General features: G+C 37.7%; 3 protein-coding genes, 1 long non-coding RNA gene and 1 other non-coding gene across 21 annotated transcripts; 2 read left to right on the top strand and 3 right to left on the bottom strand.

The window, feature by feature from the left end:
• The first annotated feature begins 107,295 nt into the window (after nucleotides 1–107,295).
• OSR2 (odd-skipped related transciption factor 2) lies at nucleotides 107,296–114,829 on the top strand. 2 transcript variants are annotated; one of them, XM_049853847.1, is made up of 4 exons: nucleotides 107,296–107,713; nucleotides 111,702–112,470; nucleotides 113,442–113,541; nucleotides 114,380–114,829. In XM_049853847.1, the coding sequence occupies exons 2-4, from the start codon at nucleotides 111,815–111,817 to the stop codon at nucleotides 114,452–114,454; spliced, it is 831 nt and encodes a 276-aa protein (XP_049709804.1). In that variant the 5' UTR covers nucleotides 107,296–107,713; nucleotides 111,702–111,814; the 3' UTR covers nucleotides 114,455–114,829. The 2 variants fall into 2 exon arrangements, with proteins under 2 accessions (XP_049709804.1, XP_049709803.1); XM_049853846.1 differs by having other exon boundaries at nucleotides 114,298–114,829.
• Nucleotides 114,830–166,502: 51,673 nt separating this feature from the next.
• LOC126059070 (uncharacterized) lies at nucleotides 166,503–198,654 on the bottom strand. Its single transcript, XR_007513355.1, has 7 exons — nucleotides 198,588–198,654; nucleotides 196,507–196,648; nucleotides 185,190–185,307; nucleotides 180,866–180,969; nucleotides 180,641–180,757; nucleotides 177,834–177,926; nucleotides 166,503–177,444 (listed from the first exon to the last, which is right to left on the bottom strand). It is a non-coding gene; the product is annotated as an uncharacterized LOC126059070 (long non-coding RNA).
• A 157-nt stretch (nucleotides 198,655–198,811) lies between these two features.
• Nucleotides 198,812–1,113,993, top strand: VPS13B (vacuolar protein sorting 13 homolog B). 16 transcript variants are annotated; one of them, XM_049854593.1, is made up of 62 exons: nucleotides 198,812–198,901; nucleotides 199,377–199,555; nucleotides 224,844–224,987; nucleotides 263,899–264,019; nucleotides 274,809–274,976; nucleotides 276,853–277,034; nucleotides 280,039–280,213; nucleotides 290,402–290,670; nucleotides 295,690–295,785; nucleotides 296,261–296,383; nucleotides 296,875–297,012; nucleotides 297,960–298,047; nucleotides 300,180–300,371; nucleotides 312,360–312,529; nucleotides 322,029–322,223; nucleotides 335,124–335,248; nucleotides 389,642–389,823; nucleotides 479,755–479,889; nucleotides 480,677–480,850; nucleotides 609,101–609,210; nucleotides 615,269–615,413; nucleotides 663,154–663,281; nucleotides 678,142–678,376; nucleotides 702,985–703,205; nucleotides 710,328–710,531; nucleotides 728,331–728,502; nucleotides 729,081–729,195; nucleotides 731,621–731,762; nucleotides 735,463–735,871; nucleotides 745,468–745,579; nucleotides 796,212–796,415; nucleotides 817,142–817,268; nucleotides 820,291–820,434; nucleotides 878,035–878,725; nucleotides 895,010–895,147; nucleotides 916,752–917,159; nucleotides 941,798–942,000; nucleotides 945,623–945,830; nucleotides 946,108–946,292; nucleotides 995,252–995,448; nucleotides 1,012,899–1,013,080; nucleotides 1,014,338–1,014,687; nucleotides 1,020,281–1,020,442; nucleotides 1,050,828–1,050,983; nucleotides 1,060,505–1,060,768; nucleotides 1,061,365–1,061,448; nucleotides 1,061,624–1,061,799; nucleotides 1,062,766–1,062,936; nucleotides 1,063,280–1,063,481; nucleotides 1,064,670–1,064,858; nucleotides 1,068,734–1,068,880; nucleotides 1,070,852–1,071,135; nucleotides 1,073,647–1,073,774; nucleotides 1,073,993–1,074,192; nucleotides 1,088,591–1,088,709; nucleotides 1,091,721–1,092,526; nucleotides 1,096,155–1,096,331; nucleotides 1,098,310–1,098,480; nucleotides 1,105,318–1,105,494; nucleotides 1,107,757–1,107,859; nucleotides 1,108,500–1,108,749; nucleotides 1,112,556–1,113,988. In XM_049854593.1, the coding sequence occupies exons 2-62, from the start codon at nucleotides 199,409–199,411 to the stop codon at nucleotides 1,112,802–1,112,804; spliced, it is 12,069 nt and encodes a 4,022-aa protein (XP_049710550.1). In that variant the 5' UTR covers nucleotides 198,812–198,901; nucleotides 199,377–199,408; the 3' UTR covers nucleotides 1,112,805–1,113,988. The 16 variants fall into 16 exon arrangements, with proteins under 16 accessions (XP_049710550.1, XP_049710547.1, XP_049710551.1 ...); XM_049854590.1 differs by having other exon boundaries at nucleotides 615,266–615,413; XM_049854594.1 differs by lacking the exon at nucleotides 731,621–731,762 and adding an exon at nucleotides 730,998–731,064 and having other exon boundaries at nucleotides 615,266–615,413; nucleotides 1,112,556–1,113,987.
• Nucleotides 509,735–509,841, bottom strand: LOC126059104 (U6 spliceosomal RNA). The gene has a single exon (XR_007513366.1). It is a non-coding gene; the product is annotated as a U6 spliceosomal RNA (small nuclear RNA).
• An 836-nt stretch (nucleotides 1,113,994–1,114,829) lies between the features above and the next one.
• On the bottom strand, nucleotides 1,114,830–1,125,031 carry LOC126059069 (cytochrome c oxidase subunit 6C). The gene is made up of 4 exons (XM_049854606.1): nucleotides 1,124,981–1,125,031; nucleotides 1,123,927–1,124,054; nucleotides 1,116,301–1,116,429; nucleotides 1,114,830–1,114,943 (listed from the first exon to the last, which is right to left on the bottom strand). The coding sequence occupies exons 2-3, from the start codon at nucleotides 1,124,038–1,124,040 to the stop codon at nucleotides 1,116,316–1,116,318; spliced, it is 228 nt and encodes a 75-aa protein (XP_049710563.1). The 5' UTR covers nucleotides 1,124,041–1,124,054; nucleotides 1,124,981–1,125,031; the 3' UTR covers nucleotides 1,114,830–1,114,943; nucleotides 1,116,301–1,116,315.
• Between the last annotated feature and the right edge of the window lie 14,415 nt (nucleotides 1,125,032–1,139,446).

The following is a 1,139,446-nucleotide window of genomic DNA, read 5'->3' as shown; positions in this document are numbered from 1 at the left end:
ACACACATGGGGTTGCCATGAGTCAAAGTCAACTCGGTGGCAACTGGTTTGGTTTTTTTAGTTATACTAGAAACATTAACACAATTTACCACACTGTAACAAGAGTCATACTCCTTATATTGATTTTAAGCAGCAACTTTTTTCCCTCCCTTATGCTATATTCATGATTAAGGTGTGTAGCAGCGATTCTGGAGGTAATGAGTTGTGTGGGGGGGAGGGTGCCTGTCAGAAAATCTATAGTGCTTTTCTAATATGTATGACATCCCTACCCTAACCTCTACCACCATTCTGGTACGTCTCTGGGGGTAGGGGTTGTTGTTGTCATTGTTAGGTGCCATCTAGTCGGTTCCAACTCATAGCAACCCTATGCACAACAGAACGAAACGTTGCTATGCTTGAGCTCATTGTTGCAGCAACTGTGTCAATCTACCTCGTCGAGGGTCTTCCTCTTTTCTGCTGACCCTGTACTCTGCCAAGCATGATGTCCTTCTCCAGGGACTGATCCCTCCTGACAACATGTCCAAAGTATGAAAGGCGCAGTCTCGCCATCCTTGCCTTTAAGGAGCATCCTGGCCACACTTCTTCCAAGACAGATCTGTTCGTTCTTTTGGCAGTCCATGGTATATTCAATATTCTTTGCCAACACCACAATTCAAAGGTGTCAATTCTTCTTTTGTCTTCCTTATTCATTGTCCAGCTTTCCCATGCATATGATGCAATTGAAAATACCATGGCTTGGGTCAGGCACACCTTAGTCTTCAAGGTGGCATCTTTGCTTTTCAACACTTTATAGAGGTCCTTGGCAGCAGATTTACCCAATGCAATGCGTCTTTGGATTTCTTGGCTGCTGCTTCCATGGCTGTTGATTGTGGATCCAAGTAAAATGAAATCCTTGACAACTTCAATCTTCTCTCCGTTTATCATGATATTGCTCATTGGTCCAGTTGTGAGGATATTTGTTTTCCTTATGTTGAGGTGAAATCCAAACTGAAGGCTGTGGTCTTTGATCTTCATTAGTAAGTGCTTCAAGTCCTCTTCACTTTCAGCCAGCAAGGTTGTGTCATCTGCATAATGCAGGTTGTTAATGAGTCTTCCTCCAATCCTGATGCCCCGTTCTTCTTCGTATAGTCCAGTTCTTGTATTATTTGCTCAGCATACAGATTGAATAGGTATGGTGAAAGAATACAACCCTGACACACACCTTTCCTGACTTTAAACCAATCAGTATCCCCTTGTTCTGTCCGAACAACTGCCTCTTGATCTATGTAAAGGTTCCTCATGAGCACGATTAAATATTCTGGAATTCCCATTCTTCGCAGTGTTATCCACAGTTTGTTACGATCTACACAGTCGAATGCCTTTGCATAGTCAATAAAACACAGGTAAACATCCTTCTGGTATTCTCTGCTTTTAGCCAGGATCCATCTGACATCAGCAATGATATCCCTGGTTTCACATCCTCTTCTGAAACCGGCCTGAATTTCTGGCAGTTCCCTGTGGATATACTGCTGCAGCCGTTTTTGAATGATCTTCAGCAAAATTTGCTTGTGTGCAATATTAATGATAGTGCTCTATAATTTCCACATTCGGTTGGATCACCTTTCTTGGGAATAGGCATAAATATGGATGTCTTCCAGTCAGTTGGCCAGGAAGCTGTCTTCCATATTTCTTGGCATAAACAAGTGAGCACCTCCAGCGCTACATTTGTTTGTTGAAACATCTCAGTTGATATTCCATCAATTCCTGGAGCCTTCTTTTTCACCAATGCCTTCAGAGCAGCTTGGACTTCTTCCTTCAGTACCTGAGCATATGCCACCTCTTGAAACGGTTGAACATTGACTAATTCCTTTTGGTATAATGACTTTGTGTATTCCTTCCATCTTCTTTTGATGCTTTCTGTGTCGTTTAATATTTTCCCCCATGGAATCCTTCACTATTGCAACTCAGGGCTTGAATTTTTTCTTCAATTCTTTCAGCTTGAGAAATGCCAAGCATGTTCTTCCCTTTTGGTTTTCCATCTCCAGCTCTTCACACATGTCATTATAATACTTTACTTTGTCTTCTCGAGACGCCCTTTAAAATCTTCTGTTCAGTTCTTTTACCTCATCAATTCTTCCTTTTGCTTTAGCTGCTCAACGTTCGAGAGCAAGTTTCAGAGTCTCCTCTGACATCCATCTTGGTTTTTTGTTTCTTTCCTGCCTTTTCAGTGACCTCTTGCTTTCTTCATGGATGATGTTGAAAAGACAGGGGGTAGCGGTGGGTATGCACATGTTGCAAAGGCTCCACAAGTGATTTTGCTGCTGTGCACCCTCAACCCTTTTGAGAAACCCTAGGATATGGTTTTGGAGGATGGTCTCATCAGACTTTGCCAGTACCATTCCTGACATTTTAAATATAATGGATTCTCCAATTTGTCATGCTTTACTGAGTACATAAAGGAAAACAACAGGCGATAGTATCCGCCCCAGAAGTTTGGACAGGCCTGTCCTTTTACCAAAAGAAGAGAAAAATTTTTTTTCACTATAAGAGTTGCAGGGATTTGAAAATGTAAATAAACACACTATTGGTGGAATTTTTGTGGGACTATATTTTGTTTGGAAATAGTGCCTTTGAAGATGTTATCAGTTAACATGAGGTCATGCTGGACTAGAGAGGGCCCAAATCCAATATTGCTGTATGCCATCAGTTAATTTAAATTCAAAGCAACCCCACGTGGCAAAGTAGAACTGCCCCGTAGGGTTGTAATCTTTGTAGGAGCAGATCACCAGGTCTTGCGCCCATGGAGCTGCCGGGGTGGGTTCGAAATGCCAACCTTTCAGTTAGCAGCTGAGTGCTTAACTGTTGTACCACCAGGTCTCCTTAGCATTTGTATAGTACTTTACATTTTACCTGGCAGTTTGTTTATATGTCAGCTGAACGGAAAGATTCAACACACGTAGGTTCGATACACATTTATTTATCTAGACCCTGGGCTCTGTACCAGAGGTACAAATGTTGTTGGGTACTGTCAAGTCGGTTCCGACTTACAGCGACCCTTAGGACAGAGGAGAACTGCCCCCATAGGATTTCCAAGGAGCGGCTAGTGGATTTGAACTGCTGACTTTTTGGTAAGCAGCTGAGCTCTTAACCACTATGCCACTAGGGCTCCAGAGGTACAAATAACTCTAAGAAATGTTGCTGTTGCAGTGTTTGCACATTAGTGGAGGTAATGCTGTTGTTGTTAAGTGCAGTAAAATCGATTTCAATTCATAGTGGCCCTTCTCCATGGGGTTCTCTAGGCTGTAATCTTAACGGAAGCAAGTTGCCAATCTCCCTTGGAACCACTGGGTGGGTTCAAACCACCAACCTTTCGGTTAGCAGCCGAGCACTAACCATTATGCAACCAAGGCTTCTTATTGTGGGGATATATTTTGAAAGCACACTACCAAGAAGAGTGAAACATAATTTTAAATTGAATTTGTCAGTATGGATGCACTTATAAGAATTGTTGGATTCAAAGTGTTAGCTCAAACATTTAGGTATCTAACAATTTGGTGGATTGGATAAGGCAAATCAGGCTCCAACACTGGTCCTTGTTAAAAAAGTTGATTCCAAAAATCTCTTGGCATACACACAAGAAGGAAGTCAAAGACTCCATGAGATAGGAATGCTGGAATAGATCCATTGTGTGTGTCCTGGTTGCACACCCATAAATGTGTCCACAAGAAGGACTGGAATGACTAGCCCTCCCCCAAGGCCTTGGACTTGCACTGCTGAGGGAAATTCCAGTACCTTAAAAAAAAAAAAAATGCTTCACCTTAGGACCGTAGTCTTGTGGGACAACTCAGTCAATTGCCATAATATAGTTCATACAGTTTACATTCTACATCCTAGTTTGGTGAGTAGTATTGGGGCCTTAAAAGCTTGTGAGAGGCCATCTAGGATGCAACTATAGATCTCTTTTCATCTGGAACAAAAGAGAAAGAAGGAAACCAAAGACTCAGAGGAGAAATCAGTTTGCACACAAACCACAGCCATACACAAACCACATATTGGCTCATAAAATAAAGAGTATTACCAATGAGTACTGGTCATATTTTACTTGGAACCACAATAAACACCCATGGAAGCAGCAGTCATGAAATCAAAAGACATATTGCATTGGGCAAATCAGCTGCAAAAGACCTCTTTAAAGTCTTTTGTCACCTTGAAGTCTAAGATGCCCCTGACCCAAGCCATGGTGTTTTCAATTACCTCATATGCATGTGAAAGCTGGGTGATGAATAAGGAAGACCAAAGATGAATTGATGCTTTCAAATTATGGTGTGGGCGAAGAATATTGAATATACCATGGACTGCCAGAAGAAAAAACAAATCTGTCTTGGGAGAAGTAAACCAGAATGCTCTTTAAAAGCAAGGATGGGGAGACTTCGTCTCACATACTTCGGACATGCTATCTGGAGGGATCAGGCCCTGGAGAAGGACATCATGCTTGGTAAAGTAGAGGGTCAGTGAAAAAGAGGAAGACCTTCAACCAGATGGACTGACACAGTGGCTGCAACAATGGGCTCAAACATAGCAATGATTGTGAGGATGGCACAGTACCAGGCAGAGTTTCATTCCATTGTGCATAGGGTCGCTATAAGTCAGAACCGATTCAATGGCACCTAACAACAAGAACAACAACCAGTGAGAACTGTGCACCTTTAAAAAATCATCTATATGAGATCAAAGGAGCCCTGGTGGCACGGTGGTTAAGAGCTCGGCTGCTAACCAAAAGGTCAGCAGTTCAAACCTACCAGCTACTCCTTGGAAACCTTATGAGGCACTTCCACTCTGTCCTATAGGGTTGCTGTGAGTCGGAATCAACTTGACAGCAATGGATTTGGATTTTTTTTTTCTTTTATGAGACCAAATGGGCAATAATTAGTCTAAAGCAAAGATGAAAAGGTAGGAGGACAGGGAAACCAGGGTACTGGAAGTGAAACATCCCAAATGGAATTAATGAGAATTTTGACACATTATAAAAAATGTAACCAGTGTCTCTGAAGATTTTGCGTAGTAATTGTTAAAAAGGGAACCTAATTTGCTGTGTAAACTTTCACCAAAAACACAATAAAATAATATGTTTAGAAAAATCTTACTGATTACAACAACAAAATGCTTCACTATTTTCTGAACATTGGAAACGCTGATAGGAAATGCTGCAGTTGAAATGTGTTCTATAGTCTCAGTTGGGAAACCCTGGTGGCGTAGTGGTTAAGAGCTACAGCTGCTAACCAAAAGGTCGGTAGTTCGAATCCTCAAGGTGCTCCCTAGAAACTCTATGGGGCAGTTCTACTCTGTCCTATAGGGTTGCTCTAAGTCGGAATAGAGTCGAAGATGGCAACTGGTTTAGTTTTTGGGGGGTTAGTCTCAACTGAATAGGAGGATCTCAGGATAGCAGAGTTGAAACAGATTTCCTCCACAATCAGAGGCAATGGGTGCAATTATTACAATAGGCAGAAAGACCCACTGAGTAATCAGAATGGTCTCACCCTCACAGATCTCTGTCTGTGCTCATTTGAATTTAGAGTTCTCACTAAAACCTTACTTGAATTGTGTAACGAGAATACCTTAGGTGTGTTGAATAAAGGTCTCACCTGAGCCAATGACCCAAGGAGTCATGACCCCTCACCCAATTTTCAGAGCTAAGTCAGTTTATAGATCCACAGCATCTTGCTTGATGGAGAGACTAGGTGCCCTGTAATAACAGCAAAAGTGCATTCTTTGTTACTCCTAGATATCCCTAAAAGCCATTTAACTATATCCTCAGATGAGAAAAACAATTACCAAAAGGCTTCTGGGAAACTTTCGATGCTTGCTCTGAGCTACTGGTAATTTCTGGCACAGAGAAAGCCACTGAAATATACCTATCAGAGTGAAGACTTCCCTGGGTAAGGTAAAATAAATGAAGTTTGACCCAGACAAACTTTAAAGTCAGTCATTCTGTGGATTTTTTCCCAGTTTCTGTGTTGGATAGAATAGTCTTAACAAGTGGCAGAAATCTCCAGATGTGTTCCCTGTCTATGGAGTACAGATTATTATTGTAGAAAGAACCAAATAGAAGACACTGGAGTTCTCTTTCCTAACTACAATAGTAAATCAAAGGCTATACTCTATCCTCGGGGGAATTTCAGATATTAATGCCATTGTTTGTGGCCTACCCAAAACAGCTGTTTTTACTTGCTAAACAAAATTCCTTTTTTACTTTAAAGTTAAAAGACAACCATGTGCTTCAAGGAGACTGGACTCCTCCCCAGTACCCGAGGGTGACTCTTAATTAGCCTAAGTTCAAGTCTAAATAATTCCACTCTTCTTGCATTGATTGATTTAGGAATTGGAATATGATGCTACTCTGGCTAGTGAGATGTGAGGGAAAGTAAGCTAGGGGGCTGAAAGTATCCTGACACAGCCTTGAAGAACAACAGGACATTATTGCCAGCATGATCAGATGGTGATTCTAATCACAGCTGCTGTTCTAGAAATGTATTGGGGCAAAATACTATAGCCCCAGGCACTGGTAATGCAGCTATGGAGCTAGGAAGTGTTCTTTATTACATTCTAATAATTACAGTACACCAGAAGCACTTTGATCTCACCTGGCAAAACCAACAACAGTTGGAACAGAGTATCCCAGTGGCAAAAACTTGATAAGTTTGCCTATAAATTCCTTCTGGCCACAATCCATGACTGCCCTGACAGGGAGCACAGCAGAGGACCCCTGAGGGAGCAGGAGATCAGTGGGATACAGACCCCAAATTCTCATAAAAAGACCAAACTTAATGGTCTGACTGAGACTAGAGGAATCCCAGCGGCCACGGTCCCCAGACCTTCTGTTGGCACAGGACAGGAACCACCCCGAAGACAACTCATCAGACATGAAAGGGACTGGTCAGCGGGTGGGAGAGAGACGCTGATGAAGAGTGAGCTAATTATATCAGGTGGACACTTGAGATTTTGTTGGCAGCTCTTGTCTGGAGGGGGGATGGGAGGATAGAGAGAGAGGGAAGCAGGCAAAATTGTCAAGAAAGGAGAGACTGAAAGGGCTGACTCAGGAGGGGGAGAGCAAGTGGGAGTAGGGAGTGAGATGTATGTAAACTTATATGTGATAGACTGATTGGATTTGTAAACGTTCACTTGACGCTTAATAAAAGTTATTAAAAAAAAAAAATTCCTTCTGGAACCCTGGATTTACCCTGGTTCCTTTCCTTTCTGAGGCTTGATTCTATGGGTGTCCAGTAGGCCTTTGACATATATATATATATATATATACACACACACATAATGTATTTATATACGTATGTATATATATATTTTTTGCTTAGAGCTCTTTTCAGTTGTTTTCAAAGTACCCCAGAAAATGTATCTATTTCTTTCACAATTGTTTCTGTTTTGAATTCAGTTTTGTAATGTTTTTCTTTTTCTTAAAATAATATTTCGTTGAGCTTTTGGTGAGAGTTTACACAGCAAGTAAGGTTGACATTTGACAATTTCTGCACAAATTGTTCAGTGACATTATCTTATTTTTATGCAAACAACACACACCTTCTGCACTTGTTTGCCAACTTCTCCATCCTCACATGAGGTATTTTCATATTTTTAAAAATTGGCATAGAGGTGCTTACAAAAATACCTCACGGAGGGAAGGGCGCAGTTGGCAAACAAATGTAGAAGGCAGCCATCATCTGCATAGATATACGTTAGTTACATTTATTACAATGTGTCAACATTCTTTTGTGTTGTTTGTTTCATTTCCAGTACTCTTGTTTCCCTGCCCCCTTATCTTCCCATCTTTGTTTTTAGTTAATTGTCAACCTTTTGGTCTCATACAGATGGTCTTTAAGTAGGGCACAGATCTTATGGACAATATCCTCTATGTTGTGTGCCACTCTGCTATTTTACTAAAAGGTGATCTCAGGGGATAGGCTCAGTTCTAGGTTTAAAGAATGTCTCAGAGTGATAGTCTCAGAGAGTCCTGTATACTCTACTGGTCCAGTCTGTCTGTCTTTTTTTTTTTTTTTTTTTAAGAATATGAGTTCTCATTCCCAAAGGCAACTCTCCAGACAGGGATTGGACTGGACAATGGGACAGAAAATGATACTGGTGAAAAATGAGGTTCTTGGATCAAGTAGACACATGAGACTATGTTGGTATCTCCTGTCTGGAGGGGAGATGAGAGGGTAGAGGGGATTAGAAGCTGGCAGAATGGACACGAACAGGGAGAATGGAGGGAAGGAGTGTGCTGTCTCATTAGGGGGAGAGCAATTAGGAGTATATAGCAAGGTGTATATAAATTTTTGTATGAGAGACTGACTTGATTTGGAAACTTTCACTTAAAGCACAATAAAAATTAAAGAAAAAAGAATATAAGTTCTGCTCCACATTTTTCTCTCATTCTCTATAGGACCATCTACTGTGACCCTGGTCAGAACGATCAGCGGCAGTAGCTGGGCATCATCTAATTGGTCCGGCTCAGGGTCGATGAGGGGTTGGCTCCTATGGACCTGTTTCTTCTCCAAGCTTTTGGTTATTGTCTCAATGTTTTATTCCTGCCAAGCAGAGACCTATAGTTCTATCTTAGGTGGCCGCTCATAAGATTTTAAGACCCCAGATGCTATTCACTTCACTAGCATGCAGTGCATGATTTTTGTGAACTGTTATGACAATTGACTGAATTGTCCCGTGAGACTATGGTCCTAAGCTTTCAAACTCAGAAAACCAGCCTGGAACGTATTCGGTTATGTCTGAGGAGGATCCATATTTGTATCTTCAATGAATATATATGTCTGCACCCACCTATTTCTATTTATACGTGCATATAAATATTTCTTTCTGTTCTGACATAAAGACCCTATAAACATTTTTTGCTGTTCTCACATCTGTACCTACCGCATACCAATATACCTATACCCATTCATATGTCCTCGAATATTTCTTTTTCCTTTGGTAGTACTATACTCACTACATCCACATTCAGTGTTGTTTTCCCATCACCAAAAATAGCAACACTCTATGGTCTAAAGCATACTTTCCCCTAACCCCTCCTCTCCCCGGTAACCACTAATGAATATTTGTTTCGCTATTCTTATCTTTTTATAAAAGAGGAATCATGTAATGTTTGTACTCATTGACTTATTTCATTTGGCATTATACCCTCCAGATCCATCCGTGTTATGTTTCACGGATTCATCATTGTTCTTTATGGTTGCACAGTATTCCGTTGTATATATGTACCACAATTTGCTTACCCGTTTATCCATCTATGGGTGCTTCAGTTATTTCCATTTATCAGCTATTGTAAATAAAGCAGCAATGAACATAGGTGTGCATATATCTGTTCATGTCATTATTTTTAGGTCACTAGGGTATATACCTAGTAGTGGGATTGCTAGATCATAGGGTAGTTCTATTTTCAGTTTTTTGAGAAAGTGACATACTGTTTTCCATGGTGGTTGTACCACATTACAGTCCCACCAGCAATGGATAAACGTTCCAGTCTTCCCACATCCTCACCAACATTTGTTTTTATCTTTTTTTTTTTTTTTTTATCAGTGCCATTTTAGCCAGGGTAATACAGTATCTCACTGTAGTTTTGATTTGCATCTCTCTAATGGTTAATGATCATGAACATCTTTTCATATGTTTGTTGGCTGTTCAGATGTCCTCTGTGGTGAAGGTTCTGTTCATGTCCTTTACCCATTTCGTGATTGGGTAGTTTGTCTTTTTGTTGTTGTGTTGTTGCAGTTTGTAATGTTTTTCTGAATTTTGTTTTTACTTGTTTTTTTGCATGCCAACAGATCTTTTCTACAACAATTATCTGATTCTTTAATTCTTTAGTTTTTACAAATCTCTCAATGTAATAGAGCCCATATTTATATTTTTGAGGAAGGGCATAGACTAATTCAGAGACCTTGCATCTATGAGGATGCCATTTTTTTACATGACACAAAAATGGCAACATTGTCATCCTCATCTTTCTATGGATATCTTTTTGTTTGTTTTAAGGTATTTGGTACTATACAGAAGTCTGAGACCAGTCTGATATTTTTCCTCTGAATGCAACCATTTTTCTGTGTTCATATACTTGGAAGTTTTCTCGTATATTTAGTTATTATCTCTGCTTCATTTGTTGTTTTTACCTTTGGAATTCTATAAAGTCTGGACTTTTCCAGTTAGTATCGACAGAAAATCAACTTAAATTAGTTATATGGGTCAGAGTTCAATTGCAGACAACAGAATTCACTCCAGCCAGTTTTAGCAGAAAGGTATTCACAACAGAGTATTAATTTGCTTATGGAATTACTGGGAGACTTGGAGTAGCTGGCTGGACTTTCAGAAACACCTCCTGGAACTTCATCAAAACCTACCTCAGCAAAGTGGCTGCTGCTGCTGCTGCCTCCGCACTGATGCTGACTTAAACCATGCTATCTCTGCCACAGTCAAGAAAGCTGCCACATCAGGAAGTTGCTGGTCACACAGAACTAGGGCCTGCCTAGACATCAAAGCTTCTGTCATTGCTGCTACAAAAGTACCAAAATGCCTCTGCTACCGTATTACTAGTCTTGTTGTATGCCTTCAAGTCAATTCCGACTCACAGTGACCCTGTATGACAGAGTAGAACCACCCCACAGAGTTTCCGAGGCTATAATCTTTACAGGAGTAGATCGCCAGGTCTTTTCTCCCACAGAGCCATTGGATGGGTTCAAACTGCCGACCTCTCAGTTAACAGCCGAGCTCTTAATCATTGTCCCACCAGGATTCCTTTGTTGTCAGTATAGCCGCTCCCTAATGTCCCTAACTATCTTCTAAGTCTCATTCAGATGCATCTATTTGGTGGACACTACATCACATGCAGAAATCCTCAATGCAAGGGCATTTAGGTCACCTAGACTTTAGCTTTCCAGCCTCTGCTATACACAAATCATGTTAGTATGGAACTGGAGTGAGGATGTCTAGGTAAGAAAATTTGAAATACTTTCCACACTAATTAAAAGAATAAAGGCAATTTATTGACTCATGTTCCTGGAAAGTCCAAAATGTAGAACTGTCCCTAAACACAACTAGAACCATAAGTTCAAATCATGTCACCAGAATTCTATCTCCATTTTTCAGCTCTGCTTACATTCAACAAACATTTACTGAGCACCTACTATGGGTCAGAAACTGTTCTAAGGGCTGGGGATGCCATGGTGAACAAAAACACACATAAATCTTTGGCTTCTCGGTGCTTGGCCTCTGACTTAGCAGGATTTGCAAAGGCATGAAGATGTAAAAGAACATGTCGTGAGAGCAGAATAGTGATTAGCTCAGTGTGACCAATGCAAGCAGTGCTAGATGAGGATGACAAGAACCAAACTGGTGAGGCGGGTAGGGGTAAGGTCATATATAACGTTGAAACTGTGTGCCTGGGGCTTCGATTTTATTCTGGAGGCACTGGAAGGGTTTAAACAGGAGAGAGCCATGATCAGAGATGCATTTTAGAAAAGCAACTCTAGTGGTAGTGTGGAGAGGGCCCTTCAGAATGCAAGATTACTCAAGAGATTACTGCAGCCACAAAGGTGAGAGATGCCGAGGGTCTCAATTATGAGAGTGGCAGGTTGTGACCCTTATGTGGCCAGCTCCTTGTAATTAATGCAGAAGCTCAGCTGTCACCTCCTAAGACAGATTTCCTCCGCTCTCCTGGGAAGTGACTTCATATGGCTAATTCTTCCTCAACTTTAAGGTAGTGGCTTAGACATCACATTCCTCAAAGAAGCCTTCACTGGTCACCTTACCTAAGGAAAACTTACACGCCCAAGTATAATTTATATCGCACACACTCAAATATAATTCTATCGTACATATTCAAATGTAATTTCTTTTATTATTTTTTTAATATTTATTGTGCTTTAAGTGAAAGTTTACAAATCAAGTCAGTCTTTCATACAAACCCCCACACTCTTTTTCTCTACCCTCTATTGCTGTGTCCATTCAGCCAGCCTTTGTCGCCCTCTGCCTTCTCATCTCCCCTCCAGACATGAGCTGCCCACATAGTCTCATGTGTCTACTTGATCCAAGAAGCTAACTTCTCACCAGTATCATTTTCTATCTGAAGAGTTGGCTTTGGGAATGGTTCCTGTCTTGGGCTAACAGAAGTTCTGTGGACCATGACCTCCAGGGTCCTTCTAGTCTTAGTCAGATCATTAAGGCTGGTCTTTTTATGAGAATTTGAGGTCTGCATCCCACTGCTCTCCTGCTCCCTCAGGGGTTCTCTGTTGTGTTCCCTGTCAGGCCAGTCATCAGTTGTAGCCGGGCACCATCTAGTTCTTCTGGTCTCAGGCTGATGTAGTCTCTGGTTTTCTGTCTCTCGGGCTCATAATTACCTTGTATCTTTGGTGTCAAACGTAATTTCTATGAGGGCAAGGATCTCATCTGTATTATTGACTTCTATAACCCAGAGTGGCACGTAACAGAAACTTAAGAACATGTGTTTAATGAATGAACATTGAATTCTCTTTCTTATCCTCAGGCAATGTGAAGAAGATTCAGGCCCAGGCTAATGAGGAGAAAGGACTTTGTGGAGAGGTCATAGTTGGAAGGACAGAAATCACAGATTCAGAGGAATCTTCAGGCATGGTCTTACTCTGGGCCCCTTATCTTGCCTTCCACATTACTACAGCTTTACTGACCTGAAGCATGTTCATTAATTAGTTAGTTCTTTAATCAACAAACAATTGGCTCCAAACAATTTGAAGACCTGTTTTTTTCAAGGGGCGTCTTTCCCAACCACATGGAAGAATACATGTGCATAATGAAGCATCATGGGGAGGGGGGACAAAGAGGAGGAGGAGGGAGAAGAAATGGAGGAAGAGGAGGTGGAAAAGGAAAAGGAGGAAGAGGGAGACGGAGGACCCAAAAGATGGAAAGAGCAAGAAAGATGGATAACATACTGCTATACCTCATCCCTTAAGCTTTGCAATTATGTGAGACAATGAGTTACCTTTGGAGCTAAGCTAATTTATGTTGGGCTTTCAACTGAAAGTCCTGACCCAAGTTAATAACAAATCTAATTATCAATCTATCCACATCCATTAATATTTTCTTTAAGTAAATACTTCACGAATTTACTTGTGTGATTTTTTTTCTTGCTCTTTTTCTAGTTTCCTAGGCATTCTCATTTTCCTTCCTTTCCTTCAGATTTTAAAAAAGCCAGAGGGTGAAAAAAAATTTGTAGGGGTGATTCTCACAGCTTATTTTTGTTGTGTTTCTCTCATATCTCCTTACATGTTTATGTTAGATACTACTGTGGGTCTCATGTTATCCACAGAATCTTAAAAGAGTTGATTAGCATAGCTGTGGCTTTCTGCCTTCAAAATAAACCCCATCTTACTTGGAATTTGTATTCCTCAAGGGATCGTCTTTTTCCAGATACACATAATACTAAATATTTTAATCACATATGTGATCAAAAACATTTTCCATTTTACTTCTTTTCTTTATTTAATGGATGCATATTACCCATTCCTTTTTTGAAATGGGATTAATTTGGAATATAAAGGCTCTGCATTTATATTCTAAAATATGAGAAAATAATTTCTTGTTTCTGGGACATATAAAATGTCAGTGTAATTGTACATTGTTTGATATAGTCATACATAGCTTGAGAATGAATTTAAAATCATATATACTAATATTAAATTAATTCTTCCCTTTGAGATGTCTCTGTCACAGTTAAGGGGTTGGGTTTTAGGCTATGTCTTGAGCAGATTATGTAGAGTTTTTTAGGATTCTCCCATAATTTTAAGAACTGCCCAATTCTCCTCTCCCTCGTTTCACAATGCAGGGGGGTTTGTATTTGATGACTTCTCCAAACAATAAAAAGCTTTGAACAGCTAGTGCAGATTCCTGAAGCTTCATGGATCTGTTTATTTTGTAATTAATGAAGGTTAAAGGAGCATTCTCAAAAACTGTTACTTGGGAGCTTAGAATTTCTATTTATGACTCTGCAGACAAGTATATCTTTCAAAGGAGGATTTATTTGCCTTATTAACAAATTAAGAGTACTAAGCTTCCATCCAGGAGAGCAGAATAAAGGAAAAAGTTTAAATACTTTGTTTGCTCAGATTGTTTAGAGAAGTATGCTAGTGGATAATAGAATGATTTAAACTTCTTTAAGAGTTACTAGCCTTTAAAGTTCTTAAAAAAGGAATAATGCATTAGAGTCCATTTAAAACTTGTAAGAATGACATCAGTGGCCATAATGTAGAGGCTAAATAAGCATTTCAAGTTAAAATTAATTACTAGACCAGCTACTGGCTATAAGCGATGATACTGAATACAGAGTCAAGTTAGAGATAAAAAGAAAAGAAAAAATAAAGCCTAAGGAAGGAGCTGTAACAGTATCTGGATGAGAGGATGTTAACAGAATTAATTAGGAGGCAAAACTAGAGAGCGAAGAAAAGGAAAAAGAAAGGATGTGTGAATTATTTAAATGAGTGCTAGAAAATATGCTGATTTTGATCAGATAATTTTTCCTAATTTCTCCTACGTGTTTACCGGTGACTAGATGTGACACAGGCAATAATTTTTTATCATATAATAAAATAATTAAAAAAATAATAAAGTAGATGGTGATTTCTTTAAAGAATGATCTCTTGTACCTCCTTCCTATGTTAGCTGCGAAAGGCTGAAAATTGAGATTCTAGACTTAATCATTATTTCCAAGACTAAAGGAATAATGGAAGGGGATCAAGCCTTTAAAAGGGATATTTGCACATTAGTGGAAATGAACATGAAGAAGTATAAAAGAATATTTATCAATTGGAAGAAAGACAACTCAGTTTCTGTAAGAAGAAATCATGCTTGCCTAACCTGTAAGAGTTCTCTCAGAAGGAAAATAAATTTGTGGAGAAAGGAAAAATGATGAATGTACTTTTTTCTGTTAATATTTAATAATTTTCAACACCAGTAGCTATTTCTTACTGAGTTATCCTAGGATTTAGGTCGAGAGGTTTATTATGGTTAAAGAATTGGCATTAAGGTTCAGGGCAGGGACATTAACAAATTGAGAAGTATACATTGTGGCACATATCCCTAGGAATCAGCCCTAGGCCAATCTTGTTTAATGGATTATTATGTTTTGGAAAAGAAGAGTGCACGGTAAAATCTCTAAATTTGAAAATGATACCAAATTTTTATAGGGAGTGATATACCACAATGACAGGGATAAACTATGGAAAGTAAAAATGGCAGATGAATTTTGGCCTACGTTAGCAAGCACATTACTGGGAAAATCATCTAAGCTGTAGTTATAGGTAAGTTTGATTACTAGGTCACAATCAAGCACAGGGATCTACACGTCACTGGGGCTGTTCTTTAAAGGTATGTTGATGTGCTGTTGAGGTGTAAAAGATCAGCACAAGTTATTGGAAACAAACATGAGCAACACTGCTGTCCTAACTCCTCTTAGCACACTTCATTCTGAGACGCAGGCAGCGTGAGTAGAAGGAGCCAGCCAGGCAAGGCGTGCTTTTCAATCCAGTGCCAGGATATCATACAGCATGAATATGCTTTTCCACAAAGACAGATTGCTGTGCTGGCTGCACAATTGCTAAGAACCCAAATGGCATTTCCTGGATTCTGTTAGGCATCAGAAATGGAAGGCGTGACTCAGACACTTATTGAGAACCTACAAAGTGAAAGCCAGTCTGTTGGGTGCTATGGAGGATAAGCAGATATATAGGACAGGGTCCCTGACTATTTAAACTCCAGGTTTAACCAGAGGAAAAAGAAAACAGCAATACAGGGGGAGGTAGCAATTATATGCTATAATTATGAATTATACTGCATGAATGGATATAGGACTGTGGGTATTCAGAGGAAGAGGAAACCAAATTCCATCATTCATTTATTCATTCATTCAGTTGACATTTATTGAGTACTGCCCTCAAACATGTATTCCACCAGAATTTATTTGTGCTCACAATGTGCCACCACTGTTCTAGATACTGGAGATACAGCAGTGAACAAGATTAGGTCCCTGTTCTCACAGAGTTGAGACAGATTTTTTTTAATGACCAAAATAGGCATAATGACAGAGATAAATAAGTCCCATGGAGAAAACAAAACAAATGGGTGTGATAGAGTAGCTGGAGGTTGGTGGCTTCTTTACATGTGATGTCAGAAAGAGTGTCTCAGAGAGGTGGTATCTGACCTGAGACCTGTTGATGAGGAGGAGCCCGACATGTGAAGAGGTAGAGGAAGAGCTTTTTAGGCAGAGGGAACAGCAAGTGCAAAGGCCCTGAGGCGGAAAGGAGCTTGATGTGCTTGAGGAACAGAAAAAAACTACCTACAGTTCAATGAGCCTAGAGAGAGATCAAGCAGACAAGGGTGGAGGGAGATGCGGTTCTTCCCTTTGAGGATCCGTCACAGCCCAATGGGAGAAAGAGAAGACATGAGCAATTACACGATAAAGTGAGGAGTGTTATAACATGTATGTGCACAGATATATGAGACGTTCATTTTCTTTTAAATGTGAAACAGAAGTTAAAGATGATAGGTTATGAATTATATTTTCATGAAAATCTAGGAGCAGAAAGCTGAGGTGGAGGGACTATGGGCAACTACAAACACACGAGGAAATTCAGATACCAGGCTAAGATCAAGCTATACAGTGGGGACAGGAGCAACAGCAAGAGGGCAAAGGAGGTACTGTCCTATGCTGGGGAAGGACTTGGAAGCCTGGCCTTCTTACACAGTAAGATTTGAGTGACTCCTAAAAAGTCAATCAAGTATACCGCCTTTTCTACCCTAAACCCCTCAAGATTTGTATTCTTTTGATTGTGATTTTGTCCAAGTAAATATGAAGAACCCTGAGAAGAGAAACACTTTACACTCAATTACCTCACCTTCTATTATTAGTGCTTCATTTCTTTGAATTTTTAATCTTCAACCGGTCTGTGTTAAAGAGAGAATGGCAGCCCCTTGGTTTGATTTTGTATCGATGAGTCTAGCTCTTCTGTCTTTATAATAAGACAGGAAGTAATAATGAGGCACTTGCAGCTTTTGAATCAGAGGAGAGTAGAGAGATGGTTTCATGCAGACAACACAGAGGGTCATATGAACCCGAATTCAGAGTCCATAGACTGGCTTCCCTGTGGGTCCTGGAGAAAATTGCTTAATGTTCTAGAGTCGCAGTTTCTCTGTAAGAATGCCAACCCAAGAGATTTACTGTGGAAATTAAATTGGATAGTTTCCTTGAAATTACCTGCAGGACTCAGTGAACGTTTATTGCCCTTTTTTCCCCTACTCAACCCTATGGCTAAGTTCAGGAGCATGGTTGGGTGCTCCCACTCAATCCCGTGGTCAGGTTCAGGAGCATGGCTGGGTATCTGGGGAACCCAGTCTGGGTGGGGCACAGAGAGTTTATCTACTTGAGGAGAAAAGGGAAACAAGATGAGATCAGTAGAAGAAACTAGTACTTCTTACTAGGCAATGAACAGAGGAAAGATACGTGAAAAATGAAATTTAGCTTCATCCTGGAAAAGGCTCTGAATAGAAGAACTATGGAAACCCTGGAGTAATGCATTTTCTCCCTTCTTAATGCAAGAAGCTAACGTAGACATTGGTTTCAAGGCTGTTAAAATATACCAGAGCAGAAGCATGAACTACACCGAATCTGTCAATTATAAAGGAAATCTGAGATGGGGATGGGGAGGTGAGAAAGAAAGGATATCTTAGAGTAATAAAAGGTAAAATGGAGAGGGGAACATGTAGTAAGGTTAAAATAATTTATTGTCAGGATTTTGATGATAAAATCCAAACATATGAACTACCAACCCCACTGGCCAGAATTTAAATCAAGTTAACCTCAAATCAACCCACCGCACATCCAAACAGGGAAAACGTTTTTTACACTACCTGGCCTGGGATTCTAGCAAACAGTCGTTAGCTATTTAAATTCATACACCTTTTTACTATCACATTTGTCTAGGCTCACATCAATTGTTTCTTGTCAGGAATATGGATTTTTCAGTGGATTTCCATTTGGGTATGGCTCAAAGCCAGATGGGGCAGGGATTTTTGGAGGCATTGGAACCTTCAAATGTCACCAGCCACAGGCAATGCAATTATCAGCTTGTGTGATTTTAGTTAATACAATCATTTAAAGAACTGAGAAGGCAGAAATGAGGACACAGGTATCAGAGGGACCACGAAATCCATTGAAATGGCATCTACTGAAGGAGTCAGGTGACCTATGTGAGGCTCTTGGTTCTATTAATAAACTAAATATAGGACTTAATTGGATGAAGTGACAGATGCCTAATATTTTTCATTCTTATGTACACAGAACAGGTTGAAACCAGCCTAACAGAGATTTAGGGACTCACCCTGTGGATAGGCCAATTTAGTCTGAGGTGAGGAAGCACTCCCAAACATACCAGACTCCCTGGAAATATGTTAAGTGGTATTGATGATGGCTATGCTGCCAAGTTTGTCAGATGCATTTAAAAGTGAGCAGAGCCCAGGCCTGCTGCCCTCCTGGTTGGGGACACTGTTGATTTCAGGAGAGTTTGGCTCCTTTTCAGTAGTACATGCAGGAGGCCACCAGCCAAGGATCCCACCCAACACAGAGGACACCGAGATAATATGAAGGATGCCAAACTTGTAGCTCTTATCTTTCCTTCTGAAAATAGTAAGAACGGTGTCATCATTGATACTAGCAGCATTTGCCTTCTTTTTTTATTCTCTTTCTTTAATCTCCTTTTAGAAGGGGCAGTTGAACATTGAAGTAAAGAGCAAACTCTCAGCTAGATTCCCTAGGATGAACACTGGTTTACCACTTGTTAAATGGGTAATGTTGGGCCAATCACCTAACCTCCCTGTGCCTCGGTCTTCCCATCTGTAAAATGTAAATAAGCATAGTACCTACCTCAAAGATTTGTTTTAAAAATTATAAGTGTATGGGAACTCTTTAGAGCAGACCTAGCATGTGGTAAATAATCAATAAAGTTAGATATTATTATATTTCTTGCAAGTGATTAGAACAATAATATGTTTACTATAAAACAACTAATACACAAAACTTAAAAAATAAAAGCAAGGCATCACCATCCATATTCCCACTATCCACAGGCAATGGAAACATCTTGGGAAGAAAATATAAGGAAGTAGTAGAGACAACTGTTTGCCTGTGTTATTGTTGTTAGGTATCATCAAGTTTGTTTCTGGTCATAAGTGACCCAACGTGACAGAGCAGAACTGCCCCCATCAAGTTTTCTAGGGTGTAATCTTTATGGAAGCAGGTCACCAGGTCTTTCTCTCACAGAGCTGCTGAGTTTGAGTCTGAGCTGTCAACCTTTCAGTTAGCAGTTAAATGCTTAATTGTTGCACAACCAGATATTATCCCCTTCTTCCTTCTTAACCACACCCTGATTGTGTTATGGGTGGCAAACTATATTTCCCAGCCTTCGTTGGGAATAAGATTATCGTGCAACTAATTTATGGCCAATTAGATAAAAAAGAAAGTTGTTGGGTGGGGCATCTAGGAAAGCTCTTTACAAAGACAGCTGACATGCACCATTTTGTTGTTGATCCTTCCTCCTTCCTGCTTTCTAAAACACAGTAGTGGTATCTGAAGTTGCAGCATCCATCTTATAAAGCTAAGGACAAAAGGCAACCCTACGGATGATGAAATGAGAAACTAGAAAAAAGACTGGGTACCTGAGAACATTATGAATCACCCATACCACTACGAGCTGCCATCTTCTGGAACTCTCATTCAGAGACAGAAAAATAAATCCTTCTTGTTGAAGCCACCAGCTATTTAGAATTTCCGTTTCACATAACTAAACTCAATTTCTGGGTATTTTTATTGCCTCTAACTTGTATTGAATCCTCTGTTTCCTGACTCTCATGATTCCCTCTTTCTTAGTTGATTCTCTTGTATTGATTGAGCATATTGCAGGTGCTTCATGAGAAGAGTGCGTAAGAGAATAAAGTTGCTGAAATTACGTGTTTTAGATAAGATGCTGATTCAGCTGCTACATAAAAGGTCAAAATAACAGTGGTTTAAAGAAGATAGAAGTTTGTATCTCTCACATAATACTCTGAACACTAACAGTCCAAGCTAATATGGTAGACTCTGGCATATTCTGTCTTATTGCTACTTTCATCCTTAACAAATGGCTTTTTGTGGCTTAAGCTGGCTGCTTTGGCTCTTGCCATTACACCTACATTCCAGTCAGGAAGAAGAGAAGAAGAGGAAGCAAAAAAGTAAGCTCCTTTATCTTTAGGGCACAACCAGGAAGTTGCATACATTACTTCAGCTTTCATCTTATTTGCCAGAACCTAGTCACGTGATCACATCTAGTTACACGGAAGGATGAGAAATAATAGTCTTTCACAAGATAACCAAGAGGCCACAAAGCATCTATTACTATAGAAGAGAAGACTGACTATGGGGAGGACAATCTTTGTCACAATATACATGTCTGAAAATATACATATTCTATACACACAATTGAATGATTGTTTGGTATTAAAATCTGGATCGAAAATAATTTTCTACGAGAATTTTGAAAACATTGCTCCATTATCTCTAGCGTGCAATGCCATTCTGACTCCCCTTACAATAACTACTAATGGTAATAAAGTTGTATAAGAAAAGATGTAAAGTTCTTGGAAAATATTAAGCAGTATCTGTTAAAGCTGAATAAATGCATGCCTTAAAGACCCAGCAATCCCTGTCTTAGGTATATTCCAACAGAAATGCATAAATATATTCAGGTAAAAGACATATTCATAACAACACTATTCATAATATTCCTAAAGTAATAATGACCTAAAAGCCCATTAACAGTTGTTGTTATTAGGTGACGTTGAGTTGATTTCGGTTCATAGTGACCCCATATGACAGAGTAGAACTACCCCATAGGGTTTTCTTGGCTGTAATCTTTACAGAAGCAGATTGCCAGGCCTTTCTTCTGCAGAGCTGCTGAGTGGTTTAAACCACCAACCTTATGAATAGCAGCCTAGCACTTAACCATTTGCACCACCCATTAACAGCACAATGAATAAATAAATCATGCAATGGAATACAATTCAGCAATGAGAACGGACAAACTGGAACTAACTCAACAACATGGATCAATCTCACAAATGTAATGTTGAGCAAAAGAGCCAGACACCGAGTATACATTGTATGATTCCACTTATAAAAAGAACAAAAACAAGCAAAATCTGTGTTATTAGAAATCAGGTTAGTGGTTACGCTTGGAGGGGTTGTAACTAGGGACAGCGGAGAATGAGGGTTGCTGGTAATGTTCTGCTTCTTAATTTGAGTGATGGTTGTATGAGTGTGTTCACTTTATGGAAATTCATTGAACTATATACTTAGGATATGTGTACATTTCCATATTTGTATAATTCAATATTTTTTTTCAAAAATACAAGAAGTTCTAATGATAAAATTTCAAGCATCAGTCATTAGGTGAAGAATGATTGGTGCAATCAAAAAATGAGCAAAGACCATGGACAGTCACTTCACTAAGGAGGACATTTGGGCAGCTAATAAACACATAAAAAGATGCTCGTAATCGTTAACCATTACAGAGATGTAAATCAAAACTACAATGAGATTCTATCTCACTCCTACAAAAATGGCAATGATCAAAAAAAAAGAAAACAATAAATACTGGTGAGGTTGTGGGGAGATTGGAACTCTTATTTACTGCTGGTAGGATTGTAAAATGGTACAACCACTGTGGAAAATAGCATGGCACTTCCTCAAAAAGCTAGAAATAAAAATACCTTTTTTTTTATGATCCAGCAATCCCACTCCTAGATATATACCCTAGAGATGTAGGAGCAATGACACAAATAGACATATGCACACCTATGTTTATTGTAGCATTATTCACAATAGCAAAAAAATGGAAACAATCTATGTGCCAATCAACGAAGAACGGGTAAGCAAATTGTGGTACATACATACAATGGAATACTATGCCACTTTAAAGAATAATAATGAGTCTGCAAAACATCTTATAACATGGATAAATCTGGAGGACATTATGTTAAGTAAAATAAGTATATCACAAAAGGACAAATATTGCATGATCTCGCTTTTATAAAAAGTCAAGAATAGGTATACACACAGAGAGCAAAGTTCCTTGATGGTTACCAGGGATGGGAGGAAGATGGGGGGATCACTTTCTAGAAAGTAGACACTTGTTATTTTTGTTAATGGTAAAGGCAATATCCAATATGCATGAAGTCTGCTCAACTTGCCCAAGGTAAGTGAAGACACTAAGAAGTATGCAAGAATAAGGGACAATTTCAGTAAATGTTGTAACACAATTTTGCAACAACAATAATAACAACCAAAAAAATATGTGTGTGGTTGCATAAATTTAAGTATACAGGAAGGCACAAGTGAATATATGGGTATACATGTATAGTTGTATCTGTAGGCATATGTATATACATGTGTGCTGCATATATATTCATATATGTAATAAGCTAGATCCCTGGTGGTGCAGTGGTTTAGAGCTTGGCTGCTAACCAAAAGGTTGGCAGTTTGAATCCACCAGTCACTCCTTGGAAACCCCTTGGGGCAGTCCTACTCTGTCCTATAGGGTCACTATGAGTCAGAATCGACTTGAGAGTGAAGGGTTTGGAAGCCCTGGTGGCGTAGTGGTTAACACCTATGGCTAGCTAACCAAAAGGTCGGCAGTTCAAATCCATCAGAGGCTCTTTGGAAATCCTATGGGGCAGTTCTACTCTGTCCTTAGGGTTGCTATGAGTCAGAATTGACTCAATGGCAATGGGTTTGGTTTATAAGTAAGCATATAGGGGGCACAGTTAGAGATAATTCCTATACAAAACCAAACACCTCACAGGATTGGTTTAAAGGCTTAGGACCTTAGTCTCTTGGGACAACTTGGCCAACTGGCACAACGTAGTTCATAAAGACAATGTTCTACATCCTAGTTTGGTGAGTAGCTCAGTGGTCTTAAAAGCTTGCAAGCGGCCATCTATCGGTCTGTGTTTGTCTGGAATAAAACAGAATGAAGGAAACCAAAGACTCAAAGAGGAAACTAGTTCACAAGACTAATAGCTCACATGAACCATGGCCTCATCTAGCCTGAGACCAGATGAACTAGATTGTGCCTGGCTACCAGTACTGACCATTCTGACCAGGGACACAGTAGAAGATGCTGGATAAGAAGGGAAAAAAATGTAGAACAAAACTCAAATTCCTAAAACTGGCACAAATTGTATAAAAATTGTTAAAGGGGAACCTAATTTGCTTTGTAAACTTTTACCTAAAACACAATAAAATATATTTTTTCAATAACGATTGGAGCGACATCAATTAAAGAAATATTTAGTTTACCGCCTCACTTAGGAATGTACACAGCAGAACTGAATCTCATTTGGCAGTGCCAAGGAAAAGCTTTGCTAAGCAAATTTGCTTCAGAGGGTAACCAGAAATTCTAGATGGCAGTAGATGTTTTTCCCAAAGCAAGCAACCTCTGTGTAAGATCAAATTGCCATATAAATTCAGTAGAGAGTAACCAAACCCTATGCAGGGTACCTAGAACTTACAAGAAGGAACTTTACATATGCTATCTTATAGGTGAGGAAATGGGACTCCAACACATATTAAACTCGTTGGAAATAAATGTGTATTATTGATGCCAACCTCTTAGCTTAAACATACCTATATTATTCTGGACTCTCTTGGATGCAAGTGACAACTGCCCAATTCAAACTAACATAAGGGGCAGAGGGAGTTTTGGTTCTCATACCTGGGAAGTTTAGGAGTGTAGCTGCTTCCCAGCATGGCTGGATCCAAGGACTCAGATTCTTTCAGAGTTCTGTCTCAACCCTTCTCGGATAGGCCTGCTTGACTTGGCAAACAAGATGTTTCCCAGCACCCAAATCTTTATATCCTACCAACTTGGAAATCTAGCAGAAAGAGACTGTCTTTCCTAATAGTCCCAGCAGAAAAATCTGGAGAGGGCTCTGACTAGCTCACATTGGATCATGTGTTTATCCTGAATCAATTGCTGTGCCCCGGGAAACGGACAATTACGTTCTCACCTGTTGTGGGGTGATAAAGGCAACGTGCCCACAAACTACCTGAAATGAATTTCTGACAGGAAAGAGAGGGTCTATGGAGTCTCTGTGTGGTGCAAATGGTTAATGCGCTTGGCTGCGAACTGAAAGTTTGGAGATTCAAGTCCTACCAAAGGCTCCTTGGGAGAAGGGTCTGGTGACCCATTTCCAAAAAGCCAGCCATTGAAAACCCTATGGAGCACATTTCGACTCTGACACACATGAGCTCATCATGAGTTGGAATCAACTCACTAGCAACTGGTTTATTACCCAGTGAATGTTAAATATAACTATTCCCATCAAGGAAACCCAGGTGGCATATTGGTTAAGGGCTATGGCTGCTAACCAAAAGGTTGGCAGTTTGAATCCACCAGGTGCTCCTTGGAAACACTATGGGGCAATTCTACTGTATCCTATAGGGTCACTATGAGTCGGAATCGATTCGACAGCAACTAGGTTCGTTTGTACTCCCATGCAATATACTAATACTTTCCACGTGGGTAGCATTTCATAGCAAAGAGCTTTTAGGTAAATGTTTTCATTTAATTCACCATGAAAAAAAATTATTTTCATATCACAGATCAGCAATCAGATCCCTGAGGTCAATACTTGCTCAAGGTTGTACAGCTATAAGTAGACCAAATTTGAAACCAAGTCAGTCTTGCACCAGAACTCTGTTCTTTCCACCATACCTCTCAGCCTCCCAACATAAGTAATATGAAGTCGCCTTTTTATGCCACATTAGTTTGTTGTTATTTTTGAAACACAGTCCATTACCCAGGGATATTCCCCAATAGTGATAAACAGCAATGATGTTAGAAGAGCAGCAGGCCGGTGTCATTGGCCATAGAGTATCACTCTAGCCACCGAAGTCCATCTTCATATTAACTTGCAATACAATGTGGATTATTGGAATTCCGAAAACTGTTCATTCTTCAAAGTCAGTACTGGCCTTACATCATCAACAACAAACATTCTCTGAAAGCACGTTGTGTCTGGGCTGTGGGCAGCTACCTACATGGTGTAAGTGGATCTCTTCTAGAATCAGGCTTACTTCTTGACTGCTTAGTCTAGTGGGTTACCAGGGGTTTCTCCATATAAAACTGACATCAGGATAGGCCACTGACCCTAAGACTAACAAACTTTGGAAAAGATGCTCTCCCACAGCAGTAAGGCATAGAATTGCTAAGTTTTAAGGAGGAAGAGGTAGTCAGAGACATTCCAGGGTAGTAAGATGTTCCAGTAAGAAGTACATGAGGAGAGTAGGAATCCTGAAAACAATTTATTGAAAGTGTACTATCTGTCAGACACTTAACTTACATTTACCATTGTTGGTCAGGTTCCCCAGGAAACAGACTCAGGGATGGAGATTTGACTGAAGGTTTACTGGAAAGTGTTCTTGGCAGCAACATCTGAGAGGGATGAGGAGAAGGATCAGGCAAAGAGAGAAGCAGAACAACAATGAATGCGGCAGATGCCTCAGGGATCCTACCGGAAGCCTTTGGAGCTGGAATGGTCCTTCAGCATTTTCCTAAATTGAGGTAAGGAGGCAGGCCCTTGTGCCCACCTCCCATTTGATCAGTCATTGGATGCCAGCTGCCCATGGGAACGGGGCATACTTTTGAGTGACTGACTCCCTTCTGATGAAGATAATTTCTGGAAGAGGCTCGGTTGTGAATTGTCAAAAAGCAATACTCCTGGGGCGGGGAGGACAGGGGCAGTGCTCGATCCTGAAAGGGTGATCTGGGCAGTATTTTATTTAATCTGCACAAAAACCCTATGAAGTACTTATTATAATCACCATTTTAAAATGAGGAAACTGAGACTCAGGTTATCCAATCAGGTTTTGAATCCAGCTCAGACTGACTAAACAAAAACCTGTATGTCTTCTACTACTACATCTCTCTGCCTAAGAAATGAAGCCAAAGGAAAAAGAGGGAGGGCATGGTGGAATGCTGGAGACAACCTCAGCTGTCAGAAACGGATTAGGAGATGCAGTATAACACAACGGTTAAGATCACAGTTTCTGGAACTACACTGATTGCCTTTGAATCTCAGCTTCAGTACTTACCAACTGTTACAGATTGAATTGTGTCCCCAAGAAGGTATACTGAGGTCCTAACCCCTGGCACCTGTGAATGTGACCTGTTTGGAAATAGGATCTTTGAAGATGCTGTCAGTTAACATAAGGTCATGCCGGGGTAGGGTGGATCCGAATTCAATATGAGTGGGGTCCTTATAAAAGAGAAGAGACACAGACACGTACATCAGGAGGATGGTCACGTAAAGACAGAGGCTGAGACTGAAGTTATGAAACTACAAGCCAAGGATCACCAGGACCACCAGAAACCACCAGCAGCTAGAAGAGGCAAGGAGTGTCTTCCCTTAGAGCCTTCAGAGGGAGCATGGCCCTGTTGACACCTTGATTTAGACAACAAACTTCTGTTGTTGCAACCAACCTAGTTTGTGGTACTTTGTTATGGTGGCCCTACGAAACTAATAAACCAAGTATTTAACCTCTCTGTGCCTCAGTTTCCTCATTTTTAAAAATGAATACAGTAATAGTGGAGCCCTGGTGGCACAATGGTCAACAGTTCCGTTGCTGGCCAAAAGGTCAGCAGTTCAAATCCACCAGTTGCTCCTTGGAAACCCTATGGGGCAGTTCCACTCTGTCTTATAGGGCCGCTATGAGTCAGAATCAACTCAACAGCAACACATTAGGTTTTTTGTTTTTTAATAGTAATAGTATATACCTCATAGGATTATTATAGCATTTTGAAAAAGTAAATATAGTACATGCCAAGGACCTAGCACTGTGCCTGACCTATAACAAGTACCTAATAAATGTTAACGGGAGTCCCTGGGTGGTACAAACAGTTAATGTGCTCGACTGCTAACCAGAAAATTGGATATTCAAGTCCACCCAGAGGTGCCTTAGAAGGTAATCTATTTCTGGAAAAATTAGTCATCAGTAAACCTATGGACAGGGCTGGATTAAAGCATGTGAGGGCCCTAAATATTGATAATCTGTGGTGCACCCTCCTCTGCTTACTCATGCATTCAAACGGGATATATGAGTTATATATATACATATATGTGTGTGTGTGTCTTAGCTATCCATGATGTAACATCTTTTAAATGTGACTATAGTATTAGTCTAAAATCCTGGTGGTGCGGTGGTGAAGAGCTCAGCTGCTAACCAAAACATCGGCGATTCAAATCCACCAGCTGTTGCTTGGAAATCAATCCTATGTGGCAGTTCTACTCTGTCCCATAGGGTTGCTATAAGTTAGAATCGACTTGACAGCAATGGGTGTAATATCAGTCATTAAATGCAAAAGTGGTGTATGCCGTTTTAGCAGAATGAGATGAACTGGGTTAGGGTTGCTATGAGTCAAAAGAGTCAAAATTGACTAGATGGCAACAGCTGTGGCTTGGTTTTTATTATTATTATATAAGCAACATTATGACAAAAGGAGAAAACACTGAAGTTGTCAAGGATTTCATTTTACTTGTATCCACAGATCAATGCCCATGGAAGCAGCAGTCAAGAAATCAAGAATGTATTGCACCAGGTAAATCCGCTGCAAAAGACCTCTTTGAAGTGTTAAAAAGATGTCACTTTGAGGACCTAGGTGCACCGGACCCAAGCTGTGATATTCTCAATCGCCTCATATGCATGCGAAAGCTGGACAATGAATAAGGAAGACCAAAGAAGAATTGATGCCTTTGAATTAAGGTGTTAACGAAGAATATTGAATATACCATGCACTGCCAAAAGAACAAACAAACCTGTCTTGGAAGAAGTACAGCCGGAATACTCCTTTGAACTGAGGATGGCAAGACTTTATCTCATGTACTTTGGACATGTTAGCAGGAGGGACCAGTCCTTGGCAGAGGCATAGCAAGGGTAACCAGCACCCAGGGGCAATCTCTAAGTTTGTGCCCCCTCCCCTGCTACCTTTCCTGCTTGCCTCATTGACCCTCCATGAGATAGACTGACACAGTGACTGCAACAATGGGCTCAAGCACAGCAATGATTGTGAGGACGGCATAGGGCCGGGCAGTGTTTCGTTCTGTCTCACACAGGGTCGTATGAACTGGAAACACTGGATGGCACCTGAAAACAACACTAAAAATCACATTTTCTACAAAAAGAACATTCCCCATATTCTACAACAAAGAAAACGATTCAGTGAACTTAGTTATTTCAACAATCAGTGTAAAATTCTGTTGATCTCCCACAAGGAAAAAACTGACTTTCATCAGTTTTGCTTCAAACAGCACATACTTCAATTTTGATGCTTGTTTTGTAATAAGTGCTATAATTATAAATGAACAAATGAAAAGATGCCATAAAAGAAAATTCAATGGTCATAAAACAAATATTACAAAAATTACTATGTTTTATTTTCAGGTAGATCTTTCATCTCTAGCATAATTAAAAACATTTCTTTCTATGTTCTTACAAATTCTTCATTGATTTCATCCCAATTAAGCTGTGTTAATGGAAGGAACTTCTGATTCATTACTTTTTTTAAAAGGAAGTTAATTTGGGAATTGCCTTTAGGAATTCACAAATTATTTTCTTTTTTTCTGCAATATTTCATTTTTACACTCCACTTAGTTGTTGCAGTTTCCTTTTACCTGAATATAAAATTATGTCACTTTTTAAATTTGGTTCTACCATAGCAAATAAATTTGAATAATTGGAACTAAATAAAATTTATAAATAAAAGTTACATTCAAATTGGGACATTAACACAAAAATTTATATTTTAAAACTAGTAATTAAAAAAGTCTTAATTTGAGAAAGTCAAAATAAAGAGTACTTACAAGGTGGTCAGAAATAATTTCATTCATTTGTCGTATAGTGTATGATCTCCACAAGTGTTTTTTGTCTTGAAATAATACTTAAAAACTTGCACACTCACTTTCTGTCCTTTGCTGCTGTATCTTCACAGTTCATTGGACTGCCGCTGATACCCAACAGGGGTAACAGTGATCACAAAGAGCATGATACAAATACAAGGGCGTGCTCAATCTGAAGACAAGTTTTGGTTTACTTTGTGTAGGACAGGACCAGGTATGTCATGAGTCAAGTGATTATAGTGATGCTGGTGCATTCTTACCTGGACATCAATGAGAGAGAACTGAATGTGAGATTATATCTGATTGGTCCAAAATGAAAAGGAAAATACGATTGTTATTGTATACAAAATTTATAAAATGTACTTTTTACTTCTGTGTGGAATGTTCAACTCCCTTATTTGGAGACATATACGTAAGAGATGTAACAATAGCACTACTCCTCAATGAGTAAGTTTGTTTTGTGAGTTATAACACTATCAATGTCTGAAAAGAAAGTCAGCCTGAAGGGAAATGGAAAATAAAATACATTTATATAATTTTTACTACTTAAATATTCATTTACTTCCTCAAGGAATTGTTCAATTTCCTTACACAGGGATACGTAAATATTCTGATAAAATATAAACGTAATATTCTGATAAATGCCCTTTGTTGCTTTCCTGGAAGATGAATTTAGAAACACACTCATTGCAAGATAGAAAGATATTTTGCACAATAAATATTGAATTTTGTATCCTCTGAATGTGCCTAATACCTCATTTATTAGCATATATAGAGTAATATCAAGCACTGTGTCCAATTCAACAGACAATAAAAAATGAAACTCGCTTGATACATAAATTAAAACTTTTCATGTTGGGTAAATATTTATATTCCAGTGGTTTTTGGATGTTTGCCTTGTTAGTATTATATTATATTATTACCTGTGTCAGTATTATATTAAATGTATGCTAGATTGCGACTGTATGTATGCCAAACATATTTTAAAGTAAAAGTTATAGATATTATTGTTTATAAAACTTAGGCCATAACTGTGTATGTAAATGCTGTACAGTTAAAAAGCAACTTGATTGAATTCATTGCAATGGTCTGTTTATTTGAGTTCCTCTGCTTTTTCATGACATCTAGGACTGGAGTTCCCATTGGTTGTTTACCAGGATGTGTGCAAGAGCATACCCTTGTGTTTGTATCATGGCAAAGAGCATTGCTGGCCCTCCTGGCTGGAGCTGCTGGATCAGTGAGTGTCTAAGATGGTTCTCTCAAAATGGATCAGAGACCTGTTATCTATTAATATAATCAGTTCTTGCCCAGTAGCTACTAATGTTGGATCCATTTGCATATCGGGTGAATGTAGCAAGAGTTAGGCTCAACAGCCCACCCCACCTCTTGTTTATTAGAAAGAAATTGTATACTCCCAAGAGACCCGCTGAGATAAGGAGTTTCAATAACATGGGAGGTGACCATAGGAGACAGATATCAACAAAGGTGTTGAAGTGGTTGGGGCCTCATAGGTTAAACAACCTTGTGTGTGGGTACCCTACATGAACCTTATTTCCAGCCAGCTCATATTCATGCGTGGGAGCTGGTATCAGTTTAATTTTGTGCTCTGCCAGTTCCCTTCCACTGCGATGCTCATTTCTCCTCGTATCCTGCCTGCTTTGCATCTATGGGTCTTTGCTTTGGACAACTGATGCCTATTATGTTGATGCCCTAAGTATGTGCTTACCTTGCTTACTGAGTAATCTGTCCTTTCCTGTGGAGCACAGTTCTACTCCAACACACACAGGGCTGCCATAAGTCTAAATCAACTTAAGGACAGTTGGTTTTTTTTTAAATGTTGACTACTGTTATAACATTCCCATCTATGGTAACTCTTTTAACAGTGCAGGGAATGCTCTCTTAAGGGCTCTTCTGAGCCTTGCATATCATTTCCAAAGAATGGTGCCTCTCCCTGGGCACCATACAGAGTCTCATCTCCCATGAAGGCTCTAGATGTGCCATGAGCCTGGATGTTTTAAGAATCCAACCCTTAGATCATCACGGTAACTCCAGAAATTTAAAAGGGAACCAAGTGCCAACCACACCTAAGGTTTCAATGCATAGCGCTGGAGGCAGAATAAATAAAAGAGAACTGTTAGAATAACTCTTTATTGTCTGCCAACCAAAACACCTTTTATTGAACTCGGCTTTTTAGAAATTTTGGACAGTATATAAGTAGAGGGTAGTCCAAGTCTCAAAGAAGCTTCAGTTAAATTTTGTAATACAAATCCCACAGCCTGGGAAGAGAGATCATTAACGTTATTGCTGCAATTCCATCACCACTTCCTCTGGATAGCAAAGCACAGGGAGCTAAACCCTCAGTGCATGTTTCTTAGATGTTAGGCCAATATTCTATTATCACATACTTCCCTAGAGCCACCTAGAGACTCAAAGTGAGTTCTGCCTTTGGCTCAGTTCTGCCTGCTATGTAGCCAAGCAGGGGGAAAAAAGGGCCCACAAGGTTCAATCAACCACTCTTTTTTAAGAAGAATGCCAAGTATAGTGGGTTGAATGGTGGTCCGCAATAAGATATATTCACCTGGAGCCTGTGAGTGTGACTTTATTTGGAAAAAGGTCTTTGCACACGTAATTAAGTTAAGAACTACATGATGAAGTCGTTTTGGATTACCTAGTTAGACCCTAAATGCAATGACAAGTGCCCTTATTAGAGAAAGGCAGAGGGAGATTTGAAAGACACAGAGAAGAAGGCCGTGTGAAGACCATGGCAGAGATTGGAGTGATACAGCCACAAGCCAAGGAATGTCTAGAGCCACCAGAAGTTAGAAGAGGCAAGGAAAGATTCTCCCCTAGAACCTTCCAAGAGAAAACAGCCCACCAATACCTTGATTTCAGACTTCTCCAGAACTTTAAGAGAACATAATATCTGTGTTTTAAGCCACGAAGTTTGTGGTAATTTGTTATGGCAGCCATAACAAGATACACCAAGATTGATACACCAAGATTGGCAGACCAATCTACAGTCCTGCTCTATTGTTTCCTATATAACCCCAAAATATATCTGTACTGTCCATCAAGATGTTTATGATTCCTTGATATATTTAATAAATAAAAATACCAGTTTTAAACTATAGGATTCAATTTTTGTTTTAAAGCAATACATGACAACTATCCATTGCCCAATGAGCATTTGTTCTGCATGTTTTTCAGACAAAAGGCTTAGAATGCTTTATGCCCTTACATACACTGATGGATAGGTCCAGACCCTGTTCTCTTATCCAGACTTGAGGAAGCCCCTCCTAGAATTGGGTTGGTCCCTCTCCACAGTCTGGAAACATTCAGCTCTTTCCCTCTCAGTGGATCCAAACCAGAAGTCAAAAAACTGAAACGCTACGTAGGGGCCAGGTAAGTATATTCTTCAGTGCAATGGGCCCCATAGAAGATATTCAGGTCTACTGTGTGCTGTGGCAAACTAGAGAGAGCATCCTTGTCTCAAGTTGGAACTCCAACTCAGCTCCAACTGCTTGTTGCCATGTACGGGTCAGGCTTAATGTCACAAAATCTGATTTTTAAAAAAAAATACCAGGAATTCAGATTTTTACATGAAATCTGTTGATTTTTAAAGTGTGTACATCAATTTCAAATTGACTTAAGACATTTTTCCAGCCAAACAAAACACAGACGCTCAGACCTCTAGGTTGCCACCCCCTGTAGCAACATTAGACTTTTATGAATAAACGCCATTTCATTCTCCACAGTGCGCAAAAGAAATCTACCCTTTCCTTGGAAGAGATATGGAAAAGTTTCTCTCATTCTTTGGTGATGAGCTTACAGCCTTGAACATGAGATACAGTTAATTTTGTAATCAAATTATTCTGCCATGTGAAATTTTTCATAAACTGCCCTGCTAAGTAAGCACTATGTCAGGCACACAGAAAATGTTCAGTGATTGGTAGTTATTATCATTGATTTGGTGAGTATGAATTTTCTCCTCCTCCTTTGGATAATCTAAGAAAAGGAATGGGGTAGGATAAAGTGATACTTTAAAAAAAAAAAAAAGGTGGATGAAAGGAACCCTGGTAGTGTAATAGTTAAGCGCTCAACTGCTAATTGAAAGGTTGGTGGTTCAAGACCACCCAGCAGCTCTGCAGGAGAAAGACCTAGCGATCTGCTTCTGTAAAAATTATAGCCTAGAAAACCCTATGGAGCAGTTCTACTCTGTCACATGGGGTAGTGTAAGGTTGAATCCACTTGATGGCACTCAACAATGACAAGAACAACCAAAAGAAACCAACAAAATATGTTTTTTAAAAATGGTGGGTAAACCTCTACTCCTCAGGCTATCACAGTGGCAGCTGAAACATCATTTTAAGCCTTCAGGGACTGCACAAAGGCAGATGGCCCTGTTCCCTCCATTCCTTCAGTGCCCACAGGGCCACAAGAAACTTCTATTGTGACACCAAAGACAGCAGCTCTTAGTGTTCAGTCTGGTCCCCTATATTACCACTCCCCACCCCCATCAAAAGTCCAGTCTCTCCTGGGGCACAAAGTGGAAGCAGCTGGTCCACTTAACCCCCTTCATGTCTTGGGGCCTCTCCGCCTCTTGGACAACCTAATTCCATCACCTCTAGGAGCCTAGGGTTTGGAAGGTTGAGCAAGGTAGAAGGTTTTTAATTCCCCAAAGGGAATGAAAGCTAGGCCACCACCCAGGCTCACCTGGCTGCTTGGAGGAATGGGTCAAGGACCAAGAAGAAGAAATTCTTCTTGTTTTTTCATCTCTTATTGCAGGAAGCATAATAAATTATTGTCTCAGTGGATCAAACTGCCACATTATCATATTAGGGAGAAATGGCCTGTAAAAGGCAGACTTTGGGGCCTGCACAGGAGTCAGAAATCCCTGACCTCTGGCTGTCATTAGCAAAGCTAACTGACCAGTTGTACCCAGGAATGTCAACAATAGGCTAAAAGCCTAGGCAAGAGAGACAGAGAGCCCTTCACATTGGGAAGAACTATGGGAACACTCTCACCACCATGGGGCTCCTCAAAGTTTTGGTCTCCTGGGTATGAAGGGAAGTCTCTTGGGGCCAAATTATCGGGTCTCCAGACCTAGGACAAGGAATTGTTCCTAGTGAACTCAGTCAAGTTTGTTGTATGACTGTCTCAGAAGCTAAGTGAATGTGAGAAAACCTTAACATTTCTCTACTTCAGCTTCTCTAAAAAGTGACTAACAATATAGCCCTGTCTATCACAGAGAATCGTTGGAAGATCAAAAGAGAGAAACACATGTATTTTTAAATGTGGGCAATATGCTTGCAAATTTGCATTTTGAAAAGTTAGAAATGCCCTTGAGTAAACCGCCAACTCTTCACAGAAAAGATAAAAGAAACTTTTATTCTGCCCAGAACAAAAAGATCCTTGCTATCCCATTAAGCCTCTGACATAGCCTTGTAGTGTTATCTGAGAATTTGTTACACATTTCATAAACTTTGTGAGTTAGGATGGCTCTGATTAGATGATCTCTGAGTTCTCCCAGCTCCAAAATTCAGTAACTTGTGCATGTATTTCAAAAGGTTTTTGAAACAACATACATTACCATATATTAAAGCTAGAGGTTCAAAGTAAACAATCCTTTTAAAGTTTAAGAATACTAGAAGTAAACGGTCTATATAATAACCATGCTGCCCATAGTTAAATACAGGCAGTTCCCTGACAAAACAGTTCCATTCCTAAATCTGTTTTTAAGTCAAATTTGTAGGAAAGTCGAAACAGGTAGGTATGGTTTGTAATGTCAGTCAAATGTTTGTCTTAGTATATAATGTATTTTTTATGCATAAAAAAATTAAAGAAACAGTTCCAGATACACTAAAACATCTTTAACGCAATAATACAGTAATAATAATGTTTTGATGTGCATAGCAAAGTAGCGCCCATTTGTTATTATAAACCTTTGTATGTACTTTCTCCACAGTTGAAGACCTATCTATGGGGAAACGTTACCCAAAATACTCATAAGATTCTGTTCTGTAAAATCTTTGAGACCAATTACTTTACTGTAGACTCTAAACTAAAAAATCTATGTTGTAGCACTGGGCCATGTTTCTACTGGATTTTGAACTCTCCTCAGCAGAGGCAGGGAGGGTTGGAGGCAGGGGTAGGATGGTGCTGGGGAGAGAGAGATCATTCCCCATCACCCCCTCCCCAGACCTGCCAACCCCAGGCACCATGCCCTATGAGACCCTCTGCCTAAGGGTGCACGGGGAAAAGTGCTAAGAGCAAAGTGGGGGCCTAAGGGGTAGGAAGAGGACGTTTGGGGAAACCCAAGCCGAAGTTCTCCGCGGACACCCCTCAAAACCATATGGACATACAGAGATCAGGAATCTAAGACTGCCCCCCCACTTCCTACCACCAAAAGGCCAAGAATCGCTGCAATGGTGAAATCCCACATGTGTAAGCTGGGGGAAATAGAAGCCCCCGGGCCGCACAGCACAGGAGGCCCAGCGGAATGGGGCGGGGCAGAGCTGGATAAGCGGCCTCCTCCTGGAGGCCTGGCTGCACGCCCAGCTAAGCACACTGCCCGGTTTTACTCAGAGAACTCTGAGCATAAGTCTCTAGATGTCAAAATTGTTCTTCTCATTTGCTTCATCTTATTATGTAATAATATCTCATTAAACTCACTTAATCATAAGAAGCAATTTTTAATAGAAATGTGTCTCTCTTAATGACGAATGGAACTTTCAATTAGTTCATTATCCATTGATTAATATGGTTTATGAAGGAGCCTAGTGGCACAGTGGTTAAGTGCTCAGCTGCTAATAGAAAGGTTGGCAGTTGGAACCCACTAGCCACTCCATGGGAGAAAGATGCGGCAGTCTGCTGCCATAAAGATTTACAGCCTTGGAAACCCTATAGGGTAACTCTACTGTGCCCTATAGGGTCTTTATGAGTCAGAATCAGCTCAATGACAGTGGGTTTGGTTTATCGCTAGAATAAGATGGAGTTCTGTGTCACTTCTATTTCTATTTTTATAAATATCAACCCTGAAGAAGCCTTGTTGCATTAAAGAGTAGAGGGGAACAGAAGGAATCTTGTTATTGGAACGTCAATCAAGCTTTGAATTCTAAGTTATATTTCAAAAATCACATAATGATTTGTCATCAAATTATATTCAATGACCTATCAGCTGACAACCAGGTTTGATCCTCTTTCAGACTGGTGAAAGCATAGAACCGGAAACCTCTAACTTACAAAAGCGTTTGTTACGCAGGCACTAGAGTCGCTCATTTTCCTATTTCTGGGAAGTCCACCAAGAAGGTTTTACCAAGGATCATGAAATAACCGTTAATTATACTTGTTACTCTTTCACTTAGAAAGATTGTGTTTAATCCTTTAGACTTAACCAGGTTTAAGAAAATCATGTCGATCTTAATTTCATTACACTTTTGCCAATTCTGTTTTTTTTTCAATAAAATATTTTTAATAAAAACATACTTTAAGTATATTTTTGTCAAAACTTTGAGCTTCAGATACAGTGTGTTCAATCTATGGAAAACCTGTTGCCGTTGTGTTGATTCTGACTCACAGTAAGCCCACAGGGTTTGCAAGGCTGTAATCCCTACAGGTGCCACATCTTTCTTCCGTGGAACAGCTGGCGGGTTCAAACCCCCGACCTTTTGGTTAGCAGAGAGTGCTTAACCACTGTGCCACAAGGGCTCCTTAATTTATGGAAACTGTCTGCCAAATTGAGCCCTTGTGGCACAGTGGTTAAGAGCTCAGCTGCTAGCTGAAAGGCTGGCAGTTTGAATTCACCAGCCACTCCTTGGAAACTTTATGGGGCAGTTCTGCCCTGTGCTGTAGGGTTGGTATGAGATGGAACTGACTCCACGGCGACGGGTGGCAGTAGTAGTACTATCTGCCAGATACTCTAAAAGCCAGTTCTCAGACAAACTGATCACCCTTTTTTACTTTTAGAAAAAACTGACTTTATTATTTCATATTTCAAAGAATATTATAAAACCCACTGAGAAATATCTTCAGGAAAGCACCATATAAAGATTACTTAAAAAGATTAAACTGATATAATTGGAATTTAATTAATTTATCCATTATAAAATGTTATAAAAACAAGATAAATTAATTTGCCATTTCTCATTAATTGATTTGTAAAAATGTGATATAATATGATACCAAAACCCCAAACCCACTGCCAAGTGGCCGATTCCGACTCATAGGCACCCCACGGGGCTTCCAAGGCTGTAAATCTTTATGGAAGAAGACTGCCACATCTTGCACCTGCAGAACCGGTGGTGGTTTTGAACCACTGACCTTTCAGTTAGCAGTCAAACACTTTAACCACTGCACCACCAGGACTCCTTATGTTACTAAAACTACAGGTTATTTATGAAGTGAGTAGCATCATAAAAGGCAAAGTATTCCTCTGGTAAATGCATTTGTAATAAATTCTGGTGTTAGTTTTTTAGAAAAAAATTAAAAATTGAGAATCAAACTTTAATTTTGTTTAAAAAAATGATCAACAACAACAAAACAAAATAAAAAAACTTTAAACTACATAGTGGTGTATACCCTATGACAAAAAGAACTGCAAGACTATCTTAAAGGATTTTCAATATGTGATATCAAAAAGAACCTGATCAAAATTTTCCCATAAGCTAATGAAATAAAAATGTATGGACTGCTAAAAACTAATGAATTCAGCAGCTATCATATGATTTCTTGTTAACTGGAAGAAGATAGTAAACATTTGATAAGATCAAGTAAGATGATAATGGGCCATAATTGGAGTATTTCATGATATTATTGGATGAATTTTAACTACATACATACAGCAAACCCAAAATCAATCGAAAGTTTTACCCATGAGTTCATCTAATGAGCTCACACTGAAAAATTAGGTACTCTTGAAAATCACTTAAAAGAGTCAGCATCACTCACCTGTACCGCTTTGGCTGTTCATAGTAGCTTTCCTTTCTAGGCTTTTCTTCCCAGTCTCTCTTAGTCCAGAAGCTTCACTGAACCCAGGGCTTTGAAGTGGTTTGTTCCTGTTCGAACCCCTGCTGAGAATTTGCATTTCCACCCCAGATATGCTGAATCAGAACCTACATTTTATCAAGATCCCCAGATGATTTTTATGTATAATAAGTTTTGAGAACTACAGCACTACTAGTGGTTCTCAGTATTGGTCTGTAACCAGCAGTATCAGCATCACCTGAGAACTTGTTAGAAATGCAAATTCTCAGCAGGGGTTCCAACCGGAATGAACTGGTTTGAAGCCCTGACTGAAAGCTTTTCAGCACCATTAGCAATATGCACTGGTGGACGGGCAATGGCTACACGTGAGGTGCATTGGCCAGGAATCAAACAGGGGTGTCCTGCATGGAAGTGGGGAATTCTACCACTGAACCACCAGTGCCACCATAAACAGGTCGTCAGGCAGGTCTTTTTTAGACAAGAGGTTGACTATCTGAAATTGAGGCTCTCAACTACCCAGGCATCCTTACATGGAACTCCAGTTGGAAAATCACTGACATAGATGAAAAATTTTTAATACAAATTTAGCTCCCTCTACTACCAACAATTCTGATTCCATAGGTGGGGTGGAGGGGGAGGAACGGGACCCAGAATCCATAGTTTGTAAAAGTGCCTCCAGGTGATTCTGATGGTTAACCACCCACTTTGTAAATTACTAAGCAATTCACGTTCATTGTGGCTTCACAGGATCAGTCTTCACCATCCTCACGTTACCTGTGGACTAGGCTTGTCCTTGCATTTGAAAGCTGGACAATGAATAAGGAAGACTGAAGAAGAACTGATGCCTTTGAATCCTGGTGTTGCCGAAGAATATATCACGGATTACCAGAAGAACGAACAAATCTGTCTTATAAAAAGTGCAGGCAGGATGCTCCTTAGAAACAATGATGATGAAACCTCATCTGATGTAACTTTGGACATGTCATTAGGAAGGACCAGTCCCTGGAGAAGGACACCATGCTTGGTAAAGTGGAGGGTCATCGAAAAAGAGGAAGACCCTCAGCGAGATGGATTGTCACAGTGGCTGCAACAATGAGCTCAAGCTTAACAATGATTGTGAGGATGGAGCAACACCGGGCAGCGTTTTGTTCTGTTGTACACAGGGTCGCTATGAGTCGGAGCTGACCTGACGGCACCTAACAACAATGACAACAGGCTTGTCCTTCAGAACGAAATCCTCTATATTACCAAGGTCCTTTGGTTCCAAGTAATAACTGAATTTAAGGTAAATAAAAAAGGGAATTTATTTTAAAGACACTGGAGCATTTAAAGTAACCTGATACCAGGAATGCTGCTTGGTCTCAGAAGGGACTAGAATCGGGCGTTTCTCTACCTGTCTTGCTTCTGCTTCACCCTTGCTGGTCTGTTCTGTTCCTCTCTCTCTGAAGACAGGGAGTTTCTTAGCTGGTCAGGTGGAAGATAGCAGTACCACAGCCCACAAATACTCCACATGAGAGTCTCGCTCAGAGGGATCTCTTGATCCTTTTTCCAAATTCCTAAAAAAGGACAGAATGGCCCATTTGGGGTCAGAAATTCATTCCTTAGTCTAACCAACTGAAGCCAACGGGGCAAGGGTGACATATAAATAAGGTTGCGAGGAATGAACTCTGCATATTGGGATGAGTGGGTGAAGGAAACAGTTTTAGGGGGTCATTTTTGGCGCAGCAGGCATCCCCAAGGTGTTTATGACATTCTCTAAGCTCAGGGAAGCCAGTAGAGACCACAGTAAAGGGAATCTTCCAATGTATCACTTATTAACTACTCTAAGGAATAAGAGCCCTGGTGGCACAGTGGTTAAGGCGCTCAGCTGCTAACTGGAAGTTTGGCAGTTAGAACCTACCAGCAGCTCAAAGGGAGAAAGGTGTAGCAGTCTGCTTCTGTAAAGATTTACAGCCTTGAAAACCCTATGGTGCAGTTCTACTCTGTCCTGTAGAGTCTCAAGGAGTTGGAATTGAATCTGCATCAATGGGTTTGGGTTTGAGACAAGGAACAAGGTCACTGAAATTATTACTAACAAGACTACTTATTACTGTAAAGTAGGTCTTTTTTATTTTATAACATTCTTCCCCCCCCCTTTTCTGTATGTCATTTATTTCTTGAAGAAACTGGGTCATATGTGACCCTTTAATTTTCTTATTTCTCTCCAATTTCTCTTTGTCTCTTTTATCCTACTCTCTGGAAGATTTCCTTAATTTATCTTCCAATCTTTCAATTGATTTTTTTTTTTTTGGCTAAAGAATTTTAAATTCCTTGCTCTTTCAATATTCCTTTATTATACCAACCTGTTCTTCATAGATACATTATCTTCTCTTATCTCTCCAAAGGTATTATTTGCCTTTTCGTTTAATTATTTTTTCTGTTCTTCTGCGTTATCTCCATTTTCTTTTTTCTGTTCATTTTAGAGTTTGTCTTTCTTCTTAGAAGCTTTCCTCAAATGGCTGGTGGCCCTTGGCTACCCATCCTCTGTATTTAGGAATGAGACTCTAAAAAGCTTATTATGCATGGGCAGGACTTGTTGACCTATGAGCTCACTGTGTAGTGAGTGGGTAGGGACCTAGCCTTTTTTGTTGAGGGACCCTCAATTACCTTTTTTTTTTTATAGGACTTTTCTCTGGAGTTGCTGAATTTCCCCAGCGAGGAATTCTTCAATCTTCTTCCTAGGATATGTAAATTTGGCTGCCAGCATTTTGAGAGCTCTCTCCCTGTTTAATATACAGTCTTGTCTTTAGATTCATGTTTTCTTGTGGCATCTCACCCTACCTCAGTTGTACCTGGTGTCCCTGAGACTAATGCCTCTGTGGTTTGGCCTCTCCATCAAGTAAACCTCCTATCTTCTGCTGAGGCTGGGGGGAAGAAGCTATCATCTGACTTTAGGGCTAGAAGAGGCCACCCGGAGGTCTAGTTGTTTTTCTACAGATTTCAGCTAATTCCCAGTTTTTTTCAGGCCTTTCTGGAACATTGCCTTTAGAGGTGCTGGCATCTTTGACCCTTGAAGTCTTCAGAAGTTCAGTAGAATGAATCAGCTGGCTTCTTATTGGCTTTCCTTTCTGTAGCCACTTAGATTTCAGTTTTCTTTGCTAATAGTTGACTTTTTGCCCATCTACTTTCCAGTTTCCAAAATTTATAGGCATCTCTTGATTTCTGTGGTCTTTTATCCTGGTGTGTGTGTGTGTGTGTGTGCGCGCGTGTGTGTGCGTGTGCGTGTGATTGTAGGCTCGTACTTTTTTTATTCCTTTAATATCCATTTAGTGAGATTTAAGTAGGGAGTAAAGGTAAACATGTATCTGGAATCTGTTATATTTTACTAGAAATCCCCTGTATTGCTTTTTTAAACTTTTTATTTTGAAGTGATTATAGATTCACAGGAAGTTATAAAAATAGCACAGAGCAATTTTGTGTATGCTTCATCCAGCTTTCTCCAATCATAAGATCTTCTATAATTATAACACAGTATCAAACCCAGGAAATTGGCATTAGTACAAGCCATAGATCTTGTTCAGATTTAACTAGTTTTATATGCAGTTGTGTGTGTGTGTGTGTGTGTGTGTGTGTGTGTGTAGTTCTATGCAATTTTATCGCATGTAATTGTTTGTTATATTCATATAAGAGTCCTGGTAACACAGTGGTTAACAGTTTGGCTGCTAATCAAAAGGTAGGCAGTTTGAACCCACAAACTGCTCCTTGGAAGTCCTGTGGGCCAGTTCTACTCTTTCCTATAGTGTCACTACGAGTCGGAATCAACTCGATACCGATGGGTTGTATTCATGTAACCACCATCACAATCAAGACACAGAACTGTCCCATTACCACAAAGATCTCTTGTGCTACCCCTTTATAGTCACACCCATCTCCCTTTCCTCCCCCAAACCCTGGGAATCACTAATCTATTGTCTGCCTCTATAATTTTGTCATTTTTCAGAAAGTAATCTTTTGATATTGACTTTTTTCACTCAACATAATTCCTTTGAGATACATTCAAGTTATGAGTATCCATAATTTGTTCCTTTTTATTTCTAAGTTATATTCCATAATATGGATGTATAACAGTTTATCTAGTCATTCATCGAACTGAAGGGCATTTGAGTTGTTTCCAATTTTTGACTATTACAAATAAATGCAATGCTTTTCTAATTTAAAAAAAATCCCTAAAATATGTAAAATATACAGAAGCAGCACTATTGTTGAAGATAACACCATTTCACCCTTTAAAAAAAAAGGGAGACAAAAGTTTGGCTTAAGCATTACCAGTCACTGCTGAGATTGCAGCCCTGGTGGTGCAGTGGTTAAGCACTCAGCTGCTAAGCAAAACATCAGTCGAACCCACCAGCTGCTCCATGGGAGAAAGATGTGGCAGTCTGCTTCTGTAAAGATTACAGCCTTGGAAACCCTATGGGGCAGTTCTACCCTGTCCTGTAGGGTCATTGTGAGTCGAAATCGACTCAATGGCAACAGGTTTGGTTTTTTTTTTTTTGGTGAGATTCTGGGTCTAAGGACTCCTATACCCTTGCTGTCCTTGAGTAGATTTCGACTCATAGCAGCCCGATAGGACAAAGTGGAACTGTCCCGTAGGGTTTTCAAGGCTATAAATCTTTGAACTGCTGACCTTTGGGTTAGCAACCAAGTGTTTAACCCCTGTGACACTAGGGCTCCTAAAGCCTCTTTATTCACCACTAGACATGAACTATGCCCTCCTACAATCAGTGCACCTCTCTCTTGGGGTAAGGAGGCAAGCCTGGTCTTGATTCAGTTAATTACCCATTGATTTTACACACTTGGCAAGACTAGGCTCTAGTATGTGTCATAGGAAATTGTTAAAGTGCCTAAGGCCATTCTCTGTAATGATGTGGCCAGTTACGAATGAGTTATAGGTTATTTGTCCAACACATTCCTCATTGTTAATAGGGTAGTTCAGTTGTTTGAGATTTATTTAATCACACAAGGCACTTTAGCAGCTGGTGTTACAGCACTGAAGACCTGGTGGTGCAGTGGTTAAATTGTTCTGCTGCTAACTGAAAGGTCCATGGTGCAAACCCACCAGCCGTTCCACAGGAGAAAGATATGGTAGTCTGCTTCCGTAAAGATTCACAGCCTCGGAAACTCTATGTGGGCAGTTCTACTTTATACTTTATGGTTCTTATGAGTCAGAATCTACTTGCCAGCAATGGGTTTTTGGTTTATTGAAGTATTCTTCGAGTTTTTTGGTAAAAATAATTCTTTCAACAGTGGTTCCCAGCATCACAAAACTTTTTGAAAGGGTTCATTCATTTGTTTAATCAACAAATATTCATTAAGCACATAACATGTGCCGGATACTGTTTAGGTGCTGGGAATATAATAACAACCAAAGAAATGTCAATAGTTACTGCCTTCATGGAGCTTATATTCTAATGGGGGAGACAAATTAGTCAAAGAATCACACAGATAAATATGAAGTTACAACTGGAAGAAGTTCTACACAGGCGAGGTACACAGTGCTATGAGACTGTATAATGGGAGATTTGATCTAGTCATAGAAGAGGAAGGGGGAGGTAAGGGAAGCTTGCCCTGAGAATGTGAAAGCTGAGCTGAGATGCGAAGGATGAATAGGAATTTTATCAGTCAGGGTTCAGACAAGAAAACAGAACCCATTACAGGCCATTCCCAAGACAAGATTTAATTTAGGAGACCAGTTACAAGAATGTGAAGAGCAAATGGGATGGTGCAGTGACTCAGAGATTAGCAACAGCAGGAAACTACAGTCACCCTAGGAAGACAACGGCGAGACATAACGCAAAGCCCAGGACCCAGGCTAGTGGTGAGAGCTGGCAACAGAGAGGAAGGGGCTGTCTGCAGATGCTGGAACCTTTGAGGTAAAGCAGGCACTGCCAGAGATGGTTTGCAAGTTGTGGGGGGCAATCCAGGTTTCTTCCTTCCTCCTGTCTTCTAATTCTCTACCAGTGCTTTCCATTGGCCAAACATAGCTACAAGCTAGTTGCAAAGGGGCCCTGGAAAATGAAGTTTGTTTGAGTCAACTCCTACTCTACAGAGCAGAGCAGAAGAGAGATGGGAAATGATCTGCGGAAATGACTGGTACAAAGCCAGTGGGAGAAGAGACAGAGGGGGCAGGCTGGGAAGAGTATTCAAGACAAAGGGGTGACACGTGCAGAGGAACATGACAGAAGTCAGAGAACAAGAGAGAGTGGTACAACATGAATCTGAAAGCAGGTAGCACCAGACCATGCATGCATAGCCGTTGTTAGCTGCCGTTGAGTTGTCCCCCAACTCATGGCAACCCTATGTTCTAGGGGATCGGACTGTTATGATCCACAGCGTTTTCACTGGCTGATTTTTTGGAAGTAGATCACCAGGCCTTTCTTCCTAGTCTGTCTTAGTCTGGAAGCTCTGCTGAAACTTGTTCGCATCATAGCAATATGCAGGCCTCTACTGAGAGACAGGTGGTGGCTGCACATGAGGTGCATGGGCTGCGAATCCAATCCAGGTCTCCTGCATGGAAGGTGTGAATTCTAACAGTGAACCACCACCTCCTCACACAGGTGCAGTTAAAAAAAAAATACCTATTGCCGTTAAGTAGATTCCGAGTCATAGTGACCCTATAAGACAGAGTAGAACTGCCTCATAGAGTTTCCAAGGAGCAGCTGGTGGATTCGAACTGCCAACTTTTGGTTAGCAGCTGAGCTCTTAACCACTGCACCACCAGGGCTCCAGTAGGCCATGTTAAATTTTGAGCTTTAACCTAAGAACAATGAGATGCAAATAAGGTGTTCTAAGCAGGGAACCACTTGAAATACAACTATACCTGGAATACAAAAATAGCTATTAGCTGTTCTGCAGAGCGGAGACTATACACCATCAACAGAAAAATGCTATAAACCCGAAGGCCCTGACTGGTAGAACAGTGAACCTGCCAATCGCGATGGTGGGAAACCAAACCAAGCTGTCAGATAGACCAGGAATAGGGATCACAGAACATAATTCTCCAGAAATAACTGAAGGCCTCTGGCATAATGATTGTAGCACTTTTGAACACCTACTATGTGAGATGGCAGAGAGAAAAAAATAACTATTTTTTTAATGTCCCCATATGCCAAGTGATACTAGGACACACACGGGCATACACACACACATGCACACACACATTCTCTCTCTTATCTAATTTTTACAATCATCCTATGGGGTAGCATTTTCACCTCCCAAGTTACAGATACGCAGTCTGAGGCTCCAGTCTGTCCTAGATCACCCAGCTTGGAAGTGATGGAGACAGGACAAGAACTCAAGTCTTCCTGATTTCAAAGCCTAACTTATGTGCTGTGAATGGTAAACTAGACTCACCTTAGATTTCTGGTTTATTTGACAATACATTAATATCACTCATTGATGAGCCACCCTTGATGCCAAAATTCAAGTTAATACCATCCAGGCCAAGGTATTAAATATAACTTCCTACACTGAAGGAAGGTCTCAAACATATCAACCTTTATGAACATTATGAAGACGGTGCAGGGTCAGTCAACGTTTAGTTCTGTTATACATAAGGTCACCATGAGCAGGAGCTGACTTGATGACGACTAACAACAATGACACCGAAGCAATGCTTCCACTGTACAGTTTCCCTAGGCCAGGCATGGTGGTCAATAACAAACAAAAGCAAGACACCTACATGGTTGCCACTTATTAAAAATGGGACAACCACAAAATTGATTGGAATATAACAGCCTAAGGACCCACTGACTCAATTCTGGTAGAAGCTTGGCAGTGGGCTTTTCCAAAACTGTAGTAGCAGAGCTGACTCCAGGGGCAGTCAGCAGGGGTGACTCTATTCTGTACAAGGACACTAAGAATAACACCACATTATGCAGGACAAATCACCACAAAGTCAAGTGCTAAAGAGACTATCAGGCTCAAGAGGCCCCTGCTGGCCTTCCTGTCTTGAAAGCAGGTACCTAGCAAGGTAACTAGAGGCCAGACAGCTGGAGACCAGGGTGAGGCAGGGGAGGTGAAGCCTTTAACAGGGCAGAAGAATTAAGTATCCCCATGTTTTTTTTTATGCTGGAGGAAGATCAGAGTAATGGCTGAGCCTGGGCTAGAGGCAAATTTGATGGCTGAGCTAGTGAGTAAAAGCAAGCAGAGAGCAGGAGGTGCTGAGGAAGGGGGGTTCTCCAGTGCCTCAAGTTTGAGGCTTGCTTTTATGGGCTAGCAAGTGCCTGTTAAGGAGCCCTGGTGGTGCAATGCTTAAGTGCTAGGCTGTTAACCAAAAGGTCAATGATTCAAACCCACCAGCCGAGCCATGGAAGAAAGATGTGGCAGTCTGCTTGTGTAAAGATTTACAGCCTTGGAAACCCTATGAGGGAGTTCTACTCTGTTCTATAGGGTTGCTATGAGTTGGAATTCAGTCGACGGCATCAAGTTTTTAAGTGCCTATTACGTCGGTGGACTAATCTGATTTATAGGGCAAGGGGCGAGGTGGACATGCCTAGTCTAAACCAGTGGTTTTCAAACTTTTTCAGTCAGTGGAAGATTTTCTCCAAAAGAAATCTTAAGTGGGACTGTGAACAAGCAAAGTGGAGTTATGCTGGCTGCAGCCAGAGGTGGGGGTCCTAGGTCCTGCCAGGTTGGGCTTACCTCCCTCCTAGGCTTCTAGATGGTCCCACATCCAGATGTTGAAGCACAAAGGAATTCCCAAATGCAGTAATAATTTTCTCGATTGAGAAGTTAGATGTGAACCCCAATTTTTAAGTACACAAATTAATTAGCATGTCTCATTGGATGGAATCCAATTGGGAAACTTTGAATTAGCGCACAGTAATCGTTTTCAGTCCGCTCTCTATGCAGACGCCACGGCCCCGGTAATTTAGCTGGTTAAACCTTTTCCTCAGGCCAGACAGCTAAACTTGAGCCAGGTGGGCTTAAACACATGAACCAATTCAGAGTTTACTGTCCAAAGATGAAAGAGAAACGTCTACCAGCATCTTCTGCTTGTCCACACGAGGTTCCCAATTGCAGAATGCAGCCGTCACACAGAGGGGCGGCCAGCCCAAGGGACCTGAAAGCAGAGCAACACAGCTGCCCTCTCGCACAAATTGCACCAAAACAAGCCAAAGCCAACGCGACTGTTTTTCCCAGTTTCATAAAGGAATTGCCTGGGAACCATTCCTCTTCAGAACTAATTATAAAGTCAGTTTTGAATTACAGAACAAGATAGTATGAAAACCAGTGTTCAACAAGCAGAACAAACAAACATGCAAAGATAAAATGCAGTGAGTGGGCTTTTACCCCAGGGCTTCTGCCAGCAACAGCAGAAATGGCTCTCTTTCAGCCAAGAATGGGGTGCCCTGGAAAACCTCATACTTCTCCAGGGAGACAGTTCCCAGGACTCCCCCTCCCCATTATAAAGCACGCCTGTAATAAATAGGTAAACTACATTTCCCAGAATTCCCTTTCCTTAGGCCTAGGACTCTATTTTAAACCACCCCAAAATCTCCCCCTGAAAGTAGAAATGTTTAAATGTGACAGCCTTTTTTGACATACGGAGTTGACTCAGCTCATTTTAAAACTCATCTTATCACCAGTACCCTTCGGTATTTTTTAAAGATAAAAACTCCAGTACAGCAAACCATAGTAGAACAAGCATCCACTGCTTTTTATTCTCAACATGCGTGTTACTCCTCATTTAGATCCAAAGCCAAAAATCAGTTGTCTTCAAGTCAATTCCAACTCATCGCAACCCCACGTGTGTCAGAGTAGAACCGCTCTCTGTAGGGTTTTCAATGGCTGATATTTTTTAAAGTAGATCACCAAGCCTTTCTTCCAAGGCACCTCTATATGGACTCAACCACCAACCTTTCAGGTAACAGCTCAGTGCTTAATCATTTGTACCACCCAGGGACCCATGTCAAAGTTTAACATTCATCAGAATCACCTGGAGGACTTGTTAATTAAAACAGATTGCTGGACCCCACCCCCAGAATCTCTGATTCAGTTGGTCTGGGGTGGGGCCCAAGTACATGCACTTCTAACAAGTTCCTCGGTAGTTTCAATGCCGCTGGTACCAAGGTCACACTTTGAGAACCACTGATTTGGTTCACATGGCCTATTTCAAATCTGTGGGAAAACAGCCACACAGTTCCTGATTACTACTTACTCTAATTTCTACAAGCTCTGACCTAGCAACATCCATAGCAACATAAGCCCTAGCCTTCCCTAGCAGTGTTGAGAAGGATGAAAGGCAAAGCAACTAGTTCAGGGAGATCCAGAAACTGACATTGTCTGGTTCCAACACTCATTTTCCCAGTGAGGAAGTTTAGGTTTACAGAGATCCAACATGCTCAAAGTCTCACAGCGAGTCTGTGGTTGTGCTGGGACGAAGGACCCAGATGTTGTGGCTCCCATTCCAGTGCTTTTGCCACCACTGGAGTAAGACAGGACAGACAAGTAGGCCTGGCAAGGAACAGGGGAACCAACATGATTCTGATTCACACCGATATCTCCATTAGCTCTAACACTGTTTTTTCTGCATTGGCAAAGGTTTCATTCTTCTGCTCAAATTCCCAGCCCAGGATTTCCTCCCCTGCCTTCTTCGTTTTAGCACCTTTGTGACCTAATACAGGAGTCTTTGGGAGGTGCAAAGAGTTAAGTGCTTGACTACTAACCAAAAGGTTGGCAGTTCAAATCCACCCAGATTTGCCTAGAAAGAAAGGCCTGGTGATCTACTTCTCAAAGGTAAGGAAAAAAAAAAACACAAAAAACTAGTTGCCATCAAGTCAATTCCAAGTCATACAACCCCATGTTTTGGCATAGGGTTTTCAGTGGCTGTGACCTTTTTGAAAGTAGGTCACTAGTAGCTAAGTGCTTAATCGTTTGCACTACTCAGGCACTCAAAGACAGCCATCGAAAACCCCGTGGGGTACAGTTCCACTCTAACATAAGGGGATCACCGTGAGTCGCAATCAACTCAATGGCTACTGGATTTTTTTTTTTTTTTTAGGTTTTCGTAGCCTAAGACAGGCAGTCAAAATTGAACAGCCAAATAGCTGCAGCAGCCTTTAATTACAATATTTGGGGAATGAATTAATGAATGGTAGGGCCATCTTGGGACATTTCTATCTACTTTGTCTACATAACAGCAAGCAACAATGGAATCTTAGGAGATACCAATCAGATTGTATGCACCAATCTGCTACTCTATCAAATAAAGAAATTGCCTTTAAGAAAAACTGGTTAGGTGCACCAATCATCCCACCAGCCACGAGGGGTCACATAAATAGAAATGATCGCCAAGCAAAAAAAACTAAACCCTTTGCCGTTGAGTTGATTCAGTCTCACAGCAAGTCTGTAGGACAGAGTGAAGCTGCTCCACAGGGTTTCCAAGGCTGTAATCTTTACGGAAGCAGGCTGCCACATCTTTCTCCTACAGAGTGGCTCTTGGCTTCGAACCACTGACCTTGAGGTTAGCAGATGAGTGCTTAACCACTGTGCCACCAGGCCTTGAAATGTTCACTAGGCCTTTCTAATTCACAAACCTACTCTATTCTTCTGCACAGGGCTTGGTACAACACATAATTCAGCAACTAGAGTCCCTTGAAGAAGAAAAGAAAACATGTATAAAACTAGTCCTTTTCTAACTTGAGATGTGAAATTCTTTAGGAGTTCAGATGATCTCTATGTGAGTAGGCCAGGGTTCACACAATCCATTATCTGAAACACAGATATGCAGATAATCCTTTATTTCAGTAAACATACATCTTCTAAAGCACCACTCAGCTGGGCATTGTGTTCGTCCTTGAAATGAAGAATGATCACGTTTATTGTCTTAGCCTTGAGCATGGTTATCAATGCCAGTAACTGAGAGGCCATGGTGTCCAACTTGCAAATGCCTTGTTTTCAGTTCACATGGACTGCTGAAAGCACGTGGGTTCATACGCTGTTGCGCAAGAGAAAAATCCCACTTCCTAATAGTTCTTAAAGGTGCCAGCTAAGAGTTTCTGCAAGTCAGCCTGCCAGGGCTGGGGCAGCAACCACAGCCACGCGCTGAGCCTTTTGCAGCTCAGCGCCACATGGTGCAGCTGTTGTCTTGGCCAGAGAAAGTGCTGGCAGCCCTGGGAAAAACAGAGACTTAATTCACTTACAGGAAATTTCTTGAAAGAGTCTTTTAAAAAGCATTTAAGGCAGACCAGGTGCACTTATTTTCTTTTTAAATCTCATTGCTTTGTCAAGTATTCTCAGTAATGGCTTTAATGCTCTTTTTTGTACATGGGGTAAATGCATACGCAATAAAACATTTGCCATTTCAACATTCTTTACATGTATAATTCGGTGACATTAATTTTGTTTATCCTATTGTTCAACCATCGCCATTACTCATTTTCTAATAGTTTTTGTGTACAACCCTGACCCGTCCGTTGTTGTATTTTAAATGATAATAAGAACCTATAAAACATTTAATGACAATTAAAGATTTCTAGGTAGATTCCTTTAGATGTTAATATACATTATAGCGCTATACATAAAGCTATAATATATAAAAAAAAATATAGTGCTATAAAAAATATAGTGCTATAAAAATACATTATAGTATATACAATATAGACATAGTATAGGTATATGGAAACCCTGGTGGTGAAGTTGTTAAAAGTTTGGCTGCTAACCAAAAGGTCGGCAGTTCAGATCCACCAGGTGCTCCTTGGAAACCCAATGGGTCAGTTCTACTCTCTCCTATAGGGTCGCTATGAGTTGGAATTGACTCCATGGCAATGGGTTTGGTTTTTGGTTTTACAGGTATATAGTGTTGTTACTGTGTGCCGTCGAGTTGATTCCGACTCATAGCGACCCTATATGACAGACTTGAACTCTTCCATGGGAATTTTTACAGGAGCAGATCACCATATCTATTCTTCCTCCGGAGCTGATGGTAGGTTCGAACCACCAACCTTTCAATTAGCAGCCAAGCACTTAACCGTTACAGCACCAGGGATATATGTGTGTGTGTGTGTGTGTGTGTATAAAAAAAATACATACATACATATATGTATATACATGTAATTCTACTCTGTGTTGTAGGGTCGCTATGAGTTGGAACCAACTCAGCAGCACACGACAACAGATTACGTATAGCATCGTAGCACTCTGGATATACATAGCATGGGCTGCTATTTGGGTTGCTTGTCAAGGTTTTGTAAGCCATGCATACTTTTTTTTTTTAAATATAGCCATTTGTGTGTGTGTATGTGTAATATACATTGCTCAGATGTAAACAATAGTAAAAGTAAGCTGATTCAATTCAGTATGTCATGCTGTTAAAGATTTCCAGATGTCAAGTTCTTCCACTTCGAACAGGAGGTGGAGAGAATGGAATCCAGAGGGAAGAGAGATCATAAAGGTGAAACTTCATAATATGAGAAGCTTGAGGTTAGACTCAAGTCATCATTTGGGTGAAAACTGCCAATAACCCAAATAATTCTAGGAAATATTCTCCACGGTCCTTTTCTATACTTTGGAAGCACTCAGACCACAAACACTCCCAGTCTTAGCACAACAAAAGACCTCCCCTTGCCAATAAGTAAAAATGAGTGCCAGAGTCATCCTTCAAGGTAAATATTTGGGATAGGCAGCTGTTTGCATAATGTGATTTTAAGTGTGACAAGCACTCACCCCACCCAAAAAATGTCTATGCTACAGACCCGTGTCACGGATGCCTGCAATTTTGCCATTAGGGAGTATTTCCATCTCAGTCAGAAACTTAGGACTCATCCTTGATTCTTGTCTCTCCTTCTCTGACCCCATTCAATCAATCACAAATTCCTCCTACGTGGCTCTTGACTCTGTCCCTTTATCTTTATTCCCTCTGACAGTACTACAGTTTAGGTCACTCTCGACTCCTGCCTGGACGACTGCAGTTGTCTTTTCTCTGTGGCTCCAGTCTGTTCCCTATGCTGCAACTAATGTCATCTTTCTACGATGCAAATCTGATCATGACAATCCCCTGCTTAAAACCATTATTGGCTCCTCATGGCCCTCAAGATGAAGTCCAGATTCTGTAATAGGCCTCACAAGGCTCTCATTGTTGACTGCTTCAAGCCCATCTTTTGCCACTGCCTCCCATACTCACCTCTCTTTGGTCCTCACCTTTCTTTGGTCCCTCTTTCTTGCCTCCAGGCCTTTGCACATGTTGTCCCCTTGGCTTGGTACCCACTTCTCTTTCTTTTCTTTATTTATTGTGCTTTAAGTGAAAGTTTACAAATCAAGTCAGTCTCTCTTACAAAAACTTATACACACTTCGCTATATACTCCTAGCTGCTCTCCCCCTAATGAAACAGCACATTCCTCCTCTCTACCCTGTATTCCCCGTTGCCATTCAACCAGCTCCTGTCCCCCTCTGCCTTCTCATCTCGCCTCCAGTCAGGACCTGTCCCACATAGTCTCATGTGTCTACTTGAGCCAAGAAGCTCACTTCTCACCAGTATCATTTTCTGTCTTATAGTCCAGTCCAATCCCTATCTGGAGAGTTGGCTTTGGGAATGGTTCCAGTCTTGGACTAACAAAGGGTCCAAGGACCGTGACCTCTGGGGTTCCTCTAGTCTCAGTCAGACAATTAAGTCTGGTCTTTTTACAAGAATTTGAGGTCTGTATCCCACTGTTCTCCTGCTCCATCAGGGATTCTCTGTTATATTCCCTGTCAGGGCAGGGGTCAGTGGTAGTTGGGCACCATCTAGTTCTTCTGGTCTCAGGCTGATGTAATCTCTGGTTTATGCAGCCTTTTCTGTCTCTTGGGCTCATCTTTACCTTATGTCTCTGGTGTTCTTCATTCTCCTTTGCTCCAGGTGGGTTGAGACCAACTGATGTATCTTAGATGGCTGCTTGCTAGCGTTTAAGACCCCAGACGCCACTCACCAAAGTGGGATGCAGAATGTTTTCTTAATACATTTTGTTATGTCAATTGACCTAGATGTCCCCTGAAACCATGGTCCCAAACCCCCAACCCTGCTACTCAAGCCTTCAGAGTGTTCAGTTGTATTCAGGAAACTTCTTTCTTCTGAGAACCTACCCCTCTTTCTGCCCTTCTCCCCAAAGATTAAATAAGCTGGAATTTATCTCCATTTTTAGCATTTTCATACTCTGTAAGCTTTCCTTATTTAACTGTCTAATATTTTCCCAACTTGACTATGTATTTCATGAAAGCCAGAATTGTCACTTACTACTGAATTTCTGGGGCCTAGTACAGTGTTTGTCACATAATAGTCACTTGATAAATATTTGATGAATGAATGAACAAATTTCTGTAATGGTCTTACCTTCTACTAACATACTGATGGGTTAGTAATTCATACTTTAGTGTGACATCCTTTACTACGGCCTTCTGAGAATATGTTTTGAGGGGGTTAATGAAATAAATGCAGAATTGGCCTTGGAGAACCACGGCATAGCATAAAGGCAATGTTTAGCCAAGAAAGCCACTGGGAAGGAAAGAAAGAACAAGTACTACTGGGAGAAGTTAGAAAGGTCCTGGGTAGGTAAACAGAAAATAGCAACCAAAACTTGAGTTTCAACCCGGATTGCGTCCCTGAGGCCACCACCAATGAAAGGTCAGCTCCACAGGCATGGTTTGAGCATTGAGGGGCCTGCACTTAGCCTAGTGGCCTCACCCAGGGCCAGTGCCATATCTGTGCCCTATTCCCAGGCTGTGGGGAAGCTGCAGGGGCAAGACAGAGCAAACTGGACAGATGGACTGCTTCATCCTGGCCAATGTGACTGAACTTGTCTAGACACAGATGGCTATGACGAACTTTCAGCTTATTACAGCGTTTTTGAGAAGTATTATCATTTCACTAGCCCATACTTCACATGTTTTCCTCCCCAAGTGTACTCTTATCTGTGATCAGTATGAAGAATAATATATAAAATTAGTTTGTTTGCTTGTTTCTTTTACCAGCCTCACTCATTCACTCAGTGGTGTTTCTGGGGAAGGCCAGATATCTTCTTCCTCCCACTGCATGATTAGGGACATACTCCCCGGCTCAGTCAAAGGCTCCTGGTTTTTTGTTTTTTTTTTTTTGCCTCTAGATTCTTTCCTCGGTGAACTGGTTCTCTATTATGACTCTCATTTTTATATTTCGGCACCATATTAATTCAGTGTAAAGTAAAACATTCACCCTGAGTCCACAAGCAGATTCCAGGCCCACATTTTTCATTGTCCTTTGGACATCTTGCCAAGGGCTCCAACTCAACACGCCCAAACTAACTCTCATAATCTTGCCCCCTGAAATTGCCCTACAGCTGCAACTTCCTTGTTTTTGCCTGTGGTATCACATTCTCCCAGGTACACATCAGAATACTTCACTCTTCACACTAGAACACACACTGCCACCTCCTTAATGGGGCCCACTTTGACTACCCCATTTAAAATTATAACTCCATGGTCATAGCATTCCTTATTCGCCCCTCCTGCTGTTTATTCCATAGCACTTAACCACCCTCTAACATACTGTATAATTTACTTATCTATTTATTATTTATCAGTCTCTTCCTCAGCCCGCACTGAAATGGAAAGGCCACTGAAGACAGATTTGTCTGCTTGTGGTCACTGATCTTGTCCCAGTGCATAGAATTGAGTCTGACATACAGTAGATGCTCAAAAAATATTAGCTGAATTAATTAATCTACTCCCCAATAATGAAGAATATAATTTCAAATTCCTCACTCCTCTAACTAGAACTTTAAGCTCCAAGAAGTGGAGGACTTTGTCAGTTTTGCTCACTGTTGTGTCCCTAGCATCTAGAATAGTGCTGGATATGTTAAGTGCCCCATAAAAACCTGTTGACTAAACGAATGGGTAAGAACTCCTTGAGTGCCTTTTAAATAATTAATTTTATTTTATTGTTGTTGTTACTGAGAATACACACAGCAGAACACACACCAGTTCAACAATTTCTACATGTACAATTCAGTAACACTGATTCTATTCTTCAAGTTATGCAACCATCCTCCGCCTCCTTTTCCTAATTATTCCTCTCCCGTTAACTAACTGCCCCTAAGTTTCCCATCTACTCTCAAGTTGCTATTGTCAGTTTGATTCTATATTGATAGTTCTCATTGAGTGCCTTTTAAAAGTACCCAGTGCAGGGTCAGTGGAAAAGAGAAAGATCCCCAACGACGTGGATTGACACAGTGGCTGCAACAATGAGCTCAAGCATAACGATGATTGTAAGGATGGCGCAGGACCAGGCAGTGTTTTGTTCTGTGGTGCATAGGGTCGCTATGAGTCAGAATTGACTCAGTGGCACCTAACAACAACAACAACAACAACAACAGTACTATGCTAGGTTCTTGGGGATTCTAAAATAATTTATACAGCTAACTATATTACAGTGGGATGAAGTGAAGTAATAGAGGTAGAAACAAAATACCATGGGAGCTCAGGAGTGAAAATCCTGGAGTTAATTCTTTGGGACAAGGAGTGCTGTTCATGGCAGAGTTGATAGAGCTGAGCCTTGAAGAAGTAGCTGTTCATCTGTTCTACGTGCCAGGCAAGGGACTTAGAGGATAGTTAAGTGTTGTCGTTGTTATTTGCCCGTGAGTCTATGATATGGTAAGTGCTTTGCAAATATTCCTCACATATGGAACATCTGGGGGAATCTTGTTAAAATGCAGATTATAATTCAGTAGGTCTGTGGTGAGCCCTAAGATTTTGCATTTCTAACAAGATCCCAGGTGATGCTGAGGCTGCTGGTCTTCAAACCACACATGGAGTAACGAGTGAACTCAACTTGGCACCCATTCTCCCTTATTCCATTTTAGAACTCCAATTTTGTTCAGGTATCTAACCTGCCCTCTGCAGCCCCAGGGTAGTCTGGGTTGATCTCTGAGCCAATCAGCACAAGGCATTCCTCTGGCTGAATACTGAGCTGAGAATGGGAGTGGGAACTAAAGATTTATAGTCTGTATTTAGGGGAGATATTTCTTTTTCCCTTCTGCTGTTCTTAAACAAGGAAGCATTTTCTCAACAGGCAGCCATTCTACAGCCATGAGGAAAATTAGTCTTAAGAAGAAGTCAGTGCCAAGCATGCTAAGTGGAGAGAGGGAGAGAAACTGGGTCCTTGATGTCATCACTGTTCTGCTGATTATGGTGAGCCTGGAACCTACCGTCCCTCTGATCTTTCAAGTGTGTGAAATAATAAATATAATTACTACTTAAGCCAATTTGAGGTCAAGCCTTCACTTACTTGCAGCAGAAATCATCGTAATGGTTACTAGGCACTGAATTTTCTAGGCACTGGGACAATATTAGTAGACAATTACTTTCTTTTGGGGCAACAAATATTTATTGAACATCTGCTATGTTCCAGGCACCATCCTAAGTAAACAAGAGAGACATAATCCCTGGTCTCAGAAAGTTTACAGCCTAGAAGGTAACTAATTTGATATAGTCCAAATTAACGAGATGAACAAAAATCCGATTTTATTTGTTTGTTTCATGGGGAATCCTTCTCCCTCTCTGGCTCTGCATCTGAAGTGATTATTAATCATCTCTCGCCCTGATACAACTGACCTAATCCTAAAGCAGAGCTTTGTTTCCTCACACTTGAAAATTACAACAGTATCCTAGTACCATTTTCAGATCCAGTCTACAAACTCATACCCAATCAAACATCAAGTTCAAGTGACAAAAGCCTCCAGAGACCCTCCATTGCTTATAACAGTGATTTCCAAGCTTGTTTTTTAAAGCAAGAAACTGTTTCTTCAAAGGCAAAACATTTTCTTTGACAAAACCCCAATGTATAAAATAGACAAGCCAGTGTTGTCTGGCAGATGTAAGGAAGGGGAGGAGCAGCCAGAGTCTCACCTGTCCCCCTACACCCTTTTCCAGGACTTGTGGAGTTCTCAGTTAGTGCCTTCATTTCACAGTTTCACAAACACTGGCCTTGATATAGGGTAAAATCAAACACTTCCACTTATCATTCAGAACCCTCTATTATCTGCCCCTACCCTGCTCATCCGATTTTAATGTGCCCCAACTCTTGATCCAACCAAATCATTCTTCTACTGTCCTTCAAATATACACGTACATTCTTTCGTCTTTGCTCAGGCTATTTCTTGCATCTGGAATGTTGTTTGTCCACCTCTGTGTCTATGCAAACCTGACCCACCTTCTCGCAAGACCTGACATAACTACAGTATACATCCTCCCAGTACCCACAGCAGGCACTACCATCTGTCACAACCAATCTGGCATTCTTTCCTCTAAGCCTGGTAGCTCCACAATCCTTTTCCATCCATCACTTCAGTCAGCCACTACGAATCCAGTGATTTGGTACTCAAAATGAAAAGCTTTTTTCATCCCCTGTACATACACGAGGAGCCCTCGTGATGAAGTGATTAAAGCAATTGACTGCTAACCAAAAGGTCAGTGGTTCAAAACCAACAGTGGCTCTGCAGGAGACAGATGTGGCAGTCTGCTTCCATAGGGATTTACAGCCTTGGAGACCCTATGGGGTCACCATGAGTTGGAATCAAATCAACGACACTGGGTTTTTGGTTTAGGTAGATAATACAACTCTCATTCCAGCACTCTATAGACTCGTATTATCACTTAACTGTAAAATAGTTTAATGTGTGTGATTCCACTCTCTTTCCTCTCAACTCTCAGCTCAGTTCTAGCCACTTGTTGTGTGCCATCGAGTTGGTTTCCACTCATAGCAACCTTATGTGACAGAATAAAACCGCCCCATAGGTTTTCTAGTCTTAATCTTCGTGGGAGTAGATTGAGAGGTCTTTCTCCCTCAGAGTCACTGGGTGGGTTCAAACTGCCAATTATACCACCTGGCTCCTTTTTAGCCACTTACCTGTAAACCAAGCTCGTTGCCGTCAATTCCAGCTCACAGCCATCCTATAGGATGAAGTAGAACTGCCCCATAGGGTTTCTAAGAAGCAGCTGGTGGATTCAAACTACTGACCATTTGGTTAGCAGCCATAACTCTTAACCACTGCACCACCAGGACAGGTACTAAATAAACATACACTGGAAGAATGAATATTAAGATAAATATTAATGCATTTTTTAAAACATGCTGACATAATCATGCCAGCGTATCGAAACATGAAGCAGCACTATAATTTGAAGAATATACATTAGGAATCAAGAAACCCAAGTTCCTCTCCCAGGAACACTACAAATTAGCTATGTGGCTACTTTATCTTCTGGGTCTTAATTTTCCTCATCTATAAGAAGAGGCTTGATTAAATTATTTCTGAGCATCCACATCAGAGATGCTCGTCAAGTTTGCTGGGAGAAGAAGCACTTACATGGCCAGATTGCCTGTGGGAGAGACACTCATGGGGGGATGTAGGACTCTCTTCATGTCTGCACTATACTCTGGGTCCCTGGACCTCCAAGCCATGGCCATATGCCGGGCCCCACGGAGAACTGGAACAACAGCTCCTGACATAGCCCAAGCATGACTGACTACCCTTCTTTGTGTGATCTCAGCATCAGTTTGTCCCCATCCAAGATTGCATGTCCCATTCAGGCAGTTTCACAGCAAGCTCTGTGAAAGGCAGTTAACTTTCTGCATATCCAGCTTGCACATGATTGTCTTTGGCTTGGTCACCAATCTTGATCTAATCAACTGTGGCCAAGGGATCCACGTTGGTTTCACTCAGGGAATATTCTAACAAGTTTGTGTAGGAAAGAACGGGTTTGAGCCCTTGTTCTTAGAACAGGTACAGCACAAACCTAATACTTCATAAACTCTCCTCTCTCCCTTTCCAACACGCTTTATGTTACTTAACCAAACACTGCCAACCATCACAAAAGTCATTAAGAGATATGTGTTATGAATGAAATGTACATTATTCACTTAGCAGTAACTTAATCTTACTGACAGTAGAAGAACATACAGGAAGCAAACCTAAAAAAAAAAAAAAAGGCAGACTACACAAATGCATAAAACCAACTCCTTTAAAGACTTTCTGGGATGCAAAGATCTTAAGCATACTACAGTATTCATTCAGTATACAAAAAAAAAATTTTTTTTTTTTTAAAGAAGAAACAGAGGATGAAAGCGTTTCATAACTTTCTGACATGTAGCTAATTCAAACATGGCCTGCTTGGTATGTACTCAGCCACAGCCAGTGACAAAACCTCCAGCCTGAGACCCTCCCACACTTCCTGGCCAGGGTTTTGCCCCAACACACGCACACACATACACACACCAGTGCTTTCCAGAGGGGGCTGGGACGTGCTTACCCATGCATCATTTCTTATGCAGAGATGAGCTGCCGGCCTATGAGCCCAAGGTCCTTAGCAATGGACACTTTTTTGTAAATAGAAAAAAATAAACAAAACATGTGCTTTCTTTCTCAACCATCAGTTAAAAAGCAGAGATGAAAATGTTAGGTTCATAAACCATTAGGCTTGGAAGATAGTTCTGCAGGAGCATCGAGCAGCCCTCATGGGGAAGGAGCCTAGATTTTGCTCTCATACAGTTGTAGGATTGAATTTCTATTTTGCCTCTTCCTAGTTTGCAAAGCCTTTAACAAGTTGCTTAATAGTATAACAGTAGTTACTGTTCATCAAGCGCTTTGCTCTATGCCAAGGGCATGAGTGGCATAATCACAATTACTCCAAACAAGAACCCTGGAAGGTAGAAATTACAAAGGCTCTGAGATGATCACTTTCCTACAGTCAACCAGCTTATAAGAGGGAAGCCAACTTATAAATCCAGGTCTGACTGAGGCTCCCCACTGCCTTTCCTATTCATCTTCTCTGAGCTTTAGTTTCCATTTCTGCAGAATGGCTATTCCTTCCTCAGAGAATTGTTGTTGATGTTAGTTGCCATCAAGTCAGCTCTGACTCATCACAACTCCATGCACAACAGAATAAAACATTGTCTGGACCTGCATCATCCTTACAATCATTGGTATGCTCAAGTTCATTGTTGCGGCCACTGTGTATTTTGACTGCCTTCCAACCTAGGGGACTCATCTTCCAGCACTGTATCAGACAATACCCTGTTGTGATCCACATCATTTTCATTGGCTTATTTTTGGAAGCAGATCACCAGGCCTTTGTTCCTCACCTGTCTTAGTTTGGAAGCTCTGCTGAAACCTGTCCACCATGGATAATCCTGCTGATATTTGAAATGCTAGTGGCATAGCTTTCAGCATCAAAGCAAAATGCAAGCCACCATAATATGATAAACAGACAGATGGGTAGTAGAGAGAATTGTAACCCATTGCCGTCGAGTCAATTCCTAGGGATATCTAAATTTTGTTGTTTGTAATGTGCCTGGAACATTAGTAGTTGCACAAAAAATGTTGCCTAGTAACATAAGTTAACACAAGAAAAACTGGAGTCTAGAGGGTTCAATCACAAGGAGACCTGCTGGTCAAAACCTGGTTCCCTTGATTTCCAGTCTGATATGTCCTTTGTTTTTGTTTTTGCCATTTTTCTCATGTTAAATTTAACAACATTACCAAGAGTGCAGGATGTACAGGGAGACTATAAAATCCTCTATAATCTTATCAAACACATATAATTTTTCTATATTCCCTTCTGCTGTTTTCCCATATTTTTTTACATTGTTATAGTTCTATATTCTGCTTTTTTCACTTAACATTATCATAAATATTTTTCTGTTGCTACATGATATTGATAATTATCATCTTTAATAGCACCTTGATAAGGCACTACAAATAGATATAACGTGCTGGAATACTTACCTCTCGGCCACTCAGTTACATTGTGGTGAAAAACATGGACTCCATGTGAGAGAAACCTAGAATAGAACCCTTGGCTCCACCATTTTATCATCATGCAGTTTTAGGAAAGTCTCTTAACACTCCAAGCCTCTGTTTATTTATTTGTTAAATGGGAATGATGATTCTTATATCATAGGATTATTGTAAGGATTAAATGAGATTATTATACATAAAGCCCCTGTGATTTTTTCATTAACTGTAAGCTTTTATCATTAACTACGGCTTTTAGTAATTGTAAGGAGCTCTGTTGGTGCAGTGGTTCAGCACTCGGCTGCTAACCAAAAGGCCAGCAGTTCAAACCCACCAGTTGCTCCACAGGAGAAAGATGTGGGAGTTTGCTTCCAGAAAGATTACAGCCTTGAAAACCCTATGGGGTAGTTCTACCCTGTCCTATAGGGTCCTTAGGAGTTGGAATCGACTCCACAGCAATGGGTTTTATTTTTAAATATAATCTTCCCCTTCTTCCCCATCCAAACAGCATTACTTCACATTTTCAGTTAATCAATGGCTTTACCGAAATATGTTTAGAGATTACATTGGTTTAACAAAGGGAGAGGGGAGAGAAAAGCGAAAGGAGAGAGCTTGGCAGCTGGGAGGGCCTGCCAGCCTCTGGCTGCTCATCGTGCTGCCTCAGCCCATCTGCAACTCTTGCAACTGCCCAAGCAGCAGGGGTTCCCAGGCTGAAATTCCATTCCCAGGTAGCTCACAGGGCAGATCCGGTCACTGCTGGGATGCGTGGGCTGTGCCCACCTGTTTCCTTACTGCAGCCTCATTCCATGCCGGTTCCCTAGGGATGACCAATGACCGAAGCCATGGTCTGGGTTGGAGGCAGCTGGGGAGGGCAGAGCGGCTTTATGTGTTCTGTGAGAGCGTCTCAGTTGTCTCAAATACTCAAAGTAGGGCTGATCCCTACATAGAAATGTGAAACTGCTGTGAGTCAAATAAATCATTAATAGGCAAGCTGGGAAAGAATGGGCAGTAAAGAGGACAAAGGGTCACCTCTAGCCATTCTCAAAAGGGTTGACTTCTCACACATGCTCCATTTCCTTGCTTCTTTTTTGCAAGTCCCAGTCAGCTGAAGTGCTTCTTCCTGGGGCTGTGCCAGGAAGACTCCAGAAACATTCCACATAGCTGAGCAGTCCCTGGTTTCTGAAACACTCTATTCTTTTAACTTCCATGATACCACCTTCTCCTGGGCTTTCTCTTGCGTCTCTGAATATTCTGCCTCACCTGTTTTTGTCTGTTCCTTCTTTTCTACTTGACCTCTAATATTGGTGTTACTTAGGGCACGGCTCTAAGCCCCATCCTATTTTTGAGCTTTCCCTCTACCTAGGTGACCTCATTCATCTTCATAATTTGAAATATCATCTACATCCTAATGACTTCAACATTTATATCTCTAGCTGAGACCTCTCTTCTGAGCCCCAGACTTATATATCTAATATCCTGGATGTACAACTCTCTGCTTGGATGGCTCAGAAATCTTGTGTAATTTATGTCCAAAACTTAACTGTTGATCTTAACACCTCAAACACACTCCCCCAAACTGTCCCTTTATACAGTGTCCCTGTCTCAGTAAATCTTAGTAACTCCCATCTGCTCAGTAGTTCATGCATTCCTGAGACCTGGAAGTCATCCTTGACTGCTCCCTCTTCCCTCACCACCTCCATCTAATTTACTGCAAATTCCTCTCAATTCCTGCTCCACAATATCTCTTGCATCATCCCACTGTCAACATTCTGGCCCAAGCCTTCTCTTCCACTATCTAGCTGGCTAATCTCCCTGAGCCCTCCACATGGCAACCAGAGAGATTTTTTAAAAACGTAATAAATGGGACCATGTCACTATCCTACACAAAACACTTTGGTGGCTTCCCATGGAACTTGATAATAGCCAATGTATTGAACACTGTGCAAAAAATCCTACATTATCTCAACTAGTCCTCACAACTTTGCAATTATGATCTTATTTTACAGATTAGGAAACCGAAGCTTGGAGTGATTAAATAATTTGTCTAAAATGATAGAACTAGAAAGAAATAGAGCTAGGATGTTAGTCTGTCTCCTAAACTGAGACTCTTAAATCACTGCTATCCTGCCTTTCCTTTAACATGAAATGCAAACTCCCTACCACAGCCTTAAAGGCCATGTGACTTGGTCTCTGCTCACCTCCCCAGCATCATCTCCTTTATCATCTTTGTTGCTCATTGTGTTTCAGTCATACTGATGTTTTCAGCTCTTCTAATACTCTTCAGTTCTTTCCTGCTTCAGCACCTTTGCACATATGGTTCCCTCTGTTTGCCTGTAACACTTTCCCTATGTGGGCCTAACTCCTCCTTATCCTTCAGGATGCGGCTTAAATGCCACTTTCTCACCAAGGGAACTTTTCCTAACTCCCTATCTAAATTATGTTATGCTTTCTCATTGCATCTTATACTTTTCCTTCATAAAGCTTTCCAGAATTCATCAGACGTGTGTGTGTGTACATAAAAACCCAAAACCAAACCTGTTGCCATCAAGTCGATTCTGACTCATAGCGACCCTATAGGACAGAGTAGAACTGTCCCATAGAGTTTCCAAGGAGCGGCTAGAGGATTTGAACTGCAGACCTTTTGGTTAGCAGCTGTAGCACTTAACCACTGCTCCACCAGGGTTTCCATGTGTTTATACTAAATAATTATATGTATACATATAATTACATATGTCTGTGTGTATGTATATATATAATCACATATATACATATAATTGGAAACCCTGGTGGCACAGTGGTTAAGTGCTATGGCTGCTAACCAAAGGGTCGGCAGTTCAAATCCATCAGGCGCTCCTTGGAAACTCTGTGGGGCAGTTCTACTCTGTTCTATAGGGTCGCTATTAGTCAGACTCGACTCAACGGCACTGGGTTTGGTTTTTTGGTTATAAATATAATTATTTAATGTTTCTCTCTCTCCTAAACATAAACTCCACAAGAGCAGAGAACATGAGAACTTTTTCATCATTGTATACCCAGAGCTTAGATAGTAGATGTTCAATTAATACTAGTTAAATAAACTCATTTATCATTATGACATAAATAATTTATGCTACACCAATTATAAATAAAGGAAATTATTTTTAAAAAACACTACATTCCCTAATAGACAAATAGGTAAATGATGCCAATTGACAAAACTGGAAATAAAACAAACAGGGGTGATGTTCTGCTTTAAGTACTCAAATAAGTTTAAACAGAAACGAGGTAGAATTTTTCGCCTATTCTAATAGCCAAAAAGAAAAAAATAAATAAAACTTCTTAATGCTAATGATGAAATTGTCCTTCTAATGTTTTGATGGCAAAACTATTAATTACTTAAAAAAAAAAATTCTTACCAAGAACAGTGTGACAAGTATCAAGAATCTTAAAATATTTATATCCTTTTATCCTATAATCTACTTCAGGTGCTCTATTGTAAGAAAATAATCTGAAAAGAAAATTTGTTTTTCTGTAAAAATACTTCATCTAAGCCTTATCCATAATAATGAAAAACAAGGTGTTACCAAATATCCAAAAATAAACCTTAGTATATCTACTGTATCATGGAGCCATTAAAATTATGATGGTCACAACTTCATAAAAGAATGGGAAACAGCTAGGCTACAACACTGAATAAAAATGCTTAGTTGTTTTTATTATATACGCCTGAATATAAGACAACTTTGGATATTAGGCAATCCTCATTTTCTCGGTGAGATTTTTTAAATGATTGGATTAATTTGGGGGGGGTGCTAAACCTGTAAACTTTTAGTAATGAAGAGGACATATTTAAATTTCTTATAACTTTATTTAGTTTAAAATATATATACAAAATATACTGATTTTTAAATATTGCTTTCTTCTCATATTCCACAAAAATTTTTTATTCAAATTTTTCACCTCTGAAGCATCTTTGACATCAGTGTCTTTATCACCTCCAGAGAGGTGTTGCTGACCAATTTTCCAGGTCCCATCATCTTCATTTCTGTGTTAATTGTTTGCAACATAGTCCTTTTTTTCTTTTTTAAAACGTTTTATTAGGGGAAATTACAAACAAACATATAGAAGCCTCAACAATTATCAGCTCATGGCCAACATTGTTTTATTTCTAACCCCGATACCCTCCCTCCTGGGTTATTTTAAACCAATTCGCCAGACATCATATTATTTCACCCATAAATATTTTAATATATATCTCTAAAATAAAGGTCCTTTGGAAACCCTGGTGGCATAGTGATTAAGAGTTGTGGCTGCTAACCAAAAGGCTGGCAGTTCAAATCTACCAGGCGCTCCTTGGAAACTCTATGGGGAAGTTCTAATCAGTCTATACCACTTAAAAAAATAACAATATTCCCTTCATATTATCAAATGTTTAGTAAGAGTTCAAATTTCCCCAATTGTCTCATAAAGTTGTTTAATTCAGGATCCAGACTAGGTTGATACATGGGTTATAGTATGAATGGAATACTATGCAACAATAAAGAACAATGATGAATCTTCCAAACATCTCACAACGTGGATGAATCTGGAGGGCATTATGGTCAATGAAATAAGCCAATCACAAAAGGACAAATACTGAATGAGACTACTATTATAAAAACTCCTGAAAAGGTTTACACACAGAAAGAAACAATCTTTGATGGTTACAAGGGAGGGGAGAGGTGGGAGGGAAAAACACTAACTAGACATAGATAAGCTGTAACTTTAGTGAAGGGTAAGACAGTATACAATACTGGGGAAGTTAGCATAACTTGACCAAGGCAAAGTCTTAGAAGCTTCACAGACATATCCAGACTCCCTGAGGGACCAAATTACTGGGCTGAGGGCTGCGGGGACCATGGTCTTGGGGGACATCTAGCTCAATTGGTATAACATAACTTACAAAGAAAATGTTATACATCCTACTTTGGTGAGTAGCATCTGAGGTCTTAAAAGCTTGTGAGCAGCCATCTAATATACTCCATTGGTCCCATGCCATCTGGAGCAAGGTAGAATGAAGAAAACGAAAGACACAAGGCAACAGTTCAAAGGACAAATGGATCACAGCTACCACAGCCTCCACCAGACTGAGTCCAGCACAACTAGATGGCCAAGCTACAACCACTGACTGCTCAGACAGGGATAACAATAAAGCGTCTCCAACAGAACTGGAGAAAAATGCAGAACAAAATTCAAACTCATAAAAAAATACCAGACTTACTGGTCTGACAGAGACTGGAGAAACTCTGAAAGTATGGTCCCTGTACACCCTTTTAACTCAGTACTGAAGTCACTCCTGAGGTTCACCCTTCAGGCAAAGAGTAGACAGGCCCATAAAACAAACAGTAATACATGTAGCCCAACCATGTACACAATAGGCACAACAGCCCAGGGGCAAGGATGAGAAGGCAGGAGGGGACAGGAAAGCCAAACGAATAGAAATGGGAACCCAAGGTTGAGAAGGGGAGAGTGTTACATGTCACAAGGTTTGCAACCAATGTTACAAATCAATATGTGTATTAATTTTTTAAAGAGAAACTAATTTGCTCTATAAACCTTCATCGGCTCAATAAAAAAAAAGATAGCCAAAAAAGAGCAGAAGTGACAATAATAATCTCTGATAAAATAGACTGTAAGTCAAAATCTCTCATAAGAGAAAAAGAAGGACATTATACAATGAGTAAAGCATCAATCTACCTAGAAGACATAACCATAATAAATATTTACACACTCAATGACAGAGCTCCAAAATACATAAAGCAAATATTAACAAAATTGAAAAGAGCAATAGTTGTACAATAATAGTGGGAGACTTTAACATACCACTTCCAATGATGGACGGAATAACTAGAAAAAAACTCAACAAAGATACAAAAAGAAAAAAAAAAACCCACAATCAACCACGTCGACCTCATAGACATATACAGAGCACTCCACTCAATGGCACCAAAGTATACATTCTTTACCAACACACATGGATAATTTTCCAGAATAGACCACATTTTAGGACACAAAGCAAGCCTCAATAAAATCCAAAACATCAAAATAATACAAAGCATCTTCTCTGATCAAAATACTATAAAAGTAGAAATTGATAACAAGAAGAGCAAGGAAAGGAATAAAATACATGGAAACTGAATAACATCTTCCTTTAAAACCACTGGGCAAAAGAAGAAATCAAAGATGAAATAAAAAAAAGAAAAAAATTCCTAGAATCAAAAGAGAATGAAAACACAACATACCAAAACTTTAGAATACAGCAAAAGCAGTGCACAAAGATCAATTTATAGCAATAAATACACATTACAAAAAAAGAAGAAAGTGCCAAAAGCAAAACCTTAACCCTACAACTCGAACAAAAAAGAGCAGCAAATGAAGCACAGTCACCAGAATAAAGGAAATAATACAGATTAGAGCAGAAATAAATGACACAGAGAGCAGAAAAACAAAAAGAGTTAAGATCAGAAGTTGGTCCTTTGAAAAAAATCAATAAAATCGACAAGCCACTGGCCAAACTGGCAAAAGGAAAGCAGGAAAACAAACAAATAACCCAAATAAGAAATAAGATGGTGACATTACAACAGAAGCAACTGAAATAAAAAGGATCATAACAAAATACTATGAAAACTTATACTCCAAAAAATTTTAAAACATAGAAGAAATGGACAACTTTCTGGAAACACACTATCTACCTAGACTAACACAAACTGAGGTAGAAAAACTGAACACACCCATAACAAAAGAAGAGATTGAAGAGGTAATAAAAAAAAAACTCCCAACAACAACAACAACAAAAAACCTTGGCCCAGACAGCTTCACTGAAGAATTCTACCAAATGTTCAGAGAACAACTCGCACCAATACTACTCAAATTATTTCAGAGCACAGAAAAGGAAGGAATACTCCTGAATTCATTCTATGAAGCCAGCATAACCCTGATACCAAAGCTGAAAAAAGACACCACACACACACACAAATTACAGACCAATATCCCTCGTGAATACAGACGCAAAAATTCTCAACAAAATTCTAGCAAAGAGAATTCAACAGCGTATCAAAAAAATAATACATCACGACAAAGTGAGATTCATACCAGGTATGCAATGATGGTTCAACATTAGAAAATTAATCAACATAAATCCACCACATAAATAAAACAAAAGAATCACATGATCATCTCAATCAACACAGAAAAGGCATTTGATAAAGTCCAACACTCATTCTTGATAAAAACTCTCAGCAAAAGAAGACTAGAAGGGAAATTCCTCAACATAATAAAGAGCATGTATACAGTTCTATTCTATTGGTCTATGTGTTTGTCATTGTACCAGTACCAGGCTGTTTTGACTGAAAGCATTCCCCTTGAGAACAGGAACGAGACAAGGATGCCCTTTATCACCACTCTTATTCAATTTTGTACTGAAAGTCCTAGGTAGAGCAATAAGGCCAGAAAGAGAGATAAACGGTATCCAAATTGGGAAGGAAGAAGTAAAATCATGCTTATTTGCCGATGGCATGCTCCTATATGTAGAAAAGCCAGAGACTCAATAAGAAAATTACTAGAACTAATAGAAGTATTTAGCAAAGTATGGCAGGGTATAAGATCAACACACAAGAATCAGTTGGGTCCCTCTACACTAACAAGGAGGACTCCGAAAAAGGAAATCAAGAAAACAATACCATTTTCAATAGCCCCTAAAAGGATAAAATACCTAGGAATAAACCTAACCAGGGAAATAAAAGACTTAGAGAAGCAAAACAATAAAACACTGAAAGAAACTAAAGAGCTCTACATAAATGGAAAAACATTCCATGTTCATGGATTGGGAGATTGAACACTGTGAAAATGTCAATACCACCAAAAGCAGTCTATAGATATAATGCAACCCTGATCCAATTCCCAAAAACATTCTTTAATGAAGAGGAAAAACTAATCTCCAACTTTATATGGAAAGGAAGGAGGCCCTGAATAAAGAAATATTGAAGAAGAAAAAGAACAAAGTAGTCCTCATACTTCCCGATCTCAAAACTTACAATAAAAAACACAAAACTCATTGCCATTGAGTCGATTCTGACTCATAGCAATCACATAGGACAGAGTTGAACTGCCCTGTAGGGTTTCTGAGGAGCGACTGTTGGACTCAAACTGCCAATCTTTTGGCTAGCAGCTGCAGCTCTTAACCATTGTGCCCTTAACCAGGGCTCTAAAACTTACTATACGGCCATGGTAATCTAAACAGCCTGGTACTAGTTCAATGACAGACACATAAACCAATGGAATAGAATTGAGAACCCAGAAGTAAATCCATCCATCTACTGGCAGCTGATATTGGGCAAATGGTCCAAGTCCATTCAATGGGGAAGAAACAGTCTCTTTAAGAAATGGTGCTGGCAAAACTGGGTAACCATATGCAGAAGAATGAATCAGGATCTATACCTCACATCATGTACAAAAACTAACTCAAAATGGATCAAAGACCTAAATGTTAAAGCTAAAACTATAAAGTTCCTGGAAGAGAAGATAGGGTCAAAACTGGGGGACCTAATTTTTGGCATAAATAGTCTATCAAACAAAACTAAAAATGTATGAATGGCAGAAGATTAATTAGATAACTAGAATCTTCTAAAAAGTAAATATTTATGCTCATCAAAAGACTTTACCAAGAGGATAAAAAGAGAGCCTACAGACTGGGAAAAAGTCTTTGACAACAACATATCTGATAAGGGTCTAATCTCTAAAACTCAACAACAAAACAACGAAAAGACAAACAGTCCAATCAGAAAATGGGCAAAGGACATGAATAGACACTTCACCAAAGATGGCTTTCAGGTAGCCAATAAATACATGACAGATGCTCAAAATCATTAGACATTAGAGATATGCAAAACAAAACTTCAAAGAGATATCACCTCGTTCCTGCAAAAAAATGGCAATGATAAAAAAAAAGCCAGATGTCTGGGGTCTTAAATACTAGCAAGCAGCCATCTAAGATACATCAGTTGGTCTCAACCCACCTGGAGCAAAGGAGAATGAAGAACACCAAAGACATATGGTAAAGATGAGCCCAAGAGACAGAAAAGATCACATAAACCAGACATTCCATCAGCCTGAGGCCAGAAGAACTAGATGGTACCTGCCTACCACCAATCACTGCCCTGACAGGGAACACAACAGAGAACCCCTGATGGAGCAGGAGAACAGTGGGATGGAGATCTCAAATTCTTATCAAAAGACCAGGCTTGATGATCTGACTGAGACTAGAGGGACCCTGGAGGTCATGGTCCCCAGACCCTTTGTTAGCCCAAGATTGGAGCCATTCCCAAAGCCAACTCTCCAGACAGAGATTGGTCTGGACTATAAGATAGATAATGATGCTGGTGAGGAGTGAGCTTCCTGGCTTAAGTAGACACATGAGACTATGTGGGCAACTCCTGTCTGGAGGTGAGACAAGAAGGAAGAAGGGGACAGGAGGTAGTTGAATGGACACAGGAATACAGGGTAGAGAGGAGGAATGTGCTGTCTCATTGGGGGAGAGCAGCTGGGAGTACATAGCAAGGTGTGTATAACTTTTTGTATGAGAGGCTGACTTGATTTGTAAACTTTCACTTAAAGCACAATAAATTTAAAAAAAAAAAAAAAAGTCAGAAAACCACCACAAATGCTGGCAAGGCTGTGGGGGAATTAGAATTGCAAAATGTTACAACCACTATGAAAAACAGTATGATGCTTCTTCAAAAAGCTGGAAATAGAAATATCTTATGATCCAGCAATCCCACTCCTAAGTAATATATTCTAGAGATATAAGGGCAGTGACATGAATAGGCATATGCGTACCTATGTTCATTGCAGCATTAGTCACAATAGCAAAAATGTGGAAACAACCTAAGTGCCCATCAACAGAAGAATGGATAAACAAATCGAGGTACATACATACAATGGAATATTACGCAACTATGAAGAATAATGTAGAGTCTGCAAAATATTTTATAGCATGGATGAATCTGAAAGACATTATCCTGAGTAAAATAAATCAATCACAAAAAGGCAAATATTGTATGGTCCCACTTAGAAATGGTTTTGACTATTTTTCAAACTAAACTGATAAAAATTTTGTTGTCATGTAAATGCCAAAAATTGATCATTGAACAGAGGAATCTCATATTTTGAAAAATGAACGAGGGTTCCATTTTAAATCTGCAAGAATATATTCATTTGATTTATGCTTCTTTCATATTTACAAATTAAGTGTCTTTGTGAATTAAATCTAAAATTAGAAAAACATTGTCATATTGAATAGAATTCTCCCCTCTTCCTTAAACACCACTTAGCCAGAAAGAGAGAAATAAAATCTTGTCTAAAAGAAAGTAGATGAACTGTTGTTTGTTTTTAAAAAGTTAATCCAGTCTATAAAGCTGGTAATGACAGCCCATCCCCTTAGCTGGAGTTGCAAAATATTCAAAGAATCACTGGAGTGTCATAACCAGAAATGTTGATTCAACACCCACACTTGCTGTGTAAGACTCCTGGCCTTCACCCACACTCCTTGGGAGGAGGTATCCACATGCATCTGAGCACTGCCAAGGAGATGCCGGGTAAAGAGATTTTCACATAGGTATTTCAGGGTTCGGGCCTCTTGCACCACATTTGCCAACTCAGGCATTAAACTAAAACCTTTTCCACACCAGCACGTGACCAAAACTGGGGAAAAGAATCTTCCACATTGGGTACAACCAAACATCTTGCTGTGGAGCAAACAGAAGTCCTGCTGTGGAAACAGAATTCTCCATGACAATTGCCACTGGCAGCCAAGGGCTGAAGCACCTGAGCTCTCCATGGCCTTATAAAGAGACCTTGAGTGGCTTTGAGCCTTTTTGAACCTCTATTTCTTTATCTCAAAAACACAGAAACACAGGCAGAAAAAAAAAGGCCAGGCTTACTGGACAGACAGAGACTAGAGGAACCCCCAAGACTATCGCCTTGAAAAAAAAAAAAAAAATCGCCTTGAAATATCCTTTAAACTTTGAACTGAAACTACTCCCGGGAGTTCACCTTTCAGCTATATAATAGATTGGTTCATAAAATAAACAATATTCCTCCTGAGACTATGGCTCCAGATACCCTTCTAACTCAGAACTGAAGCCACTCCTGAAGTTCACCTTTCAGCCAAATATTAGACAGGCCTATAAAACAAACAATAACACCCATGAGGAACGTGCTCCTTAGATCAATCAAGTATATGAGACCAAATGGGCAACGCCTGCCCAAAAGCAAAGATGAGAAGGCAAGAAAGGGCAGGAAAACCAGACGAATGGACATGGGAAACCAGGTTGGAAAGGAAAAGGGGTAGAGTCCTGACACATTTCGGGGATTGCAATCAATGTCATGAAACAATTTGTGCATAAATTTTGAATAAGACTAATTTGCTCTGTAAAGTTTGACTTAAAGCACAATAAAATGTTAGAATATATATATATATCTTCCATGAGTACTGTGCTCCTTTAAAAAAAAAAAAAATCATCTATATGAGACCAAAAGGTCAACATCTACCCTAAAGAAAAGATGAGAAGGTCAGGCAGGGTAGGGAAGCTGGATTAATGGGAGCAGAACAATCAGAATGGAAATAATGAGAAAGTTGGCACAACGTGGAAAATGTCAACAATGTCACTGAACAATATGTATAGCAACTGTTAAATGGGAACCTAATTTGCTGGTAAACTTTCACAAAAAAAATTTTAAATATTTTAAAAAACAGGCAGAAACTGCCTTGATACTCTATGATTCTTCAGTTTCTTGCTGTCCAAATATTCTCATGTTAATCCAATAAATTAAATTGAAAATCATTTGATGACTACTCAGTTAATGCCAAATTAAAAAAAAAAGGCAAGGCAGACGTGCACACACGCACGCAAACTCACACACACACTCACACAGTAAGGGGCTTGAATTATTTCAATTGTTTGTTCACACAGGCCCAAAATTGCTCAACTTTGTACCACAGGTTGCTGCTATTAACATGCTAATTGTACCAGGTTGTTTTTACACCTTTCAAACTGTCCTCATCTCTCTTTCAGCGGAATAGATTTCTAAACATGGTTCCTCAGAACAGGATGGTTGTGCCAGCACCATAAGCTTGGGGGCATGTAAGAGCTCACCGTACTGATACGCTGAATATGTGCCTGAAAAATGGATATGACATGAAGATAATAAATACTGGCTGATTGAAGGAAAAATTCCTGAAAATTTGAAGGTGATTAAATCTTTCATTAAGCTGAATCATCTTTTATGTGTTATAGGATATTCCCCTATTTGTTGTTGTTGTTAGGTGCCATCAAGCTGGTTCCAACTCAGAGACCCTATGTACAACAGAATGAAACACTGTTTAGGACCATGTTTTTAAAAAGAACACTGGACTTAGGTCCAATTTTCTTTTTGCCATTTACTGTACAAGGCCCTTAAACCCCCTCTCTAAGGTTTAGTTTCTCCTCTGAAAAACGTAGATAAAACACCTACCTCAAAGGGAGGTGGTGAGGATTTAAATAAGAGACCGTATGTGAAAGTGCCTGACATAGAACCTGTTGTTTTTGTCGGGTGTAGCCAAGTCAATTTTGACTCATAGCGACCCCAAGTGATGGAGTAAATCTGCCCCATAGGGTTTTCTTGGCTTTTCCAGGTTTTTCACCCGCAGAGCAGCTGGGGTTTCAACCACCAACCTTTTGGTTAGCAGTGTTTAACCGTTGTGCCATCGATACACTCAAAAGCTATTTGGATATTAAAGTAACAGTTTTATCATTTGAAGACTCTTTCTGAAATGCAAATAATAATCACTGATTCTGCGTGATTTCAAAAATTAGATCTTATAAAAAAATTTCCTCAGGTGGGACATATTCATCACCCTGTCACACAGGACCCACCACTCTGAGAGATAGCACCACCTCATACACACCTAGTTCTTCCCCAAGAGCAGCTTCCCTCCCCCATGCCTACACGATATCTCATACTTTCTTTTCTACTATGTATAAAGAAATCAGTGATTAAAGGGTTGTTTTCTCCATCCTCTAGGATAGCTTTCCCAGAAACCACTAAAGGTAAAAGAAACTTCTTCCTGTTTCAAAGACCTACAAAGAAGCAGCAGATCCAACACCCGCTGGAGGTTCTGCAAGGAGGCTTTATTCACTGTTTCAAATGCACTTTTCTTTTTCCTGTCTGGCATAAGCCTGCACAAGCTCCCAGAAGGCAAACTTTCTCAAAATAAAGGTAGCATTAAACCCCCTGCTTCCAGCTTAGTGCCTGACATTCAGTGAAAGACACACAAAAAAATTAAGATGGTGACAGGAAAATAGGGAATAAGCACTGTGCCTAGAGCCTGGAGTGGGATCAGAGACTCGGTTTTTCTTTCTGTTGCATGAGCACAGTTGCTCTCTCTGTCTCCCCTAGTTATTGAAAGGACCACATCACTGCGAGTGGCAGCAAATCATTATCTAAATGGGACGCATGTTATTAACCATCATGCATTTGACAGATAACAACTGAGATCACTCTTCCAGGCTCTGGGGATAGAACATTAAATAAACAGACCAAGGTTTCTGCCCCTCATGCAGCTTTATAAGTTTTTGTAAAATAATTTCAGTTTTGGGATTAGTACTATGTGGGGAATAAACAGAGCAATATAATTAAAAATAAAACATGGCGGAGATGGGAATGGTTCTGCTTTAGGCAGGCCTTTAAGGAGGGGGATTTCGGAGCTGAGGGATGAGAAGGAGCTGCCAGGAGCAGATCTGAGCTGAGCAGAGGACAGGTCACATGGTGGCCACAAGTTTAATATCTCAGTAAATAGGAAGACAACCAATGTGGTTTTAACACTGTGAGCAAGCAGGGGAGGGACGAAGGATGAGGTCAGAAAAATAGATGGAAGCTAGGTCATCTAAATCATGGCAAGGATTATTTCACAAGCCTGCCAAAATCCGCACATTTCTAAGAACCTGTTTAATTGTCTCAACACAGAATAGACCCTGAATAAATATTTAGATTAAGTGATTTCCTACAAACATAATGCCTTGGATAATCTGTGACTTAACAACCAACCATTTAAACGGCCAGGACGAATCCCTGGGTAGTGCAAACAGTTAAGCTCTCAAAGGTTGGTGGCTCAAATTTACCCAGAGGTACCTCGGAAGAAAGGCGTGGTGATCTACTTCCAGAAGGTCACAGCCATTGAAAACACTGTGGAGCACAGTTCTACTCTGACACACACGGAGATGCCATGAGTCGAAATCAACTCAACAGCAACTGGTTTGGTTTGGGTCTAACTGGCCAGAACTAAGCAACTTGTAGATGTTCCAGCAGAGCCTTTTTTTAAGAGGACAGCAATGCAGATTGCATTTCAGGGAGCAGAATCCAGAGACAGGTTCCTCACATCTCTTGGCAGAAATTTCTCCTCTTACCCAGTTATAGACTCCTTCATCTCCAGCCTCCTGCCAAATACCAAGATCTGGGCTAAGGCTAGTGCCATGTTTCTGGGTTCAAGGACTTAGAGCCATCTCTGAACAAAGCATCCTAAGCGAAAGAAAGACTACCAGCTCAGGACCCCCTCCTCTGCTCCGTACTAGCTTTGCAACGTGGAGCAAGTTAATTAACTAATAATAGTAAAAGCAAATGTTTATGTAGTGCTTTCTATGTGCCAGATACTGTTCTAAGGACTTTACATATATTAAGTAATTTAATCTTCAGTTTCACCATATGTGAAAAGGGATAATAACTGCCTACTTCACAGGCTATGTTCTCAGGCATAAATCGATACACAATAAATATTTATATCCTCCTTCTTTCATCCCCCCCATCTCCTCTGAAGACTAAACTGGTTGCTGTCAAAAGCACTAGAAGAGATTAAGTATATAAAGCACCTTGGTGGCACAATTGTTAAGAGCTTGGCTGCAGTTTGAACCCACAGTGGCTGCATAAGAGCAAAGACCTGGCAATCTGCTCCCAAGATTACATCCTAGAAAACCCTTTGGGGCAATTCTATTTTGTCATGTAGGGTTGCTATGAGTCAGAATTGACTTGATGGCATACAACAACAACATAATGACAACAATGTTAAAAAGTCTTTCCCAGTGAAGCCAAGTCCAGTCTAGCTGGAAGGTCAAAGCCCTGCTGAGAGACTTAACAGAAGTCAGACACTTCTGGGTACATGCTACTGCTAACTTATCTTAGAGACTGATTAAGTGCTTGACACATAATAGGTGTTAAACAAATATTCCTTCTGTCTCTGCTGAGGCATAGTTTTACTATCAGACCAGGAACTATGTTAAAAGGTACCTGTACTACCTCAAAGAAGTCCCTGGGTGGTACAAACATTTAACACATTGAGCTGCTAACCAAAAGTTAGAGGTTCAAATCTTTGTTTCTTCCAGAGACAAACTGGAAGAAAGGCCTGGCAATCTACTTCCAAAAAATCATCCATTAGAAGCCCTGTAAAAAAAAGCACAGTTATATTTTGCTGCACTTGGGCTTACCATGAGTCAGAATCAACTTGGCAACTGGCGACTGGTCCTACCTCAGACAGGACTGCCTAATATCAACTGTAGAAAAAAATCTAAATCATTGCTTTGGGTGGGATTCTCCAGTGTTCAAAACCATGCCTCAGCAGAGAGGCTGGCAATCAGAAGGTGAGCAGGGAAACTGGTGACTCCATTAGCTATGTCAGGATTGGCCTCAGAGTAAGAAGGGAGTGGCAGTGTCATAGTGGAGCAGAAGAAAGGGTCAGGGGAGCCTGGCTCAGGCAGATGGGCCAAAAGCGGTAAGAATAAACCTTGGTAATGAGGGAAGGAAGTACAGCGTATTCATAAGCCAAGGTTTCTCAAGCAAGATCTGCCTGTGTATCATTGCGCAAATCCTCTGTTCTTTCCCGGGCTGGCACCATAGACAATAGGCCCTGGAGGATGAGTTGAGGAATTCCGGAGTGTCTCCCCAGCCCCAGGCTGGCCACAAAACCTTACCTTGGAAGAGGAATTCTTTGGGTCTAAGGCCTAGATCTCCACATGCCTCTGTGAAATGCCAAAATTTGACTTGAGAGGGATAACACGTCCATTCGTTAGCACCTACTAGTAGATGAGAGTGTGTTGTCCCAGCAGATAAGCCGGCTGTTAGGAAACTCAGCAGATAAATCTTAGGAAATTGAGAGTGGAGTTCACAGACGGGACACAGACCAGAAAAATCTTTGTCAGTTCTAAAACAGGCCCCCACCCCAAAAAATTTTTTTAGTTAAAAAAAAATTCAAAACAACAGTTGCCTACTACTCGGGGAGGAGGGGCTTACTAGGAAGGCACATGAGGGAACTTTCTGTGGACACGAAAATTCTATATTGTGATAGGGGTGTATCCCTTTGTCAACTAAGACCTGTGCATTTCATCATATGTACATTTTACCTTTAAATACTGTAAGAAAAATAATAATGGCGTTTGAGGGAATGGGTGGAGGTATAGATGATATAGGAATGGAAGAATGTTTTGGGTACATGGGGGTTCATTATATGATTTGATTTACTTTTTATATGTTTAGAATTTTCTGTAATAAGCTAAGAAAAGTCTTTGTCAGGAGTAGAGGAAGATAGAGCCAGGGGCCAAGAAGGGGCTATGTGATGAAGACTGGAACGGTCAAGGAGCAGAGTCAAAAAAAGCAACTCCTTTTCTTTCAAGGGGGAAGAGATTAAAAATGCCCAGGGAAGGGGAAGTCCTTTGTCTCCTGCACATTTTTTGTTAAATTTAATCCTACGTGCTATCTATCTTTTTCTTTTATGTCTTAGATCTTTTCCCATTGAATTTTCTAACTGTATGAAAGAAAGCTCATACTTTAATCTATTTGCACAGGCCACCATCTTAATAGTTACAAGCATTCTAACAGGAGGGGAAGTAAAAGGAAAACCTGTATAAATGTGTCCCAGGCCAACCCTACTTATACCCAGTAGGAGACTTCAGAGGAGAGGAACCCACAGGTCCAAACAAAATTGCTTAAGAAACCTCCACATGAAGATTTTTATATTCCCAGAAATGGTTCTCATCAAACAAAAAATTAGAGTGGGGGTAGGTTGGTGAATGCCTTCATGTGTGGATAGATTTCTCTACCAGGGGATGGGGTTGACAGAGCAAGGCCTACAAACTCATGGAAATTAGCAGTAATGAGACATAAACAGCCAAACCTCAAAATAACATCTCTGGCCTTTAGCATCAACACAGTTCTCCTGTCAGCCTGCACCTGGCCCGTCCGGCTGGGTCCGGGAGCCAGTGGGGTTTTAGGCCCCTTTTAACAGCTGCCAAGAGTACATTACTCATGGCCGGGATGCTGGACTTTTATGTTGCCACAAGTGGCCCAGCCGTTGTTTGGGCCTGGCTGAGTCCATTGACGGTTTCCCCAGAGCTGGGGCTTTGCTCTGATTTTTCCAGCAGCTCCAGTTTGTCCAAACATTACCAGTGTGCACTGAGCAAGCTCCCCCAGGCTCCTGTGCTGGTTTACAGCCATGTTCACTGCTGGCCACATCCTTGGGCCCCTGGAGAGGTGTGGCAAGAGGCTGCAGTTAGAACAACAGAGGATACAACGTCACCACAAGAAGCTGTTTGATCTGCCTTGTCTGTGCGTGGGTTTCTAATATACTGTAAATAGCTGGGAGGTGCCCAGTGAATGCGAAAAGGGTATACCTGTGAAACTGTGCAAAAAAGCCTTATTGTAATACTTGCGTTTGAAATGCACCCTTGAAATGGGTTGGTATTTTGAGACGATGAGTGGGTGTATGAAGTTACAAGGGTCCCAACTATATCAAGTTAATCGTGTCCTTTCTGAGTTTCTAAGCCGCATCATGATTGGTAAAGTAAACCCCCCCCCCAAAAAAAAAACCTGTTGCCATCAAGTCGATTCCAACTCATAGCAACCCTATTGGACAGAGTAGAACTGTCCCATAGAGTTTCCAAGAACACCTGGTGGATCTGAACTGCTGACCTTTCTGTTCAGCAGCCAAACTCTTAACCACTATGCCACCAGGGTTTCCTGGTAAAGTAGAGGTTCAGTAAAAATAAGGGAAACTCTCAATGAGATGGATTGTCACAAAAGCCAAAATAATGTCATCACCAATGAAGATGATGCAGGACCAGGCAACGTTTTGTTCTGTTATACATAAAGTCGCCATGAGTTGGAGCCAACTCAATAGCAACTAACGACAGCAACAAGGAGCTGCAGAACAGCAGGGCGTGGTGCGAGTGGAACTGGGGTTAAATACTGATGAGGTCATTAGTATCTGATGATGAACTCATCATATTTTACTGTATTTTTGTGTTGTTGTTGTTTATTGTCTACTTTCAATGATGGACTTTAAGTTTGTCAAGGGCAGGAGTTGTTTCTGTCTTATTCACTGCTGTGTCTTCAGGGTCTGAACCAGAGAAAGCCCTCAAATGAATCTTTATTGAATGATGTAATATGCTGGATCTTTAATCTTCAAGTTGCTACAGCCTCTGAGAGCCTGGAGGCATTTTATACTGCACTAGTTCACTTCTGGCAGACATTGTTAGCTGGGTGTCCTGAAGCCATTCCCAATCCCTTTCTCCCTTCCTCCCTCCCACTACAGAGGGTGAAAAGTCTCCATGTGACACAGTTCTGGCCAATAATGCATAAGAAGGAGTTTGCTGGGGTACTTCTGGGGATGACATTTTGCCTCCCAATAAAAGGCCAAACAAAAGAAGAGGATTTGCTGGTGTTGCCCTTCTCTCTTTTTTGTTGTGAACATGGACTGTAAAGCCAGGTGCTGTGTGCCATCTTGCAACCAACAGTGACAAGCATGAGGAAGAAAATCCAACAGTTAAGGATTGTAGACCAGAAACATAAAAAGAGCCAGGGTCCTTGATGCTTCATTGAATCACTGAACGAAGTGACTGAACCACTTACCTCTAGTGTTCTAGTTACGTGAGATAACATAGACATCTGTAATGTTTAAATGAAGGAGCCCTGGTGGTGCAACAGTTAAGGGCTCAGTTGCTAACCAAAAGCTTGGCTGTTCAAACCCACCAAACAGTTTCACTGGTGAAATAACCTGGTGATCTGCTCCCATAAAGATTATAGCCTAGGAAACCTTATGGGACATTTCTACTGTGTCATATAGGATTCATTGTGAGTGGGAATCAGCTTGATGGCACACAATGGCAACATTTGAAACACTATTAGTTGCATTCTATTATCTATTACCTGCATTCAAATACTTCATAACTAATATACTTTTCTATCTCCCACACTAAAGAGATAAGAGACCGTGTTTTATTTGTTATTCCAAAGCACACAGCTCAAAGCCTGGTACATAGTAAGAGCTCAATCATTATTGAATGAATGAGTGATTGAACAAACAAATCAGGAAATGAATAAAAAGAGATTCAGAAGTTTATTGAGACAACAAACATTGACTGAGCTTCTACTATGCTTAAGGCACTGTTGTTTGCTGAAGGGCTGTTTTTACAATTTATTATTTTGTTAAATATTGTTGTTGTCATTGTTGTTAGGTACCGTCCAGTCAGTTCTGACTCTTAGTGACCCTATGTACAACAGAACGAAACACTATCTGGTCCTGAGCCATCTTTACACTCGTTGTTATGCTTGAGCTCATTGTTGCAGCCACTGTGTCAAACCACCTCATTCAGAGTCTTCCTCTTTTCTGTTGACCCTGTACTCTGCCAAGCATGATGTCCTTCTCCAGGGACTGATCCCTCCTGACAACAGGTCCAAAGTATGTAAGACGCAGTCTCGCCATCCTTGCTTCTAAGGACCATCCTGGTTGTACTTCTTCCAAGACAGATTTGTTCTTTCTTTTGGCAGTCCATGATATATTTAATATTCTTCACCAACACCACAATTCAAAGGCATCAATTCTTCTTTGGTCTTCCTTATTCATTGTCCAGCTTTCACGTGCATATGATGCAATTGAAAATACCATGGCTTGGGTCAGGTGCATCTTAGTCTTCAAGGTGACATCTTTGTTCTTCAATACTTTAAAGAGGTCCTTTGCAGCAGATTTACCCAATGCAATGCATCTTTTGACTTCTTGACTGCTGCTTCCATGGCTGTTGATTGTGGATCCAAGTAAAATGAAACCCTTGACAACTTCAGTCTGTTCTCCATTTATCATGATGTTGCTCATTGGTCCAGTTGTGAGGATTTTTGTTTTCTTTATGTGGAGGTGCAATCCATACTGAAGGCTGTGATCTTTAATTTTCATTAGTAAGTGCTTCAAGTCTTCTTCACTTTCAGCATGCAAGGTTGTGTCATCTACATAACGCAGGTTGTTAATGAATCTTCCTCCAATCCTGTTGCCCCGTTCTTCTTCATATAGTCCAGCTTCTCGGATTATTTGCTCAGCATACAGATTCAGTAGGTATGGTGAAAGAATACACCCTGACGCACACCTTTCCTGACATTAAACCAATCAGTATCCCCTTGTTCTGTCCGAACAACTGCCTCTTGATCTTTGTAAAGGTTCCTCATGAGCACAATTAAGTGTTCTGGAATTCCCATTCTTCACAATGTTATCCATAGTTTGTTATGATCCACACAGTCAAATGCCTTTGCATAGTCAATAAAACACAGGTAAACATCCTTCTGGTATTCTCTGCTTTTAGCTAGGATCCATCTGACATCAGCAATGATATCCCTGGTTTCACATCCTCTTCTGAAACCGGCCTGAATTTCTGGCAGTTCCCTGTGGATATACTGCTACAGCCATTTTTGAATGATCTTCAGCAAAATTTTGCTTGCGTGTGATATTAATGATATTGTTCTATAATTTCCACATTCGGTTGGATCACCTTTCTTGGGAATAGGCATAACTATGGATCTCTTGCAGTCAGTTGGCCAGGAAGCTGTCTTCCATATTTCTCGGCATAGGGGAGTGAGGACTTCCAGCACTACATCTGTTTGTTGAAACACCTCAATTGATATTCCATCAATTCCTGGAGCCTTGTTTTTTGCCAATGCCTTCAGAGCAGCTTGGACTTCTTCCTTCAGTACCATCGGTTCCTGATCATATGCCACATCCTGAAATGGTTGAACATTGACTAATTCTTTTCGGTATAATGACTCTGTGTATTTCTTCCACCTTCTTTTGATGCTTCCTGGGTCATTTACTATTTTCCCCATAGAATCCTTCACTATAGCACCTCGAGGCTTGAATTTTTTCTTCAATTCTTTCAGCTTGAGAAATGCCAAGTGTGTTCTTCCCTTTTGGTTTTCCATCTCCAGCTCTTTGCACATGTCATTATAATATTTCACTTTGTCTTCTCTAGGCGCCCTTTGAAATCTTCTGTTCAGTTCTTTTACTTCATCAATTCTTCCTTTTGCTTTAGCTGCTCGATGTTTGAGAGTAAGTTTCAGAGCCTTCTCTGACATCCATCTTGGTCTTTTCTTTCTTTCCTGTCTTTTCAATGACCCCTTTCTTTCTTCATGGATGATGTCCTTGATGTCATTCCACAACTCGTCTGGTTTTTGGTCACTAGTGTTCAGTGTGTCAAATCTATTCTTCAGATGGTCTCTAAATTCAGGTGGGATATACTCAAGGTCATATTTTGGCTCTCGTGGACTTGCTCTGATTTTCTTCAGTTTCAGCTTGAACTTGCATATGAGCAATTGATGGTCTGTTCCACAGTTGGCCCCTGGCCTTGTCCTGACTGATGATATTGAGCTTTTCCATCGTCTCTTTCCACAGATGTAGTCAATTTGGTTTCTGTGTGTTCCATCTGGTGAGATCCATGTGTATAAAAAAAAAAAAAATTTTTTTTTTTTTTTTTGTGTGTATAACTGTCACCATTTATGTTGGTGAAAGAAGATATTTGCGCTGAAGAAGTTGCTGGTCTTGCAAAATTCTATCATTTGATCTCCAGCATTGTTACTATGACCAAGGCCATATTTTCCAACTACCAATCCTTCTTCTTTGTTTCCAACTTTTGCATTCCAATTGCCAGTAATTATCAATGCATCTTGATTGCATGTTTGATCAGTTTCAGACCGCAGCAGCTGATGAAAATCTTCCATTTCTTCATCTTTGGCACTAGTGGTTGGTGCATAAATTTGAATAATAGTCGTATTAACTGGTCTTCCTTGTAGGCATATGGATATTATCCTATCACTGACTGCATTGTTGAATATTGTAGAGCTATATAAAGGTGATCCAACAGAATGTGGAGATTATCAAACAATACCATTAATATCACATGAAGTAAAATTTTGCTGAAGATAATTAAAGAACAGTTGCAGCAGAACATCAACAGGAAACTGGCAGAAATTCAAGCCGAATACACAAGAGGGCGTGGAACGGGGGATATCATTGCTAATGTTAGATGGATCTTGGCTGACAGCAGAGAACACCAGAAAGATGTTTACCTGTGTTTTAATGACTACACAAAGGCATTGACTGTGTGGATCCTAGCAAATTATGAGTAACACTGAGAAGAATGGGAATTCCAGAACACTTAATTGTCCTTGTGAGGAACCCGTACGTAGACAAAGAGGCAGTTGTTCGAACAGAACGAGGGGATACTTCGTGGTTTAGAATCAGGAAAGATGTGCATAAGGGTTGTATCCTTCTACCATACTTATTCAATCTGTATGCTGAACAAATAATCCAAGAAGCTGGACCATATGGAGAAGACTGTGGCATCAGGAATGAAGGAAGGCTCATTAACAACCTGCGTTATGCAGATGACACAACCATGCTTGCTGAAAGTGAAGAGGACTTGAAGCACTTAATGATGAAGATCAAAGACTACAGGTTTCAGTATGAATTACCCCTCAACATAAACAGAGCAAAAATCCTCACAACTGGACCAAAAAGCAACATCACGTTAACTGGAGAAAATATTGGCATTGTCAAGGATTTCATTTTATTTCGATCCACAATCATTGCCCATGGAAGCAGCAGTCAAGAAATCATAGGACACATTGCATTGGGAAAACCTGCTGCAAAAGACCTCTTTAAAGTGCTGAAAAGCAAAGCTGTCACCTAGAGGATTAAGATGAACCTGACCCAAGCCATGGTATTTTCAATAGCCTTATACGAATGTGAGAGCTGAATAATGAATAAGGAAGACCAAAGAAGAATTGACCCCTTTGAATTAAGGTGTCGGTGAAGAATACTGAGTATACTGTGGACCGCCGGCAGAACGAACAAATCCGTCTTGGAAAAAATACAGCCAGAATGCTCCTTATAAGTGAGGGTGGCGAAACTTAATCTCATGTACTTTGGACATGTTATCCGGAGGGACCAGTCCCTGGAGAAGGACATCATGCTTGGTAAGGAGAGGGTCCAGCAAAAAAGAGGAAGACCCTCAATGGGGTGGATCGGCACAGTGGCTGCAACAATGGGCTCGAGCACAGCAACAGTTGTGAGGATGGTGCAGGACCAGGCAATGCTTTGTGCTGTTGTACGTAGGGTCGCTACAAGTTGGAACCAACCTGAAGGCAACTAGCAACAATAACATAGTATCTATTAGGTATTGGTTACAAACCATTGTAATATTTGTTTCTTGCTCTTTGATTTATATAAATGATGGTTTATCAAAGCACTTGCTGCTAACTGCATGCTGCTTGCTTATTAATGCACACATACTCATTTGTTCCTGAAACTTGAAGAAAAGTCATGGTTCTATGTTTCTCTATCATATTGTTAGTGGAACCCTCTCTGTGAAATATGGAAACCATTTTTCTTCTTTGAAATTAGCTAAAATTGGTTCCACTGAGGATCGTCAAATTCTAGCTGTTTGCTGACATTGTTTCATTTAGAGCACTAGGATATGCACTATCTGTGGGTTTTCAAAATATTTGATGTTTGGAATTTTTTAATTAAAAAAAAATGTGGAGCCTTGATCAAATGGAAAGGTTTTGAATATACCTAATGCAAATTGTAATGAAGCAAAATTTAAACTAGCTTACAGTCAGTGACCCATGATAGAAGAAGGTCTGAAATAACAAAAAGAACAGCAATAATGCAAATATTATGTTAAAAAGTCTAGGGATTGAGTATGGGAATTACAATAGAATTTCTCTTTTCCTTCCATGCCGTCCTTCCTCAAGGCCCAAGTAAAGCAAGTATAATAAATTTTCTATCAACAGGTGGCAATACTTGTATTGTTTGCTTTTAAAAGTGGGCCTTGATTGCGTTTAACAGCAAATACACTGATAGCTAATGAGGATGAATATGATTTTTTTAACAGCAACCGGATCCAGAAATAATACGGTACCAAATCCATAAATAATATGCTTGTGCAAACATAAGGTATGAAATGTGACAGAAGAAATCAGTAAAAAACCAACCAACAACTACAACAAAACTAGCACTACTTGCAAAAATGTTCCAAAAAACCTCAGGAGCACTTCCTCAAACGCAGATGGATTCTCTCTGGGCTGAGACAACCTTGTGGCCCACCGTACAAGGATGAATGGTCATGTAGCCTGAGGTCTAAAAATAAGATGGAATACTCTATTGTCATTAAAAATTTCAAGTCCAGGGACCTGGCCAACTCAAGGAAATGTCTACATGGAATAAAGTTAAGTCAAAAAAGCAGAACATGAAACTATGTGTATGCACAGATTACAACTTTGCAAAAGCATGTGTGTATATGTTGACAAAGATAGGAGAGAATTTGGAGGCATGTCAATGGTTTTATGTTGAGCCAGACAGTTCTTTTTATTTTCTTTCCTTTGGAAGTTGTTTAGATTCATGATAAAAGAAAAACCCTAGCACTAAAACCATCACTGCTACCCTGAAAGAGTTGTTAGGCCTTCTACAGGGGCTCATGGAGGAGGGCCCATGAGAAGCCCAGGGAGCCCTTGTTAAGAAAGCAGAGAAGCATGAAGACAGACATCCCGTTGTTGCCCCTGAACATTTTGTGAAGAGTGCTTTCTCTCTTGCCAGGCTTCCTACCTCCCGTTTCTTTAGCCTGAAGTTTGGACAGCAGGCAGAACCCTTGTCTGTTTAGTAAGTTTGTGAACAAAGGCTGATTGCTTCCCTTGTCAATAAACAAACATTATCTGCTTCTGTTCCTCTGCTAAATTGAGTTTCTGCTTATCCAAACTGGTTATATAAAGACTTTATGTACACGGGGAAAAGAAATGGTAAGGTTGTATAAGCAGGCAGCCCTGTGTAGAGTTGTGAAGTCGGCACAGTTTATTTCTTGGAGGTCCTTGCTTCTACTTTATGTATACTTTCCCCTCATTCAAAGGCCCAGATGGCTCATGTAGCCACTGTTTTCATCTTTCATCAATCTACTAAAGGCCCAATGAATTTCTTCTCAGGATTATTTAAACTAAAAAAAAAAAAAAAAAACATGAGCAAGGTCATAGACAAGAAGTTCAGTTTAAAGACTGAATTTGAGGCATGGAGGTGGGGTTTATACTTGGGGGAAAAAAAAATGAGAACCTTAAATCATACCACATAGGCAACAGTCCTTATAAAAGCCAGAACTAAGGAACACAGAGTTTGACTTGCTGGCTCAAGGTGAAACAACTAAAAAGAGGGAAAAACAGGCTTAGAAGTCAGGTCTGAGGACAGCAGTCAGTGCAACAACAGGAACGAGGATGAACTCAGCTTTATCTCCCCATAGAAAAGCACAGGTCCCCCAAAGGGTGGGCCATAAAATGCCCCAGGATTGTTGCGGGTGTGTGGTGCAGTATGATACCACTCAGCAGAAGGAGGGCAAAGTCAGGGGAAGGACAAGGAAGAAGGTCAGGAGGGAAACGACTCACATCAGACAATCATAGCTAGATCCTCTCTGGAAGGCTGTCCTGCAATGAGAATGGTGTTGCCAAAATCCAGGTTTTCTCCAGGGTAGCCACAGGGAAGTCAGATTGGCTGGATAGAGTGAGTGCCACTTGCTCTCCAATGTTATCATCAGAGTCTGGCTGCCAGAACCATAGCTCTCCTGACAATCCCTAAAACAAATTTTTGGTCTTCCCTTTGACTCAATAATCCTAATTTTTCTAGAAGGCTTAGTGAGAGTGGTCATTTACATTTCAAAAACTTCAAAATAAGACATCCAGACTTGTAGTACCACAAGGCAGGAAAGGACACTTATTGAAAAATCTTGAGAGAGAGGTATGAACATTCTGCAAAAGTTGTTTAGCTCTCTTAAGGTCTTGGGGCAGGTTGGCTGCAGAACCGGAGAAAAAACTGTTTTCTGTACTATATGCCTCACTCACTCGTTTATCTGAGGAACCCAGGCTTGGAGGAAACAGTGGTACAAAATCCTTAGCATTTTATCATGCAGGAGGCAGCCCCACAGCCTTCAATGTTGAAAATCTAAACTCATTCAAATGCCTCTAATTTTAAAGTTTTTCTTTTTCTTTCCGTACCTCTTAACAGATGAAATTTGTATTGTTGTTGGCCCAAGCACCGCTGTATGATTGCCCTTGCTGCTTGCTGAGAATGCAGTCTCCAAAGCACTCCGTTTAATCTTTGAATCAGCTCAAGAAGATGGAATTACCATCCCTGGAAAACTACGGTCTCGTTTCAAAAACTCGCTACAGCTGCAACAATAAGATGGAAATGTGACTGGTTTGGACTCTAAACTTTGGAGGAGGCAAGGATTAAAGGTATGGGATTAAGAGAGCTTCGCTTGCCCCAGTGAGTAGAATGCTCACATAAATCACAGGCTAACCTTGGCTCCACTCAGCTCATATTAAAATATGTAGCATCTCAGCCTGCCCTAATCAGGTTTTGTCATCTTGAGCACCAGGATGGAAGATGCAGATGCCAAAGAGGGGCCAGAAGGAGAACAGAGGATGAGGAGGAAATGAAGAATTTTGGTGACAGTGACTACTATTTTGATAGGAACCAGAACATCTGCAATATTTCAAGAGCCATATATAAGGGCAAGAGCTGTTGGACATGTGCCTTCCAACTTCAAAATGTGCCTGACCATTGGAACGCTGATAAGCGTTGGGGGGAGAGCAGTTGGAACTCCATGAGCTGCTTGTGTTTCCTTTCTTGATATTTATTCCTAGATCACATTTGCAGCTGCTTTTATCTGCTCTTTAGAAGTTCTTGTATTTGGGGAATCATTAGTTGTAAAATAAATACCTACTCGCTGACATGGAAATGTAATTTATTAGCCAGCTACAACACTGGTTGTCTGTTAATGTATATCTGGTGGCTGTGGAACTTTCCACTCTACTCAAGATGCCATTTATGGCGACTCAAGTTTATCGCACCCTGTCATGCCCCCATATTAGTGCCCTGGGCTAAGACTTTAAAAATAATACTTTCTTCAAGAGAAAATAAAAAGATTCTGTTACCCAGATTATGTTATGTTATGTTATAAAAGATTATATTATCCATATTGATGGAGAGATGAAGAGAGGTTTTTAAACAAAAAACGGGGAGGGCCCTGAAAGAATGTCCAGTGGAGAAGAGACAGCATGTAAATACAGTTGCTAAAACAAGGCCATTGAAAAATAAGAGGTAGCCTGATCTTGTTAGAATGCGTCAATACATGTTGAGATCTTTGGCAACATGGAGGAAGTTAGGGCAAGGCAGAGGTGAAACCATCAGGAAACTGATCCCAAGGCATCTAAGGCATAATGTCATAGGATGCAGTAAGTGCAGGTATGGTTCAGAACCTGTTGGTCCAAACCAGTGGATGAGGCATGGTGTTGAAAGGCTCCAGACAGTGAGCAGTAGTGTGGATGTTGGTCACAACTGCAGGGGTCATGGGACCAGAATCCAGACCAGGCTGTGTCAGGGTCACCGCCAAGCACTATGAGGTTCACCGTGTGCCACCTATATACAAAGCCGGAAGTTCTAAGCTGAGTGACTAAACAGTTATCAAGCTGGAATAAAGACCTCTAAACGGACACAGTTCCAAGAGGGTGAGTGTGATGTTGCTTCCACTTCAAAGTTACATTAGGCCCAGAGCTCAGCCTCTCACTATCGCATGCTGGCAATCCAACTTCATTCCAAATCACACTGGAGAGCAGAGCTGAGGTTGCCTGTCTCCTTCCTGTTATGGTCAGGATTAGACCAGGGGTTGGCCCGTAGTGTACATATGTTATTTGTCTGCCCAATAGCCTTTCTTTGACTTCTCTATGATTTAATGTGGTTAGGGTATTGCCCTGCCAATGCTCAGAGGTGGGAATGTGCCTCAGATCTGGCCAATCAGATTACTCCACTCCCCTCTCACAGTGATTTATCCAGTGGTAAGCATATCACACAAGCTCAGCCAATCCATCTACTGAAGGTCTTCTTCAACTACTACTATTAGCATTTATTATTTACCATGTGCCAGGGACTGCTTTAAAGTCTTCAAATGTATTGACTCATTTAGTTCTCATTACAATTCTATAAGGCAATGCTATTACTATCTCCACTATACAGATGAAGGACAAAGACAGATTGAGTAACTTCTCCAAGGTCACACAATTAGTAGGTGATGAAAACAGATCAAATAACTAGGCAGTCTTGTCCCAAAGCCTACGATATTAACTTTTACACCTTTAGGAAAGATACACTTGTTTCCTCCAGGATTGTAAACTCTAAGGATAATGTAAGCTGGAGCTACCAGTGGCCATCTTTCTGAGCCACAAGATTGGAGTTGTCTGCACTGGGGGAGAATAAGGCCATACTTTGTAAAAGGGAGAGAATAGATAAAGACAGAAATCTTCATAATATTGAGTTCCTGGATCTAGGTGTGCCTGAAGCCATTCAACCCATGAACTTCTCAGTTACATGGACCAGTAAATTTCCTTTATTGCTTAAGCTAGCTAGAGTCGGGTCTTTGTGACTTGGAAACAAAAGAATCCTAATATAGGCTTATCTGTAATGTACTTCAGTATGCATGGGGTCAGGGGGGGTACTGGGGAAGGTAAGAGCAGAAGAAGTAAGTCAGAGTGTGTTCAAAGACAGTTTGGCATCCTATGACATGTGTACAACTGTTGGGACAGTCCACAACTCCAGTTATCCTCACATGACTAGAGTGCCCTGTCTCTGTGATGGTCTGTGAACATACTGACTGTCCCTCCACAGACACCGAGCCACTGGAGAGAAGCCTAAAGTTAAGGCAATACAGGGCTGTCACCTCGCCAGGAGAAAATCTTTGATTTGCCTCATCTGCCTCATCAATGCCTGGGTTTATAAAAACTGCAAATAACCTCCAGAATGCTGGTTGAACACAAAAAGGCCATACCTGTGAAACTCTGAAAAGCAAGATAATTGCAATGTCTGTGCTTGGAATATACCTATATTTAAAAGGTGGGTGATTAATTAATTACTTGGTTGGTCTTGACCTTGAAGTTAATACAAGTGAAGTCCTTAGGACAGTATCTGATGCATAGTAAGTGCTCATTAACCAAACACCATTCTTTTCTTCTTTTCTTGATTTTCCAGTGATTCTGTAATACTGGTGTCTTAGGCTGGGTTCTCTAGAGAAGCAAAACCAGTAAAGCGTGTAAATATATATAGAGAGAGAATTATATCAAAGAAATGGCTCACTTGATTGTAGAGGCTGGAAAGTCCCAAGTCTGTGGATTAGGATAGAGGCCTTTCTGGATTCATTTAGCCACAGGGGCTGGCAAACCCAAGATCGACAGGTAGGAGAGCAGGGCTCCACTCACAGTGTGTGAAGATTCACGAATCCCAAGATCGGCAGTTCCAAGAACTGGAGGTCAGACAAACAGAAGGCAGCTGCAGGATCCAAAGCAAGCAAAAAGCCAGATAATCTGCTTATATTCGTATGCAGGCCACTCCCTCAAGGGAACTCCCTTTCAACTGATTGGCTACTCACAGCAGATCCCATCATGGAAGCGATCACATATAAACACTGAGAATCATGGTCCAGCCAAGTTTACACACAATCTTAACCATCACAATTGGTATTGCTTTCCAAATTAAAAAATAAATTATAATCAATCACTGACTATTCCAAGAGGAAACACAAACTCTTTACTTGGAAATTAAAGCAACAGCAGTTGCCACCCAGTCAACTCTGACTCATGGTGACCCCATGTGTGTCAGAGTAGAACTGTGCTCCACAGAGTTTTCAATGGCCTTTTTTTTTTTTTCCTCAGAAGAGATCATCAGGCCTTTCTTCCCAGGAACCTCTGTGTGGACTTGAGTTTCTAGCCTTTTGGTTAGCAGTCCAGTGTGTTAACTATTTCCACCACCCAGGGACTCTTACTTGGAAATAGCTCCCCATAAAACCTGGCTTTATGGACCAGAGTGCGATTTCTTAATCTAATAACGGATCCTATGGTAGAAGGAGTATAGAGGGATTTAACAACTGGATGAAGTACTAGAAGAAGAATCTCCAATCAATATTCCCACACATGGGCAAGTGTTAGAGCTGGAAAAGATTGTGAATTCAAATTTCAAAATTGGAGTAACTGAGACCAAGTGAATGCCCAAGGTCACACCTCTGATGAGTAACAACTTTGCAATTAAAAGGTTAGGTTGGTATAACTAAATTGAGCCAGCCTGTCAGTCTACATTGACAAACAGTGAGAGTGATTAAATCCCTATTTTTTGGTGTGTGTTATAATCTGATTTTTTAAATCTGAATTAGCTGTTAATTATCACAATTTTCTTCATCACCAAATGAACTAGCTTGAAAAGCAGAAAGCACTTGGGCAGCAAGAACCTGTAGGACGTTGTAGCTGGGAGGAATTTAAGAAATTAAATCAGGATGGGGAAGAATGGATTAAACAGATTTCTTTACTGTAGAACTTATCAGAACCTTGGTTGTGCTAAAGTGCATTTTGATTTTCCAATAGGGAATATAGCACGCAAACTCTCTCAAACTTATTTGACCATAGAGCTTTTTTTCCCTCTGCATTACTAAAATCTGAAGGTGTCCTGAATACTGTCTAGGAAACCAGGGAGCAGATCTCTAGGGTCTCTACCTGGGTTCACATCTTACTCTACAAATCCTAATTATGTTCCTGGTAGCCGAGGCCCAGAGTGACAGATCCTTGTTTTTCTGCTCAGCGCACCTCAACTCTCCTCACTGCTGGGGTTCCTACAGGGATCTTCCAGTTCCCATTCTCTCTCATGCCTTCTGTGTGGGAGGGAGAAGCCAGGAACTGCAGCTGCCGCCCCAGGCCCCCACACCCCGCTCCCAGAGCTGCAGCTTTCAATCCCCGCCGCCCCGCGTGTAATTAGAATGTATGTGTTCAGTTATTTACTTTCCCCGCTCCCTGCAGAGTGTGCTTCTGAATAACACAGCTCACAAGTCTGCCCAGCTTTTCTGCTGTAAGGTCTGAATTAAAAAGATTACAACCCTCTATCATGCCAGTTTTCAAAGAAACCACTACTTATATAGCTTTAAAAAAAAAAAAGGAATGGAAACAATGATTCTCTGTCCTCTCAGAAATGCAAGCAAAATTGTAGAATTAAGACGTTTAAATGGGTTTTGTTGTTTCTGACGGCCCCAAATTGCCTCATTTAGAAAGGTAAAAAATAAAATGCCTGTTTCTCAAATTTCCAGGATCCAAGCCTGGCAGCTGGTTCACTGTTGTCTTCTAGAGCTTGAAGCAAGAAAAATTACAAGCAAAGTGGTGTCAATTTGCTCTATTTATCTTGGGAATTAACTTTAAAGCTTAATTGTCAGAGACAGTGACCTCTATACTCACGAGAATCCCTGGGGAGTTACAAAAGGAGACTACTCAAGTGGAATGTGAATGTCATGCTGGGGTGAATCAGCAGTGCCTGAAGGAAAACGCTTCGTGAAGAAGGATGAAGCTGACCCCGCAAGCTTCTGTACTTCATTTCTCAACGCTCAGATCAGGTTCCTAATCCACTGCTTCTGTCTGACCCACGGTTCTGCTGTTGCGCCGGTCCCAGAATTGCCTGTGGATGTGCCTTGCCATAGAGAGACAAGAAATTCTTGAAATACGCTGAGCTAGTGTCTAATGAATGGCCCCATTCAGCTTCTGAAGGCCCCTAAAGACATGGTGCAGTGGCCAGGGGATGGGTCGGAGAAGTTCTACTCAAGGTCAGAGAAGTTCTGCTTACTTAGGAAGGCCCCTGGACAGGGTTCTGTCTGGAAATTTACCCTCAATCTGATAGAATTTGTAACAAATGTTTGGCTGAAACCATATACTATCGAATTAATAGAACAATTGTAGGATACAGAGCAATAAGTCAGAAAACAAAAATGCAAGTGTATACCTCATAAAGTCTACTTTATGGAAGTAGTACAATGCTGAAAAAGTACACTTTGTATTCAGTGGAGTAACTACCCCCACCCCACCCTGCCATAGCCTGATCCATCTTGCACATATTTAACTTAAAAAAAAAAAGGAGGAAAAGAAAATATTTGAGCAAATAATATCCAGACCTATGCTGTGGTCAGTGGTAAACCCAGATACTCAGCAGATAACATCACTCTTGTAAAGAGGTAACAGTAACCTTGGAATATACCCTAGAGAAATAAGAGCCTTCACACGAACAGATACATGCACACCCATGTTTACGTTTACAATAGCAAAAAGCTGGAAGCAACCAAGGTGTCCATCAACAGATGAATGGTTAAATAAATTGTGGTATATTCACACAATGGAATACTACACATCAATAAAGAACAGTGACGAATCTGTGAAACATTTCATAACATGGAGGAAACTGGAAGGCATTATGCTGAGCGAAATTAGTCAGAGGCAAAAGGACAAATATCGTATAAGACCACTATTATAAGATCTTGAGAAATAGTATAAACTGAGAAGAACACATACTTTTGTGGTTAAGAGGAGGGGAGGGAGGGAGGGTGGGAGAGGGTTTTTTACTGATTAGTTAGTAGATAAGAACTACTTAAGGTGAAGGGAAGAACAATACTCAATACATGGAAGGTCAGCTCAACTGGACTGGACCAAAAGCAAAGAAGTTTCCAGGATAAACTGAATGCTTCAAAGGTCAGCAGAGCAAGGGCAGGGGTTTGGGGACCATGGTTTGCGGGGACTTCTAAGTCAATTGGCAAAATAATTCTATTATGAAAACATTCTGCATCCCACTTTGAAATGTGGCGTCTGGGGTCTTAAATGCTAACAAGCGGCCATCTAAGATGCATCAATTGGTCTCAACCCACCGGGATCAAAGGAGAATGAAGAACACCAAGGTCACACGACAACTAAGAGCCCAAGAGACAGAAAGGGCCACATGAACCAGAGACCTACATCATCCTGAGACCAGAGGAACTACTTGGTGCCCAGCCACAACCGATGACTGCCCTGACAGGGAGCACAACAGAGAACCCCTGAGGGAGCAGGAGATCAGTGGGATGCAGATCCCAAATTCTCACAAAAAGACCATACTTAATGGTCTGACTGAGACTAAAGGAATCCCGGCGGTCATGGTCCCCAAAGCTTCTGTTGGCCCAGGACAGGAACCATCCCCAAAGACAACTCATCAGACATGAAAGGGACTGGACAGTGGGTAGGAGAGAGATGCTGATGAAGAGTGAGCTATTTGTATCAGGTGGACATTTGAGATTGTGTTGGCATCTCCTGTCTGGAGGGGGGTGGGAGGGTAGAGAGGGTTGGAAGCTGGCAAAACTGTCACGAAAGGAGAGACTGGAAGGGCTGACTCATTAGGGGGAGAGCAAGTGGGAGTATGGAGTAAGGTGTATATAAACTTATATATGACAGACTGACTTGATTTGTAAACGTTCACTTGAAGCTCAATAAAAAAAAAAAAAAAGAGGTAACAGTGAGCAGCCAGGAAAGGCATTGACATTTTGGGAACAGACTTTTATAAGTACAAAAAACTTTGTTGACCGGTCCTGCCCTAAATCATTGCCTGGTAAGAGAGGAGCCCAGTCAGAACAAAAACCATAACCCTGAGCTAGATTACTCTCTGGTATACACAATACTCTCCTTTCCTGGAACCTGTTAGCCCAAGAACTGGGAACCACAGTTAAGTATCTTCGTTTCACTTAAAAAACAAAGTAGAGCTGATTAGCTGATTTAGCCTTGACTAAGGAATGGTCCTTCTGTCTTTGCTAATGCTCTTCCCTTTGCCCAAAGCACAGCTTCAAGAGAGACTTTAATGGGATGATGAGGTACTTGGAGGCTCATACTTGGCAAACCAGATTAGCCAAATCAACTCTGATGATCAGTGACAGATATTGCAGCTAGATCGACCGGATCTCTGTTTGTAATAGGCCTCCAGAATAACCTACTGCCGTCGAGTCGATTCCAACTCATAGTGACCGTATAGGACAGAGTAGAACTGCCCCACAGAGTTTCCAAGGCGCGCCTGGCAGATTCGAACTGCCGACCTTTTGGTTAGCAGCCATAGCACTTAACCACTACGCCACCAGGGTTCCCGGCCTCCAGAATAGTTAGCTTTTATTGGTAATAATGATTATTAGGAAGCAGAAGAAGAGGAAATTTGGGAATCATGCAGTTTATCTTCTTAAGTTGGGAGCAAGTGAGAAGCCAATGAAAGAAAAAATGAGAAAATACAATCAGTAGAAAAACAGCTTCTGTGATTAGGCACCTGAGAAAAACTAGGTTGCAGAAGGTAGTGCTGGTTTCCAAGATTTGCCTATTCTGAGTTATTCCAAAACCCTGTGGAGCAACATTTTGAATCAACAGTTCTCAAACAGCCAATTTAAGGACCCATGAAGACTAGTCAGCTGGGGAGGTCTTTAAACATTCAGATTCCCAGATTTACCCACCAAGAAAGTCTAGTAAATGACCAAGGAAACTTTATCCTCGCCCCACCCCCTGCCAGGGTTTTGGAACTGGACTTTGAAAACACTTGGATAGGAACAAGCAAGCCTTGGGGAGGCACTGAGTCAGAACTGACTCTAAGGCAACTAACAAGAACATACTAGAGCAAAATGATTAAATAGGTCTTTAAGGGAACAATTTGGCAGCAGAGGCACAGTGGCCTGGAACAGTTCTTCCCAAATTTAATCTACATGCAGATGACTTATAGATCTTGTTACAATAAAGATTCTCATTCAAAATGTCTGACAGGCCTGAGAGTCTGCATTTCTAATCAACCCACTGGTGAGGACAATGCTGCTGGCCTTCCAGCCACACTTTGGAAAGCAAAGCCCTGGAAGACAGCTGAGGCTGGAGTTCAAGAGCTTAAAGGCCCGTGGTGTGGTACGGTGGGCTGCTGGGGTCAAATCAACCTATTTGCCTGGTGCGAAATTCCAGCTTGAATCCAGAGGAGGCTGTGAAGCATAATAGAAAGAGCCCTCACCTGAAATCAGGAGTCTCAGCTCTGTGCTAACTACCTATGGAAAACCAACTAACTTGAGAAAATTGCTTTTCTCCTGAGCCTCTGTGGCCACATCGGAAAAATGAGAGAATTGAATTATTGTCTCTAAAACACTTTCTCATTCCATGATTCTAAACCCTCAAACTCCCAGTCTCAGACCAACTTAGGTGGCCTTTTCTAACTCTGCAGGTTATTAGTCACTGTATTTTAAAGAATCAGCATGAGTATTTTACATCCTTTTGGTATGTTTTGGTAAAACATACATGTCCTTCCTATGCATTGACTGTATACATTACTATTTAGACATGTAATTACACCCTAAAACGGGGAAATACATTTGTATGTGGGGGGTTGATAAAAGAAAATGTTATTGTATACAGACTGAAAAACATTATACTTTATTTTTTAAATATTGTAAGGGCTGGTGTAAACAAGTCATAGCTTACAGATGTATGTAAAGGCTGCACAAATGTGCACATTTACTACTCAGAGAGAAAAAAACTTGGTTTTAAAAATTGTTTGGACTGTGTGTTCTCTTCCTTTTTAGCAGGGTGGGGAGCCAGAGGAATTGAATTACAGGGTAGAATATAAAATACCTCCTTTGAGGAAATAAATGTGTAATAGGAACTATCTAGCCGGTTCTCTCAGGCATGGGAATCCCCCAGGGCTTGTGTAAATATGTGTATGTCCTCACTGTCACTCCAGAAGTTTCTGCAGTGAAAGATTCCTTCTCCCTGCACGCTGGCATCAACACCCTGCATGTAACCTCCTTGTTCAGACTTGCCTCAAGACAAGTAACATCCTGAAGGGTGACCCCAGGTGAGAATGGGAAGCCACAGGCCCTTCCCAGCTCCACTCCCTCTACACCTAGAAGGTCATATGCTAAGTATTCCCCTAGACTTGGAGAAAACAATCCAATCAGTAAGTATTAACACAGGTTAAGGCTTAGAGGCAAAGTTAACCCACCAGGCACAGAAGTCAGACCAGGACAACTTGAAATGGTAACTAAGTCTCTCCACACTTACCTTTGGAGATTGTCCTTGGGCTCTAGCTGAGGCAGGGCCTTCCCTGCCATGTGGGGGGTCTGCTTGCAGTTTTGACTCTGCCCGTTAGGGTAACCTGAGCTACACATTTTTCTGCAGCCTCTGACTGCGGTTTCTGGCTTCTGCAGTTGCCCCCCCCCCCGCCCCCATGCTTTACATGGTGGGTGACAGTGCCAGGAAAAATCCAGTTCTTCAATACAGAGACTTTTCCACTAGTATGTACTACCTCATTTCTCATAACATCTTCCAAGGAAAGAATGAAATTCTCCTGCAGAAGATCCCTCACTCAGCCCACCTGACACACCAGGATGCATCCCAGAAAGGGAATACTGCTACTTGGTATGAGGAGTATTCCCCACAATTCACGAGATTTAGGATCCTTACACCTTTTCTCTCCCAGCCTGACACACCTCCTTTATGCACACCTCCCCACTCTAAGCAGGAAGTCACACACCAGCAGCGACAACTGAGATTGAACAAGTTAGTGCCAAGTGGTAGCAATATCCTCAGAGGTTCCAAGAAAGAAGCCTAATCCTGTCAGAGCAAATAATGCTTGTTGTTGTTGTTAGGGGCTGTGGAGTCAATTTTTTAACTCTTAGGTACCCCATGTGACAGAGTAGAACTGCCCCATAGTGTTTTCCATGTTTCAATCTTTACAGGAACAGATCTCCAAGTCTTTCTCCCTCGGAGCTGCTGGGTAGATTTGAACCTCCAACCTTTTGGTTAGCAGCCGAGTGTTCAACTGTTGTGCCAGCAAAGCTCCTTATATAATTCTTAAAACGCATTAAAAAGCAGCAAAGAGGACACAGAAAACCATTCAGAACCAATGACCATGATCATGGTGCCAGCACATATGAGATAGCATACCTCAGGCCTAGATATCCTGTGGTGGAGACTAATGGTCATCCCCCAATATCCATTCTCCTCTTCTACATTTGTGGAGCCCTGGTGGCACAGTGGTTAAGAGCTTGGCTGCTAACCAAAAGGTGGGCTGTTTGAATCTACCAGTTGCTCCTTGGAAACTCTGTGGGGCAGTTCTACTCTGTCTTTTAGGGTTGCTATGAGTCGGAATCGCCTCCATAGTAATGGATCATTGGTCTTCTACATTTCCCAGTCTCCCTAGCAGCTAGGCACGGTTATGTGTTTAGGTTCCAGCTTCTATGGAGTCTTAAAAAGAAGGGGCTTGCTCTTCATGTCTACCTCCTTCTGGAAGGCTGGAATGCTGCTATCTTGGACCATAAAGTGAAATACATGTCTTGAAGTTAGTGGAGCAACAAGATATAAGGAGTTCAAGGATCTGATAATCAGAGTCATCCACCAAATTGATACCGACTTTTTTTACCTATGTATATGTGAGAGAGAGATCAACTTCTCTTTTGTTTAAGCCCATGGTATTTTGGATTTTCCAATACTTAATTGGATTCTAGCTAATCCAATTCCCTTCCGTTTAAGGCCTCCTGTATCAATGGAATCCCAGAATTAATTGCATCATTACTTCATGAGAGAGTGACATCCAAATAAAGACTTTAAATCTAAAAAATCTGTTCATCATACAGCCACTCCATGTATTCTCTAATTATAATAAAATAAAACAACAGAGTACAATGCATTACACTGCACAATACAGTATTCCCCCTTTTCACTGAACAATGAAAATTGGAGACAATTTCTCTGATGAAAGTCTTACTGTCAAGGCAGATGACTGACTTTTTCTCTAAAAACGCTTATTGCAGTAACTTAATTTGTATATTCTTGATAACTAGATACTAGGCACTGGATCAAATTTCTTCCCCTCAGTTCCTCTCCAAGTTCTTGCAGGAATGGGAAGAATAATTAATGTGTTGATAAGATTAGTTCATGTAATGGGTCAGAAAAAATCAAAACTACTATACATCCATTTCATTTAACTCTCAACAGGTCTTTAATTTGCAGATTTAGAAAATGAGGCTCCAGCAAGTAATATAACTTGCCCAAGATAACAGAGCTATTAACTGGGGTCCTTAGATCCACATTTTCTGATTCAACTTGTTTCATAATTGCCCATTTACTTTCTGTTTCCACACTAGATCGTAGCTCCTTATTCATTCTTGTACTCCTGACACCTACCGTAGGCCCTACCATCCTAAACGCCTCAATAACTATGTGCTGAATGAGTGACCAGTTCAAAAATCCCACTCTGCCATTGCCCCCTTGCTTTGCCAGGGCTCTACAAGCCAATGCTCTTGACACATTACAGGTCACTTCCAGGCAATGTGGTCTGTCAAGAGAATGTGGTCAAGGATGAGACAGAGGGGAGCAGAACAGGTGAACACACCCATATGACACACTCGTGTTCTCCTCCATGCTCTCCTGGGCCTGGGTGGGCCCAACACATAGGGCATTTGGATGTGTGCCTCATGGCCTGGAAGACAACTTGCGCTTTTTGTACTTTTCCAGGAAAAAGGAAAGGGCAACCATGACCTAACACATATTAAAAATGCTGCTGCCTAGTGTCCTGACATCATAGCATCCACCCAGTCTGATTCCTGGAGGCAGGCCCACTTGCCAGGCATGGAAAGGGAAGGGTGCAGGAAGACAGGACACGGGAAGAAAGGTTAGGAAGCTGTAAAATTGAGTATGTGGCTGAGACATGCAGTGTGACCAGGCTTGGGGAAACACGGTATGGAGCAGGAGTGGTATGGGCTTCTTAGTCTTTCATATGGGTATGACTCTAGATCCATTGGAGTTGTCTATGTGTTCGGCTCAGAGGAAAAGATAATAGAGCTCATCACTTCTTATAAGACCTGAATTCTCTGAAGCTAGGGTCTGAGCACAGTCTGGCTCCAAGCTCTTCCAAGGAACAAAGAGAATGGAGCCAGTCTAGCTATCTGCCACTTCCTTTATCCCACCCTCCAGCAAAGGTGGTAGAGGAAAAAGGAGCTTTTTCCTCTCTTTGGCTTCTTAAAGAGTCAGGAGGTGAAACCAGGCTTGAGCAAGTTACAGTCACTAATCATGAGGAACCTACAGCTAAATTATCACCTGGCATGATGGAAATAACATTATTGTGAAATGTTGTCATAATATTAAGGTCTTCCACTTGAAAAGCCAAAAGTTAAGCCTTTGCTGGCATTCACTTTCCAATAAATGAGCTGGCTTAAACACTGACTTTCTCTCCTCGACTTGTAAAAATGACCTAAAAATCTAAGAGAAAGTTCAATAAATGTATTAAGGATTGCTATTAAGTACAAATGCTTTAAGAACTTAACAAACATGAGGGAAATTAACCTTAAAGCTCCACCTTCTTTCCCCTCTTACCTCCCCTACCAGGCCCCCAAGTCAGAATGAAAGTCCAAGGTCTCCAAAGATAACACCTGGTACCTAGCAGACACTCAAAAATATTTGTTGACAAGGGACTGTTTGGGTGGGTGATTTGGCACCTCTTAGTCATTTTTTGGGAGTTTGCTGAGTTGGATTAGATTCAAAAATAGTGTATTAAACCTCTGGGGAATATTCACAGGCAAATAGCTACAGGGATATACATTTTCCTTTGTTCAAACTTGTATCTGCGCTTAAATATTGGCCTTGCCATTTCCTAAGTAAGTGTTGGCTGCTCTGAACGCTACTATGTCAAACCATCTGCACTGGGAAGGAAAATCCTGTTGGGAAATACGATCACTAGTTGTAAAGGGGTTATCATGTTCCTGACCACTATACATTCTACATTTTGAAAATCCTCATAAGAAAAGATAATTTTTAAAATAGTAACTCCTTGTCAGAGCAGAGCTGAGCACTTTTACACAAGGTAGGACTATGGTCAAAATAAACACTTATTTTTATTTGTGTGTGTGTTTCAGTGGCTTCCCTGTATTGACTCACTAAAATGAAACCTTATTTTCTAAATCCGGAAATAGACAAGAGGCTCTAGTTAGTTCCGATATTTGAAGGACTCGCTACTGTCTGCAAGGCAAAGCGCCTTCTACTCGCTCTCACTGCCACAACCAGAAATCTCGGAGGGAAGCAGATGATCCAGTGGGGGCGGCTCTTGGGCTGGCTGAACACAGAAGTTCAAGTCAAGCTCTTAGAAAGTGCAAAGTGAAAGCTTCAGGGAGGTTGATCTGGCATAAAAAGATTTGAAAGTGCGAGAGCTTCATTCAAATTTTTAGTTGGGGGGGGTCTGGAATAAAAAGATTATTCTTGTGTTCCCAAAGGTAAGGGAATATGACCCAATCTTAAAGTGATACTTCAGCGGGGACGAGGTCAAGACGTCCCCTCCTCGGTACACCTGGCTGCCAGGAACTGGGTAGTTCGGGGCAACAGGACGCAGAATCCCAGCGGCCGGCACCGAGCCAGGGAAACGTGTGCGTCAGTTTCAGTTGTCCTCAGAGCGTCCTGCGCAGCCTCAGGAAAACCCAAGGACACAGGAGCTCTGCACCAACGCAAGTAGCCGCGCCGAGCCCTGGTCCGCACACTATTCCCCAGTCCACGCACTCTGATCCGATGGAGGGAGGACAGATTGGGTGAGGACAATATGTATCAAGGAGTGTGTGAAAGCGTGTGCAGCAGTCAGACACTCAGAATCCCTAGGATGAGATGAGAAGTAGGAAGAGAAGAACATCAACTTGGACAAGGAGGAGAGGGAAGCGTTTATAGACCCTGTAAAAAAAAAAAAAAAGTGCTATGCTCCTGCTGGATTCGTAACAGGTGTAGTTCGTGAAATCAAATCAAATCTAGTGTTAAAAAAAAAAAAAAATTTTTTTTTTTTTTTTTTTTTTAGATAATAATAATAACAAAAAACTACCATGAAAGGGGGAGGCACTCTTATTGCTTTCTCTCTCTCTCTCTCTCCCCTCACCACACATCCCGATCCAATTCCTTGTAGGGAAGGGTCGCACCTAGTTCTCCTGGGTACCGTCAGCAAGCTTCCCAGGATGTGGAAGGTGCCCCCGGAAAAATGAATGGAAAAATGAATGAGTGAGCGAATGAACGAATGAGCGAATGAATGAAGGAATACGGTGTCATAGGCCAGATGTTTATGAGTGTTTTCCCTGGAGAGTAAGAAGAAGGGGAGGAGAGAGCGAGCCTTGAAAGGTAACTACACGAATGAACACGCGCGTGCCCGCCGTTGTCCCCAAACGCCAATTTGATGTAGATCGGTGGTTTTCGAGCGGGCGTCCGAATCGCGTGGAGGGCTTGTTCAAGCACAGATTGCAGAGCCCCACTCCCAGAGTTCCTGATTCGGGAGGTCGGGCCCGAGAACTTAGGCTTCCAACAAGTTCCAGACCTTGCCGCTGCTGCCGCTGCTGCCCCACACTTTGGGAACCGCTACCTAAATGGTACCTCGGGACGACGCCAGCAACCCGTGGAAACAGCCTCTGCAGCAGGGGTTGGAAACGCCAAGGCATTCGAGACCGCGGTATTTTAAAACAGACGGTGGCGACGGGAGAGCCCCAGCCAGCTCAATGCCCCATAGGAATGGATCTCATTGGAAACTAAGATTTTTTTTTAATTCCCTTAATGTTTAAGTGTTGGCAAGTTGGTTTAAAAATTTAAAAAGTGAAAGCCTAATAAAAACATAGGTGTTCAGACTCTGCCGTATCCTTTCCGGAGGATGATCTTTTTGGAGTGTGCGCGGGTCAGTCCCACGTTGGGCTAGGGGGAGGTGGAGAGAGGGACGCCATCCGCAGGGCCCTCCCTCCTGGGAGGCGCCTTGATCTTGCCCTCTGCCGTCGATGTCTTCTGTAAACCACTAGAAAAGCACCATGAATTCAAAGCTGTCCTTTGACCCGGGAGCCTAGGAGGTGATCTGGCCCTCTCTGGAGAAGCAAACTGCAAGAGGTCCACTTACCTGGGAGCACTGGACAGGGAAAGTGTGCCCCGTCCCCGCGCGCCCTGGGAGCCGCGCCAGTGCCTGCACCATGAGAGGATGGTGCCAGTGTCACGACCGCGCCCAGTACGTGCCCGATCCAGCCTGCTGCCTGCTTGTGTCCCCAGCGACGTCTGGTGCGAATGTACCGGGATGCTCTCGTCCTCCAGGGCCGTGATGGCAGCATGTGACTCAACAAGGGCTGATGGGTCGCCGGGGCGGCCTCGAGTCTGCTCTGGGCCTCGCTGCTACCGCGGCGCAGAGTCTCACCTGGGAATTCCAAAACCGGACTGGATCCGGACTTACTTAAGGGTCTACCCAGGCTCGTTCTCCCCCAGCTATGGCCAGGTAACTCTCCCCCAACCCCCGACCCAGCCTTCGGCCTCCCTAGGCAGCCACCCCTTGCCGGGGACTCGGCGCCCTGCAATGCTGGGGGCTGATAGGGCGCTTGCCGCGGCCTCCCGCAGAGGACCCCACTGGAGAATGCCCAGGGCCCAACATGTCCCCTCGTCCCCTCTGTGCTCCAATGGAAGAGCCGACGGGGCAAGGCCTGGCCCCACTCGGGGACTGGGGAGCGGATGGGCCGGAGAGCCTGGAGCGCTGGAGGCAGGGGGTGGTGCTCCTGTCTCCCATCCACAAGAAGTCTCCTGCGCGACTCGCAACGCCTCGCGATGGGCCTCTTCCAGCTCTCTGGCTTCAGGAGAGTACAGCCCTTCCGGGGACCCATTCCCAACTGGGAGTCAAACGGTGGGGTGGGGTACTCCTTTCGCTTCTCCCGCCAGGGACAATGTCCCGAGTCTTGGAATCTGTTAGGAATCTGAGGCGACCGGGACCAGACCGCACTCTCTCTGAGCTGGGTTCAGAACTGGCGTTTTCCCCTTGCCCAGGGGAAGTCAAGGCCTCCCAGAACGGCTTCGTGGGCCCGCAGGTCTATCTTAGAAACCTGCCAGAAGGGGAGTCGCTGGGGCGAGCCCCAACGTGGGACCACCACAAAGTCCCCAGTGGTGGGGGTGGAGCGGCTCATTGGCCGAGGCAACAGGCCCAGGCCCTCTATCCAGCACCCTGCCGCGCACACGACCCTTCTACTGCAGCAAAGGGACCTTGGTTGAGGTGAGGGGAACTGCGCGACTGGCGGGATTGTGGTAGCCTTGCGTTTTGCACTTGCACCCGAGAGCGAGCGGCCGGAGTGGCAGCCCCCAGAGCCCGCGGCGCGCAGTGAGAAACCCTCGCCTCCAGGGGGCGCTGCAGCTCTTCCCGCCGGCTGCTGAGAGCCTGCAGGCGGCGGGGCTTTCCCACCCCATCCCTGCTTAGAGCGCGGACTCGGAGTTGCTTTTTAATTAAAAAGATTAAATTCTCAGTCTTTTGGCCCCTGCCTCCGCACCCTGAGCTCTGAGTTGACTGCTTGCGATGCTCCTCTGGGTTCCCGCGAGCCTCCTCACTAAGTCAGCTCTGGGACTGGAACAAAGATGAGCTCCCAACTCCTCCGGGCTCCTGCGAAAGGCGGCAAACAGTGCGGGAAGTTCAAATGCAAAAGGTCCCCGCCCCGCAGAGGCAGGCTGGGGAGAGAGTAGGCCAGTCCTCAGAGGTGGTGGCAGCTGGGAGAAGATGGGGTTTCCTTAATTTGTTTTTTAAAGGGTAAGAGTTTTTAGAATGTCCGCTGCGCGCTGTCAGAGTGGGAGAGGCTCGGAGTTGGCTCCGGCGAGTTGGTGTCTGACACCTGCTCGCTGCTTAACTGGCAGAGCGGCCTGGGTGGCCTGGGTGGGCGGGGAGGGGGGCTGCGCTGCGTGCCCTCTCCTCCTCCACCTCCTCCGCGTTTCCCCTCTCCGGCCTTCCTCCCTTCCTCCAGGGGCTTAAACTTGCTGCGGTTCGAATTCGGTCTGCAACTGCTCGCGCGCTTCTCGTCTATGTGTTAGCCATTTCTCTGGAAGCGTCCTCGGTGTCAAAAGCCCAGAGCCGTGAGGACAGCAGATGATCCGGTAGGCGAAAATGTCAGCGTAAACCTGCAACGCAGCTCCCAGAGGGCGTAAGCGGAGTGGGACTGCTGCGCGGAGACACAGACCCAGACGCAGCTGGACCGCTCCTAACTCGGGACTTGCCTCTTCGCACACTGGTGCTTCACCGCCCACCCGTGGGCCCGAGACCTATCCTCCGTGTCTAGCGCTGTCATCGGGAAGTCTCTCCCGTGACACTGCTCTTGGGTGGGCCCCCACAATGCGTGCGCGATAGCTGCGAGTCGGGACTAGGGGCTCGCCCCCGCTGAGCGGGAGAAACTCAAGGCGGGCCCGGGTGGGCTTAGAGGTGGTCCGGGGGTCCACAGTGCGCAGTGCCGAGCCGCGCCGCGCTCAGCCTCGAGCTAGCTCCCGACCCGGGGCGCGCACCTGCCCACAGCTGTGGCAGGGCCTGGAGGCTGAGGCACTGCCGGGTTACGCTGATTCCCCCAAAGCCAGGAGCTCACCGACTCTTCCCTACCTTTCCAGAGACCGCAGCGATCAGGCCGGCGTGGCCCAGACTCCATTTTGGAATTTAGGAGGCTAGGGTGGGCGAAGTAAACAAGTTGATGGAAAAACTCGGGCTCAGAAGGTTTGCGGAGAGAGAGAGCAGCTCATGGGTGGTGGGAAATTCTGCCTACCCCGGGGGAAAAGCAGGCGGTTCTGCACCCAACGTACACACACACACAGGGCGGGAAAGGTGTGAAGCCCGCCGCTGGGGAGTTGCCTCCACTTTCGTGAAAAGGAAATATGAAGCACAGGAATACTTTTCAGGTCACCTCGTGAGTGTGTGTCCTGGGTGTCTGAAAAAGGAGAAAGTTCCCTCCAAATCTCCCAAATTGAGAAAAGCTGCGGAAAGAATGAGGCGGCGGGAGAGAAGGCACTGCAGATATCACAACAGCTGGGGCTCAGTACTGAGGGATAAAATGAAAGCACCCTTATGGAACCCACTAGGGAAAACGTTTGTTTAAACTCAAGCGTTCTACTACTTTCACGCTGTTCGTCAAGTCTGCATGGAAGCAATACTACAGAATATTAAACACTCCAGTCCCTAAACTCACTTTGAATCTTTTAGAACTTATATTTGAAAGAAAGAAAATCTCTTATCCTTGAATTACGTTTTACTAAAGGAACGAAAAATTCTATTCGCCTCGGCATAAATAAAACAGAAGGTGTTTTATCTTAATAAAATATTTCAGAGCTTCTGCTCGGTTCCCCAATCAGTGGTTAACCTTTTGACAGCTTTCATCCTGCTTATATTTGTGCACTTTCCCGCACGATTGAAATTATTTTGGTTGCCCTTCTGGGACAGCTCGTTCAAAACATCTTTTGGTGGTACACTTTTAAATTGTACAGCTTTTTGGCTGGAGATTCTATGCTCTTCAAAGCGCGGGCTTGCTGTGGGCTAAGGTAAAGTCCCGCTGGAGACTCTTCTAGGACGAAGAGCGTTTTGCTCAATGTTGTTCACACAGATCTCCTCTGAAAAGAGACTGCTTAAAATGAGTGCGTGTCATTCCCTTCCTGTCATTCGGTCACCCGCCTTCCAGAGTGGCAGAAGTGGATTCTGCAATTACACTCACACAAGACCAAGACTCTAGATGAATCTGAAAATGTATAATTGCACCTTAAATTCGATTAAATTTCCCGGCGACTGAACAATGAACTATTTTTGCTGAAAATTAAGATAGAATCGTATTTTCCCAAATTTTTAGAATGATTACTCGTCACCCATTCCAGATGGATTCCTTTTTGCTTGTCAATGGGTTGCAGATGCCCACCCTTTTAACCAAGTTGGTTAACTGCTTATGAAGTGTACACTGGCTGATTAAAGCTAAAATATTGGAAGAAACTTCTCCTGGGACATTCCACGTATGTCTTGGCGGTAATTACCAAATTAGTTAATTGTCACCTCTATAAATAAACTTCATTTTGAAGCCAGATTATACATGTACTACAAAATTATGTAGAAAACTATATTAAAATTGGGGAAAGTGTAATATATGCTGGAGAAAATAACTTAGAACTGATTGACTTTACGAAGAATATGGTTGTGTAAAAGGTGTTAAGATTGGGAATTAAGCCGGCTAGCGTGCCAAGTAAAACTACGAAATGCCCTTTGGGTTTCTCTGCTGAGTCTTTGTGAGGGACAGGACTGTTTGTTGACTTTCTAACAGTGTAATGAAAAGTGGCACCAAGAAGGATGGGGGTGGGCGTTGTGATTGTGTGCGAGTTTTAAGCTGAGTTGCCTTCGTTCTGTGTAACAGGGAAACCTCGGGCAAACCTGTGCCTTTAAGACTCAGTTGCTATCCAAACACAAGTAAACAGAGTGGACCATTAGCGGACGCCAGGCGCGGAGGCGGAGCCAGGGAGCAGTGGGCCCCGCGCGGCTGCAGGACGCCCGCCCGGAGGGGAGGCGGGGCTGCTACTAAAGCCCACTACCCGCGGCCCTGGGCAGCCTGGGGAGGGACGCGGGCGGGGACAGAGCTCGGCGCGCTCGCTGCTAGACGGTGATGGCCCTGCAAGGCTGTGGGCTCCGACCTCACCCGGAGTCTGCGGCGAACGGCTCGCTGAGGCGCGGGGCTCCGGGAGAGCGCTGAAAGCCGCCTCGCAGCACTCCGGATCTTTACACTTCCGCGTCCACGACCTCGGACTAGGGTGAGGAGCCGCGCTCCCTTTTGCTCTTCGCAGTTCTCCAGATCATGTCCGCGCTCCCGGGACTTCGTGCGGAAAAAGAAGTTTGCACGGTGTGGACCCAATGACCCTGCCTAGCTGCGCGCCTCGCTGCCTGGACTGGCTCTGAGGGGCGCTACCCAGGCGGATTTTTCTGCGAGAGGTGAGTGTCCTCGCTGGGAAGGGGCTGCAGCCGCCCTAAGCAAGGAAAGGTTCGGGGTTACAGGGGACGCTCAGATCCTCGGTCTGGCGTGCCACAAGTTCAGATATCGTGCAAAAAAATCATGTGGATGTAATCCCGGGACATTGTGTTTCTCACTTCCTCGGACCCGCAGCACGCGACTCCCAGTTGTCCCTCTCTCTCACTACTATATACTGTTTTTTAGTTTTGTTGTGGGATGTTTTATCTAAGCTTCTAACTCGCAAGTCTACTTATAAAAGCTCACCGAGGTACGCAGAAATAGACCTTCTCAACCCTGCGCTGCTTCTGCCCCTGCCCTACAAAGCCGGGGTCAACCTGTCCCGGGGCAGCCGCAGCAGCGCAGGGCGGGCTGCCCGGGACACGGTGCCTGCCCAGCCTGCGACGCCAAAGGCGCATTTGAAATAGGAAATAATAGTTCAGTCCTAGGTGAAATACCTACCTAGGAGAATTTCCAACCCTGCGCTGGCCGCTTGATTTTTCTGCTCCTTTCCAGCCCCGGCGGAAGGGGCCAAAGCCAAACTCCCCGAGAGTTTAAACGCTTGGATTCGTGAGAAATAACAACAGATAAAGGAGTGGCGGTTGTAGGAAGAAGGAGGGAGAAAAAGGTGTTTGTGGAGGGAGAGCTGAATCTGTTTGCGTACCTGTTAGCAGAGAACAAAAGAGGGCTGGCGTTTCCCAGAGCTAAAGGGCACAGACAGCTACTTTCTCTGCTATACGAACTCCAGTACCGAGCAGGAACAAGAAAATTACTCATGCAGGGGGAGCGAGGGAGCAGAGGGAAGCAACCCAGATTATGAGGAAGGCATCTTAATTTAATTAACTCCTTGAGAAGGCAGAGGCACTGCGAAGGGGCAGGAACTTCGCAGCCGTTTTTTCTCTTTTCACCTGATCCAGTCTGGCCGTTTTCATTAAAAAAAAAAAAAAAAAAAAAAAAACTCCTTAGCTCCACTTAGACTATAGCTCTCTGATTTATGCAAAATCGGGTTGTGACTTGGGCAAAAATTCAGCGAGCCTATCAATCCATTGGTCATTTTTCTCGGATAACAACGCACAGGTTTTAGCAGCTGACTCCAACTCTGTATTATTTTTAGGTAATTCAGTGTAATAATACTATTACCAAAGAGCGAGACTGCTTATCAAATTACCACGTATGTTTTTTTTTCTCCTATGTTTTGAAAGCTTCACAGAACTGAAATTAGTATGTACACATCTCACTTGTTGACAGTCAGTGAACTAAATTTGAAAAAGACTTCTGTACATGGCTGGAAATCCTGTAAAGGAGACTGATGAAAGAAAACTAGTGTCAGCTCTGCCGAAATGTTTGTCTTTTCATTGGTTTACGTTTCTTTACTTGCAAAATTAAAAAGTAACCAATGGTTGGAAACGAGAAGGTAGAAAAATGACAGCAGACGATAATGGCTGCTATTGCCTGAAACTGCAGTGTGGGAACTGCATGGCTCTGTTCTAGACAAAACGAAAGTACTTCAGATCTCTGCAATGCCTTAAAATATCTTTGACATATATTTCCAGCAACTCAGCGGGAGAGTGGAAGTCTAAACTATTTATTTATGGCAAAAGTGTTTGGTAGATATTTGGGGTTGTTCTATTTGTAAAAGGGTTTCAGAAGGCACCAATGGTTTGCTCTTCTTCTCTGAAGAAACTGCTCTGCAAATTAAAACAAACACAAACTATGAAATATCACTTTTGTGCCGGCATGAAGCCGAATTATAATACCGTCATTAATTTCTAAATTATAGACCATTAGGAGAAAAGGGAGACGTTCACTTCATGCATTTGGAATGGAAATCCCAGGTAGTAGTATTCCCTAAGTCGGCAATGACCCCCCACACAGAACATGTGGGAGCTGTACTTTGCCTCCTGTGTTTATTTCTAAGTAATCTAGTCCAGGAATACACCCAAAGAATAATTTCGGTTTCCTCTCTATAGGGGAGAGACTGCTTTTCAGCACTAGGGAGGAAATAATTTTTAAATCTGTGGAAAATCCTCATTGTGCAAAGAGAAGAAAACGAAGTAATTTATTATTTTTAATCAAAGGGGAAATAATCAGAAAGATTACTAGGTATGTTAGTTGAATTCCTTCTTCCTACCTCTCTAGGAGAGGGTTTGAGTGTTGCCGCTGAACAAAAATGAATCCTGATTAGTGGTGGGAAAGTTTATTACTAATGGAGGTTTACCGTTTTGGTTCAGTGGTTTGACTGAGACCCTCTGACTGTCACACACCTCACATTAACTCTGGGCCTGAACTGCCAGACCACATACTGCCAGGCAGAAGCCTTCATTAATAAACCCGTCTCCAAGCAGAAGAGGGAGGGAAGGTGTGGGCTGCACCAAGGCAGCCAGATTCTGCCTTGACAGAGCGTGGTGTCGTCAGCGCAGCCCCTAAATCTGCCCTCAGTTAGAGCCACAGGCAACACTTCACAACTTACTAGAGAAGAAAATCCAGGCACAGAAAGGTGTGGTTGAGAAGGGAAGGCTGGACAGACGCTCCCACGGTCCTGCTGGGTTCCAAAGCTAAACTAGGCTGCTGGTAGAGCAGAACCGCCTGCCAGCCTCTCTGTGGGGAGAGCTCTTAGTGGTGGGTCCCGCACCTGGGGGGTCGTCCTCAGAGGGAAGGCGTGGGCCCACGGAGCTAGCAGAACCCGCTGCCGAAAAGGGGTCGGCAGTGGCAGAGTGTGGACCCATGCTGAATGCAGGTGAGGGTGTCCTTGAGGTGCCCCCGGGAATCAGGGTCTGCAATCAGACCTGTGTTGCCACTGGGGCGCCCGGAGCGGAGAGTGTGCGCCCTGGTTAGGCCTAGGCCGCAGACTCTGGGCAGGGCTTCCTGGTGGCACACACCTCCAGGCCTGAAAAACAAGGTTTCACCAGGCAGGCAGGGCCGCACTGAACCCCTTCCGTCGTGGCTCTCCTGCAGCTTCTTCGCTTTCCCTCCCCAAGGAGGCTTTTCTTCTTTCCAGCCTCCCTGGTGCAGGGGCCGCTCCTCGTGCCAGGCCCGGCAGCCGCTGGGGCCTCCCAGGAGCTTGGCGCTCAGACTGGGAGAGGGGGTTCCGGCCTTGGGGACTTCTCCTGCCCCCCGGGAACCTGAACCATCTGGAAGGGATCTTGGTGGGGGGTGGAATAGGGGCAATTCCTGGGAAGGGAAGGGGGTGATTCCAGGCCGAACCCAGCCCCGAGGTGTCGCTTTTCTTTCCTGCGGCCCGTCATCGCTGATAAATGGCTCTGCGTCGGAGGAAGGAAAGAGAAAACCTCTGGGGTCAGCACGGGGCGAGGCGGCCCACTCCGAAGGCCCTCTGCCCAGGAGGACAAGGCTCTTGCTGCTGTGCGTCGGCTCCCTGGCGTAAGCGCGGGAAACCAGGCGGCGGGACGGGGCGGGGCAGCCTGCGGGGGCGCATCGCAAGGAGCCAGCAGCACAGTGTCGTGTCGGCCCTCGAGCCCAGGGTCAGACCCACAGCCCGTAGTTCCCAGGGGAGCTCAGCGGTGCCGCGGCAACAGCAGCTCGGTCCCTGGGGCGTTGGCGTCGTGGGCCGTCGCGGTTGACCGGGTCTCCGGACAGGGTGGGGATGGCTGGCTGGGCTGGGTACTGCCGCACCGGAGCCCTGCTGCCCGGCTGCCTTTCTCCTCCCGCCCCGGTCTTCCACTCCGAACGTGCCCGGAATCCGACCTTCCTGTGGGCTCCCAGAAGGGCCGCCCGGACGCCCGGCTCGCCAGGGGGCCACTTCCTGCCCCGCCCAACGGCCCGGCTATGGGACGAGCTCCGGGCGGACTTGCTGGGCAGCACTGTGCGGTGCCCTCTTGGCTTCAAAATTTGGGGGGCCTTGGATACTGTGGGGAGCGGGACTTAAAAGCAGGTTGCGGTAACCCGCGACGGTGCCGAAGGGCAGACCGAACGGGCATGGATAATATTCACGATCTCTTCCTCTGCTATTTCTAGGACTTTCTGTGTGTGCTGTTGTCTCTCTGGGTTTTCGCCGGAGCCCCACGCCCTCCTGCTTCAGAGTCCTGGAAGAAAGAGGCAGCTCCCTCCGCCTCCCAGCACCCCGGAAGATGGGGAGCAAGGCCCTGCCAGCGCCCATTCCGCTCCACCCATCCCTGCAGCTCACCAATTACTCCTTCCTGCAGGCTGTGAACACTTTCCCTGCCGCTGTGGACCACCTGCAGGGCCTGTACGGGCTCAGCGCGGTGCAGACCATGCACATGAACCACTGGACCCTGGGGTACCCCAACGTGCACGAGATTGCCCGCTCCACTATCACCGAGATGGCGGCGGCACAGGGCCTCATGGATGCGCGCTTCCCCTTCCCGGCTCTGCCTTTCACCACTCACCTCTTCCACCCCAAGCAGGGGGCCATTGCCCACGTCCTCCCAGCACTACACAAGGACCGGCCCCGTTTTGACTTTGCCAACTTGGCTGTGGCCGCCACGCAGGAGGACCCCCCCAAGATGGGGGACCTGACCAAGCTGAGCCCAGGTTTGGGCAGTCCTATCTCCGGCCTCAGTAAATTGACTCCGGACAGAAAACCCTCCCGAGGGAGGTTGCCCTCCAAAACGAAAAAAGAGTTTATCTGCAAGTTTTGCGGCAGACACTTTACCAAATCCTACAATTTGCTCATCCATGAAAGGACCCACACGGATGAGAGGCCTTACACGTGTGACATCTGCCACAAGGCCTTCCGGAGGCAAGATCACTTGCGGGATCACAGGTGAGGTGGCAAAGGGGGTTGCAGGGGAGAGAAGGCGAATTTGTCTAGAACAACATTCCAGGTGTCATTAAAATCACCTTTGAACTAGGCCCTCCCAGCCTGCTTCACCTATCCTCCAACATCTACCTTTTTCCCCCCAGCCTGAGTCTGCTGTGTTCTTGTTTGGGATGAGGCCGGCCTTTCCCCATCCTGGGGTAGGAAAAATCGTGGATGGGCCTTGGTCCTGGGTTCGGTCTCCTAGTTTCCTCCCGTTGTCCTGACTGCTGTGGGACCATTTCTGGAGACCTGCTGGGCCACCTCCACTGGGTTCCCTCCTTCCCCTCCTACTCCTTGCCCAGGTGTGCCCCAGAACCTACCACGGAGACCTTTCTTTTAAGCTTTGCCTGGGGGAGAGGAGGGTCTTGAGGTCACTGAATTTAGAAACAACTCCCACCTCCCCTTCCTGACCTTAAACTCTGCATTAATAAGCAGTAACAAGAAGAAATACTGTAACATAAATGTTTTCATCAGGTTAAAATTTCCCAAGAGAGGATGGGGATCTTCCCTGGAATCTACCTGCTGTTCCCCTAGTTTAGGCTTCCACATCCAGCCTTGAAGGCTGTTTAAGAGATGAGCTAAAATTGGTCCCCCTAAACATGGCCTTGCCTTACATCCTGATTTGGCCAGTTTAAATCCCAGAGAAAACCATGGAGGCCAAGAAGGGCTCCTTCGGAAGAATTTCAAGCTCCAGAATAGGCCAGAGAGGGCGATCAAGTGTAGATAAAGCCGTTGGGTCGCCAGTGAATGTTTTGAAGAGTCTGTTAGTTGAGGTTAACCATAAACAGAATTACACAGGAAAAAAAAAAAAAAAAAAAAGAACATAAACAATGGAAATCCAGTTTCTCTTTGAGTAATTGTCAAAAGAAAAACCCTCGCTGTAGTGGTAAAGTTGGGGAAAAGTCATTTCAATGAATCCTTATATTAATTTGCAGGTATATCCATTCCAAAGAAAAACCCTTCAAATGTCAGGAATGTGGGAAAGGATTTTGTCAGTCTAGAACTCTAGCAGTTCACAAAACTTTACATATGCAGGTAAGTTTGTTTTCTTGCTTAAAAACAGTGATTGGCTCTCTTTGATCATAATTGCTTTACAAAAGGTGTTCAATGGCAGTGTCTTTCTCTTAAAAGGTTCTATTTAGATTAGCTCTCTAGGTGGAGAAAAGCAGAACTCTTGTTTTTTAAAATATATTGATCTTATCTAACATAAAACATTTTTCTTAAAGAACAAGTCACACTCTTTATTCTAAATCCTAATTTTGAAATGATTATTTTTTTATCCCATCCACCCTGCATTTAAAGCTTTCGTGTTTGGGAGGAAATAAAGGTAATTTTGATAATGGAGGCATGGTGAAATCTCATATACAGCGTTTCCCAGGGGCCTCATAATTTGTAGTTTTCAGAACACTGAGAAATAGTTTAATTTTCCAGCAAAGAGGAGCCTTATTACCCTAGAGAATGTCTTTGCTTAAGAGAGGAACAGAGTTTTTCTTCCCCCTTTTCCTGCCTATGACATGGTGATGAAATGTAAAGAACTGGAAATCACAAAGCCTACCTCGGTGGCCTGGTATCTGCCCCCGAAGCTATCAGTGAAATCAGGCCTCTGTGTGTGCCTGCGCGTGTGTTTTCGTGGTTGAAGGATTAGGAGCACAGATTTGTTCCTGCAGGTCCCCTCTTTTGTTGTTGTGTGCATGTTTTGTTAACGCTTGTGATACCGATAAGACAAACTATTGAGAAGGGTGCAGTGGTGGTGTGAAGGATTAATCCTTTGCTTGCTTCACATCTGAACAGGAATCTCCACACAAATGTCCCACATGTGGAAGAACCTTTAATCAGAGAAGTAATCTGAAAACTCACCTTCTCACCCATACAGACATCAAGCCCTACAGCTGCGAGCAGTGCGGCAAAGTGTTCAGGCGAAACTGTGATCTGCGGCGGCACAGCCTGACTCACACCCCGCGGCAGGACTTCTAGAGAAGCCCAGGATCTGTCCCGTGCCGCTGCCGCTCCCCTCCCCAGACACCTCTCCACGCCTCCCACCCGGAGGTCCCACCCCAGCCCCCTACTGACCCCAGCTCTTCCCTTGCTGCAGCCGCACCTGCAGCTCCAAGGAGTTAACTCTTCTTCGCGAGGACTGAGAACTGTAGAAAGCCCCACACGTAAATCCCTTCACAAAGAGCATACGCTAGTTTCTTGTAGATATTCACAGCTCATTTTAGAGCTCTGTACATAATGTCTTTGTTTTGTTGTGTTTTTTTTTGTTTGTTTGTTTTTGTATCTTGTTGGATGCACCTAGATATGGAAAATGGAAGCCAAATTTATCTTTAAAGACTGTATTTCAAAATAAAACTTTTTTTTGTTTGTTTCAACCTTCCTGCAGAAATGTCTTGCTATTTAACTTCTGTTTTTCCTTTTTATTCTGGAAGAATGGGCTGCCATGAAAATTCAATACTGAAGGATATTCTTTATCCCCAGGTTTTTATAATAGGGCTTCTCAGAACTCTTTTACTGAAACATCAGCCTTTCTGTTTTTGTACTATGTCGTGTCAGAATTAGACAATTGTGCTGTCTTTTTGTTTTCAAAGATACTAATATTGATACCTCTGGGGTTTTAGCCCTTTTTTGTTTATTCCAATTCCTTGTGTATTATTCCTTTAGATCAAAACAATATATTAACGATTATTAATAATATGTAAATCCAATGGCTGCCCCACTTGAAAACGTAAGGTGGGAAGAAGCATGAGGAAAAGGAAGAAAAAGAAGCTTCTTGCCACTTCGTTTTTAAAAGTCCTTGACCTGTTGTCAAAGTTTATGATGGGCAACTTCTCTCACCATTAGACTTTGAACACTATGATTTATTACTATAGACAGACTTTATCCTGCCTTCAGGGGAGAAGTCTAAAATCCTACAGAAGAGTATAGGAAGATAGAACCTTCAGGAATATGGGGGAGAACAGGAGATTACTATGTTTGCACAAAATATTTCTTTCCAAGAGTTGACAACCTTTCTTCTTCCAGTTGCCATCAAGTAAAGAAGTCAATTCCCACTCATAGTGACCCTATTGGACAGAGTAGAACTGCCCAGTGTTGTTTCCAAGGAACACCTGGTGGATTCAAACTGCTGACCTTTTAGTTAGCAGCCCTAGCTCTTAACCACGATGCCACCAGGGTTTCTGCCTTTGTTCTAGAAGGTTAGAATTTCTCTGCAAAGCAAATTGAGTTAGGTCACTAGGGAGGTTTCCATCACTGAATGACCTTTTGTCCCTGGCAAAATGCTAGAAGCACAGGTAACTCCATGTACAGAGCTCATGGCAAGTATGTAATCACCTTCTGAGGCATTTCAACCTTTTCCATATGATTACTGGGGAATATGACACTAGTAATAATGACAACCCTGAAACACAATAGGAATAGGGTGGAAGGTTTTGAATGGAGATAAGCAGTAGTGCTATATGGAGAATGGAAGGGAAATTCCTTTAAAGAGGGAGCCCCAGTGGAATCTTGTGGCCCAGTGGTCTAGTAGGTTTTCACAAGATGCTTAATAGTCAATAATGGGGTAAATATAGGCATTCTCAGATTTATTATTATTTGTATATTTGTGTGAGGAGGGCATGTTTCACCTTCGGGTAACATGTCTTGTGTCTGTACCTTAGAATCCTCCAGAACGGTAGGGATTTGAGGACTAGATTCAAAATTTCTCTACAGTGTTTTGTACAATACATCTTACTGGGGGATCTCAAAAAATGTTCTGGACTCACAGCTCACCCTGTTCTCAGGGGAGCTGACTGGACGTCATTTCTGCTTCTCACTGTAGGTCTCTCTGCAACAAAACGTCCACTCACTAGCCTGTGTGTCTAAAGCTTACACAAATGCATTCCCCAGCATGAGACAGGCCCAAAGTTTTCACCGGCGAGAAGGAGCAGGAATGGAAGGGGGGTGCATGTGTGTGTGGTATTTAGAGGAATGAAACTGTTGTTTGTTTTCTTTTGTTTGTACAGAATTAACTCAGTGACCTCTCTATCCCTATTCTCTCAAAATTCTACCCTCCTTGGCACAGAAGAGCTGAATACGTTAGGGCAGGGTTACACATTGACTGTCCCTAGAGCTCCCCTAATCCTGCAGGCCTTTTTCCATGTAGTCAGTCTCACTGCCCCACCCACTCCAACTGACTACAAGCGTCACAGTTCCGTTGCCAAAGAATGACCCTTGCCCACTATCAAACTGCAGGCATATCCTCGGAGTCCCTGTCAGAGAGGTATATAGATAGGTATAACCAGAATGCTGTCCATTTACCTTTACTTTAGTTGAAAAAATGGGACTCAGAAGTGAAACAGGAAGAACTGAGGAGAAAGTGGAGAAAGCAACTCCCCCTCCCATGTACACGTACCATTTCAAAAGTTAAGGTTAATTTGTTTGTAATTTCTTAATTTATTCATTAATTTAATAAGTGTTTACTATGTGATTTCCAGGCCCCAAGCTCGTGCTAGGTTCTACCAATTTCCATGATCAGTTTCTGCCTTTCTATACCAAGTGGTACTTTTTTGAAAGTTTGACCATTTAAACAAAACCCAGCCATCGACCATGTAGATAACTTTAAAATCTATGACAGGGCTTAATTTAACAACTCCCCTCAACCTAGACTCTTAAATCCAGCCTCTGTCTAGGCTCAGTAGTAGCCTCTGTTAGAGTTGACTCCTTACACACCCTCTGCATGATCCTCATGTGAACTTTTCAACAGTAGGTTCCCCTCCAAATTCTGGGCTTTGTTTCTGGATCTTCTTGAAAATGTCCAAGTATGCAGGAAGTAAATCCTGTGTGAGACAAACGCATGAGACATTATAAGGAAAGTGATATCTTGTATTCTAGGAAATTGATCTGCTGTTTTTTTGGTTCAGAGAAGAGTCATTATTTGAGTTTTACATTAGCCTGTGTTTTCCTTACACCCTCTGCCATAGTCAACTCATGAATCAATACTCCTGGCCAGAGACCAGGCATGGGAAGTATCACGAGTCATAACCACAGTGCTGAAGAACTTCATGAACAACAGTTGAGTATTACTCCTGAACTGTTAACTTAATCTCATTTTGTAAGATGTGTGTGGAATTTAAAAACTAATTTCTAAAAATGAATTACCTTGTAAGCCAATTGTTAATGTAAATTTATGAATGCATGTTAGGTGTACTTATTGATGCTAATCTTGAAATGTAGGCCATTGTAGTGCTTTATAATTGTAGTAATTAAAATTGCTTTTCCCTGAGGAGACCCTTTCCAAAATTTGACTGTAGAACAACTAAATATTTAAAAAGTCAGATCATAAATAGGCCCAGCTACCACTGGTGATGAAATCATGGGCAGATACTGTTTCTTCCACCATTCATTTTTCAGATGTTAACATAGACAAAGGGAACGCTCACTTAAATACTGTTCAGTCAGGTGTCCTTGCCCTAACTTTGATCCCAGAATGGCAGCCCACCTCCGGAAGGTACTTGTGAACCCTTAGTCCTTAAACATTGTCACATTGATAGATTAGATGCATTTGGATTAAACACTGTATAGAATCTATAGCTGCCTTTCTCATGACCAAAGTAATTTAAATATTATTGTAATATGGAAAGGGAAAAGATGATGAAACAATATAACACAGTGTAAACAAGAATGGGTTTTGTATTTTGAAGGATTATTTGTGTTCACCTTTATTAGTGCTATACTGAGACTGTATTTCCCAATTTTTCCTTCTGAAATGTAACTTGCTACTGATAATCAACTCTGCTTATTGCAATCAGCAATGAAGGGAGTGGAGAATCAGAATGATTCAGCATTGATGACCCAAGATATTTCAAGTTCATTCTTGTTTCTTCTCTTTATTGCTTGTTGGGGCTTCCCCAACTCCAAAAAAAAATTACCTTATTATCTAAGCTATGTTGTTTTTTCCTTGAAACGCTCCAAAGGCGAGCTCTGATAGCAAAAAACTGTAAGTAACCTAAATAGCCAACAAGAGGAAAATAGTTATGATGCTATATTAGGTTGCTTTCTACTACAAGAAGCAGAAAACTAAAAGGGCCTTAAACACAAGAATTTTCAGGGGGTATTTAATTAATTGCAGTGACAAGGTCATCTAAAGCCCAATTCTTCTCAGTTTTCTGTTCTTTCATCTTTAGTGTATAGACTGGCTTCCCTCACGAGCCCAAGATGGCTGGAGCAGCTCCAATAACCAGCTCCAGGCATTACCTCCTCACATAACTTCCACAGGCAGAAAAAGGAATTATCTTTTCTTTGTATTTCCTTTTTAAGAACTAAGAAATTGCTCCATAAATCCAACCTATAGGCTTACCCTCCTATCTCACTGACTAGAATTGAGTCACTTGCCCCTTTTTACCCCAATCATTGACAACCCATTGCCCTCGATTGAATTCTGACTCATAGTAACCCTATAGGACAGAACTGCCCCAGAGGGTCTCCAAGGCTGTAATCTTTACAGAAGCAGACTGCTACATCTTTCTCCCTCGGAGCAGCTGATGGGTTTGAACTGTGGACCATAACCGAGTGCTTAACCACTGTGCCACCAGGGCTCCTTATCATTGACAAGGGAAGAAATAAAAATCACCTTCTAGGCATGGAGATGGAGCCTTGAATGCCTGAATGAACATGAATTCTGTTAGCAAGGAAGAAAGGAGAACTGCTTTTTGTGAATATTTTGCACGTTCAAAGTGAAGTCCCATTAATAATCTGGGAAGATGTTTATGTTATTTTAAAAAAAAAAACAAAACAGGATATTAAATGGCATGTGCAGTGTTATCCTAATTACATAAAATAACCAAAATGTAGAAATGACTAAGCAGAAACAAAGACTAGCAGAAAATATACCAAAATGTTAATAGCTTTTTATGAATGACAAATACATACATATTCTTATTTTTCAATTGTTCTACAATGAACTCATGTTACTTTTATAAAGGAAAAGGTAACATTGTTATTTTTTAAATCCAAGAGCCTTCATTTGTTGAATATTTTTGATTTTTTATCTTACCTCATTGCCTCTGACCCATCAGTCTTGTCTCTTATTATACCACCTTCACATCTACTCTCATGCTTTTTCTAAACCATGCTTCTAATTTAGTTGTATCCTTACTTTCTAGTTTCCCTTCTGTTCTTCACTTGATGTCCACTAAAATCTCCTTTTTCCTATACTTTCTCTAGGTTTCTGTGTTTTCTCCCTTTTAAGGGTTTGAATAATTCTAACCTAGTGTTTCTCAAGGTGTGAGCATTAGAATTACCCGGAGTACTTATTTCTGGGTCCTAATCCAGTGGGTAAATTGGAATTTCTGGTGATAAAGACTGAGGAATCTGTATTTTAAACAAACACTCCAGGTAGTTCTTATGTATATTAAAGACTGAGAGCTTCTGCATTAGCCTTTCACACCATCATTCCCTTTATCTTATCCATTAGCCATTTACTATGTGCCTACTATAATAAACATAAAACAAAATTCAACCCACTGTCTTTACTTATTTACTCACTGTCCTTGAAGTTGTCAAATTTTTTTCTCCTTTGGTTTTTACTGCTCTTCCATTGTCTCTCCTGTCAACTTTATTCTATTGTTGCTGACCTGAATTTCCATTTTCCTTTTGGCATTAACAGACATCTTCATGTTCGATATTTTATGTCTTTGTCCTCTTAATCCATTCACTAATTTAAAGAGGCAGGAGAAAAGGAATGTGATAATTGATTAAGAGGAGAAAATCACAGAGGAAAAAAAATAATTTTCTTTTCAATTTATTTCTTTTCAAATGACTTGTTACTTCAGCTTCTGTATAAAGAACATTAATTTGCTATGAATAATGTTTTATGTATTGAGGTGTGGGTTTTTTTTTTTTTTAGTACACGACAACATATGTTTTTAATGCAAGAGAATAAAGTTTAGTGACAAAATAGTATATACAGTATTTATAAGTTTTCTTATCCCAACTTTGTTAAAACAAACAAACACCCAGTTTAGGGGCCTACAGTGTAGTGGTTAAGGTAAGTGAAGGCCAGACAGAGAAACCAGACCAACACCTGGTATAAGCCCTAAGTGATTTTACCAGGGTGTTACTACTGTTCAAGTAGAGTTTCAGTGGTTGTTGTTTTTGGCCCTTGTTTATAATGAATCCTCTCGGCTCTATAGACAAGCAGTAATAGAGAAGTGATTTCAGACTCCAGGATTTTTCCACCTTTTGGCTATTATGAATAATGCTGCTATGAACATTCACATACAAGTTTTTGTGTGTACATATGTTTTCATTTCTCTTGGGTATATACCCAAGAGTATAATTGCTGGATCATATGGTAATTCTATGTGTAACTTTTTGAGGAACTGTCAAACTATTGTCCACAGCAGGCTGTACCATTTTACATTTCTACCAGCAATGTATGAGGCTTCAGATTTCCTCCCATCCTCCGAAATACTTGCTATTATCTGCCTTTTTCATTCTAGCCCTCCTAGTGGATGCGAAGTGGTTTTGATTTGCATTTCCCTGATGAATAATGATGTCGAGCATCTTTTCAATGTGCTTATAGGCAAATTGTAGATTTTCCTTGGAGAGGTGTATGTTGGTTTTAAGAGTGGAGCTAAACTAAATTGTTTTTTAGATTACTTATACTATCATCACACTAAAATCTCAGAGCCAGAGGCCATGTTGTGATGGAAAGAGCCGTGGACATGAAGTTAGAAGATGGGTTTAATATTTTTAGGCCCTGGAATTTTTATGGACAAGACATTTAACCCCTCTGAGACTCAGTTTCTTTTCTGTAAAATGAGAATTTGTACTACACAATTTATAAGCTCCTCTCTAGCTTTTAAGATTTTTGATTCTCATTGAGGTAGGCATTAGTGCATTTCTAGAAAAGTATTGTTGACTTCACAAAAGCTAAAATATATCCCCAAAATCACATCTCATTAAAAAAAATTTATTAACTCAGTAAAAATAAATGTGGGTTTACAAATTTATGACTACTTGGAACTGTTACATCCTCTGTTGTCCTAGACTGCTGAAATTTTAAAGATCCTATAGGATACAGGGTCGCTATGAGTCAATTGACTTGGGTTTGATTTTGGTATACGGTTTGAGTTTTTTTTCAATGAGCACGATTATTTTTGTCATCTAAAAAGTAATAAATACATTTACTTTTCAGTGTAAAAACATTGCTTTCAATCCACAGTATCTTATAAAACCAAAACCAAATGCTATAGGGTGGAGTAGAGCTGCCCCATAGAGTTTCCAAGGAGTGCCTGGTGGATTCAAACTGACTACCTTCCGGTTAGCAGCTGTAGCACTTAACTGCTACACCACCAGGGTTTCCTCAAACAGTATAAACAAAAAACAGTATAGAAGTGTAAAAATAAAAGCTTCTTATTTCTCTCCCTTCCCCCAACCACTAATGAACCCTCTAAATCCCACTCCCCAGAGGTAACACAGTTAACGTTTTTTGGTATATCTTTCTAGATATTTTGCTATGGATATGTTAATGTAAGTGTATACTTCAACACATGCAAATAGGATCAAATTATAATACTGTTTTGTTTCGTTTGGCTTAGCTGATTTTCTTTATTAAAAAAATTTTCTTTGATTCTGAATTATTAAAACTTTTTCTAGCTATAGAGTATAATATTATTTTGCAATTTGCTTTTTTTTTTTTCACTGAACGAGAAACCTATTTATATTGGGTCTATTTTTCCATATCAGTATAAATATATCTGCTTCTGATGTAATGGGTAAATGACCTAAGGACTTTTCAATCTGAGTTATTCTTATTCATTAGAATTTAATCCGCAGAAATAGGAAAATCATTGTATTATTGAAATTATCTACAAGATGCCACCCTTAACTGACAACCTTTAGTCTTCTAACTAAAGTCTTCATGAAGGGAGCTGAGAGAGTGCCTGAAGGGTTTTAAGGATTCTTCAAGGTGTGTCACGTTAAGGTTCACCTCAATGCACACTGACAGACCTCTCTGGCAAGAACTGAAAGATACAGTTCTCAAATCCCCTGGTGACCCATTATCCATGGATCATTGATAAGATAGAATGTAATAGCTCCTGTCTTTTCACCAAGGTAAACTTTGCAGTGAAACTGTACTGTTCATGGTCTACATCTTTTATCTAAACTAGAAAATTAGTTGAGGAAAAAGAAGCAACATAAAATAGATAATACAAATGCTTTAATCTTCTTTGTTACATATTAATATTTATTGAATATGGATATATCTTTCGAAATGCAGTAGCTGTTTTCTTGCAGAGACTAAGACAGAGGAGGTTTCCCCATAACCTACCTTTCCAGATGGATCACCTGAAATGCATGGATAAATGAATTGCACAAGATGCAGCATTTGGAACATCAAGCTAAATTAATAGATGTTTTGCCCATTTAAGGACAGCGTTAAAGCAGTAGTTCAGTTGGTATTTTGAGGTCAGAAGTCAACATTTCCCATTATTTTTGCTGTGATCTTAAAAGCCAGTGGTTCCCTGATCTGGAGCACTGGCGGTTAGAGCTCAGCTGCTAACCAAAAGGCCAGCAGTTTCAATGCACCAGCTGCTCCTTGGAAACCCTATGGGGCAGTTCTACTCTGTCATATAGGGTTACTATGAGTGGGAATCCACTCAACGGCAACAGGTTTGGCTTTTTCCCTGTTCTGATATCACTTGTGAACTGGATCATAAAGAGTCATAAGCTCTCAGAGGGACTTATTCACATGCCTTTGCAATATTTACCATGTGGCACTGTGTTTTTGCAACATCATATGTTGACAGTGCTATAGTGTAAATATCATAATGTGATGACAGGACATTGCCATGTTTTTATGTGGTTCTAATCTAGATCCATCTGAAAGCTCCATATTATATGTTAATCTTTTGACTTCTAAAAGGACTGCCCCATTTCTACCTGTTTAGAGATTTTAAGAAGTTAGAAAGGTGGTGTTCTACTTAGCTTAAGAGTTCCTGCCTAGGCCCAAAAAAAAAAAAAGGAATAACTTGATCAACTATCTCAGTAAGAACATAGGCAAGTCAATCAGATATTGTGGCCTAGACTAGCTGAGTTGAAGTACAAATCCTTTCAACTCTGCAACTCTACTAGAGAAACTCAAGGACATCTCCAAAAAGAGACATGGGCAGGAATATACTCTGAAATATTGTTTGTAATAGAAAAACTGGAAAGAACTCAGATGTCCACTAAATAAATGGTGAATATTCATATAATGAAATCCCACATAGAAGTTAAAATGGCTAAATTAGCACTACATGTATCAAAAAAAAAAAAAAAACAAACCCAGTGCTATTGAGTCAATTCCGACTCATAGCGACCCTATAGGACAAAGTAGAATTGCTCCATAGAGTTTCCAAGGAGCGCCTAGTGGATCCAAACTGCCGACCTTTTGGTTAGCAGCCGTAGCAGTTAACCACTATGCCACCAGGGTTTCCCTACATGTATCAGTATGGATTAATCTCAAGCACACAATGTGTGGAAAAAAGCATGTTGCAGAATGGTAAGTACATACCACTCATGTAAAGTTTGAAGACATAACATGTAGTTTATGTAACTAAATATAGTAAAAGTATAAAATGTACTTGGAAATAATAACCATCCAATTCAGGGTAACAGTTACCTTCGGAGAGGAAGAGGAAAGAAATTAAGGACTTGTATATGGTGAGGAGGCAATTCAATTGTATTTATGATATTTTAGTTCTTTAAAAAGATCTGAAGCAGATAAAGAAACCTAGGATTTGACAAAACTGAATGATGCGTATCCGAGTATGTATTGTATTAATCTCTATACTTTTCTGTATGCTTAGAAAATTTCATAATGAACATTTTTTTTCCCAAAAAATAATCATATATTAAAGCTGAAAGGGGTTTTAGGAAACATCTAATAGTGAAGAGTTATTGAGCAGCTACTCTATAGTGCTGGGGATACACTGGTCAACGCCGGAGAGATAAGGTCTCTACACCCTTGGAGGTTGCATTCTACTGGAAGGAGACCAAATAAAAAAAAACAACAAACATGCAAATATAGAAAATAGATATTAATAAGGACTACACAGAAGATTTCATTTTGTTTGCTGATAAGGAGATTAAGGTGCAGAAAAGTTAAGTGATTTTCCCAAGGTGCAAGCCAGCTCTAAAACTCTGATCTCTGCCTCCCTACATACTTTTATTTTCTCCTCATCAACCTCCTAACTTGAGGCTATTCTAGTTTTTGATGGTGTTAGACACAAACACATTGACAATGTCTTACTTGTTTTCTAGCCATGTCTAAGATATAAGGTACATATGGACCAATACATGCACTGAATAAGGTACAATTTATGAAATGCTAAAAATTGGTTAAATAGCTTTAAAAAAAAGGTATTGCAATATTTTGAACATGACATTAAATTTACACAACCTTCTTATTAGGTAGGTGAGCATTATCTTCATTTCATGGGTGAAGAAAGAGTAAATGGAGGAGTAGCAGCCTGTGAAGTAAACAGCCTAAGGCTCTGTAGGAAGTAAGAATGACAGGTTCTGGATCAGAATTCAGAACTCTGACTAATCTAAGGCAAAATCTTGAGTCTTTTCTTTCTGATCTTTCCTTTCAGGTTAATATGCCCCCACTTCTACACATTCCTGTAAAGCCAACAACACTGTTTTTTGAAAATTAAAAAAAAAAAGAAAGGGCTCTGCACATTAATATTTTGTCAGACAAACTGAATATGTTTTCACCTTCAATGTTGTAAATTCATTGGTAAAAATGTTTAGTGTAAGCTTTTGTGCCCAAGTATGCAAACCCTGGAAACCCCGGTGGTGTAGTGGTTAAGTGCTATGGCTGCTAACCAAAGCGTTGGCAGTTTGAATCCGCCAGGTGCTCCTTGGAAACTATGGGGCAGTTCTACTCTGTCCTACAGGGTCGCTATGAGTTGGAATCCACTCGATGGCATTGGGTTTTTTTTTTTTTTTTTAATGCAAACCCTTCTCTCCAGATGGCCTCAAAGATGTTCAGGGAAATAATTTTCCCAAACAGTAACTATCCTATTTAGAACTTTGGAGACAGAGTTCAGGTGAGCTTTAATCCACTATTGGCAAGTAGAGGGAGTAGAAGAACAGAAAGATTACGGCAATCTAATCTACTTGGATTTATGATGTTATGACATCCATTCTGCTTATAAAATTCTAGCATTCATAAAGTTTCTGTTAAAGTTATTGTCTTCGTTTCTATTACAGTGATTGTCTTAACACTAAGATAGCTGAAGGTGATTGTTTTAGCTTCTTCCTGTATTCATTAAAAAAAAAAAAGTCACATATAGAAATGCAGTGCTAACGGGAAAAATTACTCTGCACAGAATCTAAATACCCAGTGTCAGAAGGTAGTATGCCTTAACACTTTTGCTACCCTGGAGTCCATCAGCCAGCCTCACCCGCATGCACCACATACTTCCACACAAAGCTTATTACAGGTTTATGCTGTAAGCGCTCAATATTGACTGGTACAGAAACGCTCCGGAATTACTTGGTATCTTCATTTTCGAATGAATTCTTTCTTCCCTTGGCTGGTGTGTGAAACCAGGCTTCTAAGGGCTTCTTCAGTGTCCTTATTAAGAACATCTGTAAAGAGCACCAGAATGAAGTGTTGAATTTCACCCATTTGGATTTCATTAAAGTGTCTATAGTTGTCAAGCATTTATAAAGTCAAGACACTAAAAGTTTGGGGTTTGACCCAAAGGAAATTGGTCCTCATTTTAAGGCTAAACAGGAGGGATAACCGAGCCAATTTTTTTTAGGGACTAGGAGGCTTTTTTTTTTTTTTTTTAATCATTCCTTTCACATACATGCCCCGAAAGAATGAAAGCTTAAACAATCATATTTTGTAATGGTAAGTTTTCCACCTTGCCAAAACAAAGTGTGAGTTTATTGCAAAAGTTCTTTAACCCAGAGTTCATAGACCTCTAGTGGGTCCATAGGTGGACTTCAGAGAGTCCATAAACTCTATGAAATTGTAAGCAAAATTTCATATGCATATACACATGCTTTTTTTTCCCCTGAGCAGAGAAAGCTGTAGCTTTCATCAGATTTTCAGAGACACCTGTGATTCAAAAAAGGATAAGAAATGTTGGTTTTATTTTCTTGCTACTTATATATCTTAACAAAATTTTCAAAGTTTCTGAATGAGCAGAGTTTTAAATTTCCTTTTATTAAGAAAGGGTATAAAATTTTAAAGTGCTAGTAAGGTATGAAATTCATTTTTAAATTTTAACAAATGACCAGAAGTTGGCAATTTTTGAAATCTCGAGAATGACTAAATTTTCCTGTGTACACACTCTGATCTAATCAGGTTTAATACAAATAACTTGACTGGCTGTTTAAAATAAGTAACATAAAAACAATAATTTAGTTGAAAAGTGAAAGTATGTTGTAATGGTGGTACAAAGTGGTAAAAATCAAAGCAGTTTCAAATTTTTCCATTACATTTAGTACTAATAAGTTTTCTGTTTATTTAGTTAATTCATTACACTTTACTTATAGTACAGTGGCATGTATTAATTTATATTGTGACTCAAACCCACTTTGAGCAATAAATGAAATAAATTCTGATATAAAAAAACCACTAGATATTTTTAAGTTTTGTAACACTTAAAATGAATACCAAATAATCTGATCATCGTTACACTAATTCTAGCTACATTTATATTTGGAACATGTAGTAAATTTTAAGAGGTCTTATTTTGGATTCAATTACAAGAAGTTATTTCTTCTCTGCATCTGATTAAAAAAAATTATTGTTTCCACTGTATCCTATAATTACATTCACATTTAAAAATATATTTATTTAGTATATGTTGAACTAACAACATTTTTTCAGTGTGGTTTTCCTAGTGAATTTTGCGCTTTAGCCTGAAATCAAAACATAGAATACAGAAACACAGCATGAATCCTTGATTAATAGGCTATCTGCCACTTGTCATTGTTTTATATTACAAGCATATATACAGGTTATCCTTTCCCTTGAGTTAAACATCAGACACCAGTCTACTTTGTTTTATCTTTGTTTTTATTCAACAAAACTTCTTTGGCCACCTTCTTGAATTACCTAGCCTCTCAGACGGTTCTTTCCCTTATTATATGTGAACCTGGCCAGTCTCCCAATTAACTTGGCTAGTCTCCTAATCTTTCCCATCCTCTCTCCAAAGCTCTGATCACCCCTCTTTATATTCACCAAAGCAAACACAGTTTCCAGGTTTCACGCCGTTCCACCCTCCATGACATACGTACTGTGCATCAACCTTTTTTTTTTTTTTTCAGATACCTATATTGTCTCCTCAAACTTTGTGTTTCACTCTAGCTTGCCTCAAAATATCTTCTTTTCAATCTGCTCTTTAAAACATACTTAAATCTAAATATTAGGGAAACACGCATCCCTTGTTTTGAAGAGTTGCTTATTTGTTTTAAAATTAAGGCTTTCTCAGTTCCTTGGCATCAGATTTTTCTTTTACTGTTTAAATAAGGTTAAGAATCAAGCAAAGATTATGGTATGTGAATTATATGTCAGTAAAGCTGTTAAATAACAAACCGAAAACAATGAAACAGAGAAAAAAGAATCAAGGAGTTTTAGTGAAAGTGTTTTGAAAAATATAAACCACAATATGAATCCTAGGTATTTATCATCATCATAATTACTATTACATGAATTATTTAGCTTTACCAATTATCTGAAGCCTTCCTATAAACTAATAATTTAATCTGCCCTGCTAATTTACTGTCCTGGAACTATGTATCCAAATACAAATTATATGAAAGCTTCTAGAACAACAACTGGCATATAATAGGTGTTCGAAAACTATGTTAAAAAAAAATAAAACAAACTTTCAACAACAACAAAATAAGTAAAATTAAAAAACATAAAACAAGCTAAAGTACAATTGATAGAGGTAAGTGTAAGGTTTTAAGACTAAAAGAATTTAACCTGTGCCTAAAATAGCCAGGAGTTAAAGTTTAAAAATATATTCTTATTTTTTTAACTTCAGAAGTAATGTATGAGACCAAAGTCACATAACAGTATTTGTACTAATTGTTGAATGAAAAGCTAGTTTGTTCTGTAAACCTTCATCTAAAGTATAAAAAAATAAAATAAAATAAAAACTTGAAACTAGGGGAAAAAAGAAATAATAGATGCTGTTACACAGGTTAACAGTAGAAAACATCAGATTAAAAATGGGCCTTTTGAAGAGAAGTACTATTAAATACCTTTGAAAATTGGCTTGTGGAGTAAAATGATGTTTTCCAATCAGCTTTCTTATTATTGGGATCTCATAGTGCTAGTGATCAAATGTAGCTTATTCCAACACAGTTCCTCCTTTAGGAAGCAGCATAATCTTTTAATTTATTGCTCAGGAGGAGTGTTTTTTTCTACATTTCAACCTCACCATCCTCTCAGGTTCTCAGAACTAGTGGAAAAAGCAACATTTCTTATCAAAGAAGGTCAAGTCCAGAGCTGATGGGACACTGGTTTGCTACTCAGGACAGCTAGCATCTTTTCAAAGTTGTGATCTTTATTGTGCTTCAAGAAATTGTCTTTGGGTTGGAAGGAACTTGAGAAATGTCTTCATCTACCTACCCCTCATACAGTACTATAGGAGGAGCCCTCAATATTTTTTGAAGCAGTAGGTTCCATTGTTAAATAACTCTAAATGTTAGAAAAGTCTTACGTTCAATAAAAAATCCACCTCATTTTACGTTCCAATGATTGGTCCCAGTAAACTGTAGCTATAAACTGGGGGTGGGGAGTGGAGGAGGTGGGGGTTCCTCTTAAATAAACAGAAGAGAAGATGTTTGAGTTGAACGTTGTGAAATTTTTAGAATAGTTAAGGAATGGTATCATCATACCATAAGGTCCTCAAAAAAAATTTTTTTTTTTTTTTTTTTGCTTATTCTTTATTTAGATTCTAGTCTGGCAAGTTTTTATCTTTCCCACCCAAATATGCTAGGGAATTTAGCAAATTTTCAGTCTCCTTGGGATATCTGCCAGCAGTTACCAATGAATGTGGGCAACTTTGTGGGAGGAAGGAGAAGGAAATAGAAGCTTGAATCTTTCATAGTTTTATTTCCTCCTCTAGTGGTGTAGTAGGGAGGAGGATCACATGGTTAGAGCTGAAGTTTTACTAGTATGAATCCCTTAACTCCCTGGCCCAGATTAACTGAATGATTCCAGTGTTGAGCACACAAGGTTGTCAAAAGCACTTGTATCACAGTGATTTGCCTAATAACTAATCTGATTGCAACCTCTTCTACCTTTAATGAGGAGGTTCCATTGTCCTCTTGCAGGTTCTAACGTGCTATGTTGCCATCTTGATTAAAAAGGCCTGAATTGGAAGATAGTATCTCAGGCTGCCAAAGGCCATAATTTCTTCATTAAAAAAAAAAAAAAAAAAAAGAATGATTATAGATCATTCAGTAGCACTGTTAGAGTCTACACCTGGCTAGCCCTGGTTTAGCACATCCTCATCTATTTATTCATCCAAATAATAACTACCAAAAAAGAAGAAAAAAAATGAGACAACCTGGTACCAAGCCTGAGATAATGTATATATATCACCTTTGATCACATACTCTGAGGTTTGGGAAAATGAGTTATTATAAGCCGGGTGTCATCCTTAGCTCTTCCCTGGAAACACTTTTCTTAAATGTTGCTTTTGATCATATTTTTAAGATGTAATTAAGGAGTCCTTTTCCCAAGTCATGGTTTCTCTCTTGTGCTAAAACCTTATGGAAACAATCCAGTGGAATTATATAGCTATGATAGCACTCACAGGAGCTCTTGGGAATGATTAAGGTTGCCTGGACCAAAGAATATGGAATATATGTTTGCCTCGTGGGTGTGCCAATAAGGAGCTGTCCTTTTTTTTTTTTCTACGACCTGGGGTCCTATGAGGGACCACAGGGCATATCCACAACCAGGAAATCCCTCTGATTAACCTTATCTATTTTTTCCAATACTTCTCATTCACTTGATAGTCATTCAACAAATATTTGAGTACTTTCATGTGTCAGGCACTGCATTAATCTAGCATGAGAGACAAAGAAAAATAAAAAAACATGAAAAAAGAAATAAACATGCTATGATCCAGGTATGTGCAGGCATCTGTGAAAGTATGCAGGTTTCTCCGTGAGGAAAGAAGGAGGTAAGAAAGAACCACCGGAAGGAGGTGAACGTGATTTCAGTGGTGAGACAGCATTCAGCTATTATCTCCAGTGAAAGCATGCTATCCTGGTAATGATCAGCTGGTAATGGTAAATTGCAATTTTCCTTATAGCATAATCCATGACACAAAAGTCTCTTTAGACACTCAAACAAAAAGTTTTTTTCCCCCCACTGTATCTTAAACTTCACAGTGCACATTAGCAATTAATGTCTCTGAGAAATCTTGTAGTAAAAAAACCTGATTAACAAAGCGTAACTCAACATTTTCCCTTCTTTTCTAACTATAACCCTCCTTGTTTTTGTTGGGAGAGAACTACTACCATCTTGACAGATGCCATTAAAATTCTTAACCTAAAAAGGATAATTTCCCATGAAAAACAGATGCTATGCATCAATGAAATAAATCCTGGCAATACATTTCAGCTTTTCCTATGTTTCACAGGTAACTATTCCCATAGAGAAATGGTTAATGGAATTGGCTTTTATAATGGACAAAATAGGCCACAATTTGGAGTCTCTTGCCTACTGAAGCTCTGTGCCTAACCCTCAAAAAATTGGCATAGGATCCTCATCTTAGAGGTGGACGGACTGAAGCCCTAGGGTGGCATATGCTCTACATTCCTTGAAACAAGTGTGAAGAAAAAAATAAAAGAACTATCATTATGAATTGTACTAATGCAATGATCAAACATTTCTATACTTTCATATAACTAATCATATTAAAAATTAAAAATACATGAGTGAACAAGAACCAAGAATTTATTCATTTCTATATCTACTTAGACTGTTTAATTTTGAAAAAAATAAATATTGTGGTTCTTTCTTGATTACACTGACAAATTCTTTCTCTTACCTTCAGTCTGGTAAGTCCCTTGTGCTACAATGTTTTGTTGTTGTACATGGATTACAGTTTAGTATGTTTCTGGCTTTACCCAAATCCACTTTTCAGAGTGACTTTTGAGTAGAAGAGTTCATATGAGAAATCTCATCTTTTCTATGAACAATGAAAACCGTCTAACCATTATATAAATATTAGGTTTATTTTGTTGTGTTCTAATAGAGACATACTGTTGAGACCATCATGTAAGGCCATACCCCTAGAGCTAATGATCCTCACTGAAGAAAGTGGGCATTCCCTGTATCAATCATCTGGAAGGGGCAGGTCCTCAGACAGGTAAAAGGATCTTGGAAGATGGATCTTGGACTTGAGCAGAAACTCCTGGCTTCCTCTGGGACAACTCTTGCTGCACTTTAAGGATGTAGACTGTCTTAGTTGTCTAGTACCGCTATAACAGAAATACCACAAGTGGATGGCTTTAACAAACAAATTTATTCTCTCACAGTTTAGGAGCCTAGAAGTCCAAATTCAGGGCACCAGCTCTAAGAGAATGCTTTCTCTCTCTTTTGGCCCTGGGGGAAGGTGCTTGTCTCCTTTCAACATTTGTGGGATCAGTGTTCCTTGGAGATCTCCAGGTGTCTTGGCGTCAATCTTCCCCTCAGTCTAGAAGGTTCTCAACGCAGGGACCGCAGGTCCAAAGGATGTGCTCTGCTCCAGGCTCTCCTTTTTTGGTGGTAGTGAGGTCCCTCTCTCTGTGCTCCCATCTCTCTCTTTTTATCTCTTATAAGATAAAAGGTGGGACTCAAGCAAGGGTGTAACTTGAGTAGGGGTGTGACTTAAGTAAGTCTATGACTCAAGACACGTCCAGCACTGATCCTGCCTCATTAACATAAAAAGGTTAGGATTTATATCAGATCACAAAATGGAAGACAATAACATAATACTGGGAATAATGGCCTAGCGAAGCTGATGCATATTTTGGGGGGACACAATTCAATCCATGACATACACTATGTGAGGATATCCCTGGTGGTATTAAAAAATGGCTCCTCCCATGGGCTAGGCAGGAAGGCAGTGCCCCTGTGGGGGACCTTAAACTGAAGTGATAAACTTTCAGATTATCTATCTTTATATTGCTCTCTGTGGTCATTCCCACAAGGCTATGTCCAATTTTCAGTAAAGGCTTATCAAAATACCTAAGCCCGGCTCAGATCTCAGTTGTGCACTAAAGACCTTAGGCAAGAATTTGGAGTATATGTTTGGGCCAAAGAACAAAAAATAACCACTCAAGTTAACATACCAACATTTAGTTATGGTTATTAATAAGAAAAATAACTATCAGTTACTGACTGCCTATTCTGTGCCAGGCACTTTATGTGTGCTATCTCATCTTCTTGTTGGGTTCTGTCGAGTTGATTTTTGACTCACAGCCACGCCATGTGACAGAGTAGAATTGCCCCATAGGGTTTTCTAGGCGGTAATCTTTATGGGAGCAGTTTGTCAGGTCTTTCTGCCATGGAATAGCTGAATGGGTTTGAACCGCCAACATTACCCTCTGAGGTATGTTCTGTAAGTCTTATTTTGCAGGTGACAAAATGGAAACTCAGAAAGATGAAGTATTTACCCAAGTCACATAACTATTGGGAGGTAGGATTTGAACCTATATCTCATCTGATTCCAGAGCCTGAGCATACTCTAGTCAAGTTACTTACATTCTCAGAGTTTAAGTTTTGTCTTTTTTTTTTTTCCAACTTGAGAGCATTTATTTATTTATTTTCCTTTTTTTTTTTTATTGTACTTTAGATGAAGGTTTACAGAACAAACTAGCATCTCATTAAAGAATTAGTACACATATTGTTTTGTGACATTGGTTGCCAACCCCATGACATGTCAGCACCCTCCCCTTCTCTTCCGTGGGTTCCCTATTACCAGCTTTCCTGTCCCCTCCTGCCTTCTAGTCCTCGCCCCTGGGCTGCTGTGCCCATTTAGCCTGTTTTGTTTTATGGCCCTGTCTAATCTTTGGCTGAAGGATGAAGCTCAAGAGTGATTTAATTACTGAGCTATACGGGTATTGGGGGGCCTTACACTCAGGGTTTCTCCAGTCTCTGTCAGACCAGCAATTCTGGACTTTTGTGTGTATGTATGTGAGTTAAATTTTTGTTCTACATTTTTCTCCAGCTCTGTTCAGGACCCTCTATTGTGATCCCTGTCAGAGCAGTCGGTGGTGGTAGCTGGGCACCATCTAGTTGTGCTGGACTCAGTTTCATGGAGACTGTGGTTGTGGTCCATTAGTCCTTTGGGCTAATCTTTCCCTTGTGTCTTTGGTTTTCTTCATTCTCCCTTGCACCAGGTGGGATGAGACCAGTGGAGTATCTTAGATGTTCGACAGAGCTTAAGTTTTTCTATTGAAAACATCTACTTTCCAGGGTTGCTGTGAGGAGTCAATGAAATAGTATATATAAAGACCCTGGGTCATCTCTATCTTCAAAATGGTGCTTATTTTTTCCTTCTGCCTTTTTGGCCTTCTCTTCTTAATATTCTTGAAGGGTTTCTCTTCCTCTGATGGCCCATTAAATAAATATTGGTATTCCTTAAATATGTTCCGTATCTGTGTATTCTCCTTGTGCAACTTCATCCAAACCCAGGACTTTTGCTACTGTTTTTATGCTGGGGACTTCTAAATCTAAATCTTTAGTCTAGGTCACTGCTGAATTCTAGATTCAGCTATCCATCCATCTGACATCTCCACTTAAGTGTCTCACAGACACGCAAACCTCAACATGCTCCAAACTGAACTTATCATCTTTCTGTTCCAATCCTGGTTTCTCTTGCAATAAGTAGCACCATTAACTCTCCAGATACCCAAGCCAGAAACCTGGGAATCTTTCTTTGCTCCTCATTCATGCTCTTCCTCCACAGCTTCTCTTAAGTTTCCTGTCTCATTATCTCTTGTATCATTTCCTCCCTCTCTTCCTCCCCTCACCTCAATTTCATTTCTACAGTCACTACTATCACTGCCTAAATTCAGACTCTTATTTCTTCTAGTGGGCATTATTGCAATAGTCTCCCAACTGGTTTCCCTACAATCTACCCAACCCTCCTACCTTTCCTGTCAAACATTACTGTCAAAATGATCTTTCTAAAGAGCAAAGCATAGCATGAATTTCTCACTTAAAGTCTTTCAAAAGCTTCCCATAACTGTCAAGATAAAGTTCAAAGTCAGCACATAAGGACCTTCAAGAAGTAGCCCCTTTCTGCTTCTTTAGCTCTATTTTCCACCACCCTTTTAAATTTCATTTGTGCCATTTGTTTCTGCTTTGAAGGATTACTTGTCCTTTAAACAGAAAGGCAGGGCTTTGAGTCAAGGTGGCAAGTTGCTAGAGAGTCCTTAAACCTCATTTCCCTCTTCCCCCAGTCCACTCTTCTCTAGTTTACTTAGGCCGGGTTCTATCACCCACCCTAGGAACATTAAGACAAAACAGCTTTTAAATACACCTTGTGGAACAAGCAACTAAGACCCCAAGTATCCCATTTGGCAGCCCAGTGAGTACACACCCGATGTCCTCTGCATACTTGGGCTTCAGGGCTCCACCATAAACCTGACCAAGAAGCTGAGCTCTAAAGGGCCTTGTTTCATCGTATTTTCTCTTTGGAAATTGGGTAGTTTTTTATTACCTTGGCTGGTCTCTTCACTTTCTCTGTTTCCATTTTTCAGACTTCTCTCAATGTTTTCTCCTTAATTTTAAGCCTTTTCCCTCCTCTCCTCTGTGTAATAGAGACAAAAAGTGTTAAAAAGAAGAAAAGCAAAACCAACTAATTCAAAAATTAATCCAAATTTTTAAAAAACAGTCTCTGATTTGGGAAGGACCTTGGGAAGCATATAGCTAACCCAACGACTTTATTTAGTAGAGGATGACATGAAGGGAAAGAGGCCAAGTAGCCACTTGTCCAGGGCCATTTAACCAGCTGAGAACAGAGCTATTTTTAGGCCATAAGTCCCCCAAGTTCCAGCCTCTGCAATCTCTTTTTCCTTGGAGACTTGAGCCCACAGTTAATACGTTACTGCCTACGCAAGCCCAGGTAATCAGTAAGTCTCTATTATGTATAAGATATTACATGTAGTTTTCAAACAACATATAAGATAAGCACATTCATAGAGCAGAAAGAGGCCACATGGTCGACGCTCAAGGCTCGGACATGGCACTCTACGTTTACGTTTTGCCCTGGGAGATTAAGAAAGGTTGTCAAAGGAGGACAGGCTCGCCGACGCCTGAGACTGAACAGAGCTACTGTTCCTCTGGAGCTAGTCTCCAACTGACTGCTGGAGGGAAAGCCAGTGCCGTGTCTGCTGGGGCAGAAGATAGCCTGAGTAACCTGGAAGTACGAGCTTCTCTAGCTCTCTAGCGCCTGGTTCAGGACAACTCCCAAGAACTGGTTAAAAGGGATAGCCTGAGGAGCGCTGGGCTGGCCTTGCCTTCCGGCAGCAGCTCTTAGTTTCGGGGCCACTGATTCCGGACTAGGGCCGGTTTCTGGCGCTTGTGTGGTGGGCCCCAGCGTCTGACCGCTTCGCGCAGCTGCGGTCCCCGAGACTCATAGGCTGAGCCTGCAATCTGTGCGCCTTGTTCGTGAGTGGGGGCGTTTTGCAAGCCTAGACCCTCTGCCTCCACGTTCTTATGGCCTGACTCGCCGCAGCTAGTGAGCGACAGTCCCGGGCCTGTCTTTGACTCTCTATGGCCTAGAACAGTGTCTGGGCCAGAGATTGTGCTAAGGGATGCAGTTATCATCAATGTCTAATCTCTCCTGTTTCACCCATGGTGAGTGAGGACCTTCGGCTTGAACAAATCAAAAACCAAACCCGTTGCCGTTGGGTCGATTCCAACTCATAGCGATCCTGTGACCAACAGATTGGGGAAACGCTTCCTGGAAATCCATTTCCTTTCCCTTTCAGAGTTATTCGGTGTTTACGAAGTGCACTTTGTGTACCAGAAACTTATGCGCTGTGGGTGAAAAAGATGAAATTAAGCCTCATTTCTGGGACAGTTTATTTCCATATAAACTGCGAAACAAGTTAGAAGGTGGTGGACGCTCAGCGTAAGTTCTAAGTACGGAATGCTTGGTGGTTTAGGGGAGGGAGGGGAGTAGGCGAGACGGCGGGAGAGGGGAGAGAAGAAAGGATAGGAGGGAAAGGAGAAGGAGTTGGAGGAGATGGGAGGGGAAGGAGGAGGCAGGAACGGTGAAGGGGAAAGGGGAGGGAAAGAGAAGAACCCCCCCCCCAAAAAAGACAGAGGGCGAAAAGGAAAACTGGGAGGATAGGGAGGTGAGAGAGGAGACTGGTGGGGCCGGGGGTAGGGGCAGGCAGAGACAGAAAAGGGGAGGAAGAGGCCTAGTATGAGTCCAAGAGGCATTGCCCTATTGCCGGCTTCCATTAGAAAAAGTCCTCTGGATAGTTGCTGGGGCTTCCAACTCCTGGCGACCCCATGTGTGCAGACTAGAACTGCTCCATAGTGATTTCAAGGCTGTGACCTTGCAGATCACCAGGCCGGTCTTCCAAGGCACCTCTGGGTGAGTTTGAACCGCCAACCTTTCAGGCCAGCGTTTAACCATTTGCGTCACCCATGGACCCTTTAGACGAAGTCCAAGCGGCTTCTGAATGAGCTCCTGGGAAGCCTCCCAGCCTCGCCAAGCGCCTTCCCTCACCCTGACCGCCCCACTTCCCGCTCCCCGGCCCTCGCGGAGTCTGGAGGCCCGACGGACTTCCCGCCAGAACTACACAGAGTCAGCCTCGAGACAACATTCCTACAGATGCGGATAGCCCCGGGGGGAGCTGCGCGTGACCCTAGAGAATGACCACTCGCGCCCGTGCCTCTGTCGCTCTGGATGCCCTGGACTGGAGCGACGCTGTGCGACCCGCGGCCTGAGCTGCCAACTCCACCAGGAAAGGAAGCTCCGGCGACGACGGGATGCTGGGGGTCCTGCAGTAGAGAAGGCAGAGACAGCAGCAAACGCCGGCCCCTGATCTTGAAGAGACGCTCGAACCCGCGTACCTTCTGAGCGAGCGAGAGGGCCCTGGAATTCGTTTCTCAGTCAGGTAACATGTTTATTCAACTCCTTCTGTTTGTGTACACGTTGATAAGCACGTTGGGGGCTCAAAAGGGAACGCGACCGGCAGTGCCCCCAAGAGGTTGTAGTAGAGATAAGACTGGGACAGGCCTATGGACTGTGGCAGGGAGGGCTCGCGCCCCACGAGGGAGGCAGGCTGTGGCGCGTGGGGGCCTGGGAGCAGCGCCCCTCAGTCAGCCCTGCAGGCTCGGGACGCGTGGGCGCAGGAGGGAAGACGAGGCGCGCGCGGCCCAGGCAGGGTAGCTGAGCTGGGGCAGAGCGCGGGGCCGGCCGCGGGCGCCGAGCACGAGTGGACGGGTTGCGAGCGCCCTCCGTAGGCGTTTGGCCTGCACTCGGTAGGAGTGACTCTGGGCGATGGGTCTGGCGTTGGTGGGCGCAGTTGCAGCCACGCTGAGGCAATTGCGTCTTGGATTCGCCCCCAAGACAAAGCGGAGGCCTGCCGGGATAACTGGGGAGCACACGGAAGTTTAGGACTCCTGCTCCTCTCCAGGTTGGAGTTGGGCCACCTGGCCGGTCGTCGAGCACGAGGGCGCCCTGCTGCGCAGCGGGAGGAGGGCGGCGTCTGGGCCGGTGGCCGAGTCCCCGGCATCGCCCTTCGCCCGCTCTCTGGCCTGGACCCGGCCTGGTCTCGGCGGCGAGGGACGGCTTCCGCGACCGGCAGGAGGCGCTGTGAGGATAAATTAAAAAAGGAAAAAAAAAGTTTTTTAATTTTCATTTTTTTTAAGGGTGGCGTTTTGGCATCCTGTGAGCTGAGTCCCACTACACTTTCAGTTGAGTAAGCGCGGTCGTCAGCCCCCAAAGCGATTCAGAGTCTTCAGGTCCTTGTGTGTGTGTGTGTGCGTGTGTGTGTATGTGTTATCAGAAGTATGAAATGCTAGTGAAAAAGCTTGAAAAGTAGAAATCTTAATGTAATGGGCTTATCTGGCTTTTCAAAAGGAAGGTATAAGGCAGAAATTCTAGTTCTCGGCTATCTATGAAGGGCTTGCCATCATTGTCTTTTGTTAAAGATCCTAAGACTATTAACACTATTTTATAAGACTAACTTATTCGTAGGGTTTCGTTAAACGTCTTTTTTTTAATTATGGAAATAAAGATAAATACAAGACTACTTCTGCTTTTTGCTTTCTTGGAGAAGACTACATTTCATTAACAAGGCTAAGTGATTGCAAAATATAACTGAAATACCAATATAATTATAATACTAATGTGTTTATCATGACCTTATCGAACTATAAAAGTCCTGTAGTTCATGAATCCGTCGTGATCTATGAATGATTAATGAATTCACTGGATGGGAGCTGTTACGCAAAAATGAAATGTATTGTTTATTTTTATACTTAAGTGTAGGACCAAATTATACCAGTGAGTGATCTTCTGAAAAAAATCTCATCAGAAATCAAGGGAAATTTCTGAGTCCACTAGAGCCTATGTAGACTTTTGAGTTCTGTGTACGTGGCTGGGCTGTGCAGGGATTCAGCGGAGCTGCCTTAATCTGTATGTGATTTCAGCCTCAGAAAGTGGGAGTTCTGGTAGAAGTTGACATTCCAGGACTTTGGTTTTCAAAATGATTTACGCCATTTCGGAACATTATTCAGCAGTGATTATAAAGACAAACTTACTAAAAAGCAGGCCTATGAAGAGACATTTTGTAATCTGTTAACATTTAGTCATATATGGAAGAACTGATTTCCAAACAAAGCTTCTATCTCAAGAGACTTTCATGTATTTTATGGTAGTGTGAGTTGGAAGCGATGCTATTTTAAATGGAACAGATAACTATTTTATGACTTCAGGGTAGTACACTTAAAATCTGCATGAAGTGGAAGGATAAATGAATAGTTTATGGTTTAAATAGATACTGATGGTTACCCGGCTAGTCAGTCCTTCACATTTTTGCTCAAATACAATGCTTCAACATGATATTCAAGTTTCTGATAGTGGGATTCTACTTTTTCTTTGAACAGATTAAACCCAAAGAAGGTATAAACTAAATCCTGGTTACATAGAATAGTTCTTTTTATTTGATAAAGATTAGGTTAGGCAGTTTATTTAGATTGCCTGTCTTATTAAAGTCTTATTAGGTAAAATTAATGAGTAGTTAAATATGTAATAATCACATTGCCTTATTTAAGTGCAGCGTTTTGTAATTTATAAAGTTTCTTACCATACATTGATCTTATTTAATTCTCACAATAAACCTTCTGAAGTAGATACCTTTGTTTTACAGTTGGAGAAACAGAGGCTCACAGTGGCTTGTGTCTTACTCAAGTTCACATAGCTAGTTTGTGGTAGAGCTAGGACTTAAACCTCAAGTACAGGTAGAAATGACTACTTTTATATATTTACCTTTTAAATATGTAAAAGGTATACAACTTTTACCACTTTAACATGTGTGTTTGAACTTCCTAGTCAAGATTTCTTACAAATTATCCAGTCTAGATTATTGGATGATCTATCTTGCTTTATCAACATGGTTAGTTTCCAAAGACCAGGTAGTTATGTGAAAATCAGCATTATGTGTAAATGGAGGATGACCACATCAGATCACAAAATGGAAGATGACTACATCGTTATATAACTGCCAAATTACATCATTACATAACTGCCAAACTACTGAGAATCATGGCCTAGCCAAGTTGACACACAACCTTAACCATCCTGGCCAGTGTTATTCTCACCTTGCACCTTGGCATTCATTACTGCCACATGTACGTCATTAATGCACAAAATAGTCGGATAGTAGATTTTTTACTATTGTCAAAAATGCAAAATATTGTATAATGAGATGGTCAATAAGGGAGAAGTTGTAATTGGAATTTAGCAAAAAATCAGATTCAAACAGTTGAGTAATCAACACTTAAATACCCTCTACATTAAACAAACCAAACCCATTGTTGTTGTTGTTAGGTGCTGTCAAGTTGGTTCTGACTCATAGCGACCCTACGCACAACAGAATGAAACACTGCCCAGTCCTGCGCCATCCTTACGATCGTTGATATGCTTGAGCTCATTGTTGCAGCCACTGTGTCAATCCACCTTGTTGAGGGTCTTCCTCTTTTCTGCTGACCCTGTACTCTGCCAAGCATGATGTCCTCCTCCAGGGACTGATCCCTCCTAACAACATGTCCAAAGTATGTAAGACGCAGCCTCGCCATCCTTGCTTCTAAGGAGCATTCCAGTTGTACTTCTTCCAAGACAGATTTGTTCTTTTGACAGTCCATGGTATATTCAATGTTCTTCACCAACACCACAATTCAAAGGCATCAATCCTTCTTTGGTCTTCCTTATTCATTGTCCAGCTTTCACATGCATATGATGCAATTGAAAATACCATGGCTTGGGTCAGGTGCACCTTGGTCTTCAAGGTGACATCTTTGCTCTTCGACACTTTAAAGAGGTCCTTTGCAGCAGATTTACCCGATGCAATGTGTCTTTTGATTTCTTGACTGCTGCTTCCATGGCTGTTGATTGTGGATCCAAGTAAAATGAAATCCTTGACAACTTCAGTCTGTTCTCTATTTATCATGATGTTGCTCACTGGTCCAGTTGTGAGGATTTTTGTTTTCTTTATGTTAAGGTGCAATCCATACTGAAGGCTGTGGTCTTTGATCTTCATCAGTAAGTGCTTCCAGTCGTCTTCACTTTCAGCCAGCAAGGTTGTGTCATCTGCATAACGCAGGTTGTTGATGAGTCTTCCTCCAATCCTGATGCCCCGTTCTTTTTCATATAGTCCAACTTCTCGTATTATTTGCTCAGCATACAGATTGAATAGGTGTGGTGAAAGAATACAACCCTGACACACACATTTCCTGACTTTAAACCAATCAGTATCCCCTTGTTCTGTCCGGACAACTGCCTCTTGATCTATGTAAAGGTTCCTCATGAGCACAATTAAGTGTTCTGGAATTCCCATTCTTCACAATATTATCCATAATTTGTTATGACCCACACAGTCGAATGCCTTTGCATAGTCAATAAAACACAGGTAAACATCCTTCTGGTATTCTCTGCTTTCAGCCAGGATCCATCTGACATCAGCAATGATATCCCTGGTTCCACGTCCTCTTCTGAAACCGGCCTGAATTTCTGGCAGTTCCCTGTGGATATACTGCTACAGCCGTTTTTGAATGATCTTCAGCAAAATTTTGCTTGCGTGTGATATTAATGATATTGTTCTATAATTTCCACATTCGGTTGGATCACCTTTCTTGGGAATAGGCATAAATATGGATGTCTTCCAGTCAGTTGGCCAGGAAGATGTCTTCCATATTTCTTGGCTTAGATGAGTGAGCACCTCCAGCGCTGCATCTGTTTGTTGAAACATCCTAATTGATATTCCATCAATTCCTGGAGCCTTGTTTTTCACCAATGCCTTCAGAGCAGCTTGGACTTCCTTCAGTACCATCGGTTCCTGATCATATGCCACCTCTTGAAATGGTTGAACATCGACTAATTGTCTTTGGTATAATGACTCTGTGTATTCCCTCCATCTTCTTTCAATGTTTCCTGCATCGTTCAATATTTTCCCTATAGAATCCTTCACTATTGCAACTCGAGGCTTGAATTTTTTTCTTCAGTTCTTTCAGGTTGAGAAATGCCGAGCATGTTCTTCCCTTTTGGTTTTCCATCTCCAGCTCTTTGCACATGTCATTATAATACTTTACTTTGTCTTCTCGAGACGCCCTTTGAAAGCTTCCGTTCAGTTCTTTTACTTCATCAATTCCTCATAATTCTGTATTACCCCTCCTGTTATTTTCATGTTTTATTGGTTTTATATAAGTTAGAGTGCTGTTTTTGTTTACTATTTGGAATACATATCATACTGGACTGTAAACCCCATGAATGCAGGGAATATATTATCCATCATAGTGTTTGGAATTGAATGAGTGTAATAAATACTTGATAAATGAATGATGCTCAGACCCTTGACCTCATCTCTTTGGAAATTCTACTCGTCTTTCAAAGCCTGCTTCAAATGCTACCTCCTTCTGTGATCTCTCCCACCTCTGAATTCTCATGGCACTTTTAGTGTGTTTCATTTAAAGCATTCATCATATTCCAGTTGAATAACAATTATTTGTATATATGCTTTATCTAGCCTTCTAGTCTGTAAGCTTCTTGTGGACAGACACACCTTGCCTAGCACAATGCTTTGCACATACTGTATATTAAATTAGCATACTACAACATAAAATTAATGTTAACTAAGTGAATAAAACTAAAACTGTCTACACGTACTATCCAATGTTATCCAATATAACTTGCTTATAAAATTTATAGTTTTATTGCAAAACTTACAAGTGAGTATAAATTTGTCTTAGAAAAATAATTTGCACCCTCAATAGTGGCTATTATTGATTTTATTAGGGATATTCTACAATTTTTTACTTCATGATATAAAAGCAGTATTCAGCATTATATTTACTGCAACTTTTAACAGAAAACATACGATGAAGAGCAGAAAGGTATGTTATAACAAGACCATTGCATGTACCTTTCAAAGATGGAGGACTGATTAATATTTGGTGGTACTACATTCGTGTTTTTTAACTCTAGAAAGACCCAAAACCAACCAAACCCATTGCCGTCAAGTTGATTCCGACTCATAGCAACCTTATAGGACAGAGTAGAACTGCCCCATAGAGTTTCCAAGGAGCACCTGGTGCATTCCAACTGCCGACCTTTTTTGTTTAGCAGATGTACCTCTTAACCACTATGCCACCAGAGCTTCCTCTAGAAAGAAAATAGCCATTTAGTGACAAGATCAAAAAAATTAAATCATAAGCAACTATTTTATTTAACTCATAGAAAGCAATTTGAGTCAAAAAGAGTTTCTCAGCTTCTTCATTTATTCTGCTTTCAAAATTGGATATGATTTGGTCCCAACAGGGGGATGTGATTTGGCCTCAGTGGGAAGTTCTTGTTTTTCACACCAGTCATTTCACATATACATTACTACCAGAAGTGTACCAGGGATTAAAAAAACAAAACAAAACAAACCCCCTGCCGTCAAGTCAATTCCAACTCACAGTGACCCTATAGGACAGAGTAGAATTGCCCAGGGATACATACATTTTATTGACTGAAATATATTTCACACCTTTGCTAGAATGAGGACTACATCAGGCTCTTTGGAATAATATTCAGTTGTAAGTTTGTGAGGCGTTTGATTTTTATATTTAATTCATCTAATTCTATCATCCAACGAGAGTAACCAGCAACTAGTGATATCCATTTTCAAATTGCATTGAAGACTTGGAATCCATGAACTAAATGAGTAGTTTTTGTTTGTTTGTTTGTTTGTTTTTTACAATTATGGGGTTTATTGGGAGAAGTAACGGGTTACAATTTAGGTTCAGGAACTCTCGGGATACGGTTCTTCAATCAGGACAACCTCTTCTTAGCCCTACTCGCAGGCACATCTCTCTCTGGCCCCTCATTCTGTGCTCTGCTAGGGAAGTGTCGCAAAGCTCTTTTCGCTCTGCGGGGTAAGTGCCCAGAGGCACTCCACTCTGCCAGGAAGCCTCCTGCTAAAAGGCTCTCAGCTCTCTGGCTCCATGAATCAGCCTACCCACTCTAACCACCTGGCTCTGTGGACCAGGAAGCCCACCACGCTGTCTCCTGTTGGTCTCCTGGTTCAGCTGCCTCTGCTGCTACCGTTTCTCTGCATCTCTCGCTGTCTTCAGTATTACAACTGTCTCTGTCTCCTGGGTCTAGGAGGTCTCAGCGCCGGGACCCCGGGACCAGTGGATGCGCTTCACTCCTACCTCTTCTTTCTTGGTGGTCGTAAACCCAAAAAACCCACTGCCGTCCAGTCGATTCCGACTCATGGCGACCCAATAGGACAGAGTAGAACTGCCCCATAGAGTTTCCAAGGAGCACCTGGAGGATTCGAACTGCCGACCTTTTGGTTAGCAGCGGTAGCACTTAACCACTGCGCCACCATGAGTAGATTTTGAGCTAGAGGCTGCAGAAGCAAAGTTGTGATATCGTTTCAAATTGGCAGGTGTTGAGGAAGTACATGGTGTTTCTAGACTAAGATTTAATACATAAAATTACAAAATGTGAGTCCTTAAGCAGCAGTGTGATGGGTTTACAGCTTTAAAAAGAAAAAAAGGCTACACAGCTCAAAGTTTAAAGTCACCATCCTAAAATATCTTTTTTTTTGTTGTTAATTTAACTAAATGAAAGCTTTTCAAAGTTTATTTCCTCTAACTTTAAAATGCAATATATTTTAAGCCAGGTAACTTGATTAGGAAACAGCTAAAGATGACTTAGACTGGTGAGTGAAACGCCAGTATAAAACACAGACAGCTTACTTTTCTTTCCCCTTCACTTCCCCTGGACCAGCTGTTTATGTTTAACCTTCATTTACTACTTCAAGAGTCATATTTACACTTTTTCAGCGACACTTTATCCGTGTGTTCCTTGGCCTTATACATTATATAAGGCTTTTTTAGGGCAACTTCGTAATCTTCTCATTACGAAAGTGTCACACTCACCCCAAATAACCCTATAGAAAATGTCAGATGATATAACCACCACAATAACCCCTTAGAAGATGTCATCTGATATCACTTATAGGCTTCCTTTCATTTTTACTAGTACTAGTTTTTTTCCAGGTTGTTCTTCCCATTTAGACAGCTGTTTCCTTTTCTTTATTCAAGAACTAGAAAAAAAATTCTTCTAAAAATGCTTCATAATTTACTTGATATAGGATAATGAATTCATCTTCCTTAAGAGTGTAATAAAGCAAAGATAATTTTGGTTTTGGTTTATCAGGGCTTTGAACCAGTTCCAACTAGTTCAGCCATTCCTGATGAAGAGAAACTGAACAGGAAAAAATTTGGGTAATCCGGAACCATAACCAGAATGGGAAAAATTTCAGGTCAGAGGCCTGGAAAGGGGGACTTGGAAGAGGCGTAGTGAGCCCTTTCAGGAACCCGATGTATGAGATTGGATTTTTTGCCAGGACTGAAGAGAGCAACACATTCAAAGCGGCGCCATGTTTGAATGAAGCACCACTGTTTCCAACTCTGTGTAAGATCTGAAGGGGAAGAGATTTGGTTGCTATGCAATGTGTATGCTGCCCTCGTTTTCTAGAAGGGAGATTAAGTTTCTAGCAGGGCTTTCGACCCCAAATTTTTCCCATTCTTGTTATGGTTCCAGTTCACTCAAATTTAAAAAATTCACGTCTGTTCCAGCGTCACGTCCTCAGCCATGACTAAATCAAGATGAACCAGTTCCAAGTCCTGGTCATGATCAACGGTCTTATCTGAAACAAGTGATCATTACTTGTTCATAAACTCATACTGGAATGCTACTGCTTGGAACTTTGTAGAAGGATATGATAAGAAAGAACGGGAAGACTTTTTTATTTTACTATGTTTTAGGTGAAAGTTTACAGCACAAATTAGTTTCTTATTCAAAAATTTATATACAAATTGTTTTGTGACATTGGTTGCAATCCCCGCAGTGTGCTGGCACTCTCCACCTTTCCACCCTGGGTTCTGTGTCCAGTCATCCAGTTTTCCCATCCCTTCCTGACTTCTTGGCTTTGCTTTTGGGCAGGTGTTCCCCATTTGGTCTCGTATACTTGATAGATCTAAGAAGCACGTTCCTCACATATGTTATTGTTTGTTTTATAGACCTGTCTGATCTTTGGCTGAAAGGTGGACTTCAGGTGTGGCTTTAGTTCTGAGTTAGCAGGGTTTCTGGGGGCTGTAGTCTCAGAGGCTCCTCCAATCTCTGTCAGACCAGTAGTAAGTCTGGTCTTTGTGAATTTGAATTTTGTTCTACATTTTTCTCTCGCTCTGTACAGAACCCTCTATTGTGATCCCCGTCAGAATGGTCAGTAGTGTTAGGTAGGCACCATCTGGTTCTTCTAGGCTTAGGCTGGTGGAGGCTGTGGTTTATGTCGTCCTTTAGTCCTTTGGACTTGTATTTTCTTTGGGTCTTTGGTTTTCTTCATTCTCCTTTGCTCTGGATGGGATGGGACCAATAGATATATCTTAGATGGCTGCTCACAGGCTTTTAAGACCCCAGATGCTACTCACCAAAGTAGGATGTAGAACATTTTCTTTATGAACTATGTTATGCCAGTTGACCTAGTTGAGAATGACTTTATTTCTTGTCTGATACTTTGCTTATTCTTAACTTTGCTATATATTCCAAAGATTGAAATAATTGACAAGTAAGGCCTAGGCAGTTTTTTACGGACAAATCCATCTGATTATTTTACTTCCTTGACTGTTTGAAATAGTTAAACATATTTATTGGGGGGAATGTCAGGTCAGTGAAATTTCAGATTGCTTTGTTGAGGTTTGGTTGGGTTACTGGTAGTTGGTTACTGGTAGAACTGCTGGCCTCTTGGTTACTGGTAGTTGGTGGTTAATCCAATGAAGTTGGGATTACTATTGTTGCTTTTAAAACCTATTATAATGTAGTGATTATATAATTGAGCTTTAGGCATTCAATATCAACAGGTTCAAGGTTTTCTTACGTAAAGTGGGCATAATCATACTTATTACCTTTGAGGAATATTTAAAATTTTGACTTAGGAGATGCCGGATAAATTCTACCATAACAGTGTATTTAATATATTACTATCAATCATTCACCAACCAATTTTTAGGTCACCTGTGTCTTAAAGTTGCTTAGTGATGTACAAATAATGTATGGTCTCAGTGAATGGATCTCATTCGTCTCAGATTTGTTCTTGGTTCAAGAAGATAACTAACTTTTACCAGAATCTACCACTCCTTTCAAAGTAAGCCCAATTGATTTAAAAAAAAAAAAAAATTGAACCGAAACTTCATTTTGTCAAAGATAATTTTCTCTTTGCACAGAATTAGTTTGTCTCATCTAGTGCAGCTCTGAGTAGTGGAGTGGTGCTTATTTTCCAGTCTTGTACTCCTTTATTTTTAAGTCTGCAGTCATCCCTATGAATGTCCATTTCTGAACTCACTATGAATGAAACTTTGTCTGTAAAACCATATATCTAGAGCACAAGTCGTAGGGATTTTCAACACACCCTTTTATGACTAAAACAATTCATTTACCAAATTACACACTACTTCCTCTCCAGATTATAAATCATTGTGCCGAGTTTGACAGTTGAGAGATATTGACAGCTTCTGCCTGTTAAAGTAAATCAGTTCTCACACTTTAACTCACTGCTCCCAATTCTAACATCCTTGTTGCCTGAATCACTAGTTGTGACACTTAATCACAGACTTGCATTTTAACATTTGTTTTATGCTTTGTCTTCCTTAAGATTGCAATGCCCCTGAGGGCAGGTTTGTAAGAATTTTTTAATGCCTCACAGCTCTTGAATATAGTTTTGGCACATGGAATCTGCTCAGTGAAGAATTCTTCAAATAAACATCAACTGTTTCTGTTAAGTGCTGTGCCAGGCAGGCTTCTAGAGATACAATGAAATAAAATACATGGTCCCTGCCCTGTGGTATATGCAGTCTAGCTGGGGAGAGAAGGCAATCATACTAAGATGCACATAATTTATTAGACCCACAATCCTTTATGTGTAGTTCTGAAGTCCAAAAATCTTTCTAAAAAAAGGAATATTAAAAAAAATATTTGGCAGTAAAATCTCACCTGAGATTAACTCATTTGGCAGAAAAACTTGACCGAACAGGTGTGAAGCTATTTATAGTCTCTACTTACTCCACTTAAGTAGAATATTCATATATTTCACTTTAGAAATATTAATGCTTTTGATTATGGTAGTGTTATGTCTTACATGGTATACGTGCTATATTACCTTGTTTAAATAAAAAAAATTCTGAATTCCAAATTACTTTTGACCTTGAGTTTTGGGAATTGTTGATCTGTATAATATACAAAAAGTTAAATGATAAAATATTTAAATAACAACTAACATAATAATAGTAGAAATAAATCTGTACTTAGAAAACTGCCTAAAGAGTCATGATGCCTCTGTTGGGTGTCCTTCCAGGTGGGCAGGTGCTTAGTCTTGGATCCCAGGGTCCAGAGGCAGATGAGGTTAAGAATATTTTCCTGACATGTCCAGGCATAAGAAGAGCCAGAGGGTCTGTGCAAACTAAGTCCTATAGAGAGCACTAGGCAAACTTAGTTCAGTCATCAAACCATAAGAGGTGACTTGAAAAAAGAGTCAGGGAGACATTAGGTTAGAAGGGAAAATAAGTGTAAGGTGGGAGTCCTGGAAAGTTATCATAAACAAGGATGATACATCTGCAACCCTGGGGTGCATAAGCGGATGACTTTGACTTATGGAGTTGGAATGGACTAGTACAGAAAATTATTGCTTGGATCTTAGATCTAGAAGGGGCCTTAAAGATCCTTTACCCCTGCCTCCTTTATGTATTTTGAAGATTAGCAATCTGAAGTCCAATGATTATTTTTTCTACATGTAGTTAGTAGTTGAGCTACATGTAAACCCAGGTTTCATGTTATCTATCTAGCAGTCTTTCTACTACATAGAGAGAACATATTTTAGTCTGGAGTGGTCAGAATTAACTTTTCAGAGAATATACAATTTGAACTGAATAGGTGAGTTTGCAAAAACTAAATTCTCTGTAACTCCTTGCACGTGTTTTTGTGCATCTCTTCCCTTCTTAAATTACCTTGATGCCACACACTGACTTAATTTTTTAAATTGCCAGACTGACCAAAACAGTGTTTTGCACATAGAATAGAATTTTATAAAATAGTTGAAGTAGGGGCAGACCCAATATTAGTGTGTGCTATAGTGCAAAGTGCACCACTGGGAATCAGAAGTTCTGGGTTTCCATTCTAGCCCTCCACAGATTATCTGGACAACCTTGTGCAAATCACTGAGCCTCTCTGAGATCCAGTTTCCTCACCTATAAAAAGAGTAGAGTCAAATTGCCTTTAAATTTTTCTATTCTATGGTTTAATTCTGTGTCTGTATTTGCTAGGACAAAATAATTGCTATTAGCACTTACCAGTCTTAATTGTTTAAGGATTACAAAGACACAAATCATATGGATTTAGATTTTCCAGGGAATATCAGACTATATCAGATATTTTGATAAAGTAAAAATACAAAATAAATACCAACAATACATTCAAGAGTAATCATTTAACAATCACTGTGCGTATGTAAATCATTGAAAAAAGTTGTGTTCTCTGCCTTCAAATAGTTTAGGATTTAGTAAGAGTTTACTTCAAATAGTTAAAAAAGTAAGTAAGCAAACATAACCACCTCTGTAGAGCTCAGATATGTTTAGCTGGAATGAATCAGCTTCTAAAATTGTGTGGTATGACTGGCTATTCAACCTTTTGTTGCTACTGTTAAATTACTTAGCATTTCATAATGTAAATATTTTGATACCATGCACTCCTTGATTAATATGAAAGTGACTTACCATTTTTGAAGAAAACCTGTAACCCTTACAAACCAGCTCAGAGTAAAATGTTCCTAATTGGATATCACCAAGGATGATTTAACTCTATCCCTAATCCTCTTCTTCTGAGTCCCAAGCAAGTTAAAAGAGTATCATATCATTTCACTTTATGTTGTATTAACTAATAGTAAAAATATTTGGTTGGAACTGCTTAGCATTATGGTTGGTGAACATTTTAATAAAAGAGATCTGAATAAAGATAACATCTTTCAAAAGAAAGACATTGCTGGTGCTTGACTACCTGTTCTGTAAGACATTTATTTAGTCTCATCAGTTAATTTAGGTTAAAACATTTGAAGTTATCAGCTTGTTAGGCTCTTTGTAGAATGAACCACTTTCTGAAAAATTTCTTGTACTTTCCTAAACCAGAGTTTTCAAATTTTTGACTAAGGCACACAGTGTGAAATTTTACTTTGTGACCTAGCATGTGCGTGCACACGCGCACACACACATGCGCAAACACACACACAGAGGTAACTGAAACAATATTTCATGAAACAATACTTACTTTGTAATACACAATGAATTTGTTTTATTCTAGTCTGTATTATTCTTATAAAATCATTGGTCAGAAACCTACTGAATTGATTCATAACTCCCTAAAAGGTCATAACCTGCAGTTTGAAAAACTTGAGCTAAGCTCCTTTTTGAGGATAGTTACTATGTTCTATTGACCTTTTATTCCCCGGTGCCTAGGGCTGTGCTCAGCGCACAGGTGGTATTTTAATAATGTTTGTTGAATGAATGAATGCTTTAATTGTTCTTGATCTAGTTTCAGAAATGTTACTGCATCAGTGAGGTTTGTCTATAGATGCTGCATGAAACTGTTAAAAGAGATTGGAAGAAAATTACTAGTAATTAGAAGATACAGGTGAAACATACATGAGAAGAGGCAAAAGTTACCAGAGAGTTAAAAACAACACACACAGTAACAATGTGTTGATTTTGTATAAGAAGTTACAGAATCAAGTGCTGACTTGTATGTTTTACTACTATTTTAAACTTTGTATTCACTCTTCTAATAATTATATCTTGGAACTATCATCTAATGACCACATAGTGACTCTTGCCTAACTACTTTTATATGTATATAGGAATGTGTGTGTGTATGTGTATGAAGCTTAACTTTGGTTATGTGTTATATTTTCTAAAAAAAACTACATCTTGTAAATATGATTAGTTTATAATATGCCATTCTTTATTACCATTCTTCAAACAATTCTCTGAGCCAAATACTTTGTGTTTGTGTATGTCACATCGTTTTTCCTTTGCATCTTTTTATAGTAAGAGATTTTTTTCCCATAGTAACATTTGTTTCATTTTAATCCTAACTCCTGGTAACTAAAAAATTAAACTTTTTGATTCACACTTATTAATAGTTTTTTCCCCTCTCTGGAATTTTGACAAAGAAATATTTTGGCTCCTTACAAATTCAACTCAAAGAAAATTCTGTTATAGCAAATATTGCTACAGCAGAAATTTCTGGAAAGATTGTCAAGTATTCTTCAGCTGTTGACCTTTTGCTTGTAGTAATAATTTGTATAATGGGGTTTCTGTTTAGCAAGAGAATTTGGTTAGGTCAATAAACTTTTCTGGGATTTGATTCCTCTAAATAAATAAAAGATATATAATTTACCACCATCAGAATTGAGCAGGATTAAATGATGTCAGTGGATCAGGCAATTTTTACAACTATTATTTTGCACTTAATGATGTACTGTCTTATAATCTAGAGGTTGTATTTTTTTTTTTTCTCTGCCAGGTACTAAGGTTTGATCCTTCCTTCTTTCCTCCCTCCCTCCCTCCCTGCCTTTCTTCCTTCCTTCTGAGATAAATTCATTTGGCAGTAAAAGTTTCCTTCCTTTCTTCCTAATCCCCTTTTCTTCCTATTTCTTTTTGTATCATGTACATATATCTGTGCTTCATACAATACAGAAACTCATTGAATGCTTGCTGATTGACCTTAAGCTATTTACTGAACAGTTTATTATTCTAAGGATCATTAGGAGCCCTGATGGTGCAATGGTTAAGAAGTTGGCTGCCAACCAAAAGGCTGGCAGTTTGAATTCACCAGCTGCTCCTTAGAAACCCTGTGGGGCAGTTCTACTGTGTTCTACGGGGTTGCTATGAGTTAGAATTGACTTGACAGCGATGGGTTTTAAGGGTCCTTAAGGCTCTCAGATCTTGATGTTATCTAGTGGATAAAGAAAAAAAAAAATCCCTGGAGAAGGACATCATGCTTGGTGAGGTGGAGGGTCACTGAAAGAGGAAGAGCCTCAATGAGATGGATTACACAGTGGGTGCAACAATGGGCTCAAGCATAACAATGATTGTGAAGATGCCACGGGACCGGGCAGTGTTTCGTACATAGGGTCACTATGAGTTGGAACCAACTTGACGGCACCTAACAACAACAACAGTGGATAATGAACTGAGGTTAGGAGTTAGAAGACTAAATCCTTAAATTTGGTTTGTTACTGACTCAGTGATTTTAACCTTTATGTCTTTCCATTTTCTTATCTTTAATTTTTTGTCTTTTACACATGTTAGACTTAAAGACAAGCAAACTAAAACTTAAAGGATGGAAAAAAATAAATCAAGTAAACAACAACCAAAAAAGAGCAGGAGTAGCAATATAAATTTCTGACAAAATAGACTTTAAAGTAAAATCCATGACAAAGGATAAGGAAGGACACTCTATAATGATTAAAGGGTCAGTATACCAGGAGGGTATAACCTTAATAAATATTTACACACCCAATGACAGGGCTCCAAAATACATAAAACAAACTCTAATAGCATTGAAAAGAGAGATGGAGAGCTACACAACAATAGTAGGAGACTTCAACACACCACTTTCAATGAAGGGCAAAACATTCAGAAGGAAGCTCAATGAAGTCATAGAAGATCTAAATACCACAATCAGCCAACTTGACCTCATAGACATATACAGAACACTCCACTCAACAGAAACCAAGTATACTTTCTTTTCCAATGTACACGGAACATTCTCCAGAATAGATCACATATTAGCCCATAAAGCAAGCCTTAACAGAATCCAAAACATCAAAATATTACAAAGTATCTTTTCTCATCATAAAGCCATAAAAGTAGAAATCAATAACAGAAAAATCAGGGAAAAAAAATCAAACATATGGAAACTGAACAACACCTTGCTCAAAAACTACTGGGTTATAGAAGAAATTAAGGACAGAATAAAGAAATTCATAGAATCAAATGAGAATGAAAACACTTCCTACCAGAACCTTTGGGACACAGCAAAAGCAGTGCTCAGAGGTCAGTTTATAACAACAAATGCACACATCCAAAAAGAAGAAAGGGCCAAAGTTTTTGTCTTTTGTCTATTTCAGCATAATGTTAAGATAATACAAGATAATTATAAGAATGTGCCTTAAAAATTTAAAAGGACTCTACATGTGTACATGGTTGGAGAGGGCTATCTTGCATGGTTGTGGTGATTAAATGAGATGATGTGTGTAAAATGATCAGCATGGTGCTTGGCACTGAGTGAGCACTCAAATAATGGTTGCTGCTATTAATATTATTTAACTTGCATATGTATTGTAAATTTCAGTGATTTTATAGTTCACATTTTTTAATTTAATAGAGTCTAATAATATTGTTTGTAAATCTATTTTTCATGCTTCTCATTTCCTGTGGTTTTTTAGCTGTAAAAAACCAGTTTCTGTCAAGTCAGTTCTGACTCATGGTGACTCTGTGTGTCAGAGTAGAACTGTGCCCCATAGGGTTTTCATTGGCTGATTTTTTGAAAGTAGATCACCAGACCTTTCTTTGAGACACCTCTGGGTGGACTTGAAACTCCAGCTTTTTGGTTAGCAACTGAGCGTGCCAACCACTTGCACCAACCAGGGTTAGAAGCTGAGTGTGTTAGCCGCTTGTATCACCCAGGGACACTTTTTTTTTATATAATTTTTATTGTGCTTTAAGTGAAAGTTTACAAATCAAGTCAGTCTCTCACACAAAAACCCATATACATCTTGCTACACACTCCCAATTACTCTCCCCCTAATGAGACAGCCTGCTCTCTCCCTCCACTCTCTCTTTTCATGTCCTTTTCGCCAGCTTCTAACCCCCTCTACCCTCTTATCTACCCTCCAGGCAGGAGATGCCAACATAGTCTCAGGTGTCCATCTGATCCAAGCTCACTCCTCACCAGCATCTCTCTCCAACCCACTGTCCAGTCCAATCCATGTCTGAAGACTTGGCTTTGGGAATGGTTCCTGTCCTGGGGCAACAGAAGGTCTGGGGACCATGACCACCGGGGTCCTTCCAGTCTCAGTCAGACCATTAAGTCTGGTCTTATGAGAACTTGGGGTCTGCATCCCACTGGTCTCCTGCAGGGACACTCTCTTAATTGTAGGATCCCCCAAATCTGCTCTGTTGTTTATTTCGCATATCTATTTGTCATTTGGAAAGTTTTTGCATATACAGCAGTTAGAATTTATAGTTGGGTAATTGAAAAAAAAAAATTTCAAAGCAATTATTTATTTGAGAGTTACGGTATTAAACGTTCTGAATTATAACAATTTGGATTAATCAATATTTAATAATGGAATAATAGGTCATGCGGTCACTTGAGTAATAGTCATTACTTTGAATTACACAATTTTGATAACTGTATTTTATTCTATGTCAGATAAGTAAAATTTATACCGTATTACTTTCTGTAAGCAACAGATACTTTACCCACAAGGTAAAAGTAGCCAGTTGAAGATAAAAAATACAAAAATAATTTAAGTTTAAACAGTTTAAATCCCGTATAGTTAATTGTACTTTACTTACTTATAATATTACTCTGCATGTGGAAACTCTGGTGGCGTAGTGGTTAAATGCTATGGCTGCTAACCAAAGGGTTGAAAGTTCATATCCGCCAGGCGCTCCTTGGAAACTTTATGGGGCAGTTCTACTCTGTCCTATAGGGTCGCTATGAGTCGGAATCGACTTGATGGCACTGGGTTTGGTTTTCTTTTTTTTTTTTTGGTATAATATTACTATGGTTTTGTTCATATTTTTTCTCAAACTATTGTTTATTAGTAGTTTTCCCTACCAAAAAAACAAAATTCTATTATAGCGACTGGAAACTTCTTTCCTTTAAACATTAAAGATAATTCATGCTTTTGCAATTCAATATTATATAAATGGAAATTATTATTCAAATAATTTAATTCTTTCTAAAGAGGAGTAATGTTCATCTGTGTGTACGTGTTTGTGTTGTTTAATTTAAGATCCTTTTTATTTTCCTTTCAGGAACATTCTCCAAAATGTTAGAAGAGGGATAGAAAAACATTCACAACTTTTGTTTCACTTGGTGAACAGTCAGGAACTGTTTGTGCACAATAATCCAACATTAGCTTAAGTTTTTTGGCTGTGTTTTCACATGAGCAAGAAAACGTTTTGCTTCCAATTCCTGCACATTATTTTTTTATTGGTTGGTTGGATTTCCTATTCAGCACTACTTTACTTTCATACTTTTGGTCATTAATCTGTTCATTTTGGAAGGATAAGCAATTAAAACAGTTTTGAAAAGGTTTTTTTTGTGACATTTTTTGGAGCGTCTACAAAAGCAATAAAAATGCTTGTCCAAACCCTCAAGATACAGCTGGTGTCATGAATGTTTTGAAGGCAGGAAACCATATGATCCTATTTTAGGAAATTCTATTTATTTTTAAGTCAAATAATTTTTTTCCCTCTTCTTTAAAGTACCTGACCAGCAGGAGAATTTTTACGGCATCTGTTTACAGAGAAAGTCTTTTAGTAGGTTGGGGTTTAAATACCACAGACATTGGAGACCTAGAGATCTAGAGCTCAATTTGCAGTTAGCTTATATTTCCCCCTACCTATTTGCTGACTTTTTTTTTTTTTTTGGAAATGTGTTAATTTCTCATCTGTTTTTCCCTTTCCTTCTGTATAATTACATCATCTTCTTGACCAGGAGAATTGCTGTCTGCTCTCAACTCTGTATCATCAATGAAGATCTTTGACTGTGTGTTGGGTTTCCTTGGTGCAGTTTAGTACTTGACTTTTGATTTCTTCAAATTCACTGTCAGAATTTTACTGACTATACTATCAGTCCTTTATTTATTTCTTGTGTAATAATTTCTTTCTTCCTAATAAAAACTAACCCAATAAACAAATTAAAACAAAACAAAAATGCTTCCTTGACTTTCTTCATATTTAGTCCCCTCCCCTTTTTTTTCATTCCTAAATTATTACTATATCCAAAAATTACTTGGAGAGTCTGATAGTTTCTTTCTCTAGAAATTTTGCTTATCAGTTCTGTTCTTCAAAAGCCTTCGGTATAAATGTGATAAAGATCCAAAAGGGAATGAAGACTGTAGCATTTATCCAGTAAATCAAAACTTCTTTGGCACCAACCTAGGTAGTATTTTAAGAAAAAAAAAAAAGCTACTTCACTTTGGGATAACAGTTATCTGATTGGCATGCTCTTAGATTTTCCACCGCTGGACAGTCTTCTCCTTTTTTTGGTGATATATAAACCTGATTACACACTGCTTTTCTCTACAAAATTTTTATTATTTCACAAGTAAAAAGAAGTCATATATCACATATTGCCTATGTATATATATATATTTTTTTTATATGAATCAACCCAACAACAACCCAGTGCCATCGAGTCGATTCTGACTCATAGCGACCCTATAGGACAGAGTAGAACTGCCCCATAGAGTTTCCAAGGAGTGCCTGGCAGATTCAAACTGCCGACCCTTTGGTTAACAGCCTAGCACTTAACCACTACACCACCAGGATTTCCATGTATATGAATAAGAATTTAGTTATCCCTTTTATGCAGAAGTCTTGCATTGTAAATGACTGTTGGCCTCCTTGATGGGGGAGAAAGGAATTCCAGGTGCATCATTGAAGAGGCAATGGGTATTCTGGAATAGGCAGCCCAGGAAGGGTGTCTGGCATACGGCTAAGAGAAGGATTTTCTTAGTTAATTGGTAACTATGGGTTATCGTAGTTTTGTTGTTACTTCTGTGCTCTTTGAATTCTTCCAAAGAGTTTGTTTTGCTAAGAGATGAAAACAGCAATGGGCTTTCTTCCATTTTTATTTGGGGTCTCCTTCTACTTCTCTATCGTTTCTTCTCAGTATTTTAACTGGATCCATTTCCTTGCAATTTTCCTTAGAGGTTGGAAATCCCAGGGTTCTGTCTTTCATTCCCTTTTCACCCTGCGTGCTCTCAACCTCCCCACTCTCATTTCTGTTCTTGCCACATAGATCTCTTACAGTTTTAGGCATCACCTTTAGTAATCTCTGGTCTCAACATTTCCTCTGAGCTCCAGACTTATATACCAAGTCACCTATTGGACATATCCATTTAGATGGCACAAAAGGACTTCATATTTAGCAAAGCCAAAACCAAACTAATTTAGCTCACCCAAAGCTATTTTTTCTGTTATATTTATCATCTCCTTGGCACCTAGCCAAGGAGGCAACAATTTTGGAATTACCTGTCTTGACCCCACTAGGCCATGCTATTTTTTTTTTTTTTAATAATTTTTATTGTGCTTTAAGTGAAAGTTTACAAATTAAGTCAGTCTTTCACACAAAAACTTACATATGCCTTGCTACATCTCCCAATTACTCTCCCCCTAATGATACAGTCTGCTCCCTCCCTCCACTCTCTCTTTTTGTATCCATTTCACCAGCTTCTAACCCCCTCTATCCTCTCATCTCCCCTCCAGGCAGGAGATACCAACATAGTCTCAAGTGTCCACCTGATCCGAGAAGCTCACTCCTCACCAGCATCCCTCTCCAACCCAGTCCAATCCTAGGTCATGCTATTTTTATCCCTAACATTTCTCAAATCTGTCCCATGTCAGTATTAATATAGTTTCTAGAGTCTAACAAAGTTATCCATCCAAAGCACAAACATGAACATATCACTTCTTCCAATCATCTATAGAAAAAAGTAATCTTATCACTGAATACAATGATATAGCTTCCTGCTACCTCCCTGACATTGATTTTGGGAACATGGCACTACATATAATTTCCAGAAATTAGTATGCTGTTTTCATGCCTCTGCCCTGTGGCTCATGTGTTTCCGTATGTAAAATTTCTTTTTCCCTCATCCTTTCCTTGCCTGGCTAATTCCAGTTCATCTTTCAAGAATCTGGTTGGATATGATTACTTCCAGAAAATCTTACTGGCTGGCCACATGACCTTGTCTCCTTTGATTCACAATTGCAGGCTTTGCTTAATTCTATCGTCGCATTTAATCTGTTTATCTATCACTATCATTCACTAGAGAATGAGCTCTTTGAGTACAGGAGCGAAATCATAGTTGACTTTGTGACAGAAAGTATTGTGAAAAAATATCTGTTGGAATGAACTTTCCTCAACACGACGTAAAAAAAGTTATATGTGCTGTGAAGGGTGCTGAGAAAAGGGGAAACTATGCCAAATGCAAAAGCACATTATATAATCACATCAGATTACTATGAAAAATTGTACTCTAACAAATTTGAAAACCTAGAAGAAATGGATGAATTCCAAGAAACACACTACCTACCTAAACTAACACAAACAGAGGTAGGACAACTAAATACACTCATAACAAAAGAAGAGATTGAAAAGGTAATCAAAAAACTCCCAACAACAACAACAAAAAAACCCTGTCCTGGATGGCTTCACTGCAGAGTTCTACCAAACTTTCAGAGAAGAGTTAACACTACTACTACTAAAGGTATTTCAGAGCATAGAAAAGGATGGAATACTACCAAACTTATTCTATAAAGCCACCATATCCCTGATACCAAAACCAGGTAAAGACACCACAAAAAAAGAAAATTACAGACCTATATCCCTCATGAACTTAAATGGAAAAATCCTTAACAAAATTCTAGCCAATAGAATTCAACAACGTATCAAAAAAATAATTCACCAGGTATGCAGGGGTGGTTCAAGGTTAGAAAAACAATTAATGTAATCCATCATATAAATAAAACAAAAGACAAGAACCACATGATCTTATCAATTGATGCAGAAAATGCATTTGACAAAGTCCAACACCCATTCATGATAAAAAAACTCTCAGCAAAATAGGAATACGAGAAAAATTTCTCAACATAATAAAAGACATTTATACAAAGCCAACAGCCAACATCATCCTAAATGGAGAGAGTCTGAGAGCATTCCCCTTGAGACTGGGAACCAGACAAGGATGCCCTTTATCACCGCTCTTATTCAACGTTGTGCTGGAAGTCCTAGCCAGAGTAATGAGGCTAGATAAAGAAAAAAAGGGCATCCAGATCGGCAAGGAAGAAGTAAAAGTATCTCTCTTTGCAGATGACATGATCTTATACACAGAAAACCCTAAAGAATCCTCAAGAAGACTAATGAAACTAATAGAAGAATTCAGCAGAGTATCAGGATACAAGATAAACATACAAAAATCAGTTGGATTCTTCTACACCAACAAAAAGAACACCGAAGAGGAAATCACCAAATCAATACCATTTACGGTAGCTACCAAGAAGATAAAATACTTAGGAATAAATCTTACCAGAGATGTAAAAGACCTACACAGAGAAAACTACAAGACACCACTGCAAGAAACCAAAAGAGACCTACGTAAGTGGAAAAACATACCTTGCTCATGGATAGGAAGACTTAACATTGTAAAAATGTCTATTGTACCAAAAGTGATCTATAGATACAATGCAATTCTAACCCAAATTCCAATGACATTTTTTAATGAGATGGAGAAACGAATCACCAACTTCATATGGAAGGGAAAGAGGCCCTGGATAAGTAAAGCATTACTGAAAAAGAAGAACAAAGTGGGAGGCGTCATTCTACTTGATTTTAGAACCTATTATGCCACCACGGTAGTCAAAACAGCCTGGTACTGGTACAACAACAGATACATAGACCAATGGAGCAGAATTGAGAATCCAGACATAAATCCATCCACATATGAGCAGCTGATATTTGATGAAGGCCCAAAGTCTGTTAAATGGGGAAAAGATAGTCTGTTTAACAAATGGTGCTGGCATAACTGGATATCCATCTGTAAAAAAATGAAATAAGACCCATACCTCACACCATGCACAAAAACGAGTTCAAAGTGGATCAAAGACCTAAATATAAAATCTAAAACAATAAAGATCATGGAAGAAAAAATAGGGACAATGCTAGGAGCCCTAATACATGGCATAAACAGTATACAAAACATTACTAACTATGCAGAAGAGAAATGAGATAACTAGGAGCTACTAAAAATCAAACACCTATGCTCATCCAAAGACTTCACCAAAACAGTAAAAAGATTACCTACAGACTGGGAAAAAGTTTTTAGTTATGACATTTCCAATCGCTGTCTGATCTCTAAAATCTACATGATACTGCAAAAACTCGAGCACAAAAAGACAAATAACCAAATTAAAAAATGGGCAAAGGATATGAACAGGCACTTCACTAAAGAAGACATTCAGGTAGCTAACAGATACATGAGGAAATGCTCAAGATTTTTAGCCATTAGAGAAATGCAAATCAAAACTACAATGAGATTCCATCTCACTCCAGTAAGGCTGGCATTAATCCAAAAACACCTAATAATAAATGTTGGAGAGGTTTGGCGAGACTGGAACACTTACACACTGCTGGTAGGAATGTAAAATGGTACAACCACTGTGGAAATTGATTTGGCATTTCCTTAAAAAACTAGAAATAGAACTACCATACGATCCAGCAATCCCACTCCTTGGAATATATCCTAGAGAAATGAGAGCCTTTACACGAACAGATATATGCACACCCATGTTCATTGCAGCACTGTTTACAATAGGAAAAAGGTGGAAGCAACCAAGGTACCCATCAGCAGATGAATGGATAAATAAAATATGGTATATTCACACAATGGAATACTACGCATAGATCAAGAACAATGATGAATCCGTGAAACATTTCATAACATGGAGGAATCTGGAAGGCATTATGCTGACTGAAATTACTCACTTGCAAAAGGACAAATATTGTATGAGACCATTATTATAAGAACTCAAGAAATAGTTTAAACAGAGAAGAAAATATTCTCTGATGGTTACAAGAGTGGGGAAGGAGGGAGGGGGTTTTCACTAATTAGATAGTATATAAGAACTATTGTAGGTGAAAGGAAAGACAACACTCAATACAGGAGAGGTCAGCACAACTGGACTAAACCAAAAGCAAAGAAGTTTCCGGAATAATCTGAACACTTTGAAGGTCAGCATAGCAGGGGCAGGGGCTTGGGGAATATGGTTTCAGGGGACATCTAAGTCAATTGGCATAATAAAATCTATTAAGAAAACATTCTGCATCCCACTTTGGAGAGTGGCGTCTGGGGTCTTAAATGCTAGCAAGTGGCCATCTAAGATGCATCAATTGGCCTCAACCCACCTGGAGCAAAGGAGAATGAAGAACACCAAAGACACAAGGGAATTATGAGCCCAGGAGACAGAAAGGGCCACATAAATCAGAGAACTGCATTAGCCTGAGATCAAAAGAAGTAGTTGGTGCCCGGCTACAACCGATGACTGCCCTGACAGGGAACACAATAGAGAACCCCTGAGGGAGCAGGAGAGCAGTGGGTTGCAGACCCTGAATCCTCATAAAAAGACCAGAATTAATGGTCTGATAGAGACTAGAAGGACCCCAGAGGTTATGGTCCCCAGACCTTCTGTTAGCCCAAGACAGGAACCATTCCCAAAGCCAACTCTCCAGACAGGGATTGGACTGGACTATGGGATAGACAGCGATACTGGTGAAGAGTGAGCTTCTTGGATCAAGTAGACACATGAAATACGTTGGCATCTCCTGTCTGGAGGGGAGATGAGAGGGAAGAGGGGGTCAAAAGATGGCCGAACGAACACGAAAAGACAGAGTGGAGGGAAGGAGTGTGCTGCCTCATTAGGGAAGAGCAACTAGGAGTCTGTAGCATGGTATATATAAATTTTTGTATGAGAGATTGACTTGATTTGTAAACTTTCACTTAAAGCACAATAAAAAATTTTTTAAAAAGCACAGTATAGGTTTCTGATAGCTTTAATGATGGAAGGAAACTGATCCTGTAGCTTTAAACTTTTAATGTTTTCCTATTCTGACTCCTTTCATGATGAGGGAATGAGCCTCAGCATTACACCCTGAAAATTGTACATCAAGAGAATTTTTTGTTTGTTTTGTGGATTGGCTGACTTGGACATTTTTTGGCATGACTAAGAAACTCAGATCATTTTGGAAAGGATAAGTTCTATGCAGCAGGTGTATTTCCTATTGCATGCTAACAGAAAGAAAAAAAATACAGCTAACTGATTCCAGCTCCAGAACAACCTCAGACTGTAGTCATCGTGCAAAAACCTTTGGCAGGAAATACGCTGGAATGCTCTGACCTGTCCACGTACTTGGAAAGGATGGCAAAAGGAAAAAAAGTTATTTCCACCAAGCCGGTTTTCTACAGTTCATGAGGTTTAACCTTTCAGAGAATTTTTAAAAGACAACAGAATTTTAAGCAAATTTAAGAAAGCATATTAATGTTAATCTCTATTCCCACTCATTTTCATAGAACTTGATTCATTCTCCATATATTTCTGAGAGAAGAATTTCCCTAAAATTCATGTGAACTAAGCATTTTAAAACAATGTAAGGCTCATATGCATGTTGACTATGCACTTGTCACTTTATGCGTAAGAAGAAAGGTGAAAGTAGGAAATGTTTTATGGTTAATGTGGGCTTAAAACAGTTTTCCATTGTATTTTTGCTAAATTGTTCAAGAAACACTATTTTTTCAACTACTTCATTAGGAACATATAAAATCATTTTATCACTGTTTTATAAAAAAGAACTAATCATTATTATAGATACAGTTAAGATTTATTTATTTGACTAACACAGTGGTTATTATATGATGCTATTATTTAATTCATCTAGAGCAGTTTTATCTAATAAAACTTTCTGCAATTATACAAATGTTCTACGTACCTAGATACTAGCTACATGTGGCTGTTGAACATTTGAAATGTGTCTAGTGTGACAGTGAAGTTTTTTTTTTTTTTAATAAAGGACTTAATTGGGTATAAAACCCAATCACTGCCGTATAAGGAAAGTATTATCCATAAGTAGATGATCCATAATCTATATTGTTGATTATATGTCTTCCCGTTAGGGAGGTATAAATTTTTCTATCAAAATATATTTATGACTTTTAAAAACTCAGTGTATGGAATATTTTGAAGAGAACTGGGCATTTTCAAAAGATACATAGATCATTGCTGTCAGAGTCCCTGGGTGGTTCTGGGCTGCTGACCAAAAGATTGGCAGTGAGTCCACCCGGAAGCACCTCAGAAGAAAGGCCTTAGGGATCTATTGCCAAAATATCAGTCGCTGAACACCCTATGGAATACAGTTGTACTCAAACACACATGGGGTCCCCACTAGTTGGAATCGACTCCATGGGAACTGGTTTGGTTTTTGGTTTTATTGTATCTCTCAAGGAATCTATAATTGAGGGTACAGAAAAGATGATGAATGATGCCAGGTCTGTATTAAGGATTTGATTACAGACTAACTGGCCCCTTTTGTAAGATTCTTTCATTATCTTTGCTGAGAATCTCTAAGACCCAGCTAACTTTTCTGGAAAACCTAGTACTTTTTCATATTAATAACCATCTAGGAATTTCACCATATGAGGATGTAATCAAACAATTTTGTTAAATTTAAGTCTGTGGATTGAGGTTAAAGGTGGAATTATCAATGGGGCGAGATTAAAGGGTAACGGTAAAGAAAGGGATGAGGTAAATATAACTAATTGGATTTAGGAGCTCTGAAACAATCTATAATATGTGCACACATTTTTAACGAGTCTCTATTGTGATCCCCAGTTATTTCAGAGTTCTGAGAAGATGGATATTGGGAAGTGACAGGAAAGCAAGGAAAAATTGCTTGGAAGATATTGTTAAACAGGAGGAAATGAAATTAATGGATAGCCTGAATAATCCAGAATAAATTAGAAGTGTGGAGTAACCCCATTTAGTGCTTCTGTTGGCCTGGAATTAAAATCACCTTTAATAGTCACCCATTCTCTGTTTCTACTGGCCTTTATCATCTTATTTTATAGAAGATTATTATAAATTAAATTTTATATGTTTGCTGTATAACATTTTTATGTTTCTTGATTGGTAACTAAATACGTTTTGCTATGTGAGAAGCCACTATCGCCCTTGTCTGTAGCATCCTCCAAAAGGATAAAGAAGAGTCAAATAAGGAATCCGTTACAGTGAATTTTCCACCACCCGTTGAAGTAATTGTTCCACCAATCTGAAAACAATTTAGCCATTAAAAACAGTAGGGATACATTATTTAAGAGTTAGTACAAACTGATTCAAGTCTTTGCTCTTAATTAAAATAAAACCCATTTAAGATTTGATTAACTTTCTCTTTCAGTCATTGTAAATTTTCAGTGATGTGCTCACACCTCTGGGCAGGCAGGTTCGATTTAGATTTTCAAGTGGAAAACTCAAAATGTTTCAAGACATTCTTGGCACAGTTAGAAGCATGAAGCTCCAAAAATTTTATGAGGAAAAGACAACCTGCTTTCTCAAAGTTTCTAGTCTAGCTTGGGAAATTCAAGAAAGGAGATTCTTAACTCCTAGTATTATTTTCCCTAGTGGCTCAAGGGTTAAGCGTTTGGCTGCTAATCAAAAGGCTGGAGGTTCAAATACACCCAGTGGCTCCATGGGAGAAAGACCTGGCAATCTGCTTCCATAAAGATTACAGCCAAGAAAATCCTATGGTGCAGTTCTACTCTGTCACATGGGGTCACTACGAGTCTAAAATCGACTTAGTGGCACCCAGCAACAACAACATGTGGAAGAGAAACCAAAGATCAGAGGTTAAGTGACAGAAAGCAGAGTGGTAAAAGGGTGTTGCTACTTGCTTCTTTACTTGACTGAAGATAAAGTGTATGTGTGTGTACACAAGCACAGGTATAAAGGGTAGGCCTTTAGGGGTTCAAGAAGGTCAGTCATAAATGAGTATTGGCACTGATATTCTTTGTGCTTCCAATTTAAAAAATGGTTTTCAAACTGCCTGATCTTTTGGTTAGCAGCCGTAGCTTTTAACCATTGTGCTATCAGGGCTCCTTGATGAACACGAAATACTTCAAATCATAATCCCTTTCTTTTTACTCATCAGCATTTTATGTATCTTCTCTTCAAACTGAAACAAGGATTTCCTTAAGCAGTAATACTGTGTTAGGGATTGAATTGTGTCCCCCAAAATTATGTGTCATAAATCCTATCCTCTGCCTGCGGTTATAATCCCATTTGTGAATGGATTGTATTTATGTTAATGAGGCAGGATTAGGTTATGTCAATGAGGATGGCAATGAGTTTGTTCGTTTATTTTTAGCACTAGATGAATAAGACATACTGAGACAAAAAAATGTTCTGCAAATATTTGGAATCAACATTTATTTAGGTAAGGCATCTTTTTGTTTGTCATATATGAATCCACTTTTCATCTCTGACAAGCAAATTTTCATTCCTTTCTAGCCAAATACACCCAGTTCTTAATTATCAACATGGTTAGGTTCCAAAGACCAGGTCATTATGCAAAAATCAGTGTTGGGCGAAAATGGAGGATGACTACATCATTACATAACTGCCAAACAACTGAGAATTATGGCCCAGCCAAGTTAACCCATAACCTTAACCATCGCAGACAGCATTACTCTTGCCTCGCACTTTGGTGTTCATTACCGCCAAACATACATTGTTAATGTGCGGAAGAGTCAGAGAGTAGATTTTTTTTTTTTACTATAGTCATTAATGCAAAATGTTAAATAGTTGATAAGTGAGAAGTAGGTGTCCTTATGTATGTCTTTGATTTTTTTGATTTCTCTCATCATTAAGGAAACCCCGGTGGCGTGGTGGTTAAGTTCTACGGCTGCTAACAAAAGGGTCAGCGGTTTGAATCTGCAAGGTGCTCCTTGGAAACTCTATGGGGCAGTTCTATTCTGTCCTATAGGGTCACTATGAGTCAGAATCGACTTGACAGCACTGGGTTTGGTTTTTTTGGTCTCATCATTAATGTTATATTGGAACTTTGTACCAAAATAACAATTTGTTAAGTGAAATTCGCTTTTAAGTATTTTTTTTCCATATATTCAATTATTTATTTCCATTTCCCTTTTTCCCCCTTTCTTCTCTTCTCATCTTTTATTCTATTTCCTTTGAATTAAAGGAAACAGACATTACTGTGTGCCAACTATTTGCCAAGGTCTTTGCTCTAGACATCTTATGGATGAGTGTCTTAGCTATCTAGTGCTGCTACAACAGAAATACCACAAGTGGATGGCTTTAACAAAGAGAAATTTTATTGTTCACAGTAAAGTAGGCTAAAAATCTAAATTCAGGGTGTCAGCTCCAGGGGAAGGCTTTCTCTCTCTGTCAGCCTTCTCATCAATTTTCCCCCGGACTAGGAGCTTCTTTGCACAGCAACGCTGGGTCCAAAGGACACGCTCTGCTTTCCTGGTGGTATGAGGTCCCCAACTCTCTGCTTGCTTCCCTTTCCTTTTTATCTCTTGAGAGATAAAACGTGGTGCAGGCCACACCCCAGGGAAACTCCCTTTACATTGGACCAAGGAGGGGTGACTTGAGCAAAGGTGGTGTTACAATCCACCCTAATCTTCTCAACATAAAATTACAATCACAAAATAGAGGACTCATACAATACTGGGAATCATGGCCCAGCCAAATTGATGCACGTTTTTGGGGGGTACATAATTCAATCCATGACAATGAGAAAACGGGGGTTTAGAGAAGTTAAGTAACTTGCCTAAAGTTGCACACATAATTAATGGATGAGTTATATTTTATTTATTTTTTTATTGTACTTTAGGTGAAGACTTACAGAGCAAATTAGTTTCTCATTTAACAGTGTGTATATTGTTTACTGATACTGGTTGACAACCCCGTGACAAATCAACACTCTCCCCTCTCAACCTTGGGTCCCCATTATCAGCTTTCCTGTCTTCTCCTGCCTTCTTATCCTTGCCCTGGGCTCGTATGATCATTTAGTCTCATTTTGTTTTATGGTTCTGTCTAATCTTTGGCTGAAGTGTGAGCCTCAGGAGTGACTTCAGTACTGATTTAAAAGGGTGTCTGGGGGGCCATCCTCTTGGGATTTCTCCAGTCTCTGTCAGACCAGTAAGTCTGGTCTTTTTTTGTGAGTTAAAATTTGTTCTATATTTTTCTCCAGCTCTATCCAGTACGCTCTATTATGATACCTGTCAGAGTAGTCAGTGGTGGTAACCTGGCACCATCTAGTCGTGCTGGACTCAGTCTGGTGGAGGCTGTAGTACTTATGGACCCTTAGTCCTTTGGACTAATTTTTCCCTTGAGTCTTTAGTTTTATTCATTCTCCCTTGCTTCAGGTGGGGTGGGACCAGTGGAGTATTTTAGATGGCTGCTCACAAGCTTTTAAGACCCTAGACACTACTCAGCAAAGTAGGTTGTAGAACATTTTCTTTATAAACTTTGTTATGCCAGTTGACTTAGATGACCCCTGCAACCATGGTCTCCAGCCCTCTGCCCAATAATTCAGTCCCTCAGGGAGTTTGGATGTGTCTATGAAGCTTCTATGACCTTACCTTGGTCAAGTTGTGCTGACTTTGTGAGTATTGTGTACTGTCTTACCCTTCACCAAAGTTACCACTTATCTATCCTCTAGTTAGTGTTTTTCCCTCCCCAGGCCACAATTTCCCTCCCTTGTAACCATCAAAGATTGTTTCTTTCTGTGTGTAAGTCTTTTTCTTGAGTTTTTATAATAGTGGTCTCATACAGTATTTGTCCTTTTTTGATACTTATTTCACTGAGCATAATGTCCTCCAGATTCATCCATGTTGTGAAATGTTTTGTATTCATCATTGTTGTTTATTGTTGCATAGTATTCCATTATGTGTATGTACCATAGTTTGTTTATCCATTCATCTGTTGATGGGCATCTTAGGTTATTTCCATCCTTTTGTTGCTGTGAATAATTCTGCAATGAACATGGGTGTGCCTACGTCTATTCTGTGTGACGGCTCTTATTTCTCTAGGATATATTCCTAGGAGTGGGATTGCTGGATCTTACAATATTTCTATTTCTAGCTTTTTAAGGCTGCACCATATCATTTTCCAAAATGGCTGTACCATTATGTATTTCCACCAGCAGTACATAAGAGTTCCAGTTTCCCTACAACCTCTCCAAAACTTGTTTTCTTTTTCTTTGACTCGTGCCGGTAAAGTTGGTATGAGATGGTATGTCATCGTAATTTTGATTTGCATTTCTCTAACGGCTAATTTGGAAACCCTAGTGGTGTAGTGGTTAATTGCTACAGCTGCTATCCAAAAGGTCGACAGTTCAAATCCACCCAGCGCTCCTTGGAACCTCTATGGGGCAGTCCTACTCTGTCCAGTAGGGTCACTATGAGTTGGAACTGACTCGATGGCAACAGGTTTTAATGGCTAGTGATTGTGAGCATTTCTTCATGTGTCTGTTAGCTGCCTGAATATCTTCTTTGGTGAAGTGTCTGTTCATAATATTTGCCCATTTTTTAATTGGATTATTTGTCTTTTTGTTGTAGAGGTGTTGGATTTTCCTATGATTTTAGAGATTAGACTTTTGTAGCATATGTTATAGCCGAAATATTTCTTCTAAGTCTATAGGTTCTCTTTTTACTCTTTTGGCGAAGTCTTTCGATGAGCATAAATATTTAGTTTTTAGAAGATCCCATTTATCTAGCTTATCTTCTGGTGTTTGTATATTGTTAATTATGGTTTGTATCTGTTTATTCCTTATATTAGGTCCCTAGTATTGACCCTATTTTTTCTTGCATAATGTTTATAGTTTTAGGTTTTATATTTAGGTCTTCGATCCATTTTGAATTAGTTTTTATGTATGGTGTGAGGTATGGGTCCTGTTTCATTTTTTTGCAGATGGACATCCAGTTTTGCCAGCACCATTTGTTAAGAAGACTGTCTTTTCCCTCATTTAATGGACTTTGGTCCTTTGCCAAAGATCAGGTGGTCATAGGTAGATGGATTTACATCTGGGTTCTTGATTCCGTTCCATTGGACAGTATGTCTGTCATTGTACCAGTACCAGGCTGTTTTGACTACCATAGCTGTATAGTAGGTTCTCAGTTCAGGTAGTGGGAAGCCTCCTACTTTGTTCTTCTTTTTCAATAATGCTTTACTTATCCGGGGCCTCTTTATCCTTTCCATATAAAGTTAATGACTAATTTTTCCATCTTGTTAAAGAATGCTCTTGGTATTTGGATCGGAATTGCATGTATTTGTAGATTGCTTTGGGTAGAATTGACATTTTCATAATGTTGAGTCTACCTATTCATGCGCATGGTTTGTTTTTCCATTTATGTAGGTCTCTTGGTTTCTTGTAGTAGCATTTTGAAGTTTTCTTTATATAAGTCTTTTACACCCTTGGTTAGATTTATTCCTAAGTATTTATTTTTTTGTTGTTGTTATTAAAAAAAGGTGTGGTCAAATAGGTTCCTACTCATAGTGACCTTATGTACAAAAGAATGAAACACTGCCCAGTCCTGTGCCATCCTCATGATGTTTATTATTGCTTAAGCCCATGGTTGCAGGCACTGTGTCAATTCATCTCATTGAGCATCTTATTTTTCTCTGACCCTCTATTTTACCAAGCATGATGTCTTCTTCAGAGGCTGATCCTTCCTGATAATATGTCCAAAGTATGTGAGATGTAGTCTTGCCATCCTTGCTTCTAAGTAGCATTCTGGCTGTACTTCTTCCAAGACAGATTTGTTCATTCTTTTGGCAGCCCATGGTATATTCAATACTCTTTGCCAACACAACTCAAAGGCATCAATCCTTCTTCGGTCTTCCTTATTCATTGTCCAGCTTTTGCGTGCATATGAGGCGATTGAGAACACCATGGCTTGGGTCAGGCATACCTTAGGCTTCAAGGAGACATCTTTGCTTTTCAACACTTTAAAGAGGTCTTTTGCAGCAGATTTGCCCAATGTAATGTGTTGTTTGATTTCTTTACTGGTGCTTCCATGGGTGTTGATTGTGGATCCAAGTAAAATGAAATCCTTGACAACTTCAATCTTTTTTCCATTTATCATGATGTTGCTTATTGGTCCAGTTGTGAGGATTTTTATTTGCTTTATGTTGAAATGTAATCCATACTGAAGGCTGTGGTCTTTGATCTTCATCATAAGTGCTTCAAGTCCTCTTTACTTTCAGCAAGCAAGGTTGTGTCATCTGCATAACACAGGTTGTTAGTGAGTCTTCTTCCAATCCTGATGCCCTGTTTTTCTTCATATAGTCCAGCTTCTCGGATTATTTGCTCAGCATGGAGATTCAATAAGTATGGTGAAAGGTTGGGGTATTACAAATGGTATTGCTCTCCTGATTTCCTTTTCGTAGTTCTCTTTATTGGTGAATAGGGATCCAACTGAGTTTTGTATGTGTATCTTGAATCCTACTACTCTCCTGAATCTATTAGTTCCACGAGTTTTCTTGTGGAGTCTTTAGGGTTCTCTATGTATTGTATCATATCATCTGTGAATAGGGATAGTTTTACTTCTTTGTTACCAAGTTGGATGCTCTTTATTTGTTTTTCTTGCCCCATTGCTATAGCTAAGACTTCCAGCACAGTTTTAAATAGGAGCAATGAGAAAGGGCATAAAGAATGTTGTTGGTATTTGGATCGGGGTTGCATTGCATTAGATTGCTTTGGGTAGAATTAACATTTTCACAATGTTAAGTCTTCCTATCCATGAGCATGGTATGTTTTTCCATTTATATAGGTCTCTTTGGTTTCTCGCTGTAGTGTTTTGCAGTTTTCTTTGTAGAAGTCTTTTACATCTCTGGTCAGATTTATTCCTAAGTATTTTATTTTTTAGGGGTTATTATAAATTGTATTGTTTTCTCGATTTCCTTTTTGAAGTTCTCTTTGTTGGTGTATAGGAAGCCAACTAATTTTATGTTGATCGTGTATCCTGTTACTCTGCTGAATCTTTTAGTTCTAGTAGTTTTCTTGTGAAATCTTTGGGGCTCTTTCTGAATAGTATCATATCATCTGCAAGTAGGGATAGTTTTACTTCTTCCTTTCTGATTTCAATGCCCTTTATTTCTTTTTCTTGCCTCATTGCTCTAGCTAGGACTTCCAGCACAATGTTAAAAAGGAGTGGTGATAAAAGGCATCCTTGTCTTGTTCCTGTTCTCAAGGGGAATGTTTTCAGTGCCTCTCTATTGAGAATGATGTTAGCTGTTGGTTTTGTATGGATCCCATTTATTATGTTGAGGAGTTTCTCTTCTGTTCCTATTGTGCTGAGAATTTTTATCAGGAATGGGTGTTGGAGTTTATCAAATGCTTTTTCCAAGTCAATTGAGATGATCATGTGATTCTTTCCTTTTGTTTTATTTATGTGATGGGTTACACTGACCCCCTAATATTGAACCATCTGTGCTTACCTAGTATGAATCTCACTTGGTCGTGGTGCGTTCTTTTTTTGATATGATGCTGAACTCTATTGGCTAGGATTTTAAGAGTTTTTGCATCTGTATTCATGAGATGTTGGTCTGTAAGTTTCTTTCTTTTTTTTTTGTTTTTGTGATGCCTTTGCTTGGCTTTGGTATCAGGGTTATGCTGGCTTCATAGAATGAATTCAGGAGTATTGCTTCCTTTTCTGTGTTCTGAAATAGTTTGAGGGATACTGGTGTGAGCTGTTCTCCGAATGATAGAATTCCCCAGTGAAGCCATCCAGGCCAGGGCTTTTTTTGTTGTTTGAGAGTTTTTTTTTTTTTTTTTTTAACCTCTTCAATCTTTTCTTTTGCTGTTGGTCTGTGTAGATTTTCTATCTCAGTTTGTGTTAATTCAGGTAGGTGGCATGTTTCTAGAAATTTGTCCATTTCCTTCTAGCTTCTCAAATTTGTTGGAGTACAGTTTTTTGTAGTATTCTGTTATGATACTTTTTATTTCAGTTGGGTCTCCTATAATGCCCCCCATCACTTTTCTTATTTGGGTTATTTGGTTCCTCGCCTGTTTTCTTTTGTCAGTTTGGCCAGTGGTTTATCTATTTTGTTGATCTTTTCAAAGAACGAACTTTTCATCTTGTTGATTCTTTCTATTGTTTTTCTGTTCTCTATTTCATTTTTTTCTGCTCTAATCTTTATTATTTCCTTTTGTCTGGTGGCTGTGGACTTCTTTTGCTGTTCTCTTTCTATTTGTTTGAGTTGTAGGGTTGACATTTTAATTTTGGCCTGTTTTTCTTTTTTGATGTGTGCATTTATTTCTATACTGACCTCTGAGCACTGCCTTTGCTACGTCCCAAAGGTTTTGATATGATGTATTTTCATTCTCATTGGATTCTAGGAATTTAAAAAAAAATTTCATGTTTGATCTCTTCTTCTATTACCCAGATGTTTTTAAACAAGGTGTTTTCATTTTCCATGTATTTTATTTTTTATCCTTGTTCTTCCTGTTATTGATTTCTACTTTTATGGTGTTGTGATCAGAGAGCGCTTTGTTTTATTTTGATGTTTTGGATTTTGTTGAATGTTGCTTTGTGGTCTTAAATGTGGTCTAATCTGGAAAATGTACTATATGCGTTGGCAAAGAATGTACATCTTGCACCTCTTCGATGGAGTGTTTTATATGTCTGTGAGGTCCAGTTGTTGGATTTTGGCCTTTAGATTTTCTGTATCTCTGTTGAGTTTCTTTCTAGATGTTCTGTCCTTTACTGAAAGTGGTGTGTTAAAGTCTCTTACTATTATTGTGGAACTGTCTATTTCTCTTTTCAGTGGTGTCAGAGTTTGTTTTTTGTATTTTTTGGGCCCCATCATTGGGTACATAGGTATTTATATAGCTTATGTCTTCTTGGTAGATTTTTCCCTTAATCATCATGTAATGTCTTTCCTTGTTTTTTATCGTCGATTTTGCCTTAAAGTCTATCTTATCTGAGATTATTATTGCCACCTTTATGGTTAATGTTTGCTTGATATTTTTTTCCTTCGATTTTTAATAAACTTATGTCTTTGTGTCTAAGATGTGTCTCTTGTAGACAGCATATTGATGGGTCGTGTTTTTTTAATCCATTCTGCCACCCTCTGTCTCTTTATGGGCACATTTAAACCATTTACATTTAGTGTGATTATTGATAGGTATAAGATTATTGCTGTTATATTGTTGTGCTTTTTTTTTGTAGTGCCGATGTTTTTTTCCTTCTCTCTTATAGTTTTAGGTTTTATATTTAGTGGACTTTATGTTTGTGGACTTCTTTTCTTTTCTTTCATTATTGTAGATTTTGTGTTTACTGACTCTCCAGGTTTTTCTTCTTTTTTATTCTGATGAGAAGGTTTGTTACCTTTCTTTGTGGTTACCTTGAAATTTACCCTGTCTTCCTAAGTTTGGACCACTCTTTAATTACTTCATATTGCATTGACTTCCTCTCCATTTGAAAGTTCTGTACCTACCCTGTTTATTCATCCTTTTATTGTTTTGATGTTGTCATCATTTACAGGTTAACATTTCTTTTTTTTGTCTGATGTCTTTTAAAAAATAAAGCTTTGTTTTATTACTGAGAGTTCTTTATCTAGATGGGTATCTGACTAATGCTGTCCTGTGTCTGTCAACAATCTTCTCTGTGTTTTCCATTTTCTCCTCCCATTCTGGAACTCCAATCACATGCAAATTCTTGCTCTTGATTGTGTTTCACATAATTCTTAGGTTTCCTCCATTCTTTTCTCTGATTTTTCCTCAAACTGGCATCCATGGATTTGTCTTCAGTCTCACTGATTCTCTCTTCCCATTGCTTCAAAATTGCTCCTAAAACTTTCTATTGAAATGATACAGCCTTTCTGGAAAATGATATGGCAATTCCTTAGAAAGCTAGAAATAGAAATACCATATGATCCAGCAATCCCACTCCTAGGAATATATCCTAGAGAAATAAGAGTTGTCACATGAACAGATACATGTACATCCATGTTAATTGCAGCATTGTTCACAGTAGCAAAAAGATGGAAACAACCTAGATGCCCATCAACAGATGAATGGATAAACTCTGGTACATACACACAATGAAGTATTATGCAATGCTAAAGAACAAGGATGAATCTGTGAAGCATCACATACATAATGGAGGGCATTATGCTGAGTAAATAAGTCTACCACAAAAGGACAAATATTGTATGAGAACACTACTGTAAAAACTCACGAAACGTTTTACACACAAAAAGAAACAATCTTTGATGGTTACCAGGGAGGGGAGGGGTGGCGATGGAAAAAACAATAGACAAGAGATAAGCAGTAACTTTGGTGAAGGGTAAGACAGTACACAATACTGGGGAAGCCAGCACAGCCTGTACAAGGCAGGGCCATGGTAGCTCCATAGACACATCCAAACTCTCTGAGGGACCAAATTGCTGGACTGAGGGCTGTGGGGACCATGGTCTCAGGGAACATCTAGCTCAATTGGCAGAACAGAGTTTATAAAGAAAATGTTCTACAATCTACTTTGATGAGTAGCGGCTGGGGTCTTCAAAGCCTGTAAGCAGCCATCTAGGATATTCCACTGGTCTCACCTCTATGGCAGCAAGGAAGAATGAAGAAAACTGATGACACAAGGGAAAGATTAGTCCAAAGGACTAATGGACCACATCTACCATGGCCTCCGCCAGACTGAGTCCAGTACAACTAGATGGTGCCTAGCTACCACCACTGACTGCTCTGACAATAGAGGGTCCTGGACAGAGCTGGAAATAAAATGTAGAACAAAATTCTAACCCAAAAAGAAAGACCACACTTGCTGGCCTGACAGAGACTGAAGAAACCCTAACAGTATGGCCCCCGGACACCCTTTCAGCTCAGTAATGAGGCCACTCCTGAGGTTCACTCTTCAGTCAAAGATTGAACAGGCCCGTGGAACAAAACAAGACTAAAGGGGCGCACCAGCCCTGGGGTGGGGACTGGAAGGTAGGAGGGAACAGTAAAGGTGGTAATAGGAACCCAGGGTTGAGAAGGGAGAGTGTTGACATGCTGTGGGGTTGTTAACCAATGTCATACACAATGTGTGTACTATTTGATGAGAAACTAGTTTGTTCTGTAAACCTTCACCTAAAGTTCATATATTAAAAAAAAAAAAAACTTTCTATTGAGTTGTCCATTTCTGAAATTTTGTTGTTCATCTTTTGGATTTCTACTTGCTGTTTTGTGTGATTTCTAATTGTTCATTTATTTTGACATTTTTCTTGTAGTAATTTTCCTGAATTCTTCTATTGCTTTGTCTGTATTTTCCTTGATTATGTTTTTCTTTTGATTTGTCAGTGTTTTCCTTGTCTCTTGGAGACTCCTAAATATTAGTCTTTTTTGTTCCATAGCATGTAGTTCCACTGGCTTTTCTTCTACTGGAAGATCATCTGATTCTTTGTTTTGGTCATTTGCTAGACCCATCTTGTCCTGCCTTTTTATATGTTTTGATATTGTCTGCTTTCTCTGAGACAGAAAAATTGCCATCGAGTCGATTCCGACTCATAGTGACCCTACAGGACAGAGTAGAACTGCCCCATAGGGTTTCCAAGGGGGCAACAGGTGCATTCGAATTGCTGACCTTTTGGTTAGCAGATGACCTCTTAACCCCTTTGCCACCTGGGCTCCGTTTCTGAGACATTAAGGTATTTTCTTTCTTTAGTGCTTTTATTTTCATCTTTTTTTTGGTCCTACTTTTTTGTTTTGTTTTGATATGTCAGGGCAGGGGAGCTTAGCGTATTTTGCTGCTTGCCTGTCTGTGGGTATAATAGTTCTCACCATCTTGGTCAGGGCAGCAAAAAGCAAGCAAGCCTGGTTCACTGTGCACTGGTTCGGTGATGTGGTTGAGGGCAGTCTGGGCGTTGTGCTATCTGTCTCCTGATGTTTGTCCAGCTATGTGGGAGCTTTCCCAGCCCCTTGCCAGATAGGCAGGGGTGTTGGATGGGGAGTGGTGTCGGCTTGCTTCCCACCGTTCAGCAGGTGGTCAAATGGTGGTGGTGGGGGGCAGTGTGGACTTGGTGTGGTGGCTAGCCTGGACACTAGAGTGCTCTAGCATCAGCGATATGTCAGGGGCCAGTGGGAAGGTGGGATGGCATATGAGGCTAGGTGGGGATGGGGGGGGAGAAGAAGGAAAAGACAAGGGAGAAAGATAAACAAAATTTAAAAAGTAGCTGGTGAGTGGGGGCTGGGCAGACCTGGGGTCAGTGAGAAATGGAGGGAGGTGGCATAGGAGGCTTGGTCTGAGGAGAAGGAAAAGGAAAAGTGAGGAAAGGAAAAGAAATTGACAGCACAGTGGAGGCCGGGGAATGGGAGCAGAGCAGACCGAATGGCCAGCTGGAAGGCTGGGGATGTGATGTGTGGAGCTAGGTGGAATGAGGGAAGGAAAAGAAGGAAGAGGAACAAACACAGGCAAAAAAAAAAAAGTCACTGAGGTAGCCGGACAGAAGGGGTAGGGCGGACCGGGGTGTAGTGGTGAACACGAGTCTCCCTTGCCAAGTGGCACAGTGTGGCCTGTCAGGAAGGGGTAGAGGCAGTGCACGGGGCTAGGTGGGAGAGAGAAGGGAAAGGACGAAAGGGAAAGAGAAAAAAAAAATGGTGCTGAGGGGAGCCAGCTGGTGGGGGATGGGGTGGACCTGGGGAGGCACTGAGCAACCTGGCCCATTGGGAAGTGGCAGAAGCAGCCTACAGGGCAGAAGGGTGAGGAGTGGGAAATTGTACACCTCTGGTTACTGGGTGCTCTGTCTTGCCATCTTTGCTTCTAAGAAGCATTCTATCCGTACTTCTTCCAAGACAGGTTTGTTCATTCTTCTGGCAGTCCATGGTATATTCCACATTCTTCACCAGCACCTTAATTCTAAGATGTCAGTTCTTCTTTGGTCTTCCTTATCCATTGTCTAGCTTTTACATGCATATGAGGCAATTGAAAACACCATGGCTTGGGTTAGGTGAACCTTAGTCCTCAAAGTGACATCTTTGCTTTTCAACACTTTAAAGAGGTCTTTTGCAGCAGATTTGCCCAATGCAATGTGTCTTTTGATTTCCTGACCACTGCTCCCATGGGCTTTGGTTGTGGAGCCAAGTAAAATGAAATCCTTGACAACTTCAATCTTTTTTCCATTTATCATGATGTTGCTTATTGGTCCAGTTGTGGAATTTTTCTTTTCTTTATGTTGAGGTAAAATCCACATTGAAGGCTGTAGTCTTTGATCTTCATCAGTAAGTGCTTCGTCTTCATTTTCTACAAGCAAGGGGGATATGTAACGGGCTATTACATAGTTAAGTAAGATAGTGGATACTTAATGATATAGAAAATGTCCACCATATTATCTTGAAAATTAATTTATTATTAATTTCTCTTTCATATAAAAGAGAATTAAAAACAATAAATATATATAATTTAAAGAAAAAATATAATGAACACCCATGTATCTACCACCTCGCTTATTAAAAAGGACATTACCACCCCTGTGTGACACTGTATGATGTTAAGTGAAACAAATAAAGCATCTTAGATAAAATACTATGTGTAAAAAAGATGATAATATGTGCAGTATAACTTAAATATAGTGTATGTATATGTATAGTAAAGACTGCAATAATATACACTAAAATATTAGCAGTTGTTACCTTAGGATGATGGCACTGTAGGTGAATTTAACTTCTTATTTGTAATTTTTTGTATTTCTTTCATTTTCGATGAACATTTATCAGTTTTATGATCTGAAAAAACATAAAAAATGTTTTACATCTATCTAAGGGAAGAGGGTAGGTTGAAAATTCAAGAAAATTCTTTTCTTTCAAGCTGGGAAGATTATAATCAGAAACTGGAAAGCAAAAGGATTTTTTATAGTTCATCATCAAAATTTGGTCTTTAATTATCATTCTTAATCAATTACTTTTAACAATATTGATCCCTTTTTGGCACAAGCTGTGAACTAGGTGAATGGTTAAAAAGAACCATAAGTGTGTAAGTGTGCTCGGTATTCAATGCCCATGGAAGCAGCAGTCAAGAAATCAAATAACACATGCATTGGGCAAATCTGCTGCAAAAAACCTCTTTAAAGTGTTAAAAAGCAAAGATGTCACTTTGAGGACTAAGGTGTGCCTGACCCAAGCCAGGTGTTTTCAGTTGCTTTATATGATATGAAAGCTGGACAATGAATAAGGACAACCGAAGAACTGACACCTTTGAATTATGTATGGGGTTGGTGAAGAATATGGAATATACCATGGACTGCCAGAAGAAAAGCCGTCAGAATGCTCCTTAGAAACAAGATGGTGAGACAACATCTTACATACTTTGGACATGTTATCAGGAGGGGCCAGTCCCTGGAGAAAGACATTGTTTTGGTCATCTAGTGTTGCTATAATAGAAATACCACAAGTGGATGGCTTTATCAAAGGGAAATTAATTTTCACACGGTCTAGTAAGCAACAAGTCCAAATTCAGGGTGTAAGCTCCAGGGGAAGGCTTTCTCTCTCTGTTGGCTCTGGAGGAAGGTCTTTGTCATCGATCTTCTCCTGGTTGAGGAGCTTCTCAGCGCAGGGACCCCAGGTCCAAAGGATGCACTCTGCTTCTGGTGCTGCTTTCTTGGTGGTATGAGGTCCCCCTGTCTCTCTGCTCATTTCTCTCTTTTATATCTCAAAGAAGATTGGCTTAAGTTGTAGATTAACCTTGTAGATTGAGCCTACATAACTGCTGCTAATCCCATCTCATTAACATCATAAAAAAAATTCTCATTAACATCACAGAGATAGGATTTACAGCATATAGGAAAATCATGTCAGATGACCAAAAGGTGGACAATCATACAATACTAGGAATCATGACCTAGCCAAGTTGACAGATACTTTTGAGGGATACAATTCAATCCATGACAGACATCGTGCTTGGTAAAGTAGAGGGCCAGTGAAAAAGAGGAAGACCCCCAATGAGATGGATAGACACAGTGGCTGCAACAATGTGCTCAAGCATAACAGTGATTATGAAGATGGCACAGGACTGGGAATGTTTTGTTCTGTTGTACACAGGGTCACTATGTATTGGAACCAACTTGACGGCATCTAACAACACCTACAGGTATTCAAGGTAGCATAGAAGGAGATTTTCTTTAGTTGCATTGGTCAAGGAGCTTATGAAAGAAGAAGGCTTTGCTTTGAATTTTGAAGAATACAGAAGATTTAGATCAGTATTCTCAATCTTCATGCCCTTAGGATCCCTTTATAGCACTTTTCAAAATGATTGAGGGTCCCAAAGAACCGTTGTTTATGTGGGCTATATCTATCTGCACTTATCATATTAGCAATTTAAAGGGAAATAAAATCAAAATATTAATTATTTAAAAACAAATTACATTGAACAAAAATAATATACATTTATAAAAATAACTTTTCCAAAACAAACAAAAAAATTTAGTAAGGAAAATGGCATGTTTTACATTTTAAAATATGGCTTAATATAAGGCAGGCAGATTCTGGTATCTACTTCTGTTGTATCACATGTCATGTACCCTCTGGAATACTCCACTGTATACTTGTGAGAGAATGAGAGTGAAAAGACAAACAGCATCTTAGTATTATTATGAATATAGTGTTGACATTATAGACCCCCTGAAAGCTGCTTTGAGAACTACTGAATAAGATAGACTGAGGACAAAATAGAGGGACGACATAATCTCAGGGGTGGGTAAGTATAAGTTATATCAGAGAGAATAAATGGACTAATCTGGTATTTGTGAAAGATTCATATGGGGGGAGGTGGGAAAGATACAGCTAGAAATGTAGGTTATGACATAATATTATGTCAATTAAAAATATTAGCTTCCTTATATATGACCATTCTCACTGACCTCCACTTTTGACTTCAGAAAGCTATGAAGGCAGGAGTGATAGAAATGTCATACTAATCCCAGATGATAACATGTGGCCAGCAGTAATCTTATTGTTTTATTGATTGGTTTATTCAGTCAATTTATTTAGTGTCTGCTACATTCCAGCATCAAACTTAAAACTGGTGATAAAACGATGAGTAAGACACAATCTCTACCTTAAAAGAAATCTTAATTGGGTGAGAGATTCAGATATGAAATATATACGTAACACAGTCAGTAAACTGGAAGAACACAGAGAAGAGGGCAGCTAAGTTGATTGGGAGGTACGGTGCACAGTTCGTGGGGTGGACCGGAAGTCTTCAGAGGTTGAAGTCCCAAATACTGAGGAAGCCAGCACAAAGAAAGAAAAAAAAATGTTGAAGTCCCAAACATCAACAAGCAGTGATATCTGACCATGGTGAGAAATGCTAGAAGTATAGGAGCGACAAGTACAATACTAGATTTAGTAGAGTAAAGCTGGGGAGATGGTCAGATAGTGCTATAGAATACTTTCCTGAATATATGTTCTCTTTTGAAAAGTACATGTGTACAAAGTTTCTTTACCTTAAAGTCCTACAGTATCTTTCCACTGCTGGTCCTGGGCATCACCATCAATTAATGTCTTTATTCTCTTCTCTTGGATCACTTTTTTCAGCCCTTTTGTTCTCTGTGACTCAGTAACTAGAGTGAAGGGGAGAAAGAGGTAGTTACAATACCTTTAAACCAAGTACTGAAAACACTTTTATCAGAAGAAGTAATTATGATTACATAAGTAAATAAATAAAGAACCTGTCTTCTAGCACCACCTGCAGGGGATGAAGAAGGCTGCAAATAGGATTCAATACTTCGTTCTCTGCTGGAATATTTTCAATCCAACATTCCTTTTTGCACATCTATAAGTAAAGGGCCTAACTTTAGTAGCTGTGGGGAATACAAAAACAAATAAGAAACCATCCACTCATATCCTAAGGAAACACTGTTAGAACTTGGGGATTTTTGTATTGATTATAGTAACTAGGAAGGAACCAATTAAATCTAAACGAATTAGGTTTCTTTTGCGAAGATTGAGTGAAGAATTAACTAATCCTTTGCCTTATTACATTCTCCACTGATGGAAACTAAGAACAATGGTGACATCTGTTTTTGAGGCTTCAATCTGTGAAGTTAGTAACATGATGAGAAAGGCCTGTGTTGCACAGCATTTTATGTGGGCCAGTGAAGGTTGCTTTTTTCCTAATTTAATGCTATCCCCAGACAACTGTCTCATGAGTGGCTCTCTGCTCATCATAAGAGGGATCATATGGGAGAAGATACATGACTTAGTATAAATTCATAAGCACCTATTTGAAATAACCTTAAAGTGTGTAGTAATAAGAAGCTTTTCATTTCCTTAGCAAATCATGTCCTAGAAACTAAGAATGAGGTTTCTGAAAGTTTTTAGTCTTCTATAGTCTTGCAAACAAGTACAAAAAATTTTTCTCGTTTTCAAGCACTAAAAAAAGAAGCAGAATGTACCAGGTATACAAGAAGCAAAATAGATGAAATGAGCATTCATTACAACACCCTCAGGGCAAAGAAAGATTTCTGTTGGGTGAGTGATAAAGAATCTGAATACAGCTGATCTGCAGGATGGCTTTCGATGTTTTTCTTTGTCTAGGTATGGTCTTTCTATACATACGGGCAGGATTTTTAGGGGTGTCAGTCAGTCAGCAGTCACCTTTATCACCTATCCTACAACCCTAGGCAAATGCTTACCTGAATTTGGTGTAGTCATATTCTGGTGTTTTCAATCTTTTTCACTAGGTATTTGAACTGCCTAACGCAGATTAGGAAACCCTGGTGGTGTAGTAGTTAAGAGCTATAGCTGCTAACCAAAAGGTTGGCGGTTCGAATCTACCAGGTGCTCCTTGGATACCATATGGGGCAGTTCTGCTCTGTCCTGTAGGGTCACTATGAGTCTGAATTGACTCGATGGCAACGGGTTTGGTTTTTTTAATGCAGATTAAGCCCTAAACCAACAGTCCCGATTATACCTCTTTCCAAAATAATACCATGTTACAGAAACAATGATTTGGACCAGTAAGTAGAATAACATATTGCCAGAGATAAAGGGATCTTAGAGATTATGTGTCCTATATTTCTCAAAGAATTTCTTGCTTAGTACAAATGCAGACTCTTAGGCTCTACCACAAACCTATCAATCTGAATTTCTAATGGTGGAATTCAAGATTCTGCATTTTTAATAAGCTCCTTAAATTGATATGTGTATTAAGGTTTGGGAATCACTTATCTAGTCAAATTGCTTCATATGAAAGATGAGAAAATAATATCAGAGAAATTAAGTGATTTAACAAAGTGACACAGCCAATCAATGGCAGAAACTGGACTCAGATTAAAATTTTCTGACTCCCAGGTTAGAATTTTTTCAACCCGGGACAAACTCAAGTTGTTTGTACTCGTAAATTTCACAGTAGACTTCAATAAAAAGGGAATTATTTGATTCTTTGCTCCTTGACATCCTCCAAAGATTTAATACCAATAATTTACCATTAATGGGCTCCCAGGACTTGCTAAGTAAGCTGTTGCCTTGAAATTTAGGAAATATCAACTATAGAAGCTTGTGGACAATGGTATTTTGTGATCTTGTTACCATCCTACTCTTCTTCACAATAAGATGTGCAAGATCATTTATCAACAAGAACATATACTCATTTTGCTCAAATCACAAGAGATAACAATAAAAAGTAAATGGAAAATCCTGCTACTAGTGTTAAACAAGAATATCCCACCCTCTACAGCAACATCCAAAAAAAAAAAAACCCAGTGCCGTCGAGTCGATTCCGACTCATAGTGACCCTATAGCAACATACCATATGGTATTTCCCTACCTTGTTCAGTATTTAACCTAACAATTTATTGCTCGGCGTCTTGGCAGCAAGCTGTGCAAGCTGAAGTGGAATCTGATTGAGGTGAGTTAATTAATGTGGTGGCAGCTTGGAATGTTGTCCAGCTGCCAGTGAGAATTATGTTTGTTTGCCTTTGGCCCAAGTGTGAAATGGCTGGCTGTTGATTTCAGAAGTGTGAGTGTACATTTTTATATCTTACACGAATGAATACATTTTTTGTATCCTACACATTTGGGGAAATGCTAAAATTTACTGGGTAATGTTATTTACCACTTGTGTGGCAGAAAGAGAAAGGTGGAATTTTGCCCCAGAGATTGACTTTGCATTTGTAGAAAAAGCAAAAGCAGGTGGCTTATAAATCTCTGAGCAGGTAAATAGGCCGTCTGAAATTAGCTCATCTGGGCTAATGTTTTAAAGAATAATTTTTAAAAGGAGGTTAGCAAGATTGTTGAACCAGAAATGAATAACTCTTGTAATAATGAAAGAATTCTGAAAGTAGAAAACTTAGTTTTAACTTTTATTGAAATGAATGGCTTTTGGGTTTACTATTGACTTAGCGTTTAGCATTTTTATTTTCTTTCCCCTAAACTCAGCCCTCTATTGAATACGTCATTTTACCATGCAGTCTTCATTCCTATCAAAAACTGATAATAGTGATCCCTGTGATGTGTTTTTGATGTTAAAGGTACTATATAGTTTTGACCTGTTGTTACTGATATGGTCAGGGGTTTCGCCAGCTCAGGCAGTCAATAACTGACACTAAATCAACAAAGTTCAAAGAAGATTTGAAGGTGTCAGGCATTATTGTTCTACTATTTTTTCTAGGTAAAATACTAGTAAGATAAAATTTCTTGACAAAAGTTTACTTTAGTAGATTAAGAAACTGGATACTTAAAAACATAATGTATACACAAATTTCTTTCTTTTATTCCACCATTTTGAAGACATTTAAAATACACTAAAAATAAAGGAAATGCCAGGCAGGAGATATAAAGCAATTATATGAAGAAAAGTTTGCAAATCTAACAAAACAAGGATTATCAGAATCTCCTTTTTGATGGTAAAAATACTTTCTTAAATTTTGATGTTGCCACTTTAAAATAAAAGTGTTTACACTTTGGAGGATACTAATTTAAACTAAATTAACTTAAATAAAAAAAATTAGTAAAAATAGTACTTTAAATTTAGACGTGTATAGAAAAAAATCATAACGTAGTTCCTATCACCTTAAAGCTTTTAATCTAAGAAAATATGGATAGCATTTTAACTTTCATTCATATAGGTGAGAGATACTTTGAGGTTTGGAATTAATCTTATTGGAAGTTAGAGAAAGGTAACAAAATTTTTTTGGTCACATGCTAAATAATAGAATATGATGACAAGTTACCACTTTTTCCAAGGGTATTTGATATAGTATTATTTATAATGTATTTTCTATGCTAAATAATTCTAAAGATAGAAGTTATTATAATTGGATATAAAGCTTACATTATTTCCTAGTTGCTTAATTATTTTTCTTTGTATTATAGATGGCATTTTCAAATATGAGACATTTTGTCCCTTTCACATAAAAAGGAAAAAATAAACCTGCTAAAAATGATTATATGCTTAAGATTATAGGGTTATCTATCATAACCTTGACCTTTCAGGCAAAAGTAAGCCCAGAGTCTTGTTTTAGGTTTTATTACTGTCAGAAGTGAATAAGAAATCAAACATTTTAATCTAATGTACACCCTATGGGCATTTCATAAGGTCAGACTTATCACAGATGTTAGCCTGAGAATGAACTCCTATAAATTTTTTAAAATTTAATTTGGGTTAGATAGTATTAGACAAAGTGTTGTCCCCTTAAACATTTCTAATGTTTTTGGTATATTTATAAGTATGTAATGGCCATGGAAGTTACCCTTACACAAAATTACCCTAAATTTGACTATTGCTCTTACACAAACTTTACATTTACAGGGTTAATGTGCTAAATACTTTTAAAAAAGGCTTTAAAAATTATCAGGACCAGGTGGAGCCAAGATGGTGGAATAGACAGACTCTTCTGGTGAGCCCTTTTACAACAAAGACCTGAAAAAACAAGTGAAACGAGTATGTTTATGAAAAGCTAGGAGCCCTGAACATCAAAGGCAAGCCTAGAAAATGAACTGAGGGGCAGGAGGAGGAAGAGATAGTTCAGAAGTGGAGAGGAGTTACTGGACCTGAATCGCGGGGAGCCCTCAGGCACCATTCTCAGGAGCGGCAGCAGTGGGCTGGTATTAGTGTTCGGCTTCAGTTTTCTCAGGGAGAAGCAGCCAGCCACACAGCCTACTCACACCTCTGGAACCAGAGAAGAACAGCGCTCTTGGCAAAAGCTAAGTACTTGCGTATATTTTACCGCGTACCCCCCCAAGCTGGCTTCAGCACCTGATTTCCCTGAGCCTGAGATAGGCCCTGTTGAGCACCTAGAGCCATCCTCTTGGCCTTGGAGGAATAAATTTGCACTTGGGGGAAAAGATAATTTGCCAGCTCCACTAACCAGTGGAGCTCAGGACAGAAGCGGCTCCTGTCCAGGCATAAATGGTCCGTGGACTTTGAGTACCTTTCCCCTTTGCACGGACCTGTGTGGGCCTATTTCAGGAGAATAGGCCCTTGTTGGCAGACTCCAACCATTTCAGCTGTGCGGCAGAGAGGTGGGTGTTTGATGTTTGACATTGCTTTGCCTATTAAACAGGGTCCTCATCTACCCACATCAGGGACCTAAGGACTGGTGGCTCCACTCAGGTCACCCAGCCACCCCCGAGAGGGGTTCAAGGATAATTGGTACCTCACAGTTGTTACAACCAAAAACATTGGGTGCCCATGGTCTGTCTGCAGAACCCACCCACCGGTATGCTCTAGGGAACAGGGACACGCTTTCCTCAGAGACACGTGGGGGATGATTCTCAGCCCCCTGCCTTGTTCAGAGTGTGACCCCCTGCTGCAACCAGATACTAGTATCTATACCAATCACCTCTGCCCCTCTAAGACTGTAGGACAGAGCCTGTACCACACACTTGATGATCAGCTACCTGGAGACCTGAGCTGAATTCATACAAGAAAAGTGAATGGAATCCTAGACTGATATACCTGATAACAGCTCTAGCCATCTGACGACAGGACATCAGAGCTCCCAAGGCGAAAATAATCAAGCTAGCTCACTCAACCAACCCATTTGGGCATATCAGAACAAAACAAAGCAAGAAGCTATGACACAATAAGCAAACATAAAATAAGCTAATACGATAACTTACAGATGGCTCAGAGACAACAGTCAATATCAAGTCATATAAAGAAACAGACCATGGTTGCCTCAACAAACATTCAAAACAAAGAATCAAGGGATAGCCTAAGATGAAAATGCCTTCCTGGAATTACCAGAGGCAGAATACAAAAGATTAATATACATTTTTTTCAAGATATCAGGAAGGAAATGAGGCAATATGCAGAACAACCCAAGGAACACACAGATATAGCAATTGAAGAAATTAAAAAGATTATTCAGGAACATAATGAAAAATTTAATAAGCTGGAAAAATCCATGGAGAGACAGCAATCAGAAATTCAGAAGATTAACAATAAAATTACAGAAGTAGACAATTGAATAGAAAGTCAGAGGAGCAGAATTGAGCAAGTGGAAGGCAAAATTCTGAACTTGAAGATAAAGCACTTGGCACTAATATATTTGAAGAAAACTCAGATAAAAATTATCAGGACCATTTAATGAACACTAATATTAACCGAAACCCTATGGAACAGTTCTACTCTGTCCTATAGGGTTGCTATGAGTTTGAACCAAAGGGTCCTCCAATAATTCTAATGTTAAGAGATAAAAATAACACTGCATTATAGGTTTTTGAAATAATATGGAAAAATTTTGCACCTTCTATATACAAAAATGACATTTTTATTCATAGTCTTTAGACCTTCAAGAGACTTCAGGTCTCATAGTCCAGTCTGTGAAATTTAATGTGAACAAAGTAATGTCCAGAGATTTAAGGTGACTTGCTGATCCCACTTTGGTGTCTGGGGTCTTAAAAGCTTGTGAGTGGCCACCTAAGATGCATCAATTCGTTCCAAACTACCTGGAACAAAGGAGAATGAAGAACATCAAAGACACATGGAAAACATTAGCCCAAGAGACAAAAGGGCCACATAAACAAGAGACTCCAGCAGCCTGAGACCAGAAGAACCAGATGGTGCCCAACTACCACCAATGACTGCCCTGACAGGGAACACAACAGAGTCCCTGACGGAGCAGGAGAAAGTGGAGTGCAGAACTCAAATTCATGTAAAAAGACTGGACTTAATGGTCTGACTGAGACTAGAGGAACCCTAGAAGACATGGCCCCTGGACTCTCTGTTAACCCAGAACTAAAATCATTCCGACAGCCAACTCTTCAGACAAAGATCAGACTGGAGTATAAACATAAAATAATTCTTGTGAAGAGTGTGCTTCTTAGTTCAAGTAGATACACAAGACTAAATGGGTAGCTCCTGTCTGGAGGTGGAATGAGAAGGCAGAAAGGGATAGGCACTGGTTGAATGAATGGACACAGGAAACCCAGGGTGGAAATGGGAATTGTGCTGTCACATTATACAGACTGCGACTAGGGTCACATAACAGTATGTATATAAATTTTTGTATGAGATTGATTTGAGCTGTAAACTTTGGCCTAAAGCACAATAAAAAAAAAAGTGACTTGCTGAAATCATGAAGAAAATCATGGTGTTATGGATTGAATTATGTCCTCCCAAAATATGTGTTGTAAAGCCCAATCTCTATGGTTGTGGCTATGATCTCCTTTGGGAATGTGTTTTCTTTATTATGTTAATAAGGCAGGATTAATGTACAGTGTATTTTGTGTCAGTTTCTTTTGAGATGTAAGAGATTAAACAAGTGAGCGGAAGAGAGATGGGGTGAGATTCCAACTCAGCATGACCCCACGTGTGTCAGAGTAGAACAGTGCTCCGTCAGGCTTCTTCAATGGCTGATTCTTCAAAAGTAGTACATTACCAGGACTTTCTTCGGAGGCACTGTCATGGATTGAATTATGTCTCCCCCTAAAATATGTGTGTCAGTTTGGCTGGGCCATGATTCCTGGTATTGTGTGATTTTCCTATTTGTTATAAATCCTGCCTCTATGATGTTAATGAGGGGGGTATCCAATCTACAAGACTGGATCCTGTCTTCAGGCAATCTCTTTTGAGGTATAAAATAGAGAAGCTAGCAGAACAACGGGGGACCTCATATCACCAAGAAAGCAGTGAAGGGAGCAAAGCATGTCCTTTGGAGCCAGGGTTGCTGCAAGGAGGGCTCCTAGTCTGGGGGAAGACTGACGAGAAGGCTGACAGAGGGAGAAAGCCTACCCCTGGAGCTGATGTCCTGATTTTGGACTTTTAGCCTACTTTACTGTGAGGAAATAAATTTCCCTTGGTTAAAGCCAGTCACTTGTATTTCTGTTATAGCAGCACTAGATGACTAAGATAGGCACCTCTGGGTAGATTCAAACCTCTAACCTTTTGGTTAGCAGCCAAGTGTGTTAACCATTTGTGCCACTCAGAGACTCCATTATTAACATTAATATCGGTATGGTACATTTGTTACAATAAACTAATATTGATACATTATTAATAACTAAAGTCCATAATTTATTCAGATTTCCTTTTTATCTAATGTCCTATGTCTGTTCCAGGATCCCATCCAGGATACCACATAAAATTTTGTGCTCCTCTTGGCTGTGATAGTTTCCTAGACTTTCCTTGTTTTTGATGGTCTTGACAGTTTTAAGGAGTATTGATCAGGTATTTTGTAGGAAGTCCCTCAATTCAGATTTGTCTCATGATTAGACTGGTTATGGGTTTCTGAGAGGAAGACCATAGAGGTAAAAAGCCTTTTCATTACATCTTATCAAGGGTACCAAACCCACTGCCGTTGAGTCGATTCTGACTCATAGCGACCCTATAGGACAGAACAGAACTGCCCCATAGAGTTTCCAAGAAGCACCTGGTGGATTTGAACTGCCGACCCTTTGGTTAGAAGCTAACCACTATGCCACCAGGGTTTCCTTATCAAGGGTACATGCCATCAATATGATTTATCACTGTTGATGTTGACCTTGATCACCTGTCTGACGTAGTGTTTGTCAGAGTTCTTCCCTGTAAAGGTGTTTATCTCCTCCTTTCCATGCTGTATTCTTAAGAAAGCCACTATGCCCAGCCCACACTTAGCTCCTATTCCTTGAGGGCAGAGTATATGTATAAATTATTTGGAATTCTTCTGCAAAGATTTGTCTCTTGTCCCTTATTTAATTGTGTTTTTACTCAAGCATTCAATTACATATAATTAAATATATTCATGTATATTTTATACTTTCAGTTATAATCCAATACTACTTTCAAAAAGTTTTTTGGCTCAAATTGTACCAGCTTTGGCTATTTGGAGCTCTTTCAGTTGGTTCCTGTGTCTCTTTGACATACCTACATCATTGTGTGTGTGTGTGTTTTAGCATTTCCTCACTTTCTAGCACTACAAGATGTTTGAAGCTCATCTTGTATATTTCTTTCCTCTATATTTTATTTTATCCTAGAAGCAACCATTTCTCTGAGGAGCTCTGGGTCTATTTACTGGAGAATGGTATTAAAAACCAAGATCTGCGTACTAGGTGTGATCATTGCTACTGGCATGTCATTGCTTCTTACCCATTGCCATCGAGTTGATTCCAACTCATAGTGACCCTATAGGCTAGAGTAAAATTGCCCCACAGGGTTTCCAAGGCTGTCAGTCTTTACGGAAGCAGACTGCCACATCTTTTTCTTGTGGAGTGGCTGGTGGGTTCAAACTACAGACCTTTCAGTTAGCAGCCAAATGCTTAACCACTGTACCACCAGGGCTCCTTGTCATTGCTGCTAGGTCCTCTTAACTGACAAACCAAGGAAATAAATGTGTGTATACTAATCCATGCACATATACATATCTATAAATATTTCTGTATATAACCATCTGTATCTATACTAAGCTAAACAGGTCTTTTCTTTCTTTCCTGTCTTTTTAATGACCTCTTGCTTTCTTCATGTGTGATGTCCTTGATGTCATCCCACAACTTGTCTGGTCTTAGGTCATTAGTTTTCAACCCGTCAAATCTATTCTTGAGGTTGTCTTCAAATTCAGGTGGGATGTACTCAAGGTTGTACTTTGGCTCTTGTGGACTTGTTTTAATTTTCTTCAGCTTCAACTTGAACTTAAAGATGAGCAATTGATGGTCTGTTCTGCAGTTGGCCCCTGGTCTTGTTCTGACTGATGATACTGAGCTTTTTCATCTTCTCTTTCCACAAATGTATTGATTTGATTCCTGTGTATTCCATCTGGTGAGGTCCATGTGTATAGTCGCTGTTTATATTGTTAAAAAAAGGTATTTGCAATGAAGAAGTCATTGGTCTTGCAAAATTCTATCATGTGATATCTGGCGTTATTTCTATTACCAAGGCCATATTTCCCAACTACCTAGCCTTCTTCTTTGCTTCCAATCACCAGTAATTATCATTGGATGTCCTGATTGTATGTTTGATCAATTTCAGACTGCGTAAGTTGGTAAAAATCTTCAATTTCCTCATCTTTGGCCTTAGTGGTTGGCACATAAATTTGAGACAGTAGTCATATTAACCAGTCTTCCTACTAGGCGTGTGGGTATTATCACTGACATAATTAGCCTGGCAAAATAGTAGAACAAAAAGATCTTTATATCTTATAAATATGATTGTAACTTTGTTCCTTTTAAATTTAGTGTAAATGATTAGCATAATCAAATGCCTGTAAATATATAAATGCCCGAAAAAGTAGGAGTTATGATTCTCAGAAAGTGTGATGTAAAGTTGAGAACTATTGTTCTAGTTGATAATTTTTAATCAAGTATTTCACATATATAAAGAAACACAAAGAACAGTAATACCTAATACCTATGTACTTAAAAAAAAAAATGTACTTACCAGCTATCAAATATTAATATTTTGCCTTATTTTAAAATAAAATACTAAAGATACTGTTGAAGTCCCTTTATTCACTCCCCCGTTTTATTTTTCCATCTCTTCCTCCTCAGAGATATTACTATCCTTAATTTGTTTTTTGTTCTCATGAAGGTTTTTTAATACTATTTCTACATAGATAAAGGAGTCCTCCTTTATCTATGTAGAGCCCTGGTGGTGCAATATTTGCATATTCAGCTGCTAATCAAAAGGTCCTTAGTTCAAATCCACCAGCAGCCCCAAGGGAGAAAAGACCTGGCCAATCTGCTCCCGTAAAGATTACAGCCAAGGAAACCCTATGGAGTAGTCCTACTCTGTCATATAGGGTCACTATGAGTCAGAAACAACTTGACAACAGAGAACAACAACAATAGATATGTAGCTATCGCAATATCTAGCATTGTTCAGAGTGCTATATATGTATATACACACATGATATACTATACTTATTCTGCTACTTTTTTCCTCAATATTACACTTTTTCAGATTTATTAATGCTAATAGGTAACTTTGTTCAGTTTTTTCAAACTGTGGATTGCAAACTATCAGTATTAGAAGCTGACAAAATCAATTCAGCAGGTCATAAACTGCTTGGAAACCCTGGTGGCATAGTGGTTAAGTGCTACGGCTGCTAACCAAAAGGTCGGAGGTTCGAATCCACCAGGCGCTCCTTGGAAACCCTATGGGGCAGTTCTGCTCTGTCCTATAGGGTCACAATGAGTCGAAATCGACTTGATGGCAATGTGTTTTTTTTTGTTTGTTTGTTTAAACTGCTTTGGAAAAAAAAATAATAGAAAATAGGATACATCCCATGTACTCACTCAGTTTAAGTATTGTTTTGTGAAAGTTCTGCTTAATTGAGTTATGGTATAAAATGTTTCTTACTGTAGGTAAAACATTTGAAAGTCATAGCTCTAGGTTATTCATTTTCACTACTGTGAAATACTCAATTATATATACTATAGCTTGACTCTTTTCCTGTTAACATTTCAGTTGTTCCACTGTTTTGCTCTTAGAAACAAAGCCTTCTTGTGCACATATGCAAGAGTTTCTTTACACTTACAAGTGGAATTGCTAGGTAATAGTGTATGTGCACCTTCAACTCTGCGAGATACTGCTAAATTCCTCGTCACTGTGGTTATACCAGTTTATATTCTCATTAACAGAGCAGTAGTTCCTATTGTTACACATCACTGACATTAGACATTAAAAATGTTGTCAATCTGATGGGAGTGACATAGCAGGTCATTACTGTTTTAAGCTGCACTTCCCTGAGTTTAATGAAGTTGAGCGTGTTTTCTTGTGATTACAAGGCTTTTTAGCTTCCTCATCTGTGAATGTCCCATTTTTCTACTGAATTATCTTTAACTTATAATTTATAGCTCTTCATAAAATCTTGGCTTCAGTTCTTTGTTAAACAATATACATCATAAACATCTTTATCCTGCCTGTGGTTCTATTTTAGCTTTAGTATGTTGTTGATGAACAAGCTTCTTTAAGGTATAAATCTTCTCAAGCTTTTCCTGTATAGTTTTTTGCTGTTTTTTTTGTCTGATCTTAAGAGATTTTACCTCTCTGAGGGTAATGATTTTTTCTATATTTCTTTTAGGAATTTTTGAAAATTTTTTTTCACATTTAGTTTTTAATTCATCAGGAACTTACTTTTGTGATTGTGAGCGGAGGCTGATGTACCATGAAACTAATGAAGCTTAAGCATCAGGTATCCTTACTTGCACAAGCCTCTTCTAAGGCCCTGGGCCCAGTAATTTGTTCATATGGGTTATAAGCTTTTACAAGATTTACAAAAGTGAAATATTTTGGTATTCCTTTTCTTAAAGAGAGATCCACAGATTGTTTCAGGCAACGAATTATGTAAGTTACATAAAATTTGTACTATATCCACAGGTGTGAAGTACAGATCTAATTTTTTGCCCAGATGGATACTAATTTTTCCTGTACTGGTTACTGAAATACTCAAATCCTTTCCCATTGATTTGTAATGCTGCTTCTGTCGTATATCGAGATTTCATATATATGAGTGCTCTATGCAGTCCTGTTGTCTATCCCTCCAATTTATTTTGATCTAGGTTGGTAGGAATGTTTCTTTCTTCAGATAGGTTCTTAAACTAGGCTATTCCACTGCTAGCAGCATCTATGTATTTTAGTGAGAATTACAAACAGGAAGTTTACTAATTTTGTTTGAAACTGTTCGGTTAGTAGAAAAGCACATTAAAATGTTTTGTAGTTGGGTAGAAGTTGGGATTCTACCTAGTTCTAGTGTTTGACACTCTGGAGAATCAGGAGAGATAAGAGATAATCTACTTCTTTAATAGATGGTAACATTAAAACTGATAACTTATGTCTTGACTGATTTTCTCACATAGTTCTAAATGCTTTTTTTAATGTCACACAACTTTATACACATTTCACTTAGTCATATTATATTTTAATTATTCATTTATATTTGATTCCAACAAGACAGAGCTCCTTCCATGTAGGCATACCTCAGTGCCTGGCATGGTATAGGCCACTTCATGTGCATTCAAACAGTGTCTTTAATGAGTGAATTCAAAATACCAAACTAACATATTTGAAGAACTTGAACCATTATTTCTGGTTTACTACAAATTGGCTATCCTCTGCCCAACTTCCATAGTGAGATAATGCCTATGCAGCTTGCACAGATACTCGTTTACAGTTGATGCTTAGGTTACATTAAAATTCTTTGTGTTTTAACTTTTTAGAAAGCTAGTCAGGAGTGCTTTCTAGAGCTAGTGTATATGACTTTAAATCCAGAAGACATTCGTTTTTGTTCTTATAATTCTATTGCAATAATTAATGTTCCTTTTTTCTTTTGTATCCATTTTTTCTTCTCAAAAGGGAAATGAATACTTGAAGTCAGAAGACTGGGACTGACTGGCTGTGACTGTTAGTTCACACTTAACCTTTCCCTATCTGAGCTTCCTCATCTTGCCATATGTTATACCCACCTTCTAGTTTGTTGAAAAATAAAAAAATGAAATAATATGTGGAAAAACGCTGTATAAATGTAAATTACTATTATAAGCCATTTGAAACTAAGTAATGGTAGAAGGCTTAAGAGTTGTTACTTAAATTTTGTTATAAATACAGTAAGGTATAACATGCAAATGAGCATACAATGGGTAACTCAGCAATGTCTAGGTATATTTTAAAATTTAATTAAAAATGATTATTATCATGAGTAAATCAAGTTACAATTTTAATGTTCCTGAACCAACAAAGAGCCCTGGTGGCGCAGTGGTTAAGAGCTTGGCTGCTAACCAAAAGGTTGGCAGTTCGAACTAATAGATTATGTTCAGCTCATGCTTACCATTCGCATCTACTTCTGACACACCACCTGTTGAAAACCCCATGGAGTACAGTTCTACGGTGACACACAAGGGGTGGGAGGCCTAAGTTGGAATCACCTTGACAGCAATCAATGCTATCACCTAAGAATTGGTTAAAATAATGCTTCCTGCTGTAACAGATTAAGCCGCTGAGATTTTGGGGTTTAACAGTAGTTTATTTCTCCATTATGTAAAATCCTAATAGACGTTACTAATGAGAGTGCACTCCTTTGGGCTGTGATTCAGACTCAGTCTCCTATTTTTTGTCCTCCTCGGTGGACCTTGGAGACATCTGTGGATCCTAATGGGTTTGCTAATGGGTGAAGACTTATATGAGCCAAGCCAGGAAATGGCCTAAATGGCCTAAATCACATTTAGGTGGTCAGAAGCCAACCACTTGACAACACCTGATAGTAAGAGAGCCTGGATAATAATCTAGGCCATGCACAGGAACAAAAGGAAAATGATTTGCTTTTCACTGAACAATTGTTATTCCGCTGAATAACTGTTAAAGTCAATCTCTGCCACAACCTATTAAATACCAGATAATAAGCAAGGTGCTAGGAATATACTCCCCATACTTGAAGATCTCATATATACACTACACATAATAGAAAAATAATCAGAAAAATAAGGATGAAAGAAAAGAGATGAAGGAAAGAAAAATGAATCACTTTTCATTTCAGCTTTTTGGATTTTCGAGACTTTCAAGTTTAAGCTGCTGTTGGTTTATTGATAAGATTTTTCCCTCATCCCCCAAAAGGAGTCTTTCTCTACCCTTTTCAGTCTTTCAAATACCACTCAAGCCTTTCAAAGCTTCACCTGACTCTGGAGAACTATTGCCTGTATAACCAATCTGCTTCACTTTTTATTTATGGGGAAAAAAAATCTTACAATAAAAAGACATATATAGTCATAGGAGGTCTGTAAATGTGACATTTAAAAAATCATTAGTAGTGAAACATATACAGTGAAAAAAAATTTATCTCGACTGCTTACAGAATAGGGCACAACGGTGCACAGGTTGAAAACCAATAATTTTTTTCTTCTAATTTTTTTTTATTGTACTTTAGATGAAAGGTTTACAGAGCAAGCCAGTTTCTCATTTAACAATACACATATTGTTTTGTGATGTTGGTTGCCAACCCCACAACATGTCAACACTCTCACCTTCTTGCCTTTGGATTCTCCATTACCAGCTTTCCTGTTCCCTCCTGCCTTCTCGTCCTTGCCCCTGGGCTGGTGTGCCCATTTAGTCTCGTTTTGTGTGCCTGTCTAATCTTTGGCTGAAGGGTGAACCTCAGGAGTGACTTCAGTGCTGAGTTAAAAGGATGTCTGGGGGCTACACTCTTGGGGTTTCTCCAGTTTCTGTCAGACCAGTAACTCTGGTCTTTTTTTGTGAGTTAGAGTTTTGTTCTACGTTTTTCTCCAGCTCTGTTTGGGACCCTGTATTTTGATCCCTGCCAGCGCAGTCGGTGGTGGTAGCCGGGCACTACCTAATTGTGCTGGACTCAGTCTGGTAGAGGCTGGGGTCATTGTGGTCCATTAGTCCTTTGGACTAATCTTTCCCTTGTATCCTTGGTTTTCTTTATTCTCCCCTGCTCCAGACAGGGTGGTACCAGTGGCATATTTTAGACGGCTGCTCACAAGCTTTTAAGATTTGGGTGAAATTGAGTTGATTATTTCCAATAAAAAACAAATCTAACCTCTTGGCATTCTTGCTATGCCTCTTTTCTATTGCAGTTACTGAACCTCTTTCAAGAAATAAATTTTAAATTCCTGGAAAGAGTTTTAGGAATTTTCACATTTACTTGTTATGATGCATTTTCAACGAAATGCAATGACGACATGGGTGTGCAGTTTAAGAACTTTATAAAGTCTATTTTCAAAATGCAGTGATAGGGGAACTAAAATGATATTGTCTGACCCCAGTGACCCAGACCTGATGAATTTTAGCTCTAGAAAGACCAAATTCAGGGGTATCCTTAACTGAAACTCATATGAATTCCCAAGAGGAGGTGATGAGGATGCCCCAGGAATTGGGAAGGAGGACGTGGAGATTAATGTGAAGGCAATGTTTGATCCTGAGCATCGTAGCAAACCTGACCCAGCAACTCCTTGTCTCATATTCCTGTGTCTCACTGCTGGTGAACTCCACGACCCACTGGTAGCAGCTGGCGTCAAAGTAAGGTCAGCAATCAAGATTGTGCAAGGAGGTGTTCTTTAGTCAGCATCTTCAATACTTCACCCTAAATCCATCATTGGTAAAGAACCTAATTTTACACAGAGGCTGCATCCATCTACAAAACTAGATCAACTCCAACCATGAGCTGGTGCACCAGGGCTTTGATTTGGGTTGTTCTGGTTCAAACCCCTGCTGAGAAGTTCCATTTCTCACAAGTTCCCAGGCCTTGCTAATGCTGCTGCTTAGGAGCCAATTCTGAGCACCACTAATAGAGCAGTGGGTCTCAACATTTATTATAAATAAGAATCACCTGGGGATCTTGTTAAAATGTAGATTCTGAATCTTACTTGGGTTGGAAATGCAAATTCTCAGCAGCAGTTCAAACGGAACTAACTGGTTTAAAGCCCTTTGGAGAACTCTTGTGGACTTCTAAACATGGAACTTACGTAGCCCAGGAAAAAGCTGGAAACCCTGGTGGCATAGTGGTTAAGCGCTACAGCTGCTAACCAAGAGGTCAGCAGTTCAAATCCGCCAGGTGCTCCTTGGAAACTCTATGGGGCAGTTCTACTCTGTCCTATAGCGTGCGTATGAGTCGAAAAAGCTGATGGTCCAGGTTAAGGTGGTCTCAAGTTACTCCTAAATGACAACATATGACAAAAAAGCCTACTTAAACCAGTTCTTTAATGGTACAATTGCTATCACATGTTACTAAAGAGATCTCAGCATTCTTTGAAGCTGAGAAGCACACAACAAATGTACTGGAGAAGTTATCTCCAATATGCAGGTACTGATCCCTACGAAGAAGTACTAAGGTTAGCTCCCAAGGAATTTCCTGATTTGTCAACTGCTGCAAACTACTGGAACAGGAAGAACACACCATCTTAAGGCGGCTTCCAAGCATCAGAATGCACCCCAGGTTCCACGATCACAATCCCCATGCTTGTTTGTGATCAACCAGAAGAATCCTATGTGGAGGGGATAACCTCTCCTCTACGAGTAAGGAAGATGCTGCTACCATCTTGAGCACTGGCATTAAAAAAAAAAAAAAAACGCACTGGTAAGTGTTTTCTTCAGAGGTTAAAATCAGAGAAGCTGGTCAAAAATTAGGAAGTGTACCCTATCCTATTCTTGTAAGCCTGCTGTATATTTTCCGATTTAGGCGTTTCAGTTCCTTGACCGCAAGTTACTGGATGGAAAAGTAATACACATCCACTAAAACCCAAACCAAACCATTGTGAGTGGAGGCAATTCCAACTCATAGTGACCCTATAGGACAGAACAGAACAGAACTGCCCCCGTAGCGTTTCCAAGGCTGTAAATCTTTACTGAAGCAGACTGCCACGTCTTTCTCCCCAGGAGACCAGCTGGTAAAACCAACACTGATCCTAAAACTCTGAATTCATTCCTTATCAGCCACTTCTTTTCGTTTTGTTTTTAGGCTTCTCATTTCCTTCGTTCTTCTGATATTCTCAGGGCCTTTTTGAAGTCCCAAACCAATCCGCAACCCAACGCTTCTCCACAATCTTCTCTAGACCATTCCTCCTCTGCTCTGCATATGCAAACATGGATTTTTTAAAATTTTATTGCGAAAATAACAGACCGCGTGGATTGGTCTACTCGTTTGGTCAAAACGCATTCTCCAAAATTGTACCTCTTAATCCTTACAAGGTCTTTTCCACAGCCACCCTGCCTCCAGCAAATAACCCCCAGATCTAACTTTAAATCCGCTCGAAGCTGCTCCAGGTGCCTCCCTACCTCGCTCCTCCTACCTGAGGCCTTATTGCCACTGCCCTCCCTACTGATCCCAAGCTCCTCCCAGGCTTTCCATTTCCTAAGAGGAAAAAGCGCCTCTCATCTCCCAGGGCTTCAAACAGTAGGACCCCCTTTCTACCTCTTCATCTGACCCGCAGCCCTCCGTGCTTCCCCACCCTGGCCCGACCTCCTCCTCAGAAACCGCCGCGGGTGCCTTAGTCTCACTAAAAAAAACCCAGTGCACTACTCACAGTAATGCTCCCTCGGAGATCCACTTCCGGATCTCCGGTGCCTCCGCTCTACTAGTCCGCCCCTACTCCCCGGGGCACTTGTTAGGGCTTTGTCCTCACCACTAGCGGGGTCGAAGTGGGGACGCAGGCTAGTGAAGCTGAAAAGTGTCTCTTCCGAGAGGATGCATGGAGTTGCTTTTCTAGCCTGACAAATCTGGTCCGGCTGCGGAATCGGGCGGGAGCGGTGGAGGGACAGTTTGTTTTGCGCACCGTTTGGGACACACCCGGAAGTGGTGCTCTAGAGGAGCTACGCCGCCGTCGCGAGCCGATGCCAGGTACCGGGAGGTGGAGGGGATGCCACGGTACTCTTTGGCGTGAGTGTCAGCCGAGGGTGGAGTGTGGCGGCTGGGCAGGAGCGGGTCGGGTTCTAGCTGTGGTTCTGCGGTGGTAGATCCGGCTGAGTTCCGGGAGGCGAGGGCCTCACGGGGCTGTTGGGCTAGTGACGGCGTGCAGCGCCTAAAGGGGGTTCCGCCTCACCTTATTCTCCCACTCCTGGGAACCACTCTCCTCAGGTTACTATCTCCTCCTCCCCACCTCGCCTGGCGGAGTTGAGGGGAGTTCTGCCAGTGAGGAAGACCCGGCTGGACGAGTGAGTCTACTTGAGGTTTCTCTGCTTCTGGGAGGAGGCGAGAGGCTGCACTGGTCGGGAGTGCTGCTTTTCGGTCTCTCCAATCCTTTCTGAAAATTACTTTTTCCTTCGCTGCATTCCGACTCAATTACTTCTGACGTTTCTGTCTTTACTCCTTTCAGCTTTTGACTTTGATCCCTCTGCACCTTAAAAGATGCTGGAGTCATATGTGACTCCGATTTTAATGAGCTACGTGAATCGCTACATCAAGAACTTAAAGCCCTCGGATTTGCAGCTTTCACTATGGGGTGGAGACGTTGTTCTCAGCAAGCTCGAATTAAAATTGGATGTGCTGGAACAGGTAAACTGTATAACTTCATTGACTGGAAACATTTTCAACTTGTTTAGAAGTAATCAGTTGTTTTCTTCTCCGACTTTATGCTTTAAAAAATTTACTTTTTCTGCTAACATATTTTAGAGTACCCTGAAACTGGAGACCTTACTTGACAGAATATGTTTTAGTTATGGTTTGTTCCTAGCGATGGTTTGTTAGGATTCCTAAAAGTTTTGATTGAAGGGAAAACAATTTCAGTTTTCTTGTCGGAATTATTCAGCCTCTTTGCTCAAGTCTCAGGCATCACCAGCTATGCTAATTTACATCTCCAAGATTCTGTCTGAAGAATCTTGGGAAATATTACATTCTCATTCTCCTTTTGGGGGAATGGAAGGGTCCCGAAGGCAGCAAGGCCTGCCTGTCTCAGTAGGAAGGAACTTCCTCTTGGAATCTGCATAGTAATGGGTAGGCGCAGCTGGAGAATAGCAGCAAAATTTTTCCTTAATCACATCTTTTTAGTTTCTTTTCTTTTTTTAACTTGAGGATGGTCTCATGCAAATGAACTGTCAACTTCGAAGTTCACATGTTCACTAATTTATTCAGTACATTTATTACACTAACATATGCTGGGGAACTCTGTTCATCTTGAGGATAGAAAAATTACCTGTGGAAACTCAGAAGAACCAGAGACCAACTGCTTTATAGTAGATGAGGGAAGAGTTCATCTGATGCTGATAGTTGCTAATTTTTATTTATGTTCCATTGCCTTTTCTGTTTTTGAATAATCTGGAGTTAGCATTAAGAAGTAATCCTTTCGGTTCTCTTCCCTTTCCTACCCGAGATTAATTCAGTGTCTTATTATTTTTATTTTGTTTATTGAGGCAGAAATCCTAAGTATACAGCTCAGTTTTTACATATGTGTACACATCTGTAACTACTATCCAGATAAAAAAAATAGACTATATACGGAAAAGGCTTCCCTGTGCTCTGTAGTAATCAGTACCCTCCACCTCCAAAAGGTATTACAATAATCTGACTTCTTTCAACATAGATAAGGAGCCCTGGTGGTGAAATTGTTAAGGTCATGGGTGCTAAACGAAAGGTCAGCAGTTCAAACCCACCAGTGGCTATTGGGAGAAAAGACCTGGTGATCTGCTTCCGTAAAGATTACAGCCCAGGAAACCCTATGGAGCAGGTCTGCCCTATCATGTAGGCTTGCTGTGGGTTGGAATTGACTCGATGGGACACAACAACATCAACACAGATAAGTTTTACCTGTTTTTTAAACCTCAAAGAATTAGAATCATACTCATTGTCTTCTTTCACTCAGAATGACATCTATGATTAACTCATGTTGTTACAAGAGCAGTAGTTTTTTTTATTGCTTTGTAGTATTCCATTATATAAAGATAATACAGTTTACTTATCTACTGTTGATAGACAATTGGGTTGTTTTTAATTTTTAGCTATTATGAGAAAGCTGCTGTGAACATTCTTTTACATGTCTTTTGGTGGACGTATTTATTGATTTCCGTTAGGAATATACCTAGGAGAGTGTCTTGGTCATCTAGTGCTGCTATAACTGAAATACCACAAGTGGATGGCTTTAACAAAGGGAAGTTTATTCTATCACGGTCCAGTAGGCTAGAAGTCCGGATTCAGGGCGCCGGCTCCAGGGGAAGGCTTTCTCTTTCTGTTGGCACTGGAGGAAGGTGCTTGTCATCCGTCTTCCCTTGATCTGGGAGCATCTCAGCTCGGGAACCTCAGGTCCAAAGGACATGCTCTGCTCCCAGGACTACTTTCTTGGCAGTATGAGCTCCTAGTGTTTCTCTGCTTGCTCCTCTCTTTTTTATCTCAAAAGAGATTGGCTGAAGATACTATCTAGTAGATTTCATCAGTATAACTGCCACTAATCCATCTCATTAGGAAACCTGGTGGCATAGTGGTTAAGAGCTACAGCTGCTAACCAAAAGGTCAGCAGTTTGGATCCACTAGGCGCTCCTTAGAAACTCTGTGGGGTAGTTGTACTCTATCCTATAGGGTCGCTATGAGTCGGAGTAGACTTGATGGCAATGGGTTTGGTTTGGGTTTTAATCTATCTCATTGTAGTGATAGGATTTGCAACACATAAGGAAATCACATCAGATGACAGAATGGTAGACAGTCCTACAATACTGGGAATCATGGTCCAGCCAAATTGATACACATGTTTTTGGGGGGACATAATTCAATCCATGACAGTGGAATTACTGGCTCATAGAGTAGACATATTTAACTTTAATTGTTGTCGTTGAGTTGATTTCGACTCATGGTGACTTCTTGCGTGCAGAGTAGAACTGCACCATAGGATTTTCAAGGTTATGCCCTTTCAAAGCAGATTGCCAGGCCTGCCTTCTGGGGTATCTTTGGGTGGGTTTGAGCTGCCAACCTTCCAATTAGTGGTTGAGCACTTAATCATTTGCACCACACAGGGACTCCTTAGCTTGAATTACCCCATTGTCATTGAGTCAATTCCAACTCACAGAGACCCTATAGGACTAGAGTAGAACTGCGCCATGGGGTTTCCAAGGAGCAGCTGGTGGATTCGAACTGCTGCTCTTTTGGTTAGGTGACGAGCTCTTAACCACTCTGCCACCTTAGCTTTAATAACCAAACCCAGTGCCGTCGAGTCGACTCTGACTCATAGCAACCCTATAGGACAGAGTAGAGCTGCCCCAAAGAGTTTCCAAGGAGCACCTGGTGGATTCGAACTGACAACCCTTTGGTTAGTAGCTGTAGCTCTTAACCACTACGCCACCAGGGTTTCCTTAGCTTTAATAGATCCTGCCAAATAGTTTTCCAAAGTGGTTGTTTCATCATAGTTTTACCAACAGTATGAGAGTCCCAGTGACTTCACATTTTTGCTACCACTTGTTATGTTTCTTTTAACTTTAGCCTTTCTCGTGGGTATGAAGTGATGTCACATTGTAATTTTAGTTTGCGTTTGCCCTGTGACTAAGGATGTTGAACACTTTTTCATATGCTTACTGGCTATTTGGATGTCTTCTTTTGTGAAGTATCTAAGTCTTTTTCCCTTTTTTAAAAAAATTGGATTTTCTGCCTTTTTCTTATTGATGTGTAGGAGTTCTTTATATATTTTGAAAGAAGTGCGTTGCCATATATGTGTTCTGCACGGGTTTTTTCCCATTCTGTGCCTTGTCTTTTTACTCTCTTAAAGGTGTCTTTTGATGAATAAGAGTCGATAATTTTATGGGAGTCCAATGTATTAATCTTTTCCTTTGTGGTTAATGCTTTTTGTCTTGTTTAAGAAGTCATTGTGTGCCCCAAGGAGATGAAGATATTCGTCTGTGGTTTCTCCTAGAAGTTTTACTGTATTCTGTGATTCACCTTGAATTAATTTTTATGCATGTGTGAACTAGTGGTCAAGATGCATTTTTTTCTATGAATATTCAGTTGATCCATAACATTGCTTGAACCATTCCTTCCCTACTGAGCTACATTAATCCTTTGTTGTAAATCAAGTGGTCATATGTGTGTGGATTCTTTTCTGAACTCTTTATTCTGTTCACTGGTCTATTTGTGTATTCTTTTGTCAGTCCTTTTTTCTGTAGTTTTTGTTGTAAGTCTTGATATTTCATAGTGTAAGTCATACAACTTTGTTCTTTTTTCCCCTTAAGATTGTCATAACTGTTCTGTGCTGTATTATGTTTTTGGATTAGCTAATTGTAGAATTAATTTCCAATAAGAAAGAAACCTGTTGGGATTTTACTAGGGTTACATCGACGAATTGACATGTTAACATATATTGAATTGGTGTAATACCGAGTTTTTCAATCCACATACAGAGTATTGCTTTTCTTATTTTTAGGCCTTTAATGCCTTTTCAGCAATGTTTTGAAATTTTCAAAGAGGTTTTACACATCTTTCATAAAATTTATTTATTTTTTGATAATATATATACCATCATTTGTCTAAAAATTTTATTCTATAATACATTTGTTGTCAGTATATAGGAATATAATTGATGTCAGTATACCAAAAACCAAAGCCATTGCCGTCAAGTCGATTCTGAGTCATAGTGACCCTATAGGACATGGTAGAACTGTCCTGTAGGGTTTCCAAAAAGCAAGTGGCTGGTGGATTCGAACTGCTGACCTTTTGGTTAGCAGCCTGAGCTCTTAACCACTTTGCCACCAGGGCTCCTCATGTTAGTATATTGACTGTCTATTTAGTGGGCTTTCTAACTTGTATAATACTTTATGGTAGGTTCTTTTGGATTGTCTGTGCACACTATCATGTCATCTGCAAGTAATGACAGTTTTATATCTTTCTAATGCTTGTAGCTTTAATTTCTTTTCATTATTGCACTGGCTAGGACCTCTTATACAATGTTGAGTAGAGGTCAGGAGAGTAGACATTCTTTTTTGCTCCCAATTTCAATGGAAGATATTCAGTGTTTTACCATTAAGCACGTTGTTAACTGTAGATATGCTTTAGGAAAAGCCTAAAATATTTACTGTCTGGCCCTTTATCCAAAATGTTTGCCCCTTCTTGCTCTAAATTACCATATTTAATGGCATAAAGGTGGATTCTTTTGTTATTTACTTTAGCATTTGCTTTTAAATGTCTATAGGATCTGTAGTGATGTCTCCATTCATGATCATTTGTATTTTCTTCATCAGTGTTGCTAGAATTTTATCAGTGTTATTAATCTTTTCAAAGCTAATTTTTTACTTAAAATTTTTTTCTATTATACTTCTGCTTTCTGTGTCATTTATTTTTGCTCTTACGTTTATAATTTCTGTCCTTCCACTTTCTTTGGGTTTGGTTTGCTATTCTTAGCTTTCTGAGGTGGAAGCTTAGGTCATTGATTTTTTTAAGTCTTTTCTACTCATTTACATGCATTGAACGCTATAAATTAAGCTGTGTCACACAGCATCTTATAGGTGTCTTTTCATTATCTTTTAGTTTAAAATATTTTATAATTTCCATTGTGATTTCTTTATTGATCCATGGGTTATTTAGAAGTGTGTTCCTTAATTGCATAACATTTGGAGATTTACTAATTATCCTTCTGTTATTCATTTCAAATTTAATTCCACTGTGGTCAGCGATTTATGATTTTAATACTGTAAAATTTATGACTCAGTATATGGTGTGTTTTTGTAAATGTGAACTTGATAAAAATGTGCATTCTGTAGTTGTTTTTACAGTGGTATATGTGCTTCATTTACTTCAAATTGGTTAATAGAATTCTTCCTATCTTTTAAATCCATATGGATTTTCATTGCTTGTTTTATCAACTATTAGAAATGTTTTAAGATCACCAGCTATGATGGAGAATTTGTCTGTTTCTCCTTTTTAGTTTTAAGTTTCACTTTATGTATCTTTTTATAGTTTACAGAGCAAACTAGCTCATTAGCAGACTAGCTTCTCAGGGTTTCTCCAGTCTCTGTCAGACCAGTAAACCTGGTCTTTTTTTTTTTTTTTTTTTGTGAGTTAGAATTTTGTTCCACATTTTTCTCCAGCCCTGTCTGGGACCCTCTATTGCGATCCCTGTCAGAGCAGTTAGTGGTGGAAACTGGGCACCATCTAGTTGTGCTGTACTCGGTCTGGTGGAGGCTGTGGTACTTGTAGTACCTTTGGACTAGTCTTTCCCTTGCGTCTTTGGTTTTCTTCATTCTTCCTTGCTCCAGACAGGACAAGACCAGTGGAGTATCTTAGATGGCCGCTAACAAGCTTTTAAGGCCCCAGACGCTACTTACCAAAATAGAATGTAGAGCATTTTCTTTATAGACTGTTATGCCAGTTGAACTAGATGTTCCCCGACACCGTGGTCCCTTCAGGGAGTTTGGATGCGTCTATGGAGTTTTCCTGACCTTGCCTTGGATAAGTTATGCTGACTTCCCCAGTTCACTTTATATATCTTCAAGTTATGTTACCAAGTTTGAAGCAGGCAGTCATGAAAGGGTTTTTAAGGGTTATTAACCATCCCATAATAGTTGTTTTTGAGGAAAGTCTACTCTTGCTACATTTTTGTTACAACTTTGACAGCACTTCACCATGATTAGTCAAATTCCCAGGTTTCTTCTCTTCTCCTGGCAGAAGGCCAAGGTGCAGGCGCACTGACTCTGAATCTACCTGCTGTATAACCTTCCTGGGGTGGCGATAGGAGCCATTGCCATTTTTTAGGGCTATGCGCAATATTTTTAGAGACATGTGTAAAAACTCATTCACTAAAATTATGCCGACTGTGCACGCGTCACAAGACTGAAGATCCTCCCTTTACTGTTCACGCATATGTGTGCCACTCCCTATAAAAAGAGCAAATCTGCCCTGGTTCAGGGAGCTAACAGCCTTAGGTCCTGAGACCATGCCTGTCTCCCGGTTTGTAAACTAAATAAACCTTTCTGTTCTTCCAACCATGTGTCTGGCTGACTTCAGTTCGTTAGTCTACTTGACAAGAACATAATATTTGATGACTTCAAGTACATACAAATTTAGCATTGTTAACAAGTTAGTGTCACTGAATTATGCATGTGGAAATAGTTGAATTGATGAATGTTGTGTATGTTTTCACCACATTAAAAATTTAGCAAACAAAAATTTAGTATTGTTATATTAGTAATTCTTTTTGCCTTAGTCATTTCAATTGTACATTTTAAAAGTTATTCTTTCAGTTACTTACCCTAAAGATTAGAAAATGCTTATTTGACTTACTAAAATCTACCCCAAAGTACTACTTTTACCATTTCCTAAAAAAATACAAAACTCTTATAGCAGTTTAGCTGCGTATACACTTTTCTTGCTTTTTTAAAGTATTGTGGTCCTTCTTTCTCCTGTTTTGAGTTTAGTTTTTTCTTCTTTTCCTACTTGTTTTAGGTGAGAATTTAGCTTATTAAAGCATTTCATCTCTATTATTATATAAATTTCCCTCTAAATACTGTTTTAGCTGCATCCCATAAATTTTGGTATGTTGTATTTTTTCATTCAGTTCAAATGTTTTCTGATTTCCCTGTGATTTCTTTTACACGTTGGTTACTTAGGAGTGTGTTGTTTCTTTCCACATGTTTGCATTTCCCCCAGATTTTCCTGTTACAGATTTCTAATTTTATTCACTTGTGGTTGGAGAACATACTTGATTGAGGGTTAAAGTCATTGAGGTTTGTTTATGGTCTCACATATGGTCTATCCTGTAGAATGTTTTTTTTGCATTTGGAAGACTATAATTCTGTTTCTGTTGAGTGGAGTGTTCTATAGATGTCTGCTACATCTCATTAATTTATAGTTTTGTTCAAGTCTTTTATTTCCTTGTTGGTTTTCTTTCTAGTAATTTTATCCACAATTGAAAGTGGCTATTGAAGTCTCCAATATTATTGCTGAATTGTCTATTTCTCCCTTCATATCTATCAGTTTTTAGTTTATGTATTTTGGTCCTCTTTTTTTTTTTTAATTATTAGGCACATATGTGTTTTTAATTGTTATATCTTCCTGATGGCCTTCCCCTTTCATCATTATAAAATGTCATTTTTTGGCTCTTTTAAAAATACTTTTTCTCAAAGTCTGTTTTGTCTGATATTAGTATAACCACTCCAGTTTTCCTGTGGTAGCTGTTTGCATGGTATATCTTTTTCAATCCTTTTATTTTCATTCTGTTTGTGTCTTTGAATCTAATGTGTGAACGTATAGCTGGATCATATTATCGGTTTGACAACCTCTGTGTTTTGATTGGATTATTTAGTCTGTTCCCATTTAATGTTATTTGAAATGTGAATATTTTCTAATGTAGCACTTGAATGATGTTTTTTACTTTCTGTTTTTAGTGGTTACTGTAGAGTTTACCATATATATCTTATCAGAATCTGCTTCAGATTTATACTACCTTATTTCCAGTAATATAGAGATATATTATTCTTATTTAGTTCTACCTCCTTTCCCCCTTTTTGTGGTATTATTGTTAAACATATTGCACCTATTAATATTATAAACCCAACAATACATTATTATAGTTATTACTTTGCCGTTTGTTGTCATTTTCTTAGCCCATTATAGCTTTGCTGTAACTCACTTTCTCTGTGCCATTATTTTCAAATATATCACACATTTATTTCTATATGTTATAGGCCCAACAATACTTTCTGTATATATTATTTTATACAGTTGCTTTTCAAATCAGTTAAGAGAAAAAGGAGAAAACTGTATGGATTTATAGTGCCTTTTATAATTACATAATTACTGGTGTTCTTTGCATGGATTTGTGTTACCATCTGGGGTCAGTTGCGTTCAGTCTTAGGAACGTCCTTTAGTATTTATTGTAAGTTGGGCCTGTTAACAACAATTTTCTCTGTTTTTATTTCTCTGTGAAAGTCTCTTATTTTGATTTCATTTTACTTTTTTAAATTGTGGTGGAAATATGTATAACAAACATTTGTCATTTCAGCATTTTTTTTACCGTTCGTTATCGCTGGTAAAATTTGGCCTCTATACATCTTCCAATTCAGATATTTCACTGTAAGTGGTATAATACAATATTTGTTCTTTTGTGACTGACTTAATTCATTTAGCATAATGTTTTCAAGGTTCATCCAAGTCGTAGCATGTATTAAGACATCATTTCTCTTTACAGGTGAGTAATGTTCCATTGCACCACTTGTCTGTCAGTTTGTTGTACTGTGGTGGCTTGTGTGTTGCCACGGTGCTGCAAGCTGTGCCACTGGTAATTCAAATACCAGCAGGGTCGTCTCTGGTGGACAGGTTTCAGTGGAGCTTCCAGACAAAGACAGACTAGGAAGAAGGACTTGGCAGTCTACTTCTAAAAAAACTGACAAGTGAAAACTTAACGAACAGCAGTGGAACATTGTCTGATACACTGCGGGAACATGAGCCCCTCAAATCGGGTGCCCAGTCCAAAGAAAGGGGATCCAACAGAATGCAGAAATTATCAAACAATATCATTAATACCACATGCCAGTAAAATTTTACCAAAGATAACTGAAAAATGGTTGCAGTAGTACATGGACAGGGAACTGCCAGAAATTCAAGCCGGATTCAGAAGAGGATGTGGAATGAGAGATAGCATTGCTGATGTCAGATGAATCTTGGCTGAAAGCGGAAAATACCGGAAGGATATTTTCTTGTGTTTATTGACTATGCAAAGGCATTCAACTATGTGGATCATAACAAATTATGGATAACATTGTGAAGAATGAGAACTCCAGAACACTTAATTGTGCTATGAGGAACATGTTCCTAGACCAAGGGACAGTCGTTCATATAGAGCAAGGGGATGCTGCAGGGTTTAAAATCAGGAAAGGTGTGCATTAGGGTTGTATCATTTCAGCACACTTATTCAATCCGTAAGCTGAGCACATAATTAGAAAAGCTGGACTGTATGAGGAAGAATGGGGCATCAGGATTGGAGGAAGACTCATTAACAACCTGCAATATGCAGATGACACAATATGCTTGTGGAAAGTGAAGAGAACTTGAAGTACTTACTGATGAAGATCAAAGACCAGAGCCTTCATTATGAATTACACCTTGTCATGTATTGAATTGTGTCCCCCAAAAATACGTATATCAATTCAACTAGGCCATGATTCCCAGTATTGTGTGATTGTCCATCATTTTGACCTCTGGTTTATGATCTTGCTATGTGTTACAATTCTACCTCTATGACGTTAATGAGGTGGGATATGTGACAGTTATGTTAATGAGACAGGACTCAATCTATGAGATTGGTATCGTGGATTGAATTATGTTCCCCCAAAAATGTGTGTATCAGTTTAACTGGGCCATGATTCCCAGTGTTGTGTGATTGTCTTCTATTTTGTGATTGTAATTTTATGTTAAAGAGGATTGGGGTGAGATTGTAACATCCTTAGTAAAGTCACATCCCTGATCCAATGTGTGGCCTGCACCACCTTTTATCTTACAAGAGATAAAAGGAAAGGGAGGCCAGCAGAGAGTTGGGGACCTCATATCACCAAGAAAGCAGTGCTGGGAACAGAGTGAGTCCTTTGGACCCGGGGTCCCTGCATGGAGAAGCTCCTAGTGCGGGGAAGATTGATTAGAAGGCCGTCAGAGAGAGAAAGCCTTCCCCTGGAGCTGATGCCCTGAATTTAGACTTTTAGCTTACTTCACTGTAAAGAAATAAATTTCTCTTTGTTAAAGCCACCCACTTGTGGTATTTCTGTTATAGCAGCATGGGATGACTAAGACAATTGGATTGTGCACTGAGCCAATATCTTTTTTTTTTTTAATAATTTTTATTGTGCTTTAAGTGAAGGTTTACAAATCAAGTCAGTCGCTCACATAAAAACTTATATACACCTTGCTACATATTCCCACTTATTCTCCCCTCCATGAGACAGCCCGCTTCTCGCTTCCACTTTCTCTTTTCGTGTCCATTTTGCCAACTTCTAAGCCCCTCTACCCTCCCATCTCCCCTCCAGGCAGGAGGTGCCAACATAGTCTCAAGTGTCCACCTGATCCAAGTAGTTCACGCCCCACCAGCATCCTTCTCCAAACCATTGTCCAGTCCAATCCATGTCTGACGAGTTGGCTTCGGGAATGGTTCCTGTCCTGGGCCAACAGAAGGTCTGGGGGCCATGACCACCGGCGTCCTTCTAGTCTCAGTCAGACCATTAAGTCTGGTCTTTTTATGAGAATTTCGGGTCTGCATCCCACTGTTCTCCTGTTCCCTCAGGGGTTCTCTGTTGTGTTCCCTTTCAGGGCAGTCATCGGTTGTAGCCGGGTACCGTCCAGTTCTTCTGGTCTCAGGATGATGTAGTCTCTGGTTCATACAGCCCTTTCTGTCTCTTTGGCTCGTTATTACCTTGTGTCCTTGGTGTTCTTCATTCTCCTTTGATCCAGGTGGGTTGAGACTCATTGATGCATCTTAGATGGCTGCGTGCTAGCGTTTAAGACCGCAGACACTACTCTTCAAAGTGGGATGCAGAACGTTTTCTTAATAGATTTTATTATGCCCCTTGACTTAGATGTCCCCTGAAACCATGGTCCCCAAACCCCTGCCCCTGCTATGCTGGCCTTCAAAGAATTCAGTTTATTCAGAAAACTTTGCTTTTGGTTTAGTCCAGTTGTGCTGACCTCCACTGTGTTGAGTGTTGTCCTCCTTCCTTTCACCTAAAGCAGTTCTTATCTACTATCTATTTAGTAAATACCCCTCTCCCGCTCTCCCTCCCTCCCTCCCCCATCTCGTAACCACAAGAGAGTGTGTTCTCAGTTTAAACTATTTCTCTCTCTTTTTTTTTTTTTTTTATAATAGTGGTCTTATACAATATTTGTTCTTTTGCAGCTGACTAATTTCACTAAGCATAATATCTTCCAGGTTTCTCCATGTTATGAAATGTTCCATAGATTCGTCACTGTTCTTTATTGATGCATAGTATTCTATTTTTTTTGGTATTCCATTGTGTGAATATACCATTATTTATCCATTCATCTGTTGATGGGCACCTTGGTTGGTTCCATCTTTTTGCTCTTGTAAACAGTGCTGCAGTAAACATGGATGTGTATATATCTGTTTGTGTAAAGGCTGAGCCAATATCTTTTCAGATATAAAAGAGAGAAACCAGCAGAGAGACAGGGGGACCTCATACCAAGAAAGCATCGCTGGGAGCATAGCACGTCCTTTGGTCTTGGAGTTCCTGTGTGGAGGAGCTTTTAGTCCAGGGGAAGATTGATGACAAGGACCGTCCTCCAGAGCTGACAGAGAGAAAGCCTTTTCCTAGAGCTGACGCCCTGAATTTGGACTTCTAGCCTATTAGACTATGAGAAAATAAATTTCTCTTTGTTGAAGGCATCCACTTGTGGTATTTCTGTTACAGCAGCACTAGATGACTAGTGCACACCTGAACATTAAGAAAACAAATTCTCACAGCTGGACCAATAAGCAACAGGACCACACCTTCCACCTAGCCACTCATGGGCAGCCATGAACCCCCTACCTTGTGTAGCACATAACCCCGTAGTGTAGCCAGATACCTATGGCTGCTGCAGTCACACTTATGTAGCCCTGCCTGTCTAGGACTGTATGTGAGAGACTGCACCACACACTTGGTGACTGACAACCTGGACTCCTGAGCTGAATCCACACAAGAAAATTAAATGGACTCCTGGGCTGATACACCTAGTAGCAGCTCTAGCCACCTTGTGGCAGAACGTGAGAGCTTCAAAGACACCAATAACCAATGTAGCTCACACGCTGAGCCTATCTGGCCAAAACAAAACAAAATGCTAGGAAACAGTAAGCAAACATAACAGTATATAAATATAACTTACTGATTGCTCGGAGACAACAGTCAGTATCAAATCACATAAAGAGGCAGATCATTATGGCTCCAGCAAGTGAACAAAACAAAGAACTAGGAAACCTCCCAGAGGAAGAGGCCTTAGAATTTGGAATTACTGGAGATAGAATTCAAAAAGACTAATATACAGAGAGCCCTTTGAGAGATCAGGAAGGAGATGAGGCAAAACACAGAACAAGCCAAGGAACACACAGACAAAGCAATAGAGGAACTTAAGAAGGTTATATAAGAGCAGAATGACAAATTTAACAGGCTGCAAGAAACAGAAATCCAAAAGATAAACAGTAAAATTTCAGGATTAGGCAACTCAATAGAAAGTCATAGGAGCAGAATTGAGGTAATGGAAGTTGGAATTAGTATGATTGAAGATAAAGCACTTGGCACCAATTTACTTAAGGAAAAATTAGGTAAAGAATTAAAAAAAATGAAGAAACTCTAAGAATTATTTTGGACTCTGTTAAGAAGAATAATCTATGAGTGATTGGAGTACCAAAATGGGGGGTGAGAATAATGAAAATACAAAGAATTGTTGAAGATTTGCTGGTGGAAAACTTCCTTGATATCGTGAAATATGAGAAGGTATCGATCCAGGAAGCTCATTGAACCTCACACAGGGTAGATACTAAAGAGAAGTCACCAAAACATATTATAATCAAACTTGTGAAAACCAAAGATGAAGAGAAAATTAAGAGCAGCTAGGGATAAACGAAAACTCACCTTCAAAGGAAAGTCAATAAGACTAAGCTTTGACCACTCAGGGGAAATCATGTGGGCAAGAAGGCAGTGGGATGACATATCTGAAGTCTTGAAGGAAAAAAAATTGCAGCTGAGAATTGTATATCCAGCAAAACTGTCTCAAATATGAAGGTGAAATTAGGACATTTCCAGAAAAACAGAAGTTAAGGGAATTTTTAAAAAGGAAACCAAAATTATAGGAAATACTGAAGGGAGTCCTACGACTAGAGAACCAGTGATATCAGATAACAACCCAAGACTAGAAGACAGGGCTGAATAACCAGATATCAACCCACACAGGGGGTGTCTTAGTCTTCTAGTGCTGCCATAACAGAAATACCGCAAACGGATAGTTTTAACAAAGAGAAATTTATTTCCTCACAGTAAAGAAGGCTAGAAGTCCAAACTCAAGATGTCAGCTCCAGGGGAAGGCTTTCTCTGTCAGCTCTAGTAGAAGGTCCTTTTCCTCCTCAGTCTTCCCATGGCCGAGGAGCTTCTCATGCACAGGGACCCCAGGTCTAAATGACACGCTCTGCTCCTGATGCTGCTTTCTTGGTGGTATGAGGTCCCTGACTTTCTGCTTGCTTGCCTTTTATCTCTTGAGAGATAAAAGGTGGTGCAGGCCATACCCCAGGGAAACTCCCTTTACCGTGGATTGGGGAGGTGACCTGAGTAAGGGTGGTGTTAGAATCCCACCCTAATCCTCTCAACATAAAATTACAGTTACAAAATGGAGGACAACCACACAATACAGGGAATCATGGCCCAGCGAAATAGATAAATTTTCTGAGGGACATAATTGTTCATGACAGGAAGGCACAAAAATGAGTAAATAAAACATTTAAAAAATTACAGAATTATGTTTCAAAAGTGGGAATTGAGAATTAAAAGGAAATCATTTGTGGTTCTGTTAAACAAGATCTGCTGTTATTAAAAAATAATGTGTGAGTATATTGTCATTTAGGTCTCACAACAGCCTTGTGATGAGGAAACGGTATGGTTTATAGTCAGATTAATATAATTGGACCTCCAACATGGACCCTGTGGTTAAATATCCCATGTTCTAATATACAATGCTGTCTCTTGTATTAATGTTTAATTAGTAGCTCATTGAGCATTTTAATGATACTAAGGCCTTGAGTTTGATTCAGGCATCCTTTAACTTTGTCCTGAGAAAATCTGATTGTACCCGTGGACTACCACACTTGATAGCCATTTTACAAATATATCACTGTCGCACAAGTCAGGGGGTGTTAGAGGTGAAATGTAATTTGCTCATTGTCCAAATATATGCATAACCAGTGGAAATATATCCAGTGCTCATAATGGACATATTCAGGCAGTGTAGTAGTGGTTATTAATGTTAAACTGTTTTACAATTTATATTTTTTGTTGTTGAGAATATACACTGATTTAACTTTCTCTATTTGTAGAATTCAGTGACATTAATTACATTCTTTTAGTTGTGCAACTGTTCTCATCCTCCTTTTCTTTCTTGTTTCTCCATTACCCCTTTGTTTCCTATATAATCTTTCAGGTCGCTGTTGTTAATTTGATCCCATATAGATATGCCTTAAAAGAGCTCAGTGCTTAAAGCAGACATTCTTTACTAGTTAAGCTAAACTAGTGTTTGGTTTTAAGAAGACTTCTGGGGATGCTTTTGGTTTAAGTTCTAAGTTTAAAGATTATCTCAGGGCAGTAGTTTCAGGGGTTCATCCACCCTCCGTGGCTCCAGAAACCTGGAATTCCATTTGGTTTTGAAATTCTGCTCAGCATTTACCATTTTGACCAGAATTTTTCTATAGAGGCTTTGAACAAGATGTTAAGTAATGGTAGCCAGCAGGCACTATCCAATTCTTCTCTTCTCATGGCAAAGGGGACAGTTGTTCATGGAGGCTATTAGCCACATATTACATTTCTTCCTCGTGTTCTAATAGTGGTTATTCTTGCAACTACTAAATATTTAGTTTTGAATCCTGGCTTTTCTAGTTGAGTCTCCTGGAGAAATTACTTGACCTTTTCCATGCCTCAGATTTTATATCAGTAAAGTTGGGATGTGGATCATAATAAATTATAGACAACACTGTGAATGATGGGAATGCCAGAATACTTAATTGTGCTCATGTGGAACATGTACATAGACCAGGAGGCAGTCGTTTGAATGGAACAAGGTGATACCACGTAGTATAGAATCAGGAAAGATGTGTGTCAGGGTTGTACCCTTTTACCGTACTTAATTTGTATGCTGCACATATAATCTGAGAAGGTGGACTATATGAAGAAAAACGGGGCATCAAAATTCGTGCAAGACTCATTAACAACCTGCTATATGCAGGTGACACATCCTTGCTAGCTGAAAGCGAAGAGGACTTGAAACACTTACTGATGAAGATAAAAGACTACAACCTTCAGTATGGGCTGCACCTTAACATAAAGAAAACAGAAGTCCGCACAATTGAACCAATAAGCGACTTCATGATAAATGGAGAAAATATTGAAGTTGTTAAGGATTTTATTTTATTTGGATCCATAATCAACACCCACAGAGGCATCAGTCGAGAAATTAAACAATGTAATGGATTGGGCACATTTGCTGCAAAAGACCTCTTTAAAGTGTTGAAAAGCAAAGATATTATTGAGGACCAAGGTGCGCCTGCCCCAGCCATGATATTTTCAATTGCCTTACGTGCATGTGAAAGCTAGGCACTGAATAAGGAAGATGGAAGAACAATTGGTGTTTTTGAATTATGGTGTTGGTGAAGAATATTGAATATACCATGGACTACAGTAAGAATGAACAGGTCTTCCTCGGAAGAAGTCATGCTGAGTGCTTCTTGTAAGTGAGGTTGGTGAGACTTTGTCTCACATACTTTGGACATGGTATCAGGAAAGAGCAGTCCCTGGAGAAGGACATCATGCTTGGTAAGGTAAAGGGTCAACGAAAAAGAGGAGGACCCTCAAGGAGATGGACTGACTCAGTGACTGCAACAGTGGGCTCAAACATGGCAATGATGTTAGGATGACGCAGTACTGGGAAGTGTTTTGTTTTGTTGTACATAGGGTCGCTTGGAGTTGGAACTGACTCAGCAGCACCTAACAACAACGACAAAGTTGGGATAATAGTAGCATTTAACTTTTGGGGTTGCTTGAGGATTAATTGCAGAAACAATTAAATAAGTGCTTAGAACAATGCCTCATATATAGTGAGCGCTCAGTAAATATTGTCTTTGTTACAAACATTGATCAGTATAAGCTTGCGTCACCTGATGAATGCTTAGAGGAGTTACTGCATCTTTAAAATTAATGTAATAATGATAAATATTTAAATATTATGACATTCTAGTAGAGTCGAATAGTAGAAATAGAGTTTTAGTATTTTGACCTTAAAAAAAAAATGATTAAAGACATAAATTAGGTGCACGCATTGGTAATAACAATAATAGCATCTTTGTAATGATTTCTTTATGAGCAATTCAGTGTTCTAAGAACTTTATATGAATTAATTCTTTTAATCTTCAATGATAGTGTAACTAACCAAATTTTAAAGGTAAAGAAACTGAGGCACAGGTACTTGAAACAGCATGCCCTGTATCATTCATCTAGTAAGTTCTAGAGCTAGGTTGGACTTGAATCCGTGTTTGGTGGCACCAGAGTTACTGGTATTCACCCTTTTTAAATTTAGTGGTATTGCTATTAATTTGATAAACTGAGTCAGACAATAGTTAATTCCTCCATGTTATGAAATGTTTCACAGATTCATCATTGTTCTTTATTGATGCGTAGTATTCCATTGTGTGAATATACTATAATTTATTTATCCATTCACCTGTTGATGGGCACCTTGGTTGACTCCGTCGTTTCGCTATTGTAAACAGTGCTGCAGTGAACATGGGTGTGCACATATCTGTTTGTGTAAAGGCTCTTTTTTTTTTTTTAAATTTTTATTGTGTTTTAAGTGAAAGTTTACGAATAAGTCAATCTCTCATACAAAAATTTACATACATCTTGCTGTGTACTCCTAGTTGCTTTCCCCCTAATGAGACAGAACACTCCCTCCCTCTACTTTCTTTTTTTGTGTCCGTTCTGCCAGCTTCTGTTTCCCTCTACCCCCTCATCTCCCCTCTAGCCAGGAGCTACCTAGATAATCTCATGTGTCTACTTGATCCAAGAAGCTCACTTCTCACCAGTATCATTTTCTGTCCCGTTGTCCAGTCCAGTCCCTGTTTGAAGAGTTGGCTTTGGGGATGGTTACTGTCTTGGGCTAACAGAAGGTGTGGGGATCATGACCTCCGGAGTCCCAGTCTCAGTCAGACCATTAAGCCTGGTCTTTTCATGAGAATTTGAGGTCTGCATCCCACTGCTCTCCTGTTCCCTCAGGGGTTCTCTGTTGTGTTCTCTGTTATGGCAGTCATTGGTTGTACGAGGCACCATCTAGTTCTGGTCTCATTTAGTTCTTCTGATGTAGCCTCTGGTTTATGTCCCCCTTTCTGTCTGTTGGGCTCATAATCTCTTGCCTTTTTGGTGTTTTCATCCACCTTTGCTCCACGTGGGTTGAATCCAATTGATGCATCCTAGATGGCGGCTTGCTTGTGTTTAAGACCCCAGACGCCACTCTTCAAAGTGGGATGCAGAATGTTTTCTTAATAGATTTTATTATGCCAGTTGGCTTAGATGTCCCCACTATGCTGGCCTTTGAACCGTTGGTTTTTTCAGGAAACTGCTTTTGGTTTAGTCCCATTGTGCCGACCTCTCCTGTATTGTGTGTTACCTTTGCCTTCACCTGAAATAGTTCTTATCTACTATCTAATGAATGAAAATGCATCTCCCTCCTTCCCTCTCTCCCGCCCTCCCCACTCTCATAACCATCAAAGAATATTTTCTTCTCTGTTTAAACGGTTTTTCAGGTCCTTATAATAGTGGTGTCATATAATATTTGTCCTTTTGCAATTGAGGAAACCCTGGTGGCATAGTGGGTTAAGTGCTACGGCTGCTAACCAAAGGGTCGGCAGTTTGAATCCACCAGGCCCTCCTTGGAAACTCTATGGGGCAGTTCTACTCTGTCCTATAGGGTCACTATGAGTTGGAATCGATTCGATGGCATTGGGTTTAGTTTTTTGGGTTTTTTTTTTGCAATTGACTAATTTCACTCAGCATAATGCCTTCCAGATTCCTCCGTGTTATGAAATATTTCACAGATGCATCTTTGTTCTCGATCGATGCGTAGTATTCCATTGTGTGAATATACCATAATTTATTTATCCATTCACCCGCTGATGGGCACCTAGGTTGCTTCCATCTTTTTGCTGTTGTAAACAGTGCTCCACTGAACATGGGTGTGCATATATCTGTTCATGTAAAGGCTCTAGGATATATTCCAAGGAGTGAGATCGCATGGTAGTTCTATTTCTAGCTTTTTAAGGAAGCTCTGATTTGATTTCCACAATTGTTGTACCATTTTACATTCCCCCCCCAGCAATGTATAAGTGTTCCAGGCTCTCCACAGCCACTCCAACATTTATTATTTTGTGTTTTTTGGATTAATGCCAGCCTTGCTGGAGTGAGATGGGATCTCATTGTAGTTTTGATTTGCATTTCTCTAATGGTTAATGATCATGAGCATTTCCTCATGTATCTGTTAGGAGACTGAATATCTTCTTTAGTGAAGTGTCTGCTCATATCCTTTACCCATTTTTTAATTGGGTTATTTGTCTTTTGGTGGTTTAGTTTTTGCACTATTATGTAGATTTTAGAGATCAGATGCTTGTCGGAAATGTCATAGCTAAAGACTTTTTTTAGTCTGTAGGTAATCTTTTTACTCTTTTGGTGAAGTCTTTGGATGAGCATAGGTGTTTGATTTTTAGGAGCTCCCAGTTATCTCATTTCTCTTCTGCATTTTTAGTAATATTTTGTGTACTGATTATGCCATGTATTAGGGCTCCTAATGTCCATATTTTTTCTTCCATTATCTTTATTGTTTTAGATTTAATATTTAGGTCTTTGATCCGTTTTGAGTTCGTTTTTGTGCATGGTGTGAGGTATATAGGTCTTGTTTCATTTTTTTGCAGATGGATGTGTAGTTGCGCCAGCTCCATTTGTTAAACAGACTGTCTTTTCCCCATTTAACAGACTTTGAGCCTTTGTCAAATATCAACTGCTCATATGTGGCTGGATTCATGTCTGGATTCTCAATTCTGTTCCATTGGTCCATGTATCTGTTATTGTACCAGTACCAGGCTGTTTTGACTAATGTGGCAGTATAATAGGTTCTAAAATCAGGCAGAGTGAGGCCTCCCACTTTGTTCTTCTTTTTCGGTAATGCTTTACTTGTCCGGGGCCTCTTTCCCTTCCATATGAAGTTGGTGCTGTGTTTCTCCATCTCATTAAAAAATGTTATTGGAATTTGGATTAGAATTGCATTGTATCTATAGATCGCTTTTGGTAAAATAGACATTTTTACTATGTTAAGTCTTCCTATCCATGAGCAAGGTATGTTTTTCCACTTATGTAGATCTCTTTTGGTTTCTTGCAGTAATGTCTTGTAGTTTTCTTTGTATAGGTCTTTTACATCTTTGGTAAGGTTTATTCCTAAGTATTTTATCTTCTTGGGGGCTACTGTGAATGGTATTGATTTGGTCATTTCCTCTTTGATGTTCTTTTTGTTGGTGTAGAGGAATCCAACTGATTTTTGTATGTTTATCTTGTATCCTGATACTCTGCTGAACTCTTCTATTAGTTTCAGTAGTTTTCTTGAGGATTTCTTAGGGTTTTCTGTGTATAAGATCATGTCATCTGCAAATAGAGATAATTTTACTTCTTCCTTGCCAATCTGGATGCCCTTTATTTCTTTATCTAGCCTAATTGCACTGGCTAGGACCTCCAGCACAATGTTGAATAAGAGTGGTGATAAGGGGCATTGTTGTCTGGTTCCGGATCTCAAGGGGAATGCTTTCAGACTCTCTCCATTTAGGATGATGTTGGCTATTGGCTTTGTATAAAAGCCCTTTATTACGTTGAGGAATTTTTCTTCTATTTTGCTGAGAGTGTTTATCATGAATGAGTGTTGGACTTTGTCAGATACCTTTTCTGCATGAATTGATAAAATCATGCGTTTCTTGTCTTTTATTTATGGTGGATTACATTGTTTTTCTAATGTTGAACCATCCCTGCATACCTGGTATGAATCCCACTTGGTCATGGTGAATTATGTTTTTGATATGTTCTTGAGTTCTCTTGGCTAGAGTTTTGTTGAGGATTTTTGCATCTACATTCATGAGGGATATAGGTCTATGATTTTCTTTTTTTGTGGTGTCTCTACCTGGTTTTGGTATCAGGGGCATGCTGCCTTCATAGAATGAGTTTGGGAGTATTCTGTCCTTCTCTGTGCTCTGAAATACCTTAAGTAATAGTGGTGTTAACTCTTCTCTGAAAGCTTGGTAGAACTCTGTAGTGAAGCCATCAGGGCCAGGGCTTTTTTTTTGTTGGGAGTTTTTTGATTACCTTTTCAATCTCTTCTTTCGTTATGGGTTTGTTTAGTTGTTCTACCTCTGTTTGCGTTACTTTAGGGTAGGTAGTGTGTTTCCAGAAATTCATCCATTTTTTTCTAGATTTTCAAATTTGTTCGAGTACAATTTTTCGTAGTAATCTGAGATGATTCTTTTAATTTCTTTTAGGTCTGTTTTGAAATCGTGCATGTCATTTCTTATTTCGCTTATTTGCTTCCTTTCCTGTTTTTCTTTTGTCAGTTTGGCCAGTGGTTTATTGAATTTGTTAAGTTTTTCAAAGAACCAGCTTTTGGTGTTGTTAATTCTTTCAGTTGTTTTTCTGTTTTCTATTTCATTTAATTCTGCTCTAATTTTTATTATTTGCCTTCTTCTGGTTCCCGAGGGTTTGTTTTGTTGCACTTTATTTGTTCAAGTTGTAGGGATAATTCTTGGATTTTGTCCCTTTCCTATTTTTTATGTGTGCATTTATTGATATAAATTGTCCTCTGAGCACTGCTTTTGCTGTGTCCCAGAGGTTCTTATAGGAAGTGTTTTCATTCTCATTGGATTCTATGAATTTGTTTATCCCATCCTTGATGTCTTCTATAACCCAGTCATTTTTGAGCAGGGTATTGTTCAGTTTCCATGCGTTTGATTTCTTTTCTCTGCTTTTTCTGTTATTGATTTCTGCTTGTATGGCCTCATGATCAGAGAAGATGGTCTTTAATATTTCGATGTTTTGGATTCTGCTAAGGCTTGTTTTATGACCTAATATGTGGTCTACTCTAGAGAATGTTCCATGTGTACTAGAAAAGAAAGCATACTTGGGTGCTGTTGGGTGAAGTGTTGTGTATATGTCTATGAGGTCAGGTTGGTTCATTGTGGCATTTAGATCTTCCATGTCTTTATTGAGCTTCTTTCTGGATGTTCTGTCCTTCACCGAAAGTGGTGTGTTGAAATCTCCTACTGTTATTGTGGAGTTGTCTATCTCACTTTTCAATGCTGTTAGAGTTTGTTTTTATATCTTCCAGTGCTGTAATTGGGTGTGTAAATATTTAATATGGTTATATCCTCCTAGTATATTGTCCTTTTAATCATTGTATAGTGTCCTTCCGTATCCTTTGTAGTGGATTTTACTTTAAAGTCTATTTTGTCAGAAATTAATATTGCCACTCCTGCCTGTTTGTGGTGGTTGTTTGCTTGATATATTTTTTCCATCCTTTGCGTTTTACTTTGTGTCTCTAAGTCTAAGGTTTGTCTCTTGTAGGCAGCATGTAGACGGATCATGTTCTTTAATCCATTGTGACACTCTCTGTCTCTTTATTGGTACATTTAGTCCAATTACATTCAGCGTAATTATGGATAGGTGTGAGTTTAGTGCTGCCATTGTGAAATTTTTTTTTGTGTATTGTTGACAGTTTCTGTTTTCCACTTAATTTTTTTGTGCTGAGTAGTTTATTGTCTTTTCCTCATATTCATTGTTGTTGATTTTGTTTCTGCTGAGTCTGTTTTTTTCTTGTATTTTATTTTGATGAGTAGGATAGTTAGTCTCCTTTGTGGTTACCTTAGTATTTACCCCTATTTTTCTAAATTTAAACCTAACTTTTATTTCTTTATATTGCGTTGTCTTCCTCTCCGTATGAAAGATCTATGCCTGCATTTCTTAGTCCCTTTTTATTGTTTTAATGTTGTCTTCTTTTACATAATAACATCACTGTTTCCCTGTTTTGAGTGTTGTATTATCTTGATTTATTTTTGGAATTTCCCTGTCTGCCTTGATATCTGATTGCTGTGTCCGGTGTTCTAGTCTTGGGTTGATACCTGATATTATTGATCTTCTAACCAAAGAGCTCCATTATTATTTCTTATAGTTTTGGTTTGGTTTTTACGAATTCCCTAAACTTCTGTTTATCTGGAAATGTCCTAATTTCACCATCATATCTGAGAGACGGTTTTGCTGGACATATGATTCGTGGCTGGAAATTTTTTTCCTTTAAGTTTTTATGTAAGTCATCTCACTGCCTTCTTGCCTGCATGGTTTCTGCTGAGTAGTCCAAGCTTATTCTTATTGACTCTCCTTTGTAGGTGACTTTTTGTTTATCCCTAGCTGCTTGTAAAATTCTGTCTATATCTTTGGTTATGGCAAGTTTAATTTATAGTATGTCTTGGTAACTTTCTTTTAACATCTACCTTATTTGGAGTTCAATGAGCATGTTGGATAGATATCTTCTCATCTTTAATGATATTAGGGGATGTTTTCTGCCAGCAAATCTTCAACGATCCTCTTTGTAGTTTCTGTTATCCCTCCCTGTTCTGATACTCCAATCACTAGTAGGTTATTTCTCTTGATAGAGTCCCACATGATTCTTAAGGTTTCTTCAGTTTTAAAATTATTTTGTCTGATTTTTCTTCAAATATATTGGTGCCTAGTGGTTTATCTTCAATCTCACCAATTCTGCCTTCCACTGACTTTCTATTGAGTTGTCTACTTCTGTAGTTTTATTGTTAATCTTCTGAATTCCTGATTGCTGTCTCTCTATGGATTCTTGTAGCTTATTAAATTTTTCATTATGTTCTTGAATAACCTTTTTAATGTCTTCAACTGCTTTATCTATGTGTTCCTTGGCTTGTTCTGCATATTGCCTGATCTCTTTCCTGTTCCCGTTGCTGATGTCTTAAAGAGTAGTGTATATTAATCTTTTGTATACTGTGTCCGATAATTCCAGGAAGATACCTTCCTCTAGAAGATCCCTTGATTCTTTGTTTTGAGAGCTTCTGGAAATGATCATGGTCTGCTTCTTTATGTGATTTGATACTGACTCTTTTCTCTGAGCCATCTTCAAGTTATTAGTTTACTTTATGTCTGCTTACTATATCCCAGCTTCTTGTTTTGTTTTGATATGCCCAAGTAGGTTGCTTGAGTGAACTAGCTTGATTATTTTTGCCTTTGAAGCTGTAACGTCCTGTCATCAGATAGCTAGAGCTGTTAACAGGTATATCAGCCTAGGAGTCCATCCACTTTTCTTGTATGGATTCAGCTCAGGTGTCCAGGTAGCTGGTCATCAAGCGCATGGTACATGCTCTGTCCTGCATTCTTAGAGGGGCAGGCGTGACTGATGTAGGTACCTGTATCAGGTTGCAGCATAGGGTCACACTCTGAACAAGGCAGGGGTCTGACAACTGTCCCCCGAGTGTCTGTGAGGAAAGCGTGTCTCTGTTCCCTAGAGCGCACAGGTGGGTGGGTTTTACAGATGGACAATAGGCGCACCCAGTGCTTCTGGTTGTAAGGACTGGGAGTGCCAGTTATCCTTGGACCCCTATTGCGAGTGGCTGGGTATCCTGCGTGGAGCCAGCAGTTAGTCGGCCCCTGGTGTGTGTAGGTGAGGACCATGTTTAATAGGCAAAGCGGTGTCAAACATGAAACATCTACCGCACAGATGAAACAGTTGCAGTCTGCCAACAGGGGCCTATTCTTCTTAGATAGGCACACACAGATCCATGCGGGGGGACAGGTATTCAAAGTTCATGCACCATTTATGCCTGGACAGGAGCTGCTTCTGTTCTCTGCTCCCCAGGTTAGTGGAGCTGACAGCTTATCTTTTCCCTCGATTGTGTATTTATTCCTTCTCCAAGGCTGGGAGAATGGCTCAGGACGCTTAGCTGGACCTATCTGCGGCCCAGGGAAATCAGCGGTCACTGAAGCTGGCTTGGGACCTGTGGGCACAGTATAATGTACACGAGTACTTAGCTTTTGCCGAGAGTGCCGTTCTTCTCTGGTTCCGGAGGTTTGAGTAGGTTGTGCAGGTGGCTGTTTCTCCCTGAGGAATCTGCGGCCAAACGCTATCACCAGCCTGCTGCAGCTGCTCCTGGGAATGATGCCTGAGGGTTCTCAGCAATTTAGTTCCGGGAGTTCCTCTGTGTTTCTGAGTCATCTCCCTGTCCCCCTCCCATTCAGTCCGTTTTCTAACTTTACCTGTGATGTTCAGGGCTCCTAGCTTGTCATAAATATTATTGTTTTACCTGTCTTCTCGGGTATTTATTTTAAGAGGGGTCACTGGACGCATCTGACTGCTCTGCCATCTTGGCCACGCCCTCTTCGTCTAAAGGATCTTATTTCTCTGGGATATAGTTCAAGGAATGGGATCGCTGGATCACATGGTAGTTCTATTTGCAGCTTAAAAAAACTTATTTTGAAATGAAACAAATTAGTAGAAAGTAATTTCGTTGACAGTTATATTTTCATTTCTAATGTTTTTTTTTTTTTTTTGAGATTTGTCAATATTTTGTCGGGTCATTCTCCTGTTTCCAATTTAACCTCCCTTTTCTAGCCTGCCTTACAATCCTATTTCAGTTATTTAAAAACACATTTTGAGCATTTATTTTAGGCAGGTATTCGGTAAAGTGTACCAGTGCAGTCATCTTAAGTACTCCTGCTGTCTACTTCTCTGTGCCTATGGCTACGACTGCTACTGCCATGTAATGAGCCTGTGTAGTGTATCAGTCAATATATATTATTTCTGTTCAGCAGAATAGGAAACTGATGTCTACAGAGGGTAAATAGCTTATTAAATGTAACTCTTAAAATACGATTTTGTAGTTTATTATTAAGTATAGCTTAACAAGTTATTTGATGTTTTATTTTATATAAAGAATAATTCTCATTATTTTTAGTTGAAAATTTTGTTTCTTAAGAAACGAATTAGGATTTTAGAATTAAAACACATTTAAATACTTATTAACTCTTATTTTGATATTTTGTCTTTTAAGGAACTGAAATTACCATTCACTTTTTTAAGTGGACATATTCACGAATTGCGGATTCATGTACCATGGACAAAACTGGGTTCAGAACCAGTGGTAATTACTATCAATACAATGGAATGCATTTTGAAACTTAAAGATGGGATGCAGGTAAGGAATTACTGAACTAACTTCTTTATGTTAATCATTTTTAATAGTTTTTAGTATTTGCTATTTCTTTAACTTTTGAGATGTGAACTTTTACATAAACAAATCTTAGCTTATATCCTTTTTATTTTTTACATGCCTATTAAAGTAACAACCATTTGCAAAAGGGTGTTCTTAAATTTGGTTGAAACATCTAACAGATGTTTCTGTACTATGTTTTTTAATCTGACCCTATTAAGGTACCCTGTTAAGTGGCCCTCTTAGGGAACATGCAGATTGCTTTTTTAGCTGTATTTACTCCAGCAGTGGGGCCTAATTGTGTCCTGTTTTTAGGTGAAATTTTTAAAATTCTTGCATAGTTTCCGTATGAATTTTTATTTAAATGACATTTCTAAATCAGAAAAAAATTTCTCAGGTTTTATTTCAGTAAGGTAAAAATATATTGAATTTAACCTTTACGATAAATTTCATTGCTGTGTTTGAAGTTTTGGCATCAGAACCTGATTTTTCTCTGGCTTTTTAAAATTTCTTTTGTGATCTGTGTTAACATTTCTTTAGTGTTTTTTTAAAAGGTATAATACTGGTTTTAAGTGGTTGTATAAAAAGTTTTCTAATCTAGGGAATAAGTAAGTCTGGGCAGCAGAATACCGTGATAAATGTCTTCATTTTTATCTTGCAAAGAAGTGGCATCTCTGTCATTCATTTTGATTACTTTTTCATTAGCACACATTTAACTTTCAGTTTTAAGGAAGGCTGTCTAGAACCTAAATGAATTGATGAGTATTATTAAAATGATTATTTTCATAAGAACCCTAAGGCAGTTGTAGTGTATTCTAAATCTTACTTAAATCTCTGTAAAATTAGTTAGGATTTTTTATGAGCTATTACAGTCGTGTTCTATTTTAAGTAGATACTTTGAGTGTCATATTCAAACTGGTAGGCTCTGATCTTTTTTGCCTTTTATGAAATCTTTGATTCCAAAGCTGAATTATAGAATTTAACTTTACTATTGTAGTTCCTGGAAGTAAATAGACAAATGCTATGTTCCCATGAAAATTTATTTTGTGAACTTTAAATCTTTGGGCAATTCATTGAGAAATTTGTAGGTAATTATATATTGCAACAAAGTTTTATTTTCAGCTATAGTTGGCAATACTGAAATAGTTCTTAATCATCATCTGTTCTTGGACTTTATTTTTCTTTAAAGTCTGGACTTGGTTATACCACCCATGTAGTGCTTCATATTAAAAGGAAAAAAAAAAAAAATCCAGACACTAAGTATTTTTTCAATGGGAAGGTAGAAGTTTCAAGGCCAGATGTCCCATAAGAAACACATTTTAAAAGAGGCAAATTACAACTAATTATAGAGGCTGCAGAAAAAGATTTGTAACACATGACTTAGTGCAATCTAGAACTAATATCTGATATTGGACCATACAGATGGCTACTGCAGAAATGGTTAGATTTCCTGCTTGCGTGGTATTTGAGACTTGAATTTGTGGTGTTTTTTTTTTTTTACAGCAGAAGGTCAAATGTCATGAATGTAAACCACTCTCAAAACAAGTATTTTTTACAGATGTTTAAAATTTGGGGGTAGAAAGGATTTTTTGAAAATTGCTATTGACATTTAGACAAATTATTTAGCAGTGTACACCCCTGGAGAGTAATACTTGGATTTATACTAGTGATTGGAATGATTTTTTGAGTAAAATCATTATAGATGAAACACATTTTTAAATAATTTACCTTCCTATTTTAAGGTATGATTAGTATAGTAGGTAATTAAGGTGAACATTGTTCATGTACTAGTAAAGCTGAAAAAGCCCATATTTAATTTCAAGTTATTACATTGTAGAATTACAATGAAGAAAAGACTTCTTCCTGACTAAAATTGGGAGGGATAGTAGGTTAAGTGAAGAGGACTTTTAGGTTCATAGGTACCAAAAGACATGTGTCTGTAAAAAATAATACTATTAATATATAAAAATTTAAAAACAGAAGTGATTTAAAAGTCAGAAACCTGAGGTTTAATTTAGATCAGTACAAATATACAATATTGTTAAATACTTCTGTAAGGAGGCACATCTAGTTGGTAAAATTCAATTTAATTTTACCAACATTTGTTGGTTGTATACTCTGCAGTGCACTGAAGAGCATTACTAAGATACTTATATAATCTCCTCAGAAGACACTTAGAATAAGATATTTATAATGATTTTGACTCTAGTAATGATGGTTATGATATAGTGCAATAAGTCTTAATAATAGAGATATTTATAGAATACCAACTCATTACCGTTGAGTCGATTCCAACTCATACTGATCCTATAGGACAGAGTAGAACTGTCCCATAGGCCTTCCAAGGGTGTAATCTTTACAGGAGCAGATCATCGAATCTTTATGCCATGGAATAGCTAGTGGGTTCAAACTACCAATCTTTTGGGTAGTAGCCAAGTGCTTAACCACTGTACCTGCTGTACTACCAGGGCTCTTCTGTTTATAGAATAACACATATTAGTCATAAAAAATTAAAAAAAAAAAAAACTTTTGAACTTAAACTTTAAAATATCAGTAAAAACTCAAAGAATTAAGCTTTTTGAAAACTATAAAACATGGCTGAAAGAAATTGAAGAAGACCTAAATAAATGGAAAGATATCCTGTGTTATGGACTTTCCATGAACTTAATATTAAGTAGTCGATAAATACTACCTAAAGTGATCTTCAGGTTCAACACAATCCGTATCAGAATTCCAGCAGTGTTTTTTGCAGAAACGGAAAAGCTGACTTTCAAATTCAAACAGAATTGCAAGGGGCCCTGAATAGCCAAAACAATCTTGATAAAGAACAGAGTAGGAGGACTTTAACTTTTCGATTTCAAAATGTGCTATAAAGCTATAGTAATGAAAGTCAGTCTGGTACAGATATAAGAATAGACATATAGACCAACGGAATGGGATTGAGAGTCCAGAAATAAACCCATACATCTATGGACAATTGATTTTCAGTAAGGGCGCCACGTCTATTTAATGGAGAAAGAATAATCGCTTCAACAAATGGTGCTGGGACAACTGGATCTCCACATGGAAAAGAATGAAGTTGGACCCATACCTCACACCATATATGAAAATTAGGTCAAAATGGATCAGTGATCTAAATATAACAACGAAAAAATTAAAGCCATGAAACCCTTAGAAAGATAGGGGGTAAAGCTTTATGACCTTGTTTTTGACAATGGATTCTTAGATACGACACCAAAAGCACAAGCAGTGATAGAAAAAGTAGATGAATTGGGTTTCATCAAAATTAAAAACTTGGTTGTGCATCAAAGACCTTTATTAAAAAAGTGAACAAATAATCTACACAATGGGAGAAAGTATTTGGGAACCATATATCTGAAAAAGGTTTAATATCCAGAATATATAAAGAATTCATACTGTCCTGTAGGATCCAAGGAGTGGCTAGTGGTTTCAAACTGCCGACCGTTTGGTTAGTAGCCGAACTCTTAACTGCTGCACCACCAGGGCTCGTTAGTCATTAAAAAAACAAAAAACTAAACCAGTTGCCATCAAGTTGATTCTGAGTCGTAGCAACCCTATAGGACAGAGTAGAACTGCCCCATAGAGTTTCCAAGGAGCGCCTGGTAGATTTAAACTGCCAGCCTTTTGGTTAGCAGCCGTAGCTCTTAACCACTATGTCACCAGGGTATCCATCGACAGTCATTAGGGAAATGCGAATTAAATCCACATTGAGATACCACTTCACACCCACTAGGATGACTATAATCAGAGAAATGAAAAATGACTATTGTTAGTGAGGGTGTGGAAAAATTGTAGCCCTGTGCATTGTTGGTGGGAATGTAAAATGGTGCAGCTGTTATAGAAAATAGCTGGACATTTTCTTAAAAAGTTACCATAGAATTACCATATTACGTAGCAATTCCACCCCTAAGTATATACCTAAGAAACTTGAAGGACCCAGAAACAGATACGTGTCCACCAGTGTTCATCGCAGCATTATTCACAATAGTCAAAAGGTGGAAACAACCCAAATGTCTATCAACAGATAAGTGGATAAACAAAATATGGTATAGACATACAATGGAATGTTATTTAATAATAAAAAGAAATGAAGCTCTGGTACTTGCTATGTATGACATGGATCCACCTTGAAAACATGCTAAGTGAATAAGTCAGACACAAAAGAACAAACATTGTAATGTCCCCCTTACATAAAATATCAAAGGTCCCTGGGGCACAAATGATTTGTGCTCATTTGTTAACCTGAGGGAAACCCTGGTGGCATAGTGGTTGAATGCTGCGGCTGCTAACCAAAAGATCAGCAGTTTGAATCCACCAGGTGCTCTAGCAGAACCAGGGTGGTTCTGCTCTGTCCTATAGGGTCGCTATGAGACGGAATCGACTTGATGGCAGTGGGTTTAGTTTTGGTTATTAACCTAAAGGTTTGCAGTTCAAACCTACCCAGTGACACTGTGGGAAAAAGGTCTGACGATCTGCTTCTGTAAAGATTACAGCCAAGGCAACTCTGTAGAGTTGTTCTTTGTAACAGATAGGGACACCGTGAGTCAGAATGGATTTGACAGCAACAGAAAAATATGGAATATCTTGAATAGGCAAGTGCATAGAGACCAAAGTTATTAGTGGTTACCAAAATTGGGGAGGAAACCCTGGTGGCATAGTGGTTAAGTACTATAGCTGCTAACCAAAAGGTTGGCAGTTCAGATCCACCAGGCACTTCTTGGAAACTCAGTGGGGCAGTTCAATTCTGTTCTGTAGGGTCGCTGTGAGTTGGAATTGACTTGAGAGCAATGGGTTTGTTTTTTTTTCGGTTAGGATTGGGAAGAGCGAGGAATGGGGACTTACTGCTTAAAGTATACTGAGTCTCTGGGGTGATAAAGAATACTTGGAAACAGTGGTGATGATTGCACAGTATTGTGGATGTAGTTAATGTATTTAAAATGGTGAAAATGGCAAATTTGATGTTATGTCTATTTTATCACAGTGAAAAAAAGGTATTAAGTTTTTTGTTTATGTATGTGCTTTTTAAAAACCTATTTGTTGTCAGTTGCCGTCAAGTTCGATTCATGGCAACGCTGTTTACAACAGAATGAAACGTTGCTTGATCCTTTCCCATCTTCATGATTGCTGACATGCTGGAACCCATCATTGTGGCCTTCCAACCTAGGGGCCTCCTCCTCCAGCACTATATTGGGTGGTATTCACGTTGCAATTCATAAGGTTTTCATAGAGTAATTTTGAAGTAGATTACCAGGCCTTTCCTCCTGTCTGGCTTTGTCTGGAAGCTCCACTGAAACCTGTTCACCGTGGGTGACTCTGCTGGTGTTTGAAATACTGGTGACATAGCTTCCAGTATCATAGCAACATGCAAGCCACTACAGTATGACAAACTGACAGATGGGTGGTGGAAAGCCTATTTAGTGGTTAGAATTAGAGGGCAATCTTGCCTGTCCTCTTTCCTTTGCATCTTTAGGTGCTATGGAAATGCCTTATTAGCTTAAACAGTCTCAAAACAAATAGAGAAGCATCATATTTTGTCTTTGAAGCTAGAGTACTACCTTGCTGGAAGAAATGTTGGTAGGGCTATTTAAATATTTTAATGTTTTTTTGTTGTTTAAACACTTGAGAAACTTTTTTTTAAAATTGTGCATTAGGTAAAAATTTACAGAGCAAATTAGATTCTCATTTAATACTTTGTATAAAAAGTATTTCATGGCTTTAGGTTCATTTCCCACAGTTTTGTCAGCAAACTCCTCATTTCTGGCCTGGGTTCCCGTTTCCTTTTGTAATGATTTTCTACCCCTTCCTACCTTCTCATCGTTGCTTTTGAGCAGTTATTGCCCATTCGATCTCGTATAATTGATTACGCTAAGGAGCACGCCCCTCTTGATTGTTAATGTTTATTTTATGGGCCTGTAGGGCCCTGGTTGCACAGTGATTAAGTGATTGGCTGCTAACCAAAAAGTTGGCAGTTTGAATCCACCAGCTGCTCCATGGAACTCCATGGGACAGTTCTACTTTGTCCTGTAGGGTTGATGTGGGTTGAAATCGACTCGACAGCAGTGGGTTTATTTATGTATTTATTTTTTATTGTTTGGCTGCAAGATGGTCTCTGGGAATGGCTTCAGTTCCAGGTTAGAAGGATGTCTTGAGGCCATAGTCTTGGGAGTTCCTCCAGTCTCTGTCAGACCAGTAAGTCTGGTGTTTTTTGTGTATTTGATTTTTTGTTCTACATTTTTCTCCATCTGTGTCTAGAATCCTCTGTTGTCATCCCAATCAGTGTGGTTGGTAGTGGTAGCCAGATACCATCCAGTTCTTCTGGTCTCAGAGTCATGTAGGCTGTGGTTCATGTGGTCCATTAGTCCTCCGGACTAGTTGCTCCCTTGAGTCTTTGGTTTTCTTCACTCTCCTTTGCTCCAGATGGGAAGAAACCAGTAATTGTATCTTAGAAGGAGCACCTTCAGTCGTGTATGTAGAAATATCCACCACCAAACTGTATCTGCTGGTGGGTGTGCTCCCTTACACCCTGCCACACCTCTGGGCATACGTATCTACCTGTGTATCCATTTGTAAATTAGTGTTTAATACTATTGTTTCAGGATTGTCTTTGTTCTAGTAAAAAAAAAAAAAATTGCCCTTTATTCTCGCGTTCCTCTCAGTGTCCTCTCTTGCCTTGGTCATGTTATGCTGACTTCTAATATTGACACGTGTCTTCTATCTGTTTGGTTATTTTCCTTTTCTACCCCTCCTATCCCCGGTAACCATCAGGGAATGTATTGTTTTTTTTTTCCTTCTGTGCGTAAACCTTTTGTTGTTACTTTTAATAGTGGTTTCATATAATATTTGTCCTTTTGTGATTGACTTATTTCACTGAGCATATGTCCTCCAAATTCATCCATGCTGTGAGATGTTTCATGGATTCGTCATTCCCCTTTGTCATTGTACAGCATTCCATTGTGTGTTGAAACTTCTTAATTGAGGCTGGATTAATCTGACTGGTTCAGACAGGATTCAGAATTGCTTAGCTAGGCTGCGGAATTTATTATTATTGGTTCTGTTACACTGCTGTAGATTAATGATGGTGGTGATCTTAATAGCAGCTAGCATAATCAAGGTTCTTTCTATACTACTTATGTCAAAAATGAGAAACAGTTCCCTATAAATTATGGCTAGGGTCTTTAGTAGGGAATCCCGATATGTTGTGAAGGGGATGAGTATTCTGTCACTTGTTCCTGTGTGAGAGATCAAAAAAGCTACTGAATTGTTTACACAATTAAGTGGAACAATTTCATATTGCAGTAATCTGGTTGGAAGAATGTTTTAGGTGGAATATGTGGCTGAGAAATTTGATTCATATCATGGAATGAGTCAAGAAGATTTTGGTTTCTTAAGTCAAAGTAAAGGAGCCCTAGTGGCATAGTGCTTAAGTGCTTGGCTTCTAACCTAAAGGTCGGTGGTTTGAACCCTTGAGCTGCATCACGGGAGAAAGATGTGGCAGTCTGCTTTTATAAAGATTATAGCTTTGGAAACCGTATGGGGCAGTTATACTTTCTCCTGTAGGGTGCTTTGAGTCAGAACGGACTATGGCAATGGGTTTGGTTTGGTTTTTTTAAGTTAATTTTCCAGCCATTTGCCATATCCGCTGTCTGTAAACTTCAGGTTTTGTGTTTGAGTTCTTAATTGTTCCAGTCTCATAACTGCAATGATGGGATAGCTTGGCAAGTAGGCCATCTGACCTTTTGTGGAAAGAAAGTGAATGAAAGAGTTTAGCAAAGGAGGAACCAGAAGTCACTGATTGTGTTTAGGAATCTGCCCTGGTTTTGGGCCAGGCAGAAGAGTAGTAACATGTGGTAGTGAGGAGGAATGGTAGTGGGTATAAAGGTCCATTTAAATCTTCAGCTAAGAGCAGAATAAAGCAGGTTACCATTTCTGTCTGGTGCAATATTATCTGTTTTGGTGAAGAATTTTTAAATAGGTGAGTTTGATACTGAATTTACTTGTACAGTATGAATGTGTACCAAACTCTTCTAATTAATGAAGTATTCGGTTTACTCAGGTGCAGCAAACATTGAGGTGGTTGAGAACCCTCTTCTATTTTTACAGGGTATTTTGAATGAATCTGCCAAGGTATATTTAACTTAAAAAAAAATCTGGGATTATCTTCTAAATTTGTAAAAAAAAAATATGAGATTATTTTCTGTTTGTTTTAAGATATATTTTAATGGGAGAAATAGATACTTTTGAGTTTCACCTTGGGTGAAAACTTACTTATCTATGTATTATTACCCCTTTCTTCCGTTTAATTTAACTTCTTTCAAAATCATCTCTATGAATTTAATTTTATTTCTTTACTGGTATAAATCTTTCTAGTTATTTCTATGATCCTTTAGTAATGCAGAATCTTCTGTCAAGTCTTTTCAAAGCTCGAGGTGCTTTTATCTCATATACTTACAGGTTCTTCTGGAATTTAAATGAAAGAAGTGAAAATATTTGCACATCTGGTATTTTAATTCAAAATTAATTTTCTGTCTCCCATAAGTACTTTCTTTTCTAAAAAGTTTTTTAAAGTTAGGAACCAGTAAACCGGTTTATTTTAAATCAGATTTTGGCTCATTAATATTTATGTTTTCAGATATGCTCTACAATATATTAATTTGTCTGATTTCCTGTCACATCTGGTTACAATATCTCCTAAGTCATTTTAGCACCAAATGAATTTCCTCCAAAATTTTTCTCAGATGTTCAGCAGTTATTCAGTGTTTGATGAAAACGCTTCCCCTAAACTGCCATCTGTAGCCTCACTAGTAATAATTCCACCTCTTAAGTTTGGAAAAGTCATTTTCAATATGTTTGTTTTACCTTTCTGTACCATATTTGTATTTGCATAGGTTGGAAATACGATTTCATTTAATTGTTTTTTGTTTTTATAATTTTTATTGTGCTTTAAGTGAAAGTTTACAAATTAAGTCAGTCTCTCACATAAAAACTTATATACACCTTGCTACATACTCCCAATTACTCTCCCCCTAATGAGACAGCCTGCTCTCTCCCTCTATTCTCTCTTTTCATGTCCATTTCGTCAGCTTCTAACCCCCTCTACCCTCTTATCTACCCTCCAGGCAGGAGATGCCAACATAGTCTCAGGTGTCCATCTGATCCAAGAAGCTCACTCCTCACCAGCATCCCTCTCCAACCCATTGTCCAGTCCAATCCATGTCTGAAGAGTTGGCTTCGGGAATGGTTCCTGTCCTGGGCCAACAGAAGGTCTGGGGACCATGACCACCGGGGTCCTTCCAGTCTCAGTCAGACCATGAAGTCTGGTCTTTTTATGAGAATTTGGGGTCTGCATCCCACTGTTCTCCTGTCCCCTCAGGGGTTCTCTGTTGTGTTCCCTGTCAGGGCAGTCATTGGTTGTAGCCGGGCACTAGTTCTTCTGGTCTCAGGATGATATAGCCTCTGGTTCATGTGGCCCTTTCTGTCTCGTGGGCTCGTAATTAACCTTGTGTCCTTGGTGTTCTTCGTTCTCCTTTGATCCAGGTGGGTTGACACCAATTGATGCATCTTAGATGGCTGCTTCCTAGTGTTTAAGACCCCAGACGCCACTCTTCAAGGTGGGATGCAGAATGTTTTCTTAATAGATTTTATTATGCCAATTGACTTAGATGTCCCCTGAAACCATGGTCCCCAAACCCCTGCCCCTGCTACACTGGCCTTCAAAGCATTCAGTTTATTCAGGAAACTTCTTTGCTTTTGGTTTAATCCAGTTGTGCTAACCTCCCCTATATTGTGTGTTGTCTTTCCCTTCACCTAAAGTAGTTCTTGTCTACTATCTAATTAGTGAATGCCGCCTCCCACCCTCCCTCCCTCCCCTCTCTCATAACCACAAAAGAATGTTTTCTTCTCAGTTTAAACTATTTTTCAAGTTTTTATAATAGTGGTCTTATACAATATTTGTCCTTTTGCAACTGACTAATTTCATTCAGCATAATGCCGTCCAGGTTCCTCCACGTTATGAAATGTTTCATAAATTCCTCACTGTTTTTTATCGATGGGTAGCGTTCCATTGTGTGAATATACCATAATTTATTTATCCATTCATTTGTTGATGGGCACCTTGGTTGCTTCCATATTTTTGCTATTTTAAACAGTGCTGCTATAAACTTGGGTGTGCATCTATCTGTTCGTGTAAAGGCTCTTATTTCTCTAGGATACATTCCGAGAAGTGGGATCGATGGATCCTGTGGTAGTTCTATTTCTAGTTTTTTAAGGAAGCGCCAAATGGATTTCGAAAGTGGTTGTACCATTTTACATTCCCACCAGAAGTGTATAAGTGTTCCAGTGTCTCCACAGCCTCTCCAACATTTATTATTTTGTGTTTTTTGGATTAATGGCTGCCTTGTTGGAGTGAGATGAAATCTCATTGTAGTTTTGATCTGCATTTCTCTAACGGCTAATGATCGTGAACATTTCCTCACGTATCTGCTAGCTCCCTGAATGTCTTCTTTAGTGAAGTGTCTGTTCATATCTTTTGCCCATTTTTTAATAGGGTTATTTGTCTTTCTGTAGTTGAGTTTTGCAGTATCCTGTAGATTTTAAAGATCAGGCGCTGATCGGAGGTGTCATAGCTAAAAACCTTTTCCCAGCCTGTAGGTAATCTTTTTACTCTTTTGGTGAAGTCTTTGGATGAGCATACGTGTTTGATTTTTAGGAGCTCCCATTTATCTAGTTTTTCTTCTGCATTCTTGATAATGTTTTGTATACTGTTTATGCCATGTATTAGGGCACCTAACGTTGTCCCTATTTTCTCTTCCATGATCTTTATCGTTTTAGATTTTATATTTAGGTCATTGATCCATTTTGAGCTCGTTTTTGTGCATGGATTGAGGTATGGGTCTTATTTCATTTTTTTTGCAGATGGATATCCAGTTATGCCAGCACCATTTCTTAAAAAGACTGTCTTTTCCCCATTTAACTGTTTTGGAGCCTTTGTCAAATATCAATTGCTCATATGTGGATGTTTTTATGTCTGGATTCTCAATTCTCATCCATTGGTCTATGTATCTGTTGTACCAGTACCAGGCTGTTCTGACTACTGTGGCGGTATAATAGGTTCTAAAATCAGGTAAAGTGAGGCCTCCCACTTTGTTCTTTTTCAGTAATGCCTTATTTATCTGGGGCCTCTTTCCCTTCCATATGAAGTTGGTGATTTGTTTCTCCATCTCATTAAAGAATGTCGCTGGGATTTCGATTGGAATTGCATTAAATGTATAGATCACTTTTGGTACAATAAACATTTTTACAATGCTAAGTCTTCCTATCCATGAGCAAGGTATGTTTTTCCACTTATGTAAGTCTCTTTTGGTTTCTTGCAGAAGTGTACTGTAGTATTCTTTGTATAAGTCTTTTATAGCTCTTGGGGGCTACTGTAAATGGCATTGATTTGGTGATTTCCTCTTCATTGTTCTTTTTCTTGGTGTAGAGGAATCCAACTGATTTTTACGTGTTTATCTTGTATCCCGATACTCTGCTGAACTCTTCTATTAGTTTCAGTAGTTTTCTGGAGGATTCCTTAGGGTTTCCTGTGTATAAGATCATGTAACCTGCAAATAGAGATACTTTTACTTCTTCCTTGCCAATTTGGATGCCCTTTTTTTCTTTATCTAGCCTAATTGCTCTGGCTAGGACCTCCAGCACAATGTTGAATAAGAGTGGTGATAAAGGGCATGCTTGTCTGGTTCCGATCTCAAGGGGAATGCTTTCAGGCTCTCTCCATTTAGGGTGATATGGCTGTTGGCTGTGTATAAAAAAATGCCCTTTATTATGTTGAGGAATTTTCCTCCTATTCCTATTTTGCTTAGAGTTTTTGTCATGAATGGGTGTTGAAATTTGTCCAAATGCCTTTTCTGCATCAGTTGATACGATCATGTGGTTCTTGTCTTTTGTTTTATTTATGTGATAGATTACATTAATTGTTTTTCTAATGTTGAACCATCCATGCATACCTGGTATGAACCCCACTTGGTCATGGTGAATTATTTTTTTGATAAGTTGTTGAATTCTTTTGGCTAGAATTTTGTTGAGGATTTTTGCATCTACATTCATGAGGGATATAGGTCTATAATTTTCTTGTGGTGTCTTTACCTGGTTTTGGTATCAGGGATATGGTGGCTTTATAGAATGAGTTTGGTAGTATTCCGTCCTTTTCTGTGCTCTGAAGTACCTTTAGTAGTAGTAGTGTTAACTCTTCTCTGAAAGTTTGGTAGAGCTCTGCAGTGAAGCCGTCTGGACCAGGAGATTTTTTTGTTGGGAGGTTTTTGATTACCTTTTCAATCTCTTCTTTTGTTATGAGTTTATTTCGTTGTTCTACCTCTGTTTGTGTTAGTTCAGGTAGGTAGTGTGCTTCTAGGAATTCATCCATTTCTTCTAGGTTTTCAAATTTGAGTATAGTTTTTTGTAGTAATCTGATATGATTCTTTTAATTTCAGTTGGGTGTGTTGTAACATCGCCCCTCTCATTTCTTATTCGGGTTATTTGCTTCCTCTCCTGTTTTTCTTTTGTCAGCTTGGCCAGTGGTTTATCAATTTTGTTGAGTTTTTCAAAAAACCAGCTTTTGGTCTTGTTAATGCTTTCAGTTGTTTTTCTGTTTTCTATTTCATTTAGTTTGGCTCTAGTTTTTATTATTTGCTTTCTTTTGGTGCCTGTGGGTTTCTTTTGTTGCTCTCTTTCTATTCGTTCAAGTTGTAGGGATAATTCTTTGATTTTGGCCCTTTATTCTTCTTGTATGTGTGCATTTATTGATATAAATTGGCCTCTGAACAATTTTGCTGTGTCCCAAAGGTTCTGATAAGAAGTGTTTTCATTCTCATTGGATTCTCTGAATTTCTTTATTCCATCCTTAATGTCTTCTATAATCCAGTCTTTTCTGAGCAGGGTATTGTTCAGTTTCCACATGTTTGATTTGTTTTCCCTGCTTTTCCTGTTATTGACTTCCACTTTTATGGCCTAATGGTCAGAGAAGATGCTTTGTAATATTTCAATGTCTTGTATTCTGCTAAGGCTTGCTTTATGACCTAATATGTGGTCTATTCTAGAGAATGTTCCATGTGCACTAGAAAAGAAAGTATAGTTGGTTGCTGTTGGGTGGAGTGTTCTGTATCTGTCTACGAGGTCAAGTTGGTTGATTGTGGCATTTAGATCTTCCGTGTCTTTATTGAGCTTCTTTCTGGATGTCCTGTCCTTCAGTGAAAGTGGTGTGTTGAAGTCTCCTACTATTATTGTGGAGCTGTCTGTCTCACTTTTCAATGCTGATAGTTTGTTTTATGTATCTTGCAGCCTTGTCATTGGTGTGTAAGTATTTAATATGGTTATATCTTCTTGGTGTGTTGTCCCTTTAATCATTATATAGTGTTCTTACTTATCCTTTCTGATGGATTTATCTTTAAAGTCTATTTTGTCAGAAATTAATATTGCTACTCCTGCTCTTTTTTGATTGTTGTTTTCTTGATATATTTTTTTCCATCCTTTGAGTTTTTTTTTTTTTTTTTTTTGAGTTTTAGTTTGTGTCTTTAAGGTGTGTCTCTTGTAGACAGCATATAGACGGATCTTGTTTTCTAATCCATTCTGCTCCTGTCTGTCTCTTTATTGTTGCATGTAGTCAGTTTACATTCAGGGTAATTATGGATAGGTATGAATTTAGTGCTATCATTTTGATGTCTTTTTTTGTGTGTTGCTGACAGCTTCTTTTTTCCGCTCAATTTTATGTGCCGAGTAGATTAGTTTTATATATTGTCCTTTCCTCAAATTTTTAGTTGGTGATTTTGTTTTTGCCGAGTGTCTATTTTATTTTGATGAGTAGGATAGTTTGTCTCCTTTGTGGTTACCTTATTATTTACCCCTGTTTTTCTAAATTTAAACCTAACTTATTTTTTTGTATTGCCGTATCTTCCTCTCCATACAGAAGGTGTATGATTGTATTTCTTAGTCCCTCTTTATTATTCTAATGTTGTCTTCTTTTATATAATAACATCGCTGTACCCTGTTTTGAGGTTTTTTTTATAATCTTGCTTTGTTTTTTTGGATTGACCTGTCTGGGTTGACTTCTGTTTGCTCAGCCCAGTTTTCTAGTCTTCAGTTGATACGTGATATTATTGATTTTGTAACGAAAGAACTCCTTTTAGTATTTCTTGTAGTTTTGGTTTGGTTTTTACAAATTCCCTACACTTGTGTTTATCTGGAAATGTCTTAATTTCATCTTCATATTTAAGAGAGAGTTTTGGGGGATACATGATTCTTGGCAGGCAGTTTTTTTCCTTCAGCTTTTTTAAATGTGTCATCCCATTGCCTTCTTGCCTGCATGGTTTCTGCTGAGTCATCCTAGCTTATTCTTATTGGCTCTCTTTTGTAGGTGACTTTTCTTTTATCCCTCGCTGCTCTTATAATTCTCTCTCTATCTTTGGTTTTGGCAAGTTTGATTATAATATGTCTTGGTGACTTTCTTTTAAGATGTAGCTTATGTGGAGTTTGATGAGCATCTTGAATAGATATCTTCTCATCTTTCACGATATCAGGGAAGTTTTCTGCCAACAAATCTTCAACAATTTTCTCTGCATTTTCTGTTATCCCTCCCTGTTCTGGTACTGCAATCACTCGTAGGTTATTTCTCTTGATAGAATCCCCCATGATTCTTAAGGTTTCTTCATTTTTTAAAATTCTTTTATCTGAATTTTCTTGAAATATATTAGTGCCAAGTGATTTGTCTTCGAGTTCAGAAATTCTAGCTTCTACTTGCTCAGTTCTGGTCCTCTGACTTTCTATTGAGTTGCCTACTTCTGTAATTTTATTGTTAATCTTCTGAATTTCTGATTGCTGCCTATGAGGATTTTTCTAGGTTATTGAACTTTTCGTTATGTTCCTGAATAATCTTTCTAGTTTCTTCAGTTGCTTTATCTGTGTGTTCCTTGGCTTGTTCTGCATATCGCCCCATTTCCTTCCTGACGTCTTGAAGGGTTCTGTATAATTAAACTTTTGTATTCTGCATCTGGTAATTCCAGGAATGCACTTTCATCTAGAAGGTCCCTGGATTCTTTGTTTTGAGAGCCTGTTGAGGTGAGGTGATCGTGGTCTGTTTCTTTATGTGACTTGATATTGAGTGTTGTCTCCGAGCCATCAATAAGTTATTGTATTAGTTTATGCTTCCTTACTGTGTCGTAGCTTCTTGCTTTGTTTTGTTTTGGTATACCCCTATGGGTTGCTTGAATGAGCTAGCTTGATTATTTTCGCCTTTGGAGCTCTGATTTCCTGTACCCAGCTGGCTAGAACTGTTACCAGGCTTATCAGTCTAGGAGTCCATTCAGTTTTCTTGTGTGAATTCAGCTCAGGTTTCCAGGTAGCTGATCATCAAGAGTGTGGAACAGGTCTGTCCTACAGTCTTAGAGGGGCAGGGGTGATTGGCGTATATATCGGTATCTGATTACAGCAGGGGGTCACGCTCTGAACAAGGCAGGGGGCTGAGAACCGACACCCGAGTGTCTCTGAGGAAAGCGTGTCCCTGTTCCCTAGATGGTGCAGGTGGGTGGATTCTGCAGATGGACCATGGGGACCAAAAGTTTTTGGTTGTAAGGACAGGGAGGTACCAGTTATCTCGGGACCCCTGTCGCGAGTGGCTGGGTGACCTGAGTTGAGCTACCATTCCTTAGGTTCCTGATGTGGGTAGGTGAGGACCTCGTTTAACAGGGAAAGCAATGTCAAACATGAAAACACCCAGCTCTCCACCGCACAGCTGAAATGGTTGGAGTCTGCCAATAAGGGCTTATTCTCCCGAAATAGGCCCAGACAGGTCCATGCAGAAGGGAAAGGTGCTCAAAGTCCAGGTCGGTTTATGCCTGGACAGGAGCTGCTTCTGTCCTGAGCTCCCCCGGTCAGTGGAGCTAGCAAATTATCTTTTCCCCCGAATGCAAATTTTTTCCTTTCCCAAAGCGGGGAGGATGGCTCTAGGTGCTTAACAGTGCCTATCTCAGTCCCAGGGAATTCAGCCACTGAAGCCTCCTCGGGGGGAGGAGGGGCGTGGTAAAATTTATGCAGGTACTTAGCTTTTGCCAAGAGCGCCCTTGTACTCAGGTTCCGGAGATGTGAGTAGGCTGTGTGGCTGGCTGCTGCTTCCTGCTGCTTCCTGCAAAAACCATGGCCCAATGCTAGTATGAGCCCATCTCTGCCGCCGGTGTGGGAATAGTGCCTGAGGTCTCCCCGCGATTCAGGTCTGGTAACTCCTTTCCGTTGTTGAACAGCCTCTTCCTCCCCCTGCACCTCAGTTCGTTTTCTAAACTTGCCTTTGTAGCTCAGGGCTGCCAGTTTGTCACCAGTATACTTGTCTCACTTGTTTTTTCGGGTCTCCGTTGTAAAGAGGTCACGCCGGAAGCATCTGTCTGTTCCGCCATCTTGGCTCCGCCTCTGATTTCATTCAATTCTTGCAGATAAAATGCTGACGACATCCAGGATTTGTTTGATTTCAGGTTATTACTATGATAAAATTTTTGGTCCCGACAGTTTATGGATTTAGGTCACGTGTTCGATAAGTGATATTTTATTAGTCTTGACTGTGACATTTTTCATAGTGTTCTTTGAACTCATTTCATAATCATATTTTATAGGTTATGTTTGTTTTTCTAAATAGTCTGTCAGATCAAATTATACTAAAAAATTTGAAGCAGCTGTTTTAATTTGAAAGTCTGGTTGTGGCAGATGGCTTCAGAATTCTTTTTTCACTGAAGATTAGGCCAGTAAAGGTTTTTTTATTTTATGCTAGCATACACCTATTCCATCTACCAAAACTTTGCTGGGATTTAGGAAATTTGTATAATTTTAGAGCACACTTTTTGTTTTTCTTACTTTGTTTACATTTACTTACCTTCGTTTGAGGGCCGTTTGTTCTGTAGACCACTAATGTGGTCTGTTTTCTGTCTTGGTTTTGATAGATTTACTTGCAGGAATTGACATGTGATCATAGCACTTTTAAGCATTGATTATTATGGATTTAGTGTAGAGGTTTTGGAAAAGATAAAGAATAATCAGCCTCTGTTAAGTGATTTTTTATCTTTACATCAAAGCTGGTAGTTAAAACTAGGAGATCAGGAGGGCTGCAACAGAAAATATCACCTCTCTTTAGCTTAACCGAAATCTCTGCCTCCCATTCCTGTCATTGATCAGGTTTTTGTTATTGCTTGCTTGAATATTATAATAAATGGGTTTCTTATTGGATTGCCCCTAGACTATTACTCTTTCACACTTACAAATATTACTGCTTTTTTTATTTTAAAAATTTTATTGTATGTTATATGGAAGTATACAGAGTAAATTAGTTTCCTGTTCGATAGTTTGTACATACGGTGTTCCATTACATTGGTTTCGTTCTCCACAATGTGTCGGCACTCTCCCCATTTCTGTCCTAGGTTCCCTGTTTCCCTTTGTTGTGTTTTTCTACCCCTTCCTGCTTTCTCATCTTTGCTTTTGGACACATATTGCTCTTTTGATCTCATACAATTGATTGTTATAAGGAGCGTATTTCTCTTGGGTGTTATTGTTTATTTTGTGGGCCTGTCTATGGTTTAGCTGAAAAGTGGTCTCTGGGAATGGCTATTCCTGCTTTTTTAAAAAAAAATTTTTATTGTGCTTTAAATGAAAGTTTACAAATCAAGTCAGTCTCTCATACAAAAATTTATATACACCTTGCTGTATATTCCTAATTGCTCTCCCCGTACTCTGTCTTTTCGTGTCCATTTGGCCAGCTTCTGACCTCCTCTGCCCTCTCATCTCCCCTCCAGACAGCAGATGCCAACATAGTCTACTATGTTGTCTACTGGATCCAAGAAGGTCATCTTTCACCAGTATCATTATCTATCCCATTGTCGAGTCCAATCCCTGTATGGAGAGCTGGCTTTGGGAATGGTTCTTGCCTTGGGCTAACAGAAGGTCTGGGGACCATGACCACTGGGGTCCATCTAGTCTCAGTCAGAGCATTAAGTCTGGTCTTTGTATGAGAAATTGGGGTCTGCAACCCACTGCTCTGCTGCTCCCTCAGGGGTTCTCTATTGTGTTCCCTGTCAGGGCAGTCATTGGTTGTAGAAAGGCACCAACTAGTTCTTCTGGTCTCAGGCTGATATAGTCTCTGGTTTAAGTGGCCCTTTGTGTCTCTTTGGCTCGTAATTCCCTTGTGTCTTTGGTGTTTGTCCTTCTTTGGTCCAGATGGGTTGAGACCAATTGGCGCATCTTAGTTGGCCAGCTGCTAGAGTTTAAGACTCCAGACGCCACTTTCCAAAGTGGGATGCAGAATGTTTTCTTAGTAGATTTTATTATGGCAATTTACTTACAAGTCCCCTGAAACCATGGTCCCCAAGCCCCTGCCCCTGCTACACTGGCCTTTGAAGTGTTCAGTTTATTCAGGAAACTTCTTTGCTTTTGGCTTAGTCCAGTTGTGCTGACCTCTCCTGTATTGTGTGTTGTCTTTCTCTTCACCTAAAGTAGTTCTTATCTACTATCTAATTAGTGAAAACCTGTCTCCTTCCCTCCCTCCCCTCCGCCCCCCGTAACCGTCAGAATATTTTCTTCTCTGTTTAAACTATTTCTCCAGGTCTTATGTTAGTGGTCTTATACAATATTTGTCCTTTTGCAACTATTTTCACTCAGCATAATGCCTCCCAGATTCCTCCATGTTATTAAATGATTCACAGATTCATCACTGTTCTTTATCAATGCATAGTATTCCATTGTGTGACTATGCTATAATTTATCCATTTATTTGTAGATGGGCACCTTGATTGCTTCCATCTTTTTGCTACTGTAAACCATGCTGCAGTGAACATGGGTGTGCATATATCTGTTTGTGTAAAGACTCTTATTTCTCTAGGATATATTCCGAGGAGTGGGGTTGCTGGATCCTGTGGTAGTTCTATTTCTAGTTTTTGAAGGAAGCGCCGAATCGATTTCCAAAGTGGTTGTACCATTTTACATCCCCGCCGGCAGTGTATAAGTATTCCAGTCTCTCTACAACCTCTCCAACATTTATTATTATGTGTTGTTTGGATTAATGCCAGCCTTACTGGAGTGAGATGGAATCTAATTGTAGTTTTGATTCACATCTCTCTAATGGCTAATGATCATGAACATTTCCTCATGCATACGTTAGCAGCCTGAAAGTCTTCTTTAGTCAAGTTCCCGTTCACATTTTTTTACCCATTTTTTAATTGGGTTATTTGTCTTTTTGTAGTTGAGTTTTTGCAGTATCTTGTAGATTTTAGAGATTAGACGTTGATTGGGAATGTTATAGCTAAAGACTTTTTCCCAGTCTGTAGGTAATCTTTTTACTCTTTGGGCAAAGCCTTTGGATGTGCATAGGTGTTTGATTTTTATGTTTATGCCATGTATTAGGGCTCCTAATGTTGTCCCTATTTTTCCTTCCGTGATCTTTATAGTTTTTAGATTTTATTTTTACGTCTTTGATCCATTTTGAGTTAGTTTTTGTGCATGGTGTGAGGTATGGATATTCAGGGTTTTTTAAAAATAATTTTTATTGTGCTTAAAGTGAAAGTTTACAAATCAAGTCAGTCGGTCACATAAAAACTTATATACACCTTGCTGCATACTCCCGATTACTCTCCCCCTGATGAGACAGCCCGCTCTCTCCCTCTACTCTCTCTTTTCATGACTGTTTTGCCAGCGTCTAACCCCCTCTACCCTCTTATCTACCCTCCAGGCAGGAGATGCCAACATAGTCTCAAGTGTCCACCTGATCCAAGAAGCTCGCTCCTCACCAGCATCCCCCTCCAACCCATTGTCCAGTCCAATCCATGTCTGAAGAGTTGGCTTTGGGAATGGTTCTTGCTTTGGGCTAACAGAAGGTCTGGGGACCATGACCACCGGGGTCCTTCCAGTCTCAGTCAGACCATGAAGTCTGGTCTTTTTATGAGAATTTGGGGTCTGCATCCCACTGTTCTCCTGTCGCCTCAGGGGTTCTTTGTTGTGTTCCCTGTCAGGGCAGTCATTGGTTGTAGTCGGGTACCATCTAGTTCTTCTGGTCTCAGGATGATGTAGTCTCTGGTTCATGTGGCTCTGTCTGTCTCTTGGAGTCATAATCACCTGTGTCCTTGGTGTTCTTCATTCTCTTCTTGATCCAGGTGGGTTGAGACTAATTGATGCATCTTAGATGGCTGCATTTTAGCGTTTAAGATCCGAGATACCACTCTTCAAGTGGGATGCAGAATGTTTTCTTAATAGATTTTATTATGCCACTTGATTTAGATGTCTCCTGAAATAAAGGTCCCCAAACCCCTGTCCCTGCTACACTGGCCTTTGAAGCATTTAGTTTATTCAGGAAACTTCTTATTTTTTAGTGGTTGCTCTAGGATTGACAATATAAATGTTTAACATAGCCCCATCTACTTTCAGATAATGTTACTTTATGTAGAATGTAAGTATGTATTATCCCTTACATTGTTACGCTTACAATACCGTGTTACTCTTTACCTCCTGCCATCATTTCTGCTAATGTTGACATAATTTTTACTTGTATGTACATTATAAACCCGCAATACATTATAGTTTTTCCTACTACTACTGTTAACCATTATTTCTTTGAATGCTCTGTTGATTAAAAAAATTCATTGTTGTGTAATGTAACAAAGAATTTGCCATTTTACCCATTTTAAGTGTACAGTTTGGTGATACTATAGGTATTTTATTGTGCAGCCCACATCCATATTCATTTCCAAAAGGTTTTCATCACCCCAAACAGGAACTCAGTACATGATAAAAAATAACTCCCTTTTCTTCCAGCCCCTGGTAACCACTAATAATTTTTGTCTGTATGCATTTGCTTATTGTAGATATTTCATATAAGTGGGATCATACAGTATTTGTCCTTTTGTGTCTGACTTACAGTTTTTCGTGTTCATTCATTTTGTAGCATACGTCAGAACCTCACTTCTCTTTATGGCTGGATAATATTCCAGTGTATGGCTACCACTTTTGTTAATCCATCCGTCAGTTAATTTTTTAAAGAAATTAAAATAGAAGGAAAAAAATTCTGTTATTCTTACCTGAATAGGTATTTCTTCAACTCATCATTTCTTTATGAAGATCTGCTGACATTTTACTTCAGTTTGAAGAACTTCCTTTGAATGTTTCTTGTAGTTCACTTCTTGCTACAGATTCTCTCAGCTTTATTTCTTATGAAAAAGGTCTTTATTTTGCCTTAATTTTTGGAATGTATTTTCACTGAGTATAGTATTATACCTTGACAGGTTTTTTTTCTCCCTCACTTTTAAGGTGCTTTCTGTAATAACAACATATAAGTAATTTAAGAGTAATTTAACAATTTTTCTAAATTTATGATTTTTTTTCCATTTAACTACCTTTTTTATTGTTGGTTTCTAAGTTATTCTAAGTTAGTTTCATTGTTATCATAAACTCATACTTTATAAAATTGATTCTTTGAAATTCGTTTACAAATTTTATTTGTGTTTGCAGTTATGCTGTTGTGGAGTCCTGGTGGTGTAGCGGCTAAGAGCTACCGCTGCTAACCAAAAGGTCAGCAGTTCGAATCCACCAGCTGCTCCTTAGAAACCCTAGGGGCAGTTCTACTCTGTCCTGTAGGGTCGCGATGAGTTGGAATCGACTCAGCAGCAAAGGGTTTGATTTTTTTGATCTGGACATTTTATATAAATGGATTCTTATAGTATATGGCATTTTATCCCTGACTTCCTTCATTTGCCATAATCTTTGAGGTTTATCTGTGTTTTAGCATGATCAGTACTTCATTCATTTTAGTGGCTCAATAATATTTTATTGTATGAGTGTTTTGGTTTTGTAATGAATGTACCACATTTTGTTTATTCATTCATTTGTTGTGAGCCATTTAGGTTGCTTTCAATATTTTGAATAATTCTGTAATGAACATTCATGTACAGGTCTTTGTGTAGACATATTTTCATTTCTCACGGGTACATATCTAGAAGTGTAATTTTTAATCATATGGTAACTATGTTTTCCAACATGGATGTACTTTTTTACATTCTAACCAGCAATGTTAAGAGGGTTCCAGTTTCTCCAACACTTGTTATCTTTTAATTATTGTCATTCTAGTGGTTGTGAAGTGGTATCTCATTGCTGTTTTGATTTACATTTCTCTAATGATTAATGAACATATTTCCTGGTGCTTATTGGCCATTTGTATATCTTCTATGAAAATTTTTGCCCATTTTTTAATTGGGTTGTCCCTTTATTATTGAGTTGTAAGAATAATTTATATATTCTTGACGCTAGGTCCTTACCAGATGTATGAACTGCAAATATTTTCTCCCTTTCTGTGATTTGTCTTTTTACATTGTTAATAGTATCCTTTGGAGCACAAGGGTTTTAAATTTATGATGTCCACTTTATCTCTTTTTTCTTTTGTTTCTTGTACTTTTGGTGTTATAGCTAAGAAACCATTACCTAATTCATGGTCACAAAGGTTTACACTTGTATTTTCTCCTAAGAGTTTTATCTCTTACTTTAATTTTTGTTTATGATGTATGGTAGGGGTCCAGCTTCATTTCTTGAACGCAGATTTGTGGTTTTCTCAGCTTCATTTATTGAAAAGACTATTCTTTCCCCATTGAGTTACCTTGGCACCTGCCTTAGGCCGGGTTCTTTACAGAAGCAAAACCGGTAATGCATATAAATATATATAGAGAAATTTATATTAAGGAAACAGCTCACGCGATTGTAGGGATTTCCACGTCCCAAGTCCTTGGATCAGGATAGAGTCCTTTCCCAATTCACGGAGCCACAACAGCTGGTGAACCCAAAATGAGCAGGTTGGAGAGCAGGGATCCCGCTCACAGGTTGTGATGATTGTGGAATTCACACGGTTGGCAGGCAACACCACAGGGTTTCTCCTGAGTCACTTAGCTGCGGGGGGTGGTGAACTCAAGATAGGCAGGTAAGCTGCCAGCCCAGGTCCCAAGAACCAGAGGTCAGACAAGAGACAGCTGCTAGATCCACAACAGGCCAACAGCCTTTGCAACGCAAGCAGGAAGGAAGCAGGCAGCAGAAGGTGGAGAGATGAAGGCTGAGGGGGTGGTGAGCCGCCACAGGCCCCACCCCCGCTGGTACCACTCAGCAGATTCTATAGTGTGGGTGATAACATATCACATTTCAACAGAAAGTGATCACAATGTTATACAACTGCCAAAGCACTGAGAATCATGACCCAGCTAAGTTGACACACAATCTTAACCATCACAGCACCCTTGTCAAAAATCAATTGACCATAAATGTATACACTTATTTCTGTACTCTCAATTCTATTCCTTCGATCCATATGTCTGTTTATGCCAGCACTATACAGTCCTAATAACTGTTTCTTTATATTCGGAAGTTTATGTGGTCCAACTTTGTTTTGGCTGTTCTGGGTACTTTTTATTTCCATACGAATTTTAAGATCAGCTTGGCAATTTATTCTTTAACACACTCTAATCTGGCTTCTTCCCCCACTACTCTAATAGAATTACATTTTCAAAGCTCTGTAGTGAACTGTTAAAATTGCTGCTGTTGCTAGGTGCTGTCGAGTTGATTTTGACTTAGCATCTCCTTGTGACTGCCCCATACAGTTTTCCAGGCTGTATGTAGTCTTTACAGGAGTGGATTGTCAGGTCTTTATCCCGCAGCTGCTGAGTGGGTTGGAACCACCAACCACTCCATTACCAATGGGGCACTTAACCATTGAATGACCAGGGCTACTATTAGTATTGCTAGTAAGTCTTAATTTTTGTTTTTCTATGTTGAGATGATTATAAGTACAATAATACTCAGATTTGCTCTTTCTTTTGAAGAATTGAATTGGTCCACGTTGTCAAAAGAGAGTAATTTTAAGGAGTGCGTCTTGTTTAGTGTTGGTCATTTTGTGCATCTGCATATATATACAGAGGTGCTGAAGGTGTTTGCCATTACCTTAGTTGCTGAGCTCACGTCTCGTAACAGTGCACTGTTTAGTGCTCCTGGCTTGCCTTACTGTTTCCCTCAATTTGTCTAATCCAAACATTACTCTACATTAGATCCCATTCTCAATATTCACAATCTTTTAGTAAAATCATTATTTGCCTCTGAATCACATTTGTTTTATAGGGAAAATAGGAAATACCACTGTTGACTATATGTACATAAAATTATTCTAACATATGTGACATAAATGCCAGTGTCACACAAAAAGGGTAAACTGGTCTTATTCAGGGTCTCTTATCTCTAATGGAGCCCTGGTGTTGCAGTGGTTAAGAGCTATGGTTGCTAACCAAAAGGTCTGCTGTTTGAATCTAGCAGCTGCTCCTTGGAAACCCTATGGGGCAGTTCAAGTCTGTCCTATGGGTTTGCTATGAGTCAGCATTGACTTGATGGCAATGGGCTTGGGTTTTTTTTTTTTTTTTGGTTTCTCTCATAGTTTAACGGAGGGTTCTTATATGCATTTAAGAAAAGCCAGTTAGAGATTAGATATGCCTTTAAGAAACAAATGATCCATTATTTTTATGTTAAAATGATAGAGTTAAAGTGTTAAAGTGCATGGGCTCTGAAAACTAAGTTTATTATATGCATATATGTTTTTTACTAAAAAATTTTCATTGATAAAAATAATTACTCTTTTATAACAGTTGTATGTATTAATATCTTAACCATAGCTTAAAGTATCCATGAGTATAGATAGACATGGCAGGATTTCAAACTACAAAATAATCAAATATTTCTTATTGAAATTAAGCAAGAACACTTGCTTTTGTCTTTCTTTTTAGCAGCACAGTCATACACTATAGCTCTTCTTTGGGAACCAAAGTCTCTGTCACTGTGAAAGTGAAATGAATCAACCTGAATAATTAAGAATTTATAAATTTTGTACTTGTTAATGTTGTTATAGTATGTGATTTAACTTTTTATTAACCTTATTTCAGATCTTTCATTAAAATCTCAATTAGCTTCAGTACTACTATTGAGAAATTCTTCTGTACTTTTCTGAAAATTTATCTAAAATGCATTCTTTACACCTTATACAGTGAATACTCCCCAAGTTTTTTTTTTATATGATTAGAGGATGTTTCCAGTCCCCCCCCTTATATCATTTTCCCAAGTTACTTTTAAATCTTATTTGCTTTATCATATTGGCCATATTTTAACATTTACTTTTTCATATGTTCAGAATATGCTGTTTGTTTAATATTAATGTTAATTTAATATTGTGTATCAGTTACATGTATTTTTTCTTCTCGGAAATGTTTATTCTTTTCTTTTCCCTTGAGCGTTTAGAATTCTCTTCAGCCTCTTTTCTTACTGACACTTGCTTTCTTTTCTCTTATTAAACTTTTATTCTTTCCTTAGAACTTAGTAAAAGAATGCCAGAAAAGAAATGTCTTCTTGGCAGTACTTTTGCTAAGCATAAATTTTATATTTTTTTAACTGTATAGCTTTTTTTGGTAGATTCCCTCACATTTAGATGAATTTGTGATCTGAATTTTATGCCTTATATAATGACATCACTTGGTTACAAATCAAGTTCAGATTTAGTAAGTGTTTAACCTTCCATTTTTATGAAGACAGATGTTTTAAAGCAGGGATCATCAAACTATGCCTGTGGGTCTGTTGCCTGTTTTTGTAAATAAAGTTTTATTGCAAAGCAGCCACTCCCATTTGTTTACATACAGCCTATTGCTGCTTTTATGCTTACCGGCAGAATTGAGTAGTTGTGATACCCAAAAACGCAGTGCCATTGAGTCGATTCCGACTCATAGCGACCCTACAGGACAGGGCAGGAAGCCTAAAATATTTATTTTCTGACCTTTTACAGAAAAAGTACATGATCATTTCTAAAAAAAATTTAATTACATTAAAATAAAAAGCATAAAATAGTAAAAAAAGTCATACTGCTTTTTCCAGATTCATTATTGTGATAGAATTTGCATAATTTTTATGATAGGGCTTTGGATGTTGGTGATTACCAAAACTTTTGAAAGCCTGGAGACATTTACATTGAATAGCTGACTTGACATTTGCAGTGTGGACAGTGTAGTTATTGTGTATATTTATCTTTATGTAGAAGCAGACTACTTAGAAGGCAAAGTTTTCTTTAATGTTAAATTATGGGAATATTGATTAAGTAATATTGAAATATCCAAGCTCTTAAATAAAAGCAAGCTCATGTTATTACCAACTCAACAGCACCTAACAACAATGGTTTACTTTAAAAAATGATTAATACATTTGAAATACTATTCTTATTTTTCCATGAATTTCTTCTCTGTCCTTTGGATTATCTTAAAATATGTGATTTATTATATCCTGTTACTAGGTTATTAAGATTGTAAAATACTAAGAAATTTTCTGTCCAACCAGTTAAATTAGAAGATTTTTGGTATGGCTATGTGAATTTTTTTCTGTGAAAATATTAATTCTTTATTTCCATTATAGTACATAGTTGGGTAATATGTCCTGAGTTTTCTAGAATAGTACTAATTTTATTCTTTTTGAAGTTAATAATCACATGAGACTAAATGTTAGACCGCTCATGATGTTTTTCAAATGGTTGCCGCAAAATAATTCCTATGGTACTGTAGTAAATAAATAGTAAAAGTTAATTCTCTTTTGTTTTCAATTTTTCTGGTGCTCCATTTTAGAGATATATATTATCTATATGTTTCCTCTCCACTGGCTGTCTACTTTATCTTCATTTCTCTAATCACCTTCATTTCTTTTTTCCTTTTGCAAGTTACATTGTTCAAACCCGTTAGCCTGTTTGTGACTATTATTTCTGTAGTATCAATTCAGTTTCTTACAACTTTTAATTATGTATGTATTAAAGTATTTTTATAATGAAATATTTTGTACCTACAGAAAATTTTCGTAAATAATATGAATGCCTCTGTGCGTCTCATATAGGTTTAATAATTCGTAATGTTTTGCCATATTTAGGCTTTGTTTTCCCCTGAGAAATAAAAGTTTATTAGTGTATTTGATGTGTGAAGATCTCCGTGTCTCTCTCATTAATTTCTTCACCAGAGGTAATTGCTGTTCTGAAATTGATGTGTATCATGAGTGGAATGTTTCACCCAATACTAGGTTTCAAGTAAAGAGCCTGGAAATGGTGCCCGGCCTTACATGGACCATTTTGAGTCTGCTTTATTCCTCACCTCCTCTGCCAGCTTTTGTTACTTTGAGCCTAGCATGTCTCTTTAGTCTGACTTACTGCTTTGAGCCTGGCTAAAATTTTGTTTTCTTTTTTTTTAACTTTATTGCTAGCATTTTTTTTTTCCTTTATAATGTTTACATTTATCTAGTCTGTCATATTATCAGAAGCATAAATCATTTTCTTTCTTTTTATCTGAAGTCTAATAGTTAAATATTACTTCTATTTGGATGATTCCCAGATACTTACCCAACTCTGAGCTCTGTATTGATCTCTACTAGTATATATTTGAAAGTGCCCTCATGGCACAGTGGTTAAGTGTTCAACTGGTAACTGAAAGGTCTGCAGTTTGAATCCACCAATTGCTTTGTGGGATTAAAGACCTGGTGGTCTGCTCCTGTAAAGATATCAGGCCTGGGAAGCCCTATAGGGCAGTTCTACTCTGTCATATAGGGTTGCAATGAGTTGGAATTGATTTGACAGCACACAATAATACTGCATGTTCAGCTCCCTTGTGGACATATATGTTGGTGTGATGTTTCTTCGGTAGAAACACCACATACCTAAAGTTGAATTCATTGTTTTTCCTTTAAATATTAGGTCTTTCTTTTAAAGCATTCATTTGGTTGTATTGTGGGTAGTTTAGAGAGCACTATCATCGTATATGATTCATGGTCAAGCATCTCGTTTTCTACCCTGAAATGTACAATGCTAGAATGTTGCTCGTTAGCATCATCTTAAGAATTAGAGGAGATTATAAAAGTAAGAGAATGTTCCACTTTCTCAGGATACTGAGAAGTCATTGACTGAATTAAGGTCTAGTAGGGCAGGATTTTTTTTTTTTTTTTGATCATACTGTGGTGGCTTGCGTGTTGCTCTGTTGCTGAAAGCTATGGCACTGGTGTTTTAAATACCAGAAGAGTCACCCATGATGGACAGGTTTCAGAGGAGCTTCCAGACTAAGACAGACTAGGAAGAAGGACTTGGCTGTCTAATGCTGAAGGAACTGGCCAGTGAAAACCTTATGAATAGCCTCAGAACTTTGTCTGATATAGTGCCAGAAGATGAGCCTCTCAGGTTGGAAGGCACTCAAAATACAAGTGGGGAAGAGCTGCCTCCTCAAAGTAGAGTTGACCTTAATGACGTGGATGGAGTCAAGCTTTCAGGACCTTCATTTGCTGATGTGACATGACTCAAAATGAGAAGAAATAGCTGCAAATATCCATTAATAATCAGAAAGTGGAATGTACAAAGTATGAATCTAGGAAAATTGGAAGTCATCAAAAAGATAATACCCATATGCCTACAAAGAAGACCGGTAAATACGATTATTATTCAAATTCATGCACCAACTACTGGCGCCAAAGATGAAGAAATTGAAGATTTTTACCAACTTCTGCAGTCTGAGATTGGTCAAGCATGCAATCAGGATGCACTGATAATTACTGGTGATTGAAATGTGAAAGTTGGAAACAAAGAAAAAGGATTGGTAGTTGGAAAATTTGGCCTTGTTGCTAGAAACGACGCTGGAGATCGCATGATAGAATTTTGCAAGACCAACGACTTCTTCACTGCAAATACGTTTTTTTCAACAACATAAACGGCGACTGCAGAGTACACATGGACCTCACCAGATGGAATACACAGGAATCAAATCAACTACACCTGTGGCTAGAAACAATAGAGAAGCTAAATATCATCAAAGAACAAGGCTAGGGACTGACTTCAGAACAGACCACCACTTGCTCATATGCAAGTTCATGTAGAAGCTGAAGAAAATTAGAGCAAGTCTACGAGAGCCGAATTACGACCTTGAGTTTATCCCACCTGAATTTAGAGACCTCTCAGGAATAGATTGGGCATATTGAATGCTAATGACTGAAAACCAGATGAGCAGTGGAATGACATCAAGGACATAATACATGAAGAAAGCAAAAGGTCGTTAAAAAGAAAGGAAAGAAAGAAAAGACCAAAATGGATGTCAAAAGAGACTGTGAAACTTGCTCTTGAATGTAGAGTAGCTAAAGTGAACAGAAGAAATGAGGAAGTAAAAGAGCTGACCAGAAGATTTCAAAGGGCGGCTCAAGAAGACAACTAAAGTATTATAATGAAATGTACAAAGACCTACAGATAGAAAAACAAAAGAGAGGAACACGCTTGGTATTTCTCAATCCAAAAGAACTAAAAAATATCAGGCTTTGAGTTGCAATATTGAAGGATTCTATGGTGAAAATATTGAGTGATGCAGGAAGTATCAAAAGAAGATAGAATACAGAGTCACAATATGAAAAACGGGTCAACGTTCAACCATTTCAGAAGGTAGCATGTGATGACAAACCAGTGGTTCTGTAGGAGAAGTCCAAGCTGCACTGAAGTCATTGGCCAAAAACAAGGTTTCAGGAATTGACAGAATACCAGTTGACATATTTCAACAAGAGGATGCAGCACTGGAGGTGCTCACTCATCTATGCCAAGAAATTTGGAAGACAGCTGCCTGGCCAGTCAACTGGAAACCATATTTATGCCTATTCCAAAAAAAGGTGATCCAACCAAAGGTGGAAATTATCAAATAATATCATTACTATAACACACAAGTAAAATTTTGCTGAAGACAATTCAATAAGCAGTTGCAGCAGTACATCAGCAGGGAACTGCCAGAAATTTAAGCTGGATTCAGAAGAGGATGTGGAATGAGGGCTATCATTGCTGATGTCAGATGGATCTTGGCTGAAAGCAAAGAATGCCGGAAAGATGTTTACCTCTGTTTTATTGCCTGTACAAAGGCATTCAGCTGTGTGGATCATAACCAATTATGGATACCACTGTGAAGAATGGGAATTCCAGAACACTTAATTTTTCTCATGTGGTACCTGCACACAGACCAAGAGACGGTCATTGGAACAGAACAAGGGGATACCACATAGTTTAACATTAGGAAAGGTATATGTTAGGGTTGTATTCTTTCAACATACTTATTCAATCTGTGTTGAGCAAATAATCTGAGAAGCTGGACTATATGAAGAAGAATAGGGCATCACAATTGACGGAAGACTCATTAACAACCTGCAGTATGCAGATAACACAACCTTCCTTGCTGAAGGAGAAAAGGACTTGAAGCACTTACTGATGAAGGTCAAAGACTGCAGCCTTCAGTATGGGTTGCACCCCAACATAAAGAAAAGAAAAATTCTCACAACTGGACCAATAAGCAACATCATGTTAATGGAGAAAAGATTGAAGTTGTCAAGGATTTCATTTTACTTGGATCCACAATCAACAACCATGGAAGCAGCAGTCAAGAAATCAAAAGACACATTGCATTGAGCAAATCTGTTGCAAAAGACCTCTTTAAAGTGTTGCAATGCAAAGATGTCACTTTGAGGACTAAGGTGTTTCTGCTCTAAGCCATGGTATTTTCCATTTCCTCATATGCAAGCAAAAGCTGGGCAATGAATGACTGAGGAAGAACTGACAACTTTGAGTTACGGTGTTTGCGAGCAATGTTGAATATACCATGGACTGCCAGAAGAACGAACAAGTCTGTCTTGGAAGAAGTAGAGCCTGAATGGTCTTTAGAAACAAGGAAGGTAAGACTTTGTCTCATTTACTTTGGACATGTTGTCAGGAAAGACCAGTCCCTGGAGAAGGATACCATGCTTGGTAAAGTATAAGGTTAGTGTGGAAAAGGAAGACCCTCAAAGAGATAGATTGACATAGTGGGTGCAACAATGGGCTCAGGCATAACAATGATTGTGAGTATGGCACAGGACAGGGCAGTGTTCTGTTGTACATAGGGTCTCTGTGAGTGGCAACTGATTCAGTGGCACCTAAAAACAACAGAATAAGATTTTTTTTGTGTGTGTGTGGGGAATAGGGAAAAAGGTAGTCAGATGCAGATTTTATGCATTTTAGTTTTAAGACATGTTAAATTTGAGGTGGTCACATTTTTTTTTTTTAGTTCTCATTGCTACTTTCCTCATCATTTAATTTCTGAACTTTTATAACAATTTTTTAATTGCAAGTATCGCTGCTTTTGCAGTTTCCTTTCTTTTTGTCCCACACATAACCAATGAGGTACTTTGTTACTTTCCCACTTATAAGTTTCATTGGCTCTCCAGTATATAGAATAAAGCTTAGGTTTTTTGGATTGACTTTCAAGGCCCTCTGCCTTTTTCCCTAGCTTCCTTTTACAGTCTGATGTTTCACTGCCATCCCTTTTGCCTAAAATAGATTAACCATTGCCATAGGGTCAATTCTGACTCTTACCGACTCTATAGGACAGAGTACAGGGCTCCCTAAATTGTATTACTTCTACGCGTTTCAATAAGAAATATGCTTTCATTTTTCCCACCTTTCTTTGTTCAACCTTCTGTTTTTTCTTCAGGGCACAAGTCTTTTGAAACCTTGTATTCTTTGTGAGAGGAGCCCAGGTAGTGCAGTGGTTAAGTGCTAGGCTGGTAACTGAAAGGTTGACAGTTCGAACCCACCAGTTGCTGCATGAGACAAAGATGTGGCAGATTCCTTCCGTAAAGATTTACAACCTTAGAAACCCCATGAGGCAGTTGTATTTGTCCTATAGAGTTTCTGTGAGTCAGAATTGACTGGACAGCAATGGGGAGTCTTTGTGATGTTTTCCTGACTACTCAAGCTCACTGTGATTTCTCCCTTCCCAGAATATGTGGTACTTAGTACTGTATTGTTCAGTTGGTCTTTTCTCATAAGGTCACAGTAGTGGTTGGGATTGTGCCATTTAGTAGTGAGATGTTTTTGAACCACTTACTTAATCTCTTGATGCATTAGTTTCTTCATCTATATAACGGGGATAGTCTTTGACAGGATTGTGTGGGATTGTTAAATATAATGTCATTAGCAGTATGTGACACACTGAAGTGTTACAAATATAAACTTATATATTTTTTTCTCTTCCTCTTGTTTCCTCTCTCCCTTTTATTTTCCCTCCTTTCCTGTTTACTTCTTTTCCTCCTTTCTCTCCTCCCTTTTTCTCTGGCTCCCTTTCCCCTTCTCTCTCTTAAAGTTTAGTGGCTGACAGGAGGGCGTTTACATTCAGAAAGATCCAGATATTCATTTTAGCTCTGTTGCTTTCTAGCTTTTTGACCTTGGGGCTTCTTAAGCCTTAGTTTCCTCATCCTTAAAATACTTGATATCTGGCATACATATGTGCTTAATAAAGATAACGGATATTTCTTTGTGATATATACTTTCTGATCAAGTCATAAATTGCTCTTAATCTGTTTATGTATATGTGTGTATATATATATATATATATATATATATATATATATATATATATATTTCTTCAAATAGATAAATAAAGTACCTGGCTAAGGGTACATCTATTATACTAATTATTTTTTTGCAAGTACCCAATGCCTTTCCTTCTGCAGTTAGTCCTTGCCGCCTGTTGCCGTGAAGTTGATTTCAACTCACCGTGAGCCTACAGGACAGTGTAGAGCTGCCCCATAGGATTTCCAAGGCTGTAATCTTTACGGAAGCAGACTGCCACATCTTTTCCTGCAGGGTAGATGGTAGGTTCAAATTGCCGACCTTTTGGTTAGCAGCTAAGCTCTTAACCACTGTGCCTCCAGGGCTTCTCAGTTTTTGCTAAGGGCCTATATACGTACAAGAAAACAAAGTACAGTCTTATTAATCTGTTCAAGCACCCAGTTTCTCCCAGTAAATTCTGGTAAAAATGTTGCAGGTAAAGATTTCCCAGTTCAAAACTAAGTTCTGCCTAGGTCCTTGCCATCTCCTGACCGAGAACGACCAGGAGAGGCTCAGAAGTTTCACAAGAACAAAGGTTTATTTTTATTTGTGACAGAGAGAAAAGGCAGAGGCTCGTGAGGGAGAGGTGGAGAAGTGCTTTCTGCCTATACTAGCCTCCAGTCTCTCTCTGAACAAAGGACCTCCCAGGGTTTATAAGGTTTTAGGGCTGGGGGGAGGGGAATGCATTATCTTTATTCATGAAGTGGGTAGAGATTTCCAAGAGAAGGGGAGGGATTATGGAAATCAGATGCCTGCGCAGCTGGAACTCAGGATGGACATGCTTGCCCCCGGCCCCCGCAAGGCCTGTTGGAAGGAAGATGTAGTCCTTCATGGGGGCTGCTGAGGGTCCAACAGGACTCTGGGATGCTGTGCAAGCTCCGCACCGGCGGGGAACCTGAAAAACAACCCTGAGGAAGTTGCCGTTTACTTGCTGCTGACTAAATGTAAGAAAAGGTTATTTACTCAGAAGAGAATGCATTTTAACAATCCATAGGTGGGAAGGGGCAGTGAATCTTGTTTGAGGCTTCAATTAGGAGTATCGAGCCTGAATCTATCTACCTCAGCCAGTCCCATGCCTTGTCTGTCTCAAAAACAGATGGTAGAATGTGGCCTAGGGAAGGGTGCTTCTGTATGTGCTTTTGTGCCTTTCTCCTTGAATTTCTTCCTATTTGAGCTTCCATATCTAAGAGTTTTTTTTTTTTTTTTTTTATCTCAGAGTGGGTCTAATCATTTCAATCTAGTGGTTAAAAAGGGGGGTAGTCTGATATTAGAAGGAATGGGATGTTATAGGCAGCCATAAACAACAAATTTTCCCTAACATAATGTTAACTGACATGGTATGATTGAACTTATGCTCACACAGTATATCGGACTCGTGACGTAACAATGATTGTGAGGATGGTGCAGGACAGGCAGTGTTTCGTTTTGATGTACATGGGTTGCTGTGAGTTGGAACCGACTTCGTGGTACCTGACAACAACATGCTGAAGCAGCGTCTTGGGTCAGGTGGTTTTTTTGTGTGAAAAGGAGGCAGAGGAGAGATGGCTAATTCTTGGGCCATCTGGGGAACACATTCCTGGTCCTATTACTGAGTAGCATGGATCTCAGAGAGAGAAGAGAGACTGAGTACGTAGAAGTATTCACAGTTAGTACAGTTATCTCTTTCATTATTAGAATGTGGACGAATGAATGTTCAGCTTTGGCTAATCAGGTTAGCTATTCCTCCTTTTTGGGAGAATCAAGTAAAACAACACAAGGGAGGGCCTTCTCCCTTCCCGTCTTCCCCAGTCTACCATAACTGCCTATCCCCACCCTTGATGGGAGAGAAGGTGGAAGCAGCCACCTCTGTGGGCTAAAGCTGATGTAGAAGAGATTGGAGCATAAACAGTACTTCCTTGAATGTGCTGTTTTTTTTTTTTTTAAAATGACTAAAAGTAAGTTTAATTAGTATTGCTTTCAGGGTAGAGGTGAGCCATTATTGCTATGAAAGCTAATGAATGTGTTTTTTGTCTTTTTTTGGCTCTCTGTTGTGTTCTCCAAGTGTATTTCTGAGTTGGTGATTTTATTTGGCTAAGTGTCTGTGAAGTGTTGTATTCTCAGGGATTCTTCACTGGGTCTGATGATTCCAATTGTACTAGCTACTGGAGAGGAGAAAGGTAAACGTCTGTAAGAGCCTTGTTTTAGCAGTTCATTTTTAAGCTTCTCTCACTCTGTTTCAGGAACTTTTTGATGATCAGAGCTGCCAGGGGAGCCTTAGTCCTTTTCTGCTTGCCAAGTGCAGTGCCTTTATAAACCTAAAGTTTTAAGAGCACATCACTTCTTAGTTGTACCTCTTATTTTCTTCTTCTTCATGTTTATCTTGCATCTCAACCTCTTTCTCTATTTTTTAGAAAAGCACTTGGACTGATTCAGTCACTTGTTTTAAGGGCTCCAAGGAGCCCTGGTGGCACGGTAGTTAAGCACTTGGCTCCTAACTGAGAGATTAGTGGTTCGAACCCCTCAGCTGCTGTGCGGGAGAAAGATGTGGCAATCTGCTCCTGTAAAGATTACAGCCTTGGAAGTCCCATGAGGCAGTTCTACTCTGTCCTATAGGGTCTCTATAAGTTGCAATCGATTCCGTGGAAATGAGTTTTATGAGGGCTCCACCACCCATCTGTCAGTTTGTCACATTCTGGTGGTTGGTGTGTCGTTACGCTGGTTGATATTGGTGTTTCAAATACCAGCAGGGTCACCTGTGGTGGACAGCTCAGAGGAGCTTCCAGATTAAGAAAGGAGACCTGATGGCATAACAATTAAGTGTTCGGCAGCTAACTGAAAGGTTGGTGGTTTGAACCCACCCAGTGACTCCATGGGAAAAAGATGTGGCAGCCGACTTCCGTAAAGATTACATTCTTGGAAACGTTATGGGGCAGTTCTCCTCTCACATGGGGTTGCTATGAGTCAGGATTGACTCCACAGCACCCAACAACAACAACAAGGAAGGCCTGGCGATCTACTGTGGAAAATGAGGCAATGAAAAAACCCTATGGATTACAACATAGTATTGCTTGACATAGTTCTGGAAGATGAGCCTCCTACACTGGAAGGCATTCAAAATACACAGTGGCTGCGCAACAATGGGGTGGAGCATATCAACAATCTTGAGGGCGGCACAGGGCCAGGCAACATTTCATGTGTTGCCAGGAGTTGAAGCTGAGTCTCCAGCAACTAACAACAACAGTGAAGTCTAAGGTGAAAAGTATGCAACATGAACCTATGGTCTGACAGTATGAAAGTCTGTGGAAAAGGTTTTAATTTTTTTTTTTTAATTTACATACAGTGTATACCACATTTTCCCTCTGTTAGGAACTTTTGTAAGATGACATTCTTGCTTGTTTCATAGGAGCAAAGGGCAGTATTTTCAGAAATAGCTATGTGGTCCCCAAGAGAAAACATTCTTTTGCCATGAAATATATTCACCAGACATTTTGGAAAAATTGTAACCTAAATAAGAAAAATATAACTGTAATGTGTTTGGGATTAAAAATTATCTCAAAATATTTTAGCATGTACTTTTGAGAACAGAGTTTCTTTTATTAGTAATTGCAGGCTTTCAGTGAAGTAAAAATGCTTATTGATCCAGAAGATGGTTAACAGAAGATGATGAACTCAAAACTAATGATGGAAATAATTCTAGTTTTGGTAGTAAATACTGTAATTATTCTTGTTTTATTTTTATTTAGTTGGGGAGGATTTGAATGGAAGCCCAGTTGTAATTGATACAATTAAAATGTAATTGAAAGAAATTAAGTTCAAATTATCAAATTATTATTTTCTGATTATATATGTAACCATAATTTCCTAACCTTAATTAAGATGTGCCTACACATTTGCTGTAATGTTTGTTTCATAGGACATACGTCTATGAATAACATGATTAATGATCATTTTTTAAGCATACTAAAAATGCATGTTTATTATAAATTTTGTTTAAGCAAATAAAGTTATTCAGTTTGTTTTCCTTTTGAATAATAAAAACGTGTAGTTTGCAGGGAAGCTTTACTCCTTGTGTTTTCTTTAATTCTATTTGAAAAGTCATCTTTAGTCTATACCTTTTATCCTAACAGTTGCTGATAACTTTTTTAAAAATAAGGTAAAAATAACTTGTTCTTTCTTCTGATTTAAAATGTTTGTCATCTGGTATATGCCAGATTTATTGGACTAGTAGTAGTTTTAGTGCATTTTGGCTGGAATGTTTATTATGACATCACTGTAATCTATATACAGTATGTGATTTCAGATGGTTTCAGCGTTAAATATTTTCATAATTATGCTAGTTTTGGCAGTTCACTTGGAATTTTTTCCCATCTCTTTAATGAACATGTTTTACTTCTGGGCTTTTGAGACAACCACATGCTTCAAAAATTAATAGTGTGCTTTTAATGTTAACGTTAGACAGAAGTGTATGACTACAGTCATTTTTAAGGATATAAGTTGAACTAAAAGTAATTATAGTAAGGTTTTATTCATAGTAGTCTTTTAGTATTTTAAAGACTACAACATACCCCCAAAATAACCAGATTGAATAATGAATTTGTTCTGCGGAATGAAACACTGTAAAGTTTGTATTGCACTAACTTAAAATGGATATCAGTTTATGTGAAAATTTCTTTCATTGTTTCTGATAGCAAACCTCTTTTTGTTTGTATTAAAGTTTTAAACAAATTTTTGTGCTGATATATCACTAGCTTCTTAAGCCATGCTATCTTGTAAAAGATTCACCTTTTATTGTTATATGATTCTTTTTGTGTCGTATTAAGTAGCAATTTTTGTTTTCTAAGGAGGTCTTATCATCGCAAGTATTTGCTTTGTGGCTTAGTAGTTAAGCACTACAGCTGCTCAACAAAAGGCTGGCAGTTCGAATCCATCATCTGCTTCTTGGAAACCCTGTGGGGCAGGGCAGTTCTACTCTGCCCTGTCAGAATTGACTCAACAGGATCAAGTTTTTTTTTTTTTTTTTAAGTACCCTATTTGATAAATTTAGTGATTATGATTTTTGTACTTGCTCTTGAAAATTTCTCTTCAAATGTATGAGAGAAAAATTATATCTATCACCATTCTTGTATTATAAAATAGTTTCATTATTGTTTAATGAATTTGATCGTCCACAGTGTTACCCACCCACCATAAGTTACCCTTCAAGTTGGTATTTTTAATCTCTTACTCCTAATATTCATCTTTCCTTCAATCCAAAATGTACTCTTTTATCCTTAAAACAAGGAATAAAAAGATACCAGATGCTTTTAACTCATATTACCACCCCATCTCTTTCCTCCTGCTCATGGTCATCGTTTTTGAAAGAGCAATCTATGCTTGTTAGTTTAATTTTAACTTCTCATTCATTCTTTGAGTTATCCCTTTGGCTTTTGGTATTGTTCTTCCATCTTAACATATACCGTGACCTTATTCAACTAATTCCTTGTTTGTACTCTGGTATTGCTCTAGCTTGTAGTCCCCCCTACCCCCCATTTAACCTCTATTCTTAACCTAAAAAATTCCTATACTCAGTTTTAAGGGCCTAACCTCTCAGGTTCTTCTTGTCGGAATTACAGACAACCAATAAGTACTGCTGTTGTAGCACTAGTTGTTTAAGTGTTTGATATATTCTGAAATCCTTGAGGATAGGTATTGTATCTGTCTTATTAATCCAGCAAGTAGCACTTAAGAAGCATTAAATAAATATTTTCATTATGTAAATAAATCAAGGAAGGAAAAGAGTAATCTTTTGCATTTTATAAATAAGGAAATAAATCTAAAAATGTGTAGGATTTGTGTTTCTATGCTATATGTGTCATAACCTATTAAAAAATTTTTTTTACTGATTAATAATTCAGTAAACATTATCAAATAGGATGTAAAAAACTCTGTGGATGATTAAGATTAATCATTGTAGCCAATTCAGAAGACAGCTTGGAATCTTAATTTAACTCAAAATAGTGAGAATCTTAACATATAAGCAACAAAGAGGGGAAAATTAAGACCGTTTCTGTTTATTTTGTGCTCTGATAGAGATGGAAAGTGTTTAAAAGCTTTCATTAAATAGTCTTTTCTCTTGAAAGAGCATAAATAAAGTTGTTTTTTCACATCGTCGGGTAATTTTTTTGATACCAGCTAACGAAAGGAAGAATTTGTGATTTTAAACTACTAGTTATTTTTTTAAATGCTGTTTGAGAATGCAAATCATGAAAATTGTTTGGTTATCTAGATTTTTAGAGCTAAAAGTATAAGAGTGTATCTAATTGACTTAGTAACCATAAACTGCATATATTCAACCATAAAACTGCATATATTCAACAAAAGTTTTCCTAGTTCTTGAATGGTGATCGATGCTTTTTTTTTTTTTTTTCTTGAAAACAAAACTAGGATGACCATGAAAGCTGTGGCTCTAATTCTACCAACCGTAGTACTACTGAGAACACAAAATCATCAATAAAAGCCCGAAGAATTCAGCAAACTGCTCCCACAGATCCTGATTTACCACCAGGTAACTTCTAATAGGACTGGTAAAACCAAAGTTTCGATTGTTAGTGATCGTTGTTGCAGCCCTTTACAGAATATACACTCCAGCCTTTTTTAGTGTCATCAAAGTTTTGGGCTATATGTGCATGTGCATTTGTTGCATGACTTCAGGATAGAATACGTCCAGAGCCCTGACAAATAACATTGATCAAGATTTTGATCTTCTGCAGCATGTTGTTTTCTTGAGTTTTTTTCTTAAAGCCTCTTCATGCAAAGATTGGTTTCTGATTTCCCACTCATAGTCTCTTTGTTCCTTTTGCCTAGTGATAAACAGAAAAGACAGTGGATTGTTTTGATTTCGGAAGCTATAAATTCACTAATGAAATCATAAATTTTTTTTATAGGGAGAGACTTGATACATCATATATCTCATTTCTTGAAATTTTCCTTTACCTGGAACAGTGGCTTGAAAATAACAGTTCCTTGATAAAATATAGGGTCACTATGAATCAGAATCAACTTGATGGCAGTGGGTTTTTTAATAAATATTTAATGAAAGAAAAACATGATCATTACTATATCAGCTCTGTGGCCAAATTCATTGCTACCCTTTTATAGTTAGGAGTTGTCAGTCTCTTCTCTTTTAGTTTTATCAGTCACTCTCTTTGGTCAGGTGTAGTTGACACTGGAATACACTTGTTTTCTGGATTATGATGTAATATTTGTACTAGGGAGGGGTCAGAAGAGTTTGAGTCTGACTGATTTGAAGCATACACGGACTACAATAGACTAGGAAGAAAGGCCTGTTGATCTACTTCTGAAAATTAGGCAGTGAAGGTCTTATGCATCACAACAGAACATTGACTGACTTGTTTGCTTTGGACATACCATCAGGAGGGATCATTTGCTAGAGGAGAAAATCATGTTTGGTGAAGTAGAGAGCCAACAGGGGTGTGGGAGCTTTTCGGGGAAATGGATTGGCACAGTAGCTGCATGATGGACTCATACATGATGATGATTGTGAGGATGATGCAGGACTGGGAAGCGTTTCATTCCGTTGTACATAAGGTCGCCATGAGTCGGAGTTGACTCAATGGCAACCACCACAACAGAAGTGTTAGTCCTTCATGTTCCAGCCCAAAGATAGTGTTTCACTAAGAACCCAGGCTCCTTTTGTTTTGAAGCTCTGCTGTCGCCTAGGCCAAACTTTGGGTTCTGTTGTTTTCAGCCTGTTTCAAGAGGAGAGAGACTGTAGAACACCTAAACCCAAACCAAACCAGTTGCCATTGAGTCAGTTCTGACCCATTGTGACCCCATGTGTGTCAGAGTAGAGCTCTGCTCCATAGGGTTTTCAGTGGTTGATTTTTCAGAAGTAGATTGCTGGGTCTTTTTTTTTGAGGCTTGAGGCGCCTCTGGGTAGACTTTAATGTCCACCCTTTAGGTCAGCAGCTGAACTCATTGACCATTTGCACTACCCAGGGACTCTGTGAAAGATTCATCCAGGCTTAATAACCCCAGGCTGGAAATGATATGTAGCCCTTTTGTTCAAATTCCATTGAGGGAAACTATTTGCTTGAATGCTATATATTGCTAGGAGGTTTCATCTTCCTGACAATCCTACATACTGGGCAGGGGAGCACAAATTATTGATGACTAGCCAGGCATCTCTGCCACACAAGTGTTCTTTCTCATTAGCATACTGATCTATTTTTAAGTAGGTTATGCTTCAAACTATTATTTTGTGTTTAATGTTAAAAATATCTGCAGTTTATATTTTATTACAGAAAAAGTGATAATTGAAGAGCTTTCATTTTGTTTTAATTAGATTGACTTAAAATGTTGTATTTGAGGCAGGCTGTTTAATTCTCTAAATCTTTATAGCTCTATTTTTTTTTTTTTTTCTGTAAGTCAGAATATGCTAAACCAACTCATTGAAGGCTGTCTTTGCCTTCAAAAACTTAACTCTTTAGTATAGGAGATTTTGTTAACCACCAACCACAATACAAAGCGAAACAAAAGTGGAGCTTTAAGGAAGCGCTAATAATATTTTATGGGCAGTAAAAGGAACCTGCACTGAAGGCATTGGAGACAAATAAGACTTCAGGAATCGACGGAATATCAGTTGAGATGTTTCAGCAAACTGATGCAACACTGGAAGTACTTAATCATCTGTGTCAAGAAATTTGAAAGACAGCTGCCTAGTCAGCCGACTGGAAGAGATCCATATTTGTGCTCATTCCAAAGAGGGGTGATCCAACAGAATGTGGAAGTTATTGAACAATATCATTCATATCATATGTAAGGAAATTTTGCTGAAGATCATTCAAAAGTGGTTGCAGCAGTACACCGACAGGGAACTACCAGAAATTCAAGCCGGATCCAGAAGAGGACGTGGAATGAGGGATATCATTGCTGATGTCAGATGATCTTGGCCGAAAGCAGAGAATACCATGTTTACCTGTGTTTTATTGACTATACAAACGCATCTGACTGTGTGGATCATAACAAATTACGGATAACATTGTGAAGAATGGGAATTCCTGAACACTTAATTGTGCTCATGCGGAAAATGTACATAGACCAAGAGGCAGTCGTTCCAGCAGAACAAGGGGATACCGATTGGTTTAAAGTCAGGAAGGATGTGAGTCAGGGTTGTATCGTTTCAGCATACTTATTCAATCTGTATGCTGGACAAATAATCAGAGAAGCTGGACTATATGAAGAAGACCTTGGCATCAGGATTGAAGACTAATTAACAACCTGTAATATGCAGATGACACAACCTTGCTTGCTGAAAGTGAAGAGGACTTGAAGCACTTACTAATGAATATCAAAGAATACGGCCTTCAGTAATGATTGCACCTCAACATAAAGAAAAATCCTTACAACTGGACCAATAAGCAACATCATGATTAATGGAGAAAATATTGAAGTTGTCAGGGATTTCATTTTACTTGGATTCACACTCAACGACATATTACACTGGCAAATCTGCTGCAAAAGATCTGTTTGAAGTGTTAAAAAGCAAAGATGTTGCTTTGAGGACTAAGGTGCGCCTGACCCAAGCCATGATATTTTCAGTCACCTCATATGCTTATGAAAGCTGAACAGTGAATAAGGAAGGCTGAAGAATGGATGCCTTTGAATTACGATGTTGTGGGACAGTATTGACTATACCATGGACTGCTGGAAGAATGAACAAATCTATGTTTATACAAATCTGCCGTGGCTTTCTTGGTACGGTCAGAATGCTCCTTAGAAGTGAGGATAGTGAGACTTTGTCTTAGGTACTTTGAACATGTTATCAGGAGGGACCAGTCCCTGGAGAAGGGCAGCGTGCTTGGTAAAGTACAGGGTCAGCAAAAAAAAAGGAAGAACCTCAATGAGATGGATTGACATAATGGCTGCAACGGTAGGCCCAAACATAGCAATGATTGTGAGGATGTTGCAGAACTGGGCAGTGTTTTGTTCTGTTGTACTGTAGGGTCTCTGTGTGTCAGAACTGATTTGTTGGCACCCAGAAACAACAAAACAAAGCAGTGACTATACTCAGGTGTGTGTGACTTCCAAAGCATACACGTAAAACAAAGGGGGAAGAAAGATTGAAAATGAAAGGATGGGTAATGACATACCAGACAAACACTAGCCAAAAATAAATCTGTATTTGTAATATGAAAATCAGGTAAAATAAAATTTAAGGCAAAAAGTGTTAATGGAGATAATTAATAGAGATACTAAGTTATAATAAACGGTACAGTTCTCCAAAAAAATATGTTATGACTTTGTATGTAGCTAACAATATAGCCTTGAAATGTGATAGGTCAAGCAGGAAAAATTCAACCCCCCTAAAACTTGAAGTTTTGGATATAAAAAATAACAAGTTTTTTTAGTAGATACACTTAGAACTCTGCACCCAGCAGATACCAAAACCAAAAACCAAACCCAGTGCTGTCGAATTGATTCCAACTCGTAGTGCCCCAGCAGGTAAGACAGTGTAAATATTGTTTTGATGCCCGCTTTGAATATTTTCAGACATTTACCCAGACTAGGTCAGAAAAGAAGTCTTGAAAAATTTTAAAGAATCATTATCATATTGACCATTCTCTCTCACCACAATAAAATTAAATTAGAATGTAATTGTTGACATAATTTAATTTATATCAACCATTGTATGATTTGTTTTATCCTTACAAGTCCTGTTTTACATTGCTCTGTTTCCGCTTTCATGCATGCTATTTACTTATCAGGTTCCTGAAATAGCTGTTCATACATTCTCTCTGGGTTTTGTGGCTACGTTTATGTTTAAAGACAGGTTAGCATCTGCTTACACTGTCTTACCCAGAATAGGAACCTGTTAACATTTTGCAGTACAGCGTCTTAGAGACTCTTTTCTTTCTGCACACGCGTGCACACACACACACACACACACACACATTTTCTTTATAATCTGCGTTTTTTAAAAATTTAATGTTTCTTTAGGAACATGTTTCTAGGCCATTAATATTTCTTTTACGATATTATTTTAATCACTGTATATATTCTATTGTATACCTATTCTATAGTTATTTAACTGATTCCTTTTTGTTTGATATTTGGGTTATTTGTCATTTTCAGTTTTATAATATGCTTTAAAAAATCTACTGGTAGGTAAATCTTTGCGTATACCTATGATTTTATTTCCTTAGGATAAATTCTTACCAATTTATAGAGTCAAAGTATATGAGTAATTTTAAGGTTTTTGGCATGTGTGGACAATTACTCTGTGAAAAGTTTGTACCAGTAGTTTCATACAAGCACATTTTTGGTCCAATGCTGATTTTTATTATTAAAAAACATTTCCTTGAAACTTTTATAGATGACAAATGCTAACTCATTTATTTTATTGCTAACATGGGATTATAATTTTCTACTATTTTATTTTCTTTTCATCACTTTGTTATATAGTAAAGCTAATTTTTATGTTTTGTTCGCTGATCAGTAGTCAGTAGTTTTCAGTTGTTTCCTCTGGATTTTTTTTTTTTTAATAATTTTTATTGAGCTTTAAGTGAACGTTTACAAATCAAGTCAGTCTGTCACATATAAGCTTATATACACCTTACTCTATACTCCCACTTACTCTCCACCTAATGAGTCAGCCCGCTCCCTCCTTCCAGTCTCTCCTTTCATGACAATTTTGCCAGTTTCTAACCCTCTCTACCCTCCTATCTCCCCTCCAGACAGGAGATGCCAACACAGTCTCAAGTGTCCACCGTATACAAGTAGCTCACTCTTCGTCAGCATCTCTCTCTCCAACCCATTGTCCAGTCCCTTCCATGTCTGATTCCTCTGGATTTTTTAATGTAAATAATACTGTCATCTTTGTGTGATGATAAATTTAGTATTCTTTCCAATATTTATACTTATTTCTCTTTTTCCACTTATTTAGTTATCTAGAACTTTTGCAACTATCTTAAATAACAATGGCGATAGCAGAAATCTCAACGGACAGCTATTTTCCATAGCTCTGACAGAAACTGTCATATTTACCATCTAGTTGTCAGATATGATGGGTGCTTTTTAATTCATGTTTTATTGGACCTTTGTACTGCATTGACAATAAAAATCCATTATTTCCTTAGCCTTTTAAAATAAGTTTTTATTCTGAAACAATTTGAACCTTCCAGAAGAGGCAAGAACATTACAAAGAACTTATTTTTCCTTTTACCGTTTGAACCTAAATTGTTTATATGATGGTACATAGCCTACGGATTAGTTTTACACCAAAGAACTAGACTGTGATATTTTTGGGTAATATCTGTATATCCCTTACTCTACCTGGCCAAGGTATTCTGGGGAGCCTGTTTACAGAGGTAGTCTTTCTGTTTAAATTAAGTATCTTTCCTTAAATAAAATATCTACGTATAACCCTAGTGGTCCAGTGGTTAAGTGCTCAGCTGCTGTTATGGATTGAGTTGTGTCCCCCAAAAATATTTGTCTCAATTTGGCTAGGCCATCATTCCCAGTATTGTGTAATCGTCCATCATTTTGTGAATTTCCTATGTATTGTAAATCCTATCTCTATGATGTTGGTGAGATGGGATTAGTGGCAGTTATGTTGATAAGGCAGGACTCAATGTACAAGATCGAATTGTGTCCTGAGGAAATCTTTGAGATATAAAAGAGGAAGCAAGCAGAGAGACAGTGGGCCCTCATACCACCAAGAAAGCAGCACCAGGAGGAGAGTGTGTCCTTTGGACCCGGGGTTCCTGCGCAGAGAAGCTCCTAGACCAGGAAAGACTGATGACAAGCACCTTCCTCCAGAGCTGATAGAGAAAGCTGTGCCCTGAATTTGGACTTCTGGCCTACTAACTATGAGAGAGTAAACTTCCGTTTGTTAAAGCCATCACTTGTGGTATTTCTGTTATAGCAGCACTAGATGACTAAATTGACTCGACGGCACTGGGAAAGATGACTAAGATAGGTGCTAACCAAAAGGTTGGCAGTTTGCCATCAGCTGCCCCTTGGAAATCCTATGGGGCAATTATACTTTGTCCTGTGGGGTTGCTATGAGTCAGAATCGACTAGATGGCAATGTGTTTGGTTTTTTTTTTTTTTTAAACCAAGTCATCAACCATGGATTTCCTGATTTTGAGCAATGTGGATTATTGGTGACCACATCAGGATGAATTGGATGTAGACACTGTCGCTTTGTAACCAAGATTATTTGACGTAAACCATTTAATTTAAGAAGATCAGAGAAAGAGATATAATTATTACCCACTGGAATTTCATACTTTAACAGGGAAGATAAGTAGATATACACATAGAAATGACTGTAGTAATATAAGCCCAAGAATAGTGGTAGAGACAAGTCTCCTTAACTGTTAATAGGTAGGGTAGGGGACATAGGAGAAGAGGACATAGTGGAGATGACATTTATACTGGACTTGAACATGAAGGGAGAATGGACCAAGGAAGAACATGAGTGTCTTACTTAGGTAGTGCTGCTGTAACACAAGTACAGGCAGTCCCCAGGTTACGAACAAGATCCGTTCCCAAGTATGTCTTTCAGAATTCGTAGGTAAGTCGAAACAGGTGCATACTATTCTTATTTAGCCTTAAGCTTTAGTGCAAGGAAGAGCCTTGGTGGTGAGGTGGTTAAGAACCCCCTGCAAGGAAAAGGTCAGTAGTTTGAATCTACCAGCTGCTCCTTGGAAACCCTTTAGGGCAGTTCTACTCTGTCCTGTATGGTTGGTATGAATTGGAATCGACTGGATGGCAATGGGTTTAGGTTTTTGGCTAGTGCAAGAAAATGCTAGTAGCCTTTTCAGTGATTTGAAAGCTGAAGCTACATGTGCAGCAAGTAAAGGTGAATGTCATGAAGAATTTATTGCTAGTAGGGGTTGGTTTAGTCTTCTCAAAGTGATGGCAAAGTTACGTAACATTTAGGGGTGAGTAGGAGTTGTCCCTGAGTTGGATGTTTGTAACCCTGGGATTGCTTGTACTACAGGTAGGTGACTGTAATGAACAGAAATTTATTTTCTCACAGTCTGGAGGATAAAAGTCCAAATCAGGGCCTATGCTGTGTAAATTCCCTTCTTGTCAGCAGCCCCAGGTATTCTTTGGTTCTTGGCAATCCTCACATGGCTTCTGTCTTCCCCAGTTTGTGTATACATCTGTGTCTGATCTGTGCTTTTTATAATTCAGATGTGATTAGGTTTAGAACATACCCTACACTGCTAATGGCCTCCTTAACATAACAAAAACCCTATTTCCAAACAGGATTACATTCACAGGTATAGGGGTTAGGATTCCAATACATATTTTTTTTGAGACATAATTCATTGTATGTCAAGGAGTAAAGTCAATGAAAAATTCATTGTTGTTTCATTTGGCCCCATTGGACTAGATGTATGTGTTTACAGGAATGGGGTTTGTATGGTGTGGGGTGGGGAGGGTGTGAATAATGATAGGAATTTCTGAAAAGGTAGACAAGTAATAGGATATTGTCTTAAAGCCATCTAATATAATATATGCTCTCATACTTAAGGTGACCTTGCATTTTCAGACGCTCGCAGAGTAGATCTGGATTGCTACTAAGTCATTTGAACAGATAAATTCCTGGAGATTCTCTAAATATGGAGCAATGAGACTATTAGATCTGATGTTTTATACTATTTTGTAGTTTACTTAGAACCAAGTTATTGTGAAGGATTATAGAGATGATGCACTATTTATTCCATTGGCAAGTTCCGTGTTACTTTGGTGGTATATTTTTAATAAGGAAAAATAGTCTTCTATAGAAGTGGTTCTTTTTAGATATTTGATTCTTTTATTTTGGTGAATTGGCTTATTCATCTCAGTTTGTATGTCAATTTTATGGTGAGAAACTGCGGGAAATATTAACAAATAGATGAAAAATGCATTGGTAGTATTCTGTCAGTTAAAATACATTTATACTACTGTGTTTTTATTACTTTGCATTATACATTTTCTCCAGTGCTATCTTGGAGGGTTTATTCTGTGTTTTGAAAATAATACAAGCTCATGAACTCTTAAGCAGTTTTTACGAATTCTGTGTAGATGACATAATTTTCAGAAATAGGAAAACCCATATTGGTCATCCTGACTTGACTTCTTAAAGACAAGATATTTAACTACTCTATGTTGAATAGCAATAGCATGGAAATGTACATTCTAAGATTGAAAATTTTGATTCTTAAAATTTCTTCTGGAAGCCTTATTTTTAGAATTACTTTAGCATCTATTTTCATAGAAGAGTATCTTGCTTTAAATTTATTAACACTTTGTTAATTTTATAGCACACGATAATTGACACTTTAAAAACTTCTAGTAATTTCCATATACTTAGAAAAACTTGAACCTATGTAGTATGCCATTTCTTATTTACATCCATTGGGAATAGATAACAGAATTGGATTTTGAAAACATGTTAATCGTTGAATAGATTTTAAGAAGCCTTCCCCCAGCAGTCCTCATTTTAGATGTTAACTATGTGAGCTGCTGAAGGAAGTTGATTCTGTTTTGTCCAGTGAAGTTCTGGCTTAAGGAATATAAGCGTATAATTAGTTTTTAAGCAGGTTTTTGTAGGAGAAAATGCATTTGAATGAAGCGAAAAGGTTTTATTTTTTTTTCACGCCTTTTCTTATGCTGTTTATGTTTAATTGGTTTTATTGATATTTTCAATTAAATTTCTCAGTAATGTATCCGATATACACATTTATTATGTAAGAGACTACTGAGATGAAAGAGTATTTCACAGTAGCAGGAAATTAAAAGAAATTTTTTGGAGATTCTAGGTAAGGCATAGAGAGAAATTACTTGTTTTGAGTCATTTTTAAAAAAAACAGTTATTTCTGTTTCTCTTTTTTATTCCCATGTTCTCATTTAGCTTTCATCTAATAGTTTTTCCTTGTATACTTTTCATTTTTCTGTCTTGTTCATTGTGTTCTTTTTTCTCTTTCTGTAGCTCTTCCTGTCTACATTTTCTTAACCATGTTTCAATATTGTATATTAGTAAGTGTTAATAATTGAATCCATTAGGATAGTTCCATTTCTCCTATCTTTCCTCCCCCAGGCCTAACTTTAAAAATTTTTTTATGGCTTTTAAAGTAGGAAGAGATGAGGACAGCTGGTTCAAAAAGAAGCTTAAAGAACTAAATTACAGTTCCTCTAATCTTCTCCTAATATATTGTATAATCACCATATAGTAATCTTTTTTCTTTTGGGAAAATAGTATAAAATAGGCAGAAACCAGACAAAGTACTTGTAGTATAGGAATATCATTGTATGAGATCTAGTTTTATGTTATTAAGAAGGTGTGGTCTCCTAGAGTAGCAGAGGAAGAAGGAGAGTCAGGAATAAAAAAATAGTAGGAGGAAATGTATGGCTAATTGCCTCTGTGAACAGGTGTCCCCTTTGCCATGCGACCAGAAAAACTGGTTGGTGCCCGGCTACCATTACTGAATATTTTGATCAAAGACTTTATAGAAGAATCCTGATCAAAAGTGGGAAAATTTAGAACAGAATTTCAAATTCTCATGAAATTCAGACTTTCTGGAGACATGTATCCTGGACAGACCCCTGAAACTATTGCCCAGAGATAATCTTTAAACCTTAAAACAGAAATATCCCCAGAAGTCTTCTTAAAACCAGGCAATAGTTTAGCTTAACTAGTAAAGAATGTCTGCCTTGAGAATTGTGCTTTTTTAAGAACTGTCTGTATGGGATCAAACTGACAACAGCAACTCCAAGGATTAGATAGGAAACCTAAGGAGCAGTGAGTTTATGTTAATGAGGGAAGAACAACTTGGAAAATGAGAATGGTTGAACAACCTGAAGAATGTAATCAGTGTCATTAATTGTACATGTAGCGATTGTTGAATTGGTGTATGACAAACAACAACAAAAATAATATAAAAGTATGGTCTATATGGTTTCTCTTAGTCAGTGAACACTTCACTAAATAGACTGTCTTGCTAATGATCCCCCCTCCCCCCTGCCTCCGCTGGATCTGCTACTTACTACCTGTGTCACTTTGATAAGCCTCTTAATATTACCTATCTTGGAGTCCTGGGCGCGCAGTGGTTAAGAGCTGTGGCTTCTAACCAAAAGATCGGTAGTTCAAATCCACCAGCTGCTCCTTGGAAACCTATGGGACAGTTTTACTGTGTCCTATAGGGTCGCTGTGAGTTGGAATTGACTCGTCAGCAATGATTTTTTTTTTCATGTGCATTAAGTTCAATAAAGTTTTAAGAAATAATTTACTGAATACACTTGTGGCTAATTAAATCCTTTTCCTCCCTATTTTGTAGGTTATGTGCAGAGCCTGATTAGACGAGTTGTAAATAATGTAAACATTGTTATAAATAATCTCATACTAAAATATGTTGAAGATGATATCGTTCTCTCAGTCAACATCACTTCTGCAGAATGCTATACAGTAGATGAATTATGGGATCGTGCATTCATGGATATTTCTGGTGAGTAAATATCAACCACAGTGTATGTTTTCCTGTAATTCAGTTTTCTTGAGTCTTAACCTTTTTTTTAGGCCAACTGTCTCTGATAAATCTAATGTAAGCTTTACACCTTCAGCCTGGAGAAATGTACATATACAAAATTTAGCGTACAATTTCAGGAAGTTAATAGACCCCCCCTGAGGTTAAGGATTTTATAATTTTTTTTAAAAGATAGTTGCTCTTATGTTTAGCGTTTAAGAATAACATTTTCAAAACTTACAATTTCCTCTCACTGGAATGGTAATTTTCTGGAATACCCATGAAATATGACAGCTTTACATTCTTACAATGGATAACAACGTGCACTCTGGAATAAGGTTACTAGAGCTTGAATGATGGTTCTGCTTTCTACAAACAGTGTAATACTAGATAAATTACTTATCTTTCCTGTGCCTCACTTCTCACATCTTTAAAAGATGACCACGTAAATATTTTACAAGAGATAATGCATGCGAAAGACTTAGTCTTGTGTTTGGTAATAGCAGATACTTAGTAAATGCAAGTTATTATTGTTATCATAATGAGAGAGAAGGAGGTTTTTCAAGGATTTCTTAAAGTTGCTTTCATTTAAATACAGTATCAGTAACTGAATCATATTATTTATATAATGTATAGAATTGATTTTTGCTTTTTTAAAAACTTAAATGCAAAAAAGAAACAAAAATTAAAAAGTTGAATTAAGTTAGAGATTGCCAGGATGTACTCAGAGCTAGTGGTATTATTAGTATGGATTGAAGCACATCTTATTTTTTTGGAGATTCCATGGATATAGCTATGGATAGCTGCTAACTTAAAACCACTAGCGAAGTAGATTTGGGCCTGATGTTTACCTAGGAATTGGTAATCAATTAGAAATAAAATTTTTCGTTTGCTAAAGATCTCATTTTCTAGTTTGATACTTTACCAGCGATTTTTAGACTGGTACTGTTAAATTTCTTTGTTCTTAGAGCCATGCTGTTCAGTAGAACTTTCTGTTATGATGAAAGTGTTTATATTTTCATCATCTAATATGGTAGCCACTAGCCACATGTGACTCTTGATCACTTTAAATGTGGTTGGTACAACTGAGTAAATGAAATTGTAATTTTATACAGTTTTAATAATTAATTTAAATATACATTTAAATAATCACATCTGGCTGGTGGCTTCTGTATCAGACAGCATAGGTTTAGAGGGTAGCGCTGAGTTTTTTTAGAGTAAAATAAATAATAGATGAATAACTATTACTCGTGAGAGCCGTGGTGGCGCAATGGTTAAGTATCTGGCTGCTAACCGAAAGGTTGATGGTTCACCCAGCAGCTCCGCAGGATAGCCTGATGATCTGCACCAGCAAAGGTTATAGGCTAGAGAACCCTATGGAGCAGTTCTGCTTTGTCACACAGGGTTGCTCTAAGTCAAAATCGACTCGATGGCATGGAACAACTGTTGTTTGAAAAGTTACTTTTAATGTGGATTCTCAAGAATTATATTTTATTTTAGAATTCATATTTAATAGCTCATTGCGGTCGAGAACCGTAGGTAAGTTTTCCATCATTTTTGACATAAATTTATACTTCAGTGTTGTACAAATCAGGGACAAGCTACTTCATCTCATTTCGACTCTATTTGATTCCTCATATATAAAATGGAGATAATTGTGCCTATTTAATGAGGTTTTGGGAAGATTTAAATGAGATAATAAACAAGAAGCTCTTTGTATAGTATCTGGCGTCAGGTATTAAATGCTGATTATTTGCTTCTACATTTGTTTTTACTACTATTTGTAGTAATAAATAATCATTGCCTTTTTTTCTAATTTTCCTTTTTACTTAAAAAGTTTTTTTTTCTTTTTTTTCAGCAACTGATCTGGTGCTAAGAAAGGTTATTAATTTTTCTGACTGTACAGTTTGTCTTGATAAGCGAAATGCCAGTGGTAAAATTGAATTTTACCAAGATCCTTTGTTGTATAAATGTTCCTTTAGAACTCGTCTGCATTTTACTTATGATAACCTAAATTACAAGATGCCGTCGGTTATTAAAGTAAGTGTCTCTTTTTCTAGTAGTTGAGTTGCATGTCTCTGTTTTGTTTTTTGGCTCTTATGCAAGCAAATTTATTAAAAAACAAAATATTTTAAGTATATATGCTATTCTTATAAAATTTATATTTATAGGTTTTTGTATTATGTGTTGTAGCAGAGATATTTTGGTGACAACTTTTTTCTGTCCCTGTAGTTTCTTTTTTAGTTTGTTCAGATGTCATTAGTAAGAAATACTAATCTTTAAGTAGATAAAGGAGGTCATGTAAAAAAGTGTAATTGTATCCACAGTGAATCAGAACTATCAATAATCTATATTTCAGTTCTTATAATTTGTTCAACATGATCTGAAAACCGTAGTTATTTTCCCTTCTCTTTCTTAGGTAACTTTGTAAGGCTTGATAATGCTAACCCAACAGTATATTTTTTCAGGAAATTTTAGCCTTTTATCTGTGGTTTCAAAATGTACTTAAAAACTTATATAGAGTATGGGAATTTTCCAGGTAATCTCTTTCGATACATTTGAAAATTTGCTGTTCTCCAAGGTGTTAGTATATATTTCAATGTGTATAGTTAGTCTCTAAACATAAATTCTTGTCTTCTTTTACTATTTAATAGTTTTCCAGAGTTCTATTTATATATTTACATGCCCGTCTTTCCACTTACCTATTTTTTTTTTTATCTTGGGAAAGAAATTTACACTGTGGCTTCTGAATTTGCTGACCAAGTTTTAATGTGGAATAAATTTTTATTGTTGAATTACAAGCCTCTGACTACTAAAGACTTACAATGGAAAGGCTGACCATAAGTCTGAACAAGAGTTTTGACTAATGTGCCTTTCTGGGTATGGCTGTTTTAAAAAGTGATGGTAACTATGTATAGTGCACATTGTTTTGTTTAAATTCTGTTATTTTTCTTCTGTTTTTGAATTAGCTTCTTTGACAGTGATGAGCATAGGAAATTGTTCAGCCCAGTAGTGTTGATGTCCTTGTTTTAGAGTTATGGGCTTATTTTTTTTTTTAATCTCGTCTTGTATTTCTGGTAAAGCTGGGGAATGTGAAGGTAAATTCAGGAAATATTTTGAAAGCAAGTGATGGATACATGGAAACTTTACTATATAAAATAATTTTATTGATCATTAGTATAAATCTAACAGATGGGACTAAATTAGAGGAAAGTAAAAATAAATGAATTTAAGGAAGAACTTAGTGTTGGCACACAAGTAAATTTGTGTTCTCAAAATTGATTAGCTGTGCCTTTTCATTGCAAACAGTGCTTATATATCTAAATCGTACACATAGGCTTGTTGACATGTAGGTTTTGACTGTGGTAACCACCAGATAGGAGATCACAATGTTCAACTGCAGTTGGTTTATTTAGTATTTTATTAATACTGTCGTGATGTAGGAAACCCTGGTGGCGTAGTGGTTAAGAGCTATGGCTGCTAACCAAAAGATCAGCAGTTTGAATCCCCCAGAGGCTCATTGGAAATCCTATGGGGCAGTTCTGTTCTGTCCTGTAGGGCCTGTCCTATGAGTTGGAATCGACTCGATGGCATTAAGTTTGGTTTTGTTTTTGGTTTATTGAGTTGTAAGATTTGCTGTTTTAGGTTAGACAGCAGTCCTATCCTTACCATACTCTTGCTATCCTTACATATTAGTATATTGAAAAAATTGCCTACTCGTTGGACAAAAAATAATATATTTTAATTCATATTTATTTTATTATTGAAGTTAGATTTTTAAAAATGTGTTTGGTCATTGTTCTTTGAAATATCTGTTCATGTTCTTTGTCCATGTTTCTATTGGGGATTAATCTTACTGATTTTGAAGAGTTTTTGTTATTGATTCTACTAAGACTGCCTTACCTCTAGTGCTGTTGGTAGAGTAACAGTGTTGAAAAGGATGTGGCAGATAAATCTCCAACAAGAGCTTGGCAGGCTTGCACTATACACACCTTCCCTGCCCTGTCCCCTCTGTATTTTTTTTACCTCTTCACGGTCTATTCAGTGTATGGTTTTTAGATCAGTTTTAAGACATCTGTATTCATGTTTGAAATATAATATTTAATGACTTGGTAATTCTGCCCTATATACAACTTTCTCCCCACCAGCAATACAATTTTTGTGATTTCTGTCAGAAAATACGATGACTACCATTATTTCTGTTTCATGTTTCATAGACACTCAAATACCAGTTAGTCAAAATAAACCTTCCAAGAAGCTTGTCTTTATGGCTTAATTGGTTTTATCCCCTGTTTATATAACAGCAGGAAGCCATTACACTGTAGCTGTGTTTATATTCCAATGCTGTCTTTTTTCTTAAGGAGAACTTTGGTTACTGCTATATATCTGATTTGTTAGTAGTTAACCTTCTTTCTTATAATTGATTGATGTTATAAATTTTTCATGTTTAAATCTCTTGATTTATCTGAAAAACTCTCTTGAGCATATATTTGAGATGGTTTTCCATATTCCATAATAAAAATTTTATAATTTTCCTACTTCCATAGTCATAATGTTAGTATTTTCCCCACTTAACATATGTTTTTAGGATATGTATGTATTCTTTTTGGTTAATAAAGCTGGAAAGAGCAATTAAAAATTTTACTAGAATGATGTCATGAAACTTATTATTCTTGGTTTTGACAGATCTGTTTTTGTTATACTCATAACTTTATAGAATAGGTATTTTGTTTTTATAACTTATTTTCCTTCTGCAGTAATTTATCTGGAAATCTAGTGTGATTATTTCTTTTATTACCAATTCTATTTGCATCCACATCATATGGGGTTAATACAGTTTCTTTGTAAAGTTTATTTATCATCATAGCAAAATTCTTTAATTTCTAAGATTTTAGATAAAATATTTTGGCCTAAGTATTAGAATTGTTTGAGATATTAGTATTTCTTTTATGATATATCATTTTATAACTTAAAAATTTTCTGTTTATGTTACAAGGTACTCTCTTTAAACATGTTTTTGTGGATGTTTTTGTTTTTCAAATAGATTCACACCTTAGTTGAGAGTTTGAAACTTTCCATCACAGATCAACAACTGCCAATGTTTATCCGTATAATGCAACTTGGGATTGCTCTTTACTATGGAGAAATAGGCAATTTTAAAGATGGAGAAACAGAGGAACCTACCTGTCACAATAAAGAAATGTTAGGAAACATTACAGGTAACTATAATGGAAAGTTTAATTTACAACTTTTGTTCTCACAAGGTATTTTACCAGTGGAAACTTTAAAACATTCGATTGAGCTTTGCAGTACACTAATGTGATGGGATGATTGTGTTTTTGTTGTTTGATACGACTTTGATTTTTATTTTCTCCATGCTAGATATTCTGATTTTTTCCTTATGTGCTAAAAATAACTTTAATACTTCTAATAGATATGTTTTCAGAATGTCCATTTTATAAAAATTAAGGTTGTGCAAACTAAAGGTTTCCTTTGACTTATTGGTGACTAGGTTTAGTAGTGGTAGTATTGGTAATTTTTCTGTAAAGAGTTATTTAACTGACTAATTAAATAGGTTATTTTAGTTCTATTAATTAATGACTAATATGCTTCATTGATGGATACCTAGTGGGCTAACTCAGTTATTCAATTCATTATACTTTTACTAAGACATTACACTTGGTAATGTGGGAAAATACAGAAATAAACATATTCCCTTCTACCAAAATCTTAAGTTACAATAGGATAGACAGACACAAGAACAGTTAAAGTATGATGTGTGGTAGAATAGTAGAATGTCTGATAAATAGAAGTAGGAATGACCTGAAGTAGAAATGTGAAAGAAATTATGGATTTTGACTTGGCATCAGGCGTGAGACCCAGGAAATTTTTAAGAAGATGATTTCCGTAGAACTTAATATTAGTTTATAAAGTTATAAATTAATATATAATAATTTATAAATTATGTATATTAATTACATAGAACCTTAGGAGAAGGACATTGAAAACTTAGGGGCAAATACCCCACTTAAAAAATGGGCAAAGAATTTGAATAGACATTTCACTGTAGAAGATATACAAATGGCCAAAAATAACATGAAAAGATGCTCAAGATTATTAATAATTAAAAAAAAATTAGGGAAGTGAAAATCAAAACCACAGTGAGATGCCAGTTCACACCCACTAGGATAAAGGTTGGTGTTGACTTGACAGAGTAGAACTGCCCCATAGGGTTCCCAAGGAGCAGCTGGTGGATTCGAACTGCCAACCTTTTGGTTAGTAACCGAGCTCTTAATCACTGCGCCACCAGGGCTCCCCCACTAGGTTAGCTATTATCAAAAAGACACATAATAAGTGTAGGTGAGGATGTGGAGAAATTGGAACCTCATACACTGATGATGGGAATGTAAAATGGGATAGGCGATTTAGAGCCATTTAGCAATTCCTCACTCCTAGGTATATACCCAAGAGAATTGATAACATATGTCCACGTAAAAATTTGTACATGAATGTTCATGTCAGTGTTATTCATAATAACCAAAAAGTGGAAACAACACACATGTCCATCAGCTGATGAATGGGTAAACAAAATGTGAACTATCTATAAAGTGGAATATTATTATTTAGCCATAGAAAGGAATGAAGTACTGATACATGCTGTAACATGTATAAACAGTGAAAGCATTATCCTCAGTGAAAGAAGCCAGTCACAAAGGACCACATGTTGCATGATTCCATTTATATGAAATGTTAAGAATAGGCAAATGTATAGAGGCAGAAAGTAGATTAGTGGTTACCAGGGGCTGGGTGAGGAGGGAGTAACTACTAATTCATATGGGTTTTCTTTCTAGGGTGATGAAATGTTCTAAAATTAGTAGTGGTTATGGCTGTACAATTTTGTGAATACACTTTAAACCATTAAATTGTATACTTCAAAAGGGTGAATCTTACGATACTCGAATTATATCTCAATAAAAAAATTCTGATCACCTTACAAAAACTAGGGAACAACATTAACAAGTGTATAAAGGTATAAAATGTATCTTTATAAAATGAAAAGGAAGTGAATTCCTTTTTGATGGTGAGCTCCTGAGAACGAAACCTAGCACATAAAATGTTTTCAATTAATTTTTTTCCAGCATCCTATTATAAAAAATTGGAAATATATAGAAAAGTTAAAAGTTTTATACAGTGACACAACTGTATTCTACAGTTAATATTTTATTACATTCATTTTATCACATGTCTGTCTACCTAACATCCGTCTCTCCATTCATGACTACAACCAATTTATTTGCTACCTTTCAAGAGTAAGTTACTGACAGTACACTTCAGCACTAGACTTCAGCTGTATATCATTAACTAGAGTATATATTTGTTAGTGGTTCTTATTTTATTTTTTTGAAGGTAAAGTTTACCAAGTGAAATATGCAGGTCTTAAGTATACTAATTGACGAATTTTTTTTTTTTTAATTTTTATTGTGCTTTAAGTGAAAGTTTACAAATCGAGTCAGTCTCTCATACAGAAATTTATATACATCTGGCTATATACTCCTAATTGCTCTCCCCCTAATGAGACAGGACACTCTTTCCCTCCACTCTCTATTTTCATGTCCATTCAGCGAGCTTCTGACCACCTCTGTCCTCTCATCTCCCTTCCACACAGGAGATGCCAACATAGTCTCATGTGTCCACTTGATCCAAGAAGCCTACTCTTCAGGGCTGTCTTTTTAGTCCAGTCCAATCCCTGTCTGAAGAGTTGACTTTGGGAATGGTTCCTGTCTTGGGCTAATAGATGGTCTGGGGACCATGACCTCCAAGGTCCTTCTAGTCTCAGTCAGACCATTAAGTCTGGTCTTCTTACGAGAATTTGGGGTCTGCATCCCCCCGTCTAATCGACAAGTTTTGAGAAATGCATATATCTGTGTGACTCAAAAATCATAGACCATTAAGACATCAAGACCTTAATTATTAACATCTTCCCCCAGATTTCCCACTTACCCCCTTCTAGTCACTCTACCTCTCATACCCACTCCCCTCAGGAAATACTGTTCTGAATTTTTTTTAAACCATGGATTAGTTTTGCTGATTCTAGAATTTCATATAAATGGAATTATATGTACTCTCTTGTGAAACTCTTGTTAAGCATAATAATTTTGGGATTCATCTATGTTCTTGCATATATCAGTAGTTCTTTCCTTTTTATTGCTTAGTGGTTGTACATTATATTAACTTGCTGTAGTCTATTTAGCCATCCCCTGTTGATGGACACTTGAACTCTTTCCAGGTTTTGGCTGTTATAAATAAAGCTCTGACGGGCCTTCTTGTACACGACTTTTGTAAACTTGTGATATTCTTTCTCTTGAGTAAATACCTAAGAGTAAATTAAAAAAAAAAAAATGATGAAACCTTTTTATCAGAGTGGTTGTAACCATTTTACATTCCTATCAACAACATTTGAGAGTTCCAGGTGCCCCACATCCTTGACAACATTTGGTTGGGCAGTGTTTTTTACCCTTTGCCATTCTGATAAGTATGTTGTGGTGTCATCATTGTGTTGTGGTATCATCGTGTCCCTGGTGAGTAATTATTTTGAACTTTTTCATGTGGTTATTGTGATGTATGTGTTATATATTTGCCCATTTTAAAACTCCTGCCCCCCCACCCCCATTATTAAGTTGTAGAAGTTCTTCTTACATTCTGAATTTAAGTCCTTTGGTTTGTTTTAGGAATATTTCCTGCCAGCCTGTGACTTGTCTATTGAATTTTTAATAAGTGTCTCCTGGGCAGAAGTTTTAAATTTTGATGAAATGTAATTTCTGAATTTTTCTTTTATGGCGCTTGCCTTTTGTGATCTGTCTAAGAAAGTGACTTAATTTTTTTAGAATGTTAAGAGATGGAGAAAGCAACTCTACTGTTTGCTTCCAAAGGAGTCTGAGTTTTCTCATTTGTCCGAATCAGGGATTTTTAACCGATTATTGTATGTGCCAAGGACTCCTTTGACATTCTGGTAAATTTATGAATCCTTTCTCAGAAGTTTTCATAGCAATCTTATATGATGTACCTTGGTGTCATTTTCTTCATGGTTCTTTACTGGCGGTTTCTTGAGCTTTTTAGATCTGTGGATTTATAGTTTTTGGCTATATTTGGAAAACTTTTGGGCATTATTTATTTCTTCAATTTTTTAATTTTTTAATAAAATTCTCCTTTCCTCCTTTTAGGACTCTAATTGTGTCTGTATCAGGCTGCTTGAAGCTGTTCAGCAGACTTACTAATACTCTGTTCATTTTTCTTCTTTCATTTCTGTGTGTGTTTTATTTTGGATATTTTCTGTTGCTGTCTTCAAGGTGACTAATCTTTTGCTGTGTCTAATGTACTGTTAATCTCATCTGGTTTATATTTCATCTCAGACATTATATTTTTCATCTCTAAAACTTCATTTTGAGCCTTTAAAAAATGTCTTCTGTGTCTTTCTTTAACCTTTTTCATGCTTTCTTGAACAGACGTATTTTATTTATGTAGCTGTTTTATTGTCCTTATTTACCAATTCTATGATCGCTGTCATTTCTGGATCTGTTTCTACTGACTGACTTTTTTTTCTTATTGTGAGTCATAGTTTTTTGTTTCTTTGTTTGCCTGATAATTTTTAAGTAGAAGCCAGACATTGTGAACTATACTTTTTTGGGTGCTGGATATTTTTGTATGCAAGCAGTTAAGTTATTGGAACAGTCTGATCCTTTTGAGGCTTGCTTTAAAGCTTTGTTACATGGGATCAGAACAGCCATTAACCTGGATCTAATTTTGTTCTGACTTACAGCGACCCTATAGGACAGGGTAGAAGTGCCCCATAGAATTTCCAAGGAGCGGCTGGTGGGTTTGAACCCCTAACCTTTTGGTTAGCAGTTGCAGCTCTTAGCCACTGCGCCACTCGATGGCAACGGGTTTTTTTTTTTTTTAAATGGGAATTTTGTTCTGTCCTTCTGAGTGTTCTGCCTGATACCCAGTGAATTACAAGGATTTTTCTTTCTCACTGGTGGGGACATAAACTATTCTCCATTCTATGTGAGCTCTGGGAATTGTTCCGTTTGCTCCTGTGATGGTTAAGATTGTGTGTCAACTTGGCTAGACCATGATTCTCAGTGTTTTGGAAGTCGTATAATGTTGTGATCACTTCCCTGTTGAAATTTGATATGTGCTCACCCTCAAGATAGAGTCTGCTGTGAGTAGCCAGTCAGTTGGAAGGGAGTTTCCTTGGGCTGTGGCCAGTTGTTTGGCTGGATGGTCAGGGAACTGGAAGGAACATGATTGGAAAATTGGAGACACAGAGGTATGCGGAAGAGGTATAGGGATAGACCTCTCTGACTGGGCCAAAGAAGTGAAGATATTTGTGTCTCATGTGAATGCTCACCAAAGGGTGACCTCAGCAGAGGAGGATTTTAGCAATCAAGTGAATAGGATTATGTGTTCTTTGGAAGCTGCCATCGTCTTTCCCCAGCATCTCCTGTCCTTGCTCAGTAGGCTCAAGAACAAAGTGGCCATGGTGCCTGGAATGGAGGTTATGCACGAGCACAGTAACATGAACTTCCATTCACCAAGGCTGACTTGGCTACAGCCACTGCTGAATGCCCAGTCTGCCAGTAGCAGAGACCAACACGGAGTCCCCAGTATGGCATGATCCCTGGAGGAGATCAGCTAGCAACCTGGTGGCAAGTTGATTACGTTAGACCACTTCCATCATGGAAGAGGCAGCATTTTTCTCTTACTGGACTAGACAGTTACTCTGGATATGGATTTGCCGTCCCTGCATGCAACGCTTCTGCCAAAACTATCATCTGTGAACTTATAGAATGCCTTATCCACTGTCATGGTATCTCACACAGCATCGCCTCGGATCAAGGGACTTATTTCAAGAAAATGAAGGCAGTGGGCCCATGCTCATGGAATTCACTGGTCTTACCATGTTCCCCATCATCCTGAAGCAGCTGGCTTGATGGGATAATGGAATGACCTCCTAAAGACACAATTATGTTGCCAGCTAGGTGGCCGTACCTTGCAGGGTTGGGGCAGTGTTCTCCATGAGACTGTATGTGCTCTAAACCTACGTCTAATATATGGTGCTGTTTCATTAATAGCCAGGATTCATGGGCCCAGGAATCAAGGGGTATTAATGGGAATGGCACCACTCAAAAGATTTTTGTATCCTGTCCCCGTGACCTTATGCTCTGCAGGTCTAGAGGTCTAGTTCCAAAGGGAGGAATGCTCCCACTTGGAGACATGTCACTGATTCCATTGAACTATAAGTTAAGAATGGTACCTGGCCACTTTGGGGTCCTTATGCTTCTGAGCCTCAGAGGAAGGAGTTACCCTACTGGCATGTGTGATTGATCCTGCTTACCAAGAGGAAATCAGGTTGATATTACATAGTGGAGGTAAAGAAGAGTATTTCTGGAATGCAGGAGGTCCCTTAGGGAGCCCCTTAATACTGCCATGCTCTGTGATTAAAGTCAGTGGAAAACTATAGCAACCCCATTCTGACATGACTGCTAATGGCCTAGGCCCTTCAGGAATGAAGGTTTGGATCACCTCACCAGGTAAAAAACCACAACCAGCTGAGATGCTTGCTGAGGGCAAAGGGAATATGAAATGGGTGGTGGAAGAAGGTAGCTCTAAATACCAGTTATGTCCATGTGACCAGTTACAGAGACTAAGACTAGTTATTATGAGTATTTTTGCTTTGTATGTGTGCATCAAATATTTTTGTTTTCTTCAGTTATAAAAGATGTAAACAGGGCTAGTGCATTTTTGGTTGTATGTGTTTGTTGTATCACATTAGGTACAGTTGTGACTTTATAATTGTCTTTATTCAGAGATTATATATGGTTTAAGGAGATGCGTACAGGTGCCAAATTGACATGGGGTAGACTGTGATGGTTAAGATTGTGTGTCAGCTTGGCTAGGCCGTGATTCTCAGTGTTTTGGCAGTCATATAATGTTGTGATTACTTCCCTGTTGAGATCTGATATGTGACCCCCCTCATGGTGGGATCTGTTGTGAGTAGCCAGTCAATTGAAAGGGAGTTTCTTTGGGTATGTGGCCTGCATCGGATAAAAGCGGACATTCTGGAAAGGCTTGTAGGCTTTTGCCCATTCTGGATGCTTATCTGACCTTCGATTCCTGGGGCTTGAGCTAGCAGTTTACCTGCGGTCTTGACTGCTGATCTTGGGATTTGTTGATCTTTGCAGCCTATGAGCAAGAGCCCTGCTCTCCAACCTGCTGATTTGGGCTCGTGGCTACGTGAGTCAGCAGAAGCCTCTATCCTGACCCATGGACTTGGAATGTTCTAGCCTCTACAGCTGTGTGAGCCATTTCCTTGATATAAACCTCTCCCTCTCTCTATATATTTATGCGCTTTACTGGTTTTGCATCTCTAGAGAATCCAGTCTAAGACAGTGCTTTTCTGGCGATTCTTCTCATGGTAGTTTTCTCATGTGCAAGCTCTGATCATTACTCAGCTGAATCCTTGAGGGGGGACCCTTGCAGATCTCAGGAGCACTCTCTCTGATCAGCTTTTTTTGTTTGATACTCTGACATTCAAACTCTAGCCACCACAGATTTTTCCAGACTAATTACTCTGTCTCATCATCTATTTCTTAGCTGTGGCTTAGAGACTCATATCAGGCAGTAATTTGGGCAGTCTCTCTTTTATTTTCCATCTCTCAGGGATCACTGTCTTTCATTCCCTGATTTCCAGTGTCTAAATATCATTATTTCATGTATTTTATCTTTTTTGTTATTTTTTTCAGGTGGTAGGGTAAATCTGCTCTCTATCATTCTATGTTGGCCAGATGCAGAATTCTTAAATGTTTTTAGTGCATAAAGTAAAATATATAGGATTACACAAGGAACTAATTATGTTGAAATACAATAATCAAATATTTAAGAAATTTTAATATAGTAATATATGTGCATTTATATTAACACAGTAGATAATGAGATGTAGCAGTAGCTCTAATAGCTATTGTAATTACAAAGTGGTAAGGAGTATAAGTGATATTTTGAGATAGCTCCATAACTTTTACTTGATATAATACCTGTCATTTCTATAGGCATTATTGTCATAGGTACTGCTAATATAACTCAATTTGCTACCTACATTTAAAATTAAGTGAATGCTAGATTTTAGTTAAATAATATACATGTTCATATTGAGATATTCCATAATTCTGTCAAAGGCCTCAGGTTAAGGTGTGCTGTGCCAAGGAAGACAGTATCTTAGGAAATTCTGACCAGACATCAGGGAGATGGTTTTTTCTTTTCTGGGCTCTAATTGATTCTTTTTACAAGGCAGCGAGCAAAGATTTAAAACTTCGAAAGCATCTTTCACCAAACCAAAAAAAAAAAAAAAATTAAACCCGTTGCCATCGAGTCATTTCTGACTCATAGTGACCCTATAAGACAGAGTAGAACTGCCCCGTATCATTTCCAGGGAGCAGCTCGTAGATTTTAATTGCTGACCTTTTGGTTAGCAGCCATAGCTCTTAACCACTGGACCACCAGGGCTCCTCTTTCATCAAAGTCATCGTCATCTTTTTTTTTTTTTTATTTAAGGCCATAGTAAGTAAAAAATACAGTTACTGGTTTCTCAGACCTTTTTTGGTCTTTTGCTTCAAAAGCTCAAGCAGTAGATATCCCTTCTGTTTTAATAGGAAAGACAAAGAAGTCCGGAGTCCATTTCTGTGGACCCAACCTGGTCCCTGCTTCCTTGGGTTGAGGTGACTTGACTTCTTATTTTATAACCAAGATGATAGACAGTGATGATATCCAATTTGACATCTTGTTGTTGTCATTAAGTGCCATCGAGTCGGCTCTGACTCATACTGACCCTATGCACATTAGAACGAAACACTACCCAGTCCTGTACCATCCTCACAATTGTTGCTATGTTTGACATTTTATTAGGGACAGCTAGTAAATAACCTTCATTATTTATCTACTAGAAACTTACATAATTTTATGGTTAAACCATATATAAACCATGTATAAATATGCAAAACGTTTTCTGGATTTATAACATTTACAATTTATTTTGAAGGTCTGTTAGTATTTTATTTTAGGTACTGTGATTACCATAATTTTACACAAATGATGTGCACCTTTTGCGTTTGTTTGCCAACCATGCCCACCCATCTAGAGGTATTTTCATAAGCCCTGCTATGCCAATATTTGTTACATGTTGCTGTAAAAAAACTAGTGCTTTTATGAAAATGTCTCTGGGGGGGAGGGCACAACTTGCAAAAAATGTACAAGGTGCTTGTTATTTGCGTAAAAATACAGTAGTGTTTATCAAGCCTTTCCCTTTCCAGATGAAAGAAGAATCGGCATATGGCAAATGACCTTTTGCCACAACCTTTGAGTGTAGGGTTTTCCAAGGGTCTCTTTGCGTAAGAATAAAAAAGTTACAATGTTTTTCTAGCTAGAAAACTTTGTAAGTGTACCTGAATGAGGGTGATATTTACAGGAATGTGTGTGTTTACAGATCAGGCAGTAGAGAGTAGATATAATTGAGTCTGCTGGACCGTGTTATTTCCTGAATTTAATAAAAATAATGTGTTTTTCTCCTCTGATGTGCCTGTTTGCTCTGTATTGTTAGAATAATGTTAAGAGACTTTGATGGAATTTGTTTTTGCAAAGGTACAGTTTTATCATGCACTAAATTAAAAGAATGATTGGAGTCTGAAGCCTTAGTCTGCCAATTTGTAACCAAATAAAATTGCTTTGCTGTAATTTTATCTGTAGAATAGGAAAGCTTTCCTATACATTTATCTTACCCACTAATAAGAAAGAGTCACCAACATTGTTCTCTTTCTTAGCTACATATGCAAGTCATTTCATTATAACATTTATTTTAGTTTTTTTTTTATCCTTTGGGATAATTTCTTGTTTTGGGGAATGCATTTGCCCAGGAGCACTTGTCATTTGCCTTTTCAGTTGAGTACATCAGGAAATAGAGAACTTTCAGTTATTGAGCACATTAGGTTTATTTTGGGGAGGTAAGTTAAAAAAAAATTTTTTTTTTAAATAATGAGTGAAATGTTGAAGAATGAATTTATTCTTTGTACTTACCAAATACATTTAAAGTGATGTGCATTTGATAAACTACTCTCCACATATAATATTAACTTCAACCTTCGAAAGGACATTGACACAGTACAACATATAGAAACTTGAGAGTGATAATGCTAATTGTTGGTTTCAAATAATAATAGCCAGTGTATGATTTAGTCATATCTTGTATCTAGAAAGAAGGATGTGGGAAGAACATTTTTACAGGATGTTGTATTCCTGTTTTTTCTCTCAGTTAAATTCTCTAGTTTGATTTATTTAAAATGGCTTTATTTTATTGATAGGTGCTGAAGGTGAAACAAGAATAGATATGCAGTATCCTGCTCAGTACAAAACTCAGGAGTTGTATTCACAGCAAGATGATGAGCAGCCCCAGGGATGGGTATCATGGGCTTGGTCGTTTGTGCCTGCAATTGTGAGTTATGATGATGGCGAGGAAGACTACCTTGGAAGTGATCCTACATCAGCCATGCATCAGCAAAAAGCACAGACTTTGAAGGATCCTATTGTTTCTATAGGATTTTATTGCACAAAGGCCACTGTAACTTTCAAAGTAGGTTTCCTTTCTCTTGCTATTCATACACCTGTTGGCTTCAATGCTTAAATTTGGATTGCTAGTAAAGATTAGTCAATTAAAGTTTGTTTTGTGCTCAGTATGATGTAAAAGAGTCTAATAATCCCTTCTTGGAATTATGTGGCTTCCATTTAAAATCTTTGAATTTTGAATCCTTTCTGTCTTCTTAAGGAGCCCTGGTGGCACAGTGGCTAAAAGTGTTCTGCTGCTAACTGAAAGATCAGTGGTTCAAACCCATCAGCCGCTCTGTAGGAGAACAATGTGACAGTCTGCTTCCGTAAAGATTTACAGCCTTGGAAGCCCTTTGGGGCAGTGCTACTCTGTCCTGTAGGGTCACTGTGAGTTGGAATCAACTTGATGGCACTGGGTTTTTAGTTTTTCTGTCTTCTTAAAGACTTCTCTAGTGTTCTTTTCTGTCAGCTGTATGGACAGTTTTTCCCTCACTCCTGGATCATTCAGTTGGCATACAGCATACTTTCATATTCCTATTAAAATAGAAAAGCTCATCAAAAATCTCCCTTGAATTTATGTACTCCTTCAACTACTATTTCATCTCTATGCTCTCTTTTGTAACAAAATTTCTCTAAAGAGTTGTCTGTGTACATTTTTTTTTCTCTTTCCTCAACTTTTATTCACTCTTCAAAACAGTCCGATTTCTTATCAAAGTCCTCTTCTAGCTCTGTTTTTCAGCACTACTAACATACTTTGACCATTTCCTCTGTTAAAGAAAAGTATGTAAAATTTATTACATACTCAAAAGAGAATATATAATGTATATGCACAGGGTCTTCAACTTTAATATGTGTCAGTAATGTGCGTATTTAACTACCATTCCAGGTAACACTGATGCAGGTGTCATCAAACTACACTCTGGGCAGCATTTAAAAAAATATATTTTTTGAAAACATTTAAAGAAACCAAAATAGATATCACCAGGTTGGGCATTATTTCTGTTTTTTAAAATTTCTTTAATGTCTGGCTTAATAGAAGGCTACTGTACAGTATTCCGATATTTCCTTCTGCATTCAATCTGTTATAAAGTGTTTTGGTTGAAGTATATTAAGAAAGTCTGACTTCACAGATATTTATTTGGAAAATGAAAGTGTTTTTTAATTGGCTTTTTGGAAAATTATGGATTCTTTTTTTTGATACGACACTGAAACTCAATAAATGGTAATTTCTTAAAGGTTGGTGGTATCGCCAGTGCTTGGAAATTGCCTGGTACATAGTGGGCATTCAGTAAATATTTTGTTGAATAAATGCATCTATCCGTCCATCTTTCTATCATCTATCCTTTCACCCATCTCCTCATTGGCTTTCCATCTTCTAAGAATTTATAGACTCCTCTTTCAGTTTTTGTTTCCTCTCCAAATGTTACTTGTCCACATGGAGGTGGATTTCTGAAGGAGATAAATTATGTATTCAACCTGTGAAGTAGTATTACAGGTATCATTTCAGGCCACATGCTAGATTTTGGAGATACAGCCATGGAGAAAAAAAAAAAAAAAAGACTTTCCTGCTTCCATGGTGTTTTTTAATTTAGCTTGTATTGTTAACTGCCTGACATGAATTTTTTAAATTTGTAGAAATAGGTATGCAATTTTTAACTGTACCAGGTGATAGGTTAAAATATATTTTAAAGTAAATATTCTTTAAAAGCTTTTTTAGACAGACTCATTTAGTATTGTTTTCTAAGCTGACAAAACTTGAAAAATATAAAGCATAACTTTCAATATAAGTTTATGATTGCTTTAAAAGTCTTTCTCTTTTGGTTATAAAGATAGGCACAGTAATGATAATTCATATATTAGCTGCTATTTTAACACCATCATTTATTATTTCTGAATTCTACTGAAACAAATTATGTTTGTAGTTGATACTTACTGATTTAGCTTTGGCTAAATGAAAGGAATATGGATGAATCTGCAAATTATAAATGGGCAAAATAATATAATCTTTAAAAATTGGATAAAAAGCCAACTGTTGCCAACTGTTGTTAGATAAATTGTGTCATGGATTGAATTATGTCCCTCCAAAATATGTGTCAACTTGGTTAGGCCATGATTCCCAGTATTGTGTGATTGTCCTCCATTTTGTGATTGTAATTTTATGTTACAGAGGATTAGGGTGGGATTGTAACTCCCTTGCCCAGGTCACATCCCTGATCCAATGTAAAGGGAATTTCTGTGGGGTGTAGCCTGCACTGCCTTTTATCTCTCAAGAGAGAAAAAGGAAAGGGAAGTGAGCAGAGAGTTGGGGACCTCATACCACCAAGAAAGAATGACTGGGAGCAAAGTGCATCCTTTGGACGCCAGGTTCCTGCACCTGAGATGCTTCCCGACCAGGGAAAGGTTGATGAAGGAACTTCCTCCAGAGCAGACAAAGAGACAAAGCCTTCCCCTGAAGCTGATGCCCTGAATTTGGACTTGTAGCCTACTAGACTGTGAGAGATTAAGTTTCTCTTTGGTAAAGCTGTCCACTTGTGGTATTGCTATTATAGCAGCACTAGATGACTAAGACATATTGCTAGTTTTTGATGATCAGAATGAAGTACTTACTTTTAACCTAAGTTTGTGAGCACAGTTAAGGATTGCTTGTTGTTGTTGTTAGATGCCGTTGTATTGGCTCCGACTCTTAGCGACCCTATGCACAGCAGAACGAAACACTGCCCAGTCCTGCGCCATCGTTACAGTTGTTGTTATGCTCGAGCTCCTTTTTGCAGCCACTGTGTCAGTTCACCTTATTGAGGGTCTTCCTCTTTTCTGCTGACCCTGTACTTTGCCAAGCATCATGTCCTTCTCCTGGAGAAGGACATCAGGGATTGCTTAGTATTGTTTTTTCCTAGTGATTTTTACTTGCTTATTTTAAAATTTGAATTTATTCTGATACATTTTTATTAACTTCCTTGATAAGAAAAATTGTACTAAACCCAGTTTGTGAGAAAATTCATCTATGTATAAAACTTTTATAGAGTTTCTTGGCAGTATTTGTCCCTAGTTTATATATCTTTATAAAAATTTGAAATATTTGTATTTGTCTAAGGTTTCTCTAAGGGAAATATGTTGGTATTTAGGAGGAAAACATTAGAATTCATTGTTCAGTTTGCTTTTGAAGAATGTATGGAATTAATTTGTGGCTCATATTTTGGTCAGAAAATAAGATCATGTTTCTACATTAGCATTCTGAACCGTTGATATCAGTCCAACAAAAATCATGCCAAATTAAATGTAGCATTTTAATAATAGTGTCGAAAATTGTTCTTGTAATGTTTCAGTCCTTTTAATCAATTAATTGCTTTTTCTCTACAATAACTGTAGACAGCTGAAGGGTGATCAAGTTTAAAAAATTCAATTTTGCTTAAGCATTTTAGATTAATTGTTCTTTAAAACAATTATTTTTATAACATTGTATATATTAGCACTAAAAATGTCCAAGAAATAGTTTTATATTAAATGAAAATTATATCAAAAACTCTTTACTCTCAAATATTAGAATAATTGGTTGATTCTCAATATAAAGAGGCTATTGTGCTTAAAATTGTAACTTTTCAGTTCAATAATTTTTATTTGGCCTAAGTTAAACATATATATATATTTTTAAATGTGATCTTTGACTTTAAGTTTGAAGAATATATCCATTTCACAAGAGTAAGGGTCAAATCATTGACAAACATAGGCAGAGTACTTCTTTTTTTTTAAACAAACTTTTTATTTTGGAATAATTTTAGATTTATAGAAAAATTTTAAAGTTAATACAGAGAGTTCATGTATACTCCTTGAGTTTTCCCTACTGTTAACATCTTATGCTACTACTGTACATTTGTCAGAACCAAGGAGCCAACGTTGATTGGGTCATTACTGTTAATAAAACTCCAGACTTAACTGAATTTCATAATGTTACTTTTCTAGGATCCAATCCCCATTGCATTTAGCAAAGTACCTTTTAATAGTAATTTAAATTATCTAGTTTTTAATACATACAAATAATATATTGTAAGCTTCATGGGAGCAGAAGTATTTTTTTCCATCAGCATCTAGATTAGTACTTGTTAGCTAGCTGGCACTCAAGTGCTTTTTGCATGACTGAATGAATCTGTGTGAGTTATGAGGCATGCATTTAAAATGAACACCAGTGATCTTACCTTCCTCATAAGAACTGCTGTTGTGTGGCATTTAGTTGATTCTGACTCATAGTGACCCTACAGGACAGAGTGGAACTGCCCCCATAGGGTTTTCTAGGCTGTAATTTTTGTGGGAGCAGATCGCCAGGTATTTTTTTGTGGGTTCAAACCGCCGACCTTTGGGTTATTAACCAAGCTCTTAACCACCAGGGCTACTTTGATAAGAACTCAAAACCAAACCAAACTCAACTGCAGTCGAGTCTGTTATGACTCGTAGTGACTCCATAGGGTTCCCAAGGCTGTAAATCTCTATGGAAGCAGACTGCCACATCTTTCTCCCGTGGAGCCAAGTTTTCGGTTAGCAGTTGTTTGCTTTAACCGGTATGCCACTAGGGCTCCTTTTCATAGGAACTAGAAGATAACAACTACTGAATCCATTTGTGTTTCTTCTCAAAGTATTTTATCTTTTGGTTTGAAATAGGAAGATTTTTGGAAATGATTAAACATGGTTGAATATATCAGTGAAAAAGATGAATCGGGGTTATAATTATATAAATTTTGGGCAGAATATAAGAACTATTAATACACTGGGACTGTTACAGCTACAGAGTTTTCACCTTTTCGAGCAATATTAAGGAAAAGGAGCTAAATAAAAATAAGGTGGTATTTTAATTCTCTGTGAGCTTAGACTGACGTGTTCAACCTTATTACTATGGATAATCTGTTATAGTGATTTTTTTGGCACGTTTTCCTGCTTAATAATTAAATTTCTTCGATCTTAAAATAGGCCTTATTTTCATCAACTCATCATAATGATGACATTTTATTGCCATTTAATACTGATTTTGACTTAATGTGCTTATTATATTGTTTCCTAGCTCACTGAAATGCAAGCTGAGAGTAGTTATTACAGCCCTCAGAAAGTAAAATCTAAAGAAGTATTGTGTTGGGAACAAGAAGGAACTACAGTTGAGGTAATCTTTTAACACTGAACACGCATATATATCTTTCGAATGGTCCTTACAAATTAGTATTTCATAAATACAGTTTTCTAATCATAAGTTACATATTTTAAAGTATTTATATTTACAGTTTTATATTTCTATCTTAGTAGTCAGTAATACTGGTTGAAATAATTATTAGTTTAATGAAGATTTTACTGCAATATGCAACATTTATTATTTCATTTTCTTCATTAAATGTGTGCACTCATGTGTATGTGTATGTGTGTATTAACGTTCATGAAATGATAATCTTTGAGGATACAAAAGTTTGAAGGCACAAAGACAAGATGTATTTGCTTCAATAAAGTTTATGATTTATGGACAGTAAATTTGCAAAGGCCAGCTCTCAAAGATGTTTGGCTAATTTAGAAATTCTACAGGGAACCCTGTAACATTTAATTAAATTCGAGTTCTTAGTTCTAATATGCCAGCTTTCCACTTACAGGCCCTTATGATGGGAGAGCCTTTCTTTGATTGCCAGATTGGTTTTGTAGGTTGCCGAGCCCAGTGCCTTAAAGCAATTATGGGTGTTAAAGATTTTGAAGATAATGTGAACAGAAGTGAAACAGTAAGTCAAAATCTTTTTTTAATCTTTCTTTTTTGGATGAGGTGAATGAGCAGAAGTGAAACAAAAGTTTTTTATGGATAGGATACACATATATTAAAGTATTTATTGAAGCGGTTAACCATATAAAATACGTTAGAGTACATATATCTTTGGCTTAAGAATGGAGCTTTACTGTTTTTTCCTATAATAAATTATAAAGCTCAGGGGAATATAGAAAGTTGGTAGTTTTTAACACCTGAACAGTTAGTTTCAAATACTTGACAATTCATAAATGTTTCTCTTTTCTTGTTTATAACAGCCAGCTTGAGTTCCTTTTTAGTTTGTAAAAATATTCTTTGCCAAAATCGGCAATGAAAACAGAGACAGTATTCCTTGTCTTTTTACAGGACCTTAAGTTGTAGTGATTTCTTTTGACTACTGAATGTGTGTGAAAAAAAAGCCAAGGCCTAATGAGTTTTCCACCTGTTTAAAAATTTTGCATTTGTTTTCAGGAAGCCTGTTTCTTCATTTGTGGTGAAAATTTGAGTGCAAAAGGTTTGACATACCTTACAAATTCATTGTTTGATTACCGAAGCCCAGAAAATAATGGTACTCGTGCAGAATTTATCTTAGATACTGCTCATCATAAGGTCAGAGAACATACACTTGAGCCAAATTCTGGGCTGTGTTTGGGTGGACATAGTGCGTGAATATTTGTAATTGGCATCTTTCCTCTCAGATAATATCTTCTGAATGCTAATTTTTTATGGAAGCATTTAGAATGTTTTTGTCCAGTGTCTATGTTTAGAAAAACTTGAGGAGTGCACAGAGGGCCTCTACTTAATCTTTAGTGTGTAACCACAGTTTGTGTATCCGTGCCCTGCTGTGAAAATAGTCATGGAGGAAACATGCAGAACTATCTCTGTTAATATTGGTTAATTTCTGGGGTCTGGGATTGATGGAAAGAGATGGAGAATTTCATTTTTTATTATGTATACTTTTTAGTATTATTTGATTTTCTCATGTGAAATAATTGTGTACTTTTTCATGGAATAAAGTAAAATATTCCAAAAAAGTTACCTGAAGATTAAATGTAATAGAATAATTGCTTTTCACTGGTTATTATTAAGATTTCATTTCAGAATTGAAAGTAAAGAATGTAATGTTGACCTGCCTAATTAACATGTTTGAATATTTTAGTAGATCATGAGTGTTTGAACTGTCTTATTTAAGTGTAGTGAAATATTTAAGGATTAACTCTATTTGAAAGTACACATTGTTAGGCAGTTTTGTGATGGTAATAAAGGTCAAGAGTGTACTATCTACTCCATTATAGGTATTCATTAACCAGACATTATTGATAAAGTGGTGAAAATGTCTAGTAGAATTATAAACGTCCTTTTGTGTGATCTATAGTAGAGGTAGCATTACCTTTCTTAGAAGTAAATTCTTTGGATAACCTCTGTTCTTTTGGTAATTCTTTGAGTTGATACACAGTCTATTTAAGGATGTATGTCTGATTCCTGACCTGTGGAATTTAAATGCAAAATTCTCTTCTTAGACAATGTTTGCTCTGTTTGCTTTGCTTTATTGGCAGGAGACATACACTGAAATAACCGGAATGCAAAGGTTTGGTGCTTTTTACATGGATTACCTGTATACAATGGAAAACACTAGTGGTAAAGGTACTGGCTTCTTTCCTTTATGTTTACCTTTTCTTGAACAACAGAAACAAAAGCTTCTTTAGATTCAATTGGTCCTTGACTGTGGTTGTACCCTGTCACATCAGATTTACCTTCTGGTACTTTTAGGAATGGTTTAATTTTAATGGCATGTAGAATTTCCTTAGATTTTTGGCATTTTTTTAATCCTTTCTTTGTGTAGATTGAAAAGACATTTTGTGTAACCAACTACAATTAGTTCTCATACTTAACCAAAAATTAAAATTTCGGTACATCAAACTTCGTATTACATTAAATTGTCAGAATCAATGTTTCCTTTTTCTGTATGAAGTACATTTTGGAGGTTATATAGATCTTTTTATTAAAAATGAGAGTTTGTTTTAAATAAAAGAGTAGAAATAAATTCTTCCACAGACTGTGACACATAGTTTTTTCTTATTATGTGCTTTATTATTTTCATATTTTATTATGTTAGCAAGCAAATGATGTCATTAAAAATTGAACCACTTGATGTTTAATGTACACATCAATATACAATATTGTACTTATTTCAGTCTTTTTGCATATTGAAAAGTTAGTGAAAATCAGTTTACGATCCTTTGGTTAACTGTTCATATTTTAAAAAGTGATTTATATATGCCACGTGATGAGTTGGGTAGTGTGAATGAAAAAAAGGCCAAATTATTTCTTAAGAAATCAATAGGCAGTGTTTAGGTGTTTAAATATATGATTATAATATACCATGTTAAGCATAGTAGTATAAGTAGTATAAATAGTCTAGATAATAAAGTGACTGCTTTTGTCTGTGGAGTTGACTTCATGGAGGAGTTGATCTTGAAGGATTAGTAGGTTTTGCTAAATGAACACAGAAAGCAAGAGCAGTAATTTTCTGCCTCCTTTTTTTGTATTGGACTTCTAAATGTTGATGTTCTCATTGATTAATCCCTGGATTCACTTCTTTCTCTGAATTGTCTCCTGAGGTAGTCTCATTCTTTCTTATGAATTTAAATACCATCTGTATGTTGAAGGTCCCTGGGTGAGGTATTTGGCTTGCATTTGACCACTAACCTAAAGGATGGTCCTTCAAACTCAGTGGCATGGTCTGCTTCTGTACAGATTATAGCCAGGAAAACCCTGTGGAGCAGTTCTACTCTGCAACACATGGGGCTGCCATAAATTGGACTGGACTCAATAACAACGGGTTTGGTTTTGTTTGGTTATATGTTGTTGATATCCATATTTGTATTTTTAGCCTTCTTTAAGGTTCGGAATTAATTATCCAGTGCATACTTAACATTCTACTTGTGTCTCATACATATGTCAAAGCTTACTATGTCTAAAATTGAATTATTTATGTCCTTATGACCACTTACTACCTACACCTAAGATAAATTAGTAGTAAAATGCAATGTTCTCCAGAGTCCCCCATTCCATGTAAAATTGTTGGATATAAGCGAATTAGGTATTACAGAATAATTTTCCAAGAAAGACCAATTTGCTTTTATAGTACTTCTTATAACATTAAATACATAATAGGAATAATTTCTTTTCCAATAAAATCTTAAGCATAGAGAAAAAAAAATCATGCATGCATCTAGCTGTAAAAACTGTGTGGATATGTTGTCTGACCTCCTCTAACTTCACAAGGGGAAAGGAGAACCAAGATCAACAGCTCAAGGCTGATTCCTTTGAGGTAGAGGTCAGAGATATCTCCTCTCTTCCCGTCTTTACCAGCCCTGATGCCAAGCATCCCTCCCACAGCACTCTCTACTGGGTTCAGTAATTCATTGCAATGGCCATGTAGGACTCACAGACCATACTCATGATTGCGGTGTATATTAGGAGAGTAACAGTTAGAGTTCAGGCTCAGGAACACTCAGGATACAGTTCTTCCCTCAGAACAGCCTCTTCCCAGCTGTGCCCACAGACAGTGCATCTCCCTGGCCCTAGCCAGCCACTCAGCCTTCTGTGTCAGCGGGGAAGGCCACTGTGCTGTCCCCTGCTCTAGCTAATTGAGAATTGGTTTCAAGGCATTAAACTACAAGCTAAAAAGATGAGAGAAGAATAATATTAAAATACATACTTGGTATATCTGATGCATATAAAATATTAATATGAAGTCTGAATTCCCTTAGGTTCTGCAAATCAGCAAGACTTTTCTTCAGGGAAAAGTGAAGATTTGGGAACAGTTCAGGAGAAGTCAACCAAAAACCTTGTTATAGGTCCTCTGGATCTTCGCTTGGATAGCAGTGCCGTGCATAGAATTTTGAAAATGATCGTTTGTGCCTTGGAACATGAATATGAACCATATAGCAGGCTAAATCCAGGTTTGTTTTTGGCTTCATTTTGAATCTATTGCTGGTTGATTTGAATGATTATATAATCTAATTTGTGTGATTTTATTAACTTTTTAGTATATTTTGTCTATCTGCGAGGACTTTTATGTACTCAGTTGTTAATTTAAAGAATAAACTTGCATGCTGAGGTTATGGGAGAGGTTAAAAGTTAAAAATTCTTTGCTTAAGTACTTTGCCAGTATTTTGTCAAACCTTTCTCCTTTTTTTTTCGGGCATACACTTGAAGATTTTTTCAACTTAATGGATCCTAAGAAGTCAGACATGAAGATGGGCTCTAAACACACAAATTTAACGTTCCAGAAAATTAAGATAGTACCAGTAAAAAAATTTGCTGTACAACTTTAACTTTTTCTATGTGTTGTGAAGAGATGTTTATCACAGTTTGATTAAAAAAAAAAAAAAAAAAAAATTTAATGCAGTAAAACCAAAAAACCAAACCTGTTGGCTGTGGAGTCAATTCCAACTCATAGCAGCGCTGTAGGACAGAGTAGAACTGCCCCATACAGTTCCCAAGGAGTGGCTGGTGGATTGAAACTGCCGCCCTTTTGGTTAGAAGCTGTAGCTCTTAAGCACTATGTCACCAGGGTTTCCTATGCAATAAAAGCAACTCTTAAATATAGTAGAACATAGCATGTTGAAGGTCGTGTAGGATAGTGGTTAAAAACTCAGTCATTGGGGTCAGGCTATGCTTTGAATTCTAATTCTTGTTGACCGTAGGAAATTTCATTAATATCTCTGATCTTCCATTTTCCTATCTCTATAATGAGTTTTATTATTTTAACAGTGGTGGCTAATTGTCTTCCCTGCACTTACTCTCTTCTTACTTTATAGTAATGGAAATTCCTATAGTAGTAGAAATTAACACTATACATCACAAGTGTAGTCATATGACTAGGTTCTGGCTACTGGAATGGGAGCAGCACTTTGTGTGAATTTTTGGCCCATGATTTTAAAAGGAAAAGAGCAGCCTTACTTTTTCTCTTCTCCACTTCCTTCTGGCCAGGATGCAGATGTAATGACAGGAGCTGGAGTCTGAGGTGAAAGATGCGTAACTGGGGATGCCAGAGCGAAAAGGGCGAAAGAACTTAGATCCTCAGTACTGTGGTAGCACCACGTCAGCCCTGGGTCCATTTGGCTCAAATTGTTCTATGAAAGAACCTCCTGTTTGTTTTGAAGCTTTTATTATTTTGACTTTTGTCACAGCTACTTAACTGTTATCCTTAATGATACACTAATAGGACTTACTTCCAAATGAGTGCACATAAAAGCACTTAATGCAGTTGTAGTGCATAGTAAGTGCACGGCATGTTCATGCATTCGTTTATTGCAATTTACTTGAATGTGTGCTCCATGGCTGGTGCCATTCTGAGTGCAAGGATAGTATTGCAAACAAGACATACAAAGCTTCTGCCCTCATGGAGCTTACGTATATCCTAGTGGGGTAGATGAACAGTAAACTTGTTAAATAATTTCTTTTATAAGGATCATCACAAAGCTGGTTCCTATGAGGCAGAGGTTAAAGATTCCCCAAATGTCTAACTTTTCCAAGCTTCTGTACCACTCCATCATCTCTAACATCAACTACTCCCTTTCGCCTCAGTACTCTCCCTCTGTCTTTGGGTTCCCTGATTTCTTGTAATGTCTCACGGGAACTCACAGACCATATGGAGGAAATGGCTCACGAGGTTTTGGAGGCTGGCAAGCCCCAAATTTGTGGGTCATGTGTAGACTTCTCCCTGGCCCTCAGTCTCTGCTGAGAGGTACTCAGCTTTCTTGCCCTGCGGGCCAGGAATCCCACTGCTCTGTCTTCTGCAGGTCTGCTGCAGTTGCAGCTGCAGGTCTCTCCTTTGGTGGTGTTGGGCTCTCCTCCTTGCTCTGGAATTGGCTTTCTTTAAGGCAAAACTGACCAATCCCCTTGGTAGGGCATAGTTTACCCTATCATGTAATCACCTGGGTGGAAGTTACAAGATCATGGCTATATAATTAACCTACAGCAGGCCACCCCCTGGCTTTTTTAGCCATGGTTTTTTCATATTTAGAGGATAACTTCCCCCTCCCATTTTACGAGTTCAAAACAGTCATTAACATTTAGTCCTTCAATCGGGCAAAGAGTTCAAAGGGCGAGTTTACTCAGGTACCAGCCATTTAGGTCTCCTGCAGCTTTGCATCTAATCTGGTCAGGTTCTACAAAAGTCATCTTCACCCTTTCTGGAGTCTGACAAAATTTAACTGAGAGAAGATTATTCCCTTGCTCTGAGTCTATCTTGAAGTATCAGCATAATATTAGGTTTCCGCTGTTGCATAACCCATTTATTACTTCCTTTGCTTTCAGCTATTATTTCTCCTTCCTTCCATATGTCATTTATTTTACCCAAACTTTTACACCTTGGGAAAGAACATCCTGTTTCAGCTGTTGTGCTAGTCCAGATTGCTGGTGGCAAGACCAGTCTGGCAAGTGTTTCCCTCTCAGTCTACTCCCATTCATGTTGGGTAGGGTTACATAGGTACAACACTAGTGGGCTATATTGCCCACTAGGCAGTATGACAGTATTCACTGTCAACCACAGTTTTGACAGAAATGGGGAAGGGGTATGATCCATCCCATCAGTCCGTTGGGAATTATGGCATACATGTTCAAGGGTGTCTTAGTCTCTTGCTTAAGGATCACCCCAGCTTCTGGCACCTGCAGCTGCATCCCTGGTTCTGGAACTGCACCATCTGACAGGGAAAAAAAAAAAAAACAATTTTAGGTGGTGTGGAGAAGAACTGTGCAGTGGCACCAGCATCCTCCCCTACCCCCTCTTCCACAGATCCCCCAGACAAGTTAGGAATCTGTCAAGTGGTGATCCTCTCTTTGTCCCCTCATGTTGATTGTGAGCACACATTCATGAAGGTGTGTGAACCAGCTCTTCATGCCTATATCTCATCCCCATTTTAGATAACAAATATTTCAATTGTCCATTCCAATTCTCTATCCAACCATTACTCTGAGGGTGGTATGCACCATGGTATGTCCGTTTAATGTGATGCATCCTGGCCCATTGCTGCACCCGGTTGGCTGTAAGGCGTGTTACTTGGTCTGATGAAATATAACTCGGTGGTCCAAATTGGTCATGTGGGCCACCACTATATTCAGATCAGCTCTAGCCTTGTTCTTCAGTGCTTGATATTAACATAATATCGTCAATGTAATGTATCATGTACTTGAGATCTGGATCACGTTCAAATCTCCTCTAACCAAACTATGACAGTAAGCTGGTAAATTCAGGTAACCCTGTGGCAATGTAGTGAAGGTAAGCTGAGATCCTTCCCATGTGAAAGCAAAATGTGGCTGGCTCTTTTCTGAGATTGGTATGGAGAAAAAGGCATTTGCAAAATCAGTCACTGAGTACCAGTCTTCTTTAGCCTGTTGTATTTTCTCCACTGTTGATACCATGTCTTGAACAGCTGAAGCCACAGGTGGCACTACTTTATTTAGGCCTGGATAGTCTACTGTTAGCTTCCATGAGCCATCTGCCTTTTTCATGGGCCATACAGGGCTGTTATACAGAGAATTTGTTGGCACCAGTACTCCAGCCTTTAGCATGTCTTTTAATCAAGGTAGTAACCTCCTTTTGTCCACCAGGTATCCTCTATGTTTCAAATTTACAGTCTGAGTGGGCTCTGGCAATTTTAATGGTTTCCATTTAGCATGTCCAATCAATATTGACCTAAGGGCAGACATACATGCCTTCAGTTTTACAATATCAGGTAGAGGGAGTGTTCCTCAACTAGGCATAATATCCATACCAATAATAATTTCAGGTAAGGAAGATACGACTACTTCATACAGGATCTGTTTAAATCTTCCAGTTCTCATCCAAACCTTTGCCTTAGTCCCATGAACCATTGCATCTCCATATCCCCTCAGTTTAACCTTAGGCCCCTTCAAGATTTTATTGACAAGCTTTGGAATTATAGTACATTGACCTTCTGTGTCCAGGAGCCCCAGAAAGGTCTCTTCACCACCCCTGGGCTGTTTCACCCACACATATGCATATAGCCTTGGGTCCTCTGCTGAGGGGCTGGACCAGAATACCTTGGCCCCCTCATCAATCTTGATCAACCAGCTTACCCTCTGCTTCAAATAGTTCCAGGTGGAAATTCCCATCATTAAGTATTTTCTGGCTGGGGTGAATAGGATAGACTTGTTTAGGCCTCTTTAATATTGGGGGACGAGCAGGAATTTCCATTGGTCTACCCATCCTCCTTAGTGCTACCTTAGAACCTTTGTGTCACCTCCACTGATGTCTGCTATGTTCATCCAATTTCTTAGTAACCATCTTTTTTTTTTTTATCTAAAAGTCTCTTTCCTGTTGGATAAGTTCTTTCCCCATTACCTTTTCCCGTTCTCCTGTAAATCACCGTTATGTTTCTTGCATCTGTAAGACACGTGCAGAGAAGCTGTGCCAACAGATCTGAGAAGGCTTCTTGGATTGTGGCTTTGTTTCTCAGTAGCAAGGTAACATGGAGTGCCCAGGTAGAAGGGGCTCCCTGATCACCATATTTACCATGACCTGTATAAGGGGCGTGCTCATTGGATGAATATCATGATCAACATAAAGCCATTCCAGCATGGCTTGCATAAGCAGCACATCAGCTCCTTCCTCTGGAGTGTTCCATTGGGTATTTAGAGGGGAGGCAGGTAGTTTTCTTTCTCAGGGAAAACAAATCTCGCTGCAAATTTTGTCCAGTCTATTAGGCTGGCCATCTCCTCTGGGCTAACCTGTTGTGTAAATGAATCTTGTATCATCATTTATGACTGTTCCATAGTGAGGTGTGGGTCTTGCATCACCCCAAACGTACTCTTCCATTCTGCAGCATTCAAAACTAAAGACACTGCCTCTAAAATTAGTCAGTCTCACAATCCATTTTAGTAATGGTTTCTCTGAAGCTGACATTACCGATCTATGAATTGAAGCAACTCCTTTACACTATACTGCCTGATTTCTGTAGTTTGTTGGTTTTGCCCATTTCCCTCCAGGACTGCTTTCTTGGTGGCCAATAGTTGTAGAGGAACTGCCTGTTCAGACTCTGACTGGACCGGATGTGGGCTTGGTTCAATGCTAAAATCAGCCCCTACATCCCCCCCCCTCAGCTATTAGGGATAACAGAAACAAAGGAATTGTACGTCTGGCTCTTTCCTTATCACTGTATTTCCATATGCATTCAATTAGCCAGTTCCTTTGGAGTTAGATCCACCCTTCCTAAATCCTATAAATAGCTTTTGCCTTGGGTAACTGCAGCATAACAGCTGCCTCAATCTACGGGTGTTTTTTTTATCCCATCTAGAAACCAAAGGCTTCTCATTCTCCCATTTATCCCCTTTTTTCTAAAACCACATATTCCAGTGAATCTGGGCTGTTGCAGCAAAACCCACCATTCTGACATCAGCTAAACAAATAATTGTATAAGGATCAGCACAAAGTTGGTTCCTATGAGATGGAGGTTAAAGGTGTCCCAAATGGTTAACTTTTCGAAGCTGCCGTACCACTCCGTCATCCCTAAAATCAGCTACTCCCTCTCGCCTCAATACTTTCCCTCTGTCTTTGGGTTCCCTCATTTCTTGCACCATGTCACAGACCATATAAAGGAAATGGCTTATGAGGTTTTGGAGGCTGGCAAGTCCCAAATTCGTGGGTCAAGCGTAGACTTCCCTGGCCCTTGGTCTCTGCTCAAAGGCACGTAGCTTTCTTGCCCTGTGGGCCAGGAAGCTCACTGTGCCGTCTCCTGTGGAACTCTTCTGCAGTGGTTGTGAGCTCTCCTTGCTCTGAAATTGGCTCTCTTTTAAGGCAAAACTGACCGGTCCCCTTGGTGGGGCACAGTTACCCTATCACATAATCACCTGGATGGGAGTTATAAGACCATGGCTACAAAGGCCACACATAAAAGTAATTAATCTATCACACTTGTAAGTGAATATGTGATAAAATTTCAGGCATTGATAAGTGCTATGAGAAAAAATACAAGAGTGCTAGAGAGAGGAGAGCTGTTTTAGTTTTGGAGATTAGGAAATTCATGTTTGAAGAGTTTTTAAATGAGCCGACCCTTGAATGATATAAGGGACTGAGCCATGCAACTATCTGTGAAAAGAGGGTTTTAAGTAGGCAAGTGCAAAAACTTTGAGGTAGGAATGACCTTGGAAAGTTCTAGGGACGAAAGCAAGGCTAATACAAAACTAAAACCAAACCCACTGCCTTCGAATCGGTTGCGACCTGTAGCAACCCTGCAGAACGGAGTAGAACTGCCCCATAGGGTTTCCAGGGAGCAGCTGGTGGATTCGAACTGCTAACCTTTTTGGTTAGCAGCCAAACTCTTAACCACTGTGCCACTATGGCTCCAAGGCTAGTATAGCAGTAGTATAATAAATATTGATAAATCAGACAGACAGGCATAAATTATACCTTGTCAGGCCTTAAGGATCAAGGAATTTGGATTTTATTCTAAATGCGATGGGAAATCATTAAAAGGTTTTGAGTAGGGAAATTTTATTAGTATTAAAAATCAAAGTAGGTTATTCATTAAAAAATTAAGAGTTCTCCAGTTTTATTTATACTCATCTGTGTATTTATGTGTGTGTATTAAGTTCTGTATAGTTTTATTACCTATGTAGGTTCATGTGTCCACTGACATAGTCAAGAAGCGGAACAGTTTCAACATTGCGATGATCCATCCCTTTTTGCCTTTTTATAAACACACTTACCAGCATCCTACCCTCCTCATCCCTAACGCTGGGAAACCACTTATTTGTCTTCCATATCTAAAATTTTGTTATTTCAAAAATGTTAAATGGAATCAAAGTATGTGACTTTTTGTGCAAGGTGTTGCATGTATCAATAGTTTTTTTTTTAGTTACTGTTTTTGCAAGTAGTGTTCCATGTTGTGGTTGTACCACAGTTTATTTAACCCATTCATTTGTTGAAGGACCCATTAACCTGTTGGCATCAAGTCGATTCTTACTCATAGTGACCCTATAGGATAGAGTAGAACCGCCCCGTAGGGTTTCCAAGGAGCGGCTGGTGGATTCCAAGTGCCAGCCTCTTGATTAGCAGCTGAGCTCTTAACCACTGTGCCACCAGAGTTCCTGTTGAAGGACTTCTGTGTTGGTATCCAGTTGCTTTGCATCCTCCTAGCATTTGGTGTTATCACTTTAATTTTAGGCATTCTGATAGATGTGCAGTTTTTATTAGCTATCTGCGATCTCGTTGTAATTTTAAGTAGCATTTCCCTTATGGCTTATGATATTGTACATCTTTTCATGTTCTTATTTGTCGTCTGTATATCCTCTTTGGTGAAATGTCTGTTCGTGTCTTTTGCTCTTTTTCCAATTGGATTGTTTCTTTTTTGTTAAAGTTTTATCATTTTTTTGTTTTATATCTAAGTCTGTGAATCCATTTAATTAATTTTATGTAAGGCATGAGGTTTTTTTTTTTGCCTGTGGATTTCCTATTGCTCCAGCAGCATTTATTGAAAAGGCTATTCTTTATTGAATTAGTTTCGTACTGTTGTCACAAATCAGTTGAGCATATTTGTATGGGTCAGTTTCTGATTCCTCTGTTCTATATTCCATTAATAGATCTACGATCTATCCCTCCACCAATATGATACTGACTTGATTACTTTAGCAGCATGTTTTTAAGTGTTGTCAAGTCAGTTTCAACTCATAGCGACCCCATGTGTTGGAGTCGAACTGCCCCATAGGGTTTTTTGGGCTATAATCTTTATGGGAGCAGATTGCCAGAGCTGCTGGGTAGGTTTAAACTGCCAGCTTTTTGGTCAGCAGCTGAGTGCGTAACTGTTGCACCACTAGGGCTCCTTTTTAGCAATATAGTAAACTTCAACAAAAGTTATTAATTTGATTGTGGGGAATATTAACTGAGGTTAGAAAGGGCCTCATAATAACTTTCATTAGTAGATATCTCTAATGCGGGATTAGTTTGTCTATTTTACTATAAACCTATTAACAGTAACTTAATTTATTTGTTTTTTCTTTTATGAAAATCCAAACTGGTCACTAGGGTGGATTAGGGTGACCCTGTTTCATCAGGGTGTTTTAGACTCACATTCCTTTTATTATTCTGCCAATTCCTGGGATATATTCTGCCTTGTCTATATGGTCAGTGTTGGCTCACCATTACCATGTCAAATTTTAATCATCAGGAAAGGGGAATATGAGAAAATGGTAGGTATGCAGTTTCATTTTAAAGACATGCCTGTGTCATCCATTGACCAAAATGTAGTGACATGTCCCCACACCTGGATGCAAAAGAGCATGGAAAATGTAGTCTCCAGAAGAAGTCCATATATTTAACTTAAATTCAGAGGGCTTTATTGCTAAGAGAAAGAAGGGGAGAATGATTACTCCAGGGCAGTTACCAATCTCTGCCACAGTGAATTTATACTGTATATTTTAGGATAGGGTAAAGAATAGTATGAAATACATTAATCTTTACTTGAAGCACTTCATCATCTCAAAAATGTGATGTACAGGCAGTCTTGGGTTACGAACAAGATTCGTTCTTAACTGTGCCTTTAAGTCTGTAAGTCGAATTTGTAGTTAAGTTGGAACAGGTGCATATACGGTTCTTATTTAGCCTTACTTTAGTGCAAGAAAAGGCACAACACTTTTTCAGTGATTTAGAAGCTGCACGTGCAGCAAGTGAAGGTGATCTTGATTAAGAATTTTTTTGCATGTAGGGGTTGGTTCAGTTCTTTCAAAGTGAGGGCAAATTTACGTTAACATTAAAGGGCAAGTACAAGTTGTCCCTAAGTCTGACTTCTATAACCCTGTGACTGCTTGTATATATAAAGAAACTGCTGGCTGACTGTAATATGAAGGCAGTACTCACTTTGCATGGTAGCTTGCGACCATAAAAATGACTGAAAGCTGAAACCAAGCAAAACGATTTAAACAATCAATGGGAAGAAGTCCAATTGTTCCACAACCTTTAGAAATTTTTGTCAGTACATTAAAAATTTTCTTACTGCCAGTTATAAATGTATAGAGAAATGAAGAAATCATAAAAGGAATGGTAACAAATAAAGTGTTTTATTTCTTTGTAAACACTTATTAAGAGTAGTTTGAATGGTGTTTGCCTCTTCTCATCATAAAACTTATAATGCAAAGTGAGCATCTTTCCTATGCCTTGGCAAATTGTCGTACTCCTTTCTTGTTCGATCAGCTTTCAACACGTCATCCCTTGTACTTTCAGTGATACGAAAAATATTGAGAAGTCATTTAATGTGAAGTTTTTTACTGGTGTTTCTTCCTCTGGGATATGTCATCTTTTTTTAATTAAAATCACTTTCTTCGTTTATGTTGATAAGTTGACCTTCACTGAGTTCCTCTAGCTACATATCTAAGAGTCTTTCCAATGGTGCAGCATCAGTATTTTCAGTCAGCTACCTTTATGTTCGATTCAGATTTCACATCCAGCATTATTACTTTTCGTTTCTTTACTGCACTTTTATCTGTTTCGATTATCCATTTTTGTAAAAATGTCACATGGGCGTATCACTGGGAGGCAGGGAGGCAACACAATTACATGTTTTGCTCTCTATGCATGAACTAAATATCAGATGCACAGTAACCAATTTCTGATAGACTTTGAAAGAAGCGACATGATTGGTCACTGATCATAATGCTCATATATTTTTTACCTAGTATTTGTGGATTGAAGGACTGGCAGCGAACTTTGTGCTTCATGCAACTGCTCACAATTAATATACCAAATTAAATGATACTTGAAACATGTTCATGCACTGGCATATTTTAACTAAACCGCTGTAACTGAAATTCACACATGTCGGAACCATGCAAAGTGGGTTCCGATATGTATGCCTTACATAAATATATACATGCATATGGATGTATATGTATTAAATCCTAAGTAGTTAGCAGTTCTGCTGCACGCCTCTTTTAGCTTTTTTTTTTTTTAAATTACCAGTAGGAAAATACATAAAACCTAAGACTGTAGTTCTGTGAATTCCACAAACTTAACCACATCCATCTGACCAACTGATTAAGAAATAGAGCTATACCAGATTTCAGAAGTCTCCTTTATTCCTCCTTCTTTTTACTACCCTGACTGACCCCAGAGGTAACCACTATTCCTCCTTGTAACATCATAGATTTGATTTAATTTTGTTTATTTTGTAGTCTATTTAGATAGAATCACAGTATGTCCTCTTTTATGTCTGGCTTTAGCTCACGTTATTTTTATGAGATTCAATTATATTCTGCCTGTAGTTGTACATCATTTACTCTCATTGTTTTATAGTATCACATTGTGTGAATATACTATTATTTATCCATTCTACTGCTAATGAGTATTTAGTTTCTTAGGGCTACAGTAACAAAGTACCAGAAGCTGAGTGGTGTAAAGCGACACACATATATTCTCTCACAGTTCTGGAGGCTAGAAGTCTGAAATCCAGGTGTCCTCTGAAAGCTCTCAGGAAGACCCCTTCCTTGTCTCCTTTTAGCAATGCTGGCAATCCTTAGCATTCCGTGGGTCGTAGCTGCATCACTCCCGTCTCTGTCTCCTTCTTCACGTGGCTGTCTTCTCTGTGTGTGTTTCTGAATTTCCTTCTCCTTATAAGGACACCAGTTATTGAATTTAGGACCTGTTATGACCTCGTCTTAATTACAACTGCAAAGACCAATAAGGTCAATAAGGTCATGTTCAAAAATACCAGGGATTAGGACTTCCACATACCTTTTTGGGGCTGCTATTCAACTCACAAACAGTGGTTTTCTAGTACTTGGCTGTTAGGAGAGTGATGGTGGAGATAATCTAGTACATGTCTTTTGTTAAACATACGTATATGTTTCTGTTAGTATCTAAGAGTGGAATTGCTAGGTCAAAGGAATATATACGTTCAACTTTACTAAATATCTTGAAGCAGGGTTTCTAATTTGTTGTACCATTTGCACTCTTAACAGCAGTATAGGAGAGTTTTAGTTGCTCTACATCTGGGGTTGGCAAACTATGGCCTGTGGGCCAGATTGGACCCACTGCCTATTTTTGTATGGCTCATGAGCTGAGAATGGTTTTTACAGTTTTAAAAATGGTTTGAAAAAAAATTTTATTTTGTGACAAATGAAAATTATATGAAATTTAATTTTTAGTTTCCATAAATATAGTTTTATTAGAACATAACCATGCTCATTTGTTTATGTATTATCTGTGGCTGCTTTTTGTGCTAAAATAGCAGAGGTAAGTGATTGTGACAGAGACTGTCACAATTTTAGGCCCACAAAGCCTAAAATATTTTCTACATTGCTCTTTAGAGAAGAAGTTTGTGGACCCCTACTCTACATGCTTGGGAATACTCAGTGTTTTTGGTCTGTCCAAGTCTTTTTTGCCCATTTTCCTTTTGACTTGTCTGTTTCTTACTGAGTTTTATTATTTTTTTAATACATTATGGATACATTTCCTTTGTGAAGATAACTATCTATTTGTCTGTCTATCTATTGCAAATATTTTTCCCACTTTGTGGTTTTCCTTCTCAGAAATATCAATGGTGTTTTGATGAACAGAAACTGTTACTCTTTTTAAGAATGAAATTAGGGATTTCATAAAGATATTTTAAAATAAAAGCTATTAAGTTTTGTGTAGCAAAGTCTTATTATACATACACATTCTAACAGCAACAACAAAAAAACCAAACCCATTGCTGTCCAGTCGATGCTGACTCATAACGACCCTATATGGCAGAGTAGAACTGCCCCATAGAGTTTCTACGGAGCAGCTGGTCTAGAGTAGTGTAATTTTTATTTACTAAAAGTAAAAAATTATTTTACATCTGCTTCATTGTTGAAAATAAAAATGGAATTTGATCCTAAATTGTGGGAACCAGTTCATTTTCCAGTTATTTAAGAAAATTAATTATTTAAAAGATTACTTTTCATTTTAGATAATAAGGATGAAAATGAAGCTGTACTGAATCCTGAAGAAGTGGCTTCTCTGGAGCAATATATTCCTACTCGACTTACAAGTGTTACTCTCCTCAAATGTACCTGCACAATTTTCATGGCTGAATTCAACTTGCTGGGCCATTTGCTACCTGTCATTATGGGAGAAAAGGTATCTTCTGAGATTAACCACTTATTTTTTTTCTATTATGCATTATTTGTTGTTCATGTAATACTGTCAGACACTCATGATTAAGTAAAAGAATATTTGCTTACATAGTTACCCATGATGAAATATAATAAATTTCACTGTGATTGCTAATTATTAGAAAGTAATTTTATATCTATAAAAATTTTTCTTTAAATAAAATAAACTTAAGCTGAGGGTGTATAAAAAAATGTTGCAGAGCATGGGCCCAGAAGTCAGAATATATACTATGACACCTTAGACAATTACATTATGTCTATAAGCCTTGTTTTCCAGAAATAACAAACCCAGATAGATTCAGACTAAACTTAAGTAGACAACAAAAACAAGATCAGTAACGGTGTCAGGTTCCCATGTCCCTTCATCCACAGGATGACACAAAACGAAAGGGGCCAGGTGACTTGTAACACACATGGTGGGACACCCTGTTGGTGAGGATCCAATCCACACTGCAGCTGAGTAGTTTTATAGCTTGGAGCTGCACTATAAAGAGGGTGAGGTGGAAAACTGCATCTTACCTGAATAAGGGATGCTGATGAGAAACTGTCTCATGGCAGCCTCCCTCAAGATAGGTGAGTGAAAAATGGTCTGTTAGCAGCTCCTCTCAAAATCACTTAGCTTTTCGTGTTCTGAGAGTATGACAGGATATTCTACCAGAGGTTAGGTGTACTGTGGATGAGGCTTGCTCGTGTCGTCCACATGGGTATATGTAAGATTATCAGAGTGCTGGCATGGAGCAGTTCCCTTACAGTATCTAACTCCTTGGATTGTTTTGAAGATTCAGTGATATAATACAGGTAAACCATTGTGCACATATTAGTGATTACTCTGTTAGTGTTAATAAGGACTCATTAGATCCGTAATGTTTAAAGTCCATATACAATATATTGCTTTCTGAGTGTACTTTATACATATAAGATCTTATCATTGTTTTAAATTTATTTTTCTGTCATATTTCTTTTGATGTCCATGTAATGATGATGAATGTAGAAGTATAAAGTGTCCTAACTTTAAATAAGAAGAACTTAGAGAAATCTGGTAGGGAATTGACCATGATGCAGTAGTTTCATTTTGTATATTTGCTCTCAAATGGCCACTCTTAATTAATTACTGTGTTGCTGGGTGAAGAGATCATTTGGTAAAAATATCAGTGGAGAAGGTTAAAGCGTCCATATGCCAGTACTTTCTATCATTTTCATTTTTGCTGTCATCTAATTCTTTACTTTTTACTCTTTTACCATTGATTCCCTTCTTTATAACATGAAGCTAATTACATACTTATTTTGAGGATTTTGGATATAATGTATGTAAGAACCTAGAGCTATACCTGGCACAAAGTAATTGCTTTGCCTCTGGTTCCTATCATGTTGGAGTAGTATGTATTGGACCAGGCCTTCTGCAGATAACAATTCTAACAGTTGGATAAAATATACAGAGTCACTGTGTGAAGGCACTGGAGAATAACCAGTGTAGGCAGGGGCTCTGGTCCGTGAAGGAAGAGAGGTAGTGCAGGCCCTAAATCAGTTAAATGGGGGAAAAGGCAGTCTTTTTAACAGATGGTGCTAGCATAACTGGATATCCATCTGCAAAAAAATGAAACAGGACCCGTACCTCCCATCATGCACAAAAGCAAACTCAAAATGGATCAAAGACCTAAATATACAATCTAAAACGATAAAGATCATGAAAGAAAAAATAGGGACAATGTTAGGAGCCCTAATACATGGCATAAACAAAACATTACTAACAATGCAGAAGAAAAACTAGATAACTGGGAGCTCTTAAAAATCAAACACCTATGCTCATCCAAAGACTTCACCAAAAGAGTAAATAGATGACCTACAGACTGGGAAAAAGTTTTTAGCTATGACATTTCTGACCAGCACCTAATCTCTAAAATCTACATGATACTACAAAAACTCAACTACAAAAAGACAAATAACCCAATTAAAAAATGGGCAAAAGATATGAACAGACACTTCACTAAAGAAAATATTCAGGTAGCTAACAGATACATGAGGAAATGCTCACGATCATTAGCCATTAGAGAAATGCAAATCAAAACTACAGTGAGATTCCATCTCACTCCAACAAGGCTGGCATTAATCCAAAAAACGCAAAATAATAAATGTTGGAGAGGCTGTAGAGAGACTGTAACACTCCTACACTGCTGGTGGGAACGTAAAATGGTACAACCACTTTGGAAATCGGTTTAGTGCTTCCTTAAAAAACTAGAAATAGAACTACCATGCGATCCAGCAATCCCACTCCTTGGAATATATCCTAGAGAAATAAGAGTCTTTACATGAACAGATATATACACACCCATGTTCAGTGCAGCACTGTTTACAATAGCAAAAAGGTGGAAGCAACCAAGGTGCCCATCAGTGGATGAATGGATAAATAAATTATGGTATATTCACACAATGGAATACTACACATCCATAAAGAACAGTGAGGAATCCATGAAACATTTCATAACATGGAGGAATCTGGAAGGCATCATGCTGAGTGAAATTAGTTGGAAAAGGACAAATATTGTATAAGACCATTATTATAAGAACTGGAGATGTAGTTTAAACAGAGAAGAAAATATTCTTTGATGGTTACAAGAGGGGGGAGGGAGGGGAGGAGGGAAGGGGGTATTCACTAATTAGATAATAGATAAGAACTACTTTAGGTGACGGGAAAGACATCACACAATACAGATGAGGTCAGCACAACTGGATTAAAACGAAAAGCAAAGCAGTTTCCTGAATAAACTGAATTCTTTGAAGGCCAGCATAGCAGGGGCAGGGTTTGGGGACCATGGTTTCAGGGAACGTCTAAGTCAATTGGCATAATAAAATCTATTAAAACATTCTGCATCCCACTTTGAAGAGTGGCGTCTGGGGTCTTAAATGCTAGCAAGCTGCCATCTAAGATGCATCAATTGGTTTCAACCCACCTGGACCAAAGGAGAATGAAGAACACCAAGGACACAAGGTAATTACTAGCCCAAGAGACAGAAAGGGCCACATAAGCCAGAGACTGCATCATCCTGAGACCTGAAGAACTAGATGGTGCCCAGCTACAATGGATGATTGCCCTGACAGGGAACACAACACAGAACCCCTGAGGGAGCAGGAGAGCAGTGGGATGCAGATCCCACATTCTCGTAGAAAGACCAGACTTAATGGTCTGACTGAGACGAGGGGGACCCCAGAGGTCATGGCCTCCAGACCTTATGTTAGCCTAGGACAGTGACCATACCCAAAGCCAACTCTTCAGACAGGGTTTGGACTCGACAATGGGATAGAAAAAGATGCTGGTGAAGAATGAACTTGGATCAAGTAGACCCTTGAGACTATGTTGGCATCTCCTATCAGGAGGGGAGATGAGAGGGTAGAGGGGGTTAGAAGCTGGTGGAATGGACATGAAAAGAGAGAGTGGAGGGAAGAAATGGGATATCTCATTAGGCGGAGAGCAATTAGGACTGTTTAGGAAGGTGTATACAAATTTTTGTATGAGAGACTGACTTGATTTGTAAGCTTTAACTTAAAGCACAATAAAAAAAAAAAAAAAAAAAAGTAGTGCATGAAGGAAGCTCTACATTTACTGCTGTGCTTTAAGCTTCCTGAGGTGATGAGAAAGAGATCTTAAGCAGAAAGCGACATTCTTAAACTGGGCTGAGGAGTGAGAGGTTAAAGTTCTTTGTGGCAGAACTGTTGGAAATTGAGGAAGAAAATGCCAGAAAGGAGGCCTTGCTAAGAAGGGAGCCCCCAAAATCTGCATAAAATTCCCTTCAAACTGTTGGCTAACCCCTAAGCTGCTCATATGCGATATAAGCCTCCTAGAAACCCAAGAGAAAACAGGTTAAAGAACACAGTAGAAATTTCACCATTTGCATGGTGTTGGGTGTCAACATTTAGAGTTCATGGTCTGTCAACTTAGTACCTGGTTTGAACCTTATAAGGGCCACACCCTCGGAGTAAGGACAAAATTAAAAAATTAGTCCAAAGAAACCCTAAATCCGTAGGACCAACTTTATCTGCTTGTATTCTGTCTGCTCACCAAAAGAAAAGAATAGTTAACCCACTTTGAAAGAAGATAACATAACTCAGTGCCTCTATAATTTTTATCTGCAATATTGGCTGTCTAATAAAAAAATAAGAGATAGGTAAATCACAGAGAAGAACTTTAAAAGGAACACTTAGTCAATGAATAGGAATTTGTAGATATTTATGCCTTTGTGGAACCTTAAGTTCAGTCCCATGACAAGTCTCTAGAGAGATGAGCTTTCCTGGGATGGAGGTGTGGAGGAGGAAGGAGCATGAGTGGTTGTAAACAAATGAGAAACTATAGAACTAAATAGAAATTAGAGAAAGAAAATGGCTTTTTTTTTGGTTTTGTTTCACAAAATATTTTATTTGTACAGTAACTGTCTCATTCAACTGAAGAATAAAACTGTTGATTTGTAACTGAGTAGTGGTACATTAAAGGAATCTTTGATAAACAGGAATCACTGGTATTAAAAAATGATAAGGTATACTAACAATAGAACCGATTGACTTGAACCTAGAGGGGAAAAAATAGAAATAGAGGTGATTCAGGTATTGGAGTTACTAGACATGGGCTTTAAAATAACTATGACTAATAAGTTCAAGAAAAAAGACAAAAAAGATGGAAGATTTCAGAAAAGACCTGGAATCCATAAAAAAGAATCAGGTGAAATTCTGGAACTAAAAACAGTATGGACACAAAATTATAAGTGAAAGGGTACAAGAAGATAATACTATTTAAATACTAATCAAAGGTAATACCGCTATTTTAATACCAGAAAAAGTATAGTTTAAGGCAAGCAGTATAATTAGAAAAAAATAGGGCCATTTCATGATGATAATAGTGTCAACTCCAAGAATGAGCAAAATAGATAATTCTCACAGGTGTTATATTGAGTGAAAGAAGCCAGACCTAAGACTTTGTATTATATGATTCCATTTCTAATGAAGTTCAAGAATAGACAAAACTAATTTACGGTGATTGGAGTGAGAATATTGGCTACCTCTGGTATGGGGATTGGATATTACCTGGAAAGGGACATAGGATAGCCATCTAGGGTGCTGAAAATGTTTAATGTCTTGATCTGATTGGTGATTACAAATGTAAAAATTCATTGAGCTCTACGCTTAAGATTTGTGTGCTTTTCTGTATCTTATACTCAAGTGGCTTTAAAAAGCAAGGTGATTAGGATGGGACAAAAAACCATTTGCTCTCAAGTCGATTCCAACTCATAGTGACCCTATAGCAACTCTATAGGACAGAATAGAACTGCCCCATGGGGTTTCAAAGAGCAGGTGGTGGATTCGGACTGCCAACCTTCTGGTTAGGAGTGAAACTCTTAACCACTGTGCCACCAGGCTTCAGTATGGGGCAGGTAGGGTGGAAATGGTGAGGGTGCTGACGCATTGCTGGGATTGTAACCAATGTCACAGAACAATTTGTGTTTGAATTGCTGAATGGGAGTCTAAATTATTGTGTAACCTTTCCCCTAAAACTCAATAAAATATTTTAAAAAAGCAGTTAACCTACCTGGAGCAAAGGCAAAGGAAGAACACCAAGGTCACACGACAACTAAGAACCCAAGAGACAGAAAGGGCCACATGAACCAGAGACCTACATTACCCTGAGACCAGAAGAACTAGTTGGTGCCCGGCCACAATCGATGACTGCCCTGTCAGGGAGCACAACAGACAACTCCTGAGGGAGCAGGAGACCAATGGGATACAGACCCCAAATTCTCATAAAAAGATCATACTTAATGGTATGACTGCGACCAGAGGAGTCCCGGAGGCAATGCTCCCCAGACCCTCTGATGGCACAGGACAAGGAACCATCCCCGAAGACAACTCATCAGGCATGAAAAGGACTGGTCAGCGGTGGGGAGAGAGAGGTTGATGAAGAGTGAGCTAATTAAATCAGGTGGACACTGGAGAGTGTGTTGGCAACTCTTGACTGGAGGGGGGATGGGAAGATAGAGAGAGAGGGAAGACGGCAAAACTGGCACGAAATGAGAGACTGAAAGGGCTGACTCAATAGGGGGAGAGCAAGTGGGAGAAGGGAGTAAGATGTATGTAAACCTACATGTGACAGACTGATTGGAATGGTAAATGTTCACTTGAAGCTTAATAAAAATTAATTAAAAAAACAAACAAAACCACCAAACTCATTGCCTCGGAGTTAATTCCTATTCATGGTGACCCCATGGGGCAGAGAAGAACTGCTCTGTGGAGTCTCCAAGGCTGTGATCTTTACGGAAGCAGACTGTTACATCTTTCTCCTGTGGAGCAGTTGATGAGTTCAGACCGCCAACCTTTCAGTTAGCAGCCAAGCTGGCGTTTAACCACTGTACCACCAGGTTTTCTTATATATGGTACATAAACAAACAAACCCATTGCCATCAAGTCAATTCTGACCCTGTAGGACAGAGTAGAACCATTCCATAGAGTTTCCAAGGAGCACCTGGTGGATTTGAACTGCCAACCTTTGGTTAGCAGTCGTAGCTCTTAACCGCTATGCCACCAAGGTTTCCATATGGTGCATAAAAGAAACCAAACCAAATCCGTAGCCATCGACCAGGGTTTCCTGTAGCTAATTCAGGTACATTTCTCTCTGAAAGAGGTATAGATTCGACTAACTCCTGTTCAAAGCAAATATTTATTCATTTACTCATTCATTCAACTAACAGTTATTGAGGACAGAGATCATGGAATGCAAAGGGAGTAGGAAAATGAACAAAACTTTCACTACTGAGAGCTCACACTCTTAGTATCTTATTATCACTGTGTTTCAGGAGGTTCAGAAATTCAGTGTGGCTGATGCATTATGCATCTATTTTGCCTTTCTTTTTAAAATCATAACTTAAAAAAAGTGTTCACACTCTGATACATAGGCAGCAATTCTAATAAAATAGAGAGGAACATAAATATTTATACATTCGGATGCTCACTAAAATGTTATTTATAATAATGAAAATTTGAAAATGGCCTAACCGACCAACAAGAGGAGAATGAATAAATAAATTACTGGATATAAAGAAGCTAGCATCTTCCACAAAAGGAGCCCTCATGACGCAATGGTTAAGCACTTGCTGCTGACTGAAAGGTTGGTGGTTTGAATCCACCCAGTGTCTCCGCTGGAGAAGGATCTGGAGGTCTGCTCCCGTAAAGATCACAGCCTAGAAAGCCTTATGGGGTAAAGATAATGTTCTACATCCTAGTTTGGTGAATAGCGTCTGGGGTCCCAAAAGCTTGTGAGCGGCCATCTAAGATACATTTGGTCTCTACTCGTCTGGAACAAAAGAGAATGAAAGAAATAAAAAACTCACAGAAGAAACTAGTCCACAGGACTAATGGCGTATGTAAACCACAGCCTCATCTAGCCTGAGACCAGAAGAACTAGATGGTGCCAGACTACCAATGCCGACCCTTTTCACCAGGAACACAACAGAAGGCCCGCAAAAGAAAGGGAGAAAAATGTGAACAAAACTCAAATTCCTAAAAAAGGCCAGGATTACTGGACTGACAGAGACTAGAGGAATCCCTGAGACTAACTCAGGCCCTAAAATATTCTTTGAACTTGGAACTGAGGCTACTGCCAGTGGTCACCCTTCATCCAAACAATAGATTAGCTTAGAAAATAACAATATCATCTGTGAATACTGTGCTCCCTTAAATAATCAACTATAGGAGACCAAACAGTCAACATTTACCCTAAAACAAAGATGACAAGCTAAAGAAGGGCAGGGAAAGGAAGCTAGATTAATGGAAACAGTACAAAAAGAATGGAAATAATGACAATGTTGACATATTATGAAAAAAGTAACCAATGTCATGGGACAAATTGTATAAAAAATGTTAAACGGGAACTCAATTTGCTATGTAAACTTTCACCTAAAAAATAAAATATTAAAAAAAAAAAGCAGTTAATAAATGGTGGCTTTAAAATTATTATTATCAATAATGAATTAAAGAAAAAGGATTGTATGTTCAGTTTAGCAAATTTTAGGTTCAGTGTTTCTCTCAATAATGGCACTGTTAGCTTTTCGGACTGGAGAAGTATTATGTAGCACTTTCTGTCTTTGGAGAAGGACATCAAGCATAGTGAAGTAGAACCTGTTGCTGTTGAATCAATTCCGACTCATAGCTACCCTATAGGACAGAGTAGAACTGTACCATAGGATTTCCAAAGGAGCGGCTGGTGAATTCGAACTGCAGACTTTCCTGAGACTTACCTGCATTTATTTGGAACTTAGAAAGGTTCTGTGACACTGATAATACCAAAATCCATCTGTAAAAAACAGCTTGCAGGAGGTGTCTGACCTCCTTCCAGGCCCACAAGGGGGAAGGAGAAGCATGATCAGCCCAAAGCTGATTCCTGTGAGGTGGAGGTCAGACGTGCCCTCTCTCTCTGTCATAGCCACCAGCTCTGACACAAACTGTCCCTCCCACAGCACCCTCTACTGTGTTTGATAATTTATTGCAGTGACTACACAGAACTCACAGACCATATTCACAATTGTGGGGTTCATTAAGGAAGTAACAGTTACAGTTCAGGCCCAGGAACACTCAGAACACAGTTCTTCCATAAGGGTAGCTTCTTCCCAGGTGTGTTTGCAGGCACACCTGTCCCTGGCCCTCAGTCTCTGCCCAAAGCACTCAGCTTTCTATCTCTGGGGGCCGGGAAGTCCACTGTGTTGTCTCCTGTGGCTGGCTGTCTCCTCCCTTGGTGGTGGTGGACTCCTCCTCTCTGCTCTGGAATTGGTTCTCTTTTAAAGCAGAACTGACCAATTCCCATGGTAGGCCACAATTACCCTGTCACATAATCACCTGGGTGTGAGTTACAATACCATGGCTACAAAGGCCACACACAAAAGTAATTGATCTCACTGTACCATCTTGAGATTCTTAGGAAATCTTTAGTATGTGAATTATTAGTAGATACGATATGGATCAGAAATGTTTCTCTGTTACAAACTTTGTTGTGTCTTTGACACTGTCTGGAGTAGCTCACTTAGTCCCTTAGTTAATTATCTAAATGTAAATAAAGGGAAAGAAAACAAAAGGTGCTGGCTCTGAGGTATCTGGGAAGTCTTTTGGAATAATTGAGTTTAAGAAACCACCTTTAAGATACTGAGGCACTTAGTGATATGATTCTCGTTGATAGAAAAACAAAAAAAGGTTTAGCTAAAAGGCCAAAGATACTTTTGCAATAAATATATGTTCTTTGAAATCTGAGACATACTCAAACATATATAAAAGATATTTATATTTGGTTATGGTAGGAGTGTTCTTTAAAAAGGCATTATTTCTAGACTGATTTGATATTACTGCAAATTGTGCAAGTGTGAAACTTGCACAGAGGGCGTTGTTCATTAATCACTGGTCTACTTCTGAAATATAAAGTGAACACTGTTATTTTTCAGAACTTGAGTAACTTCATGAATACTACAAACTTCCAGCCTCTTCGGCCTTTGCCATCCATTCAGATATTGGTGGATAAAATTAATCTGGAATATTCAGTGCCAATGTATGCAGAACAGCTGGTACATGTGGTCAGCAGCCTTACTCAGCCTTCTGATAATCTGCTTCATTATTGCTATGCACACTGCTACCTTAAGGTAAGAAAAGTGATTTTTTTAAAAGTATCTGATTGGTTTTAGTAGCTTTAAATAAGTTTCCTTTTTCTTAAGGTTATAATTTCACAGAAATAATACCCCATAGCCACTAAGGCCAAAGATGAAGAAATCAAAGATTTTTATCAGCTTCTGCCATCTGAAATTGATCGAACATGCAATCAGGATACATTGAAAATTACTGGGGATTGGAATGTGAAAGTTGGAGACAAAGAAGAATTGGTAGTTGGAAAATATGGCCGTGGTGATAGATACAATGCTGGAGATGGAATGATAGAATTTTGCAAGACCAATGACTTCTTCATCGCAAATAACTTTTTTCACCAATATAAACGGCGACTGTACACATGGACTTCACCAGATGGAACACACAGAAATCAAATCAGCTGCATCTGTGGAAAGAGACGATGGAAAAGCTCAGTATCATCAGTCAGAACAAGGCCAGGGCCCGACTGTGGAACAGGCCATCAATTACTAAATGCAATCTCAAGCTGAAACTGAAGAAAATCAGAGCAAGTCCACGAGAGCCAAAATACGACCTTGATTATATCCCACTTGAATGTAGAGATCATCTCAAGAATAGATCTGACACGTTGAACACTTAGTCACCTAGTGCTGCTGTAACAGAAATATGACAAGTAGATGGCTTTAACAAAGAGAAGTTTATTTTCTCACAGTAAAATAGGCTAAAAGTCCAAATTCAGGGCGTCAGCTCCAGGGGAAGGCTTTCTCTCTCTGTCGGCCCTCTCATCAATCTTTCCCCAGACTAAGAGCTTTTCTGTGCAGGAACCCTGAGTCCAAAGGACGCAGTCTTCTTCTAGCACTGCTTTCTTGGTGGTATGAGATCCCCAACTCTCTGCTTGCTTCCCTTTCCTATTTATCTATTGAGAGATAAAAGGTGGTGCAGGCAACATCCCAGGGAAACTCCCTTTACATTATTAGATCAGGGCTGTGACCTGGATAAGGGTGGAGTTACAATCCCAACCTAATCTTTTTAACATAAAATTATAATCACAAAATGAAGAACAACCATAGAATACTGGGAATCATGGCCTAACCAAGTTGAAACACGTTGGGGGGACATAATTCAATCCATGACAAACAGTAACGACTGAAGACCAGAGGAGTTGTGGAATGACATCAAGGAGACCATACATGGAGAAAGCTAGAGGTCATTGAAAAGACAGGGAAGAAAGAAAAGACTAAGATGGATGTCAGAAGAGACTCTGAAACTTGCTCTCGAACGTCAAGCAGCTAAAGCAAAAGGAAGAAATGATAAAGTAAAAACTGAACAGAAGATTTCAAAGGGTGGCTCAAGAAGACTAAGTATTATAATGACATGTACAAAGAGCTGGAGGTAGAAAAACAAAAGGGAAGAACACGCTCGGTGTTTCTCAAGCTGAAAGAACTGAAGAAAAAAAATTCAAGCGTCGAGTTGCAACAGTGAAGGATTCTATGGGGAAAATACTAAATGATGCAGGAAGCATCAAAAGATGATGGAAGGAATGCATGGAGTCATTGTACCTAAAAGAATCAGTTGACGTTCAACCATTTGAAGAGGCAGCGTATGATCAGGCTCCGATGATACCGAAGGAAGAAGTCCAAGCTGCACTGAAGGCATTGGCGAAAAACAAGACTCCAGGAATTGACCGAGTATCAATTGAGATGTTTCAACAAACGGATGCAGCACTGGAAGCGCTCACTCCTCTATGCTGAGAGATATGGAAGACAGCTCCCTGGTCAACCAATTGGAAGAGATCCATATTTATTCCTATTCCTAAGAAAGGTGATCCAACTGAATGCGGAAATTATGGAACAATATCGTTAATATCACACGCAAGCAAAATTTTGTTGAAGATCATTCAAAAGCAGCTGCAGCAGTGTATTGACAGGGAACTGCCAGAAATTCAGGCTGGATTTTGAAGACGATGCGGAACCAGGGATATCTTTGCTGATGTTAGATGGATCCTGGCTGAAAGCAGAGAGTACCAGAAGGATGTTTACCTGTGTTATTGACTGTGCAAAGGCATTCGACTGTGTGGATCGTAACAAATTATGGATAACATTGTGAAGAATGGGAATTCCAGAACACTTAATCATGCTCATGAGGAACCTGTACATAGATCCAGAGACAGTTGTTTGGACAGAAAAAGGGGATAGTGAACGGTTTAATGTCAGGAAAGATGTGCGTCAGGGTTGTATCCCTTGTATCCTTTCACCTTTCTGTATGCTGAGCAAAGAATTCAAGAAGCTGGACTATCTGAAGAACAAGCATCAGGATTGGAGGAAGACTCATTAACAACCTACGTTATGCAGATGACATAACCTTGCCTCCTGAAAGTGAGGAGAACTTCAAGCACTTACAGATGGAGATCAAAGACCACAGCCTTCAGAGAACAAAAGCTTTACAACTGTACTAATAAGCAACATCATGATAAACGGAGAAAAGATTGAAGTTGTCAAGGATTTCATTTTACTTGGATCCACAGTCAACACCCATGGAAGCAGCAGTTAAGGAATCAAAAGACGCATTGCATCGGGCAGATGTGCTGCAAAAGACCTCTTTAAAGTGTTGAAAAGCAAAGATTCACCTTGAAGACTAAGATGATCCTGACCCAAGCCATGGTATTTTCAGTTGCATCATATGCATTTAAAAGCTGGGCAATGAATAAGGGAGACCGAAGAAGGATTGACGCCTTTGAATTGTGTTGCCGAAGAATTATTGAATATACCATGGACTGCCAAAAGAATGAAAAAACCTGTCTTGGAAAAAGTACAACCAGAATGATCCTTAGAAGCAAGGATGATGAGGCTGCATCCTGCATACTTTGGACGTGTTGTCAGGCGGGATCAGTCCCTGAAGAAGGACGTCATGCTTGGTAAAGTACAGCGTCAGTGGAAGAGGGGGAAGACCCTCAACGAGGTGAATTGTCACAGTGGCTGCAACAATGGGTTCAAGCATAACAATGTTTTTGAGCATGGTACGGGACCGGGCGCTGTTTCATTCTGTTGTGCATAGAGTTGCTGTGAGTTGGAACTGACTTGACGGCACCTAACAACAACACAGTGCCCCATAAGATGAGATTTAAATAAAATTTTAAGTAGCTTTTTCATTATTCAGTATCATGAAAGTAAAATAAAAATATACTGATTTTAAAACATATTTCTTAAGTTATTTGTGGTTAGTAGCTTTATGCTTGCAAATTAATGGTAATTATAATTTTTTTTAAAATAATTTTTGAAGTAGTTTATGTAGAATTTCTAGAGATGATATTTATAAGTAGTGTGAAAGAGTTTTAATACGGACACTTTAAAAGACATGACTTTTTTGAACAGGACATTTATGTGAGATATAATGTTTTATGAAAGGGTTTAACACATTTGTATTTTTTTAGTCACTTTTATTAAATTCATGTTAATTTCTTTTCACAAAGGGAGAAATCTTACTACATTAAACCAAGTTATGTAAAGTGAATTATTGGATGGTTGGCCAAGTTCGACCTTTTTTTTTTTTTTAAATAATAGCTAATGCATCTCAGTACAGGTAATTTTCTTTAAGGTATTCTAGTTATAGAGGGCTCAATCATTTAGTAAATATTAAGTTCTTTCCATAATGCAGATACTGAGCATTTAAATGAATAAGGCGTGTCCCATTGTCAAGGTAAATGGTCACCATCTATACTTACATAAAAGTTATTGACATATTTGTTCACCTCCTCTGTTTGTTCATAGGTTAAAAGCTCACTTAAATTTCTAGCATAATGGTTACTGTTTAGTCCATATAAAATTATTTTTTTGGGAAAAGGACTTTTGCTGCCTAGTTATCTTTTGCATTTTGGTCAGTCTTGACCACAGCTACAGTTGTTAAGTTGAATATCCCAGAAGGTAAGGTGTTTATAGTTGTCATAAGATAATATATGTAGAAAAACCTTTCATTGATGTTATGAATATTGGGTATTTTTTTAAAACAAAACCTAGAGTTTGGAATCTCTTACTGCCTTTAATGCTTATGCAGTGGCCTGCTGCCTTTGAATACTTTTCAATTTGGTAGACAGTTTATATTACTATTTGGAGCTGGCTCAAAGTACGTATTTGCTAGAAAGGTTATGTTAGTTGGGATGATTTCAGTAACATTTGAGGAAGTTTTCAGAGTTTAATTTTCAGTATTGTAGTGTTAGAGTATTACAGGAGAGAATTTCAATATCTGTTTCATGTGTGTTCGGCATTTTAGAGGCTAAATTTTTTAAAACTAAGTACTCAAGCAAATCCTTTAGTTTTAATTTTGTATACTTAAGTTTGACCATTTTGACTATGATTAAATTGTATATAGTTTTCACTTCATGTAATAACAATTTTCAATTGAGAAAGTTAGCATGGATTTATGAAGAAAACATACAGTTGAAACTTATGCCATATCAAGTCCTCTTTATTTATCTGGCAGACCCATTCCTTGAATATGTATGGCATTGAGTAGGTAAGACGTTGCAAAGCATCTGAAATTTGAAGCATATGTAGAAAATAAGTTATTGAAAAACACCATATAAACTGTAGAAATACTATAAACTGTAGGATGGTATATAAATTTAAGATCTTGCTATTCATAAGGATCAGCTATGGTGGGTGCTTTGGAGAGATCAAGAAGGTTATAGTAGAATAAAAACCCTTTGAATTCTTTGGGTTTGATAATTTTTGATCTCAAATAGGCAGTATTCAATGGGGATTTTGGGGGAAAGGGTGATTTCATATGTGGCTGGTGGGTGTATAAATTGGTATTGTCATTTTGGAGAGTACTTTGCAATTTTCAGTATATTTTACCCTAGAGCACAGGTCAACAAGCTTTTTCTCTGAAGGGTCAGATCGTAAGTATTTTAGGCTTTGGGGGCCAAGAGGCAAAATCGAGGATATTATATAGGTATTTATATTATAAGAGAGAACAAATTTCCACCAAGTTTGATTTGATGAAATTTAACAATTTTTTGTGATAGAGTCCTAATGTGAATAATGGATTTTTTCCGCTTGGGATGACATTTAACCGAATTGGGGTTCTAAGCTAATGTTTCCTGTCTTAAAAGGGACTATGAATGTTCATATATAAAAATTATTTTCAGCTCATAATTTTATGAGCTAAGAATAATTTTTTCTTTACTCTTAGCAGTACAAAAACAGGCAGTGAGTGGGATTTAGTCTGTGAGCTGTAGTTTGCTGACCCCTGTCCTAGAGAAATTTTACATATGTATGCAAGGAGATACATATAACTAGAGGCCTTTAAGTGCCCCCGTGGATATCTTTCAATAACATAATGGTTCGTGGGTTACCAGAAAGCATAATGATACGTACAGTATGATACAATTTTTGTAAATTAAAATAATGCTATAGATGGTTCATGGATATAAAAGAGCTTTTTAAGTATAACAAATGGTATAAGAACTGCACTAATGGCAATGGATTTAGTGGTTGGGGTGTGTTTGGGGGCTAGTGGGGCTAATGAGAGGTTTATAGTTAAAGCTGATATCAGCTATTTTGTAGGATTCCCTAGGTGGAACAAATGGTTAAGCACTTGGCTCAAAGGTTGACGGTTTGAACCAGAGGTGCCTCAAAAGAAAGGCCTAGCAATCTACTTCCGAAAGAACACAGCCACTGAAACCCCTGTGAAACAGTTTTACTTTCATACACATGATGTTGTCATGAGTTGGAACGAACTCCAAAGCAACTGGTTTGGTTTGTTGTTTTTTTATATCTCTTTTAGACATATTGTAAGAATTTTTTAAAAACAACTTTATGGAGATAAAATCTGATGGTTTTTAGTATTTTTGTATATTCAGCAGAACTGTACAACTGTCACCATCAATCCAGGACATTTTTATCACCCCAGAAAGAAACCCTCTACACATGAGCAATCACTGCCCATTTACTGCTGTTAACCTAGGCCCTGGCAACCACTAATCCACTTTTGTCTCTTTGGCTTTTCCTATTCTGGCCATTTCATATAAATGGAATCATACAATCTATGGTCTTTTGTGACTGGCTTGTTTCACTTAGCGTAATGTCTTCAAGGTTCATCCATATTGTAGCATACATCATTACTTAATTCCTTTTTTTTTTTTTAATGCGTAAGGTGAAAAGTTTACAGAGCAAATTAGATTCCCATTCGATAGACTGTACATAAAGTGTTTTATTGCCTTGGTTTCATTTCCCACAGTGTGTCAGCACTCTCCTCATTTCCACCTTGGTTTCCTCATTTTCTTTCGTCCTGTATTTCTACCCCTTTCCTGCCTTCTTGTCTTTGCTTTTGGGCAAATATTGCCCTTTTGATCTCGTATAATTGATTATTCTAAGGCGTACTTTCCTCTTGGGTGTTTATTTTATGGGCTTGTCTGTTTGGCTGGAAGGTGGCCTCTGGTAATGGCTTCCTTTCCATGTCAGTAGAGTGTCTTAGGGCCATTAATTCCTTTTAATGACTGAATAATAATATTCCTTTGTATGAGTATACTACATTTTGTTTATCCATTCATAACAAAATGTTGATGGACATTTGGATTGTTTCTGTTTCTTTGTAGCTGTAAACATTAGTGTACAAATTTTCACATGGTCATAGGTTTTTGTTTCTCTTAGGTTTATACCTAGGAGTGGAATTGCTGGGTCATGGTAACTCAGTGTTTCACATTGTAAGAAATTGCTAAAACTCTTTGAAAGGGATTGTACTATTTTACAATCCAACCAGCAGTGAATGTTGCGGTTTTTTCCATATCCTCACCAACACTTCTTGTTGTTTTTTTGATTTTAGCCATTTAAGTAGGTGTAAAGTGGTATCTCCTTGTGGTTTCCATTTCTATTTCCCAAATGACTCATGACGTTGAGCATTTTTTTTAACGTGCTCATTAGCCATTTGTCTGCACTAGAGAAATGTCTATTCACATCTTTTGCTCATTAAAAAAATTTTTTCATTACGCTTTAGGTGAAAGTTTACAGTGCTAATTTGTTTCTCATTCAAAAAATTACACAAAAATTGTTTTGTGACATTGGTTGCAACCCCCACAATGTGTCAACATTCTCCGCCTTTCCACCCTGGGTTCCCTGTGTCCATTCATCCAGTTTTCCTGTCCCTTCTTGCCTTCTAACTTGCTTTTGGACAGATATTGTCCATTTGGTCTTATATATTTGATTGAACTAAGAAGCATGTTCCTCGGATATGTTATTGTTCGTTTTTTAGGCCTGTCTAATCTAGGGTCGCTATGAGTCGGAATTGACTCGACTGCAGTGGGTTTGGTTTTTTGGTTAATTTTTGGTTGAGAGGTGGACTTCATGAGTGGCTTCAGTTCTGAGTTAGCAGAGTGTCTGGGGGCTACACAGTCTCAGGGGTTTCTCTAGTCTCTGTCAGACCCATAAGTCTGGTCTTTTTTGTGAGTTTGAAATTTGTTCTACATTTTTCTCCCTCTCTGTCTGGGACACTCTATTGTGATTTCTGTCAGAGCAGTTGGTGGTAGTAGCCAGGCACCTCTAGTTCTTCTGGGCTCAGGCTGGTAGAGGCTCTGGTTCGTGGGGTCTGTTCATACTTTGGACTAGTATTTTCCTTGTGTCTTTGGTTTTCTTCATTCTCCTTTGCTCCGAACATGCTGGGACCAATAGATGTATTTTTGATGGCTGGTTGAAAGCTTTTAAGATCCCAAATGCTGCTCACCAAAGTAGGATGTGTAGAACATTTTCTTCATAAATTATGTTACACCAGTTGACCTAGATGTCCCCGTAGACGATGGTCCCCAGTCTTTTGTCCATTTTTTATGGGATATTTGTCATTTTACTGTTGAGTTATGAGTTTTTTATTTCCAAGGATTTTATTTATTTAAAAAACTGGTGACAGTATTACTCTATTTTTTATGCAACGAACACACACTTCTGTGTTTGTTTGCTGGCCGAGCCCTCCCCCAACAAGGCACCCTCCCCCGACAAGTCACCCTCACAAGCTCTGCCATGCTGATCCTCCTCTACATGTTGCAGTTAAAAAAAAAAAAAATATATATATATATATATATATATATTAGCATAGCATGCTTTTGAAAATACCTCATGGCAGGGAGGATATGGCCGGCAAACAAGTGCAGAAGGTGCTGGTTATTTGCATAAAAATATGGTACAGTGTTCATATTTTAAAAATTTGGGTGATGAAAAATCATTATTATTATTTTTTTATGGTTTTCCTTGTTTAAATTGTTGGAGGAAAAATCATGAGGAAATACTCCCTCCATAAGAGAAGAGCAAGAGTATCAGTATTAGTCCGTGGTTTCTTTTTGTTTTAGTGGATACGTGAATGGAATCTAGATTTAAAGGATTTAGAAGTGAATAAGTGATAAAAAATAAGAGACTCTAGGCTATTCTTTCAAGATGCTTGCTAATGAAAGGAGAAAAATACAATTTTACTGATGGTTGAGGGATGGTGAGAAAGATAGCTTTTTTTTTTTTACCCCTTTTAAAAATATTTGGAGAATTGACCATACCTTTTTAGGAGAGGGTATCATGGATTGAATTATGTCCCCCAAAAATGTGTGTTATCAATTTGGCTGAGCCATGATTTCTGGTATTGTGTGATTTTTCTGTATGTTGTAAATCCTGCCTCTGTGATGTTAATGAGGGGGAATGGGCTGCAGTTGTGTTAGTGAGGCAGTACTCAGTCTACAAGATTGGATTGTGTCTTGAGGCAATCTCTTGAGACATAAAGAAGTGAGAGAGGGACGGGGTCCTCATACTACCAAGAAAGCAATGCCTGGAGCAGAGTTCATTCTTTGGACCCAGGGTCCGTGCTCAGAGGAACTCCTAATCTGAGGGAAGACTGGTAAGGCGGCCTATGGAGAGAGAAAGCCTTCCCCGAGAGCTGACACCCTGAATTTGGACTTTTAGCCTACTTTACTGTGAAGAAATAAATTTCTCTTTGTGAAAGCCACGCATTTGTGGTATTTCTGTTATAGCAGCACTAGATGACTAAGACAGAGGGGCAGAGATGAAGGAGGAAATGAAAGAAAAAGTCAGGGTGAAATTGTGACCTAATAGTTGAGCGAAATGAAATGAAGCATAATATTGCTGTTGCAGCATGTGATTTTTGAAGAAGTCGCTTACCTCTTAGGACTTTATTTTTCCCATATGTAAAATGAGAGTATTGAGTTAAATAATCTCTGAGCAATTTTAGCTCTACAGTTCTGTGATTATTTCTAATAGAATAGTTCTGGGTCCATTCTGTTCCCCTGAAGACATTTTCTTTCTAACATGTTTATTATTCTGCAGAATTGTAGTTATGAACACTTTTTCTTTAGTTTTTATGTACTTCAATATGTTATTATGTATAGGTTAACTTTTGGCATGAAAGCAGTGCTTGCTTGTTTGTTTCCTTAATGAAGAGGGGATGTGTTTTTAGAATGCTGACAATATACCGAATGTCGGATAATGGCCACAGCAATTGTCATTTACAGTTGGTGTGTGGTTTTTATACTTTTGTCTTTTTAAAACAGAAAATTCTAATTTATCCTAATTTTTGTTTTTAATAATTTTTTTTGTTTCTAAATCTGCTAAAGTGTCTTCTGCTTGAGTTGTTAATTCAAGAACATTTGTTGTAAAGTTGTAAAATATTGGTGAGGTGTTTATTTTTGTTGTTTTCTAACTGAATAATTTTTATAAGGTAGCATTATGTGTTTGTAAAAATGATGTGTCAGCAGTGTTGTCCTACCTCCTTGTCTGACTTCATAACGGGGAGAAGAGAGAATCACCATCAACGTCGGCACAAAGCTAATCCCCGTGAGGCGGAGGTTAGACGTACCTCCTGTCTCTAACTTTTTTACCAGTTGACACCAACCATCCCTCCCACTCTGTTTCTCTCCTGGGTTTGAGAAATTCATTGCAGTGGCCACACAGAACTCACAGACAATACTCGTAATTATGAAGTTTATTAGGGAAGTAACAGATTACAGTTCAGAACTCTTCGATCAGCTGTGCCCTTCTTCTGAGCTGTGTCCGCAGGCAGGCCTCTCTCTGTCCTTTGACCTCTCAGCCTCACCTCTGCCCTGCTCCTCTAAGTGTTACAAAGCCCTTAGCTCCACCAGTAAGTGCCTGAAGGCACCCTACTCTGCCAGTATGTGTCAGCCTGAAGGTGCTCAGCTCTCTCTCCCCCTGTTGGTCAGGGAGACTAGCTCTGCCAAGTGCCAGGAGGCATACCCCGCTCTACCAGGAAACCTGGTGCCGGTTTCCTGTTTCCTGGTTTTGCTGCTGCCGTTTCTGTGCTGCCGCTTCTTACTGTTCCATGCCATCTTCGAAGTTACAGCTCTCTCTGTCTCCTGGGTCTAGGAGGTTCTCAGCCTAGGTACCATGGGTACAAAGGACGTGCTCTACTCCTGGCGCTTCTTCTTGGTGGTAGTGAGGTTCCCCCTGTCTGCCTTTGGGATGGCTCATTTTAAGCCTGGTAGGATGGCCATACACCTTATTTGCATGATCCTACCCTGGTGGCATAGCGGTTAAGGGCTACGGCTACTGACCCAAAGGTTGGCAGTTAAGATCTACCAGGCACTCTTTGGAAACCCTGTGGGGCAGTGTTCCTCTGTCCTGTAGGGTTGCTGTGAGTCAGAATCGACTCGATGGCATCAGGTTTGTTTGTTTGTTTTTTTACCCCCACAAGGGTACCCTGCATCTTATTTGCATTAAGTTGACATTTTCTTCACCTAAAATTTCTATGAGAAATTACACTTACTGTTTCATTAATTCTTATAGATTCAGACCACCAGTTAGCAGTGCTTAAAACTTTTGTTCCATTTTTGAATATGTGAACTATCTTTGGAAGAAATCTCAATTCAGACTGTGTTGGCTCTCCTTTTCCTAGATGTAATATATGTAATTTTAGTCAAGGGCTGTTAAAGTATTTGGTTATGTAGATATTGTAAATGTGCTATCATTGGTGTAAGTTAAAGGAGAGAGTTGATAATAGCATACTATGATCCTTTAGGGGCAGAGGTTAAAGTGCTCGGTTGTTAACTGAAGGTCGGCAGTTCGAACTCAACAGCTGCTCCTTGGGAGAAAGATGTGCCAGTCTGCTTCTGTAAAGATTTATAGCCTTGGAAACCCTACAGGGTCACTTTGAGTCAGGATTGACTCAGTGGCAGTGGGTTTTTTTTTTTTTTTTTGTTTATTTATGACCCTTTAAATGTAATAAAGTTTGGCAAAATGTAGGGGATAATTTCTTTGTCAAATAGACCCCATTCCCATGTCAATATAGTGGAAACTTTTTTTTTAAATTACAGAATAAGCAATTTCTTCAAAGACCTTTGTTAAGTTCCACAGACAACCAGTAGGGGATCTCCTCTACAGCCAATTTCAATACTGTGTACAATTAATGATACTGTTGGGGTATTTTATAAAATATTAGTAAGTGGCTTTGTGAGAGTTTTTAGTTTTAACTCTAGAAATATTTAACTCTAGTTTTAGTTTTAACTCTAGAAATATTTGAAGATTGAGTATTGTTTTGATAATCATGCTTTGTTTTAAGTGATATTAAATTTCAAAATTAGTTAAATACTGAGCCTTTCAGAGGAAACATGAAATGCTGAAATTGTAACAGTACCAGCACAGTTATTTGCATATAGTGCGGATCAGAACGAGTCTTCAAAAAAAAAAGAATCTGAATAATTTTTTAAGATTGATCATTTAAATACTAGGAACATACTTTTTTTTTTCTTTCCGTTGTACCTCTTGGCCACTTGGTTAATAGCTGGACTTACCGGAATTAATACATGCATCATTTTTCATTCTCCTTGATATTAATTAGATAGGTAGTTTCTTTGAAAATGATGCTTACTCTGAAAATGTAATTAATGATGTGTTATTTCCAAAATATTATTTTGTTCCCAAAACTGATTTTAGAAGAAAGGATTCGACATTGTCAGTTTAATGAATGAGAGAGGGATAATAACTTTTTGAAAACAGGTAGCTTAATACTTTCTAGGAAATTGATCAATAAATAAAGTTTATTATTTTTTATTATTAAAATTTTTCATCATTAAATAAAAGTGTTTTGTTTTGAAAATTAGTTATGAAGAAATTTAAAACATGTCTCAGGGTAAAACTTCACAGTTAATATTAAATAATCCACAGAGATATGGTACTCAATACTTTATTAACCCAAGAATAAAAAATAGTAACTAAAGATAAAAGTGTTACGGTTCAACTGCTTTTGCATGTTATTGGAAAACGATAAGTCATTGTTTTGTATTCCTGTGTGTCAGTTTCTGGCATGAGATGTGTATCTTCTCTCTTATTTGAAATACTGGAGAAAAGTACCAGATTTAGTTCTCTGCAATGTTTTGTGTAAAATGTGATGTTATATTGTTTCTTCCTATTAAGGGAATTATGGTGTTTCTGAATTCAAGAGAATGCTTATACATTTTTTTAGTGTGATCTGCTTATTTTAAGTGTAAACATACGAAGACTAATTTATGCCATGTACCAAATTTGCTTGGGTAAAAACCTCAACACCACAGTAATTTTCACAAAAGAAAGGGAAAAGAAGCAGCATTTTTGGATATATTTGGATATTCTCTTTGCGTATGCATAATACAAGTTGAAAGCAAAAGGCATTTTTAAGATTGTTTTAGTAGTTAATGCTTTTGTAGTCATAAAATTATGAGCAGTGATCTTTCAGGAATGTGAAACAAATATTGTGTATTTAAATCTCTTAATTCTGATTTAGGTAATGTCAAGTTGAATAACAAAATGTTGAACGTTTGGAAAGTGGAAAGACATTGGAACATATTTAATGTGCAGCTGTTCTACAGCAAATTGAAACTGACGTATTTCATCCCGTGCTTATTAAAATGTTGTCTCTGTGAACATTTGGGTCTTTTCTTTTTGTTTCAGATATTTGGTTTCCAGGCAGGAGTGACCTCTTTGGATTGTAGGGGATCTTACAGTTTACCTGTACCAATTATTCCCTCTGTCAGCACTGCTGTTTATGGTAAACTTCTGAAACTTCCCATGTGCTGGTAAGTATTATATGTTAAAGTGTGGTTTATGTTAATTTTAATTTATTATCTTAGGAGGGAAAAATTTCAAATGTATCTTTCTTATGCCAGCCTGTTTTATACAAAATGTTTGAGAAAAATACCTCAAGTTCTGTTGTCTTTATTTGAAATACCAAAAATCTGCTTTTATCTCTGAAATGGGTTAGTTCGTAGCATCTTTTGTGGTCATAATAACTTTTGTTTGGGTAATAACTATAAATCTGTATTGGAGCTAAAGTAAAATGCTGTTCTAGACTGAAATAGACACTGCAGGACAAGTCCCCCCCCGCCCCCCCTTTTTTGGGAAAAGATAAAAAGTTGGCAAGTTAATATCAAGGCCAGAGTATTTATTAAGTAACAGTTTCATATGTATTCCTAGCCACTGAGAAAAGTATACCAATGACATATTGTTAGAATATTTGATGCTGAGTAGTAGCTGCATTTTGGAAGAAATTGATTTTAACTGTTGTCATTTTAATTGAGTATTGAGTTGCTTTTATTTGGAGGTTTTATTTTCTGAAATTCAACTAGATTTATGGAAAGAAAGAAGTAATTGTTTAAATGTTTGAAATAAGTTTTAAATATATGAAGTTATTTTCTAGTGAAATATTTCTTCAATTTTTAATTTGGTTTATTTGGATTATATCTTTCCTTTCTTGTCCTAATTAGTAAGCTTATTTCTTCAGGGTATGCTTTCTAGTTATTTATGAAAAGTAATATAATAGAAAAATAGATATTACTTTATCTAAAGAGATTTTTAAATCTAAAAATGCTTCCTTTGATAAAAATATGTTCCTTTCATATATATCTTTTAAAATGAAATTAATAATGCAGATGCTCACATTTTCAAGAAAACTTGCCTATTGACACAGAAAATTAAAAGAAACATTTCAGTTAATCTTAGAACCAGTTCCTCTGTAAAATAAAACCATTATCAAAGGATTATTCTTAATTCCTCTTAATAAATTTCATTTTGTCCAATCTCATCCACATTTCTCATGTCATTTATGTTGTGTAGAGATGGATTTCACTTTTTCAGTTTTTATTTGCATATATGTAAGGTGTAACATTTGAGCTAATTTTGGTGTTCTGATCTATCAAGAAATACCTTGGGACATGTATTTATTTACAGGCACATTTGATATGTGTATATCATCTTTAATAGATATTTTGTGAAAACTATTTCCTCAGTTACATGCTGATTTATTTATCATTTACTAGACCAAGACAAAAATTTCATTACAAACACTTGGTATAATTTACTATAGAAAATGTTTAACAGCATCTTAAAAAGCCAAAATATCCAAAATGAATAGTAGCCATTACATGAAAGAATTGAATGGGTAGATAAGTAATACTATACATTCGTTAAGGCTTATTTTAAGAACACGTAGGGGTTACTATAAATATTGTCAAATGTAACTTTAAGTATAGACATGTAATACTGAAAGCATCAGATCAGAGAGCTCATTCTTTTGGATGTGTTTTGCTTTTTTGTAGATAAAACCACTTTTTCATTATTTCAGTGATGTTTGCTGTGCTTCACCGAAGTATATCTCTTTGAAATATTTTTTTAAAGCCGGTTTTCTTGATAAATAGAAAGTAAATTATCTTACTTTAATATATTTATTCTTAGCAACTCTAAATTGAAAGTAATAAAAACCTCAATAAATTGAGATGTGGCTTAGTTAAAGTGTAGTTTGAAGTGGATAAAATACATTATGTAGTGCTTGAATTAAATAAAAATCAATATGAGCGCTAAGAGTTTTGTTTAACTCATGCAGGGAGTGAGAATTATTTTAGTAAGGCACCTGATTATGTCATGGCTTGTCAAATTTGTTTCTACTGGTGGTCTCCCCCTTACTCAAATTATACCAGCACTTTCATTTGGGTTTTTAAAATTCACATTCCAGAGTTTCTTAAGTACATGCTACTACATGCACTAGCGTGCATACACACACACCTTTTTTTTTTTTTTTTTAATAGTGAGAGGAGTGTATTTACTATAGGCTGTGATTTTTCAAACAAAGACACTTTATGGCTCGTTTCAAAAATAAGTAGTATGTTTTGAGTTAGCAGTGGAAATCTAAACTTTATATAAACCAGCAAAATAGTTTGTACTTTGTATTTTAAGATATTTTCAAATTGAACTGTTAATTATGCATGAAGTTTCAAACTAATTTTACTTTCAATCAGATTTGTTAATAAATTTTTAAAAATGCTATTTAATTAACAATGAAATAGGGTTATTTTCTCTCATTTAAGTGTTTCTATTAATATATACTTGCCTCAGTAAAAAAGCTGTTCCTAAACTTAGGTTTCTTAGAATTTAGTTAAAAAAAATGTTTCGGTTATTTTCTTTCTTTCTGTACTATATAATTCCGCAACATATAAACTTGTCAAAAATTTTTTTCCCCATTATTTTACATGAGGTTAACATTTAGTCCTTTCTAGGTAGTCCCTCAGAAAAGGGTAGAATGTGTAGAGTAGGGTAGGAAGGACACAGTGACCAATAATATTTAATGACAAAAATCTTTTATTTATTTTATTGTACTTTAGATGAAGGTTTACAGAACAAACTAGCTTCTCATTAAACAGCACACATATTGTTTTATGATATTGGTTAACAGCCCCACAACATGTCAACACTCTCCCTTCTCGGCCTTCCGTTCCCTATTAACCAGCTTTCCTGTCCCTTCCTGCCTTCTAGTGCTTACCCCTGGGCTAGTGTGCCCCTTTTGTCTTGTCTTTTTTTTTATGGGCCTGTCTAATCTTTGCTTAAAGGGTGAACCTCAGGAGTGACTTCATTACTGAGCTAAAAGGGTGTCTGGAGGCCATATTCTTGGGGTTTCTCTAAGTCTCTCTCAGGCCAGTAAGTCTGGTCTTTTTTTGTGAGTGAGAATTTTGTTCTACACTTTCCTCCAGCTCTGTCTGGAACCCTCTATTGTGGTCCCTGTCAGAGCAGTAATGACAAAAATCTTGAGAAATTAAATGTGAATTTACCTCTGTTTTTTTCCAATGTATGGTTATTTGAAGACCAGTAAATCTTGGGGGATAGTTAAAGGATAACCTTGTTATCACCTTGTTGTTTTCGAAACAACACAGAAACAATAATAAACATTTTACCTGTAGTTTTAAAAACTTTTATTGAAATATTATATACTTATCAGGCCTTTGAACCGGTTCATTCCAGTTTGAACCCCTGTTGAGAATTTGCGTTTCTACTCCAGAAATACCGATCAGAATCTACAATTTTTACAAGATCCCAGGTGATTCTTAGGCCTAACAAATACTGAGAACTGCTGCTTTACTGGTGGTTTTTAGAGTTGGTCCCTAACCAGAAGCATTAGCATTGCCTGGGAACTTTCTCAGCAGGCGTATGAACCAGAACAAACTGGTTTGAAGCCCTGATACTTACAGAAAAGTGCATATGTGTTATGAGTATGTATCAAGGTTTTTTGTAACTGAACACTCCTTTGTAACCAGCTCAAAGATCAAGAAACAGAACGTTATCAGCATCCCAGAAGTCTCTCTCATTCTCTCTTTTTGTTACAACTATCTCCCCACCCCCAAGGTTAATTACTTCCCTGACTTCTAATAGATTAGTTTTGTCCCTTTTGGGGCTTCATATAAATGGAGTCATACAATATATATTTCTTTTTGACTGACTTCTATCACTCAAAATAATGTTTGTTAAGATTCATACCTTACTGTGGAATACTGTAGTTTTAGATTATTCATGTTTGCTCCTGTATACTATTACATTACATGGGTATTGATGGTTTACTTGCTTTTGATCTGTAATTTTAATTTAAAAATAAGTTCCTGAAATTAGTGTCAATTTTTTTTTTTTTTTATTCTTCCACATTTTTTCCTTTTCCTTAAGAAGATCCCGTTGTATTAGGGGAGACTAGATGGTATATTGTGTAGATGGTATCTAATCAACTACCTGTGGTACAGATGGCTAGCGTGCTCAACTGCTAACCAAAAAGTTGGGAGGTTTGAGTCTACCCAGAGGCACCTTGGAAGAAAGGCCTGGCAGTCTGCTTCTGAAAAATCAGCCATTGAAAACCCTATGGAGCACTGTTCTACTCTGACACACATAGTATTGCCATGAGTTGGAATTGACTCTATAACAACGAGTTTAGTTTTTGTTTTTTTTTGGTTGGTTTACCTGTGGCTTGCTAGGTGCAGTGCTAAGTGTTGGGGTTGGGGAAAGAGTGTAGTAGAATGTAAAGAGAGAGTTTCTGGTCATTAAAACTTACTGTCTAGTAGAGAAGGTACATATGAAACAATTGTCTTAAAATTACAAAATTAAGGTTCAAGCAGTATGTCCTGTGAGTTAAATAAAGAATACAGAAATTCTTGGGGTGTCAGGGATAGTTTCAGAGAAGAGGTAGCATTAGAACTGGGCTTTAATGGTTGAATCAGATTTTCATGCATTGAAAGGTTGGTTGATGTGTGGGATGCTTTCTGGGGCACAACATAGTCTAAATGAATAGTCTGTTGGAACTGTCACAGGATACACTTGGGGAGGGGGTAGGAGGAGGAATTTGGGAATTGACTCTGGGCCTAGACTTGTACACAGCAAATAAGGATGCTTATGCTTTTTAATATGAACAGTTAAAATAGTTAAGTCAGTTAATCAAGTATTTATTGCTTCATTTCTTCTTGAATCAGGTATGCTAAGTTCTCCAACCATATTAGAAACACAAATTCACTTTGTTTTATAATTTAGGATTTAAAAATGTGATCTTAATTGTAAAGAGATATATACAGCATACTTTGGAAGTTCAGAATATAGAGAAATTATTTTGGCTTAAAAAGTCATGGAGTACGTGGAGGAGGTAACTTTTAAGTAGGTTATTAAAGACTGGGTAGGATCTGAAAGAGAATACTATATATATATATATATATATATATATATATGTATTTATACTACGCTAATGAAATCAGTTGCTGGGAGTTGATTCTGACTCTTGGCAACCCCACGTGTGTCGCAGTAGAACCATGCTCTGCAGTGTTTTCCACAGCTGATTTTTTGGAAGTAGGTTGCCGGGCCTTTCTTTTGAAGCATCTCTAGGTGAACTTGAACCTCCAACCTTTTGGTTAGCAGCCAAGTGCACTAACCGTTTGTACCACCCAGGGAGTCCTTATACCATTCTAGGTAACTAGTTTAAGTAAAACGTTTCCATAATAACCCTATGAGGTAGGGTGATGTTTCCTCTTATAAAACTAAAGGTCACTGAGGCTCATTATCTTGTCCAAAGTCAGACAGTGGTTGGACAAGGATTTATATGGAACATCATCTGATTTCAAAGTCCTTGATCCCTTTCTTACCTAAAGAAGTGAGGGTGTACTTTACCTTTTGTTAATCACCTTTGAAATCCCAGTGTACTTTTTGCCTTATTGTAAAACTGGTGGATTGAGAGGCTAGTTATGATAGTACAGCTAATAAATCTGAGCTCTGCTAGTACAAGTTAGTAGTATATAGACATTACTGTAATTCTCATCTCACAGAATAGTAGATATGAGGTTTGCTTGGGAATCTTAAGCATTAGTTTAGTTTCTGAGTCCTTATGATACATATTTGATTTATACATGTAAATCTGTCAATCCATGGGTGGCACAAATGTTTAGCTGAATTCAGTTTGTAATACAAACCTATCCAGAAGCACCTTGGAAGAAAGGCCTTGACGATGTGCTTCTGAAAGTCCATGGCTGTGAAGCCCCTATGGGGGGCAGCTCTACTCTGAAACACATGAGATCGCAGTGAGTCAGAATTAACTCTGCAGCAGCTGGTGGTAGTAGTAGTATCCACTGCTTAAACATTTTATTCAAAGGTAGTTAGCTACTTTCTGAGGCAACAAGATTCATTGTTAGGTAGCTCTAAAATTTTATTTTATTGAATTAAAATATGTTTCCATGTGAAGTCCGTACTTGTATTGCTGCCTGAGTATAAGTTTTCTCTCTTCTATAATTGTTTATATATTTCACGAGCCAGTCTCACTCTCATCAGAATGTGGGGAAACACATTTTTTTTTTTTTAAATTGAGGTATCACTCTAATCATTCATTCCTTGTCACAATGCTTGTAACCTTGAGTTTTGACCAGTTATGGAACAGTTCATTTGTAAGAGGAAGATGCTTCTGTGGAATCTGTCTTTGAGTTCAGTGTTAATTAGGAGATAAGGAATGAGTGCTCGTAGGCTCTTGGTATTGATGTGGTGTCTTACTGAAAGGTGACGCAGATACTGGTCTTTTTGCCTCTTTGAAACTGAAAATGACGCAGCCATTTTTCTGCTTCAGCTAAGAATGACACGAGGGTAAATGCTTTCAGTTTTAATGGAAGCTGGGCCCTTCAAGCATACCAAAATGCCAGTAATACTTATTAGGAAACAGAGAATAAGTAACCACACAGGGCTTAAAATGTGTTTGCTCTGCTGCCCTGTCCTTAAATTACCAGTTTGAGAATCCAGAGTTAGGTGTTTCTGATGGTCCTGGAGATAGATGTTTGTATCCCTTTGTTTCCAAAGCTGTGTTTATTTTCATCTGCTTGCTTTTTTGATTAACATTCTCTTTAACAGTATTTCTTACAAGTGGAAAGACTTAACGGGGATGTTAATTCTCTTATTTCCACTTAAGCGGCAGCTTTGGTTCTTCTGTCATCTGGGATGTATTTTGAACTGAAAATAAACATTGGCATCACATGTTACAATTTTCTCATTTCAGAGATGAGAAAACTGAGTCCCAGAAAGGTCAGTGTACTTGCCTAAAAGCCCACAATTAATATTAGTGGTTTATTTTCCTCATCCTTATTTTCAGCCATACAATTTTGCTTTTAATGTTGTCTGTCAATCTTAGTGTAACTCCAAGGCCGAAGCTAATTTTGCCTCTTTTATGTCTTTTGCTTTTTGCTTGAAATACTTACCCATTAGATTGACGTAGTTGTACCTAAAAATTACCCAAGTAAAAAATGATCAAGCAAACATTTGGGATAGTTCTACTTACTTTGGGGAGGAGAAAGAGTTGAATTTGTTAGAATTCCTTGGGTCACATTTGCAGTTTTATCTTCATAGTAGTTTTTGCTGTTACAGTTTTCTGGGATTGTTGACTTATAACAAATTTTTTTCTGCAGAAAGATTTTATGTTTCTGTGAAAAGAGAGATGTTTTTGTACTTAATTTTCTTGTCATTTTAAAAATGCTTTAAAGATGTTTATCTGTTAAACCGTTCAAAAGTTAGACATAGTACTTGACTTCCTTAGATTATAGACATTTGAGTACTACAAAATCAAATCAAAATTAAAGCACTTGAACAACTGTTAATTCAAATGACTATTCATTTGTTCACTTGCTTTTATTCAAGATAGGACATAGAAGGTTTCAGGAAAAATAGGAAGATTAGAATCTTGTACCTTTTCTTTAGATGAATTTGTAAACTCACAGTTTCATGCATCTGTGCTGTGTGTGTGTATGTGTATGTTTAAAGTTATGTTTAGACACCATATACATATTGGCTTCAGGGCCTTTTTGTTATTAACAATGGTGCTTGTTATAGTTATTGGAAAATAGGAGTTTTTAAAAGCATAATAATAAAAAAATCTAAAATTAGTTTTGTTAGCAGTATTCATTTAAAAAATACTCTCATAGGCCTAGTGCTCATTGCTATTCAGTTTCGAAATATAAGAGAATACTGGAGTACAGCTCTTTGAGGTATTGTTAAATTTTGAATCAGTTTAGCCAAGGCACTTATTGTGATGATAAATTTATTTCTGTGATGGTGGATGTTAATGTTCGTTTTACCAGTTTGATGAAATAGAATATATTTTAGTAGAATAAAGATGATATGAACACAGTCCAGTGTATAGCCACATAGCTAAACATTTCAGGATAGTCCAGGATTCATGCTAGTCTCTGAAAAACCCAGCTTAGTCAGATCCTCTTGAAACTGACATACATCGCTCGGGCAGGTTTCTGCTTCAAAGGCAGACAAATCAAAGTATGACTCAATTTCATCAAAATGTATGAATGTCTTTTGAAATTGTAATCTTATTTCTATCAAATGTTCTGTGGTTCCTAAAAAATCTGTAGGTCTTTTAAAGAAGCTTGGGCCAGTTAAGCAGTGAGAAAGGTCAGCAATCTTCATTTGTAACTGGTCTAGTTCATAATCCATTTCATAGCTGAACTTGAATTTCTTTCAGGAATGCTCTTTTTTTCCCTCTACTTAAAGTTTTATATCGGACATATAAGAATATGCAATATTGTGAGCCACTAAATCGTGTTAAGTCCAAATTTTACTGCCTTAAAAGAAAAATAAATGCATGCTTCACTTCATGTCATTAGCCTACACATGAGAGATGCTTAAGGGCATAATTATAGCAAAAATATCACGTTCTAGTCATTTTCTCCATTACGTCACACAGTAAACTTGATTTGGAAAGCTCATAGTTTAAACTATTCTAATAAGATGGACATACCAGCTTTCTCTGTGCATTTGGCTAAATTATTGAATTAATTTTTTCTGGACTTATTTTGCAATAACTCTCTTTGTAGCAGTTGAGTTCACTCGAAACCAAACTTCTTATACTGTAGTAGATAGTTAAGTCTTACTAGTACTATCTACTAAGGTATGATATTTTCTGGGGAACTGTAATCTCAGAATGGAGTCTCTGGTTGATGCAAATGATTAAGCACTGGGGTATTAACTGAAAGATTGGTGACTTGAACTCACCCAGAGGTGCCTTAGAAGAAAGACCTGGTGATCTGCTTCTGAAAGGTCACAGCCATAAAAACCCTTTGGAAATGCAGTTCTACTCTGAAACACACAGGGTTGACATGAGTAGGAATTGACCTGATGGTGACTGGTTTGGTTTTTAGACCTCAGATCAGACATACAATAGTGTATCACATACCAGATGGCTCTGCATTAGGGCCTTAATGATATATTAAGATCAGGGCATGATATAATTAAATCTTACAGTTTATGAAATCTGTGTTGTGTGACTTGGGGCACACTTGCCATTTCTTTTTAACAGAGCCTTTCCATTATTAATCAGGTATTTGTGTGTGTGTGTGTGTGTGTGTGTGTGTATTTCTTAGAACATTTCTTGGTCTTGCTCAGACTTTGTGTTTTTGTCTTCTGCTAACTCTTTAATACTTAAATCTTCTTTTGTCTCCTTGTTGAAATGATAAAAGCAGGGAAGGACGACCAGGATAGATAGTGAATAGATATTTTCTCAGGCTTTTTGAACAGTGGTCCCAAATCATTTTCATTTTTTTTTTTGTAAACTCCACTGAGGTTTTCCACTATGATTGTTGCAACCTTCTCACACTTGAGATTGTTTTTTGTTCATCATTCAGATCTATTCCACAGATATTTTGTGAGTGTTCATTATGTACCAAATACTCTCTTGGGCCGTGGGTGGGTATACATCAGTAAATAACATAGGCAAGGTACCTGCCCTCCTGGGGATTACAGAAGTCATACTCTCTTAGTTAAGGGAAATTTAATGAGAGAAAAGTAACCTCAAAATAGTGTATATTGTCTTCTTAAATCTACTCATATAAATGTTCTCTTTTGCTATTCTAAACCTTAAAAAACCTTAGAAGATGTTTAAATAGTTTTCAGTAGTATGATATTTTTAATAATTTAATTTTCAAATTTAACTTTTCTTAATTCATGTTTGAGCTGAAAACCATTCTAACTAGGAGTGGAGTAAACAGTGATAGGGACAGAAGTATAGTTTCCTGCAGATACATGAAAATCCATTGAATAAATAAATCAGATATACCATTCATTATCTTAGTGTGGATTTTCTAGAGGAGCAAAACCAGTGAGGCATATATATACAGAGAGAAATTTGCTTCAAGGAAGTTGCTCATGCAATTCTGAGGAAATGGTTCACGCAGTTGTGAGGCGTGGCAAGTTCCAAATCTGTGGGCCAGGCAATAGGCTGAAGACCTCTGCTGTATTACATGGCTGCAGGGGCTGATGAACCCAAAATCTGCAGGTCAGGCGGCAGGCTGGAGGCCTCTGCTGGCTCACTGGGTTGCCAAGGTTGGCGAATTCAAAATCTGCAGGCCAGGCGGCAGGCCAGAGACTTCTGCAGGCTTACTTTCCAAGACCCAGGTGAGGAGAAGAGTGCGGGGTCAAGAAACAGAATGAGCTTTGCCATATGTCCATGTATATACTGGGGGCAGGCCATACCCCCAAGAAAACTCCCCTTTTAACTGACTGGCTGCTCACATCAGATCACAAAATGTAAGGTGATTACATAGTGTCTGCCTAACCACTGAGAATCATAGCCTAGCCAAGTCAATATCTAACATTAACCATCACAATCATTGTTTTATCTTCTAGGCTTTTGAAAACACTCACTTTGTTGAATGATTTTATAGGGTACACTTGATAATTCCGTACTTAATGGAAGCTTTTCTAAAAGTTTGATTTCTCAGCAGTTATTTTAACATGATACAATCTCCAGAATTGATAGAGGTTAACTTATTTAAAATCCTTAAAAATCATTATAAATATACATATTTAAAATTTGCATCCTTACCTTACACTGTTAATACCAATTTTTCTGTATTGTAATGTTTAGTGTAAAGGAACTTCATAATCTGTAAAGTGTAAAATCTAGTGTAAATAAACTTTAGAAATCTATAGTCTGTAAAGTTTACTGTAAACTTCAGAAAACTGTGAAGTCAGCAATCTATAAATACTTTTTTTATATACATATATGTGAAGATGTATTCACTTTGATTATAAACGATTGAGATTAACTTTCAGAATGTATCATTACTTTGTAATCACATCTCATGCTGAGAGTAACTTTTTATATTCATTGAAATGTATTTTTAATTTGCATATATTTTCAGAACTCATAAGCAGAATTTTTCAGATTATGTAAGTGGCTGTGTCAGAATAAACATGAAAAATTTGGGGGGAGAATTTTAATAATTCAGAATTAATATTAATTATAATATCAATTGAGATGTTTCAACAAACAGATGCAGTGCTGGAGGTGGTCACTCATCTATGCCAAGAAATGTGGAAGACAGCTGACTGGAAGAGATCCATATTATGCCTATTCTCAAGAAAGATGATCAACCGAATGTGGAAATTATAGAACAATATCATTAATACCACACACAAGCAAAATTTTGCTGAAGATCGTTCAAAAATGGCTGCAACAGTATATCAACTGGGAACTGCCAGAAATTCAGGCCGGTTTCAGAAGAGGACGTGGGACCAGGGATATCATTGCCAATGTCAGATGGATCCTGGCTGAAAGCAGAGAATATCAGAAGGATGTTTACCTGTGTTTTATTGACTATGCAAAGGCATTTGACTGTGTGGATCGTAACACATTATGGATAACATTGTGAAGAATGGGAATTCCAGAACACTTAATAGAGCTCATGAGGAACCTTTACATAGGTCAAGAGGCAGTTGTTCAGACAGAACAAGGGGATACTGATTGGTTTAAAGTCCGGAAAGGTGTGCGTCAGGGTTGTATTCTTTCACCATACCTATTTAGTCTGTATGCTGAGCAAATAATCCGAGAAGCTGGACTATATGAAGAAGAACGGGGCATCAGGATTGGAGGAAGACTCATTAACAACCTGTGTTATGCAGATGACACAACCTTGCTTGCTAAAAGTGAAAAGGACTTGAAGCACTTAGTAATGAAAATCAAAGACCACAGCCTTCAGTATGGATTGCACCTTCACATAAAGAAAACAAAAATCCTCACAACTGGACCAATGAGTAACATCATGATAAATGGAGAAAAGATTGAAGTTATCAAGGATTTCATTTTACTTGGATCCACAATCAACAGCCATGGAAGCAGCAGTCAAGAAATCCAAAGATGCTTTTCATTGGGTAAATCTGCTGCAACGGACCTCTTATGGTGTTGAAGAGCAAAGATTTCACCTTGAAGACTAAGGTGCGCTTGACCCAAGCTATGGTATTTTCAATCACATCATATGCACGTGAAAGCTGGACAATGAATAAGGAAGAACGAAGAAGAATTGATGGCTTTGAATTGTGGTGTTGGCGAAGAATATTGAACATACCATGGACTGCCAAAAGAACGAAGAAATCTGTCTTGGAAGAAGTACAACTGGAATGCTCCTTAGAAGCAAGGATGGTGAGACTGCGTCTTACATACTTTGGACCTGTGGTCAGGCGGGATCAGTCCCTGGAGAAGGACATCATGCTTGGCAGAGTACAGGGTCAGCGGAAAAGAGGAAGACTCTCAACGAGGTGGATTGACACAGTGGCTGCAACAACGAACTCAAGCATAACAATGATTATGAGGATAGAACAGGACTGGACAGTATTTTGTTCTCTGGTGCATAGGGTCGCTATGCTTTGGAACCGACTTGACGGCACCTAACAACAACAATTATAATAGCATACATCTGCCAGGAACAGTGCTGAGTCTTACATGCGTTATCTGATTTAATTTTCATGGCAGCCTTACGAGAGGGATATTATTATCAGTATAGCCATTTTATACATAACTGTCTTACCTTGTTAGTGCTTATAACCCATTGCCACTGAGTCTATTCCGACTCATAGTGACCCTATAGGACAGAGTAGAACTGCTCCCTAGGGTTTCTAAGGCTGTAAATCTTTATGGAAGCAGACTGCCACATCTTTCTCCCCCATGGAGCTACTGGTGAGTTTGAACCGCCAACCTTTCTTTTAGCAACTAGTGCTTTAGATACTGCATCAGCAGAACTCCTGTTAGTGTGCATACACGAAGTAAATATTTAAGCTGAAATTCAGTTCTAGGTCTCTGTGTCCAAAGAAGATCTGAGAATAGCAGTTCTCTCTACCAGTGATGAGAGAGTGTACTGTAAGTTGGCGATGATAACTTTGCATTCTTATACACCCTTTCCTGGAATAATTTTGATTACTTGTATTTTTTTTTAAAAACAACTTTATTGAGGCATATATATTTTTTTTTAATAACTTTTATTAAGCTTCAAGTGAACGTTTACAAATCCAATCAGTCTGTCACATATAAGTTTACATACATCTCACTCCCTACTCCCACTTGCTCTCCCGCTCTTGAGTCAGCCCTTTCAGTCTCTCCTTTCTTGACAATTTTGCCTGCTTCCCTCTCTCTCTATCCTCCCATCCCCCCTCCAGACAAGAGTTGCCAACACAATCTCAAGTGTCCACCTGATATAATTAGCTCACTCTTCATCAGCGTCTCTCTCCCACCCAGTGAGCAGTCCCTTTCATTTCTGAAGAGCTGTCTTCGGGGATGGTTCCTGTCCTGTGTCAACAGAAGGTCTGGGGAGCATGGCCGCTGGGATTCCTCCAGTCTCAGTCAGACCATTAAGTTTGGTCTTTTTATGAGAATTTGGGGTCTGTATCCCACTGATCTCCTGCTCCCTCAGGGGTCCTCTGCTGTGCTCCCTGTCAGGGCAGTCATCGATTGTGGCTGGGCACCAACTAGTTCTTCTGGTCTCAGGATGATGTAGGTCTCTGGTTCATGTGGCCCTTTCCGTCTCTTGGGCTCTTAGTTGTCGTGTGGCCTTGGTGTTCTTCATTTTCCTTTGCTCCAGGTGGGTTGAGACCAATTGCTGCATCTTAGATGGCCGCTTGTTAGCATTTAAGACCCCAGACGCCACATTTCAAAGTGGGATGCAGAATGATTTCATAATAGAATTATTTTGCAAATTGACTTAGAAGTCCCCGCAAACCATGTTCCCCAGACCCCCGCACTTGCTCCGCTGACCTTTGAAGCATTCATTTTATCCCGGAAACTTCTTTGCTTTTGGTCCAGTCCAATTGAACTGACCTTCCATGTATTGAGTGTTGTCTTTCCCTTCACCTAAAGCAGTTCTTATCTACTGATTAATCAATAAAAAACCCTCTCCCACCCTCCTTCCCTCCCCCCCTCGTAACCACAAAAGTATGTGTTCTTCTCAGGTTTACTGTTTCTCAAGATCTTATAATAGTGGTCTTATACAATATTTGTCCTTTTGCCTCTGACTCATTTCGCTCAGCATAATGCCTTCCAGGTTCCTCCATGTTATGAAATGTTTCAGAGATTCGTCACTGTTCTTTATCGATGCGTAGTATTCCATTGTGTGAATATACCACAATTTATTTAACCATTCATCTGTTGATGGACACCTTGGTTGCTTCCAACTTTTTGCTATTGTAAACAGAGCTGCAATAAACATGGGTGTGCATGTATCTGTTTGTATGAAGGCTCTTGTATCTCTAGGGTATATTCCTAGGAGTGGGATTTCTGGGTTGTATGGTAGTTCTATCTCTAACTGTTTAAGATAACGCCAGATGGATTTCCAAAGTGGTTGTACCATTTTACATTCCCACCAGCAGTGTATGAGAGTTCCAATCTCTCCGCAGCCTCTCCAACATTTATTATTTTGTGTTTTTTGGATTAATGCCAGCCTTGCTGGTGTGAGATGGAATCTCCTCGTAGTTTTAATTTGCATTTCTCTAATGGCTAATGATCGAGAGCATTTTCTCATGTATCTGTTGGCTGCCTGAATATCTTCTTTAGTGAAATGTGTGTTCATATCCTTTGCCCACTTCTTGATTGGGTTGTTTGTCTTTTTGTGGTTGAGTTTTGACAGAATCATGTAGACTTTAGAGATCAGGCGCTGGTCGGAGATGTCACAGCTGAAAATTCTTTTCCAGTCTGTAGGTGGTCTTTTTACTCTTTTGGAGAAGTCTTTAGATGAGCATAGGTGTTTGATTTTTAGGAGCTCCCAGTTATCGGGTTTCTCTTCATCATTTTTGGTAATGTTTTGTATTCTGTTTATACCTTGTATTAGGGCTCCTAGGGTTGTCCCAGTTTTTTCTTCCATGATCTTTATCGTTTTAGTCTTTATGTTTAGGTCTTTGATCCACTTGGAGTTAGTTTTTGTGCATGGTGTGAGGAATGGGTCCTGTTTCATTTTTTTGCAAATGGATATCCAGTTATGCCAGCACCATTTGTTAAAAAGGCTATCTTTTCCCCAGTTAATTGACACTGGTCCTTTGTCAAATATCAGCTGCTCATACGTGGATGGATCTATGTCTGGGTTCTCAATTCTGTTCCATTGGTCTATGTGTCTGTTGTTGTACCAATACCAGGCTGTTTTGACTACTGTGGCTGTATAATAGGTTCTGAAGTCAGGTAAGGTGAGGCCTCCCACTTTCTTCTTCTTTTTCAGTAGTGCTTTGCTTATCCGGGGCTTCTTTCCCTTCCATATGAAATTGGTGATTTCTTTCTCTATCCCCTTAAAATATGACATTGGAATTTGGATCGGAAGTGCATTAAATGTATAGATGGCTTTTGGTAGAATAGACATTTTTACTATGTTAAGTCTTCCTATCCATGAGCAGGGTATGTTTTTCCCCTTAAGTATGTCCTTTTGAATTTCTTGTAGTAGAGCTTTGTAGTTTTCTTTGTATAGGTCTTTTACATCCTTGGTAAGATTTATTCCTAAGTATCTTATCTTCTTGGGGGCTACTGTGAATGGTATTGATTTGGTTATTTCCTCTTCGGTGTTCTCTTTGTTGATGTAGGGGAATCCAAGTGATTTTTGTATGTTTATTTTATAACCTGAGACTCTGCCAAACTCTTCTATTAGTTTCAGTAGTTTTCTGGAGGATTCCTTAGGGTTTTCTGTGTATATAATCATGTCATCTGCAAATAGTGATAACTTTACTTCTTCCTTGCCAATCCGGATACCTTTTATTTCTTTGTCTAGCCTAATTGCCCTGGCTAAGACTTCCAACACGATGTTGAATAAGAGCGGTGATAAAGGGCATCCTTGTCTGGTTCCCGTTCTCAAGGGAAATGCTTTCAGGTTCTCTCCATTTAGAGTGATATTGGCTGTTGGCTTTGCATAGATGCCCTTTATTATGTTGAGGAATTTTCCTTCAATTCCTATTTTGGTAAGAGTTTTTATCATGAATGGGTGTTGGACTTTGTCAAATGCCTTTTCTGCATCAATTGATAAGATCATGTGGTTTTTGTCTTTTGTTTTATTTATGTGATGGATTACATTAATGGTTTTTCTGATATTAAACCAGCCTTGCATACCTGGTATAAATCCCACTTGATCAGGGTGAATTATTTTTTTGATGTGTTGTTGGATTCTATCGGCTAGAATTTTGTTGAGGATTTTTGCATCAATGTTCATGAGGGATATAGGTCTATAATTTTCTTTTTTTGTAATGTCTTTACCTGGTTTTGGTATCAGGGAGATGGTGGCTTCATAGAATGAGTTGGGTAGTATTCCGTCATTTTCTATGCTTTGGAATACCTTTAGTAGTAGTGGTGTTAACTCTTCTCTGAAAGTTTGGTAGAACTCTGCAGTGAAGCCGTCCGGGCCAGGGCTTTTTTTTGTTGGGAGTTTTTTGATTACCGTTTCAATCTCTTTTTTTGTTATGGGTCTATTTAGTTGTTCTACTTCTGAATGTGTTAGTTTAGGTAGGTAGTGTTTTTCCAGGAATTCATCCATTTCTTCTAGGTTTTCAAATTTGTTAGAGTACAATATTTCATAATAATCTGAAATGATTCTTTTAATTTCATTTGGTCCTTCTCATTTCTTATTCGGGTTATTTGTTTCCTTTCCTGTATTTCTTTAGTCAGTCTGGCCAATGGTTTATCAATTTTGTTAATTTTTTCAAAGAACCAGCTTTTGGCTTTGTTAATTCTTTCAATTGTTTTTCTGTTCTCTAATTCATTTAGTTCAGCTCCAATTTTTATTATTTGTTTTCTTCTGGTGCCTGATGGATTCTTTTGTTGCTCAGTTTCTATTTGTTCAAGTTGTAGGGACAGTTCTCTGCTTTTGGCTCTTTCTTCTTTTTGTATGTGTGCATTTATCGATATAAATTGGCCTCTGAGCACTGCTTTTGCTGTGTCCCAGAGGTTTTGATAGGAAGTATTTTCATTCTCGTTGCTTTCTATGAATTTCCTTATTCCCTCCTTGATGTCTTCTATAACCCAGTCTTTTTTCAGGAGGGTGTTGTTCATTTTCCAAGTATTTGATTTCTTTTCCCTAGTTTTTCTGTTATTGATCTCTAGTTTTATTGCCTTGTGGTCTGAGAAGATGCTTTGTAATATTTCGATGTTTTGGACTCTGCAAAGGTTTGTTTTATGACCTAATATGTGGTCTATTCTAGAGAATGTCCCATGTGCGCTAGAAAAAAAAGTATATTTTGCAGCAGTTGGGTGGAGAGTTCTGTATAAGTCAATGAGGTCAAGTTGGTTGATTGTTGTAATTAGATCTTCCGTGTCTCTGTTGAGCTTCTTACTGGATGTCCTGTCCTTCTCCGAAAGTGGTGTGTTGAAGTCTCCTACTATAATTGTGAAGGTATCTATCTCGCTTTTCAATTCTGTTAAAATTTGATTTATGTATCTTGCAGCCCTGTCATTGGGTGCATAAATATTTAATATGGTTATGTCTTCCTGATCAATTGTCCCTTTTATCATTATATAGTGTCCTTCTTTATCCTTTGTGGTGGATTTAAGTCTAAAGTCCATTTTGTCAGAAATTAATATTGCTACTCCTCCTCTTTTTTGCTTATTGTTTGCTTGATATACTTTTTTCCATCCTTTGAGTTTTAGTTTGTTTGTGTCTCTAAGTCTAAGGTGTGTCTCTTGTAGGCAGCATATAGATGGATCGTGTTTCTTTATCCAGTCTGTGACTCTTTGTCTCTTTATTGGTGCATATAGTCCATTTACATTCAGGGTAATTATAGATAAATAAGTTTTTAGTGCAGTCATTTTGATGCCTTTTTATGTGTGTTGTTGACAATTTCATTTTTCCACATACTTTTTTGGGCTGAGGCGTTTTTCTTAGTAACTTGTGAGATCCTCATTTTCATAGTGCTTGACTTTATGTTAGTTGAGTCGTTACGTTGTTCTTGGTTTTTATCTTGAGTTATAGAGTTGTTATACCTTTTTGTGGTTACCTTATTATTTACCCCTATTTTTCTAAGTAAAAACCTAACTTGTATTGTTCTATATCGCCTTGTATCACTCTCCATATGGCAGTTCAATGCCTCCTGTATTTAGTCCCTCTTTTTGATTATTGTGATGTTTTACCTATTGACTTCCATGATTCCCTGTTATGTGTATTTTTTTTTTTAATTAATCTTAATTTGTTTGTTTTTGTGATTTCCCTATTTGAGTTGATATCAGGACGTTCTGTTTTGTGACCTTGTGTTGTGCTGATATCTGATATTATTGGTTCTCTGACCAAACAATATCCTTTAGTATTTCTTGTAGCTTTGGTTTGGTTTTTGCAAATTCTCTAAACTTGTGTTTGTCTGTAAATATCTTAATTTCGCCTTCATATTTCAGAGAGAGTTTTGCTGGATATATGATCCTTGGCTGGCAGTTTTTCTCCTTCAGTGTTCTGTATATGTCGTCCCATTCCCTTCTTGCCTGCATGGTTTCTGCTGAGTAGTCAGAACATATTCTTTCTGATTCTCCCTTGAAGGAAACCTTTCTTTTCTCCCTGGCTGCTTTTAAAATTTTCTGTTTATCTTTGGTTTTGGTGAGTTTGATGATAATATGTCTTGGTGTTTTTCTTTTTGGATCAATCTTAAGTGGGGTTCGATGAGCATCTTGGATAGATATCCTTTCGTCTTTCATGATGTCAGGGAAGTTTTGTGTCAGGAGTTCTTCAACTATTTTCTCTGTGTTTTCTGTCCCCCTTCCCTGTTCTGGGACTCCAATCACCCGCAGGTTATCCTTCTTGATAGAGTCCCACATAATTCTTAGGGTTTCTTCATTTTTTTTAATTCTTTTCTCTGATTTTTTTTCAGCTATGTTGGTGTTGATTCCCTGGTGCTCCAGATGTCCCAGTCTGCATTCTAATTGCTCGAGTCTGCTCCTCTGACTTCCTATTTCGTTGTCTAATTCTGTTATTTTATTGTTAATCTTTTGGATTTCTACATGTTGTCTCTTTATGGATTCTTGCAACTTATTCATTTTTCCGCTATGTTCTTGAATAATCTTTTTGAGTTCTTCAACAGTTTTATCAGTGTGTTCCTTGGCTTTTTCTGCAGTTATCATAATTTCATTTGTGATATCATTAAGCATTCTGTAAATTAGTTTTTTATATTCTGTATCTGATAATTCCAAGATTGTATCTTCATTTGGGAAAGATTTTGATTCTTTTGTTTGGGGGGTTGTAGAAGCTGTCATGGTCTGCTTCTTTAAGTGGTTTGATATGGATTGTTGTCTCCGAGCCATCACTGGGAAACTAGTTTTTCCAGAAAATCCGCTAAGAAAAAAAATGCAGTCAGATCCCTATCAGAGTTCTCCCTCTGGCTCAGGCTATTCAGATGTTAATGAAGCCGCCTGGGGAGGGTGGGGGAGGGAACAGAGAGATAGGAGAGTAGCACCTCAGAATATAGCCAGAGTTGCTTGTCTTGCTTGGAGTGACTATTATATCCGAGATTCCCGCAGGCGCGTCGCGTATGTGTGCTGGCTGTGTGGAGATTGCCCCCGGGGGGTCTGGCCCGCTGGAGTCACGGTCAGATCCTCCGCTTCCAGCCCCACGCCCAGCGTCAAGGCTCCCCTAGTGGGACGGCGCACTCTCGACTCCAAAATCAGTCACTGCCTCCCGGGGACTTCTCGTCCCTCCAGCTGCGTGGCCGTGCCGCCCCCGAGAACCAGTTGGGCCTCCTCCCAGGGTTAGTTCAGATGGGTGGAGCAGCTCCCCGTGCTTGTGCCGTGACCGAGTGTCCCGGCTCGGACGCTGTTCTCCCCGCTCCAATACCAGTCGCTGCCTCCCGGGGACTTCTCCTACCGGCTGAGTCCCACACCGCCCGCGCGACCCGGCTGGTCCCCTTCCCAGGGTTAGTTCAGGGGGGTGGAGCAACTGTCCGTGTTTATGTCGTACCTGCGTCCAGTCCAAATCCCTGCGGGACGGTTCCCTGGCTCGGACGCTGCTCTTTCTGCTCCAAGACCAGTCACTGCCTCCCGGGGACTTCTCCTACCGGCTGCGTCCCACACCTCCCACGCGACCCAAGTGGGCCCCCTCCCGGGGTTAGTTCAGGGGGGTGGGGCAGCTCTCTGTGCTTGTGCCGTACCTGACTGGTACGCTGGCTCCAGGCTCTGGCAACAATCGCTGCTTCCCCGTATTAGTTCGTTCTCCGTATCTGAATGTGTGTTTGTTGTTCAGGGTTCGTAGATTGTTATGTATGTGATCGATTCACTTGTTTTTCCGTGTCTTTGTTGTAAGAGGGATCCGAGGTAGCATCTGCCTAGTCCGCCATCTTGGCTCCGCCGACCGGCATATTTTTTTATAGCATAAAATTCACCCACTTCAAGTATACAATTCAGTGATTTCTGGTAACTTTACCAAGTGGTGCAACTGTCATCATAAATCAGCGTTAGAACATTTTCATTCCCTCAGTAATATCCCTCATGTCCACTTACAGTTAAGCCCCAGCCCCAGCCCCAGCCCCAGGCCCAGGTAACCACTAATCTACTTTCTGTCTCTTTAAATTTGCCTTTGTTGGCATATAAATGGAATTATACAATATTTGGTCTCCTGTGTCTGGCTTCTTTCAGTTAGCATTATGTTTTTGAGATCCATCCATGACGTAGCATATGTTAGTAAAACTTGTTTTTTGTTCTAAATCTCTGTGTGGCTTTCTTTACCCGAATAAAATGTATTCAGGTTTACAAATAACTATCCTTGCTCTCATCCAGAGATGTTTTAATTCTAGAGTTGGATGAGAGGTTTCCAAACCTTGTCATAGTTACTGCTGCAACTGTGACTTGGGAAGGATTTCTGAGAACGCCCTTTTATGTATTTGTCCTCGTCTTCATCCTCCAATGGACATTATTTTTATCATAATATTTGAAAACTTAGAGGGGTGGGAATGATGTTTGGGTTATTTTTGCACTGTGATTATTGGCATTGAACAACTCTTTAAATATAGAATTTAACATATCAGAACTGCCTGTCTTTTTCATGAAGATGAGGGTTGGCACTGGCTTAGGGCTTTTTAAAAAATTTTTTTCAAAGTTAAATCTTTGGTAAGTTAATTAACTTTGAAAATGCCTATTGTTGTAATTCTAGCACTTCATCATTTTTAGTTTACCTAGTTATATTTTCATATTTGCATTTATGTTTCAGTACCTAGCATATAGTTAATTTTCAGTAAATGCTAATCATTATGGATTGAACTGGAATTTAATTGTATAAACTTTTTAGATGAGCGAATTTTAAATTTGAAGTTGTTTGAATAAAAGAACAAGTAAAATTACTGTTGCAAGGAAGAAAAGGTAGCTAATCTATCTAAATGGAATTTTCTTTTTTGTTGTTCATCTAAGCATTCTTTTAGATTCTAGCATTGGAAGAGAAACATGAATTAAATGTACTATTTCTGAATATCATCTGTCTGTATTCATTATAGTAAATGTGGATACTCAGGTACATGAGTTCTGTTGTAGTTTCTATTTCTAAATGTTAGTTTTTCTAGTCTCAATGTTCTTTTAAATTTTATTTTTGTATGGGGAGTAATAGTATTTGAAAGTGAATAATTTGTTACTTCTGAAGGTATCCTTATTTGAAGAATAAAATCCTGTTTTAAGGACAAAAATCTCATAAAATCTTTGAGTAATGAAAAAAAGTTATAAAAGTACTGGGAACCTGGCTACACCTTAAAATACCTGTATAAGTATAGCAAGCATTTACTTGTTGTGTAGAATCTGATTGGTAAAATCCAGTATAATGGCTTATGGCTTATATGAATTATGCCCACGTTTTCAGTAATGCTTTTTTTATCTTAGAGTATAATTTATTTTATCTTTTTTATTGTGATTTATGTGACCATTTATGGAACAAATTAGTTTCTCATTAAACAATACACAAACTGTTTTGTGATATTGGTAGCCAACCCTGTGATGTGTCAACACTCTCCCCTTGTCCACTCCGGGTTCCCTGTTTCCATTCATGTAGTTTTCCTGTCCCTTCTTGCCTTCTCATCTTTATTTTTGGGCTCGTGTGCCCATTTAGTCTCATATACATGATTGCACTATGAAGTACATTCCTCACGTGTGTTATTGTTGTCCTATAGACCTGTCTAATCTTTGGCTAGAGTGTGAACCTCGGGAGTGACTTTAGTTTTGAGTTAAAAGGGTGTCTGGGGGCCATATTCTTGGGGTTTCTCCAGTCTTTGTCACACCAGCAAGTCTGGTCATTTTTTTGTGAATTTGAATTTTGTTCTACGTTTTTCTCCAGCTCTGACCGGACCCTCTGTTGTGATCCTTGTCAGAATAGTTGGTGGTGGTACCTGGGCACCATCTAGTTCTTCTGAGCTTGGTCTGGTGGAGATTGTGGTAGTTGTGATTCATTAGTCCTTTGGACTCATTTTTTTGTTTGTGTCTTTGGTTTTCTTCATTCTCCTATGCTCCGTCTGGGATGGGACCAGTAGATATAACTTAGATGGCTGCTTGCAGGCTTTTGAAATCCCCGAAGCTACTCACCATAGTCTGATGTAGAACATTTTCTTTGTCAACTGCTATGCCAATTGAGCTAGATGTCCCCCAAGACCATGATCCCCAGCCCTCAGCCCAGTAACTCGGTCCCTCAGGGACTTTGGATGTACCTGTGAAGCTTTTATGACTTCACCTTGGTCAAGTTGTGCTGACCTCTCCAGTGTTGTGTACTGTCTTCCCTTCACCAGAGTTAACCACTTACCTGCCATCTAGTTAGTGTTTTTTTTCTCTCCCCTCTAGTTTCCTCCCTTCTAACTATGAAAGATTCTTTCTGTGTGTAAATGTTCTCATGAGATTTTGTAATAGTGGTCTCATACAATATTTGTCCTTTCGCGGTTCATTTATTTCACTCAGCATAATGCCCTACAGATTCATCCGTGTTGTGAGGTGTTCTGCAGATTAATCATTGTTCTTTATCATTGCATAGTATTTCATTGTGTGTACATATCGTAGTTTGTTTATCCATTCATCTGTTGATGAACACTTAGATTGTTTCCATCTTTTTGCTATTGTGAATAATGCTGCGGTAAACATGGGTGTGCATATGTCTTTTTGTGTGATGACGCTTATTCCTCTAGGATGTATTCCTAGGAGTGGGATTGCTTGATTACATGATATTTCTATTTCTGACTTTTTAAGGAAACAGCATATTGTTTTCCAAACTGATTGTACCATTTTGCATTCCCACCAGCAGTGCATAAGAGTTCCAATCTCCTTGCAATCTCGCTAACGTTTGTTATTTCCTGTTTTTTTTTTATTAGTGCCGGTAATGTCAGGGTAAGATGGTATTTCATCATGGTTTTGATTTGTATTTCTCTAATGGCTAGTGATTAGGAGCTTTTCCTCATGTGTCTGTTAGCCACTTGAACGTCTTCTGTGGTGAAGTGTCTGTTCATATCCTTTGCCCATTTTTTAATTGGATTATTTGTCTCTTTGTTGTATAGGTGTTGAATTTCCCTGTAGATTTTAGAGATTAGAGGTTCTCTTTTTACTCTTTTGGTGAAGTTTTTGGATGAGAGTGTTTTTTTCCCCCCAGAAGATCCCAGTTATCTCGCTTATCTTCTGGTATTTGTGTATTGTTAGTTATGGTTTGTATCCTACTTATGCCATATATTAGGGCCCTTAGTGTTGATTGTATTTTTTCTTCCATGAACTGCATGGTTTTTGGTTTTATATTTAGGACTTTGATCCATTTTGAGTTAGTTTTTGTGTATGGTGTGAGGTATGGGCCCTGCTTTATTTTTTTTACAAATGAACATCCAGTTTTGCCAGCACTATTTGTTAAAAAAAATTGTCTTTTCTCCATTTAATGGACTTTGAGCCTTTGCTAAAGATCAGGTGGCTGTAGGTAGATGGATTTACGTTTAGGTTCTTGATTCTGCCCCATTGGTTAATGTGTCTGTCGTTGTACCTTTAAAAATGAGTTTAATTTAAATACAGTAATGTTTAACAGTTTAAAGTACTTAAGTTAATGAGTTTTGACAAGTATATGTAATCATGTAATGAACACTAAAATCAAGGTACATTTCTGTGACCCTAAAATGTATTATTAATGCTTTTAGATTTTACTAGTACAGTAATTATGTAGAACACTAATATTTTATTATTTGAAAAATTCACCTTTCAAGACTGGCAAATTTTTATGTACATTATTAGTGTTACCAATTTTTGGTTTTCATTGTATTTTTGTTCTGATTTGATACTGTGTTTAAATGACCAGTTGAAAAATACACATTCTTACCATCTTTTTTAGGATTGTGTGTATAAATGAAAAGATATGAAAAGCATAACTGGCTATGAGTCAGAATTGACTTGACGACCATGGATTTTTTTTTTCAATATAAATAGCATCTGTCTATATATCAGTTAAAAGTTACCCTTTAATTGTTTTAGGGAAAGCACAGATAGCATGTGAAACATGTTAAGAAGCAAGAGGGTGTTGATCCAATGAGAACAAAGTTTTCTTTTGGGGAGATTTGATATTTTGGACATGCAATTTTATGATCCATTGAGTGTGAAGTTGTATAGACACATATGATTCGTTTCCAATTCATTTAAAGTTTTAAAGTTAATAAAATAGTGTGTTCAGTGGATCTCAAATGAGCATTTACAATTCATTTTTAGATTATTGTTTTTAATTTTGTTTTTTGGATATTGGAAATTATTGATACAAGACCTATATTGCAGCTGCTAATAAAAAACTCAACAGTTCAAATCCACCAGCAGCTCCTTAGAAACCCCATGGGGCAGGTCTACTTTCTTCTGTAGGGTTGCTATGAGTTGTCATCTACTCGACGGCAGTGGGTTTTCTTCTTTTTTTCTTTTTTTAAATATCTCTTTCTGTCAGAAGAATGTCTTGGCCTTTTCTCAACATTTGGTTTGTCTCTGTACAACTAAACAAAAATCAAACCCATTGTCATTGAGTCGATTCTGACTCATAATGACCCTATAGGTCAGAATAGAACTGCCCCATAGGGTTTCCAAGGCTGTTAATCTTTATGGAAGGAGATATTCACATCTTTCTCTCGCAGAACAGCTGGTGAATTTGAACCGCGTGACCTTGTTTAGCAGCTGAGCACTTTAATCCCTGTGGGAGTATATTATCCGATGACAACATTCTCGTGACCAAAAACTCAAACCAATGCCGTTGCTGTCGCGTTGATGCCGACTTATAGCAACTCTACAGGACAGAGTAGAACTGTCCCGTAGAGTTTTCAAGGAGTGGTTGGTGGATTAAAACTGCCAAGATTTTAGTTAACAGCCGAGGTCTTAACTACTGTGCCAGCAGTGCTCCATTCTGGTGACCAAACTGAAACCAAACCTGTTGTTGTCCAGTTGATTCCGACTCATAGTGACCCTATAGGACAGAGTGGAACTGCCTCATAGGGTTTCCAAGGAGCATCTGGTGGATTTGGACTGCCAGCCGTTTGGTTAGCGGCCATAGCTCTTAAGCACCGTGCCACCAGGGTTTCCATTTTAGTGTCAGTATCTTACAAATATGTCTGTGTTTCATTAGTTTTTGGGGGATTGAAACCTAACAGTATGTGCAAAAGAATTCTAAGTTGTTAGCTTATTTATTAAAAGGTAAATGTCTACGATAGTAATTTCAAAATTTAGCCAAAGTTTTTTCTTATTACTGTTTCTGAGTATCTTTCACCATAAAGGAAACAAAAATCCGCACAACTGGACCAATAAGCAGCACCATGCTAAACAGAGAAAATATTGAAGTTTTCAAAAATATTTCATTTTGCTTGGATCCACATTCAATACCCGTGGAAATTGCAGTCAAGCAATTAAATGACAGATTGCATTGGGCATATCTGCTTGAAAAGATCTCTTTAATGTGTTACAAAGCAAAGTTGTCCCTTTGAGGACTAAGGTGCCCCTGACCCAAGCCATTGTATTTTCAATTTTCTCATATGCATGTCAAAGCTGGACAAGGAATAAGGAAGATGGAAGGAGAATTAATGCCTTTGAATTATGTGGCTGGCGAAGAATATTGAATATACCGTGGACTGCCAGAAGAACAGAACAAGTCTGCCTGTAAGAAGTGCAGCCAGAATGTTCCTAGGAAGTAACGATCGTGAGACTTTGTCTTAACTACTTTGGACATATCAGGAAGGTCTAGGCCCTGGAGAAAGGACATCATGCTTGGCAAGGTAGAGGGTCACAGAAAAAGAAGAAAACTCTCAAGATGAATGGACACAGTGGCTGTAAAAATGGGCTGAAACATAGCAATGATTGTGAGAATGGCACAGGACTGGGCAGTGTTTCGTTTTGTTGTACATAGAGTGGCTGTGAGTCAGAACCGATTCACTGGCACTTAACGCCAGTAAGTATCTTTCATAAATGTGCTTTGGTGATTTAATCTTTTTTTTAATGTATCAGCTCGAAACTTAGCAACAAATAATCACCGGCAGTCTTCATATTTAGAAGCTCAAATAGTGAGTATTTGGTGACACAACAAAATTTCTAAGAATAGCATCATAATACCCATATCTATTTTTTATAGCATTTTGTACCTGTGTTCCATTATGTGCAGGGATATATTTGAGCCTCACAAGCAGTCTTTGGAATATTATCAGGTCAGGTATTATCATCTCTATTTTAGATGTGGAAATGAAAGATTAGAAAAGGTGATGTGATGAACCTAGAGAGATGAAGTCAGTTGTTCTAGACCTCTTTTAATTAGTTGGTGACTGAGCTCTTAATAGTATATTGGTAACTATTAGCAAGATTTTTTTCTTGAAAAAAAAAAAAATTGTATGCTTCATTATGATTTATAAATAATTAAAATATTACCAGAATTCTAGAGAAATCTGCCAGTACATAGCCTTGAAGTTTCAAGCGTCTATTGAGTCATTTATTTGTATGAAAAATACTTTTTTTTTGGTGCTGTTGTATTGTAGTCCTTGGAATGCCAGTACAGAAAAGATGCAGTGTTTGCTTTTTTTCTCTTTATGTTCTAAGAATTTAGAGAGCTAAACACTGACTAACTCATGTATCTGCCTCCAGATTAGTATATTTGGTTTGCTTTTGGAAGATAGTTCTAATTGTGTCATTCTTGTTCCTAAAATACTTTCCTTCTCATAGCTTTTAGGATAAAGCTTAAAATCTTTAAATGCTCTGTGATAAACTCCATTGTCTGGCTAATGTTTGGTTTTCCACACTCATCTGAAACATCATGGTTCCTGTCATGTCCCCACCTTTTTGCCTTTTAAAAATTGTTCTCCTTTAGCCAATTCTTTCAGCATGTTTTTTCACTACTCTCTTTTTTAATTTTTTATTTATTGTGCTTTAAGTGAAAGTTTACAAATCAAGTCAGTCTGTCATACAAAAACTTATACACACCTTGCTATGTACTTCTAGCTGCTCTCCCCCTAATGAGACAGTACACTCCTCCTCTCCACCCTATATTCCCCATGTCCATTCAAGCAGCTCCATGCCCCTCTACCTTCTCATCTTGCTTCCAGACAGGAGTTGCCCGTATAGCCTCATGTGTCTACCTGAGCCAAGAAGCTCATTCCTCACCAGTATCATTTTCTGTCTTACAGTCCTGTCCAGTCCCTGTCTGAAGAGTTGGCTTCGGGAATGGTTTCAGTCTTGGGCTAACAGAGGGTCTGGGGACCGTGACCTCTGGGGTCCCTCTAGTCTCAGTCAAACGATTAAGTGGTCTTTTTTATAAGAATTTGAGGTCTGCATCCCACCATTCTCCTGCTCCATCAGGGATTCTCTGTTGTGTTCCCTGTCAGGGCAGTCATCTGTAGTAGCCAGGTACCATCTAGTTCTTCTGGTCTCAGGCTGATGGAGTTTCTGGTTTATATGGCCCTTTTTGTCTCTTGGGCTCATATGTACCTTGTGTCTTTGGTAGTCTTCATTCTTCTTTGGTCCAGGTGGGTTGAGACCAATTGATGCATCTTAGATGGCTGCTTGCTAGCGTTTAAGACCCCAGATACCACTCACCATAGTGGGATGTAGAACATTTTAATACATTTTGTTATGCCAGTTGACCTAGATGTCCCCTGAAACCATGGTTCCCAGACCCCCATCCCTGCTACTCTGGTCTTTGAAGCATTTGGTTGTATTCAGGAAACTTCTTTGCTTTTGGTTTAGTCCAGTTGTCTTTCCCTTCACCTGAAACAGTTCTTGTCAACTATCTAATTAGTTTTTCACTACTCTTTAGCCTAAATAACCTTTACTCATCTCTTAGATATTAGCCCAATTGATACTTTTTATGACTAGGTCACATCCCCCTGATGTATACTTTAATGGGATAATGTGCCTGTTTTTCACTGTACTTTTCACAGTAGTGATTTTACACTAGTTTTTTTGATTTTTTTGACAGCCTTTTCCACTCATACTTTAAGTTCCTTAAGGGCCATCTCTATAGGAAATGTTTATCCTCAAAGCCTTGCATATATGACTGGTACTAGTAAATATTCATTGACATGGAACTGACTAAGCAGACTATTTCTTAACTGATTTTAGTGTTTTTCAGTTGCCTGATTGATGAGTCTTAGATTGTTTGGTTTCTTGAACAATCTTACTTACTTAGACTATACAGGTAAAATGTGTTCTTAGCCAGAGAAAAAATCAGTGACTTTAATTACTTACTGAAACTGAATAAAAACTTTAATGATTTTCATAATCAGAATTCCCAAGGTGATATTTGAAAGTTATTAATTACATATATAAAGTGTATTGCTTTGTTTATATTAATTACATATGTAAAGTATTTAATGCTTTGTTTGTATTAAAAAATAAAAGCAATAACATAAGAACATGTGGTTGAAAAACTTCTACATGCTTAGGTTAAATATGACATTGACTAAGATAATTTAAGGGATTCTTAATAGTCTTATGCTTTCTAAATACCTTCTATATTGAATCTTGGTATTGTTCTGAAAGACTAGTTGAGGAACATAAATGTTTTTTGGAGAAAGAGAATAACATTTAAGTACTTAAATCATGTAATGAAAATATATTTTAAATAAATAATCCAGAACAGAGAAATTTTGGTCTTCCTTCTTAAAAGTCTTATCTCAGTTATTTTTCAAGTTCTTTTCCAAACATACATAGTTCTAACGTAGTTGACATCTAGTTGATATCTAATGTGATAGGAAATGACTAGCTATGGAGTGTATCTTGGCCTGAGATGGTTAAGGGAGGCCTCTCAAGTGGAGGTGACTTTTGACTGGGACCTGAATGATGAGACTAGGGCAGCCATCGAAAGAGCTAGAAAATTGTGTTCAAGGCTTTGGGAATAGCAGGTGCAAAGTCTTAAGATGGAAATGAATATGGTTTGTTTGAAAAAGAAATAGAAGTCAAGTGTGGCTGTAGTGGAGTGAAGGAAAAAGGATACAAGATTAAATTGAGGAGGTGGACTGTTCACAAATAAGAGGAATATAAGTGGCTATATGTTGAAAATGTTTCAGCTTTGTTAGTAGTTAGTGAAATAACAATTTAAGTAAAGTAGTTACATGCAAAATACTCAGAATGGGAAGGGTTTAGGCACCAACGATGATACAACCTTTCTGGCACGGTAGTTTGAGTATATCTATCAAAATCTTTATAGTGCATGATTTTACCAGCATATTGATTTCTGGGAATTTTTCCTTAGTCGTAATTAAGGGAATGAACAGTAATTTAGCCATAAAGATGTTTGTTACATTTTATAATAAAAATGGAAAAATATAAATACTCAACATTGATGAACTGATTGAGTAAATTATATTACTAATAACAGTGAATAATATATAATCATTAAAATTATGTTATAGAGATATGTTTATGGTATGGAAAAATTTTCATTTGGTATTTTTTAGTAAAAGAAAGATTATAAAAGAGAATATGCAAAATCATCCCATTAATGTTAACAAAAATATCCAGGCATAGGTAAAAAGACTAGCTGCTGAAATGTCTGTGATGGTTAAATATGGGTGATGAAAACCACATGATTTATGAGCAGCTTGGAGTTCAGAACTGTGTTTATTGTTTTGTGTGCAGTTGACTTGATTCCAACTCATAGTGACCCTGTAGGACAGAGTAGAATTGCTCTATAGGGTTTCCAAGGCTGTAATATTTACTGGAGCGAATCACCAGGTCTTCTTCTGTGGAACAGCTGGTGGGTTCCAATTGCTGACCTTTTGGTTAGGAGCCAGCACTTTACCATTGCACCTAAATTCCTTCAATTCAAATCCTTTGTCCTGAACTTAGTAGTTTTGTGACCTAGGGGAAGTTAGTTTATCTCTCTCTGCCTTAGTTTTCTTATTTGTAAAATGGTATGATTCATGCCTCATACCTTTTTTGCAGTGGCATGTGTTAGAACTCATGAGGATTAAATGAGTTGATACATATTAGGTGCTTTGATCAGTGTCTGACACATAATAAGGTCTTTATAAATGTTAGCTGTTATTGTCACTGCATACTTGTATTTTTTTTTAACATACATTACTAAAAAATGAATAGGTCACATGCTTTTTTTTCAAAGTGCATAAAATTTTATTTGACAGGTCCAAAAAAGATAATTTACTTTTCGTCACATGTATGGATGTAGTAGAAGATACTATGAGGAAAAAAAAAGTTTGTAAATTTATTACTTGATAGTATCTCCTGCATCCATACACGTGATGAAAACTAAACATCTTTTAGCTTTTGGAAGATAGTTAGGAAAAATAGGAGCCCTGATTGTGCAGTGGTTAAGAGCGTGGCTGCTAACCAAATGGTCGGCATTGCGAATCCACCAGCTGCTTCTGGGAAACCGTATGGGACAGTTTACTCTGTCTTGTAGGGTCACTCTGAGTCGATACCAACTCGATGATAGTGGGTTTGGCTTTTGGTTTTGGTTAGGAAAATAAGTATGCTAAGCCACAGACTTTGTGAAAATATTTGCCAAACCTATACCTAACAAAATTCTTGTATCCAGAAAATATAAAGAAATCCTACAGCTTAGTAGTAAAAAAAAAACTCAATTCAAAAATGGTCAAAAGATTCGAACAGACACTTCACGAAGGAAAATGCAATAAATAGGTGAAAAAGTACTCAAATATAATCATAAGTCAAATGCAGATTAAAGACCACATTGAGATTCTGCCACACATCCTTCTTCACCCTAAGAATGGGAGACGTTAAAAAGAATGAGAAGTGTCTGGAGCAACCAGGACCCTTCATCAGCTGCTGATGGACTCTTCATAAACTGCTGATGGGAGTGTGCAATAGTATAACCATTTTAGTAATCCCTTTGACAGCTTCTTATAAATTTAAATAAACATACAGCTGTTCTTTGTCTTGCGGTTCTCTTCCTAGGTATATATGTAAGAGAAATGGAAACACATTTTTTTTCTTTTATCCAGAATAATCCAAAATTGGGAATAACCCAGGAGATTAGGTTAACAAATTGTAGTATATTCATACAATGAAATACAACTCACCAACAAGAACGAATGCAATGCTGATGTGCACAGTTGTGTATCCCGAACTTACTGTGTGATTCTATTTATATGAATTTCTAAAATAGGCAAAATGAGTGTATGTTGAAAAAAATCTGAAGGATGATTGCCTCTGAGGAAGGAGGGCAATGGATTGACTGGGAAGAGGCAGAAGGGGACTTTATGGGAAGATGAAGTTTCTGTGTCTTGATGAATATGGGTTACACAGTTACTAAGATTTGTCAAAACTCATTAAACTTTACGTTTTACTGCTTTTAAGGAGCCTTATGTTTATATAGGAAACCCTGGTGGCAGAGTGGTTAAGAGCTACGGCTGCTAATCAAGAAGGTTGGCAGTTCGAATCTACCAGATACTCCTTGGAAACCCTATGGGGCAGTTCTGCTCTGTCCTATAGGGTTGCTAGGAGTTGGAATTGACTCTATGGCACATAACAACAATAACATTTATACATTTTACCTAAAAAACAGAAAGAACTTTGAACAAAATTGAAATTTAGTGTCCTTTTTTTCAGTGATATGAATTAACAATTTTTAGAACACTTTTCTGTGTATTCTAAGTTTGAGCAAATAAGTAGAAATACTTAGGATAGTGGGACCCAGGTTTCTCATCCTTGGAAAAGGAGTTACAAATATGTTAAAGAGGAAAACTGTAATGTACCTTGGCATTGTTGTTGTTAGGTGCTGTTGAGTTGGTTTGGACTCAGAGCGACCACATGTATAACAGAATGAAACACTGCCCGGTCTTGCATCATGCTCACAATCGTTGTATGTTTGAGCCCACTGTTGCAGCCACTGTGTCAGTCATCTTGTTGAAGGTCTTCTTTGTTCTGCTGACCCTATGCTTTACCTAGCATGATATCCTTCTCCAGGGATTGACCCCTCCTGACAACATGTCCAAAGTATGTAAGGAGGGGGATTGCTGGATCCTGTGGTAGTTTTGTTTCTAGCATTTTAAGGAAGCGTGAAATCAATTTCCAAAGTGGTTGTACCATTTGACATTCCCACCAGCAGTCTATAAGTGTTCCAGCCTCTCCACCATTTATTATTTTGTGTTTTTTGGATCAATGCTAGCCCTGTTGGGATGAGATGGTATCTTATTGTAGTTTTGATTTGCATTTCTCTAATGGCTAATGATGGTGAGCATTTCCTAATGTATCTGTTAGTTGCCTGAATGTCGTCTTTGGTGAAGTGACTGTTCATATCCTTTGCCCATTTTTTAATTGGGTTATTTGTCTTTTTGTCGTTGAGGTTTTGCAGTGTCTTGCAGATTTTAGAGATTAGACGCTGATGGGATTTGTCATAGCCAAAAATTTCTCCCGATCTGTAGGTTTTCTTTTTATTGTTTTGGTGAAGTCTTTGAATGAGTGTGTTTGATTTTTAGGAGCTTCCGGTTATCTAGTTTCTCTTGTGGTGTTTGTGTGTTGTTAGTAATGTTTTGTATACTATTTATGCCGTGTATTAGAGCTCCTAGCATTGTCTCTACTTTCTCTTCCATGATCTTTATCACTTTAGGTTTTATATTTAGGTCTTTGATCCATTTTGAGTTAGTTTTTGTGCATGGTGTGAGGTATGAATTTTGTTTGTTTTCTTGTAGGTGGATATCCACTTATGCCAGTACCATTTGTTAAAGAGACTGTCTTTTCCCCAGTTAACAGACTTTGGGGTTTTGTCAAATATTAACTGCTCATAGGTGGATGAATTTATGTCTAAATTCTCAATTGCGTTTCATTGATGTATGTATCTGTTGTTGTACCAGTACCAGGCTGATTTGACTACCATGGCAGTATTATATGTTCTAGAATCAGGTAGGGTGAGGCCTCCCACTTGGTTCTTCTTCTTTCTTTATCCGAGGCCTCTTCCCTTTCCATATGAAGTTGATGATTTGTTTCTCCATCTCATTAAAAATGCCATTGGAATTTTAATCGCGGTTGCATTGTATCTGTAGGTCAGTTGCTTTGGATAGAACAGACATTTTCACAATGTTGAGTCTTCCTATCCATGAGCAAGGTATGTTTTCCCACTTATGTAGGTCTGTTTTGGTTGGGTTGTTATCTCATGATATAGCATATAGCATATAGACTTCATAGTTTTTGGCTTTATATTTAGGTCTTTGATCCATTTTGAATTTTTTTTTATATGGTGTGAGGTATGGATCCTGTTTCATTTTTTTACACATGGACATCCAGTTTTGTCATTACCAGTTGTTAAAAAGACTGTCTTTTCCCCCATTTCATGGATTTTGGGCCCTTGTAGAAGATGAGGTGACCATAAGTGGATGGATTTACATCCGGGTTCTCAGTTCTGTTCCATGGGTCAATGTATTTGTTGTTGTACCAGTACCAGGCTTTTTTGAGGACTGTAGCTGTATAGTAGGTTCTGAGGTCAGATGGTGTTGAGTCCTCCTACCATCTTTTTCTTCAGTAGTGCTTTACTTATCTGGGGCTTCTTCCCTTTACATATAAAGTTAATGATAAGCTTTACCGTGTCTTTAAAGAATGTTGCTGGTATTTGGATCGGGATGGCATTGTGTTTGTAAATCACATTGGGTAGAATTGTCATTTTCACAGTGTTGAATCTACCTATCCCCAAGCATGGTATCGTTTTCCATTTATGTAGATCTCTTTTGGTTTCTTGCAGTAGTGTTTTGTAGTTTTCTTTGTATACGGTTTTTACATCCGTGGTTAGATTTATTCCGAAGTATTTTATGTTTTTAGGGGCTGTTGTAAATGGAATTGTTTAACTGATGTCCTTTTCATCATTCTCTTTATTGGTGTATAGGAATCCAGCTGGTTTTTGTATGTTTATCTTGTATCCCACTTCTCTACTGAATCTTTCTATTAGTTCCAGTAGTTTTCTTGTGGAGTCTTTTGTATGTATAGTACCATGTCATCCGCAAATGGGGACAGTTTAACTTCTTCATTATCAATGTGGTTGCCCTTTATTTCTTTTTCTTGCCTTATTGCTCTAACTAGGACTTACAAAACTTACAGCACAGAGTTAAATAGGAGTGCTGATAAAGGCCATCCTTGTCTTCTTCCTGTTCTCAAGGGGCATGTTTTCAGCTTTTCTATTTTAAGAATGATGTTGGCCATTGGTTTTGCATAGATGCCCTTTGTTGTGTTGAAAAATTTCCCTTCTATACCTACTTTATTGTGCATGCCTGGTCTTTTGTGATTGTTATTTGCTTGTTACATTTTTTCCATCCTTTGAATTTTAGTTTGTGTCTTTAAGTCCAAGGCGCGTCTCTTGTAGGCACCAAGTGGGCAGATCGTGTTTTTTTAATCCATTCTGGCACTGTCTGTGTTTTATTGGTGCATTTAGTCTGTCTACATTCAGAGTAATCATTGATAGGTATGAGCTTAGTGCTGCCACTTTGATATCTTTTCTGGTGTGTTATTGGTAGTTTCATTGTTCCACTTAATTTTCTGTACTGAATCATTTTTCTTTATGCATTTTCTTTTGATCTTTTTTCATTGTAGTTGATTTTGTATTTGCTGAGTCTTTATGTTTTTCTTGTATTTTATTTTGATGTGTAGGATTGTTAGTTTCCTTTGGGGCTACCTTAATATTTATTCCTATTTTTCTAAGTTTAAACCAGTCTTTTATTTATTTATATTTTGACTTCTTTTCATATGAAATATCTACGAAAAAAAAAAGAGTACATATTTTTGTTCTTTTTTTGTTTAATGTTGTCATCTTTTATATAATGACGCCTCTGTTCTCCTATTTTCAGTATTTTAGCTTTGATTTATTTTTGTGATTTCCCTATATGGGTTAATATTTGCTTGCTCTGTTCTGTGTCCTAGTCTTGGGCTGTTATCTGATGTTATTGATTTTCTAACCGGAGGACTCCGTTAAGTATTTCTTGTAATTTTGGTTTTTGCAAGTTGCCTAAACCTCTGTTTATCTGGGAATGTTGTAATTTCACCGTCATATTTGAGAGACAGTTTTGCTGGATATATAATTCTTCGCTGGGAGTTTTTTCCTTCAAGGCTTTATATATGTCATCCCATTGCCTTCTTGCCTGCACGGTTTCTGCTGAGTAGTCCGAGTTTAGTCTTATTGACTCTCTTTTGTAGATGACTTTTCATTTATCCCTAGGTGCTTTTAAAATTCTCTACCTTTGAATTTGGCTAGTTTGATTATGTTTTAGTGACTTTCTTTTGGGATCTACCTTGTATGGGGTTCGATGAACATCTTGGTTAGATAACTTCTCATATTCCATGTTATCAGGGAAGCTTTCTGCCAACAAATCTTCAACAATTGTCTTTGGATTTTCTTTTTCCCCCCACTGTTCTGGTACTCCAGTCAGTCGTAGGTTATTTCTCTTGATAGAGTCCCACATAATTCTTAGGGTTTCTTCACTTTTTTAAAATCCTTTTGTCTGATTTTTCCTCAAATACTTTGGTTTCAAGTGCTTTATCTTCCATTTTACTAATTCTGACTTCCATTTCCTCAATTCTGCTTCTATGACTTTCTACTGAGTTGTCTGATTTTGAGATTTTATTGTTAATCTTCTGAGTTTCTGATTGCTATCTCTCAGTGGATTCTTGCAGCCTGTTAATTTGTCATTATTTTTCTCCTCTGCCTTTTGCTTGATCTCCTTCCTGATCTCTTGATGAGTTCTGTATATTAATCTTTTGTATTCTACCTCTGGTGGCATAGTGGTTAAGTGGTATGGCTGCGAACCAAAGGGTCGGCAGTTCAAAACCACCAGACACTCCTTGGAAACTCTATGAGGCAGTTCTACTCTGTTCTATAGGGTCGCTATGAGTCGGAATCAACTTGATGACACTGGTTTTTTTTTTTTTTTTTGGTATTCTACCTCTGGTAGTTTCAGGAAGTCCTCTTCATCTGGAAGAATTCATGAATCTTTGTTTTGAGAGCTTGCTGAAGCCGTCATGGTCTGCTTCTTCATGTGATTTGATACTGACTGTTTTCCCCGAGCCATCAATAAGTTATTGTATTTATTTTGTGTTTGCTTACTTTGTCTTAGCTTCTTGTTTAGTTTTGATATGCCCAAGTAGTCTGCTCCTGTGAGCTAGTTTGATTATTGGTGCCTTTGCAGCTCTGAAATTTTGTCACCAGGTGGTTAGAGCTGTTATCAGGTATGTGAGCCCAGGAGTCCATTTAATTTTCTTGTATGGATTCAGCTCAGGTGCCCAGGTAGTAGGTCATCAAATGTGTGGTGCAAGCTCTCACCTACAGTCCTAGATGGGCAGGGGTTATTGGTGTAGGTACAGGTGTCTGGGTGCAGTAGGCAGTCACGTGCTGAGCAAGGCAGGGCACTGACAGCCTCCCCTGAGTGTTTTGTGAGGAAAGCGTGTCCCTGTTCCCTACAGCACCTAGGTGAGTGGGTTTTGCAGCTGGACCATTGGCACCCAGTGTTGTTGGCTGTATGGACTGAGAGGCACCACTTATTCTTGGACCCCTGACATGGGTGGCTATGTGGTCTGGGTGGATGTACCAGTCCTCAGGCCCCTGATGTGGGAAGGTGAGGACCCTGCTTAATAGGTAGAGCAGGGTCAAATGTCATAAACCTGCCTTTCCACCCTATAGCTGATACAGTTGGTGTTAGACTTTAGGTATATACCCCGTGTACTGTGCTAATGAGGGCCTACACTGTTGAAATGTGCCCACACAAGTCTATGCAAGGTGAAAGGCGTTGAAAGTCTGTGGATCCTTAATGCCTTTGCCGAGGCAAAGGAACTGTTTCTGCCCTGAGTTCCTAGCTTAGGGGAGCAGGCAGGTTGATTTTTCCTGTTTGTTAATTTGTACCTTCTCCAAGGCTGGGATAATGCCTCTGAGCATGTGATGGGTCCTACTTGTGGCCCAGGGGATGTGGCAGTCTCTGAATCTGGCTCCAATCCAGTGCAGTGTGGAAAGGGGGCAGGTAAATTGGAGAGAGATTTTTCCTAAAGGGGTGTTTTTTGATCCATGTGGTAGGTTAGATGCATGTACTTATCTTTTGCCTATTGAGCAGTGCTTTTCACTGATTCTGGAGGTGTGAGTGGAGTCTCTGCCACTCAGTCTGTCCTGATGTGGAACGCCACTGCTTGTGTCACCACCCTCACGCCAGCAGATCCGGCCTGTGGGGTGCCGGTTCTCGCCGGATCAGGTCTGACAACTTCTTGCTGCTTCTGAACCATCTCTCCCTTCCCCTCCTGCTTAGTCTGATTCCTCAGCTTTGTCTTTGATGTTCGGGGCTTCTAGGTTATCATATGTAATAGATTGACTAGTTTTTTTTGGGTCTTTGTTGTAAGAGGGACCACAGGAAGTATTTGACTATTCCACCATCTTGGCCCCACCTCGGATTTTTGTTTTCTTTATGTTGAGGTATAATCCATACTGACAACTGTGGTCTTTGATCTTCATTAGTGTTTCAAGTTCTCTTTACTTTCTGCAGTCTAGGTTGTGTAATCCGCATAACACAGGTTGTTAATGAATCTTCCGCCAATCCTGATGCCACGTTCTTCTTCATGTAATCCATACTCTCATTGGAGGTATCAAAATGAACTCATTGTTTTAAATGTGCATGTTTATATCACATCCACATGTTTATTTCTTCCTATTTTACCCATTTTTCTCTTACTTAGGTTCTCTACTTTGTTGAGTTATACTTTCGTTGTTGATGGGAATATTGAAGTTTATATAGGTCAGTGATTTTTTTTTTTTTAAAGAATCCTTTCTTTACATGAAATTTTACTCTGGAGTAAAATATGTAAAAGAGTTCAAAAGATAACTGCTCAGGTCAAACTAAATATGTGTCCCAGTTTCTTGCATATGGTTTCTGTATACCAAATGTTTGCATGAACAAATGAGTATTTCTTGGATTGTTAAATGTTAAGGTCTCAAGCAGCACAGAGTTTCCTTTTAACTGTACTACTGTGTACCATTTAATAGTCTCTAATTTTTTTTTAATGTTTAGTATTTGCATAATAAATATGGAGTAAATAGTGTAGTCTTCCTTTTGGGTAGTAGTTTTTAGACTGTTAAAAATGTTAGCAACTAGTATAATCCTCACATATTTTTAAGTATTCCTTTTATTAGAAAAGGAATTTTACTCACGTATTTTTTTATAATCTGTGTCCCATAAAATATACCTGTTTTAAGTGTACAACTCAATGATTTTTAGTGAATTTTCCAAGTTGTATATCCATCATCATAATCCCATCACCCCAGTAAAATCCCTTGGGCCATTTACAGTTAATCCTCATTCCCTCCCCCAGCGTCGGGTAGCCACTAATTTACTTTCTGTTTCTTCTATATAGACCTTTTCTAGATATTTTTTTATAAACGAAATCTATAATATATGATTTTCTGTGTCCGCATTCTTTCACTAGCATGTTATTAATGTTCATCCATGTTGTACATTTTTCAGTATTTCATTGCTTTTTATCGCTAAATAGTATCCTGTTGCATGGATAGCGCACATTTTGTTTATCCACTCACCCAGTTGGTGGAGATTTGGGTTGTTTCAACTTTTGTGGCAGTTAAAATTAATGTTGCTATGAACATGCATGTGGTAGTCTTTGAGTGGACTTATGTTTTCATTTCTTTTGGGTAGATATGTGGACTGGAATTGTTGGGTCATGTGGTTTAGAGTTTTGTTGAAATTTTTAGGAAACTGCCAGTCTGTTTTTTAAATCGGCTGTACCATTTTACATTCGTTTCATCAGTGCATGAGGGTCCCTGTTTTTTCACATCCTTCCCAACCTTTGTTTCTGTTTATTGTTTGATTATATCCATTCCGGTGAACGTGAATGCCACATTGTGGTTTTATATTCATTTTGTATGCACAGTTCATTGTTAAGATTTTGGACTTTATTATAAAAATCAAGACATTAGTTAGATTTTTATTTTAATGATAGAAAACTTTTACTTTTCATTTTCTCTTTCTCCATATTATTACATTACATTTAAATTCATGAAATAATGATAGTGGTTTTGTCACAAAACTGAGGAATGGTAAAATATTTTTACATCTCTCATAACATAACAGGATATAATTTGTATTTTATTGCCATTTGAAAATGTTAAAATTATTGTAATTTAAAAATGTATGATAATATCTAGTGCTGGTGAGGATACATTGCTGATAAATGTGAAAATTAATTCAACTTTTATGCAAAGCTTTTGGCAGTATTTGTAAAAAATCTTAATGTACGTATTCAGACCTGATAATTCCACATCTAAGAGTGGATACTACAAGAATATTTACCTATGTTCTCCAAGATACATATATAAGGATGTTCATTGTGGGTTGTTTGACAGTGAAAAACTTCAAACAAACCAAATACCCATCAGTATAGGAATGTTTAAGAAATACACTATGCATTTAGATGGTATAATATCATTCATGCATTAAAAAGACCAATGAGGCATATGTACAGATTTTGAAAGATCTTGATCTCTAAGATATGCTGTTTAGTTACAAAAGAAGGTTGTAGATACACGAATATGGTAACACAAAAAAATAATAAAAATAAAAAAAAACAAACCCACTGCCTTTGAGTTAATTCTGACTCATAGTGACCCTATTCCCACTAAGTTTATAAATATATATGAATGTGTGAAATGAATAGACAGATCTGTAGGTGTGTATGCTAAACTAAAAAATACTGGCTATTTAGGAGGAGTAGAGTGAGATTGGAGGAACTTTTACTTTCATTTTACCTTCCATTAATAAAAAACTTCGCTTTACATGGAGTATTGTTGTATTGTGTAACTTAAATAGTCATTGTATACAGAATTAAATACCAGTTTCTTAGCTTTTTAAACTGCATTCACTTCTTAGTGAGTTTTTATAGTCATTTCATTTTGGAAACAGTGAACTAATCTTATTTCACTGTACAGGATATGAGTAATTACAAAAATACATTTTTTGGAACCAATTTGTATGTTTAAGCTTTGCATTTGGTGACTCTGTACAAATCTTTAGAACCAGCTGTTGATGAGGATATCCTTTCAATTGCTGTGACGTGTGTTGATTTGAAAAGAATGGATGGCTGTTCCTCAAGTGTACGTATGGCAAAATTTTTATGGTATACCTATGAACTTGAATGAATTGTTTGCGTTAATTTGTCGGCATCAAGTAGTAAGAGCTGCATCCATGTTATTTATTTAAAAATTCAAAGAAAGAATTTTCTTTATAAAAATGCCAGGTTGGTCCAGAAATTTCATCAGCTCTGTCTTATAATTTGTCAGCAAGTGGTATAAGCAGAGTCTTTTAAAGTATTTGTTAATTAGGGCATATTTATTTTCAGTCTTTGCTACTACAGATTCAAGACCTACTTGTTTCTGTGGCTTTAAATTTATCCTGGAGTTTGTCCAAGTTGAGTTTTAATGAGTTGTTTATCCCTCTAGTTACATTAGGATTTATTTTTCCCTAGAGAATAATGTTTGATTTGATAGTTTTTAAGCCTATTCTGTAAAATGAACATATGTTCGGATAAGGACTTCTTGCTATGAGAAATTAGGTATTTGTTAAATTATATTCACCAATCTAAAGTGTTAAAATGTAGGTTTAGTGATATTTGAAAAAAATTAGATAAGTCAAGAAGTTGTTAGACATTGTTAACATGAATTGAGCTTTTTTATTCTAAACAAAGTTTCATAAGTATTTAATGGTATGAATCACAAGGAAAATTATACTTTTACTGTGCATTTTCATTGACATTTTAATGAGCCTCCCTGAAATAGTTTAAATGAAGTTGTAAAAGGTATTGATCTGTTTAAAAATTTCTGAGACAATTACGGTACAATGTTATGGTTTCATGAATTGGGTAATAGTTACTTAGGTATTTGTTATTTTTGTAATACTTGTTAACCTGTCAGAAATATTTCAGACTTAACATAAGCAAAAGAGGAAAATAAATAAATAAATAAATAAACCTCTTCAAGGATATTGTTACATTAACAGGTACATTGTGTAAGCTAAAAAAAAAAAAAAAAGCTACCATCTATTAATCATTTTTAAATGATTTATTTTGGTCCCAAAGCTACCAAAGTAATTAGCAGAAGTAAAATAGAATGTACTTTCATTTGTGGTTGGCTACAGTTGAAAAAAAAAGTTTCACAAAAACATGTTTTACATGTATGATACAATTAACTTGTTTATTATTGTGTTTTATCTTATTTCCTTTGATTTTTAAATTAAAATAAATCTGTGAGAGAAATTTGCTCCCTACCCTTAGGCATTATTAAAATGTAGAATAAATTAATTAATCATTTTTCCATTTGCATCTTTAAATTTTTATTGGTCTTCGTTATTTATTTGGGAACTATTTTATGTGAGGTATGATGGCTTGAAAGTTATGGTAGCTAAATTCTTTATGAAATAGTAAGGACTCACTTGTAAAAGGAATCTTTTCTAGCATTTTGTCGTATAAATAATTTTTGTTATAAAAACATGTCTCTTGCTACTCTATAAAGATACAGACAACAAAAACGAAACCAGTTGCTGTCGAGTGGATTCCCATGTGTTGCAGAGGAGAACTGTGCTCCATAGAATTTTCAAAGCCGTGACCTTTCGGAAGCAGATCTCCAGGCCTTTCTTTTTCTTTTTTTAAAAAATTTTTATTGTGCTTTAAGTGAAAGTGTACAAAGCAAGTCAGTCTCTCACACAAAAACTTATGTACACCTTGCTACATACTCCAAATTGTTCTCCCCCTAATGAGACAGCCTGCTCCCTTCCGCCACTCTCTCTTTTCATGTCCATTTGGCCGGCTTCTAACTCCCTCTACCCTCTCATCTCGCCTCAAGTGTCCACCTGATCCAAGAAGCTTACTCTTCACCAGCATCCCTCTCCAACCCATTGTCCAGTCCAATCCATGTCTGAAGAGTTGGCTCTGGGAATGGTTCCTGTCCTGGGCCAACAGAAGGTCTGGCGGCCAAGACCACTGGGGTCCTTCCAGTGTCAGTCAGACCATTAAGTCTGGTCTTTTTGTGAGAATTTGGGATCTGCATCCCACTGCTCTCCTGCCCCCTCAGGGTTTCTCTGTTGTGTTCCCTGTCAGGGCAGTCATTGGTTATAGCCGGGCACCATCTAGTTCTTCTGGTCTCAGGCTGATGTAGTCTCTGGTTTATGTGGCCCTTTCTATCTCTTGGGCTCATAATTACCTTGCGTCCTTGGTGTTCTTCATTGTCCTTTGATCCAGCTGGGTTGACCAATTGATGCATCTTAGATGGCCGCTTTCTAGCGTTTAAGACCCCAGATGCCACTCAGGCCTTTCTTTTGAGGCGCCTCTGGGTGGATTCAAACTGCCAACGTTTTACGTAGCAGTTGAGTGCTTAACCATTTTTGCCATCCAGCTACTCCATAAAAAACCAGACTCCTTACTGTTGAGTTAATAATGACTCATAGCGACCCTATAGGACAGAGTAGAACTGCCCCATAGAGTTTCCAAAGAGCAGCTGGTGGATTTGAACTGCCAACCTTTTGGTTAGGAGCCAAGCTCTTAACCACTGCACCACCAGGGCTGGAGCAACTCCATAGGACCACTTAAATGACAGAGACTATCTGGTAGGAGGTATTCCAAGTATCTGTTTTCTTAACTTAGTATCCTACTAATAAAATGATTTTTTGGGGGAGAGGGGAGGAGTCAGGAATTTGAACAGAAATTTTGATAACATTTGGTAATGTTCTTTGATGCACAAAAACTTTTAATTTTGTTGAGGTTCAGTTTATTTTTTCTTCTCTTTTTTTGTTAGTGCTTTTCGTGCCATATTTAAGAAATTGTTGCTAATTAAGATCATAAAGATTTACACCTGTGTTTCCTTCTATGAGTTTTATAGTTTTACCTCTTTGACTCATTTTGAGCTAATTTTTGTATGTTGTGTGCTAGGGGTGCAAATTCATTCCTTTTAATGTAGATATCCACTTATCCCAGCATCATTTGTTAAAAACGCTAGTCATTCCCCATTGAATGGTCTTATCACCTTGTCAAAAATTAATTGACTCTGTGAAAGTATTACCCATTTTCTCCATAATAAATTTAAAAAGATAAACGAAAGCAGAGGGGGGAAATGAAATAAAGATCTTTATATAGGGATAGGAAACGTTGGTGGCATAGTGGTTAAGAGGTATGGCTGCTACTAAAAGGTTGGCAGTTGAAATCCACCAGGCACTTCTGAGAAACTATATGGGGCAGTTCTACTCTGTTCTATAGGGTCACTAGGAGTCAGAATCGACTCGATGACAATGGGTTAGTTTATTTATTGAATACAGAGATAGGCATATAGAAAAATGTGGATGTGTGTGTACACATATATTAAAAAAAAAAGTTGCATTAAGCTGGTAGAATACCATATGAAAAAGAAATCAATTGATCATAGATGTATGGGCTTATTTCCAGACTCTCAGTTTTAGTCCATTGATCTGTATGGCTGTTCTTATACCAATATGATTTGGTTTGATTTGCTTTGATTACTGTTATCTTTGTAGTGAGTTTTGAATTTGGAAAGTTTAGGTCCTCCAACTTTGTTCTTTTTTTTCAAGATTGTTTTTGCTATTTTGAGTCCCTTGAAATTCCATATGAATTTTAGAATTAGCTTGTTCATTTCTAGTATTTTAGGCAATTTTGATAAGAGTGCATTGAGTCTGTAGATAAATTTGAGTAGTATTGTCATCTTAAAAATATTTGTCTTCCAGTTTATGAACACAGGGTGTCTTCCATTTATTAAGGTTTTCTTTAATTTCTTTGAACAACATTTTGTAGTTTTTCATGGACAAATTTTATACTTCTTGTAATAAATTTATTGCTAAGTATTTTTTTCTAATATTGTGAGTGGAATTGTTTCCTTAATTTCATTTTCAGAGTGTTCATTGCAAGTGCATAGAAATAAAACTGATTTTTGTATATTGATCTTGTGTCTTGCAACTATGCTCTGTTTGTTTATTAACTCCATTTTGTGTGTGTGTGTGTGGATTCTTAGGGCTTTTTATATATAAGATCATGTCATCTGTACATAGAAATAGTTTTACCTCTTCCGGTCTGATCTGGGTGTCTTTTATTTACTTTTCCTGTTTAATTTCCTGGCTAGACCCTCTACTATAATGTTGAATAGAAATGGCAAGAGTGGACATCCTTTTCTTGATCCTGGGGAGAAAATTTTCAGTCTTTTACTATTAAAAATGATGGTAGCTGTGGATTTTTCTTAAGTATTTCATCTATGTTAGGGAAGTTCCCTTCTATTCCATGTTTGCTGAGTGTTTCTATCATGAAAAGATGTTGGGTTTTATCAAGTCCTTTTTCTGTGTCAATTAAGGTGATCATTTGAGGTTTTTTTGTTTCTTCTGTTCTGTTAATGTGGTGTATTACGTTGATTGCTTTTCTCATGTTGAACCACCCCTGTATACCTGGGATAAATCTCGGTCATGGTATATAATTTTTTTTTTATTATGGTGAAAATATACACAACAAAATATAAACAAGCTCAACAGTTTCTACATGTATAATTTAGTGACATTGATTACATTCTTCAAATTGTGTAAACATTCTTGCTATTCTTTTCCAAGTTACTCTACTGCTATTAGCATAAACTTATGTTACTGCCCCCTAAGCAAAAATGGCCCCTTTTCCCCTCCTTCCCACTACTGGTAACTACTGATAATTTTTGGTTTTGGGTATATATTTTCTTATTTCATGTAAGTGGGTTCATACGGTATTTGTTGTTTTGCAACTGACTTATTTAGCTCAGCATAATGATTTCAAGGTTCATCCAAGTTGTGGCATGCATTAGGACTTCCTTTCTCTTTATGGCTGGGTAATATTCCATTGTATTTTTACCACATTTTATTTATCCATTCATCTGTTGATGAACGTTTTGGTTGTTTCCACTTTTTGGGTGTTGTGCAAAATTGCTGCAGTGAACATTGGTGTACAGGTTTAGGTTTGCATTCCTGCCTTCACTTCTTTTGGGTATATACCTAGGATTGGGGTGGCTGGGTCGTATGGTAGTACCATGTTCAACTTTTTGAGGGACCACCAAACTAGTGAGACATTATTCTCCTTGTTTCCTTTGGGTAGGGTTTCCTTTAGCTCTTTGAACTTATTTAGAATAGCTTATTTAAAGCCTTTATTAAGTCCAATATTTGGGCTTTTTTTTTTTTTTTTTTTTCTAGGGCAGTTTCTGTTTTTTTTTTTCATGTGTGTGGGCCGTACCTTCTGTTTCTTTTCATGGCTTAGAAGTTTTTATTGAAAACTAGCCAGTTTGAATATTATAATGTGGCAACCCTGGAAATCACCTTCTCCCCCCGAGTCCAGTATTTATTATTCCTGCTTGTTGTAGGAGTTGTTGTTTTTTTGTTTAGTGACTTTTCTGAATTTTGTAAAGTCTGTGTTCTTTGTTGTGTGTGGTCACTGAAGTCTCTGTTCCACTAGCTTAGTGGTCAGCTAGTGTTTGAACAGAGATTTCCTTAAAAGCCAGGAACGGAAAAAACAAACAAAAAAAACTCCCATTCTTTTCAGATGGGCCCTGTGTGTGTGTTGGGAATGTCTTCATTTTACAACCAGTTTACAATTCTTCCTTATTCTTCTCTTTCTGCCTAGGGCCTCCTCAGGTCTTTGTCCTGCATATATACAGCCCTGCCTGTGCATGTGTCCTTCTAGATTTTCATGAATATCTTGGAGCTTTTCAAGTCCTTATTCCACAGAACATCTTATTTTCCAGGCTTTCTTTCAGAGTTTTTGGTTAAGTCTACTGTTTGCCTCAGCTCTTTCCCATTGCCCCTAGCAGCAGGAACTAATACCTTTGCCTATAAATATTTTCAACAAATGTCTCTGGGTAGCTGCCTCAGCACTGGCTGAGCTTTGAGTTAGATAAAGCAAGCCCTTTGAGTTGGTCCTCCGTGGAGCCACCAGACAGGTCAGACAAACAAGTACAATGACCGTGTTGGTGAACAAGGTCTGTTCACCTCCCTCTGGTATTGGTTGCTGTACTGGAAGTATGGGCCATTTTCTTAAGGGCACCACTGAGCTGGGGGAGCGGGGACTAGGATTGGGAGAAGTTTAAACGCTGCAAAGCTCATTATTCTTACCAAGTTTGAGCTGTTTTTGTTTTTATTTGATTAAGCATTCCTCTGTTGTTACAGTCTTTTCGCTTGGTTCCAGAGTTCTGAAAAAGCTAATTGCTTATAGTTTTTGCCAGCCTTTTCATTGATTTTATGGAGGAATGAACTTGTGGAGTTCCTTACTGTGATTTTTGCTGATGTTTTTCTTCTTTAGGGAGATTTTAAGTGAAATTTGTTTCACAGAGGAGATAAGTAATTGATAATCCACAATCAGAGGAATCAGGCAGTTGGATACACTGATGTCTTGATTTTGCTTTTTTTTTTTTAAGTTAATAGGCTTTATTTTTTAGAGCAGTTTTAGATTTGTAGAAATATTAAATAGAAAGTATGAAGAGTTCCCAAATACTTTTTCTCTCTTTGCCCCTAGTTTCCTCTATTATTAACATCTTGCATTGGTATGATGCATTTGTTATAAATAATTAACTTATAAATACATTATAATTTATTGAAGTTTATAGCTTACATTAGGGCTCACTCATTGCGTTATATATTTTTATGGATTTTGACAAATATTATATATCCACTGTTACAGTATTATACAGAATAGTTTTATTGCCTTAAAATTCCAAGAGCTCCACTTGTTTATCCATCCCACCCTGTTCACCCCCTCCCCTGTCAAGCCCCTGGACAATCAGTGATCTTTTTACTTCCCTATAATTTTTCATTTTTCAGAATGTCATATAGGTGGAACCAGGCAGTATGCAGCCTTGTTAAATTGACTTCTTTCACTTAGCCATATAGATTTCAGGTTCTTCCATGTCTTTTCATGGCTTGATAGCTCATTTAATATTGTCGCTGAAGAGTATTTCATTGTATGGACATACCACGGTTTGTTTATCCATTCACTTACTGAATGACATTATGATTGCTTCTAGTTTTGGGCAGTTATGAATACAGCTGCTGTAAACATTTGCGTGCAGTTTCTATGTGGACAGATGTTTTCAACTCATTTATGTAAATTCCCAGGAGTGTGATTGGTGGATCATATGTTCAGCTTTATAAAAAACTTACACATTGTCATCTAACATGACTGGGCCATTTTGCACTTGTACCAGCAATGAATGAGAATTCTTGTTACTCTACATCCTTGTCAGCATTTGGTGTTGTCAGTGTTTTGGATTTTAGCCATTCTAAAAGGTGTGTAGTGGTACCTAATTATTATGTTAATTTGCAGTTCCCATGGTATTGAGCATCTTTTCATATGTTTATTTGCCATTTGTATATCTTTGGTGAAATGTTTGTGTAGGTATCTTGCCCATTTTAAGAGTTGAATTTTTTTTTATACTGTAGTTAAATTTTAAGAGTTCTTTGTATGTTTTGGATACCAGTCCTTTATCAGACGTATATTTTAGAAATATTTTCTCCCAGTTTATGGCTCGTCTTTTCATTGTCTTAACAGTGTCTTTGGCAGATAAGAAGTTTTTAATTTTAATGAAGTCTGACTTACAAATTTTTCTTTCATGGATTGTGCTTTTGGTGTTGTGTCTGAAAACTCATTGCTGAACCCGAGATCACCTTGATTTTCTTTTATGCTGTCTTTTAGAAGTTTTATAGTTTTGCGATTTACATTTAGGTCTATGATCCATTTTGAATTAATTTTTATGAAAGATGTAAGGTCAGTGTCTAAATCCATTTTTTCTTTCACATGTGAATGTCCAGTTGTTCTTATAATCCTAAAAATGGGTCCCCAGGGTTTTTAACGCTCAAGCTAGTCGTTATGGAGCCTTAGGCAATTTGTCAATTACAATTTTTTATCATTTTTGGCTCCTGTATTGGGCTTTTGCTCTTGGGCTTCTGCTCCTGGTGAGCTGTGTGATTCTCACTATATGCATCTTTCTCTAGTTTTCAGAAGACATCAGTTCTTTCATTGATTTAGGAAGAGTTGTTGATTTTCAGTCTCTCCAGCTCTTTTCTTGTTATGAGGACAGCTGTGATGTCTTAAGGCAGTTTCCATGTCAGACCAGAAACTGGAAGTCTCTTAACTGTATTTTAAGTTATGATTTCCCTATTTACTTTCCAGATATTTATTAAAAAAAACCTGTTGCTGTCGATTCCGACTCATAGTGACCTTTATATTATCGAAGCCCTGGTGGCGCAGTGGTTAAGAGCTAGGCTACTAACCAAAGGCTGGCAGTTTGAATCCACCAGCTGCTCCTTGGAAGCCCTATGCGGCAGTTCTACTCTGGCATATAGGATTGCAACCAAACCAGAAAACCAAACCCAGTGCCGTCGAGTCAATTCCGACTCGTAGCGACCCTATAGGACAGAGTAGAACTGCCCCATGGAGTTTCCGAGGAGCGCCTGGCGGATTTGAACTGCCGACACTTTGATTAGTAGCTGTAGTACTTATCTACTACGCCACCAGGGTTTCCAGGGTTGCAATAGGGTTATATTATTAGTATCTAGTTTCACTTCATTGTCCTCAATGAATATACTTTGCATGATTTTAGCCCTTTTAATTTTATTAAGATATGTTTTATATCTTAGAATATAATGTACCTTGATGAATATGTATTCTGCTGTTGTTGCGAGGGGTGTTCTAGAAATGCCAATTAGGCCAAGTTAGTTGATAGTTGTTATAGATTGAATTGTGTTGCCTCAAAATATGTATTGACATACTGGCCCCTGTACCTGTAGATGTGATCATGTTTGGAAATAAGGCTTTTCTTGTGTTATGTTAATGTGGTCATACAGAGTTGGGTGGATCCTAATCACAAATACTCCTCACTAATGGACTGTCTTATTATCCAACATTTTGCATTTATGAAAATAGTAAAAAAAAATCTACTCCCTGAGTATTTTGTGCATTAACAGAGCAGTGGGCATGGCTGTAACGGCTGGGGAGTGTCCCTTCTCTCGAGGAGTGTCTCCGGAGGACCTCTGGGAAGCTGGACCGCACTACCCCGCACTCTCTGCTCCCTTCTGCCAGCAGGAGTACTGTGTCCAGCTGTTGTGCTGGGCCGGTTTCCTCTGTCAGCAAGCCAGAAGGTGCCTGCTCTGGGTTTTCAGCTCCTGTGCAGACTTGGGCCCTGCAGCTCAAAATTGCTGTGAAGTGGGAAGGGAGGAAAGAAAGAGGCAGCAGAAGAAGGTGTTTGGAAGAAATGCGTGCAAGTTCAATGACGTCCGAAAGTAAGCCGAATCGGGCGTGAAGCCTCTGCCTTGTGGGGCCGGGTTGGAGACCAGGCTCGCAGGAAGCCCCGAGCTTCAATGACTTTCCTGGCTTGGAGGGCAGAGCAGACTCTGGGATTGTTTTTAAGGGTGGGAGTGGAGCTCTGGAGGAGGCTCCATGAAGGAAGCTCTGACCCAGCACAAAAAGAAAGTGAAGTGGTTAAGCCTGGGCTCTCCATTCACACAGTCTTGCTTTATCCAGCTTTGTCCCCTCCAAGCCTCTTTCTCTGCTGAGGAATCCATAACTGGACTTGTCACAGTCTGTGATCATGTTTTCTAAAAAAAAAAAAGAAAAAACCAGAAAAACGGATGCTCCGAAAATTAAAAAAAAAAAAAATCCCTCAGTTTTCACATAATGCCGATTTTTGCATAACAACCTGATTTTTGGAACCTAACCATGCCAATAAGTGACGAGTGCGTGTATTTCTGAGTTAAAAAAAAGGTCAGACTAGACACAGACACACACACAGGGTTACAACAGACACAAGGATGCCAAGGATTGAAGAAAGTCACCAGAGGGAGGTCCATAGAAGACTCTGATTTGGACTTTCAGCCCCAACAGCATGAGAAAATAAATCCCTCTTCTTTAAAGCCACCCTGTTTTAGTGTTTAGGTAACTAAAACAGTAGTTGTTCAAGTCTTTTTTTAAATCCTCAGTGATTTTCTGTGTACTTTTTCTATCAGTTACGAGCGAGAAGTGTTGAAATCAGCAGTTTTCTGGATTTGTGTCTTTAAAGTTCTATCAGTTTTTGATTCATATATTTTGAAGGTCTGTGGTGCATAGCAACCTAATTAACCCTTTTATCTCTCTTTATGGGATAATGTCCCTGTTCATCCCCAGTAATTTATCTTTTTCTGAAATTGAAGCTACCAGTTGCTATTGAGTTGATTCTCATAGTGACCCCATGTGTGCCAGAGTAGAGCTGTCCTCCATAGGATTTTCTGTTCTTAATTTTTCGGAAGTAGATGGCCAGGCCTTTCTCCTGAGGTGCCTGTGGGTGGACTTGAATCTCCAGCCTTTGGGTTAACAACCTAGTGCTTTAACCGTTTGTAGCACCCGGAGATTCTTCTCCAGTGTCTACTTTGTCTGATATTAATGTGCAGCTCTTTTTCGATTTAGCGTTCACATGGTGTGTCTTTTCTCCCCATTTCTTTACATTTTTTCTTTTGACATTTTACAACCTCTTTTTATTTTTTGTAAACCTTTTGTTTAATAGCCTCCATCCTCATTTAAATTTATTCACAGACTATTTTTAAATGTTTACTATTCATGGAAATTTTGCTAGGTTTTATAGGATTTGTTTGTTTTTTACCTCCTGGAAGTCACCAGTAAATCATGACAAACAAGTAAATATAACTCAAGAAAAAATTATGTTCTCAGTATGCATCATAGATAGGAAATTATACGGGAATTTGGAAAAAGAAGGAAAAATCTCTTTCAGCTGGGTAAACTGGCAAGCGAGTTGATCTGAGCTGTAAAGCCTGGGTAACTTTTTTTTTCTCCGAAGAACCATTTTTCATATTTTATTAATTTGTTCTATTTTAAAAAATTGTAAAAAATGTATATATCCCATCCATTTACTTTTCATGTATCTTCTTTGTAGGTAATGTGGGTTTCTTGTTGATAGCATATAGTTGGATCTTGGTTTTTTAATGCAGTCTGATAATCTCTGCTGCTTGGCTGCTGACCAAAAGATCAGCAGTTTGAATCTACCAGCCGCCTCTTGGAAACCCTATGGGGCAGTTAGCTGTGTCATATAGGGTCAGTATGAATCGAAATCGACTCAATGACAGTGGGTTTGGTTTGGTTTTGGTTTTTAGACGTTTGACATTTAATGTAATTACTGATATTTTTGGGCTTAAGTCTGCCATCTTGCTATTTTTTGTGGTTGTTCCATCTGTTCTTTGTTTTCCTATCTTCTTTTGGATTGAGTATTTCTTACAGTTTCTGTTCCATTTCCACTATTGGTTTATTAGCGCTACCCTTTTTTTTTTTTTTTTTCAATGGTTTTAGTTACTGTTCTAGGGCTAAAAGTTTATATTTTTTACTTAGCATAGCTTTTGGGGTGGTGGGGTACCTTCAAATAATATTATACCACTTCACACTTAGCATAAAACCTTAAAACAGTGCACTAGTGTTTTCTCTCTCCTATACTTTGTTCTATTATTGTCATACATTTTACTTTTACATGTGTTACGAACCTCAGAGTACATTATTTTTGCTTTAAACAGTTATTTTTAAACTCTCTTTAGGAGATCATTAAGAAAAACTGTTTCTCTTTTTCTTTTCCTATTTTTGAAAATCTACCCATATATTTGCCATTGCCAGTATTCTTTGTATTTCTTTATTTAAAAACACATTTCTATCTGGTATTATGTTCCTTTAGCATGAACGGTTTTCTTTAACGTTTTTTGCAGTGCAGGTATACTGGTGAGGAATTTTCCAGCTTTTAGTATGTCTGAAAATCTTTCTATTTCACCTTCGTTTTTTTAAAGATGTTTTCTCTGAACTTTAGGAGCCCCCCCACCCGCCCAGCATAGTTTTTATGTTGTCTTCTGACATGTATGGTTTCTGATGAGAAGTCTTCTTCATTTTCATCTTTGTTCTTCTGTGCATGATATATTTTTCTATCCTCTGGATGCTTTTAAGATTCTTCTCTTTAACATTGGGTATTCAGCAATTAGATTATGATGTGCCTTGGTGTGGTTTTATGTCTCTTCAGCCTGGCATTCATTAAACTGCTTAGGTCTTTGGGTTATAGTTTTCTTCTAACTTAGAAAACTTTTGACCATTATTTCCATAATTTTTTTTCCTGACCCCCTCCCCCTGTTTCACTTCTCTCTGGAACTTCAGTTACATGTATTTGAGATTACTTGATTTTGTTCTACAGCTCATTGAGACTTTGTCCAGTTATTTCAGTCTTTTTTCACTCCCTGTTCCTTGATCTCCTGGAACCTTCATAGGAGACTTCTGCACCTCAGAATTGTCAGTCAAGGGGACAAAAGGGAAAAAGCATTTATCCCTATACTTCTGGGCTGTGCATGGATGAGTGCAGAGAATTGAATTTTTATGCTGTAACACAATTAGCATGGCATGCTTACAGAAATAACTCATGAGCGGGGAGGGAGCGATTGGCAAACATAGAAGGTGTGTGTTATTTGTGTAAAGATATGGTAGTCCCCTCTGGTGTCTCAGATTGCTGAGTAGCTTTAGGCAATGCTGGTAAAAGTCTACCTGGAATTTTTCTCCAAAGCAGTAAGAGGTGGGGCTGAGAGATTTTTAAGGTGATATAGAAGAGATATCCAGTACTGTATGTATATGGAGAAAGTACAGAAAATGATAAAGGGTAGTAGCCTGTTTATTTGAGGAAAGAGGGAGTGACTGAAGCTACTGTAGTAGTGTCTAAATAAGTGTCTTGTTTCTTAGTGCTGCTATACCAGAAATACCACAAATAGGTGGCTTTAAAGAACAGAAATTAATTTTTTCACAGTTAACGTAGGCTGAAAGTCCAAATCAGGGTATCACTGTGTTGATTCTTTCCTTGTCAGTAGCCTTGTTGTTCTTTGGCTCCTTTGTGATCCTGAGATGGCATCTGTCTTCCTCCATGTGTGCCCACTAGTCTCAGTGTAGATTCTGCCCTTTTTACAACTGAGAAGTGATTAGGTTTAGGATCCACCATACACTGGTATGACCTTGACTGATCACTTGATTACATACATCACGCTAGATCACATTATGGAAGGTGATTACACAGGTATAGGGGTTAAGATTCCAACACATATATTTGGGAAGGCACAATTCCATGCATAACACAAGGTGTTTTTTTCTTTCGTTCTCTTATCTCTTGTTTCCGTTTCTTCCACTTTATCTTGCATTTAAAAAAATTAACCATCAATAGCTACTTGTGCCTACAGGCATTATTTAAATGCTTCCTTACTTTGAAGTTTTATTATTTGAATAATTTAATTTTGTTAGGCACCTCACTCAAAGACAGACTAAGGCATTGTATTTTAGGATAGAGATATATTTGAGGATAGAAATATATTCCAGGATAAAAAATTTAAAAATAATTTTTCCATGTCTTTGTCAAGTAGGGACCATGAGTATAGTTTGAATAGCTCATAAATACTTGTGAGAGAAAATCTAGTGTAGGGAGCTCTGGATCAGATTGTCTGGATTAAAATCCCAGTTTCTCTACTCATTAGTTGTATAATATTCAGTAATTTAATTAATCTCTTTGTGTCTTGGCTTCCTCATAGAAAAATGATGATAATGATAGTACCTCTCTCATTGGATTATTATGACAGGATTCAGTGAGTTAATAGAAGATATTTAGAGCAAAGCAAATCAGCTAATAAACCATCTACAAGTATTAGTATTACTTTTTTGTTAGTTTTGTTACTTAAATGAAAAATTATAGTTGGCGGAGCAGAATATATGCCCAAGAATGTGTGTATGGACATATTCTAGTTTGTGTTTTTATATTTCATCATTATTGTAAGAATTTCTGAATTGTGGAAATTATTTAGAGTTAACTGAATTGCGTATTTGACTTAATACTGTTTTAAAATATACTGAAAGTACACCTTTTTCTTCCCTTGCAACTTAATTCATTTAGTATATCTTTGTAAGTGCTGTCTTTTATGTTGTTATTCTTTTTTTTTTTTAAATGCAGGACCAAACGATCTCAGGTTCCTATAACTGAAGGTATATTTGAACTTCCAAATCTCACAATTCAAGCTACAAGAGCACAGACCCTTCTGCTGCAAGCAATATATCAAAGTTGGTCTCATATTGGAAATGTCAGCTCTTCAGCAGTGAATGAAGCTTTGATGAATGAAGTCTTCCAAAGTATAGGTAAGAAAGAGCACAGTCTTCTTGACAAGTATATGGAAACTTCTTATTAGAGGTGACTAATGTTTTATCATTCAACTCCATATGTCTAGCATGCTCAACTTAAATTGTAGTGATTTTCTGTGAAGGTGGGTATTTATAGCTCATGTTTAAAATCCAGGATATGAGTTAAGCCATCCAGTTTTGTTCCCTGGCACCAATTCCTGGATATATTTTATAGTTGCAAAATATTATTTTTCACCAACTCCTTGTACAATTGGCACTCAGGCCTTGCATGAATAATTTTTGAGGGGAGGAATATATGTTTGAAATGATAACTACATCGAGTATAAATACATTATGTTTGATTTTCCTGGTAAAGTGAAATACAGTTTTTGCTCATAATACTTTAAGAGCTGGTGAGCACATTTTCCTATTTGTGTGAAAAATATTAATCTTATATACCAAATGATTTAGTTCACTACCAAAAAAAAAAAAAAAAAAAAAGAAAATCTCTTGCTGTCAGTATAAGATATGAGAGATTATCCTCATCCTGTCACTCAGTTTATAGGTAAACAAAAACTTACTAAAGCTTTGCCCCTTTTTAGTTGTTTCAGTTCAAAATGATCATGTTACTTTTGTAAGTAACACACAAAAATAGTTTTATTAAGTTAGTGTAACCATGCTTAAAGTAATAACATTTAAAAAATTTTTACTTTGTTAAGATAAAACATTGTTTTATTGTTTTTATATGATGCTTTTGAAAGGTTTAATTTTAGACCTTGTTATGGGAGAATTATGTTATAAAATCTAAAAAAAAATGCATTATAATTAGAATCTTCTGATTTGATACATAAAATTTTATAATTGTTTTGCAGCCAGGCTTTAGGATTTTATAAAGAATGAGAAGACAAATGTTCTACTAGCCTAGAGGTTCTTGAGGCTTATGGAGTGGCTTTGAATTCTCTGAACCTCCTGAAATAGTATATAAACATTACTGTGTGTATACACACGTGTGTACACAACGTATATATACACATACATATATATTTTTATTCTTCCTGTTGACTTTATTGTTTTTATTAAATGTATTGATCCCTCAGAAAGTCTTTTGACTTAAATCTTTTTCTTCTTATATTAACATAGCTACAACTAGCTTTCCTTTGGTTGGGATTTGCCTGTACCTCCTCCCCATTCTTTTACTGAAAACCTGTATGTGTTTTTATGCTTTATGTGTATTTCTTGCAATAGTGTATAGGTGGATATTTTTAATCAAGTCATATAATTTGCCTTTTAGTAGTAAATTTTAGTGTGGGTTTTTTTTTTTTTTTTAAATCTTGTTTCTATTACACTATTTTATTTCCTTTTGTACTGTTAGTGCTATGGTTTTTTTTTTTTTAATATTTGCTATTCTTATTTGATTCTTCTCTTTCTGCTTATTTGGAATTTACCTATTCCTATTTTTTTCATGGTATTACTAATTTAAAAAATACCTGATGCCACTTTCGAAAATAGTTTGACAGCTGTTTAAAGAGTTAAACATAGTTACTGTATGACCCAGCATTTCCAGTCTTAGGTATATATCTGTGAGAATTGAAAACCTATGTTCTTACAGAATCTTATAAATGAATGGTCATTATCAGCATGATTCATATAGCCAAAAAGTGGAAATAACACAGTTGTCCATTAGTTGATCAACAGATTAACAAAATGTGGTGTATCCAGATAATGCAATATTACTTATTTGTAAAATGGAGTGAAATACTGATACATACTGTGATATGGATAAACTTTGGAAACATGCTAAGCCAAAGAATCTAGACCTCAAAGGCCATATATTGTATGATTCAATTTATATAAAATGCCTAGAATAGGCAAATCCCTAGAGACAGACAACAGATACAGTAGATGCCAGGGGCCAAGGCAGGGTTGAGAGGTGGGAGTGAGTTCTAACGGGTACATTAGCCTTCAAAAAGATATGAAAATGTTCTGGAGTTAGATATTGGTGATAGTTACAATCCTTAATTGTTTCTATTTTGTGAATCAGTTTGTGTATGAGGCTTTAAGAAAATATGTGAATATAGAATTATATGTTCTTTAACACTAGAGTGATGAATCCTTCATCCCTAGTTATAGTGAAAATTTAAGAAGTTCTATGTGAATGCTGCTTAGGATTTGATTTTATGCACTGAATTTTATTAATCTGCATGCTACGTATAAATATTAGTGTAGTCAGTAGTTTACCATTTTTGTCAGACATTAATAATATTCTTGTTTTTCAACTATTGGAATTTAGGAGAGATGCGTGAAGTGAAACGTAAAGATATTGATTCTTAGTCACTTTATTTCATTGAATGTCAGTTAATTTTCTCATTTGTAAAATGGTAGTAATGATATCTTCGTATCTACTCATAGAGCTCTTGTGAGTGTCAAATATGGTATTGTTTCTGGAGTTCTTGGTGTTCTTGTCCTGGACGTAGATCCTTGTTGGAATCATCCATATGAAAATACAAGCAATGGAGGTGGTTCTAGGATATAAGGTTCCTGAGACAGAAATAATCTCCATTTGAATTGGAATCTAGGTGATGCAGTGTTTTTGCTGAGTAGATGCAGGACAAAAATTCAAAGGGCAAGTCAAGAAAGCAAAGACAGAGAGTAGTGAAGTTGATGTGAGCAGAACAAACCCAAGGCACCGATCAGGTCTGGTTGTTTAGACTTAGTAAAGAAAGTATGGAGTGGTGCACCTTTGACATAGTTGTATACAAGAGTTCACACCAGGCTCTAGAAACTTGTTATGAACCACCAAAACCAAAATCCAAACCCAGTGCGGTCGAGTGGATTCCGACTCATAGCGACCCTATAGGACAGAGTAGAACTGCCCCATAGAGTTTCCGATGAGCGCCTGGCGGATTTGAACTGCTGACCCTTTGGTTAGCAGCCGTAGCAGTTAACCATTATGCCACCAGGGTTTCCTTATGAACCACAGTGAAGGATTATTCTAGTGATTACAAAGGGGAAGACAGCAATAGATATGCAAGTAGATATGACAGTGCAGTGGGATAATAGAAGATGAAATCCTAGTTTTTTAAATCTACTCCTCACATGCTTTACAGCTTTTTGCTAAGTATTTTTCCTCTAGTGAGCTGCATACTGTAGGGAACTGGATACCATAAAACTTAAATAGTCTGAGTTGGCTCACCTTTTTTAGGTTGCTGTTTCTCACACATTAATTTCATTGGCTTCTTACCAGTAATATTGATGTTGGCAGGTTGTATATCCTGTTTTACATACGGGAAAATTTATGCTCAGAACAATTTAGTGTTTTTCTTAAATATCATCCCGCAGCTATCCACTGATTAAACTGATTCTCAAAGCCAGCCTTTTGGACCTTTGGAGTACTATTATTTCTGCTATACCAAACTACCTATCTGGTAAATGAGATCAATAATAGATTAATATAATTAAAATTTGATATTCTTCTAGAAATTATTAAAATAAGAATATCTAATATTAGAAATTTAAAATAAAGGAGCTATAAGGAATAAAGCAGAGATGTTAAGGTATGAACTAAGTGTTTATTATTAATTAGGATTATTGAAAAATACAAATACGTACATACACACATATATTAAGATCCCCATCCCATAAGTAATTCTATATATTTGGTGTTGATTCCAAACAGTGGAAATTCTAACCCTTGGCATTTTGCCAGAAGACAAAATACAGCGTCACATGTGGCTTTGGTTTGCTTTGGAAGACAAGGACTTGCTACCACCCCTTTCTTACTCAGATTGGTCATTATTTTGTTGACAATCCAGTTCTATTAATTGGTATTTTGGGGGAAAATACTTACAGATTTTAAAATCTGTGCGAAAGGTGATCAAATGGACTTTTGAATCCTTCATTTAAGTGTTGTCTTGATCTTAAAATAAAAATCTACTTTCCAGAAAGTAACTGTAAAACTATTTTATGCAAGATTTCATGTGGGATACCTTAATGGTTGAATAATAAATTTTACCTCATAAAAATGAAATTCAATAATACAGTAGCTTTCTCAGCTCAGTAGCATCTGGTCTATTCTCTTGAGAGCCAATATTTTCCAACTCATTAGGATCATGTCGTTCTGTATGTCGTCAACATTGACTTAGCCAAGCTACCTTTACTTACATAACTGCCAAACTATTAAATAGGTCTCTTGTGGAGTGAAGTCAAATATTCCTCTTACTTTACTTTTGCCCTAGAAGAAGGGAAGAAAATGTACATACTGTAACATTTAAACATCTGGTCTAAAACCACATCAGTATAACTCTGAGCAAAGTTACGGATTCTGTATTCTTCCCAGGTGTGCATATAAAAAGAGTTTCGGAGTTGTTGAATAGTTCTTTAGCCACTTAGGAAAAACATTGAGGTGTAGTGATGTGCTTTTTCTATTCTTTTGTTTTCAAACTAGTTTTTCTTCCTACATCCGAAAAACACTTCTAATGTGTTGTAAAATATACATTATTGTGCTGTTGTTAATTTTTTTGGCAGATAGAGGCATTGGCTTTAAATTTATCCTTGTCTAAAAATAAAACTCAGTAGATTTGTATTTGCTTTAAGAACTATTAACAAGGCTTCTTGATATTTAAATCAGAGGGGGAAAAAAGACTTTCGAATCTTGTTTTAAGTGCTCCTATATGAATTTTGCATAATTATGAATATAGTTTGAACTTAAAAATTCTGTTTCACTTGGATTCCTAAGTACAGAGCTCATTTACAGAATATACATGATTAAAAAATGAATAATTTATATATGGTTCAGCAACTTATTTGCAGTGTTAACGAGGCATGTTTGTCATAATTAATTTTCTTTCGGTATTCTTGTATACCCTGGTGGCGTAGTGGTTAAGTGCTATAGCTGCTAACCAAAATGTTGGCTTTTCGAATCCACCAGGCGCCCCTTGGAAACTCTATGGGGCAGTTCTGCTCTGTCCTATAGGGTCGCTATGAGTTGGAATCCAAGCAATGGGTTGGGTTTTGGGTTTTTGATTTCTGTAGTCTCAGATATTTGATAATGTTTGTAAATTTTCTTTCTAATGAGACATCTTGACATAGGAATGGCTGTTTTAGGTATCATTTGAAAAAGAGAACATATCAGTGGCTGGTTAAATTGAAAAATAATTCTAAGTAAGAGAAAATACCTTGAATGTAGGAAATCTAAATGTGCAAAGTAGTTGGACAAGAATAAAAAACTAAATTATAATTAACATACTTCATTGGATTTTTGGAAAGTCCCCAAAACCCAGTGCCATCGAGTCGATTCCGACTCATAGCGACCCTATAGGACAGAGTAGAACTGCCCCATAGAGTTTCCAAAGAGTACCTGGAGGATTCGAATTGCAAAAGTAAGCAGCATATATTTCGAGTATGATTTGTCAGTCTTACAAAAAACCTTTTACAAACAATGTCATAAAAAGTGCATTCAATAAGTTAATAGTGATGATAATGTGATTGAAAGAGGAATGAGTTAGGTTTGTGTAGAAGGTTTTTTTTTTGCCTTGAACCAGACTGTACCTATACATTCATTATTCACTCACAACCTAAATTATACTTCTTCCAATTGTATTCACTTTTTAAACACTTGAAATAGTATGCACTATGTTGGAATCGACTCGATGGCATTGGGTTTGGTTTTTTGGTATATAGTCTTTTAAGTTCTAGGGGCAGGTAACTAACAAGAAAAGGAGATGATTTTGACCAGGGAGGTACAGTTTTCTATGTCAGCTATTAAAAGTTTATTTATGACTTTAAAGATGGACAAGGGTTAATTAATTACATATGGAGTGAAGAAGTAGAATGTTGTTTACACCTCCTCTGGCATTAAAAGGCAAGAAAAGAAAAATGAGATACCTAGTTGCATAGAATAGCGTAATTTAAGAGTTACGATGAATATGTGAAAATATAGTGGTACAGAAATTTCTATGAAGGTAGAATGAATTTAATTAATTTAGAAGATTTGGGAACAAAACCAGTACACTTTCATAAATAGGTTTTTTTCCCTCATACCCGGGATATCTAATTGTGTAAGTTTAGTTAAAAATGAAGTATCAGAAACGCATATCTATGTTGGCAGAATGTTTTTAGCAAGTAAAAAAATGGTTTTGTCAGTTAAGTCACCTTGATCTGAGTATAAATTGCTACATGTTGAAAAACAGCTCTTTTAGAGTACGGTGTTAATTTTTAAACTGGTTTAATAATACCTGCCATATTTATTTCTTTATGTATGCTAGTACCTGTGTTAGAATGAAATTCTGAATCAAACATTAAAGTACTGAATATTAAAATATTTGATTACAGTCAAAAGAAAACCGGGGTCATCTCTTATTAATTTAAATTTCATTAGTCCCAGTTTTCCCGATTCTGTTAGATCTTCTTATACTTTTTAAAAATAAAATGTATTTCTCATTATGGTAAGCATCTTTATAGTGCATGTGAGATCAAATACTATTTTTATTTTACGGAATTTTGGTTGCTCTTTACCATAGAGAGAATACTTATTTTAATCATGTATTCAGGGAACATATAGATTAAATCGTTGGCATAAATACAACTATGATAAAAGTCTTTTTAGTAGGTTGAGTTCTGGTTAGCTGAAAATGGAAATTATTATTAATTTAAAATAATACTTTAATTTTCAGTAAAACCAAATAGCAATAGTGAAGTAATTCTAAATGTTCTCTGTGGTGAATGTTTTTATTGAGATAGGAAATTTGAACAACGTGCTATAGGCTGAAAAGCTATTAAAAGAAATTTACACAAAGCTATGTGGTAGTAAAAAATAACAAAACCAGAATTGGGGGCTGTAGATTCATTCACATTCAGTACCCCAACATTAGACATAAAATTTGAAACTGTGTTTGAAAGTTTAATGTCTGGAGTCGAACAATAAAATAACCTAAGGGTTTAAAAAATTAAAAGTTGATGTTTAAGTAACTTTCCTGTAGGCATCGCATTTTTGGGGCTAGGAAATTAAGAGGATATGTGAGAACTATCTCAGGTCACCAGTAACTAAGGGGCAGGAGGTGGTACTTGGTTGTGGGGACCTACCAGCCAGACATCTCCAGTTCCCACAACCCCCCTGACTTTGTTGTCTTGATTGGAAGGTGGCGCAGCCCCTAAACTTGAACTCTCCCCACAGATTCTGAGAGGAGGAGTGGACAAAAGGCATATCTCTCTTACCTTGCCGCCAGAGCACCAGGCAAGAGGGATTTCTGCCAGTCACTCTACTTACCTCTAAATATAAGCTTGAAGCTGTCTAACTTTTACTTTTTTTAAACTCAGACACACCTCTGCCTGGATTCTTGCCCACTGCTTGTAGAAATTCCACTAGTCTTCCCTGTGGTAGGAATGAGAACAGCAACATAAATGGAGGAAAGGGAGAAGACTAGGTTTGGCTGAAGAGATCTGCCTGGAGTTTCTGCCTTGAATGACAGTACCCTTTTATGTAAGCAAACTCCAGGTCCTTGGAAGATCAGGGTTCCCAAGGGTCCTTCGTGCTTGCTTACACAAGCTGCATTTCTAAATAGGGAGTTAGGTGTACCTGTGGCTTGGCAGGTGGAAAGCGGGAGAAACTTTTGTCCCGTTTAGAGCCTATTATAGCATCTTTATATATCTTTACTACTCTTCAGACCTTGGGACTCCTGTCCCAGCAGTAGACGTTGGCAGCCACTGCCACAGAGGGAATTAGATGATCATCATTAGCAGATGCATAAAGCACTAGCTTTGACAGGTAAAAGGTTTTAGAGATATCCTTGTATAATGTGCAAAAGAGCAGATTGCACGAAAGCTATGGGTCTTCTCTGTGTATATGCCATATTATAAACCCATTGTCATCGAGTCGATTCTGACTCATAGCGACCCCACATGACAGAGTAGAACTGTCCCATAGGGTTTCCAAGGAGCAGCTGGTGGATTTGAACTTTCAACTTTTTGGTTAGCAGCCAAGCTCTCAACCACTGTACCACCAGGGTTATTAATGAGCCCTGGTGGTCTGGTGGTTCAGTGCTTGGCTTTTGACTGAAAAGTTGGCAGTTCGAGCCCACCAGCCACTCTGCTGGAGAAAGATGTGACAGTCTGTTTTGTAAAGATTAAGCCGTGGAAACTTCCTGCGGTAGCTGTACTCTGTCCTGTAGGATTGTTATGAGTCATAATCGACTTGACAGCACACATTAACAACAATAATAGTGGTTACTGATTTACGTCTGGGCTCTCAATTCTGTTCCATTGGTCTATGTGTCTGTTGTTCTACCATTACCAGGCTATTTTGACTACTGTGCCTGTATAATAGATTCTAAAATCAAATGGTGTGAGGTCTCCTGCTTTGTTGTTCTTCTTCAGTAATGCTTTACTTACCCGGGGCCTCTTCCCTCCATATAAAGTTGGTGATTTGTTTCTCCATCTCTTTAAAGAATGCTGTTGGAATTTGGATCAGAATTGCAACGTATCCGTAGATAGCTTTGGGTAGAATTGACATTTTCACAGTGTTGACTGTTCCTATCCGTGAACGTGGCATATTTTTCCACTTATGTAGGTCTCTCTTGGTTTCTTGCAGTAGTGTTTCCTAGTTTTCTATAAATAGGTCTTTTACATCCTGGTTAGATTCATTCCTAATTATTTTCTTGAGGGCTATTGTAAATGGTGTTAATTTGGCAGTTTCCTTTTTGAAATTCTCTTTGTTGGTGTAGAGGAATCCTACTGGTTTTTTGCATGCTAATCTTGTATCTTGCTACTTTGCTGAAATCTTCTATTAGTTCCAGTAGCTTTCTTGAGGATTCTTTGGGGGATTTCTGTGTCTAAGATCATATCATCAACGAATAGGAATACTTCTACCTTCCCTTCAAATTTGGATGCCCTTTCTTTTTCTTGCCTTATTGCTCTAGGTAGGACCTCCAGCACAATGTCAAATAAGAGTGGTGATAAAGGGCATCCTTGTCTGGTTTCTGTTCTCAAGGGGAACGCCTTCAATCTCCATTTAGAATGATGTTGGCTCTTGGCTTTGTATAAATGCCCTTTATTATGTTAAGGAATTTCCCCTCTATTCCTAATTTGCTGAGAGTTTTTTTTTTTTAAATCAGGAATGGGTGTTGGACTTTATCAGATGCCTTTTCTATGTCAATTGACAAGATCATGTGGTTCTTGTAATACCTGGTATGAATCTAACTTGGTCATGATGTATTATTTTTTTTGAAAAGTTGTTGAATTCTACTGGCTAAATTTTGTTGAAGATTTTTGCATCTATGTTCATGAGGGATATTGGTCTGCAATTTTCTTTTTTTGTGGTGTCTTTACCTGGTTTTGGTATCAGGGTTATGCTGGCTTCATAGAATGAATTTTGAAGTATCCTTTCCATTTCTATGTTCTGAAGTAGTTTGAGTAGTCCTGGTGTAAACTCTTTGTGAGTGTGTGGTAGAATTCTCTAGTGAAGCTGTCAGGGTCAGGGATTTTTTTTTGTCAGAAGTTTTTAAATTACCTTTTCTGTCTTTTCTTTTGTTATTGATCTGTTTAGTTTTTCTACCTCTGTTTGTGTTAGTTTTGGTAGGTGGTGTGTTTCTAGAAATTTGTCCATTTTCTCTAGGTTTGCAAATCTGTTGGAGTACAATTTTTCATGGTATTCTGTTATGATCCTTTTTATTTCAGTTAGGCCTGTTGTGATATCACCCATCTCATTTCTTATTTGGGATATTTGCTTCCTGTCCTGTTTTCTTTTGTCAGTTTGGCCACTGGTTTGTTGATTTTGTTGCTGTTTTCAAAGAACCAGTGTTTGGTCTTGTTGACTGTCTTGATTTGTTTTTCTATTTCACTTATTTCTACTCTAATCTTTATTATTTTCTTTCTTTTGGTACCTAAGGCTTCTTTTGCTGTTCTGTTTCTATTTGTTTGAGTTGTAGGGTTAATGTTTTGGTTTTGGCCCTTTCTTGTTTTTGAATGTGTGCGTTTATTGTTATAAATTGTCCCAAAGGTTTTGGTATGATTTTTTTCATTCTCATTTGATTCTGTATATTTGATTTTTTTTTCCATTCTGTTTCTACTATCGATTTCTACTTTTATGAGTTATTATCACAGAAGATGCTTTGTATTATTTTGATGTTTTGGATTTTGCTGAGGGTTGCTTTGGGGCCTAAAATGTGGTCTATTCTGGAGAATGTTCCATGTGCGTTAGAAAAGAATGTATACTTTGTTGGTGTTGGGTAGAGTATTCTGTATATGTCTATGAGGTTGAGTTGGTTGCTTGGGGTATTTAGATCTGTATCTTTATTGAGTCTGTATTGAAAGTGGCTTGGCAAAGTCTCCTCCTGTTATTGTGGAACTGTCTTATTTCTCTTTTCAGTGCTGTTAGTTTTTTTGTATTTTGAAGCCCACTCATTGGATGCATATATATTTATTATGGTTATGTCTTCCTGGTGTACTGACCCTTTAATCATTATGTAGCATCCTTTCTTACCCTTTACGGGTGGATTTTACTTTAAAGACTATTTTATTGGTAATTAATATTGTCACTCATGCTCTTTTTTGGTTATTGCTTGCTTGATGCATATTTTTTTCATCCTTTGAGGTTCGATTTATGTCTTTGTGTCTAAGGTGTGTCTCTTGTAGACAGCATATAGATAGATAGTGTTTTTTATCCATTCTGCCACTCTCTGTCTTTTTACGGATGCATTTTTAGGCCATTTACATTCAGTGTAATTATTGATAGGATGAGTTTACTGCTGTCATTCTGATTTTTTTCTTGTGTGTGTGTGTGGTGTTGGCAGTTTTTTTGCTTCACTTATATTCTGTACTGAGTTCTTTTTGTTTATGTATTTTCATTTCTTTCATTATTGTTGATTTTGATTTTGCTGCATCTTTTATTTTTTCAAATGTATTATTTTTTTATAATTTTTATTGTGCTTTAAGTGAAAGTTTACAAATCAAGTCAGTCTGTTACACAAAAACTTATGTACACCTTGCTACATACTCCCAATTACTTGCCCGCTAATGATACAGCTCGCTCCCTCCCTCCACTCTCTTCTTTTCGTGTCCATTTCGCCGGCTTCTAACCCCTTCTACCCTGTCACCTCCCCTCCAGGTAGGAGATAATAACATAGTCTTGAGTGTCCACCTAATCCAAAAAGCTCACTCCTTACCAGCATCCCTCTCCAACCCATTGTCCAGTCCAATCCATGTCTGAAGAGTTGGCTTCAGGAATGGTTCCTGTCCTGGACCAACAGAAGGTCTGGGGGCCGTGACCACCGGGGTCCTTCCAGTCTCAGTCAGACCATTAAGTCTGGTCTTTGTATGAGAATTTGGGATCTGCATCCCACCGCTCTCCTGCCCCCTCAGGGGTTCTCTGTTGTGTTTCCTGTCAGGGCAGTCATCAGTTGTAGCTGGGCACCATCTGGTTCTTCTGGTCTCAGGATGATGTAGTCCCTGGTACATGTGGCCCTTTCTGTCTCTTGGGGTCATAATTACCATGTATCCTTGGTGTTCTTCATTCTCCTTTGATTCAGGTGGGTTGAGACTCATTGATGTATCTTAGATGGCTGTTTGCTAGTGTTTAATACCCCAGACGCCACTCTTCAATGTGGGATGCAGAATGTTTTCTTAATAGATTTTATTATGCCAGTTGACTTAGATGTCCCCTGAAACTATGGTCCCCAAACCCCTACCCCTGCTATGCTGGCCTTTGAAGCGTTCAGTTTATTCAGGAAACTTCCTTGCTTTTGGTTTACTCTCATTATGCTGACCTCCCCTGTATTGTGTGCTGTCTTACCCTTCACCTAAAGTAGTTCTTATCTACTATCTAATTAGTGAATACCCCTCTCCCACCCTCCCTTCCTCCCCCCTCTTGTAACCACAAAGAGTGTTTTCTTCTCAGTTTTAACTGTTTCTCAAGTTCTTATAATAGTGGTCTTATACAACATTTGTCCTTTTGCAACTGACTAATTTCACTCAGCATAATGCCTCCCAGGTTCCTCCATGTTATGAAATATTTCACAGATTTTTTGCTGTTCTTTATCGACGTGTAGTATTCCATTGTTTGAATATGCCATAATTTATTTATCCATTCATCCGTTGATGGGCACCTTGGTTGCTTCCATCTGTTTGCTATTGTTAACAGTGCTGCAGTAAACATGGGTGTGCATATATCTGTTCGTGTGAAGACTCTTATTTCTCTAGGATATATTCTGAGGAGTAGGATATTGGGTCATATGGTAGTTCTATTTGTAGCTTTTTAAGGAAATGCCAAATCGATTTCCAAAGTGGTTGTACCATTTTACATTCCCACCAGCAGTGTATAAGTGTTCCAGTCTCTCCACAGCCTCTCCAACATGTATTATTTTGGATTAATGCCAGCCTTGTTGGAGTGAGATGTAATCTCATTGTAATTTTGATCTGCATTTCTCTGATGGCTAATGATTGTGGGCATTTCATCACATATCTGTTAGTTACCTGAATGTTTTCTTTAGTGAAGTATCTATTCATATCTTTTGCCCATTTTTTAATTGGGTTATTTGTCTTTTTGTGGTTGAGTTTTTGCAGTATCATGTAGATTTTAGAGATCAGGTGCTGATCGGAAATGTCATAGCTAAAAACTTTTCCCAGTCTGTAGGTAGTCTTTTTACTCTTTTGGTGAAGGCTTTTTGGATGAGCACAGGTGTTTTGATTTTTAGGAGCTCCCAGTTATCTAGTTTTTCTTCCGCATTCCTAATAATGTTTTGTATACTGTTTATGCCACGCATTAGGGCTCCTAACGTTGTCTCTGTTTTTTCTTCCGTGATGTTTATCTTTTTAGACTTTATATTTAGGTTTTTGACCCATTTTGAGCTCGTTTTTGTGCATGGAGTGAGGTATGGGTCTTGTTTCATTTTTTTGCAGGTGGATATCCAGTTACGCCTGCACCATTTCTTAAAAAGACTGTCTTTTCCCCATTTAACTGTTTTGGGGCTTTTGTCAAGTATCAACTGCTCATATGTGGATGGATTTATGTCTGGATTCTCTGTTCTTTTCTGTTGGTCTATGTATCTGTTGTTGTATCAGTACCAAGCTATTTTGACTATTGTGGCAGTATAATAGGTTCTAAAATCAGGTAAAGTAAGGCCTCCCACTTTGTTTTTCTTTTCCAGTAATGCCTTATTTATCCGGGGCCACTTTCGCTTCCGTATGAATGTGGTGAGTTGTTTCTCCATCTCATTAAAGAATGTCATTGGGGTTTGGATCAGAATTGAATTAAATGTGTAGATCACTTTTGGTAGAATAGACATTTTTATAATGTTACATCTTCTATCCATGAGCAAGGCATATTTTTCCACTTATGTAAGTCCCTTTTGGTTTCTTGCAGAAAGTGTACTGTAGTTTTTTTTTGTATAAGTCTTTTACATCTCTGATAAGATTTATTCCTGAGTATTTTATCTTCTTGGGGGCTACTGTAAATGGCATTGATTTAGTGATTTCCTCTTTGATGCTCTTTTTGTTGGTGTAGAGGAATCCAACTGATTGTTTATGTTTATCTTGGAACCCGATACTTTGCTGTACTCTTCTATTAGTTTCGGTAGTTTTTTGAAGGATTCCTTAGGGTTTTCTGTGTATAAGATCATGTCATCTGCAGATAGAGATACTTTTACTTCTTCCTTACCAATCTGGATGCCCTTTATTTCTTTATCTAGCCTAATTGCTCTGGCTAGGACCTCCAACACAATGTTGAATAAGAGTGGTGATAAAGGGCATCCTTGTCTGGTTCCGGATCTCAAAGGGAGTGGTTTCAGACTCTCTCTATTTAGGGTGATATGGCTGTTGCCTTTGTATAAATGCCCTTTATTATGTTGAGGAATTTTCTTTCTATTCCTATTTTGCTTAGAGTTTTTTATCATGAATGGGTATTGAACTTCGTCAAATGCCTTTTCTGCATCAATTGATAAAATCATGTGATTCTTTTGTTTTTTTCAGGTGGTGGATTGCATTAATTGCTTTTCTAATGTTGAACGATCCTTGCATACCTGGTATGAATCCCACTTGGTCATGGTGAATTATTTTTTTGATACGTTGTTGAGTTCTATTGCCTAGAATTTTGTTGAGGATTTTTGCATCTATATTCATGAGGGATATAGGTCTCTAATTTTCTTTTTTTGTGGTGTCTTTACCTGGTTTTGGTATCAGGTATATGATGGCTTCATAGAATGAGTTTGGGAGTATTCCATCCTTTTCTATACTCTGAAATACCTTTAGTAGTAGTGGTGTTAACTCTTCTCTGAAAGTTTGGTAGAACTCTGCAGTGAAGCTGTCTGGATCAGGGCTTTTTTTTGTTGGGAGTTTTTTGATTGCCTTTTCAATCTCTTCTTTTGTAATGGGTGTATTTAGTTGTTCTACCTCTGTTTGTGGTATTTTAGGTAGTGGGTTCTGGGTAGTGTGTTTCTAGGAATTCATTCATTTCTTCTAGGTTTTCAAATTTGTTAGAGTACAATTTTTCATGGTAATCTGATATGATTCTTTTTGTTTCAGTTGGGTCTGTTGTATCATCACCCATCTCATTTCTTATTTGGGCTCTTTGCTTCCTCACTTGTTTTTCTTTTGTCAGTTTCTTCCCTTTTATTTTGATGGCCAAGTTTCTTAGCATCCTTTTGGTTTTCTTGAAATTTACCTTTATTTTTCTAAGTTTAAACCAGTCTTTTATTTCTTGGTATTTCCTGAGTTCCTCTCCATGTGGAAGTTCTACGCTTTGACTACACCGTTTATTCTCTCTTTTTTGTTTTGATGTTGTTATTTACATAGTGACGTTTCTAGTTCCGTGTCTTTAGTCCTTTGGCTTTGATTTGGTTTTGTGATTTCCCTGTGTGGATTGATACCTGGTTGATCTGCCCTTGTTCTAATCTTGGATTGTTGTCTGATGTTGTTCGGTTCTCTAAGTAGAGGACTGCCTTTAATATTTCTCGTAATTTTGGTCTGGTTTTCACAAATTCTCTTAATTTTTGTTTATCTGGAAATGAACTAATTTCGCTTTTATATTTGTGAGACAGTTTTCTGGATATATAATTCTTGGCTGGCAATTTTTTTCCTTCAAGGCTTTACATATGTCATGCCTGTGCCTTCTTGTCTGTATGGTTTCTGCTGAGTAATAGCTTAATTGGTTTTCCATGTAGTTGACTTTTTGTTTATCTCTATCCATTCTCAGGATTCTTTCTTCGGTTTTGGCAAATTTGATTATGATGTGTTTGGTGACTTTCTTTTGTGGACTGTCCTGTACGGGATTAGTTGAACTTCTTGGATAGATATCTTCTTATCTTTCATGATGTTAGCTAAGTTTACTACTAGCAAATCTTCAACAATCCTGTCTATGTTTTCCCCTACACCTACCAGCATCCTGTACTCTAAGCACTCACAGATTTTTCCTCTTGATAGCATCCCATGTAATTCTTAGGTTTTCTTCATTCTTTTTTCTGATTTTTCCTCAAATAAATTGGTGTCAAGGGATTTATTTACATTCTCACTTATTCTGACTTCCATTTTGTCAATTTTGTTTATATTACCTTCTTTTTCTGTTGTCTAACTATGAAATTTTATTGTTAATCTTTTGGATATCTGGATACTGTCTCTGTATGGTTTCTAACAATGTGTTTATTCTGGAGAAGAAAACTTTAGAAAATTTCATGTTAGGTTAATATTTGTAAGTTGGGAGACAGCTCATTAGCAAAATAACTAGTAATTTTTTCTCTGTCTAACTTGCTGCTTCTGTATATTCTTTTTCAGAAGAAGAAGTAAAGAGTCAGTCTTTAGTAATTCTTCATTTCTCTAAGAGACTTCTTGATACTGTACACCTACGTCACTCTTTTTTATGGGTGGAGAAACTTAATCTCCCTGTATGTTCAGCCCAGTCTCAGGGCCTGGGACCAATCTTACCTGAAATCTGGTGATAATTTAAGGAATGTACATTCAATATTCAGGTGATTCAGGAGCACCCACTGAACTTTGCAATTAATCCTGCTTTGACTATGTACCTTAGTTCTACTAGTTGAACTTGTACTTGAATTGACGAAAATTCCATGCTAAACTGCCATTTCAGTTGCCTGATGCCTAGTTTTTCAGCTGCCCCACATTCCCTGTTCAGTATGTTAGGGCATCAAAGACAAGTCATGAATTGCCCTTTCTAGACAGCCATAAGGTCAAGAGTCTTACCCTTAATTTCAGCCTTGTGGATGTGGTATTCCGCACTAACTGGTAATTGACCTATTTCAAGGTAATAACCTCTTGACTACCCATTTTATTTTTTATGGTTAATATTGACTATATTCCGTATGCCTCTTGGGAAGCCTAACGTAGTGTTTCTTTTTGGAAAGTATCAGACCTGACCACTTGTCTAAACTTTTTTCTTCTATCTCATTCTTTACACTGTGGATTGGTAAATCTGGTTTGCTGCTTATTTTTGTAAATAAAGTTTTGTTAGAACACAGTTATGCTCATTCCTTTACATATTGTCTGTTGTTGCATTTATGCTGCATTGTCAGGATTGAGTGGTTGCAAGAGAGACCACATGCATTTACTCTCTGACCATTTACTGGAAAAAATTTTCCAACCCTGATAGAGTTTATGTTCTTTTATTTAACATTTTCTTTAAAGATAAACTACCTTTTTGTAGAGATTTTATGAAATATTAGCATATTTATTCATATAATTTCTGTGTAATTTTAAAAAATTCACTTAAGCTAATATTAGGCAGAAAGGTATTTAAGCTACTCTTCATTGCTAACTTTTTTTCATTTTTCACTATCATTTTGTTAAAGAAAAGCAATTCATCCAAAATATATAGGATTAAGTGATTATAACGGAATATGCATATATAGATACTTCGGTACCTGTGTTTAATCATGTACCCAGAGTAAATGAGTCACCAAGAATTGTCAAATTTATCTTCTAAATATTTTTACAACATATCCACTTCTCTTCACCTTTACTTTTATCTAAGGGCCATCATTTATTGTCTGCTTCATATCCATTCTCTACCGTGTATCAGAGTGAACTTTGACAAATTCAGATTTGATCATAGCAATCCCTGTTCACTGACTTCTTATTAATTGTAGGATAAAGTCAAATCTGGTTCTATCTTTTATTAATCTGTCACTTCTCAAAAGAGCTGTACTTTTTGTCTTAGGGCTTTTTACAAGTTATTCCATCTTTCTGCAATGCTCTTCTCTTTCTAGCTCAGTTATTTATATTGACTTATCCTTCAGAGCCAAGCTCAAATGTCAGTTCTTCAGAGAAGCCTTCTCTAAGTAGCAATAGGTTCCATGAGGACAGGCAGCATGTCTCATTCAGTATTACACTACTGTATTTCCAGCAACTAGTATTTACTTTGGAGAATGTCTAAAGGTAGTGAAGTTTTTATATATCTGCATTTTTTTTTTTTGGTGAGCATTCAGAATATAAATAGTTTACAGTTACTCCTAATTCTTACAGCTGTTTTTGCCCCTGTGACACCGTCTGTGGTATGCCCCTCTGATACCATCTATGTTATAGTGGATGAGAGCTAGGATATCTGTTCCTGTTTAAGTGATGAATAATGTCGGTTACTTAAAAGACAGGGAATTGTAAATTATTAGAGATAATTGTTAGGAAGAAAATAATTTACATTACCTGTGAAGAATTTTTTTTTTTTTTTTTGTGAAGAACTGTTGAAATAGCTATATGGGTTCTTGTATCTGACAACCCCAAGACTACCCCACATTTGGTGATTTGCATGGATTCAGCATACAGCTGTATTCATGTCTAGGATTTATTACAGTGAAATAGTAAGGATAAATAGCCAGAACATAAGAAAAAGAAAAAACAAAACAAACAAAAAAACAGGTGGAGTTTGGAGAAATCCATGTACAGGCTTCCTTATGCTTTTTGCCTCATGTGAGGCCGTACACTTGAATGCGCTCCTGTCACCAGCAACAAAAAATGCAGTAACATACGTGCAGTGTTTCTGCCCAGGGAAGCCCAATAGTGTTTCAGTGCCTAGCACATGCCAAAATTCAGTGCCTAGCGCTCCGAGAAGGAAAGGAAGTGTTCAGCATAAGCCATATTTTTTATATAAAAGTTTAAGCATGGTAAGCCACCTTTATCAATTAAGGAATGGAGGCAAGCTGAGTTTTCAAATGCCATCAAAGGTCCAACTTTCCAATCAGGCCTTTCTAAGGATAGGAGCCTTAGGCCTGCTGTGTTAAATCCGTCTGCACAGTTCTTAAAATAGTGTTTAAATTACTTGATACTTCCACGCCATGGAATTTTCAATCACCTCATATGTATGTGAAAACTGGACAATAAATAAGGAAGACTGAAGAAGAATTGATGCCGTTGAATTATGGTGTTAGCGAAGGACATTGAATATAGCATAGACTGCCAGAAGAAAGAATAAGACTGTCTTGGAAGAAGTACAGCCAGAATGTTCCTTAGAAGCAAGGATGGTGGGACTTCGTCTACATGTACTTTGGACATGTTATCAGGAGGGACTTGGAGAAGAGCATCATGCTTGGTAGAGTAGAGGGTGAGCAAAACAGAGGAACCCCCTGAATGAGATGAATTGACACAGTGGCTGCAACAATGGGCTCAAATATGGCAACGATTGTGGGAATGGTCCAAGACTGGGTGGTGTTTCCTTCTGTTTTACGTGGTGTTGCTATGAGTCAGAACTGACTCAGCAATACCTGACAATAACATGTACTTTTTATTCTAGTTAGGAAGTGAGTATTTTTTAAGCTGGGTACATTTCCACCCTGAACGAAATTAGAGTTTTCTTAGTAGCTATGAGAGGGGAATGGATATTAGCCAGCTACCAATCCCTATTGTCTTAATATGTTTTTCAAGCCTCCCTTAGGGAGAGTTTGAATGCCTGATGGGACAAATCATGTTCTGCACTTACTTATTCTTGTTCACTATGCTTAAGCCACATTGATGATCTTTCTATTCTTCAAATACGCCAAACTCTCTCACTTTACGGCTTTTGTCATATTGTTCTCTTTGCTTGGAATATTCTTCCCTATTTTGCTTGGCTTAACCCAACTTATCTTCCATTTCTCAATTTAGACTTCATCTCTCTGTACCTCACTTCCGTCTCCCACAAGCCTTTTAGGTTAGCTGCTCCCATGCTCCCAACTGTATTAAAATTGTTGATTTGTCTCTCTCTTCCTCAGAGTAGCATATTCTACTAGCACAATGCTTGAGTAAGCGAATGAATAACAAATTTGGGTTGGGGAGGAAAGGAGAGATTCATAGGAGGAGAAATAAGAGAGACATACACATTTGTTTGACACTTTAGGGAGTTATGTATTTAATAGCTCAGAATTGTATAGTCCAGTACTGTAATCCCTAGCTACAGGTGGCTATTGAGTACTTAACATGTAACTAGTCTGAATTGAGAGAGCTGTAAATGTAAAATATTTATTAGTTTCAAAGCGTTTGTGTTCAAAAGGTAAGATATCTTAATTTTTTTACATTAAGTGTTGAAATTATAATATTTGCATGTCTTTGGTTAAATTAACGTGTTTTTAAAACTTCACCTATCTTTTTTAATGTGGTTGCTGTAAAATTTTAAATTGCATATATGGATTGCATTATAATTCTCTTGGACAGTGCTTACTCAGAGAGTGAGGCAATGATATTTTATTGTATTGTGAGGTCCTAAGAGTTTAAGAAGTTTTGGCTGTTATCAAGAAAAAATAACTGACTAAAAAGTAGCACAATAACTTTACTTTTAAATCTTACTAGAGCCAATTTTGCAGGAAAATTGACACAAAATTTACCGTTTACTCCTTTTTGAAGTAAATGATGAAAACAATTACAAGGACCACTTGGCGGGCTTATTAAAATGTGGTAGTATATGTATTTTTTTTATGTATACTCTTCTGTAATAATAATATTTTTTTATAATAATAGTATTTGCTAACACATAAGTGATTATTGTGTGCCTGGCACTGTTTTAAGTGCCTTATTCAGTAAAACCTACAAAAACTGAACCTATGTCAAGCATAAACATATCAGAGAAGGAAAACTCAAACGTTTTCTACTAAAATGAGCGATAGAAATGTGCAAGACTGCACCCTGTCAAAGGCGGAAAACTGGCGAGACCTGGAAAAACAAGATGTCCCCTTCAAGTTCTGGTTCTCACAAGTTTCACTGTATGTATCAACCCACTTAATCCTTAGATTGTGTCTGTGCCATTGTTATTCCCTTTTTCTGGGTGAGGAAAGTGGGGCACAGAGACATTAAGGTATATAGTCAAGGACATAACATGTTTGAATCTTAATTTCCGTATCTGGTAACAGTAGTATCTCAGAGGGTGATTTGGAAGATTAAATGAGATAACATACCTTTAGATCTCTAGTCATATGACCTTTCACGTATTACTTGTATACTAGGCATTGACATTCAGTAGGTATTTTTGAATTGAAACAAATTAAAAATGGATACTTTTTAGTTTATATTTTTCAGCTATAGTGTATGTGTTTTTGTGTCCTTTATTCTTGGTAGTATAGGTTTGAATCTCAGAATACGTAAGAGCTCTGCAAATATGAAGCTTGTGAACCTCACTAACGAAGCCTCTTTAAAAAAGGCATCTGAGTTGGTGCTTTTTCTATGCAAATCTTTCCAGAATAGAAATAGAGCAGTTGATATTAGGGGGGAGAAAAAGTACAGTGGTCGGCGGGAACTCTGCTAGTTTTAGAAGCAGTTGAGTTGGATTTTATTATTATTGTAACGGTTAATAGAGTAATTAGAAATTCTTAAAAAGCCAACCTAGAAATACTCAGTATAATCAAATATGTTGACTGTTGTTAGGTGCCGTCAGGTCTGTTCTGACTCATGGCTAAACTATGTTTGATTAATGAGCAATTAAAGAACGTCTTATGCCTTGAATCATATTCATTTAGCCATACATGTTGTTGTTGTGTGCCATTGAGTCAATTCCTACTCATAGCGACACTATAGGACAGAGTAGAACTGCCCCATAGGGTTTTCTAGGCTATAATCTTTACAGGAGTAGATCACCAGGTCATTCGTCCCTCTGAGCTGCTGGTGGGTTTGAACTGCTGACCTTACGGTTAGCAGCTGAGTGCTTAACCATTGTCCCAGCAGGGCTCCTTAGCTATACATGACTTTATTTAAAAAACTATTTCTTCTATTCAGTATAAGTTCATCAGCCTTGAAGGATCACATTCATAGAAATTTATTACTGGGAGTTCTAGATGGTCTTTATTATATGACTGTTTTGTTTGAAACACAGGCCCGTAGTATGAATCCTAATGAATACATTTAAAATAAGTTATAACACATATGTTTTAAATTTTCATTCTTTTAAGGAGCTGAAATAACATACGCAGTATATAAATAATTTGTTAGTTTCTCCTCTTAGATTATTTTATGTTTAGCACCAAATTTCCTTTTCCCCCTAACATATTTGATATGGGAAATAATTTTGATTATTTTTACAGTGGTTTCAAAACATTACGCCACTTATAGGAGAAGAGAATTGGCTGCTATCTTTAAGAAATTGTTTTTAGGCAGCTACATTCTAACCTTTAGTCATGTGGTAAAATAATTTTGTAAAATTCCTGCTTGTAACTGCCCAGTTTAACTTTTTTGTGAATTTACCCAGGTGAGTTGAAGACTGATTAAATTTATTTAGGGAAGCATACAGTGTGATGACGTCTTTATTCTGCATTTGTTTTTGCTCTTTTCCAGAATGGAACTCAATAGGCAATGTGTGATTTAAGAATTGGAATGCTGAATTAAGTAATTTTAACACAAATGACTAAGTTTGTGGAACACTCTGATATGTCCAAACCTATTGTTGTTGTTAGGTGCCATCGAGTTGATTTTGATTTATAGTGACCCCATGTGACAGAGTAGAACTGCCCCATAGAGTTTTCTTGGCTGTAATATTTATGGGAGCAGATCACCAGGCCTTTTCCCTGTGGAGCCACGGGGTGGGTTCGAACTGCCAAATTTTCAGTTAGCAGTTGAATGCTTAACCGTTATGCCACCAGGGGTCCTTCTAAACCAATTAGAATATATATATATATATAATATTATATGTATATATATATTTTTTGTCTTGAAATTATACATTTGTGTGTGTGCGTGCTCATATGTCTGTGTGTATGTCGTGAGAGAGGACAGTTGACATATACTTAGTTGTTCCTTTCCCCCTTTAAATAAAAGAAATCCAAAATAAATTTTGTTGTAAAATGTATACTTTCTAAATTCAAAAAATGTTTTGACATGTGTGTTGGGTCTGGAGTTAGATTTTGTTACCCTTTACAAGTCCGTTATTATTTCATGAATGCTGGCAGAAGACACAAGACTTCCTGAGTCACAGACGAAGGATTTAATTCCTCATGGCCCAGCAAGCAGCGTGAGCATGTTTTCCTTGGTTCCCTTGCCCTTAAGTACCACGGGTCTAATGTAATATGGCCCAGATGAATGCTATGCATACCGTGTTTATATCGCAGCTGAACACTGAGCTTGGGGAACCCACCACATTTATGTAGCAAGCAGTGAGTAAACTTGCTCTTTGTCCAGGGGGAGACATTACCTCACCTTTCAAGGTTGTTCACTTCAAACAAAACCCACAGAAGTGGTCTGAGTAAAGAATGGTTGTTAGGGCTTTGCATTCTTGGCACACCCAGCAAGAACGTACAGGGACACTTGGGGCCTAAGATTAATTGCCTCTGCCAACAACCTGCCCCTTAGCCTTACGTGTTCTTGGTTGGTCTTGAATTTTCACATGAGTATACCACTCCACTGGCCACTCTTATTAATCTGACTGACAGAGGCTGGGACCAAATCCATTCAGTTTGTTTCACACAGCATTAATTAACACTATTAACCAACAGAACTATTAGCAGCGGGATGAGGCCAACCTACAGTTTAGTCCTTAGCTGTGCCTTCCAGGGTTTTGTACTCAGTCAGCTGAGCAAATACCCAAATCATCTGGGTATAACTTTGAATCCAGAGATAGCACAGACTTCACCTTGGTGAGCAAGGAGGAAGTCCAGGGCAGTTCTGTCAGTTCAGATAGTCCTGAAAGCCGAAAATATATAGCAATTTAATTTTGAGGGCCACAGCAAAGTGGCCAGAGTTAACTAATCAGACTGGAACAGGGGTACAGGAGCTAAAGATTTGTTATAGTCAGTTTGCTGGGAGTGGGCTGGACAGGAATGGGATAGCAGTGCCTCATGCATTATGGGGATTTTTTTTGACCGTGATACAAACTGATCTAATTTTGGTAGTCACAAGCCTGGTATGCAGTGATTACCTCTGCATTAGAAACAGAGTCCTTTTCTTTATGGCCCATCTCTGATGGTGGATGTGTTGCCATGTCTGATATGATGATGAATCCAAGCAGCAATATGGTAATCTGGGTGCCCCAGGCTTCCTCAGCAGCTTGATTCCAGTTGGTTTCATCAGTGAATGGACCTTTGTCCTGGGTGTCAATATGAGTAACCCAAATGATTTGATCGGCTATAAGTGTTTTCTATAGTTCATGGCCTTTAGTTTTTAATATGACAGGCTATAGTTTTCCAAATGGCAGACCAACTGCTAGGTCATGGACAATAGCTGAAATATAACAAGGTTCATCAAGGGGAATTGTCTTAGTTGTCTGTGCTTCTATAACAGAAATCCATGAGTGGATGGCTTTAACAAACAGAAATTTATTCTCTTACAGCTTAGGAGGCTAGAAGTCCGAATTCAGGGTGCCAGTTCTAGGGGAAGGCTTTCTCTCTCTGTCAGTTCTTTGCGAAGGTCCTCGTCAATATTCCCCACTCTAGGAACTTCTCAGTGCAGGGACCCGGGGTCCAAAGGACACACTCCACTGCTAGTGCTTCTCTCTTGGTGGTATGAGGGCCCCATCTTTCTGCACTCTTCCCTCTCCTTTTACCTCTTATAAGATAAAAGGTGATGCAAGCCACAGCCCAGGAAAACACTTTTACATTGGATCAGGGATGTGACCTGAGTAAGGCTGTTGTATCCTACCCAAATCCTCTTTAACATAACCTAATCTTGCCTCATTAGCCACAGGCAGAGATTAGGATTTACAACACATAGGAAAATTTGTATCGGATCACAAAATGGAGTATAACCACACAATACTGGGAATCATGACCTAGCCAAGTTGATGCATGTTTTGAGGGGACACAATTCAGTCCATGATAGGAGTATTTTCTAGATATATGAGAATAGGTTTAAATTCTGCCCTGTGAGCTGAGTGACTGCATGCATGTTTGGTTTTGCATAGCTGGACCTGAGGTTGAACAGCAGCAGTAGTACAGTGGATGCCATTGAGTTTCAGCTTAGTAGAACTATCTGTGAGTCAGATTCAGACACTTTGAGGAGCCTTTTTGTACAGAGAATTAAGGTTTAAAGAAACAAGAAGACAGTTCTGGAGTCATTTGAGACTCTAGTTCCACTTGTTTCTAAGGCCTTGTCTTTCCCTTACTATCACTGAGTTTTCACTCCTTTGTATTCTCTAAGCCAATGAATCCCAGCTTTTTGCTTAAGCTAGGTTAAACGGGGTTTTTGTCACTGACCAGTGTATGAATCCTAACAAATATATATCACTGTCTTATAATTACTGATGGTTTGGTATTTTCATGACAGATAAGGTAATTGGTAGTCCACCTAGATCTATTTCTGTTCATTTATACTGATGTAATGGAAGAAGGAATGAAAAATATATACATGTTGAATTTGGTTTTTTTCCCCAATTGTCCAGAGTTGTTGTTATTCATATGAAATGATTCTGTAAGACTAGGAAGAAGTATAAATGTTAAAATGTACTTTGGACTAAAAGCAGTAAAATTAGAAAATAATGATTTGACTGGAATGAACAAAAGTTATTATGGGTTGTACTGGATATCTAAGTGTCTTAGTCATCTAGTGCTGCTGTAACAGAAACACCACAAGTGGTTGGCTTTAACAAAGAGAAATTTATTTTCTCACAGTCTAGTAGGCTAGAAGTCCAAATTCAGAGCGTTAGCTCCAGGGGAGGGCTTTTTCTCTCTGTCATCTCTGGAGGAAGGTCCTTGTCATCAGTCTTCCCCTGGACTAGGAGCTTCTCTGCAGGAACCCTGGGTCCAGAGGATGTGCTCTGCTCCCAACACTGCTTTCTTGCTGGTACAAGGTCCCCACGTTTCTCTGCTTGCTTGTCTCTTTTGTATCTCCAAAGAGATTGGCTTAAGACAGTATCTCATCTTGTAGATCTCATCAGTATAACTGCCACTAATCTATCTGATTGTATCATAGTGATAGTATTTACAACACATAGGGAAATCACATCAGATGACAAAATGGCAAACAGTCATACGGCACTGGGAATCATGACCTAGCTAAGTTGACAGATATTTTTGGGGGTCACAATTCAATCCGTGACACTAGTGACTCTGAATTTGTACCTTGAACATGAGTCAGTACATTGATGAAAAAGCTAACACGATTCTGGAATGCATCAAGAGTTCTTCTGAGCGCATCAGAAGAACTGAGAAATTGTTCTTAATATTCTTTACTGATCAGAATTTTGAATAGTACCGGTGATCACACATTAGTAAAGATTTAAAAATACTGACTAGGTTTCAGATAACCTATTTGAAGAGGAACAAAAATGAAATTTTAAAAATAAGTTACTTAAAGCCACAGGGAGATTTTAGTGCCTTTATTCTCTAAATAACATGTCTTTAAAGCTTATTTTGCCACACAGAACCCAAAATTTATTCTAATAATTCTTTTGGCTAATACTTTCCAATCTATAGATGCTGTCATATTCATCAATTTAAAAAATTTCTATTTTGGACTTGTGTTTGTAACTAATTTAGCAGCCAGCTGAGGAAATGAGTACCTTAGTTTTAAATACACACTTTCTTTTTCTTCAAGTTTGAGAGTCAGAAACGGAATCTAAATTTGAGTACATAGGAAGTGTTATGCCTTGTGTTGGCATAAAAAATTTGTTGAGATCCAGTGTCGCTCACTTCATTTACTGATCTTTCCTCAGAATGGCGTTTATTTTATTTCAAATATTTAGACTCATTCCTCAAATGATGAAAATTTGTCATCAGTGGGACAATTCAGAAGCGTGAGCTGTAAGTTGTAAATGTAGTTGCAAATGAGGTGTACCAAAACTGCTTTGTTCAATAGTAGCATTGATGTAGTTAGCTTATCACATCACTACTTTGAAGGACAACACGTCTGTTTTTTTCTTTCTTTCTTTTATTATTGTGCTTTAAGTGAAAGTTTAAATTCAAGTCAGTTTCTCACACAAAAAGTTATACACACATTGTTAAGTGACCCTAGTTGCTCTCCCTATAATGTGACAGCATACCCTTCCTCTCCACACTGTATTTCCCGTGTCCATTCAGCCAGGTCCTGTTCCCCTCTGCCTTCTCATCTCAACTCTGGACAGGAGCTGCCCACTTAGTCTCATGTGTCTACTTGAGCTAAGAAGTACACTCCTTACCAGTATCATTTTATGTCTTATAGTCCAGTCTAATCTTTGCCTGAAGAGTTGGCTTCAGGAATGGTTTTAGTTTTGGCCAAACAGAGGGTCTGGGGGCCGTGACCTCTGGGGTCCCTCCAGTCTCAGACCATTAAGTCTGTTTTTTGTTTTTTTTTTTACTAGAATTTGGATTTTGCATCCCACTTTTCTCCTGCTCTGCCAGGGACTCTCTGTTGTGTTCCCTGTCAGGGTGGTCGTTGGTGGTAGCCAGGCACCATCTAGTTGTTCCGGTCTCAGGCTGATGGAGTCTCTGGTTTATGTGGCCCTTTCTGTTTCTTGGGCTCATATTTTCCTTGCTTCTTTGGTGTTCTTCATTCTCCATTGCTCCAGGTGGGTTGGGACCAGTTGATGCATCTTAGATGGCCTCTTGCTAGCTTTTAAGACTTTGTACACCACTCACCAAGTAGGATACAGAACATTTTCTTAATAAACTTTGTTAAGCTAATTGACCTAGATATCCATTGAAACCATGGTCCCCAGACCCCTGCCCCTGCTACTCTGTCCCTTAAAGTGTTCGGTTGTATTCAGGAAACTTCTTAGCTTTTGGTTTAGTCCAGTTGTGCTGAGTTCCGCTGTATTGTGAGGACAACACACCTTTACCTGCTAATTCATTGTAGCATGTAGCATGTCAGGATTTATGGTTTAAATTCTAGTCTTATACCCCCACCTGCCCCATTGCCATTTACAAGTTGTGGGATCTTAGGAATTTTGCTTAGATTCTTGAAATTTCAGCATCCTCAATTGTAAAATATGGGTAATAATACATTTTTCATGGTTTTGTTGTGATAAATTGCATTCATCACAGTGCCTGGCTTGATAATTGATGACTATTGTTATTAATTAGAAACGCTGGTGGCGTAGTGGATAAGTGCTACAGCTGCTTACCAAAAGGTCAGCAGTTCGAATCTATCAGGCATTCCTTGGAAACTACGAGGCAGTTCTCCTCTGTCCTGTAGGGTCGCTATGAGTTGGAATTGACTCAGTGGCGATGGATTTGGGTTTTTTGGTTACTAATTTACAGCAATAATAAAACATCTCTTAGGTTATTTCAGGATTTTATGAAAGGTGACTGGGTTTTCTTGTTTTATAAAGGAAAGAAATGAGTTTAAACTAAGAGGAATTTAGTTATGAAAAGAGGAACCAGTAGATTTTTAAATCCCTGAAACTAGAATGGATGACAGTTATTTCTTAATTTTTTTCCTTAAAACCCTTTCTCCATCAAAAATACTTTTCTTGTAATACCTAAAAATATACTTATCATAGTTATTTAAATGTCCTCATTTCCTTTTAATGTACTTTGGATATTTTGTTTCCATGTGTCTTTATTTTTTTCCCCTCAAGGTAAATAGTTTATCTTGTCTGTTACAAAAGATGGCCCTTGTATAATTATTAACTGATTATTGGTGCATTTATCACTGTTGGCATTAGACATGTATGTGAAACCTTTTTTTTTTTTTTTTAATATTTCATTGTGATTCAGGAAAAAATGGATATATTTTTTCAAATGTTACATCATGATTTCAGATGTTATTCCTTGAGGTAATAGTGGAGTAAAAGTTTGCTCATGAATTAAAAAATAAAAAATATTGTGTAAATTTAAAGAAAGATACTAGCAATATTATTAGCTACTTACTTATTGAGTGCTTACTGTGTTCCAGGCACTTTTCTAAGTGCTTTATATCTATTAAGTAATTTAATCATCTTGACAGTTTTGTGAGGAGATACTGTTATCGCAATTGTACAGACGTGAACCCGTGAAACTGAAGCCGTTGGTTGTAGGGGTAGTATAATGACAGAGCTGGGAAATCAATCCGTGTGCTCTGATGATAGGGTCTGAACTCCTAGTCACTAGGCAATACTACTGCTTATTTGCTTTATTAAGTAGATAATAGTACAGATGGTTTATGTGTAGGGTTGCAATAATAAAGTTGTTACACATATACGTGAAGTTTGTGAAAATTGCTCTAGATAGTGAATTATTTTTTATCTACAATGAACATAATTTCCGTATGCACATATATGGACATTAAATAAGTATTCATTCAAAATATCTATCATGAGTGTTCTGTGTATTGAGTCGAACGTTATCATTTTATCATGCCTTTAATATCTAATAGAGATAATGATTTGTTAAAAGAACATCACAGAGTGATGAGGCATAATAACAGTTTTTTCACCATATCTACACCTATTTGTATGAAAAGGAAATATTTATAGTTCATAACTAGAGAAAGTTGGTTTTTTAGGTCACTCACAACTGTTCCAAACTGTTTGATATTTTAGTTTCAGGATTTAACTTCCTAACAAAAGTCATGTGACATCAGCAGCGAGGTGCTATGAGAGCTCTCCCAGGAATACTGGTAATAGAAAGGAAGACTTTGGGCCTGTGAGTTTGTGTGGTTTTCATTTGATATATGAGCTGTGACATAACTATTGCATGAGTGAGATGTGCTTGTAAGTGCTGTACTATGCAGATGGGTCTTTTTCTGAAACAAAGCCAGAAATAAAATCTTGAATGTATTCATTTAGTGGGGAAAGAATACTTCATAGAAACATATGGAAACATTTCTGAGTTTTTTTCATTAAATGAACCTTTTACTTTCTAAGCATTTTTATGATTGTTCAAGTTATTATGTCATTTGCCTCATATTTTCCAAGTTTAGTGAGAAACAGGAAGTCTTATAGTACAAGGATGTTTTGAAACAACCATATCTCTTTTAGGAATGTACGTTTTAGAATTAGATTAGATGATTATTAAAAAAAAAAGAGTTGAATCGGTGATATACATTTCACTAAGTGCATAATCATAAGCCTTTCCCTTATCTGATTATTGTAACATTTTGATGGGATTTGGTGAGGAAATGTATAGATTGGTTATTCTTTTTTTTGTCTTACTCATTTTTAAATTGTAAAAACATAGGACATTAAAGGAAATCATAAAAGGAAAAAATACCACGAGTATAACATGACTGTTTTTAATTTTCCATGTTCCCTTCTAGTCCATGGCCTTCTATATAAATATTTACATGGTTTTATTTATTATGTATATACAATTTTATGTTATGCTTTCCTTTTTAAAACAGTATGAAAATTTTTCCTTTATGGTGGTCACATATTTTTGTCTCTCCCATTGTGAAAAGCTACAAGGAAAATTATCTTAGATTCCAAGTCCCCCCCCCAGCTTTTATTTTCTCTTACTCCTTCATGAAAAAATAACTTAGAATGATCTACATATAACCTCTCCACTTACCTTTGATGCAGAATGCTGTGTATATTTTGCAGTATTCTCTTCCTTGACTACTTATTTGACACATAGAACTCTCTTCTTGATTTGTGGGCTCTTCTCCTTTGTATTGTATCCTTGTCTTTGAGAGAACACTATGAGTAGTCTTTTCCTTGTATGTGCCTTCAGCTACTTCCCATATACTGACAATTATATATTTAATTATCTAGCCCAGAACTTCTTCCTGGAACTGATATATACCCTGGATGTACCAAGGTATCTGAAACTCACAGTATTCAAAGTGAAACATGATTGTTCTTATCTAATCTTAGCTAATGGTATCACCGTTCACCCATTCTCTTATGCAAAACACCTAGGAAACCAAAACCAAACCTGTTGCCATTGAGTCTATTCCGACTCGTAGTGACACTATAGGGCAGAGTAGAACTGCCCCATAGAGTTTCCAAGGATCGCCTGGTGGATTCGAACTGCCGACCTGTTGATTAGTAGCCATACCTCTTAACTGCTATACCACCAGAGTTTCCAAAACACCTGGGAGTTACCTTTAATTTACTCCTATCTCTTATCTTTCTCTAGTGGGTCATCATGGTCTGTCAGTTCTTCCTCCTAAATATTTCCGGACTCTGGCCTCTACTTTGTATTGCCATTTGCCCTTATTTCCAATGAGGTCTGTTGCAGTATCTTCCCAAGTGATATCCCAATCTTCTCTGACTTTTCCATTTCATTCTCTCCACTGCAGCCTCAGTGATCTTTCTAAAATGAATTCTGATTATGTCCTTCAGTGGCTTCCAATTCAAGATAAAATTGCAACTTCCTTGCATGTCAGGATTGGGTCATTTCATGATCTTCTCTGAGCCTCATTGCTGGAGACTTACTTCCTCAAACCCCTTCCTTTAGCTATTTTGAACTACTGTACTACTTGTAGTGTGCCCAAACACACTATAATCTCTCATACTTCCTTCTGTTGCACGTAGTATCACATCTGCCTAAACACCTTTCTTAGCCTCATACCCATTTCTTCTTGCCTGCTTAACTTCTTTTCCTTTAAGACTTAGCTGAAGCTTCTTATCTTTTACTCTGAGTTAGATATACTTCTTTTATGTTCCCAGAGTATGCTGTCTAACATGATGCCAGAGATGTTGTTGTTGTTGTTAGGTGCCGTAGAGTCTATCCCGACTCATAGCGGCCCTCTGCACAACAGAACGAAACACTGACTGGTCCTGCATCATTCTCAGAATTGTTGCTATGCTTGTGTCCATTGTTGGAACCACTGTGTCAGTCTATCTCTTTGAGGGTCTTCCTCTTTTTAAAAAAGTTTTTGTATTGAATTATTAAATATTCCTTGAGTTAATTTTCCCAGGAATTAATTAATACTTGGAATTTAGGTGGTTTATTCTGGGTATAGGTGTTTATTCGATATTAGATAAAGCATCTTCCTGTATGTTAATATTTTTAAAAGTTATTGCCTGTGAAATTTCTCAACAGTAGAATTATTCAGTCTAAAGATAGGGAAGGGACACTTTCTGTGACTCTTGGGCATCATCCTGTGGGTGGTTCTTAATATCAGCCTTAACGATATATGTTTATAGGTAGTGATTCTCAGAAATCAGGACCCTTGAGACTGGTAACATTTTCCCACCTTAAAGATAGTTTTTACTCTTAACAAAAACACTTGATCTTGGTATTCATTCTTTTTTTTTTTTTCATTTAATAAACATATATAGGAAACTATTGCATACCAGTCTTTGTGGCAGGCTCTGGAAACACAAATATAATAAGGCTCTTTCCCTCCCTGATTCTTTTCTTGGTCAGTTTCAAAATAGACTTCTCAAGAACTTTGAACGGGAATATACATGGTTCAAGTATTTTAGCAAATATTGTGCTAATTGGAAATGCCTATTAAATATAAAGACAAATCAATGTTTTATCTGTTGCTGTAAGTTAAACAAATTTGTTTATATTGGAGAGGGGCTTAGTTACTTGACAAATTGCCTTTGCCACACTAGTGTGACATTTTTGCTTGTGTTCCTTAGATTAGAGGAAGGTTGTTCCAATTAGGATCAGATTTTAATAACGAGTAGTAAAAATAAGGTTTTTTAAAAAAACATATCAATAGACTACTGAATGAAGTTTAATTGTTTTATTTTTAACAAGGTGAATTATCAGTATTTATAATATTGTTTGTGTTTATTTCTTTACTTAAACCACTGCTATGGTATGTTTAATATTTTAGTATTAAAATTTAAGCAGATGATTATAGCATGTCTTTGTACATGATATCCACACAAGAACTCTTTGTACTATTGGCGGTGTTGGGACACAGTTCCTTGCTACAGTAAGTAAATATATTACCTCAACGCTTAATCAGCCTACCATTGCCACTGATGACCCAATGCTTAAGTTGTAACACTATGCTGCTGACCCAGACTCTGGGGACTTATTTTATTTTATTTTTTGATACATTGCTGTAGGCAGTTTTAAGGGTGTGGAACCAAGCCATTTTCTCCCTTGGACTCATTTCCACTTTTATTTCCTATGGGAGGCTTAGCCTTCCTTTAAAATACTTAAATTTTTAAATTGCTCACCTAGTCTCTGATTACTGGGTGGAGGAGTAATGCTGCTTGCCCCATTTTAATCCAGTGAATTAAAAAACAAAACAGTAGGGTTTAACCATTGGTGTTAAACAATTCTTAAAATTAGAATTTTGTAATTCATAAAATGTATTTCTGATAGATACTTCATTCTTTTTGTGTCTGTGTTTCATGGATTAGCTTTATTTTATACTTATAGACTAGGGGATGTTTTGGCCTTATTTTGTCCTGGGAGAATGTAATTGAGAACTGACAGGTTATATGAAGTTGAAAAGAAATTTAATGGGTTGTAAAAACCAGTGCTTCATTTTTCCTTGTTAACTAGTATGTTATTTGTGAGGACGTGTTCGTGAAAGTTCAAAATGAATAGGTCTGTAAATGGCTAGTAGCTTTCAATTTTAACGTTAATAACTCGTTCTTGAAAACAAAACAAAGTTTGTTCACTGGAAAGAGCAAAGTTCTTTTCTTTTTTAGAACATCTGAACAATTAGGATTTGAATATATTGGCCAGACTTATTCAACCTCACAGATAAACTATACATAAACTGTCTGTAAGAGTCATATTCTTTTAAAGTTTGTTTTTTTTATTTTCGTTAATTTCATTTCTTAAGCAAGAAATTTATAGAACATCTTACTTGCATCAGATGTGTTATAAGGTGCTGGGGTTATTAATATGAATCAGACACAAATTGAAGAAGTTCCATTCTCAGTAGGGGAACAGATATATAAGCACATAATTATAATAACCCACCAAAAAACCGAATCCATTGCTGTCGAGTCGATTCTGACTTATAGCGAACCTACAGAACAGAGTAGAATTGCCCGATAGAGTTTCCAAGGAGCGCCTGGTGGATTCGAACTGCCGACTGTTTGGTTAGCAGCCGTAGCACTTAACCACTACGCCATCAGGGTTGTAGGGTGATAAATACTGCTGGGGGTAATGGTGGTTCAGTGAGAGAATTTTTGCTTTCCATTTGGGGGACCTGGTTTGATTCCCAGCCACTGCACTTCAAGCTCAGCTACTACCTGTTTGTCAGTGGAGGTTTGCATGTTGTTATGATATTAACAGATTTCAGCCTCCATACTAAGGTGGACTAGCAAAAAAAGGCCTGAAGATGTACTTTCAAAAATCAGCCAGTGAAAACGCCGTGAATCACAAAGGTCTGATCTGCAGCCAATCATGTGGAGGGCACAGGACCGGACAGCGTTTCAATTCTGTTGTGTATGGGGTCACCATGACTAGGGTGACTAGGGGGTCAACTCCACGGTAGTTAATAACAAGTGCTGCTAGATTTCGAAGAGGGAATTCCAAGCAAAGAGCAGTTGATTGTATTTGAAGTCTTCACAGAGGAGGTGACAATTGAACTTAGACTTAAATGTAAAGTGAGAATCAGCTAAGTGGCGTGTCGTCATTAGGGCTTATGCGTGTGTGAGAATGTTAATGGGGGATGAGAGTGGTTCTAGGTCTTTCATCAGATGCTTGATATAAAATGAATGCTCTGTGCATTTATAAAATGCCCACTCTTATTTGAAGGCATGAAGAGTAATTTTTGAAATGGAAACAATGCTGATTGGGTTTTCTGGGAAAGTAGATGCTGAGATGAAGTTAAAAGTACATTTTATTGAGAGTGACACTCGTGAAAGAAAAAGAGTGAAAGCAGAATTGGACAGGAGAAGTCATCAGATTGCGAAGCAGACCTGACAAGTAAGTCTCTGACAACCCAACAGGGAGCTCTGGAACAAAGCCTATTGGAGGAGGCCTGTACTGGGTGCAAATGACCAGGACCTTGTACCATCATTACTCGGGCTTAGGCTGTGTGTTTCCTGAGAGCAATATGACCTTGACCTGAAAGCTGAGGCAAATGCCAAAGAGGCTAATAGCAGTAAACTGTCAGCTAACCACACTCCTCACAGCTGGGCAGTGAGTCCTTTCTTGAAGGACTTTCTACATCCTTTCTAAGGGTAACATCTTCATCTCTACCACAGAATCCAGCATGGAGGTAGGCCTTGGCATGATACTAATTCATTAATTCAGTCATTAAATATTCTTGGACGTCTACTATGCACTAGGGATAGTACTGGGCATGGGTGATGTGAACAGACGTGTCCCTGTTCTCATGTAGGGCAAAGGTAAAGGAATATTTTAAGGAAAAAGAACAGCAGGTATAAAGGCCCTGTTACGGCAAGAGCTTGGCATAAAAGAGAGGCAGAAAGAAGGCTCCTTTGGCCGGAAGTTACTGAAAAGAAGAAAAAGGAAAAAAAAAAAAAGAGAGAGTTGAGGTTAGAGAGTTTGGCAGAAGCCAGTTCCTAGAGCCTTGCGAGCCACGCGGCTTTGGATTTTATTTTAATTGCAATGGGAGGTCATTGGAAAGTTTACTCCTGCTTACCAGGTTCCACATTTAATAGTCATAATGCACATATCTCTTCACTTCTGGCATACTATGTAGCCTAAGTCACCTGGAGAATTTTTTTTTATATTACTGGCAATGGTATTGCATCTGCAGAAAAAATATATACACAACACACTTAAATTCCATTATTACAGTATTTAACCAGTCTTCCATATTCCTAAAGTAATTCATTTAATCACCCCTTTTGCTTTTAAGTAGCTATTTATTACTCAATTACAAGAGCTATATTAATTTTAATTTTTATATGCCTACATAGAATTTACATGTTTGTTTTTTTGAACATTCTTAGGGCTGAAAAAAGCAAGTAAACTTCAGTACAGGAATTTTATTTAGGCATTTTAAACTCTTCATGAGAATGTGTTGAGGGTCTTTAAAGTTTAACTAGTCCCTCATTGGATTCATACAGCTCTCTGGTGCAGTACAGGGTTCAATTTAAAGATCCCAGGTTTCCTGCGTATAGCAGCGACCTGCACAATGCGGGCTTCCAGAGCTGCTCTTATTTTCTTTGAGGTCAGAAGTTTGTCCTCCTCCCACAGGATTTTTTAAGGAGCCCTGGTGGTGCAGTGGTTAAGCGTTTGACTGGGAAAGCTCGGCGGTTCGAACCCCCCAACTGCTCCGTGGGATAAAGATGTGGGAGTCTGCTCCTGTAAAGATTACAGCCTTAGAAACCCTATGGGGCAGTTCTGCTCTGTCCTGTAGGGTCACTATGAGTCAGAATTGATTTGACAGCAGTGGTTTAGTTTTAGTTTTAGTTTTTTTGGTGTTCCTACCCCAATATTGACGTGCATAATTGAAGATGATTTTAGTTATCTGCGACTCTTATGTAAGTCTAGTAGTGGTTATTGAAAATTAGGTTCCAGTTCTGACAAGTGCTTTCTCCATGCCCATTTGAACTTTGTCTAAGCATATGACTTAGGCAATTCTCTTTACCTATTTAAGACGGTTTTCTTCTCTATAAAATGGGGAACACCAGTAGTACTTGCTTTATAAGCCTGTAGTGATAAGTGAAATAATACAGAATGTCTGGCATACCATGAGTGCACTGTAAGTGGAAATTGTTGCTGTTCTTACTGTTACTTTTAATATGATTATCACCTTATTAGGGACATATGAAAGTACAGATTCAGTCTGAATACTCATCTGAAACCTCCCCTTCAGCTTCTGTTCTGCCTGTAGCCTTTGGGAGGTTGAATAGCAGAATGGCCACTTCAGTGCCATGTCTGACATCCTTGAATTTGTGGGTGAAAATGCTTACCATCATATCTAAAAGCCTAGTAACATCAATTTTGTAAGTGAGACATATTATTTGAATTTATTGTTAATGTTTAAATTTTCACTTCCAAGTATAGGCAAGCCTTCTGTATGTGACTTAGAATGAACATCTTCTCATAGGTTTTGTATATTAAAATTTTGTCAGTGACTTAAAGTAAAAATATGTATTTATTATCACAGTAGTAAAATACTATAATCAATGTCTGTAAAAGCTTTTAATTTCATGTACAAAAGTAATTATTAATTATTTAAAAAACTCAATGATTAGGTAGATTGACAGTTACCATAAATGTTGATGGAGTATATTATTTAGATAAGTTTATGAAGACCTTTATGATTTTTATAAGTCAAAAATGTTCATAAACATTTAATAATGAGACAGGTTATTAGAGGTTGCATTATATCTTCATTCCTTATAAAATTGATAGAGTTGTTTAATATAGCAGCATAACTAAAACTTAAAAGCCTTGGTAATTTTTTATTTAGTTCCATTTTAGTAATAATCCCTTAAGATAAGGTCTTATTTGGGAATTCTTCACATCTTATAAGGTTGAATTAAAGGGAGAAATCTGAATTTTTGAGGAGGATAACTGAAAATGATGATCAATAACACCCAAGAAAATCATCCTTGATTCAAATATAATAATGAAAAAATATGTTATGAAGAGAGAAAAATTAGATATTTAAAACACATTCCATTTTCCCAAACTTAAAATAACAGACATTATAAGAATAAATTATAACCCTTCCTTATGAAGATTTGAACTTAATTATTATCATAAAAAAAAAAGGGAAAATTTAGTAACTTGTTGGAAACATCAACGTTAGCAATGCTAAACCAAAAAACAAAAACCCATTTTTGTTAAGTTGATTCTGATTCCTGGCGACCTCATGTGTTATAGAGTAGAACTTCTCCGTGGTGTTTTCCTGGCTGTAATCTTTACGGAAGCAGTTGCCAGGTGTTTTTTCTGTGGCACCACTGTGTGGATTCAAACCGCCAACCTTTAGGTTAGCAGCTGATCACAAACCACTTGTGCCACACAGGGTCCTTCATCAAAAAATCTTGCTCCCCCATCTTCTACTTTTGCAGTTGACCATCTTTAATATAGAGCCATGGTGGCATAGTGGTTAAGAGCTCGACTGCTAACCAAAAGGTCAGCAGTTTGAATCTACCAGCTGCTCCTTGGAAACCCTCTGGGGCAGTTGTACTCTGTCCTCCTGTAAGGTCATTATGACCTGGAATCGACTATGGCAAGGGGTGTATGTGTGTGTATCTTTAGAATTGTAAATGTGTACACTAGCAACTACAGAAATAATCTAGCGGCTGAGAAATTGTTTCTGTATTATGTCAAATTCATAGTTGATTCTAAGATATTTAATACAAATTTATACTGATAATTACTTTTTTATTAGATTCTATATTCTATAATTAATATTCCTCAATTTCTCCAAAGTATACAGAATATTAAGTTTAGAAGAATAGATTTTTAAAAGCAGAATCCTGCATTTTCAGCTTAAAAATTTTCAGAGGGTAGTTTCCATTTTAGTTAGTAATTCAGTAGGCTACATATTGTATATAGAATTTGAAGGATTTTTTTAGAAGTTTCAGCATGCTGAATCAGAACCATTGCTAAACATTTTTCTTTCAACTAAGTAAAGCATTACATTAAATCCATATTTCTAAAAAGAAACTGAAGCACCGTCCCACATAATTTATATACAAAGAATGCTACCATGTAAAGTGTTTTTATGCATTGTTTCGTTTTCCCCTTAGGTCTACGCATAAAAGTTACTGTCAGTTTTTTCATAAGACACAGTCATTAAAACCACTGACTGTGAAACAGGATAAAACAAAATTTCGGTCTTTTTGTTTGAAATGAAGTAGAAAACAATGGTAACCAGTTAAGTTACTGATTTCATTATTGATAGATGAAACAGAATGGTGTTTACTATAGGTGTGAGGTGGGGGAGTGTATAGAGATCTTGAAATTTAAAAGCCGTTATGTAGAATCCAAATAAGTAACACAGGACACATTTCAACAGTACTAGAACTTTTTTAGAACTAGTTTAATTTAATCCACTGTGGTCTAGTATGTTGTGCATCCCATTCATTGTAAACCACAGTGGCGTTTACTGGCTGATGCTTCAAAGCACTACTGTTTTTCATCCACTTTTATTGGCCAAATATGTCATGGAAGCATTAACTAAGGTCTGGAAAATAGTTCTGATGGATTTTGCATTACTGATAAATCTAATATACAGTTCATTTGTTGATATCAACTCAGTAGAGTTTCTAAAAATCTCTTCTTAATGTCTTTTTAGTATGAAATCATATTGGTTGTATGAAGTAGCTTTTTAAAGACATTTGCTGTAGTAGAAAGAGTTAAATTAGAAAGATTTTTTCTAAGTACAGACTGCATTGATTATCGTGTTCTGTTACATTCACTTTATGAAATAGCTTGTACCTTTAAAAGAAGGTAAGTGGAGAATGGAGAGAAATGGATGACATTTCTTAAGTAAAGTGCGCAATATCCTGGAGCCCTTACTGTTTCATGATGTTGTGTCAGCTATCTCAGACATGGAGCAGTTTCAAAAACTCCAATTCTGTAACCGCATTTTAACTTTGGTTAAATACCTGATTGTAATCCTCCCCCCTCATCCCCAAGTATTTATTGTTTGCTTTTCAGACTTCAAAAATCACAATGAAAATAGAGGATTATAGCACTAACTTTCTATGAACATTATTTTTTCAGTGTGCTGCCAGTGGAAGGGTAACAATTGAAGTCTTCCTTGAAAATAGCAGAGGGAAGTGATCAGGAAAATGTAAAGTAGAGGCAAGGAAAATATTTTAGTAAAAAAGAAAGTAGGTTGTGAAAATGTATTGTCAGTGGGAAATGAGAAGTAAATAAATGCTTAATAAAAGTCATGACTACATGAATTGAAATTCTGTTCTACATTTTTCTCCTGCTTTGTCTGGGATTCTTTCTCTGTTGTGTTCCTGTCAGGTCAGTCATTGGTGGTACCTGGGCACCATCTAGTTCTTCTGGTCTCAGGCTGGTGGAATCTCTGGTTCATTTGGTCCCTTAGTCCTTTGGGCTAGTATTTTCCTTATGTCTTTGATTTTCTTCATTCTCCTTTTCTCCAAGTGGAATGGGACCAATAGATGTATCTTAGATGGCCACTCGCAAGCTTTTAAGACCGCAGATGCTACTCACCAAAGTGGATATAGAAATTTTCTTTATAAACTATGTTATGCCAGTTGACCTAAATGGCCTCTGAAACTATGGGCCCCAGGCCCCAGCCCCAGTGACTCTGTCCCTCAATGTGTTTGGCTGTATCTAGGAAGCTTTTTTTGCTTTTGCTTTGGTCCCATCGTGCTGACTTCTCCTGTATTGTGTATTGTCTTTCCCTTCACTGAACTTGACTCTTGTCTACTGTCTCAATCATCTAGTGCTGCTGTAACAGAAATACCACAATGAATGGCTTTAACAAAGAGAAATTGTTTTCTCACAGCCTAGTAGGCTAGAAGTCCAAATTCAGGGCATCACCTCCAGGAGAAGGTGTTTTCTCTCTGTCGGCTCTGGAGGAGGGTACTTGTCATCAGTCTTGTCCTGGACTAGGAACTTCTACATACAGGAACCCCAGGTCCAAAGGATGCGCTCTGCTGCTGGCATCGCTTTCTTGGTGGTATGAGGTTCCCCAACTCTCTGCTGTTTTCCCTTTTATCTTTTGTAAGATGAAAGGTGTTACGGGCCACACCCCAGGGAAACTCCCTTTACATTGGATACGGGGTGTGACCTGATCAGGGGTGTAATCCTCTTTAACCACAGGCAGAGATTAAAATTTATAACACATAGGAAAATCACAAAACGGAGGAGAACCACACAATACTGGGAATCATGGCCTAACCAAGTTGACACATATTTTGGGGGGACACGATTCAATCCATGACATCTACTATCTAGTTCGTGATTTCCCCTCTCCCTCCCTCCCCAGCCTGTAACCATCAAAGAATGCTTTTTTCTGTGTTTAAACTTTTTCTTGCATTCTTGTAATAGTGGTCTCCTGCTGTATTTGTCCTTTTGAGACTGACTTTTTTTTTACTTATGAATGGCTGAACTCATTACAAAACTCTTAATGGCCCCTCATTTCTGTGGCTTCATCTCTTACCACCCTTTTTCCTCCCCCTATAGCTTCCAGTTCCACTGAGCTTCTTTAATAGTTTCTGTAGATAGTCCTACTCTCTCTTCAGGTCATGTTTTTGTACTTCCTGGAATACTTCAGTTCCCCCACTACACTCATTTTTTTCTGATTTACTCCTTTTTGTATCCTTTAATTTAAAGCCTATGTCTGCTGGAATGGTTTTTCTAGACCAGGCTAGGGGTCCCTTGCTATATAATTTCAAAGCACCCTATATTTCTCTTATAACATTTACCACATTTCGCTTTAATTCCTTATTTAATTGTCTAGTTTTTGTAACTCAGCATAAGACAGTTCTGAGGTTACTAGGCACAAAATAAATGTGTTTTGATGTCAGTAGGTCCTTATTCTATTATTTACTAGGTGTTTTAAGTTTAAGAAACATTTACTAAGTGCTTATGATATGTTAGACAGGAGCACATATAAAAATATTTTTATTATATGTTAGACAGGAGCACATATAAAAATATAAAGACAAAAATGACTAGCCCATGAGAAGCTTAAAGTTGTGCATTGTTACAGAGGGAGATGCAGGGTCCCATGGAGCTAAGAGGAGGCAAACCTAACCTACTCTTAAGGGCAGGAAGCATCTAGGTATTATATCTTAACTTAGGCAATGTATCTTAATTTACTTGGTCCTGAATGATAGAAACAAATCAGATGAAGACAGAGCTTTATAGGCAATTTTATGAGTCGGACTCCATGGCAAGGAGTTTGTTTTTTAAACCTTTCAAACTCTCTGAACTTTAGGATAAATCTTTCTTTTTTTTTATTGTAGATTTCTATTGACTTTAATCACAGGGCATGGTAGTACTAAGAGATGCCCTAAGGGATTGCCTGCGTTCCAGACATACTCTTCTTCCATTATGTAATGTCAATCTGAATTCCTCTTGGTTGTCTGGATCAGTCACACCAGCCAGTATGGTAACTCCCTTCTTTGCCTGTTGATCCAGAGGCATAAGGAGCCCAAAGTGGCCAGGTGGCATTCTTAACTTCCAGTTCAATGGAATCAGTGATGTGTCTCGAGGTGGAAACGTTCCTTCCTTTGGAACTAAGACCTCTAGACCTGGCACTGTAATTGTGTCTTTAGAAGGCCATTCCATCGTTCCGTCAAGCCAGCAGCTTCAGGATGATGTGGAACATGGCTGTTGTTATTAGGTGCCATCTAGTCAGTTCCGACTCCTAGAGACACTGTGCACAACAGAACGAAACACTGCCGGGTCGTGCGTCATCCTCACAATCATTGTTATGCATGAGCCCATTGTTGCAGCCACTGTGTCAATCCATCTCATTGGAGGTCTTCCTCTTTTCCGCTGACCCTGTACTTCACCAAGCATGATGTCCTACTCCAGGGACTGATCCCTCCTGATGACATGTCCAAAGTATGTAAGACACAGTCTCGCCATCCTTGCTTCTAAGGAGCATTCTGGTTGTACTTCTTCCAAGACAGATTTGTCCATTCTTTTGGCAGTCCATGTTATATTCAGTATTCTTCGCCCACATCACAATTCGAAGGTGTCAGTTTTTCTTTGGCCTTCCTTATTTGTTCTCCAGCTTTCACATGGCATATGATGTGATTGAAAATAACATGGCTTGGGTCAGGCGCACCTTAGTCTTCAAAGTGACATCTTTGCTTTTCAACACTTTAAAGAGGTCCTTTGCAGCAGATTTGTCCAATGCAATGTGCCTTTTGGTTTCTTTTTTTTTTTTTTTTAGTTTTTATTGAGCTTCAAGTGAACGTTTACAAATCAAGTCAGTCTGTCACATATAAGTTTATATACACCTTACTCCATACTCTCACTTGCTCTCCCCCTAATGAGTCAGCCCTTCCAGTCTCTCCTTTCATGACAATTTTGCCCGCTTCCAACCCTCTCTACCCTCCCATCCCCCCTCCAGACAGGAGATGCCAACACAGTCTCAAGTGTCCACCTGATACAAATACCTCACTCTTCATCAGCATCTCTCTCCTACCCACTGTCCAGTCCCTTCCATGTCTGATGAGTTGTCTTCGGGAATGGTTTGTGTCCTGGACCAACAGAAGGTTTGGGGACCATGACCGCCGGGATTCCTCTAGTCTCAGTCAGACCATTAAGTATGGTCTTTTTGTGAGAATTTAGGGTCTGTATCCCACTGATCTCCTGCTCCCTCAGGGGTTCTCTGTTGTGCTCCCTGTCAGGGCAGTCATCGGTTGTGGCCGGGCACCAACTAGTTCTTCTGGTCTCAGGATGATGTAAGTCTCTGGTTCATGTGGCCCTTTCTGTCTCTTGGGCTCTTAGTTATCGTGTGACCTTGGTGTTCTTCATTCTCTTTTGATCCAGGTGGGTTGAGACCAATTGATGCATCTTAGATGGCTGCTTGTTAGCATTTAAGACCCCAGACGCCACATTTCAAAGTGGGATGCAGAATGTTTTCATAATAGAATTATTTTGCCAATTGACTTAGAAGTCCCCTTAAACCATGGTCCCCAAACCCCCGCCCTTGCTCTGCTGACCTTTGAAGCATTCATTTTATCCCGGAAATTTCTTTGCTTTTGGTCCAGTCCAATTGAGCTGACCTTCCATGTATTGAGTATTGTCCTTCCCTTCACCTAAAGTAGTTCTTATCTACTAACTAATCAGTAAAAAACCCTCTCCCACCCTCCCTCCCTCCGCTCCTCGTAACCACAAAAGTATGTGTTCTTCTCAGTTTATACTATTTCTCAAGATCTTATAATAGTGGTCTTATACAATATTTGTCCTTTTGCCTCTGACTAATTTCACTCAGCATAATGCCTTCCAGTTTCCTCCATGTTATGAAATGTTTCACCGATTCGTCACTGTTCTTTATCGATGTGTCGTATTCTGTTGTGTGAATATACCACAGTTTATTTAACCATTCATCCGTTGATGGACACCTTGGTTGCTTCCAGCTTTTTGGTATTGTAAACAGAGCTGCAATAAACATGGCTGTGTATATATCTGTTTGTATGAAGGCTCTTATTTCTCTAGGGTATATTCTGAGGAGTGGGATTTCTGGGTTGTATGGTAGTTCTATTTCTGACTGTTTAAGGTAGTGCCAGATAGATTTCCAAAGTGGTTGTACCATTTTACATTCCCACCAGCAGTGTATAAGAGTTCCAGTCTCTCCGCAGCCTCTCCAACATTTATTATTTTGTGTTTTTTGGATTAATGCCTTGTTGGAGTGAGATGGAATCTCATCGTGGTTTTAATTTGCATTTCTCTAATGGCTAATGATCGAGAGCATTTTCTCATGTATCTGTTAGCTGCCTGAATATCTTCTTTAGTGAAGTGTGTGTTCATATCCTTTGCCCACTTCTTAATTGAGTTGTTTGTCTTTTTGTGGTTGAGTTTTGACAGAATCATATAGATTTTAGAGATCAGGCGCTGGTCGGAGATGTCATAGCTGAAAATTCTTTCCTAATCTGTAGGTGGTCTTTTTAGTCTTTTGCTGAAGTCTTTAGATGAGCATAGGTGTTTGATTTTTAGGAGCTCCCAGTTATCTGGTTTCTCTTCGTCATTTTTGGTAATGTTTTGTATTCTGTTTATGCCTTGTATTAGGGCTCCTAAGGTTGTCCCTATTTTTTCTTCCATGATCTTTATCGTTTTAGTCTTTATGTTTAGGTCTTTGATCCACTTGGAGCTAGTTTTTGTGCATGGTATGAGGTATGGGTCCTGTTTCATTTTTTTGCAAATGGATATCCAGTTATGCCAGCACCATTTGTTAAAAAGACTATCTTTTCCCCAATTAACTGACACTGGTCCTTTGTCAAATATCAGCTGCTCATATGTGGATAGATTTATATTGGGATTCTCAGTTCTGTTCCATTGGTCTATGTGCCTGTTGTTGTACCAGTACCAGGCTGTTTTGACTACTGTGGCTGTATAATAGGTTCTGAAATCAGGTAGAGTGAGGCCTCCCATTTTCTTCTTCTTTTTCAGTAATGCTTTACTTATCCGAGGCTTCTTTCCCTTCCATATGAAGTTGGTGATTTGTTTCTCCATCACATTAAAAAATGACATTGGAATTTGGATCGGAAGTGCATTGTATGTATAGATGGCTTTTGGTAGAATAGACATTTTTACTATGTTAAGTCTTCCTATCCATGAGCAAGGTATGTTTTTCCAGTTAAGTACGTCCTTTTTAGTTTCTTGTAGTAGTACTTTGTGTAGGTCTTTTACATCTTTGGTAAGATTTATTCCTAAGTATTTTATCTTCTTGGGGGCTACTGTGAATGGTATAGATTTGGTTATTTCCTCTTTGATGTCCTTTTTGTTGATGTAGAGGAATCCAAGTGATTTTTGTATGTTTATTTTATAACCTGAGACTCTGCCAAACTCTTCTATTAGTTTCAGTAGTTTTCTGGAGGATTCCTTAGGGTTTTCTGTGTATAAGATCATGTCATCTCTAAATAGAGATAATTTTACTTCCTCCTTGCCAATCTGGATGCCCTTTCTTTGTCTAGCCTAATACCTCTGGCTAGGACCTCTAGCACAATGTTGAATAAGAGCGGTGATAAAGGGCATCCTTATCTGGTTCCTGTTCTTAAGGGAAATGCTTTCAGGCTCTCTCCATTTAGAGTGATGTTGGCTGTTGGCTTTGTATAGATGCCCTTTATTATGTTGAGGAATTTTCCTTCAATTCCTATTTTGGTGAGAGTTTTTATCATAAATGGGTGTTGGACTTTCTCAAATACCTTTTCTGCATCAATTGATAAAATTATGTGGTTTTTGTCTTTTGTTTTATTTATATGGTGGATTACATTAATGGTTTTTCTAATATTAAACCAACCTTGCATACTTGGTATGAATCCCACTTGGTCATGGTGGATTATTTTTTTGATATGTTGTTGAATTCTATTGGCTAGAATTTTGTTGAGGATTTTTGCATCTATGTTCATGAGGGATATAGGTCTGTAATTTTCTTTTTTTGTGGTGTCTTTACCTGGTTTTGGTATCAGGGAAATGGCTTCATAGAATGAGTTAGGTAGTATTCCGTCATTTTCTATGCTTTGAAATACCTTTAGTAGTAGTGGTGTTAACTCTTCTCTGAAAGTTTGGTAGAACTCTGCAATAAAGCCATCCGGTCCAGGGCTTTTTTTTTGTTGGGAGTTTTTTGATTACTGTTTCAATCTCTTTTTTTGTTATGGGTCTATTTAGTTGTTCTACTTCTGATTGTTTTAGTTTAGGTAGGTAGTGTTTTTCCAGGAATTCATCCATTTCTTCTAGGTTTGCAAATTTGTTAGAGTACAATTTTTCGTAATAATCTGATATGATTCTTTTAATTTCAGTTGGGTCTGTTGTGATGTGGCCCATCTCGTTTCTTATTTGGGTTATTTGTTCCCTTTCCTGTATTTCTTTAGTCAGTCTGGCCAATGGTTTATCAATTTTGTTAATTTTTTCAAAGAAGCTGCTTTTGGCTTTGTTAATTCTTTCAATTGTTTTTCTGTTCTCTAATTCATTTAGTTCAGCTCTAATTTTTATTATTTGTTTTCTTCAGGTGCCTGATGGATTCTTTTATTGCTCACTTTCTATTTGTTTAAGTTGTAGGGACAGTTCTCTGATATTGGCTCTTTCTTCTTTTTGTATGTGTGCATTTATCGATATAAATTGGCCTCTGAGCACTGCTTTTGCTGTGTCCCAGAGGTTTTGATAGGAAGTATTTTCATTCTGGTTGCATTCTATGAATTTCCTTATTCCCTCCTTAATGTCTTCTATAACCCAGTCTTTTTTCAGCAGGGTATTGTTCAGGTTCCAAGTATTTGATTTCTTTTCCCTAATTTTTCTGTTATTGAGTTCCACTTTTACGGCCTTGTGGTCTGAGAAGATGCTTTGTAATATTTCGATGTTTTGGATTCTGCAAAGGTTTGTTTTATGACCTAATATGTGGTCATTGGGTACATAAATATTTAATATGGTTATGTCTTCCTGGTCAATTGTTCCTTTTATCATTATGTAGTGTCCTTCTTTATCCTTTGTGGTGGATTTAACTTTAAAGTCTATTTTGTTAGAAATTAGTATTGCTACTCCTGCTCTTTTTTGCTTATTGTTTGCTTGATATATTTTTTTCCATCCTTTGAGTTTTAGTTTGTTTGTGTCCCTAAGTCTAAGGTGTGTCTCTTGTAGGCAGCATATAGACGGATCGTGTTTCTTTATCCAGTCTGAGGGTCTTTGTCTCTTTATTGGTGCGTTTAGTCCATTTACATTCAGCGTAATTATAGAGAAGTATGTGTTTAGTGTTGTCATTTTGATGCCTTTTTTATGTGTGTTGTTGACAATTTCATTTTTCCACTTACTTTTTTGTGCTGAGACGTTTTTCTTTGTAAATTGTGTGTTCCTCATTTTCATAGTATTTGACTTTATGTTTGCTGAGTCGTTACGTTTTTCTTGGTTTTTATTTTGAGTTATGGAGTTGTTATACCTCTTTGTGGTTACCTTAATATTTACCCCTATTTTTCTAAGTAAAAACCTAACTTGTTTTGTCCTATATCGCCTTGTATCCGTCTCCATATGACAGTTCTATTTAGTCCCTCTTTTGATTATTGTGATCTTTTACATATTGACTTCATTGATTCCCTGTTTTGAGCGTTTTTTTTTTTTTAATTAATCTTAATTTGTTTTTGTGATTTCCCTATTTGAGTTGATATCAGGGTGTTCTGTTCTGTGACCTGTGTTGTGCTGGTATCTGATATTATTGGTTTTCTGACCAAACAATTTCCTTTAGTATTTCTTGTAGCTTTGGTTTGGTTTTTGCAAATTCTCTAAGCTTGTGTTTATCTGTAAATATCTTAATTTCGCCTTCATATTTCAGAGAGAGTTTTGATGGATGTATGATCCTTGGCTGGCAGTTTTTCTCCTTCAGTGCTCTGTATATGTCATCCCATTGCCTTCTTGCCTGCATGGTTTCTGCTGAGTAGTCTGAACTTATTCTTATTGATTCTCCTTTGTAGGATACCTTTCTTTTATCCCTGGCTGCTTTTAAAATTTTATCTTTGGTTTTGGCAAGTTTGATGATAATATGTCTTGGTGTTTTTCTTTTTGGATCAATCTTAAATGGGGTTCGATGAGCATCTTGGATAGATATCCTTTTGTCTTTCATGATGTCAGGGAAGTTTTCTGCCAGCAGATCTTCAACTATTCTCTCTGTGTTTTCTGTCCTCCCTCCCTGTTCTGGGACTCCAATCACACGCAATCCTTCTTGATAGAGTCCCACATGATTCTTAGGGTTTCTTCATTTTTTTAAATTCTTTTTTCTGATTTTTTCTCAGCTATATTGGTGTTAATTCCCTGGTCCTCCATATTTCCCACTCTGCATTCTAATCGCTCGAGTCTGCTCCTCTGACTTCCTGTTGCGTTGTCTAATTCTGTAATTTTATTGTTAATCTTTTGGATTTCTGCTTGCTATCTCTCTATGGATTCTTGCAACTTATTAATTTTTCCACTATGTTCTTGAATAATCTTTTTCAGTTCTTCAACAGCTTTATCAGTGTGTTCCTGGTTTTTTTCTGTAGCTTGCCTTATTTCATTTCTGAGGTCATCCCTGATGTCTTGAAGCATTCTGTAAATTAGTTTTTTATATTCTGTATCTGGTAATTCCAGGATTGTATCTTCATTTGGGAAAGATTTTGATTCTTTACTTTGGGGGGTTATAGAAGCAGTCATGGTCTGCTTCTTTATGTGGTTTGATATCGAGTGCTGTCTCCGAGCCATCACTAAGATATTGTAGTGTTTATTCTATATTTGCTCACTGAATCTTATTTTATTTTCTTTCAATATACGTAGATGGGCTACTAGATTTTGCTGTCTTGATTGTTGTAGCCCTTGACTCACATATGACCTTTTACCAGCTGGTTTGGGTTGTTACCAGAGATATATGCCTGAGTCCATTCATTACTCTTGAGTAAAATCTGATTTTGGGTCATCAAGTGTGTGATGGACACTGTCACCTATCCACCTTGAGAAGTAGTGGTGATAGTTGTGTTCACCACATTCTAGCAGCAGCTGGGGTTCACACTCCAGGGGGGCAGGATGGTGACAGGCGTCCCCCAAGTGCCAATGAGGTAGGTGTGTCTCTATTCCTAAAGCACCTTGGTGGGTGGGCTTTGCAGCTGTACCTTAGGCGCTCCGTGCAAGTACCTCTACAGATTGGTAGGTGTCACCCTGCTTAGACCTCTAAGGCAGGAGGCTAGGTAGTCTGAAGTGAGCTTCAGCCCTCAGTTCCCTGTTGTGGGTCAGTGAGGGCTCTGTTGAATATGCAGAGATATCAGACCTGGGAAACTTGTCTTTCCAGTAAATCTGCTAAAACAAATGTAGTCAGATCCCTATCAGAAATGCCTTTGCATTATAATAGCCACCTTGTTCCCTGTAGGGATGAAAGGCCGAGACTGTGGATCACATATGCTTGGCTGGAGCTGGTTCTGTGTTTTTAGTCCAATTAGGGAAGGATTTTTGGTCCCTGGGTTTTTTGTGGTTGCTTCTCTGAGGCCAGATGAATGGGTTAGGAAAAGACCAAAAAAAAAAAAAAAAAAAAAAAGGAAAAGAAAAACCTCAGAGTAATTCTCCCTCTGGCTCAGGAAATTCCAATGTTAATGAAGCCGCCTGTGAAGGGGAGGGGAGGGTTCAGAAAAACAGGGAGATTAGCACCCCAGAATATAGACAACGTTACTTATCTTGCTTGGGATGACTGTTTTATCTGAGATTCTCGAGGGGCGCATTGCCTGTGTGTGCTGGCTGGGTAGAGATTGCCCCCAAGGGTCAGGCCCTCGTCCTGTGCTTGCGCTGTCTCAGAAGCCACGGTTAGTTCCTCAGCTTCCAGTCCAAAGCCCAGCTCCAAGGTTCCCCGGCTGGGATGCTGCGCCCCCAGCTCCAAAACCAGTTGCTGCCTCCTGGTGACTTCTCCTGTCAGCCGCATTGCTGCACTGCCTGTGTGCACTGGCTGGGCTTCCCCCGAGGTCAATTCAGGGGGCTGGGTCTGCGCCCCATATTGGCACCATATCAGGATGTCGTGCTCAGCCCCCCTGCGCCCAGTCCAAAGCCCCGTGCGAAGGTTCCCCGGCTGGGCCGCTGCACTCTCGGCTCCAAAACCTTTCGCTGCCTCCCAGCGACTTCTCCTCCTGCCAGCCGCGTTGCTGCGCTGCACGTGCGGACCGGCTGGGCCCCCTCCCAAGGTCAGTTCAGGGAAGTAGTGCTGCGGCCCGCGTTTGCACCCTCACAGGATGCTGTGCTCAGCTCCCCTGCACCCAGTCCAAAGCCTGGCGCCAAGGTTTCCTGACTGTGACTCTGGCTCCAGGCCCTGAAGACAGTCGCTGCTTCCGCGTAGTTGTTCGTTTTCGGTCTCTGTCACTCAGGTCGACTCTTTAAGTCTGTGTTTGTTGGTCAGGGTTCGTAGATTGTCATGTATGTGATCGATTCACTTGTTTTTCTGAGTCTTTGTTGCAAGAGGGATCCGAGGTAGCGTCTACCTAGTCAGCCATCTTGGCCCCCTCTCAGAAATCTTTCTTATGAATTCCAGATCCATGTGAAGTGGTTGGGTTCTAAAACCAGTAAGGGGAAAAAACTCTGTTTACAAACAAGTAACATCTGAAAGTGAAGGTAGGGCAGGGTTTATGAGAGTGTTTGAAATTCTTTATTCATCCACGTATTTATTCATTCATGTTTCATTAAACAAACATTTAATAGGTGCCTATTGTATATTTTTTTTTTTATTGTATGCCAGGCACTCTTCTTGATGCAAGCAATGTTATATAAGACAGATAAGGTTTCTACTCTTATGGAGCTTGGATTCAAGAGCAGCACCATTCATTGCAACGTTCTGTGATGATGGAAATGTTTTCTATCAGCGTTGTCCAACAGGGCATCCCCTAGCCACATGTGTTTATTGAGCACTTGTAAGTACAGGTAGTACAAGTAAAGAACCTAACTTTTGAGTTTATTTAAATCTCATTAATTTAAATATAAGTTTAAATAGCCACAAGTGGTTACTGGCTACTAACTTGAGTGCAATTCTAGAATAAGCAATAAATTAAGGAAAAGAAATTTTCAGGCAATGATAAGTGCAGTCCACAGTATTAACATTTGGGAATTGCGATAGAAAGTGACTAAGTCCTTTTTGGACTCGGTTATCAGAGATGGCCTCTCCCATTTGACATTTTAGCAGAGATTTAAATAATGAGAAGGAGCTAACTATGTGCAAATCAATAGAAAGAACGTTCTAGGATGGAATGGCTGACCATAGGTAGGAACATCCTGATATGTTTGGAATTATGGAAAGCAAGCCAGAATGGCAAGAATGTAGGTAGTATGCTTGAGGGAAAGAGAGAGGTATGAGAGGAGATTGGTGAGGTTGATAGAACTTTATATCCAAAGTGTGTGCTCATAGAATGAAATGGCAGGCTTAATTGTCTACACTATTTGTTATTTTTTTGTTTTTTCTTGTTCTTTTTTCCTCTTTCAAGTTGGGTGGATCTAGTTGAATTCAGGCAGGTCAAATATGAATATATTGCAACTCCACTGTATCCAACTGCCTGCTTTGCACTTGAATTTGGATATTTCTGAATCCTATCTATTTTAGCTGTAGGTTGCATTCTGTAATTCTTCATGGTATTAGTTAGCATATTTAAATTACCTCTGCAATGTGGGCAGGAAACTTGTCTGTCTTATTCCATCTCCAGTTGTTGGTATAATTCTTGGAAAATTGTAGGCGGCCCCTATACATTGAATAGATGAATAATGATTAAGCTAAAGAAGTGGAGCATGAGAATGTATGACCCATTCTGAGAGCTCCTAGCATGATGAAATAGAGTTTAAAGAAATTCAGTGAACTTAAGGATGCCGAGATTTAAAGCTGGAGAGGAAAGCAGAATTTCAAAGAACCTTTTTTTTCTTACTTTGCTAGGGCCAGAGTGCATTCTGGAGAGAGTTGAAGGTGAACAGTGGTATGTTGAGATTTGAATTTTAGATTATAGTACCCTAATAAATACGTGGAAAATAGATGTGCTAAACTTAAGACCATTTTTGGTATTGGCCATTTTGAATTGGACAATCATATAGTCTGCTATGCTGGGGATGACAGCTTGCAGAGGAATGGTGTTGCATTCATCGTCAAAAAGAACGTTTCAAGATCTATCCTGAGGTACAACGCTGTCAGTGATAGGATAATATCCATACGCCTACAAGGAAGACCAGTTAACACGACCATTATTCAAATCTACGCACCAAGCACTAGGGCCAAAGATGAAGAAATTGAAGATTTTTATCAGTGCTGCAGTCTGAAATTGATCGAACATGCAGTCAAGATGCATTGATAATTCCTGGTGATTGGAATGTGAAAGTTGGAAACAAAGAAGAAAGACCAGTAGTTGGAAAATATGGCCTTGGTGATAGAAACAATACCAGAGATCGGATGACAGAATTTTGCAAGATCAACGACTTCTTCATTGCAAATACCTTCTTTCACCAACATAAATGGCAACTGTACACATGGACCTCGCCAGGTGGAACACACAGGAATCAAACTGACTACATCTGTGGAAAGAGACAATGGAAAAGCTCAATATCATCAGTCCAGAACAAGGTCAGGGGCTGACTGTGGAACAGACCATCAATTGCTCCTATGCAAGTTCAAGCTGAAACCGAAGAAAATCAGAGCAAGTCCACGAGAGCCGAAATATGACCTTGAGTACATCCCACCTGAATTTAAAGACTATCTGAAGAATAGATTTGATGCATTGAACACTAGTGACTGAAGACCAGATAAGCTGTGAAATGACATCAAGGACATCATCCATGAAGAAAGCAAGAGGTCACTGAAAAGACAGGAAAGAAAGAAAAGACCAAGGTGGATGTCAGAGAAGACTCTCAAACTTGTTCTTGAACGTCCAGCAGCTAAAGCAAAGGGAAGAATTGATGAAGCAAAAGAACTGAACAGAAAATTTCAGAGGGCACCTCGAGAAGACAAAGTAAAGTATTATAATGACATATGTAAAGAGCTGGAGATGGAAAACCAAAACGGAAGAACACCCTCGGTGTTTCTCAAGCTTAAAGAACAGAGGAAAAAATTCAAGCCTCGAGTTGCAATAGTGAAGGATTGTATGGGGAAAATATTAAACGATGCAGGAAGCCTCAAAAGAAGATGGAAAGAATACACAGAGTCATTATACCAAAAAGGATTAGTTGATGTTCAACCATTTCAAGAGGTGGCATATGATCAGGAACTGATGGTACTGAAGGAAGAAGTCCAAGCTGCTCTGAAGGAAATGGCGAAAAACAAGGCTTCAGGAATTGATGGAATATCAATTGAGATGTTTCAACAAACAGATGCAGCGCTGGAGGTGCTCACTCGTCTATGCCAAGAAACATGGAAGACAGCTTCCTGGCCAACTGACTGGAAGAGATCCATATTTATGCCTATTCTCATGAAAGGTGATCCAACCGTATATGGAAATTATAGAACAATATCATTAATATGACATACAACCAAAATTTTGCTGAAGATCATTCAAAAACGGCTGCAGCAGTGTATCGAGAGGGAACTGCCAGAAATTCAGGCCGGTTTCAGAAGAGGACGTGGAACCAGGGATATCATTGCTGATGTCAGATGGATCCTGGCTGAAAGCAGAGAATACCAGAAGGATGTTTACCTGTGTTTTATTGACTATGCAAAGGGATTTGACTGTGTGGATCATAACAAATTGTGAATAACATTGCGAGGATTGGGAACGTAAAGGTTCCTCATGAGTACAATTAAGAATTCCAGAACACTTAATTGTACTCACGAGGAACCTTTACGTAGATCAAGAGGCAGTTGTTCGGCCAGAACAAGGGGATACTGATGGGCTTAAAGTCAGGAAAGGTGTGCGTCAGGGTTGTATTCTTTCACCATACCTATTGAATCTGTGTGCTTTACAAATAATCCGAGAAGCTGGACTATATGAAGAGGAATGGGGCATCAGGATTGGAGGAAGACTCATTAACAACCTGTGTTATGCAGATGACACAACCTTGCTGGCTGAAAGTGAAGAGGACTTGAAGCACTTACTAATGAAGATCAAAGACCACAGCCTTCAGTATGGATTGCACCTCAACATAAAGAAAACAAAAATCTTTCAAACTGGACCAGTGAGCAACATCATGATAAATGGAGAAAAGAATGAAGTTGTCAAGGATTTCAGTTTGCTTGTTTCCACAATCAACAGCCGTGGAAGCAGCAGTCAAGAAATCAAAAGATGGGTTGCATTGGGCAAATCTGCTGCAACGGACCTCTTTAAAGTGTTCAAGATCAAAGATGTCACCTTGAAGACTAAGGTGTGCCTGACCCAAGCCATGGTATTTTCAATCACATGAAATGCATGTGAAAGCTGGACAATGAATAAAAAAGATGGAAGAAGAGTTTATGTCTTTGAATTGTGGTGTTGGTGAAGAATATTGAATATACTATGGACTGCTAAAAGAATGAACCAATCTGTCCTGGAAGAAGTACAACCAGAATGCTCCTTAGAAGCAAGGATGGCGAGACTGCGTCTTACATACTTTGGACATGTCATCAGGAGGGATCAGTCCCTGGAGAAGGACATCATGCTTGGCAGAGTACAGGGTCAGCGGAAAAGAGGAAGACCCTCAATGAGGTAGATTGACACAGTGACTCCAACAATGAGCTCAAGCATAACAACGATTGTAAGGATGGCTTAGGACCGGGCAATGCTTCGTTCTGTTGTGCACTGGGTCACAATGAATTGGTACCGACTCGACGCCCCCTAACAACAACAACAAACTTAAGACCGAAAACCTGTTGCAAGGGTTTGTCTTTATTGTTTCTCTGTGTTACCTTTTATTCCAGTCCGGTGGAGATAGGGGAGAAGAAGTCATAGCCATGGGCCAGGGTTAGGTAAAAAGCTGATGACTGAGCTGAATTTTTAAGGATGAGTGAATCTGGACCCGATAGTGTATAGACATAGATTTAATTTTGGCAGAATATTTACCCCCTGAGTATTCTGGTACTGTTTTTGTGAAATACAAAAGTTGAAGGAGGTTCCAAAAAAATCCGATGCTGTTGAGTTGATTCTGATAGCGACCCTGTAGGACAGAGTGGAACTTCCCCATATGGTTTCCAAGGAGTGCCTGGTGGATTTGAACTGCCAAGCTTTTGGTTAGCAGCTGTAGCTCTTAACCGCTATGCCACCCGGGTTTCTTGAAGGATATTAGAGCAGTATAAAATCCGTACTGGAAAAAAGAAAAGTTTCATATGAACATCTAAGAAAAAAAGGCCTGAAATATGCAGATGTTTTACGTTGATAATGACAGTTATCGGCCAGTTTATCTTATTTCAATGCCTAGTAAAATGAAAAGAATTAAAATTTTAAGCACTAATGGATTGACTATTGAAGAGTAAGTCATGTTCTGTACAAAACACTTAATATGCAAGATTGTGCCCTTTTTTTTCTGTGTTGGTTTATTTAATCTCATCAATTTAGTAACAGTGGTTTATACTTACTTGTTATATGGTAAAACTTGTTTCTAGAATCTTACAAAATATTCTTCCTGCCCCTTTTCCCCCAAAAAATAAAACTTAGGGGGTAAAGTATTTCTCTGGTTTACTAAATAATTCGAGACTACATCTAAAACTTTAATCTGCATAATATTCACCTGGGGTTACTACTAAAATGTGGCTTCTCAGTCCCATCCTATTTTGTAGGTGAGGCCCTTGGTGTCTGTACTTTAAACATTCCACTGATAATAGCGACTCACCCTTAGTCTTCTGACTCTTCAGTCACAGGACTGTCACATATTGTATGTACAACAAATCTATTGTATAACATAGTTTGATGACATATAACTAATGTCTCCTAAATAGAGTGAGTGTGTATATTAGATTCTGCATACTATCAAATATGTTCCTATGCCCAAACCACAGGGTTGGGGGCCAGATAGCTCTTGTATATTTCTAAAAGTCAGATCCAATCCCAAAGAAGTGAGGAGGATTTATTAGCAGAGAATAAATCTGAAGTTCTTTTGAACAGTTGCATCTATTGTCATGAATTTTGAGTGCGCTTAAGCATATTGAATAGGATATTACTTATTCGAATGCATAATGTTTCATATTTGGATTAATCACTCAAATACACATTCTCTTTGGCCTGCAACCCCGCATTTTTTAACCATTTTGATTTTAACCAGAATGAAAAAAATGTGAAGGTTTATATGCAGTTATCTTTTGCACCATGATCTGTAATTGCAAAAAGGATGAAATGTCCTAAATGTTCATCAATAGAGGAATGTCTGAATAAATAGTGGTACTTTTATATTTGTTATTTGCAATTGAAGAAAAAGAAGCAAAGATGTTAGATGGTGTGTTGATAATAGCCTTACCCTGTGTCCTAGAACCAGAAATAATATAAAAGTTATCCATATCAGAAAATTCCTTTCTCCTTTTGCAGTCAGTTTCCAGCATCCACAATTCATCCGTGTTGTTGTGTGTATCAGTAGTTAATTTTGTTTAGTGCTGAGTGTTATTGTAGGAGCATACCACATTATCTATGCTATGCAGTTAGTGCTATGGTGTCTAATATTCTTTGGCTATGAAAATAATTAGGATAGGCTTATAGGAGTTCCTGGGTGGTACAAATAGTCAAGCACTTTACTACTGACTGAAAAGTTGATGATTCAGTCTCATCCAGATGTGCCTCGGAAGAAAGTCCTGGTGATCTGCTTGCCAAAAGTCACAGCCTTGAAAATCCTGTGGAGCACAGTTCTAAGCTGCAATATATGGGGTCACCATGAACTGGAATCGACTCAGTGGCAACTGGTTTGAGTTACAGGTTCTAAGTAAGTTGCAGGCCAATATGTACAGTACCGTGTCACCGTCTTTTTTTTTTTTTTTAAAAAGGAAGGGTGTGTGTGGTCATATATGTAGATGCATGTGTACATGTATGTATATATATATAGATAAATAATTTTGTGTGGAAACAGTTGAGAAGGATATATATAAAACACTGGTTGCCACCTCTTGGGGAAACATTAGGGCACAGGTGTGATGGAGAATGCAGTTCGTGAGGGTTACTTCTTGATAAAGGTAACAGCAACAACAACAAAGTAGTTATGGAAGAGTTTTGTATTTTTATGTTTTTTTGTGTTCTTCAAATGGAGGGGGGAGCAGATTCTTCCACCAAATAAATAGTTCAAAAATTCTTTTTTTTCCCTTGCTCTTTATTTTGTTCTATTATCGCTAGAAGATTCTTTAAAATCATATGGGGGAAATGTATCCTTTAATTCCATTTTTAGAATTATAAGAATTGCTTAAGCGCCCATAAACCAGGTTATTATGCACACCATAGCTTTTCCTGTCTTTGTGTATGTGTGTGTGTGTGTGTGTGTGCACGCGCGTCTAAATAGATAGCTCTTCTGTCTATGATAATTAACGCTATTCCCCCTGCCTCCCAACTCTTTTCCTTTAAGAGGTCTTTTAAAAGTCCTGGTAATTATTTACTAAGTGTAGTACTATTAACCAACTGAAATATGATTCATTTAGGTAGATGACAAACTTTCCAATATTTGTTAAGGAGCCCTGGTGGTGCAGTGGTTAAAGCATAGAGAATGCTTTAAACTGATCCTTTTTGGTGACTGAGGCAAACCTCCAGTGGTTGCATATGGGTATGTAAAAATAGTTTTAACTAATTTAACTTCTGAGGAGTCAGTGAAATCAACCTGAAAAAAATTAAATGTTTATCATACTTTGCTATCCATTAATCATCACAGCTTATAATCAAATCCATATGCAAATTAATATAATTAGTAAATAACAAAATAATTATATAAATAGAATATTAAATCATTAACAGATTAATTGCTGGGGAAAAGTAGAACAAATTTTTTTTAAAAGGTATTGTTAGTATACTAAGGAGCCCTGGCAGCACAGTCATTAAAGTGTTCGACTGCTAACTGAAAGGTCGTCGGTTTGAAACCACCAGCAGCTCCACGGGAAAAAGATGTGACAGTCTGCTTTGGTAAAGATTTATTGGCCTTGGAAACCCTGTGGTATCGCTACGAGTCTTAATTGACTTCACGGCAGTGGGTTTGGTTTTGTTTTTGGTTTATCACCATACTGAGGTAGCTAATCGTGTGTATTTATACCCTTGAATAGGCCTCTACCCTTGAATCTGAGATGGCTTTGCGACTTGTTTTTGACCAGTAGAATGTGATGAAAGTGATGCTGTGTTACTTGTGAAGCCTTGCCCTCTGCCCGGGTCCCTTGGAATATGTTCTTTGGAAGATGCTAGCCACCACGTAGGAAGTTCATCCTACTTCTTGCTGACATGTTGTGAGGAAGCCCAAGTTAGCCACAGAAAGAGCTAAAGAGGCTAGTGTAAGAAAGGAGGGAGAGAGAGGGAGAGAGAAAGATATGCCCATCTGGCCCCCAGCTGTTCCAGCTCTCTAGCTGAGGTATCACACTAGTAACAAGACCACCTTAGATTTCCATTCCAGTTGAGAATTCAGATGATTCCAGCCCCAGCCACCCTCTGACTACAACTGCATGAAAGAGACACAAGCAAGAGCCACCAAGATGAGTACAGAAAATCCACAGAAGTATGAGTCAAAAATAGATTGTTTTAAGCCATGAAGTTTTGAAGTAGTTTCATAACAATAAATAACTGGAACAGATACCATTAACTAAAATTTGTCTTAAATATATTCTTTTGTGAAAATTAAGGATTAAGATATTTTGCTCAGCTCGCTGTTGGAGAGTTTGTAGATCACGGTATTTTGGGCCAGGAAATACTGATGTAAATGCCTGAGACAGAATCGCAGATAAGAAGTGATTCTGAGGTTCAGAACCAAATCTCAGCCAGATCTAACATGGGTTACAAAAAAAAAAAAAAAAAACCCCAACCAAACCCACTGCCGTCAAGTCAATTCTGACTCATAGCGACCCTACAGGACAGGGTAGAGCTGCCCCACAGGATCCTTGAATTATACTTAAGGGACTCATCCAGTAATATGTGGATCCAAGTTGAATTCCAGATATTTGCTATTTCTAGTTACATAAAACAATAGAGAAGACATGAGAGAATTTATAGGAATTTAAATAGGTATAAGCCTTTCACGCATTTCCCCTCATTTACCTTCTTTTTTCCTAGTTGAGATGATATTTTGGTGACTCAGTAAAAGTAGCACTTAATAATATTAGGCTTCATGTAGAAGGGTGGGATTTGTAACAATCTAAAATAATTTTTAAGTATCTTTATATGTTCCATATATGAGAAAACATGAACTCCCTGATGTCAGAGACTGTTGTTTCTTGATTACTAACTCTTTGACCTCAAGTTCACTGAAGATTACTATATTAGGCTAATGCATTCAAGCTCATTTTCTAAGCTATCTTTCATGTTTTGTCAACTGCCAGGTGGACTCTGAGCATTTTGGGGGAAATGTGGTTAAAGTAATGATAATTATCAACTGCCTGAAGTTCTTACCTGGTATTTTAAGGAATATTAATAAGGTCACATTTAATTTAGTTGAGAGCTTTCACATCATTGCAAAATGGTCATGTTCTACATGTTTCATGTATTTCCCTAGCAATTTGTAGATTAATATATTTTATATCATGTTTGAGAACTGAGTATTTAATAATATTGTTTACAGTCTCATTTAGCATGTAACTTTAGATAGCGAAATGTTATACATAATTTGGAGCACAGTTAGCTTTTGTCAATAAGATCATCTTAAATGCTTAAATAGAACAGTAGAGTTATAAATAAAATAAAATGGAATATAGAAGTGGTAAAATGTTTTATACTAATTATGAATCATATATATTATAGCCAAGGCATATAATTGCAGTAATTGCCAAAAAGCAAAAGAAAATTAAAAACCTGTTTACATTTTGCACTAAGTAACCTAGTTTATGTATAAACTACCTTATTGTTTATATTTAAAAGTATGAAACAAATTCCATTTCTTTCCAGCCATTCTAACAACAACTTAATAAGTGGGCATTGCTTTAAAAATGACACAATCCACCAGTTATTTGGTAAGACTAGTATAATCATAAATTTCCCATCCATGCTTTTTCCAAAAATACTAACCCATATTGTTCTCCCTGGACCTGTTGCAGGGATGACTAATCCAACTGCTGAGGTCTCCCTTTATGTGTTTGATGGAACACTTGGCTTGCTGGACTACAGCTGTGTGTTTATGTGCAGTGCACACCTGCAGGGGCCTGACAAATAGCTGTAGTATGCAGAGGATACAAAATTACCCTGGCAGTGCTGCAAATAAGGAAGTTTCTGTTTTGAAGTCCATATGTGTGTGTGCTTGAGATGCCAGCTGGTGTATTTATGTTGCATGCACAGATGTAAAGCTGCCAACTGATTTTATACCAAATGAAGTCTAATCTTTTTATACGTACTTTGTGTCAAAGTTATGAAGTGGTACATGAGAATGTTCTCACGACTTAGGTCTTTAAAAATAAAAGGTACTATTAAAAATATGAACTCATGATATGATTAGGTAAGAGCATAGCAACATAGATGGTATTTCTGAACTATTATCCTTATGTGTAAGAGTTTTATTATTGCTATATCATTGTTAGATAAATAAATAAAGGTTTGATTTATTATAATCATTAATGATATATATTCTCTCTTGTGACTAGAATCAGGTCTGTGCTGAATCCAATTTATGAAATGGGAAAGCCAAATTTATATAGCTACTTACCTTGAAAACTTTTTTTTTTTTAAGTATAATTAATTTTAACAAGTTGAAAATCATGGTGTGTTTTGGGCATTTTTATCAATGTATCTAGCTTTGTTCTAAAAGAAATACCAGCATTTACAGGGATAATTTTCCCCAAATCTATGGAAATCTAAAAACCAAGATAAACATAGTAGAAAAACTCTTCATTTAAAAAAAAAAAAAAGCCTTTGAAATAACCAGAAAATTTTGTGTTCATTTATTTTCTCCCCTTTAAACAAATGAGAACAATAAGTTTTATATAGTGTGTTTGCCCTAAACAAGAATAATGATTTGATGATTTAAAAAATTAATCTTAAAATTAATATTTGAAAATTAGACTCTTCATATCTGTTCCTTAAAAATACTTAGATTTATAGCTGGAACTCTTCTTTCTGATTAGTGCCTGATATAATGATTTTGCTTAAGAACTACCGTAGGTTACTAGCTAATGATCATTTTTTCAATATATAGTTACTGTTTCTAGTATTACTGGGCATGTTTCAGTTGAACAATTTTCAGCAAGTATTGACTTCTAGTATAGTTGAAATATGTACGTAAATTAAGAATTTTTAGACGTTGCATAATGGGAACTGGTTATCTGAATGGTTACGTTTGTGCTTTATCTCTGATTTGTTTATGGTCTGTATCTCATTCTCCTTTATCTACACTGGTTTACAAATATTTACAAATGTACAGGAGGACTTCATGTGCTCATCCAAAATCATACTAATTTTCTTACTAGAAATATTTAATGATGCTGCAAAAGTCTGTCAATCTGTAAGCCTTTATCCACTTTTGCATTTGAAATACTCCTAATGTATGTTTTACACATGTACATCTAAGTATATTAATTGATTTCTTCTGGTACAGGTATGAGTTATAATTTTGTTTTTTGTACTTGTAGAACTGTCTTATCATAATTCCTTATTTGATTACATTTGTGACGTTTTGTATGCCTTATTAATTCTCCATTTTTGATTATATCAGACTTCGGTGGCAGTGGGTTAGGTATTTTTATATCAAAATATTATTTTTTATTTAAAAAACATCATAGTAGGCATGGTTTCTTTTTCTGAAATAGTAGTAGGCATGGTGTATTATTTCATTGTGAAAGGATGTGTATTTGCTATTATTTATGGCATAATTTTACTTGAATTTTTACGCTCATCTGATTTTAACAGATGCATAGGAAAGGTGTGAACTTTGTGTTGTCCCTTAGTTTTAAAAATTTGAATTATGACTGAGTCAGCCTTCTCAATTCATGAAGACAGCACATGATTTGGAATACGTTTTATATAGTAATAAGACAGAAAGGTGAATAGGAACCACATAAGCATCTCTTAAAGGTGGACCTGAGGGATAGAGTGGGTCTAGCAAAATGTACAATTAATCTCACACAAGTAGTACATCAAGAGCCTAGAAGATTCCAAAAAGGCTGAGCAGAAAGTCAGTAGGACATGGTTGAATGAGCTCTTGATCAGGAGACAGACAAACCCTAGCCCTCTTACTCATAGTTGTGTGACATTAGGCTAGTTTCCTGGAACTTCAGTTTTTCCATCAAAAAAAGGGGATAGTAATTCTGGTTTAAGAACGTTGATAAAAGTATTAAATAACATAATTAAGATCTTCCTAGGGTCTGGGTATGGTGCATGCAGTAGGTATTCAATAAGTGTTGACTATTTTCCATAGCCGTAATAGTAGTAGCATTATGAAATAAGTTCTTTATGTAGGAAACAAGAGACACACATAGAGCTAAGAAATGGATGGATACAGGAAAGTTTAGTTGTTGACCTACTCTGTTTCTCAAAGAATATTTTAAAGAAAGAACCAAACCTCAAATTTTTACAGCTAAAAGACAACCTTTTATTACTCATTTGAGGGATTATGTTCTTTACATTGTTTGGTTATTTAGTGCCAGGGCCAACTGCCTTTAGTAGGGTATCACTTCAAACACCGCTGCCGCCACTGCAGGTTGCAAACACATGATTGAAGGCTTCAAGTTCTCAGCTCATGCCCAGATGTCTTTCAATAACTATAGCCAGTAATTTCTTCAAATTGCTCACTTTATCAGCAGCACATGTCATCAATCCTGAAGTGGTTGCTCAAGTCAAACTGCAGAATCTTTAGCTTACAGACACAGCTGCAAACAGGTGAACAGGCAGAAAGTAATTTGTGCAGCTTGGTGGCTGTCAGACGAAAGACAGACAATCTGTGTTTAAAACAGATTGCAGGCCCTGCATGGGCCAGACAAAAGGGATTTCTCCAACTGCAAATAATTCCAAGGTTAACATATTTTCCTTTCTGCCATTAGGTGATTTGTTAAAATTGGGAACAATGAACATTACAAATCTACACAGAAACTGGAGACAAGATGAAAGAGAAAATCGGATCACTAAATAGGTTTACATTTGTCTTTCCAACGAAGTACAACTGGCATTCATATAGGCTGTTTTCTCACAAATGAAGCCACGTTATAAAATAATTCTTTGAAATTTACAAGATTATAAATGTTTCAAGTTGCATTAAGAAGCACTGATATTAAAAAAAAGAACAATGAAACCCGAGTAGTACAATTTTCATAATAAATACTTCTGTTTCAAGGATTGTTTATTTGTGTTGAAATTTGCTCTTTTCAAGTATTATTGTGTTTCCCTTCAAATGTTATTTATATATATGTATTTAAAAGTAGCATATACCAGACACTTCACACTTTTCAGCACATAAGGACCCACGATGATTACAGAACAGAAGTTCTTAAGGAGAAAAAAAAATTCCAAGGCCTCTGCATTTAAACAAGTTATCCTCTTATTTTCCTTGCAGTTATTAGAACATGACTCTGACAGTTATCTGAATCTATTTGTAAGACAGTCACATTTTAGAAAGATTGTTCTAAAATAACATTAGAAGAAAAGTATCCATTATTGTGTCCATATATCTAAAAATTTATAAACTATGTTGGAAGAGTCTGATCAGTGTTAATCCATATATTTACTTGTTTACTAAACTAAACAAGAAGGGCCATATTACATTAACTTTATGAGTACCTCATAGAAGACATAATTATATATATAATATAAATATGTGTTGTGTGTTTGTGTGTAGCACCTGAGAAGTGAAAAGATTGGTCCTTCTTTGCCAAAACTTAACATATGTGATAAAGAGAACAACTGTAAGTGAATGTGACTGATTTATTCTCTCTTGTTCTCTGGCTGTCTTGTACTCTCTCTCTCGTTTCACTATCAATTTAAATGTTTTTAATAGGTAACAAATCCCTGTAACATAGTCTTTGAGAACATAGTGTTCAGTGTCAAACTGCATTCAAGTCCCAATTCTGTCATGTTGTGTGAACTTGGAAAGTTATATAACCTCTCAAAGCCTCAATTTTTCAGTAATAATAGTGGTACAGGTAATCCTGACTTATGACATATTCGAGCTAAGACTAACTGCACTGACAACTTTTTTTTTTGGTTATTGTTAATAATAAGTACTGTATACAGTGTTTCTGCTCGTAATTGGCTGATGTTATCATTCTCAGCTGTTCACTCGCAGATGTTCAAAGATTGAATTTATAGAGATATTGATAATAAAATGCAATAATAATGAAAACTAAAAAGAAAGAAGAGGTATTTGACTTACGTCAGAACCCATTTACAACAGAGTCATTGGAACAGAACCCCATCAAAAGTCGGGGACTACCTGTACTTATATAACTTGTATTGTTTTTGTGATATCTCAGGAAAGATAATTGTTGACAGCACCTTGCACTTAAAGTTTTGGTAAACTTTAGCTATTTTCTGCTAGAGTTTAAACACCTTGAGGAGAACAATGTGTTTGTCTTGTTCGTAGCTGCTTCCTAAGCATTCGTCACAGTGCTTTGAACATTATAAGTGCTCAGGAACTAATCTGACTGAATTGATAATTGGTTTTTTAGATTTCAGAGAGACCATTAGGCTGATTTTCCATAGTTATATCCATTTTTCCTCTTACAAGACCTTGCACTTAGAAATTAGAGCAATTCTGATTTGTTGAATATAGACAAAATGAAGGCATGTGAATATTTTATTTTGGATTACCTATCACTAAGAAATTATTCTTGATTATAATGGATGAAAAAGACCGAAGAAGAATTGATGGGTTTGAATTATGGTATTAGTGAAGAATATTGAATATACCATGGACTGCCAGAAGAATGAACAAACCTGTCTTGAAGTACAGCTAGACTGCTCCTTAGAAGCAAGGACAGTGAGACTTTTTCTCACTTTCTTTGATGTGTTACCAGGAGGAACCAGTCCCTGGAGAAGGACATCATGTTTGGTAAAGAAGAGGGTCAGCAAAAAAAAAGGAAGACCCCCCCCCAACGAGATAGATTGACACAGTGCTGCAACAGTGGGCTCAAACATAGCAACAATTGTGAGAATGGCGCAGGACTGCATAGCATTTCCTTTTGTTGTACATGGGTTCGTTATGAGTCAGAACTGACTTGATGGCACCTAAGAACAACAACATAGCTATCTCACAAATATGTATGTATGTATATATATATATATATTTAATACCGATGATTCTGTGAGTATAAGCCTCTTGGTCTCCAAACAGGCCAACCATGGTTTTCCCACCATCCTTAGGTCAAAAATAGATGGGTGCAAGAATACAAGTCTGAGCTTTAAGGCTTTCATGTTTCTCTTATCACAACTTCTTTGCTTCTAAAACAGTGATTAGAGCTTTTAAAATATACTGCTGTGCAAACCCCACACCAGACTTACTTTGGAATCTCTGAGAGCAGGGCCTGGATGTTGATCTTTTAAAAAATCTCTTTTTGTCATTCTAATACAGAGTTAGAACAGCTGTTACAGAATAGAGATTGGGGAATGGCCCACAGGCCAAATACAGCCCACTACCAGTTTTTGTAAATGAAGTTTTATTGGAATTTTGCTGTTACTGTTAGTTGCCATTGAGTTGATTCCAATTCATGGCGACCCGTTGTGTGTAGAGTAGAACTTGTGTGTAGGATTTTTCAAGGCTGTGACCTTTTGGAAGCAGATTGCCAGGCCTTACTTGTAAGGTGTTTCTGGGTAGATTTGAACCACCAACCTTTCAGTTAATAGTTCAGTGCTTAACCATTTGTATACCCAGGGACTCTTTATTAGAATACAGCCATGCTTTTTCATTTTCTTATTGTATGTGCCTGCTTGTGCTACCAAGGCAGTGTGGAATAAGTATGATAAGAGACCATATGGCTTGCAAAGCTTAACATATTTACTATCTGGTCTTTTATAGAAAAAGTTTGTTGACTCCTACATTAGACTATGATTTCTGGTTATCATAGCTCTGCCACTTTACTAGATTTCATGTTTATTAGTACTTGAGGCAATCTATTAGTGAATGGGCTAGATTGTTGGTATCATTTTATTTCTTGCCTAATGGATTGTGAGCTGTTTGAGGGCAGGCACTATATTTTGTAGCTGTTTGAATTTTTTAACACATAATATTTCGTATAGTTGTGGCTAAGTAAGGTATTGGCCTTAGGCTATGGCATGAGGGTACCAGCAAGGGGCAGTGTGGAGCTTTTGCCTTGCACAAGTTCAGTTCTTAAAACATTATTCATCTGTAATATTATAATAGGTTAATACAGATATAATATTACTAAGCCGTCATTTTATAATCAATTAAAAGTTTTTTTATTTCCGTAATCCCTTTCAGTCTTGATTACTTTTTATCAGTTGTACTTGGTTCTTAGGCCACAGATTAGCATACCATATGTTCATCATCATTACTGTTTTAAAAATTTGCCTTCGTTTCTCTTTTCAGGGAGTTTTTGGCAATGATTGGGGTATTTATATCTTGGAAATAGCTCTGGGGACTGGCACATACGAAGTTGGTTTAATCTTTACTGGCCCTATTTCCAGGCCTTTAATGCGTCAAAATTAGCTTAGCTTTTGTTGGTAGTGTGGTCACAATAGTTTATTTAATTATAGGTTGCTCAATAGAGAAAACAGATATGAGGGCATCCCTTACAGGCTTCTGTTTTATTCCCCTGGCATGGTGCGTTCAACTAGTTTTTAGTTATCAACTGGAGAAATTTTGTTCAATGGTTGTATCTCAGCATTTATTTTCCAAATACAGTTAGCATGCGTACATATGTTATATATTTATTAAGAAAGTAAGATCACTATCTTAAAAAGATTTTTTTTTTATTTGACTTGTTGAGTAAAGTGGATATATTATTTAGGGCAGAGAAAAAAATCAAGCACTCAGGCAGGTTGCTGACTGCAGTCCAAATGGCTGATCAGAGAGTCTTTATATGCACTGGTAATGTGTTGTGCAATATAAGCTGAAATATATTCCACAAGGGAGGAAAACGGAATCGGTTACATACGCTGTTCCTAAGTACAATGAATATAAAACTCCATTACTCAGGTTAGGCAGGTGCTTTTTATATGAGGCTTTAAAGAAATATAAAACTTCTGGTGAAATGATTGGTTTGTACGAACAGTACTTGGCTTCCAGTGCTTTGACCAGATAAGGAGGCTAAAAGTATTCTTGCAAATATTTCCTTAATGATTCAGGGCTTGAAGGTTAATATTCTTTTGGTGTAACAAATTGTCACTATAAATACTGTACAGTGTGAAATTTGTGTGATTCAGTTATGAAAAATGATTTTCAGGGACATTTAAAAAAATTTTCTAGGTTTTCTTTGAGAATGATAAGGAAATGCCCCTGTACGAAATTTCTTTTTAAGATGCATAGATGTATTTTAAAAGTTTTGGAAGAACTTTTTATAGTTTTTAGCTTTTGTTCTCCAAGAACAATAGAGTATTTTATAGGCAGTAAAATTAGATAAACTTTTGGAACATACAGTAACTCTTTTCAGGACAACATGACAATTGGTTGATAAACACTGTGAAGCATTAAAAGTTATACTAGTCCATAAAAATTTCCGGTGGCTCCATCTATATATACCAGCACATATATTTCTCGTCCCTGCTATTTTCAATTCTTAGAACCAACCAAAACCCAAATCAAAACCCTTTGCTGTCAAGTTGATTCCGACTCATAGCAACCCTATAGGACAGAGTAGAACTGCCCCATAGGGTTTCCAAGAAGTGGCTGGCTGCTAACCAAACTGCCGTCGTTTTGGTTAGCAGCCAGGCTCCTAACCACTGTACCATCAGGGCTCCTAAGTATCTGTTTATTGTTTAAACACTGAATATTCTTCCACAAATAAATTTTCATAAACATAAACTAAGAGGGAAATGAAAAGAATATTAAATACTGTTTTACAAATTTGTTTTAGGTTTTAGATGTGTAAACCAGTGGCCTTTCTTTTTAATCTGCTCAAGTATTCTTTGTATTTATCTGAGTAAGTTGATTTCTTGTTTTAGAATTTAAAATAGCCTCCTGAGGGTAAACAGCTCATAATTGTATTCCTCTGTTAATTACCAGGTTAATTGTCTAATAATACCCTTCATTTTGTGGATATAGCTAGTAGGTATTCATAATATCTGTGAGATTGTTATGAAAAAATCCATTCAGTATATTAGTATATAGTATCTGCTCATTTCTAGTCAATCCATTGATGTTTCACGGAGAAGGTATGATTTCAGAAGCAATTCTAATGATGAAAACGAGACCAGTTTTTCATTATTAAGATAAATGGACTAGATTGAAAATGGAGGTTATGAGAAAGAATATCTAAAAAATCTGAGTTCAAATCCTGCTCTGCTATTCACTATCATTTTTGATTGTAAAATGAGAAGTTAACGGCTCTTTTGTCCTGCAGCTGACTGAAGCCTGACAGAAAGTGCTTTAAAGTTTATTCTCACAAATCGACAAATCTACAGTTGGTAGATGTTCAGTGCCTCATAGACGTGAGGAATGAATGCAGTTGTTTTGAATTGTCTTCTCAGCTTTTTAGGATGGCTTAAGGAGTCGTAAATCTCATGTTTTCACATGATAAAAGTCTAAAACAGTAAAAGAACTTCCCCATGGGTATCTTTTTATTGTGAGGACCTTCTTTTTCAAAAGGCCTTACCAAATGTCTCAAATTCACTGATTAGAACTGGTTCATCTGTCCTGCTTTAACTATGAAGGAACTGGGAAAGCAAGCATCTGTCATTTTTAACCTCTCTTATAGGATATGGAATCCCAGGCTGGTAGAAATGGTTAGTCCACTCAGCTGCTAATTGAAAGGCTGGAGGTTCCAGTCTACTGAGTGCCTTGGAAGAAAGCCCTGGTGATCTAATTCTGAGAAATCAGCCACTGAAAACCCTGCGGAGCATAGCTCCACTCTGACACACATGGGGTTCCATGAATCAGAATCAACTTGAGGGCAACTGGATCTCCTCTGATAGCAAAGAAAAGAGGTGGGAAGAAATAGCTAATGCTTAGACAACAAAGAAAATTTACCCATGCTTACCTTACAGTGGAGCCCTGGTGGTTTAGTGGTTAAGAGCTTGGCTGCTAACCAAAAGGTCGACAGTTCCAATCCATGAGCCACTCCCTGGAAGCCCTATGAGGCAGTTCTACCCTGTCCTATAAGGGTCGCTATGAGTTGGAATCGACGCAAAGGCAATGGATTTTTTTTGGTTTTACCTTACACTGTTTTTTTTTTTTTCCCTTGCCGGGGTGTGGGGTGGGGTGGGGGGAGTTGAAGGAATTGCCAACATTTCAGCTAGTAGTTAAGTGCTTAACCATTTGCACCACCCAGGGAATCCATCCTCATTCCCTTAAGTAAACAATACTCTGACTTATATCACCATAAATTAGCTTACCTTGTTCTGGAACTACATTAAAAACAAAAACCAAAGCCTGTTGGTATCAAGTTGATTCCAACTCATTGTGACACCATAGGACAGACTAGAACTGCCCCGTAGGGTTTCCAAGGCTGTAATCTTTATAGAAGCAGACTGCCACATCTTTCTCCCGCAGAGCAGCTGGTAGGTTCAAACTGCTGACCTTTCTGTTAACAGCCAAGTGCTTTATCACCAGGGCTCCTTGTGCCGTTGAGTTGATTCTGACTCATCGTGACCTTATAGGACAGACAGAACTGCAACATAGTGTTTCCGAGGAGTGGCTAGTGAATTTGAAACTGCCAACTGGAATCGACTCGACGGCACTGGACTGGATCAACTCTTGGCTAGCAGCTGAGTTCTTCACCATTGCACCACCAGGGGTCCAGTGACCATATAAAAAATCCATTGCCACTGAGTTGATTACAACTCATAGAGACCCTGTAGGACAGAGTAGAACTGCCTCATGGGGTTTCCAGAGAGCAGCTGGTGGATTCGAACTGCTGACCTTTTGGTTAGCAGCTGAGCTCTTAACCATTGTACTACCAGGCCTCCTAAGTAGATTAAAAAAAAAAAAGTAGATAGTGACCCTATAAAAACCACAAAACGAAACCCAGTGCTGTCAAGTCAATTCTGACTCACAGCGATCCTATAGGGCAGAGTAGAACTGCCCCATAGAGTTTCCAGGGAGTGCCTGGCGGATTTGAACTGCTGACCCTTTGGTTAGCAGCTGTAGCACTTAACCACTACGCCACCAGGGTTTCCAGCGACCCTAAAAAAAAAATAACCCTCATTCCTTTAGGTAACCACTATTTTGACATCTGTCTCCATTGATCAGTACCCTGCTCCATATATAGCAAATAACATGATAGGTAATATTTCGCGTTTGATGTTTTTTGTTGCTTATCATCTTACCTGTGAGATCCATCCATGTAGTTGTGTATTATAATTGTTTCTTCTTTTTTTATTGTTATGTAGTACAGGCAGTCCCTGGGTTTTTAATGACCAGCCTGTGGACAACTCCCCTTGCACTTTTATGTTATATAAATTTGCCCTCGCTTTGAAACAACTGAAGGAACCCCTCCTTGCAACAAGTTCTTTATCACAGTCACCTTCACTTGCTACAGGTGCAGGCTTTGAAAAGGCTAGAGCATTTTCTTGAGCTAACCCAAACCAAACCAAACCCACTGCTGTCAAGTCAATTCCGACTCATAGCGATCGTATAGGACAGAGTAGAACTGCCCCCATGGTTTCCAAGACTGTAGACCTTTATAGAAGCAGACTGCCACATCCTTCTCCTCCGGAGCAGCTGATGGGTTTGAACTGCCAACCTTTTGGTTAACAGCCAAGCAATTAACCACCATGCCACCAGGGCTTCTTTTTGCGCTAAAGTAAGGCTAAATAAGAACTGTGTGTACCTTTTCCGACTTACCTCCAAATTCGATTTACAGACACAGTTCGGAACAGATTTTGCCCTAACCCAGGGAGTGCCTGTGTTCCGTTGTGTGATTATACCACCATTTAGCCAGTCTACTTTTGGTGAGCATTTGGTTTGTTCCCAGTTTTGGGTATTATGAATAAAGCTTCAATGAACATTCTCATTTGTGTCTTTTGGTGGACACATGTGCTTATTTCTCTTCAGTGTATAATTAGAAGTGGGTATGGTAAGTGATTTGAAGGGTTATTTGTCCAGCTTCAGTAGATATTGCTGGTTTTCTGAAGTGGGTATACTAATTTATAGTCCCATGAGCAATGAATGAGAATTTTCGTTGTTCTATATCCTCACCAAGACTTCATATTGTTATTTTTTTTTTAATAGTGGCTTTATTGAGTTTTGGAGCCCTTGTGGTACAGTGGTTAAGAACTCAGCTGCTAACCAAAAGGCTGACAGTTCAAATCCTCTAGCCACTTCTTAGAAACCCTGTGGGATAGTTCTACTGAATCGACTTGATGGGAATGTTTTTTTTTGTTGTTGTTGTTATTGAGATTTAATTTACATACCATAAAATTCACCCTTTAAAAAAAATGTACAATTCATGTGTTTTTAGTATATTCACAAAGTTGTGCAACCATCACCACTATCTAATTTTAGAATATTTTCATTACCGGCAAAAGAAAGTCCATACCATTAGCAATCACTCCCCATTCGTCCCTCCACCAGGTCCCTGGCAACTACTAATCTACACTGTATGTCCAAGAATGTGCCTATTATGAATATTTCATATAAATGGAATCATACTGTATGTGGTCTTTTGTGACTAACTGCTGCCTTTAAGTTACCATAATGTTTTAAAAGATCTTCCAGTGTTATAGCATGTAAAAGTACTTCAGTCTTTTTTATTGCTGAACAATATTCCATTGTATAGCTATATCACATGTTGTTTATCCATTCATAAGCTGGTAAACATTTGTGTTGCTTCTACTTTTTGACTATTAAAAATAATGTTGCTGTTAACAACATCATTATTGGGTAAGTTATATGTCATATTTTCAGTTCTCTTAATTATAATCCTAGGAGTAGAATTGCTTGGCTACACGTGCTCCTTGGAAACTCTATGGGGGCAGTTCTACTATGTCCTATAGCGTCGCTATGAGTTGGAATCGACTCCACGGCACTGGGCTTTTGGGATGCTAACTCCAACTTTTTGAAGAACTGCCAAATTGTTTTCAAAGCAGCTGCATTATTTTTTACAATCCCACCACCAATGGATGAGGGTTCCAATATCTCTGCATCCTTGCCAACACTTGTCATTGTTTGTCTTTTTCATTTCAGTCATCCTAGTGGTGTGAAATGATACCACATTTTGCTTTTGATTGGCATCTCTGTAGCTTTGCATTACTTTAGGATACCTGGGTGGTGCAAACAGTTAAGCACTCAACGGCTAGCTGGAAGGTTGGCAATTAGAACATACCCAGAGGCACCTTGGGAGAAAGGTGAAAAAACTGAACAACAGAGATTTTAAAATCCAAGATTGCACAGTTTATACTAGAATAAAGGTTTGACGATGAGTGTCTTTTATTAAACTCTTTTATTCCCCAAGCTTGAATTGTTTAATAGTAACTATAATGAGGAGGATATGATAGCTAACGTTGATTGGTCACTTACTTGCCAAGTGCTATGTTAACCACTGCCATTTAATCATTTCACTCAGTGCTCATGGATTTTCTTTAAGGTAACTGCTGAGTCATACCTATTTTACAGGTGAGAAAACTGAAACAGCTTAAGTTAAGTACATTTGGAATTTATAATGTGTTTAATATCTTTGCATACCTTGTATTGTTTGACCTCAAAGAGTACTTGTTGCTTCCTCACATCTATCATGGAAACTCATTTATAAGCTTTGTTTTCTTAATATAATATAGCATGACTTCTATTGCTGGCAACATGGTATACTAATAAATTTGAAAACCTTTTCTCTATGAATATCCCTGCTGGGGAATGTATAGGACATAAATTTTTTTGAGTTGCTGAGCCTTCAAGAAAGAAGGAAAAAATCCGGAAACGAAAGCAGAGAGGAAATCCAGAGTGGGAAACAAGCACTGATGCTTGGCTGTCCTAATGGGTTATGGGAACCTTAGTAGAACTAGTGAGCTTGGCTTTTATTTACTAAAATGGTGTTGGGACAAGAATGGGAAGAATTGGAAGTAATGTTCCCTTTTCATAAACTCATAACTTTAAAGGACTAGTGAAAAGGTAGACTATTTAAAAAACTGGCCCATTCCTGATTTAACAGAGAAGGTTCTTTTGTGTTGGCCTTGATATGAGAGTCAGTGTGCTGTACCTGAGAATTTGTAACTAGACTTCTGTCCTCAGTTTTTTATTTCTTACATGAGCTAGGAACTGCTAAACCAATAAATTAACTTAAAAAGTGAATGGGTAGAGGGGTAGGGAGAGGAAAGTGATTCTACCTGGGCTGGCTACATCATTGGGCACCTAGTAATAATCACAAATACTTGCCATGGCTTATACCATCAACCCTGGTCATGTATTTGAAAAAAGAAAGCATCGTCAAATGTAAACTCATAATTCAAAATTACAAAAACTTGAGGAAATAATTCATCAATAGCAAATGTTAGGAGAAATCCTCAATGGAAGGATTAGACTCCAGAATTTAGAATATCACGATCATACAGGGTAAATGATGGAGCTGAAAATATGAGAGAGCCATAAGATATTATCAATTAAGACTAGAGAATTTTTTAAAAATAATTTTTATTATGCTTTAAGTGAAAGTTTACAAATCAAGTCAGTCTCTCACATATAGACTTATATATACCTTACTAAAAAAAAAAAATACCTTACTACATACTCCCAATTACTCTCCCCCTAATGAGACAGCCTGCTCCCTCCTTCCGGTCTCTCTTTTCATGACCATTTTGCCGGCTTCTAACCCACTCTACCCTCCCATCTCCTTTCCGGACAGGAGATGCCAACATAGTCTCAAGTGTCCACCTGATGCAAGTAGCTCACTCCTCATCAACATCTCTCTCCAACCCATTGTCCAGTCCAATCCATGTCTGACAAGTTGGCTTCAGGAATGGTTCCTGTCCTGGGCCTACAGAAGGTTTTGGGACCATGACCACTGGAGTCCTTCTAGTCTCAGTTAGACCATTAAGTCTGGTCTTTTTATGAGAATTTGGGGTCTGCATCCCACTGCTCTCCTGCTCCCTCAGGGGTTCTCTGTTGTGTTCCCTGTCAGGGCAGTCATCGGCTGTGGCTGGACACCATCTGGTTCTTCTGGTCTCAGGATGATGTAGTCTCTAGTTCACGTAGCCCTTTCTGTCTCTTGGGGTCGTGATTACCTTGTGTCCTTGATGTTCTTCATTCTCCTTTGATCCAGGTGGGTTGAGACTCATTGATGCATCTTAGATGGCTGCTTGCTAGCGTTTAAGACCCCGGCCGCCACTCTTCAAAGTGGGGTGCAGAATGTTTTCTTAATAGATTTTATTTTGCCAATTGACTTAGATGTCCCCTGAAACCATGGTCCCCAAACCTCTACCCCTGCTTCAACGACCTTCGAAGCATTCAGTTTATTCAGGAAACTTCTTTGCTTTTGGTTTAGTCCAGTTGTGCTGACCTCCCCTGTATTGAGTGTTGTCCTTCCCTTCACCTAAAGTAGTTCTTATGTACTATCAAACTAGTGAATACCCCTCTTCCACCCTCCCTCCCTCCCGCCTCTCATAACCACAAAAGAATGTGTTCTTCTCAGTTTAAACTATTTCTCAAGATTTTATAATAGTGGTCTTGTACAATATTTGTCCTTTTGCAACTGACTAATTTCACTCAGCGTAATGCCTCCCAGGTTCCCCCATGTTATGAAATGTCACAGATTCTTCACTGTTCTTTATTGATGGATAGTATTCCATTGTGTGAATATACCATAATTTATTTATCCATTCATCCGTTGATGGGTACCTGGGTTGCTTCCATCTTTTTGCTATTGTAAAAAGTCTTGCAGTGAATATGGGTGTGCATATATCTGTTCGTGTAAAGACTCTTATTTCTCTAGGATATATTCCAAGAAGTGGGATAGGTGGATTCTATGGTAGTTCTATTTCTAGCTTTTTAAGGAAGCGCCAAATCTATTTCCAAAGTGGTTGTACCATTTTACATTCCCACCAGCAGTGTATAAGTATTCCAATCTCTCCACAGCCTCTCCAGCATTTATTATTTTGTGTTTTTTGGATTAATGCCAGCCTTGTTGGAGTTATGGAATCTCTTTACAGTTTTGATTTGCATTTCTCTAATGGCTAATGATCTTGAGCATTTCCTCATGTATCTGTTAGCTACCTGAATGTCTTCTTCAGTCAAGTGCCTGTTCATATCCTTTGCCCAATTTTTAATTGGGTTGTTTGTCTTTTTGTGGTTGAGTTTTAGCAGAATCATGTAGATTTTAGAGATCAGGCACTGGTTGGAGATGTCGTAGTTGAAAAATTTTTCCCAACCTGTAGTTAATCTTTTTACTCTTTTAGTGAAGTCTTTAGATGAGCATAGGTGTTTGATTTTTAAGAGTTCCCAGTTACCTGGTTTCTCTTCGCCATTTTTAGTAATGTTCTGTTTTCTGTTTATGCCTTGTATTAGGGCTCCTGACGTTGTCCCTATTTTTTCTTCCATGATCTTTATCATTTTAGACCTATGGTTAGGTCTTTGATCCATTTTGAGTTAGTTTTTGTGCATGGTGTGAAGTATGGGTCCTGTTTCATTTTTTGACAGATGGATATCCATTTATGCCAGCACCATTTGTTAAAAAGGCTACCTTTTTCCCCAATTAATTAACACTGGGCCTTTGTCAAATATCAGCTGCTCATATGTAGATGGATTTATATTGGGATTCTCAATTCTGTTCCATTGGTCTATGTATCTGTTGTTGTACCAGTACCAGGCTGTTTTGACTACTGTGGCTGTATAATAGGTTCTAAAATCAGGTAGAATGAGGCCTCCCACTTTGTTCTTCTTTTTCAGTAATGCTTTACGTATCCGGGCTTCTTTCCCTTGCATATGAAGTTGGTGGTTTGTTTCTCCATCACATTAAAAAATGTTGTTGGAATTTGGATTGGAAGTGCATTGTATGTATAGATGGCTTTTGGTAGAATGGACATTTTTACAATGTTATGCCTTCCTATCCATGAGCAAGGTAGGTTTTTCCACTTATGTAGGTCCCTTTTGATTTCTTGCAGTAGTGTCTTGTAGTTTTCTTTGTACAGGTCTTTTACATTTTTGGTAAGATTTATTCCTAAGTATTTTATCTTCTTGGGGGCTACTGTAAATGGTATTGACTTGGTGATTTCCTCTTCGATGTTCTTTTTGTTGATGTAGAGGAATCCAACAGATTTTTCTATGTTTATCTTGTAACCTGAGACTCTGACAAACTCTTCTATTAGTTTCAGTAGTTTTCTTGAGGATTCTTGAGGGTTTTCTGTGTATAAGATCATGTCGTCTGCAAATAGAGATAATTTTACTTCTTCCTCACCAATCTGGATGCCCTTTTTTTCTTTATCTAGCCTAATTGCTCTGGCTAGGACCACCAGCACAATGTTGAATAAGAGCGGTGATAAAGGGCATCTTTGTCTGATTCCCGTTGTGAAGGGAAATGCTTTCGGACTCTGTCCATTTGGGATGATGCTGGCTGTTGGCTTTGTTTAAATGCCCTTTATTATGTTGAGGAGTTTTCCTTCTATTCCTATTTTGCTGAGAGTTTTTATCATGAACGGGTGTTGGACTTTGTCAAATGCCTTTACTGCATCAATTGATAAGATCGTGTGGTTTTTGTCTTTTATTTATATGGTGGAGTGCATTAATTGTTTTTCTAATATTGAACTAACCTTGCATTTCTGGTATAAATCCCACTTGGTCATGGTGGATTATTTTTTTGGTATGTTGTTGAATTCTATTGGCTAGAATTTTGTTGAGGTTTTTTGCATCTATGTTCATGAGGGATATAAGTCTATAATTTTCTTTTTTTGTGGTGTCTTTACCTGGTTTTGGTATTAGGGATATGCTGGCTTCACAGAATGAGTTAGGTAGTATCCCATCCTTTTCTATGCTTTGAAATACCTTTAGTAGTAGTGGTGTTAACTCTTCTCTGAAAGTTTGATAGAGCTTTCCAGTGAAGCTGTCTGGGCCAGGGCTTTTTTTGGTTGGGAGTTTTTTGATTACCTTGTCAATCTTTTTTTTGTTATGGGTCTATTTAGTTGTTCTACTTCTGTTTGTGTTAGTTTAGATAGGTTGTGTTTTTCTAGGAATTCATCCATTTCTTCTTGGTTTTCAAATTTGAGTACAATTTTTCATAGTAATCTGATATGATTCTTTTAATTTCAGTTGGGTTTGTTGTGATATGGCCCATCTCATTTTTTATTCAGGTATTTTTTTCCTGTATTTCTTTAGTCAGTCTGGCCAATGGTTTATCATTTTTGTTAATTTTTTCAAAGAACTGCTTTTGGCTTTGTTAATTCTTTCAGTTTGTTTTTCTGTTTTCTATTGCATTTAATTCTGCTCTAATTTTTATTATTTGTTTTCTTCTGGCACCTGATGGATTCTTTTGTTGCTCTCTTTCTATTTGTTCAAGTTGTAGGGACAGTTCTCTGATTTTGGCTCTTTCTTCTTTTTGTATGTATGCATATTGAAATAAATTGACCTCTGAGCACTGCTTTTGCTATGTCCCAGAGGTTTTGATAGGAAGTGTTTTCAGTCTTGTTGCATTCTATGAATTCTTTATTCCCTCCTTGATGTCTTCTATAACCCAGTCTTTTTTTGAGGAGGGTATTGATCAGTTTCCAAGTATTTGATTTCTTTTCTGTGATTTTTCTGTTACTGATTTCTACTTTTATTGGCTTATGGACTGAGAAGATGCTTTGTAGTATTTCGATGTTTTGGATTCTGAAAAGGTTTGTTTTATGATTTAATAAGTGATCTATTCTAGGGAATGTTCCATGTGTAGTAGAAAAAAAAAGTATACTTTGCAGCTGTTGAGTGGATTGTTCTGTTTAAGTCTTTGAGGTCAAGTTGGTTGATTGTAACAATTAGATCTTCCGTGTCTATATTGAGCTGCTTACTGGATGTCCTGTCTTTCACCGAAAGTGGTGTGTTGAAGTCTTCTCCTATAATTGTTGAGTTTTCTATCTCACTTTTCAATTCTGTTAATGTTTGTTTAATGTATCTTACGTCCCTGTCTTTGGGTGCATAAATGTTTAATATGGCTATATCTTTCTGGTAAATTGCCCCTTTAATCATTATGTAGTGTCCTTCTTTATCCTTTGTGGCGGATTTAACTTTAAAGTCTATTTGTGAGAAATTAATACTGCCACTCCTGCTCTTTTTTGATTGTTGTTTGTTTGATATATATTTTTTCATCCTTTGAGTTTTAGTTTATTTGTGTCTCTAAATCTAAGGTATATCTCTTGTAGGCAGCATGTAGATGGATTATGTTTTTTTTTTTTATCTAGTCTGCAACTCAAGACTAGAGAATTTTTAAAAGAAAATATAATCTTAGGAGGTCAGAAGTTATTGAATGAGTTAAACAGTAGATCAGACACAGCCAAAGATACTATTTATGAAATTGAATATAGTTATAAAGAAATATAGTAGAATATAGCGCTGAAAATAGAGATGGTAAAGGTAAAATGCAGATCAGTTTATCTTGGCACTGGAATGAGAAGATTTTATATATATATATCTAAGAAGGTTCTCAGAAGGATAAACTATGAGAAAAGGGAATATTTAGACTTTCTCTCCCCCAGAAAACTGATGAAAAGACGTGAATCTTCAGATTTCAGAATCATCAACCAGAAGCTGGAAAAATAAACCTAAACCTATTAAGTAGACACATTGTGGTAAAGCCTTGGTGTACTAAAAACCAAGAGAAGTATAAACTTTTGTGTACGAAAAATAAGTATAAACTTAAAAAGCAACCAAGGGAGAAGAAGTAATGACATGAGCTGCCTACATTAATGTTATTTTTTGAGTTTCCCATAGTTGGTAATGAAGATATCTAGGAAAAAGAATTATTCGTATTTGAACATCTGTTATACTCACGGCGTTGTGCTGAGTTATCTGGGGTACCCTTCTGTTAGCTTACAGAGTTTAGTGATCCTCCCCAGTCCAAATGAGTTACTGAATCCTTTTGTCAGATGATGTCCAGAAGTTGTAAATTCTTTAGCATTCTAACTGTGCTCTGCTCTTTTTTTGGATCAGTTTAGATTCAGTTTCGTAGTCTCTGACTGTGAGAAATGTCCAAATTCACACATCTGAATTCATAACATAGTGGAGCAATCAAAATTAGTTAGTAAGTAAGCTTGAAGAGGAGTAGGTTAATATTTATTAATAAGTCAACTAGTTTTCCATGAATGTAGGTGACAAAGATGTGTGGAAGAAAAACTGTGATTCATAGCATTTTAGAATTAGAAGCAATTTTTTGTTTTGTTCATCTTCATTATGTACTAAGAATTATGTCCTAGTCCATGAGACAGAATATATTGCTTTAAATTGAGGCATCTTTTTTTTTTTTTAAATCATTCTTTCACTATGAAGCTAAGTCTTTACTTGTCTAATTTTTATTTGCTGTTAATGTTAAAAAACAGTTAAGAATCGAAGAAGTACATCTATAGATACATATTGGTCAGTAAATGCTTGTTGATTCTCTTTTGCTGGTAATTACAGGGATATGGATAGAGATTGCTGAGATATAACTGGGGATAGAACAATGAACGATAACCTTTTGCTGTATAAGTCTGTGTTTTTTTCCTTGTGAATAATTAAAGTTTACTTTGTACCTCATTATCATTTTGAGTTACACTTTCCTTTTTCTTTAATTTCATGCTATTTTACAGATCATATATCAATGATTACATTTTTTGTTCTGCTGAAAATATTGTGATTTTACCGAGATATTTTGGCTTACCTCAACCCTAAAGTGTTACTTTACTGCTTTTCCAGGTTAAAAACAACCAAATCATTATCATCAACAATAACAAAAGAATCTCCACTTATTTAAGTGTGCTGTCTCCTCTTTGCTTGTTTTATCAGAGTGAGCCAATTGCCATATTTGGCATGTAATGAATCTTAGAACTGACTGGCTTTCTTGGTACAGCTATTTTATATGTTCTTGCTGAGCTGGCCACTCTTGTTTAGTTTTCTACTTATCTTTATGTAATAAACATTCTCTGTCTTTTCATTTTCTTCCTTTATTCTGTCTCTGAATGGGCAATGATTACTTTTTATTATTTTTTGGAGTTGTTAGTTGCCATTGAATCACTTCTGACTCCTCGTGACCTTTTGTAAAACAGAAAGAATCACAGCCTGGTCCTATGCCAGCCTTACAATCATTGCTACATTTGTTGCAGCCATTGTGTCAGCTCATCTCATTGAGGGTGTTCCTCTCTTTCGCTCAACCTCTATTTCATCAAGCATGATGTCCTTCTCCAGGGACTGGTCGCTCCTGATAAAATGTACAAAGTACATGAGATGAACTCTAGCCGTCCTCACTTTGAAGGATCATTCTGGCTGTACATCCTCCAAGACAGATTTATTTGTTCTTCTGACAGTCCACCGTATATTCAGTATTGCTCGCCACCATCATAATTCAAAGGCATCAATTCTTTTTAAGTCTTCTTTACTCATTTTCAAGCTATTGCATGCATATGAAGTGGTTGAAAACACCATGCCTGGGGTCAGGCACACGGTAGCCCTCAAAGTGACATCTTTGTTTTTTAACACTTTAAAGAGGTCTTTTGCGGCAGATTTGTTCAGTGCAATGTGTTGTTTGATTTCTTGACTGCTGCTTCCATGGATGTTGATTGTGGAGCCAAGTAAAACGAAATCGTTGATGACTTCAGCCTTTTCTCTGTTTATCATGGTGTTGCTTATTGGTCCAGTTGTGAGCATTTTTGTTTCCTTTATGTTGAGGTGTAATCCATACTGAAGGCTGTAGTCTTTGATCTTTATCTGTAAGTACTTTAAGGTCTCTTCACTTTCAGCAAGCAAGGTTGTGTCATCTGCATAACACAGGTTGTTAATGAGTCTTCCTCCAATCCTGATGCATTGTTCTTCTTTGTGTACTCCGGCTTCCCGAATTGTTTGTTCAGCATACAGATTGAGTAAGTGTGGTGAAAGGATAGAACCCTGATACGCACCTTTCCTGACTTTAAAACACGCAGTATCCCCTTGTTCTGTTCAAATGACTGCCTCTTGATCTATGTACAGGTTCTTCATGAACACAATTAAGTGTTCTGGAATATATGTTCTTTGCAATGTTATCCATAATTTGTGGTGATCCATACAGTCGAATGTCTTTGCATAGTCAGTGAAACACAAGTAAACATCTTTCTGGTATTCTCTGCCTTCAGCCAAGATCCATCTGACATCAGCAATAATATCCTTCATTCGAGGTCCTCTTTTGAATTTGGCTTGAATTTCTGGCAGTTCTGTGTCAATGTACTTCTTCAACTGTTTTTGAATTACATTCAGCATAATTTTACTTGCATATATTAATGATATTGTAGGATAATTTCTACCTTCTGTTGGATTATGTTTCTCTGGAGTGTGTATGTATATGGATCTCTTCCAGTTGGTTGGCCATGTAGCTGTCTTCCAAATTTCTTGGCATACACGAGTGAACGCTCCCAGCATTGCATCCAGTTGTTGAAACATCTCCATTGGTATTCTGTCAATTCCAGGAACCTTGTGTTTTGCCAGTGCCATCACTGTAGCTTGGATTTTTTCCTTCAGTACCATCAGTTCTTGATCATATGCTACCTCCTGAAATGTTGGTTATCGACGAATTCTTTTTGGTATGGTGACTCTGTGTATTCCTTCCATCTTATTTTGATGCTTTCTACATCATTGAATTTTTTGCCCTTAGAATCCTTCAGTATTGCATCTCCAGGCTTGAATTTTTTCTTCAGTTCTTTCAGCTTGAGAAATGCTGAGCATTTTCTTCTCTTTTGATTTTCTAACTCCAATTGTTTGCACAGTTCATTATAATACTTTACTTTGTCTTCTCAAGTTGCCCTTTAATATCTTCTGTTCTGCTCTTGTCACTTCATCATCTCTTCCATTCACTTTAGCTACTTGTATGTTCAAGAGCAAGTTTCAGAGTCTCTTCTGAAATCCTTTTTTTTTTTTTTTTTCCTTTCCTGTCTTTTATAATGACCTTTGGTTTGTTCATGTATGATGTCCTTGATGTCATCCCACAACTGGTCTGGTCTTCCGTCATTAGTGTTCAATGCATCAAGTCTATTCTTGCTATGGTCTCTAAATTCAGGTGTGATATACTCAAGGTTGTAATTTGGCTTTTGTGGACCTGTGTTAATATTCTTCAGCTTCATCTTGAACTTGTACTTGAGCTATTGATGGTCTGTTCCACCGCTGGTCCCTGGCCTTGTTCTGACTGATGGTATTGAGCTCCTGCATTGTCTCTTTCCACAAATGTGGTTGATTTGATCCCTGTATATTCCATCCAGTGAGGTCTACGTGTGTAGTTGCAGTTTATTTTGTTGAAAAAAGGTATTTCCAATGAATAAGTCTTTGGTTTTGCAGAATTCTATCATATGATCTTTTGGGTTGTTTCTGTCACCAAGGCCATATTTTCCAACTACCGGTCCTTTTTTGTCTCCAACTCTTGCATTCTAATCACCAGTAATTATCAAGTGCATCTTGATGGTAAGCTTGATGATTTTCAGACTACAGAAGTTGGTAAAAATCTTAAAGTTTTTCATCTTTGGCCTTAGTGGTTAGTGTGTAATTTGAGTAATAGCCATTTTACCTGGTCTTCCTTGTAAGCTTATAGGTATTATCACTGACAGTGTTGTATTTCGGATTAGATGTTGAAATGTACTTTCTGAAAATGAATGCGACACCGTTCTTTTCAACTTGTCTTTCCTGGCATAGTAGATCATATGGTTGTCTCATTCAAAATGGCCAGTACGAGTCCATTTCTGCTCACTAATGCCTAGGGTATCGATGGTCAAACGTTGCATTTCCTTTTTGACAACTTCCGATTTTCCTAGATTTATACTTCATATACTTTTATACCCCATGTTCTGATTATTAATGGATGTTTGTAGCTGTTTCTTCTCATTTTGACTTGTGCCACATCTGAAAATGAAATTTCCTGAAACTTTTATCCATCTACATTATCAAGGTCAACTCTACTTTGAGGAGGCAGCTATTCCCCAGTAGTATTTTGATTGCCTTCCAACCTGAAGGCCTTATCTTCTGGTACTATCCATAAGGTTTTCACTGGCCAATTTTTTTCTGAAGTAGATTGCTATGTCCTTCTTCCCAGTCTGTCTTAGTCTAGATGCTCTGCTATAACCTGTCTACCATGGGTGACCCTGCTGGTATTTGAAATACTGGTGGCATAGCTTCCAGCATTATAGCACATGCAAGCCACCATAGTATGACAGACTGACAGTTGAGTGGTAGAGTTTTTAGTATACTGTCATCAATTTGGAAAGTCTTATTATTTTATGTTATATAATGTTCTTTTATAACTCTGCTAAGATAGTTATTTCTTTATCATATATTTTAATAGCATTTCCTCTTCTCTTTTTCTCCAGCTGCTACTATTTGTATGCTATCCTGTAATTTCATTATTTGTTTATCTGGCATGGATTCTGGCTCTTTGAGTGTCTTGGATGACCTTTTGTTTTATTCTATTGAATTGAGCTTTTGTAAGGCTTGTAGCAGAAAGGGCAGTCCATGTTCCTTGCTCTTTAAGGTCAATCATTTTTAGATCATTCTTCAATATCTTTAGTTTAGAAGTCCAAAACAGGACTAAAATCAAGGTGCTGGCATGACTGTGTGTCTTTCTGGAGGCTCTAGGAGAGAGTCTGTTCCTTGCCTTTTCAACTTCTAGAGACTGCCCACAGATCTTGGTTCATGGCCCTCTTCCTCCATCTTTAATGCCAGTAACATTGCATCTCTCTGACCCTTTTTCTCTACTCATATTTCCCTTTGGTTCTCTTCTTCTGCTTCCTATTTGTACTCATAAGGAATCTGTGATTACATGGGCCCAGTCTAATAATCCAGAATTATCTCTTTATTTTAATGTCAGCTGATTAGCAATCTTAATTCTGTCTACAACCTTAATTCCCTTTTGTCATGTAACCTAACATATTTGTTCTGGGAATCAATATGTAGACATCTTTGTGTGTATGTGTGTGGAGGGGACATTTTTATGTTTCCCTTGTATGATTTAGTAGCCCTCATCTTCTCTATTTTTCCTTTTTATTAAATCTTCTAATTTTTGCTTAAATCTATATTCAGTATTAACATATTATGACCGTGTGTGTGAATTATAATATGCTAGTTATATATTTTTTATAAAACTTTTATTCATAGGATTAATAATTTGCTTGTTTTTTTCTGTTAGTGTTCTGTGTACTTACTGTTAGCGTAAGCCTTCTTTCAGTATGTTCAAATTCATGAGATAATTGGTCTTAATTTTTAGAGTTACTCTTTTAATGCCTTCCTTCTATTTTAATTTCTGCTTGGTCTCTAGGTCTACTATAGAAAAAGAAAAAGAAGTTTTTATAGACATGTCCTAAAATGTCCTTTTACTGTGGTTTTGGGTATTCACTTTTCTGCCATTTTGGATCCCCTGTTTCTTGGATTGCATGCCTTAGACTTTCTTAATATATTACCTCTTTTTGTTGTAGCACAATATTCCAGTAAATGGTTTTGAGATCTGGCATGTCTGAATGATTCTTTATTCTTCCTTTGTTTCTGATAGACATTTTGTCTATGCATAGATTTTTAGGTTGAGAATCATTTTTCTATAGAATTTTAAAAGCATTGCTTTATTTTCTACCAGTGTTGCTGTTGAGAAACTTAAGCCATTCTAGTTGTTTAGCTTTAGTATGAAATCTGCGTTTGTTTTTGTTTGCTTGTTTGTTTTTATCTCAGAAGCTGTTAGGAATTTCTCTTCAGCCCTGATGTTCAGGTAGTGAGCTTTTTTATGTCTGTATTTTTTACAGTTGTGTTGGATACATGATAGATCCTTTAATTTGGAACTCTAGTTCTTTAGTTTTAGGAAATCTTCTTGAATTATTTCTTCGATTATTTTCTCCATTTTGTTTTAACAGCTCTCTCTGAAGCTTTTAGTTGTCAGGTATTTGATTGTCTATGCTGTTCTTTTCATTTTATTGCTATTTTCACTTTGGATCTTTGGATTTTTCGCCTCTATTTATGGGAGATTTCCTCAAGTTTATTTCTCAACCTTTCAGTAATTTAAGAGACTTGAGATCATGTTAATTTATAAGAGCTCTTTTTTGTTCTTTTAAAAATTTAAATAACCTTCTTGTCTTGTTATAACATGTTCTGTTTTCTGTGAGTTATAATAATTATTGTTATTTTAAGTTTTCTTCTGGTCCTGGCATTGTCTGTTTACCCCAGGTTTCTTTTTCTGTGTGTTTGTTGATCTCTGCCTTTCTTGTTAGTTACTATCTAGTATCTGGTGACCTTTCATATTATCATATTTCATATTATCATATCATATAAAGTGCTAGCTAGCTAACTGGAACCTCTGTGTAACTTTGGAGCTTGTTGAACAGCTGGTGTCATTGTAAGGGAATTGGACATTGGTTTTTTTGTTGGAAGATACCCAGTTATCAGTATCTTTTGGTCCTTTTTCTTAGGCTGGCCAGTTTCCACAGATGTAAATCTTTCCATCGCCTTGGATGTTAAAAGCCTGGTACTCTGAGTTCTCAGAGAGTAGGAGAAGGGGAAATCTCATCATTTACTATGTATACGGTGTATAGATTTCTAGGATAACCCCTCATTTTTAGCATGTACCATTTTCTTTGGTTGTATCTCGTGTTCATTAGTCCAGGGTCCTGTTTCATCCTCTCCAGAGTAAAACCTTCAGTCTTCTGCTAGGAAGAGTAAGGGTAGTTGCTTGACTACATGGATTAAGGGAAAGGATCTATGGTGATGCTATAGATTTTCAGTTATTCCTTATCTTTTCAGCCTTATCCACATCCCTGCCTTCTGAACTATGCCTAATTTCTCTTATTCTGTGTTTTTCCTGGGCTTTGTATTGCAGATCAACTTGCTTATTAGTTTTAATTACTCATAGATGCTTCTTTCTGATCTGCTGAGTTACTGAGTTTTTTATTGAACATCCGTCTTTGAAAAATTTGTTGAGAGTTGTTGCCTATTCAAAAGCTGTCCACTGAACTGTTTTTTCTTTTCATTTCTTACTTGGTGTAAGCTTCTAAAAAATTTTGCTACAGTCTTGTATTGGGGTTAGGAAGGGAGTATAGGTAAATACATGGCTTGATTTCTTTAACTTTTGCTTCCACGGAACTATGCAGGTCTTTCTCATTAGTTCATCTTTTGGTTTCTGGATGATAATAACAGGGATGATCATAATTACTGAACACTAGAATGTTGACACTGAGGGAAAAGTCTTAGTGAAGCTGGAAGAATTATGGCAGACAAGAAAGTTGGTGGAAAAGGAGTCAGGGTTAGTGGTGCACCACAGGACTAAGAATGTGTTAGGAGTTATTTTTTCAGGAAAGTAATGGAAGGAGACAAAAGGGTTGTAATTTATATTAAATTGCATTATAAAAATTTAGCAATTATTTTTACTTTATTCCATTGATAGTGAGTAAAATGTAAAATTATATTTCAGGTACAGTGCCTTAGGGATTCCCTCTTTTCCTCTGGTGGGCTATCCTAACAACATTTGAGTACATTTTTATGAGAGTGCTTTGTAAAACATTATTTCAAATGCAATATATTTTTGCTATCTTTGTAATTTTTCTGTGGACTCATGTCTGCTTTCTCTAAAAAACCAAACAAAAACCTGTTGCTGTTGAGTCGATTCTGACTCATAGTGACCCTGTAGGACAGAGTAGAACTGCCCTATAGGGTTTCCAAGGAGCACTTGGTGGGTTCGAACTGCCAACCTTTTGGTTAGCAGCATAGCTCTTAACCACTACGCCACTAAGATTTTCCTGCTTTCTCTAAACCAAGAACCCACTGTCGTTGAGTCGATTCCGACTGATAGCAACCCTATACAACCTACCAAAATGTTGCCATTTTCCCTAAATTAAATTCTGTAGAAAGTTCAGCTAATTTCGCAGAGTTAAATACCCTGAACACCAACTACAGTTGTTTTGGGCTCCATATATAACAATAATATTGATTTACCTTTTTTTTTTTTTAAGCCACCTAATCATTGGGTAAGTAAAAGTAAAGCCATGTTTATCTGGCTTCACTGCTTTTGCTCTTCTTTATGTTGCACCGTGTCGGCTCTCTATCAGAAGATTTCCTTCTACAATTTCAGGGGGTAGCATTCATGTAGAAAACAATGTGAATGGTTTCCAGAGTTGTATAATGCCAAGACCCTGCTCCTTCTCTTGACCATCCTAGTGCTTATGTTTGTGGCATTTCACGATTAGAGTTTGATGGTGGAGTGAAAAGAACCCAAGCTTGTTTTGTACTAGCAACTCTTCTTTATTGTCCATCAGGAGATGAATGTAATTAATTTTCTTTTTTTTTTAGTTGATCATAAAAATGTGGAACTAAGTTTTTGATCGTATTAGCATAAACCAAAATGCTTATACAGGTATATACACCATTTAATATTATATCTGAGATTCTTCGTAGAAGAGGTTATAAGCAACTTCTTCTGATGAGTCAGATGTAATATACGTGAGATATTAACGAAGATCTGTCATTTATGATTCAAAATAGAATTCTGAAGTTTGTAAACTGTAAAAGAAGCAGTATTATAAAATCATTTAAAAACCATGCCATCTTAGCTGATTCAGATGCATTTTCCTTTTGCATCTGTCAGGAACCAATTAGTTTCTTTTGGTCTGAATATCATCAGTAATCCTTGAGAGCATCTTTTGGTAGCTCGTGTCTTCTGACCAATATCTGGGTTCTCTACATTTTTGAAAAATTGGCGTAGAATAAGAATCTTACTGATGGCTTGAGGTCTAAGAGAGGTTTTTATTCATTTTTATCCCTCCTTTAGTCTAACACAGTTATTTGGTAAATTATTCATTGATTATAACTCCCTGCATTCACCATTGTTAGTTGTTGTTGTTAAGTTCCACTGAGTCGGCTCCGACTCATAGCGACCGTATGTACAACAGAATAAAACACTGCCTGGTCCTGCACCATCTTCACTGTTGTTAGGCTTGAGCCCATTGTTGCAGCCACTGTGTCAGTCTATCTGGTTGAGTGTCTTCCTCTTTTTAGCTGACCGTCTACTTTACCGAGCATGGTGTCCTTCTCCAGGGACTGATCCCTCCTGATAACATGTCCAGAGTATGTGAAATGTAGTCTTGCCACCCTCACTTTAAGAAGCATTCTGGCTGTACATCTTCCAAGACAGATTTGTTTGTTCTTTTGACAGTTCATGGTATATTCAATATTCTTTGCCAACACTGCAATTCAAAGGCGTTAATTCTTCTTTCGTCTTCCTTATTCATTGTCCAGCTTTTGCATGCATATGAGATGATTGAAAACACCATGGCTTGGTTCAGGTGCACCTTAGTCCGCAAAGTGACACATTTCCTTTTAACACTTTAAGAGATCTTTTGCAGCAGATTTGCCCAATGCAATGCGTCATTTGATTTCTTGACTACTGCTTCCATGGGTGTTGATTGTGAATCCAAGTAAAATGAAATCCTTGACAACTTCAGTATTTTCTCCGCTTATCTGCCAACCACAGTAGATTTAAATATTTAGGTTTGCTCATCTTCCCTTAAAAAGTGGAGGGAAAATATGATCGAGGTTTCACCACTTTCTGACTCGAGCTTTGGACAAAATACTTGATTTCTTCAAGCTTTGGTTTTTCCGTATGTAAAATGGAAATAGCAATAGCTACCTCAGGGTTTTGTGTGTGTGTGTATGTGTGTGTGTGATGAATAAATTAAGTCATAAACTAGGCATAGTGCATGGCCCTTTAGTAAGTGTTCAGTGAATGTTTGCTGCTATGATTACCAACTACCATGGTTATATATGTATTGTTGACATCTTTTAACTTTCTGAGGTTATGTTTCTTAAGTTTTTTGGATGATGAACTTTGAGAATCTGATAAAAGTGCCTTAAGAAATGCATAAAGATACAACATTTCAGATTCAGTTTCATAGATTTCATAGACTCCTTGAAGTCTACCACAGACCCTAGGTTTATAATTCCTGCTCTGAGGATAATGGATTGGCACTTCAAATGGTAAAGATACAGGTGGTGATTATTGGACAGTAGCAACCAATTGACACACATTTATACAATGACCAAATAGAAATTAGCAAATTAATAGGTCCTTTTTTTTTTTTTTTTAGAAGTAATGGTTAGTATGTGAGGTGTTTCTCAAGATGATATCCTGTAACCATTTGCAAGTCACCTAGTGTGTTAGTTTAAATGCAGATTTCTGGGCCACACTGCAGGAAGACTCAGTTATATCTCTTAGAATGTTATGGAGTTTCTTGAGCACGCTGAAGTTCAAGTTCTACTTCTAAAGTGAAAAGGTAAAATAAAATGCAAAACCAAAGATCAAAGAATGTTGTTTAGTATATCTATCATAGAAAGCTTATGGTTTTTAAAATTATCCATACATAATTCTGCCAAAGGAGACTCAGAAAAGGAGGATAGTATATATAGTATATATCTGACCAAAATATAAAATGGAAAAAAGAAGGGAAATTATGTTGGTGAATGTTCATGAATATAGGCAAAATGAGTGGTAAGGTCTTTGATGGCATGAGATTGTGTTAAACACTAGCCTTTTCACTTATTCACTGTATTATTTTGGTGAAAAATTACTTTTCTCTTCTAATTCACTGTGTTGTTCTGTGTAAAATGAAGATAATAGAAATATCTATATATATAGGTTTGTCATGAAGATTGACTGAGATAATGTGTATGACACGTGGTAAGCCCTCAGTAAATGTCAGTTGATTAGTTGAGTTTGTTGTTGGTCATCATAGTCAATATTGTCTGTATAATATACTAAATATCTGTCTGTTTAATTCTGACCTACTCCTCAGGGCCAAGATGAGGTTCTCCCTTTTGAATTAAGTTTTTCCCAATAATTAATTTCATTGTAATCATTACCTTCCATGTTTTTATATGCTTTCTCACATAGTGGAGACCTTAATATCCACTTTTTTGGTTGATAGTGAATTAATTTGCTATCTTTTATCCACATATGATTTGTCACTTTAGTTCATAAGAAGTTTTCTTTTAACTTGGAGCTATTTTGAACTATCTTGTTTCTCTCTCCTCACCCCACCTCGCCAAAGTATTCTGGGGAGTCAGTCTGTTTACAGAGGTAGCCTTTCTGTTTAAATTGAATGTTCCTCTTAAATAAAACTTAATGTGTAAGTTAACTTTATTTCAGAAATAAAAATCTTACTCTAAATTTTAGAGTCAAATATGGCTTTTTAAATTGTCTCCTGATTTTTAAAGAAATATTTGTGCATTTCCTTTTTATTTCTTGAGCTCGGCTAATCAAGAGGTACCTGCATAAGTATAGTAGCTATGAGAGTTCAGCCCATTTATTTTAAAATTGCATCCTTTCACCTCCTAAACAGCAAACTATGAAACCTAACACAAATACCGTAAGAACATCTGAGGTAGATAATTAAAGTATAATTAAGTTTAAATGTCTTGGTGAAGGAGTATAAAAATTATTTAAATTCAATCGGCTAGTACATTTGCAGTTTTCTTTTATTAGGTGTGAAATCTAAGAATCCCCTGCCAACTCTTGAGGGCTCAATCCAGAATGTTGAATTGAAGTACTGCAGCACATCATTGGTCAAATGTGCCTCTGGGACCGTGGGATCAATAAAAATTTGTGCCAAAGCCCCAGGTATGTGCAGCTGGACCATGTAAAACTTTATTGCCTGTATAGGAGAATTGGCCTTGCGTTTTACAAGGAGCGTTACTGAAACAAGAATTTACTCATTGTTCCTATGAATCAGAGGCTTTAAATTTTTTATTTTTACTTAAAAAATTTTTTTAAAAATTGTGCCAGGATGATACTACTTGACTTTAGTAAATTAATTTTTATTTAAGGAGAAAAAGTCTGTGTAGTTTTAAGAATGGTTATAAGGGAAAAAATTAAAGGAAAGCTAATTCTTGTACTTTTGGGAATAATGGGAAGTATGGATATATATATATTTTTTTTATATATGACACTTAAAATTAACTTGAAATATTGTGAGTATAATAGAATTAAATAGAAAATCCAGTTGTTTTTTTAATTAAGATAATTCACTTCACCTTCCTATGGATATTTTATTCCATAATATTTTCCTTAAACTATTTGTAATTATTTTCAGTACAAAATTAAATGTCTTAAGTTTATGGAGGTATAGATTCCACTAAATTTTTAGAAGGCAGTATGTTGTTTTCTTTTATAAATTTTTTCTGAACATGTTCTACATTTATTTAGCAAAATGTTTAAAAAATTTAACAGTTAAAAATGCTTTTAATTTTATAAGTCAGATCCCTTAGAGTATATAGGTGTAATTACAAATTATAATTGAAATGTTACATTATGTCGTTAGTATATTTTAAAATCAAACATTCTTAAGATAGTCTAAAATTTTCTTTCATGAGATTTGTCTTTTTCTTAAATAAATATTTTTATTCAGGCGATAATGGAAAAGAGAAGTTGATTCCCTTGCTTCAGGGTCCCTCAGACACTAAAGATCTTCATAGCAGCAAGTGGCTCAATGAAAGTAGAAAGCCAGAATCTCTCTTAGCTCCAGATTTGATAGCCTTCACAGTACAAGTTCCACAACATATGGACTACTGCCACAATTCAGGTAAGTATAGACCTATTATTATTCCCTTATTTTACATTTTCTTTTCCAGAAAGGCTTTTAAAATTGGACTTTTTTCTTTCTTTCTTCCTTTCTTTTTTTAAACAATTTATATTCATTATGACACTCTTTGTAGTTGTATTTTTTGAAAATTAAAATGAAACATTTTTATACCTTTTTAAATAATCAGCTTTGTGTTTATAAGCCATAATGATTTTTTATGAAAGATAATTCAGCTGTATACATAGCATTTAATCTCAAATTCGTATCTACTACATTCAACTGAGTTTTGAAATACAGGATATAATGTGTAGAAAAAAGAGAAATAAAAAATATTGGAAAGTGAATTTTTTTCTTGCGATGATAGTGTTTTGATTATAAGCCACAGTTTGATGTATTAAAATTAAGTGTTTGGGCCTTCTGCAGTTTTGCAGAAAGGAGAAGATTTTGAGAGTGGAATCAAGAAAAAAATTCAGAGGCTAAGATCTCGTTTCTTAGAGTTAAGTTTTTCTGATAGCACTTTGCCCATGGTCTATTTCATTTTATTCAGTACCATAATAGCAAGTTGTATAACTCCTCATATTGAGATACCAGAAGGATTATTAAAGGATAGAAAGAAACAGTACAGTAGGTAGAAACCAGGACCAGCCATGAGTTCAGATTAGCCTGTATGTCTAAGGCTGTCAGTTAGTGAGCCGAGGAATAAGGTAGTGATTTAGGGATTTCTTAAAAGGGTGAGGGGTCTGATTTTTTCCTTTAGAAGTAATTGGTCAGTGAGGAAGAAGCTTTAAATAGCTTCCTAAAAGTAAAGCTCAGTTAACATTATTCAACAGGTAGTGTAGCTTGTAGAAAATAAGCTCAACTTAGATTAATCACTTGTGTAAATTCGAAGTAGAAACTATGAAAAGTTTTGTAATTGACTAGACAGAGACTATATAGAATTTAATATTAGCTTGAACATTGTAGTGCACAAGTGGAAATATTCAGGGATACAATAACAGTTACAGTATGAATTTTGTTACAGTAGCATTCGTAGCTGAAGGACATGCACATTAGAAAATAGAAATTGGTATTAGAAAGGAGGTGTTTGAAGACCCCTGTCAGCATGCTTCTGGGGACAACACTTCTAAAAAAGAAGATACCAGCCTGATGAGAAAGGATATAAAACCCAAAGGAAAGAATGATGTGAGGATAAGGCCAAGACCCAAGTTAAGACTGTGTCTGTGGATAAAAGATTTTATCAATCTTTTAAGGCAGGGGTCAGCTAACTTTCTTATGAAGGACCAGATAGTTAATATTTTAGGCTTTGTGGGCCATATGAGCTGTCACAACTATTCAGTTCTGCTGCTGAAGCATGAAAATAAGCGTAGACAATATGTAAATGAACAGATGGGATTACGTTCCTATAAAACTTTATTTACAAACACTGGTAGCAGACCAGATTCAGTCTGAATGATGTCTGTCCCTATGTTAGGGATAAGAGATTGGTGGTTGAATAAAAACCATGCCTTTGTTAATACCTATTTAATCATGTTGCTTAAATATGCTGTTTAGTAAACTCCTTTATATAATTGTCTAAATAGTAATTTTGGGGTTCTTCAATTAGGTTTAATTTCCAAGTTTTCATATCATGAAGATGCCATTAAAATGACCAGAGCCTACAGTTAATGATTTTGATACCTCTGAAGGGACTAATCTTATTTGAATCTGCTGTGTATTCTGGAGTTGGATAGAGACTCATTTTGGGGTTTGTTGTAAGCTCAGCTGCTAACAAAAGGTTCGGCAGTTTGACTCCATCATTCGCTCCTTGGAAATGCTATGGGGCAGTTCTGTTCCGCCCTATAGGGTCTCTCTGAGTCGGAATCAACTTGATGGCAACAGGTTTCATCTGGTTGGTATATACACAATTAGAATAAATTAGTCAAAATTATGTAAATAATTGATGCTTTGCTCAGCAATATTCACAGTAACTGCTGTAATTTAAATGTATTTCTAGGGTCTAGAAGAATATTATCTTTGACAACCTCTGATTTTTATGGGGTAAAGTTTTACTTTTTTTTTTTTTTTTCTCCTTCTTAAGGAAGTTCACCAAATCTTCGACACTGGTGATATGTTTAGTGATCTGTTTAAGTAAGAACACATTACATGTTACGATTAAAATATACCCAAAGGAATATTTTCAAAGCACCAAATACATGATCACATTTAAATTTTACATACAAAGCCATAAACTACATCCATATACTTTATTTAGAGCATTTTTAAATTTAAATTTTCCATCTACTTTGTAACTGCCACCCACATTCACAGCTTAAGTATTTATGATACGGTTTAGAGAGCTCATAAGTATTAATTTTCAAAGCCAGCTTTCAGATAATTCTGATTAATTTTATGTGCCTATAGCAAGATTTATATAGGGGTTTGTGAGTGTCCATGTAGGTGTGTGTGTGTGTGTGTTTTTGGAAATATAGACAAAACACACACACAAAAAACTTAAATGAAGAAATAAATAATTTCTTATTAGTCCTTCAAGATTTTCTGAAATACTCCCCTCTCAGCATGTACATTCTTGGCTACCCTATCTAAAATTTCTTCCTCTCTTTCTGTCTTACATCCCACATACATACACACTTACATGTACTTTTTTTTCCCCTACTATTCTTTATTTTTCTTAGCACTTGTAATAGTCTGCGATACTATGTATACATTACTGATTTATATTGTTGGATTTTTTTCTCCCTGCTATTAGAATTTTATGCTTCATTTCGGCAGAAATTTTCGTCTTTTTTTCCTTCCATTGCTGTATCCCCACTGCCTAGAGCAATGCGAACAATGCCCAGTACAAAGTAGGGTATCAGCAAATATTTGATAAATGAATTAGTGAGTAAATGACCATACACTTACTTTTCTTTGGTGTTTGAGATTGGGGCACCTAACAGAAGTGAGCAGAAACAGGAGCCTTTTCCTGATGTTAAAAAAAAGAAAAAAAGGACCATGTTAGAAGGGTGGTTAAATCCTTCTATATGAACGGTTATGTGGGAGCAAAAGTAATCCCTGCTGGCTTTGTTTTTCATAAACAGAAAGATGTCCAGGTGAGATTGTTTATAAACTTTTCCCATGGGTTTATAAAATTTGAATAAGTGGTATCTGAATGCAGGGTCGTAAGTGATCCATGGTGGTGCAGTAGTTAAAAGCTCAGCTTTGTCCAAAAGGTAGGCAGTTTGAACCACGCAGGGCAGTTCTGCTCTGTCCTGTGTGGTTATTATGAGTCGGAATTGACTTGCGGGAATGAGAAATAACCAGTGAAGTGAACTTAAGGAGACAAGTTGTATAATTTTAAAGGAATTTGGAGATCATGGCATGGTATGTGGAAGGCAGCTGCCGTTGAGCATATGTCCTCAAATCGAAGAGGAGAAAATTAAAACTAAGTATCAGCAAATGTTGTGCATGCTATAAAGAAGTCAACCAAAAAGTGAGTTTTGAGAGGAACTTAGGAAGAAGAGACAGCCTTTAGACTGTGACTTCAGAATGTAAGGGAATGGACAGCTTTATTAATGGGTATTAGGAATTAATATGACTGAAAAAAATATTGATTATATTAGTAAAATTCATTGTAAAGTAGTAGTTTAAAATTTTAAGAATATTTTCTTGTGCATTATTTTATTTGTCTACAAAACAAGACTGTTTTAGGCAGAGCCGATATTATTTGTATTTCGTAGAGGAGGGAATAGGAGCTTAGAAGTTAAGTGAGTTGTCTGTGTTCATGTGTTTAGCAGGTCAGAGTCTGATCTAAACTGGGACTTCTGACTGTACCATTTTCCCACTGTTTTAGGATATTATAATTTTGTCTTTTAACCTAAATGGCTAGAATTCATATTGCTAAACGTTACATCCCCCAGCCTTAAAAGGCCTTAGTTCTGAGTAGCTCCCTTCTTACTGCATACTAAACGTTGTCTAAAGAACCACACTTTCATGATCTCAGAGCATTACTTTGTCTTTGAAGTCTCAGCATCTCCCTTTGTCTTTTTCCCACTTCCCCCCTTGATTGCATTCTGCGCTTGACTGACTGATTACAATGGAAGGAGCACAGGGCTGTTGCAGGAATCTAGTGTGCTACTCCACATTCTGTTTTCATTGTTACTTTTCTGGAGAGCCATTCAATGACGCTTCCATTTCATATATTTGTACAGATACTGGAGGGTCAAATAGAGAAACCAAATACATCTCTAGCCTCTATCAGAGCTAGAAGTTCTCCAGTGACTGTTATTGATATATGTAAATTATTTTAAAACGTGTTCTGAACATTTTTCTTCCCTTACCTTTTAAATACAGGTTTTGGCTATTCATGTGCTGTATTTTGCCTGTGATTTATAGCAGTTTCTGCTTGCTACAAAGTTCTGTGTCTTTGTTAACCATGGTATTAATGTATAAATAAATTTTGAGATGTCTGCTATTTAGGAATATAAAACGATTACAAAGAACTATAAACTTAGAATCAAAGGAACTTAGAGGCCATCTGTGTCAGTTTTTAAGCCAGTGTTAGGAGTCCCCTTTATATCATGTTCCCTTCTCTCTGTGTGCTTCAGACCTACTGGCCAAATCACCCATTTTCTCAAGAGTGATTGTGCTTTTGCGAATACTGTTTTTTCTTTCTTGGGTTTTTACAACTATCCTTGTTCTTTCATCTTTTGCCTATTTAATTCCAATTTATTCTTAAGATTTTAGCTCATATAAAACCTCTTCAAGGAAGATTTTCCTGACATTGCCACCCCTTCCATCATTTGATCAAGTTCCTCTCTTGCATTCTCTTATAGTACAATGTACTTTTCTTTAATAGCATTTATGACAGTATATATTTATGAATTGAATGCTGTTTGTCTTCACCGCTGGACATTGAGTTCCATAAGGGTAGAGTTAGCCACTGATTGCTTATCATTCATGCCCAGTACCTAATATTGCTTGATATATAGAAATTGGTTGAGAAATTATTTGTTGAATCAATAAGTGAGTGTTTATGACAGATGGCCAAGGATATGAATGTATTAGACAAATAACTAATAATTCCTTATTAGATATTAGCATCCTTCCCCTTTCTCTCCCTATGTTTCTTCCTCTTCTTACCTCCCTTCTGCATGATATCTACCATTGGAGAGAATATCTTCCCTTTTGTTAGACAGCTCTGATTACTATTAGAGCCACTGTTGGTTGGACTGTGACTTCCATATCTTGGTCTGGTTTTATTCTTGTAAGTGACATGAAACAATTTATCAGTCCTACGTGTACCTGACAAAACCTATTATTTACGTATACCTGACAAAACCTATTATTATCTTTCTTAGCCTTTTTTTCTCTCTCTTTAGTATTTGGCACTTACAGTTATGACCATACCCGTTCTATTGAAGCCTTTGTCTCTTGGCTTCGAGGTGTTAAAAGATAACACTCCATAGGTCTTTTGCATTTTTGTATATTTTGTGGATGGGGGCACTGATTGCACTTTGTTTTTGAACTGTCTTTTCAAGGATATTTATATAGTGAACAATCTTGGAAGATAGATAATGTGCCCATTGTCAAAGCTTTGGTTCCTTAAACTCAGGGTTCATCTTCTGTCACACAAGCCACTGTGTGTTCAGGCATCCATCTGGACACATCTGCATCTTCATCTCTGTGGGACTTGGGGACAAGGGGAACTAATACATGTTCGTACACTGCCTGCTATACTGTGAGTAATAAAATCCTTTGTCTCTGACTCAGGAGTTTTGTGTCTTTTGCCAGCATTCCTGAAACTGTGGTAGGGTGGGTGAGATCTATGTCCTTCAAAATTCTTGACACCAGGATAAGTAGTATCTTGGTTCTCCGTGCTTAATTATATTTGTTCTCTTCCTCAAACATTTTTCTTTAACTTGTGCCTTAAATATAACAAGAAAAATAAACCCATTGCTATTGAGTTGATTCCAACTCACAGTGACTGTATAGAACAGAGTAAAACAGCCCCATAGGGTTTCCAAGGCTGTAGTCTTTACTGAGGTAGACTGCCACATCTTTTTCCTGCAGAGTGGCTGGTGGGCTCAAACCGCTGACCTTTTAGTTAGCAGCCAAGTACTTTAACCATTGAGCCACCACGGTTCCTTGCCTTAAATATAGGTAGTATTTAAGATTATGTTCTTGATTCTCTGCTTTCTATTTAAACGGTCAAATCAACACTGCTGTTTTGAATGATCAACGATGTATTTATATTCCTGTCTTCTTTTGAGATTTAAACTCCAAATAAGCTATCTGCTTACCATTTCCCTATAGATATTTTAATGATGCCTAACATTTCTAATGGAAACCCTGGTGATGTAGTGGTTATGAGCTATGGCTGCTAACCAAAAGGTCAATATTTCAAATTCACTAGGCACTCCTTGGAAATCCTATGGGGCAATTTTGCTCTGTCCTATAGGGTCACTATGAGTTGGAATCGACTTGATGGCAGTGAGTTTTTTTTTTTTTTAACATTTCTAAGGAGACCTGGTGGTGTATTGCTGAAGAGCTGTGGCTGCTAAGCAAAAGGCTGGTGGTTTGAATCCACCAGCTGCTCCTTGGAAACCCTATGGGACAGTTCCTACTCTGCCCTACAAGGTCACCATGAGTTGGAATCCATGGCAACGTGTTTGGTTTTAATGTTTTTAAAACTAAACTCTGTCAGTTTTCATAATCCCCATTTTATACTCCATTATTCACTATTTCAATTAATGACACTGTTTATTTCCCTCCTAATGTTCTAAATTGCCGCACCAGCTTTCTTCTTCTTTTTCCTCTACATGTGGTAGATGTTCCACGAACTTTTTTTTGCTAAACTGAATAGCCCGGCTTAACATCATAAATTTATTTAAGCCCTTTCCCATATGATTTGTCTTCAGATTCATTGCCATACTGATTACTTCCATTTCCTGTTTGAAAATGTCCCTCTTCAAATGGAACTCCAAAATTTAACACAGTCCTCCACACAACACAAAGTACAGTGGGAGTATAGACATTCCAGATTTGTATAGTGGACTTCTATTTAGTTGCTATTTGTCTTGAGCTTTTGTGCTACTAGAAATCATAGATTATTTTTCATAGACTACTCTTAAGACAGTTTTCCATATTTTTATGTCTACATTAGTTGTTTTTGTATTTATTTTTAATTGTGAAAATATACACAACCAGACACACTAATTCAACAAATTCTGCATATACTATTCGGTGACATAATTACATTCTTCATATGATACAACCATTCTTGCTATCCTTTTCCAAATTATTGCACCACCATTAACATAAACCCAGTACCCCCTAAACAAAAACTCCCTTTTTCCCTTTCCCTGGTAACCACTAATAATCACTAATAATTTTGGTTTCTTTTCATTTGGTTATTTCATAAAAGTGACATCATAGAATATTTGTCCTTTTACGACTAATTTATTTAGGTCAGCATAACATTTTCAAGGATCATCTACGTTGTGGCATGTGTCAGGACTTCATTTCTTTTTATTGCTAAGTAATATTCCGTTTTATGTATATACCACATTTTGTTTATCCATTCATCTGTTGATGGACATTTTGGTTATTTCCACATTTTAGCTGCTGTACAAAGTACTGCAGTGAACATTGGTGTACAGGTTTACGTTAATTTTGGAATCTACATGGAGAACTTTACTCTTATTCCTATGATATTTCATCCAGTTGATTTTGGTCCACCAGTAATAAAAAGGATAACTTTAGAAGTATCTGGTTTGGACACAGTTTTTGCACAGGTCAGATACACATGATATTTTTACTTTTAACAAGTAAAACTCAAAATAACATTTTCTTACTAAGATTAAAAAAATAGAATTATGTGTTTATGATACTATTTTAAAATAATGTAAAACAAGTGATTCTCTTAATATATTGTTCAAATATAATATCAACTTCAGCCAATCTTCTCATATCCCTATTTACTCAGTTTCAGAAATAAGTATAGTTTTAATTTTATTAGATTTTCATAAATTAAAATCATTTTATATTTTAAGCATTAAATATTAACTGCTTTTGATCATTGCTGTTAGAAAGGAAAGTCACAATTACAATTCTAGTCTCTTGAAATTAACAGTTAAATTGAGTGAGGGGGATAGTTTTCTTTCTTGATTAAAATGTACCAGGAAACACATACACCGTTTTCATTATTCAGAGTTGGTTGGTTAGAATATGATGAATTGTTAAGGAGTTAAAAAAAAAAATGTAGACTATTTTACACTGCACATTTTAGTTTGTAGAGAATGTCTTTTGTGTTTCAAAAAATTCTTCTCATAATGTAGAATTAAGTGAATTGCCTTGATGTTACGATTTTAGGATTTTTGACAGGACACATGACTAAGAATGCTTATATATTGTAGCAATTAAAGACAGTTCACATTTGTGGTTTGGGTATAAATGTGTAAAAATTATACCCATCTATCTTATTACATTTCCTCTCTCCTCCCTGAGGACTTTACTATGTACTTTATCTGTAATTGTTGCCAGTTTTCTATCATGTTCCCACTGGGCTTCTGGTGCAAAAAAATCTTATCCTGTTGATGACAGAGCTTGCCTGAGTGATTTCATGCTCCTAACATTTTTGTTCACGGGAATTAGGGGCAAAATGTAACTACAGCTGAACAGAGAGTCTATTTTTGTAATTTCAGAGTTTAGCCTCTGTTATTGGAACTAAATGAAGAGATGCAGGTGTTCTGCAGTCCAAGCCCTTTGGGAGTTTTGATGGTAGATGCTTGAAAAGAAAATGCATGTGTTTCCAGAGTCAAACAGCAGCTGTGAGACAAGGATTTATGTTTTTCTCAGAACTTTGGGATTTCAAAATGTTACATTTAATCACAAGCACAGAAAGGGGAGCAAATGTTAAAGATGTTACGCATAAAAGTAGGTTTACTGATCTCTTTACCATACGAACTAGTTGTGGGAATATAGGAATAAAGTGATTTTTAATCGTAATATAAACAATTTCTGAAGGATTATAATAGTTGCCAGGACATAGCCTATTTAGAACGTTGCACTTACAGCACAGAGAATTTTCATCCTACTAATTATTTAAAAAAGCTTCTCATTTATATATGCACATCCTACTAATTATTTAAAAAAGCTTCTCATTTATATATGCACACACACACAGACATATAGTGAAATGTTAGGTAAAACATTTGTGAAGCACATTTTGATTATAGCTTTTTGTTTTTGAAAAGATAAATGATACCTTATTGTAAAAGCACAATATTTTCAAATACAATAAATATAAATTTCTATCTACAATAATAATCAAATGATACATATTTTTAAAATATATTTAAATATATATATTTAAAGCAGATATACATTTAAACCTTTTTTTTCAAATAATGAAATATCTTTGTTTTGTGGTTGGTTTTCAAATTCATTTTTATTGTCAGGAATAACTTTCAGCATTTCTTTGCCATTTTCATGCTTGTTTTGCTCTTTTATTTTTTAGAATAAAACCCAGTTGCAATAAATATTTGCTGGATGAATGAATGAATGATGATTATTCTAAAAAATAGAATAAAAATAATGATTATTCTGTTTTTTAGAATAATCATTATTTATTCATTCATTCATCCAGCAAATATTCATTGCAAGTTTTCTATGTAGAAATATAATGATGTATCAAAGATTGTATTGTAAAGAAACTTCTAGTATATTGTGGAAATAGGCACATTAACAACCAAGGCAGAATGAATGACTGATTAAAATGGTTTGTCTTTGGTTCAGCTTCATCCACTGGAAGCTGTCTTACTTTGAGCAAGTCAACCTTTCTGAGAATAGGTTTCTCATCTGTAACATAAAGATATTCTTACCTGCTTGCTGGAATTACTATGCAGATTAAATTAAATACTGTATCACAAATACATTTCAAACTATAGAACACAATCCAAGTTTTAAACATCACTTACTCTGCCAGAATAGTACCCTTTATTAATCATTTAATCAGTCAAAACTTAAGGTTTTTCTCTTGAGTTCTTTCCTTTCCTTTCCTTCTTTGTTCTCTGCAGTCTAACTGATCCCTATTCACTTTAAATTTTTCCTCAAGTCAGCTCTATAAACCTGTGGGTATGCAGTTTTGAAGCTAGGGGCAAATCTTGTACTAGTCCCAGAATCTAATCTCCTTCTAGACTGAACCACTTCATAGAAGCCATGATGCTAGGAGTCAGCAACAGGAAATTAGTTTGCTTGCTCCTTTGAAAGGTCCCAGTTTCTGGAAGGAAGCCAGAGGGAAAATCCCTTGAGCCTTGTGGGCGACCAGTTATTTTCCGCATTTATAGCACAATGTCAAAATTTTTGCATATTTTACTTCCTGAGTAGTAAAATCAAACTATTCATGAAGGAAACAAGAAGCTTCATTAATAACTACTAAATTAGTATACAGGTTGTAATGGACTGCAAGTGAACTTCACCATAAAATATGTAATGTTTTGTAATTTATTAAAAGTATAATTTTATATGGATCTAAAGGCTTCCATTATTACTTCAGTTTATTTTATATTTTAGAAAATGATACAGATCTTTCAAGTGAGTTTTATTTATTTATAATTTTATTGTGCTTTAAGGGAAAGTTTCCAAATCAAGTCAGTCTCTCATAGAAAAATTTATATACATCTTGCTATATACTCCTCATTGCTCTCCCCCTAATGAGACAGCACACTCCTTCCCTCCACTCTCTATTTTCGTGTCCATTCCACCAGCTTCTCACCCCCTCTGCCCTCTCATCTCCTCCCCCCAACACAGGAGGTGCCAACATAGTTTCATGTGTCCACTTGATCCAAGAAGCTCATTCTTCACCAGTATCATTTTCTATCCCATTGTCCAGTCCAATCCCTGTCTGGAGTTGGCTTTGGGAATGGTTCCTGTCCTGCGCTAACAGAAGGACTGGGGACCATGACCACGGGGATGCATCCAGTCTCAGTCAAACCATTAAGTCTGGTCTTTGTATGAGAATTTGGGGTCTGAATCCCACTGCTCTCCTGCTCCCTGAGGGGTTATCTGTTGTGTTCCCTTTCAGGGCAGTCATTGGTGGTAGCTGGGCACCATCTAGTTCTTCTGGTCTCAGGCTGATATAGTCTCTGGTTTATGTAGCCCTTTCTATCTCTTGGGCTCATAATTCCCTTGTGTCTTTGGTGTTCTTCATTCTCTTTTGTGCCAGGCGAGTTGAGACCAACTGATGCATCTTAGATGGCCACTTGATAGCCTTTAAGGCCCCCGAAGCCACTCTCCAAAGTGGGATGCAGAATGTGTTCGTAATAGATGTTATTATGCCAGTTGATTTCGATGTCCCTCGAAACCATATTCCCCAAACCCCTGCCCATGATACGCTGGCCTTCAAAGCGTTCAGTTTATTCAGGAAATTTCTTTGCTTCTGGTTTAGTCCAGTTGTGCAGACGTCTCCTGTACTGTGAGTTGTCTTTCCTGTCACCTAAAATAGTTCTTATCTACTATCTAATTAGTGAAAACCTCTCTCCCTCCCTTCCTTCCTCCATCCCTCCTCCCACCTCTTGTAAATGTCAAAGAAAATTATCTTCTCTGTTTAAACTGTTTTTCAAGTTCTTTATAATAGTCTTATACAATATTTATCCTTTTGCAACTGATTAATTTCACTCAGCATAATGCCTTCCAGATTCCTCCATGTTATGAAATGTTTCACAGATTGATCACTATTCTTGATCGATGCGTAGTATTCCATTGTGTGAATATACCATAACTTATTTATCCACTCATCCGTTGATGGGCACCTTGGTTGCTTCCATGTTTTTGCTATTGTAAACAGTGCTGCAGTGAACATGGGTGTGTATATATCTGTTCATGTAAAGGCTCTTATTTCTCCAGGATATATTCTAAGGAGTGGGATTGCTGGATCATATGGTAGTTCTATTTCTAGCTTTTTAAGGAAGTGCCAAATCGATTTCTAAGCTAGTTGTACCATTTTACGTTCCCACCAGCGGTGTAGAAGTGTTCTAGTCTCGCCAAAACCTCTCCAACATTTATTATTTTGTGTTTTTTGGATTAATGCCAGCCTTGTTGGAGTGAGATGGAATCTCATTGTAGTTTTGATTTACGTTTCTCTACTGGCTAATGATCGTGAGCATTTTCTCATGTATCTGTTAGCTACCTGAATGTCTTCTTTAGTGAAGTGTCTGTCCATATCTTTTGCCTATTAATTGGGTTATTTGTCTTTTTGTAGTTGAGTTTTTTTTTTTTAATAACTTTTATTAAGCTTCAAGTAAACGTTTACAAATCCAATCAGTCTGTCACATACAAGTTTACATATATCTCACTCCCTGCTCCCACTTGCTCTCCCCCTCTTGAGTCAGCCCTTTCAGTCTCTCCTTTCTTGACAATTTTGCCGGCTTCCCTCTCTCTCTATCCTCCCATCCCCCCTCCAGACAAGAGTTGCCAACACAATCTCAAGTGTCCACCTGATATAATTAGCTCACTCTTCATCAGCGTCTCTCTCCCACCCAGTGACCAGTCCCTTTCATTTCTGAAGAGTTGTCTTCGGGGATGGTTCCTGTCCTGTGTCAACTGAAGGTCTGGGGAGCATGGCCGCCGGGATTCCTCCAGTCTCAGTCAGACCATTAAGTTTGGTCTTTTTATGAGAATTTGGGGACTGCATCCCACTGATCTCCTGTTCCCTCAGGGGTCCTCTGCTGTGCTCCCTGTCAGGGCAGTTATCGATTGTGGCCGGGCACCAAGTAGTTCTTCTGGTCTCAGGATGATGTAAGTCTCTGGTTCATGTGGCCCTTTCTGTCTCTTGGGCTCTTAGTTATCGTGTGGCCTTGGTGTTCTTCCTTTTCCTTTGCTCCAGGTGGCTTGAGACCAATTGCTGCATCTTAGATGGCTGCTTGTTAGCATTTAAGACCCCAGACACCACATTTCAAAGTGGGATGCAGAATGATTTCATAATAGAATTATTTTGCCAATTGACTTAGAAGTCCCCGCAAACCATGTTCCCCAGACCCCCGCACTTGCTCCGCTGACCTTTGAAGCATTCATTTTATCCCGGAAACTTCTTTGCTTTTGGTCCAGTCCAATTGAGCTGACCTTCCATGTATTGAGTGTTGTCTTTCCCTTCACCTAAAGCAGTTCTTATCTACTGATTAATCAATAAAAAACCCTCTCCCACCCTCCTTCCCTCCCCCCCTCGTAACCACAAAAGTATGTGTTCTTCTCAGGTTTACTATTTCTCAAGATCTTATAATAGTGGTCTTATACAATATTTGTCCTTTTGCCTCTGACTCATTTCGCTCAGCATAATGCCTTCCAGGTTCCTCCATGTTATGGAATGTTTCAGAGATTCGTCACTGTTCTTTATCGATGCGTAGTATTCCATTGTGTGAATATACCACAATTTATTTACCCATTCATCCGTTGATGGACACCTTGGTTGCTTCCAACTTTTTGCTATTGTAAACAGAGCTGCAATAAACATGGGTATGCATGTATCTGTTTGTATGAAGGCTCTTGTATCTCTAGGGTATATTCCTAGGAGTAGGATTTCTGGGTTGTATGGTAGTTCTATTTCTAACTGTTCAAGATAACGCCAGATAGATTTCCAAAGTGGTTGTACCATTTTACATTCCCACCAGCAGTGTATGAGAGTTCCAATCTCTCCGCAGCCTCTCCAACATTTATTATTTTGTGTTTTTTGGGTTAATGCCAGCCTTGCTGGTGTGAGATGGAATCTCATCTTAGTTTTAATTTGCATTTCTCTAATGGCTAATGATCGAGAGCATTTTCTCATGTATCTGTTGGCTGCCTGAATATCTTCTTTAGTGAAATGTGTGTTCATATCCTTTGCCCACTTCTTGATTGGGTTGTTTGTCTTTTTGTGGTTGAGTTTTGACAGAATCATGTAGACTTTAGAGATCAGGCGCTGGTCGGAGATGTCATAGCTGAAAATTCTTTCCCAGTCTGTAGGTGGTCTTTTTACTCTTTTGGAGAAGTCTTTAGATGAGCATAGGTGTTTGGTTTTTTAGGAGCTCCCAGTTATCAGGTTTCTCTTCATCATTTTTGGTAATGTTTTGTATTCTGTTTATACCTTGTATTAGGGCTCCTAGGGTTGTCCCAGTTTTTTCTTCCATGATCTTTATCGTTTTAGTCTTTATGTTTAGGTCTTTGATCCACTTGGAGTTAGTTTTTGTGCATGGTGTGAGGTATGGGTCCTGTTTCATTTTTTTGCAAATGGATATCCAGTTATGCCAGCACCATTTGTTAAAAAGGCTATCTTTTCCCCAGTTAATTGACACTGGTCCTTTGTCAAATATCAGCTGCTCATACGTGGATGGATCTATGTCTGGGTTCTCAATTCTGTTCCATTGGTCTATGTGTCTGTTGTTGTACCAATACCAGGCTGTTTTGACTACTGTGGCTGTATAATAGGTTCTGAAGTCAGGTAAGGTGAGGCCTCCCACTTTCTTCTTCTTTTTCAGTAGTGCTTTGCTTATCCGGGGCTTCTTTCCCTTCCATATGAAATTGGTGATTTCTTTCTCTATCCCCTTAAAATATGACATTGGAATTTGGATCGGAAGTGTGTTAAATGTATAGATGGCTTTTGGTAGAATAGACATTTTTACTATGTTAAGTCTTCCTATCCATGAGCAAGGTATGTTTTTCCACTTAAGTATGTCCTTTTGAATTTCTTGTAGTAGAGCTTTGTAGTTTTCTTTGTATAGGTCTTTTACATCCTTGGTAAGATTTATTCCTAAGTATCTTATCTTCTTGGGGGCTACTGTGAATGGTATTGATTTGGTTATTTCCTCTTTGGTGTTCTCTTTGTTGACGTAGGGGAATCCAAGTGATTTTTGTATGTTTATTTTATAACCTGAGACTCTGCCAAACTCTTGTATTAGTTTCAGTAGTTTTCTGGAGGATTCCTTAGGGTTTTCTGTGTATATAATCATGTCATCTGCAAATAGTGATAACTTTACTTCTTCCTTGCCAATCCGGATACCTTTTATTTCTTTGTCTAGCCTAATTGCCCTGGCTAAGACTTCCAACACGATGTTGAATAAGAGCGGTGATAAAGGGCATCCTTGTCTGGTTCCCGTTCTCAAGGGAAATGCTTTCAGGTTCTCTCCATTTAGAGTGATATTGGCTGTTGGCTTTGCATAGATGCCCTTTATTATGTTGAGGAATTTTCCTTCAATTCCTATTTTGGTAAGAGTTTTTATCATGAATGGGTGTTGGACTTTGTCAAATGCCTTTTCTGCATCAATTGATAAGATCATGTGGTTTTTGTCTTTTGTTTTATTTATGTGATGGATTACATTAATGGTTTTTCTGATATTAAACCAGCCTTGCATACCTGGTATAAATCCCACTTGATCAGGGTGAATTATTTTTTTGATGTGTTGTTGGATTCTATCGGCTAGAATTTTGTTGAGGATTTTTGCATCAATGTTCATGAGGGATATAGGTCTATAATTTTCTTTTTTTGTAATGTCTTTACCTGGTTTTGGTATCAGGGAGATGGTGGCTTCATAGAATGAGTTGGGTAGTATTCCGTCATTTTCTATGCTTTGGAATACCTTTAGTAGTAGTGGTGTTAACTCTTCTCTGAAAGTTTGGTAGAACTCTGCAGTGAAGCCGTCCGGGCCAGGGCTTTTTTTTGTTGGGAGTTTTTTGATTACCGTTTCAATCTCTTTTTTTGTTATGGGTCTATTTAGTTGTTCTACTTCTGAATGTGTTAGTTTAGGTAGGTAGTGTTTTTCCAGGAATTCATCCATTTCTTCTAGGTTTTCAAATTTGTTAGAGTACAATATTTCATAATAATCTGAAATGATTCTTTTAATTTCATTTGGTCCTTCTCATTTCTTATTCGGGTTATTTGTTTCCTTTCCTGTATTTCTTTAGTCAGTCTGGCCAATGGTTTATCAATTTTGTTAATTTTTTCAAAGAACCAGCTTTTGGCTTTGTTAATTCTTTCAATTGTTTTTCTGTTCTCTAATTCATTTAGTTCAGCTCTAATTTTTATTATTTGTTTTCTTCTGGTGCCTGATGGATTCTTTTGTTGCTCAGTTTCTATTTGTTCAAGTTGTAGGGACAGTTCTCTGCTTTTGGCTCTTTCTTCTTTTTGTATGTGTGCATTTATCGATATAAATTGGCCTCTGAGCACTGCTTTTGCTGTGTCCCAGAGGTTTTGATAGGAAGTATTTTCATTCTCGTTGCTTTCTATGAATTTCCTTATTCCCTCCTTGATGTCTTCTATAACCCAGTCTTTTTTCAGGAGGGTGTTGTTCATTTTCCAAGTATTTGATTTCTTTTCCCTAGTTTTTCTGCTATTGATCTCTAGTTTTATTGCCTTGTGGTCTGAGAAGATGCTTTGTAATATTTCGATGTTTTGGACTCTGCAAAGGTTTGTTTTATGACCTAATATGTGGTCTATTCTAGAGAATGTCCCATGTGTGCTAGAAAAAAAAGTATATTTTGCAGCAGTTGGGTGGAGAGTTCTGTATAAGTCAATGAGGTCAAGTTGGTTGATTGTTGTAATTAGATCTTCCGTGTCTCTGTTGAGCTTCTTACTGGATGTCCTGTCCTTCTCCGAAAGTGGTGTGTTGAAGTCTCCTACTATAATTGTGGAGGTATCTATCTCGCTTTTCAATTCTGTTAAAATTTGATTTATGTATCTTGCAGCCCTGTCATTGGGTGCATAAATATTTAATATGGTTATGTCTTCCTGATCAATTGTCCCTTTTATCATTATATAGTGTCCTTCTTTATCCTTTGTGGTGGATTTAAGTCTAAAGTCTATTTTGTCAGAAATTAATATTGCTACTCCTCCTCTTTTTTGCTTATTGTTTGCTTGATATACTTTTTTCCATCCTTTGAGTTTTAGTTTGTTTGTGTCTCTAAGTCTAAGGTGTGTCTCTTGTAGGCAGCATATAGATGGATCGTGTTTCTTTATCCAGTCTGTGACTCTCTGTCTCTTTATTGGTGCATTTAGTCCATTTACATTCAGGGTAATTATAGATAAATAAGTTTTTAGTGCTGTCATTTTGATGCCTTTTTATGTGTGTTGTTGACAATTTCATTTTTCCACATACTTTTTTGTGCTGAGACGTTTTTCTTAGAAAATTGTGAGATCCTCATTTTCATAGTGCTTGACTTTATGTTAGTTGAGTCGTTACGTTTTTCTTGGTTTTTATCTTGAGTTATAGAGTTGTTATACCTTTTTGTGGTTACCTTATTATTTATCCCTATTTTTCTAATTAAAAACCTAACTTGTATTGTTCTATATCGCCTTGTATCACTCTCCATATGGCAGTTCAATGCCTCCTGTATTTAGTCCCTCTTTTTGATTATTGTGATCTTTTACCTATTGACTTCCATGATTCCCTGTTACGTGTATTTTTTTTTTTTAATTAATCTTAATTTGTTTGTTTTTGTGATTTCCCTATTTGAGTTGATATCAGGACGTTCTGTTTTGTGACCTTGTGTTGTGCTGATATCTGATATTATTGGTTCTCTGACCAAACAATATCCTTTAGTATTTCTTGTAGCTTTGGTTTGGTTTTTGCAAATTCTCTAAACTTGTGTTTGTCTGTAAATATCTTAATTTCGCCTTCATATTTCAGAGAGAGTTTTGCTGGATATATGATCCTTGGCTGGCAGTTTTTCTCCTTCAGTGTTCTGTATATGTCGTCCCATTCCGTTCTTGCCTGCATGGTTTCTGCTGAGTAGTGAGAACATATTCTTATTGATTCTCCCTTAAAGGAAACCTTTCTTTTCTCCCTGGCTGCTTTTAAAATTTTCTGTTTATCTTTGGTTTTGGTGAGTTTGATGATAATATGTCTTGGTGTTTTTCTTTTTGGATCAATCTTAAATGGGGTTCGATGAGCATCTTGGATAGATATTCTTTCGTCTTTCATGATGTCAGGGAAGTTTTGTGTCAGGAGTTCTTCAACTATTTTCTCTGTGTTTTCTGTCCCCCCTCCCTGTTCTGGGACTCCAATCACCCGCAGGTTATCCTTCTTGATAGAGTCCCACATAATTCTTAGGGTTTCTTCATTTTTTTTAATTCTCTTCTCTGATTTTTTTTCAGCTATGTTGGTGTCGATTCCCTGGTCCTCCAGATGTCCCAGTCTGCATTCTAATTGCTCGAGTCTGCTCCTCTGACTTCCTATTGCGTTGTCTAATTCTGTAATTTTATTGTTAATCTTTTGGATTTTTACATGTTGTCTCTCTATGGATTCTTGCAACTTATTAATTTTTCCAGTATGTTCTTGAATAATCTTTTTGAGTTCTTCAACAGTTTTATCAGTGTGTTCCTTGGCTTTTTCTACAGTTATCCTAATTTCATTTGTGATATCATTAAGCATTCTGTAAATTAGTTTTTTATATTCTGTATCTGATAATTCCAGGATTGTATCTTCATTTGGGAAAGATTTTGATTCTTTGGTTTGGGGGGTTGTAGAAGCTGTCATGGTCTGCTTCTTTAAGTGGTTTGATATGGATTGTTGTCTCCGAGCCATCACTGGGAAACTAGTTTTTCCAGAAAATCCACTAAAAAAAAAAATGCAGTCAGATCCCTATCAGAGTTCTCCCTCTGGCTCAGGCTATTCAGATGTTAATGAAGCCACCTGCGTCCAGTCCAAATCCCTGCGGGACAGTTCCCCGGCTCGAACGCTGCTCTTTCTGCTCCAGGACTAGTCACTGCCTCCCGGGGACTTCTACTGGCTGCGTCCCACGCCGCCCGTGGAACCGCGTGGTCCCCCTCCCAGGGTTAGTTCAGGGGGGTGGAGCACCTCTCTGTGCTTGTGCCGTACCTGACTGGTACGCTGGCTCCAGGCTCTGGAAACAATCGCTGCTTCCCCGTATTAGTTCGTTCTCCGTCTCTAAATCTGTGTTTGTTGTTCAGGGTTCGTAGATTGTTATGTATGTGATCGATTCACTTGTTTTTCCGTGTCTTTGTTGTAAGAGGGATCCGAGGTAGCGTCTGCCTAGTCCGCCATCTTGGCTCCGCCCCCTGTAGTTGAGTTTTTGCAGTATCATACAGGTTTTAGAGATCAGGCGCTAATCAGATATGTCATAGCCTACAAACGTTTTCCCAGTCTGTAGGTAATCTTTTTACTTTTTTGGTGAAGTCTTTGGTTGATCATAGGTGTTTGATTTTTAGGAGGTCCCAGTTATCTAGTTTCTCTTCTGCATTTTTAGTAATGTTTTGTATACTGTTTATGCCATGTATTAGTGCTCCTAACGTTGTCCCTGTATTTTCTTCTGTGATCTTTATCATTTTAGACTTTATATTTAGGTCTTTGATTCATTTTGAGTTAGTTTTTGTACATGGCGTGAGGTATGGGTTTTGTTTCATTTTTTTTGCAGATGGATATCCAGGTATGCCAGCACCATTTTTTAAAAAGACTGTGTTTTCCCCATTTGACAGACTTTGGGTCTTTGTCAAATATCAGCTGCTTATATGTGGACAGATTTTTGTCTGGATTCTCAATTCTGTTCCATTGGTCTATGTATTTGTTGTTTTACTAGTACCAGGCTGTTTTGACAACTGTGGCGGTATAATAGTTTCTAAAATCAGTTAGAGTGAGGCCTCCCACTTTGTTCTTCTTTTTCAGTAATGCTTTACTTATTCAGGGCCTCTTTCCCTTCCATATGAAGTTGGTGATTTCTTTCTCCTTCTCATTTAAAAATGTTGTTGGAATTTGGATCGGAATTTCATCGTATCTATAGACTGCTGTTGGTCGAATAGACAATTTTACAATGTTAATTCTTCCTATGCATGAACAAGGTATGTTTTTCCACTTACATAGGTCTTTTGGTTTTTTGGAGTAGTGTTTTGTAGTTTTCTTTGTATGAGTCTTTTACATTTTTACATCTCTGGTAAGATTTATTCCTAAGTATTTTCTCTTCTTGGGACCTACTGTAAATGGTATTGATTTGGTGATTTCATTTCGATGTTCTTTTTGTTGGTGTAGAGGAATCCAACTGACTTTTGTATGTTTATCTTTTGTCGTGATACTCTGCCGAACTCTTCTATTAGTTTCAGTAGTTTTCTTGAGGATTCCTTAGGGTTTTCTGTGTATAAGATCATGTCATCTGCAAATAGAGATACTTTTACTTCTTCCTTGCCAATCTGGATGCCCTTTATTTCTTTATCTAGCCTAATTGCTTTGTCTAGGACCTCCAGTACAATGTTGAATAAGAGTGGTGATAAAGGGCATCCTTGTCTGTTTCCTGATCTCAAGGGGAATGTTTTCATTCTCTCTCCATTTAGGATGATGTTGGCTATTGGCTTTGTATAAATGCCCTTTATTATGTTGAGGGATTTTCTTTCTGTGCCTGTTTTGTTGAGAGTTTTTATCATGAATGGGTGTTGAACTTTCAAATGCCTTTCTGCATCAATTGATAATATTGTGTGGTTCTTGTCTTTTGTTTAATTTATATGATGGGTTATATATTGTTTTTCTAATGTTGAACCATCCGTGCATAGCTGGTGTGAATCCCACTTGGTCATGGTGAATTATTTTTTTGATATGTTATTGAATTCTATTGGCTAGAATTTTGTTGAGGATTTTTGCATCTATGTTCATGAGGGATATAAGTCTGTAATTTTCTTTTTTTGTGGTATCTTTACCTGGTTTTGGTATCAGGGATATGCTGGCTTCGTAGAATGAGTTTGGGAGTATTCCGTCCTTTTCTGTTCTCTGAAATACCTTTAGTGGCAGTGGTGTTAACTCTTGTCTTAAAGTTTGGTAGAACTCTGCAGTGAAGCTGTCCAGGCCAGGGTGTTTTTTGTTGAGATTTCTTTGTTTACCTTTTCAGTCTCTTCTTTTGTTATTGGTGTATTTAGTTGTTCTACCTCTGTGTTAGTTTAGGTAGATAGTGTGTGTTTTTAAGAATTCATCCATTTCTTCTAGGTTTTCAAATTTGAGGACAATTTTTCATAGTAATCTGATATGATTCTTTTAGTTTCAGTTGGGTCTGTTGTGATATGGCCCATCTCATTTCTTATTCGGGTTATTTGTTTCCTTTCCTGTATTTCTTTAGTCAAGTCTGGCCAGTGGTTTATCAGTTTTTTTCAAAGAACCAGCTTTTGGTGTCGTTAATTCTTTCAGTTTGTTTTTCTGTTTTCTGTTTGATTTAATTCTGCTCCAGTTCTATTATTTGCTTTCTTGTGGTGTTTGAGGGTTTCTTCTGTTACTTTCTTTCTATTTGTTCAAGTTCTAGGGATAATTTTTTGGTTTTGGCCCTTTCTTCTTTTTGGATGTGTGCATTTATTGACATAAATTGACCTCTGAGCTCTGCTTTCGCTGTGTCCCCAAGGTTCTGATAGGAAGTGCGTTTATTCTCATTGGATTCTGTGAATTTCTTTATTCCATCCTTATTGTCTTCTGTAACCCAGTCTCTTTTGAGCAGGATATTGTTCAGTTTCCAAGTGTTTGATTTCTTTTCACTGCTTTTTCTGTTAAACTGATTTTTACTTTTATGGCTTTATGGTCAGAGAAGATGCTTTTTAATATTTCAGTGTTTTGAATTCTGCCAAGGCTTTCTTTATGATCTAATATGTGGTGTATTCTAGAGAATGTTCCATGTGCACTAGAAAAGAAAGTATGCTTGACTGCTGTTGGGTGGAATGTTCTGTATATATCTATGAGGTCCAGTTGGTTTATTGTGGCATTTAGATCTTCCGTGTCTTTTTTGAGCTTCTTTCTGGATGTCTTGTCTTTCACCGAAAGTGGTGTGTTGAAGTCTCCTATTTGTGTGAGGTATCTCACTTTCCATTGCTATTGGAGTTTGTTTTATGTACCTTGTAGCCGTGTTATTTGGTGCATAAATATTTAATATGGTTATATCCTCATGGTATATTGTCCCTTTATCATTATATAGTGTCCTTCCTTATCCTTTGTGATGAATTTAACTTCACAGTCTATTTTGTCAGAAATTAATATTGCCACTTCTGTTCTTTTTTGATTGTTGTTTGCTGGATATATTTTTATTTTGCTGTTAACCAAAGGGTCAGCTGTTCAAATCCGCCAGGTGGTTCTTGGAAACTCTGTGGGGCAGTTCTACTCTGTCCTATAGGGTCACTGAGTCTGAATCGATTCGACAGCACTGAGTTTGGGTATTTTGATTTGGGATATATTTTTTCCATCCTCTGAGTTTTAGTTTATTTGTGTCTCTAAGTCTTAGGTGTGTCTTTTGTAGGCAGTATATCCCAGTGCTGTTGAGTCGATTCTGACTCATAGCGACCCAAAGACGGATTAGAACTGCCCCATAGTGCTACGGCTGCCAAACGAAGGGCAGTGTATAGAGAGATAATTTTTTTCATCCATTCTTCCACTCTCTTTATCTTTTTTGGTGCATTTAGTCCATTTACATTCAGCGTAATTATGGATAAGTATGAATTCAGTGCCATTATTTTGATGTCTTTTTTTGTTTGTTGTAGACAGTTTCTTTTTCCCACTTAATTTTTTGTGCTGAGTAGTTTATATATTGTCTTTCCCTCTTATTCATTGCTGTGGATTCTGTTTCTCCTGAGTTTTTTTTTTTTCTTGTATTTTATTTTGATTTGTAGGATAGTTTGTCTCCTTTGTGGTTACCTTAATATTTACCCGTATTTTTCTAAATTAAAACCTACCTTTTATTTCTTTGTATCGCCTTGACTCCCTCTCCATATGAGAGTTCTGTGACTACATTTCTTAGTCCCTGTTTGTTGTTTTAATGTTGTCTCCTTTTACATAATAACATCGCTCCCTGTTTTGAGTGTTTTTTTAATGGTGATTTGTTTTTGTGATTTCCCTGTCTGGGTTGACGTCTGATTGCTCTGTCCGGGGTTCTAGTCTTGGGTTGATACCTGATATTATTGACTTTCTAACCAAAGAACTCCCGTTAGTATTACTTGAAGTTTTGGTTTGTGTTCTATGAATTCCATAAACTTCTGTTTATCTGGAAATGCACTGATTTCACCTTTGTATTTGAGTTTTGCTGGATATATGATTCTTGGCTGGTAATTTTTTTCCTCCAATTCTTTATATATAAGTCTTCCCATTGCCTTCTTGCCTGCATGGTTTCTGCCAGTTAGTCCCACCGTATTCTTATTGACTCTCCTGTGTAGGTGACTTTTCGTTTATTTCTAGGTGCTCTTGAAATTCTCTCTTTATCTTTGGTTTTGGCAAGTTTGATTTTAATATGTGTTGGTGACTTTCTTTTAACATCTACCTTACGTGGAATTCGATGAACATCTTGGATATATATCTTCTCATCTTTCATGATATCAGGGAAGTTTTCTGCCAACAAATCTTCAGCAGTTATGTCTGTATTTTCTGTTATCCCTCCCTGTTCTGGTATTCCAACCACTCATAGGTTATTTCTTTTGATAGACTCCCACAAGATTCTTAAGGTTTTTTCAGTTTTTAAAGTTCTTGTACCTGATTTTCCTTCAAATATTTTGGTATGGAGTGCTTTATCTTCAGGTTCACTTATTCTGCCTTCCACTTGCTCCGTTCTGCTCCTCTAACTTTCTTTTGAGTTGTCTAATTCTGTAATTTTATTGTTTATCTCCTGAATTTCTGATTTCTGTCTGTCTATGGATTCTTCCTGCTAATTAAATTTTTCATTATGTTTCTGAATAACCTTTTTAATGTCTCCAACTGCTTTATCTGTGTTTTCCTTGGCTTGTTCTGTGTATTGCCTGATTTCCTTCCCCTTGCCTTGAAGGCTTCTGTATATTAATCTTTTGTATTCTGCATCCAGTAATTCCAGGAAGGCACTTTCATCTAGAAGATCCCTTGATTTATTTTGAGAGCTTGTTGTAGGGATTATGTTGTGTTCCTTTATGTGATTTGATATTGACTGTTGTCTCCGAGTCATTTATAAGTTATTGTATTAGTTCATTTTATGTTTGCTTACTGTATCCTAGCTTCTTGCTTTGTTTTGTTTTGATATTCCCTGATGGGTTGCTTGAATGAACTAGGTTGATTATTTTCACCTTTGAACCTCTGATGTCCTGTCACCAGATGGCTACCGCTGTTACCAGGTATATCAGTCTAGGAATCCTTCCACTGTTCTTGTATGGATTCAGCTGAGGTGCCCAGGTAGCTGCTCATCAAGTGTGTGGTACAGGCTCTGTTCTGTAGTCTTAGAGGGGCAGGTGTGATTGGTATAGGTACTGGTATGTGGTTGCTTCAGGATGGTTATGCTCTGAACAAGGCGGGGGCTGAGAATTGCCCCCCCCCCGAGTGTCTCTGAGGAAAAAGTGACCTTGCTCCCTAGAGAGTACAGGTTAGGTGCGTTCTGCAGAAGGACTATGGATACGCATTATCCTTTGACCACTGTCGCGGTTGGCTGGTTGACCTGAGTGGATCCACCAGTCCTTAGACCCCTGATATGGGTAGGTGAGGACCCTGTTTAATAGGCAAAGCACTGTCAAACATCAAACACGCACCTCTCCACCCCACAGCTGAAACAGTTGTAATCTGCTAACATGGACACAGGTCTGTGCACGAAGGAAAGGTACTCAAAGTCCACGGACCGTTTATGCCTGGACAGAGGTCGCTTCTGTCCTGAGCTTCCCAGGTTAATTTATCTCGCAAATTATCTTTTCCCCAAGCTGCATATTTGTTCCTTCTGCAAGGCTGGGAGGATGGCTCTAGGCAATCAACAGAGCCTATCTCAGGCCTAGGGATATCAACAGCAGCTGAAGTTGCTGAAGCCGGCTTGAAAGGAGGTGGTGTGGTAAAATATACGCCAGTACTTAGCTTTTACTGAGAGTGCCATTCTTCTCTAGTTCTGGAGGTGTGAGCAGGCTGCTTCTCCCACGGGAACTGTGGCTGAACACTAGTATCAGCCTGCAGCAGCTCGTCCCAGGAATGGTGCCATAGGCATCTCGGCGATTCAGGTCCGGTAACTCCTCTCTGCTTCTGAACCGTCTCTTCCTTCCCCTGATGCGCAGTTCATTTTCTAACTTTGCCTTTGATGTTCTGGGCTCCTAGCTTGTCATAAATGTAATCATTTCACTTGTTTTTTTGGGTGTTTGTTGTAAGAGGGCTTGCCGGAAGTGCCTGTCTATTCCACCTTCTCGGCCCTACGTCTCGTGCGTTTTGTTTTTGCAGCTTGAATTTTGCATTTAAAATCCAGTAAGAGTAATCTCTGTCCTGTCCAGATTTTGAAGTTGACTGTATAGTAGTTTTCAGATTGGCCAAAAGAGAAGACCAGGAGCCTTAGTGAATCAGTGGTAGATGATTCATAAATTACTGAGGGGTGATATTCATAGCCATCTTCGCTGTCCGTTCTTTCCTCCAGTTGTTTCATTTCATCCCTTCTAGAAGATGCAACTTCACTTGGAGCAACTTGATTTCACAGAGTTTTTGCATCCTTTTTAGTAAGTATAGTATACACACCAGTCATCATTATAGCATTGCTTTATTTTGAAAATTGATAATGAGAGTTAATTGTCTGATAATGTGTGAGAGTTTAAGCACTTTTCTTTGGAGTCATGTTTTTGTTTTTTTTATTTATTTTCATTTCCCTCTTTTGCCCTTACTCCTCCTCCTCTCTGCTTCCTTCCCAATTATCACTCTATTTAAAGTACCACCAGAGCACTTTTAACCTTACCACACTCCAAACAGTTATAACTGTTTATGGGATTCTTACCTCAGGAGGCTGGAAGTTCCTATAGGCAGGGACCATGAATAGTATATGGTAAATATTGAATGATCCAAAGGAGATGATATTTTGCCATTTGTGTGTAGCATTATTGGCCATAGGCACACATCATTTTATGTCTAAATTGCTTTGTATGAAAAAAATGTAGGCTGACTTCAGCCTATAAAAAACAATTTTCAAAAAAAGAAAAGATGATACAGTCCTGATTCTCATATGGATATAAAATCAACAAGTGTTAAAGATTTTATTTAACCAACTCATTACTAATCAGAGAACCAAGAACAGGCAGGTCAAAGGAGAATTTAAAAAGCAGATTCATTTATAGATTAGGAATAGTGAAATAAATTTGGAAATAAACACAAAACCAGCTTCTTTCACAGTATGGGAGGGAGGTCAATTGAATGTGTACCAAACAAACTCTATTTGCATGCTTATAGTCAAGAATTATTTAGCATTTCTATCCTTCGTGTACAATTTAGAGATTTGTAAAATAGCTCCAAAGCAATGAAAGATGTAGAACCCCCATAGTATCATACTGAGATAACCTGGAAGAGTGTGCTCTAAACATGTAGAGCTCTTCATTGAAGCACAGATTTTTCCTTGCAAGCCTTTCTAAATTCCAGATGGCTAGGCTATTTTTAGCTGTGGGTGGTTTAAATATAGAGGCAGGTCAGAAGTAATTTTGTGAAGCTAAGATTCAGTGCACAGAAGAAAAATTGAAGGGAACATTACCACCAGCAGAGGGCAGTGATGAAGTAACAGTTTCCTTATGGCCAAAGGAGGAAGTATTGATTATTGAATAATTCTGGGCATAGTCTGTAAATTGTAACCTCAGTGTGACTTTTTAAATTTTGCCATACTAAGTTCTCTTCAGCCTGTGTGTTTGTCAGTTTCTGCAAGTTACCAGAATAAGGCATTTTTTGTTTTGTTTTTGTTAAATAAGTAAATAACATGTTCTAACTTGGTTTTTTCTAAGTAAATAATGTATAACTTGTTAAAACACTTTCTTGTGGAAAAGTATTCATACAGCAAATATGTCATAAGCTTTAGGCATTGAGGACATATGTATGTCTGAGATTTTTATTTTGGTGGTTAATTTATTCTGTTGTATTTTTATGAGAATTAAGTACTTTATATAGCATTTCCTAAACTATAAGAAGGTTTTCTTCAAATGTAAAAATTACATTTTATCTAATTTACTCCACTTAAAAGGTGGAATCTGAAATACTGTGCAAATATTTCAAGAATATAGAAGAGAAAGTTGTGTAAAATTTAATTACAGATAAAACAAAAACACAAATACACTGTGGGAAAATGACCAAAGGACACAAAAGCAAGAAATACAAATAATCAAGAAACACATGAAAAATTCAAACTCACAGGTAGTCTAAGAATGCATATTAAAATGATCAGGAACCATTTTTTACTTGTGAAATTGATAAAGACATAATAAATGAAAAAACTGAAAGCGGACAAGTATATAGTAATGTGAGCATTTTCATAAAAGTCTGGTAGGAGTATGAATTGGCACAAACTTGCCAGAAATCAATTTAGCAAGAAAAGATTAAGGACTTTTAGAGTGCTTATGCTTCATAATCTCACTTCTGAGACTATATACAAAGGGAGTAATCTAAACTATTGAAAAGACTGGTATTTAAAGTATAAAAAAAAAAAAAGAAAGAAACCCAAACCTGATGATGTTGCATTGATTCCAACTCATAGTGACCCTATAGGACAGAGTAGAACTGCCCCATAGAGTTTGCAAGGAGCGGCTGGTGGATTTGAAGTGCCACCATTTTGATTAGTAGCCGAGCTCTTAACCACTGTGCCACTGGGGTTCCATTTGAAGTATAATTAGCTTATATGCTTATGTTCTCTTCATATGCATATGAATATGTGAGTGCATATATGTTCATGTAGTCATAGAAAAATTATTTTTTGACAGTAATTATCAATGCCTAATGGATTATGAGTCATCTCCCTTTCATATTTGCACTCTTCTATGATATAAAATAGTATTTGTAACGATTGCATAAGATTCAAATATCAGAAAAAAATTTTTTTTTAATGATATTTGAATCTTGTGCAATCATTACAAATACTATTTTTAAATACTTCTTGCCCAAAATACTTTTTGCCAGAATGGTATTTTTGCTCACAGTATACATTTGTGCACAGTAATTCTTACATAATACTTAATGTTTAAGTAAAGTTCCACTTTGAAAGAACATATGTGTCTTGATAACCACAGAATCCATGGCTCCGTTCTTAAGTATGCTTTAGAGGGATCTTAAGGTATATCTGAATAAGATATCATGTTTTAAGATACCACAATTTGCATTTCTCCTTAAATGGTTTTAGTCTAGTGACTTAAATGTTTAAAATGCCTTTCCCCCCCTATAATTTGTTTCCTAGTTATGATTTAAATTTACTTTCTAAATGTAATAGTTGGATTTTTTTTTTCCCCCGTGAAGTTCCCACTGTATATAATTAGGTCAGAGGAACAGGGATTTAAAGCCAGGATCATGCCCTCCTCTGAAGCCTTTGCCCTTGATTCTATATTTGTTCACCAGCAGCTTTTGTATCATTGTGTGTGTTCTTGCTTAATTCTTTAGTAGTTAGCCACTCAGATGTTATTCCTATGCTGTCTGACTAGAAGCTCTGAATGTCTGCAATACCAGCTTGTCTCCACCTTGAGCCCATGTACGGATGTTTCCACACAGAAGGTAGATGCTAAATCCTTTCTGAAAGAATTTCTGGATGAATAAAACATTTTGAAACACTTTTCAATGAACACATCAAGCATGTTTAATTAAAGAGAGCTACAAAAAAAAAAAAAAACAAAAAAACCCAAAGCAAGCAGAAACAAATGTGAGCGTTCCATGCTTTAACTAACCCAACTCTTTATGGTCCCCCACCTCAGAACATTTGCACATGCTGCTTGCTTTGCTAGAAACACTTTCTCCTGCCACTCTTTTTGCCTTTTTACCTCCTATTGATCCTTCAAATATCAGTTTGGACATCACTTCATCAGCAAAGCCTCTTCTAATCTCTACTCTCGAATATTCCTTTTAGTGCTTACTGTAGCTTACAGTTATACATTTTGTGGTTCTTCAGTTCAATTTTCGTGAAAAAACAGAAAAAAAAAATCCAACTATTACATGGTTAGCAGCTGTAGTGCTTAACCACTATGCCACCAGGGTTTCCTAAAAAAATATGGAACGCTTCATGAATTTGCGTGTCATCCTTGTGCAGGGGCCATGCTAATCTTCTCTGTATCATTCCAATTTTAGTATATGTGCTGTCGAAGCGAGCACTAGAGTCTACTAAAAAAAAAAAAATTACTAGGGGAGAAAAAAAAAATTTTTTTTTTTTTTTGAATCATTAGTCCTCTATTTGGGATAGTGCAAAAAAGAAAAGCTTCAATGAATTATGATCTAAATGTTCACTTGAAAGATAGCTCTTTACATTTTACCAGAGAAGACACTGAAATGGCCAACCAAACATGTGAAAAGGTGCTCAGCATCATTAGCCATCAGAGATGCAAATCAAAACCACAATGAGATACTGTTACACTCCCACTAGGATGGCTAATATTTAAAAAACAAAAACAAAATAGAAAATAACAAAGATTGGTGAGGATGTGGGGACATTGGAACCCTTATCTATTGCTGGTGGGAATACAAAATGGTATAGCTCCTTTGGAGAACAGTGTGGTGATTCCTCAAAAAACTGAAAATAGAACTGACATATGACTCAGCAATTCCATTCCTAGATATATACCCAAAAGACTTGAAAGCAGAGACTCACAAAGAGACTTCTTCACCAATGTTCATTGCAGTATTATTCGCAATAGCCCAAAGGTGGAAACAACCCAAATGCCCATCAGCAGATTAATAGATAAACAATATGTGGTACATACAGACAATGAATACTACTCAGCCAGTGGGAGAAATGAAGTCTTGATACATGCTATAGTGTAGATGGAGCTTGAAGACGTTATTTTGAGTGAAATAAGCCAATCACAAAAGGACAAATATTGTATGACCTCACTTACATAAAAGGACAAGAAAAGGCCAATGTATAGAGACCAGAGTTTGTTAGTGGTTACCAGGGACAGGAGAAAGGGGGAAAAAAGGGGTTAATAGTGATGGAATATCATATTAAGGATAGGTTTGCACAGCCAGTTATCATAATTGCTGTCATTAAGGTGTATATATATAAAAAGTTATATTGGCAAGAGTTGAATTATAGATGTATTTACAACAACAACAAAAATAGAAGAGTAGCTGCTGAGGCTGCTTATATACAGCCAAGTACCTCATGGGATTTATTTCCTTGGCTTGGGGGTTTTAGGGTCCTGGTTCCATGGGACATTCCAATTAATTGGCCTAATTACGTGTTTAGTGCTTTTGTTCTATCTCCTAGTTTGTTGCATAGTTCCTGGGGTCTTAAAAGCTTTAAATCAGCCATCCAAGGCACAACAATTGGTCTCCATTCACCTGGACCAACAGAGGAAGGAGAATTAGGAATAGAAGGAAAAGATGAAATATGTGGTTAATGGCCTCTGTGAACCCGTGCCTCCTTTGCCATGACGGCAAAAGAACCGGATGGTTCCTGTTTACCATCACTGAACATTTTGATCAAAGATTCCATAGAAGAATCCTCATCATAAGGGGGAAAATGGAGAACAAAATTTCTAATTCTCATGACTCTAGAATTTATGGAGCCATGGTTGGTGGATGAAACCCTGAAACTGTTATCCGAAGATAATCTTTAAATCTTAAACCAAAAATATCCCCTTATGTCTTCTTAAACCGAACAATAGTTTAGCATAACTAGTTAAAAAAAAAAAAGTCTGTCTTGCGCATTATGCTCTTTTAAGAATTACCTATATGGGATCAAATTGACTACAGCAACTCCAAAGATGTCTTAGGAACCTTAGGGGATAGTGAGTTTATATAAATGGAGGAAATACAACTGAAAAAGAAGGATGAGAATGGTCACACAAATCAAAGAATGTAATCAGTGTCACTAAGTTGTACATGTAGAAGCTGTTGAACTGATGTATGTTTTGCTGTGTATAGTAACACCAACAGAATAAATAAAATTTAGGGAAAAAAGATAGCTCTGAATATTTTAGTACATTTTTATATACAAATATATTGTCATAGTTAAAATCCAAGGCCAATTCTTGAAATTTTGCTAAACCCACAATGAAGTTGACACAGTCTAAACTTTAATGAAACTAATAGAAGTTAATACACTATAAATGATAGCTTTAAATGAAGTGTTTAAAAAAAAAACTCAAATAATGTACAAAATTGTGAAACTTCAGATAAAAGTAGGTTTAGTTAAGAGAAAGGGAAGGTAAAAAGATACTCTTTTAGCGAGCTTGAAGGGTATTGGCGTTTCCAGGACATTAGATTGATGAAAATTCTTCTTTTTCTTTATATTCTCATTTCCAAACAGATGGATTTTCTTTTTCTTTCTTTCATTCAACCATTATTTATGATTATCAGCTATGATGAAGTTTACTTTTGAATTCAAGTAGAGAAATAAAATATTTTCTTGGTGTAATTGGAAAAGAGTTGTAGAGTAACAGGAAGAAAAAAAGTCAAGGATTTAAAGGATTCAGTTCTATTTTAGAGCATGAGATTTTTTGAAATAAAATTAATGAGTTGTAGTTGATGAAAGGGAGGCAGAGATCAGTGAATAACCTTTAGGGTAAGAAAGGATGTGATAGCCCAAAACCCTCTCACAGGGTGATGGGCAGCCACTGAGTAGAGAGGAGAGAGGGAAGGAGGACTAAGCAATATTCAATTAGTAGTTATTATGCAAGAGTTTTTTAATCAGTTGGATGTTGTTATGTTTAAAATCCTGTGTGGAAGAATACATACATTTTGAGAAGGTTTTCAAGATCATTTTTAGTCCAGAAGGAAAGAATAAAGCAAACATTTTACAAATGGTCTATTGAATTCTAAGAGTTAAGCAGCTAGTGAGTAGAAGAGCTAATGGGTGGAAGACTTTATAGTCTGGTGTTCTTTTTATTATGTAAATTAACTTAAACGGGCATTTTTAGGTGGCCAGGCAGTTATCTTCATTCATTCAACTCATAATTTACTTGGTACTAGAACCAGGAAACCCTGGTAGCATAGTGGTTAAATGCTATGGCTGATAACTAAAAGGTCGGCAGTTTGAATCCACCAGGTGCTCCTTGGAAACTGTGTGGGGCAGTTCTACTCTGTCGCTATAAGTCAGAATTGACTGGATGACAGTGGGTTTAGAACCTGGGGATATAATGATGAACAAGACCCCTTTACCTCTTCTTAGGGAGGCGATAGTTCATTAATAAATTTGTACAGGTAATCAGACAATTAAAAGGCAGCTAAAATGCTGCTGTTAAAACAAAGTAGTATGAGTTCATATTGAAGGAAACCCTTAAATAGTTTGGGATTTGGGTAAGGATTCCTGGAAAAAGTCTCATCCAAAATGAGACATTAATTATGAGCTGGAGGAGAAACAGTGAGTCTGGTTTGGGGAAACTGCAAGTAATTTTTTTGTAACTGCAATTAGAATGTGGTGGGAGCACAAGGTAAGCCTGGTGAGATGAGCGAGCCCTCTCAGATTATATTGTTGGTGTCAGGTTCCACTGAGTCGATTCCAACTCGTAGCAACCTACATACAACAGAATGAAACGCTGCCCACTCCTGCACCATTCTCACAGTCATTGCTATGTTTGAGACCATTGTTGGTGCCACTGTGTCAGTCCATCTCATTGAGGGTATTTCTCTTTTTTGCTGACCCTCTGCTAAGCCTGATGTCCCTCTCTGGGGACTGGTTCCTCCTGATAACATGTCTAAAATATGTAAGATGAAGTCTGTAAGGAGCATTCTGGTTGTATGTCCTCTAAGACAGATTTGTTTGTTCTTCTGGCAATCCATGGTATATGCAGCAGATTTGCCCACTGGGATGCGTCCTTTGATTTCTTGATTGCTGCTTCCATGGGCGTTGATTGTGGATCCAAGTACAGTGAAATCCTTGACAGTTTCAGTCTTTTCTCAGTTTATCATGATGTTGCATTTTGGTCCAGTTGTGAGGATTTTTGTTGTCTTTATATTAAGGTGTAATCCATAGTGAAGACTGTAGTCTTTGATCTTCAATAGGAAGTGCTTCAAGTCTTCTTTGCTTTCAACAAGCTCAGATTATGAAAGAACTTAAAAGCAGTACTTTGAACCCAGTTCATTCAGGTTCGAACCCCTGCTGAGAATTTCCATTTCTAACAAGTTCCCTGCTGAGAATTTCCATTTCTGACATATTCCCAGGAAGTTATACCTAAGAATCACCTGGGGATCTTGTTAAAATGTACATCCTAATTTAGTATATCTGGCGGTGGAAATGCAAATTGTCAGTCAGGAACTTCTTAGGAATGCAAATTCAGCAGAGGTGTGGACAAGACCAAACTGATTGGAAGCCCTGCTTAAAAGTCATTTTGAAAAGTTTGGACTGAGTGCCAGACTATACTTTAGAAACTAGTTTAGGCAGCCTTGTGGCTGAAGATAAAAATCCTGGAGATAGGGAGATCAGTTAGGGGAATGTTTCAATGAAAGACATGGTAATGTCAGTGGAGACAACTACACAGATGTGTTGGAATCAGCAGGAGTTGATGATTAACTTAATAATGGCTAAAGGGAAAGGATATGATTGGCAAGCACCCAGTGTTCTGGTTTGAAGAGTTGGCTAGATAGTAGAGAGCTTTCACTGCAATAAGGATCAAAGGAAGGAGAACTAAGTTTTATTTAGGGTGATAGAGGCAATTGGTGTGATAATATTAATTTTTAAAAAATTCTTATGTGGCAGTTATTATTCTAAGATTTTATGTAGAACCTAGACAATTTGACTGTAGAACTCATACTCCTAACCATTACGCCAGAGGGCACAGACTTTGGAGAAAATCAAACCCCGAATCATTGTGTTTTTGGTTCATTGAATTCCATTTAGTTTTACTTACTGACTGCCAGCTGCACGCAAGACACTGCTAGAAGCTGGTGTAAAAAGGTATTCAATACAGAGCTTGGTCAGGTAGCAGAGGCACACACACAGCTAATTCTAAAAGCGATCTTGACTTTAACAAATGTTGTAATTCATTGGTTGGAAAGTGCTGCTATCTGAAAATAGGGTGGGTGGAGGAGTGATTAATTAGAATGAAATTTGGGAGAGGTTTGAAAGATACTGGGAGAGGTTTCTCAAAGGATTGATATTTAACCCTTGAATGATAAAGATTGCACATGGGTTGAAAATTCTTACTATATTCTTTTGCAGATACTCTCAATTATATTCTCATAAAATTGTAAAGTGTAAACCTCTTGTTAAAAAGTGTTTATGGTAAGGTAGTTTTCCTCTAACATATTTGAGTGTATTCAGGTAACTGTAATTAGAAAGTCATATTTTAAAAGTTATATAATTTAAAATGTGATCGTAAAATATAAAATGTTTGGAATATTTGTTACTGCTGCTTTTGTTTTCTAAGACAAATTTTTAAAAATAAATATTGAGATCATTAGATTATATTTAGTATGTGGTTTAGCTTGGAGTTAATTATTAAGTAGAACTTGATTTTTAGCCTTAGAAAAACAAATGCAGAAGTTAATAAAACTTCTTTATTGGATTCACTGTTAACAAAGCATGGCATAAGTCAGCTTGTGAAAGGGATGACTTAACACAACTGTTGATGCATTTGGAGTGAAACATCTTTATCAAGTTAATAGAAGAAGCAGTCATGCCCTACTTGAATTACTCATTTATAATAGCTGAGCAGCAGCCTGCATGTGGACTTTGAAATCCTGGGAAATAAGATGCTTGCATACATCCAAATGTCTAAATCCTTTACTTTTCAACAGCTGGAAAATGTTGAGCTCCAGTGTTATCTACTAGGTTTTTGGCCTTTAGGGATATGTGATCAATTTGATTACTGACCAGCTTTATCCATTAGTTACAATGAGTATAGCCTCTGTACTAACCCTCTGAAGTTTGTAGCTTAAAAGTTCATGTTAATATAGTGTATATTTAAAATTTATAAAAATTAAGCACGTGAACCTGATGTTTTTATTTTGCTGAAGTTTACCACATACATGTAACAGATTACTAAAAACTCAAATAATTTTAGATATAAAAATAACATAAACATTTAAAAAGCATTTTGATATGAAAATTGATTTGTTTAAATACAGTCTGAAAAATGTGTTTGTCTTTAAGGGTCACAAAATATGCTACATATATTGCTGTTCTGGTATGAATTTTTGGGTATGAATTTTATATATTAGATCCACTTGTGTGTAAAGTCCCTGTAATTTTACTAAAATACAGGCTATGGTTTATTTGAATCACAGCTACTTATAAACAAAGCAACTAATTATAGTTGCTTGTTTCTTGTTTGTCTTCTTTTCAGTATTTTTTTTTTTTTGATGTCCAGTGCAAAGACAATTTTTTAGGAAATACTGTGGAGCGATATAGCATAGCTTAAAAAAAAGATCAATGTTATATGAAGGAAGAAATGTGTTTGTAACTTTGAGGCTGTTACTCTTGAATTTTACTCTGAAACCCAGTCTTTGAGTAAATCACTTGGATCTCTCTGATTTTTTTCTTAATCCTTTAAATGGTTTCAACGACAGGCACCGAGTGCTTTTGTATTGTCTATTGCATAAAAACATCCTTTCAAAGAGGGTGTCATCACTCACATTGTAAATGAAGTGAATCTGTTTATTATTATTGCTTATTATAATACTTTCCTGGCATGACAGTAAAATGACTATTCTAACAAAATTGGTATATTGTAACAATATTGAACAGATGAAAATAAAATTGAGGAGGGCACCATGTGAGCTGGTGTATAGGCAACATTGTTGATATTGACAGGCTTCTTTTATTTATTTCTAAAAATATTTTGTGTTTTTGGTGAAAGTAAGTCCAGTTTTTTGTTTTGAGTTGATATGTTTAAAATATTTGTCAGTTTTGAACTTCTGGCCAAAATGGTACTATAGACAGAAGCAACACGCCATCCTTCCACAGCAAAGACACGAAAGACTTAAGTAAAACAGAGACAAACATCATTCCTGGAACCTGAAGTGCCAAATGAAGAGATAGAGAACTCAGCCAAGCACCGAATGGAATAAGAAACTCACAGAGGACAGAGAGCGAAGAGAGATATGTGCAGAGGGCCCCATCAGCTAATGCAGCATGGATCCACCATCTTGGACCCCAGTCGGGGATTGGCAGAGAGGGAGCATGGGAGAGCAGCTTTGCTGAACTCCCAGCAGGAGACATAGCACCCGGTAACCAACGATAACACACTTTCACACCCCCCTTCTCTCCCCACTGTCCTACATCTGAGCTTCCTGGCTGGCTGTGGTGGCATGGCCGACCGGGAAGTACAGCATCTGTGCTGCTTGGATTCGCCCTACCCATGTTGGAGATCAGCAAACAGGGAGTACGGGAAAGCAGCTTCATGAAGTTCTCAGGAGACAGAGCACCCGGTAATGAGCGATGTAGGCTTTCCTTGACCACCCCCCTCCTCTTCTCCCCCCTCCTCTGCTTCCTGCCAGCTGCAGTCTTGGCCAGGAGGCATCTGCTTTGCCCTCAGGCTGCTTGGATTCACTCTGCCCACACTGGCTAGGCTCTTGAGCTGGTGAACTTGTTCTAATTTTCTTCAACTTGATCTTTCATATGAGCAATTTATTGTCTTTTCCACGGTTGGCCCCTGGCTTTCTTCTGACTGATGATATTGAGTTATTCCATATTCTCTTTCCACAAATGTAGTCCATTTGATTTCTGTGTATTCCATCTGTTGAGGTCTACCTGTATAGTCACTGTTCATGTTGTTGAAAAAAGGTACTTGCATTGAAGAGGTTGTTGGTCTTGCAAAATTCTGTGATTTGATCCCTGGCATCATTTCTATCACCAGGGCCAAATTTCCCATCTTGCAGTTCTTCTTTATTGTTTCTAACTTTTGCATTCCAGTCCCTAGTAATTATCAGTGTATTTTGCTTGAATGTTGATCCATTTCAGGCTGCAGAAGTTAGTAAAAATCTTCAGTTTCTTCAAGTTGGCCTTAGTGGTTGGTGTGTAAATTTGAATAATAGCCATATGAACTGGTCTTCCTTGTTGTTGTTGTTGTTAGGTGCCGTTGAGTTGATTCTGACTCATACTGACCCTATGCACAACAGAACGAAACACTGCCTGGTCCCGAGCCATCCTTACAGTCGTTGTTGTGCTTGAGCTCATTGTTGCAGCCACTGTGTGAATCCACCTCGTTGAGGGTCTTCCTCTTTTCCACTGACCCAGTACTCTGCCAAGCATGATGTCTTTCTCTAGGGACTGATCCCTCCTAACACCATGTCCAAAGTATGTAAGACGCAGTCTCACCATTTTGGCTTCTAATGAGCATTCTGGTTGTACTTCTTCTAAGACAGATTGGTTCGTTCTTTGGCAGTCCATGGTATATTCTATATTCTTCACCAACACCACAATTCAAAGGCGTCAATTCTTCTTCGGTCTTCCTTATTCATTGTCCAGCTTTCACATGCATATGATGCAATTGAAAATACCATGGCTTGGGTCAGGCACACCTTAGTCTTCTAGGTGACATCTTTGCTCTTGAACACTTCAAAGAGGTCCTTTGCAGCAGATTTACCCAATGTGATGCATCTTTTGATTTCTTGACTGCTGCTTCCATGGCTGTTGATTGTGGATCCAAGTAAAATGAAATCCTTGACAACTTCAATCTCTTCTCTGTTTATCATGATGTTGCTCATTGGTCCAGTTGTGAGGATTTTTTGTTTTCTTTCTGTTGAGGTGCAATCCATACTAAAGGCTGTGGTCTTTGATCTTCATTAGTAAGTGCTTCAAGTCCTCTTCACTTTCAGCAAGCAAGGTTGTGTCATCTGCATAACGCAGGTTGTTAATGAGTCTTCCTCCGATCTTGATGCCCTGTTCCTCTTCATATGGTCCAGCTTCTCAGATTATTTGTTCAGCATACAGATTCAGTCGGTATGTTGAAAAGATACAACCCCAATGCACACCTTGCCTGACTTTAAGCCAATCAGTATCCCCTTGTTCTGGCTGAACAACTGCCTCTTAATCTACGTAAAGGTTCCTCATGAGTACAATTAAGTGTTCTGGAATTCCCAATCCTCGCAATGTTATCTACAATTTGTTATGATCCACACAGTCAAATCCCTTTGCATAGTCGATAAAACACAGGTAAACATCCTTCTGGTATTCTCTGCTTTTAGCCAGGATCCATCTAACATCAACAGTGATATCCTTGGTTCTACGTCCTCTTCTGAAACCAGCCTGAATTTATGGCAGTTCCCTGTCAACATACTGCTGCAGCCATTTTTGAATGATCTTCAGCAAAATTTTGGTTGTGTGTGATATTAATGATATTGTTCCATAATTTCCACATTCAGTTGTGTCCCCTTTCTTGGGATTAGGTATAAATAAGGATCTCTTCCAGTCAGATGGCCAGGAAGCTGTCTTCCATATTTCTTGGCATAGACGAATGAGCACCTCCAGTGCTGCATCTGTTTGTTGAAACATCTCAATTGATATTCCATCAATTCCTGGAGCCTTGTTTTTCACCAGTGCCTTCAGAGCAGCTTGGACTTCTTCCTTCAGCAACATCGGTTCCTGATCATATGCTACCTCTTAAAATAGTTGCATATCGACTAATTCTTTTTGGTATGACTCTGTGTATTACTTCCATCTTCTTTTGTTGCTTCCTGTATCGTTTAATATTTTCCCCATGGAATCCTTTACTATTGCAGCTCGAGGCTTGAATTTTTCTTTAGTTTTTTCAGCTTGAGAAACACCAAGCATGTTCTTCCCTTTTGGTTTTCCATCTCCAGCTCTTTCCAGTTGTCATTACAATACTTTGTCTTCTTTAGATGCCCTTTGAAATCTTCTGTTCAGTTCTTTTACTTCATCAGTTTTTCCTTTTGCTTTAGCCGTTCGACGTTTGAGAGTAAGTTTCAGAGTCTCCTTTGATACCCATCTTGGTCTTTTCTTTCTTTTCTGTCTTTTCAATGAACTCTTGCTTTCTTCATGGATAGTCTGAAAGCTCAGCTGAAACCTATCCTCCATGGGTGACCCTGCTGGTATCTGAATACCAGTGGCATAGCTTCCAGCATCACAGCAACATGCAAGCCCACACAGTATGACAAACTGGCAGACACGCGTCTGCCTGTTTTCCTTGTAGGCATATGGATATTACCCTATCACTGACTGTATTGTACTTGAGAATAGATTTTGAAATGTTCTTTTTGACGATGAATTCAGTAGCATTCTCTTCAAGTTGCCATTCTAGCATAGTAGACCATATGATTGTCTGATTCAAAATGGCAATACCAGTCCATTCCTACCCACTAATGACTAGATATCGATGTTTATGCATTCCATATTCTTTTTTGACGTCTACCAATTTTCCTAGATTCATATTTTGTACATTGCATGTTCCAATTATTGATGGATGTTTTTAGCCGTTTCTTCTCTTTTTGATTGGTTCCCCATCAGCAAACGAAGGTCCTAAAAGCTTAACTCCATCCACATAATTACATTTGGTTCTGAGGAGGCAATTCTTCCCCAGTCTTCTTTTGAGTGCCTTCCAACCTGAGAAGGTCATCCTCTGGCACTATATCAGCCAGTGTTCTGCCGCTACCCATTATGTTTTTATTGATCAATTTTTTCAGAAATAGACTGCCAAGTCCTTTTTCTTAGTCTCTCTTAGTCTGGAAGCTCAGCTGAACCCTGTCTGCCGTGAATGATGCTGCTGGTATTTGAAATACCATTAGGAGAGCTTCTAGTACCATAGATACATGCAAGCCACCACAGTACAACAAAGTGATAGCTAGGTGGCCTATAGATATTTGCGTAGTGGTGATTCAGTGATGGAATTCTCACCTTCCATGTGGGAGACCTGGTTTCCATTTTGGGCCAGTATACCTCATATGCAGCCTTCACCTATCTGTTTGTGGAGGCTTTTGTGTTGTTATGTTGATAAACAGGGTTCAGAGGAGCTTGCAGACTAAGTCACTAAGTTGGACTAGGGAGAAAGGCCTGACGAGGTACTTCTGAATCTCAACCAATGAAAATTTTGTAGATTCTTGTTTGTGGATCACAACAATCATGGAGGTGGTACAGGATTGGGCAGCTTTTGATTCTTTTGTACGTGAGGTTGCCATGAGTCTGCAGTGGTAGCTAACAACAACATATGTATGTATATATATGTACATAAATATTTATGTACACCTATGTATATGTACATATATATGTACGTGCATCTCCTTCATCCTTGTTTCTAGTGTTAATACAATAAACCATTTTTTCCAGGTTATAAAATAATGCAAAAGAACTTTTGCTGGGTGTAAATATGAGAAGAACTTTTCATCATAGTTAAATCTTCATTTAGTCTTAAAAAGAAACAAAACTTTTTCGTCTCAAAGTGTGAATGCATATTTAGGCAGGGACAGTGAGAAACAGTTTCAGTACAAATTTTTGTTTGTATGGGAGAGGGAGGGATGCTGGTAAAGCTGTTTCTTCTAATCATGGGAATATATTTCTACAGAAATACAGAAATTTTTAGACTTTAGATCCTAAGGTTTTAAATCAAAATCAGATTATAAATATCAGAAATTCTGACTTGAGACTTAATTTTTATTTTTCTATTGTTTTTTATCATGTTGAAGAAAATCGGAAAGATTTTGGTTTAGCGACCATTTATTTAATTAACTCTTTCTGATTTGTGTGTAGGAACTCTGCACTGCTATTTGCTAGCTATTGGAACTTTGCTGTTTTTGCTATGAACTTTGTAATAGCATTGACCCTTTTAGTAGTGTTTGTAACTTTAAAAAAACTTAGGAAACTTGTCAACTATTTTCGTTAAACCAACTCTTTTTTTTGGAAAAAATGTTGCATGGCTTGACTAGGCTTCTAAGAGTTTATAATAGACATCATTACTTATTACCTTCATATTCAGTAATAGATTATGTGCTCAATCATGCTTTTTTTTTTTTTAAATGACAGTGTCCTTTTAGTCTCATGATAATACAAGCATTAAAACAGAGCTGAAAAATATTAAGAAGTTATTAACAATCATGTGAAATACTATGACCTAGAGGTTTTTTTTTTTTAGAGGTTAGCTGGGAAGTGGAAATGGTTTAGTGCTCGACTACTGGCTGAGACGTCTGTGGATTGAACCCACCCAGAGGCACTTTGGAAGACAAGCCTGGTGATTTATTTCTGAAAGGCTTTAGCCTTGATAGCCCTATGTCACAGTTCTGCTCTGCACACGTGGGGTTGCCATGACTGGCATCGAATTGATAGCAAGTAACAATAACAAAAGGATAGCTTCTGGTAATATTTTGCAAACATCTTTTTAGTTTTTTTTGTACAGATAGATAAATATACAGTTCTACATGATTGAATTCATACAGTATATCCTTTTCTGTACCTGTTTTTCCACTTAACAGTGTTTAAAAGTCCATGCCAACAAATACAGCTTTTTATCCTCATTTTAAATGACTTTTGTAGCATTGTGTTATATGAATAAATGAAATTCATATAATTAAGGTCTTATTGGTTGATATTTAGGATTTTTCTAATTTTGTACAAACATTGAAAACACTGATGGGAACAATTTTGTTACATTCATCTTTGTGAACTTGCCTAATAGAATAAATTATTAAAGGCATGTTTTTGTGCATTATTTTGCACTTGATAACCATAACCAAAAGTTTAATTTTCAAGTACATAATCAGAGCTAAATAAGTTTAACTACCAATTTTACAGTGCAGATGATTTACTCTTCAGATAATTAAAATAAATGTTTCTTGTCTACCTCATAATTAGTACATTTTTGTCAGATAGTAAGATTGTCTTTAAAATCAAGAAAGTGTGTGTCAGAGTTGTATCCTTTCACTATACTTATTCAATATGTATGCTGAGGAAATAATAGTTGAAGCTGGACTATACAAAAAAGAGCACGGCATCAGGATTGGTGGACGACTCATTAACAACCTTCGATATGCAGATGATAAAACCTTGCTTGCTGAAAGTGAAGAGGACGTGAAGCACTCACTGATGAAGATCAAAGACCACAGCCTTCAGTATGGATTACACCTCAACATAAAGAAAACAAAAATCCTCACAACTGGACCAAAAAGCAACATCATGATAAAGGGAGAAAAGTTTGAAGTTGTCAAGGATCTCATCTTACTTGGATCCACAATCGACACCCTTGGAATAAACAGTCAAGAAATGCAACAATGCATTGCATTGGGCAAATCTGGTACAAAAGATCTCCTTAAAGTGTTTAAAAGTAAAGATGCCACTTGAAGACTAAGGTGGGCCTTACCCAGGCCATGGTGTTTTCAATCTTCTCATATGCATGTGGAAGCTGGACAATGAATGGGGAAGACTGAAGAAGAATTGACGTCTTTGAATTATAGTGTTGGCAAAGAATATTGAATATACCATGGACTGCCAAAAGAATACCTGTCTTGGAAGAGGTACAGCCAGAATGCTCCTTAGAAACAAGGATGGCAATACTGTGTCTCACATACGCTGGACATGTTACCAGGAGGGACTAGTCCCTGGAGAAGGACATTATGCTTGGTAAAGCAGAGGGTCAGCGAAAAAAAGGAAGACCTTCAATGAGATGGATTGACACAGTGGCAGCAGCGGTGGGCTGAAGCATAGCAACGATTGTGAAGGTGGCACAGGACCAGGCAGTGTTTCTTTCTCTTGTACGTAAGTGCTATGAGTTGGAACTGATTGGACTACACCTAACAAGAACAACAAGGTCCTCTTTATTTGGGAATTTCTAAGATGTTGTGTAAATAGTTCAGTCATTGCAGGTTTAGTCATATGTAAGTCTTTTTTTGTTTTTGTATATTGTAATGTTTTTATTCCAATTTCAAAATTATCTCCAAAATCAGTTTTTCAGTTTGATTTGCCCAGTATCATGTAGGAGAAAGAGGTTGGACTTTGGAGTCATTTGCAAATACCCAATCACTTTAACTGTCTTTGTGACTCTGGAAAAGTTACTTAAGTCTCCTTGACTCTCATTTTTCTCATCTGTAAAATTTATAAAAAAATCTCCTCCCTTATAGAATTTATTTTGGGGATTAAAGGTAGTGAATGTAAGGAGCTATCATAGTGTCAGGGCGTGACAGTTGCTCATGAAATGAGACCTCTGCCCTGCAGAGACAGTTGGTTGTGATGGTCAAGGAGGCAGCATTTGAAGTTCCATGGCAATGTTACCACACAACTTGAAGTCTCTCTTCATCTGGGAAAAAAGGAAAATATTTATTAAAGGTTTTGTAAGGCTTAGGCTAAATCATGATACGAAATACTTAGTGTAGTTTTGGATAAATATTCTTTTATCACTAGTAGTATTGTTTTCATCAGAAGAATAATTCCACATTTAAATATGAATTTATGTTTCAGTTGTTCATTGTTGTGCTAAACTTTTAGATATTTTTATCTAACTTACATTTAAAAAATAAATGTAAAATATAATTAACATGGGCTAAGTAGTTTGCCTTGCTGAGTTTTGGTCTATGGATATGTAACTACTCCCTGCTCTTCTAAAAGGAGCAAATACCAGAAGGAAAAGTGATATTCCTAATATTAGATGTGTATATGCTTCTTTTTTTTTTATATGCTTCTAGAAGCCCTGGTAGCGCAGCAGTTAAGAGCTCCACTGCTACCAAAAGGTCAGCTGTTTGAATACAGCAGCCGCTCCTTGGAACCTCTATTCTGCAATTCGACACTGTGTTACAGGGTTCTTATGAGTCAGAATTGACTTGATGACAGCAGGTCTTTTTTTTTTTTTTTTTTTTTTAATATGTTTCTAAATCTTTGATTCTACTTCTTTCTAATCCTATCTTTTGATATACTTCCTATAGCTGTTTTCACTGTAAGCAAACCAGTGTCTCTGTGTATGTGTGTGTGTGTATAAAACTGGAGGTGAGCACAACTTTGCAGGGCTCTCTCCAACATAGTACCGGTTCATATGTCATTTTCTGGGAAGCCATCTCTTATGTCCAGTTCTTAAATACTGCCTGAGTTGGTATATTGCTTATTATACCTATGTGAATAGCGTATGTGATGTTAATTTGCTGTATGACAAATTGTAGGTTACTTATTCTAAATAACTTAAAGTCAAGGCTTGAAATATAATTTGTCAGTTTTTTTAAAAATATATTTTTCACTAGTTTTTATTATAAACACCGTACTATTGCTATGCAACTGCCGTATTAGAACATTGGTACGCTGTGTTTTTTTCTATATCTTAAAAAAAAAAAAAAAATCTTAAGCAAGTAATATTTGGAATCTGCTTACAGCGTTTTTAACTCACTGAGTGGTAGTTTTTTCAAAGTTGTTGCTGTATTCTAAATCAGTCTTTGAACAACCTTAATACATGTTTGTTTAAGAGTACAATTTGCCAGGTCTTTCTTGCTTTGGCTTACTGCTGTGGTCTTCCATCTTAGGTGTTAGTTTTGAAAGATATTTACTGAGAGAAATGATGGGCCTCCTTGCATTCTCTTATCAGTTCTTCTTTTCCTTTGCTTATCTATTCAGATAGAGTCAAGAAGTTTATTTGCACTATTGGTACATAGCTGGGCTCAAACATCAACTATATTATTGAGTGTTTGTCACTTATGTGCTATGTTCCTCAAGTATTCTTCTTTGAAAAACGGAAATATTAATACTAGCCTTGATCTCTTAGTTTTATTGAAAGAATTAGATGCATTAATACAGTTGTCATTTCTTTGTAAACTAAGTTCTGTGTGCAGAAGAAAATCATTAGCTTTTATTGGGTACTCATTGTTCTCAGGCAGTATTTTAACTGTACTGTCTTATTTCATCCTCATAATAACTCTATGGAATAGGAACTTAAAAAAAATTGAAAGTGGAAATTGTAAATAATCTATTAAAGGTGTTTACTATGTAAGGTGAGGCATCATTATTTTGCAAAATTAATTCTGGTGCAGACTTCTCTGTGACTCATAAAGTGCTTTAACTTTATAACTAGCAACATTTTCTTTATGGTGATACCACCAGTAAAGGAATTGAGATGGCATTAAAAATGTAGAATGCTTCAAATATTTTAAAGGCTGATGGATTCTAGAATCAGTGAATCCAAAAGTGAAATTCCAGTTGTAATAAGATTTTGAAGCAGCTGCAGAAACCCTGTGTACAGTTCCTCATATAGTACAGCTTCAGAGCGCACATTTCTTTTGTGTGGCCAGTTAGCACTGGGTGTGACACAGTGACTGAAAGAAACTTATCCCATCATGCTTTACTAAGGCTGTCTACTATTACATTTATACATATAACTATTGTCTTTATCTATAATTCTCCATAATTTCTGAATAAATTTTGTTGCTCGAATAATCCTAATTTGATTAATATCGTTTATGGTAGGTGTATAATGTAGTGGTTAAAATCATGGGATTTAAATTCAGACCGATTCTTAGATATATTACATATTATCTGTGATCATGGGCAAGTATCTGTACTGTTTACTAAGTCTGTTTTCTCATTGGTTGTTGTTGTGTTGTTGGGTGCTGCCAAGTCAATCCTGACTTGTAGCATCTCAATGTGACAGAGCAGAACTGCATCATAGGGTTTTCTTGACTGTAATCTTTATGGTAGCAGATTGCCAGGTCTTTCTGCCTTGGAACTGCTGGGTGGGTTCAAACCACCAACCTTTTGGTTAGAAGCACAGCAAATAATCATTTTGCCACCAAAGCTCCTTTTCTCATTGGTAAAATGGGAATAATAATATATCTGTCTATTTGTTAAAGCCATCCACTTGTATTTCTTTTATAGCAGCAAGAGATAACTAAGACAGGTACATTTGACATTTTCTTTTTGATTTATGTTATTTTTTAAGTATAATAACAGTGGAATCACAATTATACCCAGTAATTGATGGAAGTTAAAAGGTAAATTGGAAAAAAAATAATCTCATAAGGTTGTCATGAAGATTAAGTGAATTCGTATGAGTAAAGCATTTAGAAGAAGATTTGGCACACACAAATGCAAGTAGCCCTCATTACAGCAGGAGCCCTGGTGGTACAGCACTTAAGTTCTTTGCTTGCTAATCGAAAGATCTGTTGTTCGAACCCACCAGCTGTTGTGTGGGAGAAAAGAACTGGTGATCTGTTCCCATAAAGACTACAGCCAAGGAAGCCTTATGGGGCAATTCTACTCTGTCATATAAGGTTGCTATGAGTCGAAGTTGACTGAGCCGCACACAACATCATTGTAATGGCAAGAGTTCATGACTGGAACCCCAAAAATGGAAGGGAAGTAGTCTTTAGTTTTTGGTTTCTCAGAAATCAATTTTCTGTCAGATTACATCCAGGGATAAGGAAAAAAGGAAATTTTTAATGAAATTCTTGTTTTCTGTCGGCACATATGATTGCTTAAAAAAATATTGTGTTTTCATGAAATGAAAAATAGAACATGATGGCTAAAAGGAATTCATACTAAGAGCTCAACCTTGGATATTTCCAATTCAGGTCTGTAATGATTAAATGCTAAATTGCTGCTATCTGTTAAGATTCCTAGTCCCAACATTTTCCTTGAGCTGCAGATAAATTTTTGAATATCTTTGGGCATCTTTTCTGGGATAATTCTCAGGCACATTAGGACCCAGTTCATCCAAGTTAATTTTCAACATTCTGCTCCCAGCCTGCATCTTGATCTGCATTCTCTAAAACGGTGAAGAATGGTATCATCAACTCATTCAGTCCAGTCCTATACCTGGGAATTGTCCTAAGCTTTCCCTTTCCTTCATTTCCCGTCTTTCCTATCTGAGCAGTAACCAAATCCTAAGACTTTTTTTTTTTAATGCCAATATTTGTTTATTTACACTTTCCTACTAAAAAAAAAAAAAAAAAAAAAAATTTTTTTTTTTATTTACACTGCCTGAGTCTTTAGAAATCCAAACTTACCAATAGCAGATCATTCACTTTTGATAAACACAAATATGGGGAGGATTTCATTTCTTGAACCAAATAACTTTTGTGCTCTCTATCCTAATAAGTTTTTCCTTGTTGGTTTTTTTTTAATTTTTATTGTGCTTATAGTAAAAGTTTATAAATCAAGTCAGTCTCTCATACAAAAATTTATATACACCTTGCTATATACTCCCAGTTGCTCTCCCCCTAATGAGACAGCACACTCCTTCCCTCCACTCTCTATTTCCGTGTCCATTTGGCCAGCTTCTGACCCCCTCTGCCCTCTCATCTCCCCTCCAGACAGGAGCTTCCAACATAGTCTTATGTGCCTACTCGATCCAAGAAGCTCACTCTTCACCAGTGTCATATTATATCGCATAGTCCAGTTCAATCCCTGTCTGAAGAGTTGGCTTTGGGAATGATTCCTGTATTGGCTTAACAGAAGGTCTGGGGACCATGACCCCCAGGATCCTTCTAGTCTCAGTCAGACCATTTAGTCTGGCCTTTTTACGAGAATTTGAGGCCTGCCTCCCACTGCTCTCCTGCTCCCTCAGGGGTTCTCTGTTGTGTTCCCTGTCAGGGCAGTCATTGGTTGTAGCCGAGCATCATCTGGTTCTTCTGGTCTCAGGCTGTTGTAGTCTCCGGTTTAAGTAGCCCTTTCTGTCTCTTGGGCTCATAAATACCTTGTGTCTTTGGTGTTCTTCATTCTCCTTTGCTCCAGGTGGGTTGAGACCAATTGATGCATCTTAGATGGCCGCTTGCTAGTGTTTAAGACCCCAGACGCCACTCTCCAAAGTGGGGTGCAGAATGTTTTCTTAATAGATTTTACTATGCCATTTGACCTAGATGTCCCCTGAAACCGTGGTCCCAGACCCCCGCCCCTGCTACGCTGGCCTTTGAAGTGTTCAGTTTGTTCAGGAAACTTCTTTGCCTTTGGTTTAGTCCAGTTATGCTCACCTCTCCTGTATTGTGCATTGTCTTCCCCTTTGCCTAAAATAGTTCTTACCTACTGTCTAATTAGTGAAAAACCCTCTCCCTTCCTCCCTCCCTCCCCCCTCTTATAACCATCAAAGACTATTTTATTCTCTGTTTAAATATTTTTTGAGTTCTATAATAATGGTGGGAAACAATATTTGTTCTTTTGTAACTGACTAATTTCACTCAGCATAATGCCTTCCAGATTCCTCCATGTTATGAAATGTTTCACAGATTCATCATTGTTCTTGATGGGTGTGTGGTATTCCATTGGGTGAATATACCATAATTTACCCATTCATCCGTTGATGGGCATCTTGGCAGCTTACATCTTTTTGCTGTTGTAAACTGTGCTGTAGTGAACATGGGTGTGCATATGTCTGTTCATATAAAGGCTCTTATTTCTCTAGGATATATTCCAAGGAGTGGGAGTGCTGGATCATATGGTAGTTCTATTTCCAGCCTTTTAAGAAAGTGCCAAATCGATTTCCAAAGTGGTTGTACCATTTTACATTCCCAAGAGCAATGTATAAGTGTTCCAGTCTCTCCACAACCTCTCCAGCATTTATTGTTTTCTTTTTTTTTTGATTAATGCCAGCCTTAAAAAAAAAAAAAAAAAAAATTTTTTTTTTTTTCATTGTAGTGAGATGGAATCTCATTGTAGTTTTCATTTGCATTTCTCTACTGGGTAATGATCGTTAGCATTTCCTCAAGTAATCTGTTAGCTACCTGAATGTCTTCTTTCGTGAAGTACCTGTTCATATCCTTTGCCCATTTTTTTAATTGGGTTATTTGTGGTTGAGTTTTTGCAATATCATGTACATTTTAGAGATCAGACGCTGATTGGAAATGTCATAGCTAAAAGCCTCTTCGCAATCTGTAGGTAATCTTTTTACTCTTTTGGTGAAGTCTTTGGATGACCATATGTGTTTGATTTTTAGGAGCTCCCAGTTATCTAGTTTCTCTTCTGCATTATTAGTAATGTTTTATGTACTGTTTATGCCATGTATTAGAGCTCCTAGTGTTGTCCCCATTTTTTCTACTGTGACCTTTGTTGTTTTAGGTTTTATATTTAGCTCTTTGATCCATTTTGAGTTAGTTTTTGTGGATGGTGTGAGGTATGGTACCTGTTTCATTTTTTTGCAGATGGATATCCAGCTATACCAGCACTGTTTGTTAAACAGATGGCCTTTTCCCCATTTAACAGACTTTGGGCCTTTGTCAAATATCAGCTGCTTATATGTGGATGGATTTATGTCTGGATTCTCAATTCTGTTCCATTGGTGTATGTATCTATTGTTGTACCAGTACCAGGCTGTTTTGACTACTGTGGCGGTATAATAGGTTCTAAAACCAGGTAGAGTGAGGCCTCCCACCTTGTTCTTTTTTTTTCAGTAATGCTTTATCTTTACTTATCTGGGGCCTCTTTCCCTTCCATGTGAAGTTGGTGATTTGTTCTCCATCTCATTAAAAAATGTCGTTGAAATTTGGATGGGAATTGCATTGTATCTATCTATCGCTTTTGGTAGAATAGGTATTTTTACAATGTTAAGTCCTCCTATCCATGAGCAAGGTATGTTTTTCCACTTATGTACGTCTCTTTTGTTTTCTTGCAGTAGTGTCTTGTAGTTTTCTTTGTATAGATTTTTTTCGTTTCTGGTAAGATTTATTCCTTAGTATTTTATCTCCTTTGGGGCTGCTGTAAATGATACTGATTTGGTGATTTCCTCTTCAATGTTCTTTTTGTTAGTGTAGAGGAGTCCAACTGATTTTAGTATGTTATCTTGTATCCTGATACTCTGCTGAACTTATTTAGTTTCAGTAGTTTTCTTGAGGATTCTTTAGGGTTTTCTGTGTATAAGATCATGTCATCTGTAAATAGAGATACTTTTACTTCTTACTACCAATCTGTATGCCGTTTATTTCTTCATCTAGCCTAGTTAAACTGGCTAAGACCTCCAGAGCAATGTCGAATAAGAGCGGAGATAAAGGGCATTCTTGTCTGATTGCCTATCTCAAGTGGAGTGCTTTCAGACTCTCTTCATTTAGTATGATGTTGGCTGTTTTAATGCCCTTTATTATGTTGAGGAATTTTCCTTCTGTTCCTATTTTGCTGAGAGTGTTTTATCATGAATGGGTGTTGAAATTTGTCAGATGCCTTTTCTGCATCAATTGATATCATGTGGTTCTTGTCTTTTGTTTTATTTATATGATGGATTACATTAATTTTATATCTAATGTTGGACCATCTCTGTGTACCCGGTATGAATCCCACTTGCTCATGGTGAATTATTTTTTGATGCGTTGTTGAATTCTCTTGGCTAGATTTTGTTGAGGATTTTTGCACCTACGTTCATGAGGGATGTAGGTCTGTAATTTTCTTTTTTTTGTGGTGTCTTTACTGGTTTTGGTATCAGGGATATGCTGGCTTCATAGAATGAGTTTGGGAGTATTCTGTTTTTCTGTACGCTCTGAAATACCTTTAGTAGTAGTGGTGTTAACTCTTCTCTGAAAGTTTGGTAGAACTCTGCAGTGAAGCTGTCCAGGCCAGGGATTTTTTTTGTTGGGAGTTTTTTGATTACCTTTTCAGTCTCTTCTTTTGTTATGGGTGTATTTAGTTGTTCTACCTCTGTTTGTGTTAGTTTAGGTAGGTGGTGTGTTTCTAGATATTTATCCATTTCTTCTAGGTTTTGAAATTTGTTAGAGTACAATTTTTCATAAAAATCTGATATGATTCTTTTAATTTCAGTTGGGTCTGTTGTAATGTCGCCCATGTTATTTCTCATTGGAGTTATTTGCTTCCTCCCCTCTTTTTCTTTTGTCCGTTTGCCCAATGGTTTATCAATTTTGTTAATTTTTCATAGAATCAGCTTTTGGTCTTGTTAACTCTTCCAGTTGCTTTTTTGTTCTCTATTTCATTTAATTTTGCTCTAGTTTTTATTTAATTTCTTTTGGTGCTTGAGGGTTTCTTTTGTTATTCTCTTTCTATTTGTTCAAGTTGTAGGGGGAAGTCTTTAATTTTGGACTCTTCTTCTTTTTGTATATGTGCATTTATTGATAGAAATTGACCTCTGAGTGCTGCTTTCACTGTGTCCTAAAAGTTCTGGTAGGAAATGTTTTCATTCTCATTGGATTCTATGAATTTCTTTATTCTATCCTTAGTATCTTCTATAACCAGTTATTTTTGAACTGGGTGTTGTTCAGTTTCCATGTGTTTAATTTCTTCTCCCTGTTTTTTCTATTATTGATATCTACTTTTATGACCTTATGGTCAGAGAAGATGCTTTGTAACATTTCGATTCTGCTAAGGCTTACTTTATGACCTAATATGTGGTCTGTTCTAGAGAGTGTTCTGTGTGCACTAGAAAAGAAAGTATACTTGGTTGCTGTTGGGTGGAGTGTTTTGTATATCTCTTTGAAGTCAAGTTGGTTGGTTGTGGCATTTAGATCTTCCTCGTTTTTATTGAGCTTCTTTCTGGGTGTTCTGCCCTTCACCGGAAGTGGTGTGTTGAAGTCTCCTACTGTAATTGTGGGGCTGCCTATCTCACTTTTCAGTGCTGTTAGAGTTTGTTTTATATGTCTTGCACCTCTGTCATTGAGTGCATAAACATTTAATATGGTTATATCCTCCTGGTATATTACCCCTTTAATCATTATATAGTGTCCTTTTTTAATCCTTTGTGGTGGATTGAACTTCACAGGCTATTTTGTCAGAAACTAATATTGCATTCCTGCTCTTTTTTTATTGTTGTTTGCTTGATATATGTTTTTCCATTCTTTGAGTGTTAGTTTGTATCTCTAAGTCTAAGGTGTGTCTCTTGCAGGCAGCATATAGACAGATAATGTTTTTTTATCCATTCAGCACTGCTCTGTCTCTTTATTGGTGCATTTAGTACATTTATATTCAGCGTAATTATGGATAGGTATGAGTTTAGTGCTGTTATTTTCATGTCTTTTTTTGTGTGTGTTGTTGATAATTTCATTTTCCTACTTAATTTTTTGTGTTGAGTAATTTATCATTTTATATCGTCTGTTCCTCTCACTCGTTGTTGATTTTGTTCTGAATCTCTATCTTTTTCTTGTATTTTATTTTGATGAATAAGATTGTTACAAGCCTTCTTTGTGGCTACCTTGATATTTACCCCTGTTTTTCTAAGTTTAAACCTAACTTTTATTTCTTTATATCGCCTTGTCTTTCTCTCCGTATGAAAGACCTATGACTGCATTTCTTAGGTCCTCTTTATTGTTTTAATGTTGTCTTCTTTTAAAAAATAACATCGCTGTTTTCCCTGTTTTGGGCGTTTTTTTTATCTTGATTTATTTTTGTGATTTCCCTATCTGGATTGACATACGATTCCTCTTTCCAGTGTTCTCGTTTTGGGTTGATATCTGATATTATTGATTTTCTAACCAGAGAACTCTCTTTAGTATTCTTGTAGTTTGGGTTTGGTTTTTATGAATTCTGTAAACTTTTGTTTATCTGGAATTGTCCGAATTTCACCTTCATATTTGAGAGATAGTTTTGTTGGATATATGATTCCTGGCTGGCAATTTTTTCCTTAAATGCTTTATATAAGTCATCCCATTGCATTCTTGCCTGCGTAGTTTCTTCCGAGTAGCCTGAGCTTATTCTTATTTACTCTCTTTTATAGGTGACTTTTCGTTTATCCCTAGCTGCTCTTATAATTCTCTATCTTTGGTTTTTGGAAGTTTGATTATAATATGTCTTGGTGACTTTCTTTTAAGATCTATCTCATGTGGAGTTAGATGGGCATCTTGGATAGATATCTTCTCACGTTTCACAATATCAGGGAAATTTTCTGCCAACAAATCTTCAACAGTTCTCTCTGTATTTTCTGTCATCCTTCCCTGTTCTGGTACTGCAGTCACTTGTAGGATATTTGCCTTGATAGATTCCCACATGATTCTTAAGGTTTCTTCATTTTTTAAAATTCTTTTATCTGGTTTTTCTTCAAATACATTGGTGGCAATTGCTTTATCTTCAGCCTCACCAATTCTGCCCTCTCCTTGCTCAATTCTGCTCCTCTGACTTTCCATGGAGTTTTCTAATTCTGTAATTTTATTGTTAATCTTCTGAATTTCTGATTGCTGTCTCTCTGTGGATTCTTGCAGCTTATTAAATTTTCCATTATGTTCTTGAATAGTCTTTTTAATTCCTTCAATGGCTTTATCTGTGTGTTTCTTGGCTTGTTGTACGTATTGCCTGATCTTCTTCCTGATGTCTTGAAGAGTTCTGTATATTAATCTGTTGTATTTTGTATTGGGTAATTCCATGAAGGTACCTTCATCCAGAAGGTCTCTTAAGTCTTTGTTTTGAGAGCTTGCTGAAACGGTTATGGTTTGCTTCTTTATGTGCTTTCATATTGACCGTTTTCTTAAAAAAAAAGCATCTATAAATTATTGTGTTAGCTTATTTTGTTTTCTTAGTGTGTCCTAGATTCCTGCCTTTTTTTTTTTTTTTTTTGTGATGTGGCCGAATAGCTTGCCTGAGTGAGCTAGCTTGATTATTTTTGCCTTTGAAGCTCTAACGTCCTATCTCCAGGTGGCTAGAATTATTACCATGTATAGGAACCTAGGAAACCCTGATGGTGTAGTAGTTAAGTGCCACAGTTGCTAACCAAAGGGTTGGCAGTTCGAATCCGCCAGCTGTTCCTTGGTACTCTATGGGGCAATTCTGCTCTGTCCTGTAGGGTCGCTGTGAGTCAGAATCAACTCGACAGCACTGGATTTGGGGTTTTTTTTTTGGTATAGGAGCCTAGGGGTCCATTCGCTTTTCTTGTATGGATTCAGCTCAGGTGTCCAGATAGTTGGCCAGCAAGTGTGTGGTACAGGCTCTGTCCTACACTGTTAGAGGGGCAGGGGTGATTGGTGTAGGTACCCTCCCATATTTGGTTGCAGTAGAGGGTCATGCTCTGAACAAGGCAGGGTCTGACAACCATCTCCTGAGTGTCTTTGAAGAAAGCATGTCTCTGTTCCCTAGAGTACACAGGTATATGGGATCTGCAGATGGTCCATGGGCACCCAATACTGCTGGTTGTAAGGACTGGGAGGAACCAGTTATCCTTGGATCCCTGTCTCCGGTGGCTGTGTGACCTGAGTGGAGCCACCAGTCCTCAGGCTCCTGATGTCGGTGGGTGAGGACCCTATTTAATAGGCACAGCCGTGTTAAACATCAAACACCCATCCTTCCCCCGCACAGTCAAAACAGTTACAGTCCGCGAACAAGGGCTTCTGAAGGAAGCCCACAGAGGCCCATGCAGGGGAGAAGATTCTCAAAGCCCATGCACCGTTTATCCCGGACAGGAGCCTCTTCTGTCCTTAGCTCCCATGTTAGTGGAGGTAGCAGATTATCTTTCCCCCCAATTGTAAATTTATTCCTTCTCCAAAGCTGGAACAATGGTTCAGGGTGCTCAAGTGGGCCTCTCTCAGGCCTAGGGAAATCAACAGCCACTGTAGCTGGCTTGGGGCCGGGAGCACAGTCAAATATGTGCAAGTACTTAGCTTTTGCTGAGAGTGCCGTTCTTCTTTGGTTTTGGAGATGTGAGCAGGCTGTGTAGCTCTGTTTCTCCCTGAGGAAACTGTGGCTGAATGCTCCCAGCACTCTGACGCAGTCACTTCCGGGAATGGCGCCTGAGGGCTCCTGGAGAATCAGGTCTGGCAACTCCTCTCCACTTCTGAACCATCTCTCCTTCCCCTTACTGCTCAGTCTTTTTTCTTACTTTGCCTTTGATGTTCAGGACTCCTAGCTTGTCAAAAACATAATCATTTCACTTGTTTTTTTTTTTTGTCTTTGTTGTAAGAGGGATCACCGGAAGCATCTGATTATGCCGCCATCTTGGCTCCGCCTTCTAAATCCTAAGATTTTTACATAAAACTTTTCTGTAAGACAAATCTGATCCTGTTACTCTCTTCAGAAAATAGTGGTAGTCTCCTGCTTACGATGGAGTTCTATTCCAGTGACTCTGTCATAAGTCTGTTTTGATGTAAGCCGAATACTTCGTTAAAAAAAAAAATCATTATTATTGTCTTTTATTATCAGTGTCTTTATAAGTCCAATCTTTATTTGTCTTTGGGGTTGGAAGCATTACATCTGAGAATGATAACCTCAGCAAATCATGCATTGTGACAGTGTACCTGGTACCTATTACTAATGATAAGATGTACAGTAGAAAAAAAAGAAAAAAAAATTGTTGTAAGTACGATTCATCATAACTCAAATATGTCATAAGTTGGGTATTACCTGTATTCTTTAATGACTTCTTATTTCTTTCTAGATAAAGTACAGACTTTAAATAGAATATGCAACTCTATCCTCAGATCTTGACGTGTTTTCATGTGTACGCTATCCTCCCACCATGCTGAAGTATTTGCAGTTCCATTAACATGCCATTCTCTCTTCTGAATTTTATTTGTATATAAAATTTTCAGTATTGTATACGGAAAGCTCTTTGCTTTCCTCTTTCCCTTTTTCTCTCCACTCTGGTCAACTCAAGCATTACCTCGACTTGAAAATTTATTTGTGGATTCTTTACAGAAGATGAGTTGCATCCTGCTCGTATTGACTTCTCTTCTGCATTCTGTAACCTCCGATGAATAACTTTGCTCAAGCACTTAACAAAAACTGGAAGGGTAATTTTTTTATAAGTGTCTGTCACTAAATTATGAATACCTCAAATACAGGGATAATTTCTTACTCATCTTTGAATGGCTAATATTTAGTTTTAGGTTTGGTGTTCAGTAAAAGTTTGTTGAATTAATAAATGTTTTGAATGAGAACAAAGTCATATGGTAAACATGCCATTAATTGGAGATATCATGTTGTTAAGGTGTGATAGAGTTAATTCCAACTTAAAAGCAACCCCATGCACAACAGAATGAAACATTTCCTGGTCCTGTGCCATCCTCACAGTGGTTGCTGTGTTTGAGCTATTGTTGCAGCTACTGTGTCAGTCCATCTTATTGAGGGCCTTCCTTTTTTTCCTTGACTCTCCACTTTACCAAGCATTATGTCCTTCTCCAAGGACTAGTCCCTCCTGATAACATGTCCAGAGTAAGTGAGACAAAGTCTCGCTGTCCGCGCTTCTGAGGAGCATTCTGATGACTATACTTCTTCCGAGACAGATTTGTTTATTTTTCTTGCAGTCCATGGTATATTCAGTATTCTTCACCAACACCATAGTTCAAATGCATCAATTCTTCGGTCTTTCTTATTCATTGTCTAGCTTTCACTTTGGAGATTATGCTAATTAATTCTCAAGAGACAAAAATAAAGACCTTTGACCATTTGACATTAGTCACTCTTCTAGTCTCATCTCTTATTTCTTTACCACTTTGGAATTGACTATTTGATCTTGTCTACTTTCTTATTAGTACTACTTACTCTACCAAAAAGTACGTGTCTCCTTTACCCTAGTTACGTCATTACTCCTTATCTCTCTCTTTTTATAAGTATCTTTTTGTGGTAAAAATATATATAAGAAAGTGTTTGCCAATTCAACATTTTTTATATGTACAATTCAGTGACATTGGTTGCATTCATCATGTTCCATCACTCTCTTTTCACTATTAATTTTTATTATGTTAACCCCATTTATCATTTTTGTTTTGTCAGATGACTAGAAATATAAGTTTTCCCCCATATTCATTGTCATAAATATGAAGTGAATTCATTGACCTGATTTAAGGGCATCTGGCAAATTGGTTAGAACTAGCTAGTAGAGTGAATAAAGGTCTTAAATACAGGGATATGTCATTTATAGGATTTCTTGCCAGAGACTGATGTGGACAGGATAAATACATAAGTAAGCAAGTTTTCCCTCAGAGTAGGTAAGAGGTCCAGGATCTGAGTAATCAAAAGGTCAGGAGTATGTGGACATGAGGTAAAAGAGATGTCTAAAGTATCAGAAGGGACAATGTGGGAGAGGTTATATGGTCCTCATTAATGTTTAGGGGTATCTGACTTTTACATGAGAAGAGAATGCTATTGGGAGATGGCTCGCCTTGGGTAGCAGTGAGTTCCCATTAGAGGTTGATAGAACATGTAAATAGTGGCACATCTTGGCTCCGGTAGTGGGATACTAAATACCTTTATTGTACTGACACTAACAGGTTCAGGCACATTTGTTTTTGCCTGTGAGTAACCTGGTTCAATCTAGGTCTTGACCAAAATAAAGAGACTGAGGTTCAGATTTATTTAGTGAATAAATTGCAGTAGTTTTCTGTGCCGTTGGCGGAACAAATTAAACTTTCACTGGTTGAGTGCATATACGTACATGGTGTAGTGTGGGAGGGTTATCACCCAGTTTGTCTTATTGGTTTATTGGCAGCAGAAAACTCTTAAAATGAGTTTTCCCATGGAAGAGAGGTCTTTCTTGAAATCCCAGAACTTTAGTAAAAAAATTTATGAAGTGGGATGACAGTGAATTACTGAAGAGTCATCAAAGCAAGTATGTTATTAATTGACAATTTATTGACTTCATCCCTGGAGCAGTTTAAAGAAAGGGAGGCAGGGTTAGATTTCAAGCTATACTTTGAGTGCTGTGTGAGGTCTGTTTGAGGTATTTTGGTAAGGCTGTAATTAATTAACTCAATTAAACAAGTATTAGTACATGAGTAAAAGTAAACTCTCCTGTAGATCTATCAAAGAGGTAGTAATGGGTTCAGTACTGATAAAATTGTGAATCTGCATCTGGTTAACATTAAAGTGCACACAAAAATTCACCTGTCGTCTTTAATCTTTTGATAAACAGTGGCAATAATTCAGGGTTCTATATATGTACCCTCTAGCTTTATCTGTCTAAATGTATTTGTATATGTATGACTGTATATGTTTGTGTACATTTAGCTGATTTTAGACTTAATGCTGTTGAGCTTTAAATTTCATTTTTTAATTGTACTCCAAAATCTTTTTAGTTTGGCTCTTTTAAAAATTGTTAGAAATTACTCTCCTTAGGCTTTTGCATTTTGTATGGTTACATATTATACCAACATTGTAAAGCAAAGAAAGTTTTTGAAACTTTCCATCTAATATTAAATACTCCTTAAGAAAGAGGAGCCTCCAGTTTATAAACAATACAGTGAAATTTCATTGCTAGAACTTTGGTTTTTTCCTTTGAATGCCCCTGAATATTAGAGATACTGAGTTCCATTTTGGTCCCTTTTCTAAGCATAACTTCATTTGGTTATTTTTGTTAATTTGGGAAATACTGTGATGTTTTATTGATTATTAATTTTGTAGTTTTCCAAATTTTAACATCTTTGAAATTAGGAGGCCTTATAGGTTGCTGAGTCGGAATCGACTTGATGGCAGTGCATTATGGGATATATAATCAATGCCATCTTACTGTTGCTAAAGGCTTGAGTTGAGGTTGAGTTCTGCCAGAGAGGGTATGTGTTTGTTTCTGTTGGTCGTCTGGGGACACTACAACTTGAGACCACTTTAAGTTACATTTTTTGCTTTAGAATTTTTTGGACTTCATTGGTAGTGTGGATTTAGGCTGGAAATCCGCATGAATATCAGCTTCTGCTTCAAATTCCTGAAGGTTTGTTTTTCTCTTTCTACCCACTGTAAAGCTGAAATGATACCTTTTTTACTTGGTGGCTTAATTTCTCATTTCCCCTTACACTGGCAGGCACAGCTCTTTGGTGTGCGGGGTTTATGCAGAACTCTTCTATTAGACTCCTCTTTTGGATATTTTTTCCTTTTTAGTGATACATAACATAATACCGAATTTTATAATTAATATTATCTTGTTAGGTGCCGACGAGTTGGTTCCGACTCATAGGGACCCTGTGCGCAACAGAATGAAACACTGCCCAGTCCTGAGCCATCCTTACAATCATTGTTGTGCTTGAACTCATTGTTGAAACCACTGTGTCAGTCCACCTCATTGCGGGTCTTCCTCTTTTCTGCTGACCCTGTACTCTGCCAAGCATGATGTCCTCCTCCAGGGACTGATCCCTCCTAACAACATGTCCAAAGTATATAAGACGCAGTCTCGACATCCTTACCTCTAAGGAGCATTCTGGTTGTACTTCTTCTAAGACAGATTTGTTCGTTCTTTTGGCAGTCCATGGTATATTCAATATCTTCGCCAATACCACAGTTCAAAGGCGTCAGTTCTTCTTTGGTCTTCCTTATTCGTTGTCCAGCTTTCACATGCGTATGATGCAATTGGAAATACCATGGCTTGGGTCAGGTGCACCTTAGTATTCAAGGTGACATCTTTGCTCTTGAACACTTTAAAGAAGTCCTTTGCAGCAGATTTACCCAATGTGATGCGTCTTTTGATTTCTTGACTGCTGCTTCCATGGCTGTTGATTGTGGATCCAAGTAAAATGAAATCCTTGACAACTTCAGTCTTTTCTCCATTTATCATGATGTTGCTCATTGGTCCAGTTTTGAGGATTTTTGTTTTCTTTATGTTGAGATGCAATCCATACTGAAGGCTGTGATCTTTGACCTTCATTAGTAAGTGCTTCAAGTCCTCTTCACATTCAGCAAGGAAGATTGTGTCATCTGCATAATGCAGGTTGTTAATGAGTCTTCCTCCAATCCTGATGCCCCGTTCTTCTTCATATAGTCCAGTTCTCATATTGTTTGCTCAGCATACAGATTAAATAGGCATGGTGAAAGAATACAACCCTGACGCACACCTTTCCTGACTTTCAAGCAATCAGCATCCCCTTGTTCTGTCCAAACAACTGCCTCTTGATCTATATAAAGGTTCCTCATAAGCACAATTAAATGTTCTGGAATTCCCATTCTTTGCAACGTTATCCATAATTTGTTATTCTCCACACAGTCGAATGCCTTTGCGTAGTCAATAAAACACAGGTAAACATCCTTCTGGTATCCTCTGCTTTCAGCCAGAATCCATCTGACATCAGCAGTGATATCCTTGGTTCCTCGTCATCTTCTGAAACTGGCCTGAATTTCTGGCAGTTTGCTGTCGATGTACTGCTGCAGTTGTTTTTCAATGACCTTCAGCAGAATTTTGGTTGTGTGTGATATTAATGATACTGTTCTGTAATTTCCACGTTCAGTTGGATCACCTTTCTTGGGAATAGGCATAAATATGGATCTTTTCCAGCCAGCTGGCCAGGAAGCTGCCTTCCATATTTCTTGGCATAGATGAGTGAACACCTCCAGTGCTGCCTCTGTTTGTTGAAACATCCCAATTGATATTCCATCAATTCCTGGAGCCTTGTTTTTCGCCAATGCCTTCAGAGCAGCTTGGACTTCTTCCTTCAGTTCCATCGGTTCCTGATCATATACCACCTCTTGAAATGGTTGAACATCGACTAATTCTTTTTGGTATAATGACTCTGTGTATTCCTTCCATCTTCTTTTGATGCTTCCTGTGTCTTTTACTGTTTTCCTCATAGAATCGTTCACTATTGCAACTCGAGGCTTGAATTTTTTCTTCAGTTCTTTCAGCTTGAGAAACACCAAGCATGTTCTTCCCTTTTGGTTTTCCATCTCCAGCTTAGTATTGTAATGATAATACTTTACTTTTGTCTTCTCGAGACACCCTTTGAAATCTTCTGTTCAGTTCTTTTATTTCATTATTTCTTCCTTTTGCTTTAGCTGCTTGACGTTCAAGAGCAAGTTGCAGAGTCTCCTCTGACATCCACCTTGGTCTTTTCTTTCTTTCCTGTTTTTTTCAATGACTTCTTGCTTTCTTCATGGATGATGTCCTTGATGTCATTCCACAACTCGTCTGGTCTTCGATCACTAGTGTTCAATGCGTCAAACCTATTCTGCAGATGGTCTCTAAATTCAGGTGGGATATACTCAAGGTCATATTTTGGCTCTTGTGGACTTGCTCTGATTTTCTTTAGTTTCAGCTTGAACTTGCATATGAGTAATTGATGGTCTGTTCCACAGTCAGCCCCTGGCGTTGTTCTGACTGATGATAATGAGGTTTTCCATCGTCTCTTTCCACAGATGTAGTCAATTTGATTTCTGTGTGTTCCATCTGGCAAGGTCCATGTGTATAGTCGCCATTTACGTTGGTGAGAGAAGGTATTTGCAATGAAGAAGGTGTTGGTTTTGGAAAATTCTGTCATTCGATTGCCGGCATTGTTTCGGTCACCAAGGCCATACTTTCCAATTACTGATCCTTCTTCTTTGTTTCTGACTTTCGCATTCCAATTGCCAATAATTATCAATGCATCTTGATTGCATGTTCAGTCAATTTCAGACTGCAGCAGCTGATAAAAATCTTCTGTTTTTCATATTTGACCCTTTTGGTTGGTGCGTAAATTTGAATAATAGTTGTATTAACTCGTCTTCCTTGTAGACATATGGATATTATCCTATAATTGACAGCGTTGTACTTCAGGATAGATATTGAAACATTCTTTTTGACGATGAATGCAACACCATTCCTCTTTGTCATTCCCAGCATTGTAGACTATATAATTGTGTGATTCAAAATGGCCAATAGCCGTCCATTTCAGCTCACTAATGCCTAGGATATTGATGTTTTTGCTTTCCATTTCATGTTTGATGATTTTCAGTTTTCCTAGATTCATACTTCATACATTCTAGGTTCTGATTATTAATGGATGTTTGCAGCTGTTTCTTCTCATTTTGAGTCACGCTACATCAGCAGGTGAAGGTCCCGAAAGCTTTACTCCATCCGTGTCATTAAGGTCGACTCTACTTTGAGGAGGCAGCTCTTCTGTAGTCAACTTTTGAGTGCCTTCCAACCTGGGGCCTCATCTTCCAGCACTATATCAGACAACGTTCTGCTGCTATTCCTAAGCTTTTCACTGGCTAATGCTTTTCAGAAGTAGACTGCCGGGTCCTTCTTCCTAGTCTGTCTTAGTCTGGAATCTCAGCTGAAACCTCTTCTCCGTGGGTGACCCTGCTGGTATCTGAATACTGGTGGCATAGCTTCCAACATCACAGCAACACGCAAGCCCCACAGTGTGACAAACTGACAGACACGTGGGGGAATGTCAGCAAGTCAGTGGTAGAGGGCACCACCTCCCAGTCCGCCAACTCCCCCAGCGGCACAGTGGTGTGAGCTGTGGACTGCGGGCGGGGTCCCCACCCCATGCCCCCAGCCTCTTCACCGTAACCTCCCTGCTGACCTCACCGATGAACGTATTAACAAGACTAACCGTGACGGATGGACTGCTTTGGTCCCCGCCCTGCAGAAATTCAGGGGGCAGAGGGGGTCCCCCAGTCTGGCCCAGATATTGGGGTAAAAAATATCATCTTAGCTGGATGAAATGTGATATATAGCGCAATGATACAACAAAAAAGGGACTGCCTGAGAGCTATATGAAATTGTACGTAGCCTTGGGGCCAGTTCATAGGTGGCACAGAGTGAGCTTTGTTGGCTCATCTTTGTGACTAAAAGTAGTAATGAATTTATTTGCTATGTTGCTTACCACACTCATAAGCAAGACTTTTTTTTCACCACTTTCTCTGATCTTGCAATCCAGTATAGTGCCCTGTCTTGGACAATCACTTACTGAGCAGACCTTGACTTGAACTTTAGAAAAAGGTCAAGAAAAGTCGAACCATTCAGTTACATAGCCAGTGGCACCTCAGTCTTCTTTTTGAGGTGAGATATTCTGGAGACCTTGACTACTATTAATACAAGCTGAAAAACCAAACCCACTGTTGTTGAGATGATTCTAACTCCCTATTATTAATAAGGATCTGTAATGAGGTAAAATATTACTAGACCTATTGTTTTAAAAAAACTTTTATCAGGAACCTAGCTGCACGCACCAAGGTACTGCGAAATTCACAAGCCAATAGGGGATACCTGTTTTCTATAGGCATAAATATTTTCCAAACAATGAATATTTTGGGTTAGGGAAATTAGGGGACCCTTGGAAAATATTAAGGTGGTGCGGTGGTTAAGCCACTCGTCTGCTAAGCAAGATGGTTGACTCTTCGAACCCAACAGCTGTGCTCTGTGAGTGAACGATACAGCAGTTGGCTTCCATAGAGATTTAAAGTCTTGGAAACCCTATGAGGCAGTTCTGCTTTGTCCTACAGGTCACTATGAGTCATAATCAACTGGATCGCAATGGGTTTGGTGGTGTTTTATGGAAAACATTATTTCACGATCAACATTTTAAACCTTGACTTTAGTTTTCAAACTCAGATATTAAGCTGAGACCATGGTATACTGCTGTAATTTATGATCTCTGCCTATAGGGTCGCTATGGGTCGGAACCGATTCGACGGCAGTGGGTGGACAAATTAAGCATTATTTTTGTGAATTTTCATTTCTAGTAGGGGTGACATTTGGGTCTACACACTCATTCAAAAGATTATTTTGAGTAGAAAACATTTATAAAATGACTGATGTGTTCGATTATTCATTTCATGAACATACTGATATTTAATAACAATTCTGTGCAATCAATTGTTTATTCTTTAAACAACCATTTATTGAACACTTAACTGGGTCATATGGTAAATAAACAGTGGTAAATAAATTCTAACATAAAATATAGCCTCTATATTGCTGTTTCTAGTTTAGCTATTTCTGTCCTGCACAGTAACTCTCATATGAGGAGAAAGAAGAAAATTAAACAAATTTAAATTGTATATATTTAATACATATTTATGGAAAACTATATATAGTTATTATATAAATACATTATAGCATAAAGAAATGTCCTGCCATTGAGAGTAACTTACATGAAAGTCTGTATGAATATGGTTGAATCTTATAATTGGGAAGGTTCAGTTGTGTTATTTTAAGCCCAAGAATATAGTCTAGTATCAAAGTTTTCACCATGACATAGTGTAGTGGTTCTTAACCCAATCATATCCAGTGCCTTTCCTGTAACATGTATTTTCTAATGTCTGTTTACTGTTCTGAAGTGAAGTTCATGGTTAATGTGCCCTTCTAAGCTTATAATTTATGACTAAATCAATATAATTCCATAACCAAATTGAGGGAGAAATTAAAGGAAGTGAATTCATGATAAAATATATGTGTTTCAATATTTAAAATTTTGAGCATAACTAGACTAGAAGACATAATGAGGTGCTCGGGTACCACATCTAGCCTGCTACACATGTCATACTGGCAGTGCATATACTCAAATGTAGTAGCCATGAGTGATGTAATTTTCTGAAATGGTGAATACCTTTTGGTCAAATTGTAAGTGAAGTGGAATATTATTTTTTCCTATATATCTGATAGTTAAATTTCTGGGATTTTCAATGTTTATTAAAAGTGGGCAAAAACCACTGTGTATTTAGATATAGAAGGAGTTAGGTTCTAGGTTCAGGTAATTATATACAGATTTTTTACTCACACGAATGCTTAGCAGAATATTTGAAAATTTTGCAAGATGAAGGACCATTCTTTGCTGTGTAGGGACTTTTTTGAGCATTGAACAACTTTTTAACATACTTGGCTGGTGCCTATTAAATGTCAGTAGTGTCTCCTAATCATTGTGACAACCGGAAACACTAATTTCCCAAAATACCTCTAGAGGGTGGTACAGCCCTCATATATAATCCACTGGCTGTAGAACAAAGAACACAAGCCACAAGCTAGAGTCTCAGTTTTGGATTTGGTTCTTCATTTCACTTACTGAATTTGTGATGTGGGCTAGTTAGTTTTCTTTATGGAAAACTGAGATAATATCTCACAGAGTTGTTATGTAGGTAAAATAATATAGCAAATTTTAGGTACTTGAGATGTGTTTCATGTGGGATAGGACTGTAACTCTTTTATTCACGACCTTATTTTCCACCACCAGTGGACACTTAATAAATGCTCACTCTTGTTATTATTTAACTCCTATGATGTTATACTATGTTCCAATATTAAAATTTTGTTAGGGAGTGGTTGCCTGTAATAGGCACTAGGGTTGTCCTTTGTGTCTTCCTCTGTATGTAGGAACTTGTGACTCTCAGCTGAGAAAGCCAGCTCTTTGGGATGGTGGCTTTTATTTTCCAAAAAAAAAAAAAAAGAGAGAGTATTAAGTTATAGGTGTGATGGCTTGCTTCCCATTTGAAATGGACCTGTGGGTTAAGGGTCTACCTTGATAAGAATATCAGTGTCCCCAGATCCTAGCATTTTTCTTACTTACTGGTGTTGTTTTGTTAAGGTCCAGTGATAGTAGGACTATGATATCAGACCCAGGTTCTTTACTCGACTTAAAAATTATGATCTTTTTTACACAGATTTTTAAAACATAACGTCAGTAATTTCTTCCTCTGTTTCAGTTTTCTTTTTCCTCCTTCTGTGATTTTGCCAAAGTAATGTTTATATATTGTATTTGCTCAGTAAATATTTGGTATCTTTGTCCTGTTACGTGAGTTGTTTAACTTTCCTCTCAGTCGATTCAGACCTTTTACTAACAGACTAAGATGGAACAGTTAACTTGTGTCAATTTTAATGAGATGAATTATTTTGAAAATATTGGAAAGGAGCCCTAGTCTTCCTTTTAAATTCACCTCTTATTTATTTAACAGAGAAAGCATTTAATTATTAAATGCTGGTCTACACCTTATATATTGGTCAACCTTGGAAGTGTTACTGAGTTTTTCTTTACGTAAATGATTATTAAAATTTTAACTCACATAACTATATGATGACTGTTATGAACAGTAGTTTTTAAACTAGTCACTTTGCTTTGATATTTGCAGTATGGAAAAGCTAAATTTTTTTAAACTGCTTTGTCTTTCCTTTATTCATTGAGGTCACCCTTGAGTTAGGCATTGCTGCTTTTGCAAATCTGCTTGTCTTTGACCTTCAGTTACTTAGAGTTTAAGTTTGATCTTGAGCCAGTGAGTGCTGAAATTCTTAAAACTAAACAAAAGTTTAACATTCATCTTTTTTTTAACCAGTTTTCTCCTTTAAATATTAAGTCACTGCCACAAGATAATTAACTATTTTCAGTTACAGACTATATTAACAAAATCTAATTCTGGAGAATACTATAAAATTATTGAAAACTTGTATCTATTTATAGTTCAGATTTGTTCAGATGATTTTAGATCATCTTAGAAGCTGAAAGATTCTTTTACAGTATTTTGTGAGTATGGTCTAAATAATTTAGATTAATGTGTTAGATAAACGTGTGTTTCTTTTTGTAAATTAAAAAAATTATTCATTCTCTGATAATTATTAATTACCTTTTTATCAGAGAAACTTTTTATTCATTTTCAGTGCTGAAAAGGTGAATTTTAAATTTGGATTTGTATATTATTTTTAATTTCACTTTATGAGCAAATGACATTATTTTGCTTTATAAACTGAGGGACTCTTTATTTAACTCCTACCACACAAGAAATGTGATATATAGTATAGAGAGGATTAACATTTAGCTGTAATACGTGGTCAGTTGTGTTCAATCCCATTTCTACCTCTTTGCAACTAACTCCAAAGGTTCCCGGACTCCTTAGACAACTTTTATATATGCAGGAAACATGGGACTTTTGTATTCTTTGCGTTGCTGATCATGGTGTAAAAATTTCTGGAAAGGGCCCCTTTTCCCTTTTGAGTCACAGTGATTGTAGGAAGGCAGACAGGCTACTCTCAAGTGTTAGAGAACAGAATAAAACTGGGCACCTCTTTGCCCATGTCCGTAGAGCTTGTACCCTTTTAGTTGTATCATTCCGATGAGGGCTCCAATTTTTGGTTTCCTTGTTTTTGTCTTTATTTATATAACCTTGTATTCTTAGAGCTGTTGTTACTGACTGGTCTTTACAAACACTATATACCAAAGTATCTTTTTTCCTGGGACACTTGAGAGTTTCTACATCACTAAAACATAGGTGCTCTATTAAAATGCATTCAGTTAGCAAGATCAAACTGAATCACTAAATTTAGAGTTTTAGTAGACCACTAATGTTCACTTAATTAAGGGTAGCAGTTTTTTCCTCCCCAAGTAGAGGTTCTGACTGTTGTAAGTATACTTTTTTGGGGGGAGGTGGTTTGCAGACCCAAGTACCGTAGCTCTAGATGTATAAATGTAATTTTGCGTATGAAAAACTCCAAATATTTACTTAAGAGAATGGAAAATAAAGACAAATTTTTAATTTGAGAGTTGGTTATGGTCTCTGCTCATATTAGTCTAATATGAACAGTGATTATAGTTTTTTAATTGAATTTTTAGTATTTTCTTTGACTTGTTTTGCTTTTGAGATTGAGAGCATGAATGCTCATTTAATTGTTGTGTTGAGAATCATGAATGAAATTCACAAAGATTTGTGTATTTTTTATTGGAGGCAGGAAGTATAAACATGCAAAGGCTTAGATATTGAAAGAACGTTGTTTTGGTTCCTTATTCTGTTTCATTATGTGCATTTTCAAAGAATTTGTAGAAATTGGTATGGGTTCAAGGAAAAGGAAGAATATTAATTATTAGGATGGAAAAGAGGATACAAGAGGAAAACAGCAATGATTCTTAATCATTTTTGTCTTTTAATTCCTTGAGGGTTCTCTCAAATGGTTGCTATCCCCTGTACCCTATACCAAGTCACAAAGGTCATTAGAATGACCTATAGCAATAATCTTTATCAGAATAGTGTAAAATAGAATCAGAGTATGAATTACTTTCCTTTGGGAAGCCGGTATTAGAAGTATGAATTGGACATGCTTTTATGTTAGGTCCCTAGACTATGCACATTATTTGGTTCGAGGCCCTCATCTTCCCTATCCATTTCATTGGTAAAGACAGCCTCAGGCCTGGAGAATTGGTCAAACTCTTCAGTCCTCCTGAAAGCCATAATGCCTGTTACATAATAGTCGTTCAGTAAATATCCAATAAATTAATTAATGAGGGAGCTCTCTCAGGCAGTTAACTCCAGCCCAGAGTAGAATGTAGGTTTTAGATTTTATTGGGATTAATTTCTGTCCATTTTGGCAGTCCAGAGTGAAGCTTCTTCAAAAGAGGCACTGTCTATATAACATGGTCAACAAGAGAATGTAAAGATGTATTCAAGCATGTGTTATTCTAATTAAAGATACTTGCTTAGAACATAGTTACCCAACAAAGTTTAACAGCTGTCACAAGAGCCAAATAATAGCAATATCAGTAATCGTCGGCTTAGAGGGTGGGGGTGGGCAGACTTGCCAGTTCATATTCTATCTGTTCCTGAGAGTGAGAGAAAAGGAGTACAGGTGGGTGTGTTTAATAGGTGCATGCCCAATTCTGTGTATATCACAAACTGCTCCTTTCATCTTCTTTTTCCTTTTAATACTCATTTGAGCTTTCTTACCTCCATGACTGCAGGTAACAGGGACAAGAGATTTCTTGCTTAATGATCTTCTTGGAGAGTAGAGTTTGAACAGTACTATAACTCTTACTAAAGTTGGTAATTTTCTGTCTCTACAAAGGATAGAGGGAAAAAAACTAACAGTTACTGAACATTCGCTATTATCAGGTGCTATGTCTGGTGCTTTTCTCTTACATCTTTTAAAACTCAGAATAGCCCAATGAAGAAGCTATTATTTGCTCCATTTTTACATTGAAAAAACTGGCTTAGGTAAATTATTAAACATCTCAAAGACACAGCTATTCAGCAGAATTAGGAATTGAATGAGTATGTTCTGTCTTCAAAGCTCTCTGCTCTGTCTTACTGTCTCAAATCAATTATCTGTATTATTGGAAATGGTAGTAATAGGGAGTTAAGTATAAATATATAAGTGTAAGCACAATAAAAACTGAGATAAGCTACCAGGTACACCTGAAATTCATACTTCTGTACCTCCCACCCCCAAAATTGTAGTTCCAAATAATCAGCTTGTGTTTTGATTCATCTTGATTCTACTCTGACACAAATTTTGCATTTATTTGCTTTGCAACCTGCTTTATAGAGTTAGTGATTTATTGAATATCTTGGAAACAAGTCCTCGACAGGCAGTATTTTAAAGGTGAAATTGCTGCGTGCGGATTTTGTTAACCTGACATTTTGGTGGTTTTGCCTCATAAAACTGGCAAAGGATTCCCAGCATGGAATGTTAATGGGGCGAAGTAATGAATGCAGGCTGGAATACAAGCAACCAGACGTGAACAATCCTATAGTTCATCCTCCATGATTCTTTGGGGAGGTCTTACTAGACAGTGTCTTTACTAAAAGATAAAAGCAGTAGGAAATGTTTTTAACTCAACAGTTGACCATACTCTTTCTCAAACTTGGGCTTAATTAAAGTTAAGCGAGTGCAGTCTCTCATGATAATTTTGACTTTCTCAAACTGTTGAAGTAAAACAGTATCGAATACCTGTTTTCTCTACCTAAGTATTAGCCTTTTTATCTTTTTCAGCTTTCAAGTAGTGCCTACTGTACTTGTATGTCTCAATATGTCAAACAGATTAATAGCTTAATTTTAGTATCGTACAGATTTTATACCACAGGAACAAAGGCATATATGATGTTCTTTTTCCATTTAATTTTAACACTGTCCTCTGCAGAGCCCAAAGGTTTCTTAGAGTTGGTGTGGGCATGGGGTTCTGGACCCTCACTTCTACGTTCCACAAAATCAGCTCCGCTTTCTTCTCAGATTTATGTTGGACCACTCTGTGTAAGATTGTGTTTGTAAAAAGGATTCTGCTTCTAAGATGATCTGAAAGCACCACGTTTAGATATGATTTAATTTAATGGATGTTAGTTTTAAAATGTATTTTTGAAGTTTTTGTGATCATGTATTTCAAGTGATAGACCACAAGGTTATAAGTTACCTTGAATTTTATGTTCTGAAGAAGATAAATGATTGTTCATAGATTAAGGGGAATTTTGAGACATGTTACTATAATGCAGTCAGTTTTGTAGGACTATCTCTAGTAGCAGAGATTATGAATGGCCTTAAAAATTATTGTTTTAATACTTTACTTTTTTTTTTCTCTTCTCATAGCGACCCTATAGAACAAAGTAGAACTGCCTCAAAGGGTTTCTAAGGCTATAATCTTTTTTTTTTTTTTTTTTTGCTTTTTAGTTTTACTGTGTTTTAGGTGAAAGCTTACAGCACAAATTAGTTTTTCATTCCAAAAAATTTCTACACAAATTGTTTTGTGACATTGGTTGTAATCCCTACAATGCATCAGCACTGTCCACGTTTCCCTTTCTACCCTCGGTTTTCTGTGTCCATTTGTCCAGTTTCCTGTTGCTTCCTGCCTTTTCGTTTTTGCTTTTGAGCGGGTGTTGCCCTTTTGGTCTCCTTTCCCTTGTTAAGCTAAGAAGCACATTCCTCGAATGTGTTAATTGTTTGTTTTATAGGCCTAATCTTTGGCTAAAAGGTGGATGTTGGGAGTGGCCTCAGTTGGTCTCAGGCGTTTCTCCAGTCTCTGTCAAACCAGTAAGTCTGGTCTTTTTTTTGTGAATTTGAATTTCCTATATTTTTGTTGCTCTTTTTGGAACCCTCTGTTGTGATCCGTGTCTGATATTTTTCTTTTGATTAAAAGCTTTCCTTTCTCCCTCTACTGGATAAACTATTGAAGTATCTATTAGATAAAACCATTTTCATTTAGGTCCTGAACATGTAAGCTAGTACTGTTATCGTCCGATAACTAATGACATATTTTAATCCACGCTCTTCGTTTGCTACTTATCCATTTAGTCAGTAGGGCTTAATTTTCCTTCAAGATTATTTCTTAAATTTATCCCTTGATTTTTATTCCCACTTCCCCTATTTTAGATAAGATTCGCAGCGTTAATCACAGAATTGTTTAGGTAGTTTGAATGCTGTCTTGCTAATTTTTCCTTCTTTTACTTATTATGTATAAATTGCCAAATTGATTTTATCACCTGAAACCCTTCGTGACTTCCTGTTGTCAATCAGATGAAATCTAAATATTTCAACCTTTGCAACTGCTCATATCTAGTGAAACAAACCAGTTTAATTTTATTTTTCATTTTTCACAATATCCCAGGCTAAAAGATATTGACACTTTAGCCCACCTGTTAAAGGTGTTGCAAGGTTGAGTTACTTAACCTCAAGCAGTTTGGGCTTTGTCCCTGGTCTCTCTGAATAGCCTGTGGATTAGTTGAGCTACATTGGCCATACCTGAGGGTTTGTATTAATGAGTGGCACCTGGCCTGCGAGCCCACCAGGTAATCAATAATGAGTGTGTGGGCTGGCTGATAAAAGCCAGGAACGCTGAGGCTTGAGGAAGCTTTCTGAGGAAGAGAATCCTTGAAGACTAGCTTCCTGGGGAAGGGATGTGCCTGCCACTTCCCGGACCTTTCCAGGCCTCGCCCGAGGGCCTCCTCATGTTGCTCCTTTGTTACACCTGAGTTGTCTTCTTTGCCCTAATAAACCGTATAACCATAAATAGAGACTGTGAGTTCTCTGTGACATTCCAGTGAATTGAACTTAGCTGAGAAATAGAGTGCTGTGGGGAAGGGAGCTAGTGTCAGAAACAATGGAGAAACCAGAAAGCAGAAATATGATTGACCACTACCTCCTAAAACCCAGCTTTGTGCTGACTCTTATTCAAGAAATTGTTCGTTCAGGCATTTTGTAAAATTTATTACCGAGCAACTTTAGGATAGTAATTCTTATCTGTGTATGTATATGGCTCAAGCTAAAATCATCTCAATCACAGTAAGTCCATTATCGCAGGGGAGAGTTAGCATTTATTTCTGTTAACAACATTTTCGTCCATGATCAGGAAGACCTAGTCGAGGTGTTTTAGTTAGTGTCTCTTTGAGAAGAGACAAGATCATGTTTGGTATGAACAGTTAGACATATCAACGTTCAGGTATCAGCCAATTTCCTGCTTAGATCTTATATAAATAGCAATCAACTTATGCAATGCCTTTTATTTTATCCCTGTGTATTTACTTTAAGGGTTCCTGGTGGTGCAGTGGTTAAGGCCTCACCTGCTAACTAAAAGGCTGGTGGTTCACACCCACCATCTCCTCTGTGGGAGAAAGATATGGCAGTGTGCTTCGGTAGAGATTACAGCCTTGGAAACCTTCTAGGGCAGTTCTAGTCTGTCCTGTAGGGTTGTTATGAGTTGAAATCTATTCTGTGGCAAGGAGTTATGGGTATTTACTTTCCAAAAATTTAAATCATGCATTCCCTTTAAAGTCCATACCATCTCAATGCAAATAATATTTTTTTGTTGGGTTTTTGCCTCCATTAAATTATTCGTTCATCATAGAATATGAATTTTTGGGATCATTCCTCAGTGCCCCCATAGTTGTACATTAAATATTAGTTTACTTGTTTATCTTTGCCACTTAGTTTATAAAAAGCAAAAATGTATCTTGGTCATCATATTTCCTTCTCAGCCTCCCTGTACTGAGTTCTATCCTATGCATCTAAAATAGTAATTATGTATCATTCTTGAGAGAATTGAGAAAAGAGCCCCTCAATTTTCTATGCTCTGTGGTTCAGATGAGAAAGTCTGGTTGAAAAGGCTGCACAGTCCCTGACACATACACCAGATAACCAGTTGCATTGAGTTGATTCTGACTCATGACTCCGTGTATATCATGGTGGAACTGTCTTCCATAGGGTTTTCAATGGCTGAGTTTCTGGAAGTGGGTCTCCAGGCCTTTGTTCCAAGTACCTCTGGGTGGACTAGTACCTCCAGACTTTTGGTTAGCAGACTAATATGTTAACCATTTGCACAATCATAGACTTCATACAGCAGGTACTCAGGGTATGTTTAGTAAATAAGCTTGCATTATCCACATTTTTCTGGTAAAGTACAGGGTCACTGGAAAAGAGGACCCTCAATGAGATGGATTGACACAGTGGCTGCAACAATGGGCTCAGGCAGAACAACGATTGTAAGGATGATGCAGGACCAGGTAGTATTTTCGTTCTGTGGTACATAGGGTGGGTATCAGTCACAACTGACTCGACGGCACCTAACAACAACAACCAATATTTTATGTTTGAGATGTATATCGTGTTTTCTAAATAACTTTTAAGCTTTTCGAGAAGTAAGACGTGGCCTTCTTTTGGTGTGTAAATTTTGCTGCATACCAAATTGTTGTTATTAGGTGCTGTTGTATTGGTTCCGACTCATAGTGACCCTATGTACAGCAGGATGAAACACTGCTGGGTCCTGCACCATCCTCACAATTGTTACTGTCCTTGAGCCCACGAAATTAGTTTATGAAAAACAGATCAGTCTGGGAAAGTAATATTGCTCAAAATGGAAATTGACAGCTTGACTAAGATGATGCTTTTAAGAGTTGAAAAGGAACTTGAGAAATAAAATTTTTTCTAATATGGAATAAATTCTGATTTTGGACATATACAAAGTATAATGAAATAAAAATTGTATACACACAATGCCTAAGACTTTACTCTCTTATAAGGCCAGAATCCTCTGATTACAAAGAGAAGAACAAATAGAATAAAACTAAGTTGCTTGTAGCCATGGGTTAAAATGATAAGATGGTTAAAAAGACTCAATGGATGCACATTAGGAATTCATCTATTTCAGAATGGTTGATTTGGCAGAAATTTTGAAGACTGATTTCATCATTAAAAAGATTTAAAACTACATGCCACGGTAATTAAAAAGTATTTCCATGGGCTTTCCCTCCTTTTATTTATAATTACACTGCATGTGCTTTTTAAAAAATAGTTTGTTACAAATATGTCATTTATGCACACTTAATTTATACCATATTTCATCAATCCTAAGATACATTTTTCCCCTAAATTGTAACATTTCTGAAATTAGACGGTATCTAAATGGCCTCTTACTATTGCTATTTCCTCAGTCGAAGTCTAGTTCTAATGGAGGGAATTTGTGTTTGCTCCTCTCAGTCATCTCAGACATCTCCAACCTGAGGCCACTTTGAATTCAGTTAGGTATTTGTTAGATGATTTTTGAACTTCACAGATAATGTGAATTTAGATTGCCATTCTGCTTGAGAACTAGGTTGTGGTTTAAATTCTCAGAGGAGATTTTATTCCCGTCCTTCACCCAGTGCAAGAGTCAATTCATGAGTTTTCTTGCTATTTCTCTCAACCTAGAGTTTTTTTTTTTTTAATTTTTTATTGTGCTTTAAGTGAAAGTTTACAATTCAGGTCAGTTTCTCATACAAAAACTTAAACGCATTGTTATGTGACCCTAGTTGCTCTCCCTGCAGTGTGACAGCACACTCCTTCTCTCCACCCTATATTCCTTGGGTCCATTCAACCAGCTCCTGTCCCCCTCTGCCTTCTCATCTTACGTCCAGACAGGAGCTGCACACATAGTCTCATGTGTCTGCTTGAGCTAAGAAACACACTCCTCACCAGTGATATTTTATGTCTTATAGTCCAGTCTCATCTTTGTCTGAAGAGTTGGCTTTGAGAATGGTTTTAGTTTTAGGCAAACAGGGAGTCCAGGGGCCGTGACCTCTATGGTTCCTCCAGTCTCAGTCATACCATTAAGCCTGGTCTTTTTACGTGAATTTGAGGTCTGCATCCTACTTTTCTCCTGCTCCATCAGAGATTCTCTGTTGTGTTCCCTGTCAGGGCAGTCATTGGTGGTAGCTAGGCACCATCTAGTTGTTCTGGTCTCAGGCTGATGGAGTCTCTGGTTTATGTAGCCCTTTCTTTATCTTGGGCTCATATTTTCCTTGTGCCTTTGGTTTTCTTCATTCTCCTTTGCTCCATGTAGGTTGAGACCAATTGATGCATCTTGGATGGCCGCTTGCTTGCTTTTAAGATTCCAGACACAACTCACTAAAGTGGGATTCAGAACGTTTTCTTAATACACTTTGTTATGCCATTTGACCTAGTTGCCTTCTGAAACCATGGTCCCAGTACTCCTGCCCCTGCTGCTCTGCCCCTTGAAGTGTTTGGTTGTATTCAGGAAACTTCTTAGTTTTTGGTTTAGTTCAGTTGTGTTGACTTCCCCTGTATTGTGTGTTGTCCTTCCCATCACCTAAAATAATACCTTACTGTCTAATTAGTGAATACCTCTCTCCCTCCTCACCCTCTTAACCATCAAAGAATGTTTTCTTCTGTGTTTAAACCTTTTCTTGAGTTCTTATAATAGTGGTCTCATAGAGTATTTGTCCTTTTACGCCTGACTAATTTCACTCAGCATAATGCCTTCCAGATTCATCCGTGTTATGAGATGTTTCATGAATTCGCCATAGAGGGGTAGGGGTGGGATTAGGGGTAGAGGGGAGTATGAGTACATGTAAGTTTAGAGTTGTGTTAAAGCCTCATACCTATAAGCATTGTGGAGGAGAAAAAACGAGAATGGACCCTGGGGATTGTTAGACCTCATTTGTATTAATTTTTAACAAAGTATCGTATAATTTTGCTGGTTCTTTTCTGGTCATTTCATTTTTAAGGTGAGGGAAGTAGAATATAAACATAACTTCTCAAATTTGTCCACTTATATCCCCTCAGTAGAGGAAGAACGTTAACTCATACATCTGAGAATTCTAGGCCAAAATAACTGGTCACAAAAGCAAAATTTCTTTGGCATCTCTTAGGTTCAAATTTTATGTAAATTTGGCATTCTACCCCACAATGTATTCTTAGCTTTAACATAGCCTCCACCTAATAATTCATTACATTGCTCTTCTGTTAAGACCTGTCTTATTTATCTAGTGCTGCTATAACAGAAACACCACAAGTAGATGGCTTTAACAAAGAGAAATTTGTTATCTCACAGTCTAGGACACTAGAAGTCTGAATTCAGGGTTCAGCTTTAGGGGAAGGCTTTTTCTTTCTGTCGGCTCTGGGGGAAGATCCTCGTTATCAGTCTTCCAGGTCGAGGAGCTTCTCAGCAAAGGGACCCTGGATCCAAAGGATGCACTATTCTCTTGCTCTTGTTTCTTGGTGGTACGAGGTCCTCCTGTCTTTCTGCTGGCTTCTCTTATATCTTAAAAGAGATTGGCTTAAGACATACCTAATCTTGTAGATTGAGTGCTGCCTCATTAACGTAACTGCCTCTAAACCCACTTCATTAACATCATCTAGGTAGAATTTACAACACATAGGAAAATCACATCGAATGACAAAACGGTGGACAGTCACACAATACTGAGAATCATGGAATACTAAGTTGACAGATATTTTTGAGGGACACAATTCAATATATGACAAGACCTGCCATGCTTATTATTTTGAGTACAGGTAGTCACCTGGTTACGAATAAGTTCCATTCCTAAGTCTGCCTTTAAGTCAAATTTGTGCATAAATCCAAACAGATATGGTTTGTATCTAACATCAGTCAAGTGTTTGTCTTAGTATACAGTATATAGTATATCTTTCTATGCATAAAAAACATTAAAGAAAGATTTCCAGATACGGTATTATTATGTTAAAGATGTTTTAGTGTAATAATAATGTTTTGATGTGGATCACAAAGTAATGCCTGTTTGTTATTACAAACCGTTGTATGTATCTTGAATTTTTGGTGTAATATGCTTTACAGGGGTTGGTTTGAGTAGCTGCGGATTGTACACAAGTCAGATGTTTGTAACCCAGGGACTGCCTGTGCTTTTAGGCTTACCATTGTAATGTATATGCCTAGGAATGTAATTACATTTGAGAAATCCAGTTCATGATAATTTCTATGGTTCCATCCACTTTGGCTGTTCTTTGATTATAGGACTTTTCTGCTTCTTAGGTCATTATCCTACCACTTTTTTTACATGAAATATTTTGAGTGAAATTTTAATTGTCTTGGTGTTTTTTTGAGAGGTCTAAACTCTTGACTTTTAGTTTTGGGCATATTCTGAACAAATCATTCATTTCAACAAATATTACTTAAAGCGCCTACTGTGTATTAGAATTGGTGCTGTTAGCAAGGATATTTTAACTAAAATAAAAACTACTGTTATGAACAATTATATTTTTAGTTTCATTTGGAAGAACTAATATTGAGAATAATAATATTAAAAAGATCAGTATTATCTATGTGATCAAAAAGTTTTACGTTAATTTTTAAAAAATTAGTATTATCCTCATTATTGCCACTCACAGAAAATATAAGATCCTAATCAGGGGCCACAGATGGGGGGCTGTGTGTATGTGTAATAAACTTCTAGTTGCAGGATGGAACTTGAGAACAGAAAGGACAATTTTGGAATTTATCAACTAGCAGGTAAACAGGCAAAGAACAGGATTTGGCTTTTTGAACCATCACTTAAGATATTTGTTTCTTACCCCTTGTCTTAGTCCATGGTTTATTCTTCCTGTCACGTTTTCCCCGTTGTTTCGCCCCCACCCTAAGTCTGCATTAGCAGCATCTCCTAAGTTCCTCTTTCCCCTCGTTCCTCCATGTTTTTCCAAGTACTTATCACCTGTGTTTTAACTTTTAAAGGTTTCCTGCCTTCTTAGTTGTGAGAAAATGGAGTGTTGGGTTGAAAATTGAAGGAGTTGGAAGGAAATCATAGTGGTATTTCTGTTATAGCAGCACTAGATGGCTACCCAAAGACACTACATATACTGTGTTAATTATTTCTTTCCCTTAAAAGTTATTCTGTGTAGTTGTAATGATGAGAACAAAATATTGATGCAGTCATTGTCTGCAAACAGCAACTGAAACATTAACACCTTGTTTTTCAGTGGCTTGTAGAGCTTCCCCAAGTTCCCATGGTAACTTTTTTTTAAAGTATGTAAAAGCTATTAGTCAAAATTTTCTTTCTTTTTTTTCCCTCACCTTCAAGCAATTTAAGACCACTTAAGTCTTAATTTGGAAGCCTTGATACACAGTGGTTAAGCACTTGGCTTCTAACAGAAAAGTTGGTGGTTTGAACCCACCAGCAGCTCTGCGGGAAAAGAGGTGACAGTCTGCTTCCATAAAGATTACAGTCTTGGAAACCCAATGGGTCAGTTCTTCTCTGTCCTGTAGGGTCACTATGAGTTGGAATAAACTTGATGGCAGTGAGACGGTTTTTAGTCTTAATTCGATAAAGAATCAGAGAATTCGGTAGAGTTCAGTCTCCTCTTAAAAAAAAAAAATCATAATATGACTAGTGAGCGTTGTGTTTTCACTGCTCAACTTTCTTTGTCATTTATTTTAAAACTCTCTTCCCCTCGAGTCTTTAATCCTGGGTAATTTTATTGCTCACTTGTTGAACATCTTTCAATTTTTTAATACTCTTTTCAGAATAAGGATAGGTGATTCCTCTAAATTCTTATTTATCTGCTTGTAGCAAGAATAAGACCTATAGAAAAAAACAAAAATTAAACTCAAGTGAAAACTGCTGACAGTTTACTTAGCTGGTTTGTTGTGATAGACTGGTTCTATAAAGTGGAAAACCTTACTGCAGGAATCAACTTTTTTCGTTTTAAGCACTACTTATCATTGTATTAGAAGCTAGTTATTTAGTACTGTAGCTGCCACAAAGAGAGCTAAATGACAATACATCTGTCAGACTAGGTAGCAATCCTATTTATAACCTCATTCTAGAATCTTGTAGTTTACAGCCATAGAGCAGCTAAAATCCTTTTTATGAGGAACTTCTCTGTTTTAATAAATGTATATTCTCATTTGCATAAATACTACACTTAGTTATATTTTATAGGTTTTAAAATTCTGAAATGTTAAAAAAAAAAAAGGTGGTACTCTACTATTAAGGAGCCCTGGTGGTGGAGTACTTAAGAGCTTGGCTGCCAACCAAAAGGTTGGAAGTTCTAATCCATCAGCCGCTCCTTAGAAACCCTATGGGGCAGTTCTACTCTGTCCTATAGGGTCACTGTGAGTTGGAATTGACTCAACGGTAATGGGATATGGGTTTCTATTAAATTAAGAAGTTAATTAAAATATAATCTGTAAGACACAGTTGACTACATCATTAACGTGGAAAACACCTGGGTTGTATTTGCACATTTTTTGTACAGATTTAACACAATACAGTTCTTATTAATTTTTGTCTTTAAGTGATTCTCGTTTGATGTAGTTTAATTTTGTAAAGTTTAGGCCTACAAATTAAATCTGAAAGCTGGTACAGAAATGATGGAATTTCATTTAATTTATTGCATGTGTACATGAGACAGTTGTGTGGCGTTAAACAACATTTTAAAGGAGATTGAGAGAAAAATAATCAATATTTTGTGCTCAGCATTATAACTACACAGGATAACTTTTAAGGGAAAGAAATAATTAACACAGTATATGTAGTGTCTTAGCCATCTAGTGCTGCTATAACAGAAATACCATAAGTGGATAGCTTTAACAAAGAGAAATTTATTTCCTCGAAGTCTAGTAAATCCAAATTCAGGGCATTGGCTTCAGGAGAAGACTTTCTCTCTGTCAGCTCTGGAGGAAGTTCCTTCTCATCAGTCTTGCCCTGGACTAGGAGCTTCTCCATGCAAGATCCCCAGGTCCTAAGGACGCGCTCTGCTTCTGGTGCTTCTTTCTTGGTGGTAGGAGGTCCCCTACTCTCTGCTTGTTTCCCATTCATCTCTTGTAAGATAAAAGGTGGTGCAGGCAACACCCCAGGAAAATTCCCTTTACATTGATTGGATCAGGGATGTGACCTGAGCAAGGGTGTTACATCCCACCCTAACGCTCTTTAACTGGAGGCAGAGATAATGATTTATAACATATAGGAAAACCATAAAATGGAGGATAACCGCACAATACTGGGAATCATGGCCTAACCAAGTTGACACATATTTTGGGGAGACACAATTCAATCCATGACATATAGTTTAAATTCTGTTTTGTTTAAAGGATATTTCATGAATTTTTTAAAATTACTTTTTCAGGGCAACAAAGTTACTATTCTAAATTCTATGATGGTGAGATTTTTCTTAGAAATTGGTTGGGAATAAGAACTGATACTTTTACTTGTGCCCTATAATAATGTGATAAAAAGACAAAATTAGTATATCCTGGTACTTTTTTTCTAATGCTTTACTATAAAGTCTTAGTTTCTGTATTTCTTAGTGTATTTTTGGCTCCTTGGGAGGACTAAAGAAAAACTATTACCAATTAACTATTTGATTACAGAGTCATTTTTCAGAAGTTTAGGCATCTTCCTAGCAGCATTTTGGCAACTCCAGCAGCATATATTAGAATAGAGTTTTGTTTCTTATTTATTGTGGAAAATTATAAATTTAATGGCATTTCTTACACATACTAATATTGATACATCAAATAGAAGAAATTTGGTCTGTCTTATGTTTGGTCATGTGAAGCTTTATCAGTTAAACTCAGGATGAAGTCTCATTAGGTCGTTTAAATAACAGCCTGTTTTTTCTTTTTTTTTTTTTTAAGGTATTCTTTTAGTTATCTGCCTTGTGGCTGTCAGAGGAAATGCTTAAATTTTAAACCTGAGATGATTGGATTAAAAATTGTTTTAACACTTAAGTATTTTCCAGGAAATAAAAAAGAATTAATATGGTTTATAGTCACTGTATCAGTCTTTTCATAAAACGGTCATTTTTTTTACAAGTAAGGGAGCAGTTTATTATTTCTTTTTTTTATGTCAATTCAAGTGTTTCAGGCCAAATCAAATGTTCTTTAATGTATTCTGGGAAGTTCGTTCAGTAAATTCTTTGAGTGTCCCACGGGCTTTAGTGAGGGAGAGATGTTTACAAGTACAAACTCAGTGTTATATTTACACTATGTCCATACTCATTGCTTTATGTGCATTGAGATAGATTATACTTAAAAGTATTCTTAATGCACAGTACAAGAATCAAGGAAAAAACGGTTTAGATTAGGACATTTTATCCGTTTCTTTCTAGATGACTCCTAATAAAGATTCTTGTCTAAATTGCCAATATGGATTATAAATTTTTTAATATCAGGCTTCCAATAATTTCACTTTTTTGTCCATTTATTTGTCTTCAAATTGTATTGGTATTGCATTAATCTCACGTTGATGGGGAAAGGAAAAAATGGACTCATTGGCCAGTATAATAGTATTGCTTAATTTCTTTTAAAAATTATGTGAGAACCTGATATTTAAAAACTTAATATAGTCTTGTATACATAAATTATTTTCTTCTGAGAGGGACCAGGGAGATGTAAAATTAGTGCTCAGGTAACCTGTTTCTTAATAAAGATGGCCAAGGAAAGTTGATACCGTAAGTCTGGTGATTTTTAAAAAGTTGCTTTCTTTTAATTAAAAATCTTATTTTGATATAATTATAGATTCACATGCAGTTGTAAGAAATAATGTAGAGAGATTTCATATACCCTTTACCTATGTTTTCAAACCTTTACATGTTATAGAATTATATTGTTTTTTTCAGCTCAGACATTCCATCCCTTTCCAATAATTGATGGGGGGGAGGGTGCTACCACAATAGTGTCTTTATCTTTGAAGACATGTATTATCCCACTCTATCTGTGGTAGATCAGTGGTTATTCCTTTTTCTTTTTATTATGAACTGTATCAAACATGCAAATAGAGAACAATATAATGAATATCCCAGCTTAAAGGAAAATACTTAAACAAATGTATTTTGAACCTCCATTTTTCTCATCCCATCACATTATTCTTCCTCTCTGTCAACGTTGGACATTATTCTGAAGTTAGCAACTCCTATTCCATATATGCGTTTATGCTTTCCCTATATTTGTATGTATTATTTAAAAATATTTGTTTTGTAGTGTTTTGCATGTTTTTTATTTGCTGTTTGTATTCTTCTGAAAATTGTATTTTATGTTAGATAATAATTTGTGTGACTTACCCGTTTTCATTCCTATAATTTTTAATAATTTAACTGCCATTTAGTAATCTATTTTATGAATATACCACAATTTACATATGTATTTCATTGTTGATGAATTTTTCTACTATTTTGCTAAAATGATTATGCATTGTAAAATCTCGTGATTTCTTATTTATGTGTCTTAGAGTTTCTCTCAGTTATGTAATTGGGTGTGAAATTGCTGAGTCTCATAGGGCAGGTGTGCCTTCACCTTCGTTAAAAAACAAAACACCTTTATTAGGTGTTGCCTAATTGATCCTAAATAGCAGTACCAAGTTACATTTCCACTAGCAGAACAGGAGATCTCTTAATGCTTCACACTGCATCCTCAACCCATACATAACAAAGTTTTAGAAATCTAACAATGCTAATAACAATTCATTGTGGTCATTGATTTTTGCCTTTCCCTAATTACTAGTGAATTTAAGCATCTTTTGTCTTTTTCCTCCCGTAAAAAATGGCATGGTAGAAGGGGAGAAGGGATGTCTGATCTCCTCTGATTTCATGAGGGAGTAGAATCATCAGCATCAGCAGCTCAAGGTTGATTCCTATGCAGCAGAGGTCACACATACCTCCACCCTCCAACCTTTTTTTTTTTTTTTTAAAGCTGTTCTGACACTAGCTGTCCTTCTCAGCACTCTCTGCTTCTCTGCTGGGTTCAATAATCCGTTGTGGCCACACACAACTCACGGGCAAAACTCAATGATATGGGATTTATTAGGGAAGTAACAGGTACTAATTCAGGATCAGAAATGGCTCAGGACATAGTTTTTTGGTGAAGACACCTTCTTCTCAGTTGTACCCGTGGGCAGGCCTCTTTATGGCCCTAGGTCTCTTGTCCTTGCTTATGCCCTGCTCAGGCAAGTGTTACAAAGCTCTTTAGCTCCAATGATAAGTGAATAGAGGCATCCCGCTCCTACAGTGAGCCTTGGCCCAAAGGTACTGAACTCTCTAGCTCCTTGGGTTGGCAAGCCTAGCTCTGCCAGCAAATGCCCGGAGGTACCTCACTCTGCCAGCAAGCCCCCTGCCTGAAGGTGGTCACCTTTCTCATTCCTCTGTGGGCTGGGAAGCTTACCGTGCCATCTCCTGCTGGTTTCCTGGTTCTGCTATCTCTGCTGCTGCTCTTTCTCTTCCACTGCTTCTCGCTGTCTCTTGCTGCCTCCAGTGTTACAGCTCTGTCTCCTGGATCTAGGAGGTCTCAGCACAGGGAGCCCTGGGTCCAAAGGATGTGCTCCACTCCTGTTTCTTCTTCTTGGTTGTGAGTCCCCCTGCTGTGGAATTGGCTCTCTTTTAAGTCTAGCGGGATGGCAAAATTGACCAATCCCTTTGTTAGGGTTCCATACAACTTATTTGCATATTCCCACCCCCACAAGAGTGCCATGCACCTTACTTGCATTATTAGCAAGCTGTGTAGTTCTGCTGGTGTGCCAGAAGTACCTCATTTGCACGGTCTTACCCAGTCATTTGGTGGGAGTTAAAAGACCATGCCAAGAAAGGCCATATAAAAGCAATTCATCCCACTGCACGGGTTATTCAGGGTTTCCTTTTCAATGGATTTATGTTTGTCTTTTTTTTTCCCTGGTGAATTTTACCTCATAGATTTGTATCTTTTTTTTGTATTGTGGATAAAATTATTTATATTTTGTATTCTGCTTCTTTGCTATTATGTGTATAGAAGATACTTTTTTCTCAGTGTGGCTTGTGTGTTACTTTTTTATACAACAGCTTTTGATGCACTGAAATTTTCACTTTTAATGTAGTCAGATTTATTTACCTTTTTCTTTATGATTTGAAATTTTTGTGTCTTTTTCAAGATAGCCTTCCCTACTTTAAAGTCTTAAATATTTTGCTACTTTTTATTTAAAATATTTTCAAGTTTTCCTGTTTATATTTAGGAATTGAAGTGCTTTGGTGTTTGGTAAGGATCTATGTGGATAAGCAGTACTCCCAACAACATTTCTTGAATAGTTTGTCTTTTCCCATTGATCTAGTGCTACCATGGCCATATATCAGATATCTATGTATCTGCTTCTGTCTCTGAAATCTTTATTTTGTTCTTTTTCTATTAGTTTATTTGTATACCAGTGTCTCAGTTTCTGGAGAATTATAATACCTCCTGAGATTTGGTAGGGCAAATTCCTCCATCTTTTTTTCTTTGTTAGTGTAAATTCCTCCACCTTAACCTTCTTTCTCAAAGTCAGGGATTGGGAGACTCTTTCTGTAAAGGGTCAGATAGTAAATATTTTAGGCTTTGAAAATAAAGCCTTTGCTGCAACTATTGAATTCTGCTATTGTAGTGTAAAAGCAGCCATAGACAATATGTAAAGGAATGAGTCTGGCTATGTTCCAATAAAACTTTATTTATGGATTCTGAAATTTTAATATTATGTCATTATCATATGTCACAAATATTCTTCGTTTGATTTTTTTTCCAACCATTTAATATTGTAAATACTGCTCCTGTCTCATGGGCACATAAAAAATAGGCAGTGGGCCTTTGTTTACTGACCTCTGTTCAAAATTGCCTTTGGTGTTTTTTGGCCTATTTTCTAATATATTTTAAAAGAAAGCTTTCAAGTTCTGTGAAAATCTGCATCAGGATTTTCACTGAAGCCTTGCTAAGTTTGTCAGCATTTTGTGTGTGTGTGTGTGTGTGTGTGTGTGTATTTTATCATACTTTATGCATAAAATTTTAATACTGTGTATTTCTCCCCTGTCACTTGGGGCCATTATAAGTTGGAATAGAATCATTGGCACCTGACAAGAGCCTTCCCGACTTGTGTCTGAGTTCACTTGCCGGGAGTTTCAGTATTCGAAGTGATGATGATCAGCATCTTACATTTTTTATTTGAAAAATAAATTCTGGAGTTTCCTCATGAAATGTTATATTTCATATTAACTAGATACAACAAGTATACATCTGGCAGATACCTTAATTAGGTTAAAGGATTTCCATTATATTAAAAAAAAAGCTAGTTTCCTTTTCATTGATTCTGACTTTTGGTTGACCCCGTATGTATTAGAGCACGACTGTGCGCCATAGTTTTCAGTGGCTGATTTTTCACAGCTAGACTGCCAGACCTTCTGAGGTACCTCTGGATAGACCTGAACCTCCAACCTTTTGTTTAGCAGTAGAGAAAGTTAACCATTTGTACCACCACCTAGTTGGTGAAAGAGTTTTTCTTGTAATTGGACTTTTTTTTTTTTTTTTTGGTAAGGCCTCTTGATCTGTTAAAATGATAATATAGTTAGCTTTTTCTTTAATCTTAATTGATGAATTACATTATAGATTTTCTATTAAACCATTCTTGAAACCCATCTTAGTCATGATTTGTTTTATATTACTTAGTGAAAATAGTGTATGTCAAAATTTGTGACAGGCAGCTAAAGGAGTGCTTAAAAGAAAATTTGTAACCCTAAGTATTTAAGTATTATAAGAGTACACATGTTTGCATTGCTGGGTTCCATTTTCTATTTTGCTTAAGATTTCCCACCCTCTGTTTTCCTTAGTTATCCATTGCAGCTATAACAGAAATACTACAAGTGGATGGCTTTAACAAACAGAAATTAATTTTCTTGGAGTCCAGGAGACTAGAAGTCTGAATTCGGGGCACCAGCTCCAGGGGTAGGCTTCCTTTCTCAGTTGGCTGTAGGTGAAGGCCTTGGCATCAATTTTCCCCTTGATCTAGGAGCTTCTCAGCACAGGAACTCCAGGTCCAAAGGACGGGCTCCACTCCCACTTCTTTTTTGCTGGTAGGAGGTCCCTCTCTATGCCTGCCTGTTTAATCTCCTTTATGTCTTAAAGAGGGATGACTCAAGATACAACCTAATCCTGTAGATTGTATCCTGCCTCATTAACATAACTGTCTTTAATTCTACGTCATTAAAATCATGGAGGTTAGTGTTTATAACACATAGGATAATTACATGAGATCACACAGTGGAGGATAATTACATAATACTGAGAATCATGGCCTAGCCAAGTTAACACAGTTTTGGGGGACACAGTTCAATCCATAACATTCTACCCTTTGGCCCCCAAAATTCATGTCCTTGCCACATGCAGAACACATTCACTGCGTCATATCATCCTAAAAGTCTTAAATCACCTTCAAATCCAAATTCTGTCCTGGGGCAGATTTCCTCTTTGTCTGTGAAATCTACCATACAAGTTATCTGCTTCCAAAGTACAATGGTGGAATAGGCATAAGGTAGATACTTCCATTACAGATAGGAGAAATTGGAGGGAAAGAAGGAGTGATGGGTACTAAGCAAGTCCAAAACCCAGCAGATCATTTTACATTTACTCCCAAGGCTTGAAACAATCTTCTGTTTTCTGAGACCACCTAGGCAGTGGCCATGGTATCCAGACTGTGTGTTGGCTGTGGTCTCTGTACTCCAGGTAGAGTCCCCTTGGCCCTGGGCTTCAGCTCTGCCTTTCAGGCCCTCTGGGACAAAATTTCTGCTTCCTCAAATTTGGGCTACCCGGTTCTCCTACTCCATCTGAGTTACGACCTCAGCCCTAGTAAGCTGCATTCTTCTGTACCTTGGGCATGGCAGTTGCACACCCTCAGCTTTGAGCAGCGGCATGTCCTCAGCTTTGAGCAGCGGCTCTGGCCCCATTGCCCTGGCACTCATGAACAGCAGCCCCACACCCTGGAAATAAGTGGTGAAGATCTGACACTTTGAAACCTAGGAAGCCATGGCCCCACCCTTTGAGACCCAGCTGGCTGTGGTTCCATCCTTTGAGACCCCAGAGGTCATGGCCCTACCCTTTGAGACTGAGGCAGCTCTGCATCCAGTGCTCCTTGTCTCTTTAGCTTCTGCTACCTAGTTCCTTGGCCTCTTTGTCCCTAAGCCCTCTTGAGCCGATCTGGCCTTTAAAGGCCCTGCTTGAATGAGTGTTCCAAAGCTCTTTAACTGTACCATTAAATCCCAGAGGCACCCAACCCTGCCAGCAAGCTTTGTCCCAAAGGCACTCAGCTCTCTTGCTCCATGGGTGGGTGAGCCTAGCTAGCTGTGCCAACAAGTGTGCAGAGACACCCCACTGTGGCATGAAGTCTCTTGCCTGAAGGTACTCAGCTCTCTTGCTCCATGCGTTGGCTCCTGTGCCGTCTTGTGCTTGTCTCCTGGTTCTGCGGCTGCTGTTTCTCTGCTGCTGCTTCTTGCCGTCTGTGCCATCTCTGGTGTTATAGCTTTCCTCACTTCCCTTCTGAGCCCTCACCAGAATTATCTTTGATGTCCATAATTCCACCAACAGCCTCTTCAAGGCAATCTAGGCTTTCACTGTTAGGTACTTTAAAACTCTTTCAGCCTCTACCCATTCAGTTTTAAAACTGCTTCCACATTTTAGGTGTGTGAGAGGAGCACCCCACTCTCCTGGTACCAAATTTCTGTCTTAGTTATCTAGGGCTATTACAACAGAAATACCCCAAGTGGATGATTTTAACAAACAAATTTATTCTCTCACAGTCTAGTAGGTTAGAATTTTGCATTCAGGGCACCAGCTCCAGGGGAAGGCTTTCTCTTTGTCTTTTTCAGCTCTGGGAGGAGTCTTGGCATCAATTTTCCTCTTGGTCTGGGAGTTTCTCAGCAGATGGACCGTGAGTCCAAATGATGGGTTGTACTCCCGGATCTCCTTTTTTGCTGGTAAGAGGTCCCTCTCTCTGCTTGCCTGTTTAATTTCTTTTATATCTCAACAGGGATTGACTCAAGATACAACCTAATCCTTTAGATTGTATTCTGTTTCATTAATGTAACTCTCTAATCCTGCCTCATTAACGTCATAAAACCAAAAACCAAACCAAACCCAGTGCCGTGGAGTTGATTCCGACTCATAGTGACCCTATAGGACAGAGTAGAACTGCCCCGTAGAGTTTCCAAGGAGCACCTGGTGGGTTCAAACTGCCGACCCTTTGGTTAGCAACCGTAGCACTTAACTAGTACGCCACCAGGGTTTCCAGCATCATAAAGGTTAGGATTTATAATACATAGGATAATTACATGAGATCACACCAAAAAAGAAAAGAAAAACAAACCCATTGCAGTCAAGTTGATTCTGACTCATAGTGACCCTATAGGACAGAGTAGAACTGCCCCGTAGGGTTTCCAAGGAGCACCTGGTGGATTCAAACTGCAGACCTTTCGGTTAGTAGCTGTAGCTGTTAACTGCTGTGCTACCAGGGTTGCCATGAGATCACACAGTAGAGGATTATTACATGATACTGATAGTCATGGGCTAGCCAAGTTGACTGCATAATTTTGGGGGACACAATTCAATCCACAACACTTAGTGAGCTTGTGCTGTGGTTTTTCATTATTATACTATCCGTGATTTGGTATCAAAGTTTCTCCAGCCTATAAAATGAATAGAAAAAGTGTTTTTCTTATGGTCTTCTGAAAGAGTTTGTTAAAGTTTGAAGTGATCTCTTCTTTGAGTGTTTTGTAGAATTCTCTTTTGATTTGGTCCCTTCCCTCTTTCTTTCCCTTCATTCCTTCCTTCCCTTTTTTCTCATAACTTTCATTTCTTCCTTTCTTTTTCCTCATTTTTTTGCTTCTTAAAAAAATTTAAATTACTGTTTTAAATCCTGTAATAGCTTTAGGGTTCTTAGATATCCTGTTTCTTCCTTAGTTTTCTGAAGTCATATTTTTTCCAGGAAGTGTCTAGTAAATTTTGCCTTATTTGTCATATTATTTCTAAATTGTATGATAGTTTATCTGGGTATTAAATTCTAGCTAGATAGGTATTTTCTATTTTCATTTGAAAAGTGCTGTCAATCTAATTGCCATTCCTTTTTTGGCAATACTTTTATTTTCTCTTCTTGATTTTATATGTTTTGTTTATAGTTAATTTATATAGTTTAACCTCAGTTCATATGGCATGGTTTTCATTTTGTCTCTCATCATTCTGGAAAATTCTCAGCTTTTCCTCAAATGTTGCTCCTCCTCCTTCTCTCTCTTGGTCTGTTTCTCTTTCATATTTGTAATCTGTTACTATCTTTGTTGTATCTGAATGATTTCTTTTGTGTCTTTTCGGATTTACCAGTTCTTTCTTGTATAATCTATTTTACCTATCTACTGTATTTAGGTAAAATAGATTATACAGGTTTTTTGGGTTTACTGTATTTATAATTTCAGTGATTTTTTAAAAAAAAATTAATGACAACCTCTTTCAGATCTCTAGTCTTTTTTTAATTGTGTTTTGGGTCTCTTAAATTTTCCATTCCATCTTTTATGTTAATTTTACATTATTTTACTATAATCCATATTTAATATTGTTTTTATTTAATGTTTTTGGGGTCTGTTCTGCTGTGGCTTTTCTTTTGATGCGAGATCATTTTGGCTCTCATATTTTTGTAATTTTGAATTGTTAGCTTGTGCTTTACAATGCATTATCTAAAGGAGTATTGTGTGACCCCTGTTGAGCATATCTTTTTCAAAAGTTCTGTTTTTGTTTTTATTAAGTGCCAGCTGTTACCAATCTAGTTCCTTTATATTTTACTGTTTTTGTGCTTTTTCTGATTATGTGGATAATGTAAATTTGATCTTTTAGTCCACTAGGCTTTTAAAAATTATGTCAGATTTTATTTTGCAGCCTACGTTTTAGTAACATATGTTGAGGGCATTTTACAGTGCCCTTATTTTACAAGAATTCTCTTGTAATTCTGTTTTGTTTTTTTTTTTAAACTATGCAATTAGAGATCCTAAATGATGTAACAGTTAATGAGAAGATTCAACTTTTATTCAGATAATGAAATACAAAACTGCAAATTTAGTTGAGGTTACCTTTATAGTTTTCCCTTATTCCCTTTTTCCACACCAAGAGTCTATCACTATCTTGAACCTCGCCTTTATCATTCCTATGCATATATTTGTACTTTTCCCATGTGTGAATATATGTTTTGCTGAACAGTACATATAGTGGTCTTTTGAATGATTTTAGTGTTATATAAGTGGTATTTAGGCAGATTATAAAACTGGCTATAATTTTCTCTCCTCTCTGAATTCATTCCCTTGCATTGTAGATCCTCCCATGTGAGGAAGTAGGGTCTATTTCTCCATCCTTTTCATTTGACTTAGACATGGTACTTGCTGTGGCCAGATGTATATTAGCAAACATCACATAAAGCAAGGTTTGAAAAGCACTTAGACTTTGGTGCTTGCTCTTCCTGCTGCTTTTGGAACCCTGAGACTGTCATGTGAAAAGTCTGAGCTGGAGTATGAGAAGCCATGTTGAGAAAGCTAAGGTGCCCCAGCCTGTCCTCAGCAAGCCTCTAGCTGACCAGCCAACTGATTGCAGATGTAAAAGTGAGCTTCAGCTGAGGTCAGTAAGGCTACTAGGCGGACCTCCTGGCTAGGGACCTACAGAATAATGAGCTAAAATAAATGATTGTTATAGTAAGCCAATTAATAAGTTTTGGAGTGGTTTGTTACATAGCAAAAGTTGGATATTGCAGGTATCATGAGATATTCTTTTTCCAGCTCCATTTTCTTATTTAACTTTTGATAAATAGCTCAAAGCTACATAAGTGTAATTTATTTTCACTGCTTATATAATTCCATTAATGAATACCACACAGTATTTTCAGTTTTCTCCTAGTAGTCATTTGGATTGTTTTTACTTTTTTCATTATTAAAAATAATGCTGAAATGAACATTTTTGACATATCTCTTTATACACTTGTGTAAGAGTTTCAATAACCCCTTAACTTTTAGGCCTGATTTTTAAGAAATTTGATTTATGTGTTAGGAAATATTGTTCAGGACACGATGTAACTTGCTCCTTTTATTTCAGCAAGTATGGACTGATGGGACTAGTACTCTCTCCTGTGCCAGATGATTTTATTCTTTTATCTACTGGCCTGACTGGGATAAAACTCAAACCATAATACTTCCATGGTGTTTGCTGTAAGATTTCTGTTATTTGGTACTTAGATCAATTTTATCACTTTATGTTTTTAAGTTTCTAACAAAATAAACTCTATTCCTAGCTCATGTTTAGCACATCACATTTCTGATTATAGATGAAATCGAGATTGCTAAATAAAGCGGCCTTAAAAATAAAGATGACATGCAAAAGTTACTTGTTTTACCCAGCAATGCTAAACATCATGGACATAAATTAGATGATGCTGTTTCCCTGGTGGAACATTTAAAACAACTTTCACTTCTAAAAGTCAAATAAGGTTATTTTGATCATAGAAGTAGACTTGGCATTAACATTTTGAAATTTGCTTTAAACAGCGTAAGAATGGTCATATTATCTTGTCTTCATGGAATACTTAAAGTACGATCATTATTTGTCATTGGAAGGAGCATCCTAAGAAATGCCTTCATTTTTCACGTATTTGTGGAATGTTTTGTTAAGTACAAAATTTTATTTTTCCCATAATTTAAATGATGAAATGTTAATGTATAATTATAATTTAATTTTTCAAAATGTGCATGAAATTGAATTATTTTCATAGCATGAAAGCCTTCTGCCAAGTGCCCATCTTTGAATGTTATTTTGAGAAACTTGTAACTTTCAGAAGGTTGCCAGTTTTCATACTTGAACTAAATTATTTTTTTGTCTCATGGAAGGAAGAGTATTTATTTTTAAGGGATGTGAGACATTTTTCCATATTTGAAAATAGCGTTTTTTTTTTTTTTCTTTAACTAAGACTAGTAGTTACTAATTAGAGGTATAACTCAGTATCTCTTGTGAATATACCTAATATAAAATCTAGAATCCATAATGGAAAAAGGTATGTTCTAGAGTGATATGTATTATATGATTAGTAGTGCCAGATAAAATATAGAATGCCCAGGTAAATTTGAATTTAAAATAAACAACAGATAGTGGATAGTATTTGGAATGTAGTTACAATTAAAAATAAAACCTGGAATTCAAATTTACCTGGGTATCCTGTATTTTTGTTTGCTAAATCTGGAAATCCTAAATATGATTCAGTTTTTACAAAACTGTAGTTGTAAATACTTTTGTATAATTCTAGATAAAAATGTGTGAGAATATATATCAGAATATTATTAGCAGTTATTTCTGCTGATAGAGGGGGAGTAGAAAAGATACTAATTCCTTCTTATTACTCCATATACTGTCTTAATTTATTACAGCATGTATATTATTTCTTTTACACTTTAGTCATTTGTTTAATACATTTTGTTGAAGTGGTAAAGATACAGTGGATAGCAAACAGAACAAAAGTATCCACCTAGTACTTACCTTCCTAACCCAAAAACCAAATCCACAGCTGTAAAGTCAATTCCGACTCATAGCATCCCTGGAGGCCAGAGTAGAACTTCCACACAGGGTTCCCAAGTCGTAATCTTTACGAGAGCAGACTGCCACAAATCTTTCTCTTGTGAAGCAGCTGGTGGGTTTGAACTGTGGACCTTCTGGATAACAGCCGAACACTTAACCACTGTGTGACCAGGGCTCCTCTTAACCTCTTAATCCAGTGCCGTCAAGTGGATTCCGACTCATAGTGACCCTGTAGGACAGAGTAGAACTGCCCCATAGAGTTTCCAAGGAGCACCTGGCGGATTCCAACTGCCGACCCTTTGGTTAGGAGCTGTAGCCCTTAACCACTATGCCACCAGGGTTTCCCTTACCCTCTTAGAGCTTATGAATTGGAGGCACAAGTGATCACAGATATAAAATTGCAACTGCAGTAAGTATCACGGAAGAAAGATTTATAATTTTATGAGATTATACAATAGGAACATTTTGCTTTGCTAGATCAGGGAAAGCTTTCTTGAAGTAAAGTTTGAATCTAGGTGAGAAGGAGTTACCGTAGTGTAGGATTTAACTGGGTGAAGAGACTGTGGAACAGCTTTTCAGAAAAAAATGATGAATGAAAAGTAATGTAAATAGGAAGATCTTAAAGAGGGGAAGAGAGTACCACGAAGAGTAGTCCAAGATGAAGCTGGAGAGACAGATAGGTGCCACACCATGTTGAGACTTGTGTTCTGTATAAAGAGATATGTTTTCTATATAAAGAGACGTGTTTTCTAAAAGCTGTGGAAGCGGAGGTGACAGTGATGGTGTTAATAGGGCCAGTTGTGTCTTGAAAAGATCACTTTAGCTGTCATGTGGAAAACTGTTTTATTGGGTAGGTGTAGGAATAAGAATAGATGCTGGTAGGCTAGTAGAGAGGTTATTGTAGTTTCAATGAGATACAAACAGGAGTTTGATGTTAGTAGTGATGGAAAAATCTAAACAAATCTGTTGCTGTCAATTCGATTCTGACTCATAGCGACCGTATAGGACAGAGCAGAACTGCCCCAGAATGTTTCCAAGGAGCGGCTGGTGGATTCAAACTATGACCTTTTGGTTAGCAGCCATAGCACTTAACCAGTATACCACCAGGGCTCCCAAAACAAAACCTGATGCCATCGAATTGATTCCAACTCATAGCTACCCTAGAGGACAGAGTAGAACTGCCCCATAGGGTTTCTAAGGAGTGGCTATTGGATTCGAACTGCCAATCTTTTGGTTAGCAGCTGAGCTCTTAACCACTATGCTACCAGGGCTCCTAGAGATGGATACATGTAGACCAACTTGAAGATTGTTGGGTGAAATTCTAAGAATTTAGTTATTATTTCAACATATGGATTATTAAGGATAACGTCTGGGTTTCCGACTGCATAGTGGATACAATTGAAAATAACAAAACTATTAAAATTTAAAATAGTTATCTAGAAAGACATGTTAGCTACTGAAGTGAAATCATTTGGAGAACTTTTTCAAAATAAAATTATATATGGTGGTAGAAGGTGGGAGTGTTAGGAGATTATAATAGGCATTTTTTAAGAATTAATTACCTTGAAATTAATTATAGGTGTTTAGTACTGTTCATGTTCAAATAGATACAATTTTAATTTAGTTTTTTTAAATTATGAAAGTATTTCCATTTCCTTATAAAAAATGAACTATGATAATATAAATAAAAAATAAAACACAGAAGTTTCATTCTCAACTTTTCCCAGAGATGCCTTCCATACCTTTAATAGTTCATTCTGTTGGAAAGGTTCTTGAATGGAAGCTGTTATTCTAAGATAAGGGCATTAGCCAAGTAATCAATACCTAAATGTATTCATGCCCTTGTTTATTCTACTGGATACTCTATTTCTAACCTTTTATCATGTTTCTCTGTCTCCATTTAATCAACCCCTTTTTAGTTATCTATCTTTTCCATTATCATCTTCCAGATTACTTTGTGTTCATTCCTTTTTTCTTTCCAAACAATAGGCTTGTGTGTGTGTGTGTGTGTGTGTTTCAGTGCCTCAGTATTGAGAACATTCTCACCTCACCCTTCTTTCGAAAATCTTTTTAGTTTTGAAAATACTCTCAGAACTTTGTAGACCCATATCAAACATTATCTCTTTGAGAACATGGGCACCCCATGAGAGACTCTGCAGTTTTATTTGTCAAATTTTTATCAGTTCACATAGCATTTTATTTATACCTGTATTGTATAATATTCTTTACTTTAATCACTTAAGTATTCCCGTTAAATGTGAGTTTTCGAGAAAACAAGCATATAATATTTGTTCAGTAAAACTGTTATAAAAGTCCTGTTATCATAGAGGTGTTTTGCTACTTTATGTGAATAATTACTAGTGAATAAGTCATCAAATATCTAAAAATCGAGAAAGGAAAAGAGACATTACATATCTTATTATGTATCGGTATAGTAGTATAAGGACTGTAAATGCTCTTGGGAGTATGGAAGAGGATCAGTTCCGACTGGGGGATCAGTCCATCTTCATAGAAGAGATCGACTCATCTTAACTCCCTTTAATATAATGTTATAATCTATCATGGTTGTGTTAGATTGGATCAATTATTTTTTTTCAGCCCTCTTCCTATGGAATCTTACCATTTCCCAACATTTGTAGAGGAGATAACTACTAAAATGATTCCACCCTCCATAGTTAAAATTTCTTATTTCTAAGTTAGACCAATAGGTCATAGCCAGTCCTTCTGTTAAGCAAGTTAATTTTCAATAATTCAGATTTATAGACCCTGGCCAGTTACACCCATGCTATCATTATTCTTATTACTAGTAGCAGGCAGGCATTATACAAATGAAATGACCTCACCCAGTGTCCGTCACCTTATTCCAAGCCACAGTTTGTTTCTATGGCCCTCTTATTTAGCACAGGAATCTTTTGGTTCATAAAAAGCTCCATAGCATTTATTCCAAGTTATAGGAGTGACAAGTAATAACATGAGGTATAAAAAAGATGAAGGTAAAACAAACAAACAAACAAAATATATATATATATATATATATATATATATATATATATATATATATATATATATATATATATATATATCACCTAGTAAACTTGAGCTTTGGCTAACAAGTAAAGGAGAATAAATTCTTACTTGATTAAAAAACATTTTTCTTTTATTAAAAAAAACCCCAAAAGACGAATTTTAAAGTTTTTGTGCAATAATAGCATAATTAGATTAAATATTTGTTCTTCCAAATTCCAAGTACTCATAAGTTTACTTAAAATGAAGACAAACAAAAAACTTCTTAGTAGTCACACGTGTCAGTACTGGGGAATAACTGATAAAAAATAGCACTGTTCTAGTGACTATTGAAGGAAAATTGAATGACAGAAGCTTAGAGAGTAAAACATTTAGTTATGTAAAATTAGAGGAAACAACCTCAGTACTCTATTTCTTTGCATTTGGCAGCATGTTAAATGTATTTTGTAATGAACCTTAAAAAAGTTAATTTCAGAAAAGTAAAGATTGTTCTGTCGTAAATTGAAATGTTAATTTTCCAAGTAAATCCTGGATTCCATATACTTCATGAAGTTTCGTTACTGATTTGTAGCAGTAAAAACAATTAATAGAAACTAAGAACTTTGAAAAGTACACTGTGGTATTGTATATCTATGATTTTACGTGATTGTTTTTCCACTGTAAAAAGCTTTATTCTCTTGTACATAGGTGTGTCATTTATATTGATTAAATGATTGCATTGATTTCCAGAATTACCAGATGCATGATTAATGGAAAACCTTCTATATTACCCTTGTTTCTTTGAGAGAATGAGACTTGACTCAAGTCATTCCAACTTAGTTTTATTTCCTAATTTCACAGCATATCATAACTATGAAGAATTTTTGTTTAGGGAAATAAAAGAAACACAGCTTGCTTTCTGAGACTTGGATAGTATTGAAACATTTGAAGTTGAGAAATGAATTATGATTTTTACTCTTAATAATTGAAAAATGAAAACTTTTAGAGAAAATCATTATTACGGGTTTGCTACTACCTTTTTTTCCTTTTGTATTTCAAAGTTTGCACTTTCTGAACAATGGAGAAGAAATGCCTCAGGACACAAAGAAATGAAAACTAAACTAAAATTAGATTTTTCATCAGATTCCTACAAGAGTGGTTTTAATTTTCCATTAATGCTCTTAGTGTGTTCACATGCTAGGAATTTGAATATCTTCAAATATTTGTCTTTAAATTGCATTAAAAAATTGCCTATATTTAAAATTGTGGATTTAAAAAATGTAGTTGTCTTTTAATGCTCTAGGTTATCTTTATATTTTTTTATTTAGAACAAATTATATTATTCAGAAATCTGTTTTGTTTATTTGTGGAGATGTCATTTTAGTTGCCTCTGTCCAGAATTAAAAGTTCTTAAAGTGTCAAAGTTTAACGCAGGTAAGGTCAGTAGTCTCTAACCGTGATTATTAAGGTTGAGAGTAGTGTTTTAGTCTAGGCAGAGAAAAAGGAAAAAATGGTCACATGAGAAGCAGAATTGAAGAGTGAGCTGAGGAAGAGTGCTACCTACAATTCCTCTAGAATTGAGCCTCTGAAAGGGAGTGAGGAGTTTTATAAGAACTTCCCTTCCATTGCTGCTCATTGGTTTGAGAGTTTAATTTCTGGTGGCACAGTGGTTACGAGCTACAGCAAGCAACAGCTGCTAACCAAAAGGTCAGCACTTTGAATCCACCAGCCATTCCTTGGAAACCACATGGGGCAGTTCTAGTCTGTCTTAAAAGGTGTCTCTGAGATGGCAACGGGTTTGGTTTTGGTATATTGACGTGGGGAAAATTTAAGAACTATTGGACTGCTTTAGGTCTAGCCAATATCTCAGCTTCGACACTTGCCCTGCTGTATTTTTTACTTAACGCTCAGCATGGTATATTTTTTCCTTTAATATAAATTCATTTATATTATTCCCCTGACCAAAACCCCCTTTTTTTACATCGAGAACAGAAAATTGCAACTACTTTTTTTTTAACTTATAAATCCCTTGCCTACCTCTTTGATGTAACCTTTGACTCTACTCCTTTCTCACTATGTTCACTGCCTTTGTACGAAATATGTTCCTGTTTAGGGTGGTAGTTTTAGCTGTACTTTCTCTTAGAATAGTTGTCCAGTTGCTTTGCACTTGTCTGCCTCTTTGTCAGCTTAATGTCAGTTTCAGAAACAGGTCTTCATGACCATCCAAGATTAAGGAGTAACCTAGTCATTCTCTTTGCTGTTGTTGTTAGGTCCCATCGAGTTGGTTCCAACTCACAGCAACCCTACTGACAATAGAAAGAAACACTGCCTAGCCCTGCACCATTTTCACAGTCGTTGTTATACTTGAGCCTATTGTTTGAGCCACTGTGTTAGTCCATCTCATTTGAGGGTCTTCCTCTTTTTTGCTGATGGTCTACTTTACCAAGCATGATGATGCCCTCCAGGGACTGTTCCCTCCTGATAACATGTCCAAATTATATAAGACAAAGTCTCGCCGTTCTTGTTTCTAAGGAGCATTCTGGCTGTGCTTCTTCCAAGACAGATTTGTTCATTCTTTGCTATTACTCTTATTATAATTCTTTGACTTATATGTACTCCTCTCTAATTTTTTTTTTGTGTGTCTGTGTGTGTGTGTTTGCTTGTTTGTTTAATTCTCTATTAACTTCTATATTCTCAGTGCCTAGAATAACCCATTGCCATCCAGTCGATTCTGACTCATAGCGATCCTGTAGGACAGAGTAGAACTGCCCCTTGGGGTATCCAGCCAGTGGCTGGTGGATTCAAACTGCCAACCTTTTGGTTAGCAGCCAGGCTCTTAACCACTGTGCCACCAGGGCTACTAGTGCCTAGAGTAAAAATCAAAAGGTCAAACCCATCGCCTTCCAGTCGATTTTGACTCATAGTGACCCTATAGGACAGAGCAGAGCTGCCCCATAGGGTTCCCAAGGAGCAACTGGTGGATTTGAACTGCTGACCTTTTGGTTAGCAGGCTGAGCTCTTAACCACTGTGTCACCAGGGCTCCTAGCCTAGAATAATAATAAAAAAAAAGAATAGTGCTTAATAAATATTTGTTGAATGAATAAACGAATGAACCGTTGCCCTAGGGTGAAGGGTACTATGCATATAATATCAGTGTATCTGTTCTAGGCAATAATGTCCATAATTTTCAGAAATTTTGCTTGTTCACTACCATTTATATTATAGTGGTAATAGAGACTTAATAGTAACAGTCGAAAAGAATTTTCAAGTTGAAGTCCTGGAAAACTGAGTTTGAATCTCAGTGGTTCCAGGTGTATAATATAATTTAGGCTTTGTCATCATTCCTCTGTGACCCTTCTGTAAAGTAACATCTCATAGGATTGTTCTGAGATTTAAATGAAATAATTTATTTAGGAGTTTTTCTTAGAACACTGTATAAATTACTTGTAATATTATTGATTTAATACAATAAATTTTAGTTAATTAAATAAAAAGATCTTAACAGTTGTTCTTTAGAAGCACAAATTACTTTAGAACTTTGTTTTGTACATGCATGCATTTTTTTTTCTGTAAGCTTTTAAGTTCTTCCTTAGCCCCCTAAAAGAAACCAAATACTACAAGTGTTCTTACCTACTTGTTTATTGATAATTTTAAAAGGTGAGTTTTAGTTTTATAATTTTGCTATGTCTCCTGTCTGGAGATGTAAGTTAAATACTTTATAGAATCTCTGGTTTTGCTGCTGGAAATTTTATGAATTCCAAACTGGTAGACTTAATTTCTTCAACCTTTTCTCCATTAGTTCTTTGATTCCTGTATTACTTCCTTTCCTCTGCACAATGGCCCATTTCCTTTTTATTAAGTGATTCTGTGTATAATTTGAAATCTAATTTTCTTTTTGCTTTCTGGAATATTTATTGTAGAAAATATAATGCATTTCTTAGAAACATGGATATATGTATTCATCTCCAGGCTTTGGGGACTATGGACAAGTAAAGCCCAATGCTGTTCTAGTTCAACTTTTTTTCTGTGTTCAGTCAAATTGATTAATTCTTTAACACAATTTGCATTTTGTTGTGTCCACACTTTGACTCATATAATAATAAACTTCGCAGAATGCCATTCCTTGCCTCCTTCTCAACTATTCAAACCTGTATTTCCATAAAGATTCTATTCATATCTACCTACCTTTTCTCTAGTGACTTTATCTACCTATTGTATCTGAAGCTTGCTTATTTTGAAATCTTATATCAGCTATTTGTAATTAGTCATATTTTATCCTTTCAAATAATCTTATTTTGTTTTCTTTAACCACTGGTAATTAATCATAGTTTTTCTAATACCTTATTTGGTGGTCTTTAACTGTCATTATATTTTTCAAGTTAATACACTGTTATGCTCCCATCTACATTTTAAGGCCATTGAGGTCTCTTTCCAAAAGTGTCTTTCACAATATTTGTATTTATTTTATGTGCTTAATAAAAGTGTTTTGTTTTAATCCAAGTTAAACAACCATTTATTTTACTCCAAAAGGAAATAGTTGTGTATTTTATGAGTGGCGATGTTGTGAGAAGATTGAGTGTGGATTCTGTAGCCACGTCATTTTGACTTAAATTCCATCTTCATCACTTAATAGTTGTAGAATCTCTCTGTGCCTCAGTTTCTTCACCTGTAATGGAGAAATTTAGATCTTTTAGGGTTATCGTGTGAATTACATGAGGAAATAGATGTAAACTGTTTAGCACATTGCCTGGCACATAATTGTCACTCAGTAAATACTAGCTATCTTTATCAATATAATAAAATTGGTAAATAAAAATCAGTCTTCTATGGCATACTGAAAAGAGGCTTTGAAGTCACATAGACACTGCTGTTCTTGTGACCTTGGGCACCTTCCTATACTTCTCTAAAATCCATTTTACGTTGATAAAATGAGAATTATTTTGAGGATCAAATGTAATTATTATATACACGTCATTTTATGTTTATGCTCAGTGCATGTATATCCCTCTAGGAACTCTGTCTTTTTCTTTATTCTGAATTGCTCTTGTTTTCTGGTGCCAGATCTCTCTCTGCCTTCCTGTCTTCTTTTCTTCCTTCTTTCCTTCCCTTTGTCCATCCCTCCATATGTCTGTCTGATGGACTGAAAGCAACATGAAGATAAGTTCAGCATTTGGTTTCCTACCTTTAGAACCTGAATTGTGGGGAAACCCTAACCTGCTTTCTAAGAGTACATTACATTCAGAAGGTGTGTAAATATTTACAAGTGAGTAAAAGTATTAATTTGGGAAATGATTTTGGCAGTATCAGTATGGGTTTTGTAATACAGGATTATTTTCTCATCGCTTATACTGGGTGTCTGATAGAACAAGAAATCTTGACTTGTATGTAAGGTTTATTCATTGAGTGCAAATTGGTAATTTCATCTGACAGCAGTATAAAGACAGTTGCTCATACAGTTGCCTCCTTTACATGTCAAATATTGTAACCGTATGAGAGGAATGTTGATGCAAACCAAATGTTAATGCTAGGAAGGGTTATAAATTTAATCTGTTTTTCTCTAACACTCAGAGGTTTCCAAAATTGTTAATACTTTTCTTTTTCTCTTAGCTTAAAAAATGTTAGAGTTAGTATCCACCCCATGGGTTGGAGAGTCTCACTTTAGGCTACATTTGAAGACTAGCAGCAGTCGTCTATCTGGCCAGTTGTGAGAGGGTATTAGCACCACCTGGTGGTGTCGGTTTTCCTGTGCCATTTCCTCACAGTGCCCTTGCCTTCTGCTTGTCAGTCGGTGTTACTACAGATAGATGGTGATGGAAGGGGAGGTATGTGTGACCTCAATTTGACAATTATATTTCTGAAATATGTACATATTTTGTTTACTACTGAACACTTACTATCTCTAAAAGGTTTTTTATTTGAAGTCTTGTCAAATAGGGTAGTAATTGATTTAATTCTTCAAATTCTTAGGAATATGTACCAAAATAGCTTTGAAAGTATAGGAATGATAGCTGAAACTACTCTAGTAGATATTACTTTGTTTTTCTCTAGATTATATAAGAGTACTATAAACTAAGTCCTTTAATATCTTGAAATTATTTTAGAAATTAGTACTTAATTCTATTTGGTGAATTTAGTCTTGATTGCTATTATAGCATATAATATAGAAACTGGTTTTAAAAATGTAGTGCTTTGCCAGTAACCTTAAAGTTTTAATATTTCTTGAAAAAATTATTTTCACAAAATAACATTGATTTTAAAGCAACATTTTTATGAAGTCAGAATATTAATTTCCTTCTAACATTTTACATTTTGAATATTTGGTTTCTTTTTTTTAAAATTTTTGTGCTTTAAGTGAAAGTTTACAAATCAGGTCAGTCTCTCATACAAAAATTTATATACACCTTGCTATATACTCCTAGTTGCTCGCCCCTAATGAGACAGCACGCTCCTTCTCTCCACCCTCTATTTTCATGTCCATTCAACCAGCTTCTGACCCCCTCTGCCTTCTCTTCTCCCCTCTAGACAGGAGCTGCCCACATAGTCTCATGTGTCTACTTGATCCAAGAAGCTCAATCCTCATCAGTATCATTTTCTATCCTATAGTCCAGTCCAATCCCTGTCTGAAGAGTTGGCTTTGGGAATGGTTCCTGTCTTGGGCTAACAGAAGGTCTGGAGACCTTCTAGTCTCAGCCAGACCATTAAGTCTGGTCTTTTTACGAGAATTTGAGGTTTGCATCCCACTGCTCTCCTGCCCCATCAGAGGTTCTCTCTTGTGTTCCCTGTCAGGGCAGTCATCAGTTGTAGCTGGTCACCACCTAGTTCTTCTGGTCTCAGGCTGATGTAGTCTCTGATTTATGTGGCCCTTTCTGTCTCGTGGGCTCATAATTCCCTTGTGTCTTTGGTGTTCTTTCTCCTTTTCTCCAGGTGGGTTGAGATAATTGATGCTTCTTAGATGGCCTCTTGCTAGCATTTAAGACCCTAGACGCCACTCTCCCAAAGTGGGATGTAAAATGTTTTCTTAATAGATTTTGTTATGCTGGTTGACCTAGACGTCCCCTGAAACCATGGTCCCCAAACCCCCGCCCCTGCTATGCTGGCCTTCGAATTGTTCAGTTTATTCAGGAAACGTCTTTGCTTTTGGTTTAGTCCAGTTGTGCTGACCTCTCCTGTACTGTGTGTACATTTGGTTTAGTCCAGTTGTGCTGACCTCTTCTGTACTGTGTATACATTTGGTTTAGTCCAATTGTGCTGACCTCTTCTGTACTGTGTGTACATTTGGTTTAGTCCAGTTGTGCTGACCTCTCCTGTACTGTGTGTACATTTCGTTTCTTAATACTGTTCTACATTAGAGTATTTAAAATTTTTTTCCAGTATGGCTTGAAAGCAAAGTTATATTCAGGATTGTGGGTTCATTGTAATTAAATTAAAGTGAAACTGGATGAATATGAAAGGTTCCTACAAGTAACGGTAGGTATCAAAATCAAAGACATTTTATATTTTAGACAGTAAAGGAAAATACTAGAGATACTGAGTCTTCCATGTAATAATAAAAACTATAATAATTTTCTAAAGAAATTCAAACTCCCAATGTTCCCTACTATATTATCTAGCCTAGGAGTTTCTGTTAATATCTTTTAGCAATAAAATTAAAGAACAATTTAAGCATATACTTGAGTAGAATTAGTTCAGTTCAATACCTGGATTAACCATATAGCAGTTACATAGTAACCAGTGTCCTTTTTTAATGGAAAAGTATGCGCCCTCTTGATTATGAATCAGTATGCCACCAAAATTATGCATTAGTATTGTTTTATTATGAAGGGAAATAATTTTTTCTTTGAAAAGCATTGTTGTAAATCTGAGGATATTATAACTAAAAACATGCTGACTTCTTAATTTATGTAATTTTGTATTTTCTAATTATACTTTTTCATGGTGTTTTTTTTTTTTTTTTTATACCTACTCAAGCATGAGCTACTGGTTACAGGAAAAGGTGATATAGGTAATCCATTATTATGTAAGTTGGGAAATTGTCAGAAATATGGTACCCGTAACAGCAGCAACGGAATTTATAGTGGGAACCAATTTTGATATGTGAGCTTAGTTCTTAACCACTGTCCTAATTACCTAGTACTTCTATAACAGGAATACATAGGTGGGTGGCTTTAACAAACAGAAATTTATTTTTTCACGGTTTAGGAAGCTAGGTATCCAAATCTAGGGCACAGACTCTAGGAAGACTTTCTCTTGTCAGCTCTGGTGGAAAATCCTTGTCTCTTTTCAGCTTTTGTTCCCTTGCCCCTTGATGATCATCATGTGGTATGGCATCTGTCTTCCCCCATCTCTGTTTTTGCTTCTGTGTTTAACCTCTTCTTTTATGTCTCAAAAGTGATTGGTTTAAGACACACCCTATATTGATATGACCTCATTAACATAACAAAGAAAAACTGAGTTCCCAAGTGGGATTATACCCACATGTATAAACCTGTTGACTGTGAGTTGATTCTGACTCATAGCAACCCTGTAAGACAGAGTAGAACTGCCCCATAGGGTTTCAAGGAGTAGCTAGTGGATTCAAACTGCTGACCTTTGGTTAGCAGCCAGTGTCTTAACTGCTGTGCCACCAGGGCTCCATCCACAGGTATAAGGGTTAATATTCCAACACATATTTACAGGGGACACAAGTTAATCAATAACAGCTACTTTCAAAAGGTTTTCTTGGGCAGATTATTGCTTCTTCTTAGGGTTATTGCTTTTGATTTCTTTGAATAGAGCGTTAGTGCATCACCCTTTAAAACCTTTCCTTTTTAGAGGTGAGGTCCTTACTCCTAATTCTTCTATTCTCTGTTCTTTTATTCCAGGCAATAGTCTTTTAAGTTTACAGGCTTTGGGGGCAATGATACTGGGATTGACTTAACTGTTTTTGCTACTTAATACCTGGCACTGGGTTTGGGACCTATAGTAGGAGCCCTGGTGGTGCAGTGATTAAAGAGTTCGGCTGCTAACTGAAAGGTTGGCGATTCAAAATCACCAGCAGCCCTGGGGGAGAAAGATGTGGCAGTCTCCTTCCATAAAGATTTACAGCCTTAGAAACCCTATGAGACAGTTCTGTTCTGTCCTGTAGGGTCGCTATGAGTCAGAATCGACTCAACAGAAATGTTTTTTTTGGAGCTTTAGTAAACTTGAACAAGTTAACACCTCTTACAGACTCTCAGTTTCCTCGTCTGTAAAAATGAAGATGGTAATACCTGGCATATAGTAATAAAAAACCAAGCCAAACCAAACCCATTGCTGTGGATTCCAACTCATAGTAATAAAAAAAAGTAACAAGCACTTAGTAAATAATAGCTATTACCTAGTGTTATCACCAGTAGCGTCCTTTAGAGTGATCATACCAAACAAAGTCTTACTGGAAGGTCTGCTAGATACTGAATTTCGTTATTAAGGAATTGATAGGTGTTCAGTGCTTGTTGAGTATGCAGGCTAGGGAGCCATACATTTCAAACATTGTTTTATATCAGAGGCTGGCAAAATTTTTATAAAATACCAGATAGTAAATATTGTAGGCTCTGTGGAACCACATGGTCTCAGATGCAACTACTCAAATCTGCTGTTGTAGCAGGAAGGCAGCCATAGACAATATGGAAATGAACGAGGATTTTTGTGTTCCAGTATACATACGTATGTGTATGTGTTTAAGTTTAACAGGAACCCCAAGTTAATAGATCATAATTACTGAAACGAGAGCAAGACCTTGTGTTTGCCTGCCCTCTCTCTCATGTATACACATGTCATGCACATATATGGCATGCACACACATACATCTCTTGGAAGATTGTTCTGTAGGACTGATTACCTTAAGCAGATAACATACGTGTGTGTGTATGTGATTGTAAAGGCACCCTATAATACCAGCATTTCTGGCATAATGCCATATTTGCATTCCTGAAAAACTTTGCATTCAACAAATAAAATTAACAGGGCTTATGAGTGAAAATGGTTATAATCAGTTACCACTTAAAACATACGGAACTTTATAACCAGAGTACTACAAAAACAATAACTTTAGTAAACATACCAACACAGTTAAATCTCCTCTTGAGTTTATAGTCATTGTCCTTTTCAGAATAGCATTAAATCTTGGGGATCATGATCAGGTTGAGTTGTAGATCCTGAGGACATTCACTTCTAATTTGAGAGCAGTTTCATAATAATTAAAAATATGATATAGTTTATACTTTTTTGATCAATCCTTTTTTTTTTTTTATAGGATAAATGTCATAACACATTCTGCACTCTCACCTTCTTCAGATATAGTAACGTGAAAAGTGTAGTGATTCTTGAAACCCCTGAATCAGTCACTACTTGCATGAAAGGAAAATACTTTCATGGGACTTTCAGCTTTTTCCTTAAGATCATAATATGTTGCAAAGGATTTCTCTTTAATTGTAAGAAAACTGATAGATTCAAAATTGCATCTGAATGAACATAACACAAACTTTAGTTATATATACTGACGTCATTCTCTTCACCAATTGCAAATGAGCTAATTTGCTTTAAGGAAAGAAATTATAGAATAACAGACTTTAAATTTAGCCTTTTAGGTAAAAGTAGATAAATATTGTTTTATACTTTATTCTAACCTCACAATAGGCAAAGGGCAGTCTGTGATTTCTAATCTTCATTATAACTAACAGTCATGGCCTACTGCACAGCATTAAAAGATCTGGTGCCCACTCATAGCGAGGTTGTGCTCTTTAAGGAAGTAGACTTTCTTCCATGAAGTGGCTGGTATGTTCGAACCACTGACCTTTCGCTTAGCAGCTGAGCACTTAACTAGTTTGCCACCAGGGCTCCTTGCATAACATTACCAAAACCAAAAAACCCAATGCCGTCGAGTTGATTCTGACTCATAGCAACGCTATAGGACAGAGTAGAACTGCCCCACGGGGTTTCCAAGGAGCAAGCACCTAGTGGATTTGAACTGCTGACCTTCTGGTTAGCAGCCGAACTCTTTACTACGCCACCAGGGATTCCTGCATAGCATTAGAGGATGTAAAAAAATTTAAACAGAAATAAAGTTAAAAAAAAAAAAAAAGACATTAGTTAAAATGACTACCAGTAATTTGTAAGAGAATATGGAAGAAATAATAAGACAAACTTTAAGTCGTGGAGAGAATAGGATATTTACATGAATTACGTATTTTATAAAAAGCCATTGGTAGATATTAGAAGAGAAGAAAGTTTCTGAGAGGTAATACAGAACAAAGGTTCTAAGTGCAGGGATTTGTAGTCAAACTTGGTTTTGAATTCAGCCATCTGAACTTATTAGTTTTTATGATCTTGGACATATTTCATTTTTCTAGAACTCAATATTAACATAGCATTTTAATGTATAACCCACTTGTTTGGGTTGTTGTTAAAATTAATTAGATAAAAGCTTGAGAAGTGTTTATTTTTTATGTATTGAGAGCTACTTTAATCAGTAAGTGCTATTTTCATTTTGCAACCTGGAGGAAGCATAAGAACTGCAGCTAAATTACTCTTTTCTTTTAAGTGTGCGTATTTAAATATAACAGAATAACAACAGATAATATAAGGTGAGATCATTATTTGCCAGGCAAGAATCTTTGAGATCAGAAGAATAACACAGCCATATTGACTGGTCTCATAATTTCATGACAGCTGTCATAAAAGTGGATTCTTAGTGCTTTCTAGTAATCATCCTTTTATTTCTCTAGCCAATTTATTCTCTACTCTTCCTACACTCTTGCTACTACTAAGTATGGTCAGTAGAGCAGAATTTAGCATCATCTGGGAGTTTGTGAGAAATGCACAATCTTAGGGCATACACCAGACCTATAGAATCACAGTCTGAATTGATTCTTGTGCATATAAAGTTTGAGAAGCACTGTCCTGGACCACTACTTCTCACTTTATCCTCGCTACAAGCCCTCCTCCATCCCTAAATCTCAGCTCCTTCAAACTTATTTCATGGGCGGTGTCTTTACCTCATACTTCTCTGAAGAGAGTAAAGCTGTAAGAAGGAACTGTTTCTACTCACACAACCACATTTACTTACCTTTCAGTGTCTATACCAATAGTCTGCCTTTTAACTGTTAGTATGGATGAAATATATGATATCCTACTCCAGTAAGTCTCTACTCAGTTCTATTGCATTTTCCATTTTTTCCTCTTTGCTGAATCATTCCTTCCAGCCTGCAAACATGCTGTTATTTCTGCCATCTTAAAAATGAAACAAAACTTTCCTTGGATCCCACTTTACCCTCATTGACTACCACTGTATTGCTTTGCCTTCTTTGCGGTAAAACTCTTCAGAAGAATTGTCTGTTTCTACTGTCTGAAATTCTTCTGTTTCTGAACTCACCCGAGTCCTTTGCTCCCATCAATCCATAGAAACTGCCCTTGTGCTGGTTACCAGTGACCTAATGTTGTTGCAATCAATTGGCAGTTCTTGTTCCTCATCTTATTTAACTTATCAGCGATATTTGACAAAGTTGATCACTCTTCCTTGAAACACATTCATCCGTTTGCTTCTTGTACCTCATATTCTCTTAGTTTTCCTTCTTCTCTGGATGCTCCTCATTCTCACTGGCTGGTTTCTGTTAATTTCCGAGGCCTCTAAATTTTTTTTTTTTTTAAATGTTAGCGTATCAAAAGCTTGGTATTCCTTACCTTTCTTCTAATCCCCATTCATCCCTTTGGTGATCTCATCCAGTTTCATGATTCTAAGTATGCTCACTGTTCTTGTGTTTATATATCTAGGCCAGACCTCTTTCCTTGATCTGACTTGCCATCTTGACACTTTGACTAATTGACATCTCAAATTTATCATGTCCGTAATGAGCTTCTGTTTTTTTCCTCCTCAAACATGCCTCTCCTTCAGTCTTCTCTATCTCGGTAAAACTCCATTCTTCCAGTGACCTAAGCCATAAATCTTGAAGTCATCCTTGGCTTCTTTTTCTCACACTCCCTATCCAGTATTTTGGAAAAACTTGTCTCTTGCCTCAAGATATAATCAGAATCTGAACACATTGCACCACTTCCTATCTTGGTCTATGCTAGCATCACCTGAATTACTGTAATTACAATATTCCCTGCTTCCATCCTTGTGGAAACCTTGGTGGTGTAGTGGTTAAGTGCTACCAATGCTAACCAAAAGGTAGGCAGTTCAGATCCACCGGGCACTCCTTGAAAACTCTATGGGGCAGTTCTTTTCTGCCGTATAGGATCACTGAGTCAGAATCAACTCAACATCAGTGGGGTGATGGGTTCCATCCTTGCGCCTTCTGCTGTTCATTCTCAGTACTGCAGGTAGAGTGATGTCTTCTTGGATTGAACAGTTGTTGGATTGAACAGTTGTTAATATTTTGCCATGTATTTCATCTATTTTTGTTCAGGTACTTTAAAGAAAATTATTTACATCATGACACTTGACTCCTGAATACTTCAATATGCATGTATTACCAAGAATATAGCATCTCCTAATGCATTTTTTTTTTTTTTTTAATGCATAGATCCCTTGCATTATACACAGTTAAAATCCTCTTATCTCACTTAACACAACAGCAATTCCTTAATATCACTTCTTGCCCACCCGATATTCAAATTTCTCCAGTTGTTCCTAAAGTGTCATTTACAGCCAGTTTGTTCAAATCAGTATCCAGTCAAGGATCACTCACTGCATTTGGCTGTTAAGTCTCCTAAGTCTCTCACACTCTTGACTTCCATTAATTTATTGAAGAGACAAGTTAATATAACATCATAGAACTTCTGGACTTTCACTTTCTGGATTTGAATGATTTTTAGCCTTAAGATGTAATTTAACTTGTTCTCCTATTCCTTGTATTTCCTATAAACTGGAAGTTAGATTTAAATGCTCAATTAGATTTAAGTTAAACTTTCTTGATAAAAATACTTGAGAGGTAATGCTGTGTACTTAATATGCATCGCATCAGAAGGCATATATGTTTGGCTGTTGATGATGCTAAGATTGATTATTCATATAAGGTGTTGACAACAGCTCCCTCCATTATAGTGCTACCTTTTATTTTCATTGTTTTGCCTTGAAATCTCCAAGTAATCCATGGGTATGCTACTTGGACATGATGTGAATATGCAGTTCAGCATCAGTCTGTCACAAATGATACTAGCATCCATTGATCATCGTTGCCTAACTCATTTTATTAGGCTTGCCTTTCAATACATTTTTGTCATAAAAAATTAATAATTTCTGAAGAAAAATAAAAAGATTGCTAAAGGTACCAGAGCAGCCAAATTCACATTTTCTCTTTGTGTCTTATTTTGGATAGTTTACATTGATATATCTACAAGTTCAATAATATTTTCCTCTGCAGTGTCTAATCTATGATTAATTACTTTTTGTCTCACACATTATAGTTTTATCTTTGGAAGTATGATGTGTTTTTTTTGAGTGTGTCTTTCAAGTCTATACTTAACTCTTTGAATATATGGAATATAGTTGTAATAAATGGTTTAATATCCTTTTCTGGTAATTCTAACATTTGTTTTGTGCCTGTTTCAGTTGATTCCCCCCCTTATCATTATGGGTTGTTTTTTTCTTCTTCTTTGCATGCTTGATCATTTTTTACTCAGTTCCAGACATTGTGAATATTATCTTCTTGCTTGCTGGCTATTCTGTATTCCTAAAAACATCTTACAACTTTTTTTTTCTTCTTCTGAGATTCAATTAAGTTTGTGGAAACACTTTGTTTCTTTGGGTCTTGCTTTTAAGATTTGTAGTGAGACCAGATCAGTGTTTCATCTAGGGTTAATTATTTCCTACTATGGAGTTAGACCCTTCTGGGTACTCTACCCAATACCCTATGAATTAAGATTTTTTTTCCAGTATGGCTGGAGTGAACTGATATTATTCCCTACTCTGTGTTTCTTTTCCTAATCTTGGGCTGTTTTCTCACATGCATACCTTTATCCGTTGAACCTGTTCTTCTGCCTGTTGAATACTTGAGGGAGACCCTGTGAAGATATACAGAGTTCTTTCTCCCTGCAGCTATCTCCTCTTTGGTTTTCTTTCTTGAGAACTCTAGCCACCTTGATCTCCTTGTACTCTTCCTCTATTCGTGGAGTCTCCTGGGCTTCACTTGGGTTCCCTCTTTCTGCACCATATCTGGAGGTTCTCTGAAGGCAATAAACCCAAAAAAGCAAACCCGTTGCCATTGAGTTGATTCCAACTCATAGCAACTCTATAGGACGGAGTAGAACTGCCCCATATGGTTTCCAAGGAGTACCTGGTGGTTTCGAACTGCCTACCTTTTTTTGGTTAGCATCCGTAGCTCTTAACCACTATGCCACCAGGGTTTCCCCGAAGGCAGTAAGCTTGGACAATAGTAGGGCTCGCCTCATTTGTTTGTCATGTCTCAGGGTACGTTTGCCTGATTCCCGGTGTCTTACATTGCTTTGTTTCCTCCAATTTTTTGGTTCTTTCACATGGGAAGGTAAATCCTAGTCCCTATTACTGTCTTGGCCAGATATGGAGTCCTTTCATCTTTCAAATGGAAAAAATGAGGACTGGAATATGCTAAATTCAGATTAACCCTGCTGAGATACCTGTGAAGAATTCATCTCGTCTTTCCATGTACCATAATACCATCACCATCTTGGCAGTTAAACATTTGTGCTTAGGCATTCTCCTGGCTGGGCTTGGCAGACTCTGCAGGGGATAGGGAGAGAGAATGAATTGGTTTACTTTGTCAGGGGGTTGTGGGCATTGATGATTATTCACCTGGGATGGAGAGCTTTCTAAATTAAATGAAATTTGAATCTCTTTTATTACAACTGCTGGCAAGAACTGAAAAGTTCTCAATAATGAAAATCACATGTTTTAAAAGAAATGGACCAAGGAGTGCTTACTTCTTTTCAGTGATGTTGCATTTTCTCTTTATTTGTAATGGAAATATCACTTTCCAGGAATTACAAGAGACATTAAGAGAGAGAGCACTTTTTTTTTTTTAATTAAAGAGTTTTCAGAAAAACCGTTCATCACAGGGTCTTAGCAACTAGCTTTGTTCAGAAACACAACATTTATGTAAGAGAATGCCCTTATTCTTAGTAAATACATATTGACAAATTTACAGATAAGATTGTCAGATGGCTCAGTAGAACATTATACAGGCAGTCCCCGGATTAGTAGTGAGTATTGTATTCCGTTAGCTTTAATATAAAACCAAAAACCAAACCCAACCCACTGCCGTTGACAAATTCTGACTCATAGCGACCCTATGTGGTTTCCAAGGCTGTAAATCTCTACCGAAGTAGACTGCCACATCTTTATCCTATGGAGCCACTGGTGGTTTTGAACCGCCAATCTTTTTGTTAACAGTCAGTTGTTTTAATTGCATTCTGTTAGCTTTAACATAGCCTTCCACCAATTCTTAATTGTTCTCTATTAAGACCTACCATGCTTATTTTGTTATTTTGAGTACAGGCAGTCACTGGATTATGAATGAGTTCCGTTCCTAAATCTGTCTTTAAGTCCAATTTGTACATAAGTTAGGCACAGCTCATGTCTAGCATCAGTTAGTGAAATGTTTGTCTTAGTGTATAGTATATAGTGTACCTTTGTATGCATAAAAACATTAAAACACTAACACATTTTAACATAATAATACAATAATAAAAATGTTTCGATGCACGTTGCAAAGTAGTGCTCATTTGTTATTATGAACCATCACATGTACCTCAAATTTTTGATATCACAGGCTTTATGGGGGTTGGTTTCGTAACTATGGGTTGTACATACCTGGGTTTTTATGCTGCTGTTGTGTGTGCCAGTAAGTTGATTCCTACTCATAGCAACCCTATGTGACAGAGTAGAACTGTGCCATCGGTTTCCTAGACTAAAATCTTACGGCAGCAGATTACCAGGTCTTTCCTTCTGTGAAGCCACTGGTAGGTTCGAACTACCAGCCTTTCTGTTAGCAGCTGAGTGCTTAACCATTGTGCCACTATCCCAGATTCCTCATTTCCCAAATTCTTCTTTCCCTTCAAACTCATTTCTTACTTTAGTTCATTCCGTAGGTAATTATCACTATTCTCTAGCCATTCTTTCCTATATCTTGTGTTTTTTTTAGTTACCAAATCTTATTTCTACTTCTCAAATAAAATATTTCCTGAAATTTAACCTCTGCTCCATTCAGCCTAAGTTTATATTGTCTTAGGTTACGACTTTGTGGCTTTTGTTCTGAATGCTTGAAATTTTGAGAGTAGTATACTAGTTTTTTTTTTTTTTTTTTTTTGACCTCCACCCTCTCGACTCATAGTCAGTGCTGCATCAGTTTTGATTTTACTGAAATGCACATCTGAGATGTTGTTTTCCTCCAGCTGAAAAATCTTCACTGGTATCTGACACTCTCAGAATGAAATAATTCCTTAGAAAGGCCATTAATGATCTAGCTGTAAGCTGAACATATCTTCAGCTACAACCTTTCAAAACTGCTTGTAATTGTTCGTTTATTATTTCCCCTCTTTCCCACCGCCCCCATCACCACCTCTACAAGATTGCTTAACAGCTTAAGAGTTTTTGAATTCTCGAGTTTTTGACTTCTCAAGTTTTTTGCTTTTCTCAGCTTTGCACCTTGAAAAACCTTGAGTACCTAGGAAATACTAGGTTCATAAATGGTAAGAAAGAATTATGGTGATTAATTTATATGCGTGATTTAAAAATGAAAATAGATGTATATTTAAATGAGATAACTCAAGATTAATGATCACTGAAAGTTGTATAGGTTTATCATTATTTTCTGTGATAGAATTATGCTTTTAAAAACATTAAAATGTTAATAGAGTTGGTTTTTCTAATGCCATTTTTGCAGTTACTGATCTTGTTTTTATTAATCACAATTATTTATTATACAAATCATAATTTCAAAATTAATAGTTTTCTGTTTTATAGACCCACAGATAAGTCGATAGAATTTAGATAGTAGAAGTAGTGCAGTTTGCGTAATCCAATAGATATTTAAATTTACATAATTCTTAATTATTATATATATGAAAAGAGAAAAGTCCTAGAGTCCCTTAATCTATTAATACTTAAATGTTGCATAACCCTAAGCAAATTACTTGACTTCTGAAAGCTTTGTTGTTTTTTTCTCCCAGCTGTGAGATGGAGCAAATAAACTCTATGTTAACGAGTTTTTGTAGGAATTAAATGAAATAATATATGTAAAACACCAGATATCATACTTTGTGTAAAAGAGGTATCAAAAAATGATACCTACTATAAAAATCTTTAATCCTTTTTGAACATAATGTGATTTCAAACTTTTGAGAGATGATTGTGTAGTTTATAAAATGGTGTTTAAAATCAGAAAACGTTAGCTTGTCTTAGAATTTTCTGCATTTGGAGATTTTCATGAGGTTAAATTTATAGTTCTTTGGATAATTTTAAACCATATTACCTTTAATCAGGAATTAATTTTTGGCTACATAGCAAAAGTTCTATTTATTTTGAACAGTAGCATCCAGTTTTATATGTTTCTCACTTACGTTAGAAAACCCAACAAAACAACTTTTTACTTTATCATCTGAGTTATGCAATGGAATTCAAGTAGCATCAGCTTCACTTCTTTATACAGTCCTATAAAGAACATGTATCCACTTTGTATTCTCTAGTTTTACCTGATATACCTATTTAAGAATTAAGGCTCTTACAAATCCTTGTTAACGGTTTTCTTCATAATTTCAGTTGGTAATATTCACCCTAAGTTAAAACAGTACAAGTTTACTACAAAAAATGATACATAGGGTATATCATTGTCAAATCCAATTGATTATATAAGTTTTTTTTTTTAACAAAGGCATTATCCTTAACATGAAAATTCTGGAGGAAATTAGTTCTCTAATACAAAGAAAACAAAATTAAATTTGCAAGTAATATGTACAGTTATTGATAATATTGGAAGTTATTATGGAACTATATCAAACTTAATTTCTAACTTTTGTGATATTTTATTAAAATTAGCAATTTATGTTAATGAGATTATATTTTATTACTAATTTCAGAGTAGAAAATCATAATACTGATAAGAGAAGATAATAATTACATCTTTTTTGCCACACATACAGAATATTTTAGTCTTTAGGACATGATGTTGGTGAATTTATTAAGTTTATCTTTAAAAAATTTATGATATTGGAATCATTAAAACTCTGCTTGTTTTGGTAACTCAGAAACATATGGTATTTTGGCTTCTTTTGAAATATTGTTCAAAAAGAATTTGCTCTCCAGCTCATACATTATATGTAAAGTTTTATTAGTTCTTTTAATAGGACTGCCTGCATAATCTTAACTGCTATGTAGTGCCATTGATATGACAGTGTAATATGCTACAGATGGTCAAGTTCTGACACCCTCTTTAGATGTTTATTTTTTGAGCATAAAAGATGGTTCATTGCTTGGTATCAATTTTTTTTATTATTTTAAAAAGATCAGTTACCTTGAAGCTGTTTTTAAATTTGTAAAGTCATTAGGATTTTAATGTCATTTATGGAAAATATTATAATTTTACTTGTCTTTTTGTTTTATAAATGCATATATGCATGTGTGTATATACACACACATATTACCACTAGATTGTTCACTTTGTAATGAATTTCTTATATATCAGCTTGTATATTGGCAATATATATATTTATTGCAGACTAAAAAACTATGTGAAGTTTTTGTGTTTTCAGTACAAAAGGCGGCCTAAGAGTTATAGATGTGTATTGTTGATAGAACATTTCTAAGGAAAGGGTGATGTGACTTCAGTTATTAAGATTTCCAAGCCTCTTTTTTGGAAGGTAGGTTTGGGTGGTAGATACCATGCTATAAACACTTAGCTTTTAGGAAAGAAAGAAAATTTTATCTATGCAGCCGAGTATGCACTGGACTATACCACAGCCAGTCATCTCTTACTATGGAATATCCATACAGGGTATCAAAAATGGGAATTTTTTAAATGTAAATTTACTATTTAGGTTTGTTTATTAATGCTCTTACTTCAAGGTAAAAAGTCAATTTTATGTAGCATTTAGTCAGCTTATTTTGATAATATATCCAATAATAGCATGAAGCATTTAAGGCAGATGTGCTGTCTTAAAGGACATTTTTCATTTAGCAAATAACTTTGGGTTTCTAAGATGACAGTTTTATAACATATACACTGTAAGCTCTGTTAACTGACATGCCCATATAAATGACTTTTCAGATCATAGAACACCCTCCCTTCTTTCTATACAACATACTTAACATGCCCATTGCATGTTACACTTGCGTGGCAATCAAGGTAGCATATACCTCAGTTCTCCTCCTACAAATAATTGTGTTTATTCCCCAAATTGTTTATACTTTTACATTTACAACTGTAATTAAATATTATGTTAGCTGATGAAATGTAATTTGTAAAACATAGTTGAATGGGAATCTACTTGTGCTGTAGTGTTAAAAGGCAGTATGGCAATTCTCCGGAATAGAAGGTAAGTATAAAACTGGATAAACTTATTGAAAGTAACCATTTTAAGCACTGGAAAATCACCAAATGCAGGAAAGAACTGAAGAAGTGTTTATTTGTGAAAAACAGTTACTGCATCTGGTAACAACAGTGAGGTTGTGACCTTCTTGTCTGGAAGGACTCCCATGCCCTTACCTCTGGCAGCAAAAACCTAGTGAGCTTTACCTGCTAAAGTTTGTACAGTTGTTTCAGGATGCTTGGCAGAGCAAGTAGAAATTTAACAGGGAGATTTTGGAAATGAGGTAATTGCAGAAGGACTGAGATAATAAACTCCCCACACATTCTTGGCTGCCTGATAAACTCTGCAAGCACTTATGAGATCCCAGAGAGTTTAGCAAAATTTGAAATCCTGAAAGACTTGCAAAATTGCCGCATATTTGAGTGAACTTATCAACTCACACACAGCTTGGTGAAAACAGACCAGAGGTGTTTGAACAGTCTTAAAGTATCTCAGCTCAAATCAGTGACTGACAGGTAAGCCACAGAAGAGACCTCTTGGGAACCAGGCTAAAAATAAGTGAACAAAACAAAAAAACTCATTGTTAACCACTGTGCCACCAGGGCTCAAAACAAACCAATAAAAATAGTAATAGCAACAACAGCCAAAATGGAGTGGAGATATCAGGTAACGTACACTATGGAGAAGAAGATTTTGAAGTTTTAGTAGGGACAAGTTAATTTCCCGTCAATTTTTTTAAAAAAAAGTAATACTCTTCAGAAGAACAAAACTTAATCAATGTTCCTGCAACCTATTTAAAATGCTTAGTTTTCAAACGAAGATTTTTAGACATGCAAAGAAATAAGAAGGTGTGACCCAGACTCATGGAAAACGTAGTCAAGAGAAACTGACTTCGATTGGGCCCAACTATTGGATTTAGGAGACAAAGACCTCAAAGCAGCTACTATAACAATGTTTCAAAAATATAAAAATCTATTCAAATATTTGAAGGAAAATACAGTTTTAATGAATGAATATATACACGTTATAAAGAAATAGCTATTCTTTTTAAAAATGGAAAGCGTGGATAAGTATAAGTAGAATAACTACAAAATTGGTTAGGTAACCTCAACAGAATATTTTAGGTGAGTGATGAAAGAACCAGTGAACTTAAATATAGGTCATTAGAATTATTCATTCCGAGAACATAAAGTGGTTTAGCAAAATACACAAAGTTTAGAATTTTGTAGGGCAATATCAAAACATGCTAGTATATGTGTAATTTGGATCCCAGAAAAGGGAAGAAAGGGCATAAAAAAATCTGAAAAAAATAAATAAGGGTGAGAAAGTTCTCAAATTGGATGAAAAACATTTACTCAGTCAAAAGATTTAGCAAACTTCAAGCCTTATAAGTATACGCAGATAAAACTACTGCTAGAGACTAACTGTTGAAAGCCAAAGTGTACTCAATTATCTTGAAAGTACCAAGAAGAAAATGACCCATAACATAGAGGGGAACAATGGTACTAGTAACAGCTGACTTCAAAAATAGTTTTGATGAGAAGATACTGCAATGACATTGCAAGTGCTATGGAAAATTAAAACAAAAAACAAAACAAAACAAATCTATATCCAGTGAAACTATCCTTCAAAAGTAAACATGAATTTAAGATATTTCCAGGTAGATAAAAATTAAGAGAATATGTTGCCAGGAGACACATGCTACAAGAAATGCTGCAGGAAGTTATTCCCGCTGTTTTTGACACATGCAGAAAACCAGTTTTCTAAAAACATTTTTATTTTGTTTTGGACATGGTGATCTTAGGGTTCTTGTAGTACAAAAGTAGCTTTAGTTTCTTAGGTGGGGGGAGGAACTTGACTGGAGAAGGATGACTGATGGGTTTCAGGGAACAGTCATGGACTTAGGTGTGCTAGAAATCTGTGGTTTGTACCATTAGAGATTAGGTGAAATAATGTCAAGTGTCATAAAATACATGCTTATTTAATTTTCAAAATAAGATTTATTATTATTCTAAAATTGTAGTCTGAGGGATTTTGTACTTAAAATCGCTCTTTCGGTTAGTCTATTGAATATTATTATGACTTTTAAAGTTTCCAACATCTACTGTTATATAAGAAATTGATAAACTATAATCACTACATAGTATGGATGACTCTGAAGATTCTCATTTTACATCATTTTGAGAATTGCTATCATCCCACGTGTATCTGTTACTTTGTCATACTATGGGAGCTTGTGTGTTGCTGTGATGCTGGAAGCTGTACCATTGGTATTCGGATACTAGCAGGGTCACCCATGGCAGACAGGTTTCAGCTGAGCTTCCAGACTAAGACAGACTAGGAAGAATGACCCAGTGCTCTACTTTTAAAAAGAACTGGCCAGTGAAAACCTTATGAATAGCAGCGGAACATCATCTAATAAAGTGCTGGAAGATGAATCCCTCAGGTTGGAAATATGACTGGCAAAGAGCTGCCTCCTCAAACTAGAGTAGACCTTAATGACATAGATGGAGTAAAGCTTTTGGGACCTGCATTTGCTGATGTGGCATGACTCAAAATGAGAAGAAACAGCTGTAAACATCCATTAATAGTTGGAATACGGAACATGCAAAGTATGACTCTAAGAAAACTAGAAACTGTCAAAAATGAAATGGATCACATAAAGATCAATATCCTAGGTATTATTGAGCTGAAATGGACTAGTATTGGCCATTTTGAATTGGACAACCATATGGTCTACTAGTTGGAAATGAAAACTTGAAGAGGAATGTCATTACATTCATCATCAAAAAGAACATTTCAAAATCGATCCTGAACTGCAACTCTGTCAGTGGTAGAATAATATCTATACACCTACAAGAAAGACCAATTAATATGACTATTAAATTTATGCACCTACCACTAAGGCCAAAGATGAAGAATTTGAAGATTTTTACCAACTTCTATAGTCTGAAATTGACCAAACATGCAATCAGGATGCATTGATAATTACTAGTGATCAGAATATGAAAGTTGAAAACAAAGGATTGATAGCTGGAAAACATGGCCTTGGCGATAGAAAAGATGCCAGAGATCACGTGATAGAATTTTGCAAGACCTATCTTCAATGCAGATACCTTTTTTTTGCCAATATAAACAGTGACTATACATGCGGTCCTCGCCAGATGGAAGGCACAGAGATGAAATCGACTAAATCTGTGGAAAGAGATGATGGAAAAGCTCAATATCATCAGTCAGAACAAGGCCAGCAGCCGACTGCAAACAGACCATCAATTGCTCATATACAAGTTTAGGGTGAAACTGAAGAAAATTAGAACAAGTCCACAAGAGCCAAAGTATGGCCTTGAGTATGCCCCATCTGAATTTAGAGATCGTCTCAGGAATAGGTTTGATGCTTTGAATGCTTTGAACACTAACGACCGAAGACCAGACAAGTGGTTGAATGACATCAAACATGAAAAAAGCAAGAGGTCATTGAAAAGACAAGGAAAGAAAGAAAAGGCCAAAATGGATGTCAGAAGAGACTCTGAAACTTGCTCTTTAATGTCGAGTAGCTAAAGCAAAAGGAAGAAATGATGAAAAAGGTGAACAGAAGATTTTGAAGGGCGGCTTGAGAAGACAAAGTAACGTATTACAATGATGTGTGCAAAACTTGGAGGTAGAAAACCAAAAGGGAAGAATAGGCTCAGCATTTCTCAAGCTGAAAGAACAAAAGAAAAAATTCAAGCCTCGAGTTGCAATGTTGAAGGATTCTGCGGGGAAAATATTAAATGACACAGGAAGCTTCAAAAGAAAATGGAAAGAACACACAGAGTCACTATACCAAAAAGAACTGGTCGACGTTCAGCCATTTCAGGAGGTAGCATATGATCAGAAGCTGATGGTACTGAAGGAAGAAGTCCAAGCTGCACTGAGGACGCTGGCGAAAAACAAGGCTCCAGGAATTGACGGAATACCAACTGAGATGCTGGAAGTGCTCACTAGTCTATGCCAAGAAATTTGGAAGACAGCTAGCTGGCCAACTGACTGGAAGAGATCTATATTTATGCCTATTCCCAAAAAGATTATCCAACTGAATGTGGAAATCAGTGAACAATATCATTAATATCACAGGCATGTAAAATTTTGCTGAATATCATTCAGAAGTAGTAGTAGCAGCAATGTATCATCAGGGAACTGCCAGAAATTCAAGGCAGATTCGGAAGAGAATTTGGAAGAAGGTATATCATTGCTGATGTCAGGTGGATCCTGGCTGAAAGCAGAGAATACCAGAAGGATGTTTACCTGTTTTGACTACGCAAAGGCGTTGGACTGTGTGGATCATGACAAATTATGGATAACATTGCAAAGAATGGGAATTCCAGAACACTTAATTGTGCTCATGAGGAACCTGTACATAGTTCAAGAGGCAGTCATTCAAACAGAATAAGGGGATACTGTGTGGTTTAAAGTCAGGAAAGGTATGTATCAGGGTTGTATCCTTTAACCGTACATGCTCAATCTGTATGCTGAGCAAATGTGAAAAGCTGGACTATATGAAAAAGAATGGGGCATCAGGATTGGAGGAAGACTCATTAACAACCTGTTTTATACAGATGACACAACCCTGCTTGATTAAAGTGAAGGACACCTGAAGTGCTTACTGATGAAGATCAAAGAACACAGCCTTCAGTATAGATTACACCTCAGCATAAAACAAAAATCCTCACATGTGAACCAATAAGCAACATCATGTGAAGTGGAGAAATGATTGAAGTTGTTAAGGATTTCGTTTTACTTGGATCTATAATCAACACCCGTGGAAGCAGCAGTCAAGAAATCAAACAACACGTTGCAATGAGTAAATCTGCTGCAAAAGACCTCTTTAAAGTTTTCAAAAGCAAAGATGTCACCTTGAAGACTTAGGTGCACCTGACCCAAGCCGTGGTGTTTTCATTACCTTCATATGCATGTGAAAGCTGGACGATAAATAAGGAAGAATGAAGAATGGAAGACTTTGAATTGTGGTGTTGGCAAAGAATATTGAGTGTACCACGGACTGCCAAAAGAGTGAACAAATGTGTCTTGGTACAACCAGAATGCTCCTTGGAAGCAAGGATGGCAAGACTTTGTCTTACACACTTTGGACATGTCAGGAGGGATCAGTAACTGGAGAAGGACATCATGTTTGGCAAAGTACACAGTCAGCGGAAAAGAGGAAGGCCCTTAAAGAGGTAGATTGACACAGTGGCTGCAACAGTGAGCTCAAGCATAACAACGATTGTAAGGATGGCTCAGGACTGGGCAGTGTTTCGTTCTGTTGTGAATAGGGTTGCTATGAGCTGGAACCAACTGGACGGCACGTAACAACAACAACAACAATTAATACACATGTTGGGATTTGGGGCCTGTTTATAAAGGTGATACAGAAATAGTTAAAATACAATTTTCATAATTTAGGACGTTAAAAAAAAAAACAAACCCGTTGCCGTCAAGTCTATTCCGACTCATAGTGACCCTGTGGGACAGAGTAGAACTGCTCCGATAAAGTATCATTTAATAGCTAAATGGTGATCCATTAGATACATTGTCAAATTCGACAAATTCGACTATAGACATTGTAGTTGGCTTTTTGTCGTTATTATAAATAATACTACGAATGAATATCTTTGTGCGTATGCCTTTGAAAGCATCTACAAGTGTTTTTATAGAATTCCTGGAACTAAAATTCCTAGGTCTTTGAGTATATACTTTTAAAATTTCAATAGGCAATTTTAAAATGGCCTCCAAAAATACTGTACCAGTTTACATTCTTTTTAGCCCAGCATAAATGTACTTTATCTTCCACAGTTATCAGTGATAGAATTTTATTCATTTAAGCTTTTTAAAATGTGTTGTTGAACAATTATCTTACAGTTTTACCTTGAATTTCTTTTGCTATTAGTGATGTTGAGCATTAGTGAAGGCCGTTTATATTCTTTGATTTCAAATTTGTGTCCTTTGCCCATTTTTTCTATTTGGTGGTATTTTTTTTCCTCAGTAATTTTTTTGGACCTCTTCATATGTCCTGAATATTATCTTTTTCTAATATTTTTATGGTTTCTTTCACCTTTAATTTTGTTTAAAATATCTTTTATCATTCAAAAATTCTAAACTTTCTGTCATCCAAGCTGTCTTAATTATCTTATGGTTTTAGCGTTTTGTGTCAAAAAGCTAGAGAACCAAACTTTGAAATGCCACAAAGTATTAATTACTGACTCTTAAGATTTGAAATTACCATTAACTCTCCCTGGTGGGTTCTTTTCCAGTATCACAATCAGATACATGAGTCAAACAGAAAGAGAAAAAATACTAACATAATATCACATAAAGCTGATTGAGGAATCACTATTTTGATCTGGGGCAAAAAAGAAAAAAAGAAGAAGAAGAAGAAAATAACACAATTTTGAAGAATTCCTAATGAAATCTATTTCTCTGATTTCTATGTGTCTGAACTTGAATGGAGAAAAGCACACCACCAGGCTGACTTGTCTCACTTTGAATCCATGACTGAGGAACACAGAGAGATCCTTAATGTTTCCAGGCAATGGAGTGTGATACTGTTTCACATACCGCGCTTTCATAAAGCATCCTGCACTGCTTCTATGGTCTTTATTCTTAAACCGATGCTATTTTCTCATTCATTGAGAAAAAGGAAACAATCGGTCGCCAGAATGAGCTCTGTAATACATAGTATCATAGTTGGCCAGAGAATGGAAAGATCAGTGGTGGTAGGAAGTCTTAATGGTGGAGGCTAAGAGTTTATGCTGTGTTTTTTAATTCTAGTATTTTCATATGGATCTTTTTTCTATAGTTTCCATCTCTCTGCTACAATTTTCCTTCAGTTCATGCATGTCATCTGCCTTTTCCACTACATTTTTAGCATATTCATCAGAGTCCCTTTAAAGTTCCTGTTTGATAATCCCAGTATCTGGGCCGCCTCTGAGACTGGTGCTCTTGACTCATTTCTGCTTTATCAATGGATCACTTTTTTCCTGCTTTTTTTTTTTGTGTGTGTTTCATAATTATTAATTGAACGTCAAACATTGTATGTGAAAGGAGTAGCTGGTGGATTCAAACCGCTGACCTTTTGGTTAGGAGCTGAGTGCTTAACCACTGCACCACCAGGGCTCCTGGTAATTGTTAATTAAGTAACAGTTAAATAATGATTAATTGTTAATTGACATGAACTGCTGTACACACATACCTAAAAGTCTTATGATTCATTTATATAAAGTTTGACAATTATTTGGATAAAGTTGCCAGTGGTTGGCAGCTGATCTCTGTTCTGTCATTTATCAGCCTCTGATTACTCTATCATACCAATTGTTCTTCACCTTTCTTACCCACTACTTGGTTTATTCTTTTTGAGGTATCAGTTCTTCTCTTTTGCCACTATTTTAATGATATTTGAAGAAAGATATTGAGATCTATCATTTATTTCCTCTTTTTGTTGTTTCATAGTTTTCATTTTAAGGCGTGTGGGTTCCTTGGGTCTTCCTTATAATATTTGAAAATTTCAGTCCCAGTTTTTTTGTTGACTTAATAATTATGATGTTTAGTTAAAATTATTAGAAGTTGATCTTAAAAGTAATTACTATAACTCCTTAATAGAAAAATGCATTTTAGCCACTTAAATTTAGATGTTGAGTAATATATCTGTTTTTGTTTCATCCTTGGTTTCAAGATAAAATGCAGACATGTATGCATATATGTGTATAGTTAGGCATGTGATTCATGCACATGCATGGATAGGTGTATCTGTAGGTATATGCATATACACGTGTTTGCGTGTGCTGCTTATATATCCATATATGTAATACAGCGCATAGAGGGCACAGAGACTTCCTAGACATACCCAAATAACTTGCAGGATTGGTTTACTGGGTTAACAGTCTTTAGGACCGTAGTCTCATGGGATAACTTAGTCGATTAGCATAACGTAGTTCATAAAGTTAATGTTCTACACTCTAGTTTGGTAAGGAGTGTCTGGGGTCTTAAAAGCTTGTGAGGGGCATCTAAGAAACACTTATTCGTCTCTACTTCTCTGGAGCAAAAGGAAATGAAAGAAACCAAAGACTCAGCAAAAGCTGGCCTAAGACCAGAAGAACTAGATGGTGCCAGGCTATGACTACCCACCATTCTGACCAGAGATATGATAGAAGGTCCTGAATAGAATGGGATAATAATGTAGAACAAAACTCAAATTCATAAAAAATGTCAGACCTACTGAACTGAGACTAGAGGAGCGCCTGAGACTATAGCCCTAAGACACCTTTTTAATTTGTCCCTTAAGTTTCTCCTGGAGGTCATCCTCCAGCCACATAATAGATTGGCTTATAAAATAAACAGTTATCACCTGTGAGTAATGCAGCCCTTAAACAATCAACGATATGAGAACCGGTGACATTTATGTGAAGGCTAGGAAGGGCAGGGAGGCTAGATCAATGGAAACAGAACAAACGGGCAGGGAGGCTAGATCAATGGAAACAGAACAAACGGAATGGAAATAATGAGAATACTGCTGAAACATTGTGAAAATTTGTAACCAGTATCACAGAACAATATGTATAAAAATTGTTAAATGGGATTCTAATTAGCTGTGTAAACTTTCAGGTAAAACACAATAAAATATTAAAAAAAAAAAAAAAAAAGGATAGTTTTTCCCTTATATAACTTGATATTTTACCGGACAATCTCTTTGACTGTCGTGTATGTTCTATAATTTACAGGAAACATATATGTTTAATTTTAAAGCAGTGCAAATTTAGTCTCTAACCTTTATTTTGGCTCTCATACTTCAGCTTAGGGTGTAACTGAAAATGACCAGTGGTGCCCTGGGTTAGCTAATTGTTGAAGTCTGAATGGAATGTGGATAAGTGAGCCATTTTGGCAGTGAACAGAGAAGTAAAGCACACTTTTGTCTTTAGTTGTCTCCCGGGCTAAGATTAAACAGAATAATATGTTGCCAAATTTTAGTGATTTATAGGGGATCTGCTCTGAGTCAAGTCAGTATCAAACTAATTGCATCCACACTTACATGTCAGAGTTTGTGCATTACTTTTAAAGAGTGTCTTGTAAATTGAGTTGCTGATCTCTTGGTTAGCAGCTGTAGCACTTAACCACTACGCCACCAGGGTTTCCGTACGTTGAGTACCGCATGAAAATATCCCTCTAAATTTAGGATAATATTATCTCTAAATTATAATTTAGATTATAATTTAACAAAATTCATGTTAAATTAATGGGTTATTCTTTTATCACCTGTTTAACCTTCGTAATGTTCAAATCTAGCTGTAAGTCATGAAGACATTTTTTTGTACAATGTAATCATATAGTTTATATAGCATGTTGAAGTTTTTTTAAAACTCGTTATTAATTATAATAAAAAAAGGCTTTGAAGATTAGTTTTCATGCCGAAGATATTGTTTTCCTTTTCCTCTCTCTAAAATTTCAGTTACTCAGGTGTGCTAATTACGTGTTGAGAAAGTTCTTGAAAATTCATTCAACATATTTAGTTTTTGGCACATCTGAAGACCTTGTAATGTAGAAGATGTGTGTAAATTTCTTATTTTACTTTTTTTCCAGCTTGCATACTTTTTGTTTATACATTACTTTGTTTATGTAGGAAGGAGCCCTGGTGGTACAGTGGGTGAAGCATTTGGCTGCTAACAGAAAGTTTGGCAGTTCAAACCCACCAGCTGCTCATGGGAGAAAGTTGTGGCAGTTGGCTTCTGTAAAGATTACAGCCTTGGAAACCCTGTAGGGTAGTTCTCTGTCCTATACGGTTGGTATGAGTGGACATTGATTCGATGACAGTGAGTTTGTTTATTTACGATCCCTGGTGGCACAGTGGTTAAAGTGCTCAGCCTTTTGAACCCACCAGCCACTCCATTGGAGAAATATGTGGCAGTATGCTTCCATAAGATTTAAAGCCTTGGAAATGTTAAGAGGCAGTTCTTCGCTGCCCTGCAGAGTCGCTATTGAGTCGGAATGGACTGGACAAGGGTTTGGTTGTTTGTGTAGTTTATTTATTTATGATATTTTTCATCACAATTAAAAAAGATTTGTATGTGGCCTGTACTTGATGTGCTTAATAGTAGCAAGACAAAACTTATACTGATTTATTTTAAATAGCGGGTTTAATTATTTTTCCCTCTCATCTTTTGAATATAGTAGTTGTTACATACAGAAGAATGTATTATATAGTGATTACCAGTGATTATGTGCTAAGAAGTTGGTTGTTAATATATTTGCCATTGTCTTTTTTATAGTTGATCTGTCTTTTCATTTTGGTTTCTTCTCTGTTTTCCTTTCTTTCAGTGTTTTACAGCTTTTTTGTTTACTGTAGGTTTATTTATCATTATTAAGCTTGGGATTCATGGAGATTCTTGGATTTGAGGTTTGCTGTCTTTTAACAGGAAACCCTGGTGGCATAGTGCTTACGTGCTACAGCTGCTAACCAAGAGGTCAGCAGTTAAATCCGCCAGGCACTCCTTGGAAATTCTACGGGTCAGTTCTACTCTGTCCTATAGGGTTGCTTGGAGTCAGAATTGACTCAGTGGCACTGGGTTTTTATCTTTTAACAGTTCTATGAAAGTCTTGGAAACCCTGGTGGCATAGTGGTTAAGTGCTGTGGCTACTGACCAAGAGATTGGCAGCTCAGATCCACCAGGTGCTCCTTGGAAACTCTTATGGGACAGTTCTACTCTGTCCTATAGGGTCCCTATGAGTCAGAATTTACTCGATGGCAACGGGTTTTTTGTTTTTTGGTATAAAAGTCTTAACATTTATCTCTTAATATTGCTTTTTCACCATTCTTAGCATCTCCCTCTGAATTCCAATCAGAAGTGTGTTAGGTCTTCTTACTCAGTTAACTTCATTTGAGTGTTTTTCACTTCCTGTTTCTATGTGTGCTACATTCTAAATTATTTCGTTGTGTTTCTTCTGTGTCACCAATCCTTTCTTCAGCTGCATCTAATATGCTATTTTAACCTGTCCAATGAGTTTTTTATTTCAGCAATTACATTTATCATTTTATAATTTCCATTTTCTTTAAAATATGTTTAATCTTTCTTGATTCTCATTGTTCATCTTTATGATTCCATAGTTTGCTTTTTAAAATTTATATACAGCTGTTTTATATTCTGTATCCTAATATTTATAGTGCTTAAATGACTAAAAATTTGTTGTTGGTTGTTTTTTCTGACTCTGACTCACAATGGCTTGCTTTCTGTGTTGCTTAATGACTTTTGTTTGTGGAAAACATTAATGGATCTTAATGTGAATGTTACATGACAGTGAATTGGGAACTATTAATTTGGTGCTTAGGTACATATATTTTGGTGATTAGGCACATATATTTAAATAACATGGCTCTTGTTCTTTCTTCATTGTTCATTTTAGGATAGCATTTATTGACATTTTACTAAGGAAAATCATAATTGGCTCTTTTTATCCTCCCCAGGTGCCCATCACATATTCTTTTTGTATATCCATCCTCCCTATATGCTGATTTCTTAAGTTTGATTAACTGATTGATTCATAATTTATGTTGTCTTGACTATAAATAAGCATTATTCGTAACACAGTCATGTGGTGTGCTACGATTGGTTATCCTTTCCTTTTATAACACTTGTTTTTCTGTATTCAGTAATTGTTTTGTTGTTTAGCTTTCCATGTACCTATAACTAAGTCATTATTGCCATCCTGGGGATTCGTATCACTTCTCTCCTGTGCTGAATCCTTTGCTTACTGAATTTAATGTTTTCTTTTTTAGTGTAATCCTTTGTTTCCTTTGGTATAATCCTTTGGCAAAAAGGCTATGTGAGAACATTTTTTTGAGATTTTTAATATGTGAAAATGACTTTATTCTCTCTACATTTGATTAATAGTTTGTCTGGGTATGTAATTCAATGTAGGTTGGTAAAAATTTTCAGTCAGAATTTTGAAGGCATTGTGCCATTTTTCTGTCAGCTTTTAGTGTTACTCATAAAAGTCCAAAGTTACTCTAATTATGATTGTTCCTTCTGGTGAACTTCTTTTCCCCTTACCTCTAGAAGCTTGTTCGTCCTCAGAGTTCTGAAATTTCAAAATTATGTGACTTCTTTGTAGCCTGTTTTCCATCTCTGTACTGGATACCTTGTGGGTACTATTAATCTAGAAACACATGTTCTTCAATTATGGAAAGTTGTCTTGAATACATCCAGCATCACTTATTGATAGTTATGTTCCAAAGACCAGGTTACTATGTGAAAATCAATGTTATGCTGAAATGGAGGATGACTATATCAGATCACAAAATGGAGGATGACTACATCGTTACATAACTGCCAAATCATTATATAACTGCCAGACCACTAAGAATCATGGCCCTGCCAGGTTGGCATATAATACTAACCATCACAGCCAGCATTACTCTCACCTCACATCTCGGTGTTCATTACTGCCATACATATATCATTAATGTGCAAAATAGTTGGATAGAAGACTTTTTATTATTGTCGTAAATGCAGAATGTCAGATAATGAGATACTCGATAAGTAAGGAATGGGTGTAGTTCATTATTGATTTTCTTTTTTCTGCTTTCTTTATTCTCCCCTTTAAAATTGCTATTAGATAGTTGACTTCCTGGACTGGTTTTCAAATGTTATCTTGTAATTTTCTTCCTTACTATCTTTCTTTTCTAAGTACATTTTTGCGAAAATTTCTCTACTGTTTTCCAACCCTTTTAAATTTTTCAGATCTATTTTATTATGAATTTGTAAGAGGTTTTTTGTTTGTTTCCTAAAATTTTTTTTTTTTTTAGAGCATTTTATTACCGTTTCATGGATTCTTGTTTTTTGAGGTTATTAATCTGTCTGGTTTTCCCTCCAGTTTGATTTTTTTTTTTTTTTCATTTGTTTTGGCCCTTTTCTTTCACACTAGAAAATCTATGTGATAACTTTATTTTTTACTTTTAGAGAAACTTTCCAAATTGTTTCCCAAACTGGTTGTACCATTTTACATTTCCACCAGCAATATGAGGGTTCAAATTTTTTCACATTCTCAGTAACAATTGTTATTTTCTCTTTTTTATTATCGCTCTTCTAGTGGATGTGAAGTAGTATCAAGTTTGTTTTTAACAAGGAATTATAACAATTTTAAAACCTTCTTTTTTAGGTGCTGTACTTCTTTGTAATGTGCAAGGACTAGCAGTTAGTATTGACCCAATCTTATATACATGGCTCATCTATCAGCCCCAGAAACGAACCAGTAGACATACGCAGCAGGTGAGAGATTTTTATGTTTATTCACTTAGTGGAATCAGTTATTACCTCAGTTAGTTATTATAATTATATATATTTTCCATTGATTATTTTCTACATGTGCCAGAATTTCTCTGTCTCCTATACAACCTTCCCCCCGGCCAGGGGGAAGGAAAAAAAAAATCGCTCAAGCAATTCTACTCCTTAATTTCTGTACAAGAGATTACAAGCCAACATAGTTTCATTAACTGTTGAAGGGACTTTTCATAAAATTACTTGTGAAGCAGATAGTTTAGAAAGACTAGTGTAGGTAGTCCTAATTTACTGGCCTACTTTCCTTCAGAGTGCTCAGTGTCAGTAAATGTTAGTTCTGCTCTTTATTATCTCTCTGTTTCTTCTTCAACTTTAGATTTATTTAACAAACATGCATTGAATGGCCAACTCTGGAATGGTGGGGGAGGGGGGCTCATGATAAAGAGTTAAGATACATGTTTGTTTAAAAAGATATGAATTACAAAGTAAGAATTGGCTAATTGTAGTTTCTAGGATATTTAAATGTAATTCTCTTAGTCAGGATACTTAAATGTAATTCTGACAGATGGATTTTATTATTTGAATTTTAAAGATGAAGAAACTATTGATTATTGAGGTTTTCTTATCTAAGGTTATTTAATTACACACTTTTTTTTTTTTTTTTAGTAAATGGTTGAACTAAGAATGTGTGAAATCAAATTTATTCTATATTGAATTACATTTTCCCGTTGACTTTAATTATAGTTTTTCAGTATTCTTATTTGGAATAGCTTTGTATCTTTTTCCTGAAGGAGCTCCAAGCTAGTTGGTAGAAAAAAATATGCAAATTTATAATTAAATAAGAACTTCAAGATTAACTAAAAAGTACTCAAGGACATCTTTTATATGTGATTCTTGGCTTTCTCCTAATTTCATGTGAAACTTCCTTCATCCTATTCCCTGTTTCACTCTTCTCCGAACAAATAGTTAACAGAATACTAGGTAGTGTACTAGACACTGGGACTACAGAACTAAAAGTCACGGCTTAGTCCTTCCTTCCAGGAGCATGTAGTCCATTTGAGAATACTAAGGAATAGAATAAAGTCATTTTTAGTAATTGCTATGTTAGATATGTGTCCGCATTATGTGAAAGCAAAATAGAGAAATAGTTCTCACATACAGGAGAGGGTGTGAAAAGGAAGAATTGACAATTGAGCTGAGCATTATAGGGTCAAGCCAGGCAGGGAAGGTTGTTCTAGATTGAAGTGTATGAGCAGAGGCAAAGAAGATAACAAAAGCATGAGAAGAAAGGGATCATCAGTGCTTCCAGACAGGAGCCAGTGTTCTTAAAGAGAGTAGTTGTCAATTCATGAAAGATTTTATTTGTAATGCTGGGAGTTTGAGATTTTATCATGAAAGGTAAAGAGAAATTATGTGAAACTGATGTAAACAGATTGGATTTTAGAAAGTTTTCTCTAGCAGAATGTAGAAGATGGAGGATAGAGGAGCAATACTAAGGGCAGTGACCATTTGAGAAATTTCGTTTTAAATTCTTGCTTAGCATTTTATTAGTGATGTATTAATCTCCAGTACACCATAGATATCCCTGAAGGTCAAATAGAATGTTCATTCAGCTTAATTAAATAAATTAAATTGTAGTAAAAATTCATATAAGAAAACATTGACCAAGTTAATTTTTGCATGTATAATTCAGTGATCATGTTCATCACATTGTACAACCATTACTACGGTCTTTTTCCAAACTATTCCACCACCAGTAACAGAAACTCAGTGTGCCCTAAGCAGCAACTCTCGCCTCTCTGCCACTGCTAGTAAGCTTTGGTCTCTGTACATTTGCCTATTTTATGTAAGTGCGATCGTACAGCATTTGTCCTTTTGTGATGGATTCGTTTCACTCAACGTGATGTTTTCAAGGTTCAGCCTTGTCATAGCATGTATCAAGTACTTCATTTTTCTTTAGGACTGAGTAATCCATTGTGTGTGTGTACCACATTTTGTTTATCCATTCGTCTGTTAATGGGCATTTAGATTGTTTCCACATTTTGGCTATTGTGAATAGTGCTGCAACGAACATTGGTATGAGTTTGATTTTTAATTTTTATTTTTGTTTTATCATCTTATAACTATTTAGAAATAATATTTTTTCTAAGTTCGTAAAGAGTACAAATTTTGTTTAAAAGGTAAACTACAAATACCCATACTGCTAACCATTCAGGGTTATAAATAATATTGGAGTAAGTATGTTCTTAGCTAAATCTTTGTTTTCCTTCATCTTAAAGTATTTTCTTAGAATATATTTTTGGAAGTGTAATTAGCAACTCTAAGCACATGCCTAGCATGTTTTAAGACTTTTGTTATATTGCCAAATTAATTCCAGAATTGGTGTACTATTTACATTTTCCCCAGCAATTCATAAGATTACTATTTTCCTATAATTCTGCCACGCTCAAAAATATACTTTAAAAAACATCTCTAATGTACTTTTTTTAGGCTTTAAAAAATATTATAGAAAATTGAGTGAATAGTATCGTTAAATCCTTATGTCCTCATCACTCAGCTTCAACAATTATCAATTTATGATTAAACTTCACTTTGAAAATCCGTTGGGTGAAAAATGTCAATATGCAATATTAATGAGGAATGTACAGAATGGATAAACTTATATGCTACTGTTGTGAGTGAAAATTTGAAAATTAATGAAATTGTGCATCGGCACTGGGTTTTTTTTTTTTTTTTTAAGATCCCAAAATTCTGCTTCTTGATATATGTATGTTCTTACCGTGACATTTGTATAGGCCTAAGGAGTCATGTACTAGACTGTATGACAGCATTCATTGCAGCCGTGTAAAACTGGACACAACCTAAATGACTGACTGTAAGGAAGTCAATAAACCATGGCAGATTCACATGACTTAATTGTGTATTATTAAAAATTATAAAATAGGTCTTAATATGTAGGTGTCAGAAGTATGATATTTAGTGAAAAAAGCAGTTTTCAAAGGATATATGCAAGGAGAGTATGTATTTTTTTTTCCCCAGAATAACCCTTAAAATACTTGTGTGTGTGTAAATGTAAAATTAATTTGAATGGCTTGCACCAATCTCAGAATAGTGGTTGACTCTAGGTGGGTAGGAGCAGTGGGTTGGCAGTTGGTGGATTTTAGCGTTATCTGTAATATTTGATGTATCTCCTTTTAACAAAAAGAAAAATATGATAAAATGTTAATAGCCATTAATTCTTTGTCATAGTGGAATATTGATGTTGTTTTTATTCTTCATAATCTTCTATAATCTTATAAGAATGAAGGGCACAAGGTAGTTATTTTGTTACCATGGGCATTGATGAGGCAAGGATAGGACAGATCTGGGCCTTGGAGTATAACTGGAAGAATGAAAACAGAGCAATGGGAAGTTAATAAAAAGAAATCCTGCATATTTTCAAATTTTTGACCAGGAGGCTGTATTTCCAGAAAAGAGGAGGGGATCACTGATCTAGTGTCACTGCCTAAAAGCATCCATATCACTTATTCCTTACCCAGTATGACTACAGGCAGATGCAGTACCTGTATTACTAATCATTCAGCCCATGAGGGCCTGGCATCTCTTGGGGGCCATTGTAGATATTTAGAATACAGCTGCATGCAAAATTTACCAGATTCTTGTTGTGTTAGATAGGATTTTTATTTCCCACTATGTGAAAAGGCACCTAGAGTTTTAATCACCCAAAGATTTTTTGTCAGCTGTTGGATATTGCCACTATCATGGCTTTCATTGATCTCCTCTTTTAGTGATTGTGCTTGAATTCAATATCACACTATGCAGCACATCATATTTATGTAATTACTTATTTTATATTAATCTTCATGCTCAACTTGGTCATGTTTTCTTGGATCTTATTCCAGACTTATAAATGATGGCCAAGAAATTGGAGGGATTATGGAATCATTAAATACTAGAGAACAAACAGGTTTTCTAATCAGCATCTCCACCCTCTTATTTTATAGATGAGTTAAATTTAGATGAATAGAAGTTCACAATACGTTGAGCATTTCTCAGCTAGGTCTTAAAAAGCTATTTTTTATTTAGATTTGTATAAGTGTTTGAATTTCTAATACTAATTTCAGAATTAAAAAAAACTTGAGTCTTAATATTCAGGGATTTATAGACATTTTGGAAAAAAAGGATTTGTGATTCATTTTCATAATGTGCAGTTGGAAAGATGTAACCTTATAAATAGCCTGGGATGGATTATCATGAAAAATAATTTGACCTTGTTGTTGCTCTTTAGGAACAAATACTTTAGTTACTCTGGTTAACTAAGCAGTGGAGGGTTTGGTTAAACATGGAGAGCTTAATGCTTAGTAATTATTTAGCAAAATAGATGGCAGTTTCAAGGATCGATAAAAGTCTAGATAACTGTTTGACATGGTTATCAAAAAATAACATTTTTTTGATGGCACTTGGATTATAGAGATCTTTGAGACGTTGTCTGAATAGTCATGGATGTATATCAAAATCATAGTCAACAACAACAAAACATTTATTGAGGCCTTGTAATGTTATTAGCAGTACCCACAGTTTAAACCAACTTGAAAGCGTTGCTAACAGCACCAAGTATTAGTTGTCAGATGGGCCATATGGAAACTAAGTATTTTAGGCATTAAAAGTGCATCAACAAAAGACAAATCCATAAAAAGACAAATAATTGTTTGGCATATATATCTTAGATGTTTTAGTAGTATACTAGAAAGTAACAATAGGTTGTCTTTAAATCCTAACATTGCTGTATTACTGTATTTGTGTTATAAACCAATGTTTGTGCATTGTTTGTTTAGCTTACAAGATAAATGAATTGTTTAAATCCATAGAATTCTTAATTTGACTACATATTTAATATGATATCAGGCATTCTACGTTGTGATGTTTCCACAATATATTTAATCTATTCATTTTGTCATTTTCAGCTTTCTTGTTCTTTTACTTTGCATAACTACTCATTTTGTCATTTTCAGCTTTCTTGTTCTTTTACTTTGCGTAACTAGTAATGGTAAAATAATTTGCCTTTCTTCCTCTATTTCAGAACTTGATATGTTACATAGTTATATAATATATATATGTATCCATTAACTTACTTATTCATAATCTAAGTAACATTAAGTAAGTACTGTAAATTGGTGAAGTTTAAAGTTGACTCTGCAACATTTTGGTTGTTGTGGTGAAGATAACGTTAGATTACAGTGCAGCCTGACCAGCCTCTGCCACATTTGTCATCTGATACATCTGTATTATAGTTATCATCTGATGTTCCCCAAGTTGTAATTTCCTTCTCAATTTGTGGCTAAAACCCAACATTTAGATGATTGTTTTCCACCCAGTTCAACATTGATCTTTGATCCTGTAACAACGTAAAAATACCTTTTTTTTTTGCCAAAAATCTGACAAGATTGTATTGGGCGTCATCAGCAGTAACATCAGACTTTATTTCAGTGAATAAAGATGAAAAAGCCATTTTATAGTCCAGCTCAGCACTCATGCATTCAATATGGGACTATAATGTTTTCCAGCTTTCTCTAACTGTACATATTTCTCAGTGCTTTCTAACTATGCTGTGGACATGATTTTCAAACAAAATATAGAGATTTTCAGCAATTTCAAAGAAATTGGACTGTCCAGTTTGATATGTATATAATCAGTTTAAAGAAATATATCCCTAATTCTAAACAGATAACTTTCTGTTTTCTAGGAATCAAAATTTTCGAAACTAATTTTAGTTTTGATTTGCCCTTGCCATGTTATCTCTATGTATCTTACGAACATTTATGTTAAAACTGGGTAATTCTAAGTATTTTTGGTTTTTACCCAGAATTGTAATTTAAAATTAAAGTTGATAAGTGTGTATGTTGAAAGAGAGACTGAGAGTTTGATTGATTTGAAATAATAAAGCTGCAACTTCAATTTGTGAAGGGCTGTCCTCCATGATGCCCTGTTTAACTGTCACTGCTTAAGCAAATGTCAACATTCAGTTTTCCATTTTGGTTCTTTCTAGCAGCCTGTGGTCGCTGTTCCTCTTGTTATGCCAGTTACCAGAAGGAAGGAGGATGAGGTGTCTGTTGGAAGTGCTCCCATGGCAAAGCAGCAGTCGTATCAGGCCTCTGAATATGCCAGCAGCCCTATAAAAACAAAAACAGTAACAGGTAAGTATTAAGAACGGAAGGGGTCTGAGATTTTACTCTATCTCTTAGTTAACAAGATAGCCTGCCACAGTTTCATAGATGGTGGCAGAAGGCATTAGACTAAGAGATGGAAACAAAAGAGTTTATTACCCAGAGTATTAGCATTTTCTTGCTATAGTGCCCTGAACCCAATACCCACAAAGTTGCACAAAGAGGGCCAGGCGATGCCTACCTACACGGTTGGTTACAGTAGAGGAACCCTGAGCTCAGGGAGCCCAAAACCGCAAACCAAACCTGTTGCCTCGAGTCGATTCTGACTCATAGAGACCATATAGGACAGAGTAGAACTGCCCCATAGAGTTTCCAGGGAGTGCCTGGTGGATTTGAACTGCCAGCCTTTTGGTTAGCAGCTGTAGCACTTAACCACTATGCCAACAGGATTTCCTTTAGGGAGCCCGGTTCTTCTGTAATGGGCAGAAAGCATGCCTGCCCTTTTCTCTGGAGGGAGACACTATCTCTACCTTGTAAGGCTGTAAGAAAACCTATCCTTTGTTCAGAAGGATGTTAGCTTTATCATCCGAGGATGCTCACTGTACAAACACTCTTGAAAACAGTCAGTGCCTGTACTTGGCAAGACTTGCAGAAGCTCAAGAAACCCATGGAAAATTGTTTCCCAATCATATGTTCCTTCTTAAAGTGAATAAAGGAGCCCTGGTGGCACAGCGGTTAAAGTGCCTGGCTGCTAACCAAAAGGTCAATGGTTTAAACCCACCAGCCACTACGCCGGAACAAGATGTGGCAGTCTGTTTTCATAAAGATTATAGCCTTAGAAATCCTATGGGTCACTGAGTCAGAATAGACTTAATGGCAGTGGGTTTGGTATAATACATCTCAATCCTCTTTTCTTCCCCTTATCTGCCTCAGCTAGATCATCTATACAAATTTAAATAAAAATATTCTTCAATTAAATGACTTCTCCGAATGCCTTTTGTATAATTAAAAACACTTCGTGAATTTATTTTAAAAACATATTTTTCTTTTTTCCTAATTTTTTGATGATAGGCCACCTCTCTTCAGGTGATTTTATATCTTTGCTTAGATGTTCAGCTTTATTTTCTCATAACTCAGCTATTCCCAAACATATTGATAAGGATTTTTATATTTTCAATATATCAAAAACTACTTACTGAGTGTCTCTTATGGGTAAGATCCTGTTCTAAGTGATATTGAGGGTAGAATATATATAAGACATGGTCCCTGCCCTTGAGGAATTTCAAACTAAAGTTTATGGTTTAAAGGAAGAATTAGTATTATTCTCTTACCATATTTAACAGCAACAAATGTGGTAAAATAATTTTTGAGGAGTTTTATATATAACTTTAATCATGTTCTATTGCTTTCCCTAAAATATGACATTATATTTAGTGTATGGAATCATTAGAGTTTCACCTGTTAATAGTCACAAACATTTTATTCTGTTGATATTTCCTTTATTAACTGACAAAATGCCCATTGGTTTGTTTTTATATCATAGAGAGATTAACTATAATTTATGTTGAGTTTTAATTATAAACAAATATTTCCTTTAGATACCATTCTAAATTTTTTCACACTGTAGATCCCTCTAACTGGTAATTACATAAAGATTTATAAATATCACCTTTTAATAAAATAAATGTTCACTAAAATCTCAATCGGTAAAAGTTCAACTTTATATGCATTAATAAGCCACATATTCAGACTTCCTTGCTTTTAGTCCATTCTTTAAATGACATCTGATAATTGATTTAAAATAATTTTAAATGAATATTATTGAGAGAAAATGCTTATGATTTAAATGAAAATACATGATATGGAATTATATAGAAAGTATGATCATAGATATGGAAATGTATCTGTATGTACATCAGAATTTTTATATGTAAATTTGTAAGCCAAAACAATAAGTTATTATCTGACAACTATTTCACTTTCATTATAATGATTTTTATGTTTTTTAATAAAAATTGATACTAATTTTATAGTGAGGAAAATAAATACTAGAAGCTGAAAGTACTTGATTTTCCTTCATAAATCATTACTTTCTTTATATGAAAACATATGCAAACAGCAAATTGTTCTTAATTTCTAGTTATACATGTGAACTGTGGTTCTTTGCTTAGGAGTTGAGGAAAATAGCCTCATCTGCCTTTAGTGTCACTAGATCTTTAGAAACCTCAAATTACATTCCCTATTTTATGCATATAGTTGTTACAGATAAGGGTATCATCAGTATTTTACCAAATGTACTCTTACTAACTTTATAGTATATTTAACTATACTTCTTGCTTAAGCTGTTAACAGTTATCAAATTAATGCCTGTGCTTACCCTGTTTGGGACTGCTAGCATTTATAGAAGGTAAAAAGCTTTGGGAATACTATTTATTCTTTATGAATGCTATATCTTCCCTCCTAGATGCCCACAATTTGTACTTCTTAGAGGAACTTGATGGTAGTGTGCTTTCCCTTCTTAAGAGTGCTCTGTGCTACACTTTTTAACCTTAGAATTAAGTTTCGAAAGTTTCTGTTTAATTTTTAATTTTTTATTTGAATCCTTTGAATTTATACATTTAATTTATACCTGCATCTAAATGTAATTATCGCTGTTTAAATTACTATTATATTGTATCTTAAGATGTATTGAATGTGGTAAAATATTTATATTATTTTGAACATCTTTTTTATTTTTTTGCTTTTAGCCTTTCATCACTGAGTTTGATCTTAGCTGTGGGTTTTTCATAAATGTCATTTATCATGTTGAGGAATTTCCCTTTTCCTAGTTTACTGAGTGCCTTTATTATGAAAGGAACCCTGGTGGTACAGTGGTTAAGAGCTCAGCTGCTAACCAAAAGGTCAGCAGTTTGAATCTACTGGCCATTTCTTAGAAACCCTATAGGGCAGTTCTGCTTTGTCCTGTAGGGTCACTATGAGTCAATCGGCTTGACGGGAGTGGGTTTTTTTTTTTTTGGTTATTATGAAGTGGTTTTGGATATTGTCAAATATTCTTTCTGCATCAGCTGAGATGATCATGTGTTTCTTTTCCTTTGTTCTATTAAGGTAGTGTATTCCATCTGTTGGTATTCTTAAATTGAACTACTCTTTCATCCCTACAGTAAATCCCGCTTGCTCAGGTGTATAATCCTTTTAATACGCTGTTGGATTAGATTTGCTACTATTTTGTTGGGGATTTTTTCATCTGTATTCATAACGGATATTGTTCTGTGGTTTTCTTGTGATGTCTTTATCTGGCTTTAGTATCAGAATTATGCTGACCTTGTAGAATGAGTTAGGAAGTGTTCCCTTCTCTTATATTTTTTGGAAGAGTTTGAGAAAGATTGGTGTTAATTATTCTTTAAAATTTTAGTATAATTTACCAATGAAGCCACCTAGTCCTGGACTTTTCTTTGTTGGGAGATTTTTGACTACAAATTCAATCTTTTCCCTTGTTATACGTATGTTGAGATTTTCTGTTTCTTCTTTAATTTAGGTAGTTTGTGTGCTTTTAGAAATTTGTCTGTTTCATCTAGGTCATCAAATTTATTGACATACAATTGTCCATAGTGTTGTTTTGTAATCCTTTATTTTTCTGTAGTGTCAGTAGTAATATTATCCCATTAAAAGGAGGATATTATTGCTATCATTGTTGTCCTCGTTTTTTTTTCCTTGTTAGTCAAGCTGAAGGTTTGTCAATTTCATTCATCCTTTCAAAGAACCAAATTTTGGTTTTGCTGACTTTCTCCATTGTTTTTCTGAACATCTTTTAACTGCATCTTAGAGTAGAAAAATGATAATTTTATGGCAGAAGTCTTGGGTAAAATAATTTTTTAGTATTCTCAATCTGTGATCCAGTGTTTTTAAGTTGAATCCCAACAAGTTACATAGTATTTTTGGTACATGAAGTTCAAGGCCTGCTTATACCGCACTGGGCTTGATTTTGCTTTTTAATTATTCAACAAGAATCAGACATCTTCCTCTTGCAATCTCAATTAACCAATATTAGGTAGCTGGCTGCAGTGGGGAACATTTCCTTGGTGGCTGAGAAAGTGTTGACAGCAGAGCAGCACTGTTTCAGTGATACAGGCACGTAGGGCAGTCCAAGCTAGGATAAAATCGTGCTCCACATGAAGCTAATACATTATCACAAAATTGTAAATAATCTCTTACAGAGTCTGTATTCCTTTCGAAATAAGGAAACTCCTAAAATCTATGACATCTGTTCACCCTATGTTTTGGAAATGTTATGAACGTAATTTGGAACTCCTTAGCCAAATGTCTATAATGGAGATGAAAACGTTAAAACAAGGATACTCTGTAAATGTTCTCTCTTTAAAAAATACAAGCCATTTTTATTTTGCTTTAAGTGAAAGTTTACAATTCAGTCAGTTTCTCCTCCAAAAACTTATATGCACATTCTTATGTGATCCTAGTTGCCCTCCCCACAATGTGACAGCACACTCCTTCCCCCCAGCCTGAATGTCCTGTGTCATTCAACCAGCTCCAGTCCCCTCTGCCTTCTCATCTTGCCTCCAGACAGGAGCTGCCCATATAGTCTCATATGTCTGCTTAAGTCAAGAAGCGCACCCCTCACCAGTATCATTTTATGTCTTATCGTCGAGTCTAACCTTTGTCCGAAGAGTTGGCTTTGGGAATGGTTTTAGTTTTGGGCTAACAGAGTCGGGTGGCAGTGACCTCTGGGGTCCCTCCAGTCTCAGTCAGACCATTAAATATAGTCTTTTTACTAGAATTTGAAGTCTGCATTCCCACTTTTCTCCTGTTCCATCAGGGATTCTATTTTGTTGCTTGTCAGGGCAGTCATTGATGGTAGTCAGCACAACCTAGTTCTTCTGGTCTCAGGGTGATGGGGTCTCTGGTTTATGTGACCCTTCATGCCTCTTGGGCTCATGTTTTCATTGTGTCTTTGGCGTTCTTCATTCTCCTTTGCTCCAGGTGTGTTGAGACCAATTGATGCATCTTCAGTGGCCCCTCGTTATCTTTTAAGACCCTAGACGCCACCCACCAAAGTGGGATGCAGGATGTTTTCTTAACAAACTTTGTTGTGCCAGTTGACCTAGATGTCCCCTGAAATCATGGTCTCCAGACCCCCATCCCTGCTACCCTGTTCCTCAAAGTGTTTGCTTGTGTTCAGGAAACTTAGCTTTTGGTTTAGTCCGGCTGTGCTGACATCTGCTGTGTTGTGTGTTGTCCTTCCCTTCACCTAAAATCTTGTCTACTGTCTACTTAGTAAATACCCCTCTCCCATCAAAGAATGTTTTCTTCTGTGTTTAAACCTTTTCTTGAGTCCTTATAATAGTGGTCTCATATAATATTTGTCCTTTTGTGACTAATTTCCCTCAGCATAATGCCTTCCAGATTCCTCCATGATATGAGATGTTTCATGGATTCATTGTTGTGTAATATTCCATTATGCAAATATACCATAATTTGTTTAACAGTTCGTCCATTGATGGGCACCTTGGTTGTTTCCATCTTTTTGCTATTGTAAACAGTGCTGTAGTGAACGTGGGTGTGCATATACCTATTTGTTTGAGGGCTCTTCTCTAGGATATATTCCAGGGAGTGGGTGTGCTAGATAATATGGTAGTTCTATTTCTTGCTTTTTAAGGAAGCACCAAATCAATGTCCATAAGGGTTGTACCATTTTACATTCCCACCAGCAGTGTATAAATGTTCCGGTCTCTCCACAACCTCTCTAACATTTATTATTTTGTGTGTTTTGGATTAATGCCAGCCTCGTTGGGGTGAGATGGCATGTCATTGTAGTTTTGATTGGTATTTCTCTAATGGCTAATGATCGTGAGCATTTCCTCATTTGTCTGTTAGCCGCCTGAATGTGTTCTTCAGTGAAGTGCCTGTTCATATCCTTTGCCCGTTTTTAAATTATTCGTCTTTTTGTTGTTGAGGTTTTACTGTATCGTGTAGATTTTAAGATAGATGGTGATTGGATTTGTCATAGCCAAAAATTTTTTCCCAGTCTGTAGGTTGTGTTTTTACTGCTTTGGTGAAGTCTATGGATGAGCATAAGTGATTTTTAGGAGTTCCCAGTTACCTAGTTTCTCTTCTGGTATTTGTGTATTGTTAGTAATGTTTTGTATACTGTTTATGCCATGTATTAGGACTCGTAGCATTGTCCCTATTTTTTCTTCCATGATCTTAATCACTTCAGATTTTATATTTAGATCTTTGATCCATTTTGAGGAAGTTTGTGCATGGTGTGCGGTTTGGGTCTTGTTTCATTTTTTTGCAGATGGATATCCAGTTATGCCAGCACCATTTGTTCCAGAGACTGTCTTTTCCCCAATCAGCTGACTTTGGGCCTTTGTCAAATATCAGCTGCTCATAGATGGACGAATTTATGTCTGGATTCTCAATTCTGTTCCATTGGTCTATTTATCTTTCATTGTACCAGTACCAGGTGGTTTTGACTACCGTGGCGGTATAATAGATTCTAAAATCCGGTAGTGTGAGGCCTCCCAGTTTGTTCTTCTTTTTCAGTTATGCTTTACTTATCTGAGGCCTCTTCCCTTTCCATATGATTTTGGTGATTTCTTTCCCCATCTCATTAAAAAAATGCCATTGGAATTTAGATCAGGATTGCGTTGTATCTATAGATCACATTGGATAGAATATACATTTTCACAATGTTGAGCCTTCTTATCTATGAGCAAGGTATGTTTTTCCACTTATGTAGGTATCTTTTGGTTTCTCGTGGTAGTGTCTTGTAGTTTTCTTTGTATAGGTCTTTTACATCTCTTTGAAGATTTATTCCTAAGTATTTTATCTGCTAGGGGGCTATTGTAAATGATACTGATTTGGTGATTTCCCCTTGGGTGTTCTCTTTGTTGGTGTAGAGGAATCCAACTGAGCTTTGTATGTAGGCCATTTTTATCTTATGTGTTTATACCTTACTTCTGAAGCCTAAAGCACTTTAAGTACAGAGCTAAACAATAGAAAACTTCTAAAAAAAAAGTTTCATTGTATTAAAAAAAAATATATATGTATATTAGAAAACATTAACAAAACATTTGCTAATTCAGCATTTTTTGCATGATTCAGTGACATTGGTTACATTCATCATATGGTGCAACCATCATTCATTTCAAATTATTCCACTGCAAGTAACAGAAACTCAGTACCCCAGTAGAAGGCTTTGGAATTAAACTCCTTGAACATTACCAAAGATAATAATACATAAAGATGCTGTAATTAATTATGTAAATTTAGTAGATAATGTCATGAGCTGAAAACATGAAACTTTAGCTTCTGACCATGATTGAGGTAATAGAGACTAGGTTTGTATTCTTTCCATAAACAACTAAAAAAACTGGATAAATTATATGAAGCAAAAAAAATTTCTAGATTTTGGACAATAGCAGTACCAGACTATGATCCTGCATAAAAGGAAAACAAATGAGGTGGGTCCCAGGATTACCCTGGCATTCCGCTGGAGACACGTTCTGGACCACAGAGCAAGGAGGGAGATCCTAAAGTGAGCCCAGCAGTCTTGTTGAATTTTGGAGACAGAGATCAGAGTTTAGGGAGGCAGAGATAGTTGAAAATTGTGGGAGAAGGTTCCAGAGAGAAGGCTGCAATAGAGTTCTCCTTGAGTATTTGCTGTGAATAGTAAGACATGCGTGCATAGGCTGAAACTCCACAGGTTGGGCAAAGAATGACTGAGGAGCTGTAGTCTGAATGTTTCTCAGGGCTCAAACCAGGCTGGAAGGCATTCAGTTTCCTACTGTCTAGAGTTATGATCATTTGGGACGTTCAGTAGAGACCCCCAAGCCTGTGCCTTAGTCGTGGGCCAAACTATCCATTGTGTAAAGGCTACTCTAGACAAACCTTAACAAAGCTTAAAAACAAGCCTCTGAAGGAAACAGAACAGCAAATAACCCCTGGAAAAATGAAGTTCAACACTATTTGAAATGACATAACAGAATCCAGACATGCAACAACTTAAAATCACAATGCCAAGCATTCAGTCAGAAACTGCTAAAGATGCAAAGAACAGGAAACTATGACCCATAACCAGGAAGAATATTAGCTAATAAGAATAGACCAAGAAGTAATACAGATGATAGAATTAGCAGGTACATTGAATTAAGGTATAATACCTATACAGGTATTGTAACTATATTCAGGTATTTAAGGAAACATGAGCACATTGAGAGAAATGGAAGATATAAAAAAGAACTAAATTTAGCTATAGAGATAAAAATTACAATATTTGAAACGTACAGTCACTGAGTGGAATTAGTAGTAATTTAGATACTGTAGGAAAAAAATTTTTTTTTTTCTTTTTAAGAAAAGATAAATAAACTTGAGGACATAGCCATAGAAACTCGCCAAAATGAAGCTTAGAAGAGAAAAATTTTACAAAGCCTTAGTGAACTGTGGAATGATATTAGAAGGTACTTGAAATAAAAAATTATTCAGTGGGTAGGATACAGAAAAAAATGTTTGAAGAAATGATGGCTAAAAAGTTTTCATATTTTATGAAAACTTAGAAACCCACAGAGCCAAAAAGCTCAAACCCCATTTGGATTATCACAAAGATAATTACATTAAAATATATTATCATAAAATTGCTGGAAACAAGTGAATAAAGAGAATGTATTAAAAGCAGCCACAGGCAAAAGCCACTTTTTGTATAGAGAAATGAAGACCACAAACTTCTCAACAGAAGCTAAGTAAGCCAGGTGGCAGTGGAACAACATCTTTAAAGTGATGAAAGAAAGGGGGGAAAACTCCACTTAATTTTTCTGCCTCTACTTTTATTGCCCCTATATGAGTCGAAGTCAACCCGACGACAATGGGTTTTTTTTGTTTATATCGCATAAACTTGTTTATTTGCATGTCTGTTCACTTCATATTAATATTATCTCAATGTCCCTTGCACCTACCACCATATTGGGTATATCGTATGTGACCCAATAAATATTTAATGAATGAGTGATTTCAAGATCCATTCTAAAAAGTTTGATTTCAGAGTGCAGATTCACATACCCTGACTTCTTCCATATTGCAGTTTCCTGCATCTTAGCAGACATGAACATAGATGCAAAAATATTAAACGAAATACTATCAACCCAAACCCTGTTATCCAAGGGATAATAAATTATAACTAGTTTATGAATTTTCCAGGAATTCAAGATTGATATTCAAAAAACAGTTTGATTTAGCATAGTATCGTTAACGAAAGAAAAGATATGATTGTCTTATTAGATACAGAAATAGAATTTGGCAAATTATAAAATTTTTACATGATTAAAAAATAAAACAAAGAAACTCTTAGCAACCTAGGAATAGGAGGGCCTTTTCCTTAACGTGATAAAGACTATAAAACTTACAGTATATGCCATACTTAGAGGTGAAATGTTAAAGCTTTCTCTGACACAAGGTAATCAAATCCTTTTTATTTAATATTAAGTGTTGAACTAGAGCTCCTAGCTGGTACAATAACTCTTGAAACCTAAGTAAAAGAAGTAAGGATTAGAACTTAAATAGACAACATGAATGTATGTATAGAAAATACTAAAGAATTTATCAGTAAGTTATTTAATTTCTGTTAGTATGTTTACCAGCATTGTTTGTACACTAGATAACCCCTTGCCGTTGAGTTGTTTCCGACTCATAGAAACCATATAGGACAAAGTAGAACTGCCCAACAGGGTTTCCAAAGGTGTAAATCTTTATGGAAGCAGACTGCCACATCTTTCTCCTGCAGAGTGGCTGGCGAGTTCAAACTACTACTGATCATTTAGCTGGCAGCCCAGCACTTAGCCATTGTGCCCCAGTACTCCTTTATACTAGATAAATATACACAAATAATTGTTCTGTATGCTAGTAACAAACTACTTAAAAAAATATATATATATAATTCATGATGATTTAGAATTATCCATTGCCTGGCAATCCATTGCCTGGCAATCCATTGCCTGGCAATCCCATTACCCATTGCCATCGAGTCAATTCTGACTCATAGTGACCCTATAGGACAGAGTAGAACTGCCCCGTAGAATTCCCAAGAAGGGCCTGGTGGATTCAACTGCTGACCTTTTTTGGTTAGCAGCTGTAGCACTTAACTACTATGCCACCAGGGTTTCCACCTGGCAGTAAATTTAACAAAATACGCGTAACACCTTGATGCAGGGGGGAAAGTTATTAAGTGAAAAGATTTAACATATTCATGGAATAGAAGTTCAGATTCTCTCAAATTTGATCTGTAAATTTAAAGCAATGGTAGTTAAATCGTAACAGTTTTTTTTTTTTTTTATGGAACATACAATGATTCTAAAATTTACGTGAAAGTGGAAAGAGCCAGAATAATCAAGATCATTTTTAAGAACAAATTTGGAGGACTTATACTACCAGATAGAAACCCTGGTGGTGTAGTAGCTAAGTGCTAGGGCTGCTAACCAAAGGGTCAACAGTTCAAATCCACCGGGCTTTCCTAGGAAACTCTGTGGGGCAGTTCTACTCTGTCCTGTAGGGTAGCTATGAATCAGAATCGACTTCACAGCCATGGGGCGGGTGGCGGGGGGGATACTACTAGATACCAAGATTCATTATAAAACTTCTGTTATCAAGACGCTATGGTGTTTGTGCAAGGATGGACAAATAGTCTAGTGGAACAGGATAGAGAACACAGTAGAGATCTAGGTATATGTGGACACTTGATTTATGGCACAGAGTAGTAGTGTTTTCATGAATGGTATAAATTTAGTTGGATAAAATAGAAACAAAAAAAGAACCATGACCCCTATACTTCCAACTAAACACAAACATCTAGGAATATTATAGATCTAAAAGTAAAAAGGCTAAATAATCTTTTAGAAAATAATGAAGAAAAAGATATTTGTGTCCTAAGAACTGCAATCAAAAGACGCATTGCATTGGGCAAATCTGCTGCAAAGGACCTCTTCAAAGTGTTGAAGAGCAAAGATGTCACCCTGAAGACTAAGGTGCGCCTGACCCAAGCCATGGTATTTTCAATCACATCATATGCATGTGAAAGCTGGACAATGAATAAGGAAGACCGAAGAAGAGTTGATGCCTTTGAATTGTGGTGTTGGCGAAGAATATTGAATGGACTGCCAAAAAAACGAACAAATCTGTCTCAGAAGAAGTACAACCAGAATGCTCCTTAGAAGCCAGGATGGTGAGACTGCGTCTTACATACTTTGGACATGTTGTCAGGAGGAATCAGTCCCTGGAGAAGGACATCATACTTGACAGAGTATAGGGTCAGCGGAAAGGAGGAAGACTCTCAACGAGGTGGATTGACCCAGTGGCTGCAACAATGAGCTCAAGCATAGCAACGATTGTGAGGATGGCGCAGGACCAGGCAGTGTTTCGTTCTGTTGTGCATAGGGTCGCTGTGAGGCGGAACCGATTCGACGGCACCTAACAACAACGAAGATTCTTAAAAGGACACAAAAAACTATTAAAGAAATCGATAATATTTGACTATATTAAAATTAACGTCTACTCATTCAAAGAAGCCAGTTAAAGAATGGAAGGAAAAAGCATCAGAGTCAGTGAAAACACTTGTAAATGCATAACCTATGAAGCTTTCATATGCAACGTAGATGAAGAATCCTACTGTCTTAGTTATCTAGTGCTGCTTTAACAGAAATACTGTAAGTGGATGGCTTTAACAAAGTGAAATTTACTCTCACAGCTAGGAGACTAGAAGTCTGAATTTAGGGTGCCAGCTCTAGGGGAAGGCTTTCTCTCTCTATGAGCTCTGGAGGACTCCTTGTCATCAATCTTCTCCTGCTCCAGGAACTTCTCAACACAAGGACCCTTGGTCCAAAGGATGTGAGCTCCTGACTCTGCTTTCTTGGTTGTATGAAGCTCCCATGTCTCTCAGCTTGCTCTCCTCTTTTATGTCTCAAAAGAGATTGATTTAAGACACAACTTAATCTTGTAGATTGAGTCCTGCCTCATTAACATAACTGCCTTTAATCCTGCCTCATTAGCATCATAGAGGTAGGATTTCCAACACATGAAAATCACCTAAGATGACAAAATGGTGGACAGTCACACAATACTGGGAATCATGGCGTAACCAAGTTGACACGCTTTTTGGGAACACAATTCAATCCATGACACCTATAAAACAATAAGAGAGACAACCCAATACAGAAATGAGCAGGAGACTTAAATGGTCACTTCATAAAAGCGAATATCCAATTGATCAGAATTAGGAGAGTGTTACTGGTAATCAAGGAAGTGGAAAACAAAACCACAATGAAATATAATTACACATTTCCAATGGTGGTTAAAATAAATAGTATTGCTTGACAAGGATATGGAACAACTAAAATTACCTACATACCTTTGATGGGAAGGTAAATTGGTACTACCTCTTAAAAACTATTAAATTCATTGTAATTGTGCACTAAGATTTGTGTATATGTATGTTCAAGTCAGCATTGTTTGTAATAACAAAAAACTAAGTGTAATGTTGGCAAACCAATGTCCACCAACAGTATAATAGTTAGAAAAATTGAAGTATATTCATAGAATGTGGTCTTCCACAACAATGAAAATTAAATTCAATAATGTTTTGCGAAAGAAACCTCATCCAAAAGACATACACGTTGTTTGCTTCTATTTATATAAAAATACAAAAAGAAGCTAAAGTAAGTAATGTTAGACGTCCAAATAGTGATTACTTTTGGTTAGAAGAGAAGGGGTAACGTTTAGGAGTATGACCAAGGTGGTTTCTGGTATGGTGATTGTTCTATTTCTTCTCATGTGTAGTGTGTGTATAGATAATCGCTTTTTGGCAATTCAGTAATTTATGTTTTATACATTTTCTTGTATATGTGCTATTCTTTAATAATAGAACTAAATAAAAACAAATTGGGAGGTAATAGTTTTGTATAACAAATCACTCCCAAATCCAGTGGTTTATAACAGCTAGCATTTACTTCCTACTCTTGGGTCTGTGGGTTGGCTGAGGCTCTTCTGGGCATGGCTGAGAGTGGATATCTCTGTGCTGGCTTATGGAGCCCTGGTGGTGCAGCAGTTAAGAGCTCAGTGGCTAAACAAAAGGTTGAGAGTTTAAATCAACCAGCTGCTCTTTGGAAGCGGCGTGGGGCAGTTCTACTCCGTCCTGCAGGGCCACTGTGAGTCGAACTCGACTCAACAGCCATGAATTTGGGTGTTCTTTTTTTCAGACATGATAGATGTATGATTTTTCATTGTACTCTTTTTCTTATATGTAGGCTTGGAATAGTATAAATTTTTTTTTTTAAAGTTGCCACTATTTTTATAGCCTGAATCCTAGGTGGTTATGTTTGGATTTTTTTTTTTTTTTCCTTTAATCTTGGTGAAGCCCACAATATTATGGCATGGAGATAAGAAGCAGAAAAAACAGAAACTGATTTTATCAATAAAGGGAAGGAGGCCAGTTTTGGATTATTATGCCATTAATAACAGCAGGAGACAATAAGAGAATGAACTGGAACCTTATCTACGAATAAAGAAAAGGAAAAACTAAAAAAAACTTTACTACATATAAAGAATAGAAAAGATATGTGGACTTCTGGGGACCATAATACAGAGATTAAAGTAACTTTAGGATTTGAGTTTGAATGATGTACTGACAGAAGATGTTTGTGTGGGGAAAGATAAGTTAAATTTTTGTGATGTTAGTTTTGAAGTAGTGATAGGGCATTCAAATTGCACTCTTTAGTAAACTGGGGGAATTTATGGTGCGAGGTCAGAAGAAGTGTAGATTTGGAGTCATCTGTACAAAAGTGATAAGTGATGTATTGGAACTGATGAGCTCTATAAGGGGAAAAATGTAGAGTGAACAGCAGAGGTCAAATAGTAAATTTTGGAATGCATTCATTCTTACCAAATAAAAAAGGGAAAAAGAGAGAAAGACTAGTAACAGAGAAAGCTAGTTATATATTAGGTATAAGAGAGGAAATAGTAGATGTCAAACAACGATAATGCTTTTTGAGGTTATTGGTTTTAAACAGTTTTAAATTCTTTTTTTCAAGACTGTCATTTAAGTGACTTACGATCTTTGCTTAATAACAAATTGGCTATCAGCTATTATTTTAGTGCTTGTATTTTCATAGAAGGAATGTTAGGTCACATTACATGAAGTAGGACAGTTTATTGTAAAATTCTGGTGTTTAAAAATTACTAGATCAAACCAAAGTGGGAAGAATTTAATTCACTCATTCTTTCAAGAAATATTTAATGAGCATTTACTGTGTTTCAGACAGCATTCTGAGCATTTGCGATATATCAGGAAACAAAATTGACAAAAATCCTTTCCTTGTTTGGAGGAGGAAGAGGATAGACAAATGATATAACCATAATAAATTGTGTGGTATGTTTGGGGGTGATAACTGGTTTGGCAAAACAGTAGGGTAACTGGAATCTGGAGGGGATAGGGACAGGTTGCAATTTTTTAAAATTAGGATAGGTTGCAATTTTTTGAAATTAGGATAGGTCTCACCGAAAGGTGACATTTGAGCATATAGGTGAAGCAGGTGAGTGAGAGACGTATGTGTATTCCTGGATAAATCACTTGAATTTGTATGTGTTTAGGAATGAACTATCTAATCAAACTCCCTCACTTCATAATTGAGGAAATTGAATCAAGTAACTTATCCAATGTTACAAAGATATTTAATGATACTTTTTATTTTTTTTAATATAAATGCCAGAGTATTATAATCACTCCTTGAATGTTAGTTTCATTTTTTCTTTCCTTAATGGTAGATCCAACACTGAAAATTCGGTCTACACAAATTCCTTCACCTACAATTTCCTCTCTAATACTTAATATATAACCAGGCAACTTCACAGTGTCTTATTTTACCAGGGTTATAAAGGAAGTAGTCTAAACTTGCAGTCCACTCCCAGAGGACTAAGCTAGTAAAGAATTTTGCATCAGTGTTATCAGGATGTATTCTACTGGGAAACACCTAACCTCTGTGCTGAGCATGGAAGGTTCTGCCTCTCTCATATTGGGTGTCACCCCTTATTAATAATGCACAGTTGAGATCCTGGCTGACATTCCAAAGTGAAATACTACTTTTATGTTTTCTCTTACCTGATAAGACCTTAAATATATTCCAGAGTTGTTGTTGCATCTACGAACAATAAAAATATGATTCAAGATTTTGTCAGGCATATGGAAAATCTTATGCCTACTTCATAAAGAATTAAATATGAAAAATTCTGAAGACTTCAAAGATTATTGTTTATATTACAGATCATGAAAAAGTTTCCGACTTTTTTCAGAATCTTTTGAGAATGAACTTGGATTATTAGGTAGAGTATTTCTAGTCATACTATATTTTGTGACTTCATTTTAAAATAGAGTATTTTTAAATTAAGAATTTAATAATATAGCTATATTACTTAGGAATAAGTTATATTTGGCTGAAAATATCAGAAAATACCAAATAACAGTGATTTAAGCCAGGTAGAATTTTTTCTCTCATGTCGAAGTTTGGGTAAGCACCCCAAAGCTATTATGGCCCTCTAAGAAATCTGGAACTTTCTTGTTCCACTCGGGATAGTGTCCATTCCCAAGCTTATCTGATGGCTTATGATAGCTTCAGCAGTTTATCAAGTCTACATTTCAGCTAGTGGAAAGGAGAGAAGGGAAAAACTTCTCAGAAGTTGTACACCCCATTTTTATATGCTTGACTGTATCTGGTGGCAAAGGCATCTCAGAAATGTCATCTCTTTTTTAAGACCATGTCCCTGATTAAATGTGTGGATTCTATTAACTAAAAAAAAAAGGGGGGAGAGTGGACATTAGAGGCCATTTAGCAGTCTCTGCCATAAAAGCTTGAAGTGAAATGTTTTTTATAACTGTGAAAAACTGTCACAGCTGACTTTTGGGAAAAATAAAAAATAGGTATTCCTTTTAGTTAGGGATATCAAAGGACAGAGCTAATAAAAAGTGGTTTTGTATCTGACATGTGACTTAGATTCTTCAGGATAGCAATATAGTTTGAGGAGTCATCAGCATATAGGTTATAGTTCAAACGTTAGAGTAAATGGGACCTCTCAGGAAGACCATATACAGCAAATTGAGAAGAGGTATCAAAATTAAATTCCGAGGAACTTTTTCATTAAAGATTAAGGAGAAGGAGCCAATGGAGATTGAGAGGCACCATTCAGAGGAGTGGGCAACAAATCAACATATACATAGAAGAGCCATTGAAAAAGTTTTCAAGAAGAGGGATGATAACTGGACAGTATGCTGTAGTTTCATCAAGAACAATGAGCCTAAAAAACAGTCAGTCAGTATAAGGTCAATTGGCTAGAGCAGTTGTTAGGGAATGAATGGGAATTGAGGAAGTAGAGACACTCTATCAAGAAATTCAGTTGTAAACACACTTGGATATGTCTGTAGCTATGGACTCCTGGTGGCGCAGAGGTTAAGAACTCAGCTTGTAACCAAAAAGTTGGCATTTCGAATCCACCAGCCACTTTTTGGAAACCCTATGGGGCAGCTCTGCTCTATCCTATAGGGTCACTATGAGTTGGAATCAACTTGATGGCATTGGGTATTTTTTTTTTTTTTTAATAGAGAAGTAAAGAGAAGGCAAAATTGGAGATACAGCAAAGATTGGGGATAATTTATACAGGGAGATCCCAGAATGAAGCAGGATGTAGGATATGATGCACAGATTACCTCTTCCTTTGAGACGGGATTAACAGTATATACCATTAAAGGTCAATTTAGAGTTCTTTTTCTGTCCACAAGTATTTATGCAGGGTAAGTATCGTGTTCCTTGTACTGTTTTAGAGAATGTAAGAGATCAGGAAGTGTGCCATTTCCTCAAGGCAAACCCCATAATTTTCAGATATTGGGAAATATGTTCCTTGTAACAGAACATGAAATTACTTTTTTCTTTCTCTTCCCCCCACATTGGTTTAATATGTTATTCAAAGTTTGAAATTCCTATGAGTTAAAAAAAAAAAAATTATTCTAGCCACAGGCAGTATAACTCATACGGTGTCTTTAAGTGAGGGAGTTTCCGATTTTTGCTAGTTAATAATTGCTCCTGAAGACGCTGATAGATTTTGAATTTCTGATTTTTAAAACCATGGATTATAAATAAAATGGGTCACACCAACAGAGCTATTCATCTGATAATGCTCAAGTCATCCTTATTTTGATTGAATATTGAGCAGGTATGTTCCTAATTACATTGTGAAATTTGTATTAATGTATGAGAAATACTAGTTTTTCTGGATTCATGTATATTAGAAGTTGCTCACTTTAATCATGTAGTTTAGCTTAAAATTCCATCCCTTCATGATTAGTTAGATATTTAATTTTATTGGAAAATATTAAACCATGAAGGTAGACATGAGTGCATAATACACAAATGATTTTATTCTCTCAGGGATAAAATGTGGTTTGAAAAATATTTTACCCTGTTGGGATAGAAAACTATTTAAAATAAAATGGTATACATCTAAAATAAAGCAACTTGGATATATCATTTAGAAGATTAAATGAACTTATTTATTGAGAATATAGGTTTATTAAGTAGCTTTTTTCCCTTTTCCATCGTACAAGAAAAGTTATTTTTATTTCTAAACAAAAAATTTAGGGAAAATGTATTAGCACTCAGAGAGTTTAAAATTAAAATACTGTATCAGTTTTTTCTAGATTATTCTGGGCGATCAGAATAATAATTAATTACACATTTCTTAGCTTATTGCTTAAAGGATTTCACGAGGTACCAGATGGTCATTTAATGTATCAGCCACAGACCCTCACCGAGGTGAATTGACACAGTGGCTGCAACAGTGAGCTCAAGCAGAACAATGATTGTAAGGATGGCGCAGGACCGGGCCGTGTTTCGTTCTGTTGTGCATAGGGTCACTATGAGTCAGAACCGACTCAACGGCACCTAACAACAACAGTCCAGTTAGTTGCAGCCTTCTTACCATGTTCCTTTTCTTTGTTGTTGTTTCATGTATGTGAAGGATACCACCTGCTAGAAATGATTATTATGAACATGAAACATCCCTTGATCATTGATGGTATATAGCATTTTTTTTTTTATATCAGTTGCAGTGCTCATACTGAATTTCTTGTATCACTAGTGTTCATATGAGGATTCTTGCAGTAAATTGTCAGCTCACCAAAGGATGTAACTTACACTTTTTTTCCTTGCATCTCTAAGTGTATCATGCAGTGTCTTGTCGGTATAATTTGTTGATTAATCCCAAGAATGTTTTCAGTTTGTTAATCAAACTGGGCTCATTAATTTTTATTTTTAAATGTACTGTACTTTTTATAGCATGCACATAATGTTCTTTCTTTTTGAAACCTTTATTCTGTACAGTCAGAACTAGTAATTATTTTATATTTAATTAAAAAAAAATTCCTGTTTTATCTCCCTGGCTTGTTTTATATTTATCAAGGGCAGTTAAAACAGAAGATTTATTTGTGTATGGTTATTTTTAGTGAGTTCAAGATTTTTGCATTTTTACTTTGAAAATAGAATATAAACCCCACTAAGTTTTGTTAGAGGGAAGTTTTAGAAGATGAATTTATGTTGAGAAACTGCTTTTCTAATTCTTCATTTTTTGGGACTTCTCTTATGTTGATTACTGTGGGCACTACCTCACTCCTTACCCTTTTAAACATGCTGGCCACAGCCTGGGTCAAAACAATACAAAAAAAGGAGGAAAAATACAAAAAGAAAAAAAACCTACCCCCAAAAGTCCAAACTATTTCTCACTATCCTTTAATACTGTTCAGCCTCTCATTTTGTAAAAAGTGTTACTAAATTCTGAGGGAAAATGAATGAAAAGCAAGTACAGGGAACACAAACTGTGTGCAAATGCTTAAGCTTTAGAGTAGTAGTCTTAGGGTAGCATTAGAGTAGTAGTCTTTTTCCTTAGTGTATTCCTATCAATAAAATCTTCTGAGCCAGCATCCACAGTATATCATTTATTGATTTATGCATTAATTATATATACTAATTTAATAATATAAAGCATATATTACAGTAAATTTAATTAATGTCTACTTTTGTTTTACCTCAATAATATTTTAGTAATACAGAAATAATATTCCAATGAGAGTAAAATTACTGTTTCATTTTATTGAAAATATTGTTTTTAACATTTTGTTTGAATAATGTAGAGAGTCCTTAATTCAGTTTATTTCAATAGTTGGTTTTAATGGCTGTCATAACTGAAAAGCTACCTCACTGAGATACATAGCTCTGGACCAGAAGGGAAAAGAGCATCATTGACTGCCTTCAGAATACTTATTTTTCAGTCCCATTCAAATTTTGCAGAAATTTTTGCTCACATTAGGAGAGTAAATTTTCTACTTCCTTCTCTCAAAAACCTACTTTTCCAACTTAATGGGAAGGTATTGTATTTTTTTAAATATGTTAATATTATCTTTAATCACAGGATTAATTTAGTTAAAAATAAAATTTGTAAATTTGCCTAACTGTGCATATGTAAAATGTAATATGCTACAACTGATTGAATGCAAACGAAGGACAGAAGGGCCCCTGTCAATATCTTCCTGTTGAATGCCCATGCTTAGCCTACTGTTATCCATGGCCTTGTAACATAGGGAAGTATCCCCGTGTTAGCACATTTACTGAATATTATAAACTTTGTCTTTCTCATTTTTAGGTAAAAGGAGTCACGAATAGATGTTCTCATGTTTCCCCCAATAGCCCCATGGATTGTCTTCTGGTTTTTCTACTGTAGGTTAGATGACACTGCTACATAGGGATGCTTTTTTTCTGGAATTTTGAGGTTACCTAGGCAAAACCCTTCATATACGGCTGAGATATGAGGGTACCAAGGAGCCAAGATAAACTGAGAAAGATATTGGTGGTGGTAGTTCAAGAAATTTTGGGAGTGAATTGCAGAAGATCAGAGGAGTAAAAAATAAATGGCATCTCTGAATCTGCAGGTTAAGCCAAAGTCTCAAATGAGAGCATGACCAATGAATATGGTAATGGAAGGACCTGCCGAGAGCCCGGTGAGCTGGACAGTCAGTGATGTTGAATCTTTCTAAGGAAGTAAGCCTGGAAAAGAGGAGCCCCATAATATGCTTAAAGGACGTTGGGGAACTATGCAGCCTGTGTAATGATGTTGCTAGGACTGGACAGGTATAACTAACTACTAATGTATTGCCTGGTTTTTCTCTTAATTGACAGGTAATACCTTTACCAAGAAATAAACATTTTTATGTTAGGAAGGATTCTCTGACTGCAAGAGATAGCATCTGTATTCTAATAATTTTAAATAAAAAAAGGGGGTTATTTTTTACTCTCGTAACCAAAATGGTAAAAAATGCAACAGTGGATCTTTTCTTTGGAGTGACTTAGACCAGAGACTCAACAACCAGAAGAATCAGAAGGATTATGTCTCTTCGTGTTGTCTTGACTTTCTCTTACTTAACAGAGGTTTCTTGACGTGGCAGTGTGCATGGCTGGGGTACTTCTGATCTCGTATCCTTACCTCCCTATGATCAAAGAGAAAGAGGTTTTGTCTAGTTTCTGTTTAAAACATCCCTGAGCAGGATTCTGCACAGCCTATCTTAGATCATATGCCCACATCTTGGATACTGACTCACCTTGCCCTGAAAGGTTAGGTCCAGTTTAGCCCAGGTTGGGCCATGTACCCACCCTGTGTTCAGTAGCGTGAGTTTTGGTACCAAAAATAGTGGGAGTAGCAGAAACATGGCTCTTGGTGATAATTTTTCAGTTTGGTCCAGTTTGTGTCTTAATTTTTTAACAATCATAGCAGGTTTAAAATACAAAATGCTAATTATATGACTCTTGGACTAAATCAAGTTCACACATTTCTCTTTTGATAGGAATAAGGAAAAAGCATTAGGAAGTATTGCATACATGAATTGAGGGGTGGGCGCTTTGAAGAGAAAGGCATGAGATGCGTAAGACAGAATGCAGGTTTTACCGTGGGCTCTTTGTTTGTTTGTTTTTAAACCTAAGATTTATTCAATTGGGGGAAAGGAATTTTGTTTTATATATTTTTGAACAATACAGTCCTCATTTGCAAAATCTTAATTTTTTAACTTAGTTTTTTGAGGATTCATTGAGTTATAATATAGGATTTAAACTATAATGTCAATTAATTTGAAATCTCTGAGAGAAAACATTGAGATGTTCTAAGTACATTTGAGGATTAACTAATACAGAGCTCTCTGGAAATAAGTGTGTTACTCTAGTTTTTACATGAACTGGCAAGAATTCAGCAAAAATTCAACCAAATTGTTTTGTGTGCAGTCTTTTTTTTCTCCCTTTTTTTAGCAGTCAGAACAAGATTATAGTTTCCAGATGAAATTCTGAATGTCACATAGCGATGACATATATTTTCCTGGTTGGCGCAGCATGAGATGCAATTTTGCATGCCATGTCACGCTGACTTGCAGGATCCAAAAGCCATTATTTCCCAAGGGGCTTTCAAGAGTGATAGTTTCGAATGTAGTTTGTATTTTGACGAAAAGTCTCAGGCAGTATTGCAGTTTCTATGGCAAGCTTCTTAAAGCTTTAAATATTATCTAAGTTCCGGAAATTTAAGCAATAGTATTATTATGTAAAAGTCTTTCTCCATAACCTTTTCAAGTTCTTCTTACCAAATAAAATTTTTAAAAATAAGGATCAGTGTAAAATATAGATCAATAATTAGGAAGCTATGATCATAGAAGTAGTAGACTAGGGACAAAAAACGTAGGTTTGTATTCTGTCACTACCACCATGCCAAGCTAACCTCACACAGCCTCATTTTCTTCATTTATAAGAGACTAATCAGTATAACCAACAATACTTCACAGTGTTGTTATAAGGTTCAAAGATACGTGAAAGTTCTTTAAAGTGGTAATGGTAAAGATCACATTTTTGATGTTTGAATTTTGAAAGGAATGCTGTAATCTTTAAGCAAGGTGAAACTTATTTTGTCTGTTGGCCCTTAACTTTGTCATATAAATTTGTTCTTTGTTTTCATTAGATCTTAATCATCTGAAAAATGCCTTAAAATTCAATATTTTCACTGATGCCTACATAATACCATTTATTTCACATTGATGATCTTTCTTCTCTTTTGTTAGCTTTACTGGCCTGCTTTTTTATATAGGTTCTCCCCTCCTTTTTTTTTTTTTTTTAAGTGTCTCATTTTCAGTTGCCTAGACATTTCTGCGTAGGCATCTTAGGGTCAGTTTAAGTCTCCAACATGTCTCGTCTCCTCTCCCTTTCTAAATTTTTACAACTACAGGCCTCTCTCCCTATCACTGTTCACCAGATTTCTCAAGGCTGAAATCTAGGCTTCATCCTTAGTCTCTCCCTTTCCTGGCCATTCTACAGCCTCCAATTTATATCTTATTTCAGTCTATCTGTATGCTGCTACTCTAGTCAGAGCTACAGCATTGCTTGTGAGAATAATGCAAGGGTATCTTAGTCTCACGGGTGTTGTTTCCATGTTATCTCATCCTCTAATCTCAGTCACCCCACTCCACTGTCCAGACAACAGCAAGTGTCATCTTATTAAAAATCTGAGTTGGGTGATGTTATTCTCTGCTTAAGATGCTTTAGTGACTTATCACACTTAAGATGAGATCCAAACTCCTTTCCATGGCCCATAAAGTTTGAGCTCATCTAGCTGCAGTCAGGTTCTACATTCCATCTTTTCTCTTTTTTCCTTACACTGATCCTCTCTCATTTCTTCAACCACACAGTGCTTTTTCTTTCTTGAGATCTTTTGCATATGCCGTTTCTACTGTTCTTCTCATAGCTATGTGCTTTTCATCCTTCAGGTCTTAGTTTAAATGTTACCCTTTGAATAAAGAAACCTTCTGTATTCAGTCTTTCTAAAATAGGGTACTACCCCAGGATTTGCTTCCCTCACACCTCCTTTCTGTCCTCCAAACACTCCTCAATACATTTTTCAGTTTTTACTTTTCTGTCTATCCTTCTAGAATTATGTTAGGAACCATAGCTGATTTGTTCACTTTTGTATTCCCAGAATATAACAACTATTTCTGGCATAGAGCAGGTATGTGGTAAATAATTTTTCCAAGAATAAATAAAACCTTTTTCTTTCTTGTTATTTTTACTTTTTGTTGTATGCCATTGAGTTGATTCCTACTCATAGCGATCCTATTTGACAGAGTAGAGCTGTACTTAGGGGTTTCCTAGGCTGAAATCTTTATGGGAGCAGATCTCCAGGTCTTTTCTCCCATGGAGCGACTGGTGGATTCAACTGCTGACCTTTCAGTGAACAGTGGGGCTTAAAATCATATTCCATAAACTTCTGTAGTTTTTACTCCTTCACTTTTTTATTTAAATCGGTATCCTATAACTTTTCATATCTGTTCTCAGATTTTACTGTGATCATTAATCAAATATTCAGGAGTAGTTAGTAATAGGACTTGTGGTCTGAGTTAAATTGGTACACATAGTCTTTCAGGGTATCTGCTCCATCAGAAATTTATGTATGTTTTCAAATGTTGAATTATGATAAAAAAAAAAAATAGCCTCAGTACAACCCAGGATATGAAGTAAAATTTTATTTTTACTTCATTAATCAGTAAATACAAACCTGGGTTCCTGCAGTATTCTTAACTCAGTGCTAAGTGCTCTGGGAAATTGAAAGTAGTATATGACATGGTTTCTGTTCTGATGAACTTTAGGTTCTAACTAAAGAAAGAAAAGTAATATGTTTAAGTAGTAGGCTTTATAGAACTGAGTAAAATTTAGGGAAAAAGATTATTGCTACTGAAAACTTGGAAAAGTTTTTACTGAGGAGGTACAACTTGAGGTAGGTCTTAAATGGGTAGGATTTGGATTGTTCAAATGGGAGCATTTCACTTGAGAGAGGACATTGACTGGAGTGATGATTCTTCAGTGGAAGTAGTGGAAAATAAAGTTGAATAGATTCAAAAAGGCAAGGAGGGCTTCGATAGTCATAAAGAACTTTGGATTTCGAATCTAAAATGCTTTTCCTTCTTGAATAGTAGCTATGTTTAAAGTAGTTTATAGGGTAGAAGTAAAGGAGGAAGACCCTTTGCAGAAGTGTAATTAGTCCTGCTTATTGGTGATGAAGATTTTTGGCAGATTGGTAGCTGTCTTAGGCTGAGTTCTCTAAAGAAGCAAAAGCATATAAATATATATATAGAGAGATTTATATCAAGAAAATGGCTCACGTGGTTGTAGAGGCTGTGACATCCGAAGTCCATGGATTAGGATAGAGGCTTCTAAGTCACATAGCCTCAGGGGCTGGCAAACCCAAGATCAGCAGGTTGGAGAACAGGGCTGTTACCCAAACGCTGGGAAGATCTACGAATCCCGAGATTGGCACGCAAGACCACAGGTAAGCTGCTAGCTCAAGTCTCAAGAATCAGAGGTCAGGTGAACAGGAGGTAGCTGCAGGATCCAGAGCCAGCAAAAAGCCAGAACACCTGCTTATATTCGGATGTAGGCCACATGCCCAAGGAAAGTACCTTTCAACTGATTGGCTGCTCACAGCAGATCCCATCATGGGGTGATTGCATATCAAATCTCAACAGGCAAGTGATCACAACGTTATATCACTGCCAAAGCACGGAGAATCATGGCCCAGTCAAGTTGACACACAATCTTAACCATGACAATAGCCAAAGAAATGAGAAGAAAGAGCAGATTTAGATTATTTTTTGAAGCTAGAAATAGGCTTTTTTTTCTTTTGCAAGAGGTATATGTAAATTTTTTTATTTAAATTTTTTTAAATTGTGCTTTAAGTGAAATTTGCAGAGCAAGAGGTATATATAAATTTGTAATTCTTTCCAGAGACCCCTAAATCATTCTTAGGGCCATGAATAAATAATAGCTTATTTTTTCATAGCTATACCTGAATGATTGAGAACAGAGTGAGAGGGCCTTGTAAGGCAATGCTTCTACAATTATTGCTCTTTCCACATGTGATAAAATGATCTGTTACCCATCCATCTACCTCTTTAGAAGGTAAGCTTCTCAAAGGCATTGCACCAATCTTACACATCTTTCTTTCCCCAGGACCTAACAGTCAGCATTGCTTATTGAACTGAACTAAACAACTTTCCATGGCTTTTAAGTCTTGGCAAAGGCTTGCATTTTCCTTTATCTCATTTTCAAGTGTTTTCCAAGCCATACCAACAGAATGGAAAAATACCAATGTTATAAGATTCACAAATCAGCATTTCTCTGCCTCTATTCCTGTTTTCTCTATAGTCCCTAAATCATTCTGTGACCTCCTAAAGACTTGAGGAATGGGGGGTTGAGAGAGAAGAAGGGGGAGCGTGATTCCTCTTCTACTGTCTTCTTCAACCCAGTATTCTTGTGTCTTGTTCCATGTTGATATTTCTTGTTGCTATGAGGCATTGCGGAGTAATGATTAACAATGTGGCTCTGAAACGAATGTGTAGTCTTGGGCAAAATATCCTCGTTGGTAAATAACTATGAACCATATAGATAACTGGTGGAAGAATATTCCAGGCAGAGGCAACAGTTTCTTCATCTTTAAAATGGGACTGTAATAGCATTCAATTCATGTGATTTTGTCTGAGTTTTAAACAGTATTGCTACTAGCAACAAAAACAAGATTCTTTTTTTTCTCTTATTGCGCTTTAAGTGAAAGTTTACAATTCAAGTCAGTTTCTCATGCAAAAACTTATACATACGTTGTTATTTGACCCTAGTTGCTCTCCCTACAACGTGACAGCACGCTCCCTCTCTCCACCCTGTAGTTCCCGTGTCCATTCAAGCAGCTCCTGTTCCCCTCTGCCTTCCCATCTCGCCTCCAGACATGAGCTGCCCGTGTAGTCTCATGTGTCTACTTGAGCTAAGCAGCACACTCCTAAACAGTACCATTTTATGTCTTATAGTCCAATCTAATCTTTTTCTGAAGAATCGGCTTCAGGAATGGCTTCAGTCCTGGGCTGACAGAGAGTTTGGGGGCCATGACCTCTTGGGTCCCTCCAGTCTCAGTCAGACCATTCAATCTGGTGTTTTTACTAGAATTTGAGGTCTACTTCCCACTTTTCTCCTGCTGCATCAGAGGTTTTCTGTTGTGTTCCCTGTTAGGGTAGTAATTAGTTGTAGCGGGCACCATCTAGTTCTCCCAGTCTCAGGCTGATGGAGTCTTTGGTTTATGTAGCCCTCTCTGTCTCTTGGGCTAATCTTCATTTTCCTTTGCTCCGGGTGGGTTGAGACCAATTGATACATCTTAGATGGCTGCTTATTAGCTTTTAAGACCCCAGATGCCACTCGCCAAAGTGGGATACAAAACAAAAAACAGGATTCTTACCACCCATGCCCTTGGTGTGTCATAAATATATTGCATGTATATTCCCTCAAGCTTGAGTTTTGCTCATTATTTTGATTTTTAAAAAATTTATGTGCATGTGTTCTGTCTTGGCTGATCCAGATCTGAATCATATGAGGTCCGTCTGTAGTCGTATCTTTGAAGAAATCTTTTTTAAATGTTTAAAGTTGTATTAGTGGATTCTTTAAATATCTGTCATTTTCCCTCAGTTCTATGAAGCTTACCACTTACGTGCATTGGTTTTTGTTTTCTAATTAGAGCCTAATGGTCATCAGAATAAAGGTCACGTCTCTCACAATTTCAACCACCTGTAGCACTTTAGCACAGTTTTAGGGACAGTACAGTTATTCTAAATAGTATTTACCAATTGTTTGTTTGATTATCATAGTTGGAAATTGAATTTAATCTGAAGTAAAATTCGTTTTAAAAGTTTATTAACCAGTTATTGGTCGAGTTTGATTTAACGAGAATGTTGTTAGTTGCCGTCAAGTTAATTCCGACTCATAGTAAACCCGTGTGTGCAGAGTAGAACTGTTCCTTCGGGTTTTCAAGGCTGTATGACCTTTGTAAAGCAGATTGCCAGACGTGTCCTTGGAGGTGCTTCTGGGTGAGTTTGAACTACCAACCTTTAGCTAGTAATTGTTTGACCACTGGAGCCTGTTTTAAAATTTTACATGATAAAATGTATTGAACATTTTCTGTCATTTTTGCCTTTGGTATTATATTTAGTTCTTTCCCATTCCATGATAATATATATAGTCGTATCTTGTTTTTAAAAATGACTTTAGTTCATTAATGACTTCCTTTTTACTTTAGAAAAAATTATAAACAACCTGAATGGCTAACATTAAGAGAATGGTTACAGTCATTAAACTCTTATCATAGTTTATTCTTTCAACATATATTTATTAGCGATATTAACGATAAGCTCTATTAAAGAGGAATTTTTTTAATTGTACTGCCATTTCCTAGTATTTAGAAGAGTACCTAGCGCATATTAGGCACTCATATTTTTTTGGAATGAATAAACGCCTCCTGTGTTCCAGATAGTTATAGTTGCTAGAAATGCAGAAAAACAAAAAGCAAAAATGGCTCTGCCTGTATGGCACTTATATTTGAGTGAGGGCAAACAGATAATAAAACAAAAACATGTAGTATGTTGAATATTAATTAATGCTATGGAGAAAAATTATACAGTATGAGATGGATAAGGAGCCTTAGAGGGAAGAGGATGGTGTTCTGCTCTTTTACCTAGGATGATTAGAAAAGACCTCCTTAAAGAATAACCTGCAGGAAGTGAAGGAGTGAGCCATACAGATAATTAAGAGGAGGCATAACTGAGGTTACAGCATACTGGGTCTCTTCAAGGAACATCAACGAGGCCAGTATGTCTGGAGCTGAGAGAACAATGATAAGAAGAATGGAAGGGGGAGTAAAGAAGACAACTGGAGAGCCAGATCCTGTAGGGACTTACAAGCCACTGTAAGGACTTTGAGTAGTAAAAGCGAGATGAGATGCCATAGAAGAGTTTTGAATAGGAGAATGATACAACCTTTCTTGGCTATTTTAGCAGCAGCATTCTGGCTGCTGTGTTGAGAATAGACTGTAGTAAGGAAAGCATAGAAGCAATAGACTAGTTACCACATGGCTGTTGCCATAGTCTAAGTCTGCAGTTATGATGACTTGGACCAGGGTGGTATGGCTAAAGGACACAAGGTCAAATTCAGGGTATATTTTGAGGTAGATGATGCCAGTTTTCTGAATGTGTGGTATGAGAGAGGTGGGTCAGTTTTTTGTTCATTTGTTTGTTTTTACTTGAGCAATTGGGAAGGCAGGTTGGCTATTTACTGAGACTTAAAAGACTGTAAGATGAAAAGTTTGGGGACAGAAGGAGACTCAAGAGTTCTACTTTGGCCACATCGTTTGAAATCCCTATTAAATCTCCAAACGGAGATGTTGAGTAGGCATTTGGATAAATAGGCTAGAGTTTAGGGCATCCAAAGAAAAACCAAACCCACTGCCATCGAGTCAGTTCTGACTCATAGTGACCCTATAGGACAGAATAGAACTGCCCCATAGAGTTTCCAAGGAGCGCCTGGCAGATTTGAACTGCAGACCTGTTGGTTAGCAACCGTAGCACTTAACCACTGTGCTACCAGGGTTTCCAGTTTAGGGGATAGAACCAGGTTATCTCTGGAGATTGTCACCTTATAGAGGATACTTAAGCCCACGACATTGAGTGAGATAACCTAAGAAAAGTGTGTAGAAGAGAAATGGTCCAAGGACTGAACCCTTAGACTTTCCAGTGTTTTTTTTTAGAGGGCTAGGAAATGAACCAATAAGAAAACTGAAAAAGAGCTTCCAGTGACGTAGGAGGGAAAGCAAGAAACATTGGTGTCCCAGAAGCAAGTAAAGAAAGTGATTGAAAAAGATGAAAGCTATCACCTGTTTTAGATTCCTTTAATAGGTCCTGTTAGTCAAGTCAATATTGTCCAAAGGTTCTAAAAACAACCAAAAACTTCAGTGAGTTAAAACAATAGTGTTTATTTCTTATTCAAGCAAAGTCCATTGTGGTATTCACAGTCTGGTGGCTCTCCTCCATGCAATGATTCAGGCACCTTTCATTTAGTCACTCTGCTGATCTTCAGAGCCTCAGTATCCTCCACTGGATCCTCAGCATTGAGCTAGCAGACAACAGAGAAAAAGATAAGCAGGGAAAGCACACCTCTTCTGAATTGCCTCAGCTTAAAAGTGAGGATTACTTCTCCACACATTTTATTGGTGAGAATCATTCACATGAGCCTGCCTAGATGCTAGTGGGCTGGGTAACGTGGGGAACAGGTGGATTGTTTCCTGGGCATTACTGTCTCTGACACAGAGAGTGACAGTGAACTAGGAGCTGAAATTTTCAATACATGAAGAATGGAGGTTGATGACCTCAGGATCAGATAGATGACTACATGATGTAAGAATGCAGTAGTGTGTAGGAGAATGGGTAGTATAGTTGCATGGCTGAAATTCAAACTAAGGTTTTTTGTTGGTGTTTTTTGTTTTTTTTTTTAAGGGAGGGTGGACAAAAATTGGAGTAGAAGTGGCAAAAGGGATCTCTGGAAGCCAGCTACCTCAATTCTAGGCCTAGTGCTATGCAGGGTATGGGAAGGAAACATCAGTCACTTAAGAGGATTCCATGGAAAGCAGTGTCCTCAGATTTTAGTTATAACCAAAAGATGAAGAGAAAGTTCCAAGGAAAACTTTAGGTAAGGTATAGGAGATTTTGCTGATGATGTATAATGAGCTCTCGAAGGCAGAATGGAAAAGATCCAGTGTTGTTGTGGAGCGAGAGATAGGATCACGTGGGAGATGTACAGATCCGTTTGGTGAGGAGAGTCTGGGTGATAAGGAATGTTCTTAGAATTTTGGGCTGATTTAAATGGAGATAAAATACATGAAGGGATTAACACTGAGATTTATAAGGCAAAACTAGGTGGTAAGGCTGTAAGTATTGGAGCTTGGAGGGGGCATGCTCTTTCTAGAATGAATACAACTCAGGTGTTTCAATTTTCTAATACATGAGTATGTATCAGCCACAATTCTCAGACCTTTTATGTCAAATGTTACCCTCTTTATTTCTCTGTAGCAGTGACAGAACTAAATTTATCTTTGATCCCTCTATTGTACTGGGTTAAAGAAGTAATGGAGGGTTTCCCCAGAGTTGTGTTTAATTTTTAGAAGTGTAATATTGAGAAAAGAATTTGTTTCTTGTTGACTGAGTTCTGTGGAGTCATCCCATCTCTTCAGGCAATGAAAGTGGAGTGTTGAAAGTACCTTTAGCAGTGAGAACCTCAGTTAATCAATCTCTTTTGGTATATTAGCAAGATAGCTCCTAACGTTGTGCCTTTGTTCATGTTCTCCCTGCCTGCAAATCCTTCTTTATTTGATTTAAGAATTCCTTTTCAAATCAACTTCTGTGTTACTTACTCTGTGAAAACTTTGCTGCTAATGCTCGATTGAGATTGTCTGTCTGTGCTTCCAGAATATTTTATAGGATAGCATTCATCATAATGTGTGATAATCACAGCATTTAATTAAGTTTCTATTTCTTCTCTAGATTGTAAACTCCCAGAGGGTAGGGATTGTGTCATATTGTACAACCCTTACTACAATGCCCTATGCATAGTAAATGGGCATTTAATAAAATTGTTGAGTTAATGATAAACAAAATTTCTTATTCACCTTTCCTTTCTTCTTCCCTTCTTCCTCTTTTTTTTCCTTTTCCTTGCCAAAACAAATACGAACATTCAAATTTTAGTACAGTCTGATTAACCAAAGTTTTTTGATTCAATTCTCTTACAATTTCCAGTTAATTAACATATCTTTTGTTTCTCTTTGAACTCTTGTGAGTAACTATGAAGACTGGTGGTTCAGAAAAGGACTTAACTGCAAAGGTGGAAGAAAGGATGTTAAGGGTGCTTGTGAAAGGTGAACATAAAATACTGACATCAGTTCCATTTTCCCATGTAAAAATCAGCTACATTATTTATAGTCACTCTTTGACTATTTTGATGTTTTTATTGAAACTTAGTCCTGAGTGTAAGGAATGTGGAGAACAATGCCAGCCTGGGTAAGACTTGTAGCCATTAGCAAAAATTTTGCCTCTTTCAACCTAAACATTATTGACACTCCTTCAAGGATCTCTTGGTGATATCGGGAAATGTTTTAGTTCATTTTCTACCCTGTGCTGTTATTTTTCGTGGTGGTAACATTGGGTCACTATGAGTTAGAATAGACTTGGTGGCAATGGTTTAGTAAATTTTTAGACTAGTGTGGTTGTAGGTATACACATGCTAAGAAAGCTTATGGAAGTTCAACCTTTTTTTGGGGGGGAGCTGTTAGTTTGATTTTGTGGAATTGAGGCCAGTGTGAAAGAATTTTAATGGGTCTCAGTGGGTCATTGTGGTAATTTGTATATAACTGAAGGGATAGATTCTAGAGATATTCATATCTTTGCTCCACTACTTGCAACAAAATGATGTTAATCAAAGATCTCTCTCTCTCTCTCTCTCTTTTCCTCTCCTTCTCTCTTTGTGTCTTTCCTTCCTTCTTTCCTCTCCCCTCTTTTCTTCTTCTCTGTTTTTATTCCCCTTGTTTTCATTCTTGACATGCAGCAGAATCTCTGCTCCCACCTCTGTGGTTTTTCAGTGAGATTTAGGCAACCTTTATCTTCTGAAAATTATGGATGAGAAAATTAAAACCTAAATAGATGAAATGATTCCAAGATCTCCTATCTTGAGGAGATGGAATAAAAAATGATACCTAGGTTTCCCAAGTCCCAGTTAATGCTTTGAGGAAACTTATTTAAGCATATTTATCCCACTGGTATTGAATTTTTACCACTCGGAATTTTCTTTTTTTAATCTTAAGGCCTTTCACATGTTTATTAAGCTCCATGATGACTGTGACCATGTCTGTTTTGTTCACCACAGAATTCTCAGGTCCTAACATAGGCCCTGAAACATAGTAGGTGCTATTTAAATAGTTGTTGAGGATTTTTTTTTTGCATGTTGAAATAATGGGATATTTTAACTTCCTCTCTTTCACTTTCTTTTCTTTTGCAGTTAATTGTATTTTCTAAAGTTTCTCCTATTAACAAACTACTCCAGTAAAAATACTTAAAAAATATCATGCGTCAGCAAGAGAAAGTCTTGAGTCCAAGGACAATTAACACGTTATGCTAGTGCTTCATGATATCTTCTTGAACAAGATAATGAATTGATATATTGAATATCACTCTTGTATCAAGGTCAGGTTTCTCTTCTGGAGAATATACCATTCTTCTTTCAAATCTCTGCCCAGAAACCTAGAAAGAATGCCCTTCTAAATAGCCTAGTATTCATCAGTCAGATTCAAACCTTCTGAAAATTGTGATGAAAACAACTGTATAGCCCTGCTTGAGGTCCTCCTGATTGTAGTCTACTTCTGCCTTTCCCCAGCTTGCAACTTTCCCTTCTTTGTCCCTTGCTGTTGTGTGCTATCAAGTCAGTTCCGACTCATAGCAATCCTGTAGTACCGGAGTAAACTACCCCATGGTGTTTCCTAGGCTGTAATGCTTATGGGAGCAGGTTGCCAAGTCTCTTCTCCCACGAAGCAGCTGATGGGTTCAAACCACTGACCTTTTGGCTGGCAGCATAGTGTATAACCACTGAGCCACCAGGTCTCCTTTCTTTTTCTCTTAGGGAGCCTCAGTTTCCTTATGGGCTCATTTTGGTACTCTTCTCTGTTTGCCTATAACTGCTCACAGCATCTTCCCTCTTCAGGATGATCTATAACCTGAATTTGCAAGGCTTATTCTCATCTTTATGTTTATATTTAAATTTATTATCTTTATATTTAAATTTTTTTTCTAGGTATTCGGATATGGCTGAGATAGCTGCCCCTTGATGTATAATATTGTCTCCGCTATGACACATAGCTGAACAGCTTGATTTCCCGTAAAAATAAAGGAAATATAAAGCTTGGCAAGCACACTTTTCTTCTCAGTGAATTTAAAATTTCAAATAAACATGAAATCATAGGTTATAAGTATTAATGTATCTTATACAAAGGAATATGATTTTGTCAAAAATATCAAGTAATATTAGGAAAAGATTTCAAGAAAGTGCACAAATGATGTGTTCTCTATATTAAAAAATATGCTTGATTAACTGAATTAACCAGTATTTATTAAATAAGGCATTATACTAGGTACTACATGAAATAAAATAAACACAATTGAAATGAGTGCTGGCTTCATATCAGTGCTATACTGAATGAAGTCCATAAACATGTAATTGATGGATGGAAGTCTTGCATTTAAAGGAAAAAATTACTGTAGGAAAATATTTTTGTTATTTCCTATTAGAAGTCATCCTCCCTTAATGAATAAATATGAAATCTCACTTACTTTAGTGACAGTACCTCTCACATCAAGGATTCTACACATCATATGATAAGATCCTGAGACAGAAAGGACTTAATTCTGAGAAGCACTTACTGTGAAAACAGTTATTAGAGCTGAACAAATGCTTTTTTGACTCTTTGTTATCAGAAGTAACCTTGGTATTATGAGAATGTTGAACTCCAAGACAATAAGCCATTTGGTATCAGTTGTCAATATTTGGTACCATTGGTTTATACGTACTATAGGATACTTGGAGTTACTATTTAACCATTGACATCATTACCCAAACCCTCAAAATAAGAGCAGAAGTTTTTGACATACTGACATAATTGTTGCCAGGTTCCAGTTCAAGCTTAAGAAGGAAAGGAATGTTCTGATATAAATCATTGATTGAAATGTAGTGTCAAGAAAACATTGTCATTAAATTCTGTGACCTGAAGTTTCTAGCTTTTTGCTTTTTTAACCAATTTTATCAAACTTGGAATACATTAATAAATATGTACATGAAGATTATTTCTCATTGGAAAAGTAAAAGTAGTAGATGGCAGAAGCCAGCATGTGTCTTCAAAGCCCAAATATTAACCACTGCCATGTATTGCTATACCATACTACGTTTTACTCCTACTTTTGTAGAAACAAACATTCAAATGTTTAGTATTATACCGTGAAGAATTAAATAATGTTTTACAGAATTATGTTGGCATCCTGTGGGCTTATAGAGAGAGGAAGTGCCAAATCTAATTTTGAAGAAATCAGTGACCACTTCTCAGAGGAAATGGCATTTCAGGTAGAACTGGAAAAATAGGCTGACTTCTATAAAGGAGGAGTTCAGTTGTATTTCAGATCTGGTAGCATTATCACACTTAAAATGAATAGTTTTCTTGATGTTAGGTATGATAAATATTATTAACTTCTTTTTGCAGATCAGAAAACTGACACTTAGAAAGGTTAAATAGCTTTCTGTAAATCATATGACTTTTAAGTGGCACAGCTGAAGCACTAACTTCTGACTGCTAGTGCAGTACCTTTTCTAAGACACTAAAATGAAGGAATACTATTGTACCGAGTTAGATGGTACATCTCTAAGCAAGGATTGTTAGTATTATTTTGAGCAATCAAATATGGGACTCAAAATTACCTCAGTTATTGTTGAAAACAAAAAGTGTGTAGGCATGTTTGAAATGAGCTAGTATCCTAAACGTAGGTTGTATATAGCTTAAATGACAGTGAACAACTCTTTTCTGAACTGTCTGTGGTACCATGAATCTTAGAGAAATATGATGCATGTAGTATGTATTTGGTATAACTACCAGTCCTTGCACAGGGTTCCATTACAGAAGAGGCAGCATAGCATGCTGTTGTTGGTAGGTGCTACCAAGTCACTTCTGACTCATAGTGATCCTGTGTACAACAGAATGAAACAGTGCCCGCTCCTGTGCCATCGTCACAATCATTGCCATGTTTGAACACATTGTTGCAGCCACTGTGTCAGTCCATCTTGTTGAAGGTCTTGCTCTTTTTCACTGACCCTCTACCAAGTGTTACAGTGTCCTTCTCCAGGGACTCCTCCCTCCTGATGAAATGTCCAAAGTAAGCAAGAAAAAATCTTAATATCCTTGCTTCTAAGGAACATTCTGGCTGTACTTCCAAGACATTCTGGCAGTCCATGGTGTATTCAGTATTCTTGCCAATACTATAATTCAAGTGCATCCGTGTTTCTTTGATCGTCCTTATTCATTGTCCAGCTTTCACATGCATATGAAACAATTAAAAATATCGTGGCTTGGGTTAGGTGTACCTTAGTTCTCAAAGTGACATCTTTGCTTTTGAACTCTCAGAAGAGGTCTTTTGCAGCAGATTTGCCCAAGGCAGGGTGTCATTTGTGTTCTTCACTGCTGCTTCCATGGGCCTTGATTGTGGATCCAAGTAAAATGAAATCCTTGACAACTTCCATCTTTTCTCTGTTTATCATGATGTTGCTTATTGGTCCGGTTGTGAGGATTTTTGCTTTCTTTATGTTGAGGTGTAAACCATACTGAAGGCTTTATGTAGTCTTTGATCTTCATCAATAAGTGCTTCAAGTTGTCTTTACTTTCAACAACCAAGGTTGTGTCATCTGCATATCACAGATTGTTAATGAGTCTTCCTCCAATCCTGGTGTCCTGTTCTTCTACATATAGTCTAATTTCTGGGATTATTTGTTCGGCATACAGATTGAATAAATATGGTGAAAGGATGCAGCCTTGGCGCACATCTTCCCTGATTTTAAACCACACGGTATCCGCTTGTTCAGTTTGAAGGTCTACCTCTTCCTCTGTGTACAGGTTCCTCTAGAACAAAATTAAGTGTTCTGGAGTTCTCAATCTTTGTAATATTATCCGTAATTTGTTATGGCCCACACAGCCAAATGCCTTTGCATAGTCAGTGAAATAGGGGTAAACATATTTCTGGTATTCTCTTTCAGCCAGGATCCGTCTGACATCAGCAACGATATCCCTCGTTTCAAATTCTCTTCTGAAACCAGCTTGAATTTCTGGCAGTTTCCTGTTGATGTACTGCTGAAACCATTTTTGAATTATCTTCAGCAGAATTTTACTTACGTGTGATATTAATGATATTGTTCAATAATTTCTGCATTTTGTTGGATCAACTTTGTTTCAAACGGGCACAAATATGGGTGTCTCCTAGTTGATTGGCCAGGTAGATGTCTTCTAAATTTCTGGGCATAGACAAGTGAGCACTTCCAGCACTGCATCCATTTGTTGAAATATCTCAATAGGTATCCTGTCAATTCCTGGAGCCTTGTTTTTTTGCCAATGCCTGCAGTGCAGCTTGCACTTCTTCTTTCAGTACTGTCAGTTCTTGATCATATGCTACTTCCTGAAATGGTTGAACGCTGACTAACTCTTTTTTTGGTACGGTGACTCTGTGTATACCTTTCGTCTTCTTTTGATGCTTCATGCATCATTCGATATTTTGCCCATAGAATCCTTCAGTATTGCAAATAGAGGCTTGAATATTTCATCAGGTCTTTCAGCTTGAGAAATGCTGAGTATGTTCTTTGCTTTTGAGTTTCTAACTCAGGTCTTTGCACATTTCACTATAGTACTTTACTTTGTCTTCTCAAACCACCCTTTGAAATCTTCTATTCAACTCTTTTACTTCATCATTTCTTCTATTCACATTAGCTAGTCTGTGTTTAAGAGCAAGTTCCAGACTCTTTTTTGACACCCATTTTGGTCTTTTCTTTCTTTTTAGTGACCTTTTGCTTTCTTCATGTCCTTGATATTATCCCACAACTTGTCTGGTCTTCAGTCGTTAGTATTCAGTGCATCAAACTTGTTCTTTAGGTGGTATCTAAAATGAGAAGGGATATACTCAAGGTCGTACTTTGGCTTTTGTGGCCTTATTTTAATTTTCTTCAGCTTCAACTTGAACTTGCATATGAGCAATTGATGGTCTGTTCCACTGTCGGCCAGTGGCCTTGTTATGACTAATAATGACATTGAGCTTCTCCACCAACTCTTTGCATAGATGTAGTTGATTCAACTCCTGTGTATTCCATCTGTTGAGGTCCATGTGTGTGGTCACCGTTTATATTATTGAAAAAAAGTATTTCAGTGAAGAAGTTGTTGTTCTTACAAAATTCTGTCATGTGATTTCCAGCGTGATTTATATCACCAAGGCCATATTTTCCAGCTACTGATCCTTCTTTGTTTCCAGCTTTCACATTCCAATCACCAATACTTATCAAAGAATAGACTCTGGAGCCTGATTTGCCTAGGTTCCTATCCCCGTTGTGCCACTCACCAGCTGGGTTACCTAGGATAAGTTACTTAACCTTTTTTTTTTTCTTTTTCTTTTAATTTTTATTGTGCTTTAAGTGAAAGTTTACAAATCAAGTCCGTCTCTCACACAAAAACCCATATACACCTTGCTACACACTTCCAATTGCTCTCCCCCTAATGAGACAGCCCACTCTCTCCCTCCACTCTCTCCTTTCGTGTCCATTTTGCCAGCTTCTAAACCCCTCCACCCTCTCATCTCCCCTCCAGGCAGGAGATGCCAACATAGTCTCAAGTGTCCACCTGATCCAAGAAGCTGACTCCTCACTAGCATCCCTCTCTAACCCATTGTCCAGTCTAATCCCTATCTGAAGAGCTGGCTTTGGGAATGGTTCCTGTCCCGGGCCAACAGAAGGTCTGGGGACCATGACCACCGGGGTCCTTCTAGTCTCAGTCAGACCATTAAGTCTGGTCTTTTTACGAGAATTTGGGACCTGCATCTCACTGCTCTCCTGTTCCCTAAGGGGTTCTCTCTTGTGTTCCCTGTCAGGGAACCATCTGGTTCTTCTGGTCTCAGGATGATGTAGTCTCTGGTTCATGTGGCCCTTTCTGTCTCTTGGGCTAGTAACTACATTGTGTCCTTGGTGTTCTTCATTCTCCTTTGGTCCAGGTGGGTTGAGACCAATTGGTGCATCTTAGATGGCTGCTTGCTGGCATTTAAGACCCCAGACACCACTCTCCAAAGTGGGATGAAGAATGCATTCTTAATAGATTTTATTATGCCAATTGACTTAGATGTCCCCTGAAACCATGGTCCCCAAACCTCTCCCCTGCTATGCTGCTCTTTGAAGCATTCAGTTTATTCAGGAAACTTCTTTGCTTTTGGTTTAGTCTAGTTTTGTTGACCTCACCTGTATTGTGTGTTGTCTTTCCCGTCACATAAAGTAGTTATTGTCTACTATCTAATTAGTGAATACCGCCTCCCACCTACCCTCCCTTCCCCATCTTGTAACCATCAAAGAATATTTCTTCTCTGTTTAAACTGTTTCTTGAGTTCTTATAATAGTGATCTTATACAATACTTGTCCTTTTGCAACTAATTTCACTCAGCATAATGCCTTCCAGATTCCTCCATGTTATGAAATGTTCCACAGATTCATCACTGTTCTTGATCAATGCATAGTATTCGATTGTGTGAATATACCATAATTTATTTATCCATTCATCCGTTGATGGGCACCTTGGCTGCTTCCATCTTTTTGCTATTGTAAACGGTGCTACCGTGAACACGGGTGTGCATATATCTGTTCATGTAAAGGCTCTACTTTCTCTAGGATATATTCCAAGAAGTGGGATTGCTGGATCTAATGGTAGTTCTATTTCTAGCTTTTTAAGGAAACACCAAATCAATTTCCAAAGTGGTTGTACCATTTTACATTCCCACCAGCAGTGTATAAGTATTCCAGTCTCTCCACAACCTCTCCAACATTTATTATTTAGTGTTTTTTGGATTAATGCCAGCCTTGGTGGAGTGAGATGAAATCTCATTGTAGTTTTGACTTGCATTTCTCTAACGGCTAATGATCGTGAGCATTTCCTCATGTATCTGTTACCTACGTGAATGTCTTCTTTAGTGAAGTGTCTATTCATATCTTTTGCCCATTTTTTAATTGGATTATTTGTCTTTTCATAGTTGAGTTTTTGCAGTATCATGTAGATTTTAGAGATCAGGTGCTGATCGGAAATGTCATAGCTAAAAACTTTTTCCCAGTCTGTAGGTAGTCTTTTTACTCTTTTGGTGAGGTCTTTGGATGAGCATAAGTATTTTATTTTTAGGAGCTCCCAGTTACCTACTTTTTCTTCTGCATTATTACTGATGTTTTATGTACTGTTTATGCCATGTATTACGGTTCCTAACGTTGTCCCTATTATTTCTTCCATGATCTTTATCGTTTTAGATTTTATATTTAGGCCTTTGATTCATTTTGAGTTCGTTTTTGTGCATGGTGTGAGGTATGGGTCTTGTTTTATTTTTTTGCAGATGGATATCCAGTTATGCGAGCACCATTTGTTAAAAAGACTGTCTTTTCCCCATTTAACTGTTTTGGGGCCTTTGTCAAATATTAACTGCTCATATGTGAATGGATTTATGTGTGGATTCTCAATTCTGTTCCATTGGTCTATGTATCTGTTGTTGTACCAGTTCCCTGCTGTTTTGACTACTGTGGCGGTATAATAGTTTCTAAAATCAGGTGGAGTGAGGCCTCCCACTTTGTTCTTCTTTTCAGTAGTGCTTTACTTATCCGGGACCTTTCTCCCTTCCATGTCAAGTTGGTGAATTGTTGCTCCATCTCATTAAAAAATGTCATTAGAATTTGGATTGGAATTGTATTAAATCTATAGATCGCTTTTGGTAGAATAGATATTTTTATAATGTTAAGTCTTCCTATCCATAAGCAAGGTATGTTTTTCTACTTATGTAGGTCTCTCTTGGTTTCTTGTAGAATTGTTTTGTAGTTTCATTGTATAAGTCATTTATGTCTCTGGAAAAATTTATTCCTAAGTATTTTTTCATCTCGGGGGCTAATGTAAATGGTATTGATTTGGTGATTTCCTCTTCAATGTTCCTTTTGTTGGTGTTGAGGATTCCAACTGATTTTTGTATATTTATCTTGTATCCCGATACTCTGCTGAACTATTCTGTTAATTTCAGTAGTTTTCTTGAGGATTCCTTAGGGTTTTCTGTGTATAAGGTCATGTCATCAGCAAATAGAAATACTTTTACTTCTTCCTTGCCAATCTGGATGCGCTTTATTTCTTTATGTAGCATAAATGCTCTGGCTAGGACTTCCAACACAATGTTGAATAAGAGTGGTGATAAAGGACATCCGTATCTGGTTCCCGATCTAAATGGGAATGTTTTCAGGCTGTCTCCATTTAAGGCGATGTTGGCGGTTGGCTTTGTATAAATGTCCTTTATTATGTTGAGAAATTTTCCTTCTATTCCTATTTTGCTGAGAGTTTTTTTATCATAAATGGGTGTTGAACTTTGTCAAATGCCTTTTCTGCATCAATTGATAAAATGTGATTCTTGTCTTTTGTTTATGTGGTGGATTACATTGTTTTTCTAATGTTGAACTATCCCTGCATTCCTGGTATGAATCCCACTTGTTCGTGGTGAATTATTTTTTTTTGATATGTTGTTAAATTCCATTGGCTAGAATTGAGGATTTTTGTATCTAAGTTCATGACGAGTGTAGGTCTATAATTTTCTTTTTTTGTGATGTCTTTACCTGGTTTTGGTATCGGAGATACGCTGACTTCTTAGAATGAGTTTGGTAGTATTCCGTCCTTTTCTGTGCTCTGAAATACCTTTAGTAGTAGTAGTGTTAACTCTTCTCTGAAAGTTTGGTAGAGCTCTGCAGTGAAGCTGTCTGGGCTGGGGCTTTTTTTGTTGAGAGTTTTGATTAGCTTTTCAGCTTCTTTTGTTATGGGTCTATTTAGTTGTTCTACCCCTGTTTGTGTTAGTTTAGGTAGGTGGTGTGTTTTTAGATATTTATCCGTTTCTTCTAGGTTTTCAAATTTGTTAGAGTACAGTTTTTCATAATAATCTCATATGGTTCTTTTAATTTTAGTTGGGTCTGTTGCAATATCACCCATCTCGTTTCTTATTTGGACTATTTGTTTCCTTTCCTGTTTTTCTTTTGTCAGTTTGGGCAATGGTTTATCAATTTTGTTGATTTTTTTCAAAGAACCAGCTTTTGGACTTATTAAGTGTTTCAATTGTTTTTCTGTTTTCTATTTCATTTAGTTCTGCTCTAATTTTTATTAGTTTTCTTCTGGTGCCTGAGGATTTCTTTTGTTGCTCTCTTTCTGTTTATTCAAGTTAAAGGATAATTCTTTGATTTTGGCCCTTTCTTCTTTTTGTATGTGTGCATTTATTGATATAAATGGACCTCTGAGCAGTACTTTCACTGTGTCCCAAAGGTTCTGATAGGAAGTGTTTTTACTCTCATTGGATTCTCTGAATTTCTTTATTCCGTCCTTAATGTCTTCTATAATCTAGTCTTTTTGAGCAAAGTATTGTTCAGTTTCCAAGTGTTTGATTTCTTTTCCCTGTTTTTTCTGTTATTGATTTCTGCTTTTATGGCCTTATGGTCAGAGAAGATGCTTTGTAATGTTTCAATGTTTTGGATTCTGTTAAGGCTTACTTTATGATCTAATATATGATCTATTCTAGAGAATATTCCATGTACACTGGAAAAGAAAGTATACTTGGCTGTTGTTGGGTAGGGGGTTCTGTATATGTCTGTGAGGTCAATTTGGTTGATTGTGGCATTTAGATATTCCATGTCTTTATTGAGTTTCTTTCTGGATGTCGTGTCCTTCACCGAAAGTGGTGTGTTGAAGTCTCCTACTATTATTGTGGAGCTGTCTATCTTACTTTTCAATGCTGATAGTGTTTGTTTTATGTATCTTGCAGCCCTTGCCTTGGGTACATAAATATTTAATATGGTTGTGTCCTCTTTGTATATTGTCCCTTTAATCATTATATAGTGTCCTTCCTTATCCTTTATGATGGATTTAACTTTAAAGTCTATTTTGTCAGAAATTAATATTGCCACACCTGCTTTTTTTTGATTGTTGTTTGCTTGATATATTTTTTCCATCCTTTGAGTTTTAGTTTGTTTGTGTCTCTAAGTCTAAGGTGTGTCTCTTGTAGGCAGCGTATGGACGGATCGTGTTTTTTAATCCGTTCGGCCACTCTCTGTCTCTCTATTGGTGTATTTAGTCCATTTACATTCAGCGTAATTATGAATAGGTATGAATTTAGTGCTGTCATTTTGAGGTCTTTTTTGTGTGTGTTGTTGACAGTTTCTTTTTCCCACTTAATTTTATGTGCTGAGTAAATTATCTTTTTATATTGTCCTTTCCTCTTATTCGTTGTTGTTGATTTTGTTTCTTCTGAATCTGTTTTTTTCCTTGTATTTTCTTTTGATGTGTAGGATAGTTTGTCTCCTTTGTGGTTACCTTATTATTTGCCCCTATTTTTCTAAATTTAAACCTAGCTTATTTCTTTGTATCGCCTTGTCATCCTTTGCATATGGAAGATCTATGGCTACATTTCTTAGTCCCCCTTTATTGTGTTAATGTTGTCTTCTTTTACATAATAACATCTCTCTTTCCCTGTTTTGAGCATTTTTTTAATCTTGATTTATTTTTGTGATTTCCCTGTCTGGGTTGACTTCTGATTGCTCTGCCCAGTGTTTTAGCCTTGGATTGATACCTGATACTATTGATTTTCTAACCAAAGAACTCCCTTCAGTATTTCTAGTACTTTTTCTTTGGTTTTTAGGAATTTCCTAAACTTCTGTTTATCTGGAAATATCCGAGTTTCACCTTGATGTTTGAGAGATAGTTTTGCTGGGTATATGATTCTTGGCTGGCAATTTTTTTCCTTAAATTTTTCATATAAGTCATCTCATTGCCTTCTTGCCGGCGTGGTTTTCTGCTCAGTAGTCCGATCTTGTTCTTATTGACACTGCTTTGTAGGCGTCTTTTCATTTATCCCTAGGTGCTCTTAAAATTCTCTCTTTATCTTTTGTTTTGGCAAGTTTGATTATAGTATGTCTTGGTGACTTTCTTTAAAATCTAACTTATGTGGAGTTCGATGAGCATCTTGCATAGATATCTTCTCATCTTTTTTGATATCAGGGAAGCTTTCTGCCAACAAGTCTGCAGCACCTCTCTGTGTATTTTCTGTTTTCCCTCCCTGCTCTGGTATCCCAATCACTCATAGGTTATTTCTCTTGATAGAGTCCCACATGATTATTAAGATTTTTTCATTTTTTAAATTCTTTTATCTGATTTTTCTTCAAAAATGTTGGTGCCAAGTGCTTTATCTTCAAGTTCAGAAATTCTGCCTTCCACTTGCTCACTTCTGCTCCTCTTTCTATTAAGTTGTCTACGTGTGTAATTTTATTGTTAGTTTCATGAATTTCTGATTGCTGCCTATGGATTTTTCCAGTTTATTAAATTTTTCATTATGTTCGTGAATAATCTTTTTAATTTCTTCAGCTGCTTTACCTGTGTGTTCCTTGGCTTGTTCTGCATATTGCCTGATTTCCTTCCTGACGTTTTGAAGGATTCTGTATATTAATCTTTTGTATTCTGCATCCAGTAGTTCCCGCAAGGCACTTTCTTGTAGAAGATCCCTTGATTCTTTGTTTTGAGAGTTTGTTGTGGGAATCATGGTCTTTTTCTTTATTTGACTTGATATCGACTGTTGTCTCCGAGCCATCTATAAGTTATTGTATTAGTTTATTTTATGTTTATTTACTGCGCCATAGTTTGTTGCTTTGTTTTGTTCTGATATGCCCTAATGGGTTGTTTGAGTGAGCTAGCTTCATTATTTTTGCCTTTGGGCTCTGATATCCTTTCCTCAGAGGGCTAGAGCTGTTATCAGCTATATCAGTCTAGGATTCCATTCACTTTTTTTGTATGAGTTCAGCTCAGGTCTGCTTGTAGCTGCTCATCAAGCATGTGATACATACTCTGTCCTACAGTCTTAGAGGGGCGGGAGTGATTGGTGTAGGTGTCAGTATCTGGTTGCAGCACAGTGTCATGCTCTGAACAAGGCAGGGGCCTGAGAATTGTCCCCCAAGTGTGTCTGAAGAAAGCGTGTCCTTGTTTCCTAGAGAGTAGCAGTTAGGTGAGTTCTGCAGACGGACCATGGGCACCCAGTGATTTTGGTTGTAAGAATTGGGAGGTAGCAGTTATCCTTGGATGCCTGTTGCGGGTGGGTGGGTTACCTGAGTGGAGTCACCAGTCCTGAGGCCCCTGATGTAGGTAGGTGAGGACCCTGTTTAATAGGCAAAGCAATGTCAAACATCAAACACCCATCTCTCCACCGCACAGTGGAAACAGTTGTAGTCTGCCAACAAAGGCCTATTCTCCTGAAATAGGCCCACACAGATACATGCCAAGGGGAAAGGTACTCAAAGTCTACGGACCGTTTATGCCTGCAGGAGCCATTTCTGTCCTGAGCTGCCCTGGTTAGTGGAGCTGGCAAATTATCTTTTCCCCCAGTTGCAAATTTATTCCTTCTCCAAGGCTGGGAGGATGGCTTTGGGCACTCACCAGGGCCTGCCTCAGGCCCAGGCAAATCAGCCACTGTAATCAGCTTGGCGACGGGCGGGGGGCAGGGGGGACGCAGTAGAATATAAGCAAGTACTTAGCTTTTGCTGAGAGTGCCATTCTTCTCTGGTTCCGGAGGTGTGAGTAGGCTTTGTGGCTGGCTATTTCTTCCTGAGGAACCTGCGGCCGAACGCTAGTACCAGCCTGCCACCGCTGTTCCCAGGAATGGTGCCTGAAGGCTTCCGGTGATTCAGATCTGGTAACTGTTCCCTGCTTCTGAACTGTCTCTTCCTCCCCCTGCCCCTCAGTTTGTTTTCTAAGCTTACATTTGATGTTCAGGGCTCCTAGCTTGTCATAAATGTACTTGTTTCACATTTTTTTCCGGGTCTTTTGTAAGAGGGCTCGCCGGGAGGGTTTATCTATTCTGCCATCTTGGCCCCGCCTCCCAGATTGTTATTTGATGGGGAAAAAAAAAAAAAAAGAACTGTTTTCATAGCTATTTGTAAGTAATTTTAAGCAACATGTAGATCTTCAGGGCCTCCAGTATTTGGTGTTTTGTTTTAAATTAGATCGTTATATTAGCAACTATAAGATTCACAATAAATGTGTGACTATTTTTGTTATTGGCAACTGGAAATATTACTTCACATTTATATAATGGTGCCAGAACTGATAATATTTTACCAAACCCATTGCTGTCGAGTGGATACTGACTCATAGTGACCCTATAGGAAAGAGTAGAACTGCTCCATAGACTTTCCAAGGAGCACCTGGTGGATTCGAACTGCCAACCTTTTGGTTAGCAGCTGTAGCACTTAACCACTATTCCAGCAGTGTTTCCTTGATAGTATTAACGTTTATTAAATGGATTCATTTTTAAGGTGAAATTGTGGTACTTATATAACACTAATATTCTGTATTAAAATTTTTTTAGTTATTGGACTGTAAGTGGCTTTGGTATTCATTGTGTCAAAGAATTTTAAAATTGGTTCTACATTTTAAGCCAGTTATTTAAATTGGTAGAGTTCTACAGTAAATTTAGGTAACCATTTTATTCTTATAACTACTGATGGACAAAAAAAAAACTAATGAAGTCCAAAACTGGTACAAAGTAAATTAATGGCTTTACAAAAATACAATAGATAATTCCTTTTTGTAAAATGTTTAATCCTGAAATACACAGGGTGAAGAAGTATATACTCTCCTCCTTTTACCTTTCATCTATTCAGTTTTACCCTTCCCAGAGATAACTGCTTCTATCAGACGATTTCTTTTTGTTCTTCTATAACTTATTTAGTGTATGTATAGAAAAACCCATGCTTGAATTTATGTACTGTTTCCAAAACACAATTTGGATTATACAGCTGTTGTGTGCCCCGAGTCGATTCTGACTCATAGTAACTGTGTAGGATGGAGTAGAACTGCCCTGTAAGGTTTTCTAGGCTGTCATCTTCTCAGAAGCAGACTGCCAGCTCCTTCTGCTGCAGAGCAGCTGGTGGGTTTGAACCATAGACCTTTTCGTTAGCAGCTGAGTGCTTAACCACTTATGTACCAGGGCTCATTTGGCTTATACTACATGTATTTTTCACTTCAAAGAAATCAAATATACGCTTTTGGTCATAACTTTAACTGTACCTCATTTATAATGATGGAATTATACAGTGTAGGTATTCCAAAATTATATCAATCATTTCATTTTAGACAGAGTTGATCCACATTTTCTTTCTCCCCTCACCCTACCTTCTTCCCTTCTTCATTTGGGTGCCTAAAAGAAATCTCAACTTAACATAGCCAAAACTGAATTGGCTTTTGCTCTCAAAACTTCTTTTCCTGCAGCCCTGTTCTTGCAGTTGCTCAGAACTAAAACCTTGGAGTCATGCTTCTCATCTCTTTTATAACTGAACTTCTGCTTACTCATCAGTAAATCCTGTAGGCTCCATCTTTGAAATGGATACAGGATTGCACCACTTTTTACCACCTGCATGCTACCAGTGTCATCTCTCGCTTGGATTATAGCCATCATGTCACAACTTGTCTTCTTGTTTCAGCTCTTTATCAATATTGTTAAGTCCCTGTAGAGCAGCGAGAAAAATCCTTTCAAAACATGTGTGCAGTAATGTCATGACTGCTCAGAATCCCTTGTCATTTCCCAGCTTTCTTAAAGTAAAAGCCAGTATCTTCACTCTCTATGACTTGATATGTATCTGTAGGTCTGAGCTCATCTTTACTTGTCTTACCGCTTATTTGCTGTGCTGTCGCTGTCCTTGCTTCTATACTTGAAAACGTCAAGTGCACTCCTAAGTCTCAGGGCCTTTGCGTCGTTTTTACATCTTCCTGGAATTCTTTGCAGCAGATTTCTCCATAGAGCTCTTAAAAACTGGCTTTTTTTTTTTTTTTTAACAAAGAGTGTTGAGTTTTTATAAGGCACGATGGTCTAATCTAGGGTTTGAGTATGAGAAACAAATGTCTATGCCTCATGCTTGTAAAGTATTTGAAATCTAGTATAATTGCAAATATGGGAACCAAGGTAGGAAGAGAAGGCAGTTGTGCACAGATGTAGCAAGTAGTCACTGTCATTGCTCAAATGAGTACATTGGTGTTAATGGGTAGTTTCTACTTTGGAGATCATTCTAAAATCATCAGATTGGATTTAGTACAAGCCTTAAAAAGCAAGATCTGATTTATTTTTTATACGACTTACAAAGTACTAATGTTATATATAAGTTGTTTTCATTAACTTATTTATTATGTAAATACATATGGTTCTATTTAGATATGATAGTTATATATTGCTATAAATTATTGTTTAAAATTATTTCTGAAATTTTATCGTATAAAAATTGTTGAAACTCACTCATTTCTTTATTTTGGATGAACAAACGTTAACATACGTAATCTAGAGACTAGAGTATCACATTTCATTTAACCAAGAAATAGATCTGCCTTTTGTGTAATCAGATACCTCTTTTGAATACAATAAAATCAGTTTTAAAATTTGAGAAATTCTATGACTAAGATTTAGTTACTGGGAAAATTCACATATAGGAAGGCCCATTTCATTTCAATTATGGGTGAATAAAGTGCTTTTGTAGTTGAGCTCCCCCTTTTTTTTCAAGTAACCCTTTTATTGGTGTATTACTTTTATACTGAAAATTGTACAATTTGTTAAGTTACAGCTTAATGAAATTTTAAATATGAACACATCTGTATAATGCAAAAATAACACATTACCATTATTGCACAAGCCCAACTTTCAGTCACACATCCGTCACCGGAGTTATCACAACCTCTTGACTTCAAGCGGGTTAATTTTGTGTACTTTTGAATATTTCAAAAATCAGAAATTGTACAAGATAAACTTATCTAACATGGTTTTTATAATCTCATACAAATTATAATTTTAAACAAGGAAAGAAACAATCTTCAGATTACTTTTTATATGTATTTTTGGTAAGACTAACAGATATATATCTGTTAAATAACTAGCTGTTCTTATGCCTAGAATCCCGACCATTGTCAGTTCCCATGAAAGCCATGCTGAATATATCTGAAGGCTGCAGAAGTCCTGAAGAAAGAATGAAAGAATTTATTGGAATAGTATGGAATGCAGTAAAGAGTCTCACACTGCAGGTAAAATAAAAGTTAGAAATATTATAGCTTTAATTTCTATGATCGTTTTTCATTTTCAGCACCTTTAATATCATAAGTTTTTTGAGCAGTAAATACTCTTTGTACCATCTAATTTCCGTAACCTAGTTGAAAATGATAGGTGTCCTTGTCATAGTATAAACAAAATTGTATGAAAAGCATACTGTATGGTCTTCCTATTAAAATTGTATAAAAATACAAATTATGAAATGTTTCTTGAATTTAAAAAGAATTAACTCATTCTATTTTTGCTTTATTTAAGTATTATTTAAAATTTTTAATGTACACATCACATTCTTACCTCAGTACTAAGGTAAGAACTGAGTTGAAATTAAAATAAAGGGTTATCTAGTTATTTTTCCTCTCTAATTCCAAATTAAATATGGAAATATTTACTTACTGAATTGTCTTCTCACTTATTTTCAATTTTTAATGCACATAATTTGACATTACTGAATTACCTTCCTTCCGTATCAAGTTTTACATAATGAAAATACACAATTAGATCCTTATCAGATGTTACTGTAATAATTGGACAAAAATAACAGGTGTAAACTTTAAGTTTCTCTATAGAATTTTTTCTCTTTGAATGAAATATGAAAAATGATACTAGAGTCAACTTTATAGAATTTTTATGTATCAAACAGTAAATATCTAATAGGGTCTTCCACTTCTGCATAAGATATAGAAAATCACAAGAGAAGGTTGCCACCACTTTAACAAAAAGAACAGGCTAGATGATCTGTTAAGCCCACCAGAGAGCTGTGGTCCCAGTTCACACTGCCATAACACCAGTATGCTAAAACCCAAACTGTGAAAAGCAGTAATTACTAGAATAGATGGAATCTACAGCTGCTTTCAGCTTTGGCAAAGCACCAGGAGAAGGAAGCTCGTAGGCATAAGTAAGAAGAAAACAGATCAATGTCTAACATATTTTTAAAGACTGAGTATGAACTAGCATGAGAGTTTAGAATACCTACAATCCTAGACACAAAGAGGGAGGTGTGTGCCCATATCCATCACTTATTTTCCATGGGCCTTCATCTAATATTTTCTATAAAGATTGGGAATAGAGCAGAAAAATTGAGGAGGAGCCTCTCAATGAATATGCGCACTGTGTCAGGGGGTGAAATACAACACCTCACAGGCACTTTGGTCCTTTCACTGAATAACAAGTGGAGGCCCTGTATCATTCAGAGAGGGGCAGGAAAGCTAGAGAGAACTCTGCCGATATGCAGCATCCTGCAGCTTGTTGAATTTTTGAGAGATGGACAAGATAAATGAGACAAGCCATTTATACACTCGGATCCCAGGCCCTGCTAAAATGAAAGTGTTCTTATCTTGCCCTTAAATTATTTGAAGCCTCTGGTGAAATTAATGTAATTAAAGGAACCACAAAGCCCAGAAACAGCTCAAATATAGACTAGATTGACCCAATCCCCCTGCCCCCTGCCATATAGATACTAATGGCCAACCAGAAGAAGCAGCTTGGCCTTTTTTGAACACTAATATTATTTCCTCATCATCTACTGTTCTTTGCATATATTGTATGGCATACAATAAATCATTATAAGATGTATTAACAATCAAGAAAATATGATTCATCAAGAGAGTAAGTAGTCAATATGATCAGACCCAGTGCTGACCTAGATTTTGAAATTATTTGACGGGGACTTTAAATTATGTTAAAGGATGTAGTGGTTACAGTGTACATCACGTAAGAATAGAAGGTGAGTTGCAGCAGAAAGGTAGAAAGTATAAAAAAAGAGACAAGTAGAAATGCTGTCTTAAAAAATGTATCAGATATGAAGAATTCTTTCAATGAGTTTATCCGAAAATGGACCCAGCAGAGAGTGTATCAGTGAACTTGATGACAAGTCAATAGAGTTACCCAAACTGAAATACAAGATTTCAGAAAGAGTGAATCATAGAAGAGAGAGTCTACAATCTGAGGAACAATATCAAATACCCTCATATATCTCTATTGGAGTCCCATAAGGAGAATGACACAGAAGAAATATTAAAAGAGATAATAGTCAGGAATTTTTCAAAAGTAATGTAAGACACAACACATAAATCCAAGAATCTCAGTAAACTCCAAGCATATTAAATAGGAAAAGCACACTGAGGTATTTCATAGTCAAACTACTGAAAACCAAAGGTAAGGAGAAAAGCAGAGGCTGACGCATCATATGCAAGGGAACAGTGGTAAGAAAAGACCTGACTTGTTATCAGTAGTAGTGGAGGCCAGAAGACAATGGAATAATATCTTTTATTCCTGAGGGGGAGGAAAAAAAAAAAAAAAAACTGCCCACATAGAATTCTGTAATCAGCAAATCTGTGCATGAAAAATTAAGGTCAGATAAAGACCTTATTTTTCTTCAGCAGATATTCAATAGGAAATATGTTCAAAGAAGTTATTGATGCTGAAAGGAAATAAATGATGACAGAATCTTGGTTCTGTGGGAAATAATGATACTGAAGAAAAAATACATAGTATTCAATATTAAGCATCAATTTACAGCGTTTACAGCCTCTCGTTTCTGAACATGCTATCTAATAAAGTTAAGAGAATAGTGGGTCTTGGGAACAAGGGAGAAAATGTTACTTGTCATTCTCTTGTTATAACTCTTAGCTTGTAGGAAGTGTGGTTTTTTTAATAGACATCACCTATGTCTCACCAATTTCAGCCACCTTTTGAGGCCTTTTACTCCATTTTCCTAATTTCTTGTGTTGACTCACCTTCCTTCTCTAAAGCACAGTGGTGGCATCAGATAATAGAGATGAGGGAAAGGAATGCAGGAAACATTTGGTTCATTTACATTTTTTGCAACTGAAGTTGGCAGAAAATACATAAATTCTGTACTACCTAAATGTTGCTGAACATTTATATTCAATGTTAAGGTAATAATAAAAGAGTATCTCCTCATGCTAGGGGTGTTATAACAGAAATACCACAAGTAGATGGCTTTAACAAAGAGAAATTTATTTCTTCACAGTAAAGTAGGCTAAAAGTCTAAATTTGGAGTGTCAGCTGCAGGGGAAGGCTTTCTCTCTCTGACAGCCTTCTCCTCAGTCTTTCCCTGGACTAGGAGCTTCTCTGCACAGGGACCCAGGGTCCAAAGGACAGGCTTTGCTCCTGGCACTGCTTACTTGATGGTATGAGGTTCCCCTGTCTCTCTGTTCAGTTCTCTCTTTTATATCTGAAGAGATTGCCTCAAGACACAATCCAATCTTGTAGATTGAGTCCTGCCTCACTAACACAACTGCCACCCATCCTCCCTCATTAACATCATCGAGGCAGGATTTACAGCATCACACAATACCTCACAAATACTGGGAATCATGGCCCAGCCAAATTGTGGCACACATTTTTGGGGGACATAATTCAATCCATGACAGTGATGTATAGTTTTGTTCCTTCTAATTATATCTGTTTATTTAATTGCTTTTAGCATTTCTCAGTCTTTTCACCTGAGCAGAGACCTGTTATTTAAGGGAATGCGGATGATGCATGGATAGTTCTCAGTTATGTTACATTAAGTCAAACTTTATTTGTATTCTTGGCTTACTGTAGTGTGTGGTCACAAGAAAAATCTCAGCATTCTCTTTCTTAATTTTGGGGCCTCTTATTTCTTAATGTAATTTTTATATCCTGTGTTTCTCCACAATGCATTGCTGACCTTCATGTTCTCCTTTGATTTCACTGACTTACTACATTCTATTTCAACTGAATCTCCAGTAAAATAAGTTATTTTTTTCTGATCAGTACTACTCTTGTAATATATCTTGTTACACACCATTTTAGTAACCCTCTAGAAAGAGTAATTCTAAGTGTGTTTTGTGTACAAGTATAAGACAAATACTAAAATAATGTACTAGTAAGCAGTTAAAAATGTGAGTTACTAAAAGCACATGTTTCTATTATAATGATTAAATAAGTAATTGTGAGCTTATCTGATTGTAGTTCAGTTTGAAATTCTGCATTATGGTTTGACATACACAGTGTTCCGTAGAAGAAGGAAATAATCCAATAATTGTCAGATCTCTCGCCAGCACTTAACCTTAAATATCAGGTTTTTCTCAAGCACTTTATGTCAGCTGTATTCAGGAATTAGTGGTATTTTTATTTCACTAAATTGGTACTAGGAATTGTGGTAGAAAAGTCATTTTTCTTTGGCTGTTTTCTTATTTAGTGTATATAGATCTTCATGGAAAACATCTCTCTTGAATTTTGAAGTCCAACCTGATGTTACACAAAATTTCTCTTTTGATTATCTTATGTACAGCTGTATCTCCTAAGCAATGCACTTTTCTTGTTCTTTTGCCTATAATCTTTTTCACTCTGCCCTAGTAGAGTGCTTTGCTATGAAAATCTGCTAGAGTAGGAAGTGCTTTGCTACCAAAATCCTAGAAAATAAGCTTGTATAGCATTCATTTCATTCAGCACATATTTACTGAATTTTAATATGGTGGAACTGTAGAAAATTTCTTAGAATTTTATGTGTCTTTTCAAAATTAATTGCCATCTTCCCTGAGAAGTAGCCCCAGATTTGGCAAAGAAGGTGGCAGTATAATTTGAGGAATTGTTAAGGTGCTACTGCTCCTTTGTGTCCTCCTTTGGCTTTCTAGAATTTCATATATCTTTTCTGCTAAATATTGTAGTTTTTGAAAATCTTGTTAAAATACAAGTATTTACCTAAGAACCATAGCAAGTTAACATTTTAACACCCTTTTATAAACTTGTTTATAATTTAAAACAGCCAATTACCTGGTACCATAATACATTGTGGATGCATATTTCCCTTCCATTTATTTTTTTCCTTTCATTCATTCTCACATTCAGCACTTAATTTTTGTTATATAGCGTGCTAGGTGCTGAGGAGACAACAGAAAAAAAGTAATTCTCTTTGGCTAGTGGATAAAGGCAAAATGCCATGTTGTGAAGCATCTTGTGAGAAACTTCTCTTAGAGACATTCCTTAGAAAACTCTTAGGATCTAAAAGGAGAAAAAGGGATGTGACGATAAATGTCATTTACTTCAAGGATGCCTAGGCCATGCAATTCCTAGTTTATGACTGAGTTTAGATATTGTCCCCTCATGAGTATTTATTGATTTATAGAGGAACTAAATGACATTATTGCATGGTGTAGAATATTACTATCAAGAATATTTAGCTATTTGAAGTTTACTGTGCTCCTAAATGTTTTTTCATGATGCTGTAAGTGGTTTTATTAAAGGTAATCTCATTCCCTATTTATTCCACAAAAGAATTGAATAATTGGGTGCAATTAACCTTTACTTATATCATTTCAAGCAGCCATATGACACGGAATTTGAAAGATAGTATTAGGTTACATGATTATTTGATAGGTCTAGGAAAATCTTCCAACTTAAGACCCCAAGTGTTATCAGAAATCCTAATGATACCTATATCCTAACAAGCAGGCACATTAATGTTCCAGAACGTAGGATACCCTGGAGAACATTCTCCTTTAGCCAGGATGAAGCAACAGGGATCAGATTGATCCACCCACCTGAAACAACAAAAAAACGTGGGCAAAATACATGAAATAACGGTTTGTAAAACGCTGGACAGTAGGCAGAGAAGGACGTTGATCCCAGAGAGACTTAAGGTAAAATCAGCAAGACTTGGTGGCTAATGAGGATGTGGGGAATGAGGGAAAGGAGGCAATCTTAAGTAGAAATGGTCTTCCATTTCCCAGTTTTTTGGTGTTTAGATGATTAATGATACCATTAGCTGATAGAAGAAGCAGGCTTTCAGGGTGAAAGGCAAATAAGGAGTTTGAATTTATATGTGTATTTGAAATGCTTATGGAATGGCCTGGTGTCTGTTAGACAGTAGGCTATTCATATCTGGAGCTAGAGATTCACAGTAGAGGCAGTTTTTACAGCCTTCTACAGATAGTTAATAAGCAACATCATGATAAACGGAGAAAAGATTGAAGTCAAGAGTTCCTGTGAGTCAGAACTGACTCGACAGCACCTAAAAACAACACAGATGGTTAAATGCAGTAGAAAGGGTCATTCAAAGGGAACATAATTTTTAAAGTAGTCAGTAGATAAGAAAATATCCACAAGCAGCACTCATGGAAGCAGCAGTCAGGACATCAGACGATGCATTGGATTGGGCAAATCTGCTGCAAAAGATCTCTTTAAAGTGTTAAAGCAAAGATGTCACTTTGAGGACTCAGGTGCAGCTGACACAAGCCATGGTGTTTCCCATCACCTTATATGTGTATGAAAGCTGGACAATGAATAAGGAAGATCCAAGAAGAATTGACACTTTGTATTGTGGTTTTGGTGAAGAATATTGAATATACCATGGACTGCCAAAAGAATGAACAAATCTGTCTCGGAAGAAGTACAGCCAGAATGCTCCTTAGAAGCAAGGATGATGAGACTTTGTCTCACATATTTTGGACATTTTGTCAGGAGGGACCAGTCCCTGGAGAAGGACATCATGCTTGGTAAAGTAAAGGGTTAGGGAAAAAGAGGAAGGCCCTCAATGAGATGGATTGACACAGTGGCTGCAACGATGTGGTCAAGCATAGCAACAATCATAGGATGGCAGGGGACGAGGTAGTGTTTCATTCTGTTGTACGTAGTGTCACTATGAGTCAGAACTAACTCGACAGCACCTAACAACAGTGACATAGATAGTTAAATGCAGTAGGAAAGCATCATTCAAAGGAAATACAATTTTCAAAGCAGTCAGTAGATGAGGAAATATTTTTGAGGAAAGCTTTGTTGTTAGGTGCTGTCGAATGCTTCCGACTCATAGCAACCCCACCTGACAGAGTAGACCTCCCCCATAGGGTTTTCTAGGCTGTTTTCTGTATGGGAGCAGATTGCCAGGCCCCAGGTCTTTTCTTCCTCAAAGTGGCTGGTGAGTTGGAACCACCAACCTTTCTGTTAGCAGCCAAGTGCTGAACTGTTGTGCCACTGAAGAAAGCTGTAAGTGATCAGAAATGTAGGAGGAGAAGTTAGTAAATTCATGGAAACCAAGGATGTATGGAATTTTAAGGAGCCAGTAGTCAGCAGTATCAAATCCTGGATGTTAAGTATGGGCCTTACTTCCCTTATCTGTTATGAAATGGTTAAACACTATTTAAGATTAATTTTAACATTTTTGTGGTGTTGTTCTGGTTTTTTGCTTGTCTAATAATGATGCAATATTTTTATTAGCTTTATCACCAACAATTAATCTTATATGTCATTTTGAATTTATTGTAAGTAGATAGTGATTAATATTTTGACTAAATAAGCTTATTTAGTATGAATTAACATAAAATTACAGGAGCACCAAATGAAATATCTTTGTATAGGTTATCTTGAATATGACCTAGTCATCTGGCTTGCCTCACCCTGGTCCTGGCCCTGTATTAAATATACAAAATATTTAGACATTGCCAGATGCTAATGTATTCTGGAAATTTTTAAAGATAAAGTTAGATTATGATTAAATGATTAAAATCTGAGTCTTAAAATTCTCAGTTGTTTTTTTTTTTTAAAGCAGTGTCCACGTTCCAAAATGTTTTATGCACAAAAATATAAAACAGAAAACCTTGAAGTTGTCATCAGATAAAACAGAACATCATGACTTAAAATCATCAAAGGATTATTCTTTTAGTGGAAGTTTAAGCAAGTAAATGTGTTTGGAACCAGAGTTTCTGGAAAGTTGATTTTGGAGCCAAAATTGGTATTTACTAAGCCCATGTTCTTTTTTCCTTATGGTAGAAAGACTTACATTGCATAAAGACATTAACAGTATTTGCTGTAACCTATTTATTTTTCAGTGGGAAACGGGCTTCCACGCTTCATTGTAATGGATTATTTTATACTACATATAGTCTTGAACAATTTTTTTTTTTTAAGTGAGTTTGGCTTTGGAGCTTTATAGTAATAAAAATAGATAAGCATAAACTCACTAGTTCTTTGCAATTTTTCTCTATCTGCTGAGCAGCAGAGAACTTATCTGTTATACTTCAAAAAGCTACATTCTAATCCCAGAAGCACATAATTGGTAGTGCATGTAGTTGACAACATAGAAATACTCTGACCTGACCTGGAGTTTACCTGGTTTTTGCCAAACTCAGCTTTCTTGCCTTATGTACTGAAGTTCATGTTAATGTTTTTGCCTTTTGCGTTGAAGTTCTTGTTATTGTCCTATGGCATTTACTAGGTGTTTCCCCTAGTCTCTGAAATCTTCTGAGGGGACAGTATAGTGTAGTAGACCCTTTATTTTTCATACAGAGCATCCCGATCTCTTCTTTTTGCTAATGGTGTTCTGTTATTCCTTTAGGGAACTGCTTCTCAATTCTGGTTTTGATGAGAGTTTCAGTCAAGGCTCCAAGCACCATAAACTAGGCACGCTAGGCCCGTAGAACTCCTTCTCACAGGAGTTTACATCTGGAGCATGACCGGTGGTGCAGTGATCGTATTGGTTGATATACTTGGTTTCCGGTGAAGTTCCTAGCTTATCTCCAGGATAAAATGGGAATGGACATCAGGCCAGAAAAATCAACTGTCAGTTACCTTCATTGTAAGAGTGAGTTTTTACAGTTAATGCTTACAGATTTTGTACACAGGCCCATATTCTTATTTATAGATACTGAGGAAGTGACAGTCATTACATGGTAGTTTGTTAGAAGGCACAAGTTTCAAATACAAATCAAAGAATTTTTTTTCATGTCGTCCCTTGACAAGTATTTACGGGAAAAGTGTGGAGGTGGATAATACTTGCTCTGGAAAGGAGGACAACAAAGGTTCACTTTTGAGGTTTTTAACTTGAAACCTCAGATTAAGTATGTTTAGATTCCTACTGAATATGCAATACCCAAAAATATTTTCATAATGCACTGAAACCTTATGAAACAGGAAAGCTGATTTGGGTGATAGTTTATATATTCGTAGTGCAAAAGGAATGCTATTAATTTTGGTGGCCACTATACCTGTAGGTAGTTTAAAGCATAAACAGCAACATTTTTTGAATAAAAAAACTGAGAACATCTTTTGTATATCCATGAGGGCTAATACATGAATCTAGCATATTATACATATACAGTGCTTCTTATTGAATTTATTTATTGAGCAAACATTCAGGTGGCATTTCCTGTGTTAAATGCTATGGTTTTCCCTATTTAGAGATGAGGGAACCAAACTTATGGAGAGATTAAATAACTTGTCTAAGGTCCCACAGCTGAATTTGAACCCACCTGGCTGAAGAGTCAGAGCCCTGGTGCACAGTCATTAGGAACTCAGCTGCTAACCGGAAGGTCTGCAGTTTGAATCCGTCAGCCCCTCCTTGAAAATCCTATGGGGCAGTTCTGTCCTATCCTATAGGGTCACTATAGGGTCGCTCTGAGTCAGAATCTACTTGACAGCAATGGTTTTTTGGGGGTTTGGCTGAGGAGTCAGTGTAATTAATCACCCTGCTAGGCTGCCTCTGTGGAGTGCAATGATGAACAGTATGCCTGAAAAAATTAACATCAACAAATGAAATTGTGTTTGTTTATTTAATAATAATTTATTGAGAATCTAGTACATGCTAGTCGCGTATATGTACTTAAACTGTAGAGTAATCAAAATAAGGAGCCTCTGACTTTATAGAGCTTACATTCTAGTGATAATATAGTTAGAATATTAATATTTTAAAACACTCTAGTATTAAGCTTCTTGAGGGATTGGACTATGTCTTTTGTCTCTCTGTTTCTGACTTCCAGCACGGTTACTGGTAGATATTAGAGAATGCATGAATGAAAGAAAGGAAAAGTGAGTAAGTGAAAATACAATCTGCAATGTTTATTTATTTATTTTTATTTGAAATTGTTTACTGAAGAGTAAAATATATTCAAGCAGAGGACGTTTAATTCTGTAAAAATTTTGCTAGGTATAATTATAACTATAGTTTCCAGTTTTAAGTCAAGAGAAGTGTGTTATGTGGGAAGTGGAAAATATGGTACAGCATTTTAAGCATTTATATATAATGTATTTTATATGATGGACAGTGGGTTAATTAACATTTTTAGACTAATGTATAAATACAGCTATTTTAGTCCCTCCTTTTTAATGGAGTTATGATCACAACTATATCAAAAGAAAAAAAAAACCCAAACCCATTGCCATTGAGTCAGTTGCAACTTATAGCAACCTATAGCTATAAAATCAAAACCCAAACCCATTGTCAAGTCAATTCTGACTCATAGCAACGCTAGAGCTGTAAAACCAAAAACCAAACCCATTGCTGTGGACTCAGTTCTGTCTCATACCACATACCGACCCTGTAGGACAGTGTAGAATTGCCCCATTGGGTTTCCAAGGAGGGGCTGGTACATTCGAACTGCCAACCTTTTGGTTAGCAGCTGAGTACTTAACCATAGCTATACCCCCACCCCCACCCCCAAAAAAACCAAACCCAGTGCCGTCGAGTCGATTCCGACTCATAGCGACCCTATAGGACAGAGTAGAACTACCCCATCCATAGAGTTTCCAAGGAGCGCCTGGCGGATTCGAACTGCGGACCCTTTGGTTAGCAGCCATAGCACTTAACCACTACACCACCAGGGTTTCCAAAGGGTATAAATTAGAAAGACCTGAGTTTACTAAACTTAGATATGGAGGTGGAGTGTCACAATGACATGTATTTTTTCAAATGCCACATACATTTGGAACTTCAGATAAAATGTGTTATAATCACTTTGTCTATTAAAATAAGAATACCAAATAATTTTTACTTTATTGGTTTATCCTCAGTATATGATACTTAGATATGTAGCCTTTGACCTAATAGGAATCTAAATAGAGGTGGTTCTACTTCAAGAATTTGTAATACTCCCTTCACTTTAACACATGAATATGTTCAATATTGGCAAAAGAACACGTTGCTACCAAAACTGAAATAAGATCCTTGAAACAGAAAGGATGTTGCCATGGAAAAATGAAGTAACACTCAGTGCAGCTGTGATGCATTAATGAATAGGATATTTTTTTAAAAGATCATTTGTGTTTGGTGTGGCTCAGAGGGTCCCAACCAGATGGTTTCCATGAACATGATCTGACCCCCGGCTTGAGGACTTCTTACTGGCAGATTACTTCATTTTCTTTCCCTTGGATTGTCAGATCCTTACATTAATACAGAATTTACTGCTGCAGATTTATATTCAGTTACATAAATCACTCAACATTTTACATTAAAACCACAATTCTAGACATACAGTTTAACAGTTATTTTAAAAGTATAAAAAGATTTATTTGATAGCTTTAGTATATATAATATGTAATATTATAATAATTTTGAGCAGTTTGGGTTGTGTATATATAAAAGAATCAAAACGTATGTATATGTGTATACATATATACGTATATGTTTTGATTCTTATTAAGGGAATCTTGACAACATGTAAACATTTTAAAAGGTTATCTTTTAGAGTTGTTACATTATCTCATGCTGATGTACTGATGATTCTGTATGTATTGCTTAGGTAATTTAAATTTGGGGAAACTATTTTTGTATTAGAATTCTGAAAAATATGATTTAGGAAATCTTGGCATAATTAAAGGTTATTTCTCAGGACATATATGTATATATTTGTATATGGCAGCATATTTAACTAATTACCTCATATTATTAAAATTATTTTTCAATATGGCCTACATTAAGTGTTAATTATTAACTCTTAATACCTTGCCCTTATAACCATAATTAATAAAGGAGAGTGTGATCTTAATGTCCCATTTTAAAGTGAGTAATTATCACTAGAGAATTATGGTAAATATTTAAAACCTCAGTGTAGTAGATCTGCGACAATATAGACTTCTGCTTCAGAATAAATAAAATATTTACTGCAATCTTCATCAGAATAAATAAAATATTTACTGCGATCTTAATCAACTACTAACACATAAAATCAAACCCACTGCTGTCAAGTTGATTCCGACTCATATTGACCGTATAGGACAGAGTAGAACTGCCCCACAGAGTTTCCAAGGAGTGCCTGGTGGATTTGAACTGCCATCCTTTTGGTTAGCAGCCATAGCTCTTAACCACTATGCCACCTGACCTAATTTTATCTTGCAGCTTAGATAATTTCTAGAACTAATTCTGGATCTCTAGAAAATTAACTCAAACTTCATAGAGCAATGTTTTTATTTTTGTAAAATTATATTTTTCTTTACTGAGTTCATCAGTTTGTCTATGTACAGAAATGTTTAAGCAAAGGTGAATAATTTTGCTTTATTTATCAGACTAGCAAATAAGGAATTCTAAGCCTGTTACATTACGTGTCATTACACTGTAACCAAGAATATATTGGCAGCAAGAGAAAGCATATTACTTTATCTTTAGTTATCTTTTATTAAAATACAGTCTCTTTGCTGATATAAATTCCTAGAATATCCAAGCATTGTCAAGTGTCTTGGTTATCTAGTGCTGCTTTAACAGAAATACCTCAATTGGGTGGTTTTAACAAACAGAAATTTATTTTCTCACAGTTTAGGAGGCTAGAAATCGGAATTCAGAGTTCCAGCTCTAGAGGAAGGCTTTCTCTCTCTGCCTGCCATGGAGGAAGGTCACTTGTCTCTTCCTAGCTTCTGCTCCTGGGCAGTCTTCATGTGGCTTAGCATCTGTCTTCCCACATCTCTGCTTACCTAATCTGCTCCTTTTATCTCTTGTAAGGAGGCTGACCATTCAAGATGTGCCCTGCACCAATCCTGCCTCATTAACATAACAGAAGAATCATTCCCAAATTGAATTGTAACCATAGGCATAAAGGTCGTCAGGATTTACAACACATATTTTGAGGGGATACAATGCAGTCCATACCATCAAGCAAATCAATATTTTATCACTTCACAGAGCCTTTGTATGACAAATATTTTGCAAAAACCTCAAGGTCATATTTTGTATTTCTTGAAGAAATAACTAAAGTATGTTAGACTGTTGGCCACTAGTTAACCAGGTACAGAATATTATCTTGTAACAGCCAACTAAGACTACTTGACTTTAATCTATATTGCTTCTGAATTTAGAGCTCGTGAGTTCAGTTTTTGATTTGGGCTTAGTCTTATTTTAACTGTCTTACGGGCTGGATGAAATCAGCAGAAATTTTTTTATGGTAAACTAATAGGGTCACTATGATTTGGAATTGACCGTAATGGGTTTGGGTTTTTTTTTTTAAAAATAACTGTAATGAAGAAAGGGGAGAGTAAAATTTTTACATGAAATCACAGTTTAGGTAATACTTTGAAAGGTGACAAAAGCAAGTAATAACTAATTTTTAAGTCTTTTGAATTTTCTTCATTACCATATATTCTTTATATGCAACAATTGTGATAGATAAGTACATACACTTGAATTCTTGGTGTTAGTTGCACTTGAGTCGGTGCTGATGCATGGTGACCCTCTATACAACAGAATGAGGTGTTGCCAGGTCCTTTGCTATCTTCACAATTAGGTGTTAGAGTCCATTGTTGTGGCCACTGAGTTTTGAGTGCCTTCCAACCTAGGTGGCTCATCTTCAGCACTATAAAAACAAAACAAAAACCCAGTGCCATCTAGTCGATTCCAACTCATAGCAACAGTAATCGTTTGTGATTCATAGTGTTTTCACTGGCTAATTTTCGCTAATTTTCTGAAGTAGATTATCAGGCCTTTCTTCCTAGTCTGTCTTAGTCTGGAAGCTCTACTGAAACCTGTTCACCATGGGTAACCTTGCTGATTTTTTTTTTTTTTTAATAATTTTTGTTGTGTTTTAAGTGAAAGTTTACAAATCAAGTCAGTCTCTCACATATAAACTTATATACACCTTACTACATACTCCCATTTACTCTCCCCCTAATGAGTCAGCCCGCTTCCTCCTTCCAGTCCTTCCTTTTGTGACAGTTTTTGCCAGTTTCTAACCCTCTCTACCCTCCCATCTCCCCTCTAGACCGGAGATGCCAACACAGTCTCAAGTGTCCACCTGATACAAGTAGCTCAGTCCTCATCAGCATCTCTCTCCAACCCATTGTCCAGTCCAATCCATGTCTGATGAGTTGGCTTCGGGAATGGTTCCTGTCCTGGGCCAACAGTAGGTTTGGGGACCATGACCGCCGGGAGTCTTCTAGCCTCAGTCAGACCATTAAGTCTGGTCTTTTTATGAGAACTTGGGGTCTGCATCCCACTGTTCTCCTGCTCCCTCAGGGCTTCGCTGATTTTTTAAATACCAGTGGCATAGCGTGCAGCATCGTAGCAAATTGCAGTATGGCAAACTGTGACAGACAGGTAGGTGGTGGAATCTTTGTATACATGTAGGTAAAAAGAGGGACTATGTGATATAAGCATGTTCTGCTTTAATGTTTGTCTGGTGATATAACCTGAACAATTGTTCCTTACATTTTCGTATGTAAAGTAAAAAAGGATAAGCCGAGATAGGTGTTTTGATTTATTTTCTTTCTTAAGCTAGAGCAATAAAATGCTAGTGAATTCTAATGTCTTACCTGATGTTAACAAGATCTAATGAACTGCAAAAAGGAGGATTTTTTCACCTTTTTCTGCCAGCACATTTTCTAACTCAATTGTGTTTCTTAGAAAGAATGGTGGGAAGGTAGATACATTTTCATCTCTTGTCACTTTGCCCCTTTGATCAAGTTTATAGGAAGAAACAACTTTTCAAGTATTGGGTTCTTGAGTGAAATTAAATCGTAAGGATGTAACTGTGGGACATTTTATTTTTTTGGCTTGTCAGTTTATCCTGGTGAGGAGAGTAGGTGTTTGAGGGTGCTTTTTTCCTCCCAAATTTAGTCTGACCCAAATATTGTAATTCTGCTTTTGTTTTCTAGCTTGAAGTACAATCTTGGTGTGTATTCATTCCAAATGATAGCCTGCCTTCTCCAAGTACAATTGTATCAGGTGACATTCCTGGTACAGTAAGAAGTTGGTACCATGGACAAACTAGCATGCCGGGAACTCTGGTCCTTTGTTTGCCTCAAATAAAGATTATTAGTGCGGGTCATAAGTATATGGAACCTTTGCAAGAGATTCCATTTGTCAATCCACGACCTATCCTTGAAGAAGGTACATTTAAAAAATTATTTTTATGGCTATTATATACTAATATATATACTATATATAGGGTTGCTATGAGTCGGAATCGACTCGACGGCACTGGCACATATACTAAAATTTTTAGATTAATTTTTTTAAATATGCCAGTGCAAATGTGAATCAGTCTTCTCCTTGAAAGATTCTCATGTCCAAAGTAAATGAACTAAGTAATGCCATTTATTTTGATCACGTAAGTATATAAAAATGTATATTGTCTGCAAAAGATCATGTGCAGTGCAGTATAATTAGTAAAATGCTAAATTGGATCGTATATGTGTATAAAAATGTATACTGTCTACAAAAGATCATGTGCAATGCAGTATAATTACTAAAATGCTAAACTGAAAAAGTTAACTTGGGAAAAAATTAGTTCTGGGTGTTTGCATTAGGCTGAACTATGATACATAAGTTGATCATAATTTAAGGTACTTGACTGTTCTAAATGAAGATATTATTTACATCAAGCATAATTTATTCCTAGATTTTTTGTTTATTTTGAACCAAGTATATAATTGTGTGATGATTGTAGCCATGCCTCTTTCTTCAATAAATACTTGATTTCTTTTATTGCAGTGTTTTCAGGTGCAAATTTATACCCTTTTGAACTTTTGACATATTCATTCCAAACAATATGTGAACCTGGAAAAGTGTTGAGTCACAAAGTAAATAATATGGATGTATGTTTTAATAACAAGGCTCAATTTTTGACAGAGCTAAACAGGTCAACACCTTGTTCACATTATTAAGATGTAAGTGTGTGAATCTGATATCATTCAGATTACTACACGTACTGTTACGGAAAAGCAGATACAGTTTGTGTAAGCTACGACTGAGATGTCGCTATCACTCTTCCTTTCTTTGTACTGAAATTTCTAGTGAAATTTAGTTTGATTTATCAGAAGTAAGCATGATTTTACTGTCAGAAATTAATGTTGGTATTTAGTAATGTGAATACCATTATCATAAAATCATAGAGCCCGAAGGGTTAGAAAGAATGTTTTTAGAATTCTTCTTGTGTGATCTTTCTCTTGATGCAAGGAGCCTTTCTCTATCATATTGGACATATCCATCCTCTGGTATTCACTTTTGGTTGCAGGAAATTCTTCATTATTACAGCAGTTACTGTGAAATATATTAAGGGTATGCCGGCCTCAAGGCCAGCTGCATTGGGGAGTGCTCATTCTTTGATTTTTCAGATTTTTTACATGGAATAATTTTTGTAAGATTAAAAGCTTTATTCCTTGTTTGTTGTTGTTGTTGCTTATTAAAACTCATTGAAATTTTTTTATAAGAGCCTTTTGAGATGTAATTTATATATCGTAAAATTCTTCCTTTTAAAATGCACAATTCAGTGATTTTTGGTATAATCACAAGATTGTACACCTATCACCACTGTCTAATTTTAGCTCATTTTCATCACTCCAGAAAGAAATGCTCTACCATTCAGTCTTTCCTCATTTCACCTGTCTTCTTAGACCCTGGCAATCACTAATCTACTTTCTTCTTCTAGGAATTTGCCTATTCTAGACCTTCATATAAATGAAATCATATGATACTTGGTCTTTTGTGACTGGCTTCTTTTTTTTTAGCATAATGTTTTCAAGATTGATTCATGTTGTAGTATGTATCATTCCATTTATAGCTGAAGAATATCCCAGTGTGTGCATAAACCTTTTTATCCATTCATCAGTTGATGGACATTCAGGTTGTTTCTACTTTTTAGCTATTATGAGTAATGCTAGTATGAACATTTATTACTAGTTTTTGCATGGATATATGTTTTCATTTCTCTTGGGTACACACACACACACACACGCACCCCTAGGTGTGGAATTGTTGGGTCATATGGTAACTCTGTTTTAAGCTTTAGAGCATCTGCCAGACTGTTTTCCAAAATATTGTGCCATTTTACTATCACACATCAATGTGTGAGGGTTCCAGTATCTCCACATCTCTATTACTGCATGTTATTGTCCTTTTTTTTTTTTTAATCATAGGCATCCTAGTGGGTGTGAAGTGGTATCTAATTGGCATTCTGATTTGCATTTCTCTTGTGATTATGATGTTGAGCATCTTTTCATGTGCTTGTCCTTTGTGCCTTACTTCTTTTTATATCTTCTATTCAGCACCTTTGCCCACATTTGAATTGAGTGGCTTATTTGCCTTTTATTGTTGTGTTGTAAGAATTCTTCATGTACTCTGAAAATCAGACCCTTAAGAGATATGTGATTTGCAAATATTTTCTTTTATTCTATGAGTTGTCTTAAGTTTACACACACACGCACAAAGGTTTGCTTTACTTCTGTCAGGTTGCTGACATTACCAGTTCAGGACCACTTGAAACTAAATTCTTGGTTAGAACTTGATATAGTACCTAATTAATTAATTAATTTATGTTTTCAATTTTTTTTTTTTTTTTATTTCACAGGTAGGTAAAAGTTTCTTAAATTTCAGAGCAAGAAATAAACAATTGTTGCTTTTTTTGTTTGTTTCATAGTCTTTTTTGTTGTTGAGAGTATACATAGCTAAACATATACCATTTCAACAGTTTCTACATATACAGTTCAGTGACATTGATTACATTCTTTGAGGTGTGCAACCATTCTCACCCTCCTTTTCTGAGTTGTTTCTCCTCCATCAACAAAAAATCACTGCCCCTAAGGTTCCTATCTAATCTTTCAAGTTGGCCGCTGTAAGTTTAATCCCATATAGATAGTTCTTAAAAGAACATAATGCTCCAAAGACAAGAAGGCAGGAAGGGACAGGAAAATGTTATGAATGGAAATGGGGAGCCCTGGGTGAAGAAGGGTAGAGTGTCGACACATCATGGGGATTGCAACCAATGTCACAAAATAATTTGTTTATTAATTGTTGACTGAAAACTAATTTGCTCTGTAAACTTTGGCCTAAAGCACAATTACAAAAAATAATAATGATGCTCAAGGCGGACCTGTTTCCTTATTTAAGTTAAACTATTGTTTGGTTTTAAGAAGACTTCAGGGATATTTTTGGTTTACGGTTTTGATGATGCCCTTTGTTTTTTTTTTGTAAAATATTATCTAAACCCACTTTTTTTTTTTTTTGTATGTTGGAAAATTACTCTGTTACTGTTATTTGTTATACTCTTTCCACAAAGTAAACTGCAGTCATAGAAATATTAACATGCACATTTAAGTTGTAAAATTCTATAGGAAATCAGTCTATTTACCCTCCCTCATCATCTCCAAATTAATATGTTATTGTTCTCATATATTTAATTCTCTTATTTTTTTCAAACTTCCTAAAACATCATATTATTTTATAAAATAATTGTTTAGATTTGGCTATATATATAACTTGTACAAAGTTAGGACATTTTAAAAATAAAGGACCAGATAGTATTTTCAGCCCTATTGGCCTTATGCTTTATGCCGCAACTACTCAACTATGCTGTGTAATACAAAAAGCAGCCATAGATAATATGTCAATAAACTGGTACGACTGTGTTCCAGTGAAACATTCTTTACAAAAACAGGTGATGGGCCAGATTTGGTCATAGACAGTAATTTGCCAGCCCCTACACTAGCGCCTTACTAGTCATCCTTTCTCACAGCTCAGTCCTTGTTTCTGATTCAGATAATTCTTCTTCTGCTTTAAGTACATCCTTTAGGTTTTGTTTTTGTGATGGTTTGCTGTTAGAAAACTGTCTCAATTTTCTTTGTTTGAAAATGTCTGTATTTTGCTTCTTTTTGAAAGATATTTTTTAAAATTGGGTGTACAGTTCGTTGTTGAGAGTTACTTTCTTCCAGCTATTAAAGATACTATTTTGCTGACTCCTGCTTTTCATTATCCTTTTGAGAGATCCGCTCACTATCAGTGTGTGGCTCTTTTGAAGATATTTTGTCTTTTCTCTGACTGCTTTGCTTCTCAGTCTTTGTGTTTTATTTTTACTACTGTTGTCTTTTATGAATTCTGCAAGTTTGCTGGCATTGTCTCTTCAGATATTGATTGCCTCTGCCTCATTCTTTCTATATATACGTTAAACTTTTTTTTTCTTTTTTTCACTCATTTTCATTATCTCTTTTCTGAATTTTTTTTTGTTGAAAATATGCTTTTCTTTACTTTGGTCTTCCAGTTCATTAATTCTCTTTTTGGTTGTGCCTGATACACTGTTGAGCTTGACATTTTTTTGTATAAACTTTTATAGAAGTCTATCATATAGAATTGTACACAACTTGGAAGTGTACACCTTGATATATTTTTGCAAAGTAAACCTACCCCAGTTACCAGCACCTGAATCAAGATCAAGAATATTACTGGCACCCAAGGAAATCATTTCTAGCCTCTTGCCACTCAGAGGCAAACCTCTCTTGACATTTAAAGGTATAGATTAGTTTTCCTCTTCTTGAACTTTATAGTACTTTATTTATTACATTTTATTTTTTATTTATTACAATACTCTTTTCATTTTGATTCTTTCTTTTTTAAAGCTGCTTGCATTTTATTCATATTTTCCAGGCTTCCTTTTATTTCTTGAAACATGGAACATTTTATGGTATTGCCAAATATCTGCTGACTCTTGCCTGTTATGGTTGGTATTCTTTGTGTATTTTTTGTTTCTTTGTTGATTTTTCTTTCCTCTTGAGAGTCACTTATTTTCCTGGGAATGTTGACTGGAAATTTTTTAAGGCTAGTCTGAAAGACTTGCATTTTGGTCAGGTTGGGGCATTACCATTTCAGGACCCCAAAAAATGGACCACCTAAAACTAAATTCTTGATTAGAAGTTTTTATGCCATTCAGATAATAAAAATTCAGACTACAGCCTCTTATGAGAGCTTTTTTTTTCTCTGTTCAAGATTCAGTTTTCTGGTAGAGTTTGTGAGAGGGTCATACAGAGAGGGACAGGGCAGCTTATTTCAAATTTATGCTAACATTTAGATTATAGCCATTTGTTTACTAGCTTTATGTCCAGTTAGTCTCTGTATTGTGCACTGGCCCTGCGCTTTGTCTTCATTCAGGCTTGGCTGTGAAAAGGATACTCAATTTAACCAGTTTTGAAATGCCTCGAGGTGTTTGCTCTGCTTACTTCTCTGAGTTTCTGGGTTCTCCAGACTCTGGACTTAATAATCCCTATTTTTGGGGGGAGCTCATTAATGAATTTAAGAATATATTGTTAATATATGTGTGTGTGTGTGCAAACATAAAAACTTGTATTTTTAAATATTCTATGTAAGTATGTTATAAATATATTCTTATACTTTTAAATTTCCTAATTTCTACTTGTTTTTAGCAGAAGACACTAAATCCACCATTTTGCTGAAAACAGTATTCATTAGTGATGTTTTTAAAGATGTTGTGACAATAATATGCCCCTTTTCCCTAATGGATTTTATGAAAGGGCTGATATATACTGCCCAAGCACTTTTATTTCTGTAGTACTCTTTTAAAATCCCTCTTAATTTACAAAACTCCTGCCAACTTCTACTGCTTTTTCTTTTTATATGATAAATTATTTTATTCTCATTTTGTTTTTCAAATACGTTATGAATGACTTAAGACCTACGGAAGTTTCCATCAAGACATCAAATATTACTATATTCTCTGATTTTTTTTCTAGGACTGAGTTAGGCAGCGACTTAGTTTATTTTGAACTTTTAAAGAAAGAAATTACATACCAGATGTAGAGGGCTAGAATCGTATAGAAACTTCCAAAGCCTATTTTTCACACTCCCTAGGAGAATATAGAGTGACTGTATAATCAACATTGAAATATAAAATAGAAACAATTTTTTACCCATATGGTAACTCATTGGCCAAACCTACCCTGATGAAAGGAGATTACTTCAAGAGATTTAAACTCTCTTTAGGTATTAAAAAGCTGTGGATATTGACTTCTTATGAAGGACCAGAAATGTTTTCTTTTTTTTCTATTTTAAAAGGTATTTGTAAAAATATTTGTGTGTAACCCTTTGACGCATACCCATAAGGAATTATCTACTCTCTGCCTTTACACCTGTGCATAAAGAATCTGGAGGTCTATTTACTCATTCACTCCCACTCAGCCAGTCTTCCTGGTTTCAGTGTGATGCCTACATTCTCCTTTTCAAATATACTTGAGTATTGCAATCTCTCTAAGGGCTGATGACATAAATCAGATTACATTTTCATAATTTACCCCCCTCCTGCACCTTAGAATCACTTGCTATTTGTTTACACATTTTCTATCTTTAAAACTTTTGTGGTATCTCTTGCAATCATAGCAGAGAAAACCATGAAAAAAGCCACTTCCTTCAGTGGTAGAATTCTCGCCTTCCATCTGGGAGACCTGGGTTTGATTCCTGACCAATGCCATCTCAAGTACAGCCACCACCCGTCTGTCATTTGAGGCTTGTGTGTTGTTATGATGCTGAACAGGCTTCTGTGGAACTTCTAGACTAAGACAGACTAGGAAGACAGGCTTGGTGATCTATTTCTGAAAATCAGTCAGTGAAAACCCTATGGAACATAATGGTCTGAACCTGTTGTCACTATGAGTCAGGGGCCCACTTAATGGCAGCTAACAACAACACAACGTAATGGCAAATTCAGTGGGATCAGGATAGAACAAGGGAGAACACTAAAGTTTATGGGAGAGAAGTAAAGGAGTAATCTATGAAGGGAACTGAAAAGGTCAGATGAATAAAGGAAAAACCATGAGACAATAGTCTTATGGAAGAAAAGGGTTAGATTATTTTAAATGTAGCAAGAATGCCCAGTTAGGTAAGGACTGAAAGTGTTGAAGGGATTTGACGTTTTGGTCATTGGTTTTTCTTATCACAGTACCTTCTCAAGAATGAAGTTAATGAATGTCAAGTGATGGTCACTTGAAGACTGAAGAGAAAATAAAGAGTTGATACAATAAATCTGCAGTGTTTTTTAAATTAATTATTTGAGAAAGACAGGAGAGAGAGAATGGTGGTGGTTGTTGTGTGATGTCAAGTTGATTATAACTCATAGAGACCCTATGTGAGAGTAGAGCTGTCCTGTAGGGTTTCCTAGATATAAATCTTTAAAGGAGCAGATCACCAGGTTTTTTCTCCCACAGAGTAGCTGGTGGGTTCGAACTGACATGCTTTAGGTTAGCATTGAAAAAGATGAGAGAGAGGATGTTGGTGGTTGTTGTGTGTCATTGAGTCGATTATTTTATGGACACCCTATATGACAGAGTAGAACTGCCCCATAGAGTTTCTTAGTATGGAGGAATGGAGCAGACCACCAGGCTTTTTCTCCCACAGAGTGGCTGGTGGGTTCAAACTGGCATCCTTTAGGTTAACAGCTGAGTGCTTAACCATTGCATCACTAGGTTTCTTTTAGAGGATCGCACCTAGATGTATAAATCACTTGATATTCTTTTGTTGTAAGCAACAAAAACCAATTCAGAATAACTTAAGCAAAATTGGAATTCATTGAAAAGAATGAAGTGGCTAATGATATCAAGGGAAGGACTAAAGACCCATTCTTTGAACAATTTTCAAATTCTCTGACACTATTCTATAGCCCTCATGGCATAGTGGTTAAGAATTCGGCTGCTAACCAAAACGTTGGCAGTTTGAATCCACCAGCAGCTCCTTGGAAGCCCTGTAGGGCAGTTCTACTCTGTTCGATAGAGTTGTTATGATTCGGAATTGACTCGACGACAGTGGGTTTTTGGTGACACTGCTCTGGCTCAAGGTTTAAGCTCTCAGATGCTAACCAAAAGGTTGGTGGTTTGAACCCACCCAGCAATTATGAGAGAGAAAGAAATGGCAATCTGCTTCTATAAAGACTGTAACCAAGAATACCCTACGGGGCAGTTCTCCTTCATCACATGAGGTCACTATGAGTTGGAATTGACAGCAGCCAACAACAACTCTTTTGATTAGAACTTAATGACTCATTGTCTATATAAATCTATAAAAAACAACTGACTTTTAGTTAAAATTTCTACATGAATATCACCATTTGGCTCTGGTAGTTAAGAAGACCTTATATTTAATTAAAACTTTTTTTTCTTTTTTAATTCATTCTCATAACTCCTGATAAATTATTTTTCTTTGGCATGTCTTCGTTATTATTCTGGAGTTCTTAAATTCTATTAAAATAATAGTTCATTGAAACCAGTTATTTAGATTCACTATGGTATGAGCCTCAAAGAAAAAAATTTCCTAGATAACTAAGGTTTTTATACTTAAAGTCTTATTTTGATGAAAGTATTTTGTATATTGTATATATTCTCTGCCTTCTTAAGCAGGAAATCCGGTATAAAATTTAATCTTTTAAAAAAATTATCCAGGTTTATCATTATGAGTGCAACTAGAATACAAGTAATAAAATGAGACCTTTTTATACTTACCTTAAGGCTTTATCGATATCCTGAGATATCTGAAAGAAACATAAATTTGACGTAATGTGCATCTTGTCCAACTACATATACATTTGTGGGCCAGGGCACGCAGGTGTCTGAGTGCCAGGATGCCAGTCCCCCATTTGAGGTCCAAGCAATGCTTCTGCCCAGCTGCTGCGCAACACCTAGTCTGCAGCAATGGAGGCCCAGGCCCAAACTCCCAACCCCAGTCCGCCTTGGCACACTCAACTCGGTGGATCTAGTCCCTTTGTTTTGTCCACTGTGGTTTCATAGAGCATTGATGGAAAGTGTGCACCCCGGATGGCCCAGCCCTGGCTGGGACGCCCTTGTCCCCCTTGGCCTGCACTGTCCCCTCCCCATGCAGTTTCTCATGGGCAAGCTGGCCTTCCCTGCAGCTGGCTTAGCAGAGAAGGCTGCGACAGCCAGGTGGAACTCCTACCGAGTGCTCACCTGAGGCACCTGCACCGGGAGCTGCCTTGGCTGCACCCACCAACCATTCACCTGAGGTGTCCACAATGGGGGCTATCTGGGTTTTGAGCCATACAGCAACCCCCAGGCCGGTACACCCGGGATCCTGCAGACAAAGGTGTTTACACAACATCCAAGTCACATAATGTCTTGTTTCACAGAATGTATCATGTATGTTAAGTAACAGATACCTATACATTAAAACCTTTGAAAGCTGGAACCTGTGTAAGGCAGAATCCAGTCAGAAAAGGAAAATTCAAATATTTTCCACTAACGGAGAGCTATAGAAAAGTGGCAAGATTGCATGGATCCTGTCAAAGGTGGAAAACTTGGTAGACCCAGAAAAACAAGGCAGTCCCATCGAATTCCAGTTCTCACAAGTATCACAGTTTTTTTTTTTTTTCTTCCACCTATATCCCTCTTGGGAGCCCTGGTGGTTGCAGTAGTTAAGAGGTCCGCTGCTAATCAAAAAGGTTGGCAGTTCAGATCTACTATGCACTCCTTGGAAACCCAGTGGGGCAGTTTTGCTGTGTCCTATAGGGTCACTATGAGTCGGGATTAACTCGACAGCAACGGGTTTTTTTGTGTCTGTTTTATATCCCTCTTCAGTGCTATCAGAACACGTGCTATTACCTAGCCCTGTTACCACTTAAAATCTCTGTTGCTCATTCCATCTTGCTTTATATTTGCTGTTCTGTCAACCATACTCTTTTATTTTCTGAATTCCTTATTTGTTGTCCCACTAAGAATCTCATATATTGACTCTACAGTGCCAAGAGTGTGTTGGATCCTAGAGATACAAATTAATTATTTTGAGTACTCATCAGTTATTTATTTTTATGTCAGACATGACATCAGACAATACAGTTATAAAATTAAGGTATTTGCCCTTTCATCATAGAGCATCTCCTGATGTTGACTCTTTTTGATGGTTTTTGTTGACTTCTTTGATCTTAAGTCTCACAAGCCAACCAAACTTCTTATTTTTTTTTAAGAACCACTTAATTACATGTAGTCATTTATTTCTTCTCTATCCAGTGCTGTGTGTTAATTTCTTACCCCTTTTCCTCATTACTCATCCCTTCGTTATATTTGGGTTCCCAGTGAGTTTAAAAGTTGAAAATACCATAAGGCTGGTGGACTGATAGTACTACACACACACACATACAATATAGATTTTAAGAAGTTTGTTATATTAAATACATGGCTCACTCCTTAACTTTTGGAGCTCCTGAGGATAAAAAAAAAAAAAAAATTCTATTTGCAAGAAGTTATTTATCCTTGATATGTACGTGGTTACTGAATCGTTTGTTTATTGAAGTATTCTTCTCAATAGCTTGTCAAGTATGAGAAAGCAGGCACCATATCTGTCTTGTTCTAATCTGAATTCTGATTGTCACATGATAGGTACCCAATAGATGTTTGTTGAATGAATGAAGTTCTCATAAAGCAGTGCAGATTTTTTCCTTCCAAATTTATTACAAAAACAACTCTGTTATTTTAAAGAAGGGCAGTATTGTGTAGGGGTTAACAGCAAGGGTCTTAGGATCGAACAGTCATGGACTGAATCCTGCTTGGTATCTATTACTCCACTTGGTGTCTTTTTCAAGGGGTTGTGAGAATTAAATGAGATAATGTATATAAGTCACCTAGCATAGTGTAGTAACTTGTGATAAGTGCCCAATAAACTATATGTAACACAGAGAAAGTGGATAGCATAGTGACAAAAACTGAGAATCCTGGAACCATGTTTTAAATCATAGCTCTGCTGCTTACTAACTTTATGGCCCTGTTTAGGTTACCTGAACATTTGCCATAAAGTTGATTCTGACTCATGGCAACCCATGTGTATCAGAATAGAGGTGTGCTCCACAAAGGGTTTTCACTGATTTTTCGGAAGTAGATCACTAGACCTTTCTTCTAGGGCATCTATGGGTAAACTTGAACCACCAACCTTTCAGCTAGCAGCTTAGCTCATTAATTGTTTGCACCACCCAGGGACTCCTTAGGTTAATTAAACTCTCTGAAATGGGGCGAATAGTACCTCCTCATAGAGTTGTAAGGATTAAATGAGTTGATGCTTAAAGCCTTTAAAATAGTACAGAGCTCATAGCAAGTACTTTATAAACAGTACTTGGCACAAGCTAAGTGCTCAGTAAAAACCGTTACAGTTATTAATATCTAGATAGGATTTCCTGAGATTACAAATTTCATGACTTGGCTCCCAAATGTCTGCTATGTCCCAGATCCCTGTTCCTTTTCAGTCTGTTCTGCTACCATACTCCCAGAACCTTGTGTAGCATCTGTAATGGACATAAAGCTCTTCACTTCTTTTAATTGCTTGTAGAATCCACTCACATAAAATCATTAAAGGATTTTATGGAAGAGTTTCTCTTGTGTGAATCCCTGGTGGCATAGTGGTTAAGTGCTATGGGTACTAACCAAAAGGTCGGCAGTTCGAATCCACCAGGCGCTCCTTGGAAACCCTATGGGGCAGTTCTAGTCTCTCCTTTAGAGTCTCTATGAGTCAGAATCAACTCAAAGGCAATGGGTTTAGTTTAGTTTAGTTTTTTTTTTTTTACTCTTCTGGGGGAAAGGTGGTGGTGGTGGTACACCCAGTATCAAACAATATTTAAAATTCCTGTTAGCCTCACTTTTTTTTTTTTTTAATTTTCATTGTGCTTTAAGTGACAGTTTACAAATCAAGTCAGTCTCTCACACAAAAACTTATATACACCTTGCTACATACTCCCAATTGCTTTCCCCCTAATGAGACAGCCCACTCCCTCCCTCCACTCTGTCTTTTCGTGTCCATTTCACCAGCTTCTAACCCCCTCTACCCTCTCATCTCCCCTACAGGGAGGAGATGCCAACGTAGTCTCAAATGTCGACGATCCAAGAAGCTTACTCCTCACCAACATCCCTCTCCAACCCATTGTCCAGTCCAACCCCTGTCTGAAGAGTTGACTTTGGCAATGGTTCCTGTCCTGGGCCAACAGAAGGCCTGGAGGCCATGACCACCGGGGTCCTTCTAGTCTCAGTCAGACCATTAAGCCTGGTCTTTTTACGAGAATTTGGGGTCTGCATCCCACTGTTCTCCTGCTCTGTCAGGGGTTCTGTGTTGTGTTCCCTGTCAGGGTAGTCATCGGTTGTAACTGGGCACCATCTGGTTCTTCTGGTCTCAGGCTGTTGTAGTCTCTAGTTTATGTAGCCCTTTCTGTCTCTTGGGCTCATAATTACTGTGTGTCCTTGATGTTGAGACGAATTGATGCATCTTAGGTGGCTGCTTGGTAGCGTTTAAGACCCCAGACGCCTCTCTCCAAGGTGGGATGCAGAATGTTTTCTTAATAGATTTTATGTCAGTTGACTTAAATGTGCCCTGAAACCATGGTCCCAAACCCCTGCCCCTGCTATGCTGGCCTTTGAAGGATTCGGTTTATTCAGGAAACTTCATTGCTTTTGGTTTAGTCCAGTTGTCCTGACCTTGCCTGTGTTGTGTGTTGTCTTTCCCTTCACCTGAAGTAGTTCTTATCTACTATCTAATTAGTGAATACGCCTCTCCCACGCCCCCTCCCCCATCTTGTAACTGTCAGAGAATATTTTCTTCTCTGTTTAAACTATTTCTTGAGTTCTATAATAGTGGCCTTATACAATATTTGTCCTTTTGCAACTGACTAATTTCACTCAGCTCAGCATAATGCCTTCCAGATTCCTCCAAGTTATGAAATGTTTCACAGATTTATTAGTGTTCTTTACTGATGTGTAGTAGTCCATTGTGTGAATATACCATAATTTATTTACTCATTTATCCGTTGATGGGCATCTTTGTTGCTTCTATCTGTTAGCTGTTGTAAACAGTGCTGCAGTGTACATGGGTGTGCATATATCTGTTCACTGTTATACTCCCATCACCTAGCACATTGTATGACACTGAATGGGAGCTCACTAAATATTTGTTGAATAAATGAAGCAATAACTTTTAGTTCATTAACTAAGTAGTTTTTGGTTATAATAAGGGAAAAAAATACGATGAAAAGATCAACTTTTAATTTGTCTTTAGGTTCATAAACGATTGGAAAAAGAAAAAAAATAGCCCTAGTTATTATGAAATGAAAAAAAGAACAGCATTATACAGATGATCAATACAACGAATAAGAAGTTTTCTCATTATTGATTTGAAGCTTTTTCTATACTAAACTTGGACTTCTGAATTTCAAAATGAGGGACTCTTTGTTGAAATGTGTCATCTGATTTCAATTGCCAGGAAAGGGAGAGATGATCTCTAATGTAGCCAGAATCAATCTGTGTAGGGTGTTTGGGTCAGAATCAACATCTTGAGTTTCATTAGGGAGCACTTGAAGCAAGGCTTGCAGATGTAATTTGCTGCGTCCACCTAACACCTCCGAGCAGATGGGTTTCTATGCTGTGCCTAGAAGAGGTTTGTTTTTTCTTCTTTCAAAGAGTTGCCTGTGACTTTAATAAAATATTTTGACAGAAATGGAATATTGAGATCATTTATAAATTAAAACTTTGCTGTAGTTGGATTTACTGAGTTTTAATAGAAACTGATATAAAAATTGTTCGCCATCTATGAAGAGCATGAAAGCTGTTTTTCCATATACTTGTGATTCACCTTAGTGATTTTTGTGTTTCGTTCCATTTTATGTCATAGTTTGATAATCACAGCTTCCAGTTATCCTTATACATAGCGATGAAATGTAATGATTTGCTTTCCAGTTTCACTCAGTGTCTGACTTTAATCCATATATGTAAACAGAGGAAGAAGCTCAGATAAGAATTTCAGTTTGTTGTTGTTTTTAAATAAATCTTATGGAAACTGTCATATATTTATTACAAATGAAGTTAAACTGTTGAATTGTCTAAATGTAGTTATTATAATTGCTGTAGACATTATTCTCTTCATCTCAGTAGCTCACATCTAGCCTGTTCCATCATTTGTCTAACCTATTGCCACTGAATTGGTTCCGACTCACAGCAACCTGTAGGACCGAGTGTAACTGCTCTGTAGGGCTTCCAAGGCTGTAAATCTTTACAGAATCAGACTGCCACATCTTGCTACTGCGGAGAGTCTAGTGGGTTCAAACCTTTGACCTTTCAATTAGCAGCCAAGTACTTAAAAACTGTGCCACTAGGACTCTTCTACATTGCCTTAAGACCTTAAAAATGCGCTGTTTAAGTCATTGTAAATGTAATATATTCTCATTAACGGAAATCGGAAAGCAAGAAACATATACAGAAGAATATAAAAATCATTCTTGATGATAACCAATGTTAACATTTTGGGTTTTTGTTTTTTCCAAACATTTGGTTTGTCAACTTGTGTAATACTTATTATTTAAGGTTATATATTATGTAGAAATAAACATATATATATTTATTATATAATAGGATAGTAATGACAAAATTTTTAGCCCTGTTTTTGTCTTCTTTTTTTATGAAGATTTCATATAGATTTAATGTTCTAAATTCATTTTCACTTTGAAGTAAGAGCACTTCCTAAAAAAATCTGCATTAATTCTTTTATGTTATTTAGTAAAATGTGGACTTTCTTCCTTGTGTAAATCATGTTTTTTCAGGTTACAGGGAAAAGAGGGAGTCAAGTTGTCTTAGGAAATAGGAGTTCAGTGTAAGGGTGTGAGGGAGTGACCAGAATGTGCTAGACAAAAGGTGGAATGTAGATCAGGATATAGCAGCAGTATTTGGCAGCATAGTAGTTAAGTGCTATGTCTGCTAACCAAAAGGTTGACAGTTAGAACCCACTAGGCACATTTCTTGGAAACTCTATGAGGCAGTACTACTCTGTCCTATAGGGTCACTATGAGTCGGAATAGACTCAACAGCAATGAGTTTGATTTGGTTTTGGTTGAATCTAATTAACAACCATTTGTATACCTTGTTTGGCACCCTAGTTTCAAAATGGGTAACTACTCAGCTGCTACCCGAAAGGTTGGCAGTTCAAACCTACCAGCTGCTGCATAGGAAAAAAGACCTGGCAATCTGGTCCTCTAAAGATTTGCAGCCTAGGAAACCCTATGGTGAAGTTTTACTCTGTCATATAAGGTTGCTATGAGTCAGATTCGACTCGACAGCACAGAAAAGAATACAGCAACCTACCTTCTTTAGTGAAATATGTATTCAAATCATTTGTCCACTTTTAATTGGGTTGTTTGTCTTGATAATGAGTTGTAGGAGTTCTTTATATATCCTAGATCCATGTCCTTTTTCAAATACTTGATTTACTAATCCTTTTTTCTGGGCTATAGTTTGTCTTTTCATTTTCTCAATGGTAACTTTTAAAGTGTTGTTGTTAGGTGCTGTCGAGTCAGTTCTGACTCAAGCGACCCTGTATGTACCACAGAACGAAACTGCTCGGTCCTGCATCATTCTCACAATCGCTGTTGTGGTTGACCTCATTGTTGCAGCCATTGTGTCAGTCCATCTCATTGAGGGTCTTCCTCTTTTCTGATGACCCTGAACTTTACCCAGCATGGTATCCTTCTCCAGGGACTGACCCTTCCTGAAAACATGACCAAAGTATGTGAGATGCAGTCTTGCCATCCTGGCTTCTAAGGAGCATTCTGGTTATACTTTTTCCATGAGAAATCTGTTCATTCTCTTGGCAGTCCATGGCGTATTCGATATTGTTTGCCAGCACCATAATTCAAAGGCATCAATTCTTCTTCTGCCTTCTTTATTCATTATCTAGCTTTAACGTCCCTGTGATGCGATTGAAAATACTATGGCACCTTAGTCTTCAGACGTGGTGACGTCTTTGTGTTTCAACACTTTAAAGAGGTCCTTTGGAGCAGATTTGCCCAATGCAACACGTCTTTTTATTTCTTAACTGCTACTTCCATGAGTTTTGATTGTGGATCCAAGTAAAATGAAATGCTTAACAATGTCAAACTTCTTTCTCTTTATCATGATGTTGTTTTTTGGTCCAGTTGTGAGGAGTTTTATTTATGTTGTGGTATAATCCATATTGAAGGCTGTGGTCTTTGATCTTCCACTAGTAAGTGCTTCAAGTCCTCTTCACTTTCAGCACACAAGGTTGTGTCATCTGCATATTGCAGGTTGTTAATGAGTCTTCCTCCAATCCTTATAGTCCAGTTTCTTGCATTATTTGTACAGACTACAGATTGAACAGGTATGATGAAAGGATACAAGCCTGGCACACACCTTTCCTGACTTTAAACCATACAGTATCTCCTTGTTCTGTCCGAAGAACCACCTCTTAATCTATGTATATAGGTTCCCCATGAGCACAATTTAGTGTTCTAGAAAATGTGGAAGTTTTTAAATTTGATGAATACTGATCTATCAATTTTTTTCTTTCATAAATCATGCTTTTGGTGTCATATCTAAGAACTCTTTTTCTATCTCAAGGTCATGAAGACATTTTCTGTTTTTTTGTAGAACTTCTGTATTTTCATTCTTACGTTTAAGTCTGTGATGCCTTTCAAAGTAATTTTTGTGTATGATTTGAGGTAAGGGTCTAAGTTCATTTTCCTGCATATAGATATCCAGTTGTCCCAGTGCCATTTGTTTAAAAGTCTGTTATTGTCGCCCCCCCCCCAACACCCTCCAACCAATTAAATTGTTTTGGCACCTTTATGGAAAATCAGTTGGCCGTAAACATAACCCCCCCCCCCAACAATACACTCAATTCTGTCCCATTGATCTTTACTCATTTCCATGTGCCTATACCACACTGTCTTGATTGCTGTGGCTTTATAGTAAGTTTCAACATTGGGTTCTATACATTTTCCAACTTTGTTCGTCTTTTTCAAAATTATTTTCGCTATTCTAGGTATTCTGCACTCCCATATAAGTTTTAGCATCGGTTTATTTCTACAGAAAGAGCCTGTGGAAGTTTGATAGGAATGGCATTTAATGTATAGATCAATATGGTAACATTTGTCATCTTAATAATATTGAGCCTTCTAGTTCATAAATGTGAAGTGTCCATTCATTTAGATATTCTTGAATTTCTCTTAGCAATGTTTTGTAGTTTTCAGTGTACATGTTTTGTACTTCCTTTGTTAAATCCTGCCTTTCTTTGCTATTTTGAATGAAATTATTTTCTTTTTTGTGTTGTTCATTACTGGTATATAAAAATACAATGTTTGTAATTTTTTCTTGTATCTTGTGACCTTGCTGAACTCGTTTATTAGTTTTAGTTGTTTTTACTGTGGATTCCTTAGGATTTTCTATATACTGGATCATGCCATCTGAATACAGACAGTTTTACTTATTTCTTTCCCTCCTGAATGACATTAGTTTTGTTGCGTTTTTACCTTATTACTTTGCCTGAAGTTTCCAGTAAATTGCTGAATAGAACTAGTGAAAGTGGACACCTTTGCCTTGTTCCCAGTCTTAAGGGAAAAGTGTTCAGTCTTTCACCGTAATTACGATGTTAGCTATGAATTTTTCATTGATGCCCTAAAACGATGTTCCCTTTTATTCGTAGCTTGTTGAGAATTTGTACCATGAATTTGTTTTGGATTTTTTCAGGTGCTTTTTGTGAATCTCTTGAGATGATCATATAGTTTTTGTACTTTATGCTACTAGTACGGTATATTATGTTAATTTTACACAATTGATCAATTAAGCCAGTCTTGCATTTCTGGGATAAATTCCATTTGGTTATGGTGTGTCATCCTCCTTATTTGGTGCAGAATACAGTTTGCTAATATTTACTTTAAGAATTTTTTGCATTTTACGAAGGATGTTAGTCTGTAGGTTTCTTGTAATGTCTGTATTTGGTTTTCATATCAGGGTAATGCTGACCTCATAGAATGAGTTGGGAAGTGTTTCCTGCTTTTTTATTTTCTGGAAGAGTTTGTGAAAAATTAGCCTTATTTCTTTAAGAATTTGATACAATATACCAGTGAAACCATGTGGAACTCGACTGCTAATTAAGAATTCAATTTCTTCACTTGTTATAGGTCTCTTCAGGTGTTCTGTTCCTTCTTTTGTCAGTTTTGATAATTTGTGTCATTCTAGAAAGTTGTCTAATTTGTTGGCATAAAGTTGTTCGTGATACTCCGTTTTAATCCTTTTTTAATTTCTGTAAGTCTGATAGTGATGTTCCTTTTTTCATTCCTATTTTTGGTATTTTGTTGTTTCTCTACTTTGTTCTTGGTTAGTCTACCTAAAGGATTATTAGTATTGCTGATATATTCATAGAACTAACTTCTGGTTTTATTTACTTTTTTCTCTTTTCTCCTTTCTATTTCAGTGATTTCTGCTGGAATGTTTATTATTTCCTTTCTTCTACTTGCTTTGGGGTTTTTTAATCTAATTTTTCCCAGCTTCTTAAGGGGGTACTTAGGCTATCGATTTGAGAAATTTCTTTTTTCCCTGATATAGGCATTTAAAGCTATACATTTGTCTCTAAACAATGATTTAGCTACATCTCAGAAAGTTTTATTTTAATAATTTTTATTGTGCTTTAAGTGAAAGCTTACAAATCAAGTCAGTCTCTCACACAAAAACCCATATACACCTTGCTACACACTCCCAATTACTCTCCCCCTAATGAGACAGACTGCTCTCTCCCTCCAGTCTATCTTTTCGTGTCCATTTTGCCAGCTTCTAACCCCCTCCACCCTCTCATCTCCCCACCAGGCAGGAGATGTCAGCATAGTCTCAAGTATCCACCTGATCCAAGAAGCTCATTCCTCACCAGCATCCCTCACCAACCCATTGTCCAGTCCAATCCATGTCTAAAGAGTTGGCTTCGGGAATGGTTCCTGTCCTGGGCCAACAGAACGTCTGGGGGCCATGACCACCGGGGTCCTTCTAGTCTCAGACCATTAAGTCTGGTCTTTTTACAAGAATTTGGGGTCTGCATCCCACTGGTCTCCTGCTCCCTCAGGGGTTCTCTGTTGTGTTCCCTGTCAGGGCAGTCATCGGTTGTAGCCAGGCACCATCTAGCTCTTCTGGTTTCAGGATGATGTAGTCTCTGGTTCATGTGGCCCTTTCTGTCTCTTGGGTTCATAATCACCTTGTGTCCTTGGTGTTCTTCATTCTCCTTTGATCCGGGTGGATTGAGACCAATTGATGCATCTTAGATGGCTGCTTGCTAGCGTTTAAGACCTCAGATGCCACTCTTCAAAGTGGGATGCAAAATGTTTTCTTAATAGATTTTATTATGGCAATTGACTTAGATGTCCCCTGAAACCATGGTCCCTCAGACCCCTGCCCTTGCTACGCTGGCCTTGGAAGCATTTAGTTTATTCAGGAAACTTCTTTGCTTTTGGTTTAGTCCAATTGTGCTGACCTCCCCTGTATTGTGTGCTGCATCTCAGAAATTTTGATGTGTTTTCATTTTCATTTGTTCTGAATATTTTCTTAGTTTCCTTATGATCTCTTCTTTGGCCCATGGGTTATTTAGAAGTGTACTGTTTAATTTTCAAGTATTTGGGGGATTTGACAGAATTCTTTCTATTGTTGACTTGTAACCATTGTGGTGGAAGAACATACTTTGTGTTATTTAAATCCTTTTATTTTTATTTTAAATTTATTGTGATTATTTTCTGGTCTAGCATGTGGTCTGTTTGGAAAAATGTTCTATTTGCATTTCATTATGTGTCCTGCAGTTGTTGGGTTTAACATTCTGTCTATGTCAGTTAGTTCAACTTGGTTGATAGTGTTTAACCCTTCTATGGCCCTACCGAGTTTCTGTTTAATTATTCTTTTGATTATTGAGAGTGGGGTATTGATATCTTGAAGTATTTTGTCAATTAAATTCTGTCAGTTGTTGCTTCATGCATTTTGAGGCTCTGTTGTTAGATGTATATGCATGTATAATTTTTATGTCTTCCTAAAGTATGGACCCTTTTTCCATTATGAAGTGTCCTCCTTTGTCTCTGTAATATTTCTTGTCTTAAATCTATTGTATCTATTATTAACACAGCTACTCCAGTCCACTTACGGGTATACTTTGCATGGTAAATGTTCTCCATCCTTTTATTTTCAGCCTTGTTGTGTTTTTGAATGGAGGTGCTTCTGTTTTAGACAATATTTTTTTAGATTTTGCTTTTTTCAAGCAGTCTCATAATCTCTGATATTGAATGGGGGCGTTTAGACCATTTGTATTTAATGTAATATTAATATGTTTGAATCAGATTTTTCATTTACTATTTGTTTTCTATGTATCTATCTTTTTTGCTCCTCTGTTCTTCTTTTGCTACCCTCTCTATTTTAAATTAATATTTTTAGAGTATCATTTCCTCTTGATTTTTTTTACTGTACTTTTAATGGTTGCTGTAGGGATTATATTATGTGTCTTCATTTATCACACTCCCCCCCAGATAAATACTAAGTTAATTCTGTTAGGTTTAGAAAGTAAGTTTTAATCTACGTGTACTCTTTCCCCAGAGAAAATCCTCTTGATTCTGTTATCGATGTTGTTGATTGTTTCCTTCTTGAAATTCTCCTCTGACTTCTGTGAAACCACTCTTTTAATTTGTTTTCTATAGTTCAGGGCCACCCCTTCTGAATGTTTTTCAGTTAAATATAGATGTTCTTCATATTTACAGCTTCCCTGAGCATTCTCAGATTAAGTAATATTTATTTCTCTCCTTTTCAGTGATGGTTTACAGATCTTTAACGTTATCATATACTGGCTATATTTGTTCTTTTCTTATATGTCTGGCTGTCTGTTTGACATAGACTATTCATCATATGGCACTGATATTACTGATAGGATAGAATCTTCTTACAGAGTAGTAAACCCCTCAATACCCAAAACCACTCCATTTCTATTTTCATAGGTAGTCTCTATTAAAACAGGCATTAGCATGTCTTTGAAATGGTACACGGGAGCCCCAGGACCATCCCAGAGAAGCCACACTTAAGGCACTGAGTTATGGAGAACTGTAATCACCAAAGCTCAGGCTTCTTTTCATCCCGTCCTCTTCTGTAAGAAATTTCCAACAAATAGAACTGAATAATTAGAAGTTCCTCATTTAGAATTTGGAACAGTTTCTTGGACTAGTAGTTTTAGCAGTGAATTTGTGAGTTTCTAGATGTGAAGAATCACAAATTTGGAATCAGTTATCTGTTGTTTTCATTATCCTGATTATTTTATTTTGTATATGCAATGCATTTTGTATTTCATAGTACAAAATAGTCCTTTGTTTGAAATGTAGAATTTTGGCCTCAAACCAAATAAAATGATACGTTGCTCATTTTCATTTTGCTCTCTTCTAGGTTTTTCAGCTATTCTTCTCTGTCAGGAAAATTGATTAAACTTTTTATCATTTGTAGTGCCTTGATACCTCAAAAGCACCCATTACTTAAATTAATATCACACAGAATTAAAGAACCGTTTATCTGAACTGCTTTACATCAGTTTAAGTGCCAACTTGTTGGGGGAACAGTATCAGCAATTTTGGTTTATTTGTATGTGTAGAATTCAGTGTATCTTTCTCCAAAGTGTCACCTTCATTATAAGTAGTAAAATAATCTTTGTTATAATAATTCATATTTGAAATCAAAGTTTGCCTGAGTCATGCTGAGATCTGTTTATGGATTTCTCCTTCTAAGATTGTAGAACATACAAAAATAAAGTTACAGAAAAGAAGAAGGTAATTTTGGGGTTCTGAAGAAGAATTAAAAATTCATCATCTAAGATGATGAGAACAAAGAAAACTGAGAAAAATATTTCCAATATTCACCAGTGTGAATATTTCCTCCTTTGCCATGTTGATATTTTTAAAGTGATTCACTTTGACCCCAAGTACATATAACTTTTCCTATAGTAGAGTATCTTTAGAAAGGGTAAGCTTGATTCCCTTTCCAGAATATTAATCCATACCCCATGAGATGCCGGGTCATAAACTAGATGTGTATGATAAGATTCTGTGTAATTAGTCACTGTTCACTGACTCCAACATTGATAAAATTTTTGATATATACAATACCAGAACATTTTCTCATGTTGTCTAAACCAGTACTTTATCTTTTGATTCTAGTAGTGTGCAAAATCAACACCATAAGATACAATGTAAGGAAATCCACAGTAATTTTTTCTGGAACTTTTACTCTGTTGCAAGGTAACATAGGCCTTTGGGTTCCCCACCACTCTACCCCTTGGCTCACTTAGTCTCTCGTTGTTATTTTTTAATTCTTTTCTGTCCAAGAGCATTCTGTTATGTTCATTCTCTCTTTCACGTTATTTGGTCTAAATTATAGTGTTTGACCATTATTTTCTTGAGAATTGTTTTTATTCTATCCTCTGTTAATAATACAGAGAGATCATAATTCACACACAAATGGAGTTCTCAGAGCCCCTGCTTTTCTTTTTTTCTTGCTCATTAGACATTTTGTGTGAACATTTCTGAAGTCTGGCAGCAATAAATAGTTTCTCCAAAATAAGAGACCTAGATTTTAGCCTTTGAACTTTTCCAGTTAAAATGAAAATCCTCATCTTGAAGATCAGCCCAGACTGATAGAAGGCTACGTGGAGTTCTTCGAGTTGTATGGAGCTTACGTGTCATGGAAATGTTGGGGCATATTTTAGGGAGTACTAGACCATTATTCTGCCAAGTGTTATAAATAGATATTTTCATTTTGGTTTTTGTGTAAAAGAAGAATTTGTGTATTAATGATGCTTGTGCAGTTAATGATTTGTTGTACTTTGTGACTTTTTTTTCATAGCGAATAATTGTGGGAATTTTTATCGTTGAATACTAACATTTATCTTTTAGACAGAGTGTGCGTTTTAAAACAACCGTCTGCATGCTAAATAAATGGACATAAAGTATTACCATAAAATGTTCTTTTTAAGACTTAGAGTATGATGTATTGAATTTCAGTTTATTGGGTCTGATACCAAAGAAGAAGCAGAAACATATATATCTGAGATAGTACCAAAGTCATTTGAGATTTTTGTTGTTCAGTGAATTTAAATGCAGCACTTTCATCCACATAACCACCATTTAGCATTTCTTTGATAAGATTAAGTTTGCAAAATATATATATACCTCAATAATAGTTTTAAAATATTCAACCTGAAATCATACCAAAATATCTTAAGACAAATTTGGCAAGCCTTTATTTTTTGTAAATAGTGTGAAACCTTGTGTAGGTCTTAAAATAATTTTGGAATTAGTTACAGATGATTTAAAGTTTGCCTTTCTTTTTGGGGGGTAAAATATTTTAAGTCTTAGAGTACCACACTGCTGACTGTCTATTATTATGCAGTTATCATGATTATGCAGTTATTGTGGACTATTATGCCGCTAGATTTATTCTATTTTTCAAGTCTCAATTTCAGAGTTTATAATTTTATTACTTAGTTTTGGTCAGAACATTTTGAACGTTCAAACTTAATGAGAATCTACCTTGTGGCGTACACTGTGTCATTCACAATTCAAATGCATGTTTAGATCATCTACTTGGTAATTCACTTGGTATTCTTTTCTTCGGTTAATTAAAGAGTGCAAAACTGTACATACAGGGAGGTTATGGTTCTAAAGCTGCGTGGACATACACACCACCCATGGGGGACGGGCAAGAAGGAAATACACAAAATGTTAGTAGTGGTTGTCATTACAAGTGGCAGGGTGGAAGTTAGATTAGGACTGGTTTTTATTTTCTTTATGTATTTTATTTTCCAAATTATCTGCAGTGAGACATCTATTACTTTTCTAATTAGACATAAATAAATGTTATCAACTTATTTTAAAATAATTGAGTTAAGAAAGATGTCTACATTATACCGCCTGCTGTACTGACAAGCGTTAGTAGAATTGCAAAATAAAAAAAACAAGTGACATAAAAACTGGTTAAAATGGCAATATTTTGTTATATATAGTTCACCACAACCAAATTTAAAAATGCAAGTGATAGAAACATATTTTCCTTCAGAGTTTCATCATGGTAACTGATGCTTATAAATATTCTAATAATAAGAATATTTTTAAAATGATTTTTGAAAAACAATTTCACAAAGTATTTTATCTATAGCTACAATAAGAAACAAAAATGATTTAATGAGTTAATCTCACAAAAGTTGATCAAAGAAAAAATGCATAAAAGAATTTTGCTTTTAACCCTAAAATTTTATGAGTGCTGTTTTTTTTAATCGTGTGTATTTTTGTTTAAAATTTTTTTTATTATGTGTAAGAATTGTCCAGAGAACATAGTAGGACTCATCCTGATTCTTACCACCAGAAGTTCCGATTTAAGTAGGTCTGAAGTAGAACTCAGGAATCTGTATTTTAAATGCAGATGATTCTGAGGCAGATAGTCCAGTGGACCACAGCAGATTGTTTATTCTTTTTCTCTGTTATTCCACAGCCAGATCTGTGGTCATCTTCAGTCTATACAAAAAGTATTGCATTTTCCTAGTATAATCCATTATCTGTGATTTCCAAAGTGTAGCACATTTAATCCCAGCAGTTGCATAGGACAACCCATTACAGTGAGGAAGAAGAAGTTGGAATTTTTATTTATATTTCATCTCATTTAAAATTTTTTGTGTATTGTTTATAACATATAGTGTGTTATAATAAATACAAATGTAAATGTTTAGAAAAGATAAATTTAAGTACATGTAAATTGTTTGTTGGTCTTTGGGATACTATATTTGCTTTTCATGATGCCGCATTAAATGTTTTACATTCTAAATATAAACAGTAGACAATTTACAATCAGGCAAAAATTAACTGTATTTTTGCGTGCTTCCCTACTTCCTTCCCACACCGTCATCAGGTGATGCTTTTCCTTGGACCATCAGCTTACATCATTTCAGCATATATACCCTTCTTGGAAAACAAGAGACACTTTGCCTAGTGGAACCTATGGGTTGTACCTCTACTCTGGCTGTCACATCTCAAAAACTACTTGCTACAGGACCTGATACAAGACATTCATTTGTTGTTTGTCTACATGTTGACCTAGAGTCACTTGAGATAAAGTGCTCGAACCCCCAGGTTGGTACATTTGGTTTATGAAAGGAAATTTAAAATAATTTGATTGACTAACAATTGTTTTCCATTTTGTTGAAGGGTTTCTCTTCTATTAAGTGTCTTAAATTTTTTTAACTGGTCCATCAAGATTTGCGTGGCTAGATTAAGAATTGCTTTGAAGCTCTCTCAAGTTTTATAACTTCAACCCTTTTGAAAATGTAATGGTGGCAGAATAAATGCATCTTTTACCTGATGGAATGAAATCAGTTATAGATGCAGTTTTTAAATGTTAATGCGTTTTATTGTCAGACTGGAAGAGTCTGTTGAAGCAATCGAATATAATTTTCAGTCAGATTTCTCACTCAGAACCTCTTCTGCTCAACATGTGGTAGTAAAAGAAAAAAACAAAAAACGAGTGGCACTGTTTACTACAGAAATCATATTTTTTTAAGGATTTCAGTTACAAGTCAAGCCTGTTGTATTCTGTGGTTTTATATTTTAATATGAATTCAGATCATCTGTGTGATTGTATACAATTTAATACTTGTTTTTTTTTGATGTCAGGTAGACTTTATTATGTTTTCTTCATAGTCAGTGTTTAATACTGTTTCAAGTTAATATTTTTAAACAATTCTTTTTAGAATATTATTGGATCTGATAGGTCAATATTGATAAAGCTATGTTTATTGCAGTGTTAGTGGTTAGAAGCCATTTTTTAAATTCTTTTATTAAAGAATTAATGGCATATCCATACACTAGATACTACAACCCTAATAATAGTAGTATTAATACTATAGATACTATTTAGCCATAAAAAGGACTGAACTATAGATAAATGCAGTATCGTAGATAAATACAGCAGTCAGTATGCTGAGTGAAAGAACTTAGACAAAAAAGAGTTCTTACTGTATAATTCCATTTTATATAAAATTTTAGAACAGGAACACAGCTAATATAGTGACAGAAGAGAGATCACTTGTTGCCTGGAGCCAGAGAGGGAGGGGTAATGAGGAGGTTGGAGTAGGGGGGTGACAGGTTACAAAGGGATATAAAGAAATTTGGGGGGATGATAAAGATGTTCGTTTTGTTCACAGTTTATATTTAGTAGTAGCTCAATCCCTACATAAAGTCCTGTATGATGGACAGCCTCCTGCTAATCGGAGCTTTCTTCCAGAGTCCTTATATCTTAGGGAATTATGAAAGCTCATTTGAAGCTTGGGAGGATAGCTCTCCACATATTCTGGCTATCCACGACCATCTCTGCTTTAAAAAAAAAAAAAAAATCTGTTGCCTTTATGATTTTAGCCTGGAATTTCATTATTATTAATCTTGAATTTTTTTTTTTTTTTTAACTTTGAGATAGTAGTGCTGTGATTTTTATGGCATCTTAATTAAACGTAATACTGTTGGTCAAAACCGGAGCACTAGGTCGTCATCTTTAGATACCCACATTGTTTGAAAGTAAGCTCAGCTTTTGTTGTTTAAATGTAAACTAGTTCTAAGCAAAGTCATGGCATAGATGGAACCTGGGTTTGGCCTGAGATTTCCTTCCTATGTCTTCTCTCTTCCTTTGGTCCTCTCGTCTATCACCTGGCTCCCCAGAAACTAAGGGCTTTTTTTGCGGGGCGGGGGGGATACACTAGGGCTGAATGAACCTCAGTAAATCAAGTTGTGTTAAGTTGTTACCAGTGGCTATAAACAAACTTGATTGCAAGGTTGTTGGGAAATTTAACTGAGATATTTGTGAAAATACTTAGTAAACTTTGAAATGTATGAATGTCATTTTGTTAGTTTAGACTGACTCTGACATATATAAAATGACATCTTCATAAATTGCTATGAATATTCTTGGTAGAATCTTAGCTATATTCCTGAAGGGATATGAAACTGTAAAATAAATATAGCACTTAAAAGAGTCAATATTTATTCAAGGATTTGGCGAGAAGTTGTTGTTAGGTTCCATCTAGTCGGTTCCAACTCATAGTGACCCTGTGTACAACAGAGTGAAACGTTACCTGGCTTGCACCACCCTCACAGTCATTGCTGTGCTTGAGCATACCATTGCTGCCACAGTCCATCTCGTTGAGGGTCTGCCTCTCTTTCGCTGACCCTCTACTTTACTAAGCATGATGTCCTTCTCCAGGGACTGGTTCCTCGTGATAATTTGTCCAAACTACATGAGTCGAAGTCTCTCTGCCTGCACTTCTAAGGAGCATTCTGTCTGTACTTCTTCCAAGACAGATTTGTTCATTCTTCTTGCAGTCCATGGTATGTGCAATATTCTTTGCCAACACCGTAATTCGAAGTCATTGGCTTTTCTTTGGTCTTCCTTAATCATTGTCCAGCTTCACATGCATATGACGTGATTGAAAATACCATGGCTTGGGTCAGGTGCACCTTAGCCCTCAAAGTGACATCTTTTCTTTTTAACACTTCCTTTGCTTTTTAACTCTTTAAAGAGGTCTTTTGCAGAAGATTTAGTGAAAGGTTGATACTCTTAATATCCCTGTGTGCCAGATTGACCTGAATTTTAATGATAAAATATGAGACTCAAAATAAACCTCTTTCTTGTGAGTGATTGCTTTAGCCTATGCTTTCAGATTTCTGGATTCTGTCAAAATTCCAAAAGATGACTTCTTCCCCCCCCCCCAAATGAATTCAGCAAATATTTATTGAGTTCTACACATAAACCAGATACCAAGGAAACAAAGATGAATAAGACAAACACACAAAAAAGGACACCCGTAGACCCAATATTGTTCAAGTGTTAAAAGCTACAGATAAAGAGTAAATCTTGAAAGTATCAAGAAAAAAGAAAGAAAGAAAAAGACACATTACATACAGAGGAACAAGGATTTGATTAACAGTTTCCTTCTCATAGAACACTATGGAGGCCAGAAGAGCAACATCTTTAAATTACTGAACTTAAAAACAAAAGAGAACAGACCACCCAGACTTCTGTATGAAGCAAAAATAATTGTGAACAATAAAGGCTAAATACAGGCATTTTTAGATAGAAGAAAACTAAAAGAACCCATCACCAGTAAAATCGAACTACAAGAAATGCTAAAGGAATTTCTTCATGTTGAAGGAAGTGATACTGTATGGTTGAACTTTTTCTGAATGTGTATTGGCCAGTGAATTTGCACTTTTATGAACTGACAATTCATATCCTTTACCCAATTTTTAAAACTGAATCCGTTTTCTTTTTCTTAGCAGTTTGTAAGAGCTTTTCTTGTACTGTATAAGTGCATACCTTGTATCTGGAATGCAGTTATTTACCTTTAAAATTATGGAATTTTTTGTCATGAAAAATGTTTAATTGTTCATAGTCAAATATATCTTCATTTCCCTTTTCAATTTCTGGGTTTCCTGTCATAGTAAAAGGAGTATCATGGGTTCCTAAAATACACAAACATGTACATGCATATAAAACCAAAAAAAAAAAACACCCATTACCTTTGAGGCAGTTCCAACTCATAGCGACCCTACAGGACAAGGTAGAACTGTCCTATAAGGTTCCCAAGGAGTGGCTGGTGAATTTGAACTGCCAACCTTTGGTTAGCAGTTGAGCTCTTAACCAGTGTGTCACCAGGGCTCCATAAATGCACTTAGGATCCTAAAATTTATTTTACTATTTTTATTTTTTTCTTTTAAGTTATTAATCCACCTAGAAATTATTTTTATATGTGGTGTGAGGAAAAGTTCTATGTATTAGTAGTTCTTGTCCTTCTTTCTGCCATAGATGTCTTTCGAAATCTCGTGAAATCTATGAGTCCTTGCCCTAGAAAAATACATATGCCCACTGAATTTTGTGTGTACAGTCACGTTTATGGGCTTCTGAATGTAGCCAGTGTGCAATTTTCTTGATTACATTTTATGGAAATATTTTCTACTTAAATTCTAAGTTTTTTATTCATCCATTAGATTGACATCAAAAGTGCCAGTCTTTGTACACTGGACTGAATTTGGTTCATTATTGATCAGATAGAGAACCCCTCAAATAGCTTTTTTTAATATGTAGGGCAGACCTTACGTGTAGGGCTGGCCCAGAGCAAATTCATGGTCGTGTCAGACTTTCTTGTCTCTGTGTTAACCCTACAAAAGACCTAAATTACTGTTAGCTCTATAACTCCCATTGCTATTCAAAGATCTTAGATGCTGTCTTTAATCTGGTTGAAAATGCAAGGACTTTTGCTCCTAGGAGTGATTTCTCTGAACTCTTCCCTTCTTCTTAACTGTTTTATCAAAGTTACCCAGTTCCCCCAAATGGCTTCAAGACACCAGTCTGTCAGACCCTAAAAATTGTGTCCATTCCAAAATTAAATGAGCCTGCAGAATTTTCTCTTTAATATAATGTAACATCGATTTTCACCCATAATAAATTGAGTCGGATGGCACTGGGTTTTTTTTAATTGATATATTTTGTCTCCGATAGACATTTTCAGGAATATAAAGCTAGCTTTGAATTTTTTTTACTTTAAGCATATGGATAAGAACTAGAGACAGAATTGGCTTTATGCTTTTATCCATTTATTCATAGTTTTTCTTGCTATAAATTATGTTGCTCAGTTTACACCAAGGCAATGGAATTTACTGTATAAGAATACAAGCTTTGAATTCAAGCAAAACTGGATTTGTATCTTTTTAATTTCTCTGAGCTCTTGTCTCACCTATCCTGAAGAGTAAAAACTACAAACCAGTTGTCCTCGAGTTGATTCCAACTCATGACAACCCTATGTGTGTCAGAATAGGGTTTTCAATAGCTGATTTTTTCGAAGTATATCACCAGGCCTTTCTTCTATGCACCTCTGGGTGGACTCAAACCACCAATGTTTTGGCTAGTACCCGAGTGCTTAGCCATTTGCACCACCCAGGGACTCCATCCTACATAATAGTGGTGAAGTTTAAAAGATAATGTATGGAAAGTGCCTAACATGGCCTGAAATAGGATAAATACTTTTTTTAAGTAGCCATCTTTATTTTTTATATGATTAGATTGGGTAATTGTAGTGCTTTATGTGGAAACCTTTATTTTTTTGGCAAATCTTTTGAAACTCAATTTTCAAGATTAGTAACAACCTGCATGCCAAATAAAATAGCCTTTCTAAATCTATATTCTTTTAAAGTTCTATGCGCTGTTCAATACTGGGTTGTTGTTGTATGCTGTTGAGTTGATTTCGACTCACACCGAGCCTATAAGATAGAGTAGAACTTCTCCATTGGGTTTCCTTGGCTATAATCTTTACAGGAGCAGATCACCAGGTCTTTTCTCCAGTGGAGCCACTGGTGGGGTTTGAACCACCAACCTTTCGGTTAGCAGCCAAGTTCTTCACCATTGTGCCACCAGGGCTTCTTAGGAGAGGATACAGAAGAGTATAAAGCAACCCTCTGCTTGAGGAAATGTCCTCTGAGGATGCTAAAATCCAGTTGAGGAAGAGTCAGAAGAGGGGGATGTTTAACTCTTTCTTACCTCTGATCATTTCTTGATCATCACCTGCATTCGACTTTTGCTGATGCTGTTCTTGTGCTTAGAATGCCCTTTTGCATCTTCCTAAATCTTTTCTGCCTTTCAGGCTTTTCTGTATAACTCAGCTCCTTGAATATAATAGAGCTCCTTTGAGACTTTTCCTAGTCTGTTGTCCAATTAAGCCTTTTTTCTGACTGGCTGTAGATTTTTTAAAAATTAAAAGTATGTTTTAGGTTTATTTCAGTGTTTGGTACTTTAAATACACAATGTACTTGATAATATCTGTACAATCATTTAATGGTAACAGTTAAAGGAAGTCAGAAGTAAGAACAGTAAAAGTAGTATTATTTAAGTAAATAAGCCTTGTGCCGTTAGAAGTATTAGAACCTGTGCTCTTTGGCGTATGCTGACTTTACTTATCATCTTACTGTTTAAGAAACAGCAGAATCATCTTTTTTAAATTTGTCTTGCAACAAACAAAATTGTTTTCTTTTTTTTTAGAAAGAAACTTATTCATAATTATAACGGACAAAATAATTTGAACTAAATTTTTTCTGAGAAAATTTTTGTGAGACCTCTAAAGATAGGTTATTTTAACAAAAAGAGCTATAACCTGAGATTGAGACTTCATCACTCAAAAAGAAGGGGAAAACTGTACACCCAAGTACTGTTTTATATCAAATAAGGATTGACAACAGTGTTTTTATGCATCTGTTCTGCCCACATAAGAAGCCAGCTTCATCATCTGGATGTGTCCTGGGGCTGAAACTTCTATAAATATGAGAATTTCTTTCTTTTTTTTTTTTTTTTAATGGCAAGTAGAATATGGTGTCCAGCTGTGGATTTGCTTATAAATGGTGTTTGCATTTTTTTCCCTGGGCTTGTTTTATACAGTATATGGCAATATGTTGTCATACAAATTCCATGATTAATGCTTATTTATGAAATCTTGTGTAAATATCTTAGAACTTAGTCAAACAATCTGCAAGTTAAACAGTTTTTTTTCCCCCTCTGAATATTGGAATGACATATCCCAGGGGAGTAGTAGGTTGGATAGTTTATATTCTTTATCTGTAGACAAGTCTCATATGTAGCATTTCCCTTTTACTATTCTATATTATATCATTCTTTTTCAGTTTACTTTGCTGTGCAAGAAATCTATTCTCAGATGTATTCATCAGAAAAGTAGAGATAATTTAGGTGTGGAAATCATTCTTAAATAAGAACAGTGATTATTTCATATTTTATTAAAAAATTTATCTTGATGCATTTGAATTCTAATTTTGATCCTGTCCTGTGTCTAAGAGGTATTTCTTTGTGCTTGTTCTGTTACTCATATATTAAAGTAAATCTACTATCCCATAATAAGCTGTGTTTATATTAGCATAATTTTCCACATTACTTATAAAATATCACAGTGTATGTGATAAATTTCAAGTGTGAATAAATTCACTGTATCTATTTCAAACTAGAGTTACGATAAAATGCTTTAAATTTTAAGTTTATTGTATAAATTATTTTTCTCTGTATTTCTGATGAGAATCATAGCGTCCAAAAAATATGATCAATGTTGCATGGTAGATTTTTGTTTCCCTGGACTGTTTTCATTTCCTCATATTTAGTATTGAGTAGTAGTTGAAAGACTTGCTTTCCGTTTTTTTTCCCCTTCTGCTCAGGTCCAACTTTTATATGAACTAACTGATACTATGAATAAGGTCTGGAATAAGGTTCAGAAGAGAGGCAATCCCAGTCTATCTTCAGCCTATCCAGAGACCATCGTAGGGGCTGTCCCGAGCTCTCCAGTTAGAAGCAGTGTAGGCACAGCTCCTCCAGACACCAGCACATGCAGCCCATCTGCTGACATGGGAACTACCACTGAGGTAAGTGTTTCTGAAAAATTCTGTTACCAAATGAAGGGTGATAAGTAATACAAAGAGTTCCAAAGAGTTGCATTTCATGATTGAGAATCAAGATGACCTCACCTCTGTGGAAACTGACAGGTTCCAAAGGAGGAGCTGTGGTAGTAGTGGCTGTGTGATTATGGTTCTTTTTAGGTACAAGTATTTTTATCATTTTCAGGTGCTAGTGGGGTAGTTCAGGGTATTGGGGGCTCTATCAGATGATAAAAAATGAGACACAGTAAAGATATGTTTCCTCAAAAGTATGGAAACTTAGAAGCTAAGTGGAAAAAAAAAAGCCATTCCTGTAACTTCCAAGCCTGTGCTCAGCTTTTGAATCAGGGTGTTATTATTATCTTCTAGATTACTGGGGCCCAGCCTTGTCAGATCCAATACCCTCTCCTCACACCACCCCCGCCCCCCACTCATCATAAAACTTTTTTTCATTCTTAATATTCTAACCTCAGTCAGCATGTCAGTGCCCCTTTTATATAATAAGTATTTTATATTGCCTCCTTCTGTTCCTGAAAAGAAAATAAAAAAATAATTTAATCTACATATGCATATAATTTCAAGAATATATAATATCCTAAATATAGCTTAAAGGATAAATAAAAGGGAAGTAATTTAAGGCACAATATGTATTTGAGTATGAAAATGCTCAGATGTGACTACATTAAAAGATATAATGAAGTAGTTAGATACATACAATCACCACGAATGGGATGGCTGCAGATAGACTTGTACAGGTCTGTGTTAAATAGCACAGGCAGTATTGCTGTTGGTTATGTGATTTTTATGAAATAGTGGCAAACTTTTGGTAAAGTTTCATATATATAAAGTTCAGTCTTTTTTTCATTTCAGTGGTTGCATTTCTTGAACTGTCCATATGTATTGAAATCGTGCAAAATTAAAAAATATATTTTATGTTTAGATATTGTCTCAGGCTAGGTTCTCTAGAGAAGCAAAACCAATGAAGCATCTGTGTATATACATATAGTGGAGAGAGAGAGACAGATTTATATCAAGAAATGGCTCATGCAGTTGTAGAGGCTGCAAAGTCCCAAGTCCGTGGGTCACTCTGGAGGCAGACCCAAGATCCCTAGAGCATGGAGGCTGATGAAGCCAAAGATCGACAGGCAAGCTGCTAGCTCAAGTCCCAGGAATTGTAGGTCAGATGAACAGAAGCCATCTGCAGGATCCAGAGTGAGCAAAAGCCAGCTAGCCTTGCCAGAGAGTCCACTTATGTTGGATGCAGGCCACATCCTCAGTGAAACCCTTTCAACTGATCAGTACTCACAGCAGATCCCATTGTGGAGGTGACTACATTGTATCAGATCTCATCATGGAGGTGATTACATCATTATACAACTACCAAACTACATCATAACTGCCAAACCGCTAAAAATCATGGTCCAGCCAAGTTGACACACAGCCTTAATGATCACAGATGTAAAACTAAATTGGATTTTCTGCCCATATATTTATACACAGAATTTTCACCTACGTGAATGTATGTGAAACATTCTTCATTTTGCAGGACTGTCCTAATTCATTATAAGGCCTCTTGAATCTCAGACTTCGAACTACTGAATGGCTGTAGTGATCCAAGCATTGAGTCAACCAAAAACATCCTCCTACATTTTCACAACACCTATTTAGACTGCTGAACTTTCCGCACACTACTTACTATTCTATAGTAAATTCCTGCATAGTAAATTCCTATTTCTTCTGGAAACAAGGCTATTGGCAAATTACAAAATGGGGGAGTATGATCCAGTAAAGAAGATGTCATTTCTGTTGTTGTTAGGTGCCATTGAGTCAGTTCCGACTCATAGTGACCCTCTGGACAACAGATGGAAACACTGCCCAGTCCTACGCCATCCTCAGAATCATTGTTCTGCTTGAGCCCATTGTTGTAGCCACTATGTCAGTCCATCTTGCTGAGCGTCTTCCTCTTTTTCACTGACCTTCTGCTTTACTAAGCATGATGTTTTTCTTCAGGAACTGATCCCTCCTGATAACATGTCCAAAGTATGTGAGATGTTGTCTTGCCATCATTGCTTCTAAGGAGCATTCTGGTTGTACTTCTTCAAGACAGATTTGTTCATTCTTTTGGCAGCCCATGGAAACCCTGACGGTGTAGTGGTTAAGAGCTACAGCTGCTAACCAAAAGGTCAGCAGTTTGAATCCACCAGGCACTCCTTGGAAACTCTATGGGGGCAGTTCTCTGTCCTATGGGTCCCTGTGAGTTGGAATCGACTCAAATGCAAAGGATTTTTGTTTTATTGGTATATTCAGTATTCTTCGCCAACATACAGTTCAGAGGCGTCAGTTCTTCTTTGGTCTTCCTTATTCATCATCTAGCTTTCACATGCATATGATGCGATTGAAAATACCATGGCTGGGTCGGGTACACCTTAGTCTTCAAGGTGACATCTTTGCTTTTCAACACTTTAAAAGAGGTCTTTTGCCCAGTGCAATAAGTCATTAATTTCTTGACTACTACTTTTGATTGTGGATCCAAGTAAAATGAAATCCTTGACAACTTCAATATTTTCTCCGTTTATCATGATGTTGCTTATTGGTCCAGTTGTAATGATTTTTGTTTTATTTTGAGTCATGTCAAAGAACTAACTCACATCTCTGTTAAAACTAAATCAAAGTGAAGAGTTTTATTCTAAGTTATAGAGCAATCTGGATCGGGCAGCACTTTGTGAAAATTCATAAAAGTACTCCAGTGAAAGAAATTTTTCATAGAGTTTAAGTGCAGGGAATTCAGGAACTTACATGGAAGAATTCTGATTGGTTGACATTTACAGAATCATGCTTTGACAGACACCAGACAATTATGAGATTCTGTAAGCATTGTTTTAGTAATCATAAAGTTTGAGTCAGTTAACATCTTGTTAATCTGTGAATTTTTGGGGAGCATGAGTGAATATCCTTCCTGGGAGCATACTGCGAGAGGAAAGCAGGGGAGCTTACAGGCTTCCTGAGGTATTCTGGCTAGCTGACATTTGAAAGTCAGCTCAGAATGAGCAGTAAACAAAAATGGAGTGTGGTCTACATTGTTGGCAGAAACCTCTCCTTATGCCAAGCACCTATATTGTTGGGGCTCCATCACAGATGTAATTTATACTGCACACTGTATTCTTTGATTTTCATTAGCAAGTGCTTCAAGTCTTCTTCACTTTCAGCATGCAAGAAAGATTGTGTTGTCTGCATATAGCCTCAAGTTGCAATACTGAAGCACTCTATGGGCGAAATATTGAATGACAGAGGAAGCATCAAAAGAAGATGGAAGGAAACACAGCGTCACTGTACCAAAAAGAATTGGTAGACATTCAACCATTTTAGGAGGTAGTGTATGATCAAAAACCAGTGGTATTGCAGGAAGAAGTTCAAGCTGTAACTGAAAGCATTGGCAATTGACAGAATACCAATTGAGATGTTTCAACAAACAGGTACAATTCTGGAAGTGCTCATTCATACATGCCAAGAAATTTGGAAGACAGATACCTGACAAACTGAATGGAAGAGATCCGTATGTGTGCCCATTCCAAAGAAAGGTGATTCAACAGAATGCAGGAATTGTCAAACAATATCATTAATATCATGGACAAGTAAAATTTTGTTGAAGATAATTCAAAAACAGTTGCAGCAGTACATTGACAGTGAACTGTCAGAAATTCAAGTTGGATTCCTGAAGAAGATGTGGAATGAGGGATATATCGCTAGTGTAAGATAGATCATGGCTGAAAGCAGAGAATACCAGAAAGATGTTTACTTGTGTTTTATTGACTGTGCAAAGGCATTTGCCTTTGTGGATCATAACAATTTATGGGTAATTTTGAGAAGAATGAAATTTCCGGAACCCTTAATTGTGATCATGTGGAACCTGTACATAGGCCAAGATGCAGTCATTTGAACAGAGCAAGGGGATACTGTGTGGTTTAAAATTGGGAAAGGTGTGCATCAGGTTTGTATCCTTTCATTCTGCATGCTGAGCAAATAATCTAGAAGCTGGACTATATGAAGAAGAATATGCCATCAGGATTGGTGGAAGACTCATTAACAACCTGTGGTATGCAGATGACAGTTGAGTTGATACATTGCCAAACGAGGTGAGTACAAGTGAAACTGATAAATGAGAGTAAATCTTAAAGGCCAGTCAGTGGCAGGGAGGAGAGTGTTCCGTTAAACAGTTACTGTGTTTTCAGTATGAACATGACTTCCTATTTTGAAAATGTTGTTTTGGAATACTACACATCCAGGAATGTTAGGGCTCATATAGAATGATCATATATGTTGGTTGCATATCTAGGAACCACCATACACCAAAGTACAGTGTGAATGGTGCAGTCTAGAATTGTGCTACGTACAATCTGTTCATTAGGACACAGTAGCCCTGATGTGAGATATAATAGAGATGAACATGCTCTGTAATTAGGAAGGAAGAATGAACTAATTCACTCTTTGGGACCCGTGGATATTTTCCCGAGGAAGTACCATTTGAGATGTCTCTTTAAAAATCAATAAGACATAGATAACATGCCCTGATTCCACAGTGATTAAGCACCGGGTTGCTAACTGAGAGGTCAGTGGTTCCCACCCACCAGACACTGCAGAGGAGAAAGATGTGGCAGTCTGCTTTAGTAAAGAATTACAGCCTTAGAAATCCTATGGGAACGTTCTACTCTGACCTTTAAGGTCGCTATGAGTCAGAATCAACTCAATGGCAATAAGTTTTTTAACAATTTTGTTTTAATAGTTCTATAATAAATATGGTAGACTAGATGAATGTTGTCTTTATTGACCAAAGTGAGGAAGTAAAGAAAGAGGTTAAGAAATTGATACATTTTGCTCAGTGAAGAAGAAATTAATTTTTATTTTAAGAAAAATTAGTTCCTTACATGACTGCAATTAATTTGAAATTAGAGTATCGATCTTTATCTCTGATAGGTTTATAAAGATAAAAAATGAAAATGGCCATAGTTTTGTGCTACCTATGAATTTAACCTGATCTTTATGGCAAAAATCTGAAACTGAACGCATCTTAATGCAAAGGATTAATAAGCTGATATTCAAGGAAGAGCATGTAAAGCAGCTCACAGAAATGCAACACGGGAGCAAAGGGGGTGAGAACTCAACTATTTTCAAAATGTACCCCTTCTGTTTCTTGTTTACAGTGTGTAGTCAAGAAAGGAAAGGAAGAGGGTGATTACTAGCAGTCCGATATGGATTTGAAACCCACAGTCACTTGGGAAGCTTGTTCCTTGAGAAGTATCTTAAAATAATTTAGTTGGTTTGTTTTCCATAAAGGACAGGAAGACATTTGTGAAGATAGTTAGGATCTGCTGACCAAATCAAGGCTGTGATACAACTTTACCTTACAACTTAGAAGGTGGTATTTATGTATGGTATATTTCATATTTAATTTCACCTCCTGCACTTAACATATTTATAGGGAAACCTAGATTAAGTATGTATGAATATGAGTCTAAATTTACATCTTTGAGAATTAGCCAGTTAGAGATGACATCAGAAAATATAGTCATTGTTTTCCCCTGTGTGTATGAATGCTTCATCTATGAGTCCATCTATGGTGGTTTAATTCATCCGCATCCAGAAACCAAAATTTGTGCCCAGGCTTGCATGTCTCATTTCCGTTTGTTTATAGTGCTCCTAGAACTGTGCATAATGGCCATTCTAATTTTCATTCTTTTCATTTTGGATTCTTACATGGTAGATTGTGTTACTGTGATTCTTTGAAACCCCATCTTGAATATATTTTTTTGTAATTTTGAGGAATTTACTTGTATATTTAAATGTGTTACCTGCTGGGTAGAAATAAAATCTTGCTCTCCCACCAGAGATGCTACTGAATGAGTGTCCCAAAGGAGGACTTCTACAATAGGAAGAGTATGTAGATATATTTTGTTTCATTTCATTTTAAAACCTTTATGCCTTCTTGGACATGGCATTACAGGAAAGCTCTAGCAGCTCTTTGCTCCTGTTAGTAATCCCTGTACCAATAATGTTTTGATTATAAGACAACTGTCCATTAGCAACACTGTCATAAAAACAACAGAACTATCTGTGTAGGGATTTAAACCCAAAAACCCACTGCCGTCGAGTCGAGTCTTACTCTTAGCGACCGTATAGGACAGAGTAGAACTGCCCCATAGTTTCCAAGGAGCGCCTGATGGATTCAAACTGCTGACCTCCTGGTTAGTAGCTGTAGCACTTAACTACTACGCCACCAGGGTTTCCTAGGGATTTAAATATACACTGTGTATGTTATGGACAGGTACAGCAGTGCTTCCCAACCTTTTTCATGTCATTGCATATATAGAAAATTACATTCGTATGGCACAGTGGGATAATCAGAAAAAGGTGGGAGGCTCTGGAGACTCCATTCACCCCAGACCCCACCCAGAAGCTCTGTGGGCCAAGAGAATCCATATCTCAGCATAGTAGTTACATAATGATGGTATCTTGTCACGTCTTAGAACAGTAGTTAGGAAGCTCGGAGTTACAGTACCTCTTTGACAAATATATTCTGAATATTTTCACTGCCCCAGTAACAGAGTGTTGATGAAGTTAAAATGAAATTGTTTCAAGGCAATTAGGAAAGAAAATAAATAACTTTTCTTTTCAAGATTGGAAAGAAAAGTTAATCTGTCTGTATTTGCAGATGACATGATCTTGTGTATAGAAAATCCTAAGATTCCACTAAAAAAGTTCTAAAACTAATAAACAAGTTCAGCAGGGTTGCAAGATGCAAGATCAAGATACAAAAAGTCTGTTGTACTTATATGTGCTTGCAATGAACAATCCAAAAATGAAACTAAGAAAACAGTTCCACTTACAATAGCATCAAAAAGAGCAAAATACCTAGAAATAAAAGAGTTGTAAGACTTTTACATTGAAAAGTAGAAACCATTGTTAAAAGAAATTGAAGACGACCTAAATAAATAGGAACACATCCTGTTTTTATTGATTGAAAGACTTAATATTGCTAAGATGGCAATATTTCCCAGAATAATCTACCCAGTCAGTGCATTTCCTATCAGAATCTCAGTGGACTTTCTTCGGAAATTGTCAGAGTGATTCTAAAATATATGTGGATGTTCAAAAGATACAGAATAGCCAGAACAGTTTTGAAAAGTACAAAGTTGGAGGACTCTCACACTTCCCAATTTCAAAATGTAACTTTAAAGCTGCATTAAACAAGACAGTGTGGTACTGGCAGAGGAGTAGACATACAGACCAGTGAAATAGAATTAAGAGTCTAGAAATAAATCCATATATTTATGGTCATTTGATTTTTAAAAAAGGTGTGGTAAGATATATATAACAAAACATTTGCCATTTAAATCATTTTTAAGTGTGTAATTCAGTGACATTAATTACATTCACCATGTTGTGCAACTGTTACCACTCTCTTTATTTCCAAATGTTTTTTTGTCATCCTTAACAGACCCTTAGTAACCCTTAAGCAATAACTCCCCATTGCTCCTACTGTCAGCCCCTGGTAACCACTAACAAACTTTTATCTTTATGTATTTATGTATCTTTCCTTTGTTGTCTGACTTAATTTCATTCAATGTAATGTTTTCAAGGTTCATCTTGGTAACATGATTCAGAATTTAATTTCTCTTTATGCTTAATAGTATTCCATTGTATGGATGTACTACATTTCTGGCCTATTGATTTTGACAAGGGTATGAAGACAATTTAATGGGGGAAACAGTAATCATTTCAACAGTGGTGCTGGGACAACTAGATATCCACAGGAATGAGGAGTAACTGTTAATGGGTTCCAGTTGCCATTGAGTTTTTTCCATCATGCTTGTTTTATTGTCCTTTCAGGTTTTTTTTCTTAATTCAAGTAATTGAGGATGCTAATTCTTCTGTTAGTTGTATGTGCTAACTTACCCTGTTCATGGTTTATTTTCTCATGTGGTTTGTAATTTTTTTATGATGAGCTTATCTTCAAAGTTTACTTTATCTTTGGGACTCTTAGGAGGCCTGTCTTAGGTGTTTGTCCCTACAGAGCAGTTTTACATTTGCTTCTGCCGGAGCCCAAGAGGTTTCATGGAATCTAGAACAGTTTTTAGATTCATTTATTGGCAGTGGTTTGCCTTACTGTGACAGATAGTACACGTGTACATCTCACACTGGCCAGTAAAACAGACCTAGAGTTTTAGTTTTCTGTGAATGCCTTTTTTCTGCCCTGCTTCACCTTTCTGTCTTGGGCATGTGGAAAATTTCCACAATACTTCTTTAGCCTGGTGAAGCCCAGTGTCTTCTGTCTCTTTTGCTAAAGAGATACGTCTTTTGGGCTCCAAGCTTTATGGTGTCAAACTCAGAGCTCCCCAACTCAGGCTCAATGTTAGTAGGGAAATATTTTCAGAACAGGAATAAATACCCTGATCTCATTCCCTCCCTCTCTCCCATCTCCTGCCAGTGTTCTTCATTGGTGAACCCAACCAGAAGCCAGAGAACAAGGGAATTCATCAATATTTTTTGTATAGGTTAACCTCCCAGGCAGAGTCAGGGTGATTGAAGGGTGGAGAATAGATCTGGTAGACAGAAGAGAGGATATACAGTAATTACATAGTAAAACTATTTCTTACTGTATTTTACCCAGAATTTATATGTGTTTGTAGTAGAAATGGGAAATGTTCATTTCAGCTTAGTCTGCCGTGTTACTTGATGTCTACGTATCTTTAAAATTTCTTTACCATCGTTGAGTACTAAGAACTGATCTTTTGTATTTTTGTTTTTCTTACTCTGCTTTGTAAATATTATAATTGGTGCTCAGTATAATTGATTAATTTTTACTGAAATAGTTTTATCCTGAAGAAATTATATGTGGTGTCTATGACTTGTGCCTGACAAACAATTTCATAACTAATGTAATACCAAAAGTGCCATTTCATTTTTTCAACCCGTTGAGTATGTTATGTTGGTAACTGAGTAATTTAGTATAAGAAAATAGTGGGAAGGGGAAAAGAAAATGAATCCAAGAATCTTTAAATGTACTTTATTCAGTAATGATTTTCTGACCCAGAGGAGCACATTTCTGTCATCTTAATGTGATTTGTTCAGTAGTAGAATGGATGGTCTAGAAGTATAGTAACACTTAATATTAGCCCTAAATGTGGTCAAGCATATTTCAACGTTTTGGCAAAGAAAGGGGATACCAAAGCAAAAAAAAAAAAGGGAAAATTAGAGTAATATGTTTAATTTCCTTAGTAACCTTTCAAACAGAAAAATAGAAACGTTAGTAATTTATTTTCTCCAAGGTGTAATTTTTTTTTTTCTCCTGGGGAATACTAGCTAAACTGTGTCTGCTACTTCCAGTGGCTTCCTCTGACTTTGGTATAATATTTTGTAGAGCTTGACAAGTGAGCAAAGATCTTTCTCTTGATTCTATCAACTTATAATTGTACTATTGAAAAGAATTGTAGGGGGGATCAGTTAGACTACTATCCTTATTTAATGTCTAGAATATTGAAGCACAATGTATTGAAGTTAGTGTTATACAAGTAGGGCCTGGGCCAGCTCATCACAGTGCGGTTCTAAATTGATGGCATGTTTGAGAGGGGCTTTGGAATCAGACATAACCAAAACCAAACCCACTGCCATGGAGTCGATTCTGACTCATAGCGACCCTATAGGACAGGGTAGAACTGCCCCATAGAGTTTCCAAGGAGCGCCTGGTGGATTCAAACTGCTGACCTTTTGGATAGCAGCCGTACCTCTTAACCACTACATCACCAGGGTTTCTGGAATCGCACAACTTGGGTTTTAATTTTATCTCTGCAATTTATAATCACATTATTTAACCTCTGTGCCCTAATTTCATCATCTGTAAAAATGGGGGTGATCTTAATACCCATTTCAGAGTGTTAGTACAAATATTAAGTAAATAAATTTTATATGTAGTTTGTCCATATACTCTGCATCCCTTCCTGTACATTATTGAGCTTTGCCTGCTGCACCTGGCCCATGCACATGTTCACACATGCGTACGTCGGATGCCTTTCCTTCTTATCTACTTAAAAACTTTGCTCCCACAATTGACCCCTCTGTCTTCGATCATCAGTTTTTCTTTCTCTACTTGATCATTCCTACAAGGACACAAATATGCTTTAAAGAATCCTTCCTTAATCCCACATACCCCTGTAGCTACTGCCCCATTTTTCCATCTCTCCTTTATAGCATTACTGATTGATATAGTTGCTATACATATTTTCTCCACTTCCTTACCTCTAGTTCTTCTTGCACCCATTCAGATTAGGCTTCTCCTTCCTATCATCACCACTGAATTTGTTTGATTATTGATGACCTTCATATTGCCAAATCCAGTGGTGGGTCCTTAGCCCACATTTTACTGAGTCTCTCAGCAGTATCTGATATAGCTAACCTACTCTTTCTTGGCATCTTTTTTTGATTGGCTTCCAGTTCTCTGTTACTGGCTGTTCTTCTGTAGTTTGTTTTCCTGGTTCCTTCTAATTCTTCCCAGCCTCTAAGAGTTGGTGTTTTCCAGAACTTTATTTTTATACCTCTTCTACAAAAAAATTTTTTTTTTTTCTGTACAGATTGAGCCATATGAAATAGCTGATATTCAACCATTTCATATGGCTTGACCTAATATATACATTCTCCCCTAGGTGATCTCATCCATTCCTATGGTTTTACAAATATTTGTATGCTGATGACTTCCACATTTATATCCTTCCTGCAGACATCTTTCCTGAGGTCCAGATGCCAAGTATGTAACCTATAGGATACCCGACATCTCCAACAGAATGTCTAAAATACCTTATAAAATTGAACCTGTCCAAAAGAGAATTACTCCTTCTTCTCCTCCTTCTCCTAAATGTGTACCATATTAATTTCTGATACCTGGAGATTCGCCTTTATTTCAAGTTTGGCTATTGTTATTAGTCACAGTCCAGGCAAGAAAAAAGATGGCACTCTCAAATTGGGCACCTTTAGGGGCATTTAATAGAAAGACAAAGATGTTGACTAGAAAAGGAACCATAAGAGAAAGTGCAGTAACCTAGAGCTAGCAACATTGGGATGCAATTACTACCAATATGCTTAAATAGTAGGAGGAAAAGTTGTTCAGAACAGGAAAAAATACCCTGACCTCATTCTCCTCCGTCTTTGAAGTCTCCTGCCAGTGTTCTTCATTGGCTGAACCCAACCAGAATATCCTTTATTTAGGCCAAAACCTAATTCATCTTCCATTTTAGTTTTTGTCAGCCTTTTTGATTTTAGCCACTCTGTTGAGTATATAGGGATATTTCATAGATTTTCTATTTGCATTTCCTTGATTACTAATGAGGCTGAACACCTTTTCTGAGATCTTCTGTTGTAAAGTGTTTATATCTCTAGCCCGTTTTTAAAAGTTTGATTGCCTTTTTATTATTGATTTGGAAGAATTTTTTATTTATTTCAGAGAAAAGCCCTTTGACTCACTTGCGTGTTAAAGATACCTTCTTCTAATCGGTGGTTTGCTTGTTATTTGCTTAACGGTGACTTTTGATAAGTAGAAGTCTTAATTTTATTTTCATCAGAGTTAGTTTTTCCTTTATAGTTAATATTTTGTTGTTTTGAGGCTTTATATTCTATTTAAGAATTTTTCCCTCTATTAAGGTCATAAAATATTCTTTTATGTTATTTTCGAGAAAATTACAGTATTATTCTTTCCATTTAGATCTATAATCCATCTAGAATTGATTTTCGAGTATGGTGTAAAATTGTTATTAGGTGCCATCGAGTTAATTTTAACTCATAGCAAACCCACATGGCAAAGTAGAACTGCCTCATAGAATTTCATAGACTGTAACCTTTATGGGAGTATATTGCCAGATCTCTTCTTCTGCAGAGCCATTGTGTGGGTTTGAACTGCTTGCCATTCAGCTAGCTGTTTAAGCATTTAACCGTTGCAAGACCTATGTAGACTCTTAAATTATGACACAGGTAGCGCTTCAGAGCAGCAAGGAAACTCTTTTTCAATAATAATACTGGGCCAACTGGCCATCTTCAGGGAAAAAAATTTAATGATGCCTACTTTATATGGCACAGCTCTGAAGTGCTACTTTCGTCATAATGTGAGAACCTGTATAGGTCTATCTTAGTCATCTAGTGCTGCCATAACAGAAATACCACAAGTGGATAGCTTTAACAAAGAGAAATTTATTCTCTCACAGTCTAGTAGATTACGAGTCTGAATTCAGAGCGTCAGCTCCAGGAGAAGGCTTTCTCTGTCTGCTCTGGAAGAAGATCCTTGTCCTCAATCCTCCCTGGTTGAGGAGCTTCTCAGACACAGGGACCCTGGGTCCTAAGGACACGCTCTGCTCCTGGTGCTGCATTCTTGGTGGTATGAGGTCCCCCAACTCTCTGCTTCATTTTCCTTTTATCTCTTGAGAGATGAAAGGTGGTACAGGCCAGACCCCAGGGAGGTGACCTGAGTGAGGGTGGTGTTACAATCCCACCCTCATCCTCTTAGCATAAAATTATAATCACAAAATGGAGGACAACCACAGGATACTGGGAATCATGGCCTAACCAAGTTGACACATATTTTTGGGGGGACACAATTCAATCCGTGACAAGGTCTATTTATATTTTTGCACCAATAGCACTTAATTAGCTCCTAACTGCTGTAACTGTATCATTGTTCTTGGTATTTGATCAACTAAGTCTGTCCATCTTGTTCTTTTTCTTTAAGAGTAACTTGGGTATTCTTGGTGCTTTTCCTTTTTTATCTAAATTTATAAATCATGCTAATTTCCATAAAATGCTAGAGTTTTTATTGACATTACCTTGAATCCGTAGATAAATTTTGGGTGAATTTACCTCTTTGTAATACTGAATCTTTTAGTCTATGAACATGGTATATTTCTCTGTTTATTTAAATCACTTTTAATTTCAGTAAAGTTACAACTTTTCTTTGTAGAGGTCTTGCCCAGTTTTTATTAGATTTAGTCCTTGATTTTTTTTTTCAACTGAGATTGTGATTACTAATATTTTGTTTAGCGTTTTCATGTCTATATTCATGAAGGCCTTTTTACTGGCCTTAATTTTTCTTTCTCATAATATTCCTGTCATAATTTGTTGTCGAGGTTATATATAAAATGAGGTGGGAAGTGTGTCCTTTTGTTGTATTCTCTGAAAGAATATATGTAAGATTGGTATTATATTTTTTTCCTTAAATATTTGGAAAAATTGAAGATGTTTTCTGGTTTGCTCCTTTCGAGCACCATCCTTTTTTTTTTTTTTACTATTACTGTATTTTTTCACAAATGACGTGCCGACGTAAATAAAGTGCCCACACATAAAATGCACATAGTGCACCTATGAAGATAATGCACGAGAGGGTTGAGCAGTTGGCCAAAAAACATATAACACATATTACTCGTGTAGAAATACGCTAGTTGTCACTGGAATTGGGTTGAAATTGGTTTAGAAACAAGAGAGTTGCTTTAAGTTCCCCCTTCTCCTTATATTTCTATGCTATATTATTATTATTCTCTTTTTAGCCAAGACTCTAAACTCTGCTTTTCATGTATAAATCTTCACAATCACTATATATTCCCATGATAATCGGTCCTAATTGTTTGATAGGTGCCATAACAATCCTAATTGTTAGGAAATTAGGATAATCCTATTTGAAAGAGCACTTCACTATAACATGCACCTCAGAGAAATTGGGGTGAGAGTCTTACTTGAGGAATTATGTGGCTACATAAGGTTTTAGTTGGTTTACAAGAGAGGGAGAATGAAATCATAAAGAATAAATCAGCAAAGGATATTAATTTAATTATATTAAAGGTAAACACAGGCATTATATAATTAATGTTCATTAATTTTTTTTTTCATGCTATTTTGCTTATAGGACAGCCCACTGGTAAAAGCTACCTTAAAAAACACTAACATTTTGATGGTTACGATTCATGACAAGTAAACCAAACACACACACACACACACACACACACACAAATACATGCATTTCCATATACTTTTCTTACAGGATAAATTAATAATCTACAGGTTTCTCAGAAGATACTATACTTATATAAAATGATATTTTGGACCTCTGGATTCTTAGTAATTTCAGAAAAAGTGATATAGAAAGAACAGTTACTATGAAATGGTTGTATTATGTTGATGAAATGAAATATGTCCAACTCAGTTGTGATTTTATGCAGGCCATTTAGTGTTTGTTTTTTTTTTTTTTTTTAACTCTTCTAGTTAAGTATGTGTGATGTTTTTAATGCTATCCTCACAGCAGTGATTAAGGAATAATTATAAAGCTTTAGAAAAAATCTAAAATGCTGAGTGAATTGTAGAATACTGATTTATAGCTGTCCCTAAGGTAAAATTGATTATTTTAATCTCCCAATATTTAAAAGCTTAGTTTACAACAAAATTTGACTTGCATTGTTTATTTATCCAAGAATTCAGCTTTATAAACAGCAGAGTTCTTTTAAAAAAAAAAATCCTGGCTCACTTCTTAATTCTAATAATTGTTTAAAATACTTTGATTTTCAGTTGAATAAAAAGTTAGTGTTGGACTGAAAAGTTACTTAGCACAAACAGTTATAAAGCAAAATTGTTTCCAATTTTTCCATCATATTCAAATGCAGTTAACCTACTCTTCTAAACAGTAACGTATCTCAAGTTATTATTAAGAACAACCCTTTAGATAGTATATTTAATTTGAACTTATTCCTCAAATGGTATTTTAAGAATATTTCATAATTATCCTAAATCTCTTCCTGAAAATAGACTTATTTCATTTAATATTTATGTGAACTATGTATCAGGGGATCACTTTGAAATCTCAATTTTGATTTTGTTTCTAACCAAAATTTTTCATATAAAACAGTTCAATACAATTCTTTAAATCTTTTACTATTTAGAGTATTGTTTTCCTTGCTTAATTGGGTCAAATTTGTTATTTTTAAATTCTTCCAAATATAGAGATCTTACTATAAGTGAATCTAGTTTTATAAAAACACACTCCAACAATTGTTTGTATTAAATAGAAAAAAGAAGTATTGGTTTATGTGATCCTCGGTTGATTTATACTTTATGAGTAATTCTTTTCATGCTGACATGTTGATAGTGAGCACCGTCCTTGTGGGCGAATATAGCTCTAGCTTCCTGAATTTCAATCTGGGTGATGGTAGAGGGGGAAATATGAGTGAGAGGCTTAAGTACTGAGTTTAAAAATAGTTAATCATTTTTCACACTCTTGGAATGAAATAGAGTAAAGGTAGTGGAGACCACAGCAGGCCACTTGTTACTGTTGACTTAAGTGCGAGCAGTGGTGAGTGTTTAGCCCTTAGGGAAGTTTTGTGATTGAACAAGAATGCTGGAGTTATTTTGATAAGGGAGAATAGTAATGTGGCCAAAACTATGATCATCCCTGAGCTCTGAAGCCGGCCAAGGATGAGGGGCTCAAGAGTTTGCTCTTCCTGATGAACAAAGATAAATTCAGCTAGAAAAATAAACTCAGTATTTTGGTCAATTTGCAACAAAATGGTGAAAGAATTAAACTGTGTATTTTAGGACTTGGCGTGAGGAGGTATGGGAAAATAGTTCAGCATCTCTGCTTCTGCCCCTATTTCTGCTATAGATTTGGAAACAGAGCAGATATTAATGCATATAAACCGTATTGTCTTCAGGTTTAAATCTATAATTTTTTGTCACAGTAAATCACAAGACACTATTCCGTTGCTGTATTTGGTGCCCAAGTGTTTTAACAATAAACGCTTGCTTGTTGTTCTCTGGAAATCTTTCTCATTTGGTCTCTTCTGGAGATTCTGCAAAACTGAATTTTCTTCTGATTGAAAGATGGCTTGAAACACTGAGGTCAAGGTAGCTTCATAAAGGACTGTATATACCCTTGCCTGTGGTAGTGAGGAAACCCTGGTGGCGTAGTGGTTAAGTGCTACGGCTGCTAACCGAAGGGTTGGCAGTTTGAATCTGCCAGGCGCTCCTTGGAAGCTCTGTGGGGCAGTTCTACTCTGTCCTGTAGGGTCGCTGTGAGTCGGAATCGACTCAACGGCGCTGGGTTTGGTTTTTGTGATAGTGAGAACAGGGTATGTGCTTTGGTTTTGTATGGGGGTTTTTACTTACCTTCCCTGTTGTTAGTTGTCAAGCTAATGGCTTTGTTCTGTTCTGAGAATTTATTAGTAAAGGAAAACATAACGACCCTGTTATATTGTCTTCTGTTGAATTTTTAGAGATGTTTCGTTCTGGCTGTTGACTACTGTTCGTGACTTCTTAGCATTGGAAACTTACATTCTGTTAATCACATTCTGTTAATACACGTTCTGTTTTAGTCTTAATAACTCTAAGAGATAAATAGCATTATAGTAACCATTTTGCAGAGGAGGGAAAAATTACTTGCCTAAAATCACTTCTCTAATGTCTGTTGTCCTTAACCTTTTATCATACAGCCTGCCCAATTAAGTGTATGTTTAACTAACTACTTTTTAAATGTATATACACACATCTTTTAAACAAATAAGCATTTTATAGTGTGTTTGATTTAGTTCCCAGCATATGGATTTAGGTTCCCAAGTTTTGTTTGTAGGTGTTAAATGGATGGAAAAATTTGGGGTTTTTAAAACCCAAATACTTGGTAGCTAATCCTAAAAACAAACAGAAAAACAGGGTACATCAGTGAGTGATCACTGTCTCTGGCACCATTTCCTTCTGCTTTTGAGAGTGGAGCTACACAACTCCAAACTAGGGTTTGTTTTTTTTCAGGGCCACTAAGTTCCTGAAAAGACCAAAACCAAACAAACTGACAGCAAATATGTTAGCTCCAAATTTAGAATCTTGTACATATCCAGAATTCAGTAGGTACTGTTGAATTGAATAACCTTACCCCCACAACATACCTCCAGTTAAGAGGCATTTAACCATATGAAACATTTAAAAATCTATCGTTAAATCTAGTAATTTTTGTAACATCTTATATTTAAATATGCGAGGCATGATGAGCGTTTTGCTGATTTTAAAACTAAGCTAACAACTTTGGTATGGTTACCATAGATTCATGCGTAAATGTAAAACCAAACCCGTTACCATCAAGTTAGTTCCGACTCACAGCGACCCTGTAGAACTGCTTCCCAAAGTTTCCAAGGAGCGCCTGGTGAATTTGAACTGCCGACATTTTGGTTAGCAGCCGTAGGCTCTTAACCACTATTCCACCAGGCTCTTAACCACTATTTCCAAATAAAAAAAAAAAAAAAAATACTCTATAAAAAAAAAAAACTCTATAGCAGGGGTAAAACAACTTTTTCTCTAAAGGTCTAGATAGTAAATATTTTAGGCTTTGTGGGGTAATAGAGTCTCTGTGGCAACTGCTCAACTCTGCTGAAAAGCAGCCATAAACAATATATAAATGAACAGGTGTGGCCATGAGCTAGTAAAGCTTTATTTACAAAAACAGCTGGATTTGTCTGCTGCCTGTAGCTTACAGGCCCTGCTCCATAGGGAAATACTCATTGTTAGGATTCCAGCTTGTTCTGGATCCTTACATAGTTTCAGGGAAAATTGGAATGACATGCATGCACATCGTAGGTATAAAATCTGTTTGATTAGTTTATATTGATTAACTTATGATGTGGGAGAGTTAAAAGAAATAATTGCAGATTTTAAATTATAATTTTTTTCCTAAATTATTTTTACTTAAGTTACAAAGTGCTTTTTTTTTTTTTTTTTTCCTTACCCCAGGGAGATTCTGTACAAGCAGGTGATGACTCACCATTCTCAGACTCTGTCACCTTGGAACAAACCACAAGTAACATTGGTGGAACCAGTGGCCGTGTTAGTCTATGGATGCAGTGGGTGCTCCCCAAAATTACTGTAAAGCTCTTTGCTTCTGATCCTGAAAATACAGGCACAGGTATACGACTACTTTTCTCCTCAACTGAGAAGATCCAGTGTTAAGCACTGTTTCTAGAGGAAATATTAGATTTGGCTTTACTTGTTATTATCATTTATAATTAAATAGACATCATTCGTTTTAATTCAAGTGATGTCTATTAGACTACTATGTTGAATCTTGCCAATATTTAGGCTTAAGTCTTTCATGCACATTTTCTCTTTGACTTCATGATATCTAAATTTTGTCTTGTTTTCATTAAAATTCACTCTAAGAATCATGAAGTTTTCACAGATTATCATATTGATGTATTATGTCATTGTCACTACATGTGTTGCAAAGATCCACCACTGATACCAGAGTATAGCACTTCAGACAGTAACTAGAATTTCTCCTATCGTGAAAGAGATGTCCTAACTTTATTGTGAGAGCTGTATTGATTATTAATGTTTGCTTATTATTGCAGAAGCTTCTGTAGTTAGTGAACGGATCTCAGTGCCTCCATAGATGTCTAGGATATACATGTGAAATGTAAAAGAGAAAATGTTAACATTGATAGTGAGGCCTATATGGACATTAATGTTTACTTCTTATTGCAGAGGTTTGTATGGTTAGTGAACTAGAAGATCTCAGTGCTTCCGTAGATGTCCAGGATGTATATACCAAGGTGAAATGTAAAATAGAGAGTTTCAATATTGATCACTACAGAAGCAGGTAAATAATAAATCATGAATATGGTAAAATCTATATTTTTTTTAACAAAGTCAGTGTAAGAATTTTTTTTTTAATTTGGCTCGTTATTTTATATATATGTGTGTGTGTGTGTGTGTGTGTGTGTGTGTGTATATATATATATATACTTTTTCCCAAAGAGGGTTTTTACAAAGATAAATTGGTTAGTTTTACTTAGTTTTCATTTATATATGGAATATAAGAAAGTTTTGTTCTCTAAGGTAGTAAATGTGTTTATAAATATCTGCATTGCCATATTAAACGAAAAAAGCAGCTCTTTCTAATCACCTCACACAGTATATTATGTGTGTTGTATTTTTGTTAAGATGCCAGGAACACAGTTTTACCTGTATACTTCCCATTCGCTCCCTGTATTAGTACTAGTATACACTGAAAATGGATCTGCAGAGCTGCATGTCCCTTAGCACTTCAGAGACTCTTCTTATCTCACAAGTGATTAATATACATGTGGTAGGTGTTCGTAGAGCCATATTATCCCTTCCTTAATAAATTTCTATCAAAAGTATGATTATATACAAGTATGATTTGTTCATAATAACAATAATGGCAGCAAAAATGTGAAGTTTTAGATATTTTCACAAATCTTTTTAACAGTTTCATTATAATTTTCCCAAATAAAAATTAAAAAAAAATTTTGCTGTATAATAGTATCTGGTGTTTTATTTAAATATAATTCGCATACCATAAAATCCACAAATGCTTTTTTAAAAATTGTTTTTTAAAAAATACAATATTTTTAATTTCACATTGTTTTCACTTAGAAATTAGCTTAAAATCCATTTCTTTCTTGATTCATAATATTTATCCATGCAACAGTTATTTAGTGAGTGTTTGCAAACACACACGTATTTTGCTGTACGTATATACGTATATTACAAGTGCTAAAAGTCATTTTTATTTAACAAGATTGTAATTCTACATAAAGACATTTCAGTTTTTATCCTTTATCACATACATCATATTGCTTATGTTAATAACTACCAAATCTGTCATAGCTGAAAAATTATTTCATAGTTGTAAAATACAAAATATTTTTCTGAATACATATTAAGACCTGCTATAATAGTCCAAAAAAAAAAATTTTTTTTTGTTTTAGTTTTATAATAGTATTATCTTACCAAACAAATCAGAATTATTTTTGTTATAGTAACAGCAAATGATTAATTGGCTTTTAATAACGCATTATGTAGCTCTTTAGTTGTCTTCTAATGGTATATAAAAAAAAATGGTATATAGCTATATCAAAATAATCATTGCAAGTGATTTATCAGTATAATATTGTAGTTGCGGTAATTTCTTGATGACGTGAATATTATAATCTATATTCTAGTTCACTGTTGATTTTATGGTGAAGTTTATATAAATTTTAAGTATTTAGATAAGTTTATTTATTCATTCGTTTAATCAAAATGTTTATTGAATGTCTGTTATGTGCCAAGCCCTCTGCTAAGCACTGGGAGACAGCGTTTAACAAAAATAGACTTAGATCCTGCTATCATGGACCTTATTGCTTAGTGGAAAAGATGGAAGTAAATGACCAACTAAATAAGTGTACACTTTACCGTTGGGACAAATGCTTCTATGCAGAACTGCCAAGGTGTGGTGCTAATGTATATTGTTCTATTGCTTGCGTTGTCAAATCTACCTTTTAGTTCAGCATAGGACTGTTTACATCATAACTATTTGAAATAGTTATATATGCTTAATTCTTTTTATCTCAGAAAAATTGATGAGAACAGATAAGGTGAATTTATGTTTTCCAGGCCAGGGGAAGGTTGGCAGTCAGGACATTTTGAAGGACTATTTCTACAGTGCAAAGAAAAACCTGTGGTGAGACTCATTTAGTAATTATGATTTTTTAAAATATAAAACTGTTTCTCTTTGTTCTTTCATGTAATAGGTCTAATGGTTACAAGAATTAGAGCTCAGAGTAAATTCTTTTGGACCTATTCCTCCAAAACTTCATTATGTTTTATAACTGTTTCTTTAAGTTGCTCTTGTTTTGTAACCATCTTCCTGTTACAGCAATTAAGCAAACTTATCAAAAAAAATGGGTAGAATTGCTTTTATTAATACACAGTATCATTAATGTACTATTTTGTTGAAGTCTGGGAAGTTGTTCCCACTACATAACTGAGTTCATGCTGGAGTTTTCTTTACCATAGCTAAAAGTGGTGATTTTACACTAAGAACAATTCTTTTTTGTTTACTTCCATTAACAATGCTTTTGCAGAAGATGGACCAGACAGAGGCCATACCCTACCAGTGGCTCCAACCTAAACCTATGCAAAATTAAGCAGAATTAAAAACTATCCAGATTTTTTTTGCTTATGGCTTTTATTGCTTTTGTCTTTTCACCTTCCTTGCTCCTGTCCATCACCTCAAGCCTTGGGGAAGAGTGTTGGTCTTTGGGGCAATGTGGAGGTGTCTTCCTTTCCTGTACTGACAAGCTGAACAGATGCACCTTGTTGGTTCGACCCATCAACAAGCAGGACCCTTTCAGTAATTGTTCTGGCTTCTTTCCTTCTGTAAGAAATCATTTTTAAATTATGCTACCAAACTTCCATTAACAAGAACCCAGAGAAGGAATTTGAACTATCCATAGAGTCAACTCTTGATTTTCTTGTCTTACATATCATCCACTTTGTAAATTAAATATAATGTATTTTTAAATCATAGACATGCTTTTCACTATAATATAATTTGTTTGTGGGTCACTTATGCATGCTCTTTTTCACTCTGTTTTTCTGTATATGAACTAGTTTAACCAGCAGCATAACAATCAAATGAGGACATTAAATATAGTGTCTTTTTTTTTTTATTGTGCATTTACTGAATGATCAAGAGTTGACATTATTGCTTTTAGTATTTTTTTATGATTCTTATTGAGATTTCTTTTTTAAATTTTCTTCTATTATTATGCCATTATCTACTCTCAGCTAATTAAAAGTACCTTATTTGGTGCCCTCTTGGATCTGGACAAGTCTGTACTTCTGTCATTGACTGCACGTTAGGTGAACGCTAGACCATGTAAACCAGTGACTTACAAAAGCTTAGAATCTTGCTTATTCTGATTTTTCTAATGGTACAACATATCTGAATGTATTTCCAAGCTAATATTTTAACTGATGTTCTTAAAACCAAGGTTAATTGTTTTATAATAGGAACAGATTATCACATTAGTAAACTCTTATGAATTTATTATTAAATCATTGCAAACATTGCTGCATATTCTCCCAGCAGGTGTGAACTGTTTTTTTCTTTTCCTTGTTTTGTAGATCAGAGGGTGTTTAAGACATATCTTTAGCGTTATAAAAATCTACCAAAGTATTTTAAATGTGATTTGGTTTTGAACTTTTTCAAGTATAGTCCTTCTTCAGTGCTGGAAAAAGATATCTGTAACGTGTGGTTTTCATGTCAGTAAGAGTTCTATTTAGATTTATTTTCCTCTCTGAGTGTTCATCAGTGTTCATAAGAGGCATTCTTATGTAATTTTAACTTGTATTCATCAGAAAACCCAATTTTTTATTAACACCTTTTAGAATTTTTCCTTAATTATTAATTTTTCTGTAAATTTTTAGATCATTAAATGTCTTATTAAAATTTCTTTATTTTATAACTTTTTATCTTAAATAGTATAAAGTGATATTACTGTATGAAAAGGAATATTTATATTATCTGAACTCCAGCTAGTATTCATTCCTTATTTCATTTCTTATATTGAGGGAATTAGGGACATAAGATTAAAAAAAAAAAAAAAACAGTATTTCCGGAGTTTACATTTTAAGAGTACGAGCATTCAATATGTTTAAAAATATTTTCTGTATCATAGTATTCACATGTAGAAACAGCTTTCATGGTATTCCCAGGATTCAAATGATGCCATTAGTTAACATATATTATGAGTTGGATTATTTAGAAGTAGATTCTAACCCCTCCCCAAAGTCCAGTGTAGACATTCAGAGACAGTGTTTCTGTGCCCTTCCAACTGGTACCACAGCACAGCCACCCTTCTCTACCCTGCTCTCTAGCAACATGGTGACAAGACTGGAAGCACTTGTTCTTTTTTTTATGGTACTTTAGATGAAGGTTTATAGAACAAACTAGTTTCTCATCAAACAGTTAGTACACATAGTGTTCTATGATATTGGTTAACAACCCCACGACATGTCAACACTCTCCCTTTTCAACCCTGGATTCCCTATTAGAAGCTTTCCTGTTCCCTCCTGCCTTCCAGTCCCTGCCCCAGGGCGGATGTGCCCCTTTAGTCTTGTTTTTTTCCCATGAGCCTGATCGATCTTTGGCTGAAGGATGAACCTCAGGATTCTCCTCATTACTGAGCTAAAAGGGTGTCCAGAGGCCATATTCTCAGGGTTTCTCCAGTCTCTGTCAGGCCAGGAAGTCTGGACTTTTCTTTTTGAGTTAGAATTTTATTCTACATTTTTCTCGAGCTCTGTCCAGGACCCTCTATTGTGATCCCTGTCACAGCAGTCAGTGGTGGTAGCCGGGCACCATCTAGTTGTACTGGATTCAGTCTGGTGGAGGCCATGGTAGATGTGGTCCATTTAGTCCTTTGTACTAATCTTTCCCTTGTATCTTTCGTTTTCTTCATTCTTCCTTGCTGCCGAAGGGGTGAGACCGGTGGAATATTCTAGATGGCCGCTCACAGGCTTTTAAGATCCCAGACTTCACTCATCAAAGTAGAATGTAGAACATATTCTTTATAAACTATGTTATGCCAGTTGAGCTACATGTTCCCCGAGACCATGGTCCCCACAGCCCAGGGAGTACTTGTTCTTGCTTTACCTTTTTTCTTTTGTTTTGAGGGTAGAAAGCAAAAAAGAAAGAGAAATCAAAGAGGAGAAGCACGAGAAGATTCGCAACAGTAAAAAACACTCTCAGAGCAGACTCTTACAGGAAAAATGAGTATATTGCACATTTCATTTAGTACATACCATTCCAAGTTCATTATTTTAATGGTCAATTAACTTTTTTAAAAAATTGCAGCAAAGAAATTTTATCTCACCTTCCTTCATTGTAAATTCCTGATTAAAAATAAAATTAGCAGTGATGACTGAATTGCATACTTTTTCCTCTCATTATATTCTTGGATGACAGACAAAAATACAAAAGGCAGAAAATGGAACCAAAAAGAAATGTACTAGTAGTAAGATAACATGAACTCAGACATATTGCTGCTTTGCTGCTTCACACTTTTCTTTTGGTGTTTATGTCAAAATGTTCCCTTCTTTTTCTTCTTTCCCAGTTTAATTCCTCTCTTAACATCAATCTTGAAACCCTAAAAACTAAGTAATAACAATAATTAGACCTGGGGAGAGGGATTGACAAGCTGGAATATTACAACTCAACTCTAATTTTATGTTGAGTAATTAGTAAAAAAGAATTTTATGTGCATTAATTGGTTTCAAGAACTGTCTTATACGTTGAGGAATACACAAGTATAAACTTTACTTTTTTAAAAATACGCTGTTTTACTATAATTTCTTTATAGGAAAGTTAATTGAACTAGTTTTGTCAAAGGTATTGGTGTTACAGTGATGCAGTTTTTATTCTCAATCAAATGTTATGTGTGTATTAATTTACAGTTTTATACGTGAGAAATATGAATTGTAAGAGTTGAAAGGTTTGTAAACAATGTGATAATCACTTGAAAAGAAGCAAGTTCTAAAAGACAGATATTTTGTTTTTGTATCACATTACCATTTCCAGCAAAGGAAAGCTCTGTTCTTAAAACTGTTAAGTCCCTTCTACCTGAGGCAATCATCTTGGCTATTGGAGTTGTTGAGCACAAATAGAAATAACATAAGATGGTTCATTGCAGCTTCACCTGAATAATCATATTACTACAGTATGTTGATACTCTTAGTGTAGTATTACCAAGAATGAAAAGGTAAAATCTCGAAGTGTTCTGTACCAAGTTCTTAACAATACGGAAAATAAAGAAACAATAGGAAAAACCACGAAAAGTTAAATTCTTTCAAGTTCTAGAACTAGAACTCAGGATTCCTAACTTTAAGTTTAGTCAGTCTCTCATGCTTAGAGACTTTTTCCCCATATACAGAATTGATCAGTAATGTGGCCATTAAGAAGAATAGAGTTAGTAAGACACAATAAAATGTCAAAATACTAATTGAATTAATTTTCTGCTTTGAAATAGGTATCTTTTTTAAATTAAGTGTGTATTGTGCTTTCTTTTTTCTGGAACAGACTACTGCAAAACTTTTAGATGGCTCTCATCAGCAGCATGGATTTCTCTCTCTGACATATACAAAAGCTGTAACCAAAAATGTCCGCCACAAGTTAACATCAAGAAACGAACGAAGAAGTTTTCATAAGTTATCAGAAGGTTTAACTGATGGTTCTCCTCATTTTCTTCATGAGATTCTTCTTTCAGCGCAAGCCTTCGATATTGTCCTTTGTTTTCCTTTACTTAATGCCATTGCAAGTATATTTCAAGCAAAACTACCAAGGACCCAAAAAGAGAAAAGAAAGTCTCCTGGTCAACCCATGAGGACTCATACACTGACTTCGCGTAATTTACCTTTGATTTATATCAACACAAGTGTAATCAGAATTTTTGTTCCAAAAACGAAGGAAATACAGCCTACTGTTGGAGGTACTGTCTTCTGAATTTTTTGTTTGTTTGATTTTAAATAATTTTCTTATAGAAACCGTAGTTTTCTCTTTTGTGTTTTGTTTTGTTTTTTACAATGTGGGTGGCTGGCTTAGTTTTCAGTTTGGTGTGTTTTATTCTCTAAGAGATATGTCAAAAATACTGGGTAGGTATCTCACTTTGTTAGGAGATCTCATTCCATTAGTTGCTAGAGTAGGAAATATAAGATTTTTTTTTTCTTCAGGGCTTTTGCTAGTAAAGGTTCTTATACTTTTCTCTCATCTGTTTTAATAAACTCAAACTTTGGATTTATATATATACAAGCAAAATTTAATTTCAAAACAAAATAACTATAATTATAACTTCTATGGTATAAAAGAATGGAGAATTTGTAAGAATTTTGGGTGATAGTATAGCATAATGGTTAAAGAGTTACACAGACCCATGTTCAAATCCCAGTTCTACTAGTTATAAAGTATAATACACAATTCAGTTGAACACACAGAGTTGTGTATGTGTGTGCGTGTATGTGCTGAGGGCACACACAGGTATAATTCTGGAATTCAGATGCCTGTGTACTTCCTAAAAAGGTCACCTTGAATGAGAGCATATGGGATGGAGGATATTGTTATACCCTTCTTTGGACCATTACAATCTGCCACATTTCTCTATGGGCTATTAGGTTAATTTTAATATTTTGCTAAAACGAATGCTTTTTAAAATAAATGGCTTTTTAGGTATATTTCTTGGTGACTTGGCTTGGTATATCTGGACAATAAATGCCTAACAAAAGGATTGCTAGATCAAATATTAAAAAATACAGTCAAGAACACACAGTTTACAAAGAAAAACGTCTCAGCACAAAAAAGTAAGTGGAAAATTGAAATTGTCAACAACACACATAAAAAGGCATCAAAATCACAGCACTAAACACATACTTATCTATAATTACGATGAATGTAAATGGACTAAATGCACCAATAAAGAGACAGAGACTCTCAGACTCACGATCCGTTTATATGCTGCCTACAGGAGACACACCTTAGACTTAGAGACACAAAGAAACTAAAACTCAAAGGATGGAAAAAAATAAGCAAACAATAAGCAAAAAAGAGCAGGAGCAGCAATATTAATTTCTGACAAAATAGACTTTAAACTTAAATCCACCACAAAGGATAAAGAAGGACACTACATAATGATAAAAGGGACAATTGACCAGGAAGATGTAACCGTATTAAATATTTATGCACCCAATGACAGGGCTGCAAGATACATAAATCAAATTTTAACAGAACTGAAAAGTGAGATAGACACCTCCACAGTTATAGTGGGGGACTTCAACACACCACTTTCGGAGAAGGACAGGACATCCAGGAAGCAGCTCAATAGAGACACAGAAGACCTAATTACTACAATCAACCAACTTGACCTCATTGACTTATACAGAACTCTCCACCCAACTGCTGCAAAGTATACTTTTTTTTTCTAGCGCACATGGAACATTCTCTAGAAGAGACCACATATTAGGTCATAAAACAAACCTTTGCAGAATCCAAAACATCGAAATATTACAAAGCATCTTCTCAGACCACAAGGCCATAAAAGTGGAACTCAATAACAGAAAAATTAGGGAAAAGAAATCAAATACTTGGAAACTGAACAATACCCTCCTGAAAAAAGACTGGGTTATACAAGACATTAAGGAACGAATAAGGAAATTCATAGAATGCAACAAGAATGAAAATACTTCCTATCAAAACCTCTGGGACACAGCAAAAGCAGTGCTCAGAGGCCAGTTTGTATCGATAAATGCACACATACAAAAAGAAGAAAGAGCCAAAATCAGAGAACTGTCCCTACAACTTGAACAAGTAGAAAGTGAGCAACAAAAGAACCCATCAGGCACCAGAAGAAAACAAATAATAAAAATTAGAGCTGAACTAAATGAATTAGAGAACAGAAAAACAATTGAAAGAATTAACAAAGCCAAAAGCTGGTTCTTTGAAAAAATTAACAAAATTGATAAACCATTGGCAAGACTGACTAAAGAAATACAGGAAAGGAAACAAATAACCCGAATAAGAAACGAGTTGGGGCACATCACAACAGACCCAACTGAAATTAAAAGAATCATATCAGATTATTACGAAAAATTGTACTCTAACAAATTTGCAAACCTAGAAGAAATGGATGAATTCCTGGAAAAACACTACCTACCTAAACTAACACAATCAGAAGTAGAACAACTAAATAGACCCATAACAAAAAAAGACATTGAAACGGTAATCAAAAAACTCCCAACCAAAAAAAGCCCTGGCCCGGATGGCTTTACTGCAGAGTTCTACCAAACTTTCAGAGAAGAGTTAACACCACTACTACTAAAGGTATTTCAAAGCATAGAAAATGACGGAATACTACCTAACTCATTCTATGAAGCCACCATTTCCCTGATAACAAAACCAGGTAAAGACATCACAAAAAAAGAAAATTACAGACCTATATCCCTCATGAACATAGATGCAAAAATCCTCAACAAAATTCTAGCCAATAGAATTCAACAACATATCAAAAAAATAATCCACCATGACCAAGTGGGATTTACACCAGGTATGCAAGGCTGGTTTAATATTAGAAAAACCATTAATGTAATCCACCATATAAATAAAACAAAAGACAAAAACCACATGATCTTATCAATTGATGCAGAAAAGGCATTTGACAAAGTCCAACACCCATTTATGATAAAAACTCTCAGCAAAATAGGAATTGAGGGAAAATTCCTCAACATAATAAGGGGCATCTATACAAAGCCAACAGCCAACATCACTCTAAATGGAGAGAACCTGAAAGCATTTCCCTTGAGAACGGGAACCAGACAAGGATGCCCTTTATCACCGCTCTTATGCAACATTGTGCTAGAAGTCCTAGCCAGAGCAGTTAGGCTAGACAAAGAAATAAAGGGCATCCGAATTGGCAAGGAGGAAGTAAAGTTATCACTATTTGCAGATGACATGATCTTATACACGGAAAACCCTAAGGAATCCTCCAGAAAACTACTGAAACTAATAGAAGAGTTTGGCAGAGTCTCAGGTTATAAGATAAACATACAAAAATCACCTGGATTCCTCTACATCAACAAAAAGAACATCGAAGAGGAAATCACCAAATCAATACCATTCACAGCAGCCCCCAAGAAGATAAAATACTTAGTAGTAAATCTTACCAAAGATGTAAAAGACCTATACAAAGAAAACTACAAAGTACTACTACAAGAAACTAAAAAGGACATACTTAAGTGGAAAAACATACCTTGCTCATGGATAGGAAGACTTAACATAGTAAAAATGTCTATTCTACCAAAAGCCATCTATACATACAATGCACTCCCGATCCAAATTCCAATGTCATTTTTTAATGTGATGGAGAAACAAATCACCAACTTCGTATGAAAGGGAAAGAAGCCTCGGATGAGCAAAGCATTACTGAAAAAGAAGAAAAAAGTGGGAGGCCTCACTCTACCTGATTTCAGAACCTATTATACAGCCACAGTAGTCAAAACAGCCTGGTACTGGTACAACAACAGGCACATAGACCAATGGAACAGAATTGAGAACCCAGATATAAATCCATTCACATATGAGCAGCTGATATTTGACAAAGGCCCAGTGTCAGTTAATTGGGGAAAAGATAGTCTTTTTAACAAATGGTGCTGGCATAACTGGATATCCATTTGCAAAAAAAATGAAACAGGACCCATACCTCACACCATGCACAAGAACTAACTCCAAGTGGATCAAAGACCTAAACATAAAGACTAAAACGATAAAGATCATGGAAGAAAAAATAGGGACAACCTTAGGAGCCCTAATACAAGGCATAAACAGAATACAAAACATTACCAAAAATGTCAAAGAGAAACCAGATAACTGGGAGCTCCTAAAAATCAAACACCTATGCTCATCTAAAGACTTCACCAAAAGAGTAAAAAGGCCACCTACAGATTGGGAAAGAATTTTCAGCTATGACATCTCCGACCAGCGCCCGATCTCTAAAATCTATGTGATTCTGTCAAAACTCAACCACAAAAAGACAAACAACCCAATCAAGAAGTGGGCAAAGGATATGAACACACACTTCACTAAAGAAGATATTCAGGCAGCTAACAGATAACATGAGAAAATGCTCTCGATCATTAGCCATTAGAGAAATGCAAATTAAAACTACGATGAGATTCCGTCTCACTCCAATAAGGCTGGCATTAATCCAAAAAACACAAAATAATAAATGTTGGAGAGGCTGCGGAGAGATTGGAACTCTTACACACTGCTGGTGGGAATGTAAAATGGTACAACCACTTTGGAAATCTATCTGGCGTTATCGTAAACAGTTAGAAATAGAACTACCATATAACCCAGAAATCCCACTCCTAGGAATATACCCTAGAAAAATAAGAGCCTTCACACGAACAGATGTATGCACACCCATGTTTATTGCAGCTCTGTTTACAATAGCAAAAACTGGAAGCAACCAAGGTGTCCATCAACGGATGAATGGTTAAATAAATTGTGGTGTACTCACACAATGGAATACTACGCATCTATGAAGAACAGTGACGAATCTGTGAAACATTTCATAACATGGAGGAACCTGGAAGGCATTATGCTGAGTGAAATTAGTCAGAGGCAAAAGGACAAATATTGTATAAGACCACTATTATAAGATCTTGAGAAATAGTATAAACTGAGAAGAACACATACTTTTGTGGTTATGAGGGGGGGAGGGAGGAAGGGTGGGAGAGGGTTTTTTACTGATTAGTTAGTAGACAAGAACTGCTTTAGGTGAAGGGAAGGACAATACTCAATACATGGAAGGTCAGCTCAACTGGACTGGACCAAAAGCAAAGAAGTTTCCAGGATAAAGTGAATGCTTCAAAGGTCAGCAGAGCAAGGGCGGGGGTTTGGGGACCATGGTTTAAGGGGACTTCTAAGTCAATTGGCAAAATAATTCTATTATGAAAACATTCCGCATCCCACTTTGAAATGTAGCATCTGGGGTCTTAAATGCTAACAAGCGGCCATCTAAGATGGATCAATGGGTCTCAACCCACCTGGATCAGAGGAGAATGAAGAACACCACGGTCACACAATAACTAAGAGCCCAAGAGACAGAAAGGGCCACATGAACCAGAGATCTACATCATCCTGACACCAGAAGAACTAGTTGGTGCCTGGCCACAACCGATGACTGCCCTGACAGGGGGCGCAACAGAGAACCCCTGAGGGAGCAGGAGATCAGTGGGATGCAGACCCCAAATTCTCACAAAAAGACCATACTTAATGGTCTGACTGAGACTAGAGGAATCCCGGCCGTCATGGTCCCCAAACCTTCTGTTGGCCCAGGACAGGAACCATTCCCGAAGACAACTCATCAGACATGAAGGGGATTGGACAGTGGGTAGGAGAGAGATGCTGATGAAGAGTGAGCTATTTGTATCAGGTGGACACTTGAGACTGTGTTGGCATCTCCTATCTGGAGGGGGGATTGGAGGATAGAGAGAGTTGGAAGCTGGCAAAATTGTCACGAGAGACTGGAAGGGCTGACTCATTAGGGGGAGAGCAAGTGGGAGTACGGAGTAAGGTGTATATAAACTTATATGTGACAGTTTGACTTGATTTGTAAACGTTCACTTGAAGCTCAACAAAAGTTAATTAAAAAAAAAAAATACGTTCAAAATGCTCTCTCAAATGATTGCACCAATTCATACCGTTTCCTCACTTGTTCTCTAAGAGAAGTTTTCCAGACTTTTTGATCTTTTATCAGTCTCACTGATGAAAAATGCACTGTTTTTCTAAGAAATTACTCATCTTTTCCTTATCAATTAATAAGAGTTCTTTGCATATTAAGCTCTTTGCCTGGCGTATATGTTGCATACGTCTTTTCATTTTCAATTTTTATCCACTGCCTTCCTTATATATGTGTGTATGTGTGTGTGTGAGTTTGTATTAAAAACTCTGAAGTATTATGAAGTGCTGGAATATGTGCCTGTACTGAAAATACAGGTATAAAAATGCATGCCAAAAGTGAAAAGATTTTGGTATGTAACATTATGTTAGATTTTTGACACTTTCTAGCTCTTCTTTGCTACTTTCAATTGAACTTATCGTAATTTACCAATGTAAAGGTTAGAGAACATTTTTTTTTACTGAGATAAAAATTCACATAACGTAACTCTCCTTTTTAACCATTTTAAAGTGTAGAGAATTTTTTAAATGTATACTTTTATATGGAAGGTCGAATATTTGCATTTAATGCATTTAAAAGCTATAATGTGACTAAGGCAAACATGACTGAAGCAGCTATTGCATTAGAAATAAATATGATTACTTAAATAACTAGTGATATAATCAAAAGCATTCATTTTACTCTAGAAAGGCTTTAAAAAGGACCTTGCTGGAGTAATATTTTCATCAGATTAATTAAATTAAAAATACATGTGTAAGCTTTGTCTTAATGAGTTTGATAGCAGCACTAAATTTTGTCACCTGATGCCTTCTCAGGAAAATCTTTAATTATAAAATGATCACTGAGCAATCTGTATACAAGTCAGAAATGATTTATAAATGAAATGCAACTTTATTTCCCATATTATACCTAAGGGCCATTTAGGTTACATATTCACTGAACTTTCTGTCTTCAACTGAAAATATGGCAAAAACTAAAACCTTTTGTTTGATAGCTTTCTGTCGCTATAGTTCTGGCTTTATTAAAGTATAGCATTAGGAATTGTTAAGTTGAAGTACTTTTGAGGCTTTGTGTACCTCTTCTACTATATTGAGCATCTTAAAGGAAAGTTGGAGACTCCAAAACACTGTTAATTCATTTTGGGTATTAAGAAAGCTTAGTTATAAGCAACAGAGTCTTACATTATCTGTTAATAGCATGAAAATTCTACTCTTTATTTAAGCTTTTGGTTACTGATGCAAGCTCATGAGTTCAGAGTTGTTTTTAACCTTTCCATTTTCCATCCACACATGTACATGTACCCATCTGCACACATGCATATACACATTCTCTTGCCCCAAGAAGGGATAAAAATGTTCAGACGTATGTTATATTTCATTAAGTATAAAACATTTTAATACTTCATGTCTAAAGTACAGTTGATGATAAGAGAAATATATTTAACATTCTCATATTTTATTTGCAGAAGCAATCTTGAAAGTCTGGTTTTCAACCTGAATATTATTTGCTTTATGCAGTGATTATCAAGATTCTGAATCTACAGGTGTTTAACTTCCAGCTTAAGCTCTTTACTTAAAATTAGGGGACTTTTTTTGGATTACGTATGCGTCTTCTAGAGTGAGTACTTCCTCATGAAGTTCAATTTTTGAAAATACAGTTAAAGCGAAGAAGGAAGACATTCATTTTCATGTTGAAGATGCTTCTAGAGGGAACATTTTCTCATATGGTCCAGCTATTAAGTGCAGGTGAAATAAACCAAAAAGGGGAAACTCGTTTCTTTCCCACTGTAATGTAACTGAAAAAAATGACTCAAGGCATTTTCTTCTTTAAATACATATTTTTATTTTTTTTTCTTATTTTTCAAAGATACGTTTTGATAAGCTGAATACTTTCTTTAATAAAATTAGTTTTTTAATGTAGTTTGTGAATGATGTGCATTATGTGCTTTTTTTTTTTTTTAATATAACTTCATAGTATAATCCAGGGAGAAAACTTTGGCTCTAACAGAGACGGAATTCTCGTCCTGGATCTGGCTTTGTGTGTAAGGTCGAGTACGTCATTTTTCTGCCATATGTACCTCGTTTACTGCAGTGTTTCTATTTCATTTCAGACTTTCATATGGTGGGTAGTATCTGTAGCCTGGAAGAACAGTTAGCAAGTACACTAATTGCACTTTTGTGGTATGGTCTATTCTCTAAGCTTACTATTTATTGATTTAATTTATACCTGCTGCTTAATCAGAGGCTTTGCCCACATGGAACTATTTGATAAGCTTGGCATAAAATGCAAGATCTGTGAAATGTAAACAATGTTCATAGTCTAAGGACCTATAATCAAGCCAGACCTCTAGTCATTTGAAAATGGTACAGCTGCATGAGAAGCAATTTTCTATTTGATCTTCTTTGCTGTGGACATTTAAAAGTATTGTCTTTACTGTGGCATCCATATGCTAATATTTATTATAATAACTTGTCTCCTTTTCCCTTTTTGCTGTCCTTCCCTCCCCCCCGCGCCCCCCACATTCTCTTTTGTCTTCCCTCACTCCCTTGATGGGCGTCTTATCCTGGCTCCTCCTTTTTACTCACTGTATATCTTTCTTGTTACTTTTTCTGACTTTCTTAATTCTGACTTTCTTTTTTGGGCTGATCTAAGTCAGACCATACCAAGTGTGCTGCCGAAGCAGCTGGAAGTAATCTCCTAGCTTTGCATTCTTTGGGCACTAGAGTTTGGGAAATATGGCTTGTATGCCTTTATAGAAATGTTCTGTTCAGGATGTTTCTGAAGTCTTGCAGCCCAGTCCTTTACTCAGCTATTTACGGCAGACAGTAGTTCCTTGAAAGAAATTATTAATTTTAATTTATATTTCTTTAAAACCCAGAAAGTTGTATATTGTTAAAAAGTTTTTCATAACTAATATATCTGTTCTTAAGTTGGAGAACAGGGAGATGAAATTTAATATAAACTAATGGACCCAGCAAGAACACCTATCCAGTCCTAATAATCCTTAGAAAATATTTTTAATTAGGTGGTGAGTTATAGAAAAAGTATTAAACTTCATAAGATGAAAATAGTTTAATTTTGTCTTATTCAGTATTAGGTCAGAATTGGTCTATCTTTTCACCCTTTTACTGTTTTCTGAAATATTTTACCTTGGCTTTAGACTTCTTAAGATGTAGAATTTTTACACAGGTATGAGATTACTGTTTCTCAAATAATTTTACAGTAGACATTAGTGTCTAGAAAAACAAGTTGAAATTTCCTCATGAAGAATTAACTTCTTTCTTCAACATTGCAGCCATCACATTTGTTTTGGGTTTTCTGACATTTCACATCTTCAAGTGCTGTACTGTGTGTGCGTGCTATATTTAATTATTGTTAATCATAAATTTAAATAACTGAGAATTTGTTACTGACTTTTTTGATATCCTTTAATATATTTGTGGACACCACTGCAGTGTCAAAAACTCAGGGCTGAAAATCACTAGGGAAAAACAAGATCCAGTTATATAAAAAAAAATAAGATTGTGAAATTAGATGGACATGCCTTCCCAATACTATGTATGTGTATTATATGTGTAAACATAATACATATTGTCGTACAATTTAATGTTGGGGTGGGCTTGTTTGTTTTTTGCTGCTATTTGAAGAGAGAACTACTTAATAGGATATAAAGGAAACGGAATTAGAAAAGAATCCAATATTTTTTATTTTAAACAGTATTTTCTTCTATTTTTCCTAATTTATTTGTCGTATGTTAATGTGTTTCTGTTGCATTCCCTCAAAGAATTCTCCTTTTTATGCATGAAGTTATACATAGATCCAGAGTTTACATCACAAATCTCTTTCTTTTGTTACAGTTAACCAGGCAGCAAAAGAAGACACTATGGTTTTAAAGATTGGCTCTGTTGCCATGGCTCCTCAGGCTGACAATCCGCTTGGCAGATCTGTCCTCAGGAAAGATATTTACCAGTAAGTTTATTTTCTTATGTTCAATCTTGGAACAATTTCATCCTGCAAAAAAGTACACTGATCAATAAAACTTGCTTAGTGTGGCCTGTAGAAATACTTTTCATTCGGGACCTTTTGATATTTAAAACCAGGTTTTTCTGATTTTCTTCAGTTGTGGGTTTTTAAATTCATTCAGACAAATCAAGTATTTCTGTGAAGTGTTGATGAATAACAGAATGTAAGTACCAAGTCACCATAAAACTGAAGAAGTGCAGTTTGGAAAATTTTAGCTGACTTTATATGTGACCAAATCTCTAATCACTTAAGCAAATGAGGTCCTCTCTAGAACCACCACATCCCACTGTCTTCATGATGTATCAGAAGGGAATGTATTTTCTTAATTTAAGTGTAAGCCATTATTTGAAATGTAGGGCTGTGGATGTCATATGGATCAAAGCTGTAAAGAAAAGCAAACTTCTAAGGAGAAATTTCGCAGTAAACACTTTCTTTGAAAATGCTGTGCTCTGGATTTTGTCACTGACTATTTGCAAACCACACCAAGCATATATGGACAGCTAAACTGGTGAACACATGCAATCAACATGATAAAAATAATATATGATTCATACTGAAGTTGGCACTGCTGCCAGGCTTAAAAGTACAGTTTCAAGTGGTACCAAGTGGGAAAAGTCACAGAAATACAGATGAACAAGTGTCTTAATTTGTACTGCTGGTCTGTTTTTCAAATGCTGTGGTCTCACTCTTTTAAAAAGTAAATTCCTTTGTTTGCCAATAGATGTTACTGCTAGGAAAGAATTCTGATTTTCGCAATATGTTTATCATCTAGAAGGTGATATTCTTTTTACTTTAAGTGGACCTAGGAATTTTATTTTCTAAAATTACTCTGATACTTAAGGTGATATTTTTTTCTTCTGAATATTTTTGGTAGTTTATACTAGTCATCTCTTAATTGAGTTTTCATTTAGCCAGTTTATATAAAATTGTAGGTTGTCAGAGCTGAAGGAGACCTTAGGAATCATGTAATCCAACATCCTTGTTTTAAAGATTATGAAACTGAGAATCTAAAAGAATAGTTGTCTCTAGTCAAATAATGGCAGAGCCAAGATTACAACTCAGGAACTTTTGACTCCCTTAGAAATAAGGCTAGGATTACAATAGAACATAAATTCTGCCTGAAAATACTTTTATTTTCTAACATTTGGAAATTCTTTCAGGTATATTTATCTTTTCCACTTCAGGAATAAGCGATCCTCAAAGAAGGTAGTACTTCGCATTTGGTGGAAGAAATCTGTTTTGTATTAAAAGATCCTATCATCATCAATAAAGTGAACCACTGAGATACTTCCTTCCCTCCTCCCTTTCCACCTTATGGTTCTTGCATGAATTGTATCCTAACTTGCCTGAAATTCAGTTTGTGTTCTTTAAGAGGGCTCCTTGATGTTTTCTTTCTATCTCTCTGTCAGCTTCTTAAGTCTTTTTTACTGGTCTTCTTCCTAAACGGTCCCTTTAATGTTAGTGCCCTTAAAGATTTTACTTTTATTCCTTTTTTTTAACCCTTTTCCTGGGTAAGTCTATCTACTCTCTTGGCCTCAACGACCACCAGTGTTTTATGACTTCTAGGCCTGCATCCTTTGTTTGGCTTGTCTCCTGACTTCCAACCCCATATCTATTCCCTACTGAATGGCTTTCCAGGTACTTCTTCTCCCCTCCTTGTCTGCCACTGCCTCCAAAAAATGCAAAAAATAGAGTTCCATTCCTGTTGAATGGCATGGTCTACCCCTTCAGCTATTGAGCCAAAACCTGGGGTTCTGAGTTTGAGATCTATCGTTATATCTGTATCATATCTCTAACCTGTCACTTCTTATTTACTCTAAGGTAGTCCAGGGTCTTAGCATCTCTCTCCTAGATTTCAATAATGGCTGTCTAATAGTACTTGGCTCACAGTATACATTTGGTAAATATTTCTGGAATCACCCTACCTCATATGTACCATCTTCTACCTCATTTCACATGGTGCCACTAAGATCTTTCTGAAAGTTAAATCCAATTGTATCACTCCCCAATTCCAAACTTTTGTTTGTGTAATCTTGCTTACTTTTCAAAAAAGTAGTTACTTACATATCCTATATTCCCGTGATGTTTTGGTGCTCCACTTCCCAGTGAAATTATTTGTCTATTTTCTCTTTTGACTGTTAGTACCCTGAAGACTGACACTGTTTTGTTGCTGTAGTTGTTGCTCATTTTTGTTCTTAATCTCCTTAACCTCAGCTCCTATTGCAGTCCCTATGACCCTTCTTCCTAGGTTTGCAGTCCGCTTATAGTTGCTCTGGGCCTCTATTTACTGATATTTAAAAGGAGGAAAATAACCTAAGACCATCCTTAGGCCTAGGTGTAAACTCAGGAAGTCTCCTCTGGGGTGACTTGGAGCAATATGGCTGACCACAAGAAACCAAGGCATAGGGTAATGGTAGCACATAGGGTCAGAAGGATGGGCTCTGGAGTCACACTTCCTTGATTCCCACCCTTGCTCTGCCGTTACGAGCTGTGTAACCTTAGGTAAATTATTTAACCTTCAGATGCTCAGATAAGCTTGGCAGATGCCTAGTTACACAAAGTTAAAAACACTTGGCTTCTCAGAGCTTAAAAGACGAAAGTGCACTGTGAATTCCTGAAAGGATGATTTAGAGGGCCAACTTTTTAAAGCTTACTTAAAGATAGATACATTTTAATGCAGACTTCTCAGATGACTAAATTATACTGAACAAAATTTGGAAATAATGTTTTCGTCCTTTTTTGTCACTTGCTTATGGTATTTGTTTTGTATTGATACATTGTCTCACTTTCTAGATAGATTATATGTTCCTTGAGATCATGGGCCTTATCCTAAATAACTTTGTAACTTCATATTTTCCAAAATATTCCCATAAGAAGTAAATAATTTCACAATTGCTAAAAATCAGAGATTTTTCATTCCAATGTAACCTAGCAGGAAGAGGCAATATTAGGCAATAAGTTGTAAGAACTAGGTGAATGGTAGGGTAAGTTCCTTGAGAAGTTAAAGGAAGGACAGAGTGTTTCTAGTAGAGTAGTGGGTATATTTCTTACAGGATTTTGTGATTTGAGAAAATAAAGGGAAAGGAATAGAGCTCCAAAAGATACAGAAAATGCTTTTGACAAAACCAACACTCTTTCATGAAAAACAGTCAACAGAATAAGAATAGATGAAAACTTTCTCAGTCTCATAAAGGGCTTCTATGAAAATATTATAGCTAACATCATACTTAATAATGAAGGTCTGAATGCTTTCCCTCTAAAATCAGGGATAAGACCAAGATGCACATTTTCACCACCTCTAGTCAGCATTGTACTGTACATTCCAACCAGGGCATTTAAGTAAGAAAAAGAAATAAAAGGCAATGAGATTGAAAAGGAAGAAGTAAAACTGTCTCTCTTTGCAGATAACATGATGTTTTACATAGATAATCTGGAGGAATCCGCTAAAAAGTATTAGAACTAATAAGTTCATCAAGACTGTAGGATAAAAGGTTAGTATACAAAAATTATATTTCTGTAATTTCATAATGAGTAACCAAAATGAAATTAAGGAAATAATTCCATTTAAAATCACAACAAAAAGAAAAAATACTTAAAATTAACAAAAGGAGCTTAAAACTTACATTTTGAGAATAACAGATTGAAAGAAATTAAGGAAGACTAAATGAATGGAAAGAAATCTCTTTTTAAGAATTGGAAGACTTAATATTGCTAATATGGCTATACCACCCAAAGTGATTTACAAATTCAGTGCAATCTCCATCAAAATTCCAGCTGGCTTCTTGGCAAAAATTGGCAAGTTCACCCTAAAATTCATATGGAAATTAAAGGGACCCAGAATAGCCAAAACAGTCTTGAAAAAGAGAAACAAAGTTGAAGAACCACTTTCTAATTTCAAAACTTAGTACAAAGCAGCAGTAATTAAGACAGTGTTTTTGGTATAAGGTTAGACCTATAGGTCAGTGGAATATAATTGAGTCCAGAAATTAACTTTCACGTTTATGATCACTTGATTTTTTGCAAGGGTGCCAAAAAAATTCAATGTAGAAATAATAGTCTTCAAGATATTCACTTGAAGTTGGACCCTTGCCTCACACCGTATACAAGGGATCAGCGGCCTAATTGTAAGAGCTAGAACTATGAAACCTCCAAAAGAAAACAGCAGTAAATCTTTGTGACCTTGGATTAGGCAATGGTTTCTTAGATATGATACCAAAAGCACAAGTAACAAAAGAAAAAATTTGATAAACCAGGCTTTATCAAAACTGTTTTCCTTTATGCTAGAAAGGACTTTATCAAGAAAGTGAAAAGGCAGCCCACAAAATGGGAGAAAATATTTACAAGTCATTTGCCTGATAAGTGACTTGGGTCTAGTATATATAAAGAACTCATACCACTCAATAATAAAAAGACAACTAAAATAAAAAGTGGACAAAGAACTTGAATAGATATTATCTAAAGAAAATATAAAAATGACTAATATGCACATATAAAGATGCTCAACAACATTCATTACAGAAGTGAAAATCAAAGGCACAGTAAGATAGCACTTCGTAACCACTACGATAACTATAATAAAGACAACAAGAATGAATGTTGGTGCAGATGTAGAAAAATTGATACACTCATACTTTACTGGTAGGAATGTAAAATGGTGCAGCCACTGGGGAAACACAGCTCTTCAGAAAAATAAACATAGAGGTACCATACGGCCCAGCAGTCCCACTCCTAGGTATACGTTGTTGCTATTGTTAGGTGCCATCAAGTTGGTTCAGACTCATAGCAACCCTATGTACCACAGAACGAAACACTGCCCAGTCCCACACCATGCTCACAATCATTGTTATGCTCGAGCCCGTTGTTGCAGCCACTGTGTCAGTCCATCTCACTGAGGGTCTTCCTCTCTTCCGCTAACCCTGTCCTTTACCAAGCATGATGTCCTTCTTCAGGGACTGATCCTCCTGGCAACATGTCCAGAGTATGTAAGACGCAGTCTCGCCATCCTTGCTTCCAGGGAACACTCTGGTTGTACTTCTTCCAAGATAAATTTGTTCATTCTTTTGGCAGTCCATGGTATATTCAATATTCTTTGACAACACTACAATTCAAAGGCATCAGTTCTTCTTCTGCCTTCCTTATTCATTGTCCAGCTTTCATGTGCATATGATGCGATTGAAAATACCATGGCTTGAGTCAGGTACACCTTAGTCTTCAAGGTGACATCTTTGCTTTTGAACACTTCAGAGAGGTCCTTTGCAGCAGATTTGCCCAATGCAGTGCATCTTTCGATTTCTTGACTACTGCTTCCATGAGGCTAGATTGTGGATCCAAGTAAAAAATCCTTGACAACTTCAATGTTTTCTCCATTTACCATTTATTGGTTCAGTTGTGAGGAGTTTTGTTTTCTTTATGTTGAGGTGTAATCTGTACTAAAGGCTGTGGGCTTTGATCTCCATCGGTTAGTGCTTCAAGTCTTGTTCACTTTCAGCAAGCAAAGTTCTGTCATCTCTATACCGCAGGTTGTTAACGAATCTTCCTCCAATCCTGATGTCCTGTTCTTCATACAGTCCAGCTTCTTGAACTACTTGCCCACCATACAGATTGAATAGGTGTGGTGAAAGGATACAACCCTGACACACACCCTTCCTGACTTTAAACCGCTCAGTATCCCCTTGTTCTGTCTGAACAGCTGCCTCTTGATCTGTGTATAGGTTCCTCCTGAGCACAATTAAGTGTTCTGGAATCCCCATTCTTCACAGTGTTATCCATAATTCATTATGATCCACACAGTTGAATGCCTTTGCATAGTCAATAAAACACATGTAAACATCCTTCAGGTATTCTCTGCTTTCAGCCAGAATCCATCTGACATCAGCAATGACATCCCTGGTTCCATGTCCTCTTCTGAATCTGGCCTGAATATCTGGCAGTTCCCTGCAAATATACTGCTGCAGCGGCTTCTGAATGATCCTTAGCAAAATTTTGCTTGCATGTGATATTAATGATGTTGTTTGATAATTTCCACATTCAGTTGTATCACCTTTCTTGAGAACAGGTGTAAATATGGAACTCTTCTAGTCAGTTGGCCAGGTGCCTGTCTTCCATATTTCTTAGCATAGATGAGAGAGCACTTCCAGCACTGCATCCGTTTGTTGAAACATCTCAATTGATATTCCGTCAATTCCTGGAGCCTTGTTTTTCGCCAGTGCCTTTAGTGCAGCTTGGACTTCTTCCTTCAGTACCATAGGTTCCTGATCATATGCTACCTCATGAAATGGTTGAGCATCAACTATTTCTTTTTAGTATAATGACTCTGTGTATTCCTCCCATCTTCTTTTGATGCTTCCTGTGTTGTTTAATATTTTCCCCATAGAATCCTTCACTACTGCAACTCCAGGCTTGAATTTTTTCTTTGGCTCTTTCAGCTTAGGAAACGCCGAGTGTGTTCTTCCCTTTTGGTTTTCTATCTCCAGCTCCTTACACCTGTGATTATAATACTTTACTTTGTCTTCTCAAGCTGCTTTTTGAAGTCTTCTGTTCAGTTCTTTCACTTCATCATTTCTTCCTTTTGCTTTAGCTGTTTGACGTTTGAGAGCAAGTTTCAGAGTCTCCTCTGACATCCATCTTGGTCTTTTCTTCCTTTCCTGTTTTTTCAGTGACCTCTTGCATTCACGTATGATGTCCTTGATGTCATTCCACAACTCATTTGGTCTTCAGTCAAATCTGTTCTTGATGTGGTCTCTAAATTAAGGTAGGTTATACTCAAGGTCATATTTTGGCTCTTATAGACTTGCTCTGATTGTCTTCAGTTTCAGCTTGAATTTGCATATGAGCAGTTGATGGTCCGTTCCACAGTTGACCCCTGGCCTTGTTCTGACTGATGATATTGAGCTTTTGTATCATCTCTTTCCACAGATGGAGTCGATTTGATTCTTGTGTATTCCATCTGATGAGTCCTCTGCCTGTAATATGTACCACAATGCCTTTTGTTGTTGTTTGCCATAGAGTTGATTCCAACTCACAGTAACCCTATAGAACCTGAGTAGAACTGTCCCATAGGGTTTTCTAGGCTGTGATCTTTACCAGTGCAGATTGCCAGGTCTTTTCTTCTGAGGAGCAGCTAGTGGGTTCAAATCACTGACCTCTCAGTTAGGGGCCAAGCACTTAACCATTATACCACCAGGTCTCCTCCACAATGCCTAGATTGATGAAACAGGCAAAACTAGAATCTTTACTCTTGCACCGTCAACTTTTTTCATGGTTCCATTTTTATTTTAACAAACTGAATACAGTTGTCTTACAGCAGCATTCTTTCATGAATCTTCTGAAAAGTATTGTAAGAGGAAAGAGTAATTTCTGAATTCACCTCTAGCTTTGCAGTTTTCACAGGAAGGAATAAAGAAAAGTGTTTCAGTCTGTTCATTTTTTTTTATGAATGTATTTATGTAAATGTATACTTTTTCAGTACATTTTAGTTCTTTTTTTTTTAATGATCTTTGCATTTTGTTTTTAAAGTATGCATTGGTTGTTTATAATTTAGCTCAGCATTACTTAGTCTCCTACTAAATAATGAGAAAAGGTAAAATGAGTTTTTTTCCAATAATTTATAAATAAATTGGTAGAATAGTACTTTTCTAATAAAAAAATTCCCCCTTTAATTTATTAATAAACTGGCATAACTGAGATTTAAGAAAAAATTTTCAGTAACAGAATAACGCTATTTATTTTAATTTTAAATAATACTAAAGTGTTTGCAATAGAGAATACAATTTCTTCTGTCACCAGGGCTTACTTTTAGTGCTAACTACTCCCTTACTCTGACCACTGTTAATATTAGAGGCTGACAGCCTTTTAGACTGTTTTCTGTTTGTGTATATGTGTGTGCATGCACACATGTGTTTTTGTGTGCCTTTCTGAAATAATGGAATTAACTCTACACAGTATTCTGTAGCTTGCTTTGATTTTAGCTCAATAATATGTTGTGGGCAGAGGCAGATTATCCAATAAGCAAGGTAGCACGGGCTTACTTGTGCTTACTTAATAATCTGTAGTGAACAATTTTACACTTTTTTCCATATCAAAGATTTTGCTTCTAGGTATGGCTAGCATTTGTCTTTCTTCCAACCCACAGCACCTTCCTGCAGAATCAAAGCCTCTTTTCAAATTGACAATCCCTGCCAGGGGCGATGACCTAGTAAACAAGGTAAAAGAGCATGGGCTTCCTTGTGGCTCCATTACTAATCTGTAGTGAACAATTTCACATGGGTTTCCCTTTGATGTGGAGTGATGAAACCCACGTGAAATTGTTCACTACAGCTTAGTAAATAAGCACAAGTAAGCCCTTGCTTACCTGGCTTATTGGATAATCCATCCCTGACTGTGGGCAGCCTTCAACGTCATCATGCTTAGAGTACTTGCCTCTTTTGGATTGTTTCAGATAGCATAGATCAAAGGACTGTTTAAAGACCAAGTTTTTGTTCTGAATCAATAAAATATCCTCCACTGTTAAAGAGATCCATTAGAACTTAAAAAGTAACATATTTTGTATAATATATTAAGCTATATATATATATATAGTGGGGAGTCCCTGAGTCATGCAAATGATTAAGCACTCGACCACTAGTTGAAAGGTTTGTGATTTGAACCTACATAGAGTCATCTTGGAATACTAGCCTGGTGATCTGCTTCCAAAAGGTCACAGCCTTGAAAACCGCATGGAGCAGTTCTTCTCTGCATGCATGGGTTCGCCATGAGTCAGAATTGACTTGATGGCAATTAACAACGTATCTATTGTGTATTTTATAATAGTGTGACCAAGACTTCCCAGACCTTGAAAGGTTACTAGACCTGATAAAACATTAAAGGACACCTGAGTTGTTTCCATCAGAGAAATATCTGCTAACATGGTCATTGAGGAACAAATATATCAGCACCAATAGAAAATTGATATTATTGTCAAGTGTTCTTTGTTACCCTTTTTAATTGCATAGGCCAAATGGTGCACAATTCAACACCACTGTGTAAATTAAGGAGCCCTGGTGGCACTGTGGTGAAGAATATGCCTGCTAACCAACAGGTTGGCAGTTTGAATCCACCAGCCACTTCCTGGAAACCCTATAGGGCAGTTCTACCCTGTCCTGTAGGGTCGCTTTAAGTTTGAATCAGCTCGATGGCAGTGGATTTGGTTTTTGGTTTGACGTGAATTAAACTATCGTGACTGTTTTCACTGTCAGGCACCACTTTGAAACATTAATAATATCATCTCCTTCTGAACGCCTGTCCTAGTGCTCAATTTTTAGCGTGCCAAAATCCCTGCCTTTTAACCCAATGTGTGTCATCTTCCATCATCAGACCTCAACTTGTTTTTCAGATCTTACCCTTGATTACTCTCTAACATAAGACACTTGTTCCAGTTAGATATTTTGTTTATCCCAATAAGGCTTAATATGCTCCTTGCAATAGCCCTTGTTTATGTATGCATTTTCAACTTTCTTGAAACATAGCTTTCTTCCATCTCAGCCTTTCAAAGAGTTTTGCTATGAAAATAATCAGTTTAAATTAGTGGATCCTTTAAAATTTTTTCTCTTTGGTGTGTAACATTATTTTAAATTTAAAAAATTCTTGAGAATCGCATCTATCTTTCAGTATTTCACTTAAATCCTGCTCTCTTTGTGAAAGCTTTTGTAATGATTTTACTTAGACGTAGTGTCCCATTTCTTTGGCTTTTTGTAGTAGTGTCTGACCTATCTTTGAGCAATAATAATAATATTATAATAGTAGTAATAACTAATATCTATCAAGTGCTTTATTTGTGCCAAGAATTCTACTTAATGATTTCAATGCATGGTTTTAATTGACCCTCACAATAACCTTATGAGGCAAATTATAAAATTATAAGTACATATAAGGAAACTGACTCCTGTGTCACACATAAAATAAGTGATAGAACCAGGGCTGTCAGTTTTCAGTGACTGTGCTCTTCACTACTACATCTTGTTGCCTGTATCTCCATTTCTGGTAAGCCAGACCCCCGTTAGTTTAACTTACAGATAGCAGTGTATAATGTTAAGTTAGAAACTTAATTTTTTTTAAGCTTCACATTCAAATCTCATTAAAGTTATATTATTACTCATATGTTAGGGTTTTTTTGTTGTTGTCGTTTGTTTGCATGCTTGTTTTTTCTAACATGTTGCTAACACCAAGTAAATTGAAAAATCGGTTAGCTGTCACTCTTGACACATTTCCTTTGGGTTCCCTGAGATGTTCTAAGCTGTTCTGAGATAGACGTTATTGTCTTAGAGCAGTAGTTTATGGGAAAGCTCTCTGAATCCTAGTATTTGAGTTCCTTGGTCCTTGTGGGTACTTGGTCATAAAATCCATTTTCAGAGCATTTTCATCAGAATGCACTTAAAACTGCAATTTGATCTACAGATAATTGCTCCCTAAATAATGATTTTCATTGTTGCCAAGATTTTTCTCACATCTCCATGAGCTTTGAAGTGAGGGATGACCAGATATAAAATATTAACATAGACTTATCTGATTAGGAAACTCAATAGATTTTTGTGATTCTGTTTTGTAAAAGATATTTTTAAGTTATTATAGAATATAAATATTTAGAAATATCTTCCTTCTCTTTTAATCTTAGTCAAATGTAGTAATTAATCTAGTTGTATCTCAAACTTATAAAACAAAAGGAAATAGCAAATTTTTTCTTCATTACATTTCTCTCTTCTTCCCAGAGTGTTCTTAAATATCAGTATTTTTCTATAAATTCTGTTAAGGAAAATATTGATTTTATTATTTAAAAAAAACTGTACACTATTCACATGTATTTTTCATATATCAAAATTAGAGCTGAGTAAGCTTGTTATGAAGGTCTCTAGTAACATGGGTATTTTCCCTCACTATTTTTGTGCTATCAAGAAATGTTCTATTTAAGCTACATATCTGAAAATTAGGTTTACAGAATTACATATATAAATTTGGAAGCCTTTTAAGATTACATGTTGACTCCCTGTATCTTTACCTTCTTAGATTATCTAAAAAATTCATAAATTTTTTTAATACCTAATCTTAACTTTTTTCATATAAACTAATGATAGTAACATAATATAATTTACTTCATACTTTTTTCCGAGATATTTTTTGTTGTTGCTGAAAGGAATTTTAAAATATTCAAAGTAGAACTTTTTCTTAATAGTATTTTTAATTGGTCTTTTTACTTGAGAGAACTATAGCTGCTTGTAATGGACCTTTGTGAACTTCTGCATATAGCTTTTGGTTCATACCATAAATTTTGTGGGTCTTTTACTATGTCTTTGGCAATTTTATCTGTGACTAATTTATCCCATTGCTTTTTAAAAACTTCGTCGGTTGTCAAATTTTTTAACCATTTCGCCTTTGCAGACGTTTGCCTATTCATTTTAGTGCATTCAGTATTTAGCAGATTTGAATCTGGTATTGAGTTTCATTTTTTTCCATAGATAATTTTATTCTCTTAAAAAATGTGTGCAAGCATTCAACAAAAACTCCTTGGTAATTTTGGCAAACTTTTTAAAGACATCTTTTATAAAAGAGACCTTTGAAAAGTATACCTTGTTTTGTGGCAATTCTGCCTTTAAAGAATTATAGGAGTGGGGAAGCTAATTTACTTTTTGCTCATAGGAGACTTGCAGTAGTAGAATTTTTCCGGATATATACAGAATTTTTTTTCTATTTGCTTTTTTCTTCCTTAAGGACAACTTTTGCAAAAGGCATCTCACTGTGACCCGATATGATGCCACTGCTTTTGGGAATAAGATCTGAAAAACACTTTTCTTTAGATATTTGATGAGAACATTTAACTTCCATTATAAAAATTCACTTCATGACTAATATTTCAATACCATAAATGTTCAACACAAAAAAAATGCACATTTCCTAAATGGAATGTTTACTGTCTTGTTAAAGGTAGCAGGATTTTTTCAAACTACTATAAAAAAAAAAAGTCCATTAATTTTACAGTTGACTTTGATGTATAATTAATTTACTGAGATTTTTAAAAATCATAATTTATTAAATGTCAGGAATCCAGTGTCTTATTCAAGGTTTTAAATAGACTTGATGAACTAGCAAGTGATCTAAGATACAGACATTTTTACCGATTTTCTGGTATGCAATTGTTTCATGCATTAAACCTTGAAAATACCTTCTTGTGATTTTTAACCTCCACATTCATTTCTCTTGTCATATGTATTCTCTGCAGATTTTATAATTGTCTTACTGACTTTTCACAGGGTTAATGTTCCAAGTGAAGTAACATTAGACTGCTATGACCAGTGAAATTCATGGTTGAGATTAATTTTTTATCTTGTTTTACATATATACTTGAACAATGTACATAGACTCAAACAGCTGAGAATTGAACCATATGACCAGTAGAAATTAACTGAGAAGACTAACATCCTTTCATAGGTGAGCTTCACGTAATTGACAATTCTGCATGTATACTTCAAAAAATCAGAAACCTTGGTGGCATAGTAGTTAAGTGCTACAGCTGCTGACCAAAGGGTCGGCAGTTCACATCTGCCAGGTGCTCCTTGGAAACTCTATGGGGCAGTTCTACTCTGTCTTACAGGGTCGCTATGAGTCGGAATCGACTCGATGGCGCTGGGTTTGGGTTTGGTTTGGGTTTTGGGTACTTCAGTAAATTACGTTTATTTAAAAACAGGAAAATTCTTCTTTTCTCTGAAAATATTAAAATAGCCGTTATATCTTATGGATGTGCAGCTCAAGGTATACCGTTTCTCCTCCGTTAGTTTTTATACTTTCTCCCAAAACCTAGCTTATCATCTGCTTTAAAACTGAGTTGTAGTTCCCAGATAAAGCATGAAAATGAAATTCTACAAATCTCCACAAAACTTATGTCCTTCACCAACCTTTAATTTCTTCATAATTCTCTTTATATAAAAATGTTCTCAAAATAACCATTTTTTTGTTTTTTCCAAGGTATATTTCATACCTAGTGACGTTATGACCCTAATCCTGTAATGCTCAGTGTTGGTTTCCAATAAGCCCCTTTTAGCAAGTCAGAGAGACTGGGATGGTAGGTGTCTAGAGTAACTTTGTTTGAGGATATTCTTGGCAGGTGTTTAGTCCCTGTCAGGTCCTTCAGCTGATCGAGTGGGAAGGCTTTGGATTTGAAACTGGCTTGCACCAGAGTAACTGCATCTTCGGTGGCTTTCTGTAGCAGGATGTAGGTTTCTATGGATATGTTTCTACTCGCTGCCAAAAGCTACCTTAATAACAGTGTCGAAAACGACTATAAGCGCTACTGTTCATAAGTTTTAGAATGTTTTATAAAATGTATTTAACCCTTTTTATTGATATTTTTGATGCTTTCCTCTAGAAATTCATATTGGAAAAAAGCTACAGAATACTAGAATACGTTTGAGATTCACATCATAGTTTTTTATTATGAAATTGGAAAGTGCATTTTATACTTCTTTCAGGTATGTTTTGGTTAAACTAAATACAACAAACCAAACAAAAAACAAACTCATAGCCATTGAGTCAATTCCAACTCATAGTGACCCTATAGGACAGAGTAGAACTGCCCCAAATGATTTCCAAGGAGCAGCTGCTGGATTCGAACTGCTGACCTTTTGGTTAGCAGCCTGAGCTCTTAACCACTGTGCCACCAGGGCTCCAAACTAAATATACTGGATGTTTAATATCTTATTATATTTATTCTTGATTGTGTACTTTCAGTAAGTCACTAATGTTAATTATGTAAAATTATTATTTAAACACCTCGAACTTAAAGACAAGTGGAAAGAAGCATAATGTACCTTTAAAATGCATTTTTAAGGCTTCTGGAATATGATGGCTGTTCATCGTAACCACTAACATACAGACTGAAACAGACTATAAGAATAGTAAAGCATTGTGCTACTCTGCAAGTATCTAATGTAAAGAAAGAATTACATTTTTTCTCATTAATAACAGAGATTGAATGTTGAAGCTAAAGCGTAACCTGCATATCTATTCTGTACATAGTGTAACTTAATTACCCTAAAAGAATTAAAAAGGACAAGGAAGTAACTAGGTAAAAAAAGGTAGGTAGACAGATAAAAAAATAAAATCAGCTTTGGCCAGTTTCAAGGTGAGAAAGTTAAAAACCTGAGATGCAATATTGACTTTCTAAATACAATTTGAGAAAGACCCATCTTACCCTTAGTTGAATAGTGGCCATTTTCAGCCAAGCCCCTCTAATCCCTTCCTCCAGTATAGGAGTTAATAGAAAGCCAGGACCAATCCATTTATTTAATATCCATTCAATATATATGATTGATAATAAATCACCTTAATGCCTTGTATAAGAGCACTTGCAAGCTACTAGAAAAATAAGGTGCTGCTGCCAAAAACGTCATTGTAATTTTTTCATGAGAGCAAATAATTATTTTGAAAAGCAGCAATTTAAACAATAATACCTACCTTTGTTTCATATTTTATTCTATATCCACTGATGTCACTGTCCTAAAATAAACTGTATAATTTTGCCCTTACTAGAAATACTTATCCTTTGTTTGGAGACCCTGCATCTTCTGTGGTGAAGACAGATTTATTTCTTCAATCTGAGACTTTTCTTGCCCGTCATTTCTTTCATAGAGCTTATAAGCAGAAACCTGAAAAGTATTCCACATTGACAAAGGTAATAGAACATAAAAACATGATTGCAAAAATAAGTAAAAATTAAATCAGCATGTGGCTAATTTTTTTCTGTTTGTACTTTTTCATGTATTTTTATTGAGTTATAACGTACATACAGAAAAGTGTACAGATCACAGACAGCTCGGTGAAGTTTTACATATTTATGTAGTCATGTCACTACCACTGAAGAAACTTTCCTATTCCCATGCCAGTCAGTACCCCTCCCTACAAAGATAACCACTATTCTGCGTTATATAACCATAGATGAATTTTTACTTGGCTAAATGTTAAAAATTAGTTTTTAAGTTATGAAAACCTTTTTCCTCTTTGTAACTTATAAATCTACTTGACATAGCTTTTGAACCAATGTCAAATCATACACTTTAAAATCTAAATGATTTTCATCAGAATTAAAGCACAAAGTTTAACTCCAGTTGATCATACCTTAATATCATATATTACTCTACTATGATATTTCCCTTCTAAATCTCTGAATGGAAAAGTAAGAAAAAAAAATCAAAACTCTATAATATTTCATAATATCTTCATTCATGTAGATGAATTCCTAGAATATACCTTATGAACTAAGCCTTTTGGTCAATTTCTATCAATTTTATTTATTGCTACAGTTATTTAGTGAAAATTTCCATATACTTGTGTTATGTGGTATTTGTGTGTTGTAGAGTACATAGCTTCCCTAAAAGAAATAATGCTTTGCATTCCAAGATTCCAGTATCCTTTAACTGAATTGACTGTCGTCCAGGTATGGGTTTGATAAACTGACACAACAGTGAAAAGAAATCCTGTCCCATGTCAGCTTATCAAACACACTGTGGACAGCATGTAGTTGACATTGAACACATTTCCAGTCATTTAAATTTAAACAGAAGTCACGAAGCTCATGTTCAGTGAGACACAACCTCAGTATTTCCAGGTGATTTTAAAGAACACCTGATAAAACTGAGGTATAGTACCACCAAACTTTTGAATTTTACAAAAACTAGAAGAAAAAAAAAAAAAAAACATGCAGAGAGTTGGAGAATCACAGCCTCGTTTATTCAGTTTGGTGACTGCGCAGAGAGTAATGAAATACACAGAAAAGTAATCACTTCATATATCCTGTCATGTTAAACAATGTCAAATTATGCTCTAAACATATTTATACTAGGAATAAAATAGAGTAAAATCAAGTATGGTTTGATCTTTTTTATCCTAGTTTATGTCACAACAGATAGAAAATATCATTCAATCTGGGAAACTTACCCTTCGATTTCAATCTCTTAATTTTTGTTTTCCTACTTTTAATTGTTTTGTTTGAAAATGTTCATCCTCAGAAATTTAGCAGACTTTATTTTGAGTAGTACATCAGAATCATTGGTATGTTTTCTAGGTTAAGGTATGAGTATATTAAAGAGACACTTACTGATTTATTCTTAGTACCACAAATATATTCAAACAAAACGCTAACTAGATAAGGTGATGTTGGTCAAAACATTTTTACTTATAATAATAGTACTTAACTTCATATACATATATCTATAATAAAGTTATTAAACATATAACATTATTGGTGGATTTGTCTGATATTATATCATACACAGTTTGAGAGCAGATATTTTTCCAGGTTCATTTCCTATACTTTTTTAAGCCTTTGAAGAAGAAATTATGCAGTTACAGTACCTCATCGGTCGAGTTCCATTTCTGTGCTGCAAATGGGAATATAGTGCAACAGTGCTGAACAGAAGTTTCTCTCCTCATTTGGAAAAAATTGCACTAACCAAGAGCTCTTTCAACAAGGGACTACTTTTAAATATGTCTGGTCACCTCAAAGGATATGTAGAGCATTTCCTGCCAGTAGGATTAGAGGAAGGAAGCACCGGGCCAAAGTGTTTGATGTGTGATGTACTGTAATTCCTTTCATGTGTTTGGTGGCTTTTATATGATGATCAATGTTCTGCTACCAATTGTGACCCTGGTGTGGTCCAGGTCATTAAAGTTTGACCTTCCTTAATGTATATGGTCATTAACTATATTATATCCTTATTATAATTAAGAATACTGTTTTTTTTTTTTTTAAATAACCACTTCTCATTTTCATTATTTATTTTTCATAATTGGATAATCTTCCTGGTGACTCTGGTTCTCATGAAACAGACGATTCAGTGTTAGAGACTGCCTGTACTAACTGTAGACGGATGCTCTCTAGGCTTCCTCACTTGATCTTGTAGACCTGGTTTTTAAATGAGCATTTTCTTTGTACAGTCTCCTATGGGTCTATAAAGTTCAAGATGGAAACTACCTTTATAGGGTAGATTTCCTGGATGCATGTCTTAACAGGCAATAAGAATGGACAAATTCACTATCAGCAGTAGTATATACCTTTAGTGAAACAGTGTGACAAGTACATGTTCTTAAACTATGATTCTAAGATCACACATTCAAAAGAGATACAGTGCTAAGCTGCTGTGGGTTTAGACTATTTTTAAAATACAAAGGACCAACAGTGGGTGATTATGTACAGTGGTAAAGATTGCTCACAGTCTACATGCTCAGCTGTAAAGGATTGGTTCTTTTAGTAATGGTACAGCCATGTAGTGAAATTTGGAGCAGTCATCACAAAGAATGTTCTGTGTGCTTATTTAATAACACAAAATGGTATTTAAGTATTTGTTAAGTAAATAAAATGAGTTTTAAAACTGCATGTTAGGTATGAACTCCTGTTTACCTGTTTCTGTGTGAATGAAAAATAGCTTGATGGTCATATACTGAATTGTCAGAGACTGTTGCCTCTGATTATGGGCATATGCGTAATTGTTTTCCTTGTTTTTGTTTGTAAATATTTTCTAGTTTTTTTTCCCCCCCATTAACTTGAATTATGTAATTGCAGTTTAAAAAAAAGGGAAGAAAATGGCAGTGTCATATCCATTATATCTTTAATACCTCAGGCAGAGTTTTAAATTTTTAGGGTTTTTTTTTTTTTTTTTTTTTTCCTATTTACTCAGTTTAGAATGTGTGAAAATAGATCTTTATTCTTTCATATTCATCTTTTCAATGACTTCTATATTTGCTTTTTGCATGTTTTTAAACTTTCGGTGTCATGTCATTTGCTCGCTCATTAACCATTCAGCACTTCACAGCCGTGGTTCTGAAGAAATCTGTGCTCTCTTCTGGTGTGTGTGTGTGTGTGTGTGTGCGTGTGTGAGAGAGAGAATTTTTGTTCATTTATTTGAGGAGCTAGTTTCGTCTTTTTCCCTCGTGTCAGTATTCATTTATTTTCACTGTATGTCTTTTGTCTCTTCCTTCAATGCCTGGGTTGGATGTAACATTAATACATTAATTTAAATACAGGCAGGCACTAGCTGCCAAACAAGCTCTTTCTATTATGCTGAAATAATAAGTTATCTTTCTGTCTTACATAGTAAATCACTTTCCTTATGTCATTTATTGATTTCTTCAAAAATATTTGTGAATGCATACCATTTCCCAGCTATTTGCTATATGTAGGGTTCACTGGAGATAAAAGTATTCATAGTCTTTACCTTCATGAAACTTACAATTTACTTATTTTTACCATTATACCTCAAGTGTATTAATTGCTTTATTTTTAACTTCATTTTCCCAAGTTAAGAAATATATGGCACATTTAAAATACAACGGAAGAATTCACTGCATTTTTTATATCCCTAGTGTATGGGTGTGTGTGTGTGTGTGTGTGTGTGTGTGTGTATGTATATATATATATATTATAGGGTCTCTATGAGTCGGAATCAAATCGACAGCAGTGGGTTTAGTGAATTAAATATAGCGTTTGCTTTTATTTTATGTAATAAGAAGGTGTTTCACCAATTATGAAAGTTATCATCAGTATTGTTTAAATTATTTTTTAGGTCAAATATATGAAGTTAATAATTAAGATCCCAGTAATATAACTGTGTTAATGGAAGTATAATAAAGTACAGAATAAAAAATAAAAAATAACAGACTTTTCACCAATAGTTTTTAAATAGTCACTCAACTGGGCTTTAAAAAAATAGGTACAATAATTTTCTGCATGTTCTTCTGCATTATTTTGCAACATGTAAAGCTATAGATATGTAACATGCAAAACTAAAAAGGATATTAATTTTGAATGTGAATTGAGTATATTAATATAGATATAATGGTACTAATGCACACAAAATACGAATAGCAGATAGTTTGAATTTTTGAAGAAGAAAGTATTGGCATGTAATAAAAAGTTAGAACTATACAATGTGTAAATGCAGCACACAATTGTTAGAGAATTTGGTAATGGAAAAAATGCCTAGAAATAAGTGTAGTAACATTTACTCCTGTTGGAAGCTGCCACTCTTATTGGAAGTATATTTCTGTTTCTTTCCTTTGGTACTCTAAAACAGAAAACGACATCTTTATTTTTTAGTTGTTGTTAAGTGCCATCTGAGTTGGCCCCAACTCACAGCGACGTTACGTATAACAGAACAAAGTGTTGCCTCATGCTGCGCCATCCTTACAGTTGTTACTGCGTTCGATTCCATTATTTCAGCCACTGTGTCAATTTATATCATTGAGACTCTATTATTTGCCGATCCTCTATTTTACTAAGCATGATATCCTTCTCCAGTGATTGGTTGGAAAACTTTATGGTGCTAGTGAAAAGAAAAAGATTTAAGATGCATTATCAGCTAAGTTGGGAATTATTTTTGTAGTGTCTCTAACATCTGATGCTGTTTTACCTCATCATTTCTCAGTTAATAAATTGTGAGTGCTTTTGCCTCAACACACATGCTAAGATGTGAAGAATATCCTTTTTTTTTTTTTTTAACCACTTTCATGTCTCAATTTTGTTGGTAGAATAATTTCTAGTTGTCCCTTCACTTTTGGCCATGTCATCTTCAGAGCTAAATTTTTGCATTTGGAGGACTTATTGCTAAAATTAAACTTCATGTTATTCTAAGTAATTTTTCTTTGCATTCCCTTTGAGGATTGCAAAAACTTTGTTTTTATTTTCGTTTTATAACCCAAATCTCAAAACTATGTAATTTTTCTCTAAACTTTTAGTGTGTTCTCGTGTTCTTATTTTGAATAACTACCTTCATCTTTTTAATGTTTATCGTTACTAGTCTTTAACATTTTCTTTTCTAATACAGGATATTTTTCTTAAAATGTTTAGGGTCATAGTATAGAAGCAGAAATACTAAAGATTAAATATTTTTCACTGTCATTCTGTTTTAAAAAACTGCCAAGTGTATATTGCTATATTATTTATATGTTACCTCAATTCACCCTTTGCCTCACCTGTTTTAATTATATCTTAGAAAATGTCCAGGAGTAATGTATTTATAAACTATATTGTATGTCAGTATTACATCTTTGTTTTAAGATTACAAAAGGGTATTTTTCTTTTATATCAATAAAAGCTTGTATAAAATTTTATTAGCAGAATAAACATTAAAGCTTAAATATTTTAGTGAAATAGTCCATATTTTTGCAAAATTCAACACTATGTGGCTAAAGTTTATGCCATGGTGCTTAACCAGCTTTTAAAATATACTACTAAGAATTAAGCATGTAACATTTATTATCTTCATATTTTTAGAATTCTTGCCATGTTAAGATATTGATACCCAAAATGGTAAAAAAAAAATTACCATAATCTGGAGGATAAAATGGGGATAAAGATGTTTGTATTCTTGTGGGATACAATCAAGAGCAAAAATTTGCATGTGATCAGAGTCCCAGAAGAGGGGGGAGAAAACAGAAAACACAAAGAGAATCATTGACGATTTGCTGACAGAAAACTTTCCCAATATTATGAAAGATGAAAAGCTGACCATCCAAGAGCTCAGCAAACTCCAAATAGCTTTTAACCCCAAAGGAAAATCACCAAGAATATCATAATCACACCTACCAAAACCAAAGACAAAGAAAGAACCCTGAGAGCAGCTTGAGAAAAAAGGGGAAACAATAAGACTAAGCTCTGATAACTTAGCAGAAACCATGCAAGCAAGAAGGCAATGAGATGACATATAAAAACCTTGAAAGAAAAAAATTGTCAACCAAGAATAATAGATCCTGCAAAACTCTTACTGAAATACAATGGTAAAATTAGGACATTTCCAAATAAACAAAAATTAAGGGAATATGTAAAAACCAAACCAAACTTAGAACAATTATTAGAGTCCTTCGGTTAGAGAACAAACAACCTGAATCTAGGACACAGGATGGCAGCAACGAGATAACAACTTACATAATGAACTCTCAAAGATAAAACAAAACTGAAGGATTTACAGCAGGGAATCAGAGACATCAATCTGTAAATGAAAACATCAGAACAATAAAAGAGGCAATAAACTCTATAGGTATGGATCTTTCCAACGGAGAGAAAGACGAGACGATATCAAGTAATAAAAGACTGGTTTAAACTTAGGAAGATAGAGATAAATTTCTAGGTAAACACAAAGAAGGTTAACAAACCTGCTCATCACAATAAAGAAAAACTAAGTCTCAGTGAACACAAAATCTACAAAGACAAAAGAAATGGAAGAAAAAACCCACAGACAATAAACTCACACCTGTTGATAATTACATTGAACATAAGTGGTTTAAATGTATCCATAAGGAGACAGAGTGACAGAATGCATTTAAAAAAGGACCCATCAACCTGCTGTCTACAAGAGATGCATCTTGGTAACAAAGTCATAAATATATTTAAAATCAAAGGATGGAGCAACAAAAAAAGAGCAGGAGTGGCAATACTAATCTTAGGTAAAATAGACTTTAAAAGAAAATGCACTGTAAAAGACAAGGAAGGTTATCATATAATGATTAAAGGGACAATCCACCATGAGGACCTACCCATAATAAATATCTACGTACCCAACGACAGGGCTTCAAAATACGTGAAACAAACTCTTAACAGCACTGAAAAGAGAGATTGACAGTTCCACAATAGTAGTAGGAGACTTCAACATACTACTTCTCGGTAAAGGACAGAACATCTAGAAAGAAACTCAACAAAGATACAGAAGATCTAAAAGCCACAATCAACCAACTTGATCTCATAGATGTATATAGAACACTCCACCCAACCACAGCAATGTATACATTCTTTTCCAACGTACATGGAACGTTCTCCAGAATAGACCACATCTCAGGCCACAAAGCAACCCTCAAAAAAATCCAGAACACTGAGATAATACGAAGCATCCTCTCTGATCACAAAGCCATAAAAGTAGAAATTTATAACAGGATGATCAAGGAAAAAAAATCAAATGCATGGAAACCGAGTAACACTTTGCTTAAAAACCACTGGGTTATAGAAGAAGTCAAAGATAGAATAAAAAAAATTCTTAGAATCAAATGAGAATGAAAACACATCATACCAAAACCTTTGGGACGCAGCAAAGGCAGTGCTCAGAGGTCCATTTATAGCAATAGATACATACATCAAAAAAGAAAGGGACAAAATCAGAGTGTTAGCTATACAACTTGAACAAATAGAACAGCAAAAGAAACCCACAGCCACCAGAAGAAAGGAGATAATAAAGATCAAAGCGGAAATAAAGGAAATAGAGAATAGAAAAACAATAGAAAGAATCAGCAAAACCAAAAATTGGCTCTTCGAAAGGACCAACAAAATTGTCAAGTCATTGACCAAACTGACAAAAGAAAAACAGGAGAGGAAGCAAATAACCCAAATAAGAAATGAAAGGGGGATATTACAACAGACCCAACTGAAATAAAAAGGATTTTAACGGAATACTATGAAAAACTATATTCCAACAAATTTGAAAACCTAGAAGAAATGGACAGATTTCTAGAAACACACTACCTACCTAAACGAACACAAACTGAAATAGAAAATTTGAACAGACCCATAACGAGAAGAGATTGAAAAGGTAATTTAAAAACTACCAGCAAAAAAAAAGTCCTGGCCCAGATGAATTCACTGGCAAATTCTACCAAACATTCAGTGAAGAGCTTGCACCAGTACTACTCAAACTATTTCAGAACGTAGAAAAGGAAGGGGTACTTCCAAATTCGTTTTATGAAGCCAGCATAACCCGATACCAAAACCAGGCAAAGACATCACAAGAAAAGAAAATTGCTGACAAATGAATTTCATGAATATAGATGCAAAAATTCTCAACAAGATTCTAGCCAATAGAATTCAGCATCATAATAAAAAAAAAAAAATTATACTCCAGCCAAATGGGATTCATACCAGGTATGCAAGGATGGTTCAACGTTAGAAAATCAATCAACGTAACCTGTCACATTAATAAAAGAATCACATGATCATCTCAATGAGTGCAGAAAAGACATTCGACAAGTTGCAACAGCCATTCCTGATAAAAACTGAATAAAATAGAAAATAGAAGGGGAATTCCTTAACATAATAAAGGGCATCTATACAAAATCAGCATTGCATTGGGCACATCTGCTGCAAAAGACCTCTTTAAAGTGTTAAAAAGCAAAAATGTCACCTTGAAGACTGAAGTGTGCATGACCCAAGCCATGGCATTTTTAGTCACCTCATATGCATGCCAGAACTGGACTATGAATAAGGAAGACCAAAGAATTGACACCTTTGAAGTAGGTGTTGGCAAAGAATATTGAATATACCATGGACTGCCAAAAGAACAAACAAATCTGTCTTGGAAGAAGTACCACCAGAATACTTCTTAGAAACAAGGATGGCAAGACTATGTCTCACATACATTGGACATATTATCAGGAGGGATCAGTCCCTGGAGAAGGACATCATGCTTGGTAAAGTACAGGGTCAGCAAAGAAAGGAAGACCCTCCATGAGATGAATTGACAGAGTGACTACAACAATAGACTCAAGCATAACAATGTTTGTGAGAATGGCACAGAACCAGACAGTGTTTTGTTCTATTGTACGTAGGGTTGCTATTAGTCGGAACTGACTTGATGGCACCTAACAACAGAACAACATGCAAAACCAACAGCCAACATCATTTTCAAAGGAGAGAGGCAGAAAACATTCCCCCTGAGAACAGAAACAAGACAAGGATGCCCTTTATCACCACTCCTATTTAACATTGTGCTGGAAGGCCTACCTAGAGCAAAGAGGCAAAAAAAAGAAATAGAGGGCATCCAAGTTGGTAAGGAAGCAGTAAAAATATTCCTTGTTTGTGGATGATATGATAATATACATAGAGAACCCAAGGACTCCACAAGAAAACTACTGGAACTAATAGATTGACCAGGCTAGCAGGATACAAGATAAACATACAAAAATCAGTTGGTTTCCTCTGTACCAGTAAAGAGACGTATGACAAGGAAATGAGAAAAGGAATACCATTTATAATATTAGCCCCTAAAAAAAAAAAAAAAAAAAACTTAGGAATAAATCCTAACCAGGGACATAAAAGACGTATGCAAAGAAAACTACAAAACACTACTACAAGAAACCAAAAGAGACCTACGTCAATGAAAAAACATGCTATGCTCAGGGATAGGTAGACTCAACATTGTAGAAATGTCAGTTCTACCCAAAGCAGTCTACAAATACAATGTAATTCTAATCCAAATACCCACAGCATTCTTTAAGGAGATAGAGAGACTAATCATTAACTTTATGTGGAGAGGAAAGAGGCCCCAGATAAGTAAAGCACTACTGAAGAAGGATAAAGTAGTGGGCCTCATACTACCTGGCCTCAGAGCCTGCTATACGGCTATGGTAGTCAAAATAGCCTGGTACTGCTACAGTGACAGACACATTGACCAGTGGAACAGAATTGAGAACTCAGATGTAAATCCATCCACCTGTGGTCACCTGATCTTCGACAAAGGCACACCAGCCAGGAGGGGACAGGAAAGTTCAATGAATGGAAACGTGGAACCCAAAGTTGAGAAGGGGAGAATGCTGACACATCGTGGGGTTGCCAACCAGTGTCACAAAACAATATGTGTATTAATTGTTTAGTAAGAAACTAGTTTGCCCTGTAAACCTTCATCTAAAGTACAATTAAAAAAAAAAAAAAAGATGTTCATGTTCTGATTTTCTCTGAGAAAAAAATATATTATCTTTGTATTAGAAATGACAAAAATTGTTTCATTTCCTAAGCAAAATAGTTTAGTGAATTGTTTTCAAATTAATTCCTGAATATGCAGATTAAATAGTATACTTGGAATTCTTATCCGTATTAATATATAATATTTTAAACTTAATTATTCCTCAAAATCCAAATAGTGTTCAACCCTAGATTTAATGGTACTAGAAATACCTCATCTTGTGGGATTAAGTTTCTGTAGGAAAAAGTCTTTAAAAAGATGAAAATTCTAACACCAAACTTGGGAAATAGCTTGCATATCCCTTGACATTATGTACATTTGTTATTGACAGAGATATCCTCAGAACTTCCTTGTCACAGCATTTCTGTTTAGCATCATAGAGTGTCCTAATTCATACCCATGTAATTACGTTTTGATTATAAATACTATGTAAGGGAAGTTTCCTTAGAAGTCTCTTGGGCTATGATAATCCAAAGGAAACTCCATGGAGAAGTTGGAACTTGGTGAGGCCTTGAAGGATATGTTGAATTTTAGCAAATACAGCTGGTAAATGGGAAGAAGAGGTCAAAGAATAGAAGTAGAGCTAGAGATGGGAGCAGGCTTGCCTCTGTATCAGATGATTGGTTATAGGGGCATAGTGAGAGAGTCTTAGTGAAAAGTAATTGAGATCAGATTGTGGAAGCTCTAATTCCTAGCTAAAGAATTTATGCTTTGTTTGTTTGATTGCGAGGGTGGGAGCTCAAAATCACACAGTAGCTAGTGCTCTTAACTACTACGCTGTAATTCCACTTGATTTTTTTAATTGAAACAACTATATCAAAACAATATAAAGAGTAACAAATGTATCCTCTATACCCACCACCTATCTCCTGTTCTGCAATTTGCTTTTTTAACTCTACTTTGTGCTTGAATATCATCATTTGAACATTAATAATCATTTTCATAGATTTTTATCACCATATAGTATTCCACTGCGTGAATATGCCAGATTATTTATCATTCCTATTGATTGACGCTTAGCTTTTTAACTTTTCTCAATTATATATAGTGCTAAAGTGAATATTTTTCAACAGCCTCCTTGTGCACAAATATCTTCTCTAGGGCAGTAATGTCTAATAGAACTTCCTGTGATAACAGATACGTTCTATACCTGTGCAGTTCAGTACAGTAGCCACTAGTCACATGTGGCTATTGAGCAGTTAACTGTGTCTAGTGTTACTGAGGAACTGAATTTTAAAAATTGTATTTAATTTTAATATTAATAGTGGATATTATATTAGACAGCAGGGCTCTAGGGTATATATCTAGGAATGAAATTGGTAGATCACAGGTTATGCATGGATTATTCATAACTATTAGATATCATCAAATTCATATCCAAAGTAATTTTATCAGATATACATTCCCAGTATCCGAGTATGAGAGGTGCCATCGCTCTACATTCTGGCAGACATTTAGTATGAACATTATTCAATTAGACACTACAAACTTGGGATTGCCTTAGAACTGGATGTGAGTGGAAAACCTTTAAGGAAAAATATTTATCCTCTGTAACTGGAGGATATAATGCCCTAGTATGATTAAATATGCATAGACATGTACCCTCTCATGTGTCATGATAAAAGGGCACGTGCTACCACAGAAAAAGACGGCAAATTTTCTAGTTAAATGTTAGGCTGTGTGCTTCTTGCTGACTAAAAATTCTTTATTGGTACCTTTCCTTAGAGAAACCATCTTTATTCTGATTGTTTTGCATCTTAAAGTATTAATATTTTTAACATTGTATATTAAGAAACTTCTGTAATTGCTGGTGCATATTTTAAAACTACCATTTTCCTTTACAGATAAACAGAGTTACTTAATGTTTATTTGATTATTATATAATTGAGAATTTTAACTCCTGGTCCCTATTCTTCTTGGCCAACCTTGTAATATTTGTGGTTCTGAAACAACTGTATACATTACAAACTGTATAAAACGATGTGGAAACTTTTTTTAAAGGGATTAGTTTATTACATACCAAATCTAAAGGTTTTCACCACCTAAATTTCTTTTAAATCCACTGTTGTTAGGCTGTTTTTCAGTGCCATCGAGTCGTTTCCAGCTCATAGTGACCCTGTGTTTAGCCAAACAAAACACTGCCCGGTCCTGTGCCATCCTAACAATTGTTATTATACTTGAGCCCATTGTTGCAGCCACTGTGTCAGTTCATCTCGTTGAGGGTCTTCCTGTCTTTCACTGACCCTCTACTTTACCAAGCATGACGTCCTTCTCCAGGTAGTAAAAAAAAAACAAAACTAGGGACTTGGAAATACTGTCTTTATTAAGTTTAATTTTAAACTATAGCCTTAGAAATACTGTCTTTATTAAGTTTAAAATCTCTCAGTTTTTCACCCAGCTATTATATATCACATTTTTTGTGTGTGTGCCACCAAGTTGATTTCTACTCCCAGCAACCTTATAGGACAGAGTAGAACTGCTCCATAGGGCTTCCTAGGCTGGTTAAGCACTTGGCTGCTAACCTAAAGGTTGGTGGTTTGAACGCACCTACTGGAAACCCTGATGGCATAGTTGTTAAGTGCTATTGCTGCTAACCAACGGGTCAGCAGTTCGAATCCACCAGGCACTCCTTGGAAACTCTATGGGGCAGTTGTACTCTGTCCTACAGGGTCGCTATGACTCGAAATCGACTCGACAGCACTGGGTTTGGTTTGTTTTGGTTTAGTGGCTCTGTGGGAGAAAAGACCTGGCAATCTGTTCTTGTAAGGATTACAGCCTAGGAAACCTTATGGGGTAGTTGTGCTCTGTCCTATAGGGTATCTATGAGTCAGAATTGACTTGATGGCAGAAAACAACAATCCTTAGGGAAGCAGCCACCAGCTCTTCTCTCCTGTGGAACAGCTAGTGAATTTGAATCACTGACCTTTTGATTATCAGCCAAGCGCTTAACTACTGCACCACTAGGGCTCCTTATGTATCACATATATATGTTTTATTTGGGGGGATAGGGAGAAACAGTTCTCATATTACAATGATACCAACCAAAAATCCATTGCTGTGGAGTCAATTCCGACTCATAGCAACTCCACAGGACAGAGTACAACTGCCCATATGGTCTCCAGGAACACCTGGTAGATTCAAACTGCCAACCTTTTGGTTAGCAGTCGTAGCTCTTAACCACTGTGCCACCAGGGTTTCCATTATTACGATAGAAGTGAGAAAAGAGGTGGACTGAATTTGTAGTTAAAAGGCATGGTTTCTGCTCTGGACTCTGTCATTTCCCAGCCTCCTTATGTAAAACATCATCATTGGTAAAATGGAGTCTACCTATCTCACCTTGTGGGTAGTAATTTATCTAACATAATATTGGAAGCCCTTTGTAAAACATTAAGCAGTATGCAAATATAAAGTGGTATTATTAGTATTGTCATTTGTGTGTATTTATTTTGCATTGCAAACTATATTACAGTTAGTAGAATTAAAATATTGAATGAAAGAATGTAATTAAAGAGGAAAAGGTTTAAATGATAGAATTAGAGGCCTATTAAGAAAATGAATTTAGTAAGAGAAAGGGAGGTGTCTTCATTAAAGTTTTTATTAATGATTTCCCACATAATTTGGAATTAAGACTAACTTATATATATTTTTTTATATATAGTCCAACTAATTCAGGAATTTCTTTTTTATAAATACTTTTTTAGGGTCTTTTCCCTTACTATAGAAGTTATTTGGAAATTTTAAAAATCTGCCTTTTCCATTTAATAATGTACTGTAAACATGTCATTAAATATTTTTTAAAACCTTAATTTTAATGACTTGGCAGTGAATTTAAATCTCATTATTATTGCTGACTGCTTTAGCTGAGATTTTGAGTAAAAGGGAGCCAGTTCTTAATACTAACTTCAATGATAAGCTCTGAAAGGAAGTCTACTATGAAGACACAATTTTGTGAGTAGGAGATGGTGAGAATGATTGATTAGTAGAGCTAGAAAAGAATGTTACAAATGCTAGGAGAATTTCATAGAAATTTTCAAATAGGATACTCAAATTGGATTTAGGAATAAATAAGGAGCTCCTGTTACCTACCAGAACCAGTTGTTTTAACAAATGAAATTTTGAGTAAGGATATGAAGAAAATACCTAATAAGAAAGGATGTTCAAACAGCTAGAATAAAGCCTGGGTGACTCAAGGGTTATATAATAGAATTTGACTTGCAGCCATAGTAGATTTAACAGGAAAATCCTAAAATAGGAGTATTGCCAAAGATGTTGTAGAAACCTTATAAGCAAGTAGGAAATGTGACTGTCTCTAATAAAGACACTATATAAGTTTGATCTGTTTATTTTATTACCACCTTTAGAAAACCTAAAGAATGCAAGTTTTACAGTTAGCCTTTCAAAGCTGTCTGTGTGGGAAATACAATAAACTTCACTGTTAGTTAAGACCATTCTGGACTCTGATATTATGAAGCCGTTTCGCCAAGTACTTGCACATTTTAGAAATCCACAAGATTTTATGTGAACACACCTGTAATACATTGAGATCCTCCAAAAAATCTCTTTGATCTCACATTGTCAATGAATTATTGTGTATTATTTGACAATTGAAGTTACTCAAAGTGCACTCATTCTATAATTAAATGTCTGAATATTAATACTAATGAAGAATAGTATTAAGAACTGCATTATTAGCACAATAGGGAAGAGTTTGCTTAATCTTGGGAAACTTCATAGTATGTGATGTATTATGCTACTTAAAAATTAAAAGGCTAGGATCACCTTTGACAGGACTTCTGATAATTCTTTTTCTTATAAACCAAACTAATTTCCTCAGGTGTTCTTTTTTATTTTTTAGACAACTTATATGAAGTGTTACCAAGTCTCGTTTTTTACATCCTCTACTTATACAGTTGATTATTTGAATACACATATATAATTTTTAATTTATTCCTGTTAAATTTCATCTTTTTAGTTTTGATTGTATCAATATTTTGAGATATCGTATACTCTTGATTCGCTTCATTCACTGTATTAGCTATAATTCCCAACTTTGTCGTCTGAAAATTTGATAAGACTGATTTATTTGAATTCATTGAAATTAATGATAAAAAGTATTGAATTGAGCCAAATTCTCTGGAGTGTCACTAGAAGGCTGACTCCAAGTAGATATATTTGGATCTGGTATTAAACCAGCTCTAAATCCATTTTACTGTTTTTTTCAAGTTCATATTTCTCTATTACATTAACAAAAGTATCTTAATTTAGTCGTATACATTTTTTATAACATCGAGTTTCATAATATTGATGCTTTTTCTTGTTTGTTATCCTAATAGTAAAACAAAAAAGAAGTAGGTCTAGTTTGGCTTCATTTGTTCCTAGTTAACTCATATTAACTCCTCATATATACATCACTTTCTATTCTACATGTTCAAAAACTTTGATAAAGAATCAATTTTGATGAAGATCATAATTCAATTTTTTACTAAATTGAAATAGCATTTCCATGTCTCTATATTCTACTGCCTCTCATCTGTAATTTCTCTGAGATGCGCATAGGTTCTTTGATCACATCAACAAGTTTTTCAAACGCAGTACATGTTCAGTTAGTGCATTTCTTTAGAACATATTTTTAATGAGGTGAGAGTTTTGTATAATTTAGTATACTTTTCACATGGGTCAGTTCTACTCTGTCAGATAGGGTTGCTATGAATCAGAAGCAACTCAGCGGCAATGGGTTTTGGTTTTTTGTTTATACAAATATACCCCATTTATAACATGAGCGCCTGAGGATTTATCAGCTCAAGCCTGTGACTGTTAGCGGTGGGGCAGGGGTTTAGGATAGGGCTGACACTCTTCCAAGCTCATGTGTCCTGAAGATAAATTGTGAAAGTCTAGTTTTTTATTTGCCTAGCCAGTGAGAATATTTTGAGAATCTTCAATCGAAAAAAAAAAATTTATATTCTAATGAAGCTGCCTGTAATTTGATTATCAAAAAGAAACAAATCTGTTGTCTTCAATTTGGTTTCGACTTGCAGCAACCTTATAAGATAGAATAGAACTGCCTCCTAGGGTTTCCAAAGAGCAGCTGGTGGATTCGAACTGCCAACTTCTTGGTTAGTACTCTTAACCATTCTGCCACCAGGGATCCATCAAAAAGAAAAGTGATGATAAATACTGTTGAGATTAAGGAGTTTAAAGGATATTAAGGAGGGACAATTGAGGGGGTGTGGTGCCACACAAGCTAACGGAGGAAACTTTTAAGAATGAGTAAGCCATAATGGTCATGATTATAATAGCTCTGAACATAGACTAATCCGTTATTGCTTTGCACAAATTACCTCGTTTAAACCTCTAAGAACTTTTCAAATGAGGAAAGTGAAACACTAAAAGTTTAATTCGCCCAAAGGCACCCAGTGGTAGATGGTAGAGATAGACTTAGCAATCCAGGGAGGCTCAACGTGCAGTCTGTGCCCTTCCCCACCATACTATTCTGCCTTTTTGAATTGTCGTATTTCCCAGAAAGATCAGGTGATTTAATGACTGAAAATCATCCATTGGATCTGGTAATTAGAAAAATCAGCTAGGGATCTTTGCCAGAATAATTTCAGAGAGGTAGACCTAATGTCTGATTGTTCTTTGTTAGAGGAGAAAATGAATTATGAGGAAGTGGAAATACAGAAAAATTTATGGCTATAAGAGGATGTGAGAGAAAGGATGATAGCAAGAGGAGAATATAGGGTCTTAGAGAGAAAGCGTGTTTTTCTCTTCTACAAGGATGATAACATAAACACGATTTTAGTTTGAAGGCTAGAGATACAAAAGAGAAAATGAACAAGTGATTTAGGAAAGTCGCCAAGAGTACTGAAAAGAATTTTAACTATTCACTTAACTTTCATGTTAAGTGGCCTACTGTGTATCAGGCCCTGTGCTAAGTTTGTGTACGTGGGGTAAAAAAAAAACACTGACCCAGCCTTCAAGGATGGAGTGCATTAACACAGATCTTAGCCTTGAAGAAGAGACGAGATGCCGCGTCTAAAGAGCTCATTGAAAGAGGTGGGGAAAATATTAATTTCTCAATTTTATAAATGACATAGCCTTTGATTTTTTGGGGTTTCCCTGGTCAGTTGAGTTCAGATAGCAGAGCTACGATGTTTCAAGTCAAAGAAGTGACATGCTGTCAGTATCAGAGTGGTTTTTATAATAAGTAGGGATGCTGCTTGTTGTTAGGTGCTATTCAGTCAGTTCCAACTCATGGTGACCCTGTGCACAACAGAACAAAACACAGCCTGGTCCCGTGCCATCCTTGCAGTTGTTGCTATGCTTGAGCCCATTATTGCAGCCATGTTGAGGGTCTTCCTTTTTTTCACTGACCCTGTACTTTACCAAGCATGATGTCCTTCTCCAGGGACTGATCCCTCCTGACAACATGTCCAAAGTGTGTGAGACACAGTCTCACCATCCTTGCTTCTAAGGAGCATTCTGGTCGTACTTCTTCCAAGATGGATTCGTTCGTTCTTTTGGAAGTCCTTGGTATATTCAATATTCTTTGCCAATACCACAATTCAAAGGTGCCAATTCTTCAGTCTTCCTTATTCATTGTCCAGGTTTCCCGTACATATGAAGTGATTGAAAACACCATGGCTTGGGTCAGGTGCACCTTAGCCCTCAAGGTGACCTCTTTACTTTTTAACACTTTAAAGAGATCTCTCTCAGCAGATTTGCCCAGTGTACTGTGTCTTTTGATTTCTTGACTGCTGCTTCCAGTAAGTTTTGATTCTTGACAACCTCAGTCTTTTCTCCATTTATCATGATGTTGCTTATTGGTCCAGTTGTGAGGATTTTTGTTTTCTTTATGTTGAGATGTAATCCATACTGAAGGCTGTGGTCTTTGATCTTCATCAGTACACGCTTCAAGTCCTCTTTACTTTCACCCAGCAAGGTTATGTCATCTGTATAACACAGGTTGTTAATGAGTCTTCCTCCAATCCTTGTGCCCTGTTCTTCATATAGTCCAGCTTCTCAGATTATTTACTCCGCATACAGATTGAATAGGTATGATGAAAGGATACAACCCTGATGCACACCTTTCCTGACTTTAAACCACCCAGTATCCCCTTGTTCTGTTTGAATGACTGCCTTTTGATCCATGTATGGATTTCTCATGAGTACAATTAAGTGTTGTGAAATTCCCATTCTCCGCAGTGTTATCCATAATTTGTTATGATCCAGACAGTCGAATGCTTTAGCATAGTCAATAAAACACAGGCAAATATCCTTCTGGTATTCTCTGTTTTCAGCCAGGATCCATCTGACATCAGCAGTGATATTCCTGATTCCCTGTCCTCTTCTAAATCCTGCTTGAATTTCTGGCAGTTCCCTGTTGATACACTGCTGCAGCCACTTTTGAATGATCTTCAGGAAAATTTTGCTTGTGTGTGATACTAATGATATTGTTCTATACTTTCCATTCAGTTGGATCACCTTTCTTGGGAATAGGCATAAATATGGATCTCTTCCAGTCAGTTGGCCAGGAAGCTTTTTTCCAAATTTCTTGGCATAGACGAATGAGCACTTACAGCACTGCATCTGTTTATTGAAACATCTCAATTGGTATTCTGTCAGTTCCTGGACCCTTATTTTCCACCAGTGCCTTCAGTGCATCTTGGACTTCTTCCTTCAGTACCATCAGTTCCTGATCATATGCTGCCTTCTGAAATGGTTGAACATCAACCGGTTCTTTTGTGTATAGTGACTCTGTATTCCTTCCATCTTCTTTTGATGCTCCCTGCATCATTTAACATTTTCCCCGTAGAGTCCTTCAGTATTGCAACTGGAGGCTTGAATTTTTTCTTCAGTTCTTTCAGCTTGAGAAATGGTGAGCATGTTCTTCCTTTTTGGTTTTCTATCTCCAGGTCTTTGAATACATGTCATCATCATCATAGGGATTATCACAGAGATGCTAGTTTAGATAAAAAAGAAAAAGGAGTGAGCATATGTCTCGACCCTAGCCCAGACCTGCTGGATCAGAATCTCTAGAGGTGGGAATTTACATCTTAAATAAGCTCCAGGTGATTCTTCTGTACTCTGAAAATGAGTCTTTGCTGTAAGTCGTTGATCATGGAACTCATTGGTCTCAGCTGATGGTCAACCATAATATCTCCTGCCCTTTTTACTCTAAAAATTATTATTGCCTATGGAGACTTGATGCTAAATATAGACATTTAATTTAATCAGGGCATATACGTTTTACTTCTTCTTACATTCCTATTTTCTGGCTTGTTTAACATCCTGTAGATCTCAATTGAGCTGTAAGTGAATGGATTTTACTCCTTTATAGTGAGTTCCTAAGATATGCCTATTCAGCAGTGAGCAGTAAATGGTTCAACATGAGCTGTTCCTTATGTAAACATACAAAAGGCCTGACCCAGACTAAATCAATTTAAAAAGGAAAACATTAAAGCTATGTTTCCTGTTATATACTTAAGGTCTTTTTAGGTTCCTTATGATTACATTATTGACCAACTGTTGCAGACTTCAGTTTATCCTCCTACACCACCTGTTGAATGGTTCAAATAGTATGGGAGAAGAGTTTCGGAAGGGCAAAGCAATTACAACTCCTACATTTTAGCCAGTAAAGCAGCTTTTTGTGTTAAGGGTAGGAAGTTTGGGGCATCTTGACTCACCCCCTTTCCTGATTTGAATTGCAAAAAGGTTTTAAAGGCAGCAATAAGGAAGGGGAGTGCAAAGTTCATAAAACTTTTAGAAGTATGTGAATGTGAGATAAAATTTGGTTCCTATTTATAATATCAAACATTTCTAGGAAAAAAATTTAATTAGGAAATGAAACAATTATATAAGGCTTTTCTTATTGTAACATATTTACGTTAAATTTTTTAAAGCATACATTGTTAATATTAGGCATTCTGGTCTTCACTGAACTCCTAAAATTATTTTCCTATAATTAGTTCCTAAGTAAAGTACCATTCCATTAAACTTTTTTGCTCTAATGACTTCCTAGTGGTTTCTTGTGCTTAGAAACTTAGTACTTTAAATTAGAGCTCTTTTAAATAAAATATACTTTCATGTTTGGTGTTGCTATCAGATAGTTTTTTACGCCTACCAGTCTATATATTTTTAAGCTATAAAGTTATTTGTTTAGGGGAAATGGCATTTTAAAAGTTGTGAAACGATATCCAGCCTCTGGGGAAAAAAATCAGAAGACATTATGTTTGAATCTTAATGAGTGTTGGTTGTTGTTTTAATGTCTATAACCATTTATGTATTTTAAACCTTAAAAGAAAAATCTAGTGTGCTATGAAATATATCTTTCAGAAGACATCTTGCTTTAATAGTGCTTAATAGAAGTTAATGTATGTTGCTTGGATTACATTTTGAATATGTTTTCTTAATTTGGTATTAAAAGCAAAGCAAAGTGCTTTGAATATTCTGTATTATCTGGGTTTAGTTTTAACAACCTGTAATGTGCAGATGACACAACCTTGCTTGCTGAAAGTGAAGAGGACTTGAAGCAGCTACTGATAAAGACTAAAGACTACAGCCTTCATTATGGATTGCCCCTCAGTATGAAAAAGACAAAAATCCTCACGATTGGACCAGTAAGCAACATCATGATAAATGGAGAAAAGATTGACATCAAGGATTTCATTTTACATGGATCTACAATCAACACCCATGGAAGCTGCAGTCAAGAAATCAAACAACACCTTCCATTGGGCAAATCTGCTTCAAAAGACCTCTTTAAAGTGTTAAAAAGCAAAGATGTCACTTTAAGGACTAAGGTGCACCTGACCCAAGCCATGATATTTTCAGCCATCTTATATGCAGCGAAAGCTGGACAATGAATAAGGAAGACCGAAGAAGAACTGACACCTTTGAATTATGGTCCTGGTGAAGAATATTAAATATGCCATGAACTGCCAGAAGAACAAACAAATTTGTTTTGGAAGTACATCCAGAATGCTTCTTAGAAGCGAGGATGATGAGACTTCTTCTCATATACTTAGGGCATGTTATCAGGAGGGACCAGTCCCCGGAGAAGGGACATCATGCTTGGTAGAGGGTCAGCAAAAAAGAGGAATACCCTTAACGAGGTAGATTGACACAGTGGCTGCAACAGTGAGCTGAAGCATAGCAATGATTATAAGGATGGTGCAGGACTGGGCAGTGTTTCGTTCTGTGGTACATAGAGTTGCTATGAGTCAGAACTGAGTCAAAGGCACCCAGCAAGAACAGAGCTTCTAAGTACGTATAGAAGAAGAGATCCTTGGGTGGCATAGACAGTTTGCTCTTGACTCCTAACGAAAAGGTTGGCAGTTCCAACCCACCCAGTATCCCTGTGGAGAAAAGGCCTGGTGATCTGTAAAGCTTACAGTCAAGAAAATCCTATGGACTGCAGTTCTACTCTGAAATTAGCGAAGTTACCATGACATGGAATTGACTTGATGGCAATGAGTTTGGTTGTTGTTGTTTTTAAAGGTACAAAACAAAATAGGAGTATATTTTACTTATAATTTTAAAGAATAAAGATTAGACAGTATTTCAAGTTGAGAGAAAAACCTGAAATAATTTTCATATATAAAGTAGGTCAGGGAGGCGGAGCCAAGATGGCGGACTAGGCAGACGCTACCTCGGATCCCTCTTACAACAAAGACACGGAAAAACAAGTGAATCGATCACATACATAACAATCTACGAACCCTGAACAACAAACACAGATTTAGAGACGGAGAACGAACTAATACGGGGAAGCAGCGATTGTTTCCAGAGCCTGGAGCCAGCATACCAGTCAGGTACGGCACAAGCACAGAGACCTGCTCCACCCCCCTGAACTAACCCCGGGAGGGGGACTAGCCGGTTCCACGGGCGGCGTGGGACGCAGCCGTTAGGAGAAGTCCCCGGGAGGCAGTGACTGATCTTGGAGCAGAAAGAGCAGCACCCGAGCCGGGGAACCGTCCCACAGGGATTTGGACTGCACGCAGGTACGCCATAAACACGGAGAGTTGCTCCACCCCCTGAACTAACCCCGGGAAGGTGACCATCCGGGTCGCGCGGGCGGCGTGGGACGCAGCCGGTAGGAGAAGTCCCCGGGAGGCAGCGACTGGTATTGGAGCAGGGAGAACAGCGTTCCAGCCGGGACACTCGGTCGCGGCACAAGCACGGGGAGCTACTCCACCCATCTGAACTAACCCCGGGAGGGGGCCCACCTGGTTCACGGGGGCGGCACGGCCACGCGGCTGGAGGGACGAGAAGTCCCCGGGAGGCAGCGACTGATTTTGGAGTCGAGAGTGCACCGTCCCAGTAGGGGAGCCTTGACGCTGGGCGTGGGGCTGGAAGCGGAGGATCTGACCGTGACTCCAGCGGGCCAGACCCCCCGGGGGCAATCTCCACACAGACAGCACACATAGGCGACGCGCCCGCGGGAATCTCAGATATAATAGCCTTTCCAAGCAAGACAAGCAACTCTGGCTATATTCTGAGTTGCTACTCTCCTATCTCTCTGTTCCCTCCCCCACCCTCCCCAGGCGGCTTCATTAACATCTGAATAGCCTGAGCCAGAGGGAGAACTCTGATAGGGATCTGACTGCAGTTTTTTTTTAGCGGATTTTCTGGAAAAACTAGTTTCCCAGTGATGGCTCGGAGACAACAATCCATATCAAACCACTTAAAGAAGCAGACCGTGACAGCTTCTCCAACTCCCCAAACAAAAGAATCAAAATCTTCCCCAAATGAAGATACAATTTTGGAATTATCAGATACAGAATATAAAAAACTAATTTACAGAATGCTTAATGATATCACAAATGAAATTAGGATATCTGCAGAAAAAGCCAAGGAACACACTGATAAAACTGTTGAAGAACTCAAAAAGATTATTCAAGAACATACTGGAAAAATTAATAAGTTGCAAGAATCCATAGAGAGACAACATGTAGAAATCCAAAAGATTAACAATAAAATAACAGAATTAGACAACACACTAGGAAGTCAGAGGAGCAGACTCGAGCAATTAGAATGCAGACTGGGACATCTGGAGGACCAGGGAATCAACACCAACATAGCTGAAAAAAAATCAGATAAAAGAATTAAAAAAAATGAAGAAACCCTAAGAATTATGTGGGACTCTATCAAGAAGGATAACCTGCGGGTGATTGGAGTCCCAGAACAGGGAGGGGGGACAGAAAACACAGAGAAAATAGTTGAAGAACTTCTGACAGAAAACTTCCCTGACATCATGAAAGACGAAAGGATATCTATCCAAGATGCTCATCGAACCCCATTTAAGATTGATCCAAAAAGAAAAACACCAAGACATATTATCATCAAACTCACCAAAACCAAAGATAAACAGAAAATTTTAAAAGCAGCCAGGGAGAAAAGAAAGGTTTCCTTCAAGGGAGAATCAATAAGAATATGTTCTGACTACTCAGCAGAAACCATGCAGGCAAGAAGGGAATGGGACGACATATACAGAACACTGAAGGAGAAGAACTGCCAACCAAGGATCATATATCCAGCAAAACTCTCTCTGAAATATGAAGGCGAAATTAAGATATTTACAGACAAACACAAGTTTAGAGAATTTGCAAAAACCAAACCAAAGCTACAAGAAATACTAAAGGATATTGTTTGGTCAGAGAACCAATAATATCAGATATCAGCACAACACAAGGTCACAAAACAGAACGTCCTGATATCAACTCAAATAGGGAAATCACAAAAACAAACAAATTAAGATTAATTAAAAAAAAATACACATAACAGGGAATCACGGAAGTCAATAGGTAAAAGATCACAATAATCAAAAAGAGGGACTAAATACAGGAGGCATTGAACTGCCATATGGAGAGTGATACAAGGCGATATAGAACAATACAAGTTAGGTTTTTACTTAGAAAAATAGGGGTATATAATGAGGTAACCACAAAAAGGTATAACAACTCTATAACTCAAGACAAAAACCAAGAAAAACGTAACGACTCAACTAACATAAAGTCAAACACTATGAAAGTGAGGATCTCACAATTTACTAAGAAAAACGCCTCAGCACAAAAAAGTATGTGGAAAAATGAAATTGTCAACAACACACATAAAAAGGCATCAAAATGACAGCACTAAAAACTTATTTATCTATAATTACCCTGAATGTAAATGGACTAAATGCACCAATAAAGAGACAGAGAGTCACAGACTGGATAAAGAAACACGATCCACCTATATGCTGCCTACAAGAGACACACCTTAGACTTAGAGACACAAACAAACTAAAACTCAAAGGATGGAAAAAAGTATATCAAGCAAACAATAAGCAAAAAAGAAGAGGAGTAGCAATATTAATTTCTGACAAAATAGACTTTAGACTTAAATCCACCACAAAGGATAAAGAAGGACACTATATAATGATAAAAGGGACAATTGATCAGGAAGACATAACCATATTAAATATTTACGCACCCAATGACAGGGCTGCAAGATATATAAATCAAATTTTAACAGAACTGAAAAGCGAGATAGATACCTCCACAATTATAGTAGGAGACTTCAACACACCCCTTTCGGAGAAGGACAGGACATCCAGTAAGAAGCTCAACAGAGACACGGAAGATCTAATTACAACAATCAACCAACTTGACCTCATTGACTTATACAGAACTCTCCACCCAACTGCTGCAAAATATACTTTTTTTTCTAGCGCACATGGAACATTCTCTAGAATAGACCACATATTAGGTCATAAAACAAACCTTTGCAGAGTCCAAAACATCGAAATATTACAAAGCATCTTCTCAGACCACAAGGCAATAAAACTAGAGATCAATAACAGAAGAACGAGGGAAAAGAAATCAAATACTTGGAAAATGAACAATACCCTCCTGAAAAAAGACTGGGTTATAGAAGACATCAAGGAGGGAATAAGGAAATTCATAGAAAGCAACGAGAATGAAAATACTTCCTATCAAAACCTCTGGGACACAGCAAAAGCAGTGCTCAGAGGTCAATTTATATCAATAAATGCACACATACAAAAAGAAGAAAGAGCCAAAATCAGAGAACTGTCCCTACAACTTGAACAAATAGAAAGTGAGCAACAAAAGAATCCATCAGGCACCAGAAGAAAACAAATAATAAAAATTAGAGCTGAACTAAATGAATTAGAGAACAGAAAAACAATTGAAAGAATTAACAAAGCCAAAAGCTGGTTCTTTGAAAAAATTAACAAAATTGATAAACCATTGGCTAGACTGACTAAAGAAATACAGGAAAGGAAACAAATAACCCGAATAAGAAATGAGAAGGACCACATCACAACAGAACCAAATGAAATTAAAAGAATCATTTCAGATTATTATGAAAAATTGTACTCTAACAAATTTGAAAACCTAGAAGAAATGGATGAATTCCTTGAAAAACACTACCTACCTAAACTAACACATTCAGAAGCAGAACAACTAAATAGACCCATAACAAAAAAAGAGATTGAAACGGTAATCAAAAAACTCCCAACAAAAAAAAGTCCTGGCCCGGACGGCTTCACTGCAGAGTTCTACCAAATTTTCAGAGAAGAGTTAACACCACTACTACTAAAGGTATTCCAAAGCATAGAAAATGACGGAATACTACCCAACTCATTCTATGAAGCCACCATCTCCCTGATACCAAAACCAGGTAAAGACATTACAAAAAAAGAAAATTATAGACCTATATCCCTCATGAACATTGATGCAAAAATCCTCAACAAAATTCTAGCCAATAGAATCCAACAACACATCAAAAAAATAATTCACCCTGATCAAGTGGGATTTATACCAGGTATGCAAGGCTGGTTTAATATCAGAAAAACCATTAATGTAATCCATCACATAAATAAAACAAAAGACAAAAACCACATGATCTTATCAATTGATGCAGAAAAGGCATTTGACAAAGTCCAACACCCATTTATGATAAAAACTCTTACCAAAATAGGAATTGAAGGAAAATTCCTCAACATAATAAAGGGCATCTATGCAAAGCCAACAGCCAATATCACTCTAAATGGAGAGAACCTGAAAGCATTTCCCTTGAGAACGGGAACCAGACAAGGATGCCCTTTATCACCGCTCTTATTCAACATCGTGTTGGAAGTCTTAGCCAGGGCAATCAGGCTAGACAAAGAAATAAAAGGTATCCGGATTGGCAAGGAAGAAGTAAAGTTATCATTATTTGCAGATGACATGATTATATACACAGAAAACCCTAAGGAATCCTCCAGAAAACTACTGAAACTAATAGAAGAGTTTGGCAGAGTCTCAGGTTATAAAATAAACATACAAAAATCACTTGGATTCCTCTACATCAACAAAAAGAACACCGAAGAGGAAATAACCAAATCAATACCATTCACGGTAGCCCCCAAGAAGATAAGATACTTAGGAATAAATCTTACCAAGGATGTAAAAGACCTATACAAAGAAAACTACAAAGCTCTACTACAAGAAATTCAAAAGGACATACTTAAGTGGAAAAACATACCTTGCTCATGGATAGGAAGACTTAACATAGTAAAAATGTCTATTCTACCAAAAGCCATCTATACATTTAACGCACTTCCGATCCAAATTCCAATGTCATATTTTAAGGGGATAGAGAAACAAATCACCAATTTCATATGGAAGGGAAAAAAGCCCCGGATAAGCAAAGCACTACTGAAAAAGAAGAAGAAAGTGGGAGGCCTCACCTTACCTGACTTCAGAACCTATTATACAGCCACAGTAGTCAAAACAGCCTGGTATTGGTACAACAACAGACACATAGACCAATGGAACAGAATTGAGAACCCAGACATAGATCCATCCACGTATGAGCAGCTGATATTTGACAAAGGACCAGTGTCAATTAACTGGGGAAAAGACAGCCTTTTTAACAAATGGTGCTGGCATAACTGGATATCCATTTGCAAAAAAATGAAACAGGACCCATACCTCACACCATGCACAAAAACTAACTCCAAGTGGATCAAAGACCTAAACATAAAGACTAAAACGATAAAGATCATGGAAGAAAAAATTGGGACAACCCTAGGAGCCCTAATACAAGGTATAAACAGAATACAAAACATTACCAAAAATGATGAAGAGAAACCCGATAACTGGGAGCTCCTAAAAATCAAACACCTATGCTCATCTAAAGACTTCACCAAAAGAGTAAAAAGACCACCTACAGATTGGGAAAGAATTTTCAGCTATGACATCTCCGACCAGCGCCTGATCTCTAAAATCTACATGATTCTGTCAAAACTTAACCACAAAAAGACAAACAACCCAATCAAGAAGTGGGCAAAGGATATGAACACACATTTCTCTAAAGAAGATATTCAGGCAGCCAACAGATACATGAGAAAATGCTCTCGATCATTAGCCATTAGAGAAATGCAAATTAAAACTACGATGAGATTCCATCTCACACCAGCAAGGCTGGCATTAATCCAAAAAACACAAAATAATAAATGTTGGAGAGGCTGCGGAGAGATTGGAACTCTCATACACTGCTGTTGGGAATGTAAAATGGTACAACCACTTTGGAAATCTATCTGGCGTTATCTTAAACAGTTAGAAATAGAACTACCATACAACCCAGAAATCCCACTCCTCGGAATATACCCTAGAGATACAAGAGCCTTCATACAAACAGATACATGCACACCCATGTTTATTGCAGCTCTGTTTACAATAGCAAAAAGTTGGAAGCAACCAAGGTGTCCATCAACGGATGAATGGGTAAATAAATTGTGGTATATTCACACAATGGAATACTACGCATCGATAAAGAACAGTGACGAATCTCTGAAACATTTCATAACATGGAGGAACCTGGAAGGCATTATGCTGAGCGAAATGAGTCAGAGGCAAAAGGACAAATACTGTGTAAGACCACTATTATAAGATCTTGAGAAATAGTAAACCTGAGAAGAACACATACTTTTGTGGTTACGAGGGGGGGAGGGAGGGAGGGTGGGAGAGGGTTTTTTTATTGATTAATCAGTAGATAAGAACTGCTTTAGGTGAAGGGAAAGACAACACTCAATACATGGAAGGTCAGCTCAATTGGACTGGACCAAAAGCAAAGAAGTTTCCGGGATAAAATGAATGCTTCAAAGCTCAGTGGAGCAAGCGCGGGGGTCTGGGGAACATGGTTTGCGGGGACTTCTAAGTCAATTGGCAAAATAATTCTATTATGAAATCATTCTGCATCCCACTTTGAAATGTGGCGTCTGGGGTCTTAAATGCTAACAAGCAGCCATCTAAGATGCAGCAATTGGTCTCAACCCACCTGGAGCAAAGGAAAATGAAGAACACCAAGCCCACATGACAACTAAGAGCCCAAGAGACAGAAAGGGCCACATGAACCAGAGACCTACATCATCCTGAGACCAGAAGAACTAGTTGGTGCCCGGCCACAATCGATGACTGCCCTGACAGGGAGCTCAGCAGAGGACCCCTGAGGGAGCAGGAGAGCAGTGGGATGCAGACCCCAAATTCTCATAAGAAGACCAAACTTAATGGTCTGACTGAGACTGGAGGAATCCCGGCGGTCATGCTCTCCAGACCTTCTGTTGACACAGGACAGGAACCATCCCTGAAGACAACTCATCAGACATGAAAGGGACTGGTCAGCGGGTGGGAGAGAGACGCTGATGAAGAGTGAGCTAATTATATCAGGTGTACACTTGAGATTGTGTTGGCAACTCTTGTCTGGAGGGGGGATGGGAGGATAGAGAGAGAGGGAAGCCGGCAAAATTGTCAAGAAAGGAGAGACTGAAAGGGCTGACTCAAGACGGGGAGAGTAAGTGGGAGTAGGGAGTGAGATGTATGTAAACTTATATGTGACAGACTGATTGGATTTGTAAACGTTCACTTGAAGCTTAATAAAAGTCATTATAAAAAAAAAAATAAATAAATAAAGTAGGTCAGTGCACCACTGGTATATTTTTCTGACTTTAAAGAATTGAAAATAGGTCATGGGGGGTCATGTGAAAAAAAAGAAAAAGAAGAATTTTCTAATTTTAAACTGGAAAAAAAAAAAAAGGCCCCGTGTTTATTTTTATCAGAGAATAATCAAAGCAAAGTTGATATCAGAGAATAATCAAAGCAAATATTAGCTAATTTTAAAAATATATTTAACCTTTATATTAACCAAGCCTAATCAGATGTCCCACCTTTATAATTTGTAACATAAATTTAAATTGTGTACTTGAGAAACTGCGTCCACAGAGGAAATACATTGCTTTTTCCTGGGTTTGATATCCCTGGAGGCTAAGAAATTGTTTAAGAAAGAGGTGTTTTTTAAAGATCCAGGTATATTGTGAATTGATGTAAATTTTCCTTGATAAACTTTTTCTTGGCTTAGAAAGAAAGGAGTTTATTGTATACTACCAGAATTAAAATGCTTTTAGATTGATGAAACAGGTTAAATTAGAAAATGTGAGTAGAATTCATTGAGTTCGATTAATTAAATTGAGGGTGGGTGGTGTTCCCTATTTGCTCAGCTTTTGTTTTTTTAGAATTGTAATGTGTGTTTCTGCTAACCAAAAGGTCAGCAGCTTGAATCCACCAGCTGCTCCTTGGAAACCACTGTAGGGCAGTTCTTCTTTGTCCTGTAGGATCCCTGTGAGTTGGAATCAACTTGACAGCAACAGGTCTCTTTTGGTTTTTAATGTGTGTTTTATGCGAGTCTCTCCTCCTTTCACTTTCTTGCCCTTCCACTTCTACTTAACATTTTATACAGAGGCTAAGGAGAGAATGAAAGTAGGATGTTTGTTTTCGTAATATTTATTGAGGTTTTCATGATGTGACAAGTTCTATTCTAGGCCCTTTATATATTACCTCTCTTAATTTTCATAATTAAGGCAAAAACCTAGATCTTTCTTTTGACCATTGTCATACTACATAATTTTTGTAATCTGATTGGCAGAAGAGGAAATGCTTGTTTGTAAGGCAGGTTCAACCTGTGAACCACATCCCTTTGCCCCCTAAAGCTGGGCCTAGTACAGGTCTCTAACATGCTGGTGAAGAAGGGCCTGCCTTTGGCTTGAAGCCTCACTAGCCTTTACTTCCCCCCATGCTGCTCTCCAGTAAATATCTGTGAAATGAATAAATGCAAGTTAGCTCATTGGAGGGAAGGCTATTTAAGAGAGGAGGATATGATTTTGACAGTTCTGACTAAGGCTAGGAATAGGGAAGAACTTCATCATTTTTGACCATTTTTTACATTACCACTATTTTTATCGTATCAGCATATAGTTAAAATAGAATTCTAGTCATTTCCATATAGAAAAAGAACTATATAAGGAGACGTTGCTCCTCTTTTCAGTGGAAGAAATAGGGCAGCCTTTATAATGAATGCTTTGTGAAAAGGATAAGTGATGTCTTTTAGGTATAGTGAAGACTAGGAGAGATTTTTGTTTTCCACAGTAAATTGTAAAATCTTTGTCTTTATAAATCTTCCTAATATCCTTTTATATAAAAAAAAAAAATCCTCCTATAATCTGTTTAATCTCTATAACATCGTAGTTATGTATCCTTTTTTATCGAAGTATAGTTTATTTGGCTTTCTGTTTTTATCTTTTTTTTAATCTGGTTAGCTCATTAATTGTGACCCTTTATTCTTTGCTAAAATGAAAATTTTAGACAGTAAATTTCCTTCTAAGTATCACTTTAACTGCATCCTGCAACTTTTAATGCATAACTATTTGTTTTTATTTCTTCATTTTTATTAAGATTTCTTGATCAATAACATGTTCAGAAATGTGTTTTTAAATTTCCAAACATAGGCAGCTTTGCAGGTTCTCCTTTTTAATAAAATATGTAACTTAATTGTCTTATACTCACAGGATGCAGTCTGTATGATACTAATTCACTGAAATATGTTGAAGCTACCTTTATGGCCTAACAGGTGGTCAGTTTTTATAAAATGTTCCGTGTGTGCTTGAGAAAAATGTACATTCTCCAGTGTTTGGTTTCTGTGTCTGTAAGTGTTCATTTCATCAAACTTATTAAATGTATTTTTCAAATTTCTGTATTCTGTTTTTTTTTTTTTTAAATCAGCTTAATCTATTACTGAGGGAGATGGGCTCAAATTTTCCAGCAGGAATTATAGATTTGTCAGTTTTTCCTTGTAGAATTCAGTTTTTCTTTTGTATGTTTTGAGGTTAATGTGTTATTACAAATAAGTTTAGAATTGTCTTAACTTCCAGGTGCATTGAATCTTTTAAATTCAGGTGGTAACTATTTCTCATAATGCTTTTTGCCATAAAGTCTATGCTATCCAATGTCAGTATACCTATTCCAGCTTTCTTTTGGCTAATGTTTGCATGGTATATATTTTTATGAATGTTACTTATATATTTTTTTACCCCTTAAATTTTAGGTATATCACATTAAAATAGAATATAACTGGGAATTGTTAAATCCAATTTCACAGTTTTTATCTTTTATCTGGAGAGTTTAAACCATTTATATTTACTCTGATTAGTGTTATATTTGGATGTATTTATATCTTCTTAAGTGATTTCTGTTTTTTTTTTTTTTCTTTTTTCTTTTCTGACATTCTATTTTTTATTCTAGTTATTTGAAAGTTACGTGTTCCATGCCTGTTATCTTAGTGGCTACCCTAGCTATTTTAATATATGTACTTAACAGAGTAAAGTTCATATCACAACCTTCCTCCCTAACAATAAAAAAAAAAAAAAATACAAGGACCATAATTATAAACATTACCTGTATGTTGTTGTTGTCCAGTTTCTGAGTTTCTTCTTCTATTTTGGTATTATTATTATTATTTTTTTAAAAAGATAATAATTGTTCGGATCTACCCATATATTTACCAATTTCTTCCAGTTGCTTTGAGTCAGAATCAACTCCACAGCAATGGGTTTGGCTTTTTTTGGGTGGGGGGAGGGTGGTGGCGGGGATTCTTGGCCTGCCTAGATCTGAGGATTGGCATTTTCCAACAATTGTGAAATAATTCTCAGACATTGTCTCTTCAAATAGTGTCTCCTCCATGTTCTCTGTACTACCTCTCTTGAACTCCAATTAAGCATATATTAGACTGTCTCCCTCTTTCCTCCATGTATCTCAACCTTCTTTCACCTGTCATATTTCCTTGTCTCTTTGGATTATAGTCTGGATTTATTTAGCTCTTCCATTCAACTCACTAATCTCTTCAGCTAGATTTATTCTCCTTGAGTTTTAAATTTAATTTTTGTTTTTAGTTTAATTTTATATGGTTCTTGTTAAAATCCACTTGTTTCCCTGCTCGTATTTTGGAGATGCTTTTTTTTTTAATTTTTTAAACAATTATTTTATATTTCATGTCTGCTAATCCAGTATGTGACATCTTCAAGGGTCTGTTTCTTCTGCCCAGTAATTCTGCTGTGTCTTACTGAAGGCGTTTTATATCTTTGCGTGAATTGTGAATTATTTCTGAGTCTCTTATTTCACTTCTTTAGAACCTAATCTGTGGATATTCTGTGAGGTCTCAGTAGAAACTGAGTCCATCCCAAGAGAATTTGCTTTTGCCTGTCATCTGGCAGCATTATCTACCTTGGGCAAACATTCCCAGATTGAGATTTTTCATATAGAATTTGAGACTCAAACCCACAAATGCTGGCTTGTCATTGCAAAGTCTTGGGGGTTTTTTTCTTTTTCTTTCTTTCCTTTTTTTTTAACCTCTCCACCCATTGCTAAGATCAAGACAGGTAAGTTACCCTTTCTGCATGCGTGGTTAAGAGGGCTGTTATTAATTATTCCATTACCAAAGGCTCCCTAAGAGGGCTGTTTTAAATTCACCCTTCTACAGCTAGTGTAGTTCTGGGTAGCTGTGTGCGCTGGGTCTCCTATTAGATTCATCTCCTGAGCTTTATCACCTCCTGTGGAGTTATCAGGGCAGAGAGCTGGCTTTGAGGGTGAAAGCTGGCTTTGGCAGGTGCTTATTTGGCAAGGTTTCTGGTTTCACTTTGTTTGGGAGGCTCTGCACCTTCTGTTTTTTGGTGTAAGCCCTGGAATATGTTTAAAAAATAAATTTTTTTCAAGCAGTTTAGTTGTTTTAGTTAGTTTCATTCAGAGTTTCTAATGTGCTATATTTTGGAAGCAGGTGACCTTGGAAATGTTAAAGAATGTTTATCTTAGTAAATTTCATTATGGTTCCTTCATAATCAGAGAAGTGGATTTTGTTTTGTCTTGGTGCCTGAGCATCTATGACTAGTCACTGATTAGGTATCCTGTTCATTCAGAACCAGGTAAAACAATGTAATTCAGGCATGGTCATAAAATTTATAATGCACCTGTATGAATAATTTAATTTTCGATCACAAATTATATTTTATCTCTGTAACATTACCACTGTTAAAATAACTAAAGCATAGAGATGCTAAGAAATTTATCCACACTCGTGATCATTAGAAAGTCTGAGACCAAAACTCACATAAATCTAGTGCTTATCCTATTTCCTACAACTAACTTTATAGATAAGCAGCTAGATTTGAGTGGTTTTGCAGATAACTTTTCAGTCGAATTTATACAACCAAATGTTATAAATTACTTTGAACTTTCAAATCGTTTCTGTTGTGTGCCATCAAGTTGATTCTGACTCACAGTGACCCTATATGACAGAATGGAGCTGCCCCATAAAGTTTCCTAGGCTGTAATCTTTATGGGAGCAGATCACCAGATCTTTTCTATTGCAGAGCAGCTGGTGGGTTCAAACTGCAGACCTTTCAGTTAGCACCTGAGCACTAACTACTGCACACCATGCCTCCCTCAAATCAAGTTACAATGGTAAATATATAATTTAATTTCAAACCAAACAAAAAGAGGGAATAAGAAATCAGAAGTATCTGGCTATTAATCAGTACACAAACCATTTTTGTATAAGGAAGAAGAATCTCTGGGAAATCTTATTTTCTACTGACGGATGATAGGAGGAATATAGCTCAATTTAAGGCCAAGACAAAACTTGGGGGATTTCAAGCCCAAATAAAAAACTCTGATGAAACTCAGTTTTTCTGTGGTTGTAATTTTGTAATTATACAGTTTCTCTGTGTGCCAAGGGAAATAGAAAGACTGATGTTAATGCTGGGGTAGGTTGGTTGGTTTGTCTTTTTTAACATAGCTCTAATTATATTTCCAAACATACTTTTGCTTCTTTCAAAGTGATTCTTAAAGTATTTTAGATCACCAGAATTTATCTAAGACATAGAGAACATTGAACGTTGGTGTTATTCTGCTAATTCTTCAAGGCCCAGTTCATACGTCACTTTTTCTATGAAGCCTTCTATCTAAACCTAAGTAAGTAAATGTAACTTTTGTTTGGGAGTAATAATCTCGGGAAACAGGCTAGACCATCAGCTGTCAGAGATAGTTCCTGAATGTCAGAATTTATGCGGACCTAGGGCAAATGTATGGCAGTGGGTAGGGCAAATGTTTTCTGTTTAAAGACAATGTTCTTATTGTTGGGGGCAGAAAGGTTGTCCACTTGAGGTTTGTAAAGGTGTGTATCATTTTAAATACATGTACTGCTTGCTTGATAGGACAGGTAGTTTCTGACTTTAAGAAATTTATGGTATATTGAGGAAGACTGGCAAGTCATTCTGGTATGTTATTATACTTACGAGTATAGAGGTGCCCTAAAAGCACATATATACGAGAGGTTTAGATAGAAGGCTTCATAGAAAAAGTGACGTATGAACTGGGCCTTGAAGAATTAGCAGAATAACACCAACGTTCAAATAAGACAAGAGGATTCTAGGTAATGTTACTCCCTCCCAACCTTCGGAAACCCTGGTGGCAGAGTGGTTACATGCTATGGCTGCTAACCAAAACGTTGGCAGTTAAAATCTACCAGGCGCTCCTTGGAAACTTTATGGGGCAGTTCTGCTCTGTCCTATAGGGTCGCTGTAGGGTTGCTACTAGTCGAAATCAACTCCATGGCAACAGGTTTTTGGTTTGGTCCCATTCTTACCCCCATCCATCCCTTTTCTCTTTACCCTTCAATAGTGCAGATTGAAAGAGTTCATGGCCTATTTTATGGGTCCTGTTTCTAAAGCCTTATGAGGAATTTTATTATTTACTTTTTTTTAATTTAGCTTTAAGCTACAGATAACTGTTTTCATGTGTTTTAGAGTGAGGCCAGTAAGATCAGAGTCATCTTCCAACACTTTATGTGCCAGTAGACCTCACTTGTGTTTCCAAATCAGTAAACTTTAGTCTTCTCGATAGCCTTTTTAATAACTTAGGCCTTTGTTTATCTTAAAGGACAAAAAAAGGCAAGAGGTGGAAAGATGAAATAAATTAACAAATTTCCATCACCTTTTCTAAAAGGAAATGAAACAAAGTTCTGAGAAAGGTCAGCCATTAGTATTGAAAAGAAGACTGGGTTTTGAGTCAAAAAATCTGGATATAAGTTGCAATTTTGTCACATACCAAGCTTGTGTAAACCTTTCAAATTCTCTGAATTATTTTCTCTATGGTAAAAATAGAGACAATTATAGAACCTCATAGCACCTTAAGGATTGAAATTATATATATAAAAGTACTTAGAAAAAACAGTACACTGCCAGGAATAATACAACAAATTATTGTAGAGAAGATTACTCTAAATGATAGCTTTCAAATGCATTTTCAGGACAAAATATGTGGTAAGTTTTTAATACCTGTCCCATGCATGTACTTAGCCCAGTATATTAATCAGTAGGATAATCTAAAGGAAACCAATGATACTGTATTAGTGAACAAAATAAACATAGGTAGGATGTTTATTTTGTTTACTATTTTTCACTGCCTTCACAGGAAAGCCTTGAACTTAGGAATTCTTCGAGACCCTGGATCAGAAATTGAAGATAGACAATACCAAATAGACCTACAGTCCATCAATATTGGTACTGCGCAGTGGGATCAACTAAAACCAGAGAAGGAAAGTGGCACAGGAGGGGTGCTAACAGAGAGTGAAAGAAATTCTCAAAATCCAGCCCTTGAGTGGAATATGGCCAGCAGGTAGGAAATGATTGAGAAAATTTCTGCACTTTCTAAAATTTCATTGCCAAAAAAGCAGTTGGTGATACAGTCTTCAGCATGTCTGACCTAAGTGTTTTGCTATTGCTCTGCTTTTCATTACAAACGTAAAGTAAGATTTTGTAATTGTAGCTGATGATTTTGCTTGGAAACCTGCTAGTCCTTCCACTGTTAACACTGTAATTATTACAAATTTGAGATTGTGTCAGCATTTCCTTAATACGCTTTTTTTTTGAAAAGTTTGCCATTTGATGAAAGGATCCATTTCAGGCTAAAGTGTCCATTTACATTTTTACTTGAAAAACATTGTGTTCAGGGTCAGTTGGATTTTCTTTTTTTTTTTTTTTAAATCTCTCGTTTCTGTTTAGCATAATAAGGGGGGAAAGTAACAAATACTGTTTGGAGTTATGCTTAAGTTAGTGTAGGGGGAAAAACAAGAGTTTCTGGCTGTGGGCTGTTTTTCCATCTACCTTAACTAAAAGCAGCTATGTTCACAGAGAACATTTTTAGAGGCATTAGTACTGAATGTGAACTGTAAGATTTGTAGAGAGCCACTGCCAGCTTACCAAGGCTACACATGGTTCCCATCAGACAGGTAGGTACAATTGTTTGGAAGATGAAGGTCCAAACCAAAACCAAACGTTTTGCCGTTGAGTCTGTTCCGATTCATAAAAACCCTATAGGACAGAGTAGAACTGCCTCATAGGGTTTCCGAGGCAGTAAACCTTTGTGGAAGTAGACTGCCACATCTTTCTCCCATGGAGCAGCTAGTGGGTTTGAACCGATGATCTTTCAGTCAGTAGCTGAGCTCTTAAAGATGAAGATATTAGGCATTAAAGATACTTTTATATTGTAAAACTGGAGATCATTATGATTTTTAAGAAAGTGTTAATTACTTTTCACTGTTGCTTCTATTTATAAAATAGAATCAGTAACATCTCTTAGTTGTAACACATCATTGTGGTACAGTGATTGGGTTTTTTAAAAAACATCACGTGCAGACTCTATTGTGTGCCTTTTGCAATGCTGATTGCTTTGGTTCTCCCCTTTACCACCAAAACTATATTTGCCTGTGTTGGCAACAACACTAATGAAGCGTTATATAATACCTGTCACTTTGACCTAATTTATTTAACTTAATTTTTCCTGTAATTCTATAAGGTAAAAACTATTATTTTTCTCAGTTTATTCTTGAGGATACTGAGTATAAACAAGATAAAAAACTTGTTTGAGAACAAATACTAAGTGGTAGCCCAGGTAGTCTGTGCTCCTAACATGGCTTATAAAGTTCTTCAGATACCATATTCTTTTATAGCTTTATCTTCTTGTATTGAGTTTCTTCCAAGCTTCCTGAAAAGATGGTATGCACACTTGCCCGTAGGCCTTTGTTTGTGATCTTCTCTGTGCCTGGAACTTTCTTAACCCACCTTTTGTCTTGTCTCCCACCATCCATCAAGTCTCAGAGAAGACATCTAGTAAGTCTTCCCTGAGTCCCCACAAGACAGGTTAGGTGCTCCTATCATTTCACTTAGCATATTATACTCTTAATTGTCTATATACTTGTCCAGGTCCTGAAGACATGATCATGACCATCCTGTTCTTTGATTTATCTCCAGCAAATAGCACTGTCATATTATAAAATGTATTATTGTACCTCTCCATTGAGAAGTGATTGGATGTGGACTGCCCCTGAGGAGGAAACTAATGTTGGTTAAAGAGCTCTCTTCAGCCAGCCAAGAGAAATTTCAAGAGAGTAATGCAGCTGTTGAGCTATCAGCAGGCAGTACCCCTGGCATCTGGGGGAATGAGTGTTTTCATCCTGAAGAGATGCCACAGCATCCACTGTACCAAATGTCACATGGTATCAGGCAGCATTGAGTTCCCTCATTACTACTCTTCTTTGCTTCATTCAGTTTTAGATTTAGGAAGTACCAACTTAAAATACTTACAGGCCATCATTTCTTAAAAATCACAAATGCTGTCATCAACAAAAAAGATGGGCCTTATTTTCCTAGGAACTTTTATGCCCATCTAGAGTTAACTCAGCTACATCTCTCCTATTTATTCTCAAATTCATTTAACGAAGTCTTTTGAATGTCCAGTCTAAGTCATGGAATGAATTTTACACTGGAGAAGCAAAATCGAATAGTTTCAAATATGAGCCTAACCTTTAAGAAGTTCAGCATCTGATTGAAGAGATATACTGGTTAATTACTATTAAGTCCAGTGTGGAAAGTGCTGTGATAGATACAAATATAGGATACTATATACAGAAGAGCCACATCGGAATCAGGATGAACACATTCCGTGCCCATAAGGAGACCTCAGGCTAGTAGATGCAGCAGACACATAAACAGAACGATTCATGCAACAACTAACATATGTACAAAGTAGAGAACTTCAACAGAGGAAAAAATGGTTAATTCACTCTACAGGTGAGAGAGTGCAGGGAGTGTTTCACAGAGGACAGGACTTCTGGATTTGTTTCCACACAGTGGCAGGTGACAGTAGAGGGTGCGTTCTCAGCTGAGGCAGCAGTAGATCCAAAGGCTAGAAGTATGAAAATACGGCATGTTTTACTTGCTTCTAATACCCAGCACATAGTATCATACTTGGCACATAATAGGTATTTAATAAAGGTTTGGAAGACTGAATGAAAGAATGAATCATCGGATGATTAAGTAGAGCTAACAAGCCAAGTGATTGAATGTGTTCCTGAGATATGGTTCAAATGAAGACAAAGTTTTGGGATGTGATATAGCGTACCTCCATTGGTTAATCTTAACAGAGGTATAAACACAACCTTAATATAATTCTGTTTGTTTTTGAATAGGTATTATAGGCAAAATTTAAAAGATACAAAGATACACACAATAATTTGCTTTCTTTCCTGACTAGTATTAAATGGGAACCTTTATAATGGTTTTCATTCATTAACTGTCCCCGTGGGTAAACCGTCACATTTTGTCTTTAATCATGATTTTTGTGTGTGTGCTTTAAGTGAAAGTTTGCAAGTAAGTTTCTCATACAAAAACTTCTACATACATTGTTATGGGACCCTAGTTGCTCTCCCTACAATATAATAGCACACTTCTTCTCTCCACCCTGTATTTCCCATGTCTATTCAACTGGCTCCTGTCCCCTTCTGCCTTCCCATCTCACCTTTTTTTTTTTTTTTTTTTTTTTGATTCAACTAGCACCTGTCCCCTTCTGCCTTCCCATCTCACCTTCGGACATGAACTGCCCATTTAGTCTCATGTATCTACTTGAACCAAGTAGCACATTCTTCACCAGTATCATTTTATAGTCCAGTCTAATTTTTGTCTGAAGAGTGGTTTCAGGGATGGTTTTAGTTCTGGGCTAACAGAGAGTCTGGGGGCCATGTCCTCTGGGGTCCCTCCAGTCTCAGTAACACCATCAAGTCTGGTCTTTTTACTAGAATTTGATTTCTGCACCCCATGTTTCTCACACTCTATCTGGGACTCTCTATTGTGTTCTCTATCAGGGTGGTCATTGGTGGTAGCCAGGCACTATCTAGTTCTTCCAGTCTAAGGCTGATGGAGTCTCTGGTTTACATGACCCTTTCTGTCTCTTGGACTCATATTTTCCTTATATCTTTGGTGTTCTTCATTTTCCTTGTACCGGGTGGATTGGGACCAATTGATGCATCTTAGATGGCTTCTTGCTAGACTTTAAGACCCTAGACCCCATAGCTTTTGGTTTAGTCCAGTTGTGCTGACTTCCCCTGTATTGTGTGTTGTCCTTCCCTTCACCTAAAATAATTCTTGTCTACTGTTTGTCTAGTTGGTAAACACCTCCTTCCTCCCTCCTCACCCTCGTAACCATCAAGAATGTTTTCTTCTGTGTTTGAACCTTTTCTTGAGTCCTTATGATCGCAGTCTCATACAATATTTGACCTTTTGCGACTGCTTACTTTCACTGAGCATAATGCCCTCCAGGTTCATCCATGTTATGAGATGTTTTGTGGGTTCATCATTGTTCTTTATCATTGTGTAGTATTCCGTTGTGAGAATATACCATAATTTATCCATTCATCTGTTGATAGGCACCTAGGTTGTTTCCATCTTTTTGCTATTGTGAACAGTGCTGCAACGAACATGGATGTGCACATATCTATTTGTGTGATGGCTCTTATTTCTCTAGGATATATTCCAAGGAGTGGGATTGCTAGATCATATGGTAGTTCTATTTCTAACTTTTTAAGGAGGCGCCAGAATAATTTCTAAAGTCGTTGTACCATTTTACATTCCCACCAGCAGTGTGTAAGTGTTCTAGTCTCTCCACAACCTCTCCAACATTTATTATTTTGTGTTTTTTGCATTAATGCTAGCCTTGTTGGGGTGAGATATTATCTCATTGTAGTTTTGATTTGCATTTCTCTAATGGTTAATAATCGTGAGCATTTCCTCATATATCTGTTAGCTGCCTGAATGTCTTCTTTGGTGAAGTGCCTGTTCATATTCTTTGCCCATTTTTAAATTGGGTTATTTGTCTTTTTGTTGTTGGGGTTTTGCTGTATCGTGTAGATTTTAGAGATGAGATGCTGATCGGATTTGTCATAGCCAAAATTTTTTTCCCAGTCTGTAGGTTGTCCTTTTCTCTTTTGGTGAAGTCTCTGTATGAGCATAAGTGTTTGATTTTTAGGAGCTCCTATTTTCTGGTTATCTAGTTTCTCTTCTGGTGTTTATACATTGTTACTTATGTTTTGTATACTGTTTATGCCATGTATTAGGGCTCCTAGCATTGTCCCTATATTTTTGGCCATAGGCTTTATCATTTTAGATTTTATATTTAGATCTTCGATCCATTTTGAGTTAGTTTTTGTGCATGGTGTGAGGTATGGGTCTTGTTTCATTTTTTTGCAGATGGATATCCAGTTATGCCAGCACCATTTGTTAAATAGACTATCTTTTCCCCAATTAATGGACTTTGGGCCTTTGTCAAATATCAGGTGCTCATAAGTGGATGAATTTGCATGTAAATTCTCAATTCTGTTTCACCGATCTATGTTTCTATTGTTGTACCAGTACCAGGCTGTTTTGACTGCTGTGGCGGTATAATATAGGTTCTAGAATCAGGTAGTGTGAGGCTTCCCACTTTGTTCTTCTTCCTTAGTAATGCTTTACTTATCCGGGGCCTCTTCCCTTTCCATATGAAGTTGGTGATTTGTTTCTCCATCTCATTAAAAAATGCCATTGAAATTTGGGTCAGGATTGCATTGTATCTTTAGATTGCTTTGGATCGAATAGACACTTTGACAATGTTGAGTCTTCCTATCTATAAACAAGGTATGTTTTTCCACTTACGTAGGTCTCTTTTGGTTTCTTGCAGTAAGTGTCTTGTAGTTTTCTTTGTATAGGTCTTTTACATCTCTGGTTAGATTTATTCCTAAGTATTTTATCTTCTTGGGGCTATTGTAAATGGTATTGATTTGGTGATTTCCTCTTCAATGTTCTTTTTGTTGGTGTACAGGGATCCAACTGATTTTTATATGTTTATCTTGTATCCTGATACTTTGCTGAACTCTTCTATTCTGGTAGTTTTCTTGTGTGGATACTTTAGAGTTTTTGGTGTATCATATCATCTGTAAATAGAGATACTTTTATTTCTTCCTTACCAATTTGGATGCCCTTTATTTCTTTTTTCTAGCCTCATTGCTGTGGCTAGGAATTCCAGCACAATGTTGAATAAGAGTGGTGATAAAGGGCATCCTTGTCTGGTTCACTTTCTCAAGGGGCATGCTTTCAGACTTTCTCCATTTAGGATGATGTTGGCTTTGTATAAATGGTCTTTATTATGTTGAGGAATTTCCCTTCTGTTCCTGTTTTGCTGAGAGTTCTTATCATGAATGCGTGTTGGACTTTGTCAAATGCCTTTTCTGCAGCAGTTGATAAGATCATGTGGTTCTTGTGTTTTGTTTTATTTATGTGATGGATTACATTGATTGTTTTTCTAATGTTGAACCATCCCTGCACACCTGGTATGAATCCCACATCATCATGGTGAGTCATTATTTTGATATATTGTTGAATTTCCTTGGTAGAATTTTGTTGAGGATTTTTACGTCTAAGTTCATGAAGAATAACCCAGAAGGATATTGGTCTATAATTTCCTGTTTCTGTGGTGTCTTTACCTGGCTTTGGTATCTGGATTATGCCGGCTTCATAGAATGAATTTGGGAGTATTCCATCCTTTTCTGTGCTCTGAAATACCTTTAGTAGTAGTGGTATTAACTCTTCTCTGAAAGTTTGGTAGAAGTCTCCAGTGAAGCTGTCAGGGCCAGAGCTTTTTTTTTGTTGGTAGTTTTTTAATTACCTTTTCACTCTCTTCTTTTGTTGTAGGCTTATTTAGTTGTTCTACCTCTGTTTGTGTTAGTTTAGGTAGGTAGTACGTTTCAAGAAGTTTGTCCATTTCCTCTAGGTTTTGTTAGAGTAAGCTGATTTTTCATAGTAAGCTGATATGCTTCGTTTAATTTCAGTTGGGTCTGTTGTGATGTTGCCCATCTCATTTCTTATTTGAGTTATTTGCATCCTCTCCTGTTTTTCTTTCGTTAGTTTGGCCAGAGGTTTACCAATTTTGTTGATCTTCTCAAAGAGCCAGCATTTGGTCTCGTTAGCTCTTTCAGTTGTTTTTCTGTTCTCTGTTTCATTTAATTCTACTCTAATTTTTATTATTTGCTTTCTTCTGGTACCCCAGGACTTCTTTTGCTGCTCTCTTTCTATTTGTTTGAGTTGTAGGGTTAAAGCTTTGATTTTGGCCCTTTCTTCTTTTGAAAGTGTCCGTTTATTGCTATAAAGTAGCCTCTGAGCACTGCTTTCGCTGTGTCCTGAAGGATCTGATGGGATGCGTTTTCACTCTCATTTGATTCTGTACGTTTTTTTATTCCGTCCTTAATTTCTTCCATAACCCAGTAGTTTTTGAGCAAGATGTTCGGTTTCCAAGTGTTTCATTTTTCTTTCCTTGCTTTTTCTGTTATTGATTTCTACTTTTATGACTTTATGGTCCGAAAAGATGCTTTGTAACATTTCAGTGCTTTGGATTTTGTTAAGGCTTACTTTATGGCCATTGGAGAAGAAAGTATACTTGGCTGCCGTTAGGTGGAGTGTTCTCTATATGTCTATGAGGTCAAGTTGGTTGATTGTGGCATTTAGATCTTCCGTGTCTTTATTGAGCTTTTTTCTGGATATTCTGTACTTCACCAAAAGTGGTATGTTGCAGTCTTCTGCTGTTATTGTAGAGCTGTGTCTCTTTTCAGTGCTGTTAGAGTTTGTTTTATGTATCTTGCAGCCCTGTCATTGAGTGCATAAATATTTAATATGGTTATGTCCTCCTGGTATATTGACCCCTTAATCATTGTATAGTATCCTTCCTTGTCCTTTGCAGTGGATTTTACTTTAAAGCCTGTTTTGTCAATAATTAATATTGCCACTTGTGTTCTTTTTTGATTGGTGTTTGCTTGATGTATTTTTTTCCATCCTTTGAGTTTTAGTTTGTTTGTGTCTTTAAGGTGTGTCTCTTGTAGGCAGCATATAGACGAATTGTGTTTTTAATCCATTCTGCCACTCTTTGTCTCTTTATTGGTCCATTCAGTCCATTTACATTTAGCGTAATTATGAATAGGTATGAGTTTAGTGCTGTCATTTCGATGTCTTTTTTTGTGTATTGTTGACAGGTTCTTTTTTGGACTTAATTTTCTGGGCTTAGTCATTTTTCTTTATATATTTTATTTTGATCTTTTTCATTGTTGTTGATTTTGTATTTGCTGAGTCTTTATGTTTTTTATTTTGATGTGTAGTATTGTTAGTTTCCTTTATGGTTACCTTAATATTTACGCTGTTTTTCTAAGTTAATACCAATCTTCCTCTCCTTATGAAAGATCTATGACTGCAGTTTTTAGTTCCTCTTTTTTGTTTTAATGTTGTGATCTTTTACATATTTACATCTCTGTTTCCCTATCTTCAGTGTTTTAGTTTTGATTTATTTTTGTGACTTCCCTACCTGGGTTTGTATCTGGTTGCTCTGTCCAGTGTCCTAGTCTTGGGTTTTAATCTGATGTTACCGATTTTCTAACCAGAGGACTCCCTTTAGTATTTCTTGTAATCGTGGTTTGGTTTTTGCAAATTCCTTAAACTTCTTTCTGTCTGGAAATGCCCTAATTTTGTCATCATTTTAGAGAGACAGTTGCCTTAGTCATCTAGTGCTGCTATAACAGAAATACCACAAGTGGATGGCTTTAACAAAGAGAAGTTTATTTCCTCACAGTAAAATAGGCTAGGGGTCCGAATTCATGGCATCAGCTCCAGGGAAAGGCTTTCTCTCTCTGTTGGCACTGGAGGAATGTCCTTTTCCTCAATCTTCCCCAGTCAAGGAGCTTCTCAAGCGCAGGGACCCCAGGCCCAAGGGATGCGATCTGCTCGCAGTGCTGCTTCCTTGGTGGTATGAAGTCCTTAACTCTCTCTTTGCTTCCCTTTTTTTATCTCTTGAGAGATAAAAGGTGGTGCAGAACACACCCCAGGGAAACTCCCTTTACATAGGCTCAAGGATGTGACCTGGTAAGGTGTTACAATGCTACCCTAATCCTCTTTAACGTAAAATTACAATCGCAAAATGGAGGACAACCACACAGTACTGGGAATCATGGAGGATAGCCACACAGTACTGGGAATCATGGCCTAACCAAGTTGATACACACATTTTTGGGGGGACATAACTCAATCCATGGCAACAGTTTTGACGAATGTACAATTCTTCGCTAGCAATTTTTTTTTCTTCAAGGCTTTATATATGTCATCTCATTGCCTTCTTGCCTGGATGGTTCTTGCTGTGTAGTCTGAGCTTAGTCTTATTGACTTTCCTTTGTAAGTGACTTTTCATTTATCCCTAGCCACTCTTAAAATTATCTTTGGGTTTGGGAAGTATGATTATAATATGTCCTGGTGACTTTATTTTGGGATCTGCCTTGTGTGGGGTTCACTGAGCATCTTGGATAGATATCTTCTCATCTGTCATGATATCAGGGAAGTTTTCTTCCAATAAGTCATCCACAATCCTCTCTGTATTTTCTGTTATCCCCTCCTCCCGCCCTGTTCTGGTACTCCAGTCAATCTCGGTTATTCCTCTTGATAGAGTCCCACATAATTCTTAGGATTTACTCATTTTTTTAATTCTTTTATCTGATTTTTCCTAAAATACGTTGGTGTCAAGTGCTTTTTCGTCAGTCTCACTAATCCTGGCTTCCGTTGCCTCAATTCTGTTCTTGTGACTTTCTGTTAAGTTGTCTAATTCTGAAATTTTATTGTTAATCTTTTGGATTTCTGTTTGCTGGGTCTGTATGGATTCTTGCAGTCTGTTAAATTTTTCATTGTGTTCTTCTCTAATCTTCTTAAGTTCCTCTCTTGCTCTGTCTCTGTGTTCCTTAGCTTGTTCTGCATTTTGCCTAATCTCATTCCTAATCTCTTAAAGAGTTCTGTATATTAATCTTTTGTGTTCTACCTCCAGTGATTCCAGAATGTTCTCTTCATGCGGAAGATTTCTTGGTCTTTGTTTTGGGAGCTTGCAGAAGCCATCATAGTCTGCCTCTTTATGTGATTTGATATTGACTGTTGTCTCCAAACCATCAATAAGCTAATGTATTTGTTCTGTGTTTCCTTTACCGTGTCCTAGCTTCTTATTTTATTTTGTTTCACTATGCCCAAACAGGCTTCTCATGTGAACTAGTTTACTTATTAGCACCTTCAAAGGTCTAACGCCCTGTCACCAGGTGGTTAGAGCTGTTACTAGGTATGTGAACCCCAGAGTTTGCTGACTTTTCTTGTATGGATTTAGCTCAGGTATCTAGGTAGTCAGTCACCAGGTGTGTGGTGCAGGCTCTCACCTACAGTTCTAGACAGGCAGGGATGATTGGTGTAGGCACAGGTGTCTGGCTGCAATGGGGGGGGCGGGTCACATGATGAGCAAGGCAGAGGGCTTACAGCTGCCCAAGTGTCTGGAAGAAAAGCGTGTCCCTGTTCCCTAGTGCACGTAAGTGGGTATGTTTTGCAGACGGAGTATGAGCAGCCAGTGCTGTTGGCTGTAAGGACTGGGCGGCACTGCTTATTCTTGGACCCCTGTCATGGGTGGCTAGGTGGTATGATTGGAGCCACTAGTCCTCAGGCCCCTGATGTGGGTAGGTGAGGACTCTGCTTAACAGGCAGAGCGTTATCAAATGTCACAAACTTGCCCCAGCTGTTGAAGTGGGTCCACACGGGTCACTGCAAGGGTGAAAGGCATTCAAAGTCTGTGCCTAAGCAAAGGAGCTGTGCATGCCAAGAGTTCACGGCTTAGGGGAGCCGACAGATTATTTTTTCTCTATTTGTTAACAAGGCCAGGAGAATGGCTCAGGACACGTGGCGTGTCCTATTTCTGACCCAGGGGATGTGACAATGTCTAACGGTGGCTCAGACCCAGTGCGGAGTGAGAACGGGGCAGGTAAATAGGAGAGAGATTTTTCCCAAGAGTGTTTTTTGATCCACGCAGTAGTTTAGACACATGTACTTATCTTTTACCAATTGAACATGGCCTTTCATTGATTCTGGAGACGTGAGTGGACTGTCCACCGCTCGGTCTCTCCCGATGTGGAAAACACATCCTGAATGCCACTGCTTGGTTCACTGTGCTTATGCCAGCGGATCTGGCCTGCAGGGTGCTGGTTCCCATTGGGTCAGGTCTGGCAACTCCTTGCTGCTTCTGAACTGTCTCTCCCTACCCCTGCCACTCAGTCCAATTCCTCAACTTTGCCTTTGATGTTCAGGGCTCTTAGATTGTCATGTATAATCAAATCACTTGTTTTTTCGGGTCTTTGTTGTAAGAGGGACAACAGCAAGCATCTTACCACTCCACCATCTTGGCCCTGCCACCTCATGATGTATTTTCATGTGTGTGTTGGGAAGGAGGGTAGCAGGGAAGTTAAGCATAGAGAATCATCAGACTTTTTAAACTTGTATATCTTCTACTTCCAAAAGCTTAATTTTTCAGCTGAAGAATTATATCATTCAGGGTTCATTCAGGGCAGCAGAACAACTATGAGTATCACAGATAATGGAATTTATTTTAGAAATAAGACCTTACCCAACTGTAAAAAGAGCTGTAGAAGTAAGACTCTGAAAGAGGGATTTGGAAGACCGGAGAAAAAGCCGCTAGTTAAACCCTCTTAAAGCGCTTGACCTGGGTAAAAATACTGTGGAGCTTGCAACGGAATCTGGGAAGCTAGGCAGGTCCAGCTACTGGATTGGGACCACAAAAAAGGCTGGTAGAGAAGTCTGTGGGAGGCTGTTGCACCTGCACCTGTGGGTGGGCCTGGGGTTGCTATTAGTCAGCAGAGCCAATGGTCAGGGAGAAGGGCTGGTCACCGAGCGGGGATAGTGAGGACAAGCTGGAAACCGCTAGCACCTCCGCATCAGTCTTTCACTGCATTTAAACCACAATGACTTTTAGAGAATATTGGTTGTTGTTCCTCTTCTGCCTTCCAAATCTCATACATAGTTCTCTTTCGGCAAAATGTAGACTTTGAACCATTCTTAGCAAGGTGTCACAGAGCAGAATCAGTACAGGAAACTGAGTTGAGGTTCCTTGGCTTGTCCAGTATCGCTTAGTAACAGCTAAGTGTAGAGCCGTGGTTTCCTTCCTCTTAGTCAACTACTTCTACTTGATTCTCTGACCTCTTACACTTAACTGAAGTTCATTGTTAGCTAACCACATTTTTTCTTTTTCTCCTAGCACTCATTTTTGCTGCATCTGGATTTATTTAATAATCTGAGGAAATGAAGTGCTGAGAACAAAAATAACCTATACTGATGTTTGTCATGTGCAGATTGGCTCCTAGTGTGTACAATCCAAATCACTGTTGCTGTTTAAACTTGATTGTCTGAGAAACTATAAAGCGTATTTGTTTATTTAAATATTCTAATACACATGTACAAAATTATGTATTTTACTATCTGGCGTTTTTTTTTTTTTTTTTTTCCTACACGTAGGATTTTTTTTTTTTTTAATTACTCTTTGCTTGTTGTTTGTTGTGGCTGTTGAGTCGATTTTGACTCATAATGACCCTATATGACAGAGTAGAACTGCCCTCATCAGGTTTTCTAGGCTTTTTTTTTTTTTTTTTTTAATCTTTATGGAAGCAGATTGCCAGGTCTTTTTTCCCTCAGAGCTGCTGCTGGGGAGCCGCTGGTAGGTTCAAACCACTCCCCTTTCAGTTAGCAATTGAGCACTTAACCATTGTGCCACCAGGGCTCCTTTGTGACACATTCAAATTCAGTTGTATACTTCACAGGATTGACAATGTTGAATATGTAGAAGTATGGCTTTGTGTTTTCATTAAGGTCCCTGAAATATCTGTTATTGACCTGACTTCTGAGAGATTGTTACTATTCCATGTGTCTTTATCTTTTATTGTCATTTTTTGAAATGAAGTATTACCCAAATAGTCACACTTCGCAGGAGCCCTTGCATATTTTGATTTGTGATTAATCAAATATGAGAATTGTCTGGAACTTCATTGGAAATTGTAAATAGGAGTATGGAAGGAAAGCAATTTCGATAATTGACTTTTCAGCCGGAAAGTCAATCACTTTTCTCTTAATAATTTGAGAAGTTATGGTAAGGTCTATGTAAAATGATGGCGTAGAAGTTAGTCACATTCTCATACCTCATAGATTAATACCTGTAATAACCTACACCTCTTTGTGTGATTTTATAATTTCCTTAAGCCCTGTAATGGCTTTACATAGGGCAAGAGAGTGTACATTTTCTTCCTGCTCAAAGTACCTGGGAGCTAGGTATGACAGAGAAAGCGATCCTGACGCAGCAGAAGGAGCAGCAAGTTTCCCTTCACAGCAGCCAGCAAGCATCTTCTTCCTACATTTTGGCTGAGGGTGTCCTGTAGCAATCTGAAAAAGAGGCACAGACATAAGAGGACAAGGATCCTATCTCGCCCAGTCTTAGTCTTTATTGTGTCTTAGCATAGTTATTGACAGACAGTAGATACTCAGAAAAATCAGAAAATACTACAGTTGTGTATAATCATCATAATTGTTATCAGGTGCTGTCAAGTCGCTTCCAACTCAGCAATCCTGTGTACTACAGAAGGAAACACTGCCCAGTCCTGCACCATCCTCACAATTGTTGTTATGCTTGAGCCCACTGTTGCAGCCTCTGTGTCAGTCCATCTCATTGAGGGTCTTCCTTTTTTTCACAGACCCTCTACATCGTCATAGTAGTATATCATAAAATTCTAAAACCTTCGTCTGTGTCTTCAAGTACTATAGATTGAAGTCTTCTTATAGCTGCTAACATCATAATTGTTATATATAAATATAGATACTAAAGCCCTGATTGATCCAAGCCCAACTGACCAAAGTCCTAAATAGCCGTTTTCCCACTTCACCATTTGATTTTGAAGAGGAGTCAAACAAGATTATGTGAAGAACTTACTTAAAAGCATATGTTGAACATATAAATTTTATATGTTATCTGATATAATACTGTGAATACTCTTCCTGGTATATCAACACATGTTATTAAAGCTTTAAAATGAAATAAAATAGAATGTCCTAATGTTCTGTCTCTTGGTGGATTCCTATTTATATCCTCAATATATAGTTTGTAATGTTTTCTTCTCTGAGAAACTCAGCAGTCCCCCAGCTTCTCCCTCCTCCATGAAGTTTATTTTGGAGTTTCTTCTTGGAAAAAGGACTATTAAGTAAAATTAGATACAGGAGCTCCAAATTATAGATATATATATATAACTGGAAACTATGGCCAGAGCTATAACCCCAATAAACATCTCAGTAAAATTGATTGTTAATATTCCAGTATAGGTATGCTCATAAAACTGTCCATTCAAGTTTATAATCAATGTAACACTTGTGATTTCCATCACAAATATATTAACCATAGTTTGTTTTTTTTTTAGGTTTTAGTTTGTTTTAGAGGGGAGAGTCTTTTTTTTTTTTTTAGTAAAGAATTAGAAGATTTTAACACTACTTGATTTTACCAAACTAAAATTGTACTGACATTTTATTTAAATGTACCTTAAAAAAATCATCCTCAAATCAAGTTGCAGTTCTTGTAGCATTGATTTCCACAGCTCTCCTAATATCCCACATGCTAACTGTGATATAGATAATCTTTCCTCTAGTGATTTTTAATATTTTTTCTTCATCTTAGGTGATCACCTGTTGCAGCAAGATACGTCTAATTGTGGATTTATTGTGTTTATCTGACTCAGGTCTTTCATAATACGCATTTGTCTTTTCAGATTAATAACTTGTGTTCATTCAATATCTTGAGATAAAAGATTAAGTTCCCTGATGAGTGTTTCCACACCTCACTATACTTATCCCATTTTATGATTTTGTTTACTTTTCCTGCTAAAGTGAGCTCTATGAGACACAGTACTACGTATCCATTTTTGCCATTGTATTCCCAGCACCTAGCAGAGGGCCCACCCCACACCATAGTTGGCCCTCAGTCCATGTTGCTTAAATTTCAGAGAGTAATAAGTGCTATGAAAATAATATGACTGTATAATGTGATCAGAGTAACTGGGAGAATTCCTTAGATTGGGGCTCAGGAAAGGCCTCTTCTAACAACAGAATGACAAGAGTGAACTATCCATGCAAAGACCCGTGGAGTGTTTCTGGCAAGAGTGTTCTAGGCAGCCAAGACCCTGGAGTAGGACTGAGCTTAGCACAATTGAGGATCATGCCTGACTGGAAGGAGAGAAGTATTAGAAGATACTGTGGGGAGGGAAGGGCTAAATCATGAATGGTCGTGTAGGCCAAGGGAAGTTTGGATTTTATTTTGATTGTATTAAAAAGTTATTGGATAGTGTTCCTCTTGAAGATTGGCCTAAATGAATTTAAACCCATAACTAAATATTTTATTTTTAGAATAATTATAGTATTTAAATTGTATGTCCTTAAAACTCTCATTAATCTGGAAAATGAGGAATCGGAGGAATAGTATATTGCCGTTGTAGTTGCCATTGAGTCAATTCCAACTCATGGCCATCCACATGTGTGCAGAGTAGAATTGCTCCATAGGTTTTTCAAGACTGTGATCTTTTGGAAGCAGATCGCCTGGCCTGTCTTCTCATGTGCCATTGGGTGGGTTCAAACCACTAACCTTTCCACTTGTATTTGTGTGTTTAACCATTTGCACCACCCAGGGACTCCTTAGGAATGGGAATAGTTGATCAAATTATAATGAATAGTTTTCCAAATAGCAGCTTGTTTAAAATAAATGTTCGTGAATATTATTGTTTTTAATATTTAGAAATAACCACTCTAAGGGATTATCGCAGTTGGTTATCACAAGTTTTAACTATCTTCTGGAGTTAAAGCTCAGCTATAATACCATATCAAGAGAGTCTTCATGTTACATAATAATCTTCCTGCACTCACGAAGACCATGTAGCATTTCTGATTCTTTTTGTTAGAATATTTTGCAAATCTTGGTACTGTTTTTCTTCTCCTGGTCTTTTATAATATGCAAATCTTGAAGTATGGCTATTAAACAGCTTTAATATTTCCCACAAAATTTGTGGCAGGTGGACAGAAGAAACTTAGTGTAAATATACTGAGCCCAAGAAAAACAATCTTAGCCTTTCCAAATGTGTTTTCATGAGTACATGTGGCATACACTTGTATCTTCTTGCTTAGTAACAATTTCAGAGAAATATACTTTACCTTTTTTACAATCTACTCCTTCCAAAACTTAACAGAATAGCTTTTAACACATACTATTTTCCTGTTATTGGATTAGAGCCTTACAATTGTCAGTGTTTTGTTATCTTCAAACTGAGTTTAATGAATTTCTGTGGACATAATCCTCTGTACTGGTGCAACCTCTCTTGAATTATCCTCAGGAAAATTTTACTTGTGTGTATACTTTGCACATTCTGTTGCATCACCTTCCTTTGGAATGGGCATAAAATATGGATCTCTTCCAGTCAGTTGGCCTCTTACCTGTCTTCCAAATTTCTTGGCATAGACAAGTGAGCACCTCCAGCGCTGCATCTATCTGTTGGTATTCCGTCAATTTCTGGAGCATTGTTTTTTCACCAGTGCCTTCAATGCAGCATGGACCTTTTCCTTCAATACCGTCAGTTCTTGATCATATGGTACCTCCTGAAACGGTTGACCGTTGACCAATTCTTTTTCATACAGTGACTCTATATTTTCCTTCCATCTTCTTTTGATGCTTCCTGCATCATTCAATATTTTTGCCATAGAATTCTTCAAAATCATAACTTGAGGCTTGAATTTTTTCTTCAGTTCTTTCAGCTTGAGAAATACCGAGTGTGATCTCTTCTTTTGTTTTTTAACTCCAGTTCTTTGAACTTTTCTTTATAATACCATGTGCTCCTGAACTGTCCTTTGAAATCTTCTGTTCAGCTCTTTTACTTCATTATTTTTCTGTTCACTTTAGCTGTACTACACTGAAGAACAGATTTCAGGGTCTCTTCTCACACCCACTTTAGTGTTTTCTTTCTTGTCTTTTTAATGACATTTTGATTTTATCATGTATGATACCCTTGACGTCAGTCCACAACTCGCCTGGCCCTCAATCATTAATATTCAGTGGTACAATGAACAATAATAAGTACAAATAATTGAACAATTTCTTTGTCTCTGTGGACTATGTAGAGATATATTAAATCATTGTTATATTAAAGTACATCAGAGAAATATGTCTTCTACAGCTCTCCTAATATCCTACATGCTAACCATCATGTAAATAATCTTTCCTCTACTGATTTTAATATCTTTTCTTGGGTGATTACTTGTTTCACCAAGATATGTCTGATTGTGGACCTCATTTTATTTGTGCTCCCTGAATCTGTGGGTTCATGTATTTCATCAGTTATTAGAAATTCTCATTTTGAGCCTTTTCCATTGTTTGTATTATCTTATTTTTTAATGGTATTTAAATATGCCAGACTTGCCCATTCGTGTCTCCTAATTTTTTTTTTTTTTAATTTTCCTTATTTAAACTTACTTGAATACATTTCTGGAATTTTCTCAAATTTATATTTTAATATACTAATTCTCTCTTAAACTATATCTAAAATTCTGTTTTTCTTGAAACCCTGGTGGCCTAGTAGTTAAGAACTACAGCTGTTAACCAAGAGGTCGGCAGTTCCAATCCACCAGGCGCTCCTTGGAAACCCTACAGGGTAGTCCTACTCTGTTCTATAGGGTCACTATGAGTCGGAATCAACTCAGTGGAAACAGGTTTTTATTATGTATTTAAATTTACTATTTTTTTTATTTCTAGAAGTTCTATTTGGTTGTTTATCAAATCTGCTTTGCTTTTTTCTGGTAGTGTTCATTTTCCCATGTTTTTTATTCCATCCTATAAAACCAAAAGAACCAAACCTACTGCTGTCAAGTCAACTTCAACTCATAGCGACCCTGTAGGACAGAGGAGAACTGCCCCATAGGGTTTCCAACGCTGTAAATCTTTACAGAAGCACTCTGCCACATCTTTGTTCCATGAAGCAGCTGGTAGGTCAAACGTTTTGGTTTGCAGTCAAGTGCTTTAACCACTGAGCCATCAGGGCTCTTATTCTACCCCATATGTCAGTAATAATTGTAAACATTTTTTTTATTGTTCACATGTGGCAATATTGTTACCACAATTTCTTGATAATGGGTTCTGATTCTCGTGCTAATAAAAGAATATATATCTTCAAGATAACAATTTGTAATGTTCTCCTCTTTGCAAAACTTTCAGCAATCCCCTAGTCTCTCCCTCCTCCATGAAGTTTATTTTGGAGTATTTCTTTGGAAAAATGTCTATTAAGTAGAATTAGATTCAGGAGTTCCAGAATATAGCTTTAAAAAACTGGAAACTATGACCAAAGCTATTATTCCAGTGCACATCTTAGTAAAATGGACTCTTAATATTTTAGTATAGGTATGCTCGAAACACTGTCCTTTCAAGGCTATAGTAAATCTAAATAAATTTGTAATATATACAAAAAACAAAAAACCAAACCTACTGCCATCAAGTGGATTCTGACTCAGGCGACCCTATAGGACAGAGTAGAACTGCCCCTAAAGAGTTTCCAAGGAGCGCCTGGTGGATTCGAACTGCCAGCCTTTTGGTTAGCAGCCGTAACACTTACAACTACTTCAACAAATCACAGATTATTTGATATACTATGTATACATATATACATAGTATATCAAATAATCTGTGATTTTTGTTTTTTTGTTTTCAGTAGGCTTTGTTTAAGAGAATGCTTTTTATTCTGGTTTGAGGACATGTTCTTCTGGAAAGGTTTTATATCTGCTTCTGACAGATGCCCCAGGTTTATCAAAGGCCTGACGCTACTTTTATATAAATAACTCAGAATGGGGTTCCTGGACCTCACATATATGTAAATTAGAGCCTCTTTCCCACAACCGACGTGAGGAATTTCTCATATTTTTAATCTTCCAAGGAGATCTCTGTTTTTTTCAACAAGTCCTAATGCCAAGATAGACAAACTTCCTTGTTCTTCCCCGTTTCTGATAGGCAGATGTTTTTCTGACCCTTCAAGGGCCCCAGCTTTACTTAGTTCATTTCAAAATCCTTGCCTATCAGGGATCTAAAGATTAGCTTGTTAACTCAGTATGGCCATTAAAAATCTAATCCCCTTGTTTATTGAGAGGGACTAAGAACCTACGTTATTAAAAACATCGTTAATACTTTGGGATTTAGTTTTCTCTTTGGTATTTTTAACCCTAGACTATTGTCTATTAAAGTATTGCAGTAATTTAATTATTGTAGTTGTTCCCTCAGGGGTTTAAATTTTTTTTTTCTTTTGAATTCATCATTGAAAATATTTGAATACACAGAAAGGTTTTAGTGATATTTTTAAATGTTTATTTTTACCTCAAATATGTACCAGAGATAACACAAAGTTACCAATATGTGCCAGAAAAAGTATAGTTTTATAAAACTATTGACTTATTTAAATTCTGTTTTGATTTCTAAAGTTTTATAAGTCTTTTATATGTTGTATTACTGATTTAATTTGTCACATAAAAAAAAGTATGTTATACATAAGTACTTTTTTATCAGTATTTTAGTTAATATTTGCTTTCTTTTCTGTTTTAAGATATTTTTAAAACCTCATATGCTTTGCTTCCCATTTTAAGATCTTTTTAATACCTCATATGTTTTAGCACTCCCTTATGAGAGTGCATGAGATGTTACATGTTTCTCACATTGGCTTTTTTATGGAATTTGAGCTATAATTATGATGTCTCTAAGGATCTCAGCTCTTCCTCTATATTCACATATTTTTAATACTTCTTCCTGTTACCCTCTATTCACCAGATCTCTTAATTCTTTAAAATTGACTTTCTCGAAATCCAATACTTACGTGTCACAAAACCAGATGATCCAATTTGCTTTTTTGGCAGACACTATTCCGACTTGACGGCTCGGGGTTTTTTTTTTGGTTGTATAAAGCTCTGCCCATTGCAAAGTTCAGCAAAAGATACTAGCATTCACTAGACTACTCTAATAGAAAAAGATGGAGAAGGACTTGAGTTTTATCTGGGCATTTTCATGAGATAACTTATGCCAATTCTCTGATCTCAGCTTTATCATTGTATAATATAAGGGGCTAATAGGGACATGTTTATAAGGAATATTAAATTAATGGTTCCAAAGAACCTTTGAAGTTTTGCTTGCTAGTAAAATGTAAAATTGTATTATTTTATAAATGAAAACTAAGAATATGGATAGTGGACTTAAAGATCTTTACCAGCACAAGCTCTGGTTTCTCAATAATTTTTTCACTTTCATCTTCTACTGTGTGTGCAGTACTTCCTTTGAATTTATTAATGATTTTGAATGTAGAGTAGAAATATTCTGCCAAATAACTGATCAAAGGTAAGACTATAAAAATTTAAAATAGGGGCTGAAAGCTGCTTTGTTGTCAGCTTGCACTCCATGTCCAATTCTGTGAGCTTTGTTTCTGCTGAGTAGCCTTACCCAGTCCCTAATCCTCATTTCCTCATAGGAAACAGGGGCTAGAAATAGTCCTTACTTTTTTTTTTTTTCCCTTACAGGGTTGTTGAGAGAAAGCATTCAGTATCAAACTCACTAAGGCCATTTCACGGACTGTAAAGGCAATAATAAGTCATGAAGCCATCAAAATTATTACTTACTCAAGTAGTGGTTCTTAGAGTTTTAACAAAGAGGTCAAAGATTAAGAGGATATGCTTATAAACCTAATGAGAATGGAATGATGGCAGTTGTCAAATGGAGTGTTAGAAGTATTAAAGATAGGAAATTAAAAATGGTCACAAAAATGGTAAGATTATTTTTAGTAGCAAAAGAGATAATAAACTACTTGAAAGAACAAAAGGAATCAAAAATAGAAAAGTAATTTGTGGAGAGGTCCTGAGTGAGTCTAATACTGAATCATTTGTATCTGAATTGCTCAATGTTTTATTTGTTGCTATCTTTTATATATCTTACAGAATTGAAGCTAAGAAACTCTGACTAAAAAGTATATAAATAGGCACTCGGAATAGTAATGTAATTTTTCATGCATGTTTACAGTACAAAGATTTGTACAAATTTAATGAGAATTATCCTTGAAAAAATGAGAGTTAATAATTTTGTACTTTATCTTTTAGCATAAGAAGGCATCAAGAAAGGAGAGCAATTTTGACTCCAATTTTGACAGATTTTTCTGTCCGAATAACTGGAGCACCTGCCATCATTTTCACCAAAACAATTTCTCCAGAAAATTTGCATACTGAGGTTAGTACATAATTTAAGTCTTATTTCAGTCTAAGTAATGGAGCAGCTCGTCTTTGTATGTTATGGTTCTCATGGTTTCACCTCACAGGATTTCAAATTAGCTCGTGAATAGCAGTATTGTAACTAATATTTTTTATTGAACACTTCCTAGGTGTCAGGTACTGTTCAGTTATTGCTGTCCATGTGATAACTCATTTAATCCTCATAATATTCCTATCATTAGCTACTGCTACCATCCCATTTTATAGATAAGGAAATGAGACAGAGAGAGGCTAGCCAACTTGTTCAAATTTTCACACGTATGAATCCAAATGGTCTGGCACCAGACCCTACAGTTTTAACCTCTACAATCTCTTTCTAATAAAAACAACAGTAATACTAACATAAAATAGCATTCTTACATGAATGACTTTCATAGAGAATTCTTCATGGATTACCTTATTTACTCTTCACATCATCCTTATGAGATATATAGTATTAGTATCCATAACTTATAGATGAGGAAACTGAGGTAAAAAAAAGGTTAAATAACTTGATGAATGTCACATAGCCAATAACTGGTGGATCCAGGTTTCAAGGCAGATCACTATGGTCTGCTGCGTTCATTCCTCACTACAGTAGATATACAATAATAATGTGGTCTAGGATAACTTAAAAAACATTCCTCATGGAAATTTATGTTATGCTAACGGATAAACTTTTTCATTATTCACAGATTTATAGGGCACTGTTGTGAAAAGTTCAGAAAAATTAGATCTCGATTAAATATATTAATCCAAACTGTTAGTATATTGTCTCATATGATATTTATAATAGCCTTAGGAAAGGTAAGTTAGGCCAGGTATATAAATATCTGCAAAAGGTATATAAAGATTAGGTAAACGTACTGTTGTTGTTGGGTGTTACCAAGTCAATTCCAACTCATAGTGACTCCATGTAAGAGAGTAGGATTGCCCCCTAGGGTTTTCTTGGCTGAAATCTTTAGGTTAGCAGATCACCAGGTTTTTCTTCCAAGGAGCTGTTAAACAAAAAAAAAAAAACCAGTGCTGTTGAGTTGATTCTGACTCATAGCAGGCCTATAGGACAGAGTAGAACTCCCCCACAGGGTTTACAAGGAGCTGCTGGTAGATGTCGAGCTGCTGAGCTTTTGGTTAGCAGCCAAGCACTTAACCACTGCACCACCAGGGCTCCGAAAGATCCATTAGGTTCCAAAAGACCCTTGAATCTTTCAGTTAGCAGTTGAGCACTTAATCATTACACCACCAGGGCACCTTAGTAAGTCTAATATCTTAAAATTGCTTAGTAACTTTCAAGTTGTTTCTGTTTCCTGTGTGTATTTATCTCACAACAATGAAATATTATAATCACTTTAAATTATTAAAGTTTTTCTTCCCCTGAAAATACTTTTTATTTGGATTCCTAAATACTTATAAAATTCAGAAACAAAAGTAAGAATATATCAAAGTGCTTAATAAAATACCATCCCTTCTAAATGATCTCATCTTCTCATTAAAAGACATTATTATAAAACTCTCCATTCCCAGGTGAAAGAAGCATGAAGCCGGAGATTAGAATCCTAGTCCTAGGCCAAGCTCAACTCGTCATCTTAAGCCATTCACTTAAATGTGTCCCTTTCTTTATAGACTTTAGTTGCCTAAATTGCCCTCCTGATTGTTATAAGGATCAAATTGATCAAAACAAATAATAATTATATGAGTCTGAAAAAGCTAACATTCTATAAAAATGGAAATTATGTTATTTATATGGTATTTGACAGCTGCTGATTCTACCGGTTGGTTTCATACTATTTATTAAAAACCCAGTGCTATAGGATTAATCATACACTAGTTTTTACAGGAGGTATGTCACTGATAGAACTAAGATATTTTTAGTAGAAATTTTCACTGCCTTGGGAAATATTTCAGTGACAATTTCTTGAAAAACTGAAACAAAACAAAACTTCTCAATCAGTGTACTTTTTATTCCTTTTATTAGAGGTGTAAAATAAGAATTCTCATTATAATGAGTAAATACAGGAAACTCCTGGAGGCAAAAGCTATTTAACCAAAAATGGATAATCATTTCAGACATGCTGTTTCTTATGGCTTTATTAAAAGCTGCTCTAAGCTGTCTGGCTTGGATTTTGGCTAGTCATGGTCTCCTTAATCCATTTCCTTGCATGACGCTAATAAGGAGAAGGTCTATTGGATGTTTCGAAGCATTTGAACATTATCCACATGCGCTTCATGACAAGAGGCAGGACTTCTGCTTATTAAGTGAAGCTTCTGGATTGTTTTTCATTTCTGTTTTCCTTCTCTGAATGGTTTTCCAGTGATGAATGTTCAAGTGATTCAGTTATGAAGAAAAGCACCAGTTAAGTAATGAACATCTACCTAATTCCGCCAAGATTTTAACAGATTGAAGAAGAAGCGAAATCAATTAGTCTAGCTCTCTCTGGCTTCAGTACTGTGATTTGTTATAAATCATTTGAAGCCTATTCCTTTGGAGAATAGTCATACCATAGCACTTGATTATAATGGCCTGCCTGCCTTTGCCTGTTTACATCTGCCTGGCCAACCTCAAGAGCAGGTTGCCTCTCAAGGCCAACCTTATTCTTTGTGATATTCTTAACACTCTAATGTTTTTCCTGGTACTTAGCAAATGCTCACTAAATATTATTAGTTTTTTGAATGAATGAACATCATTACCTACATATTGAAACAACAGTAGTAGTTTGAGGTGTGAAAAAGCCAAATGAATATGAAAAGGTGGAAAATTCTTATTGTTAATTTGTTCTGTGACTAACAAAAGGCCTGGAACATAGTAGGCCATCATAAATGTTTATTAATCCATTAAACTATGTTGAGTGGGTATGTTCACCCTTTCTGCTATTCTTTTTAACATATGAACTTTAGTCCCAGGAAACTTCATCAAGTAGTAAAGGGCCAATAACCAAGAATGATAGATTATCATATAATGGCTATCGTGTTTCTTTATCTGTATTCCTCCTTTTTTCCTTCAGGAGATATTAGTGTGTGGCCATTCCTTGGAAGTGAATATAACCACAAACCTGGACTTCTTCCTAAGTGTGGCTCAGGTTCAACTCTTACATCATTTAATAGTAGCAAACATGACTGGACTGGAACCATCAAACAAGGCCACAGAGGTAACTGTTACCTGATCTGGATTAGGCTAGCTGCATTTGTGCCAACTTTACATTCACACCAAGAAAACTATAATTAAACTAAATGATTTCTGCTAATTATTCTGTATTTAATTTTATTCAAAACATAGTTGGCCATAAATCATTTCGGGTTAATGGCCTTTATTTTTGAAATTTGTCTTTTTTCTTGTTATTTACTGTGTACCTTTGGAATATTTCTGTGGCTTGGCCTCAGGAAATGCTCTGTTAAAAATATGGTTTTATTACCCTGCTAAAATTTCTAAAGTATAGTGTAAGAAACCTGGTATAGCTTTCATTTACTCAGATACATTACAGGGGTAGGGCCTCTTTTGGAAGTGAACTTTGTAAGAGTACTATGGGAATTTCTTCAATAAATAACTTGTAAAGCTTTCGTTTCCCATGCTCAGTGAAGAATGGACACAATCATAAAAGTTGAATGCCTGCCTAGAATTTTAATTTTGATCTGGAGTTCATTGGAAGCCTGCATTATAACCACAAAGCATGTCAGTGTGAAACAAACAAAGCTGTTTGTTAGATGCTTCTCGGGATACGCTTTTTTTGCATTTTTGTTTTTTCATTCGTATGATCATATCTGTACATAGAGCAAATCTTTTATAAAAACTGAGTTGAAAAAATCGTTTATATGAAAACAATGTTGCTTTTCCTTTTGTCATGAGTTACACAAAAGGTTCTAGAAGGTAGAGATAGCCAAAAGGTAGAGATAGCCAAAAGGTAGAGACAACACAAGTGTCCATTAACAGATGAATGGAAAAACAAAATGGGGTGTGTACATACAATGGAATATTACTCAGCCATAAATAGAAATGAAGTGCTGATACATGCTACAACATAGGTGGACCTTGAGAACATTAGGCTGAGTCAGACACTAAATTTGGACAGTTGTACGATCCCACGTATGAAATACCTAGAATAGGCAAATGCAATGAGACAGAAGTTCATTAGTGGTTATCAGGGGCTGGGGGCAGGAGGGAACAGGGAGTTATTGCTTAAGGGTTACTGAGTTTCTGTTTGAAGTGATAAAAACTTTTGGATATAGTGGTGATGGTTGCACAACATGGTGGATGTAATTAACGTCACTGAATTGTACACTTAAAAAAGGTTAAAGTGGCAAAATTTTTGTCATATATATGTATTTTTTTAACCATAATTTTAAAAAAAGAAAGTTATTCACTTCCTTCAGTGCCACACAGTGATGTCAGGCATTTTCGTGTAAGTTAATTCCTCTGTGTTCGAGTGTGTTATTATAGCCACATTGTGAAGTAGATATGGGCATGTTACAGATGAGGCTCTTGGGGCTCAGAGAGGGTAAATAACCTGCCTGAAATCATACACACATACACAACTAGTAAATGATGGGTGGACCTGGGGTTTGAATGTAGGTCTTCAACTCAGTGCTCTTTCCATTCTGCCACAGTTCATGTAGTATAGCTATTACATTATTCTATCATCCTCTTTATCTTTTTAAAAACATTTAACTGTAATAAAGCTTTGAATTTTTGTAAATAGATGTTCTCTAATTTGATCTCTTACCACCCATGATTTCTGATTGCGTTTATTCATTATCCTCTTAAAAAGGACTATACCCATTGCTGTCGAGTGGATTCCAATTCATGGACAGAGTAGAACTGCCCCATAGAGTTTCCAAGGAGCACCTGGTGGATTTGAACTGCTAGCCTTTTGGTTAGCAGGCATAGGACTTGACCACCATGCCACCAGGGTTTCTAAATAGAGCTATATATTCTTCAAAATGACTCTATTCCGATATACATTAGGCAATCCATAAGAATATAATTATATGATATGAAAATAAGCAAGGTAAAAAATATTCTCCTGTGGCATTTTTTGATGAAATCCATGAACCAAGTTGGTTTGGAAAGAGTATTTTGCATTCCTATATTATTTGTAGAAAGAACCCTGGGGGTGCAATGGTTAAGCACTCGGCTGCTAACTGAAAGGTCAGTGGTTTGAACCCACCAACTGTTTATGAGGCGTAAAGACCCGCCATTCTCCTCCCGTAAAGATTACAGCCTAGGAAACCCTATGGGGCAATTCTGCTCTGTCCTGTAGGGTCCCTATGAGTCAGAATTGACTCAACAGCATGCAACAACAATATTATTTGTGTCAATTTTATGAATTTCTCATAATCAAGGAACTCTAACTCACAGACTACTGATGTTTTTTAGGAGTTCACACAACTAAGCAAATTAGTTATTAACTATTTACCTACCTACTTCTGATGCTTGTTAGTAGGATCTGATTTGACTAAGTAAGGAGGTACTTAGAGTTGGATTAAATAACTATTAACCTGGATGTTAAGTCATTCCTTAGAGTTCCAGAAGCTAATTGGGCCATATTTTTGCTATTTTTTAAAACATATGTGGCCCTTTATTCCTTCTTGGAGGTGGTATTAAAAGTACAGACAATAATGAGGAAGGACAGTTTGGCCATAGTCTCAACCCTGACTCTCTTTAGATTGAGATGGTCCACTGAGGAGGAACTTACTGCTGATTTATGTCCTATTGGAAAACTGAGGTATTCTTGATGGCCTGCCTGTTTTAACACCTTGTAACTTCAGTGTCTCTCCTTTGTTCTATTCTTAAAATACCTATGTCTAGAAATTTAGTGTTCATAGTTTATAAAATATAATAGGCTATGTATCTCTTTAGTGATAATAGTATCTGGGTATGATGGAACTGAGCAGAGTTCCCCCCAAATTTGGGAAGGGAGAATATTATGGGTCAAAGATGACTTCTAAACAGATGGCTATGCTTACATGAGCAATGACTTGTATGGCTTTTTGATCTTAAGTTTTCTATGCTTGGACCAGGAATTTGGTGGCGTAGATCTGTCAACACTTCACTTCTTGAAAAGACCTTCAGTGTACTGGAAGAATATGATTCCATTTATAAATTATTAGCAGAATGTACATCTGATAGTCTAAGAATATAAAGACATTTTAGCTACATAGAATACTTCTATTAAGTCAGAATATATTTTTAAAAGGTTGGTTAATTACGTTTAAAACAGCTACACTAAAATTTTTTTTTAATTCTTTTTGAGAATAAAAATTATAGGAAAATTGAATCTGGCTGAGTTATTGGGGAAGTGAAGGGAGGGATACATGTTAGTGAAAAATGTAAGACCTGACATTACTAACAACTGCTATTTAATAAGAATAATGGATTAATAACGGAAATCCAGACGGAACCTTGTGAATTACAAACCAGTACGTGTCGTATCTGTTCTAGGCCAACCATCTGACATCATATTGATGGCAGTGACTATATAACATGTTTCGGTAGCAGAAAGACCTGGTGATCTGCTTCTGTAAAGATTACAGCCAAGAAAACCCTATGGGGCAGTTTTACTCTGTCATACGGGGTCGCTGTGAGTCAGAATCTACTCCACAGCACCAAACTACGACAGAAATAGTCAGCCACTTTCAACTCTATGATCTGTTTCTTCTTTTTCCATATTTTTGAATAGCATAAATGTACTGACATCTCTTGATTCACTCATTCTAGTGTTATCTATTGAGTCTAGATGAGGACTCCATCTCCTGCACTTCCCTTCCACTCCTCCATCTTTCCAGTATTCTTAATCGTATTTGTTGTGTAAGTCAATATGAATTATTTTCATTATAAAGACAACGTAAATATCGTTGATTGCTTAATGATTACATTTTCTTGGTGTTTTAATTTGTTTCTTTTTCCTGAAGTTAATATTGTTAGTTGCTGTCGAGTTGATTCAGACTCATGGCGACCCCATGTGTGCAGAGTAAAACTGCTCCACGGGGTTTTTAGGGTGGTAGCCTTTCAGAAGTAGATCGCCCGGCCTGTCTTCTGAGACACCTCTGGATGGGTTCCAGCTGCCCGCTTTTCGGCTAGTAGTCAACTGCTTAACTGTTGGCACCACCCAGGAACTCCATTATTACTGATTTAACTTGGAAATAATCTACTTTTGATTTGTGCTTTATTTTAGGAATGGAAATTGTTTTTTTTTAGAAGAGGGTGAGAAATGATGCAAAGCATACTTGATCAACCAAATGATTGCTAAGAATAATTGGAAATAGAAACTTAAGGGTTAAGAAGAGGGAAAGGGACTTTAAGTGGGTGGTGGTGTAGTAACAAGTCCTTAACAAAGTGGAACTTAGGTGAGATGAGGGAAATGGAGTCAAAGTACATTCTTTGAACGTATATGAGTGGGTATAGGGTTTGAAAGAAGGAACTGAGACTGGTATGAGGGAGAATGTTGATATTCTGATGTATTTCCATGCTTTCTATCTTGAGGTAGGCATGAATGGAACAAGCCAGATCAGGGGTTATATGTTTCTAAAAGGTGATGGAAATTTTGGTCAGTGCATATATGAAGGCTTCCTATTGGTTTTTCTTTGCTGAATATTTGTTTCACTTCAGAAGCACCTGATAGACTGCTTGTAACCAGGCAATAAACACAGGTACCAATAAAATATGGAGTCAAGCAGGGACTTACATGGACAAGTGGGGCTATGAGGGAATACTTTGAATTTCTTTCAATCTGGACCTGGAAAAGAAATCAAGCATTTTACTGCCTATTCTCTCTGAGGGAGGGACTTCATAGGAACAATGAACTCTTCACACCTGTCGGTATTTTAGTTAGGTCTTGAAAATGCTGAAGACAGTATAATTGTCTCCTGAAAAAACAAACGTGAAGCCACTAGAAATGCTGTGAAGATTTTTTTGAAATGCTGTGGGAAAATGGCCCTGACATAATGTTAATTTTTTAGCCGTGTGGATATTTAGCCCTTATAGATTTCTTGACTAGAAATCTGTGAATTAGTTAAGTTTTCCTAAGGCTTTATTAAACTGTCTGCCCTAGCCTTATTCAACAAGTATTTCTTTTTTCTTATTGTACTTTAGATGAAGGTTTACACAACAAACTAGTTTCTTACTGAACAGTTAGTAACCATATTATTTTATGACATTACTCAGTAACCTCACGACATGTCAGCACTCTCCATTCTCAACCTTCAGTTCCCTATACCAGCTTTCCTGTCCCCTCCTGCCTTGTAGTCCTTGCCCCAGGGCTGATGTGCCCCTTTAGTCTCATTTTATTTTATGGACCTGTCCAATCTTTGGCCGAAGGATGAATCTCAGGAGTGACTTCATTACTGAGCTGAAAGGGTGTCCAGAGGCCATACTCTCAGGGTTTCTCCCATCTCTGTCAGGCCAGCAAGTCTGGTCTTTTTTTTTTTTTTTAATAATTTTTATTGAGCTTTAAGTGAACGTTTACAAATCAAGTCAGTCTGTCACATATAATCTGATATATACCTTACTCCATACTCCTTACTCTCCCCCAAGGAGTCAGCCCTTCCAGTCTCTCCTCTCATGACAATTTTGCCAGTTTCTAACCCTCTCTACCCTCCTATCTCCCCTCCAGACAGGAGATGCCAACAGTCTCAAGTGTCCACCTGATAACAAGTAGCTCACTCTTCATCAGCATCTCTCTCCTACCCATTGTCCAGTCCCTTCCATGTCTGATGAGTTGTCATCGGGAATGGTTCCTGTCCTGGGCCAACAGAAGGTTTGGGGACCATGACCGCTGGGATTCCTCTAGTCTCCGTCAGACCATTAAGTCTGGTCTTTTTATGAGAATTTGGGGTCTGCATCCCACTGATCTCCTGCTCCCTGAGGAGTTCTCTGTTGTGCTCCCTGTCAGGGCAGTCATCGGTTGTGGCCGGGCACCATCTAGTTCTTCTGGTCTCAGGATGATGTAAGTCTCTGGTTCATGTGGCCCTTTCTGTCTCTTGGGCTCATAGTTATCGTGTGACCTCGGTGTTCTTCATTCTCCTTTGATCCAGGTGGGTTGAGACCAATTGATCTTAGATGGCCGCTTGTTAGCATTTAAGACCCCAGACGCCACATTTCAAAGTGGGATACAGAATGTTTTCATAATAGAATTATTTTGCCAGTTGACTTAGAAGTCCCCTTAAGCCATAGTCCCCAAACCCCCACCCTTGCTCCGCTGACCTTTGAAGCATTCAGTTTATCCCAGAAACTTCTTTGCTTTTGGTCCAGTCCAATTGAGCTGACCTTCCATGTATTGAGTATTGTCCTTCCCTTCACCTAAAGTAGTTCTTATCTACTAATTAATCAGTAAAAAACCCTCTCCCACCCTCCGTCCCTCCCCGCCTCGTAACCACAAAAGTATGTGTTCTTCTCAATTTATACTATTTCTCAAGACCTTATAATAGTGGTCTTATACAATATTTGTTCTTTTGCCTCTGACTAATTTTGCTCAGCATAATGCCTTCCAGTTTTCTCCATGTTATGAAATTTTTCACAGATTTGTCACTGTTCTTTATTGATGCGTAGTATTCCATTGTGTGAATATACCACAATTTATTTAACCATTCATCCATTGATGGACACCTTGGTTGCTTCCAGCTTTTTGCTATTGTAAACAGAGCTGCAATAAACATGGGTGTGCATACATCTGTTCGTGTGAAGGCTCTTATTTCTCTAGGGTATATTCCGAGGAGTGGGATTTCTGGGTTGTATGGTAGTTCTATTTCTAACTGTTTAAGATAACGCCAGATAGATTTCCAAAGTGGTTGTACCATTTTACATTCCCACCAGCAGTGTATGAGAGTTCCAATCTTCCACAGCCTCTCCAACATTTATTATTTTGTGTTTTTTGGATTAATGCCAGCCTTGTTGGAGTGAGATGGAATCTCCTCGTAGTTTTAATTTGCATTTCTCTAATGGCTAATGATCGAGAGCATTTTCTCATGTATCTGTTAGCTGCCTGAATATCTTCTTTAGTGAAGTGCGTGTTCATATCCTTTGCCCACTTCTTGACTGGGTTGTTTTTCTTTTTGTGGTTGAGTTTTAACAGAATCACATAGATTTTAGAGATCGGGCGCTGGTCTGAGATGTCATAGCTGAAAATTCTTTCCCAGTCTGTAGGTGGTCTTTTTACTCCTTTGGTGAAGTCTTTAGATGAGCATAGGTGTTTGATTTTTAGGAGCTCCCAGTTATCTGGTTTCTCTTCATCATTTTTGGTAATGTTTTGTATTCTGTCTATGCCTTGTATTAGGGCTCCTAACGTTGTCCCTATTTTTTCTTCCATGATCTTTATCATTTTAGTCTTTATGTTCAGGTCTTTGATCCACTTGGAGTTAGTTTTTGTGCATGATGTGAGGTATGGGTCCTGTTGGTCTTTCTTTTTGAGTTAGAATTTTGTTCTACATTGTTTTCCAGCTCTGTCTGGTACCTTCTGTTGTGATCCCTGTCAGAGTAGTCAGTGGTGGTAGCCAGGCACCATCTAGTTGTACTGGACTCAGCCTCGTGGAGGCCTTGGTAGATGTGGTCCATTAATCCTTTGGAGTAATCTTTCTCTTGTATCTTTAGTTTTCTTCATTCTTCCTTGCTTCCGAAGGGATGAGACCAGTGGAGTATCCTAGGTGGCCGCTTACAGGCTTTTAAGACCCCAGATGCTACTCACCAAAGTAGGATGTAGAACATTTTCTTCATAAACTGTATCATACCAATTAAGCTAGATGTTCCGCGAGACCATGGAACCCACAGCCCTCAGCCCAGCAATTTGGTCCTTCAGGAAGTTTGGATGTGTCTATGGAGCATCCGTGACCTTGTCTTGTACAAGTTGTGCTGGCTTCCCCAGTATTGTGTACTGTCTTACCCACACCAGGTTACCACTTATCTATTGCCTATTTGGTGTTTTTCCATCCCCACCCCTCTCTTCCCTCATAACCATCAAAGATTGTTTATTTTGTGTGTAAACCTTTTCACAAGTTTTTACAGTAACGTTCTCGTACAATATTTGTCCTTTTGTGATTGGCTTATTTCACTCAACATAATGCCCTCCAGATTCATCCATGTTACGAAATGCTTCACAGATTCATTGTTGTTCTTTATCGTTGCGTAATACTCCATTGTGTATATGTACCACAGTTTGTTTATCCATTCATATGTTGATGGGCATCTAGGTTGTTTACATCTTTTTGCTATTGGGAACAATGCTGCAGTGAACAGGGGTGTGCATATGTCTATTCGTCCGATGACTCTTATTTCTCTAGCTCAACAAGTATTTATTAAGGGCTTAACTGTTCCCAGCTGTAGCAACCCTGATTATGCAATGGTTAAGTGTTTGGCTGCTAACAAAAAGACTGGCAGTTCAAATCCACTAGCCACTCCTTGCAAACCCAATGTGGCAGTTCTGCCCTGTCCTTTAGGGTCGCTATGAGTCAGAATCAACTCGAAGGCAGTGAGTTTTGGGTATTACCAGATATACTATCTACTGACTGAGTGAGATACAAAAAATAAATATACTGTGGTCCCTGACCTCTAGAGTTTATATATAATAAATATATAAATAATCCTTTGGAGTAATCTTCACATATTAATTTATATATATATAATATATATATATAATAAATAGAGTTTATATAATAATCTAGATGAGAAATAAAGCATATACAAATGGAAAGGTAAGTAAGAACTCAAGGCAGTATATGAAAATGTGTTAAATATGCCCTATGGAAAACTACTGCTGTAGGAATTCAAAAAAGAAAAAGGCTTTAAGCCAGGTGGTCAGAATTGAAAAGGCAGAGAAGAGTGACCTGTTGATTCACTAAATAAATGTTGAGCCCTTCCTATGTCAAATACTATTAAAGATACTAGGTTGATAGCACTAAGCAAAAAAAGACAATGCTACCACTCTCATGTTCTAGCGCTTATATGTTTAGTGAGCAAGAGAGATTATAATAAATAAATAATTGGAGCTAAATCAAATACATATGTATATGTGTGTGTGTGTATATATATATACATATATATATATATATAAAGATTACATAGCTTTAAATTTTCTAGAACTGATTTAGACTTCCTTACAAACCTAAAACTTACTGAGGTTGGGGATGTTAGCCGCTAGAGATGAGAAGCGGTAGGGGTATAGGAATTTAATTTCTCACTAATAAAATGCAGTTTAGGCATGGAGTAAGAGTGTGAACAAAGATATGTAAGTTTGTAAACATTAGGACTTTTTGGCATAATAATGAAAAAAATCTGTTTTTCCATAATGGAAGAATTGTGTAGAGAAATAATGAAAGATATACTAAGTATGTTTTATATCTTGGACAGTTAGGCATCAAAAGTTAAAGACTTGAATGGATGGGATGACGTAGTAGAAGTGGTATTTTAGGGAAATTTTTGCCGTGTCCAATCTCTTTTTGCAAACGATTTGAAGTGGCATTCAAAAAAAGTATACATTCATCCCAAGAAAGGAAAATGACAGCCCAGTATCTCTTAAGAATATGGACACAAAAATCTTCAGCAAAATACTAGCAAACCAAATCCAGCAATATATAAAAAGAATTATATATACCTTGGAAATCCTGGTGGTGGGCAGTTTGAATCCACCAGCAGCTCCTTGGAAACCCTATGGGGCGGTTCTATTCTGTTCTGTAGGGTCGCTATCAGTCAGAATCGACTCGACGGCAATGGGTTTGGTTTTGGTTTTTTGGGTAAAGTGAGATTTACCAAGGAATGCAAGATTGGTTTAACATCTGAAAATCAGTTAATGTGTAAAACATCTTATCGAATAGCATAAAAAGTGAAAGCCACATATGATCATCCCAATAAGTGCAGAGAAAGTATGTAAAACACCGTATCAATAAAATAAAAACCCAAAACCATATGATCATCTCAGTAAAGACTATTGCCTTCACACCTTGTGTTAGGCTTAAAGTCATTATTGATCAGCTAGGAAACAGTCAAGAACAAGAGTGGAATATGAAATAGAGGAGAGTAAGAACAAGTTGGAACTTAAGATGAACTGGAAACCTCAAGGCCAAACTGGAACTCATGTCAGGCTTTCCTTTTATTCAACTTTGCTGATGTGAGTTACCTGCAAGAAAAGTGGGTGCTGTCTGCCACGAAGCTTCATGTATGCCTAATCAGGTCTCAGAGAAGCCGCAGAAGGGTATTCAGCAAACTGGAGGAAGTGTGGGCTTAGATTCTGCTCCTCACCAGCTAGGTGAGCCAGTAGGCAAGCAACAATTGCGTAAGTTGCAACAGCATCTGCTGCCTTATACTGACTTCCAGACTATAAAAATGGCTGTTTCTTTTCTTCCATCTTCCAGACTTTTTATAAATTTTTTATATGGCCAATTGTAATGCACACCAACACAGGGAAGGGAATTCTGGGAAACATAGTTCCAGCTTAACTAAGTTGGCACAGTCTAATGCCAACACATATTTCAGTAGTCGAGTATAAAATCCCTCTAGGTTTCTGCCAAAGAGAAGAGAAGATGTGATAAGTAGCATAATTTTTACTATGAAAGGAAAAAGCACACCAGTTCTTCAGGGGAGGAAAGGGTTTCCAGGTACTAACGTAAGAATTATAAGAGACTTTGTAGGGAATAGTTAGAGAGTTGGTGGGCAATATCCTCAAAAACAGTTTTGCAGCATATGGAGAAGCAGTACTTATAAGGCTGTTCGTTATAGCAGCCTCCTTCAAAAGTTGAAGGCAAGACAATAAATCTGCTTTAGTGAGGGCAGTTCTGCAAGTACTGAGACGATGTGATCCAAGTATTTGGCAGTTGAGACTTCATCCAGGAATAGAACTTATAAAGAAATCAGATAGTATATTCCTTAGTTTGGTTGTTTGCAAGCATTTTAGCCATGAAATCCTTTCTTCAAACCAAATCTCACACATAATAATAGCGCTGCCCTGATTAAACTGGACTGCCCTAAAGCATCTTCTCTGCAAAGAATTTCTGGCTTATGTTTGTTTGTTTTGATAACAGGTACTGGTATGTTTCAGGTTACATAAGTCTCTAACTAGAGTCTAGACTGCTAGTATGTGGTACTGCTGATTAAAAACAGATCCATAAGCTTAGAACACCAGATAGACAAATAGGTTAAGTCTATTATGAAAGACTAGAAGTCCCTTATGAAAATAAGGGTTCTAACCAACATTTCACTCAGGGACTTTTTGAGCTGCATGTCACAGATACCCAAATTAGAAGTGTATTTCTTCCTCACATAGCAATCTTAATGTCAGTAGTTAAGACTGGTATGGTGGCTCTGTTTTCTAAGGTCATCCAGAGACTCAGTCTCCTTTTGTCCTGTTACTTCATTATCTCTGTGGTATTTCTCTGGCTTAGTCTGAAATGGCTTATCTAATTAGTAGGTTAAAGGAAATGGGAGTGCACACCTCCCTATGTGGACAAACCCTGAAGTTGTTCTCACATTCTTTTGGCCAGATCATAGTCATGTGATTACACCTAGTTTCAGGGGAGACTGAGAAATGTAGTCTTTCTACTACACAACCATGTGCCCTGGTAAAAATTATTTTACTGTGAAAGAACAGGAGAATGGATATTGAAGTACAACTAGCAATCTGGCCACGGAGAGCTAGGGTTACCTGACAGGCAAAGCCAGGATATTCCTCAGAAGGTATCTTTGGCTTTTCCTCAGTACTTTGAATGCATCCTTAATTAGAGCCTAAAGTTCTATACCATATAATGTACCAGAAATAATGTTAGCTCGCAAATTGTTCAATACTGTTACAAGGACAAATATTATCTTTGCCCAATATTTCTAACCCTTTTCATCTGATAGTAGAATTCTTGGGTGGTACATATGGTTAACACTCTTGGTCACTAATACGCTTGTCTACTAACCAGAAGGTTGAAGGTTTGAGTCCCCAGAAGCACCTCAAAAGAAAAAGCCTTGGTGATCTGCTTCGAAAAAACTCAGACTTTGAAAACCCTATGAAGCATATTTCTATTCTAACACACATGGGGTCACCATGAATCAGAATCGACTTGATGACAACTGATTTGGTTTTTTTTTTCCTTTGGGTAGCCACCATTCTCCTATTCCTTCTGGCTTCCCGTTATAGGAGAGGCATGTGATAGAGTCCTGGCCAATCATTGTGCCCCATCTGCCTAATACATTTATTGGTCCAGATATTAGCAAAAACACTCAGGCAAGGGTAGAGTATTTCATATGAAGACATTGAGTAGAATAAACTCTTTCTTGTATATCATTAAGTTAAAAAGTTGTAATGCTGGAGCTTTTTTTGGTCATGCCCCACTCTTCTCCTTCGTCACTATCACATGAAGAAAACCTGTGTATGTTAAAATAGAGAAGGAGGTGAATTTGTAGAAATAAGAAAAGCCAGATAGTCCTGATGACATCATTTGAATCCCTAACACCAGCTCCACTGTGAACTAGTGTTTAAGGAGATTAGGTTGGATTTCTGTCACTTGCCATCAAGAGTCTTGACCAATACACCTGTTAACTATTTAGAAGGATTAATATAGAAGCCAAGTACAGCAGTGACTGAAGGGAATAAAGGCTTGAGTTTTTCAGACCATTTATGAGATTGTGGCAAACACTCTGAGATACCTGCACAATATTCATTTTCCCTTCTTTGTTACTAACCAAAAAACCAAACCCATTGCCATGGAGTCAATTCTAACTCATAGTGACACTATAGGACAGAGTAGAACAGCCCCGTAGGGTTTCCAAGGCTGTAAATCTTTACAGAAGCAGACTGCCACATCTTTCTCCTGCATTTGTTACCAAAAAAAAAAAAATTGCCATCAAGTCCATTCCAACTCATAGCGACCCTATAGGACAGAGTAGAATTGCCTCATAAGATTTCCAAGGAGTGCCTGGTGGATTCAAACTGCTGGCCTTTTGGATAACAGCTGTAGCGCTTAACCGCTATGCCATCAGGGTTTCCTTGTTACTAATAGTACCCCTGTTTTGTCCGTGTCACTAAATTGCTGGATTTCCCAGTCTCCCCAACAGATAGACAGCCATGTGACACAGTTTTGGTCAATGAGACATAGAAGTCTTTTAGGGATTTCTAGGAAAGTCTTTGCTTTGTTCCTTCTCCTTGCTTGGAATAATGGCAATTGGAAGTAGGCTGACCACTTGTGACTATGTGATGACAAACATGAAGACAAAAGCCACACACTAAAGATAACAGTGGATAGATAAGATGACCTTGAGATATCAGAGACATCATGGAGCTACTGCAGCAGCCCTGAACTTTAGATCATATGAGAAAGTTAACATAAATGGTTGTCACTAATGCTTGACTTTATGCTACATAAGGCCAGACACAATCTTCACGAATACAGATACTGTTACAATATTCTAAAGGTGATAAAATCATGGCAGATAATTGAGCGCACAATAGAATTTAATGTTTTTTTTTTTAAATGCTTGCTGCATGAATTAATATATAGAGTCTTTAGTTCATAGGAATTCACATTTGTATTCATACAAATAGAAAGGATAGTTCAACATACACTTTAAAGGAAGAATTGGAAGAAACTGATGATTAATTACATGTTTGATGGAGACAGATTGGGTGCATGTTGTGAGAGGCCTTGAATACCGGGCTGAAATGTTTTTCTTAAGCAGGCAATAGAGAGGAATTGAAATGTGTTGAGCAAGAGAATGACTTAAATAGGTATGCTTTGAAGCACTAATCCATTTTATGCCAAGCCTCTCAGTTGTCCTCGCACATTGATAATAGTGTGTAGCTATCTGTAGGTATATGGTCTTCAAACATGGATATCATAGCTGTATCTTCATCTATTATAAATGGGAACCTATTACCAGATTATTTAATTTTCAGTAATGATTTGAAATGGTTGTAGCAAGTAGTTTCCAGAGACTCTCCATTGTTTTCAGAGCTATTTTTCTTTCTTTTTTCTTTTTTTAAACAAAGAACACACTTTTAAAATTGACTACATAGAAGGGTGAGAGGGTTGAGATTGCCCTAGGTTATGTTCATTTGGCTACAGTAATTATTCTGTTATTCCTGGGTAGCAAGTAATCATCTTATTAAACCTATTTACTGAGGTAGTATATATAAGGAGTAACACATGTTCATTTTCAAATCAGTGTTTTAGAGTAAATAAAACTTTTGTAGCAAAATAAAAACCATATTTTTAGGAGCAAAGAATAGAACCACATCATTTAGTATCTGAAGGTGGGGTTCTTTGATCCACATACTACATATCCTGAAGAAGAAAGAAGATGACTTATAACACTAATTGAGCGTTCCTTCCTTTGCCTTCTCTTCCTCCTCCCACTTAACCACTTGGTTTTAGGCACTTCCTTAGCTTTCTCTTCCCTTTAATCCCCAATACTTGACTCACTTAGTAACCTGTCCAGTGCATGCCTACAGTCTGTTCTTACAATCTCTAGGTTAGCCTGTGTTTTTTAAGGAAAATCTCATTTGCAAAATAGATACTTTAGCCATCATAAAATATACAGTACTTATTCTATAATTCTTCAGTATTTCTAAGGTAATGGATATTTCCTCCAAAGTAAGATTTCTATTTCCGTGGAGTTTTTACTATTATTTATTATATTTGGCTTCTCTACAGCCATCTAAAGAATAAAGAGCTATATAAAGCACTGTATTCAGCAGTCTATCAACCATGATAAAGTTACATTTTAAAAAAAGTTAGAGTCAAGCAGATCAGGGCAGGTAAAACCTGCTTTACCTCAGCTTTACTTCAGTCAGCCCCTGTCCTCTCAAGGCTAATATCTCCCCTCAGCCCTCCCCCATCTGCTCCTTTATAGTTTATATTTCTTCCTATTCTTGCTAAATTAAAAGTCTGCTCTCTGACTCTGCATTCTGTCTCTTCAGTACTTGCTCCCTTTTCACCTTTTTTCTCTCTTAACTTCTGATGCTGCCTTTTAACATTGTGTTCCTCATGACCTATAAAAATCTTTGTATATAAGAAGGAAAGCCCTGAGAAAATAGGATCTAACTAATTCATTATTATCTTTTGTGAGTAAAGATACGATAAATGAGCTGTCTGTTCAAAATAACTGAGGGTCCATCTGACAGAGTTCTTTTTATCAAGGAAACTTTCAGTTACTATTACATAAAAGAATCAACTTTTAACAAATAGTAACTTCAGAGCCATGGGAATGTATATAACCCTCATCTAAGATTTCATACATTTTTAAATTGCTTATTTCTAGAATTTTGGCTCATTTTCAAAACTTTTCTGCAGCAAATGACTAAAAATCTTTTTATAGCGTATAGAGGCATTTAAAATAAACACCAAGAATTCAAACCAATAATCTTCCTTCTAAGCTTTTTAAGATTCCTGGACATCAGCAGATGTGTCATAGGTGCCCTCTCATCTCTTTCTAAAAATTGGCCCACTCAATAGTGCACCTTTGGAAGACACAAAAGTACACAGGGGAGATGGAAATATTCTGTATACTGATTGTGGTGATGGTTACACAGCTGTGGATGTTGGTCAAAACCCATCAACTGTACATTTAAAAAGAGTAATTTTTATTATATACAAATTGAACCTCAGCAAATGTGACTTTAAAAACATGTTGGCCCACTCAGCAATACAGTTTTGGAAGATGCAGAAGTTCACTGGCAACAGTGATATCCATTAATGTCAGAGTGTGTATCACTGAGGACACAAACCAGCATCTGTAACACCAGCTAACACTTACGAGTGCTCACTATGTGCCAGATAATGGTCTGAGTGCTTTGTATACCTTAACTGCTTTAATCCTCACAAGAACTCTCTGAGTTTGAGACTGTGTTTCAGATTTTACAGATAAGGAAACTGAGTCATCTAAAAACTGAGTTTCAGTAATGTTCCACAACTTGCCCAAGGTTACATAAGTAATAAGTAGCAAAGCTAGGATATTTCCCCCACCCCACCATTGAGAAGGCATGGGTTAGAAGAGCATTAGAGATAGTTTAGTGACCTAACTGGCATGTATGTGGGCGTTTACAGGGAGAGTTAAGCAAAAAGTAGATTATACAAGACCTTAATTGTCGTGTTATAGAATTTGCCTCTTACTATATTGCAGTACAAACTCGAGTGGCGTAGTGGTTAAGAACTACGTCTGCTAACCAAAAGGTCAGCAGTTTGAATCCATCAGGTGCTCCTTGGAAACCCTATGGGACAGTTCTGCCCTGTCCTATAGGGTTGCTATGAATCAGAATTGACTCGATGGCAATGCCTTTGGTTTTGATTTGTATATTGCAATGGTAAGCCACTAAAGGATCTAAAAGAAGAACATGTTATGATCAGATTTTCATTTGCAATAGTGGCAGATAGATTAGGCGGGGAGACCACTGGAAACTCCTGGAGTAATCCAGATAAGAAATAATGAGAGCCTGAACTGAAGCGCTGATTTAGGGAAAGAGAAGAGAAAAACCAGTAATAGGCCAACACTGGATTTGCCTGAGAGAAGATACCTCAGCACATGTATTAAAGGAAAGGTAGATCTCTTGGTTTTTCTTTCCACAGCTGTTCTAAATTGGATGACAAAAGACAGTGATTCTCCTGTGACATCCAATTTGGCACCCGTTGTTCCTGAAGACCACAGATTGCCATCTCTCTGTACTTTGCCCCTCTTCACATACTCTTGACCAGTTCAATATTTCCATTATGCCCCTAAATAAAAATGTTGGACTACACTGATGTCCTTTTAAAGATTCAAGAGATGTTTTTATTTGTTTATTGGTTTTATTTTTAACTATAGAAAAGACAAGCATGTTTAAATGTCAATGGGAAAGATTCCATTGAAAAAGAAGTTGAGATATATTGAATGAGAAGAAAATATAATGTAACATTCCTAAAATAGTGAAAGTAGTATCTTAATTTAAGTAGATTCATGGATTTGGTCATAGGGAGTTGCAGAGGTGGTGCCCATTTAATGATTTTTACCCTGTGAGATAGGATATGAGGTCATCTATTAAGGAATGGTAAGTAGGGCTTAGAAACCCTAGTGGTATAGTGGTTAGGAGCTATGGCTGCCAACCAAAAGGCTGGCAGTTTGAATCCACCAGGCACTCCTTGGAAGCTCTATGGGGCAGTTCTGCTCTGACCTGTAGGGTCACTCTGAGTCAGAATCAACTCTGCAACAACGATTTTGGTCTCGGTTGTAAATAGGGCTTAAAGGTTTGAGACAGGTTGAGGAACCTGCTTATTCTATTTAAACTTTAATTTTTTTTAACCTAGGAAATATACTTCAGAATCTACAAAGAAGCATTCAAATAGTAGTAAAATATAAGGATGCCTAAAAGTTAAGATTAGAGAAATAAAATTTCAGCATAAATTTATGCCACAGGGCCTGAACCTCAGATTTGTCTTTAAGCTTCCTGTCAGCCAGAGGAAAAGGAGGTCCAGATACTAATAAAATGCTGAAAAGTTTTCCTGGTTTTTTTCAGTGTATAAAAAAAAAAAAAAAACTTTCCTGGTTTTTTTCAGTGTATAGATTTTTTAAATATTTATTTTAGAATAGCTTTAGATTTACAGAACAGTTGTGAAGCCACTATAGAGAGTTCTCATGTATTCTGCACCCAGTTTCCCTTATTATTATTATCTTACATTACTATGTTAACATTTGTCACAACTAATGAACTAATATAAATACATTCTTCTTATTATTCTATACTTTATTCAGATTTCTTCAGTTTTTATATAAGACATTTTAGTAATGTTCTTTCACTTCCATTATCCTGTCCAGGATACTGGATGCATTTAGTCATTATGTCTCCTTACGTTTCTCTTCTAGACTGTGACAGTTTCTCAGACTTGCCTTGTTTTTGATAACCTTGGCAGTTTTGAGAAGTACTGGTCAGGTATTTTGTAGAACGTCATTTAACCTGGATTTATCTGGTCTTGAGAGGGGAGTATCTACAGAAGTAATTCGGGATTCTTTAAAATATTTGTCTATTCTCTGTTTAGGATGGATATTATAAATAGAATATTTCCTTAAAAGGTGTGTCTTTGATTTGACTCTTAAACAGTTTTAAAAGTCAGTAGTGTGGATTGCAGATGTAATTGAGTCCTTATGTGCCAAGCATTTCTAAGTCCCTTAGAGCTTTACTATCTTCATCTGCAAAATGAGAGATTTGGACTGTGTTAGTTGACTTTCACCTCCCCTACTAGTCTTGAGTAAAAGCTTCTATTATTGGTTTTTATGACCTAGGGGAAAGCCCATGACTGATTTCCAGTGGTAATCCAGGCTGGATGCCCAAGAAATAAATACCTGTTTGTTGACTTAAGTTGCATTAGAGTAAACAGGTGGTTAAGAAAAAGTAACACATCAACGCAGTTTCTAATTTATTTATCCTTTTTTTATAGTTAATGAGAAGGATCAACTTCTTTCTGAAGTCTCTTCCTAGAGGTAACCCAAATACATCTTTTCTCTACTGCTCAGAAATTTGAGCCATTTGGAAAGAAATGAGTTTAAACTCTTATTTAATTGGGGAGGAAAAAAAAAAAGTTGCTGTCATGTCGATTCTTACTGATGGCAACCCCATGTGTTCTTTCATAATAGAACTTGCTCCACAGCGTTTTCAGTGGCCATAATCTTTTAGAAGTAGATTGCCAGGGCTTTTTTCCAAGGTGCCTCTGGATAGATTACAGCCGCCAATCTTTTGGTTAGTAGATGAGCACTTAACCATTAGCACCACCCGAGGACTCCTATTTAATCTCTGTTGTTGCTGGGTACTGTTGAGTTGGTTCTGACTCATAGTGACCCGTGTAAAATAGAACAAAATACTACCCAATCCTCCGCCATCCTCACAGTTGCTGTGTTGAGCCCATTGTTGCAGCCATGGTGTCAATCCATCTCATTGAGGGTCTTCCTCTTTTTTGCTTACCCTGTGCTTTACCAAGCATGATGTCTTTCTCTAGGGACAACATAGACAGTTCTAATTCTGGATATAATCATTTTCATGAATGTATCCTTTCCTAAGGTGATTTTCTCTGAATATTTTAGTAGAGATTTTCTACATAATTACTTTCAGTTCTCCTAAAACATTTTCTGAAGTTAACTCCCCATCTTTCAATTCTTTTTCAGGCTTATCTTTTCTCCTAGAGCAATAGTCACATAAATTATGGAGTTCTTGAAAGGGTCTCCAGGGCCCTCAGGGGTCTGTGGACAACACTTTGAGAACTGCTGCTGCAGGACACTAAAACTTTTATTCCTGTTTCTCTTTCTCAAAAAATATTTCCTAGAAATGTTATGATCAGTGAAAAGTCATTTGTCATTCTGAGTAGAAGCAAATATATTCCTGTTGTTTGGGAATATACTTTTTTTTTTAATCTTATTTCTCTTATTTGAACTACTCTAAGTAGTTCCATAAACTAAAGAAATTTAGGCAGTATATAATTGTGACCCTCATTTTAAAATGAGAAAACATTGGAGGTTTCCCAGATGGTGTTCTCTGTGAGCAGTCTTTTCTGCAGGCGGGGCCAAGATGGCGGACTAGGTGGACGCTACCGCGGATCCCTCTTGCAACAAAGACTCGGAAAAACAAGTGAATCGATCACATACATAACAATCTACGAACTCTGAACAACAAACGCAGATTTAGAGACGGAGAACGAACAATACGGGGAGACAGCGATTGTCTTCAGAGCCAAGAGCCAGCGTACCAGCGGACTTTCTGGAAAAACTAGTTTCCCAGTGATGGCTCGGAGACAGCAGTCCATATCAAACCACATAAAGAAGCAGACCACGACAGCTTCTCCAATGCCCCAAACAAAAGAATCAAAATCTTTCCCAAATGAAGATACAAACCTAGAATTATCAGATACAGAATATAAAAAACTAATTTACAGAATGCTTAAAGACATCACAAATGAAATTAGGCTAACTGCAGAAAAAGCCAAGGAACACACTGATAAAACTGTTGAAGAACTCAAAAAGATTATTCAAGAACATAGTGGAAAAATTAATAAGTTGCAAGAATCCATAGAGAGACAGCATGTAGAAATCCAAAAGATTAACAATAAAATTATAGAATTAGACAACGCAATAGGAAGTCAGAGGAGCAGACTCGAGCAATTAGAATGTAGACTGGGACATCTGGAGGACCAGGGAATCAACACCAACATAGCTGAAAAAAAATCAGATAAAAGAATTTTAAAAAATGAAGAAACCCTAAGAATCATGTGGGACTCTATCAAGAAGGATAACTTGCAAGTGATTGGAGTCCCAGAACAGGGAGGGGGGACAGAAAACACAGAGAAAATAGTTGAAGAACTCCTGACACAAAACTTCCCTGACATCATGAAAGACGAAAGGATAGATATCCAAGATGCTCATCGAACCCCATTTAAGATTGATCCAAAAAGAAAAACACCAAGACATATTATCATCAAACTTGCCAAAACCAAAGATAAACAGAAAATTTTAAAAGCAGCCAGGGAGAAAAGAAAGGTTTCCTTCAAGGGAGAATCAATAAGAATAAGTTCAGACTACTCAGCAGAAACCATGCAGGCAAGAAGGGAACGGGACGACGTATACAGAGCACTGAAGGAGAAAAACTGCCAACCAAGGATCATATATCCAGCAAAACTCCCTCTGAAATATGAAGGAGAAATTAAGATATTTACAGATAAACACAAGTTTAGAGAATTTGCAAAAACCAAACCAAGGCTACAAGAAATGCTAAAGGAGATTGTTTGCTCAGATGACCAATAATATCAGGTACCAGCACAATACAAGGTCACAAAACAGAAAGTCCTGATATCAACTCAAATAGGGAAAGCACAAAAACAAACAAATTAAGATTAATTCTAAAAAATAAATAAATAAACAAAATAATACACATAACAGGGAATCATGGAAATCAATAGATAAACGATCACAATAATCAAAAAGAGGGACTAAATATAGGAGGCATTGAACTGCCAGATGCAGAGTGATACAAGGCGATATAGAACGATACAAGTTAGGTTTTTACTTAGAAAAATAGGGGTAAATAATAAGGTAACCACAAAAAGGAATATCAACTCCATAACTCAAGAAAAAAGCCAAGAAAAACGTAACGACTCAACTAACATAAAGTTAAACATTATGAAAATGAGGATCTCACCATCTACTAAGAAAAACGTCTCAGCACAAAAAAGTATGTGGAAAAATGAAATGGCCAACAACACACATGAAAAGGCATCGAAATGACAGCACTAAAAACTTACTTATCTATAATTACGCTGAATGTAAATGGACTAAATGCACCAATAAAGAGACAGAGAGTCACGGACTGAATAAAGAAACACGATCCATCTATATGCTGCCTACAAGAGACACACCTTAGACTTAGAGACACAAACAAACTAAAACTCAAAGGATGGAAAAAAATATATCAAGCAAACAATAAGCAAAAAAGAAGAGGAGTAGCAATATTAGTTTCTGACAAAATAGACTTTAGACTTAAATCCACCACAAAGGATAAAGAAGGACACTATATAATGATAAAAGGGACAATTGATCAGGAAGACATAACCATATTAAATATTTATGCACCCAGTGACAAGGCTGCAAGATACATAAATCAAATTTTAACAGAATTGAAAAGTGAGATAGACACCTCCACACTTATAGTAGGAGATTTCAACACACCGCTTTCGGAGAAGGACAGGACATCCAGTGAGAAGCTCAATAGAGACACGGAAGACCTACTTACAACAATCAACCAACTTGACCTCATTGACTTATACAGAACTCTCCACCCAACTGCTGCAAAGTATACTTTTTTTTCTAGTGCACATGGAACATTCTCTAGAATAGACCACATATTAGGTCATAAAACAAATCTGTGCAGAGTCCAAAACATCGAAATATTACAAAGCATCTTCTCAGACCACAAGGCAATGAAACTAGAAATCAATAACAGAAAAACTAGGGAAAAGAAATCAAATACTTGGAAACTGAACAATACCCTCCTGAAAAAAGACTGGGTTATAGAAGACATCAAGGAGGAAATAAGGAAATTCTTAGAAAGCAACGAGAATGCAAATACTTCCTATCAAAACCTCTGGGACACAGCAAAAGCAGTGCTCAGAGGCCAATTTATATCAATAAATGCACACATACAAAAAGAAGAAAGAGCCAAAAGCAGAGAACTGTCCCGACAACTTGAACAAATAGAAAGTGAGCAACAAACGAACCCATCAGGCACCAGAAGAAAACAAATAATAAAAATTAGAGCTGAACTAAATGAATTAGAGAACAGAAAAACAATTGAAAGAATTAACAAAGCCAAAAGCTGGTTCTTTGAAAAAATTAACAAAATTGATAAACCATTGGCAAGACTGACTAAAGAAAAACAGGAAAGGAAACAAATAACCCGAATAAGAAACGAGAAGGACCACATCACAACAGAGCCAAATGAAATTAAAAGAATCATTTCAGATTACTACGAAAAATTGTACTCTAACAAATTTGAAAACCTAGAAGAAATGGATAAATTCTTGGAAAAACACTACCTACCTAAACTAACACAATCAGAAGTAGAACAACTAAATAGACCCATAACAAAAAAAGAGATTGAAACGGTAATTAAAAAACTTCCAACAAAAAAAAGTCCTGGCCCGGACGGCTTCACTGCAGAGTTCTACCAAACCTTCAGAGAAGACTTAACACCACTACTACTGAAAGTATTTCAAAGCATAGAAAAAGACGGAATACTACCCAACTAATTCTATGAAGCTACCATCTCCCTGATACCAAAACCAGGTAAAGACATTACAAAAAAAGAAAATTATAGAGCTATATCCCTCATGAACATAGATGCAAAAATCCTCAACAAAATTCTAGCCAATAGAATCCAACAACACATCAAAAAAATAATTCACCCTGATCAAGTGGGATTTATACCAGGTATGTAAGACTGGTTTAATATTAGAAAAACCATTAATGTAATCCATCACATAAATAAATCAAAAGATAAAAACCACATGATCTTATCAATAGATGCAGAAAAGGCATTTGACAAAGTTCAACACCCATTTATGATAAAAACTCTTACCAAAATAGGAATTGAAGGAAAATTCCTCAACATAATAAAGGGCATCTATGCAAAGCCAACAGCCAATATCACTTTAAATGGAGAGAGCCTGAAAGCATTTCCCTTGAGAATGGGAACCAGACAAGGATGCCCTTTATCACCGCTCTTATTCAACATCGTGCTTGAAGTCCTAGCCAGGGCAATTAGGCTAGACAAAGAAATAAAGGGTATCCGGATTGGCAAGAAGGAAGTAAAGCTATCACTATTTGCAGATGACATGATCGTATACACGGAAAACCCTAAGGAATCCTCCAGAAAACTACTGAAACTAATAGAAGAGTTTGGCAGAGTCTCAGGTTATAAAATAAACATACAAAAATCACTTGGATTCCTCTACATCAACAAAAAGAGCACCGAAGAGGAAATAACCAAGTCAATACCATTCACAGTAGCCCCCAAGAAGATAAAATACTTAGGAATAAATCTTACCAAGGATGTAAAAGACCTATACAAAGAAAACTACAAAGCTCTACTACAAGAAATTCAAAAGGACATACTTAAGTGGAAAAACATACCCTGCTCATGGATAGGAAGACTTAACATAGTAAAAATGTCTATTCTACCAAAAGCCATCTATACATATAACGCACTTCTGATCCAAATTCCAATGTCATATTTTAAGGGGATAGAGAAACAAATCACCAATTTCATACGGAAGGGAAAGAAGCCCCGGATAAGCAAAGCATTACTGAAAAAGAAGAAGAAAGTGGGAGGCCTCACTCTACCTGATTTCAGAACCTATTATACAGCCACAGTAGTCAAAACAGCCTGGTACTGGTACAACAACAGGCACATAGACCAATGGAACAGAATTGAGAACCCAGATATAAATCCATCCATGTATGAGCAGCTGATATTTGACAAAGGACCAGTGTCAGTTAATTGGGGAAAAGATAGTCTTTTTAACAAATGGTGCTGGCATAACTGGATATCCATTTGCAAAAGAATGAAACAGGACCCATACCTCACACCATGCACAAAAACTAACTCCAAGTGGATCAAAGACCTAAACATAAAGACTAAAATGATAAAGATCATGGAAGAAAAAATAGGGACAACCCTAGGAGCCCTAATACAGGGCATAAACAGAATACAAAACATTACCAAAAATGATGAAGAGAAACCAGATAACTGGGAGCTCCTAAAAATCAAACACCTATGCTCATCTAAAGACTTCACCAAAAGAGTAAAAAGACCACCTACAGACTGGGAAAGAATATTGAGCTATGACATCTCAGACCAGCGCCTGATCTCTAAAATCTACATGATACTGTCAAAACTCAACCACAAAAAGACAAACAACCCAATCAAGAAGTGGGCAAAGGATATGAACACACATTTCACTAAAGAAGATATTCAGGCAGCCAACAGATACATGAGAAAATGCTCCCGATCATTAGCCATTAGAGAAATGCAAATTAAAACTACGAGGAGATTCCATCTCACACCAACTAGACTGGCATTAATCCAAAAAACACAAAATAATAAATGTTGGAGAGGCTGTGGAGAGATTGGAACTCTCATACACTGCTGGTGGGAATGTAAAATGGTACAACCACTTTGGAAATCCATCTGGCGTTATCTTAAACAGTTAGAAATAGAACTACCATACAACGCAGAAATCCCACTCCTCGGAATATACCCTAGAGATACAAGAGCCTTCACACAAACAGATATATGCACACCCATGTTTATTGCAGCTCTGTTTACAATAGCAAAAAGCTGGAAGCAACCAAGGTGTCCGTCAACGGATGAATGGGTAAATAAATTGTGGTATATTCACACAATGGAATACTATGCATCAATAAAGAACAGTGACGAATCTCTGAAACATTTCATAACATGGAGGAATCTGGAAGGCATTATGCTGAGCGAAATGAGTCAGAGGCAAAAGGACAAATATTGTATAAGACCACTATTATAAGATCTTGAGAAATAGAAAAAACTGAGAAGAACACATACTTTTGTGGTTACGAAGGTGGGAGGAAGGGAGAGGGTTTTTTATTGATCAATCAGTAGATGAGAACTGCTTTGGGTGAAGGGAAAGACAACACTCAATACAAGGAAGGTCAGCCCAATTGGTCTGGACTAAAAGCAAAGAGGTTTCCGGGATAAAATGAATGCTTCAGAGGTCAGCGGAGCAGGGGCTGGGGTCTAGGGAACATGGTTTGAGGGGACTTCTAAGTCAATTGGCAAAACAATTCTATTATGAAAACACTCTGTATCCCGCTTTGAAATGTGGCGTCTGGGGTCCTAAATGCTAACAAGCGGCCATCTAAGATACATCAATTGGTCTCAACCCACCTGGAGCAAAGGAAAATGAAGAACACCTAGGTCACACAACAACTAAGAACCCAAGAGACAGAAAGGGCCACATGAACCAGAGACCTACATCATCCTGAGACCAGAAGAACTAGTTGGTGCCCGGCCACAATCGATGACTGCCCTGTCAGGGAGCACCACAGAGAACTCCTCAGGGAGCAGGTGATCAGTGGGATACAGACCCCAAATTCTCATAAACAGACCATACTTAATGGTCTGACTGCGACTAGAGGAATCCCGGCGGCAATGCTCCCCAGACCTTCTGTTGGCACAGGACAGGAACCATCCCCGAAGACAACTCATCAGACATGAAAGGGACTGGGCAGCAGGGGGGAGAGAGATGCTGATGAAGAATGAGCTAATTAAATCAGGTGGACACTGGAGAGTGTGTTGGCAACTCTTGACTGGAGGGGGGATGGGAAGATAGAGAGAGAGGGAAGACGGCAAAAATGGCACAAAACGAGAGACTGAAAGGGCTGACTCAATAGGGGGAGAACAAGTGGGAGATGGGAGTAAGATGTATGTAAACTTACATGTGACAGACTGATTGGAATTGTAAATGTTCACTTGAAGCTTAATAAAAGTTAATTAAAAAAAAATGAGAAAACATTGGAAAATGCTAATTACATGTCTAAGATTAAACAGTTGACTGTACATTTTAAGCAAGAACCTAAGCCTTCTGATTCTTGAGTTCTACTGCCTTAGCTTTTATAGGCTGCTAGAAAATCTGTGTGAAACATCGTGATGCTTTATAAAAAGCTTAAAATGTAGACTTAATTGGTCTATCACATCTAATAAACTTCAAAAAATCTCCTTCTAGGCTTCAAATAAGGTTATAGAAAAACTCTTAGATTGGGGAAATTAAATATGAATTATCCTGCTATTCTTACATTTTCGAGCAAAATTCCCTGAAGCAGTGTTCTGTGGGAAATTATTCATTTAAACAGCTTAGAGAAATGTTTTAAGGATGAGAGTATTAAACTCTTATAAAAGGATTAGCTGTAAAACTTACTGCTGCAAATATATGTAATACTTTTGCAATAAGTTGGATGAATTAATATATTAAAATATGCAAATGAACTATATATATATAAAATATGTTGTTGTTAGGTACTTGAGTTGGTTCCAACTCATAGCAACCCTGTGTACAACAGAATGAAATGTTGCTTGGTCCTGCACCATTTTCACAATCGTTGCTATGTTTGAGCCCATTGTTGCAGCCACTGTGTCAGTCCATCTCTTTGAGGGTCTTGCTCAAAAGATATTACATAAAATATAATACAAGTCAAATAAAATAATTTACATATAGCTAGTTTTATTAGTTTGGAGTTTATTAGCTGGTTGATACCTGATTCCTTTTTGTTAGTGGTTTATTTATGTCATTGTTTTGGCAGAAATGATACTGTTGAGAAAGTTTTAAAATGCATATTTATATATCTTAAAATTCTTAAGAATCACATGTTGTCAACAGTGTGATGAGGATAATGATGGTGCTAACAAAAGATAATAGTCATAGGCTTCTTCCCATGTACCAGGTACTATACCATGTTACTGGCATGCATTACTTTCTTTAACTCTCAAATAGCTATGTAAAGAAGATACTAGTACACTAAAAACAGACAAAAAACTCCAAAGTTTTGTATGTGGTAATAACTGACGTATATTACCTGTCATAGGAGTAATTTCACCACCCTAAATCAGTATTGTTATCATTGTAGAATTTACTGCTTGTATTTATATATGCATTGGGTTTTCTCCACCTTTAAGCAGGTTTCTGTTTGAGAGCACAATCGTTTTGAGGTGGATGTTTTATTTTTTGTTTTCTATATTTCTTGGCACAGTCTAACTTTATATTTTAATGCTAATAAAACAGACTAGAAAGTCTTTCCTTTCTATAAATTTGAAACTTTTTTTCAGAAATAATTTTCTCATTGAATGTGTTTGATTGAATTTTTCCATAAAAAATACAGATGGAGGATAGCATATGATGTCTTAAGAATTTTAGGACTCTCTTTGTATCTAAGGACTCAAAATGATGATGATAACAGCAACCATTCTGTCCCTTCTTATTAACTAAGTATAAAAAACAAAACCAAACCCAGCGCCATCAAGTCGATTCCAACTCATAGTGACCCTATAGAACAGAGTAGAGCTGCCCCATAGGGTTTCCACAGAGCTGCTGGTAGATTCGAACTGCCAGCCTTTTAGTTAGCAACCAAGCTCTCAACCATTTCACCACCAGGGCTCCTAAGTAAGTACTATATGGATATTTTCTGAGTCCTCCCTGTAACTCCATAAAATATAAGGACTATACTTTTTCCCATTTTACAAAAGAAATTAAGAAACACAAAGATTATTATTTTCACAAGATCATATAATTGGTAAGCAATGAAGCCACAGTTCCAACCCAGATTATATCATTTTACTGTCTAATGGTCTTGCTGCCTTTGCCATTAGGCTAGATCCTGGCTTACTGCTACTGATTGTGTCCTTGGGCAAGTTTCTTAACTTCTTTAAACTTTTCCTCATCTATAAAATGGGAATAAGAGTAGTAGTTCTTAACTTTTTGAGAGTCACAGGTCTCTGTGGGGCTCATTGTGAGGATAAATGAGAAAGCACTCAGCACAATTCTTGGCATACAGAAATAATCACTAAATGGTAACAGCTATAGCTGTGATAATAATGAAATAAAATCACTGTTATCTAGCACCTCATTTTTAGCCACATGGCCCTTAGTACTGTGCAATACGGAATATTCTCCTAACTAACTCTCCACCTTCAGTGTTACTTTAAGCCAGTCCAATATGTTCAGCAACCAGAGTGATTATCCTAAAGTTTTTAGGCCATATCACTCCTAGTTCAGAAACCTTCAATGCTTTCCCCTTGCATACTCAACTAAGTAAGTACACAGCCTAATACCCAAAGCTCCAACTTATCTTTTTCTTTCCAAACCTAGTAGTTTGGGAGTGGGGATTGGATTGTTTGAAAGGTTTTAGATTGTCATCCACTGCCAGCATTAAGAGACTTGGGGCCATGGGTGCTTAAAATCCTTCAGTGAATTCACAGTCTTAACGTAAGAATTGTCTCACCCAGAGGTGAGCCAGTCAAATTGTTTTAACTCGTGCTCCCTGAACATTCTCCCTATTTTCCTACCATCATTCCTTTATTTCTGCTGCTTATTTGAATAGCTCTGTCTCTTCTTCTAAATCTGTAGTTGTTGTCATTTTATGTAGCCTTCAAGGCTTAACTATCACTTTTTGTATTCGCTGATCTTTGCAGTTTCCACCTGTATGTCAAGCAGTAAATAGCATTATTCTTTGTACTAGGTGCTTCATGTATTTTGTTGTATGGAATTCTTAGTAGGCTAGAGCATAAGGGAAAGGAAGAAAATGTTTTCATGCCTTCATATAGTTTGTTGATAAAATATCAAGATGTCCAAGCACCTCAGGACTTGAATGATAGGTTTTATAAATATGAAGTTAGACAGATACAGTTTATTTTAACATGTTGGCATGTTATCAAAAAAGCATATACTCTAGACAAACCATTTTTTATCTTAGAAAAAAGACCCAGTAGAATATTGACTTTGTCATTATGTATATAGCAGCCTCTTAGTACTTACTTAATTTCTACTCCTCCTCAACTATATAAACAAGATGAACTTAAATGACAAATTCAAGGGCGTACATAAACTTAACACTTGGAGATTACTTACAGTCTGTGTAGGCTAATGTGATTTCACTAGAGAAAAGCTCCATGAAAAATCTTTTATCATATTTTAAATTATTATTCTTTTGAAAGTGTTTCAGTATGAAAAGGAAGTCTTCATGGGCTGGGGTGATTTTAATCTGAGTGTTTTATGGGCATTTGGACTTGATCCAGATCATTTTGAAATAGTTCTGTGTTACTTGATTATTTAAAACAGAACTTTATGCTTTCATTATTTGGATTAAATATACATTTATTTTGTCTCATACTAAAGTGATAATCTAGAAAAAAGCACATGCATTCACCAAGTTTTATGTTAAAATTTTGCTTACCAAAATGAGTATCTGGATTTTTGAAATTTGCCTTAGTTTTAATACAATAATTAGTTCTTTATATTATCAGTCCACTTCTAAAGAAGATAATATGGTTCAAAAAGCATAGAATTAGAATCAGAAAATCTGGGATCAAATCCTGTCACTATTATTTATCACTTTGCAAGATAGGAAAACTGTTTAATTTCTCTGAGCCAATTTTCTCACCTGTTACTTTAGAATATTGTTGTTGTTAGGTGCCATCGAGTCAGTTCCGACTCATAACAACCCTATGTACAACGGAATGAAACACTGCCCGGTCCTCTGCCATCCTCATGATCTTTGTTATGCTTGAGCCCATTGTTGCAGCCACTGTGTCAGTCCATCTTGTTGAGGGTCTTCCCCTTTTTTTCCTGACCCCCTACTTTACCAAGCATGATGTCCTTCTCCAGGGACTGATCCCTCCTAATAACATGTCCCAAGTATGTGAGACGAAGTCTCACCATCCTCACTTCCAGAGAGCATCCTGGCTATTCTTCTTCCAAGACAGATTGCTTCGTTCTTTTGGCAGTCCATGATATATTCAATATTCTTCGCCAACGCTACAACTCAAAGGAGTCGATTCTTTTTTGGTCTTCCTTATTCACTGCTCAGATTTCGCATATATGTGAGGCAACTGAAAACACCATGGCTTGGGTCAGGCACACCTTAGTCCTTAAAGTGACATCTTTGCTTTTTAACACTTTAAAGAGGTCTTTTGCAGCAGATTTGCCCAATGCAATGCATTGTTTGATTTCCTGGCTGCTGCTTCCATGAGTGTTGATTGTCGATCCAGGTAAAATGAAATCCTTGACAACTTCAATATTTTCTCCGTTTATCTTGATGTTGCTTTTTGTTTTCTTTATGTTGAGGTGTAAGGCACAGTTGTGAGGCTTTTTGTTTTCTTTATGTTGAGGTGTAATCTATACTGAAGGCCTTGATCTTCATCAGTAAGTGCTTCAAGTTCTCTTCACTTTCAACAAGCAAGATTTTGTTATCTGCTTAACACAGCTTGTTAATGAGTCTTTCTCCAATTCTGATGCTGTGTTTTTTCTTCATACAATCCAGGTTCTCAGATTATTTGCTCAGCATACAGATTGAATAAGTATGGTGAAAGAATACAACCCTGATGCACACCTTCCCTGACTTTAAACCACGCAGTACCTCCTTGTTCTGTTCAAACGACTGCCTCTTGATCTATATATACAGGTTCCTCATAAGCACAATTAAGTTTTCTGAAATTCCCATTCTTCTCTTTTACTTCGTCATTTTTTCTCTTGGCTTTAGCTACTCGATGTTGGAAGAGCAAGTTTCAGAGTGTCTTCTCACATCCATTTTGGTCTTTTCTTTCGTCTTTTTAATGTCCTCTTACTTTCTGCATATATGATGTCATTGGTGCCATTCCACAACTCGTCTGGTCTTTGTTTTTTAATCAAACAGACACTTAAGCTTGGCACATAATAGATATAAATAAATAAATAAATAAAAATAATCCCCAAAAATTGTAGTAGTCATCACTGGTGGAATTAGCTACTCTACACTAATTTGTAAGTGTTTAAAACAATGTTTATTCCATTGCTAAGGAAAACTGTATACTTAAATATGTGTTTGCAGTTTATAGTTGATAACTTTCTAAAAATATCCTTTGGATTTCTTCCATAAATCTAAACTAAATTGAGCACTGATATACAAGCCTGAACTAGGAATGAGAGAAATTGCTATAAATATCTATCTCTAACAGTAAAATCTTGGTCAAGTCACTTTACCTCTCTGGGCTTTCGTTTCCTTCCATGTAAAATGGAAGGGACTAAGGCAGAGGAGGTTGTGATGAGTGGATTTTAAAACACCTTTCATTTCTAGAATTCAGTGAATATTTTTGGAATATTAACATTCTGATGATTCTTTCTGAAGTTTAACTTCATTTCAATTTTCTTATTGTATTTTTTAGGCTAAAATATATGTATAGGAAAAAAAAAAAAAACCTGTTGCCATCAAGTCAATTCCAGTTCATAGCGACCCTCTAAGTCAGAGTAAAACTGCCCCATAGAGTTTCCAGGGAGTGGCTAGTGGATTCGAACTGCCAGTCTTTTGGTTAGCAGCCTTAGCTTTTAACCACTGTGCCACCAGGGCTCCAAATGTATGTATATTATATGTAAATATATGTACATGTGTATCATACATGTATATACGGACCCATGTTTTCTAAACTTGGTTGATGATAATAATCACTTTGGGTGCTCATTAAAAGTGTATAAAAATCTCTAGAGATTCTGATTCAGCAAGTCTGGAAAGGGCCCAGGAATCAATAGTTAAATAAATGTCCCAGGTGATTCTTGTCATCAACCAAGTTTAATACTGCTATGCTCTTTTGCTGTATTTTATCTAAAAGTTAATTTGCTCTTTTTCACTCTCATGTGGGGGGAGGAGGAGTCTGTGTTCTGGGATGTCAAAATCTTTGGACACCTGCTTTACTTAACAAACATTTATTGTACATATACAGTGCCAGGTAATAAATGAATGTACTAGCAAGTTGGAGAATTAGAGAACAGGATAATGAGTAACAGAAATATGAAAAAAGAGCTGAGTATCAAAGAGAAGTAAATGATCAGTTCCACTCACAAAAAAGAAGGAGAGGCTTAGGAGAAGGTGACATTGTAGTGGGCTTTGAAAAATAAGTAGGTATTTCCCCCAGCAGAGAACATGGGAAAGGGTGTTACAAGAAGGGGGAACAATGTGAACAAGAAAGTTATGAGTGCCGGATGTAGCTGGACAACTGTAAGCAACAGAATCATACTTCAGATAACATGGTTGATGGGACAGGAGAGAGAGGGTGGGGGGAAGATCGCCTTAAGAGTGGGAAGGGCTATTAGTATCTTGCTGAAAAGATTGGTCTTCATTCTGAGGACAGTGTGATGGAAGAGCTAGAGAAACACACAGAAATGTGTGTTTTCCAGAGTTCACTCTGCCTAGGTGTAAAGTGTGCATTTGAGAAGTGACTACAAGCAGGATAAACCCCTTAAAAGGCAGCAGTAGTAGTTCAGTGGTGGAATTCTCGCCTTCCATGTAGAAGACCCAGATTGGAGTCTCAGCCAGTGTCAGCCAATGCATCTCATGTGTAGCTACCACCAGTCTGTCCCTGGGGGCTTGCAGGTTGCTGCGATGCTGAACAGGTTTCACTGGAGCTTCCAGAATAAGAGAAGAAAGACCTAGTGATCGTCTTCTGAAAATCAGCCAGTGAAAGCCCTGTGAATCACAACAGTCCGATTCACAACCAGTTGGTCATGCTGATGGCACAGGACCAGGCAACATTTCATTCAGTCATGAGTGGGATCACCATGAGTCAAGGCCGACTTGATGCACCTATCAACAACAACAGTCTGTACAAGGAAGCAGTACTAGTTGTTGAAGACCCAAGCACTGTAGTCATATTGCCTTGCCTGGAATTCATATACTGTCATTTACTAGCAAAGTACCTTTAACCTATTTTTGTCTAAATTTTCTCACCTAGAAACCAGGAAATAAATTCTACTACTTACCTCCTGGAGTTATTGTGACGATTGAATTAGATAATGCATTTAAAGTACTTTATGCCATAGTAAGTGCCTGGTAAATTTTAACCACTGTTGTTATTATTGTCTGTTATTTTTTCAAGACTGTAAGGACCATGACTAGATTAGAGGTGGAAAGAAAAAATTAAAATAAAATTAAACAGATTTTCAGGAACTTGAGGGTAGCTTAAATATATGAGAGTTGATAGAGACAAATCAAGAAAGATTACGGGGTTTTTTTTTCTTACTATTATTTGAATGATTGAATACTATTTAGCTTGTCTTACACCATTCATTGTTCAAAAAATGATACTTCATAAACAAAACATGTAAGCTCATGAGCCCAGTGCTGCATATAATCACAGCTGCACCATTTATCACAATCTGTTGTAGAGAAAAATCTCATTAGCCTAATAAAAATCACCTGAGTTAGTTATTGTTCTTAAACCCTTAGAATTTTAGAACCGTAAGTGGTATTAGAGATTTTAATTTAATGCTCTGTTTACAGATGAAGAAATTGACACTCAGATTATAAATTATTATGGCTACTGTGTGAAAGATGCAGGACTAGAGTCTAGCTCTTTTGACTCCACAAAACCCTCTTCTGTAACCCACAAATGTAACATTAGAGGAAAACCAGGAATCCTGTATGTAAATAAATAAACAGACAACAAACAAACAATATTTATAGAGTTCATACAACTATAAACATCCTTAAGGACCCCTGTAGATAAATGGGTAAAAGATACGTAAAAGCAAGAGAAAATTAAAAATAGATAATAAATACGTGAAAAACTATTCAACCTAACTAGTAATCAAACAAATGTAAATCAAAACAAAATGATACATCATGTTTTTTCAAAACACTAGCAAACATTTTTGTAAATTATTATTGATAGATATGTCTTAAGATGGGCACTCTCATATCTTACTGATGAGATTTGGTCAGTTGGTACAAACTTTTTAGAAAGTATTTGGGCAGTAAAAATGCTCATAGTTTTTGCCCACTAATTTCTCTTTCAGGAAACTCTCCTAAACAATAATAAGAAATGTAGAAACACAGCTTATATATAAAGTTATTTTTTATAAAGTATATTATTTTATTGGAAGAATATATTAAATTCTCAAATGCGTTGTATAAAATAGATTTACTAAATAATTGATGTGTACGTGTATATATAATATGCACATATACATAAAATATAAATTTATCCAACAAACACTTATTGAGACTAAAACATAAAATCTATACCCTCAAGCAACCCATTAAAATAAAGTTTTACAATGGGACTTTTGAAAGATAATTTATTCTTCTGAATAAACAATAAATTTCAATGTTGAAAATTCAGGCACGTTAAAAAAAGAAATAATAACCTATAATTTTGCCCTTGAGAGTAATTATTAGAATATTTTTGTGTATTTTTTCCAGGCTTGTCTCTCTGACTTTTCATGTTTATGTATCCATCCATCCATTTGCCATTTATCCCAGGTAACAAGTGAGCCTGTGCCATTTTATTTGCACCTAGCTATTTACTCAGTTAACTGAAGGCTAGAACTTTTCTTAATAAGGAAAATGAGGGAAAACAAAATAGTATGCTAGTTCTTAAAGAATTTTGTATTCCCCAAAAGTGGAGATGTCCTATTTGGTGAGACAAAAGGTACAAATAGTTGATGAAATGAAGGAAACATAATATCTTTATTTTAACTAATATCTGGCTTTGCAGTGCGTGAAAACAGTATGTCAGTGGAGTGAAACTATAAAGAATCTTGAGAGTGAATTCTAGTTATTGAATGGCAAATTTCCATTATACTTCCTAAGAAGCCCTCAGAGCAATAAAACTGGAAAAAGTCATAGTTCTGTGGCTTCTTCAGTAAAGAGGCCTGGTATTTCTAAAACCTCTCATTTGGGCTACGCTTTTGCATCCTGAAAACTAAATTAGCTTTAAAGTAAAAATTTTCAACTTACACTGGTATCGCATAGCGGATAATCCGTAAATAAGTACCTTCTCTTTACCTAGGACAAAACCACATTGTGCTGTGTTTTGTAACACTTAGTTTTTCTTTAGACTTCTTGGCTCAAGTTTCTTCTCAGCACATCTACCACTAAGTTAAAACAAAAAGTGAGGGACTTCTTTTTCTATCTAATAGCATAAAAGGGACCTGGTTTACTTTCCTACCTTAAACAACTGAAAGCCTAGACAAAATACTATGTGGAAAACAGTTTTGAAACAGTGGACACCAGGCAGTTCAGGGCAGTGATCTCTAAGAGAAGGGAATTAAAAGAGATGAGCCCTGCAACTGCACTGGCTTACGGCATGGAGAGAGTTTCCAAGTCACAGCACAAGGAGAAGAAGGAACCCAAACAGAGCCTGGCAGTCTCCCTAATTAGAGGAGACAGAGATGAGACTACCATCATCAAATGCTTAAAACTAATGATAAAAGAAAATCTTAAAAGTAGCCAGGAGGAGGGGAGGGGAAAAAAAAATCCACAAAGAACGACAGCAGAATTTTTGTTGAAAATTGTAAGCCGGACGACAGTGGAGCAGCATCTTTAGAGTACTGAAAAACAAAACAAAGAGTCAACCTACTATTCTATACCCAGACAAATATCTTTTAAAAACTAAGGGAGAAATAAATAATTTTTTAAGACGTATAAAAGCTAAAAGAATCCATCCCCAGCAGACATGCACTGCAAGAAATGTTCAGGGAAATTCTTTAGGCAGATGGAAAATGATACTAGATAGCTCTACAGAAAAGAATGAAAAGCACTGGGAATGGTAAGTATGTGGGTAACTTTAGACAACCTCCCTCCCCCCCCCCACTTTTAAGATCTCTTTTAAAGATAATTGACTGTTTGAAGCTAAAATAATAACAGTGTATTTGATGGTTCATAACATATGTGGGAATAAAATTTATGACAATAGTACTGAAGCTGAGAAAGGAAAAATGGAAGTATCCTGTTGTAAGGTTTTTAGATTATATGCAAAGGTATTACTTGAGGATAGATTATGATGAGTTCAGTGTTTAAAAACAATTCCAACACAGATGCACATACGCATACATATAGAGAGTGTTTGAAAACTCAAAATTCGACAACTCAGATGGGTAAGTAAATTTGGAAATTAAGAACTCATTCTCTTCCATATCTCAAAAATAATTCCTTACATATTTGTTTGATTTTTCTAAAGCCTAAAAATGAAGGTTGATACTATGAGACATCTGCAAGTAGTAGTGTTTTGAAGTAGTAAAATCTAGATTTTCTTTTTAAACACACAACTTGCTTTGGATAAAGAGTTGGGCGTAACTTTTATAAGAAACAAGAGGACAATATGAGCCTATTCTTAGACATCCATCACGTTGAAAGATTTATAAACAACTTTTCTACTCTCGTTTCTTCTAGACTTTGTTGTTTTAAGAAGTCAAAGTGAATAAATAGTGCCAGTCCCAGCTCAGGCAAAATCTTTAAGCAGAAGAAATGCCTATTCCTTCTTCACTCCCCCTTTTGTTGGTTACCAAGCTCATGACCAGCCCTGGCAGCTGACCCATGACCTATTCCCAGAAAAATGTACTCCAGTCTTGTTAAACTGCACTTTGCTTTCCAATGTAATTTTTAAAAACACCAGTAACATTATATCTCCACAGAGAACTGCGCTTTGCTGCATCAGCACATGCACCAGTCAGCTGGGAAAGATAAGAGGATAAAATGGCAAATGATCTCCTTCTTCCTCCCTCTGATCCTTTGACTACTTTCTTAGCATGTTTCTTAGTAGTAATTCCTCATGTTTGTATTTCACAAATACTCTTTCAGAATTGTTCCTTGGAGCATTCGCATAGGATTTTCAGGTTTAGAAACAATCCAGAAAGGTGAAATGACAAAGTAATCAGGATAGAACCTGAACTAGAACCCAAGTCTGCTGACTTATAGTTAATTGCATTCTCAAAAGAAGTAGGGAAAGTGTTAGGACTGGATGACAGAGTAGTTGTCTGCATGTGCGGAGCTGCTGGTAAGAGCTCACATGGACTTATTAAAGCTTTTTAAAGACTTTCTATATAATTTTTGATGGAAATATAAAGACTTCTTCAAGGGAGGGCCTAGGAGTTCTGTCCATGAGCAACCTCAGGGAGCTGCTGTTAACCCCAGCCCTGTGAATGAAGTTCCATGGAACACCTACTATTCAGTGCAGCCTCTTCAACTCAGTGGACCCTTCATTTGGCTGTAACTGTAACCCTTTAACTGTCTTCTATTTTAGCTATTTATTTTTTCTTTAAAGTATTATTTTTGGATTGCTTTTTGCTATCAACTATAATGCCTGTGGCTACAAGTAACAGAAAACTCAAAGAGTATTATACAGTAAGGAAATGTATTATCTCTCATAACTTGAAGTCCAGAAGTAGGGTAGACGTCAGAGTTATAACTCTAACACAGCTCTTTTTCTCATGACTCTTCTCTGCTACACTCTCCTCCATATGTTGGCTTTATTCTTAGGCTGAGTTCCTCATGGTAGCATGGTGACTAATAGTTCCCGGCTACATATCTGTGCATCCTGATCTGAAGAGTTGTTTCTCAAAGCTGTCTTACAGGAATGTGGAAGCTTCTTCCCTAGAAGCCCTGGGAAAACCTCTTCTCTTGAATTATCAGACCAAATTGAGTCACGTCTCCATTCCTGAACCAATGCCTATGATTAAGGCAGTTCTACATCTGATTGGCGTAGGCCTGAATTTCTGAGCCAATCACAGGAAAAGGAGATTATTCTTAAACCTGTGCCCACCTCTGGATGTGGAAGTGGGATTAACGTTCCCTGAGACACGGAGACTATGATGGGAGTGTTACGAAAATTTTAATTTCTCCTGGAATGGATGAAAGCAGAATGAATGATGGGCAAGTAATTAATGTCTGATTCAATTGTTTTGCTTTTTCCTAGATCAATAACAGTATTAAAATGAGTTAACAAGAAAGTGTTCATTATAGAATCTAGGTGGTATGTATATAGGTGCTTACTATAAAATTCTCGCAAATTTTTACATTTGAAAATGTTCATAATGATATGTTGAAAAAAAATGAGTTTACAAGAATGGTAGTGTTGCAATAAAAACCACTGAGGGTGATTCAAAAAGAACTAGAATCCAAAATTCCTCTTTTCAAGACAGCAGCAAGTTTAACCCAGTTTAGCTGGAATGATACTGTCCCCTATGCCTCAGGCATTTCATTTCCTTATGAGGAAATACATGGTCTAAAATTCTGAGGTTTCTAGCTTGAACTTTCGTAGCATTGACCATTTTATGTAAGCGGTCTATGGCAAAAAAGGGAAATGATGTGTATGTGAGATTCCACCCAGAGATTTCTGGAGTTAGCCACTCACAAATAAAGAAGTGAGGGGGCAATTTGTACACAGAAGGGGAATTGAGAAACTGGCCTTCATTAAGTCCCTATTTTTATATGCTAGGAGCCCAGGTGGCACAGTGGTTAAGAGCTTGGCTGCTAACCAAAAAGTTGCAGTTTGAATCCACCAGCCGCTTCTTGGAAACCCTATGGGGCAGTTCTACTCTGTCCTATAGGGTCGCTATGAGTCAGAATCCACTCAGTGGCAACGGGTTTGGTTTGTTTTTTTTTTTGGTTTGATTTTGTGCCAGAGGCTCTGTGATTACAGGATGAGTAAAATGTCTCCCTGATTTTGAGAGAGCTCACACCTTAGATTCGAAGACAGCTATCAACAAGTTATTATGGTGCATAATATGAAATGCCATAATAAATTCATGTGTCTGGGGACATAATGGAGAGAGAAATACTAGAAGATTCTCATAAGTTACTTCTAGACTTCTTTAGTTGAGATTATTTCGCACAGAGTTTTCTTGTCTGTGAACACGGATGCCTCTTCTGCTGCAAACTCGTTAATATTTAGCAAGAAACCTAGAGTCCACCTCCAGAAACTGGACACATGCCTCCTTGTGTCATCAAAAGCCCCAACCTCTCTGCATATGAGGATACATTTGAGAAAGGTCAGCTGTATACCTTCTCTCTTCCATAAAGAAGAATGAAGGGCCATCATGGGCTGCCCAGTGTTCTTACAAAATAGACAATAATCAGGCCACAACCTTGACATTAATCCCCACTCTCATCTCTTTTCTGTCTCCCACCATATATCATCATTCTCATCTCCCACAGATTATCTCTTAAAAATCAGCTCTGCCTGACCCCAGCACTTTGGAATGGGTCTAGTTGACTCTTTTAGTAACACATAACATGGCTCACTCTTCATTGCTGTTTCTGCTGTACTATGTTGCTTCCTATTACTTTACCAGGATTTTTTGTTGTTGTTGTTGTTGTTCTTTCATTTTAGTGAGTGTTTTTGTTGCAGAATTCATTACAATGAATTCTGACCTATGTAAGATAAGTCACTTTTATAACCGATATCTAGGTAGCCCTTGAAAGGGCATAAGGCCAAAAAACTGAAGAAGTCCCGAGAAAGGTTCAGAGAAGTCTGTCATAAGTTTAAGAGATTGTTCAGAGGACTCCTAACTATATTCAATCCTTTTTGTAAGAAAATGGGATGCATGAATGAATTAATGCATAAAAACAATAGGAAAGTGGCATGTAAACGTTTTGCAAGCTGTAAGCAATAATATTAATAGCTGCTTACTTTGGTGTAGCTCTTTCTCATCCATGAAATTTTTCACTTACATCATTTCATTTAATCTCACACCATCCCTATAAAGTAGATAATTTTCTGCAGTTTTATTTTTTCATCGATAGAACTCAAAAAGGTTAAGGTCCTATGACAGGTTAGTGGAAGAGCCAAGGTTTGACCTCCAAGTCTTTTGACTCTAATTTCAGAGCTGTTTCACCTTGTCCAAGTTATTCTTGAGTCTAGAGGACAAGAGGCTATAATGAGCACATTTGTTTTGGGAAAGTGAAAGGCAAGCAGAAACTTCTTAGCTAGAATTTCCGGTTAGGGCAATGAGAGAAGTAGTAGTCTTTAGTGGATAAAAGCAATTTTATGTAAAGTTGCCAGTACAGTTCTGGCTTTTTGTTGTTAGCTGCTGTCAAGTCGGCCCCAAATGCTGTCCGTTCCTATATCATCCCGTGATCAGTTGAGGATCGGACTGTTGTGATCCATAGGGTTTTCATTGGCTGATTTTCAGAAGTAGATCTCCAGGCCGTTCTTCCCAGTGGATCTTGGTTTGGAAGCTCCGCTGAAACCTGTTCAGCATCATAGCAACACACAAACTTCCACTGACAGATGGGTAGTGACTGCGCATGAGGTGCATTGGCTGGAATCGAATCCAGGTGTCCTACGTGGAAGGCAGGAATTCTGCCACTGAACTACCAATGCTCTCATAATTCTAGCTGGAATGCCTAAGAACTAAAAGGCCACAGGTTGTTTTTCTTTTAATCCACAAATCATTTTATGTTGAGGAGAATTAACTAGGATCACAGTGTGAGAAGCATGACATTTCACTGTATGAGGTTAACATGTCCAAAGTGGAGTTCTTGATCCTCCCCTCCCTTTAAACCTACTCTGCCCATGGTTTTTCTCATATCAGTCATTGACAACTCTTTATCCAGTTGCTAAGGCCAAAATTCATGAAGCCCTACTCACCTCCTCTCTCTTATACATCGTATCCTATATATCAGGAAATCTGTTGGTGCTACCTTAGAAGTATATCCAGAATTTGACTCCTTACCACTGCTTTCTCCCTGGTCCAAGCCACCATCATCTCTCACGTAGGTTACCAAAGTGGTCTTTAACTCATCTCCCTATTTACACTCTATTCCCCTTAGCTGCTATTCTCAACACAGGAGCCAGAGTGAACCCTTTAAAACCTAAGTCAGATGATTCTGTTGTCCTCTCAAAAGCTTTTTTCAGCAGCTCCTTTTTCTCTTAGAGAAACCCAAAGTCTTTACAGTGATGATGTGTGAGGCATTATAAGGTCTGGCCTTTCCACTTCCTTCTGATCTCCTCTCTTATTACCCTCCCCATAACTTACCCCACTCTAGCCACACCAGCCTCTTTACTGTTCTTTGACTATGCCTGGCATGATTCCTGCCACCAGGCCTTCACAAGGGCTCTTTCCCAGCTACTCCTCAAACCTTTACTCAAGTGTCTCCTTAATGAGGCCTACCATGACCACACTATTTAAAATTGCAGCCCCTTCTCGTAACTCCTAGTCTCCTTTACCCTGCTCTCGTTTTTCTCATACCACTTGTGATTTACTAACATACTATAAGATTTACCTTTTAAAATTTTTTGATTGCTCCCCACCTTCTCAGAATATAAGCTTCACAGGGGCAGGATTTTTGTTTTTACCTTTTGGGTTTGTTGTAGTTGTTGTTCACTGATATATCCCTGATACCTGAAATTGCTAAGTATGTAGTAGGAGCTCAGTACCTATTTGCTGAATGAATAAATGATGGATATACTTAATGAATGCCTCCAAACAAAGAATTTACAGGTTTTGTTTTGGGTGTTTTTGTTTTTGTGTTGTTTTGAGGAGGTAGTATTAGGCTCTCTCTGACTACAGTTGACTAATATAAGCCCCATGTGATAAAACTATAGATAGAGACGATAGAAATGGGAGATACCAATAGTACTGAGTAGCGTTAGCCCATTTACAATACTCTTCAAGTAAAGACTAATGGTCTTTTTGTTTAAAGGGCAAGGAGAATCTGTACTAAAATTGTTTGTGGCTTTCTAATATTACTTATATAGCACTTGGCATGATATAGCCTTCTCAGATCTGTAAGGAAATCAGATATTTTCAATTCATTCAACAAGTAGATTCCATTATATCTATTATATGCCAGGCACTATATAACAAATTTCAGATTGAAACTTCCAGCAACTACAAAGACAGTGCTTTGGTATATCTATAGTTCAGGTAGAAAAATTGAGGTTTCCCTGGCTTATTAGGTCAGCTTGCTGGCATTGCTTGTTTGTATTTCCTTGACTTTTTGAAAATCAAATATTCTTCAGTTGCAGAGATAATGCAACTTACCTATCATCAATAGGACATGCCCTTGAACTTTAAATTGTTCTTTTGTGATAAAAACGTGAATAGTGGCTTACATTTGCAAGAGTTTTAGCCAGGGTAAAGGATATAGGTTATGTCTATAAAACATTTTTTCCTATGTGAAGCTAAACTTAACTGACATAATAAGGGCTTAAACTCTGAACATTAACCATATTAGTGCTGTGATCTAATCAAATGAACTAACTTGCCTAGACAATTCATTGTGTAGGCACATAAGATGTTAACATTGGAAAAGGGCGCTATTGGGTTATATCTATCAGTTGATGGCCAATACAGATTTGATCCTAGTAGTGTTTTGCTAATGCTCTGGCCAGTCCATTTCTCTTGGGTTAGAGCACTATTTCCCTTTTCACGTAGTAAGCATTTTTTTCACTATAAAACGATCCATTCCTTGGAATGAAAATAGCATTAGGTTCTTCTAACTTGTGTAGTTTTTAGCACTGGATTGTTTAGTTTGTAAAAATATTTGATTTAGACTGAGCTTGTGGCCTGATGATGTTTAGAAGAGTGCTGAAGTATAACTCATAGAAGATGCCAATAGAAACCAAAGTTGGAATAGGTGAATAATGATGGTATCATTTTCCTAGTAGATGTAACCAGACCTGAAGATCCATCGCTGCCATTCATAAAATGTGTTCCTAAGAATAAAATCAACTGGTATTCTATGAACTACGTTAAGTATCAAAATAAAGTATCTGCCAGTGCCTTGAGTCACTGTCCTGTTGTCTTTACATTGTTAAGAAAGCTTTATTTTATCATTGTGTTTTATTGCCAGAAACAGCAGCAATTATTTTTTCCCAGTTTTTAATCAGTGTATTCTTTCAGTGAAAACCTTGGACATAGCCTGTTTTTCATTATGATTTAACTTTGATATCAAGCAAATTGTTGTTGACAACAAAGTTCTTATAAAGTGTTTCAAAACTTTAGTTCCTAAAATATCCTCTCAAATAAATTCTAAAGACCAATAATAGCATAAAAAATAAATAAAACAAAGCATTGTGAATGACATGGAATAGTCAGGCCAATATAACAGATCAAATTCCTAGACTTAAAAAGCACACACAAAAGGTTTTAGGGTTTGAATGAAGTACATGTTTAGTTCTCCTCAATTAGTGCAGAATACTTACAGAAGTGTTCAATGTACAATTTCCCGAGTCCTCTTATGAGTGAAGTGCTAGGAAATGTAGCGGTAGTTAAATAAATGGAAGCATAGGAGCATCCCCAGATGTTTGGAGAGTATAGGTCTAGGTCAAAATAGGGAAAGGACAGGCAGAATGGAAAGTTAATTAGTGGTATGATAGATCTGGCTACACTGACTGGGGTAGGGGAGACAGGTTGCAGAAGGGAGTAATGGCATCCCTGGTTTTTCCTAAGCTCTTACATCTGGAACCTCCCTTTCACCCCATTGCCATCAAGTCAATTCCAACTCATGGCGACCCTAAGAGACAGAGTAGAACTGCCCCGTAGAGTTTCCAAGGCTGCAATCTTTATGGAAGCAGACCACCACCTCTTTCTACCATGCAGTGACTGGTGGGTTAGAACTGCCGACCTTTCGGTTAGCAGCTAAGAGCTTACCCACTGCACTGCCTTCAAAAGGGAGGCATTATACTGGGGCACGTCATCTTTAATGTGGAGGAATATGTGCACGTGCACAGTTGGAGAACACAGTACTGTGCCCGGCCACATGGGGAAGTTAGTAACTTCTGAATACAAGCTGTTTTACCCATAGCAGTTCTTGGGAATGTGACTCTATCAGCTCAACCACAGTTTACAGTTTTGTTTAAAATAGAATGACAGAGACACCAATAAAGATTAACCCTTTTACTTTTTTTGTTTCTAGTTGGCAAGCCTTCCCCCAAATTGTTTCCTTCCGACTTTCTTCCTACAGATATGCTCATTGATCTGATGTTTGCATTGACCTTATTTTACTATTCTTTTTTTTTTTTTAAACTTTATTCTTTACATGAGGTTATGACTGTAGAGAACAACACAAATAGAAGGGGGTGGAAGAAAGCTGGGTAGAACCTGCAGGTAATCTATAAATATTTTAGACCAGAACTCTTGGTTGGAATACAAAATAATTTATCATCTGAGGATGAAAATTTTGAGAATAAAAGTGGTCATTACTAATAAGTCAGGACAAGAGGCATGAACCAGAATTGTCTCATGCTATCCCAGACATTTGAAGGCGGTGATGGGTAGATAGCTACCTTTGAGTCAATCCCAAATTCTTTTTCTCCAGAGCCTCTATAAAATACCAAGGGAGGGTAGAAAAATGATAGGGAAAATCAGTGGAGCCAAACGATCAGCAAAGTTGACAAACCAGTTGCTAGACAGACCAAGAAAATGAGAGAGAAGACTCAAATTAACTAAAACCAGGAATGAAAGAGGGGACATTAATACCAGCCTTACAAAAATACAATGGATTATCAGGGAAAGCTGTCAATGACTACAGTACAACAAACTACTGAAACTGACTCAGTGAGAAATAGAGACTCTGAATAGATGTATAACAAGTACAGAAATTAGTAAAAAAAAAACTACCCACAAATAAAAGCCCAGACTCAGATGGCTTTAATGGTGAATTCTACCAATATTTAAAGAAAAGTTAATACTTGTTCTTCACAAACTCTCCCAAAAGATAGGAGGGAACACTTCCCAGCTCATTCTATGAGGCTAGTATCACCCTGACACCAACACCAGCTAAAGATAGCACACATGCACACACACACACAATAGATCAGTATCCCTTGTGAATGTGGATGCAAAAATCCTCAACAAACTACTAGTAAACTGAATATGGCAACATATAAAAAGGATTACATGTCAGAACAAAATGGAATTTATCTGCGAAATGCAGCCTGAGTTTAACTTCCAAAAATCAATTAATGTAATACACCATATCAATAGAATAAAAACCACATGATCTCATTAGATACAGAAAAAGTGTTTGACATTATTCAACACCTCTTCATGGTAAAATTACTCAAACTAGGAATAGAAGGGAATTTCTTCAACCTGACATAGGACATCTGTGAAAACGCATAGCTAACACCATACTTAATGATGAAAGGCTGAGTGCTTTCCCCCCCTAAGATCAGGAAAAAGACAAGGATGTCCACTCTCACCACTTCTATTCAACATTGAAGATTCTAGTCAGGGCGTTGAGGCAAGAAAAAGAAGTAAAAGGCATTCAGACTGGAAAAGAAGAAATAAAACCATATTATTTGTAGATGACATGATCTTATATATGGAAAACTTAAGGAATTCACTAAAAAAGCTATTAGAACTAATAAATGAGCTCAGCAAGGTTACAGGATACAAGAGTAATATACAAAAATCCTTTATATCTATAGGCTTGCAGTGAACAATCAAAAAATGAAGTTAAGAGAACAGTTCCATTTACAATAGCATAAAAAAGAATAAAATACTTAGAAATGAATTTAACAAAAGAAGTGGAAAACTAATTCTCTGAAAACTGCAGAACATTCTTGAAAGATATTAAAGAAGACCTAAATAAGTGGAAAAACACTCCATGTTCATGGATCAGACTTGCTATTGTTAAGATGGCGGCACTCACCAACTCAAAACTTAATATGAACCTATAGTAATCAAGGATTATATAACTTGGCGTAAGGATAGACATATATAGATCGTTGGAATAGAATTCAGAGTCCAGATATAAACTCTCATATTTACACTCAGTTGATTTTCAACAGGAGCACAAAACAGTTAAATGGGAGAAAGAATAGTCTTTTCCACAGCTGGTCCTGGGATTATTGAGTATCTACATGTGAAAGAATGAAGTTGGACCCCTTCCTCACATCATATACAAAAGTTAGCTTAAAATGGGTCCAAGACCTACATGTCAGTGCTAAAACCATAAAACTCTTAGAAGAAACTATAGGCATAAATCTTCAGGATCTTGGTTGGATTAGCTTGTTTTTTGTTGCTTTTTTTTTTTAATATATGACATCAAAAACACAAGCAAGCAAATAAAAATATGATTTCATCAAAATTAAAAATATCTCTACTTGAAAGGATGTTATCAAGAAAGTAAAAAGACAGCCCACTGGATGATGGGAGAAAATATTTGTAAATAATACCTAATAAAGGTCTGGTATCTAGAATATATAATGAATCCTTACATCTCAATAATAAAAAGACAAATAACCCAGTTTAAAAATGAGCAAAGGATCTGAATAAATATTTTGCCAAAGCAGAAATAAAAATGGCCAATAAGCACATGAAATAATACTCAACATCATTAGCCATCAAAGAAATGCAAATCAGCATCACCCTGAGACACCGCTTCATACCCACTAAGATGGCTGTGGTCATAAAGGCAGATAATAACAAGTGTTGCTGAGGATGTGAAGAAATCAGAACCTTAATACATTGTTGATGATAATGCAAAATGGTGCAGCTGCTTTGGAAAATAGTCTGGCAGTTCCTCAAAAGATTAAATGTAGAGTTACTATATGACCCAGCAATTACAGGTCTAGAAATATACTGAGATAAATGAAAGCCTATATCCACACAAAAACTTGTACACAAATGTTCATAGTAGCATTATTCATAACAGGTGAAGAGTAGAAGCAACCCAAATGTTCATCAGCTGATGAATGGATAAATAAACTGTAGCACAGACATACAATGGAATATTTTTCAACCACAAAAAGAACCTTGAAAACATTATGCAAAGTAAAAGAAGCTAGTCTCAAAAGACCACATATTCTATCATTCCATTTATATGAAATGTCTAGTATAAACTAATCTATAGAGACAGAAAGTGGATTATTGATTGCCTGGGGGGAGGGCGAAGGATGAGCCCTGGTTGTGAAGTGGTTAAACACTGGGCTGCTAACCAAAAGGTTGGTTGGGATGTACTGCCATTCCACTAGAGATAACACCTGGAGACCTGCTCCCATAAAGATTACAGCCTAGGAAATCCTATGGGGCAGGTATACTCAGTCCTCTAGGGTCACTGTCAGTCAGAATCGACTGGATGGCTTTGGGTTTGGGTTTTTTGGAGGGTGCTGGGATGCAGGTAGTAAAGGAGAGTAACTGATGATGGGTATTTGATGATGAAAATGTTCTAAAATCATTTGTGGTAATGTTTGCGTAACTCTGTGACAATACTAAAAACCATTGATTTGTACACTTTAAACAGGTGAGTTGTATGGTATGTGAATTATTATCTCAATAAAAGCTGTTTCTTAAAAAATATACCAAGGGGGCAGTTGGCTTATAGTGTGAGCTCTTCCACTCTCAAATCACATGCAAAACACATCCTTTAGTGACAGCTTTGTTTTTACCTGTTCTACATATCATGTTCCTTCCCCTTCTATATCTATCTCTTCTCCCCCCAGATTTTCTCTGAAGAAAGAGTATTGTGGCTAAAGACGTAGTTTGGAAATCTCTGGAAACAATGAGCTCAAGAATCTCTTTCAGTCCTAACAAATTATGATTCTGGTGCATTGAACTGAGAATTTGAGTTTGGCCTAGATTATCACATTTAAACTCCATGTCAACAAAAGGAAAGCTGTGAACAAAGGCTGTTTTTTCCCCACATAGCTACACACAGGTGTGACTTAGTGGAAACTGTGGAACTCAGCCAGGTCTTCAGCTCCTTAGTGAAGTGCTCTGTCTCCAAACTCTGCTTCCTGTTCTTGAAGACAGTGATTTGCTAAAATAGAGGCACCTGGTCCCAGCACCTTGCAAATAGATTTTTCCTTTCAGCATTTCAAAATGCATTCATATATTGATGAAGGCTTTCTCTGGGAAGCCATCTGTCTGAAATCTGCAGTAATAAAAAAAACCCTCACTCCCTTAGATACTACTTCACTCATCCACTCCTCTCTCTTGCTCCCTTTTTCTTTCTCATTTATTCATAGATTCATGTACGCATGCATTTACAAAGCCTATATTTATGGACCATCCACTGTGTGCCCAGCTCTAGGGATGTAACTGTGAACAAGATTAGTTAGTCCTTGCAATTATGGACTTATCATCTAGTTAAACCTGAAAACCTGTTGCCGTTAAGTCGATTCCAACTCATAGCGACCTTATAGAACAGAGTAGAACTGGCCTGCAGGGCTTCCAAGGAGCGGCTGGTGGATTTGAACTGTTGACCTTTTGGTTAACAGCTGAACGCTTAACCACTGCGCCACCAGGGCTTCTGTCATCTAGTAGGGAGACATTAACAGCAACAACAATAAAAATTTAAAAATTACAAATTGTGACAAGAATTGTAGAATAAACAAATAAGGTCTGAGAGAGGGGCTATGTAGACTGTGATTTAAAAATTAGCTCTGGAATCAACATTTGTTGTTAGTTGTCGATTTTAACTCCTGATGACCCCTGTTGTGCAGAGTAGAACTGTGCTATAGGGTTTTCAAGGCTATGACCGTTCAGAAGCAGTTTGCATGGTTTGCATGGTTCTCTCAGCCTGTCCTTACATGCCAAGTCCAAACTGTGGCATCTTTAAGTCCTTATTCAAATATCCCCTGAAAATGTACTTAACAAATGGGTATGTCTCTAACCTAGAAGTAAGCTCTTAAGTTCAGCTGATTCTTTTACCTGCATCTCTATCCAGGAACCTAAACAAGTACCTTGCAAATGACTCAATTCATTTCTCCCTTCCTTAATTCATGTATTAAATAAAAATTTGAGTACCTGTTATAGGTGCTGATGATACAACAGAGAACAAAACACTAAAAAAAAAAAAAAAAGGACCTCTGTTTTCATGAGCCTGACATTCTGGTGGGATAAATGTTTAAAAGTAAATGTCGGAAGTGTTTTGAGAAGAGTAATATGGCAGCACCATATGGGTAGATTAGGAAAGGGAGAGATGAGTAAAAGAAACTAATCAAAGTACTCTTGCCATTGACTAGTGTAGGGAGGGGAGCGGCAGTGAGAAAAAAAAAAAAAAGAAGAATTAGTGAAATGAAGGACAACCAGCAATATTTGATAGGGATTAGGAGGGTATATGTAGTATTTGAAACTTCTGAGAAGGCAAAAATTAAAAAAAGAAGAAGAAGGTGGAGAGGTGGCATATTTGGGAAAAGACTTTTTTTTAAATGTCAGGATGATATGGTTTTAGATGTGTTGTTTGTGTTGTTGTGTCTTTGTCAACTAGTGCTGCCGTAACAGAAATGCCACAAGTGGATGGCTTTAACAAAGAGAAATTTATTTTCTCACAATCTAGTAGGTTACAAGTCCAAATTCAGGACGCTGGCTCCAGGGAGCAGCCTTCTCTGTCGGTCTTCTCATCAATGTTCCCCCAGACGAGGAGCTTCTTCACGCAGGGACCCTGGGTCTAAAGGATGCGCTCTGCTCCTGGTGTTTCTTTCTTGGTGGTATGAGGTCCCCAACTCTCTGCTTGCTTCCCCTTCCTTTTATCTCCTGAGAGATAAACAGTGGTGCAGGCCACTCCCCAGGGAAACTCCCTTTTGGATCAGGGAGGTGACCTGAGTAATCCTTTTAACCACAGGCAAAGATTATGATTTATAACACATAGGAAAATCACAAAATGGAGTACAACTACACATGGCCTAACCAAGTTGACACACATTTTTGGGGGACACAATTCAATCCATTACATATTGATAATGGTACCTCCAAGTAGAAATGCCCAGTAGCCAGTTAGAAATATGGAGGTCTTGTAAGAGCCCAGCTCATTCTCCTTTTCCCCTTCTCCAACTTAACTCAAAGATGTTCTGTCAATCCCAGCTCTTCCAGATCAAAAACATCCTCCCAAGAAGTATTCTATGCCTCACTCACTTGATTTTCTGGGGACTATGGCATAAAAAAAAAAAAAAAAATTTTTATGGCATGATTCACGAATGACTAAAAATTTTTTTTTATGGCATGATTCACGAATGACTCCGTGTCTTAGCCCCATTTCTCTGTTCCCCAAGTGTTTGCCTAGAATGAGGCCTAAGCCTAGCCCCAGAATACCATTTCTACTGCTTTCAGAGCCTGGAAAATTATCTTCATTCTTGTAGTTGCTCAAACCAAAAAACTTCAAATCATTATTTACTTCTGTCTTTGTCTCATAGTACCCAACATCCAGTCCATCATCAACTACTATGTGTGTGTGTGAGAAGTGTATATATATATAATTTTGCTTATTGTCTGATCCCTACTAGAATGTAAACTTCACGAAAGACAGGTACTTTATTTCTGCTGTATCCCAGTCAGTGCCTACAGCACAGTACATGCTTAATAAGAATGTGTCGAATGAATGAATGTGAAATAAAATTTCATTCTAACAGTTTGATAATAACAAATTTCATTCTAAGAGTTTGACATTGGCCCAGTCTTCAGGAAGCTCGAGAAACATTTTATCCAAATAAAACAAATATAACTAAAGTTCAAACATTAACCATACTTAACCAAATGTTACCTGAAAATAATGCTATAAAAAAATAGAAACTGTTTATTCCTTAATTGGTTTAGAGAGGTATCAGTAAGTTTTAAAGGCTAAGAGCATTCGTCTTTAATGGTACTAATTTGGTAATACTATTGTGATTGCCCAAAATTTAGCATTAACAAAAGATATTCTGATAGTAAGAGCAGCAAGTAATCCTACCAGTTGTAATGAAAATTTATTTTTTAATTCATAGTTATTTGAGAAAGACTTCTCAAGAGTTTCAAGACTTGATTACTACTTTAATGTCTGTAGGGTGAGGTTTAATATTTGGGAGGAGAAAATTTACATATTCTTTTTAACTTTTAAACATTAAGCAGTCCTGTGTAAGACAGGGAATATCCAAGCTTAAGATGTAGGTTGAATTTCTTAGAACAGCTATAATTACTTGGGACATACCAGCAAATGAAAATTTACTGGGGAGGTGGGGCTAACTGCTATTTGTTAGGAGTATATGCCTGATTTAGAGAATACTTTAAATTTCCAAGGATTGAAGGAAGAAAATAATCAAAGCAGCTTGTGTGGGAGGTCATTTTGGCTTAGTGATGATTTTTATGAAGTAGCAGAGAAGAACAAAATTCTTCTGATGGAAAAGAATAATCACCTGCAGGGCATGAACAGATGTTTTCCTCTAACATCTTGACCATTTAGCATTTCAAGTCTTGGATTATAAATTTTTTAAGGTATTGCCAACGTGACACAGGGAAAGAATCAATATGTGGCTTTAGTTCAATTTGGATTTGATCTGCCATCCTTAAGTTAAAGGATGGCTAATAAAAGTTTGCAAATGACCCTCTATTCTGTAATATCTTAAACGATTAAAGAAAAATAAGGTACATAGTAGAGAATACTGAGATTCAGGTTTACTTTGAAGAGAATCTACAGTTAACTGAATCAGGTTTGTTTAGACTTAGTAAGGAGAGTATATAATAATGAAAAGCAGTTCAATATGTTTGTTAAATAACTAAATTCTGTTAGACAATAAAATCCAGCTACTAGATAAAGTTAATTGTGGGTATACTTGAACCATTTTCATTATTTTTCAACTTGTACTGAATATAGGAGAAAATTTCATTTTAAAAGCATGTTCTTTTCTTGCTTAATTTCCATAAACCCTACATAGTTTCTTTGAAGGGGTATGTATAGGCGATAAAATAATCAAATAAGGATTTGTAAAGATTTTTTTGTCCAAAGGAATTTTTCCAAGTTCACACTCTAGTTTTCTTATCAGAAAATTCAGTTCATAGATGCAAGGGGAGGCCCACTGAGATAGTTAAGCACATTCTACTTCTGCATTACTGCACAAGCTATATGCAAGCTTTTCTGTGATTCTTAAGAGAATGCATAGGCTCGGTAAACCTTCATCTGCTTCAGGGTCAGGGCTGATTCAATCTTACGAGAAGTTTATGAGAATGGCTGATGTGATACAGTTGTTTCCAGTAAAATCAGAGTAGCTCTAAGGAGCCAATCTAAGTCAGTCTCTGAGTAAAGTTCTATGAGAAACAGACTCCAACTCAGACACAATTGTAAACCCTGATATAATGAGGACTTGCAGCTGATTTAATCCTATTGAAAATCTAAGCAGCCGTGGGACAAAATGGTTTCCAGATTGACATCAGTGGAATGAACTTTGAATTTCATCAATATGAAGAGTAGTTACCTGGTACACACGGTAGCCACTTTTAAGAATTAGCATTGTGGCCATTTTAAAGCAGGTCGTTGTTTCTGATGTAGAGACATCTGTTTTAGTTGAGGCCCAAGTTCCCGGAATGTGTCAAGTTTTATTTTTTAAAAAACTGAATTCATTACAAGAAGCAAACAAGTCAAGTTAAACTCTGAAGCTAGTATAAATCAACCAGATCTAGTCTCCTTGAACAAAAATGACCAACCTATTTCAGTTTTATATGCGAGAGACATAGAGACAGAATGAGAGTAGATGAAAACTTGCTTCTGAGTTAAGACCCTCTGTGCAAAATTTTGCCTGGAACTAATTTTTTTTCATGAACTTAGAAGCCCTTGGAAATAAGGTTATGCTGTGAAATCATATATGTATAAAGGGAAATTGAGACACATAAGCCTGAAGGTCAACACTGCAGGTAAAATCTCAGTAGGTAGGATTTGAACTTGCCTGTGTGTGTAGGTCAGTGTATACTGTTTTCAGATTTTCATGTTGAAATAGGCATTGATTCTGATATAGCTATTATAGTGAGTTTACCACTACTCCTGGTCCTTTCTTGTGATTTACAACTTAAACTAGAACAATAGACCAAACACAGACTGCAGTAAAACACAACCTTGACTGAACTATCTCCATGCTTTTATTGCAGTTAGTGCTGGTCTTTAAATGTGAATATTTATACTGATACTTAGCAGTAGTGGCCTCATACTGTTACTTCAAAGAGCCGGAAAAGTAACTTCATGAAAGGGAAAACTTGAAATTATAGTACTCTTTACCATTCTATCTGTTAAGCAGTGATGGGTATCATTAGTTCTGCTCTTTTGCATAATTACTGCAGTATTGTGAAAACCTTTTTTTTGCCATTCAACTGGGAACAATTATGTGGGATCTTGTATAACATTAGGTTTAGAGAAGTAAAATATAAAAAGCCCTTGTTTTCTAGCACTCTGTATCCGTAGTACCCAAGTATATACAATGCTTGTTCCAGTTTGTTTTCTTAAATCGAAAACTGATTGGAGACACTGAAGGAGATGTTTTGTAATGAAGTCAATTTAGTCTTTACATTACTTTTTTATTTAATTTAATGTGCTAAGATAAATTTCACCTAGCACATCACTGGGTTGAGATGGTAATTCATCCAAAAATGATAAAAGTTTGTGAAGTATAACAGTGACATCATTGGAAATTTGAGATATTAACATTTTTTTGTTGTTTCCTTGATTAATTTACATGGTTGGAATAGAGTATTTCTGATTGTTACAAAAATGTGCTATTTATGTAAAGTTTCCAGTGTAAACTATCATTGTGTTAAAGGCATACAACAGCCTCTCCCAACAGCACCAGTCCACCCCATCCCAAAGCAAGATAGAAGTGTTTGCAAATGTTTAGACAATAAGACACATAATGTTTTCAAGTTATAAAAGTTCTCCTTTGTAATTCCAGTGTGTGAAACCATTATAATACTGTAACCAATTTTTTTTTTTTCACTCTATTTGATTTCATAAGAAAGACAAGATGTTTACTTCTTTGAAAACAGAACTGCATTTTAGCGAGGGGGATAAAATTAGGATTAATGTCACAGCAATATACAGATGTGATTGTCACTTTGATTTTGTGGTTTCACAGTTGACTTTTTCATAATTTCTATGATGTGAAAAATGACCTCATGATTGACAAAAGATATTTTGATCAAAGTTAAAATATGACTGTTACATGTTAGAAATATTACTCCGGAGTTGCTGTTATATAACCATAACTATGATTTAAAAAAAACAAACAAACCCAGTGCCGTCAAGTTGATTCCGACTCGTAGCGACCCTATAGGACAGAGTAGAACTGCCCCATAGAGCTTCCAAGGAGCGCCTGGCGGATTTGAACTGCCGACCCTTTGGTTAGCAGCTGTAGCACTTAACCACTATGCCACCGGGGTTTCCAATAAGAAGGTGGAAAATGTGTGGATATGCTTAAGTTTGGTGTACAATTAAGTTTTCCTTAAAAAGACAAAGAAATTAAAGGAAATAATGTTATGGAGTAGATGCTGAATTGCCTTGTCAGCCATTAAAAGAAAAATTATTTGTTTTGGTCCTTGTTAATTCTCAAAAGGTTGATTTTCACAGATTCTTCTTGAAAAAATATCCGTTTGTAATATTTTTATTAATGAGGCTGACTTTTGGATGTGCTCATAAAATGTTGATAGAATTGAACAAGACGTTTCAATCAAGCTTACCTTCCCCCATTCCAAAATGCTACGTAAGAACATCTAATTAGTTTCATTTGAAATTATTTTAATACATTCTTTGGTATTGTCCCCTTCCACAGTGTGGTTTTAACTACTACTCCTGAAATACTGTGACTCTTAGTCTCTTATCAGACTCCAGGGTAAGCTAATAAACTTACCTATCCCCATGCATTAAAAGGAGGAATTAGTTGCAGTTCCCTAGCTACTAGTACAGCTTTCAGCACCTTTTCCAGGGTGGCTAATATCTGTACCATATATAGCTGTGAAAGAATGGGAAAATGCGCTGAAATGATGTAAGAAGTAAACTATCAACTTGACATGTTTTCCTAGCTATTGAAAACCTTCTCATATTGAAACCTATTGATAGTGAAACTGTAGAATTCCTCTGATTTAAGTACCATCTGGTTGTGCTCAAACCTTTAAAGCTGTTATCTCTGCATAAAATTTCATAGTCCTGTGCTTTTTTCTTCACCAAACTATCCATTTTTAAGCCACAAATATTTTTCCAGCTCTTTCAGATTTTATCTAAAAGTATATTTTAACAGTATTTAAATAGTTCTTAAACAATAACAATTTATCTTGATAGATGGCATGCTGTGTTTTTTTTTTTTTTTTCATTTTAATTAGCCATTGTGGAACTAAATTCCCTTTTGTTTTAGTCCTTTGAATATTGTTTAATTATAGTTATCATGCCAGATATCTTAAAGGTTATTTTACCAATACAGTTTCATTTAACATAAGCCATATGGAATCAATAGCCCAGTTTCCTAAAGTGAATGCTTGGAAAATCTTACATTCATATGTTAAGAGTACACATCCTTTCCTCATTAGTTGGAAAGTACGGGGACTTTGGCACAGGTTCTGTGTGGAAGCATTGTGCAGCTTTTATATGGACTTTGTTTTTGGCCTTTGATGACACTGTTTAGAATAGGAAGTATCTAATAAGTAAAGCATTTTGTCTCAAGTGCTGCCAGTGTGTTTAATATATGCCTGGAGGTCTGAAACATTATCTTCTTCACTACAGTAATATGCATTTAATTCTCTGAAAGCAGAAGGTCGAACTTTTAAAAGGGACGCAAAGTACATTTTCAAACAGAATAATTCAAAACATATGGAATAGGGGACCAGAGTAATGTACAGTTGGTTTTTATGGTTTAATGATGATCATGTTAATGCACACCAGTAGCTAATTAAAGAAAACTTTTATTGTTCATTTTAAATGAGTTAGGTAAAGAGTGGGAGAGCTGATGTAACAGCACCGTCCAGAGATGCATGCTTCTGCTGCATTCACAGAAAGCTGATATTGACATTTTTGACAACTTAAATTGTTAGTCTCCTTGGACAGTAATAAAGCAAAAGTTATTTTCAGAGTTATTACATTGTGAACTTTTTTTTTTCCCACAAAGGAGTGGTAAATTGATGCCCAGGTTTACGGCCTAGCACACATAAGTAACTGTAAAATTTTTTCAGTGGCAGGCCAGATACTCTTGACTGCGTAGATGAATCTGCAGCAGATTGGTGACAGACCAGTGAGTTTTTAAATATGTCTCAAAAATCATCAGCTTATTTATTTCAGTTCTATAAATAGTTTGGAAAAGTAGAAAAATGGAGGTAATCTTGACTTTTAACCCAGTTTTAAGAATTAAGTTTTCTAGTACTGGGAAAGTTGTACTTTTTTGTTCAATGGGAGTCAGAGTCTTTCATCTCTGGGTCATTGGTTCAAATTCCATTTGGCTTTTTAGTAACTAGAATTAGTTACCATCTGACTTCTGTTCAGTAACTCTTGTGACCCGAGCTGATAGCTGCCCCTGTCCCTGCTGGTTATTTATATCTCAAGATCACACCACTTGACATTCAAGAGAGTCTAATGTGGCAATCTCAACACATCATAAGGCTGGACATGAAATTTCTTTATCTTTCTCTACAGGTGGTTTGTTTTTCCATGTTAACACATACAGGGAACACTTAATTCACTTTAAAGAAGGAGAGACTAGATTTTTTAAATATAAATCTGTAAATCAGAAGAATATATAGTACTCTCTGCATAGAAAGTATAGTGTCATGTAGTTAATTGTGGTTGTCTTTCCCGACTGAGAGAGTAAAAATACTATATAAAGCTTGAGCTCTTGCTTTGAGTTTGCCATGGAACTCAAAGGATTTTTTTTTTTTTTTTTAGTTTTTCTGCATACAAATATTTAGCTTGTAATACCTCAAGATGTGGGCAGTGAATCCTACACTGCTTAAGTACCTGACTTTATTACTTTTTCGCATGTTTATTTGAGAATTCCAAGTTGGTAATGGATTTGGAGGTATATTTGAAATTTTTGTTGATAAAAATTTCCTTAATTATGTTTATTTTACTAAATGCTTTGTTAAATTTGTGCATTCATTTATTCAGTCAGCATGTAGTTATTAAGCTTTATCATGTGACAAGCAGTATAAAAAGTATTCTGGAAATACTAACATGGTATTCCCCATAGCCAGCTAGCTGTCTGACCTTGGATTTATTGATTAATCTCTTTAAGCCTCAGTTTCCTTAGCTGTAAAATCAGGGTAACAGTACCCCCCTCACAGGGTTGGAATACCTAAGAAATAGAAACAACAAATCAAACCGAAGGTCTTGGAGTTGTGCTGCCTGGGTGATCGTAACTTACTGCCACCAAGATTTTCTTTGTTCCCTACACATAGACTCTCATTGGATGGGAAGTTTTGAGAACAAGTGACGTTTAGTGCATAAAGGAAAAATCCACCTTCAAGGACTTTGATTACTTACATTTTACTTGATCACTTACAATTACCTCGTTTCAAGCATCTTTTTGAGTGGCATAGATTTAGTTTACTTTTCTTTGTCCATCATAATTTAGGACTGCTGAATTTTCCTTCTCTTTCATACTCTCCAAAAACCTATAAATCAGTTTCATAGTAACAAGAGTAACGACATAGTGTAAACTGCTCCTACCTAAAATATAATTTCAACTAATAGTAATCATGATTTGGAAAGATTTCATTGTACCACTTGGAATATCATGGTAAAGAATACTAATATAATTCTTTAAAGAGGCATATCTGTCTATAACTTTGTATTACTGCAAAGAAAGTCTGACATTAAAAAGTCTCCTATAATAGCAGAAGTGCATATTTTGATGCTTTTTTGTCAGGTATTTCCTTGCCGTTTTAAGGTGAAAAAAACTTTTTTTTTTTTTTTGGAGTGGACACCTACTTTGTTTTTTGTGTTTAGTCTATTACAAGTTACCCAACACATTTTTTTAATTCCCTTTTAACAACATGTTTGTATACCATTGTTTCTACAATAGAACTTGCAGTGTAACCAGTTTGAAATATTTTATTTTTCCTTATAGATCTCTAAACAAGAACAGAAAAAAATGGATACATTTGATGGAGGCGTGGCTGAAACCTCATCTCGGTACAGTGGTGCCCAGGATAGTGGAATTGGCAGCGACAGTGTGAAAATCAGAATTGTGCAAATAGAGCAGCACAGTGGTACCAGTCAACATCGCATTGCCCGTCCCTCACGCCAGTCATCAATAGTAAAAAATCTAAATTTTATTCCTTTTGACATATTTATTACTGCCAGTAGAATCTCACTGATGACCTATTCTTGTACAGCCTTACCCAAATCTAAGTCACAAGAACAGAAGGATAATGAAAAAACAGGCAAGAGTTCATTAAATCTCCTGGCAGTTGATTCAGAAGATGTCTCTAAGCCCAGCCAGACGTGTATTTCCACAATGACAGCAGAAGATCTCTTAAGCAGTAGCATTTCTTTCCCATTAGGGAAAAAAATGGGAGTTCTCTCTCTTGAAAGTCTTCATGCATCCACAAGGTCATCTGCTAGACAAGCACTTGGTGTAACTATCGTTCGGCAGCCTGGACGGAGAGGAACCGGTGATTTACAACTTGAACCTTTCCTGTACCTTATTGTTTCCCAGCCTTCCTTACTGCTGAGTTGCCACCACAGAAAGCAGCGTGTGGAAGTATCCATTTTTGATGCTGTGCTTAAAGGGGTAGCCTCTGATTACAAATGTACAGGTAAGAGCTTTCAAACAACTACCGTGACATTAGTGTCTTCTTCCCAAAGTTTCAAGATCAGTTAAGCAGAAAACAGTTGGCAGACCAGACAAGTCACCTTTCCTTTACGGAATATGCGAGGTTCATGTACCATGCTGAATCATGCTTAAGTAAATACATGTTTGAAATGTATTGAGATTTAGCCTTAAGTGTTCTTACTGTACCTCAGAAGATTATTTTATTTTTTTTCAGGAGCCCCTGAAGCAGGGACTCTATCTTGGCTATATAACTGCTTAACAATTTCCAATGATTTGGAAAGCTTAGCTTTTTTTTTTCTTTTAATATTAATGGCCTATATATATGCTTTCCATGTTAATGCAGCTGTTCATGTTAAAAAAAAAAAAACTCCTAGAAGATATTTTGGTATTGTTTTTGATCTTATCTTCCTATAACAACATAATATTAAATGTAATTGAGAAGGTTTATTAATAAAGTAAGATGATTTAAAGATTTTTATATACTTACAATGAATACATTTATTAGTGGTCTTAGCCAACTGGTTCTTCCTGCCCCATCCATACTTTCCTTATAACCAGCATCCTGTATTGCAATAATTATATGGAATTTCTGAAGCATGTTGCTTGTTGACACCAGGAAAGTGAGCAGAGGTTCAGATTTAGGACATACTGGCTCCTAAGTAACAAAGGCCAATGGAAGGGAAGGAGAAACAAGGTATGAAGGAGTCTCCTTTTCACTGAGTTAATTTAGAAATGGATAGTTGGCAGGAAAGGTTGGAAAGTGTAGCTGAGTCATCTAAGACTCAGAATTCAAAGAGGGCCCTGGGAAGCCCAGTTATAATTCAGGTATTTTCTTGATGGCAGGTAGTCCCACCTGTAGTAGATGGAAACCAGCAGGGAGGCATTTGGAGAAGTGGTCTAATCTGAAAGTCAGGCTTGTTCACTCTTGGCATTAAGGAGAAGCATTTTACGTATCAGGAACATAGACGATAAGTGGCAGGTGTAGGGATCAGCGTTCAGGCCAAGGAAGGAGGATCAAAGGAGCCCTAGGCCCTTGCTGAGGTTTAGCGCAAGTCCTCTGCCTTAGAAGGGGATAACTGACCAGTTGCTAAGGAAGAATGACTTAGACTTACTTTCTAGACTGCCTGCTGGCCCTCCAGTGGTATGCTGAAGCTGGCCCATAGCGGCTCACGAGAGCCGGCTATTACCGTTTCAGGAACTTTTGGAAGGCAGTTATTAAGCCATTGGTAGCTCGAAATCAGTCATGGTGGGTATATTTGTACCTCAGAAATTAAAATTAATCTTTTTCTATATAAGGTAACTCAAGTGGTAGCCAGTCTGTAGCACTTTTAACTTACACGTCCATCTCAATGTTTGCTACATTTCAGCATTTCAGACATGCCTGAGGTTATTATGGAGTTACTGGGATTTCTTTTTTGATTGTAAAAAAAAAAATTCAAGCACAACTTGGCTTGCAATTTTTTGTTTTCTATGCAAGTCATAAACTGTTATTATTCTTGTTAGGTACCATTGAATCAGTTTCAACTGTATAGCAACTCTATATAAAACAGAACGAGACACCACCCAGTCCTGTGCCATCCTCACAATTGTTGCTATGTTTGAGCCTATTGTTGCAGCCACCGTATCAGTCCAACTCATTGAGGGTCTTCCTTTTTTTCAGTGACCCTCTACTATACAAACATGATGTCCTTCTCCAGGGACTGGTTTCTCCTGATAACATGTCCAAAGTTCATGAGAAGAAGTCTCACCATCCTGCCTTCTAAGGAGCATTCTGGCTGTACTTCTTCCAAGGCAGATTTGTTTGTTCTTGTGGTAGTCCGTGGTATATTCGGTATTCTTTGCCCACCCCATAATTCAAAGGCATCATTTCTTCTCTGGTCTTCCTTATTCATTGTCCAGCTTTTGCATGCACATGAGCGATTGAAAATACCATGGCTTGGGTCAGGTGCACCTTATTCCTCAAGGTTATGTCTTTGCCTTTTAACACTTTAAAAAGAGGTCTTCTGCAGCAGATTTTCCCAGTGCAATATATCATTTAATTTCTTGACTTCTGCTTCCCTGGGCATTGATTGTGGATCTAAATAAAATGAAATCCTTGACAACTTCAATATTTTTTCCATTTAATATGATGTTGCTTATTGGTCCAGCTGTGAGGATTTTTGTTTTCTTTATGTAGAGCTGTAATCCATACTGAAGGCTGTAGTCTTTGATCTTCATCAGTAAGTGCTTCAAGTCCTCTTCACTCTCAGCAAGCAAGGTTGTGTCATCTGCATATCATGGGTTGTTTAATGAGCCTTCCTCCAGCTCTGATGCTGTGTTCTTCATATAGTCCAGCTATATGAACCATTATTACATGTGTTCATGTTCCTTTGTATGGAACACAAAGTAAACAAAGGATTTTGTTTCATTCTTTAAAAAGACTTCTCATGTTAAAGGTTAATTTTCAAAATGTAAAATCATAATTCTAATATAAGTATAAAATGAACATGTCCCAGAGATTTAACTTAGCTCATTAATTAATGAGGGGACCAGTGAGAATGTTGTGAAAGAACCCATGCATAGGAGATCTTTAAGGCCCTGGCTATCTCAGACATTTTGATTCTGTGATTCATTGGAGCTCTAAAAATAGTCGGAGCCACTTGATTATTAACATCATTTAATATTAAAGCATGGCTCTGAGTGATTCTAGAAAGATTGAAATATTTTTGCCATTAAAGTATGAAGATTTGGTTTTATTTGACACATCCAAGAGACTGTAATGAAGAGCTGAAAGCAAATACAAAAATCCTCTGAGCATTGTTGGATAAGGGTATAATATCTCAAGGTGGCTACTTTAAATTAGTCAGCATGCCTTTAAAATCACTCTTACTCTTCTGTTTTGTATAATTAGTTTGGTTTATTCTTTTACAATGAAATTTTTATTCCTATTGTGCTTTCATTTCCACATTCAGAGAGTCTTTGGAAATAGTTACATATTTATTCAGTTTGAATATCGGCTGTTTATCAGACTAGTACAAGATGCTGAGGAACCAGAATAAATAAGACCCAGTTTCTGCTTTCAGATACTTCTCTTCATTTAATAATCATACTTATGACTAAAGATGAAAGTTTAGAACAATGTAAAGGTGATTGACATGTAGGGCTGTGAAATACTTCAATAAATTAAGTAAGAAACTGTAATTTTTAAATCCAGAGAAGCAGTTTAAAAAAGCTAGTATCAGTTATAGGGATAGTTTAAGGACAACTGCTTGGATACAGAGGAGAGAAATAGGACTATTGTGATGGTTAAGATTGTGTGTCAACTTGGTGGGCCATGATTCTCAGTGTTTATATGTGATCAGTCCCAGATTCACTCCCATGAATCTGCTGTGAGTAGCCAGTCGGTTGAAGGGGAGTTTCCTTGGGAGTGTGGCCTATATCCGAATGTAAGCAGATGTTCTGGCTTTTTACTGGCTCTGGATCCTGCTACTGCCTCCTGTTGTCTGACCTCCAGTTCTTGGGACTTGAACTATCAGTTTATTTGCCCATCTTGAGATTCCTCAATCATCATAGCCTGTGAGCGGAAGTTGGGGTTGCCAACCCCTGCAGCTACGTGAATCAGGAGAAACCTTGCTGTCTTACCTGCCAGTCTTGGAATCCATCAATCTTCACAGCCTGTGAGCAGGAGCCCTGCTTCCTGACCTGGCAATGTTGGGTTCGCCAGCTCCTGTGGCTACATGAATCCAGAGAAGCCTCCATCCTGATCCACAGACTTGGAACATTCCAGCCTCTACAATCACATGAGCCATTTCCTTGATATAAATCTCTCTATATGTATATTTATATGGTTTACTGGTTTTTGCTTCTCTAGAGAACCCAGCCTAAGACAACTATCCTTTAAATTATTATTATTTGTTATTAGTATCAGCTCTAGCTGTAATTAAAAATAGTTTTTAGTATTCTGTTTTAATTTATCTATTGGCCTTTTGGCTGTATTTTTCAGTAATACCTCTTTTAATGGTTGCTCTGTGGTTTCCAGTATACGTGCCTATACTTTCACAGTCTACTTATAGGTAATATGTCATCACATCAAAGAAAATACAAAAGCCTTAAAACCATATGGGCATCTTTACTTTCCCCCATTTATAATTGTCATGTATATTACATCTGCATACACTGAAAAAGGAGCCCTGATGGTACAGTGGTTAAGCTCTTGGCTGCTAACTAAAAGGTCAGCAGTTTGAATCCACCCAGTGGCTCCACTGGAGAAGGACCTGGCGATCTGCCAAGAAAACTCTCTGGGTTAGTTCTACTCTGTCCCATGGGATTGCTGTGAGTAGAAATCGACTTGATGACACCCAACAATAACAACAATACATTGAAAACCCTACTAGAAAAGATTTTAATCTTTATTTTTCATAAGCTTATATATTTTAAAGAACTGAAGAGGGAAAAACTAATCTTTTATATTTGCTCAGTTATTTATCATGTCCAGTGTTCTTCCTTCATTCCTCCATTTCCGAGTTTTCCAATGGTGTCATTTTCCATCAACCTTAAGAGCTTCCTTTACCATTTCTAAAGAGGAGATCTGCTGGCAATGAATTCTCTTCGTTTTCCTTCATCTAAGAATGTCTTTTTTTTTTTTTTTTTTCTGAAAGATATTTTTTGCTGGATATAGAATTCTGGGTTAACATTTCTATCCGCACTTTAAAGATATTGTTCTGATGTCTTCTGTCCTCTGTGGTTTCTGATGAGAAATCCATGGTCATTCCAATTACTGTTTCCCTGTATATAATGTATTGTTTTTCTCTAGCTGCTGTTAAGATTTTTTTCCTTTGTCTTTGGTTTTCTGTAGGCTAATTATGATGTGTCTGAGCATGGTTTCTTTGAATTTATCCCATTTGAGGTTCTTTGAAATTCTTGACTGTGTAAATTTATGTTTATTTGTTTTTACTACACTTAGAGGTTTTTATTTTTTGGGCCTTTTTTTTCCCTGTACCAATCTCTTACCCCTCTCCTTCTAGGCTTCCAACATTAAGTGTTTTAGATGTTGTCCCACAGATCCATGAGCTCTGTTTATTATTTTTTAATGTTTTTCTCTCTCTGTTGTTCAGATTGGATAATTGCCATTGAACTTTTCAATTCTAAAATTTCTGTTTTGTTCTTTTTTGTAGTTTCTGTTTCTCTGCTGAGAACCTCTATACTTGTATTCATTTCAAGTGTGTTTACATTGTGAAGTGTAGTTATATCAGCTGCTTAAAGTCTTAAATGCCTATGTTACTGCTGCTGTACCACACTTGTGCCTGCACATCCATGTATATGCACACATAGGTGCACACACACACACACACAGGTGCCCTCGGGACAAAGCCAGGAGAGAAAAAAATAGAAAAAAACGAGAATTTCTCACACTCTTGGAACCACAGGGGCCTCATTGCCCAGACAAGTTTCTGTTGAAGTTTTGGTTGTCCTTGCCATTACTGTGCACCATGACTAGGCTCACCCTCAAGTCAAAGGGAAAGACAGAAAACAACTCCCCCACCCCCCGCCCCAAAACAAAACTGGAAACTCACCACTATATGGGCTATATCTACAAGTTTTACTGCCCTCCCCAGTCCACATTGTTCTTGTTATACTTTTCAGAATCCTCAATAGTTGCTTTTTGTGTTTTGTTTTTCAAATGTTGTTAATTGTAATTAGCATGGGAGTTAGGCTTCAGTGAGCTTATTCCAACTTGGCTGAAACCAGGAATCCTGTAATTTAAAAAAATATTCTAGTTTCTTCAATGGGACCTGGTCTGCTGAACGACTTAATACAGTGTTTCCTCTAAAAGTGAGCACAGATCAGTTAAATATATTATAATGAATCGTTACTGTTCCGAGACTTGTCAACATTAACTTGCTTCTGCCATGTCACCACTAAGCAAAGAACATGCCCATACACTCAAAAAGTGGCAGTGGTGTTCTTTCGTTGTGTTCTTTAGGGCTTTCCCTTCGTATAAGATCAACTTAAAATAGGAAATGCTGTGAAAATTATTGCATTTGTCAACCTTTCCCTCCCAGCACATGTGACTTTATGTGTGTGTGTATAATTTTAAATATATATGTATATTACATGAACCAAACCTGTTGCCATCGAGCCGATTCCAACTCATAGTGACCCTATAGGACAGAGTAGAACTGCCCCATAGACTTTTCAAGGAGCAGCTGGTAGATTGAACTCTTGACCTTTAGTTAGCAACCAAACTCTTAACCACTGCACCACCAGGGCTGTATATTACATATATATATATACATATATATAGCATATGCACACACATATCTGTAGCATACACACACACACATACGTGTGTGTGTGTATCCCAGAAGAGATGATAAATGGAATCCATATCTATACCTACATCTATTTTTAGAAATCTGGAATGAAATACAAATGATATGAATTGCTTATAATTTTAAAAGTATGATTAATAAAGTATAATCCCCAATCTGCATAATTTAGTGATCCTAAACTGTGCCAATTATGTCTAAGTATGTATGTATTTTTTTTTTTTTATGTATGTATAGCTCTGTTTTACTCCCCATAGTTTAAAAACAGGCAGGTTATTTAAATACTAAATTATCAACTTGATCTTCTTTTATGAACATTAATATTATTAATCTACTTCAAATGATTTCCCATCTAGTCCAAGTGGATAATGCATCAGTGAGTTAACAGGTTTCTTTTTAAAATATTAAAATAATGTGACAATGGACTTTTCCATGCCTTTTCTACCTGGAGCAACCTCTACCAGAAATGAGGTCTTCTGCCAACACCTTTATATGTAGCAGCAGCATTATTGGCAATTCTCATTTAAATAAAGATGTATGTAGTTGTTTTTAACATAATCGTATTAGTTGTGTTTATAAATATTTTAAAATTGGTATTTGTTTTGTTTGAGGTAATGGAGTCCAGATTTGAAATTGCCTCATATCTTGACTATGCAGCTAAAGGCAGCCTCAGAAAGTCATTTTTCTTCTTGTTTATTTGGGCTTTTTGTTTGTTTTTGAAGAAATGACTATACCATCTGGTCAGTTGTGAAGGAGTTGAGCCGTTCTGAGAGAATTTAACTAACCCCCACACTACTTCAGTACACACTTAGTCCAGTATTTTTATTACTCACTAATGTAGGTAGGTGGGTGGGCAATGTATCCTAGGAACTAACAAAGAAGCTAATTTGAAAACAATTGTTTCTGCCGTCTTACAACTTCTCTACCTTATTATTATTTTTGTAGTATCAGTGCTACTAAAATGAAGACATTAAAGCAGATCAGAATTTATACCAGGGGAAAAAAAATCACACATTTTGTGTAGAACAGAAACTTCCAAGATAAGATGTCTCTAGTATGGAATACTTTCTGCATTTTAAAGGTTTATATATGTTACAGATATGACTTAAGACCTGATTAAGAGACAAACATAAAATACAAGAGTTCAAGCTCTAGAGTCAGTCAGTCTTAAGTTCTAATTCCAGACCTGTTTCTTACAGCCGAGTGATCTTGGGCAAGTTACTTAACCTTTCTAAGCCTCAGCTTCCATATCTATAATTTAGGCATAATACTGGTTGTGACTCGTAGACTGCCGTGAGGATTAAACAGTATATGAGAAGTTCTTAGTAGTGTGTGGCCCAGGCTCAATGAATAATATTGTATTGCTCTTTCTTGTTGCTTTTATCATTATTAGTAATATCTTTAAGTCAATTTAAAAATAGTGGATGCAATTGACAGAAAAGAAAAAACAACACATCATTTCAGTGCAATTATATAGCTATCATGCAGTTTGAAAAATTTCAGTTACAGTAATTGCCTTCATTCCCTTTTCATGAATAGGACTGCGGAAAATGTGCCAAAGAGTAAACCAACAGTTGGAAAATCATAAACTGGCTTCTTACACCTCATAAATCATATCTTGATTTCATTTAGCTATTGTGACTTTAAGAAAAGGGTTGAATTACATGTCTCTTCACAGTTAAATGTTCGCCTAATATCCCTGGAAAGGCTTAGAATTAACCTGTGACTTTAATGTCATAATGATCACAACTTGAATGTTTATCTGAACATGTAGCTGCTGGGAACAATTCTTGATGGCCAATAATATGAAATGAAATTATTACTTTGATAGGAATCAGCAAATAAGTAGGTCTCTTAAATGAGATGCACTCTAATGTATCACACAGCGAGAATTGTGGTGAGAAGGTTAAATAAAAATTGACTCAACCAGTAGGGGAAATTAATGTCGTATGGAGAAAGGTATTGGAATGGAAATCAGAAAGCTTGACTTTTAGTCTTGGCTGTAATGCCAAAGCTCTGTGACGAAAATAACTAAATTTCTCTGTGCTTTAGTTTCGTTATCTCCAAAATGAGTATAATAATATCTGGTTGTTGTCATTTAATGGTGTAATCTGAACTCAAATGAGATAGTACTTATGAAATACCTTGGAAATACGAAGGATTAGTCAACTGTAAGTTTGGACTTCGGTAGTTATTAGCAACTGAAGGGGAAGCTTAATAGACCTTCCTTGTTAGACATGAGAAAAAGATTAGCGTCCATGTCCTTTGTGACACTCACTTTAAGTAACATTGACTTAAAAAGAATGAAAAGATGGGGTGGGGGGATAGTTTACAAGTACTGGATTGGCTTTCAATGTTAGACACCCCAGACTTCGTTGCAAGCAGAGAAAAGGTTTAGAGTTGGGATTAAGTTGATCATCCTTGGATATATGACTACATATTTTTGTTTTGTTTTTCTGGGCTGTACCCTGTATTTACTTCCACAGAATTTTAATCAATGGCTGTCCTGTAAAATATCTGAATCCCACATTAGAGTTTAATATGAAAACAACCACATTGAAAAGAGAATAGCACAGGTTTACAGCCTCACTCTAGTCCTCTTTATAATAGATATTTAGCTTTGAAATAACAGATTCTTCTGGCATTATCAAACAAAAAAGTCACCATGTCGTCGATTCTGACTGATGGCAGTCCCATGTGTTTTCAGAGTAGAACTGCAATACATAAGGTTTTCCATGCCTGTGATCTTTCAGAAGTAGATTGCGAGGACTTTATTCAGAGATGCCTCTGAGTGGACTTCATCTGCCAATTCTCTGTTAGTAGCTGAGCACTTAACTATTTGCACTACCCAAGAAATCATCTTAGGGCATTACCCGAGAAATCATCTTAGGGCATTAGGCATTTTAAATTCAGAGTTCTTTATTCATATTGTAAAATATAGCAGAAACTTTTGGTTCTAAGAGACAGAAAAGGCCACATAAACCAAAGACTCCACCAGCCTGAGACCGGAAGAACTAGATGGTACCCAGCTACCACCAATCACTGCCCTGACAGGAAACACAACAGAGAATCCCTGATGGAGCAGGAGAAACAGTGGGATGCAGGCATCCCATAAGAAATCTCAGAAAAAGACCAGGCTTAATGGTCTGACTGAGACAGGAGGCACCCTGACAGTCACGGTCCCTGGACCTTTTGATAGCCTAAGATTGAAACCATTCCTGAAGTCAACTCTACAGACAGGGATTGACCTGACTATAAGATAATCAATGATACTAGTGAGGAGTGAGCTTCTTGGCTTAAGTAAACACTTCAGACTATGTAAGCAACTCCTGTCTGGTGGTGAGATGAGAAGGAAGAGGGGGACAAGAGCTGGTTGAATGGACATGGGAATACAGGGTGGAGAGAAGGAATGTGCTGTCTCATTAAGAGAACAGCAAGGTGTGTATAACTTTTTCTATGAGAGACTGACTTGATTTGTAAACTTTCACCTAAAGCACAATAAATAAATTAAAAAATAATAAATGAAAGAAAGACCCCCCCCCCCAAAAAAAACTTTTTGTTCTGTGATTGATAGCACTTAGAAATACCCAGTATAAAATAATTGTTGTTGTTGTTGCTGTTAGCTGCTGTCAGGTTGGTCCCCAAGTCATGGTGACCCACATACAACATAAGGAAATGCTACCCAATCCTGCACCATCCACATGATCAGTTGCAGTTCAAACTGTTGTGATCCATAGGGTTTTCATTGGCTGATTTTTCAGAAGTAGATCACCAGTCTTTTCTCCTTAGTCCCTCTTAGTCTAGAAGCTTTGCTGAAACCTATTCTGAATCACAGGAACACACAGACCTCCACTGGCAGATGGGTGGTGGCTATACATGAGGTGCATTGGTCAGGAATCAAACCAGGGTCGCCTGCATGCAAGGTGAAAATTCTACTGTTGAACCACCAATGCCCCCATAAAAGTAATAAATAGATTCCATTAGATATTCAGTGCTAAGTCATTCTGAAAATGAGGACATTACCATCACTGAAATGTGTGGAAAAATATGTTCTCTTTAGGACCTTAGTGAAAACTCAGTTGTGAAAAAGAAATACCATGCCACGCAGTGGAACAAAGCAGAGTAATAACGAAGCTTAGAAAATCTATAGCAGTCCACTGTTCTGTGTGAGCTTGGAAAACAGAATTTTTGATAAGTAGAAGATTGCAAAGAAAGTAATTGAATTGCAGTTCAAAATTTCATTTTGAGTTGGCTGCACTGGATAATGTTATATTTTATTTAATTCAACGGGTAAGGAAAAAATATACTGAACTCTATGAATGTTTACTAAGGGTTAAAAAAAAATAGTAGGCAGCACTACAAAAGACTTTTATAAGATCCAGTGGAAGCCCTCCTAAGCAGTTAAGATTTTTTTTTTGAAGAAGAGCAAAGTAATATACAAGCACAAACAAGAATACAGTCTTGATCAAGCTTTATGAAAGCCATGTCCTTGATATGTTTGGGAACTGTGTTTTGGCTTTCTGAATCTTCACTTTGTGTGTTCCTTGTGAAATGACATGATGAAATATTTTCTTTTAGAGGCAAGTCAGCCCAGAAGAAAAACAAATATTATAACTTTGTCAACACGAATGCCTTAGAAATGAGTTCTGCCTCACTTTGAGCAAGATTTATCACTATGAACACTTTGACATTAATTCTGATTCCTTTCCCATCCTATGATATCCCTCGCTTAGGGACAACAGTATAACTCTGTTCAATCTCATCAGGAGCTTATTCTTTTTGAGAGCTTCCTCTACTCAAAGAAATATGAGTTCATTATGTACGGAGAAGAAAATTAACAAAGTCTGAAGGAGCTTCCAATATGAAGCAGTCATCCCTATTTGTCAATCCATTGATGATATATCCATAGGCTCCTTTAATCCTTGTTTATCTGGTGCTTTTCCAGGTGTAATGACCCTGAGCAATGTGTAATATGAATCCCATTTTCTAGACCTGATGGTGGAATTAAGGAAAAGTTCAGTTGAAGAAAGGAAGTCTAGAAGTCATGTCCCTCATCAAGCCTTTAGAGCAGAAGTGACTAAATGGTGACTTGTGAACTTGAGCTATTTCTCTGCAATTCTGATACACCTTTCTGCAGTTCTGCTGCTTCATCTAATCACAGTGACTGCAGGCATGTGCACAGTAGAGCTTTTAGCCGCAAATGGGAGGGGAGTCACAGCTCTGTCATAGCAGTCAATATTCATCAACCGTGCAACCTGTGTTTTCCTGGATGTTCCTAAATTCAGTAATTATGCTCTCTCAGCCCTATAAATACAGCTGTACTTTTTAAACCACGTGTCCTAATATTTCATTCAGAAATAGTTACTGAGAGTTTGGCTTCCTTGGATAGGTTTCCTTGTCTTTTACAATTTCCTGAATTCCTGATCCCTTTTCTGCTTCCTATCATTGCCAGTTTGTTTTAGCTCCTGTTAAGTCATCTCCCTATGTAATTGCCCCAGGCCAGACTCCTAGGCTGAGTACCAAATGGCCTGGCCCTCTCACCAAGAGAGAGAACCTGCACAAAACCCATCTCACCTACCTGGAAAACTTGCGTTCACATTATCAGAATTTGCTGTTTCTCCGGTTTATAACTTGATGAGAACATGACATGACATAGCCTTTAACGTGCTGTTTCCTTTTCCCTTTGTTTTAATATTTGTAAATGCGTGGTAAACAGTGCTATTTTGTTTTCAGCTCTGAAAAACTTCTAGGACCATGTATCAGAATATGCCTAGGATCATCATAAAGATATCTCCTCTCCAATAATTCATTCCAGAAGTTAAGACAGTCTTTAGAAAGCATTATTAAAAGAGCTTAACATTTTCAAAATCTTTACAAGACTGATGCTCTCTCTCGTATTCAGTGAAAGGATGTCATAATTTGTCCTTTAAAGAAACTCATAATTCCAAATGCAGTATTCTTTATTATGGAATAAATTTGATAGTATTCTGTAGTTATACACTATCTAAATGTTTGTGTTTTTCTTATAAATATAGAATAATTTTCTTTCATCACCTTATTTTTTTCTTCTTTAGAAATTACAAAAATAATATGTAATTACATGCTCCTTAGTGAAAACATCAAGTATCATCAAAGTATATTGAGGAAAGCGAATCTCCCTCCAACTAAGGCTACTACTCTGCTCCTAACCACTAGCAGTTTGATATGTATCACTCCAGTACTTCTTTAAAAAAAAAAAAAAAAGTGTTTGCATGTATGTGTTTGTGTATGTATGTATATGGATAGGTTTTTTACATAAATTGAATTTACTAAACCTAATGTCCCTATTTCTTTGTTTTATTCCTGTAACAATAAATTTTGAAGCTTTTCTATATCAATATTCGATTCATTCCATTCTTTTCAGCAGCAGCATTGTATTCCATACAGTATTCATAGTATAGTTATAATTGTTTGTCATTTCTGTATAGATGGATATTTAGTTTTATTTTTCTATATTTTTATTATTTTAATTATTTTAATAATGCCACGGCCAACTTCTTTGGACATTTTATCTTTGTATTCTTGTTTAAGTATCTCTTTAAGATAGAGTCCTACAGATGACCCTTCTGATTGCAGGAGAATGGCTATTTATTTATAATTTTGATAGATACTCATTTGCCAACCCCAGACAAAAATGCTGTATTTATACTCTTCTTCACAATGAATGGGAGGATCCGTTTCTCCTCCCTTTTTTATTTATGCTAATTCAGTGAATTTAAAATTGTTTTCTTGTTTCAATGTTTATTTCCCTGGTTAATAGTGAGGCTGAACAGATTATCCCTATTTTTCATAAAGCAGCAATCTCCAGAAAGATTTAACAGCTAAAGGTAAAAAATGAAACCATAGAACAATACATAATTGTCTAGGGATGAATCCATAAAATAAAAGTTAATAGATTTTCACCACATATATAAAGTAATATATATATATGCAGAAAACATCATACTATAGTTAAAAGGCAACTAATACACTGAGAGGAAACATTTGCTACCTATGACATGTAAAACATTAATTACCTGGGGTATATAAAGAGTTCCTACAAATCAGTAAGAAAAGGAGCCCAGTAGAAAAATGAGCAAATAAAAAATACTTTATGGAAGACGAAACCTAAATGGCCAATAAATGAAAAGATATTTAACATACCTTTTCTTTTTTTTTTTTTACTATTAACAATGTAAAATGGCTGTCTTACTATGTCAATACATATAGATCTTCTTGATTCCTTTAAACATTTGTATGGCTTACCATTGTTTAAAAGAATCAATTTAAACATTAATCTGTAGAAATTCTGTTTTTGTTTTTGCTTCCTATGACAAGCAATTCTGCAGTGAAAGAATTGTATGTGTGAGTGTTTCTTTACACCCTTATCTGACTTTTTCTTTGGGATAAATTACTAGAAGTTTATTTACTGGGTCAAATGGTATATACACTTAAAATCTGTTGTGTGTTACCGAATTACCCTCCAGAAAGGACACCCAGTTTTGGCTGAAAGTGGATCTTCCTCACAAACCACCAACACAGGCATTATCTGTTTTTTTAGTCTTAGCTGATCTAATAAGTGAAAAATTCTGCCTTATTTTAAAAGATCTGTTTCTTTGACCTTTGCTAAGATTTATTATTCTTTAATGTTTGTATGCCATTTGTTTTACATTTATTAATGGTTCATATCGTTTACCAATTTTTCTATTGCTATCTGTATTGATTGAATGAAGTCTTAGTTAATAATATCCCCTTCCTGTCACTGTTGTGTATGTTGCAGTTTTTTTTTTCTTTTTATTATTTGACTTTTAACTCTACTCATCGTTCCCTTTGACAAATATGTTTTATATGGTCATATATGTCAGGCTTTTATGTTTTCTAGTTTAGGCATTTTATATTTTTGTTCATATACTAATATATAGTATAATGGTTAATGTACTTACATTTCCTCAGCATACATTACCCTGCTACTAAGAATATTATTCTTAGCTCCCAGAAAAGTATAAAAAAATGAATTGTATTTTTTACAATGCCACAATGAAAATAGTTCTTCCAACCCCATACAAGTTTGAATATGCAATTCCTATAACTTGTTTTTTTATCATCCTTTGTTTTACTTGCCAGTTTTTTTATAAATCATATTAATATTTCTACATCAATTTAATTCATCTCTGTTCATTATTTGTTTAGTTACTTGTATTACTTAATCTGCGCTTTCTCTGTTAGATCGTTGTTCTCTCTCTAGATTGTATTCTCTTTAAGATGAAGAATTATGCCTCTTCATACAGGTGTGGCGTAGTACTACTTACTCAATAGCTGCTGCTTGATGATGTCTACATAGATGAGACCCTAGAAATGGATGCTTTCAGGTCCTGATACATAGCTCCTACAAACTGATTATAGATCTTCCAGCAACAGATTTTGTCATCCTTTCCCTAGACTTGACCATTATATTTAAAGGAGAGAGTAGTATTTTGTTAATATGAAATGGATCTACAGTGCATGTATTCTCACTGCTTTAAATTGACTGATCATGTAAAAAGAGAAGAATGCAGCTTAGTGTTTGATCTTTACCACATAGATTTAACGTCACGATCAATTGCTTTCAGTATTTTCTTTGAAATCACATAAAGGTTCAAATGTGCCAAATTTCATAAGGATCATATGATAAGGTCAAGAAATACAAATTCCAAGGCAGAATTTATATGCCCGGTTCACATATGACAGTAATACTATATAACCATATGTTTGAATATAATACACTGTATGTAAATGCTATTCTTGAAAGCAATCCAATCAATAAAATCTAAAATAAGTAACACTTTAATAACACACTTCAAATCAACTGAAAATGGAATAGATGGCAACTATGCCAAGAACATTCCTACAAAATGGACATTCAGAGGCCATTAAAAAATAGAGAAAAACAATCTTGAAACTAAAGAAGAAGTGAATATTTAGAAGTTTTAAAGAGCCTACCCTATTGTATGGCAAGATACAGCAGTCGTTTTTATTTAAAGAACTATTTCAGTAAAAACCCTGAATTGCCAAGCTTTAAAAAGCTACTTCAGTTTACCATCACCAATAGCCAAGATATATATTTTTAAATACACAATATTAAGTAGGAAAATGTAAACAGTTGTACAGTATTAAAAACAGAAAGTCACAACAGAAAAAAAGTCAACTTTTATAATTGTGACTCTTAAAAAATTGACCAATTTTTATCGTTAAAGAAGGCTATGAGAAAAGCTGGAACCCTGTGTCACAGTGGTTAAAAGCTAGCTGCTGGCCAAAAGATCAGCAGTTCAAATCCACCAGCTGCTCCTTGGGAACCCTGTGGATCCTATAGGGTCACTATGATTCAGAACAGACTCGACAGCAATGGCTTTAGTTTTTGTTTTTTTTTTTTTTTCATGGAGAAAGTTACTGAAGTTAGCTTCAAAAGCCTAGCAGTAAAAAGTGATTGTAACGTCAGTCAAACTCTAAAACAGATCAAATAACTAAGTACTGTAGTATTAATGCACTGCATCTTTCAGCTTGTATATGCCTTAAAAAAAAAAAAAAACTGAAAAGGTTGCCCTGTTTTGTTTTTGCAATACCACATTAAAAAAAATTTTTTTTAAATACAACTGTTCAGCTGTTAGCACTTCACAGGATACAGAAACTTTACCTTCACTCAAAGACTATATGAGTTAAGATTCAAAATATCTTTTCCTCTTTGACAGTTTTCTGAAAAATGATTTCTTCATCCCACCTTACACAGAGATAGCTTATCTTTCAGGATGGAAGTCCCTGTGTACTATATGTGTACAAACAAATGAATCAATGAGGATTGCATGCTATTATTTAACCACTTTTTTCTCATTTATTAGTTTGAACTTATACAGCAAAATGAGATATCTGTGATTTAATTATTTTCCATTTAATTGTTGTCACTTCAGATCCTGGGAAGACTCTGCCAGATGCCCTTGACTACTGCACTGTTTGGCTGCAGACAGTGCCTGGAGAAATAGACAGCAAAAGTGGCATCCCACCCTCCCTTGTAATGCTGCAAATTAAAGACTTTCTTAATGGACCAGGTAAGCAAGTCATAATCCAAGTGTGTACATATTTTATGTGAGTATATTAAACAGTAATCTTGATTTTTTTTGCCAGAAATGGGTTTTTTTCTAGCCTGTTTTCAGACTGTCCATTCTAGAGATCAAAGACAAATATAAATATGCATTAAAAATTACCTTTAGTCTTACAAAAGTTAATTATCAATTAAAGAATAGTTGATGAGAAACCAAAGACCCAACACTATTTCAGTCTTTTCTATTAATTAACTTTGTGATCCTAGGCAGTTTGTCTAATCTCCTGTGCCTCAGTTTTCTCATCTATACAATGAAGAAAATGAAATGGATGGATGACTAGGTGGGTAAGATATTTGATATACATACATGAGAGTGTATACATAGGTTAAAAATAGATAGATAAATATGCTTATTTAAAATGCTTAGCAAAGTGCTTGAGACATGTTATTGTTAGGTGCCATCGAGTCGGTTCCAGCTTATAGTAACCCTATGTACAACAAAAAGAAACACTGCCCGGACCTGCACCGTCCTCACAGTAGTTGCCATGTTTGAGACCATTGTTGCAGCCATTGTCAGTCCATCTTGTTGAGGATCTTCCTCTTTCTCTCTGGCTCTCCATTTTACCAAGCATGATGTCCTTCTCCAGTGACTGGTCCCTCCTGATAACATGTTGAAAGTATGTGAGATGAAGTCTCGCCATCCTGGCTTCTAAGGAGCATTCTGGCAGTACTGTACATCTTCCAAAACAGATTTCGTCGTTCTTCTGATGGTGGTGGTGTTAGCTGCCATCAAGTCAGTTCCAACTCATAGTGACCCTATGTACCACAGAGTGAAACACTGCCCAGTCCTGAGCCATCCTTACAGTCGTTGTTATGCTTGAGCCCATTGTTGCAGCCACTGTGTCGATGCATGTCGTTGAGGGTCTTCCTCCTTTCGGCTGACTCCGTACTCTACCATGCATGATGTCCTTTTCCAGGGACTGATCCCTCCTGACTACGTGTCGAAAGTATGTGAGACTCAGTCTCACCATCCTTGCTTCTAAGGAGCATTCTGGTTGTACTTCTTCCAAGACAGATTTGTTCATACTTTTGGCAGTCCAGGGCGTATTTAATGTGCTTCGCCACCACCACAATTCAAAGGCGTCAGTTCTTCTTCGGTCTTCCTTATTCATTGTCCAGCTTTCACATGCATATGATGCTATTGAAAATACCATGGCTTGGGTCAGGTGGAAACCCTGGTGGCGTAGTGGGTAAGTGCTATGGCTGCTAACCAAAGGGTCGGCAGTTCTAATCCACCAGGCGCTCCTTGGAAACTCTATGGGGCAGTTCTACTCTGTCCTATAGGGTCACTATGAGTCAGAATCGACTTGACAGCACTGGGTTTGGTTTTTTGGTTTTGGGTCAGGTACACCTTAGTCTTCAAGGTGATATCTTTGCTTTTCAACACTTTAAAGATGTCTCTTGCAGCAGATCTGCCCAATGTAATACGTCATTTTATTTCTTGACTGCTGCTTCCATGGGCGTTGATTGTGGATCCGAGTAAAATGAAATCCTTGACAGCTTTAGTATTTCTGTTTTTATCATGATGTCGTTTATTGGTCCAGTTGTGAGGATTTTTAGTTTTCTTTATGTTGAGGTGTAATCTGTACTGAAGGCGGTAGTCTTTAATCTTCATCAGTAAGTGCTTCACGTCCTCTTCACATTCTACAAGCAAGGTTGTGTCATCTGCATATCTCAGGTTGTTAATGAGTCTTCCTGTAATCCTGATGCTGCATTCACACATATAAAACTGAAAAAAAAAAAAGCAGTATATACCTGCTGTTAGGTTCTGTCGAGTCAGTTCCAACTCATGGCGACCCTGTGTACAACAGAAGGTAGAGATACCAAGATGAATTGTGTGATTATTATGTCACGGGCACTAAGTGCTGTACACACATGTATACCCAAGGGGTAGGCACTATAATTATCCCTTTTTTTATGATATGGACACTAAGATTTAGAAAGGTGAAATAACTTGCCAAATGTCATAATTGTAGTGGGGCCATTCTTTATGACTCCAATGACCTAAATCTTAACTTCTGCACTAAATAATTTTATCATAACTAAAGATTTTTCCTTTCCTCTCCTGTTCCTCCGCCTCTTCCTCTTTTTTCCTGCTCTTTTTCTTCTTCTTCCTTCTCATGTTCCTCCTCCTCTTCTCTTTTTCTATTATTTTCCTCTCATCCCAAACCCAGTGCCATTGAATCGATTCCAACTCATAGTGACCCTATAGGACAGAGTAGAACTGCCCCATCAAGTTTCCAAGAAGCACCTGGCGGATTTGAACTGCCAACACTTTGGTTAGCAGCTGTAGCACTTAACCACTCTGCCACCAGTGTTTCCCCTCTCATCCCAGTGAGGTCTTACCTATTTAACAGAAACTCATTTTTTTTTTTTTTTACTACATTTCAGTTTTCCTTTTGTTATTTTATACTTAAAGTGCTTCATAACACATTAGTCATCAAAGAAATGTTAGTTTCTTCATTAAGAATGTAAAACAATGATATGACACTATCCTAAGATCTCTAGCAATATTCTGCAAGGCACGAATTTTGTTGAATGACAAATATCCACATGCATATGGAGCATGGAAAGATACACATACTCCACATGTTGAGTATATGTGCCATGGCATACCGAGTCATTTTTTATCTACGACTATAGATGACGAAGGCCAGTCATGGTGTCTGGTATAAACAGAGCCTTAAACCACCTACACTGGTCCTTCCACTCAAGCCCAATTCTTCTTGAAGCATGTTTCTCAATGGCCATGATAGAATTATGAAGAACTATTTCTAATCACGATAAATCTCTAGACATAGTTTTAAAGACTCAAAGGAAAGCAAGAAGCTGATGGTGAAGGATAAGGAAATCATTGAAGTTGGAGAGAAGGGATGAGGTAATGGATGGATTGAGAGGAATGCGAGTCCTGGTGCTCAGTTAGTGAGTGTGAAGTACCATATTTCATTGAATCCAAGCTACCATAAATTGTAGGGGGGAAAAAAACATTGTTTTATGTATCACTAAGAAAAAATCTTCATTGAAACTATGATGCAGTGCTTTCCTATTATATCTAGAGTGGGATGTGTCCTGATTTCAGGGTTGTTCACATGTGGATAAATGGGCAGGTTAGAACAGATTAGGGTGAGAACACATAGTTCACAGAAGAGTAATAGAGGGACTTGGGTTTACCTCTTAGTTTCTCCTCTTTAGTTTCAGATTTCTTTTGCTGTTAGGCACAGCCTTTCATTCACTTTGGCTAAAAAATTCTGTCATAGTTTATATTTGGATGAATTGAATGTGTTTGTAAAAAGATTTGGATGTGCAAGTCAATAGTAAATTGTGTACCATGTTTCAAAGGCAAGCAAATAGATTGAATTTTAGGGGAAATGCTCATGAATCAATGAAAAATTGTGCATTTATAATTATAACATTTAAAGCACCCCTGTAGTAGAAATGTGATTTTTAAAAAATAGTTGTTTATATAGTTTAAATAGTTGCCATTACTAGTTTTGTGTGCGTTCAGTAATAATGATAATCTATTTAGAGACAAACTTTTAAGTAAATGAATTAAAACAGTTGCTTTACAGCAGTACCTCTCAAAACTGAGTCTGTGTTTCAGGCACATCTGGAGAACTTGTTAAAATGAAAATGGCAAAGTAGATGCTGTCGGTATGGGAACTATACTTTTTGAGCAAGGTTTTATATAACTATATGTATGAAACATATGATTTTTTTTTAAGACCATCAGTTACAGAACAAACTGCAGATACTTTTTGGGCATGGGAGAGGGGAATGATACAAAGAAATACCTCATCAAGGGAGGGCACTATTGGTAAACAGACATACAAGGCTTATTTGCATAAAATACAGTAGTTTTTAAAATGGTTTTATTATGAAAAATCAAAAATAATGTCCAGTGAATGGTTAAAGTTCTTTAAACATTTTGGCCAAGAGTACTTCTGTTTCATAAATTATTTGAGGGAAGATTTGTGTCTTAGTTATCTAGTGCTGCTATAACAGAAATACCATAAGTGGATGTCTTTAACAAAGAGAAATTTATTCTCTCACAGTCTGGGAGGCTAGAAGTTTAAATTCAGGGTGCCAGCTCCAGGGGAAAGCTTTCTTTCTCTGTCCACCCTGAGGAAAGGTCCTTGTCATTATTCTTCCCCTGGCCCAGGAGATTCTCAGAGCAGCAACCCCAGGTCCAAAGGACATACTCCTCTCCTGGCTCTTCTTGCTTAGTGGCAATGAATTCCCTCTCCTCTCTGCTCACTTCTCTCTTTCATATTTCAAAAGAGATTGACTCAAGATACAACCTGATCCTGTAGATTGTGTTCTGCTTCATTAGCGTAACTGCCTCTAATCCTGCCTCATTAACATCATAGAGGGAAATTACATCAGATTACAGAATGGAGGACAGCCACACAGTCCTGGGAATCATGGCCTAGCCAAGTTGACACATTTTTTTTGGTGACACAATTCAATCCATAGCAATTTGTTTGAATGATACATCAACTTTGTGGAATTCCCACTGAAACACTAACCTAACAGTTTTGAAATGCTCCAGCATTTACTACCTTAGACAAAAATTTTCTTACTGTAAATAATTTGTCATTTTAAGTAGATAGGTGGGAGACCTTGGGTGGCACAAATGGTTGAGCACTTGACTACTAATAAAAAGGTTGGTAGTGGTTTGAACCCACCCAGAGGCACCTTGGAAGACAAGCCTGGTGATCTGCTTCTGAAAGGTCATCACCTTGAAAACCCTATGGAGCCGTTCTACTCTGCTCATGTGGGGTCACCATAGTTGGCATCAGCTCTATGGCAACTAACAACAATGGCTGTTTGTGACAAAATATAATTTCTAATTGTAAGTTGGATAACTAGATGTTATTTTGTAATTCTTTTACCACACAGCAAGCCAGATTGTCACTCTGTATTAACTTAGACATCAAAAAGCTATAGCAAGTAGCAAGACTACCAATTAAATGGGAGTAGGACATGTTAAACCATTTCTTGCCATACGAATGTATTATTTCATAGATTTGGAAAACTCAAGAAAATTATATTTTTTCCAGATTTTAGGTAATAGGGTACTAAGGGTAGTATCATTTATGCTGAGACTAGGGAAACAAGCTTCAGCTTTATAATATTCCTCAATATCATTCTCTCCCCTTGAAAAATAAAAGGCATTTTTTTTTTTTTAGTATTACAATTAAAGCTTTAATTTTTATGCAGTATAAACCTTAAAAATCCTTTGGCTGCCATTAGTTTTTTAGTCTATATGCACATCTATCTAAGTTTGTTCTCAAAGAATGTAATATGCTAAATCTCTAATGTATTATATTTCCATTTATCTTTCCTTGTTTTGAATAAAGATTACAGTACTATTAAGACTTAGGACCCTAAAAGGTGGAAGAAGTGCTGATTATAACTACCTAACCTTAAATGTTCTTCAAAAAGGTGTGAATTTAACAGCTTTCAGATTCAGCCTTTTGGGTTTATTTTTGAGGGATTATTTATTTTTCAGGGGTTATTTAATATAAACAAATGATACAAATGCTGCTTTTTAGCATTTGTTTTTAGAAGAACAATTCAAGGTTCATGAGTATTCCCTTATTTCCTCTGTTCACTTAATAGTACTTTACAGCAAATGGCAGGTCCCAACTTCTACATCAAAAAAACTTCTTCAAAGCTCCCCCCCGCCCCAACTTTTTTCCTTCAGAGGCAACAGTTGTACCCATTAGCAAGGTCAGTGGCTTGGAGAAACCTGGAGAACAGCAGCTACCAGAAACCCACGAGAATAATACCTCCAGCAGGTGATAGATTAGTGGGAACAAATTGGAACCATTGCAGTTGAGCAATCCTGGTTTCTTTCAAGCTGTTTTTAAAATGTCGTCATTTTAATACACAATCTAAGCCCTGCGGAACAGTCCACAGCAGGTTAATTTGAATCGTATGATGTGTCACTGCCCTCAGCTGACATGAGCTCCGTTCCATGTGTGAAGCCATAATAAATCCATTCCCAACCGAGGAAAATTCCCTGTGAGAAGGTGAACTAATCCAGGCCTCACACTGGCATGCTAGCCCTCCATAATTGAAAGCAGGGCCACCTGTTCCCAGCTCAGTTAGCTGATAGAGAACTAGCTTTAGATTAGATATTTCTTATATTGAAAAATCATTCATACTTTTTGCAAATTCACATTCAGCTGTGAGCTGTTTGGTATGATATCATAGAGAAACATAGGAATGTGCCCACTTGATCCCAGTTTAAAAGTTTTCTTAACCAGAGGATTTCTTACCTTTGAAATGAGAAAAAAAATTTTTTTTAACTTAATGAGAGCTGACACTTGAGAAGAAGACCTGGTAAGAGTGCAGATTTTTCTAATTAACTCAGGATCATTTGCAAAAACATTTGAGCTCCCTGGTAGTTTTTTCATAGTTCTTTTGCAGACAATTTTTTGAACCACTATTGCTAGCCATGAAATGACATTTAAATGATGACAAAGAAAAAAATGTGCCAAACTGGATGGACATTCCCAAGTCATTTATGTTTTATTATAAGTGAATTATCAGCATGCCGGACTCATCATAGAATTTAAGTTACATAGCCCTGGTGGTGCAGCAGTTAAGCTTTTGGCTGTTAACTAAAAGATCAGCAGTTTGAATCTACCAGCCACTCCTTGGAAATCCTATGGGGCAATTCTGCTCTGCCCTGTAGGGTTGCTATGAGTCAAAATCAACTCGACAGCAATGGGTTTGGCTTCTGGTTTGGTTATATCAAACACAAAATTATGAATGTAGTTTCACATTTTTTCATTTAGTTTCGTGTATATGGTGTCTATGTTGAAACATCTAGCTGCTGATGTCTTTTTCTCTTAATAAAATCACTTCTTTAGTCTCTCCCTTTTTAGCCTGTTCATTAAGTTTATGCACTTTTCAGCTTTTCTGATTTCATTCTGGCTTTAGACTTATTTCATCTCTGGCTTAATTTGATTTTTGGTCTAAAAATTTATTTGACTTCTAATTGGTTATAATTCTATTTTGAATACTGTTCTCTGCTTCTATTATGCTTTATGGATTAGCTTACTGTTTTATAGGTTGCAATGATTTTAATTTCTACTTAAAAAAAAATCCTAAACATCTTAGTCTATCTCATTTCAACAAACCCCTCGTGACATTTTCTGGAGTAGAAAATAAAGGAAAAATAATGTGATTTTTAAATTCAAGAAGATTTAAAGCTAAAGATAACATTTTAGGTGGTGAATTTAAATAATTATTGTTTCTCGACATTGTCTTAGTAGTTAACCCATTGCTCCTTTTCTGTTTTCAAAAACAGGGCTAAGACTCAGATCCTAATCACTGGACCCCTGTCTCTATCTAAATTCACTTTTATAGCCATATTATCAGGCCTTCTTCTACATTTAAAAAATGTAAACTAGTTAATAAAACTGAAAAAAACTTGAGTTTTATATTTCCTGAGTTTTACGGGTTTCAGTTTGTAGTGTCGGCATTATATCATCATAGTTTATTTTCCCCGTAATTTATCAAAATGAGACAGTAAACTTGATGGAGAGAAGTGAAAGACTTAACAGGTACAGAGAGGAAAAATTCATAGGCTTTGGTAATGGAGTAGAGGGTATGGGGGATAAGGGAGAAGGAGATTTAAGCATGACTTCTGGGTTTCTGACTGGTCTAACCAGACGCAAGGTAACCCTTTTTGCTGAGATAGAAAATACTTGAAGAGGACCACATTGTTTTATTTATTTTTATTTGTGAGGGCAGAGAGATCATATGTTGAGTTTTTGGCAGTTATACATAAGTACCTGGACCTCACAGAAGAGAGACCGGGACTTGTGATACAGGATTGGATATTTTGGAGTCTTTGGGATATAGATGTTAACACCATGGGGATGATGAGATTACTTAGAGAGGAAGCAGAGATGTAATAGAGAAAAGAGCCCAAGACTTGATCTCGAAGAAGTCCAATCAATTTTTAATGGCCAGCAGGAGAAGGAGGAGCTGGAAAGGAAACTGAGGGCTAAGAGAAAAATGTGGATAGTGTAATGTCAAAGAAGTCAAGAGTGCTTCAAAAAGGAAGAAGTTATCAACAGTGTCAAATAGTGCTTCAGGGTCTAGTAAGATGAGAAATGGAAGATAGCTAGTGGATTTATAGATACAAGTGTTTCTCCCACTTCCAGTTGGATTGACCTTGGTGTACACTAGAATGCACTTCTGAATGAGCGGGAGTAAAGAAATGGGAGCAGAGAGATAAATAACTCTTCTAAGAAGTTTGACTGTGAAAACGAAGGATAAGGGTAGTATATTTAACACTAAGGGACTTTTGAGATCAGTTATTGGTTTTCTCTTATGATGAAAGAGACTTGAGTTTTCTCATGTTAAAATGTCAGTAAGAAGGATCCCATTTAGAGAAGAGTTGGATAAATTAAGGAGGAAAAAGATAAGGGTGGGTTCCTGAGAAAGAGTGAAGGAATAGGATCCAATGTACATGTGAAAGGACAAGTTTTAGATTAGAGGAGCAAGAGCTTCTTTATTTTGCATAATAATTAAGGAAGGGAAGGAAAATTGTGACATATGCAGGTAGTTTTTTAGTATGGCAGCAAGACATTGAGAGAGATTTAATGGCTTTAACTTCGTCCACTGAAGCTAGAAGCAACATTACCTACTGAAGTTGAAGAAGGGTGGGAGAAGTATGATAATTTGAAGGCAAATGGAGATTTGAAATCATCTTCCTGTACGAGTTCTTCCTCATATACCATACTCATTCTCATTTCTGTCCCTTTTTAAAATTTTTTATTTCAAACATATGTGAAAGTAGGCTGAATAGTATAATGAACCTCCTGCTTAAAACAGCTGTCACCTTATGGCCAATATTGTTTCTTGTATATTCCTATGTACTTTCCCACCACCTGTATTGTTTTGGAGCAAATCCCATGAATTATATTATTTTATATGTAACTTTACAAAATGTGTCTCTAAAAGATAAGGACTTTAAAAAACATAACTACAATACTATTACCAAACCCAAAAAAAAAAAAAAAATTCTTGGCAGTATTATCAAATATCCAGTCAGTGTTCAAATTTTCAGTTATCTCATAAATGTCATAATGTATGTCATTATGTGAGTGCTTGTGTCTATGTATATATTTTTTAAGTTTGTTTGTATCAAGATCCAGATAAGGTCCACTCATTGCTATTGTTTGATATATTCTTCACATTTCTTTTAATTAATAGATTTGCTCCTCCATCTTTTTTGCCATCTCTCGCAATTTATATATTGAAGAAACCGGATCATTTATCCCATAGAGTTTACCACAGTTTGAATTTTGTCTGTTCCCCCATTCCTGTGTGTTTACTATACATAAATTAGTAGTTGGCTTCATCCAATTAAGGTTTATTTGTTTTTTAGTAAGATTGTTTTGTAAGAGGTATTGTGTTCCACCAGGAATCATATAATATCTAAAGGTCTACCTTTTTGTGATGCTAGTGGCCATCGATGCTCAATGCCTAAATTCATTGGAAGCTGCCAAGTGGTAGTATTCTAATCCTAGTATTCCTTTTTTATGTATTAGCTGCAATATTCCTGTAAAGAAAAACCTTCCCACATCTGCTATTTGGTTACTTAGTGGCATTGTTCATCCAAGAAAGGCAGGATAAATGCATGATTATTTGCCATTATTTATCCATTTTCAAAAATAAGTTGATTCTCTAGCATCTTCCAGTAGTGTCCAATTAGTTGTAGTTGTTTGGTGTTACTCTAAATTCATTGTTTTTAATGATGCTCACATTGTCTCATCATTGGTACTGGGAACCTCTGTAAATTGGCTTCTCTTATGTTTTTAATCTTGCTGTTCCCCAGTCTGTAACCCTCCCTCTCTTTCCTGTTGCCCACCCAGATTCCGTGCTGCCAGTGGGTACAGTCTAAGTCCCATTTCCTTCAGTCTCTTCTCTTTCATTAAACACTAATCTCACACTCACACCTTTCTATGTGCAGCTTGGTAATACTATTTTCACTAAATTTTAAAACATTTGGGGGCGGAGCCAAGATGGCGGACTAGGCAGATGCTACCTCGGATCCCTCTTACAACAAAGACACGGAAAAACAAGTGAATCGATCACATACAGAACAATCTACGAACCCTGAACAACAAACACAGATTTAGAGACGGAGAACGAACTAATACGGGGAAGCAGCGATTGTTTTCAGAGCCTGAAGCCAGGGTACCAGTCAGGTACGGCACAAGCACAGAGAGCTGCTCCACCCCCCTGAACTAACCCAGGGAGGGGGACCAGCCGGTTCCGTGGGCGGCGTGGGACGCAGCCGGTAGGAGAAGTCCCTGGAAGGCAGTGACTGGTCTTGGAACGGGGAGAGCAGCGTCCCAGCCGGGGAACCGTCCCGCCGGGATTTGGACTGGATGCAGGTACGGCGTAAACACGGAGAGCTGCTCCACCCCCCTGAACTAACCCTGGGAGGGGGACCGGCCGGTTCCGCGGGCGGCATGGGACGCAGCCGGTAGGAGAAGTCCCCGGGAGGCAGCGACTGGTATTGGAACGGGGAGAACAGCGTCCCAGCCGGGACATTCGGTCACGGCACAAGCACGGGGAGCTGCTCCACCCACCTGAACTAACCCCGGGAGGGGGCCCAACCGGTTTTCAGAGGCGGCATGGCAACTCGGCTGGAGGGACGAGAAGTCCCCGGGAGGCAGCGACTGATTTTGGAGTCGAGAGTGCACCGTCCCAGCAGGGGAGCCTTGACGCTGGGCGTGGGGCTGGAAGCGGAGGATCTGACCGTGACTCCAGCGGGCCAGACCCCCCGGGGGCAATCTCCACACAGCCAGCACACATAGGCGACGCGCCCCGCGGGAATGAATCTCAGATATGATAGTCATTCCAAGCAAGACAAGCAACTCTGGCTATATTCTGAGGTGCTACTCTCCTATCTCTCTGTTCCCTCCCCCACCCTCCCCAGGCGGCTTCATTAACATCCGAATAGCCTGAGCCAGGGGGAGAACTCTGATAGGGATCTGACTGCATTTTTTTTTAGCGGATTTTCTGGAAAAACTAGTTTCCCAGTGATGGCTCGGAGACAACAATCCATATCAAACCACTTAAAGAAGCAGACCATGACAGCTTCTCCAACCCCCAAACAAAAGAATCAAAATCTTTCCCAAATGAAGATACAATCCTGGAATTATCAGATACAGAATATAAAAAACTAATTTACAGAATGCTTCAAGACATCACAAATGAAATAAGGCAAACTGCAGAAAAAGCCAAGGAACACACTGATAAAACTGTTGAAGAACTCAAAAAGATTATTCAAGAACATAGTGGAAAAATTAATATGTTGCAAGAATCCATAGAGAGACAGCATGTAGAAATCCAAAAGATTAACAATAAAATTACAGAATTAGACAACGCACTAGGAAGTCAGAGGAGCAGACTCGAGCAATTAGAATGCAGACTGGGACATCTGGAGGACCAGGGAATCAACACCAACATAGCTGAAAAAAAATCAGATAAAAGAATTTAAAAAAATGAAGAAACCCTAAGAATCATGTGGGACTCTATCAAGAAGCATAACCTGCGGGTGATAGGAGTCCCAGAACAGGGAGGGGGGACAGAAAACACAGAGAAAATAGTTGAAGAACTCCTGACGCAAAACTTGCCTGACATCATGAAAGATGAAAGGATATCTATCCAAGATGCTCATCGAACCCCATTTAAGATTGATCCAAAAAGAAAAACACCAAGACATATTATCATCAAACTTGCCAAAACCAAAGATAAACAGAAAATTTTAAAAGCAGCCAGGGAGAAAAGAAAGGTTTCCTTCAAGGGAGAATCAATAAGAATAAGTTCAGACTACTCAGCAGAAACCATGCAGGCAAGAAGGGAACGGGACGACATATACAGAACACTGAAGGAGAAAAACTGCCAGCCAAGGATCATATATCCAGCAAAACTCTCTCTGAAATATGAAGGCGAAATTAAGATATTTACAGACAAACACAAGTTTAGAGAATTTGCAAAAACCAAACCAAAGCTACAAGAAATACTAAAGGATATTGTTTGGTCAGAGAACCAATAATCTCAGATATCAGCACAACACAAGGTCACAAAACAGAACGTCCTGATATCAACTCAAATAGGGAAATCACAAAAACAAACAAATTAAGATTAATTAAAAAAAAATACACATAACAGGGAATCATGGAAGTCAATAGGTAAAAGATCACAATAATCAAAAAGAGGGACTAAATACAGGAGGCATTGAACTGCCATATGGAGAGTGATACAAGACAATATAGAACAATACAAGTTAGGTTTTTACTTAGAAAAATAGGAGTAAATAATAAGGTAACCACAAAAAGGTATAACAACTCTATAACTCAAGATAAAAGCCAAGAAAAACGTAACGACTCAAGTAACATAAAGTCAAACACTATGAAAATGAGGATCTCACAATTTACTAAGAAAAACGCCTCAGCACAAAAAAGTATGTGGAAAAATGAAATTGTCAACAACACACATAAAAAGGCATCAAAATGACAGCACTAAAAACTTATTTATCTGTAATTACGCTGAATGTAAATGGACTAAATGCACCAATAAAGAGACAGAGAGTTACAGACTGGATAAAGAAACACGATCCATCTATATGCTGCCTACAAGAGACACACCTTAGACTTAGAGACACAAACAAACTAAAACTCAAAGGATGGAAAAAAGTATATCAAGCAAACAATAAGCAAAAAAGAAGAGGAGTAGCAGTAAAACATTTGGCTGCTTCTAAATCTCATCCCACTGTCCTCAAGGATGAGTATATGCCACCACTGAGAATAGTCCTCCACTAAAATAAAGGGGGAGGTGGGGCGTAGGCACCAACAAAGTTGCCAGTTAGTGGAATGGTATAATGTGTTTAGCTTCCTAGGGTGACTGCTTAGAGAGGGAGATGCTCTTTTAGATGAATTCAGTTGAATACATTCATTTTAGAAAATCAGTATAATACTATAGTTAGACTTTTTATGTTGGAATTTTGGGAGGCAGAGGAGCCAAAAAGGTCAATGCTTGACCGTAAGAATATGTATGCAAGTAATTTAGCTAGTGGTGATGATGCCCAGATCCCAGTGACAAGCAACATGAACTGCTTGTTGGCAGACCCATGTCGGACACACATCATTCACCATCTGTGAGCGTCCTCACCAGCACATATACCAAAAACCCAAAACCCATTGCCATTAAGTCAATTCCAACTCATAGAGACCCTATAGGACAGAGTAGAACTGTCCCATAGGGTTTCCAAGGAGCGGCTGTGGATTTGAACTGCCAACATTTTGGTTGGCAGCCGAGCTTTTAACAACTGCACCACCAGGGCTCCACACATGTACCAGGAGCAGCATATACCCAGTTCCACTTTGGTTGCCACCATTAATTGAAACACTCATGTCTACCACCACTGAGGTCTTTACACATCACACCTTAAATAAAGACACGTTGATCTCACTGTCATGGGCAGCTCCCCAGCTTTTCTAGCTCTTACACCTGTGAATGCTCAGTCTCCAATGTCCACTGACATTATGAATACCTTTACTTGACCACTGTAACAAAAATTTGAATTTGAATCTCTGAGTAAGAGGGGAAAAATGTGCTATGGCCTAGTAATAAAATCTTTTTTATCTGAGTTATAATAATTTATAAATTCAAGCTTGATTACAGATGTTAGTTCTATATTTTGCATTTACCTCACTAAGGTGGGGAAAAAACACCATCATTCTTGTATCTGTACTAGCCACACATGTATGCACCGAGTGTTCCTAGCAAGCCTTGCTTGTCTAAAAACATTTTCTCTCACAAATAAAATTCCAAAGGAAGAAACACTTAACAAAGAAGTTTTCTTTCATAAATGTTACGATTTGGTTATAACAAGCCATATTGAATCCATTGGATTTTTGGTAATAGATTTCAAAATACATCATAAATGTAAGTAATGTGATGACTAATGGGCCAAGTAAAGTTGGAACATTTTAAATGAGAAAATAGCTGGAACAGTTTTCAGGAAACTTTTCCACTTGATTTTTGGTCCCCCACAAGGTGTGCATAAACATAAACTTAGGGGCATCACCTCTGGGGCTTGAATTCCCTCTCTGATTTCATTATTACAGTATGATTCTTTTCCTTTCACTATTAAGTCATCTCCTAGGGTGATGGGAGCATAAAATAAGTGTAATTTATTTGTATTTGTGTAATCTCCTTTTAACTCAATAGTCATTCCATCATTCTGTTTCCTGGTAGCTGTTCTGAAAAGTTTTGAAGAGTAATTAGAATCTAATAATTGACAGGCATGAGTTTACTTGGCAACTTAGAGAGTATGTTTTGAGGATGGTGAGAAATGAGATCTGGCAGAAAAATAGATGACTCAGCTGGGAGATTCTCTATTACTACATATTCCTAAAATTTAAACTCTGAAAATAATCCATTTATTGAAGTTAAGTGAGGATTATGAAAAAAATTCTAAACTCTTCAACACAAAGTCTGATAATAATGAGAATAAAACCCATATTAACAATCTATGCCTGGGTCTTTATCCAGTTATATTTCCAGTTCTAGTAAAACATTATATATAGCTTTACAGTGTCTTTGATGAGGGAAATTGTAGTCCATTTCTTTAATGTTTCATATTAACAATGAAGTTAATGTTTTTCATCATTTTTTTAGTATTAAAAAAAGACCCAAATAAGTAGATTGCTCAATTTTTATTTTTATTTTTTACATTTAAAAATGCCAGACTTTTTTGTTGCATTATTTTTCCCTTTTATAAAAATAATTTTCGTGTCATTATGAGGCTGTGAAAATATTTGCAATAAAGGCACTAATTTTCTGCTGAAAAAAAAAGTGCCTGACTAGTTCAAGGACATGAAGGTTTAGATATCCTGGGTAATAAAAATAACAATATGGATTTGTTAAATTGTGAGATATGACAATGATTTCATGATTATAGTTGAAAGTTCCACACATGTTGATGATGTACTTTATATAACAGTGAAGGGTGCTATTTCATTCATGGTGCATTACATTTTTATACTCGTTTACTGTCTTCTTGGTGGACCTGTTGCTTTTGAAAGAAATGCATAGTATTACAGAATAGCCTCATTTCCACTCTGCTTTTTCAGCACTTGACCTGTAGAACTCATAGTACTCCTCAGCCTGCTCAAATGGGTCTACTTCAGCTCCTCTGTTTACACAGAGAATTAGACATGTTTTGCATGGCCCACTGGGAGACACCATGTACAGACAGGTATTGTACTGTACACAGACATACAAAAAACATTTGAAACGTGAATTATTTAAATGTTTTGAATATCAATTTGTTCCTTATTAAAATTTAACATGGCAACTGTCTTATGCTACACATAGCCCTAGTAGATTTTTTTTTTTTTAGATCTGTAAACTTTCTAAAAATTTTCATGAACTGCTGCTCAGTGACTGAAATAGGTTTTGTAACCCTAACCTTAAGATCATCCTCAGAATGAGATTTTGATACATACATGACAGTTTTGACAGGACACCATAGGAAAGAGTCTAATGGAAATAGATAAAGCGATCAAAGTGTCCAAATAAGTAGCCCTCCTCTACGAATCCACTGGTCTGAGAAAGGGTCATCCAGAAACTGTCACCATAAGAAGTTAAAATTAGAAATTTACTGTTCAAAAGTCACAAAGCAAAATAAATGTAAAAGAGTTTATATTAAAAGTTTAAATAAACTTTCAAATGATTTTTTGTAATTTTGTGGCATTTATACTTCTGAAATTGTTAACATCGAAGACCACGCTGGGACTTTTGGGACAAACTGTATGTAAGGAGGGAGACCCAAGATATTGCTTCAGATGTTCTTGTTCCTGAAATTTATTGAGTCCTGGTTTATTGTTACATAAGAACTAGTGATCTAGTAGAGATTCGTGACTGTTACAAGATAGAACAAGACAGATAACTGTAAGTATGCATTTTCCATCTCAATTTTGAGGGCTTATTCTGAATAAATATTGTGAGCTGTGCATTTTTGTTGCTTTGGGAAATGGATCTTTCTCCTCCCCTAATTTCAGATTATTAAAAGATGTTATATTTGGTAGGGAGAACCTGGGTAGCACAAATGTTAAGCGCTCAACTGCTAACCGAAGGAGTGGTAGAATAAGGCTAGTAATGTAATTCAAATAGATTCAGGGTTGAAATTCTCTAATATGGTTTGAGTTTTAGTACACATTTCTTTTTCTTATCAGAATTTGAGCTTGACTGGTAAAGGAACTTTACTTTTAAATTTATTTTGTAATATGAACAAAGTCATATGAAAGAATAAGTTATCTTTCACATTTAAGCTACTTTGGATCTTGCGAAATTGATTTGTGCTTTTGAGTTTTACTGGCCCAGCTGACTCCAGTTCAGGGGTAAAATTAAAGCCCTTAATTTTCATGTTTCACTGCCTTTGGTATTAGTAATATCAGGGATGGTCCTATGGCTTCCTTGACATGTAGCAGTAGTATTCTATCTTTCTCACTCTCTGCAGAAGGGTCATCCTGATCTTGATGTTAGAAGGTTCAGCATAAATGTTCCACTGCCTTGTTGGGCCCCTACGTGTCTGTCAGTTTGTCGTATTGTGGGGGCTTGTGTGTTGCTGTGATACTGAAAGCTATGCCACTAGTATTCAAATGCCAGCAGGGTCATCCATGGCTGACAGGTTTCAGCTGAGATTCCAGACTAAGGCAGGCTAAGAGGAAGGATCTAGCAGTCTACTTCTGAAAAGATTTAGTCGATGAAAACCTTATGAATAGTAGCAGAACATTCTGTGATATAGTGCTGGAAGATGAGCCCCTCACGTTGGAAGACACTTAAAAGACAACTGGGGAAGACCTGCTTCCTCAAAGCAGAGTTGACCTTAATGACGTGGATGGAGTCAAGCTTTCAGGACCTTCATTTGCTAAATGCAGCACAACTCAAAATGAGAAGAAACAGCTGCAAACATCCATTAATAATCGGAACCTAGAAAACATGAAGTATGAATCTAGGAAAATTTGGAAATCGTCAAAAATGAAATGGAATGCATAAACATCAATATCCTAGGCATTAGTGAGCTGAAATGGACTGGTATTGGCCATTTTGAATCAGACAGTCATACGGGCTACTATGCATCAGGAGTGGAGGAAGACTCACTAACAACCTGTGTTATGCAGATGACACAACCTTGCTTGCTGAAAGTGAGGAGGACTGGAAGCACTTACTGATGAAGATGAAAGACCACAGCCTTCAGTATGGATTACACCTCAACATAAAGAAAACAAAAATCCTCACAACTAGATCAATAAGCAGCATCATGATAAATGGGGAAAAGATTGAATTTGTCAAGAATTTCTTTTTACTTGGATCCATAATCAACACCCATGGAAGAAGCAGTCAGGAAATCAAAACACCCGTTGCAATGGGCAAATCTGCTGCAAAGGACCTCTTTAAAGTGTTGAAAAGCAAAGGTTTCACCTTGAAGACTAAGATGCGCCTGACGCAAACCATGGTGTTTTCAGTCACCTCCTATGCATGTGAAAGCTGGACAATGAATGAGGAAGACCAAAGAAGAATTGACGCCTTTGAATTGTGGTGTTAAAGAAGAATATTGAATATACCATGGACTGCCAAAAGAACGAACAAATCTGTCTTAGAAGAAGTACAACCAGAATGCTCCTTAGAAGCAAGGATGGCGAGACTACATCTCACATACTTTTGACATGTCATCAAGAGGGACCAGTCCCTGGAGAAGGACATCATGCTTGGTAAAGTAGAAGGTCAGCGAAAAAGAGGAAGACCCTCAATGAGATGGATTGACACAGTGGCTGCAACAGTGGGCTTAAGCATAATGGTTGTGAGGATGGTGCAGTACCGGGCAGTGTTTCATTCTGTTGTACATAGAGTTGCTATGAGTCAGAACTGACTTGATGGCCCCTAACAACAACATATTGTTGGAGGAGCCAGGGAGAGTGGAAAGTAAACCTGAAAACCTGACCTTGTACAGAACTGATAAACATTTATGCCTAAACTGGGCATATAAGAGCCATGGGCACATTCAAGCCTTTTGAAAAGAACACATGAGGATAAAAAATAATGAAATAGAGTAGGGGAAAACTGTCCTCTTAGCCATATGACAAAGTCATTGAAATGATTTGTTTCTTTTTTTATGTTTTAAGTTAATATACAGTAAAATTTGTCTTTTTTTATTTTAGTGTTAGAGTTATATGAATTTTAACATTATGTATAGATTCTTGTAACTACTGCCACAATCAGGATATAGACCGGTTCCATCATCCCAAAAAGCTCACTCATGGTACTCCTTTATAGGTCACATGTTTCTTCCAACCCTTACAACCCATTGTTCTCCATTCCATAGGACCTTTTTTTTTTTTACTTTTGAGAATTTCATATAAATGAAGTCATACAGTGTGTAACCTATTCATACTGGCTTCTTTCACTTGTACACACCTACTCCTTGCTATCTCATCCAACATTTCGCATTTGGGACAATTTTAAAAATATTCTCGGGCTGTGGCTGCAATCATCCAGGCCCCATGTGGGCCTGCTGGGGCACCCTGTGCAGGCCACCCCAAATGATAAACTGACTGGGCCACGCAAGGGATGGTGGCTGCAGAACACCTTCTGGCCCTCATCTCTCAGAGGCCATGTCCTGGCCCAGCTACCGAGGGTGTGGGTGAAGATGGGACGACACAAGATTGCAGACGGACAGAAGGAGGCCAGGCAAGAGCCCGAAGGTGCCAAGGGGGTTTGTGGGGAGAGAGGTAAAGGAGATGCGCGGGACTGCAGGACCGAGATGTACAGAGGACAAGCCAGATCCCTGCCCAGAGCAGACGGTGGGCAGAGGACGAGTGGGGTCCATGTCTAGGGTGGGTAGTGGGAGGCAGTGAGAGATGGTGGTCGGTAGGCAACACTCAACTACCATGACCCCCAGTCCCCTGCAGGCTGTGAGGAGGTGGGGAAGTAGGGTCTGCCACACCACGTGCATCCCAAGATGCGCTGGGGGTGCCCAGCAGGTAGTAAACAACTGGGGGATGCCAGCGCTGAAGATGGGCATGGCCCCAGCTGTTGCATAACACTGATTTCACGTAACAACCTGGTCCACGAAACCTAAACATGTCAATAAGTGAAGAATGGATATAGTGTCTGTGAGATTCATCCATGTTGTAGTGTGTATCAATAATCCATTGCTTTTTCTTGCTGAGTAGTATTCCATTATACTGAATTGTTTAACAGTTCATTGAGCATCATCTAGATTGTTTCCAGTTTGGGTGATTATGAATAGAACTGCTTTAAGTATTCCTGTATAGGTTGTTGTGTGAACAGAAATTTTCATTCCTCTAGGGTTTTTTTGTTTTTGTTTTTAGGGTTAATACCTGGCACTAGAGTTATATGTTCAACATATAGGAAACTGCTAAAATGTTTTCTAGAATGGCTGTACCATTTGTATCACTATTAGCAATGTGTGAGCGTTCCAGTAGCTCTGTATCCTCAGAGGGTAATCCAGTTTAGAATCCAGCTCCTTGTGGTTGGAGTACCAAGGCCCTTGCTTTCTCACTGGTTGTTGGCCACATCCTCAAAGCATCAATGACACAAAGAGCTCTTTTCACACTTTGAATCTGACTTCCCCTTAGGCCTCCTTTATCTGCCTTTAAAGGGCTCATATAATAAGATCAGATCCACCAGATAATCTCCATATCTTAAATTCAACTGATCTGGGACTTTAATTACAACTGTACAATTGATTCACAGCATAGCAGTAGCTTGATTAGATTAGTGTTTGGCTGAATAACCAGGGGGTGGGAATCTTAGGGGTGGAGGAGCATCGTTAGAATTCTGCCTAGCACAGAACCAGATCAGAATGTTCTGGGGTGCGCCAGCATGAAGTGACCAATCACATACTTCAAGTCCCCCCCCTCCCAAAAAAAAAAAAAACCATTTCATTGATTTCAACTAAAGTCCCAGATCAGTTGAATTTAAGATTTGAGGCTTGATGTGCTAAGTATTAGGAGTCCCTCGGTGGGGCAAACTTATGCACTCAACTACTCTCTGAAAGGTTGGTAGTACAGACCTACCCAGGACACCTCAGATGACAGGCCTGGTGATCTGCTTCTAAAAGGTCACAGCCTTGGGACTCCCTTGGAGCCCTCTGCTTTGCCATGAGTCAGGATCAGCTTCACAGTACCTAACTATAGCAGCTAAGTATTAAGGATAACAAGATGTTGAGTCAGGCATTGAACTCAAAGATCTTGACTGATGGGAGATATAATCCCATAAAAAGAGAATACAGAGTATATGAAACCCTAATCAGTGGCACTTGGGCTAGTCTTGTGGATCACCTTCTTGGAGGAAATGCTGGGCAGTGGCCTGAAGATTAAAGGTGAGCCAGGCAGATAAAAGGTGTATCAGACAAAGGGAGCAGCATGAACAAAGGCCTAGTGGTATGACATAACATGGGCTGGGGGCAGTGGGCTCTATTAAACTCTGATATTTCTGAAGCTTTAAAATGTGAAATGGGCAATGACTGGAGATGAAGAAAGGCAAGGATTTTTAGTTGTTGTTTTCATTCTAAGAGGACTTTGCCTGATAGATAAGGAGGAGCCAGTAAAGAGATACAAGCAGGAGTGAGCCAATCAGGTTGGAATTTGAAGCAAATCATTGGGAAATTGCTCTGTGGAGACTGGATTACAAGAAATCTGTCTACACAGAGAAACCATTTAGGAGACTTTATAATAGCTGGAGAAGACAAAAGGCATGAAGGGAAAAAATGAGAGTGGCTAGAATGTAGAGAGAAGGAGATGGATTCAAGTGATATTTGGGGGTAAAACTGGCAAAACTTAATGATTGAGTGGATTGAGACCAGGGGAAGAGGGAATGAAGTGAGTCAGAATGTCAGATTTCTGGCTTCAGCCACTTGGTAAATTAGAGAGCCATTGACTGAGACAGGAATATAGCAAGAAAAAATGCAGGAACACTCCTGTTTGTAGCAGATCACAAAGAGGAAATGTTTTCTGCATATGCTTGGTAAGGGAATGTGGTGGGAAGCTACTTCAGTCAGTCAGTTGAACAAACATTTATTAATACGAGTATTTGTGATAAGTATTGTGGAAGCATAGTGGAAGTCCTTTTTCCTTGGAAGAGAAAATGCCAGTCTCAAGTTGCAAACTGGAAAGACTACTTCATTTTGGAGTGGGAAGGCAGAGGTATAAATAGATGGGCTTGATGTTCTTGTGTGGCCCTTCCTCTAGCAGGAGCAGACAGTCACATGTCTGCCGGGAATGTGCACAGAAGTAGCTCAGGAGAAGTGTTCCTTCAAGTAACTACATAAGAAAAAACAATTAGGTAGTGAGTGAAAATATAACATTCTGGCCTCTTAATGAGTCTACAGTGTAGGTCTTGGGCTACTTAAATAGGAGGTTGACAGGGAAGTAAAGGCTTACATTTAACAAAAACATTTCTTGTCTTTTTCAATTCTCTAGCGGACATCAACTTGGATATATCAAAGCCTTTGAAAGCAAACTTGAGTTTTACCAAATTGGATCAGATAAACCATTTTGTAAAGAAGATAAGAAATGCTCACAGCTTTGCACACAGCAGAGAGACTTCAGCCCTGTCAAACACCACGCTGAATAAGGATGAACTTCCAGCCTCCAAATGCTACCGTGGGAAGCTGTCTAAGCCTGAAGTTCCTGGTGATAGAGTGCAAAAGATTCCAGTTCAAGAAAACATGTGGAGAGCTGTTTCTGGCTTTCAAAAAATTTCTGTCCATACTACTCAGATTGTGGTCTCCATGGAAACTGTCCCCCATCCTAGTAAACCATGCCTCTTAGCCTCTTTATCAAACCTCAGTGTAAGCCTTAGTGTCAAAGCAGCACAGAAAGTACCTGGTAAGTTATTTTTCGGATAATTGTATAGCAAATTCTTTGAGCCCTGTTATTTTTATGCCCTAAAGTGTTACTATCCATATCTTGGAGACATTCCTACAGATGTCTTTAAAACTGTTAATCCCTAAATTTCCCTTTTACCTAAAATATCTGTAGTAAAACAATAAGTACCAAGTTTTGTGAGCCGTTGGAGCAGTGGCTGTCCAAGAGTGGCCTCAGAACCAACAGCATCAGCATCTTCTGGGAACTTGTCAGAAATGCAAATTCTCAGACCCCACCCCAGACCTACTGAATCAAATTCTGGGCACAGAGCCCAGCAATCTGCTTTTCAACAAGCCCTGCAGGTGGTTCTGATGCACTACATTAAGTCACTGGTAACAATTTATTTAAAAAAGAAAAATTGTTGTGGTGGCAGGTATGCTACACAAACTGTAATATGAAGCCAGGTTTCACTTTGCAAGCATAATGCCATTGAGGATTATCAGCTAAAAGCACCTGGAGAGGAAAGGCTGCCGCCCTGGAGCCCGTGCTTCTGTGCCTAGCCTCTCAGAGAGGCATGACCCTGCAGACTGAGTGTCATTGATGGGCAAGAGGTGAGAAATTAACTCACAGTGACATCTCGACATTTTCCTCTTCTGTTTTCATGACTAAGCGGTGTGCTTTTTCACACTGAATTAAAGAGGGTAGGCGGAAGGAATGTGAGGAGGGGAAGCGTAAATGCAAGGCACAGGTGGGAAATAACAGTTTTCAATCACAGAAACTGCTACTGTAAAAGTTCAGGGCACAATGCCAGAAATTTTACTCCGAAAGTAAGAGTAGCAAAAGGGAAACTTTTTTTACACTTTAATATGCAGGAAAGAATTGGGGCTGAGAGTTAGTGCAGGGGACAAAACAAATCTTTATACTCTATGCAACTTAGTTGCTTATCAAAAAGTCAGTAAGTGGCAGCTGGAGACTAAATGTAACTTAGTTCCCTATAGTCAGTTTGGGCACAGCAGTTTAAGAGATAAAGAAAAGGGTTTATAGTTGAGAAGTATGAATTTTAAGCCAAAAATTTAGGTGATTTATTTCCTTCTCACCAGAAATATTTGTGACCAAGCCAGCTAAAAGCACTGGTTTTTGTTGTTTGTTTTTTTATTGAAGTTAGAAATGAAAAATGTAAAGTTCATGGAACATGAAAGACTATGAAACACTGGAGGCTACAATTGCTGATTTGTCCACAAATAAATTGCAACCCAGACAACACAGGGCCTGTTCCCACGCCTTTTCAGTTGTACCTTAATCGTAGGAGGGAAAGGTTAGGACTCAACAGAGTGAAAGACTTTAAATGTACTTACTCAGAATTCTAGGTCTTTTTATTTTTTCATCTTCATTTCTTTTTTATTCATTTGCTACTCATATTTTACCCACTTTTAATGGTGTCTATTTTTTATCTTGGTAAACTTCCCTACAATATAATTAAAACCTTTCTTTCACTGAGCTATACAAGTTAGTAGACTTATTCTGTAAAAACATACTCCTTTAATAATTATGTTCGTACATTTAGTTAAACACAAAGGAACTACAGCTTTGACTGAGACATACTTTATTTAACACTAATGTGTAGTATCCAGCAAATGTTCTAAAATAGTTGTATCAACAAATGAAATCAAATGGACAAGAGCCTTTTAATAGGAAGAATTTTATTATGAGGCCTTAACAAACACCAAATCTAGTTTTTTCTACGTTTCTGTTTTATGTAATGGCTCAGACATCTTAAGAAGATAATAAAGTCAGCAAAATAGTAGTTTAAATTATTTAAGTTCTCATGAACTAATAAGATTATATTATTTCTAGTTAATGCTGAAAGCTAATTTCTGGGAAAATTGTAATTGAGAGATTATGTTTTTCAAAATATAATTTTTTAACTAAACAAAACATTATAAAGTAAAATATAATTTAAGCTTTAAACAGTAAATTAATTGTACAGTTAAATATCTTAAAATTCATTGTTTTGGGTGAAAGATATGCAAAATATGCATTCCGGTTTATTTTTTGATAAGTGGTAAAATATACCCCCCACCGCCCAAAAAAAAATCCTACCAGTAGTCATATTTCTTTTTGTATTTTTCAAGTGGCACCATTCTGTGTTTAACCAAAGTCTTTTATAGTGTATCTTTGAGCTCAACGGAGTTAATGTCAGATTTTTATAGTTTGAATCTAATGCAGAAATGCTTCACTGTGTCTTTGATTTTACAGTTTATACAACTATTGTGACCATCTGCAGCAGCTGCACTTTTCAAATTATTTGCCGAACCAAATTGAGCACAGTGACAAAAGTAGTCATCTCAGATGTACTATTAAACAGAGAGAGAAAAAGGAGCATTGCCTTGGTACAGTATAGCCATCTGCTGTACAGATGTTATTGTATAGAATGACTTAAGATAAAATAATTGTAGAAATTTTTCATTAAAACCTCAACAGTTTGCACTTGTTTATGCGAATCTGCATAACTCCCCAATGAGACAACACACTTGGGGTTTCTTTGGTTCTCACTCACTTTCTCTTTGATCCTTTTTGATGTGCTGACTTTAATAAACACAGTCAAAAACACTGCAAAAACATCATGGAAAAAACTACAAAGGAACAATTATAGCAGCAGAAACTACTCTAATCCCTAACTTACGCAAGCTATTTTTAGTGAAATTTTTTTTTTACACTCTTTATGTGACAATGTTATATAAACAGGGTAGAACGGTCCTTTCCAGATGAGTTTTAATTTGGGAGCTGAAGTAGATTTGGGATGCTCGAGGAAACTTATGTGCTAAGTAACATTTAGAGAAATACAATTGGAAATGTGCTATAGGCATACTTCCTCAGTTGTGAAAGGTACAAAAAATTTTGAGTTTGTCTAATGATTTTATTTTTCATCAATTAAATTGGCATAAGCTTCTGGGAGGTGTATGGGAAAGGAGAATAATAAAAGAATGAACAGGGAAAGTTGATTTTCTTCCTAAGACGTCAATAAATTTCAACAATCTAAATGCTTCCATATTTATTACTAATTTTTAAAACTTAATATTTAGAAATTATTCACTGAAGTATTAGAAGAACTTGTTTTCATCAAAATGAAGTGGTTAAATATTTTTCACTTTACAAAAAAAAATCACCAGGTCTTCTTAGCCTCCTGTGTTATTCTGCTACCCTCAACTATGAGAGCTTCAGGGGACCTGGTTTTTGTTTTGTTTCACTCTGCTGATACTAGCATGGCACTGACTTACAATAACCTAACTTGTATTTCTGCTAGAATATTTTGTTCTCCCCTGTGTCTTTGGTAAACTATCTCTAAAGTTCTGATTTTGGTGGATGTAATGCTTGTATTTCTAAAGCTGGTATATAAATATTACAGAAAATCCTATGATTGTGTTATCAATAACAAAATGAATCTCATTGAGAAATTATATCTTATTTTACGAAATGGTTTCAGATAGGTAATATTTCTTTTCCTATCCATTAAATCCAACCCCATTCTGTAGTATGTTCTTTTTAAAAATTACTCCTTCCCCCTGTATGGGCACACACACATCTTTTTTGTCGTTTGAAGTATGTTGTTTTGGAGAGCCTGTAAGCATGTAGCTATAAATTCTGAGCTGGCAGTGTAGAACTTTCTACAGGCAGGGTGGGAGTGAGCTGCAGACTTTAGCTCCCCTTGTCAGAGTAAATTATGGCTCTATTAGGGCGGCACTTCTTAAATTTCGGCAAACAAGGGTACACAATTCAGAGCTGGGAAATAGCTGTACTTTAGGCTGCCTTGCTCTTTCATGGGAGTGTTTCAGTGAAACAAAAATAGGATATGAACAAATTAGGTGGCACAAAAGGTTTGGGGAACATCCTAAGTGAGGCCATCATAGCAGGCATTTTAGTCAGAACTAGGAAAATGTTGGAAGCAATGTCAGTCTTTACAGACTTAGGGGACTTTCGTTCAGGCAGAAAGTAGTGAGCTGAACTCCTTCTAGTCAAAGAGCTGTGGTTTAAATAACTTTCACTACCCCAGCCTCTGTTATCCAGATGTACTTATCTTTGTGTATAAACAAAACAGAACAAAATTAAAAAGTGGAGAGAAACAAAGCATAGCCACATTATTTTTTCATGTATACAAATGCCTATTCTCGCGTTCACCAAAGTCAGGACCATTGAAATTTAAAGAACCTGAAGTTCCTTTTCATGTACTGAAAAATGAAGCCAGGTCATTAATTGATACAAAGAGGAGCTCCAGCTTTTCATTCCGTTGGTTAACTGCATCTCCTGAGGAAAATTTCTTAAGGTGTTGTCATAGCCTTTGGATGTTGCAGAGATGCAAGTTAGTCTAAGGGGAAATAAAACAATAAATTAGATATGGTCATTATGTAGCAATGTTGTTTACAACACCCCAAAGACTTCTGTTACTTTTAGAAAAGAAATAGCATCTCTTTCTGATGCCTGAACAATAGGAAATGAATTCTTTGATGGTAAAAGCCAGAGGACAAACAACTTTTAAGCAGCCACTGAGGATTGAAGTGGAAGTATAGTTTGTAGACAGCCATACAAATCACTAACAAACCTTAATGAATATTGGGTGTGGGCATCAGGGTCCTGTCATTTTTGACACTATGTCCCAAGTAGCTTAAACCCAACACTCAGGGAAAGGTGGAGACCTCACTGAGCTGGTAACATCTGGGATTTTATTTGTCATTTTGGCATACCCTGCAAGCGCAAAAGAAAGAGTAAAAGGGGATTATCTTGACAATGAAATGAGTTACTGAATCTTGTGATAATGAAAAGCAGAAGAATTCTAATGCCTTTCTATAGTCCCTGAGGTAGAGGTGCGTTTATAGTTTTGCAGAAGTAAAATGTAGGCGGGCAGAACAGATGGCCCGGAGTCTGTGAAAGCTGACACCCCATCATCCCAGGACTGAGTACTTCTATTAATCCTGGTCATATTCCTTCCTATTACTTTATAACAAGGTTCAAAGTTGCTACTGATAAACTGGCCTGTCTTTTTTTTTACTCTTAAATTACCTGTGGATTACTGATTTTTTTTTTTTTTTAAGAAGGTGACATTTTTCTGTGTATACTCCTGAACTGTTAAAGTATTCAAAAAAAATAGAATTGTTAATTGCACTCGGGTCAGTTGTGACTCTTGGCTACCCCATGTGTAGAATAGGAAGTTCTAAAAATTTGATGGATAATAAGTAGAACAACTAAAATTCTCTTAGTATTTTTTCGAAATAATACCCCATATTACTTCTCCAGTATTGTGGGAAACACTGTTTATTGAAAGACATAATTCTCTTGTGCAATACTATAATTCTCTTGTCCTCTTCTTCTTAGAAATTATATACACTGGAGATGAAGTCCCAACATACAAGTTTTATCCTCCTTGCTGTAGTTGTTAAAATATATGATTAGATAGAAATTTGGGCAACAATAAACAATATTAATACCACTACCTTAGAAATTATGCTTTTCATGCCCTCAAAAAAGAAAAAAATTAAGAATATTTGATGTTTAAAAAAGAAATACAGTAACAGATGTCTGTTGTCCATAAATGTTTATACAGTAATTTATTCTTTTGTTTAACCGAATTATATCAATGCATTCTTCTTTTATTTGGGATATTTAAACTTTTCTGTTATAAAGGGCTTATGCATTTCTTAAAATGCTCAGTAAGTGACTATTGTTCTTCATGTAAATTTTTTGGTTTTTAGAGCTCTGTGATTACTACAGCTGTTTTGGATTCCTGTGGAAATAGGATATGTAGGATAGTAACTTAAATATAAAAGATAACCACCAAATTAAATTCCTGAAGTATTAATTTCAAGACTGCCTGAAAAATAAGAATTATCTAATAGACAACAAACTTAGAATATCAGCGTGATCTCATGTGCTGTGTGGTAGTGAACATGTTGTACCTGCCCAGCCTTTCGTAGAGGGAGATGAGCTCATTTCAGAGAGATAACCATCTCTGGCGTTTTCTTCTGATTCATCACTGACCTGAACTCCATTTGAACCTTGTTAGACAAAAAACAAGCAGAATTCCTGGCCCAAACTATAAAATATAATTAAGCCCTTTTGAAATGATGTGTAAAAGAACGTTGCTGTACCCCCACTTATAACCACTACCACCACCACAACCAATAAAGTTAAATCAAGCACTGCCTGTAATGGATTAAAATAATAAATGTTCCTGGATTTCAGTGTTTGAAGTATTTGAAGAAAACAGGCTCCCAGCAGCCCGGGTAGCTGAATGCAGGAGAGACATTTATTAATGACAAGTTCAAGGATTTGACCTGTTTAAGACCATTACTTTCTGTTTACTGTGTGTTACACATCTCTTGTATTTTTAAAATAGTCCACATGTGTCCACATGCAATAATGAAAAGCTTTTTTTTTTTTTTTCAACAAAAGAATTGTTAATTGTGTAAATATGGTTCTCCTGGGGAGTATGAAGTCTTCGTAAGACTCTGTTCCCTTCTAATGAGAAATCCAGTACAGTTATTATACTTTTCCAAGTAAATCCACCTTCAAATCGTATCTCTAGCTAAATTGGTCTATTTCTTCCTATTGTTTTTGGTCACCATATTCCATATTTAATCTAAACCATTTGCTAGAAGAGTGTTGACCTCAGATAATATATTTTATAATTGTGTCCCATTGTCCTATGTATTATAGAAAAAAAATTAATGCTTTTTATGTCTTCTACTTTTAACTTGGCATGGTAAAGTACTGTTTCTCTAGATTTAGATACAGTTGGAGAAAAACAATAACTGATAAAAATTTCACATATACACAAATTAAAACAGACTATTCCATGGACAGAAGAAAAAGAGCCTTTGAGACAACAAAAGTACTATCAGTTAACATGAAGATGTGTCATGAACACTTTGCGAGTTACTGGTGAAGGTTTCCAGCCCTAGGTACTAAGTACTAGAGGCTTCTTTCTCAATAGCTTCTTCTCTGTTTCCTAATGATATTACCCTATGTGTTAGTATTAGGTGAAATGGACAAGTATTGTTCTAGCCCCCAACCCTGGGACTGTGGAAAGAGAATGTTAGAAATCAATCTCTATCACCATCTGCACTGAATATGTGAGAGCATCTCATTTTGCCTGTGGTCACAACAAATTGGCCTCTTGTATAATATCCGCCAGTGGGGCTGTTCAGTAGGAAAGTTTCTAGCAAAGCAGCACTGTCAATGATGAGCAATTGAAGACACATCTTAGATGTTCTTTCGCTTCCTGGCTAGGCCCCTGGACCTGTTGGCCATGTTGGCATAACATAATGAGGCCCTGCGAGACAGTTAGAGACAGGAAAAAGCATTTACTCACAATCTTGCTACCAAATGGAAAAAAATGACATTTTTAAGAGCTAACTACTAGTGGTAGTTTTTATAAAACAGCATGGTATTGGAAGGAGGCAAAAAGGAGTCTGAATCCCAGTTAACTGGCAAGGGCAAACATGCTTACCTCACTGTACTCTTGATGGGATTTAGTAAGGTAATGTATGCAGAGTACACAAATATAAAAAATATATATATAGTGCTCAATAAATATTGATCAATTTATATCTTCTTTCCCTTCCCTCTCCCAACTTAATCATACCCACATGAACTCTAAGGTCATAGATCATTAAATTTTAGAGCTGAAAATCATCTTAAAGGCCATGCTTTTGTTTATCAAGAACGCTTTTTATCCTTTTCTTCAGTGGACCTCATGGTTCAAACGCACTGCATTTAGGATTAGATAGCTAGCATGACTTTACCAGCTTGATACAATTGTAACCAAAATTAAAAGCTTTTTAGTAAAACTCCACATCTGTCTCAGATAAATTCATGATTTCTTTTGGGGTCTTTGAAACACTAAAAAATACCTCATAAGCCACCATTACTACATGGTACCTCCTAAGTGTCTGGAACTCCAGGTTAAGGCCCACTGAGCTACTCTTAACTCACTCAGTTAAGTCTGGAGAGGTTAAGTGATTTGCCTAGGGATATTGTGAGATAGAGTGAGGAATATACCACCTGTCTCCTGGCTTCTGGTCTTTCCATTATACCAGTCTTTAAAAAATCCAGATTATGTAGATAAGACCAGTTTCTAAGCCATTGCAGAAAATTACTTAGCAAGTCATTTTGCTTTCAACATTTCAACAGTTATGTTTTGTTCCATGTGTTAATCTTGTTGTATATTTTATTTTACTATGTTAATAGGTACATTATATAGACTTAGTACAAAATTGAATATAACAGCATAGAACCTGATCACCTTACATATCCTGATATCCTGATTAAGGGGGAAAAGCTAGTTCCTTTCAGGGTGAGAGCACCCAAGTGCCAGTCTTATGTGCTTCAACACAATTTGTTGAAGGAAGTAGAAATAGAATTTGTTTTCAGTGACTGTTGATCTCTTTATGGATTATGCTTATACAATTTTTTTCTTCCTCACTTTTGAGGCATCCTGATATTTCACTGTTATGCAAATCAGCTTCTGGATGTATCTAACAGATGCTTGCTGATTTTCTAGTAGCCTTAGATTACTTCCAGCTGGATAAAAAAGTACCTGGATATGCTTTGCTAGCACGTGTCATCATAGTGTACTCTTTCTAATGATATACAGAAGCTTGATTTAGATTGCATTTTGCTCAGTCAGCATGTAGAGAATAGGGACCTCATTGGGGCCTAGTAGAGACTGATGATGTAGGGCTGGCAGCATTTTGTAAACGTTCTCCAAAACAAGTGGTTTGCATTTATTGGTCTTTTAAAGGAGTACTTTAAAGGTCACAAAACTATTTGTTCCTTGAAGTAAATTTTTACACTCAATGAAAAGTATGTCAGTATGCAAACAAAGCAAGATTATTTCTGTTTATCACACAGTCATTTCTGAAATTATTTCTCAATGTTGCTATGCCTCATTTAGTTTAATTAAATGCCCCCCATTAGTTTGCTGAAACTGAAATCAAAAAAAGGAGCACAGATTTATAAAAGAGTCCAGTGGAAAGACCAGGTAGAAAAGCATTGTGATGAATGCGAAGGAGGTAGAGGGAAGAGACTATGTGCTTGGTCAAAACGACCCGATCACACTTCGCTAAATGCAATGTGGGATCCTGGAATGGATCCTGGAACAGAAAAAGAGCATTAGGATGGAAACTGGTGGGATTCAAATAAGGGCTATAAATTAGGTAATTGTATTGTGTCGATGTTAGTTTTCTGCTTTTGGTGGTTGTACTATAGTTACGTATGTTGTTAACACTAAGGGAAGCTGGGTAAAGGATATCAGCTGTTCTGAAAGTCTAAAATTATTTCAAAATAGGAAGTTTTAAAAAATGACCTGACCGGTGATTAGATAAATAACCTTAATAATATTCATGCTTTTAAAATTTAAGTGATAATTATAAATATTAAACTTTCGCAGCATATTTCTTCATTTTTTTTTCTTTCCTTCCTCCCTCCCTTCCTTATTTTTGGAAATTGAGAAAAAAAATTAAAAGTATAGAAAATGTAAAGAATACCACATCAAACGCCTGTGTACTCGCCAGCTAGAGTAAATGTCAACATCTTGTCATATTTGCTATAGAAAGAGAGAGGTGTAAAAATTTACAAAGTTATTCAGTTTTTTTCAGTTCGTCCTTTCCAAAGAAGTTAGCCTTCTGTAGTTTTTACTTGTGGGGCATTTTGTTTGACAGTGCATTAGTCCACTGGGAAGAAGAATAATACGTGCCTTAACTCACTTTCTGTTGCCATTTATACCTGATTTTGAATGTATAAGTACTTGGAATACTAATTCATCAGGATTCCAGTTTACATGAGTATTTTCTGTGGCCCTAAGCTTATGCGCGTGGTGATATATAATATATTGATTATATTAATATATAATGAAAATACTTGTATAGTTCAAGAAGATGTTAATATGTTGCCTGATGGAAGAAACAAAAAGTAGAGGATAATGTTCTATTGACCATCCTCTCACAGAGTGAAAGAAAGGGGAAAGGAGAAATACCCAGTTGTGAGTCCCAGGAATTATTTCCATATTTTGTGGCAAAATTATAAAGTTTGGCTTATTATTTATAAATGGCTTTTTATGAAATCCATCACCACTCTTTATTATTAAGTGATCACCACAATCTCTTATTGCTGGTCACTTAACACAAAGATTAAAACCACTTGAACTAACATGTTTTTCTATTATGTTGCAGTTCTCCCCCCCCCCCAAATATAGCAGGAAATATTCAAAAGAAAGCTAAAACTCTATTTTAAACTTAAAAGCTCATACTTGTGACTGGATCCCCTAATTGACAAACAAAGACCCAGCAGCTTGGAGTGTAACTGCAGTCAGCTGGATTGGCACATGGGGATGAGTTTAATCAGTTGTGTGAGTCTCAAAAGTGAACTGTATGTAATTTCCTTGTAAATGTGTGGCAAGAAAGAAAAGAAAGGGAGTAAAACAAAACAGGCAGGGCACATTTACTTCTCTGTAGGGTCATGTAGGAAACCCTGGTGCCATAGTGGTTAAGAGCTACGGGTGCTAATCAAAAAGTTGGCAGTTCGAATCCACCAGGTGCTCCTTGGAAACTCTACGGGGCAGTTCTACTCTGTCCTAGAGGGCCGCTATGAGTCAGAATTGACTGTATGGCAGTGGGTTTGGTTTTGGTTTGGGTTAAAAAAAAAAAAAAACACCACTGCCATCGAGTCCCTTCCAACCCATAGCGACCCTCTAGGACGGAGTAGAACTGCCCCGTAGAGTTTCCAAAGAGCGCCTGGTGGACTCGAATTGCTGACCTTTTGACTAGCAGCCATAGCTCTTAACCACAACGCCACCAGGGTTTCCTTGGTTTGGGTCATGTATTTTCTTAGTGTCTTTAGTGGTGCCTGTTCCTGTGTCCTCGTGCCAACACTAGCATCTTCTTAAATTTTCAATGCCACCTGTGTATTTAAACGTGTGTGTGTAGCCAGTGCCAGTTGGCCTGAGATACAGGCAAGTACAAACAGAAGGATTAGAAAAAGAGTAGAGTGAAGGGTACATTATTGGGGAAAATAATGAAAGGACAAAGAAAGAAGAAAAAATAACAGCAACGTACAGGTAGCACTCAATTAAAGTGAAATAATAGTACATAAATAAAAAGAAGCAAATAATAAGAAAAGGCAGAAAAAAAAGGGATTGTATGACAGGGAAGTTTTCATGTACTCAACAAAGTCAGTATTATAAATACTATTGGTTGCCTTTACTCCAAAGTACTTTGAAATCTTGGATCTGAGGCTAAGAAATTGCCAAGGGCAAATTTGATGTGAAATAAAATTGCAAGTTATTTATCTTTATATATCCAGGGCCTTAGCATATGGTAGGTAACCAGTAAATGTTAGCAGAATAATGAATGCATACATGCATAAATATCAAGTTGGAGGTGATCCAAGATATACAGATTCCTTATAGACAGCTGGAAGCATGGGAGTAGTAATTGTTTAAGAAGTTAGGTTATGGATAACCTGTAATAGGATAGGAATTATCCTTATAGCCATGAGAGTACAAAAGTTTGCCGAAAAAAGATTGAGAAGAAAATAGAAGACTACGCTTAGAAATTCCCTTACGTAATTAGAAGGTGTATATCAGTTGGGACTCTTTAGGTTGCAAGTGGCAGAAAATCAACATAAACTGATTTAAACAGTCTCATGGGTGTGAAAAGCTCAGGACTAGTGGTGTCCTTAGGCATGGCAGAAGTCATTAGGTTTTTTCTGTATTACCCACTTATATAGTCTCTTGCCCAAGCTCCACAGGGTGGCTGCCAGCTACTCCAGCACCTTCCTTTCCTTAATTTCAAGACTAGACAGCAAGAGGAATGGTCATTTTCCCGGAAGTGTTACTGTGTCTCATTGGTTTGTCCATCCCTAACCCAAATCAAACTCCAAAGACTATCAAATATGAAAATCTATAAATTGTGACAAGTTCCCAACCTTGCTAGGCTACTTCCTGGCAAGTCAGTCACTGGAATATAACCATAACTGCGTCAGTGCCTGCCTTAATTGCAAGATCTCTGTATCAGGCACAGTGTGCCTCCTCAGCGCTCGCCTTAGTCTTGCCTACTTTCTTTCTTTCTCCTTGTGTTCTTCTGACCATCCACTTCCTAGTTCTAGGCCATTTTCCTAAGGTTTCAGTCCTTTCCTCTACCTTTAGTCTCCCCAAGAATTCTAGATACTTTACACACTCTGTCCAGGCAAAAAATAGTAGAGTTTATATGACAGTAGAGAAGCATTCATGCGCTTAACAGTGTATGTTGTTGTTAGCTACTATTGAGTCAGTTCTGACTCACGGCGACCCCATGTGGGCAGAGTAGAACTGTTCCATAGAGTTTTCAAGGCTGTAATCTTTCGGAAGCAAATTGCCAGGCCTGTCTTCTGAGGCACCTCTGGGTGGGTTCAAACGGGCTAGTAGTAGAGCACTTAACCATTTGCACCAAAAAGTTGTTAACATTTCTGTATTTGTTTTTCCCTAATTTAAGTCTATGATTGACTTTTTTTTTTCTTTATTGTGCTTTATGTGGAGGTTTACAGAGCAAATTAGTTTCTCATTAAACAATACACAAATTGTTTTGTGAATTGGTTGCCAAACCCGGGATATGGCAACACTCTCCCCTTCTCAACCTCGGGTTCCCCATTTCCATTCATCCACTTTTCCTGTTCCTTCTTGCCTTCTCATCTCTGCTTTTGGGTTGGTGTGCCCATTTTAGTCATGTATATATGGTTAAAATATGTGAGTTATTGTTTGTTTTATAGGCCTGTCTAATATTTGGTTGAAGGGTGAACTACAGGAGCGACTTCAGTACTGAGTTAAAAGGGTGTCAAAGGGCCATATCCTCGGGGTTTCTCCATTCTCTGTCAGACCAGTAAGTCTGGTCTTTTTTTGTGAGTTAGAATTTTCTTGTACATTTTTCTCCAGCTCTGTCCAAGACCCTCTATTATGATCCCTGTAAGCGCACTTGGTGGTGGTAGCCGGGCACCACCTAGTTGTTCTGGACTCAGTCTGGTGAAGGCTGTGGTAGCTGTGGTCTGTCAGTCCTTTGGAGTAATCTTTCCCTTGCGTCTTTGGTTTACTTCATTCCCCTTTGCTGCAGACAGGGTGGGACTAGTAGACATATCATAGATGGCTGCTTACAAGCTTTTAAGACCCCAGATACTACTAACCGAAATAGAACATTTTCTTTATCAACAGTGTTATGCCAATTGAGCTAAATGTCCCCTGAGACTATGGTCCCCAGCCCTCAGCCCAATAACTCTGACCTTTAGGGAGTTCGGATGTCTATGAAACGCTTATGACTTTGCCTTGGTCAAGTTGTGCTGACATCCCCAGTATTGTGTGCTGTCCTACCCCTCACCAGAGTTATCACTTATCTATTATCTAATTAGTGGTTTTCCCTTCCCACCCATCCTCTCCTCCATAACCATCAAAGATTGTTTCTTGCTGTGTGTAAACCTTTTCATGAGTTTTTATAATAGTGTTCTTATACAATATTTGTCCTTTTGTGATTGACTTATTTCACTCATCACAATGCTCTCCAGATTCATCCATGTTGTGAGATGTTTCGCAGTTTCAGTGTTGTTTCTTAATGATTGCGTAGTATTCCATTGTGTGTATGTACCACAGTTGATCCATTCATCTATTGATGGGCACTTAGGTTGTTCACATCTTTTTGCTGTTGTGAATGCTGCAGTGAACATGGGCATGCATACGTCTGTTCTTATGACAGCTCTTATTTCTCTAGGATATATTTCTAGGAGTGGGATTGCTGGATCTTATGGTATTTCTATTTCTAGCTTTTTAAGGACGTGCCATATCATTTTTCAAAATGGTTGTACCATTTTGCATTCCCACCAGCAGTGCATAAGAGTTCCAGTCTCCCTATAGCCTCTCCAACATTTGTTTTTTTTGTTTGTTTTCTTTGATTCTTGACAGTAATGTTGAGGTGAGATGGTGTCTCATTGCAGTTTCGATTTGCATTTCTCTAAGGGCTAAGTGATCATGAGCATTTCCTCATGTGTCTGAAGCCACCTGAGTGTCTTCTTTGGTGACATGACTGTTCATATCCTTTGCCCATTTTTTTGGTTGGATTATTTGTCTTTTTGTTGTAGAGGTGTTAGATTTCCTATAGATTTTAGAAATTAGAGCTTTGTTGGATATGTCATAGCCAAAAATTGTTTCTCACTCTGTATGTTCTCTTTTTACTCTTTTAGTGAAGTCTTTTGATGAGGTTAAGTGTTTAAATTTTAGAATATCCCATTTATCTAGCTTATCTTTAGTGTTTGTATATTGTTAGTTATGGTTTGTAGCCTATTTATGCCTTGTATTAGAGCCCCTAATGTTGACCCTGGAACCCTGGTGGTGCAGTGGTTAAGAGCTCAGCTGCTAACCAAAAGGTCAACAGTTTGAATCTACCAGCGGCTCATTGGAAACCCTATGGGGCAGTTCTACTCTGTCCTATAGGGTCACTGTGAGTCAGAATTGACTCGACAGCTACAGGGAGCATTGACCCTATTTTTTGTTCTGTGATCTTTATAGTTTTTGGTTTTATATTTCGATCTGTGATCTATTTTGAATTAATTTTTGTGCATGGTGTGAGATATGGGTTCTGTTCCATTTTCTCACAGATGGACATCCAGGTTTGCCAGCACTACTTGTTAAAAAGACTGCCTTTTCCCCATTTAATGAACTTTGGGCCTTTGGCAAATATCAGGTGGCCGTAGGTAGATGGGTTTATATTTGGGTTCTCTATTCTGTTCCATTTGGTCAATGTGTCTGTTATTGTACCAGTACCAGGCTGCTTTGGCTACCATAGCTGTATAGTAGGTTCTGAGGTCAGGTACTCTGAGGCCGCCTTCTTTGTTATTCTTCTTCAATAATGCTTTACTTATCCAGGGCCCTTTCCTTTCCGTATAACGTTAATGGTTAGTTTTTCCATCTCATTAAAGAATGCTGTTGGTATTTGGATTGAGATTGGATTGTATTTATAGTTTGCATTCAGTAGAAAGGATGTTTTCACAATGTTGAGTCTACCTATCCTTGAGCATGGTATGTTTTTCCATTTCTATACGTCTCTTAGTTTCTTGCAGTAGTGTTTTGAAGTTTTCTTTGTATAGGTCTTTTGCATCCCTGGTTAAATGTATTCCTATGTATTTTATTTTTTTAGGGGTTATTATAAATGGTATTGCTTTCCTGATTTCCTTTTCATAGTTCTCTTTATTGTTATATAGAAATCCAACTGATTTTTGTATGTTTATCTTGTATCCTGCTACTCTACTGAATCTATTAGTTCCAGTAGTTTTCTTGTGGAGTCTTTAGAGTTCTCTATGTATAGTATCATATCATCTACAAATAGGGATAGTTTTACTTCTTCTTTACAATTTGGATGCCCTTTCTTTTTCTTGCCTATTGCTCTTGCTAGGAATTCCAGCACCATGTTAAATAAGAGTGATGATAAAGGGCACCCTTCTCTTGTTCCCAGTCTCAGGGGGAATGTTTTCAACCTCTCTCCATTGAGAATGATGTTGGCTGTTGGTTTTGCATAAAAAAACAAACCCGTTGCCATCTAGTTGATTCTGACTCATAGCAATCCTATAGGACAGAGTAGAACTGCCCCATAGGGTTTCCAAGGAGCGCCTCGTGAATCAAACTGCTGACCTTTTGGTTAGCAGCCATAGCTCTTAACCACTACACCACCAGGATTTTGTCTAGATGCCCTTTATTATGTTGAGGAATTTCTGTTCCATTCTTATTTGATAAAGAGTTTTTATCAGGAATGGGTGTTGGACTTTATCAAATGCATGTTCTGCATCAATTGAGATGATCATGTGATTCTTTTGTTTCATTTATGTGGTGGAAAACATTGAATGATTTTCTAATGTTTAACCATCCTTGCATATCTGGTATGAATCCCGCTTGTTTGCGGTGTTTTTTTTTTTTTTATGTGATGCTGAATTCTATTGGCTAGAATTTTGTTGAGAATTTTTGCATATGTGTTCATGAGATATTTTCCTTTTTTGTGCTGCCTCTGCCTGGTTTCAATATCAGGGTTATGCTGGATTCAAAGATTGAATTGGAAATATCCCTTCCTTTCTATGTTCTAAAATAGTTTGAGTAGTACTGGTGTCAGCTCTTCTCTGAATGATTTAGTAGAACTCTCCAATGAAGCCGTATGAGCCAGGACTTTTCTTTCGTTGGGAGCTTTTTTATTGCCTTTTCAATCTATTCTCTTGTTACAAGTTTGTTTAGTTTTTCTACCTCAGTTTGTGTTAGTTTAGTAAGTAGTGTGTTTCTAGAAATTTACCCATTTCTCTTAGGTTTTTAAATTTGTTGGAGTACAGTTTTTCATAGCACTGTGTTATGATCCTTTTTATTTCAGTTTGGGTTATTTGCTTCTTCTGTTTTTGTTTCATCAATTTGGCCAGTGGTTTGTTGATTTTACTGATCCTTTTGAAGAACAAACTTTTGGTTTTGTGGATTCTTTCTATATTGTTTTTCTGTTCTCTATTTCATTTATTTCTGCTCTGATCTTTATTATTTTCTTCTGGTGGCTTTGAGCTTCTTTTGTTCTTCTCTTTCTGTTTGTTCTAGTTGTAAAGGTAATGCTTTGATTTTATCCCTTTTTTTTTATGATGTGTGTATCTATTGCTATAAATTGACCTCTAAGCACTGCCTTTGCTGTGCCCAAAGGTTTTGTGCCCCAAAAGTGTTTTCATTCTCATTTGATTCTAGGAATTCTTTTATTCCATCTTTGATTTCTTTTATTACCCGGTGGTTTTTAAGCAAGGTGGTAATTTGTTTGCCATGTTTTTATTCTTTTTTTCCTTGCTGTTCCTGTTATTAATTTCTATTTTTGTGGTGGTGTGATCAGAGGAAATACTTTGTATTATCTCAGTGTTTTGGTTGTTGTTGAAGGTTGCTTTGTGGCCTAAGATGCAGTCTCTTCTGGAGGATGTTCTTGTGCTTTGGAAAAGAATATATACTTTGCTGTGTCGGGTAGAGTGTTCTGTATGTGTCTTTGAGGTCAAGTTGGTTGACTGTGGCCTTTAGATCTTCTGTATCTTTGTTGAGTTTCTTTCTAGATGTTCTGTCCTTTACCAAGACTGGTGTGTTGAAATCTCCTACTATTATTCTGGAACTTTCAATTTCTCTTTTCAGTACTGTTAGAGTTTGTTTTATGTATTTTGGAGCCCTGTTGTTGGGTGTGTCAGTATTTTTTATGGTTATGTCCTTGTGGTGGATTGTCCCTTTAATTATTATTTAATGTCCTTCCTTGACTTTATGGTGGATTTTGCCTTAAAGTCTATTTTATCTGAGATTAGTATTGCCACTCTTGCTTTTATTGTTGCTGTTTGCTTGATACTTTTTTTATCCTTTGATTTTTAATATATTTATGTCTTTATTTCTGAGGTGTGTCTCTTGTAGACACCGTATTGATGGATCCTGTTTTGTGGTTGTTGTTGTTTGTTTGTTTTTATCCATTCTGTCACTCTCTGTCTCTTTATGGGGCATTTAAGCCACTTTCGTTTAGTGTGATTATTGATAGGTGTGGCTTTATTGCTATCATGTCGTAGTGCCTTTTTTTTTTGGGTGGTTCCTCTTTCTCTCCTGTGCTGAGTTCCTTTTGTTTGTGGAATTTCTTTTTGTTTCTTTCATTTTTGTAGATTTCGTGTTTACTGAGGCCTTACGTTTTTCTTCTTTATTTTAATGAGTAAGTTTGTTAACTTTTTTGTGGATACCTTGAAATTTACCCCTATCTTTCTAAGTTTGAACCAGTCTTTTATAATTTGATATCACCTTGACTTCCTCTCCACTTGAAAGTTCTATAGCTATGCTGTCTGTTCCCCCTTTTAGTGTTCTGACATTGTTGTCATTTACAGATTGACATCTCTGGTTCCCTGTTGTAAATCTTTTAGTTTCGTTTTATTCTTGAGAGTTCATTACCTAGGTTGGTATCTGGTTGATGCTGTCCTGTGTCCTACATTCAGGGTGTTGTCTGATGTTGTTGGTTCTCTAACTGAAGGACTCCCCTTAATAATTCTTGTAAGTTTGCTTTCTACATGTCAAAGCTGTGCTGCGTTAGCTGGCAGGGAACCTCCACTCTGTAACTTTCCCCGTTCTCTGTCCTTTGTCAGTTTCTTCTTCCATTTGGTGCTTGATACTATTCTTTATTCGTTCATTTGATGCTTAGAGTTCCAGAATTGATGTTTGTATTTGTTCTACTTAGTTTTTTAGGTCTTTGCTGCAGAGGGATGGTATAATATTTCTGTCTGTAGTACCTGCTACAATTGATTTTGTAATTCTTCTCTCAACCTACTCAGTAAATGCTTCAAATTGTGTAGCTTTTAAGGATTAGAAAGAGCCTTCTATCAACCCTATTTAAGTTCTTCATTGAGAAGGGATAGACACTCTCTGAATAATATACATAAGGTATAATAATGCAAATTTTGTCATTCTAGTACTAGTTTTTTCAACCAAACCTCAAAAAGTAATTTAGAGAGTACAATATCAGTATTTTGTAGTAGACCCTGTATAGTAGAAATATCTAGTAAGATCCAAATTCTATATGTATTATGGTATTTCTAAAAAAGTAATATTTTTTATCACATGCCTACAAATATCCTTGTAGAAATGAAAGCTGCTGTAGAATGAGAAAGTTAGTCCCATTCATCTGTGTGCTTTGGACAAAATGTTGTTAAGCCCATTGTTAAAGAGACTTCTGGTATAAATATCAGCTCTTTCTTTTGCTAGTCTTTTTAATTTTAATTTTTAATTTTAATTACTTTTTTTCATGAAGTTCTTGATGTCAGTCTTAGGTCTTTTGATTTAATTTTGAGTTAGGGTGAATAGAAACAAATACATCAGAATGAATATTTGGCAGGTTTCTCATTGTCAGAGAAAGAGGTTACCAAAAAAAAAAAAAGAAGAAGGCTAAATTCAACTCTGATCTTTGACTGAAAACTGAGGTATCAATATGAATTCATTATTTTTTGTATATTTACTCATGGATAGATGCAGAAATATAGACGTGTATTCATGCATGGGTTAGTATGCATACATATACTTCTTAACCCTGTCTGCAGAGAGAGCCTTGAAGCAGTGACACTCCAGTAGCAATGAGCACAGCAACCACCCAGATTTTGGTTTCTAGATACCATTCTTCAACAAAGAAACCAAAGCTTCTTGGAGAAATGGTTGATGTCAAAGAAGTAATGGGGAAAATACAAAGTAAGCCTGAAACATCTGTGAACCAGAAAGTAAGGAAGTTCTCAGAAAAATGAGAGGAGTATATCAAAAGGACACAGGAGCCAAATTGAAAGGACTCCCAATGGCCAAACCTGGTTCAATTTAAGCCACAAAGTAAATAATGATGATGTTGTTGTCAGTTGCCATTGAGTCATTTCAACTCATGGCAACCCCATAGTATTGGATTATAACTGATAAAATAAACATCCGTAAGCTCATTCTGATATAAATAAAAACTGAATACATAAGTGGGGTAAAAGGGACAGCTCTTTTTTTATGGTAGAATATCAATAAATGTACAAGAATGAGAGAAATAGGAAGTCACCATTATGCACAGACCACAGTAATAATCATTGCAGGCAAGAACCATTGATGGATGCTGATGTTAATGGGTAAAGTTTAATGAGAAAGAATATTTGCATAATCTCCAAGTATCTTCCCACAAATTATGTATTGATTACAAAGGGGAAAATAGTAACTTTACCTTGGAGAAACCTGGGAGGCACCATTTTGGCCATGTGATCAAAATTACTGTTACCACTAATAAGACATACCAATATCATGGACTCTCATATGCCCATCTCAGAGTATTACTTCTGTGGTATTCTTGCCAAAAAGACATAATCTTATTCTAATCATAAGAAAACATAAGATTAAACTCAAAATGAGAGACATTCTACCAAATAAATGGTTTAGATTCTTCAAAAATGTTCAAGGTTATAAAGACAAAGAAAGCTGGGATCTATCATAGATTTAAGGAAACTGACACGTGACAACTGAATTCAATGGGGGATCCTGGACAAGGAAAAGAAATTAGTGGATGGCTTAGTTAAATAATGCTGTTATAACAGAAATACCACAAGTGGATGGCTTTAACAAAGAGAAATTTATTCTCTCACAGCCTGGCGGCTAGAAGTCCAAATTCAGGGTGCCAGCTCCAAGGGAAGGCTTTCTGTCTGTGTCAGCTCTGGGGAAAAATCCTTGTCGTCAATTTTTCCCTGGTCTAGGAGCTTCTCAGTGCAGGACCCCAGGTCCAAAGGATGTGCTCACTCCTGGCTCTTATTTCTTGGTGGTTTGAGGTCCCCCTGTCTCTCTGCTCACTTCTCTCTTTTGTATCTCAAAAGAGATTGCCTCAAGATACAACCTAATCCTGTAGATCGAGTCCTGCCTCATTAACATAACTGCCTCTAATCCTGCTTCATTAACATCATAGAGGTAGGATTTACAACACAGGAAAATCAAATCAGGTGACAAATAGTGGACAATCACACAGTACTGGAAAACATGGCCTACCCAAGTTGATACACATTAAAAAAAAATAAATGAATAAAACATGGCCTACCCAAGTTGATACACATTTTAGGGGGATACAATTCAATCCATAATATTGGGAAAACTGGCAAAGTTTGAATAAAATCTGTAGATTACTTATTACTGGTATATCAATGTTAATTTTCTGATTTCAATAATTACACTATTGTTATGTAGTTGGGTAAAGGCTTTGTGGGAACTCTATATTTTTGCAACTTTTATGTAGACCTAAAGTTATTTCAAAGTAAGAAGTTTTGATTTGCTTTTAAAAGGAAGCGGACTTGGGATAGATGGCCTCTAAGGTCTCTTCTGTCCAGCCTTTTTATTCTATGATGATGATGTTGTTAGGTGCTGTCAAGTCAGTTCCAACTCATAGTGACCCTATGTACAACAGAATGAAACACTACCCAGTCCTGCTCGACCATCCTCAAAACAATTGCTCTGCTTAAGCCCATCGTTGGCAGCCACCATGTCAATCCATCTCTTTGAGAGTTTTCCCCTTTTTTTTGACCCTCTACTTTGCCAGGCATGATGTCCTTTTCAAGGGACTGGTTCCTCCTGATAACATGTCCAGTGTACATAAGACAATGTCTTTCCATCCTTGCTTCTAAGGAGCATTCTAGCTGTACTTCTTCCAAGACAGATTTAGTGGTTCTTCTGGCATTCCATGGTACATTCAATCTTCTTGACCAACACGATAGTTCAGAGGCATCAGTTCTTCTCTGGTCTTCCTTATGCATTGTCCACCTTTTGCATGCATATGAGGTGATTGAAAATCCCATGGCTTGCATCAGACATACCTTAGTCCTCCAAGTGACATCTTTGCTTTTTCAACTTTAATGTGATCTTTTGCAGCAGGTTTGCCCAGTGCAGTACATTGTTTTCTTGACTACTGCTTCCATGGGCATTGATTGTGGATCCAAGTAAGGTGAAATCCTTAACAACTCCAGTTTTTTTTTTTTCTGTTTATTGTGGTGTTGCTTCTTGGTACAGTTGTGAGGATTTTAGTTTTCTTTATGTTGAGATATAATCCATACTGAAGGCTGTGTAGTCTTTGATCTTCCTCAGTAAGTGCTTCAAGTCCTCTTCACTTTCAGCAAGCAAGGTTGCGTCATCTGCATATCACGGGTTGTTAATTAGTCTTCCTCCAATCCTGATGCTGCATTCTTCTTCATATAGTAGATTTCATTTTACTTGGATCCTCAATCAACACTCGTGGAAGCAGTAATCAAGAAATCAAATGACGTTTTGCATTGGGCAAATCTGCTGCAAAAGGCGTCTTTAAAGTGTTGAAAGCAAAGATGCCACCTTGAAGACTAAGGTGTGTCTGACCATGGTGTTTCCAGTCACTTCATATGCATGCAAATGCTGGATGATGAATAAGGAAGTCCGAAGAAGAATTGACGCCTTTCATTTATGGTGTTGGCAAAGGATATTGAATATACCATGAACTGCCAAAAGAACAAACAAATCTGTCTTGGAACAGTTACAGCCAGGTTGCTCCTTAGAAGCAAGGATGGCAAGACTGTATCTCACTTACTTTGGACATGTTAACAGGTGGGACCAGTCCCTGGAGAAGGACCTCATGCCTGCTAAAGTAGAGGGTCAGTGAAAAAGAGGAAGACCCTCAGTGAGATGGATTGACATAGTAGCTGCAATGATGGGCCCAAGCATGACAACGATTGTGAGGATGATACAGGACTGGGCAGTGTTTTGTTCTGTTGTACCTAGGATCACTATGAGTTGGGGCCAACTCAACAGCACCTAACGTTTTATGATGCTATGATACAAACTGAAGAATAGCAAAGATCTAAATATTTTTATCTCTCGTCTGTCAGTTAAGAACCCTTTGATAGACAGCTGAGAATAGGATCCGATTCCAAACTCATTTCAATTCAATGGGACATGTCCTGAATAGCTACTGTGTGCACAGTATTATACTGAATATAACATGGCGCTTTCCTCCAGGATGACCTCCACTTTCAATCACTTGGATTACTAAGGTCTCTCTTTCCTGATGTTTTAAAATAGGGGAGTTGTATAGAATTAAATAGAAATTAAGTCTTAGAAATTTATCCAAGGGACTAAGAGCCTGAGTGCCTGAAGAGATAATGATAACTCTTAAATAAGCAACCTAGAAGGCCTTTTGTGTTAAACACTTTGTGTGTGTGTGTGTAAGGAACCAATGGGATATTCACATTAAGATTGTTGTTCTTAGGTGCCATAGAGTCAATTTTCAACTCATAGTGACACCATGTGACAGAGTAGAACTGCCCCAGAGTGTTTCCTAGGCTGTAATCTTTACAGAAGCAGATTGCCAGGTTCTCTATGGAGCTGCTTGGTGGGTTTGAACCACCACTTCAGTTAGCAGCTGTTGTGTAAAAAGGGCCCCTTAATTGAGTTTGTCAGCATAGGACACTATGAAATGTGTGTATTTGAAATTAAAGGGTGATAAAATCCTGACATTCCATTAATGCTCATTTTCTGGATGAATGCACTGAATTAAGCCTATACTTAAAAAACTCCATTATGACAAATTTGTGAATAATGAACTGATGTGTTTCTTTTAGCATATGTTTACTGTTGAGAGGTCGTAAGTATTTTAGGAAAGGTAAATGCGGTTAAGTCACGAAATTATTACTTGAGTTAAAAACTCCATAATAAAGATGATTATTTTTGGGTGGGATTGTGTGGTTTGTGTGTGTTTGGGCCATTTCTATTTTTTTATTTTCTGGTTTTTTCTTTTTTCTTCAGCCTGAGTGAACTCTACCTTTTAATCAAGAAAACTGTAGATTAAGTGGAAGTCTCAATGCCATAATGTAGCTAATAAGAAGATTTAAGACATTGATTTCCACCATAATTTTTAACAAACAGCTCAGCCCTAAGGCTTTTGTGGGTGTAATGCTTTCTGTGGATGATTAGAAGTTGTGTATCTTATTTCTGTAGTGGGAACATACTGCATATATATGAAGTTTTCAAGTCTCCACAAAATTGAAAATTCAGTGTGGGTACCATACTTTGAAACATGTATTCTGTGGGCCTGAGGTGTTTTTTAATCTTTCATCTTTTTTGAGGATCAAATATCATTAGGAAAAAATGCCATGGGCATTACAAACGTGGTCTGGTGAAATTCAATATTCACAATGACAATGCAGAATATGAGCTCCTTGGAGGGAAAGTTAACCCACCACTCTAACTTTGCATCTAAATATCTTAAAGTGTGCCATTGGTTTTACGAAAAGGTTTTGATCTACACTCCTACTTTAAGTTCAAAAGAAAACCTACGTTTTAAAGTGTATTCCTTTTCTGGGTATATTTACTTTGAACTAAAGCATGTAGTTTTTCTCATAAATCTAACCTGCCACTATCTGTTTTTAAGACTTTGTAAACTTCAAGTGGTTATGATGTGTGAAGTTTGGATTAAGCTAAATTTTTTTAGAAAACACATGTTACGTATTTTGATTGTTTTGAATTTTAACATGGGCCAGTCAAAAACTTGAGTGTCTAGCAAAGTAATATACTGTACTCTGTTAACTGTAAGAAAGAAATCACAGAAAATTGCCCTTTCCCTTCATGTTAATGATAGACAAATGAAGCAGCTGTTCTTATTCTTAATGTAGTTGTTTGAAAAACTTGCACAATTTAATGAAAATGTCCCTACTCATAAAACTTAAAATGCCCACACATGGAAAAAGTCATAATGTTTTGGCAAGTATTGCTTTGTTAGGAATGTGAATGAGGTATACCTGCTTCATAACTAGAATTGTGTATAAATAGCGTGAAATTGTGGTGGGAAGACAACTAAAAAAGAAGACTCTAACAAAGAATGGATTAACATTCTCAAAAAAAAAAATTCTTTCCCCAAACATACTTGTGTGTGTGTGTGTGTGTGTGTGTGTGTGTGTGTGTGTGTGTGTGTACTTTAGGTGAAAGATTACAGAGCAAATTAGTTTCTCATTCAACAGTTTATACACAGATTGCTTTGTGACATTGGTTGCAATCCCTGCCCAAACATACTTTTTTGACAAGAAAAAATTATATAACCATATTTATTTATTTATTTTAGGTGTAATTCTTGGGACATCATTTCTACTCAGCGTGGATGATCTTCTCCTTAAAACAAGCCTCAAGGAAAGAAGTCGGGTTCTAATAGGACCATGTTGTGCAGCTGCCAATCTGGAAGCTAAATGGTGTAAACACAGTGGCAACCCAGGCCCAGAACAGTCCATACCAAAAATATCCATTGATTTAAGAGGAGGACTGCTACAGGTCTGTAGGGAATGGCCATTTTCTTCCCATGAGTTTTTAACTTGCCTTTTGTTCATGCTTTTTTAACTGTTTACTAAATTTTAAATCTGGGTTTGATAAGGAAGGGTATTTATTGGTAGATTACTATTTTATTAAACTCTTTTCTTAACTGTTTTATTGAGGGGTAATTCATACACCATACAATTCATCTGTTTACACCATACAGTTCTGGTTTTTTAGTATACTCACAGTTTTGTAACCATCATCACAATCAATTGTAGAGCATTACATCACTTCCCCCACAAAAAAACCCATACCTATTAGCAGTTGCTCCCATTGCCACCTAATCCTACCACCACCACCACCACCTTGCCTAGCCCTAGGCCCTACCTTCTGTCTCAACAGATTTGCCTATTCTGTACATTTCATATAAATGGAATCATACCATATGTGGTCTTACTGTGACTGACATCTTTAACTTAGCATAGCATGGCAAGTATTAGTACTGTATTCCTTTTTATGGCCAAATACTATTCCATTGTATAGATATACCACATTGTACTTAGCTGTCCATTAGTTCATGGACATTTGGGTTTTTTCAATTTTTGGCTGTTATGAATAATACTGCTATGAAGATTTGTGTATAAGTTTTTATGTGAACATATGTTTTCATTTCTCTTAGTTAAATTATATAACTAGGAGTAGAACTGTTGGGTCATTAAACATTTTTAAATGTGTAAAAAAAAAAATGTGTAGACTCCTTTAATTACAAAATAGTAAGGCTGTTCCAAAGCACAGTGTCACTGGCAATATGTAAGAACCATTTCCTAGTAGCTGCTTTCTTAGATATTATGATGGCTGATTACTAACACTTGATACCTGTCACATTGCAGCCTCTTATGCATTTGTTGTATAGCCAAGTAAGAGACGTGTGAGGGTATCTGACTTATCTCTTCATAACTTCCTCCTTGGATAGATTTTAATCTAATATTTACATCATTCAGTGTCACCTAAACTTGACACAAATCCAAAAGCTTGAGAGATTCACAATGAAAGAAAATTGAAATGACTAATATATTAATAATAGAGGTATATTAAACATAAATTTCTTGTTTTCATCTAAACTTTGTATTGCCTCAACTTTTAACTAGTTTTCTCAATGATACAGAGCTGCATTTGGGGGAGCATCCTAATACCTTACTGTTTTGTGTTGCTTTGGAGATCTTCAGCACCTATCAGAAAGCTTCACATATTTAGCAATAAGCATGTGGTTTTGTAAAACATTTGTAAATTCAAGCCAGATTCAGAAGATGAGGAGGAACAAAGATATCATTGCTGATGTCAGATCTTGGCTGAAAGCAGAGAATACCAAAAGGATGCTTACTTGTGTTTTATTGACTATGCAAAGGCATTTGACCACGTGGATCATAACAAATTATGGATAACATTGCGAAGAATGGGAATTCCAGAACACTTAATTGTGCTCATGAGGAACCTGTATGTACATCAAGAGGCAGTTGTTGAACAGAACATGGAGATACTTCATGGTTTAAAGTCAGGAAAGGTGTGGGGCAGGATTGTATCCTTTCAGCATACTTACTCAGTCTGTATGCTGAGCAAATAATCTGAGAAGCTGGACTATATAAAGAAGAACGGGGCATCAGGATTGGAGGAAGACTCATTAATAACCTGCAATATGCAGATGACACACCTTGGTTGCTGAAAGTGAAGAGGACTTGAAGAGCTTACTGATGAAGATCAAAGACTACAGCCTTCAGTGTGGATTGCACCTCAACATAAGGAAAACAAAAATCCTCACAACCGGACCAATAAGCAACATCGTGATAAACCGAGAAAATACTGAAGTTGTTAAGGATTTCATTTTACTTAGATCCACAATCAACACCCATGGAAGAGCAGTGAGAAAATCAAATGACACATTGCGTTGGGCAAATCTGCTGCAAAAGACCTCTTAAAGTGGTTTAAAAAAAAAGTAAAGATTTCATCTTGAAGACTAAGGTGCATCTGACCCAAGCCATGGCATTTTCAATTGCCTCATATGCATGCAAAAGCTGGACAGTGAATATAGAAGACTGAAGAAAAATTGATGCCTTTGTATTATGTTGCTGGTAAAGAATATTGAATGAACTGCCAAAAGAATGAAGAAATCTATCTTGGGAGAAGTAGAGCCAGAATGCTCCTTAGAAGCAAGAATGGTGAGACTTTGTCTCACATAGTTTGGGCATGTTATCACATGGGATCAGTCCCTGGAGAAGGACATCATGCTTGGTAAAGTGGACGGTCAGCGAAAAAGAGGAAGACCCTCAATGAGATGGGTTACATAGTGCCTGCAACAGTGGGCTCAAGCATAATGATTTTGAGAATGCGGACTAGGAAGTGTTTTATTCCATTGTACATAGGGTTGCTATGAGTTGGAACTGACTGCATGGCACCTAACCACAACAACATGTGGTTTTGTTTTGCTTTATCAAGAATACTAATTACATTACTTTTTCCAAGGCAGCAAAGTAACTCCACGTTAAAAACAACAGTAAGAACAAAAACGAAGTATATCAACTCTACATTCTAAAGTCGCTGTCTCTCAACAGTGTAGAGGCTGGAGCACAGTGTTCTACCCTGCAGCTTGACTTTTCACCCACCCCTGTTTTTCAACATCCAATAAAGATAAGATTGATGAGAACAAAAGTAGACTTAGTGTCATTTCTGTTACTTTCATTTCTGAGATGCCTTAATTCCAGAGAGCCAAACCTAAGCCTAGTGTTTAAAACTTACCCATAAGGTGCAGGACTGGTCTTTTCTACTTCTGTACATTCTTTTGTCTTTTCAGTGTTACCTGGTTCTCATAGAATTCATAGTTGTATTGTTTTTATCCAGTATATTCAGAGAAATTTAACATTATAAAATCTTTAATCCTCCTGCATGAATTGTTAATATACACTGGTCAGGCTTCTGCTATAGATTATTATTCTTCACATTCAGAAAAAGGAAACTTGATCTTCCGCGTTGGAGGAAAAACCAAGTCCTTTTGCTCTGAAGCCCTACTACTGTAGCTTCTGTACAGTTGATCTCAGGGGCTGTGGTACATTTCACTAAGCACAGAATTTTGGAGCCTTGTAAGTTAAGGTTCATTGAGCATATTTCCTCCCTTTTACTTTGAAGAGTAGAAGTGCAGAAAATTAAGATGTGTTTATTTAGTCTCATGACAAAAGGTAGGAAGCTATTCCACAAGGTTTTTATTAACATTTTGTTCTAGAGGTTCTTCTTTGCCTTCTCTCAGACTGTAATCGGTATTCTTTTCCCTCTTAGCTAATTCAAGAGAAGTTAATTCATAAGCATTACTTCACATCAACATACTTTCATCATTAATGCAGCATTTAAAATTGAATGTTATTTGCACAATATATGATGTAATTGATTTTCTTATTCTTATATATTTACTCAAGTAATAGGATTTCATCCTATAGGTCAGTTACTTCTTAGAAATTATAAATAGTTTCGTTATTGTCAGTCATTAAATTGAGCATAATGCAATCTTACATTAATTCAAATATGATTGTATCTGATTATCCTCATAAAGTGTTTGTATTTGAAAAGCACTAAGACTTTTCATATGATTTTAAAGGTCTTCTGGGGTCAAGAACATTTGAATTGTTTAGTTCTCCTACATGAATTACTTAATGGATACCTTAATGAGGAGGGAAAATTTGAAGTGCAAGTTTCCAAACCAGTGCCTCAAATGCCATCTCCTATGGAAAAGAATCAAAACTTTAAAAGTGAACAAAGTTCAGATGATCTACGGACAGGCCAGTTTCAGTATATACAAGATGCTGGTAAGTAGCAACAGCTTCAGTTTAAGCGTGTATGTGTGTTTAATATGCATTGACTAAACAGTAACACGTCTATGTTGTTAATACTTGCAGTACAAAATACTACATTACTATTCAATCCCTCTTAAGGGAAAATTCTTGATTTCCTTCTGTCTCAAACCATGTAAAAATGATTAGCTAGCTTCTTTATGTTCTTGTCTTCTCTCTTCATAATGTCTTATTTAATAAACCAGTATGTTCCCCTTAAAAGCATACAATTAATTATAGTTCTATCTGACAGAACCTTTGAAACTTCCTGGTGTCTATGAAGTCTTGTTTTACAATGAAACTGAAGATAGTCCAGGGATGATGTTATGGAGATATCCAGAACCGAGAGTGCTCACCCTTGTACGAATAACTCCTGTGCCCTTCAATACCACAGAGGATCCAGATATTAGCACAGCAGACCTTGGAGACGTGCTACAGGTATGTAATGACTATTCATTTTAAAATTAAAACATCTTGCAAAAGTGCAGTAATATATTAGGAAAAATGTTTGGAGCATATCTATTTCTTCCATCAATAATCCACAGAAATACACACATACATATATAATAGAAAATTTTAAATATAGGAATAATGTAATTAAGGTTATGATACATGGCAATTTCAAGGGTTCTCAGCTCTACTCTTCGGACTGTTGAGGATAGGTTGCCTCGCCTCTAACTATAAATAGGACAAGCAGGTGTCATTCATTCACCGTTTATTAAATGCTTGCCATGTGCTCAAGGAGGCCTGGTGCCACAGTGGTTAAAGCACTTGGCTGCTAACCAGAAGGTCGGCAGTTTGAACCCACAGCCAGTCCACAGGAGAAAGATGCGGCAGTCTGCTTCCATAAAGATTACAGCCTTGGAAACTCTATGGGGCAGTTCTGCTCTGTCCTGTTGGGTCATTATAAGTCAGAATTGACTTGATGGTAATGGGTTTGGTTTTGGACCATGTGTTCACACTCATCAGAGTTTTTAAATCTGCTCTAGAAATGAAATATGCCCATGTAAGGCCACAATTGGATGACTGTAGTTTCATTTCATTTCCAGAGCTAAAAATGGTCTTGGAGCTTGTGGTAGACTGATAAGAAAACCATCTAGCCAGTGATCGTATTTCCTGTGATTTTATGAAAGTTTGTTGCTTGTCACCTTCCTGAGTTGAAGTGTCATTGTGGATATCACTGTATTATTATTCTACTTACTAATATTCTACTGGTCTCAATTTGCCCTAAAATTTGTTTCTTCCATTGTCTTCTGACCTATTACTAGATGGCATAACTATCTACTCAAAACCTAGGAGTCATCATCCCTGATTGCTCTCTTTCCATAACTCAGTTCTGCTTCTAAAATATGTCTCTATTCCATCTGTCTCTGCTGGTACAACTTGAATCCAAGCTACCATCGTATGTTCTTTACCACAGTAGCTTCCTAATTGGGCATTCGACTGTGTGGATCATAACAAATTATGGATAACATTGCAAAGAATGGGAATTCCAGAACACTTATTCGTGCTCACGAGGAACCTTTACATAGATCAAGAGGCAGTTGCTCCGACAGAACGAGAGGATACTGATCACTTTAAGTTCAGGAAAGGTGTGCGTCAGGGTTGTATTCTTTCACCATACCTATTCAATCTGTATGCTGAGCAAATAATACGAGAACTGGAGTATATGAAGAAGAATGGGGCATCAGGATTGGAGGAAGACTCATTAACAACCTGCAATATGCAGATGATACAACCTTGCTGGCTGAAAGTGAAGATGACTGGAAGCACTTACTGATGAAGATCAAAGACCACAGTCTTCAGTATGGATTGCATCTCAACATAAAGAAAACAAAAATCCTCACAATTGGGCCAGTGAGCAACATCATGACAAATGGAGAAAAGATTCAAGTTGTCAAGGATTTCATTTTACTTGGATCCACAATCAACAGCCATGGAAGCAACAGTCAAGAAATCAAAAGACTCATTGCATTGGGTAAATCTGCTGCAAAGGACCTCTTTACCAAGGTGTGCCTGACCCAAGCCATGGTATTTTCAATTGCATCGTATGCATGTGAAAGCTGGACAATGAATAAAGAAGACCGAAGAAGAGTTGATGCCTTTGAATTGTGGTGTCGGTGAAGAATATTGACTATACCGTGGACTGCCAAAAGAACGAACAAATCTGTCTTAGAAGAAGTACAACCAGAATGCTCCTTAGAAGCAAGGATGGCAAGACTGCGTCTTACATACTTTGGACATGTTGTCAGGAGGGATCAGTCCCTGGAGAAGGACATCATGCTTGGCAGAGTACAGGGTCAGCGGAAAAGAGGAAGACCCTCAACGAGGTGGATTGACACAGTGACTGCAACAACGAGCTCAAGCATAACAAGGATTGTGAGGATGGCTCGGGACTGGGCAGTGTTTCCTTCTCTTGTGCATAGGGTCGCTCTGAGTTGGAACCGACTCAACGGCACCTAACAACAACAATTGAGCTCTATGCTTCCATTCTTGACTTCCTATAATGCATTCTCCGAAAAGCGGTTAAAGTGACCTTTTAAAAATGTAGGTCAATTACATCACTCCACGAACATAAAACCCTCTGGTGGCTTCATCTAATACTTAGTATATAAAATTCAGATTATCTTGCTATGGCCTACAAGAACTATGATCTGGCACTTCCCCATGTCTCTGATTTGATCACATGGAAGTCTCCCCCTTTCTCACTGTGCTCTTTTTTATCCATGCATGTACCACATCAGGGTGGTCAGTCGTATTAAATATGGCACCAAGGTGTTAAGTGAATTCACTAGTGACATCTTTTTCTCTTCCCTCACCTTTGAACATCCCTGCTTCTTCCCACCCCCACCTTTGTCAGTCAAGTACCAGCTCACGTCATCATCTCACTAACCCAACACCCGCCTTCATTCTGGATTGCCATACCTTACCTTGTTTTACTTAATTTGTAGCTCTTACTGCTATTCAAAATTATTTTGTGCATTTGTGTATTTGCTTATGGTCTTTCTCTACCATTAGAAAATATGTTCCTTTTAGGTCTTAATCACACTTATATCTCCAGCTCAGGGTGTATAGAAACACTCACCAATTTATTCTAAATTTATTTATTTATTGTTAGTCAAGTAAATGGCCTGACTCACCTCTGCTTAACAAATTGGAGTAGTAGTACAAATCAGAAGAGTCCATAGATACATATTAACATACCCATTGCCGGCGTGTTGATTCTGACTCATTGTGACCCTATAGGACAGAGTAGAACTGCCCCCATAGGGTTTCCAGGAAGCAGCTGGTAGATTCGAACTGCCGACCTTTTGGTTAGCAGCCAAACGCTTAAGCACTGTGCCACCAGGGCCCCACATGTTACATAGGTATTATTATATTCTTACTTGATTTTTATTTAAATTCCTGGTTATATTTTTATTTTATTTTTTATACCAACTTCATAGAAATATAATTGACATACAACAAACTGCCATTTAAAGTGTACAGTTCAGTGTATTTTTTTTTTTAATTTTATTGTGTTTTAGGTGAAATTTTACACAGCAAATTAGTTTCCCGTTCAACAATTCATATAGAAATTGTTCCATGACACTTGTTTCTATCCTTGCAAGGTATCAGCACTCTCCCCATTTCTACCCTATCTTCCCTGTTTCCATTAGTCCAGTTTCCCTGCCCCTCCTTGCCGTCTCATCTTTGTTTTTGGGCAAATGTTGTCCATTTGGTGTTGTATAGTTAATTGTTCTAAGGAGCACATTCCTCACAGGTGTTAATTGTTTACTTTATAGGCCAATCTATTATTTGGCTGAAAGATGACCTTGAGGAGTAGCTTCAGTTCCAGGTTAAAAAGGTGTCTTAGGGTAATAGTGTCAGGGGTTTCTCTAGTCTATGTAAGACCAGTAAGACTGGTCTTTTTTATGAATTTGAGTTTTGTTGTACATTTTAATCCCATTCTAGTCAGGCCGTTGTATTGTTTCCCTGGTTGGAAGCTGTAATTTATGTGGGTCATTAGTCCTGTAGAGTACTTGTTTCCTCGAGTCTTTGATTTCCTTCACTCTCCTTTGCTCCAGACAGAAGGAGACCAGTAGTTTTATCTTAGATGGCCACTCACGAGCTTTTAAGACCCCAGATACTACTTAACAATATGGGATGTAGAACATTATCTTCATGAACTATGTTATGCCAATTGACCTAGATGTCCCACAAGACTATGGTCCTGAGCCTTCAAAGCCAGTAACTCAGTCTCAGAGGTATTTGGATGTGTCTAAGAAGTTTCTGTAACTGTGTTCCCATATGCTCTATTATGTAGCACATACAAATACGTATATACAAATGTCCACAACTGTACCTATACATGCATGCACATTGCTCCCATTCGCCCTCCCATACCTGTATAACATATATATCTACCTATGTAACCGCTCACAAATTCTGGTTATAATATATTGAGTCAAATGTTCATCTTCTGAATTGATACCAATGAAATGTGTCATCATTTTATCAAGTGAACTAGAGTCTGCAGAACAATCCAAGTTGTCAAGATGTCAGCAGTCTCTACTTTGATTCTTTACTCCTCAGATTTGTTTCTCTTCCTATCAAGGTCATATTGATGATTATTTCTCTGCCAGTATTCTTGAGTTATTTTTGCTAAGTGAAATAGTATCTGTGGACTCTACTATCTTATTAGACTTGCCTAAATCAAAATGTATCACTCATGTGTCAGTTTCAGCACCCTGTAAGGGCTTCTTTTCAACGGATTTTTGGGTTCAGATTTATAGCTAAATCTTAATACACTTATGAACACAAGCCTGATAACTAATTACTAGTGGTATTATTGTGTCAATCATGTTAAATAGGGCATCCAAGGTAGTAGATACATTCGCTAGTGCATGTTTTTCATCTTCTCACTATCGTTAGTGGTTAAGAAGACAAACTAGAGCGAGAATGCCTGGATCAAATTCTGGTTCTGCTACTTGCAAACTGTGTAACCTTACACAAACAACTTAATCTCTCAGCCTTGGATTTTTTTGTTTTATTTTACTTTTTTTTTTTCATCAGTAAAATGAAGGTAATTATGTGATGATTATAAAAATTAAAATTTGTGAAACACGTAGAGCAGTGCATGGCCATAGCAAGTGCTGTATAAATATTACCATTACTACTACAACTTTGTCAGAACTCATTTCATCAAGCAGATGCACAGGCTAGACCAGAGAGGTCTGACAACCCTACAGATCAGCTGGAATGGCCCAGGATCTGCAACAGTTCCAGGGGCCCAGGCAGTGGACTTGGCATGCAAGCAAAGCACTACATGAAGGGAGCCTGCGAGATTTCAGCAAGCAGTGGATTGGTGTCAGGGAGGTCCAGCCGTGTTTCATATCTTGTTGGAAAGATAAGGAACTGAGATGTAGGCAGAGTTCAAAGACAAGGATCCTGGCCTAGGAAGCAGGATGGGGTTGTAGCTACCAGAAGCTGAAAGGGAGAGCTTGATCCAAATGTCACAGGCAGGTGTGGGGAATGGTGAGTACGCCAGTTTGTCTAGAGTGTAGATCATCTGTAAGGGAGCAGCTGGTGGATTTGAACTGCCAGCCTTTTGGTTAGCAGCCAAGCTTTCAACCGCTGCGCCACCAGGGCTCCACCTTATACATACTAAGCTCTTTATAAATTAACTTCCTTCACTCTCCTCCTCCCTCACTCGCAAATGCCTAGATCAGTAAAAGAATGTCCTGCATGGAATTCCAGCCTTACTCTCTCCTCCCAACCCTATCTTTCTAAGTTCTTTCTCCCCACTCTCTATTTTGAGCTCTCTTCTCCACCCCCTATTTTTTTTTTCTGCTCTGTTTAAAATGCAACAAATTACATTCAGCTCAAGTAGAAAATTTTGAACAGAAAAAGTAAGAATCTGTATCTATATCAGGTTATTTAAATAAAACACATGCCATGAGAGCCTGTCCATTTGGCAAGGGTGATCTACGAAGGTGGCTTTGAATTCTCACCAGTGCAGGAAGGAAAATACAATGAGTTTTATCAGTGATTTGTAAACTTTTTTTTTTTAAGTAGTAAAAGCCATATGTAGTATATAATAGATAAAAGTGGAAGTACTATTGTTGAAGCAGATCATGGGACACTCGGAGTCATCCACGGATCATCCCCTGTCCCCGAGCCTCCTGATACTCTTGGGGCTTTGCAGAGCATGCAGTTTGAAAACTTCCAGGTTGTTGGACTCAGAACTGCCCCATAGAGTTTCCAAGGAGCACCTGGCGGATTCGAACTGCCGACCCTTCGGTTAGCAGCCATAGCACTTAACCACCATGCCACCAGGGTTTCCCAGAATCCACTAGAGAAAAACAAATCAGCTGCTTAAGATACACGAACTGTTCCTAGCATTAAGTCCAGAGAGACAGTTCTCCTGCAGGTCCTTGAGAAGCAGACTGCGAGCTGTGCCCTTTAATGCCACACCTATAACAGATACACTGTAGGCAGTGCATTGTACCCATCTTTTCCTATCTCTTTTTTTTTCCCCAACTATACCAATAATCACTTTATTCATTTTTGTCTTTTTTTTTTAATTGTACTTAAGATGAAGGTTTACAGAACAAACTAGCTTCTCATTAAAAAATTAGTACACATACTGTTTTGCAACATTGGTTACCAACCCCATGACATGTTAACACTCCCCCTTCTCGACCTTGGGTTCCCTATTACCAACTTTCCTGTCCCCTCCTGCCTTCTAGTCCTTCCTCTGGGCTGGTGTACTTCTTTAGTCTCATTTTGTTTTATGGGTCTGTCTAATCTTTGGCTAAAGTGTAAACCTCAGGATTGACTACTAAAAGGGCATCTGGGGAGCATACTCTTGGGATCCTTCTGAATTCTTAAAAGAACAGCTAGATTGTATCACTTCCCTGACAAAAACCTCCAGTGACCCTCTCACCTGTTAGACTGACCCAAGGGCCTTGTATAACCTGCCCTCACCCCGCCGCCCCCTCAGCTTTGCCTTTTAATCCCTTACGCATGATCTATACTCTAGTCAAACTGGCCTACTCACTGTTCACCCTACCAGCCTGTGACATCCCACTTCCATACCACTTCCTCTTCTTTTGAATCCCTCTCTTCTCTGCCTACTGAAATCCTGCCCATACTTCCAGAACAGCTAAAATGCCATTTATACCGTGAAGCCTTTCCTAGATGCCATTCCAGATGTGATACAACCTTCCTCTCAAGTCCTAAGGCACTTCATGGCACCACTTTTATGCTATTTCTTACTTTATTCTTCACATTTTAACTATGTGTCTATATCTTGTCTCTCTCCTGAATTGTAAGTTTACAAAGGAAGAGATCATATCTAATATGTCCCTTACAGTATCCAGTGCAGTGGAGATGTTCAGTAAACATATTGAATGGATGAATGAATGTGTGAATGTCCATGTTACTGTTTTATAGTATTCAAAAGTGTTATATTATTTGCCATTATTTTATGGGGCTAATGAATGAGTTTTGGTTTTAAAAACTGAAATATGTCAGGATGCATCGTGTTATACTTCATTGGTATCATCTACCGTAAACATAGTCTAACATCATTACATTATACAGGTTCTTGGTGAGATCATTGAGTACTCCGCCAAGGCAACTGCACCCTAGACAGAGGCTAGTTCTTAAATACAGAGATAAACTTATCTCTTTGACTTTAGTCCTAAAAACAGAATTAAATTTGGATGATTTTTTTTTTCTTCAGGACCATTTAGTTCATAAGAAAATTGATATTACAGAGTTCATTTATACAGTAAAACCTGTGAAAGCTGGAACCTGTGTAAGCGGAAACCTGTCAGAGGAGGAAAACTAAAAATATTTTTCACTAAAATGAGCAATAGAAAAATGGTAAAACGGCACCCTGTCAAAGGCAGAAAACTTGCAAAAAAAAAAAAAAACAAGGCAGTCCCATCAAGTTCTGGCTCCCCCAGGTTTTACTGTACTACAGAACCCTAAACCAGTCTGTTTGTATTCTATCATGTCATGATTGTTAACAGAGATTTGTGAGCAAATTGCACATATTATTATATGGAATTTATTTTGCAAGTGTAATGAAAAATATAGAAAACCTCTCTATAATGTAAGTCAAATTAACCATAGATTCTGAGTAAAGACCCTGAAATTAATGTTCACAAAAAGCAAAGGGAGCGTGTTTTATGGTCGTTTAATAATTTTATCAATCTGTTAAATTTTAAATAAAATCAGGCTCTGTAAAGTAGAGTAATGCCACCAACCTAGAAGGAACATTGTTGTGTGCTTTAAATGAGCTTAAGTAAATGTCTGGCACTGTGTCTGGCACATACTAGGTTTTTCTGTTTCTTCAACCTGCTGTGTACCCTGCCTATTAAGGATTCCATTTTGGAAATACCTATGCTCCCAGAGTATAATTTTTTAATCCATCCTTAGTAGTAAACCTGGCAGTGGATATTTTAAATCTTATGTAGATCTGTCAAGAACTCATTACCTCAATACTGTATTCTTCCTGTTTCCATATTTTTATTTATGTGTTAAACACTAAATCTTTAGATACGTTCATTTGGTATGTGACAGTGGCCCAAACTAAATATCATCCTTCCCCAAGGATCTCAGTGTATATGTGTGAGCATTACAATTCAAGACAAACACTGAACTGGTTGAGGTCCCTGAAATAATCTAAACAGATGAGAAGCAAAGTTAAAGATGCAAAATGGAGGATGAGTTTGCCTTTGATAACATACTGTATGGACTAAAGGATAGACATAAGAGCCAAAATCAGGATTTTTTTATTTTTATTGTGCTTTAAGTGAAAGTTTACAAATCAAGTCAGTCTCTCACACAAAAACTTGCTCACACAAAACACCTGGCTGCATACTCCCAGTTGCTCTCCCCTTAATGAGACAGCCTGCTCCCTCCCTCCGCTCTCTCCTTTCATGTTCTTTCCACCAGCTTCTAACCCACTCTACCCTCTCATATCCCCTCCAGACAGGAGATGCCAACATATTCTCAAGTGTCCACCTGATCCAAGAAGCTCACTCCTCACCAGCATCCCTCTCCATCCCATTGTCCAATCCAATCCCTGTCTGAAGAGTTGGCTTTGGGAATAGTTCCTGTCCTGGGCCAACAGAAGGTCTGGGGGCCGTGACCACCAGGGTCCTTCTAGTCTCAGTCAGACCATTAAGCCTGGTCTTTTTATGAGAATTTGGGGTCTGCATCCCACTGCTTTCCTACAAAATGAGGATTTTTTTTTTAATGGAAGAAACAACTAGGGTGTATATAAGATTCCTGATTTAAAGTCAGAAAAAAAGGAAGTAAATTGTTAAAGTAATTTAGGGAGAAATTAACATAGTTTCAGAAAACTTTGCATTAGTGAAATTAGATAGACTAGATTCAGATCTACACCCTCAGAAAATGTGAATATAATTAACAAATAAGGAAATACACATATCTATTTATTATTTTTGTTTCCATTTTATACCAATTCTCATCAACAAATAATTGCTGGATATTTTCTCCATGTAGGGTATTACAATGTATAGACAGTGGATATATGAAGAGAGAAAAGATCTGTCCCTACCCTCATCTGGTTTATAATCTAGTTGGAAAGGGCATAATTTCATATGGAAACTCATAAAATAGAATACCTGAATATGTATTAAGGTAAAGCAATATAACTGTATATGAGGAATCGTGTAATTTGGTGCGTTCTGACCTCTGAAGGATAAATTGAATTAATTGGAAAGAAAAGAATAGATTTGTTATGAAACCTGCATGATTTCATAACACTTCCTCGGTTAAAAAGGCATTTTCAGGCTTCAGAATTTGGTGCTGAATTTTTATATGAAAAATCATGATTAGAGTTTTTAAAAGATATCTTCGCAAGGATAACAGGAAGGGAAAAGACAAAAGCAAGCTGTGTCATTTGTTTATTTCTGGTGGAGATGGAGAACAGTGAGCCAAAGAAATCAGTTCACTTGTGCCCAATTCACTTTTGTTTATCCAGTTCAAAAATCAGGGAAATGAGTTTTTAAAGTAACACTAATATGATTATAAAAATCAAAGTGAAACCACATTGGAAAAATAATGAACAAAAAAATTTTATACTTGGATTTATGCTATTTTTGTTCCAGTGGGCATTTATAATCATTTTTGTGTTTTCCACCCTGTATTTGTAGGTGCTTTACATATATAACTTCAGTAAATCTCATTTTATCCTGTTAAGTGGACATCATCCCCATAGTACAAGTGGGGAAACTGAAGCAAAGGGAAGGTATTTAACTGGCTTTAAATCATAAAGCTTTAAGTGGGGGAGTCAAAATTTCATCTCAAGTCTGACTCTAAAATCTATGTTCTTTCCCCTATGTATAAAAAAAAAAATTATTATTGTAGGTGATACATGAGGTTGATAGTGACCTACTCCTTTAAGAAAATGAAAGAAGGAAAATTATTCATTTACTTTGAACTATTAATCATGAAATGATTAATCAGACCAAAGATATGCAAAGATGGATTGGGTATTAAGATATCTGAAGATAGAATGTTTCCTTCCAAAGGATGGCTGGTCAGCTCTATAAGCCTGCAAGGCACAGAGGCATATATTGGCAGAGGCCATCCTGGCGGCATCCAAAGAAATAGTGCCCAAGTGCTTGGTTCACCTGGTAGCTAAATCCCCTTGATGGAGATGAATGTAGCAACTGTCAAACCTCTGTGTCAAATGTTCCAATCGTTTAACCAATGAAGCAACCTTCTAATAGCCTGGCTCCCAGTGCATTAGTGCATTCTGTCTACAGAGTATCTACACTGGTCAGGCCAGCATCAGTATCCCACCTGCTTGGCAGTTATACATCTCATGGTAAATTAATAACCTGGCACCTGGTTTATATGTCAGTCTCTAGTGAACTTTGTTAGCATGAGTTAGTACTCCTAAGCCTAGTCAGTGCTAGGACACCACTGAAATTTTCTGAGGCTGCAAGATCAAGGGCCGAATTCTGAATCATGGTGAATCCATCAAGCTAAATGCCCTCCTGTGGCTACCTCCTTGCCCAGCAGGCTGACCTTTCCAAGATGACATCTCTACTATGCCATGTGTCACAAACTTTTCAAAACAACCCTCTATTCTCTTTAGCTTGAAGAGTTATGAGGAGTAGGAATAATGTATGTATAGCACCTAGCATAGTGCCTTACATAGTAAAGACTCAATAAATTACTATTACAGACACTTAATAAATAGTAACTGCTATTGTTATTATTTTCATCCTATCAATTGATCTTCTAAAGAACCTGGATTGTACTGTGTTAGACCAAGAAAGTTGTTTTCTGGGAAAGATGTTTTTGTGTTTATAGTCTGTTAATGTCATCATAATTGTGAGGAATGCTGTCTATGCATGTGATAAATGGAGTGCTTGCACTGACTAAGAATAGCTGCTGAAAGAGATACCACCTTTCCCACGGCTACAGGATCAGCTGACTGCATGGCGGTACATCAGCTATGTTCTCTAGGTTACAGGCAGCAGAAACTCCCCAGAAGCAAGCTTAAACAAACAAACAAAAATGGGAGCTTTATTATCAAGATACAGTAAGGAGTCTTAGAGGCCAAGGGCCAAATGCAACTGGGCCTCTGGAAGGAAGACAGGAACCCAAGTAGTAATCACTCACTATCACTTTTCTCTGCTCCTTGCCCCATATTTGCTTTCTTCCTCTTTTTTAGCAGACGAGCTTTTTCCCGCCTGCTCCGCAGCCTCCTCGTAGTCTCTCCACAGCTTACAGAGTCACAGTTACAAGTACCATCTCCATTCTAATTCCGCATTCTGGATTCACCTAGTTTGGTATTTGCACAGTCAACTATGATCATAGGGTCAGGTCACATTTTACCAACATAGCTGTGAATCGAGGGTCATTGTGAACTTTTTCAAATGCCACCAAAGGGGGCTATGATATGGCACATCTCTCTCACTGATCCTGCTTTCCACTCCAGTTAGGTTGGCTGAAGTCATGGTCAATACTGACCTTACACTGTCAGCTGCTTCTTTCCATTCTGACTGGCAGGAAAATCTGCACTGTGTAGTCTGCTCTTCCTGGAGGCAAGCCTTTTCTATATGGCCTATGGTTTTGCAAGAAGAGGAATCACCACTTAGAGAGGGCCTTCAGAAAGACTGCCTCAGCAAAAAAAGTATTGACTCCTTTTTTGCTATGGTTTTTGCAGCTTTCCACTTTGGAATTATTTGACAGAACCATTTCTCTGTGCACATCAAAGACTATTTGCATCTAGAGAAAAACCCCTTACCACTTCTTAAATCCTCTTGTTTTCCTCCTCTACCTTCCTCCCAGAATGTAGGCTAGACAAGGTCTTATGTCTTACAGACACTTAAGAGACAGTTTATCGTCGCCAATATGCTTAAAATCAATGTCTGTCTTGGTCACTACCTCCTTTTTAATACAATGAATATGTAGAACTTTGTCAACTTCATAGTTTCTGTAAGTACTCTCCAAGTTCTAATGATGTATGAGACCTTTCACTTCTAAAGTAATTTTCTATTTTTGAAGTTGAGTTTACAATGTGATGTTTAATGTTTGTACCTTCGTAATGATTTCATCGTGTCAAGTTTTCTAAGAACATTTTATCTACATACTTATCGACAGGCCAAACTGAAACTTCATTAAACCTTGAACGAATCCTTTTCTTTTTCATAATTACTAAAAAAAAGTCCCAGGTCAGACAGTAATACTCCATATTACCCAATAAATTAAAAACTAGACTTTTGCTACTTTAAACTTGACTTTACAAGCTTCCTGTCATTCTAAAGCACATAGATCTGATAGGCAAAAGTTATGATATTAGCACATCGTGACACTACAGAAAGAATCCTGAGAGTTATTTGCAATCTAATATGATTTGCCTCTTCCATGCACAGCTCAAAAAGAATAAAAGGAAGTGTTCTTGGGTGTTTCTTCTTAGCTGTGTTGGGTGGTTTACTTATAGCTGGATGTATGTTCCCAGAATCCTGAGCCTTTTTATTTTATAAGCACCTCCTGCCCACTGGCAGCTGTATTAATGTGTCCCAGAAGGCTTTGCTCCTATCCATCATCTTTAGGAGTGGTGCTCAAAGCCAGATATGAGATTCATTGTTGTTGAAATGCAGAAAATAAAGAGGAAAAAAAAAATCTTGGGGGCCTTGGGGAAGTAGGAACCAGAGCCAGACTCTGAGGAAATAAAGGAAAGGAAAAAGTCCCCACAGTGCTTTGTGAAGTTCTGTGTACCCAGTGGACACAATAACAAATGTTTTTGAATGATGGGTAACAGCGCTGGATCTACTACTAAGTGTTTTGCATCTAGAAGCCATTGCTTCCTTTTTTGGACAATAAGAGGAAATCTAAAATAGAGTATCCCCTGAATATACTTTTAAAAATTTTGTCTTCATAATGTTGTAAAAGCATGGGGGGAAAAAAAGGATCTAGAAATACATTGAAAGAGCTCTACCTCAGAATTTTGAGGTTAACTCAGTGATATAAATAAAAGAACCTGGGCTAGGTGCTATCTATGAGAGATACAAAAGTGGGTAAGGAAGAACCTATGATGTTCTATAGGGAGCACCAGAGAATGTGCCTTTTATACACAAAGAGTTTGCATCTGATGGAGACATCATGGAAGAGATGGCAATTGAGGGGGTCCATGCAGGATGAGTAGGATTTCAAAAGATAAAGTGGTGGGAAAGGGTACATGAAAAAATGTCAATACGAGCAAGACTTCAGAATTGACTAAGAGAAGGCAGAACATATGAGAAATGGCAAATAATCTGGTCTGACTAACAGGTTTATACAAGTATGGAATTAGTGGAAGACTAACAAACTCCAGACATGACTTGTTAGTCTGTGGCCATTATGTGGAGGGAAATGGGAAGGTAACACATTTACTGAGCACCTACTGTGTAGCAGTCACCAAGCTCATTTTTTATGTCATATCTATCCTTGCTATGACCCTGTATAGTAGGTATTAGTGTCTCCACTTTAGAGCTAAGGTAACTCAAGTTCTGAGAAGTTAAATAACTTTCCCAAGGTTGCACAGCAAGTAAGGGGGGAGAAGCAAGATTCAAATCTAGGTGTATTAATTCTTTCAGCTTTTTTCTATGTTGTGCTATTAGAGTATGGAGTTTGTATTTCGTTAGAGAGGCATTAGAGAACCATTGGTAGTCTAACACTTTAGGTAAATTAAGCTAGTAGCCTGGTGGAGAGTGGAATGGAGTAAGGAGAGACCAGAAATTAGAGGACTGTTGGGGCTGTGAGGGTCTCTTAGAGGAGACGACAAAGGCTGCAATCCAGGCGGTAGCCATGGGGATGGAGAGAAAGAAATGAACGCAGGGGTCATTGTGGAGAAAAAACCTATATAGCTCTTGACAACTAATACGGTAATTTACTGGAAAGGAGCAAGAGAAATTAAAAAAAAAAGACTGCTAGAGTTAACCTCAGTGGGAAGTATAGTAATATATTCTATATATACCATTTACAGAATTTTGGAAATGAGGAGTACCTACTATGTTTTTTTTTTTTTTTTTTTTTTACTATGTTAGGCACTTAACACAAATTATGTCTAATCCTGAAATCCTCTCTGCAGAGGTGAGTGTGGTCATCCCTTCTTACAAATAAAGTTCGGGATCTGAGCAGTTCAATGTTTTGTCATGGGCCTCCCTGAAAAGGGCTTGAATGGACACGCGTTTTAACATACAACTTCAGGAAGTTTACACATCCCTATAAGCCATATGGAAACCCTGGTGGCATAGTGGTTAAGTGCTACGGCTGCTAACCAAAAGGTCGGCAGCTCAGATCCGCCAGGCGCTCCTTGGAAACTCTATGGGGCAGTTCTACTCTGTCCTATAGGGTTGCTATGAGTCAGAATTGACTCAACGGCACTTTTTTTTTTCTGGATATAAGCCATGTATGAATCTTTGGTTAAGAATCGTAACAACAACTATGTAGGCATGTACTGTCTGGAGGGGAGATGGGAGGATGGAGGGGGTCAGAGCTGGCTGAATGGACATGAAAAGAGAGAGTGGAGGGAAGGAGTGTGCTGTTGCATTAGGGGGAGAGTAATTAGGAGTATATAGCAAGGTGTGTATAAATTTTTGTATGAAAGACTGACTTGATTTGTAAAGATTCACTGAAAGCCCAATAAAAAAAATTTTTTTAAATACATGGAGAGGTATAGAGTTATAAATAAACCAAAAAGCCAAACACAAAAAAAAAAAAAAAAAGAATCCCAGCAACACAATAAACATCACTGTGGCCACACAGGTCTCTGTCAATTAGGATTAGGTTCACATATGAGAAACCAAAAATGTAAAATAACAATGGCTTAAACAAAACAGAAGTTTATTTTCCTCTCACTCATAAGAACAGTCTGAAGGTGGCAGTCTCAGAGTCTAAGGTGACTATACAAAGCCATAAGAGCCCAAGCGTCTTGCGTCTTGCTGCTCTGTTGTTCCTAGCAACTGGGTTTTCCTTCATGGTCCAGAATAGCTGTACAAGCTTCAAATATCTTGTCCCCTTTGTCTTAGGCTGGGTTCTCTGTAGGAGCAAAACCAGTGAAGCATGTATACGGAGCCCTGGTGGCACAGTGGTTAAGAGCTACAGCTACTAACCAAAAGGTTGACAGTTCAAATCCACCAGCTGCTCCTTCGAAACCCTATAGGGCAGTTCTACTCTGTCCTATAGGGTCACTATGAGTTGGAATCGCCTCGACAGCAACAAGTAATGGTAACATGTATATAAATATGTATATACACACATATATATATATGAAAGAGAGCGAGAGAAGGAGATTTATTTCAAGGAAATGGCTCATGCAGTTGTTTAGGCTGGCAAGTCCCAAATCCACCAGGCCGACCAACCCAAAATTAGCAGGTCAGATGGCAGGCTGCTGGCTTACATACCAAGAACTAGAGGTCAGAGGATGATGAGTCAGATGGAGGATCCAAAGAGAGTGAGCTTTGCCAGAGCATCTGTGTATTTTGGATGCAGGCCACACCACCAAGGAAATTCCCCTTTCAACTGACTGACTGCTCACATCAGATCGCAAAATGGAAGATGATTACAAAATATCTCTCAAACCAGTGAGAATCATGGTCTAGCCAAGTTGACACATAACCTTAACCATCACACCATTCCAGCCATAGGAAGAGGAAGGGACCAAAAAAGAGCATACCTCCTCCCTTTAAGGATATTTCTTAGAAACTACATCCTACAGTGCTTTGCTGCCTGTATCCTAGAGTCCAGAAATGAGTCACATAGCCACACCTGGACAGCCAGTTAAAAATTAGGGACTCAGCTAAAGAAGAAGGGAAGAAGAGGTATCAGGAGATCCCAGCAGTCCCTATTAGCATCACAGCTGTAACTCTGAGGAACTGAGTCCACAGTCTTTGCTATGGTTGCCTGCCCTGTGCCCTGCTTGTGCTGCCTACCTGGTTGTGAAATCCATCACTTAATCAATGGTAGAGTAAGAATACTAGCTTTCTAGTTTATTAATGAAAGCTCTGCTGAGGCAGAATTTGTAGAGGACACTTCGGGAACAAAGGAGATTTTTGAGATTAAAAAAAAATAGTTTGAAATGCTAGCATTCTTTTCCCTACAAAAAAATAGGAGGTGGGGAAGGAGTCTGTCGATAAGATGTGCTTTTAAAGTAAATGGAAAACATTTCAAACTGGAAGAATACTGAGGTCATTTTTGTCCTGTCACTTTATTTGGTGGTAGAAATTTTATTAGCCTGTTTCTCTTTTCCTATTAAATATTCTCACATTAAAAGGGGTGGGGGGCATTTCTTTCTGGAAATGAAGAACTTTGATTAGCAGTCAGAATGTGTTTGATGTTTGTTGCGCAGTATTAAAAGTGTCTGGGGTATAACAATATGAAAGGATACTAAATTTGAATCAATGGCCTATAAGCATTTTTCATTAATTATTCTCCCGAAATACAAGTATTTCCCCCTATGGGATTCACATTAAAAAACATTATTCATAAAGTATAGATTATTTTATGAAGGTTACATTGTGAAGAAAGCAATAAATAGAGAAGAGGGAAGTACAGAGAGGCAATACAGCCCAGTTGTTAAGAGCACAGAGTCTTAACCTAATCTCTCTGGGTTCAATACCAGGGTCTGCGGGTTGACCTCAGGCAAGTTACTTCAGTTTCCTCTTCTGTAAATTAGGGATAATAGCTCATAACTCATTGAGTTGATGGAAGAATAAATGGATTGCTGAATGTAAAAAGCATTTAGAACATAGTTAAAAACCAAACCCATTGCCACCAAGTTGATTCCAAGGCCTAGTGACTGTGTAGGACAGAATAGACCTGCCTCCATAAGGTTTCCAAGGCTATAAATCTTTATGGAAGCAGACTGCCACATCTTTCTCCTGCAGATCAGCTGGTAGCTTTGAACTGCCAACCTTTCATTTAGCAGCTGAGCACTTTAACCACTGCACCACCAGGGTACCTTAGAACATAGTACTGTATAAATGCTAGCAATTATTATTTTCCCCTAATGGCTTATAATGTGCTGTATCTCCAGGTGCCAATTTCCCTCTGTTCTGCCCTTGATTCTGAGTGTTAGAGGGCAACTGGGTTTTGATTGCAAACTACAAATTCCTTTTCCCTTTATCCATTCTTTTCAGAAAGTCATTGGTCTGAAAAATTCATTTGTACCATATATTTTCAAGCACGTATATCTTCCAATTTTTTTATTCAACTCCTAGTTAAAGAGAAAAAAAAAAATCAAGCTTGACAACTTTACATGTTTTATAGCAACATCTTCAAATTCTTCATCAAAGTTAGGAATCTTGGTTCTGTTACATTATTAGCACTTTTTTAAACAGCTTTATCGTGATATAATTCACATACTATACAGTTCACCCATTTAAAGCGTGCATGCTTTTTAGTATATTCAGAGTTGTGCAACCATCACCTCAGTCTGTTGAAGAACATTTTTATCACCTCAAAAAGAAACCCAGTACCCTTTAGCTCTCACCAACCAGCCACCTTTCCCAACCCATCCTCAAGCAACTACTAATCTACTTTCTGTCCTATTTGCCTGTTCTGGACAGTCGTAGAAATGAAATCATATAGTATGTGGTCTTCCGTGACTGGCTTCTTTCACTTAGCATAATGTTTTCAAGGTTAATCCATATTGTATCATGGATCAGTATTTGATTCTTTTTTGTTAAATATTTCATTGTATGTGGATACCACATTTTAATTATCCATTCATCAGTTAATGAACATTTGGATGTTAGCTCTTTTGGAGTCATGTGTTTTATTTAGTCTCTGTTCTGTCCTTCAAATTTGAGGGACAGGACTAAAAGGTGATGGCAACGATTAATAATATTTACAGTGTACTCTTATGTACATTACCCTAAAGAACTTACAATCTGAGTTTTTGTAAAACAAATATATAGGCAACTACCACAGCACTGGGTTTTGGGACCAGCCAGCATAGTAAATGTTATAATAGAAGTGCAGAGGAGGAATATAATATAGTGAGAGATGATCTTAGAAAAGTAGGCTTAAAGCCAGATAGTAGAGGGTTTTAAATATTATGTTGAGACATTTGGGCTTTTTTCTGTAAGAATTTTATCCTGTAAGGGTAAACTGAGAGTGATTATTCATTGAGCTGAGGAATGACTATGGCCAATTACAGAGTGAAGAAGGAATAAAGGATACTGTAGATAAGATGCATGGAGACCTATTCAGAGCACATTGCAATTACTCAGCTAAGCAACAATAAGAATCATAGTTGGACTGGGAAGAAGGAAATGAATGTAAGAGAGAGAGAGACATCTAGAGATAAAATAAACAGCTTCAACGCTGGATGTGGTCTGGCCTAGGTGAATGGATAGATGGAACACCATTAACGGGGACTGGGAATTTTGGAAGAAAATTGAGACATGCAGGGGTGTAGAGATAATAAGTTATGCATTGAACAATTACAGGGTTTTGGAGGAATAATCATGATGAAATGCCTACCACAAACTTAGAAATGTGCACTAACAATTCAGAGAAGGGTCCACATCATTTAAGAAATGGTTTGGGAAGTCATTCTTATAGAAGTAAAAATTGAAGCCATGAAAGTAAAATAGAAGTCATAAAGAGAGTGAAGCGTTCAAAACTAAGAGAACTGAGAATAGAACCTTGAGGAATCTCACTATATCCAGGAAATAAATAACAAACTAGGAATTACAGCGAATGGAATAGTGTCCTTCAAAAATTCATTTCTACCCACAACTTCAGATTGTGACCTAATTTGGAAATAGGGGCTTTGCAGATATAATTAAATTAAGATGAGGTCATACTAGATTAAATCCAATGACTGGTGTCCTTATAAGAAGAGGAGCAGACACACAGAGACACACAGGGAAGAAGGCCATGTGAAGATGGAGGCACAGATTGGAGTGATGCAGCTACAACCCAAGGAATACTAAGGGTTGCAAGAACTACCAGAAGCTAGGAACAGGCAAGGCAGTATCCTTCCCTAGAGCCTTCAGAGGGAGCATAGCCTTGCCAACATTTTGATTTCAGACTTTGAGCCTCCAGAACTGTGGAAGAATAAATTTTTCTTGTTTTAAGCCATAAAATTCCTGGTAATTTATTATGGCAGCCCTGGGAAACTAGTACAGGAATCAGCAAAGGAGTGGTCAGAGAAGGCGGCCTAGGAGAGTTACAGTGTTAAAGAGGCTCAGGCATAGTGAAAATTTCAGAAAGCTTGGGGAGGTCAGGAGTATGTTTACAAGCAGACAGAGTACATCATAGACTGGGAAAAAAGGAGCTCTGAATTTGAAGACTTTAAGGTTACTGTCGATTTGGAGAGAGCAGTTTTAGTCTCTAGTGTGCCATAGTTTCCTTATGGTTGCCCAACTCCCTCTTTTATTCTGTGCTCAGGTCACATTGGGCTTGTTTACTTATTTGACATCTTCACTAGACTAAAAATACCGTGAGGATAAGGGTCTTATCCCTTGTTCACCAATGTTTCCCTGTTGTCTAGAGACTGGAATATGGTAAGTCTTTATGGAAAGGATTAAAGTGTGGAGTGAAGAAGAATTAGAAAGGCAGTTAGGGATTTAGCTGGCACTTGATTCTAGGACATGGAGGGGGTTGTTGGTAGGAGGTTTTGAAAATAAAGAGTTGAGTGAAAAGAATCACTTTATGGAGATAGGAGAAATCAGGTGCAAGAAGTCAGTTTTAAAACAACATCATGAGACGACAATGCCTAAATGAGGGTTTGGGCTATATTTGTATGATGTTGTATAGTAACCAACAAACTTTGACAAGTGGTGTATACTAAAGGCAAAAAACAACCTTGGAAAAAGACCCCAAGGTTTTAGGACTGGAGGAGGTAATGTTTTGTTTTGTTTTTTGTTCCCATTCCATGTTGTTTTCCTATTAAGTGCCAGCAATTGTGCTAAGAGCTTTACATAATTATCTTGTTTAATTCTCAGAATACAACAAAAACTGTTAATTGTTCACATATTACATATGAGGAAACTAATGAACGCTCAAAGAGGTTAACTTTCCCAAGGACATACCACTAAGTAATAAATAGCAAAGCTAGGATTCTGCTTCAGGCATTCTAATTCCATAACCTGCATTCTAAACTACAGGGGTGGATATATATATATACACAGATGGATGAAAAAAAATATGTGTCCTATTGAATTTGAGATGCTTGAGGGCATACTATTGAAGATATCCTGCCTAAAACACACTTTCACGTGATCAGTATTTCTTAAATTTTGCCAATCTGTGAGTAGCAGCCTTCCCCAAGCACAATTTTTTTTATGAAATCACCTCTTGTATTCTATTCAAATTCTATATTCTACTCTATAATGCATATTTATTGGTTTTACTCTTATAAAAATAGCGTTCTGATTTCTCTCTCATTACCTATACTGTTAGTTAGCGGAAGAGACCCTCTGGCATTTTATAATATTGATCTAAAACAAAGGCATGCACCAGACAGTTGCTCATTTCTATCTTGGTGTCAAAATATTTTGAAAGCCTAGATTTACATAAATAAGTAACTGCAGATGGCTACCACTTTTGCACTGCTCGATCAGCCACAAAGTGGTGAATCACTGAATAGAAATACTCAGTACGCTGCCAAAGCAGCCAAATAATATGTTGTTGTTAGGCTACTACTGGAAGGAATTTTGATAAGTGTGTTTTCTTGCTAAGAATTCTCATGAATTATATATTGGACTGGAATGGTCACTTATCCAACATAATACAGGAGATAGCTTCTTGTAACTACCTCAAGGAAATACTCGTCAAAGAATATTTTCAGTGAAGAGATGATTGATGTAGTTGTTCTTTATTTTTGTGAGCCTCGCTACATATAAGCTCAACCAAGATTCACAAAGGATTCATTATCACTAAAATCAGCTTTTTTTGGGGGGGCGGTTAAGTGAAAGTTTATAAATCAAGTCAGTCTCTCATACAAAAACTTATACACACCTTGCCGTGTAACCCTAGCTGCTCTCCCCCCTGAGACAGCACACTTCTCCTCTCCACTCTATCCCCATGTCCTTTCAATCAGCTCCTGTCCCCCTCTGTCTTCTCATCTGACCTCCAGACAGGAGCTGCCCTCCCCTCATGTGTCTACTTGAGGCAAGAAGCTCACTCCTCATCAGTATCATTTTTTGTCTTATATTCCAGTCCAATCCCTATTTGAAGAGTTGGCTTTGGGACTGGTTCCAGTCTTGGGCTAACAGAGGGTCTGGGGGCCATGACCTCTGGGGTCTTTCCAGCCTTAGTCAGACCATTAGGTCTGGTCTTTTTTTTTTTTTTTTAATAATTTTTATTGTGCTTTAAGTGAAAGTTTACAAATCAAGTCAGTCTGTCACATATAAGCTTATATACACCTTACTGCATACTCCCATTTACTCTCCCCCTAATGAGTCAGCCCGCTCCCTCCTTCCAGTCTCTCCTTTTGTGACCGTTTTGCCAGTTTCTAACCCTCTCTACCCTCCCATCTCCCCTCCAGACGGGAGATGCCAATACAGTCTCAAGTGTCCACCTGATAGAAGTAGCTCACTGTTCATCAGCATCTCTCTCCAACCCATTGTCCAGTCCCTTCCATGTCTGATGAGTTGTCTTCGGGAATGGTTCCTGTCCTGGGCCAACAGAAGGTTTGGGGACCATGACTGCCGGGATTCTTCTAGTCTCAGTCAGACCATTAAGTCTGGTCTTTTTGTGAGAATTTGGGGTCTGCATCACATTGTTCTCCTGCTCCCTCAGGAGTTCTCTGTTGTGCTCCCTGTCAGGGCAGTCATCGGTTGTGGCCGGGCACCATCTAGTTCTTCTGGTCTCAGGATGGTGTAAGTCTCTAGTTCATGTGGCCCTTTCTGTCTCTTGGGCTCATAGTTATCGTGTGACCTTGGTGTTCTTCATTCTCCTTTGATCCAGGTGGGTTGAGACCAATTGATGCATCTTAGATGGCCACTTGTTAGCATTTAAGACCCCAGATGCCACACTTCAAAGTGGAATGCAGAATGTTTTCATAATAGAATTTATTTTGCCAGTTGACTTAGAAGTCCCCTTAAGCCATAGTCCCCAAACCCCCGCCCTTGCTCTGCTGACCTTCGAAGCATTCAGTTTATCCCGGAAACTTCTTTGCTTTTGGTCCAGTCCAGTTGAGCTGAGGTCTGGCCTTTTTACGAGAATTTGAGGTCTGCATCCCACTGTTCTCCCGCTCCATCAGGGATTCTCTGTTGTGTTCCCTGTCTGGCAGTCATCGGTAGCCGGGCATCATCTAGTTCTTCTGGTCTCAGGCTGATGTAGTCTCTGGGTTATGTGGCCCTTTCTGTCTCTTGGGCTTATGTTTACCTTGTGTCTTTGGTGTTCTTCATTCTCCTTTGCTCCAGGTGGGTCGAGACCAATTGATGCATCAACGCCCAGATGCCACTCACCAAAGTGGGATGCAGGATATTTTCTTAATACATTTTGTCATACCAGTTGACTTAGATGTCCCCTGAAACCATGGTCCCCAGACCCCCATTCCTGCTACTCTGGCCTTTGAAGCATTTGGTTGTAGTCAGGAAACTTCTTTGCTTTTGGTTTAGTCCAGTTGTGATGACCTCCCCTGTATTGTGTGCTGTCTTTCCCTTCACCTAAAATAATTCTTATCTACTATCTAGTTAGTGAATACCCCTCTCCCTTCCCCCCACCCTCGTAGCCGTCAAAGAGTATTTTCTTCTGCATTTAAACTTTTTCTTGAGTTCTTACAATAGTGTCTCATACAACATTTGTCCTTTTGTGACTGACTAATTTCACTCAGCATAATGCCTTCCAGATTCCTCCATGTTAGGAGATGCTTCACGGATTCATCATTGTTCTTTATCATTGCACAGTATTCCATTGTGTGAATATACCATAATTTGTTTATCCATCCATCCATTGATGGACACCTTGGTTGTTTCCATCTTTTTGCTTTTGTAAACAGTGCTTCAGTGAACGTGGGTGTGCATAATTCTATTTATGTGAAGACTCTTATTTCTCTAGGATATATTCCAAGAAGTAGGACTGCCGGATCGTATGGTAGTTCTATTTCTACCTTTTTAAGGAAGTGCCAAATCAATTTCCAAAGTGGCTATACCATTTTATATTCCCACCAGCAGTGTATAAGTGTTCCACTCTCTCCACAACCTCTCCAGCATTTATTAGTTTGTGTTTTTTGGATTAATGTCAGTCTTGTTGGGGTGAGATTATATCTCATTGTACTTTTGATTTGCATTTCTGTGATGTCTAATAATGGTGAGCATTTGCTTATGTATCTGTTAGCTGCCTGAATGTCTTTGGTGAAGTGTCTGTTAATATCCTTTGCCCATTTTTTAATTGGGTTATTTATCTTTTTGTTGTTCAGTTTTTGTAGTATCATATTTTTTTATAGATTTTAGAGATCAGACACTGATCAGATTTATCATAGCCAAAAACTTTTTCCCAGTCTGTAGGTAGTCTTTTTACGCTTTTGGTGAAGTCTCTGGATGAGCATAAGTGTTTGATTTTTAGGAGCTCCCAGTTATCTAGTTTCTTTTCTGGGGGTTGTGCGTTGTTAGTAACGTTTTGTATACTGCTTATGCCATGTATTAGGACTCCTAGCATTGTCCCTATTTTTTCTTCTGTGATCTTTATCGTTTTAGATTTTATATTTAGGTCTTTGATCCATTTTGAGTTCGTTTTTGTGCATGGTGTGAGGTATGGGTCTTGTTTCATTTTTTTTTGCAGATGGTTATCCAGTTATGCCAGCACCATTTGTTGAAGAAACTGCCTTTTCCCCATTTAACTGACTTTGGGCCTTTGTCAGATATCAGCTGCTCATATGTGAATGGGTTTATGTCTGGGCTCTCAATTCTGTTCCATTGGTCTATGCATCTGTTGTTGTACCAGTACCAGGCTGTTTTGATTACTTTTAAAACCAGCTTTCTTAACAGAGCTCTGAAACGTTATTTTACTGCAGTGATCTTAAGTATACATAAATTACATTCACGGTTTTATCTTAACATTTGTTGATTGAAAAATATTTAGCCTTGAAGAAATATTTGCTAAATAAGGCAACTTTGAGTGGTTCTTTAAAAATAAAATTATTTCAGTAATCTTACCCATACTTTTGCCCTTTATCATGACATTTTTTATTGCTCCATGAAGAAAAGTCACTTCAACCCCAAATTCTGAACACTGGCCAACATCATGTTTGTTCTCTTTAGCTAAATCACGGTATATCTGTATTATAAGCAAGATTTCATAATTGCTTCCTATTTCATTAAAAATTTATCTAAAAAGTTGAATATTTAAATTAATGAATTTTTTCTTTTTTAAAACACTTTTGAACACATTAAGAAAATTCAGAGCTAAAACTGATAAAAGCTACTGTCGTTGATTGTTGTAGTGCATTTTAGTAGATTTAGAATGGAAAATGGTCTTGAAGACTCAACTTTCTAACAGTTTATCCTGTTTTAGATTTGGTATCATCAATGCACACAACTCTGCATTTTTTCCAGGCAATAAATACCTTGCTCTCTTTAAAATGTATGTATCATGTTGAAATGTTTACCAGTTTCTTAAATCATCAAGTATACTTTATGCCATAATAAATACCATTGTTATTAATACAGTCAATGTGTTGTTAGCTGCTGTCAAGTTGGCCCCCGACTCATGGCAACCCTATGCACAATAGAATGAAATGCTGTGGTCCTGGGTTATTCCCATGGTCAGTTGGGTATTGCACCATTACAACCCATAGGGTTTTCATTAGCTGATCTTCAGAAGCAGATTGCCAACCCTTTCTTCCTAGTCTGTCTTAATCTGGAAGCTCCACTGAAACCTGTTCAGCATCATGACAATACACACCCACCAGTAAAAGACGGGTGGTAGCTGTCCGTGAGGTGCATTGGCTGGGAATTGAACCTGGCTCTCCTGCATGGAAGGCAAGAATCTGCCACAGCACCACCAATACCCCCATAGTCAACAATATCTGTAGCATTTGTATCACAATCAATAAACCAATGATAATGTCATAAGCTAAGTACTTCCCTTGCCCCATTTCTGGACTGTTGAAGCTCAGCAAATAATTTATTTCAGTGTTAAATATCCCTTTAATGGACTAAAAATTTAAAGTATAAGGAGTTCATTTTATAGAAAGGCATGATTTCCACCAAATAACATTTTTTATGAAATGAAAAGCTTTGTTAACAAAGCATTTTCTAATAGTAAGGCATGCTAAGCACTCCAGTGTCGATGAGAAAATCTTGACATCGTCTCTACAAGTCTTTAAACATCATTTGTCTTCATGGTTTGGAGTTAGTCTTGTCCAGAGCAGCAAGTTATGTCTATATGACCTCCCAAAGTCCTTTCCAGTCCTGTGATTCTCACAGTAATGAATTCAAACAGAAAAGGATTATTGGGCCAGAACTGGGAGTATCTTCAGAGCCAGAATGTAGGAAAAGTTACAAAATACAGATGTCTGTCAGGGATGGGATCCAAACGGAGAAGCAGACCAGAAGTTAGAAATAGATATGTTATTGTACCACAAAAAAAAAGGTTTGAATTTGGCTTTTAGCCAGAAAAGTTTTCTTTAACTACTCAGATCAAACTATTAAGCCATAATATCCAGTTGAGGTACAGTGAAGTCCTGTGGCTGAGGATGTATAGTTGGAAAAAATAATCAGATTTCATTACATTCAAGGGAATGCAGACCAGCTCTCAGTTCCTCAGACAGATTGTATCTTTTAGTGAATCTGTAATTCTGTATTTTTCATTCAGGAGTAAAAACATTCTGATGCTCTTTGGAATTGTCAGTTTTTTGCATGACAAGAATTATAAATGAAAATCAAAACCTTTAAAAGATTTTACAATTATTTAAGATATAGAAGAAATGTTTATGCTTTTTTCCCTAAAAGTGAGGCATTCCTTTATTTATTCATTTTGAGAAAAAGTCTCCAAAATGAATGTCAATAATTTCAGTTATTTACTAGATTTTTAAGAATTGGTTATATTAGTCAGAATTGGTTCTTTGTGGTCTTTTACTTTATCAAGACTGACGTGTTCTAAGAATACTTTTTTCTATTGGGCAGCAAGGTCAGGGAAAGAGGATCAGAGTGGGGAACACCCAAGAAGGTGCCTGATCGTTCTATATGAATGTAAAAGAGCTGGTCTATGGGCTCCACTGATTTGGGGGTATTTTTTGACCCCTGTCCATTCTTTTTGTTAGTTTTCTATTGTACATTTTCGTTTTCTTCCTTTCCATGAATCTCAAGAAAAATTTGCCACCTAAAGTCTGTGATATGCCCCTAAACAGCAAATTAGGTGTCTGTCGCTTTTATTCTAGCCTGTAATATGTTGTAAACTTAACTAAATTGTCTTAAAAAACATTCCCTAAAACTCATCTTTTCCACATTACATTCTTTCTACATGATGATTCGCTTAGGAGGACATAGGTCACCACCAAATAATGGTGGTCAGTACAGCCAGAAATTCTATCTGCAACATCATGAAGAAAGAGCCAGCCATTCCAGCCCAGAAAATCCACCTCTCTGTAGATTTTCTAAGAGATGATTTTGCAAGACTTAGAAAATTATAGGTATCTATGAGAGCCTTCTTTGTTCCCTTAGCTACCTGAAACCTGAAAATAAACAAACAGAGCTGTGGTTTGATATTTTCCTTTGGAATGTAAACAGACATATTTTCCAGCACCTTGTGGCTGCTCTTAATGGTAAATCAGGGACATATAAAGTTAAGAGTGATTGGCACTAAACTACTGTAAGTCATTATTTATAGCAAATTTGACATGACAGACAATAGGAAAAGAATCATGATCAATGTCAAAGATATTCATGTTCCCTTGCAATGGTATATATTTTACATTTCTGACCAGTTCCCTTTTGCTTTGCATTCCACTTTGGGGCTACAATATTGAGATGATTATTTGAGAATATATCTTGGGAAACTATACATTTTATTCATGTTTCCTTTATCATATTTCCGAAACAAATACCTTGAATTTTTTTGTTGTCATACACAAAATATCTTACATATGTAATGTCAAAATTTAATGTTTCTTGATTTCTTAAGTTTATATTCAAGTATGTCTTAAACATTTTTCAGATACTCCACAATGGTTTGTGCCAATTACATTGTCATTTTTTGTCAATTTGACTTATGTATGTTTGAAATGTGACAGTTCACATTTAGTTTTATGGTATATATTTTGTTTTCATTCATGATGTGATGTTTCCAAGGTAAAGAAGACCTTAAGTTTAACCCCGAAAAGATCAAGCATGTCTTACATGTGTATGAAATTATGTTATTCCTATGTTCATTTCTTGATCCTTCTTCCAGAGGCCTTCCCTGATATCTTTTGTTTCCACTCAGACTAGGAAAGTTGCCCCTCTTTTGAACACCCATATTAACCTGTTGTTATTAATATTACTGATTCCCTCCTTGGCATTAGGCTTCTTGAGGACAGTGTTTGTATATTTATCTGTGATCTCCAATGCCTAACACAGTGCTTAGTGGATATTAAGTGTGACAGAGTGAAAGCTTAAAATGGAATAGAGTAAGGTTAGCTTAGTGCATTGAGAGTGTCTCCTGAAAGTAATTATCAAAGGAAAGCCCTGTCTGTATATTCATTGTAGTCTGGATTTCTTTTCAGTCATTGAGGGTTCCCCTATCTGTAGTATAGTTCTCTTTCTTACTATTAAGGATTGTTAAAAGGCTGTAATCAGTGATTACTGTATTATAATTATTATTATTTTTTTTTTTTTAGTTTAAAAAATAATCATATAGCAAATTATTTCATTACAAGTATCTGGTTTATGAACACTTGTTTGTCAGGTTGCTTGTATTTAAACCTTACCGCAATCGGTAGCTAAAGTGTAAGAGTCAGTGTGATGAGATGAAAGAGATTCTTGTGTTCTAGAATCCAAGCATCCTAAATTGAAATCTCAGCTCTATAACTTAAATTGTCATTGAGACCCTAGAAAATTCATTTAACTCTTCTGAGCTTTATTTTCCTCATCTGTAAAGTAGATGTACTCTTACTAACTGAACAGAATTACTATTAAGATTGAAAAAAATAAAATTATGTAAATCTTGGCACTACCTTAAAATATTAGTGTTCTTCCCAAGATATAAACTTAAAAAAAGCAAATCCCGTATTTCTTTATCATTTAGAACTGGATACAGCTAAGATAATCACATATCCCAACCTCCTAATGATTTTATGAGTAAGGAAACTGAGGCCCAGGTCGGTTAGTGACTTTAAGTCAAGATCACAAAACTAGTTAGCAACTAAATTTAGATTAGAGCGAAGCTCTCCCTCATTGCCAGTTAGTATACAACCATATCTGACTGTGTTTGATGTGAGTAAAATACCTGAACAGTTGGAGATGAGACGAGAACATAGCTTAAGTTTAGGTTTATGGTCTCATTTAAAGAAACTGTAAAATAGTAATGTTTTTCCTGCTCTAAGTTAATTTTGGCTCTGAAGTTCTTAGGATATTTTTATTATTTTTCTTTAAGGAAAAATATTATCTTGAAAGATTTTGTATTACACACCTGCATATGCTTGAAACCTGGTAGCTTAATAAGTTGATTAGATAACTGGGTCATATGTTAAGTTTTTTTAAAAAACCAACCCAAACATAGATCCTAATAAAAGAATGTTACATATTTCCTTTTAAAGGCTAAAAAGTATTTCTCAGGGCTCTTAAATTACCATATTCTGATACCAAGGGAAAATAAAATCTGGACTTAGAGTCTTGTTTGTACTTAGACGGTTTTCCGGACAGGAAGGCAGTCTTGATGCAATGCAGTAAGCCACAATACCAGTGGGGCATTACAGGTGAAAAGTCTGCAGCTGTACCCCTTCACCACAATGTATTACAACTGTGTGCTGGAATATTTCCTGTATAGAAATAGGGTTTGGTTAGCTTTGTTTCCCAAGAGTAGATCACATTAAAATGTTATAAAATCATGATTTCCTGCATTTGAATACTTGTGGTTTCTCAACTGGTTCCAATATTATAAGGTTTTTTTTTTCTTCATAACATCTATTGGTTGAAGATGTATGGCAGCTTTGCTTTTCCTTCTTCAACATCAGTTAAAAAGCAGATGCATATAAAAAAAAAAATGGTTACAAATTAAAGCATTTGAGAGTAAAACTTAATTTATTTTTTTGTCATTATTAAATAGTAGACTTATACATTGATGTAGAAACACAGATTAACAAATGTCATTATCTGAGTATGTTTTACTTATAAATATTAACTATTGAAAAGTATCTCAGTCCAATTTGTGACATGAATGTTTCTCCTGTTGTAATTATAAAAAATTAATTATAAGAAATGTTCTTTGTCTTTGAAAGGACACTTAGGCCCAATTAAAATGGTAAATAGAAACCTCTTATGTACTGTACAGAGGTAAAGCTGGGTTTTTTTTTTTTTTAGCTTAATAGGTTTTAATGTTTATATAGTTGTCCATTCATCCGTATTTCTGCATTTACACTGTCTCTTTCAGTCACCCATCAGTATGTTATTTCATGCTCAGACCTCAGGTTCTATTTTGAAGAAACTATCCACTGCCCAGAAACCCTGGTGGCATAGTGGTTAAATGCTACGGCTGCTAACCAAAGGTCGGCAGTTCGAATCCGCCAGGCACTCCTTGGAAACTGTATGGGGCAGTTCTGCTCTGTCCTATAGGGTCGCTATGAGTTGGAATCGACTCAACGGCCCTGGGTTTGGTTTGGTTTCAGTTATCCACTGCCCTGATGGTGCAGTGGTTAAGAGCTATGGCTGCTGACCAAAAGGTCTACAGTTTGAATCCACCAGCTGCTCCTTGGTAACCGTATGGGGCAGTTCTCCTGTGTCCTATAGGGTCACTATGAGCCAGAATTGACTTTTTTTTTTTTAATCCATATGTAATTTGTATGATGACAAGCTGTTTCTAAAACTCATATGTAAATTTAAGGGACCCAGAATAGCCAAGCAATTTTGAAAAGGAAAAATAAAGTTGGAGAACTCATACTTTCCCAATTCAAAACTAACTACAAAGCTACAGTAATCAAGAACTGTGTAACTAACATAAGGGTAGACGTATAGATCAACAGAATGGAATTGATAGTCCACAAATAAACTTTCACATGTACAGTCAGTTGATTTTCAACAGAGTTGCAAAGAATTAAATGGAGGAAAGAATAGTCTTGTCAACAACTCATCCTGGGACTGTTTTACTATCTACATGTAAAAGAATGAATTTAGAACCTTTCCTCACATCATTTATAAAAGTTAACTCAAAATATAAGAGCTGAAACTATAAAACTCTTAGAAGAAACTGTAGATGTAAATCTGCATGACCTTGGATCAGGCAGCGGATTTTTAGATATGACATCAAAAGCATAAGCAACTAAAGGAAAAAAAATAGATATATTGGATTTCTTCAAAATTAAATTTGAGGCTCAAAAAACATCATCAAGAAAGTGAAAAAACAACTGTTGGGATAACGGGAGAAAATATTTGCAAATCATGTATCTGATAAGGGTTTCGTATCCAGGATATACAAAGAACTCTTACAACTCAACAATAAAAATACAAATAACCCAATTAAAAATTATGCACAGTATATAAATAGACATTTCTTCAAAGAATTATAAAAATGGTCAACAATGACATGAAAAGATGCTCAGAATTATTAGTCTTTGGGAAAATGCAAATCAAAAACACAGTATGGTATCACTTCATACACATTAGGATGATCAGAATAAGTCTTTAAAAAAAAAAACAGGGAATACTATTTGTTGACAAGGATGTGGAGAAATTGGAACCCTTATACTTCTAGTGGGAATGTAAATGATATAGGCTCTTTAAAAAAATACATAATAACAATGAAGTATATTATCCCTCCCCAATTAAAAACATGTATTTGAAAACAATGTAGTCAAAATAGATTACTGAAACAAAATAGATAAGAAATAGACTCTATTATAGATAACTCTCCAATATATGATAAAGGAGAGAAAATAATAAAGGGAATATTATTTAATACATTATGTTCTGACAACTGATTTGAGTATAGAGGAAATCAGTTTAGAATACACTATGTATCAAAATCATATCAAAGTTGTAGAGTTAGCTATTTTTAAAAGCCACATCTTAGAAAAACTTGTAGAAAATGAATTGACTATCACATCAAAGTCTAAGAGTGTTCACAATAGAAGAAATCATTAAACAAAAGATAGGTTTTACTATATAAAAATTTTAATACTATTTGTAAACACAAAATGCGTAAAAAGAGACTTGCATATTAACAGATCTGAGTGGAATTAAAATAATGTCAGGAGTATTGAAATTGTATTCTGTAAAGCCAATAGATTATTTTTGTTTAGAGACATAAATTAAAAATTACAACACAGACGATGTTTGAAAAAACAATTATACTGTATTTTGCCTTCTTTTTCACCAGGGAGGCCCTGTTCAGAGTTGTGGTTGGGAGTAGAAAGTAGGGAAACACATGCTTCCTGAACTGGTGTGGTAGGCTGAAAAATTCCCCCACCCCTACAAGACGCCTGTATCCTAATCCCTGGCACCTGTGAATATGTTACTTTTCACAGTAAAAGGGGCTTTGCAGCTATGATTAAATTAAGAATTTTGAGATTGAGAGATTATCATAGATTTTCCAGATGGTCCCAATGTAATAACAAGCAAAGTTACAAGAGGATCCGAGTTAGTAGTAGGAGATGTGACAACAGAAGCAAGAGGTTGGAGTGATGTGAGGAAGAGGCCATGAGCCAAGGACTGCAGGTGGCCTCTAGAAGCTGAAAAAGGCAAGGAAACAAATTCTCCCCTGACACCTTGCAGAAGGAATGTAGTCCTGCTATCACCTTGATTTTACATTTCTGATCTTCGAACTCTAAGAGAATAAACCTGTATTGTTTTAAGCCACTAAGTTTGTAGTAGTTTATTACAGCAACAATAGAAAACTTTGCTTATTATGATATAGGCAGTTTCTTCTGAACTAAGAGAAGCTTACTGTCTAAGGGAGCATTCACTATTTGAGAAACCTACACTCATAATGCATTTCAAAGATCAAAGAGTCTTTATTTTTCCCAAATTTCTATTTGACTAAAATATTAAGGGAAAAAAAAAATGATGCTCTGGGAGTAATACTGTTCATGTTAGACTCTAGTCCATCTGTTTATGCCTTTGTCTAGGAGCCTAGTGTATGTCTAAACCTGTTTGAGGTTTTGGAAACTGGATATGGAAAACAGCTGATTATGACCTAGCCCTGTCTTTTGTATTTTTACTTGGCTTTTTTCTTAGGCTACTTGTAAGACATAGGGAGGAGAAATATATCTCTTATTGAAGTTTGAGGAGTGCTTTTTCTCATTCTGCCAATCCCCTGGAATTGTCTGTTTTCAGCAAGAGCAGGGTTTTTCAAACCATGTGTTATGCCCAATATTGGGTCATGAGATTAAAGTTATGGGTGTAAATTTGCGTTTCCAAAAATGGAGCAGAATAGAAAATATCAGTGGGCATTACGTGTAATAAGGATATTATTTTAGAAACTTTTGCTTCTATTATGCATATGTGTGTGCACTGGGGATCTCTGTTAGAAAAGTTTAAAAAGTTTAAAAGTCATTGATCTAGAGACATGGAAAAATATTTATTCTTAGTTTCTAATTGCTGGTATAGTACAATTAAAAGCTGTCTTAACTACCGCTTACTTAGTGTACTCACCAGATTAACAAATGCTGTTCTCTCTGTAAAACATGCTGACTGATAACCTCAGCACACTTAATGCTTGTATGGACTGTTTAAAAAACAAAAACTCAATTTCTGTTCCTACCAGTTGCTTGTGCTTAGCAACAGTCAGTTATGTTTACTTCCAATCTGTTTATGACAATTGCATTTGTTGTTATAATTATTTAATTTAATTAAATATTACAAAATCCAATGAAATGTGAGGGTAAAAAGAAAGAGTTGTTTCTAACAAAAAACTTAGTTGAATGCAGGGCTTCCGACTGGTTCTTCCCAGTTCAGTCATAGCTGAGGAAGTGAAATTGGAACAGATGGGAGTTTTTAGAATTTGGGTGAACTGGAATGGTAACTAGAACAAGAAAGGTTATGGGTTGAAGCCCTGCTAGAAACTTAGTCTCCCCCTTAGAAAACAGGGACAGCTTACACATTGTGTAGCAACCAAATCTCTTGCCCATTGGATTTTGAGCAGAGTCAGAAACAGTGGTGCCCCACTGAAAGATGGCAGCCAATCATGCAGCTTTGAATATGTGTAGCTTTCCACAGTCCTGCGAATAAATCCACCCCCACTCATTAGGCTCCTGAAAGGGCTCACTACACCTCTTCCGAGTCTCCCATTCCAGGGTTTCCACCTGTAATTTTTCCTGTTCCGGTCACCATTCCGGATCACCCAAATTGTAAAAATTTGGGTCTGTTTTGTTTTTGCTTCATCGACCATGACTGAACCAGTTCAAACCAGTTGGAAGCCCTGGTCAAATGTTGTGGAAAAACTCAATAAAAAAAAGAGTTGCTAAAAAAGAAAAATACTGCCAAATTAACCATAAATGACTAAGAGAAATGGTAAAGATTAAAAAGTATTCTGCATTCAGATTGCTTCCTAAGCATCACCTTAAAGAAAGTGGAACTGAAAATTGTAAATGAGACTTGTGAGGATTACATTAACTTTACCCAAAGAATCTGGTCTTTGTCCTTGGTTCTTGAGAGATAACCTCTAAAACCTTAGAATTTCCTCAGAGATTGAAGTGTCTTTGATGAGGCCTCTGGACCACACCTGAAGTATGCTAATGAGGTGACCCAGTAGGTGCTGGCCAGACAAGAAAGAACACCTGGGTATATCAGCTGACCTCAGGGGAGGTGGGCTGATTCAATCAATCATGACTATGTCATGAGGCCTTCATAAAAGCTCTGGGCCTCCTGGTTGTTGAAAGACATCCATGTACTTGAGAGGGTAGAGGCTCTGCGTTGGGAACCATCTGAGACCTCTGCGTTAGGAACTGTCCAAGACCTCGCCTTCTGTGTCTCTTCATTTGCATTCTTTTTGCTGTGATAAAACTGTAATTGTGAGTAGAGCACTTTCTATGAGTTATCTGAGTCTGACCTGAGGGAGTAGTGACAGCCAGTAGGTTAGATGTGAGGGGGCCTGGGAACCTCTGAGCTTACAGCTGGTATCCTGAGTGGGTAGAGGGAACCCCAGAATTTGTATCCAGCAAGTCAGAAGTGAGGGTGTCATGGGGACCTCCAAGGTTGCAGCTGGCATCTGAGGCAGCTAAGGTGTCTGAGATCTTGGGCTGACTTGGCAGTCTGGAGGACTTGTGAGAGCTGACCTATTCAGGGTGGTTCGGGTCACAGGAAGAAGTGCAGCTGGTGTCAGAACAGAAAGGGAACAGAATTAATTAATTTGCTATCTCCCTACAGTTCATCATCAGAAAAGTAGGATTTGATTTTTCCACACAGGCACATTATGGGGTCTTTTTCTTTTTTGACTCTAATGGTAATTAGTTGAGAGAGCATAGGATTTGTAGACAAAAGACATGCCCCTTCCTAAATGTAAAATCTTGAGCAGGCTCCATAACTTCTTTGACCTGCAGTTTAACTTATCTGTAAAATGGGAATAATGTTTTCTTTGCTAAGACAATGTATATGAAAGATCTTTATAAACTATAAGGGATCATTCAAAGGGTTTTTCTTCTAACACAACTGCCAACACAGCTCCTATCACTGCTATTATCAAAAACATGGATAATCGTGGAGAAGCAGCTGTTCTTCACTCTACCATAGCCACCTGATGACTTGGCATCCAGGGAAATTTGGAAATGAGGTGGTAGGCGCGATGAAGAGAGTACCCCTTGCAATAGGTAGGCTTTGATACCTGAGCACTGAATGGAGGCCCTGGCTTTGTACTCACTAACAAGCCACACACAGTCAGCTATACTCTCTCTTTTTTGTCATAATATATATATTTTTTTAAAAAAGGGACAGTTAAAGCAGACTGAATGCATCAGTTGCTAGATCTTCCCTCTCTACCTACCAGCTCCTTATGTGCACACATGTACATGGAAGACACTTCCTTTCTGTTCTTTGTCTGGGCTGTGTAGTGGGAATGAGTGGGCAAAGAGGCAACAGCCCAGCTTCAGCAGCCCCTACACAAAGAAATCAGAATTATTTATCCATTAGGACAGATGGGTAGTTGCAATCCTGCTAATAGTCTTGGCAGTACTATTATGTAATAAAACAAATTAAGTGCCAAAATATTCTTTGTACCAAAAATATTTTTAAATGGCCAACACACATGCAAATCTTCCCAAATTAGCCATCAAATTGAAACAAATTGTGGAATAACATTTTAAATGCAAAAATAGATGGGCTCTTACCAACTGGCAGATATACAACCTAAAATATATTCATATGCAAAGACCACATATGCTTAGAGTACAGTTTATTATGTATGGCTGGCTAATTTTTTAGGTCCTGTCAAAAATTGGTTAGGAAAACAAAATGTAATAAAAATATATATAATCTTGACAGTCATTTGAAGTGTACCATGTGTTACATGTGAAATGTTTTCCAGTGAAACCAATTTACTTGTTCCCGCTCCCCATGACTCAGTACTAGATAGTCAGGCTTTCTAAACTATTTTTTGGCAACCAAACTTTCTTGGAATAGTCATCTTTCCTTCAAGTTATTCAGTGCAGGCATTAATAATAAATCCTCAGTTATAGATAATGTAACTAAAGACCATTCACATCATCTCTTTCAAACATAAAAGCACATAGTAAAGTTATTTTAAATAGATCACACAAAATAGAGCCCAGAATTATTCCTTGAGAATAATTAATTGCTACCATATGAAACTGTAAGTACAATATGACCACATTAGATTTTTCAGTTTAATTATGTCACTACCAACAGAGTGATTAGCTGGGCAATGTCAACTTCTAACTGAAAGACAAAAGAAGGCTAGTGAGCTAATGCAAAGTTTATTAAAAGTGGGTGTCATGACGAAATAATTTGAAGGAAGGACCCAGTATATAAAATAAGACTGTTATAGAAGATTGGAGCCCTAGTGGTACAGTGGTTAAGAGCTTTCCTGCTAGCCAAAAGGTCAGCAGTTTGAATCTACCAGTCACTCCTTGGAAACCCTATGGGACAGTTCTACTCTGTCCTATATGTTTGCCATGAGTCAGAATTGACTGGGATGGCAACAGGTTGGTTTGGTTCGGTTAAAGAAGGTAAGATTGTTATCTTCATTCAGTAATTAAAAAAACATATGTTAGAATATTATATACCATGTACCAGACCCTCACTAGGAATTTATCAGAGACATGGCTCATGTTCTTTAAGAAAACATCAGAATATATTGCATGCCAAGGTCACAGAAGCTCCATAGACACATTCAAACTCCCTGAGGGGCTGAATTATGGGACTGAGAGCTCTTGGGATCATGGTCTCGGGTAACATCTAGCTCGATTGGCATAACATAGTTTATAAAGAAAATGTTCTGCATTCTACTTTGGTGACTAGCGTCTAGGGTCTTAAAAACCTATGAGCAGCCATCTAAGATACTTCACTGGTCTCAGCCCTTCAGGAGCAAGGAAGAATGAAGAAAACTGAAGACACAAGGGAAAGATCAGTCCAAAGGCCTAATGGACCACAGTTACCACGGCCTCCATCAGACTGAGTCTAGTACAACTAGATGGTGCCCAGCTACCACCACTGACTGCTCTGACAGGGATCACAATAGAGGGCCGTGGACAGAGCTAGAGAACAAAATGTAGAACAAAATTCTAACTCACAAAAAAAGACCAGACTTACTGGCCTGACAGAGACTGGAGAAACCCCGAGAGTATGGCCCCCAGATACCCTTTTAACTAAGTAATAAAGTCACTCCTGAGGTTCACCATTTAGCCAAAGATTAGACAGGCCTATAAAACAAAAAGAGACTAAAAGGGCACACCAGTCCAGGGGCAAGGACTAGAAGGCAGGAGGGGACAGGAAAGCTGGTAATAGGGAACCTAGGGTCCAGAAAGGAGAGTGCTGACAAGTCGTGGGGTTGTTAACCAATGTCATAAAACAATATGTGTACTAACTGTTTAATGAGAAGCTAGTTCTGTAAACCTTCATCTATAGTACAATTAAAAAAAAAAATACATCTTGGTAGAGTTTTATTACTCACTTATTCCTGCATTCTGGACTAATAAGGTGCTTAGCAAAATGGACTGTGGGAGGAAAATAATATCAGGAGCTAATAAACCCATCTCTACTACAATCATGCTATTTGGTCTGGGTAAAGTCATTTCTGTTCTCTGAGATTTTGTTACCTTTAATAAAATGAAAACTTATTGAAGATAAAGCATTTTAAATTTTATATATATATATACATATATATATGTATATATATTGCATGCCAGCCAGGCCTCAGGGAGTACCAACTGGCTATGTTTAGAACCATGGCCATTGTCCCTATCCCTCCTAAATCAGGGATTACTTCCAACACATGCTTTACTTCCTTCTTTTCCAGTCGCTTACTCAAACTGTGAGTTATCCTCTCCTATCTTTTTTATCTAGATACTGCTTTGTATCATTTTCCTCCTCTTACCAATGTCCCTCTTTCCCTATGGCCTAAGCCCTTCCATTGAGCTCTGTAGGACACCTGCCGTATGATTATGAACTTCTCTGAACCTCAACTTCTTTAAGCATTTTCTTTATCCCATCACTTAAAGTAAAATCTCCTGTCCCCTGGAGACAAATCACCCTTCATCTCTCTGAAGTGGAATCTGTGCATTCTCTCACATCCCTTTTACCTCAGGGTGAGGAGATGGGTATTCTCCTTGCTGTCCAGTACCACTTGCAGGCCATTACTCCTCTACTGTCATAAAATCTTCCTGTTCCTTTGAGGCTCATTCCATCCAATTATATCACCTTCACCCCTTTTTGTTGTTGCCATCTATTAACTTTTTGGTCACTCTCCCTCGTTCTTTGAGGGAATGAAGTCTTTGGCCCATGGCTTTGGGTCTGTCTTCACTGCGATCAACATCCATGTGAATGACCCAGCCAAAGCCCTAGCTTGACCTCCTCTAATGATCTTGTGTTTCACTTCATCTAACAACTCACTCCCATATGCATGCCCTTGACCTTGTCATCATTCAAAACTGCTCTACCTCTTATATCAGTCATTCCAGCATCCTAATCTCTCTCACAGTCTTACATCTCTTTGGCCTGCTTACTCAACAACCTCCACTACAGTCACTCGTCAAACTATATGTAAACTTCTAGTTCTCTGATTTCTCCCTATCCATCAGCTCACTTTGTTTTCACATCCCCTCTTAACTAGTGAGAGAGTCTTAGTTCATTATTTAAAACACCCTCTTGCAAATAAATACCCTAAACTTTGCTGTCCTGTGTCCTTCTATTACACTCTTCTGACAAAACTCTAATGCTGGATGAATCTATAACTAAACATCAATACAGTTCACTTCTTCTACCACTCTCCAGAATAGCCAACTTCTTACTCAGGTTTTCCATTTGCATGGCTCATTGGTGCCTCCAACTCAGCTGGTCTAAAAGTGAGCTCATGATCTCCCCTCTTCTACTCCACACATACCACAAACCTACTCCCCAGAGAGACAAATTAATCTTACCCATCCCAGTAAATGATGTTAACATCCACAGAGTTTCTCACACCAGAAACCTGGGGGTCATCTCTCTCTCACTTCTCACATCTACATCAAGTCTTGTTAATTTTTTCATTCCAAGAATCTCCCACATACCACTCTACTGCCGCCAAACATACCCTAAGCTATCAGCATTTCTAGCCTAGACCACTGCAGTAGCCTCCTAGTTGGTCTTATTGCATCCACTCTTCCTCCTTTTTAATCCATTCTCCTTACAGTGTCCAGATTCATTTAAAAACATAAGTTTGATGACATCATTCTTTGCTTTTTAAAATCCTTCAGGGACACCACATTGACATTAAGATAAAGGCAAAATCTATAATAACTTATACCAACTTAGCTTATGGAAAAAATGAGCAGAAGTTTTACTTTGGGGATTAGGCAGCATACCTCTGCAAGTGTAAGGATTGTCACTCTGGAAAAAATGAAAATTTAGTTAGATCAGCAGATGTACAAAAGCCCCAGGGATTATATACCCTCACCAAAGTAAAAGGGTAAGAAAAAAAAAAAAAAAAAAAAACATTGCCATCAAGTCAATTCCAACTCATAGCGACCCTATAGGACAGAGTAGAACTGCCCCATAGAGTTTCCAAGGAGTGGCTGGTGAATTAGAACTTGTGGCCTTTTGGTTAGCAGCCAAGCTTTTAACCACTGCACTACCAGGGCTTCAAGCAAAAGGGTAAATGCTAGTAAATACTACTAACTGCGTATCATACTTTGGAAACTTGACTCCCCCTTTAAGTCTCCCTGGTTTATAATTTTATAATCTGTTATATCTATTATGAAAATGTCTATTGATCTATAAATTGGAAAGGTAAATTAGGGCCGAAAATTCTTAGTTTTTTTCTTTTTTTATGGTAAAAAATAATATATGTTCATTATAGAAAAAATATAAAGATAAGCAGATAATGAATGAATAAGCAAACAAAAAGATAAAGGCCAAATTCTTAATTTGCCCTAAAATCATTAAAGTACAGGTTTTATGATCCTCATTTCACAAATGAGGGAACTGAAGCTCAAAGTCATTAAATAGTTGCCCAAGGTCACAAAGCAATGATTTAAGTGGCAGGACCAGGATTTTATCCTAAGTAAATGTGACACCAACAATTTTTTTTTTTTTAGGTAGGATGAAGGAATAACAATATAAAGATTATATGGTTTTTCTTTAATAAATTACAATAATAAATATTTCAATAGACAATTGAATAAGATTATCTTTAAAATACTAATTATACTTAGTGTTGAGTCAGCAGAGTTTATTCTGAAGTTTTGAAAACAGATACATTCTCATAAGGGAAAAAAGAATATGTCTTTTTTACAAATGTACTTACAGGCACACAATTTAAAATTTTTTCAATAGAGGTTTCATTTGAAGTGAATTCATTAATGCCCCTTTATTAACTAAGGAGCCTTGGTGGCACAGTGATTAAGAACTTGGCTGCTAACCAAAAGGTTTTCAGTTCGAATCCACCAGCCAGTCCTTGAAAACCCATACGGGGCAGTTCTTCTCTGTCCTGTAGGGTCCCTATGAGTTGGAATTGACTCAGCAGCAACAGGTTTGTTTTGTTTGTTTTTTAAAAAAACTAAAGGAGCCCTGGTGGTGCAGTGCACTCAGCTGCTAACCAAAAGGTTGATGGTTCAAACCTACCAGCTGCTCTGCAGGAAAAACACGTGGCGGTCTGCTTCCATATAATGGTCACAGCCTAGAAAATCTGAGTCGCTCATGAGTCAAAAAAACTGGACGGCACCTAACAACAAGAATAAGTCCTGTAGTTTGGGTGGGGAGGGGAAAGTCAGAAAGTAACAGGCAACTAGAGGAATAGAAGAGGGAAGTACAACTGAAGCACAGCTCACCTCACTAGCACTCTTTGTATGCCACCTCTGGTGATGCTTGGCTGCTAACTGGAAGATCAGCAGTTCGAAGCCACCAGCCACTTCTCGGGAGAAAGATGTGGTGGTCTGCTTCCATAAAGATTACAGCCAAGGAAACCCCATGGGTCAGTTCCAGTCTGACCTATAGGATCACTATGATTTGGAATCAACTCCACAGCAATGGGTTATTAACTAAGAAATAGTCTGCTTCCATAAAGATTACAGCCTTGGATACCCTACGGGCCAGTTCTATGCTGTCCTGTAGGGTCACTATGAGTGGGAATGGACTTGATAAGAACAAGTTTGGGTTTTTATATATATATATAGGAAAATCCTGACAAACACATAACTGATGTATTTTGGGATGTATTTCTGTAGTAGTTTACTTTCCATTTTCTGAATTTTCAGGGTAGCCTGAAATGTTCCAATTGAAATAATGTAATCACAAAGCCAGCCACACACAAAGTTGTGAACTAAATAAAGTTTTCTTTGGCTCCCGTTCAAATCTCTTTTTGAATTCTCACAATTTCTCCTTCCCTTTTTTTTTTTAGCCCCAGTGTGGGTCCAGTCCACTTTCATTGCCCTTAATAGCTTCCCACAGTGCCTTGTATGATGAAACTATTTAATACTTCTTTGTGCATTGAAACTTCCCTCTTTTTGTTGTTTGCTGTCGAGCCAGCTAAGATACTACTGTGTTTTTCAATGTGACTGCTAATTTTCTTAAGCTATTCTGTATTTTTAATATAGAGCTTCTGGAGATAGTATCAGAAACAAGCCCCCCCCCCCCCCCCGCCACTTTCTCTGTGCACCCTCTCCACCAAGGAGACTTTATTGAACTTTATGTTCTACTATTTGTATGCCTTTTTATTGTTGTTGTTAGTTGCCATCAAGTCAATTCCTATTCGTGGTGACTCCATGTGTTACAGACTAGAACTACTCCGTAGTTTCTTGGCTGTAAATTTTTTTTTTTTAACGTTTTTAGCATTTCATTGTGCTTTAGGTGAAAGTTTACAGAGCAAATTAGTTTTCCATTCAATAATTTATACACAAATTGTTTTGTGACGTTGATTGTAATCCTTGCAATGTGTCAGCACTCTCCCCGTTTCCACCATGATTCCCCTTTTACATTCATCCAGCTTTCTCTCCTCTTCTTGCCTTCTCATCTTTGCTTTTGGTCTTGTATACTTGATTGTTCCAAGGAGCTTATTCCTCATGGTTGTTATTGTTTGTTTTATCAACCTGTCTAATCTTTGGCTAAAGGGTGGACTTCAGGAGTGGCTTCAGTTCAAAGTTAACAGGGTATCTACAGGCCATAGTTTCGGGGTTTCTTCCAGTCCCTGTCAGGCCAGTAAATCTGGTCTTTTTTGTGAATTTGAATTTTGTTATACATTTTTCTCACATTCTGTCCAGGACCCTCTATCATGATCCTGGTCAGAGTGGTCAGTGGTGGTAGCTGAGCACCATCAAGTTCTTCTGGTTTCAGGCTAGGGGAGGCTATGGTTCATGTGGTCCATTAGTCCTTTGGGCTAATTGGTTCCTTGTGTCTTTGGTTTTCTTCATTCTCCTTTGCTCAGGATGGCATGAGACCAATAGTTGTATCTTAGATGGCTGCTCACAAGCATTTAAGACCTCAGACACTGCTCACCAAAGTAGGATGTAGAACATTTTCTTTATGAGCTATGTTATGCCAATTGACCTAGATGGCCCCCGAGACCATGGTCCCTAGCCCTCAGCCCCCAGCACCTCAGTCCTCTGAGGTATTTGGTTGTGTCTAGGAAGCTCCTGTGACTGTGCCCCTGTGTACTCTATTATATATATGAATATGCGTGTTGCACACACAAATATGTATGTGAAAATATCCACAGCCAAACCTATATATATACTCCCTCCTACCCCTATTCAGCACACGTTTACCTATGTAGTTGCTTACAAAATTATTGTTTGTTTTTATTGTTGTTGTAGGGTTGTATATGTTATAGTATTTACTGTGATTGCCTTTTTTTTTTTTTTGGCATCCGTCTTAGTGTCTTTCTTTGCCTAGGTTAAGGTGTGCTGACTTCTCCTATATAGTATATTGCCTTTCCCTTCACCAAAGTTAACATGTCTACTATCTAGTTAGTGATTTAACCTCCTCACCTTCTTCCCCCTGCACCTGGTAATCATCAAAAATTGTTTTTTTCCTGTGTGTAAACCTTTTCTTGACTTTTTGTAATAGCAGTGTCATACATTTGTCCTTTTGTGATTGACTTATTTTGCTCAGCATAATGTCCTGCAGATTCATCCATGTTGTGAGATGTTTCATGGATTCTTCATCTTTCTTTATTGTTGTGTAGTATTCCATTGTGTGTATGTGCCACGGTTTGTTTATCCATTCATTTGACTATCGGCACTTAGGTTGTTTCCATCTTTTTGCTATTGTGAGTAATGCTGCAATGAACATGCATATGCATATGTCTATTTGTGTGATGCCTCTTATTTCCCTAGGATATATACCTAGGAGTGGGATTGCTGAATCATATGGTTATTTCTAACTTTTTAAGGAAGCACCATATTGTTTTCCATAGTGGTTATACCATTTTACGTTCCCACCAGGAGTTGATGAGAGTTCCAATCTCCCCACAACCTCACCATCGTTTTGTTTTTTTGATAGTGCCATTCTTCCAGGGGTGAGATGGTATCACATCATAGGTCGAATTTGCATCTTGCTAAAGGCTAATGATCACGAGCATCTTTTCATGTATTTGTTGGCTGCCTGAATGTCTTCTTTGGTGAAGTGTCTGTTCATGTCCTTTGCCCATTTTTTTATTAGATTGTCTTTTTGTTGTTGAGCCGTTGGAGTTTTCTGTATATTTTAGAGATTAAACCTTTATCAGATGTGTTGTTGCCAAAGATTTTTTCCCAGTCCATAGGTTCTCTTTTTACTCTCTTGGTAAAGTCTTTTGATGAGCATAAGTGTTTAATTTTTAGGAGGCCCCAGTTATCTAGTTTATCTTCTTGAGTTTGTGCATTTTTATTTATGCTAGATATTCTATTTGTGCCATAGATTAGGGCCCCTAGCGTTGTCTCTATGTTTTCTTTAATGATCTTTATAGTTTTAGGTTTTACATTTAGGTCTTTGATCCATTTTGAGTTGGTTTTTATGTATGGATCCTGTTCCATTTTTCTGCAAATGAATATCCAGCTTGGGCAGCACCATTTTTTGAAGAGACTGTGTCTTCCCCATTTAATGAATTTTAACCCTTTGTCAAAGATCAGCTGTCCATAGCTGGATAGATTTACTTCTGGGTTCTCAGTTCTGTTCCATTGGTCTATATGCCTGTTGTTGTACCAGTACCAAGCTGTTTTGACTACTGTGGCTATATAGTAGGTTCTGAGATTGGGAAATGTGAGGCCTCCTACTTTGTTCTTCTTTTTCAAAAATGCTTTACTTATCTGGCAGTTCTTTCCTTTCAATATAAAGTTATTGATTAGCTCTTCCATCTCAATAAAGAGTGTTGTTGAAATTTGGATCAGGATTGCATTGTATCTATAGATCGCTTTGGGTAGTGTCTTGGTTATCTAGTGCTACTGTAACAGAAATAACACAAGTGGATGGCTTTAACAAAGAGAAATTTATTTCCTCACAGTAAAGTAGGCTAAAAGTCCAAATTCAGGGCATCGGTTCCAGGGGAAGGCTTTCTCCCTCTGTCACCTCTGTAGGAAAGTCCATGTCCTCAGTCTTCCCATGGTCAAGGATCTTCTCAGGCGCAGGGACTCCAGGTCAAAAGGATGCGTTCTGCTCCTGGTGCTGCTTTCTTGGTGGTATGAGGCCACCCTGTCTCTCTGCTCACTTCTCTTTTTTGTATCTCAAGAGATTGCCTCAAGACACAGTTCAGTCTTGTAGATTGAGTCCTGCTTCACTAACACAACTACCACCCATCCTCCCTCATTAACATTATAGAGGCAGGATTTACAACATATAGGAAAATCACACAATACCGGGAATCATGGCCTAGCCAAATTTATACACACATTTTGGGGGGGGACATAATTCAATCCATGACAGGTAGTATTGACATTTTCACAATGTTAAGTCTTCCTGTCCATGAGCATGGTATGTTTTTCCATTTATGAATATCTCTTTTGATTTCTTGGATTAGTGCTTTGTAGTTTCTTTATATAAGCCTTTTACATCCCTAGTTAGATCTATTCCTAAGCATTTTAACTTTGGGGGGGCTGTTGTAAATGGTATTATTTTCCTGATTTCCTTTTCAGAATTCTTTTTTTAATGTAGAGGGATCTGACTGATTTTCATATGTTGACTTTGGCCGTAATCTTGATGGAAGCAGGTTGCCAGGCCTTTTTTTTTCCAGGTACTTCTGGGTGGATTCAAACTGCCAACCTTTAGGTTAGCAGTCAATTGCAAATTATTTGCATCACCTAGGGACCTTATACCTTTGTATTGCCGTTGCCATCCAGTCGCTGCTGAGTCATAGCAACCCTGTAGGACACAGTAGAACTACTCGATAAGGTTTCCAAGGAGTGGCTGGTGGATTTGAACTGCTGACCTTTTAGTCAGCAGCTGAGCTCTTAACCACTGCACCACTAGGGCTCCAGGTGTTTATATCAGCATATTAAATAGGTTCTTTCTAAACTCATTTGCCTTTATTTCTCAAGTCATATCCTACCTGGAGAGCCGTATTTTAGTAGGTGTGCAGGAGAAAATCCTATTAAACTATGATTCCAGTGTTCCTCAACATCCTGATTCAAGGTTTGTTTTTTTTTCCCCACAAGTCCAACCCATTGTTGAGAAATATAACAAGGAGGACTCTTAATCACAACCTCCCTGATTCTTGTAACAATGCCCAAGCTTTCAAAGTGTTTTTTGACAGGAGAAGGGTAAAAAAATAACAATGGCTAACATTTCTTTAGCTCTTACTGGAAAAAAAAAAAAAACATGCTATTAAATGGTATACTCTGTCTCATGTAATCCTTATAACAATATGATGTAATTATCTTCTTTTTATGGATATGAGAACTAATGTTAGAGAACTTAACTTGCCAAGAACTCATAGCTAATAGAGCTAGGATTTGAATCCCATTAGTTGAGACTGCAAAGTTCTTGCTTACATCTTCTATACTTCTTTGTGGAGAATCTTTAATGTGCCAGAGATGGGCTCAATCACTCAGTGTGTGTATATGCATTCATTCATTTGTGAATTATTTATTCACTCAGCAGCTCTTTTTGAGCATTCACTATATACACCATACCAGGTATTGTGAAAATCCAGAGCTTTAACCAAATGGAAATCATTCCCTCGAGGAATGTGTCTACCAGGGAAGATGTCATGTATAGAAGTAACTATAATATGAGATACATGGTGATAAGAGTTGTGAAACCAATTCTCATTTTAAAAAAATACTATCGGATTCAGAAAAGGGAGAGAATTTTTCCATCTGGGGAGGTGAAAAAGCTCAACAAAAGGTGGTATTTGATTTGGGCTTTGATAGATGGGAAAGATTTAGACTTGAGACAGTAAAATAGTAGGCAGTGTAGAGCTGTTTCAGGCTACAAGAGAAGATAGGAACAAAGACCCAAAGGAGGGAAAATTAGAGAAAACTGTGCCATAGAAAGCAAGAAAAGAGAGAATTTCAAGAAAAGGTAACTAAAAGCGGAATAGCATTGATCATGTTAATTGTCCTTATCACTAAAGAGAACATATGTCTCTATTTCATCACACTGTTAGCCTCTTATGCCTATCTATTTTGTTCTTGATTATTCCCTCTAGCATCTCTCCATACATACATGTTCAAGTCACTATTTAAAGAAGAAGAAAGCTACTTAGTTATAAACTCACTGCCATCAAGCTGATTTTGACTCACAGCGACTCTATAGGACAGAGTAGAACTGCCCCATAGGGTTCCCAAGGAGCGGCTGGTAGATTCGAACTGCCGACCTTTTGGTTATTAGCCAAAAGCTTAACCACTGTACCACTTAGTTATAAGTGGAGGTAAAATTCATTCCTATTGAAAGATTAAAATCTCACTTAGGAAAGAAAGGTAAAGAAGATTCTGTTCATCCAGGAAACTTTTATTGAGATCCCAAACACTGTGTTATATGATAAGAAAGTTTTTTAAAATGTGCCATTTTTGCCCTCAAGAAACTCAGATGCTACTAAAGGAGACAAACTTGTAAATAAGGCATTGCATGGAGTAAGGAGTTCTGTGACAGAGGAGGGTGCAGATACACAGGTGCCACAGACAGGCAGCGATCAGCTCTGAGGATGGTAGTTAGGGAATGCTGCAGAAGAGGACACACATCTGGGCCCTGTTTTTGTTTTTGAAAGACAAATTTAATCAACCCACTATTATTATTTTAGAACTCATTTTTTTAATTTAACAATATGCTTTGAATGTGTTTTGTGTTAGTATAGATTTTCTGCATTCATTTTAATGATTGTATAGTAATCTACTTTATAGATGTGCATGTTATATTTAACCAGTCTCCTACTGATAAATATTTGAGTTGTCTGTAACTAAACAGTACTGAAAGAAACATGTGTGTATGCATGCATTTAATAGCTATTACCAAACTGTCCTTCAAAAATGCATACATACATATATATATACACACACACACACACACACACACACACTTGCATTGGAATCTCTGTAAATAAATTCTTAGAAATGTACTTCCTTTGTAGGCCAAAGGATATAAACATGTTATAGATATTGCCAAATTGCTGTCCAAAAGTAATGTGTAGGAATGCCTTTTTTTTTCACACCTGTACAGAAATTGGAACTGTCTTTTTAAACTATGCCAAATTATTATATATTACATTACCGATTTAATTTGCATTTTATCTTTAAGTGTTAGTAAAATCGAGTATCTTTTCATATTCACTAGCTGTTTATATTTCTTCTGTGATCTAATTGCTGTCAGGACCTGTATTTTACCCTAATTCAAGCTAATAAGTTATCTTGTTAGCGTTTCACAGATTTGGCAGAAGACTTAAGACTCCTGAGTCAGAAACAAACATATCAGGCACGGCACAGCAAGCAGTGTGAGCATCATGTTGCATTGGTTCCTCTCATCCTCAAGTCCGACAGGGATGATGCAGAGGGGCACTAGGTAGATGCTGTACCCACAGTAGATAGGTGTCACAGCTGACAAACACAGAGCTTGGCGGATCCACCTTTTTTATAGCAAGTCTGCTTTTTCTCCTGGAGAGAGACATTACAGCATCCAAGCCCTCTTATCTTTGGTGTACCCAGCAACAACTTGCAGGGAAGCTTAGAGATTGCCCACCCTAACAACTGCCTTTGCTTATTTTTCTATAGGCTTATCACTTTCTCGTTGATTTGTCAGAGCTCTCCGCATTCAGAGCAGTTACTCTTTGATCTGTCATTGAATGTTCCACCACCACCACCAGTTGCCGTCAAGTCATTTCTGACCCATGGCAACCCCATGTGTGTCACAGTTGGACTGTGCTCCATAGCGCTTTCAATGATTAATTTTTCAGTAGATCACCAGACCTTTCATCTAAGGTGCCTCTGGGTAGATTAGAACCACCAGACTTGCAGTTAATAGCCGAGCACCTTAACCTTTTGGACCACCCAGGGACTCTCATTCAGTGTTACCTATGTCTTATCCTAGTTTGTTTCTTTTTTAATTTGATTTTATCAGATGTGGGATTTTTTTTTCCCCCTTACATGGGTTTCATGCCATACATAGAAAAGGCTGTCCTATTACAGGAAAAACCTTATCTGCTGTTTTATTCTTTTATGCTTTCAATTTTTTGCCTTTAACTTTTTGATCCTTTGGAATTTACTTTCATGTAATAAAGAATGTAAAGACCCACTTTTAGTTTTACCAAATGGCTGGCCAGTTCTTGCAACCTCATTTTTCCATCTTTTCCTTGTTTGTTTGAAATGGCACCTTCATTACATACTAAATTTTCATCTATACTTCTTTTTCTGGACTTTTCTATTCTTCTAATCTATGTGTATACTACTACTCCAACTTTACTGTTTCGATTACTATAGCTTTATCATACATTAACACCTATTACAACTCGTTCCCCCTTATTTCTTTTCTACTTAAGAAAATGTCTTGGTTGTTTTCACATATTATTCTTGAGTGGGTCTTTTAAAATAAAGTAAATTAAAAAATTCTAAACCCCTTTATAGCCTTATCCCCCTTTAAAAATCTTATTAATATTAAAACTTTTATGGTGGTTTAATTTGCATTTCAACCAATACAGAAGCATAGTTTGTATTTGCTGTTTCTAAAATCTTGTTTATTTTAACATAGGTTCCATGTAGTTTGGAATACTGGGATGAACTCCAGAAAGTTTTTGTTGCATTTCGAGAATTCAATCTGTCTGAAAGCAAAGTTTGTGAACTGCAGTTGCCAGATATCAATCTTGTGAACGACCAGAAGAAACTAGTATCCTCGGATCTTTGGAGAATTGTCTTGAACACCAGTCAGAATGGAGCTGATGACCAAAGGTAACTCAGTGAGATAATGAAATAATGGTGTTACACAAGGAAACAACTGTCAAGACATCTTTGCTTATCTGGTAACCCTTCACTTAGCTGCATTTCAGCTGTCTAGTAGCTGCATCTGTCTGAAGTACAGCTGAGAACCAGGAAGATAAAAACTAAGCTTTCAAAATCATGCATTGTATTCATGAGACAGCCCTGTAGGCCCTCAGTAAAAACATGTTTCTTAAATATAAGCAGAAAAAATATATAAAAAACAAACTAAAAAAAATTTTTTTCTAGTCATCTTGAACCAAAAAATATAAGAAAAGGAGCCCTACACACCTTAATAGACGTTAAAAAAAAATTTTTTTTTTTCATTTTGGCGAAAATATCTATATAACAAAACATTTGCCAATTCAACATTTTTTACACATACAATTCAATAACATTGATTACATTCATCATGTTTTACGACTATCACCACCATCCATTTCCAGATTATTCCACCACTATTAACAGAAACTTCATGCCCCCTAAGCAATGGCTCCCCTTTCTCCCTTCCTTCCACCCCTGGTAACCACTAGTAAACTTTGGTCTCTATACATTTGCCTATTCTGGACATTTCATATAAGTGATATCATTACAATATTTGTCCTTTTGTGACAGACATATTTCAGTTATCAATGTTTTCAAGGTTCACCCGTGGAGCATGTATCAGAACTTCATTTATCTTTGTGGCTGAATAATATGCCATTCTGTGTATATACCAAGTTTTGTTTATCCATTCATCTGTTGATGGACTTTTAGGCTGTTTCTACCTTTGGCTATTGTGAATAGTGCCACAGTGAACATTGGTGTACCGGTTTCTGTTTGTGTTCCTGCTTTCACTTCTTTTTGAGTATATGCCTAGGATTGGGATTGCTAAGTTACATGGAGTTCTATGTTTAACATTTTGAGGAACTGCCAAACTTTTCCACGGTGGCTGTGCCATTTTACAATCCCACCATTAGTGGATGAGAGTTTCTCTACAGCTTTGTCAACACTTTTTCCGTTTTTTTTTATCATATCCATTCTAGTCAGGGTGAAGTGGTATCTCACTGTGGTTTTGATTTGCATCTCCCTTATGATGTTGAGCATCTCTTAATGTATTAGACATTTGTATGTCTTCTTTGGTGAAATCTCTATTCAAGTCCTTCACCCATTTTTTGATTGGGCTTTTTGTCTTTTAGTATATTCTGGATATTAGACCCTTATCAGATACATGGTTTCCCAAAATTTTCTCCCAACCTTTAGGTTGTCTCTTTGCTTTGTTGATAATTCAGTAGACTCTTAATGACACAGTAATCGATATGTATGGTGAGGTTAACTAAATGTATGATGAGGTTAACTAAACTGAATTGTAAAAAGGTAAATTTTGGAAGTATTTTCCATCTTAAATGGTTTTAAGAAATTTTAGAAGACAAACTTCCAGATATGAGGAAAACATTGTTGTTGTTAGAGGCCATCGAGTGAGTTTCAACTCATGGTGACCCCATGTGTTACAGAGTAGAACTGCTCCTTTCCTGGCTATAATCTTTATGAAGCAGATCCCCGGGCCTTTTCTCTCACAATACCACTAAACCAAAAAAAACCACTGACACTAGGAGGGTTTAAACCACCAACCTTTAGGTCAGCAGTCAAGCGCAAACAGTTGTACCAACTAGGGACCTTTAGGAAAACATGGCTAACCAGAATAACTTATACCCAAGGGGTATCAGATAGCCAGTGTTTTATTCAGTTATAGAGTCTACTTGGCCATAGTGAATCACTAGGGCTATAGACTTAGGTATTCTGAATCACGTAACAAGACCTTCCTATTCTACACCTCCTAAAGGAGATGGGTTAGTAGCAGCAGAGAGGGCCAGATTGTCCCCATTTTCAATGTTTGCCTGCTCATCCACTGACTTATAGTGGAGAAAAACGGTTTCAACTACTTGTTCTCCAGCCCTTCTTTTAGTTTACACATCCCTGTTTAGGCCTTTTGGCTAATGGTTCCAAAAAGACCAAAAAAAGGGACTAAACCACAATAAGTAGAAGAATTTACTTGGGTCATATATTATTATAGGCCAGTGTGGGCTGTGCCCATCTTTTTGTCCATCCTTGTTGATCAGCCCTAATTTCGGATTCTGCTAATGGGCTTTAAATTTTACTTCTTTTATATATTTCCTTCTTTATTTCTCACAAAAATATTCTGACACTAACAAACAGAGAGAAAAAGCATCTACCATTTTAATACCCTTCAGATTAACTGTTTTCTCTTTTCTGTGTTGCCTTTATTTTTGCCCATATGTATGCATGCTTTTACAGCATTATAATCATAGCATGTGATTTTGTATTTTGATTCCTAATTTATATTAATAGTTGTGAATAGTTTTTCTTTAAAAGTATTTTAATTGATGATAATATGTGTTCATTGAAGAACATTGGAAAATAACACCCACCCATAATCATATGCTGAGATAACTTTCATTAATATTTTGACCTGTAGTCTGTCTTTTTCATTAAATACTTTTTATCATTAATAATAATTTTTATATTTTAAATATTCTATCTCTAGGTCACTTTAAAAATAATTACCCTCCTTGGTATATTACCTAGTAATATACAGTTAGTGAAAAATATTGGGGGCGAGGGACAGTCTTGATTTTACTGTATATAATGGAATGAAAAGAATACCCACCCTGTGAGGAGTCAGCAGATAGAGAGAGCACCTTTTCTGACTAAGTATAGTTACCTGGTTAGAAACAAGGAAAAATCAGAATATTGGAGCTATAGATAATTATATTGATTTTTTTTTAATCTGAGTTTCACTAATACTATCAAGTTAAACAAATAGTATCAAGTTAAAAAAACTGCCCCATAGGGTTTCCAAGGCTGAAATCTTTACGAAAGCAGACTGCCACATCTTTCTTTCATAAAGCCACTGGTGGGCTCGAACCACCAACCTTTCAGTTAGCCACCAAGCGCTTAACCACTTTGCCACCAGGGCTCCTTAAAAGAAGCATTTTAGACACAATTAATTCCTGTGAACCAGAAACATTCTTAACAGTTACTTTTCTGGTAAGCTTAGCACAATAGAAATGTGCAGTCTTTGGAGAATGGAAATCTCTGCAGACGTCAAAATCAGTCAGTTTTTCACCAAAGCTTTTGATATTATAACCACAGAGCTCATTTAGTCCTCACCTGGGGTTTTTCATCCTGTCAGATATTTCACAATTGATTTCTCTTTAAATTGTTAGGATTAATCATTTTCAGGTAGAAATTAATGTTAATAAAGTTAAGTTAGAAGAGTTGGTTTAAAAGTCAGCATAATAAAATACTATTAAGATGTTTTTCAAAAGGGACAATACATTTTCATTGAATTTCTAGAAAGAGACCATCAGTGCTTTGATAAATGTGTCAACATTTCATGCAGAAAGAAAAATTCTTCTACAATCAATTATATTCTGCCACAGGAGAAATCTAGATCTGGACATAAACGTAGCACTTTTATGATTAAAGATTGTCTTCTTATAAATAATAATCCAAGTCATTTGAAAAGGATGTGCATCAGGATGTTGGCCATTACTCGAAGAAGGGTCATAAAATTAAGTCCTATGAAGCTTAATCTTATTTAGAAAGAGAATATCTTGCCCACAATTGGCATGAAGTTGCAACAGTGTAGGGCAACTGGTATCATTGTAGGTATGTGAATAGAGTCAGTATTTCACTGAGAATTTCAAGTTAGAAAGCCTGAGCTTAAGTCCTGGCTGTATCACCAACTAGCTATGTGACCTTGAGAAAGATGTTTAGCCTCTGTAATACCAATGCTTCGATCTTAAAGCATGGGTAATGGTACCCATCTCCCAGAGCTGAAAAGAATAACTGAAATAATATACATATTAAAGCACTTGAGCAATTATAAAGCCCAGTGTAACCAGAATCTATTCATTTTTTGACCAGGTTCTGGCCCCTACTTGAATGTTACTTCCAGATTAAATTGCCTACCTGCAAAGGCAGTGTGTATATTTATGACGGCAGTAATATAAAGTTTTAAAACACTGTCAATAGAGCTGCCGTATAAGAAAATAAAAATTGTGTTTTATAATCTATCCCGACTGGTAGAGATTAGACTAGAAAAATAAAATGTAATGCATCATCTTACATCATCATTAAAACTAGTATATTTTTAGAAGAGGCAATGATTTATGGTCAGAAAGGAAGGATTAGAAGACTAGTAAAATACTTTGTTTCTTTGGTTTCCAGTTTTAATAGTCTTTCCTGCATTGTGGAAGACTGCTTCAAGTACCATTTTTGAGCAGCTGCTGCCCACTAACTATAACAATGTGCTAAATGAGCACACTGGGCTTAGTGATGATGGTACCTAAGGATAATTAACAATTAAGGACCTACATCAGACTGAGAAATTCAATCAAGAGAGTAAACCCCAGTACCAAATCTTAATGATTTAGACTTACGGATCAAAAGTTTACTCATTTAGTTAAAATTGATGTAAATCTGGTGGTTTCCAATACTTAGAAAATAAAGTGGTACTATCACTGATTGACGATGAATGAGATGCCATTCCTCTGCTATTTGTCATTCCCAGCATAGTATACCATATGATTGTCCAATTCAGAGTGGCCAATACCAGTTCATTTCAGCTCACTAATGCCTAGGATATGGATCTTTATGCAGTGTATTTCATTTTTGATACCTTCCAATTTTCCTGGACTCATACTTCGTACGTCTCATGTTCTAATTTTTATCAGATATTTGCAGCTGTTCCTTCTCATTTTGAGTCATGCCACCTCAGCAAATGAAATTCACAAAAGCTTTACTGCATTCACATCATTAAGATCGACTCTACTTTGAGGAGGCAGCTCTTCCCCAGTCGTATTTTGAGTGCCTTCGGACCTGAGACATCTTCTGACACTATACTGGACGGTATTCCACTGCTAGTCATAAGGTTTCACTGGCCAATTTTTTTCAAAAGTAGACCTCCAGGTCTTTTTTACTAGTCTTAGCCTAGAAGCTCCTCTGAAACCTGTCCACCACAGGTAACCCTGTTGGTAATTGAAATTACCAGTGGCATAGCTTCCAGCATCACAGCAAAATGCAAGCCACCACAGTACGACAAACTGGCAGACACATGGGACTGACTGTCACCGCTGTCAGTGATAGGATGAAATCCATACACCTAAAAAGAAGACCAATTAATGTGACTATTATTAAAATTTATGCACTGACCACTAATGGCAGAGATGAAGACATTGGAGATTTTTTCCCACTTGTGCTGTCTGAAATTGACTAAAATGCACTCAAGATGCACTGGTAATTACTGGTGATTGGAATGCAAAAATTGGAAACAAAGAAGAAGGATCAGTAGTTGGAAAGTATGGCCTTGGTGATAGAAACTACACCAGAGATTACATGATAGAATTTTGCAAGACTAATGGCTTATTCATTGGAAATACCTTTCTTCAACAACATGAATGACAACTATACACATGGACCTTGCCAGATGGAATCCACAGGAATCAAATTGACTATTATGTGTGGAAAATAATGGTAGAGATGTTCAATATGATCAGTCAGAACAAGGCCAGGGGGCAACTGAAGAACAGACCATCAGTTGCTCAAATGAAAGTTCAAGTTGAAGAAAATTAGAGAAGGTAGGAGGGAGCAGGACAGCTGGTAATAGGGAATAGAAGGGAGAGTGTTGACATGTCGTGGGGTTGTTAACCAGTGTCATACAACAATGTGTGTACTGTTTGATGAGAAGCTAGTTTGTTCTGTAAACCTTCATCTAAAGTTCAATTAAAAAAAAAAAAATTAGGGCAAGTCCACAGAGCCAAAATATGACCTTGAGTATATTCCACCTAAATTTAGAGACCATCTCAAGAACAGACTTGACTCTTTGAACACTAATGACTGAACACCAGACAAGTTGTGGAATGACATCAAGGACATCATACATGAAGAAAGCAAAAGGTTATTAAAAAGATAGGAAAGAAAGAAAAGACCAAAATGGATGTCAGAAGAGACCCTAAAACTTGCTCTTGAACATACGGTAGCTAAAGCGAATGGGAGAAATGATGAAGTAAAAGAGCTGAATGAAAGATTTCCAAGGGCAGCTCAAGAAAACGAAGTAAAGTATTATAATGAAATGTGCAAATACCTGGAGTTAGAAAATCAAAAGGGAAGAACACTCTTGGCATTTCTCAAGCTGAAAGAACTGAAGAGAAAATTCAAGCCTCAAGTTGCAATATTAAGGGATTCTATAGGCAAATATTGAACAACATAGGAACCATCAAAAGAAGTTGGAAGGAATACACAGAGTCACTGTATGAAAAAGAATTGGCGAAAAGCACAACTCCGGAATTCACGGAATACCAACTGAGATGTTTCAACAAACAGATGCAGCCCTGGAGGTGCTCACTTGTCTATGTCAAGAAATTTGGAAAACAGTTTCCTGGCCAACCAACTGGAAGAGATCTATATTTGTGCTTATTCCAAAAAAAGGAATTCCAACAGAATGCAGAAATTATTGAACAATATTATTAATATCACACAAAAGTAAAATTTTGCTGAAGGTCATTCAAAAGAAGTTGCAGCATTACATTGGCAGGGAACTGCCAGAAGTTCCAGCCTGATTCGGAAGAGGTTGTGGAATGAAGGATATCATTGCTCTTCTCAGATGAATCTTGGCTGAGAGCAGAGAGTACCAGAAAGATATTTACCTGTGTCTTATTGACTACGCAAAGGCATTCAACTCTGTGGATCATAACAAATTATGAATAACATTGAAAAGAATGGGAATTCCAGAACACTTAATTGCACTCATGAGGTACCTGTCCATAAACCAAGAGGCAGTTGTTCGAATATAACAAGGAGATACTGCTTCATTGAAAATCAGGAAAGGTGTGCATTAGGGTTATATCTTTTCACGATACCTATTCAATCTGTATGCTGAGCATATAATCCAAGAAGCTGGACTATATGAAGAAGAATGGGGCATCAGGTTTGGAGGAAGACTCATTAACAATGCACAATGTGCAGATGACACAGCCTTACTTATTGAAAGTGAGAAGGACCTGAAGCACTTACTGATGAAGATCAAAGACCACAGCCTTCAGTATGGATTACACCTCAACATAAAGAAAACAAAAATACTCCTAACTGGACAATAAGCAACATCATGATAGATGGACAAAATATCGAAGTTGTCGAGGATTTCATTTTATTTGAATCCACTACCAACGGTCATGGAAGCAACAATCAAGATATCAAACGATGTAGTACACTGGACAAATCCGCTGCAAAAGGATTTAAAAAAGTGTTAAAAAAAACAAAGATGTCACTTTGGGGTCTAAGGTATACCTGACCCAAGCCACGACATTTTCAGTTGCCTAATATGTTTGTGAAAACTAAACAATGAATAAGAAGACCTAAGAAGTGATGCCTTTGAATTACGGTGTTTGCAAACAGCATTGAATATACCACGAACTGCCAGAACAAACAAATCTGTCTTGGAAGAGGTACAGCTAGAATCCTCCTTAGAAGCAAGGGTGGCAAGACTTTGTCTCATGTACTGAGAGTACATGCTCTCATGTACTTTATCAGGAGAGACCAGTCCCTTGAGAAGGACATTCATGCTTGGTAAAGAATAGGGTCAGCAAAAAAGAGGAAGACCCTCAAGGAGATCGATTGGCTCACTGCCTGCGACAATGGACTCAAGCATAACAACGATTGTAAAGATGACGCAGAACCAGGCAGTGTTTTCATTCGGTTGTACGTAGGCAAGCTGTGAGTCAGACTGACTCAAAGACACCTAACAACAACATCACTGATGCTTAAAAAAAAAGATAAATTGAATAGGGAGAACTCCAGATCTACTTCAGACAAACAAACAATTGTGAATTAGGAAAAAAAACTGGCAAAGTATGTAGGAGGATCAGAAATTGAAGAGAATTAACGCATTTCTAGCTTTGATATGGGAGAACTGTGGTAACACTGACATCAAAAATCAGTCATTTCTTTTTTTGAGAGAGGAAATTTAAGTTCAGTGGGTGTTACTTTTTCTAATAGTTATTAGCATCAAAGGACTTATTTATCCCAAAGGACATTCCCTAAAATATTTTCCTTTTCTTCATGTTTAAATACATACCTTTCATTCCCCAAATCCCTGAATATATTTCCCCTTTATTCACACTGCATCATATACAACGGTAGATACTGGGGACACAAAATGCACACAATTGACATTGTTCCTGTCCTGAGAACAGGAACGATGAAGGGACGCAGACAAGTAAACAGTAGTTACAACTTAGTGTAATAGGGTTAAGAGGGCAGTGGTGGTTCGGTGGTAGAATTCTTGCTTTCCATGCACTGCATCATATACAACGGTATATACTGGGGACACAAAATGCACACAATTGACATTGTTCCTGTCCTGAGAACAGGAACGATGAAGGGACGCAGACAAGTAAACAGTAGTTACAACTTAGTGTAATAGGGTTAAGAGGGCAGTGGTGGTTCAGTGGTAGAATTCTTGCTTTCCATGCAGGGGACCCTGGTTCAAATTTCCAGTCATTGTACCTCAAGTGCAGCCACCACTCATCTCTCCATGGGGCTCGTATGTTGCTGTGATGCTGAACAGGTTTCAACAGAGCTTCCAGACGAAGATGGACTAAGAAGAAAGGCCTGGCAATTTACTTCTGAAAATCAGCCAATGAAAGCCTTACGGTCTGTTCTTGTTGTGCACAGGGTCCGCATGAGTCAGGGCACTCAATGGCCACTAACAACAATAAAACAACAACAATAAAAAAAAAAAAAAAAACAATAGGCAAGGTTAAAGGATGGTGCAGCAAGCTGGGGGGTAGGAACAGTGGTGAACCATCCCAGTCCTATGCCTGAAGGAATTCTAACTCAGAGGGGTATCTGTAGCTGCTTTTGACAAGGATACAGCCATTTTACAGAGAGCTGACCAAGAAGGAGCCAGAGGAATATGTACCTTTTTACCTCAGTATCCTCTTGCCTTCTAATCTCTTGTGGATACCTCCCACTGGCTAAACCCAAGAATAAGCCAAAGGACAAAGTAGCTTGTTGGTGTAGTCCACAAAGGCCAGCTTCTAGGGGGAGAGAAGAGTTGGGGAAGGGAGAAGGTGGGTCTAGAGAGCAAACAAAGGCATCCAGCACATACTTTATTTGTAATTTGCAGTTCTTACCCAGTGACTGGCCCTGGGAGGGACAAAAGGAAACAGTGGTGAGCTCTCCTCTTAGGCTTTGGGCCACACTGCCCGGTTTCCTGGGTTTGATATCAGTCAGGTGTCTTCTGATGGATCAGAACAACTTTCTACTTTCTTGCCTCTTCTTATCCTCACCCCCAACTGGGTAACTACAAAAGTACTTACTTTGACAGTATAAAGGCATTTATCATGTAACACAATAACTGTACAGATCTTGATATATTTATATCCAGGTAACTTAGTTGCTGAACTCTGTTCACTTGTGCCAGGTCTTTGGAGGTTTGTTGTCCATTAAAATATGTGAGAGCAGATTCCTTATAACAGTTTTTATCCCCACCCCCAAAATGCTTATTCATGGGAGAAGGCATCCTGGAAAGAGAAGAGACTTAAGGGTGTGTGGCTCTGTCCTCACGTGATGCAAACTGAAACTCTGGTGAGTTTTTTGGAGTTCTTTCATCTTTGGATATGCCAGCAAAAGAAAAAAAAATTCTTGTACATTTGCCCAAGATCCCATAAAAGAAGTATGTTCACTCATATTTAGTAACCTTTGAGACAGTGATCCACAGCTTTGTTTGTTTGCGTGGAGAGGAGCTGCTTTTATTTCTCAAAGCCTTGATTGTTCACATTTATAGACATTGAAGACATCAGAGAACAAGAGTTGATGATCATGTCCCTGAATAATTTCTTCTCCCTGCCTGTTGAGCTCTCTCCTACCACAAGGTGACTATGGCCTCCAAATAGTGTTCCCCTCCATTTTTTGCTTGGATCTGTAATTTTGGATGCATCTAGGTTTGTTGTGTAACATTTTTTTAATCCTTTGAATTTCATAAGCCATTTAGACATAAATCTTGACATTTGGAACTGCTTTGCCACCTGTGTTTCTAGTCATGTGATAATATAATTCAGGGTGTACCGAGAATATTGTATTATTTTTTTCCTGGTATTAAATCTGAGTTTTCTCTTCCCTAGTGGAAGGAATATTTGTATTTTTTTCCAAATTGTCCTTGAAGGCTTTTGCTATTTCCTTTTTGTTGATAGTTGAAATCTATATAAGAATCCCTCCAGAGAGCTGGTCTTTTGCCAAGTAGTCTTTCTCCTCATACATGTTCCCCAAACTACTCAGTGTTCCCCAGGTCTCATCTAAAGTTCTAGGCTGAAGGTAATAACTAGGTCTCAGTGTCATACTGCTTATTCTCTGAACCTTGAGAATCTCTGAACCTTTTTTTGTTATCATGGTGGTAGTGGTTTTCAAGTCAGATTTAAAGGAGCACTTTATCTGAGGGCCCTTTAAGGCTGTTTTTCAAAGCACAGATTGCAACCATTAGTGGGTCATGAAAACAATTTAGTGAGTAGCAACCAATTTTTTTTTTTTTTTAAGTAAAATAGAAATATTAGAGTTTGGCATGTTTTCAGGAAACCTTTTTTTTTAATGTGTGTACGCCACCACTTGTCTATCAGTTTGTAGTACTGTGGTGGCTTGTGTGTTCCTGTGATGCTGGAAGCTATGCCAACAGTATTTCAAATACCAGCAGAGTCACCCATGGTTGATTCCAACTCATAGCGACGGAGTAGAACTGCCCCATAGGGTTTCCAAGAAGCACCTGGTGGATTCGAACTGCATACCTTTTGGTTAGCAGCCATAGCTGTTAACCACTACACCACCAGCGTTTCCTGACGTGGACTAGTATCGGCCATTTTGAATTGGGCAATCATGGTCTACTGTGCCAGGAATGACGAATTGAATAGGAATGGCATCAGATTCATTGTCAAAAAGAACATTTCAGAATCAATTCTAAAGTACAACACTGTCAGTGACAATATAATATCCATACACCTTCAAGGAAGACCAGTTAATATGACTATTCAAATTTACATATTAACCACTAATGCCAAAGATGAAGAAATTGAAGATTTTTACCAACTTCTGCAATCTGAAATTCATCAAACATGCAATCAAGATGCATTGATAATTACCAGTGGTTGGAATGCAAAAGTTGGAAACAAAGAAGGATCAGTAGTTGGAAAATATGGCCTTGGTGATAGAAACAACACAGGAATTCACATGATAGAATTCTGCAAGACCAATAACTTACTCATTCCAGACACCTTTTTTCAACAACGTAAATGGCGACTATACATGTGGACCTCACTAGATGAAATCCACAGGAATCAGATTGCCTCTGTGGAAACAGACAATGGAGAAGCTCAGTATCAGCCAGAACAAGACCAGGGACTGACTGCAGAACAGACCATCAGTTGCTCGTATGCAAGTTCAGGTTGAAGCTGAAGACAATTAAAGTAAGTCCACAATAGCCAAAGTATGGCCTTGAGCATATTTCACCTGAATTGAGAGACCATCTCGAGAATGGATTTCACACATTGAACACTAATGACCAAAGATCAGACAAGTTGTGGGACGGTATGAAGGACATCATGCATGAAGAAAGCAAAAGGTCATTAAAAAGACAGGAAAGAAAGAAAAGATCAAAGTGGATGTCAGAAGAGATTCTGAAACTTGCTGTTGAACATAAAATAGTTAAAGTGAATGGAAGAAATGATGAAGTAAAAGAGATGAACAGAAGATTTCAACGCACGGCTCAAGAAGATAAAGTATTATAATGAAATGTGCAAAGACCTATAGTTAGAAAACCAGAAGGGTGGAACACACTCAGAATTTCTCAAGCTGAAAGAACCGAAGAAAAAAATTCAAGCCTCAAGATGAAATATTGAAGAATTTTATGGACAAAACTTTCAATTTTTATAATAGCAGTGGAACATTGTCTGATATTGTGCTGGAAGATGAGCCCCCTCAGGTTGGAAGGACAAGATGGACTGACACAGTGGGTGCAACAGTGGGCTCTCGCATAGCAACCATTGTGAGGGTGGCGCAGGACCAAGCAGTGTTTTGTTCTCTTATACACTCAGTCGCTGTGAAATGGAACTGACATGGGCAAAATACTGAACACAGGAAGCATCAAAAGAAGATGAAAGGAATACACAGTCAAGCTATGGTATTTTCAGTGGCCTCATATTTTTTTTTTTTCATATGCATGTGAAAGCTGGATAATGATTAAAGACGACTGAGGAAGAATTGATGTGTTTGAATTATGATGTTGGTGAAGAATATTGAAAATACCATGGACTGCCAGAAGAACGAACAAATCTGTTTTGGAAGAAGTACAGCCACAATGCTCCTTAGAAGGGAGGATGGCAAGACTTCATCTTATGTACTTTGGGCATGTTATCAGAAGGGACCAGTCCCTGCAGAAGGACATCATGCTTGATAAAGTAGAGGGGCATTGATAAAGAGGAAGACCCTCAACAAGATGGATTGACATTGCGGCTACAACAATGGGTTCAAACATAGCAACAATTGGCAGTATTTTGTTTGCTTTATCCAGGATCGCTATGAGTCGGAACCAACTCAATGGCACTTAACATGTGTATACTGCTTTTTTTTTTCCCCAGTTTTATATGTGTACACTGTGAATACTGGGTGTATTTCTCATTTTTGGTTAGGGTTAAACACTTGAAAAACAATGACTAAGGTGTAGAGAGAAGAACATGTGTGCGGTAGACACACACACCCTCCTTTGCCTCTCTCATCCATCTAGCACTCTGCCAGGATGGACAGAGCAGTGTTTTTGCAGTAGGCAGAAGAGAGTTTATGGGTACTAATTTTGAGAGGCAATACCACCTGGAGATAAATGCCAATGAGATATTGTGAGGTTCCTTTTAGGGAGCTAAAGGTAATCATTTATATTTAATGTTTTATTAAGTAACCAATGACATACCCTGTTTTGTCAGCAAGGAAAAAAAAAAAAAGGAACACGTGAGGAACATGCCTTTTAGTCTAATCAAATATACAACAACAGATGGGCAGCTCCTGTCCAAAAGCAGGACAAGAAGGCAGGAAGGGACAGGAACTGGATGAATGAACACAGGGAACCTGTCATATTGTGGGAATTCCAACCAGTGCCACAAAACAAAATGTATAAATTTTTGAATGAGAAATTAACTTGAGCTGTAAACTTTCACCTAATGCGCCATAAAAGAGAGAAGGGAGAAAAATAAAGGATATATTTTTTCTAGTATTGAGTACTAGACATTCTGCTAAGCAGTTTGTATGTAGAATCTCATTAATACTCAAAAGTAGGACCAATTACTATCCTCGTTTTACCGATAAGAAAACTGAGATTTAGCCAGATTAAGTAATTTGCCCAAGATTATAATAAATGATAGCAGTGTAAGCATTTTAATCTAGGCTCTCTCATCACAGTCATTCTCTGGTTAATCTCCATGATATTCAGGCACTGTTACCAGGTCTCCAGGCCTCGCTCCACAGAACACTAAGACATGGGTTGGGTGAAAGCAAAGGAAGAAAACTTACTTGGTTGGCCAAGCAAAGGAGCACACCAGGACTCCAGTCACCAAGGTGGCTCTCCAGTCGACAGAGGACAGGGTTTATATGGGGAGTAAAACAGAGTAGGGGGCTCCTCCTCCGGGTGTGTTCAAGAACATGATCTGCCGGGATTGGCGTGCAGTCTCTATGGTGACATCATCGTCATCCGGTTGGCGCAGCGGCACTGGCATCCAGGACTCTCAGAATGCTCCCAGCAGAGGGAAAATGGCAGCCTAGGTCCTTCCAGCCCTCTCCGCCCTGTCAGTGACATCTCAGTGACAGGTCACCAGGAGGACTGGTTGAGGTTCTTCGGGCTTTTTTTTTTTTGAAGCCTGAATGAGGAACTCAGGGTGTTCAACTAAGCCCTACGCGGTCCCATCTAGCGGTAGCCCATCACACCATTTTAACCAACCAGTTGCCATTGAGTCAATTTCGATGCGTGGGGACGCCGTGTGTGTCAGAGTAGAACTGTGCTCCATAGGGTTTTCAGTGACTGATTTTTTGGAAGTAGATCGCCATGCCTTTCTTTAAACGTACCTCTGGGTGCACTTGAACCTCCAGCCTTCTGATTAGTAGCAGAGCAATAACTTTTTCACCACCCAGGGACTCTATCCTAGAAAACTTGTGTTACTACAAAGGGTTCCACAGAGAAGCTCTGGGCTTTATCGATCACGTCAGATCATTCCTGGTTAGCTACAGTGCTGTAGGCGTTCACCCTAGTATTACATTCAGGGGATGAATCTTTAGATGTTATGCCAGGCTCCTGCAGTGCCATTAAGAGTGATTCAGAGTATCGGTGTAGATGCCGACCTACTAAAACACTCCTTATTTAAAGAATTGATACCTCTTTTACAGGTCACCCAGGATAGCTGATAAAATTAAGATATAGATATGTAAAGCTCCTGCCATACTCTCAACTATTATCTGTTTTCCACTGTTACCCACCACAATTTTGTAGATTTTAGAAATTTGGGTTTGCATCTGAGTTTATGAACATTTAAACTAACTGCTGAATCTCGAGTTCTGTTTGTTACTGTCTGAGAGGCTGCGACTATCTAAGAGCCATTCTTCAGTATGTTTAAAAGTAAGAAACACCATAGAATTCTTTGAACGCTGTCATTGGCCATGAATTTGATGTTTTAACAATGTTTTGGGAAAAGCTGAAGTGTTAAAGTATAAATACTATAGGTTTTGAATTTGTTTTTTGTTTTCACTTTTCTGTTTCTGCCTACTACACATTTCATAAATTATGTTTTTCCTTTTGATAATCTGGGTCAGATCACAGTCAATTTTTGTATCTAATTAAGGAAGTTGCTATAAATGTAGCTGTGTAACTGTCACCAACAGGATCACCACTCTCACATTTATGTCCTTTTAGCTCTAGTACACAGAGTCACTATGAGTCAGAACCAACTGAACGGCACCTAGCAACAACAACAGCTCTGTTACACTAAGATCTTCTTAATCCTTGTGTAAAACGTTAACACGTATATGCTCTTTTTATAGTATATAATTTTTAATGATGATCAAATTAATTTAAGAGAAAAACTGTAATTTTTCTGATTCAGAATGTATCCAGATTATATTTGTATTTAAGAAATGTTTAGTTTTGATACAACTCCAATTTTTAAATTAAAAAAAATTATTTTTTGAAATAAATTATCCTAGTAACCATTTTAGTCCAAATTTCAAGTTTAAAATAGTATTGCTGGCCCCTTGAACGTGATTTTATGATTTAGAAATATATGCTAAAAGTATCTCTTTCTAGCCATATATTTTGGTAAATACCTATTCATGATGTTTTAGCAACCTATCAATTACAGTTTCTGCTACTCTCAAGAGACAGCAAAGTAAATCTTGTAAATCTCATGGTGTCGAAAATTGCAGTTGGCCAAAAAAATGCTTCAGATAAACACCTCAAATTCCGCATTCACTGTTTTAAAGCTGATCTCACAGAACTCTCTCCTGAATTTTTAATAATATTTTGACTAACATTGTACTCTTATTTCTAACAACTTCTTAAAGTCTTATGAGGGAAGAGAGTTCAGACGGGTGAAACATGTACAACAAGTATATTTTGCTCCTTCTGAATAAATACAAGTTTTAGTTTTACTTTGCCAAGGAAATCTTTTACTTGCACAGACAAATTTCTAGAAATTTAATTGGGTTAGCATGTCCATTTATTGATGTTTTAATAATGCCCTTAGTTGCATTTTGGGGCATAGCATTTAGTTAGTAACCTAGTATCTCTGAGTATGTGTTTTCTTGTTTGTGCTGGAGATTTACCAATATTGCAGTAAATGTCATTGCATAACTGCACTGTAAACTCCTTGAGGTTAAACACACCTTAAATTTGTTGGGATGCTCCTAGTTTTCATTTTCACCAGCCTTTTTTACAACCTTTTTCAAAATCCAGCTGATGATTCAGACCTCTGAGAATCTTGTGATTGACCTCATGCCATTGTAAATTCCTCTTGTGTTTCAACTCTGGCAACACCTCTGACTTCCCTATTCCTGAGTGATCATTCTGCTGTCTTGTAATGTTCCTAAATGTCTGCATACTGTGTATCACCAGTTAAGACTGTGAGTTCTTTGGAAACCAAGGATTTATTTCTGTAGTTTCATCCATCATACATCTCCCTAGGATACTCACATCATGTTTGTTCTCTAGGCGCCTCATGGATTTGGGAGCCAGGCTATATAGCTGCAGAGAAAATTTCAGATATGGTGGGGGGGACACTGAGGAGAGAAAGAGCAACATCTGTTCAGTGGTCTGCAGTTAACAGAATGTACCTTACCCCTTCCAATGCCCAGTTCTCATGCTTCTACTAGCACTAATGCAGTCTAGGTAGTATGTTTCTTGTACACGCCAGCAGCCACATATATGAATTTCTTCCCTCCTATAAATGCCTTCACACTGGTATGAAAAGGTGTTAAAATAATGGGCAGATGAAGACAGGACCCATGCACTGGTCACGTCTTTTATGGCACCTAGTGTAGCATTCAGTGGGTGTTCAATGAAGACTATTGACTGACTCATATGGAAGTATGGCGGTGGATAATCTGGAGAAGTGAAGAAAAAATGGGAAACGTTTATGGTATTGGGTTTTTTGAGCAGCAGAGCCATACTCTGAATTTTATTCGTCTTAAACTAATGTGAAAACAAATAGTCCACAGGTGATGTGAAATGAAAATAGAAGAAAATTGGGTTGGAGGTAGGTCAACATAGCCTGGGAGTTGAAGAATCATTTGAAAGTTTTCTGCCAACAATTCACAGGGAATAATCAACATGTGACATTAATTTTTAAAAACAACTAGATTATATTAATAAATACAGAAGATTTGATGATGACCTACTAACTATAGGATTTAGGGTGCTATTTAAAAAAAAAAAACCTTATTAAAAAAATTTCACTTATATGATATTAGGAAATTTAAGTTACTGAACTTTTTTTTATTACTTATTTTCCATAGCACTGGTGATGCAGTGGTTAAGAGCTACTACGAGCTACAGCAGCTTGCCAAAAAGGTAGCCATCCATGTAGTGGTGGAAATTTTTAAAGGTGGCGTTTGTTTTCCATGAGCAGTGAGCATTGACAGAGTTATTCTAAAGTCGACTTGGTATAGTTCGAATTCATGAGCCACTCCTTGAAAACCCCAGGCAGTTCTACTGTGTCCTGTAGGGTCACTATGAGTTGGAATTGACTCAATGGCAACGGGTTTTTTTTTTTAATAAAAAGACATTTCACTTATATGATATTGGGAAATTTAAGTTATTGACCTTCTTTTATTATTTTCCATAGCTCTGCAAGTGAATCTGGCTCTCAAAGCATCTGTGACCCACTTGTAACTCCAACAGCCCTGGCTGCCTGTACTAGAGTCGACTCCTGTTTTACTCCATGGTTTGTCCCATCTCTTGGCATTTCCTTCCAATTTGCTCACCTGGAGTTCCGTCTTTGTCATCACCTTGATCAACTAGGCACAGGTACTCTTTAGCATCAAAATAATATCCTCTTAATATTTGCTGTTTTGTCTTGAGTGTTTTCATCAATTTTTGCCCAGATAATTCATGTTCAGGAATTATAACAGCTTGGAAGAGCTTTCATTCTGTATATTATAGGATTAACGATGTTTCAAAGTGCTATGATTGTTAATCCCCTCTTTCACCCAAAGCTCTTTCCCCACTGACCGCTATCCACATAGTGGTGGAAATTTTTAAAGGTGGCATTTATTTTCCATGAACAGTGAGCATTGACAGAGTTGTTCTGAAGTCAGCTTGGCACAGGAAATGTACCCTCAGTTTTGAACCAGCTTATGAACCTATTATGTAAGTCACTGGTGGTATTGAGCTGACATGTTAGAAATGTACTAAGTCTTTGCAGCCTCCTAATGAGAATTTTCAAGGAATTTTTTTAAAAATTGCAGGTCTTACATTATTCCAACTATGATCTTTTTGAAAGAAATACACCTGTTTTTGTTCAATTTCCTGAGCCATTACAGTAATGATAAATATATTCCAAAAGTACCTGATATTCCCTGATTTAAAAAGCATATATAACTTCTGTAAAAGATGGGCAAATTCCCAAATAATTTAAAGAACTAGCAGTTTTACAAATTTGAGAGGAAGATTAAATTTTCCCATACACCAGAAGTAACCTTTTATAAATTTTGCTAATGTTAATTGAATAATTTTTGCTAAAACATTGTATTCTATACCAAATCTTTTGGAGTTAATACTTTTGATTCCAAGTATTAGATTCTCGGCCTACACGTAATGGAAAAAGGAAAAATATCAGATTAAAACCAAACACAGCTGCTGTTAAGCATCTTGCCTTTTCAGCAAAAATGGAGTTTAACCTTCTTTTTTCTAACTCTTTGAGACATGTTTTTGTTTTTGAGATTTGGTTGGTAGATACAGAGCAGAGCTATAAATTGTTCTGAGATATTTACCTTCTCTTCATGTTATTTGTCATCTTCTATGACAAAATTTTTGTCTGTAAGTGTGAATATAACTGTTGGACAACATATATTGAGCAAAACAGTTTTGTTTGCAAATATCAAATGGTAATTTAAAGATTGTAATGTCTTCAAGAGGATGTTTAAACTTATTAAACACTAAATGTTGGATTCAGTAACAAAAAAAGTGAATAATTTGAATGTCACCTCACTCTTTTTTGTCCATTAAGTATAAAAAAAAAGCTCATCTTAATTGCTGTTTCTTTTTTTTTTGTTTTCTCAATAGCTCCACCACAATACCTACAGCCTTTCATTTCCGATAAAAATGTGCCATCAGAACTAGAATACATGATTATTTCCTTCAGAGAACCACACATGTACCTTCGACAGTGGACTGATAGTTCTATGTGTCGGGAGATCCAGTTCTCAGCCCAAGCAGACTGTAAACTCCTAGAGTGCAGAAATGTTACAATGCAAAGTGTGGTGAAACCCTTCAGCATCTTTGGACAAATTTCCATTTCCAGTGATGCAATAGAAAAGCTACTTGACTGCACCATGGTAGTTGACTCTATATTTGTTAACTTTGGACAACATGTAGTTCATTCTCTAAGCACTGCGATACAAGCTTGGCAACAGGTAAGTGCATTCCAGAACAGTTTGCAGTTTGGCCATGTATGATCTTTTATTAGGTACCATATGTTATCACTTCTAATAATAAGTTAACTGCAAACCAAAATGTAAGAGAATGAAGGATTTGATGGGCACCATAATATTTGGACCCTTCTCTGTTTTGGCAAAGGGACTCATGTTATTTTTTTAAAACTTTGGAGATTGTGGGTTCTCTACACGTGCATAGGAGATCATGCCCACATTTTCGTGACTAATGTACCACATCTGTGTGGAAAGTAACACATTCCCAGAAATTTTTTCCAAGTATTGTGGCTTTAGCTTGTCAAAGCTTCAACTTAGCGATGTATTAAATTGTCTAAGTGTCCACTGCAGAAATGAAGAACCTGTATGAGTCTTTCTGATATGAGCATTCCATCTTTTCAAACATAACAACAAAAAAACATAAAATATGTGAGTATAACACAGTCTTAGTCTTTCCTTCTATTATCATTATGCCTTTTTGATTCACTAAAAGGCTTTGGATAACAGGATTTTTGGATCATATAAATTTTACTTTAATAATTTTTCACTTTTCATCTCTTATCAGAAATTAGCTGTACCGAAAAGACCCAACCCATTGCCATCGAGTCGATTCCGACTCATAGTGACCCAACAGGGGGATGAAATATAAGTCTATGCTGAATGCCATGTTTGAAATGGGGAGCCTGCCTGCTTCCACCAGCATGAAAACAATTTTGCAGAATGTTTGGACAATATTATGTTCAGCAATTTAAGAACAAATCACTTCTGCTTCCATTACTGATTTTCAGTATAATAATGTATTTCCATTAAGTTTGTATTGTTATTTAAGTGGAGACATTTCTCCACATTTACATGCTACGTGCACTTGTGTGGAGCTGGCTTCCCAAGAGAAATGGTCCTTCATCCCACACTGATCTCCCGCGGGATGAGGGGTGTGCAGGAGCTTTAATTCCCTAACTTAAGAATTTTTAGAGGAGTAAACTGTTTTCTTTATATGCATGAAGACCTTTACAAGACTAAGGAATTAATTACCTAACATGGCAGTGCAATAGCAAAGGGAAAGAAGATAACACATCTGTTTTGTATTTTAAAATTCTTTTTTAAGGGCATTCCATGGTTTTCTTGTTGCAAAGGACATGCGTAAAATAAGAGCTAGTGTGATCTAAATCTTTGCAGCTGGTTCAAATAGCGATGTGAAAAAACCCTCCATGGCTCCAGTTTCTGTTTTTTGTCATATTTTGAACAATTGACTTAATAAAAAGCAAGTCCAGAAAATATAAAAGAGTCATTGATAGAGCATTTAAACCCTGTACGTTTTTGCCTTGGTATCAGAACCATTATAAGAGGACTCATGTGTAGCAACTACTGCAAAATGGCCTTCAGAAATATCAGTTTTCTCCCAGGGCAAAAATATTCTCTTAGACACAGCTATACATATAAATAAAATATGGTACATAAATATTTAAATGTTTTAAACCACATCAGAGTGTGAATGACTGACTGGCTAACACAATGCCTTGAAGGAATATTCTGAGTTTTTTTTAAAAATGGAATTGTATATTTGATTAAGTAGAGCCATATGTCACATAGCATATTGCTGACAGGTACATTCTATGAATAGTTGGTTCTGATTTATACAGGGATTTGGCAATGTTAACATGAGCCTCAAGAGGATATACTTCTGTAATTGTTGCTGTAATTTTCTTGTTTCCTCCCATGTCAAGGGTACTTGCCACCAAGTTTTAATGTGGTAGGCATCTAACCCTATGTATTCTAAAGTAAATACAAAAATGCACTACTTTCAAATTATAGGACATTTGACATTGAAATGGGCTTATAAAGCATTATTAAATTCATTGTTTCTAAGATATTCTGAATGTGGTTTATCCCTTTTAGAGGGGAAGTTTAGTTTCCCAAGCTTGGATTTTATTGTGTGTGCAGTGCTCATATACAGTGTAATTGTTGCCAATGAAAGAGGTGAATTTAATAAGTAGGAAAAGTTGTTTAAGTTCTCCAAATAGTTTGTATCAGATTCATATCTGAAACAAGTCTTTTTACCCGGTATGGATGGACCAGACAGTTGAAGCATGGAACAATTTGGCCTTCCACCTTTAGGTCATGAGTTCAAGATTAACAGAAGCCTTCATTGGTGTCTGATTTCTCTAGCCATAGATTTTTTTCCCTCTTTTTTAAATGACAAATGTTTTGTGAAACCAGATTAAGGACCCAAAATGCCACTTGCAATTTGCTTTATATTTCTATGTCACATTCCCAGATTTGAACAAAATAGCACTTAAAGGAGATCATTTTTGATCGAGGTTACGCATATGTGTCCTATCTTACACCAAAACAATATCCTTGTTTAATTGCAAATGACCATAGGGTCACTCTGACTCGGAATCGACTTGATGGTACTGTGTTTGGTTTTGGTACAATACTACACCACATATCTTAGATATAGATAAGCCATCTTTTAATTACAAATCTGACTGAGCATTCTGAGGTTCAGCCTATATGATGTCATATAAAATGCATATGAACTTTTTATAATATTCTAGAATTTAAAACATTCCAAGAAATGTTTAAGCTTACTGCAGTGATAATGAACTCCACAGATGAAGGAGCAATAAAGAAACAGTTCCCTGAGGACTTTGAGTATTCTTTAGAAAAATGTAAACAACCTCTTGTGTTCTTTAATTTACGTTTTTTCCTAAAGCCCTCATCATTAATTAAAGGTCAGTTTTTAGAGATGAGAAAAGTAATAGGATTTTTTTTTTCTTCTCAAGCCCCATCTGGTGACTTAACCTCTGTGTTACCAGCAGACTGATCCCAATTCATTATGAAAACTGAATTTCAATTTCAGGACACCTAACTAAGTGGAAGTTTGTCATCATATCCTTTACTTCATGTTTGTACTCTTGGAAGTAAAGGAGAGAAAACTGTTTACAAGGAGAGCTGTGTACGTTCATTATATAAGGCTAAATGGAAAAATCCCATCATACAAAACTAATTAAACACTATGATTCCAGTTTGATTAAAGGTTTATAAATAAATATATAAAATACAATTGGGTAGCATAAAGTGGGAACAGGCAGGAAACTCAGAAGGGAAAAAAACGACTGGAAGAAAATTCACCAAAATGCTAATAGCCATTATCTCTGAGTAGTAAAATTAGAGGTATTTTTTTTAAAGCTTTCTGTTTTTTCTAATTTTCTACATAAATGTATATATTGCATTCATAGTTTTAAAAATTTACTCAACAATAAGATGTGCCAGGATCATGTAGGCATTGCAGATAAAAGTTGTGAGGACAGATAAAACATAGTTCCTGTCCTTATGTAGCACAGAGTCTAAAGACCCATAATCATACAAATTAATTAGTTACAGTAAAGAAAAATGCTCTGAAGGTGAAATATAGAGTATTATGTGAGCATAAAATAGGAGCAGCTAATCTGATCTGGGGGGGATCTCAGAAGTGAAGAACCTAGAAGCTGAGTAGAAAGGAGTTGGTCAAGCAAAGAGGTGGAGGAAGAGATGTCCACACAGAGGAAAAGCACTGAGGCAGGAGGAGTTTGACATGTTGGATGAATTGAAAAGAGGCCAGTGTCGTGTTGCGGTTACAGAAAAAGGCTAGTACAGCTTGGAACTAATGAGCAAATGAAGAGTGATTCAAGATGCAGCTGGCACTGTGGGCAGAAGCCAGGTCAGGCAGGACATCTAAAACCCCATGGTAGTAAGCTTTAAAATTATTTAAAATATTATAAAATTATTAAAAATGATTAAAAGTCACAGAAGAGTTTTTTGGTAGACAGTAGATAATTGTCAGTTATAACTGCTTTGGAGTCCCTGGGTGGTGCGAACAGTTCATGTGCTTGGCTGTTAATCAAAAGGTTGGAGCTTCAGATCCACCCAGAGGTGCCTCAGAAGAAAGGCCTCCTGGAGATCTGAAAAATCAGCCACTGAAAACCCTATGGAGCAGAGTTCTACTCTGACACACATGGGGTCGCCATGAGTTGCAATCAACTCAATGGCAACTGGTTTGGTTTTGGCTGCAATTGCTTTGGTCTAACTTAACCGGAGTCTTTTGGTGAGTGATCTGGCTGACAGGCAGCGTTCAGCTCTGTGAGATTAGAAAGGTTCAGTGAGAATAGATGGTTATAAAGAGATGGCTTAGAAGTCCTCAAGGGCCCCTGGAGGAATGAGGTGTATTAGGACCTCTTCACTGCAGCCATGAGCAATACGTACGTACTGTCTCTTGGGTGCCTTCTGAATGACTAGAGGTGGATTCTGTTTCCCAAGATAATTCTGTTCCAGATTCAGTTCTAGGCCTTGTCTTGTCCAGACTGGATTCCAGGTACATTTACTCATGGACTTCCTTGGCATCAGTCCTCATAATCACTAAATCACTATACTCCTAAATAATAAAACAGCAAATGATGGTGTATGATGTTTTGACAGTATGTAGGTCCACACCTAGGAAATAGAGAACAACTGAACATCTATCAGTTGTACGTTATCTCCCATTGTCTGCAAATTGATCAACTAATTAGGATTTTTTTTCTTGTGTTCTAAAGTCAATCATTTATTTTTTAGTCATTAGAAGCATGTTTATTGTTTTTTTAAGCCATAACCTAATCAGAGTGATAAAAGTAAGCACACATATCCTGTCAGTACTTTGATAAAACAACAACCAATGGCGGTACCATTGAGTTGAGAAAGGCATTATCAACACAGGTAGGTTTTACTAATTCACTGATCGTTAGCTGATTAATGAAGGACATTAGCTGCTTGATGACTATTAGCTGAAACAGATACTGACAACTGTTTTCAACTAACATTATTTCTCTTGAAAAATGCAACTTGGTTGGCTTACGCTGACTCTAGAGTTGATCTGTTTTACGTATTCAGCCTCTTAACAATAGAGGGAAAGTCATGGCTTATTTACATACCTCTCTGAAGAGATTTACACACACACACACACACACACACAGACACACACAGACACACACAGACACACACAGACACACACAGACACAGACACACAGACAGACACACACACACACACACACACACACACACCCCTTAAGGGATCTGGGGATGTATTACCTAAATGATCCTTACTTTCTGTATGGTACAAGCTGTGGCTTTGGTAATTGGTCTTGATTGTTGAGTTTAGAAGGCCAGGAACATGGTAATTCTAGCCTCCAGTACTCTGCTCAAAAACGTGCACTCTACCCAGTATAGCATTTTTTTGTAGCATGTTAATTCATTTTAAGAAATGTTAAAAGTTTAAGGGATCTCATTGTTCTTTTACTTTTCTGTATACATGATTTTTTTTTTTTTGTATATGATTTATTTTGTATGAGTATAAATCAAAACACGTTCTTGGAACGTTTAAGATCTCTTTAAGGTGTTTTTTGTGCTTATCCTGGAAGTATAGAATGCTTTGTATACCAGAGCTAATGACAACAGATCTTTCGGTGTTTCTGTGTTGTAACAATCGCCACTGGGCAGACAGCTGCCAAACATCTTGCAATTAATCTGATGCATGCTGGTTTTCCTATTCTTTTTCTTTCAGAACAAATGCCCTGAGGTAGAAGAGTTGGTCTTCAGCCATTTTGTGATCTGTAATGACACACAGGAGACACTGCGGTTTGGCCAGGTGGATACTGACGAAAATATTGTGCTGGCAAGTCTCCATAGTCACCAGTACAGCTGGCGTTCTCACAAATCCCCACAGGTATTTGAGAAACAGCCTTACAAGCGCAGCATTTGTTAAGGTTGGGGGTTCATTTATTCTGCACTTGTGTGCTTGTGTCCAGTTATTTTCTTTTTTAAGTCTCCCAAGGAACCACACAGCATAGTTGCATCTGACGGAAGCTCAGAAAAGTTTAGAGACTAGGAGCACTGTGTACCCATGCTTCTCTTGGAAAGAAACATTTTCCTGTTTAGCAATCATGGGTGCTTTCTGGGTCATGTGTGGTGGTGAGTAAGAGATTACACTCTGGAGCCAAAGTACGTAGGTCTGTACTTCAGGTTTCTTATATGTAAAATGGGAATAATGATGGTACCTATTTCACAGGATTGTGAGGACTAAAAGAGTTAATAGATATAAGGCAGTGCTTGATACACTGTCAGCATTAAGTGTTGGGTATTATTATTCATTCATTTATTCAGATTTTTATTGCGTACATGCTCTGCGCCAGGCACATGCTAGGTTGTGGGATTCAAAGACAGGTAAGTCACAGTCCTTGCCCTGCAAGAGCTCACAATCTATGACCAAGTGAGCACAATAGCAAAATAAGCCCAAGAGAGCACTGAGAAAAGACCTACCAAAGGATGTCTGTTTTGCAAGTAGTATAATTCCATTTTCCTGTCACTTTAGATGGGAATAATTAGAGGGATGTGCCCTGCAGGGATAATATGAGAATGAATTAAATACAAAGATATGGTCTTAAATGAGTAGAAGAAATCCTAGGAAGTAGTCTCAAGAATAATGTACTTCTGAAACTCTGGATAATAAGGAAACTACTGTCTGCTTGTGATTAAAAGAAAGTCATTAGATTAGAGAACAAGTTTTCCCATCTGGTCTATAGACCAGCTTCAGAATATGTTGTGCCCTCAGGCTCCACCTTGCTTTTTTTTCCGGTAGCTAAATTCTGATTTCTTACTTGCTTTTTCATCAGATTGCCACGCTATTGGTATAAATTTTGGAAAAGCAATTGCAGTGCAATACTTAAATATATTTATTTAACTGAAATTAATCTGACATGACAGTTAAACTGCATAAATCCTTTTTAATAAAAGTTTGCACAAAGATTTCTCACATAACGTGATATTATGCTCAGATTTTTAGGGCAAATCTGAGTGTTTCTAACTTTCCTCTTGAGAAATTTCCGTGTTAGAGAGTTTTCAAGTTGTTTGCCCCTTGCAACACAGTTAAAGACCATTTCTGTTGTTTTTCTTAAATTCAGTTTTTTTGTGTTATTTTTCTTATTGACTAGAAAGTGAGAACATAACAGATACATAGACCACCACCTCCCACCAAAAAAAAAAAAAACACAAACTCTGTAATCCCAACTACCCAGAGATAACTCATGTTTACACTTGGTATATAGCCTTTTAGACCTTCTAAGAATTTCCATGGTAATTGCATTCCTAGCAGTGACATATTAGTGGCAGGACAAAAGCCTCTGAAAGGCGGAAATAATGGGTAATTGTATACCGTACTCTGTAGTCACTTCACCCATTCACACACAGCAAGCTGCAGGCCCTAGCCAATAGGAAAAAAAAAAACCAACCATTGTACTCAAGTCGATTCTGACCCATAGTGACCCTATAGGACAGAGTAGAACTGCCCCATAGTTTCCACGGAGCACCTGGTGGTTTCAGACTGCCAACCTTTTGGTTAGCAGCCATAGCTCTTAACCACTACGCCCACCACCAGGGTTTCCAGAAAACAAAGTGGTGGAAGCTTAATCCCCTCATAGTCATTTTCAGATGCATAGACTAACATGACCCTCAAGATTCCTCAGGTACTAGAGCCAGGGTGGGAAGAGGACCAGAATAATAGCTGACTCAGAAGTGTGGGGGAACAATAGTCTTCATCCTGTGGACATAGCAGTCTCTAGGTGAGGAGGAGATCAGCAGGAGAGAAAAATGGACTACTGCCACCACCACACGCTTCACATTTATACTCTTGCACTTTTTGAAGCCTTTTTGTATTTGTTGCTCATTTATTTCCATGACAATCCTGTGTGGTTTGTATTATTTGTTATGTATAAGTATAGATCAGGAGACAAATGGAGATGCTAAGTTACACAGTGGTAGAGTTGGGACTACATCTCATATCTTTTGATTCTCCATACAGTAGTATTTCTATAGCATTGTCTCACTCTGCTGGAGGTTTTGGTGGCATGATTTTTCTACTGGGATAGCCAAGCTGTGAGGCTTTAAGGGAAGGGCTGAGAAATCACTGGTACAGTGTGCCACATCTAAAGCTAGGCTAATATGGGATTCTTAGTCCAAGTATGAACCCTGGCAAAGCCTCATCTATATTACCAAAAACAGTAAGAACTGTTCAATGACAAACCAAAAACCTCAGACAGGTATCTGTTAAACTTTTTTTTTTTTTTTTTTTTAATTTGTACCTGTATCCTCTGAATGCAAATTTGAAGATGAGCTGCAGTCATTATAATCTTCTTTAGGCTGAATATTAGATCAAATTTATAAAGAACAGTGTCTCTACTACATCTACGTATGCAGGAGTAAGTGCGTTTTAAGACCCGCCGACGCCAGAGGTTTTAATGGTCCCAGAGGGTCTTCACGGAATTCCTTACATCCGCAGTTGCGAATTCTGCTGTGTCCTAATGAGAGGTTACATCTGAGGATCAGAAACACTAGCCACTTAGCTTCAAACTGCACCTGGACGTAGTCATGGACACACAACTGAGCAAAATGTTCCTCTCTCTAGACTCCAGGTCATATCCTGCATTGCCTAGCAGGCTTGGGTTTAGGAACATTTGTGTCTGCATGTTTATGCCACTTTGGGTGTTAGTCAATTCATAGTCTCAGGGAGAATTTCTAAAGTTCATAGAACTTAACTCCACTAAACAATGTAGCTTATATTGCAGAGATCAAGAAAGTAACAATGACACCTGGAAAGGTTTCAAAGAGGTCAAGATATTTTAGAACCACACAGGAGGTTGCTAACAACAATAAGTCCCAATGGGATGGGAAGAAACATGGACACAACCAATTCCAGAAATCCAAAGCTGAAAAACCTTTTAGAATTGAAAAGTCATCTCCTTATAGTTTCTAACACATGCTCTGAGGCAGAATCACTTGAAATGCTGGATATCCCACGATAATTTCTTGCCTAAACAAACAAAGGAAGAGCAAAACTATTTCCTAGGGAATCATTGAACATATTCAGCTGCAGAGAGTCATATCTGCCACCACAAAAGGCCCTTAAATATCCCAGTTCATTAAACTGCAGATCAGGTTGGATGAGAACAATAACCAGTAAGAGATTGGTCTTCAAAGAAGTGCTTCACATTATGCATAGTTAAATCTAGGGACTGGAAGTGTGAGTCCATGAAATCTTTCTTCAGAATGTGAGCAGCATGCTTTGTTTAATTTACTCAAACGAGATACAGTGACCCCTCTGTCAACTAGCAGGGTTCGTGTATAGACTGTTCAAGTTAACTTTCCTTTCTGGTTAATAGAGAGTAGTGTTGCTTAATTAAACTGGAATAGGAATGCCTCTACCTTGTGTATAAAGATTTACCCTTACCTTTACCCTTGAACATGTACAATTTTAGATTATGCATGTTTTTTCAGAATTGCAGAATTTCTCCAACTACCACTGACTTAATTTTAGTAGCCAAATGATTAAGTAGGGTAGAAATAGGCTCTTGACAGAATTATAGAAAATAATAAAATACTTCTCCAAAATGGATGTAACAGAAAATATCATAAGCTAATGAAAAATGGAAATTTTTGAAATGCAGAATGTAACAAAGTAAGAATTATTTCTGAAGAGCAGCAGAGCATCTTGGAAAACAATCATTAAATCAGATTTAGTGATGAAAATATAAATCTTAAATTGCTTTAAGGCAAGGGTCGGCAAACTATTTCTATTAAGGGCCAGATAATAAATATTTTACGGTTTCAGGACCTTACAGTCTCTGTCACAGCTACTCAGTGCTACCATATAGCACAAAAGCAGCTATAGGCAATATGTAAATGAATGATCGTAGCTGTGTTCCAATAAAACTTTATTTATGGACAATAAAAATGTGAGTTTCTAATAATTTTCACATGTCACAAAATATTCTTCTTTTAATTTTTTTCAATCATTTAAAAGTATAAAAAAGCATTCTTAGCTCATCAAAAAAAAAAAAAAAAGGCTGTGCAAAAATAAGCAGCATGCTGAATTTAGCCCGTGGGCCCTAGTTTATTAAACCTTGCTATAAGGTCTATCAGTTGGAAATGTTTACTTTATTTTTTTTTTTAAATCAAGAAAGATTTGATTTTAAATTGTTTTCTCTCTGACCTAAATGTTATCTCCTATCACTTGAAAGCTTGGTAAACCATTTAAGAAATTATTGAGAAGCGACAGATAATAGGTTAAATTTAACTCGTATGATCACCTGTATTCACCAAATAGGAGTAAAATATTTTTATTGTACTTGTTCTTGGCCTAATCAGTGTATAGACAGAAAGTTTACCAGTTTATTTTTTGGATGTAAAAATATTTTAGAGTGAGATCTGATCATTTTCCCTCTTGTCTAAAGGGAAAGCAACAGGTTTTGAGTATCTGCCCATCTTATAGTTGCCAATTGCTTTAAGTAGACTGTACTTCTTATTCAGTTACCACTCTTTCCAGATCGATTTATGTAATGCATGTGTACACATATATCTAGAGAAAGAGCTGATTCCTTGGTACCACAGTCACAATTTAAAAATTTTAAAGCCAACTTAGGGAGGCAAGGAGCCCTGGTGGCACAGTGGTTAAGAGTTTGGCTGCTAACCAAAAGGTCGGCAGTTCGAACCTACCAGCTGTTCCTTGGAAATCCTATGGAGCAGTTCTACTCTGTCCCCTAGGGTCGCTATGAGATGCAATCAACTCAACAGCAACGGGTTTGGTTGGTTTTTTAGGAGGCAAGGAAGTATTCTGTGTTGGCCAGACTGTTCAAGCTGATAAATTGTTCCAGTGTTCTTCTGTGCTACTCCATGGCACATTGCATGCAAGTTAAAGGTTGTTTAGAGGGGGCAAGTGAATAGACAGTCTTACACACTGAAGGTGCAAATGGAATTGGTACTACCTTTCTAGGAAGCAATTTGGTAAGAAGTATCAAAACTATTCAAGTGATCATAGCCTTTAATCCAGTAAATCTCCTACTAGTAATCTACCCTCAGGAAATAATCCAAATTAAAACAAAGATTTATACACAAAAATGTTCATCAGAATTTTATTAGTAATAACAAAAAAAAAATTTTTTACTTTAAGGAAATAAAAAAAAATTTTAGCTAACCAAAATCTGGTATAAGATGAGCTATAATGGAACCTTTAAAATTTTGCCTAGAAAGCGGAAGTGCTACCATATATAAGTTAGAAAAGCAGAATATAAAATTCTGTATGTATAATATCATTTTAACAACATAACAGCAAATGTATAGAAAAATAGACTGGAAGAAGGTATGTCCAAATGTTAGCAGTGGTTGCCTCTGAGTGGTGGGGTAAGGTGATATTTTTCTACTTTTTTACATTTTTAAATACTTTCTAGCTTTTTTCATAAGGGACATGGATTACTAAAGTGGAAAGAAGTAAAAAAATAAATAAAATTCATTTTTTTTTAATCCAAGTTAAAAGGAATTCCAAATGCTAACTGAAACTGTAATGATATATCAAGAATGGTTATCTTTATTACTTCTCACATTGCAATATGCTTTTCTCAGTTATTCTCTTAGTTGGTGTTTTGCCCCCTCCCCCCATCTATCTTGCAGACTATAGCTAGAGCACTTTTCTGAAATCATTCTTGGATCACTATACTTACCTGTCTAACAGCCTTCAAAGCCTCCCCGTCACTAAATAATATCCAAATTCTCTGGCCTCCAAGGCCTGACTCAGTCTACTCACAAACCCTCCATTATTTAGTTTAATAAAGCCCTGCCATTATATCTCTCTAGCTTACTTACTTATTCTCCCTTCCTTCCATTTATTTTTAATCAATAAATGTTGCTTACTGTATTCTGTTATGAGTGCTCAAATATGTACAGAGTTCTAAGGAATTTATTGTCTAATGAGGAATCAAAAGAAATTAAATTATTATAGACATGACCAGTATCTATCAGGATATTATTGCAGTAGTTCAAGACAGGGAGAAATGATGGGTGATTTAATTAAAACACTAGCCATAGGGAAGAAAAGCAAGAGAATCAGGAAGTAAAATCAAGAGCATCTGGATATGGACAAGGTCTTAATGGGAACTCAAAGGAAATATTTCCAAGTCTGACATGAGGATGGGAATCTGGCAAGGCTTCCTGGCAGAATGAGTATTTCTTTTGAATTTTAACATGTAAATAAGAGTTAGGCCAATAAAGTGAGGGACGATGTTCTAGGTAAAGGGATCAACATGTGTGAAAGCCACAGAGGCATGAAACAATGTGGCATGTTGGGGAAGTTGACTAATTTGGCTGCAGTGTAAAGTACGTGTGTGGACATGTAACAGAGAAAGGTAGGTGAAGGCCAGGAGAGCCCTTGTATGCTGTGCTCAGCACTTTTAATGCTATCTTGAGGCAGTGGTAGCACAAAGGATAACCTGTGTACCTGGAGAGATCAAATGTGGGTCTGGTTTTGAAGGATGAGTAGAAGTTGGCTTAGTGGACAATAACGGAGGTACACACCAGGCAGAAGCAGGGAGATATATATATATATATATAAAACATGATATATATATCATGTTAAAGGGAGTTCAGGTTTTGTTTGGTATAACTGAAGAAATGTGGAACCAGTGGTGTGCTGGTAAACTGGTACTTAGGGTGGTTGTTGGAGGGGGATGCCCTATTTTCATGGTGTAAATACTCTCATGGTAGCAGATTTTGAGCTACCAGTAGTTTAACAACCAGATTGCAAATTTCTGAATATTTAACTGTCTATCTTCACAAACCAGTATGAATTGGCTCCAGCCCACCACTCATTGTTTAGAGAGGTTATGCCTTGGTCGGGAATTTCAGGCGTGGCCTGACTAGATGGTTCTAGCTCAGAGTCTCTGATGAAGTTGTAGTCTAGACATCACTGGAGCTGCAGTCATCTGAAGGCTTAACTGGTATGGAAGATCCTCTTCCAAAATCTCTCACTCACATGGCTGTTGGCAGGAGGCCTTAGATCCACCCTACGAGAATCTCTCCATGTAATTGCTTGAGTATTCTCATGTCATAGTAGTTGGCTTCTCCCAGGGCAAGTGATCCAGTGTCTCTGTGACCTAGCTTCAGGAGTCATTCATTGTCATATTTGCAACATCCTAATGGTTACACTGATCAGCCCTGGTGGTGCAGTGGTTAAGAGCTATGGCTGCTAACCAAAAGATTAGCAGTTCAAATCCACCACCTACTTCGTAGAAACCCTTTGGGGCAGTTCTACTCTGTCCTGTAAGGTCACGATGAGTCAGAATTGACTCGACGACAGTAGGTTTTGGTTTAAGGATCATCAAGGCTGTCTTGGAGGTGAGCTCCCATAAGGACCAATAAGAGAATCTAGGGGTTGACTGAGGAGTGGGATCCAGTGAAGGAAATTAAAAGTTATGAGGAAAATCAAGTCATAAAGGAAAACCAACCAGGTCATAATGGTGTCCTAAAAGCAAAGAGAAAATCTAGAGGGATAGAATTATCAGTGTTGCTAGATGCAACAAGGAGTTGAAGTGAGACGAGCTGAAAAAAAGTCCACTGGATTTGGCAACTGGGAAGGTCATTGATGGTCAAGGAAAACACTTGTAGTGGAAAGAGAGAGATTGAAGCCAGATTGCTGTGGGTTGAGAAATGAATGGGAGGTGAGAAAGTAGGATGGGCATGATTTTTTTTTTTTTTTAATCTTGATTGGTTGTTAACTAGAGAAAGCTGCATGGTTAAGAGCGGCTTTAAGATGGAAGAAACTTAGGCATGTGTTCATACAGGAGAATAAATCGCAGAGAGGTTGACAATGCCAGAGACAGAAAGAACTGATTAATAGCATAAGATCTTAGAAGAGGAGAAGAGGAAGAAACCCAGATCACAGGAGGAGGGACTGACCTCCGTTGGGAAGAGGCTTAGATTAGATATCTATTGCTGTTTAACAAACCACTGCAAAACATAGTGGCTTTAAAAAGAATTTTTTTTTAATTCATTAGCTCCTGATTTTGGTGGTGAGAAATCTAGGTTCATCTGCTGGTCTCACTCAAGCTGCAGTCACTTGGCAGGCCAGCTGGAGCTGGGTGGGCTAGGATGGCCTCGTTTACATATTTGGTAGTTGGCAGGCTGTTGGCCTGGATGCCTTGCTTCTCGTCCATGTGACCTCTCCAGCAGGCTTTTTCACATGGTAACAGTGTTCCAAGAGAGCAAGAACAGAGACTGCAAGGCCCCTTGGGCTCAGGCTCAGATCTCACACAGTGTCATTTTTGCCACATTCTATTAGGCAAAACAACTTACAAAGAGTTACATTTTACCTCCCAATGGGAGTTGCTGCAGAGAGTTTGTAGCCATTTGAAATTTACCACAAGGGCTTCCCCTTACACTGAGATAGGAGGGAAGAGGTGAGAATGAATATGAATATAGGTTGTAGAAAGTGACTTGCTTACAGTGAAAGGGGAGAGAAAGAGTGTTGTTGTTAGGTGCCGTCAAGTCAGTTCTGGCTCATAGTGACCCTGTGTACAACAGAATAAAACATTGAAGAGTCCTGTGCCATCCCCACAATTGTTGCTGCATTTGAGACCACCGATGCACCCACTGTGTCAGTCCATCTCATTAAGGATCTTTCTCTTTTTCGCTGACCCTCTGCCTTACCAAGCATGATGTCCTTCTCCAGGGACTGGTCCCTCCTGATGACATGTCAAAAGTATGTGAGACAGAGCCTTGCCATCCTCACTTCTAAGGAACATCCTGGCTGTACTTTTTCCAAGACAGATGTTCGTTCTCTTGGCAGTGTATGGTATATTCAGTATGCTTCGCCAACACCATAATTTAAAGGCATCAATTCTTCTTCGGTCCTCCTTATTCATTGTCCAGCTTTCGCACACATATGAGACGATTGAAAATACTTTGGTTTGGATCAGGTGCACCTTTAGTCCTTAAAGCGGCATCTTTGCTTTTTAACACTTGAAAGAGGTCTTTTGCTGTAATTTGCCCAATGCAGTATGTCATTTGATTTCTTGACTGCTGTTTCCATGGGCATTGATTGTGGATCCAAGTAAAATGAAATCTTTAACAACTTCAGTACTTTCTCTGTGTATCATGATGTTGCTTATTGGTCCAGTTGTGAGGATTTTTGTTTTCCTTATGTTGAGGTATAATTCATACCAAAGGCTGTAGTCTTTGATCTTCATCAGTAAGCACTTCAGCAAAGTTGTGTCCTCTGCATATCTCAGATTGTTAATGAGTCTTCCTCTAATCCTGATTCTGCGTTCTTCATATATAGTCCAGCTTCTTGGATTATTTGCGCAGCTACAGACTGAGTAAACATGGTAAAAGCATATAGCCCGACACACACCTTTCCTGATTTTAAACCACGCAGTATCCCCATGTTCTGCTCAGACAACTTCCTCTTGGTCTAAGAGATTTTAATAAAGTAATGTTCCCATAATACCTAACCCTGCATCTTGCTCATAGTAAGCATTCAGTAAATGTTCATTGAATAAATTTTGAGATTTCTCATAACTTTTCTGACATGCCTCAAGAACATGGGTTTAAAAGCTGGTTGTCTTAACTATTTTAACAATATTAAAATTGTAAGTGGTATTCTTTATATTATGTTGTCTGCTTTTGTATATATTATGCACAGGCAAAAAGAGGCCCTCTGATCTCAAAAGACTTATACTTCAGTATACTTTCAGTGCAATTATATTCTTAGTAGCTCCTCTTCCCCGCCCTGTACCTTTGCCTCCCTTCAATGAAAAATATTATAAAATGGAAGAAGACTACAGGAAGGGATTAGAAGTATAATTCAAATGGGACTGACTTTTAGGCTCACCTGCACATCCACCTCTTCATACTTTTATTCAACCTTTTGTGTTTATCCACTGAAAAAATTCTTATTTATCATGAGCTAAAAATACATAGTGTAATTGCTAAGTATTATATATTTAAAGTAGACTTCATTATAAGCAAAATTTGTTATATTTTACCTCTTTCTCTAATCCTGGAAATAGTTTCCCAGAAATCTATAATATCAACCTTATTGTTGTATAGGGCACAGCTGTCTGCAACTAGCAGTTCTATTTGGGGAGGAAGGATTTTATGCCTTTGCTCCCCAGTGGCAGTAACAAGCTTCTTTTTATTGTTGCTGACATTAAGATAGCTAAAATCAACAGTGAGGTAAACATTTCTTGGGACCATCTGGCAAGGATTTTATCCAAAATATTCTGTAAACACTGACTCCATTTGAGTACCCGGGACCTACTGTCCAGTGGCCATCAAATGCATTTTTATTTCAGTTTTAAGCAGTAATCGAAACAGCAGAAAAGCAGACTGTAGACTCAATCCCTTCCCTTTTCTCTCAAAATGTTTTTAGTTTTATCAGGGCTTCCAGGAAACTTACATTCTCTGAGGGAGCTTACAGTGCCTTATGAAGTCAGCAGTAGAAGTAAATGGGGCCTGAAAAGTTTTAGTCGTTAAGTATGTAGCTCGTGGATAGAGCGTATTTAGAATTTCTTCACTTTCTGTTGGGAAATACGTTTGCTTAAATCAGAGTCAGAAGATTCAGATTGAGTTTTCTTTCCCTGTACATATCAAAGTTTCTCTGTCGTAATGGTTTGCAATATGACTTAGTCAAGACTTTTAAAGCCTTTCACAAGAAATGGCAAAGATAGGATCGTGATAGGGCACTTTATGCAGTCCCAGAGCTGACTTCTGGAGTTTTCTACAAGCCTGTCTAAAAGGGAATGGCTGGGAATTATTTCAGCTGTGAAGTGCCCAGAGGGATGAATGCTGGTCCTCCTAATGGCCTGTCCGTCCCTCCCCTGGCAATAAATTTTAGAAATTGAAATATAGCTTTGGAGAAAAATGTACTGAAGATTCCTTAAGCTTTTTACAAGACACTCAAAGGCTTTTCACAAGCCAGTGTTCTGCAAATGTGAATTCTTAATGTCTAAACATAAAGGTCTTTGACTGAACTAATTTTAAATGTGAATTTTAATACAGACTGCTTAGAGAAAGGGAGTGCAGCTGGACCATTAAAGCATGGTATTTTGCCATTTTTAAGTAATGGGAAATACTGATTAAGAATGTTATAAAGACCTCAGCGTACATAATGTCATTGTCTTTAATCATAGTCTATGTAACAAAAGCTTTAACTCTATTAAAGACAATGGCATACCCATTATACTGTGGCACTTTTTAATTATTTCCATCCTAAACAGAATATTGAAGAGTTTATTGTCTAAAGGTCAGAATAATGCCCAAGACATGGCCAAGCCCAATGAGTGTCAGATGCATGGAATGTTGGATGACTTCATAGTTATGAAATTATTTCATTTCTCATGATAATTCCTAACTTGCCAAGTTAGTGAATTTTAAGAACTCTGAGAGCAGATTTTAAGATAAATGTGAAATAATCCATACTTTTGGAGTCAGGGACTTCCTTCAGGCATTAGTTCATATTTGACTTGCTTGACTTACACTTGGGAATAAAATGAGTTAGGACAAGGTCTTAGATACCACATTCTTTTACTGGGAAAGAAAACCAACTTGCACAACTTTGGCTGGCTCATGTTTCTTGTTATACAGGCACTAAGAAGCAGCGGTTGCCATGAAATACTTTACTTAACCTTCACAAAAATGTTTTTTTTAGTATGGCAAGGCAGTTTAGTTAAAGGAAAATAAATAACTCTAAAATTTTTGGTTTTCTTTTACGTCCATCTGTTGACTTTTTTTTTTTTTTTTTTTGCTAATTAAAAATTACGGACGATTGTAATTGTCTAAATTGCTATAATGAATAAAAATAGAGATCACATAAAACCACTTGATCTTTTCTTAGGGCACATGTTGGTATGTCTTCTATTTTACATTAAACTAAATTTTACTGAAGGGCAAATATTACATTTGAGAACAATTTTTTTTTTAAGTCTTTATTCAAACTTTGGATAGGTTTCCTTATTATTTGTATCTAGTCTAAATTACTTTTCAAGCAAACATGAGAATTTGACTCACAAACTGTATTTATCCAAATATGAATCAAACCAAACCACAGCTCTGATTTTTTATCTTCCTGGGTTCCATTTATCAGTTCACCTAAATTATTCTTTATTATTTCCACTCAACATCCTGTTATCTCTTCTACTGAAGAGTAGCATCCAACCCAGAGTATGCCTACTGTTGACTATTATTCTGTCAAGAGAGAGTGCCTATACAGTACCAAATCTCCTGGCTATATACAACAATTCAGAGAATTTTTTTGTTTAAAAAAAAATGAATTATTTCATATATTATAGAGAGACCATCCTCTTCTGTACACACATATACTCATACATATCAATGTTCTTTAAATTTTCACTTTTCAACTCTGGTGGTATTAAAGGTAAACGGTATGAAAGACTTTCACAATTCTGAACATAAGGCAGCTGTTAGTACCATATCTTATGTTTTTTTTTTTAGTCACGTATTATTTAACTATAGGGAAGCCTGCACTCTTTGGAAACATCAAAATAGTAAATACATATGATGTTGAAATGATATCTTCAAAACAAGCCTATATATCATTTTACACCTTTTTTACTGCATGAATTTATATCTGATTTTGTAATTGATATGTTCCCCAAAAAGTTATGCATAAATTTTAAAAATAAAATTGTGTCTTTAATGTGCAAGGCAACTTATCCATTAAATCTTTTTACAAAACATTTTTGTGAAGTAAATTATTTTTCTTTAATTTAGATATTCAGTTTTTTAGCAAAGAATAGCCTTTAGGCATCCCATTGCTTCATAGATAATGTATACATCGCAAATGCCACTATTCAGCCTACTCTGGCTTCTTTTTTTAACTTATTTTGTCTAAGTGTAAACTGAACAGAGGCTAATGTCTGATTAGTAAAAAATCATAAATTCTTGAATTTATGAATTATGACTTCTGTTAATTGCTTATGAAAAATAAATATTTTTAAACTTTAAAAGATTCTGTGACTTGGTTATTGGTATGTTGAAACATTGATTAAGCCTTAATGTTTGCTTAGAAATGTACAGCATTTGACATTCTAACATACTCATGGAAATTCAAATGATTTATTTTTACTGAAATGATTGTCATTTGTGTATAATGACACAGTACACTGTTTTAAAGTTATAAAGACTATAGATATAGGAAATGAATAGCATTATTGCAAACAGCCAGACAGCTATGTTCTTGTCCTTGACTTTATTTCGTTGTCTTTCATGCTTCAATTCCTTGTGTTTGTTGATGATTGATGCACTGAGAGGAAATGGCAGTTACTGACCTAAGAGTTTGCTGCCTCTTCACACTCCCTTTCTGTACCACTCGCTCTTGGGCATATACTTGCCCCATCGCTCCCCTTCCCACATTCCCAAGAATACTACACCCATGCCTCTAGGCCACCCCAGAGTAATACCTGACCTCCTAAAATAATTATTTTTGTTCTGGTATGACCTTCTCCTTGCAGGATCAAAATGCAGTGGTTCTATTTAGGTTATAGTCAAAATTATTAGAGGAAAATAAGGTGATAAGTTCATAATATGAAGTTAATTTTCCAAGTTATATTGACAAGGAGTATGACAAGTTACTTGCACAAATAGTTTGAAGCCATAGCTTGCTACTTTTATGACTTGCCTTTGTAATACAGTCAGTATGCTTCGTAGACATTAATTTTGTACAGAAAGAACCACTCCATCCCTGATTGTCACATGACAAGATAGGCTGTCACCTGCTTTTGTTTATTCAGACGTAAATAACCATACTGTAATCTTTTATGGTTCTTCAGCATGTCTTTTTTCGTATTATTTCTTGGGTAAGTTAAACATGCCCTCTAGCCAAACTTCCAACTTCCCCAAGCTGAACACCTACAACATTTTTTTTTCCTTATTATGTAATTTTTCTTCTCGAATTTTCTGTTTCTCTCACTATATTGTGAACATTTTCAGGGCAAGTAATGTGTCTCATTCCTCTCTATATCCATCATGTATAGTACAGTTAGTTGGGTAATAGTAAATATTTAATAGCTATAGATCCTTAAGCATATTTGCTAAATTAAAAAAATTATTGCCCTAGGGAAAAAAAACCCACATAATCACATTAAAGTTTATGCATACTCATAAATTAAACTTCAATTGCATTAAAGTGAAAGTTCACGCTCTACGAATGATGTGACTGTGTTACACAGCAAGTCAGACTTTGTGCTAGGAGCTGTGGAGGATTCAGAGGTGAACTAAGGGTCATGTCACCCTCTTAGCAGAGTGCCAAAACTGCAAATAGAAAAGCTGTGACTTCGACTAGGACGTCTGGGGAAACTTCATAAAGGAGGCTAAATTTGAGTTTTTAAAATAAAAATGTATAATTTCTTTTACCTGAAATGCAGACTCTGTATGCTTTCTATTAGACATTTCTCATTTTAATAACATTAATTTTATCTGATTGTAAAATAATGCATGTTTATAATATAAAACTTGGAAATTAAAAGCACACAAAACACAAAGGGGAAACTTAAAGCATATAATTCCACAATCCCAAGATAATTTCTATTAATTTTTTTTTTCCTAGCCTTTTTCTTCCTTAGGAATAGGCATATATACATTTCTTTGCCTGTTTTACAAAAATACTATACACACTTTTTTGTGATGTGTTTTTTCCAGTTAATCTATTGTCAACGTAGATATTTTTAACATTTGTCCGTGTTGTGATTTTTCAGTGGCTTGAAGAGGACTCTGCATTATATTATTACAAGTAGAGACTCTGGAGTGAGCACACCTCAGTTCAAATCTTCCATGGTCCCCTCCTTGTCACTGTGGCCCTGAGCAAGTCAACCTCTCTGTACCCTAGTTTGATTTTTTTATCTGTAAATTGGAACACACAATATCTACCTTATAAAACTGTTTTACAAAATAAAACAGTATATAAATCACTTAGCCAGTGATTGGCATATAAACCAAACCGGTTGCTGTCAGGTTGCTTCCAACTCAGGGCAACCCCATATGTTGTAGAGCAGAGCTGTGCTCCGTAGGGTTCTCAAGGCTGTGACCTTTTGGAGCAGATCGCCAGGACTTTCTTCCAGGGCACCTCTGTGTGGGTTCAAACCGCCAACCTTTCGGTTAGTAGTTGAGCACTTAACCATTTGCAAGATCAGAGACTCCTTGACTTATAGTAAATGTCTAATAAATGATAGCTGTTGTCATTTTTACTGTATTTTATTTGACCAATTTCCTAGTAATGTCAAACTTTCATTCTTAAGATAGTACTGAGTAAACGTAAAAAAAAATCTGTGCACACATCTAGGATTATTTCCTTAGGATAAATTCTTATGTAGAGTTGATGAATCTAAGAATATCTGAAACTGAAGATTTTTGATACAAGGATTACCCTGGAACTCTAATTTCTGTTCTAACCAACATTTTGAGTGTACCGGGTTTCCCTCTCCTGTAAAAGGATGTTTTATGCTGATCACACAGTGTATGTGGACTTCATTGAATTCAAACGATCATAAGGGAAAATCTACAAGAGCCCATGTTTTGTGGAAGAGTAAATTACCCAATGTTTGTATGATGGCTGTGAAGCCTTTGTTATATCAGCCCCTGAAAGATTGATTTGGAAAGACTTTCAGAATTTAGCTTTCTTTCTCCTTCTACTACAATAAACTGTACCAGAGTCCAAGTTATCTACTAAAAATAATTCACTTTTATTTATTTCCACATTATCATTGTATTAGGTATGGGATTGTGTCTATACATGCGAAAGGATGTATAAGACTATAATGGCTCCGGTATTAAATCATGGTGACACCAACCATTAGCCGTTATCCCAAAATCTTTCTATTTGGATTTTAGCATTATTTCAGATACTCTGAACATCCCGAATTCAATTAAATCCACTCTTGAAAAAGCAGTAATGAGCAATATATTCCATTTTATTTTTTATGCTAAGTTAGTGGTGTGTGCCATCAGTTCCACTTACACTCATGCATTCAAAACAAGTGATTTAACTTGTTTAATTTGCCTTCCAGATTTCATTATTTTGGAAAGACAAGAGTTTCAGGTTTTTGTTTTTGTTTTTCATTTTCACTCATGCTCACCTATTATATCAGTATGGATTTACTTCATGCTTTAATGTCAGTATTGCAGTATCTGAATTATGGATCTGGCTGATTTCTACTTTAATAACGTTATCTGTGTAAAAGAAATGTTCTGTATTGAAAGGCCATTCAAAGTGTGAGTCTTTTATAAATATTTCAATTTGACACTCATTTTATGGTACCATTTTATGTGTATCACCACTGAATTTTTTTAATATGTGTTTTGAGCTACTTTTGCTTTCATTAATATTTATTTAATAAATATTTATTGAATGCCTACTACGTGATAAACCCATTGTTGTCAAGTCGATTCCAACTCATAGGGACCCTATAGGACAGAGTAGAACTGCTCCATAAGGTTTCCAAGGAACAGCTGGTAGAGTCCAACTACTGACCTTTTGGTTAGCACCTGAGCTCTTAGCCGCTGTGCCACCAGGGCTCCACTATGTGCTGGAATCTTGGTATATAATGATAAGATTTTAGAAGTTTAAAAAAAAAAAAAGAATTATGGCTTAAGTTTTAACGTTTATGTATGAATTCAATGGTTTATTTCATTTGGATTGCTTATTAATTTTTTAGAACACAAAATTTCTACACTGAATGCAGTAGAGTGGGAAAAAATTTTTTACAACATTGCATGTTACTATAGGTAAATTACTATAAAAATTTTTAAAAGACACAAATGAGTCTGAAGATAAATTTTTAATTTTTGGTTTTTGAGTTAGAAATAACCTTGGGAACAGTTTTAAAATGAATAATAAAATACCTAATTTTAGAGAAATGTATCTGGTCCCTTCATCATTTATATTTAAAGATGTAATTTGTTTATTTAGTCATCCTCTTTCTCTTCCTTGGTGTACTCTGTTTTTCTAGATTCCATCTTGTTTTTCTTTCCTCCTTCATCAGTCAGTTCAGGAATTCTCTTTTTGGACATGACTGTCGGTGGTCCTCAGAGTTGATCTTCAACCCCCTTATCAGTAATTCAATTTTATTTTGTATTGAAAAAAATCAGTTGAAAGCTGTATATGAGGTCTTCAGTGGAAAAACTACAAATTTAGTCTCGTTTCCAGCACAGCTTTGGGTGGGGGGGGGGGGCGGGTTCTGCTTGAAAAAAAAGTATATAGCCCCTTGGGCCCTTCCAACAAGGGTGTTCACTCTACAGCCTGCCTTATTGATTAGTATTTCTTTAGTTTCCATTCCCATTGAAAAGTTCAACCAAGTGTGGTTCCTATTTGACTTTTTTCCCCCAATGAGAAATATTAGGCACTAGCTAAGTCAGCCAAAGAGAACGAAAGCCTGGATTGAAAAGATGGTTAAGGAAGTGAGTTGGTAAGGGAAACCCTTAACAGAGGTGAAAGAAAATGTCCAAATCCATAAGAGCAATAAAAATACTTTGGAATCTGGGCAAAAGGGATAGTTTTGTTTTGGTAAAAATGTTGTTGTTGGGTGCCATTGAGTCAATTCTGACTCATGGCAACCCTATATACAGCAGAACAAAACACTGCCTGGTCCTGCACCATCCTTACAGTCATAGCTATATTTTGAGCCCATTGTTGCAGCCACTGCGTCAATCCATCTCATTGAGGATCTTCTTCTCTTTCCCTGACCTTCTGCTTTACCAAGCATGATGTCCTTCTCCAGGGACTGGTAAAAAATATAACAAACATTTGCCAGTTCAACAATTTCTACATATATAATATTGCGTTCATCAAGTTTTGCAACAATAACTGCTATCCTTTTCCAGATTATCTCACCACCTAAACATTGACTCCTTCCCACCCTGGTAATCACTGAAGTTTAGTCCCTATATATTTGCCTGTTTCATATAAGTGGGATTATACAATATGTGTCCTTCTATGACTGACTTATTTCCAACTAGGTTATTTCAAACTCAGTTTAATGTTTTCAGGGTTCACCCATGTTGTAGCTTGTATCAGGACTTCATTCCTCTTTATGGCTGAGTAATATTCCACTCTATGTATATACCACATTTTGTTTATCCATTCGTCTAAAAATGGGCATTTAAGTTGTTTCCACCTTTTGGTTATTGTGAATATTGCTGCAGTGAACACTGGTGTACAAGTTTCTGTTTGTGTTCCTGCTTTCAGTTCTTTGAATATATACCTAGAATTGGGATTGCTGGGTCATGTGGTAGATCCATGTTTAAATTTTCAAGGAACCACCAAACTGTTTACCACAGTGGCTGTACCATTTTGCATTCCCACTAGCAATGATTGAGAGTTCCAATTTCTCCATATCCTCACCAACACCTGTTATTTTCCTTTTGTTTGTTTGTTTATCTTAGCCATTCTAGAAGGGGTGAAGTCGTATCTCATTGTGGTTTTCATATGCATCTCCCTAATGACTAATGACATTGAGCATATTTTCATGTGCTCAATGGCCAAATGTCTATTCAAGTCCTTTACTTGTTTTTTTAAAATAATTTATTTTTGTTGCCCTTGAGAATATACACAGCAAAACATATACCAAATTCAGCAGTTTCTACATGTACAATTCAGTGATATTGACTACATCTTTGAGTTGTGCAGTCATTTTCACTCTTTCTGAGTTGTTTCTCCTCTATTAACATAAACTCACTGCCCAGTAAGGTTCCTGTCTAATCTTCCAAGTTGTTGTGTCAATTTGATCCCATATAGATAGATCTTAAAAGAGCATAATGCTCAAGACAGACATTCTTTGCTAGTTAAGAAAAACTGGTTTGGTTTTAAGAAGGCTTCAGGGAATATTTTCGATTTAAGGTTTAACAGTTATCTCAGGGCAATAGTTTTGCGGGTTCATCCAGCCTCTGTGGTTCCAGAAAGTCTGAATTCATCAAAAATTTTATTCTGTTCTGCATTTTCCCCCTTTTCATCAGGATTCTTCTATGGAATCTTTGGTCCATATGTTCAGTAATGGTAGCCAGGAAGCATCCAGTTCTTATGGTCTCATGGCAAAGGAAGTAGTTGTTCACGAAGGCAGTTAGCTACTTATTCAGGAAATGGATGTGTGTCCTTTGCTCATTTTTGATTGGGCTGTTTGTCTTTTCCTCGTTAAGTTCTAAGAGTCCTTTATATATTCTACGCGTTAAACCCTTATCAGATACATGGTTCCCCAGAATTTTCTCCCAATCTGTATGTTGTCTCTTCACTTTGTTGATAAAGTCTTTGATGCCCAAAAGTTTTTAATTTTGATGTAGTTCAATTTATCTATTTTGCCTTTTTTTGCTTGTGCTTTTGGCATCACATCTAAGAATTGTTAAAAAAAAAAAAAAAAGAAAAGAAAAACCACGTCTCAAAGCATTATCCCTGTGTTTTCTTCTAGTTTTATAGTTTTAGATCTCACATTTAGGTCCTTGATTTATTTTGAATTAATTTTCATATGTGGTGTGAGATATGGATCCAGCTTTATTCTTTGCATGTGAAAATCCAGTTTTCCCAGGCATTATTACAGAGGTTTTTTTTTCCTCATTTAATGTACTTAGCATCCCTGTTGAAAATCAGTGACCATAGATGTATGGGTTTGTTCCTGAACTCTCAGTTCTATTCCATTAGTCTGCCATTATACCAGTACCAGGCTGTTTTGATTACTGTAGATTTATAATATGTTTTGAAATCTAGAACTGTGAGTCTTTCTACATTTTCTTTTCTTGAATTTTCAATGAAAGTTTACACAGCAAGTTAGGTTCCCATTTGCCTTAGGCTTCGTTCTCTAGAGAAGCAAACCCAGTAAAGTATATGTATGTAGAGAGAGTTATTTATATCAAGGAAATGGTTCACATGGTTGTAGAGGCTGGAATGTCCCACGTCCGTGGGTTAGGCTGGAGGCTTCTCCTGATTTACATAGCCACAGGGGCTAGTGAACCCAAGATTGGCAGGTCAGAGAGCAGGACTCTTGCTCAGAGGCTAGAAAGATTGACAAATCCCAGGGTCGGCAGGCAAGACCGCAGTTAAGGTGTTAGCTTAGTTCCCAAGAACCAGAGGTCAGATGCACAGGAGCCTGGTTCAGGATCCAAAGCAAGCAAAAGCCCACGAGCCTTGCCAGAATGTCCACTTATATTCAGTGGAGGCCACATGCTAAAGGAAACTGTCTTTCAACTGACACAGCAGATCCCATCATGGAAGTGATCACATTATATCATACCTCATCGTGGAAGTGATCACATCATCATACAACTACCAAACCACTGGGAATCATGGCCCACCCAAGTTGACACACAACCTTAACCATCACACCATTTGTCAATTTCTGCACAAATTGTTCAGTGACATTAGTTACATTAATCACAGTGTGTCAGCATTCTCTTTGTGTTTGGTTTGTTCAATTTTTAGTACTCTAGTTTTCCTGTAGCTTTGTCTTCTCCTCTATTGAGTAATTGTTTACCTTTTGGTCTCACAGATGGTTTTTAAGTAGAGCACCAATCATGTGGATAATATCCTTTATTTTGTGTGCCACTCTGCTGTTTGTCTAAAAGGTGGTCTTGGGATAGGCTTCATTCTAGGTTTAAAGAATTTCTCAGGGCGATAGTCTCAGGAAGTCTTCTGTTCTCTACTGTCCTAGTCTTTCTGGATTTTTTTTTTTTTTTAAGAATTTGAGTTCTGCCTCACATTTTCCTCTGATTTTATCTGAGACCATCTGTTGTCACCCCAGTCAGAACGGTCAGTTGTTGTAGCCAGGCACCATCTAGTTCTGGTCTCAGGATAGGTGAGGTTGTGGCTCATGTATGCTTGTTCCTTTTCTGAGCTTTTGGTTACCTTCTTACTGTTTTGCTTTTGGCGAATAGAGACCCATAGTTGTGTCTTAACTGGCCACTCCCAAACTTTTAAGATCCCCAGATGCTACTCACTTCACTAGGATACAAATCATGATTAACTATGTTATGCCAATTCACTGAGTTGTCCCATGAGACTATGGTCTTAAGCTTTCAAACCCAGAAAACTAATCTTGGGAGGTTTTTGGTTATGTCTAAGGAATATCCGTATTTCTGTCTTCAGTGAACATATTTGCCTGCACCCACACATTTGTATTTACAAGATACTTCTATCTGTTCTAATCTGTGTAAACACCTGTACCTACCCATGTGACTCATTTTTACTTTGGTTATGCTGTACTCACTACATCCACATTCAGTGCCACTTTTCCCATTACCAAAAATAACCAATGTCTACAATCTAAAGCATACTTCTCTTGCCCCCCCTCACAGCCACCAATGAACATTAATCTCTCTTTATATATCTTTTCTTCTTTTCTTATAAAAGAGGGGTCATACAATATTTGTTCATATATGCTTGACTTATTTCACTTTGCTTTATGCCCTCCAGGTCCATCCATGTTACATGTTTTGCAGACTCACCGTTGTTCTTTATGGTTGTAAAGTGTTACAGATTGAATTGTGTCCCCCTAAAATTTGTATCAACTTGGGTAGGCCATGATTCCCAGTATTGTGTGGTTGTCTACCATTTTGTGATCTGATGTGATTTTCCTGTGTGTTGTAAATACTACCTCTATGATGTTAATGAGGCAGGATTAGAGACAGTTATGCTAATGAGGCAGTATTCAGTCTACAGGATTAGGTCGTATGATGAGTCAGTCTCTTTTGAGATATAAAAGGGAATCGAGCAGAGAGGAGTGGGACCTCATTACCACCAAGCAAGAAGACCCAAGGACGCACATGTCCTTTGGACCTGGGGTCCTTGCTCTAAGAAGCTCCTAGACCAGGGGAAGATTGAAGACAAGGACATTCCCCCAGAACTAACAGAGAGAAGCCCTCCCCTGGAGCTGGCCCTGAATTTGGACTTCTAATCTCCCAGACTGTGAGAGAATAAATCTGTTTGTTAAAGCCATCCACTGTGGCATTTTTGTTAATAGCAGTACTAGATAACTAAGACATATAGTATTCCATTGTATGTATGTACCACAGTTTGCTTATCCATTCATTCATTGATGGGCACTTCGATTGTTTCCATTTATTTGCTACTGTAAATAAAGCAGCAGTGAACATAGGCGTGCATATGTCTGTTCATGTCATTGTTTTTAGGACTCCAGGGTATATATCTGGAGCCCTGGTGGCACAGTTGTTAAGAGCTTCAACTGCTAACCAAGAGGTCAGCAGTTGGAATTCACCAGCCGCTCCTTGGAAACCCTATGGGGCAGTTCTACTCTATCCTATAGGGTCGCTGTGAGCCAAAATCAACTCAACATCACTAGGTTTAGGGTATATAGCTAGGAATGGGACTGCTAGATCATAGGGTGGTTCTATTTCTAGTTTTATGAGAAGGCGCCTTACCATTTTCCATAGTGGTTGTACCATTTTACAGTCCCACCAGCAATGGATAAGGGTTCCAGTCTCCCCACTTCCTCACCAGCATTTGTTGTTATCTGTTATTTTTCAATCAGTGCCATTTTAGCCAAAGTAAAATGGCATCTTGTTGTAGTTTTGATTTGCGTCTCTCTTACAGCTAATGATCGTGAACATCTTTTCATGTGTTTGTTGACTGCTTAGGTGTCCTCTTTGGTGAAGGTTCTGTTCATGTCCTTTGCCCATTTTGTGATTGGGTTGTTTGTCTTTTTGTTGTTGAGTTGTTGCAGTTTTCTGTAGATTTTAGAGATTAGACCCTTATCAGATAAGTCATTTCCAAAGATTTTTCCCAGTCTGTGGGTTGTCCATTCATTCTTTTAATAAAGTCTTTTGATGAGCATAAGTTTTTAATTTTAATGAAGTCCCATTTATCTCTTTTGTCTTCTTCTTTTCATGCATTCGTTATGTTTGTTATCCTATTTTTACAAAAGATCAGGTCCCATAGTTTTCTCCCAGGAATTTTATGGTTTTACGTTTAACATTTAGTCTTTGATCCATTTTGAGTTAGTTTTTGTGTATGGTGTGGGGTATGGGTCCTGTTTTATTTTTCTGCAAGTGGCTATCCAGTTTTACCAGCACCCTTTATTAGGGACTGTTTCTACCCCACTGAATGGACTTTGATCTCTTGTTGAAAATCAGTTGTCCACAAATGGCTGGGTTTAATTCTGAGTTCTCAATTCTGTTCACCCGGTCTGTGTGTCTATTGTTGAACCAATAAATACCATGCTGTTTTGTTCACAGTGACTGTATAGTATGTTTTGCTATCAGGGAGTGTGAGGCTTCCTGCTTTGTTCTTTTTCTTCAGTATAGCTTTGGCTATTTGGGGTTTCTTTCCATTCCATATGAAGTTGGTTGTTAGTTTTTTCCATTTCAGTGAAGATTGCTATCGGGATTGCATTCTATCTGTAGATCACTTTAGGTAGAATTGGCATTTTCACCGTTTTAAACCTTCCAATCCATGAGAACAGGATGTCTTTCCATTTTTCTGGTAACGTTTTATATAATTTTCATTGTATAGGTATTTTATGTCCCTGGTTAAGTTAATTCCTAGGCAATTTATTGATTTGGGGGCCATTGCAAATGGTATTGTTTTCTCGATTTCTTTTTCGGAGTAGTCTTTGTTAGTATATAGAAACCCAATTGATTTATGTGTGTTGATCATGTACCTGCAACGTTGCTAACTTCTTCTATTAGTTCCAGCAGTTTTCTTGTGAAATCTTTAGGGTCTTCTATGTATAGGACCATGTCATCTGCAAATAGAGAGAGTTTTACCTCTTCATTTCTGGTGTGGATACCTGTTATTTCTCTTTCTTGTCATATTGCTCTGACAAGGACTTCCAGTACAATGTTGAATAAAAGTGTTGATAATGGGCATCCTTGTCTCATTCCCGTTCTCAAAGGAACAGCTCTCAGCCTTTCTTTGCTGAGTATAGTGTTGGCTATTGGTTTTGCATATATGCTCTTAATTATGTTGAGAAATTTCCTTTCTATTCCTATTTTGCTAAGAGTTTTTATTAGTTTTTCTGCATCAATTCATATGATCGTATAGTTCTTATCCTTTGTTTTATATGTGGTAGATTACATTAAATGATTTTCCTAATGTTGAACAACCCTTATAATCCTGGTATGAGCCCCCAGCTGATTATGACATGTGACTTTTTTTTTACATGTTGCTGAAGTCTGTTGGCTAGAATTTTGTTGAGGTTTTTTACATCTGTGTTCATAAGGGGTATTGGTCTGTAATTTTCTTCTTTTGCGATGTCTTTGCCTGATTTTAGGTATCAGGGTTATTCTGGCTTCATAAAAGGGTAGTGTTCTTTCCTCTTCTCTATTTTTGAAGAGCTTGAGTAGGATTGGTTTCCACTCTTCTCCATATGTTTAGTAGAATTCTCCAGTGTAACTATCTGGTCCTGGGTTTGTTGTTGTTGGAAGTTTTTTGATGACATCTTCAATCTCTTCTTTTGTTTGTAACAGGTCTGTCTGAATTTTCTATGTCTGTTTCTGTTAGTTTGGGTAGGTAGTGTATTTTTAGGAATTTGTCCATTTCTTCTAGGTTTTTCAAATTTGTTGTAGTACAGTTTTTCATAGTTAACAGTTATGATCTTCTTTATGTCTGTCGAATTGGTTGTAATGTCACCAGTTTCATTTCATAATTTGGTTTTTTGCCACTTCTGCTTTTTTTTCCTTTAGTCAACCTAGCCAGTGGTTTGTCTCTTTTATTGATTCTTTCAAAGAATCAACTCCTAATTTTGTTGATTCTATTTTTTTTTTTTTTTCCTGATAGCTTTTGTCTTCTTTTACTCTCCTTTTCTATTTGTTCAAGTTCTTGATTTAAGTTAATGATTTTGGCTCTTCTTTTTTAATGTAAGCATTTATTTCTATGAATTTTCCTCTGAGTACTGCTTTTGCTGTGTCCCAAAGGTTTTGGTATGTTGTATGTTCATTTTCATTAGATTCTAGAAATTTTTTAATTTTACTTTTGACTTCTTCTATGACCCGATTGTTTTTTTTAATAGTGTATTATTTAGCTTCCATGTATTTTTTCCTGTTGTTGATGTCCAGCTTCATACCATTATGGTCAGAGAAGATGCTTTGTATGATTTCAGTCTTTTTAAATTTGTTGAGACTTGTTTTATGTCCTAAGCATATGGTCCATTCTGGAAAATGATCCATCTGCACTGGAGAAGAATGTATATTGTTCTGATGCTGGGTGTAGTGTTCTCTATATGTCCATTAGGTCCATTTGGCTTACGTTTTAAGTTCTCAGTGTCCTTAGTGATCTTCTTTTTAGATGATCTGTCTATAATTGAAAGTGATGTGTTGAAGTCCCCTACTGTCATTGTGGAGTTGTCTATTTCTCCTTTCATATTAATCAGTATTTGTTTCATAATTGTTTCATAATTCAATATAGACATAATTTTTATGTCTTCTTGCTGGATTGACCCTTTTATTATCCTGTAATGTCCTTCTTTATCTCTTGTAATAGATTTTGATTTAAAGTCTATTTTATCTGATATAAGTATGGCCACCCCTGCCCATTTTTGTTTACTGGGTGCATGGAATATTTTTCTCCATTCTTTTATTTTCAGTCTGTTTGGGTCCTATGTCTCTAGATTGCTTTGCTTAGTGTTGACATCTTAAAAATATTAAGTCATCAATCCATAAACATGGAATGTCCTTCCATTTATTTAGGTCTTTTTCTTTTAGTAATGATTTATAGTTTTCAATGTACAAGTCTTTCACCTTCCTGGTTAAACTTATTCCTAGATGTTTTATTCTTTTATATGCTATTGTCAATGGAATTGTTGCCTTAATTTCGTTTTCAGAAAGCCTATTGCTGATGCATAGAAACCCAACTGATTTTTATGGGTTAGGATAGTGATCTTTTGGTAACCCCATTGCTTTCTATTCCCTCATATTTCTGGCTCACATTACTTCTCATCCTGACTATTGGAATTGTCTTCCTGCCTCCACATATCCCTGTTATTCTTCTGTCAACACATTGCTTACCTATAAAAAAAAAAAAATTTTGTGTGTGTTTTTTTTACCTATAAAAAAAAATTTTTTTTTGCCTATACAGAAGCCTAAATACCTATCCACTAATTCCTGAGTAAAGTGCACATTCCTTACCTTAGTACATCAATGCCAGCCACAATTTAGATCTACCTGTCAGACCTTATCCCCCTGTCCTTCTTTCATGTTCTCTTTTCTTCAGGCAGTCTAGACTATTAACTTTGCACCATACATGCCTTCTACTTTTACATCTCATCTTGTTCTTTTGGCCTCGAAAGGAACTCTCATCTTTGCCAGTTGAAATCCTACCCAAACTCTGAGACCCAAATGTTTCATGAAGTTTTCCTAATCACAACAGCTTGGAACAGACCCTTCTTTGTTTGAACTCCTGTAACACTTTGTACTTCTCCCAAGGCCACTTGTGCATGTCTTATTTTCCCTACAGTATCATAGTTCCTAACTGAGCAGAAAACAACATTTCTTCCTTCTTATCTCCTCCATAGTATCTGACATATTGCCTTTCTTATAGTGCTGAGTAATGAAAATGTATTGAATGATAGAATAGGATAGTCTAACATAAGTTTCATACTTTTTATGGCTGATTTTTTTTTTGTGTGTGTGCTTTAGATGAAGGTTTACAAAGCAAATTAGTTTCTCATTAAACAGTTAATACATACACTGTTTTGTGACATAGGATGCCAACCCCATGACATGTCAATGCTCTCCCTTTCTTTACCTTGGGTTCTCCATATCCATTCATCCAGCTTTCCTGTCCCCTCCTGTCTTCCCTTCGTTGCCCCTGGGCTGGTTTACCCATTTAATCTCATTTTGTTTTATGTGCCTGTCTAATCTTTGGCTGAAGGGTGAGCTCAGAAGTGACTTCAGCACTAAGTTTAAAGGGTGCCCAGAAGCCATACTCTCAGTATTTCCCCAATCTCTTTCAGACCAGTAACTGTGGTCTTTTTTGTGAGTTAGAATTTTGTTCTACGTTTTTCTCCAGCTCTGTCTGGGACCATCTGTTGTCATCCCTGTCAGAGCAGTCAGTGGTGGTAGCCAGGCACCATCTAGTTGTGCTGGACTCAGTGTGGTGGATTAGACCTAATTTTTATAGGACCTTCCATATCAAAATAAAAATAGATATATAAATATTTGTTAAGAAATGGACTTTTCAGTACAGGTAGCCCCTGACTTACAACATATTCTAGTTACAACAAATTGAATTTATCACCATCTGGATTTTTGTTTGTTTCTTTGTTTTTTATACATCTTACTGTTAGTAATATGTACTACATACAATGTTAAAATATACCTATAAGTTTATAGGTAATGTTTCCAACCCCCAAAGACAAATAAAGATCAGATTTATAAAGATACTGGTAATAAAAGAGGGTAATAATGAAAACTAAAAAAAATCAGGTATCTGAGTTAACGTCAGAACCAACTTATAACGGGGTTGTTGGAGTACAACCTGATCATAAGTTAGGGACTACTTATATGTGTAGCAGTGGAATTTAGTGAACAGAGCCTCCCATCTTCACTTGATATCCAGGGGTATCTGAACACTGCCGTTCCAGTGCCCAAACCCAGTGCCATAGGTCCACAGTCATTGGTGATGACAGCAGGGGTTGATACAGCATAGGAAGGAGGACTAGAGCACCCCTGGGGCTCCTGAGTTCCTTTTGTAGGTTAATTCTTTTCCTAATAAATTATACACATCTAATCACGGGTTAATTGCCAATAATTGGCAAGAAGTCCAGACAGAATGTTCCTTAGAAGGATGGCGAGACTTCATCTCAAGTACTTTGGACATGTTATCAGGAGGGACCAGTCCCTAGGAAGGACATCCTGCTTGGTAAAGTAGAGGGTCAGTGAGAAAAAGGAAGACCTTCATGGAGATGAATTGACACAGTGGCTGCAACAGTGGGTTCAAACATAGCAATGGCTGTGAGGATGGCCCAGGATTGGGCAGTGTTTTATTCTGTTGTACACAGGGTTGCTGTGAGTTGGAACTGACTCGACAGCACCTAACAACAACAAAAACAATTGCCAGTAATATTTAGATGCTTTTTAACAGTAGACCAAACATTACAGATATTCAACTGACAATGCACGTGGCAATAAGTGTTATAAATATTACCTCCCCCCTCAGCTTTTCTTTGTGAACTAAATCCAAATGTGTCTGAATTTCCATAATTCAAAGAAAATGCCTGTGCCATCATTCTGGGAACAAATACCTGCCAAGCAAAACCTGACAGAATATTGCTTGGTGACATTCACTCATTAAAAGCTGTATACAGAGTCGGCAGCTATCTAAAACTGAGCTCATATGTAAATGCGAACACTCCTCAATTAAAGCTAGTTTGTGTAGACTAAATTTTTCTTCAGAGTCCCTGGAATTTTCAGGAAAAATACAGCTAAGCTTGATCTTAAGTACCTTGCCTCGTATTTTTTTGTCATCCCCAACTACCAGTCTCTCCAAAGAAAACATCTTTTCTTGTTTCTTCAGTTTTGTGTGTGCCCTGAGCTTTATTTCCAATCGATGCTATAAAAAAAAAAAAAAAAACTTAAATAGTTCCAAATGCCACTATTGTTTTTTTTTTTTTTTTCTATAACTAATATTTAAACATCAAAGATACTCTGGTACTTTTATGTTGTAGAGTGTATATAAGACCATATTTTCCCTAAAGGTATTTGCTGTCTAGAATTTTTTTCTTCTTTTAACTGTTAGCCTTGTTTTTTAGAAATCATATGAATCATACCCTTTTGATTTCAGAGGATCACTGGTAGTTGTGTAAAGAAGAACTATAATGGGGCCATATTAAAAGCAGAAAGATAGGAGATTTTTAAAAATACTTTATTTAAATATTTTAATGTGAAAAACCTACCTTAATCAGCCACCAAAAATCATTGTGATAACCAGTAACCTTGGAAAATTTTAAAACTTAAAGACTTAAGTAGCATCCCTCTTCATGCTAATGGAGTCTGTGGGTGGTGTTAACAGTTACTGCTGCTAACTGAGAATGGCACTGGGTGGAACTGAAAGGTTGGGGGTTTGAGATCACCCAGAGTCTCCTTGGAAGAAAGGCCTGGCATCTATTTTAGAAAAATCAGCCATTGAGAATCCTATGGACATAGTTCTACCCTCATGTCCATGGGGTCACCATGAGTCGGAATCAACAGCAAGTGTTGCCTACTGCTAAAACTAGAAAATCCTTTATGTATTTATTTTAAGGGTCTCTGTGTTGGAATCCACTTGATGGCAATTTACAGGATTATATATAGTTCTTATAGAATGTTTTCAAAGTTTTGTTCACTCTATTAATTGGGAAAGTGTTTCATGAGATTAGCCTTTGGTTACCTCTTTGAAAATGTATGTGTCTTGTGAAGGAAATTTTGTGTCATATAAATATTTTTCTTAGAATGCCAGTTTTACTTCCTTATAATTATTAATCATACAGAATATTGTTTATTTTAAATATGTATCCTAAAGGATAAATAATTATTATGTTTTGTTTAGAATACCTGTTTAGTTAAACTAATTTTCTTAGCTGCAGTTAGCCGGTAGGAGTAAGAAAAGTATTTGAATGACCGTGAAAGAAATCCAGATGTAACCAAAAGTGGTGACAATATATAAAGAAATAAATATAGGGACCAGAAGACTGAATCGGTAAAACTTACAATGAATACATACCAAAAAAAAAGTAGGAAGTACGAAGACATTTTCTTTTATATTCAAAAATTAGAGGTATTTCTAATTTGATACATGTGATCTTCTCATAAAGAGCATATTAAATGAACTACATCTTCAAATTGCTATTTTGTTCTTTATCTAAAAAAAACATAGGAAATGGCAATTTAGGCAATTTAGGGCCACAAACCAAATTTGTCTTTAATTACTGTCTAGCCACAAAAAGGAATGAATTTTTATCAGCCAAGACCAAGGTTCTTTGATCTCACATTTTAATCTTCTTGTCCTCCAGATGAATGAAATGGTCTTTTCTCAAATGTTCAACAGGCCTTTTACCATTTGATAGGACAGTTAATTTTTAAGAAGGTTTAAAATGTGATCTGAAAACCACAATGACTCTATGTGGCGTATTTGCTATTCTTAACCTGGTTGAATAAGCTGGAAGTGGATGAATAATGCAGGTTGGAAAGAAAACAGATGCTAAATATTACAAATAAGAAGGTTTCCAGCAATGAGACTTTCATTTTAGGACTAGATTTTTGTTGGCACTTTTGGCATTATGACAATTATTGGTTTTTCTTTCCAGCTGTTACACATCTGTATTGAAGGTTGGGGCAATTGGCGTTGGTCAGAGCCCTTCAGTGTGGACCATGCCGGGACTTTTGTTAGAACAATTCAATACAAGGGTCGAACTGCTTCACTTATCATCAAGGTTCAACACCTCAGTGGAGTGCAAAAACAGGTAAGTTTCCTTGTGTTCCCAACTCAGACGACTCTTAATTTGATGTACTGCAGGGGAGACTTAGAGAAATGAAAATAATTCATAATAATGTAAAACACTCACTGTGGTTATGCTTGGTTATGCCTATAGTACCAGGCACGTGAGCACATAATAAGCACTCGTTGATGATCATGGTGATGATGGCATCAAACCCCTTGTCCAATATCTTTTATAAGAGCTGCTAACGAGCAGTAAAATTTTGCTGATTTTCGTCTCACCTCTTCTCCCTGTCACCACCTACCTTCTGGTAGAGGTGCTAATAACCTATGAAATGGACGAAAGGCCTTTATTGAGAAGGAAAAGAAGCAAAGGACAGTGGGAACTCTGGATAACCCAACCGTAGATAGCCAGGAATTAGTTTTCAGACACGTAAGAATAATCTATGTGGAAGTGTTGCAGTGCTTTCCCCATGGCAGAGTGGTCCTGGGTCTCTAGCAAGCTTTTCTTTTCCTAGGAGTTAATACTAACTGCAGTAAAAATTCACTGCAGTCTAGCTCTTGGCATATAAAACCTCAGCTCTCAGCACATATTTTTACCTATTTTATAAAACTTCCTTTTGGCTCTTTTTGAAGTTCTAAGACTGCAAAGGGGAAAAAAGTATCTGACACTTTTTTTGTGTTCTTGAGATGTGAAAATGTGGTTTTTAAAGATGTTTTTCAAACGTGGAGCATATGATAAGAGTAGAAAGAAAAAAAAGGAAGTATTAAAATCTGAAAAGTGGCTTCACTGCACACATAATAACTGGGTTTGTCGTAGAGTTTTAACATACACATCTGCACCTGGACTGTAATAGTCTCTCCAGTGCTCATGTGAACTGAGGACATGATAGAAACGGCATTTGATTCCAGGAAGAGGGAGCTTGCCTTACCAAGCAGCAGGGGGTATGCCATTGCAGTATGCCAGGAGTAAGCAGGAAGCAACTGGTAAGGTGAACAGTAGGACCCATATAATTCTTGGTCTGCATCTAACCAGGGATCTGGACTTCATGTTCTCATTATGGTGGACAGCAGAAATGAAAAGAAGGCTACATCAGAAGAGTCCCAGAAAAGAACCATGTAAGGGTTTTCCCAATAAACTAATCATCCCTTAGAGTATTTATTGATTGCCTACAGTGGTACAAGACCCCTTGCTAACCAAAAGATTGGCAGTTTCAGTCCACCCAGAGGCTCCTTAGAAGAAAAGCCGGGCAGTCTAATGCTGAAAAATCAGCCACTGAAAACTCTATGGAGCACAGTTCTTCTCTGACATACATGGGGTCACAAGTCAAAATCGACTCGATGACAATTGATTTTGATTTACAGTGAACAGGGTAAAATGGAAGATACCAAGTATGTGACGTAATCTCTGCCCTTAAATTGGAAATTTATGTAACCAAATAGTGCATGCAACTGACATTAAATGTGAAGGGAATTTATAGATTTTACACAGAACATATGACTTGACCTAGGCGTTGGGAAATGTGTAGAATTTTAATTAAGAGTGAGCATTCCAAGTAGGAAGTAAAGTATATGGGAAGAGTGAGTCTTCTTGAAGAGTTCATGGGGGGACTAGCCTAGCTAGGGTGAGCTCTGAGTTAGAGGGTCAAAAGAACAAAAATGTCAGTGAGTCTCATCTGCCCTCAGAACTCTCTTACATGGATATGCTCTTAATAAATAATCCACCAAATAAACACATCTCCGTTTTGATCCTGTTATTTGTGGTCCTAAAAGAATGTCTTACCCACCTTCCCATTCACCAGCGTGCCTGAGAAATGGTCCTTCAGCGTCTTTTTGAGTATGTCAGATGATGAGAGGCTCATGCTTTCACAGGACAGCCTTTCCATTGTTGGTTGCTTCCAGCTAATGTGAGGTTTTTTTTTTTTCCTAATTTTGAGCCCAAATCTGTCACCTTTCAGCCAGCTTTTACCATCTCCCAGAACTTGTGAGGCATACACAAGTACACAACAACTTGTTGTGAGGACTCCACGAGTCAACTCCGGTATGACAACGTTTCAAAAACATGACGAGAACTAGCATATTTCCCCTTAGTTTCCTTCTCTCTAGGCCAGTGGTTCTCAAATGTTAGTGTGCATCAGAATCCCCTTGAGGGCCTGTTAAAACACAAATTGCTGGATCCCACTCTTGGATTCAGTAGATCTGGGGTGTGGCCTGAGAATTTGCATTTCTGAGAAGTTTCTAACAAGTTCCCAGGTGATGCTGATTCTGCTGACCCAGCAACCACACTTTGACTGCCATAGCTCTAATCTAAAATTTCCCAGTTCCTTCAACCCTTTTGCATATGGCTGCTAGAACATTTACCAATTAGTGAAACGGCAGGTCCCTCTCTGGAGATAAGGTTTAATGATATCACGTGGTGGTTAAGATCTCAGGCAACCTGAGTCCAAATCCTAGTTGTACTGTATTGTTAGTTGTGTGTGAGTAACTTCAGCAAATTACTTAACCTCTTTGTGAATCAATTTCTCCACCTATGAGATAAGGTTAGTAATAGTGCCCTCCTCACAAAGTTAATGTGAGGATTAAATGAATTTGTGTAAGTAAAATTCTTACAAGGAGCGTTGGTGGCACAGTGGTTAAGCACTTGGCTGCTAACCAAAAGGTCAGCAGTTTGAACCCACCAGCCGCTCTAGAGAAGAAAGACATGGGAGTCTGCTTCAATAAAGATTTAAGCCTTCAAAACCCTACGGGGAGGTTCTACTCTGTCCTCTAGGGCCATTATGAGTCAAAATTGACTCTACTGCAACAGGTAAAATTTAGTCACTATTATAATGAAATATTCCCGGGCATGAGTAACGCTACCCACTAGTTGGACTTTTTGGTAGTGCTACAATAGTGCCCCATTCTTGGATGGATATGTATTATCAAGGAATGATACTGAATTTCAGGGATAAATTAATATATACTAATATTCTAGATCAAATATTATATATTGCAACAGTATGCCAGAAGTCAAAAAGTTGGACATATAGAAATACATTTTGTTAAAAGTCTTACAAAATTTTGCCTGTGATTTTTTTTTTATTATTCTTATAGAATATTTCCCGACCCTACCGCTTACTACCTATATGACTTCAGGCAAATTTCTTAACCTTTCTGTCCCTCATATTCTTCTCGTGAAGGAAACCAAACCAAAAAACCAAACCCACTGCCATTGAGTCTAGTACGACTCATAGCGATCCTATAGTACAGAGTAGAACTGCCCCATAGGGTTTCCAAGGCTGAAACCTTCGAGGCAGTCTGCCACATCTTTCTCCCACAGAGCAGCTGGTGGGTTTCAACCGTCAACCTTTGCTTAGCAGCCGATTGCTTTAACCACTGTGCCACCAGGGTTCCTTACAAAGGAAGTGCTCAATAAATATTAGTTTATTTTTTATGTTAACTATTATAAAATATTTTTGAGAACACAAAAAGTTTAAGGAAGAAAATAAAAATTATCCATAATCGTACTATCCAAAGATAAATATCATTATGACTTTGGTATATTTTTTCTACTCTTTTTTTTTTAATCATATATATATTTTTTTAACTTATAAAATCTGATTGTAATTACTGTTTTTCAACCTATTTTTTTCACTTCGTATTATAATAAATATCTTCTTAGGTTATTTAAAATTCTCAAATTATCCTTTTAGTGGTTGCATACTTTTTTTTTTTAATATCAAAATATATTTAGCCATTTCCTTGTTGTTGGACTTTTGGGCTATCTCAAATTTCTCACTATAATAAATCCTGAAATAAATGTCTTTGTACATAAATATATGTACAAATTTCTGAATATTCCCTTAAAATAATGCCCTAAAATTGAATTACCTGAGCAAGGGGTATGAAAGGTTTTGAGATGTTTGAGGCATATTGTCAAACTACAAAGATGTGCTTTATTCTTTCACCAAAATTCATTAGAGTCTGTTTCACTAGACTCTCGTCATCGTCGTCGTTGTTGTTGTATGCCGATGAGTCAGTTCCAACTCACAGCAACCCTGTATGACAGAGCAGAACCGCCCTATAGCATTTCCAGGCTGCAGTCTTAATGAGAGCAGATCACCAGGTCTTTTCTCCCGAGGAGCTGCTGGGTGGGTTTGAACCACCACCTACTTGGCAACACTAATCTTTTTTTTTTTTAACACTAATCTTTTAAATAGCTTCTGCTGATTTTCTCAGTTTTTCAAATTATTAACATTTTTTAAAACTCAAAGTACACAGCAGTTTATATCAGGACCAACAATAAAATTCCATACATTGAAAGTTTAAGGAATCCCTTTAGTCATCCTCTTTGTAAATGTCAAATATACAGATTTTAAGGCATCTGGTGCCAAATCTCATTTCATGATTTTTCCAAATGTTATTTGTCATAAATATTCTCTTTAAAGAAGAGGGTAGAATCTAGCCAAACAGGAAAAGAATATTTGAAGAGCATGAATGAAGCATGAGCAGCCCTCACATTGCATTTTCCATTGAAAGGAAGCGTCATCTTCACAGGAACTTGAATAGCCCATTTTGTATTCCCACCAGCATGGAAGGCACCTACACATATATATTTTGAGTTTTAGCATTTCTCATCATTGGTCAGGTACACTTGAGCTCTATATTAGACCCGTTAAAAAACTTAGGAGAGTAATGGAGTGTGGGATACTGACACAGCCATTGATTTAGCCTAAATGAAGCCAATGGAAAATGGTTTATACTGAACCAAGAGAATATTGAAAGGTTCAGCAGACCACCATGCCAACTTCAAACCAATTTATCTATGTATAAGAGTTATGGAAAATCCAATTTCTGGTCAGTGGTTTTCAGCCTCTCGTCTCTCACACACACAAGCAAAAATCTAAAATGTCTTTTCAGTTGGACTTGTTATCAGGGTAGATTAACCAGCATTCAAACAAGCTGTAGTTAAAGTATATTAGAACCATCGGATTTGCTCAGTTTATTGATGTTAGGAAGGAGGATAGATACTAAGCTTTTCATAAGACCTTCATGGATTCTTGCCTCCCTCACATTTTGGCTTTTTCCTCCCACCCCCACACCCCCCTCCGCTGAAAATCTGGAAATTTGCAGTAAATCACGGCTGCCTAATTACCAAGCCCCACTTGGGAGAGGTGAGTGTATGCAGGTCCCTGATGTACCGTAACCACAGTTAATATGTCACTGAATGATGGAGAATTGGCTAAAGTTTATTGTAATAGTGATTCTTGGTTATCTGTATTCTGCCTTTCCTATACCCCTCTCATTTCTCCAATTAAATGAAAACTGACCACATAGAAAATTTCACGGTAACTTCACATTATACTTCTATGGTGTAACATGTACATTGTACATTATACAACTAGATACTCATGTATATATATTTGTTTCCATGTTTCCCATTCCTTCAATGAGGACGCCTTTACTGCTCTAAAAACTTAAATGTATATGTGTATGTATGTGTATATGTATCTTTACACATACACTTTTCATCATGGTTAGGATATCATCTTCCAGTGCATCTGGTCCTCTGGAGTTATTCTTTAATACCACTATACTTCTTGGCACTGATCTAATAAGAGTTCTGAAACCTGCTAAGTAAAATCATATGTAGAAATCTTCAATACACATCTTTGCGGCTTCAGGGAAAGAGGGGATTTAGTGTGAAACCTGGAAATGTGTATTAAAGAGAAACTCTACATTTAAAAAAAAAATTAAGTAGCTGTCTTCAACTGATAAATTAACCTTGAAATTCTAACCATAATTTTCAAAATAAAGGCATTGTAAATTTTGCCACTTTGAGGAAAAACAGACATGCCCCTCACTAAACCCTGTATTGGAAGAGCCATGAAATAATGCTACTCTGATGAGTAGCCATTTTGGATTTTTGTTCATCTGAGTAGCCTTCCCCTCCCTGGCTACTTTTAAGGATTTTCTTTTTATCAAATTTGAAAGCTGATTTAACAGGTTTTTTAGTTGAATATGAAACTATAAAAACCCACCAAGAGGATCTTTGTCTCTAAACAAAGTGAGTCGCAGATGGCTGCAGAGATTCTGTGGTTTCTGTGAGAGACAGCAAAATTCTCTTCTAAATCTCATGGGGTCCAAAGGTTCTGGAGCAAGAGTGGTGTGCATCCGTTGCCAAGCCTGGGCACACCAAGAATAAGAAGAGTTAAATACTACTTCAGAGCTTTCAAGTGTGTTTTTCAAGTTAGGCTACGCTATGGCATCATAAGACGCATTGTGAGTGTCTAATAACCCCTAGAATATGCTAAAGAAAAATTTGTTTGCTAATTTAGGACTCAGCAGTTCCATTGACCTTTATGGTTGTAATATATTGTTTTAAAAGATTATAATGACTAGAGCAGGAGAAAATATAACAGTTAAGCACACTTAGTTTTGCAAATACACGTCTTCTAAAGAAAATTCAAAATATAAGACAGATAGTTGGAAAATAAATGTTTAAGAAGATGCTAAGAGATCATGGTCCCCAGACCTTCTGTTAGCCCAAGATGGGAACCATTCCCAAAGCCAACTCTTCAGACAGGGATTGGACTGAATTATAGGATAGAAAATGATACTGATGAGGAGTGAGCTTCTTGGATCAAGTAGACACATGAGACTCTGTGGACAGCTCCTGTCTGGAGGGGAGATGAGAAGGCAGAGGGGGTCAGAAGGTGGCTGAATGGACACAAAAATAGAGGGTGAAGAGGAGTGTGCTGTCTCATTAGGGGGAGAGCAACTAGGAGTATATAGCAAGGCATATATACATTTTTGAATGACAGACTGACTTGATTTCTAAACTTTCACTTAAAGCACAATAAAAATTTTTTTAAAAAAATGCTAAACCTCACTGTTTAACTAATGCAGGTTAAAACAACAACGATGTTTAATTTTTCATCTGTCAACGTAACAGATTTATTTTGGTTAAATAATAGCTTATTTATAAATACTTATTCATATTTGTATAAATATAGTTCATTAAACATGACGGTGACATCAAAAACAAATTTTTTTTTTAATTTTTAAGTGATGGTGACAGAGTGCTTTTAATGACATAGGAAAATATTGTATCAATTAGAATGCTCTCAGCTTAAAGTTACAAAATATACTTTTTAATCCTTATAACAAGTTAATGAGGCAGATACTGTTATTCCTGTTTTACATTTATTATCTCATGTAACAAGAAGAGGGAAGGTGAGCAGGTTCATAATTGGTTAATTAAGCAGCTCAGTGCTATACCTGCTTCTCTGCCATCTTTGATTTGCCTTCGTGGTCTCGAGATAGTTGCAAAAGTTTTACATCCTTTCATAACATCTTCTGTGAGAGGAAAAAAGGAGGGTTTCCTCTTCTCTAATTGTCTCCCTTATTATCATTTAGTAAAATCTTTCTTAGAGCTTTCAACAGTCCTCCTTTTTCATATTATTATCCAGAACAGAGTCCCATGTCCACCCCTATACCAATCATTGACAAAAGGAGAATGGGATTTCCATGAGTTGTTTGTTCGAACTATAATACAGACATAAGAGCTGGGTGTGGTGTCTGCCTTCCCTGAGTACTTCGCTACCTTTTGATACCTAAACCAAATCAGGATTTTTTAACAGCAAGGAAAAAAAGGGAGCAATCAGCTATTGGGAAGGAAACCAACGATGACCACCACATTTATATTATAATGGAAAATCTTCATTCTCTTTTTTATAGTTTCTGAGTTTTCTTCAACGAGTAGGTATTAATTTTCTGAGAGGTCTACTATCAGGGTGTTTATCAACACAGACTCTGAGCCAAACTGTCAGGCAAGTTATTCAACATCTTTCTGTGTGTGTTTTCTCTTCAATAAGAAGGGAAATCATAGTAACACCTACTTCATAAGACTACTTCAAGAATAAAAGAGTTGATTTGTGAAAACGCTTAGAATTGTAGGTATACTATTTATGTTAGTTATTATTATCATTTTATAATGTAGAAAAACGTTACAAATGAGGAAATCCAATATGCAAAAGTCCCATTTCCCCAGTCGTGGTGAATATTCACATTAAGGAAGGGTTTTGCTACCTAAAGGTATTCACTGGATAAGAATAAAATTGCATCATCTTTTTAGTTTAACACAAGTTAAGAAACATTTCTAAATACCTGGTATGAGCTGTACTTTCAACTGGATACAAAACTGGATTTAATGGATAGTTGGATTCCATGGGTTTAATGGACGATTCTATGATTTTTTTTTTTAGATGGATATTCTTACAATGCAGACAAAACCTGAATAAAATAAGATATAATTAGGTTAAAAACCTGTTTGAGTTAAAGATTATGTTATCATTTACCCAGAGATCTCTTATTAGGGTAGAATGCAGTAAAATCCTTGGGAGTCAGTTTCATGGAACAGATGATCACAGTTGCCCTCAGTTTCCAGAACTAAAGTCCTGCTTCCATCCTACCCTTTTTTGACTCCTGCATGATGTTGATTGACCACCTCCTGGTCAGTCACTTCTCTTCTGGCTTCTGCAAAACTACATTCTCCTGATTCACATCCAAACTTCTTAACCCCTTCATCTCCAGCCCCTTGAGTCTGCCCCTGAAAGTATCAGTCACTGCTGGATTTGAGCCTCTGCTCTTTTCTAGCTAAACTATCTTCTTTCTAGTGCACTGTCATGGATTGAATTGTGTCCCTCAAAATATGTGTCACCTTGGTTATTAGTCCTTGATCCCCAGTATTGTGTGGTTATCCTCCATTTTGTGATTGCTATAATTTTCCTATGTGTTATAAGTCCTAATCTCTTCCTATGGTTAGTGAGACAAGATTAGATGATGTTAAAGAGGATTAGGGCGGAATATAACACTCTTTCTCAGATCACATCCCTGATACAACGTAAAGGGAGTTTCCCTAGAGTGTGGCCTGCACCACCTTTTATCTTAGAAGAGATAAAAGGAAAGGGAAGTGAGCAGAGAGATGGGTGACCTCCTACCACCAAGAAGGCAGCACTGGGAGCAGAGCACATCCTTCGGATTCAGGATTCCTGTGTGGAAAAGCTCCTAGACAAAAGGAATATTAATGACGAAGACCTTCCTCCAGAGCCAACAGAGAGAAAAAACCTTCCCCTGGAGTTGGCACCCTGAATTTGGACTTCTAGCCTCATAGATTGTGAGAGGATAAATTTCTCTTTGTTAAAGCCATCCACTTGTGGTATTTCTGTTATAGCAGCACTAGATAACTAAGACATGCACATTTTATTTCACAAGTCTTTATCTCTAGCTCTACCTTCTCCCTTAAGCACCTGATCTGTATTTCTAGGTGGGCATTGGACCCTGCTTATATGTCTTTTGAGTACTGCAAACTCAACGTGACCAAAGTAAAGTCAATTCTGTCCTTCCAAATCTCTTTTTCTTCTTATATTCTCTAATTAAGCAAATGATTTCATTTTCTTGCCATTAACATCATAATTTACTCTGTCTGAACTATTACAAATTTCCAATTAATGAAGTCTAGAATTAATAAATTAAGCCTTAATTTATATATGTATTGTCTTCTAGATTATCATCTTTGGAAGACAGATCATCTGTAGTTACTTGTCTCAAAGCATAGAACTAAAAGTTGTTCAGCATTACATTGGTCAAGATGGACAAGCTGTGGTTCGAGAACATTTTGACTGCCTCACAGCCAAACAGAAATTGCCTTCGTACATACTAGAAAACAATGAACTGACAGAGCTGTGTGTGAAGGCCAAAGGAGATGAAGACTGGTCAAGAGATGTGTGCCTGGAATCCAAGGCCCCGGAGTATAGCATTGTCATTCAGGTATCAGAAGTAGTACAATCCAGAATAGAGCTACTTTTAAATTTTTCTCATTGTGTTCTTTACTCTGTACAACACTTGTTAAAAGTGATATATGCAAGAGTGAAATGTAGAAAGGCTTTGAACCGCACTCCTCAAACCATTTCCTCCCCATCCCACACCAGCATGTTTGCAGCAGTTACACTAGTTCTTACAGCAGAACTCTCCTCCTGTTAGATGGAGGCAAGTACTACTATCTTGAAAATGACTGAAGCACCAGGTCTGGGGATGGGGTGGGGACAGGGGATGGTATCCTCCCCACTTGAGAAGCTCTGTGATGATCTGTTCCTTTTTTTATCTCTTTCTTAGTCTCAGTCATTGCTTTCATTCCTATAAAGGACACATCTCTCTTTCATTCTGCTACTCAGCCTTCTATCCATCACCCCTCATACAAACTTTTTGTCTTTATGAAAAGAATTGGCCCCATTAGCTCAGTGCACATTCAGTTTATGCCATAATGAAGTCTGTTTTTGCTTAGTTCTCTTTTGTTTTAATGACTTTTTTTCTGTAACTGTAAACTGTTTAGTATTGAATAGGACCTTTTTCTGTCTCCTGTGCAGGTGCCATCTTCAAACAGTTCCATTATTTATGTCTGGTGCACAGTTTTGACTTTAGAACCCAGCTCTCAAGTGCAGCAGCGAATGGTGAGTGCTTTCCCAATCCTAAAATATGGTATATGACTCTGACCTTTCCTGTTCTGAAATAAATTGTCAGAGTGACCCAGAGAAGAGATTTATTACGAGTTTGTTTCAGCATCAAACAGCTAGAATACTGCAACAAAGCAAATATGAAAGTTGTTCTGTTCTTTTATTTTTATAGATTGTGTTCAGCCCTCTTTTTATCATGAGGAGTCATCTTCCAGACCCCATTATCATACATTTGGAGAAAAGGAGTCTGGGATTGAGCGAAACACAAATTATTCCAGGAAAAGGGCAGGAAAAACCACTGCAAAACATAGAACCTGACCTTGTACATCACCTAACATTTCAAGCAAGGTACTGGAAAAATGCCTACATCTTCTTAAGAGAAATTCAATAGAAAAATAAGCTCATACTGTTGAGTTGGGAAAAATGGAGTGTGTTTGTTTGTTTTTGTATGATTTTTATGAGAATGTTATTTTAAAATTGCCCTGTCTAGTGTTCTCTTGGAGGGGCAACGGTTAAGCACTCAGCTGCTAACGAAAGGTTGGCAGTTCAAGCCTGCCAGCAGCTCCATGGGAGAAAAGACCTGCCAATCTGTTCCTTTAAAGATTTATAACCTGAAAATCCCTATGGGGCAATTCTACTCTGTCATGTACAGTCGCTATGATTCTGAATCCACTCGATGGCACACAATACAAAATACACACACAGTCTTCTCTTAGTAGGAGTCCCTGGGAGGCACAGATGGTTAAGTGCCTGACGACTAGCCAAAAAGCTAATGGTTTGAACTCACCCAGTTGATTCTGGCTTATAGTTACCATATAGGACAGAGAGTAGAATTGCCCCATATGGTTTCTAAGGCTTTAATCTTTACAGAAATAGACTCACATCTCCCTCGGGGCAGCTGGTGGATCGGAACCACTGACTTTTTGGTTAGCAGCTGAACGCCACCAGGGCTCCTTGACAACAACAACAGTATTCTCTTATTCTGTTCTGTAGTTTGAGATGAAATTCAGCCACTCTAAATAAGCTTAGAATTATCCAAGAGGGATCACACAGAAAACTTATTTGATACTTAATTTCTGAAGTGGAGTAAGAGATGAATAGGGATCTCACCCACGGATCAGGGAAAGAAGAAGAAGAAAAGCCAGGGCCCAGATTATCCAAAAACTTTAATCAGTCCCTAAGTAACCAAGTTTTGGCTTTAGCCCACCAAAAATAATTGGTCTGTAGTATATTGTCATTGGAGATTTTTCAATAGATTGTAGACCACTTTAGAAATCGGATATTTATTCTTGCTTTTTTTCCCGCATTTCACAGAGAAGAAGATGGTACTTCAGATTGTGCTGTTCCCGTCTCAACATCCCTCATTAAGCAAATAGCCACTAAGGTACACCCTGAAGGCACAGTTAATCAGATCCTTACAGAATTCTATGGGCCAGAAAAATCCCTTCAACCCATGTGGCCCTACAATAAGAAGGATTCTGACAGGTAATGTTCTCCAGCAATCTTTTTAATAAGGTTTCTCAGCATTGAGAAATAAATGATCATTCATATAAAGGTTAGATACCATGAAAGGTTAAAAAAAAAGTAGGTATTTGCATGTCTGACCTTTTATTATCTAGTAAGTGTATTTTGTAGATTTCTTTACTCCTAATCTAGAACATAATTACATGGAAAGTTTCTTCCCCTCGGATGCAAATGCAGCATTGGATGACTCTGGTGTGAAGTGTATCGTACAGGAGCATTGTGTATCTGGAATCTGTAAACATATTTCATGAATACTAAAATCATCATATTTCACTGAGTCTCTTGAATATGGTGTTTGGAACAGGAATGAACAGCTGAGTCAGTGGGATAGCCCAATGCGAGTAAAGCTGTCAGTCTGGAAGCCATATGTTAAAACCTTGTTGATAGAACTTCTACCCTGGGCTCTGCTTATCAATCAGTCCAAGTGGGACCTCTGGCTGTTTGAAGGAGAGAAGATTGTTCTACAGGTTCCTGCTGGCAAAATTATTATTCCTCCTAACTTTCAGGTACTATAAGTTTTTCACCTAATACGAATTCTTTTCTCTCAACAACCAGCTTTTGTTCTGAGGTTGCATTTGTGTTTTTAACAGAATGAATTACTTGTGGAGAACTATCCTCTTAAAATGTGTACGTAAGGGGTATGGAATGTTCTTTGATATTCAGAGACATTTCAGCTGTCTTCGTTTTTTTCCATCAGCAGTATTCATGCTTGAGTTATCATTAAATTTGATGACTTGTACTAGTTACTTTCTCATTTCCATTGTGTACAGGATATTTGACAAGCATTAGGGTTGGTCTACCCAGGATATGTTAGAGGTACAGAGCCATATTGTGTGTTAACCCAGCCCCTAGATGTTCTTTGTGGTTCTCACACACATTCCCTGAGATCCGCAAGATGGATAGGAATTGAGGATTTCTGAGCAGCCTTTTTTGTTTTTTTGGTTCGGACTCTCTTTCCACTATACGTTCGCTTGGATAGCCATAATCACAGATGTCTACCAAGTTCTTGGTAATGACAAAGTGGAATCATTACTGACACAAGGAGGAAAACCTAACTGTGAAAGGAAATTTCATAGGAAGACTTTAAATTCTATCACAAGAGACCTTTCTTTATAAGGCTAGACCACTTCAAGAAGATGTTTAAGTCTATAATAAACCAGAATAAAAGGAACTCCATAATAAATGTTTTATGTTTTTCTGAGAGGGAAAAGTTTCAGAGTTGTCGTTGATTTTTTGTTTTTGTTTAAGCTCCAATCTATAAACATCATCTTTGTTCATTTGCGTTTTTTTTTTTTTTTTTTTCAAGTAGTCCGATGATGTTACCTATGGAATTGGAATATTTACCTACGTGGACCTAATGCTACATATTATTCTCTTGACAAATGAGATGAAATCTTTAGTTTTTAAGCTTTGGGATTTATAGGATAATAGGATAGTCACAGTTTGAGGGTTTTTTGTTTTTTGTTTTTTTCCATTCTATAAACATGAATTCCACAGTGAATCAGAAAAGACATTGGGAACCAAAATAAAATGTATATTACCATTTCTCCAAAAAAAAAAAAAGGAAAGAAAGAAAAACTGTAAAGGGATTTAGTTGCCTTAGCAGGCCTATTATATAAAAAATTCCTGAAGGTCGAGGTAAAAAAATTCAAAGTTAAAAAAAATACTTTATAATTGATGCATTCTTTTTCCAGGAAGCTTTTCAAATTGGAATATACTGGGCAAATACAAACACTGTGCACAAGTCAGTAGCAATTAAACTGGTCCATAACCTGACATCTCCAAAGTGGAAAGATGGAGGTAATGGTGAAGTTGTGACATTGGACGAAGAAGGATTTGTTGATGCCGAAATAAGACTTGGTGCTTTCCCAGGACATCAGAAGGTAGGATCAAAGTCTGTGTTGCTCAAGGGCAAATAGCATGCCATCCCCTTAACCTGTCTGAAAAGAGTCTACCCTTTTCTTTTTTGATCCCTTTTGGTATCACTTGTTCCAAACAATTTATAATAGTGAAATACATGGTTTTTTAACTTCTTAGACCTATCTGTTTCACAGTGGGTTTTTTTTTTTTTTTTCCTTTACCAGTGATAAAAGCTGTATCACATAATTTATCTAGTAACTGCTGTATTTCAGAACACCCAATAGTCACTTGATTTATAGTTATGTGGGGGGAAATGAACTCATTCCAGAATATCCACAAATTGTACTTGGCTGCCTTTTTGTTAGAGGAGGAAGTAGTATTGCTAACATTCTGAGTGTGAGCGAAAGGACAAGGCAACAGCAACAGAGGCTATATTCCTGGAAAGGGCATCCTGAGCAAAAAACTATGCTTCTGTGCTGACTACCACATAGAACCAATGTTATAAGACAGAGTTATGTTCTTGAACAGGGGACTGGTACCCAGCTCTTTAGAGGTATGAATACAAAAATCATACTTAATCAGTTATTTAACTAAATACAAATGGCATGTGGTATTCGGCATAAATCTTGTTTAAAGTCTATGAGAACCAATTAAGCTGAATAATATAGTAACTAATCACATTAAGTTGTATGTATGAGAGTTCAGTATCATAGTGCACCATGTAGAATTCTTATTGTTGTACTTATCTTCATTGTTTTAGCTCTCCCAAATCAGAAAAAGAAGGAATACATCATTAGAATAGCAGAATTCAGGATGACCTTTCTCTGTGGAGGAGTTAGATTTTGATGGGCATCTTTGAAGAGCCTTTTGAGAAAATTTGGGGTCATTTGGTAGTTTTTTAAAAAAATTAATTTCCCGCATACAAAGAAGTTGATTTTTCCTCAAAATTCAAGGCTGGTATCCATTTCCTCAAAGTTGTCTGGGCAACACATGTTTATGCTCTGCTGGCCAAAGTACTGTAACATGGGTGTAAACGGCAAAGAGCTGTAAGTATGAATCACCTAAAGTTGAATAGTTGTAAGCTGAGAACTACCACCAAAATCCTGGAAAAAGTGTTATAATACACAGTCAGACACTCATTACCTCCAGCACCTCACAGAGTGGCTACAGTAAGGGCTGAATAAATGTTTATGAATGAATAAATGAACTGTTAGAAACTATATCGACATTTCATCATTCTTTGTAGTGATTCTCAAACCATTTGGTCTCAGGGGCCCTTTACACTCTTAATAATTATTGAGGACCCCCAAAGACCTTTTATTTCTGTGGGTTATGTCTATTGGTACTTACCAAATCAGAAATTAAAGGAAAAATTTTTAAAACAAAGAATACACAAGTACACATTTCATTTGTGTCAGAGTAGTGACATCATCACATGCCATGTAGCCTCTGGAAAACTCCACTGTACACGCATGAGAGAAATAGAGTGAAAAAGACAAATAATATCTTAATATTATAATAATAGTTTTGATCTTGGGACCTGCTAAAAAGATCTCAGAGACAGAGTCTCTCACAAGGGTTCCCTGGACCATACTTTGAGATCTGCTTTCCTGTAGCAATTGCTACCTAGTTAGTAATTACTGGTTACTAGAATCTGGTCACTTGAATATTTATAGACAAATTCCATTCTTTATTTACTATTCAGTTCATCATATGAGTCTTCTTAAGAGAGTAGGGAAACAAGTATTTTCTTTCATTTAAAGTAGTTCTACCAAGATCTTATTTACAAGCATAGTATAGATGCAATAGAGAGATCAGGAAAATAAGAACTGAGAAGGTCATTTTAATTAAGGGATTAGGCCATTGTTTTGGAAGAATGGTGAGAATAGAAGATTACAAGGGGTCAGTGAGTAACAATTTGAGAGTTGGGGGATATTTGGCTGGGGAAGAAAAGATGGACCAGCAGTTTGAGGGAGATAGTAGAGTTAGCTTTTTTGGTTTTATTTATTTATTTATTCGTTAAAAGAAAAAGAAAGGGAGAATAGTTAGGCAGCAACTCAAAACCATGGGATGTTAGGCAAGAGTTGTCCTTGCTTCTTGGCATAACAGTTCCTGCCAGCAGACAAGAAGGAAGGAAGCCCTCATGAAACTTACACAAGGTTGGAATGGAAATAGCAGATGTTACGAAACTACATTGGAAGGCTTGAGGTGTAATACGAATTTATGCATCAGATAGCTGTAAGCTTTCCAACAAGTAATTGTTGTTGTTATGTGGTGTCCAGCCAATTCCAACTCAGAGTGACCCCATATGACAGAGTAAAACTGCCCCATAGGATTTTCTAGGCTGTAATTTTTATGGGAGCAGAGCACAAAGTCTTTCTCTCCTGGAACCACTTGGTGAGTTCAAACTGCCAGCCTTTCAGTTAGCAGCCAAGCACTGAACAATTGTACCACTAGGGCTTCTTGTTTTTGAGGGAAGAGGATGCATTGCTCTCAAGATAGCATCTTCTTTTCTTCTAAGATAAGCATCAGTACAATTAAATCCAAATAGCATTGACTTAGCATTTACTAAGTGTCAGCCACAATGCATCAGAAACATGATTGTCTAAAATTGTTTCGCACTTGTGTTCTCTTAGGTTCAATCCTTTGAATCATTTACTTCTTTCAAAGAAGAAAGCGTTTCCAAATTTCAGGGCAACAATTCTTGTTGTAGAAAACGGTTCAATTAGCAATATGACCATGGTGGAAAGTGTATGAGTTTAGGTGTCAAAGAATCTGTATTCAGATCCTGACATTACCACTTACTAGATGGGTATCCATAGGCAAATAACATATTCTCTGAGCATCAGTTCCTTATACGAAGTGGGACAGTAATAAGAAGATACATGTACTGGTTAAGAGCAGGACCCTAGAGCCAGACTGCATGGATTTTGACCCTAGCTAGCTCCTCGTTAGGTTTGTGACTTTGGGCAAGTTACTTAATCCCTTTTTGCCTCATATTCCTCTTCTGTAAAATGGGGATAATAGTAGCAACTCCATGTGGGTGTCATGAGGATTCAGAGTATAAATATGTATAAAGTACTTGGAACAAGTGGAGCACAAATATATGAGAATCAGCTTGTGGTTATAGTTCTCTTCTTCATTATTAGAGTTCTCAGAGCTCTCCTTGGCATATGATAGACATTCAGTGAGCTAGGTGCTGTTATGAGCATGAGGAGGAAGAAGGATGCTGGACTTAATTCTTTATTTTGAGAAAGATGTGTGGTGTGTGTTTATATGTAAGTGCTTTATGAGTAAGTATTTTGTGAAGTAATGGTTGAAATCACTTGAAAATAAGTCTCTTGTCTATCACCACACAACCAAACCAAACTCTTTACCATCAAGTTGATTCTGACTCATGGTGTTCCCTCTGTATTACAGAGTAGAACTGCTCCATAGGGTTTTCTTGACTGTAGTCTTTACGGAAGCAGAACACCAGGCCTTTCTTCTGTGGCAGTGCTAGGTGGGTTCAAGTCACCAACTTTTTGGTTAGTAGTCAAGTGCAAACCGTCAGCACCATGCCGCCCAGGGACCTCTGTCACTACAAAAGAACAGCAAAAGTACTTGGTTTGCTGGAGTACTCTGTTGTAGAGCTAATACTGGCCCCTTACAGATTTTTCTTGGTGGATCACCTGTAACTATGATGACCATTTAATTTTTGTTCAAACCACCCCCTTTTTTCTTTTTTTTTTTTTTTTGAGAATCAAAGAGGACTCTAATAAGTAATTACTCTGGAACAAAAGGTCAAATTGGGATTGTCCAGGGAAAACTGATAGGTAAAATAATCTTTTAAAAATAAGAGATTTTCTTATGCCTTATAATATTTTAAAAGTTACTCTTTTCCTCAATTATCTTGCAGGTGTGTCAGTTCTGCATTTCTTCCATGGTACAGCAAGGTATGCAAATTATTCAGATTGAAGACAAGACTACGATAATCAATAATACACCGTATCAAATATTTTATAAACCACAGTTAGCCCTCTCCAGTCCTCATTCTGGAAAGGAGGTAAGGAGTTTATAACATGATCACTGTCTAACTTTGATAAGTTAATAGTAAATAGAATGAACAGTTTTTAACCTAGAACAGATAAAAAGCTAACACTGAATGTAGGTAAAGAGAAATCCATTTATTTTTGCTTTAATTAAACGTATGGATGTCATGGTCAGTGCTTCCAAGGTAAATAATGAGCAGAAATCCTACAGAGCAGCAGATCCTGACACACTGCTGGATTCATCTGCCTGTGCCACAGCTGGGCAGGGGCCGCAGCATAGTCCTCTAGCATGCTCACTGCAGCCTACTCCAGCGGGGACATTGGCCTGAGGACTGGCTACAAGTCTCATGTGAAAGAACATCTGCCTCGCAGGCTGCAATGCCAGGAGTAGCTGTGTGGGCAGAAGGCTGGGGCCCAGGCTGAACCACGAGCCTGGGAACACTAAAGCTCTGTGTCTATGTGGGGAATTAACGTGAAGATGTACCAGCTTATTGTATTACCATCTTGGTGATAGAATTTATGGAAAATAAGTCAAAGACTGTTCAGAGGAATTTTCAGTTCAGCTCTTTGTACAATTAAAATGAACAGGCAAACTTTTAAAAAGACTAACGAGAGATGTATGATATTGATTTATCCTATTGAAACTGTCATGTAGGAAAGTACTATCTTTCTTTGCCTTTGAATGAACTTATTATCACTTAAGTTCAGCTTCTAAAAATTAAATGAAAACAATCAAATAGGATGAAAGCCTTACACTTTTAACCTTACTGTGCATTATGGAACGTACAAAAATGTCAGGACAAAGGAATTTCATCTTGGTTCATTGAAGTATTGATACCATAAATAGGTGACCAGAAGTACCCAGTTGATTGCTCACTTGGGAAAGAGAGTCAACAATATCTAAGTAATGGGTGAAGAACTTGACAAGAAGGGAATCATCATATATCTTAATAATTCTTCTTCTTCTCCCCACCCTACAATGCACCAAGGCTTCCTGAGACATGGGGTTGGGGCTTTCAACACTGAGTTTTCCTCATCTTCAAAATGGGCATGATAATGCATTCCTTGGAGGTTTTTTGTGAGGGTTAAATGAGCTAGTATAAGTAAGAAGGGTAGGTAGATACTCAGTAATGATAGCAGCTAGCAGCAACCACAGCATTAGTTTCGTAAAGAACTACTGATTCGCTTCAGCTTCCTGGGAGAAGGGGAAGGCCCGGGTTCTTCCTTGCAGCTAAGGATTGTCCCCCTTTTCAGCCTCTGCTTCAGGCAGTAGTGGGAACTTTTTAAAGATATGATAATTCCTTGCTTCCAAAGGAGACTGTGTGGGATAGTGGGGAAACACCAAATAGAGAATCAGGACTCCTGGCTGTGGCCAGACTTTGCCACTTCCACTTTGTGGCCTTGGGCAAGTTAAGTCATCAGCTCTCTGGAAAACAGTTTCCTCAGCTATGAAAGAAGAGGTTCAGATAAATTATCTCTAAAGGTCCCTTCTAAGCCTAATAATCCTGAGACTCTAATGTGTCTGAAACCCTTGGAATTCCATCTCAGGGTTGGGATCAGTTTCTTCTTCCACAGGATGAGCCGTAAACATTTGTCTTCTGAGTTCCCATTCAGATCTCATCTTACCGAGATCCCCCAGGGTGCCACAGCATTCAGTGGGCCAGCACGTGTCTGAAAAGACTTCCTCTCCAGCATGTGGCATTTCTACCGTGATGGCATCTGCATTTCTGCAATGTTCGGAGTGATAATGAGAACTTTGCGACACCTTTTGCATCACCTCAGTTCTATCATGTTTATTAAGCCCAGGAATGCAAACCTTGCTCTCATTGCTTGTACTTGTTTTTTGCTGCTTCCTCATGGAAACAGATTTCTAATCTTCCAAGACCGTGGTTATCATTTCTTAGAAGCAGTGCTTTAAAAAAAACTTAACTCTGCTATATTACTGTACTAATGTGTTCTTTCTGCACCGTCTTTCCTTTTTTCAGTGTTTTCACGTTCCAGACAGCACTACGTTTAGCATCTGCCCAGGTAGAGAGCAGCCTGCCATGAAATCCAGCTCCCTGCCTTGCTGGGACCTAATGCCCGACATCAGTCAGTCAGTGCTGGATGCATCCCTGCTTCAGAAACAGGTCCTGCTGGGCTTTTCTCCTGCTGTGGGTGCCGACAGCTCACAGTGCTGGAGCCTGCCAGCTGTAGTTAGACGGGAGTTTCCCAGACAGAGTGTGGCAGTGCCCTTCGGGACCAGCAGGGAGAATGGATTCAGTACCAGGTATTTGACATACATGTCCGAATGACCTTCTTTGCTTGTCCGTATCGCTATTGATCAAGATGTCAGGAGAGACAGGAGGAGAGTGACAGTGGTCACCAAATGTAAAACTGGGTTTTTCTTTTATTTTTCATGGCTTCTAGACATTTTATACAGTTGGTCAAATGTTATGATCCCAGTGTGCTGCTTATGAGATTTTCCCTGAGGTGGCTTATCCTAAGGGGGACATGACAGTGATTGTGCCACAGAATAGCAGCAATATGTTGGAAAAGAAAAAGATCACCTTCTTTTATGACTTCTTAGCCTCTGTAAAATAATGAGAAATAAGGGTTAAAATATGAGAAAGGCAAGTTGGAAAACCTTTTTCTTTTCCCATGCTTTACTTTAACTTCAAACTGGAGCTTTTCTCAGAAGTCATTAAGAGAGATAACTTATATAAACACAAGTCACAGAAGACTGTTCTGTGGTTGTTACTGCACGCAACGTACTCCAATTACCGATTGCCACTTATGCAAGTAACAACCACAGAATCAAGCCAGAGGTATGTAATAGTTTGCTCAGATTGGACTGTTATTTGGTGGTGGTTTTGCATGCAATAAGTTCTTTCTGCAGCTGTCAGGAATAACTCATGTATGGTATCTGTAACAACTATACAAGGAAACATATTGTGACCTTATGAGAGGTACCTTATTCTATGATTATGAATTTATAGACTTTATTTGAGATTTTAGCCATCCTAGCTTTTTTGATGTATACGAAGATTTTTTTTTTAATTGTGCTTTAAGTGAAAATTTACAAATCAAGTCAGTCTCTCATACAAAAACTTACGCGCACCTTGCTATGTACTCCTAGCTGCTCCCCCCCTAATAACACAGCACACTCCTCCTCTCCACTCTGTATTCCCTGTGTCCATTCACCCAGCTCTTGTCTCCCTCTGCCTTCTCATCTCACCTCCAGACAGGAATTGCCCACATAGTCTTGTGTGTCTACTTGAGCTAAGAAGCTCACTCTGCGTAGAGATTTTTAAGAGTAATATTTTAAAAGATACCAGCCTAACTCAATTTACCCATAATAGTAAGGTCCTTGTTCCCTACACAGGCCTCTCCTTCTTTACAAACATTAGGTTTTCATGATTTCACGAAAATTTTTCATCCCCAACCTTATGGAGGTGTGGCTGTCTTTATATTCTGGTTGGAGATGTTGTATGGGGAATTTAAGGAAGTGTTTCTGAAAGTGAGGTGGACTATGTCTATAAGCAAAATTTATTTTTTAAACTGGAAAACCAACTTTGAAACAAAACTTAAGTGTACAATTCTAAAAATTATAAGACTTGTGATTTATTAGCATAAATTTGCCTTACCTATAAATATTAAGTTAGATATTAGATTGACAGTACTATGTACTAGTCCCAGCCCCCAGCTGTCTCAGCTATCAAAAAGAAAGTCTCTGAAGCTTGACTCGCCTGGCTCTTTCAGAATTAGGCTTGGAAAAGAACTTTGGTGTTAATCCAAGGACTGTACTCAGAAAGCGAATACACTTCCTACTGCCCCGTCTCCTTCACTCCCTCCTCCCCCACCCAGCAGTCCACATTTGATGGTGTTATTAATGTGGTTTCCCCAAATGCTAGTGACAATTCACACTGGTGTTCCAGACAAGGACTCACACCTGCACACACTGACTAGCAAATAGATGGCCATCTGGGAAATTCTCTAGTGTGTTGTTGACCACCGTTAGTCAGTGTAGCTAAGGGCCCCATTTGGCAAGTATCTGATTTCTCTGACAAATTTTGACAGTTAGTCCGTGTAATTTAAACCAGAGAGGATTTTATTTTCCTTGCTTTGATATGAAATATTGCTTGGTAGTCTCTAAGTCTACACTGGAAAATTTCTCTGATGTAGAGGGCAGCCTATACCCACACAGCAGTTTTTCTAGCTCTAAATAATACAGCTTTCTTCTAATAGTAAAAGTAGAGCTCCTTAAAGCATGGCGAGCTTGTGAAACTTGACGAGAAATATTATGCTATCTACCTTCATTATTAAAAAGAGAAACTACCCAACTTCTCTAGTCGTGCTTCTAAATGCAGGTCAGCTCCTCCTCTGCCAAAATGTACTGAGCACTTTTGAGGAGGAAGAAGGTACCCTATCTGAAGAGTTGAAGGCATGTATGTCTAGAGGAAAAAAGCAGGGGGGAAGGTTAGCACAAGATTAGCTGTAGTTCTGTCTGGGTGGTAGAAGTTATATATTTTTTCCTTTGAAATAATTTTTCACATTTTAAAAATACTTTATGGTAAATATATGTTACTATTATTATCAGAATAAAATTAGTAAGCCTATAATTAGTGTATGGCAGTTAATAGACGAGAGAATGAACTACTTTCAGTGGCCAACATTTCATCTGAGTTATAAAAGAGAAGGTGTTATGGTGTTCTGGTATTGCAAATTCAAATAAACATGTACCGAGAGAGAAAAGCACTCATTATTTCTAAACCAGTCTTGTCATTTGAATCTATTCCAGGGCAATAGCACTGACATATCAAGAACACTTTGGAGTGACTTACTTAACCCTCTCAGAAGACCCTAGTCCTCGAATAATTTTCCATAACAGATGTCCAGTAACAATGCTTGTAAAGGAAAATATCAAAGGTATTTTTATAGCATTAAATTTAAATAATACAAAACCTGTATTCTTTCTGGAAGTTTTTAATTTAGTAGTTACCTGTAATCCTGTGAAGAATATTTAAATAAAAATATTAATAATCCCTTCTTGAGAAGTTTCTCTTACCACATTATGTTTATCCCTGTGTCTTTGTCTTCAAGGCTAAATCTTCATATGCCTTTTTTTTTTTTTTTTTTTATTTCAGATATTCCAAAGTTTGAGGTTTATTGCAGAAAAATTCCTTCTGAGTGCTCCATTCATCATGAGCTATACCATCAGATTTCCACTTATCCAGACTGCAAAACCAAAGACTTACTTCCTAGCCTTCTTTTGAGAGTAGAGTTGCTGGAAGAAATAACAACTGAATGGAGCGATGCCGTCGACATCAACCATCAGGGAACCCAGGTAAGTGAGCCATGTCTATCCCTACCAAGGCCCAAAGAAAAAGTCACTTTACTAAGATCTTGCCAGTTTTTTGTTTTTAAACATGATTTTTAAAATGCTGAACTTCTTGTCCCTGTGTGAGGACTTTTGTGTAGATTAGGTTATAAATTCTCAAATACAAGTATGTATCTCCAAAGTGTACTATAGCAACTTTTTACCGAAGAGGAACGTTTGATAAAAGCAAGCGCAACTGGGTCTAATCCAAAGTGAAAAAAATGAAATAAAATAGTCACATTTCTTTATATAGAAGTTAATCCAACCATCCAGATTTTAGGGCAGCCGTAATGCCAACCCTACATTAATTCCCTCTAATTTACTAATTTTTAAACATACATTGAAATTGTACAGTAGTATGTAAAGCTTTGCAAATATAAGTACGGTTTTAAAAACTTCAACAGATATGTTGTGGTTTGCCTCTGTTTTTATTTATCTGGACATTGATGGTGCTATTTTTGTGAAAATGGCACGTGTTGCTAGCATTTCCTTTGTGCTATATTTTTTAAAAGTTACTTCACATGTATTAGTTCATTTGCTCTTCAAAAGCTTGTGAGGTAGGTCCTGCTGTAATGGTTATAAAACATATATCCCGTTTATAAATATATTTAACTTATAGTAATAAGAATGGTTATTGTATAATAATTATTTATTCTATGCCAGGCATGGTGCTAAGCACTTTACGTTTTGTCACCCTTATCTCACCTTTACAACAGTTATGCAAGGTAGGGACCACCATCTCTGTGTTACGGTAGTAAAAGCTGAACCCTCCAGAAGTCATCCACACATCTTAAGAGAGAGGGGCCTGGGATTGTATCCCAGTCTGCCTGATGCCAAAACATGTGCTCTGAACCATTACGCCAATGTGCTCCCTTCTTACCTGGAATTCTTTAACTTCATTTTTTCCCAGGCCTCCTGGCACATTTTTTCTCATTGCTCAAGATTTAGTTCAAGCCCCTGGGAAGCCTCCCCTGCCCGCTCTGTCCCCTCTGCATGCTCATATAACATTTGTAATATTCAATTACACTTATTTCTTTAGATGATTTCCCACCAAGTCAAGATTCCTGGGGGTCAGATAACCTGCCTTGTTCATCTCTAGCCTATAGCAGAGTGCCTGTCAGCACAGCAAAATCTTAATAAATACCAAATGAATAAATGAGTAAATGAGAGTATGCAGTAACCCTGAAAGATCATGTGAAGAGGAAAGGAAGATCCCAGGCAAAACACTGGGAGACTCCGCTGGTAAGAGTAGAGCAGCATAAGGGACTGAGAAGGAATAAGGAGAGTGGTAGGAGAGCCTGGGCAGGAAGAGAAAGCTTAAGGTGTGTAAGATGGTGGGAAGAGGTCAAGCAAGATAACAGTTGGAAACTACAAGTTCAGAGTGAATGGAAGTAAGGGAGTGGAGGAACAAGTGAGAATTGTTCTTTCAAAGGGTTTGGCTATGAAGAAAATGAGATCAGTGAGAAGGAAAGGAGAGGAGCCAGTCAAGCATAAGTGGAAAATATGAGCGAGAAGAGAAGTTGCCCAGGAAAGTCAAGTCCAAGGCACAGATAAGGTAATTAGGCTTGAACACAGGGGCCACCTTCTCTTCTTTGACAGTGGAAAAAGAGGTGAGGATAGATGCAGGTATAGATAGAGATATTTGGAGGAAGGGGCCAGGAAGTTGAGAGAATTGATACTTAGTGGCCTGAAGTTTATTTGTGAAGTGTGGAATTAATCATCTGGTGAGAGAGAGAGAGAGAAAGGGGTGGGAGCCTGGGGAGTTCTGTAGCTATGGAAACAGGTGAAGGATCTGGCCCAGGACTGGTGAAGAATGGCTGAGCAGCCCAGGGGTCCATGCTCACTTTGGAGAGCTGCATTTGTAGTGGCCTCAAACCATCCGGATGTGATTTCCATTAGCAGCGCTCATTTGATGAACATTGAAAATCTCCTGGGTCTGTGCAGCTTCAGGAGATGTTACTAGTCTCACTGATTTACAAGATAAATACTGCAAGCTTCTCATGGGCCCCTAAACTCCCCTTCATCAGTTTGAAGATTTTTTGAAATCTTGCTTATATAGGTCTAAGGAATTCTTTGCAATAGGCATTCTACCTGCCAAACCTTATAACGGGAATTCCCGTTCACTCTAAATTTCCTCTAACCTTTGTTGTCAGGGGTACTTCAAAGATAAGAGGAGGTGCTCTTTCTAGCACCCTCACCATTTGTGGTCGGAAGGCCCAGCAAAGTCTCATGTTCCCATTAATCTTTCAAGAGCTGTGGGCCATATGTCCTGCAGATCGTGGCTTTCTTCCTCTCTGGAGGAAGATTTGTTTCAGACCCGCACCGACATCTCCTCAGTAATACACCAGGGCATATAAATCACTGGGGAGCGAAGCGGCTGTGTCCTCTGATAAAAGGAAGCAGCCCTTATGTAGGAGTAAGTTTGTCTTCCAGGAGCCTTCCCTCAGCCCTTGATCTGGGGGACGTGATCTGAATTTCAAAGCTGACCTAAACAAGCAAAATTAAAACACCATAAAATCCCCATCTTACATATGGGAAAAATACTTGTTTAGCTTTTGGCAGTCATAAATGTGCCCACTTTCTCAATTTTGAAAATAGAATAGTGTTATGTTATATAATTTTAAAATGGAATAAGAGGGGAATATGTGAGAAATAATTTTATGATCACACAAAGAAGTATTTTTTGGGGCCAAGGAAGGACCTAATACCATGTAGGCCACAAAATTCTGATTGTGAAGTCTTCGTGGGTTTTCTGGGGTCGCGTCTTAAGATAGAGCCTTTGATCAATGCAAAAATTCTGCTAAGGTAATTGGCAATAATTTTTATGTTTATTTTACTGATGAGAAATTAAGGCTTAAAGGATGATAAGCTAGGTGGTTTTATAGCTAAGAAAAATAAGGCTGGAATCTGAACCTGCCAATGTCTGGCCCTGTTCTGTTTCTCCTATACCAACCTGAGGTCACTGAACTGTTTCCTGTCTGTCCTGTAGAGTCTTGTCCTGGCCACAAATACTGCTACCTGAAGTATATAAAAGCACGGATTATTAGAAGAGGTTTTCTAATTTTCCAGTTTACCTAGTTCAAGGGTCCCTTCTATGACATCTAGACTCAGATGACTTCCAATGTCATAGTCATGGCTTTTTCCAGCTGCGACAGAAAGTTTCTTCTTCAATCAGGGTGAAAATTATCCGTCTGTAACATCAATTCCTTCAACTTTGCCCTCTGGGGCATCACAGATTCTATACTTCCCTTCATTATGGTAATAGTACAATTATTTGAAGGCAGCTTCAACGTCTTCTCTAAGTGTTCTCTTATCCAGGCCAAACATTTCTGGTTCCTTGAATCATTCCTCCAGTAAATGTAATTTCCAGACCCATCACCACAGTTACTCTCGTCTGAACACAGTAATGTGTTATGTTCCCTCTTAAAAACCTGGCAGCCGAAGTTTCACATAGTATTCCAAATGCGGTCTAACCAGCCATTACCTCCCTATGCTTCCATTAATAAAGTTGAAGATTGGGTTAGCTTTTTATTAATGAGTTGAGACTGTTTATTATTATTGAACTGTGGTCAACCACATCCCCCAGTCTTTATCATACAACTTGCTGTACAGTTGACTTTATGAACCCAGTGACAGGACTTTACATTTATTCCCCAATAAATTAAGGTTTGTTGCTATTGGCCTAGTCTAGCTGTTGAAATCACTTTTAAAAAAATTGTGATTCTGTCATCTAACATATTAAGTATCCCTGTAAGCTTTATGTCATCTATAGATGTGGTCAGCATGCATCCTACACGTCTATCCAACTCATTAATTAAAATGTTGAACAGGATAAGTCTAAGGTCTACATGCTGTAATGAATCACTGGACATTTCCCGAATGCCTGGGCTCAATCGGACACTAACGCACCAAGCTGTATGCCTAGCCCACATTCTTGAATAAGAAAATGCACCTAAAAGCACTTTTTAAGCTGTGTAAGATTTTTCTTATCTTGTCTACGAGAATATCATGAGATACTTTGTTAAGTGCCTTGATGAATAAGGGCTCAAATGTGTAATCAGTCCATTTTGTGCAGATCAGACAGGTAACCCCGAGCACTGATGCTTAAAGCAGCATGTGGTCATTTTCAGAGCTATTCCTAGCCTCTGTCCAAGAATTTTTACGTAGAAAAAAAATTGTCAATCCAAGTGAGTACCTGATTTATAAACTGTGTAGAGCAGATATTTTGACTTCTTGCTTACGTCGCTCCCCTTCACTCATGGTTGTATAAAGGCCAGAGCAGGTATCAGCAACTTGGCGCCCACTTCTGAGTGTCTGCCAGGTGCCCTGATATGGAGTCTCCTATGTATTTACCGGTTTGTTCTGGCCGAGTCACAACTGCTTCTGAAGATACTTGGTAGTAGGGATTTTCGTAAAATGCTTTTTAGTAAGTATACAGAGGGAAGAATTACATCCAGGATATTTGCTATTTCCTTTTCATCCCTATCCAACATTTTCTACCTGGATCATCTTAGAAATTCATCTCCCTTCTTTTCCTTTCTGGAAGATCTGTTTCATCTCATAGCTTTAGCTACCATCTGTCACTCAGTCATTCGCAGAAGGCTCTGGACCCTGTACCTCTCCCCAGCTCCAAGTCAGTGTTTCTAGCTACCCACCAGACAAGTCTACCTGAATGAGCTACAAGTACCTCAAACTCAACATGACTGAAATCAGAGTGACTGTTCCCCATTCCCCAGACCTGCTTCAGTTAATGTCATCATTATGTTCCCAGTATGAAAACCTTGAATAATATTGGTATAAGTTTATATTAAATGCCTGTTTTATGTCCGGCACTCTAAAAATATTATCATCAGTCTCAATCACATCCCTGAAAGGCAGATGCTACATGAAGCTCAGAGGGGTTAACTTGCACAGGGCAAGTGGATCTGGGATTTGTGTCCAGGGCTTTCTGGCTTCTAAGCCTATCTTCTTCCTACTGCATATGTTGCCTTCCTTTTTCTGTCTTCCCTTGCACATGCAGTAAGTCACCAGGTGCTATCAGAAATTCCTGAGAAACGTCTCTGCAATCTCCCCTCCTCTCTGTCACCAGGGCCTACTTCAGGCCTTTGTTCATCATCCGTCTCTCAGATTTTGACAGTTGTCCCTTAAAGGGTCTGTTGCCAGCCTCTCAACCTTCCAGTCTTCTCTACAACTACCACCAAATACTAAAACACAAAGTATCCCCCAGAGAAAGCTATCCATCCACTGACCACTTATAAAGACTACTACCTGAGACCAGGCAAGCTACATCTTATTGCCTTACCCTTTAGTTCAGGGTTCATCCTTTAGTACATGTGGAAATCTCTACATCTCTTCAAAGACTAAGTACTGAATTCTTCCGTATCATTGTTTTCCTTCTTAGGATATCCTTTTAAGTACTATTTAATCTGGTTAGAAGTAGTAAATTTTAAATTTATTCCTTCCTGAAAAAGAGGGTGAAATTTTATGTGAGAAATCGTTTTTAGCCAAAAGTCAGCAGAACAAAGAAAATGCCTGATTATCTTCAGATCGATTTAGACATATCAACTCCCAACACACATTAATAAGTATTACACTATCTTTAACTTGAATATTCAGAAGTAGGGAAGAAAATTATCACTTTTAGGAGTAGTTGGCAGAATCCCTCTGAGAGGAGAAGATTGTCTTAAGGAAAACATTTGGATGAACCATTTTGGCTGTGGGAAGATAGCAGTGAGAAAAGACATGGCTAAACTGTCGTACATAAAAAAAATGGAATTTCGAGGTGGGGACAAAATTAGTTTGGTAGAAGAAAGAGAGCTAAGGAACAGGGAGGAGGCCCAACAAGATATAATGGGAATTGGAGTCCAACTGAAGAGGGACTCAGTGAACATTTGGAGAGGAGGCAGTTTAAGGACCGTAATAACAGGGATGCCTATTATTTAAGTTTAACTTAGCTGCAGTGCTGGGATACTTTATAACTTCCTCTTGATTATCCCTGGACTTTCACTTATACCAGAAAAAAGCAACAAAAAAAGAGAGAGAAAAAGATGTTCAAGAATGCTACCCATAATTGTCATGTGTCATCTTGTGACTTATTAACTTAGCAAAGTTAAATCAATATAATTTTTTTAATTTTTTTTGTTGGATATAAATATAGTAAGTATTTCAATAAAGATAACTGGATACATAGAAAAGCACAAACTGTATTGAATGGTTTGTAATATAGTAAAAGATAATGTACTAAGTAGAAGACAAGACTTGAGCCTGGGATAGTATTCTTATACCCAAAAGATATAGGATAAAATCTTATTGACCAAAGTGCTCTAATAGAGATACGAATAGTAAAACACAAATTATCACCCTAATATGTTTTGACGTACAGCAGCACATCTCTAATTATATATTGCCTATGGCCTTCCAGACATTCCAGCACTACTGCTGGTATGTGAAGAAAGTAAGAAACAACTAAAGGACAGTGTTGATCAGGACCAGCTAGGTTATTCTGCAGTAGCAAACAACTTAAAAAAAAAAAAAACTTCCCTTTGGTTCTTAGTCATTTAATTCATCCTTTTTCAAACACACAGCACAAACAAATCTCCTCCCCAAGGGTGTAACCAGTCACCAAATCCTACTTGAAATCCAGTACTTCAGAGTGACACTCACTCGGTCCGGATGTGACTTGTGTGTGTTTTAGGTGAAATTTTACAGTGCAAATAGTTTCTCATTCAAAAATTAATACACAAATTGTTTTGTGACATTGGTTGCAATCCCCACAATGTGTCAGCATTCTCCCCCTTTGCCTTTACATCCCAGGTTCCCTGTGTCCATTCATCCGGGTTTCCTGTCTCTTCCTGCCTTCTCATCTTTGCTTTTGGGCAGGTGTTGCTCATTTGGTTTCGTATACTTGATTGAACTAAGAAGCACATTCCTCACGTGTGTTATTGTTCGTTTTATAGGCCTGTCTAATCTTTGACTGAAAGGTGGACTTCGGGAGTGGCTTCAGTTCTGAGTTAGTTAACAGGGTGTCCGGGGGCCATGGTCTCAGGCCTTCTTCCAGGCTCTGTCAGACTCGTAAGTCTGGTCCTTTCTCATAAGTTTGAATTTTGTTCTGCATTTTTCTCCCACTTTGTCTGGAACCATCTATTGTGATCCCTGTCAAAGCCATCAGTGGTGCTAACCAGGCACCATCTAGTTCTTCTGCGCTCAGGATGGTGGAGGCTGCGGTTCGTGTGATCCATTGGTCCTTTGGAGTAAGATTTTCCTTGTGTCTTTGGTGTTCTTCGTTCTCCTTTGCTCTGAACGTGCTGGATCCAATAGATGTATTTTTGGTGGCCACTCACAAGCTTTTAAGATCCCAGATGCTACGACCAATGTAGGATGTAGAACATCTTCTTTGTGAACTATGTTATACCAGTTGACTTAGATGTTCCCTGAGACTGTGGTCCCCAGCCTTCAGTCCCATAACTTGATCCCTCAAGGTGTTTGGATGTGTCTAGGAAGCTTCTATGGCTTCGCTTTGATCAAGGTGTGCTGACTTCCCTTATATTGCGTGTTGTCTTTCCCTTCATCAAAGTTAACACTTGTCTGCTATCTAGTTAGTGATTTCCCATCCCTACTGGATGTGACTGTTTTTGATTTGGAGACCTCTGAATTTATCAGCTCCTCTCCCACTACCCTTATACAGGACAGGATGGCAGTGATAAGCCCTCCAGTTTGGAAAGGAAAAGATTGAGAGACATACGTCAGGCCTCACGTCCACAGAAGCTCTGGCGTTTTTCTGGGCACGTATTGTGGGAAAACCCTGGTAGCATAGTGGTTAAGAGCTATGGCTGCTAACCAAAAGGTTGGCAATTCGAATCCACCAGGTGCTCCTTGGAAACAATATGGGGCAGTTCTGCTCTGTCCTATGGGGTAGCTATGAGTCAGAATTGACTCAGCAGCAACAATGGGTGTGCTGGAAGTAAAGAATGCCCTTTGAACCCTGTTTCTCCTTGTAGAGGAGCTCAATCACCATTGTTCTTCGGGTCCCTGGGTTACCCTCTGGGAAATCTTTCTTGGCCACATGTGAAGTTGTATTGAGTCTCAAATAATCACCGTCCCTTTTAGTCTAGGTGCATGAGTTTATTGGGCAGTAGTAATTTCTCAAAAACTCTGCACTGTTCTTATCAATTTGATTCCAGATAATTTCATGTACCAGTAATGCATCCATGGTCCTTTTTAGGACATTTCTTTGCTATCTTGCTTCCTCACCTCTTTCTGAATTTAAGAGAGCTTCTGTGGGAAACATATACATTCTATCTAATCTTTTTCTTAAGTCGTCTTAATAATTAGGAAGTTTTAACAGTGGGTGTGATGCCTATACTCAGTCTTAAGGCTTAGCATTAATCTGTCTTTGTGTTCAAAGGCTTTCCAAATTTTATCTCTTACTGTTTGGGGTTAAAATCATTTGGCATTTCCAACTTTGCAAGGCCTTGATGTTTTGGAATCTATTTCGTTTCATTTTTGTTTGCAAACTGGCCAGTTCTTTCCTAAGTTCATCTCTTCATAATACATTGCCAGACGCAGCCGGCAGCAGCTAACACACACTGTTAATGTTTTGTTTTCAAACCTCATCTTCTAGAGCTACAAATTTATGAGGTTCATGATCTACCTCCCAAGTAATCTCACACAGCAGTTTTACTAAATATTTTGCCACTTCATAACATAGATACCCATTTTTGCAGCTTTTGATATCAACTTCTGCTGCCTGGCGGTTAAGCCAGTGCCTCATATTTTAAGTTTTTTATAAATAACCTTGCTTGTATTTTCCATATCTGTATTGTTGCTATAGGCCAGGTTATGCTGCCTGTCGTAACCCTAGGGTTTATTTCTTGCTCATACTATGTGTCCAGTATCTTAAAACACCAGTGATTTACTACTTCTCACAATTTTGAGGGTTGGTTGGGTGATTTTTCTGCAGCGTTAGCCTGGGATCACTCATGTGGCTGCATTTGACTGGAGGGTTGGCTGAGGGATGGGTTTAGCTGTGAAGCTTGGGCTTCTCTCTTGAAAGATCGGGAAGGGACTACACAAGGGCGTGGTTACTGAGACATATGCTCCACTGAGGGACATTAGTTTAACAGTCTACCACAACTGTTTAGAAGAGGGATCAGCAAACTTTTAAAGATCTAGATAGTAAATATTTTAGGCTTTGTGAGCCATACAGTCTCTGTCCCAACTACTCAACTCATTAGAAACAATACATAAAAAATGAGCATAGCTATGTTCCAATAAAACTTTATGTGCAATAACAGGCAATAGACCGGATTTGGCCTGCCATTGATCTAGAACACACCTTTTTTTCAGTCTCTGAAGCAGAGGAAGAAGGCTGGCTCTGTTATGCTTTGACTCAGAAGTTGTTACTGTTGGTTCCTAGTGAGTTGGCTCTGACTAAATGATGATCCCATGTATAACAGAAAAAACGTTGCCCAGTGCTGTGCCATCTTCACAATCGTTAGTATGTTTAAGTCCATTCTTGCGGCTATTGTGTCAGTCTATCTTGTTGAGGGTTTCTCTTGTTTTGTTTACCAAACATGATGTCCTTTTCTAGCAATTGGCCTTTCCTGATGATGCATCCAAAGTAAGCAAGTTAAAGTCGTGCCATCCTCACTTCTAAGGGACGTTCTGACTGCTCTTCTAAGATCGATTTATTCATTCTTGTGGCAGTCCACGGTATATTCAGTGTTTTTCACCAACATTACAGGTTGAACGTACCAGTTCTTCTGTCTCCTTTTTCACTATCCTACTTTTGCATGCATATGAGATGACTGAAAAGACCATGGCTTGGATCAAACACACCTTAGTCATCAAAACGACATCTTTGCTTTTTAAAACTTTAAAGAGATCTTTGACACTAGATTTGCCCAAGGCAATAGTTGTTGCATTTCTTGACTGCTGCTTCCATGGATGACTCAGAAGCTGTTGTTATTGTTAGCGACCAGCTAAGACAGAGTAGAAATGATACATGTCAATTCTGCTTTCAGCCCATTGTACACAGTCAGTCACATGGTCATACCTAACTGCAAGGGGATAGTGAGCATAATCCTCTGTGCCCAGAAGGAAAGGAGAACTAGAAATGGGTGGACGCTAGAAGTCTCTATGACAGGAGCCACATTTAAATGACATCCATTCAGATCATCAGCCTTGATTCTTACTGAGTGCCAGGTACTGGTTATAAGTACTGGGCAAAACAGACACAAAACTATTGCCCTTGCGGAGCTTACATGGAGACCAAAAAAAGAAAATGATTAATTCTTCCAGAGGGGAAACAGTTTATACACCACAGCCCTGGAACTGTATTTGTCTGCCTGACTTTTTAAAAATAAGCTGGGCTGTGAACAACCGGAGGGTGTGATTATATCTTCTCCGTACCTAATACAGTGACTGACTCTTTGTAGCTACACTTTAAGTGTTTTTCAAATAATTAATTGAATGACTAAATGATTGAGCCATCAGAACAAAACAGAATTTTATTTTAAACTTTTGGGGGAACTGGGTTTCGGTGCTTAATTTCTCTGACATTTAGGTCCCTACTCCTTAGAGCTACCACTGTACAAGCGGCTTGGAGATGTAAGGAGCCTCTCTCTCTCCATGTGAAAAGAGATGGGTGTAGGCTCCAAGAACTGAAGTCTGTGTTCCTTCCACCTCAGTGGTAAAAGGGACTCCCAACAAAAATTTCTGTGCTGAGTCCAGGTTTTTTGGCCAGAAGTACCTGAAAGGTTTAGGTTAATTTGCTTGCTTTCAGAAGTCCCCTGGACAGTTAGCAGGGACCATCAGCTTGCCTTATCTTTATTATTTTAGAGAGTATAAGCATCCTCATTTTATAATGCCTAAAGACTACTTTGAGAATGAGCAGAACAATAAATATTTTCCTATTCTGATCCCAGTGCCTCCTTGGAAGAGTAGTAGTTCTGGTTTTTAGCACTCTGCTAAAAACCTGGGTTGTGTTCTGAAGTTACAGACAGTCATTGAGAGAAGAGGGTATATATGGGAGCATAGAGCCTTAAAAAGCTTTGTGACTAATGCATAAATAATTTCATATCCATCAGCCCAGTAAAAAAGCAACATGACCCACTTTACATATCCCCTGAAACCATGGCTTTGATAAATGTGAATGTTTCTCAAAGAATACCGATTGTGTTTTAGGTTGGTACGCTAAGCCAGTTTTTAAGCTGGCTGCATTCCAAATTTTATCATAGCCAAGTTCAGTTCTTACCTTGGAATGAATAGGGAAAATTGAGGACGGAAGGTCTTTTGAAACAGATACTTTTGCAGAACTATACATGAAGAATACAAATACAACAAACTAACTCTTCTCTTGCCCTCAAGAAATTTATAATCTAGTGACTGAGTCAGGTATATAAACTATAATACAAACAATAAAATTTGTGTTCAAATAGAAATACAATGAAAATGGTTTTGGTTTACAGGAGTAGGTATCAAGACAAGGAAATAGGAAAATTAGGGAACAGTTTCATGAGCTGTATATGCAAAGATACATAGAATTTTGAAAGGACTTGTATGGAGAAAATGGGATTCTAGGCAAAGGGAGTGGTGATTGGCAGATAAGGACCTGAGCTAGTACAATATCATAGAATAAAAAAGAAGGCACAAGTGGAGGTGTATGGCAGAGCTGGAGGGTCTGATGACTGCTAGATGCAGGGAGAAGAGGAGGAGGTAGACATGACATCCCGGTGCCCTGGATGCTAAAGATGGTCAGGATCTCTGAAGCAAGAACCACTTCACAAGAAAGGAGCCCAGTGATAATTGAGGTTGCTTCTAAATTTGAGTCTGTGACTGTTTCTTACAATTCTGTGTATATTCTCTCTATTACTTCTTCATTTAGTCAAAATTAAAATACATTCAGTATATGTCAAGCAACCAACTACTTTTATTCCTTTGGTCAGGAAATTTCTTTCTCCTTTTATTTGCTGTCCTAACAAAAGGCACTCATTCGAACACAACAGGGAAATACTACGTGGTTTAAAATCGTGAAAAGTGTGCGTTAGGGTTGTATCCTTTCACCACACTTATTCAGTCTGTATGCTGAGCAAATAATCCGAGAAGCTGGACTATATGAAGAAGAACAGGGCATCAGGATCGGAGGAGGACTCATTAGCAACCTGTGACATGCAGATGACACAACCTGGCTTGCTGAAAGTGAAGAGGACTTGAAGCACATATTGATGAAGATCAAAGACTGTAACATTCAGTATGGATTACACCTCGACACAAAGGAAACAACAATGCTCCCAACTGGACCAATAAGCAACATCATGATAAATGGAGAAAATACTGAAATTGTCAAGGATTTCATTTTACTTGGATATGCCATCAACACCCATGGAAGCAGCAGTCAAGAAATCAAACAATGTATTACCTTGGGCAAATCTGCTACAAAAGACCTCTTTAAAGTGTTAAAAAGCAAAGATGTCACTCTGAGGACTGAGGTGCCCCTGATCCAAGCCATGGTATTTTAAGTTGCCTCATATGCATGCAAAAGCTGGACAATAAATAAGGAAAACCAAAGAACTGATGCCTTTGAGTTGTGGTGTTGGTGAAGAATATTGAATAAACCATGGACTGCCAGAAGAATGAACAAATTTGTCTTGGAGAAATAGAGCCAGAATGCTCCTTAGAAGCAAAGATAGCAAGACTTCATCTCATGTACTTTGGACATGTTATCAAGAGGGACCAGTCCCTGAAGGACACAGTCTTAGTTATCTAGTGCTGCTATAACAGAAATACCACAAGTGGATGGCTTTAACAAAGAGAAATTTATTCTCTCACAGTCTAGGAGGCTAGTAATCCAAATTCAGGGCTCCAGAAGTCCAAATTCAGGGTGTCAGATAGAGGGGAAGGCTTTCGCTCTCTTTCGGCTCTGGGAGAAGACCTTATCATCAGTCTTCCTCAGTCTAGGAGTTTCTCAGCGCAGGGACCCCAGGCCCAAAGGACATACTATTCTGGCTCTTGTTTCTTGGTGGTATGAGGTCCCCCTGTCTCTCTGCTCGCTTCTCTCTTTTATATCGCAAAAAAGATTGACTTAAGACACAACCCAATCTTGTAGATTGAGTCCTGCCTCATTAACATAACTGCCTCTATTCCTGCCTCATTAACATCATAGATGTAGGATTTACAACAAATAGGAAAATCACATCAGATCACAAAATGGTGGACAGCCACACGATACTGGGAATCATGGTCTAGCCAAGTTGACACACATTTTGGGGGAATACAGTTCAATCTATGACAGACATCATGATTTGGTAAGGCAGAGGCTCAGCAAAAAGAGGCAGACCTTCAACAAAATGGATTAACACAGTGGCTGCAACAGTGGGCTCAAACACAGCAATGATTATGAAGGTGGCGAAGGAATGGGCACTGTTTCATTCTGCTGTATATAGGGTCGCTATGAGTCCTAACTAACTCTACAGCACATAACAACAAAAACAACAATAATAAACGGCCCAGGCTTGGACTGCAGTGATATTGCAAATCCTCAGAATTGACTTTCCCAAGCATACGGAAGTTCTTACCCTACTCTCAGGTAACCCTGGCTGTGAACATGATGTTCTTGAAGTTGTTTTTCAAATAGTTTTGATCTAAAATGCTTATCCATTTAAGCATCACGGGTATTTAACGTTCAAAGGACATCTGTTCTTGCTGGCCTGGCATCTGGCCCCCTGAGATGGAACTATTTTCTTAGGTCTTGGTCCACCTTCTCGTGGTAGAAAATTAATTTTGACTCAAGCAAATTAACATACCCAACATTCTTGTTACAAGTTATGTGAGAGACATTAGGGGGATTAATGAGGTGTCTTGTTGGTAGGTTTTCAGATATGTTTTTGATATCTCTGGCTGGCATGGAAGGATACCCCCATGGTAGAAAATCAGTGCTCAAGAGCCTGAAACTTTGCATATTGCATTTCAAGTCCTAGGTTTTTGGGGTTTCCCTCCTCCTCCTCCCCCCGCCCCTCACAGAGATTCGCATGCACACATAAAGCTGGTCTGTGGCTGGGCTCCAGCCCGTACAGTTATTTGCCAATTTCAAAAAGCAGAGAATGAAGACAGTCGTGCCCCATCATCCATCATTTTTTTTTTTTTTTTTCCTATGAACCTTACAGCTGGATATTGAAAAATCTGGATTTGATTTTTTAGGTTTTTTTTTTCATTCCATGTCAACTGAATAGCTTGTACACATGGATATAAAGAACTAAAACCAGGAAGTGTTTGTGGTATTGAATCAGAACTTGAGACATTTGAAGTCAGCCATTTCAGTAGTGTTTGTTATTTCTTTTTAATCAGATTTTGAATATTCTTTTTGCAGGTTTTGTTCCTAACCGGTTTTGGCTATGTATATGTGGACATTGTCCATCAGTGTGGAACAGTCTTTATAACACTGGCCCCAGAACGAAAAGCAGGACCTATTTTAGCCAGTACCAACAGGTAGGTTTAATTATTTTCCCAATAGCAGTGTAATAAGCTTTCCTGTTATAAAGTTTAAACTTATTATTTAGCATTCTTTGTCTACCCTACAGCGAGCCCTGGTGGCACAGTGGTTAAAGTACTCAATTGCTAACCAAAATGTCAGCAGTTAAAACCCAGCTGCTCCTTGGGAGAAAAATGTGGCAATCTGCTTCCGTAAACATTTACAGGCTTAGACGCCCTATGGGGCAGTTCTGCTCTATCCAGTAGGGTCACTGTAAGTCAGAATTAACTTGACCGCAGTGCGTTTGGTTTCTGAAAACCAGAAAAAAACATATATATACATTAATGCTTTGGGCTAATTACTGTGTAATCCATAAGTAAAACTATAGTTACTAGCATTAAATCATACCTACGATGGGTAGCAATGTAGTATCTTCTAATATACTCTTCCCAGTTCTTCTGTAAGAAGTTCAACAAAACTGATTTAGAGACTAAGACAAATATCTTGGAATTATATTTTATAATCATAAGCATGAAATGTAAGTTAATATTTCTGTATCCATATAACAACTTTGACTTAGTAGTTAGAGCTACATAAAAAAATAAATACATTTCTTAGGGTTACATTCTACCCCTTTGACCTGAGTGTTGGCATCAGGTTTCAAAACCATAAACCAGACAAAAAGTTAATATCCTTAATTCCTTAATTTAAAAGAGCTTATACAATTTAATAGGAAGAATACCCCCTTCCTCCAAAAAGAAACGAGGCAAAAGACAGGAACAGAAAATTCTAGAAAGAGGAAATAACAAGTAATGAGAGAAATGCAAATGTAAGTATGATATTATTTACTTAATAAATTAACACTGTTGTTCCATTTTATGCAGTCCTGATGGAAGTGTAAATTGGCACCATTTTCTGGAAAGCTGTTTAAATAATACGTATTAAGAGCTTTAAAATCCCTTTAGCTTGAAAATTCTACTTTTAAAACTAGATACTAAGGAAATAACAATAGAGATATACGCAGAGAGATGTTCATTGCATTGTTTATTATCATGGCAAAATATTCAAAGTACAAATGCCCATCAGTAGGGGAATGGATAAATGGGAAATTTTTTAAAAGTCTTATAGAATTTTTAATGGATAGAAAAATGCATATGATATAATCTAAAATAATGCAATCAAAATATATAATTCAGCATGATTGTAGCTATGCATCATATATACACATATACACACACACATGCATAAACATATGCTCTCACACATACAGAAAACATGCCTAGAAAAAAGACTGAAAGGAAAAGAAACAATCAAAATTGTTAATAGATGTGGGATTATAAGTGATTATTTTCAGTATTTTCATTTTCTACAAGAAGCATTTATTTTATAATCATAAAAGTAATTTAAATTAAAATATAATAATACCACTTTGAGGAGAAAAGTTACATGACCTGACTTAAATTTTTAGAAGACCATCTGGCTACCCTGTTGTAGTAGACTGTAGAGTAACAAAGGTGGAAGCAAGGAGACTATTACACTTACTCAGACTAGAGATGCGGTGGTATTGGTGGAAGTGATAAGAAATGAACAGATTCTGGATATATTTTTAAGATAAAGCAATGGTATTTCCTGACACATTGGATAAGGGTTGAAAGTCGAAGCATCAAGGATGACTCCGAAAGTTTTGGTCTGAGCAACTGGAAGGACGTGGTGCCATCAGCTGAGATGGGAACGAATGTGTGTAGGTTTAGGGACAAGAGTAAAAGTTCGGTTATAGATATAAGCTTAGATGTCTTTTAGACATCTAAGTGAGTATGTGTATAGGCAGTTAGATATGCAAGTCTGAAGTTCGAGGAAGAATTCTGGATTAAATAGGTAATTTTGGAAGTCATCAACATATAGTTGATATTTCAAAGCATGAGGCTGAATGACATCTCCAAGGGAGTGAGTGGAGAGAGGAAAGAGAAGAGGACCGAGGGCACCTTAGCTTTAGGAGGTCTGGGAGAAGAGGAGGGATTTGCCTAGGTGACTGACGATGAGTGACCAGAGAGACAGAAGAAAAGAAAGAATGGTATCCTGGAAGCCAATATAAAGAGTTTCCAAGAGGAGGGGGTTATCAACAATGTTAAATGCTACTGATAGTTTAGGTACGTGAAAGATTGAAAATCCATCATTTGATTTTCCACATGGACTTCTACATGGAAGTCATTTGTGACCTTGACAAGAGTTGTTTTGGTAGACTGGTGAGGGCAAAAGCCTGCTTGGGGCAAGTTTAGGAGAGACTGGAAGGAGAGGAATAGGAGACAATATGTATAGAAAATGCTTCAGAGTTTTCATGTAGAGGATCAGAAAACTGAGTTCTAGCTAGAGGAAGAATTGGAGTTACAAAAGGAATTTTTTAACATAGGAAAACCCCATGTTTATTACTGTGAGTAATGATCCAGTAAATAAGGAAAAACGGATGATGTAGGGTAGGAGCCATCTGAATGGCTAGAGTGATGCCCTGAGTCCTAAGAGCAGAGTGACTTAGACCACGATAGAAGGGCTCACCTGACACAGGAGCAGGGGCAGTTTTTCCGCTCTAGAAATGGTGGGGAGAGCAGAGCACACGGACTTGGGTGCTGGTAGGTGGGCGGTTTTGTGATAGGAGTTCACGGTAAGTTTTCGTCTACTCGGTTCACTTTTTCAATTTAAGAAGCTTAGTTACTTTATGATGCCTTTCTGCCTTGTCATCATCATGACAGAGAATTAGTGCACAACAACTAGAGGGGTTTTGGAGTAAAAATCTGGTGTTGATAAGGGAAACACACACAGAAACATGACAAGAACTTGTAGTAGTCTCATTGGGAACATTTCCCAATACTGCTGGATGTTACTGGCTCTGTCCAGACAGGATGTACTGAAAGTTAAGTTCTTATTTGTTTCTTATGAGAATCTGATGTCCAGGAGGTATTTAATAAGGCACTGTCATTTAAAAAAGGAAAGAAAAGCAGGAGAATAATAATATTCTTTTCCCTTTATCCTCTAGAATTGTGGAGAAGATTATTACATTTAAAATGCTCATCACTCAATTGAGCCTGGCAGTGTTTGATGACCTCACCCATCACAAAGCATCGTCTGAGCTTCTGCGACTCACACTGGACAATGTTTTTCTCCAAATGGTCCCCATGGCTGGTCACCTCCCTGTGGAAGAGACCCCAGCAGCACTCTTTCAGCTTTACTGTCTGGAGGTCTACTGTGGGGACTTGCAGTTGGACAACCAGCTTTACAACAAGTCCAATTTCCACTTTGCTGTCTTGCTCTGCCAGGGAGAAAAATCAGAACCTACTCAGTGTTCCAAAATGCAGAGTCTCCTCGTATCCAGCAAAGATTTGGAAGAATACAAGGAAAATTGTTTTATCAAACTTTGCATCACCTTAACTGAGGGCAAGAGCTTCATATTTGATATTAATGAGTTCAGTTTTGAATTGAAACCTGCCAGGTTGTATGTGGAAGATACATTTGTGTACTATGTCAAAACTTTGTTTGACACCTACCTTCCTAACAGCAAGCTGGCTGGTCACCCCAAGGTCCTCTCAGGTGGTAAACAGGTATTGCCTGTGCAGGTCAGGCAGCACGCCAGGGCCTTGGTGAATCCTGTGAAGTTACGAAAGCTGGTGATACAGCCCGTGAATCTCCTTGTCAGTATCCACGCTTCTCTCAAGCTGTACATAGCCTCCGACCACACTCCTCTCTCCTTCTCAGTGTTTGAAAGAGGGCCCATCTTCACCACAGCCAGGCAGCTCATCCATGCCCTGGCAATGCACTATGCCGCTGGAGCTCTCTTCAGAGCAGGTGAGGACGACAAGCAGAGGGCCTGTGACCTTACCCTCAATCTGGTGAGCAAGAGGCTGGGCAGACGTGAGGTACTTTGGGTAGTGCCCTACCTGCTTCACGACACTAGGGAAGCAACATGGTGAGAAGTGAAGAACACGGCCTTTGCAGTTAGAACTGGATTTAAATCCAGATTCTACCACTGCCAGCTTTAAGGCCTTGGGAAAGTTATTGAACCTCTCTGAGTCTCTGTTTCCTCTGTTAAATGGATTTGGGGGGTTTTGAGAGGATAAGATGAAAGTATGTAAAGTACCTTGCATTTTGCTTGACACTTAATACCAGCCAATAGTAGCTGTTATATTAGCAGTTTTGTAACTTAGAATTTTAATTCAACTTAGCAAGTCCTTTTTGGTACAAGGCCCCATATTAGCACACTAGTGCAGCCAGGAAGACTAGCCCAGGTCTTCAGTCTTTGGGCCTAAAAGAAACCAAGTTCTAGGTTGTCAGTTTTTTATTACAGCCCGTGAATAACTGAGGAGAGAAATTCAGGAGATTATGTGTGCTTTTTTAGTAAGATGCAGAAAGGAGACATCCGCAAAGAGGGGGCTGCTGCTGGTCTCCCCCTCTCCACAGACCTGAGTCCAAAACAAAAGAACGGCCTTGCTCCTTCCTGGTTCACCGCTTTCTGGTGCCAGGCAAACAACCCCTTGCATGTTGAAGGCCAGGAGGCAAGGTTTCTCTTTTCAGTCTGGCCATTAAAGTCTACAGGAGTGGGCTGAATACGAGTACAAAATGTCGTGTGAGGAGTACTGTGGGCTAAAATCGAGTGTTGGGACTGTGCTGTCTCAGAATACGTAGGTATAATCACCATCAAAGCACACATTCCTGACCCAGGCTCAGTCGGAAGCACTTGCCCTCTGATAACCTGGCTCCTCATGTTTCAGAGTTAGCTTGGTTAGCCCTTCCGGGTAAAGAGCCTGCCAGTCTTACTTTTCCGAGGTCACAAAGAAGAGGACCTCGTTCTACCCGCTTTGTAGCGTTGCGTCTGATGGATGCAGTCCCATCTAAGATTAATATTGTGGCAGTGTTATTGCCATCTTGTTAAGATTAGATTTTTCTCCTCAATGAAAATTCATAGAGTTAATAGGTCTGCCAGAACTCTTAAACTGAAAATGACAAGATCAGGGGAGGGCCCTGCCAGACTTGTTTTGATAGCTTGCACAACAGTGAAGAAAGCATTTCCCTCTTGCTAAGAAACCATTTAAAAATAAGCAGTTAACATTTCAGACTTAATAGACGCATATATTTATAAACAATTCCAGAAACTTACCCTTCCAGGCAGTTTTGCTTCTAATATGAGGAACAGGAATTAGGTTACCGAGCTCTGATCTGAGTCCTCGGAAGGAATATACCTCCCATCAGTCACCACGTAAACGCCGAGGTGTGGGGGCACCCATCTGTGTAATGAGCTGGCAGAGAAACTCCAGCTTGTGGCACCAAGTAAATGTGTTCCTGTAGCCTGTGTGCTAAAAATGATCTCTCCCTGTTTTATGTTTTTAATGAGCTTTCACAAGAACATTCTGTTTGGATTTTTTGTAATCCACCTAAAAATCCTCTGAGCTGTTGTCCTAACCTCATTATATACTGAGACAAGAAATCCGAACATAGAGGGCCAAGTTTGTAAAGCCTGTTGGGAACTCAGTCACTGAAAACCTATGGACAATCTGAAGAAGATCTGGAAGCAGCAGCAACGAAGATCTGGAGGCAGCAGCGACGGGAGGAGGCCGTAGTGAGCAGGAAGGGCCCCCAGCACTGGGTGAGAGCTGGATGGCCAGGCTGGGTGCTTTCTACTCACACTCAGTGCCCACTGCACTGACTTGGATGGGTCCAGTCAGTGTAGACTGGTCTTTGCTTGGCAACAGCTACTGTCTTGACCTATGTGTGGAATCTTTGGAGAAAAGGGCTTCAGATGTTTCTATACAACCGTCTCCTCCAGGCGGGATGTTACAACAAACCATTCCAGGCTAGAGGGAATCTGCTTCAAGGAGGAATATTCTGCCACCTCCTCTAGGCCTAGTCTTCACAGCCTAGAGGGTGTCACAGAAAGAGGGTGGATGGGCTTTGGAATCAGGTAAGCCTGGGTCGGAAACCCAGCCCATAGTTCTCCCCAGCTGGGAGATTGATGGTGTGAGCAACTGACTTAATCTCTGAGCCTCAGTTCCCTCCTCTCCCTGCCTGTGAGACCATGGAGACAGGGTACTGCCATGTCAGATTCACCTCTGACTCCTGTGCCTGATATACTCGCTGACCCCAAGCAGGGGCTTAGTCATTATTGGCTCACGTAAATTTATTTGAAGGGAGATGATAATATTTCTTTTGTATGCAGTCACTGTGAGAATTGAATGAGTCGAATGCCTGGCACTCATAGGCCTTCCCATTTTTAGTCTTCTCCTTCTGGAAATTATTCCTCCATCGACCTAAACCCTAACGTTGTCATCATAATGTTCCAGAGAAGAGAGAGGGGCTCAAAATTTACAAATGGCCCCCTCTACATGAACAAGGCCTGGGCATCTTTCAGGACCCATGCTTGGCTCTTCTACCCACACCTTCCCAGTCCTCTTGACTGTGGATGTCTGTCACAGGACTGTCCCCCAAGGACCTGCCTGTGAGGGAGGGATGGCTCCCACATGGGTCCTGTCCCCATGACCTCCCCAGAAAAGGCTCTCAGCCACAGCCAGGAAGGTCAATGGATTCCTGGAGGTTGGACTTGCCTTTCAGAATCCCCCTCTCTGTGGCCCTTGGCCCTTGCCTGCACCTCCAATCCTCTGGGCCTGTAGCCCTAGGTCCCCACCCTGGGGAGGAAGGAGAAGGAAAGCCTCTGGGGGTGCTGCACCACAGCCATGTTCCCACAAGGCAATAGATACAGCAGTCAGGCCACTGAGCAGGTCAGCTCCCAGCAAGCCAGACCTTAACTAGAAAATAAGACCCAAAGCTGCCCTCCTGGGATGTTTACAGGAAATGCCCACCCTTGCTAACCTAATCAATATGTCCATGTCACTGATGTTTACCCAACTGAAGCCAGGGTGCAGGGGAGACATTTGGCTGTAGCTCTGCTCCGAAGGGAAGCATTCAGCTTAGTAGGATTGGGAAAGATTAAAAATAACTCCTCCATCCTTGTCAGAAGTTTGCATCGCCTTTGCAACACCCCATCTAGCATGTGGCCTCCTCCCCTGGAGCAGGCACCTCCTCTTCCTCCTGGCAATCCTGGTCCTCTGCCACCCCAGCTAGTTTTCACAGATAACTCTAACAGCAGCAGAAACCTGCAAAGCAGGGAACCCCTGTCCCCAGCCTGCATCCCCCTGCACATGGAGCCCTGTTAGCAGGAATACAGGAAGCTCAGCAAGGAAGTCACATTAAAGCTGTTTGTGAGGCTGCCAAAAGGATCACTTTGATTTATAAAGTATGAAAGCTTGCCATTTATGAATTCACAGGGAATGGGTTATTTCCCATATTTTGCTCCAAAGAAGCTTATTACATTCTCAATTCTAGTGTGAAAAATGAATTGCACAGAAAATGGGTCACTTTTTCACAAATGTTGAAAGTGCTGCATTTAAGGTTTCAGTAACCCTTTCGCTTTGGGCCATTGCAGGCTGGGTGGTTGGATCTTTGGAAATCCTCGGCAGCCCGGCGAGTTTGGTGAGAAGCATAGGGAACGGGATTGCCGACTTCTTCAGGCTTCCGTATGAGGGGCTGACCCGTGGCCCCGGTGCCTTTGTAAGTGGAGTTTCCAGAGGAACGACGTCATTTGTAAAGCACATCTCCAAAGGTAGCTGTTTTGGTTCCTTGTAATAATGCCTTATTTTTACTCCTTCCCAGATTTTTTTTTTTTTAGGGATGTGTTAAAGTTTTAAATGCATTCAGGTTGCTTCTAGCTTTGTTTGGCTTGTTAGCTTGCAGTGAAATGTTGGATTTGTAACAAAGCTCATATATAAGGTCTTATGTTTTAAACAGGTCACTACTTGCCTGTAGTGTGTAAAAATGTTTCAGAAACTTCAGAATTTTAAACCTCCCATTGGGAAAACAAGGATTGGCTCCACTGTTATTCCATGTGATAAATACAGAAATATTAAAGGTGTTCAAGACTTCTGCTAAACATCAGAAATCCTACACTGTGTTGCCTCATCATATATTTTTTTAATGTAGATACAGTTGTCATAACTTTTGTAAGGATATGGATACATTTTGACATGAAAGCAGATTTGGAGGTAAAGCAGCCAGCCTTCCTTTAGCACAACACGTGAACAGTGCCATCTTGTGGCCCAGATGTGTCATCAGAAACAGAGGCCGGTTGCTCAGAGCTGCAGCCGGAGAACCAGGCTTCCCAAAAGAAGGGGAACATGTTTGTTTTATCCATGTGTTTGCAGATAATATTTTGGTCAGGCTGGCAGTGCCTCGGGAACTGACAAGTTGGCAATGGCCCATCTGAGCATCTAAGGCCCCTTCTTAGCAGGAGGCAGGGAAAACAGGGCAAAGGGCTTTTCTCCATGAGAGGCATTTTACTGTAGACAGTGCTGCAGCTCTCTTATGTGTGGGCAGGTTGTAGAAGTCTCTAGAAGGCCTCAGTAGAAGACTTGAGCTTGAAATATGAGAATCCATGATCCATAAATTTCATGGACAGACAATGAAAAGGACCAGCCCCTGAATCATCCCAGAGGCCTGGGAGCAGATGAGTCACTGTGGATTTCTCCATGTTCTTGACGTTTGAATCTTTGTGGTTCTGTTGTTTTTATTTGAAAATAAGACAACCAGCACCCGCTAAATTGACCTTAACTTCAGTGATAATTTTAGCTTACTGACTCACTGAATGTTTTTTACACTTGTTCTCTCCTCTTAGCAAAGTCTGTTGGTTTGTTGGTGTCTGTGTGTACCTACATTCATGGTTTTTTGTTGTTGTTTTTTTTTTTTTTCCTTTTTTTCAGATCACCGGTAAAAGTGCAGCTGCAAAAATGACATCTGCCATTTTCTTCTTGAAATTAGGTGTCCCATAACATGAGTTACTTTGTTAAATTTGGGACGTGTCCATGGATGCCTTTTGAATTTGTTCACTGAGATACATGCAGACTTGCTAGAGGGAAATACAACTTTTTTGAGCAAGATGCTAAAACAACCTTTCTTAGGAAAACCAAGCAAAATCATTGCTTTGAAGTGATTTCCTCCCTTTATTGCCCTTGCTTTTTTCAGTTAACAGCCAGAATATCAAAATTGCACATATCCTCTGTGGCAAAATAATTATTTCCTCAGAATGTCAAATGATACAGTTTAGTGTCTCCCTTTATTATAACTGAAGTAATAAGGAAGGAAATTTTTTATTTCTAAAGTAGAAACATTTCTTTACAATTTGTCTAAAATTCAGCAACATAACCTCTAAAATTAGAGTAGGCAAGTTTTAAACCTTCAAAGCTGGGCCTCTGTGAGGACTTCAGAACTGTTTTGACCAAGCCGTGACAATTAAATGATAGTGAATGATAATTTTATCTGAAACTCTGGGCTTTTTCTGTTAGCAGAGCTTCTGATCTTACCACTTTGAAGAGTGCCATCACTTTCACAAGTGTTCATCAGCACCTCATTTTCTTAAGGTGATTGTTTGAAATTGCCCAGAAGGAGCAAACATTTCTTGCCACCCGGGCATGTCCAGGAAAGACAGCAGTGCTCTCAGCTGCCTCCCCGCTACCACCCTCCAGGGCCCGCCCCTCTGGGGTCCATCTTGTGACCAGGAGGCCAACCTGTGTGTTTTGTGCCCTCAGGTACCCTCACATCCATCACCAACCTGGCCACGAGCCTGGCCCGGAACATGGACCGACTCTCACTGGATGAGGAGCACTACAACCGGCAGGAGGAGTGGCGGCGGCAACTCCCCGAGAGCCTGGGCGAGGGGCTCCGACAAGGCCTGTCCCGGCTGGGCATCAGCCTTCTCGGTAAGGGGCCACTGGGAACACACTACTCATGTCTGTCAGCACTCGGGCTCTACAGGGGATTTGTCAAATTCCCATTCGCCCTGGGGATGGTTGTGAAGTTTACATCCTTCCAGCAGACAAAGGTGAGGCTCAGAGAGGACAAGGCACTCACTCCGGTGCCTACCAGCGAGACCCTCATTTCCAGCCCCACCCTGCGGCTACGGAAACCCGTGTGCTCTGCCTTCTGCCTTCCTCTGCCTCTGGCAGGAACATATCTCTGGCCTCAGTGTGGCTCTCCAAAGGAAAAAATAATTCCATGAGAGGCCCCCAAGTGTGGTGGTGGACAAAAGGACAGTGGCATACAGCTGTTAGCTTTTTAAAGTGAGTACCAGGCAGCCCTTCTGAAGCTCTGGCACCTTCGCTACTATAGATACTGAGATGCTTGCTTTTGTTAGAGAAGCACTTGAGCAACGTGCAAATGCCATGTAGACTTCAGTGAGAAGCCTGCTTTTTCCTTTCATATGTTTTTGAAACGTGCTGGATCAGCCTGACTCAGAGTAATTATTGTTTGTCAACCGGCCAAGATAGTATACTTAGAGGTGCAGATTGCTATGGATATTTCAAAATATTACAAATGTTTGAAAATAAGTTGCTTTGGGAAGATCTATAAAAAGGACTCCTTGGAGCTGAAATTTCACAGAGGTGAATTTTCAAGGGTATTTTTTGTTTATTTGTTTGCAAAGGAACTTAAAACTGTATTGCTTGGCAACCTGCCTGCGAGTATCTGAAGGAGTATGCAGCTCGCAGAGATCAAAGTGGCCAAAAGCAGCTCCGAGCAAAGGTTAGAAAAGATGAGCTTGAAAGGACTTGTCCTCTCTCCAATCTTCAATTCTCTACACAACTCCTCAACTTGCAACCGCAGCCCAGCTGAGGCTCTGGGAGGAAGTAGTAAAATGTTACAAGTTCAGGTTAAGTTACTGGAAATTATTTAAGAAAGAACATTCTGGTGGGGGGGTGGGGGGAGTCACTGTCATTTGATAATGCCCGGAAACGGGAAGCTAATGACCTGGGGTGAAAATCCTGGGTGAAGGAGCAGTCTCCTTGCTTGACTCGGTCACCCCGAAGGCAGCAGTGGCTGCTTTGAGGCCAGTGTGTGGTGGAAGGATCATAGTCCTCAGGAGCCAGCAGCCCCTGTTCCAATGCCCAAGTCCTTTTTTTGTGACTTCGAACAAGTTCTTCTCTGAGCCTGAGGTTCTCGTTTTTTATGTGGGGCTGGCGTATACCATGATTAGAAATAAGGGCGGTCGTGTGCAAGGCAATGAGTTAGTGTTTGGTAAACAGCACCATCGTTTGTGCATTATGGTAGCAAAGGAACTCTAAGAGTTACCTGGTTTCAAAGAGTGTCCCTGGAAATAGACATTTGAACAGTTTTGCTTTAGTTCTGGTTCGATGGATTAAGTTGTTGTAGCCAGAAGAAGTGACAGTGAGGTTATCTTGGGGACCTCAAGGTCATCGTTTTAGGATTTTGGGACCTTTTACGCTAGGTAAGAATTGTAGGGTTAAGCACCCTCTGCTCTGACATGAGAGCTTCTTCCCTCCATCAAACTCTTCTGGGCACTTACAGGTGAGCAGAAAGGGAAGAGCTGGGCTGGATGGCAGTGGCCCTCTCCACCCCTGACTCCTGTCTAGCCTGAAGTTCCTATTCTCTCCCACCTACAGCAGCCCACACCCCCTACCCAGTTTCTACTGTATAGACTTGGGCCTGGTGGTAGCAATCAGTTACATGAGTAGCCATGAATCTGTCATTATGATGTCAGGCCTCTGGGCGCGTGACTCCTAAAGCTTTAATCTTTGCTGTAGTCATTGTGTCTTGTGCATCCTTACCCATGCACAGGAATCATTTGGTCTCCCCATGGAAACTGCAGCGGGCTCTTCGGATCTTTGCATCTCTGGGAATGTATGAAAACCTGTGAGTTCTGGGGGTGAAGTAAACGCCTCCCCTGTGTATACTGATTGGACCTGCAAATACTGGGCCTTGACCCAGAGCCCAGGGGACTCCATTCCTAATGTAGGACATCCTCTGAGCAGCATGCCCATTTCCGGACTCCTAAGAGATTTTTTTTTTTAAGAGATTTTAGTTCAGAGTAGGTATCTCAAGCTTAGCCCAAACCAGCTTCCTTTCCTCTAAAGGAGGAGAACATGTTCATTTTATCCATGGGTTGCAGATGATGACTAGGAGTTCGAGAGCCTGTCTGTATTCCACATAACCTCTGGGTTACTTCAAAACATCTGACCCTAGACCTACGTGATGTGTGGCAGGAAGAAGAGAAGGAGAGTAGGACCAGCTGAGCACCCTCCCCTTGAAAATTATAGATTTTTGCCCATTTAATCTACCCCCAGAAATACTGTTTAAAATTGCTGTGTGCAATTAAATGCCTAGTTGAAGTTAGAGCTATTATCCTACAGTAGTTTGAAACCCATAGGAATTCTAGTCGTTCAATTTCTTCCTTTACGAGCTAGAAACGTTAAGGGCTCAGTTGATAAAAATACATTAAAGAACACTTTACAATTGGCACTTCCACATGTGCCATTTTCATTTGATCTTCACAACAGTAGGCATGGATGAGGGAAGGTCATTTCCCCAGGTCAGACCTCTAGCAGATGAGGAAGTGAGGGACTAGAACCTAGGCCTGTCCATTGTGTCGCCTATCCTGGAGGGCCCCGGGCCTGGAAACAGGTTGGGGGGAGACTGGACAATTGAAATTCCCAGGGTAGAAAAAACACATTTCCCCCAACTGTCTGGGTTTGGTGGGTCCTCTAGTCTCTGCTTCACCCTCAGAGGATACTGTGGAGTGTCATGAGGCACTTGAAAATCAACAGAAGTCCTTAGTTGCTGTGCCCAGCCACACTGCCCGCAGATCGGTGAGAGAAAGTGCCAGCTCGGAGAGAGATGCCGCCAAGGCTTCTGGATGAGCTCCACAAGTTTTCCAAAAGCAATGGCTTTTGGAAAAGCTCCGTTTAGCCTGCAGAATTGGCACTAAGCTCGTCCACATTTACCAGATCCGCTCCTCAAACACCCACACTATGCCCGGGAGCTGGAGCTAAGAGAGGATGTGCAGCTCCGTGTCACAGTTCACACTCCACATTCACTCCTAAACATGCCTTCTTCTCATGAAAACCGAGGGCAGACTGCCACAAACTGCTGTTCTGACCCACTCTTATTTTGGGCCTCCATCTGATTTTTATGAAGCATTGCTAACGTTCCCAGAAGCCATGCCTCTCCGTGTCTTCGAGCCACTCTTAGGTATGCCATTTGGAATCCCAACAACATTGGCCTCTACCAGGTGGATCAGGAAGATTTCCCTCAGAGTAACTGAAGAGTTGTGCACAGCAAGAGACAGTATAGTCCCTCTGCTGCCACCATCTGCCATGAGCTGACTTGTTCACAGTTATTAGGGAATCTAGGGATAACAGAGACAGACCTTAGTGCTTCCTGCTCAGTTTGCTGGTCTTTCCTAGTCAAAAAAAGACAGCCTGAAGCTAGAATGCCTAATATACACTGTGGGTCTCCTTTGTCTCAGGAACGGTAAGCTGTAGCTTGGTGTCTCAGCTTAGGCCTGTGCCTCTGCTACTGTGTCAAAAAAAAGTGCCCAAAATAAAGCCACATCCTTCTGCAAAAGCTTACAAAGCAGACACTGAAGTAGAGGCTTTCACAGACCGGAGACCAAGTGTTTGTTGCCTGAGGCCGGGGAGCAGGTCACAGGAAAGGTGAGGGAGAGCCTTTTTATTTCTCTTGCTTCACAAAGATAACCCTCCCCCTAAAATTAAAGGGTACCCAAGGAAACACCTCCCCTATTTCTCCGTTTCCCACAGAGTCCAGTAAGAACCCAACCCGAGACTCCCTCTTCCCTCCTGGCCCCTGTTACATCACATCACAGCCGCCTCCATGTGGCCGCCCACCCTGTGGGCCCAATGCCAAGAGACAAGTTTAGGGGATCCATTTACACTACTTAAAGCCTTAGAGCAGAGTTTGCGAATATGACAGTAAATAATTTACCAGTTGTAGGATTTAGCCGGATTATACTCAATAAGAAAACCTTGTAAAGTCCTAAGAGAAGCAGCCTCTCTTAGGGCAGGGTTGAAGAGACCATGAAACTGTGGCTGGTCTGTCATGGCCCCTGTGGTCTCCAGGTCGTTAGCACAAAGAGGCAGAGAGCTGCACCTGGTGAGCAGTGAGGTGTTGGTGTGTGTGATGAGACCACCTTCCCCCTTGAGGGCCTGGTGCTGAGCTGAGGTCATATGATCCAGCAGCGCCTCAAACTCACAGAATCTAACACTTTGTCATAGGTTCGGGCTTTCCACTTTTCTCGCTGCCCAGATAGTTTACCTGTCAAAGCCACAATAACTAGAGCCTTCACTGTGGCCAGTGGCTGGAGAAAGCAGATCAAACGGGAGTCTCACTGTAGATACCTCTTTGTATTTAAGGCAGATAGACGTTCGAGCTCTTTTCAGGTAATCTGGTCAAGACTGTGTTCTTTCTACAGGTTAACCCTGTCGCATTAAGGAGAAATGGGAGATTCCAAATGAAGTAACTGCCCCCCCACCCCCGCCGCGACTCATTTTTTAAGGACCTCTGGTGGCGCAGTGGTTAAGCTCTCAGCTGCTAACCAAAAGGTCAGCAGTTTGAACCCACCAGCCACCCCACAGGAGAAAGATGTGGCATTCTGCTTCCACAAAGATTTACAGCCTTGGAGACCCTATGGGGCAGTTCTCCGCTGACCTACAGGGTCACTATGAGTTGGAATTGATGGCAGTGGGTTTGGTTTTGGGTTTTGGAACTCATTTTCAGTAGTCTTATGGAAAGCTACATTTGAGCAAAGACATTTCTATCATAAATACAAGTGATTTATTGCTAAATTTGTAATTATTTACTTCAGCTGCTTTCTTACTCTTAAGCATCTCTTTCTTGAAAGAAACCAGATAATGAAATCACAAAAACTATGATTTGATACTGCTCATTCTGAACTATCTGCTATGAAAAGATTTGAAGGCCCCAGTTCCCGCTTCCCACTCACTGATGGTGAATTCCTTTCCCCTGTGGTGGGTTTGGTTGATACTCCCCAGCCGCTGTGACCCCTGATCTCACAGCTGGAGAACAGAGCATCTGATTCCTTAGACTCTGACCAAGTGAAGAGGGCTCCGAGCTAGAGTTGCCAGGACTGGGTGTCCGGAGCCAAGATTGTGATCCCTCAGCCCATGACAGCCATCTCATTTCTTTAGAAGGTTTGAGACAAATTGGTCGAGGCTGGGAAACAGACCCGTTGCCTCAGGTCATTATTAATCTACCCATGAGTAAACTTACATGATTCTGTCAAAACCTAGAGGAATGGAATCTTCAGGGGAGAGCATTCCCTTTACAATTGACCTGAAAGAACTGGCCTTTTGTTTTATTGGACTTTGTTCAATGGAATATTGCTTTGAAATTAGCAGGTCACTAACTGAGACCTGGAAATCTCCGTTTACCCAAGAGATTTTGAATGAGTGGCATTTAGAGTAATGGCATTTGACATACACTAAAACTTCTACTAGGGGGACTGTGCATTTTTATTGATCCTAGCAACTTTGGTTGAAACCAGAATTTCATCAAGAGCTATAATGAAATTTTCCCTCTTACTGGGTTAGATAGGGGAGTCCTGGTGGCACAGTGGTTAAGCGCTTACCTGCTAACCAAAAGGTTGACTGTTCGAGCCCACCAGCCGCTCCTCGGGAGAAAGATGTGGCAGCCTGCTTCGGTAAAGATTTATCAGCCTTGGAAACCTATAAGGCAGTTCTACTCTGTCCTGTAGGGTCACGCTGAGTTGGAATCTACTCAACAACAACAGGTATGGGCTTGAGGCCCCTCCGCTCCATTCTTTACTAGATCTCATCATTGGCCCCTCAAGTCAGAGATCACTTGTAATCACCTTCTTGTTCAGTCTGTGGTTTCTTATGCTGCCTTATGGTAAAACTGAGAGCAGGGTTTTTGTAGCTAAAGTGAAGAGTAAGTGGCCAAACCTTAGCTGAAGTGAGAGAAGGAAGTTTTTCCAAGACTGGCAGATCTTCTCTGCAGTCTTATAAACAGGAGAAGTGACTAGCTTGGTGGTTAAGAGCATAGGCTGTGACTCAGACTCCTTACATTCAAATCCTTGCTCTTGCACTTAACAACTGTGTGACCTTGGGAGAAACTCCTTAACCTCTCTGTGCGTCCATATCTTTCTTTAGAAAAGAGGATAAGAACAGTGTATAGCTCCTAGGATTATAACAAGTATTAAATGATTTCATATCGATAAAGCTCTTAATATAGTCCCTGGGACACTCAAAATATATTACCTCTAATAGAATAATTAAAAAAAAAAACATACCACTAATTGTCTAGTTATAAAGTGAGAACACAGTAAGGGGTTGACCCTTTCCAGTTTTTGTCTTCGCACTGATTCTGTGAAGCTGATTAGGTGTCTGAGCAGTCCCCCTCCTCCTAGGGACTTGTGAGCTTCCTCCCCAGACTGTGTTGCCTGACTTGTGGATGAAGGCATGTGGTTGACACTTTGAAGAGTCGGGTATGTTTGTTAAATTCCAAATTAAAGTTCACAGAGCCTGACTGTGGTGGCCAAACCCAGTCCGACCATTGTTTTGATGACAATAATAAATGTCTAACTTAAACAGAGCCCTCAATGTGCTTAATTGGTAAATAAATGTAAAGAACTGTATGTATAATGAGAGTGGGTTCTCATTTTCAGTCCAAATAAAACTGTGTTCCAGATTGAAAATTTTCATGTTCTGAGGATTTTAAGTCCTTAATGGGGGCTTTTGTTGTTTCAGGTGCAATTGCTGGTATAGTCGATCAGCCAATGCAGAACTTCCAGAAAACATCGGAGACTCAGGCTTCGGCAGGACACAAGGCCAAGGGTGTTATCTCCGGTGTGGGGAAAGGAATCATGGGGGTGTTCACAAAGCCCATTGGAGGAGCTGCTGAGCTTGTGTCGCAGACTGGCTACGGTAAGCTGGTGGGAAACAAGTCAGGGCAATTCAGACTCAGCCAACTACTTTGTATTGTATTGTATTGTACCCAAGTGTGCCCTAAGATAAACATGGTAGAGGAGTGAAAAATAAGATAAACAGTAACTATCTTTCTCACCTCCTTATGCTTCTTTACACAAAGAACAGAACTATACTATTAATTAAAATAATAAAGTTGTAGAACCAGGGAATCAATTAGTAATTTCCATATATGTATACTAGAGAATCTTTTTGTAGTACATTTAATAAAATAGACTTTGATGAAAAGTAATCAGTTAAGTTTGAGTGTTTTTTGCAGCACAGAAGAGAGTTATTTTTCTAATGAGAAATCTGGATGGTAAGTTACAAGGCAGGGAGACCCCTTTATAGCGTGGGCGTGTATGTGTACGCATGCACGTACTCACGCAGACAGTTCTTGGCATTCCTTGGCTTATAGCTGCCTCGCTCCAATCTCTGCCTCTGAGGTCATATGGCCTTCTTATAAGGCCATCAGTCATTAGATTTAGGACCCACCCTAATTCATCTGACCTCATCTTAACTAATTACATCTACAAAAACCCTATTTCCAAATAAGGTCACATTCTGAGGTTCCGGGTGGACGTGAATTTTGGGGGGAACACCGTTCAGCCCAGTACAGCTGCTTTTCTCACCTGCAGACTCCATCTTGCTCCTTGTGGCCAGGCCAAGTCTCCTGGCCAATGGAAGCAGTGGCACATGGCCTGCAAATAAAATCCTTTGACCAGACAGCTGTGGAGAACTTGGGCTGTGGCAGTACTTACACTTGGGGTCTCCCCAGGGGACTGTCCCTATGCATGTGGGTGCACACCTGAGAAATGGGGTATGTGAGAGAAAGCATCTCCTCCCATGCTTCTTTTCTAGCATTCTTGGCAGAGCACATTAACAGTAACATTTAATAAGCCCCTGACTGTAATTGTTACCATTTTACCTAAAATTGGCTGCATTGTTTTCGTCCTGAAGCAGGCTGTTTAGCTACTATAACAACCTACAAGAGGGTTCTCCGGTTGTCAGGCTCCTGAGCACTGTGCCGTCTGCAGCTGGCTGTCAAGTCTGCAGGATGACCTCCCTGCTGCATCCTGTTCCTCAACAGATCTGAAGAGGCAGCCAGATCAGGGCATAAAAAGTGTCTGAGAGGAAGGGAGCTGGCCTCTGAATGCCCACTTTAGGCAACCATCCAGAAAGGATCCTTTAAGAGACCACACAGACCTCTCTGCTCTTCCCCTCCCTGCCTCCCCCTTTATTTCTGCCTCTCTCCTGTGACATTTTCACTCACAGGGAAACTGACAAGAATTGCTGCAACTTACACATGGGAAAAGCTAAACTCTTGTTCATCAAATACTTACACATTAATAAAAACAGTATTTCTTTTGCTATAGACTCCAGTGAGGTAAACTCCTACTTCACAAATTCTTTTGGTTTTGACAGTGCCATTTTCCCTCCCCGTGTGTTTCCCAGGGCTGAGGACTCTCCTTTATGTAAGAGCATCTCAAACAGCCTCACATGGCCTTTTTGGTTTCCATCATTCTTGTAAAACTTTTATTATAGCACTGAAGATTTTACAAACCACTAACTTTTAGTCTAATGACTGTGCCTCATTTATAAACATTTATAAGCCCTCAGAAAGCACACACACTGTACCATCTTTGGTTCAGGAGTCTCTCTGGAGGCCTGTGTGGCTGCTGCTCGCTGCCCTCATTTGATGCTGGCACCGGGGAGAGGGCTCATAAATGTATATGGATTCGTGTTTAACAGCTGGATTAAGTCACTTAACATGTAAATACTGTATTTAGGCAAACTGTGCGCCTTTGTGTGTACCTATGTGTGCGTTGTTTTTTATTGTTTGACCAGTCATAGCACAGATGGGGAAGTATTTTAGTATGAAACAGGAAAGTATAACAATTCTTTTTTGACACATAAATTGTAAATGATGTGTAAGACATTGCTTTACATTAATTACTCTCAGGAATATTCTGCTTTCTCTAATTGGTAGTCTATTCTTGGACTACAGCATATTCATATTTTAGTTTGTAGCTAATGTTAAGATCCTCGAGGTTAAGTGCACTATAACATTTAATGATTCTCCATGCACTTGCTTCCAAAAATGTGACATCATTTTGGATCTGTTAACATTTTATGGATGGTTATAAGCAGATGATATCACTATAGCATGGAACTGTCTTCCAGAAAACAACTAGTAAAACTCCCTCACTTCTCTTACCACAGGTATTTTACACGGAGCTGGACTTTCTCAGCTTCCCAAACAGCGTTATCAGCCAAACGATCTACACGCGGACAAGGCTCCAAATGGCCATGTCAAATACGTCTGGTAAAATTATTTAGACACTTGCTAAGTTTTACATCCACATTGTATATTAGTAGGTCCTGGCTTGCTGTCAAGCTAATGGGCCATACTTCCAGGAGAACCCAGGAGGAACAGCCATTTTGGCACCTCAGAGAGCCAGGAAGAGGCTGCTGTTCCCAGATTTGGAGCTGCTGGAGAACCCTGCCCCATCTTTACCATCAGGCAGAGGGTGCACACCAGCAGAGAACCCAGCCTGTGAGCAGGCCCGAGATTGTCTACGGAACCACTGTTCTAATTTGTTGTTGTTAGTTGTCACCAAGCTGGCTCTGACTCATAGCAACCTTATGTGTCACAGAACATAAATGTTGCCTGGTCCAGTGCGAATGTTCTAATTAGGGGTGACATTTCTAATGAAAGGGGGCTAACCTGAGCAGAGGAAAATCTTTGTCCCTAGGAGAAGCAGGTTCTGTGGATGAGAATCTGTTTGAGAATTAAAGGGAAAATTACATTTCAAGCTAAAATTAATAATCAGGTTGATGAGGGCCCTTTGCCCTTGGGAACTGTGTGTGGAGCTGCCCCAGCCCTTGGGACAAACAGCAAGTACTGGTAAGTGAGCTGTCCTTTCGAAGCCGGCCTCACTTACCACTTTTCTTCACTGAAACAGGAAAATGCTCCAGTCTCTGGGCAGACCAGAAGTCCACATGGCCCTGGATGTGGTTCTGGTGAGAGGCTCAGGCCAGGAGCATGAAGGGTGCTTGCTGCTGACGTCAGAAGTGCTCTTTGTGGTGAGCATCAGTGAGGACACACAGCAGCAGGCCTTCCCCATCACAGAGATCGACTGTACACTGGACAGCAAGCAGAAGAACCTGCTCATTGTGCAGCTCAAACAGCCAAGAGTAGCCTGTGACGTGGAGGTACATTTCAGAAAACAGAGTGGCCAGGGCTAGCTGCCAGCGAGGTCAAGCCATGGGCTAAATCACTGTTACCCAGAGCATTCATGAGCCCAAAGAGACCAAGAAAGCTGCAAGGCAGAGGAAGGTGGTAGAGGAGAGGGGCCATTGTAGAGGGTGTTGGGAAGCCCCCACCCAGTGCACATCTGAGCCTTTCACAGGAGCCAGCAGCAGGCTAGGTGGACTTAACAGCCTGAGGCTTAGCCGCCATGTGATCTGATTGCGCTGGGCTAGAGTACTGGCGTAGATAGGATGATGGCGTTCTAAAATGAGGTTGGATGGGGAGGTCCAGGATCAATCAGGGCAGCAATTTCAGGCAGTTACTCCCAAAGCAGGTCTCCTGGTCTGAATGTCTGAACTCTATAAAGCAGGTCCCAGTTGAAATGTAGTCTAGAAGTGGCTACAACAGGTCTGTGTTTACAACAGAGGACTACTGAAGAATGAGGGGGCGTCACGAAGTGAAACAAGGCATGGCCAACAGGCCAGATGTTTACAAGCTCACAAACCAGAGGGGTTTAACTCCCTCCCTCAATCCCAACTTCCAACCTGAGACCTCAGGGGTCAAAATCTTGTAAACAGGTATCTTTCCCGTTCACAGCACTTTATTCTGTGTGGCTCGGTGCCCCGTTGCCCATGGGAAAAGGTACCACAGGTACGTCCTGGGGATGTTGCTTAGGCTCCTGGGGCAGTCCTCTAGCCCCACAGTTCAAGATGTGGGCTGCTGGCTCCTAGCTCCTGGCCAGATATAAGCTGATATGAAATGGGTGTTCAGGTGGTGCATATAGATGCTCAGAAGCACTGACCAGAGCGGCCCCAATTCTGCATCCCAGCCTGGGGTGGGCAGGTTCACCCACTGGAAAGCTGCTCTCTGCCCCAACCTCCCAGCTGATTGCCTGATCCACAGGGCCCCAAGAGCTGACCTATGAAACACACATCTTTTTCTAAACAACACAGGGGAGGGGGCATCACTGGCAAGCTGAGCCTGCTGGTCCTAATCGAGGACTGAGTGACCCCAGCAAAAGACAGCAAACTTGCTTCTAGCAAGTTCTGCCTAATTCCTTCTTTCATTATTTTCTTCCTGGTATGGGAGCCTGCGTCTCCCTCACACCACTATTTGGGTAAAATTATCTGAGAAGATGGAAGGCAGCCAACCACAACAACTCTGAGATTTCTCTAGTTTCTTGGATCATAATCAGTCAGGCTTTCAGCCGGGGCTTGGCATCAAGACTACATTGCTGCTTCGAGTTGATGACTTTCTGGGAATAAACAGAGGTCAGATGTCCAGGCTGACTTTATTAGATCTGCCAAAATCTCCTGATCCAGTTGACAATAAAGCAGCGGTGATCTGGCTACAGGATTTGGCAGGAGATAGTATCATTATCTTCAAGTCCTGAGTCCTTAACAAGAAACCTCCATGGCTCTAAGGGATATCTGTGGCCGTCATTATTCCTTTGCTGCTTGGGAAATATTTCAGATCTTGAACTGCTGGGACCAAAGACTCATCTTCTGCTGTTAAACGGTCTCTCCTGTCTTCAGGCGTGATCCTTCTCTCTTTTGCTTTTGAGGGTCCTGTGGGGAATTATCATAGCTGGAGGGGAACAGACCCCAGTTTCTCTAGGGGTTACTGAGATGATAGCTGGAGCCACCACTGCTAGAAGTCACCAAGGCTGAAACTGTGGACTCACTATGACTTAAGAATCAGCACTGAAGCTCTGGACACCGTGCTTGACACTGGTTTCCATGGTGTCTAGGGATAAAAGTGGGTTGGGATTAAGGCACAAATAAAAGAGGCAGCAAAGGATGACTGAGCAGGAATACAGCAAAGCAAGTGACAAGCACTGAGTTCCACACAGCAATGGACAGAACAGAGTGGCTATCCAGTGTCTTCAGCTCCACTTTCTGCTTCCTAGCTCTAGTTCACTTTCTCCCCTCAAGTCCTTATTAGAAAGTTACCCTGCTAATCCTGTCCATAGCCTTAACTTCTCTACCCACCCAGAGGAAAACCCAAGCTGCAGAACAAAAGGCTCATTTGTTTCCTGTTTGAGATAGTAAACCCTTAAGGAGTGATGGAATCAGCGTATTTTAGAATAGGCAGGGGAAGGGCATGCTTCACAAGCAGCACTTCTGAGCGGCTTGTCCTCAGTCACAGTACTTGTGTCCATGTCATCCAGAGAGAAAGCCTGGTTAAGAAGCCTACCTGCTGTGGCCCACTGAAAGCTAAGAGCAGTATTTTAAGATCTTTACGTAAAATGGCTCTTCTGGTTATTGCTTTTGATGCTAGGGAACATAGCTTCTTTGAATTTTGGAAAGAATTAATTTGTAGATGACATCATTCAGTATATTCAAATATGGTAAGATTCAGATTTTTTTTCTTTAATCAGCATTTGCTTTTCTTGGTCAAATGCAGCCATTTTTAGGGTAATAATTACTTAATACGCCTGGCACAGTATTGAAATCCCTTATGAAAGGTTCAGAATGAGTCAGGAAGGTCAATTTATTCCTTGGCCAGACTCCTTTCACAACACGGGTTTTCCTGTGCTGCTGTTCAGGAGGAGCAATTAAGACTTTGTGTATTCAGAGCTTTCCAGCTGAATCCTGACCCCATCAAATGATATCATCAGAGCTCTGGCTTTTTGCTGGTGGTGCACAGCTGTCAGTAACTCTTTGGGGGCTTTTATTTTCTTCCCATGCTTAAAATATGAGATGGGAACTCTAACGGCTGCCCTACTTATTTCTATGGCAGTCCCATTTACTCTTACCATCTCACTGGTTTTCTGCAGGCTCTAGACACTTTTGGCTGTGTTGTTTCTTTGCCTTACAGAGACACAAAAATTCTTTACTACTACTTTGAAAACTAAAAAGCCCTCATTAAAATGCTTATAATTCTTCAGTGTGGTCTTGCTAAAGCTCAGTAGGTGAAAACCACTGAAAGGTCAGTGGACACCCTAGATCCTCACAGATCAGTGGCTTATGTTGGAAATGTCCTACTCTACCTGGTGTACACTAGATAGGTACAGAATATCAGGGTGGGAAGAATTTGACTCCAGCTGCCTTTGATGGGTGCTTTCTCAGAAACTCTTGCTTCAGAACTTAAGTACTGTATCTCAGTTCTCCTATTCGAGTTCCACTGATGATGAGCCAGACTTTTATGAACCATAAATGTACTTTGCATCCTCCCTGGACATAAGAATTTCCCCTTGCTCTGCCCAGTTTTTCTATTTTCTCTGGCTTTAAATTCTAGTATTTATAAAAACAGAAAATGTTACAGTTCAAGATGTATTTACTTTTTAATGCTGTGTCCAAAGCCACTGGTTTGAAAGAGTTACTCTTCACTTTTTTTTAATCAGACTGAAGAGGTTCGGGGAAGACAGCCTAACAGTTTTGATTTCATGGTGTTGTTTAATAATTAGATTTAAGCAGAGGAAAGACATTTTTCTCTTACATTCCCGGGTTAATTGGCAAAGAACAGTGACATGTTTTAGTAGATAATGAGGAAAATGCTAAATTGTCAACTTCAACAATGGGAACTTTTATGTAACACCAAATACTTAGTCAAAGGGAAGTTGTCCTATAGCCTTATGCAGAGCTTTTGTTTTACTGTTAAAATTGCAGTGTTATGGTTGCCACATCTCAGGGGGGAAAAGGGAAGCACTGTCTAAAAGGCAACGATGTACAAATGCATCAAGACAAAAGAAAGGAGAGAATTTTCTTATGAAATTCTCATTAAAAGGGTTTGGCAACTCAATAAAATCTTTATTTTTGGATCCCAGGTGGATGGAGCCCGAGAGAGATTGTCAGAGCAACAGTACAACAGACTTGTGGACTACATCACAAAGACATCTTGTCACCTGGCCCCCAGCTGCTCTTCCACGCAAACACCATGCCCTGTGGTACCTGTGGAGCCTCTCCCCTCCCCTCTTAAAACATACCACTATTTGGTTGATCCATATTTTGCTCAGGTCTTCATTAGTAAATTTACTATGGTGAAAAATAAAGCCCTGAGGAAAGGGTTCCCTTGAGTCCCTTCTGAGATGTTTGTCTTCTAAAATTCAGATTCTTACCTTCTCCCTAAAAAGACACTTTAAAATGCAGTAGAAGAATGTCATTTCTTTCACATTTGGGGACAATTAAGTCATATCTGTAAAATATATTTCCTTTTGCTCTATAATGCTATTTACTAAAATTTGCACTATAATTAGGACATTAACTCTGCTCTAAGGCAAAACTGGTCAGGCTCTAGAATGGGAGAGCTAGACTTCAAAGGTCATTCCCACCTCCATCTGTTTTGGGGCAGAGAAACTAATACCCTTGCCTGCAAAGATCTGGATTCTTTAAATGAAATTAAACACGCTTAGGACACTATATGTTAACTTGTTAAATCTGTTACTTGACTGCTGATGCTATTTGTTTAGTAAAAGCTGTTACGTACCGTCTAAAGTGTGCATTTTCTAAAGTTTACAAAAACACTGATGACTGTCCAGGTGCATTTTGGAAAAAATACTGTGTCTTTAGTAGGCAAGTTTAGAGTGAATCTCTTCTAACTACCAAGAGCGCTGGGGTGCTCAGGTGACTTTCTTCAGCTCCATGAACAACACACACTCCCAGCAAGTCCCTGTGGAAGGGGGTTAGCCATTGTGCACTTGAGGGACCCTAGGGTTCACAATGACAACAGCCCATTCACATGGTTTTGTTCAAGACACTAGGTCACCAGACATTACCTTAAATATTCAATGAACAGCCTAATTACATCCAAACTTGGGCCTACGATTTAGTGTCTCAATTGTAGGTGACAAGAAAATGTGACTTCACATGCCCACTGGTCTAACTTAAGTTTCACATGTTGCTGGAAAGCAAGAATGTTATGGACAGTTTGGGCTGAATATGAAAAATGGTTCCTTCATTTGTTGTGTTATAGTAACTTACAAAAGGGACAGTTTCATCAACCTCAAGAGTAACTTTTTAAGAATGTAAATATGTATTAATTCTTGTATCTTTTAAGGTAATTTTGCATACTGCTTCTAAGAATTGTTAAATTGTTACAGAAAATAATTTAAAATAAAAGGTATCCCTGAATTACTGACTGCACATAAATGTCTGTTCCTACCAGGAGCTTCTACCATGCAATTGTTCACTGGTACCTGGGTTTAGTATAGTTCACATCACTAAGACTCAAGAATTCTGCAGATAACATAAAAAGATAGTTTTTGATATCTTAGTAAAGTGACCATTAGTAATTAAACTAGCTTTGGCTAAAATAAACAATTTCTAAAGCTGTATCACTTTGATCACAACAAAAACATAATAATAAAGGTGAAAAAGGTCCTAAGACCTCATAAAAAAAAGCTATACTATTATAGCCATTGGAAACCCTGGTGGCATAGTGGTTAAGTGCTATGGCTGCTAACTAAAGGGTCAGCAGTTCGAATCCGCCACGTGCTCCTTGGAAACTCTATGGGGCAGTTCTACTCTGTCCTATAGGGTCACTATGAGTCGGAATCAACTCGATCGCACTGGGTTTGGTTTTTTTGGTTTTATATAGCCATTAGCAAACTCAATTCCAGGTTATGTAACTAAAAGGACTGCTTTTCTGGATTAGATACATATCTCAAATTTCATATGTATACTGTTAACCTTCGGCAAAGCAATCTTAAATTTCAATTACCTACTTTATCTGTCTGGTGTTAGCAGGGCTACCAAAGAGTGGCAATGAAGACCAAGGACAGGTTTTACTGGAAAGGCTATCTCTGTCCCTTTTTCTATCCAACACAAGACTTAGAGCCCACAGTATAGTTCATCACGTAGACCTCTTAAATCCATGGCTCAGAGTCAAGTAATTGCACCTAGTAGTACCTCAGAGAAAAGGACAAGATGCCACAGCTCTCAAAGATATACTGAAACAATGAAATTTTTAAGTTACTGAAATAATACTCTCTTCATAAGGTACAGACACAGTTAAGATCCCCAACCAGTTCTAATTGCTTTTAAATACCCTGAATCATCAGTAATAGTAATTAAATGAGAAAAGACTTACTGTCCAAAGTTATTTGTTAATTGTTTATTTACCAACAAGAAATTTTTACTTAGCCCACATAGTCATGGTTCGTAGTTCAGGAACACAGGTCAGTGACAACCTTCATGGAACTCAATCCAAAGAAGTTCTGTGGAGAGAAGCACAAGGGCTAACTTAGTGACAAACGTTCTCTCAATACCTTCATCTTTGAGACCACCAGAGGTCTATTCCTACCAGTGGACCCCAAACATGACATCACTCACTCTCAGCCCCAGGAGAAGCCCAGCTCACGTTACTGGACTTCAAGTTCATTCTCCCTTAACCTCCTGGATCATCCCAAACCAACCTCGTTTCTGCTTTGGACACACTGCACTTTCATTTCCCTGCTTTCATTTAACAAATTCTGCATTTTCATCATCTCTCGAGTCCACCGCCTTCTATTCCCTCTCATGCCGCAGACTGTTCCCAACACAAGTCAAAGAAGGAAGCCTGTCTGTTTCACACAATATGTCTGTTCCTGTCCCAAATCAATTTTTCTTTTTAGTTTATTTTTAAACAGATTCTTATGAATAAAAACAAGTAAAATGTAATTAAAGTCAGCATGCTAATATCTTCTGATTGTGAAATGCACGCCTGCTGCAGAAAATTTTAAAAATTTCTAAGTTACCAGAAAACAGCAGGGTTATGATTCCAAATACAACCTTTAAAATATTTTCTTGGGTTCCCTTCAGTCTTTTTTCTGTACAATTATGTTTATATAACAGATCTCTGTAAAAGGTCTATAAAATACAGTATTCCTTTCTATTATGTCAAAATTTATTAATACTTTGTGATCATTTCTAATGGACATTAATAGTCCATGGTATGAAAAAAATCAATTTCCTCATCAATTTTCCCACCACTGAAAATAAAATGTTTGTTTTTTCTATTATAAATAATACTGTGAACACCTAGTGTATGCATCTGTCTATATTTCAGGTATTTCCTAAAGATAAGCAACCAGAAATGGAATGTTGTGGAATCAAATCTTTTATTAGGCAAAAAGCAGTCAAAATTACTCTGGAATCTCTTAGAAAACTGATCTAAGTCCAGGCAGCAGGTCTCCTCCCCACCCCAGGTGCTGGGAAAATAAATGAATTAAGTTGAAATACTAATATCTGCCTGAAAAAACAGCAGATCCACATTCCCATGTTGTATCAAACCCACTTCCAGGGCTGAGTGGTGGACAGAATCTTTATTTAAATTGTACTCTCTATTTTTGGTTGAACTGGCCTAAACTTAAATACCCACAACAACACAGTTCCAAAGTATGAATAGTGTCATAAACTACTTGACACATGCTTTCAAATAAATTTGATTCATTCATCAGTACACATCACTCCTTTTTGAAACACAGTACATTCTTAAAGTGTGATTTTCCTAATGGCCACCTAGCAATTAACTGCATAATTTGAGAAATAACTTTGAACATAAAAAAGTAGCTACAAATAAAATAATCATGTTACCTTTACATTCCAAAATCATTTTACACTCTGAAAGATGCCAGCTTTCCTCATCTCCTCAAAATCCTTCATGGAATCATAATTTCTATAGAAATCCGCATATGCCTTCTTTCTTGCTTCACCTACTGCAAACTAAAAAGTAAGTTTGTTAGGATTTTTCAATTATTAAAAATTTAATACTTAAAGAGAAAGCAAATCCTAGTATGTTTGAGTTTACCTTTAATTTGAACCCTATACTAAGACATGGAGTGGAGGAGGTGACACTGACACAGATGGAAGGAAAGAAGAGAAAGCAGCCCTAGGGAAACTACACAGGAGGGGCCTTCTTGCCCAGGGAAGGATTATGCCTTTTACCAGATAGTGCATGAATGGGGCGGGGGGCGGGGGGGGCGGTGAGGACGCAGCAAGGCCAACCAGCAAGGGCCAGACAATGACACCCAAAAGGCCAATAGGTGTTAGAAGATAGCAGCTGTTGTTCCAGCAAAGCCTAAAGAACCTGATATCTGAAACATGCTAAAACATGTTGGTTCAATTTAAACCACAATATGAAATTTCAACCCCCACGTATCTGTCAGTTTGTCGTACTACGGGGGCTTGTGTGTTGCTGCATGCTAGAAGCTACGCACCGGTATTCAGATACCAGCAGGGTCACCCATGGAGGACAGGTTTCAGATAAACTTCCAGACTAAGACAGACTAGGAAGAAGGACCCGACGGTCTACTTCTGAAAAGAATTAGCCTGTGAAAACCTTATGAACAGCAGCAGAACACTGTCTGATATGGTTCCAGAAAATAAGCCCTCTCCCCGCCCCCCCAGGTTGAAAGACACTCAAAAAGATGGGGAAGAGCTGCCTCCTCAAAGTAGAGTCGACCTTAATGACATGGATGCATTCAAGCTTTCGGGACCTTCATTTGCTCATGTGCCACAATTCAAAATAAGAAGAAACAGTTGCAAACCTCCATTAATAATCAGAACCTGGAATGTATGAAGTATGAATCTGGGAAAATTGGTAATCGCCAAAAATAAAACAGAATGCATAAACATCGATATCCTAGGCATTAGTGAGGTGAAATGGACTGGTACTGGCAATTCTGAATTGGACAATCACATGATCTACTATGCCAGGAATGACAACTTGAGGAGGAATGGCATTGCATTCATCGTCAAAAAAAAAAAAAATTTCTTGATCTATCTTGAAGTACAACGCTGTCAGTAATAGGATAATATCCATACACCTACAGGGAAGACCAGTTAATATGACTATTATTCAAATTTACACACCAACCACTAAGGTCAAAGATGAAGAAACAGGATTTTTTAACCAACTTCTGCAGTCTGAAATCGATCAAACATGCAACCGGGATGCATTGATAATTACTGGTGATAGGAATGCAAAAGCTGGAAACAAAGAAGGATCGACAGTTTGAAAATGTGGCCTTGCTGATAGATATGATGCCAGAGACCGCATGACAGAATTCTGCAAGACCAATGACTTATGCGTTGCAAGTACCTTTTTACACCAATATAAACAGCAACTATACACATAGACCTCGCCGGATGGATTACACAGGAATTAAATCGACTACATCTGTGGAAAGAGATGATGGAATAGCTCAATACCATTAGTAAGAACAAGACCAGGGGCCAACTGTGGAACAGACCATCAATTGCTCATCTGCAAGTTCAAGTTCAAACTGAAAATTACAGTAAGTCAACAAGCGCCAAAGTATGACCCTGAGTATATCCCACCTGAATTTAGAGACCATCTCAAGAATAGATATGACATGTTAACGCTAATGACCAAAGACCAGACGATTTGTGGAATGACATTAAGGACATCATACATGAAGCAAGCAAGAGGTCATTAAAAAGACAGGAGAGAAAAGACCAAAATGGATGTCAGAAGAGACTCTGAAACTTGCTCTTGAACAGCGAGTAGCTAAGGCAAAAAGAAGAAATGATGACAGTGAAAGAACTGAACAGATTTCAAAGGGTGGCTTGAGGAAAAAAAACAAAGTATTACAATGACACGTGTAAAGACCTGGAGATAGAAACCAGAAGGGAAGAACACGCTCGGCATTTCTCAAGCTGAAAGAACTGAAGGAAAAACTCAAGCCTCAAGTTGCAATAGTGAAGGATTCCATGGGGAAAATATCAACCAATGCAGGAAGCATCAAAAGAAAATGGAAGGAATACACAGGGTCATTATACCAAAAAGAAATGGTCACCGTTCAACCATTTCAAGACGTAGCAAATGATCAGACCGATGGTACTGAAGGGAAGAAGTCCAAGCTGCACTGCAGGCATTGGCAAAAAAACAAGGCTCCAGGAATTGACAGGATACCAATTGAGATGTTTCAACAAATGGATGCAGCACTGGAAGTGCTCACTTGTCTATGCCAAGAAATTTGGAAGACAGCTTCCTGGCCAACAGACTGGAAGAGATCCGTATTTATGCCTATTTGCAAGAAAGGTGATCCAACCAAATGCAGAAATTATCGAACAGTATCATTAATATCACACGAAAGTAGAATTTTGCTGAAGATCGTTCAAAAATGCCTGCAGCAGTATACTGATAGGGAACTGCCAGAAATTCAGTCTGGTTTCAGAAGAGGATGAGCAACCGGGGATATCATTGCTGATGTCAGGTGGATCCTGGCTGAAAGCAGAGAATACCAGAAGGATGTTTACCTGTGTTTTATTGACTATGCAAAGGCATTTTGACTGTGTGGACCATAACAAATTATGGGTAACATTGCAAAGAATGGGAATTCCAGGACACTTAATTGTGCTCATGAGGAACCGGTACATAGATCAAGAGGCAGTTGTTCGGACAGAACAAAGGGATAACGCGTGGTTTAAAGTCAGGAAAGGTGTGCGTCAGGGCTGTATCCTTTCACCATACCTATTCAATCTGTATGCTAAGCAAATAATCCAAGAAGCTGGACTATATGAAGAAGAATGGGGCATCAGGATTGGAGGAAGACTTACTAACAACCTGCGTTATGCAGATAACACAATCTTGCCTGCTGAAAGTGAAGAGGACTTGAAACACTTGAAGCACTTACAGGTGAAAGTCAAAGACCACAGCCTTCAGTACCACAGCCTTAACATAAAGAAAACAAAAATCCTCACAACTGGGCCAATAAGCAACATCATGATAAATGGAGAGAAAATTGAAGTAGTCAAGGATTTTATTTTACTTGGATCCACAACACCCACGGAAGCAGCAGTCAAGAAATCAAAAGATGCATTGCATTGGAGAAATCTGCGGCAAAGGACCTCTTTAAAGTGCTGAAAAAGAAAAATGTCACCTTGAAGGCTACGGTTCACCTGACCCAAGCCATCCTGTTTTCAATCGCTTCATATGCATGCAAAAGCTGGACCGTGAATAAGGAAGCCCGAAGAGTGAGTAACGTCTTCAAATTGTGTTGGTGAAGATTATCGACTATGCCATGGACTGTCAAAAGAATGAACAAATCTGTCTTGGAAGAAGTACAACCAGAGTGCTCCTCAGAAGCAAGGATGGCCAAACTGCGTCTTACATACTTTGGACATGTTGTCAGGAGGGATCAGTCCCTGGAGAAGGACATCATGCTTGGTAAAGTACAGGGTAAGCAGAAAAAAGACCCTAAATGAGATGGACTGACACAGCGGCTACAACAATGGGCTCAAGCATAACACGACTGCAAGGATGCCTCAGGACCAGGTAGTGTTTCATTCTGTGGTACACAGTGTCGCTATGAGTCAGAAGCAACTTGAGGGCACATAACAACAACTTGAATTTCAAAGGATCCTGAGTAGCCACCTGCCTCTATCTGGCAAGAACCATTCTGGATGATTTACACTTCATTTACATTACACTTCTGTTTCACTTTAAATGGGAGACTTTTTTTTTAATCTGAAAAAACACTTTGGCAAGATTTTGGGGCCACCAGATGATAAGTAACTTGAAAGACAAAATAATCTACACCTGAGGCCTTATAAGGCTAAGCCTGATAAGATTTACAACAAACCTAATTTATACCATAGTTAAGATCCTCTGGTGGCACAAATGGTTATGCGTTCGACTATAGCCAAAAGGTTGACGGTTTGAACCCACCCAGAAGCGCCTCAGAGGATGGGCCTGGCAATCTGCTTCCAAAATATCACAGCCTTGAATACCCTATGGAACAGCTCTACTCTGCACACACGGGGTTGACATCAGTGGGACTCAACTCTATGGCAACCAACAACAGTAACCAGTGAACCTGTCTGTGGTGCCACAGATGGCTCTGTGCGGCCTTTCCAGCCATGGGGTCTTGTAACTTCCACCCAGGTGGCTGAGCCAGACCTGTGTGACAGGGTAACTGTGGCCCACCTAGTGGACTGGTTAGTTTTGCCATCCCGCTGGGCTTGAGGTGAGTGATCCCAGAGGTGAGAAAGAGAAGTGCCCCCACCACCAAGGAAGAACAGCCAGGAGCCAGTACATTCTTTGGGCCCGGGGACCCTGTGCTGAGAAGCTCCTGGAAGCAGAAGTCCAACAGAGGGTAAGCTGTAACTCTGAAGACAGTGAGATCTGGCGGCAGGAGACAGCAGGGTGGGCTTCCCGGCCCATGGAGAGAGAAAGCCGAGTGCCTTTGGGCAGAGGCCTAGGGCCAGGGAGAGGCATGCCTGCGAGCAACAGATGGGAAGAGGCTGTCCTGATATAAGAACTGTATCCTGAATATTCCTGACCCTGAAATGTTACTTCCCTAACAAACCCTGTAATCATTAGTATTGTCTGTGAGTTCCAGTGTGGCCACTGCAATGAATTATCAAACCTAGCAAAGAAGGAGAGTGCTGTGGGAGGGACTATTGGTGTCAGAATTGGTAAAGACAGCAGAGAGAAGAGGCTTGTGTGGCCTCTGCCCCATGGAAGTCAGCCCTGTGCTGTTGATCTTGGTTCTCCTTCCCCCTTGTGGGGCTGGAAGTGGTCAGACACCACCCCCAAGCCATTTTTACACTGGGGGAAAATTCCATTGAGGATAAACACTTCATATGCCTCTTAAGATCTAATCCATGTTCATGCATTTAGATTTATGGCAAATTAACTTACGCAAAAATTATTTACCGGATGGCTATTTCATGTAAAGAACACAGAAGTTGACTGAAATTGTGAAAATACTCCAAACCAGTAATAAAAACATACAGGTCTTCAAAAGCACTCAACACAAACTAGATAGGGGAAAGGACGGAGTTGAGCATCTGCTAAGGGCACTAAGGTTCACTCCTGGATCCTCAACGCTTCTGGCAACTTTCCTTCCAATCAAACCCAAACAGCTAACTGAACAAAATCACTTTGACTCACCAAGCATTTTATGATTTTCCATCATAACAGACTGACCATTTGGCTGGCAAGGTACCGTGTCCTAGTTTAATAGAGACAAACCTGGAAGCAAAGTATTAGGTACCCAATGCTGTAAAACAGTCTGGTACAAAGCGCCTGATAACCCAAGAGTGCAACTAACCCAACTGGGGAATGGGCTACAGTCTCCAGAGAGAAAACATATGAACAGGCTTTGAGAACGAACTCAAATTTCCCAGACAATGAAGTGAAAGATAATCCTGGGAAGGAAAACTGCACGTGCGTAAGTATGGGCGGAAAATCTGAACTGGGTAACAGAGAGTTCTGAACGACTGGGTGTATTGCGAATAATGGGGGAATGACACTGGCAAGGTGGAGAGAGCATATCAAACGGTATCTCAGGAATAAACTAGTTTTGAGCATTGGTGTTTTTTAAAGTCACCCATAACCCACTGGTAGGCCATGAAACCAACTTAGTAGGCTGCAGACAGCACTTACAGAGAAAAAAAAGTTTGTTACATGTACATACATATTTATAAACTCTCTAAAACTAAAAAACCAAATCCACTGCCATGGAGTCGACTCTGACTCACAATGACTCTACAGGACAGAGCAGAGCTGCCCCATAATGTTTCCAAGGCTGTAATCTTTACGGAAGCAGATTGCCACATCTTTCTCCCACAAAGCAGTTGGTGGGCTTGAACCACCGACCTTTCGGTTAGCAAACCTTCCAGTGAGCAGCCGAGCTCTTAATCACTGTGCCACCAGGGCTCCTTATAAACTCTCTAGACACAGTTATATGAATGTGTTAACTGAGTCACAAAATATTATTTTTTACTGCAGCTCAAAAATTTGAAAGCCGCTACACACTGGGGAGGCCAGGGATATGAACAGCTCTATTATAGGGATACGGTAACAAAATCCACAGAGAGCACAACACTAAAATGTAACTCTGTGACAACAATTCCAGATGCCGAGCAGAACTACTGACTTTCCCAACCCTCCACTTACTTAGCTTCATATAAAGATGGAGGAAGAGCTATCTTGGGGAATTATGAGGTACTTTCCTGTGAGAAACTGTTTTACTTCTCCTAGAATCCAGATTTATGGCTTTCACGAAGGTTGGGGGTAACCCACTCAAGGCCACTGCCCTTAGGTGTCCTTTTGAACCTTGAGTCTTGAAGAAAATGGTCTCGTAAAAGTCACCTGTAAGTCAAACAATGGTCTAGATAAACTAGTAAAAACCAGTTTGCCTTAGGCTTTGGGCTCTTCTGAAGAATTATCTAGCTGCTAACCAAAAGATAGGCAGTATGAATCCACCAGCCGCTTTCTGAAAACCCTATCGGGCAATTCTACTATGTCCTATAGGGTTGCTATGAGTCGGAATCAACTAGATGGCAACAAGGGGGTCAGTTTCCAGAAACAGAAACTCCAAGGTCAGGCTAGAAGCTGTGTTTTAGGGTAAATTATTATAACAGGTAGTCCCTGGGTTCAGAATAAGATCCATTCCTAAAGTCTATCTTTAAGTCAAATTTGTAGCTAAGTCGGAACAGATTCATCCAGTTCTTATTTAGCCTTACTTTTTTTTTTTTTAGTGCAAGAAACCCTGGTGGCAGTAGTGGTGAAGTGCTACAGCTGTCAAGCAAAAGGCTGGCAGTTCAAATCCGCCAGGGGCTCCTTGGAAACTCTATTGGGCAGTTCTACTCTGTCCTATAGGGTGGCTATGAGCCGGAATCAACTTGATGGCAACAGGTTTGGTTTGGTTTTAGTGCAAGAAAAGGCTGGAAGCCTTTTCAATTACTTAAAGCTGCATGTGCAGCAAGTGGAAGGTGATTGTGATAAAGAATTTGCTGCTGTGTAGGGGCTGGTTCAGTCGTTCTAAAGTTGAGAGCAAATTTATGTAACATTAAAAGGGCAACTTCAGTTGTCCACTGTCCGTTAAGTCCAATGTTTGTAACCCAGGCACTTTCTGTACATAAACACTGCTCTGGCCCTGTTTCCATGGCAATGCTGAAAAAACATAGTTTAAAAATTTTGTGGAAGTTTTTCATCTTGGGAACATTTCTGACTTCCTACTTGAAATGTTACCCTCATTTGCAAATCATAAATTAAACAACTGTCTGTCAAGTCCTACTACTGGCTTAGTATTTTTGTTTTAATACCTGTCACAGCAAACAGAAGAGGAAGAGAACACTTTAAAGAGGGAGTTTCTTTAAAAGACTCTGAACTACTTATAAAAATACATTTTAAAAACACCCGTACTTTACAACCTTAAGCACAAAATAAAAAATATACATACATACCTTATAGTAAGTTGCAGCCCCCATGGACACAATAAATGCTCCAACAAGATGAAATCGCATACGCTTGGCCAGAAGGCCTCGCATCTGAGGTTTTGCCAAAACACTGGAGGACATGGTGGTTCTTCTCACTGAGAAATAAAATAATAAAAAAAATCCTTAGGACAGTAAAAGAAAGGATTCTTATGCATCATGGATTCTAGTACCTTGAGAGGCACAGGCAGTGGATGGAATCCAGCTACAGGGCTGAGGCTGTTTAATGGCTTAGTCGGCTCCATCTTTTTTTTTTCTCTCATATGCTGAACGATTACCCAAAATATCCAAGATAGCTGGGGCACAACACTAGTGAGCAAAAACTACAAACAAAAATCAATCCCAACCACAAAAAAAGCCAAATGGTATTTCCATACTGGTAATTCGAAATGCAAACGCCATCAACTCATTTAATCAAGACAACTCTGTGAGGTACTTACTGTTAATATCCCCCATTTTACTGATGAGAAAACTGGGGCACAGGTGGCTTACGTAATGTTTCCAAGGCCACACTGTGAAAGCTCTGATAGGAACCCACACAACTCGGCCTCGAAAGCCCAAGCTCGTAACTAAGCGCTACGCTCCCTGCCTCAAGGCCGGGCGCTCCAGGCCGCCGCGCCGGCCGCTCCCTGCAGACCTCCCCGCCGCCAGCCCTCCCCCACCCTTCTGACTCCAGTCACAAGCGCCCCCACACAGCGAAGGCCGACAGTGCTTCGCGCTGCCTCTTAGGCCTTGGGCCCTGCTAAGGAAGAAACTACCACCCCCTTTTTACAGATGAAAACACTGGCATTAAAAGTTCTAGTAACCTAGCCAAGGTCACGTTGACTCGGAAAGACGAAGCCGAGACCCGGCCCGCGGCCCTCCTCAGGCGCGCTCAGGGGTCTCCACGGGCGAGATTCGAGGCACCCGAGGTAGAGATGCGGAATCACGACTCAACCCCAAAACTGGCGGAGGACTAGGGCGGGGGAGGCGACAGTTGTTGGCCGTAGAACGTGGGCCAAACACTGAAGCTAGGACGACTCACCTCCACACCAACGTCCTTCCGGATGGAGATATGGACGGCTTACCAGCAACGCGCAGGCGCAAAAAAAAAAAAAAAAAAAAAAAGGGAGGGAGGACGTGGAGACGGTGGCCGAAGAAGTTCAAAAGGCCTTTAGCGCATTGACTCGCGGCTCGTAGATAGAGTTTGCTTGATTCTCCCTTCTACGAGTTCGGAGAAAAAGCTTGAACTCCTGAGTCGATTTCCTTACTAAATTGGAGATATTAATAGTACTCATACACAGAGTACTTATGAAGTTATTAGGATATTCAAAGATATTTAGTATGTAAATGTTTTTAAATGTAGAAACTATCCTGGGTGCAAGGATTTCCAGAACCACCTGCACAAACCAGTACTTAGACTGTAACAACTCTTGTGCTTATAACCACTTAATTTGGGTAAAGAGCGAATAAGAGCCAGGTGCAGACTTCCAGGAGCTCAGAGCCTAGCAATTAGTACTAATTACGTAAGGTGGGAGCTACCACAGAAATGGGGCCCAGCCACTGCAGAAGCAACTACCTACTGCAGAGCAAATTTTGATGAAAGAGATGATATTTATGTGGGGCGTTGAATAAAGGGTATGTATTTTAAAACACTGAAGGCAGGCAATGTAAAGTTCATGGAAGGTGATGTACAAGGAAAAGGCTCCTATGCCTTGGAAGTGTTGGGCTTGATTTTTATTGAGATAACAAGGTTTAAGTCAACTAAGCAAGCCTGTGGAAGAGCCACTGACGGACACAAAAGATGCAAAATTTAACATGTATTGATTGACCACCTACTATGTGCCAGGCTCTGTGACACAGTAAAATCGATCCAGTGTGGGTCTTCAAGAAGATGCGTTCTTGTCAGGGGTTCTTTGTCCTCAACTTGCTAGCAGACACTGGAGGAGTGATGCCTTTCAGCCAACAGAAAAGTACAAATTGAGAGCCAGGAAGAGGGGCTCCAAGAATGCATTTTCCTCTCAGCATTTTTTTTTTTTTTCAGATCTCTTAATTAAGGATTTGTTGTTGTTGTTAGGTGCCATCAGGTCAGTTCTGACTCATAGCAACCCTATGTAAAACATAAGGAAACACTGCCCACTCCTGCACCATCCTCACAATCATTGCTGTTTGAGCCCATTGTTGCAACTACTGCATCAATCCATCTCCTTGAGGGTCTTCCTCTTTTTCACTGGCCCGCTACCAAGCATAATGTCTTTCTCCAGGGACTAAAAAAATACCAAACCAAACCCATTGCTGTCGAGTCAGTTCCGACTCATGTCCAAAGTACCTGAGACAGAAGTCTTGCCATCCTTGCATCTAGGGAGGATTCTGGCTGTACTTCTTCCAAGAAAGGTTTCTTCATTTGTCTGGCAGTCCATGGTATATTCAATATTCTTCGCCAACTCCATAATTCAAAAGCATCATTTCTTCTGTCTCCCTCATCACTGTCCAGCTCTCAAATGCATATGAGGCGATTGAAAATATCGTGGCTTGGGTCAGGTGCACCTTAGGCCTCAAAGTGATATCTTTGCTTTTTAACACTTTAAAGAGGTCTTTTGCAACAGATTTGCCCAATGTAATACATCATCTGATTTCTTGAGCAGAAAGATGTTGACCTGTGTTTTATAGACTATGCAAAGGCATTCGACTGTGTGGATCATAACAAACTACGGATAACATTGTGAAGAATGGGAATTCCAGAACACTTAATTGTGTTCATGCAGAACCTGTACATAGATCAAGAGGCAGTCATTCAAATAGAACAACCAGATACTGTGTGGTTTAAAATCAGGAAAGGTGAGCACCAGGGTTGTAGCCTTTCACCATACTTATTCAAACTGGATATTGAGCAAATAATCCAAGAAGCTAGACTATATGAAAAGAAATGCAGCATCATGGTTGGAGGAAGATTCACTAACAAACTGCAATATGCAGGTGACACAACCTTGCTTGCCAAAGGCAAAGAGGACTTGAAGCACTTCCTGATGAAGACCAATGACTACAGCCTTCAGTATGGATTATACCTCAACATAAAAAAAAGAAAATCCTCACAGCTGGACCAACTCAGATCCACAATCAATGCCCATGGAGGCAGTAATCAGAAATCAAATGATGTATTACATTGGGCAAATCTGCTGCAAAAGACCTCTTTAAAGTGTTGAAAAGCAAACATGTCATTTCGAGGAGTGAGGTGCGCCTGACTCAAGCCATGATATTTTCAGTTGCCTCATATGTATGCAAAACCTGGATAATAAATAAGACCGAAGAACTGATGTTTTTGAATTATGGTGTTGGCGAAGAATATTGAATATACCATGGACTGCCAGATGAATGAACAAGTCTGTCTTCAAAGAAATACAGCCAGAGTGTTTCTTAGAAGCGAGGATGGCGAGACTTCATCTCGCATACTTTAAACATGTTATCAGGAGGGACCAATCCCTGGAGAAGGACACCATGCACGGTAAGGTAGAGGGTCAGCAAAAAAGAGGAAGACCCTTGACAAGATGGATTGACACAGTGGCTGCAATAATGGCACAGGACCAGGCAGTGTTTCATTCTGTTGCACATAGAGTCACTATGACTCGGAGTGGACTCCATGCCCAGTAACAACAACACAATTTTCAGAAGTAGATCAGTAGCCTTTCTTCCTAGTCTATCTTACTCTGGAAGCTCCACTGAATCCTGTCCACCATGGGTGACCTTGCTGGTATTTGAAATACCTGTGCATAACTTCCAGCATCATGTTGTTGTTGTCAGGGGCCATTGAGTCAGTTTTGACTCATAGCAATACCACATACAAGAGAATGAGACACTGCCGAGTCTTGGGCCATCCTCACAATCATTGTTATGTGTGAGCCCATTGGTACTGCCTCCAGTATCATAGCAACACACAAATCACCACAGTACAACAAACTGGCAGATGGGTGATGGGGACCGATAAAGTGATGCTCTGGTTTCTTCTCAATGACTCGGTGACTTGCTGTTGACTAAGCACATGTGGCGAGTGATCACCTGAAAATGACCTGCTGCTTTGAGAGACCACGTTCAACATAATTGCAGGTAATTTTGAGGCTTGCTGGCTCTGGATCCTCCCAGCAAGGCAGTCTCTATTAGAGAGATCTCCCCATCACTGATGCTGTCTGGCACAGAATGATTTGAGGAGGAAACTGGTTGAGTGTTCTAAGCCTGACAGCTGCAGCACTGTCCCACGTCCAAAGGGGAGTTCACTGCAGTTTATGCCAAACAATGGGGGCGGTCCAGGAGAAATCTAGCTCTTTTCTCAAAGGTGGTCCCACACTTCACCCTAAGTAATAAAGACATGGTGAAAGTTCCAAATAAGTTCTTAAGTCAGCTGTACTATGAAGGAGGATCTGCATTTAAAATCTTATGTGTTAGAATGGTGCTGTTCAATAAAAATATCATGCTAGCCACATGGGTAATTTTAAGTTCTCTAGTGGCCACATTTAAAAAGTAAAAAGGAACGAGTGAGTTAATTTTCATATTAAAATTAACCCAACATAGCCAAAATATTATCATTTCAACATCTAATCAATAAAAAGAATTATTTATGAGATGTTAAATATTCTTTTTTCACACCAAGTCTTGATGGAGAGAGTACCTTGAGACCCAAGCTTCATTCCAGGCCCAGGATAAGCTTTTCATAAGAAAAAAATGGAAGTATGCAGTCTAGCCCTTCAAGGTTAGAGGCACCCCTGGGCCCAGCCCTAACCTCCAGAGATGCTGCCTGGGGCACTGAGTTTTATCATGGAACCTGTCAGTTACACCATTGTCCTGCAGGTGCTGCCCAAGAGGAACTCTGGAGGTTCAGGCCCCCTCAGACGTAGAATGCTTAGTTATCTAGTGCTGCTATAATAGAAATACGAAAAGTGGACAGCTTTAACAAACAGAAATTTATTCTCTCACTGTTAAGGAGGCTAGAAGTCTGAATTCAGGGTGCAGGCTCTCAGGGAAGGCTTTGTTTGTCAGCTCAGAGGAAGGTCCTTGTCTTTTCTGAGCTTCTGCTCCTATATAATCTTCATGTGGCTTGGCACCTATTTTACCCCATCTCTGCTTGCTGGTGTGCTTGTTTTATCTCTTTTATATCTCAAAACACAACATAACAAAGATAGCCCATTCCCAAATGGGATTATAACTGCAAGCATACAGGTTACGATTTACGACATATATTTGAGGGGGACACAATTCAAACTATAACAGTACCTAATGCTTCAGTTCGCCAAGATTTCTTAGGCTGAAGGGAGACTTTATTCTTAGGGACCCTGGATCCCCCTAAAGGTTGTCTGTGGATCAGGGACAATGTTTTCTGGCCACTCCAAGTGCTGAGTTGCTGCCTCACTGCATCTGTTAAGCCCTACACAGCACCTAGTAGTGTGCAAAACATAATCACATATGTGTTTTCATTCTGTTCTCTCAACAATCCCATGATGATTGGAGATTCCCGTTTTTTAGATAAACTGAGGGTCACAGTGTTAGAAAATGGAGACCTGGAACTAGACTCTGTAATCCACCCGCCTCCCTTCCTGTGCGCACACATACACACCAGTACTGTGGAGAGCACCTCCAGAGAGACAAATCTACCTCCGTGGACATCACTCATTAATGCCTATGATGATTCGTGGCCACCTACTATCTACTCTGTGTTGTTGTCCTTAATTGGCAAGAGAATAGTTCCAAGCAGCCATTGAGGACACTCCCCAAATCAGCAGCTTTTTCCAACCTTCTGTTTCTCTTCAGTTAGGTAGCTATATTCTCTCAGGTTCTACTTTGAAAACCTAAGAGGTTATTCACTCAGACTAATAGTGGTAAGGTCTGTGCAAAAACTAAGTACCAAACATTGGCGCTCCTCTGGCCATGTCAGAGCCAGTGGTGATTAAAGACGAGTTTCCCAGAACCAGGTTAATATCAATCACAGGGGCTGTAAACAGAGATGCCCTGGCCTGATGAAAGACTTTATGAAATGAAGTTGTTTAATGAGAGAGTCATGTTAAACTCTGCTGCATTAAGAATACAGTGAGAGCAAAAACATCAAAGTTTACTAGATGGAAAAAAAATAAAGAAGAGGGAGAAATACCACATTTAACTTCTAAAAGGATACAACAAAGCCAAAAGACATAAATTATTACCTAAGATAGGGCACTTGATAATGACTTTTTAATTGATTTTAAACAGAGGATCTTAGTAGTTACTTTGGTATCCCACTTTGAACTTCTGCTTATTTTAATTTATCTACGTGGTGAACTAATTGAATCCAATAAACAAGAATATCTTCATCTTCCAGATGCTCCTCTGGACAGACAGTCATTGAGCACTGGGAGCACACAGCAGTCAGAGGACGACGGCGCAGTCACCTCAACATTTCGCCACGTGTAATGTCTAGGATGCCAAGCAAAAAGAATAGGCCACCTCAGCAGTTACTACCCAAAAAATGGGTAGATCTGGCCCTTTTTGTACACCACCCCTGACTCATTCTTGGGATCTCATTTTTACCTCTTGTTTTTTCTGGGTTACAAAAAGGCTGAACTTAAAACGTACTCAATATTCAAATTATAGCATATAAAAGATCAACAAGCAATATAATGTTTTAAATTTCATTTTAAATAATACGCTAAGCTAAATCCTCTCAATATAGTCCAAAAAGTGTTTACTGAGTGCCTGTTATGTGCCTTGACCTGTGCCAGCCATTATGGGAGATAGTAAGGAACTGTAAAACCCAGCCCCTGCTCTAAAGTACTGGTAATTTCTTAAGGAAAGAGGCACGAAATCCAACGCAAGAGAATACAGCTCAGGACCAAAATGAGGTAGAAATAGTTAATGCAAAAGAAGCTTTAGAAGATGAGAGACCTGTGTTGAGACTCATTCATTCGTTTAACAAATATTTAACCAAACATCACTGCATGCCAAGCACTGTTCTACACACTAGAGATATGGAGTGAAGATGACAATGTTTTTGGTCTTAATGGACTTAATGTTCACATTCTCACATGAGACAGAGAGAGCACACAAGTAAACAAATATATCCTGTAGCTTCTGATAGTGGTAAATGCTAAGCAAAAATGAAGCAGAGTTAGGGAGGGAGTACCCTATTCGGTGGGGGCTATTAAAGCCCTTTCCAAGGAGTTGGCCTGTGAGCAGTTTGCCTACTGGTATGAGGAAGTGAGCCCTGTGGAGATATGGGAGAAGAATGTTCCATAAAAAGGGAACAGCAAGTGAGGCAAGATGAGATTGTTCCAGAAACAGTAAAAAGGCTAATGGGACTGGAGTTGAGTAAGCATGGGAGAGGCACATCAGACCTGGCCCAGAAGACCTCACTAGGGAAGGAAGATTTGAAATGGCAATGACTTCTCAGGCTGAGCAGATGGAGAGGGCATCCCAGATGATTGGTTAAGTTTCTACCAGCTGGCGGCAGGAAAGCTTACACAAAGACTGGATTGAATTTGAGAAAAGAGAATTACAAAGGACAGTGATGGTTTAGTGGTAGAATTCTTACCTTCCATGCAGAAGACCCAGGTTTGATTCCTGGCCAATGCAGCTCACAAACAGCCACCACCCCTCTGTCAGTGGAGGTTTGTGTGTTGTTATAACGCTAAACAGGTTTTGGCAGAGCTCCCAGACTAAGACAGACTAGAAAAAAAGGCCTCGTGATGTATTTCCTAAAAATCAATCAACGAAAACCCCACAGATCACAACAGTCTGATCCCCAGCTGATCATGGGGGTGGTGCAGGTCCAGGCAGTGTTTTGTTCCATTACGTATGAGGTCACCCTGAGTCAGGGGCCAACTTGATGGCGGCTAACGACAACAAAAGAGAATTAGAGAGTGACATTTCCCACATGACTGTAGCACTTACGTTTGAGGACTCAGATTAACACTTCCTACGAAGTGATCTGTCCTTTACCCCCTTATGGACTCTTTTGGGCTTTAATTACTTGTTAATTTTTTTAAACCCTTTTTAAAAATTAGTGATGATAAAGGGAACAAAATGGGAGTGAGCAATCCTGTCTTCTCACAACCACTGTAAGCAGCTGTCTTGCTTTAACAACATTAAAATCCCTTTTAAAGACTCTAAATCCAACTACCAATTTACAGGAACTATAAGGACCACATATTGGAGACCTGGTGGTACAGCGGTTAAAGCATCCAGCTGCTATCCAAAAGATCAGCAGTTCGAATCCACCAGCTGCTCCTTGGAAACCTTATAGGGCAGGTCTGATCTATCCTGTAGGGTCGCTATGAGTTAGAATCGACTCGATGGGAACAGGTTTGGTTTTTTGGTTTTATTTTGTTTTATAAAGGACAGGGAACACGTTAAAGAACACCATGGGGCTGCAGTAAACAGAATCCAAATGATGGGAAACAACAGTACAGGACAATCTGGTTTCTTAAAAAAAAAAAAAAAAATTGCACGGAACAAAAAAAAAAGGAAGAGAGTGATAAATGGAGTAAAAACCTATGGATTAAAATAAACTACAGGAACATGCCAACCAATCACAACATGTGGAACTTATTCAGATCCTGATTCAAACAAACTGTAAAAAGGAACACCCATGTACCCATGATCCAGTTTTAACAATGATCACGGTTAGGTCATCTCTACCTGGGGCTGGCAAATTATGGGGCATGGGCCAAGTCCAGCCCATAGCCTGTTGCTGTAAAGAGAGTTTTAAAAGAACAGACACATTCGTTTATATATTGTCTCTGGCTGCTTTCACATGACAACAGCAGAGTTGAACAGCAGTGACAGAGGATTCTAATTTAATTTAAAAATCCATTGTGAGTTGGTTCTGACTCACAGCAACCCTATAGGACAGAGTAGAACTGCCCCATATGGTTTCCAAGGAGCACCTGGTGGATTCAAACTGTCAACCTTTTGGTTAGTAGCTGTAGCTCTTAACCACTATGCCACCAGGGTTTCCTGATTTAATTTATTGAGGTGAAATTCACATAACATAAAATTAACCATTTTAAAGCGAAAATTCAGTGACATTTAATACTTAAAAACATTGTGCAACCACCAACTCTATCTTGTTCCAAAGCATTCCCATCACTACAAAATAAAACCTTATACTTGTTAAGCAGTTTCTCTCATTTCTCACTCCCCCTTGCCCCTGGCAACCACCAATCCACATGCTATCTCTGTGGATTTACTTACTCTGGAATTTTTTTTTTTTTTTTTTTTTTTGCTTCCCCATCCTTTTTTTTTTTCCTCTTAATTTTATTGTGCTTTAGGTGAAAGTTTACAGCGCAAATCAGTTTCTCATTCAAAAACTGATATACAAATTGTTTTGTGACATTGGTTACCATCCCCTCGATGCGTCGGCACTCTCCTCCTTTCTACCCTGAGTTCTCCATGTCCATTCATCCAGTTTTCTCCTCTTCTCATCTTGGCTTTTGGGTAGGTGTTGCTGGGAGTTACTGGAGTTACTGGGGCTGATGGCTGGGGACCACGGTTTCAGGGGACATCTGGATCAACTGGCATAACAGTTCATAAAATATTCTGTATCCTACTTTGGTGAGTAACATCAAGGGTCTTGAAAGCTTGCAAGTGAGATTTTTCATGGATTCATCAATTTTCTTTATCATTGCATAGTATTCCATTGTGTGTATGTATCATAATTTGTTTATCCATTCACCTATTGATGGACACTTAGGTTGTTTCCATCTTTTTGCTGTTATAAATAACGCTGCAATGAACATTGGTGTTGCATACGTTTATTTGTGTGTCGGCTCTTATTTCTCTAGGATGTATTCCTAGGACTAGAATTACTGGATCATATGGTACTTCTAACTCTAGCTTTTTAAGGAAGTGCCATATCATTTTCCATAGTGGTTGTACCATCTTGCATTCCAATCTGCAGTGCATAAGAGTTCCAATCTCCTTGCAACCTCTCCAACATTTTTTTTTCATTAGTGCCAGTAATGTTGGGGTGAGATGGTATCTCATTGTAGTTTTGACTTGCATTTCTCTAACAGCTAATGATTGTGAGAATTTCTTCACGTGTCTGTTAAAAAAAAAAAAAATGCCTTCGAGTTGGTTCCAACTCATATAAATAGTAGAACTGCCTCACAGCATTGTCAAGGAGTGACTGCTGGATTCAAACTGCCAACTTTTTGGTTAGCAGCCTGAACTCTTAACCACTGCTCCACCAGGGCTCCTTTGCATCTGTTAGCCACCTGAATGTCTTGTTTAATGAAGTGTCTGTTCATATGCTTTGCCCATTTTTAATTGGACTTAATTGGAAATTGTCTCTTTGTTGTAGAGATGTTGGATTTTCCTACAGGTTTTAGAAATTTGACCCTTGTCGGGTATGTCATAGCCAAAAACTTTTTCCCAGTCTGTAGGTTCTCTTTTTACTCTTTTGGTGAGGTCTTTTTACGAGCATATTTCATTTTTTAGGAGCTCCCAGTTATCTAGTTTACCTTCTGATGTTTATGCATCAGTAGTTATGGTTTGTATTCTATTTATGCCATGTATTAGGGCCCCTAGCATTGCCCTATTTTTTTGATATTTCATATAAACGGAATCATACAATATGAACTTTTCTGCCTCTCTCTTTTCATTCAGAATGTTTTTGAGGTTCATCTAAGTTGAAGCGTGTTATCAGCACTGCATTCCTTTCTATCCATTCATCCATTTACGGACATTTGCATTATTTCCATCGTTTGGCTATTGTGAATAGTGCTGCTGTGAACTTGTGCATACATGTATTTGTTTTCAATTCTTTTGGGTATATACCTAGGAGTGAAATTGCCGGGTCACATGGCAATTCTATGTTTAACTTTTTGAGGAACCACTACCATATTTTTATGCAAAAAATGCACACCTTCTATGTTTGTTTGCCAACTGTGTCCTCCTCCAGTGAGGTATTTTCTTAAGTGCTGCTATGTCATATTTTTTTAGATGTTGCTGTAAAAAAAATTAGCATAGCGTACTTATGTAGAAGGCTCGCATACAAAAAATGGTAAGCTGTTTTTCACAGAGGCTGCACCGTTTGACATTCCCACCAGCAATGTACAAGGGTTCCAATTTTTTCACATCCTTGCCAACACCTGTTATTTTCCATTGTTTTGATTATGGCCATCCTAGTGGGTATGAAGTGGCATCTCATTGTGGTTTTGATTTGCATTTTTCTAATGATGACTAATATTGAGCATCTCTTCATGTATTTACTGGCCATTTGTATATTTTCTTTGGAGAAATATTTATCCACGTCCTTTGTACATTTTTTAATTAGTTTTTTTATTTTTCTGTTGTTGAGTTCTAAGAGTTCTTTATGTATTCTGGGTACTTGTCTTGGTTATCTAGTGCTACTATAATAGAAATACCACAAGTCGATGGCTCCAGGAGAAGGCCAGCTCCAGGAGAAGGCTTTCTCTCTCTGTTAGCTCTGTGGGAAGGTCCTTGTCATCAATCTTCCCCAGTTGAGGAGCTTCTCAGTACAGGGACCCTGGGTCCAAAGGATGAACTATTCTCCTAGCTCTTGTTTCTTGGTGATATAAGATCCCCAACTCTCTGCCGGATTCTCTCTTTTATTTTTCACATTGACTCAAAACACAACCTAATCTTGTAGATTGGGTCCTGCCTCATTAACATAGAGGCAGGATTTACAACTCAAAGGAAAATCACTTCAGATGACAAAGTGGTGGACAATCACACAATACTGGGAATCATGGACTAGCCAAGTTGACACACATTTTGGATGGACACAATTCAATCTATAACATTCCACCCTTTGGCCCCGCAAAATTCACATCCTTGCCACATGTCAAACACATTCACCCATCATATCTTATCAAAAGTCTTAATTCAACTCCAAGTTCAAAATCCAAAAATTCCTTTTCATCTATAAAATCTGGAATACAAGTTATCTGTTTCCAAAGTACAATGGTAGAACAGGCACAACCTAGGCATTTACATTACAAATGGGAAAAATTGGAGGGAAACAGGGGATAACAAGCACCAAGCAAGTCAGCAGAACAAATTACACTAGCTCTCAAGGCTTGAAAATAATCCTCTGTTCTCTGAGACCATTTAAGCAATGATCATGCCCTCCAGACTCTGGGTGTTGGCCACACTCTCCGGATTCTGAGTGGAGGTCCCTCGGTCCTGGGCTTCAGCTACGCCTTCCAGGCCCACTGGGAATGCAACCTCTGCTGTCTTGGCTTTGGGGAGCCCCATTCTCCTAGTCCATCTGAGTGGCAACCCTTTCTCCTCAGCCCCGGCAGGCCCTGTTCATCTACCCCTTGGTCATGGCAGGCCTGCCTCCTCAGCTTTGGGCAGCTGATCTGGCCTCATCCTGCTGGTATTCATGAATGGAAGCTCCAGAGATCATGGCTCCACCCTTTGAGACCCCAGAGGCCGTGGCCATACCTACCCTTTGAGACTGAGTCAGCTCTGTTTTCTATGTTCCTTGTCTCTTCAGCTTCTTCCTGGTTCCTTGGCCTCTGGGCCCCTGGGCGTCACATCTCGAGTCTGCCCTGCTGGGGCAAGTGTTCCAAAGCTCTTTAGCTCCACCAGTAAGTGCCTGGTGGCACCCCCACTCTGCTAGTCAACTTCAGCTGGAAAGCACTCAACTCTCATGCTCAGTGGGTCACCAAGCCTAGCTCCACCGATATGTGCCTAGGGGCACCCCACTCTGCCAGGAACCCTCCTGCGCAAAGGCACTTAGCTCTAACCCTCCATGGGTCAGCTCCAGCACTATCTCACATCAGTCTCCTGGTTCTTTTGCTGCTTCTCGCTGTCTGTGGCATCTCCAGTGTAACAGCTCTCAACATTTCCTTCTGAGTCCTCACCAGAATTGTCTTTGATGCCCACAATCCCACCAATGGTCTCTTCAAGGCAATCTAGGCTTTTACTATTAGGCACTTTAAAACTCTTCCAGCCTCTATCCATTCAGTTTCAAAACTGCTTCCACCTTTCAGGTATCTGTTAGACCAGTACCCCACCCTTTTGGTACCAAATTCTGTCTTAATCATCTAGTGCTGTGTCAAGGATTGAACTGTGTCTCCCAAAGTATCTGTCAACTTGGCTAGGTTATGATTCCCTTGTATGATTGTCTATCATTTTATCTTCTCATGTGATTTCCCCATATGTTGTAAATCCTATCACTATGATGTAATAAGATGGATTAGTGGCAGTTATATTGATGAGGTGTACAAGATTAGTGTCTTTAGCCTATCTTTTGAAATATAAAAGAGAAAAGCAAGCAGAGAGACATGGGAACCTCATACCACCAAGAAAGCAGCACCAGGAGCAGAGCACGTCCTTTGGACCTGAGGTTCCTGCACTGAGATGCTCCCAGACCAAGGGAACACTGATGGTGGTATCTCTGTAATAATAGCAGTAGATAACTAAGACAACAACTAAAAAAAAATGAAAGACTATTGACTGCTTAAAACAAATATAATGTTTGGTACAGTTTATAATATATGTAGATGTAAAACAGTAGCAACAGCACGACAGTTAGGAAGCAGTAAATGGACTTCTAGCTTACTGGACTGTGAGAGCATAAATATCTCTTGGTTAGAGCCATCCACTTCTGGTATTTCTGTTACAGCAGCACTAGATGACTAAGACATGCTGCTCTAACAGAAATATCACAAATGGATGACTTTTTACAAAGAGGAATTTATTCTCTCATAGTCTAGTAGTCTACAAGTTTGAATTCAGGGTGCCAGCTCCAGGAGAAGGCTCTCTCTCTCTCTGTTGGCTCTGGGGGAAGGTCCTTGTTATCAGTCTTCCCCAGTTGAGGAGCTTCTCAGTGTAGGGACCAGAGGTCCAAAGGACATGCTATTCTCCTGGCTCTTGTTTCTTGATGGTATGAGGTCCCCATTTCTCTGCTGGCTTCTCTCTTTTATGTCTCAAAAGAGACTGACTTAAGACACAACCTAATGCTGTAGACTGAGTCTGCCTCATTAACATAACTGCCTCTAATCCTACCTCATTAACATCATAGAGATAGGATTTACAACACATAGGAAAATCACATCAGATGACAAAATGGACAATCACAAAATACTGGGATTTATGGACGAGTCAAGTTGACACACATTTTTGGGTGACACAGTTCAATCCATAACAGCACTAAACTCTTAAAAAGATATACGATTTTCAAATATTTTCTCCCATGCTGTTGTCTGTTGAAGTGACTTTAAACTCACAGTAGGCAAATAGTCTTAAAAGCTAAAGCTTTTGATTTGTATGAGCTTTCTAAGGAAAGAGAACATTTTAGAGAGTCAACAACTAAGTCGACCAGGAAGCAAAAGTATAAAGGGGAGTAGATTACAAGCAGCAGGTGCTCTGGGTGGACTTGAACCTCCAACTTTTCAGTTAGCAACCAAGTGTGTTAACCATCTATACCAATCAGGGTTTCCTCAACTTATCATTAAAAAAAAAAAAAAAAACCACTGCCAAGTCAATTCCAACTCACAGGGACTCTACACCTACAGGGCAGAGTAGAACTGCCTCATAGAGTTTCCTAGACTATAATCTTTAAGGGAGAGCTCTGGTGGCATAGTGGTGAAGCACTTGGCTGCTTACCAAAAGGTCAGCAGTTTGAATCCACCAGCCACTCCTTGGAAACTCTTTGGGGCAGTTCTACTCTGCCCTACAGGGTTGCTATGAGCCAGAACCAACTTGACAGAACCTAACAACAACAAACTTTAAGGGAGCAGATCACCAGGTCTTTTCTCCCACAGGGCAGCTGATGGGTTGGAACCACCAACCTTTCAGTTAGCAGCTAAGCACTTAACCGTTGACCCACCAGGACTCCTTGTAAGAACCTTAAACCCATTGTCTTCAATTCCAACTCACAGTGACCCTATAGGACAGAGTAGAACTGCCCCACGGCATTTCCAAGGCTGTAATCTTTACGGAGGCAGACTGTCACGTTTTTCCTGTGGATCAGCCAGTGTGTTCAAGCTGCCAACCCTTCAGTTAGCATTTAGCAGCTTAACCACCACACCACCAGAGCTCCTTTGTAAGAACCTTGTTGTCGTTGTGTGCCATGGAGTCAATTCTGAATCACAGTGACCCTATGTGCAACAGAGTGAAACACTGCCCAGTCCTGCACCCTCCTCACAATCATTATGATTGAGCCCATTGTTGCAGCCACTGTGTCACTCCATCTCACTGAGGGTCTTCCTCTTTTTCACTGACCCTCTACTTTACCAAGCATGATGTCCTTCTCCAGGGACTGATCCCTCCTGACAACATGTCCAAAGTATGTGAGATATAGACTGGCCATCCTTGCTTCCAAGGAGCATTCTGGTTGTACTTCTTCCAAGACAGATTGGTTTGTTCTTTTGGTAGTCCATGGTAAGAGTCTTACAACTATATAATTCCATTTACCCCTTCCTAACTGTTGTGTTGTTGCTACTATTTTACTTTTACATATATTATAAACTCCCCTAAACATTACATTTGTTTTGAGCAGTCAATAGTCTTCAATTTT

This window comes from Elephas maximus, chromosome 15, assembly GCF_024166365.1.
Source record: "Elephas maximus indicus isolate mEleMax1 chromosome 15, mEleMax1 primary haplotype, whole genome shotgun sequence".
NCBI classification, from domain to species: domain Eukaryota; kingdom Metazoa; phylum Chordata; class Mammalia; order Proboscidea; family Elephantidae; genus Elephas; species Elephas maximus.
The sequence above is the reverse complement of the archived record's forward strand: the minus strand, read 5'-3'. Positions and strand labels throughout refer to the sequence as shown.

What these genes read in the sequence shown, in the direction of transcription:
- OSR2 (XM_049853846.1), top strand. Translation starts at nt 111,815, where the DNA reads ATGGGGAGCAAGGCCCTGCCAGCGCCCATTCCGCTCCACCCATCCCTG. An exon ending in GATCACTTGCGGGATCACAG is followed by an intron (nt 112,471 to 113,441) that starts GTGAGGTGGCAA and finishes ATTAATTTGCAG; the next exon opens with GTATATCCATTCCAAAGAAA. An exon ending in ACAAAACTTTACATATGCAG is followed by an intron (nt 113,542 to 114,297) that starts GTAAGTTTGTTT and finishes ACATCTGAACAG; the next exon opens with GAATCTCCACACAAATGTCC.
- VPS13B (XM_049854590.1), top strand. Translation starts at nt 199,409, where the DNA reads ATGCTGGAGTCATATGTGACTCCGATTTTAATGAGCTACGTGAATCGC. An exon ending in ACATGGGAACTACCACTGAG is followed by an intron (nt 710,532 to 728,330) that starts GTAAGTGTTTCT and finishes TCCTTACCCCAG; the next exon opens with GGAGATTCTGTACAAGCAGG. An exon ending in CACCTAACATTTCAAGCAAG is followed by an intron (nt 1,061,800 to 1,062,765) that starts GTACTGGAAAAA and finishes CGCATTTCACAG; the next exon opens with AGAAGAAGATGGTACTTCAG.
- LOC126059069 (XM_049854606.1), bottom strand. Translation starts at nt 1,124,040, where the DNA reads ATGTCCTCCAGTGTTTTGGCAAAACCTCAGATGCGAGGCCTTCTGGCC. An exon ending in GGGCTGCAACTTACTATAAG is followed by an intron (nt 1,116,430 to 1,123,926) that starts GTATGTATGTAT and finishes CTTACTTTTTAG; the next exon opens with TTTGCAGTAGGTGAAGCAAG.